The sequence below is a fragment of the Cetorhinus maximus genome, chromosome 10, assembly GCF_964194155.1.
Source record: "Cetorhinus maximus chromosome 10, sCetMax3.hap1.1, whole genome shotgun sequence".
In the NCBI taxonomy this organism is placed as follows: Eukaryota; Metazoa; Chordata; class Chondrichthyes; order Lamniformes; family Cetorhinidae; genus Cetorhinus; species Cetorhinus maximus.
In genome coordinates, this window is record NC_135888.1 from 94,958,648 (window position 1) to 95,935,671 (window position 977,024).

The following is a 977,024-nucleotide window of genomic DNA, read 5'->3' on the forward strand; positions in this document are numbered from 1 at the left end:
CCAACTATGGTATCAGCGATAGAGTTGAGCCCACACAAGCAATGCAGGAGCGACACCCTGGACCAAGGTCTCCATGGCAGCCACCATCCTACCAGTATTGACCTCGGTGCATTGGCATGCCAGCGCTGTTACCTCACCCTGAAGGCGGACCGCCTCCTCGATCGTGCCTTGCAATCTCAGGAGTGCAGTGGACATCCCTTCCTGGTGTTCCCGAGCTTGCCTTTGCAGCTCCAGAAACTGTGACATGACCAAGTCCAGAGTCTCGTCATCTGACTCGGACTCAGCAAATTTCTGGCCTCCAGCAGTTCTCCACAAGCCGGGGACCTGGGAAGCCCCTGCCGCTGCCTGCTGTGGATCAGACAGTGCGATGTGCTCACCAGATTGTGATCCAGTGTCTATTCTAAAACTAGGTCCCACTGAGTTATGTGTCTCTGTGCTGGTGGAGGGTGTGGGTGAGCACTGTGATGGAACTTCGAGGAGGGTGCCTACAGATTCCCCCTCAGAGGTTTCTTTGTGGCTTAATTGAATCCCTGGGTCATGGACTCTGTCGGCTGTTTAGCAGATGTGCCTGTGGAAGCAACGAGAGATAATTAGGTCATGGCAGTGGCCTGTGAAGAGGACACATCACTCACAGCATGGTTGTCCGATAGATATTGCACTGCTGGATCCTCACTTGGTAGAGCAGTGCCGACCTCACCGTCAGCACAGGACTGGTCTAGATCCTCGCCGGCCAACTGGATGGCTCTGTTTTCAAAGTCTGTGAGGACCTTGATTTCGTGCATTCTGCCACCGGTCTGCAACCTCTCTCTCTTGTTGTGTGCCAGCTTGTCCTGCATGGATGGAGATGGAGAAGGCATTAGCAGGACATCTACCGGGCCATAATATAAATGTCCCTGGCCTGCATGGGTGGTGAGTGGTCCCATGGATGGGATGAGGACAATGACGGTGAGTGTGAGAGAGTGGGTGCTGATGTCCCTTGAACTGGCAGTGAATGAGGGCCCTGTGGATGCGTGATGGGTTTCTGAGTGTCTGAGTTAAGAGTGACAAAAAAAGTGACTTATCCTGGCCGAAGAGAGGAGATCATTCATCCTCCTGTGGCACTGGGTGGCTGTCCTCATCTGAAGGGCATTGGCGCTGACCACCGCTGCCACCACCTCCCAAGCTGGATTGGTCATATTGCTGCCCATCAGCAAGGGTACAAGACATCTCGGCGGGCCTTCACGACATCCAGTTGCCATTCAATGGACCCTTAATTAAACCGGGGGGTGGTCTGCAGTCTTTTTTCCTTTGCTGTCCACGTGCCCCGGGCAGCGATGATGAACTGGTAGCGATGAGCGGTGTGCTGGCGGCTGTCTTTTAAACATGGCCAGCGTGATGCAACAGCAGGGTGATGGCGGGAGGGTGAATAAGAGCCCACTAGCCTTGGAAATGGAGTGTTTCAGTGAGTGCATAACTAATGAGGCAAGTTTGGGACGATACGGCGTGAAAACCCGCCATCGCAGCCACGAGTAAAATGTCGTTTTGCCTGCCCAATACTGCATTTAGTGCAAAGCTTGGAAAATTCTGACCTGGCTTTCATTTCCAAACTTTTTATTAATTGAATTTAAATGCCACCAGCCGCTATGAAAAGTGTCCTCAGAACCTGGGTCTCTGGATTACTAGTCCAGTGATATTACCACTCCGCCACCATCTCCCCAATTTGAAGGCACTCAAACCTTTAGATCATCCTAGAAGGCGTAATATCATGGATGCATTTAAGAGTTAGTTTAGGTAAGTACATGAGGGAGAAAGGAATAGAAAAATATACTAATAAGGTTAGATGGAATAGGGTGGGAGGAGGCTCGTGTGGAGCATAAACTCTAGCACAGACCAATTAAGCTGACTGTGCTGTCAATTCTATGTAATTAAATTTTACTGACCCTGCTTCCCTTTTGGCCTGTCCCAGGACCCATGGATCCTCTCACCAGCTGATATCTCAGAGGAGTCATTGTGCCAAGGCACTAATAGTGCCCCTCTGGGAATACCTCTTCCAACCTCATTAAAATACCATGCTTGGCACAGATGTTGATTAAAGATATAGGCCTATTTGCATACCTAGGAGAAGCTCAGGGTCAGCAAAAACACTGACCCATTTCCTTTTTCCTTGTACCAGTGAACACCAATTTCCTAAGGTACAGGCAAGAGGAATATATACCCAAATATCTCTCTTTTGGGCTATCTTGAATGGAATTCTAAACTGATGGAAGGAAACAATTTCCTTAAAACATTTATTAAAGAATTGCACTTTGCTAACACCACCTTCTGACCCCCTTTCCACCAGCAACGCCCCTGCCCCACCCCAACCCATGCACATCACACTCTGGACATATGTGATGTGGTTCAGCAGTAGTGATTCTGCCTGACACAGTGATGCTACCCTGTCCTTAGCCAATATTTAAGCCTGAGGACCATTTTCATACTGGAAGCTGCAAACTAGCTTTCTTTTGAATAAAAATTGGATCTCCTCTTGGCTCAAGTGCTTGCACAGGTTTTGACTCTAAGTTAACCGTTTTTGTTCCCTGTCTGCTAATTATTGAATACCAGACTTCTGAGCCAGTTTCAAATAATGCAATCGCTAATGGGGGTATGTTCTGTACCAAAAGGACTAACCTTTGAAAATGATATTTATGTGGCAGAATGTGTTCCTGAGCATTTTCTGCCCATAATCTCCTGGAAAATTAGCAGGGGCAGAGAGAAAGGCCTATTTCTCCATACTGAGTATAATAAAATGTATGTATAAAAAGGAATGTTGGTTAAAGATTATTTAACTCAGTTATTTGAAACAGTGCTTATAGTGACCTAAGAAACACTTGCCGTTTTAATGTATTCTTTCTTTTAGGATTGTAATACCTTGGGTATGTTTAGCCTGAGTCGATTTTTTTGTATAATCTTCAAGCGTTGATTATTATGTCTGTTTCTCCAAGTTAACACATTTTGTGAATATTTGAATGACACTATTGTTTTTCCTCATTTTTTTCTTAACAGATTATGAAAAGGTGTTCTGTTATATATTACTGCTATTTTTCATTTGATGTCAACTGTTTGTACAAATTGTAAATTTGAACTGTATAAATTGTTATTTTTTTTCAAAAAAAGTAGTATAATTTGCATTCAGGAAATGCACATTTGGGGCGGCATAAAATGTAGTTTCCATCTGTTTCATTACTCTTCTAATTTATTTACATTGGAGTGGGGCTGAGAACTGTATACTGGCCAAGGTTAAATTATTCACCAAAAAGTTAGTCAAAATGTTAGAGAAATAAGACAGACATAATTCTTTGAGAAATCTAATTGATGGTGCTACTATTAAATAATGCTTACTGCACGTGGAATTGCATTGTTTTTTTCAGCTGACTTATTATCACTCTCACTGTTTGGGGAAAAAAATTGTATGCATAGTGAACTATGTAAATTTATCATTTTGGACTTTACCAAATAGTAAAGGAATCATTTTAAAATATTGATCAATACAATAACAGAAGCATCATGAAATCAGCACAATCCAATTTTATTTTCACTGAATATTCGAATGATGATATTGGCTCAAAAACCTTGATGGAATGAATAAAATGTTTAATTTATTAATAAGTTTGCCTTTTTACATTTTCAAGTATGTAAGCCTGTTGAGGCAACTTTAAATGCTGTTATTCTTCCATGCTCGTAAACATTTCCAAAAAATGTGAAAGTTTATGTAATTACGATAGAACACTTCCTTTAGAAAATGAAATAACAGTAGTACAAATTAAAGAAATGCATAATTTTGTTTAATTCTTCCACATAATGAATGTGGCGCAGAATGAAATGTGTGTGTGCATGTGTGTGTATTTAATTTTCACTGAGAGAATCGGTTATCCACAACACCTATTCTGCATTTTTAGTATCTACAAATACATTTGTTTATGTGAATAGTTTAATCAGTTAGCAGTTATCAAACAGTTAATATGTAATATCAAAAGTCCTTTATTTTGTATTGTAAATGCTGATTATTTAAAACCAAAACTTTGTTTTTATCGTTTATCATTTGAAGACACCCCCTGTGTTACATTTTTAGAATGAGAAGCATTATTCAACTGCGTCTTATTTAGTGCATGGCTAACTGGTGATATTTCAAGACAACTTTACAATAAGCTGTTACTCATCTTTGTGCTACCTCACACCAATGCCTCATAGACACCCTCCACAAATGTCATCCTTCCTTCCTCTCCACATAATTCATTTTTCATACTCTCAACTCTACTTTCTCTCATTGCAGGAGAAGAGAATTGTTTTTTTCAACTGACTTATTATCACTCTCGCTGTTTGGGGAAAAAAATCGTATGCATAGCGAACTATGTAAATTTATCATTTTGGACTTTACCAAATAGTAAAGGAATCATTTTAAAATATTGATCAATACAAATGATCAATAAGTAACAGGGAGTAACAGAGAACGGGAAGGTGAACCTACAGCCATAGTCACCCTGATCATATTGGAGGAGGATGCTCTGGTGATTGACAGGGTGGCATATACACTAGACACAGGGATGGAATGATGGGGGTGGCCCAGAGACCTCGGCTGGATTTTTCCAATTGGCTTGAGATCCCAGTGTCAGGGTAATTTCTGAGCTCACACACATGAATGATGGAACATCTGCAAGTATTTTGTGCAAAGCAGCCGATTAATGGCAAGCCTGTAGTGGAGCCCACCAATTACAGGTGGCGGACGGGAGTTAATGCCAGCAATGTGCCTCAGGGCGCCATCTTGCCAACTGTTCCCATTGATGGGAAGTTCGAGACCCAGAGGAAACAGATTTAAAGCAATTGGCAAAAGAAGCAATGTCAACATGAAGAAAAACTTTTCATGCAGTGAGTGGTTAGGATCCAGAGTGTGCTGCCTGACAGTGTGGTTGAGGCAGTTTCAACCAAGGCATTCAAGAGGGAATTGGATTATTATCTGAAAATATGAGGAGAAGGCAGGGCAATGGCACTCAGTGAGTTGCTCCTTCAGAAGCCAGCACAGGTCAAATGGCCTCTTGTGTTGTAACAATTCTGTCATCTTCAAAGGCCAATCTGCAATCTTCATAATGGCTGCACACAGAGAAGGCTACAGAAGAAGTGCAACAGAAGGCAATCCGTGGAGGAATGACTGGAGTGCGAGGAAGGGTCACTCCATGGTTCAGTGATACTGGAGGTCCTCCTGCAAGCAGTAATGAAAGGAGAGAGATATGATTACCAGAGATGGGAGGAGGAGGGCAATCAGCTTCATGAAGAAGGCCTGGCTGGAGGTGGTCGAAGAAGAAGTTACAGTCAAGCAGTTGTGGCATGAACATGGGCGCAAAGCATGAAGTGCTTCAATGACCTAATGAGGGCTATCAAGGTTGAAGACCTGCATGTATAGTATGGTGGCCATGGCATATCCAGTTACGTGACTGACTCATGTACAGGAACTCAACAAGGACCACTGTGTGCATCAAGGCAGAGGGCAATGATGCAGTGCTAAGCATGGTTGAAGGCATGCAGCAGGCATCACAATGCCCCTATGATGACCATTGAAAGTTTTACAGCCTTATAAACATTGCAAGGCGAGAGAAATTGTGTCACTCTTTCTTTGTCATTGGCAGGAGAAGAGAGCTCATAACACAAGGTGGTGAGTCCTTCCTCACGGTGATAACACAGATGGAAGAGAAGGCACTAGAGATTGGCACGATGGCAGCAGGCCAGGTTATTGCAGAGAGCGAGGAGGGAGTGGAGCCCAGAGAAAGAGAGAGAGATACAATGGGAGGAATCATCTGCCCCCATTGGCGGCAGGCGTCATGGTGGGCGGTGCAGAGCAATATGATGGGAAGTCCAGAAATCAGTTTCGTATTGTCATGAAATCAGTTAGCCATCGTCCGTTCCACCCGTCAATGGCAGGCCGCCTTTCCTTCCATCCAACATCGGGAACATAATTTCAATGCATTTGCATCTCATCATCTCGCCTGCTCACTGGAATCATCCCCCCACATCAAATTTACCTCCCACGTCAACGTGATTTCAGAACAACATAATTCACAGCAGCATTTAAAAGGCATGCATCTGGCGAGCTGAACTTCCAAGGGAACTCGGAGGTGAGTGCACACTAACACTGCAGGGGGCTGCAGTCGTCTTGCCTTTCGGGGCCATGTCTTCTGTGCAACAGTCCTGACCTGAAAGCACTGAGAGGTGTGTGTGTGGCTGCAGTTTAAATATATTGCCCAGCATGAGGAAGTGGTGAGGTGACAGCATGGTGGCCGAACTGGAAGCTGCCCACTAGCAAAATGGTGTGCTCCCAGTGAGTGAATAATTAATGAGGCGGAAGGGGACGATGCGGTGTGAAAACCTGCCATTGCGGCCGAAGGGCAAATCAGCTTTTTTCCCCGCCGCGGCCGAAGGGCAAATCAGCTTTTTTCCCCGCCCACTACCACACTTTGTGCAAACCTGGGAGGGTTTCACTCAATGTCTCCAGCCATGAATCCTTTTCTGCTGTCTTTTCAGTGGTGCCTGTATAGTCCATGATGACCATGTGAAGTTCAGCAGCACGTACGGCCATGAGGAAGCAAGAGCATAGTGATGTTGTTAATTGTGCTGTGTCTCTCCTGCAGGGCCAGTGATGGAGGCAATGCAGCAGAAGGCATCAGAGCCAGCAGAGACATCAGGGAAGGAGGTGCTGTCTCAGGCTGCAGCATCACAGTACTCCAGCACAGTCTGCACCAGCATAGATACTCTTAAGTCCTTGAGGTATGATATGCAGTTGGAATGGGTAGCACCAGCTGGTGAGCACGGCACACACATGCAGGAGCAAGTGACAGAGGCAGCAACAGCTGCGGCCAATCCCCATTGGGGGAGTAAGGACAGGCCCAGCAGTGCTTCAGCTTCAGGCATGAGCCTTAGGGGTCATCAGCTACATGGGTGCTTATAGAGCAGCAGTGGGAAATGTGTGGAGAAATGTGTTAGAGTTTCCAGAGGCTGTTCACTCCAATGCACACACATTGAAGGAATCCATCCATGTCATGAGTGGTGCCATGAGGCATATGAGCACATGGCCTCCTCCATTGAGAGAGTAGCAACCCTCATGGAGAGCCACATGCATATGCCACCAAGCGTATGCAGGAGGCATGCACCAGCTTCCACAGTATGGCATCAACCTTGAACAATGTTGAGAGCTGAGTTGGCATGATAGCTTAGAGACTCATGTACCCATTGCCAGGTGGCATCTCATGTCTGATAAGCAGGGAGGGCTTGAAAAGGTCAAAGAATGGGTGGCTGGAGGCAATGTGATCTGTGCTCAAGGCACCCCCAGCATTCACTGTGGCTCCTTGGCTCCTCACAAATACTGTTTCCCGCACCAATGACAGAGGTTCAGATGTAGGTGGTGCAGCTGTGCCAGGCCCATAAAAGGCCCTGCAACCCAGAGGTTATCTGCCACAGACACTGAGCAGCAATGCTGGAAGCCTGCCCCGCATCAGCTCCAGCCCCGTGGGGTGGAGCACAATACAGAAGCACCAAGAGGCAAACGGGTAGAGGCATCTAATTGCACAAGGGGTCTCACGAGGTTGCCTTTATTTCATGTATGGCACGCTGTGTTTGATTTTTGCACTTTGACATATGTTTCATGCCTTACTTCAATGGCTCGTGTGATTCTTAACCTTCCAGAGGCCCTTGACCAGATGTAGCGGCATGGAGCTGGAGCCCATAAAGGGGTGCCATTATTTGTAGGGAATGGATGGATGGATGACACAGGCTGCCAGTGCATCCACAGGGAGGGTACTGGGTTTGGTCCAGTGGTAACATGGGGAGTCCCAGCTGAATCTAGTGTGGTTGAGAGTGTCACGGTTTCCCTTGCACACATATTAATGGCTGCACCCATCAGCACCTCCTGTGCATGGCTTTTGTCCACTGGGTCTGGCTCCACTTCTCTTCCTCCTCATCAGTGTTAATGTGCTCAAGAGAATCATCGGTCACCAGTTCAACTCCTCTCTGCTATGTCAGGCTGTGCAAAGCATAGCACACTACCACAATGTGGGAGACCTGGAGACCTTTGAGGAGCCAAATTGGACGGTTCCCCCAGAGTGGTCTAAACATCTGAAATGCATTTTGAGAAGCCCATTGTTTGCTTAATGGTCGCCCTTTTAGTTAGATGTCTGCGGTTGATGTTTCTTTTACTTCGATGGTGGGATTCCTTGCTGCTGTGAACAGCCATGTCCTCAGTGGATAATCCTTGTCACCCAGCATCCATCCAGGAAAGCCTTCTGGAGTAAAAAAAATGAGAAACCTCGCATATAGTACATACTGCTGCCACTGTGTGTCAGTGGTGGAAAGTGAATGTTTAAGTTGGTGTGTCCTGGGTGGTGCAAGCTTGTTGAATGTTGTTGAGGGAGCGCTTATTGAGGCAAGTGGAGAGTATTCTATCACATTCCTGATTTGTGCCTTGGACAGGCACAAATATGGACAGGCTTTGGGGAATCAGGAGGTGAGTTACCCGCCTCAAAATTCCCAGCCTCTGACATTATCTTGTAGCCATAGTATTTATATGGCTAGTCCAGTTCAGTTACTGGCCAATGGTAACACCAGGATGCTGATAGTGGGGGTTTCAGCAAGACACAGGTAGTCTGACAGGTCCACGAAGCTGAGCCATTGCCCATAGACCCTGTGCACTGGGCAGCACCTTCTTTGAGCCTCCAACTGCCTTACTACCCCGATGCTAAGTACCATCTACATACCAACACAGCATCATGCCAATGGTGCTCCTCTGCTCACTGCAGCCCGTTCCCATGTGGCTGCTGAGGTCCCTCTCTCTCAATCTCCTCCTGACTGGAGGAGGTGATCTCTGAGTGTGAGGCACCCATATCTCTTTGCAGCCTTCAACCCTCAAGAGCGTCACCCTCATCGCCTGGGCTCGCTGCAGGGGCCCTGGGAGAAAACCTTTGTTACTGACTTCTGCAGCTGTCTTTCAACACAGCAAACCCTTTATCATATGCTTCCTTCCAATGGCACCCCTGAGCCTTCTTGCCTGGAAACTCTGAACAACCTTAAATGCCTTTTAGTTTCAGATAACAGTCACATCCTGCTGTGCTGTTGCCCCACATAAGCTGGCAAGCCTCTGAAGTTCTGGGGCACCCGTGCGCCTTCCATGAAATTCAAATCACTTTTGCAAAATCACTGTTAATGGCCCCTTTAACAGCCTCAATTGGATTCCCACCAATGGCCAATGGGCTTCTGTTACCACTCCCAGGCTGCCCCTGGGAAATATGTTTGGCAGTGGGGAGATGTCAAGAAGCCATCCCAATAACATCACCCACTATTTTCCCTTCCCCCTGCCTGACTCCAACCCATCCCATGGAACCGGAACAGTTCAGCCCCTGTTAACAGCATTAGATGGTGCATTGGCACTGGTACTTACCAACCATTCATACTGAATTCATGTCACCACTAACTGAAATGTCATGACAAACACTATGCTGAATTTGTACCATTTCTCAACATCAATAATTAGGTTTTTCGTCTCCCACAGGTCCTTCACAATTGACCAAGGAGTTGATGAGCGAATAGGCTGGTGAGTCCTTTGAGGAGGGCAAGCACTCTGAGGATGCACCATCACATAACGCATATACACACTTCACCACACAGATATATGCAACTCAGTGGTCACTAAATTAGAAGCTGAGCTTCAGAGATCATCCACAAAAAGGGAACTTGTGGAGTAGCAGTTGGAAATGTGTGTGCTTCTTTTAGCACTTCCAGAGGCAATGCGTACCCTTACAGAGAGATTGAAGGGACCTATCTCTAACATGAATGCCATGATATCTCAGGCATTTGCACTGATATTCACCTCTATGGAAAGAGAGGCCACCTGCATGGAGAATCAGATGCAACAGGCTACTGAGTGCATGCTGGCCCAGACTAATGCCCTGCACACTCTATCTGCCACTTTACACAGGATGGAGCAAAGCTTTGGCTTGGTGGCTCAACATCTTACTGACATGCAGCCAAGTGCACTTCAGCTCTTAACTAGCAAGAAAGTACAGTGTACCATGAGACACATCCCGTGAAAGAATTTTTAAAAAGGAAGATAGAGAAAGGGCACAAGGCTGTGGGGACTCTATTCAAGTCGCTTCTCCTATCTTGCATACCCGCCACCTCATACAGAGCCGCACATGCTGCCTTCTGCCTGATGACCATGTCTGCCCTGCGCAGGTACAGGTGGGGCAGGATTTGGCATGGCCTCTGCAAAATCTAGAGGACAAAGGAACACAGTTGTCTGATCTGTCAGAGCAGGGGGATGAGGAGCCTGCTTCCACCTCAGCTGAAGTCACAGGGGTTGCATGACGTAGGAGTAAGAGGATGCAGATGAGAAATACTTAATAGTTGCGCAAGGGGATTCAATTGAGTCTGTGCACCAATGTTAATGGCGTTACATTGATGTTTATTGCAACATTGTTCCTGATCTCCTCATTTTCATGGCGATTACTTTGTTTGTTTCTATTCTTTCCTGGGATGTGGGTGTCACTGGCATGGCCAGAATTTTTATTGCCCATCACTAATTGCCTTTGTAAAGATGGTGGTGAGTCACCCTCTTGAACCGTTGCAGTCCATGTAGTGTAGGTACACCCACAGTGCTGTTAGGAAGGGAGTTCCAGGATTTTGACCCAGCGACAGTGAAGGATCGATGATATATTTCCAAGTCAGGATGGTGAGTGACTTGGCGGGGAACTTGCAGATGGTTGCGTTCTCATGCAACTGCTGCCCTTGTCCTTGGTGGTAGAGGTTGCGGGTTTGGAAGGTGTTCTTGAAGGAGCCTTGATGAGTTGCTGTAGTGCAGCTTGTAGATGGTGCACACTGCTGCCATTGAACATTGGTGTTGGAGGGAGTGGATGTTGAAGATGGTGAATAGGATGCCAATCAAGCAGGCTGCTTTGTCCTGGGCGGCTTTGAGCTTCTTGAGTGTTGTTAGAGCTGCACTCATCCAGACAAGTGGAGAATGTTCCATTACAATTCTGACTTATGCCTTGTGGATGATGGACAGGCTTTGGGAAGTCAGGAGGTGAGTTAATCACCACAGAATTCCCAGGCTCTGACCCAGCCATATTTATATGGCTGATCCAGTTCAGTTTCTGGTCAATGGTAACCGCCAGGATGTTGATAGTGGGGGATTCAGCAATGGTAACGCTATTGAGTGTCAAGGGGAGATGGCTGGATTCTCTCTTATTGGAGATGGTCATTGCCTGGCACAAATGTTACTTGCCATTTATTAGCCCAGGCCTGAATATTGTCCAGGTCCTGCTGCATATATACACGGATTGCTTCAGTATCTGAAGAATCGCATACGCTGAACATTATGCAATCACCAGCGAATAACCTCACTTATGACCTTATGATAGAAGGAAGATCATTAATGAAGCAGCTGAAGATGATTGGGCCTAGGACACTACCCCGAGGAACTCCTGCAGTGATGTCCTGGGACTGAGATGATAGAACTCCAACAACCACAAATATCTTCCTTTATGCTAGGTATGACTCCAACCAGTGGAGATTTTTCCCCCAATTCCCTTTGACTTTTTGTTGCTAGAGCTCTTTCAACCCACACTTGGTCAAATGCTGTCTTGATGTCAAGGGCAGTCACTCTCACCTCCCCTCTGGAGTTTAGTTCTTTTGTTTATGTTTGGTCTAAGGCCAGGAGCTGAGTTGCCCTGGCGGAACCCAAACTGAGCATCAATGAGCCGGTTATTGCTGAGTAAGCGCTGGTTTACACCACTTTTGACGACCCCTTCCATCACTTTACTGATGATCGAAGGTAAACTGAAGGGGCGGTATTTGGCCTAGTTGGATTTGTCCTGCTTTTTGTGAACAGGACATATCTGGGAAGTTTTCCACATTGCCATGTAGATGCCAGTCTCCAGCTGTACTGGAACAGTTTGGCTAGGGGCCCAGCTAGTTCTAGAGTACAAGTCTTCAATACTATTGCTGGAATATTGTCAGGGCCCATAGCCTTTGCAGTATCCAAAGCCTTCAGCCGTTTCTTGCTATCACGTGGAATGAATCAAATTGACTGAGGACTGACATCTGTGATTCTGGGTGCCCCACGAGAAGGCCAAGATGGATCATTCACTCAGAACTTCTGGCTGAAGATTGTTGCAAATGCTGCAGCTTTTTTTTTTGCACTGGATGTGCTGGGCTCCCCCATCATTGAGGAAGGGGATATTTATGGAGCCTTCTTCTGTGCATCCTCCTTTCACCCTGGACAGTAACCTTCAGGTCAATGGTATGATCCGTCTTTGTAAACAGGATAAAGTATGAATATGATGGTTGGCCCATTGACTGTTGGAATGAAGTGTGCCTTCGAGGGCAGCTACAGGGTTACATAAGATTGCAAAGGATTATATAGGATATATATATAGCACAGAAAGAGGCCGTTCAGCCCAACCAGTCCATGCTGGCATTTATGCTCCACTTGGTTTCCGGTGACATGGTCAGATGGCATTATACACACATATTAAGTGAGTTATGCCTGGATGAGTCTATCACGGCCTCTCTGGCAGCCAGATGTGTGGCCGCAGGCACCATGGACACATCTGCCTCCTCCTCCTCATCCTTCCCTTCCTCAGATACCAGATATTATGCATTTCATCTTACTACAGCTTCACTCCTTTCTTCAGTGCAACATTGTGAAGGGCAAAGCAGCACACAAGCATCATGGAGACCCTTGATGTGGCATATTAAAGGGCCCCTCCAGACACCTGAAGCATATCTTGAGAAAACCAATGGCCCATTCTGGTATTACCTTGGCAATGATTTAGCTTTTGTACTATCTCTCATCTGCCTCACTGGTAGGTTCATTATGAGTCAGCAGCCTGGCTTCAGAGGTTAACTTCAGGAACAAGTGCTGAGACTATGTGTTGGAGCGAAAACCTGCAGGAAATGTGTTTGTGGCAGAATGAATGAATCCCTGGATCTAGCGCAGGAATGCATTATCATCTCTGGTGGTTACAAACTAGCTGGACACTGAAAGAGTGGAGTCCCTTCTGATTAACAAAGACTCCTCGCTAATCTGAAGACACCTTGATTGCCACATGCATTCAATTAATGACACCCTGCACATGTGAGAGTCCAGCTACTGCAGTGAAGCTCTGTGTTTGATTAGCCTATCAACTGTCCCCACTATCAACATTCAGGGGGTTACCATTGACAAGAAACTGAACTGGACCGGCCATATAAATACTGTGGCTACAAATGCAGGTCAGAGTCTAGACATCCTGTGGCAAGTAACTCACATCCTGACTCCCCAAAGCCTGTCCACCATCTACAAGGCACAAATCAGGAGTTTGATGAAATATTCTCCCCTTGCCTGGATGAGTGCAGCTCCAACAACACTCAAGAAGCTTAACACCTTCTAGGACAAAGCAGCCCACTTGATTGGCACCCCATACACAAACATTCACTCCCTCCACCACCAACGCAAAGTGGTAGCATTGTGTACCATCTACAAGGTGCACTGCAGGAACTCACCAAGGCTCCTTTAGATAACACCTTCCAAACCCACAACTGCTACCATCTAGAAGGACAAGGGCAGCAGACACATGGGAACACCATCACCTGGAATTTCCCCCCCAAGCCACTCAGCATAATAACTTGGAAATATATTGCCATACCTTCACTGTCACTGGGTCAATATCCTGGAATTCCCTCCCTAACAGCACTGTGGATGTACCTACACCACATTGATTGCAGCAGTTCAAGAAGTCAGCTCACCATCACCTTCTCAAGGGCAATTAGGGATGGGCAACAAATGCTGACCTAGCCAGTGACACCCACACCCCATGAATGAATGAAAAAAATGCCTTGTCTGTGGCAGAGTGTACATAAATGGTAATCCTGGAAAACAAGGCATCAGTGGCCTGGGACATAAACCTATGGGCATCAGATTCAGAGATCCTGGAGATGTTGCTGGCAGATACCTGAAAAGATCCAAAGACAAAGAAATTCAAGGCTGTGATGACCTTAATGCCCACTGGCAATGTATATTCACCTGGACTTCTTGGAATGAGGTCTTGTTCCAGCAGACTGAAAATGTCAGGAAAAGCCAATGCCTGAGGCACTGTTACCTACCCATCTTGAAGAAGCTTACCTTCTGTCTGGAAAGCATAAGCTGAGGCCATTACCTCCTTTGCAGCTCTTTTTCCATCCCCTCTGTCATGTGGAACAATATGTGCTTTTTTTTTTGTAAAAATATACTTTATTCATAAAATATCTTCAATCACATTCCAAACCATTTCAAAAACACCATTACAAGGGTACAATCCAGGTTAAACTTTTACAAAATGTATCAGCAGGTGCATCAGTACAAACAATATTACAATCATTTACAGCCTTTCATTTTGAGCTGTACAGCCCGAGGGGCTCTAAACAGTTCCCAGTCTCTCGGTGCGCAGTGGCAGAAAGGTCTTAGACAGCGACCCTTCCCCATTGCGCCTTTGCGGCAGCTGCCCCAAGCTTTAGTGCGTCCCTCAGCACGTAGTCCTGGACTTTGGATTGTGCCAGTCCGCAACAATCGGTCGGGGACAACTCTTTGTGCTGGAAGACCAACAAGTTTCAGGCAGACCAAAGCGCGTCTTTCACCGAGTTGATGATCCTCCAGCTGCAGTCGATGTTTGTCTCGGTGTGTGTCCCTGGGAACAGCCCGTAGAGCACAGAGTCCTGTGTCACAGAACTGCTCGGGATGAACCTCGACAGCAACCACTGCATCTCTCTCCAGACTTTCTTTGCAAAGGCACAATCCACAAGGAGGTGAACAACGGTCTCTTCCCCACCACAGCCACCTCGAGGGCAACGTGCAGAGGGGGTGAGACTCCTGGCGTGTAGGAAGGATCTGACGGGGAGGGCCTTTCTCACCACCAGCCAAGCTACGTCTTGGTGCTTGTTGGAAAGTTCTGGCGATGAGGCATTCTGCCAAATGACCTTGACAGTCTGCTCGGGGAACCATCCCACAGGGTCCACCCTCTCCTTTTCCCTCAGGGCCTCTAGGACGTTATGTGCTGACCACTGCCTGATGGACTTGTGGTCAAAGGTGTTTTTCTGCATAAATTTTTCCACGAGGGACAGGTGGTACGGCACGGTCCAACTACTTGGAGCGTTCCGCGGCAGCGTGGCCAGACCCATCCTTCGCAACACCGGGGACAGGTAGAACCTCAGCACGTAGTGACACTTGGTGTTTGCGTACTGAGGGTCTACGCACCGCTTGATGCAGCCACACACAAAGGTGGCCATCAGTATGAGGGCGATGTTGGGCACGTTTTTTCCCCCTTTATCTAGAGGCTTGTACATCGCGTCCCTGCGGACACGATCCATTTTCGACCTCCAGATAAAGCAGAAGATGGCTCGAGTGATCGCCATCGCGCAGGAGTCTGGAATGGGCCAGACCTGCGCCACGTACAGCAACAGCGAGAGTGCCTCACACTGTGGAACAATATGTGCTTTTTTTTTTGTAAAAATATACTTTATTCATAAAATATCTTCAATCACATTCCAAACCATTTCAAAAACAACATTACAAGGGTACAATCCAGGTTAAACTTTTACAAAATGTATCACCAGGTGCATCAGTACAAACAATATTACAGTCATTTACAGCCTTTCATTTTGATCTGTACAGCCCGAGGGGCTCTAAACAGTTCCCAGTCTCTCGGTGCGCTGTGGTAGAAAGGTCTTAGACAGCGACCCTTCCCCATTGCGCCTTTGCGGCAGCTGCCCCAAGCTTTAGTGCGTCCCTCAGCACGTAGTCCTGGACTTTGGATTGTGCCAGTCCGCAACAATCGGTCGGGGACAACTCTTTGTGCTGGAAGACCAACAAGTTTCGGGCAGACCAAAGCGCCTCTTTCACCGAGTTGATGATCCTCCAGCTGCAGTCGATGTTTGTCTCGGTGTGTGTCCCTGGGAACAGCCCGTAGAGCACAGAGTCCTGTGTCACAGAACTGCTCGGGATGAACCTCGACAGCAACCACTGCATCTCTCTCCAGACTTTCTTTGCAAAGGCACAATCCACAAGGAGGTGAACAACGGTCTCTTCCCCACCACAGCCACCTCGAGGGCAACGTGCAGAGGGGGTGAGCCTCCTGGCGTGTAGGAAGGATCTGACGGGGAGGGCCTTTCTCACCACCAGCCAAGCTACGTCTTGGTGCTTGTTGGAAAGTTCTGGCGATGAGGCATTCTGCCAAATGACTTTGACAGTCTGCTCGGGGAACCATCCCACAGGGTCCACCCTCTCCTTTTCCCTCAGGGCCTCTAGGACGTTACGTGCTGACCACTGCCTGATGGACTTGTGGTCAAAGGTGTTTTTCTGCATAAATTTTTCCACGAGGGACAGGTGGTACGGCACGGTCCAACTACTTGGAGCGTTCCGCGGCAGCGTGGCCAGACCCATCCTTCGCAACACCGGGGACAGGTAGAACCTCAGCACGTAGTGACACTTGGTGTTTGCGTACTGAGGGTCTACGCACCGCTTGATGCAGCCACACACAAAGGTGGCCATCAGTATGAGGGCGATGTTGGGCACGTTTTTTCCCCCTTTATCTAGAGGCTTGTACATCGCGTCCCTGCGGACACGATCCATTTTCGACCTCCAGATAAAGCAGAAGATGGCTCGAGTGATCGCCATCGCGCAGGAGTCTGGAATGGGCCAGACCTGCGCCACGTACAACAACAGCGAGAGTACCTCACACCTGATGACCAGGTTCTTACCCGCAATGGAGAGGGAGCGTCGCTCCCACATGCCCAGTTTCCTTTTCACCATAGCCACTCGCTCCTTCCAGTTTCTAACGCATGCCCCGGTCCCTCCGAACCATATCCCCAGCACCTTCAGGCCGTCAGCCCTGACAGTGAAGGGGACAAAGGATCGGTCAGCCTAGTTCCCAAAGAACATGGCCTCGCTCTTCCCACGATTTACCTTGGCTCCCGAGGCCAGTTCGAACTGGTCGCAGATGTGCATCAGTCTGCGCACCGACAGCGGATCCGAGCAGAAGACGGCGACGTCATCCATGTACAGGGAGGCTTTTACCTGAGTGCCTCCACTGCCTGGGATCGTCACTCCTCTTATGCCCGGATCCTTCCTGATGGACTCGGCAAAGGGTTCTATGCAACACACGAAAAGGACAGGCGAGAGAGGACAGCCCTGCCTGACTCCAGATTTAATCGGAAAGCTATCTGTTTCCCACCCATTGATTGAGACTGCGCTACTGATGTTAGTGTAGAGCAGTTGGATCCAATTTCGAATTCCCTCCCCAAACCCTATTTTGGAGAGCACATCCCCCATGTAGGTGTGCGATATTCTGTCAAAGGCCTTCTCCTGATCCAAGCTGATGAGGCAGGTATCCACACCCCTGTCCTGTACATAGGCAATCGTATCCCTGAGCAGCGCCAGGCTGTCAGAGATCTTCCTGCCTGGCACAGAGCAGGTCTGGTCAGGGTGAATCACCAATTCCAGAGCAGATTTGACCCGATTGGCGATGACCTTGGACAGAATCTTATAGTCCACATTCAACAGTGAAATGGGTCGCCAATTTCTAATTTCCTCCCTTTCCCCCTTGTGCTTGTAGATGAGGGTGATGATGCCTTTCCTCATGGATTCTGACATACTACCGGCCAGGAGCATACTCTCGTACACTCCTAGCAGGTCTGGGCCGATCAAGTCCCACAGAGCCGAATACAACTCCGCCAGCAAGCCGTCGCTTCCGGGGGTTTTACTCTTCTCGAAGGACTCGAGGGCCTTAGTCAGTTCATCAGGAGTTAGCGGTTTGTCCAGGCTCTCCCGCGTACTGTCGTCTAAGACCTCCGTGATAGAGGACAGGAAGGACTGGGAGGCCGTGCTGTCCGTGGGCTTCACGTCATACAATCCGGCGTAAAAGGATTTGCTGATCCTCAGAATGTCGGACCGTGATGACTTTACTGAGCCGTCTTCTTCCTTCAGGCTGCTGATCACAGAGCGCTCTCTGTGTACCTTTTGGAAGAAGAAACGTGAGCACGTCTCATCCTGCTCCACGGAGCGGACTCTGGAACGGAAGATGATCTTGGAGGCCTCCGAGGCAAAGTGCGAGGCTTGCTGGCCCTTCACCTCTTGGAGCTCCTCCTTGACATCGACCCCCATCGACTGCAGCCGGAGCAGATTCTGCATCTTTTTCTGGAGTCGGGACATTTTCCTCTGTTCCTTTCTAGCTTTCTGGGTGCCTTTGAGGATGAAAAACCTCTTGATGCTTCCCTTGATCGCTTCCCACCAGTGTGTCAGGGACTCAAAGAGGGGTTTCACGGTTCTCCAACCTTTGTAATCCCTCTTGAGCTCCTCAATGTTCTCTGGGGTCAGCAGTTGCACATTTAGCTTCCATGCCCCCCTGCCCACCCTCAGGTCCTTCTCCAAGTGGCAGTCCGCCAGTAGGAGGCAGTGGTCAGAGAAGAACACCGGCTTGACCTCGGTGGATCTGACTGTGAATGCACGGGACACAAACAGGAAGTCTATCCTGGAACGAATGGACCCGTCTGGCCGCGACCAGGTGTATCTACGCTGCGCTCCGTCTGCAGGGTTGCTGAAGACGTCGTGCAGCTTGGCATCCTTAACTGTTTCCATCAGGGATCTGGACGTAGCGTCCAATCTGCTGCCGGCCCTGCCGGATCGTCCAGCCGCATCGATGATGCAGTTGAAGTCACCGCCCAGAATGACCGGCCTGGAGGTCGCCAGCAGCAGTGGGAGCTGCTGAAAAACCTCCAGCCGCTCAGCCCCTTGTGCCGGGCCATACACGTTGATTAACCGGAGTGGAGCGTTCTTGTACATTACGTCTGCTACGAGGAGTCGCCCGCCCACCACCTCCTTGACCTCGGAGACGGTGAAGTTGCCTCCCCGCAGCAGAATACCCAGGCCGGAGGAACGAGAGTCGTTTCCGCCCGACCAGATCGATGGCCCATGGGACCACCATCGTGACCATTGCCTGTAGGAGCTGAGGTGCGGTATCGCACACTCCTGCAGAAACAACAGGTCAGCTTTGACCTTGGCTAGGTAGTCCAAGGTCGCAACACATCGCGTAGTAGATTTAATGCTACGCACATTTATGGATACAATCTTTAAACCCATTTTAAAGCATTTATTCTCCTACCAAACCCACTGTCTCTGAGAGTCCCAGACCTTTAGTCTGCTCCTTCATACCCGTAGTGAGCTCAAATTCCTTCACTTTGGATGGGCTGAGGTAGATCTCCTTGGCCGTGTTCTGCTCCGGTGGCATCTGGAGGTTCACGTAGAGAGCGGGTTTTGAGATGACCTTTGCTGGAGAAGCTTCTCCAAAACTCACCCCCTCTGGGGTGTTGCTGTTCCCGGCTTCCTGGAGCTGGGGTGCGATGATTGCCTCACTGCTCCCAGATTCCAGGGGCTGTGGTGCACTGGCCTCCTCAGGTTGCAGGCAAAGTTGGGGTGCGCTGGTCTCCTTGTTGTCTCCAATTTTCTGGAGCTCGGGTGTCTCGTCCTCCAACGCCCTGGAGCTTTGCCGCCTCTTCTGTCGGTGCCTCCCTGGCACTTCATCATCCGAAGAGCTGCTGCCCTTGTCATCCGTGTCGGATGGGAGACGCCTCTTGCCGCTTCTCTGGGAAACGCCTTCGCTCCCTCTTACTTTTCTTGTTCTTCACCGTCCGCCACTCCCCCTGCTGGTTTTCCACTGCTGCCTCCTCCTCCATTGATTCGCTGTCCTGAGGACTGGGAGGTTCAGGGGTTAGTGCTGTTGATTGGCTCTCTGTTGCCTCAATCTCTTTCTCCACCTTGTCTCTCTCTGTGTCCTCCTTTGTCCCGTTGAGCTCCCTGGGGGCCTTGGTGGTTGGAGTGACACGAAACATTTCTTCTGCTTCCCCCTGGTCGGCTTTGGCTGCCTGTGCGTAAGTACGGCAGCGTTTGGGGCAGGTCCTGTAGAGGTGACCTGCCTCGCCACACAGGTTGCAGCACTTGGCCTGTTTGCAGTCTTTTGTCTGGTGCCCTTCCTGTTTGCAGATCTTGCAGAGGGAGGCGCTGCAGTTGGCCGCCACATGACCAGCCTTGCCGCATGAGCGACAATGCTTGGGTTGCCCAGCGTAGACCAGGTAGCCACGGTTTCCCCCGATAGCGAAACTGGAAGGAGGGTGGAAAATGGCTCCCTTACCATCGGTCTTTAGCGTGACCTTAAACAGGCGTTTGCCTGTCCAGATCCCCAAGTCGTCTCGAATCTCGGTGCCGCTCCCCACCTTATCGAAGTACCTGGTGAGGAAGGTGACCACGTCGGCGACAGGGACGAAGGGGTTGTACACATGCACCATCACCACACGTTCCCGTTGCAACGGCAGAGAAAAGTGCGGCTCCGCCGTCAGGATCTTCATCTCCGGCAGGTCTCTCTTCTCCTCGAACACCCTCAGGAGCCGGACGCAGTCTGCCACCCGCTTGAACGTCACGTCAAAATAACCGCCTTTGCGGGAGTCATGCAGGGTGAAGATCTCCGTAGCTTGGAAGCCGCACGCCTTCAACAGGATCCTCCTGGTGAAGAAGCCCCGATCCATAGGTGATCCTCCTTCGCTGTGGTTCACCGTGACTCGGACGGTGATAGGTAACCCACGGTATGGATTTGGATTGCGATTGGTTATCGCCCTTCCATCCCGACCTTGCCTTGGCAGGACCATGGTGTCGCCCCTGCAACACTTGATCCTAGCCAAAAGGCCGAGAAGCGATCTGTGCTTTTTTTTTTGTAAAAATATACTTTATTCATAAAATATCTTCAATCACATTCCAAACCATTTCAAAAACAACATTACAAGGGTACAATCCAGGTTAAACTTTTACAAAATGTATCACCAGGTGCATCAGTACAAACAATATTACAATCATTTACAGCCTTTCATTTTGATCTGTACAGCCCGAGGGGCTCTAAACAGTTCCCAGTCTCTCGGTGCGCTGTGGTAGAAAGGTCCTAGACAGCGACCCTAGCAGGTCTGGTCAGGGTGAATCACCAATTCCAGAGCAGATTTGACCCGATTGGCGATGACCTTGGACAGAATCTTATAGTCCACATTCAACAGTGAAATGGGTCGCCAATTTCTAATTTCCTCCCTTTCCCCCTTGTGCTTGTAGATGAGGGTGATGATGCCTTTCCTCATGGATTCTGACATACTACCGGCCAGGAGCATACTCTCGTACACTCCTAGCAGGTCTGGGCCGATCAAGTCCCACAGGGGCTCTAAACAGTTCCCAGTCTCTCGGTGCGCTGTGGTAGAAAGGTCTTAGACAGCGACCCTTCCCCATTGCGCCTTTGCGGCAGCTGCCCCAAGCTTTAGTGCGTCCCTCAGCACGTAGTCCTGGACTTTGGATTGTGCCAGTCCGCAACAATCGGTCGGGGACAACCCTTTGTGCTGGAAGACCAACAAGTTTCGGGCAGACCAAAGCGCCTCTTTCACCGAGTTGATGATCCTCCAGCTGCAGTTGATGTTTGTCTCGGTGTGTGTCCCTGGGAACAGCCCGTAGAGCACAGAGTCCTGTGTCACAGAACTGCTCGGGATGAACCTCGACAGCAACCACTGCATCTCTCTCCAGACTTTCTTTGCAAAGGCACAATCCACAAGGAGGTGAACAACGGTCTCTTCCCCACCACAGCCACCTCGAGGGCAACGTGCAGAGGGGGTGAGCCTCCTGGCGTGTAGGAAGGATCTGACGGGGAGGGCCTTTCTCACCACCAGCCAAGCTACGTCTTGGTGCTTGTTGGAAAGTTCTGGCGATGAGGCATTCTGCCAAATGACTTTGACAGTCTGCTCGGGGAACCATCCCACAGGGTCCACCCTCTCCTTTTCCCTCAGGGCCTCTAGGACGTTACGTGCTGACCACTGCCTGATGGACTTGTGGTCAAAGGTGTTTTTCTGCATAAATTTTCCCACCAGGGACAGGTGGTATGGCACGGTCCAACTACTTGGAGCGTTCCGCGGCAGCGTGGCCAGACCCATCCTTCGCAACACCGGGGTCAGGTAGAACCTCAGCACGTAGTGACACTTGGTGTTTGCGTACTGAGGGTCTACGCACCGCTTGATGCAGCCGCACACAAAGGTGGCCATCAGTATGAGGGCGATGTTGGGCACGTTTTTTCCCCCTTTATCTAGAGGCTTGTACATCGCGTCCCTGCGGACACGATCCATTTTCGACCTCCAGATAAAGCGGAAGATGGCTCGAGTGATCGCCGTCGCGCAGGAGTCTGGAATGGGCCAGACCTGCGCCACGTACAGCAACAGCGAGAGTACCTCACACCTGATGACCAGGTTCTTACCCGCAATGGAGAGGGAGCGTCGCTCCCACATGCCCAGTTTCCTTTTCACCATAGCCACTCGCTCCTTCCAGTTTCTAACGCATGCCCCGGTCCCTCCGAACTATATCCCCAGCACCTTCAGGCCGTCAGCCCTGACAGTGAAGGGGACAAAGGATCGGTCAGCCCAGTTCCCAAAGAACATGGCCTCGCTCTTCCCACGATTTACCTTGGCTCCCGAGGCCAGTTCGAACTGGTCGCAGATGTGCATCAGTCTGCGCACCGACAGCGGATCCGAGCAGAAGACGGCGACGTCGTCCATGTACAGGGAGGCTTTTACCTGAGTGCCTCCACTGCCTGGGATCGTCACTCCTCTTATGCCCGGATCCTTCCTGATGGACTCGGCAAAGGGTTCTATGCAACACACGAAAAGGACAGGCGAGAGAGGACAGCCCTGCCTGACTCCAGATTTAATCGGAAAGCTATCTGTTTCCCACCCATTGATTGAGACTGCGCTACTGATGTTAGTGTAGAGCAGTTGGATCCAATTTCGAATTCCCTCCCCAAACCCCATTTTGGAGAGCACATCCCCCATGTAGGTGTGCGATATTCTGTCAAAGGCCTTCTCCTGATCCAAGCTGATGAGGCAGGTATCCACACCCCTGTCCTGTACATAGGCAATCGTATCCCTGAGCAGCGCCAGGCTGTCAGAGATCTTCCTGCCTGGCACAGAGCAGGTCTGGCGATCTGTGCTGCAGAGTAGTCAGCTGCCCCTGCTGCTACTGGTGCCTTTTTGTTGCTGCTGATGCTCCTGGTGTAGTTCTTGGTGTTGCTCCTTTTGGTGTGGCTGCTCTTCCAATTGTCATCAGAGGTCCAGACTACTGCTGCCTAATTTGCTTCCATGCTGTAGTGAAGGCTGATAGTAAAGAAATTAAGCTGAAAAAATGAGCTATCCAAGGCAGTTGACAAAACTTACATATAGCTGAAACTGACACTCAAAGTGATGATTTTACAAACCTTGCACTGTGGTTAGACACAAGCTTAGCAATTTCACTTTTTAAAGGCTCCCAGAAATTTAATTTCATTAAACAAACATTCCCCTCTGTGCACTTGCCTCAGCGACTGTGGTGAGATGCAGAGAGCTTGGGGAACCTGTGCATGGACTGCTAAAGCCAGAACGCAGGGTTAAATTCTAATTTAATTACCTATTTGCATATTATAATGATTGTTCCCTACTTGTTTGCAAACCATCCCGTGTCAAAGCTGAAGTGGGCAGGGTCATGTCGGATTCAGAATCCAACAACACTTTTTGGGGACTTAACACAGCGCATGCATCCACTTGGCAGTTAAAATTCTGTCCTAGATCGTTCCAAATCAACTCAAATTTTTAACCTATGTAAATCTGGATCAGCACAATGAGGATTAATTTAGATTTATTTAAATTCATTTAGAGGATTAATTTTTTAATTCATTTTTGGAATGTGGGCATTGCTAGCAAGGCCAGCATTTGTTGCCTATCCCTAATTGTCCTTGCAAATGACCTGCCTTTTTGAACTAATGGAGTCAATGTGGTGTAGGTACACCTACGATGCTTTTAGAAAGGGAGTTCCAGGATTTTGCCAGCTTCTGTTGGAAAATACCTCAAGCCACTATGTATTAAATGAGCTTCCAGCTAAATAAAATATGGGAATATAAATAAAATATACATATCTTCTTCTTCAGGTCTCTGCCCGAAGGGGGATCCACCCACAGTGCCACAACCTCTACTATGGTTGGGCAAGGAAGCAGGTCCCAAATCCAGCCCAGCTGAAATGGGGATCGAACCCCGTGCTGTTGGCATCAATCTGAACCAAATCAGCCATCCAAATTGAGCCACCTGGCTCCCCAATGAGTCCAAGTTGCTATGGCAACATGCACTTTTACAGGCATGTTGTAGTCCAGAGCTATGAATGGTAGAGTGTCCAATTCTTTCCATCACATGGCTGACCAGGAATCTTTCCTGCTCTTACCATCTGCCATTAGCATATATTGGAAGGATTTACAAGTTGATACTCAACCTGTCTGGCTGCATTATGAACACACCTTCCTTGGCCATCAAGTCCTGGAGAGGACTTGAACCTCGAGCTTCTGGCTCAAAGGCAGGGATGCTATGCACTGCGCCACAAGACCTCCAAAATGCATATAACATGTATATATTATGTAATGTTTCCAAAATAAAAGCTGGTAGACAAAATCTATTCAACCATTAAAGCTGTTGGAATATGGTAAGAAAGAAAAAAATTGCCTTCGTATGGCATCCTTCACATTCTCACTGCGTCCCAAAGTGCTTCATGGTCAATTAATTAGTTTTGAACTGTAGTCACTCTTGTAATGTAGGAAAACACTGTGTCACTTTGCAAAGATCCAGATCTTACAATCAGCAAAAAGTTAAGTGACCAATTAAACTGTTTTAGTGAAGCTGCTTGAAGGATAAATTGTGGCCATGACAGTAGGCAAACTCAATTGCTCTTCTTCAATAATGCTATAAGATCTTATATAACCAACCAAGAATTAGGTAGATGGGACCTCAATTTAATGTCTTGATGAGCTTTCCTTCTCCCATAATTGTTTATATTCTCTTGTTTTAGAGTGACACAAATGCACAACAAAAAGGTATAAAAGATGGACACAGCATTTTCTCACTGAATTTGAGGAGCAGATAGTTATCAGAATCTCAGCAGAGGGATATTTGCTGGATATATATCTAGATTTTTTTTTGGAAATGTGATCAAATTAGTGCATGTAGATTTCATATAATGTATTTCAGAAAGTATTTGACAAATGAAGCTTTTAAATATGATTAAACTCAGACTGCCAGCAATCTAGGGAAATTTTATGCTCTTGAGCCAACGATTTTCAAAGCTTTCTGATTCATATCATGACGTTAAAACTGATTTTAAAAAAAAACGGGAAATAAAAAGCATGAAAGTGACTATAAAGTTTCGGATTGTTGTGAAAACCCAACCCAACCCTAAAGCTCTTGAGGAAAGAAATTTGCCACCTTGATCCAGTGTGGCCTTTACAAAAACAGAATTACCTGGAAAAACTCAGCAGGTCTGGCAGCATCGGCAGAGAAGAAATCAGTTAACGTTTCGAGCCTTCATGGCCCTTCGACAGAACTGAAGCATAGTTAGAAGAAGGGAGAAATATAAACTGGTTTAAGGTGGGGGGGTGTGTGGAGAGAGACGTTGAGGGTGTGGTGATTGTGGAGATGAGCAGATAATCAAAAGATGTCACAGACAAAAGGGTCAAAGAGGTGTTGAAGGTGGTGATATTTGTCTAAGAAAGGTGCTAATTAAGAATGGAAGACAGGATATTCAAAGTACAGCTCTAGTGGGGGTGGGGTGGAAAGAATAACAAGGTTTTAGTTTTAGATTTAAAAATAATGGAAATAGGTGGGGAAAGAAGAATCTATATAAATTATTGAAAAAAAAGGCGGGGGGGGTGGTGAGAAACGGGGTGGGAATGGGGGGAGGGGGAGTTTAAGATCTAAAGTTGTTGAATTCAATATTCAGCCCAGAAGTCTGTAAAGTACCTAGTCGGAAGATGAGGTTCTGTTCCTCCAGTTTGCGTTGGGCTTCACTGGAACAATGCAGCAAGCCAAGGACAGACATGTGGGCAAGAGAACAGGGTGGAGTGTTAAAATGGCAAGCGACAGGGAGGTTTGGGTCTTTCTTGCGGACAGACCGCAGGTGTTCCGCAAAACGGTCGCCCAGTTTGCGTTTGGTCTCTCCAATGTAGAGGAGACCGCATTGGGAGCAACGAATGCAGTAGACTAAGTTAGGGGAAATGCAAGTGAAATGCTGCTTCACTTGAAAGGAGTGTTTGGGCCCTTGGACGGTGAGGAGAGAGGAAGTGAAGGGGCAGGTGTTGCATCTTCTGCGTGGGCATGGGGAGGTGCCATAAGTGGGGGTTGAGGAGTAGGGGGTGATGGAGGAGTGGACCAGGGTGTCCCGGAGGGAACGATCCCTATGGAATGCCGTCAGGGGGGGTGAAGGGAAGATGTGTTTGGTGGTGGCATCATGCTGGAGTTGGCGGAAATGGCGGAGGATGATCCTTTGAATGCGGAGGCTGGTGGGGTGATAAGTGAGGACAAGTATAGCCTTTATATGGCTCCAGTTGTACATCAATGTGATTGAATTTTAGATGCCCTCTGATGTGGTTTAAAAGCCACATCGTTAGATAAATCCACCACCTTCTGAAGAGAACTAAAGATGGGCTATTAATGCCAGCCTTTCCAATGATGCCATATCCCGAATAATAAGTAATAGAATAATACAAATGTGGCAAAAATCAGACGGAGCCTGTCCTTACAGCAGTGAGAAACACTGATACTTGTACGCTTAAGATATTGCAAAGCAATTTATATCATCATCATTACCCATCCATATTTGAGTGTGTGCTCCTACTGCTACCATTAATTTCCAGCGTGAAACGGCTAAATTCAAATTAATTGATGCAGTGCCTGCTCCTACTACCTGCAAATAAGCAATATTGATGAGGAAAATCTAGACCATTATCTTAAAGTAACATTTTGTTGCCATAACATTAAGCAGCAATTTTTACATTTGCCATTCATTTCTATTAAGAAATGGGATTCCCTTTGGGTTCTTAGTAGAATGACCATTAGCTGCTTGGCATTAATTCTATATGAAAACTTAGTTAAGCTCTAGTTTTCCTAGTACATAAAGACATCCATTACTTGGCTTCCATTTGGAACTAATCCAATTTATAAACCACCCTTACTTAAACAAAGATTAACATTTCGCCAAAGCTGTTTTTAGTGTTTTTTTCTAACAATATAACAAATTCTCCTTTAGAATTAAATGCAATAAAGTTCACCAGTGACCAATAAGTCAACAAGACGTACAGATATAAAGGTTGAATTCCCAGCAGTTTACCAATCAAATGCAGCATGTACAGCACTGAGGGGAGAGCTGCCTACAATTTTTCTAATCCAGGCACACTCCTGCCCCTGTGAGAACATTACATAAAGAGAGAAAGAACTTACAGTTACATAATGACCTTTATCACCTCATGCTAGCCCATCATAGCCAATAAGGTACTTTTGAAGGTTAGCGTTGTGTTCTCGGTAGAAACCAATATTATTTTTATTTTTTATGGAAATTCAAAAACCCAAGTACTTATTAAAAGAATAAATCCACAAGGTTCACTGTTTAAAACTGAAGAATTTTACTACCCAGAGATCAAAGAAAATGAATACTAATAACAATACTCTATCTTAAATAGTTATGCTAAAGATATTAAAAGTACAATGAACACTGTTACTTTTACCATATCAAACTTCTTGACTCAAATTTCCTTCTGCACCCATGAAAAGCTCAAGTCAGATACTTAACAGAAATTGGAAGATTAATCACTTGGTCTGTGTACTGTTTCAAAGATTCATATAAGGGTTAAAGAGTTCTTGGCCTACTGCTTACAATCAACAAGGTTGTCCCTTCAATTCTCCAACTGTCCGAAGCTATTTACTCCTGGTGCAGCACAGGTGTCACTAGCATTTTAAGCATAGCAGATCTGGTCCTGGTTCTAATGTGCTTTAATTCCGGAGTCTTGCATTTAGGAGCTTTCTCTCTCTCTTCTCAGCTTGGCTACCCCAAAAGTCCAACTCACTATTAGTAGAGCTCTTCAGTTATCATGAGTTTTAAACCATGTTAACCGGCAATTTCAAATGAATTCTGCTTGAGAGAGATGTTCCCAACAGCCAGATTGTTCTAAACTAAAATGCTTGAAAACAGAGCTCCACATAGGAATCTACCCCACCCCCCGTAGTTAACTCCTTGTCTACCCTTTACTATTTACTACCCTTTACTAATATAACACAGAGGAAAGTTGGCAATAAACAAACAAAAGCACTGTCAGACTAATTCAAGGGGTTGCAGTCCATTGGTGGAAAGGGAGAAATCAGATAAACTAGATGAATAAAATAATGCATGTATTTTATTTTTCTCAATTTATTAATTGGAAATGACATGCTCAAAGTAAGCAATGAAGACTCTCTTGTTTATTGTAATTATATAAATTAATTGATTTACAAAATGGGTTCAAGCTTAATAGCTCCCAATTAAAATGAGTCAAAGGGTTAATGGTCTGAGATATCCAACAATGAGTAATTGTCACTTTACTGCATTTCAATAAACACTACACATTAATTGAAGTCAAATATAACTCTTTCATTAGATATTTAATTACCATTTGATGCCTTATTTACTGTGAATTCATAAAAAAAAGACTTGCACGTAAATAGTATTTTTCACAACCACTGGACATCTCAAAGTGCTTTACAGCCAATGAAGTACTTTTTCAAGTGTAGTCACTGTTATGATGTAAAAAACGCAGCAGCCAATTTGCACTCTGCAAATTTTCACAAACAGCAATGAGAATCTGTTCTTGTGATGTTGATTGAGCGGTAAGTATTGGCCAGGACACCAGGAATAATTTCCCAGCACATCTTTCAAATAGTACCATGGGATATTTTACATTCTCCCAAGCAGGCAGTTGGGACCTCAGTTTACATCTCATCTGAAAGACAGCACCTTCAACCATGCAGTGCTTCCTTACTATTGCACTGGAGTGCCAGCCTTTATTTTTGTGCTCAAGTCCTGGAACCCAGAACCTCGTGACTTAGAGGCAAGAGTGCTACCAACTGAGCCACGGATGATACTTCAAGGTGGAAATTAAGTCTGATACAAAGCAGATTGGTTTGGAGGTGCAGTGTTCTGATAAAGCTGCAATATAGTTAAGCACTCTTCAATGGAGTGACAGCAGCTTTAATGGAATATTTAGAAACCTAGAGCACACAATTGAATTGATGGCACCTGTTTGCTAACTACAGCTTTGTAAAGAAACACAAGTCGCATTATATCTGAAGCAAGTGTTAGTCCATTTGTATATAAAAATAAGGATCCTGACACTTGCAACTTTTTTTTGCCCTGAGGCAGCCAATGCCAGTGTTGATTGCCTCTGGGAAAGCTCAACACTATAAAACAGCACATACGTAAAAATAAAAGTAGTTAGCACATCACTAACACTCCTGGTACCAAAATCACCAATCTCCAGGCCCTCCTCAATCTCCCCCACCCCCACCCCACAGCCTCAGCCTCCTAGAACCCCAACTCCTCTACCAGTACTCCTGACCACCCCAACAGGACACCCGAGACCTGCAGTCTTCTTGCCCGACCCCCTATTGAACCCCAACAATTAGACTCTGAGGCCCATCTGTTTCTCTTCCTGTGGCTCAGTTCATAGCACCCTCGCCTTTGAATCAGAGGGTTGTGGGTTCATGTCCCACTCCCGGAAAACCAAGAACTGTGATTGTACTCGAAAGAAGTTGCAATTTGTGACTGTTGGTAACTCGAAAGAGTTTCCAGACCTCAATCACTTGACTGGAAATTGGAGCACTAATCTGTGCAGGCTCTACTGCAGCACCGTCTACATTATGATCAGGTCCAATGCTCCTCTGGGCTCCTCGACCCTCCCCCCTCCCCTTTAGAGGTCGGGCTGTAAGGCACCCAAAAATAAGTGCCTGAAGTTCTACATCATAATGTCCTTGCTGTGAATTCCAAGCAATTGCAGGCCTTCTCAAAAGGATTGGATTTATTATGCTGAACACTACGACCTCAAAATTTGGTTGCATAGCATCCATATTTTCAGTGCTACCTTTGACGTTTCGATACAAAACTGGCACCTGCATCGCACATGCACACTTCTGGTTGATCCATGTCGGATGTCATTTTAAGTAGGTCGCTCGTGCGGGAGGTGGGAATATGTAGTGCAGGATGATTGTGACGTTGGTCAGTGTAACACTGATTGGATGCTGTCTGTGCCATTTTTGACCTGAATGCTCCAACTAATGTCCTCTCTTCACCTTGCACACCTTGCTTCTGGGACCATGCAAAAGCAGCTGAGAGAATGGGGGCAGCAGCGTGCACCCTTCCTCCACTATAATCAAATTCCTTAGCATAGGTTTAGCTGTGTGACCTTTGAAATCACCTAAAGCTTGGACATAGTCAAACAATGAGGAGCCTACCACAACTACTTACCTTGCACGGCAGAACGTGTGTTCAGCAGCAGGAAGGCCCACCCCAACCATTGCTATTTGAAGTCAACATGAACATCTTGCAGGTGAGTTACTGATTGATTTCTACGACTGTTGCTGCATTAGTGGAGATGTTTGATGGTTTGCACTCCTATTTAAAGTTGCTGAAGTCTCCAGGAAATGGTGTGGTATGTGGAGAAGGGCATCATTGTCATTTCAGAGATTCTGCTCAGATCAATTGCTCCTCGTCATGGGTACTGTAGTTTCTATTCCCCTCAGCCTATAGCATGATAGGGAGAATGAGTGGGCACAACACAAAGGAGGACAAAAGTAAAATACCTTGGAAGCTGGAAATCTGAAATAAAAACAAAAAATGCTTGAAATACTCAGCAGGTTAGGCAATACCTGTGGAGAGAGAAACAGAATCAACATTTCAGGTTAGAAGGCCATTGACTGGGGAGCTGGAGTGGCTCAGCAGTAGCTCCCCTGCCTCTGAACTGGAAGGCCCTGGGTTCAAGAGCCACTCCAGGACTTGCTGGCTATTAAAGAACCCAGTGACTGTTGCAGCCAAGCTGGTATGTATTGGTGTCAGTCCCCTCCTGGATAAATGGGGAGGGTTAGTGGAAGGGCATTTGGTTGTTAAACCGTATGCCAAATCCAAAAAATGATGATTGGTAGTAAGAAGTGTTCAACCAGCATTTTGTTGTCGCCGTGTGACATGGGACAAGCTGAGGGAGAGTTAGAAGGTCATTGACCGGAAATGTTAACTCTCCTCTCTCTGCAGCTGCTCCCTGACCTGCTAAGTATCTCTAGCATTTTCATTTTTATTAAGAAGGAGGATAAGCTGCTCAGGGAGGGAGCTGGACTCTCACAGGAGGTATCCACCCATGGTTTTCAGGGAGCAATTCACCTACTACAATTTTAGCGATGGACAGCATGTGACATCTCTGCTTCAATATGGAGGTCCTCAATGAAATCTGCAACCTGCTGCAGCCCCAGAGCAGAGCAAGGACAGCATTACTAGTGTCTTGGAAGATGACCGCGACCATACATTTTTATGCATGGACACCTTCCAGGCCAGAACAGGCAACATTTGTAACATCTTCAATTTGTTATCCACTGTTGCATAAGAAAGGTTATAGAGGCTCTCTATGCAAAGAGAACTGGTTGCATTTCATTCTCTCCTGCCTGAGAGAAGCAGGTGGAATGAGCACATAGCTTCCTGAGGATTGCAGGCTTCCCCATGGTTAAAGGTGCAGTTGTCTGTACACATGTCACTTCGCAGGCTTTGCATGCCTATTCAGAGATTAACTGCAACCGGAAGGGATTCCACTCCCTCAGCATCCAGCTGAGGCTATACTCAGTGTATCATTCAGATTAATGCCCAGTATCCTAAAAGCAGTCATGCTGCCTTCATTCTGTGACAGACCACTGTATCATCTACTTTTGAGCCAGTATAACAAACCAGAGGATGGATCCTGCACAATGAGGACAATCTACTGACCACCTGCCTCCTGTAAGAGAGAGGGAAATGTGACAGTAAGTGTGGTGCAATCAGTTTGGGTGCCCGCCATGGTTGCATGTGTGTAAGTTGACAGATGCGAGTGTGAGGCTTGCAGCAGCGCTAACTGAATGAGAATGAGGTGAAGCTATAAATACGATGTGGTTGATAAAGATTGTTGATAGGTGACTGAGGGGGATGCGTGGTGACTTAAGTATATGTAGCTAGTAGTTCAGTGATAAGAACACAACATTTGAAGATGCATTCGCTCACCTTGACTGCTTGTGTGAGGCCATTGAATATTTTGTGGCACTGCATCCAGATCCTCTATCTACACTGCTGGCATTGACAGCACTGGCTAGCAATTAACCAGTTCTTGGGAGCTATCCCAATTTGGGAGATATTCCCCATCTGCTGTCATGGAAGGACTTAAATTAATTTTTGTTATTTTTGTATGTCAGTTACTAGCATCTTTTAGATAAAATTTAAAAAGGACCGATTTTACATCAAATGCATGCACTTATGTTTTACCTGGTGATGGCACATATGGCAAATGTGACTGGTCAATATCATATTAGGATTAGACTGTACAGCCTCAATTCAAAAATTTGAATCCCATAATCATTCCAAAATTAATAATATCAGCAAAGACGTTCATTTGTAGAACACTTTTAACATAGCAAAACATTCCACGGCTTCTCAGGTACGACAAAATTTGACACAAAGCCATATAGTGTTATATCAGGACAAGTGAATAAATGCTTTTTTAAATTCATTCACAGGATGTGGCTGCCACTGGCTGGGCCAGCATTTATTGCCCATCCCTAATTGCCCTCGAGAAGGTGGTGGTGAGCTGCCTTCTTGAACCGCTGCAGTCCATGGGGTGTAGGTACACCCACAGTGCTGTTAGGGAGGGAGTTCCAGGATTTTGACCCTGTGACAGTGAAGGAACAGCAATATTGCTCCAGGTCAGGATGGTGTGTGGTTTCGAATGGAACTCACAGGTGGTGGTGTTCCCAGGCATCTGCGGCTCTTGTCCTTCTTGGTGGTAAAGGTCGTAGGTTTGGAAGGTGTTGTTGAAGGAGCCTTGGTGAGTTGCTGCAGTGCATCATGCAGATGGTACACACTGCTGCCACTGTGCATTGGTGGTGGAGGGAGCGAATGTTGAAGGTTGTGGATGGAGTGCCAATCAAGTGGGCTGCTTTGTCCTGGATGATGTCAAGCTTCTTGAGTGTTATTGGAGCTGCACTCATCCAGGTAAGTGGAGAATATTCCATCACTCTCCTGACTTGTGCTTTGTAGATGGTGGACAGGCTTTGGGGAGTCAGGGGGTGAGTTACTTGTCATAGAGTTCTCAACCTCTGACCTGCTCTTGTAGTCACAGTGTTTATATGGCTGGCCAGTTCAATTTCTGGTCAATGGCTTATTTATTTATTCATTTACAGGATGTGGGCTTCACTGGCTAGGCCCAGTATTTATTGCCCATCCCTAATTGCCCTTGAGAAGGTGGTGGTGAGCTGCCTTCTTGAACCACTGCAGTCCATGTGGTGCAGGTACACCCACAGTGCTGTTAGAAAGGGTGTTCCAGGACTTCGACCTAGCATCAGTGAAGGAACAGCAATATATTTCCAAATCAGGATGGCAAGTGACTTGGAGGGGAACTTTCAGGCGGTGGTGTTGCCATGTGCCTGCTGCCCTTATCCATCTTGATGATAGAGGTTGTAGGTTTTGAAGGTACTGCCTAAGGAGCCTTGGTGAGTTCATCAGCGCATCTTGTAGCTGGCACACACTGCTGCCACTGTTTGTCGGTGGTAGAGGGAATGAATGTTTATGGAAGGGGTGCTAATCAAGCGGGCTGCTTTGTCCTGAATAGCATCAAGCTTCTTGAGTGTTGTTGGAGCTGCACTCATCCAGGCAAGTGGGGAGTATTCCATCACACTACTGACATGTGCCTTGTAGATGGTGGACAGGCTTTGGGGAGTCAGGAGGTGAGTTACTCGTCGCTCGATTCCTAGCCTCTGACCAGCTTTTGTGACCACAGCATTTATATGGCTAGTCCAGTTCAATTTCTGGTCAATGGTAACCCCCAGGATGTTATTAGTGGGGGATTCAGCAATATTAATGCTATTGAATGTCAAGGGGCAATGGTTAGATTCTCTCTTGTTGGAGATGGTCATTGCCTGGCACTTGTGTGGCGTGAATGTTACTTGCCACTTGTCAGCCCAAGCCTGGATATTGTCCAGGTCTTGCTGCATTTGGATAGGAACTGCTTCAGTATCTGAGGAGTCATGAATGGTGCTGAGCATTGTGCAATTGTTAGGAAATGGAGACAATTTAAATAAGTTACATTTGTATTTGTGGGTGTTAGGAATGAATTTCAGCTTTAATATTTAAGTTTGATTTGTGTTTCTGTATTTGTGTTAGGAAAAGGTCAAGTTGAGTTTTAGTTTCACTTTAAAATGGTTAAACCTGAGATCTAGTTTCATTTTGAGGGAGACAGCAGATCTAAATCTTTTTGTATACCTGCATTTCAAATGAGTTTACTTCTGTTGGAGAGAAGTTAAAGCAAACACAAGCGTAGAAAAACCTGTGCTCTCGCCAAGCAACATGGGTCCAGAGAGGCAGGCCCCACCAACCCACGCACACACAGAAAAACTAAAGAGAAAGCAGTTTGAGTTCAGTTGAAAGTAGCTGCCAGAGAGAGACTGGAGCAAAGGGACAGATAACAAGTCCCAAGCTAAAGAAGGAAATCCCCAAATCTAGGGGAGTGGAACAGGACAAACTCCCGAGAAGACCTTTTAGTCCAAGGAAGGACAGGGACTTGGAAAAGGTCCTGTTAAGTGAAGTTAAGAGTGAGGAGCAAAGGAAGGCTCCAAGTTTCAAACTTAAAGGAAGAAATGCTGCTGGAAGCAGATTTAAAGCGAAAGGCCAGGTCCAAAGAGAAGGCTGAAGGTCTGTAACTCTTTGCTATGGCTTGTGAAGCAGTGATGGACTGTTGATGGCTGAGTCAGTGAGGGAGAGTGCGTTGAAGAAAGCTTGAATGCATGTGGTGACCCATGGGAGAGGAACATCGGAAGGAGAGTTCGAAACCCTGGAGGTGGACCTTTGTGGAAGGCGTCTGAGCGAAAGCCTTGGTTTGGGAGAAGATACTAAAGTGAGCTCCTGGAGAATGGAGATTGGAAACCCTCGTGAAAGATGGAGTTCAGTGAGACTGGTTGGCTCAAGGTATGGCAAGCATCTGGGAGGAGTTGAGGAGATATCGATAGCATCTGTCTGGAGTGGCATCTGTCACTTGGTTTCAGAGTGTGGTGCATCTGATCACAGGTTGCCTCTTGGTTTAAATGGACTATGCGCTTACTGTGAACATTAGAGTATAAGATAGCTTTTGTAACATGTGTTATCCTTACAAAACTGTATGTATCTGTAAATGTATAGTTGTGGGTGAAGGAGTATTATAAGATCGTTCCTCTTTTCTTATTAAATAAATGTTCTTTTATTAAAAGTTCATTAGCTGACTCTGATGACTCTGTTCAGTAGCCACTCTACACATATCTAAACAAAAATTAAAAGTTAGTATCTATCAAGCTAGGTTCCACCCTAGGATCAGACTTGGCCAGTGATAACCTCAGCTGGGATCATAACACAATCATCAGTGAATATCCCCACTTCTGACCTTATGATGGAAGGAAGGTCATTGATGAAGCAGCTGAAGGTGGTTAGGCCTAGGAACTTCCTGAGGATGGCTGAATGTCCTGGAACTGAGATGATTGACCTCCAACAACCACAACCATCTTCCTTTGTGCTAGGTATGGCTCCAACCAGCGGAAGTTTTCCCCTGGTTCCCATTGACTCCAGTTTTGCTAGGGCTCCTTGATGCCATACTCAGTCAAATTCTGGCTTGATGTCAAGGGCAGTCACTGTCACCTCACCTCTGGAGTTCAGCTCCTTAGTCCATGTTTGAACCAAGGCTGTAATGAGGTCAGAATCTGAGTGACCCTGGCAGAACCCAAACTGAGCACCAATGATCAGGTTATTGTTAAACAGGTGCCGCTTGATAGCACTGTTGATGACCCCTTCCATCTCTTTACTGATGATGGCGAGTAGACTGATGTCTACGAGTTGAATTTGTCCTGCTTTTTGTGTATAGGAAATACCTGGGCAATTTTCCATATTGCCGGGTTGATGCCAGTGTTGTAGCTGTACTGGAACAGCCTGGCTAGGGGTGTGACAATTCTGGAGCACAAGTCTTCATTACTACTGCCAGAATATTGCCAGGGCCCATAGCCTTTGCAGTATCCAGTGCCTTCAGCCGTTTCTTGATATCACATGGAGTGAATTGCATTGGCTGAAGACTGGCATCTGTGTTGCTGGAGACCTCTGGAGGAGGCCAAGATGCATCATCCACTCGGCACTTCTGACTGAAGATTGTTGCAAATGCACTGAAGTTATCTTTTGCACTGAAGTTCTGGGCTCCCCCATCATTGAGGATGGGGATACTTGTGGAGCCTCCTCCTCCAGTGAGTAGTTTAATTGTCTACCACCATTCACGACTAAATGTGTGGCTTTTCTGCAGAGCTTAGATCTGATCCGTTGGTTGTGGGATTGCTTAGCTCTGTCACTTATTGCTTATGCTATTTGGTATGCAAGTAGTCCTGTGTTGCAACTTCACCAGGTTGACATCTCATTTTTAGGTATGCCTGGTGCTGCTCCTGAAATGCCCTCCTGCACTCCTCATTGAACAAGGGTTGATCCCCTGCCTTGGTGGTGATTGATAGACTGGGGATATGCTGGGCCATGAGGTTACAGATCGTGGGTGAGTACAATTCTGTTGATGGCCCACAGCACCTTGTGGATGCCCAGTCTTGAGTTGCTAAATCTGTTCGAAATCTTTCCCATTTAGCACTGCGGTAGTGCCACACAGCATGATGGAGAGTCCTAAATGTGAAGACGGGACTTTGTCTCCTCGAGATCTGTGTGGTGGTCCCTCCTACTAATACTGTCATGGACAGATGCATCTGTAGCAGGCAGGTTGGTGAGGATGAGGTTAAGTATGTTCCCTCACCACCTGCTGCAGACCCAGTCTAGCAGTTATGTCATTTAGGACTCGGCCAGCTCGGTCAGTAGGGTGCTACCAAGCTTCTCTTGGTGATGGACATTGAAGTTCTCCACCCAGAGTATATTCTGCACTCCTGCCACCCTCAGTGCTTCCTCCAAATGCTGTTCAACATGGGGTAGCATTGATTCATAGCAGAGGTGGGGGGAGGGAGGGATGCAGTAGGTGGTAATCAGCCATGTTTGACCTGATTCCATAAGACTTCATGAGGGCCGGAGTCAATGTTGAGGACTCCCAGGGCAGCTCCCTCCTCACTGTGCTGCCACCTCTGCTGGGTCTGTCCTGCCAGTGGGTGTCTGGGACATTATCTGTAAGGTATGATTCAGTGAGTATGAATATGTCAGACTGTTGCTTGACTAGTCTGTGAGACAGCTCTCCCAATTTTGGCACAAGCCCCCAGATATTAGTAAGGAGGACTTTGCAGAGTCGACAGGGCTGGGTTTGCCATTGTTCAGCGGTGGTAATGCCAGTGAATGTTAAGAGGAGATGATTAGATTCTCTGTTGTTGGGGACGGTCTTTTACAAGCATTTGTGTGGCGCAAATATAACTTGCCACTTAGCAGCCCAAGACCGAATGTTGTCCATATGAACATACGAGCAAGCGAAATAGGAGCAGAAGTAGGCCATTTGATCCCTCGAGCCTCCTCCACCATTCAATAAGATCATGGCTGATTTGCCTGTTATTCGAATTCTACATTCCCATTTAACCCCGATAACCTTTGATTCCCTTGCTTAACAAGATCCTGCTTCCACCCTCTGGGAGAAAAAAATTCTCCTCAGCTCTTTCCTAAAGGCTGACCCATAATTTTAACAGTGGCCCCCAGTTCCGGACTCATCCACAAGAGGAAACAACTTTTCCACATCCACCTTGTCAATACCATTCAGGATCTTATATAGTTCAATCAAGTCACCCCTCACTCTTCTAAACTCCAATGGAGACAAACCCAGTCTGTCTAACCTTTCCTAAAACAACCCACTCATTCCAGATATCAATCTAATAAACCTCCCCTGAACTGCCTCCAAAGTATTTACATTCTTTAAGTAATGAAACCAAAACTGCACACAGTATCCAAGATGTGGTCTCACCAATGCCCTGCATAAGTGAAACATAACATCCTTTCTATTATGTACATAATGTCGTTATAGAGGATAGCACTCCATTAGCCTTCTTAATTTCTTGCTGTACCTGCATACTAGCTTTTTGTGACTCATGCACCAGAACACCTAGGGCAGAATCATCCGGTCCCGTTGGCAGCCGGCATCATGACAGGCGTTAGTGGATCATATGGTGACAAGGCCAAAAATCGGTTTTATGCCATCGTGAAACCAGTTTGTGATTGTCCACTCCACCCATCAGTGGCAGGCCACATTTCGCGCCGCCGCTCTTGGATAACACAATTTCAATACTTTAGCATCTCATTATAAGCCCTGCTCGCTGGGACCATCCCCCCATGCTGGATCATCTGGGCATGTCGGTGTGATTGCATGCTGACATGTTTCACAACTGTGCATAAACGATGTGTACCTGATGAGCTGTACTTTGCTCCAGATTTTGAGGTTTGTTTGCCTACCTTGCTTCGGGAAGCACACGCGGTCATCAGCGCCAAGCTTCGGAGGCAGCACCACATCACTTTTAGGGGGGCTCATGGGCCGGTCTTTACCTACTAAACCAGCCATAAGGCAGGGGTGACATTTCAATGCTGCAGGACTAGGACTTGCTTGGGGAAGGGGGAGAAGTGTCCTCAGGCAAGAGAAGAGGCTGCAGGGTGGGGTGTCTACTGGGGAAGGGGGTTATCCCTAGGTGTGTGTGGGGGCACATGTTGATCTGTGCAAGTGGTCTCAAGATGGTGAGTGCTGAGGAGGCAGTCTCCAGAGGAGATGAGCTAGATGAAGATGTGAGGGTGTGTGTGACAGAGTGTGTGGTGATATCCCTTGAGCTGGCAGTGGGTGAGATGCCAGTGATTGTGTGATGGCCTTGTGAGTGTGTGAGTTTAGAGTGATGAGATGGTTGGCTTACCCTGGCGACACTGTATGGTCGACCTCTTGTGTGCAGCGTTGGCATTGACCACCTCTACCACCGCCTCCCAAGCAGGAGTAATGAGGCTAATGGGTCTCCTGCAGCCAGAGTAGGGTTAGAGGACATTGCGGAGAGCCTCCACGGTATCCAGAAGGCATCCTAGGGATGCGTTACTGAATTGGGGGGCTGCACTCTTCTTGGCTGTTGGGGCCATGTCTTCACTGGAGTAGTCCTGGGCTGCAAGCATTGAGAACTGTGCCTGTGGCTGCAATTTAAATGTGGTGCCAGGTGTGAGGAAGCAGTGAGTTAACAGTGTGGCGGACAAATTGGAGGCCACTCGCCAGCAAGACAGCGTGTTTCCTGTGACTGCATAATGAATGAAGTGTGAAGGGGACAATGTGGAGTGAAAATCTGTGATTCCGGCCGGCAGGTAAAATGTCTTTTTTCACGCCTGCTACCACACTTAGTGCAAATCTGGGACAATTCCACCCTAGATCCCTCTGCACCTCAGAATTCTGCAGCCATTCTCTATTTACGTAATGCTCTGATTTTTTTATTCTTGCCAAAGTGAACAACTTCACATTTTCCCACATTATACTCCATCTGTCAGGTTTGTGCCCACTCACTCAACCTATCTATATCTGTCGGCAAACTCCTTACGTCCTCTTTTCAGCACACTTTCCTACCTATCTTTGTGTCATCTGAAGATTTAGCTACCATGCCTTCGCTCCCCTCATCTAAGTCATTGATGTAGATTGTAAGAAGTTGTGGCCCCAGCACAGACCCCTGCGGGTCTCCACTTGTCACATCCTGCCAATCAGAAATGCATACTCTCTGTTTTATGCCGGCCAGCTAATCTTCTATCCATGATAATATGTTACCCCCTACACCATGAGCTTTTATTTTCCACAATAACCTTTGATGTGGCACTTTATCAAATGCCTTCTGGAAATCCAAGTACAGTATCTCTACAGACTCCCCTTTATCCACAGCTTATGTTTACACTTCAAAATCTCAAATAAATTGGTTAAATATGATCTCCCTTTCACAAAACCATGCTGACTCTTTCCAATTACTTTGTGTTTTTCTAATTGCCCAGCTTTAACCTCCTTAATGATCAATTCTAACACCTTCCCCATGACAGACAGCTAACTGTCCTATAGTTTCCTGTTTTCTGCCTCCCTCCCTTCTTGAATAGAGGGGTTACATTTGCTACTTTCCAGTCTGATGGAACCTTTCCAGAATCTAGTGAATCTTGAAAAATAAACCCCAATGCATCTGCTACTTCATTCGCCACCTCTTTTAAGACCCCAGGATGAAGCCCATCAGAACCCAGAGATTTGTCAGCCCGCAGCTCCATCAGTTTGTTCAGTACTGCTTCCCTAGTGATTGTAATTTTGCCAAGTTCCCCTTTCTCTCCCACCTCTTGATTTATAGCTATTACTGGAATGTTCTTTGTATCCTCTATGGTAAAGACAGAAGCAAAATATTTGTTCATTTCATCCGCCATTTCCTTATCATCTACTATTACCTTCCCATTCTCACTCTCTAGAGGACCAACACTCTCTTTACTTGCTCTTTTCCTTTCTAAATATCGTTGCTATCCGTTTTTATATTTGTAGCTAGTTTCCTCTCATATTCTAATTTCTTTCCCCTGATTCACCTTTTCATAATTCTCTGCAGTTCTTTATATTCTGACCAATCATCTATCCTCCCATTCATCTTTGCACAGTTATATGCTTTTTCCTTAAGTTTGAAGGTATCCTTAACTTCTTTAGTTAACCACGCATGGTGAGTGCTCCCCTTACAATTTTTCTTTATAGCAGGAATATATTCTGAGTATTCTAAAATATCCTCTTAAATGTCTGCAACTGCTTCTCTATTGATCTATCCCCTAGCCTCATATTCCAGTTCACTTCAGCTAGCTCAGCTTTCATGCCCACATAGTTTAGAATACTCATCTTAGGCCCACTCTTCTCGCTTTCAAACTGGATGTAAAATGCAATCATATTGTGGTCACTCCTACCTGGGGATGCCTTCACTCTGCGGTCATTAATTAATCCTGTCACGTTACACAACACCAAGTCTAATATAACCTGCTCTCTGGTTGGTTCCACAACATGCTGCTCTAAGAAGCTATCTCAAAAGCAATCTATGAATTCCTCATCCAGGTTAATACTGCCAATCTGATTTTTCCAGTTTATATGTACATTAAAATCATTCATGATTATTGCTGTTCCTTTATCACAAGCACCCAATATTTCTTCTTGTATATTTTGTCCTATATTGTGGTTACCACTCCCACTAGTGACTACTTCCCCTACTATTCCGCATCTCCACCCAAACCGATTCATCTCTAACTATTGCACCAATGCCACCATTGATCAACAGTGCTACCCCCACCCCCACCTTTACCTAGCTTCCTATTCTTCTTGAATGCCATATACCCCTCAATCTCCAGGACCCAATCCTTATATCCTGCGGTCACACCTCTGTAATGGCTATTGGATCATATTTATTTACTTTGTTATGAATGCTACGCACATTCAGAAACGGAGCCTTTGGTTTTGTCTTTTTGTTATCTTTGTAACATCTAGTTTTGACTATTGGTGAATTCTTAGGTTTTATCTCTCTGGCCCTTCCTGCTATTCTATAACCTTCATTTCCCATATTACTATTTTGCTTTCCTACTTTGAATCTACCCTTAATTTGCTACATCTACTCAAGCTTGTTCACTCACTCCAATTGTTTAGTTTAAAGCCCTCTCTACTTCCCTAGTTACTTGGTTCACAAGAACACATGTCCCAGCCCTGTTCAGATGTAGACTGTCCCAACGGTACAGCCCCCACTTTCCCCAATACTGGTGTTAATGCCCCATGAACCCACTCCTCCCACTTTGATCCATGCATTCATCACTCTAATCTCATTTGCCTGATGCCAATTTGCACATGACTCACGTAATAATCCAGAGGTTATTACCTTTGAGTTTCTGCTTCTTAATTTGGTACCTAGCTCCTCATATTGACAATGCAGAACCTCTTTCCTTTCCCTGTCTATGTCATTTGTACCCACATGGACCATGACGGCTGGATCCTCCCCTCCCCACTGCAAGTTCCTCTCTAGCTCTGAGCAGATATCCTGAACCCTGGCACGTCAGGTAACACAGCCTTCTGGACTCTTGCTCTTTGTTGCAGACAGCGGTGTCAATCCCCCTCAGTGTACTGTCCACTACTACCACTACCATTCTTGCTTCCCTCCCCCGGCTTGAACGGCTTCCTGTACTATGGTGCCATGGCCAACCTGCTCATCCACCTTGCAGACCTCACTTTTGTCCACATAGGTTGTGAGAACCTCAAATCTGTTTGACAATTGCAAAGTCTAAGGCTCCTCCACTACTGTCTGCTCAGTCCCTTTACCGGCTTCACTCACTGTCACATCCTTCTTTCCCTGACCACAGACCAAAACAGATGGCCCTATTCTAAGAAGCATAACTGTCTTCTCGGACAGTGTCCAGGTATTTCTCCCCCTCCTTTATGTTGTGCAGTGTCTGCAGTTCGGCTTCCAGATCAATAATCCTGATCCAGAATTCCTCTAGCTGCCTACACTTTCTACAGACATGTTTGTCATGGATCGCCTTGATGTCCAAAAGCTCCCACATTCCGCAACTGCAACATAATACCTGTACCCTATTGTTACTTATGCTATTTAGTTAAATTAATTTAATTATTCACTCAATTAACTTAGAATAAGTACTATGTATACCACACCTCTTTTCCCCTTGCACTGAATTCCCACGTGAACCTAATTTGCTACTCACTCAGTCTCCATCTCACTGAGGCGCAGTCCCCTATCTCCTCACGTGCCCCTTACTGATCATGCAGTTTGAAAAGCCTGTGTCTTTTAGAGACCCTCTGATGAGTCACTAGCTAGTTTAGCTTCCTGCTACCATAATTAACACCACTTTAACCAACTGCTTTCAGGTGATTGACAGATAACTGCCACTCCAGGCAGTTCTATATTTAACAAGCCAGCCTAACCTACTTGAAGGTTAGTACTATGTCAGATCTTGATTCTTAACGTATAGTTAAAGCTGAAAAGGCTTACCAAAGCTAACCACACGAACCTAATTCAACACTCACTTGGTCTCTGTCTCACTCCGACGCAGTCGCCTATCTCCTCATGCACCCCTCACAGATCTATGTCTTGCTGCATATGCATATGGACTGCTTGAGTATCTGAGGAGTTGCAAATGGTGCTGAACATTGTGCAATCATTAGCAAACAGCACCACTTCTGACCTTATGATAGAGGGAAGGCAATTGATGAAGCAGCTGAAGATGGTTGGGCCGAGGACACTACCCTGAGAAACTCTAGCAGTGATGTCCTGGGACTCAGATGATTGACCTCCAATAATCACAACCACCTTCCTTTGTGCTAGGCATGACTCCAACCAGTTAGGTCAAAGAGGTAGGTTGTAAGGTACACCTTACAGGAGGAGAAAGTTGTAGAGAGTCAGAGAGGTTTGGGGAGGGAATTCTCAAGCTTATAAGGCCTGGGTGACTAAATGTAAAACTATTAAAGGTGGGACATTGGAAGTTAGGGGTATACAATCGGGGATTTCTCCCTCAATTTAATTCCTGAATGATTTGTGCTGGAAATGTGCTGATGGGCCCATAGATGTTCTGGTCAGTTTATGGTTGGTTAATGTTTTACTGTAGTCCAGTAGAAGTGTGATGTTAATTTTTAAAGCTGACTTAAATCAAAAAGCAATAGTGTCATAGTATGATTTCTGCATTATGGTTGGATTTTTGATTACAGTCAGATCACAAATAATTGCAGTGATGTTGTGCCTCCTATTACTATTGTGCCTCCCTTAGGACCTTAATAAAAGAGATGTGCAATCTTACAATTCTGCTGCACTTAAACAACTCATTTAAAATTATCTGTAGAGATGCACTGGGAAAATCAAGAAACCACATCAAAAGACTTGAGTATTTGTTGTTCTATTTTACCAATCATTCCCAGCAGAATACTTTATCTAAGTGTTGCTAATTCTCAACAATAAAGCTGTAAGTATTGTTGTGTCCCTTAAAGAGCAGAGAATTCTAGAATTACAGAGAATATAGTTTTTTTTTACTGTATTACCACTACAATTATTCCTTTTCATACATTTTGTGCCAACCCTGTACGTAATAGATACATTTTTACTGGGTACAATTTTCAATTAACCTTAACCAAAAGTTTAGTTTACAACTAGAGGAATAGCGTGTTCCTTATTCCTGAAGATGATGGTGCCAAAAGCGAAGGGAGCGTAAAATCATGACAGATGGCTATATTGATGATTATACTGGCAGATATGCGATTGACATTGATTACCACAAGCTCTCCACAACAACATTCCCAGGGGGAGGGTATCTTGCCCTGGCCCCTCTCACATTGTCAATCCTTCCATCAAGCCCTTCATTCCTTCTCTCACTTTTTGCTCTTAATGAAGACTGTGGACTCAATAAATTTGAAGAATCATAGAAAATGTATACTGGTATTTTTACACCAGGAGAAACGCTTCTCATAATATTGCACAGCCTTGTAAAACTAAAGAATTGCTTTTGATGGACAGTCACTGTTATATAGGCAAATGCAGCAACCAACTTGTGCACTTCAAGGCCCCATAAAAAGAAAATGAGCGAATGACCAGATAACTAGTTCTTTGTGATGTTGGTTGAGAGAAGGAATTGGTCAGAGCATTGGGAGAATTCTCTCCTCTTCTTTGAAAAATGACTTGAGATCCTTTACATCTATCTGAGCAAAAGGATGGGATCTTGATTGAGTATTTCATTCAAAAGCTGTGACCGCTGACCATGCAGCACTCTCTCTCTACTGCACTGAGTGTACTCAAATTCTTAGTAGGATTTGAATACACAAACAACTGACTCAAGTAGCAGTAGTACCTACTGGACAATGCTGATATTTAAGCTAGGGATAAGAGTGTGGTTTATAAGCAAGGATAAATTAACTACAAGATATATACATATTTTTAATTTTACAGTTATGTTACAATACATAAAAATACATAAAATATATTTTTTAAAACTATAAAATAATGAAACAAAAACAGAAAATGCTGGAAAAACTCAGCAGGTCTAACAGCATCTGTGGAAAGAAAGAAAAGAGTTAATGTTTCGGGCCCTTATGGCACTTCTTCAGAGCTAAAGAGAAGTAAAATCATAATAAAATTTATACGGTTTAAGGGGGATGGAGCAGGAGAAGCCAAATAGAGGGCCAGCGATAGGTGGAGGCAAAGGAGAGATTGCCAGAGATGTCATAAAAGGACAAAGGGGCATTAAAGATAGTGTTAATGAGTACTGGCTAAAGGAGGTACTGATGGTGCCATTAAAGTCAGAAAGCAGAATATGATAATAGCAGGACAAGGGTGAGCACTCTGGAAAGAGCAACATGAACAAGTGACAGATGGCCCTTGTGTTGGTGGGGTGGCAGGAGGGGACTGTGGTGGGTAAAAAGATTGAAAATAGGATAAAAGAGAGCATGAAGTGGCGTCGAAACCATCATCGATGTACCAAAAAAAGAGTTGTTCCTCCAAATAAAAGGTGTGGCTATGGGCACGTGCATGGACCCAGTTATGCCTGTCTCTTTATGGGGTATGTGGAACATTCCTTGTTCCAGTCCTACTCAGGCCCCCTCCCACAACACTTTTTTTCGATACATCGATGGCTGTTTCAGTGCCGCTTCATGCCCGCGTCTGGACCTGGAAAAATTTTATCAATTTTGCTTCCAATTTCCACCCCTCCATCACCTTCACATGGTCCATCTCTGACACTTTCCTTCCCTTCCTTGACCTTTCTGTCTCAATTTCTGGTGATAGACTGTCCACCAATATTCACTACAAGCTCACCGACTCCCACTCGAGTTGGCTACAGCTCCTCACACCCTGCTTCCTATAAGGACTCCATCCCATTCTCTCAGTTCCTTCACCTCCGTTGCATCTGTTCTGATGATGCCGCTTTCCAAAACAGTGCTTCTGACATGTCTTCCTTCTTCCTTAACTGTGGTTGACAGGGCCTTCAACTGTGTCCGACCCATCTCCAGTGCCTCTACCCTCACACCTACCTCTCCGTCTCAGAACCATGATAGGGTCCCCCTTATCCTCACTTTCCACCCCAGCAGCCTCCGCATTCAAAGGATTCTCCTCAGCCATTTCCACCAAATCCAGCATGATGTCACCACCAAATACATTGTCCCTTCAACTCCCTGTCGGCATTCCGTACGGACCGTTCCCTCCGGGACACCCTGGTCCATTCCTCCATCACCCCCAACACCTCATCTCCCTCCCATGGCACCTTCCCATGCAATCACAGAAGGTGCAACACCTGTCCCTTTAGCTCCTCCCTCCTCACCGACTATGGGTCCAAACACTCCTTTTAGGTGAAGCAGTGCTTCACTTGCACCTCCTTCAATTTGGTCTACTGCATTCGCTGCTCCCAATGCGGTATCATCTACATTGGAGAGATCAAATACAGAATGGGTGACCGCTTTGCGGAACACCTTTGGTCTGTCTGCAAGCATAACCCAGACCTTCCTGTCACTTGCCAACACACCACCCTGCTCTAATGCTCACATGTCTGTCCTTGGCCTGCTGCAATGTTCCAGTGAAGCCCAACACACACTGGAGGAACAGCACCTCATCTTCCGATAAGGCACTTTAAAGTCTTCTGAACGTAACATTGAGTTCAACAACTTCAGGCCATGAACTCTCTCCTCTATCCTCACCCTCAGTATTTTCTGTTTTTGTTTCAGATTTCCAGCTTCCGCAGTATTTTGTTTTTATTTTACTATAAAATAATGACTTTGGGGTTTTTTTCAACTTTGCTGCCCTATGTTACGGATTTGATATTTGATGTATTTGAAAGTCTGCCAAAGTAGAAAGAAATCCTTTTGGCTCTTATACTAAGTAATTTGAACCATTAAAAATAGTGCTGTCTAAAACAGTTCTTCAAATATCCTGTAGAATGTTTAAACCTATGGATCTGAAATAAGATAGGCTGCATTTTGGAGTAAGTAAATAATGATGTCAGTTACACTTTACTGCACTATAAATATTGATTTTTTACAATAATTCAATTTGTTGAAATGTACGACCAGAATGAGACAAGGAAATAAATATATAGTGCGGTGTGACTAATACTGTGAATATCCTCCCATCAATCATTTGGTTCCATAATTCTTTGGTGATTATGTCATCCTTGAGTAACACAATCTTGAAGAACATTACTAAACTGAAGCAGCTCAGCTGCACCAAAAGCAGTGTAAGTATTAAAGAATAAACATTCTCAGGAGCAAATTAAAAGTTGAATCTTGAGTTCACATGATATTTATAAAGAACGTAAGTTTTTCTCACCTGAATTATAATGTTAGAAGAAGCCTTCCATTGACTGCAGTCCTGTAAATCTCCTTTCTACCCCTTCAACACATCCTCCATTCCCAAAATCTACAGTCCCCCAAAGCTGAGCATTAATAGTAGAAGCTTCCTCGCCTGCACCTTTTGCAATGTTAATCTGTTGTTCGCTACTGCAGGGGAAAATCAGGAGTCTCATTCCATTTCCTTGTAGACATAGGTCTACAGCACTGAAGTACTTCCATTTGACATGAATTAGCAGTACACTGGTATTTGCATTCAGAGAGGGTAGTGTGTGAAATGGAAAAATTCTACATGAGAATCATATGAATCCTCTTCTGAGGATGGGATTATGGGAATATTGTTGAGGCAGAAGAGAGGGAGCCCTGAACCTGATCCAAGAGTACTGGGTCTAGCTACTGAAAATATAAAATGATTCATTCTCCAGCATCAGCATTGATGAATACAAACTAATTGTAAATTTTAAAAGTAATGTATGTGCAGCCATCCAAATATAAATGCGTATATCTGAAAGTGGGTGAGGAGACATTAAGCTACCTATACATGAGAAATAATTCTATAAATAACACTGTAACTCATTTAACAAATAAATGAATTTTCTCTTGGTTTCCAGTATTCTTTCATCATATGAATGGCACAACCATGAGATGCAAATTGAAACAATCCATTCCCATGCTCCATCCTGTTTTTCTGGTGGGAGCATTTCTGGTCGAGCTTGAGGGTTTTGATTTGCTCTGCCACCTGTGCCTTCATTTGGAAGCTAATTAAATTTATTCAAATCATAGGAATGACATTACTAAGCCAAACTCCCATGATTGTTGCTACCCTTGCTCTCCGGTGCAAGTAATGCTGAGATATACCTGTTGCCAACATCCACCGGCATTGGCGAATTACGTTTCCCTGGACTGGAGAAGTTGCTTACAGTTATATCTGGGTTTGCAACTCTACCCTGAGCTGAATTTCCAACCCCGTATCCTTCCCATCACTAAGACAACAACAACAACTTATATTTATATAGCACCTTGAACATAATGAAACATCTTAAGCGCTTCGCAGGAGCATTAGAAAACAAAGTATGACACTGAGTCACATAAGGAAATATTAGGTCAAATGACCAAAAGCTTGGTCAAAGAGGTAAGTTTTAAGGAGTCTCTCAAAGGAGAAATGTGAGGTAGAGAGGCATGGAGGCATAAGGATCAAATCCCAGATTTTGGGGCCTTGGCAACTGAAAGTACACCCACAACGGTGGAGAAATTATAATTGGGAATACACAAGAGGCCAGAATTAGAGGAGCGCAGATATCTTGGAGAGTTGTGGGGCTGGACAATATTACAGAGAAATACAAGGGCAAGACCATGGAAGGAGTTAAAAACAAGGATGAGATTTTAAAGTCAAAACATTACTTGACAGGAGCAAATATTAATCAGTGAGCACAGGCGTGGTAGGGGAACAGGACTTACTGCGAGTGAAGACACGGACAGCTAAGTTTTGGATTACTCAAATTTACGGAGGCTAGAATGTGGAAGACCAGCAAGAAGTATGTTGGAATAGTCGAGACTAGAGGTAATGAAAGCGTTGATGAGGGTTTCAGCAGGGCCAACACAAGGGTCACTGCCATCCTAGGTGAAGCTTCAGCCTGGCACCCGCCCATCACCCCTCCGCACCCCTCCACCTCTCCCCCCCCACCCCACCAACAAAAATACTTTGGAAAACATATATTTTAAAAATGGTCCCACTCACAGCCTGTAAAAAAAGTTCAGTGCCTGCCCTGCCCTCAGCCCTTTCTCTAGTCTCAGCAGCTTCCAGTGTTCACATCTTGGTGCTCAGACTGCTTCTCTCAGATATGTGTGCTCTGCAGCCTGCTCCCGCACCCACTCATAAGACCTCCTCACCCATTGCAAGATCACCACCCAGGAGCTGGCCCAGTCTCTGAGGTTAACTTGAACTTCAAAACACACATGGAACCCTCAGGCTAGATAACCAGCAATGCATTTTCACATGATGCCAAATGATTGGAGATGAAATTAACTGTGTGTGTCTGTATTATTATGCACATAATAGTTCTGTATCCAATAAGTCCCACACCCACAATTAACTGTCCAAAAAAAAAATTGTCAAACAGCTAACTCACAGCGGGTGGTTGAGTTATCTGTGGCCTGGTGTTTTTGGAAACAGCCCTCATAGTAAAGCACCATTCACCATGATGATCCCCCACCTTGAAACCACTTAGATTTGGGCGCACTGCTCCCGCATCTCTCACGAGACCTCAATCCACATCGCAAGATAATACCACCCAGCCAAGAGGCTGGAGCTGGATGTCACTCGTTCCCTGGGCACCACTCTTTCCTTTCCTGCACATGCCAGATAGAAATTAACTGTGTTAATTATTTCAATCTGCACTAGTTTATGAACAAGTATGGATTTGGTCTGACTACTAGGGAAAGCTGAAGCTGAAGCCTACTGCTAGTTAACACACTCTCGGTCTTGATGTCTTGCTATTATTTATCCCTGTTTCGCTGGCACTGGCAGTTTCCCTGCCTGCTCCACTTTTCTGTTGTAGAGTGCTGGATACCATTCAGTAGGTCTTAATGAAGTCTTCATAGTCTCAAGTAAGTTAACTGTATGTATTTATTAACTACAAAAACTATGTACATATATATAGTAAAGGGGTCAAGCTAAGAGATGTTTCCTTGCTTGCTGGTACACACAGCTCTGTCCAACACTAGACTGATTCCAAGGTGTGGGTCATGTGTTCTCTTACATCACTGTGTGGGTGGTACTGTACTCAGTCCCACGTTAACCCTATATGTGTCAGACCCTTATACTACACCTTGCCCAAGTCTTTATCCAATGTATTTCAAATTATTCTAGTTTACCCCAGGTATTTACATCGTCATTACTACCACATCTCTCCCACTTCAAGTCTTTGAGTTTGTAGTTCAGGCAGTCTGGAGGACTTCTAACCCTTCCATATCTCATTTGCACTAGTGTCAGAGGGGTGGTAGGCTCTGTCGTTGCAGGTAAACTCTGTTGATTTGGAGGTTGTCCTGGCATCTGGGTATCATTTCATCTTCTTTTTCCATTCCTTAATTTTGAACCTCTCTCTGTCAATTCAGCAGTTGTGGTGATGGGTCGTGGTTGTTCTCTCCAATTTCTTGCGAGGTGGATGAACGTTGTACTCGTCTCCATGTCATTTTTTCCCTCTTCTTCTTTTGTCCTGTGGATTGTCATGATGTCCTCTGTGATGGAAAATGGCCTTTCCTGTTATGAGGATGTAGTTTCTTAGTAAGCTCACCTTTGCATTTGGCTGTGTGGTGTGCTGTCAGCAATGGTTAGCTGCTACTTGGTTCCAGCATTGTCTGTGGCCCCATGCTGCTGGCTGGAAGCTGCAATGTTTGCCCTGTGGTTGCAGTGTTGACCTCATTGACAGTTGTTGGAGCTGGAGGTTGAGGCTCTTCTGGTTGTTGATTGCTCTTTTGTCTATTCTCGCCTGGAAGCGTCATGGTAACCACCTGAGTGGTTGGCTGGCCTGACCAATGAGGGCTTTCCGACACCTGTAACAAAAATAGATAAACCTGCTCTGCAAAGACAGAAGGCAGTTCAGAGCTGAAGTCCCAGTGAGGATATTCTTTCTTGTTTGAGCTCTCAGGAACTTGCAGTTCTGTATAATTTATGACAGTGGTTGCCTTGACATCTTCTGCCATTTTGAGGAGATTCAGGGTGACAAAGGCATCTCTGCTCAAGATTGAAAATATTGGTTACGGATGACTTACATCAGCTGGTAGATTTGTTTGCCGCCATACCTTAGTGGTTCCAGTATCATGCCATTGACTGGAAGCCGGATTCCTCCGGGCCCATAGGGTGGTGTGTCTGTTGTTCGAAGCCAGAGGTCTCTCAGCCACAGTTCTTTGTCTGATAGGACTGTAACATTGGCATCCATGTCCAATTTAAAGTTTGTGAGATGACCGTTAACCAAAATGCCCACATTCCGGAATGAAAATACAGGATCTTTGACCTCACCCAAGAAGCATGGCTGTATGTCCTCTTGGTGTGCAATCTCAACCTCATGAATTATCTTTGGGTCTTCTGTGTTTAGATGTTTTGGCCTTGCACAGTTTGCCAATTTGTCCAGTTCTGCTTCATTGAGACATTGGGGTAAAATTACATGCATTGATCTCGCCTGTGGGGTGCTTTGTTCCACAGTGCTGGCGTGGTCGCTCTACTGGTCGGTTAGGGTATTGCTTCCCTTGGCCTGGAGTGCCCCTGTTTCTGTGCTGTCTAACTAACTGGGCTCTGGGGTTTTCTTTGCACCATGGTTTACTTTCTCCTCTTAAAATGGACCTGTGCTGCACCCAAGAGTTCAGACTGCCTAAGAGTCTGGATCGCTTTCTCAAAGGTTAGATCTTCCTTCACTTGAAGCATGTCGAAGAGTGCATCAGCCGCTATTCCTACAGCTATTCTATCCCTGGTAAGTTCAGATTTTTGGTCTCCGTAATCGTAGCCTTCAGCCATCCTGCATAGATCATTAGTAAATGACTTGATAGGCTCTCCAGGCTGCTGGGCATATTTATTAAATTTAGCCCTTTCGGAGATTGTGTTACTTCTTAGGTTAAAATAAACATCGAATGATTTTAGTACTTCAAATTTAGCAGATGATTTGTTGATTCCTTGTCTGGCAATAATATCATATGCTATCAGGCCTACCAAATAAAGCTGTGTGTTAAATTGTTGAGCTACTATTGCTGCCCCCCCACCCCCAATTCCTGCCACCCTAGGTGACCACTTAGTTCGCCTAGTGGACGCACCAGTCCTGAGTTTCAGCAGCAGGTGAGTAGAGACAGGGTGAAGTTGAGTGATATTATGGAGGTAGAAATTGGGCAGTTTTAGTGATGGCACGAATATGAATTCAGAAGCTCATCTTGGGATTTAATAATCTCAGACTGCTGCTAGAAAGAGTGAGGAGTCAGTAGCTATGGAACGGTGTTTGGAGCAAACACTGAAAGCAATGGCTTCAGTCTTCCAAATATTTATTTGGAAGAAATTTCTGTTCGTCCAGTACTGGATGTCAGGTAAGCAGCCTGATCATTTAATAACAATGGAGGAGTTGAGAGAGGTGGTGGGGAGGCTGAGGTGGGTGTCATCAGCGAAGATGTGGAAACTAAAGCTGTGCCTTCGGATGAAGTCTCCAACGGGCAGCATGTAAATGAGAAATAGGAGGCCAACGATAGACCCTTGGGAGACCCAGAGGTAATGGTGCAGGAGGAGGAAAAGAAACTATTCCAAGTGATTCTCTGACTACAATTAACTAGATAAGAATGAAACTACATGAGAGCAGTCTCACCCAACTGGACAGTAATGGAGAGGCATTGGAGGAGGGTGGTGTGGGCAACCATGTCAAAGGCTGCAGACAGGTTGTGAAGGAAGAGGAGGGGTCTTCTGCTCAGATCCGCTGTCGGTGCACAGACTGATCCACATCTGCGACCAGTTCGAACTGGCCTTGGGAGCCAAGGTAAATTGTGGGAAGAGCGAGGCCATGTTGTTTGGGAACTGGGCTGACCAATCCTTTGTCCCCTTCACTGTCAGGGCTGACGGCCTGAAGGTGCTGGGGATATGGTTCAGAGGGACCAGGGCATGCGTTAGAAACTGGAAGGAGCGAGTGTCTATGGTGAAAAGGAAACTGGGCATGTGGGAGCGACGCTCCCTCTCCATTGCGGGTAAGAACCTGGTCATCAGGTGTGAGGCACTCTCGCTGTTGCTGTACGTGGCGCAGGTCTGGCCCATTCCACACTCCTGCGTGGTGGTGATCACTCGAGCCATCTTCCGCTTTATCTGGAGGTCAAAAAAGGGACGCCATGTACAAGCCTCTAGATAAAGGGGGAAAAAACGTGCCCAACATCGCCCTCATACTGATGGCCACCTTTGTGTGTGGCTGCATCAAGCAGTGCGTAGACCCTCAGTACGCAAACACCAAGTGTCACTACGTGCTGAGGTTCTACCTGTCCCCGGTGTTGCGAAGGATGGGTCTGGCCACGCTGCCGCGGAACGCTCCAAGTAGTTGGACCGTGCCGTACCACCTGTCCCTCGTGGAAAAATTTATGCAGAAAAACACCTTTGACCACAAGTCCATCAGGCAGTGGTCAGCACGTAACGTCTTAGAGGCCCTGAGGGAAAAGGAGAGGGTGGATCCTGTGGGATGGTTCCCCGAGCAGACTGTCAAAGTCATTTGGCAGAATGCCTCATCGCCAGAACTTTCCAACAAGCACCAAGACGTGGCTTGGCTGGTGGTGAGAAAGGCCCTCCCCGTCAGATCCTTCCTACACGCCAGGAGTCTCACCCCCTCTGCACGTTGTCCTCGAGGTGGCTGTGGTGGGGAAGAGACCGTTGTTCACCTCCTTGTGGATTGTGCCTTTGCAAAGAAGGTCTGGAGATAGATGCAGTGGTTGCTGTCGAGGTTCATCCCGAGCAGTTCTGTGACACAGGACTCTGTGCTCTACGGGCTGTTCCCAGGGACACACACCGAGACAAACATCAACTGCAGCTGGAGGATCATCAACTCGGTGAAAGACGTGCTTTGGTCTGCCCGAAACTTGTTGGTCTTCCAGCACAAAGAGTTGTCCCCGACCGAGTGTTGCGGACTGGCACAATCCAAAGTCCAGGACTACGTGCTGAGGGACGCACTAAAGCTTGGGGCAGCTGCTGCAAAGGCGCAATGGGGAAGGGTCGCTGTCTAAGACCTTTCTGCCACAGTGCACCGAGGGGCTGGGAACTGTTTAAATCCCCTCGGGCTGTACAGCTCAAAATGAAAGGCTGTAAATGATTGTAATATTGTTTGTACTGATGCACCTGGTGATACATTTTGTAAAAGTTGAACCAGATTGTACCCTTGTAATGGTGTTTTTGAAATGGTTTGGAATGTGGTTGAAGATATTTTATGAATAAAGTATATTTTTGCAAAAAAAAACCTTTGCCACAATCACATAGGATGTCATTTGTGACATTAATAAGAGACATTCTGGTACTGTGGCAAGGACGGAAACCTGATTGGAGAGATTCAAATATGGGGCTGAATTTTACATGCCTCTGCCCGGCATGTATTCGGTTGGGTGGGGGAGCACATAAAATAAGCTGAGTGCCAACCCTATCACATTCTTCTCCACCTCTGAGCTCATCCCATAACATGGTAGGTGTGCAAGCGCCAAAATTGGCATCCTGCCTGCCATATTTAAATAAATAATCAAGGGTCAATTGAGAGCATTAACAAGCCAATTGACCCTGATAAGGTGCTGCCCACACCAATACATGGTTGACGTGGGCAGTCAGGGTGGGGGTTGTCATGGTCTCTTACGGTCTGCTGCCACCATATATGTTGAGGGTCTCGATGTAGACCTCCAGGGATCTGTCCCTATGCTATCGATGATAAGCAAGATATTGAGACTGATGAGGGCTGTGGTTGACCACAATTACATGAAGTTTATTACTAGCAACAACTTATACAGCTCTGCACAGGCCTTGATCGAACCTGGGTCCTAACAGTTACATAGGTCGATTACTTGACTATATGCCTGACTCATAGGCAGGATTATTATGTTGGCGTGCGGGCGCGATCGGCCGGCCCAGGAGTGGCTGGGGAACGAAACGCCACGTGCGATCAGCTCCCAACCACGATTTCACGCTGGCTGGCCGAAATATCGCTCAAGGCGGGTGTGTGCCTGCCCGCTCAACGAAAGATTCTGGCCATAAGGCATGCACCTTCGTCTTGGACCTGTGCGTGTAGCACCCACTAATGCACTCTTGATGATGCCACAAGTGCTGGAGCTGCTGGCCAATCTGCAGGCTCCTGAAGACTGGACTCCCTCCCCAGTGACTGGCGGATGTCTCACTGGCAGGCATTTCAACCTGCCCACAGCACGTTATGGCTACGGGGTGAGCTGGGTTAGAGCGAGTTGGCTTCAAGCCGACTTCGCTTCTTGGGGGACTGCTGTCTGCCCCCCTTGTAATATTCAGCCCATGGAATTCTAAGAAAGATGGGAATGGATTTGAGGAGTGACAACATGTTCAAGGGCTTTGGGAGGAAAGGGAGTTTAGAAATGGGACAGTAGTTTGCAAAGATGGTGAGGTCAAGTGTTGGTTTTTTGAGGAGTGGAGTGATGTCATCAAATTTCAAAGATGAGGGATAACACCTGAAGAGAGAGAACCATTTACAATATTGGCTACTGTGGGAGCCAGGAAGGAAAGTTGGGTGATCAGCAGTTTAGTGGGAATAGCATCGAAGGAACAGGAGCTGGGCCTTATGGACAAGATAAGCTTAGGGATGGCATGTGGTGAGATAGGAGGGAAATTAGAGAAGGATGGGGGTTTGGGGATGGAGTTTGGTTGGGGAAACAATACGGGAAGTTTGGTAAGGTGGGCTAGTGGAATGGTGGATGAGGCAGCTGGTCAGTTTGGTTCAGTCTTAGTGACAAAGAAATCGATGAGCTCCTCACACTTTTTGAGGGTGGAAGGGCATGTTTGTAGTAGAGAAATGAAGTCAGGGGTTATCTTTGCATTCCAGGATTATCCTGGAATCATGAGCAGACCTGATAGTCTTTCAGGTCTGGCTAGATCTGACAGTGAATGGCAAAACAGGTTGTCCACCATATCTTTTCAATTCTGCATCCCTCGAACTTAAGGAAGCAGAGAAGAGGACCATACCAAGGGGAACAACGGTGAGCAGTTTGAGAGAGGATAATGGTTTTATCGGGAACTAGGACAAGGTGGAGGTGCGTGTGCAGTTGAGTAAATCAGTAGCTGCAGAAATGTTGTGCCGAAAAGAGGGTTAGAGGCTAAATAGTTGGAATTTTGAAAATGCAGCTGTGAGTGAATAGAATACATACTTGTACCCCGAAAACAATCAGCCTCCTCCATCACTGCTTCAGCCCATCTACTGCTGAAACCCTGATCCATACCTAACTATATTATTCCAATGTTTTCCTGGCAAGCCACTATCTTCCACCCTTTATAAACTTCACTTATCCAAAATTTTGCTACCTATATCCTATTGCACAACAAATCCTGCTCACCCCTGTCCTTGCTGAATTACTTTGGCATGAAACACCACCACCTGCAAGTTCCCCTCCAAGTCACTCACCATCCAGACTTGGAAATATATTGCCATTCCTTCACTGTCGCTGAGTCAAAATCCTGGAACTCCCCCTCTAACAGCCCTGTGGGTGTACCTACACCACATGGACTGCAATGGTTCAAGAAGGCAGCTCACCACTACATTCTTGTGAGCAATTAGGGATGGGCAATAAATGCCCATGCCCCATGAATGAACTTTTAAAAATCCTGTCCCCCAACACTTCACATGTTAAATTTCCATTCTCGTGTGTAAATTCCTTCTTGGCTTAAACCCCTTCTATCTCTGCAACCTCTTCCAGCTTTAAAACCTTCTAGCCGCACTCTCTGTTCCTCTGACTCTGGCCTCTTTTACATCATCTGCACCCTCTTAGTCTCATAGGCGCAGTGCTCTGGAATTCTCTCAATAAACTTTTATGTCTCTCCACTTTACGGACCTCCTCCAAGACCATCCTTAAAACCTGCCTATTTTAACCAGGCTTTTGGTCCTCCCCTAATGTCTTCATCTTTGGCTCAACATTCACTTTTTCTTTTGCTTCTGTGCAACACCTTTTCTACAATATTTTGTAAATGGAAAAGCTTGTTGTTGAATCCTTTGATTGCCAGTGTTTCCTCTTTATGCTGAGTTTTTCTCTTATTCGTATGGCTGGGGAAGCAGTTATAGTTTGATGCTGAGGTTAACAATCCATTCAAAAGTTTCAGCTGATGCAGTGTGGATGGTTGTGATGTCACCAGCAATGGATTCTCAGGGCAAAAGTCCAGTATCTGGGCAATGGTGTGACTTGCATGGCCACATTCACAATTTGACCTGTTCCCCATGTTCCACTTATGGACCAACAGGCCACATCTTCCTGGCCTGTCGTCAAGGAGTTGAGGGCTGTCCAGATTTTACATGGCAGATTGAAACCTGGGATGTCACCACTCGACTCAGTTACCAGGTTGCGGTTGGTGATGTTTGCAGTCAACCTGGAGGTGTGTCATCGAGAGATGGGGTTGTTGTCAGTTTGTAGGGTGTGAAATTCGTTCCATTAGAGACTACAGGGTTTCGGACGAGTGCGTTGGATTTTTTTTTGAGGTCCTGTGTCAATGGAACGCTTCGTTAGCTGTCAGCCGGTGGTGTTCTTCAAGGAGGATGTTTTCCCTGTGGACGTCAGGAGGTTCAATATGTGCTGGAACAGGAAGCCACTCAAGCTGTGTTGGTCTTAACATACCAGAAATAACCCTCATGACTTCCCAGATATTGATGCCTAAGCTGAGTTAAAGTGTATTTTCTCTCCCAGTGATTGGCTGATCTCTGGAATTGCGTTCTTTATTATCCTGCAAGAGGAACTCAATCTCCAGATACTGCAGTTACAATTAGTTATCAGGATCCAAGGAATGGATGGTAATAATGTAAGGAAGCAAGGATCTAGGATGTGACACTTCAAAATGGCAGCTTGAATCACAGCATGTGAGATAGTGGGCATGCATGTTGCCAAGCTATATTGCTTCTGGAATAAGGAACATGGTGCCCTGTGATATCTCAAAGAGCACTATTTGAATACTGGACCAAGGAATACCCTGGTGATTTTCTGGTTTTCAGGAAGCTGCCCTATTATTGAACTGGCACCTCACTTACCCTTCACTGACTTTGTGAGGTTAATAAACTCCTTACCACACTGTGAGGAAGTCATTGGGTTCATGGAGTTGCCTTTTACAGCTAAACCCTATCTTTTAACAAGTTGTGATGCTGCATGTGATGGCTTCTTACTAACTATTCCAACAATTGTTTCCCTACTTTCCCTAGTTGGTGAGTAATATTTTGACATCATTCTCTGAAAAGTTATACACTGATCTATTTCCTTCTCTTGCAAGTGCCATTGCATTCTCTTACCACAGTGTGCAGCCTTTATGTGTGGGGAAATTGTATCTTTGCTCCACCCCTTCCTCGAATGTTCTGCAACCCTTACAATTATCTGACTCACAGGAAGCATGTCCATGCCTTCTGAACTGAGCCTGAAACTTTAATAGGTCAATGACCTAGGATTTTGCAGCTATGGTTCGGCATCAATGAATTGAGGACTCAAGAATTTCTGGGGCTGCCAAATAATGAACTAAAGCAATAGAGCAACTAATCTATAATAAGATCAAAAGACTTCTGTTTTCAAAACTATGCATGAACTGTGATGTGACATTTAGGCATCAGCATCTTTCTTATTTCATTTACCTGCAGAGCAAGTAGTTCTGTGGTGCATTTGTTTAATGCTGTGTTATTAAAGACTCAAGCATGAATAAAATAAATAGAAGTGTGTCTTTTTTCAAAATCTTTAATCAGCTGAAGGAAAATTTCAAAATCTTCAGATGACTTATGGTGTTTTGCTATGTGTGCCCCACTCATATTGGTTGAGGGCCTCAAAAAACTGTAATTACTTAAACGGTTCTGACACCTTTTTCCAAAGAATTTCTCAGATCTTCCCAGAAAACTAAGCATCATATAAACCATTCGAAGAATTCAATTATGCTCTGACATATTTTAATCGAAAGGTTATGATCATCTCGATTAAATCCAAAACAGCATCTACTTTACAACTTAAAATTTATTTATTAATACTGTTTAAGTTGATTGTACTTTTGAAAGCAGCACATTTCTAATAATAACCAAGAAGATTAAAGATTTATGTGAACTAGAGAGATTGCATGAATTACTTCCCAACTCAGTTTGGCTACAATTCACTGAGTGTTTAATTTGCAGTTGCAAAGAGATGGCATAGCCTTAACAATATTTCAAATTTCACTTGCACCTCCTTCAATTTAGTCTACAGTATTCACTGCTCCCAATGTGGTCTCCTCTACATTGGGGAGGCCAAACACAGACTGGGTGATCACTTTGCAGAACAACTTTGGTCAGTCCGCAAGCATGACCCAAACCTTCCTGTCGCTTGCCATTTCAACACACCATCCTGCTCTCATGCCCACATGTCCGTCCTTGGCCTGCTGCAATATTTGAATGAAGCCCAACGCAAACTAGAGGAACGGCACCTCATCTTCTGATTAGGCACTTTACAGCCTTCTTGACTTAACATTGAGTTCAACAACTTCAGACTATGAACTTCAGACTATGAACTCTCCCCTCCACCTTAACCACTTTTTTAATCCAATTGTTTATTTTTAATTTTTATTGTTTATTTTTATTTAGTTATTTATTTATTATCCTTTCCCCCCAACCCCCTCCCACCCCCCACCCCACCCCCCATAGGGCCATCTGTCACTTGCTTTTATGTTGTGTTTTCACAGAGCGCTGACCCTTGTTCTGCTATTAACACATTCTGCTCTTACCTTTATGCCACTATCATCACCTACTTTGGTCTTTCCACTACCATTAACACTCCCTTTGTCTTGTGTCCATAACATTTTTGTCAATCTCTCCTTGCTCCACCTACCCTATCCCCTCATAAACAGCATAAGATCCATTACATTTCTAATTCTCTTTAGCTCTGATGAAAAGCCATATGGACTCAAAATATTAACTCTGTTTTTCTCTCTCCACAGATGCTACCAGACCTGTAAGTTTTTCCAGCATTTTTTGTTTTTATTTAAAATCATTATGACCAGTTTTACTTGAATCATTGAATATATCTGTAATAGGACAGTGTGTAGCACAATAGATATATTAAAAATAGTAAATGATTAGAATGTTTCATCAAACTTGCGTCTGTAGAAGGCACTTTCCAGGTCACTCGTTTTTCTCATCAATTATGGTGGGGTTGAACTAGCACTACATGACAGTCCCACTGTACTATCTAATTTCCCTGGGTCTTCCAACTCAGCAAGTGATAGGAAAATTCATAGTGAACTCTAAGCAGGGATAAATCAATACAAATGCCTTTGGAACTCTTGCCCAGGGACATCAATCAAATTTATCCCCATGCAGTTATGGGACTCCTTGTAAAACTCAACCTGATACAGAAAAACTGTATACAACTGCTGGATCAATATTCCAGCATTTAAAAATATAGTCAGAAGGGTACGAGGCACAATTGCCAGATTCATTGCAGTATAAATGCTGACACATACGATTTCAGCTAACGTCTGTGTTTAAAGCTTCCTACATTCCTATATTACTTAATTGATGTAAAGTGCTTTGAGACGCCTAGTGGCCATGAAAGGTACTGTATAAATGCAGACCCCTGCATCCAGAAAACTGGATAGATCCAATTTCTAGTGCTTATTCCCAAAAAGGGATGTTGCAACAAATAGAGATATCAGAAGTATAAAAACCCTGCCCTAGAAATTTCTGGGTCATGGCTCCACCCACATAACTATGTCAGACAGAACCCCTGATGACCCTCTTACAAGGTGTTTGATCCTGTGCTAAATTCCAGAGGTAGGGACATTCGCACAGCTAGGATGGGCTACTCATGACTGCAAGAGGGTTAGTGGCAGCCATCCTGACCTGAACAAATTTATCCTTCACAGAGTTAGTGGAGTCCTTGAGGACCAAATGAGCTGAAGAGGTATCTTTTGTAATTCATCACTCCCTCTGGAGCCATTGTAATGAGAAAGTGTACTCAATCCACTCTGGGATTTATTTCATCACTTTAGGACCTTTAGAAGGCCTCAAAGGGACCTAGGCCAGATCTCCAGTCCCATGAATTTCACTGAGGCCTTTCAGGGTGTAAAGGGAGGAATCTCCCAAGGAAGACCAGTAACTCCCCCAGAACTTCCCCTCAATCGGGTTGGGCGGAAGATTTGCCCCAGGTTTCCCCAGCCAGAATTTGATGGTCTCGTCAAAATGTGGCAAAATCCCAGTGCAGCCATGTTTAGGTCCATTAGCTGCCATCCCCAGTTGTGACTGTTACTTTCACCTTCTCCAGCTGTGGGAACTTCAGGGCTTCCATGTTATATTATTGCTCAGTTGTATTTATGACTGCTTTTTAGCATTAACGCATTTGAGTTGATATTTTTTGTAAATTTGCCACAGATATTTAAATTGATTAGCCTGAGAACCTAATAACACTGTCGATAGAACATTAGATAATTGGGTTTGTCAATTTACATTCATTTCAAAATGTGCTGACTTTACAATTGACATTTTTTCTTTTAGTTAGGGCGCTAGATGGCACTCTGCAGCAAAACAACACTCCAGCCCACAGTGAGAAGAAAAAGCAGAACAACTCTGCAGAAATCTGCATCACAGACTTACACAAAGAAATTTCCTACATATACATGGAGAATATATATCTACTATCATAGATATATTGTTGATATTGTAGCACTCTGTGTGTCTGGTAATTGGTTATCTCCATTTGATTTGCTTTTTGCGCTCCTTCGAGTTGCATTTTTCTTCAGCAACAACCCGTCCGCTGTGGTCGGACACTGCGTTGGCTGAGCGCCCGCTGAACTGTCAAAGGCTTATTAAGGCCAGTTAACTATCAATTAAAACAATAAACTGAGCTGCCCGTCCAACCTTAAGGTTGGCAGGCAGGCGAATAGCCCAGGCGGCCTTCGCATTTTTCATGAAACCTCATCCATAGGCGGGATGAGGTTTCATGAAGGTTTTTAAAGGTTTGAAATTTTTTTTCATAAAATTCATAGACGTGTCCCAGCTCATGTGAAGCACATGAGGGGACATGTCCAAAAAAATGTTTTTCCTTTATTAAAATTTTTTAAATTTAAACTAATCTCCCTGAGGCAGCTCTGTGCCTCAGGGAGATTTCTGTTCTATTATGCGCAAAAGAGCACAGGCCCCAACTCAGGCAACACCGCCCACCCCCCACCCACACAGGGAGCGCTCAGCGCTTCCAGACGTGCATCACGCTGGGAGGGCCTTAATTGGCCCACCCACGTAAAATGGCGGCGCCCAGCCCGCTTCCGCACAATCCCCCAACGAGGAGAAAATTCTCCCCCATGGGTTTGTCCCATTCCTTCTGAAGAGAATGTTTACTCCATTCATTCCAAAAGCAGGCTTGGGCCAAGATTTCCCAGTCGGCGAGCAGGGGGCGGGGCCCACTCACAGACGTGTAAAATGATGCAGGATGACATTGGGTGGAACTTCCGACATCACCCCGCCTCATTTTTATTTTCAGGTCGGCAGGGGTGCAGCCAAATCAGCTGTGTGCCCACCGACCTGTCAATGGCCAATTGAGGCCATTGACAAAGTAATTAAAGTGATTAATCGACCAGCCTGTCCAACCTTAAGGTTGGCGGGCAGGCCAGGAGCCCTGGCGGGCTTAAGGAAAAGCATGAAACCTCATCCACGGGCGGGATGATGTTTCATGTAGGTTTAAAAATTTTTAATAAAACTGTCAATGAAAGTGATGGGCATGTCCCAACTCATGTGCAGTGTCACATGAGGGGACATGTCAGGGGAATTTATCTGTTCTGTTTTTAAAATTTTTCCACACAGGAGCCGATCTCCCTGAAGCCTCAGGGAGATGAGTGCGCTCTTTCATGCGCATGTGCGAAAGAGCGCACTCCCAGTCAGGGAATCCCCTCCGTCTGCACAGAGAGTGCATAGCGCTTCCTTGCGGATGTCATGCTGAGCGGGCCTTAATTGGCCCACCCACATAAAATGGCAGCGCGCACCCAACTTGGGGGCACCAATTGGAGGCGCGCCTCCTCGCACCCACTCCTAAACCTCCCCCACAATTGGGGGAAAATTCTGCCCATGGTGGACGTTGATGTTTCAAAATTGGAACCTTCAACCTTCATTTCCACTTGTTTCACAATTTCAGACATTTCATTTTTCCACTACTCTATGGCTCTCAGTACCTTTGAGGCATCCAGTCCTTTTTCTTCTAGTTCTTTGAGTTTTAGCATTTAATTTACATTTTCCAATCTTATTTCTGTCTTTTTATTTCTCTGTCTGCAGCAGAGCTTTGTCCTTGTCCTTCATTTTGGTTTCACTGTTAGCCAGGCCTGTTTCTGGTGAAGTCTTAACTTGCTCAGCTCTATAACTGAGCTGCTCATGGCTTCAATATCCACTCACAGCTTGGAAAGTTCTGCAGCTTTTCCTTTCAATGCCTCCTCCTTTCCATTCAGCTGGTTCTCCAGCAGTTCAGTTTTTTTCTTGTACCTCTTGGCTTCCTCCTGGAATATTGAACATTGTTGAGTCTTGTCTACCAACTGATTCTTCAGTTCATTCAGAGTGACATTAAATTCATTTTGCTTCTCTTTGTAATTTTCCAGAGGAACGAATTTTGACCTAAGCAATCCTTGTAGCATGTGGAGATTCTTCATCAGGTTTTCATTTGTTTTGCGAGGCTCAATTGCTTTGCCTTAAATTTTCTTGTAGTCAACAGAGACTCATTGAGTTTCTTTTACTGTTCTTCCATCCTGCTGTTCATGACTGTCTTCATTTCCTCATGGGTTATGTACTCGTTTTGCATTTGATCTTGAAGGACAATCGGCTGTCCTTTCACTGTTTATTTCCTGTTAAGCTCTTGTCAACTCACACTGCGCTTCAGTGCATTGATTTGTTGCTACTGATAGCTCCACTGCTGCTTTTGCTGAAGTAGATTTCAACATCTTTTGTAGCTCCTCATGTTTTCCCAGGTCTACATCTTGATTCTTCAGAGAGTCTTTCAGGGCAGTGGCTTCTTTAAGTACCTGTTCTGCCTGCTGTTGTGCTCTGGTTGAGTTCTTTCAAAACAGCTTTGATACGAACATTTTCCTATGTAATAGCTTCATTTTCCTTTTGCAGGTTTTACGTCTTTTGGGTTATCTCAGATAGCTTTCCTTCATTACAGCCAGCTGCTTGCTCTGCACTGCAACATGCTGTTGCAGTTTAGGTAATGTGTCGGCATTTTCGAAAAGGTCTATTTTTAAGCTTTTCAGCTGCTTCTCAGCCTCTTCTTTCTTCTACCCTAAACCCTTCAGCTCATGCATTTCATTGCTATGACATGGTTTGCTACCATCTTGTGGTTTGCTTGAGTATTGTCTCCCTTGGACTGGGGCCTCCTGTCTCCCTCAGTCTGGTGTTTCTGTCGCCCTTGCTCTGGGGTCTTCTGCTGCCCTCTCTCTGGGTACTTTCATTGCCCTCACTATGGGATCTTTTATCTCCCTCGCTCTGGGGTGTTTTATTGCCCTCACTCTGGGGTCTTTTGTCACACCCACTCTGGGGTCTTTTGCCTCCCTGGCTCTGGAATCTTCTATCTTCCTGGTTCTGGGGTCTTTTGCCTCCCACGGTGCTTTATTGGGGTTATACTAGATCTTCTTTTAAGGTCTGCAATCCGCACAACTTGGAGATTAAAATATTTGTCAAAGGCTTTTAATACCTCACCAAATGTGGTTGAATATTCATCTATACCTTAGTTTGTGATTACTTCATCCGCAAATACACCAAACAAGTATAAAAACGTATTCTTGTACTTGTACTTCTCCTGATTTCTTACTTAATCCAGTTGTACTCCTGTAACCTGAGAATTTTCATCTCCAATTCTCCCAATCTTGGGTTTGGTTTGGTCCTTGTCTTAGCCTATACCAGCCTAGAAGCTTTAATTTTCTATCCATGGCTGTTACTTTTTTCTTGTAGTAATTGCTTTAAATGTCGGTGCGATAAGTGTTATTTCTGTCTCCCTTCAAGATGGTGCTGCAGTTGCCAGTTTTTTTTCAGCATTATTCCAGCATTTTGTCAGGCTCCCACAGCAATCACTGGCCACTTTTTAAAAAAACGTTTTTGATTCTGCAGGAAACTCAAAAAAATGTTTTGGGCCGGTACTGGATTTTTAAGCCTGGGAATGGGGTACAAGGCATTTTTTTTTTGTTAACTCTGCCTGCAGCCTTTATAAAAATATCTTTTTTTTTTCAATTCAGCTCGGGCACCTCGTAATGTGATGCCAGCTGAGAGCCCTGCAGCAGCTCACTGTCAGCTGCGCTGCGGACATGCCAATCCCAATGGCGACCTATTTAAAAGCTTTTTTACTGTATTTTTTGCTCACCCTTCTTGTGATTTGCCTAGGTCTGTTGACTCTGCTTTCACTCAGGTCTGGCTTTTCATTTGTGCAGTGGATGAATCTTTTTTTTCAACATTTTAAACAGATTTCGCTCAGATCTTTTTCATGATCAGGCTAGGTTTCTTTTCTTTGCCTTTTTTGATCAGGTCTGGCTTTTCACCTGCTCAATGGATTATTCTTTTGCTGCCTTTCAGCCCTTTTTTTCTTCTTTTGAATTTTTCTCAGCCTTTTTTTTTCTTGACCTAGCTAAGTTCCTTGACTCTGCATTCAACCAAGTCTGGCAATGGACCTCCACATGCCCTAGTGAAGTCCCTCAGCTACCAGGCCTGTACTGGAGCTTTTTATTCAGATGCTTTCCAACTGTGTCTTCAATTCCTTGTTAGGCAATCTCCTACTGTGTCTTTAATTTAGTTCTCTCAGATCAGGTTTCTGTTTCTTTACTTCTTTATGCTTTGAGATTCTGGGTTCCTTCTCCAGCTTCTCTGGGATTTCAGGGCCCATCCTTCACTGCCACCATGTTGTAAAGGTTGTTTATTGTTTTGAAAAAGAGGTCTGGAGGCTTGTATGGTTAAATATAATCTATTTATTGGAAATCCTTAGCTATATACTTATCAAAGGTACTGCCATGCATGGGTGCTGTCTCCATGCCAACTCCTTCTAGACTCTAATCCACAGGCAACCTACAATCATGTGACTCTCTACATCACTACTGTGGGTGGTAATGTTCCCCAGTCCCACATTTACCCTTACTCTGTCAAACACCCTTATCCTACAAACCTTCCTGGCGTCCCCTCCCCGGTCCGGCGTAGTCAGGCAGGAGGGTCTCCTGCCCCTATCCCGATGGCTGGGAGGAGAATCCCCAGGGAGGCTTCACTGAAACCTGTTGCTGACGGTATGGTTCTCCTTGGAGCCGTGGATCCCCTGTGCAACAGAACACCTAGTCTGCAGTGAGTGAATGTCCGTCCGCCCAGAAGCAGAAAGCAGTTCAGACCAGTACTCTTATTTCCCAGTTTTCACTGGTGTTCCATTTTAAAGTGTACAAGACTAGTTTGGACCAGTATTCTTTCTCCCCAGTTTTTATTGCTTTTTTTCATTCCGGGCGAGTGTCATTTAAATAAGGCTGCAGGACATTCGACCCCATAAGATAACAGCAGGGTGGGCAAATCCATGCCTGCCCTGTCATGGGATTTGCCGAGCTCCTTGCTAATGCATAATTAATGAGCTGTAAAGTGGAAGATTGCATGTGTTGAGCTGTCCTGCTGCCCAGCGGGAGTTATGTCGATGTTCCTGCCTCCACTCCATTCAGCCTACAGGATGAAAAATTCCGCCCAGAGTGCAATGTGGGAAAATATGAGCTTTTCCACTTTTGCGTGAAGACTAGAAAAGGAGGATGTTTTGCTTTTATCTTAGGATATTATTTAATTGGGAGAGACTTTAGAATGCTGTGGTACCCCGAGGGATCTGTGTGTCCTCATAAATGAATCACAAAATGTTAGCACACAGGTGCAGCAAGTAGTTAGGAAGGTAAATGGAAGGGGAATGGAGTATAAAAGTAGAGATAATTGTACAGGACATTGGTGAGACCACACTGCACACGGTTTGGTCTCCTTAATTAAAAGGGGATACACTTGCAGTGGAAGTAGTTCAGAGAAGGTGCACTAAGGCTGGGATTTTCCGTGCCTGCCAGTTTTAGGCATGTTTGGTGGTATGAGCAGACAATATGGTGTGATTGCTTTCACGACGGCGTGAAACCAGTTTGTGTTTGTCCACTCAGCCCGCCGATGGCGGGCCGCATTTCCCGCCATCGGAATTCAGGAGCCTTATTGTAATATGTCTGCATATCATTATTAGGGCAGCCCGCCGGAATCGTCTCCCCCTGACTGGATCATCTGCCCACATTGGCGGCAAAGCATGCTGATGTGTTTCACAACAGCACATAAAAGGCGTGAACTTGGCGGGCTGCGCTTTGAGGGGAACTTGGAGGTGAGTACACAGCAACAATGTGCAGCGCTCGCCAGGGTCACCTGTTGGACTTCAAGCTTGAGGGGTGTTGGGTGGGGGGTGGGGGGAGGGTAAGGGTGGTCCTGCCATTGAGGCAACGTGTGGGAGTGGGGGAAGGGCAGCCCTGTTGTTGAGGCAACTTGTGGCAGGGGTGGGGGCAAGGGCAGCCCTGCCGCTGAATATAGCATACAAGCATTTGGGGTGGGCAAGGGAAGCGGCCACGCATTAGGGAAACCTGTATAAAGTGACCATTCCTCTGCAACTGAGACAGTTCAGGCGCAGCCACATTGATATGATTGAAGTCAGGCTTCTAGCGTAAATGCCCACTCAAGCAACGCAGAGGCATCAAAGTGTCACCAAGTGCCCCAAAGCTTTTCACCAACCCTTATCCACCACCCCCGCTTCAGCACCGACTGAAAAGTCATGAGTGTTTTAGTGGACTGCAGAACAGTTGGACACTGGGCACGTTGTATAATCTCCTTACTAAATCTGGCCATGGAGCAGTCACTGGCGGAGCTGCTCACAGCCCCTTGAAATGTCAGCATCCCGGTTTAGACCAGCCTCCCCAATGCTGCCTTGCAGTGCAGGTTAGGAGAATGTCTGCACCTGAGCTGAGAGCACAGCCTGCAGTCCAATGGGCAAAGCTGCTGCCAATCGGTCGGGTGGACTGGGGCGGAGGTGGGTGGGGTTTCGGGCAGCCATGCAGCGCACTAAACTCTGGCCAAACAAGTGGTGGTCAGCATTTTCTGGGAAGCGTTAAGGGACCTTCACACTTAACCAGGACAGGTTCTTAGTACACCTATGCTAACCACGTGTCTCTCTCTTTCATACCCAGAAGGAAAACTGGGAAATAAGAATACTGGTCCGAACTGGCCTTGCACACCTTAAAATGGAGCACCAGTAAAAAGTGGGAAATAAGAGTACTGGTCTAAACTGTTTTTTCCTTCTGAGTCCTGCAGGAGGAGTACATCAGGATCATGGAGCCTGGTGAACTAGCTATATTCCTGATGGCCTACAGAGAGCGAAGGCAATGGAGGAGAGAGCAACTGAGGCTCCTGGTTACGCAGAAGCAACTCAGAAAGAAGGGGCATCTGGGGTTCCGGCACATGCCACTGAAAAGCCACGGTGAGCTGTCGGTGGTCAGTGTCTAGTGACACCCAGGGTCTACAGATGCCGGCTTCCATTCCTGCAGGTGAACAAGAACCAGTGTCGCCGAAGACTGCGCATGTCTAGGGAACTGATCGGTCACATCTGCCAGCTACTGCAGGATTTGGCGCCACAGGGACATGGGCGGCATCCACTGCCTGTGGCCGTAAAAGTGACCGAGGTGCTCAGGTTCTACGTCAGTGGCTCCTTTCAGGGCTCCACAGGTGACCTCTGTGGAACCTCACAAGCCTCCACCCGCAAATGCATCCATGAGGTCACGGATGCCACCTTTGCGAGGGCACACAACTTTGTGCATTTCACCTAGGACACTGGGGAGGCGGTGGCATAGTGGTATTGTCACTGGACTAGTATTCCAGCGACTCAGGATAATGCTCTGGGACCTGAAATTTGAATTCAAAAAATCTGATGACTAATAATCCATTGATTGTCATAAAAACCCATCTGGTTCACTAATGTCCTTCAGGGAAGGAAATCTGCTGTCCTTGCCTGGTTTGGCCTACATATAACTCCAGACCCACAGCAATGGGGTTGACTCTTAAATGCCCTCTGAACAAGGGCAATTAGGGATGGGCAATAAATGCTGACCTAGCCAGTGATGCCCACATCTCATGAATGAATAAAAAAAACCCAGAAGAGCCAGGATGCAAGAGCGATTGTGTTCGCCCAGATCTCGGGTTTCCCACAGCACAGGGTGCAATCGACTGCACTCATGTGACACTCAGATCTCCGTCGCAACACATGGTTAACTATGGCAAACGCAACGTTTCTACATTTGCTGGATGCGCAGCTGTTGTGCGACCACCAGAAATGCATCCTGCAGGTGTGAATGTAGTTACCAAGTCACATCTGTGCACCACTCCTACATCCTCAGCCGGTCACAGATCCCTGAAGTCTTCCAGGGTCCAAGAAGCTGCAGGGATGGCTCCTCGGGGACAAGGGCTACCCGCAGAGGGTGGGGGCCAACCCCAGCTTAAAGGTGCTGAGAGCACACAGAGAGAATAATGGAACTCTGTGGTGCCTGCCCATTACATTCTGGGAGCAATGACAAGCAATGTAATGTGTCCATGGAGTGTGAGGCTGAAGGCTGCACAGAGCACAGGGAAGAGGCCCTGGACTGAGACACCAGCCTTTACCTTGTGCAGAAAGAATTCACACCTGAATACTGCTCATCAGAACAAGGAGCCACAGGCAGGGGAACATTGGGAGTTCATTGACAACAGTGAGAAGTTTGTACAAGTGATTAACACCCATCCCGGGCAGCCACAGAGGAGGTGGAGGCAGCCTGCTGTCTGCAATGCCCTGTCTGTGATGACCTTGACAGATGTCCTCTGGATGGCTGAGATGTGAAGAGCCCCGGGCTGCTTTTGGGTCCTGCTGTGTGTCAATGGTACCCTCCTCGGCTTGTGGAGCTGGAGCTGCGGAGGTCACAGGAGGAGGGGAGTCAGATAGGCCGGACACTCTCGGAGTCATCTGGGTGGATGGCCCTGGAGTGTGCACCTGCTGATCCTCCTCCCTATGGGTGCCCAAGGGCCCCTGGCTGACTCCTTAAGGAGAAGGGGCAGCTGGACGGAGATCGAACTGCCTCGCACCCCTCTCGCGTAGACACTGTTGGAGGCCAGCTATGGCGTCAGCGATGGAGTCGAGCCCGCGCAGCAGTGCAGGAGCGAACTCCTGGACCAAGGTGTCCCTGCAGCCACCATCCTGCCAGTGTTGACCTCAGTGCGTTACAATGCCAGTGCTATCACCTCAGAGTGAAGGCGGACGGATTCCCCCATTGTGCCTTGTAATCTGAGGAGTGCAGCAGACATCACTTGCTGATGTTCCCGAGCTTATCTTTGCTGCCCAGCAACTGTGACATGACCAAGTCCAGGGGATCGTCATCTGACTCAGACTCAGCAAATTTCAGGCCTCCAGCAGTCCTCTGAGTGCCGGACACCTGGGAAGACCTTGCTGCCACCTGCTGTGGATCAGGCAGTGTGATGTGCTCACCAGATTGTGATCCTGAGGCTACTCCAAGGCTAGGTCACACTAAGGTGTGTGCCTTTGCACTGGTGGAGGGTTTGGGTGAGTGCTGTGATGGGACTTCAAGGAGGGTGCCTCCAGATTCCACTTCAGAGGTTTCTTCGGAGCTCAATTGGAGGCCCTGGGTCATGGACTCCTTCGGCTGTTTCCCGGGTGTGCCTGCAGAAGCAAGGGGAGATAAATAAGGCATGGCAGTACCCTGTGAAAGAGGACACATCACTCATCGCATGGTTGTTTGATGGATGTTGCACTGCTGGACCCTCACTTGGTAGAGCACCGCTGACCTCTCCGTCAGCACAGGAACAGCCCAGATCATCACCGGCCAGCTGAATGGCTCTGTTTTCAAAGTCTGTGAGCACCTTGATCTCAGGCATTCCTCCACCGGTCTGCGACCTCTTCCTCTTGTTGTGTGCCAGTTTGTCCTGCATGAATAGTGATGGAAAAAGTGTAAGTAGGATGCCTGCCAGGCCAGATGATAAGTATGCCTGGCATGTGTGGGTGGTGAGTGGTCCCATGGATGAGATGAGGACAATGAAGGTCTTTGTGAGAGGGTGAATGGTGATGTCCCTTGAACTGGCAGTGAGTGAGGGTCCTGTGGATGTGTGATAGGTTTGTGAGTGTGTGAGTTGAGAGAGATGAGAACAGTGACTTACCCTGGCTGAACGGACGAGATCATTCATCCTCTTGCGGCACTGGGTAGCTATCCTCTTTTGAAGGGCATTGGTGCTGACCACCGTTGCCACCAGCTCCCAAGTCTGGTTGGTCACGCTGCTGGCCTTCCTGCGGCGAGAGCTGCAGTAGAGGGTATCCCAGCCGGCCTCCACAGCATCCAAAAGGCAATCCAGTGATGCGTTGCTGATCGTGGGGGCTGCAGACTTTTTGACTTTCATGGACATCTTCCCTGCAGCATTCATGGGCTGGAAGCACTGAGATGGGTGTGTGTGTGGCTGGACTTTAAATATGGTGCCCAGCGTGATTAAGCGGCGAGGTGATGGGGGCCAGGCGAATGAGAGCTTGCCCGCCATGGAAACAGCATGTTTCCCAGGAACACATAAATAATGTGGCAGGTTTGAGACAATATGGCGTGAAAACCCACCATCATGGCCGGCAGGTACCTGCCCGTTATCGAACTTAGTGCAAATTTGGGACTATTCCACCCTCTGCATCTGAATGCGCGTAGCATTCAGAAGAAAGTAAATGAATTGATAACGCACATTGAACTAAATAAATATGATGTGATAGCCATTACGGGAATGTGGTTTCAGGATGACAAGGGTTGGGTCCTGACTATTGAGGGGTATATAATATTCAAGAGCAATAGGAAGCTAGGTAAGGGTGGAGGGGTAGCACTTTTGATCAAGGATGGCATTGGTGCAATAACTAGCGATGACCTTGGTTCAGGAGATCAGGATGTAGAATCGGTTTGGGTAGAGATGAGGAATAGTAGGGGAAAGAAGTCACTAGTGGGAGTGGTCTACCGGCTTCTTAACGGTATCCACAATGTAGGACAAAGTATACAAGAAGAAATATTGGGTGCTTGTGATAAAGGGACAGCAATAATCATGGGTGATTTTAATCTACATATAAACTGGAAAAATCAAACTGGCAGTAGTAGCCTGGATGAGGAATTCATAGAATGATTTAGAGATAATTCTTTTAGAGCAGCACATTCTGGAACCAACCAGATAGCAGGTAATATTAGGCTTGGTATTGTGTAATGTGGCAGCATCAATTAATGATCGCAGAGTGAACGTACCTATAGGTAGCAGTGACCACAATATGATTGAATTTTACATCCAGTTTGAAAGAGAGAAGAGTGAGTCTAAGACCAGTATTTTAAATGTAAATAAGGGCAACTATGTGGGCATGAAAGCTGAGCTAGCTAAAGTGAACTAGGCTAGGGTATACATCAATAGAGAAGCAGTGGCAGACATTTAAAGGGATATTTCAGGAAACTCAGAGAAAGTATATTCCTCCTATAAAGAAAACTTCTAAGGGGAGGACCCACCATGTATGGTTAACTAAAGAAGTTAAGGAAAGCATCAAACTTAAGGAAAAAGTATATAACTGCACAAAGATGAGTGGCAGCTCAGATGATTGGTCAGTATATTAAGAATGGCAGAGAATGACTAAAAGGTTAGCCAGGAGAAAGAAATTAAAGTATGACAGGAAGCTCGCTACAAATGTAAAAACAGACAGCAAGAGTTTCTATATTTAAAAAGGAAAAGAGTAAGTAAAGTGAGTGATGGTCCTCTAGAGAGTGAGAATGGGGAGTTAATTGTAGATAATAAGGAAATGGCGGATGAAATGAACAAATATTTTGCTTCTGCCTTCACTATAGAGGATACAAAAAACATTCCAGTAATAGTTGTAAATCAGGAGGTGGAAGGGAGAGAAGAACTTGGTGGAATTACAATCACTGAGGAAGCGGTACTGAGCAAAATGATGGAGCTGCGGGCTGATAAGTCTTAGGGTCCTGATGGACTTCATCCTCGAGATTTAAAAGAGTTGGCGAATGAGTTGTAGATGCATTGATGTTAATTTACTAAAATTTGCTAGATTCTGGAAAGATTCCGTCAGATTGGAAACTAGCAAATAGAATCCCTCTATTCAAGGAGGAAGGGAGGCAGAAAACAGGAAACTATAGGCCAGTTAGCTTGATACCTGTCATGCGGAATGTGTTAGTTTCGATCATTAAAGAGGTTATAGCTGGGCACTTAGAGAAACTCAAGGTAATTGGGAAGAGTCAGCGTGGTTTTGTGAAAGGAAAATCATGTTTAACCAACTTCTTTGAGTTCTTTGAAGGAGAAACATGCGCAGTGGATAATGGGGAGCCTGTAGACGTACTGTATTGGGATTTCCAGAAGACATTTGTTAAGGTGCCACATCAAAGGTTATTGTGGAAAATAAAAGCTCATTGTGTAGGGGGTAGCTTATTAGCATGGATAGAAGATTGGCTGGCTGGCAGGAAACAGAGGGTATGCATAAATGAGTCTTTTTCTAATTGGTAGGGTGTGATGAGTGGAGTCTCACAGGGGTCTGTGCTGGGGCCACAACTTCTTACAATCTATATCAATGGCTTAGATGAGGGGCGCGAAGGCATGGTAGCCAAATTTGCAGATGACACAAAGATAGGTAGGAAAGTGTGCTGAAAAGAGGATGTAAGGAGGTTGCAGACGGATATAGATAGGTTGAGTCAGTGGCAGCTGGAGTATAATGCAGGAAAATGTGAAGTTGGTCACTTTGACAGGAAGAATAAAAGGCAGATACTACTTAAACAGAAAATCACTTCAGGATTCTGAGCTGCTGAGAGATCTAGGTGTTCGAGTGCATGAGTCACAAAAAGTTAGTATGCAGATACAGTAAGTAATTAAGTAGGCTAATGGAATGCTATCCTTTACTAAGAGAGGAATTGAACATAAAAGTAACAATATTATGCTTCAGTTATACAGGACATTGGTGAGACCACACCTCGAATACTGTGTGCAGTTTTGGTCTCCTTATTTAAGGAAGGATATAAATGCATTGGGGGCAGTTCAGAGGAGGTTTAATAGATTGATACCTGGAATGAGGAAAAGTTCAACAGACTGGGCTATTTTCCACTGGAGTTTAGAAGAGTGAGGGGTGACTTGATGGATGTATATAAGACCATGAATGGTCTTGACAAGGTGGACGTGGAAAGGATGTTTCCTGTTGTGAAAGTCCTGTCCAGAACTACGGGACACTCTTTTAAAATTAGGGGTTGCCCTTTTAGGACAGAGATGAGGAGAATTTTTTTCTCTCAGAGGGTTGTGCAACTTTAGAATTCTCTGCCTCAGAAGGCAGTGGAAGCGGGGTCATTGGATATTTTTAAGGTAGAGTTAGAAAGATCCTTATTAGACAAAAGAGTCAAAGGCGATTGGGGGTAGATGGGAATATGGAATTTGAAACGCAAAAAGCTCAGCCATGATCTGAATGGCGAAGCAGGCTCGAGGGGCCAAATGGCCTACTCCTGCTCCTATTTTGTATGTTTATACGTTAGCAAGGAGGACTTTGCAGGGTCAACAGGGCTGAGTTTGCCGTTTGCCAAGAAGGAATTCATTTTAACATGTGACGCGTCCCCTTATGTTGTAAAATAGATGGCAATCAGAGCAGAAGACAGTGCTGCAGTTTTAAGTTTGAAAAAAAAGAGAAAAGAAGAAAACCCTGCAGAATCGTGATCGCGGAGATCCCACAAAAACTCAAAAAGAGCGCAGAAAAGCTGACAGCTGCAGAGACGGAGTTGTAAAAAAAAACAATGATTGCTCTTAAAGCGGCAATACATTTAAAGAGGTACATGCAAGAAAAATGGCTATGGACAGAAAATTATAAGAGATCCCAGAGAGAGAGAGTAACTCTGCGGAAGGCAAAAGACGAATCGATCGATGGCCGTCAAGAAAGCCGGGGTAAGCCAAACACCTGAATTGTCATTAACTGGGAAGCCCATAAGAAGTGCACTCTCCTTGCAGTCATTCATGATGCCGCAATTCAGGCGTGTCGATCCATTCGACCCCATTTCAGATGATTAGTCTCAGTATGTCGATGGCCTGCTGTTCTTTTTTACTGCTAATGATATCGCGGGGGAGGAGAAGAAGAGGGTGATTCTTTTGTCCACATGAGGGAGCAAAACATACGGGCTGATCCACAGCCTTACATCACCTAGCGCCCCAGACTCGGAGACTTTCAACGAGTTAATAAAAATTGTACTAAACCCCTGAGACCAAAGCCCTCAGTTACTAGGCAGCACTTCAAGTTCAATTCAAGGAACAGGCTTCCAGGGAAGACAATAGCTGACTATGTTGCCACTTTAAAGGTATTAACTGAACATTGCAAATTCAGAATGTCCTTTAGTGATATGTTGAGAGACTGACTGATATGTGGGAATGGAGATGATACTATTCAAAGGTGTTTGCTAGCTGAAACTAATCTAGACTTCAATAAGGCACAGTTGGCCACAGCCAAGGAGAGTGCTGTTAGAAATTCGGAAGCTATAAGAGATGCACAAAATGGCGTTGTCCATCTGGTAGAGCGGGACAGACCGGCAACAAAAGATGTGAAAACATCGGACCCCACAGAAAGGCGGGGAATGCCCCCTATGTACAGATCAGTAAAAAACAGCAGTACTACAGTGAAAACCCAAAAACTGATGGAGAGAAATGCATCCAGGCATGCAGTGGGCGATCGACAATTCAAACAGGTCAAATGCTTTTTCTGCCACCACTATGGTCACATAATGCGCACCACAGAGATAGGCTGAGACAGCATTTTAAAGACAAAGGGAGAAATTGTGAAATACGTCTCATGGAAGAATCAGAAGAAATAGAATCAGACATCCATTCATTATATAACCTGAAAGTGAGTAGAACCGAGCCAATCCAAGTGGTCATTATAGTCAATGGACAACCCATTAAGATGAAAGTTGATGCTGGAGTGTCAATGTCTGTCATTGGAGAACACACATTCAGATACTTGAATAAAGGAACCCATCCTTTAAGATTGGCAGTTTCGGACACTAAACTGAGCACATACACAGGTGAATGAATAAGACTGAATGGGTTATGTCAAGCCTCGTTGGTGTATGGAGATCAATCTGAAAGATTGCCCTTGTTAGTTGTAGCTGGAGAGGGCCCCAGCTTAATAGGCCACAACTAGCTTGAAAAGATTAAATTGAAATAGGCCAAACTTTTTCAAATTACGACGAAAGGCTTACAGGAATTGTTGCAAAAGTATGCTTCTGTTTTCAATGATGAGTTAAGAAGGATTCAAGGGCTACAGGCCAGAATCCATGTAGACCCAAACGCAACCCCCGGGTTTATAAGAGCCAGACCAGTCCCTTATGCTTTACGGGACAAACATACCCCCGCTTGTGCGAAGCGTTTGAGCACCTCTTTTAGATTTGCTAAGTGTTCATCATCGGTCAGTCCCGTGACCAATTTGTCATCCAAGTAAACGATAACATGGAGCAATTCTTGGAGCAAGTTTTCCATTGTCCTTTAGAAAATAGCACACACCGAGGAGACCCCAAAGGGTAGACGTGTGTATTGATACCGAACTGGACAGACTGGAAAACTTGGGCATCCTACAACCAGTGCAATTTTCTGAGCGGGTGGCATCCATCGTACCTGTACTGAAGTTGGACAAAGCAGGCGTTCATGTGGTGGCTATAAGCTAACTGTCCATAAAGTGGCAAACTTGATAGACACCCGATACCCAAGATTGAGGAATTGTATTCGAAGTTGGCAGGGGGCATCACATATTTGAAATTAGGCATGAGCCATGCCTACCAGCAGGTAGAGTTGGAAAAGGACTCTAGGGAATTCGTCACCATTAATACGCACCGATGATTGTATCAATACACACGTCTACCCTTTGGGGTCTCCTCTGTGTATGCTATTTTCTAAAGGACAATGGAAAACTTGCTCCAAGGATTGCTCCATGTTATCGTTTACTTGGATGACATATTGATCACGGGACTGACCGATGATGAACACTTAGCAAATCTAGAAGAGGTGCTCAAACGCTTCACACAAGCGGGGGTACATTTAAAATGAGAGAAGTGCCTGTTCCAAGCTAAGGAGATAGTTTACTTGGGCCACAGGTTGGTGCACAGGGCCTGCATCCTGTGGAAGAAAAAGTCCAGGCCATTCGCGAGGCACCTGCCCAAGAAATGCCACAGAGCTTAAGGCCTTCTTAGGCTAGGTAAACTACTACAGCCGATTCCTCCCAAATCTCTCAACTGTGCTGGCCCCATTGCATGGCCTGCTTAAGAAGAACCAGAAATGGAGTTGGCAAGCCCCGCACCAGGATGCCTTCCTGCAAGTGAAGCAATTGTTAAGATCCTCGGCCTTGTTGGTCCACTTTGACCCCAAGAAGGAATTAACTTTAACATGTGATGCATGCCCGTATGGAATAGGGGCTGTCCTTTCACATCGGATGGCGGATGGCTCGGAATGAACCATTGGTTACATATCTCACACATTCAGTGTCGCAGTGCGACGATATTACCAAATTGAAAAAGAGGACTTATCTACTGTGTTCGGCATCTGGAATATTATCAATATCTCCACAGTCACCATTTCCATATTATAGCCGAAGCGAAACCCCCTATCGCAATAAGCTTGCATCCAGAGATGGGCACAAGTATTAGCCACCTACAAATACACTTTTGTTCACCATTCGGGTAGTCAAATCGCACATGCCAACACATTAAGCCGCCTTCCCCTGCCAACTAATAACGGGGAGGTTCTGATTCCCCAGGAGCTGGTCTTAGGACTAAATTTCTTGGATTCCACCCCTGTTCAGACCAGACAAATCCATAGGTGGACAACCCGGGGCCCACTATTGTCTAATGTCCAGGAGCAGGTCTTGAATGGTTGGTCAGGTGGATCTAAATCTGAGGAGATGAAGCCCTATTCTGATTGCAAATATGAACTCTCCTGTCAGGGCGGCATATTACTCTGGGAAGCAAGGGTTATCATGCCCCCGAGGGGGCAAAGATCGTCATTAGCCAAGCTACATAGCCCTTACCTGGGCATTAGCAGAATGAAGATGCTTGCACACAGCTATTTGTGGTGACCAGGCATAGACTTGGATATCGAAACCCTGCTCAAAAGCTGGTGCAAAATCTGCCCCCCTTAGCTCCATTGCACCCTTGGGAATTGCTGGGACGGTTATGAGTGCACCTCCACATCGATCACGCGGGACCCTCCTTGGGTACAATGTTCCTTTTACTGATTGACTCCCACTCCAAATGGATGGACATCTATGAAGTCTAGCCACCCACGTCGACTGCCACCGTAGACTGTTTGTGGCAGAGTTTTGTGTTGCATGGTTGCCAGAGGTGCTCATGTCCGACATCGGGACCGCTTTTACCGGCGGGGAGTTCCACAGGTTCACGACCCTTAACAGCATTACCCATATCAAAACCTCACTCTACCACCCAGCATCAAACAGCATGGCTGAGCAGGCAGTCCAAACCTTTAAATCCAGGGTGAAAAAGATGGAAGGGGATTCCATCAGCACAGGATTGTCCCGGCCCTTGTTCGCATACCGGTCCGGTACACAACCCATACACAACGACCAGCATTGCCCCTGCAGAACTACTAATGAAGAGACGTCTCCGCACCCGCCTGACCCTTATCCAGCCGAATTCAGAGCAGAGAACATAAAGAACATAAGAACTAGGAGCAGGAGTAGGCAATTCAGCCCCTCGAGCCTGCCCTGCCATTCAATACGATCATGGCTCATCTCATTTCGGCCTCCACTCCAATTTCCCGCCCCCTCCCCATAACCTTTCAACCCGTTACTAATTAAAAATCTGTCTATCATTAAAAATCTGTCTATCTATATATAGAAGATGGAGAAAAGCCAAGAGGTGCAGAAGACCAGGCATGATGGTCTTGGCCATGAAAAAATTTTCACGGTGGGAGCTGCGGTTCTCACGAAGAACTTTGGAGATGGGCCCAATTGGCTGTTAGTCGAGGTGAGTGCGGTAACTGGACCCCTCTCCTATAATGTATCAGTAAACGGGCGAATAATTAGATGACACATGGATCATCTCTGCAAAAGAACATCAGTCCCACCAGAAGAAATGCAGTCTTCATCTATGCTTGAGTCTGTTCCACGTGTAGAGGACAGGTCACACAATTTGGAAGCACCGGTGGGGTCTGTGGGACCCGAGGGGGGCGGGAGACAAACCTGCCAATTTCCACTGAGGAACCTCATGGGCCACCATGCCCTGAAAAGGAGGTCGTGGAAAAACCAGCCGAGGTTGTTGAACTGCGACGCTCAACACGTCCGAGAAAACCTCCTAAGAGGTTTGATGTGTAAATAGTTATTAGTGTAAATAGTTCACGTTATTAAGTTTGTCAACTGTATTTTTTAAATAAAGGGGGAGGGATGTGGTAAAGTGGAGTACCATTTACCTTTAAAACAATGCAAGTGGACTAACCATGTGACAGTACTGACCAATCATTGTACAGCGCGGGCTACTGGTCAACTGTAAGTCTAGAGCTGGAGGTGGTTGTGGGAGCATACAAGGATTTAGTGCTCTGCCTTCTGTTGCTCTAAATAATCACAGCTTGTTCTTATGTCAGTCTCTCTCTATTATTGATAGTGAGCATCAACTAACAAAAGTATATGAAAGCATGCAATTCGAGTTCACTTGACTAGTGAACTCATAAACTTAAGGCATAAAATTTTAAAATTACTCCAAACTTTTTGACCATGACTAGGAATGGTTGAAGAAATTACCTCTCTTGAAGAAACCAATGTAGCACACCACAGAATTATCAATAAATCCTGATTCATTAGACCATGAGAAGTTACTGATACATTTGACCAGTAAGAACTTGCAAGGAATTTAAAAGCTAACAGCAAGTGTTTTTATACATAACAAATAGAAAGTCAGTGGGCGGAATTTGATGGCTCCATCGTGGCGGGGGCAGTCCATAAAGTGTGGCGAGCCATTCAAAAGCCCATTGACTTTAGCGGTTCCGTAAAACATTGCCGGTGTAAAATTCCACCCCATAGTTAATGGGAATGTGTGTCCAATAAACATGGATGCAAGCAAAACGATAATGAACAGTAAGGAAATGGCAGAATTGTTAAATTTTATATCAGTTTTCACATTGGAGAAAGAGGACAAAGTACCAGTAGTACAAGGGACCTAAAGCTAAGTCAAAGGGAGGAACATATTGAATTTAACATACTAAAAATGGTAATGCAGAAAATAATGTGACTTGTGATGGACAAAGATCTAGTAGAATCTGATGATTTCCACCCCAGAGTGTTAATAGAATAAATCACCAATGTGTTAGCCATAAAAAGAGAACGAAAAAGAAAGAAAGAAAGAAGGAATGAAAGGGAGAGAGAGAAAGAGAGAAGGAAAGAGAGAGAGAGAAAGAGAAAGAAAGAACGTACATGCATATGCACAAGCTGAAGGCCCAGTACAGAACCTGCAACACCATTTTACACAACGCACCAATCAGAGTATATTCTCTTTATCCCGACCAAGTACCAGCTAATTACCATCCCACGCCATAAGGTTATCTCCAATTCTGTGTGTTTTGTTTTTGTTAGTAATCCCTTTCGTGAAACCTTTTAAAATACAATTGGGGAGCCTGCATTGAAAACATCCATAGGCACTCCCCTGTCTGCCATATGGCCTCAAGAAAAAAGTTCAATTCAGACATGACCTAGCCTTCAGAAGTCTGACCCTCTTTAATCAGTTCATATTTATCTGAGTGCCCATCCTTGGTGATAGATTCCAGTAACTGCCTGACAATCAATGTCAAATTCTGATATAGTGTCTTTCATGACCAAAGTGCTTTAACAGCCAATGAAGTATTTTTGAAGTCTAGTCACTGTTGGAAACATAACAGTCAATTTTTACGCAGCAAACTCCCACAAACAACAATGTGTTAATGACCAGATCATCTGTTTTTGTGATGTTGATTGAGGGACGAATATTGGCCAGAACACCAGTGATATTCCTCTGCAGTAGGGATCTTTTAAGTCCACTTGAGGTGGCAGCCAGAGCCTTGGTTCAACAACTCATTTGAAGTCAACACTTCCAACTATGCAGTACTGGGGTGTCAACATCAATTTTTGTGCTCATGTCCTGAAGTGGGACTTGAACCCACAACTTACTGCCTCAGAGGCAAGAGTGCTACCAACTGAACCAAGGCTGACACAATTGATCACAGTAATTGTCGGAAAGCTCTCTAGATTTGGAAATTGTGCCTTTGATTGGAAAATTGCAAATGCAAATCCTTTATTTAGGGAGGGAGTGAGAAACCAGGAGTGAAATCTTCTGTTCTCGCTGATGGTGAGCTTGGAGGCAGGAAGAGAATTTCATTAGGTGAGATGGTGACGTACCTGAACCCTGCCACCTTCCCAACTCTGTCAGAATTAAGTTATGGGCAGGAAGGCTCATGGTCAACCTTTTCGCTCCAACGCCAGTGGAGGCCCTTAAGTGGCCAATTAATGACCACTTAAGGACTTCATCCTGCCCCTACTGATATTGACCCAGCTGCAGGTGGGCCCGTCGCCATGAGGCATGCACAGCAATTAAAACCATGCAGCCAGCTTGTCACCTCCTTGTGGGGGCAGTCCCTCGATCAAAGGCACTCAGTGACTTGACATCAGGAAGGGGCGGGGGGGGGCTACTGAGAGCCACACCTCTTGTCCTTGTTGCCAACCCCCCTACAACCCTCTCCCCATGACCCCCATCACATGAAACCTCCCCGTCAAATTATTTACCTGTGGCTGGGGTTGTCCATGATCTCGGGACTCTAGTGCCTGTCCTTCCAGCAGAGGCCATGGCCTCTTCATTGGCGCTGCTGAGCACAAGCCCTACCAGACTCTGATTGGTCGGCAGTTCTCAGTAGACAAGATTTACGTGTCTGGGGTCCTGATTTCAGGGGAAGCCCTGCCACTGACCTCGCTACTGCCAATGAGCAGTGGTGGACCTTCCCAAAAAGAGGCAGCATGGGTCTCTTGCCGACTCTCCAACCAGCAGGCAAGACCTCCAATGCCTCACCAAGGTTCCACCCCCTGTAACTACAGTCCTGCCAGTTTAACATTGATTGTGGGGCAGTTGCTGGAATCTATCAGCAGGGATGGGTGCTCAGATAAATATGAGCTGATCAAAGAGAGTCAGCCTGGAATTCTGAAGGCATGCACATGTTTGAATTGAATTTTTTGAGGAGGTCATTGTTAGCGTGGACAGAAGAGTATCTATGGATACTTTATATGTGGACATCCCAAATACATTTGAAAAGGTTCACAAAAGAATGGCAGGTTACGCAGTTGGGGATAATCTTATGACCTTGGTTGTAATTGGTTGGAATTTGAAGATCAGGAGTAAGGATATAGGAAATGTTCTCTATAAAATGGTGTTTCACAAGGACCTGTACTGTGTCTTCAGTTTGTATACCAAAAGTCACTTGAGGGCTGATCTAATTAAAATGTTTAAAATTAAGAAGAGATTTGATCGAATAAAAAGGAAGAAACTCTGATGGTGGAAGCTGTTGCATTATGGGTTTGTTTGATGTCTCAATGATGAGATCTTGAGACTTCTATGTTTAAACATGAACCATTTATTGTTAATCTTTAACTATGTACAGATCCCAGTTAATGTCATGCATGGTGCTGCAGCCATGCTTCTAGAGTGTGCTTTCTAGACTGTTGGCTCAATTAAAGATTTCAGGACTGATATCGGTAGATCTTTGTTAGCTTTGGAACTGAAGGGGGGCACAGATCGGCCATAACCTAATGGCAAAATAGACTTGAGGGGCCAACTAGCACACTCCTGTTTTCGTTTTGCAACACTTCCCTGTTGCAACATCAGCAATAGCCCCTCAAAGTTTCTTACTTTCTGTGACTACCTTTGTGGCAATTTCCTTCACAGCTAGAGGTAATGGAGAGTTTATGACCTATGGGTGGTTTCAAGTCACATTAAACAGATGGCAAATATCAGTAAGAATTTCCTCACTGGGAAGAAAAAAGCACAGCTGCATTTGCTCTGTCAATGCCAAATGATTGGTTCTTGGTCTGCAAATCATCTGGAAAGAATAATTAACAGTTACAATGAACACACTACTCAAATGAAACATTGCCGAACTCAGTGTGGCAACCGAAGAAGTGATTTGTGCTAACTGCATTTTGATTTACTTCAATTGTGGCTTGTGCTGCGCACAAAGTTACAAGGGAATTCGAAAGAGCAAATGTCAGTTGAGCTTATTTTAGTCAGCTCTGCTCCTAATCATGATTTTAGCTGATATTTTGATACTGTGTGCTAATACAATAAAGCTGCTTCCATTCAATGTGGTAAATATGGTCTTATTATTAATTACAGTAAAGGTAGAATGACCTCGAATTGAAACATTCTATTGGTTGAATCCAGTCAGGATTATTTCAGCATCTTAAAGACAAAACATAATGAAAGATAAAGCATTTAAGGGAAAAATGGTAGAAACAGAAGAGTAATGTAGTTAAAGATAATCAGTATATGTCATCAGTCTGAGACCTACACCATTTTGATAATTGTTTAAATTTCATCGTTGAACTTTCTATGTGTTTTCAGTGATGACGGACAGTCTGCCCTGTTGGAGGATAGGATTTCTGGCAGGCCTGTCACTCACTTAAAGAATAACCACACTTTTTAAAGTGAGTCCAATCTATTGGGTTGAATTCAGTGTTGCAACTGTGAGAATTCTGCAGTTTCAAGCATCCCAGGCAATAGCAGCTCATTTCTTCAATGCTGCGGTGCAGGTATTTGTGGAGCAGGTCAAGACACACAAGTAGGGCAGAATCATCCCAGATTTGCGCTAAGTGTGGTAGCGGGCGGGAAAAAGGACGTTTTACCCACCTCTGCAATGGCGGGTTTTCATGCTGTATCGTCCCATTCCTGCCTCATTCATTATACATTCCTGAGAAACATGCGGGGTCGCTGGTGGGGCAGCCTCTGATTCACCCATCCTGCTGTCACCTCAGGCTTTCAGGGAACCAGGTGACAAATTTAAAGGCTGCCCCTGCACAGAGGGATAGGAATCTGCTGGGAACTGATGGCTGCCAAAGGGAGGAAACATGCTGCCCCCAGATTTAGTGATAGTTCCCTCGAGCTGGAAACAGTGGAGGCCCACCGCAATGTCCTCTACCCCGGCTCTGGGCAAGGCCAGCAAGCAAGGTCACCAATCCTGCATGGGAGGCGGTGGCAGCGTTGGTCGGCACCAATGCCCTGCAAAAGAGGACAGCCACCCAGTGCCAAAAGAGAATGAATGGTGCTCACCATTCTGGCTGGGTAAGTCACTCTTAACTCACACTCACAAACCCGTCACACATCCACAAGGACCTCACTCACTGCCAGTTCAAGTGACATCACGATTCACTCCCTCAAACACACCTTCATTTGCCCTACAGATCATGTCCTCATCCTGTTCATGGCACCACTCACGTGCCAGGCATGCTTATCATCTGCAAAAAATGCTGGAAAAACTCAGCAGGTCTGACAGCATCTGTGGAGAGAAAGACAGAGTTAACATTGGAGTCTGTATTTTTTGTTTTTGTTTCAGATTTCCAGCATCTGCAGTACTTTGCCTTTACACTTATCATCTGGCCTGGCAGGCATCCTGCTTACACTTTCTCCATCTCTATTCATGCAGGACAAACTGGCACACAACAAGAGGGAGAGGTCACAGACCGGTGGAGAAATGCATGAAATCAAGGTCCTCAGAGACTTTGAAAATAGAGTCATCCAGCTGGCTGGCGAGGATCTGAACTGTTCCTGTGCTGACGGTGAGGTCGGTACTGCTCTACCAAGTGAGGATCCAGTAGTGCAACATCCATCAGTCAACAATGCTGTGAGTGATGTGTCCTCTTTCACAGGCCACTGACATGTACTAATTATCTCTCATTGCTTTTGCAGGCACATCTGGGAAACAGCCGAAGTGGTCACAACACAGCTGTTTGACTCAAGCCCCGCAGAAACTTCAGGAGAAGAATCTGATGACACGCTCATTGAAGGCCTACCACAGGACTCACCCACATCCTCCACCAGCTCAGATACACATACCTCAGTGGGACCTTGCTTTAGAGTAGCCTCTGGGTCACAATCTGGTGAGCACATCACACTGTCTGATACATAGCAGGCGGCAGCAGGCGGCAGGAGCTTTCCAGTTTTCCGGCATTTGGAGAACTGCTGGAGGCCAGAAACCTGCTGAGTCCAAGTCTGATGACGAGCCTCTGGACTTGGTCATACCTCAGCTGGGGGAGCTGCAAAGGCAAGCTCGGGAACATCAGGGAGTGATGTCTGCTGCACTCCTCAGTTTGCAAGGCACATTGGAGGAGTCCGTCCACCTTCAGTCTGAGGTGATAGTGCCAACATGCCAGTGCACCTAGGTCAACAGTGGTAGGATGACAGTTGCCCTGGAAACCTTGGTTCTGCAATGTTGCGTGGGCTGAACTCCATCGCTGACACCATGGCTGGACTCGAACGGTGTGTACGCGAGAGGGGTGCAGAGCGGCTCGATCTCACTCCAGCTTCCCCTTCTGCTCAAAGAATCACCCATTGGGAGAGGGATCAGCAGGTTTGCCCTTGGGGCCATCTGCCCAGGTGACCCCAGGAGTGTCAGGACCATCCGAATCCCCTCTTCCTGTCACCCCCAGCAGCTCAAACTCCACAGGCTGAGGAGGGTTGCACTGCCATACAGCAGGACCCTGACAGCAGGCTGGGCCCTCCAGGTCTTGGCCCTCCAGAGGATGCCCACCAAGGTCATCACAGGCAGGGCGTAGCAGTCAGCAGGCTGCCTGCACCTCCGCTCTGCATGTCAGGGAAGCACCAAGATGTAGCGGCAGGATTAGAAAAGTTAAGAAGATGTAGTTTCACTTGTACTTAGTGTTCGCTATTGTAAATAAACTCCCAAGAATGTCTCCTTGCCTATGGCTCCTTGTTCTGATGAGCAGTGTTCGTGTCACTCAGATGTGAAACGTTGATTCCTGCACAAGATAAAGACAGGTGTCTCAGTCCAGGGCCTCTCCCCTGTGCTTTGTACAACATTCCCAGCACACTGATGGTGTGCCTTCACAGTCACTGGACACATCAGTCATGCCTGCGCCTCGATGGGGCTTATCATTGCTGCCAGAATGTGCTGGGCTGGCAGCACAGAGTTCCGTCATTCTCTCTGTGTGCTCTCAGCATCATTGAGTTGTGACTGCGCCCCCATCTCATCAGCATATATGTCCGGTGACAGTGTGGTCCTGAAAGGTTCAGCTCACGAAGGATGCCATAGGATCAGAAGTCATTTTCCGCGCTGCATCTCCATGATATGACCCTGATCACGGGGCGCAAGTTAGCTGCCACCAGCCAGACAGGAGTCAGACATTCACATAAGCTATGTGAGGATTTATGGAGTGTCCCCATTGCATGTCATCATCATCCTCCTGGAATGTAGGGACTATGGGCATCCGCTGCGTCTCCATGACAGGAGTCTTATCACAGAAGTTATGTATGCTGCCATCGGCCAAACAGGAGTGAAACATTCACAGATGCAATGTAAGGATCTATGATGTCTCCTCACTGCATGTCATCATCACCCTCCACAAATTTAGCAGCTGTGAGGGCTTCCCGAGCGCACCTGCCTTGTCTGGCCAGTGAGATGGCCTCATCGCCATCATCCTCACCTTCTAGGATCTTGTCACCCTCATCCCCATTGACATCAGAGGAGATGTGCAGCTCCTCCATCTCCTCTTCAGCCAGATCCTCTCCCTGTTGCAGCGCCAAGTTATGAGGGGTGGAGCAGATGATGATAATGCGTGACACCCTCTGTGGGCTGTATTGCAGGGCCCCACCAGACCGGTACAGCACCAAAACCTCATTTTCAACATTCTGCTGGTTTGCTCCACCAGAGTGCAAGTTGCAGTATGAGCCTCGTTGTATCTTCTCTGTGTTGCACTCTAAGGCCGCCACCAGGGCGTCATCAGTCACGTCCTCTGCTGGTAGCACTTGTCCCTGAGGAGGCAATACTGCAGCCTCCCTGGACCCTGAAAGATGTCAGGGATCTGAGAACTACTGAGAATAGGAGTCGCGGACACTCCCTGGGAACCTTGTGTAGGCCTGTAGGCTGCAGTGGTGGTGATCGCAGACCAGCTGAACATTCAGCGAGTGGAAGCCTTTGTAGTTGGCATAGTTGACTGCTTGTTGCCATAGAGATCTGAGCGCCAGGTGAGTGCAGCCGATGGCATCCTGCACCTGTGGAAACCTGGGATCTGGGCAAATCTCAGAACTCTTGCTTCCTAGCTTTCCTGATCCCTGGTAAAATGCACAAAGTTGTGTGCCTTCACGAATATGGTGCCCGTGACCTTCTGGATGCATTTGTGGGTGGAGGCTTGTGATATCCCATGGAGGTCACCTTTGGAGCCCTGGAAGGAGACACTGGCATAAAAATTGAGTGCTGCCGTCATTTTCATGGTCACTGGCAGTGGATGCCCTCCATGTCCCTTTGGTGCCAAATCCTACAGCAGATGGCAGATGTGAGTGACCAGTTCCCTGGACATGCACAGTCTTCAGCGACAGTCACCTGCAGGAATGACAAGCACTGTCTATAGACTCTGGGTCTAGCTAGGTGCCGACCAGTGACATCTCGCTGTGGCTCTTCAGCACCATGCGCAGGAGCCCCAGCCATCCCTTCTTCCTGCTCTTCCCTCTGTCCAGCCAGGCGCCTTCGTCGCTCTCTTTTCCTTCATCTCTGCTCCCTTTAAGCCATGAGGCATACAGCTAGGTCACCAGGCTCCATGCTCCTGATGTACTCCTCCTGCAGGATAAAAGAGAGAGAGAGACATGTGGGTTAGCTTGGCTGTTCTAAGAACTTCTTTTGGTTAAGCCTGAGGGGCCTTTAATGCACCCGAGAGTACTGGCCACCACTTGGATGGCTGCCCGAAACCCCACTCACCTCCGCTCCACTCCAGCCAAATAATTGGTGGCAGCTTTGCCCACTGGACTGCAGGCTGTGCTCTCAGCTCAGGCACAGCCATTCTCCTAACCCACGCTGCAAGGCTGCGCTGTTAGCTTGAACCATGGGGAGACTGGTCCAAACCTGAATGATGAGCGCCTCCACCAGTGACTGCCCCATGGCCAGCTTTAGCAGGGAAATTGTACAATCTGTGCAGTCATCCAACTTTTCTGCAGTCCACTAAAACTCTCATTAGTTTACAATCTGCCTGAGGGGTGAAAAGCTCTGGAACATATGGTGACACTTTCATGCCTCTGCATTGCTTGAGTGGACAGATAAGCTAGAGGCTCAATTCCAAGCATGTCAATGTGCCTGAATTATCTCAGCTGCAGAGAAATTATCACTTTATACAAGGTTCCCCTAATGCATGGCAGCTTCCATCACCCACTCACGCATGTGCTTGTGCACTACCATCAGACCAGGCTGCCCTGCACCCCAACTTGCGTTAGATGCAGTGCAGTCCTTGCCCCCCCCAACTCACCTCACAGTATGCTGCCTTGTCCCTCCGATTTGCTCCAGCCGCAGTGCAGCCCTTGACCCAGCACCACAGTCAACTGGGAAAAAGTGACTTGCCTGTGCCCTCGCCTGAATGCACAGCACCTCAACCTTGACCCTTGCGAGCGCTGCACAACATTACTGTGCAGTCACCTCCGAGTTCCCCTCGAAGTGCAGTTTGCCAGCTGCACACCTTACAAATGCTGTTGTGAAACATGTCGTCGTGCAATCACACCAGTGTGCTCAGATGATCCTGTGTGGGTAAACGCAGCCCGCCATTGACAGGCGGAGCAGACAATCGCAAACTAGTTTCGTGGCATCATGAAACCGATTTTTGGCCTTCTCACCATAATGTCCGATCACACCTGCCATGATGTCTGAGGAGAAATTCCAACCATAAGTTCTGTTCACCTTAAATCGCCTGGAGGTGGATGGCAGACAATGTCAAACCCCACACCAGCACCTCAGGAAGTGGAACTAGTACAAGAAGCATTTCAACAACCTGAACGTAATGACTCGATAGAGCAGATAGGTTTCAACAAGAATCGGGTAAACTTTATTACAGAGAGCTTTCTAACTGCTACATGCTCGATCAGGGCTCTCGTCAGGAAGCCCCACCCCCCAGGTTGCCTGCACTTAGGGCTCAATGGTTGGAGCCTCCCAGAACATCACATGACCCCTGATAGACAGCAGGAGAGGCTTTACCTTCAGTTACAACATTTTCTCCCCCTTTAGATTTTTTCAATTTCTACTTACAAGGAAACATTTGAATATCCAACAACATATACATGTATACAACTTCAGGTGATTAAAGATCAAGTCTCTGAGGTGCTCTCCTTATATGGTTGGAGCAGTGTAGGTCTACCACTTGAGGTTCCTCAACAGGATCGACAGGATCCAGAACTGCAGCATGAGACACATCATTAGAAAGTGGCAGTGCTGGGTTTGGCAACTCTACAGAGATACCAGACATGTCCATTTTAGGTTAGTCTGTCACTTCAGGAATTGACGGTTCGACATTAATCACAGACGGAATAGTTGGTTGTTGGAATGTCTCTCTAGCACGAATATGATGTACATGATCACAAATGATTCTATCTTCCACTTGTACTTGGAAAGATAATAGAACAGCTTCTGAGACAATGGTTCCATGAACCCAACAAGGTCCACTTCCGAAATTTTGCACGAATACCGTGTCACCTACTCTGAACGTGCGAGCTTTGCTGTGTATATCATGGTTCAATTTTTGATTACTCTGATACAGCTCTACCTTCCCCTCTAAATTTGGAAGCACCAGGCTTAACTGTGTACGTAGGCAGTGTTTCATTAATTATTCAGACGGGGTTGATCCCGTAGTCGAATGTGCCCTTGTACAATAACTGAGAAGAAAGTGGGAAAGTCGAGATTCTAGAGAACCTTCTGATAACATTTTCATACCAGACTTGAAATTTTGTACAGCTCTCTTGGCTAAACCATTTGATGGGGGATGATAGGGGCTGTTTTAATATGTCTGATTCCATTCAGATTCATGAATTTCTGAAACTCTGTGCTAGTAAAGGCTGTAACCATTATCAGAAACAACGATTTCAGCCACGTATGCTAAAACAGTGGCACAGCTTCTCGATAGTTGCACTCAATGTTGGAGATTTGACTTCGTCTACATCCATCCATTTAGAATGTGCATCTATGATCAACAAAAACATGGTACCTAAGAATGATCCTACATAATCACAATGTAGTCTAACCCAGGGTTGACCAGGCCACTCCCATGGATGCAGGGGAGCTGAAACAGGCAACTTCTGTTGTTGCTGACAATAGAGGCAGTGCTCAACAATGCTTTCAATGTCACTGTCAATGCCTGGCTACCAGATATAGCTTCGCGCAGGCATTTTTATCTTCAATATGCCTGGATGCACACTGTGAAGCTCTGTCAAGAGTGGTCCTCTACCTTGTGATGGGACAACAACTCTTAATTCCCATAACAAAATTCCATCTTGACAGCTTAACTCTTGTGTTTCTGGTATGGAACAGTCTCAAATCTTCAGATGCAGGTGAATTTGACCATCCTTGCAAAACAAAGTCTCTGACTTTCGACAATATTAGATCTCTGTTCGTCCAATTTCTAATATTCTTCACACAGCTGAAGAATCTGAGAAATTCAGGAATAGCACAACTTCTTGTGGAACAGGAGCATGTACAATGCTATCTGGTAACGGGAGATGGCTGAGCCCGTCTGCATTTGCAATGTGTAAGTCATTGCACATTGTACATATAAGTATATTCATACGCAGGTAATATCAGAGCCCAATGTTGCATTCATGCTGATACTATTGGCAGAATGGCTTTATTCTCACTGAATAAACCCAATATTGGTTTATAGTCTGACACAATGGTGAAATGTTGTCCATATAGGCACTGGTGGAATTTCTTCACTCCAAATACCAGTGATAAATCTTCCTTTTTTAGCTGGGAATAACCGTTCTAGGTGATGGCGAGGGTTTTGAGACATAGCCAATGGGCCTTTCTGATCCATTTTCCATTCTATGTGATTTTTAAAATTCATTCACTGGATGTGGGCTTCGCTGGCTCGACCAGCATTCATTGCCCATCCTACACAATAAGAAGAGGCACCACATGTTAATACCAACTCTTTCGATGGGTCATAGTGTACCAATAAACACGACAAATGCAATAGTATTCCAGTTGTGAATTCCATGACCAGCAGTGATGCTTTTTTAACACATGTAATGGTACCAACACAACTGATAAGTTATGCAAGAAGTGGCTATAGTAGTTGATTATACCCAGGAAGTACTTGAGTTCTGTTACATTGGATGGTGAGGGTGCATTTTTATTGGCCAAACTTTCTCTTCTATCGGATGCAAACCCATGGTGTCAACATTGTGACCCGGGTAAGTAAATTCTGGTGCTTTTTCCTTCTTTAACCTTACGCCAGCTTCCATTAACCTTCTTAGCGCTTTCTCCTGGCTGACTAAGTGTTCGGTCTCGGTTGACCCCTGTGATCAGAACATCATCGAGGAATACGACCGCTCAGGGAAGTCCATGAAAAAGATTCTCCATTGTTCCTTGGAAGATAGCCCATGCAGACGATACTCCAAAGGCCAGGCGAGTGTACTGATAGAGGCCCTTGGCCTGAATTTTTAGCTCTGCGGGCAGGCGCGATTGGCGGGCCTGGGATCAGCCGGGAAACGGAACACCGAACGCAATTGACCCCTGACCGTGATTTCACACTGGCTAGCCAATTAACAGCTGGCCAGTGTGAAGCGTGCACTGAAAATCTCAATGCTATCGGAGTGGAAGGCGGGAGGAGTGTGGGCAATGTCATCAACACGGGCATGGGCGAGCACTGAGAGTAAGTTCCCTGAAGGCAGAGAGCTGCCTCAGGGAGCTGCAATCCCGAAAATGTTCCAATAAAGTTTTAAAAAGCAGCAAAAAAATGTCCAAGGAACCCAATCAGCACAGGTTGATGCTGCCCACAGATTTTTATTTTCATTTTATTCCATAACGGAGATTTCATCCCACCCTTGGGTGAGGTTTGATGAAAATTGTAAAGGCCACCTGGCCGATTCGCCCGTCTGCCAACGTTGGATGGGTCACGAAAAATAGCAGACAATTGCGCCGTTAATGGGCTTAATTGTCCTCTTAATTGTCGGTGGGCACGCTTCCGACTTTTGCGCATGCCCGCCAAGCGAAATATCACACAAGTGGGTGATGGCATCAGGACGCTGGTATGACGTCATCACACATGATTTCACGCCCGATCGGTCCGGGTGCACGCCTGCCCAATCAATGTAAAATTCAGCCCTTTGTGTCTGTTAATAGTCACATATTCTCTCGACATGCTATCCAGTTCTAATTGTTGGTAGGCATGGCACATATACAATTTTGTATAGGAATTGCCTCCAGACAGCTTTGCATATAAGTCATCCATCCTTGGAATGGGATACTTGTCCAGCATCCGATGAGGCTGCGGCGACTGGGGATATGCCAGCTGTGACACTGGCTGCTCCTTCCCAGGTGGGGCCAGTACGGGCTCCACAGGCCAGAGGACACCCAGCAACGTCATCAAGACCAACAGGACAGCAGAGTGAGCAGGCTGTCTCCAATGCCGATGCCAGCGAGGGGAGAGCTCCTAGACGTAGCACCCACAAATGCAAACTTAAAGCACCTTAAGCACAACATGGGCTTATCACTGGTGATATTTTTTTCCCCAAGTTAGTTATGAGTAGGTGCGATGGAGAACACCTTTCCATTTAATTTGTTTTATGAATGCCAGGCACCACACCATTAAATGTCTTTGTGTTCAACAAGCTTCTGGGTGCTTCATTAGTTCTGCAGGTGAAGGGTAACCCATGATGTTATGAGTGACTTGTTTGTCATTGAACTCTATTGAAATGGCACATAGTGCACGTTGTTGACCAAGCAAATGTTCCTACAGAATTACCTGGAAAAACTCAGCAAGTCTGGCAGCATCGGCGGAGAAGAAATCAGTCAACGTTTCGAGCCCTCATGGCCCTTCGGCAGAACTGCAGCATAGTTTCAACAAAGGAGAAATATAAATTGGTTTAAGGTGGGTGGGTGGGGGGGGGGGCGGGGAAAGAGACACATTGAGGGTGTGGTGTGAGCAGATAATAATCAAAAGATGTCACAGACAAAAGGGTCAAAGAGGTGTTGAAGGTGGTGGTCTTTGTCTGAGAAAAGTGCTAATTAAGAATGGAAAACAGGATATTCAAAGTACAGCTCTAGTGGGGGTGGGGTGGAAAGACTAAAGGTTTTAGTTTTAGATTTAAAAATAATGGAAATAGGTGGGGAAAGAAGAATCTATATAAATTATTGAAAAAAAAGCGGGTGGGGGGGGAAAAGAAACGGGGTGGGGATGGGGGGAGGGGGAGTTTAAGATCTAAAGTTGTTGAATTCAATATTCAGCCCAGAAGGCTGTAAAGTGCCTAGTCGGAAGATGAGGTGCTGTTCCTCCAGTTTGCGTTGGGCTTCACTGGAACAATGCAGCAAGCCAAGGACAGACATGTGGGCAAGAGAACAGGGTGGAGTGTTAAAATGGCAAGCGACAGGGAGGTTTGGGTCTTTCTTGCGGACAGACCGCAGGTGTTCCGCAAAACGGTCGCCCAGTTTGCGTTTGGTCTCTCCAATGTAGAGGAGACCGCATTGGGAGCAACGAATGCAGTAGACTAAGTTAGGGGAAATGCAAGTGAAATGCTGCTTCACTTGAAAGGAGTGTTTGGGCCCTTGGACGGTGAGGAGAGAGGAAGTGAAGGGGCAGGTGTTGCATCTTCTGCGTGGGCATGGGGAAGTGCCATAAGTGGGGGTTGAGGAGTAGGGGGTGATGGAGGAGTGGACTAGGGTGTCCCAGAGGGAACGATCCCTACGGAATGCCGTCAAGGGGGGTGAAGGGAAGATGTGTTTGGTGGTGGCATCATGCTGGAGTTGGCGGAAATGGCGGAGGATGATCCTTTGAATGCGGAGGCTGGTGGGGTGATAAGTGAGGACAAGGGGGACCCTATCATGTTTCTGGGAAGGAGGAGAAGGCGTGAGGGAGGATGCGCGGGATATGGGCCGGACACGGTTGAGGGCCCTGTCAACGACCGTGGATGGAAAACCTCGGTTAAGGAAGAAGGAGGACATGTCAGAGGAGCTGTTTTTGAAGGTAGCGTCATCAGAACAGATGCGACGGAGGCGAAGGAACTGAGAGAATGGGATGGAGTCTTTACAGGAAGCGGGGTGTGAGGAGCTGTAGTCGAGGTAGCTGTGGGAGTCGGTAGGCTTGTAATGGATATTGGTGGACAGTCTATCATCAGAAATTGAGACAGAGAGGTCAAGGAAGGGAAGAGAAGTGTCAGAGATGGACCATGTGAAGATGATGGAGGGGTGGAGATTGGAAGCAAAATTAATAAATTTTTCCAGGTCCCGACGAGAGCATGAAGCAGCACCGAAGTAATCATCGATGTACCGGAGAAAGAGTTGTGGGAGGGGGCCGGAGTAGGACTGGTCTGCTGCCAGAACAGCTGTGTCAACATCTTCTTCCCTCACCTCTTCCCCCCTTTCCAGCGCAAGATTGTGGAGAGTGCAGCATGCAACCACCATCAGAGACACACGATCTGGGGGGTTTTGGAGTGCGCCCCCTGAACTGTCCAGGCATTGGAAGTGGTTCTCTCTACCACAGCCCTTGTGAAGGCATGGCTCCTGTTGTACTGCTTCTCGACCTCTGTTCTTGGATGGCAGAGGGAAGTCATGGACCACCTTTTGAGGGGATAACCCTTGTCGCCCAGCAGCCATCCATTCAGTCGGGCTGGAGCACTGAAGAGCCTCAGCACCTGGGAGTGTCTCAGGATATAAGCGTCATGGGAGCTGCCTGGGTACCTTGCACAGACTTGCAGAATCTGCATCCTATGGTCAATCTGCAGGTTCATGGAGTGGAATCCATTCCTGTTGACGAAGATTCCCAGCTCACCCACTGGCACCTTGATGGCCAGCAGTGCAGTCGATTACACCCTGGGTGCGGGGGAACCCAGAAATTGTGCCAAAGCCTCTGGTTCACTGTCTCTGGCAGACCTTGTCCATGTGGTAGTGAATGAAAGTCTGAACAGAGCGTCTGTCACCAGCTTGACACAACTGTGGACATCTGATTGGGAGACTCCACAAAGATCACGCACCTGGAAAGAGCCAAAGGCATAGAAATTGAGGGTCACTGTGACCTTCAGCGCCACTGGCATGGGGTGTCTACCCACACAGTTGGAGCTGATCTCAGGGCCGATCATCTGACAGTTGGAGGTCACTGTCTCCCTTGAGAGGCAGAGCCTCCTTCGGCAATGCAGCTCAGACATATTGAGGTAGCTGCATCGCCGCCTGTAAACCCTGGCAGCAGGATAGTGATGTCTTCTGCAGCCCCTTCTGCCTTCGACTTCCTGTTGGCCCTGTGTCTGTCCTCCCACAGGTCGCTCCCCTGGAGGCTGAATAGGGACACCTGGCCTCCTCCCCCAACTTCTGGCCCCCTCTTCCTCCTCAGAGGAGGTGCCTCCAGTGGAGACCACAATCCCCAATCCCAGGTTAAGCGAAAGTTGCCTGTTACCTGGAAGGCCCCACGTGTTATGACTCCTCCGGAGTCCTGAACTGAAGCCTATTATTTCTGTCAAAGCAGCTCTGAAGTGAAATTAAGTTGTCCTGTTCACACAAGCAAGGAGCAGCAAGTTATAATCTAAAGCACTCTAATAACTCACATTAGTGAGCCCACTCACCCCTTTTATCCTGCCCATGGATAAGGTTTTTGAAAATGTGGCCTACCCACCTGCCTCTTACGCCCGTGCAATACCCTGAAAATTGTTAATTAATGGCGGACACGCCTCCATCCTCATAGCGTGCCTGCCTACCGAAATATCGCAATGGTGCGCGGTGATGTCGGGAAGCACGCCCAACATCATCGCGCATCATTTTACTTTCTGGCGTTTTGGGCCCACCCCCTCACGCCGAATGTAAAATTCTGCCCTGTGGAACCATGGCTCGCAAAGCGGATGGTGAGGGTGATGGGGAGTGGACAGGTTAGAACAGATTAGAAATGTGATCATGATAGGGGATGGGGTTATAATGAGGCAGGTAGAGATCACCCATTGCAGCCAAGAACTAGAGTTCTGAACGGTGTGTTTTCTAGCCAGTGCCAGGGTGGGGGTACATGTCAATTGCCCCAAACCACAGCACTCAAACATTTGCGATTAGCAACATCACTTAAGCATTCAGACACCAAAAACAATCGGAGTTTATTTTCCATATTTCTGAATTTTCATAGCTTCAAACATTCCAAAATTGAGCTAACTTTAGAAAAAGCAGACTCTGTTTTGGCATGTTTTAATAAGCTAGTTTTATGTTATTCTTCTATAGCTCATCCAGCACAACCTTCCCCCTGCCCCCACAGAGATGACAGCAGTTTTCTCCCCCCCCCCCCCCCCCCCCCCACCACCCCCAGAGCAATTTTGTCCCCCACCAGCCAACCCCATCCCTGGACCCTGGTGCAGTTTCCTCCCCCACCACCCTTCCCAGAGCAATTTCCTTCGACCCCTGAATCCACAATTCCCCCATCAGTTTGCAGCAGTTCTCAACCCCCCCTCTCCCACCCCCCATCTCTCCCCCTCCCACCCTCCCCCTCTTTCTCCCCTACCCCTCTTTTACCCCATCGCCCTCTTTCTCTCCCCCCCACTCCTCTCTCTCTACCTCCCCCTCTACCTTTCTCTTCCTCTTCCCTTCTCTGCCTCCCCTCTCTCTTCCTCTCCCATTTTCTCTCCCCCTCCACCTCCCCCCCTCTCTTCCTTCGTCCTTTCTCTCCCCTTCCTTCTCTCCGCCCTCCTCCTCTCTCATTCCTCTTCGCCCTCTCCCTTTCTTCCCCTCTCCCTTTCTCTCTGCCCACCCTCTTCCCCTTCCTCTCCCCTCCTCCTCTTTCTTCCCCTCCCTCTCTATCTCCCCCTCTCTATCTCCCCCTCTCTCCCTCCCCCTGCCAACTTCTCTGTCTCCCCTCCCTCTCCCTCTGACCCCCTTACTCTCTCTCTTCCTCCATCCCATCTTCCCCCGTCCCATCTTCCTCCCTTCCCCCTGTATCCCTCCCCACCTCTCTCTTTCTCTTTCCTGCCACCCACCTCCCCCCCAACAACCAGAGCTCAGTTTGCAGAGCTAGCCGGAAGCAGAAGTGACAGTGCAGCCGATGCAGGAGTACAGACAGCGCTGGCAACAAGGTGACTTGGTAGTGGTGGTGGAGAGAGTCATGAGGGGAGCATGTGGGTGGGAAGGAGTTTGATGTTTGGCAGGGCCTAGAGTTTGGCGGGGCCTGGTGCCTGGAGCTTGACGGTGACAGTGGGGTCTGAGGCCCTGAGACAGGAAGGAGAGAGGAGGGGTAAGAGTTTTGAGATTTGGTGGAGAGAGAGGGTGGTAAGAGTTTGGAGACTGGAGGGAGAGGAGGAAGAGTTTGGAGACTGGAGGGAGCAGGGAACAGTTTGGAGACTGGAGAGTGAAGGTGGGGGTGGGGGGGCGGAATTTTAGACCCTGAGACTTAGCGGAGGATGAATTTAGACCCTAAGACTGTGTGTGTGGGGAGTGGGTGGTGAGGGTAGAATTTAGACCCTGAGACTAGGGAGAAGGAGAGACTTGGGGTGGTGGGGGGGGGAAGAGTTTAAACCCTGACACTTGGGAGGGGGGGGCAATAAATATTACACCCTGAGACTGGTTGGGGAGGGAGTTTAGATCCTGAGACTGGGTTGCAGGGGTGGGGGGCCGTGCTTGGGGTGGTAAGAGAGTTTAAACCCTGAGACCTCGGTGGTGGGGGAGGGGGGGGGGGTGCGTGGGGAGAGTTTACACCCTCAGATTGTCAGGGAGTGGGGGCAGTGAGTTCAGACCCTGAAATGGAAGGGGATGGTGAGGTGAGTGGAAGGTATAGATCCTGAGACTCAAATGAATTAAGAACTGATGGGGATCTGCTGGCACTCTCAAGCATGTACTGTAGAGTGGAAAGATTTTTTGGACTAAATGAAAAGCTGAATAAATTTAGATTTATTTAAGTAATTAATTTCCTTGTATTTTTCAATACAGGTTGCTGAGGGCATTGGATAGCTTTGAGCGGACTCGAAGTCTTTGAGTGTTTTTTGCCAATTGATGGGAAAATACTGCTGACCTGCGATGAAATTCATTCCAAATTAGAACATTTGATGTCAAATGATCATTGAGCATTTTTGAATGCAAAAATTACGTCTAAATTTTTGGGTAGGGCAAGAATTTGGAAAGAGGGAGAGAGTAAATCCAGTTGTTGTGGTCCATGTTGGAACAAACAGCATAGGTAGGAGCAGGGAGGAGGTCCTGCTGAGGGCGTATGAGGAGTTCGGAACTATATTATGTTATTGTCAGGTGAGAAGCGGTAGAATGGCTCCCCTTTTTTCTCCCTCTCCCCTTCTGACCGCAACAGGTATTTTTTTTAAAGAATGTGCTTGCCAATTCAGTGAGTGTTTAATTGTTTAAGAGCTGTGACTGTAAAAGACACACACACAGATAGGTTTTCTTGTAACTTTTTAAAAGAAAAGGAAAAAGTATTTATTGCACTTAACACCCAATCTACATGAAATAATAAAAACGCTCCGACTTTCACTTACACATTGGGCTGGATAAAATGGTCTTCCGCTGCAGGTAGGTTCCGCATCCGGATATTGGTGACCTTCCGACTTCAGGGTGCGTCATAGCCTCGTGCCTGATAATACGCTAATTACCGCCAATTAGTGGCAAGGGTGGGTTACAGATCATCATCCCACACATTGTGTGGTGGAGGGTGGGATGTCCAGTCTTGGGTGCTGCAGGCCATGACCCAGAACAAGGTCACAGCCAGCACGGCTCAGTATCAGGTGACCCACTATATGCTCATTGAAGAGGAGAAACTGTGTATTGTGAAGATTTCTGAGTTATGTAGTCTATTCAGGTAAGCCTATTTAATTTAAGCTTTGGCCTGACAACTGTCTCAATCTTCATAGGTGGCAAATTTTTCATAAATCAACAAGTCTCCCACCTTCAAACATTGAGGAGTTGTACATTAACGATATATTTCCATGCATAGATATCTGCGTCATCCAATCGTGGGGAGAGGCACACCAATGGCGCAGAGGGAGAGGGGAAAAACTGTCCCCAGGTTCACTGAGGCCACTCTTGGTGCCCTCCTGCATGCAATTGAGGATAGACATGATCAGCCAATTCCGAGCACTGGGAAGAAGTGGAAGCCCAGGTAGACTCGTGCTGCATAGGAGGAGGTGGCCAACAAGGTTAGCAGTGTTGGCGTTGTGAGGAGGACCTGGTCCCAGTGCTACAAAAGGCTTCATGACCTCATGAGGTTAGCAAAGGTGAGTATGGCATCAGTATGAGCAATATTGATCCATTGTGATATAGGACTTGCTGGCGAATGCAGTAGGCGTTCGAGATTAGTTCCTCATCAAAAGTTGCATGTTTCCACAAGGGCACAGCTGTCCTAGACCAAGCCATTGTGCATTCCAAGCAATGATATAGTTAAATGGTGGGTAATTGTCAGGATCACCTTATGACACCAGAGCATAGTCTTCAATCGGGCATGTGCTGACCTGATAATGGGATTGAGACACGACATCTGATAGTTTGAAATTGTTGATGAAATCTCTGTGTCAATTCTTTTCAGGAGAAGCAAGCCCACAATTCCCTAGATCGAGCCCGTATTCCCAACATGGAAGTCCTGGCTCCTTTTGAGGAGCAAGTGCTGGCCCTCTGGAGCCCGACACATCCAGGAGTGCAGACAGTGGCAAGATTGACGGGAGGCCTGGTTCTGGTGAGAGGGCAAAAATATCAGATTGGTTGATAAGAGGTGATGGCTAGTGTTAGTTCAAAGGAGGTTAGGAAATATGCAATGTGTTTAGTGAATAGAGTTCACCCATTGGAAATTTAACAAGCTTCATGATCAGAAGCTTTGTGCAATGTTTCATTGTGTCCGTAGAGTTCATTCATGCATGTCAGGCCGTGAAAAGGCTTATGTAAGTCATATGATAGGGGCGATGCGTCAATTAATCTGATACCTAAATACCCCCTTACTGATCTCTCTCTGTTACAGGAGAAGCCTCTTCAGCACAGGCTGCACCAGAAGCCGTGAAGCAACCTTCATCCTCCTCCGAGGAGATGGAACCCTCAGAGGGTGCAGCATCACATCTTCTCTGCACCCAACACCATTGCAGATACTGCCACTTTGGCAGGGTTTAGCGTGTCGGGCAGGGGACATGCACACACTGGTGAGGGTACTTCATATTCACAGGTGCAGCTGCCAGAGAGTGTGGAGGAGCAGGCCTCAGGCAGTTGGAGGAGTGTCCAAGGTGATCCAGAGACTGAATCCAAGTCAGACTTTAAGCCTCTGGAGTCATCCATAAGGCGGCAGATGCTTGGTGTTCAGCGTGGGGTCCGCGAAGATTTGGCTAGTATACCAGAGGGGTTGCAAGTTCTGGCCTCGACTGTGGAGGTGTTCATCCAGGCCATGAGTGCTGCAATTACCCACCCTTCAGAGCACCAAGCTTCCTCCATAGGCAGACTGGAAACTGGCCGAGGGAAAAACCGAGAGCATTGCAGAGCAATCATGCGTATGCACACCAACCTGTACACCAGGGGCTTAGGGGCTCAGACCCAGAGCGACAGGGGAATTGGGAGCTTGGTCGCCCACCCAGCTCCTAGAACCTCACCGGTTGGCAGGGAGAACCAACCAGTCCTAGTGATGAGGGGTGAGCAGCAGCTGCCTCCAGCTGGAAGTTCCTCTCAAGGCCATCCTGATGGAAGCAGCATCTTCTCTGTTTATCGACCATTGACAAGGGCCTTGACCATTGCCACGGCGACTCAGGACTCACATGCATCTCAGCAAGAGTCTCCTGGAGTGGTCAGCCGTTCAAGGCCACAGCCGCACAGAGGACATCCACTGAAGTCATCCAGGGGAAGAAAGGTGGCAGCTCAAATGCTTCTCCCCAGTTTAGCAGCAAGCGAGGGGGGAATCACTGCACTGGAGCACACTTAAACCAGTTTGTAGATATGTACATTAGTCACAAATAGAAGCACATGGGTGACATTTAGAACCAATGAACCATAGAAACGTTAAGGTGCAGAAGGAGGCCTTTCAGTTCATCATGTCTGTGCCAGCCAGAAAAAGATGAGAAAGAAACTAGCCACTCATTTTAATCCCACTTTCCAGCACCTGGTCTGTAGCCTTGCAGGTTACAGCACTTCAGATGCAGATCCAAGTACCTTTTAAATGAATTGAGTGTTTCAGCCTCGACCATCAACTTAGGCAATGAATCCCAGACACCCACCACCATCTGGGTGAAAAAGTTTTACCTCATGTCCCCTCTAATCCTTCTACAATCAGCTTAAATCTATGCCCCTTGGTAATTGACCCCTCAGCTAGGGGAAACAAGTCTTTCCTGTCTACCCTATCTAGGCCCCTCTTAATTTTGTACACCTCAATTAGGTCACTCCGCAGCCTACTCTGTTCTAAGGTAAACAACCCTAGCCTATCCAATCTTACCTCATAGCTGCAATTTTCAAGCCCTGGCAACATTCTTGTAAATCTTCTCTATACTCTCTCCAGTGCAATTATGTCCTTCCTGTAATTTGGTGACCAGAACTGTACACAAAATTCCAGCTGTGGCCTAACCAGCATTTTATGCAGCTCCATCATTACATTCCTGCATTTGTATTCAATACCTCGTCCAATAAAGGAAGCATTCCATATGCTTTCTTTACTATCTTATCCATCTGTCCTGCCACCATCAGGGATCTGTGAACATGCATTCCAAGGATGTTGAGGAGCAAGTGCTCAACCCCTCTAATAACTTCCTGTGTACTGAGTATTCCCTTGCTTTATTTGCCCTCCCCAAATGCATTACCTCACACTTTTCTGGATTGAATTCCATTTGCCACTTTTCTGACCACCCAACCAAACCATTGATATCATTCTGGAGTCGATAGCTATCCTCTTCACTATCAACTACAGGGCCAATTTTTGAGTAATCTGGAAATTTCCCAATCATACCTCCCACATTTATGTCCAAATCATGAATATATACAAACACCAAGGACCCCAACACTGACCCCTGTGGAACACCACTGGAAACCGTTTTCAATTCACAAAAACATCCATTGACCCTTTGTTTCCTGTCACTGAGCCAATTTTGGATCCAACTCGCCACCTTCCCCTGTATACCCTGGAATCTCAGTTTTCTGACCAGTCTGCCATGTGGGACCTTGTCAAAGGCCTTACTAAAATTCATGTAGACAACATCCACTGCAGTACCCCCATCAACCCTCTTTGTTACTTCCTCAAAAAATTCTATTAAGTTAGTAAGACACAATCTTCCCCTAACAAAACCATGCTGACTTTCCTGATCAACCCATGCATTTCTAAGTGACAGTTTATCCTGTCTCTCAGAATTGGTTCCAATAATTTTCCCACCACTAAAGTCAGACTGACCGGTCTATAATTTTCCGGCCTATCCTCTTAATGATGTTGGTATGCCTTGAAGTCTTGTGAATAAACACAAAAGTCACATTCCCTCATGCTAATGTTCTTATTGATGTGTGGCTTGTGTCTGAAGGTTGAGGTAGGAAATCAAACTTTATAGGAGGGCAGGAGGAATCCTGTAAAATGTGTGGGTTGATGGAGGGCTTCAAGACTCTCTCATTACAACTGGGAGATGGAGGGAAAATAATTCACTAAACCCGTTATTGCCCTTGACAGCCTGAGATGTCTTCTGCACTGAGTCTTACTCAGTTTCAGGTAGCTGAATCGCTGCCTGTATGCCCTTGGGACAGCGTAAGGTCGTCTGCGTCTTGGATGAGGGTTTCTAGGCTCCCACTGCCCAACGGGATTTGGCACTGCTCTGTCCCCTTCCTGAGGACCCACAGCATCCTGAGCCTCCCTGTGATCCCTTATTCCCCTATCCCTTCTACTCCTCCTAATGTTCCTCTTCTCCTCACTGGAGGACCACACTCCCCACCTGTCTCCGAGAGTTTTCACCCCTCACCCCTGTGTTATGGGCAGGAGAATATTTATTGAATAATCAAAAGAGCACTCTGAATGAGACGACAGTCCTCCAAAAGTAACTCCGCCCAGTCAATGGATTTTGAACTGCAAAGCTGAGACTCGGCTCTCAGCTGTGGTTTAAAAACCCACCCAGACAATCTCGCCCTTAATAAAACTGATTTCCCACCTGTCATAAATCTTACCCTGCGGGTGTATTTTTGCCTCCTGGCTGCATTATTCCAGGGAGCTAGGTAGTTAATTGGCTCAATTGGGTTTTAATTTGCCATTTAAATAATGCGGGCGGGTTCCCAACGTTTTGACCCGCTCACGTATGGTATTATCGTAAACCGACATGATGATGTCATGAACGGGGCTTGATGTCATTACACCCCATAATACACTCCACAAAGCGGGAAACAATCCCAATCACGGAGCATATTATTCAGCTCATACATTCAAGAGTTCACACACACACACAAAGAAGTAAGTTACAAGGCAGATGAGTAGGTTAAATTCTTTAAGTGTCCAAAAGAGTCAGTTGTATATGTACCTTGTAGATTGATGACTTGGATGGCTTCAGACTGGGCTTGATGGTCTTTCCAGATTCTGCGTTGAGACAATTTAAAGATGTTGATGGGCAATTTTTTTCTGCAGTCAACAGATCCTGGGTTGATTTTTTAATGACTCTGTCACATGAGCAGGGACATGTTATTAATTAAATCTTAAAACTTTTCTTTTATTATTATTTGCTTTTGGAAACCACATCCCGCTTGTGGATGAGGTTTCCAAAAAAATGCAAAGGCCGTTTAGCCATTTCACCTGCCCGCCAACTGTTAGGTTGGACGAGCAGCGAAAAGTTTAATTTAATTGATTATTTAATGGCCTTAACAGGCCTTTTAATTGTTGGCGGACACGCTGCTGACTCCAGCACACGCCCGCCGACCGAACTATCACGCGACTGAGCGTTGACATCGGCATGCTTGGCCAACGTCAACGCATGTCATTTCACACTCGAGCAGGTTGGGCACGTGCCCCCCCGCTATGCAAATATTTTTGCCCATTGTGAGCTGTGAGGAGGATAGTGTAGAACTTAAAAGAACATAGACAAGTTGGTGGAATTGGTGATGAAATGGCAGATGAAGTTTAAAGCGGAAAAACGTGAAGTGATTTATTTTGATAGGAAGAACATGGACAGGCACTATAAAATAAAGGGTACAACTCTAAAGTGGATGCATGAGCAGGGAGACCTGGCTGGATATGAGCATAAGTTATTGAAGGTGGCAGGGAAGGTTGAGAGTGCGGTTAATTAAGCGTAAAGTATCCCAGGGCTCTCCACTCCTTCCTTCAAAAGAGGCCCAAACAATCACCATCCACCACCACTCTCCTCTGCCTGGCTGAGTTTTCTCACTGAACAATTTCTCCCTAAACTTGTCTCACTTCCTCCAAGTAAAAGGAGGAATGTGGATATGGGTACCCACATGGGCCCCAGTTATGCCTGTCTCTTTATGGGGTATGTGGAACATTCCTTGTTCCAGTCCTACTCAGGCCCCCTCCCGCAACTCTTTTTTCGGTACATCGATGACTGTTTTGGTGTCGCTTCATGCTCTCCCCTGGGCCTGGAAAAATTTTTCAATTTTGCTTCCAATTTCAACCCCTCTATCATCTTCACATGGTCCATCGCCGACATTTCCCTCCCCTTCCTTGACCTCTCTGTCTCCATTTCTGGTGATAGACTGTCTACCAATATTCATTACAAGCCCACCGGCTCCCACAGCTATCTCGACTACAGCTCTTCACACCCTGCTTCCTGTAAGGACTCCATCCATTCTCTCAGTTCCTTCGGCTCCATCGCATCTGTTCTGATAATACCACTTTCCAAAACGGCACTTCTGACATGTCTTCCTCTTCCGTAACCAAGGTTTGCCCCCCACTGTGGTTGATAGGGCCCTCAGCCGTGTCCGGCCCATCTCCCATGCCTCTGCCCTCATACCTTCCCCTCCCTCCCAGAACCATGATAGGGTCCCCCTTGTCCTCACTTTTCACCCCACCAGCCTCCTCATTCAAAGAATCAACCTCCATTATTTCCGCCAACTCCAGCATGATGCCACCACCAAACACATCTTCCCCTCACCCACCCCTGTCAGCGTTCCGTAGGGACCGTTCCCTCTGGGACACTATGGTCTACTCCTCCATCCCCTCCAACACCTCATCCCCTTCCCACAGCGCGTTCCCATGCAATTGCAGAAGTTGCAACACCTGCACCTTTACCTCCTTCCTCCTCACCGTTCAAGGTCCCAAACACTCCTTTCAGGTGAAGCAGTGCTTCACTTGTACCTCCTTCAATTTGGTCTATTGCATTCGCTGCTCCCAATGTGGTCTTCTCTACATTGGAGAGACCAAACGCAGACTGGGTGACCGCTTTGCAGAACACTTCCAGTCTGTCTGCAAACATGACCCAGACCTTCCTGTCGCTTGCCATTTCAACACACCACCCTGCTCTCATGCCCACACGTCCATCATTGGCCTGCTGCAATGTTCCAGTAAAGCTCAACGCAAACTGCAGGAACAGCACCTCATCTTCCGATTAGGCACTTTCCAGCCTTCCGGACTTAACATTGAGTTCAACAACTATAGATCATGAACTCTGTCCTCCATCCCCACCTTTTTTCGTCCCTTTTCTTCTACATTCATTTTTATTTTTCACCCACTTGTTTTAATTTTATTATTTTTATTCATTTATTCGTAGTGTTATCCTCCTTTTTTATCCCATTTTCTATTCTTAATTTGCCCCCACTACTGCCCCCTCCCCCCACCCCATCCCCTACAGGGCCATCTGTCACTTGTTCCATGTTGTTCTTTCACTCAATGCTGTCCTTATTCTGCTATATTCTGCTTTCTTACCTTTACAGCACTATTAGCACCTTTTATAGCACTAACCACTACCATTAGCAATCCTTTTGTCCTTTAGTTCATGACATCTTTGTCAATCCCTCCTTTGTCCCCAACTATCGCTGGCCTTCTATCCAGCTCCAGCAGCCCGACCCTCCTTAAACAGTATAAATTTAATCACATTTCCACTTCTCTTCAGCTCTGAAGAAGGGTCATATGGACTCAAAATGTTAACTTTGTTTTTCTCTCTCCACAGCTGCTGTCAGACCTGCTGAGTTTTTCCAGCATTTTCTGTTTTTGTTTCATTAATAGAGGGCATGGAGTACAGGAGCATAGAGGTTATGTTGAACTTGTATAAGACACTAGTTCAGCCTCAGCTGGAGTATTGCTTCTAGTTCTGTGGGGGCCATACTTCAGGAAAGATGTGAAGACATTGGCGAAAGTGCAAAAAAAATTCACGAGAATTGTACCAGGGATGAGGAACTTTGGTTATGTAGATAGATTGGAGAAGTTGGGACTGTTTTCTTTGAAGAAGAGAAGGCTAAGAAGAAATTGAAAGAGGTATTCAAAATCATGAGGGGTCTGAGCAGAGTAGATAGGGAGAAACTGTTCCCCCTTGTGAAAGGATTGGGAATTATACTTAGAGAAGGACATAAGCATGACAAAGGCCAGGGTAACAGATTAGAGAAAAGTTGATTATGAATGGCCGTTAATAGAATGAGGATAAGTAAAATAGACAACAATGTTGACAAACAACAATGCTGAACAGCAACAGGAGACATTTAAAACCATGTTTGATAGAGCCCAAGGAAAATATATTCCACTGAAAAATAAGAAACAAATGTGTCACTAATAAGACACCATGGATGAATAAAGAAATACAGGCACATCATTTCTTTTTAAAAAAGGGGAACTCGGGATGGAAATAGGGTCATTAAGGGACAGTCATGATAAAAATTGCATGCAGTGATAGCGAATTAGCAGAAATATTCAATAACTACTTTCTTCAGTACTTACTAGAGAGTTGGATCAGGTAGACAAGATATCAGAAGATGAGGTTAGAAATTATATAACCAAATTTAAAATAACGAGAGGAAAATATTAAACAAACTGATCAAAGTCAAAGAGGATAAAAACCCCTCGTCCAGACAAATTGCATCCATAAATCTTAAAAGAATCTAGGGAAGAGATAGCAGACAGATTATTACACACATTTAATAATTTGTTAGAAAAAGGTATAATGCCAGGGGAGTGGAGGATAGCCGACATTATACCTACATTTAAAAGGGGAGCTAGAACAGTTTGAAGAACTATAGACCAGTTAGTTAATATTGATTGTAGTAAAACAATGGAATTCTACTAAAAGAGAAAATAGAAAAATATCTAGAAACCAAATATATAATAACAACTAGTCAGCATGGATTTCAAAAGGGAAAGTCTTAATGGACCAACTTCATTGAATTCTTTGAGGAGGTATTGGAGAGAGTAGACAAGGGCAATGTTATAGATGTGATATATCTAGATTTTCAAAAGGCTAATAAGGTATCATATTATAGACAAATGAATAACTTCAGAGCATGCAGAGTCAGGGGACAATTAGAAGAATGGGTAACTAACTGGCTGAAAGACAAAAAGCAGAGAGTAAGGGTAAAAGGTAGCTGTTCAGAGTGGCAGAAGTTGGAAAATGGTGCTCTGCAAGGATCACTGTAAGGAGACCAACAGGAAAGGGGAGAGCACAGCGTGAATAAAAGATAGGAAGGAGCAAGATAGTCTCTGTAAGACCAGTGGCAGAGGCACCAGCAGAGCGCGGATAAAGGGTACAGCAGAGAGAGCAAGATAGTCACTGCGAGACCAGCGGGAAAGGAGCAGCACAGTTTGAATTAAAGGAGCAGTGAAGGACGTGAGAAAGACACTGTGAAACCAGTGGGAGATACAAGGGCACAGTGGGGATAAAAAGAGTGACAAAGAGAGCAAGAGACACACTGCAAGACCAGTGGGAGAGGCGAGAGCACAGTGGGGATAAAATGAGAGGCGAAGAGAGTGAGAGAGACGCTGTGCAACCAGCGGGAGAGGATAGAGCACAATGGGGATAAAAGAAGTGGCAGAGAGAGGCACTGTGAGATCAGTGGGAGGTCTCCAAAGAAAATCAAAATGTGATGTTACAGGGAAACAGCTAAGTGATTGGTTGGCAAGTATTTTCTTTTATTTTTTGAAACACGGGTACTATATTAGTATTGGAAGGTTTTATTGGTAATAATAAGATATAGTAAAGCTTATCAGTAGTAGGGTTTATTAATTATAAATTAATTAAGATAATTAAGATGAGGATGGCAGGCAGGTGCTATGTTGCAGCTGTAGTACGTGGGAGCTAATGGAGGCCACTGTGATCAAAGGCAGCCACATCTGCAGTAAATGTTTGCGGCTTGAGGAGCTTCGGCTCTGAGACAATGAGTTGGAGGCTGAGTTTACAGCTATTGCGATGCATTAGGGAAGGGAAAGTTACCTGGATCCTTTGTTCCAGGAGGCAGTCACACCTCTTAGAATAGGGTCATCTTATTTGGTCCATGGACAGGGACACGAGGGTGTGACTGCAAGTGAGGCAGGCTTGAGGATCAAGAATGAAGAAGTGGAGGAGCCTCAATCCTTGCAATTGTCCAGTAGGTTTGAGGTTCTGGCAGCTTGTATGGATGAGAGCGTGGGCTGCAGGGTGGGTGAGCAAACTGACAATGACATTGTGGTACAGGAAGCCATTCAAGCGGGGAGACTTCATAGGAATGTGGTTGTAGTAGGAGATGGTATAGCTAGGAGAACAGACACAGTTTCCTTCAGCTGAGAGCGAGAGTCCAGAGCGCTGAGTTACATAGATGTTTACAGCACAGAAGGGGGCCATTCGGCCCATCGTGTTATCTGCCTGGTGCCGGGGTTCGGGCCATCTGCTTGGGGCTGGAGACAAACTTGCAGTGGGAGGGGAAGGATCCAGTTGTCATGGTCCACATGGGTACCAATGACATAGATAGGACTGGGAAAGAGGCTCTGTATAGGGAGTATGAGCAGCTGGGACTAAATTAAAAAGCTAATGCCAGGGATTGCAAAAATGGTAAAATCACAACAACATGGGCTCTGTATCTGAACGTGCATAGCATTCAGAACAAAATGGATGTATTATTAACACAGATAGAAATAAATATGCATAACCTGTTAGCCATTACACAGACGCTGCAAGATAACCTTGCAAGGTGACCAAGGCTAGGACCTGAGTATTGAAGGGTATTTGACATTTAGAAAAACAGGAAGCTAGGAAAAGGTGGTGGGAAGCTCTGTTAATTAAGGATGTCATTAGTATAGTAGTGAGAGATGACCTTATCTCAAAAGAGCAAGATGTAACATCAGTTTGAGTTGAGATAAGAAATACAAAAGGTAAGAATCCACTTGTGGGAGTAGATAATAGGTCTCTTAACAGTAATCATACTGTAGGACAGAGTTTACAAGAAAAAAAAATGGAGGTGGGGTGGTTATAAGAAAAGTACCACAATAATAATGGGTGACATTAATCGTGATGTAGATTGGATGAATCAGATTGGCAAAGGGAGCCTGGGAAGTGTCTGTCTACACTATAAAAGACAGAAAACTTTCCAACGATACGTGAAAAGCAAGAGGTGAAAGGGAGGGAGGAACTTAAAACAATCACCATCACCAGGGAAAAGATACTGGGAGAAATATTAAACCTAATGGCTGACTAGTCCCCAGGACCAGATGGTCTGCATCCTAGGATCTTAGAAGAAGTGGCTGCAGAGATAATAGAGGTATTGGTTATAATCTTCCAAAATTGCTTAGATTTTGGAAGGGTTCCAGCAAATTGGAAAATAGCCAAAGTAGCACCTTTATTCAAAAAAGGAGGGAGACAGAAAGCAAGAAGCTATGGATCAGTTAGCCGAACATCAGTCATAGAGAAATAGCTAGAATCCATTATTAAGGAGGTTATAGCAGGATACTTAGAAAATCAAATAATGGGAATCAAGCAGAGTCAACATGGTTTTGCAAAAGGGAAATTGTGTTTAACTAATTTATTAGAGTGCTTTGAGGAAGTAACAAGCAAGGTAGATAAAGGGGAACCTGTAGATGTGGTATACTTGGATTTCAAAGGCATTTGATAAGGTGCCACATCAAAGGTTACTACACAAAATAAGAGCACATGGCTTAGGGGGTAACATATTAGCTTGTGTTACAGACAGGAGGGGGGTTTAATTTAAACAGCACTAATTTCTCCTCTCACCACTCATCCATAAACAGAAAGATATTTTGATTTGCTTCCCTCTTTATAAGAGGTGTTATAAGTATTTCCCCAACTCCTCAGCTTTTGTGTGATCCAAGTTTCTATTAATAACCCTGCAGCAAACTCAAGATAGGATGGACTCAAACGGTTAATTCATTTGCACACACTCAAAATGTGGAAGGAGGGCTCACAACATCACCTCCACATTCAGACAATAAAGAGAGGGATAGAGAAAAGAACATTTCACTGTACAGAGACCATAGAGAAAATAAATATTGGCTCATGTGAGCTCCAGAATCAAAGTCCAAAGGGGCATTCCTTCATGGAGGTCGGCAGGCTGATAACTGATTTTGTAGAATTCACTTATCCAGTGGTGTTGACTTCACAAGATGAGATAGACATGCAGGGATGAATCAGTCTTGTAGGCAAAGGCACAGAGCTTCCAACAGAAGGAGTGCAGATCGGGTTAGGTGTTCAACATGGGCAGAGTTCCTTTGAGTAGCTGCTAGTCAGATGGTAAAAAGCAGACTGAATGATACAGTTAAGCAAGGCAATATTACTTATTCCATAAGCCAGAGGTCTAGGTCACATGACCCACACCTTCCACCAGACTTTCAACAAAGGATGTATATTCATCATCTGGAATTTGGCTAGGCCTCAAAGACTGCTAAACACCCCAACTTTATGAGTTGAAAGGAATAGCTAAAAAAAAGCGAGGTAGAGAGAAAGCAGGGAATTAAAAACCAGTCAGCCTGACGTCGGTAGTGGGGAAAATTCTAGAGTCCATTGTAAAAGATTTAATAGCTGAGCACTTGGAAAACAGTGGCAGAATCGGACAGAGTCAGCATGGATTTATGAAAGGGAAATCATGCTTGACAAATCTACTGGAATTTTTCAAGAATGTAATTAGTAGAGTTGAAGAGGGGGAGCCAGTGGATATGGTTTATTTGGACTTTCAGAAGGCTTTCGACAAAGTCCCACATATGAGATTAGCGTGTAAAATTAAAGCGCATGGGATTGGGGGTAGTGTATTGAGATGGATAGAAAACTGGTTGGCAGACAGGAAACAAAGAGTAGGTATAGATGGGTCTTTTTCCGAATGGCAGGCAGTGACTAGTGGGGCACTGCAGGGATCGGCACTGGGACCCCAGCTATTCACAATATATATTAATGATTTAGATGAGGAAACTAAATGTAATATCTCCAAATTTGCAGATGACACAAAGCTGGGTGGGAGGGTGAGCTGTGAGGAGGGTGCAGAGATGCTTTAGTGTGATTTGGACAAGCTGAATAAGTGGGCAATGCATGGCAGATGCAGTATAATGTGGATAAATGTGAGGTTATCCACTTTGGTAGCAAAAACAGGAAGGCAGGTTATTATCTGAATGGCTATAAATTGAGAGAGGGGAATGTGCAATGAGACCTGGATGTCTTTGTACACCAGTCGCTGAAGGTAAGCATGCAGGTGCAGCAGGCGGTAAAGAAGGCAAATGGTTTGTTGGCCTTCGTAGCAAGAGGATTCAAGTACAGGAGCAGGCATGTCTTGCTGCAATTAAACAGGGCCTTAGTGAGACCACAACTGGAATATTGTGTGCAGTTTTGGTGTCCTTATCTGAAGAAGGATGTTCTTGCTATAGTGGGTGTGCAGCGAAGGTTTATCAGACTGATTCCTGGGATGGGTGGGACTGACATATGAGAAGAGATTGAATCGGTTAGGATTATATTTGCTGGAGTTCAGAAGAATGAGGGGGTATCTCATAGAAACCTATAAAATTCTAACAGGTCTAGACCGGGTAGATGCAGGAAGGATCCTGAAGGAGTCCAGAACCAGAGGTCACAGTCTGAGGATACGGGGTAGACCATTTAGGGCTGAGGTGAGGAGAAATTTCTTCATCCAGAGAGTGGTGAGCCTGTGGACTTCGCTATCACAGGAAGTGGTTGAGGCCAAAACATTGTACATTTTCAAGAAGGAGTTAGATATAGCTCCTGGAGCAAATGAGAAAGCGGGAGCAGGCTTTTGAGTTGGATGATCAGCCATGATCATAATGAATGGCCGAGCAGGCTACTCCTGCTCCTATTTTCTATGTTTCTATGTTAGAATGCTTGAGGGGCCTTTTGTCTTAGCAGACCATCGATCTCCTGCCAGCAAGCCTGGGTTATCAAATGCAAATAGCCTTCGTATAGCTCTTTTTGAAATTGGGCTGTACAGTCCCCAGGCGATCATTAGTGGCTCCTTAGAGATAACAAGGTGTAAGTCTTCCCAAAACTGTAAAGTGGCTTCTTTTGTTCTGTGGTCACAGACAGACATTGTTCAGCCATTTTAACGATCATGTTCAGCCAAGGTCCAGTGTTAAGGTTTAGAAATAGCAAAGAGTATATATATTTATATTTATCTATATAATATATTTTATTAAAAAGTACAGAGTGAGGCCATGGTCCATCACACACGGATAAAGGATTGGTTAGCTAACAGGAAGCAGAGAGTAGGGATAAATTGTCTTTTTCAGGTTGGCAAGCTGTAACAAGTGGAGTGCCACTGGGATTAGTGCTGGGGCCTCAACTATTTACAATCTCCATCAATGATTTGGATGAAGGGTTCGAATGACTGGAAGCTAAATTTGCCAATGGCACCAAGGTAGGAAGGAAAGTAATTTATCAAGAGGGGGCAGAGTCTGCAAAGGGTTATAGACAGGTTATGTGAGTGGGCAAAAATATTGGCAGATGGAATATAATGTAGGAAAATGTGAACTTGTCCATTTTGGAAAAATAGAAAAGAAATATACTATTTAAATGGAGAGAGTTTGCAGAACTCTGTGGTACAGAGGGATCTGGGTGGCCTGGTACATGAATCACAAAAATCTATCAGGCAGGTAACAGCAATTGATTAGGAAGGCAAATGAAATGTTTGCATTTACTGCAAGGAGAATTGAATATAAAAATAGGGAAGTTTTCCTGCAGCTGTACAGGGCATTGGTGAGACCACATCTGGAATACTGTGTACAGTTTTGATCTCCTTATTTGAAAAGGATATAATTTCTTTAGCAGCAGTTCAGAGAAGGTTCACTTGACTCATTCCTAGGATGAAGGGCTTTCTTATGAAGAAAGGTTGAAACATTTGCACCTATACCTATTGGAGTTCAAAAGAATGAGATGTGATCATATTAACACATGTAAGATTTTGAGAGGACTTGATAGGGTAGATACGAGGAGGATGTTTCCACTTGTGGGGAACACTAGAACTCAGGGGCATAATTCAAGAATAAAAAGTCTCCCTTTTAAGACAAAAATGAGAATTTTTTTTCTCTCAGAGGGTTGTTAGTCTGTCGAATTCTCTTCCCCAGAAAGCAGTGATGGCTGGATCTTTGAATTCATTCAAGGCTGAGTTAGATAGATTTTTGATAGACAACGGAGTTGAAGGTTATGCGTGTGGGGGTCGAGGGACAGACAGGAAAGTGGAGTTGAAACCACAACGAGATCTTATTGAATGGCGGGCGGTTCAGGGCCGAATGGCCTACGCCTGCTCCTAAATCCCATGTTTCTACGTTCCTATCGGTGCTAGTACCATTGCTGCTTCCGACCTTCAGGCAGCTTCACAATTCCGATTTTTTTTAAAAAGCCTGACAGCAAGCCACGAGCCTGCCTGAAGGTGAAGCAGCAGCAGCACCAGCAACTGAGCGTGTTCCTGTTGAAAAATGGTAAGTCAAATCCTTGTAATTTTACAACCAATTGGATGCTGTGTGGGGTAGTTGGAGCAGGGATTGGGGGAAAATTGGGGGGACTGGGGGTGGAAGGTTGGGGTGGGGTTGGTGGGGGGAAGGTTGAAGGGAGGGATGGATGGAAAGTTGGAGGGTGGGTTGGGGGGAAGGTCAGGGGTGGGGTTGGGGCTAGGTGGGATTCGGAGGGAAGGTTGGAGGAGAGAGGAGGTTGGAGGCGGGCAGTGGAAAGGTTGGGGTGTTGGGGGTGAAGGTCAGAGGAGAGGTTGGAGGGGGGTTTGGGGGGTAAGTTTGGAGGTGGGGAAGGTTGGGGTGGGGAAGGTTGGCGGAAGGGTAGTGGGGGTAGGTTGGAGGGGGGAAAGGTTGGATGGGGGCTTGGGGGAGGAAGGTTGGAGGGCTGTTGCAGGGGAAGGTTGGAAATGTTGGAGGGGGAAATGTTAGAGGGGGTCTGGATGGAAGATTGGGGAGAAAGTTAAGAGTGGTGTTTGGGGGAAGGTTGGAAGGGTGAATGTTGGAGGGGTGCCTGGGTGGAAGGCGGGGAGGAAGGTTGGAGGGTGGGTTGGGCGGGAAGGTTGGGGCGGTAGGGGGAGTAAGTTTGGAGGGAGGTAAGGTTGGAGGGAAGGGTGGTAGGGGTAGGTTCGAGGTGGGAGTTTGAAGGCGGAAAGGTTGGATGGGGGAGTTTGGGGGGGAAGGTTGGAGAGGGGAGGGTTGGAGGTGTGATTGCAGGGGAAGGTTAGAGGGGAACATTGGGGAGGAGATTAGCTATAGATTTGAATTGTCTTTGTAAAGTAGTGATTTATTTGTAGCCACTTTCCTATCATCAGTTGATTGCTCTGTTATTAATTATTCTGAGAATCAGCATTGAGCCTCCAATTTCACCATTGCTACATTCACTCTGTTTACTGCATGCTGGTGTAATGAAAGAACCTCCATTTATACAACACCTTTCACATTGTCCCAAGTTCCTTTACAGCCAATTCAGTACTTTTGAGGTGTAGCACTGGTATAATATAGGGAATGTTATCAAATCGCAGAGCAGGTTCGAGGGGCTGAATGGCCTACTCCTATTCCTAGTACATATGTTCATGTGTCAGTCTGAATGGATGAGATGAATTTGGTTAGATGGCCTTTGTCATCCATAATTATCTTGTGAACAGAGGGTGGAGTCATTGCTGGAATTTTGTTTACTTTGTTGTAAATGAAAGTTTATGATGGGTGGAATTGTCCCAGATTTGCGCTAAGTGCGGTAGCGGGTTGGAAAAAAGTTTTACCTGCCAGCTGCAATGGTGACTTTTCATACCGTATCATCCCAATCCCGTCTCATTAATCATGCATTCCCAGGAAACACACCATTGTTGGCGGGCAGGCTCTCATTTTCCTGCCACGCCGTCACTTTGCTGCTTCCTCAGGCTGCGCACCACATTTTAAGTGCAGCCGTGCGCACACCTCTCAGTGCTTCCAGCCCAGGACTGCTGCACAGAAGACATGGCCCCAAAAGCAAGTAGTCTGCAGCCCCCCGATTCAGTGATGTGTCCCTGGAACGCCTTTTGTATGCCGTGGAGGCTCGCCATGATGTCTTCTATCCCCGCTCTGGCAATAGGAGGTCTAGCAATCTCACTACTTCAGTTTGTTAGGTGATGGTGGTGGAAAGAGGATGAATGATGTCATCCATGCAGCCAGGGTAGGGCAACCATCTCATTACTCTAAACTCACACACTCACAAATCCATCACACATCCAAAAGGACAACACCACTAACTCTCACACATACCCTCACACCTCCATTAGATCCATATCTTCCGGAGTTCACGTCGTCATCCCGTCCATGGCTCCACTCACCACACAAACATTCCACGCAGTGCCATGTGTCCTGCTTACACTCTCTCCATCTGTTTCCATGCAGGACAAGCTGACTCACAACAGAAGGGAGAGGTCCCACACCGGCGAGGTGGGGGTGGGGGGGGGGAGGCCCCTCACTCACTTTGAGGAGTGTGCCATCACCCTGACTGGTGAGGATATGGGCCGTGCCTGTGGTGATGGTGAGGTCGGCGGCGAACACCCTTGTGAGGGTTCTACACCACATCATCCCTCACTCAAAGCAACTGTGAGTGTACTCTCTCCCTTGATTTTGACTCTGCTGCCATGTACTAATTTACTCTACTTTGGTTCACAGGGACATCTGCCAAGTGACTGACACCCTCAGCCATCCAGTCCCTCAGCTGCATCAAGGTCCTCACCTCCAGCCAAGAGGACACCTCCTCCATTGAAGAGCTGGAAATAAGCAGCTTGGAGGACCCATCACAGCGCTTACCCACACCCTCCACCAGCACAGAGACACAGAGCTCAATGGGACCTAGATCTAGAGCAGGCTTGGGTTCACAATCTGGTGGTCACCATACAGACAAATGTCCACAGCAGGAGGATGCAGGTTTAGCCGAACTCCCCGGCACTCGGAGGACTGCTGGGGAAGAGGCATTTGTGAGGTCCAGACAACAAGCCTATGGATTCGGCCTTTCAACTCATTGTGGAGAATTAGCAGAAGGTGGGGGAACATCATGCAGAGCTGTTGGAAGCCCTCAACAGAGTGGCACGCGAGCTAGAGTAGTGTGTCTGCCTGCTCTCTGATGAAGTGGTGCCCATATGTGTATGTATGGAAGTCTCCATAGGAAGGATGGCGGACGCCATGGACACCCTGGTCTAGCAGAACACGGAGATGCACGCAGACCTGCACTCCATTGTGGTAGCCACGGGCGAGTTCCTGCAGTGGCAATGCAAGAGAGAAACAGGGCACCTCAAAGGCCCTCCACGTGCTCCCTCAAGGAGTCAGGCGGGGCCCTTGGGCACCCGAAAGGAGGAGGAACACCAGCTGGAGACTGCTAGGTCATCCACTCAGGAATCTCAGAGGCTGTCCTCTCCCTTCGAGTCCCCTTGCCTGTGACGCCCTCAATCTCATCTTCCATCACCACAGAGGGAGCAGCTGGCCCACAGGATGACAGCCAAAGCAACCGGGAACCTCAAAGCCTTGGCTCTCCAGAGGACCCAAGCTGAAGTCATCAGAGGCAACAGGGCCAAACATTGCACAGGCTGTCTCCACCCATCCTGCGGAAGTCAGGGCAGCACCTAGAAGAAGTGTTAGGCCTAGAAAAGTTAGGAATTTCTGATCACAAGTAGTTGCATTTTGTTGCTTTATAACCTGAAAATATATTCACTTTCACTGAATAATGCGTAATGGTGTCTTTCAGATTCATTGACAGGCTTCACGAGTCCTCCCCCTGCATCCACCACCTCCGCCCCCCTGACAACTGGAAGTTCAGCTGCCCGCAGCCAGACCACAAGTGATTCTGGAGAGAGAAGTGTGTGTGTGTGTGTGTGTGTGTGTGTGTGTGGCAGGGCCTTTTGGAACCTCGTGCAGGCATTCTCCCACGCATAGGGAGCCCTCATCCGTGACACTCATCTCAATATCCCGATCTTTTTTAATGCTGCCTGTTGGGGGTCTCTTTCACTTGTCCATCTGAGCTGACCTGCACCTCCACCCACCCACTGATCACACTCCCATGCAGCATCTGTGCCCATCCAGCAAGTGGCACTCCGCTCACTTTCAATTTCGACAGCAATGGTAGTTGTTAAGTTTCTTCTCAGCTACCCCATTCTTTCACCCCACAGCCACCCATGTACTTTCACCCATCACTGTTGACTCCCCTGACATCACTGTTCACCTCCCCACTGTCACCTACCAACCCGAGCCCTTGTCTTTCTAGGACATCCAGGTGAATGTCCACCTTCCCTATCTTCCTGAGAATCCCACCCCATCCACGTTGACCTCCCTGACCTTCACCTTCACACTCCAAGGAATGTGTCTGCCTCCAAGTCCCCACCAACCACCCTCGCCATCCCGTTTACCGCTACCATCCCACCCTCAGCTTCCCACCCTTCCGATCACTCTGCCCCCTCTCATACTCACCATTCCCTCCTACCACACCCACACTCAGTTTGATCCCCAGGAGGCATTCACTGACCCCACAGACTCCTCCCTTGCACATTCACCTGGACATCCCCCCACCTTACTCCCTCCTCCACCCTGACTGCCCCCGGACTCCTTCCCCGTCCCCCTGGATTCCTTCCCACCCCCATGGGACTCTTTCCCATACCTAGTACCCTGGACCCGCTATTCCCCCCACCCCAGATTCCTTCACACCACCCTGGACTGCTTCCCCATTCCCCTCGATTCCTTCCCAGCCCCTCCCGGGCTCTATCGCACTCACGCCCTCCCCCCTCCCGGACTCCTTCTTCCCGCCCTTGATTTCATCCCATCGCCCCGGAGTCCTTACATCCCCCCCCACCCCCCAACCGCCTGCAAACACCTTTCCCCCCACCTCCCCACCAACTCCTGGCACTCCCCTGACTCCTTCTCCCTCCAAGCTCCTTCTCCCTCCGAACTCCTCCCCCTCCAAACTCCTTCCCTTACACCTTCCTCCCCCCTTATACCTGCCTCCCAAGTTGCTGCATTCTCCCCTGTTAACACCTTTGTTCCCCCTGCACAACCTCACCTCCACCCGCCACTCCCAGTACACCTTTCTCTCCCAGTCAAACATAGACCTTCCCTTCCCACCACACCACCCCCTACCAACTGATGCACCTTCCTTTCCCACTCACAGCTGGACCTTCTTCACCCCACCTTGCCGATCATCCATGTCAGCCCATGGCCAAGACTGCGATGTTCTGAAACAGACCCCAGAGACCTCCAGCTTCCGTGAGCTGCTTTGCGACAGAGCCTTGTCTATGAGAATGCACCCAGCATGCAATGCACATGTTCCTCCAGGGTCCAGTAGCTTTGGGCTCCAGCATCTTCGAATCCTTGGATGTCCGCAATGTGAGCAAGGCCCTAACAGTAAGTGCATGTCACACTTGTCAAGACGTGTTCTGGGCCAGCATGTTTTCCCGCCAATGTGGATGGTAAATTTGACGCGGGGGGATGATTCTGGCAAACAGGCAAGATAATGAGATGCAAATGCATTGACATTAGGTTGCTGACATTGGACGGCAGGAAAGGCAGCCTGCCATTGACGGGTGGAGCGGACGATCGCAAACTGGTTTCACGACGGCGTAAAACCGATCTCTGGCCTTCTTGCCATATGGTCCACTGACGCCTGCCATGACGCCCGACCCCAATGGGGGTGGAAAATTCTGGCCTTAGAAGGATGATATGTGAGGTTATACCCACCTGGAAAAGCCAATGGTTGCATTGCTTTTCTCCTGAAAAGAGCCAACTAAGGGGTGACCTAAAGTTAAATTTATTACTCAGGCAGGACAGATAACTAACTTAAGTGACTGATGTCACCTGCTGCAACCTGGAATGAACCCAAGGCAAAAACTAAATTAAGGACAATAGTCATGTTGAATGCCACAGGCAATGCATGGCTAGCTGGAAGAGTGAACTGCAGGTTCTGTCTCAAGAGGCTACACAGGTTTGTGGCATCCTCTCTGGAGAAGAACAGCCACCTGGTGAACAACTGCTGAAAAAATTGGTGGTAACTCACTTTATGCCAGTAGACACTATGGGCTAGGTAAGGATATCTGCAAGCAACTCTCCTAATGTGTTTTCCCCTAAGAGGTCCAACTGCAGCTGCATCAGCTTTTCCGTTGTACTGCTGCTCATGTTTCTCCTCCTCCTTTTCATCCAATCACAATACAGTACACAAGATGACTCCTCTCCTGAGCCCTAGGCTCCCTATGGGGGGAGAAGCAGAATTATAATGGAAAATAGCAAATTCCAGATCAGAGACTCTTAAAGAAGCACAGTCAGCACCACTGCACACAGAGACCAATAATCTGTGCACTTGCAGGTGAACGCCCCTTTAAGTACTGCCTCCAATAAAGAAACATTTGTAGGTAATACATTACAAATAACTGAATAAATCTGTAGATCTCATATGTTTTTTGGTGGTAATTATATAACAAATGAAAATTGAATAGATGAGCAAGCTGGCAAATCTAGAATGTAACACTATGTATGAATAGAACTAGGAATGGGCAATAAATTCTGACCTTAACAATAACACCACATCCTGAATAATAAATACAAAAGACAAAAGTCTCAGCTTAAATGTAGTTTTTTTCGAAATTATGATGCTGTAAACTGAGTTTTGGACTGTGTAGTCTGAGCATGTGTATTGTACCTAATTTCCCAGGCTACAGCTATCTCATTGAGGTATATATTTTCCTTAGTTTCTAGCATCTTCTGTTCAGTGGATTTGTCTCAAAGGGCAAATTTCCAGATATTTACTGAGGCATAATTTGCAATGAATGTTTTTAATTTAAAAGTCCAGCTGTGTGAGAGAGGGAAAATCAGAGTACTCTGGTATCACACCGATTGCAGCCTAAACTAGACTGAGAGAGAAATGCAAATGAGATGAGAGTTAGAGAAGTCGGTCCAAGAGGAATAGATAACATTTTCTTGGTTCGCTGTTACTTCAGTTTTTAAAAAAATAAGTTAAATTAACTTTAGAAAGCAGCTAATGACCTTCACCTGTATTTGGTTGGTAGTTAGTAAATATCAATGCTAATTGGCTTGCATCCATGTGATAGATATTCTCATTCCTAACAGCTATGAGACAGAGTGAGAGAAACTGCGAGAAAGGCACAAATAGAGAGAAAAGTAGACTGTAGGGTGGTGTTTAATGGGGCAGGTAAGAGCGGGAAACATGGCAGGTGGGGTGTTGTAATTAGGCAGGAACCGAAATCTCAGTTTGAGATATAGAGTGAAGTCAGATAAATGCCTTGAGAGTATGTCTTTGGGTGGAGGCGTGGCACGGTGTGTATGGGGCCAATGACTGGGCTACAAGCAGAGAGGGAAGAGGGTTCTTAGGACTGAAGCTTAGGCTGAAACAGTGGGCTGAATCTTCCAGTCGGCGTGTGGGTACGGGCCCGACACGCCAACACGTAAAATGACGCACGATGACATCGGGCGTGCGTCCCGACCCATCGCGTGTCATCTCGATATTTCGTTTGGCGGGTGTGCGCCTATAGGGGTGCAAACCTATTAAGGCCATTAAAAAAGTAATTAAATTTGTTAAGAACACTGCCCATCCAACCTTAAGGCTGGCGGGCAGGCGAAGAGCCCAAGTGGCCTTCGCGTTTTTCAGGAAACCTCATCCACGGGCGGAATGAGGTTTCCTCAAGCTTTTATAAAATAAATAAATAAATTTTCCTAACTTCACAAACATGTCCCAGCTCATGTGACACTGACACATGAAGGGTCATGTTTAAATAAATTTTTACTTTATTTATTAAAAAGTTTTCCAATCCATTCAATCTCCCCAAGGCAGCTCCGCGCCTCAGAGAGATTGCTGCGCTCTTTCGTGCACATGCGTGAAAGAGCGCAGGCCCCGACTCTCCCTCCTCCCCCCCACCCGCACAGGTAGCGCTGAGCGCCACTGGCCGCACGTTATGCTGGGTGGGCCTTAATTGGCCCGGCCATGTAAAATGGCAGCGCACAGCCGATCGCGGGCACTATCAGCTCCGCGCCCACCCCCAGCCGCTCCCACGCAGCCCGCCCGCCATAGAAAAAATTCTCCCCAGTGTTAGAGGAAAATATATCATAGTAGTGACTGAAATTAATCAAGCAAGGGGGTTAGGCTGAAACAAAGTGTGAATTTAAGTTGAAATCTGGTGGGCTCAGGAACATTAGATATCCATGCCTAACTTGAAGGTGTTTTTAATATAATGTCAGGATGGTCAGGAGGCCTGTGAATATTTCGGGAAGTTAGGCAGATAGGTTAAGATGCAAGCAGGGTATGGGCAGTCAGGGAAACAGAAAGCAATTAACTTTTATTATGTGTCTTTTGGAAATTGTTTTCTGGAGCTGAATTCTTCGTACCAATCATACGAATTATAATGTGTGTTAGCACAGACAATCAGCAATGTAGTCTACAACAAACTTCAACAATTATGCTGTATTACTGACAGGAATTTCAACCACATAGATGAATAGTTTATGATTTATGGAATATTGGAAGAACTTTTATTTATTCTGAATAGATAGAAAATCAACAGAAACGTTCTCTGATGCATAATAGTATGCATTTGACTATCATATTAGGCAATGCATGATGCTGAAGTTCTTTTTTTTAATTCATTCATGGGATGTGGGCGTTGCTAGCTGGGCCAGCATTTATTGCCCATCCTTAATTGCACTTGAGATGGTGGCAGCGAGCTGCCTTCTTGAACCGCTGCAATTCATGTGGTGTAGGTACACCCAAAGTGCTGTTGGGAAGGGAGTTCCAGGATTTTGACCAAGCCACACTGCAGGAACAGTGATATAGTTCCAAGTCAAAATTCGTATGTGGTTTGGAGGGGAACTTGTAGGTGGTGGTGTTCCCATGTATCTGCTGTCCTTCTTCTTGGTGGTAGGGGTCATGTATTTGGGAGATGCTGTCGAAGGAGCCTTGGTGGGTTGCTGCATCTTGTAGGTGGTACACATTGTTGCCACTGTGTGTCAGAGGTGGAAAGAGTGAATGTTGAAAGTGGTGGATGGATGCCAATCAATCGGGTTGCTTTGTCCTGGATGGTGTTCATCTTCTGAGTATTGTTGGAGCTGTACTCATTCAGGCAAGTGGAAAGTATTCCATCACACCCCTGACTTGTGCCTTGTAGATGGTGGACAGGCTTTGGGGAGTCAGGAGATGAGCTATTCACAGCAGGATTCCTCGCCTCTGACCTGCTCTTGTAGCCACAGTATTTATATGGCTGGTCCAATTCAGTTTCTGGTCAATATTAAATCCCAGGATGTTGATCGTGGGGAATTCTGTGATCATAATGCCATTGAATGTCAAGACAGATGGTTCAGTTCTCTCTTGTTGGAGATGGTCATTGCCTGGCACTTGTGTGGCACAAATGTAACTTGTCACTTGTCAGCCCAAGCCTGAATGTTGTCCAGGTCTTGCTGCATTTGGACATGGACTGCTTCAGTATCTGTGGAATCATGAATGGTGCTGAACATTGTGCAATCATCAGTGACCATCCCCATTTTTGACCATATGATTGAGGAAAGGTCATTGATGAAGCAGCTGAAGATGGTTGGGCCTAGGACACTACCCTGAGGAACTCCTGCAGTGATGTCCTGGAGCTGAGATGACTGACCTCCAACAACCACAACCATTTCCTTTGTACTAGGTATGACTCCAACCAGCGGAGAATTTTCCCACTGATTCCCATTGACTCCAGATTTGTTAGGGCTCCTTGATGCTCCTGATCCTCGGTCAAATGCTGCCTTGATGTCAAGGGTAGTCACTCACCTCACCTCTGGAGTTCAGCTCTTTTGTTCCTGTTTGGACCAAGGCTGTAATGAGGCCAGGAACTGAGTGTCTCTGGCAGAACTCAAACTGAGCATTAATGAGCAGATTATTGCTGAGGAAGTTTCGCCTGATAACACTGTCTGCGACACCTTCCATCACTTTGCTGATGATCGAGACTAAACTGATGGGACGGAAATTGGGCTGGTTAGACTTGCTCTGCTTCTTATGTACAGGACATACCTGGGTAATTTTCCACATAACTGGGTAGATGTCAGTGTTGTAGCTGTACTGGAACAGCTTGGTTAGGGGCTCAGCTAATTCTGGAGCACAAGTCGTCAGTACCACTACCCAAACATTGTCAAGGAGTGAATCAAATTGGCTGAAGACTGGCATCTGTGATGCTGGGGACCTCTGGAGGAGGCCGAATAGATCATTAACTTGGCATTTCTGGCTGAAGATTGTTGCAAATGCTTCAGCCTTCTCTTTTGCACTGATGTGCTGAGATCCCCCTTCTTTGAGGATGGGGATATCTATGGAACCTCCTCCTCCAGTAAGTTGTTTAATTGTCCACGACCATTCACAACTGTGGGGGTTTGGGGTGGGGGCTGGGTGCTGCAGTAGGTGGTAACCAGCAGGAGGCTTCCTTACCCATGTTTGACCTGATGTCATGAGACCTTATGGGGTCCAGAGTCAGTGTTGTGGACTCCCAAGGTGACTACCTTCCGACTGTATACCACTGTGCATGTTGATGTCTGGGACATTGTCTGTCATGTATGATTCCATGAGCATGACTATGTCAGGCTGTTGCTTGACTAGTCTGTGGGACAGGTCTCCCAATTTTGTCACAAGCCCCCAAATGTTAGTAAGGAAGTCTTTGCAGGGTCAACAGGGCTGGGTCTGCCATTGTTGTTTCCAGTGCCTAGGTCATTGCAGTGTGGTCTGGTCCATCCAGTTTCATTCATTTTTCTTTAGTCTTCGTAGCAGTTTGATACAACTGAATGGTTTGCTTGGCCATTTCAGAGGGCACTTTAGCGTCAACCACATTGCTGTGATTCTGAAGTCACAGGTAAGCCAGGCCGGGTAAGAACAGCAGATTTCCTTCCATCAAGGGCATTAGTGAACCAGATGGGTTTTTATGACAATGTCCCATGGTCACTGGCTTTTAAAAAAATTACAGCCATCATGGTGGGATTTGAACCCATGTCACCAGAGCAGTAGCCTGGCCCCTCTAAATAATTAATCAAGTGACATTATCACTACACTACTGCCTCCCCTGGTAGGCTGTGTCCTGTTGTGCAATCATATACTTAGGAAATATTATTCAGATAAAAGCAGCAAATAACAAAAGTGCAGCTCATGCAAATTTTCTGAATTATGCCATTTCTGAATGGGATCTAATTTACACCTTAAATTTCAGGCACAAAAGTACTTGAAATCACAAGTGTTTTATGACTACTTTAAGCAGTTTTTTTCTTTTCATTGAGACCTATGGTGTTTTTTTTCGGTATCTTTGAATGTGTTTTATGGCATTAGAATGATTTAAAAATTAACTTCTGCAATTGAATTTTCTTAAACAGAGCGCAACTAATGTGCATAAATTATAGCTTGATGGTTTCAAACTTTAATTATATACATAAAAACAGACTTAAAGGTGGAATATGATATAAGCTTGCCATTTTCCTATGCCCCAATTATTAATCTTGATTTCTGCCTATTGTATGTTGCCCAATACTGGTTATTGGTTTCCGTATATGCTATTGAGATTCTTGAGAAAATTCATTCTAACTTGACAGTGACATTATTTATAGGAAATTCTGGGCTGAAATATGTTTTGGTAAAGAATTCATGAACTTAGTTGACTGGAAAGTGAAAACTTTAATCCCTGAACCTTGTTTTAGCACTGCACGGCAAAGGAAGCCAGAATATGAGAAGCATTCACAATCAAGCTGGGGAGATATACTCCAGCCAAAACTGGAGAATTAGAAAGTTGTGCAAGGAGTGCTGAAGCCCCAGTGTTTATTGATAAACAGCCATCCAAGTTCAATAATTTAGTGGATTGCTTGATTATATCTTGGCTTGCAGAGTAGGAACTTAGAAATGAAAATTTATAATGACTATAGTTTGTGCATTGCTAAAAAAAAGACACAAGCTGTTGAAAATCTTTGACTAGCACATATCAGGACAGATGCAAGAATGCCAAATTTCAAAGGGAGCAACAATTTAACCTCCATAAGAAAAGGAGGCTGATTGGCTGGCTCTGATTGGTCAAGGAGTTGCCATTTGGAGTGCACCAGGAAACAATCATCTCCCATGCATTTGTTTAATTCAAAAGAGGCACAATGTGTGGACATGTTACTTCTACTTGCAGAGGACATGTCTCTGCGTATGAATATATGTAGCATTTAGTCAGCATAAGTGAGACACATTGCAAGCATAACTAATAATCTTAAATTGGCTGTTAGTGTAATTCTAAGCACATGTGGGATTGTTCAGCAAGCACTGTCCAATCACAGAATTACATCTAATGTTAGACATTGTGTTCTGAGTTTTGCAAGCATGGGTTGGTTGAGCATGAACATAGAACCATAAAAAAGTTATGGCACAGAAAGCCCACCATGTCTGCACCAGCCAAAGAAGACAGAATAAAAAGAAACTAGCTGTGCATTTTAATCCCACTATCCAGTACCTGGTCCGTAGCCTTGCAGGTTACAGCGCTTCAGGTGCCAATCCAGGTACCTTTTAAAGGATTTGAGCATTTTAGCCTCAACCACCAATTCGGGCAGTGAATTCCAGATACCCACCATCCTCTGGGTGAAAAACTTTTTTTCTCATGTCACTTCTAATACTTCTATCAATCACCTTAAATCTATGCCCCCTGGTAATTGACCCTTCAGCTAGGGGAAACAGGTCTTTCCTGTCTACCCTATCTAGGCCCCTCATAATTTTGTACACCTCAATTAAGTCACCCCATCAGCCTCCTCTGTTCTCAGGAAAACAACCCTAGTCTATCCCATCTTTCTCCATAGCTGCAATTTTCAAGCCCTGGCAACATTCTTGTAAATCTCTGCTGCACTCTCTTCAGAGCAATTATGTCCTTCCTGTAATGCAGTGACCACAACTGTACACAGAATTCAAGCTGTGGCCGAGCCAGCATTTTATACAATTCCATCATTACACCCCTGCTTTTGTATTCAATACCTCATCCAATAAAGGAAAGCATTCCACATGCTTTCTTTACCACCTTATCCATCTGTCCCGCCACCTTCAAGGACCTGTGGACATGCACTCCAGGGTATCTCACTTCCTCTTCGCCTCTGTAAAGAAAGTATCATCATTTTCATAATATTTTCCTGGTTTATTGTGAAGTAGGCTTATAGTTGGGTTTGTCTGGGTGATTTAATTACATTTAGAGTCAAGGAGACTGCAAGCTTTAAATCATCAAAAGAAGCTAGGTACTTGACATGCTAATAAGTAAACATGGATGCTGGCTTAGCATGGAAGGCATGAAGGGAATTTGCATTTTTAGATGAACGGAAAGATTTGGATCTCAAAGGAATCTTAGTCTGTTTACAACTGGCCAGATAAACGAGGCTAAGGAGTGTGTTTATTTTTACCAAAGGTTACTGACCATATTGGCATCACGAAAGCTCTTATATTATGAGGAAGATACAGTTTCAAAGACAAAAGGAACAACAGAATTTACATGTTAAAAAGAGAGAAACATATATAAAGGAGAATGAAAGGCTAGGTGGAAGGAGGCCATGTAAGATCTAACAGGAGTGTGTGGAATAGCCTAAATGAAGCCTCCAGCCATGTGTGCATGAGTCTGCCATGTAAAAAAACTGAAGTTGGGGGAAATACCTTTTAGAATTCCACTGTCAAGTGGATAATGTGTTAACTTGCTGGTTCTGTTTTAAATCTAAAAGCTATTTTTGGACCGTTGACTTTAAAGGGCGTGTAGCTGGGGATCAAGTTAATTAGGAATTTTAGGAGTCATTAGAGTAGTAAGTAATTGTAGTTTTATGTGTGTGCTTGAAATCTTTTATTTTGTTAATAAATATTTTATTTAATTTTTAAAATCTCTAAAGGTCTTGGTGGACTTATTACTTCTTGAATTCAATGCACACATCTCGTAATAAATAAAATTGCAAAAGCATTGTGATAGCGCGACCATGTTTCCCTTGTGGATTTGGTCTGCCTGGCACAGATCATCTGCCATGTCATAACACCCTCTCAATATTCTCATGTTTATTGAATATTACCTTGCTTTGTTTGCCCTCCCCAAACGCATTACCTTACAATTTTCCAGGTTGAATTCCATGATTGGTACTCTGCCTATTGTGAACAGCAAATGAGATGTGTTGTTTGATATTATCCACCAGACAGTCAAACACTGCCTATATATCAGGCATCAAACCAACACTGAAACTCAGAAACCACATTACTCATTTGATTTTTTTCATTCTTTCATGGGATGTGGGCATGGCTGCCCATCCCTAATTGTCCTTGACAAGGAGATGGTGCGCTGTCTTCTTGAGCCGCTGCAGTCCATGTGGTGTAGGTACACCCACAGTGCTGTGAGGGAGGGAGTTCCAGGATTTTGACCCAGCAACAGTGAAAGAATGGCGATATATTTCAAAGTCAGGATGGTGAGTGACTTGGAGGGGAACTTCCAGGTGGTGGTGCTCCCATTTGTCTGCTGCCCTTGTCCTTCTAGATGGTAGCAATTGTGGGTTTGGAAGGTGCTATCTAAGGAGCATTGGGGAGTTTCTTGTAGATGGGTACACACTGCTGCCATTGTTCATCGATGGTGGAGGGAGTGAATGTTTGTGGAAGGGATGCCAATCAAGTGGGCTGCTTTGTCCTGGATGGTGTTAAACTTTTTGAGTGTTGTTGGAGCTGCACTCATCCAGACAAGTGGAAAGTATTCCATCACACTCCTGACTTGTGCCTTGTAGATCATGGACAAGCTTTCGGGAGTCAGGAGGTGAGTTACTCATTGCAGGATTGCTAGCCTCTGACCTGCTCTTGTAGCCACAGTATTTATATGGCTAGCCCAGTTCAGTTTCTGGTCAATGGTAATCCCCAGGATATTGATAGTGGGGGATTCAAGGGTCGTAATGCCATTGAATGTCAAGGGGTGATGATTAGATTTTCTTTTGTTGGAGATGGTCATTGCCTTGAACTTGTGTGGCATGAGCATCACTTGCTACTTGTCAGCCCAAACCCGGATATTGTCCAGGTCTTGCTGCATCTGGACATGGACTGCCTAAGTATTTGAAGGGTCACGAATGCTGATGAACATTGTGTAATCATCAGTGAACATCCCCATTTTTGACCTTATAATGGAAGGTAGGTCATTGATAAAGTGGCTTAAGATGGTTGGGCCTAAGACTCTACCCTGAGGAACTCCTGCATTTATATCCCAGAACTGGGATGATTGACCTCCATCAACTACAACCATCTTCCTTTGTGCTAATTATGACTCCAACCAGTGGAGAGTTTTCCCCCGATTCCCATTGACTCCAATTATGCTCGGGCTCCTTGATGGCACACTCGATCAAATGCTGCTTTGATGTCAAAGGCAGTCACTCTCACCTCACCTCAGGAGTTCAGCTCTTTTGTCCATGTTTGAACCAAGGTTGTAATGACGTCAAGAGCTGAGTGACCCTGGTGGAACCCAAACTGGGCATCAGTGAGCAGGTTATTGCTAAGCAAGAGCCGCTTGATAGCACTGTTGATGACCCCTTCCATTACCTTACTGATGATCGAGAGTAAACTGATGGGGTGGTAATTGGCCGGGTTGGATTTACCCTTTCTGTGTACATGACATACCCAGGCAATTTTCCATACTAGGTGGATGCCTGTGTTGTAGCTGTACTGGAACAACTTGGCTAGGGGTGCGGCAAGTTATAGAGCACAAGTCTTCGGTACTATTGTTGGAATATTGTCAGGGCCCATAGCCTTTGCAGTATCCAGTGCCTTCAGCCATTTCTTGATATCATGTGGAGCGAATGGAATTGACTGAAGACTGGCATCTGTGATGCTGGGAACCTCCAGAGGAGGCTGAGATGGCTCATCGACTCAGCACTTCTGGCTGAAGATTGTTGTAAATTTTTCAGCCTTATCTTTTGCTCTGATGTGCTGGGCTCCTTCATCATTGAGGATGGTGATATCTGTGGAGCCTCCTCCTCCTGTGAGTTGCTTAAATGTCCACCGCCATTCATGACTGGATGTGGCAGATCTGTAGAGCTTAGATCTGATCATTGGCTATGGAATTGCTTACCCCTGTCTATCACTTGCTGCTTATGCTGTCTGACATGCAAATAATCCAGTGTTGTAGTTTCACCAGGTTGACACCTAATTTTTAGTATGTCTGTTGCTGCTCCTGGCATGCCCTCCTGCACTCTTCATTGAACCAGGGTTGATCCCCTGGCTTGAGGGTAATGATAGAGTGGGGGATATGCTGGACCATGAGGTTACAGGTTGTGGTTAAGTACAATTCTGCTGCTGCGGATGGCCCACAGTACTTCATGGATGCCCAGTCTTGAGTTGCTAAATCTGTTTGAAATCTACCCCATTTAACACTGTGATAGTGCCACAAACATTATGGAGGGTATCCTCAATGTGCAGACGGGACTTCATCTCCACAAAGACTGTGCAATGGTTATTCCTACCGACACTATCATGGACAGAAGCATCTGTGGCAGGCAGGTTGGTGAGGATGAGGTCAAGTATGTTTTATCCTTGTGTTGGTTCCCTCACCATCTGCAGCAGACCCAGTCTAGCAGCCATGTCCTTTAGGACTCGGTCAGCTCAGTTACTAGTGGTACTACCAAGCCACTCTTGGTGATGGACCTTGAAGTCCCCCACCCAAAGTACATTCTGCGCCCTTGTCACCCTCAGAGCTTCCTCCAAGTGGTGTTCAACATGGAGGAGTGCTGATTCATCAGCTGAGTGAGGGGAAGGTGCAGTGCGTGGTAACCAGCAGGAGATTTCATGGGGCCAGAGTCGGTGTTGAGGGCTCCCACGGGCAACACCCTCCCGGTTGTATACCACTGTGCCGCCACCTCTGGTGGGTCTGTCCTGCTGGTGGGGCAGGTCACCCAATTTTGGCACAAGCTCCCAAATATTAAGAAGGAGTAATCTGCAGGGTCAACAGGGCTGGTTTGCCGTTGTTGTTTCATCCATCTGGTTTCATTCCTTTTTGTAGGCTTTGATACAACTGAGTGGCTTGCTAGGCTGTTTAAGACTCAACCATATTTCTGTGGGTGTGAAGTCACACGTAGGCCAGACCAGGTAAAGACAGCAGACTTCCTCCCCTGAAGGGAATTAGTGAGGCAGATGTTTTTTTACGACAGTCAACAATGGTCACTATTACCGAGACTAACTTTTTAATTCCAGATTTATTAACTTAATTTAAATTCCATCAGCTGCTTTGGTGAGATTCGAATCTATGTCCCCCAGAGCATTAAACTGGGCCTCTGGATTACTAGTCCAAGTGACAATACCACTACAAAACTACACCACCACCTCCCTGTGTGGTGCAACAGTTTCACTGGGATCATGTTAGTGCCTGCCCAGCATATTTGAATTGTTACACACTGGTCCAACTCATGGTTATAAGAGACACTGAAAGTCTAATTTACGCTTAGAATAAAATCCTCCAGCGTATCACAGTTATTCTACTTGATAGGAAAAATGTAGCATGATGGTTTCACACAACATAGAAGGGTGTTTCTTTAATCTGGAGCATGTTGTGGTAAAATAATTAAATAGGTTATTTCAGCTGTAAGACAGATTTTCATCACAAAGTTATTTTTTATCGCACATGATCACTGACATAACTAGAAAAATATTTTCCATATTACCATGATGGTAATGCAGCAGTCAAAGACTTATCACATCACTTGCACAGGAACAATTGAAAGATGACAGAAATAAATAAAAAAAACCTTTAAGGTATTTGAAAACAAATAAATTGCTGGTAATGTGGGATAAATGGGATGTTGAAATTGCTAGTATCATTTGGATGAATCTGCGTTAGGAACATAGGAACAGGAGTAGACCATTCAGCCTGTCGAGGCTGCTCCACCATTCAATTTTATCATGGCTGATCATCTACCTCAACACCACTTTCCCATGCTATCTCCATATCCCTTGATGTCATTAGTGTCCAGAAATCCATTGATTTCTGTTCTGAGCATGTTCAATGATTGAGCTTCCACAGCCCTTTGGGGTAGAGAATTCCAAAGGTTCACCATCCTGAGTGTAGAAATTCTTTCTCATCTCAGTCATAAATGACTTACCCCTTATCATGAGATTATGTCTCCTGGTTTTAGACTCAGCAGCAAGGAGAAACATCTTATTTACATTCACCCTGCTATGCCCTGTAAGAATTTTGTAAGTTTCAATTAGGTCGCCCCTCATTCTTTGAAACTCTCAGGAATAGAGACTTAGGGCAGAATTTTACCCTCATCGGGGGGGAAGTTCAGGAGTGGGCGTGCCTCCGATCGGCGCCCCCAATTCGGGGCGCGCCGCCATTTTACGTGGGCAGGCCAATTAAGGCCCGCCCAGCGTGATGTCCACAAGGAAGCGCTATACGCTCCCTGTGTGGGTGCTGGAGGGTTCCCTGAGCCAAGAGTGCACTCTTTCACGCATGCGCACGAAAGAGCGCACTCATCTCCCTAAGGCTAAGTGCTGCCTCAGGGAGATTAGCTCCACAATAAAAAATCTTAAAAATAGAAAAAAAAATTTCCCTGAAATGTCCCCTCATGTGACACTGTCACATGAGTTGGGACATGTCCATCACTTTTAAATACACTTTTATTGAATTTTTAAAAACCTACATGAAACCTCATCCCGCTCGTGGATGAGGTGTCATGCTTTTCCCAATGCCCAACAGGGCTCCCGGCCTGCCCGCCAACCTTAAGGTTGGACAGGCAGGTCCACTAATCACATTAATTACTTTGTCAATGGCCTCAATTGGCCATTGGCAGGTCGGCGGGCACACAGCTAATTTGGCTGACCCCCCGCCAACCTGAAAATTGAAATGAGGTGGGGTGATGTCGGGAGTTCCGCCTGACATCATCCCGCGTCATTTTACGGGCTGGTGAGCGGGCCCCAGCCCCCGCTGGCTGATCAGGAAATCCTGGCCCTAGTCTCCCTGATCTGTCCTCATTACACAATCCTGTTATCCCAAGGTTTAATCTGGTGAACCTACGTTGCATTCCTTCTTTGGCAAGTAAATCCCTTCCTAGATAAGGGGACTAAAATTTTACACAGTGCTCCAGGTGAGGTCTCAACAAGGCTCTATACAACTGCAGCAAGACATCTTTACTACTGTACTCAAATCCCCTTGCAATAAAGGCCAACATGCCATTTGCCTTCCTAACTGCTTGCTGCACCTGCATGCTAACTTGAAGCCTCCTTGCATCCTCCTCATAATTTACATTCCCACCCCGGTTGGTGTCATCAGCAAATTTGGAAATATTACAATTGGACCCACATCCAAATCATTTATATGGGTTGTCAACAGCTAGCTTTTGTTGATTTAAGTACATGAACACCGAAATCCCCTAGTTACCATTAAGAAAACATTCCGATTTGTCTTTTCTCAGATCTAAAGTGGATGACCTCACACTTCCCTACATTGAACTTCATCAGCTACAGTTTTGCCCACTCACCTGATCTGTCTATTTTCCTTTGTAACTTTCTGCTCTCACCTACATGATTTGAAATGCTTCCCAACTTAGTGTCATCTGAAAACTTAGATATAGATCATTCTATTCCTTCATCCAAGTCATTAATATGGAAAACTGAGGAACATCACTGTTTACCAACCAGGAATATTCTCTTTGCCCCTACTCTGGTTATGAAGCCATACCGCAATTACAATTCATCTTTATTAATAATCCCTTTTGTGGATGCTTTCTGGAAATTTGTATAAAAAACAATCCAATAGACAGTCCCCCATCCATTACACCTGTGGCATCCTAAAAAAATTCAACATGACCAGCATTCGCCAATCACAAGTTGTTCCCCATTGACTTATTTTTATTTTTCCTTGTATTGCTGTTATTTTGTCCTCTGCCTCCATTACAAAGGGGGATTCAAAGTATTCATTTAACATCTGCCATTTCCTTATAATCCATTTATAGTCTCACCTGCATCCGGTTTTCATGAGCCCACATTCTCCTTTACTACTCTCTTTCTCTCAATAAATTTCTAGAGCCTGGATCACAAATACAATTCATGAACTCACTCAGCAGCAACTGGGGAATGTTTTCAACAAGTTGGAAAATCAATATATCACAAAAGATGGCAGTTATGGTGAAGCCAAGAAAGTTGAATTGTATTGTGTTAAAACTTTTTTATTCTTTCACAGGATGCAGGTGTCATGGCTGGGCCAGCATTTGTTGCCCATCCATAATTGCCCGTGACAAGGTGGTGGTGAAATGCTTGAGCCACTGCAGTCCATGCAGTCCTGTTAGGAAAGGAGTGCCAAGATTTTGACACAACTATAGTGAAGGAACAGTGATATTGTCCCAAGTCAGGACGTTGTGTGGCTTGGAGGGGAAAGTGCAGGTGTTCCCATGCATCTGCTGTCCTTGTCCTTCTAGGTGGTAGAGGTTGTGGGCATGGAAGATGCTGTCAAATGAGTTGCTGCAGTGCATCTTGTATATGGTACACAGTGCTGCCACTGTGCGTCGGTGTTGGAGGGAGTGGATGTTTGTGGATGGGATGCTAATCAAATGGGCTGCTTTGTCCTGGATGATGTCAAGCTTCTTGAGTGTTTTTGGAGCTGCACTCATCCAGGCAAGTGGAGAATATTCCATTACATTCCTGACTTGTGCCTTGTAGATGGTGGACAGGTTTTGGAGAGTTAGGAGGTGAGTTACTCACTCCAGAACTCTTAGCTTCGCTCTTCTCTTGTAGCCACAGTATTTATACGACTTGTCCAGTTCAGTTTCTGGTCAATATTGAAGCCGGGCTGCTGAAACTGGAGGATTCGGTGATTATAATGCCATCTTCAGCCAGAAGTGCCGAGTGAGTGTTACATATCGGCCTCCTCCGGAGGTCCCCAGCATCACAGATGCCAGTTTCCAGCCAATTCAATTCACTCTACATGATATCAAAAAACGGCTGAAGGCACTGGATTCTGAAAAGGCTATGGGCCCTGACAATATTCCAGCATTAGTACTGAAGACCTGTGCTCCAGAACTTGCCGCGCCCCTAGCCAAGCTGTTCCAGTTGGGCTACAACACTACACGTCTGTGTGCATAATTGTCCAGGTATTTCCTGTACACAAAAAGCAGGACAAATCCAACCCAGCCAATTACCGCCCCATCAGTCTACTCTCCATCACCAATAAAGAGATGGAAGAGGTCACCAACAGTGCTATCAAGCAGCACTTTCTTAGCAATAACCTGCTCACTGATGCCTAGCTTGGTAACTAGAGGATTTCGGTGTTCATGTATATAAATCAATAAAAGCTAGCTGTTCACAATCCATATACATGTTTTGGATGTGGGTCCAATTGTAATATTTCCAAATTTTCCAGGGCCGCTCAGCTCCTGACCTCATCACAGCCTTGGTTCAAACATGGACAAAAGAGCTGAACTCCCGAGGTGAGGTGAAAGTGACTGCCCTTGACATCAAGGCTGCATTTGACTGAGTGTGGCATCAAGGGCCCTAGCAAAACTGGAGTCAATGGGAATCAGGGGGAAAACTCTCCGATAGTTGGAATCATACCTAGCACAAAGGAAGGTGGTTGTGGTTGTTGGAGGTCAGTCATCTCAGCTCCAGGACATCAGTGCAAGAGTTCCTCAGGGTAGTGTCCTAGGCCCAACAATCTTCAACTGCTTCATCAATGACCTCCATTCCACCATAAGGTCAGAAGTGGCGATGTTCGCTAATGTTTGCACAATGTTCAGCACCTTTCGCGACTCATCAGATACTGAAGCAGCCCATGTCCAAATGCAGCAAGACCTGGACAATATCCAGTCTTGGGCTGACAAGTGGCAAGTAATACAAGCTATTAACATAACACTCGCGCCACACAAGTGCCAGGCAGTGGCCATCTCCAACAAGAGAGAATCTAACCATCGCCCCTTGACATTCAATGGCATTACCATCACTGAATCCCCCACTATCACCTTCCTGCCGGTTACCATTGACCAGAAACTGAACTGAACTAGCCATATGAATACTGTGGCTACAAGAGCAGGTCAGAGGCTAGGAATCCTGCGGCGAGTAACTCACCTCCTGACTGTCCAACATCTACGAGGCACAAGTCAGGAGTGTGATGGAATACTCTCCAATTGCCTGGATGAGTGCAACTCCCACAACACTCAAAAAGCTTGACACCGTCCAGACAAATCAGCCCGCTTGATTGACACCACATCCACAAACATTCACTCCCTCCACCACCAACACAAGCTAGCAGCAGTGTGTACTATCTACAAGATGCACTGCAGGAATTCACCAAGGCTTCTTAGACTGTAGCTTCCAAACCCATAACCACTACCATCTAGAAGGACAAGGGCAGCAGACTGGTGGGACCACCACCACCTGGAAGTTCCCCTCCAAGTTACTCACCATCCTGGCTTGGAAACATATCACCATTCCTTCACTGTTGCTGGGTCAAAACCCTGGAACTCCCTTCCTAATAGCACTGTTGGTGTACCTACACTACATGGACTGCAGTGATTCAAGAAGGCAGCTCATCACCACCTTCTCAAGGGCAACTACAGATGGGCAATAAATGCTGGCCCAGCCAATGAAACCCACATTCCATGAATGAATAAAAAAAATTAAATGCCCAGTGGAGTTAGTTAGATTCTCTCTTGTTTGACATGGTCATTGCTAAGCATTTGTGTGACACGAATGTTACTTGTCACTTATCAACCCAAGCTTTAATGTTTTCCAGGTCTTTCTGCATATGAACATGGACAGCTTCAGTATCTGAAGAGTGAAAAGTGCTGAACATTGTGCAATCATCAGCAAACACCCCTACTTCTGACCTTATGATGGAGGGATGGTCATTGATGAAGCAGCTGAAGTTGGTCCTTGGACACTATCCTGAGAAACTCCTGCAGCAATGTCTTGGGACTGAGTTCATTGGCCTCCAACAACAACAACTGTCTTCCTTTGTGCTAAGTATGACTCCAAGCAGTGGAGAGGTTTCCCTTTGATTCCCATTGATTTCAATTTTGCTAGGGTTCCTTGATGCCACTGTCAATCAAAAGCCGCCATGATGTCCTAGGACAGTCACTTTCACCTCATCTCAAGTTCTGCTCTTTTATCCATGTTTGGACTAAGGCTGTAATGAAGTTGGGAGCTGAGTGGCTCTGATAGAACCCAAACTGAGCAGCAGTGCAGGTTATTGTTGTTAATCATGATAATTATGCTTTCATTTGCCATTTACAGTTTGCACATTATTTGCACACCGAAGGTTATTCAAGTTTAAAGTTGCATAAGGACTTTATAACTATCCTGATTTACAAAAACCAGTGTAGCCTACAGCCATGGTATGCCATTGGTGGAAGGGATGGACCTTTAGGCTAGCGGATGAGCTGCAATCAAGGGAAATGCTTTGCTCTGAACAGTATTGTTGCAGTTGCACCTAGGTAAGTGGAAAATATTCCATCACTCTTGCTTTTTGCCTTTTAGGGGTTGGAGAGGTTTTGGGAATCAGGGAGTGCCTACTCACCACCAAGTACCCAGCTTCCAAACTGCTTTAGTAAGAGATTGTGATTGTTACAGTTGAGTTTCTGGTCAGTGGCAACCCCTAAAATGTTGATGGTAGGGGACTCTGTGATGAGAATGCAATTGAATATAAAGGAATGTGGTTGGACCATCTGTTGTTGTAGATGGCTATTGCCAGGCATTTCTGTGGTGTGAATGCTACATGTGACTTGTCAGCCCAAGCTAATGCTATCTAGATCTTACTGCAAGCATACATACTGTTTTATCATATAAAGAATTATGAATGCAGCTGAACACTGCAATCGTCAATGAACAGCTTTACTCTGGCCTTATAGTAATGGGAAGGCCATTAACGAAGTAGCTGAACATAGCTGGGCCTCAAACCCTGTCCTGGGGAGCTCCAGCAGCAATGTTGTGGGCCTGAGAAGATTGGTCTCCACCAACCACAATCATCTTCCTTTGTGCCAGGTGTGACTCCAGGTGTGATTCTTCTTAGAGCCCATTGCCTTTAATTTTACTAGGGTTTCTTGGTGGTACATTCTGCCAAATGTAGCCTTGATATTAAGAGTAATCACTCTTGCCTCAACTTTGGAATTCGGTCCTTTTTCATGTTTTGACCATACTGTAATAAAGTCTTGAGCTGAGTGGCCCTGACAGAACCCAAACTGACTATCGATGGACAGCTTCACTGTTGATAACCCTTTCCATCACTGTGCTCATGATTGGGAGTAGGCTGATAGGATGGCAATTGATTGGGTTAGATTTGTCCTGTTTTTGCAGAAAGAATATGCCTGGATAATTTTCCACATTGTTAGATTGTTGCCGCAATTGTGGACAGACTGAACTGGCCACTCTAAGAGTGCAGATAATTCTGGAACACAAGACTTCAGCAGTACAGCTAGGATGTTGGTCTGAGTAAATTGAAGACTAGTCCTTGTAATGATGGAGGAAGAGGCTGAGAAGAATCATCCACTTAGAAGTGAATGCCTGTAACTTCACCAGGTTGTCACTTTATTTTCAGGTTTGTCTCATGCTGCTCTTCCACAGTCTGCATTGAACCCAAGGTTGGTCATCTGGCTTGATGAGTAATGGAGGACTGAAGGATATTCCAGGCCATGAAATTACATATTGTGATGATATACAACTCTACTGCTCTTGGATACCCAGTTTTGAGCTTCCGTATCCATTGTATCTGTCCTTATTATATCCCACTTAGCCCTGCAACACAATGTACGGTATCCTCATTGTAAAGACAAGACTTGATCTCCTCAAGGACTGTGCACTGATAACTCTTACCAATACTCTCATGGACAAACACACCTGTGATAGATTGGTTATCTGTGCAGATTGATTTGTGTCAATGTGGTAAACTCCTGAGGGAAAGATAAGCAGAATGTATCTGGAATGCTCTCATTGGTGTATGTGTAGTGAAAAAATGTCAGGATGTGAATGATTAGAAATAATTTTTAAATAGGGGAAAGGAATGAAGGCTAATAACATCCTGGCTATAGTGCTGAAGACCTGTCTACCACAGCTAACTAACTAGCGAGCCACATCTAGCCTTTACACATTCAAATAAGAAGCCTAATGTTTATTTGAGGCCTCACTGCAAGATGAGTTTGCCCTGAAGCAACTGGTGCCAGCAGTACTCAGAAACCAGGTCTACATGAAATCTTTACAGGGGCTGCTGCAGGCTGCAAATAATGAGGTGAGATTTCAAAATATATTCGACTGAATACAGAGCTGGGAGGAGCAGGAGTGCTCCTTCATATCCATAATCAAAGAACATAGACGTCTGCTGCCCACTGATTCCTCTAATCACCAAGGCTACCTCAAACCATCCCCAGGTCAATGATTCCTTCCTGGCCAGGTCGCTACGCTTTCTTGCATACCTATGGTTGTTACTGAAATGCTTCTGCTTCTGCTTTAGTTGTCTCAGCATCACAGACTAATATCTATATTCCACCCACATTTATATGGATAGTGGTGACTAAACCAGGCATGACCTGCTGAAATGATAGTCCTGATAATGAAAACTTATAAATGGAGATAGTCTAAAGATGCATCTTGAAGATTTCAGTGATCGATCTTTGACTATTTCCTTTGGCAACTTGTTCTATTATGTGATTGTCCTTAAGAAGAAAAATCGTTGATACGCTGTCTTTGGTCTTTGTAGTTTATGCGGACAACTATCTCATGTTTTATCATTGCCGGAAGGCACCAGGTATTTGTTTCTGTCAATTCCCATCAGTCCATTCCATATTTTATAGAGTATGGTCAGTCTATTTTTCTCCCTCCTTGGCTGTAGTGATGCCCATTGCAAATCACTGATCAGATATGTGATTCTAGTGTATTTTCTGTACTTATTCACTTCAATCTTATTTACATCTCTCGCCATATAAGGATCACACACACAAGCAGGATTGGATGAACAGATGTTTAGTAAGCTATAATTCTGATATTTTTGTTGTAATACCAAAGATTCCTCCCCAGAAATCCAAGAACTCTCCTGAACATGGATTGAAGATTGAAGATTATTTTTAAGATAAACCCCCAGATACGATTGTGTATCTACCTGTTGGAGAATTTGATTACAGAACTTAAAGCTATCTGTTGGTGGATCCATTTTGTTGGTGATGCAAATAGCATAGCATTTTTTGGCATTGAATGCCACCCGCCATTGGCCTTGCCATTTTTGCTATTCCAGAAGATCATCTTGGAGTGAACTGATATGATCTTGAGTTTTCCCTGATGTGTAAACCACGCAGTCATCTGCAAAAGTTGTACCCTGTTTTTTAACTTGTTGGGACGATTGTTTATGTATTTCAAGAAGAGTAAAGATCCCAACACAGTTTCCTGGGGTACTCCGGAGAGGACATCTCTAGGAGAGGAGGATTCCCAATCACAGACCTCTTTTGTTGGTAAGGAAGTGCTGGATCTGGATCTGATTTAATAATCAATCAGCAGCTTGATGTTTCATGCCGCTTTGCCAGTGAGCTGGCTCCACAGCTCACCAGCTCATTGGAAATGTAGCCCAAGGGCTAATATTGGATGCACCTCAGATCTCACCTGTGCCCCCACTCCATCCCACCTCATTCCCAAAAGAGCAGGCACTCAAATTTCTAGGCAATCATAAACGATATACAGGTTGTTCAGATGCTCACTAGTTCCCTATTCCAACTAATCATCCTTCTAATTGATGCACATTAATTAACACTAATTCTGTCAGTAAGCAGTGGTAAATGCTTCAATGATAAAATAAGAGTAAACTAATGTTTGCATCTTACTTAAGTGTAATAATAAAATCAAGGAAGTGGAATTGTTAGAAATTGCAGGTGAGGACAGACACAAGAGGCCTGGTGAGTTGATGGACAAAGGTGAGACACTTCTTTACAGGGCCAAAGCATTATTGGCAGGAGCATAGACATAAACCATGGGCAGCACTTTCCCCCCTTTGGGGGAAATGTGCCGGAGCGGGTGCAAGCAGGTGGGGTTCCCGATCAGCGCCCCCAGTTGGGGATGCGCCTCCGTTTTACGTGGGTGGGCCAATTAAGGCCCGCCCAGCATAACTTCCGCCCGGAATTGCTGTGTGCTCCCTGTGCGGGTGGGGGGCTATTCCCTGATCCGGGAGTACGTTCTTTCGTGCATGCGTGCGAAAGAGCGCACAGATCTCCCTGAGGCAAAGCGCTGCCTTAGAGGGATCAGCTGAAGATTCAAAAGTTCATCAAAGGCAGAAAAAAATATTCTTCACCTGTCTCCTCATGCGGCACTGTCACATGAGCTGGGGCATGTCCATTTCTTTTATTTAAAGATTTTATACAAATTTTAAAGCCCTCATGAAACCTCATCCTGCCCGTGGATGAGGCTTCATGTTTTTTCTGAAGGCCGCCTGGGCTCTTCACCTGCCCGCCAACCATAAGGTTGGACGTTGGACAGGCAGTTCAGTTGATTGTTTCAATTGCTCGTTAACTGGCCTTAATAGGCCTTTGACATTTTGGCGGGTGCGTGCCCGCCGAATTGGAAATCTAAATGACACGGGGTGACGTTGGGACACCCGCCTGACGTCATCGTGTGTCATTTTACATGTCAGCGAACCCCCGCTCGCCGAAGGGAGAATTCTGCCCCATGTCCTACAATGTAAGATTACAGAGTTATGGGAACACACTGCATGCATGCTTTGCTGAGGGCCCAAAGAGAAAGCGGAAAGTTGAAAAATTGATTTTAACCAAAAATAAGGATTATTTTGAATTTGATCTACTTGACTTTTCATACCTTCATGATTTTATTGCAATGCTGCAGAGAAAGCTTGAATCTGACTTGTTTTACAAGTATTTCTTTAAAGTTGCCATCTCAGATCATTTAAACAGTTTAAAATTTCAGTAACCCTCTTTAGGATTATCGTGATTTTTCACATCTGTAAATGAAAATTTACTATCCGTGTTGAACAAGCAAATTCCTTTGTTTCTAGTTTAATATTTTCAAATTAATCTGAATTCCAGTCCTTAAATTGATAACATTGCGATCACAGTCTTCTTGCCCCTAAATTGACATTTTGAATAGGTGAAACATTGAGGAAGAAACCATGCTACTAATGTGAATATTTTAGATTTCATCCTCTCTAAATGTGCGGAGTTCACAGCCTGGCAGTTGAATGAGGACCCACATAAAAATAAGCACCTGTGACATTTAACGAAGAAACATCTGGAATTTTTTAAGTATAAGACTTTTTTTTATAAGAAGTATACCAGCAGAAAGTTTGTCACACAGACGTAAAACATGTCTTAAATTCTTCATTTTTTCTGCAGCTTGCTGAGGGGAGCACATGCTGTTCCAAAATAGCAAAAACTCTGGTCTAAAAGTACCATTTGCAGTACAGGAAGCTGGTAAAAGGAAACAAAGAATTTGTTGACTTCTAAATTAGGGGCATTAAGGAGTCAAAACATTGATGTTTCAATAATTGTAAAACTCACAACCTCTCATGTATTATGTAGATTTATTAAAGGCCGATCAGACACTGGCTTCTTTTCGTTTGGAATGCCTGGGGGAACAAACAGCTCCTGCTGTCTAGGCATTAAAAGGGTCATTATCACCTCAATGACACAGTTCCTGGCATTGCAATTCCTTTCATATTGGACATCAGAGAATATTCACATTCCATCTGCTCCAGGACTAACTTTTTAGCTATGCTTTTTAAGTTTTAGTGCTGATTTCAGCATTTTGTTTCTACTGATCTTTAATGTTGGCAGCAGATGCGGTCAGTGATGTGACTAATTCCTTCGTTATGATTAATTTAACAGGACAAACTATCAGATAACAGCATCTCTTAATTTTCCGTCTTCTTCTTAGGCAGTCCCTTGGGATTGAGGATAATTTGGCTCCACTTCGATTGGATCAGTTCTGAGCTGGCTGATAAATCCAATCCGTGATCTACAGACTTTGCCACATGCAGAACAGGTGATACTTGGAGGGTTGGGTAGATGAGTTGTTTGGAGCTTTGTGTGCTCTTTCCCATGCCTTGACTTTGCCTCTGCATGTTCCCAACAAAGCCTCTCGATGTGCTCGGTGTCTTTTTGAATGGACCTCCTCTGTTTTGGTTGGTCACAAGCCAGGGGCACCCATGAGTCATCGGGCATATTTGACCTCTTCAAGGATGTTTTGAGGACATTTATTTTGTAAAACATACAAACATACAAAATAGACGCAGAAGTAGGCCATTCGGCCCTTCAAGCCTGTGCCACCTCTCAATAAGATCATGGCTGACCTGTTTGCATTTTGAATTCCACATTCCCATCCAGCCCCAATAACCTCTGATTCCCTTATCTACCCCTGCCTTAAAAATATTCAATGACCCCACCTCCACCGTCTTTTGAGGCAGAGTGTTCCAAAGTCGCACAACCCTCTGAGAAAAAAAAATTCTCTTCATCTCTGTCCTAAAAGGACAACACCTAGTTGTAAAACAGTGCCCCTTAGTTCTGGACTCACCCACAAGAGGAAACAACCTTTTCACATCCACCTTGTCAATACCATTCAGGATCTTATATACTTCAATCAAGTCACATCTCACTCTTCTAAATTCCTGTGGAAACAAGCCCAGTCTGTTTAGCCTTTCCTCATAAGACAACCCAGTCATTCCAGGTATCAATCTAGTAAACCTCCTCTGAACTGCCTCCAATGCATTTACAGCCTTCTTTAAATAAGGAGACCAAAACTGCACACAATATTTAAGGTGTGGTCTCACCAATGCCCTGTATAACTGAAGCATAACACCCTTACTTTTATGTTCAATCCCTCTTGTAATAAAGGACAGCATTTAGCTGTCTTAATTACTTACTGTACCTGCATAGTAACTGCATACTACATGCACTGGAGCACCTAGATCCCTCTGCAGCTCAGAATTCTGCAGCTGTTCTCTGTTTAAGTAATACTCTGCTTTTTTATCCTTTCTGCCAAAGTGAACAACTTCACATTTTCTTACATAAACTTCATCTGTCAGATTTTTGCCCACTCACTCAACCTATTTATATTCACCTGCAACCTCCTTATGTCCTCTTCACAACATACTTTCCTACCTATCTTTGTGTCATCTGCAAATTTAACTACATGCCTTCAATCCCCTCCTCTAAGTCATTGATATAAATTGTAAAAAGTTGAGGCCCCAGCACAGACCCCTGTGGGACTCCACTCATTATATCCTGCTGATCAAAAAAAAGACACATTTATGAATACTCTGTTTTCGGCCGACCAGCCAATCTCCTATCCATGCTAATATATTACCCCTTATACCATGAACTTTTATTCTCCGCAATAAACTTTAATGTGACACCTTATCAAATGCCTTCTGGAAATCCAAGAACAATACACCTGCAGGCTGCCCTTTATCCACAGCACATGTAGCTCCTTCAAAGAGCTCCAATAAATTGGTTAAACATGATTTCCCTTTCACAAAACCATGGTGACTCTTCCCAATTACCTTCAGTTTCTCCAAGTGACCAGCTATGACCTCCTTAATGATCGATTCTAACACCTTCCCACAACAGACATCAAGCTAACTGGCCTATAGTTTCCTGTTTTCTGCTGCTCTCACTTCTTGAATAGAGGGGTTATATTTGCTACTTTCCAGTCTGACGGAACCTTTCTAGAATCTAGCGAATTTTGGAAATTAACGCCAACTCATTGCCAACCTCTTTAACCACCTTTTTTAATACCATAGGATGAAGTCCATCAGGACCTGGAGACTCGTAAGCCCGCAGCTCCATCAGTTTGCTCAGCACCACTTCCCTCGTGATTGTAATTTCACCAAGTTCCCCTTTCCCTTCCACCTTCTGATTTACAACTATTACTGGGATTTTTTTTGTATCCTCTATAGTAGAGACAGAAGTAAAATATTTCTTCATTTCATCTGCTATTTCCTTATTGTCTACTAGTAACTCGCCATTCTCACTCTCCAGAGGACCCACACTCACTTTACTTACTCTTTTCCTTTTTGAATACCTATAGAAAGTCTTGCTGTCAGTTTTTACATTCCTAGCTAGCTTCTTCTTGTAATCTAATTTCTTTCTCCTTAACATTTTAGTCATTCTCTACAGCGTTTTATATTCTGACACCAATCACCTGATCTGCCACTCATCTTTGTACAGTTATATGCTTTTTCCTTAAGTTTGATGCTTTCCTTAACTTTCTTAACTTCATTAGTTAACCACGGATGGTGGGTCCTCCCCTTAGAATTTTTCTTTATAGTAGGAATATACTTATTCTGAGTATTCTGAAATACCCCTTAAATGTCAGCCACTACTTCTCTATTGATCTGTCCCTTAGCCTAGTATCCCAGTTCACTTCAGCTAGCTCAGTTTTCATGCTGCCCTTATTTAAGTTTAAAATACTATTCTTAGACCCACTCTTCTCCCTCAAACTGGATGTAAATTTCAATAATATTGTGGTTGCTGCTACCTAGCGGTGCCTTCACTCTGCAATCGTTAATTAATCCTGTCACATACACCATACTAAGTCTAAAATAACCTGCTCTCCGGTTGGTTCCAGGACATGCTGCACTAAAAAAAACCTTGAAAGCATTCTATGAAATCTTCATCCAGGCAACCACTGCCTGTCTGATTTTTCCAGTTTATATTTAGATTAAAATCACTCATGACTATTGCTGTCCCTTTATCACAAGCATCCAATATTTCTTCTTGTATACTTTGCTCTACATTGTGGTTACTCTTAGGGAGCCTATAGACCACTCCCACTAGTGACTACTTTCCCCTACTATTCCTCATCTCCACCCAAACCGATTTTATGTCCTGATATCCTGAATCAACGTCATCTCTAACCATTGCATCCTTGATCAACAGTGCTACCCCTCCACCTTTACCTAGCTTCCTGTTCTTCTTGAATATCATATACCCCTCAATATTCAGGACCCAATCCTTGTAATCCTGCAGCTACGTCTCCTTAATGGCTATCAGATCATATTTATTTACTTCAATGTGCATTATCAATTCATTTACATTGTTATGAATGCTATGCACATTCAGGTGTAGAGCCTTTTGTTTTAATTTTTGTTATCTTTGTAACATCCAGTCTTGACTATTGGTGTATTCTTAGGTTTTATCTCTCTGTCCGTTCTTGCTATTCTATGACCCTCATTTCCTACATTATCATTATGGTCTCTTGATTTGAATCTAACCCTTGATTTGCCACATCTACCCAAGCTTCATCCCTCAACTCCTTGTTTAGTTTAAAGCCCCCTCTACTTCCCTAGTTATGCAATTCACAATAACACAGGTCCCAGCAAGATTCAGACGTAGACTGTCCCAACAGTACAGTCCCCACTTTCCCCAATACTGGTGCCAGTGCCCTATGAACCGGAACCCGCTTCTCCCACACCAGGCTTTGAGCCACGCAGTCACCTCTCTAACCTATTTTCCGTATGCCAATTTGCACATGGTTCAGGTAATAATCCATAGATTATTACCTTTGAGGTTCTGCTTCTTAATTTGGTACCTAACTTCTCATACTGACTATGCAGAACCTCCTTCCTTGTCCTGCCTATGTCATTGCTACCTACATGGACCATGATGACTGGATCCTCCCCCTTCCACTGCAAGTTCCTCTCCAGCCCTGATCAGATGTCCAGAACCCTGGCACTGGGCAGGCAACACAGCCTTCTGGACTCTCGCTCTTTGCTGCAGAGAATGGTGTCAATTGCCCACTCTGTACTATCTCCTACTGCCACTACATTCCTGTTTGCTCCCCCCAAATGAACGGCTTCCTGTACCATGGTGCCATGGCCAACCTGCCCACCCACCTTTCAGACCTCGCTTTCGTCCACCTAGGTTGTGAGCATCCCAAACCTGTTTGACAATTGCAAAGTCTGAGGCTCCTTCACTATTGTCTCCTCTGTCCAATTTCCTGCCTCGCTAATGGTCACATCCTCCTGCCCCTCACTGCTGTTAAGTGAGCAGTTAGATTGACATCTCCAAGAGGTTATAGAATAAAAATGTTAGTTTTCATAAGAAATTAAGTCTTTAAGTGAAATGTTTGTTTTCATAAAACATTAGTTGAAGAAATTTTAATGTATTGAAAGTGTTGTTTTATCAATGAGAGTGTTTTTTTTAAATAGTGACATAATCAATAGACATATACATTTTATTTTATGTCAGCATTGTTCTTGAGGTTTTAAAGGGTAGTGGGTGGGGGAGTGTGTTGGCATGAGTTAGCACTAAGTTGGCATAGGAACGATAAAGGTCCATGTGGGATGAGTGAGGGCATGAGTTGGCATGGGAGTTGCCATACAGGGGCCATGGGGTTGGGTAGAGGGGCATATGGGGGCATAGGGGATATGAAGGACCTTGGGAGTGGATAGAGGAGCACAGGGTGGAGGGCATGAGGTGGTATAGATTAGCATGGATGGGGCATGGAGAGCGTGTGGGGTGACGTATATATTAAAACAATACTATGAATATGTTGCACCCACCCGGCGAGAGGGTGGGGGGTGGGGGGGCATTGATGATGTGTCACATTTGCGTATGAAACAAAAGAAAGAACAGGAGACACTGTGTATAGGTTGAAGTAGTATCAGGGAGTGTCAAGATGGTCACTTCAGTGCACAGTATTACCTGCTCCTGAGCAGACAGGTCCATTATCTCTATGGAGATGTTTGGTTGTGGATTGGTGCATTGTCTCGATGCGGGCGTTTGGTTGTGAATTGACTTTTAAGAGAAAAGCTAACAGAAAGTACATTTGCAACCAATTATATCTTAAACTCAGAATGTTGGATAAACAAAGTCACATATAAAGAAAATAAAAAACAATGGGGGGTCTGATTTCTTGAACATCTCATAAATATTTACTTGATTGCAAGAAAGGAGATTTAGTCATTCTTTTTAGCTTGATATGCAAAAGTGTGCAATATATTAATGTAACAGCTTGCAGGCAAAATCTAAATAAAGTTCATTCCTATGTCGTTGACAGTGAACATGAAGTCAAACTTTATTATAAGTTTAAAAATGCTTACAGTCCAAATGCACTTTTCCCACAATAACAATTACTTGGTTCTTTTGCACTATATTAAGACATAAACGCCAATGCATTCATAAAATTAGTCATATAGGGCTGACTCTTATGCCCTCCCCCGTGGCATATTTGGTGGTGGGGGAGCATTTAATCAGGCAGGAGGGTGGCGGGTAGGGACCCTGCCCCCACCCCAGTTAAGTTGGTGGTGGGCAGGCATGTGGTTGGCCTTCCCACCCTGCCACAATTAAAGCCTTCAATTGGACAATTAATGCCCATTTAGGGGCCTCATCCACTCACCATGTGGAGAACATGACAGACAAACCCTGGAATGTTTGCTTGCAGACTCCTTGGTGTGGTAGGGGGGGCTGCAGGTGGGGGGGAGTGGGTGTACATTGTTCAAGGGCACTTGGTGCTTGATTGAGGGACCCGGCATCAGGAAGGGGTTGAGAGCCACCTGCGTACCCTTTCTGTCAACCCTCCGAATATGCCCTTCCCCGTGATATCCACTTTGCATCCCCTTCCTGCCAACATTCACCTGTGCCTGGGTCCCTTCTTGGTCAGAGGCCTCAGGTGGGTGTAGCACTGGCAGTAGCCACTGCCTTACTGGTGGTGCTACTCAGTGCAAAAGAGCTGCTGGCCTCTGATTGGCCGGCAGCTCTCGACAGGTAGGACTTCTGCTCCCAGTGGGCTTGATCCTGGAAGAACCGAGGATCAAGCTGCTGGCCTGATAAGTGCTTGAGTGACACATGATGTGGCAGGCCTTCTCGAAAAGGGGCGACGTGGGTGTGTTGCCAGCTCACCAGCCGACGGCCAAGGTCGCCTTCATCTCCACAAGATTCTGCCCTAAATGTGGAAAGGACACAAGAATAGTGGCGCACTTGACATCACACTTCTGTGTCCCTCAAAGCTCTGGAACTGCTTACTAAGGACTGGAGCAGCTTGAGAGAGAAATGTGTAAGCCTGAGGTGCAGGCTGTACAAGTATACAACTTTCAGACAATCATTCTGGAGTGCTTCTGAGAAGCCTGAAGATGATTTTTAAAGTGACTGCCAAAGAGCAAAGTTTTCTGGTAACAGTAGAGATAACCATTTGCAATCAGTCATTAAAGAGGGTAAAGAGTGCAATGTGGGACCCAGCTTTGATAACGAGGACTTTGAGTGGCTGTCACAGGAAGTAGAAAGAGAGAGGGGTGCTCTTTCTCCCTTCACGGAAGAAGATTGTGATGGCCTCTTAAGGGAAGTAGGGCATAGGAAAGAAGTGGCTGAAGCCATCGGCAGCATCAGCAATGTGCCAAGGTGCTGAAAGATGGCGAATGACCTCGCTGGGGAGGACGAGTAAGTGTGAAAGACATATGGGATAATAGAATTTACATATTAAAGAGAGAGAAACATATGTAAAGGAAAATGAAAGGCTATGTGAAGAGAGGGCCATGTAAGATCTAACAGGAGTGTGTGAAACAGCCTTTCAAGAAGCCTCCAGCCATTTTTGCATAAGTTTGCTATGTAAAGTAACTGAAGTTGGGGAAACCATTTAGAATTCCACTGTCAAGTGGGTACTGTGTTAACTTGCTGGTTTTGTTTTAAATCTAAAATTTATTTTGGACTGTTGCCTTAAAGGGGGTATGTAAGTGGGAGCCAGGTTAATTAGGAATTTTAGAAGTTGTTATAGTAGTAAGTAATTTGAAGTCTTATTTATGCGTTTGAATTTTTTTGGGTAATAAATATTCTAATTTAATTTTTAAAATTTCTAAAGGTCTTGGTAGACTCATTACTTCTGAATTCAGTGCACACATCTTGTAATAAATACAAATTGCAAAACTGTTGTGATAGTGCGACCAAGTTTCCCTTGTGGATTTGGTCCACCTGGCACACATCATCTGCCACATCATAACAATTGCTATTGCATGACTTCCAGAGGACTGCATATTGAGTTGGTGGCTATGGAGGATACATGGGGGTAAGGAAGGTTGCATAGAGGTAGCTTTGTGGATCTGAGGGGATGGCATGGCGGTGATATGGTAGATCTGAGGGGCCATGGGCTGGCATTAACAAAAGTGGGTGGAGGCTGAGGGGGAATGGCATGGCATAGGTGACCTGAGGTTGCATGGGATGGGATGGGTGATTGAGGAGGCCTGAGGTGGCATGGGGGTGGGTGGGAGTGAAGAGGGTGGGTGTTGAAATTTAGGGGACTTTAAACAATGTTGGGAGCATGAGCTGCTGTGTTGGAGAACCAAGGCGGGCCTTCAAGCCAGGTTACCTCTTCACTCACACTCCTCACAAACTCCATCACAGCTTGCTAGATGCACTGCAACCCCTGTGTGCAAAGACAAAAATCCCAGGCAAAGTCAATCCTACTTAAGATTCAGAAGCTGCAGCCTGATGATTCATCAGTACTGCAACATATTTTTAAGTTCACTACAGAAGGAGAACTGCTGTTTGATGCCCAGTGGAAGAAACATGACAGGAGGTTCTGACTGACCAGAGGAAGCCCCACTATGTGTATCACAACTTTGCTTGTTTTTAAGCTCCTTGTGTCCCAGGGGGAGCAGATTGGGAGAACACTCCTGCACTGTAAAGGGTTAATGTTAAATATGTAAACAGCCAGCCTACAACATCAGTGATGTAGGATCACATGACAACAGTCTACTCAGGGATGGTTCTGCGTGAAGCCTCGTACTAAACCTTGTCCTGTGTATACTTAGAAGAATGTTTAAAAGGTAACATTTACCAACAGCCTTGCCTCCAGTAGTTTCTATCGATCCTATAGGACAACCTATTGCTATGATCTCAGCTGATGTTACTACTGGCCAAGTCAGATCCCTGGCTTGATAGACCCTAACTTTTATTTTTTGTTTGGAAGCATGGAGGACCGTTACTGAACACAGAGTCTGCTAGTGTACTTTTAGAATCAGTAAATTAATCAATTTACACTACTTCTTTGCCCCAACTATACCTCTTACAGATATACACAAATTCGTAAAGATAACAAAATTACCTATCTTATATTACAATATTCACGGTAAGTATGCAGTACATATAAACTAATAAGTGAACAGTGGTTGGACACACCACACTCCAAAACCAAGTGACTTATGTCACCACGGCAGATTTTATGGTTCTCTCTTCAACCAACCATACCCCCTCCGCAGACGCTTGTCATACCGGGAGCCAACCAGTCTCACTGAAACTCTATCTTTCTCTTGAAGGTTTCCAATCTCCATGCTCGAAGAACTCACCTTGGAATTCTCTCCCAAGTGAAGATTTCACACGGACATCTTCAACAATCATCCACCTCAAGGGTTTCAGTCTCTCCTTCCGCTGTTCCTTCCCCCTGGATCTCTTTGTTCATTCAAAGCTTCACCTTCCACACACACTTTCAGATGTTCAGCCATGCCAAGCTGAACACCACTGCTCCAAACGCCCGTAATAAGTAGTCACCAAGCTTCGGCTGTCTTCTTGGATCTTCTGGCTTCTCTCAAGCCGACTTTGCTTTAGGTCTGCTCCTTGTAGCTCTGTCTTTTTAACTCAGAGTCTTTTCTTCTGCTCCTTCCTTTTAACTTTACTTAACAGGACCCTTTTCAGATTCATGTTTTTGTCCCTTGACTTGACTGTCTTCCTGGGGCTTGGTCTCTGTCCCTCTCCCATATCCTGCTTCTTCTGGCACTTTCTACAGAAAGGCACTTCTCCTTTTCTAGGTCATCTGACCTTCTTTTCATGCTGTTTCACTTTTTTCCTCTCTTCTTCTTCTGCACAGGCGCAGAGCTGGCTCCCAATCTGAATTTTTAAAAAAACGAACTGCACATGTGCACAGGGCCGTTTACTGCCCTGAAGACATGAACATGCACCAACTGCACATGTGCAGCCCCATCCAGCGCGGGCGCATGAGCAGAGACACCAGGGCCTGCTGGGAACTGTAGTTCCTGAACTCCAAGGCCCCTATCTCCAATTTAAAGGTAATTTCGTTTTTTGCCTTTGGAGTTTGTCACATTAAGCAATCATACCCAGGCCTCCCACTTCTCATCATGGCCACACTCAGACCTCCCCATTTCCAAACACAATCGTGCCCACACCCTTCCTCCCTTCCCTTTTAATATTGAGGCCAATGCCTCTCTGAAAGGTTGGGGTCAGAACTGGGCCAGGAGGATAGTTAAGGAAATGATTATCTGGTTAATATGTTGAAAATTCAAATGTCACTTTTCTATCCATTCTTTGAACTAAATATTTATTAATTGCGAAATATGAATGTCCTTAAAATTAACCAGAATGCATTGAATTGAAGCAAATGTTTAAACTTCTCAGTCCTTCATCTCCTTTTGTTGTCTTTCCTCCAATGAAGGAATGTTGAGTACACTTTCAGCTTCAATTACAAAGATACAGATACTTATTTTCACGTCACATATTTATAAATTAGGCTTTTCTTGTGTGGTCAGAGATTTGGAGCTGTGCCAACTTTTTTAAATTGTTGGTCAACTTTTATGAGATTTCTAGGTTGCCATGTATGCTGTTTCCACCATTGATCTAATTGTGTTGTGTTAAGACTGTAAATTTAGTTCATATACATATTGGGTATCAGAAAGGGTTCCAAGTATGGGCCTGGAACATTTCATTCTTCTTCCATAATTTTGATGTAGCTCCACCTTACTGCATAGCCACTGCTTATTTCCCTGTTTATTTCCCTTTAACTAATTACCAATACACTTTCATTTCTTATCCCCAATACCCACTCAACTAAGCTTTCACGTTATATTCTATTCAGGGGTTTTTGGAACTTTAGGAATATTAGGTCTGATTGCTTTCATTTTTTTAGCCCATTGACAGTGTATCTAGAGCAGGGAGAGGCAAAAATTGAGAAATAACTTTTACATTGGACCTCTGCCCTTTGTTTATCTTCTGAAATTTCTGTTTGATGTGTGGGATGACCCCCTTCTGTAGGTATCAATAAAAGAGGCTGGTGGGATGACATCATCTGCCCAAATTTCTGTCACTCCTACCTCATTCACCCTTAATGCAGTGTATGCTTACATAAAGCAGTTGTACTTACAAAGCCACATCGATAACTTGAAAGGCCAGTTTCCCAATGCCAATCGATTGCTGTGCAGTCATTTGCTGGAGGCAAACCAACCTATTTGGAAATAATCCAGTTCCTTTTCATTGTTTCAACTTTTCAGAAGGAATAGCTGACTTTCTGTCCCAGAAAGCACAGTTTCTAACATTCTAATATCCCATCTCTTCCAGTGGTAAAATGTGTCAGGCACATGCCCCTCAAAACTAGGATAAAAAAAAGAGAGACACTGATATCTGCAACTATTGCTTACAGCCCACTGATGTTGGGCATAGGCTCAGTGTCAATACAGACCAAAGAGTCCTACCTAGGCTTTGGAAGTCCAATGAGTATGTCCTGTTCAATGCATCTGGGGCAGTATTGTTAGCTGCTACCTGGAATCTACCAATGTCCTTGGAAGTTGCCCCCGAGGTCTTGTTGCTGCAGAATGTGCTGTCAGGATCTCCAGAGTGCTCAATAACAGTGGGTCTCAAACAGGGGCCTATAGAGACCTTGCAGGGAGTCTATGAGATCCTGTAAAAGTGCTTATTAATTAGAGTTGGCCTTATGGGTAGGTAACTTGGGCAACTACTGGGGGCACCTAGGTCAGGGCTTGGATGTCAGCTTTTCCACCACATAGCCACTCAAGGCCACCTGCCACAGCTTAAGATAGTGAGCTTCTGATTCAAAGCGCCATGCGGAGTGATATTGCAAATGTTAACGGAGTCTGCTGCATCTTGTATTGTCACACAAGAAGACGGACAAAGCTATCAGACTAGTCTCAGGCCCTCTTCAGCCAGCCTGCTCATGCTCTGAGGGGACACTGCTTCACTACACAGAGTAAATTAAATTCTGCTTTTAATTGCATTGGATTTTTATGGCTGGTTTGGGGATCACATTCTGCAATTCTTCAGTTTTCCCTGAAAACTGAGAAACATTAGGTGGAATTTTCCATTCTGGGACTAAGTCCTGTGGCAGGGGTGGAAACCAGGAGTATTTCCTGCCACGGAGGCCGGTGGGAATTTGCGTCATATCGCATGATGCTGGCCTCATTAATGATGCAGTTGGGAGTTTCCCGACATTTTTCGCGGCGGGGCGAGCTGGATGGCACATGCCCCACCGTCATATCCAGAAGCTATATTGAAAAGGCGCATGAACATCCACTTGACCATCGTTGAAGGGGGAGATGGCCCGCCAATCACAGGGAGCTCCGGCCCCCAGATTCAGTGATGCTTCCTTGGAAATCCTTCTCAATGCAGTGGAGGTCAGGAGGATTGTCCTCTACCCAGAGGATGCAAGGAAGAGGCCAAGCTATCACACCAACCCAGCATGGGAGGAAATCTCCAGGGTGGTCAGTTTCCAGGGCCTGCACCGAAGGATTGCATTGGATTTCTGTAAACGGATGAATGACCTCATCCACTCTACCAGGGTAAGTGAACCTGCAACTGCTCACATTCTTCTCACTGAATGGTAGACAGGACCTGGGCCTCAGTGCCTACAGCGCCATCCATGCAGTCCATGCAGAAAAGAGCTACTCAACATGATAATGTAATGCCTCATTGCCTCACTGCAGACCATCTAGTCTGCAGGTGGAGAGGGTCCCTGACCCTTTCACACAGAGAGCTCAGATGCTGCCTGGGAGGGGGCATTTGGGGGGTGGGTGGGGGGGGGGGGGGGGGGGGCGGGTGATGAAGGGGATTAGGTGTTGAGGGCACCAGCAACCACTGCTAATGACATGCTTCTGTGAGCCTTATCCTTCTATCTGCATGGGCTCACTGCTCTGGAGGGTCTTGCCCCAGAACCCTTGTGGACAACCTGCAGTGCATCGAGCACAGGGTACACAATCCAGTAGGTTATTTGTAAGACTGGAGGCATGAGAAAGATACCTGAAATCCAATTGCTCTCAACCCCATCTTCTCTCCTTGCACAGGAAAAGTTACGGCACAACAAGAGAGAGGGAGAGAAGATGGGAGGGGATCGGACTGGTCTCAAGAACCTCATCGACTTTGAGGAGTGGGCAGCCAGCCGGCTGGTGAGGAATCAGACTGAGTCTGCAGTGATGGCAAGGTTGGCAGGCAGCCTCCATCCAGTAAGGATAAATGCATGTCACATAGAAACCTAAGGGTTATGTGTTCCTCCATGTTGGAGTTAGTGTATACTTACATAAAGCAGTTGTACTTACTTGCCAAAACCAAATCGATAATTTAAAAGGCCAGTTTCCCAATGCCAATCAATTGCTATGCAGTCATTTGCTGGCGGCAATCACTCACTCTCCTCCCTCTCATTTACAGGGGTCAGCAAGAAGAGGGTAAGGGAACAAGAATAAGCCCTGTCCAGCAGTTCTTCCAGCCCACAGATGACCCAGGACACTGGGGAAGAGGCAGAAAGTGCACCTGTAGAGGCATCACAGCAGTCACCTGCAATCTCCACCAGTGTAGAGACACACATCTCAGTGGGCACTAGATGTAGTTCAGGCCGGGTCTGCCTCTGAATCCTCACCAACCACCCTTACCATCCCTTCTACTGCCGCCATTGCACCCTCACCCTCCCACCTTACTGGGTCGCTCTGCCCTCTCTCATTCTCATCGTTCCCTGAGCTGGCTGCGGGCAGCTAACTGTTAGTGGGGAGGTGGGGATGCAGGGGGAAGACTCGCAAAGCCTATCAATGAAGCTGAAAGACACCATTACACATTATTTAGTGAAAGTGAATATATTTTCAGATTATATAGAGACAAAATGAATTCACCCATGCAACCACTTGTGATCATTAGTTCTTAACTTTTATAGGCCTACCACCTCTTCTAGGTGCCGCCCTGACATCTGCAGTAAGGGTGGAAACAGCCTGAGCAATAGTTGGTCCTGTTGCCTCTGATGACTTTGGCATGGGAGCTCTGGAGAGCCGTGGCCTAGGGGGCTCCAACTTGCTTTGGCTGTCCTCCTGTGGGCCAGTTTCTCCTGCATGAAAACAGATTGAGAGAGTGTGAGCAGGACCCATGGCACCTCATGGAATGTTAGTGGGGTGAGCTGAGCCGTGGACTGGACGAGGACGCGAGCTCCAGAGGATAGGAGCCCCATGGAGATGTGATGGTGTCTGTGAGAGTTAGCGGTGTTGTCCCTAGAGGTGTGAGATCCCTGTGGATGTGTGATGGGTTTGTGAGTGTATGAGTTGAGAGTGGTGAGACCATTCATCCTCTTTCTGCACTGGGTGGCTGTCCTCTTTTGCAGGGCGTTGGCACTGACCACCACTGCCACTGCCTCCCTTGCAGGATTGGTGTCCTTGCTTGCTGGCCTTAGCCCAGAGTGGGAGTAGAGGATGTTGCAGCAGGCCTCCGTGGTGTTAAAAAGGCATTCCAGGGGGGCATCACTGAATTGGGGAGCTGCAGTCTTCTTGCCTTTGAGGCCATGTCTTCTGAGTAGCAGGCCTGGACTGGAAGCTCTGAAAGGTGTGCATGCTTCTACACTTTAAATATAACACCCGGCATGAGGAAGCGGTGAGATGATGGTGTGGCAGGTGAATTAGAAGTTGCCCGCCAGCGAAATGGCATGCTTCCTGGGAACGTGTGATTAATGAAGCAGGATTGGGATGATACAGCCATTGCAGCCAATGGGTAAAAACATCCTTTTTCCCACCTGCTAGCACATTTAGTGCAAATCTGGGATGAGTCTGCCCTCAGTCTCTTTTTTGTGGCAGGCCTGAAGTTTCTGAGATGAGTTGATTCTTTTAGTTTAAGTGAAGATCTTATAAGCTGAGGTTTCTCAGTAAGATTCAAGGCTTATTGCAGTTGAATTTCCAGGAGATTGGTTCTCATGAAGTTGGGACAGGTTGGGCAGAGCCCTTCTCTCACTTTCAAGGTTTTGCTTTTTATTACTTTGGCTGCTTAGTTGATTGCAGCTGGTTTGATAGCTTCTTAGAACCATAGAACACTACAGCACAGAAAACAGGCCATTCGGCCCTTCTAGTCTGTGCCGAAATATTATTCCGCTAGTCCCATTGACCTGCACCTAGTCCATAACATCTCCAGACCTCTCCCATCCATGTATCTATCTAATTTATTCTTAAAACTTAAGAGTGAGCCCGCATTTACCACGTCAGATGGTAACTCGTTCCACACTCTCACCACTCTCTGAGTGAAGAAGATCTCCCTAATGTTCCCCCTAAACCTTTCCCCTTTCACCCTAAAGCTATGTCCTCTCGTGTTTATCTCTCTTAATCTAAGTGGAAAGAGCCTACTCGCATTTACTCTGTCTATACCCTTCATAATTTTGTAAACTTCTATCAAATCTCCCCTCATTCTTCTACGCTCCAAGGAATAAAGTCCTAACCTGTTTAATCTTTCCCTGTAACTCAACTCCTTAAGACCCGGCAACATCCTAGTAAATCTTCTCTGCACTCTCTCAATCTTACTGATATCCTTCCTGTAGTTAGGCGACCAGAACTGCACACAATACTCCAAAGTTGGCCTCACCAATGTCTTATACAACCTCACCATAACATCCCAACTCCTATACTCAATACTTTGATTTATGAAGGCCAGTATGCCAAAAGCTTTCTTTACAACCTTGTTTACCTGTGACGCCACTTTCAGGGAATTATGTATCTGAACTCCCAGGTCCCTTTGTTCCTCCGCAGTCCTCAGTGCCCTACCATTTACTGTATATGTCCTACCTTGGTTTGACCTTCCAAAATGTAACACCTCACACTTTTCTGCATTAAATTCCATCTGCCATTTTCTGGCCCATTTTTCCAGTTGGTCCAGATCTCTGCAAGCTTTGAAAGCCTTCCTCGCTGTCCACAACGCCTCCAATCTTAGTGTCATCAGCAAACTTGCTGATCCAATTCACCACATTATCATCCAAATCATTGATATAGACAACAAACAACAATGGTCCCAGTACAGATCCCTGAGGCACACCACTAGTCACAGACCTCCAGTCTTAGAAGCAATCATCCACTACCACTCTCTGTCTCCTCCCACACAGCCAATTTCAAATCCAGTTTACAACCTCTCCATGGATACCAAGTGTCTGAACCTTCTGAACTAACCTCCCATGTGGGACCTTGTCAAAGGCCTTACTAAAGTCCATGTAGACAACATCCACAGCCTTTCCTTCATCTACTTTCTTGGTAACCTCCTCGAAAAACTCTACAAGGTTCGTTAAACACGACCTACCATGCACAAAGCCATGCTGACTATCCTTAATCAGCCCTTGGCTGTCGAAATAATTATATATCCAATCTCTCAGAACACCTTCCAATAATTTACCTACTACTGACGTCAGGCTCACTAGCCTGTAATTACCTGGTTTACTTTTGGAGCCTTTTTTAAACAATGGAACAACATGAGTTACTCTCCAATCCTCCGGCATCTCATCCGTGGCTAAGGACATTTTAAATATTTCTGCCAGGGCCCCTGCAATTTCTACACTAGTCTCCTTCAAGGTCCGAGGGAATATCATGTCAGGCCCGGGGGATTTATCTACCTTTATTTGCTGTAAGGCAGCAAGCACCTCCTCCTCTTTAATCTCTATATGTTCCATGAAACTACTGCTTGTTTCCCTTCCTTCCTTATACACTATGCCAGTTTCCTGAGTAAATATTGATGCAAAAAAACTGTTTAAGATCTCCCCCATCTCGTAAGGCTCCACACATAGACGACCACTCTGATCTTCAAGGGGACCAATTGTGTCCCTTACCATCCTTTTACTCTTAATATATTTGTAGAAATCCTTCGGGTTTACCTTGACATTATCTGCCAAAGCAACCTCATGTCTTCTTTTTGCCTTCCTGATTTCCTTTTTTAGTATTTTCTTACATTTTCTATACTCTACAAGTACCTAATTTGCTTCTTGTTACCTATACCTGCTATACACCTCTCTCTTCTTCTTAACCAGATCGCCAATATCCCTTGAAAACCAAGGTTCCCTATGCCTGTTAACTTTGCCTTTAATCCTGACAGGAACATGCAAACTCTGCACTCTCAAAATTTCGCCTTTGAATGCCTTCCACTTACTGAACACATCTTTGCCAGAAAACAACTTATGCCAATCCACTCTTCCTAGATCCTTTCTCATTTCCACAAAATTGGCCTTTCTCCAATTTAGAATCTCAACTCGAGGACCAGACCTATCCTTACCCATAATTAGCTTAAAACTAATGACATTGTGGTCACTGGGCCCAAAATGTTCGCCTACACATAATTCTGTCATCTGACCTGTCTGGCTCCCTAATAGGAGATCAAGTATTGCATCGTCTCCCCTTGGTACCTCTATATATTGATTTAGAAAACTTTCCTGAACACATTTGACAAACTCCAAGCCATCCAGCCCTTTTACAGTATGGGAGTCCCAGTCAATATGTGGAAAGTTAAAATCTCCTACTATCATAACTTCTGTTTCTTACATCGGTCTGCTATCTCTCTACAGATTTGCTCCTCCAATTCTCTCTGACTATTGGGCGGTCTATAACGCAACCCTATTAGTGTGGTCACACCTTTCCCATTCCTCAGCTCCACCCATATGGCCTCTGTAGACAAGCCCTCCGGGCTGTCCTGCTTATGCACAGCTGTGATATTTTCCCTGACTAGTAATGCCACTCCTCCGCCTTTCATCCCTCCCCCTCTATCACGTCCGAAACAACGGAACACCGGAACATTGAGCTGCCAGTCCTGCCCCACTTGCAACCAAGTCTCACTAATAGCAATAATGCTATTGATCAGCTCTGTCTCTGCTGACTCACCCATGTGACCTGTTGCACGTCCAAAGTCTTTTTCCAAATAAGGTGGATAGTCAGGCTGATAATTGTTATTTGACATTTTGGAGTCAGTCTGGGCTCAGATGAGGGATCATCATCATACAATGGGAGGTCAATGGGGTTCCCTTCACATTTGTCTAGCACACATTGAGTTTCGATATGTCTTTTGTCCATGATGAACCAATAAGATGGGTCGGGTGGAATGCTATAATCCTTTTGTTGATGTTCCATCCTCAAAAAAAAGGGATGTGTGAATTTCCCAGATGGCTGTGAATGTAATTAGGCATTTGTTCGAGTCTCAGGACTACCTGGAACTGATATTGCCAAAGGTCACATGATTGGCAGCAGCCATTTTAACAGTCTGTTTTTGATCAAAACTTTTAAAAGTATTGTCTGAAAGTGCATAATATACTTGAACATGGCAGTGGCCTTCTGGGCCACTGACTATCAGAGAGATATGAAATCATCTTGAACCATAGACTCTGCTGCAGACTGTGTATAGGGAATAAAAATTTACATGTATTTTGCACATTTTTTGGATCCAAGACAGTTGCCGTTAAATTGAATTTTGTAGTGTGATGTCTGTGGCAAAATGGCACCAGAAATGCGCCTGGCACCATAGTGGCAATCATTTTTGTAAACAAAGCATCATAAGAACATAGAAACTAGAGACCATTCACTCCTTCATGACTATCCCACTATTCAGTTAGATCATGGCTGATCTGCATCTTAACTTCATCTACCCATCCCCATAGCTCTTAATACCCTTGCCTAACAAAAGTTTATCAATCTCAGTTTTGAAATTTACAATTGACCTCAACAACTTTTAGGGCAGGGAGTTCCACAATTCCATTACCCTCTTTGTGACATCTACCAAGCTCTATTTTTAAGGTTATGTCACCTGGCTCTCCACCAGACTCCCACACTGGAGGAAGTAGTTTCTCTTTACCTTATCAACTCATTTAATTAGCTTAATACATCTATTAGATCTCCACACACAAGGTGATATTCGTTTAGTTTGTACAGCCAGTCTTCATAAGTTAACCCTGGAAAAACTCAGCAGGTCTGGCAGCATCGGTGGAGAAGAAATCAGTTAACGTTTCGAGTCCTCACGACCCTTCAGCAGAACTGAGTATAGTTAGGAGAAAGGTGAAATATAAGCTGGTCTAAGGTGGGGGGGGGGGGGGGGGGGGGGCGGGGAGAGAGAAGTTGAGGGTGGGGTGATTGTGGGGATAAGCAAGCAGTGATAGGAGCAGATAATCAAAAGATGTCACAGACAAAAGGATCAAAGAGGTGTTGAAGGTGGTGATATTATCTAAGAAAAGTGCTAATTAAGAATGGAAGGCAGGATAATCAAGGTACAGCTCTAGTGGAGTGCTGGAGTTGGCAGAAATGGCGGAGGATGATCCTTTGAATGCGGAGGCTGGTGGGGTGATAAGTGAGGACAAGGGGGAACCAGCTCCTCACACCCCGCTTCCTGTAAGGACTCCATCCCATTCGCTCAGTTCCTTCGCCTCCGTCGCATCTGTTCTGATGACGCTACCATTCAAAAACAGCTCCTCTGACATGTCCTCCTTCTTCCTTAACCGAGGTTTTCCACCACGGTCGTTGACAGGGCCCTCAACCGTGTCCAGTCCATATCCGGCGCATCCGCCCTCATGCCTTCTCCTCCTTCCCAGAAACATGATGGGGTCCCCCTTGTCCTCACTTATCACCCCATCAGCCTCCGCATTCAAAGGATCATCCTCCGCCATTTCCGCCAACTCTAGCATGATGCCACCACCAAACACATCTTCCCTTCACCCCCCCTGGCGGCATTCCGTAGGGATCGTTCCCTCCGGGACACCCTGGTCCACTCCTCCATCACCCCCTACTCCTCAACCCCCACCTATGGCACCTCCCCCTGCCCACGCAGAAGATGCAACACCTCCCCTTCACTTCCTCTCTCCTCACCGTCCAAGGGCCCAAACACGCCTTTCAAGTGAAGCAGCATTTCACTTGCATTTCCCCTAACTTAGTCTACTGCATTCGTTGCTCCCAATGCGGTCTCCTCTACATTGGAGAGACCAAACGCAAACTGGGCGACCGCTTTGCAGAACACCTGCGGTCTGTCCGCAAGAAAGACCCAAACCTCCCTGTCGCTTGCCATTTTAACACTCCACCCTGTTCTCTTGCCCACATGTCTGTCCTTGGCTTGCTGCATTGTTCCAGTGAAGCCCAACGCAAACTGGAGGAACAGCACCTCATCTTCCGACTAGGCACTTTACAGCCTTCCGGGCTGAATATTGAATTCAACAACTTTAGATCTTAAACTCCCCGTCCCCCCATCCCCACCCTGTTTCTCCCCCCTCCCTTTTTTTTCAATAATTTATATAGATTCTTCTTTTCCCACCTATTTCCATTATTTTTAAATCTAAAACAAAACTTTGTTAGTCTTTCCACCCCACCCCCACTAGAGCTGTACCTTGAGTATCCTGCCTTCCATTCTTAATTAGCACTTTTCTTAGATAATATCACCACCTTCAACACCTCTTTGATCCTTTTGTCTGTGACATCTTTTGATTATCTGCTCCTATCACTGCTTGCTTATCCCCACAATCACCCCACCCTCAACTTCTCTCTCCCCCCGCCCCCCCCCCCCCCCCACCTTAGACCAGCTTATATTTCACCTCTCTCCTAACTATACTCAGTTCTACCGAAGGGTCGTGAGGACTCGAAACGTTAACTGATTTCTTCTCCACCGATGCTGCCAGACCTGCTGAGTTTTTCCAGGTAATTCTGTTTTTGTTTTGGATTTCCAACATCTGCAGTAGCTTTTAGCTTTTTGTTTGTATCTCATAAGTTAACCCTTCTAGCTCAGGTATCATTCATGCAGTGCCTCCAAGGTCAAATAATCCTCACTGAGGTGTGGTGCCCAGAACTGAACACAATATTTTAAATATGTTAATAAGGGTTATATGCCTGAATCAGGACCCTATTGTGAATTTGGAATATGTGCACACCTGAAACATTGCTTCCTAAACTTGCCATAGTGTGGACACTCAGCAAACAGCTTCCACAAATGGTATTTAAAGGGATCTTCACCTTTATTTAAGCATTTCAAATTAGTAGTTTTTGGATTTGTGAAAGCTCTTGAGCCAAGCTTTTGGCTCTTTTCGTAGCTGTGTGAAATATTTGGAACAGTTTGTGAAAGCAAAGAACTATTTGACAGGATTTGCTTAATTGTTGAACTTGGGATTGCTCTGGCTGGCGGTATAATTATTGTTGTATTTACTACGCATTTACATATTGTTGCACTTAGTAATTTTGAAATCAACACAGTGCTTGCAAATGTAATTTTAAAAATAGCAATTATAATACTGATGAGACTGACATCCTAATGATTATAATGGAAAGAATCCTTTTGTAGGGATCTTTGCAATGTTTTGGATCATAATCATAGTTGTTCTGCATCTATGGCTGATCTTTCATTGTTACAATAACCATATTTATAGTCTTTACAATTTAATGATAGTCTAATGAGTAACAAAATCATATTGAGTGACAGACTTCAATACAATTTTAAAATTATCCTTAAGCAGAATTGTAATAAAAATACTTTTTAGGTGCTTCTTACAGATGCGTTACTTGGTAGTACTAGAAATCAATGTTATATTGATTCTGTCGCTAACATGGAATATAAATCACCCTGTGTGAAGAAAATCTAAATTAAATGGATACTTTTGTTCAAAAAATAAAAGCCCCATTTTAAGAAGACAGAGTGACTTCTATCAGGTGCACCAGGTTAGGTTATATGTCACAGATAATCCAATGTTCGTGGCATCAGTTGGCACCTCAGCTATCGTAAACATGTTACTGTGGCAACACAATTTATCCTCTGACAAAGTAGATGAATGTATTTCTCAAAGGTATCTTGAGTTGACCTTGAGACCAGCAAGACCCAGAAAATGATTAAGAATACCATGCAGACAGGAAAGTAGTATATATTTTCAAAAACAGTATGCACAGTCTCATGATAAACCTGATGCAAACAATGGTTCACAAATGACTCACCTATGCTTCATATTTGTGGGTTCTGTCAATTACAAATTTTAATGGTTTATTTGGCAATTAATTGCCCTCACCATAATTCATCTTCCACATTTATTAACTTTTAATATCTAAAGTTGATTCAAGAAGTCTCTGAATTCACAGCCTTCTTATTAAATATTTGAGTTTTAATAAGGTAAATGGTACTTGAAAAAAGAATAAAGGAACTTCAAAGCAGGACATTGCTTTTTATTGGAGTAGCGTAATAACATTGGACATGACCAATCAGCCCAGTGTGTCACCAATTAACAGTTCCATTAATTAATCCAAAAGTAAAATACTGCAGATGCTGGAAATTTTAAATAAAAACAGAAAATGGTGGAAATACTCAGCAGGTCAGTCTGCATCTGTGTGGAGAAAAAGAGCTAACATTTGTGGTTATGGCCTTTCATCATGAATTCTGATTCTCTTTCTGCAGGTGCTACCAAACCTGCCAAGTATTTCCAGCATTTTCTGTTTTAGTTCCATCAACTAATCAGTTGTACTGGAATATTTTCTGAACTTTGTAGCTTGACTTTTACTTGAAGGACCTCTGCATACTTGTAATTCTTATGAATGATTATTATGCTAACTGGAAAATTAGGCATAGCATATTAACATTGTGACCTATTAAGCAAAATATATGGTTATCTGAGATATGAAGGTGGTTCCTGAGAAAGCAGTCTTGGTCAAGCCATTTAATTAGTTTGTATGTAGCAGAAAGGGGATTCATTTTTTACATTCACTGTGCCTGTTATTCCATGTGAAGCCCCTAAGCATTTTTCTGTCTGTGGAATGTTTGAATGATGATCTCTGTCACTGTTTATATTCTACAAGTGAATATCAGTCCAATAGTGATGTAACCAAATAGACGTAGTGTATCAAGAACATACATTTGTGTTTGATATTTAGCAATGTTACTTTATTGAGCAGTAATTAACTGTAGGATTTTTGAATTATTTCTATTTTAAGTTTTGTGTTGTTTGGAAAAAATAACTAGGCCTTGTCCAAATGTGCATTTAGAAAATACATTAACATTAATACTTGCACATTTTACAAGAATGTTTTGATAAGAACCTAATGATAATATTTTAGCTACACAAACAAATGTGTTCATTGCAGTATGGTCTACGTATCTACAAAACTTTCAAAATTATAGTGAGTTGAGATGAGGAGCAATATAAGGGCTTGATTTTCATGTTTGAGGCGGGACTTGGGAGTCGGGAAATTTCCCGACATTGTGATCCTGCCTCCTACCTTCGAGTGCCAACTGGCTGGATTTTCATCAGCCAGAGGCAGGGGTGGCCTGTATTGACCCTGAGGTGGAGATGAAAGTGGACCAATGCCGAAGCAGCCATGTTAAAAGGCCCTCCTCCGTTCACAGAAGCACCAGTCCAGTTCTGCAGATCAGTGTGAGGTGCCCCACCCTCACCCCCATTATCCTCCTACCCCCTCACCCCCATACCTCTCAATCTTCGCAACCCACTCAGCATCCAAAATAAACAGAACTCAAAAGCCCTATAATAACATTTGGACATATTTGAAAAGCTCATAAGTCTGTCAAAATAATCAAACATTACTTGAATAACCATTGATAAAACATTATCCTCTTCAGAAGATCATAATTCTGTCAAAATAAATAGGCTCACATTCCCCTGGACAGCTGTGTAAACAACCCCTAACCAGAATCCATTAGTGGTTTGAAAGGCAATCAAGCATTCAAATGGACATTCCCCTGATGGTTGTGTAAGAAACTCTACCTGAGCAAGATTCAGTAGAGATTTTGAAAACAGCCAGAACTTCAGCCATCTATTAAAGCTTTGAAACAGCCAAACAGTTGTCTGAGCTGAACTTCAAGGAACATTGAAAACAAGGGAAACATTTTATGCAATTAAATCTGGATTTAAAACTGAACTAGCCTTTTAAAATTGCACAATGCAGAATAATACTTCATCCAGTGGATAATCTACATTAATGCATCTAAAGACTTTTCCACTTTCACAATGCTGCTCTTTCACTTAGCAGCATGCTAGTTGCCAGAAATAACAACCTGACAACCCACATTATTTAATGGTTATTTACTTTTTCATTTCAAAGTACTTTCATCACTCACTGTAGTAAAAATAGCTGCAACTTCTGCTGCAGCATTTCATAATGAAATATGAAGCAGTCAATGCCTTATGCACTGACCTTACATATGGTTCCCGCCTCCAAACCATGGTTCACCGTTGGTTCATGGTACCTGTCTGCTGGTGTTGTTTACAACACCTACCAAATCCCACCCTCCTCCATCAAAATTGTGGAATTTCCAAAATGCCCACTTCTGCAATGGTGCCAGCAGTGTTGAGACAGCAGTGTGTGGGCTCCCAACACACCCCCTTTCCCACACCAATGAAAATTGCCAGTGCCAGAAATGGGGCTGGGAGTCCCAAGTTCAGTTCGCGCTCGCCCGATGCAATTCAGCCGCACATCAGGACAGGGAAGTCCAACTCTCAATATCCAAATAAGTGTGAAGCAACAGGAGAGCAAAGGGAGCTAAGAATCTCGGCACTTGAAGGTATAGTTCTCCAAAGGTTCATGACCAATATCAAGAAGTGTAACCAAATCAAATGGGACATTAGATTGCATTAACAAGTTGTCTTATATAGGGGTATCATCTCCTTTGCGTTGGATCTCTGTATCCATCCCTTCTGTTCTCTGGAGAAGGATGTGACTGAGGATAAACCAACTGATGCTCCAGCTGGTACAGATTTGGGTGTTGTTGGTTTTGCTGCTCTTCCTGTTACTCATCAGGGATTCTGCATAAGTTGCTCCCATGCCACGTTGAAGGCTGACACGAGGGAAGCACAGATCAAAATCAATGCCTTAGGGGGGTGGAAATGGAGTTTTCCATACTTAATTTCCCTAATTGGCCATAAATTATCCATACAATTTTTGCCCCTTGCAGGAAATTGAATTGCTGCTGGGTAAGGGTCATCATGATACTTCAGATATCACCACTGTGAAGAGCAGTTTGGTCATTTTCATACGTTCACATGTTTACTGGCTCAAGTGATCGATCCTTTGTCTCCTTCACCGTCAGGGCTGACGGCCTGAGGGTGGTGGGGATATGGTTCGGAGGGACCGGGGCATGTGTTAGAAACTGGAAGGAGCGAGTGTCTATGGTGAAAAGAAAACTGGGCATGTGGGAGCGACATTCCCTCTCCATTGCGGGTAAGAACCTGGTCATCAGGTGTGAGGCACTCTCGCTGTTGCTGTACGTGGCGCAGGCCTGGCCCATTCCAGACTCCTGCGCGTTAGCGATCACCCGAGCCATCTTTCGCTTTATCTGGAGGTCGAAAATGGATCGTGTCTACAGGGACACGATGTACAAGCCTCTAGATAAAGGGGGAAAAAACATGCCCAACATCGCCCTCATACTGCTGGCTACCTTTGTGTGCGGCTGCATCAAGCTGTGCGTAGACCCTCGGTACGCAAACACCAAGTGTCACTATGTGCTGAGGTTCTACCTGTCCCCGGTGTTGCAAAGGATGGGTCTGACCATGCTGCCGCGGAACGCTCCAAGTAGTTGGACCGTGCCGTACCACCTGTCTCTGGTGGAAAAATTTATGCAGAGAAACACCTTTGACCACAAGTCGATCAGGCAGTGGTCAGCATGTAATGCTTTAGAGGCCCTGTGGGAAAAGGAGATGGTGGATCCTGTGGGATGGTTCCCCGAGCAGACTGTCAAAGTCATTTGGCAGAACGCCTCATCGCCAGAAGTTTCCAACAAGCACCAAGACGTAGCTTGGCTGGTGGTGAGAAAGTCCCTCCCCGTCAGATCCTTCCAACACGCCAGAAGTCTCATCCCCTCTGCACGTTGCCCTCGAGGTGGCTGTTGTGGGGACAAGACCATTGCTCACCGCCTTGTGGATTGTGCCTTTGCAAAAAAGGTCTGGAGAGAGATGTCAGCGGTTTCTGTCGAGGTTCATCCCGAGCAGTTCTGTGACACAGGACTCTGTGCTCTACGGGCTGTTCCCAGGGACACACACCGAGACAAACATCAACTGCAGCTGGAGGATCACCAACTCGGTGAAAGACGGTCTTTGGTCTGCCCGAAACTCGTTGGTCTTCCAGCGCAAAGAGTTGTCCCCGACCGAATGTTGCAGACTGGCACATTCCAAGGTCCAGGACTACGTGCTGAGGGATGCACTTAAGCTTGGGGCAGCCACCGCAAAGGTGCAATGGGGAAAGGTTGCTGTCTAAGACCTTTCTGCCACAGTGCACCGAGGGGCTGGGAACTGTTGAGAGCCCCTCGAGCTGCACAGCTCAAAATGAATGTATGCATTGAATACTAATTGTATTATAATTGTATTGAAGCACCTCAGAGTGCAACATGATGTATGCTGATAACTCCAACACCATTGTCTGATTGTCTGCATTGACCTCATTGAAATGATTGTAATATTCATTGATTGTATTGATGCACCTTGTGATACATGTGTAAAAGTTGAATCTGATTGTACTTATGTGATTGTGATTTTGAAATGTTTTGGAATGTTCTTCCAGATATTTTATGAATAAAGTATATTTTTCAAAAAGAAAGTACTAAATTAGAGAAAATATGTGAAACAAAAATCATATATAATATTGTAATTATTTATATAATAACAATCACAATATTCATAGTACGCAATGGCTAAAGTAAAGAATGCAAAGCATGGGATCATGGATTATAGTTGTTGCTGGAATAGGACAACCCATTACTAATGGGAAATAACAGTTCAGCTCCTGAGCATGTGTTTTCCTTATCTGGGAAAAGGAGCATGAAAAAACACATCATTAAATGTCAAAAAGAAACCAGAAGCAAGACAAACAGGATTTTAGATAAAAGGAATTAAATCATGCAACTACCCATAAATCTTTGATCCTTTTTCCATTCCTAAAATATATTGTGCAAATTAATCAAAAACATCACTCTTTGCCATGTAAAACAACAGTTTTTGTTGAGTTTCTTAAATTGTGCCCCAACATTTGGTAAATCATGTAGCCATGCTTTTTCTTTTTGCTGCAGAACCTTCATATCGTCATACATAATGTGTGCAGGTTGACGCAAAAAATGTTTAAAAAAGGGTCCCTGGTAAAGATTTAAAGGAGGGTCTGCAATTATTCACAATATAATCTTGTTTAGTTTGCAGAAATATGGGGTGGGAAAGGATTCAATGCCGATCATGTAGCTATGGAGCAGTCTCCACAGGTTCTACGATAGAATAAAGGACAAATGTTTTCACCAGCTCATAATTCTGCTACAGATTGCACTATAGCCATTAGTGGAGATAATTTTCATACTCCAGCTTTCAAATTGAAATTGAATGGAACTGGACCCAAAGTCCATTATTAGGATTAATGTCAATTGGCCAAGCAAGCAGGAAATGTAAAATGCAGAATCAATCTTCTGTTGCAAAAGTAAAACCATCCAAGCAATAAAAAAAAACAGTGACAGATCATATACATTTTGCAGTTGAAACACATGATGAAATCACCAGTTAATCGTGACTAACTATTTCTATCCATTATGGTTACAATAATTGAAAGGAAAAATTGTACATGATATTGTAATATTGAACATAAAAATACATCTTGGTAATCTTTTCAGGTCATTTTATTTGTGCTCTGCTCCAATGTTAAATCCTTTTGCTTCTGAGAGGTTCAAACAATTTCATTCTTTTCAATGAGAATTGACTAAATCATGTGGGATGGGTAGGCCAATGATAATAAAACAGTCAAAGGTTTTCTTTTAAAAACTTAATGAACCTCTTCATGATATTGAAAAAAATATGTGGTATCCTTGATACATTAATACTGATTGAACAGTCATATACTCAATAACCTATTTTGATGTCCACAAAGTCTGCATAAAGCTATTAGGTGTAATTGGATCATTTCCTGTCCTGCCATTTTTTCAGATCACAGGTGCTGATAGTGATTCTGCTGTTGCTATTTGCAGCTCCTCTAGGCCCATTAGGTAATTGTTTCTTTACTTGTCCCATTACCTCCTTTTGCCTTGCTTCATCATCTGGTTTCCAAATGAATCTCATCCAAATCTTTGCCAAATTTGGGCTTATATAAATTGTTAAAATTGCTAGTTGTTTTCTCTGTTAAATTGGAAAGCAAAATATAGCCACAAAATGTTAAATAAGGATTCATTATCTTAATAGAAACCTCATTAAATGTGTTGCTTGTGCAAATTAGTAACTGCCATTGAAATCACTCCTGCCTTCTACCTTAAATAGACCTTAGCTCTGAAGAAGTGTCATATGGACTTGAAACATTAACTCTGTTTCACTCTCCACAGATGTGACTAGACCTGCTGAGTTTTTCCAGCATTTTTCTATCTATGTTTCAGATTTCCAGCATCTGCAGTATTTTGCTTTTACCTTAGTTTAAATTAGTATTTGTGGTAAAATGGAGTGCTATGTACCTTTAGGAGAATGTAGTTAGTTGACCATGTGACATTATTGACCAATTGCTACACAGCACATGCTTCTTGGGTAATTGTAAGTCTAGAGCTAGACGTGATTGAAGAAGCACACACAGTGTTAGTGCTCTGTTCTTAGTTCCAATAAACCACCAGTGTTTGTTCAGTTAATCAATCTCTCTGCCTATATTGTTTCAAGCACCAACTAATGTGTTAATATCAAGGGCGCAGCTAGTGTTCACTGGACAAAGCAAACCTGATAACCAAAAACATAAAACTGGCGACAAGAATAAACCAGATAAATTGATGGCAATGAAGAAAGCCGTGGCAAGCCAACTACGTTACTTCGCCACTACCTTGAAAGCTGTTTGAAAGCACAGTCTCCTTCGTGATCGAGTATGCCATTGCTTGAGCATCTTGAACCATTCCACCCCGTTTCCGATGACTGGTCTTGGGGGAGGAGAAGAAGAGGGCGATCCTTTTGTCCACATGTGGGAGCAAAATGTATGGGCTGACCCGCAGCCTCATGTCACCTAACACCCTCGACTCGAAGACTTTTGACGAGTTAGTAAACATTGTAAAAAACCACCTGTAGCCAAAGTCCTCAGTCGCTATGCGGCATTTTAAATTCAATTCGAGGAATAGGCTTCCAGGAGAGACAATTGCTGGTTATGTAACTGCTTTAAAGGAATTAACGGAATATTGTGAGTAGAACCTTCGGCTTGGCGAGCGGGGGCGGGGCCTGCTCGCCGAGGCGTAAAATGACACGCGGTGAGTGTGCATCCCGAGGTCACCACGCGTCATTTAGATTTTCAGTTCTGTCAAAGGCCTATTAAGGCCATTTAAAAAGCCAATAAAGCAATTAGCTGAGCTTCCTATCCAACCGTAAGATTGGCGGGCAGGCGAGGAGCCCAGGCAGCCTTTGCATTTTTCATTGAATCTCTTCGTCAGGCTGGATGAGGTTTCATGAACGTTTTTAAAGTGTTTGAAAAATTTTTAATAAAATTAATGGACATGTCCCAACTCATGTGTCAGTTTTACATGAGGGGACATGTCCTTAAATTTTTTTTAACCTTTATTCAATGTTTTATAAGTGAAAGTAATCTCCCTGAGGCAGCTCTGTGCCTCAGGGAGATTTCTGTGCTCTTTTGCGCGCACGCATGCGAAACAGCGCACTCCCCAACTCAGGCAATCCCCCCCGTCCCCCACAGGGAACGCTCAGCGCCCACCCCCGCACATCCCCCTGACGGGGAGAAAATTCTCCCCTTTGAGTTCAGAACTTCAATTAATGACGTTGAGAGACCGATTGATAAGCAGAATCGGGGACGATGCTATTCAAAAGCGATTGCGATCTGAAACTAACCTAGACTTCAGTAAGGCATTAGAATTGGCAACAGCCATGGAGAGCGCTGTTAGAGACTCGGAGGCAATAAAAGATACATAAAATGGCAATGCCCATCTTGCAGGACGGGAAGAACTGGTAACAAAAAGCATGAAAATATCAGAGTCCGCAGAAAGGCGGGCAACGCCCACTATGTACAGACCAGTGAAGAACAACAGTACTACAGTGAAAACCCACAACATTAATGAGAGAAACTCATCCAGGCAGCCTGCTGGCAATCGACAGTTCCGAAATATCGAATGTGTTTTCTGCCACTGCATAAAGTGGCACTGTAAAGATAGGCTGAGATAGCACTTTAATAACAAAGGTAGAAATCTCATTGAAGAACCAGAGGAATCAGAATCTGACATCTATTCATTATATAACCTGAAAGTGGGTAGAACTGAGCCAATCAGGTAGTCATGAGAGTCAATGAACAACGCATCAAGATGGAGATCGATACTGGGGCATCAATGTCTGTCATAGGAGAACATACATTTAGACACTTGAATAAAGGAGTCCATCCTTTAAGTTTGGAAGAATCGGATACTAAATTAAAAACATATACAAGCGAAGAAATAAGAGTGAAAGGGATATGTTAAGTCCTGGTGCAGTATGGGGATCAGTCTGCAAATTTACCCCTTATAGTAGTAGCTAGGGCAGGCCCCAGTTTAATTGGTCACAGCTGGCTCAAAAAGATTAAATTGCAATGGGCTGAGATTTTTCAAATCAGAACGAGAAAATTACAGGAATTGTTACAGAAGTACGCTTCCATTTTCAGTGACGAGCTAGGAAGGATTCGTGGGCTACAAGCCAAAATCCACATAGACCCTAACGTAACCCCCAGATTTATCAGAGCCAGACCAATCCCTTATGCTCTACAGGACAAGGTCGAGACCGAGATTAGCAGGTTGGAAAAGTTAGGCATCTGGTGCAATTTTCCAAGTGGGCGGCACCCGTAGTACCTGTACTGAAGCTAGACCAAAGTGTTCATTTCTGCGGTGACTATAAGTTAACTGTAAACAGAGTGGCCAAACTTGATAGACACCCGTTACCGAAGATTGACGAATTATATTTGAAATTGGCAGGGCCATCACATATTCAAAACTCGACATGACAACTCAACTCTACCAGCAGGTAGAGTTGGAAGAAGGCTCTAGGGAATTCATGACCATCAATACACATCGAGGATTGTATCAATATACTGGACTATCCTTTGTGGTCACATCGGTATGTGCCATTTTCCAGCATACCAAGGAAAATCTGCTTTCCCATGTCATTGTTTATCTGGATGATATCTTAGTCACTGGACAAACTGACGAAGAACACTTAGCTGATTTGGAGGAGGTGCTGAAGCGCTTCTCACAAGCGGAGGTGCGCTTGAAGTGAGAAAAATGTATTTTCCAAGCCAAAGAGGTAGTTTACTTGGGCCATAATGTCGACGTGCAGGGCCTGCATCCCGAGGAAGATAAGGCCAAGGCTATTCGCGAGGCACCTGCACCGAGAAACACTACAGATCTGAAGGCCTTCTTAGACATGATAAATTACTATGGGCGATTTCTCCCAAATCTATCAACTGTACTGACTCCATTGTACGCATTGCTTAAGAAAAACCAGAAATGGATTTGGCAAGCTCTGCACCAGGATGGGTTTCTGAAGATAAAAAGCAATTGTTAAGTTCATCGGCCCTACTGATCCAGTTTGACCCAAAGAAACAATTGATTTTAACTTGCGATGCATCCCCTTATGGAGCAGGGGCTGTAATTTCACATCGTATGGAGGATGGCAGATGGCTCTGAGTGACCCATTGGTTATACATCTCGCACGCTCACTGCTTCAGAGTGCAAATATCACTAAATTGAGAAGGAGGGCCTGTCTGTTTTGTTTGGTGTTCGGAAATTCCATCAATACCTCCACAGTCGCCATTTTCACATTATATCCGATCACAGGCCTCTGCTGGGATTATTTGGAGAGGATAAGGCGATACCCCCCCCACCATCGCACCTGCTCACATTCAGAGGTGGGCACTGATATTGGCTGTTACAAATATACTTTTATTCACTGATCAGGAAGCCAGATTGCACATGCTGACACACTGAGCCACTTCCCCCTGCCAGATAACTACATGACGGTCCCAATTCCCCAGGAACTTGTCTTAGTACTAAATTTTTTGGATTCCCCCTCCAGGTCCAGGCCAAACAAATCTGTGAGTGGACAACTCGAGATCCACTTTTATCTCATGTCTGGGGCAGGTCTTGAATGAATGGTCAGGCAAGACATGAAAGCCTATTTCAATCGCAGATATGACTCACCTGCCAGGATGGCATATTGCTCTGGGGACCGGTTATTGTGCCCCTAAGAGGGTGAAGGCCATTACTATCCGAATTACTTAGCACTCACCCTGGCATTAGTAGGATGAAGATGCTTACGCGCAGCTACTTGTGGTGGCCAGGGATGTACGCGGACATCGAAACCCTAGTCAAAAGTTGTCTTCAATGCCAGCAGGTACAAAAGCTCCATTGCTCCCTTAGCTCCATTGCACCCCTGGAAATGGCTGGGGTGGCCATGGGTGTGCCTCCATGTTGACTATGTGGGTCCCTAATAGACGCCCACTCCATGGATGGATGTTTACAAAGTCCGGTCACCCACACCTGCTGCCACCATAGACCGTTTACAACAGAGTTTTGCAGTGCACGGGTTACCAGAGGTGCTCGTGTCAGACAACGGGACTGCATTTATCAGTGGGGAGCTCCACAGGTTTACAACCCTCAATGGAATAACTCATATCAAAAACTCGTCTTACCATCCCGTCTCTAATGGTTTGGCTGAGCGGGCGGTCCAAACTTTTAATTCAGGGATGAAAAAGCTGGACTGGGATTCCATCAGCACAAGATTGTCACAGTTCCTGTTCGCATACCGGACGACACCACACACGACCACTGGTATTACCCCAGCTGAATTACTAATGAAGATATGTCTCCGCACCCGTCTAACTCTTATCAGGCCGAATTTAGGGGGGAGGGTAGAGAGAAGCCAAGAGGCCCAGTAGGCCAGACATGATGGCCATAATCATGAAAGAAATTTCACAGTGCGAGACACAGTTCTCGCAAAGAACTTTAGAGATGGGCCCCATTGGCTATTAGGCGAAGTGAGTGCCGTGACAGGACCACTCTCCTATAATGTGTCAGTAAACCGTGGAATAAGTAGATGACACATGGATCCTCTCTGGAGAAGAGAGACAGTCACACAAGAAGGAATGCCGTCATCATTTGCGTTTGAGTCTGCACAGCACGTGGAAGAAACGTCACACGATTTGGAAGTACCGGTGGGGCCTGTTGGACCCAAGAGGATTGAAGACATGAACTTGCCCACTTCCACTGAAGAGTCTGGTGGACAGTTGACCCCTGAAAAGGGGATCTCGGAGAAACCAGTTGAGGCCGTTGAGCTATAATGCTCGACATGTCTGAGGAAGCCTCCTGAGAGACTTGACTTGTAAATAGTTATTCATGTAAATAATTGGGATGTTGTGATGCTTGTCAATTGTGCTTTCAAGTAAAGCAGGAGGGAGGTGGTAAAGTGGGGCATTGTGCACCTTTAAGAGAATGTAGTTAGTTGACCATGTGACTTTATTGACCAATTGCTACGCAGCATGGGCTTCTTGGGTAACTGGAAGTCTAGAGCTGGAGGTAATTGAAGGAGTACACATGGTGTTAGTGCTCTGTTCTTAGTTCCAATAAACCACCAGTGTTCGCTCAGTTAATTGGTCCCTCTGCCTATATTGTTTCAAGCACAACTAACCTGTTATTATCAAGGGCACAGCTAGCATTCGCTGGACAAAGCGAACCTGATAACCGAAAACAGAAAAGTATTCCACCATAATTTATGAAGTAGAAGTACATTTCTTTCTTAATTTCTATTTCCATGTTTCCTTGGGTAGTTTAATATCATCATAACCAAGTAACAAAGAAGTTAAATGGAGTGCATTATAATTTAAAAAGATGCGTTTAACACTATAGGAATGCTTCTGTGCAACTGTAAGATTAAGGTGCTGACAAGCAGAATGCTCATGTACACTATATGGTCAAGAGTATTGTTTTGATGTGAAAATTGAACCTCAAGCACTGAAATAAGGAGGCAACTGGAGCTGTGTGAGTTGAGGTGTTACAGACATTAGATGAAAAGTAACTGAACAAGTATGATTAAAGGAGAAAAATATTTTCAGGCTGATTATCATGATGCAATTACTTAGGAGCCACAAGGCAATTTGGGGATATTATTGTTTTTTGATTGTTATTATTGTTTGGAAAATGTTGTTGCTGATAGATAAAGAGGTGGAAAAAGATTAATATGGCTACAAGATGTGATTGAATGCACAGTTTAGATGTGACATCAAGGACTGATCCAATGCACCTACAAAGAAACTAGGAAGTGCACTCGGTACCAACATCCAGAGCAGAGGTAGGTAGTGACAGATACACTAATGCCAAGAAGGCCTGCATTCTCGTTACTAATTTGCACAAGCAGCAAATTTAATAGGATTTCTATTAAGATAATGAATCCTTATTTAACATTTTCTGGCTATATTTTGCTTTCCAATTGAACGGATAAAATGACTAGCAATTTTAACAATTCATACATGTGCAAATTTGACAAAGATTTGGCTGAGATTCAATCGAAAACTAGTTTTTGTGTCAAGAGCATGAGCACTAAAATTTGAATAAATGTACTAAATATACACAAAGGCACAGATTATGACATTGGCAGTATTTATGACAAGGCAGGATTTATGGCATGCGTAATGAGGGCTAGTTTATTTTTTCGCAATCCACTTATTTCCAATAATTGTTCTCATTTGCCCTCGTGCACCGCATTTTAAATAGACTTTTATAAGAAAATTGTATTTCCAAATAAACATATGTGGGATCATTATTTCTTGTAAATCTGACAGATCAGATAGAGCACAAGGGTAGAGAGAGAAGCGTGCATTATGTTATAGTCTTTTACAGAGAGATTGCTTATTTAAAAACATGAAGATGCTTTAATATGCAATGACAGTATCATGTGGTGCTAATGCAAATTGTCCCATTCTCTACACCAGACACCCTAAAGAAAACATTTTTGGTGAGTTTGTCAACTTACAACTAATTTGTGTCCAGTTCTAAAGAGTATAGTTTTATTTGCTGATGTCCGGTTTAGAATGTCTAAAAAAATTTCATGTTGGACCCGTACAGCTGTCAGACAGAGGAGTCGTGACCCTTTCAGAATGGTCTGAATTCAAACCAAGTTCTCTTAGGGCTAAAAGACAACAAATGGCCCATTTTCCTAACAAAGATAGGAAGGATAGATAAACTTTCCTATGTCCCAGTTTTGCTGAAGTGGAATCTACAGCTTGCATTTAACAGCATTCGTTATTGTAAATAGCATATTTGTTTATTGTTGTGACAAACAGTACCAACTGTTCCCAACAGCAAGTCTGCAAGCGAGTATAGATGATTAAGTTGAATGTGCTCTAAGAGTTAGGGATAGGACAGCAATGCTGTGCAGTGGAAGTCACTGGAAAAGAAAATTAGGTGTAGTGTATATCGGTGATGAATTCGAGATCATTTCTTTTACACATCTGCTGAGGTTGAAAGTTCTCCCCTTCATCTACAATTTCTTCTTTGTCTCTTTGTGTAACTGACATTTCCATATAAGCATATTTAGATTACACAAAATTTCCTATCTGGTGGTAGGTAAAATTCACCACTGGGCTTTGTTTTATGGGCCACTCGCGGCCAGGAAAGCAGGTGGGTGAACCCGTACATTAGCGTGCCGTGCCATGGGCTTCATGCCTGCCTCCAATCCCATCAGCCGCAACCCCATCACAATTTTATGAGCAGTGGGAGAGGCGTCAGGTGGGTTCCCTGCCCCTGACCCCATTGAGTCTCTCACTTGGACAACTAACAGGCGGCAGGAGAGGCCTGCTCCCAACATGTAGCCCGGCAGGTTTATCCATGTGTGCTACTTGTGAGGTAAAGGAGTCATGTCTCCTGCCAGGCCCCCAGTGACAATCAAAGGCCCCTCCCCACAGTTTTGCCTTTCCATGCCCACCCCCCTTCCCCTCAGCCTGTCCAACAGGCCCCACACCCCTCCTCGCTGGGGCCTATCAGCCTGGCCCCAATGAGATCCCAGATGTACCTGAATGTCCGGGTCCATTTTTGGATGCCATTTCCTTGGCCTACCTACAGCACCAGCAGTGGCCACTGCCCTGATTGGCCGGCAGCTCTATGAGGTGTGATTTCCTCCTGGAGATGGATGGGAAGTCTCGCTTCTTATGAAACCATAGCTGGCTCACCCCAAAAAATTAATGCGGGGTGAGCCAGCTATGGGTTACCATTCCTGCTGGTTTGTCCCCATGGGGTGATGAATGCTCCCACAAACCTTGGTTCTGAATTTTGTACTGAACTCCGATATTTATCTTCAGTTGAGTTCATGAGTCGCAGTTCGGGAGCTACAGTTCTCAGCAGGCCTAGGGAATCCTGCACATGCGCAGGCCGGGAAATGGCCGCACACGTGCAGCTTGTGTTTTTTTTACGACCTTTGCACATGCGCAATTTGTCTTTTCATATTCTTTAGGCCAAGAACCAGCCCTGCGCAAATGCACATAAGAAAAAGAAGTAAAACAGTGCAAGACTGCAGCTCAGGGGACCTGAATAGGAGCGCCATTCAAGAGAAGGTGTTCCACGGAGCAGGACGCGGGGAGGTGGACAGGGAGAAGGTCACAAACCAGGAATACTCAGGGTTACAGGTACCTCTGGGACATACAGCGTTCCTCGGACTGTTATTATCGCCGCATCCTGAGATCCACATTCAGTGCCATGCATCGCCATATGAACATACTCGACCTTTCTCCCCAGCAGCACCGACTCACCCTATCTCAAAGCTGTCCTTGTCTCCAGTTTCATTTTATTCTTCGTCCCACCCGATGCCTTAACAAGAAACTTTTTTCACTTCCTTTCAAGTATTAAGGAACGCAAGCTACAACAACTCATTGATACCAACACCCACCCAGGACTGTCCACCACTTTCTTTCCCTCTGACCCCATCCCATCTTCTAATCACAACCCTTGCCATGTATTCACCATACCCTCTGACCTTCCCCTCTCTAATGCTGAACATTTTGTACTCAGCAAAGGACTCAGTTTCAGCCCCCTACGCCCTCACCTCAATGAATTCCGGGCTCGGCACGATGCTGAACTCTTCTGCCACCTTCGTCTCCGTGCTCACTTCTTTGAGCAGGAGTCCTCCTTTCACCCGCCTCCAGTGTTCTCCCTCCACCTGGACCCCTCCCTCTGGCCTCTTACCTGCTCTTGATCTTTTCACTGAGAACTGTTGGCATGACATTGGACGTCTCAATTTCTCTGTTCCTCTCACCCACTCTAACCTGCCTCCTTCTGAACTTGCCACACTCCGTTCTCTTAGGACCAACCCTGACTTTGTTATTAAACCTGCCAACAGGGTGGTGCTGACCTACTGAACTCTACCTCACAGAGGCTGAATGCCAGCTCTCAGACACTTCTTCCTACCCCCCGGGACCATGACCCCACCACCGAACATCAAGCCATTGTTTCCAGGACTGTTACTGATCTCATATCCTCTGGAGATCTTCCCTCCACAGTTTCCAACCTCATAATCTCCCAAACTCAGACAGCCCACTTCTACCTCCATCCCAAATCCACAAACAGGACTGTTCCGGTAGTCCAATCGTGTCAACCTGTTCCTGCCCACGGAACTCATTTCTTCCTATCTTGACTCCATTCTCTATCCCCTAATCCAGTCTCTTCCCACCTACATCCGCGATTCCTCTGATGCCCTATGTCACATCAACAATTTCCAGTTCCCTGCCCATAACCACCTCCTCTTCACCATGGATGTCCAATCCCTCTACACCTCCATCCCCCACCAGGATGGTCTGAGGGCTTTCCACTTCTACCTTGAACAGAGGCCCGAACAATCCCAATCCACCACCACTCTCCTCCGTCTGGTTGAAATTGTTCCCTCATTGAACAATTTCTCCTTAAACTTGTCTCACTTCCTCTAAATAAAAGGTGTGGCTATGGGTGCCCAATTGGGCCCCAGTTCTGCCTGTCTCTTTATGGGGTATGTGGAACATTCCTTGTTCCAGTTCTACTCAGGCCACCTCCCACAACTCTATTCGGTACATCGATGACTGTTTTGGTGCTGCTTCATGCTCTCATCTGGACCTGGAAAAATTGATCAATTTTGCTTCCAATTTCTACCCCTCTATCACCTTCACATGGTCCATCTCCAACACTTCCCTTCCTTGGCATCTCTATCTCCATTTCTGTGATAGACTGCCCACCAATATCTATTACAAGCCAATTGACTCCCACAGCTACCTCAACTACAGCTCCTCACACCCTGCTTCCTGTGAGGACTCCATCTCATTCTTTCAGTTCCTTCGCCTCCGTCGAATCTGATCCGATGATGCCACTTTCCCAAACAGCTCTTCTGACAAGTCTTCCTCCTTCCCTAACCAAGGTTTCCCACCCACCATGGTTGACAGGGCCCTCAACCATATCCAACCCTCTGCCCTCACACCTTCCTTCTCTCCCACTTGCACTCACTTTTCACCCCACCAGCCTCCGCATTCAAAGGATCATCCTCCACCATTTCCGCCAATTCCAGCATGATGCCACCACCAAACACATCTTCCCCTCACCCACCCTGTCAGCATTCCATAGGGACCATTCCCGCAGGGACACCCTGGTCCACTCCTTCATCACTCCCAACACCTCATCCGCTTCCCACGGCACCTTCCCATGCAATCACAGAAGGTGCAACTCCTGCCCCATTACCTCCTCCCTCTTTACAATCCAAGGGCCCAATAATTCCTTTCAGGTGAAGCAGTGCTTCACTTGCACCTCCTTTAATTTGGTCTACTGCATTTGCTGCTCCCAACGCGGTCTCCTCTACATTTGAGGAGACCAAATGGAGACTGGGTGACTGCTTTGCGGAACACCTTAGGCCAGTCCACAAATATCACCCAGACCTTCCTGTCGCTTGCCATTTCAACACACCATCCTGCTCTCATGCCCACATGTCCGTCCTTGGCCTACTACAATGTTCCAGTGAAGCCCAGTGCAAACTGGAGGAACAGCACCTCATCTTCCGATTAGGCACTTTACAGCGTTCCGGACTTAACATTAATTTCAACAACTTCAGACCATGGACTCTCTTCTCCATCCTCACCCCTTTATTAATCCCTTTTTAAAAATTTATTTTTATTTTTTATTCACTTATTTTTATTTTTATCACTTATTCATTATTTTATCCCCTTTTTTATCCCTTTTTCTATCCTTCTTCCCCAAACACCATCCCTCCACCCACTCCTGCCCCAAAAGGGCCATCTGTTACTTGTCCCATGTTGTTCTTTCACAGTGTGCGGACTCTTGTTCTGGTATTCACACATTCTGCTTTCTTATCTTTATGTCACTATCAGCACCTTCTTTAGCCCTTACCACTACCATTAACACTCCCTTTGTCTTGTGTCCATGACATCTTTGTTTATCTCTCCTTAGCCCTCTCCTATCACTGGCCTTCTATCCAGCTTCACCTGCTCCACTCCCTTAAACAGTATAAACCTCATCGCGTGTTTACTTCTCTTTAGCTCTGAAGAAGTCAGATGAACTCTGTTTCCCTCACCACAGATGCTGTCAGACCTGCTGAGTTTTTCCAACATTTTCTGTTTTTATTTCAGATTTCCTGCATCGGCAGTATTTTGCTTTTTCCCAAACCAGGGAATGGGACAGAAAGAGGGCCCAGAAGAAGGCCCCAGGCAGCGACAAAGACAGGGATCAGAGATAGATCCCTCTGAGTCAAGATAAATGATAGGAGAGGGGTAAAAAGGCTCTAAGTTAAAGAAAGAGCTGTGGGGAGCAGACTGGAAGTGAAGCGGGCTTGAGAGAAGCCCAGTAGATCCGAGAGGGCAGTCAAAGGTTGGTGACTCCATGCTGTCGGCTGTAAGGGCAAAGGTAGCCTTTTGGAGCAGTGGTGTTCTGCATGGCACAGCCAAAGATCTGAAAGTGTGCTTGGAAGGTGAAACCTTAGTATACTCAGAGATCAAGAGGAAAGAAGTCTCAGAGGGTGAGATTGAAACCCTGGAGGTGGATCCTTGTTGAAGCTGTCCAAGGAGGAACAAAGGTTAGAGAGAATTTCAAGGCGAGTTCTTCAAATGTGGAGTTTAGAAACCCTCGTGAGAAAGACAGAGTTTCAGTGAGGCTGGTTGGCTCATGGAATGACAAGCGTCTGGGTGGATGGTTGCGAAATCCATAGAATCTGCTTTGGTCGTACCTGCCATTTATTTTGGAGTGTAGTGTGTCTGACTGCAGTTCACCAGTTGGATCACATGTACCGTATACTTACCCTAAATATTAGAATGTAAGAGAGAGAAATGATAAATTGCTGTATCTTTCCAAATTTATATATCTCTGTAAAGATCTAGCTGGGGTGAAGGAATCGTGAATATTTTAATTATTTTCTTGTATTGAGATCTTTCCAACCATTTTTTTCTGGTGTAATATAGTTCATTTTTCTTGTTTAATAAACATTTTATTCTTTGTGTTAAAAGTTAATCGGCAGACTGCTGTGAATCACAGAATTTTTATGGTGTAGAAGGAGGCCATTCAGCCCATTGTGTGTGCACCAGCTCTCTGGGCATTTTAACTTAGTACCAAACTCCTGTCTTTTCCCTATAACCCTGCACATTGTTTCTATTTAAATAATCATCCAACACCCTCTTGTATGAAATGGAAATGAAAGTGTTCAGTAACTTTCCTCCACTGTTTCTCGAAAAAATAAAACTTAGGATCTATCAAGCCAGGTTTTACTCTGGGATCTGACTTGTTCAGTATTAGCATCAGCCAGGATTGTAACAAAGTGTGGTGGAGGGGAGGGGAGGCTTCTGCAGGATCAAAAATCCTTGAATTTAAGTAGGATTTGTTCATTCTTAAAGAAACAAGTACATAGAGGCGCTGACAGATTTTGTTGTGAAGTATATTACACTGGTTGGAACTCAAAAATGAGTTTGACTATTGCTAAGACTTTTCTGGGAGTGGAAGATGTAACAGTAAATGATTTGAAACCCTTTACTAAGGCTATACTGAGAGAGTTAGCAGATAAAATTGAAGGCAGAAATAAAAGCAGCATTTTGTAAGGATGACATGATTAAAGTAATTACTCAGCATTTAGAATTAAAAGAGGAGAAATCTGAAATTGGTGTATCACAGCTACACTTAGCAAACATTCTGTTGCAAATGAAGCAGCTTGAGATAGAAAAAGAGATAAAAAAAAACCTTGATTCAGAAAAAGAAATGGAAATGAAAAAGCTCACATTGGAAAGAGAGGAAAAGGAAAAAGGAAAAGAAAGAATGAAACAAATGGAAATGAAGAAGCTTGAACTTGACCTCCAGAGAGAGAAGTTAGTGGGGAGGAGCAAGGTAAGAAAAGGGAAAGTGAGTTTCAAAGAGAGAAAGAAATCAAACAATATGAATTGTCTGAAGAAAAGCTTTGATTAAAGAAAGAAAGGAGAGATAGTGGTTTAGAGGATGAGTCTAGTTCTACTGAGGAATTTTATTTAACTAAAAATCTGTTTAGTACCTGAGTTTACAAAGGATGGAGTTGAAAGATATTTCACCTCATTTGAAAAAATAGCTGTGAAGCTGAAGTGGCCAAAGGATGCTTGGAACTTAATGTAAAAAAGTGTCCTAACAGATAAAGCTATGAATGTGTACACTAGTCCGTCAGAAGAGCAATCTGCAGACTATGAAATGGTTGAAAGGGCAATGCTCAATGCTTATGAGCTTGTCCCTGAAGCTTATCGATTAAAGTTTAGAACAATAAGGAAAAAGCCTAATCAGACATGTTATGAAGAGCTATTAATGTATATAATATTTTGGGAAATATTTTTTCTTTTAAAATAGAGGTTTACTCTGTGGGCATGTCTTAATTGGATTAAAGCCAACTACTCTGGGTGCTTTGATATGTACTAATTTTGATATGGAAGAGAGATGCCATGCATTTGCATTTTTTGAATAGAGCATTCAAGAAGTAGGGTGAAAACTTGATGCCTATCTAGCAGCTACCAAGCAATATGTTTATATTACTAATAGAATTGGTATTATGAAAGGGGTGTCATTATTAAAAGGTGAAGTTCAAATAGGTTGTTGATAAAATGAGAATTAACTTTCAATGGGGCTGGTCGGTATAACTTCAGTAGTTTTCGGGTGTGCAGGCAGAGGCAGAGTAAGATCAAAAGGCAGCTACAAGCCTCCAACTGGCTCCACAGTGAAAAGAACCTCATTTTGAATTTCTAAGGTGAAAATGCTTTGCCTGGTGTTTGGTTAAGCCTATGAGTTGCTGTTGCCTTAATGGAGATTAGTTTGGAAATTTGTTAAAAGTTATGATAGTAGTAATTTGTAGCCATGTGTGCATATGTTTTAACCTGTGTAAATTAATAAAATGTTTCAATTAGTTTAATGTAAAACCTTGAGAACTAGTGGTCTGATTCCTGAGTTTAGAGTCACATCTCAAACATAACACTTAAAATTATTGGTTATGACAGTTGTTTAGAGTTTTCCTCTGGAATTTTTAAATAACTCCGCTTTGCCAACTGCATCGGTCATAATAGGCATTTGTAGAATTTGCTAGGGAAAAAGAAATGCTGTGGGATCAGTGGTTTTGATTACTGAAATTAAAGGAAAAAATTGAGAACATGAGGGAAATTATAATTATAGAAGAATTCCGAAATAGCATTCCAGTAACCATTAAGACTTATGTAGATGAGTATCAAATACCAAAGATTTGAGAAGTGGCAGTTTTGGGTGGTACCTATGATATTTCACACAGACAGTTACATGTGGGGAAATGGTCATTTAGGAATCAACAGGGAAACTGGAGGAACAGGAAAGAGTCTAGATTTATGGAGAAGGCAGAAGATGTTCCAGGCTAGAAAAATGGCAGTGTAGAGTATAAGAGGGGTGAAAATAAACCAATATGCTTTTATTTCCATAAGACAGGGCATCTCAAAGTTGGAAGTTGAACAGTAAACTGGTGCCAGTGGTAGGAACACTGAAGGGATCCTCAGAAAGGTCTATACCAGAAATCAAAATGGGCTTTAAAACTGTAGTAGTGGTATAGATGAAATGTGTTCCCTCAGAACCTACTAGAAAGGGGGATATGGTTCAGGACAGTCAAGTGAATTCTTCTTTGACTACTGCTGAAGAGAGTCAGGCTGGTGGAGGTTCTGAATGGTTCATCTCAAAGATGGAAGTGTTCCCTTACTCCTCCAACAAAATAAGTAAACACAATCAAATTTTGAGAGATACTAGGGCAGATCAGTCACTGATGGTGACTGATGGTGCAATTTGTGTTTCAGATAGTTTGATGAAGGAAAAGGTGTTAATAGGAAATATTCATGGAATTTATAAACCTGTTCCTTTGTATGAGGTCAATTTATTAAGTGGCTTAGTAAATAGAATTGTTATGGTGGGAATTATTCTTGGGCCACCTATTGAAGGCATAGGCTTTATTCTGGGTAATGGTTTGGTTAGCAGAGACAGTAACATGATGGCAACTGTATTGCAACATGTGTCAGATCACACTGATCTTAACAAACCCCTAAAAATTACTGTGGCCAAAAATTAGAAGCCTGTTGCCAATAAGGAACACTTGAAGGAAAACCTGATCAGTGTGTAGAACCAATTTTCACGTACGAAAGATGAGTTTACTAATAAAAAACAAGAATTGATGAAAACAATTGAGCATTAATCACAGAAAGTAGCACAGTTGAATGGGGACTTGAAATGTCTAAATGGTTAACTTATAAAAGCAAATTCAACAAAGATAGAACTTCAGTTAAAACTTGATGAAATTCAAGCAGCAGAAGTCTCTATGAAGTATCACGAAAAATGCCTTGAACAGTAAAAGGAATTGCTGGTGAATCAGAACAGTGGTTAAATGCAGAATTAAAAAAAACAAAACTGATGAACTGTTAGAACTTCATCGTGAAAAGAGCAGTGAGCTTTTTGAACTCCAATACGATTTGGAGAACCAAAAGAATGAGATGTATGGTATGGAATTTGAAAGCAGATAAGAAAAAATTTTAAGAAACAGTTTGAGGATCTAATGAGTAAATTGAATGAGTGTAAGGAGCAGTCAGTAACCATGGAAGAACAACTCTGATATAAACTGAATGCCCTTGTAAACCTTGTTTAAGGGTTCCACAAATGACTCTGAAACAAGGACAATTGAAATCACCAGAGTAGTTGCTGAGCTGAATTAAAAGATTACCAAACTTGGAAAATACTTAGAAAATGAGAGAGTAAACAAACACTCGGACAACAAACACTTGTGAAGAAAGCAGAAATAGACGTTCTATTTTGAAATGTCAACGAGGAGAATATGAACATGTTCAGAAGACTGTAGCCTATATCTTGGATAAGCCAGAAAATGATTTGTGTAAAGAATGGAAAAGTCCCTCAGTGTAAGTTCATTCATCTGGTGTTGATCAAAACAATGAAAAGAGAAAATCTGTTAAGGAAGAAATGAGTAAGGAAGATAATTTTGAAGTTGGTTGCCAATCAGACATTCACGGTGTCCGTCTCAAATGTAAGGGACACATTGGGCAGAATCTTGCCCTCGGATGGTGTGCGGGCCCCACCGGCTTGGCAGCGGGCAGCCAGCCAACCCCGCCACTAAAACAGGGCCCGTCGCCATTTTATGTGGGCGGGCCAATTAAGGCCCACTCAGCGGCATCCCCGACTTTAAAATAGAAACATTAAAAAATTATTAACATGTCCCCCTCATGTGACAATGTCACACGAGATGGGACATGTTAATAAAGAACACATAAACTTTATTAATTTTTTACAAAACGGACATGAAACTTCATCCCGCCAGTGGATGAGGTTTCATGAATAATCTGGAGCCCGCTGGTACTCCTGGCCTGCCTGCCAGCCTTAAGCTTGGCCAGGCAGGTCTTTAATGACTTTAATTAGCCTGTCAATGGCCTCAATTGGCCATTGACAAGGTCAGCGGGCAGACAGTTGATTTCGCTGTCCACCCACCTTTCTAAAAATTTAAATGGACTGGAATGACATCGGGGGTTCCTCCTGAGGTCATCCCGTGTCATTTTCCCATCGGCGACCGGGCCCCGCCCCCTAACCACAGAGGGGAAAATCCTGGCCATTGAAGGCATGTTTTCATTAACAAAGGAGAAGAGTAAGAAAAATCCCCTGTTCTTTTGTATTAAAGTTGAGAAACTTAGGCAAAAGTCATTTGCATCACATAAATATGGATGCATATCAATCTTTTTTGAAAAGGGGAAGACCACTGGAGTATTGGTTTGCAGCCATACCAGCAAAGTTGAAAACTTTAATGTATCTTCACTATCTTGGTAGACCTTGAAAAGATTATGGCCAAAAACCGTATAATTGTTGGCGTTCTATTCAGAGCTCAAAGAAATGGTTTAGGGGAAAAAACAGACTCAGTTATTATAATTCTATAATGTTTAAATTCTGCTACTCATATTTATTACATGTATTGATTTATGTTTTGGTTAAACCTTTGTAAGTTGTATAATACAACACCTGTAGTTGTGAAACAAAATGAAAAGCTTATCTGTCTAGTATGTAATAAACTATTTGTTAGAAGTTTATAATGTTAAGTTCTTATAAAGAAAGTGTTACGCCATTGTAAAGAAACCTTTACTGTAGTGAAGCTTTCTTTCTTCTGAGGGAGAAGGTGAAACAAACGCCTATACTTACCTTAAGTTAAGTTTATGAGTCGCAGTTCAGGAACTACAGTTCCCAGCAGGCCTCGGAACTCCTGCACGTGCGCAGGCCAGGAAATGGCCGCACATGTGCAATTGGTGGGTTTTTTAATGATCTTCAAGCCTTCTGTGCAGAAGGAAAAAGAATTGAAACAGCATGAAACTGCATGCCAGGGGACCCGAACAGGAGCGCCATTCGAGAGAAGGTGTTCCAGGGAGCAGGACATGGGGAGGTGGACAGGGAGAAGGTCCCAAACCAAGAAGGAGGTCCCAAACCAGGGAGTGGGAAAGAAAGAGGGCCCAGAAGAAGGCCCCAGGCAATGACAAAGACCGGGATCAGAGATAAATCCCACTGAGTCAAGATAAATGACAGGAGCAGAGGAAAAAAGGCTTCAGGTTAAATAAAGAGCTGCAGGGAGCAGACTGGAAGCAAAGCGGACTTGAGGGAAGCCCAGAAGATCTGAAAGGGCAGCCGAAGGTAGGTAACTCCATGCTGTGGGCTGTAAGGGCAAAGGTACCCTTTTGGAACAGTGATGTTCTGCTTGGCACGGCCAAAGATCTGAAAGTGTGCTTGGAAGGTGAAGCTTGAGTGTACTCGGAGATCAAGAGGAAAGGAATTGCAGGAGGTGAGATTGAAACCCTGGAGGTGGACCCTTGTTGAAGCCATCCAAGTAGGACAACGTTTGGAAAGAACTCCAAGGCAAGTTCTTCAAATGTGGAGATTAGAAACCCTTGTGACAAATTCAGAGTTTCAGTGACACCAGTTGGCTCATGGTATAATAAGCACCTGGGTGTGTTGTTGAGAGATCCATAGAATCTGCTTTGGTCCATCTGTCATTTACTTTGGAGTATGGTGTGTCTGACCACAGTTTTCCAGTTGGTTCACACGTACCACATACTTACCCCAAATATTAAAATGTAAGATAGATATGGTAAATTGTTTTATATTTCTGAATTTGTATAGGCCTGTAAAGATATAGCTGGGGTGAAAGAATAGTGAATATTTGAATTATTTTCTTGTGCTTGTATTGAGGTCAGTCCAACTATTTTGTCTGGTGTAATATAATTCATTCTTCTTGTTTGATAAATGGTATATTCTTTGTGTTAAAATTTCATTAGCAGACTCCAGTGAATTTGTTCAGTAACTTTCCTCCACAGTTTCTAAAAATAATTATAACTTAGGATCTATCAAGCCAAGTTTCACTGTGGGACCTGACTTGTCCAGTATCAACTGGGATCGTAACAATTGTCTGTCACATCTGTGTGTTTCTCGAGTCCAAAATCCATATAGATCATACTCAAGTCTTTGGAACACCCTAAAAATGATGGCAAAATTGAATCATAGTTTAACGGGATACACAAAGAATCCTGCGTGACAATTGGTAGTAAGATAATATGGCTTTCAAAAGAAAAGGCTGTTGATAATATATAGCAGACAAATTGTCTGAAACTGGGAAAATATCTATGATTCAGAACTGAGATGCAATCTTTTTGAAGAGCTTTATCTTTTCTGTGGCACATCGTTGAGAATTACCACTGATGGGAAAAAGATTTACAGAGGAATGAGGAGATTATTTTAAAATGTGTATTATTTACTTTATTCATGTCACATTATAAAATGTTTTAAGTGTTTATTTTTTAAGTGTTATAATCCAGCAGCATTTTATTTTTGTCAGGGAACCTTTATGATTCACAAAAATCTTGTGTGTTGAAATCAATTCAATTTTTTCCTATATCAATGTTAAATTGTTTTATCCATTGCAGGTTTTTTGCTCTGATTTTTTCAGATGGATTCTTTGGGCTCAATGTGCTTCAATTTTGTTTCTGTCATACATAATTAATCTTGCTCTATCCATCAAATATATGCTTTGAACATTTTTGTGACTAGAGAGCTGGATAATCTGATTAAATAGGATATCATATTTTGAATTGGTTTTCTGCACTGACACATGACTCAGTGACCACTAGATAAATTTTGGCCCAGATTTTCCTGGCCACTTGTGTTATTGTAATGGCATATCTATGGCAGAGGGACTCTTGTGCGATGCAAAATAGGAAATTCTGAAGTGAGTTATGCTATTAATTTGCTACTCCACATTTTTTTGTATAAGGATAGGAAAAGTAAAATGTTTTTGCCTATGAGGCAGAAATGAGATGCTTAGACACCAGAGTCAATGTTTATAAATTTATTACAGAACACTGTGGTAATGCAAATCACAGAGCTCAATCATAGAGAGATCAGCCCACACAATCCTAATTTTGCATTACAAATTACATTATCTGCAGATTTTTATCTCATGTTCTGCATCCTGATCTTTAGCCTCCGTATTCAAAAGCTCAGCAGCTCAGAGAATGTTCACTCTCTTCTGAATCAAGTTGGTACCAACCACAAGAGAAAGAGAAAGGAGGCACAAGGTTGAGAGTCCGACCTTATTTGGACAGCTTCCCAAGACTAATTTCTTGGCGAATGTATTGTCCTGTTGAGGAGGAATTGATTATACTAGGCATATAGTCCCTAGCATTTAGAAGAATGAGAGGGACTTTCATTGAAACATACAAATTCTTTAGGGGTTTGACTGGGTAGATGCTGGGAGAATATTTCACTGACTGGAGAGTCTAGAACAGGGGGTCACGCTCTCAGAAATAGGGATCGGCTATTTAGGACTGCGATGAGAGGAAATCTCTTCACTCGGAAGGTTGTTCTCTATCCCAGAAGCCTATGGATACTAAGTTGTTGAGTATATTCAATACAGAGATCAATAGGTCTTTGAATAGTAAAGGAAATCAAGGCATATGGGGATTGGGCAGGAAAGTGGAGTTGAGGTAGATTAGCTGACCTTACTAAATAGTGGAACATGCTTGCTGGACTGAATGGTCTACCCCTGCTCCTATTTCTCATGTCTTGGGCAGAATGGATGACAGCAAATGAGAAGCCCACTTTACACTTCACCTGATTTGTAGCGTTTTCTCTCACTGAACTCAGGAGAAAGGAAAATCAGGAGAGGTGTAAAGTTGACTGGCGATTTACCATCATCTGTTTTCATCCAGAAATAAGCATTAAAATTACCCTCAATATCTGCCTGTCACTTTCATTCAAGTGCTCTTTAACACAGGGAATGATGTACTGCTCCACCATAGCCCCTGACAAAAAGACAAGGTAAATGTGCCCTCAGTCAAATCAATGGTGACCTGTTTTCCTGTAATTAAACCAGTTTTCATAGCATTGTCGCTTAAGATGAAAAATAATAACACTGGTAGCCTGGCAATATCCTGATTTAAAGGATCAACAGAGAAACTGACTAGAATCTTGAAATGTAAAATGGGACACTACGGGTTAAAATAAATAATAACCAGCAAAGATCATTCACACTTACAAGTAAAATGCATTCTGAAAGTAAGTGAACCTATTTGCTGTAAAATTTTTGGAAACAAAATACATCAGTCATTGAGTTGTTTCCACAATTTCCCACAAGAAAATTAACAAAATTGTAGGTTTCAACTTGAAAAGGTGCCTGTTACATTTCACAAATCCATTCACTGACTGTCATCACTGACTGTGTAATTATTTTCAGTTTTGTCTTAGTTATCCTGGAAAGGTGGTTAATGTCCATGAAATAGAATATTTCAATGACAAAGCATACAATGCTCATTGATTCGGTGAATCTTTAATTCTCCATTATTAGTTGGATTTCAAATTGAGAACACATAGCCTAATAATTAAAGTGCATAATATTATTCACTTGTATTTGATTCTGACATGGTATTGGTATGCAAAAAACTAATTAAAGTAAAAGTTGTGATTTTTAAAAATCTATATGGATGTTTACTTTATTTATTCTGGTTTTTCAGATATAGCATGTTGTTCACACAATGGGCAGAATCTTCTTGCTGGTGTGCGAGTGGCAGAGTCCGCACGCCAGTGTTTAAAATGTCGCGCGAGTGTCCCGACGTCAGCGTACGGCATTGAGATATTTCAGTCGGCGGGCGCGCTATGCAGCCATTAATTAATTAATTAATTAAAGGCCTCATTAAGGCCCTTAACTTGCCAATCGGCGACGATTTTGAGGGGCCCGTGCGAACCTCGGCTTGGCGCACGGGCCCAACAGGCAGGCGGGTAGGTGATCTTTATACAAAGCTCATCCAGTGGCAGGATGAGGTTTGATAGTGGTTTTAAAAAAGTTTGATAAAGTTTTTGTTTATTTCATTAACATGTCCCATCTCGTGTGACATTTTCACATGAGGGGAACATGTTAATGCATTTTTTATTGTTCTATTTTTTATATTTGCCAGCCTTTCAGCGATCTCCCTGAGGCAGCACTTTGCCTCAAGGAGATGTGCGCTCTTTTGCGCACATGCGTGAAAGAGTGCACTCTGACAGTTGAGGAATCCCCCCCCCCCCCACTCCCACCCCCCGCACACACTTCCTGTTGGGCAGCCCGCTAAGTGGGCCTTAATTGGCCCGCCCACTTAAAATGGCGGCTGAGCCCGTTTCGGTGGCAGCCCGCCCGCCCATCAAGAGCAAAATTCTGCCCAATGTTTTTGCTACTTTTCATTACTTCAGGGTTACATTTGAAACTGACAGGAAAGTGATCATCTGAAACCATATCACCTATCACCTGGATGTGGAAGTTACGCCCCCATTCTCAGCCTTTCTGATATTCTCAGCAGCCTGAAAGGGGGTGCACTCGCAGCATTTACAAATCAGCCAGGCCCTCTGATAAGATAGGAGCAAACCAGGAAGCCATGATTTTCACTGTCAAAAGGCAAGAATCACTGTGGATGTTCCACAGCTTGCTACTGGAGATGTGAACAGCTCTGTAGGCCTGAGGTTAAGAATTCTAAGCCTTATGTTGAGCTGTGTATCAGATTTAAAGCTGAATTTGCCTCTGAGATTGAGGCTGCTGAATGACTTCAGGGAAGGGGGTGTGGAAAGGCTAGAAAAGAGCACATCCACGTGAGCTCCTCTTCGTCTTTCCTTGCTGTGTAAACCATTTCAGACTGCCAATCTTGCTCTGTGTACATAGTTGTTGTCCACAAAGGACGGAAGATTGCAAAAATGAGCGCAGCACGCTCACACGTGCATCATGTTGAGGAAAAGCAGCGTGCAGCTAAAGTACCCGACCATGAGGGGGCAGAACACCCCCATCAGAACAGCAAGAGGGAGGAGAGTGAGATTTTACCCTGAGTGTAGAGTACACCGGAACAGGTATAGCCTCTTTGAAATGACCGAAATTCAGCACAGCTAGAGGCTTAGGATGCCTCGGGAATGATCAGGTAAGCCTGTGCCATGTCGGAGGTAGACCTGGCACCTCGAACAAAAGGTGTCCACGCCCTGCCCAATTGTGGTGAAAGTTGGCATGGTCCTCCACTTTCATGCAGCCGGATCCTTCCAGGGCTCTGCTACAGACCTCTGTGGCATCTCACAATCAGTCGCCCACAGGTGTATAATATCAGTTCTCTTTGGTAGGGTAAGGAAGGACATTCATTTTCCAAGTGATGCGGAGTCTTAGAACCAAAGAGCAATCAGTTCTTGACAAAAGCTGACTTTCCACATATGCAAGGTGTGATAGATTGTACACACATCGCCATCAAGGCATCATCACAGGAGCCAACAGATGTATGAACAGAAAGCCTTTTCATTCAATCAACGTGCAGCTTGTGTACCATAATAAGGTTTTCCTTCAGGTCTGCACGATTTCCTGGAAGAAACAGGCTGAATATGGAGCACTCTCCCTCCCTCTCTTTTAGACCAAGGGCTGAATCTTACCTATGTCGGGCGGGCTGGGCGGGAGGAGGCAGGGGCGGGCGTGGGTGCTGAGCTGATCACCGCTCCTGATTGGCTGTGTACCGCCATTTTACATCGGCGGGCCAATAAAGGCCTGCCCAGCGTAATACGCAGCCAGTAGCACTCAATGATACCTGTGTGGACAGGGGGAGGAGGGAGCGTCGGAGCCTGCGTCGCATGCGCGCGAAAGAGTGCAGCAATTTCTGCGAAGCACGGAGCTGCCTCAAGGAGATTAAGTTGATAATGAAACTTTTCAATAACTGACCTAAAATATTATTTAAATATGTCCCATGACGGTGTCACATGAGCTGGGACATGTTTGTGCATTTTGCAAAATTCATTTAATTACTTTATTAAACTTTCAGAAAACCTCATTCCACCCTTGGATGAGGTTTCTTCAAAAACGCAAAGGCTGCTTTGGCCCTTTGCCTGCCCGCCAACCTTAAGGTTGGATGGGCAGCGCTGTTAAAAACGCCTCCGGCGCGCGCCCCACCGAACGCAATATCAAAATGCTGTGCGATGACGTCGGGACGCGTGCCCAATGTCATCTTGCGTCAATTTACACGTCAGCATGTCAGTTCCCACCCCTGCACACTGATGGCACTGCTCTGCCCCAAGTGTACTACCCAGTTCAGAAGTCAACTTCACTACAATTTTACCAACGAACTGAGATCTCATAATAATTGCAACATCTTCTACATCTGACCACATCTACAAAGCCAGCTAATCAAAATTGGCCACAATGTTTAAAAATCTACACCTCACGAACAACCAAAGGACACTTAACTCTATATTCTTTTAACCTTTTTTTATTTAGACTCTAACTTCCCTTATTTCTGATACCTGTGCGTGTGTGAGATGTTGCGTTCTTATTAATTTCTTCCTTGGGTTTAGTTGTTAATAAATTTGTCTTTTCTTTGACTCAAGAAAACCTTGTCTGATTAGTTCTTTATTGTTTACAGCTTAAGTAGTTCTGATTTGAAAAAAGTATATCCTTATGAAAAAGAAAGGTAAACCTTTGTTGTGGCCAACTGAGGAGGTTGAGTAGAAGGGAGCTAGTTCACCCCTTCTCATCTGGTCATAACAAAATGCACTGTCATAATTGCCCCTATTGGAGCAAAACTTTTCCATCAACTCCAGAGTTTATCTATCTAGGTGGCTATCTAATAATAAACTTCTTAACCACTTCATGCAACTGTAACACCTTCTGTAATTACTTTCTGTCAAAATCACACCATATTCACATTCAGTCACAATTCTATCTCAATCATCTTAGTGGCTGTGTTGCACTTGATGGCTCAGGTTTTGCGGTCAGGGGAAATGGGATGGCACTTGCCATTCACTACACCTACAGTTGCCCACAGACTTTTCATGACTTTTTTTTGCTAGAAATTGTTTTCAGCATGATGCCCTCAAAGGAAGATCTGTGGTGTCTGTGAACATGACAAGCAACAGTGTGAACTAATCAGGTTGATGAATCATTCACTGAGACATGCGATGGATAATTTGAACCCCCAAAATGTGGGTGAGTTTGGTTTGGGTAAGATGTTAAAACTTGAAAAATCTCAAATCTGGACTTGACCCACATTCAGCTTGGGGTGGATAGGGGTAAGGTTGGAGGTGGACAATCAGCTTGCTCCTGGGGGTTGGGAGTCAACCATTTAAATATTTTAATGGGGCTGCGTGCCTCAGATTTTCCTTCTACTTTAAATGTTACACCAGCTGACCGGGAAGTGAGGACTGCTGGATCTGACAGTCCTTCCAGCACTGCTTGTGGGTCAGGGTAAGTATGAGTGCTACCGCCCACCGTAAGGATCTAAGCTCTCAAATAAGGAACTGAATAATTAAATTGGATTTTAAATCTTAAGTTTGTTTTTAAGTCTTAAGTTTTATTTCTGATAAACTTAGTTAGCTGTACAATAGATAGAGGCCTGGCAGGACACACCCTGCTCAATCTAGGAACCCCAGGACACCTCTTATGTCCTGGACAACCACATATACAGCGTTGTTAGCTGGAGGAGCTTGAATAGCAGTTGGTGGTCACTGCGATGCATCCACAAGACTGAATTCCATGGACACCATGTTTCTGGATGTGGTCACCACACAGTCTACAGGTGCGCAGGCAGAAATGGAATGGGTGACGACCAGGAAGTGAAGCAGAACCACACACATAGTGCAGGAGTCCCCTGAGTAAATCTCGCTCTCCAACTGGTAATCTATTCTGAATACTGGTGGGAGCGATAGTTACTCTGGGAAGTACAGCCAGAATCAAGTCCACAGCACCAAGAATAGCTCAGCTGTACAAAGGAGTGGGAGGAAGACTGGGAAAGCAATAGGGGTAGAGGATCCAATAGTTTTGGGAACAGACAAGTGATTTTGTGGCTGCAGACATGATTCTGGGTTGGTATGTTGCCTATAATAAAAACAGAAAATGTTGGAAATACTTGGCAGGTCTGGTGGAGATAGAAACAGTTAGCAGTTTAGATCGGTAATCTTTCATTAGATGGGATTCTGACAAAAGGTCATTGACCTTCACTGTTAACTCTGTTTCTCTTACTGCAGATGCTGCCAGACCTGTTAAATATTTCCAGGATTTTCTGTTTTTATTTCAGATTTCCAGCATCTGCAGTATTTTGCTTTTGTATTAGTTACATATTGCCTCCCTCAAGCCATGGTCAAGGATGTTACTGAATAATTGTTGAGTGCCCTTAAGGAGGGAGGGTGAACAGCCAGAGGTTTTGGTCCAAATCAGTATTGAGAACACAGACAGAAAGAAGTCTTACAGGCAGATTTTAGGGAGCTGAGAAGGAGACTAGCAAGCAGTACCTCTAAATTAGTAACCTCTGGATTACTCTGGATGCCACTCATCAGTGGGTACAGAAATAGGAGGAAAGAGCAGATGAATGCCTGGTTGGAGAGAGGTTGCAGGAAGCAGACCTTTAGATTCCTTGGTCATTGCGACCAGTTTTGGGGGAGGTGGGACCAGTACATGCTGGACAAGTTTCATTTCAACAGAACCAGGACCAAAGTCCCCAGAACTGTGTTCCTCTCTGCAGATGCTGCCAGACCTGCTGAGTTTTTCCAGGTATTTTTATTTTTGTTTTGGATTTCCAGCATCCGCAGCTTTTTGCTTTTACCAAAGTCCCCATGGCCAGATTGCTAGCTAACTTGGAAAGAAATTGAGAATAAGGGTGTATCCTTTGACAATAGAAATAAGGTGCATAAAGGATTTGGAGAGACAGATAAAGCAAGCATAAAAAATGGGAAGATATCTGTTAGGGCTCAGGCTAAGAGTAAATGCAATAAGGTCTAAATCAGGTTTACATTTCATGGATAAAAATGCAGGAAGCACAGTAAACAAGATTGATGAGCTACAGAGGCAGATAACCACATAGTAATATGATGTTCTGGCTCAGAAAGGGTAGAACTATGGACTAAATATTCCTCAATACAAGGTGATCAGGAAAGAAAGGAAGAGGGGTAGCAGAATTGATTAAGGAGAATGTTACAGTGCTGGAGAGAGAGGGAATGTCCTGGAGGGGTCAAGGACAAAATCTATTTGGATATTGTTAAGAAACAATAGAGGTGCCTTTACATTACTGGATGTATTCAATAGGCCACCAACTAGTGACAAGGATATAGAAGAACAAGTTTGCAGGGAGATTACAGAGAAGTACAAAAATACATAGGGATAATGATGGACTTTAATTATCTTAATAAAGACTGGGATTATAACATAAAGGGCAGAAAGGGGGAATAGTTTCTGAAGTGTGTTCAGGAGTGTTTTCCTGATCAGTATATTTTCAGCCCATTGAGGAAGGATGCATTGCTAGATCTTGTCTGAGGAAAGAACATGTGACAGTCGGGAATATTTTGCAAACAGTGATTATAGAATTATAATGTATTAAATTATATAGTATTATAAGGTTTAGGTAAGCCATTTAGAGTATAAACACTTGTATGAGGGCTGATTTCAGGTTGTGAACATGGCTCAGGCCCAGGTACATTGCATTCCAAGATTGGCAGGCCTAACTGTAACACAACAATGAGGGGAAGAGTTAAGGAAACCAAAGCCACAGTCCCCTGGATGATGAAAGAGGTTGAGCGTAATATTAAACAGAAAATGGGGGCATATATGACAGATGTCAGGTTGATAGTATAAGTGAGAACCAGGCTGAATATAGAAAGTTCAGAGGGGAAGTGAAAAAGGAAATAAGAGAAGCAAAGCGAGAGTATGAGAAGAGATTGGCAGATAACAAAAAGGGAATCCAAAAGCCTTCTACAGGCGTGCAAATAGTAAATGGTTATTAAAAAGAGAGGTGGGGTTGATTAGGGGCAAAAAAGGGGATTCATGCATGGAGGCAGAGGACATAGTTGAGATATTAAATTATTACAATTTCATTTCTCTTTAGCAAGGAAGTAGATGCTGCCAAAGTCACAGTGAAAGAGAAGGCAGTTGAGATATTGGGTGGGCTAAACATTGATAAGGAGGCATATTGCTGGTTGTACTTAAGGTTGATAAGCTACCAAGAGTGGATGGGATGCACCTGAGGAAACTGAGGGAAGTAAGGGTTGAAATTGCGGAGGTGCTGACATTAATTTTCCAATCTTCCTTAGATTTGGAATGTAGTGCTATGGAACTGGAGCATTGTAAATGCTATAGCTTTGTGCAAAAAGGATGTAAGGATAAAGCCAGCAACTACAGCTTCCGTGGTGGGGTAGCTTTTAGAAACGATAATCTGGTACAAAATTAACAGCTATTTAGACAAGTGTGGATCAATTAAGGAAAACCAGTATGGATTTGTTAAAGGCAAACTGAATTTAACAAACTTAAATGAGTTTTTAGGTGAGATAGCAGAGAGGGTTGTTGATGTTGTTGTTCCAAGCCATGCTTTATAAAAAATGATATTATGTATTGTTAGGACACAGCTGATGGTAGATGCTGAGTTGTTCAAATCCCAGAGGGAAACTTGAAACAACTGTCACAACCAATTTTTGCTATTTGTATGTTTCGAGATGCAGGCTTTGAATTCAGTTATAATAAGACCACCAAGTCTCGAGGTTTTTCTAAAACTAAACATTTATTGATACAAGAAAAGATTTTAAGCACATACATGTGTCTACAAATTGCTTTGATAATAACTTCTAAAGTATCCCCTAATTAATCTGACTCTCAGTTACACCTCCATTAAGGCAACAATAAAAATAGATTTAAACAGACCCCTGGCAAAGCAACTCTGGACAGTTGCATTCAAAATGAGTTTCTTTCAGCTCTGGGTCCTTGCAGACAACAGCTTGAGGTTTACAGCCTGGAGGCTTTAGATTTTAGAATCCTCTCCTTTTTACCAACAGCTTTCACTTCCTTTATACATATTTTCCTCTTTGGATGCAAATTTTCATTGTATCACTATGTCTTTTGAACTTTACCTCTTCTAATAATAAGGCCTTTTCATGATACCAATTTTATTAGTAAGGTTTGGGAAAAGTAAACATATTGTTTGGCTTCTTCTGGCTAGGTGTAATATTTCACGCATTCTTTTGAATGGTTTATTTAAAAATGCAAATTTCCCCCTTTACACTTCACCTTGTAACTCCCCTATGTTCACCTGATTAACATTTCAAACCTACTTCTCTTCTATACATCAAAGCCTCTAGACCAGCTAGCTTTAATCCAATTAAGACACACACAAATAGACACAGACACCGCTAGAACTCTATTATAAAATAATTTTCAATAATATTATAGACATTATTATACCTTCTTGACATGTATTTACTGGCTAAAAATCGCTGACTATGTTTTGAAAGGACTAAACCAGAAAGCTGTTAAGATGGCCACTGAGAGTCAGGTGACTTTTGTCATTTCTGCACTGACTCAGATCTCAAATCTTGGGTAAGTTCTTAATTGAATGATCCTGAGTGGGGTGCCCTCCTTTGAATTGACATGCTGAGACAAAACCATTTGTGAAATTCACACCTCCTATTGTTTGTGTACTTCCCAAAATTCAAAGTCCATATCTCATGTCTCTAAACTCAACACTTAACAAAGAGCTGCAGAGAAACCAATTCATCAAAAGTAGGTGTGAAGAGCCACCATGCATTCCCCATTGTGTAGCAATGGCTTCTAATTTCAAATAATTTATGTGGACAATGGAAGTATTGATCATGTGGCCACATTTTTGAACTGACTTCAGATAACAAATCTTATTTACTCTGAGAACTAGAGAGAAACAAGCCAGTCTAGAAACTGACACACAGGAAAGCCAGGGGACAGAAGATCCCAAGTGGACACCGTCTCTCTCCTTCTCTCTCCACTTGTCTTATAAGCTCAAACTCTGTCTGCTGTTTGACTATCCACATGCCGCAGGCAGATATTTTAAAAGAAAATCAACTCAGCAACTGCTCTCTCTAGAAGAAAATATACATCGATCACTAACATCTACAAGATCTGTGTATCTAACTTTTATTGGACTCTAAAAAGCCTGTTTAATCTATTCTCTCACTCTGTAGCTCATTGTGTGTTTGTGTGTGTGTGTGTGCATGTGTGCACACAACCTTTGAGTATGTGTGAAAGTTGGAGGATTTTTATTATTTTTCTTAGACTGGGTTAAGTACAATAAATAAAAGCCTCTTTTCTTTTTAAAAACTCAAGGAAACCTGTCTGTTTGTCTGTTTTACAATCACAGCATTTCAACAGTTAAACACTCACTGAATTGGCAGCATACCTTTCAAAAATAACTGTTGAGGTTAAATGAGGAGTGGGAAAAGAGAGGAGCCATTCCAACTCTCCTCACCTGATTGTAATGGCACGTATCTGGATTTCCAAAAGACACTTGAATAAGTGCCAGATGAAAGGTTAAAACACAAGATGAGGACTCATGGATTTGGGGTGGGGGGATATATTACCATGGATAGAGGGTTGGTTAATGGACAGGAAGCAGAGAGAATGGATAAAAGGCACATTTTCATGTTGGCAGGCTGTGACTAGTAGAGTGCTGCAAAGATCAGTGCTGCGGCCTCAGATATTTACAATCTAAATTAATGTCTTAGATGAATAGACAGAGTGATGTATCAAAGTTTGCCAATAGCATAAAGCTAGGTGTGAATGCAAGCTGTGAGGAGGATACAAAGAGGCTGTAAAGAGATATAAACAGTTTAAGTGAATGGGAAACAAGGTGGCAGATGAAGTGTAATGTGGGGAAGCATGAGGTTATTCACTGGTCCTAAGAATAGAAAAGCAGAATTTTTATTTTGAAAAGCATGAAACTTGTAAATGTTGATGTTCAGAGATACTTGGGTGCACTTGTACAAGGAACAGAAAAAGTTAGCAGGCAGGTACACCCAACAATTTGGAAAGCAAATGGCAATTTGGCCTTTAATGCAAGGTGTACAAGAATAAAGAAGTCTTGCCACAATTGTATAGGGCTTTGGTGAGATCACATGTGGAATCCTGAGTGTAATTCTGGTCTCCAGATTTAAGGAAGGATATATTTGCACTGGAGGCAGTAAGCCAAAGTTCACTAGATTGATCTTTGGGATGAGAAAGTTGTTCTATGATCAGAGGCTATGAATATTCTCTGGAGTTTAGAAGAATGAGAGGTGTTTTCATTGAAACATTCAAGATTATGAAGGGGCTTGACAGGGTAGACACTGAAGCATTTTTTTCCCTATCTGGAGAGCCTAAGACAAGGGGGCACAGTTTCAGGATAAGGGGCCGATCATTTAGGACTGAGATGAGGAGAAATTTCTTCACTCAAAGGGTTCTGAATCTTTGGAATTCTCTACCCAAGAGGATTGTAGATGCTCCATCATTCAGTATATTTAAAGCTGAGATAGACTGATGTTTGGTCTCTCAGGGAATAAAAGGATATCAGGAGCAGGCAGGAAAGTGGAGTTGAAGCCCAAGATAAGCCATGATCATTTTGAATGGTGGAGCAAGCTCGAAAGGCTTCTCCTGCTCCTATTTCTTATGTTCTTATGTAATAGGCTTGCCGGAAAAGTTGACATCCATGGAAAACAATGGGAAGTGACAACATGAATATAAAGTTAGCTGAGTGACAGAAAACAGACAGTTGTGATGCACGATTGTTTTTCGCGCTGGAGAATGATATATAGTGGGGTTCCCCAGGAGTTGGTACTAGGATCAATGATTTTCTTGGTATATGTTAATGACCAAGAGTTGGCTGTGCAGGGAACAATTTGCAAATGACGCAAAACTTGGAAGTATTGTGAACTGTAAGATGGATAGTGATGAGCATTAGGAGGACAAAGAGAGTCTGGTGAAATGGGCAGGCATGTGGCAGACGGGATTTACTGCAGACAGGTATGAAGTTATACATTTGGCAGGAAGAACAAGGACAGGCAATATGAAATAAAAGGTACAATTCTAAAAGATCCAGCTTTACTATTTAACTAGAGAGCAATTTGTCATCTCTTCACTCCTACCACCCCTGAGAGGCTTTGTATCCCTGGTAGGTTATCAGAACAAGTTGCAGGAGCTGTACCAATAACCATAATGCAAAACAAAAATAGCTTTCTGTGGTGAGCACAACTGAGACATAAATTCATCATTACCAAAAGTTCTGTTCTATATCACTTTCTCTTTTCACTTACTTGGGAAGCTTATTGTTGACTGTGGGCTCTTTCACAGAGGTCAATCATTTTGTCTTAAATTTCTTTACTGTACTGCTTCACACCATCCAACCTGTGCTTGGTTCCATGATACCTTTGGTCAGAATCATTGGGTGGAATTTTCTGTGCCTGCTGGCAGCGGCCGTGATAGGTGGTGGCCGTGGACAATATGGTGCGATCAATTTCACGATGGCGGGAAGGCAGGTCACGACTGTCCACTCAACCCGCCAACAGCGGGCTTCATTTCCCGCCAACGGTCGTCGGGGAGCTCATTATAATACATCAACCTATCATTAAAAGGCCATCCCGCCAGGCTGTTGGACCCCCGACACATCGTCTGTCCATGTCGGCGGGAAAGTACGTCGACGTAGTTCACAACAGCACACAGGTGACACGCACTTGATGGCCTTCACTTTGGGGGAACTGGAGGTGATTGAATAGCATCATTCTGCAGAGCTCACCAGAGACTGCATGAAACTCTCTCCCCATTGTTGACCAGAGGACAATTCCCCTCCACACCCCCTCCCAGTTACGTGTCAGAGTGCAACCTTCCCCAGTCTTCCATCAACGCCCCCCCCCTGCCCCCCGCCTCCACTCGAGCCCTTGCCCTGAAGGCTGTTCCCTTGCCTTTGTCTTGCCTTCCTTTCTCTCCCCAGTCAAGTCCTTGCCCTGCAGCACATTACAATCCACCCCCGCCTTACCGCTGTTCTGCTACATAGAGCCTTGCCTCTGAAAGCTCCTTGAAAGCGACGTGGTGCAGCCTGCAAAGCCTGACGTGGAGTCTGAGGTGGCACGAGCACTGTGCGATGCAAGGTAGGCGAAGAAACCTCGAAGTCACGAGTGAAGTGCAGGTCGCCAGGTGCATGTCGCTTATATGCAGTCGTGAAACATGTCGGGTCTAATTAGACGCCGGTGTGGCCTATTGATCCAATATGGGGGAGTGATTCCGGTGAGCATCCTTTATAATGAGTATTCATAAAATTCAAATTATTAAAATGGCGTTCCTGACATGGCGCAGCAGAAAACACGTGCCGCCATTGAGGTCTGAAGCGGACAATTGCAACCTGATTTTAGGCTAGTGGCAAACTTTTCTTCGCTCCCGCGATATTTTCCGCTCCTGCCCGCTATGATGCCCGCCACAGGATGGAGTGGAAGATCCCGCTCATAATGTTTTATTAAAGCTAGTTCACTGCGTAACTTGATATCTCTGCACAATTATAACTTTTTGCTTACCCTTTAATGTTTAATTCCAGTATGATTGGAGACCTGCAGATTTTCAGGAAAACATTAGGTAATAATGGCACTTGGTAAAGTTCCAACAACATAAACCATATTTGCAGGAAGACTGGAAAACATCAGTGAGTGCAGACTTTGGATTGTATCTAAATGCAATGTGGATGATATCCTCACATGCCTTTTGACTCAATAGTTGCGTTCCCACCTGCAAACCAGAAGGCTGTAGTTTCAACAGACTTGATCATGTAATCTAGGTTGATACTTCAGTGCAGTATCAAGGGGGCAGCACTGTCAAAATTGCAGTCTGTCAGATGAGACACTGGGCAGAATTTTGCCCTAGGTTGGCGGGCAGGCTCCACTGGCTCGGAAGCGGGCAAGCAGCCAATCTCCACTGCCAAAGCAGACCCCGCTGCTATTTTAAGTTGGCGGGCCAATTAAGGCCCACCCAGCGATCTGCCTGATGGGAAACGCTATACGCTTCCTGTGTGGGGAGTGGGAGGAGGGATTCCCCAACTCAAAGTGCGCTCTTTCGCGCATGCACGTGAAAGAGCGCACTGCTCCCTGAGACTAAGTGCTGTCTCAGGGAGATCACTGACAGTGCTTCAAAGTGTCAAAGTAGAAAAATAAAAAAAAATTAACATGTTCCCCCCCCTATCTGACAATGTCACACAAGATGGGACATGTTAATAAATCTCACATAAAGTTTATTTAAGATTTTTAAAATGCACATGAAACCTCATCCTACCAGCGGATGAGGTTTCATGTTTTATCAAATTTTCCAGTAGGCGGGGGCGCAGCAGAATCAGCTGCGTGCCCGTGGGCCTGTCAATGGCCAATTGAGGCCATTGACAGAGTCAATTAAAGTAATTAGTGGACCTGCCCGTCCAACCTTAAGGTTGGCGAGCAGGCCAGGAGCCCCGGCGGGAACTAGAAAAAACATGAAACCTCATCCACAGGATGAGGTTTCATATAGGGTTTTAAAAATTTTAATAAAGTTTTTTTGGAAATTATGAACATGTCCCAACTCATGTGACATTGTTACATGAGGGGACATGTAGGGAATTCTTTTTTTCTATTTTTTAATATTTTTGAAAGTAGAGGCGATCTCCCTGAGGCAGCACTTAGCTTCAGGGAGATGAGTGCGCTCTTTCGTGCGCATGCGTGAAAAAGCGCACTTTTAATTTTAGGCATTCCCCCCACCCACACAGGGAGCGCATAGTGCTTCCTTGTGGACATCACGCAAAATGGTGCTGCTCCTCTGATCGGGAGTGCCGATCAGAAGCACGCCCGCATGCGCCTGCCCATCAACTTACTCCCCAACGGGGGGAAAATTCTGCCCCCTGTTTGCCCCCTTGAGTGGACTTAAAAGACCCATAAGCCTATCCATAGAACAGAGGAGTTCTCCCTAGTGACCTAGCCAATATTTGTCCCTCAACCAACATCATTATAAACAGAGTACCTGTTCAATATTGCTGTTTGCGGGACCTTGCTATGTACAAATTTAAGCCATTGCACAAGCACACTAAAATGAATTACATTCCAATCAATTATACGGATTTTAAAAATAAATCACATGGAACTTACTGTGTTAGTTGGGATTTTTAAAAGGTTTAATGGTAAAAAATGCAAGTCTTGATGGTTTTGAATTCCAAACCAAACAAACCAGTTGAAAAGTAACGTGTTTGATTCTTTTTTATCAAGGTGCTGTTTCTGGCATTTTAATATAAAACAGAAATGGTAAAATGTAGGGCCAGGGAAGAGAGAGTGTAGCCTGCAGGGCAGAGTGAAGTTACAGACAGAAAGAGCAGGGAGATTTAGAGAGGCGTCGGTTGATGAGAGAAACAGCAGCAGAAGGGAAATTAATAATGGGATAAAAGCGACATAAGAACAAATGATGCAGGCAGGAAAAACAAAGGGAGAATCAAGCACAATTTAATCAGGGCACTGGACTTTTGAAAGCATCAGGCTGGGCAGATGGAAAGGTGCCCATGAGCAAGCGAAGAATATGGGATTCAGGGCAGTAGGCAGCGAGACAAAGTACTGGCGAAGGAAATGATTACATTTAAAAGAATTACTCACTTGCCTAGACAGCAGTGAAATGAGACACTTGAAAGCTGGATAGAAAAAGTTGATAGACCTGACCAACATACCATAGCATCACTGGTGGTTAGAAGTTGCATCTACATGCTGCTGACTCCACATTTTCAACAATATCCTTGATGTTAAATGGAGTGTTTACAAAATAGCGATTACACCAACATTGGAAATATTTTTACAGCACTGCCTAATAGCATCACAAGGAAACATAACAGGTAAAAAAAGTTACAACTACCTTTGGATATTTTAATATGAAAACCTGCAGAGAAATGCTTACAGTCAAATTTTCAATGGAATATATGATACAGTAACCAATCCTAATATATTAATAATGGGTCTCCTGTGCTGTTTCAGTAGCAAGTTGCAGATCATAGTTATTTTCACTTATTGGTCAATTTATATTACATGTCTGTTCCTCTCTTTTTTTACTTCCTTTTTGTTTCTTTTTCCACCACTTTTCCATTTGCTTCACTCTTTGTGTGTTTTAGTGGTGAAGCTGCAGGCTGGGTTCTATGCTGCCAAACCTGCAGAGTGTTTCCAGCATTTTCTGTTTTTATTTCTGATTTTCAGCATCTGCAGAATTTTGACTGGTGCCATGACCCTGGTGTGTATGCACATAATTTTCTCTATCGAGAGATTGGCGACTCTCATGAAGAGCCATATCCAACAATCCACTTAATGGATGCCGGAGCGCACACAGTCCTTCAGCCATTTCCACCTCCATGATCCCTGTGGAGCAATATCTTGGCAAAAAGGGGACGAGATGCCTGGAGCCACTGCCAGGTCCTCAGACTCCTCAGGTGAGTAGGTAGAGTCAGATGTTCTCTGAAAGGGTGGAGGAGCGGCAGTCTACACTATCTGGAAGCCCCTATCAGTGCGCTCCTGGTCTGGACAGCAGCTCCTCTGCCACTCTAACAATGACACCAATGCCTCACGATGCTGTGGAGATAAAGGGCACTCCTACTGTGGAGGAGACCCTCAATAAGCCAGGGTCCTCCAGGCTGCAGGCAACTACAGCAGTGTTTTCCAATAGGACTTCAATGCTCGCCAAACTTGTGGCGATCAGGTCACCATATTTTCTACATGATACAAACTATATGCAATATTAATAAAATGCACAATCTTTTGAAAATAAGTTTGAGGTTTTAAATTGTCAGTAATCAAGACTGATATGCTTACTGCTAGAACAAGAATGGCTTCAAAAGGATTTTTCAATTTATCTGTTCCCCAAAGCAAGCCTGCTGTGTACACCCTTAAAGTATAGTGACAATTTGTTAACTGAAGTGTTCTGTTTCTGGCAGTGTGCTCCAGGTTATTTCAAAAATACAAATTTCTTCAAGCATAAACTGTTTCTATTTTGTCAGAATTGATATTTAGGACAGTTGGGGAAGGAAAAGAATCAACAAATCTCTACATAGTGGCTTCCGCACTCTGACTCTTGCCTTACTTACGGTCTGTCACCTGTCATTTACAAACACAACATCTGACATTTAATAGATCTCTGGCTCACAGCCAGCCTCCTGTAATCTCTCCTTTTATGCCAATAACACCCTATTCTTTTCAATTGCTAATTTCAACAGATCTATTAAGATGAAAATCGTGTACATTTCATGTTATTGCACTACCCCAGCTTGCCAAAATTGCACCTTTCAACCCTCAAAGGCAGCCATGCAGTGCTGCCCATCACTCATGCACCTCAACTGTTTTGCTACCAGCTAAACATAAACAACCTTTTCAGTTCGCATCCTGTGTCACAAGAGTCCACGAGGAAACTTCAAGAGCAATCAGACCACTGTTCCTCTGAAGGTCAGCCCTGCTTTCATAGAGCAGTCCCACAGGTCTAAATGTATCTAAAGGCACCCAGAGAGAACAGGAACAGAGAACGTAACAAATGGTGGACTAATTTTCTTGCTTCATTGACCAAGTGGCCCTTCAGCTCCCGAGATCAGATAGCCAGCAGCCTCATCGACATTGCCACTGCTAGTGGTGTCCAGCGCTGAGGCTGCATCATAAAAGAAAGGGTGCCTCAATGCTGAGCAACCCTCAAAGACAGGTGAGTTCCTTTGGCGAAGCAGGGATGGGTAGGAAAGCCCTGGTGATGGGGGGCGGTGCAGAGGGCTGTTCTGACAGCAGCGCCTTGGGTGCGGGTATGGTCATTCCCACCGGGCACCCCTCCATGGGCCATGCAGTGGCCATCAAGGAGACACTCCCACCTCCGCACACTTGCAGGAGGCCACCAGGGTTTACCTGATAGTTTGCCCACATGGTGGCAGGCCCTCCCGTCATGGGCCTTTGTGGGGGAGAAGTGGCCTGTTACTGGGTTCTTGACTGGCTGCACGGTGGGCAGCTGTGCCACTGATGTTCCCACCAATATGCCATGGTGACAGATGTCTGGCATCCCTCCTGATGGCTATCCCTGCCATAATGTCGGCCCTCCCACCTCACAGCCTTTCTCTAAAGGGCTGAAACATTCAGCCCTATGTTTCTCTAACTTTGGTTGGGGCTGCCTCTTGTGCATACAACTCCATCCCACAATTGACAGTAATGCCATCACTCATTTAAGCCTTATGATCTGGAATTACCCCACTAAACCTCTCTGCCTTGCTCCCTCCTTCTTTAAAATTACCCTTAAAAACCTACTGCCTTGACCAAGTTTTTAGCTTTCTGTTAATGTCTCCTTCTTTGGCTCATTGTCAATTTTTGTCTGATTCCTGGGAAGCACTTTGGAATGTTTTTAACCACATTAAAGGTGTTATATAATTCATGTTGTTATTGTTGTGGCATAGAAGTGAAAATGGACTCCAGAGAATAGTGCAGACCTGGAATTTGTAACTGAGATATATTATTAGAGACATATAGGATGTAAAAGCTGCAGCAGCATCGAGGGTTGCAAATTTATTTATTTATGTAACAGTAAATCTTGAAGACAAAGATTTATTTCTTTATTTATTGAACTGCATCAATAGTCCTTAAGCTGGGGTCCATGGAGACATTCCAGCAGGTCCATAGGGGCTTACTGGGTAGGGACGGCCTTACAGGTGGAAGGCGGGGTGGGGGATGGGTAGTGGAGAGGGCGGGGCAGGGCGGTTGTGGGTGGGGGCGGGCAGTGAGGTGGGTAGCCAGAGGGGGTCTTGGTGGAAGCTGAGGGATGAGAGCACAGTACCATTGCCATATGTGCAGTGCAGAGTGGGTTGGCTGTCTCAGAGTGAGAGGCATGAAGATCATTGTAATCTGGAAGTAAATACCTGTTTTCTGAAATATGTTATTAAAGCACTCAATGTAGCGCTTCCGTTTTATGAGTATTATATCGTATTATAATTTAAATGGGGTGTCCTTGACCAGCGATCCATTTGTAAAGGGGTCCTTCAACCAAAAACGTTCGAAAACAACTGAATTACTCTAGGTAAAGGACACCTATACACTTCATAGCCCCATAAACATGTTTACGTACTATATTAATTTGTTGAAAAAAATATCTATGCAGTGCACCCCAGGAAAATTGGTACAACCAAATAAAGCAGTTTCAGTGGTCTCTTTTTGTTGTGCATAGGGAGAAATTATTGGAGAAGGAACCTTAAAAATTCTACAGCCACATGTACCAGATCTCCGAGAGAGCACTGATAGATTGGTTAACTACTTAATTTCAAAATATACAAGCTCAACCAGCCACTTCTTCATGCAAAAATATACAGTTTTGTTCAAAATATACCAGTTACCAACATGAAGACCTCGGACTTCTTGCATAATTTGAGAGTACAAGCACTGGCTAGATTATTTGCACATCATATGACTCTTGCTGCAGATACCTTTACAAAAACTTGAACATCCCACTTGGAACTGATGAGTATCCCTGTATCTCTGTGATGGAAGGCAGGTTTTCAAGATGCACCCCTGGAGGTATGGACATCTGTTATTTACATGCAGGTTTTTGAGAGAACAGAGGTGGAGGTCCTGGTTCCATGCATCCCAGCACTTACACAAAGTTCTGATCGCCCCATAGATTTTTTGCTTCACCATCTTTAAGACTGCTGCATGAATTACTATACAATGTTTTTTAACAATCAAAGTTTTGAGGTTATATGTCATTGCAAATTAGTGCTAGGAGACTGAAAATATTCCAATATGATATGAAAACAATTCATGAAAGGCAAATGAAATTAACTCATCTCTTCAGTCTTTATGATTTAGGTTGGTGGGTATATCATCTGGTATGATAATCCCATCATATTTTAGACGGATCATCTATCATGAAGAGAATGGAGTCAGGCTGCAATAGAAATGTCGGCTGAGATCTTATGCCCCCCCCCTCCCCACCGCCCAGGCATGTGTTGATAGTTGGGGTGGGTCACAAAATTGGGCATCATGGCAGCAGCACCTGTCCTTGCTGCGATCTAACCAGTGGTAGAGAGGCATCGGGAACCCCGCCCGCCCACCCACCCATGGGCCGTTTGAGGCTCTTTAGTGGCCAATTAATTGCCTCTCAAAGGCCTCTTCCTGCTACTGCTGGGACTTAAGCCCCAGTGCGAAAGGCCCTTATCAAGCACCCAGCCTGGCAGCTTTCAATCTTTGGTTTGGTGATTGGTCAAGAGGGTGGTAGCTACTTCATTGGCCCCTTGAAATGATCGGAGACCCCCCCACCCCTGCTAAGCTCCTCGGACTTCCCACCCTGCATTTCCCCTCCCTCGCTGCTCTGTCCACCCCGGCCCCCACTCCCCACCCCTCCCCCTCACCCAGGCAGCTGGCTCTGGCTAGATTCCCTCCACTTACTTTGCATCTGGCTCCATCGATGCTTGCCTTTTTGGAAGGTGTTGTGGGTGGAGGGCGTTGGGGGGCTGGAGTTAACATGGCCGGGGGAGGGGAAATGCAGGTGTGGGAATGCCTAGGGGATGGCCTCCAATGGGCAAGGGGCCCATAATGAAACTACACACCCCATGCCCATTCATCAGCCCTGCTGGACTGAAAGTTTGGCGTGACCTCTCCCGCCATAGGTTAAATCCCAGTAGCAGTGGGAGGAGGTCCTTAAGTAAGGACCCTAATTGGCCTATGGGTGTATGGCCTCCCAATGCTTCCCCGGCTGGTAGTAAAATCACAGTGTGTACGGAAGGCAGCAGCCCTGGCACCACTGCCATGGTGGCCAATTTTATGGTCCGCCACCTGCCAACCCATCTCTAATAGTCATTAAGTGGTTGCAGGGACTGTGTGGTGAAGGCTTATTACCTCTGTGGTGTCTTTATACATCAATCTAAAATCATGCATCACATTGAAGATCAAAACCTATTCTCTCTTACCTGATTCTTTTTTTCAGAAATAAATCTGTTACTTTGTTTTATTATTGAAATAACCTAACAAATATCATTTGTCTCAGTCCATACCCACCTGGGAGAGAATCACAAGGTTAATGGTATGTGCTGTTAGGATAAATAGCACTTTTAGAATTTCACATTAAAAACAATTTTTGTGAATAACCATTTTATTTTGAGTCATGTGTAATTATTTTCATACTACAGCAGTGTATATAAACGCTTGTTTGATTATAAAACATTGGAGAAATTAGTTTAGCAAAATCATCTCCATAAACACAGAGTACTTTGCAGTGGTTGCTTGCTTGAGACCTCATCACTGTTGCTTGATGTTGTGGCATTGATCCTGTTCTCAGATAAATCCTTGTAATTGTACTCGATATGTATATGGGCGAAAGTCAGACATGTCAAGTATTTGGCTGTGGCACTTGTAGAAAAGCCTAATAAATCTTCTCATGCCTGAGATAGATAGATGCTAAACTGCCACTTCAAATGTGAGATTCTTAAGAGTCTGAAAAGCATTTGCAAAACTTTTTCTGAATTGAATTAATAATTTCTTTGCACAGTGTCTTGACCTGTCCAATCATGAAACATTTTGTATTCTTGCCAATGAATAGCAATGAGATTCTCCAAAATATCCTTATCAATGATTAACTCACTGAAGTAAAGAGGAAATTGTCTTCGTCGAACTAAAATATTAAAGAATATTTTTCTGACTAATGTATTAGCACAAAGAAAGTTGTTAATGAAGGGGATAAATGAATTATGACCAAAAATTATTAGATGCACTGCAGAATCTCACTGTAGAGCATCAAGTGATAAGTACCTAATGCAGGTTTGAAGATTAAAACACCACTAAATGCAATGCAATTTATAATGATTTGAATAGAATCTTGTAATTAGGGAATAGAAGGACCATTTACTTTGTCATCACCCACTCAAAGCTGGCATAAATACTTGTGAATTGCCACTGGAAATAATCAAATCTTTGAAACTCAGGGTAAAAGTGTTTGAAATGAAGTACTTCCATATAGGAAAGAAATGGGGATCAAAAGGCTGCTTTCACACACATCCCTGTGACTGGATAACGAACAGCACTTTTAGTGCCAGCTGGGGATAGTGTATGGTACAGGGAGTATAACAAGAAAAAAAACACAAAAAAAACAGCAATGTATGAATCTAATACAAAATACGATCCTACTATGTATCATCTGTTAATGTGCAAGAACCATATTGAATTATTTCAAAACAAGCATCAAGATGGCTGCCATGTGAAACAGCCAGTAATAAACAAAACTAAAACTAAAGGGGAAACAAAATACCGGTAACCTTATTTTACAAAAGAGGTAAATGTTGCAAGTTAGCCTCCTTAAAGTAAAGTAGAGGAAACTTTTAACAACATAAAGATTTAGTAGCTTGGCATCTAGATACAAAATTAACAGCAGTATAAATATACACAGTTGTACCTAGAACCACTATAAAATATGATGCAGACTGCATGACTGTAACTGATGAATTCTAAACACTGAATTACAAAGTAAATCCATTTCAAAATGAAGAACAGCCTCACTGTTATGATCCACATCTATACCATGCTCCTTCGATCATCTACATAAAAAGAGGTTTGCCATGTTATCATTATAAATTGTGTTTTGTTTAAATTGTTTTAAAGTTTTTCAGTGAGCAAGCAAGGGTGTAATTTGAGTATCTGAGTGATTAATGTAAAATAAAATTGTTCTAAATTATACCTTTGATTTATTCCATATAATCTTAGCAGCATTTAAATGATGTATGTGATTAAAAAGTAAACAAATGTTTTTACATTAGTTGCATCATATAATCACACATTAGTACTATAATTATGGCCCAGGTTTTTGTCTTTGAAACATATTGGGCGATATGTGCTGAATGATTGCAGTATCCACCCAATGTTGTTGGCAAGACTTGAACTGTTTTGATGGTTGGGACCAGAGGATGCAATAAAGGTCTACACTGAAGCCAAATAAATTTTTGTTCTTGCCAAACTTGCTTCCAAAGATGGCTTTAAGTGACTTGCTCGGATGGTTTCCCACCCTGTGGGCAGATTTCCCACTAGGTGGGTGCCATGCTAGCAGAATAGCATTCGCATTTTAACTACATCATAAGACCCTGATTTGCATAGCTTAATGAGGATCTTGCCTGTTTACAGCAGGAGCACTGGTGCTTAAACTGAGGCCTCCATGAAAATCAAAGCAGGCAAGCCTCAGATAGGAAGTCATTGGTAAGTAACTGTTTGCAATTTATCTCATTGCTGCCCTGCTCATGCAGTAAAATGGAGATTAAAATCGGGGCCTATTTTTCCTAATTATCTCCATACTATAAAGATTAGATTGAACATTTTAATAAATAAATGGATTTTTTTTCCTTTTAGGATTGAATCCTGAACAATAAAATGCTTTAATCTTGATCTACTTCACATTAGGAAGGCTGGCTCAATGGATCAAACAATAGCATGAATCTCCAGGGAATCAAAGGTAAAAGATTGGAATGTATATCAAATAAAATTAATACTTGGCACACAGCATGTTGGGTTGTAAAACACCACTTCAAATGGTTTCTAAAGGTTAAGGGAAAAATAGAAGCTAAAAAAAAATCATGAGGATGCAATCATGTTAATAGTTGAAGTTAAATAGGCTTCCCTTTAAACGATAAAGGAATTCCAGTTTTTTAATGAAAAACAAAATACGGCATTTACCTTCGGCAAAATCTGCTCCTCTCCATCCCTCCCTCCCTTTCAAGCCCAAATCTGTTATGGTTTCATGCTTTTTGTCTGCTAAATGTATCTAGTATGTTTATAAAAACAACGAGCGGATTCACGGATCTTGAAAATAGAAATCAAGCAGGGTAAGATTTCTTGCCAGAAATGATTCAGTGCCAATAAACATAGAATCACTGGAGTGCACAAAATTCCTGCTTATTTTTTAATGCACATGATAACAGTCTTTTGAAGAGCTAATGGCAACAATTAACTTTAAAGCATTTAAAAGTCACACACTGTACCCTATTCTTCAATTAAAAGAAAATGCTGCCACTAGCTTTATGCCTTCTGCTTCATCACTTGTGAAGCTATTGTAGAAGGAGTAATATAATGGAATCTTCACAGCTGGCTGCTGGGCCCTGTCACAATTTTGTTGAAGTTGAATATATTGTGGGAATTTGGGAAAACAGTTAATCATTGTATTGTGGGCATTGCATTTCCTCAGTCGCATGTTATAGATTTATGCAATGTGCTGTTTGGCATGCAGTGTTTTACACCAAGCATTGGGGTTCATTGGAAGTAAAGAATATAGGTTTATTTCAAAATGGATAATGCTAATTCCATATTTCAGCCCTGCATGGCAAACGGTTGAAATGTACCAATAAAAGACTGCAGAACCCATAATAAACCTGCACTAAAAGGGACAACAGATGAAAAGTTATGCAGTTCATTAAAAACATGTTAAATCTCTCATTCCTAGCTTCCCATGCATCAGTCCATTTGGAATGGTAAAGACATGCAAAATCATGTTGCAAAAATCCCATCAAAAAACAAATACCACAAAGTTGTTGCTTATTAATTTCCAGTTTCCAATCTGACCATTTTCAAAGTATATTTGAAAATAACATTAAAATGAAAGTGGTCTGAACGTTTTTGTCAAATGGTGCTTTTGTACTTTCTGGTGAAAATATTTGAGAATACTGATAAAGAAAACCCAAATAACTGCAAATGTTGCAGACTCTTTAGTGACGTCTGAATGTCATGCCTGGTTTGCACTGACCTTCGAATTTTTATGTTGTGAGACTGTCAGTAAAGTGGATCAGATAACATGCTGCCAGTCTGGTGCCAAGGGATCTTATCCTGGCAAATTCCTTGGTTGAAAAGGGCTGAAAATATTAATCTAATCTTCACTGTTATTTTCTTCTTGTAAAAAGTAAGAAATATTTATTAAACTGTTAGGGGGCAGAAAAATAAATATAATTATATTCTGTCCTCCCAATCAAATGTAATAAAGAATAGAGTTCAGCCAGGATGTCACTTGATGTTTCAGGAACCAGTACATAGATAAATAATATCAGATACAGATGTCTGTGTCCAGAATTCAAAGAAATATAACTGTCCAAATGTAAGAGAGTCCATGGTAAAAATATAAAAAATAAAACAAAAGGTGTATAACAGGAGTCCAAGGTAGAAACACTAAAAAACTGAAACATCAGCAGGAAATCTGGTATCAGCATACAGCAAAAGGCACCACAATATTATTCTATTTATGATGTGAAAAACTGGCACACCATCATCATCTTTAACTGTAAATCATATTTTACATATAAATACATGTTTTCCTATAAAAGACTTTCCTGTTAGCTGTAAGACAACTTTGCTAAAATGAAAATAAAATGTTTAATTTAATTTTAGAATATTTGATAATTATATAAAATAAAATATTTTTACAGTTGCAGATCTATGGCATTTACACAGGGGTTGAGTCTTGATTTGATTTTACACGTGTTACTCGGGTGTGTACGTCCTCTCGCACATTGTGCCTATTGGATGAGTAAGTCCTACTATCAGAAGACCGGAATACTGAAGCTGTTTCTGTGTTTGCTGCTGGAGGGTTCTGAGTGCTTAAGAAAGGTGTATGCTCTCCTGCTTTCTCACCATCAGAATCAGTGTCAGAGCAGCAACTTTCTGAGTTTGAGTCACAGTCGCATTCAGCTCTGTGTGAAATGTGACCATTTGGTTTTGTTTTTCTCCACCTTCTACTGCTGTTTGTCATTTTCTTTGGTCGATCTAGTGCTGGGATGTACTCTTGTGTTGTCTCGTACTCATCATCCTCTACCATTCTCATTGGACTAGGGGGGAGACTTCCAAAGCTGTCATGAAGATAGCTGTGGCGCTGCTTGTAGGGGTTGTGTCTCTGGTTGTCTTGTTGGTACTTGTGGTATCTTCTCAACAAAGGCTGTTCATCTTCCACCGTATAACCAACCGCCGCTGGAGGCATTGATGTTGCGTGGGTAGATCCACGTGGAGACATCTCAAAACCAGTTGCGTATGAAGGGAGAGAGTAATGCAGATCAACAGGTGATAACCGGGCTGGTGTTGTGAGCGCAGACACATACCTAAAGAAAATCAATAGCATCAACACTTGAAATACTGAAAGAGAGTTAAAATAGGTGCAACTAGATCATTGTACTATTTCAATTCATCTGTATGCATGGTATATTGTATTTTTTTCTTTTCAGATTTTCCCTCCAATTGTATTTTATTTACTGTTTCTATCCTCATGCAGGATTATGTGCCAGTTTTTTTCATTTGTAGGTATCAATCCCGGTGTTGGGAACCCACATAAGCCGGCATCGGGTCCCAGAATGTGATTTTTGAGGAGGTGGCCAATTAAGTGACTGCCTCCAGTAGCCCCATCCAATTAAGAATGGAGGGCAGGCTCCCGAGTCTAGAGGGTCAATGGGAAGGGTAGGGTCTCCAGCACTGGCACCTTGGCAGCCCCATCATCTGAGGTGGGAGCTGCCAATGTGGGGAGGTGAAAGAGACTTCTGAAGACATCATATATACTTAAAAATGAAAGGAAGCCACAGCTGCCAAGCCATCATTGTGGAGAGGCACCTCCAAACAGGGCAATAGCTGTGGCCATCATGCAATCGTGGCTATGGTGAGGGGTGTTCAAAAATGATATATGGAGCACTGCCACCACCTCCATCCACCCCCCCACCCACACCACACCCCAGGGTCTGTTGTCAGGAGACCCCTTCCATTCATCTGCTTTAGTGGGGCCCCAAATGCTGACTTAAAATCCCAGCTGGTGTCTGCACATTGGTCTTAATAAGCATGTTAAGGGGCTTATTTGGCTACCTGTCACCACCAACCCCACCCCCATAACCAGGCTATTTAAAAATGGCCCCAATGTGGGACAATACTAACAAATCACATAAGTAGCTGATAGCAGGAAACTGCAGGTAGCTGCAATAATCCAAAGAATATCTGTGGAAGACACTGCACAACTGTATTTTGGTATCGAGTATTTAGAAGTATTTTTATTTATGTCAGAAAGTTTAAAAAGATGCACAAGCCTAGAAAGTGTATAGGACAGTGAACCCAGTAGTTCAGCCAGGTTATGCTTGCCACAAAACATCCCTGCTCACCCTATAAAAGTGCACAGGGCTCGGGGAGGAACTTGTTTGAGCAGATCTTCAGAATATTGGGGGTGGGGTGGGGGGACCTCGGAAGTCTACCCACCTCATTGGGCATAAGAATCTACCTGTCACTGAGTCAAAAGGCATATATACAATATATATTTAAAAGTCACCCTCTAATTTTGGGGGCCCAGGTCACAGGCCAAGTCTGGTCCCTCAGATTAGAAGGACACCTGTGGCTATCATTGAGGTAAGCCTGGTTAGACCAAATGTACTTGTACTGATGGTATACTGAGGCCCCAGGATTTTCTGCCCCAGCTCACAGTGAGAGTTTGGTGCAGAGATCCAGGCCCAATAAAATCATGCATATAAACTTGCACTTGAGGCAGAGAATTAGAGTACCTGGGTCCCGTGGAGTTTGTGGCCAATGCAGTGGATTCCCACCAGACTTACAGCTGGAGGCTGCCATGCAATTGTTGGGAAATAATTTGCAATGATTCAGTCCGCAAATAAATATGTGTAGAACATAACCTGGTGTTATAATATGATTCATTTCATACCTGTCACTATGAGGTGAGTCTCTGAGAGAATCCACTGAGTCCCTGCAATGGAAGATCGGATGCCTTGTGTCATGGTGGCCACAAACTGCGCTTAGTCTGCCTCGTGGTTCCATGGGACTGTTACATTTACTGGTTTCTAATGACGATGTCATCATACCAGAATGCATTTCTGAAGTTGCACTCTCAGTCCGCTCTATGCTCCATGTGTGATCTCCATTTCTATAGGAAAGAGCCATATATTCATCAGAATTTGTTGGATAGACACTAGTAATTGAGTTTAATTGTACCCAAAGACATGAGGTTATCCAGCTTAGTAGAAGTTTGTCTCAATAAAGCATTACTTTTTGGCTGATAGGATGACAGGAATTATAATTTGTAAGTTATGGGTACTTGTTGTTACATAGGTACACAATATATCAAATCAATTATTCAAAATTATAGATACACCATCAATATCCAGATTTTTTAAGCAAAAACTTTTATTTCAATTCTTATTGTCAGGTTGCCGATGTATGAGGGTTAATGGGGGAGGCGGTGATGTAGTGGTCTTGTCACTGGACTAGTAATCTAGCGACCCAGGTAATGTTCTGGGGTTTGAATCCCACCACGGCAGATGGTGAAATTTGAATTCAATAAAAAATCTAATGATGACCCCAAAACCATTGTTGACTTTGTAACTACCTGGTTCACTAATGTCCTCTAGAGAAGGAAATCTGCTATTGTTACCTGGTCTGGCTTACATGTGACTGCAGACCCACAGCAATGTGATTGACTCTTAAGTGGCCTAACCAATCACTCAGCTCTCCAGGGCAATTAGGGATGGGCAATAAATGCTGGCCTAGCCAGTGACACCCCATGCCATCAACAAATAAAAAAATGGCCCTCTGTGATCAGTTACCAGAAAGCACAAGAGAACAGCCTATGGGGGATGCTTTGCCTCTAATCAGTGATTCTTTCAGACAGCTCATTCCAGATTGGGAACTTGCATGTGTGCAACACTGGCTACAAGGGCAATGTCTCATAAGTTAGTCATGTAACTTGTTGCTGCAGTAGCACATACTATGTTGCTGCTCCATCTATATTAAAAATTGTAGAGCAAACTCAATTAATCATGTTAAATTTTGTTAACATTTATTATTTAGACTATATATTCATGAAAAGGTTGCCAAGAAAGAATAAGGTTGATGAGAAATCATGAAGTAAAGAAAAAACTATTTATTCCATCATGCCACTTCCTTCACACATTAGAATGAGTGAGCTTTCCGTTTAGTGATAGAATTCCTGCTTCGAATCAGAAGATGCAGGATTTAAACCATATGCTAGACAGTGCTCATGAATAGAGATCAGAGCTCTGACTCTGAATTCTGAGTTGACATCCAGCAGGGTACACATGTCCAATGGATAAGGGAAACCTCCTGTCCTTGTATAGGTACTTGGAGCACATAAAGCTTTACTTCTATATAGGACTAACCAGTTTATTGTCTGGTATAAAGATGGTTATGCCCATGGAAGGTGCACTAGGGTTATGGCTTGTGAGATTATTAATCAGCTTATGAATTCTTCCATTACTTCACACTGTTCTCCAATGAAAGAGCGAGATGGTGTGAAAACAAACAAAACCATGTACAATCTATGCTATCAAGAATGACCTGTTACTGTATTTAAACTGGAAAAAAATTGACAAATGTTTTCCCAGTTCCCCATAAGCAAATTAAATAAAACTCCAGAATATTTATTTAATTACATTCCACACAACATAACTGGCTCACTTATGGCATTTTTGCTTTTGAATCAAAGGGTTGTGCCAAAGCTCCACTGCAGAGACTTGAGCAACCATCAAGGATGATGGGTCAGATAGAGAGAATGTTGTACTGCAGGTGTGCTGCCTTTTGGGTGAGATGGTAAATCAAAGTTCCATGAGCCCCCTTAGGTAGACATGAAAGATCCCATTTCACTATTTGAAGAAAAACAGCAGTGGAATTCTACTTCTCCCCTGGCCAACATATATACCTCCACTAAAATGACTAAAACAAAACAGATTATTTGGTCATTTATTTCATTGCTCTTTGTGGAACATTGATATGTGCAAATTGGTTGCCACATTACCTTACATTAAAACAGTGACTGTATTTCAAAAGTACTTCATTATGATTTTATAGCATTGCAACTGTGAAATCTTTGTGACATCCTTAGTCATGAAAGGTGCTGTATAAATGCAAGCCATTTCTTTCTATATCCCAAATAAGTATTCATTATTTTCATAGCTCCCAACAGCTCAGGTGTGTTTCATACAGTATTCAATCACCTATATCCATACTTAGGCTTATAAACTGTAACTCTTACTTATGCAGTATTTGAGTTATTATAAGGGCTGTTTTCACAGTCCTGGCAGTGGTGGAAATTGATTGGTAGCAGGTCGGAGTGTCTATACACCCTGTCCTGGAAAGTCCCCAGTAAAACTGAATACAACCATACTAAAAGTATGCCTTCAGTATTGCCAGTACAACAGTCACAAATGTGCTCCATCTGAATTGTCTCATCTTTTAGAGAATAATGAAATCTGAAAAAATGCACTAATAATGTAGCTTTGAACTGCAAGTCATAACATTGTTTTGCTTTACATATGAAAATTTGCCCAGAACAGTAATAGTCAATTGCAAAGAAAATTAGCCAAATCTTCCAAGCAGTGGCGATCATTGTCAGATTGCCACTCTAATCCTTTTTTTTTGCACAAAGCTGGAGCTCCGCACTTCTGGCCTGGACTTCGGAACCAGGTCTCTTCAGAAATGCAGAGCACACCTGTTCTCCGAATCCTCCTTCATAGTGCAGGGTCATCAGGGGAAGCCAAGCCACGCCCATTTTTTATGGCACTAGTTGCTGTATTCTGGTAAGTCTTCATTTATGAACGCACTGAAAAGCTTTAGAACATTTGAATATCTCTTCAGTGTTCTACTGAATCAGTGCGAGTGAGTGGCAAGGTGGTAGACTGGCAAGGTGGTGGGTAGTAGGATGACAGGGTGGGTAGGGTGGTGAGGTTGGGTCAGCTCAGATCTCGGGGAGGGTTGGGGCAGAGTTGAAGGCCGGAATTTTATGACCCTGTCATGGTGGGGGCGGGGCTGTAAAATGCAGCGAGCCATTTTAAACTCCATTGACTTCGGCAGGAATGTAAAATCCTACTGCCATAAAATTCCACCTGGAGTGTCAGATGGAGTTGGAGGGTCGGGGGGCTGTTGAAGGGTGGGGAAGGTGCCAGAGGGAGAGGGGAGTACTGGAGGGTCAGGGTGGGTGGAGTTCTTTCTTTCCTGCATAACATTTCCTGGGTAATTATGCAGGAAAGTAAGTCCGAACCCTCCGAAGTCTCCAACTCTAACTCAGAGTTGGAGACTTTTTTGGAGGGTCCCAGAGGGCTGGGGAATTGCCCATCGGAAGTTGAAACTTTCCGGGCAATTCCTGTGGAGCCCTTGCATTGGGACAACTGAAGGGTTCCGTAGCGCATCCTCTGGGGTACATCGGGTCTCCAACCATCCAAAGAATGGAAGATCTAGGCCTATGGGCAGAATTTAGCTCTCGATGGGCGGGCGGGCCCCACTGGCTCGGCGGCGGGCGGGCAGCCGAACTCCACCGCCAAAACGGGCCCCGCCACCATTTTGAGTTTGGCCCGCCCAGCGGGCTGCCCGACAGGAAGCGCTTTGCGCTTTCTGTGCCGGGGGGGGGAGGGAGGGAATCCCCAACTGTCAAAGTGCGCACTGCTCTCTGAGACTAAGTGCTGTCTCAGGAAGATTGGTGACAGTTTAAAAAACATCAAAAATAGCAAAATAAATAAATTATTAACATGTCCCCCTCATGTGACAATGTCACACGAGATGGGACATGTTAATAAATAAACTTTATTAAAGATTTTTTAAACAGACATGAAACCTCATCCCAGGCAGTGGATGAGGTTTCATGTTTTTTCTCCTTCCCACCGGGGCTCCTGGCCTGCCCACCAGCCTTAAGGTTGGACGGGCAGGGCACTTAATTATCTTAATTAACCTGTCAATGGCCTCAATTGGCCATTGACAGGTCAGCGGGCGGACAGCTGATTTCGCTGTCTGCCCGCCTTCCTGAATATTTAAATGGGGCGGGATGACGTCGGGGGTTCTGCCTGACGTCATCCCACGTCATTTTCCCGTCGGCGAGCGGGCCCCGCCCCCAAATCGCCGACGGAAAAATTCTGGCCTATGAGTTTTGGTGAAAGGTCACTACCTGAAACATTAACTCTGTTTCTTCTTATCATAGACGTTGCCAGATCTGCTGAATATTTCCAGTGTTATCTGTTTTTATTTCAAATTTCCAATATCCACTGTATGTTGTCTATTAAGAGTTTAATTTATTGTAGATATTCTAAATTCTGAGTTACAGCTAACTGGAACCACACACCAAACTCTGCTAATGCATATCTAATGTCATAATTTTAAAATGAAAAGATCTATCAGTGTCAAAAGTGATTTGCTGCACAGGCATTGTTGCATACGTGCCATTCTTAAACTCTCCTATTATCTGTCTTGTTTTACAATTTTGGGTCTCACAAACCTTCTTTGGTGAATGAGAGCATGCCCATTTTTCAGCATAATTAATGAACTAACAAAATCACAGTAACGACCAACTTTAAAATATTGAAAAACTAATGGTAATTATAATTCACCTGCATGTAATAGTTGAAAACGGCTAAGTGATCCATTTAACCAGAATCAATGTTGAGCAGTTTATTAACCTGGCTGTGGAGTACAATTTTTGTTGACAATGGCTGAACAGCAAGTAAAAAATTTAACAATTATACCTTGCAAGTGCTTGTAATGGTAAAATCACCCAATTTTAATCCTCTCTGTTCTTATATTTAAAGGCACAACTCACACATATAGAGGGACACTGCATTCAAAGGATAATTGCACTCATGACATTAGACAGCCCTGCATATGAGAAGCCTAGAGCTGGGTCACTCAAGGAGATGAGTTTAGAAGGCATTGATTGTGGAGATTGAATTTACACTCAGAATTAATGAACTAATCAAATTAATCATATATTCAATGATTTGTATTCTGTGTTCATGTGCTCATCAGTGGCATTGTGGGCAGATGTTTCCATCAGTGACACATTTGGAGTAACAGACCCTGCCAGTTTGCACTAATGTCAGCAATAATTCTGTACCATCTGGTAGTTTTGAAAGTTAAAGTAGTAAATATTATTTCTATTATTGTCTTCATATGAAAGTGGCAGTGCTTGCTCATTAATTGTTTAATTACCTATGGCTGGATGTGTGTGTAACTGTGGAGGAGTGATGAGATGTGGACGATGGCTGGCTTGCAGAAAATGAAGTTTCCGTTTCATGTCGTCTCACGTGTTCAGGGGCCGGAACATTTTTTGAAATGTACTGTACACAGAGAAAAGAAATAAAAACTTCAGAGTTAAACAATAAGGCTCACGGCCAACAAGATTTAAATATCTTTCACTTTTATAATTAATTAGTTAAGAAAACTATGGTAAATTATTCACAGAGTAAATGATTAGAAACAAATGATCGCAATTACTCAAAAACACATTTTTATAATAGGTTTTGAATGAGTTTATATGTTTCTAATTCCTTTTGGGGATTTCCTAGCAGTATTCCCTTGCAGCTCAGATTATTCCCAAAACGGATAATAATCTGTAAAGGTGATTCCTCAAACCATTATGGTAGGTTAAGGGTTAAGGAATCAACTGGACATAAAAGGCTTTTGGGTTATCATCCAATCATAGAAATTACACCACAGAAGGAAGACATTTAACCTTCTGCACCTGTGGCAGCTTGCGTGTAGTTCAAAACAACATGAACTTTTCACCACAAACTTGAATCCTTACACATTCTTCACAATTACCAGATATGCCTAAAGGGCAATTCACAAAAATATATTAGCTGTATTGGATGAGGGAGGTGATTTTCTTTTTGCGCTGGTTGTAACAAAATTGTAAAATTCTAATGGGTTAACAATTCTGACACATGCAAGTCAAGAAGTCTTGCCATGTCCTTCAGTGTCCGTAACAATCAGAGTTCTCTAAATTATGTTTGATAAAATGCATTTTTATTTAACTTTTAAGGTAGCCTATGATTGCAGCTATTGATCTGAGTTGCCTGGTATTCTGCCAAATTGCAGACTCTTATTTAACTATAGACTGAACTCAGTCTTTTAATCAAAAGAATTTTAACCAAAATAATTGCTAAGCAATAAACAGGATTATCACTAAATAATCTCTTCTTATAAACTCATTTAGTTGTCCTAAAATATGTTTATTAAATAGAAGCACGTACATCAACCATTTGAATATCTTCTGGGAGAGGGCCAGGATGGTTGGGCCCATTGGCAAGGTTTCGGTTTTGATGGTCTACACAAAGATTTTGCCTCAAATGGCTGTGCATTTTCTTTCTTTGTTTTCTAAAGAAGTAGAACAACTAGAGTAAGTTCATGACAGGATATTGAAATAACTTCAACAAATTGCAACATACATACGAACATATTAGATATCAAAAATGTAAATACATCTATTAAATTACATGCAAATTTTTAAAAATCAAATTACCTTAAACTGCAACAATCTATAAGCTACTTTAAATTCTGATAAGAAACTTTAAATTATGGTGACTGGCAGGTTTAAACACTTACTTTGTTTTACAATATGCCACTACACACACAATTCCAACAACAAGAAGTGCAACACAAATGCCAGTAATGGTCAAGACTCTCTTTTGATATAGTTCCTCAGCTTCTGAAAACAGAAACACAAGGAACAAAAGGGTTAAATGCCTCATTCAGACTTAAACACAGGCATCACTTAAAAGTTGCTTCATCACAAGTTACTCGTAAAAAGCCTGCAGCATTTCTCACATTACTTCTGTACACAAATATATGTGCAAATACAATAATAGGTAGTGTTCAAAATAGTAATAAACTGACGTTAACCGTACTTAATACACAGCAAATAAAATTACAACTACTACCACTCCCACCAACACACTAAGGGCAAACTTCATAACAAAACATAAAAAAAAAACACATTTCATCTAAAAAGCTAAACTATTTTAAACTAAGCGGTAAAATAAAAATAACCGGGTATTAAGGTAAAGCTTCGGTTTATTAAATAGAAGGTAAAACTTCAGAGAGAATTCAAGTTAAGGAGAAATAGTTATTCTGAATGACGTTTTCATTTTTGATTAAACGTTCTAATTTTGATATTCATTTTCAGTTATTAGAAAAACAGTTAAAACATTATTTGCTGCTACCTAGTAATTATAGAGATTGAGAATTGACAGTAGTCAGACTAGTTGAACACTAGTTCATATGTGTGTCAATCACAGTAGTGAGAATATAAAGAAATAGAAAGACAATGGAAAAATGAGAGACACAAAAAGTTTTTTAGTACAAATATCGGGTAACAGTTGGGGGTGGGGTGGGGTGCGGTGAAGGGGGGAAGTCAACAGCTTGGCATTGCATGCTTGTTACTGAAGAGGAGAATGGGAACATTGAGGGAAGAAGTAAAGCAGACTGTGAAGGGATGCCCCAGACTAAATAAATAGTGTCCTGACAAGACATGGGAGTTGGAATTTTTTTTGTGATCAATAATTAGAATGTCAGCAGCACTCATTTTGCTGAAGGTGAGAGAAATGAACAGACTCATGTGTTATTAATGCTTGGTTATTACCCTTTTGCACTTAATATTAGGGAACTGCTGTGCTAGTAATCATATTTATCATGTGCATGACTATGGACAACCTAAAATACACAAGTGTGTCTCAAAATCTGAAATGAATTGCACAATCTTACCCAGGATGAAAACAAACTTGCTGAAAGTTTACACTCAAATAAAGTAAGTTTTGGTACAAGTTTATGAAACTGTTTAATTTGCTCTCAATAAATAAGTTTCATTTGCCTCAGCTTGCATGTTTTGCTGTTTTCCTTAGTTTGGTCCATTTCTAATTTTTAAGCTGTGTGCCATAAAAATTGTTTATATTAGCTGCAACTTCAGCAAAAACATTATGACCTGCAACCTCGCTTGATTTACTGTTAAATCAACTTTATTATAAACCAAGTTTGAAGTTCAAAGAATAAGGTCTCCTAATCTAAATACCAGCTTCACTTATTGAAAAGCTAACAGATGACACAAACTTACATACATCTGGAGCTAACATGAAATTTATAGGTCAAACATTTAAGCAGTGGTTTTATGCTGTCTATTTACAACAGTTATAAATCTGGAAGAGTTCTCCTGGGCCAGCTGCAGCTCATCTCTAGTCAAAAAGAGTGCTGCTATAGAAAAGCTGTGCTTATCTGTAGCTCAATGTCATCATTAGATACTGGACTCCTTTATTTTGGTAATGGATGGATTCGTACAACTAGACAGCTGCAGTCAGATCATCCCTTCAAAGCAAAATAAGTTGCTAGAAATCCAAGGCAGCTTTTTACATTTGCAGATTAAAATGAATGGTTTTCCATACCCATAAATTCAAATCCAAGATGCCCTGCCAATGCAGAAAGTTGACAAAAAAGAAAGAAAAAAGGAGAACAGTTTCAGAGAAGAATATTTTAAACATACCAAAAATTATACACGTTATGTGGTTAGCTCAAACTTTGGTATAGAAACATGGCAGGTGTAACACAGTGCTCAGGGATCTTGGACAATGGGCACTACCATTACAGGCAAAAGTTTTACACATGCAAAACATGACAGGAATGTGTGGCATACAGTTAGTTACAAATAATTACTTCATTTTTTTTACAATTCTAAGGAACAATGTTATGAAAATCATAGGTGATTATTTTGGAGTAAAATCAGTTATTATTTATGGTTTTATCAGGTTTAGAACAGAAGTGGCATCATCTCTGTTGTGAACGTGATGCTTCAATAGACTAAAGTTATGTATACTAGTGTTAAAAGGGGTTTGAAAATCTTGCTACCAATTCAGCCTAGGTATATAGTGAATGTACTTATAGTTCCTACTTCATGAAAATAAGCTTGATTTGTCGTTATTAGCAATGAGAGTGTTAAGGTATGTATGAGTAACCACAGTGGCATAGTGAAATATTTTCTCATCTGTAGGACATATGATTATAATTGGGATTTTTACTGTTTCTTTTCTTGTCAATTTTCTCCCCTCCCTTCCGCTCCTGAAGGCATCGCCATCTTAAGATAGAATCCAGGCGATCTCATTTTCCCTCTAGTACCTCAACAAATGCCTTGAAACTTGAAAGTGATTATAGGCAGGCTTTTTTGGGAACATCATTGAACCTGATTCTGTACCTAATGTCCATATGTTACAAGAGAGCAGCAAAGAACAGGAACCTGACCCAATTTTACCATCCTTAGCCCAATGATACTGAGGTCAATTGTAGCATCACATCCAGTCAAATAAGTACAGTTTGAGGAAAGGTTCCCGGAAAACTTTCTGACTATCATGATTCAACTTCTTGTTGCTTAAATTCTCTGAGCTATACAATTAGGGAATGCAGTGATGATTGTTTAAAGTTACACCATGGGCTGAATTTTGACCCCCGTTGTGGGGGGGCAGGGGGAGGGATGTGCGGGGGTGGGTGGGAGCGAGCACGAACCTGATTGGTGCCCCGATCGGGTGCGCGCTGCCATTTTACGTGGGCGGGCCAATTAAGGCCCGCCCAGCGTGATGCTCGCCCGGAAGCGGAGCACAGAGGTGCCTCAGGGAGATTTGTTTAAGTTTAAAATGTCTAAATAAAGTAACTGAAAACTTTTAAAACATGTCCCCTCACGTGATAGTGTCACATGAGCTGGGACATAGCAATGATTTAAAAAAAATGTTTGTTGAATTTTTAAACACTTCATGAAATCTCATCCCGCCCGTGGATGAGGTTCCATGAAAAATGCAAAGGCCGCCTGGGCTCTTCGCTTGCCCGCCAACCTTAAGGTTGGACCGGCAGCTCATTTAATTGTTAAATTAATTTTTAACAGGCCTTAATAGGCCTTTGACAGTTCGGCGGGCGCGCAGCTGAGTCGGCTGGGCACCCGTCAAACTGAAAATCTAAATGACGCGCGGTGACATCAGGACGCCCATCCGATGTCACCGCGTGTCATTTTACACGGTAAGCGGGCCCCACCCCCCCTTACACGGTAAGCGGGCCCCACCCCCCCTGCTCGCCGACTGGAGAATTCAGTCCCATGAGTTACAGTGAAAGATTTTTTCTGCACTTGCCACGAAAGTATAATACTTCGCATTATATTATTGTGATTTATTGTAAAAGTAGGTTAATAGAGGGGTTTGGATAGTTTGTGTGTGTGTGTGTGAGTGAGAGATTTAATTGAATTGGAGACAGCTGGTCTGGAGGCTTTGACTCATCAAAAGAAGCTAGGTTTGAAATGCTAAATACGTAAACATGGCTGAAGTCTTAGAATGTGAGGTGAGGAGAATTAGCATTTTTAGATAATTCAGGGTAGTTTGAGTTTCAAAGCGATGGAAGGATGTCACACCTAGCCAGAGAAGCTAAGCCAAGCGGTGTGTTTATTTTTCCCAAAGGTTATTGATAATATTAGCACCATGAAAAGATTTATATTATGAGAAAGTTAAAGTTCCAAAGATATATGGGAACAATGGGATTTACATTAAAATGTATAATATGTATAAAGGAGACGAGGCTCCGTGTCAGGGAGGACATTGCAAGATCTACCAGAAGTATGAAAAGCCTCCAGCATTTCTGCACAAAGCCTGCTGTCTACAGAAACTGAAGCTGGGAAAAGCCACTTTGAATTCAACATCTAGGGTATTGCAGTAACTTGCTGGCATCTGTTTAAAAATGATCTTTTTACTATTGCCTTAACAGGGGTGTAACTGGAAGCCAGATTAATTAGGGTTTCTAGGAGTTATTATAGTAGTAATTTGTATGTTCTTGAAATCTTTTGTTAATACATGTTTAATTTAAAGTCTTGGTGGACTTATTGCTTCTGAATTCAGGGCATGCATCTCGAAATAAAATACAAATTGCAAAACTGTTGTGACCATGTGATCAAGTTCCCTTCGTGGATTTGATCCACCTGGCACACATCATCTGCCATGTCATAACAACTTCACTATAAATTGTTAGCTGGTATATTATGATGCTGAAACCACAGAAGTGGTTAAAAACGTTGCAGGACTTTGGGTCAGTAGCTCTACTGATAACTAGGAAATAACATTTATGAGTGTGGATTTCCACAAAGTTTTTCTCATTCATCAACTGTAACTTTGGCAGAAGAGGCATGGACATTTTAGATGTTACATTGTAAGATCGGGAGAAAATTGACAGAAATTCACCTCCATAATTTCTAATTCTATATAATCACTATTTAAAATAATGAATATCAGAGAATGAATTCAAGGCTGAGTGTTTCGGCTAAGTTTGCCAAACTATTAAGATTTTATTCCCATGTTCTTGTAACACACACTGAAGTGTCTATAATTTTAAACATTGAATAACCTTAAAGCATCTGAATATCAGGATTATCCCACACCTTCTGATGTGATATTGCAGGAGTAATAGTGACTCAAGGACAAGCATTCACAGTCAAAAGAAGATTATACCATAAAGCAATGGCTGTAAATTAAATGGGAGAAGGAAGGTTACAAAATTGAAACATGTGAGAGGAATGCATAATGTCTAGTAGAGTTCTTTCTCCATGTGCATGAAATGAAAGAGAATAATTTGAAAAATATCATTCCTGTACTCAAGCTACTGAATTATCCCTAACTCTTAATTGTTAAAGTCTTTTAAATCGTACTGTTCAATACATGAGCTACTAGCCATATGTAGCCAGTTGGGAATCTAATTCTGGTTAATTGCATTTTTGATTAGTAAATAAAAAATGAATAATAAACATTGCCATTGGGCATGTGTGCTTGTGTATTTCAACCTGTATGTGCATTAGCTGGTAAAATGGTAAGACAAAAAGCAAAGTGTATAAACATGCTTTGATTGTTGTGTGTGCTTTACTTCCTTGGTTACTGATTATTTGTTAAAATGGTGCATTACGTAGGTGGAAAGGCTGCAGTTCAGCACTACGGAAACACCAGAAACACCAGCAATATTATATGGAGCGAGGGCTTAACATTATGGTCAGCAGAGAACACTCCAATCAGTGCAACAGGTCAGCCTGAAATCCATTCAATATCTGGCCTTATTTAAATTAGACTACTGAGCAGCCCTCACAGCAGCTCTCAGATCTGAGAAGGGGAAAGGGAGGCAATTGGCAAGGAGCCAAGTAGAAGGCTAGCAATGGTTGTTGGGACTGATGTTAAGTCGGGAGGAACATGAGTGCTTCTTCAGGCTCCAGGTTCAGATAAAAAATCTTTTTTAAGAAACTCTTTAAAGATTGCTGGTTAGTCCACCTGGAACGTCTAAAAAAACGGTGACCACAAATTTAACAGTGACAACAATGCAATGTAGATTGGGTGCATGCTATCCCACTTTGAACCTACTGACTCAGAGATGAGAATATTGCCGTCTGAGCACCATCTCACAACCTTTTATGAGAATAAGATTATAAATGGAACCAGCAGAATGGGAAATAACATTTCCTGAATATTAAGAGTGAGACAGAACAGAAATGTAGTTTAATTGCCTCATTGGATTTTCCAAAAAGAAAAAGGTCAAGCAGAGACAAGTTCAATATTAAATGGGAAGAATGTGTAAAACTGGATAGATATGCATATTGGTACTTTTCAACTGCAACATTATATATAACTGTTGAATGGTTGATAAAATCATACAATCAATCAGTGCATCACCAGGAATGTCCAACCATTAGGAACTGCAGGTGAAATACATGTGTTAAAAACAGTTAGCTGCTGACATGTGATTCGGCAGAAATCCATGCCCCTTATACAAAAAAAAGGCCCAACAAGATTTTTAAAAAGGTAGATTCCATACGTACAAAAGTGGGATGACCATACATAACAAAACAAGACTCTCCTTTATAAAAGCCCCTCCCATACATAAACTAATATCCATATTCAAAATATGAAGTTAGAAATACCCATGCCTCCCCCTCCAGTTGAGCCACTGTAGCAGTAGGGTGTAATTACAGTGTGACAAGTTTATATTGGCAGTTTTTATTATAAATCTGGAATTAGAAATTTATAGTGCAATATAAAAAGAAAGCCTTTAAAAGGCAACTGAACGACATCTGTGCAGCCTGCTCTAATTATCATGTGCCCCCTATTCACACTTCACCTGATGGCTATACTTGATATTCACTCCCTGTGTGCAGTATCACAGGAGATTATTAAAAATCTAACATTTGCGCAAACTTGCTGTAATAATTTTTCAGTAATCAATGTCAAAGTCTATATTTGTAATGGGAACTGCCAACATAAACTGGTAATTGTACCCTTCCCCACCTGTGGAGGTGCTGCAGTGCCACCATTAGCATGACAAGTTTACATAGGTAGCTTCCATTAATTAACCAATGAACTACATCCTGAACACCACTGATCTACATTACCAAAGTACTGGGAGCAATCAAAGTGAGGACCTGAGCGTACAGACCAAATATACCATAATAGTACCAGCTAATTATTATCTCTCTAATAAACAAGCAACAACAGCATGTAGTAATAGTCTCCAGAAATTTCCTCAGGGTTTTCCTCATCAGTTGTTTTAACATTGAAGAGCGCAGCCTTCCTACATATATTTAATACAAAAGTAACTTAAAACTTCTTCTTTAGGGATTTAAGCCTGATGTGACCATCGATCGATTATAAAAAGTATATCACTGACACATAGGCCAGAATTTTCACGTTGGCATGTGGGGGCGGGCCCAGCACGCCGACACGTAAAATGACGTGCGGTGACGTCAGATGTGCGTCCCGACGTTACTGCATGTCATTCAGATCTTTCGTTCAGTGGCCGCGCACCCGCCGAACTGTCAAAGACCTGTTAAGGCCATTAAAAAACCAATTAAAGGAATTAGCAACGCTGCCCGTCCAACCTTAAGGTTGTCGGGCAGGCGAAGAGCGTTTTTCAGGAAATCTCATCCACGGGCAGGATGAGGTTTCCTGAAGGTTTTATAAAATAAATATTTTTTCACAATTCATAAACATGTCCCACCTCATGTGACACTGCCACATGAGGGGACATGTTGAAATAATTTTAATCTTTATTTAAAAATTTCAATATGAACTTTATCTCCCTGAGGCAGCTCCGTGCTCTGAAAGAGTGCAGGCCCCGACTCTTCCTCCTCCCCCTGCCCGCACAGGTAGTGTTACCAGCCGTGTGTCACGCTGGGCGGGCCTTAATTGGCTCGCCCGCATAAAATGGTGGCGGGCAGCGATCAGCTCTGCGCCCAACCCCGACCGGTCCGCCCGACAGGCAGAAAGTTCTGCCCATAAAACTGATAGTTGCTTGTGCTTGTGATACTTGAACATAACAAAACACTGCTTTCAATATAAGTACAGGCTGAGACTTAAGACAAAGGGCAGGATATTCTGGCCCCCGGATGGACTTCGAAGTGAAGGAACTTGGAAAAGAGTGGATACGGATCCCCGATGTAGTAGTCCTATTGCTGGGCAGCAAATTTAAATAATTAAAGGCCCTATTATGGGCGATTTTCTCAGGTCAGCAACCAACAGCAGGACTGCTCCCTGTTGGGTGGAGAGGCCTCCAGCATCATGGTGGCACCCCCCTGTTGCACCCTGGGGAGGCCATTAGAGCCAAAAACTCCATGCCCCACTGAGGCAGCCATGGGCAGAAAAGGCAGCGTCGCAACTTCAATGATCTCCCAGGATGGGTTGCCCTCCGATCAGTCGAGTCTTCCTCCCTCGCCCATTCGGTGTTAAAAAATTACTTGCTTCGATTTGAAAGGTCTCCTGCATACCTCAGCAGGCCACATCTCTCTTCGTGGTACTGCTGAAGCTTAAAGCTTCTGGCCCTCTGATTTAGCTGGCAGCATCAGGAGCCTGCCCGCTGTGCTTAAATGGACGGCAGATCCAGAGGTGGCCAATTAGGAAGCTGCCTCTAGTAAAATCACAGAGCTGGTTCCGCGGCGGGCAAGTGAAGGCTCAAGATTCCCATTTGGTCCCAACGTTAGGATCCTGAAGCCTGAGGTAAAACTTAGACCAAAGTATCAAATAATTACATCTCAGTCAATACTTTACTAAGGCTGAAAGTCGAAATAATGATCTACCTTAATCTCCTTTGGTTTACATCTCTCTTACCAATGTTTTTTGAAATATTTTTGTTTAAGTAACAATGGCAGTTGAAATATTCAGGAGTCACTAACTTCCACAGTATGTGGGAGTTGAATTAATATGTTTAGTTGCAGAGAGTGCACCCTAGTACTCTCGTTAACAATTGTGTCTCAACATTTAATAATTCAGCTCTGTCGCCCAATCTGACTCAGCAGCTGCAGAATACAGCTCCTTAGCACCCATACTTTCGGCACTACAAATGCAATTTTAGCATCTGTGTCACACATGCACATTTCTGGTGTGAGCCGATTCGGAGCCATTTTAGTGAGGGTGTTGGTGTATCCACTGATTTGATGCCAACGCTACTATTTTGGAGCTCATGGTGCAGGGTTTCACTGACTGCAGACACATTGCTTTGTACTGCCCTATACCACAGTGGAAAGAGATTCTACTCCCGCAATGTCTACCTGACCATCGGCAGTGTATCATGTAGGTCAATACCCAGTATCCCAACAGCAGTCATGATGTCTTCATTCAGCAGTAGTCTGATGTGTCATCAGCATTTCAGCCCTGACAACAAATCAGAGGGTGACTACTCCGTTGATGACATGGCTCGTTACCATGGTGCGCAACCTGTGCACATGTGGGCAGCCTGCATACAATGAAAGGCACGCTGTCAATCAAAATGAGATGCTGAAACAACACTCTGCTGCCTTGACCACTCTGAAGGAGCCAGCAGAGAAGTTTTCAAGATTCATGGTGGTCTGCTGCATGCTGCACAGCCTTGGCCTTGACAACAGTTATAAAACAAACAGCTGCACAGCACAAAGCGAAGTAGGAGGAGGAAGAGAAGGAGGAAACCAGGAAGCAAGGTAGACAGCTCCTTGCTGACCAGGTTGTCCTTGAATAACTCAGCTGACAGCGATACCAGTAACTGCAAACCAAATTCCACATTCATCAGCAGTTCCACATCTTATCTTCCCTCTGCCACTGAGAAGGAGGATTAGCTATGAGGATACCATCATCTTCGTTGGTTTCAACCCCACTGGTGGCTATGACCTAGCAATGGCTGCTCCAATAATGGCCAGCACCATCTCCTTCATGGGGTAGGGACACATAGCCATGCCTGTCCACTGCCAGTTAGGTGCTGCTATCTCTGGTAATGCTCTATTTTGCCCTGCAAGAGATGGGGAAGTGTGTCAATGAGTGTCCTGCAATCTGTTTGGGTGATATGATTGAATAGCTGACAGTATATCTAAGCTGTGAGATGTGTGGGTGTGAGGCTTGCAGCAGTGCTAAGTGTCTGAGGGGGAGGTGAATTTATGAATATTAGGTAGAAGTCGTGATTGATAGAAGTTGTTGACAAGTGAGTACTGAAGGTGTAGTATTTGGAGCAGTGTCACTGCAACAGTTGGTGGGAAAAAGATGTTAGGCCAATTAGGTGGAGGGAGGGTAGGAGATCCAGCAGCAATCGGCAGGGTTTTTGTCGGGACAGAGATCCACAATGTACTTGAATTCTCACCATTTCTGAGCTGTCTCCGGAGATCACTCTAACGGATACCCAATTAACTACTCATCCCATAAAATGTGGGCAGGACCAAAACAGCATAGGCATCATGTGCTTTAACTTTAAAATGACATCGGTGTCCTATGTACATCAATGAAGCAGAAGTCAGACAGATTCCACTACAGCTCGGCAATCTGCTCTACTAAGTTACTGCCCAAGCAGCAAGGCTGAAAATTACCTCTTAACTCTGATTACATGATGAATGATTATTACTTCAAGAAATTAGAGGAATTGAGGGGGAATTGTTGTCAGCCAAAGTGTTAATATGTCTCAACTCGTTCAATGAAGAGTGGAGGAGGGCATGTCTGGAGCAACACCAGGCATACCTAAAAATGAGGCGTCAACCTGGTGAAGCTACAACACAGGCTACTTGTATGCCAAACAGCAAAAGCAGCATACGAGAGACAAAGTTAAGTGATTCCACAACCAACAGGTCAATCCAAGTTCTGCAGTCCTGCCACATCCAGTCATAAATGGTGGTGGACAGTTAAACAACCAACAGTAGGAGGAGGCAGTTCCACAAATATGCCCATCCTCAATGATGGGGGAGCTCAGCACATCAGTGCAAAAGATAAAGCTGAAGCATTTGCAACAATCTTCAGCAAGAAGTGCCGAGTGATGATTCAGATTGGTCTCCTCCTGAGGTTCGCAGCATCACAGATGCCAGTCTTCAACCAATTTGATTCAATCCAAGATTCACTATCAAGAAACGGCTGAAGGCACCGAATGTTGCAAAGGCTATGGGCCCTGACAATATTCCATCAATAGTACCGAAGACTTGTGCTCCAGAACTAGCCGTGCCCCTAGCCAAGCTGTTCCAGTACGGCTACAACACTGGCATATACCTGGAGATGTGGAAAATTGTCCGGGTATGTTCTGTCCACAAAAAGCAGGACAAATCCAACCAGGCAAATTACAGCCCCATCAGTATACTCTCGATCAACAGCAAAGTAATGGAAGGTGTCATTAACAGTGCTATCAGGTGGCACTTACTCATCAATAATCTGCTCACTGACTCTCAATTTGGGTTCTGCCAGGGCCACTCAGCTCCTGACATCATTAAAGCCTTGGTCCAAATATGGACAAAAGGACTGAACTCCAGAGGTGAGGTGATGGTGACTGCCCTTGACATCAAGATGGCATTTGACTGAATGTGGCATGAAGGAGCACTAGCAAAACTGAAGTCAATGAGAATCAGAGGGAAAATGCTCCACTGGTTGGAGTCATACCTAGCATTAAGGAAGATGGTTGTGGTTGTTGGAGGTCAATCATCTCAATTCCAAGACATCACTGCAGGAGTTCCTCAGGGTTGTGTCCTAGGCTCAACCATCTTCAGCTGCTTTATCAATGACCTTCCTTCCATCATAAGGTCAAGAAGTGGGGATGTTCGCTGACAATTGCACAATTTTCAGCATTATTCATGACTCCTTAGATACTGAAGCGATCTCTGTCCATATCCTGCAAGACCTGGACAATATTTGGCTTGGGCTGACAAGTGGCAATCAACATTCATGCCACACAAGTGCCAGGCAGTGACCATCTCCAACAAGAGAGAATCTAACCATCTCCCCTTGACATTTGATGCCACCACCATCGCTGAATCTCCCATTATCAATGTCCTGGGGGTTACCATTGACCAGAAACTGAACTGGATTAGCCATATAAATACTGTGGCTATAAGAGCAGGTCAGAGGCTGTGAATTCTGTGGAGAGTAACTCACTTCCTATCTCCCCAAAGCCTGTCTATCATCTACAAGACACAAGTCAGGAATATGATGGAATACTCTCCACTTGCCTGGATGAGTGCAGCCCCAACAACACTCAATAAGCCTGACACCATCCAGGACAAAGCACCACCTTAAACATTCAGTCCAGTGACACACAGTGGCAGTAGTGTGTACCATCTACAAGATACACTGTGGCAACTCACTAAGGCTCCTTTGACAGCACCTTCCAAACCCACTATCTCTACCATCTAGAAGAACAAGTACAGCAGATGTATGGGAACACCACCGCTGGCAAGTTCCCCTCCAAGGCACACAACACCCTGACTAGGAACAATATAGCCGTTCCTTCACTGTCACTGGGTCGAAATTGTGGAACTCCCTTCCTATCAGCACTGTGGGTGTTCCTACAACACATGGACTGCAGCGGTTCAAAAAAGGGGGCTCACCTCTCAAGGGCAATTAGGGATGGGAAATAAATGCTGGCCAGCCAGCAATGCACACATCCCATGAACAAATAAATTTTTAAAAGTCGTGAGCTGGTCATGAATGAAAATTTAGGCCTGAATTTTCGATCTCATGTCAGGTGCATAGAGTTGGGAGAATTCCCAGCTCTGCAAACTTGACATCCATAAAACTGGCCCCAAACTTCCAATTTTTGGTCTAGGGTGTGGATATATTAGGAGTCGGGGTGGGGGAACCCCAAAGTAGTGTAGGGTTGGAGGTAGGCCCAGAGTTGGTTGGGCGAATCAGGCGGACATAAAAAGAGGGCCTTCAGAACGGCTCATTTGTGAGTTAGAAAGTCCATGGTGAACTTCCTTTGCCTTAGTGGGGATGAGACTAAGCTTCCAGGTGAGTGGGAACTCTGTAAATGTTGCCTAACTGTGAGCTGACTCTGGAACAGAAGGCCCATCATGGGCTTTCCCCAGAAAAAAAACTATCATGGTTGCTGCCTATTCGCAGTGTTCTGCACTGAAGCACTGAAAGCATGGAGTGGCTTCTCAAGCCTCACATATGAGGTTATCATAAATTCATGTTGTCTTTACAGTATGCCAAGGAGATGGCCCAGATGGAGTATATCAGCCTGGCTGCCAGCAGTTGGAGTGGTGGAACAGTTAGCCATTGAAATAACCAGGGTACCTAACTACACTCAGTTCTGTTGAAGGGTCATTGGACTCGAAACGTCAACTCTTTTCTTCTCCACCGATGCTGTCAGACCTGCTAAGTTTTTCCAGGTAATTCTGTTTTTACCTTTGCAGTTGGCTGTTGGTGATGGTGAATCACTTGTAGCAGGTGATAAAGGTGGTGGTAAATGCATCTTGGAATGGTGGTAATAATGGAGGTCATGATGTCAGTTCACTGAGTACAAGGCAACATTGCCATGAGAGGGAGTGCAAGGATGGCATTGCATCATAAGGGCAGCACATGCATAGTTGAAGGCAATGGCGTGCATCAGAGCATGCTTTCGCAATATGGAGTTTCTCACATCTCCCAGCTCTGCTCCCTCAACCCTCTAAGGGCAGCTCATCCCTTGGGCATCAGGAGAAGGAAGCGATGTCCAAGGAGGCAGGGTGACATCAGACTAGCCCACACTCCGCCAGCTCAGATACCAGCACATCAGAGGGATGTAACGCACGTGTGGAGTCGGTGATACAGGGTGAAGGAGGAGTGCAGGAGGAGGTATCGGAATTAGAAATATCAGTGCACAGCACAGTCCCTCTCATAGGAGGGAGAAAAGTTATGATGATGCTCCAGTGGGTAGGAATGTGGAGCCTCAGGAGTCATCTTTTGGGGCACATTATTTGGACAATCAGATGCAGATGTGTGAACATCTGGCGGAGTTCCCTGAAGCAGTGGGAGTTCTTGGACTGCAAATGGAGGAGTCCATTGCTGTCATGCGCTCCAAACTGCCCTGGGGGTTCAACTGTATGAACTCTAACCATGAGATATTGACCACTCTCATGGAGTGACACATGTAACAACACTCAGAGTGGAAGCAAGAGCAGCCTCTCAGCAAGAAAGGAGTGCAAACCTCCCTCAGTAGCCTGGATCAGTCTGCTCAGAGTATGAGCGCTGAGGTCCATGGAATACATGAGGAGCTGTGTACCTTCAACAGGACGGTTGCACTGTTGGCACAGCAGTTACTGGAATGGAAACTGCTATGTACCATCAGTGAGCCCCAACAACCCCACATGAAGGCCAAACTAGGGTTATACAGGTTAAGGAGGAGGGTGAAGATATCGAAGGCTTCTCAGCACCCTTATCTTCCTCAACCTCCCCAATCCCTCTGCTAGAGCGCTCGTCTACCCAATAGTTGCCAGTGACCATGGCTGCCCATGCAGAGTTGCAGAGGCTGCAGTCTGAAGGAGGCCCCCAACAGGTGCCTGCACAACGAGACCAGCTACCATGCTCCTTGTTGCCATATAGACCGAGAACTGAGCAGCCTGCCTCCATCTCCTTCGAGGCAACATGGAGGGGTACTTAATAGGAGTGTGCACAAGTGCATGGTGCTGTCTCATCTAAAGCACTAATAGGTTCATTGTGGTTACACTTATCAATTTTTATATATCACAACTGAGCACTTTTTGAATACACGTATCAACATCCTGGGGGGCTTACCATTGACCAGAAACTGAACTGGACTAGCCATATAAATACTGTGGCTACAAGAGCAGGTCAGAGGCTAGGAATTCTGTGCCAAGTAACTCACCTCCTGACTCCCCAAAGCCTGTCCACAAGGCATGAGTCAGGAGGCCGATAGAGTACTCCTAACTTGCCTGGATGAGTGCAGCTCCCACAACACTCAAGAAGTTGACACCATCCAGGACAAAGCAGCCCACTTGATTGGCACCACATCCACAAACATTCACTCCCTCCACCACCGACGCACAGTAGCAGCAGTGTGTACCATCTACAAGATGCACTGCAGGAGTTCAACCAAGGCTCTTTGGACAGCATCTTCCAAACACACAACCACTACCAACTAGAAGGACAAGGGCAGCAGATAAATGGGAACACCACCACCTGGAAGCTCCCCTCCAAGTCACTCACCATCCTGACTTGGAAATATATCGCCGTTCCTTCACTGCCGCTGGGTCAAAATCCCGGAATCCTTTCCTCACAGCGCTGTGGGTGTACCCACATCACATGGACTGCAGTGGTTCACATCCCGTAAATGAATGTAAAAAAATACTCTTAGGCTTGAATTTTACCCTTGGCGGGCGTACACGATCAGCAGGCCCGGGACCAGTCAGGGAACAGGCCCCTGCCCGCTATCGGCCCACGACTGCGAATTCACGCTTCCCAATGGTCGGGAAGGGCCGGCTAGGGGCGAGGGCCACTGGGGCGCCGGGTCCAATGGCAACCCGGCAGGAGGCTTAAGAACAGCACGGGCAGCCCCTTGAAGGCTGCCAGGGAAGAACATATCTCCTACGTTCTGGAGACCAAAGCTATGGCCTCAACTGAGGCCGGAGACGCCAGGCGGGAAATCAGGTTGGGTGAGCACATAGCCCCCCGGTTTTTGAACGAGTGCCTCATGGTCCTCCTGGAGGAGGTGGCTGCCAGGAGGGACACCCTCGTCTCCAGGGATGGAAGGAGGAGGCCACCGCACCTGACAAAAAAAGCTTGGGAGGAGGTGGCAGCCGAGGTCAGCAGCCACGATGCTGTGTGGCGCACATGGGTGCAATGCCGCAACAGGTTCAATGACCTGCTGCGCTTGGGAAGGGTGAGTACCGTGTTGGCATGGATCAGTGTGGTGAAGTGTTAAGGGCTGGCCATCACCCTGTGGAGCTCAGGGGGTATTAGAGCCTGAGTGCCAACTGCCAATGAACCTGGAGCTGGCCAAGGGGGTGAGCCCTGGCTGCTTGGACTGAGTGCCTTGCGGCTTGAGGGCCATGACTTGGATGTGCCCTGTAAGGTGTTCCTCAGGTGGAGTTGGCCAGTCTGCAATGGTGCTGCAGGTAGAGAGTGGACTAATCCATGCTCCTCTGTGCCTTTTTAAATTTCATCAGGATTAAGAGAATAAAAACTAAACAATCAGAAAGTGACATATGTTGATTAAGAGGATTAGTATTTAACATTCATGAACCAAATAACAAATAGATATTTGGTAGTATGGAACTTGAGAAGAGGAGCCATACCCAAATTGAGAGGTCACGGACAGGCGGAGGCCCTTCAAACCTCCTGATCCTGACAAGATATGAGCAGGACACCTTGGAGCTGGAGAGGCACCACGCACCTCGGTCAGCCGTCCATGGAGAGGCTAGCGTGTCAGAGGAAGGTAAGAGTGCAGTGCACAGAGGTGAGAGTTTCGGATGGTGCAAACATTCTTGTGTAGTTTCTTCATTGATGGGAGCCTCAAAACTGGAGTCCCCATTGATCATTGAAAGACGAAGGCACCATGATGCAGGTCTCCATTGTGTCACCAGGACACCTGGCATGCACAGTGATAGCGTGATGGCTTAAACTAATGGCATGTCCTTATTCTCCCTTAGATTCACCAGCAGGCACTCATTTGCAGGACCCCACAAGACCGCCAGGCTTCCGCTGTACCGGAGTCACACCTGCTCTCTGAACCAGTCACCAGTGCAGATACCAGCACCTCGGTGAGTGTTAGATCTTTGGCTAGAATGTCGGAGTACAGCGGTGAGGGCACTTCACATTCACTTGAGGAGGCAGAAAGTGCCCAGGGTGCCGGCAGTTGGAGGACTGCTGGAGACCAGGATAATGTTCAGCCGAAGGCAGATGATGAGCCTCTGGAGTCGTCCATTAGGCGGCAGATGCTGAATGTCCAGCAAGATGTGCGAGAGGACCAGGCGGAGATTCACGAGGGAAGGAGTGTAATGCATTCTGTTGTGGAGGAGTCCATGCGGAGCATAAGCACTGCGTTGACCCTCATTGAGGGAGTGGCGACTCTAATGAAGAGGCAGCTCCAGGGACAGAATTAGGGGTTCCTGAGGTTGCGCTTAGACCTGCAAGCCCTCACACAGGAAATGGCCTCAGGTGGTCAGTATCAGTGTGGGAGATGGATGAGACACCCAGTATCCTATAGGTGCCCATCCATCAATGGTGAGCAGAGAGGTCCAGAGCGACCTCACGTTGGCGCATGAGCTGCTTGTCATCTCTGCGGGCTCCTCTCAGGGCGCCCTGGATGACGGCAACAGTTCCTCCACCCCTTTACCAGTGACCGTGGCATCTGATGAGGCTGCAATGACTGGGGAGATGCCAGCCGTGGCACTGGCCGCTCCCTTCATGGCAGGGCCAGTACAGGCTCCACTGACCAGAGGACGACCGCCAAGGTCATCAAGGCCAACAAGACAGCAGAGTCACCAGGCTGTCTCCAATTCCAGTGCCAGTGAATTGGGGCAGGGGGGGGGGTGGAGAGGGAGGGCACAAGACGTAGCACTCATAAACATGTTTAAGGCACCATAAGCACAAGAGGGACCGGTCACAGGTGATCTTTTGTTCTGTAATGTTTTGTTAATGTTTACTGGTGTGGAAATGAACACCAGAGATGGTAATGTTGCTTTGTTTTGATTGTGAAAATTACATAAACTTTGTTTTTGTCGTAATGGCCTGAGTATGCTTCACCTTTTTCTTGATGCAGGGTGCACCAGTATGTAATGCTGGATGTGAGTGGTTCTAAATGTTATTGCACAGGCACTGAGTGCTCTTTGGGTTCAAATGAAAGTGTCATTTCAATCACCCCGGCAGCCCTGGCATGAGGTGGAAGCAGATCTTTGGCAGCCTAGCTGAAGGAGCGTTGAATCAAGGCATCCCTGGTGTCCCAGCCTCGATTCCCTCAGCGTTCTCCTCACCGTGCTCCGTGTGGAGAGTGCAGCATGTAACCACTATCAGTAACACCCACTCTGGGGGGATATTGCAGCGCTGCCCCTGAATGGTCCAGGCATCAAACGCGCATAGCAATAGAGTCATAGAATTATAGGGGTCTACAGCACAGAAAAAGGCCCTTTGGCCTATCGAGTCTGTGCCAGTTAAACAAATACCTAACTATTCTAATCCCATTTTCCAGCACTAGGCCCACAGCCTTGTATGCCATGACATCGCAAGTGCACACCCAAATACTTCTTAAATATTATGAGGGTTTCTGCCTCTACCACCCTTTCAGGCATTAAGTTCCAGATTCCCACCACCCTCTGGGTGAAAAAATCCTTCCTCACATCCCCTCTAAACCTCCTGCCACTTACCTTAAATCTATGCCCCCTGGTTATTGATCCCTCCACCAAGGGGAAAATTCCTTCCTGTCTACCCTATCTATGCCCCTCATAATTTTATACACCTTCTATACACGCATCTTGAGAAGACCTATGGTCCTCTCTATCACTGCCCTTGTGGAGGCATGATTCCTATTGTAATGCTGCTCTGCCTCTGTTCTTGGGTGGCGGAGAGGTGTCATGAGCCACCTTTTCAACAGATAGCTCTTATCACCGAGCAGCCATCTATCCAGTCGGGCTGGAGCACTGAAGGGCCTTGGCACCTGGGAGTGTCTCAGGATATAAGTGTCATGGAAGCTGCCAGGGTACCTTGCACAGACTTGCAGAATCTGCATCCTGCGGTCACACACTACCTGCACATCATGGAGTAGAAGCCCTTCCTGTTGATGAAGGCATCCGGCTGACCCAATGGTGCCTTGATGGCCACATGTGTGCAGTCATTTGCACTTTGGACACAGGGGGAACCCAGCAATCGCTGCAAACCCTCTGGTTCACTCAGCCTAGTTGGCCTCGTCTGTACAGAAGTGAATAAATGTCATTACCTGCTTGAACAGAGCTTCTGTCACCAGCTTGACGCAACTATGGACAGCTGATTGAGACGCTCCACAAAGATCCCCCACTGATCCCTGGAAAGCACCGGAGGCATTGAAGTTGAGGGCCACTGTGACCTTCAGAGCCAATGGCATGGGGTGTCCACCCACGCAGTCGGAGCTGATCTCAGGCCCAATCATATGACAAATGGAGGTCGCAGTCTCCCTGGAGAGGCAGAGCCTCCTTCAGCATTGCACCTTGGACATATTGAGGTAGCTGCATCGCTATAAATCTTGGCAGCAGGATAGCGATGTCTTCTGTGGCCCCTTCTGCCTTGGACTACCTGCTGGCCCTGCGTCCCCTATCCCTGCACCTCTCCTCCCACAGGTCGCTCCCTTGGAAGCTGCATTGGGACACCTGGCCTCCTCTCCCTCTGTCCCTCTCTTCCTCCTTCGAGGAGGTGCCTCTAGCGGAGAGCACAATCCCCATTACCATGGTAAGGGAAGGCTGTCTGATACCTGGAAGGGTCCACATGGTCAAAATCCTCCAGGGACGTTGGAGACACCAAAGAGTCCTGAAATGAAGCTTGGAAATGCTAAGGATGAAGCTCAGAACTAAGATGAAGCTGTCAAGTTCCAATAAGAAACCAGCAGCAAACTATCTCCTAAACTCCTCAGTACTCACACTGGCAATGCTGCTGATTCTTTTTAACCCGCCCTTGGATGAGGTCTTGCAAAACGTGGGCTGTCTGCTGCCCATTTTGCCCATGCGACAAGCGCGAAATTGCACGGGCAACGTAAAATCGGGATCAGTTGGGTTTTTAATGACCTTAGGTGGCCTTTTAATTGATGGCAGGCACAGCTCCAACACCTGCGCACACCCACCAAGCTGAAGATTGCACACGTGCGGGATGGCTTCGGGACACCCATCCAATGTCTTCTTGTGCTATTTTATGCCTGATTGGGTCGGGCCCGTGCCCGCCCGCGAGGCATTGAATTCTGGCCTTAGATTTCTCAGTATGTCTTTGTATACTACAAAACTCAATGAGAATGTTAACATTAAGAAGGGTATTCTTACCAGTGACACCAAGGCTGGAAAGCCGAGGTCAATCTCACATTGACATCAACAGGAGCAAATGTGTGACCATATTTGTGAAGCAGCGGAAGGCTTTTTCCATCTCCGGTGTTTCACATAAAATTGCAGTGAACAAAGGGTCAGGGACTAAGATGCTCTTTGCTTCATTCATTATCCATCCATTGTAGCCTTTAAGGGAGGATCAGTGATGAGACTCCATGAACAGATGGAGGTCAGCCGGTGCATCTCAAGCTTGAATGTTGGGTGGAAGGTAGTCATCTGCCTGTCAGTGTTAGGCATTGGCCTAGGTGTAGGCCACGTAGCTCGAGATTCCATGTATGCTCCAGAGATTATTGATCACCTGCTGTCCACCACTACTTCGGATGCCTTTACATTCCAAGTGGCAGCGAATGTGCTTTGTGAGGGTAGATGCGGTTTATGGAAGCTATGAATGTTGCATATGGCACACACACTTGAAATTGGACCATGGGGCTGAATGGATGCTGCGCAACTTCATTCATAGAGCTGTTGTTGCACAGTTGTAGCCTCAACCTGCCTAATATGCCTTATCTGCATGTACTTTGACACATACAATCACATCCAAATATTTTGGGGTATGAAGTCTTAAGTCCTACTGGTAATCTTAGCATTGTAGGCACAGTTGGAGCATGCACAGGGTGGCAGAACAGAGGTTTGCACCTCATTGACAGCCACTGGCAGTTATGTGAGGGAGGCCAGATTGTGAAGGACTTCTTACGCTGTGTGTTTGCAGTATGCTCAGGCCAATGGTTATGATGTTGAGGGTTGTAGCCATTTTTATGTGACTGAGTAAAGCTCATTGATGTAGTTTTTCTCTCTTGTCGAGGATGGGCATTCCCTTGACTAAGTGTGGCTTCCGTGTGAAAGGTTCTTTATTTGGAAGTTGTTCACCAAGGACTGGCTGATGGCAAGTCTAAGATCTGAGGACACTGTGTGAATCTGGTTTTTAAGGACCCGTCTGGCGATGAGCACCTCCTGCACAGAGTCAGTCCTGGTGATGTGGCCAGCTTCCCAGCTGCTTTGCCATTGGCAGCCTTTCCATCCTCCTCCATTTCAGATTTGTCAGAATGGACAGGAACTTCATCCTGCCCGTCATCCTCCTTAGAGGTTGAAGCTCTGGCCTTGGCATCGTCATCTTCTGGTTGTAGGCCCCTCCCTTGCACGATGTTGTGCAGCATGCAATATGCCACCACTATTCTAGATACCCTTGCTGGGGCATATTGCAGAGCTTCGCCTAAGCCAATGGCCTGCTCGATTGTACTCCTTTGTGAAAACATGGCTGCTGTTGCACTCGGCCTCAGTTTGAGGGCTCCTAATGGGGCTCCTAAGCAAAGATCTTAAAGGGTACCCCTTGCCCCCTAGAAGCCAACCACGGATCTGTAAAGGTGTTTGAAATAGCTGAGGGATTTGGGAATTCCTCAGTATGAAGGAGCTGTGGCAGCTTCACAGGGAACTGTTCACACACTCGTGCACAAACGAACTGGACATTGAAGGAATGGAAGGACTTTCGGTTTATGAAGGTGTCCGATTGCTGATCTGGAGACTTTATAGTGATGGGGGAGCAACTAATAACACCCTGCACCTGAGGAAAGCCTGCTAATTGGGCAAAGCCCATGGCTGTCTACATCAGAGATGCCAAATCAACAGGGAAATTAATGTGTCCCCCCACACAAGCAAACAGGGCATCAGTCAATACCTTTATGCAGCTATGTGCTGCTGACTGGGATATACCAGACAGGTCTCCTGCAGAACCCTGAAAAGAACCTGAGGCATAAAAATTGAGTGCCTTGGTTGCCTTTACAGACACTAACTAGCAAGGCATGGGGGTCAATAGAGTCTGGTTCGAGATGTTGCTGGACCATTCAATATGTGTCCGTACTTCAGGCACCTTCAGCGCTAGTTCTCTGTCATGTTCAGATATGATCACTGAGGTCGGTACACCCTTCCCAAATGATAATACCTGGTTGTCCTCCCTCTCCTCCTTCTCCGTCCTGGTGCACTAGGCGCTACCTCTAGCTCTTGACTTGGTGCCCTCACTCTGGTCACGTTGACTTGCTTCTATAGCACCTATGTGCGAGGATACTATGCCATCTTGTCTCTTCCTTGTAACTAAGCACAATGCACATTTCTCAAGCACAATGTACATTTCTCAAGCACAATGTTCTTCCTGCTACCTCAGGGCCTGAGTATGTACGGGCAAAAATAATTGCCCTGCTAAGTCCAGCAGCCCTACATTCCTACTCCCTTGCGTTAAAACTAGAGGCTTGCAAATGAATATTTTCCACTTCTGTGGCAGTTAATACAACTTTTAAGCAATTTCCAAATGGGTCCCTGCGCCTCTCCAAATGGGTACCCTAGATATCCAAACAAATCTGCAAAGTTCAGACTGGATCCTATCAGATCTACACTGCTTATGTTGTGTTTCACACTCCGAGGTCACCAAAATCAGACATAACAGGAGGCTACTGCCGATTTTATATGGGCAGCTGTCTCTGCAAAATCTGTATGTGCAAAACCTGACTCGCTCCCATTCCTCCCCCACCCCCCTCTGTAAAAATGTTAGGGACCATATTCAGGGGTGGGACTTCCGAATTTTGGCCTCCCCCACTATTTTCTCTCCATCATTGTAAAAATTCAGGCCTTAGTATTAGTATGTGTCATGGGAATCACCGGATCCAAGTCCATAGAACTGATGCTGACTAACATTTTGCATAATGCATTATCAGAATTATACTCAGAACAGTGATTCCTGGCTGCAATCGAAAGTTTAAATGTATTGAGAGCATGAGTAAAATATGACCTACTTTTGTTAAATTCATATTCGGAATGCAAGTCATTAAATTCTTTGAATCTGGAATCAAATACAAGAGTTAATACTTTTAAAGTAGAAACCCGCAAATGTGTTCAAGGATATATTTTTAATGAGCTTGTTAAATTATAGGATAATGGCAGTGAAAGTTACCACTGATGGACTTTGTTTTAAAGGAATTTGAGTAAATCTTTTCTTAAGGATGTATAGAGGAATATAATCACTTGTCACAGATCAATGTTAGATGAAGCTTGAGACTTTGATAGATAGAAAATCAAAGGAAAACATGGTCTGTATGTGGCATACTTGACAAAACAGATATGATGAGCTGAATGACCTTTCTTTCTCTCTATTTATTTGTTTTAGTTCTGAACTCGTTTGTGCATGCAGTTAGTAATAATGTAGCAGAACATGAATAATTAGATTCTTAGCACCTAATTTTATTCTGCGGACATTCTCGGTATTTTCATCTTCCAACAAGATTAATCATCTCGGGAGTAGATCAAAAGGAACTCTTATATATGTGATTTAGATCCACAATGCAACTGGAATTTTAAACCCCAGTTTAACAATGCTCACAGAATAAAAATTCTAATCTAATTTATGCCAGTGCATTCAACTGACCTTTCACATGAGATGAAACTTTGCAAAGCAACATGAAAGGATTCAAACTGTACTTAATCACGTCTGCACAACTCTTCCTCTGTTTTGCTATAAATAGTTCCTTAATTCGTTCAGGATAATAAGTGATAAATCAAATTTCTACCTTATTGCTGTCTTTGAAAACGTGTGGAAATTATTTAAGGATCTTTTGACTCACTGGGCAGAATTTTTCTTCTCACGGGCGGGTGTACGCCTGACCTGGACGGGAGTGAAATAGTGGTAAGCGTCCTGACGTCATCGCGCGCACTTGATCTTTTGGTCGGTGCGAGCATGCAAGAGGTGGCGGCATGCCCGCCAACAATTACGAGGCCTATTAAGGCCCTTAATTCATTAATTAAGCTGCATTTTTCACTGCCTGCTCAACCATTCGGTTGGTGGGCGGGAGAATAGGCCAGGCGGCCTTTGCATTTTTAATGAAACCTCATCCATGGGCAGGGTGAGGTTTCCAGCGCTTACTAAAAAAAAAATTTAACATCCTTTTTCACATGTCCCTCTTCATGTGACTGAGTCACATGTGGGGACATGTTTATCTCATAATGTAAAAAGTTTATTTTTGTATTTAAAATCTGTCAGCTCCCTGAGGCAGCTCTGTGCCTTCAGGGAGCTGTCAGTGCACGTTTCCCAGTGAATGCACACACCTCAGCGCTCATGTTCCTCCCGCCCCCACCCCGGCAGTGCTGAGGCTCTTAGCGCACCTTTCACGCTGGCTGGCCGTTAATTGGCCAGCCAGCGTGAAATCGCGGTCAGAGCCCGATCGCGGGTGGTGGTCAGTCTCGCGGCCGTTCCCGGGCCCACCCACTGCGCCTGCCTGACGAAGGGAAAATCCTCCCCACTAGTTTGATTCTTCTTCAGTCCCTTATTGGGTCTCAGTAATACTGGCTGACTTCCTTCACAGTTTTGTTAAATAGGTAACTGAAATAGTCAATATGATTTACAACAAGTAAGATGCTGAAGATGAGTTGAGGCCAAGAGTTGAAATATCCCAGAAAAATTTCCATAAGCATCCAAGACATGAAATTCAATTTCTCATCAATGCTCATACATATTTTTTACTATATACCTAACACCAAAGTACGAATAAAAAGTTCACTTACCCTTGGTTGTTTTTCTATTTTCTTTCATAAAACAATATTTAACTCAAATTTAAATTCAAATTTAAGCATGTGGTTTCCAACAATTTCATGGTAATCCAAGGTCATGTTCGGCATCAAATACATTAGTATTCACCTGAGTCATTTGCTGAGGTATCATATGAAAGCCTACACCTCTAGTTTGTTGGCCAGTTTTGTATCTACCATTACATCTGTTAACCTAACAAAATCTAAAACAGTCAAGGATTAAAATTTGGGATCCTCCAGAAATGTCTGTGTGGGGCAGGAGGTAAAATTTACTGCTGAACATATGCTAGCTCCAGTCTGACAAGTGGCAGTGGAACCAAGCATAGGCAATCTTCTGGATGTGCACCACAGTGGAGAGATGGCAGGAGCATGGGATGACCAACCGTATTGAACTTTGGAAAAACTGAAGACTCGGGGTGATTATGTAATATGGTCACCGTCACAAAAAATATCATTAATGGGCGGAATTGTCCCAGATTTGCACCAAGTGTGGTAGCGGGCGGGAAAAACGACACTTTACCCAACGGCTGCAATGGTGGCTTTTCACGCCATATCATCCCAAGCCCACCACATTAATTATGCATTCCTGGGATACAAGCCGTTTAGATGGTGGTCGGGCTCCGATTCACCTGCTACCCCATCGCCTCACCTCTTCATCACGCCAGGCACCACATTTAAAGTAGAAATGTGCTCAGTCCTTCCAGCCCATGACTGCTGCAAAGATGACATGGCCCCTAAAGGCAAGAATACTGCAGGCCTTGGACGACTTTTGGACACCATGGAGACCCGCTGTGATCTCCTCTACCCCCGCTCTGGGCGCAGGAGGGGCAGCAACATTTCCACTCAGGCTTGGTAGGTGATGGCAGTGGTGGTCAGTGCCAATGTTGCCCAAAATGGGTTGACCATCCAATGCAGATAAAGGATGAATGATCTCATCTGTGCAGCCAGGATATGGCAGTCATCTCATCACTCTAAACTCACACAATCAAGCCCATCACACATTCACTGGCATCTCACTCACTGCCAGTTCAAGGGACATCACCACCCATTCTCACACAAATACCTCAAGTCCATCTGGACTCATATCCTCTGGAGACTGCGTCTTTAGGCATCACCATCTTGAGGCCACTTGCACAAATCAACATGTGCCCCCACACACACCTTGGGATACCCTCCTTCCACAGTACAGCCCTGATCCTACACCCTCTTCCCTTGCCTGAGGCCACTTCTCCAAGCAAGCCCTAGCCCTGCAGCCATTGAAAAGCCACCCAAATATGGCTGATCTAGAAGTAGAGACCTGCCCACGCGCCCCCCTAAAAGTGATGTGGTGCTGTCTGTGAAGCCTGGCATTGATGACTGCGAGTGCTGACCGAAGCAAGGTAGGCAAACAAACCTCAAAGTCCCGAGTGGAGTGCAGCCCGCCAAGTGCACACCTTATATATGCTGTTGTGTTTTCCTGCCAATGTGGGTAGATGATCCAGTGGGGGAGGGGGTGGAAGACGATTCTGGCGGGCTGGCCTAATAATGATATGTAGATGCACTCCAATGAAGTTCACAATGTCCGATGGCGGGAAACGCGGCCCCCCTATCGGCAGGCTGAGCGGACGATCGCTAGCTGGTTTCATGCCATCATGAAACTGATCGCACTACCCAAAATCAGCCCCCTCACCCCACCACACCAACGCCAGCGGGCATGGAAAATCCCAGCCAATGACTTTGATTCAAATTTTATATTGGTAGTGTAGGGTGAAAATCAGATTGTAGGGTTCTGAAAAGGGAATTTTGGGGGTTATAACTTTTGAATTTATGTAATAATGCATAGTAACTTAAAATCCAGAGGAGGCAGGGTAGGAATTAGATGGTGTAGTGGTGTTCGAGTTGAGAGGGAAAAATTTTCCCAAAGCGAAGGTGTGATGCGAGAGGAGCTGGGCCAGTATTACATAGGTAGAATAGAAGATAAGGTAGTGATCAGAGATTACCGTGTCGCCAATTAAAATCTCCAAGGTGGTAAAGCCTTGTATGATGGCAAGGTCAAATGGGTAGCCATGTGTGTGAATGGGGAAAATTGAGAGATTAGTCAGGGGAGGATTAGGGGCAATTAGATTAAGGTTGAAGTTATCAAGGATGAGAAGTCATTCCATGTAGAGGTTGAGGGAGGGGATTTTGGCAAGGGGAGTAGAGAGAACAAGAATTATAAAAGCAATGCTAGAGGAATGACAGCAATGCACTTGAATGAAAAAAAGATATCAGAAGTATAAAGGGTAGATAGTATGGACAGGGGCATTGTAGGAGGAAAGTAAATCTTGATATAATACTGTAACTAGAATTAAACCCAGGAAGGAACTAAAATAAAAGAACAATTAATAAACTAGAATTATAAACACTCAATCAACTTGTCAGGTCTTTTTTAAGTTAATATAATCCTGCATCGTTTCTCTATTACTGTATCAAAATTTCAACAGCTTTACATTTTCATACTTTATCGTTTCTTATAGAAATTAGTCTTCACTGAGGCCCACCTAATCAATATCTGAAACTTAACTGAAATTATAATCAGCGTAACAATATTTTGCAGAATTTAATTATTCAGTAAGTGCAAAAAATCTTTAACGGGAAGGAAAATGAATTTGTTTGCATAATAAATTATGCCTGCCATAAAGTGAATGTTTGAATGTTGTCTAACCATTAATGGCTCATCTATCCCTCTACCTTGGATGGAAGCATCTCTCATGTTGGGTGTATTTCTATTTTATTTGCAGAATGAGGATAGGAAGAGAATTGCACTAACAAATAAAACCAGATGAGATATAAACACATGTGTGAGCCATTTTCAAACATGCTTTTGCATAAAAAGGTGACTGAAGAGAAACTGCATACAAATCTCATAGGCATGGAAATATTCAATTTGTTCATTTTGTATTACTAATGTGTTAGTATTATGAGGTTTATAGCTATTACATAATTATTAATTTTTAACAAATATACTACAATTTCCATTACTTATCACTTGAATAGAATAGTCATTTGTCTATTCTTGCAGCACAAGTTTGGTCTGAATGACATTCAGATATTTATGAAAATACCACCATGAAAAACATCTGGCAAACATTTTATTCTTTAAAGGGCATGATTTTCTGGTCCTGCCCGAAGTCAATGAACCCTTTGCTGCTCCACCAAATTTTCCATCCTGCCCGCGATGATTCCCATGGTGGGTGGGACCGGAAAATCCTGCTCCAACTTTGTTTCCAAATGCCATGGCACAATCATACAATTGAACTGAAATGCATGACATGAGGATATGACACTTCACCACCACAGACATTGGCTCTGAGTCACCTCTAAACCCAACTCGCAAAAAAATGTTTCCCGAACATTTTTCCAGGTAGTGCCCAATTCAAATAGTTGTGTTCCTCAAATGGTATTAACATTTCATAGAATTCAGAGTGCTATCATACTGTATTGCTTTCTCAAATGTTAGCTGACATTTGTGGGCTTGACTGAACATTACTGCTGATAACTGATATATCCATGAAGTATGTATAAAAACTATGTGGTTTGCCTGACCATATAGTCAGCAAAAGGCAAATCCAAGTGCAATCTTTGTCCAGATTTATTGGAATTCAAGAAATTCATATTTCTATGCATCTTACAGTAAAACGTGTTGAAATGGAATTCAATAGATATCCATGGCTGTATTATTTCTCAAATGAACAATAACTGTTTATAAAAAAATGCAACTTTATTCTGTCAACTGTGTTGCCTCATTTTGATATTTGATTGAAACTAGAAGTACCCTTATGTGTGTCTAGTAAGTGATACTAACCTTCGAATTTCATTTCCTTTTTCTTCCCTGAAGATACATGGGTTTAATAGTTTTAGGGAGGTTATTGGGGATTGTGATATAGGAAAGACAGGTAATAGCATCATCAACAGAAAGCAGTAGCAGAAAAGCATGCTATGATTCAGCAATAGCATGCTTCAGTTTAAGAAGAGAAGAAATGGACGTACTGTAGAAACTGGCCATTACGTAGTGTTGGCAGCGATCACCTGTAAATTCATTTGGACACCTGACAAGAGAAACAAAAACCATAGAGAAAGAAACAAGATAGAAAGGATTTAACATTAGAACAGAGCATTCGAGGACACACATCCCAAAAACATTGGTGAGACCACTGGATTATTCAACAGCAGAAGAAAAGTTATCAAAAGAAACTTCTTTTTAACCTAGTTGTCTTTATATGCTGCTTCTGTAAAACGCCCCAACTCCAGTGGTGTCACCAAGGGTACCTAGAAGTAGTGCAACACTTCCTTACATAACATACTTAGATCAGGTTTATATGTTCTCAAGGGCTCAGTCTCCAAACATCTTTGTCCGAAGAATCCAGGTTGGCATCTGGGGGAGGAAAAGGGGACAAATCACAAAACAAATGTAGGCAAATGCTAGGCCGAAGTTACAAAATAACTTCAATCCCCAGTGGAATCATTTGTGTTATAATGAGAATGCAAAGAAGCTGCTGAAATAGCATGTTCCTGTTACCACCACTAGTGGTTCCACTGAAGGTCGGAACAGTTTATTTCAGTACAAAAAAAAGAATGATAACAAGTATATAAAATCATTTTTATTTAAATTCAATAAAATTAACTGATGAGTAATTTTGGGTGAAAACAAATAAAATTTTTGGGTCATGGTTCTGATACAGCATTAAAACAACACTGACAAAATTGCACTATATACTTCTGAGAACTGCAGTAAAAAGGTAAGAACAGGCAAAATTATGGAACGTGAAGTAATTCAAGCTGCAACGACAAGTCAGCATGAAAGCGATACTAATATATGAAGTTATTAGAATTTATGAATGAAATTACTATATATCATATACTAAAAATATAAATAGCACCTGGTAATGTTGAAGGTTTATCTAAATATTTAAAAGACAACTCATGGTTTTGTATATGAAATTGTATTAATACATTTCATAATATAATTTTGCAAATCAGTTAGGCATTAGGTGCAGAATTTTTGTAATGGCTACAAAATCATAGTTGTATTGACAACCATTTTGTAATAACCAGCTACCTGTAATTTTTTTTTCAAATGGAATTTGCCCCATTTAAATCATCTTACATATGTTTCTCACAAGCACAGGACTCTGAATTATGTTTCACCATATTGTGGAGAAATCAGCTCGGAACATGGAGTCTGGCGGTTAACAGCACTTCTCTACTTTTCTCATGTATTCTGGGTAAAAGTCTACAAGGGTGCGATGTTTGTATATAGTCTGTAATCTTGCATTACAAATTTTCACATTATTTTGTCTTATTATATGTTTTTAAACATTTAGTTTCCTGAAAATCCATTTGGAAATATAGTCAAGTTCCATATGATCCAGACACTATATCTTTCAAAATAAGTGAAGAGAACATTGATTAAAATTACTAATGATTACTGACTTTTCCATCTTACAAAACATGATTTTTTTCATTGTATTATCCCCACTAAACTCTAGAAATGCTCATTTTACTTTATCTTCTTTTTGCCTAATTCCAGATTATTTGCCGATTCCTTTCTTTTTGTTTGTTGCTTTCCCCAGATTCCAATTTATTTATCCTATGTTCTTCCAATCTTTTTGAAAAGCTGAAACAAGTATTCCTTTAGTTAAAAGAAGACATTATAAACATAGGGTCAGTTCAATCTCAGATTGATTAAATAAAATCAGCAATTACATTTGAAGAGGGGGAGGGAGTAACCGATGCAGCTTGGTTTAGTAACAAGAGCCTGTGAAGGTTTCCAAGGAACCCATTGACACTTACACCAAGGCCAGAATTTTCTGTTCGGCGTGCAGGGAAATGACGCGCAGTGATGTCGGGCGTGCGTCCAGACGTCGCCACGCGCCATTCCGATCTTTCATTCGGTGGGCATGCACCGGAGTCGGCTGCACGCCCGCCGAACTGTCAAAGGCCTGTTAAGGCCATTAATAAACTAATTAACCAAATTGACAGGGCTGCCTGTCCAACCTTAAGGTTGGCGGGCAGGCAAAGAGCCCAAGCAGCCTTCGCATTTTTCATGAAACCTCATCCACAGGCAGGATTTATTAAATTAATAAATATTTTTTAAACATTTGATGAACATGTCCCAGTTCTTGTGACACTGTCACATGAGGGGACATTTGTAAATGATTCTTAACTTTTTTTATTTTGATGTTTCAAATTGAACTTAATCTCCCTGAGACAGCTCCGTGCACAGGTAACGCTAGCATCACCGAGTGCGCGTCACACTAGGGCCTTAATTCGCCCGCCTACGTAAAATGGCAGCACGCAGCTGATTGCGGGCGGCGATTGGCTCCGTGCCCACCCGCGCCTGCTCCCGACTGGCCCGCCCAATGGGGAGAAAATTCTCCCCTAGTTCTCTGAGGTCACCTGACTGCACCAAATCTAACAAACTGAATCATGTTACAAGAAATTTTACTCTTTAGCTGTACCTTTACATCATTATAAGGATATTACATGGGGCTTATTAGTTAACAGGGGAGAAGGATAAACATGGTAATTACAGTCAATTTAACATCAGTGTTGGAGAAGCTTGTAGAAACAATAATTGGGGAGAAAATTAACTTGGACATGGACTAATAAAGGAAAGCCATTTGTTAAGGCAAACCATGTTGAACTACTTGATGAGGCAACAGAATGGGTGGATGATGCAGCTGTTATTGTCTTTATGGACTTTCAAAAGGTATTTGATAAAGTGCCACATATTAGACGTGTTAGAAAAATTGACGCCCATGGGGTAAAAGATACAAAGCACAGATACAAAATTGGCTAAGAGATAGATAACAGAGATGTTGTGAATGGCTATTTTTAGACGGTATGGGGTGTTTCCCCAGTGTTCAGTACCAGGGCCATTGGTGATTTTGATTTGATTAATGACTTGGACTTGGAGATACCAGGCAGTTTTGAAATTTGCAGATGACACAAAACGTGGAAATTTGATAAACAGTGAAGAAGTTAGTAATAAACTTCAAAACAAAAACAAAAATACCTGGAAAAACTCAGAAGGTCTGGCAGCATCTGTGGAGAGGAACACAGTTAACGTTTCGAGTCCGAATGACCCTTCAACAAAAAATAATGCAACCGCAGAAGGTGCAACACCTGCCCCTTTACTTCCCCTCTCCTCACCGTCCAAGGGCCCAAACACTCCTTTCAAGTGAAGCAGCATTTCACTTGCACTTCCCTCAATTTAGTCTACTGCATTTATTGCTCCCAATGCGGTTTCCTCTACATTGGAGAGACCAAACGTAGACTGGGTGACCGCTTTGCAGAACACCTTCGGTCTGTCTGCAAGCATTACCCAGACCTCCCTGTCGCTTGCCATTTCAACACTCCATCCTGCTCTCATGCCCACATGTCCGTCCTTGGCCTGCTGCATTGTTCCAGTGAAGCTCAACGCAAACTGGAGGAACATCTTCCGACTAGGCACTTTACAGCCTTCCGGACTGAATATTGAGTTCAACAATTTTAGATCATGTACTTTCTCCTCCATCCCCACCCCCTTTCCAATTTTCCCCCTCCTTTTTGTTTTTTCCAATAATTTATATAGATTTTTCTTTTCTCACCTACTTCCATTATTTTTAAGTGTATTTCCATCCATTGTTTTATCTCTACCTTTTAGCCTATTTCGATCCCTTCCCCCCACCCCACCCCCACTAGAGCTATCTGTACCTTGCTCGTCCTGCTTTCTACCCTTAATTATCACATTCCTTAGATAATATCACCACCTTCAACACCTCTTTGTCCTTTTGTCTGTGACATCTTTTGGCTATCTCCACCTATCACTGGCCCTCTATCCAGCTCTTCTTGTCCCACCGCTCCCCCCTTAAACCAACTTATATTTCACATCTTTTCTATTTTTACTTAGTTCTGTTGAAGGGCCATTCGGACTCGAAACGTTAACTGTGTTCCTCTCCGCAGATGCTGCCAGATCTGCTGAGTTTTTCCAGGTATTTTTGTTTTTGTTTTGGATTTCCAGCATCCGCAGTTTTTTGCTTTTATCTTAGTAATAAATTTCAATTGGACAAAGATGGGTTGAAGGAATGGGCAGACATATGGCAGATGAAATTCAACCAGAAAAGTGTGAGACATTACATTTTGGTAGGAAGAATGAGGAGAGGCAATACATGCTAAATGCTGCAATTTTAAAAGGGATGCAAAAAGAGAAAGACCTGGGATTGTCTGTGCACAAATCTTTGAAGTTGGCAGGGCAGGTTAACAAAGCAGGGATCCTATGCTTTGTAAATAGAGACACAAAATATAAAAGCCAGGGATGTTGTACTAAATCTATATAAAATATGAGTTTGGCCCCAGCTGGAGTATGGTGTCTAATTCAGGGTTTAGGAAGAATGTAAAGGTTTTAGAGGGGCCTAGAAGTGATTTACTAGAATGGTAACATAAATGAGGGATAATTGTTTCGTGGATAGACTTTAAGAGCTGGGACTGATCTCCTTAGAGCAGAAAAGAATATTTGATAGAAAAATTTTAAACCATGAAGGGTTTAGATAGAGTAAGTAAAGAGAAACTGGCTAAATTTTCTGGAGATGGCAGAAGTCTCGACACCGGAGCCGAAAGCAGGAGACAATCCTGCTTTGGCGGACGACAGGAGCTATTACTCCAAGAGCTGCTGGAGAGGGCCGGCAGCTCAGCAGTGCCACCACTAGCAGTGACCATCGGTGAGGCTGCAGCTGCAGGAATATTGTGCCTCAGTGGCTGGGCTGTCTCAAAGACAGGTAAGTAATGGAGTTGAGAGACACCTAGGGAGAGGGGAAAGGGGGATGAGTTGGGCTCAGAACTGGCAGTGCCACTGCCACAAGGTGGAGGGATCCTTCCATGGGCCATTGAGTGTCCATGAGGGAGAGCCCCTCATACAGCCCGCTTGGAGGCTACCAGGTTTCACAGGGCAGTCTCCCCATTTGGTGGTGGGCCCTCTAAATGCGGGCAAAATGCCTGTGATGGTGGGATGTGGCCTGAATTGCCCATTTAAGCGACTCATTTGGCCTCGGTGGGTGTCTGTGCTACCAACTTTCATGCCATTAACAAAATGGCATGGCACAGGAAGATGTCAGGGATTTCACCCTCGACACCTCTTGGTGCTGCTTTACCAGCTCATCCCCAAAGTGCCTGCAAAATTGCTGCCACTGTTTCCAATAGCTGAAGTGCTGATAACTAGAGGGAAGAGATTTAAGGTAATTGGCAAAAGAACCAGGTGTCATGAAGAAAAACTCTTTTACGCACATATGGTTAGAATTTTAAATGCACCACCTGATAGATTCAATAGCAGCTTTCAAAAGGGTATTGGATAAGTATTTGAAGAAAAGAAATGCAGGGATATGGGGAAAATGCCAGGGAGTGAGAATAATTGGATTGCTCTACAAAACAGCTGTGCAGACTTGATGGGCCAAATTGCCTCCTTCTGTGCTATACTATGATTGCTAGTTATATTCTTCTATAAATAATTAAATATAATTGTACTACTGTTGAGATGAGTTGGCAAATTTCTTCCACCTTATGCCTATTCTTGTCAACAATGTAGCAGTGTAACAATTCATGAGAAAAATAATCCTTCAATGTAAACCAACCTGTTAGGCTGCTGTTCAACTATCACTAACATATGCATACAAACTGATTTTAAATGTAATCTGATGTGAAAGTGTAACTCAGGAATCTGACTGGCGATCGAAAACAAGGCTTATGAGATACCTCTAACAGATACACTTACACAATTTGGACTTTGCACAGGGTATAATGTAATTCTTGAAGAAGCTTCATTCCAGGTTATGTTCCTTTCAGTTTTATGATATTTTGCTCCAGTGCCCATTTTGATGATGCAAATCACCTTTGAGCATGGAATGTTAAAGGATAGATTTCTCCACAATACCAGAATACTTGGCAGAGGACCATGTTTGTAAACTATTGGAATTTACTGTTTTCAAAATGTAATTGTTTTTACATTTTAAGGAGCATAGCAAAGTCAATATTCTCAAAATCTTCCTTTTAATTTTAAAAGCTGTTAACTCAATGAGTTATGATAAGCATTATACTATTTATTTATCATAATCAGCAGAAATCTTGCAGTTCATTTGCTTGCCTTTCTTTTTCACCCATACGTGCAGAAGATCAGAAAAATAGTGGAACTCTGAAGCATTTCGTCACAGTTAAAATTGTTAAAATAAAATTGCTGTGGGCCAAATCATCATATATGCGATTGAATCATGCACAGAGTGATGGGATCAGAGGTTAAAGCAGCCAATTGAGGTTGATTTTGCCTGTTCCTGACACCAACATTGTGTAGCACATTAGAAAAATGTTAAATGTAAGAAAACTGCAGATGAACAAATGCAATAACCAGGGGAAGGGGTGTTTAATCTTCAGAAAAGATATGATGCTTCGCCTGGATTGATAATGTGAATTGAAGCATATGAGGCTTTTGAACCAAGAAGTATTGAAGAATGTGAAAGCCACCAATGTAGAAATATAATTTATAATTAATGCTCATCACAAAAGTTGCTGAAGTGACTGGACACAGTTTAATGGACTGAATCTTCCAAAGAGCGATAATCAGCGTTGCATTGCCACTCTGCTCCTACCTGTCTGCGCCACGACTGCTCCACATTTCTGGTTGGGTCTTCCACTCCTGGCTTCGTCAGAAATGTGGAGCAGTCTTCCATTGAACTGCTTCCTTGTAGCGCTGGATTGTTGGTGGGAGATGGGGATAGGTAGTAGGAGACAAGCCATGCCCTCTTTTAATGGCACTAGTTGCTGTGAAATGTTCATTAACACACTGAAAATTTTTGGGACATTTACACAGCTTAGCAGTTTGTTACTGAATGAGTGCATGAGTGAATAGATGAATGTGTAGGTGTAAGTGGGTAGGGTGGGTGAAGTAAGTGGGTAGGGTAGCAGGTGGGTACAGTGGGGTGTTTGGGAGGTGGGTGCGGTGGTAGTCGGGCCGGAAGGGGTTGTCAGGTTGGGGCTAGACATGTCTGGTCGGGGGTGGATGTCAGGAATTGGGGGGGAGAGTCAGTTGGTGGGGGCTAGTCAGGTTGGGACAGGGGGGTTATCGGGGAGTGTCGGGTGATGGGGGCTAATCAGATCGGGTCAGCTGTGTCGAGGTGGGGGGTGGTGGCTCGCCAGCTCAGTGAGAATGTTTAGTGGTTCAGTTCTGCAGTTACCCAAGAGTCAGTCTAGGATTTTTCTGTCTAACATTTCCTGAGTAACTATTCAGGTAAGTAAGTCATAACTGTCCGAAGTGTTTGATTTTAACTCAGACTTTTCAGAGAGTCTCAGGGAGCAGGGGAAATTGCCCAACAGAGGTTCAAACCTCCCGGGTAACACCCATGGAATCAGTGCGTTTGGACTTTTGCGTAGTCCTGAAGCGCATCTTGGGGTGTATGTCTGGTCTCTGACAATCTGGAGATTGGAAGATCTGGGCCAGCACATTAACCATTGTTCTCTCCAAACTTTGCAACAAAATGCTTATTTTCATAATTGAAATGACCATAGATTAAATCATCAAGAAGATTCTTTGAGTTACTAATAAGGCAGCTCCAATTTCTTTTTTAAAAAGTCTTTGTTCAGACGGTTGGAACTGCAGCACATGTATTAATCTACGCTGTCACAAAATTTGATATGTGCTTTTGTCTCCCTGATTTACCATAAGGCAAGTTCCAAATCGCAGCCATCTCATAATGGAAGGTGTCAAGCAGAAGTGTGGCAATTCACCAGAGGAAGTTAGAGAAAATTAATGGGCTGGTCATGTCACCTTACCCTCACAAATCTGGTATTGGCTGGCTAAAAAGTAATAGTATTAGATGATCCTGGGAACAGTTCTCTAGTCCATCCATCCAGATAATAAATGGGCATTCAAAAGGAATCTAGGGGAAAATATTTACAACATGCCTGAAAAATAACTTTCTCAGATAGAATTTCTGTGGGGGTTCTCCCAATCTCCTGCCATAACTTCAAGAGAAATCCTGGAGAATTAGCTTTTGTTCAGGAGTTTCTGTTGATCTTATGGCAGTATATCAACAGAATCCATGGTTATATGGATATTTGAAGAATGAGCCCCGAAGGAAAGACCTACAGAACAAACATCAAAATAATTCAATAATGAACCTGAAGAAACTGTAATTATTAGGGTTTGCCTTGTTTTAGTAAAAATAGCGAGGAATGGTGCGGCTACAGTTGAGTGACTAAATGCACTGCGAGGTAAGGTAATAAGCTACATCAGATTTGACTCTTGGTTTATGTGTATATTGAAAAAGGCCCAGGGCTCTGATTCCTTATGTAATTCAAAGATATTTGCTGGAAGTTTGTAGATGTTAGACACACACTGGATTTGTTTTGGATTGTGTCACATGGTGAAATAGCTCAATGATCTCACTTTCCAAGCCTGCACATGGCAACTTTGGCAATATTGTTGGTAGAACTATACCCCAGCATAAATCAACATCCTCAAACTAGGAAGATTAAAAGGAGACATGTTGGTGGACAAGAAGTAAAAATGCCCAGGAATGATTAGGATTTTAAACAACATTAAGTTTCAGAATGTATCTTTTAAGAAAACTTTCAGTTCCTGACATAAGAATATTTTTTGAGGAAATGGCTGTTCTCAGCTGAAATCCCAGGCTCCAACAATCTGATTAGCCAATTTGTAATAGCAAATGGTGACTGAGTATAATGTTACAACATGCTTGTTTATTAGATTAAACTGTCTGACCAATGACCAGAGACGTTGTAGAAATTTCTTGTAATTCAGTCTGGTCCTAGTTTTAACTATGGGGTATTATTTGAGGACAGGACAAGACCTAAAACAAAAATCTGCATATCAATCATATTATTGCAAATTTATCTCTGTGGAGCTCACCTTTGCAAGACTTGGCTTAAATCTTATTTGAAAGCTTAATTAACTCTTTTTGACAGTACATATCTTCCCAGTTCAGCTCTTCAGGCTGATTAATTAAACAGGCTGATTAATCGATCAAGGTGGTTGTGAGACTGGTGAGTGGAGTAAATCTATGGTGCCTCTTTACATAGGCGAACAAGCCTATGAGGCATTAAATAGCTCTGCTCCGTTCATGATCAACACAGACTGTTTCATTTATTATTTTGCCTGAACTTAAATTCATTTCCCTTTGAAATTAATTATTTAACAATAACCAAATGATTTTTAAGACACAAAGCTTTATGGTGTAAAGTGTTGCACAACACGTGTCCAGTCCCTCAGCAGATCAAGGATGAGAAAGTAACATACAGAAAGATGGCATGATTTGCTGTGGTAGTTATGGTTTGTTCTGTCATTATCCCCAGATCAGACCCAGACACCTATTCTTTGTAGACCAGTATTCAGAGCAACAACCTTTGAAAAACAGTGTCTGTTAGTTGCACAGCACAGAGAACACTTGAGGCCCATTAACTCTCAGGTTACTTTTAAATAAGGTACACAAACTCTGATTACACAATGACATTTTTTCTATGAAAAATTGACAATTTACTTTTTCAATGCCTCCATCACACAGCACCTTTCGGATTCATGATTTCAATACTGAGGTGCTAAAAATATGAGTTTCCAGCAAGTAGGTAAAGTTTTCCATTTTCATACCCTAATGTCAGGCAACTAGTTTTTCTGTCTGCCTTATTTTCGATGTGATGACTTATATTAATGAAATTCATAAGCAAGGTTCTATCCATAATAAGTACCTTAATTTTGTTTTCTTGTAGACTATTATGTATAACAGGGATGACTTTACATTACAATGCAACATTTTCAGTATTTAGTTAATGTTTTTGTTATGCTTGACAAAACTTGCTTTTATATTGCAAGATCAAACTTAGCAGAGTGACCTAAGTATTCTCACATTTACATACCAATTGTACAGCCAGCTTTCTTGTAAACTGGAAGCAAAGTAAGTTCTGTTTGTTTGTGAAATACTGGCATCAGGATGTCAGCAATAATATTATATCTTCATGTCACATGGAAACACTGTGTATTTAACTATGCTGTTCATGATGTCTAGCAGAACTGTACTGCTGACATCAGGAGAGCTAGTTCCAGGAAGACCAGCAGGTGTAGGGGATATCCAGCTAAAAAATGGGGCTTTTTGTTACCAACCTGAAAATGTCTGACATATTTATCTTTTGATTGTTGTTGGTCATGTGAGACCCAAGTGTGAACAGCTGGTGGCACAGAAATAAGGTGAAATCCGCAAGCATTTCCAACAAATAATTTTCAGAAAAGGTTGTATACTATACTAAATGTAATTTAACAGGTTGTTTGACTATATGGCCAATATAAGCAGAATTTTGTAGCTGAAATGTACAGAACTCTAGGGCAGAGTACCAGATTTCCAACCAGATAGGCCTGAGTTTAAATCCTGCTCTTGGTAATCATTCAAAGGGCAAGTTTTATCAGCTCTCTACCATATTATTAGACAGAGAGCCTTTGAGGGGTTAGCACTTCACCTCTGGGATGAAAAGATTAACAGTCCTCATCCCACAGGAGCCATGCCACCTTCTTCCACATATTTGCAGAATAAACCTCTAGGTCAGGTGATCCTGCTTCACTGGATGAAGGACAAATGATGCTGCAGACAATAATAGCAAAGGTACTGAGAAGGGGTGGAGAGGGAAGAGAGAGAGATTTGACAAAACACATGTAATCTAAAAATACAGACGAGTTAAAAGGTGCTTAATGGTCTATTATCTCTAGTCATTTAATCAGCCTATAAAACTTTGTGGAACCATGAGAACATCATTTAACAAGGTTATCATGAATTTATTGTGAAGCATAATAAATTACTTTAACTCTCCAACTGTCAGATAAAACCAAATCCAATAATGTCCCTGTGTGCTGGCACTCATTTTGTTAGCAACTCAGGTGTCTCTAAAGCCAGAGGTTTTTTGCAGCTGTGGAGGCAAGCAATGCAACATAGATCAATTTCTGTGATGTCATTGGAGCCTAGGTTAAATAATCTGTTGACCTGGCAATACCAACTGTAAAATACTAGTGCAAAAGGAATGAAGTAATAAAACAATATTGCACTGCCAGTTTACTTGTGTTTTTCTAAAAGTATTGCAATTAACTACAAAACCAAAACCTTTCTTTATAAACTATGTAAACTGAGACCAACCCAATTGCAGCAATCGCTAGTGGTTAAATTTGTCATTCTTAACTGACCTATATGAACAAGGTTATTGAAAGATGAATGCTATCATTTAACATTAAATCAGAATAGTTATATGAAAATATGAAAATGGAGCATTTGTCCCAAAGACATGAATCATTCCATTTAGCCATTACTGCAAAAACACAATAAAAGTGCTTGGTGTCAAATACAATGAGCCACTTCATTAGTTTCTTGGTCTTGCTGGGTGTTTTTACTAATGGATGCATCTTTATACACTTATTACACAGTTTCAACTATATTTGATCATATTTGAGGAAAATGTTGTTTCACTACTGTGGATCTAAAAATTAGTACCTATTAGTTTTCATGATTATCTTGTAAAGAAAGGTCACTAACAGCTCTAGGAGATGGATAGCTCGTTCTTGTCAACATGACAGTTCTAATGCTGAAGGCTGAAGGAGTTTAGGATTATGAGGTTAATTATTCATCAGATTGCAGGTGATGCAAATAACACGTATGGTGTTTTTCAAAGTTCTAAATACAGGAAAATGATTACTGTTGGAATGAGTAACTATAAGTATGCACAAGTATCTTGAAAACATAATTTCTAATGAGAAATTAGCAGTTCTGGAAGTCACATGCTTGTATTTTCTTTGATATAAAAATTCAGGGTGAAAATTAAAATACAGTATTGGAGCAATTGTTAAAACGCTTGTAGTTGTAAATTATTTTGAGCATAATTCCATCGTGTCACTGCAGTGAGCAGTTCATGCTATTGGTTGAAAGTGGAAGCAAGTATGTTTTTAATTGTAATATGAGGTGTTCCCTTCCTATGAAACCTTCCATTTGAAGAATGGAATGTATGCAAGAGAGACAGAGAGGGAAATATGGTAAGGCACTTCATTAGAGAGAGCCTTCCAAGCTACACTGTCTCTTGGAAAGTATTGAGAGTCCAATCCTGTTATAAATAGAACTGCCTTCCGTCTGAGCAGCCGAGGTTCCATGAGATCATCATTTAGGACAGTCACTAATTGACCATGTTAAAAAATGACATTTATTTTCCAGGTTATTTCACTGGGATAAAATCAGAGATCTCATTGAAATAGAGATTGAATTTAAAAGGCTTCTTGTCACTTTTTCTCTTATTGTCTTTTCTGCTTTTAAATTTAATTTTCAAATATGGCATCATAAACTGGCATCTATTAATTAGCATCAAGGCTGACATCATCAGAAACTGATCTATAGATATAAATTATACAAAACATGTATGGGTTATATAAAGCCATTGTTCACTGACTGTGGACCAGGCAAAAAGTTTCCATATTATGCAGAGGGAATAGAGATTCATAACACTGTTTTATAAAAAGACTGAAAGCAAGAAAATTGTACAAGTATAAATTCAATATAAGTAGAAAAAGACTAAAAGAAGTGAAATATCCATCCAACACTTCATCCATTAAAAATGAGAGTATCATTAATCGTGGAGTCAGTATAAGGCTAAGCATCCGTCCCTCATGTCTTCCACCTGCCATTATGCTGTAACCATCTACAGATCGTCTGGGGTGTGGATACATCTTCTACTTCTCCATTTTACACTTCTGTCATTTAATCATCTCCTGTCCTCCACTTAATCACACATGCATTTTCCCAGGCTTTCATTTTTCCTTTTCAGTTGTTAAGTTGTGGCGGGCAGGTGGGAGGTGCCTCCTTCCCTCCCAGGTCAATTCTGCTCCCCCCACAACCCCCAACCTCCTCCAAGACTTACCTTTCACTCGAGTTCTTCAGCACTGGGGACTTTTGTAGCCTCAGCAATGGCTACCACTCCTGGTGGCACTGTTAGGACCAGAGTGCTGACAGCCAATTGACTGGCCGGCAGATCTCTGAAGTGGGACTGTCTGCCCGGGTGGGGATGGAAGGTTCGCTTTAAGCCAAATAATGCCCCTCTAAGAGTTAGATTCCTTCAGGGCAAGCCGCTGGAGCAGGGGCAGGCTTGCTCCTGAATTTTTCGGCGGAGGGCAGTGATCATGCTGCCCTTTGAATCCAACCCATTAGGCATAAATTTCCTCTCTGCTGCCTAATTTGCTGAGTGTTCCAGCATTTTCTGCTTTTGGTTCAGATTTCAACATCTGAAGAATTTTTTGTTGCACTTTTAAAAAATCTTATTTAATCTGTGCATTACTTCTAAAATATTTTGACTTTAAAAAATTATTATACTGATATATAATTGATTTCCTCCCCTACCACCTACCTTATTTTTTTCCTCCTCACTCCTGATTCATATTAGGATACAGAGCCTTCGAAAGCCCCTGAACATAAATGATTTGATGGTGAGGTCCATCCTTGCCAACACAAGGCTGTCCTTCTCCCAACATCCAAACACTCTCACTCACATACACATGCACAAATTTGTAAACAAAAGTGTGTCTATTTCAATCAGGAAAGTGAATCAAGACAAATTCTTGTCCAATTAACCAAGATCACAAGGTCAATTGTAGCTACCATTATTGCCTTCATTACTTATTAAAATTAATAATGCTGCAGTTGTTTGAAACTTCTCTTTTCCAAAAGCCTGAGATAATGATAAGATTTTTGCAAAATAAAACATTGATTCAAACATTCCAAAATTATCCCAATAAATAAAACCAGTTCGGAAATTCAGATTGGCTGATCCCAAAAAGATGTTGAAAGCCAGTCACTGGTACAAAAAGCAATTATTAAAAGCCCCAAATGTAGTTAATTCATTTATACTCCGAAACTTTACATCCATAGGATTAGAGAGGCATGATCTTTCATCCTTGTGTAAAGGCCAGAACCACATAGTAGCAATGATTTGGATTGGTAAAATGTACTGTGGGGAATTTAGCTTAGAACAGAAAATATTAAATTAATGTAAGGTAGATTGTGTTGGTGAGAGAACTGTTAGGGCATACAAATGAATTAACCTATTTGAGAAATATTTCACAAACAATAGAGATGTTACTCAAAATCACTTCACCGTGTCAGGTAAGAAATGCTTTCAGTTGGTTTGTACAGAATGATTTGTTGACAAAAGCCTTGGAACACCTTTATATTTCAAAGTGAAAGATTTAACAATAAATAAGGAACAGCTTGTCTTTTTTTCTTGTAAAGGGATAAATAATTACATAGCAGGAATGTACCTATTGAACATGGCAGCTTAGGGTTTCAAATCCCTACAGGCATCAACTGTATTATCTGATTTGTTGGACTCATGCCATCTTCCTAGAGGATAAACTGTAAGGAGTGAGTTATTGCTAGTTTCAATTTATATCCTGTTTGTTGAACATTTCTTCCAACATTTAGCCAAAATCAGAAATCACAAATGCCACACTGCACACTGTTAAGATCCAGATACCCTCTGCATAATACATAATAAGTACATTTTGTAGAGGTTAAGCAATGAGTACTGAAGGTGCCTGTCAGTAATGTTTTTAAAGGAGGTTTAGTTTTTATTACAATAAGCACTGCAAAGGCCTGGGTGGTTTGCAGATATTTATTTCATTTAGTTGACACGTAATATGAAAGAATCCTTTTTCAAGTTATGTTTTTAGCCTGTCAGCTACATAATAGAACACAATTCTGAATCTTGTTCACACGACCCATTTCCCGCTTCCTCAACACTATTTCCATTAAACCACTTTCCATTCTGCCTTTCATGTTAGCGGACATTATTAATCATTCTCTCCCCTCAGGTTATCTCCCTTTCTCCCTCGAATGTTTCGTCATCTGCCTCTCCTCAAAAAAACCAACTTTTGACCCCTCCGCCCTTGCAAACTACCGATCCATCTCCAACCTTCCTTACCACTCCAAAGTCCTTGAACATGTTGTCACCTCCCAAATTATTGCCCACCTTTCCCAGAATTCCATGGCCTGCATTTTTCGGTCATCAGGCGTGCACGATTGGTGGGCATGGGAGCGGCCAGGGGTCGGACCCCTGACCGTGATTTCACACGCTGCCGGGGTGGGGGCGGGAAGAGGGTGGGCAATGACGTCACCGTGGGCGTGGGTGAGCGCTGCGAGAGAGCTGCCTGAAGGCAGACAGCTGCCTCAGGGAGCTGCAGGCCTGCAAATACTGAAATAAAGCTCTAAAAAGCTGCAAACAAAATGTCCATGCATCACAATCAAGCGCCTGAAAGCATACCTCAAAAATGCTGTCCCTAGATATCTCTTTTTATTTTATTTCCTAACGAAGATTTCATCCCGCCCTTGGATGAGGTTTCATGTAAGATGTAAAGGCCGCCTGGCTGATTTGCCCATCCACCAACTAAGGTTGGACGAGCCACGAAAAATCGCAGACAATTGCACCGTTAATGGGCTTAATTGGCTGCTTAATTGTCAGTGGGCGAGCTTCCGACTTTTACGCACACCCGCCGAGCGAAATATTACGCAAGTGCGCGATGGCGTCGGGACACTTGCCCGACATCATCTTGCGCAATTTTACGCCCGATTGGGTCAGGTGCGCACCCGCCCACGGGATGTAAAATTCTGCCCCATGTTTGAATTCTTGAAATCAGCTTGCACCCCTGCCATAAGGCCAAAATGGCTCCTATCAAAGACACCATGTATGACTATGGCAAAGGTAAACAACCACTCCTTGTCCTTCTTGGCCTGTCTGTAGCCTTTGACTCAGTTGACCACACCATCCTCCTCCAAAGCCTCTCCACAGTCATCAAGCTGGGGACTGCACTTGCCTTATCTAACCAGTTGTAGCCAGAGAATCACTAGCAATGGCTTCGCTTCCTGCTCTTGTACCCTTATATCTGGTGTCCCCTAATTAACTATGCTTGGCCCTCTCCTATTTCTCATCTACACACTGCCCCTTAAGCACTATCATCCAGTATTAGCTTCCACATGTTCATTGATGACACCCAGTTCTGCCTCACCACTGCCTCTCTCCACCCCTGCACTGTTACTAAATTGTCAGACGGCTTGTCAGTGCCTGATAAGCATAAATATCTTCTAACTGTATATTGGGAAGACCAAAGCTATTGCCTTCGGTTCCCACTACAAAGTCTGTTCCCTAGCCAGCAATTCCATCTCTCTCCCTGGAAACAATCTGAGGCCAAGTTGTCAAATTTGACCCCAAGGTGAGCTTCTAACCATACGTTTGCACCATCACTAAGGCCTGGATATTTCCTATGGCGGGCGGGCTGGGTGGGAGCGGGCGCGGAGCCGATCGCCACCCGCTATTGGCTGCGCACCACCATTTTACATGGGTAGGCCAATTAAGACCCGTCCAGCGTAACACGTGGCTGATAGTGCTCAACGCTACCTGTGCGGGCGGGGGGGAGGAGGGAGAGTCAGGGCCTGCGCTCTCCTTGAGGCATTGAGCTGCCTCAGCGAGATTGAATGGTTATGAAAATTGACAGTGTCACATGAGTTGGGACATGTTTGTAAAGGTTGGAATGTTTATTTATTTATTTTATAAAAGCTTTAGGAAACCTCATCCCGCCCGCGGATGAGGTTTCCTGAAAAACACGAAGGCCGCTTGGGTTTTTTGGTTGCCCGCCAACCTTAAGGTTGGATGGGCAGCGTTCTTAATTACTTTAATTACTTTCTTAATGGCCTTAATAGGCCATTGACATTTCGATGGGTGCGCAGCTGACTCCGCCGCGCGCCCGCCTAATGAAATATCGCAATGGCACACGATGATGTCAGAACGCACACCCGACATCATCGCGCATCATTTTACTCATCAGTGTGTTGGGCCCGCCGCCACATGCTGACTGGAAGATTCTGCCCTAAGACTTTTCTTTCCACCTCGTAACATGGCCTGATTCAGCCCTGCTTCAGGTCATCTGCTGCTCAAACCCTCATCCATGCCCTTATTACTTCTAGACACAAAAATTCTGATGTACTCCTTTGACAGCACCTTCCAAACCCACAACTTCTACTACCTAGAAGGACAAGGGCAGCAGATACATGGGAACACTACCACCTGCAAGTTCTCATCCAAGCCACACCATCCTGACTTGGAAATATATTGCCGTTCCTTCACTGCCACTGGGTAAAAATCCTGGAACTTCCTTCCTCACAGCACTGTGGGTGTTCCTGGAGCACATGGTCTGCAGCGGTTCAAGAAGGCAGCTCACCACCACCTTCTCAAGGGAAATTAGGGATGGGCAATAAAGGCTGGCCTAGCCAGCGACACCCGCATCCCATAAAAAATAAAACTAAAAATACTCCTAGCTCCTCTCCCATAAACTTGAGGTCATCCAACTGTGCCACCCATGTCCTTACTTGCACCAAATCCCGTTCACCCATCACCTCTGTGCTCGCTATTTTGGATTGGCCCTTGTCTAAGCAACACCTCGACTTTAAAATTCTCATCCTGGTTTTAAAATCCCTCTATGGCCTTGTACCTTTCTACCTCTATAATCTCTTCCAGCCCACAGCCCTCCAAGACATTTGCTGTCCTCTAATTCTTGCCTCTTGAACGTTCCTGATATTAGTTGTCAAGGTCCTAAACTCTGTAATTTCCTCCTTAAACCACTTTGACCATCTAACTTTCTTACTCTCTCCTCCATCCTACCTCTTTTTGATCTCCTTTTTTCTAATATTAATTTTTAAATTTTCATCTATCTATATTTTTTCCTGCCTATTTCTATTATTATTTAAAAAATTTATTTCCATTCATTGTTTTATCCCCACCTTTTAGCCTATTTTGATCTTTTCTCCTGCACCGTCCCCTCCCCCCACCCCACCCCCGCTAGGGCCATCTGTCACTTGTTCGTCCTGCTTTCTACTTTTAATGTCACCATTAACACCTCCTATAGCCAGTATCATCACCATCAACACCCCTTCGACCTTTTGTTTATGATATATTTTGCAATCTCTCCTTTGCCTCCACCTATCGCTGGCCTTCAATCCAGCTTCACCTCTCCCATCCCCCTTAAATAGTATATATTCCACCACATTTCTACTTCTCTTTAGTTCTGAAGAAGACCCATACAGACTCAAAACGTTAACTCTATCTTTCTCTCCACAGATGCTGTCAGACCTGTTGAGTTTTTCCAGCAATTTTTGTTTCTGTTTCAGATTTCCAGCATCCGCAGTATTTTGCTTTTAACTTTCTTTCCTGCTTTAAGATGCTCCTTAGATCCTATCTCTTTGCCCAAGCTATTAGTCATATGCCCCTTATGTGGCTTGGTGTCAAATTTTGTTTTATAACACTCCTGGGAATTGAATCAGGATATTTTACTATGTTAAAGGTGTTATACTAATTGTAGTTATCGTCGAATCGTTGCTAGATTTAGCAGTACAATGAAGTGCCAACGTCATCACTTACATTTCTGGACCCCCTACGCAGCAGTGTTGTGGCTGTACAGTCCAATTAGTATAATCAGTCCCTAGATCATCATCAAACTAACCCTTCAGTACTCGAAAGGCAGAACAATTTCAATATCATCAAAGGAAACATGCTTCATCAAAAGAAATACTGAATAAACCCCTTCTAAAATATTATAGAATGGTGCACTCACTTACTTGCAAGAAAGTTTATTAATACCATCAATATAATAACATACACCGCCATTGACACAGTAGGATTTCTCAGACTCATTGCATCTTCTAGCATGGCCAGATTCAGGTGAGAGTGTCGTAGTAGCAGCTGTAAAAGGAAACATGGGACAAATTTAGAATTTCCTGCATATCAAAAAAAAAAGCCGAAATCACAGAATTACAGAAGTCCATTCATTCCATTCTGTCTCATATGGATCCCTGGAACAGCTATCCACTTACTTCCATTTCACTGCTCTTTCCCATGTCTTAATTTTTAAAAAAATATTTATCAATTTTTCCTTTTAACACAATTATGGGTTCTGCTTGCACCACTGTATCAAGTAGCTCATTTAATTTCCTAGTAATCCTTATTTAAAAAAATAAATTCTCCTAGCCTTTCTTTTTGACGCTTTCCAGTTACTGAATCGACCACCATTGCCAAAAGTTTGAAACTTCTCAATTTTGAAAGCCTCTATCATATATCCTTTTAATCTATTTATCCTTCTATTGAAAAGAGCCCCAATTTCTTCAGTCTCTCGTCACAACTAAAACCTCACATCAATGTCTTAGACAATTTGTCTGCACTCTCATTATGACCCTGATAAAGTAATGCACCTGAAATTGGACACTATATTTTTACCACAGCCTAACCAATCATTTGTATGAGTTTAGCATCATCTTTTTTACAATTACTTTCTATATCTTTATTTATAAAAATTAAGGTGTCAGTTTTTTTTGCATTTGGCTTGTCCTTCCACGTTGACTCTTTCTGCCCCTCGAGTCTTTCAAGATTTTATTGGGTATGTCTCTTCTTACTCTTTTTCCCAAAATTTATTACCTCACATTTCTTTACTTTACATTTCATCTGATAGCTAGCTGCTCAATCAGCTAACCAGCCTATACCCTCCTGAAGTCACCTTTATTAGTTAGTTACACTCCCTATTTTTGCATTATTTTCAGCTTTTGCTATTGAGTCCTCACACCTAAGTCCAGGCCATTTTATATGTTGAAAAAGTAATGGGCCCCATGTCAATGCATGGGGCCCAAGGGAATGACACTGCTTACATCCCTCTGGCCTGAAAAGTATCCATGAATCACTACTTCATCTCCTATGTCCATAACAAACTTCCTACAACAGTATCTTACAACATTTAATATCAAATGTACTCATTTTATCAACAAGCCACCTAGGAGAAACCTTACCAAATGCACAGCATTTACTGCATTTCCTTTATCATTATAATCCAATATTTCCTCAAAGATTCTATTACATTTGTCAGACATAACTTGCATTTTATGAATCTATGTTGGCCATCTTTAATCATGAATGCAAAAACAAAATATTGCAGGTGCTGGAAATCTGAATTAAAACAGAAAACATTGGAAATACTCAGCAGGTGCGGCAGTATCTGTGAAGAGAGAAGATAACAATAAACATTAACTCTGTTTCTCTCTTCACCGATGCTGCCAGATTTGCTGAGTATATGTGATATTTTCTATTTCTATTCTTAATTAAGGATGCCTTTCCCTGATGATTTATACTTTAAATTATAATCATTTGTGTTAGCAGTGGGATAATATGTCACTTCAGTCACAGATCTCAGTGACATTGGGCAGAATTTTCGGTGGAGCCCGCTCTCTGATGCGTAAAATGACGCGCAGTGGCGGTGGGCGGTGGGCACGTCATTTAGATTTCCAGTTTGGTGGGCGCGCAGCAGACTCGGCTGCGCACCCGCCAAACTGTTAAAGGCCTATTAAGGCCTGTTAAAAACTAATTAAAATAGTTAAATGAACTGCCTTAAGGTTGGCAAGCAGGCGAAAAGCCCAGACGGCCTTCGCATTTTTCATGGAACCTCATCCACTGGTGGGACGAGGTTTCATGAAGTTTATATAAATTAAATAAATTTTATCATTAATGTTCCTTGATATGTCGCAGCTCATGTGTCACATGAGGGGACATGTCGGAAAATATTTTCTTTCCTTTATTTATCTTTTAAAAACTTTAACTAATCTCCCTGAGGCGTGCCTCAGGGAGATTTCTGCACTCTTCTGCGTGCATGCACAAAAGAGCACAGGCCCTGGCTCAGGGAATTCCCCCCCCTCACCCGCCCGCACAGGGAGCGCTCAGAGCTTCCGGGTGTGCGTCATGCTGGGCGGGCCTTAATTGGCCCACCCACGTAAAATGGCGGTGTGGACCCGATCGGGTTCGCACCCGCTCCCACCCACCCCGCCCCCAACGGGGGGAAAACTCTGCCCATTGAGAAGATCCCATTTTATTTCCAAGTCGTTAATTATTTCATTGAGTTGTAATATTGGAAATAAAAGACTACGGGTGGGATATTCAGGCCCCGCCCACCGCTGGGATTGTCCCATGATGATCCCACCATGACGGGGTTGGAAAATCCCAGCCTCAGGATAATTTGTTCCCTTTATGGTTGTCAGTATATTAATCATACTCTATTTGTAAAGCCTATAAGATATTGCTGACCTGTTCCCTGGTAAGGATGCAAGTGTAGCCACATTAATCCCGAAAACTGTCATTGTGACAATTGGTTACACAAGGTTACACAACTAGAGAAGCAACAAATATATATCATTTGGCAAAGTAACAGTTAATTAATCTCTTGCTTCTAAACTGTCTTCAAGAACATGCAGGAGCTGCTTAAGCCAGCAGGTCTGCTTCAAGAATACAAATTAAATTTTTCTGGGGCAGATTTTCACCTTGCTGCCCTATGTACGTCTGGTATTGTGAATTGGCCGCCTATTATAGCAATGGCCCTATTTTCTTTGCCATCGGTAAAAATGAAAATAGGGCAGTTTTTATAGCTGATCTGTAATACTAGTTTTATGCTCTATTGGCAAGTTGAAAATATCGAAAGATGTTAAAATTAAACATCTCAGTGTAAAGTTTCATATTGAATGAACATTAAATGAATGAGGAGGCAATATAATGCCTCTTTTGTAACAATCATGAATATGCAATTTCATATCATTTAAATCATGTATTAATAATTACTCATAAAAATAAAGTTAAAGTGTGTGAAAGTAATCGGATGAAAACTCGCCAACAAACCAAAGGTGCACAGTAAGTAACAGCTGGAAATCCTTTAATGGAGTGGCTTTCAACATTTTATGATTGAAGGACCCTTTTAAAATGGAATAGTAATAATAGGGGAGAATTTTCTCCCTGTCAGGGGGGCTGAGTGGGAGCGGGCGTGCGCACAGCCAATCGCTGCCTGCGATCGGCTGCGCGCCGCCATTTTACGTAGGCGGACCAATTAAGGCCCGCCTAGCGTAACGAGCACCCGGAAGCGCTGAGCGCTCCCTGTGCGGGTGGGGGGAGGAGGGGCAAAAGAGCGCAGCAATCTCCGAGGCACGGAGCTGCCTCAGGGATATTACTTTGATTATGAAGAATTGAAATTAAAAAAACTTATTCAGACATGTCCCCTCATGTGACAGTGTCACATGAGCTAGGAGATGTTGATGAATTTTAACAGAATTGTTAATATTTAATTTATAAAGCCTTCATGAAACCTCATCCCGCCCATGGATGAGGTTTCATGACAAATACGAAGGCCACCTGGGCTCTTTGCCTGCCCGCCAACCTTAAGGTTGGACGGGCAGCCCTGTTAATTGTTTCAATTGGCTGTTAAATGGCCTTAATAGGCCTTTGACAGTTCAACTCAGGTGCATGCCCGCCGAACTGAAGATCGGAATGACACACGGTGACGTTGGGACGCACGCCCGACATCACCGCACGTCATTTTACATGTCGGTGAGCAGGGCCCACTCCCGCACACTGACCAGAAGATTCAGGCCTTAGAACCCCCACCTATGTTATGGTATTTGATATAAGACATCAAATTAAACTCACAACTCTAGACTAGCCCAAAAATGCTAGCCAGCTTCTTTAACTGCTGTGGTCAAATATTTTTATTTACTTCTTTTTACCACCTTCATTCTCACAGGAGAGGTTTTTTAGAATAAAAACCCAACTTTCCCTAACTGTTTTTCTGGTTCATTGATGAAATGCCATGCGGTTACTGGATGAGGATGATGTCAGTCATTAGCAGCACCTTTGTAAGCATTTGTGTGGTCACAGTTGGAAGTCAGGAGGCACTCATGGGAGAAATGGACAGTCATAGTTTGCTCACGAATATTGGTAATAACTCAGAGACTCGTAAGTGTGTACCAATGATTGACGTCATCTTCATCTAATTGCCTCATTGACGCCTCCAGCCACCGTTCATTCACTTATTTCACAAAGCCCTGGAAAGCCTCTACTGACCTCCAGTTTGAGAACCATTGATTTAATAAATGCTGGGAACCAGGTGAGTTCTTTACCATTATAGAAGAGGTGACTAATAGCAGAATTTATTCTGCTACTAATGGTGGCGTTTCTATCTAGTATCTCAGATTGGTTCTACAAGCATTTCAAATACCTCATGTACAAATGTTGTTTAAGTGCTATACAATGAAGGATATTTTAAACCTTTCTACCTGGTGGAAATAGAACAGTAGTGGAGTTAAAGTGAGGTAACAGGTTTAAGATCCTTCCACTGGGAAACCCCTGGCACCTGCTAAATCATTAATCTATGCAGGGATCCTCTGATATACAAAGCACCTCAATGCTGTTTTAAATGCCTATTAAACAGAATATCCATTGTGTACATTGCTACAAATGTGAGACTTTATAAGACAATTATGTTTTAAGCTGTTTCTTTTAAGTTAAGGTAGGCAGAATGCCCCAATGAGGGGGATGGTAATCATCTGCCTGGAGACAGGCCTGTGAGATTTGGTGCGATGGGGACAGAGGCCCAGGTTGAAACCCATAGGAAGTCAAGTGCCAGTTTTCACACTTGGACACAAAAGAGGGGCAGCTTGTTTAATGAACACAGACTGTCAGACTCAGACAGACAGAGACACCTGGAGAGGAAGACTGAAAACAACAGCTGTGGTGCTAAGCAGAGGGAAAGATTGTTTTGCTGTTAACCAAACGCAGAAGGCTGGTGAAAACAGATTCCCTGTTTTAAGAAACAGGACCTGTAGAGATTTAAAGACCAATGTGGGCCTGGAGGGTGCATTGCTGCTAGAAGTTAGTTCAATAATGCTAAGGAAATTGGCTGAGGGGACTTTCAAGAGGCAATGGAAGACTAGAAGACTCACCCTGATGTGACAGGGAAAAGAGAGCATGTTGAACAGCCAGGAAGACTTTGAGACTTTATCCACAAGGCCACATATCTACTGGGAGTGTAGCGTAATGTATAATGCTGGCATGAGGTTTTCAGTTGTGTTAATTAGTTAATGGGGAAAGTATCATTTCTGTAGCTTTGTGTATTAGTTGCCCACTAAGTAATGTTTAATCAATGTTGATTTTAGTTTGTTTGTTGCAGTAAATGTCTAAAATGTGAAATCTTGTGTAGTTCTTTCTGTCGGCCGCTGGGAGATTCATATCTCTTCTGAAAAGTTTCATATCTCTTCTGAAAAATTATCAGTCTCTACAAGGAACATAACAATGTTACAGTCAGTAAATCATGATAGTACAGCAGAAGAGGCCCAAAAAGATAAAGGCTAAATTTATTTTCAAGATATTCTCCTCTGGGCTCCTCAAGAATAACATGGGCTGTTGCCACATGAGGCTTCCCTTCAACCTCTGCAATCATAACTCCTCTCTCAGGTCAACCCAGAGCCAACAAGCTGTAAGAAGTGACTGGTTCCCAAAGCCTGCCAAATAATGTTAATGAGGTTCAGACCTCAATATAGATCAGTTCTCGCGCCAACACTAATGGGCTACCAGCTGGTTCACTCCACTGGTTGGATGCCTGATAGTTAAGTTCTACTTCAATATGTGGGACATAAATGAAACACAATCAAGTATTATTTGGCATTCACTCTACATGTTTTTTGTTGAAAATTCAGTTAATGGACCAGGCAAGTGCCGTTTGATCAAGCCAGCCAGACTCAAGAGACACTTCCATTAATCACAAAGTTTCAGTAAGTCTATAGGTCCTATTATATTTAGTCATGCAGTGTTACCATGCTGTGAACTTCTTAATTAACCTTCTAAGATGACTTCTCTTGCATTACATCAGACCAATAATAGAGACCAAGAAAAATAAGAATGTCACATCTAACACATCGCTGAAAAAGCAAATTATTTTGTTGCTTTTATCCAATAACATGATTAAATAATTATCCATGTAAATCCTTGCAATACATATACAACATGCTATTTTAAGATTAATTAACAAAGTTAGCTTGATTACATGCATTAGTAATCTGCTAATGCCTGCACATTATGCAAGATACCAAGACAGAACTATCAATCATAGTGAAAAGTTACTGTATGACATTAATTCCCATCTGCTGGTTGGTGAGTGTAAAGGCCCTTGTAACTCACACTTGAATACAGATCATGGCACTAAGTAATGCGTTTATGTAATTCTACCTGTGTATGGTTTAATCTACACATAACGGGAGAACTATGAATAACAATCAATATACAGACAAAGCAAATTGAACTAAACAGGTAAATACAAAGATTTGCTTCCTTCTAACAAAGACAGCAGAGTGCTCCAACAGGCTGTTACACTTTTAACTGAACAATCAGTAAACTCGTAGGCCAGAATTTTACATTTAGCGTGTGGGCACACGCCCGACACACTGGAATGTAAAATGGCTTACGATGACATCCCAACGTCACAGCGCACCTTCGCGCTATTTCGTTTGGCGGGCGCGCACCAGAGTCGGCTGCGCGTCCACCAATAATTGAAAGGCCTATTAAGCTGAATTTAACCTGAATTAACCTGAATTTTATGCTGCCTGTCCAACCTTATGGTTGGTGGGCAGGGGAGAAGGCCAAGCGGCCTTTACATTTTTTAGGAAACCTCATCCATGAGCGGGATGAGGTTTCCTAAAGCTATTAAAAATGAAATGAAAACTTTCTTTTGAAATTTAAAACATATCCCATCTCGTGTGACACAGTCACATGAGGGGCATGTTTCATTAAATTTTTATTGTATTTATCAATTTTTTCAAAAAGCACTCAAGCCCCGTGCCTCAGGAAGATTGAAGTGCTCTTTTGCGCGCACGCGTGAACGGTGCCACCTCCCCCTGCCCACACAGGTAGCACTCAGCGCTACCGCTCGCGATCCACACAGGGCAGGGCTTAATTGGCCCGCCCACGTAAAATCGCAGCGCGGAGCCAATCGCGGGCGGCAACTGACCTCACCCGCCCCCGCCAAGCCCACCCGACGTGGGAAAAATTCAGGCCCCAATAATATTAAATGCGATGCCTTAATCTCAATTCAATTAAAGTGCAATCTTGTATCTAGGAAGACAATTCAGCAATCTGAAGAGCAATTTATTTTACAGAAATGTCTAATACTGCTGAAAAAAATACTTTTTTTGTCAAAGCATTTTACTTTCCACTCATCAGGACAATTCACAAGAAAATACCAATGTCAGGGGAAACAACATATTTATACTGTATGAGGAGAGAGTGTTGATTGGTTGGCAAGCGGACTCTGATTGTTAGAGGTATTGCCAAGGAGAATGCACCAGTTGATGGTGACTGACAGTTAACTGCCAAGCAATGTTTGAAATTTAAACCAGACAGCTTGGCTCTGATTGGCCAAAACATTGCCCTGAGGAATGAACCAATGAATAGCTGTCATTTATTTAGCTGAAACAGGCACAATGTGTGTATCTGTTCTTTCCGTTCTATATGTGTATTCATATATGTAGCTTCCAGTACAAGCAAATGCACCACATAACGAGCCCGACTGACCATCTTAAATTGGTTGTCAGCATAATTCTTAGCACACTGAAATTATTTAGCAAATGTTGTCCAATCACGGAATCACATCTAATGTTGGACGCTGAGTTTTGACTTTTGCAAGCAGGGGCTGGTTGGGCATGGTCCATACCTTGCCCATTACGAAAAGCAGAATTGACATGCTGTTTGATATGATCTGCCAGTCTTTGGGACGTACAGCCTACATACCTAGCATCACACTGGCACTGAAATTCATATACCGTATTACTCATTTGTGGAATAGGCAGAACGTCCTTTTGGCTTGATGGCAGCATCCTGTTAGTGGTGCATACCACTTGTGTTGCTACTATATAGTAGAAGCATGAAGCAGCTAGCTTCACCTGTTGCTCAAATGTTTGAGATAGATTACCCTGGAAGGGCAAGGTAAGGTAGGCTGGGCACTTTTCAGGGCCGAAAGTGATGGCCTTAGGCCCGTCCATGGGTTTGCACAATATACAGCGTGAAATGATCTTATCAGGGTAGCCATTATGCCGCAGGATGTCTTTGATACGCCATATTTCAGCATCAAGATTGCATGGTGAGCAAATGGCTCACCACGGCATATGGCTATTTCCGAGGTTGTCATAAGGCCAGCCTTATAGCGTGTCATGCATTCTCCATGGCAACGCCTCTACCAATCAGAGTCCACTTGCCAACCAATCAGCACTCTATTCTCATTCAGTATAAACATGCTGTTTCCCCTGACATCGATATCTTCTTGCGAGTTGTCCTGATGAGTGCAAGACAGAAGCTTCAACAAAAAGAGTCTCTTTTTCAGCAATACTCAAGTCCTGTACTACCAAACGACTAAATATCAAGTAGTTGTGTAAGCATGCAAGAAAAATACCTGCTTTACAATCCAGAACTTATTTTAAAAGCTTGGACAAATATTGAATAAGCAGCAGCATTCTTCCAATTGAATCCTTGTTAACTTTGTAGCGTACTAATCAACATCAATGGTATTTAAGGGGAGATTGGTGTCTAGACTCACTAGAATGCCTCAATGCAGTAAATGACAAAAGTTAGGGTGAATTGGAATGCAACACCTTTGAAACATCCTGCCCAATTTGCCTCCATTGATGCTGATGTAGGGTTACAGCAGAGACATGAATTTGGTTGCAACCTTTCTTAATTAAAAGTTTTCAACATTTTCTTGTATGATATGCGTAATTTCATATTCTTCTTCTTCTCTTCCATACCTAACAGCGCACAAGGCAGGCCATTTCTTTCACTGCTTTATATGCAGAAGGTCTTGCTTGTGTTGTTTTTGTAACTACGGACAACATTTTCCCCCTATCAGGAGGAATGTGCGGGAGCAGGCATGGGCGGGCGGGTTCCCGACGTGGGTGGGTCAATTAAGGCCCGCCCAGCATGATGCCCACTCAGAAGCTCTGTGCGCTCCCTCTGCAGGCAGGGGGGGGGGATTCCCTGAGCCAGGAGTGCGCTATTTCGCGCATGCGCGCAAAAGAGTGCACAGATCTCCCTAAGGCAAAGTGCTGCCTCAGGGAGATTGGTGGAAGTTTTAAAAATTTTGTGGAAGGGTGGAAAAAATATTCCTGAGATGTCCCCTCATGCAACACTGTCACATGAGCTGGGACATGTCAATTTCTTATATTTAAACGTTTCGTGCACAGTTTAAATCCCTCATGAAACCTCATCCCGCCTGTGGTTGGATGGGCAGGTCCATTAATTGGTTTAATTACTTTTTTAAAGGGCTTGAGTGGCCGTTGACAGTTCGGCGGGCGCGCAGCCGAGTCGGCTGCGCACCCGCCGAACTGAAAATCTAAATGACGCGGGCTGACGTCGGGACGCACGCCTGACATCACCCTGCGTCATTTAATGCGTCGGTGAGCAGGCCCCACCCCTCGCTCGCCAACTGGAAGATGCAGCCCTTAGTGCCTTTATATGTGATAGGGTGTGAGCCTGGTTCACAGCTCTGTACCGGGAGAACTGGTTCAATGTGACAGGTGGTTGTTAGTTCATTGCTATCAAATTCGAATACCGTGCCAGATGTCAACACAATATTCTGAAACTGTAGCTCTGGTCACCCGCTTGGCGTGGATATTTTCATATTACTTCATCTTAATTAAATACCACATCAAACAAAGAGCTAGCTGCTGTGCCAGATCACTTGAAGCCTGTCTGCCATTTTAAAATGAAACTGGAAATCAGTGTCAGTATTAAACGTAATCTCTGCGTTATTATACAATAATGCTTATCTTAAATTTAATTTGTGCCTATATGCAGAGCATTGAAAATTGCTGGAGTGAAAATTTACAATTAAGATACAATCCTCAACCAGACTCCAAATCAACTGCATCTTATATGCAATGCATTACCAACTATCATATGATTTATTGCAGTGGCTGAAATCTGTGGCCTGGAGGCTTTATTTATGGGTGAGCTAGTGCACACATTAGTTGAAACTTCATGGCTTAGAAATCTGATTGCACCTGAAAATATACGGAAACAAATTTCTTCAGGACTCATTAGGTGAACAGTGTGAGAGGCTAAGAAGTGAAAGGGAGTTCAGGGAGTTTGACCATGGGTGCAAAACCAGCATAAATTGCTTTCTATCCCAGTTTTCTGCCAAAAAAGTTACTTTTTCAACAATAATAAAATATGGCATTGATATAACGCCTTTAAATGTAGTAAAATATCCCAAGGTGCTTCACGAGTGTAATTTTCCAACTTTATACTGAAATTAATCAATGGCCTCACCCTACAGGTCACAGCAAATGTGTGAAAATGACGAAGAATTAGCTGTGGATTTAGCAATGTAACAAGGAAGACTAGAGCGCTTGGCACTAATTCAATATGCCTTTCAGTGAGCTACAGATGAACCATTACCTAAAGCTGCAAATTACATCAATAAAGCAATTTTACTAATACCACCTCCTCCTAGATTTTTATGTTCAGCTCTTCAAATATTATTTACAGCTATATTATGCTGGATTCTTACTTTATTAAAACCAACGTAATTGTTCAAATCAAGTGCAGGGCATTTATTTTGTTCATTATGTGGCATATGAAGGATGTCAGCCTGATATGGTGTGGTGTTGTCCCTTTGTGCTTATACTTCGTTTCACATATGCAATATCTAAGCTACTATTCATTCTAATTGATTCCCTTGTAGAAGGAGTTATATTTGCTGGCCAGCTACATAGTTTCACTGATAGATTCTGATGGACATTGGGTAGAATCTTCTGTTCGCTGAGTGGGGGCAGGGCCCGCTTGCCGACACATAAAATGACACGGGGTGACGTCAGGTGTGCGTCCCGACATCACCCCGCGTCATTTACATTCTCAGGTCGGCGGGCTACCAAGGCCATTAAGAAACTAATTGAAACCATTAATGGACCTGCCTGTCCAACCGTATGGTTGGTGGGCAGGCTGGGAGCCCTGGTGGGCTTCTGAAAAAGCATGAAACCTCATCCACGGGAGGGATGAGGTTTCATGAGGGATTTTAAAATTTCAGAGTGTGTTAAACTAAAAGTTATGGACATGACCCAACTCATGTGGCAGTGTCACATGAGGGGACATGGCAGCGAAATTTTTTCCTCATCTTTATTTAAGGTTTCAAGTCTGAGCCGATCTCCCTGAGGCAGCACTTTGCCTCAGGGGGATCTGTGCGCTTTTTTGTGCGCATGTGCGAAAAAGCACATTTCGGCTCAGGGAATCCTCCCCCCCCGCACAGGAAGCGCATAGCGGTTCCTGGCGCTTGTCACGCTGGGCGGGCCTTAATTGGCCCGCCCACGTAAAATGGAGGCGTGCCCCCAATCGGGGGCACCGATCGGGAACCTTCCCGCACCCGCTCCAGCACATCCCCCGCGACGGGGGGGAAAATGTTGCCCATAAACCTCCTTGAATTGTGCATTGCAGAAGCCTGGAACTGGATTTTACTGGGTACCGTGGCCCCACCTCCCCCGCTGAATTGTCAGTGGGGAGCCCACTCACAATCTCGAGGGCTGCCCTACAGTAATTTAACCCTAGGGGCTGTGTTAATTGCTTTAAGGAGAGACTTCTGCCCCCAACTCAAGAGGAAGTCCTGGGAGCAGAGCAGAACTTCTCCTAACTCTGCAATAGTCCAATTCTTAGTCCACATTGCTCATTTAATACCTGTTCTTGTCTTCCCAGTACCAGTTAATCTCTTTTATTATCTCATAATTGCAGTTCACAATTGATTATGTTTCATAGACTGGCCCTCTATCAATTTCCATTGATAAGTTACAGGAAGACAGGCACAGAGGTGGCATGAGTGGAGCCTGTGAAGCACTTTTTGTGTGTCCCTCCTTTCCTCTTGTCCTTTCTTCAGCTTCTTTACAAATAATTTCTCAAGTTAAACAGTTTACGTATTTAGCTTTCCTACCCCTCCTCACTTCAACTTAATTTGTATTTTTTGTCAACCTTGCCTACCCTTATTGGTATTCTAGCTGTTAGCTGCAATTCCACCATCATTGGGACAATCCACTGTCAACGGAACACAAAAATCTAGGCTGACACTTCTGTTTACTACTGAGGGGATGCTGCACTGTCTGTGGTGCTAAGTTTCTGATGAAATATTAAACTGAGGCCCTCTCAGGTAGATATAAAGGATACCATGGCACTATTTTGAAGAAGAGATCGGAAGTCATCCCTGGTGTCCTGGCAATATTTATTCTTCAATCAACATCACACACAAAAAAAACAGATTATCTGGCCATTATCACGTTGCTGCTTGTGGGAGCTTGCTGTACACATATTGGCTGCCACATTTCCTACATTATAACAGTGACTACACTTCAGGTTATATGCTTTTGGATGCCTGTGGTTGTGAAAGGTGCTATATAACCCTAAATCCTCCTTCTCCTTCAAGTTGAATGCAGTTTTACTTCAGATTAAAACAGCCTTGACTTCATCCAAGTCTTGGCTCCATGAATGAGACAGGCAATTGAATGCTAAACAATGGATTATTTTACTTTATGATTCGAGGCCACGAAAAGCCATAAATGCAATTATCTGTTTTCAATGTAGATGTTTACAATTAAGCTTTCAGTCAATATGCTGGGTTCAATATGAATCCAAAGAAGTGTCTTTGAAGCCTCTAGCCTGGCAGAAACCAATTTGCAGCACCTGAAAATATTGGGGAATGACACCACATTTCCACTGATGGTCTGGCTTTGAATTACATGCAGTTCATCTGCCATCAGCTGGTGGTTCTGCCACAGAGGAGCCCTGCAAGTCAATTTTAATTTAATTTTGTCGCCTGGGACCCGTCTCCCAAACACTGCTCAGAGGAAAAAAAAATCTACCCCAGTGTCCCTGAAATTAAAGGAACAGTGATCATTGATTAGACTTAACCACTCTCTGTAATCTCTCACTGGAAACTCCGTGAGCTCCCCCTAATAGATTTTTCTTGTGAAGCTTGTTTTCACTCATATGATATTGCTAAAGGTAATATCTTAAAGAACTTTCACTACCATTGGGTGGCTCTACCTTCAGTTGCCTGGGCCCCAAGTGTTGGAATACCCTCCCTACACCTTTCCACCTCTCTGCCTTGCTTTCCTACTTTAAGACACTCCTTAAAATCATCCCCTTTGACCAAGCTTTTGGTCATCTGACTTAATATCTCCTTAGATAAAAACAAAAAGCTAAAAGCTACTGCGGATGCTGGAAATCCAAAACAAAATAAAAACAGAATTACCTGGAAAAACTCAGCAAGTCTGGCAGCATCGGCGGAGAAGAAATCAGTGAACGTTTCGAGCCCTCATGGCCCTTCGGCAGAACTGAAGCATAGTTTCAACAAGGGAGAAATATAAATTGGTTTAAGGTGAGTGGGAGGGAAAGAGACACATTGAGGGTGTGGTGTGAGCAGATAATCAAAAGATGTCACAGACAAAAGGGTCAAAGAGGTGTTGAAGGTGGTGGTCTTTGTCTGAGAAAAGTGCTAATTAAGAATGGAAGACAGGATATTCAAAGTACAGCTCTAGTGGGGGTGGGGTGGAAAGACTAAAGGTTTTAGTTTTAGATTTAAAAATAATGGAAATAGGTGGGGAAAGAAGAATCTATATAAATTATTGAAAAAAAAGGCGGGTGGGGGGGGAAAAGAAACGGGGTGGGGATGGGGGGAGGGGGAGTTTAAGATCTAAAGTTGTTGAATTCAATATTTAGCCCAGAAGGCTGTAAAGTGCCTAGTCGGAAGATGAGGTGCTGTTCCTCCAGTTTGCGTTGGGCTTCACTGGAACAATGCAGCAAGCCAAGGACAGACATGTGGGCAAGAGAACAGGGTGGAGTGTTAAAATGGCAAGCGACAGGGAGGTTTGGGTCTTTCTTGCGGACAGACCGCAGGTGTTCCGCAAAACGGTCGCCCAGTTTGCGTTTGGTCTCTCCAATGTAGAGGAGACCGCATTGGGAGCAACGAATGCAGTAGACTAAGTTAGGGGAAATGCAAGTGAAATGCTGCTTCACTTGAAAGGAGTGTTTGGGCCCTTGGACGGTGAGGAGAGAGGAAGTGAAGGGGCAGGTGTTGCATCTTCTGCGTGGGCATGGGGAGGTGCCATAAGTGGGGGTTGAGGAGTAGGGGGTGATGGAGGAGTGGACCAGGGTGTCCCGGAGGGAACGATCCCTACGGAATGCCGTCAAGGGGGGTGAAGGGAAGATGTGTTTGGTGGTGGCATCATGCTGGAGTTGGCGGAAATGGCGGAGGATGATCCTTTGAATGCGGAGGCTGGTGGGGTGATAAGTGAGGACAAGGGGGACCCTATCATGTTTCTGGGAAGGAGGAGAAGGCGTGAGGGAGGATGCGCGGGATATGGGCCGGACACGGTTGAGGGCCCTGTCAACGACCGTGGATGGAAAACCTCGGTTAAGGAAGAAGGAGGACATGTCAGAGGAGCTGTTTTTGAAGGTAGCGTCATCAGAACAGATGCGACGGAGGCGAAGGAACTGAGAGAATGGGATGGAGTCTTTACAGGAAGCGGGGTGTGAGGAGCTGTAGTCGAGGTAGCTGTGGGAGTCGGTAGGCTTGTAATGGATATTGGTGGACAGTCTATCATCAGAAATTGAGACAGAGAGGTCAAGGAAGGGAAGAGAAGTGTCAGAGATGGACCATGTGAAGATGATGGAGGGGTGGAGATTGGAAGCAAAATTAATAAATTTTTCCAGGTCCCGACGAGAGCATGAAGCAGCACCGAAGTAATCATCGATGTACCGGAGAAAGAGTTGTGGGAGGGGGCCGGAGTAGGACTGGAACAAGGAATGTTCCACATACCCCATAAAGAGACAGGCATAGCTGGGGCCCATGCGGGTACCCATAGCCACACCTTTTATTTGGAGGAAGTGAGAGGAGTTAAAGGAGAAATTGTTCAGTGTGAGAACAAGTTCAGCCAGACGGAGGAGAGTAGTGGTGGATGGGGATTGTTCGGGCCTCTGTTCAAGGAAGAAGCTAAGGGCCCTCAGACCATCCTGGTGGGGGATGGAGGTGTAGAGGGATTGGACATCCATGGTGAAGAGGAAGCGGTTGGGGCCAGGGAACTGGAAATTGTTGATGTGACGTAAGGTGTCAGAGGAATCACGGATGTAGGTGGGAAGGGACTGGACAAGGGGAGAGAGAAGGGAGTCAAGATAACGAGAAATGAGTTCCGTGGGGCAGGAACCGTGGGGCAGGATATTATGCCGTGGGGCATAATATCTCCTTATGTGGCTCAGTGTTATACTCTGTTTTATAATGCTCCTCTGAAGTGCCTTGGGATGTTTTGTTATAGTAAAGACACTATGTAAATATAAGTTGTTGTAACTATAAATTATTGCACAGAAATCAGTGCCATACAAGAGTATAAGTTTTTTAAATATGCAGTACAGGAATCATTCCTCATGTATAATCCCAAACCATTCACTCAGAGTGTCATCTTACTTTGGTGGCAAAAAGTCAAAACATATCATTCAACCTCAGGTATAGAAGGCAGTCAATCTGACTTTAAAGTGATTAAGCACATATGGTATAAATTATTTGCTATGATAGTTTGGAAGGGCAAGATCCTGAACTCTTTGGGAAGAAACAATGGTTTTAAAAAAGGTGCTGTAAAATAACCCTAAAAAGGCATCCAACATGATGCAGGATACATATGATTGGATCAAATGGAATTAGTACGATGGCAGACAGCAGCATAAGATTAACCACATGAATTAATCAGCAAGTGGATTTACATTATTAGTTAACAGATAAATCTTAAAATTACATTTTGAGATACCAACAAACAAGCACTTATTTGTCCATTTGAAATTTCTCTTATCTGCTATTTGAATAAAAGTGTATAACCACTGCTAAAATAGCACAGAATGAAGTTTCAGATGAAAGCATTAAGTATTTTGATGCTTGTATTCCACGGGGAAAATGCAGGAGTTTTCAAGTGAAACGAGAACAACTATTGGAAAAATTCGTTGGTCTCAGGGGCAAAAGAAACTCTGTGGGCAGGGTTTTTGGGTCGTTGGGGGGGCCCAGGAACGGCTGGGGAACAGTCCACCGCCCGCGATCAGCCCCCGACCGCGATTTCACGCTGGCTGGCCAATTAACGACCAGCCAGTGTGAAACGGGCGCTGAAAGACTCAGCGATGCCGGGGTGGGGACGGGAGAAGAGGAAACGCTGAAGTCTGCGCAGGCGCGGGGGGAGTGCGCACTGAAAGCTCCCTGAAGGCAGAAAGCTGCCTCAAGGAACTGAAGAATTTTAAAAACAAAAATAAAAATTTTAAAATCCCAGAAAAAATTTCCACATATAGGGCAGGATTTTACGCTTTGGCGAGCTGGGGCGGGGCCCACTTGCCAATGCGTAAAATGGCACGCGGTGACGTCGGGGGTAACTCCATTTAAATTTTCAGGAAGGCGGGGGCGCAGCAAGATCAGCTGCGCACCCGCCAACCTGTCAATGGCCAATTGAGGCCATTGACAGAGTCAATTAAGTAATTAAAGGACCTGCCCGTCCAAGCTTAAGGTTGGCGGGCAGGCCAGGAGCCCTGGCGGGAACTAGAAAAAACATGAAACCTCATCCACGGGCGGGATAAGGTTTCATGTAAGGTTTAAAAAATTTTAATAAAGTTTTTGTGACAATTATGGACATGTCCCAACTCATGTGACAGTGTCACATGAGGGGACATGTTAGGGGAATTTTACTTTTCTATTTTTAGGTTTTGTACATTTTGAGCCAATCTCCCTGAGGCAGCGCTTAGCCTCAGGGAGATGAGTGCACTTTTTTGTGCGCATGCGCGAAAGAGCGCACTCTCAATTTTGGGATTCCCCCCCACGCCTGCACAGGGAGCGCATCACGCTTCTGTGTAGACGTCACGCTGGCGGGCCTTAGTTGACCCGCCCATGCAAAATGGCGCCGCGCCTCCGGTCGGGGGTGCCAATCGGACATGTGCCAGTACACGCCCGCCCTTCAATGTCCCCCCCCACCCCGATGGGGGGCAAAGTTCAGTCCATAGAACTCACTCCCATGTACATATGCATAATAAAAATTCTGTCAAAACATTTTCATTTTTTTATATTAATGTCGGAAACCTCATCCCGCCTGTGGATGAGGTTTTCTCAAAAATGCAAAGGCCGCCTGGCCGATTTGCTCGCCCGCCAAACATAAGTTTGGACGGGCAGTGAAAAATCTCTCTTAATTAATACTTTAATGGTCTTAATAGGCCTCCTAATTGTCAGGGGGTGCACTGCCAACTCTTTCGTGAGTACACGATGATGTCGGGACACTCGCCCGACATCATCGGGCGCTATTTTACACTTGATCGGGTCGGGTGCGCGCCCACCCGCACGCAGGGTGTAAAATTCTGCCCTGTGTCTCTTTCCCTCTGCTTGTATTTCTATATTTCGTTCTGTCTTTCTACATGTTTTCTGAATTTTCTGCCTGAGACTACAATGAAAGCCCTAAGAAGGGAGGACCAAACCAGGAGCCAGGACTGAGGTCAGCTGCAAGTGTATGCTGCGAATGTGAGAATTACCTGCTTCACTGACAGTGGTTGTGTGACCACGGACAACAAACAACCATAACGTATACTTACACAGTGCCTTTAACATGAAATATCCAACGCACTTTTCAGCAACATTGGCCAGGATTTTCCCCTCAGCGATTTGGGGGTGGGGCCCGCTCGCCGAGGGGAAAATGACGCGGGATGACGTCGGGAGGAATCCCTGACGTCATCCTGGGCCATTTAAATCTTAAGGAAGGCGGGTGGACAGTGAAATCAGTTGTCGCCCGCCGACTGACCTGTCAATAGCCATTTAAGGCCACTGACAGGCTGATTAAGATAATTAAAGACCCTGCCCGTCCAACCTTAAGGCTGGCGGGCAGGCCAGGAGCCCCAGCAGACTCCAGATTATTAATGAAACTTCATCCACTGACGGGATGAGGTTTCATTACCATTTTGTAAAAATTTAATAAATTTCATGAGTTTGTTATCAACATGTCCCACGTCGTGTGACATTGTCACATGAGGGGGACATGTTAATAATTTTTAAATGTCTCTATTTTTGACTTTATTTACCTTTCACTAAACTCCCTGAGTCAGGACTTTGCCTCAGGGAGCAGTGCCCTTTTTCGCGTGCATGCACGAAAGAGCGCACTTTCACAGTTAGGGATTCCCTCCCCCCGGAACAGGAAGTGCATAGCGCTTCCTGTCGGGCAGGCCGCTGGGCTAGCCTTAATTGGCCCGCCCACTCAAAAAAGGGTTCGGCTGCCCGCCCACCGCCGAGCCGGTGGGGCCCACCCGCCAGCCAAGGGGTAAATTCTGCCCATTATAAAACAAAAATTTTACACAAGCCTCATAAAGAGATATTATGACAAATGACCAAAAGCTTGGTCAAAGAAATGGTCTTAAAGGAGGAAAGTGAGGTAGAGTTTAGGTGGAAAGGCTCAGGGAGGGTGTTTCAGAGTTTTGGGCCTTGACAACTGAAGGCACAGCCACCAATGATGGAGTGATAAGGATGCTCAAGGGGCCAGAATTAGAAAAACACAGATATCTGAGGATGATGGGGCTCAAGGAGATTCAAGAGAGGTGAGGCCATCTGAAACACATGGTTGAGAATTTAAAAATTGAGATGTTGCTTTACTAGGAGTGAATGTAGGCCAGTGAGCACAGGGATGATGGGTGAACGGGATCTGATGTGAGTTAAGGCAGAAGATTTTTGGATGAACTCAAGTTTATGGAGGGTAGAACATGAGAAACCAGCCAGGAGTGTATTGGAATAGTCAAGTCTAGAGGTAACAAAGTCATGGATGAGGGTTTTAGCAGGCTGAGCTGAGACAGGAGCAAAATCAGGTGATGTTAAAGGGTAGAAACAGATGGTCTTAGTGATGGCATGGATATATAGTTAGAAGCTCATCTCAGGATCAAATACAATACCAAAGTTGTGAAAAGTCTGGTTCAGCTATAGATAGTTGCCAGGGAGAGAGATGGTGTCACTGGCAGAGTTTGCTACTGCGGACCAAAGACAATGATTTTAGTATTCCTAATATTTAATTGGTAGAAATTTCTGCTTATTCAGTACTGGATGTCGAACAAAAAGTCTGATAATTTATAGATAGTAGAGGGAGCTGAATGCCATCAGTGTACATATGGAAACTACAATGGTTTTTAGAAACATCACTCAGGGGCAGCATGTAGATGCTGCTTACAATGTTATCTCCCCTACACTTGGGAGATCAAACACAGATTGGGTTCGCTGCTTTGTGGAACACCTCTTGATCAGTCCACAAGCATGACCACGAGCTTTCAATGGTCTGTCATTTTCATTTTCCACCTTGTTTTAACACTGACATCTCGGTCCTTGGCCTGCCACACCATTCCAGCGAAGCTCAACGTAAGGTTGAGGAATAGCACCTCATCTTTCAGTTAGACACTTTACAGTGTTCTGGACTCAGCATTGAGTGCAACAATTTCAGACCATAAACTCTGCCCCAACATTTTGTTTTCTTTTCTTTGCACGTTTCAGTTTTTCTCTTATTTTCATTTTCAGACAGTAGTGCACATGCTCTACGCACATATTTTGTTTTTTTGTTTCTTTTCTTGCTCCATCACCATTCCTTTTGGCCCTGAAAGACTAACTCTTACGTCATTCAATCTCTCCTGTCTGCCACCCTATCAGACCTTCTTGTTCTTGTCCCACCCACCCCTTGCTCAAAACCTATGACTTTTCCCAGTTCCTGGTGAAAGGTCATAGACCGGAAACATCGGCCCAGATTTTTGCCACAATAGAGAGCCTCTCCATCATGCCAAAAATCCAGGAAATGGCCAAAGTGTCTAAGTCCCATCCTTGAACCCGGCATTTCTCATCTTCGTGGGGGCAGGACTGGTGTCAGGCCAAGGTTCGCGCGTGCACAATTCATAGAGGCAGCTGGCCATTGAAAACACCAGCTGCCTTCAGAGAAGAGGGATTTTTGGAAAGAAAGTAGTGTTGAATCCAAAGTGTGCAGATTAGAACAGGTAAGAGGAGGTCTGAACTGGGTGGCTGCATTTGGATAGCCAGGGTACCCACTTGGAGAGGTAAGGTACCTCTTTGGGTAGGGTCCTGGGACATCTTTGGGGGGGGTAAAGCACCCTTTTGGAGAGGTAAGGCACCCTTTGGGATTGTTAAAAGTGAACAAGATTATGCACTGTTTACGCACAAAATCATTGGAACTGTCAAGCTGTCAAAGAGCAGCCCAGCTGTCAAACCTGTCAAAACTATCCAGGAAGTGTCAAAGCTGATAAACCTATCAAAGCTGACCAGAAAATGTCAAAGCTATCAAGGAGCTGTCCAAGTATACTAGGTGAGTTAGCATGGAGGGGATAAGGGCAAAGGCTGGTGGGTGTGTGGCATGGGTTGGAATGAGTTGGTACTCAGTCAGCATAGGCAGGTAGAGGAGCACTAAGTTGGAATGGGGCTATGGGGGCCATGGGGAGTAGGTGTGGGGGGGGGGGCGGCGATGGGCTGGCAGAGAGTGGTATGGTTGGGCCTAGGAAGTGTATGTTGGGGTGGGGGCTGGAGGGATGATTTTTCATAACTATTTTTCATTTATTTGAACACAGTTGCTGTCAAGGCTGGCATCAGGAAAGTGCAGCTGAAAAGTGTGGAGTGCTGGAAAGGTGCAGTGCCTTCCAAGCAGTTGGCAATCACCTGTCAAGCATTGAAGGCACTCTCTGACAAAAGGAATGCTTTGAACAGCAGCCTTTCACCTGGCCGTGGCTCGAGATCTTCAGTGTAACTGATCAAAGTCATCACAGCTTGTTCAGTTTCACTGAGGAAGTTCTTCCTGCTGCGCACTCACCTTTTCCAGCTGTCCAGGTTGCAGACACATGGAACTCCGGTGCTAAGAGCGAATCAACATGCAAATTTGCTTCTTATTGCCTTCCTAAGAATTTCATTTGGCTTCCTGCCTCAGCGGGGATTCTCAATGTCATTTTCCGCAATTCTCCCAATTCCAATCCAAAGTCATTTTCTGCAGTCACCCCCCCGCCCTTTCCCCGCATCACATTCTGCCCTAAAATTCAAAACCTGCCCAATCAGAACAAGTTACCATGACAGAAAGAGTGGTCGCCCAGCCCAGTCAGACCTTGGATTGGGAATAAATAAGCTCAACACAATTTTTTCAAATTTATATGAGTGGATTTCTGCTGGCACTTCTCAGAGCAAGTCAAAGGATATGTTATTTTATAAGGGAAAGAGCATTGTATCATGCACCATGCAGTGTATAAGCTTTACATCTGCAGTCTATCAGACGAGACTAATTGTCAGAAAAGAAATATTCCAAGGGCAATCATAGGCTAATTCTTCTGAAGGATAGTGAGAGGTCAATTAGATGGTAATTGTTTCTCTGTAAATTAGCAGTTGATTTTAAACTCCTATAGATTCTCCCCAAGGTCAGAAGAACCTATTGGAAATGAGTGTCTCTTTTGTTACTTCTTGAAAGATTGTTTTTCATTTAGAATGATGCATGTTAGAATTGCCTTAATTGCAAGACAAAACTTTTAAGTATAATTGCACTTTAAAATGGATGTTTACAAGCTGGAATTTATAACAGATTGAATAAGGTTTCAACAAGAGTTGTAAACGTCTTAATTTAAAACTAAATTTTACAAATTATATATCAACAATGTTTAAAGAATCATGAATAAACTGCCATTTTAAAGAACATTTAAGGGCTGTACAAAGCCTACATAAAAATGTAGCTTAAAGCTGTCGACAATTATGAATTATGTCTTTTTAAAAAAATTTCTCTAAAACATTTAATTCAGAAGTACCTCTATAGTGTTGATTTTTGACTCAAAATATTCATAAGCTGTTACATATCTTGCTTTGTGTTTTGAATGTTTCGTCACTCCAAATAAAATTTTAGATCCTTGTTAGCTGTATCTGCAACTTTTTTCAATCGGAAAAAAATTTTCTTGGACAAATATTTCACTTCCTTTTCTCAAAACTTAAGTGTTGTCACTAGGCTGCGTGAAAAATGACTGCTTCCTTATTATTTGGTGAAATACAGCGGCAATATGGTAACCCTGGCAAGAAGACTAAGTCAGATATTTACAAGGTCTTTGCTGGAGGCTGTAATAGTCAGTGTGATGTGAAAGTTCCACATTCAATAGGTTTAGTTGAGATTAGTTGAAAACCAAACAATTACATTATAAACCAAAGCAGATTGTGTATGATGCTTAATAATTATGTAAAGTTGACTTGTTTTCTTTTGCCTGCACAATCGATGGGGTCATTTTAACCTAAGCCACATCATGGGAAAGTAATGGTATTTTGAGACTTACCAGTTTTATTCTCTATTATTGTTTACAATAGAGAGTAAAATCACATGGGGTGTAAAATAAGTGGCCGGCTCAATCTTGTCAGTTTCATATGAAGTGGGTTACATTAAAAGAAGTTATGTTAAAATAAACTCCTAGCTACATATTAAAGTTTATAAACTGCCATGCATGTACCTCTTATCACAAAGCAATATTTGCATATTTTCAGTGGGCATATAGGTACTGACACAAGTACCAAACAAATTGCTATTATTATCATTTCACCAAGATGTCAATGAACCTTCAAAAATGTATTTTAATGAGTGGTTTACGTATTTTATGTTTTATTTACTATTTATAGAAGTTAAACACATCTAAGCATCTGACGTCTGAGAGACTGGCCCAGATTTTTCCCAAGTTGGAATGGCCCCAGTGCCATTCAAAAATGGTGGGTGGGACCAGAATCTGAGATTCCTGCCCCCATTCTCAGTGCCCCCAATTATCGCTGGCATGGGATAAGGTTGCAGCTAACAAGCCTACACGCTGCAGTCCCAATCTGACTAGCTCCATTGCGGGAGTAGGCATCTCCTTAGCACCTCGCAATTTTCATTCAACCAAGCCAACTTTGCCATGACTCGTGGTTTGCGGTTCTCGGAAAAGTCATGAATCATAGCCTGGAGTCAGGAACCTTTTGAAAGGAATGTTCAAAAACTCTTATCCATGCCCGCTTTACGTCCCCCATCCCATGCCAACACATGCCCCCCCACCCACCCCCCATTGGGCCCTCATAGCCTCCATGCCAAACATCCAGCTCTTCCATGCTCATTCACCCAGTATACACTATGGACAGAGCCAATAAACCCTATTATAACAATGGTATTTGTGAAACTGTTAAAACAAAAAAAGCCATACACAAAACTTTTTTTTCTCAAAAAAACCTGCTACAACCTACAACCCTATAGAAGTGTCAATCAGACAGCTAATTAAAGTATAAATAACAGAGGCTTCAAACACTTCACACATCTTAATTTTGTTCAAATAAATATCAAGACATTGACAAAAGAGATCACAGAAAAAATAACATTATAGCCACTGAAAGATGCCAATCAAGCAAAGTCCACAGTTTTCTCCAGCTGTCAAAACAAACTCCCACTCAGATAATCCTCTTATGAGTCTGGGCTCTCAGCCAAGCATGCATAATGAGGATGCATTCTATTTATTCAGATAATGTTTTACAAACCAATCTCATTTGTCTTTAAAGTGTAGATTCTCCATAAGTTTAAAAAGGTATTAATTAATGAAAAGGCAATGTTGATGGAAATTACTTTTTAAATAGATTTATGAACCATGATTTCTGTGATTAGACTTAACAAAATATGCAAGGGAACTGCTGGTCTAAATTGAGCCTTGTGTTGCGATCTAACAGAGGGGTGGGGAAAATTAAAAGGATACAGAAAATAACAGGTGTGCCCACATGTGGGGATAGAAATTTTATAAACCCTCATTTATAATGCTGTAAATAATTTAAATGCATTTTGGCTCTGCAAATTCCGTATCAGGTAAAGAGATGACTGGCAATGTAGGGTGGAATTTAAAGCCCTTTCCCCACCCCCACACCCCCCCCCCCCACCCCCAACCTGGAGGCAAATTTGGTGGAAAGGGGGGTAATTCAATTGGGCAGGAGGGCATGGGATGGGGACCTCGCTGCCTCCGCCTGATGAAGTCCAGCTCGAGGACAGCCTCCCCACCCAGCCATCAATCGAGGCCCTTAGGTGAGCAATTAATGGTGTTCAGCTAGTGGCAGGCAGTGTGTCACCATGTGGTGGTTTGCTTTTTTAAAAAAACACTCCAAAGATCCCATTCCACAGTACAGTCCAGCTGCATGTCTAACAGAAGATGGCAGTGAAAAAGGTGGAGGGAACAGATAACATTCATGGTCATTGGTAGTGCCATCATTCGGGTATTAGTTGATTCAAGTTGTCTATACAGAAGATGGCATATATCTGCAACAGATACAATGCTGACCCAGTGCCTATAGAACTGATTCCTCGGTATCATTGGGATATGTGTGTGCCAGGAACTGAAGGCATGAATGATAGTAAGCAGTCTAGATCTGATGCCTGCTGATCTCCCAGGCATGCCTTCTCTCATCTTGTATAATTCTGAGCCTTCATGGAAATTCATCTTCTAGGAGTTCCTTCTTCAAGTCTCTTTTTCTGCTTTTTTGCTTTGCCAAGCACATACTTTATTTACTCATGTTTCTAGTGTGATTTGGCAAATACTATACACTTTGTTTAGATTTTTTATACACATTCAGAGAAAGAATAATAAATCACAAAACTGTCAGCAAACATTTATAAACTGAATACTGTACTAAAAACTCTCTGTCAAAGAAAAACAAAGCCAAAAGTCCTGAACTTTTTAAAGAGCTCCCAAGCTCATGAAGCTTTTGATCCATTCCAAATGGAAGAATGTGCAGCCAAGCTCAGTCTTGGCTTTAACAGATGAAAAACGATGCTAAACTTCAAATGTGAACACTTTGCACTAATGTTTAAAAAAGCCTAATAGCCAATCACAATGAATTTAATGAGTGCATAGATGTTGAAAAGTTCATTAATCTCCTGTGGAGTGAATCCATTTTGAGGAAAATAATCAATTAGTCAGATGAGCTGGTCAGTAGGAGTAGTAGGATTTGAAAGCGAGCACAAAAGAAATCACGAATATTATTACTATGAAGTAAGGGAACAGAACATTTAAGGGTCAGACTTGGCTCAGTGGTCAGACCTTCACCTCTGAATCAGGAGATTATGTATCAAGCCCCACTCTAGAAATTTAGCACATAAACTAGCCTGACGCTTAGTTCAATACAATATTAAGGGAGTGCTGTATTGTTGGAGATGTCATTTTTTTTTTGGATGAGACATTAAACCAGGATCCTACTTGCTCTCTTAAAGTGGATATAATAGGTCCCTAGTCATTATTCCAAGAGAAGAGGAGTTCTGCCAGCAGAACTTATCTCTCAAGCAGTATCATATATAAAAAAACAGGTGTAACTGGTCATTTATTTCATTGCGGAGGGACCTTTGCCTGGCACAGATAGGCTGCCATGTTTTCCGACATTCCTAAACTTCAAAAGTATTTCATTGGTTGCCCAATATACGATATCTTGAGCTGTGAAAGATGCAATAATTTTTCTATATATCGACATGAAAGGAACTAGTGTTTGAAAAACATGTACAGTGTGGAAAATCACTTGCAGTGATGTTGAAAATCATTCCAGAGGAAGCAGCATGTAAATTGGTGGAAATGAAAAAAAGGTTATACATGTGCCATGATCATGCATAGAATGAAGAAAGCCATTCTGTGCACCTTCGTTCATTGTTACAATCTTAGCTGCTGTTAATATTGGGGAAGTCAGATCCCAGAGTGAAACCTGGCTTGATAGGTCCTAACTTTTTTAGAATCCATGGAGGAAAGTTACTGAACAAATTCACAGGAGTCTTCTGATGAACTTTTAATGCAAAAAATAAATTATTTATTAAAACAAGAAAAACGAACTGAATTACACCAGGCAAAAAGGTTGGAAAGATCTCAATACAAGCACAAGACAACAATTTAAATTCCCACTATTCATTTACCCCAGCAATGTCTTAACAGACACATAAACCAGTGAGGAGTTACCACTAGCTTGACACAAAGGCTTCTCACTTGGGACTGGCACAGCTGCACATGGTTTTTTTCTGGTGAATTCCAGACCGTTCACTTGATGCTTCTCACCCAACTCGTACCTCTCCCTGAGACACCCAAAAACTGCACTAAAACTAATTGTTTCTTCAACTGCATTGCAAACAAATGAGTTCCCTAAATTCAGTCTTCCAGTAGCACCTCTGCTAAACTGATCACTTTACTGAGTCCTATAACTGATTATACAGTTAACTACAGTCCCACTGTCCCAATAGCCTTGTAGGTTTTCCTTCTCAGAGAGCTTAAAATTCCTGTCCTCTCTCTGACCGCTCCTGACCACTCCCTCTCTCAACTCCTGCCCTTTTCTGTGTCTGTGTCACTGGATCACTGTCACTATACAACAATAAAGTTTTCTACTTTATGTTTTTCCCTCAGAATCACTGAGTGATTCAACCCTTGTAACCCATCTCTTCAACTTCAGGGGTTGTAAAACCTCATTAAAAATGTATATACACAAAGAAACCTAAAAGAAACCTTTTAGCCACAAGTTTATCCAGGCTTCCAGGCACCAAGGTTCATAAACAAAACCTAACTGAAACTGAAACCATTTTACCCTTCTCAACACACAAATATATATATATATAAATTCAACTTAAATTATACATTGTTCATAACATCATCCAATGAGAATGATCTTAATGTTTCTTTAACATCTGATCTTTTTTCAAGATTCTAGCTTTTTTCACCTATTGATTCTTCCTGGAAGTCTATTCAATGTGTTGATTGCTGCTTTGTGTAAAACATCAGTCTTACATTTAGTTATGGGTAATTTGAATCTATTTTCTTTTGTCCTACTCTTACTAGTTATCATAATACTCCATGTTTATCTTTTCCATTCTCTTAACTGTCTCTATGAAATCACCTGTTATCCAACGTTTTTTTTTATAGCTTGGGTCCATAACACCAGAGATTAAGTCTATGGATCTTCTTTGCCTCAAGTGATTGAATATCTCCCTTGGGTGTGGGTAATCAAAATGGGACACACTACTCAAGGCATAATTTGACTAGAACATCATCAAGTTTGGTCTTCATCTGATTTATATTGTTTTGCCTAAGTAGATTAACATGTTATTGTCCTTGTTGATTGCTGCTTTACTTATGTTGGGTGTGTTGAGTCTTGAGTCAACTAAGATGTCATGGTTTATTTCATCTTCTTCCTTAGCTATTTCAACACTATTCAGGGGGTGCATGTATTTCTTACTTCCTCATGTGTCATACTTCACATTTTTATGCATTACTTCACCTGCCATTTTTCTGTACATTTATTGATTCAATCCAACTCATTACTGACATTATATCGCTGAATTGCCCACTACTAACATCCTGGGAGTTACCATTGACCAGAAACCGAATTGCACTAACCATATAAATACTGTGGCTACAAAAGCAGGCCAGAGACTAGGAATCGTGCTGTGAGTAACTCACCTCCTGACTCCCCAAAGCCTGTCCACCATCTACAAGGCACAAGTCAGGAATGTGATGGAATACTCTCCACTTGCCTGGATGAGTGCAGCTCCAACAACACTCAAGAAGCTTGACACCATCCAGGACAAAGCAACCCGCTTGATTGGCACTCCATCCATAAACATTCACTCCTTCCCTCCACCACCAACACACAGTGGCAGCAATGTGTACCATCTACAAGATGCACTGCAGGAATTTACCAAGACTCATTAGACAGGACCTTCTAAACCCACGGCCGCTACCAGCTAGAAGGACAAGGGCAGCAGACACATGGGAACACCATCACCTGTAAGTTCCCCTCCAAGCCACTCACCATCCTACCTTGGAACTATATTGCTGTTCCTTCACTGTTGCAGGGTCAAAATGCTGGAACTTCCCCCCTAACAGCACTGTGGGTGTAACTACACAGTATGGACTGCTGCGGCTCAAGAAGGCAGCTCACCACCACCTCCTCAAGGGCAATTAGGGATGGGCAACAAATGCTGGCCTAGCCACATCCTATGAATGAAGAAAAAATATATAATTCTGATATGTTCATTGTCTCTTCTGAATCCACTTCTCTGACTGGATTAGTATCACCTGCAAAACTGATTAATTTGCATTGTGCTTCTGAAGCCAGGCTATTAGATATATTAATAGTCCCATCCTGAGCCCTGGGGATCAACTCTATTCCCCCAGTCCCACAAATAACAGAATCAATTTTGACTTTTGGAGGACTGATCAGTGGAATTTTCCTGTTCATACTATCACTCAGAGCAAATTTTCCTCCTTCTTAAGCTGACCAGGAGTAACATAATGCTACCTTGGATTTTTTCATATTTGAGATGTGTAACCAGCTTGACCCTCCCACAAAATCACCTCGATTTACCAGTGTTCAATAGAAGCTTGCATCTCTGTTTTTCCATCTGACTCTTTAGAGACCTTGTTCCATTCTGCTTTGATAGACAGAGCCCTGATATTTGTTTGTTCATGTAATCTCTTGGGTAACACACAAACTTTACCTTTCCTACTATATTAATAAATCTTAATCTACCCATTATCACAGGTGTGTTCACTTACCAAGTCTAATGTTATCTATGACTCCTCAAAGATTTTCTCACTTTTGTAAGCCCTTGTAATTTTCCATAAATTCTCTGAAGTGATAACCCTTTCTTTTGGCTTGTACATCATAGGTCCTCAATTAAAATTTTAAACGGGCTTACCTCCCCATTCCAGTGAAAGCTCCAGCTGCCGAGCAGTAAGGCTAGGGAAACACTTCCCCAGCCACCGGGTTGGCAGCAAAGCTAGCTCATTGCTTAGCATTTTTGACATTACTCTTCTTCACCATTACAAATGGAATGAGTGAAAATTATTAGTCTGCCTTTGACATCTACTGCCTCACTCCACCTCCCACCCTCACTCCCAACTCAAAATCCTTGCTCTCCTAGTTCAGGTATCTGAGTAAAAATAATCACAGGCTGAAATGTGAAACATGCAGTTCTAAGAGAATTTACAATATATAAATTGTGTGTGTGTCATTGCATCACAGGAGAGAGCATTTCACCCATTTAATTCTTCACATCCTGGGATTTAATGTTTTGAAATCTGAACAGTAACCCTGGAGCAAAGGCAGTTCCTTTCTGAATATAAGAAATCCTTACTCATGAGCATTGCATGCAGACACAAGTAAACCTTGATGGTCTTTTGCGCAAATGACACACTGCCTGGAGCTCAACACCAGTTGGATGCTTTAATTTTACGGGAACATGTCTCCTGACACGTTCTCACAGCCATACTGAAATCAATTCTTAAATACCACACCCTACTCTCAAGCACCCAATGATAATTAACACGTATCTTTAAAAAAAAACCATCCTATAGACTGTGATGTTGTAAGTTGCCTATACAACATTAATTCAGTTTGGTTATTTGAAAATGCTTCTTTCTTATTACATGCCCAAATATTGTTGAAGACAGCCTGACCCAGTGGAGGAAACCAGAGACATGTGCAGCATTTCTGTGGCTACAAAAATTGTTCTATCACTGGCTGAGCCTCCAAAAATGTTATCACAAACAACAATTTCACAATTGTAATGGGCTTCACCCCAGTTGGATAAGGGATAGCGGAGAATAAGCTGATCAAATGAGAACATGTGTGATACAATACTTTAATTCCCCAAAGTGGTGTCCATGATAAAGATTTGGGCCGGGATTTTCCATTCTGGGCCCAAGTCCTGCACCGTGGGCGGGGACCGGGACCAAGAGTGTTTCCCACTGTGAAGCCAGATTGTAATTCTCGCCGAATCGCAAGATGCTGGGCGGGGTGGATGACATGCGCCCCATCATCGTATCCGGGCGCCATATTTAAAAAGCGCCCGGACATCAACCTCTTTGTCACCTGTGAAAGAGGAGGTGGCCCAGCAATCTTTGGGGTGGGGGGCATGGGGGATGGAGTAGAGAGAAAGAGAGAGAGGGAGATGCTGAGCCTTTGCCCTTCACATGTTCATTTGTTGAAACATCCTAGCATTGTAAGTACTACATGATGGGGTTCCACTTCAGTTGTCCAGTTGAACTGACCTGCTGCTCCACCCAATCCCGATGACCCAACTCCCATTCAGCATCTCAAGATCTCCAACTTGACGCTCTAGATAATTGCATGTGGTGCGTGTGACTTTTCAGGTCAAGTCCCACACCTTCAAACCTCACCCTGTGACCCACACCCTCCCCCTCCACAACCACTGACCCTCCTGATGTGACCTTTAGCCTCCCCACAGTCACTCTACCACCCTCCCACATCACCCTCTGGCCAGTGCAGATCAATGCCAGTGTCCCCTATCTTCCCAAGGAGCCTACCCTCGTGACAATTGACATGCCACCCTTATGCTGCTGACCCCCAGAATCTGGTTTTACTTCCATGTGCCCTCCAATTACCCAACGCGTCCCTTCACCCATCATCACAGGTCCCTCACCCTCCCACCTTACTGGTTCCCACTGGCCCCTTTAACCCTGACCATCCCTTCCTACCAACAATTCCCCCAGGACTCATCAATTGACACCACGGATCCCTCCCTCTGAGTCCCTTTCCCCTCTTCTCCCCCACCCCCACCCCACCCACCCCACCACCCATGCCAGTTCACACCTGCAGCCCCCCATGCCCATTCACACCTGCAGCCCCCCATGCCCATTCACACCTGCAGCCCCCCATGCCCATTCACACCTGCACACCCACCCCACCACCGGTTGCAATCCACCACGGCCCATCCACGCTTCCACTCCATAAACCACTTCATACATTCCATGACACCCGCAGCTTCTCTCTCTTTCCCCTACCACCCCCAATCTTCCCCACCCCCCTCTCGGCCTCCACACACACCCACCCACCTCTTCATTCCTCTCTCCCCACCACCCAGCACAGACCATCGCTACCTAACACTATCTCATGTAGCTAACAACCTGCAGCATAAAGATCCACATCCTGGAAGCTCCTGCAGTGAGATGATCCACGCCCTGGAAGCTCCAGCTGCGCAATGATCCATGTGGTAGATGCTCCACCCACCCACTGCTGCACATGGTGTTCCAGACACCATGGTTGCTGGAGGCCTCTATCTTCCACTCTCCACAAACTGCCCCAGGCCTTCTTCCAGATGAGACCCGACATGTCCAGAGCAACACGGCATGTACATGTTCCGGAGCAGCGTGGTATCCTGCTGGCGTGCGTGGATAATTGGACAGGGGGAGGGACTATTCCTTTCGAGCCTTCATCTGCATCGCTTTAACAGGATGCAAAAAGGCTTTACGCTGGCCTCTGGTGCATTGTTCCTCCCCACCCACCATTACATATGCCACTGTTGATAATTAACAGTGCTGCTGTTTAGTACTGTTTCCAAAAAATCCATTGCTTTGGTTAAAACACGCAACCATACTTTTCATTGCCACTGGCCTCTTGCATGTTCCAATTTTAATCACTCCATCATTGGTGCCCATATCTTTAGCTGTCTAGGTTCCAAGCACTGGAATTACCTCCCTAAATATCACTGCCGTTCTATCCTGTCTCTACTCCTTTAAGACTCTCCTTAAAACCTACTTCTTTGGCCAAGCTTTCAATCGCCTGACCTAACTTCTCCTTATCTGGCTCAGTGTCACTTTTTGTTTGATGAGCTCCAGTGGAGTGCCTTGAGAGTTTTTATTAATGTTGAAAGCACTATATAAATGCATATTGTTGTTGTTGAAATATTAGAGGTACATAGTTCGTACTCCATTATACATATCATGAGGAATTTATTATTCTTTGATGATCCCATGTAAAACCCATTTTGCAAATGCATTTCAATACCAGAATATCACATAACGTTTGAGTTTTATGTACACTTACAGTGACGCAGCTGCTATGCTAAGCAGCTGTTTGATTTATTAGTTTGCATTTTAAACATTAAGGGCACCAAAGCGTTAATCCAGCAAGGTAATGAATTGGATTTACAATCTAATTTAGTATGCACAATATTATATATTATGAAAACCACAACATCATGGCGTTCCTGATATTCCACATTAAACTTTCGCAGGCACTAATAGCCTTCAGGTTCTGAATATTAACCAAAGAAGCAATTCAAATACTCTTCCCTTTTCCCTGTGACTGTCAAACTTGGTATACTATCGACTAACAATTAATACTAATATGACTAACCTGTGAGTAATGGCCATGCATATCACAGTGCTGGAAATGGCTGAAGTATTTTAAATACAGTAAGCACAGATAGTGACCATGACTGGATCATGGTGAGCAGTTCTGTGTTATCTAACACCACAATCTAAAAATGCATGGTGATGAGGTCAGGCACATGATGTCACTATGATGTGACACTAAGCTCCATGTAATTCTGAACATAAATATCACAATATTGGGGTAGAAATAATACTGCATGGTGTCATAATAAATGGGATTAACTTGATCTTGTTTACATAGGCAAAAATGGGACAAATCTCTTGAAAGTGTATATCAAAAAGCAAAAGCTATTTACCAATCTACATGCAAGTTATTCTAAACAATAAATCTTCAAATGATGAATTTCTGCAATTGCTTCATTTTAGAAGAGAATTGTCAGAATCTCCAGAAAGTTAAGCAAATTAATAATTGTACAGTGCTTTTTTGTGTAATAATGAAAATAGCACACACTCGATGGCATTTTTGGAAATAAAATACTCATTGCAGCATGGCTGACAATATATAAAATAGAATAACAATGGGTTTTTACTAGTGATAAAGCCCTTCTGGTGCATTAAAAGGGACAACAACACAAAAAGCATGTGTCTGCAGTTCCAAGAAAAAAATTGCAAAAGCTGCTAAATACATCAAAATAATAAAGCCCTATCTCTATACTGCACCAACAGTTGTTTTGATATGTTTTACTGTGGTAGATCCTACGCAGCAGCCCTTGAGATCCTGACTATAAACACTCATCGGCCACAATCCCAGTGTTTACATGATGACTGCGCCTGCCAGTGCCATGGAGGGTGCCAAATTAGCATTGAGTTTGGAAGAGGTTATCTGTAACTCAGACTCCTTCCATGTTCCATTCTTCCGGGAAATCCAGTGTCTGGTCACTTTGTGTGAGGCAGTTCCTCCATCCCATAGAGATCTTATGGAGTTCTCTCTCTCTGCTCTGTGGAAGAGGGCCAATCCAGGAGCTTTAAAAAGTTTTAACTTTACCTTCAGAGGTTGCTTCTGCTTCCTGAATTCCCTTTCCTTCTTAGTCTGCTCATGGGCTTCCTTTTGGAGGCCAGTACCTTATACCTTATTTGCTTTGGGATAATGGCCTCCAGTATTGAGCTGGACCTCTCCTGTAAAGTGGGACTAATCAGCAAACAAAGTCTTCATCCTGAGTTCTTCCCCCTGGCTATGGATAGGTATGGATTTCATCCCTTATAATATCTTACAATACTGACCAGGGCCTCTCAGCGTTAACTGGGGTCCAATGTATTTGGGTACCGGTTTCTGGAACATTCCATTGGATTGTCATTTGAATTATGGCAGGAGTCCAGCAGAGCACACAAGAAAATTCAAGGTCAGTGATGTCTGCTTTGGAACTGAATCATATTGACATGTTTTGCATTACCAGAAACATGAAGATTTGAAGCTCTTTGGGGCTCTTTCAGTAATAACATACGGAACATTTTGCATTTACACACAATTTAATGTGATTCCAGATTTGTTTACTGAGCAGAATAAACAATAGACAGTCAGAACCAAAAGAATCCTGAAAGAATGCTGATAAAGGTGGTTGAGAAATATACTTAAAATATGGCCCGACCGTGGGTGCCTACCTTGTCCGCAGTGTTTGCTGTTACTCTCAGAGCAGATTGCTTAAATTGAGCTATATGTCCGTGAAAGTTCTAGACCCAATAGATAGAGCCCTGGAAATTCCGAAAACAGTTTCGAAACTACAGGCAAATTAAAAACTAGGAAATGTCAAAATAGATGGATTTAAATAAAAGATACAAAAACCCACAGTGGCAAATACATGCCTTCTATAATCACATCCCCCAAGTTCCTAGTCTCAAAAATGGGTGGAATTTAAAGGCGGAAATTAGGTGCAGTAGAGGCAGTAGGGGAGAAATTGGGGAAGAAATTCTTTCTGGCTCTTGAGAAATTCTACAAAAGGGCTATTTCCTTCTGCATCCCCATATGTCCTAAATCACTTTTGGGGGTGGATTGGGGCGGGATACTGGGCTCCCTGGAAATCTCACCAGAAGTGCCTTTTTTATGATCATTGGTCAGGGCGCCTGTATCTGGGCCACACATTGCTGTATTGAAATGGAATTAATCCAAGTCAAGTCAATTTTTGTTTGGAAATTGGGCCACACGTGAGGAAGAAGTAACTAATCAAACTGTTGCCTTTGAAATATTTGGCCAGCCAAGCCTGTGCTCCTCCTCAACAAATGGACAAGTCAATGTGAAATCCCATTGGTTAGGCAGGGCCTAACCAAATTTTTCCTGGGATTTAGATTAGGGGTGGCCAGATGGGCATCACCTGAATTTCTTAGCTTCTGCCTTTAACAACACTGGGAAAGAGTGCAGCTTGCATCATGTGATGTCATAAATATGCTGCAGTTAGCTAGATATTGCCTTTACATTTGAGGCTTAGGTGTAAATCAAGACAAGACAATGGGCTTGAACTCTCCTCTGGCTTCTGGCTGTAAAGATCTTATGTCAAATGATTTTGAGCAGTCTCAATGCAGTTCCTGTTGGGCAAAATCATTTGACATAAGAGCTTTACCTATTTTTTTTTAAATAGTATTATCAAGAGAGGAAATTTGCATATGTATTTTAGAAAGTTATTGTATATATTGCATATATTCACACAGATAATTTATGAAAGTATTCATTTGCATTTACATTTCATTAAGTCATTATTGCCTTGTGTTTGCAGGAAGAATGTATTGATCCAAGTTTCTTGTAATGGCTGTTGGCACAGGAAGCAGTTCAGGCCCTAAGTTGACATTAATACGCAAACCCAGTCAGATAGGCCATAGAATTCTAACATGAAAACGTCAAAGTTGTGCAGCAGGATGTGGTTTTCTAATATTGGGGCATGGTGGAGAAAGCATTATTTGACATTTGGTTCTGTTACACCTCACCCAAGAGTGTTTGAAGCTGAAATCAGGGGTTGAATTTTCAGGGCCCCCCTAAAGACAAGAATGGAGGCGGGGTAGGGGTGCAGGGCGCCCTGAAAATACTACCGTGTCAATTTCAATGCACAAATCCCCTAGCACCAGCAATAATCACCAGAATGGGGGAAGGTGGGACAGGATTCTTACTCTCATCCCCATAAGGTCAATTCTACCTGTTAAAAAAACTTATTTAGAGCTCGTGGAAGGGGAAGGATAGGATATTTAAAAAGGGGGACAGGTTGTAGAAGCTGTAAACATCAGAACAGCTAAGGAGGGGCAGGTACACAGTGGACAGCTAGTCATGGCTGCCTAAGGTAATCACTCAAACCCATAAGACGGTCAGCGGGGTAAAGGGGTACTGGGAAGCATTGCATATGTGGCAGCAAGTGTGGGCACTCAGCACCTTGGCTTTGAATGCAGTTAGTAAACCCCTGGCATTCCAGGGGCAGAGGAGCAGTGGCAAGGCTGCCAATTAGGGCTATTGGGTGGTCACCCATCCAGAAGGAGGTGTGACTGTCAGATTTGGGCCCAGTGGTGATAAAGGGGAATATCCTATGCAGGAAGGGCAGATTCCTGGGCATCAGGACAGCACAGGAGAGGAAAGAAGGGCAGGAAGACAATGGAAGCCAAACCCTCAACACTGGATCGACCGCCAAAGACGAAGCTACCTGGAAATGACTGAGGACCAGTGCCTCATGGAAGTGCGACTCTCCATGTAGATCATCACAGACCTCTGTGCCCTTGTGTGGAAAACCTCACACCTCACATCACTGGACACCATGTCCTGCCAGTGGCCATCAAAGTTACTGTGGCCTTGAACTTCTTCACTTGTGTCTCCTTTCAAGGATCAACTTTGGACCTTAGTGGTATCTCAAAGTCAGCTGAATCCCACTGTATCTCTCTGGTCACTGATGCCATTTTTTGCCAGAGCTGGCCAACATGATCCTTTAACAACAGACATGGCCTCACAGGCACAGAGGGAATTGGCTTTCACTTCCATCACTGGATTCCCCCATGTGCACAGCACCATCAATTGGATCCATGTGGCCATCAAGGTATTCACTAACCGGCCAGTGAGATCCATCGACAGGAAAGGCTTCCACTCCCTCAACATCCAACTGATCTGGGACCACCACAAGAGGTCCTTCATTTGTACGCTCATTTCCTGGAAGCTGCCATGACTCCCCTGTCAGCCCAGGCTGCTTCAGATCCTCATTCCAAACCCTGAAAGTGCCTGGATCAATCCTTCGAGGCAAGGGAGATCCCTCAATGGGAACCCCAGACAGAGTCACAGAACCAATGCCACTTCCTCAGAAGGACGACTATTGAGCTGGCCACTGGGCTTCTGAAGATAACATTCTGGTGCCTGGACTGGCCGGGTGGTGCCCTCCATTGCCCTCCTGCAATGGTCTCTGTCATTGTGGTTGCCTGCTGCACTCTCCATAACATTGCCCTCCAGAGATACATGGACCTTAAGGACAGTGAGGCCCTGAAATGATATAGTTCATCGGGTGAGCAGCAGGAGGTGAGAGAACAATATGAAATGGAGGCTGAGGGAGATCACACTGAACACAGAACAGAGGTGCCGCTGCTACACGATGGCGTGGCCTCCTCCTTCCACTCCTGCCTCTCCCCACTGGCCTCCAGTGTTAGATTCCTCTGGTGCAGTGGAAGGCTGTTACATACTGCAGATCTCCCCTCTGGACAACCAGCAGCCTCAATGATGGCCACCATGGGGAGTCTAAATAGGTCTCACACTTCATCTGACCCACACTGGTTCCCACTCCAACAGGCTCTAAGTGGACATATCAATTAAGGGCTCACCCTGTAAAAATCTGAACTTTAGTCGGTTTCCCAAAAGAGGCAGATTTCTGACCCAAATACAATCCTACTTCCATGGTGAAAATTCAGCCAGAAGACTCTGCAGTCTACCTGAAAGTTTAGCCACCTCTAGCGATGTTGTTACTGGGGTCAGCAGTCAATGTTAACACCCTTTAACAGCTTTGGTGGAAGCTCAAAAAGCTGCCATGGAGCCTCTGGATTCAAACATGTGCTTTTAATTAGTAATGGGTTGAAAGGTTATGGGGAGAGGGTGGGAAATTGGAGTTGAGGCCGAAATGAGATCAGCCATGATCGTAATGAATGGCAGGCTCGAGGGGCTGAATTGCCTACTCCTGCACCTAGTTCTTATGTTCACCTTATAGAACCAATGCCCAACTTTGAAAGGTTGATGGAGCAAATGGATAAAGGCGTTATTATCTCCTGTAGTTTGCTTTCCTGCAAATCAGTGGACACACGAACATACAATAAAGGAGCAGAAGGAGGCCATTTGGCCTCTCGAGCCTGCTCCACCATTCAATAATATTATGGCTGATCCTTTGGTGTTTCAAGTTCTACATTCCCATCTTTGCCCAATACCCTTCGAATCTATCTACTTCTGCCTTAAAAATACTCAATGACCCCGCTTCTACTTCCTTCTGAGGCAGAGAGTTCCAAAATTGTACAACCCTTAGAAGAAATTTCTCCTCATCTCTGTCCTATAAGAGCGACCCCTCATTTTAAAACAGTACCCCCTTGTTCTGGACTCACCAACAAGGGGAAAACATCCTTCCCATGTCCACCTTATCAAAACCATTCAGGATCTTATATACTTCAATCAAGTCAGCGCTCACTCTTCTAACCTCCAGAGGAAACAAGCCCAGTCTGCCCAACCTATCCTCAAGACAACCCGCTCATTCCAGATATCTGAACCACCTCCAATGCATTTACATCCTTCCTTAAATAAGGAGACCAAAACTGCACACAGTATTCGAGATGTGGTCTCACCAATGTCCTGTATAACTGAAACAGAACTTCTTTACTTTTATGTTCAATTCCTCTTGTAATAAAGGGTCTTTAGAGGGTCATTAAACATTGGAATTCTCTACCTCAGAGAGCAGTGGAGGTTGAGTCATTGAACATATTCAAGAATGAGTTAGTGAGATTTTTGATCTACAAGGGAGTCAAAGGTTATAGGGAGCAGGCAAGAAAGTGGAGCAAAGGCCACACTCAGATCACCCATGATCTTATTGAATGGCAGAGCAGGCTCATGGGACCAAATAGATCTACTCCTGTTCCTATTTCTTATATTCTTATGTTCACATAAGCTCCTGAATCTTCTGATAGCTACTCCATTGGAGTTCAGAGGAGTGAGGGGTGATTTGATTTAAGCACACAAGAATGGTCTTGACAAGGTGGACTTGGAAAAGATGGTTCTTCTTGTGGGTGAGTCCAGAACTAGGGGGTACTAGGTGCCTGAAGTGGGAAGAGTTCCTATTGGCAATATTAACATATTTCATTTTAATGATTCCCAAAAATAATTGTAAGTGTAACTAACCAGTCAGAATGATAAATATGCTTGAAAACCATTTTTTTATTTATTCTTTTATGGGATGTGGACTTCACTGGCAAGGCCAGCATTTATTGCCCATCCCTAGCTGCCCTTGAGCTGAGTGGCTTGCCAGGCCATTTCAGGGGGCATTCAAGAGTCAACCACCTTGCTGTGAATCTGGTCAGGCCTACATGTGACTCCAGATAAGGACGACAGATTTCCTTCCTTAAAGGACATTAGTGAACCAGATGGGTTTTTACAACAATCAATGATAGTTTTATAGTGCCTATTATTGAGACTAGTTTTTTTATTTCAGATTTACTAATGGAATTCAAATTTCACCAGTTGTTCCTAGATAATTAGCCTGGGCCTTTGGATTACTAGTCCAGTGACATTGTACTTCACCACCATCTCCCCATAAAGTGATGAATTAAATAAAAGTTGAAGTACATTTTCCTTGAAGAAATCTTATTATACATTGTATATGTCATATAAATAAATTCACACCTGGGGCTGCCAATTTATCGAAAAGAAATTACTTGCGCTGTTGTTGATTATAAATCCATCACAAATCACACAGATAGTACCATGCAATGGTTTATTTTCCGTAAACTACTATTCCCTGAGGTGTTTCCTGTAAGTATTACATGAAAGGTAGTTACTAATGGAATTTTACTGAATATAATGAAACACATTTTTGAGGTTGAAGTTGTGGTTGACAGACAAACCTGCAGATCAAGTGATGGGCATTGCTACAGCATAACATTCCCTTCAGCAGGGAGAGAAATTTAACCTTAGAGTTTGAGTCATCATATTCACACTGGTTTTTAATTTTTATAATTTACAGCAATACAAGTAGTTATTTCCACACTGATGGTACCTTCACCAGGCTCTCTGCAGAAATGCAAAGCATTAGTTGGGTTGTTCTGTCACTCAAGATTGAGCACAGACCAAATCACTCTGCAAGCAGTGTCTTTGAAAACCATAAAATCTAAGTGAGTTATTTTGACCAGAGGAAGTTCAAACCTAAATCATTTAATAAGTGTTTGCAATTAATGAGTAGTTGAAAACTCAACTTAGTGCAGCTCTCCATCAGGAAAGTTGCACCTAAGATGTCATTTCAGTCTCCTTCCTCAGCTGCTCGCTCATGCAGAATCCACAAGGGTGCAACCACAATATCCTGTTCATCCGGAATTGAAATTTTGGTCAATTGCCAAAAGCTTTTATTTCCATCTCTGGAAAATCGCCCAATTCAACACTTGTGCTGCTAAAACTTTCATTCATATCTTTTCATGTCAAACTTTGATGTCACAAACACCCTACCCCCTAGTTTTCTCAACTCCACCCAACACAACTTCTAACTCATCTAGAACTCAATAAGCTGTAACCTATTCTGCACAAATTTCCACTCACTCATTAACATTGTCTTTAGCAAGTTCTATTATATCCCTGTCCCCTAGCTTATGCATTTGAAATTCTCATCCTGATCGTACAATCCTATTTCCTCATTCCATCCTACATCTATAACCCCCTCTAGATCAACATCCTAGCTCACTCCCTCTATTCTTCAGACAGGTCTGAAGCAAGTTTTCCTACCTTGCTCCATCATTTGTATTAGAACCTTCAATTACCAGATACCTACAACTCTAGTATGCTCTTCAGAAAGCATTTTGCTTTGCTATTTATCTCTGTCACATTCAGAGTTTTCCTTAGAAACTTAAGGGTTCTAAAGCATCCTCAAAAGTTACTTCTTTGACCATACTTGCAATCAGTCTCCCACTTTCAATGATAAGAAGAAAGTTATTTTAAATGCTGAGTTTTAAAGTAGAAGGTATTTATGCGAGTTAAGATGCTAATAAGCTAGCTTCTTCTCATTGGCTGTAAATAATAAGCAATTTATTAGCTTGACCTGGTAATTGATAAAGATCTCAGGACCATTGTATTGTATTTGATCATGCCCCTTGGCTCTGAATGGTGAGGGATATAAGACAAAATGTATAAACACAGACAATCAGGCAAAGATCTTTGAAGAGACCCAGAAAAGGCAGCATAATGTTTAGAATGCAGGGTGGGTATTTTCTATAAGTCAAACCAAACAACCACAGATGTGGACAACTGTGGCATGATTGTATTTTGTGTTGTCATGCAAAGATAAATGGTAGTGATTAAAATGAGTCTGACTGGAATGGTTATTCCATGTATTCACCTTACTATGAAACGAACCAATTTAATTATTTGTATCGGACTCGCCTAACCAAGTATTTCCTCGATCTGCCTTCAGAGGATTTTAATAGACACATGCAAAAGATGTAAAAATCCAGTCTGGATGCTACTGTTTCATCCCTAGGTTAAGCTGTCAAACAAATAGATGCAGAGCAATGTGAGTCAATGCTTATAAAATGAAGATACTCAGCATGCTATTGAAAGTGATTGATGCTACTGAATCCAACAAGGTATCTATCTATAGCATTCCTGAATTGTTAATAGTTTCCTTATTTCTAAAACATCCTTAAAAGTTACTTCTTTGACCAAATTACAATCAGTCTCCCACTTTCAGCTTGGTATCCACCACTACCCCCTTGAGCTACATTTGTATATTTGTATTCTATCCCAGAACTTCACCCCATGCTCACTGATTTGTAGAATGGCCCAATGTCTCATATCAAAAATTGTCAAACTCATTTTCAAATCCCTTCATGTTCTCATTGCTCCCCATCTCTGTAGCGTCCTTAAAGCTAGCCATGCAACATCCGCCCCTCCCAAACTCTCTGTTCCTCTGTCTCCACATTTTTTGCACTTATTTCCCCTTTTTTACACCATTGGCATCTGTGTCTAGAGCTTCCTAGGACCATGCTCTGGAATTTCTTCCCTAAGCCCCTCCACCTCTCTCTTCTCTTAACAACTTTCTTGAAACCTACTTCCACATCTCAAAATATTTCCTTTTTGCCTTGGTCCCTATTTGTTGATTAGATCTCAATAAAGCACGTTGCTACATTTTTCTCAGCTTCAGGTGCTATAACATCCATGTAGGTGTTGTTACATTAGATATGTCATAGATCACGTCAAAATAATTCTTTGAAAAATAATTTCAATGCATTTTTGTCTCCTTTTTCAAAATTATTGCCTCAGATTTTTCTGGGGGTTTATGACATTGTATATTTTATGGCATAGGGACCCTTGAATAGCACAAAGGAAAAATTAATTTATATAGCTAGTGATTTACACCAGTAATTATCCCACTCCGTATTTTCCTGGGACATTTGTGCTGTGCCATATTTACCCTAGCTGGGAACAGTGGGGTATTATTTAACATCACCTAGTAAAACCAATGGTACTCCAGATTTTCCTGGATTATGCTAGTTTTCATGTTGCTGCCCTTTAGACTTAAAAATAATGCCGCTGGGTCCTTGGTGACTAAGCAGCAGCATGAGTTATTGCCCCAAGGTCAGTTACTTTTAAACAGTTGAAATCATAAGAAGTTGTTAATACAGAGCACCAGTATACAAGTACAGCAAGTAATTAGGAAAGCTAATAGAATGTTATAATTTATTGTGAGGGGAATTGAATACAAAAGTAGGGAAGTTATGCTTCAGTTGTACAGGGCATTAGTGAGACCACATTTAGAATACTGTGTACAGTATTGGTCACCTTATTTAAGGAAGGATGTAAATGTGTTGGAAGCAGTTCAGAGAAGGTTTACCAGATTAATACCTAGAATGGGTCTAATGAGGAAAGGTTAGGCAGACTAGGCTTGTATCCATTGGAGTTTAGCAGAGTAAGAGGAGACTTGATTGAAACATTTAAGATCCTGAGGGGTCTTGACGGGGTGGGTGTGGAGAGGATGTTTCCTCTTGTGGAAAAATCTAGAACTAGGGGTCACAGTTTAAAAATAAGGGGGTTGCCATTTAAAACAGAGATGAGACAAAATGTTTTCCCTCAGAGGGTTGTGTCTTTGGAACTCTCTTCCTGAAAAGGTGGTGGAAGCAGAGTCTTTAAATATTTTAAGGTAGAGGTGGATAGATTCTTGGTAAGCAAGGGGGTGATAGGTTATCGGGGGTAGGTGGGATGCAGATTTCAGGTTACTATCAGATCAGCCACGATCTTATTAAATGGCGGAGCAGGCTCACGGGACGAATGGCCTACTGCTTCTTGTTTGTATGTTCGTAACACTCCGGTCAATGACTGTAGTTCAGTAGTTTTCAAACTGGGGTCTACAGAAACTGTCCATGGGGTTTATGGTGCAAGGTCAAACTGATTGGTAGACAAAGGTGGTATGATCAAGAGTAAGTGAGTGAGAGGCAGCCAGAGGTGTGCTCTGTTACCCCTGTGCTTCTGCCCTCCTGCTCCTCTAGCTGCTCCACACCAACCCCATCCCACCCCTGCACCCTCCAGCCCCTGTACTCCTGCTCTCCCCATGACCCTGCTCCCTTTGCTCCTTGGCACACCCATCTCACTGATATCTGTAAAACCGGTTTTCCTGAAAGCATTATTAACACACTTTTTACATGCAGCATTTTCATATTATGATTATTATATAATATTATAGTTTAGACTGGGGTTGGGGTCCATGATTACGAATCCTTAGAAAAGAGGCCCTTCAATCAAAATGTTTGAAAATCATTGATCTAATTCAATCCTGATGAATGTACTTTCAGAAATAATATCTAAGCTTCCCAGGAGAAGATTATTTTATTGACCGGGACAGATTCCTCTTCTAATATGTGTTTAAATTACTTCGGTGACAAACAGCTGGTCCTACGCGAACATATTGCAAAGCAGTAGAGAGAAACTGAGAGGAAGTGCCTTTTGACGGTCGCTTGACATTATGACTCAGTGAAACAGGGAGAAGTGAATATGTTGGAAGCTGGAAGTGATGTTGGACTGATTCCTGTAAACACTGCAATTCTGCAGATAGCGGGCAGGAAAAATAACTGGCATGGGATTTTTGGTCGTGTTAAAGGGGGATATCTTTTCTGTTGTTTTAGCTGCCTACTAAATAGTGCTTAATCCACGTTGATTTTAGCTTGTTTGTTACAGTAACAATCTTAACCTGAAATCTCGTGTGATCCTTTCAGTTGGTCGCAGGAATACAAATATATTTCTAAATGTTATCGGTCTCTAAAGGGATTATAACAACAGAACAATCAGTCACGTATTACAATTGTTAATGCATAATGGTCCAATGTTAATTTGCTCTTTTAGTTTGTGTTTTCTTTGCTTCCACCATGAGATTTGAACTGTATGGCGGAGGTGGTGGCAGTGGTATTGTCACTGGACTACTAATCCAGAGACCCAGGATAGTGCTCTGGGGACCCGGGTTCGAATGCCATCATGGCAGATGGTGGAATTTGAATTCAATAAAAAAAACCAATCTGGAATGAAACCATTGTCGATTGTCATAAAAACCCATCTGGTTCACTAATGTCCTTTAGTGGAGAAAATCTGCTGGTCTGGCTTACATGTGACTCCGGACCCACAGCAATGTGGTTGACTCTTAAATGCCCCCTGATCAAGGGCAATTAAGGGTGGGCAATAAATGCTGGCCTAACCCACGTCCCATGAATGAATAAAAAAATGTCTTGGTGTCAAAACCATTTTTATATCCCCATCAAGCTTGTAGCAGTAACAGGACTTTAGAAACAATTGTATGGGAGCTAACCAACTAAGAACCAACTTCCTGGTATGCATTAGGGCTGGCAGCTGGGTTCTGGAAGCAGGAGGTGGATACAGCACATCCCATTGCTAGGATGGACAGCAGCCTTACTGTGTCATCAGTGATGGGGCTGCTGAGGGCCAAGTATCAGGAATGGCAGGGAAGCATGCCATCTTTATCAGGGGAGCAGCTACCACTGCATCATTCCCAGCACTATTGGAAACATCAGACTCCAGAATATTATCACTCAGTAGTGAGCCTCTGACCTGGGAAGATATCAGCCTGGCCATTTTGTGCTGGTACACATTAAAAAACTTTCAAGTCTTACCACGTCATAGCCCGACCTCCCCCTGTGTAACTGCCTCCTCTGAGTTGCAGGGATGCTGACACAGTGGCTGCATCTATGTGTCACCTGCAAAAATTGCCTTGAGGTGGGAAGCTAGCTGCAAATTGATTCTGAAAGTGCCTTAATAGGATTTGTGCTGTGGTCATGCGGGTTGCTAGCGCTGGACCAAAACTCCATCAGGGAGATGGACCAACTCATTTTTTCCCAAACAGCTCCCCACCTCTAAATCTACCTCCAACGGGCACGGAAAACTCCCTCCTTTGGCACAGTATTTAATAACCATCAAGTTCAAAGCCTGTGTAAGTTCATCATTCAAATCTGGTTACTTTGTTTAAAGACACAGAAATTCAGTTGCAACTACAAATGAGTTTCTTGCAGTTAACAGTCTAGTTTAACGCTAGCATAAATTTTGAACGTCTTTTTTGTTTAGTAGTTATCATTTATTTCAATGTGGTCTGTGATGTTCTAAGTAATTCTGTGAACAATCACTGAATTATTCCATATCCAGAAGCACACATGACTAACAGATTTTATGCTAATAGGAAAATCTGCTGGTTATGGCAGTAAATGTGTCAGACTTTTCTGCTATAAATTGGTAATAAATAGTCAATAAAGGCCATTAATAAATACATATATCACTATGAACATTGAGAATGAAAATTAATTAAAATGAAGTTATTCTGATACAAGATCTGATGCTCTCTCATAGTTTAGATTGTCAGCAGAGATCTAACCTACTCTTCAACAACCCATATTGCCATTGCAATCGTGTCAGAAACCTGATCCTATATACTGACACTGCATGAGCAGGTATCTGAGAAAGCTGGCTAAAAATGTCTCACAGCAGTAAACCAGAGGAGATAGCACCATGAAAGTTGTCTCGAGGTATGCTACTGCAGCAGGAGGACAGACCTGATGGTACCAGTTAGATTCTGCAGACGCTAAGGGATGTTGTTATTCAGCTTTCAGAAGCCAGTTGGCTGCTTGGCAAAGACAATCAGGAGTTGGATTCACCTCCTGTAGGCAGGATTAGCAGCAGAACAGCATTATTGACAATCCAATTGAATCCACTGCTAATGTATTTGTTATTTTTGTCACCACAGCCAGTTAAAGGGCCTCATCTATTTTCCATCCGTTGACAGTCAGATGTTTCAAGGAGCAACAGTCTCAAGAAGGGAAGGGCAGGGGGGGGGATGGATTTGCGGGTGGTGGCCAGCAGAAGCAAGAGCTCCCAGGTTTTCTAATGCATTTATGCGAGTGTTTCTGACTAAAATCACGGCCAGAAGAGAGCGCCTGAGGTACTGCATTCAGTTTTTGGCACTGAAACTCAGGAGATGTATATTGACCTTGAAAAGGGTTGTTATGACCAGACGAGAAGGGGTGAACTGGCTTCCCTCTAGTCAACCTCCTCAGTTGGTCACAACAAATGTTTAAGTTTCTTTTTCACAAGGCTATATCTTTTCCAAACCCAAATGTATTTAACTATTTAAGCTGTGAGCAAAAAGGAGTCAATCAAACACGGTTTTCTTGAGTTAAAGAAAAAGTAAATTTATTAACCACTAAACCTGAAAAAATAATAAAATTGCAACGTCAAACATTCGGCTCTCATTCGGTCATTCGTACCCACCCGCCCACCTATACATACACGCATGGACACACGCACGGACACACGCACAGGCACACGCACGGACACAAGCACGGATACACGCACGGACACACGCACGGACATATGCAGGTATCAGAGCTTAAAAGAAGTTAAAATAATATACGGTTCAGTGTCCTTTTGTTGTCCTTGAGGTGTAGATTTTTAAATGTTGTGGCCTAATTGGATTAGCTGGTTTCGTGGATGTGGTCAGATGTAGATGATGTTGCAATTATTACGAGATCTCAGTTCGCTGATAGGTTTCTAGTAAAAGCTTCCAAATCGGGTCATATCCAAAAGAGAGAGGAGCCAGCAGCAGCCCTCAGCTTGTCTCCTCTGCTGAAAGCTTTCTTGCCAATTTCTCTGCAGTGGCTGCAGCCTGGCCTTGGAATATTCTACCCATTCGGTATTTCCAAGAGGCTTTGGGTGGGCCTGTCTGTGGCAGCCATTGTTGCAATATCCAGCACTTTTCATTTTAATGTCTCTTCCTTAGACAGTGATGAGTTTCGATGGGTCTCTGAATTATAGGAAATGTCTCTCTCCTCAAAATGTGTTTCTCATCTACACCTTGGAAGGTGGCCTTGCATGTATAAGTAGTTTATTCTCTCTCTTTTCAAATGGCAATATTTCCAGACAACTGAAAGTTGAAAAATCATGTTTTCAAAAATAAAGGGGCATAGCCACATGACAGGGTACAGGGATTAAAGAGTTAAATTATGAGGGCATTCCCATAACTTTAGAAGATTGAAAGTTGAACTAATTGACTTATTTAAAATGATAAAAAGGTATTGGTAGGGTAGAAACAGAGAAACTATTTTCTGGTGGCGAAATGCAGAAAAAACTAGGCACAATCTTAAAATTGGAGCTCGGTCAATTAGGAGTGAAATCAGGAAGTATTTTTTCACACAATGAATAATAGATTAGTACAGCACAGAAGGAGGCCATTCAGTCCATCGAGTCTGCGCCTGTTCTTTTGAAGAACATAGGAACATAGGAGCAGGAGTAGGCTGAGAGCAATCCAGTTGGTCCCACTACACTGCATTTCCTCAGCTCCCTGCAACTTTTTTCACCTTCAAACATTTATCCAATTCCCTTTTGAAGGTTACTTTTGAATCTATATCCATTGTCTATCAGGTAGTGCATTCCAAGTCATTTACCGCCTATCCTTCCGAAATGACAACTATCTCTGAATATTCAATTCCCAGTCTTGGTCACCCGGTAACCACATCTCTGTAATGGCAATTAAATCATACCCATTTACCTCTATTTGCGCCTTCAAATCATCTACCTTGTTGGTGGAGGCAAGTTCAATTGAGGCATTCAAGAGGGAATTGGATTGCTACCTGAAAAGGAAGAATGTGCAGGACAACAGGGACAAGGCAGGAAAGGGGCACTCGGTGAATTGCTCCTACAGAGAGCATGCAGACAAGATGGACTGAATGGCCTCCTTCAGTGCTGTAGCAATTCTGTGATTCTATTAGGATTTCACACATTAGGCTCATCAGCTAAATTGAAGCTCATGGGATTAGAGGGACATTAGCAGCAGGATACAAAATTGGCTAAGGAAACACAGTTGTACTGAATGGCTGTTTTTTTGGACTGGAGGGAGTCAAACTTTACCCCAAGGTTTATCTTGGAGTTACCCAAAGTTTAGTACAAGGACTACTGTTGTTTTTAATATACTTTAATGAATTGAGATTGGAAGTGCAGGCACCATTTCAAACTTTGCAGATGACCCAAAACTTTAAGATGCAGTAAACAGTGAGGCAATCTATTTCAGATCCTAACTAATCGTTGCATGAAGAAGTTTTTTTCTCAAATTGCCAATGCTTCTTTTGGCAATTACCTAAAATCTGTGCCCACTCTTCTTTGGTCCTTCCACCAATGAAAACATGTTTTCCCTATCTACCCTGTCCAGGCCCTTCATGATTTTGAATACCTCTATCAAATCTCCTCTCAAGCTTCTCTTCTACAAGGAAAACAGTCCCAACTTCTCCAATCTATCCATGTAACTGAAGTTCCTCATCCCTGGGATCATTTTTGTGAATCTTTTCTGCACTCTCTCCACTGCCTCCATGTCTTTACTAAAGTGTGATGCCCAGAACTGGACACAATACTCCAGTTGAGGCCAAACAGAGTTAACATAACTTCCTTGCTTTTATATTCTATGAACATATTAACAGAGCCTAGGATGCTGCATACTTTATTAACCATGCTCCTAACCTGTCCTGCCACTTCCAATGATTTATGCACATATACACCCAGGTCCCTTTACTCCAGTACCCCCTTTAGAATCATATTCTTTATCTTACATTGTCTCTCTGCATTCAAAATGAATCACTTGACACTTCTCTGCATTGAATTTCATCTGCAACTTGTTTGCCCATTCCACCAACCTATATGCTTTTGAAAGTCTACACTATCCTTACAGTTCACAATGCTTAGTATTATTCGCAAATTTTGAAATTGTGCGCTGTACACCAAGGTCTAGCTCATTAATATATATCAGGAAGAGCAAGGGTCATCACACTGACCCTTGGGGAACTGCACTACAAACCTTCCTCCCGTCTGAAAAACATCCATTAACCTTTACTCTCTGTTTCCTGTCATTCTGCCAATGTCGTAAGGGTAGTGGAAATCTGGAACTCCCCCAAAAGATTGTAGATGTTGGGTCAATTGAAATTTTTAAGACTGAGATCGAGGATTTTGTTCGGCAGAGGTATCAAGGGATATGAAGCAAAGGCATGAAAATAAAATTGATGTACAGATCAGCAATGGCTAACTGAATGGCAGACAGATTTGAGGGGCTGAATGACCGATTCCTCCTGTTCCTATGTTTTTGGATGCTCATCGGAGGTATGCAAATGTTTTGGATAGGAGAGGGGTCACCCAGAAGTTATGGTGCATGCTGGGACCAGTGGCATACGGAAAATACAAAAATGAGGTCCTACAAAGGCAATTTCAACAAATAGAAGATAGGGAAGAAGACCTTATGAGAACCATGCAGTCAGTATAAGACAGCATATCAGGAAATTAAATGTTTGCTTGCAACAACGTTGTAGGTGAGAAGGACGCAGGCTCCTGGGACCAGTTCTGGAACATGAGTGGCCCGGTAAACAGAGGAAAAAGTATGATGTGGAAACAGAAAGGAACGCAAAAGGGAGAAACAGCATATACAGGCAGTGAGAAAAAAGGAAGATAATAAATAAGGAATAAGGATTAAAATGGAAATGATTGCCAAATAAACAAAGGTCGCTTTAAATTGTATGTATGTAAATACACAACATATTGGGCAGAATCATCCCACATTTGCACTAAGTGCGGTGCCAGGCGGGTAAAATGACGTTTTACCCATTGGCTGCAGTGCCAGGTTTTCACGTCTTATTGTCTCAAACCCGCCACATTATTTATGCACTCCCGGGAATCATGCCGTTTCGATGGTGGGCGGGTTCTCATTTCCCCTCCCGCCATCACCTGCCGTTGCATCACGCCGGGCGCCATGTTTAAAGTCCAGCCGCAAGCACACATCTCAGTGCTTCCAGACCACAACTGCTGCACGGAAGACATGGCCCTGAAACTGGAGAAGACTGAAGCCCCCAGGTTCAGCGACGTGTCCCTCGAGCACGTTTTGGATGCCGTGGAGGCCCGCTGGGATGTCCTCTACCCCCGCTCTGGCCAGAGGATGGGCAGCAACAGCACTAACCCAGCTTGGGAGGTGGTAGCAGCGGTGGTCAGTGCCAATGCCCTGCAAAAGAGGACAGCCACCCAGTGCCACAAGAAGATGAATGATCTTGTCCATTCCACCAAGGTAAGTCACTCTTCTCATCACTCTCAACTCTCACACACAAACCCATCACACAACGACAGGGCCCTCACTCACTGCCAGTTCAAGGGACATCACCATTCACTCTCTCACACTCACCGTTATTGTCCTCATCCCGTCCATGGGGCCACTCATCACCCACACATGCCAGGCATACTTATCATCTGGCCTGGCAGGGGTCCTGCTTACACTTTCTCCATCTCTATTCATGCAGGATAAGCTGGCACACAACAAGAGGGAGAGATCGTAGACCCGTGGCGGAATGCCCGAAATCAAGCTCCTCATGGACTTTGAAAACAGAGCTATCCAGCTGGCCAGTGAGGATCTGTATCATTCCTCTGCTGACGGTGAGGTTGGCGGTGTTCTACCAAGTGAGGATCCAGCAATGCAACATCCATCAGTCAACCATACTATGAGTGATGTGTTCTTTTTCACTGGCCAATGCCATTATACCGTGCTCTGCTGCAGTCTGAGGCCACTGCACGGATGTCAACAGCCACAGCCTCTATGGATAGCACTTGTCCCTGAGGTGCCATACCTGCACCTTCTGTGGACCCTGGAAGAGCCCAGGGATCTGTTACCGACTGAGGATGTAGGAGTTGTGTGCACATCTGCAGGATGCGTTTCTAGTGGTTGCACACCAGCTGCACATTCAGCGAATGGAACCCCTTGCGGTTGATATAGTTCACCATGTGTTGCAACAGAGATCTGAGCATCACGCGAGTGCAGTCAATTGCATCCCGCGCCTATGGAAAACCCGAGATCTGGGCAAATCCAATCGCTCTTGCACCCTGGCTGTCCTGGTCTTGGGCAAAATGCACAAAGGTGTGTGCCCTCGCAAAGATGGCATCAGTGACCTCATGGATCCATTTGTGGTGGAGGCTTGAGAGATCCCACAGAAGTCACTGTGGAGCCTTGAAAGGAGCCACTGGTGTAGAAATTGAACGCCACGGTCACTTTCATGGCCACGGACAGTGGATGCCCTCTATGTCCCCATGGCGACAAATCCTGCAGCAGCTGGCAGATGTGACAGACCAGTTCCCTAGACGTGTGCAGTCTTCAGCAACACTGGTTCTCAGCCATCTGCAGGAATGAAAGGCGGCGTCTATAGACACTGGGAGCCGGCCTGCGGCAGCTCACTGTGACTCTTGGGTGGCATGTGGGGAGCCCCAGCCGCCCTTTGTTCCTGAGGTTGCTGCTCCTGCTTCTGCGCAGCCAGGAGCCTCAGTTGTTCTCTCCTCCATCATCTTTGCGCTCTGTAGGCCATCAGGCATACAGCTAGTTCACCAGGCTGCATGATCCTGATGTTGTACTCCTGCAGGATGAAAGACAGAGACACGTGGTTAGCATGGGCGTACTAAGAAGCTGTCCTGGTTATGTGGGACTGCCCCTTAACACTTCCCAGAGAGTGCAAGCCATCACTTGGATGGTCAGGAATTAATGCGCTGAATGGCTGCCCTGTTAGCTTGTACCATGGGGGAGACAGGTCCAAACCAGAATGCTGACATTGCAAGGAGCTGTGAGCACCTCCAGCGATGACTGCTACATGGCCAGCTTTAGCACGGGGATTGTACAATGTTTGCAGTCGGCCACCTGTTCTGCAATCCACTAAAATGCTCATGAATTTGCAATCTGTGCCGGGGGTGGGGAGAAGCTCTGGAGAGCTTGGTGACACTTTGATGCCTCTGCGTTGCTTGAGTGGACAGATAAGCTAGGAGCCCGACCCCAATCATATCAATGTGGCTGCGCTTGAACTGTCTCAGTTGCAGAGGAATGGTCACTTTCTACAGATTTCCCTAATGCGTAGTCACTTCCCTCACCCACCCTACCCCACAACCCTGAATGCTTGTGCGCTATATTCAACGGCAGGGCTGCCATTGCACCCCCCAACACCCACCACTAGTCACCTCAACAGCAGGGCTGCCTTTACCCCTCCATGCCCTGCTACCACTCGCCTCAACAGCAGAGCTGCCCTTGACCCCACCCCCACGCCCCCCCACCAGTCGTCTCAACAGCAGGGCTGCCTTTACTCCTCCCCGCCCCGCCACCAGTCGCCTCAACAGCAGAGCTGCCCTTGACCCCACCCCCACGCCCCCCCACCAGTCGTCTCAACAGCAGGGCTGCCTTTACTCCTCCCCGCCCCGCCACCAGTCGTCTCAACGGCAGGGCTGCCCTTAACCCCAATGCCCCTGAAGCTTGAAGTCAACAGGCCACCCTGGCTTGTGCTGCACAACATTACTGTGTACTCACCTCCGAGTTCCCCTCAAAGTGCAGGCTGCCAAGCGCACGCCTTTTATGTGCTTTTGGGAAACACGTCGACATACTTTCCCTCGGACATGGACGGACAATCCAGCAGGGGGTGGGGGGTTGTCACTTCCGGCGGGCTGGCCCGATAATGATAGGCTGATGTATTTACAAAGAGATTCCTGACGTCTGGTGGCAGGAAACAAGTGGACGATCCAGAACTGGTTTCCCGCCATTGTAAAACCGATCGCACCATATTGTCTGCTCACGCCATCGATGACGCCGGAGGCCAACGAGCAGGGAAAATTATGCCATTATGAATACAATTGGTGAGTTAAAGGCATAAATTTCTACAGTGATTATTAATCTATGATTTTGCTACGACAATGTTTCTGCATGCTGAGTGCATGCATTGCAACACAGTAGCTTGAAGGTACCACAAAAGGCCTTGTTCCATGTTAAATGACGTGCATGTGTGGCCACGCAATAAAATTTAAAAGCACTGTGTGTTGAAAAAAAACTGGCTGCGCTCAACAGCAAAATTTTACAGGGGAAACTGAATAGAACACTAGGATGTATGGATGATAATAATAAGGGATGTTGCAAAAGCAGATTCCTCTTTCATGTATAATCAGCCTAGACATTTTAAAACGTTCTTTCCCTTATAAGTGGCATCAGATCCCTCTGAAGCGGATTTCCAGAGGTTTTGTCTGGCTCCTTTGGATTAAACATTGGTTCCTCAAAATTTGCTATGTCCATATGGGTGCCCCCAACGCCTAAACCCCAACCCCCATTCAAGAAAAATGCAGCTTAAGGGACTCTTGAAAAGTCCAGCAGTGTTCTGGCAGGTGCAACTTTACAGCTTGGATCATAGGCCACAGACGTTCAGATTTCTAATTAGTCATGGCATTGTGCAATATTTTTTGTTATATCTCTCAATTTTATACACCTGCAGAGGATTACTTGCTTTCATTTAGCCTGGACCTGGACAGAAAGATAGCCAAGAACATGAATGTTTCCTCAGAAAGAATCAAGGTTATTTAATAATTAAATGAGGGGACCTATGCCTATAACTGTGGGAATTGATAAAGTCAATTAATCCCTCCTTGAGATAACTCCAATGTAAGCCATTGACAGCTTATTCAAGTTACAAGTGTTACAACAGAGATACAGTGCATCTCTGTCCAAACAGGATTCTAGAATGTAGCATAATTCTAACATAATGCATGAATGAAAAGGAAAAATGTTAGTTCCAAGTAGATATCTGATCAAGCTTAATTCAGAAATGTGAAAACTTAATCACGAGTTGATTAATTAGAGGAGAAAAGAGATAAAACATTTACATTTGAAAATCAGTAGACATTGGAGCAGCTGAAAGGGAACAGTTGCTTTCATCCTCACAAGGTTTCTTGTCCTATATATTAATTAGCTAAATTGGGATTACTGATATCTGCAGCACATTTCGAAATCCTGCCTAAAAACAAATAGGCCATTTTGAAACAGCTATTACAAGCTATTAGAATCATCAAAGGAGATAGAAAAGAAATTAACAAATGTTCATTATTGGAGCATATCTATGTAGGACAAATACCTTTGCTATGCTAATACATTTTTATTTCCTTGCATGTTCTGTAAATTGACATGTTCAGCAGTCATATATGTTCATCAGTGGCATCACTGCATGAGTCCACTTGGAGGATCAGTATAGGAGCTGGCCATAATTTGGCAGGCTCCCAATAATAAGCTGCATTCATATCCCGATTGGCGTCTAGAGATTGACTGGTCAATTCTAATGAAGCCCGATAACCGAGAATCGGTCAGTCGTCAGGTTGTCATAGCCCAACCAAAACAATTCCTTCACTAAATCACCAGTGCAAATCCTCGGCTGTGTGTTGTGCAGCATAAAACCTACCCAAAATCACACACTAACAATAAAACAGATGCTAAAAAGTGGAGATAAAGCATTTGTCAGGAATAACTTACCTAAAGATTTTAAAGAGGCATAATCTGGAAACAGGAACTATGCCTGGAGTAGGTCTAACTCAAGGGAGACTCATCCACTATTGTGCTGAATCATTATGTTAACATTTAAAATATAAAATATTTGAATACTGAAATTTACACACTGAATGTTGCTAAAAAATGATGAAAAGTTTTGAGACTTTGCAGCAGAACTTTAAGTTTACTTCACTATTTTCTACTTTACTCAGAGAATGTGAACAATTTCATAGTTTGGCAGATCTAGTTACATAGCAGGAAAGAATGGGTAATTTGACCGTTTCTCCTGAGAAGTGTAATGTCATATTTATGGTAATACTTGAATATCACTTTGGCTTTGAGCCTTCTCAAACTTCACAAAAAATAAACCAAGCTTTAGAAATAATTAAAATTCTGTCTTGCCATTCTTTCTCCTTGGATCATTAAAATTTCCTTTCGACAATATGTTTCATCTTGAATAAAGTAAGAATCTTTTCAAGGGGATGATGAAAAAGGCTGTACATATGTCTAATATTTCATAGATTAAGCATAATTGTAATGGAACTTTGTCAACCCGAAGAAACTTTAGGGGTAGGGTAAAGGGGTTGTGATTTAGGTGGGGTGCAGGGTCCAACTTACTTACCATTAGAAATACTGACTGTGCCCTTAAAGGAATAAGCAAGATCATACAAATCACCACTGTCCCACACACCTCTTTAGAAGTCAAAATCAAATACTACATCAGATTTAAACCAGATTTTGAGTGTAACCAGATCAGAGCCATCAGCACTTTGTCCAAGTAATTTGTCAGCATTTAAACAGACAGACCGTGGCATCTCTGTGTCAGCTTCAAATAAAACAACTGAGGAAGTGAGAGCACATGTGCTGATAATTACTGGAGAATTTCAGGCCAAAAGTGAGATATGTATAGTTAGACTGCTCTTGAATGTATTAACAATTTGAAAAAAACAAACTAGTCTTTCTCATTTCATGGTATTTTCTAAACAAATTAACGCCCTATGAAACTTTTCCACTGGTACAATTTCCTGAAAACTACAATGAAAGCCAGGAATTTGGGAAGCTAACTGAGGTGAGGTGGAAAGAGAAATTGACACACAAGTTATGGAACAACAGTGAGAGGTTGTCAAGGTGCAGCTATAAAATATTTAATTAAAAAAGGAAACTACTAGAGGTTTTAGGATGCCGTGGATATGTAATGTGGTTCAAAACCAATTACAATGGAATAAATGGCTCTCTCAGGAAAATAAGAACTTTACATTCCCTTCAGAGTCAGAGAACTGACCCAATATTTTCACTGCCTCCACTGAGTCCTGATGGAAGAGGTAAGGGCACAAATTAACCAGTTTGCTGGAGATATTGTAGTATCAGCTGATTTTCCAGGGATATCACACTGCTGACCAGTTTGTTGGGGATAGCAGACTGTTAGTCTGTTTGTAAGGGATACTATACTATTTGCCAGTTTGGGAGGGTTCTGTTAAGCGGTTTGCTGGGGATGTCATACTGTTATCTGGCTTAGAGTCAAATTTTGTCTTATAATGCTCCTGTAAAGTGCCTTGAGGCATTTTATTTGTTAAAGGTGCTACGTAAATACAAGTTGCTGTTGTTGATAGCCAGTTTGCTGGGGATATCACACTGTTAACTAATTTGCCAGGGACATTGCAGGATGACACTGGGCTCTCAGTGCCATCCTATCTCACCCTTTTTCCCTCCTCTCTTGTCCTTCTCAACACCTGGGTCTTGAAGAAGGCAGGACCTTGGATGAGATAATGGAATTCTAAGTTTGATCAGGAGGTATGTAGAATATAGAAGCCAACAGGTATTAACAAGCCTGATCTCAGATTACTATGTGTAATACTGGGCTCCACACTTTAGGGAGGATAATGAGGATTTCTAGATCAAGCAGATACACTAGCTTACTGCCTGGTTGGAGGAAATACAAATATGAAGAAACAAATATTCACTTAGTAGTACAGAACTTGAGTATTGCTGAAAAAGACATTTTGTCAAAGCTTTGTATCTTGCGCTCATCAAGAAAATCGCAAAAATACCAATGTCAGGGGAAGCAACAACTTTTTTCTGTATGAGAAAAGTGTGCTGATTGGTTGACAAGTAGACTCTGATTAGTAGAGGCGTTGCCATGGGGAATGCACCAGCTAATGATGACTGACAGTTGCCAACCAGTCAGCACTCTCTTCTCATACAGAATAAAGTTGTGGCTTCCACTGACATTGGCATTCTTGCAGCTGTCCTGATGAATGCAAGGTGAAAAGCTTCAACAAAATGTATTTTTCAGTAATATGAAGAAACACTTGAAAAATTGAGTCCTTTTCCATCATAATGATACTTATGTTGTCCTGTAAATCATGTTTAATATTATGAAAAGATGAATCAGTGGAAAGAATGAGTAGTAATAGATACAAGACTAAATCTGAGAGATTTAGAACAAAGGGTATGAGATGCTTCTTTATGCAGAGAGCTGTGTGAATGTGGAATACCCCTCCAGTGATCCTGATTATGTCAACATTTCAGATAAGATTGGCTAACTAGGTAAAGGAAAAGGGGTTGAAAGGATATAGGAACAGAGTGGTTAGCTGTGATTAGGGCCATTTTGCTTGCATGGAGGGTAAATGTTGACATAATCTGACTGGGCCAAAAGGCCTGCTTCCACATTCCATGTATAATTAATTCAAAATAAAATAGTTGCTGAAATCCTCCAATGCACAGAGTGCAAGTATCAACATAATCAGTGCGATCCATTCTATGATTTTAGAATGTGCTCAGATTGGTTTGGGTCAATGCAATTCAACAACAAATTTATATAGGACCTTAAATGAATAAAACATCCCAAAGTGCTTCACAGGAGCATTATCAAACAAAATTTGACACTGATCTACATAAGGAGATACTAGGGCAGGTGACCAAGAACATAGTCCGTATGTTAAAGGAGGGGAGAGCATCTTAAATGAGGACTCTTCCAGTGCTGTATCAACACCCAGTCCTGGATGAGCAGAAATTTCCTCCAGTTAAATATTCGGAAGACTGGAGCCATTGTTTACATCATCATTCAAAACTTCATTCTCTAGCTACTGACTTCATTCCTTGTCCTGGCAACAGTCTAAGATTAAGCCAGACTGTTCACAACCTTGATGTCACGTTTGATCCTGAGACGAGCTTCTGCTCTCATTTATGCCATCAAAAAGACTGCCTAATACAACCTCCATAACATCGCTGACTTGGCCAATGTCTCAGCTCACCTGGTGCTGAAACCCTCACCCATGCCTTTGTTACTTCTAGACTTAACAATTCCAATGCACCCCTGACTGGTCTCCCACCTTCCATAAACCGGATGGCATCCAAATTTCTGGTGCTTGCGTCTTAACTTGCAGCAAGTCCCGTTCCCTCATCAACCCTGTGCTTGCTGACCTACATTAGCTCCTGCAGGGTCAAATAACGTCTTGTTTTTAAAATTCTCATCTTTGTTTTCAAACCCCTCCATGGTCTTGCTCTCCCAATCTGTGTAATCTCCCCCAGCTCTACACAATTCAATGAGATATCTGCACTCCCCTAACTCTAGCTTCCTGTGCATCCCCCATTTTAATCACTCCACCATTGCTGGCCCCACCTTCAGTTGCCTATGCCCCAAGTTCTGGAATAACCTCCCTACACCTCTCTACCTTACTTTCTACCTTTAAGGCATTCCTTAAAATCTACCTCTTTGACCAAGCTTTTGATAATCTGACCTAATTCTCCTTATGAGCCTCGGTGTCAAACTTTGTTTTATAATGCTCCTGTGCCTTGGGATATTTCATTTCATTACATTAAAGGCACTATATAAATATAAGTTGTTGTCATTGTTGTTGAGATGAGTAGACCAGAAAAGTTTAGGGAGAGAATTTCAGAACATGGGGCCCAGGTAGCTGAAAGCACAACCTAGGCCCTTCACTTAGGTTTCAGTTTTCAATAAAAAGACCGAAAGCTCTATTTCTGCTTTGTTCGCCTCTCTCTCCTATTGTTGTATCCAGATTACAATTCAAAGAAAATATAATTTACTACATTAAGTTGTACATTTTGCCAAGTGTTTATTTTCTAATATCATTACAGGCAGATTAAACTGGATCAGAAAAAGTAGCATTTCAATTACTGTTTTTTGAAAATATCAGAATTTTTGGGTAGTACTTCCTTTCAATGCAAATACATTTTAGGATAAGATTTCTGAAAATATTGACAATAAGGATTCTTTCTATACTCAGCATGTTAGTACGAACTGCACAATCTCTACTCCTCTATGTGACCTTCATTGCCCTTTTGTCTACATACTGATGAAGCACAGATTCTTCTTAGTTTTTTTTCAATGCTGCTTTTGTGATTGATTCTTGCAATCTATTAATTCTGACATTTTCTCTAATCTAAATGTTTACATGTCTTCAAATTCATTGTACTTTTAAAAGTTAAACATTAACAAAGTAAAACACATCTGGCACTTTGACATTTTGAAGAATTCATGACAATATTAGAAGTGTTCTAAATCAAGGACTGGGCAACAAGCCAGTGTGTGAGAATATTATGGACTGTATGCCACAGAAAAGCAACACTATCTGTTTCATTGGGACAGTAATAAGAATACCTTCATGCACTACTAAACACCAACTTGAATCCAGAAGTGACCTTACAAATATGAAGCATTAGAAATATTTGATTTTACAGAATGTGACAGAACTTAAACAACAATTTATTTGTATAATTTATTTCTTAAGAATAAGACAATGATGCTCAATGTTAGTACAATAAACTGTAGAGGAGATTACTTACAGAATTCCTGTGTTGTAATCATGTTGGGCTCTGTTGTGGATAAGGACTGTGTTGAAATCTCTGTCACAGGAGACGACTGTAACAATAACTTCATAGATGAGGATATGGCAGAAGGGTAACTAGAAAATCTAAAACTGTCGGAACTTTTGAAGGAAGAGTTTGAAGTGGGTACAGCTTGTAGCACATCTAAGGAAGTTGTAGCCTGTTCCTCAGTCTCAAGATCTGATCTTTCCGAAGTCACTTCACTTAAAGGCGGAGGCAACGTTTTAGTGAAGTAGGTGCCAGTCGAACTCTGCGCAACCCCTTTCAGATCAAGTAAATTTGGAAGATCACTCCCATCATATTTTCCACTCACAAGTATCAACTTTGCACCAGCAATGCACAATATCAAGAAAATCAAACACGCCAAGACCAAAATGATACAGATCTTGTCAGAATTTATATACTTTTGCACATGGCTCCTCTCTGTGCAGACACAACAAAAATAATCAACAGTCGGTTCTGCTGGGCTTGGATCGTTTCCATTGAGTTGGCTTTGGGTTTCCTCATCCTCACCTGAGGCATCAATAGGGATGGTGGCAGAGAAACAATGCATAGGTGGTGTCAAGGAATAAGCAGGCTCATCCTGAGCCATCGCCAATGTCTCAATATATAAAATTAAATCCAGAAGATCAGAAAATATTAGTATCATAGAAACACTGAGGGAAGATGCTTGAATTATGTCCTACTTTATGTTTTCTACTTCACCCAGGGAAATAAGCAGAAGTTGTCAAAAATACATAACGTAATGCAAATTCTTTGTTTCTTTCCTCTAACATAATGGAGTTAGGATGAGTGGAAAGAAGAATAAATAATATTTTTAAATTGCACTATTTCTTACCATGAAATAAAATATTGTAGTCCCTTTTGCTGAGAACACTGTTCTCTTTTACTAGAAATGCACAACTGACAAGCAATTCTCGACATCTTGCAGATGAACAAGGTCTCTGAACACCTTAGCTGTCAGTTGTATTAAAATCTAACGAGCAGCACAGCAGTGTGTCCTCCAGTCAAAAACTACTTGCAATCGAAACACTCCAGTCAGAGCTGCACACCGGCTGAACAACCTTCAAACAGCACATCGTCATACACGGCATAAGGAAAACCATCTAATATATCTCTAGGTGAGAAGGATGAGCAATCGATTATGCTAATATAAAGAGTCACATATGGAGAGCTGCTGGTAAACTGACATGAAGGGCACATGATGCTGCTCTGGGGAATAACAATCACAGTTCGTCTTTCCATGAGGAATACCAAATGCAGTTTGCACACATACCGATCAGATTTCAGTCAACTATTAAGAACAAAGAAAGGCAAGGATCTAAGAATAAAATGTGATGCTGCTCCTGGGTTATGGAAAAATCTACATGAATTTAATCATTAATGCAGTGATTTTTTTTTGCTTTTAATCCAGAGATATGGTACAGGTGAGAGTTTCCATGTGCAGTTTTGTATTTGAATTATTGCCCACAGGCAGCTGTCAATCCTTCAGGCTCCAATACCACCCACCAGTTTGTAATGTAGAAAACTGTGTAACTCACCTGCTGCGGTGGGATTTGTTCTCTTATTTGCCTCAATTGCAACAGTTAGCCAACGTCTGCTATGGTGAATATGTTCTAGAAACCGCCATTGCAAAGTAATTGGGTGTGAAGAAATGCACTTACAATACACAAAGCCTCAGTGAAGCCTAGAGTCTGCTATTTATTAGGTTGAACCCAGTTAGAATCAGGTAGTGCAACAGCTAGTTCATCAGGTCCCTCAAATAATCACACAATATATACCTGAGGACAAGCAATCCAAATATTAAAGTAGCTGCTTCAGACTACTAGATTTCCTTTATTTTATAAAATTCTTTTGGTAGATATATAGAGAATAAATATCAAAACATCACTGAATACAAAATTTTTCAACAACTACCGAGTACAATAGCACATCAGTCATGGAAACAATGCATTAAATTGAAGTCTCATTAAATAGCCTGTTTGAAGTCAACAGGAAGGAAATCAGGTGGGGCGGATAATGGATGCATTAAAGTTCGTCATTTAATGTTGGGTACAATTGTTCTAAAAAATATTGTATCCAATGGGACCTTTGGCATATTTTTGGCTTATTGCATAATTGGCAGAATTTAATACTAAAACCCATTTTTTATATTTTGAAAGAGAAAACTAGAATTTACATTTGTATTGAGTGGATTATAGGAGTGAACTTTAACTTTGACAATCACAAAACATGTGGTAGAGAATTGGCCACTCTTATATATCCTAGCTAACTTTTCTTTCTGTTGAACTCAATTGGGTGGGGTATATAGCAGGCAGCCAACTCATCACTGTACATCTTATGCTCCTGCCGAAGTTGAATTTCACTGTGTGTGAATGGCAGACGGTGGACAGATAGATGGAATTATGTACTGTTGTTGTGGTAGGATGTGGAGAAATGTTACTTGTGGGACCTATTATCAACTGTCCTTTAAATCAAACTTCTGTTCATGTACTAAATCGAACTTCTGTTCATGTACTGAATCAACATGCAGAATTTAAAATATTGTAGTCCCAGGCAAAAGAAAAATCATATTCAACACTTCTGCAGTTCCAAATGATGTGATAAAGTAAACAGCATTTACAGAGTTTGAAAGGTTTGAGCAAAGAATGCCAGTCAATCTACCAAGGTCTTCTCTCTCCACAAACTGCATGCAATCTGTCCCACTGAGAACTCCACCTAATCCATTCATTCTATCAAAGAAGACACTAAAAACAGATACCCAAGAGCAAAGATCAGTAAAATTGATGCCTGATTCTCATTATATCCTCCATTCACTAATGTCATAATACAAAATGTCACAGATTCATAGTAATGACAACCTTTTGCTAATATTAGTGAACAGAAGAAGCAATAATGCCAGAATATTAATTCCATCATACAATGCAAACATACAACTCTGACCGGCTGCTTTGCATAGACAACTTATCCTTGGTCTCAGGAGAGCATGAACCCTTGTATTCCATAATGTATTACATCATGTGAGACTATTGTAATAAACTGCAATCTAGTTTTAAACAGACACTTATCCAATCCCTTTCAAAGGAATTAATTAACCTAACATTAACTGTTTTTCTGGGAGTCTGTTCTGCATATTCAGGTTGGAAAAGCAAGTTCTCCTCATCGCTAATATTGCTGATTTTATATTCATATCTTCTGGTTATACGTGGGCATAAATATGCCACTAAAATATTTCAACAAGGCATTAATTCTACCTCAATTGATAATTCTTGTTGAGTGTAACCATGACGGTTAAAGTGAAATGCATGTTCTTGTCATTATCAACCATCGTTACCTGAAAATTAATTTCTAACATCTCAATACACTGGCACCAGATTTATAAAAAATGCCTGAACAAATTGTTATTTTTCATATGAATATTAATATACAAAAATAATAATTCTAGTAGCCTGCAATAAGAAAGCATTTTTGAAAGATGATGCTCTGATGCAATGCCACAATGAAAATGAGCATATCTTAATTAAATGTGCTTCTTTAAAGAGTCTAAAGCATTGGAGCTGTCTCACTTAATTATGGATCCATTTTTCACATTCTGCTGCCATTTCCTTAATCTCTGTGTAAAGCAGACTCTCTTTGTTGAATCAGTAATCAGGCATCTTGCTCATATTAATTAAATTTCTTCAGAAGTTGTTAGAGAAGTAACATTGCAAACAATAGGTAAGTTATGTATTTCAGTAATTTGTGGGGATGAAGTGGCCTTAATGGTAGCACAAAACAGACCATTGCAAATTGGAAGGCCATTTTACGCACTGCCCAATTTGGTTTTCCATTAACTTTACTGGAAAACATAATCAGACAGGTTGTTAAAAAGACTGCCTATTCACTATAACCTGTTTTGTGCTACCACTGAATGACAATTTCACCTCATGTCTTTGAAAACAAATGATTTGTTTTTACACATTGCAGGGTAACCATCAAGAGAGAGATCTGCGCATTTCACAATTGTTGTCTTGCAGACTCCACTTATTTGGTCTCAGATTTTCTGTCTAAAGGTTACTAATGCAATTTCTCACTTCGACTATCCTATTACTCATTGTAAACATGCTGGAGCAGTACAAAAGAGTTCATTCTACAGTAAGCTGTTAAGTTATCTCATTTTACAAATTACATGCTCCCACATTTCTGACACTTATGGATTTAAGTAAAATCAAACACTCAACCATATGCTTTCAATAAAAGCACTCTTGACATTCAGTCACTGCTCCCTCAGACTGTGAGTAATTTACTTTCTTTACATTTGTTAAGGTTTTTTGGCTTGCAACTGGCACGAATACAAAGCAACTGCTAGCTTTATGTATCAATGGTGTACAAGGTAACTTCAGCCAAAAACGCTCTGTTCAAAACGTTCAAATCTCATTCCTAATCAGTCCCATAGCAAATCTAGTCAATCCATGCAAAGTTATTACTTCACAACTGTTTTCTGTAATGCTTGAAGGCTCAACTGTACAATAATTTTTACTCCTAGTTTTCAAGTTCGACAACTAAAGTAGAAATAGATCAAGTAAAAATTTTTAATGTCCAATTTTATGTTTTACAGTATCTACTTACAAATAGTACACATTCTTGTTAACTACAGGTGTCATCATTTTTGAAGTTTATGCAGTTATATTCAGTCAATGTAAACCATAGTCACAGATTTTTTTTTTAAGTATGTGTGGTTTACTATTACAATGTTTATCACTTGCGAGCTTCTTAAGTAGTACTGGATCCATTATAATAGTTGGAGCTGGAATTGTGTCTCAGAAACCAACACTTTCAGCATATAACATATTGCATACAAGGAAACTGGCCTATCTACTTAATTGTGTTAATCAAACTTCCTATGCCACAGAGGTGAGGAAACATTTTTTTATTCATTCCTGGGGTGTGGGCAACACTAGCAAGGACAGCTTTTATTGCTGATCCCTCATTAGCCTTGAGAAATTGGTGGTGAGCCACCTGTTATGACTGCAGCTGATGTTATTTGCTGAGCAAGCCAAATCCCAGAGAGAAACATGTCTTACCGATCATAACTTTTTTTTTTGTAATTCTGAAAACGAGGGGAAAACTACTGATCCCAGAAGCATAGAATCCCAGTAACACTTCTAGGATTTTAAAAGCAAAAGATTTATTAAGAAGAAGAAAAAAAACCTTAATTGTACAAAATTAAAATCTCACAGTTAAATCAGTCCCACAAAAGATTCCCCAAAAAACCCACTTGATCGGAGCACACAAATAAACTATTTGGCAACAGCTCCCTTATAGATTTTAACCATAAAAATCCAGTAATATTACCCAAGGCAAAAACTGCTGCTATTTAATAAAGTATACCACATGACTTCTCACTCTCTCCCACTCTGCTGTGGAAAACCAAAGGAAGTCCAGAAACAGACTGCTTTCTGTAAACAAAGACTTTTCTGGCTTGAAACTAGATAGCTGCTTCAAATTCACAACTTTTCTCAGCACAGAGCTGGTCTCAGGAAATCTCCCCACACAGCCAACCCAACTCAACTAAACATCTTTCCTTAAATATCCTTTTCCCTTTTTATCTTAAGCTCCATTGTTCTAAGCACCTCTTTGAACTCAATTTTCCCAAAATGTAAAAATCTTTCATGCTTTCGTATTACCTTCACTTTCAGGTCAAATAAAGTTTAATAACCTTCCTTTGTTTACTTATGAAACCTTTGTAAGTTGTGAAAGTGCCTTGTCACTTCTAAATTCCCTTTGAAATTTAACAGCTGAAAAGTAAAGTCCTTACCTCTCACCTTTGTAAATTTTAAAACTCAACTTATTTACTCATACATTCAACTTCACCCACCATAGCCTTTCATTACAAATGCATGCATCTAGCATTTTACCTTTCATCTCTCTGCTCTCACAGACAAGCTATCTTTACCAACCTTCCCCCAGTTTAATTAATAATGCACACATACACATAGCCTTCTTTACAGAATACCACCATATTCCCAAAAATATTTTTTAAAATCCATCTTCACATACCCTTTTGGATACAACTGAATGGTTTGCTGGGCCATTTGAGAGGGTGGTTGTGAGTCAACCACATTTTTCCAGGTCTGGGGTCAAGTATAGGCCAGACCAGGTAAGGACAGCATATTTCCTTTCCTATCAGACATTAGTGAACCAGATGAGTTTTTATTGTACTGATACTAGCTTTTAATTCCATATTTATTTAATTGAATTTAAATTCTCAAATATCATGATAAGATTTGAATAAATGGGCTGGATATTAGGGGGCACCATGGTCCTTGCCCTCCCGGGTAAAAGATCGGGGCAGGAAGGGGGATCCCACCAACAATCCTGATGGCTGCCCTGCAGCAATTTAACGGCTCTTTCTTGGGAGGGAGTTCTGCCTTAGAGAGCTGCCGGCCAACCAGATATCCAGCAGCTCTGTAATTACAGCAGCGCCACCGAAAGCCACGGCTGGGACTACAAACAGTCCCAAATGCTAAAGAACCTGGACTGACATCTAAGTCTGTGGTTGGGGGGCATCAAGGCAATGGGGTGGTGAGTGGGGATGATTGGGGCGATTGGAGGGTTGGGTGGAGAGACCAGATTGAAGAGAGCAGAGGGAGGGTTAAAGGTGGGGGGAGGGGTGGGGGGGAGTGACTCTGATGGGCCAAGGGCCCCCCAAAAGGAGGAACCCCCCACCTTGCATGACACCAACCCGCAAAGCTAAACTTTTGGGTTTCCTGCATGGTGTGGGCCTCACCCTGCCTCGGACAAAATACCAGCAGGGCAATTAGGTGGCCATTAATTGGATAGCCACTGATTGGATTTTACATGCCTCCCCACCTTCAAACCCACTGGCAGGCAGAGTGTAAAATCCAGCCCTATGTCACCAGATCTTTAGCAAAGGCCTTAAGCTTCTTAGTCCAGTAATAATTATGCTGCTGTTCCACATCTTTAGATCTTGAAGGATTTGATTTGGTAAAATGAACCACATGCTCTAAGTGCTCCAGTTTACTCCTAAGCTCGAGCAGCGCCAGACTTACTTACAGAGTAATCTGAAGGGCAGCGTTAAGTGTCATACCTCAATTGTAGCACTTTTGCTGCTGAGTAATAATACTATTATTGACTTAAAGTTTTGTTTGTCACAGTAGGAATCTCTTTTTTAAATTGTCAACAGTTCTAAAATTATAATTTAACCTTGAATCATAGGGATTTTCATGAATTACCTCAGATTGCAGTTTTGAAATGTAAACTCGACAGTGTAACACTGATTGCAGATAATAAAGAGACAAGGACAAACAAAAGAAAATAATAAGTAACTAATAGTTGTTTTTTGACCACAGATTATCATCTGTAAATATATTGACTGAGATTTTCTGCATAATGTTTGGCGCAAGAACAACAATGCAAGAACCAAGCACTTTCACATTTTTAAATTCAGATTTCACTGGCAGCATAAATTAACATAACTATAGTTACCCATTTTATGGATTTGAGAGATTAAAATCTTGCAATTTAATATTTATTTTCTTTCTGCCCACTGAGCGAGTGTATTTATTTGAGCACAAACGCCACCTCAGTGAATCAGTTGGGCATCTCATGTTCACAAATGTACAAAATGTTGGTCATTAATGTCATCAGTTTCAAGTTTTAGAACTCAGGACAATTGCACCTGCTGCCAAGGACAACTTCTTGGATAATTATAATAATTAAGTCCTGGGCATTACAATGGAAAGATCATCCATCTCATACTCCGTACAAAAGAGAACTTATGACTGACAACAGATTTCCTACTTAGAACAACAGCTGTCTTTTGCATCACCGCTTCTCTTGGCCTACAGACAGCAATAAGCCCAACAATATGACAATTTAGCACTATTAGGACATGCATTGATAATAGCCTATGTACAATTGTCACACTGCCCTCTAAAGGATGATACAGTGAGTTCAGCTTACACATATCTGCTTTGTATCTGCTATTGGAACACAATTCATTTTATATATATTATATGTATATATACATATATATACACACACAATAGTTCAATGCCATTTAAAATTATAAGAATAACGTTTCATTGATTGAAATTGTACTTGGTGAAATTATTTTAAACTTGAGAATGATAAATTGCAATTTATAGATTCCTCAATAAGAAAAAAAAATGGCTATTTGCAATAATACTTTGTTTTCTCACTAACAAAATGTTTCCTGCCATGGTCACTTGGACATGACAGGGGAGAGCATAGGAAAAACATTTAATATGCATGATCTACCATGTTTTAAAGCAATGGATATTGGGCACTGATCCCTGATAACGGGCCTAAAAATGTCATGAATGACAGATTAGACCCACAATCAGTACAGAAATACAAAGTGACTCTGTTAATTTCAGTTCTGTAAACTTTTTATCTTAACATTTCAAAGATAAACAGATTTAACTGAGCTTTTGGCAGCAGCTACTTGCTGTGGAAAGAGTTATTGTCTTTCCTAAATTAATGGCAGCAAATGCAGATTTAAGAATGCATTTCTTTATGGTTTGGTCAGTACTCTATGAACCAATTGACTTTATGTGAAGTAAAAGAAAAGAAACTGCTGCTGTTAAAAGGATCTTGTGGAGTTATCACTTTCCTCTCCTGTGCAATGAAACACGGTTTCCTCTCCACCAAGATTACAATGTTGGAGAAGATAGTTCAATAATCTGCTTGAACAAATATATTACTAATAAAATGAACTCTGCCTTGGATTATACCCTGATTCTGATTACTCAAAAATAAGCATATTAATTTCTAATTATTGCATCATTATGCAATTTAACTACTACTGCTGTAGGTTATGGGCCATATGTACAATTATTTAAACCATTTTATTATGCATCTAAAAATCCCTAATTCACAAGGGTATATCAATATTACACATTACTGGGAGAACAGAAACAGTATCCTCTTTCTTTCAGATTTGTACTCCCATACAGATGGTCATTGCAATTGGCCAAGCCCTCTCTTCCCTGACATTTTATATATTTCATTTGGATCCCAGGCTGCCACTGAAAAATCTGATGATTGAAATCATCTGTAACTCAACTTGAATAGATGACTCAAAAATGTAAAGAAACCAACAATTTTAAAGTGAGCAACTAAAAATATTGTTTCGGTAACAGCAAAGGCCAGAATAATCCAGAAGACCCGTGATATAGGCCTTCAGGAAGCCCCCAAAATGTCTTGTAAGGGAAGTATTTTTTATATAATAATCCAATGAATCCAACTCTGAGTCTGACACAAACTCCATTCAGTAACACTGCTGCCTTGCTATGTCACTACTGCCATAGTGGTTGTTGAGCTACAAACATATAACATGGTAGGTCTATGGCAGCCTTCCGTCTTGTAAGATTATGGTTTGTGCCGTGATGGTCAACTCTGTATTAAGCATCAGCTGGTGTGCCTCAGGAGCCCCATTCTGGCATGGCAGTCTCTGCTGCATTTGCTGCAGAGGAAGACAGTGCACTGAGAAGGTACATAATCCGCTCGCCTCTGTTTCCTCTGGGCCCTCTTCTCGGTCAGCTGAACTTTTCGTTTCTGCTAATCTTGTCCAATGTCCTTCCAAACAGTCAGGTTCCAGATGTCATGGTCTTCAGCAACCATCTCCCAGTTGTATCAATATCCACCATTTTCATATCTCGCTTGCAGGTAGCCTTGTAGCAGAGGTATGGACACCCAGAGGTTGTGACTCAATGGCCAATACACCGTACAGAAGGACTTTGGGTATACGGCCATCATCCATTCGCTGAGCCAATGCAGACATTGTTGATTTAGCAATAAGTGTATGCTAATGGATTTAGCACACTCCAGGACCTCTGAGTTTGTGACCTTGTCCTTGCCAAGAGAGGCCGAGGATATATCTGAGGTAGCGAATTTCGAAACTGTTCAGCCTTTTCTCCTGCCTAGCCTATGATGTCCAGGTCTCACCGGTAGAGGATTGCACCGATTTCTTAGGCTTGGTAGAGTCGCAGTTTGGTGTATTCAGTCAGGTCGCTGTTGTTCAACATGCTCTTACTCTGCTTGGGCATAACAGCTGCAGCTTTTGCAATGCGTTTGTTGATTTCAGCATCAAGTGACAGATTGCAGGTGATTGTGGAGCCTAGATATGTGAAGCTATCAACAACCTCAAGCATCACATTGTTAATGCTGATAGATGGCAGTATGACAACATCCTGGACCATGACATTTGTCTTCCTGTTGCTGATGTTCAAACCAAACCAAATAACCTGGCAACACTCGTATTAAAATACAAAATGATTTGATGAAAGAATGAATGAACAAAAGAAAAGATAGAAAGAAAGAAAAAAGCAACAGAGCTACTACTTTGTTTATTGTCCTATTACATGAGCTGCCTTCAGAAGCTTCTAAAGATGAGATAGCAGGACAAAATGCTAGACACTGAGGTGCTCACCCGAACTGGCAATCTAAGCATCCGTGCAATATGGGGACAGTCACAGCTAAATTGGGCTGGTCATGTAGCCAGAATGCCTGACCCGCTCATATTAAAGCGAATCTTCTATGGAGAGCTCAAGTCCGGGTTGTGCTCTCCTGGCGGTCAAAGTAAGCTCTACAGGGATACTCTGAAGGCTTCACTTAGGAGTTTTGATATTGACTATTTGTCCAGGGAGAAGCTCGCCCAGGATTGCTGTACATGGAGCAACCAAATAAAAAAGGGTGTGGCCTCCTTTGAATGTAAGCGCACATCAGAAGCAGAGAGAAAATGCAAGGACAGCAAATTCCGAGCTGGTAACTCACCCAAAACTCAATCGTACGTGGTATCCTGCACTATTTGCAGCAGAACCTTCTGGGTCAGATCGGCCTTAGCAGTCACCTATGTACCCACTGGAACCCCACCAAACACCCCCAGTTGAAGAACTTAGTCATCTTAACCTCCAAGAACAAACAACTAATTATATGTCATTACCTTCCTGTCAGATGCAATGGTCATGAGAAGAAGGCTAGGTGGTGCATTTTAGCTTCTTATGATAGGTAGGAATAAAAATCATGTTTTAAGTGCTCTACTCACTGGCCCATTCCCACCCCATTCCTGTTTGCCACCATTTTCCTGGAGTTAGGCTATTTCAGGTGGGAGCCACATTGCAATACAATGTATGTAGTCACCCCACGCAATTTTTATGTTCCAATGAGCAGAGCTTGGCAACAGATGTCGAGTGATCTGGCCAACTGCAGCTACTCAAAACAAGGTCGTTCTTGGATTATTTTTAAGAACCCTTCCCCCGAGGGAAACATATCTGGCTTGGCTCCACCCAGAGTTAAAATTAATCTTCAAACCTGAAGAGGAATGATCTCTACTGTGCAAGTTAGTTTTTCATCATGTCTTATTATATTCTAAGCAGCAGCACAACAGTAGAAACCAAGAGGGAAAAAGGGACATATCTTTTGCAATGGAGGGGTCAAGAGAGGTGGTGATGATGTAGAGCTGATTGTCATCAGCATAAATGTGGAACTTAATGTCACATCTTCAGATGCTTTTGTCAAGGGAGAGCATGTAAATGAGGAAGTGGAAAGGGCCAAGGATAGAATCTTCACACCCCGGAGATAATGGTGTGGGAGCAGCAGGAGAAACCATTGCAGATGACTTTCTGGCTACAACTGGACAGGTAAGCATGCTACCTGACAAGGGCAGTCCCATAGCTAGACAATGGCGAAGAGATCATCGAAAGAGCATGGGGAGTTCAACCATGTCAAAGTGCAGAGGTTGAGAAGGAAATGAATTGATAATGAAGCACAATCCCAGCCACAGACAATGTCATTTGTGACATTGATTAGGACCATATCAGTGGTGTGACAGGGGTGGAAACCTGATTGGAAAAGTTCAAACATAAGGTTGTGCGAAAGCTGGGCACGAATTTGAGAGGCAACAATATGCTCAAAGGCTTGGAGAGGAGGGGGAGGATGGCAGCAGATATAAGAAGATGGGGACAGTACTTGAGGAAAGAGAAACAAGCACACTATTAACTACCCTGGGGGCCAGGAAAGTATATTGTGTGCTCCGCAATATAGCAGGAATAAGTTTGAAAAAGTAAGCAGGTCCCATCGCCATGATGAGCTCAGTGTGGGCATAAGGAGCATAGGAGAGATACAACAAAATGGAGATCTTTGGGGCGGGATGGGGGGTTTAGCTTTATAGGTAAGGGAAAGAGTAGGATGTGTCAGAGGCAGCTGGGTGGATGGTCTCAATCATTAGTGAGAGAAGTCCGTGAGCTGCTTGCATTTCTTGTTGGAGGCAAAGATGGATTGGGCAAGGAGATAAGTTTAAGGATACTTAACAACTAAGAAAAGGAGTGAGGGGTTTCAGCTGCTTTTCAGGATGATCTGGGAGTAACGCACAGTTTGACAAAGGAGAGAAGAGTTTGATTGTTCTTAAAGTGGTCCAGCCTGATTTGGAGATCGAGGGCTGAACCAGTTATGCGCCATTCAAATCTGGATTCTTTGGACTTAAAGGGAAGAATGTGGGGCCTATACCGGGGCCAAAAACTGAAATGGGCGATAGTAAGAGCTTTACTGGGAATAAGGACATCAAAGGCAGAGGTGACGTGAGGTGTCTATGACTGTGCAGAAACAGTAGCAGTTGAGCAAAAGAGAGAGATTAATGGTTTCAGAAGCAACACTTTGTTTCAGGACTTGGATAGCCCTTTTTAAAATTCAAATAGGAGCCCAGATAATATTTATTCACCATCAACAAAAGTTGTCAAATACCGTATTTGTTGAAAGATGCATAGGAATTGATAGCCTCTTCTCAAATCATAGGCATGACTACAACAACCATGACATTACAAAATATCTGATTCCCCATTCACCAACATCAGTTTCCCTTTCTCAAGACTAAATCGTTTACTAATTCTTTCATTCCTAGGTATAGTTCAATCAACACTGTCCTGTTTAAAATGATGTTGACTATTTAAGAACATTCTGATTCTATATAAATACTTTCTTATAAAGAATATTATAACAATCAGTACAAATTCTATTAACCCCCTTAGGATACTGATTTGATAGTACTCTCCACTCTACATAATAGAAACATTAACAAAGCTACAGAACATTTACACACTCACCAGCTTGCACATTAATGGTAGTTTTAGAAGTGTCCTTGCCTAATGGATTCTCAGCCTCACATGTATATTCCCCAGCATCTTCCACCTTCAGTTTATTTATCTGAAGTCTTGAGTTTTTTCTGTAGAAAGAAAATGAAATGGAATCAATCTAATGTATATATATTTGTAAATTGTCAGAATAATGAAATGGAAAAGTTGAACAGGACACAGTTTTACAGCAGAAGACTTGCATCCATTTGTAATCTGTATTTCGATTCATTTTCTTTGCTCTAAACTGTGTCACAAGGACAGAAAACTGTGACTCAGTGAGGTCTATCTACAACATGGCCTGCTAAGCACAGACATATTGAACAGTTTAAAGAAGCCCTGTTTTAAAAAAAATACGTGAAAAGACATTGATCAAAAAATGGTTGCCATGAATCACCTGATGTCTGATACTGTAAGTTGACCACTTTGCTGGAAAGTTTCCATATGAATTTCACTGCAGACTTGTTGCATGGAATTTCACACCTGAGAAGGTGTCAAGGCCCACATCAAACAGGGACTCTCTTGAAAGGAAGGCATTAAAAATACAAAGTGTTTGGACATTAATCAACTATCATTCTGTCAAGACAATGGGAACTGCTAAGCTCATCAGATAGTGAAACCCCTGGAGGATCAAATGACCCCATCTCTTGTTGATTTCTATCTTGAAATGTGTCAAACGTTTTGAGATGAATAGATCAAAAAAAGTAGGATTACTCTGTCTGCAAGACATGCTAATCGAATTCCTTTCTGGAAATATACAGACTGGAGTTTAAACAAAAAACTGGCTCTGCCAAACAGAATCAGGAGGAGAGGAAAAAGAAACATCACAGTCATCTAAAAACATTGCTGGAATAGAGCAGTAAAGATCTCTCTCTCTCTCTCTCACCCAATGGTGTAGTGCTGCCGGAGCGCACCAGAGCATCGGTCCAGCATTTTCTATTTAAAGCATGTTTGTCCAACTTGATGCAGCCCGCCAAACTTGCTAGACATTCAGCTACTTATATTTGAAAAATACTGTAAAGCTGCTTATCCAACTATAGGCTGGTTCCTACCCGGATTCGCTGCTGTTAGGCTCAGGCTCACTAGTAAGCCTATCAGCACCAAATGCAGAGAGAAACCAGCCTCTGAATGGGCGAGCAGCAAAGAGTGGGAAGGTAAGTTTTGGAGGTAAGCTCCAAGGCCCAGGGCGTGAGGCAGCCGGAGCAGTGGGGCCCATTCAAGCACGGGTGGGGCCCAGGCAGGCCAGAGCACAGTGCGAGGCATCCAAAGCGCGGCTCAGGAAGGCTGAAGCGGAGCACGAGGCAACCGGAGTGGGGCCCAGACGGGCCATAGCAGGTCCCAGTCAGTAAGAGGAGCACGGTCAGAGAGGGGAGACTTCGGCCTGAGTGAGACAGAGGTCGAGTGGGTATATTGGGGAATTTGGTTCAAAGTGGGAATTCAGTGCATAGGGGGAAAGAGATGCTTTAGCTAAAGTTTACTCCAAGAAGTGAAGTGTGCTGAGAGGGGTGTTCAGTGAAGGGAGGGGAGGAGGTGCTTTGTTTGTCTTCTACACTATTCAGCCTCCAGTATTTGATTTCCACTTTGGTGCAGCTGGAGCAGGTAAACCAGCATTATTATTATATATTATTAGTATTATCAGTATTGTAAGTGCTGTATTGTTTTATTAGTATTGTAAAGTTTATTGGCACTGCCGAAACCTATTGGAAGGTGTCGGCTTTATTAATTAATTAATTAGCAATTATTAATGGATCAATTAACATATATTGGAGATGGCAGGACAGATTATGTGCTGCAATTGCAGGATGTGGAAGCTTCTGGATACCGGTGTGATCCAAGGCAAACACATCTGCAGTAAGTCTTTGCGGCTGCAGGAACTTCAGCCCCAAGTTATTGAGCTGGAGGCTGAGCTGCAGACACTGCGGCATATCAGGGAGGGGGACAGTTACCTGGACATTTTATTCCAGGAGGCGGTCACATCCCTTAGGATAGAGTCTTCTGATTTGGTCAGTGGTCAGGGACAGGAGGGTGTGACTACAAGTGAGGCAGGTGAGGTGACCCAGATGGCAGGGGTGTAGCAGCCTCAGCCCTTGCATTTGTCCAACAGGTTTGAGGTTTTTTCAGCTTGTTTGGATGAGAGTGGGGGCTGCAGGGTGCATGAGCTAACTGGCCATGGCACCGTGGTACAGGAAGCCATTCAAGTGGGGGATGTAATAAGGAATGTAGTGGTAGTTGGGGACAGTATATCCAGATGTATTGACACTGTTCCTGCAGCAAAGAGTGAGAGTCCAGACGGCTGTGTTGCCTGCCCAGTGCCAGGGTTCGGGACATCTGCTCGGGGTTGGAGAGGAACTTGCAGTGGAAGGGGGAGGACCCAGTCATTGTGGTCCATGTTGGTACCAACGACATAGGCAAGGCAAAGAAGCAGGTTCTGCATAATCAGTATGAGGGCCTTGGCACCAAATTAAGAAGCAGAACCTCAAAGGTCATAATCTCTGGATTATTACCTGAGCCATGTACAAACATAGGTCAAATCAGATTAGAGAGATGAATGCGTGGCTCAAAGCCTGGTGTGGGAGAAGAGGGTTCCGGTTCATGGGGCTCTGGCACCGTTACTGGGGAAAGTGGGATCTGTACCATTTGGATGGTCTGCACATGAACCGTGCTGGGACCAGTGTTCTTGCGAGCTGCATAACTAATGAGGGTTTTAAACTAAGTAGTAGGGGCAAGGGGACAAATTTGGAAAGATGTGGTAAATCAAAGAGTAGAGACAAGGCAAAAAAGAAAGGTATTATTACGGGAAATGAAAAACAGACCGTTATAGGAAGGGGTAGAGAATACAAACCTAACAGTAAATCAACAGATGAGACTAGAGGTTATAGAATGAATAAGGGGATAAAACTAAAGGTTCTGTATCTGAATGCATGAAGCATTTGAAACAAACAGATGAACTGAGAGTGCACATAGAAATAAATAAGTACGATTTAATAGCCAATACAGGGACATGGCTGCAGGAAAACATGGATTGGGAGCTGAATATTAATGGGTATAGGACATTTAGGAAGGACAGGAAACGAGGAAAAGGTGGAGGGATGGCTCTGTTAGTTAATGATGGTATTAGCGCAATAGAGAGGGATGACCAAAGTTCAGGAAACCAGGATGTGGAAACAGTTTGGGTAGAGTTGAGAAATGGGAAAGACAAGGAGTCACTTGTGGGAGTCAGGTACAGGCCTCCTAATAATAACTCACTTTCTATAGGACCAATGCTCACTTTGTTAACATGCTCCTTTTAAAAATATTTATAGAAACTCTTACTATCTGTTTTTATATTTCTGGCTAGCTTTCTCTCACACTTTAATTTTTCCCTCTTTATTAATCTTTTAGTCACCCTTTGCTGTTCCTTATATTCTGTCCAATCTTCTGGCCTTCCACCTATCTTTGCATAATTATGTACTTTTCCTTTAAGTTTTATATTATCTTTAACCTTTTTGGTTAACCACGGATGGTCTGCTCGTCCCTTGGGTTTTTTCTTACTCATTGGAACGTATCAATTCTGTGTATTCTGAAATATTCCCTTAAATGTTTGCCACTGCATCTCTATTGACCTATGCCTTAACCAAATTTTCCAATTCACTTTAGCCAGCTCTGCTTTCATGCCCTCATAATTGCCCTTATTTAAGTTTAAAAACATAGCTTTGGACCCACTCCTCTCTCCCTCAATCTGAATGTAAAATTCATCATTGGTAGGATGGAGCATAAAGGAAGGAATAAACGGAGATTGTCAGAAAGGCACGGCGATAATCATGGGAGACTGTAACCTACATATAGACTGGAAGAGTCAGATGGGCAAAGGTAGCCTACTCGAGGAGTTCATCGAATGTTTCCAGGATAGTTTCTTAGAATGTGTTCTAGAGCCAACCAGAGAGCAGGCTATACTAGACCTGGTATTATGCAACTATGGGATTAATTAATGACCTCATAGTGAAGGTACGCCTTGATAGCAGCGACTATATGATGATGAATTTTACATTCAGTTTGAGAGAGAGAGGAGTGGGTCCAAGGCTATGTTTTTAAACTTAAATAAAGGCAATTATGAGGGCATGAAAGCAGAGCTGGCTAAAGTGATTGGCAAATTTTGTTAAGGGATAGGTCAACAGAGATGCAGTGGCAAACATTTAAGAATACACAGAATAGATACGTTCCAATGAGTAAGAAAAATTCCAAGGGATGGACACACCATTTGTGGTTAACTAGAAAGGTTAAAGATAGTATCAAACTTAAAGAAAAAGTATATAATTGTGCAAAGATAGGTGGAAGGCCGGAAGATTGGACAGAATTAAGGAACAGCAAAGGGTGACTAAGAGATTAATAAGGAGGGAAAAAATAGAGTGTGAGAGAAAGCTAGCCAGAAATATAAAATCAGAAAGTAAGAATTTCTATAAATATTTAAAAAAGAAACGAGTTAACAAACTGAGCATTAGTCCTATAGAAAAGCAAGTCTGGAGAGTTGATAATGGAAAACAAGGAGATGGCAGATGAATTGAACAGGCATTTTGCATCAATTTTCACTACAGAGGATACAAGTAACATCCCAAAAGCAGCTATAAATCAGGAAATGGAAGGGAGGGAGGAACTCAGAAAAATTACAATCACCAGAGAAGTGGTGGAGCTGCGGCTGACAAGTGCCAGGATCCTGATGGACTTCATCCTAGGGTCTTAAAAGAAGTGGCTAGTGAGACAATTGATGCATTGGTTTTAATTTTCCAAAACTCCCTAGATTTGTGGAAGGTCCCATTAGATTGGAAGATAGCAAATGGAACACCATTATTCAAAAAGGGAGGGAGACAGAAAGGGGGAACTATAGGCCAATTAGCTTAACATCTGTCATAGGGAAAATATTAGAAGCTATTGTTAGAGAAGCTATAGCAAAGCACATGGATAAGTTCAAGGTAATCAGGCAGAGTCAACATGGGCCTGAATTTTTCAGGCGGCGGGAAGGTTCGGCGGGAGCGGGCAGTCGCTGCCCATGATCGGCTCCGCGCCGCTCTTTTATGCAGGTGGGCCAATTAAGGCTTGCCCAGCGTAAGACGTGACTGGTAAAGCTCAGCGCTACCTGTGCGGGTGGGGGAAGGAGGGAGAGTCGAGGCCAGCGCTCTTTCGCGCATGTGTGCGAAAGAACGCTTTGATCTCCCTGAGGCATGGAGCTGCCTCAGGGAGATTGAAGGGTTTTTGAAATTGTTAAATAAAAGGTTTATAAATTTATTTAAACATGTCCCCTCATGTGACTGTGTCAAATGAGGTGGGACATGTTTTTATTTATGTGAAATTTTATTTATTTATTTAAGAAAAGCTTTAGGAAACCTCATCTCACTCATGGCTGAGGTTTCTTAAAAATTGTGAAGGCCGCTTGGCCTTTTTGCCTGCCCGCCAACCTTAAGGTTAGACGGGCAGTGATTACAACCACCTTAATTAGATCCTTAATGGCCTTAATAGGCCGTTTACATATTGGCGGGCGCACAGCCAACTCCAGCGTGCACCCGCCGAACAAAACATCGCAACTCGGCGCGATGACGTTGGGACGCATGCCTGATGTCATCGCGCATCATTTTACGCGTTGGCATGCTGGGCCCGCCCCCGCACGCTGACTGAAAAATTCTGACCACGGTTTTCTGAAAGGGAAATCATGTTTAACCAATTTATTGGAGTTTTTTGATGAAGAAACATGTGCTGTGGATAAAGGGGAACTGATAGATGTACTGTACTTAGGTTTCCAGAAGGCAGTTGATAAAGTGCCACATTAAAGGTTATTGCGGAAAATAAAAGCTCATGGTATAGGGGGTAACATATTGGCATGGATAGAAGACTGGTTGGCTAACAGAGAGTAGGCATAAATGGGTCTTTTCCAGGTTGGCAAGATGTAATGAGTGGTGTGCCACAGAGATCAGTGTTGGGACTTCAACTGTTTATAATTTTTATAAATGACTCGGATGAGCGGATGGATGGGATGGTTGCCAAATTTGCTGATGACCCAAAGATAGGTAGGAAATTAAGTTGTGAAGAGGACATAAGAAGGCTACAAAAATATATCGATAGGTTAAATGAGTGGGCAAAGATCTGGCAAATGGCATTTAATGTGGGAAAATGTGAAATTGTCCATTTTGGCAGGAAGAATGAAAGAGAAGCATATTATCTAAATGGCGAGAGACTTCAGAGCTCTGAGATGCAGAGGGTTCTGGGTGTCTTAGTGCAGGAATCGCAAAAGGCTAGAATGCAGGTACAGCAAGTAATTAGGAAAGCTAATAGAATGTTATCATTTATTGCGAGGGGAATTGAATACAAAAGTAAGGAGGTTATGCTTCAGATATATGGAGCATATCTGGAATACTATGTACAGTATTGATCACCATATTTAAGGAAGGGTGTAAATGCTTTGAAAGTAGTTCAGGGAAGATTTACCAGACAAATCTCTGTTTGGCGAGTTGTCTTATGAGGAAAGGTTGGACAGGCTAGGCTTGTATCCACTAGATTTTAGGACAGTAAGAGGTGACTTGATTGAAACATATAAGAAGCTGAGGGGTCTTGACAGGGTGGATGTGAAGAGGATGTTTCCTCTTGTGGGAGAATCTAAAACCACAGGTCACTGTTTAAAAACAAGAGGTCGCCCATTTAAAAGGGAGATGAGGAGAATTTTTTTCTCTCAGGGTGTTGTGAGTCTTTGGAACTCTCTTCCTGAAAAGGCAATGGAAGCAGACCCTGAATACTTTTAAGGCAGACGTGGATAGATTCTTGGTAAGCAAGAGGTTGATAGGTTATCGGGGGTAGGCGGGATGCAGATTTGAGGTTACTATCAGATCAGCCATGATCTTATTAAATGGCAGAGCAGGCTCGAGGGTCCGAATGGCCTACTGCTTCTTGTTCGTATGAGCCCAAGTGGGGCATGAGGCAGCCAGAGCAGGGCCCACCAGCATCTGAGTAAGTGAGTAACTGAAGACTATGTAAGAGAGACAGAGAATGTGAGGGGGTGGGAGGAGAGGCTGTGAATGGTTGGGGGGTGTGAGAGGGGTGGAGGTGTGGAGGGGAGTGTGTGGGGAGGTGGGGGTAGAGTGTGGGAGAGTTGGGGAATGTGTGGGGGGTGAGGCAGAGTGTGGGGGGGTGGAGGAGAATGTGGGGGGTGGGGATAGTATGTGTGGGGGGTGGGGGGTAGAGAGAGAGAGAGTATGGGGGTGGTGGTCGGTGAGAGAGTGTGATGGGTTGGGGGGAGAGAGACTGTGGGAGGTGGGGGGCAGAGGGAGTGTGGGAGTAGGGGAAGAGTGAGTGTGAGTGGGGTAGGGGAGAAAATGCGTGTTGGGGGAGAGAGCGTGTGGGGTGGAAGAGAAAGTGATTTACATTAATTCCTTTCCTGTAACAGCCTGAGGATGTGAAATGCAGTATAGTGTTTGTATTCCCTGCTGGCAGCTTAGCATATAATTTACAGCACAGAAGCCATTTGGCCCAACTCATCTCTGTTGGTGTTTATGTTCTACACAAGCCTCCTCTCACCTTTCTTGGTTACACTATCAGGGTAACCTTCAGCTTTTTTCTTCCTCACGTTTTTATCAAGTTTCTTGAATGTCTCTATACTAGAATCACACAATGGTTACAACACAGGAGGCCATTTAGCACATTGTCTCTATGTCTATTATCTCCTCCACCTCCTCCATGTAGCCCTGTAAAATCGTCTCTTCAGATAATTATTCAGTTCCCTTTTGAGAACCGCAATTGAATCTGTCTCCATCAAATGCTCAGGCAGTGCATTCCAGGGCCAAACCACCTGATGCACAAAGAAGTTTTTCCTCATGTCGCCTCTGGTTCTTTTGTTAATCACCTTAGGGTTCTCGACCTTCTGCCAATGGAAACAGTTTCTCCCCATTTATTCTATCCAGACCCTTCATAATTTTGAACCTTCTTGTCTCCAAGGAAAACAGCCCCAGCTTCGCCAATCTATCCACATAACTGAAGTCACTCGGAGGCATTGATGTAAATATTTTCTGCACCTTTTCAAAACCTTCATATCTTTCCCATTGAGGCAGAACCAGTGTTTTATGAAGGTTCATATCTTACTTGTTTTTGTACTCTATACCCCTATTTATAAAATCTGGGATTCAGTATAATTTATTAACTGCTTTCCCAGCCTGCCCTGCCACCTTCAATGATTTATTCACATATACACCCAGGCTCCTCTGCTCCTGCATTCCCTTTAGAATTGTACCCCTTATTTTATGTTATCTCTCCTCATTCTGACCAAAATATATCACTTCACACTTCTTGACATTAAATTTCATCTGCCACGTGACTGACCATTCCACCAGCCTGTCTATGTCCTTTTGAAGTCTATCACTATCCTCTTCACAGTTCACAATGTGCCCAAGTTTTGCATCATCTGCAAATTTTGAAATTGTGCCCTATACACCCAGGTCTAGGTTATTAATATAAATTAATAAAAGCAGTGTCCCCACTATTTACCATCACCTAGTCAGAGGTAAGTAAAGCTTTCCATAAATCATGTTTTTAATAGGCTTGAATTAAATAATTAAACTGTATTGGAGTTGGGATGTTATGGTGAGGTTGTATAAGACATTGCTGAGGCCAACTTTGGAGTATTGTGTGCAGTTCTGGTCGCCTAACTACAGGAAGGATATCAGTAAGATTGAGAGAGTGCAGAGAAGATTTACTAGGATGTTGCCGGGTCTTAAGGAGTTGAGTTATAGGGAAAGATTAAACAGGTTAGGACTTTATTCCTTGGAGCGTAGAAGAATGAGGGGAGATTTGATAGAAGTTTACAAAATTATGAAGGGTATAGACAGAATAAATGCGAGTAGGCTCTTTCCACTTAGATTAGGAGAGATAAACACGAGAGGACATGGCTTTAGGGTGAAAGGGGAAAGGTTTAGGGGGAAATTCTTCACTCAGAGAGTGGTGAGAGTGTGGAACAAGCTACCATCTGACGTGGTAAATGCGGGCTCACTCTTAAGTTTTAAGAATAAATTGGATAGATACGTGGATGGGAGAGGTTTGGAGGGCTATGGACTAGGTGCAGGTCAATGGGACTAGCGGAATAATATTTCGGCACAGACTAGAAGGGCCGAATGGCCTGTTTTCTGTGCTGTAGTGTTCTATGGTTCTATGTTGCATAATGAAATTCTAGCTATGCTAAAGGCTAGTGATTCAAAATACCACATGGTTCAAAATAAAATACCTACCGCCCACCGGCACTAGTACTTTTCAGTGAAAAAAGCATTATTTACTGATTTTTAGGCACTCAAATGATTAATGCATAGGAAAACAACATAATAGTAGCTTTAGAAATGATATGGCCAACACATTTCCCTAGAGTTCCTGCACCTCAAAATTTGACACTACACCACTGCTCACTCGCTCTCTCTCTCTCTCTTTCACTCACTCTCTCTCTCAAGTTAAAAGAGTGTCGTCAACAAAGTGCAGACCTGAACCAAGACAACTCCAGAATTCTACAGGAAACCAACCAGCTTCAAATGACCACATCATTCAACAATCTACACCTCAAAGACAAGCAAAGGACTGAATCGTATATTCTTTATTGGACTCGGTAACTTTCTTCTGATAGCTATGTGTTGTGTGTGCTGTCGTGCCTTTATTATTTTTTCTCGGGTTTAGTAACTAAACCAAAAAACCTGATTTGATTGGCTCCCTATTAACAAAAAGTACATTTGGATTGGAAAAGGCATTTACAGGGAAAATAAATTTGAAAACCTTTGTTACAACCAACTGAGGGGGCTGAGTAGAAGGGGAGCCAACTCACTCCTCCTCACCCGTAACAATTGTTTAAGTGATAATCTTCAGCATAAATTACTGGTGCTTTCATCCTGATAAATGAAATTGACAACATTGAGATGGCTACTGGTGGCATTGGTATCCGACCAGCCGAATGTTTTTTTTAAAAGTTGCTGCTACATGAAGCTACTGGGGCTTATTTGAAATAGCAGGACCAGTATTCTGCTTTACATTCATTTTTGTATCTAGCCAGCAGCACTTCCTACAAAGATTTATGGAGAATTAAATTGCATTGCTTTGATGTTACACAATTACTAATGCAATTAGTGACATTTTAGGCTGCACTATTGCTGCAAAAATCATAAATATTGGACTGGATTTTGCAGGAAGCAAGGATGCTCGCCGCTGACCTTGAGGAAAGCTGCCCGTGAAGATCCAGTGATCCCTGTGATGTGGTTTACCCCATTCTTCATGGCAGTTTAAATCAAGTGCCAAGTCAAAGAGATCTCTTGGTGTACAGCAGCAGTCATGGCAGCAAGCAGATTGCAGCCAATCACACTGAAATCTTCACCCACAGAAAACCAGGAATTATCCTTCACTTTTAATTTAAAATTTTCAGATAACAAAATAAATGATTCTGATTGGATTTAGATAGAATCTGAAATTTCAACATAAACTTTAAAAAAAAAAGAGAATTTTTAAATCATAATGGAGAAATTTGGCATTCTACAAACATGAAACTAGCTTCTCAGGGCCAGTGAGAGTGTTTAGCAGTAATCGTGAAGTTGGGATACCATTAAAAATCCAGTTATACCTCATTCAACAAAGTGTAACTTTTTCAAGGGTTTTCACAGTGAGACTAAGTGCATAAGGGTGGAAATTCTCAACAGTTCATAAGTTTTCCCATTGATTGAGGTCCAGGGCTACCTCAATAGTGCACCTTCTGTAAAATCATAGAATCACTGACAGCAGCTCCTGGATTTCCACATTATTCTGCACATGTGCAGACTCCGAAAGTTTCTCTCAGTTTCACTGTCATTACCATCACAAAAATCTGGGTGATTGTTTTATATTATTGCTGTAAGCAGGAAAATTGTATTCTCCAGTCTTTTACATGGGAGGAATCATCCTAAAGAGCTAAGTGATGCTTCAGCAGGTGCAATGTAGGAATAGTGCAAATGATTAAGAAAATTCACACGTAGCAATGTTTCAGCAAAAACTGCCATAAATCATTTACGTGCAAATTTTCTCAGTAAAAAAGCAGTGCACCTGTGATCTTAGGCCTTAGTTATGTCAAAACCTTCCAGGAAATTCCAGGGCAATCGCGGAGTCACTGACCAAAAGGGACCGAGGGGAAAACTGAAGGTCAAGTCGAGCTGTGATGTTTTCACAAACGTTCTAGCAATGAATTACTTACCAAGATCAAATCACCTACTCAGCTTTTCTGTTTGGAAATGATCTGTGGCACAGTGGTCTAGATTAGGTGAAAAATGTACCAGAGCATTTTGTATGCAAAGGCTTTACTGCCTTCTATTTTAGACATCTGCAGCATAGTTGAATTATTCATAAAAATGGTTGTTAAAGATAGGATTCTGCAAAATTTCTGGAATGTTTGATTATTGATTTGTTTAATAATAGAAGCTACTTAAAGCATCATCACCATCCACTCAAGATAGGTGAGCAAATTCCTTCACTCATCGCTCATCCTAATGATTCAAGAATTATGGAGAGGAATTCACTAGCGCTCATTGTAATAGATCAAACTGCTTTGTTTATCATTTAAAAGTCTAGACATTCAGTTGAAAGTGCATTTGCAAAACTGAAGTTTAGTGTGAATTTTAAAGCACAGGTCTCTAACTTTCATTTAAGAGCTTTCTCCTTCAGTTGTTTATGTTGCATGAAGAGCTATATGGTTAGTTTCATTTTTTACATTTAAGGCCAGTAGAAAAGGCGTCTCAACTCCTCCAACATCGTCTATTTACACTAAATGAAAATTTACAACTGAATGTGACCTTGTTATCAGAGGTAACATAATGATCATAAACCAGAAACATAAAAGCTGTGGTGAACTGCAAATACAAATGGAAAAAGCACTCCCCATGATAGTCATACTTTCTCCCCTGATGTATCAAACTGTGAGTTTTTGACTTCAACTCTGTCATCAGAGAAAGATACCAAATGAAAAGAAGGCACTTACACAAAGTGGGAGGTAAAACCAAAGGCAAGTCACCAACCTCATAACCACCTAGTCTCCAGTTATGTAGCAGAGATATTCGTATCAGTTTATATCTCCTCACAATGACTCATTGATCATAAGACAAATCGCACTCTACTCATCAAATGCAACACGTGTCCATTCCTCCCATTAGCAACAGTAAAGATATCTTTTAAGAACTGACTGCACAAAACACATTGCATTTTGATAGGTACCAGTGGTCTGGATATTGGAGCTATGTAAGTATGGCCCATAAGAATATTCCAGGCCATTGGGTCCTGATGATGTCACTGTACTTTCAAGAAAGCGACGTAGATTTTTAAAATTCCTTCATGGTATGTGGACATCGCGAGCAAGGCCAGTATTTGTTGCCCATTCCTAATTGCCCTTGTTCGACCAGCTGAATTTGAAGGTTGGCAACAAACTGTCTTCTCATTTTCTGCGTACTTCCAAGATGTGTGAATTACTGGCATGATGCCCACCTATTAATATCTGAATGACCTGACCTCAGGAAAGTTAGTGGGGTCAGTTTTTGAGTCACTGACAAGGTGTGATTACTATTTTGCCATAGTTAAAGTGGTAGAGCTGGATCCTGCATTTTTGGCATTTTGAATTCAAATCTATTGTATCAGTGTCAATGGTCCATGTATGCCCCACCCTTCAACCCCAGCCATTCCTTGTGGCCTTTCTGATTGAGTACGTATTATGAACATTACTAAACTCCCTTCACAGGATTCTTACATCAATCAGAAAGCTTTCATTCAATCAACCTGGGCTGAATTCAGACCCAGGCCCAGTTAGAAAAAGGACAGTGTGTTAAACCACTGCAGTTCCTCATGTGTATATTTATTGTATAAAGTTTTCCTTGTACTTTAGTCTCCAACTGTAAAATTCATGCTAAGTGGAAAGTGATTTAAGCAGCACTCTACACAATGAAGAGTCAATTTCCTAGTGAATTAATGAAAGAAATACCCCAATGTCAAATGTGTATTTTGATAACTTACTTGCCAGTTTTTATCCTGATTTCTTTGTTTTTCTTTATCTCTCTTCCATCTTTGAACCATTTATAGGTGGGTCGGGGATTTCCTACTGCCTCACATCTCAGGGAAAGCTTTTGTCCTTCCAGAAGAGTTTGATTCTTCAGTTTTTTCAGCTTTGGAGGAACAGCTGTGAAGACACAAATTAGCCTTGGAATCAGTCCACTGAAAGAGCCTGTCCAACAAATATCTTCAAATACTAACACATATTGAGCTTAAGTAATCATTACTACAAAAAGTGGCAGCCAGAAATTTCCTCAGGGGCTCTTCCAATTGGCTACCAAAATTTCAAGAGAAAGCCAGGATAAAGTGTGTAATGAGAGCTTTTGTAGATATGGCTCCTGCCATAGTTATGGTGATAATTATTACTGATAGGGGGAACCCCTGAGAACATTCCTGGTCATAAATGGGCTGCTAAGAAGTGAGGCACATTGTAACATTTAGGATTCCTTTGTTAATGCGTCTCTAAGCTTGTAGCACAAACCTTAATACAATGCCAAATGACATAAGAACATATACCTGACACAAAAAAATACATAATAGAAGCTACAATAAGATTGTATATAACATATATTTGTAATGTTACTGTTAAGAGTTGTTTTGGGTATGAATACACAAAGTAGGGATTCTTTTCTACTCAGTATGGTTACTTGAAAACACTTGGGGCAGAATTTTCACCTCAGCGTGCGGGTGCGCGCACAACACATAGCCCGCAATGACGTTGGGCGAGTGGCCTTTGGATTTTCGAGGAAACCTCATCCACAGGCTAGATGAAGTTTCCGACGTTAATTAAAAAAATAAAAATAAAAATGTTCAAATCTCATTTCTGTCTCATGAGCGGGGACATGTGTTCCTTAATTTTACCATCTTTATTTGTAAAGTTTTCAGCTCCTTGAAGCAGCTCTGTGCCTCCAGGGAGCTTTCTGTGAGCACACCCGCGAGCATGCGCTGACTCCTGCGCTCGCCCTCTCCACCCCACCCCCCAACCCAGGCGGCACTGAGCATTTCAGCATGCAATTCATGCTGGCTGTTCGTTAATTGGCCAGTCAGCATGAAATCGTGGTTGGGGCCCAATCGCAGGCGGCTGTCCGTTGCGCAGCCTCTCCTGGTCCCGCCTGCCTGACAAGGGGGAAATCCTCCCCTTGACTTCAGTGATAATTTGTCAAAATTCCTCAATTAGTTTCATGCTCTAGCGTTATCATAGGACTATTTTCAATAACCCGTTGACACAGGTATACCTTCTGCTGGAATGCTGCAACTTAATTCCTAAAATTTCTATCAGTGATTTAACAGGTTTTACTCTGCAATTATCAGTATTATTTTTCACATCATACATTTTGATTATTCTTTGCAGTTTGAAGTGTGTGGAGGTATAGAAAGCTAATCAGATACAATGGTGTTCTACCATTCAATTCTCTGTTGACACCTGTACCTACAATCCAATCTGAAACACAAAACATTTTCAAGCTTACTGACAATAGAATTATGAAAAAAAAATGCTCCTGGTGAGAAAATGTAAAGCTAGAGGGGGTGAAATTCAACTTTGGCAAGAATGCAAAACGTAAAGTAGTGGATTAGTCGCTTGCCATAAATCCCCACCCACTTTCACTTTCCATTATATAATAGATAGCATTACATAATATGGTGCAGTGTGTGTAACAGGAATTTGTTCCACTTCCACCCATACTGCACACTGCCAAAGTTGAGTTTCAACCACATATACTTATTCCTATTCATGTAATAGGCTTACAACACGTTAAACAGAAATGATGTGGATCTTAGGCATCAGAGTTAATATTCTGTTAGTAAATAAAGCAGATTTTAAAAGTTATATAATTGCTTTCTTTGATGCAATAACATGATAAATATGAGTTACTCTTTGGCAAGTGGTGAGCCATGTAAAATAAATCATTGCATAATACAAAGCTACAGAACTCGAGCATTGGGTTACAGGAGCAACACAGGAACATTAGGAACAGGAGCACACCATTGAGCTCCCCAAGGCTGTTCCACCCTTCAATTAGAACATGGCTGACCTCAACCTCACTTATCCACCTTTGCTCCATGCCCTTGGATATCCTGATCTAACAAAAAGCTATGGAACATTCCCTACATGTACTTTTTATTTTCCATAATCTCTGTATTCCTGATGTTTGCTTTTTTGTCCTTATCTATTCCATATTATCATTTGAAGATCTTTCTGGTGTTATATTGTGGTTGGAGGACTGATAGTGTACAGTGGTTTACAGGTCAGTCATTGGGAGGCCTATCTGTCATTGTGAGGTTATTCATTTGCAATGGAAGCTCAATGAAATGAGCTGTGGGGCAGGAGTGACAAAGAGGTGAAAGTGATAGGGAAACACATCTGAAGACAGACAAAATTATGTAGAAGAGGAATAAGTTGGCAAAAGTCAGAGAGCAATTGGGAACAATAGGAGGAACTGTTGGCCGTTAGGCTCAGTGGCTTTGTCAAATAGCTTTAACAATGCAACATAAGATCTGTAAACCAGTGGGTAGTTCACTGATTTAAATCATACAGGTTTTGGATAATTTGAGAATAGCAGTCAGAAGTGGAATACTAAATTTGACTTCAGAAATAGAAAATAGTTCAACTCCTGAATGATACAGACTCCAGAAAGTCATTCAAGTCTTTCAAAAAGGAAGATTGGGATGTTACTCTTGATCATTGCTGGAAATTTTCTTTGTGGCTCTGCCAATTTGCAGTACATTTGGTGCAAGATGGGTGGAAACCTCAGGAGTGATTTTCAGCTTAGGCAGGCAGTGGGAGAAGTGCTCATGACACATTCCTTCAGTCAGTGCCTTAAGAAGCCCAAGTCATTTTATAGGTCCGGGTCTCACTTGGTTACTGTTGACCAAGCAATTACAGTAATTGAACATTCAGAAATCTCCAGCATTAAATCTTGCTGGCAGCATTTCTCCTCTGATGGCTGACTGCTCTATGTCTCGACTGTCTCCCCTCCCCCAGCAGAAATGGATAACCTTGAAATATTTCCTAAGAATTTCACATTCCTTTTGAATCTCCGCAATACGCCCAGTGAGAGGCTGATCAGTGATGGATTATGTACCGCCACTGTAGGCAGTTTGATTTGACTTTCAGAACATGTTTGGCAGCAAATCAGATATTGATCCTGTGCCCTTGTGCCCTTCCCATGTTGGCTTGATTTCGCAAGCAGTACACTGAACAGTACCCAGATCTGTGTTCCCCCTTTCCCTCACATTTATAGTTCTCATATCTCTGGGTGTCCTAAGGTGCTTCATAGCCTTCATAGCCAATATAACATCTTTGAAGTGTAATCACCGCTGTGATGTATGCTTACACAGTTCGTGCAAAGCACCGACTCAGAAACATCAATGAGATGTGACCAGTTAATGAGGCTAAATTCAACATCTACAGGGTGCTAAAAGGGCTGACGCCCATGGAAAGGAAACTTAGACCGAATGTATAATGGGAAGAATCCACTACTGCCATTTTGCATAACTGCTGAAATTGAATTTTACCCCCAAATCATGTTTGTTGAAAGATAATTTTGGCTGGGACACTGCTGGAATACTTTGCTGCACTTCCTGATATTATGCCATGGAACCAAAGTCCACTTCTGATCAACTCAAAAAGCCTACCCTTGACCCTTTTGTCTTGCAAATTGCAGCACAATTTCCAATTTTCCTTTCCTCTCCAAATTCTTAAATGTGTCACTCCCTCCCAAATCAGAGCTACAACTTCACATTTTAATCTCTCTGATTCCACCCTTGCCACAACACCAAATAAAAATCACAAATGGCATCCTCGGTGACTGTAGCTGTGGGAAAGCACAGCAGATTGAGCTGATAATGGAATGAGCTGGGAAATTGAAGTTTGGTAAAAATGGGTATTTGGTATAGAGGTAGGAATGATGTACTGATTAGATTAAAGAGCCAAAAGCAAAAACAAAAAATGATGAAGAAGAGAACATTCAAGAACTTAAATTGAAGGGGCTTTGACTTTTTCTTCTATGTTTAAGATTTTTAAAAACTCAAAGAAGTTTAAAATGTTACTTTGTGCATTGCAGAAGCTATGAGATGTTTGCCTTCCAGGCTGAGATGCAGGTGGATTTCAGTGCAACAATTGCAAGCTGGTTGATGCACTCATGGCTGAAGTGGTCAGCTTTAGGGAGCACTTGATCATGCATCAAAAGATTAGGAAGGGATACGTTTATATAAAAGACCATGCTGGGAGTCAGTAGGAAATAAAATCCCAGTGCTTCAAGGAAGACAGTATGTCTCTGCCAGAAAGAAGTCATGACTGGGCAGTAGGACATCCCTAGTACTCCCCAGCAGTTTCTCTCTTCTCAAAGGAGATGATGTAGAAACTCAAGAGATGTGTCATTCACTGAAGCAATTCAGTAGCCTGTCAGTGAAGGAAGGAAAAAGAGAAATAGTAGCAGATAAGTTCTGGTATCGGGGGATTTGATTATCTGATTCACAATAGGACTCTGTGCAAACTGAACCCAGAAAAATGAATGGTGCCATACCTCCAAGGTGCACAGGTTGTGAACCTGATGTCCCAGCTTGTTAGAAGGCTAGCAGGTGTAGGTGAGCAAAACTGTTGTCACCCACGTGGGAAAAAAAAACATAGGTAAAAGAAGACAAGTGGTTGTTTGCGCTAATGTAGACAATAGTAAGGAGGTTTAAGGGAAGGACCTCAAGGGCAATATTGTATTGAAGTACTACAGTTGGCACAAGCTAGTGATGAAAGGTAGAGGGTAATTAGGCTGACGTGTGTATTCATTGCAATCTGTAAATCAATCAGCATATCCCCACTCTACCATTAACATCAAGCAGAGGCATCAATCATGGTTCAATGAGAGCATGCCAGGAGCAACATGAGGCATATCTAAAAATGAGGGACCAAACTGGTGAAGCTACAACACATGACTACATGCATGTTAATCAGTGGAAGACATAGCTAGAGCTAAGCAATCCCACAACCAATGGATCAGATCAAGGCTCTGGAGTCCTGTCACATCCAGTCTTGAATGGTGGTGGACAATTAATCAGCTAACTGGAAGAGGATGCTTCACAAATATCCCCATCCTCAATGACAGCGGAGCTCAGCACTTCAGTGCAAAAGACAAGGCTGAAGCATTTGCAACCATCTTCAGCCAGAGGAATTGAGTGGATGATCCATCTTGGCCTCTTACCTGTAGTCCCCAGCATCACAGACGCCAACCTTCAGCCAATTTGTTTCACCCCACATGATATCAAGAAATGGCTGAAGGCACTGGATACAGCAAAGGCAATGGGCCCTGACAACATGCTAGCAGTAGTACTGAACACTTGTGCTCCAGAACTAGTGGTGCCCTTAGCCAAGCTGTTTCAGTGCAGCTACAGCACTGACATCTACCTGACAATGTGGAAAACTGTCCAGAAATGTCCAGTCCACAAAAAGCAGGACAAATCCAATCCTGCTAATTACCTCCTCCTGGTCATCAGCGAAGTGATAGAAAGTGTCTTTGACAGTGCCATCAAGCACTTACACAACTATAATCTGCTCACCAATGCTCAGTTTGAAGCACTCAGCTCCTGATCTCATTACAGCCATAGTCCAAACATGGACAAAAGAGCTTTCTTCAAGAGATGAGGTGAGAGTGACTGTCCTTGACATCAACGCAGCATTTGACTACATGTGGCATCAAGGAGCCCTAGCAACATTAAAGCCAATAGGAATCAGGGGGGAAAACTCTCCAATGGTTGGAGTCATATTTACCACAAAGGACAATGGTTGTGGCTGTTGGAGGCCAATCATTTCAGTCCCAGGACATAATGGCAGGAATTCCTCAGAGTAGTGAACTCGGCCCAAACATCTTCCACTGCTTCATCAATGACCTTTCCCCAATTTTAAGGTCAGATGTGGGGATGTGTGCTGATGATTACATAGTGTTCACTACTGTTTGCGACACCTCAGATACTGAAGTAGTCTGTGTCCATGTGTAGCAAGTCCTGGACAACATTCAGGCTTGGGCTGATGAGTGGCAAGTAATATATGTGCCACACAAGTGCCAAGCAATGACCACCTCCAACATGAGAGAGTCTAACCATCTCCCCATGACAATCAATTAATGGCATCCCCATCGTTGGATTCCCCACTATCAACATCTTGGCATTTACCATTGACCCAAAACTTAACTGGATGAGTCATATAAATACTGCAGTTAAAGAACAGGCCAGTGGCTGGGAATTCTGCAGAGAGTAACTCAGCTCCTGACTTGCCAAAGCCTGTCCACCATCTACAAGGCACAAAACAGGAGTGTGATGGAATAATCCCCACTTGCCTGGATGAGTGCAGCTCCAACAATGCTCAAGAAGCTTGACACCATCCAGGACAAAGCAACCCACTTGATTGGCAGCCCATCCATAAATATTCACTCCCTCCACCACATTGGCAGCAGTGTGTACCATCTACAAGATGCACTGCAGCAACGCACAGCAACTTACAAACCCACGACCTCTACCAACTAGGAGGACAAGGGCAGCAGATGCATGGAAAAACCACCACTGGCCAGTGCCCCTCTATGTCACACACCATTCTAACTTGGAATGATATCATCATTTCTTCACTGTTGTTAGGTCCAAAACCTGGAATTCCCTTCCTCACAGCACTGTGGGTTGACCTGCACCAGATGGACTGCAGCGGTTCAGAAATCGGCTCACCACTACTTTGATCTTTGAGCATCTCATCCTGCAATGCATATCTCTGGAAGTGAAGACTATCATTAATGTTGACCAAGTTGGTTTCTGTAAGGGACATAACACATGTGATCAAGTCTTGACACCACCTACATTGAAAATGGCTTCCAGAAGAACCTGAAGATAGGCATTGTGCAACTGGACCTCACAGATGCCTAAGATAGTGTGGCACACTAGCCTGCTCCTAAAGCTGTCCAGAGTGCTCCCAACTTGAGTCAGGACAATTGTCAAAACATTCCTTCACAACAGATAATTCAGAATCCACCTTGTGCAAGGAGAATAGCATGGAGAAGACTGGCCAATGGATTACCACAGGGCTCAGTTTAGCCCCAACTCTGTTCAACATATTTACAAATGACCTGCCAACAACCAGTCCGGTAAGTTCATCTATGCTGATGACATCTGTTGTGCCACACAAGCAGCATCCTTCTGCACTCTGGACCAGGTCCTTAAAGAAGATGTTACAAAGTTGACAGACTACTACAGCACATGGCATCTCATATTAAATTCCTCTAAAGCCATATCAAGGGTATTCTGCCTCCACAGTGCCAGTGCTCAAAAAGAATTGCATATCTACATGATAGCCAGAGACTAAGGGCAGAATTTTCTGCCTGCCGGGCGGGCGGGCCCAACCCAATCTCCGGCGGGCGGGGAGCCAATCCCCGCCAGAGAAGTGGCCCCCCCCGCCATTTTATGTGGGTCAATTGAGGCCAACTAAGGCCCGCCCAGCATGACGTTCGACGGGAAGTGCTATGCGCTTCTTGTGCGGGCGGGGGGGATTTCCCAAAAGCAAGAGTGCGCCAAAGGCTAAGTGCTGCCTCAGGGAGATTGCTGACAGTTTTAAAAACGTTAAGATTAGAAAAAAAAAATCCTTAACATGTCCCCCTCATGTGACAATGTCACTTGAGATGGGACATGTTCATAGATTACAATAAAACTTTATTAAACATTTTAAATCCCTACATGAAACCTCATCCCACCGGTGGATGAGGTTTCATGTTTTTTCTATTGCCCGCCGGGGCTCCTGGCCTGCCCGCCAACCTTAAGGCTGGACGGGCAGGTCCTTTAATTGTTTCAATGATCCTGTCAATGGCCTCAATTGGCCATTGACAGGTCGGCGGGCCCACAGCTGATTTTGCTGTGCCCCCTCTTCCTGAAAATTTAAATGGGGCGGGATGACATCAGGGGTTCCGCCCGACGTCATCCAGCGTCATTTTACATGTCGGCGAGTGGGCCCCACCCCCTGCTCACCGACGGCAAAATTCAGCCGTAAAGCACGATCCCAGTCCAGCATACTTGGATAAGACCTACATACTCTATATAGGTCTTATCCATATGGGAATATCTGAAGAAAAGAGCAGCAAAGCTCAAAATAACCTACTAACCAAACTTGTTGCAGCTCATGGGGTGCTGCTGCCACAACACACCAGCCCTCAGCACCTGCCCTATTATACTCCACAGCAGAGTACTGTGCACCAGTCTGGAAAAGGTCATCACACGCAGACATCTTGTTGACGCTTAATTGAATGCAACAATGTGAATCATAACTGGAACTCTCCACTCAACACCCCTCCCTGGCTTCCTGACCTCGCAAACATCACTCCCTCATACATCTGCCCATTGATGGAAACCCACAAGCTGGTTGAAACCATCCATGCTGCACCTCACTTACCACTCAATGATGGCTTGTTCAACCCACCTGCTGCCTGCCTTGCATCTCAGTGCCCCATTTGGAGCAACCATCCTGAGCAAGATCTACCAGCAGACATCCTTTGGATAAAAGAACAGGAAACATGGGAAGTCACTAACCAGTTCCTTGTGACAAACCCCATCTGTCACATGGCAGGCTTTGAACCACCATCATGACAGTGGTCCTTGCTAAATAAGTTCAGGACAGGCCAGGGCCCCTTTGTAGCCAGCTTCCACCACTGGGGCCGCAGTACAAACCCCTCATGCATTTGTGGAGAGACACAAACAATGCTTCACATTACCGAGGAGCGGATACCCGGCCCAGGGAAAGCCTTGATTTGGAGCTGTAGGATGAGATAAGTAGGCAACCAGTAATGGACTAATAATAGTACTTGGTGTTTTTAACTTACTAGAAATTGATTGTAATAATAATGTCTTTAGTGGCAAGACAGGAAAGGGATGCCTAGAGTTCATGAAAGACTGGTTACAAGTAAGTTTGTTAAAATGTCAAGATGGAAAAAAATCTTTGATTTGATTATGAATCATGGGGGCAATTAAAACCCTAATACAGAGGTGGGTGGGGCTGTATGTTCCAACGATCAAAGTGTGATCACATTTGACATTATATGGATTGGAGTAGTTATTAATACCCAAACAAACCTGTCAAATTTTAAGAGGACAACTTTTTACGCTTGAGCAGTTTTGTGAAAGCAGACTTGGCAGGTTTGAATATGTAGAAGAGAATGTAGAAATTATGGAACTCTTTCAAGAATTTGATTCTGAATGCAACGGACCAAAGTGCACCCATGCAAACTTAAAATCATTTCTGCTTGATTGAAGTAGTCTAAAGAAGAAATTTTTAAAAAAAATTTGGCCACAAATACAATGGCACAGAATTAAGTTGGATTCGATGCCAAGAGACATTCCAGGAGTGTAATAAAAAGTTGTTAAAATGGCAAATAAGCATTTTGGTTTTGATATGGCAACAGAAGTAAAGGATGATAATAAAAGTTTTTTGATGGAGTAGGGCTACTGAAAGTGGGATTAGATGAGAGTATGACATCTGATGCTATGCAGGCTACAAATGTTTTAAAGGGGCTATGTAACTTATTTGATCTGGAGAAGGAATTAAAGGGAATTGCAGCGGTGTGTTGTGACATTATTCACTTTACTACCAGCACGGTTGCCAAATAACTTTACCTAAGATAAATAAATCAAAGGAAGAGATTGTCAAATTTCTGGCATGAACCTTCCAGAAATAACTGAATACTGGAGAGGTGCCTGGGTGTTGGAAAAAGGACAGATGTTGGGCTCTAAATGTGACCTAGAAACTACAGGCAGTGAAGACTAATATCCATTCTAAAGAGCATTCTAAAGAGAAATAAGAAAGTGAACAGTCGGATAGAGGTAGAATCACATGGACTGCAGTTCCCCACCACCTTTTCAAGAATAATCAGGGATGGGCAATAAACGCTGGCTCCATCAATGACACCCAAATCCCTAGAAAGAATTTTTTAAAATAGCCAAAATTGGTTCATGAATTAAGGGAGGTCCTGCCAGTCTAACTTGTTGGTTTACTTTGTGAGTGTGACAAAGATGTTTTGATCGGGGAAAGGCACTGTATGTGGTGTACTTAGATTTCTGTAAGTCCTTTGAAGTAATTCCTCTGGAAGTTTGTATTGAAAATAAAAATAGCCGGAATTAGTGGAAATATTTTATAATGGATATATTGATTAATAGAACCCAATGTATAGGGATTTTCATGAGTCCGGGAAAATATTACCCATAGGATCTCACTCAGGGCTTGTTTCGTCCTGCTTTGTTTAATATTCCAAAGCCGTGACCGCTACCACCTAGAATATATAGCCAGGTATAATTCTGATGAAACAAAAGCTAAATACAGCGGATCCTGGAAATTGGAAATAAAAATAGAAAATACTGAAATATGCAACAGGTCTGCTAGTAGCTGTGGAGAGAGAAATAGAGTTAACATTTCAGGTCAATGACCATTCATCAGATGCTGGCAACTCCTGCTGAGTACTTCCAGCATTTTCTGTTTATAATTCTGGTGAATCTGTGCTGTATCCTTTCCAAGGCCAATATAGCTTTCTTGAGGTTTGTTGTCTAAAACTGACACGCTACTCCAGGTCTGTACTACTGAAGTACCATTTAATTCACATTCGAATTTTTCAATTCCTTTTTGTACCTGAGCACAAGCTTTTAGTGATTTACGTACATAAATCCCTTGCTCCTCCACAGCTTTTAGTCTTTTGCCATTCAGAAAATATTCCACTTTCTCTTTCTCAGATTCAGAGTAGTGCACGCACTTTGTGGAGATGCCACTTTGTAACATCCTGCTCCCATCCAAACACCTTACTGTGCCCCCTAACAAGTGTCAACTGCCAACTTGGATAGATAACTCTCTATTCTTTCACCCAAGTCATTAATGTATACACTGAAAAGCTGAGGCCCCGGGATAGATCCCTGGGAAACACCACTGTTCACATCCCACAATAAATTACATAAATGACCTAAAGCTAGGAGTCTCAAGTTCAGTGGCTACATTAGCAGACAATACAAACATATGGGAGAGAATTTTCTCCCCGTCAGGGGGGACTGAGCAGGAGCGGGCGCGGGTGGGCAGACAGCTGATCGCCGCCCACAATCGGCTGTGCACTGCCATTTTACTTGGGTGGGCCAATTAAGGCCCGCCCAGCGTGACACGCACCCAGAAGCGCTGAGCGCTTCCAGTGCGGGCGAGGGGAGGAGGGAGAGTCAGGGCCTGTGCTCTTTCGCACATGCGCGTGAAAGAGCGCAGGAATCTCCCTGAGGCATGGAGCTGCCTCACGGAGATTAGTTTGATTATTATTATTTGAAATAAAGAAGAAAAAAATTATTCAATCATGTCCCCTCACGTGATAGTGTCACGTGAACCGGGACATGTCACTGATTTTTAATAAAAATTTTCATTTGATTTATAAAGCCTTCATGAAACCTTATCCCGCCTGTGGATGAGGTTTCATGGTAAATGCAAAAGCCGTCTGGGCTCTGAGCCTGCCCGCCAACTTTAAGGTTGGACAGGCAGCTTTGTTAATTCTTTTAATTGTAAGTAAATGGTCTTAATAGACCTTTGACAGTTTGGTGGGAGCGCAGCCGACTCCAGTGCGCGCCTGCTGAACTGAATATTGGAATGATGCGCGGTGACATTGGGACGCATGCCCGACATCACTGCGCGTCATTTTACGCGTCGGCAAGCAGGGCCCGCCCCCGCATGCCGACCAGAAGATTCGGCCATGGAGGTGGTAGACTGCAAAGCTGAACAGGATAAACTACAGGGTGATTAGAATATATTTGTGAATTTGGCAAGTAGCAGATGAAATTCAGCGTGCAGAAATGTCAGAGGAAAAGAAAATCAGCAAAGGACTATTACTTAAATGGAAAGAAAATAATATGTATGGCACATGAGAGAGATCTGGAAGACCAGATTGACAATGAATTGAGACTATTGCAATAATGCTCGATGGCAGTGAGGAAAGCAAGTCAAATTCTGGCATGTATTAAAAGGTCAATGTTGAGCTGAAATAGTCACACTTCAAAGTGTCAGAAGCATAATGAAAAGAAGAAAGAAAAGCAAGAAATTATTGCTTGTTTTCTTCCTGCTCTGGAGCCAGAAATTCACAAACTGCTTCCAACCTACAAGCTTCTCTCACTAATTGGATGAGCAGCACTGGCTTGCATCCCAATAGTGGGTCATTCAAACATGCATTGTATAAATGGAGCTTAATGAGTCATTTAATTTCAAGAAAATCTCCAACTTCAGTCCCAAAAGCCAAAGTTTATTTAAAGGGGCCAGTTTATTACAAATACTCATATATTATTCCATTCCTTCCTTTCTCCATTTACAAGATACACAAAACTGATTGCTGCAGAGAAGAGAAATACCAAAGATTCATGAGATTAAACAAAATAAAATGATAGAAATCTTAAAGAAAAACATAAAATTCTGGAAGTACTCAGTGGGTCAATCAGCATCTGTGCAGAGAACAGATACGTTAATACTTCAGGCATAGATTCTGTCAAAATTGGAATAAATTACAGATGAACAGCATTTCAAATGGATCAGAACACAAGGAGGGGAAAACAAAGCAAATATACACAGATAAGAAGTAAAATGACCGTGCTTAAAAGGCTGTTATAAATTTCTGATCTGCACCAGATATTCTCTTGGGTTTAGCATCAATTGGTCTCTTGTCGTTCCTGTAAGCAGAACCTGTTCTCCTTATAATCAGCAGTTTGCTGTTACTGCTCAATATCCAATTACATGATATTTATACTATAATCCCACTTGGCTCATTATATACATTAAGCCAATCTTCCAAAAGGCAGTCTGATAAACATGTGGCTGATAATGGATCAACAGACAGGTCCATTTTAAAACAGGCCTACATTTTATAGTAAATCTCACTTTACTGGCAGACTAGGGCCCAGATTTTCGCTCTGGGGTCAGGTGCACAGAGATGGGAGAATTCCCAGCTCCGCGAACTCAACCTTTAACAATGGCTGCCCGGATGTTGGATTTTCAGCCCGGATTGGGGGTGGGTAGGGGGCGGGGTGGGGGGAGGGCAGTGGAGAATGGGGCTGGATTAGAAGTCAGGGTGGGTGACCTGGGAAGAACTGAGTAGAATGCTGGATGAGGAGGCAGGCTAGGCAGAAAGCCAGCCTCAAGGCTCTGGCACTGTGTCCAAAGCTTAAAAATAAAGATTAAAACATAAATATCACTCCAACCCTCACCTCTCACACCTCCTCAACCTCCACACACTCCCCATGCCCCATCCATGCCTACTCATGCTACCACATTCCCCCCACCTACCCCATAACACCTCATAACTTCCATGCCAACCTATTCCCCCACCTGCCCCATCACCCCTTATAGCCCTTACATCAACTTAGTGCCAACTCATGCCAGCCATGCCCTCACCCACCACCCTTTGCCCTCATATCTACCATGCCAACTCACCTAGTATTCACCATGGGCAGATCTCAGGACCCATACAGAAATGAGATAAAATAAAGTTCTAAATGTCTATTGCAGACTTCACTATATTGAAAAAAAACACTAATTCACAAAAACCCATTTGTTACATTTACATTCCTTCAACTAAATAAAGCTTTATAACAACAAACAAGTGCACAATCCACTATAACAACAAGCATCGGAATTCATAGTCCCACATTAAGGAGTCTATAGCCACTTGTAGCTGTCAATCAAACAGTGAAATGGCAGTCACCCTACTGGGATAATGGATGGTCCTGAAATCAGCCATGCAGCAGTGATCCAGTAATGGAAGCTCTCAGCTTATGTCAACAGACAGAGCAAAATAGCAAGCAACCTTTTTTTAACACTCAAGACAATTTTTTAGAGATTTAAAGGACAGGACTTCTAAATGACTTGACAGCATCCTTTGACAGGTCCCTTTGACAAGTGCTCCTTACAGTTTTGACAGGTCCCTTTGACAGTTGATTTTGACAGATCTGTTGACAGTTTCAATGAGCTTGACAGAAATAGGTTTATGCATTTTTGTGCATATTTATGCCTACTTTTAACAATTCCAAAGGTTATCTGACCTACCCCAAAGGTCACTTGACCTCCCCCAAAGGTGTCGCGGATCCAGATTCAAAGGAGTCTTACCTCTCCTGGTACCCTAGCTACCCAAACAAATACACAAAGTTCAGACCTGCTCTCACCTGACCTAATCTGCATTCGGTTTCACATGCCTGGCCTACCAAAATCCCACTTCAGTGGAGGCAGCTGGTGATTTAAATGCCCAGCTGCCTCTGTAAACTGTGCTTGCTGAAACGTGCCCCAATCCCAAACCATGAAAATAGGAAGTACCATGTTTGGGGACGGGATGTAGGATTTTCGGGAGTTTCTGCTAATATCTCCATGATGAGGCGAGCTTCTCCATTGTTGTGGAAATCTGGACCTAACTATACACTTTTGACCAGAAGACTCCCTAACTCTGGTGAAGGCTGAACATAAGAAGAGAGCTTTCACTCTTTAGGTCAGACTTCCTATCCATAGAATTACATTTAACATTCAGCATAGAAACAGGCCTTTCAGTCTAAGAGGTCATGTTTATGTTCCATGGAACATTTATGTTCCAGTTGGCCTTAGGCCATCCTTCCTCATCTAACCCGACCAGCATAACAGGCAATTCTCTTCTCTATGCTTTTCTAGCTCCCCCTTAAATGCAAATTAAATTTGACCACTCCCTATGTAGAGAGTCCCACATTCTCACTACTCTTTGGGTAAAGAAGTTTCCTCTCAATTCCATATTAGATTTCTTGATGACAATCTTATATTGATAACCTCTAGATATTCTCTTCCCTAAAGAGTGGAAACACTGTCAAAACCTTTCATAATGGCTTCAATTAGATCACTCCTCGGTCGTTTTATTTCAAGAAGACAGACCCCCAGCCTGTTCCTCTTTTCCTGATAGGAATGACGTTGCATTTCTGGTATGATCCTTGTAAATCTATTTTTGGACCCTCTCCAGTGTTTTTACACCCCTTTGTAAAATATGGTGACTGGAACTGTACACAGTACTCCAAGGGAAGGATTTTGAGGTCGTCGGGTGGGAGTGCTGGGCGGGCCCGGGAGCGGCCAGGAAAAAGGACCACTGCCCGCAATTGGCCCTCGACCGTGATTTCACGCTGGTGGGCCAATTAACCCCCCCCACCCCCTCCTCCAAGCATGAAATGCGGCTCGTCACTGGTCAGGAAGCGGAGGTGGGTGCCTGTCGGCTGCCGGGTCCAACGGCAACTGGTTTAAAAACGGCCCAGCTGGAAGGCTGCCACGCAAGGACATTTCCTCTGCGTCTTCAACATTCAAGTGATGGAGTTGAGTGTGGCTGGACATGGCAGGCGGGGGGTGCAGTTTGGGTGGGCACTCGGCCCCCCACTTTTCGGATGAGTGCTTCGCTGCCCTGCTGGAAGAGGTGGCTGCCAGGAGGGACAGCCTTGTCCCCAGAGGTGGGAGGATGAGGAGGCCACCGCACCTCACAAAGAGGGCATGGAAGGAGTTAACAGCGCTGGCGAGCAGCCATGACGTGGTGCGGCGCACATGAGTGCAGTACCGGAAGCGGCTCAATGACCTGCTGCACTCAGGAAGGGTGAGTACTGTGTTGGCATGGGTCAGTGCGCAAAAATATTAAGGTGTGGCCACCCCCCTGTGGACCTCAAGAGTGCTAGAGTCCAGGTGCCAACTGTCAATGATGCCAAAGCTGGCCAGGGGGGGTGAGCCCTGGCTGCTTGGACTGAGTGCCTTGTGGCTTGAAAGCCATGACTCAGATGTGCCCTGCAAGGTGTTCCTCAGCTGGGGTTGGCCAGGCTGCAACGGCACTGCAGGTAGACAGCGGACTAATCCATGTTCCTCTGTCCTTTCAGGAGAACACGTGCCATAACCAAGCAGGGCGGACCTCCTCCCAACCTCCTGCTGCTCAGCATGTTTGAGCAGGATGCCCTTGAGCTCAAGAGCCAGCACGCTCCCCATGCAACCAGGTGTGGAGAGGCGGGGACGCCAGATGAAAGTAAGAGTGCAGTGCACAGAGGTGAGAGTTTCGGATTATGCAACCTTTCTAGTGTAGTCCCTTCACTGATGGGAGCCTCGAACCTGGTGACCCGTTGATCATTGAAAGACCATGGCACCGTGATGCAGATCTCCAGGGTGCCTGGCATGCACAGTGACAGTCTGGTGACTTAAACTAATGACACGTCCTTGATCTCCCTTTTAGGTTCACCAGCACATACTCACTCTCTGGACACCGAAGGGCCACCCCTGATGCTGCAGGGCCTCCAGGCTTCACTTGCACCTGCATCACACCCGCTATCTGAAGCAGGCACCAGTGCGGATACCAGCACCTCAGTGAGTATTAGATCAGCGGCTAGAATGTCGGTGCACTTTGATGAGGGGACTTCATACTCACTTGATGTGCAGGTCAAGGCAAGGAGTGCCCAGGGCACCAGCAGTCGGAGGACTGCTGGGGACCAGGACAATGCTCAATTGAAGGCAGATGTTGAGTCTCTGGAGTTGTCCATTAGGCAGCAGATACTGGATGTTCACTGAGACGTACGGGAGGACCTGGCGGAGATCCATGAGTGTCTGCATACCATGGTCTCTGTTGTGGAGGAGTCCATGTGGAGCGTGAGCACTGCGTTAACCCTGATGGCTAAGCACATTGCCTTCTCCATTGAGAGAGTGGCGGCTTTCTTGGAGAGGCAGCTCCAGGAACACAATCAGGGGTTCTTGGGGTTGCGCTCGGACCTGCAAACCCTCATGCAGGCATTGACCTCAGGTGGTCGGTTCCAGTGTGGGAGATGGATGAGGCTAGTATCCCAGCTAGGTGCCCTCAATGGTGAGCAGCAAGGTCCAGAGCACCCTCACATTGATGCACGAGCTGCCTGTCAGCTCTGCGGGCTCCTCACAGGGCGCTCTGGATGACAGCAGCAGCTTCTCTGCCCTTCCGCCAGTGACCGTGGCATCATATGAGGGAGCAATGACTGGGGAGATGCCAGCCGTGGCACTGACTGCTCTCTCCCAGGCGAGGCCAGCACAGGCTCTACTGGCCAGAGAGCGACCGCCAAAGTCATCAAGGCCAAAAAGACACCAGAGTCAGCAGGCTGTCCCCACTGCTGGTGGCAGCGAGGAAGGAGCACCTAGACACAGCACTCGCAAAGTAAGTTAAAGGCACCATGAGCACAAGAGGGACAGTTCATGGGTGACTTTCTATTCATTTATGTTTGGTTTATCTTTACTGGTGTGGAAATGAAGACCAGAGAAGGTTATGCAATTTTTTTTGGATTGTCAAAATAAGATCAATTTTCTTTTCATCGTAATGGTCTGAGAATGCTTCACCTTTTTATTTTTTTGGTGCAAGGTACACCAATGTGTAATGCTGGATGTCAGTGGCTCCAAATTTTATTGCACAGGCACTATTTGGACTTTGGGTTCAAATGAAAGGGTCATTTCAGACATCCGGGATGGAGGCGGCAGCCCTGGCATGCAGTTGAAGCTGATCTTTGGCAGCCTAGCTGAAGGAGTGTTGGATCAAGGCGTCCCTGCCTCCCTGGAGGTTACCGAGGTCTGCGTCCATGCCCTCAGCATTCTCCTCACCATGCTCCTCTTCTGACTCACTACTGGACTCATCATCTGTGGCCTGTGGAGCTGCGTCAAGATCCTCTCCCTCCAGTGGGTCCCCCCTTGCCAGTGCCAGATTGTGGAGAGCGCAGCATGCAACCACTATCAGTGACACCTGCTCTGGGGGAGGGAGGGTGGCCGGGGGGGGGGGGGGAATATTGTAGTACACCCCCTGAACGGTCCAGGCATTGGAAGCATATTTTGAGAAGATCTCTGGTCTCGTAATGCCTCTCTGCCTCTGTTCTTGGGTGGTGGAGTGGCATCATAAGCTACCTTTTCAAAGGATTGCCCTTGTCACCCAGCTGCCATCCATCCAGTCAGGCTGGAGCCCTGAAGAGCCTCGGCACCTGGGAGTGTCTGAGGATGTAGGTGTCATGGGAGCTGCCTGGGTACCTTGCACAGACTTGCAGAATCAGCATCCTGTGGTTACAAACTAACTGCATGTTCATGGAGTTTGAATCTCTTCCTGTTGATGAAGGCACCGGGCTCACCTGCTGGTGCCTTGATGGCCACATGTGTACAGTTGATCGCACCCTGGATATGGGTGAACCGAGCAATCGCTGCAAAGTCTCTGGTTTGCTCAGCCTGGCTGGTCTCCTCTATACGGTAAAGAATAAAGGGCAGTACCTGCCTGAACAGAGGTTCTGTCACCAGCTTGATGCAACTGTGGACAGCTGATTGGGAGACTCCACAAAGATCACCCACTGAGCCCTGGAAAGAGCCAGAGGCATAGAAGTTGAGGGCCACTGTGACCTTCAGAGCCACTGGCATGGGGTGTCCACCCACATAGTTGGAGCTGATCTCAGGGCCTATCATCTGATAAATGGAGATCACTGTATCCCTTGAGAGGCGGATCTTCCTTCGGCATTGCACCTCCGACATATTGAGGTAGCTGCATCACCGCCTGTAAACCCTGGCAGCAGGATAGTGGTGTCTTCTGCGGCCCCTTCTGCCTTGGGTTTCCTGCTGGCCCTAATTCCCTTTGTGCCTGAGCCTCTCCTCCCACCAGTCACTCCCCTGGAAGCTGCATTGGGACACCTGACCTCTTCTCCCTTCTGCTCCTCTCTTCCTCCTCAGAGGAGGTGCCACCAGCGGAGACCACAATCCCTATTACCAGGGAAATAGAAAGCTGTCTGATACCTGGAAGGGTCCACATGATCTGAATCCGCCAGGGCCTTGGAAACACCAAGGAGTCCTGAAATGAAGCCTGGAAATGCTAAGAATGAAGCCCTAAACAGAGATGAAGCTGCCAATTACCAATAAGTCACCAGCAGAAAACTATGTACCAAAATCCCCACTACAGACACTGGCAATGCAGCTCACCCCTTTTATCTCGCCCATGGATGAGGTTTTTGAAAATGTCGACTGGCCGCCTGCCCGTTCTGCCCATGTGACGAGCATGAAATCACACGGGCAACAAAAAATCGGCATAATTGGCTTTTTAATGGCCTTAAGTGGCCTCTTAATTCATGGCGAGCGCAGCTCCGGCACCCGCTCATGCCCGTAGGACTTAAAATTCTGCCCCAAATGTGTGGTCTAACTAAGGTTTGATGCAAGTTTAACATAACTTCTCTATTTTTCAATTCTTTTCTAGAAATAAACTCTAGTGTTGGTTTTTTTTTAATAGTATTATTAACTCGCATCATTATTTTTAGTGGAGAGAGAAACAGAATTAATTTTTCAGGTCAAGGAACTTTTTCAGAACTGAAGAAAGGTCCTTAACCTGAAATGTTGGGCCAGATATTCATAGAGTCGTGGAGACTCCAAGGATCTTTAAAATTATTTATTTTAAATTATAATTATTTTTCCATCACAAGCTAACTAGTTTGCCGACTTTTGTAACCGACACCAATGCCTGAGTCAGCATCATGCTGTAAATATGGGTCTGACTGCCTTAAATAACAACATGGGTGGCAATTGTGAGCTGCTGTAAGTGAGCATTGACATAAGTCGAGGACCAACTGTACTAGCACAACTCTGCTAGCTAGTGTGCGGCAGGAAAAAGAATTTGTTGATAAATACCCTTGTTGACAACATGAATGTGGAAGCAGGTCTATCCAAAAAAAGGCAAAAGACATACTATTTCCATCAAGAGTGGGCAAACAATTTTTTGTTTTCAAGCATTAAAGACAAGTGTGCAGTGCCAGAGTTGCCGTGGGAAAAAAGAGCAATGTCGAGAGACATTTTTCAACAGTGCACAAGCATTTTAAGACCAAGCCTGGTCCCGGAGAGCCCCAATCCAGTTAGTCTCATAGGTCACCTGTTTCTAAAGACTGGGAACAACTGTCAGTTATTGATCAATGAAGCAAGTAATCTGTTCAATTAAGAGAACACTGGCTGAATTTACAGGTGTTCCCAGTCTGATTTTAGACTTAATTTAACAAATCATCTGTTTAACTGACACAATGAAATTGATCCAAGTCTTAAATTGGTGATGCAATGACCTATAAGACCTGCTGGGTTGAGGATCCCCAGGAACAGGGTTGGAGATTCCTAGCTTAATACCTAGCTCTTAGCAATCAATATATTTTCAATATATGTTTTAGTAGCTCAGGATATTTTTCATTAATCAAAAGTAGCTCTCATTAAAGAAAAGGTTGGCGACCCCTACTCTAGGCTTTGTTCTATGATGTTTCTGAGTATATAGATCTGCTTGCAGCATGATCTGACATAACTGACATAACCCTAAGTGCTATCATTATAACATTATTAATTGTTGACTGCTCTCCACAATCTATCATTTTCACTGTGAGGGATTGTAAATTCATGGTTTTATTGATAGCTCAAACAGGTTATTAAAGGATTAACTGTCTTTGATGTGGAGTTATGAATACCTATGTTTGTTTTTATATGGGAATAAGTATTTGAGGGGTTTTAAATGTATTGAGTGGGCTTTCATGAATGGGACTTTTTGCTTATTATAGTGAAAGCTGTCATAGATAACTAGATCTTTATTTTATTTCATCTCAACATGGATCCTGAGGTCTGCCAATGGTAGATACTGGGTGAGTTGGCATGGAGTGTGTAAGAGCCATGGGGGATGTGTGGGGGGCATGAATGGAATGGATGAGGCATGGGAAGTGGGGGAGGAAATAGAGCTTGAGGGGTGATGGCTAGAGGGCCTAATCTGTAAGCAGCAGCTGTGACAAAGTTAAAGAGAACCGAGGGTGGTCTTTTAAACAACCTGCCTTGGCAGTCAGCAGCCCCTGTGGCTGTCTCTAATCTGTATCCAGGGGCAGCAGGTCGAATTCTACACGCTCCACCGCCCTCCCCATCGACCAATCCCTGAGTAAAAATTTCACCATTCAGGGCACTTTGCCCCAAGGCTGGTGCACCAAGTCAGGAGATTTCCAATGCTACCTGCCTTAGAAGCGAAAATCCGGCTGGTAAGCTCTGTTTCTGTTCCCACAGATGCTGCCAGACCTGCTGAGCACTTCCAGCATTTTCTGCTGCTTTGCAGGTTTCCAACATCCGCAATATTTTGCTTTGGTGTCACTACTTCTAGAAATTTGCATATTTAGGTTTGCTTCTTTGCTCCTAGTGAAGGGCTTAGCCTCTGACTATCTCCTAACTTGCTGTAACAAAACAAAAATAATTTTACGAACATTGGAAATCCAAAGCCAAATCTGAAAAGTACTGAATCTGTGGAAAAAGGATGTGAAGTTAATGCCTCAGGTAGAAACCGCTTGGTCTGACAAAGGGTCACATTCCTAAAATGTTAACTTGATTCTTTTTCCCTTAGATGTAGCCCAACACACTGAGCTTTTCCAGCATTTGTCTGTTTTCATCTCAGCTGCTTGTGTTTGGGGATCAGCCAGCTGTGTTCCCAATCAGAGCTGACTAACCACCCTCCTAGGTGTGAGCTCCTGGCAACGAACCCCAGCTGACTTCAAATGAATAGAGTCATTCCAACATCTCACACGTAAAAGTTTACTGAGCTGTTTTAAACCAACGTCTATTGTTCCAAAGAATCTGGATTAATGCTACATCTGAAATCTAATCTGTACTCCGGTGCAAATCTGTTCTGAGGATTGAATCCCTTGTGAATGAAATTTAACTTAAAAGTAACATATTAGCATCAATTTCATCTGAATTCTTCCTCAGCCAAATAGTCAGACATTCCAAAATGCAACAGAGGCACATCTATAAGGTATTCTGCAATGGCTCATATAACCGACAGATACTATCAGAAATCCCTTAGTTGACCAAGCAAATGAATAGTTTCTTATTCCACCAGTCTCTGTAACCATTTACTTCTCGAGTGTTAACTTTGCTCACCAATTGCAGCCTCACCTGAGTCAGAAAACTGTGAGTTTTAGAATTACTCCAGTACATGCACATAAGCAGATTCCTCACTGAGATACTGAGGAAATTCTGCATTGTTGGGCTGTAGCTTTTTGACAAAACCTTCAGGCCAATTTTGAAGAAGTGCTCAAAATGGGTACAGAAATGATGGAGCAGCCAAATCACTTGCCCAATTGTGCCAGTCGGAGAGCTGAACCACTGGTGAGTTGTAGGTGCCAAGCAGCACCTCTCCGCAGCTTGCAGGTTCTGGAAGGGTATGAAATCAGCCCATTCCCACACAAAGCTGGCAGTCAGGTCAGGCCTGCGGGGTGGCGGAGGGCTTTGAATTCCTGTTTCCTTCCGGGGCCCATCACATGGGAGTAATGGAGTGTAGGAGTGAATCTGCTGGAAGTTGGCATGAAGATAGTGCCCAATCAGGACTGTATCCTGTATATATGAATATAGTTATATGTTATTAACAGACAGTTATTGTTCAAATATACAAGCTCTAGACATCTTCAAGAGACAACATACAACCATACAAACACCTCAACCCCAACATTAAGCTGAGGCCCAGTCTGATTGTTCAGATGGAAGTAAAAGATCCTATGGCACTTTTCAAAGTAAGTTATCTTGGCATCCTGGGCAACATTCATCTCACATAATTGTACCACCAAACAGGATAACTGGTCATTACTCTGATTGCAGTCTGTAAGACCTTGCTGTACACAAATGTTAGCTGTGTTCAAAACAACATTTCAAACATCATTTGTTGGTGATGAAGCAGTTTGGTGCCTAATTAGAATGTGAAAAGTACAATGAAAATATAGGTTCAATTTTCCTTCTTTAATAACTTGTAGAAAACTACAAATAATGCTGATGTAGATAATTTATTAGACAACGCATTAAGCAGTTGTAGAACTTAATGTTAAATTTAATGCTATTTGGTACAAGTATCATTTTTAAAAAAAACTGATTCGCTAATAGTTCTTTAGATGTCATCTTTTTGGTCTGAAAGGGCACTTTATGCTGCACAACGTTCTAATTAGCAATTAGTCTCAGTTACAGGTTAACAGATATATTTTTAAGAAAGTGACAAGTTTATAAAAGTGAAAAAAATAATTCAGTGCACATCATATAAATATTTAAATGTTTAGTGAATGTATTACTTAATTTTCAAAATCCCCTAGATTCACATGAAAAGAACAGCTTCAATTTTATTTTCTGCACATAATCCACATTTAATCAGTGGAGTGATGGACCAGCCCTTCACCTTACTTGTGCTAATCCTGTAGCCGTTCAACAAAATGGCCTATATATTCAGTCACGCAGCACCCAGTTTCTGGGCACTGACTGGCATACTAAGGCCCCAAAATGGTGGGTAGGAAATGTGTACACACTTCTGGCCTGAAGTGCAGTATCTGCCATATTGGGACAGGATCAGAAATCGGCATCCAGGGTCTACACCTGAAACAGGCATTTTCCCCTTGCATATGCAAATAAGGGGCCTAACCCTATTTGGTGACTCCACTCTAAGACTGGTTTGCCCTGGTGCAGACTATAACAGACTGGCTACACTTAGTAAAGACAACACCATGCTGTTGTAAGGTTGTTTGGTGTCTCACTAAGAGGTCTGGAGGCCTGTGTGGTTGAACATAAAGGCCGGAAATTTACGGTGCTGTCATGGAGGGGACAGGGCCATAAAATGCGGTGAGACATGCCAAGCTCCATTTACTTCAGCTGGACCATAAGATCCCGCTGGTGTAAAAGTGTTTATTAACAACTCATAACTATGTATATATCTCAAAGGTATAGCCCTGTCTAGGTGCTATCATCATGCTGATTTCTCTCAGAGTCTTTCTCTACACCACACTGTCTCCTGTCTGCTGTCATGTGAATCTCTGCATCATACTGTGGGTGGTATAGTTCTCCAGTCCCATCTTAACCCTTACCAATCTGAACACCCTTATACTACATCTCCCCCAAGTCTTTGTCCAACATATTAACAATATGATCTTTCTTCACATGCTACTCTCTTTTTTCTCAATCATCCACACTTGGCTGTCACATGGTATGGCACTGGCTTCAGACTCAGCTGCAGCACTCCTCCAGTTATGCTGGTTAAACAATCAGTATGCTCTGCCTGGTTAGTGCTCTGATTATTTTAAAAGTAAGTACAGCCCTTTTTTGGATTTTGCTCACCATTTTTGTGATCTGGCTAGGTCCTCTGACTCTGCGTTTGATCAGGTTTGGCAATGGTATTTTCCCCGAATTTTGCTCACCCTTTTGTGATCTGGCTAGGTTCTTTAACTTTACGTTCGATCAGGTTTGGTTTTGGCTCACCCTTTAGTGATCTGGCTGGGTCCTTTGATTCTGCATTCTATTAGGTTTGGCAATGGTATTTTTCCTGAATTTTGCTCACCCATTTTGTGATTTGGCTAGTTCTGGCTCCAGCAAAGTCTTAACTCGTTTCAGTTCTGTAATTGTGCTACTCATGAATTCATTATCTGCTCGTAGCTTGGCTTTTCGTCTCAATGCCTCCTCTTTTCCATTCAGCTGGTTCTTCAGCTCTTCAGACTCTCTGGGGGCATGGGTTCAATCCCACTGCTGCCACCATTATGTAAGGTTGTTTGGTATCTCACTAAGAGGTCTGGAAGCTTATGTGGTTGAACATAAAGTGTTTAGTAACAATTCATAACTATACACATATCTCCAAGGTACAGCCCTATCCAGGTACTATCGTTGTACCGACTTCTCTCAGACTCTTTCTACACCACTCTGTCTCCCTGTCTACTGTCATGTAACTTCCTGCAGCATACTGTGGGTGACACTGTTCTCAAGTCCCACCTTAACTCTTACTAACCTGAACACCCTTATACTACACATGCTAGTGCAGGCATGAAGATATTACTGTAAGATGACTGCCAAGGGGGCACCTCGGTTTTGCAACTTCAACAGCCTAGCAAGCTTTCTGGAAAGTTCCAAATTGGATTAGAATGGGCAGAGGGCTCCCTTGAATGGACATGCCTAAACAGTACTCTTCTGTGGAATTTCATACCCGCTATTGTCAAGACTTACTTCAAAACTCAGGGACAATAAACTCTCAGGCTCACTGATTCCAGGTCTGCCATGTAACAAAGGAGGGCCAGTGAAACTGAGTAGCCACAATAAAGTGCTAAACATCACTATCTACATTCCGTTGGATATCAATGGCTTTTGACCATGCGACAAACTCCTTATTAACTATGAAAGACCATCATTTGTCTTCCATCATGTAGCAATGGCCATTCATCATGTAACTAAAACTGCCCTGTGATTTTGAAATCCTTTTATCAAAAACTGAGACTGGGCAGTGTGCAGAACACCAGCAACATATCGCAGCTGTGAAAAATAAGGCTGTGTCACCTTGCCATTTCATGACCTGTGAGACTTAAAATTATTTTAAAAGCCTCCTCCAGCCTGTTTGGAATAGCTCTGTGTTTGCCTATAAGAAATTGGGCCTCCAGTTGCAACAGCCATCAGAGTCTGTCTACACAACCTGCTGAACAGCCTTTAGTTTGAAGGAGCCCTGCATTTTATTGGGGTTTGACCCCAACCATCTAAACTTATCTGAACTTACCTGAACTTCAATTCCAGAATGGGAAAATCTCCCTCCTTCCCTGGATTCTCCAAGACATGTAAACTGCTAACTATTCTGTTTGGTTTTAATGCACTACTGTCTTTAACTGTATCTTTCTTGTGGGCATGTTGTGATTAACATGGTGATAGACCTTTCTAGGGTGTGTGTGAGAATAAATAATACTCTTTATTTAAATCCATGAAAGTCTGCTGCTGGTGACTTTTAAATTGACCGCACATTAACACTAACTATGGGTACACACATCAGCCTTACCAAAAATAAACTACACTGATTTTGGACAGAAGGGAAAGGGAAATTGGGGCTTTCAGTCCATCTGTCTCCCTTGCCCATAACAACTGACTGTGGAACAACCTGCAAAAAAAATGTAAGATTTTCACATTTACAGATTTCGATGTGGAGCCCAAAAGAGCAGGAGAAAGAAGAGGGAGGCTTGCATTTATATAGTACCTTTCACAACTTCAGGACACCTCAAAGCACTTTACAGCCAATGAAATATATTTGCAATGTAGTCACTGTTGAAATGTAAGAAATGTGGCAGCCAATTTGCACACAGCAAAGTCACCCAAAAAGCAATGTGATATCAACTAATAATCTGTTTTTGTGATGTTGCTTAAGGGATAAATATTGGCAGGACACTGCAGATAACTTATCTGAGGGCTGCAATGATGCTAAAAGCAGCGGCCTGATTTTGGTGCCCTCTTCGCTGGCTGGATGCTTGCACCCTGCTGGCTTCACTGTACTGCGACCTGAGGCCCAATGTCAAGGATGCCTCAGGCTTCATAATTCAGTGATGGGGCTTGCACCCTATGCCCACCTATGCGCAAAAATGGGTGTGCCTGAATTTCCATGTTGCTACGTTCATTTAGCACCTGTTCACAATGTTACATTTTACCCACTTACAGCATATTTCAGAAATCAATCTAAGGAATCACATGCCCTGTTTTCTAATACAAATGAACACTGTGCCAGCCAGTTGCTGTCTAATGTGCTTCTGTTTGAATATAGCCTTCAACGTCACTGACTTGCCTTAATGCATTGAATTTTGAACCTGCCTGTGGATATAGATAACTGGCATTTTGAAACCAGGTTCTTGATGACAATTTTGGCAGCAGAAATATTATGAGCCAACCTTTCCACACCTAAAATTTTTCACACTTTCGTTAGAGGACCTATACATGAGTTGAATAATATCAGTTGCCAAAGCTCACTGTGTTGTGTCTTGCAGTGGAACATAAACCAGGCAAACCCAGTTTCAGATTTGATTACTTTTCCCAATCCAGTGATACATCAGCAGCCTCGCATGGAAATGAAGGATGGAACTTGTCCACAAGCTTGGCAGTGAGTGAATCAAAAGCGGAAATGTTGTGATGAGCAGAGGGATCAGATTCTGCTGCACTAGCATGAAACTGCTGCAGAAATCAGGTAGTGTTGCTTTCAAGATATCAGTTCTGAATTTTTCCATTTTACTGATCTCATTGCTAGATGCTGCTGTTAGATAAGTAAGCTGAATGCGACTGACTTTTCAACAACCTAATGCTTTTTTAAGTTATGGCTTATCAAAGGCTGTACAGCTCCACATCACACTGAAGTCCAATGTGTGGGACCACAGAGTGTCAGAGGCTGTCATTCACCCTGAGTTGTCAATCTCAGCAAGGCAGAAATGAGGAGTACCTAAACAAAGTCACATAGTTCCCCATGGAGGATGGTTTCATTCACTGCCTTGCTTCCAGCTTGACAGCAGCATTAATATTGGGCACCTACCCTTTTGGTTCATGGCCTGTGGACACAACTTTAGCTACTCAATGATTTACTAACCGGCAAAACAACTTTGAAAGTGCTCGATCATCAACTTAAAGAGATGCAGAAAGGGATTACTTATTTAGACATTAATACTGGGGCGAATAGATGCATTGCTCTGAGTAGTGATCCACTAAAGTAAAAATACTGCATCTTCAGCTTCAAGCAGTACTAAAAACTTTAGTTAGTCAAATTAAAGCATATATCATAATTCATTTGAGAAACTGTACTTAAACATCAGTAAACAAATTAAACGATTACCAGTACAGAAGCTGTCAAAACACATACAACAAGATGTTTAACTTGATGCGTTGCAGCCATAGCACACTGGAAAATGCAACACAAAATCTGTACTCTTTAAAATTCACTGAAAACTCTTCTAAGGAAAACTGCTATTCAGACTTACTGCAAGTCAAAATCTCAACAAGATTACAAGTTACAATGTTCATGCCTTAGTGGTTATAGCAGTAAAGGAGTTTAAATTGAGAATAAAAGTTAGAAGATGTGACATTTCCACATTGAAGTAGCTTTTGCATGAAGGAATGCAGCTAAGTATTGGAGTTGGCACCATGATTTAACAGACTGCACAAAAAGTCCACATACTTGAGCCAGACTGTCTTTCCAGGTACTACAATAGGGCATGAGCATTACAGAGAGGTCGGTTACTCCAAAAATAGGAATTCTGACCATATTTTTTTTAAAATCTGAGAATTGAATATATGCCTGCATTGATTTTCATTTCTTCCAGTTTTAGCAAGTAGATTTTAGAATATATATTTTGACAATTGCTACTACTTAAATATTCCATTAAGACCTTTCGTAAAGCAGAATTTATTGCAGGGTTTATCTTTAACAGTCAAAATAACCCAGTTTCTTACATGTTAAAACTCATCCAAATCATACAGTCAAGAAGATTACATTGATTTGCAGTAACTTGTCCCTTTTTGCATAAGGGCACAACCTAAAAAAAGTCAAAAGAATAGCAATTAATTTGAATTCGTAGCTTCACTAAGGAGACATTGTTTAAAATAAGATACCTTTTCTTTTCCCCTTGCCTTTACCACGTTTGTCACCTTTCTTTTTTCCTCTGCCCTTTTTCTTGTCTTCAGACATTCTGTGCAGTTAAAAACTAATCCTAACACAGACGCAACAGGCTATGCTGTACGAAGAGTGGCTTAACTTCCTCGTCCCTTATGTTTATTCAACACCCACTACGGTGCCTCCTACTACTGATGACGTTTGTTGGAGGCTGACTGGATGGGGGTTTCCCATTCTGCAACCATTAAACGAGCTGCTTTTTCCCCAGTGATTTATTGACTGCATATTTTAATTGTTTTGGTTAAAGTAGCATGGAGGCAATTTTGTTTAGGTCCAGAAAGTCTATTCCTGAACATTACTTAGAGGAGAATGGACACATTTTCTTGCCTTAGTTTTACAAGAATTGGCTTATTTACTCAGCACACTGAAAACCAAGCAGAAAATCACACTAATCCTAAAGATGCACATTTTCAAAAGTAGTTTTAACCAGTTGAGTTAAATTGGGTTATCACGAGAAACCATCAGTAACAAAAACACACAGCAAAAGTACATTACATAATTTTCAATCATTGTGCAGTGACAGGATACTCCAAAATGAATCAGCGTGGAGTATTTAAATATTGTCCATGTTGACAATTGCTGCTGACAACTCTGCGCTCTTCATGACGAATCAATATTTGTACACACAGAATAATACTATGGGGTCATTTTAATCCTGAATGGATTTCAAGCGGATGGGAGTGCGTGGTGACTGCGAAACACACTTGCTGGCATAAACTTCGGGCCAGGAGAGATTTTAAAACCTGGACCTCATTTATATTTGACAAGCAGCTTTCCCACTCACTCACAATAGGAACATTTTGAATATTTTCTGGTGGGCCTCCAATTTACAGAGGGAATACATCTCTTAAGGGGAGGTTGAATTCATTGCTACGAGATTAATCCTGCTGCACGAAGATTTTCTGCAGCTATGTTTTGCCAGCAAGTCCCTAGTTTTTCTGGGGCCTTTCTGGAGCTCCTAACCAAAGAAATGAGGGCAGGGAGGCAAATTCTCTTTTCCACCCATAGTAGGAAGACACCAAGAATGTACAATAACCGCAGAGCTGAATTAAAAATTCTTGGAGCCTTGGGCACCATGAACATTTACAAGCACTCTGCTCATCCCACACAACCACTGCCAGTCAATTAAACACAAATGTGTAGTAAAACTCACAACAAAATAGACCACAAATGTTTACCCCACGGCTTTAAGATTAAGGGCATTGGTGAGTTGACAGCTACTGGCAATGTATGACCATTTGGGAAAGCAGATGTTACACTCCTAATAGCCAGTTGATGAAAGAAGAAACCAGAATCAGTCTTTACTTGGAATAAATTTCTTGAGAGAGTGAAACATTACAGGTATTTTTCTCCTGACACCACTCTACTGCTGTGTCAGTAAATATCTCTTTGTATGCGCTCAAGTAACCAACCAATCAATGCCCTGTATCAGTATGTACTTAAGCTTATGATGGAGTCTGATGGATTCTCCCGTCACTTCAATGATCAGTGTTCAGCAAGTAAAAAAAAGACTGGTTTACAGTCTAGGTTAATGATATCTCACATAGGCCATTAAACCAAGTCTCAATTTGCATAATCAATTGTAGATACTGCATATGAAGTCAGTGTTGGAGGGATGGATGAAGTCATTGGCTTTGCTACATGCTCGCTTGTCCTGAAGGACAAGTGTTCTCCTTAAACGTCAAAATCACTTGATGACAGAGACTTCTGTAATTTGAGTCTGATCAAGGTTCTTTTTACAATGTATTGTGATTCAGCTTGCAAGCTCTGAGGTTGGCTTTCAAATTGTCTTTAAGTTTGGGATGTCCTATGGTGCGGATTCCCATGCTGCCTTTGATATGTGCGAACCACATGACCGACCCAGTAAGACTGAGCTCTGATGAGCATGCTCTCGATCACGGTATGTACCACTCTGCAAGAAGCTCGGTGTTGGGGAGCTTGTCCTGTCACTTGATCTCAGACAGTGAGGATGGAATGCTTCTAGTTGCTTTATGTGATGACGGTAGGTTGCACCCATCAAGAAGTGATATAAGAACCATGGCCTGCTGACTTAGATCTTTGTTCTGAGACAAACTTCATGCTCTTTCCAAACTCTGTGAGTGGGCCTGCCATACACTGAGCTTGCTTTTGCCAGGCGATGGTGTTATTGGAGAGGATACTCCCAAGAGGCAAAACATCTGCACTGAACAGGGGGGTGCATTAATGACTGTGGAGCCTTGGAGTACATGGCCAGGGGTGGGTTGATATAAGATCTCTGTCTTCTTCAGACTTATTGTCAGGCTAAAGTGTTCTGAGGTTAACCTCAATTGGTAAAATAAAGAGCAAACAGCAGATTCTGTTGCAGGAAGTGACTTTTGGCCATAAGAAACCCCTGGCCTTTACCTGCTGTTTTCTGGTAGGCTCACCGATGGCTAATCAAGGCTATTGTGGATAATACTGCAGCTCCCTTCCTGCAACTTTCCTCTAACACAATCAATGAAGCAAAAGCAACACTACGATGCTCTGTGAGAGCCTAATCAGGATGAGTATGACAAAATCAGCAATCTCTGATCTCAAAGAGCACTTTAAAATTCACTAAGTCAAATAGCACAATAATTCCTATACTGCGAGTAACTTCAGTTTAATGCTCTTTTAAATAAGTGCTTCCACTTGGGTCAGTCAGTTAGTGCTTGAAGTCAATCTCAGCAGGTTGACCAATGGGTAATGCTGTTGAGCACTCAGTTAAAATCGTGTTGGGGTCCTAATGACATCATAAGACTCTATTTTGCATGCATTCATGAGCCACCTGCATGTTTACTCAATTCTGGCTGACTCTTAAGTCACTCAAATGAATTGAGCAATTAAAATGGGGCCAGCATGATTACAGCTGGAACAGAGGGGGAATCAGTCAAATCGATCAACTTTAATGGTCCCTTCACCCCGTTCGTCCAGCTGGGATAGGTTATAGTTGACCTCTGACTGCTACAAGGATGAACGCAGCCAGGGCTTGAGATTATGTCATAAATGTCAGTGTCGTATGCATATGGTACACATGCAATATGCATGTAGTAATCTATTTTTACTGCTTTCCTTTTTTTTAAACCAACAGAGCCAACTTGGTAGGCAGTGGCAAATAAGAGATTCTTACAATCTCATGATATTGAAGTTTATTTTACTGGCTGATACAGGGGCGTGTTGGAGATTCCATATAGTGCATCACTGGACTGGATTTAACGGGGTGCCAAAACCCTGGCTCCCCCACTGAAAGAGTCAGGGGCAACCCTGTCTCCACTCCAGCGGCTCAACCCGCAGGCATTTAATGCTTGGAGGGGAGTTAATTGCTTTCAGGTAGGACTTCCGCTCCCATCTGAGCAGGAGAGCAGCCAGTCAATCAAATAGTTGGCAGCTCTCTAGTCCCAGTAGCACCACCAAGAACAATGGCTACTTTTTAAATTCAATTTTAAAGCAATAATGTTTCTACCTTCTCAATTCAAATAATGGTGAGACAAGGGGTAGGATTTTGCAACACTCCACCTCCCCTCAATGCCCGATGGGTCGAGAACAAAGGTGGGCAGGCACAAGTGGTGGATAGCCTATTGAAGTATTTAAAGGCCACTTAAGCCTATTGCTAAAGTCTTTGGGGAGTAGGCCAGTTGCCTGCAGGAACCATCTTGGCATAAGACCAGGGACCCATCACTTTATGCAGGCTTTGAGGCCTTCTCAGCCTGCTCGGCCACAGCTTTGAGAACGCACTCACTGTACAGTAGGTGGCGAGCCAACCCTCTGGCCACTAATTGGTCAATTTTGGGGAAATCACTGCTGGGTAACTCTTCCCCACACAATGCAGGATTGTGACTGTCATTTGACCCTGACATGGGTGTCCCGATAAAACTCTGCCTGATGGTTTGAAAGTGAAGACTTACGGACATTTAGTGAAGGCCAAATAAAAGACAACTGATCATATTCTTAAAAGAAACAAGGTCAAAAAATAATATATGGTATTCTTTGGCTCTTTTAAACTAGCTGAATAGCAACCAGAATATATAGGTTCAGTTATTGAGTTTTAATCATGATTAAGTCCTATTTGTTGCATGATAAATTCTTACAGGATTTCCTCAGGTAGCCTTTAAAGTATCGAAAGATTGCAATGTTACATCTGTAATAAGGAAATTGAAGAAGCTACCTAATTTGAAATGTAATTTGAAACACTGTTCACTTAAAGTGGCCAATTTATAAAGCTATTGAGACCATCACATTTTAATTCTTTATGATCAACCCAAACAAACATAGTGTATAATTTATTACAGGACTTCTTGCAAAGCTATAGCAGTAAGCTTTTCAAATCTGAAGAAGCCATTGTTTGGAAGAATTCTTTTATTCAAAGCAAATAATGTTGCTCAACCCGTCCATTCAATTCAAGCTAATTGTTATCTGGAATAGGTTTTGGGGCAAACTAACAAAACCAACAGGCCAAAGACAAGAATTTGCAAAGAACACTTTGCTGATAGGATCAGATGAAGAGGTGGAGTGGGAGGAGGCTTGTGTGGACCATAAATGATGGCTCAGATCAAATAGGCCAAACAGCCCATTTTTGTGCTGTACATTCTGTCTTTTTATGTAAAATGAATTATGAAATCTCCATTTAATTACTCTGTTAAATACAAAAGTGTAAATTTTTGATATGCATTATTGAGTAAACATGCAGCATGACACAACAAAGATCTTCTAATCACAGAGATCTTCTAATCACAGACAAGAATTACATGGATAATGGAGGTGGATTAGGAGGATTTGTTGATTAAATAGCAATGACCTTCATGTGATCCACTTTTGAACAGATTTGATAACTTGAGATAAAAAGACATAATGCAAGTGATTTGTTGAAAAGATGGGCGTAAACAACATTTGCACCAAACTTTCTCCACATCACTGGCAATACTGTAACCTCTCTAATCATATACAAATAAAAAACACTAATTAAAATAGAGTTTTGTGAGAAAACAACTCTTACTGAATGCAGGTACATGTGTGGTTGTGTAGGTTTGTGTGGAATGTTAATCATGGGCATTGAAAAGCCACCGAAGCGAATGACTATCCCCTTTCTTTGAGCACGTCAACAAAAAATTAACATGAGATTCTTAACCCTTTCATGATTAATTTATTCATGCCAAAGTTTTCATTATAATCCTATGGTCAACTGCTTGTGAAGCAATCATTTGAATGTTACTTTTTATTTACCTACATCGCTCACAGAATCACGTGATGTCCGTTTCACATTGACAAAGTAAGATAAATCACTCAAAAGTTGTTTGTCATCAAGTAAACATCCCGTTAAAGCTTTGAATATAGGTCTGCACCAGCAAAAGGTTTTGATAATTGCACTGGACTAGGATTTCACACATATAATGCTTTGTTTCTCAATAGGATAAGCATTAGAGAATTTTTAAATAATCTAATTAACCTTAAACCTATTTTTAAAAATCATGAATAGACTGGTACTTGCTTTCGTGACTGAGTAAACCCCCAAATCACACACCTTTTTTCCTATTATGGGATTACAAATGGCTCAGACTCATGCCTAAACTAGTTATCATAACAGAGGGTTTGGTGGGAGAATACAACTAGATGCAGAAAGGATATGTAAAAAAATCCACACGTTTTTGTGCATCAAAGTCAACAGTCACGCTTCTAGGGTTATAATTAGCGGTTAATCGGAAATAATCTGATTTATGTTGCTCAAGGTTAATATCAGTAAACACTCTTTTATCAGTACAGAAACTGTCAAGTTCATGACAAGGCATCCACTGGCAAGTTAAAATCAAAGACTTGGCCTTCCATGAAAAAAATGCTTCCACCCTTAAAAAGCAAGCAAGGACATGCATGTGGCTGTATATGTGCTTTCAAGCTGCTTATTAACTTCTCCCACTGCTGCAAGTTGCCCAATCACAGAGTTTCAATTAAACTGTGTATAGATACTAATGCTCCATGTAGGTGGCAACAGAAACTTGATAATAGGTTTCAGCAAGTTCTCACACTCTGAAAAGTGCAGTTCTTGCAATGACAAATATGTGACTTTTACTTGAAACACCATCTTAAAACTCTTGAAATGATCCATAGCCACTAAAGGGAACTGGATCATGTCTGAGGTGCCACTGAAACTGTTTACTTATCACTACAAGAAGGCACTATGGTGATTTCAAGAAAGCAAAAACTTTGCCAAGTAGCTTGAAGCATGTTCCACACAGGTGAATTTTTAAAAAAATGTATATATCAGATCCTATCAATGTGAAATATTTTAGCCCTTTACTTTCAAGAAGCTTGTTGTTACCTACTCTGTTGAAAGATCTGATTTAAAAATATCACTTGTCTGTACAGTGCACCCATCCTCCGATCCATTTTTAGAACCTTTTATGTCAGGATTTGAAAATAAAAGGCAGATTGAGTGGCTTGTTCATGAACTCCAAATGCCAAGCCAGTGCAGTTACAAATGTGGTTCATTTGCGGTCCAAAGAACAACTCAACTTTGATATGCTTACTCCTATCATGGGAGAAACAAAACTGGAATTGCACAGCAACATGTTATTTTTCAAATGTAAAAACTTGCCCTTAGTTTAAATTATTTATCACATTTTTGGTAAATAGTCTGCATGTCAGCAGCCTTGTTACTGAAGGCAACCTAGTTATTAAGTAATCCCAAGATTCTCAAGTTGTTACAAAAATCTTTATTATGAAGCATTGGATATTTCCAAAAATTGTATTTTTTGTGGTTTCATATAGTTTTAAGTTCCAGTGTTAACATGATTAGCACCCATAAATGAAACATTAAAACAAATACTTTGGCATTATTCTACTTTTTATGCCTTTGAACAACAAAGTTTGAGACAAGTCGCAAACTTTGCTGATTTTCTAATTAGAAAATGCCACAGTGATCCTCGAGTGCAGGAACAAGCGCATGAATAAGCGCTCCTGTGATTTTAAGCTGCAGTGCACCTTTTCAAGTTCCAAGATTTTTGTCACTTTCAGTGCTGCATATAAGTGATGGGCTGCATCGCCCCGGATTTCCACAAAGTGCAGTAGTGGGCAGGAAAATCGTCTTTTGACCTGCTGGCTGCAATGGTGGGTTTTTGCAGCATATCGTCCCATTCCCACCTTACTAATTATGCAGCCACAGTAAACACGCTGTCTTGCTGGTGGGGAGCCCCTATCTGCTTGCCACGCCCTCACGCACGGTGCCATATTTAAACTGCAGCCACGCGCACACTTCTCAATGCTTGCAGCTAAGGACTGCTCCAGTGAAGACATGCCCCAAAAAAACTAAGAAGAGTGCAGCCCCCCGATTCAGTAACACATCCGTGCAACTCTTTCCGCATGCTGTGTAGGCCCGCCACAACGTCCTCTACCCTGGCTCTGGCCGCAGGAGGCCCATCTGTCTCACCACTCCGGCTTGGGAGGTGGTGGCAGAGGTAGTCAGTGCCAACGCTGCACATAAGAGGTTGGTCATCCAGTGCAGAAAACAGATGAATGATCTCATCTGTGCCGCCAGGGTAAGGCAACCACTTTATCACTCTAACTCACACACTCACAAGGCCATGACACATTCACTCACTGCCAACTCAAGGGACATCACCACTCATTCTCTCACACACACACATCCTCACATGTCCATCTGGCCTCATCCCTTCTGGAGACTGCCTCCTCAGTCCTCACCACCTTGAGACCACTTGCACAGATCAATTTGTGCCCCCACACACGCCTTGGGATACCCCCCTTCTCTAGTATAGCCCTCGCCCTGCAGCCTTTTCCCTTGCCTGAGGCCATTTCTCCCCATTCCCCTGCAGCCATTGAAAAGACACTCCCATGTTACGGCTGGTCTGGTAGGTAGAGACCTGCCTGTGAGCCGCCCCTAAAAGGGATGTGGTGCTGCCTGCAAAGCCTGGCACTGATGACCGCGGGTGCTGCCCGAAGCAAGGTAGGCAAACAAACCTCAAAGTCCCGAGCGAAGTGCAGCCCGCCAGGTTCACATTGCTTATGTACAGTTGTGAAACACGCTGACGTGCCTGGGTGATCCAGCCTTGGGGGGATGATTCCAGAAAGCAGGGCTTACAATGAGATTCTAAAGTATTGAAATTAGGTTCCTGAAATGTGGCCCGCCATTGAAGGGTGAAGCAGACAATTGCAAACTGGTTTCACGACAGCGTGAAACTGATTTTTGGCCTTCTCACGATAATGTGCCCCTATGATGCCTGCTGCCAATGGGACTGGAAAATTCCAGCCAATGAGTTATGGTCATTCCAAGCCACTTCATTAGAAATTGGTAGCACTTTAGGAAGAAAATAATTATTAACTTATGAATGCATAAAATTAATTAAGCCTGATTTTTCAACTTACTGAAAGGTTCTGGGAGTGAAGATTGTGAATCCTTGTGGTCAGCAAAAAATGACAAAATGGTGTACTGACTCTTCGAGTAGAAGGGAATTTTTGTCATAGATTTCGCCCACAACTTCTTTTTACAAATGCCACACACCAAAATAATAGCTGTTCTGAATCTTGTGCAGTACAAAAACTGACATACAAATAATTATTTTAAATAATGGTGTTTCAGATAAATGTGCAAATACTTCTTAATCTTACAATCTAAATCAAATGTATTTAGTAACCAATTCCTTTTGTTATGTACTATCTTCATAGATCATTTTTGTAAACATTGAGGCTGAAATGGCCACTTTACAGAGTTTTGCTGCTACCTAAGATTCAGCTTTCCAATAAACTATGCTCACATAATTGGTTACACAATCATGTACGAAGACCCACCACAACTATATCTACATAGTCACAATGACATAATCAAAGCCTCCATTTTTTTCTTGGGACTTACAAGGATCTATAAATTAGCATATTAGAAGTAATCACACCACAGTCCCTCAGCAATACACCTGACTTGTCTCAAACCTTGTTGTTCTAAGAAATAAGAAGTGGAATAATGCACGGCTCTATTTGTTTGAATATTTCATTTATGGGTTCTAATCGTGTTAACATTGAGCCTTCAAACTTAATGAGATCACAAATAATATAGTTTATGACATTGCTACATTACATTGTGCCATATGGTGGGGGTGGTGGGTTTGAGTTGGGGTATGGCTGGCTCCCTTTCACCTGCTGTTTCTCTCCCACTTTCTTTCAGCTTCATTTATCCACTTTTCAAAGTTTTCACGGGTAGAACAATTAATATCTTGAATACAAAACCATAAATAATAGAGAAAAACCTGGCTTCAGCAGCAGATCAGCATCAGTGGGACTATACCACAAGCAATTCATTCAAATAATTTACAAGCAGCTTCAATATACAGAGATAACTTTATGAGGCGTCACAGCTGGGAGGGAGATTCACCTGCCAGCAGTCCAATTCAGAGATTTGGGTGTGCACTGCCCACACATTTCTGTCCATTAAAATGAATAGATAGAAAGTCATGTTAAGTCAGCACCTACATTTCCAATTTGTACTTCCAGTGTGAAAGGTTTCGCATTGGCAACACTGACATTATAAAATTCTCCACAGCGAAAAATACTGTAATGTAGGACCAGAGGATGTTTTGAGAATATGTTTTGTTTTTTTCCTCCTACAAATAATATTTCACAAAACAGCCTGAGCAAAAATGACATTAGTTTTAATCAGTCATTCCAGCTGCATGCTAGACAACATTTTGTCTCATCTGACTTGGTATGTACAACAGATAAAAATAACTGAAGCATTCAAAAATTAAAACTTCTTGTTTAAAATAACTAACATTACTAAGTCTATAAATTAATGAGAACTAATTCTGAGTCATGGTTCAATCATTTAAGTAATGTCACTTGCTGATGCATATTGTATATTCAACATCTTCTTCAGTGTTATAGTAGAGAACTCTAATTGATAATTAACATGATTACTAAGATGCACACAACAACATTGATGAAATAATCTCTCATCTTTCCCTAAGGCTGCAGCTGCACTAGAAAAAGTGGAGTGCAACTTCATGCTAACTCTGAATTTACAACTTCTCTGCATTGATAAAAACCATCATTGCTACGTTTCTGGTGCTGCGAGATTCAAACAGCTACTGACAATGTCAGGTCATGTCAAAAATAAAGATAGGAAACCAGTTACTAGAACATTCATAGATACCCAAGTGTGAATTTAGTAAAGATCAGGACTGACAGCAATATGTTGAGCAGGAGAAGGATGGCACCGTTGCTGTTGATGAACCTGTGAGACAAATGAAACATTTATTTTAAGACGCATCACCGCATTGATGTCTTACTTTCTTTATATCACGGGCACACAAAGGGTTAAAGTCAGCTTCATTTACAGAAAAATGTGCCAAGTTGTTTGGATCCAATCATTGCAGAGTTAGTTGCTCAACTGATCTAGGTGGGTAATTGTAATCAAATCCACTCTGCAGGAAATTGATGGGAAGGGACCAATTTCCCATTTTACCCCTGCATGAATCCCAAGGGCAGAATTTTGAGGTCAGTGGGTGGGCGCGGTCGAGAATGGCCGGGAAACGGCCCGCCGCCCACGATCGGCCCCGACCGCAATTTCACGCTGGTGGGCCAATGAAACGTGGCTGGCAAGGGCTGAGTAGGTGCCGGGGCCTGTTGGCTGCCAGGTCCAATGGTGACCCAGCGGCCAGTTTAAAAACAGCCCAGGCAGCCCCAGAAAGACTGCCATGGAAGGGCATCTGTTCTGCGTTGTCTTAATGGAGTTGAATACGGCTGAAGATGCCAGGTGGGAGGGCAGGTCAGGTGGGCACTCGGCCCCTCGCTTTTCAGATGAGTGCCTCACAGTCCTGCTGGAGGAGATGACTGCCAGGAGGGAAACCCTTGTCCCCAGAGATGGGAGGAGGAGCTCAAAAAGAAGGCATGGGAGGAGGTGGAAGCGCTGGTGAGCAACCATGATGTGGTGTGGCACACATGGATGTAGTGCCTGAAGCAGTTGAATGACCTGCTGAGCTCAGGAAGGGTGAGTACTGTGTTGGAATGGGTCAGTGTGCAGGAGTGTTAAGGTGTGACCGCCCCCCATGGACCTCAGGGGTGCTAGAGTCTGAGTGCCAACTGTCAATGACACCAGAGCTGGCCAAGAGGGTGAGCCCTGGCTGCTTGGACTGTGTGCCTTGTGGCTCGTGGGCCACGACTCAGATGTGCCCTGAAAATGTTCCTCAGCTGGGGTTGGCCAGGCTGCAATGGCGCTGCAGGGAGAGAGTAGACTAATCAATGCTCCTCTATCCTTTCAGGAGAAGACGAGCCATAACCAAGCTGAGAGAACACATATGGGCAGAAGCCTGCCCAACCTGCTGCTGCTCAGCAGGTTCGAGCAGGACATCTTAGAGCTAGAAAGCAACCAGGCGTGAAGAGGTGGAGGTGCCAGACGAAGGTAAGAGGGCAGTGCACAGAGGTGAGAGTTTCAGACTGTGCAACCCTTCTAGTGTAGTCTCTTCATTGATGGGAGTCTTGAACCTGGAGTCCCCATTGATCATTGAAAGATGATGGCACCATGATGCAGTTCCCCATGGTCTCACCCGTGTGCCTGGCATGCACAGTGACAGTGTGTTGACTTTAACTAATGACATGTCCTTGTTCTCCTTTTTAGTTTCACCCATACACACTCGCTCTCTAGACACTAAAGGGCCAGCCCTGATGCTGCAGGGCCTCCAGGCTTCACTTGCACCTGGGTCACACCTGCCTCCATGGAAGTTATCGAGGGCTCCTCCATGTGCTCAGCCTTCTCCTCACTGTGCTCCTCTTCTGATTCACTATTGGACTCATCATCTGTGGCCTGTGCAGCTGTGTCAAGATCCTCTTCCTCCAGTGGGTCCCCCCTTGCCAGTGCCAGATTGTGGAGAGCGCAGCATGCAACCACTATCAGTGACACCCACTCTGGGGGTATTGCAGTGCTCCCCCTGAACGGTCCAGGCATCGAAAACACATCTTGAGAAGACCTATGGTTCTCTCTATCACCGTCCTTGTGGAGGCATGACTCATATTGTAAAGCTGCTCTGCCTCTGTTCTTTGGTGGCGGAGGGGCATCATAAACCACCTTTTCAATGGATAGCCCTTGTCACCCAGCAACCATCCATCCAGTCAGGCTGGAACACTGAAGAGCCTCGGCACCTGGGAGTGTCTCAGGATATATGCATTGTGGGAGCTGCCTGGGTACCTTGCACAGACTTGCAGAATCTGCATCCTGTGGTCTCAAACTAACTGCATGTTCATGGAGTGGAATTCCTTCCTGTTGATGAAGGCACCGGGCTCACCCACTGGCGCCTTGATGGCCACATGTGTGCAGTCTATTGCACCCTGGACGTGGGGGAAGCCAGCAATCGCTGCAAAACCTCTGGCTCGCTCAGCTTGGCTGGCCTCATCCGTACGGTAAAGAATAAAGGTCAGTCCCCACCTGAACAGAGCTTCTGTCAGCAGCTTGACGCAACTGTGGACAGCTGATTGGGAGACTCCCCACAGATTCTCGACTGATCCCTAGAAAGAGCTAGAGGCATAGAAGTTGAGGGTAACCGTGACCTTCGGAGCCACTGGCATGGGATGTCCACCCATACAGTCGGAGCTGATCTCAGGGCCTATCATCTGACAAATGGAGGTCACTCTCTCCCTCAAGAGGTGGAGCCTCCTTCGGTATTGCACCTAGGACATATTGAAGTAGCTGCCTCGCCGCCTGTATACCCTGGCAGCAGGATAGTGGCATCTTCTGCAGCCCCTTCCACCTTGGACTTCCTGCTGGCCCTGCACCCCTTGTGCCTGTGCCTCTCCTCCCACAGGTCCCTCCCCTGGAAGCTGCATTGGGACACCTGGCCTCCTCTCCCTTCTGCCCCTGTCTTCCTCCTCAGAGGAAGAGCCACCAGTGGGCCAGCATTCATTGCCCAACCCTAATTGCCCTTGAGAAGGTGGGTAAGGGAAGGCTGTCTGATACCTGGAAGGGTCCACATGGTCTGAATCCTCCGGGGGCCTTGGAGTCCTTAAATGAAGCATGGAAATGCTAAGAATGAAGCCACGAACAGAGATGAAGATGCCAAACACCATTAAGTACAAACTATGTACCAAACTCCCCACTACAGGCCCCGGCAATGCAGCTCATCCTTTTATCCCACCTGTAGAAGAGGTTTTTGAAATTGTCGGCTGGATGGCAGTGACGAGCGCGAAATCGTACAGGCAACGAAAAATCGCCATCAATTGGCTTTTAATGACCTTAAATGGCCTCTTAATTAATGGCGGGCAAGGCTCTGGCACCCACTTGCGCCCCCGACCGAAATATCACGCCAGTGCACGATGACGTCATCGGCGCTATTTTACGCCTGACAGGGTCAGGCACACACCTGCCTGCGGAACTTCAAATTCTGCCCCAAGTGTTGGAGGCAAACAATTCAATTCAAGTACAAACATCATATGCGATTGGCTCAAATGTGTATTTGACTGGCATCTCTTTCTGAGTTTAACTGAGTAATTTAATAATTTGTTTGGTCATTTTTAAAATAGAAATTCCTCCTGTTTGATTCAAAATGCAGAATTATCCAGAAACCTTCAGAGCTATTCAGGCCAGATAAGTCCTGTAGATGGTGAAAAAGGTAGAATTGCCATGTAAGATTGTTGTGTACTTAGTTTACCGAAGTGGTTGCGGCAATTTGGTATTTCCAACTTATTTGAGGAGTTAGTTAATCTTAATAAATACTGTAAAATTCAATGTGTTATTGCTATTGTTTACTTCTTATTTTAAATGTTTACTCATTTTATTTGGCAGGTAAGGCCTAATTCACCAATTAGTGAATTTTTTAAAAATTCATTTACAGGATGTGGGCATCGCTGTCTAGGCCAGCATTCATTGCCCATCCCTAGTTGCCCTTGAGAAGGTGGTGGTGAGCTGCCTTCTTGAACCGCTACAGTCCCTATGGTGTAGGTACACTCACAGTGCTTTTAGGGAGGGAATTCCAGCATTTTGACCCAGCGACAGTGAAGGAACAACAACATATTTCCAAGTCAGGATGGTGTGTGACTTGGAGGGGAACACCCAGGTGGTGGTGTCCCCATGTATCTGCAACCCTTGTCCTTCTAGATGGTGGCAGTCATGGCTAAGAAGCCTTGGTGAGTTCCTGCAGTGCATCTTGTAGATGGTAGACACTGCTGCTACTGTTCACCAGTGGTGGAGGGAATGAATGTTTGTGGATGTGGAGCCAATCAAGTGGGCTGCTCTGTCCTGGATGGTGTCAAGCTTCTTGAGTGTTGTGGGAGCTGCACTCATGCAGGCAAGCGGAGAGTATTCTATCATACTCTTGACTTGTGCCCTGTGGATGGTGAACAGGCTTTGCCTTCAAAGCTGAGGAAGATCATGTGAAGGCACATTGATTAAATCCATGGTCTTCAATTCCACAGGGTTCTAAAGGTCTCTAACTGAACCTACAGAATTGGGGAGACATGTTATTAGATCTGGGACATTTTTGACTGTTTCTGATTTGACCTGTAAGAGCAGAAATTCTGTTGACACTTTACCAGGCAAATGATTGACTAAAAATGGGCCGCAGACAAGGACTTCCTAAACTAAGAGTTCATGCTACTGAACCTAAATAGGAACCAGCCCATCGAGGCTGCACTGGCTCTCTGAAAGAACATTCTACCTAGCCCCACTCCCCTGTCTTATCCCTGTAACCTTGCACATTCTTTCTTTTCAGATAGCAATCCAATTCCCCTTTGAATACCTTGATCAGACCTCTATCCACCACCCTCTCAGGAAGTTCGTTCCAGACTCCAACCACCCTCTGGGTGAAAAAATGTTTTCCTCACATCCTCTACTCCTTTTGCTAATTACTTTGAACCTGTGCCCTTTAGTTCTTGATGCCCTCTTATGTCTGAATGTTGCCGGAGATACTGGATGCTGAGGGCTCTGCCATAGTTGGACACATGGTCCGGAGAACCATCTCATCCATGGGCTTCAGGAGATGCAGGTGTCCTTGTCCTCCTCTGGCTCTGATCCCTTCTATTGTGTGCTATCTTGTCTTGCAAGAGTGAGAGAAAAATATCAGTGACTGTGTCGCTTGAGTGATGTGCTTGCCATAGCTAAACAGCTTGAGGTGTGTGGGAGCAGTGACAGATGGGTGTGGAGGTGAGGCGGAGTAGCTGGATGTTAGGTGCAAGTCCTGAGTGCAAGGGGCTGAGGCTGAGTGAATGATGAGGTGTTAAGCACTGAGCAATGTGAGAGGCTCATGGAGTAATGAGTAGGACATTCCATGTGAAGGTGCATACACTGAGCTTGGAAACCTGCGTAAGGTCAATAGACTTCTTGTGGCACTACTGCCAGGCTCTCGGTTTCAGATGCCAGGACTTGACCTCCCTAGTAACTTGATCTCAGAACCTTCTGAGGGTTATCCGTATGGGCCCCCACCCACCCCGGACCCCTCCCCCAGGCCACCACCACCTACTCCCCACCGCCCACCACAAATCCTCATGTCCAAATTATGGCAAAGACCAATTTTTAGGTGTAAGCCTCTTTGAAGCTTTCTTGCAGTCATACAATTTGGCCGCAAGTCTGCAAAACTATGAGACCTCAATAAACCTTCCCTGAACAGCCTACATCACTACAATGACTTCCATCCCTAGATTGTTACATTTTAGTAAAACAAATTGAAATTCATAATTAAAATGTATTCTATGAATACAGTGGACAGGTTTACTTATTAATATTTAAAGAAATTTAAACATGTGCTTAAGTAATATAGTAAAAATAAAAACGGTTGTAATTTTAAATTAACCATTACCATTACAAGTAAAGAATAGATGATTGGGGTAACTAATGGGTTGATCATGTGAAAGAATGGACAGCATCAGCAACAACAGCTGTGTTTATACAGCACCTTTAACATAACAAAACATTCCAAAGTGCTTCACAGGAGCAATGTAAAGCAGAATTTGACACTAAGCCACATAAGGAGATAGTAGGGCAGCTGACGAGCAATTTGGTCAAAGGGGTAGGATTTAAGGAGCGTCTTAAAGGAAGAAAGAGAGGAAGAGAGTCAGAGAGGTGTAGAGAGGGAACTTAAGAGCGTAGGGTCTTGCTAACTGAAGGCACAACCACCAATAGCGGAGCGCTTATATTTGGCAATGCTAAACAGAGAGAAACAGAGAGAAGCACAGACTCGGAGGTTTGTAGGGCTGGAGAAGGTTACAGAGATAGGAAGTGATGAGACCATGGAGAGGTTTGAAAACAAGGATAAAAACTTTGAAATTGAGTTGTTGCTTAACTAGTGTCCGATGTAGGTCAGTGAGTACAAGGACGATGAATGAGTTAGGATATGGAGAGCAAAATTTTTGATGAGTTCAAGTTTATGAAGGCAGAATGTGGGAGGCTAGCCAGGACTGTGATGGAATAGTCAAGGCTAGAGGTAACAAAGGCATGGATAAGTATTTCAGCAGACGGGCTGAGGCAGGGATGGAGTCAAGCATTGCTATGGATGTGGGAATAATTGATGCAAATATGTGGTGGGAAGCTCGTCATGGGGTTAAATATGACACCAATGTTGCGAACAGACTGGTTCAAACTCAGGCAGATGCCAGAGAGAGAGGTGGAGTCAGTTGCTAGGGAACTGATATTGTTGCTGGGGCTGAAGACAGTGATTTTGATTTTCCCAATATTTAATTGCAGGAAACTTCAAGTCACCCAGTACTTGTCCATTTGGTCTGACAATTTACTGTTGAGAGAGAGGTCATGATGAGGCTACTGGCGGGGGTGCCAGAGGATTAGAGGGCAGCTAACCTTATACCATTGTTTAAAAAAGGAGAAAGGGACAGGTTGAGTAATTACAGGTCAGTCAGCCTAACCTCAGTGGTGGGAAAATCATTGGAAAAAATTTTGAAACAATAAATACATAAATTCATATGCAAGGACCTGTCCTCTGCAGGCAAAAGGAACATGTCCAGGCATTGCATATTTTTTGAATTTAAGAAAAGCATGGGGAACAATAGTTCCCTGGTGCATTCTCCATGGCAAAACCTCCATCAATGAGAGTCAACTTGCCAGGCAATCAGCAGTCTCCTCTCATGCAATAAAAATTCTTGCATCTGTCCTGATGAGTGCAAGATGAAAAGCTTTAACAGCATGTGTCTTTTTTCCAGCAATGACAGAATAAAGCTTCATTTATAAAGAACAGATTAACCAAAGTCAGCAAGTATTTATTCAGGGAAGGTCATGTCTGACTAACATGTTGAAGAGGTAACAAGGAGGGTCGATGAGGATGGTGCATTTGATGTAGTCTATATGGATATTATGCTAAACTGCATAAAACATTAGTTAGGCCACAGCTGGAGTAATATGTGCTGTAATGGTCACCGCACTGTAGGAAAAACATGATCACACTAGAGAGGCTATGGAGGGGATTTATGAGGACGTTGGCTGGACTGCAGAATTTTAGTTATGAGGAAAGACGAGATAGGCTGGGGTTGTTTTCTTTGGAGCAGAGGAGGCTGAGAGCTGAACAAATTGAAGTGTATAAAATTATGAGGGATCTAGTTAGAATGGATCAGAAAGCCCTGTTCCCCTTGGTTACAGCGTCCATAACCAGGAGACGTAGATTTAGAGTAAGAAGTAGGAGGTTTAGAGGGGATTCAATGGACATTTGTACAACCAGAGGGTGCTGGGGATCTAGGACTAACTACCTAAAAGGTTGGTAGAGGCAGAAACCCTCATAACATATTATACGTATGGACCAAGATTTGCAAAGTGGGAATAGGCTGGATGGGTCCTTGCTGGCCAGCGTGGACACAATGGATCAAATGGTCTTATTACATGCAATAAATTTTTATGGGAAGAATTTTCTGCCTGTCGGGCAGGCGGGCCTGACCTAATCTCCGGCGGGCGGGGAACCGATCCCCGCCGGAGAAGCGGGCCCTGCCGCCATTTTACGTGGGCGGGCCAATTAAGGCCTGCCCAGTGTGACGTCCGGCAGAAAGCGCTATGTGCTCCCTGTGCGGGCGGGGGGGAATCCCCAAAAACGAGAGTGCGCTTTTTCGCGCATGCGCACGAAAGAATGCACATCTCCCTGAGGCTAAGTGCTGCCTCAGGGAGATTGCTTCCACTTTGAAAAATATTAAAAATAGAAAAAAAATTCCCTAACATGTCCCCCTCATGTGACAATGTCACATGAGATGGGACATGTTCATAATTTACATAATAAGTTTATTAAAAATTTAAAAACCCTGCATGAAACCTCATCCCGCCGGTGGATGAAATTTCATGTTTTTTCTATTGCCCGCCAGGGCTCCTGGCCTGCCCGCCAACTTTAGGGTTAGATAAGCAGGTCCTTTAATTGTATAATTGATCCTGTCAATAGCCTCAATTGGCCACTGACAGATCGGCGGGCCCGCAGCTGATTTTGCTGTGCCCCCATCGTCCTGAAAATTTAAATGGGGCAGGATGACGATGGGGGTTCCGCCCAACGTCATCCCACGTCATTTTACAGGTCAGTGATCGGGCCCCGCCCCCCGATGGCAAAATTCTGCCCTATGATTCTATGGGGGGAATTTAATGTAGATGACAGGGGTCTCACCTGTCAGCTGGAGGCTTGCGAGAAACCCGTGTCACCTACTTTTGGGAAACTCTTTCGAGTTACCAACAGTCACAGATTGCAACTTCTTTCGAGTACAATCACAGTTCTTGGTTTTCCAGGAGTGGGACATGAACCCACAACCCTCTGATTCAAAGGCGAGGGTGCTATGGACTGAGCCACAGCTGACACTTCCAAAAGATGTAACTCTTTCGAGTTATCAACAGTCATAGATTGTAACTCTTTCGAGTACATTCACAGTTCTTGGTTTCCAGGAGCGGGACATGAACCCACAAACCTCTGATTCAAAGGCGAGGGTGCTATGAACTGAGCCACAGCTGACACCTCAACCTACTTTTGGGAAGGCCCACTGAATTAAGCGCCAATTAGCACACCCCGAGAACTGCCAGCCAATCAGAGACCAGCAGCTGTTCATTGCTCAGCAGCACCACTGGGTGGTGGGGGTTGGTGAGGCAGTGGCTGCTGCCGGTAATGCACTCACAAGGCTCAGGATCACCGACAGACTCAGGCCTCAAGTGAGTGATGGCAGGAGGGCGTGGGAGCCAGTTAGCAGCAAGGGCAAGGTTTGGCAGTCAGCGCCACCCCCACCTTCCTGATTCCGGGTCCCTTGATCAAACACTAGGTGCCTTTGAATGAGGGTCTCCCACTGCCTCCCCCTCCCCTAAACTCCCCACTGGAAGCCCATAAGCAATCTAAATAGAGTCTGCTTTTCAAACTTTCCACATGGCAAGTCCCTCGCCTGTAACTGGGTGAATAGCAGAAGCGATGGGCTGAGCCCCTTAAGTATACATTAATTGTCCACTTAAGTGCCTCAATTGATGATATTTTCCAAGAACACCTTGAGAACCCCACGAGTTTCCTTGTAAATGAGGTCGGAGATGCGTCTAACGCCTCCACGATGAGCATGGCGACGAATTACGGGTTTAGTGATTCCCTGGATATTATCTCGGAGGACTTTCTGGTGCCGTTTAGCAATCCCTTTACCGAGACCTTTACCTCCTTTGCCTCTACCGGGCATCACACCCAGAAACAATGCCAATTGTGAACTGGGAAGGCCATTCACAAACCTTCACACCTCGGACTTAATCGTGGCAGAGGTGGGAAAGGTGGCAGGGTCCCCACCCATCACCCTCCCACCCAGCTAAACAGCCACCACCGCTAAACTCACTGCAGGAGGGGGGAATTACTGGGTAAAGCTGGGTGTATTCAGCATACATGTGGAATCTGATGCTGTGTTTTTGGATGATGTTGCTGAGGGGCTGCATGTAGATGAAATATTGGAGGGCGTCGAGGATAGATGCTTGGGAGTCACCAGAGGTAATGTTGTGTGTGTAGGAAGAGGAGCCATTGGAGACTGATGAAGTATACCTCAAGTGCTAAGCAACATGTTCGGCAAAACTCAAAGCACAGTGTCCAACATTAGACGTGATTCTGCGATTGGATAATATTTTCTAAACAATCCTGAGTGTGCTAAGAATTACTTTCATGTGCTAAAAGTTACATATATTAATACACAGGGCCCTGTTCTTTGCAGACAGAAGGAACATGTACACACATTGCAGCTGTTTCAACTGAACAAAATAGGCGACAGCCATTCTCTGGTTCATTACTCAGGGCAATTCCTTGACCAGAGTCAACCTTCCTAGTTTGAATTTAAACAAAGCTTGGCAGTTAACTGATGCATTGTCCATGGCAATGCCTCTACCAATCAGAGTTCACTTGTCAACCAATCAGTACTCTCTTTTCACGAAGTATAAATTGTTATTCTCTTTACATTTGGTATTTTTGCGAATCATCCTGATGAGTGCAAGATGAAAAGCTTTGACAACATGCATCTTTTTTCCGCAATACTCAAGTTCTTTATTACCATAGGAAGTTGCAGTGGTGGCAGATGATTATGAATTGTCTTATAAGCATATTGGTAACAGGCTCCTGTCTAAAAACTCCAGAGAAATTGGAGAGATAAAAGATTTGATAGTGAAAAGAAATCTTGTTCCAATAAGGAAGGTGGCCAAGGTGGCGACACAGGCAATCCTCAGAGTAGCGAAAGGAAAAGTCTGGAGGATAAGTTGGGTTGAGGGGACTTACATGCTATTGTCATCATAGAAAAGGACATGTATAGGCTGAATGTTGGAAGTGAAAAAATAACTAACATTTGTATGGTTGCACGGTTTCCCTCCAGAAAATACTGTCATAGCAGTTAAAGCTTGTCATGCAGGTAGAGTTTCTCCCTTGTTGATTGATAGAGTGAATCAGGGTACATGAAATTATAGAAGCTTTCTGTTTGAGGGTAAAGTGTCCCCACTTTTATCCAGTGAGGCAGGTAGGTCAATTGTCATCCTTAGAGATGCAGAGACAGCTCAGTTGGCATGGTTTGTAGGGTGATGTGAATTTCTCTTTGGATAGTTCATTGATTGCAAAGGTATTAGTTATTGATGGAAATTATCCATTCCCTTTTAAATAATTAATTTCGAGTGTGGCTTAGTCACTGGTCCTGTTATCATCATTTCTCATTTGCCTATAAAAGTTGTGGATTTTCTGTTGGGCAACGACTTAGCTGAAAATAAGGTATTGGCGTTTCCAATGGTTTCGGGAAAGCCCCCTGAGGCTGCTGAAACTGAGGTTTTACAGGAAAAGCTGGGTGGCTTGAAGAAACTGATTACTCTTTGTGATCCGGCTAAGATGGATACTTCTACTAAAGATGTGACAGAAGAATTAGTAAAACTCATCTTGCTAGTTTAAAAGTGACATCAAGCTAAGGAGGAAAAATTAATCGCAGCTGGAGAAGCCTTAAAACAGCTTGATCTAAAAATGCAGAAAAGGCATGACCAAGATGTGGCAAAGCAGTTGGAAGAGTCCTCAAACCCACTGATGAAAAAATGGAAGGAAGAAATATGCTTTGAAATAAATTGAAAAATCTGGGCCCAGTTTTAACACTACAGAGCCGCAGGAAAAATTTTTGTCCTTGAACACAAATTAGAACTTCAGAAGAAGCAGCAGTAGTTTCCAGAGCTGAATTAGAAAAAAAGAATCAAACTGAAGCGGTGGGGGATGGCTTACCACTGGACTGGTAATCCAGAGACCCAGGGTAATGCTCTGGGGACCCGGGTTCGAATGCCAACATGGCAGATTATGAAATTTGAATTTAATAAAAATCTGGAATTAAAAGTCTAACGATGACCATGAAACCATTGTCGATTGTTGTAAAGGGAAGGAAATCTGCTGTCCCTACCTGGTCTAGCCTGGATGTGACGCCAGACCCACGGCAGTGTAGTTGACTCTTAAAATGCCGTCTGAACAAGGGTAATTAGGGATGGGCAATAAGTGCTGGCCTAGCCAGTGATGCCCACATCCCATGAACGAATAAATAAAAAAAAACCAGAGGAGATCAATAGAACTCATGAAGTAAATAAAAAGGATTATCAAGCTTTCTTAGCTGAACATCAAAATAAATTCAATGACGATTTTAAAGCAGACTTCAGTAGGACTTTAATGGCAGAAAGATCTGCTGCTTGCACAAAAGAATGCATAATTAAATCTGTCTCTCCTGGAAAAGCAAACCAAATGGTCAGATCATGAAAATGAATTTACAGTTAAAACCGTTCCTGAATTTAAACAAGATGAGGTTGTTTCAGTTGTTTTGGAGGACAATTAAGATGTTTAGCTGAAACTTTTTTCAAAGGCTTGGACATTAAAATGAATGCAGGCATGGAAGAAAATGGGGATTAGGAGTTGGGACCTGAGCAGAATGGTTCACAATTTGTTTTTAAAAATGAAAGCTGTGAGACTAGCACCAAAGAAAACCCTGATGACAGCTCGGTGTCTTGCTTCAAAGAAGAGCAGTGGAAATGTCAACAACATTCATTTTCCAGGAATGAATATAATAAATGGGCTAAAGACAGGTACCCAGGCAGTGGACACACACTGCACACACCTGAGGTGTTCCCAGGGACCATTCAATATTGGTGGAGGAAGCTCATTGTAATTATTGTGATTTCCAGCCCACACCACTCACTTTATTGGCTGCATGCTGGCATGGGCTGTGGGATATTGAGCATCTCTGTTGCCATTAATAGGTATTTAGGGGTTCTTGAATGGGAAGTGCACTCTGACTGGTGCACTCTGACTGCAGACAACAGGGGAACTTCTGTGATTGATGAAAAAAAGGCTTGGAGAAGTGAAAAGTGGGTACCCAGGTTCAGATAGTGGATGGAGGTGGGGGAGGTGGCATTGTGGGGCAGTGGTGTGGAGAACCTGAACCTCTGGGGGCAGAAAATCCTTAGCTCCTAGGACATGGATGCAATGCCAAAACAAATTCAATGCCTTCACCAAAATTAACAATACTGCTCTCTTACTCCCTGTTCACACCTCTGCCAACTGCAGCTTCACTACTCACAAAACACACTTCCTCCGCTTCCCTTCACCATCTTACAATCACTGCTGCATACTTCACTCTATTTCCGAATTCTCATATTCACACATTCACCGTTACTGCAACCCTCAATTCCACACATCTCACATCTTACGCACTGCATTCTAACTGTTTGACATAACAGATACATCTTCTGAATACCCATTCAAATTGAACATACGAATAATGATAGAAATGGTGATGCTAGAAAGTTGATTCCATTAGCATATTGCCATTCTGGTTAAATTTATACCCACTTAGAACTAACAACCATGCACCAAAATTGACCCCATATTATTTGTCTTGTTGGAATTATTCATAATATCAGTTTACTTTCATAAATTATTAACCCCATTTTGTATTCCTTTCTTTCAAATTTAACATTCTGAAAATCAAAGGTAGTACTTCTAATATATTATGTATTCATAGCAAACAAAAACAAAAACAAAAAGTGCTGGAAAAGCTCAGCAGGTCTGTCAGCATCTGTGGAGAGAAAGACAGAGTTAACGTTTCAAGTCCGTATGACTCTTCTGCAGAACTAAAGAGAAGTAAAGATAGTGAAATATATACTGTTTAAGGGGGATGGGACAGGTGAAGCTGAATAGAAGGCCAGTGATAAGTGGAGGCAAAGGAGAGATTGCAAAATATGTCATAAACAAAAGGTCGAAGGGGTGTTGATGGTGGTGATACTGGCTATGTATTCATAGCACGTTGACTGAATTATTAATTGGGGTAATCAGCTCTTCCCCCAACTCTAAAAAATGTATCATAGCGATATAGTTCCCCAAATTGTACAGTTTAGACAGCTGCTACCATGCCTCTATTTAGATTAATTCTGCATTTGTAGTTAAAGCATTAATGTAGTAATAAAGTTCTGTTTCTTTAGAGATGCACAATAAGGCAGTTCTGAACAAGTGACATATGCAGCTGCTTTTATTTACAAGGTCTGCTGAGTACAGGAAGCAATTAGTGGTGGTAGCATTAATAGAAATTTTGCATGAATTGGTCTTCATCAATTTCAATGGTGTCAATTAATTGTCCATCAGAGAATATTTCTCCTGTGCACATATTGGAACAACACTGTAAACGTGTTCTTCGAAAACAATCTTGTTGCACAAAGAACAAAAGTAATCTTCCTCTTATATCTCAACGGCGAGATTGTTATAAATACACAGGTTTTAATTTTCCCCCCCGAAGGCTAGAGAGAGCTCCATTATACTAGGAAATATATCCTGGCACATAAAGTCAATAGGAAATGCCCAATAACTAAAACCATGCATGATCTTCTTATAATCTATATCTTTGTCAATTATTTAAAAACAAAAACTTTGCAATTCATCCAGGTAAGTGTCAATTCATACAAACCTTGGCCCGGGATTTTCCAGTCCCAACAGTGTTGTGTTTAATGGCGGCTGGGGAAAGGGGAAACAATGTGATGGGAGCTGAAAAATCAGTTTCTCGCCAGCGTGGGCTGATGGTGGGAACGTGCGCTCCCGCCTGTCAGGGTGGGTCACCATTCCTGTCAGAGGCTGATGTGAAGCTGTTTTGCATCCTGTTAAAGCGATGCAGGTGAAGGTCAGGCCGGAATAGCACCCCCCCCCATCCAATTATCTGATTATCCATGCCATCAGCGGGATATCACGCTGGTCCGGAACACATCCGGACCAACGTGGCACGGGAGTGGACGGGTGTTGGGACTCACCTGGAAGCAGGCCTGGGGCAGCTTGTGGAGAGTGGAAGATAGAGGCCTCCAGTGATCGTGGACCCTGGAACACCATGTGCAGCAGTGGGTGGGTGGAACATCTACCACGTGGATCATTGCGCAGCTGGAGCTTCCAGGATGTGGATCATCTCACTGCAGGAGCTTCCAAGATAAGGATCTTCAATCTGCAGCAGCTTCTAGGACGTGGATATTCTCACTGAAGGAGCTTCCAGGATAGGGATCTTAGCTCTGCAGGAGCTTCCAGGATAGGGATCTTAGCTCTGCAGGAGCTTCCAGGACGTGGATCATCTCACTGCAGGAGCTTCCAGGATGTGGATCTTCTTGCTGCAGGTGTTCGGCTGCATGAGGTATTGTTGGGCACTGATGGTCTGTGCTGGGTGGGGGAGGGGGATTAGATGGTGAGGAGAGGAATGAAGAGGTGCGACAGATGTGGATGCCTAGAGGGGGGCTGGGGAGGTTAGGGGTGGTAGGGGAAAGAGAGAAATGCTGTGGGCATCATGGATTATGTGCGATGGTATGGAGCAGAACAGTGGGAAAGGCTGTATTGGAGTGAGAACAATCGCAAGAATACCAATGTCAGGGGAAGCATCAACTTTATACTGTACGAGATGAGAGTGCTGACTGGTTGACAAGTGGACTCATTAGATGAGTGACGGCACTTTCGGCCCTGAAAAGTGCCCAGTCTACCTCAGATTACTCTGGAAGGGCAAGGTATCTCAAAAATGCTCCTGCTACTATGCAGTAGCAACACGAGTAGTATTCGCCACTAACAGGTTGCTGCCGTCAAGCCAAAAAGACGTTCTGCCTATCAATGTGTAATGTGGCATGTGAATTTCAGTGACAGTGTGGTGCTAGGCATGTAGGCCGTACATCCCAAATACTGGCAGATCGTATGAAACAGCATGTCCCTTCCGCTGTTTGCAACGGGCAAGGTACAGACTATACTTAACCAGACCCTGCTTGCAAAACTCAAAAGTGTCCAACATTAGATGTGATTCCGCGATTGGACAACATTTGCTAAATAATCCCCAGTGTGCTCAAAATTACGCTGACAATCAATTTAAGATTGTCAGTCGGGCTTGTAGTGTGGTGCATTTTCGTGTACTGGAAGCTACATGTATGAATACACAGGGCTCTGTTCTTTGCAGATAGAAAGAACATGTACACACATTGCACCTGTTTCAGCTAAACAAAGTAAGTGATAGTCATTTGCTGGTTCATTCCTCAGTGCAATGACCAGAGCCTTGACCAGAGTCAAGCTGTTTGGTTTAAAATTTCAAACGATGCATGGCAGTTAACTGTCAGGCACCATGAACTGGTGCATTCTCCATGGCAATGCCTCTACCAATCAGAGTTCACTTGCCAACCAATCAGCACTCTCTTCTCATATAGTATCAAGTAAAGTTTCCCCTGACATTGGCATTCTTGAGATTGTTCTGATGAGTTCAGGATGGGCCAAATAGCCTCCTTCTACACCATAACAATTCTGTGATTCTGTGAAGATGAAAAGCTTTGAAAAAAAGTCTTTTTTCAGCAATACTCAAGTTCTGTACTACCAAACAACGATTTGTACACTTTAATTAGATGAGTGTTAGGTTGAGAAAAGATTTGTGATTTGGCATTGACAGATATAAACACTAACTTTTATATCATGACAGTATTTTCATGAAAAATACTTATAAAACTACAACAAGAAATGGGATGGCCAGGAAAAAAATAACATGCAAGGATAGGAGTTAATACATAGAACCTGATAAAACATTGATGAGATGCTGGGTAAGGTTCCATCCAATTTTCTAGAGCACTCTACTTTCCTACAAAATTGCACTAGGTATTTCTTTCAGCTATTCTTCATAATTTTTTAAAGTTTTTATTGCTTGTTTTACTTTAGGTAAGTGGCACTATCTGTTAAAAACTGATGTGAATGACCTGCAGTGTCATCACAGCAAATCAGTCTTGAATGTGCAAGTGACAGGCAGATTGTGTTCATGGTGGCTGAGCTCATAGCATGGAAGAAGTTCTAAAGACTATTTGGGAATGTTAAAATGAACTTAAACTTTGTAGTTTTTAATGTTGATGTTTGTTATACCAACTGCATGATTTATTTTGCTTCTTGCAAAACATTGGAGTAGAGAGATCACATAAAATGTTTAAAAAGTCCATAATGAATGACAACACACAGGCCACTCAAACAGTGCCCCCATCTCTCTCTGCCAAAATCTAAACAGATTGACCTAACTGATGTGTGCTTTAATGCTCACCTAAGCAGTCTTCCTCTACTGACGTTTTTAGAAGGGTGTAGCTGCCTAAGATTAATTACAGCATTTAGTCACCAGCTTTCAGTCAAACTAATGCAATTATCGTTTTATTTCACTAGCAATTTTATAACATTTGCCAAAATGTGAATGTTATAGAGAAGCTTCTCACTAAGTAAAAACAAAATTGACAAAAAATGGAAATGAAATAATTAACTTTTACATAGTTATGTCACCACTTATATTAACTTTGAGTTCTGATGAAGAGTCATATTAGACTCGAAATGTTAACTGAGTTTCTCTCTCTACCATGACCATGAAACCACTGCCGATTGTTGGAAAAAACCTATCTGGCCTACTAATGTCCTTATCTGGTCTGACCTACATGTGACTCCAGACTCACATCAATGTGGTTGACTCTTAAATGCCCTCTGAACAAGGGCAGTAAGGGTTGGGCAATGAATGCTGGCCTAGCCAGTGACGCCCATATCCCATGAATGAATAAAAAAAAGATACTGCCAGACCTGCTGAGCTTTTCCAGCATTTTCTGTTTTTATTTCAGATTTCCAGCATCTGCAGTATTTTGCTTTTATAGTAACTTTATCTTTAGTCTTCTTTTTCATAGGGTCAACCAGAAAGGATAGTTGTCCTAAGACGAGTAATACATATCAGCCTATTTTTTGAAAGCTAGTGTTCAGGAACTGAAAGATGCAATAAATTACTATAATGACCCAGATTTTGCAGTCAGCAGTAAACAAATGGCACTTATTACACTTACACTTGCCCACATGCAGCAAGAGAGAGAGGGGTAAATGAGACAGAAAAAAGTTAAAACAATTAAACTTTTACATTGTTTTAAATCTCTAATCAATAATTAAAATCTGAAGAAATCAGGCTTAGAAATGCTAATTTTCAGTGCCAGAGAGGTTGTTTGGCAGTACTTAAGATCTATCAGACAGTTAAAAATTTACTGATACTTGAATGGATAAGCCCTAACGTTTTCTGGATATCTAGTGGGTAAATATCACAAATTCATGCTCTTCCACGTGTTTTAATGCCGAGTCTATTGGCAAGATAGTGGTGTAGGGAAGTTTTGGAGGAGCAGGGTAACTTGGACAGCAGCTTCCTGATTTCCACATTTAACTGCATATGTGTGGTCACTGAAAATTGCTGAACAATTTACTCTTTAATTATGGTGAGTGTTGATAGCCTCAATGTTATTTCTACTGCAAAGTCCAGATCATTGTTCACAACAATTTGTACTGCTGTGCCAGCTTTTCAAAACAGCCTTCTTTCTTCCTCTACTGAAGGGGCTCATACTGGAGAGGTTGGGGGTGGGGAGAGGAGAAGCCAAAACCGGTGTGTTAGCAGGCTATTTGACAGTTCAGAACCTCACGGCTGAGCATATTCTGGTTTTCCAGCCTCAAGAAATTTGCTCACTGGCTTCCTTGGCCTGCTCTCCCCATTATATCACAGCAAGCATATAGGTGAGCAGAAGTTGGCAGCCTTCAGCTCTGTTCATTGCCTGGGCCCCATGCTAATCATAATCTTAATCAGTGCCCATGTCTCTTTCAGTTCCAGTCCAACAGTATTAACCCTCTTTCCTCCTCATTACCACCCAGACCCAAATCCTAGTTCTGTCACCTGTATGTGTTGTGCCAGTTCCCAGGTTCCTCTTTATTTATCTGATCATGGATCCAATTACAACATGAATGAAACGTGGAAGATATCAAGTCCAGAATATAAGTGCATGCCAGCACAGCCCTCCCCAAATAGGTTCCCTTCCAATTGAAGAAAAAGAGAGTATGGGGCAGATATAGAGGAGGAGAGTAAGGGAGGGCTGAAAGAGCTGTAAATGATGAGAAAAAGAAACATAGATACAAAGAGAAAGGGTCCAAATGAATACAGAGAGAAAGATTGGAGAAAGGCAAAAATAGTAAAAGCTAGAGAAATTTGAATACAGTAAAAGAGCAAAGTGTGTGGGAAGCACACAGAGAAAGTGAGAGATATACAGCAGGGATAAGGGACTAATTTATCCACTTTTGGAATATTGAGTAGCAATAGCAGAATTAAGTTAACTGCTGGTTCAAGCTGATGTGGGTTACCCAGCCACAATCTGCTATTTTAGGCCATATCACTGATGTTTGTGGAAAAAGGAAACCAATTAGCATGCATGCCGTTTGGCAGTTACTGTCCTAATAATTGCAATAAAAATGACTAGATTCTGAAACAGTTGTGCAAGGCTGAAGGTCTAGAACTACTATGTTTGCTCTTGGCACAAAGCATCAATGATACATCCAAATCAAAAAAGGATAATAAGAACCTAAGAAATAGGAGCAGGAGTAGGCCATTCAGCCCTTTGAGCCCACTCAGCCATTTAGGCTGATCTTCTACTTCAACACCATTTTCCTGCACTATCCCCGGACACGTATGTAGAAATCTATCGATCTCAGTCTTGAACTTACTCAACGGCTGAGCCTCCACAGCCCCCTGTGGTAGAGAATTCCAAAGATTCACCATCCTCTGAGTGAAGAAATTCCTCCTCATCAGTCCTAAATGGCTTGCCCCTTATTCTGAGACTGTGCCCCCTGGTTCTAGAACCCCTAGCCAGGGGAAACTTCCTTCGTGCATCTACCCTGTTGAGCCCCGTAAGAATTTTGTATGTTTGAATGAGATCACCTCTCATTCTTCTGAACTCCAGGGAATAAAGGCCCAGTCTATTTAATCATTCCTCAAAGGGCATCCCCTCCATCCAGGAATACAGAAGATATAAAATAAATGTCATAACTTCTTGAAGGTCAGCGTATTTGTTCCAATGGAAGTTGTACTCTGTAATGCCAGATATCATATAGAGAAGATTTTTATTTAGCCAACAGCGTTAAAATAATCTGATTGCTTAAAGGTAAACAAAAGCGAATTAAGCTGTCATTTCAAAGGCATTTCATATAAAGAGATGAATTCTGTAATTATGAATGAATGGGCACATGAGCTATGCAAACCTGCAGCAGGAAACAGCTGAGCATCTTGTGCACAGCGTAATTATCAAATTGAGCAAGAGCGGTGAATGTTTTCATTTCTGTATATCTTCACGTAATTATAACTACCAAAGTGGAACCATAACAGCAACAACTTGTATTAATACAAAGAAAAATATTCTACAGCACCTTTAATGCTGTAGAACACCCAAGACGCTTCACAGGGATGTTATCAAAAAATATTTGACACCAAACCACATATGGGGATATTAGGACAGCTGACCAAAAGCTTGGTCAAATTAAGAAATAGCAAGCTTTAAAGGGCATTTAAAATTAGGAAAGCAATGTTCACAGGAGGAGAGGTTTCGGAAGGGAATTCCAGAGCCCAAGAACTCGATAACTGAAAGCATGACCAACAATGAAGGAGTGATTAAAACCAGAACGTGTAAGATGCCAGAATTGGAGAGGAACAGAAATCTCAGAGGTTGCAGAGATAGAGTAGATTAGAGATAGGGAGGGATAAGGATATGGAAAAAGTTGAAAAGTTGGAAAATTCTAGCACCAAACTACATGAGAAATTGCTGGGTAATCAGCCATAGTGGAGCAAAGAACACTGAGCAAAACTAAATTGGGGGAAATGGAGCAGTCGGCACTGGTGAAATAGAGTGGTCAGCACCAGGGAATGGACTGGCGGTAGACACTTGGGAACACCACCACCTGGAAGTTCCCCTCCAAGCCACTCACTATCTTGACTTGGAAACATATCACCGTTCCTTCACTGTCAGGATCAAAGTCCTGGAACTCCCTCCCTAATAGCACTGTGGGTGTACCTACACAACAAGGACTCCAGCGGTTCAAAAAGGCAGCTCACCACCACCTTCTCAAGGGTAATTAGGGATAGGCAATAAATGCTGGTCTAGCCAGCAATGCCCATATCCCATGAATGAATAATAAAAAAACCATGCAAAATAAATCAAAGTTCATTTGCAATCAAACAAACAAATAAATTATGATGTATTTGTTAAATAGGGCAATGTAAAATCTAGCACAAATCTCATATTGCTAAATTTAGGAAAATGACTTGGGCTATTGCAAATTCAAGGTTTTCCTAATGTCTGAAAATGTGGGTGCATTTTACAATTCTTGACTTGCAATTGAGAAGATGATTACCAAAAGGCCTGGAATGCATCATTATGTTCACCATCTGCTTTTACATAAAATGGGTATCCTTTAACTATTCGGATTTTTATTCAAAATGTACAGTCAAGCAAAAATACAATACAGGAGACCCAAATGTTATATCCCCAGTGCTCCACCTGTAACAAAGTGAGGTAATATATAAATAACTGGTACAGGAGTGGGACTAGGTACCAAAGAGGAAACCAGTCCTAATCAGAAGATCTGATTCTTTTTGGGCGTGCAATGACACGCAGTGCAAGCAATATGACTGTATCCCTATGTACAATCTAAATTAAATAAGTGACTCACTAAAGGAGTAAGTGATACTGGGTGTAATTTAACATTGCCGCAACCACATGTGGTGCAGTTCAACCAATGCTTAGAAGAGAAGATGGTCGATTTTCATGATCTCACTAGGTGAATGCCATTGACTAAGTTCCAGCTAGAAACCCGCCTGTGATTAAAAGTAGTTGGCACATGTATTCTCATATCTTTTTAGTTTCTGTTGGGTACTGATTTAAATAAGGCGAGCATTGAGACTAATTTGGATAAGGAGGAGAAAGTGACGATAATGACTCAGAAACAAGCCAAGGCGCTGAAGGCAAACCAATCTGAAATGACAGTAGCACTGGTTATAGTGGTGAGATCAGTTCACACGATTCCCCTTGTCACTGTAATGCCAAGTAATGTGTGATCATCCAGGAGCTTCCACCTCTGTAATTACAGGGGTAGGGTTAATGTTTTTGCTCCTGTTAGTCTGAGAGTCTGTTAGTTTGTAAACAATATGGGCAGGATTTTATGGTCGTCGGGCGGACATAAACCCGACCCGATTGGGTGTAAAATCAAGAAGGATGACGCCAGGTGAACGTCCCAATGTCATTGCGCACTCTCGCAATTTTTCAGTCAGCAGGCATGCGCGAGTCGGCAATTAAGAGGCCTATTAGGGCCCTTGAGCAATTAATTAATTTGTATTTTTCGCTGCCCATCCAACTGTACAGTTGGTAGGCAGGCGAATAGGCCAGGCGGCCTTTGCATTTTTTTACGAAACTTCATCCATCAGCAGGGCGAGGTTTCCAACAGTAAATTTAAAAAAACGCAAAAAAAAATTTCCACTTCATTTTGAACAAGTCCCTCTTCATGTGACTGAGTTACATGTGGGGACATGTTTATATCATTTATTAAATCTTTATTTTCCTTTGTCCAAATCTTCAGCTCCCTGAGGCGGCTCTGTGCGCTCAGGGAGCTGTCAGCGTGCGCTCCCCCACACATGCGCAGACTTCCGCACTTGCCCTCCTTCCGCCCCCAACTCGGCAGCGCTAAGCCTTTCAGCGCAACTTTCACGCTGGCTGGCCATTAATAGGCCAGCATGAAATCGTGATCGGGCAGCGGTCCGTTTTGCAGCCACTCCCAAGCCTGCCCGCGAAGGGAAAATCCTGCCCTATATCTCAAAAACTAATAGAAGGATTTAACAAAACTTGCTATACAAATAGGGTATGGCCCAAGGAAGAACTAATAGGTTTAGGTCAAAGATGTGATTTGGATCCAGATCTTGCACACTTTTCAAATGACCTGTTAACATTGGGAGATAGGACGAGTGACTTTTTTTGGAATGCTGTGTGTTGTTTCACTTAGAATGTTGTTGATTGGTTTAGAATGTTGTGGATTGTCTAAGCTGTTGTGGTGGAATTTGTCACAGCCGTCAAAATGTGAGCAGAGTGTTCAGAGCATGTTGCTGAATGTGGATTAACCTGGAGCCTGGAAAATGGAAACTCTTAACAAAAAAAGATTTTTTTTCAGGTTTTTAGTTAAAGAGCAACAACAAACCTGGGAATAGCCTCAAGGAAGAGCTGCATAATTGTAATATTATTGAGTTAACACAGCGTGGCAGAGGTTTGCACTCTACTGAACACCCTCTTCACTTACATACATCATATGGAGGGTTGTTGGATTCTACATTAGGGGCTATATATGACCTCAAGCCACCTGGATATCAGAGACACATAGGGGTCATTTTAATCCACAAAAATTAATATATTTGGCTGAGTGTGATTGACTGGTATGGGGAGTTAAAATGTAAAAAAGTTCAAACTAGAACCCAACCCACCTCAAACTCATCCAACTCCCCTCAAACTCATCCACTTTCTAATGGAAGCAGGACAGTGGTGGGGGTGGTGGATAACCAGCCATTCCCAGGAGGCATGTCAGTCACTGAAACCTTTTAAGGAGGTTGAGTGCCTCCATTTTTACAAGCTTTCTATTTTTAACTCATGTCAGCTGCAGTTGTCTGGCCTCGGGAAAACCTGACAGACAAAAGCAAATGGGAAAGGTTAGGTCCATAAGGTAAATCCCATTGTAGCACTGCCTGAGGGACAGGATAAGTGGATGTACTTTCTTCAATCCCAATAAGCTCACTTCTAAACCCCACAATGATATTTCTGACTTCTCATTTCCACAATCTCTGACCCCCAGTCTCCCACAGCACCTTTACAATCACCAACCCTCCCCCTGCAATCTCACGTTCCCGTGACCACCAATTTATCTCCTGCAATTTCTTGAACCCCCCCCACCCCCCCATCATGAGAAAAACCTGCTTCACCACTGCATCCTTCTGCTGCAGCTTTCCCCACCTCTCAGCCAGATCACCAATCAGGCTAGCCACTGGGCAGAAAACCCGGGGCTGGGTTTTACCGTCAGCGAGCGGGGGCGGGGCCCACTCGCGGACGCATAAAATGATGTGCGGTGACGTTGGGCAGAACTCCCGACATCACTGCGCCCCATTTAAATTTTCAGGAAGGCGGGGGTGTAGCAAAATCAGCTGTGCACTCGCCGACCTGTCAATGGCCAATTGAGGCCATTAACAGAGCAATTAAAGCGAACTAGAAAAAACCACGAAACCTCATCCACAGATGGGATGAGGTTTCATGTAGGGTTTTTAAAATTTTAATTAAGTTTCTTGGAAATTATGAACATGTCCCAACCCACGTGACATTGTCACATGAGGGGACATGTTAGGGAAATTTTATTTTTCTATTTTGAGCTTTTTCACATTTACAGACGATCTCCCTGAGGCAGCACTTAGCCTCAGGGAGATTAGTGTGCTCTTTCGAGTGAATGCGCAAAAGAGCGCACTCTCGATTTTGGGATTTCCCTCCCCCCCCCGACCACACAGGGAGCACATAGCACTTCCGTGCGGACGCCACGCTGGTCAGGCCTTAATTGGCCCGCCCATGTAAAATGGCATCGCGCCTCCGATCGGGGGCACCGATCGGAAGCACGCCCGGACGCACCTGCCCATCAACTACCCCCCCACCCTGACCGGGGGAAAATTCAGCACCTGGAGTAACAATATTAAAACATGACAATCAGTTAAAACTGAAAGGAGTTTGGGGAAATCTGTCACTCTGGCTAGAATTTTCCAGCTCCTCAAGCCAGCAGGATGGGAAGATTCCCATCGATGTGAACAGAGATTTCAATGGCTCACTGGCGCCGCCACAGAGGAACCTGCCACAAAGGGCTTAAAAATTCCAGTCTGTTTTTCCTCCCCCTACCCCAGCCCCCATCCCCCTGTGCTCCAAAAGTGTGCCTTGACTAATAGGCACAGACAAATCCTAAAGATTGGTAGAGGGAGAAGAATGGGCTTCTAGTTCAAAATTATAAATTCAAGTTAACCGTGGGATACAAACAAGTGTATGGAAAAGATTCATCAAGGATATTTCATGATGTAAGTGAAACTATAATGGATAATAAGAAAATGGCAGAATTGCGACACGAGTACTTTAAATCTGCTTGCATAGTAGAGGAAGAGGACAAAATACTAATGATTCAAGGGAACCTAAAAAATAAGTTAAGGTGCGAACATTAATAGATTTAATATAAGTTAAAAATTTTTCTTGTAGCTGAGCACAAACATTAATTACTCAATATTTGTTAAAAGCACGTGGATTTGCAGCTCACAATTGCATACGCATTTCCTTCTGCCCTAACTAACCTGCTGCGATAAAGGTTCACAATAGAATTTGGAACAACTTATCAATCCTTTCAGGTAAACCACTGAACAGTCATAGATCAAAATGAGGTTTTCACTACTGCAAGTCCTGAAAAGTTGGCACTATTTAGAATACATAACATTGGAAATCATACATTTATATCACTCTGACTAATTTACATTTAAATCAAACATCCGTTTATACAAATCACTGCAAAGTCAAATCAATTTCAAAGAAAGAAGTTGGGAAGATATGGATCATAGCCAACTGAGTGGATGCTGACTACTTTCAAATTTATATGTCAAATTTTCAATATATCAACACTGAACTTGAAAAATAATATATTAATGAGCTCACTGTTTCTTTTCAATAGATTGCACCAGATTGCTACATTGCTGATGTAACATCTAAGCAAATTCAACAAGAACCTTTGCAATATGTTAACTTAGTAATAGATGTAGCATATTCAATATGTATGAGATTTCGGATGATTCATAATTGTTCCTTACAGCAGTAACTTTGGAAATAGGCAAAGCCAATTCTGAAACAAACAGGAAATATTGGAAATGTTTAGTAGTCAGGCAGCATTTGTGGAGAGAGATACTGAGTTAGCATTTCAGATAGATGACCTTTCATCAGAACTGAAGTGTTAACTCTGTTACAGCCCACCAACTTGAAAATGACCTTTTTATTCTGACCCTCCATTTTCTGTTCATTAATCAATCCTCAATCTATGCTAATATAGTACCTCCAGTCCCGTAACACTTAGGGTGGAATTTCATGGCCCTGTTGCGGCAGGGGCGGGGCTGGAAAATATGGTGAGCCGTTCAAAAGTCCATTGACTTCAGCAGGACTGGAAAAACCTGCTGGTGGAAAGGGCTGTAAAACTCCACTCTTAATTTTGTGTAATAACTTCTTGTGTGCACCTTATTGAATGTTTTTTTTTTGAAAATCCAAATATATTACATCCATTGTTTCCCTATATCTATCCAACTAGTTCTAATCTCAAAAAGCTTAACAGATTTGTGAAACATGATTTCCCTTTCATAAAGCCATGTTGACTCTGCCAAATCACATTATGATCTTACAAATGCCCTGGTACAATGTCTCTTATCATACATTCCAAAATCCGAGGCTGTCGACAACAACATGGCAGATGAAGTATAATGTGGGTAAGTGTGAAGTTTGCACTTTGGCATGGAAATTAGACGAGTGTTTTTTAAGTGGTGAGAAACTGGGAAATGTTGGTATTCAGAGGGACCCAAGTGTCCTCTTACCATAGGAAGTTGACATGCAGGTACAGCAAGCACTTAGGAAGGCAAATGGTATGTTACCCTTTATTACAAAGGGACTGGATTATAATAGTAAAGAAATCTTATGACAATAATGTAGGGCCTTGGTGAGATCTGATGGAGGAAGTGATGTTCTGCATCATGGGACTGACTGCAACAGGCCCTGTAGTATCACAGAGAGTATTCAGGCTGACAGTACGTTACTGCCTTAAGCCCCTTCTCAAATCACACTTCACTCTCATCCTGTCATATGACTGCAGTTTGTATGGTCCATGCATGGACCTCTTAAGGCCCACCTCCCCACACTCCCCTTTCAAATTTCTTCTTTCAGTTATTCAAGAATTGCTCCCCGCCCAGACACAGCAGCCCAAGGAGGAAGAGAGGGAGCTGCATCAGACCTCTGATAAAGTAGCACTGTCACTTGATCTAACACCAGCTCAGATACGGGCACTCCATGTGGCTTAGAGGATGGTATAGAGTCGGGATTTGTATATGGTGAATCACCAGGCATGAATTGGTCGCAGCAGGCTAGGAGGAGAGGACAGTTTGGGTGACAGTTCACCAGAGGGTGTAGTAACGGATGAGTTCCGGTTCAGGGAAATCAGATGAGGACTTTGATGTAGCGGCATACAGGAGAACACTGATGAACAGGCACACCAAGTTGCTTGGTGCAGAGTTATACGGACTCAAAACGTTAACTGTATTCCTCTCTGCAGATGCTGTCAGACCTGCTGAATTGTTCCAGGTATTTTTGTTTTTGTTTCGGATTTCCAGCATCCACAGTTTTTTGCTTGGTGCATTGGCAGGCTTGCCAGACAGCTTCCTGTCACTGTCAAGGAGCATGGAGGAGTCTGGCTCCAAAGTGGAAGAGGGTATCATGCAGAGCTTGGAACCCATGCTTTCTAGCATGGAAGTAGTGGTCAACTCTCTGGCAATACTTGTGGACCCAGCCATGATGCCATGTCTTGTGGGTGCTGTCTGAGCACAGGCAGAATTCACCCAATTCACCCATCACAGAATTCACTGCTGGAGTGGAAGCGCAGACAAAGGCCATGAGATCCAAGCCTCCTGCAATGTAAGTTAGGCTGTCGCCATTATGCTTGCAGACCTCAGTGCTCAAAGGGGAATGCAGAAGAAGCAGCAGACCATCACAAACTTGAAGACTCACTCCAGCTTGTACTGGAGGGCTCCAGGCATACAATCCAGGCATTGGAAGCATTGCTTCTGCATGCCAATGGTCTATTCAATGATATTCCTGTTGGCTTCATGGCTCTCATTATATGTCTGCTGTTCTTGCATGGTCATGTTTTGGAGGAGGCTCATCAGCCTTGTGTATCCCTCCACTGAAGGGAGTCAGTGGCATAGTGGTATTGTTGCTGGACGAGTAATTCAGAGACCCAGAGTAATGCTCTGGGAGACCTGGGTTCAAATCCCACCACAGCAGATGGTGAAGTTTGAATTCAATAAAAATCTGGAATTAAAAGTCTAATGATGACCATAAAAATCATTGTTGAATGTCATAAATACCCATCTGGTTCACTAATGCCCTCCTTTTGGGAAGGAAATCTGCTGCCATTACCAGGTCTAGCCTACATGCGACTCAGCAATGTGGTGGCACTTAAATGCCCTCGGAAATAGCCTAGCAAGCCACTCAGGTATTTCAAACCGCTACAAAGGAATGAACCTGGACCACCTGGCATCGACCTAGGCACTGGAAATGACAACAGCAAATTCAGCCCTGTAGGCCCTGAAAAGTCCTCCTTACTAACATCTGGGGGCTAGTGCCAAAATTAGGAGAGCTGTCTCACAGATTAATCAAGCAATAGCCTGACATAGTCATCCTCACGGAATCATACCTTACAGATCACGTCCCAGATACCAGCATCACCATCCCTGGGTATGTCCTGTCTCACTGGAAAGACAGACCCAGCAGAGGTGGCAGCACAGTGGTATACAGTCGGAAGGGAGTTGCCCTAGGAGTCCTCAACATCGACTCTGGACCCTGTGAAGTCTTATGGCATCAGGTCAAACGTGGGCAAGGAAACCTCCTACTGATAGCCACGTACTGACCCCCCTCAGCTGATGAGTCAGTACTCCACCATGTTGAACACCACTTGGAGGAAGCACTGAGAGTGGCAAGAGTGCAGAATGTACTCTGGGTGAGGGACTTCAATGTCTGTCACCAAGAGTGGCTCGGTAGCACCACTACTGACCGAGCTGGCCGAGTCCTAAATGACATAGCTGCTAGACTGGGTCTGTGGCAGGTGGAGAGGGAACCAACAAGAGGGAAAAACTTACTTGACCTCGTCCTCACTAACCTGTCTGCCGCAGATGCATCTGATAATGGCATAATAGGTAGTAGTGACCACCGCACAGTCCTTGTGGAGACGAAGTCTCATCTTCACATTGAGGATACCCTCCATCGTGTTGTGTGACACTACCACTGTTCAAAGTGGGATAGATTTCAAATAGATCCAGCAATTCAAGACTGGACAACCATGAGGTGCTGTGGGCCACCAGCAGCAGTAGAATTGTACTCAACCACAATCTGTAACCTCATGGCCTGGCATATCCCCCACTCTACCATTACCACCAAGTCAGGGGATCAATCCTGGCTCAATGAAGAGTGTAGGAGAGCATGCCAGGAGCAGCACCAGGCTTACCTAAAAATGAGGTGTCAACCTGGTGAAGCTACAACACAGGGCTACTTGCATTCCAAACAGCATATGCAGCAAGTGATAGACAGAGCTAAGCGACTCCACAACCAACGGATCAGATCTAAGCTCTGTAGTCTTGCCACATCCAGTCGTGAATGGTGGTGGACAATTAAACAAATCGCTGGAGGAAGAGACTCCACAAATATCCCCATTCTCAATGACAGGGGAGCCCAACACATCAGTGCAGAAGATATGGCTGAAGCATTTGCAACAATCTTCAGCCAGAAGTGCTGAATGGATGATCCATCTCAGCCTCCTCCAGAGCTCCCCAGTATCATAGATGCCAGTTTTCAGCCAATTCGATTCACTCCACTAAAAGCGCTAAAGGCACCGGATACTGCAAAGGCTACGGGCCCTGACAATATTCCGGCAATAATACTGAAGACTTGTACTCCAGGACCTGCTGTGACCTTAGCCAAGCTGTTCCAGTACAGCTACAACACTGGCATTTACCCGGCAATGTGGAAAATTGCCCAGGCGTGTCCTGTACACATAAAGCAGGACAAATCCAACCCGGCCAATTTCTGTCTCATCAGTCTACTCTCCATCATCAATAAAGTGATGGAAGAGGTCATCAACAGGGCTATCAAGTGGCACTTGCTTAGCAGTAACCAGCTCGCTGACGCTCAGTTTGGGTTCCGCCAGGACCACTCAGCCCCTGACCTCAATACAGCCTTGGTTCAAACGTGGACAAAAGAGATGAACTCCAGAGGTGAGGTGAGAGTGACTGCCCTTGACATCAAGGCGGCATTTGACCAAGTGTGGCATCAAGGGGCCCTAGCAAAACTGGAGTCAATGGGAATCAGGGGGAAAACTTTCCAAAGTTTGGAGACATACCTAGCACAAAGGAAGATGGTTGTGGTTGTTGGAAGCCAATTATCCCAGTTCCAGAACAGCACTGCAGGAGTTCCTTAGGGTAGTGTCCTAGGCCCAACCATCTTCAGTTGCTTCATCAATGACCTGTTTTCCATCATAAGGTCAGGAGAGGGTATGTTCACTGATGACTGCACAATGTTTAGCACCATTTGTGATTCCTCAGATACTGAAGCAGTCTATGTCCAAATGCAGCAAGACCTGGGCAATATCCAGGCTGGGCTGACAAGTGACAAGTAACATTCGCACCACACGAGTGCCAGGCAATGGCCATCTCCAATAAGGGAGAATCCAGCCATCACTCCTTGACATTCAATGGCATTACCAACATTGAATACCCCATTATCAACATCCTGGGGGTTACCATTGACCAGAAACATAACTGAACTGGCCATATAAATACTGTGCCTACAAGAGCAGGCCAGAGGCTGGGAATCTTGCAGCGCATAACTCACCTCCTGACTTCCCAAAGCCTGCCCACCATCTACAAGGCACAGGTCAAGACTGTGATAGATACTCTCCACTTGCCTGGATGAGTGCAACTCCAACAACACTCAAGAAGTTTGACACCATCCAGGACAAAGCAGCCCAATGGATTGGCACCACATCCACAAACATTCATTCCCTCCATCACCAACGCACAGTAGTAGCAGTGTGTACCATCTGCAAGATGCACTGCAGGAGCTCACCATTCCTCCTTAGACAGCACTTTCCAAACCCACAACCACTACCATCTAGAGGACAAGGGCAGCAGATAGATGGGAACACCACCACCTGGAAGTTCCCCTCCAAGTCAGTCCCCATCCTGACTTGGAAATATATCGCCATTCCTTCAATGTTGCTGTGTAAAAACCCTGGAACTTCCTCCTTATCTGCACTGTGGGTGTACCTACACTATGTGGACTTCAGCGGTCCAAAAGGGATGCTCACTATCACCATCTCAAGAACAACTAGGGATGGGCAATAAATGCTGACCCAGCCAGCAACACCCAGATCCCATGAATGTATAAAAAAACCCTCTGGATATTCTTCAAATGCAAAGATGGCGAGAATGGCAGACTCTCTCAGAATGAAGGCATAATGACTGCGGGCTTTGACTGACATGATATGCTATGCATGGTTGCACACCAATTACTTATAGATGGAATGGTAACCCTTGCAGTTCCTGTACTCTCACCATCGGCAGTTGGGGGAAGAGGAGGAGGAGGAGGAGGGGGTGGGGGGAGAGTTGGGATGGGGTGGCTCACAAAGTCACATGTGTGCAGTTGATGGGTCCCTGCAGTATCCGGAATCCTGTTATGCTGGGAAATCTACGTGCTGACTCATTGTGTTCTCTATAAGGAAGGAGAAGTAGAATGTTTTTCTGACCTAGGTCGAGACCAGCAACATTTTCTTTAAGAATCCAAAAACCCAGGTATTTATGGAAAATAATGAAGCCACAAGGTTCAATTACTACACTAGCCAGTTATATTAAAGGTATTAAATGCAGAATTAACACAATTACTTATAATAAAATCAAACTTCCTAACTCAATTTTCCTTCTACACCTATTTGGCTTACATCCCCTAAAACCCAATTCAGATACTTGCTGAAATTGGAAGATTAACCACTTGGTCTGTGTACTGCTTCAAAAATTATAATGGTTGAGATTTCTTGGGCCTTCAACTTACTTCGGGCAAGATTTTGCCTTCAAATCTCCTACAACCGTCCCACCAGGCCAAAACTCTCCTGGTTCTTGTATTCTTTAATTTTGGAGTCTTGCACCTAAAACTTTCTCTCTTTCTCTGTCTTCTCAGTTTGGTTATCCCTAGAAGTTCAACCCACTGTTGGGAGTCCTTCACTTTGAAACTCTTAGCCCGTACGTGGAATTTCAAATGAACTCTGCTGGAAAAAAATGCTTCCTGTTTTGCAACAAAATTATTCTAAACTCAAAAACACTTTCTTGTAACAGAACCGCAGAATCTACTTACCTCTACAATTAATTTCTTATTGACCCTTTGCTATTCTATTATGTACCTCCCAGACTATTTGGTCACATGATCAGTTACTGAAAACCAGGTGCTTCAGCAGAAATATTTTTTGAGCGAAACCTAATTTTTAAAGGGACCATCATCTCAACATAAAGTATATATTTTTCTCTAACAGCATGTGGGCCATCATAATATACTCGCCTCTTTTGGTACATAGGACCCACATTGCCTGTCAGATGCAAGAGTGGACAGTGTATTGGGAGGCGCTGGATGTGTCACCTACTCTCACCTGGAAATATCTGGTCGCTTAGAAGTTTAATTCCACTGTAACAGTTACAGCCACTGATGTTTTGACCCTAATGTGAAGCGCAAGGTGACATTGAAGAAGGTGGCACAACCCTGTGACCACCACCTTGGTGAACCTGAGTCACTTAAGACAATGCTCCAGGCTCAGCTGGATGTAAGATAAGAGTACTCAAAAAACCCATGATGGGTAGGATTTTCCATGGAAAGCCCTCCTGCCTTTTTGCAGAGCTCCCTCTCTCTGCAGCCTGTGCTCCATTTTTTTTGTCATGTACCAGGTGAAGATGCACTGCAACTACAGGCCTTGTGCAGATTACAGGTGATAAAATGGTACGCCTTCCCTAAGTACATGCACAAGCTCCAAAACGAGCCACAGTACCTCCGCAAACCTTTTCACAGCAGAAGTCAAAAGCAACTCATCTGCAAATTGGATGCCTGACCAGTTAAATAGCAATAGTAGGATGGGGGGGGGAACAGGGTTATTCCTGCAGCTGACACACATTCAGCTGAGAGTGATTAGCATTGGCATTCCGGGGGCCATGTGCAGGCCAAGTCCCAGCAGCGGACAGCAAATCAGCCAGAACAGCTGATTGACATCACTCTGTGACCTCCTCACGCTATTGGGTATTGGCACAGCATGGCCAGGGCAGCATCCTGCCCAGCATGGCCCACTGCACGGGATGTGCCAGAGTTGGCCAATCACATAGCTCCCATAATTTTATTCCTTAGGGACTTCCTTAGTGCCAGCTCCAGGCGCTGATGATGGAAGATGACTGCACTAGAGGGTGGTATTGGCAATGAGGCAAATGCAGCAACTTCATGAAACCCACGAGAAGGTTGAGGACAAATGCCATTTTCATGAGGTTAAGGACTAAATCAATCATAAACTTTTGGCAAATTCAAAATTCATGGGTATCCCTTGCTTGCTATAGGCTGCTGGATGATTTAAGCATCAATAATAGTGCCATTGTAGGTATTGTGGTGCAGTGGAAGTACCCCTACCTCTGTGCCAGAAGCTCCAGGTTGAAGTTCCACTTCAGGGCTTGATGGCCACAGAAACATTTAAAACATGACCAAACAGGTTGATTATCAGCCTGTAAATCCTTCCAATACGCCTGATGGCAAGTGGTAAAGAGTGGGAGACTTTGCTGGTCAGCCATACTGCAGAGGGCAACGGCAAACCACTGTCAGGCATAATCATGGACTAATCCAATGGAAACTCATGGTTGCCAATGCCGATTAGAGGAATAGTGCAGTGCATTAAACTCGCCGAAAAGCTGGGCCATTTGTTCCCTTGTGATTGTAATTTTGGCGCTTATTACTGCAGTTGCACCTTTGCTGGCAAACAACTCACTCATCCCTCCTCCGTATTGCTCATTCAAAAATATGTTGGGAAAACACCTATTTCCCAGCTTTTCAATGGTGAGATTTCACCATTACTTCATGGGTGTGTTTGAGATTTGTGTGCTGCGTGACAGGAATACACTCTGTACAAAAGCCGTAGGCGCTTGGATCTGAATTGTTATATGAGGGTTTAATGAAAATATACTTTCTACACTCAGTTCCAATTTGAAAGTTAAAATGGTGTAAACAAGGACACTGCTGAAATAAGGATAAATCTACTATACAGACAGTCAGAAAGTGAAATGAAACCTGGGTTGTTGTTTACAGGACTGCCAGATTCCATAGAGCTACATCAAAAGCCTTACCCATTCCAAGACCCTCAGAACTCTTGCTGCCTCACTGAGATGTGTCATAGCATGTATGGACCTTATACATCATTAGCAATTCAGTTAACAATTGTATTCTGTTATAGATATAAATCTGTGCTCCAGTGCTAGAAGAAAAAGGCATGCAATCATGATTTTTAAAGAACAAAATCTTACATAAAATCTTAAATAAATAACTTGAAACCCTTGTCTACTTAACAATTAGCATAATTTCCAATGTGCAATATCAAGGTGATACTGTTCAATGTATATATTGCAAATATACCCCAGAAAACCCTTAGCAAGTTTCCTAGAGTATCCCTCAATAGGCCTGCAAGCTACTTCACACTTAATTATTAAGGATGTTTATACTTACCTGCAGACCGCTGTCCCCGAGGAAAAGACTGTCAAATAATCAAGGCAAGGTAAGCTGATTCATTTATACGCTTTAAGTTGTTATGGCAGAAAAGGCTTCTTTCATTCAATCTTTATATTTACCAATGGGACTAGTTGTTGAGCATGCATTAAATGCACAAAATATTACATCACATTGCATTTTATTTTTATGTTACATATATTTTTATACAATTATTGCATATTTAATTTTATATTGCGTATATTTATTGAATCAAAAAATCAAGATGATTGATACAAATAATGCTGTTTAGCCATGTTGCATGTGCCCAGAAAGATATCTGCCTGAAGCTACAGTTTCAGACTTATCATAAGATGTTTTCAGTGTGGTACATTTCAATTTTCACGTAAATAATGGAAGGAGTGAGCTGGATCATGAATTAAATTGCCCATGTGGTGTACAAAATCTTGTGAAAAACTTTGCAAAGGAATTAAATAGCTACAACAGTTCTAGGGGCTATCTTTCAAGTGCCAGAGGTTTGAAAAGACAGATTAAAAGTGGTTGGAGATGTTATCTTATACTATAAGGTGACAGTAATATGTTAGATCATATTATAAAGGTAAATTCTTCAAATGCTTTTCTTTTGAAGGGATATTAGAAGTACAGGTGTACACACTGGTACCTACAAACAGAGGAAGATTTGGCACTTTAATATGTTTTCCTGCGTATTATTTTAAGACATGGATAGGTGATGTGGGAAAGTAACCTCTGAATAATACTTTTCTCCAGCTGCCTAGCTCATAATGCAGTAGAGGGGTGATGACATGCTATTTTTCAATACACTCATAGAAGCTGAGGTGTTGGCTGCCTTCCTCTTCACATCTGTCTCAATGTGAAATCACTTGAGTCTTCTCTAAGGGGTGACTGCATTCAGTCTCTCTAGTTTGATTTAGTTCTTTAGTTTTGGATTTAGTAACCTAGTTACTCAAGGGAGTTCTGTCTTTGTGTATGTTTTTTGATTCCTTATCATCATCTACAGAATGGACCACAGAGACAAGGTGGTGATTGTATGAAGAGATTTTTCACAGGTTTCAAACCGCTTAAAAATAAAACTTAATTTTGCCTTTTGTTATAAGCTTGAAATAGTATCGTGCAACCAATTTGAAATTGGAATTTGCATCTCAACCTTCTTGGGTTTGATTTCATGATTAAAAATGATCTAAGTGAAGTATTCTGGCTGCAGTATATAGCATGATTTCCAAAGCAGCATTTGGATTGCCCACACAGATGCCAAAGCAATTTACAGCATGTTGTGCTCAACCCCATTAGGATTCCTGAATGCAATACAAAACGGATTATAGCTGATACTTAGTGAAATACAGTACAATTTTTAACCGTCTCTCAAAATAATAAAGAAAAACATTTTTTTCTATTTATTTAGATAATACATTACAGAACATGCAATGGACTAAAAAATATGAATAAACATTTCATCAAAGTGATAATCTAGGCTCTACAGGTAAAGCATGGATTTTGCCTTGAGTTGGAACATGCACCCATCTGGGCCTCCTTCCTAAAAGCTCTGATATTTAAATTTATGTATTTTCCACTTTTTCCCTTCACTGTGGGTTATTCCCTAACTATCTCCAGAAGGGCCTCTTCCCAGATAGAGCACAAAAATCCAACCTTTCCGGCAGAGAGAGAAGAAAAATCAACCATGAGCTCCCCTCTAAACCTACAGATCTGACAGTTATCTCATTGTGAGACAACTGATACCCTAACCTGACCACAGTCACCTATTTTTATTTCAGCTGAAATTCATTCTCTAATTATACACAAATATTTTAATTGGACATTAGAGTCAATAATGCAACTTAATACAAAATTGAATGTACTTTCATATGACTGAAAGAATAGGGTTATATAATTACTGAATCACCATGTACAATTGCAGAATTCTAATTAAGAAACAAAAATTCTTGTATTAAAGAGTTAGTAAAATTAGTTACCTTTTCACAGGGTACAATTGGAATTTAGCAGAAAGCATAATTAGAAGTTTTATGTAACTCCTACTGTCATCCCTGATCTCAGTTAAAGAATAACTAGACTTAAGTATTTACAGATAAAATCATCAACAAGAAAATGAAAAAGACATTCATTTTTGTTTCTGAAATATTTCTTATGAATACATTTAATGTTTGTTTTGCCTTTCCTCAATTAGGCTGCTATCTCATCAAAAACATTCTTAATATGTAATTCATGCCTATGAGCTAAGACTGAAATTAATCAGGCATTATTGTGCTATCAGTATGTGGTATCAATGCAGTTACAATAATTCCCGATTGTCAGTGAATCGCAGAAATACATTTTTCTATCCTCAAAAATCCTTTGATGCTCCAGCAGACTCATGCCATAGTTTTGATGGGACTCTACTAGAAAGGCTATGAAATGGCCAGCACTGCGTCTGCGTCTTGCAGCCAAATTTCTTGCATAAAGCTTGTTACAGTGACCCTCCGACATCACGCCCCACCCCCAGCCATAAGATCAACTGGGAATCAGACATGGGCATCTGAGAGTCCGAACATCAAATTGATTTTTTAATAATTTCAAGCCTTCGCTCTTGCGAAGAGATCTTATTGGGGGCTCCTACATGTTTTTTTCCAAGAGATTCAGCAACCGTGCCCATACCCCAACCCAGGATGACGTTTGCCATCTCTTTAGTAGTCTCACCATTGCCATTCAAATTGTAGGCCTCCTCCAGAATCTTTTAGGCCAATAGAAAATGATTTGCACACACCTATGGTTTGAAAAATAATTTACAACAACATTTGCATAACCACTGGGAAAGTGGTTCATGTAAAATCTGTGTAAAATAGGACTAATCTATTGGGATGCATGGAAATTAAATGCAGCTATTAGAAGATCAGTTCTGACTGGATATTTTACTAGCAGGTTGAGGATTAGCAAGTGAGTACAAAACAACACTCACTCACTTGGTTGACTGTCAGTTATCTCAACAACATATCTCGTGAATAATTTTCTACCACTTAAGAATGTTTACCATTGGAAATATACACAGACAGCCATACAAGAGACCAAGGCATAGTTTAAATACAGAGAAGAATATGATACAATTTAGAGTATGCCCTGTGATCTCTCCTGGATGAAATTGAACTCAGGAGACATAGACTGCTTGGTTTCCAATGTAGAAAATTCACTAAAAACATCACTCTTGACATTGAGAGGAAAATAGTGTTCACGCTGAGGATCAGCTCTCCTATGCCAGGGCTGAAGACTAATCCTGAAAAGTTAAATAACCTGACTAGGACAGGCAAGGTAGCATACCACCTTCCCTTTCCTTCTTTGGACATCATTCTGCACACACTTCACCTAGGCGTGGGTTCAAGGAGCTCATGGAGGAGTAATTTAGTCTACTGTATTCGCTGCTCTCAAAGCAGTCTCCTACATTGAGGAGACTAAACGCAGACTGGGTGACCGCTTTGAAGAACACCTTCGCTCAGTCTGCAAGCATGACCCAGACCTTCCTGTCGCTTGCCATTTCAGCACACCATCTTGGTCTCATGCCCACATGTCCAACCTTGGCCCACTGCAATGTTCCAGTGAAGCCCAACACAAACTGGAGGAACAGCACCTCATCTTCTGATTAGGCACTTTGCAGCCTTCTGGACTTAACACTGAGTTCAACAACTTCAGACCATGAACTCTCTCTTCTAACTTTGGCCCTTTTTTATTCCAATTTCTTTTCTATTTGTTTATTCATTTTTTAAAAATTCATTTTTTTTATCCATTTTCCCCAAATCCCCCCTCCCCCCACCGACAGGGCTATCTGTTACTTGTTTTTGCTTTCATTGGGCGCTGACCCTTGTCCTGCTATTAACATATTCTGCTATCTTATCTTTATGCCACTATCAGCACCTTCTTTAGCCTTTAACGCTGCCAATAGCACTCCCTTTGTCCTGTGCCCATGACATCTTTGTCAAATTTCTCCTTAGCTCCCACCTATCCCTGACCTTCTATTTTGCTCCACTTGCTCTGCCCCCTCTTAGGCAGTATAAAATTCATCACATTTCTACTTCTCTTTAGCTCTGAAGAAGAATCATACAGACTTGAAACGTTAACTCTGTTTCTCTCTCCACAGGTGCTGCCAGACCTGCTGAGTTTTTCCAGAATTTTCTGTTTTTATTTCAGATTTCTAGCATCTGTGGTATTTTGCTTTTATTGTGGAGGATCAGTCTGTTCAATCTGGTGATGCCAGGTTAATGATAGGACACCTACAGTACATGTCACAATGGCAATCCTATGAAGAACCACATACCTACACGCTTTCACCCCTTCTTTTCCCTTTAATTCTCAGGTAGCAATCCTCACCCATTCTTAGCTCCTACCTTTCTTTCCTGCAGATTCACTACAGCAACAATATACAAGAGAATAAAGAGGAAGTTGATGTTGAGGAGTAATTTCTCCCTTTATTGCTATAACTATGAGGAAAACAACGATGAGGAACAGAATGATGAGGCCGGACTCTATAAAAGTTCCTGAGAAATGATCCTGTCCAATGTTCCTTTGACTCAATTCCTTTATCTCACCTCTTGTGTCACAGTGCGACCTCATTTTCACATACCGGATTAGATGCTTTCACCCAGACAGAATTAGATAAGAATTAGTGAAAGTGGCACTGCATGATTCAAAGAATGTTTAAAATCCTTGTGCAGTGTACTGTTTCACTTTTAAAGCTTTGGGGTTGGATTTCATGGTGGGGGCTGGGGTGTGCCTACTGCTCACCCTCCAAGAAAGAAAATGGGTCCCTAATGGATCAACTTTTAAAAAGCCTGCCTTGCAGCGATAAGCCACTGGGGCGGGCTAAACAGGCTGTGGGTCGGGCTTTTGCCCCCCCCAGTGGACATGAAGTCCCACCCTTGAGAGATACCAGCCAATCTGATTGGGCAACAGCTCTAGCAGTCTCATCAGCGTCAGAACTCTGTAGTGGACACTGCTGGGACTGCAAGGAGGCCCCCGGGAAGAAGATCATGGTGACCGGAGACAGGCTAAGTCCTGGGCTTTTAGGGCGGGGAGGGAATCAGAGAACCTAGGGAGGGGAAGAGAGGGTTTGAGGGGGTGAGCTTTGGAGAGCATGCAGAGAGGAACGAAGTGGGATGGTGACATCTTGGGAGGTGCCCCCGATATGCACAGGGTACCCCTGATTGAGGAAACCCCCCCTTCCTTCCCACCTTTTGAAGGAAGCCATTTCAAAAACAGCCTTTGCACTCTGGCATGTCTGTCACTGCCCAGCGTTTTATGCTAGTGGAGGCTGACTTAAGGCCCTTAACTGACACTAAATTGGGCAGTTGAAGGCCTCAGTAGGTCTAAAGGCAGGTGGCCTTCTGGGTGCCTTACCCACCCACCCCCGTATTATGGGGAATAGGCCAGGGGTGGGCAGGTAGGAAGTGAATTGAGCACCCAACATATTTTACATTGCCCCGCACCCCCCACCCCACAACTGCTGAAAACATGCCTGGTTGAGGAAGCAGTGGGGGAAGAGGTGGGGTAGGGCGGTGGGCATAAAATCCAGCCCATGATATTCTATGTGACATGAAGACATTGAGTTATGAGCAAGGCTAGGCTTCTAGTGAACAATCCTGGGAGACACAATTAAGTTCCAAGTGTGTTACATGGCAAAAAATATCAGTCAAAAATATAACAATAGAGAGAATTGAAAAATCTGAGACAGACAGGTCTGACACACAGGCGTGTAGAGATAGCAGCAATTGAATGCTACTTTCTGGAAATTTCAGAAAGTATGTGCATTTCACAGGAGATGTGTACAACCTTCACAGCAAGAGAGTTCAGCCAAATGAGCCGACTGAGTAGAAAAGGGAACTAACAAAGTAATTAAAAAGCTGAACCTGATTCTGAAGTACTCATGCACAGAGGGCTCATTAATATTTTAGTTTTCTTGCTTTTCTTTAGACTTGAATAGGCCTCTCAGCATTCCCACACATTTTCTAATGCTGGGACCAAATAATGATACCACCATTTTTCTAATAGGAGGGACCCAGTGTGATATTGTCACTTTCTAATGATAGGATCCAGTATTATAGTCTAATCATCTAATGGTGGAGCAGTGTGATGTTCATATATTCTAGTCGATAAAACACAGCATAATTTCGACATTTTTGGATCTTTAGGCCCCAGTATGACATTCATATTAAGTGGTGGACCCAGTGTGTTATTGAATATTGGATGATATAGTGGATGTCATTCTGAAATGGGTAGAATCATTGTGACATTGCCATTTTATAATGGGTGGGATTTTGTATGATATTCATAATTTATAATGGTGCAACCCAGTATGATGTTCACATGTTATAATGGGTGGGATCCAGCATGATATTGCCATTTTATAATCAGAGTCCCAAGTGTGATATTGCTATTTTATAATGAGTGAGACCCCAGTGTGATATTCGTATTTTCTAATGGGTGGAACTCAGTATGATAGTCACATATTTTAATTGTGGAATCTAGTATGATATTCACATTGAGGTTTTCTAATGGGCATGCCCAATATGATTCTAGCATTATCTGTTAGGCAAGACCCAGAATGATAATGCACATTTTCTAGTAGTGGACCTAGTGTGATTTTGACAGTTTATAATGGGAGCCAGTATGATACTCCAGTTTTTTAAATGGTGGGGCCCAGGATGACATTGCCATTTTAAAATGGGTGAAACCCATTATGATATTCACACTTTCTAATGGGTAACACTCAACATGATGATTCGCGTTTGCTAAAAGCGGAACTAATGTTATATTGACATTTTCTGGTGGGATCCATTAGGGTACTGCCATTTTCTAATGGTAGGACACAGTAGGATAGTAATACTTTCTGATGTGGGGGTTCCTGTAAGATATTCAATTTTCTAATGAGTAGGACAGAAGAGGATATTCACATATTCTAATGATGAGTTGCAGTGGGCTATGGAAGTTGTGTCAGTGACACTAAAACCAACAGTTATGGCAAAACATGTGCTTAATTGTTTATGGCATCTCTGGTAGCATAATCAGAATTTGAACGTTTGAAGTTATGTTTTTATCAGAATGTTGCGTAATTTCATGAAAACCCTCAGATAAGTAGTGAATCTGTCAGCCATGTGTTAATGTATTTCATACTTTGGACTGTCTTCTCATCCATAACTTCAAACTGACCAGTTTGGCCCAGAGCTTACTGTAAAAGATTAATGTAAAAGACACAATTTCAGGAGTCATATATTGAATGAGAATGTCTTCAAATTAATTAACTTCAGAGGTTATTGTAAGCTAATGGTTGCAGACTTACATCAGTATGTTTGCGTTATAATGACATTGATCTATAATACTGTTGCCTTTTTTTCAAAAGTGAAAAATAGTGAAATTCTGACAGGATTAATAATTGCTGAAACTGACTAGCTCAGTACTAATATGAGTTGAGGGGGGTGCTATTAACAGGCACCCGATATTGGTAAGGTGACACAGCATGTAATTGTCAGCAAACTCCAGGATTGAACTGCAAATTCATCTATTAATAGGCAGCTAATTGTGTGCTAAGGGTCCCATGCATCTATAGTAACCTAACTGTTTTTGTAGCTCTGTAGGAAAAAAGAAACAAATTACAGTGTAACCATGCCCACAATAAGTATTCATTCAAAAGTCCATCTCAAATATTATTGCAGCGAGCATGGCAGAGGAGGGGGATGCATTTTTTTGTAGATGGCAGTTGGCTGCCAGGATAAAAGGCCAAGGAGGTAGTGAATGACATTAATGCAAATAGCGCTGCCCAGCAGTACTGCAATATTTATAATGACCTCATCTGGTGTTATAAGGTAGGAATTCCCAACCTAAACTTATTTTAATTGGTTGTACAGTTACCTCCCATTCACAGTCATGTTGAACTTCGACTTTTGCCCATTAATGGTTATTATGGAGCAAAGTACATTTTGCAGCAGTTCCCTTTCTAACTGGTATTATTTTCCTTGGCTTCTCAAATGCTGTTCTCCTCGACAAATCCTTCCATCTACTGTACTTAAGCCCACATGTCCATATGCGTGTTTCTATGATGGGCTACATGCTGTTATATGGATGTCCTTGTGTGTTCTGTGAATTCTGTGAGTCATCAACCACTTCTACTCATTTTATAGAAGTGTGTACATGAACAAGAAGGAGAGGACATGTAGCTGGAAGCCAGGGCAGAGAAAATATTGAAGAGTAAGTAGGAAGCCTGGTCACAACTCAAGATTGAAATCAAACTTTTCCTGGCCCTGTTTTAGTTTATAAAGAATGGAAAATGAGGATTCGGTCAGGAAACCATTGGAATAGTTAAGTTCCTTTCAGACTTTTCCCACGTTCTCTAATTTTGTTTTTCATTCTTTTAGTGATTTTCCTGTATTTTTCTTAAAGACTCACAAGAAAAAGAAGAAAAATAAATTTCAAAAAATTGTACAGGAATTTAGCTGTTTTAGATCAGCACACTTCATTCACCTTCTTATAATAGCCTTGTCTTATGCAATGAAACCTGCTGCTGTGCTGAAGACTGCTAACATTTCCGAAAAGCACATATCCTGCCCGTTCTGTAATTTTCCTGTTTTAGCAAAACAACAACATATTCATGGGATATTATAACATTCCCATCACTGTTTATTACAAGGTTTCATTCGTTTCCCCTTCCAAATCTCTGTACATAGAAACTTTCATATAATACAGGAATTTACATAGGTTTCAAGCCAACGCACATCTGCAAGGAAGCAAACCAAAAAATAATTTTAAAATGGTGAAATCTGTGCTATATACTGACTATCTCTTTGTCATTATTGCATCTTGAACATCTGTTTTCTTTACAGTCTTTCTATCTACCTCATTTGCATTATTTTTCTTAACATGTTTTCTCCCCCTTTATTGGATTTCTTCTGAGAAACCGTTGATGTAACTTCAACATGCTCTGCAAAATGTTAAAGAATCTTGAAAATATTGTATCACTTTTTAAAAATCCTATAGGATAGCCGGATTTACACTTTCCTACACACATTTGGGCTGGCACTGGATCTCCCTTAAACACGGCTCTGCATTAGCCAAACAATCTGTGGAAACGTGTTGTAAATGATTAATTTTTCTTTAAATATACCACATTAAATGTAATAACACCTTACAGCAAGTTGATTATTGTGAAAACTTCCCAATGGCTTATCATGCCAGCTGGCATGCGTGACAATATAACATTTTTATAGTTTCATAAGATGTTTTAGCATTGAATGAAGGGTAGGGCAGGAGTCCTGGGTGTGGGTGTTAGCATACAAACCCAAAACATGAACCATGGCAATGAGCCTGATGATTCTAAACACCATCATTAACACCATCAAAGGTAAAGAAAATGTTTCTTGGTAATAATGAACTTAACGGAAAAACTGTGAACCCTACAGCTTTAAATTAAACTGAATACCTCCTAAAGACTCACAGGAAGTAATTTTGTCTTTGGCAATACTGTAAAACAAGTGATGTCAAATCAGCCACCCATTTTCAATTGTTTTAATGATGTGTAATGGCTGGCTGAGGTGATATTGCCTGTTTTACACTGTTGGCAAAAGTCAAAACTAACCCCACCAAATAGTTAAAAGCAAAAAACTGCGGATGCTGGAAATCCAAAACAAAAACAAAAATACCTGGAAAAACTCAGCAGGTCTGGCAGCATCTACAGAGAGGAGCACAGTTAACGTTTCGAGTCCGAATGACCCTTCAACAGAACTAAGTAAAAATAGAAGAGAGGTGAAATATAAGCTGGTTTAAGGGGGCGGGGGGGGGGGGTGGTGGGACAAGTAGAGCTGGATAAAGGGCCAGTGAAAGGTGGGGATAACCAAAAGATGTCACAGACAAAAGGAAAAAGAGGTGTTGAAGGTGGTGATATTATCTAAGGAATGTGATAATTAAGGGTAGAAAGCAGGACAAGCAAGGTACAGATAGCCCTAGTGGGGGTGGGGTGGGGTGAAGGAATCGAAAAAGGCTAAAAGGTAGAGATAAAACAATGGATGGAAATACATTTAAAAATAATGGAAATAGGTGGGAAAAGAAAAATCTATACAAATTATTGGGAAAAAAAAGGGGGGAATCGGAAAGGGGGTGGGGATGGAGGAGAGAGTTCATGAGCTAAAATTGTTGAACTCAATATTCAGACCAGAAGGCTGTAAAGTGCCTAGTCGGAAGATGAGGTGCTGTTCCTCCAGTTTGCGTTGAGCTTCACTGGAACAATGCAACAGGCCAAGGACGGACATGTGGGCATGAGAGCAGGGTGGAGTGTTGAAATGGCAAGCGACAGGGAGGTCTGGGTAATGCTTGCGGACAGACTGAAGGTGTTCTGCAAAGTGGTCACCCAGTCTGCGTTTGGTCTCTCCAATGTAGAGGAAACCGCATTGGGAGCAACGAATACAGTAGACTAAATTGAGGGAAGTGCAAGTGAAATGCTGCTTCACTTGAAAGGAGTGTATGGGCCCTTGGACGGTGAGGAGAGGGGAAGGGAAGGGGCAGATGTTACACCTTCTGCGGTTGCATGGGAAGGTGCTGTGGGAGGGGGTTGAGGTGTAGGGGGTGATGGAGGAGTGGACCAAGGTGTCCCGGAGGGAACGATCCCTGCAGAATGCCGCCAAGGGGGGTGAAGGGAAGATGTGTTTGGTGGTGGCATCATGCTGGAGTTGGCAGAAATGGCGGAGGATGATCCTTTGAATGCGGAGGCTGGTGGGTTGATAGGTGAGGACAAGGGGGACCCTATCATGTTTCTGGGAGGGAGAGGAAGGTGTGAGGGCGGATGCGCGAGAGATGGGCTGGACACAGTTGAGGGCCCTGTCAACCAATGTGGGTGGAAAACCTCGGTTAAGGAAGAAGGAAGACATGTCAGAGGAACTGTTTTTGAAAGTGTCATCATCAGAACAGATGCGACGGAGGTGAAGGAACTGAGAGAATGGGATGGAGTCCTTACAGGAAGCGGGGTGTGAGGAGCTGTAGTCGAAGTAGCTGTGGGAGTCGGTAGGCTTATAATGGATATTGGTGGACAGTCTATCACCAGAAATTGAGACAGAGAGGTCAAGGGAAGGGAAGTGTCAGAGATGGACCATGTGAAAATGATGGAGGGGTGGAAATTGGAAGCAAAATTAATAAATTTTTCCAGGTCCAGATGAGAGCATGAAGCAGCACCGAAGTAATCATTGATGTACCGGAGAAAGAGTTGTGGGAGGGGGCGGAGTAGGACTGGAACAAGGAATGTTCCACATACCCCATAAAGAGACAGGCATAGCTGGGGCCCATGCGGGTACCCATAGCCACACCTTCTATTTGGAGGAAGTGAGAGGAGTTAAAGGAGAAATTGTTAGGTGTGAGAACAAGTTCAGCCAGACAGAGGAGAGTAGTGGTGGATGGGGATTGTTCGGGCCTCTGTTCGAGGAAGAAGCGGAGAGCCATCAGACCATCCCGGTGGGGGATGGAGGTGTAGAGGAATTGGACCTCCATGATGAAGAGGAGGCGGTTGGGGCCAGGGAACTGGAAATTGTTGATATGATGTAGGGTGTCAGAGGAATCACAGATGTAGGTGGGAAGGGACTGGACAAGGGGAGAGAGAATGGAGTCAAGATAGCAAGAAATGAGTTCCATGGGGCAGGAACAGGCTGACACGATCGGTCTGCCGGGACAGTCCTGTTTGTGGATTTTGGGTAGGAGGTAGAAGCAGGCCGTCCGAGGTTGGAAGACTATCAGGTTGGAAGCTGTGGAAGGAAGATCTCCAGAGGAGATGAGGTCAGTAACAGTCCTGGAAACAATGGCTTGATGTTCAGTGGTGGGGTCATGTTCCAGGGGGAGGTAGGAGGAAGTGTCTGCAAGTTGATGCTCAGCCTCTGCGAGGTAGAGGTCAGTGCGTCAGACAACAACAGCACCACTCTTGTCAGCGGGTTTGATGACAATGTCAGGGTTGGACCTGAGAGAACAGAGTGCAGCAAGTTCAGAGAGAGACAGGTTAGAGTGGGTGAGAGGAGCAGAGCAGAGAAATTGAGACGACTAATGTCTCGCCGACAGTTCTCAATGAAAAGATCAAAAGAAGGTAAGAATCCAGAGGGAGGGGTCCACGTGGAGGGAGAGTATTGGAGGTGGGTAAAAGGATCCGTTGAATGGGGGGAGGACTCCTGCCCAAAGAAGTGAGCATGGAGATGAAGGCGGTGAAAGAGTTCAGCATCGTTCCGAGCCCAAAATTCATTGAGATGAGGGCGTAAGGGTATGAAACTAAATCCTTTGCTGAGCACTGAACGTTCAACGTCAGAGAGGGGAAGGTCAGGGGCTATGGTGAATACACGGCCAGGGCTGGGATTGGAAGACGGGATGGGGGCAGAGGGACAGGCAGGGGTGGAGGGTCCTGGATGGTGTTGGTGTCGATGATTGCTCCCAAAAATAAGGAAAGCATCCATTTGAACTGTATAAAGAAAATTGATTTATTTTGGGTTCCAAATCCAATTATAAATTAATCCATGGAGCCTTGAAATGTTTTGTGCATTATTGTTCCTTTCATTAGCATGATAGATGACTTCATCGTAAACTATTTGATTTGGTTAACCTCCCATGTAGGATAAAGCTATGTATATATTTACTTGGGATCCTGCTCTTTTGTGCTTCACTGACATTTTCTCAAGATTGGCATCATTGGATAGATTTTTCATTGCATTTTATCGTCATTTGAGTGTAAAACAACCTGTAATTTTTGGTGGCCATTTAGAGAGGTCCATTACTTGCATCTGTGCATTCATATACAGTAGCTCACCAGAAATGCAGCCCACCATGGAGTGCATAGAAGCTCCAGTGACCTCTGCAGTAATGCTCAAATTGGCAAAGAACATTCATTCCATGGGAATATCTCTTACAAATGTTCACACTGCTGTAAGAGAAGCTTTGCCTTCAATTTATTGTATGCTGTCTTGTCTGGCTTTAACATGTTAGGGAATCAGATCTCAATCTGACAATTAGCAGACCATTAGATAAGATGGGAGAGTATCCAGCAGCAGGAGTATGGATGCAGTAGTACAGGAGGACAGCGCTCGAATAACATACAAGTAACGGTGTCAGGCAGTGGGCAGAACCAGCCAGTAAACAGAACATTAAATGTGACAAAACTATTTTCAGGGTTATGTCAGGGCTTATGCCCACAGACATTTAATGGTCAACCACTTGACACCAATCTTCCCTTGAGCGTTACCCTAAAGGAGTATTTTATGTTCCAGAAGACACATACCAAATGTAGTCAACTAAGTAGAAGTAGTAGGTCACAGCACAATTTTTTTATTCATTCATGGGATGTGAGCATTGCTGGCAATGACAGCATTTATTGCCAATCCTAATTGGCTTGTAGAATGTGGTGGCGAGCAGCCTTCTTAAACTGCTGCACTCCATGTGGTGTAGGTGCACCCAAAGTGCTGTTACAGAGGGAGTTCTAGGATTTTGACTCAGCAACAATGAAGGAACAGCAATATCATGCCAAGTCAAAATGGTGCATGCCTTGGAGGGGAACTTGCATGCTGGTGTTCCCATCCATCAATTGCCCTTAATTCTTCTAGGTGATTGGCCTCCAAAAACCATAACAATCTTGCTTTGTGCTAAATTACTTCAACCAGTGGGGAGTTTCCCCCAGATTTCCATTGATGTCAGTTTTGCCAGAGCTTCTTGATGCCACAATCGGTCAAATGCTGCTTTGATGTCAAAGGCAGTCGCTTTCACCTCATCTTTGGAATTTGAACCAATGTTGTAATGAAAGCCAAGTGGCCCTAGTGGAATCTTGCTGAACAAGTGCTGATTGGTAGCACTGTCAACGAGACCTTCCATCACTTTGCTGATGGTTGAGAGTTTGAGAAGAGACTGATGGAGTTGATTGGCTGAATTGGATTTGTCCTGTTTTTTCTGGACAAAAAATATCTGGGCAATTTTCTACAGTGTTGGGTAGATGCCAGTGTTGTAGCTGTACTGGAGCAGCTTGACTAAGAGTGTGGCTCATTCTGGAGCACAAGTCTTCATACTACAGCCGGGATGCTTCAGGACCATTGCTGTATCAAGTTCCTACGGACGTACCTTGATATCCATATACTTCAACTGAGCAGAGAATAAAATAGAGGCAAATTAGCTACATTTGTGAGAAACTGATGAAGCTGTTTACCCTGGTATACAACACGCCAATGAATTGCTTGATTCATCTGTGCACTTGAAAATTACTTAGTGTTAGATATGTCCTGAAATAGCATGGAAGGAAACAGTGGAATAAAATTTGAATGCTGTGGTGAGGATCCATGTGGTCAATGTTGTCTGCAGATCAGATTCCAGCGGACATCACAATTCAGCCATAACCTTCCAAGAAGGTATATGTTTGTACACAGTGTCCGCATTGTAATAAGAATGCGGACAGTCAAACTTTGCTGGGAGCAAATCTGTCCTGAATCATCCTTGGCCTTCTTCAAAAATTCAACCACAGACAATTCCAATTTAGAATGTAGATTATAGCATTCCTGAAAAGCCATAATTGCCTATTTGAATGAGCCAAGCAGACACACATTTCAACCAAAAAGGTTAGGAAATCCCATTGCTCAACATTTCCAAGAAATTTACCATTTAAATGAATCTGTTGCTAATGTGAAAAAGCCAGGTGAAAACTCCCACGTAGTGCAATTCAGGTGGGAAATTTGCATAATTAATCTCCATCTGATCCATCAACCTCTAGCACACCCAATCTTGTGAGCTGCACCACTCATACTGATCAAAAGTGTACTTTCTTAAATCAAGCTTATATATTTTGTCTCTATCATAAATTACTTGGTAAAGTTGTTAATAGTACATAACTCCGAAGTAATTAGTCTGCATTGTTGCCATATACTACGGGATAATTCTAATTCTCCCTTCCACAAGCATGCACACAACCTCGAGCTTAACTTCATAGTGGCTGTATTCCTGAACAGATTAGGTTCTGGTGTTAAGTCAGTGATAAATCACTGATTGTTGGGGGCTGAGCATTTATCTAGCTTCTCAGCAGGTGGCATGATGCAATGTACATATCGCTGAGGAAATAATTTTAACCCTTGGTACTGGATCTTGTAAGCAATGTTCCCTCTAAGTTGTGTGCATGCTCGGGCCACAAAGCAGCCCAAAGGATACTGCGCAGATCACTCACTGTCCCGTTTAAGGTACTGTGCCTGTGCGGCGGCTTTGGTACTGTGCATTGAAATGAACAGGCCACACACAGCAAAAAATATGAATTGAAGTAACATTGCTTGGAAAACCTTTTTTCAAAGCAGTTCTGAATCGATGTACAACACCTCAGTTTCCCCATTTGACTGTGAATATCTGCATGGAGAAGTAATATGTGGTACATCATTCTTTTATCAAAAATTGAGAAAAAAAATCTCATCAAGGAGATTGATGATGAGTATTGTCAAAGACAAGCTCTGCAGGATGTCCAAACCAGAAAAACAAACAAGTGACATAAAAACTGAGTGCAGAGGTGAGGGTCTCTGTGGTCCAAAAACAGAGTTAACGTTTCAGGTCAATGACCCTTCAGTGTTCAGATGAAGGGTCTTCAACCTGAAATGTTAAATCTGTTTCTCTCCACAGATATCACAGGCAGCCACATATCACTGCATTATGGAAGTCATAAGAGCACTATTCAAAAGGGCAACAGAGTTTGTGCCATTCCACTGACCCAGGCAGTCAGACTGAAAGCTCTGTAAGTCTTCAGGGCCATTGAAGGCTTCCCACATGTGCAGTGTGTGATAGAGGCACAACCAAAGCTGCGTTGGTCTAGCCTGTAGCCTTCATCAATAGGAAGGGGTTCTATTCAGTTAACATGCAGCTGGTATGTGACCATAGGAATCACATCCTCCAGGGTGTGTGTCGTTTCCCGGCAGTAGTCACAACTCGTTTATTATCGGGAAATCACAATTGCCACAGCTGTTCAAACTTCTCAAGGCTCTGTCATGAAGCTATTAATGTATATGATATTTTGGAAAGTATTTTTCTTTTAAAACAGAGGTTTACTCTGTGGGTATGTCTTAATTGGATTAAAGCCAACTGGGTGCTTTGATATGTACTAGTTTTAATATGTAAGAGAGATGCCGTGTATTTACATTTTTTGAATAGAGCATTCAAGAAATGGGGTAAAAATTGACGCCTTTCTAGCAGCTACCAAGCAATATGTTTATATTACTAACAAAATTGGTATTATGAAAGGGGTTTCATTGTTAAAAGGTGAAGTTCAAAGAGGTTGTTGATATAATGAGAATTAACATTATATGGGGCTGATAGGTATAACTTCAGTAGTTTTCGGGTGTGCAGGCAGAGGCAATGTAAGATCAAAAGGCAGCAGCAAGCCTCCAACTGGCTACGCAGTGAAAAGAACCTCATTTTGAATTTCTAAGGTGAAAATGTTTTGCCTGGTGTTTGGTTAAGTCTATGGTTTGCTGTTGCCTTAATGGAGATTAGTTTGGGAATTTGTTAAAAATTATTATAGCAATTTGTAGCCATGTGTACATATATTTTAACCTGTGTAAATTAATAAAATGTTTCATTTAGTTTAATGTAAAACCTCCAGAACTAGTGGTCTGATTTCTGAGTTTAGAGTTGCATCTCAAACATAACACTTAAAATTATTGGTTATGACAGTTGTTTAGAGTTTCCCTCTGGGGTTTATTAAAATAATTCCACTTTACCAACTGCATTGGTCATAACAGGCTCAATGGATGGATCCTCAGCAATAGCGAGTACCCTCTCAAAACATGGACACTGGTGAGAAACCCTAGCACTGAGGCCAAGGTACAATACTCGCAGCCTGCCACAGCTCTAACCAGACCACCACAGAGCAGACAATAGGCCTTCTCAAAATTAGATTCTGGTGCCTAGACTATGCCATGGTGCTCTGCAGTATGATCCAGGATTCGACATCTCCTTCATCTCTCCAATGATTCCACCAGCCATCACACAGCCTCTCCATGCCCACTGCCCCAACAATGGAAATGGATATACAACAACGTTACCACCATGTACATAAACTTCATGGCACAAGATCTGTCATTTCCAATTAAAGGTCACAAGAAAAAGAATAAATAAAGCAGAATGAAAATTGCCATCACAATTTAATCCCACACAGCAGCTACATACTAACATTAAAGGCATATACAGTGCAACTAAGCTATCTTCCAAAATCACTTCAAATTCCAACGACTAGGTGTGGCCCCTGAATCTGCAGCTGAGCTGAAGGCAGGCTGTTGGGCGTGCTGCCCCATTACCTGAGATAACCTTGGTAGCCATCCTTTGGGTGTTGAGGCCTTGAAGGGCCTGGCATACTGAGGGCTCTCTCATCAGAGCAGAGGCCTCCTCTGTGGCCTCGTCTACAGGATGTGGTCGGGTCACTGACAGAGGAGGAGAGCTGCGCTTGTTCAACCCTGGAGCGCCATAAGAGAAGCCCTCAGATGTGACATTCTGCACTTTCTCCTTCCTCTTGCTGTGTGATGGCATTTCCCTGTATATCGGAGTTAAATGGTAACCTGAATGGGACCCCAGGCTCACCATCTCCCTCTTATCTAGTCCCTGCTGCACGGAGTTCATGACCAAGGTGATGGTAAGCACGTCAGAGTGCATACCACCGTTGGATCCAGCTCTCCGGGAGAGTCACCAACCTCTCCATGGAGGAAGCTATGTGCTCAGAAACCTGAGACATAGCAGAGCTTTTGGCCTGGATGGAATCTCAGAATCACAAAATTTGTATAGCACAGAAGGAGGCCATTCAGCCCATCATATTTGCACTGGTCCACCGAATGGCAATTCACTTTATTAGGAAGGTGGGAGAATGCCACCTTGTTCATTTTCAAGTAACAGTCTAATTCCCTTTTGAATGCCTCAATTAAACCTGCCTCCACCACACTCCAGGAAGTGCATTCCAGACCTTAACCACTCGCTGCGTGAAAATGTTTCTCTCATATCGCTTTTGCTTCTTTTGCAAATTATGCATCGTCTGCAGACGTCTGCTCAGTGCCTCTGCCACCTCCATCAGATGTTCTCCTGTTCCAAGCTGCAACTCCAGCAGTACAGTATGGCTGACACCAGGGGCCCAACATTAGCTTGGGGCTCAACATGGGCCTGGCCTCCGTTCTTTGACTGTCAGGGCACTCGGCTGTCACAGCTCCTGGGCGTCAGTGATGTGTCACCAGACTGTGAATCTGAGCCTTATCACAAACACATTTCCTCCAAGATGAATGCATCTGTGCTGGTTGATGGTGTGGAGGAATGATGTAATGTTGCATCTTCTGAGGCTTGGGCTCCCTCCTACCCAGAGATGCACTGTAAGGTTTCAGCTGAGACAGCTGCATGTCTCTCCAAGGTCCTGACACATGAATGGAAGGCAGCAAATAATTAATCTAAAAGCCTTGGCAATCAATCCTCACATTCATGTGTCACATGCCTCCTTTGTGCCTATAGCATGATATCTCTTTCAAGTGCTTCTCACTCTCATCGCCCATTACGCCAATCTCTCCATCCATGATGGCATGACCGCACTGCTCCCCAGCCAGTTCCAGAGCATCCATCCCTACAAATAAAGGTCTTAATGTCAGGCAGATCTCCAACTGGTTTTGCCCTTTCCCCAGCATTGTGGGCCCTTTTGTCCTGCAAGCAGAAGGGTTAAGTGGGTCTGCAGACAATAGTTTTTTTTTCCCCCTCCTGGACTGGCATTCCTCAGTACCATGATGAGTTCTCCCGCATGTCTCCTGCATGGGGGTGGGGGGGGGGGTGCCTTTCTTATGGGCCCCCTATTGCAATCAAGAGACCCCCATAAGGTCTGCCCCTTGTGGCGTCTCCTACCCCTTGGCCTTTGCACTGCAACCCCCACATCCCCTCACGCCATTCCCCCCCATGTCAGGTCCTCCTGTCCAGGTCCCATTGAGAGCCCCTCAGACTTACCTTGCATGTGGCTCCTGGCTCTTTGTCCCTGCTCCCCGTGGCACTGCCAGAACCTGAGACCTGCCGACCAATCAGATGGCCAGCAGCTCTCGGAGACAGGATTTCCTTCCCCAGGTGGAAAACAGGTCTCCAGCCAATTAACACAGCCGGCTTTTTCGATGACGGGGTGGGAAACCTTGGCCACTCGTTAAATTCTGCCGATGGAAACACCAGCAACTTTGTATGGGAGGACAGCCATTATCGTGGTCAACCTGACCAATTCGAATGACCCCTTCAGGTCAGCAAAAGAAAGCCCAAACAATAACAAGGAGTCCCAACACACTACATCACAGCAAAGGGCAAACATTCTGGATGGAGTACAGGGGGGTGGGACTGAACTGTCTCATGAAAGAAAAATAAAGGGCTGAATTAGTTTGCAATTAAATAGATTTGTCACAGGACAACAGGAATGATAGCAGTTTCTGTGAATACTTCTTTCAGAGAGGACACTGATACACCTATGGAGCCTGCAGTCAAAAAGTGTTGACATTGGGAAAAAGATGGATGCAAATTTTACTTTGGCTAGGGTTTTCTGTGCTTGCCGGCATCAGGCGTGTTCGGTGGTGTTAGCTGACAATATGGCACGATCGGTTTCACGACCGAGTGAAACCAGTTTGCGATCCTCCGCTCAGCCTGCCAATGGTGGGGTGCGTTTCCCGCCATCGGACGTCGAGAACCTTATTGTAATACATTTGCATATCATTATTAGGCCAGTCCACCGGAATCATCCCCCCACCCCCGCCACCCAACAAAGCTGGATCACCCGCCCACGTCGGCGGGAATACACGCCGATGTGTTTCACAACAGTACATAAGTGACATGCACCTGGTGGGCTGCACTTCGCTCGGGACTTCAAGGTTTGTTTGCCTACCTTGCTTCCGTCAGCACTCACAGCCATCAGCACATCTCTTTTAGGGGAGCTCACGGCATCTCTACCTACCAGATAAGCCACATGTGGGTGGCTTTTCAATGGCTGCAGGGTTAGGGCTTGCTTTGCGAAGGGGAGGAAGTGGCCTTAGGCAACGGAAGAGGCTGCGGGATGAGAGCTGTACTGGGGAAGGAGGGTAACCCAAGTTGTGTGTGGGGGCACATGTTGATCTGTGACCTCAAGATGCTGAGCACTGAAGGGGCAGTCTCCAGAGGAGATGAGGCCAGATGGACATGAGAGGGTATGTGTGTGAGAATGGGTGGTGATGTCCCTTGAGCTGGCAGTGAGTGAGATGCCAGTGAATGTATGATGGGCTTGAGTGTGAGAGTTTAGAGTGATGAGATAGTTGCCATACCCTGGCTGCACGGATGAGATCATTAACCCTTTATCTGCATTGGATGGCCAACCTCTTCTGTCACTGATCATCACTGCCACCGCCTCCCAAGCCTGGTTGGTCACGCCGCTGCCCATCCTCCAGCCAGAGCAGGGGTAGAGCACATCACGGCAGGCCTCCACGATGGCCAAAAGACTAAACCTGGGAGCTGCAGTCTTTTTGCCTTTTGTGGCGTAGTCATGGACTGAAAGCACTGAGATGTATGCACATGTCTGGACTTTAAATACAATGCTCGGCATGATGAAGTGGCAAAGTGATGGCATGGTGGGTGAATGGGAACCTGCCTGCCATCGAAATGGCACGGTTCCCGGAAATGCGTAATTAATGCGGCAGGTTTGGGATGCTACAGTGTGAAAAGCTACCTTTGCAGCCAGTGGGTAAAACATCGTTTTATCCAGCCGCTACTGCATTTAGTGCAAATCTGGGACGATTCCGCCCTATGAATGAGAAATTCAGTTTGCCATTGTGGTAAGTGACAAAAAGAAAACACTTTGCCTTAAATGCTCGAGGACATTTGCTGAGAATAAGATGGATTACTTGAAGCAACATTTTTCAACATGTGTATTATGCATTTGGCAGAAAATTCCGAGTTTGCAGAAAAAAGCATGTATGAAACCTCAGCTGAAGTCAACTCCCAGCCAGCAGAAAATTGTTCTGAAACAGGTTTTTTTCAGTTCAGAGCTTATTACTTGGGCCATTTACAAAACTGCTTGGATTCTTGTTCCAAAAATAAAAAAATTCCAATAGAGAGGTGGTGAAAGGGATTGCAATGACAGTTATGAGCATGTGATTGAAGAACTATGAACTAAAAATCAGAAGCAATATTCTACAGAAGATATGAGAACTGTAAATGAATAATCAGACAGTTTATCATTGTTTGCTGGATCCATCTGGCAGTATTGAATCTCAGCTGAAAGCTAAACTAAGAACATATGAAAAATGATAAGACAGGAAAAGACCTACTGGTTCATGTAGTCTTTCCCATAACATTGTGCCGCCAAGTGTATCACAATATTAATACACCCCATCCCACCTAAATCCATGTGAACTCCTGGAGAGGTGAAAAACTAGATAAAAGTACACACCAATTCGGAGATTTAAAAAAAATTCAGGAAAATTCCTCTCTGACCCGCTTAGACAATCAAAACTATTCCAGAAGACCACTCTGGCCATAATCAACATTACACACCTCCTGTATGAGGTGATATCCACTCCAGGCAGATATAGCTCTCAGTTGAAGGAAATAAAAAAGAACTAAAAAGATTATTTTGCATTTCACTTGCACTGAGCGAATCCTGTGGCATACACAGCACTGCCCAGTTAGCATTCTGGGTAGGATTGGTAAGCAGCCCCTTGAAGTGAGAAGGGCTATCAGTGTCTGCAGAACTGAAAGACTGCACACCCAATTCTGATATTTTAGAATATCATAATATAACACAGAAGACGGCCATTCAGCCCATTGTGCCTGTACTGGTTCTTTGGTAGAGCCATTCAATTAATCTCACTCCTCTGCTCTTTCTCCATAGTTCTGTAATTCTTTTTCCTTCAAGTATTTATTCAATTACCTTTTGCTAGTTACTTTTGAATAGTCTTCCACAACTCTTTTGAATACTGAAATCCAGAACACAACAACTCACTCCGTTAATTTTTTTTTAAACCTCATGTCTTCTGGTTCTTTTGTCAATCACCTTAAATCTGTGTCCTCTGATCACTAATCCATTTAGCACTGGAAACAGTTTCGCCTTATTTAACCTATCAACACCATTCATGATTTTAAACAGCTCTATTAAATCTCCTCTCAAACTTTCCTGCTCTAAGGAGAGCAACCCCAGCTTCTCTAATCTTGCCACACAATTGAAGTCCCTCAAATCCAGTACCATTCTGATGAATCTCTTCTGCATCCACTTTAAGGTCTTGTCATCCTTCCTAAAATGTGGTGCTGAGACACAAAATTCCAGCTGAGGAATCCCCAGTGTTTTATAAAGGTTTTGTTGTAAGGTTCTTGGTGTCTCACTAAGAGGTCTGGAGGCTTGTGTGGTTGAACATAAACTGTTTATTGTTAACACACAACTATATAGATACCTCCAAGATATAGCCCTATCTATTCCGACTTCTCTCGGAATCCTCTACACACAGTCTACTCTCATGTGACTCTCTACATCACAATATGGGCAGTACTGTTCTCCAGTCCCACATTAACCCTTGCTATGCCAAACATCCTTATACTACAGGTTTAGCATAATTTCCTAGCTCTATAAAGTCAAGGATCTCATATGTTATTTTTGGCTGCTACTAAACTTGTCATCAGAAGATTTGCTCTGGACCTCAACAATCTGGTCTCAGCCACTGCAGTTGTCATGATTGGTCGAATCTCTACCTTTGTTTTTTTACAGTACAGAAGAAATATCTGAAGCACACAGCAATCACCAGTCTCCTTTTTGTGTATAATTCACGAAGGAAGTCTTTGTATTGAGATGCAAGAGGAGTACTGAGATTGCAAAAATGTAATGAAAACTTGCAGACAGTGTCTATTTTAGCTGATCCAATTTGCCAAATCATCAGTAATCTGTAAGAAACTGGTGTCTCCTATCTGGAAAACAAAAGTTTATTTAGTGAAGATACACCAGCTGAGTTGTGGCAAAGTGTTGGTTTGTCAGACTGCTACAACCAATCAGAAATTTACTTGATGAGAAAGGTAAACTAGACCATCTCTTTTGAATTGAAAATAAAGTTTAGAACTGCAATTTGCTCTTTTTCCCTGATATTAATGATGACTTAACCCATTGAACAGATGTGCATAAGAAAGCACAAATAGGGCAGTAGCACTCTGCTCCTTTTCCCATTCGCTATCTGCTCAAAATGGGAACGATGGCAGAAGAAAATGGGACCCAATATTTGATACGCTGAGTATCAGGAAATATCCAAAAGGTACCACCACGTAACAAGACATGCAAATCTATCTCTCTCCTCCATCCGCTGTCAACTCTCATAAAACAGAGAATTCGACAGCTGTTCAGGCTGGGTAGTTTAACAAAGAAAAGTGGGAATATTAACCAACCATGTTTGGTCTCACAGGAGAGGAGAAAATGACTCTGTTAGTGAGCAATGTATAGAACTATGATCATTGAGGGCCTGTCAGTGTTCTAAGTGCATTGTATGATTTTCTGTCCGAATGAAAATCACTTCAATCCATGGAATATGTATCCTGATTCCACCCCATCCAAGGTCTTGATAGAATTCACTGAAATGTGTAGTTTCTAGATAGCAGAGAATAATTGCTGTAGGTTGTTAAGAGTGGAATATATTTTCAAGATACACTTAATATGAGGACCAACTATTGCTTCCAGCTCTATCTGGGTAACTGCTTATACTTTTGCCAAGATTTTATATATTTTCATTGAGTAGTTTATGCCAGACTTTAGGGCACATTATGCTGTTTGAATTCTGTTCTGTTCAGTGCAGTAAGGTGTTTAAAAAAAAGTTTTTATTACACAGCTTTATGAGAGTAAAATGGTCATGTACTGACAGAATTTTTCAAAAAATGTTAGACCAATACATTTTGTAGTCTTCTGCGGAATGGATATATTAAAGCACCACTTTCATTCAAATAAATGCATTGAAGGATTATAAATGTTGGGTGGAGTTTTACCACCCGCTGTGTGGGGGCCTAGGAGGCAGTGGGGTGATAAAAATTTGAGGGAGCTGCATTGGGACAACTCTCCGACATAGTCCTGCCACTAGCGAAGTTTCCCAGTGGCAGGAGCTGCAACAGCCCAGCTGCCCCCTGTCATGACAGCAGACCATAGCCCAAGTTACTAACGGGTATATTGAACTTCTTAAAGGAGGCCATGTGTTTTAAAAAAGGACCTACAAGCAAAAGCTGGCTGAGACTGCTAAGTATCCACCTGCTGGAAAATCCCAGTGTGGATTGCACATGAGAAAATGCGATGTCGCATCTAAAAAGGTGTCAAGGCCTCCTTCAGACAGAGACACTTCAAAGGAAGAGATACAATGCAAAAACACTGATTACCATCCCAGCAGAAACCATCACCTGTTGAGCTATAACCCAGACTGTGGGATTGATTGAGGTGAAAGAAAGCAGTTTCTGGGCGAATGACATGTTTGTTTTTCCATTCCAGGAATACACAGGAAAAGGGGTTAAAAGCCAATTGCAACCCTGGCCCCTGTATGCTAGTTTTGGTGCTCTGTTCTATTGCTAGTGTGTGTTATGAAGGTCACAGCTGAAGAACATCAACTAGGCATTCCTGCACTTGCATGTAAAGAAGTACCTCTCTTTAATTGCTGGAAGCAAGTCACAAGTCAGCAAAGCTACAGTCGAAAAGGCAACAGGTCAATTCCTTTCAGCTAACCAGTAGAACCAAGAATCTCCAAACCAACTGCTCAGCTGCCAAAGTCAGCTCTACCGGAATCACCCAACTTAACGGCTGCAAAGTTTCGCTATTTACTGCTCATAGACAAGCCAAAGACTGATTCGTATATCTTTTTTAACTTTAATTTTTGTACTCACACACACATTAGAAATGAGTAGCATGTGTGTTGTGTTTTTATTACTTTTTCTTGTATTTTTGTAACTAATGAACTCACTCTTTCTTTGACTCAAGAAAGCCTGGTTAAATTGGTTCCTTTTAAAACATAAATACATTTGGAATTGGAAAAAACATCGACAAGGAAAGAGATCCCTTTTAGATTAACCTTGTTGTGACCAAGGAGGTTGAAAAAAGAATGGGAGCCAGTTCATATCTCCTCACCCAGGAGCATAACAATTTGGGGTACATCATGCGGGATCATTACAAATTGGGGGAACCTCGCCCAGGGACCAGTTGTAATATCACCGACTGGAGGCATGTGGGCAAGTTAAGCAATTAAAGGCTTAATTTAGGGCCATTTTCCTGTGCTGCGTGGGGAGACCAAGGAGGCACCATGCCTGTCTCCATGCGTTTCCCCTGGGGGACTGGGGTGTTACATCTGCAATGCTATTAGGAAGGGAGTTCCAGGTTTTTGATCTACCACCAGTGAAGAAACGATGATAGAGTTCCAAATCAGGATGGTGTGTGGTTTGGAGGGGAACATGCAGATGGTAATATTCCCATAAGTCTGATGCTTTTGTCCTTTTAGGTAATTGAGGTGGTGGTTTGGATATATATATAAAATATAATAATACAAAAGTAGTTGAATTAAAAATGTTGGCGATTAGGGGAAAGCTAATTTTCTGTGTAGATTATGAGCTGCAAAATAGTAAGCACTGTCCAGAGTGAAGAAGCCACCACACATCAATGATTTATGACCAATCAGCGAGTATAGATACATATACAGAGAGCTTTGATTAATCTGCTGCTTTTAGCAACAGTCTTCACAAAATGCTGCCTTTACAAATAAAAAGGAACTTGTCTCTCAGCAGTACCCAACAGATTGTAAAGTAATAAAGACCACCTTTGACTGGGCAAACTAATCTATAACAATCCCAACATCATTGTGGAGTTGAAAACATTGATGTACCTGACATGGAAAGAAGCTAGCCTTAACATGATTGAAGACTTTTTGACTCATTGTAATAACATTAATAAACAGAAAGCTAAGTACAGGCTTGTATTATAGGACATATCCTGTTCATTAATGGGTGTAAGTTAATTCATGACAACTGAAGCAAATGTAATAGTTTACTACAAACTAGTAAGGGCCCAAAGGTATGGTACAAGAAAATAGCATTGTCAGTTGAAATAAAAATCAGGTGAGTGAAGAAAGTTATTTTAGTGTGGTCAGGTTATGTAAATACTCTGTCATCTTTTATTATTTATTTAAAAAGATGTGAGCATCCAAAGTCGATCAACATTGCAAAGATAATGGGGATCCAAAGTCATCAAGCACATGATTTCTAAATGCAAGAATTGGAATGGAAAGCATATCAAGAAGCTTTAGGTAAATAGTCCAACATAAAACATCAGAATGAGAGCAATACAACTTTACTAAAGCAAGGAGTTCAGAAAAGAAGCTGGCTACTAATTCATGACTTTATTTGGAAAGAGGCATGGAGAATTGTTTATGTTGCATGAACATATTCTAGGCTCAAACCTACTCAGTTTATAAATCTACAAAAGGGTTGTTCAAGTTGAAGTGTAGGTTAAACAATAAATACTGAAAGAATTCTGCTACTGATCAGTGGAAATACATTATGCATTCCAAGAACTCTACATACTTATAGGTTTGCCAGATCATCCAAGAATCTCCAAGTCATAAGCTTTCAAATAAATAAAACCTGGATCAAAACCAGATGCGCCAACTCAGATTACAACTCTCGTTATATTATTTTACCAAAGTTAAAAATGGTCACTCAACTGCATATAAATTGCCATGGATACCATGGATTTCTCTATTCAGAGAAGTAGTCATCTTCATTAACATCACAAGAATGAATTATCTGGCCATTAACACATTGCTGTTTGTGGGAATTTGCTGCCTGCAAATAGACTGTTGTGTTTCCTATGTTACAGCAGTGACTACACTTCAAAAGTACGTAATTGGCTGTAACGTGCTTTGGGGCATCTTGAGGTTGTGAAAGGCACTATATAAATGCAAATCTTCTTTCTTTGTTGATGTTATTAAAATATTATGATACTCATAATGCACTGAATCAGTTAATGTATAAGTTTATAATGTTAATTTGATTAATATATTTATTTAATGCTTTCATGTTGGCAAATTAACTATCTTGACAGAACATTGACTAGCAACAGAAAATAGCTGGAGATATTTCACCCAAATTTCACTATTGAGGCTGGAGTTGGGAGTTTTTATGACTTCGCAATTCCACCTCCTACCTGCCAAAACTATTTTCATATTGGGTGGTTCAGCCTGGAGTTAGAGATGAAGATGATAAGATGGCCAAGTCGAAAGGCCCATGTCCATTTGCTGAGGCATCAACCCAGTTCTGGAGATTAGTGTGAGGCCCCTAACCCTCACCCCCTCTACCCTATAGCCCCCTCATATCACATACCCTCCCAACTCACTCATCCAGTGTCCACTATAAACAGAACACATGCCCTATACTAACATTTAGAAGTCCTTGAAGAGCTTATTAATCCATCAAAATAAACAAACATTAGTTGACAAGCCACTCAATAAACCATTATCTTCTTTGAAAAGTTCAAATCTGTCAAATAAACAAACATAATTTGAAAGGCCATTTAAAAAACATTTTTTCTTTGAAAAGCTCATAAATCTGACAAGGTAAACATGCTCACATTCCCCTTGACAGCTGTGTTAATAATCCCTGCTGAACAGAATCCATTAATGGGTTTGGAAGTCAGCCAAGCATTCATAATGAGATACCACTGAACAACTGTGTCAACAACTACCAATGCCATCTCCCCCCATCCTGAGCTAAAACCTTTAAAGCCTTTGAATGCAGTCAGATGCTTAGCCATCTGTTAAAGCTTTGAAACAGCCAAAGAATTGGTTGAGCCAAAATTTAAAGATAGTGAAAGCTCAGCCATCTGTCCAATCTTTTAAACAGCCAAACAGATAGCTGAGCAGAACTTCAAGGGAAATTATCAAAGCAATTGTCGCATTTCACACCATTAGATCTGGATTTTACTACTATACAATGCAGAATATCATATAATCCAGTGGATAATGTACTCAAAATCATCTGAAGACTTTCACAATGGTGTTCATTCTCTTGACAGTTAGCCAGGTGTCACAGGTGACAACATGGCAACCACATTATTTAATGGTTACCTATGTTTTCAAAACAAAGCAGTATCATCACTCACTGTATTAAAAAAAGACTTAACTCATGATACAGCATTTCATTATGACATGTGAAATAGGCAACAATATTTGTATATAACTCATCTATCATACAGTTCCTGCCTCGAAACCATGGCTACTCCATGCTTCACAAGACTTCTGCGCTGGTGTGAATCATGATGCCTTCCAAAACTGACCTGACACTTTCAAAATTAAGGTCGGAAATGTCCACTTCTGCAATGATGCTGGCAACATTGTGACATCAGCGTGCAGGCTACTGCCCCATCCCTTTACCTGTACACCGGTGAAAACTCCCAGCACCAGGAATGGGGTTGAGAATCCCAGATTCAGGTCCTGACCACCATTTTTATAGCCTACCCAATGCACTTCAGCCCCACAATGGAACATGAAAATCCAGCCCATTGAGCAGAGGAAACTGTTAAGGAGACAATAACCAGTAGATTTATGCTGGGATAAAAGCAAAAAACTGCGGATGCTGGAAATCCAAAACAAAAACAAAAATACCTGGAAAAACTCAGCAGATCTGACAGCATCTGCGGAGAGGAGCACAGTTAACGTTTCGAGTCCGAATGACCCTTCAACAGAACTAAGTAAAAATAGAAAAGAGGTGAAATATAAGCTGGTTTAAGGTGGCGGGGGGGGGGGGGGGGGGGGGGGGGGGGGGCGTAAGAGCTGGATAAAGGGCCAGTGATAGATGTCCAATGTCTCCAATGTAGAGGAAACCAAACGCAAACTGGGTGACCGCTTTGCAGAACACCTTCAGTCTGTCTGCAAGCATTACCCAGACCTCCCTGTCGCTTGCCATTTCAACACTCCACCCTGCTCTCATGCCCACATGTCCATCCTTGGCCTGCTGCATTGTTCCAGTGAAGCTCAACGCAAACTGGAGGAACAGCACCTCATCTTCCAACTAGGAACTTTACAGCCTTCCAGACTGAATATTGAGTTCAACAATTTTAGATCATGAACTCTCTCCTCCATCCCCACCCTCTTTCTGATTTCCCCCTCCCCCTTTTTTCCCCAATAATTTATATAGATTTTTCTTTTCCCACCTACTTCCATTATTTTTAAATGTATTTCCATCCATTGTTTTATCTCTACCTTTTAGCCTTTTTTAATTCCTTCACCCCACCCCACCCCCACTAAGGCTATCTGTACCTTGCTTGTCCTGCTTTCTACCCTTAATTAGCACATTCCTCAGATAATATCACCACCTTCAACACCTCTTTGGCCTTTTGTCTGTGACATCTTTTTGTTATCTCCACCTATCACTGGCCCTCTATCCAGCTCTACCCCCCACCCCTTAAACCAGCTTATATTTCACCTCTTTTCTATTTTTACTTAGTTCTGTTGAAGGGTCATTCGGACTCGAAACGTTAACTGTGCTCCCCTCTGCAGATGCTGCCAGACCTGAGTTTTTCCAGGTAGATTTATGCTGGGGCCTGTTCTGAGTTCCCTGTCATTTATACTATTTATAAATAACTAGTGATATGAAAATTAAAGATACAGGTCAGAGAGAGCACCAACTTATCATTATCATGGGCAATGCCACAGGAGTTCAAATAGTTATTTATAAATAGTTATATAGCACATTCTGGAGCATTGTCCCCAGTGACTGAACAGGAGTTTGATGCTCTACAGACATCTTTTTTTTAAAATGCTAAATATCTAGGATATGGGTCTTGAAACACTGCAATAAAGAATTGTCACTATCTAATCCTCTGGAATGGCAGCCTCCTCATATTCCACATCAAATTCCTCATGCTGCTTAAGTTCAGGTATAATCCTGTGCAATTTTCTCAGTTAAACTAACTGATTCCCCAGAGTTTGTCCCCATGGACTGGTACATGGTAGTGAGTGAGTGGCAATGCATACAAAGAGAGCTAGACAGGTCAGAAGCAATTGTTCTTCTAGGTGTATTTTCTCAAGCATATTGCTGTGGCATACTTAGGAGGTCAGGAAAAAAAAGTTACTATAAATAGATGAACTATACAATGTCCATAGTTCCTTCAGAGTAATGTATGAGCTTAAGCATATGCAATGTGTTGTGATGACAATATGTTGTGTAGGACTTGGTAAAATTTATGAAACAAGACACTGGATAAAGAGAGTCAACTTGTTTAATCTGCATGGTTAAGACATAAAGCTGAACATCTATTATATAAAAAAATCCAAATCCCCGGCAACATTATAGATGTTCTGATATAAAGTCAATAACCTTTGTTTCTCTCTCCACAGATGCTATAGATCTGTTGAATGTTTGCAGCATTTCTGTTTTGCAAGACAGATGTTCTAGTCATTTAACTCATTGCTGATTGTGGGATCTTACTGTGCATATTGGCTCCTCTATTTTCTTGCATTACAACAGTAACTACACTTCAAAAGTGATTAACTGGTTGTGCAGCACATTGGAACATCCCGAGGTCATGGAAGGCATGATTTACAAGTTATTAGTTAATCTTTTCTTTCTCATGCTACCTGATTCTGTTGGTCCCTGTATTGTAGCTTTACTGCTATGTACTGATGTTGAATCATGCAATACCTGTAAAACATTTGCAACAAAACCATGAAGTATATATAATTAGTAAAATAAATTAGAATTGGAATAAGGCTGCACACTTTTAGAAATTACTGAATATACTTTCAATATATTCTTAGTGTGATACTATTTCCTTTTGGTGTAATGTACATAAATCAAATGTTCTTGAAGCTTTCCAGAAGACCCAACTTCCTTCATTGCATTTCCTGTGTTAACATTATGGGTATTTCCCAAAGAAAACAACTATTTTGACACTTTAAACAATAGTGGCAAAAACTGTCTCTAGTTTTTAAGTCATTTACAAATGCATTACCACCAGATGAAGAAATGTTACTTCTTGGCTGCCACTGTAGATACTGTACAACTCAGGAAATCAATCATTCTCAACATCATTTTTTTTTAAACATCATGCTTATCAATAAAACTAGAATGAAGTACAAGCCAGAATGTTTTTAATGTTCAAATCAGAGACCAAGGAGCTTGGAAGCCAGATAGGGCCTGTTAAAGGGACCTTCTTCATCTGCCCAAAGATGATCTCCTAATTCTTGGAACAGCTTCTGGCAGAAAACCATGAGCACAGATGCTCGACTACAGGGGACCCAACCTTCTATCAGATAAACACAACAATAGCAGATGTCAGCTGATCAGATTTCACATGAGCAGAAGTCACTTGGGCAGAATATTATGTGATCAGAATGTCATGTAAACAAACCTCTGTAACTGTCTCCAATCAGAATTGAAAATGCTATTCTCTGAAAGTGGCAGACGAAAGACAGTTTTGTGTTCTAGGCCCATGCCTACTAAGAACTGGTTTGAGACTGCCCAAGGTTATTTGGCATAGGTCCATTACAACCAGCAGACAAGAGGAGATTTTCATTACACGAGTCAAAACTGGATTTTTAACCCAATTGCTAAGATAAAAGTCCAAAACCTAACAGATTGCACAATTCGGTCTCCCAGCAGAATCTTTTTGACAGAAGAAATTGCCAGATGATTATATGCTGTGCCACAGAGAAACTCGGATATCATTATGGAACGCACCTTTTAAAGGCCACGTGAATAAAAAAAAGCTTGACCTTTTTATATGTCCTTCAAAGCAAATCACCTCTTCACTTCTTTGCAAATGAATGCATTTGTGTGGCATTTCAATGTACAAGGAACTCCTATTGAAGTTTTATAAACAGCACTTCATTAAAAAGGAGATCAAAACACATAATAGAAAATGAATCTATTTAAGATCGGCAAGATCCATACAAGTAAGTACACAGTAAGTTGATGAGTCTTGAAGCTTGGGCAATCACTTGAACCAACAGGTATACATTGCCTTTCAAGCTTTCTTTTGTACCATATTGTAGAGTGCAGTTGATTACAGTACTATAGAGCTTTTACTTCAATGCTACAAAAACACAAAACCAATAAATCACTGCAAGGCAAACACTGACTCAGATATCATCAAAGTCAGACAATGTGAGAAAGTAATGCATAGCTGATGGGTTCAACCTGCAGTGCAGATGGAGGATAAACATTGTTTTAAAGGGCAACAAACCTAAATCAAAACTATAGGGCTAAGAGTTCACACAATATTGCACATTTATTTTTTTGTCTCTGGTTTAACATTCTTGTGGACTTGCATTCACTTGTAAAAATGTTTTAAATTAATTGAAAATAAAAATTTAGTATTTCCAGTACAAGAAATGGTTGGATCAGGAATTTTCTATTCCATGCACATTTATCATCCTTGGAAACATAAGAATGATTTAATTCTGAAAAGTTATATTTTTTGATCCCAGCTGGATTCCTCAATGGAAAAGAAACATAAGTTGTATTGGTAAGTGAATGTTCTTTTTATCTTCTGATGGACTTCTGTTTGGTCTCCTTTTAAAGGGGAACCAAGCTGCATATTTAAAACAACTAGATAATTGATCCACAGCTAAACAAAATCATTGAACCTGTATATTTGGTCAGCAGGTATCTAACATCCATGGAAAATATCATTATGTTCTAAACCCAGCTACTGAGAAATCCACACAAGCAGAGTTTCTGCTGATTTGATATTGAGTGCACATTCTCTGCCAGAAAGGACAGATCACAGTTGGAGACGAAGAACTTAGTTGGCAAGAGTCAAGGCTTAGGCATTCCCAAGTGTGCACAGGGATACCTATACAGCTTAGCCATCTGAAATGGTATAGCTCACCAGCACAGGACATTGCTAAGTGTCCTGCTGGTGACCCATGATTTGGCTTCTGGGGTAAAAAAGAGTGAATCCCAAACCCCAGTGACAGGCGTATCCCTCTAACTCCCATTAATGAGTCAGACTGGCTGATTAACCATCAGTGATACCGTGAAGTACTAAGGTGGAGGTTAATTCAGTTCCCACATTCGACTGCCAGAGATAACATTTTTGAACCAGCTTAGGACCAGATAGACGCTGATTACTTTTCTTTTCCCATAGAGGATAGTCACTAGTAGGTCATTAGACAACATGCAAGCATGGAGTTGAATCCTCATTAGGAAGAGAGCAGGTACCAAAAATTCCTCATGAGCAGCCTGGTGAGGAGCATTAACTACCATAAGTAGAGTGCCACTTCCTCACCAAGAATGAATGCAAACATTATCCCGTCAAATGATAGTTTCACCTATTCTCCAAATCTAGTACTTTGAATAATATATCCCATTTCTGACCACTTGTCTTCATCCACCAAGGTCCTCATTGGGTTGAACATAAATACTTCATTACACTGAAAGTATCAAACTATTCTTATCCTATTAATAGTGATATACTTTATTGATTTACTGCATATTTATATAAACACTAAATTGACTTGTCAACGACTATTCGACCTGAGACAACCACTTCCTTAAAACATAAGAACCAGCATTGCCTGAACAATGCGCTGCCTCACAACTAAATCATTTTTCTTCCCGTCTATACTCTTATTCACGATTTATATTTGAGAATTGGATCATTATTTGATGAGGAAAAGTTTGCAGGGCTATAAGGAAAAGGTAAGGGTGTGGCACTAGGCGAATTGCTCTTGCAGAGAGCTGTCACAGACATGATGGGCCAAATGGCCTCCTTTTTCTAATATTTGAATTTCAATATTCGAGTAGACTACATGGTCATATATTTTATGTACCCAGGGTGTTCATTGATTGAAAATAGAAATTTTAACTGGGTAATTATGGAAGATCAATGTACTATTTCTTCTGTCAATTTAAATGAAAAAAAAGGATGATTACAGCACAAACTTATTTTCATTTAAATTGACAGAAGAAATAGTACATTGATCTTCCATAATTACCCAGTTAAAATTTCTATTTTCCATCAATGAACACCCCGGTACATAAAATATATGACCATCTAGTCTACTCTAATATTGAAATTCAAATATTAGAAAAAAACTACAGAATCTCAGATCGGGATTCAATACATTTCTTTCACTGAAAATTTTGTGTCGAACTAAGGAAGGTGAGGACAAGGTGGTCCCTCTCATGGTTATGGGATGGGGAAAGGGTGAGAACAGAAGTACAGGAAATGGAATAATACATGACCCCATCTACCACAGAGGAATCCTTGGCTGTGACGAAAGATGGACATTGCATAAGAACATAAGAAACAGGAGCAAGAGAAGACCATGCGGCCTGTCAAGCCTGCAGGAGCTTTCTGGGCAAGGTGATGTTAACAGAACAAACATAATGAAAAAGAACTATAGCCCACACAGGGAGCAGGGTGGGTAAAGGTCACAACGCAATAAAGTGTATGAGTCAGTGGGCTTGCAATAGATGTTTCTGGAAAACCCATCCCTGCAGATAGGGAGAAGTTCGGGAAGAATGAGCAATGGGCCACACAGAAGCAAGGGTTGAGTGGAAATTTTAAGCAGTGTTAATGAAATTCTGTAGATCAGTGCAAATGCAGGAAGCAATATGTAATGGAGAAAAAATAAGGTCAGGATAGGACCTGAGCAGGACTGGGATAAAGAGAACATATCCTACAAAATGACAGGCATAGTTGGCACCCATGAGGATTACCATAGCAACAGCTTTTATCTGAAGAAGCTTGAAGGAGAAATTGTTCAAGGTGAGAACAAGTTCAGCCAGGCAGAGGGTGGTGGTGGAAGGGTTGGGTCAATGTTCAAGGAATAAATGGATGCCCCGCAGGCTGTCTTAGTGAAGGATAGAGGTTTTAAAGGGATTATATGCCATAATGAAAAAGAGGCAATTGTGACTGCAAAACTAGGATTTGTTAGGTGGCAGATGGTGTGAGAAAAGTCATGGGTGTAAGATAAAGGCTGAAAAGGGGGGGCATCACAGAAGCACCAAAACAAGGAGTATCAATTATATCACAACAATAGCATAGTAAAATGTCCCAAGGTGCTTCACAGGAGCTAAATTTGACAAAAACTGACACTGAGCCTAAGCAAGAGATATTGGGACAGATGACTAAAAGCTTGGTTAAAAAAGTAGGTTTTACGTAACTCCTTCAAGGAGGTGGTGGAAAGGTAGAACGGTTTAGGGTTGATGGCATTTCAGAATTAAGGGTCTAGTCAGCTGAAGATACAGTCCCAATCATGAGCTGATGAAGTGGGGGATGCACAAGAGATCAGAGTTAAAGCAACACAGCGCTCTCAGATAATTGCAGGGGTTGAAAATCTTGTATAGAAAGAGTGAGGTTATTTTGGGGGATTTGAACATAAGGTTAAGAACTTTAAAATCGCGGTGTCAGTGGACCAGGAACCAATGTATATCAGCGAACACAGGATGCCATGTGAACAGGACTTAGGTGGCAGAGTTGTGGATGACCTCAGGTTTATAGATGGCGAAAGTGAGGCTTGGCAAGGAGAGTTTTGGACTACTCAAGTCTGCAGGTAACAAAAGCATGCATCAGCATTTCAATAACAGAAGAGCTAAAGCAGTGATGGAAATGGGTGACTTTGTGGAGTAGAATTTGACATTTCTGGGAACAGGAAATTAGTTTAGTGAGACAGAAGCAGGCTGAAATGATTGAATGGTGCATATTGTTTGCAGCCCCCACCACCCCACCCTCACAACTCCCCCCCGAGAAAACAAAATAAAGCTGCCCTACAGCAATAACATGCTGTGGTTGGCCTTAACAAACAAACTTCCGTCCCTCAGTGGAAGGAAAGCCTGCCTCAGTTTGATTGGCCGGCAGCTCTTACACTCCCGGCAGCACCCAGAAGAGAGACTGGCACTGCTGGGACTGCAAGGAGGCTCAGAAAGAAGTGTCATGGATGCCAGAGAAGATGTGACTGCAGTTTCTTGGGCAGGGAGGCATTGGGCATCCTAGGGAGGGGTGTGGGGGTGGGTTTTGGAAGCCAGGTGGGGAGTCACAGTTGATCTTGGGGGAGGGGGGTGTCCCCAATATGCAAAGCGCACCCCCTCCCGAAGGAGGTACCCACCCTTCCTTCCCACCCTTTCACCAACTTTGGTGAAAAACAGCCTTCCCACTTTAGCCTACCTTCCACTGCCTAGCTTATTATGGCAGTGGAGGCAGATTGAGGTCCCTAATTGTCACTTACTTGGCCTAGTGGCACCTCACCCACCCAGCATATTATGGGAAACATATCAGGGGTGGGCAGTAAGGCAGTGGGCTAGCCACCTGTCATATGTTATGTGCCCCCCTGCCAAAAATAACAAGCCATAAAAGGAGATATTAGGGCAGGCAGCCAAAAGCTTATGGAGCATCTTAAAGGGGGAAGAGAGGTAGCATGGCAGAATGGCTTAGGGAGGGAATTCCAGAGATATGGACCTAGGCAGCTGAAGGCATGGCCACCAATGATGGAATGATTAAAATTTTGGAGGCTCAAGAGGCCAGAAATAAAAGAGTGCAGCTATCTTGGAGGTTTGTGGGCCCCAAGAGATAGGAAGGGGGAGACCATGGAGGGATTTGAAAACAAGGATGATAATTTTAGAATCAAGGTTTAACCGAAAGCCAGTGAAGATCAGTGAGCACAAGAGTGATGGGTGAATGGAACATGAGCAAGTAAGGGTGGCAGAGTTTTGGATGCCTGCCTATTTATAGAGGTGAGAATATAGGAGGCTGACCAGGAAAGTGTTGATACAGTCACGTCGAGAGGTAATAAAGGCATGGATGAGGGTTTCAGCAGCGGATGAGATACAGTCGGATGACATTACAGAGGCGGAAACAGGCAGTCTTAGTGATGGCATGGATACATGGTCACAAGCCCATTGCAGGGTCAAATATGACACCAAGGTTTTAAACAGTCTGGTTCAGTCTCAGACTGTTGCCAGGGCAAGGGATGCAGTCTGGAGCTTGGGAAATGAGCTTGTGGAAGGGACTGAAAACAGTGGATTCATTCCACCCAATAGTTAGTTGCAGGAAATTTCTGCTCATCCAGTACTAAATGTCAGATAATTGGTCTAATAATTTAGCAACAGTGGTGGAGTCAAGAGACTGGTGGTGGTGAGGTAGATCTGGGTGTCATCAGCGTACATGTGAAAAATAATGCTGTACTTTTCGATGATATTGCTGAGGGGCAGCTTGTAGATATGTTGCTGAGAAATAGGGAGGAGCCAAGGATAAATATTTGGGGGACAACAGAGGTAACAGTGTAGAAGCAGGAAGATAATCCATTGCAGGTGATATGCTAGATCGGTGAGAATGGAACCAGGTGAGTCCAGTCCCATCAGGCTGGACAACAGTGGAGTGGCACTGGAGAAGGATGGTGTGATCAATTGTGTCAAAAGTTGCAGACAGGTCGAGAAGGGCGAGGAGGGAGAGTTTTTTTTTTCACGGGATGTGGGCATCGCTGGCTAGGCCAGCATTTATTGCCCATCTCTAATTGCCCTTGACAAGGTGATGGTGAGCTGCCTTCTTGAACCACTGAAGTCCTGTGGTGTAGGTACACCCACCATGCTGTTAGGGAGGGAGTTCCAGGATTTTGACCCAACGACAGTGAAGGAACGGCGATAGATTTCCAACTCAGGATGGTGTATGGCTTGGAGGGGAACTTCCAGGTGGTGGTGTTCCCATCTATCTGTTGCCTTTGTCTTTCCAGATGGTAGAAGTTGGGATTTGGAAGATGCTGTCGAAGGAGCCTTGGTGAGTTGCCGCAGTACCTCTTGTAGATGGTACACACCTTTGCCCCCGTGCATCAGTGGTGGAGGGAATAGATGTTGAAGGTGGTGGATGGGGTGCCAATCAAATGGGCTGCTTTGTCCTGGACAGTGTCAAGCTTCTTCAGTGTTGTGGGAGCTGCACTCATCCAGGCAAGTGTGGAGTATTCTATCACACTCCTGACTTGTGCCTTGTAGTAGGTGGACAGGCTTAGGGGAGTCAGGAGGTGAGTTAATCACCAGAGGATTCACAACCTCTGACCTGCTCTTATAGGCACAGTATTTATATGGCTAGTCCAATTCAGATTCTAGTCAATGGTGACCCCCAGAATGCTGATAGTGGGGCTTCAGTGATAGTAATGCCTTTGTCACAGTCACATAGGATGCCATTTTTAACTTTGGTAAGAGTCGTTTTGGTACTGTGGCAAGGGAGGAAACCTGATTGAAGAGATTCAAACATGGAATTTCAGGAAAGGTGGACACAGATTTGGGAGATGACAACACCATCAAGGACTTTGGAGAAGAAAGGGAGGTTGGAGAAGAGATGGTAGTCTGCAAGGACAGTGGTGTCAAGGGTAGGGTTTTTGAGGAGCGGACTTGATGACATCAGATTTAAAAGAGAGGAGAACAGCATCTGAAGAGAGAGAACTGTTAATAACACCAGCTAACACAGCATCAGGAAGGAAGTTGAGTGGTCAGCAGTTTCCTGAGAATATGGTCAAGGGAGCAGGAGGTGGGTCTCGTGCACAAGATGAGCTAGGAGAGAGCACCAAGGAAGATAGGAGGGAAACTAGAAAATAATGCAGGTTCAGGGCTTGGATAGGGGAAAACCTTAGAGAAAGTTTGGCCTGGTGGGCTATGGGGAGGGAAGTGGCAGAGGCAGCTGATCATGTAGTCTCAAATATTAATGATAAAAAAGGTCATGAGCTCCTTGCATTTACTGTGGGTGGTGAGAGTGGTGGCGACAGGGGAGAGGGAATTAAAGAGATGGTTTGCAGTAAGAAGCCAGGATGTTCCTGGAGTTTTGGATGTTCCTGCAGTTTTAGCAGACGAGAGCAGGCCCTAGTAGAGCTTTACGTGATCCAGCCAGATCTAACAATGAATAGCTAAACCATTTTCTTAGTAGAAAATGACAAAGATGAAGAGCAATTTCAGCAGCCTCTTCCAAGTTTGTTTGTTTTGAGCAATGAGCAGATTTTGTTCAGATTTAATGATGCATGAATGTGCACGTCAAAATATACCAAAGCCTCTAAAGCATCATAAGCAGCTTCTGTTCATGTATTTGCTATTGGTTCACACATAAAATCAGAGTAAGTCTATCTGGAAATCCACACTTTTTGTAGCAGAGTCATTGCAGCACAGACTGCGGTAGCTACCTGAGTATTAGATTATATTGGGTTCCTGTTGTAATCTTATTTATGTCATTTGCTTTACATAAATGTCTGCAATCCTCAGATGATCCCACAGGTAGCACACATAAAATAAAATGGATAAGTATCAATAATGGAAAACATCAGAACAGCGCAGCTAAATATAAGATATTCAAAATTCTAACATTAATTGATACAAATAATTCAAGGGTTTTGACAAGATCATAAACTAGTTTTCAGATCAAGAAGTTTGTGAACATCAGCAGTAGCTTAAGGTTGATTTACTGCTAAAATCAATATTAGAATGAATAACAAACTTCTGTAGTTTCTGTTTTATAAAATATAGCCTTTTTAAAAACCATTACAGAGTGTGCACACCAGTCATAGTACAGGTGATATTTTAGCCAAAGATGTATAAAATAGTCTCCTGCTCCATTCTGTTACAAGTGCTGAAGATATACCAGTGCTTTCAATTGGAAGAACGCAGTCTACAGCTATATTTGTTAATTCTTAGAGGTAATTTTGACATTAGACAATAGTGCTAAAAATGCGATGTTGGTTGAGTCACCCGGTAAACATCTCTCCTAATTTTCATTTACATAGGCACGGAATTTGCAGCACACTGTAACCTCTCCAGTCTGGAACTTCAATATTCGGAAGTGCCGGCTGTCCAGAATTTTTTTTTCAGCAGGCCCTGCAACTCACTCACCACTCATGGTGCTGCAACAGCCCTGGACTCACTGGCTCTTTACCCCAGACTAGCAACTCTGCTTCACAGGCACTGGCAACAATATCAAAAATGGGAGAAAGGGGCTGATTTCAGTGTGTATGGTGGGGAGAGGGACTGATTACTGTGTGCTTGTGTATGTGTTAAAATGGGGTCACATTGGGAAATAGTTTGGGAAGCACTGGTGTAGTGTGTACAGATTAGGTAAGAACTAGTGATAACTGCAAATGTCTTCAAATATATACAATGAATGTATTGGAATTTACAAGTCTTAAAGAACATTTATAAAGGAGTGCATTGCTTGACTGTTGATGATGTTCAATTTTATTCTGGACCACTGTGCATTAGTGCATCAGCCCATTTTTAAAAATGGATAGATTTGAAAGCATGTACTTTTGTGACTTAACACTGGTTTTGGCACGTTTTATGTTTCCAGTACATATTTATATCTGGTTCACCCACTTGTGGTTAGGCATTCTAATGTTATTCTATAATTCAGAAAATTCCAAAATCTAGAAATGCCCTAGCCCCAAGCATTCTACAGTGTACTAAACACAACAGAAAATTGTTAGGGCTTGTCCAATTCAGTGAAACTAGATTTTTAATGATGTGATTAGTGTGGATTACTGCCAACCTCTATGGCATTGAAAAATAACTTTTACAAGTGTAGAGGCTCATTACTTCAGGTTTTAATTATTGTTGGAGATGTTAAAAAATAATTAAAATTGTATTTTTTAAACTTTTTCTTTCTGTCTCTTATCTCCGTTTAATTCCCATCTTTATTCCCTCATTCTATTCCACTTTCTATACACAATTTGGTATTGATTTAAACATTCTAATTTGCACTTCCTGATTTAGACTCTGCATGCCTCAGTAAGAATTACTTAGTCTGATTGGTTATGGAGGCACACAATTATCTGTCCTGTTAATACAGATCCCAGATCCCCCATAAAAGGTGCTGCGCTGAAATGGGTTTCTAGTCACAGCAAGTTCCAATGCAAAAGCCCATAGAAAGTTTATGGAGAAGTATGACAAAAGGTGGCATACCTATAGTCTAGGTAATTTGTTAGATTTGTTAAATGCATTTCTACACCACTCCTAAGCGTGCTTGTTCAGCACATTTCCCACACATTTGTTATTATATCACCTGTCTTTGCTGCCATTCTTATAAACCAACGATAGCAATTGCATCTGCAGGTATTATGATTAGAGCAGTCATTTATAATTATATTAGTCACAAGTTAATTTTTCAATCTTAACATGATCAATTGTCTTTTTGTAACAGAAATCTGAGCACTATATGGTATGTTGTTTCTGGTGTATTTCAGGAGGTTTATCGAGTTTGACTGCTGGCTATTGTTATGATTCAGATTTTCTCCTGCCCAGCTTAAAAAGCAAGCCCTCAATTCCTGTGACACAAGAGCACAAGTAAAAGGAGCAGGAGTAGGTCATTCAGCCCCTCAAGCCTGCTACATCATTCAGTAAGATCATGGCTGATCTGATCGTGGCCTCAACTCCATTTACCCCCTGCCTGCCCCCCATAATCATCGACACCCTTGTAGACCAAAAATCTAACTCAGCCTTGAATATATTCAATGATCCAACCTCTACTGCTCTCTGGGGAGGAGAATTCCAAGGATTAACAACTTTCAGGGGAGAAATTCCTCCTCATCTCGATCTTAACTGGGACAACCCCTATTCTAAAACTGCGCGCCCTCGTTCTGGATTTCCCGAGGAGTGGAACCATCCTCTCAATATTTATCCTGTCAAGCCCTCCCAGAAGCTTATATTTTTTAATAAGATTACCTCTCATTCTTCTGAACTTCAATGAATATAGGCCCAACGTGCACAACGTTTCCTCATAAGGCAACCTCACATTTTCCCACGTTATCCTCCATCTGACAATTTTTTTTGGCCACTCACTCAGCCTATCTATATCCCTTTGCTCTTTGTTATTGTATCTCTGTGTTCCCACCTCATAAATTACTTTTCCACTTATCTTTGTATTGTCAGCAGATTTGGCTACAATACACACAGTCCCTTCAGCCATGTGTTTAATATAGTTTTTAAATAATTGAGGCTCCAGCACTGATCTCTGCAGTGCCCCACTAGTTACTGTTTGCCAACATGAAAATGACCCATTTATCCTGAATCTCTGCTTCCTGTTAGTTAGCCAATCCTCTGTCCATGCAAATATATTATAAGCTACTTATTCAGAAGTTAGCTTTTTTTCATTTTTGCTATCCTTTAACAATTTAAAACTAAGGGCAGGATTTTTAGGTCAGTGGGTGGGCACAATCGGCGGGCCCGGGATCGGCCATGGACTGGACCTCCGCCTGCGATCGGCCCCCAACTGCGATTTCACACTGACCGGCCAATTAACAGCCCACCAACATGAAGCGCATATTGAAATGCTCAGTGCTGCCAGGGGGGGTGGGGGGTGGGCGCTGAATGAAAGCTCCCTGAAGGCAGAGCGCTGTCCCAGGAGGCTGAAGACTTTAAAACCAATAAATAAAGTTTGTAAAATCAGGAAAAAAATGTTCACGCATCACAAATCAGACACCTGAACATATACATGATAAAAATGCTGTCCATAGGTTTTTATTTTTCTTTCTTTAATAATGGAAACCTCAGCCCACTCTTGGATGAGGTTTCTTGAAAAATGCAAAGTCTGCCTGGCTGATTCGCCCGTCTGCCAACCATAAAGTTGGACGGACCACAAAAAATCAGAGACAATTACAACTTCAATGACTTTAATAGGCCTCTTAATTGTCGGCGGGCACGCTTCCGACTTTTGCGGCGCCCACCGACCAAAATGTCACGCGAGCGCAGGATGACGTTGGGATGCTCCTGTGTGATGTCGCGTCCGATCAGGTCAGGCGCACGCCCGCATGCTGACCTAAAAATTCTGCCCTCAATGTTTTTTTGGTATTATTCACAGGTATGGCATAATAAATGGATGCAAACAGGAAAAACACTATGAAAAAGTAACGTGCTGTCAAACAGGAGTTAGACAGTCAGAGTTACAATCTATAGAGGACAGCACAATTAAAGGTATACAGGGCAGCAATTCAAAATTAATAAGGAAATATTTCTAGTATCTAGCACAATTCCTAGGCTTTAAAATAGGTTTCATTATCACTTTATTCTTTTTAAACTGATCTTATTCCACAAGCCTCCCTCTGCAGAAAGGCAGCTGAACTCAATTAGAACAATGTTAGTGGAATTGAAAGTGCAGGGTTGCAGTGCAGGGGTATGAATAAAAGGATTGGTTTTCAGTACTTTCATAATATTAATTGCCTTCTCCTAGCAATTGTAACATTTGTCATTGCTGTTTTATGACACAAGTCCATTTTCTATGCCTCTATGAGTATTTTTTGTATCATCCATGTTCTCCCTTTTAATTTTCTTTGCTTGGACAATGGAAGCACTACCCAATATTCCAGATTAATTTTGCTTGCTGTCATCAAATCCCAAAATATTACACCACTGTTTCATTTCTGTATCAACGGCCATTAGTGAGGAGGAACTGCTGAGTAAACGTCTTATTTCAATGGATTAATTCTAATGCAGAAACATCCAGAAATGGTGAGGTCAGTAAATTGGGAATGCACAAATTCCCTTCTTTGCTTAATATTCTAGTTCCAGCTCCCTGAAAGTGCAAAAATAAATCTTTAGTCCATACTTGACTAGCTAATTGGATACCAGTTTTTGTCTGTTTAAGCTCCTGTGAAGGGCCTCTGGACTTTTAATACATTAAACGCATTACATGCAGCAAGACCTGGATAACTTTCAGACTTGGGCTGATAGCCGGCAAACATTCATGCCACACAAGGGCCAGGCATTGACCATATCCAACTAGACAGAATGAAACCATCTCCCCTTGATGCTCAACAAATTACCATCGCTGAATCACTCACCACAAAATCCTGGACGTTACTATTGACTAGAAACATAACTGGTCCAGTCATATAAAAACACTGTGGCTACATGAGCAGGTCAGAGGCTGGGAATTCTGTGGTGAGTAACTCACCTCCTGGCCCTCCAAAGCCTGTTCTCCATCTACAAGGCACCAGTCAGCAGTGTGATGGAATATTCTCCACCTGCCTGGATGAATGCAGATCCAGCAACACTCAAGAAGCTCGACACCATCCAGGATAAAGCAGCCTTTTTGATCAGCATCCATTCACCAACTTAAATCTTCACTCCGTCCACCACCAACGCACAGTGGCAGTAGTATGCTACAAGATGCACTACAGCAACTCGCCAAGTCTCCTTCGACAGCACCTTCCAAAATCACTACCTCTAGCACCTAGAAAGACCAGGGCCACGGACCCAGTGAATCACCACCACCTGCAAGCTCTGCTCCAAGATATACACCAGCCTTACTTGGAACTATATCACCATTCCTTCACTGTCTCTGGAAGTCTGCAACTCTTTTCCCCACAGCACTATAGGTTGAGTGCAGCGGTTCAAGAAGGCACCTCACCATCACCACCTCAAGAACAATTAGGTATGGGTAACAAATGCTGGCATTGGCAACAATGCTGACATCCCATGAGAGAATTTTTTAAAAATGTTGTTCAAGTACTTGAAATGCAAAATTTATTTTATTAGAGGCAAGTAATGATTGACCAGATTTCTGCCAGTTTACAAATTAAGTCTATAGAACAAATCAAAGCAGTGAAGTGAACTAATTAACATCTCTATTCTCTGCTATTAAAAATGGACAAATCAATGGCTGAACTTCTAAGAGTAGAAAACACTCCTTTATAGTTTTTGTAAATTGTTTTCACCATTTTGAGAGGAAGTATTGTTATGTAACAGTCATTTATTTTGGGCATCATTGTGTGGTAGGTACCAATTTTCACCTCTTGACCTTTGAGTTTGAACTAAGGCAGTCGAGGGATGATAGTATCAACTCTTCTGCATTTCTTGTATCACTGTTCCTCCCCAATCTGTTGAGTCAGACAAAACACCTCTTTATGCTCCAAGTAAATTAACCATTGTACATTTTGTGTTTATAACCAGACAACTTCAGATTATTGATTGAATTGACTATAATTTTCAATAAAGCAGTAGAAGATATAAAATTTGATGTCAGGATAGGGAGACAATGACAGTAAGACTTGCACAACTCATCAGGAATGGGGTGGTATGGATAGAGTGCATAATAACCTAAAACGTCTGCTGCTGATGACTGGTCTATACTGCACAAGGTTAACTTTAGTGAAATAACTATGGAAATTCCTGCTCCTTTGTCTGTTACTGAAGAGTTGATGATGTAATATCACACCTTCACACAAATGTGAGAGACGTTTCACTGAAAGTTTATCAACAGGCCATCATCACACAGAATTGCTGAAGCACAGCACTGGAACAGAAAAACTTTGCCTTGTGTGGTATTCTGTAAAGCGCTTTAGGATACCCTGAGGTCATGAAAGGTGCTATATAATTGCAAGTCTTTCTGTTTATTCCCCATTTGATAAGTGGAGGACACCAGCTGACTGATCGATAATGCCACTTTGAGGTACAGGCCTCGTTCATTCAGGGCTGGCAAGCTGGGATTGGAAAACAAGCACAACTGAGCATCCTGCCAACTCCAGGATGCTGCAGTATCAAACATCCCAAGCTGAATTAGAGACTGGACAAAGGTAGTTGAGGGGAGGATCCATTCTTTTGAGGAGCGGGGTATGCGACCTTCCTGCTTCTCCTTGCTCCAGTTACCTGCCAGCTGGACTACCAGCTGATACTGGGTGGAGTGTACATGATAGATGCTCTGTCCCATTAAACCCTAAAATGACATTTTGATGTTATAGGTATCATACAACCCTGATTAAATAAGTAAGTCCTCACTTAAGGTCGTGATTTTCAGGAATGTAAAGTGAAACGACTTTAAGTGAAACATTGGCTCTCCTAGGAGTCAGTGTTAAAACTGTAGTTAGGTTCTGTGGAATCTTCCTTATCAGAAAAAGAAACAAATATTAAAGCACCATACCTTCTAAGTTGAAATATTTTACATTCTTAGATTCCTTCATTGGTAAATGAAATAACTTTTAAAATAAGTTTAAAAATATAAAAGAAAAATGTAACATTTTACTTACAGTACATTCTACTCGCCGCAGATCCTGTTTCCCGAGCCTCCCGCTCCCTGATCTTCCTGGTCGCTGCAGATCCTCCCCCACTCTGACTGCCATGTTGTGGCCTCTTCCCCTCCCTGACCTACCCTCTAGACGCTTCCCTCTCCTGGACCTGCGTTCCCATTGAAGGTCAAAATGTGATCCAAAGCCGGACCTCCGATATCGGGGAATTGAGAGTTCCAATAGTGCAGAAATGCCTAGCTGGGGATGCTACAATCCATGTTTTTTTTTTAAAACTGCTTCTATTCGTGAGGGCTCAGAGAAGAGCAACAAGGCTGGCGCATTAGCAAAAAATGGATTGTCACATTCCCAGCTCAGCACTTCTGCACCATCAGGATTTGCACTTCCACAACATTAGAGGTCTGGCTTTGGATCGGACCTGGGTCTTCAATGGGAATGCAGGTCCAGGGGAGGGAAGCGGTGAGAGGGTGGGTCAGGAGCAGGTAGAAGATGCAACTTGACGGTCGGAGAGTGAGGGGAGGCCGCAGCCTGGAGGTCAAGTCATGCCGCTCCAAAATAGCGCCAATCAGGTCACACGAAAGTGATGTTAAATGGGGCAATGTTAAATGACGTACTGTACCTGAATTAGCTGCAGAATTTTCACAGTATCAGGTGATCGCTCTGACTGTGGATGTCAGGGGACAAGCAAAAGATTCAACCTTCCACTGTCAGAACAAGATTTATAATGTAAGGATACAAGAAATAGGAGAAGAGTAAACCAAATGACCCATTGAGCCTACGCCATCATTCAATACAATCATGGGTGATCTTGGGCTTCAATTCCACTTTCCTATCCATTCCTCCCTGTATCCCTTGATTCCCTGAGACACAAAAACATATGTCCATCCCAGCTTTAAATGTATTCAACCATGGAGCATCCACAACCGCCTGGGGTAGAGAACTCCAAAGATTCAGAACCCTTTGAGTGAAAGAATTTCTCCTCATCTCAGTCTGATATGATCAGCCCCTTATCCTGAGACTGTGCCCCCGTGTTTTAGATTCCCCAGCCAGTGGAAACAATCTCTCAGTGTGTACCCAATCAAGCCTCTTCAGAATAGTGTATGTTTCAATGAGATCGCCTCTCATTGTTCTAAACTCCAGAGAACGTAGGCCCAATTTACACTGCTCTCAGCATAGGACAAACGCCTCATCCCACGGACCAATTGTGAACCTTTGCTGTACTGTCTTCAATGCAAGTACATCCTTCCTCAAAAATTGAGTCCAAAACTGCTTATAGCATTCCAGATGTGGTCTCACCAAAGCACTGTACAACTGTAGCAAGACTTCCTTGTTGCAGTATTCCAATCACCTTGCGCTAAGGGTCAACATACCATTCGCCTTCTTAATTGCTTGCTGTACCTACATGCTAACTGTCTGGGGTCTTTGTACGAGCATAACCAAGTCTCTCCGAACATCAACAGTTACAAGTTTAACATCTTTTGAATAATATTCTGCTTTTCTATTATTATCAAAGTGAATACATTTACGCTGTCCCACATTATTTTCCATCTGCCATCTTGTTGCCCACTCATTTAACCTGTATATCTCACTTTGTAGCCTCTGTCTCCTCTCCACAGCTTACCTTTCCACCTAGCTTTGTATCATCAGCGAACCTAAACACAGTACTCCCGTCTCTCTTTCTATGTCATTAATATAGATTGTAAATAGCTGAAGCCCCAACACCGATCCTTGCGGAACTCCACTAGTCACAGCCTGCACCTTGAAAATGCCCCGTTTATGCCCACTCTTCACCTCCTCTCTGTTAACCAATCCTCTATCCATGCTAATATATTACCCCCAGCTCCATGAACCCTTATCTTGCCTCTTTAACCATTTGTGCGACATGTTATTGAATGCCTTTTGGAAATCCAGGTATACGACATCTGCTAGTTACCCTTTATCTACCCTACTACAGTAGTTACATCCTCAAAATACACTGATAAATTGGTCAAACAGGGTTTCCCTTTCGTAAAACTGTTGATTTGTTCTTATCATACTACTCTTTTCTAACTGCATTGTTAAAATGTCCTTAATAATAAATTCCAGCATTTTCCCAACGACTGACATTAGGCTAATTGGCCTGTAGTTCTGTTTTCTCTCGTCCTCCTTTCATGAAAAACAGTGTCACATTTGCCAATTTCCAATCTCAAGGAACCATTCCTAAATCATAGCTAGCACATCCACTATATCTGCACTTATCTCTTTTAGAACCCTTGGGTGTGGGTCATCAGGTCCTGGGGTTTTGCTGGGAACTGTTTGATTATTGTACCTTAAGTTTCTGCAATGCTTTTTTCTCTGCTATTAATTACCTTAATTTCCTCACTCTTTTTAGCTCCTGAGTCACCCTCTATTGCCAGTATGCAACATGTGTTCACTACTGCCAGTTTACTACTATTGCCATTTCCTCATTCCTCATGACAATTTCTCCTATCTTTGCTTCTGAAGGACCAATGTTTACTTTAGCTACCCTCTTTTTACATACTTAAAAAAGCTGTCAATTTTTTTTTATTTCTGGCTAGTTTACTGCCATTCTATTTTTCCCTTTTTATCTACTTTTTGATGGCCCTTTGCTGGTTTCTAAAACACTCCCAATCCTCAGACTTGCTACTGTTCTTTGCAACATTATAGTCTGTTATTTTAACCTGTTATGAAAACTATACTCACTTCATTGAGGGCGGAGGTGAGGAACTTCAACTCTTGATGGACCTCAGAGCTTTTGCGCATGCGCAAGCCGGAGAGCAGGGTACACATGCGCAGTCTACACGTGCGCAGTCCTGCAATTTTTACATTCTGTGGGCCCAGTGCGCCTGTGCAGGAAGAAAGAGGTCAAAAACCCAAGTCGTGGGACAGAGAGCAGAGCGCCATAGAAAACAAAGAGTTCCAGCAGGGGATGGGGAAAGGGGCAGGGAGAGGTCCCAAAAGGAGAAGGGACAGGGAGAAGGAAAGGGCTAAAAAGCAGAAAGCAGAGAAACAGGCTCCAAACAGAAAAGTGGCTGCAGGTAGCAGACTTTAAATGAAGAGGGCTTAGGAGACGCCCTGAAGATCCAAGAGGGCAGCAGAAGATTGGTGACTCCATGCTGTGGGCCGGTAGCCTGAGGTACCCCTTTCGAGCAGTAGTGTTCTTCTTGGCACGGCCGAAGAGCTGAAATTGTGCTTGCAACTTGGTGCAGTCTCGGGAAACCAGGGAGACAGAATCTCAGGAGACGAGACTGAAACCCGGTAAGTTGGGCCGCTGTCAATGCCGTCCGGGTTGGTATGACTTTTGGAGAGAATTCCCAGGTTAGATCTTCGAAGCTGAAAACTGGAGTTCTTCATGAAAGAATCAGAGTTTCAGTGAGATTGATTGTCTCAGTGTTTTTGGACGTCTGGGTGGGTTGTTGAGAAATCCATTGACTCTATCTTGGTCGCATCTGCCATTTATTGTGCAGTGTGATGTGCTCAACCACAGATAGCTTGTTAATTCACATGTACCTCATATTTACCCTGACTGTTAGAGTATAAGATAGATATTGTAAATTGCTTTATCGTTCTGAGCTTGCAGAGTAAAGTTTATTTTTGTTTGTTCAAAACCCATGGAATCTTGTGACTTTATTCACTAAGAGACTTGAATCTCAAACTTTGTCTACTTTAAACAAAATGTTGTTGGTCCCTAGCAGGATCTTACCAAAAACCTGGAGGTCTGGTCTAGGGTCACAGCAAATCTAATACTACCTTTAACTTCCTGAGTGAGCCATGGATGGCTCTTTCTTGCTGAGTCTTTGTTTTTCGATGGAATGTATTTTTGTTGAACATTTTAAAGTGTTTCTTTAAAATGTTTCCCACTGCTTATTTACCAGCATACCTTTACTGTCTATTTACCCAATCAACCTTAGCCAGTTCTTCCTGCATATCCATGCTAACAGCTTTGTTTAAGTTGAAGATTCTTGAAGTATGTCACTTTCAAACTTAATATGGAATTCATTATGGGCAACAAATGCTGACCTAGCCAGTGATACCCACATCCCATGAAAGAATAAATTTTAAAAATAAAGTCACTCACAATTATCACATTGCCATTTTTACAAGCTTCAATAATTTCTTGTTCAATGCTCTGTCCAATGGTGTAACTACTGTTAGGGGGCCTGTAAACTACTCCCATCAGTGTTTTCAGACTCTTGCTATTCTTAATTTCTACCCATGCTGATTCTGCATCATGATCTACAGAGGACAGATCCTTTGTCACTATGTCCTTATGTCATCCTTTACTATCAGGGCTACTCTTGCTCCGTTGTCATTCTAAGTATCTTTTCTAAATATTGCGTACCCTGGAAAATTTATTTCCCAACCTTGATCACCTTGCAACCATGGCCAGAATTTTCCAGCCCCACTGTGGTGGGACCTGCTGCAGGGATGTGGCAGGCCAGCCAAAAGTCCATTGATTTTTTGCAGGACCCAAAGATCCCAGTGGTGGGCAGGGCTGGAAGATCCCAGCCAATGTCTCTTTAATAGTGATTAGATCTATATCATTTACCTCTATTTGTGCCACTAGTTCATCTATCTTTTGCAGATGCTTGATAAAACATGTTTAACTTCCTTTTTTCGCTGCTATTCCCGTCATTAACCTTATTCACTGATGCACAATTAATGTTAAACTCTTTGTTCCTTCATTGTAAGAAATGTAGGTTTTTATATATTTTTCCTTGTACTGTGAATTTTAGGTACTATACTTAATAAATATTTGTGTGGGCTTTTGGTAAGTAAAGAGTTAACTGTTTGTTATGTGAATAACCTTTTGCATTGATTAGGTTAGGCATTAGGGATAGCATATTGCAGGAATATGCACATTCATAAAAGCAAAGGCTGGGATGTCAGAACAGTTTAAAATGATTAAACCTGTCTGCAGAATATAGTCTAACTGTAAGAGGCAAGAAGACAGATTTTGTCTGCATACTTCTGATCGTTACCTAAGGCGTTATCCAAGAACAACTTATACACCAAATCAGCTGCATACCTTAGACTTTGTTAAATGTAGTCCAAGGTGTAGCTATTGTATATCAATAGTCCATTGATATGTCAGTGGAGTATTGATCATATTGATTGTGTTATGAATGGTGCGAGTCACTTTCTTTTACCAAATATATAGGAGAAATCCTGAATATCAGAGGTAGAGAAGGATATAAAAGGCTCTCCAAATGATTCCAGCAGATGGGTGGACCAGTTCAAAACCAAAAGAAGATAGAAGAGAAAGTAGAAACAGAAAAGAGTCAGACCAGATCAGAACTTGGGTTGATCTGTGTCCAAGCTCCAGAGAGTAAAGTCCATGTGTGACTCGTAAACTATCACCTGGTTGTTAAATATTGCTTTATTAGTTAATAAATCCTCTTAATTTGTTACACTGAAACTAATATGTGCTAGCTTTTTGGCTTATCAAGAACCCAACTAACAGAACCTAAACCTTCCTGTCCCACTCTGCTCGACTTTACCCGCATCACAACACTGTTCTGTTGCCTCGACCTTTCTTTGGATTTCTAAATCTTCCTTTACTTGAACCCTCCACTCTCCCCTCCATTAGTTTAAAACCCTGACCACAGCCCTAGTTACACAATTGGAAAGGACACTGGTCCTAGTCTGCTTTAAGTGGAGCCCATTGCAACAAAATATCTCCTAATTCCCTGAGTACTGATGCCAGTGCCCTATGAATTGAAACCCTGTCTTCCTACATCACTCTTTGAGCTGTCTTTATTTCTCTAATCTTTTTGACCCTATGCCAGATGGTACGTGGCCCAGATAAAAATCCAGAGATGAATACCTTTGATGTTCTGCATTTTAATTTGAACCCTACTCCTCAAACTCTCTTAGCAGAACATCATTCTTGGTTCTACCTATGTCAGTGGTTCCTGCATGGACCACACAACTGGATTCCACCCCCCCGCCCCCCCACCCCCACCCCCACCCCCTTCATTCCAAGTTCCTCTCCAGCAGCAAGGATCCTTATCCCTGACACTGGTTAGGCAACACAACCTTCAGAACTCCCGCTTGTGGTTACAGGAACAGTATCTACCTCTCTAACTATACTGTCTCCTATCATTACCACATTCCTTTTCACACACCCAACTTGAATGACATCTTGCACCATGTGCCGTGGTTACTCATCCACCCTGCAGTCCTGCTCCTCATCCACAAGGGTAGCAAGCACTTCATACCTGTTGGGTAAAGTCAGGGGCTGAAGCTCCTCCATCATCACATGCTGGTTCCCCTTACCTGTCTGACTCACAGTCACATCCTCCTGTCCCTAATCATTCATCAGCTCTAAAGTTCTGCCTAACCTAAGGGGCGTGACTGCTTCCTGAAAAAAAGGTGTCCATGTAACTCTCCCCCTCCCTGATGTCCCACAATGTCTGTAACTCAGACTCCAGCTCAGCTACACTAAACTAAGTTTCCACAAGCCACAGATATGGTTGTCTGGGATTGCAGTGCATTCCACAGATTCCCACATGCTGTAGTCATGGCACATCACCAACCCTGTCATGTCTGCCTAACCATATCTATTTAATTAGTTATTAATTTACACAGCTAAAGTAATATAAACTTACACTCTCCTAACTTGGAGACAAAGGAAGACAACTTGCCAGCCACTGGAGGCTGAAAAATGGTAGAAAAAAGGAGCACCTCTTTCCCACTCTTTACAGAATTCCCACGTGAATCAAATTCCTGACTTCACACCTGTCCTCTGTCACTCTCAGGCATAATCTCCTCTCCATGCCACCCTTTTCTCAATGTGGTTTGCAAACCTGTCTGCCTTTATAGAATACGCATTATTCACTCCCAAGTTGCAATGCTACAATAATCAACACCTATTCTATTCAATCACTTTCAGTTGATTGACTACTAACTGCCACTGCCATACAGCTCTTGTTTAACTAGACTACTTAATTGCATGCAGTTTGAAAGTTTTGTGTCAGTCTGACTTTAATCTAAACTTAAACCTGAGAAACATTTAGTAGAAATTCCTGCGTGATAAATACCTGACTTTGCACTCACTCTACATCACACTCAAGCATTGCCTCCTCTCCATGTGTCCCCTTAAATGTGCAGATTCTTGCTAATTTACAATACTTTCTACCCTCCCCAGCACTCAGCACAGCAGGCTGCCTATCCAACAGACCAAGAAAGCAATAAATACATGAACTGGTATTTATAAACCAACTTTTCATGTCCTTGAGATGCTCAAAGCATTTATCAAACATGAATAACTTTCCAGTGCAATCACTGTTGTCAAGTAGGCAAACATGATAGCCAAGCAAATTAAGATGGAAAATGCTGGAAAAACTCAGCCAGTCTGGCAGCGTCTGTCAGAGCTCTGAAGAAGAGTCATTCAGACTCAAAACGTTAACTTTATTTCCCTCTCCACAAATGGTAGGCCTGCTGAGCTTTTCCAGCATTTTCTGTTTTTATTTCAGATTTCCAGCACCCGCAGTATTTTGCTTTTATCTTTATGATAGCCAAGCAAGTCCCACAATTAACAAATGAATTAATCAATTTTTTGGTGGTGTTGGTTGTGAGAGGTGGGGTTCAATGTTAACTTGGACACCCTACTTTATTCTGAATAGTGCAATGGGGCAGAATGGCAGTGGAAAATCCAGGTGAGGTACTAAAACGCAACCACTCCTTATACTCAAATCCCAGCAAGGAAGTCAGTGCCTTCTAGAGAGGATCATAAATAGACGACTGGAAGAAGAAAGGAAGGCACAAATCTTTCAGACAAATTGAATTCTCCACTTGCAGCTTTATTACATTGGAAAAGAAAAAAAATCAATGGCCAGAATAAAATTATACTCAAAATGTCATGAAATATTAAAATATAACAACAAATGGACATTATATTTCAGGATTAAAAATACACTTGTTAAAAATATACTTGTTTATAATTTATTGGTATAAATTATACCTACTTCTGTTCCCTCTGAACCCTGTTCAGAGATGCTTTATGTTACTTTACAATCTATTACTATGCTTCAACCTGCCGACATTATATTTTCACTTACTTCCTCAATTCCTGATTCTGTTGTAAGCTCTGATTTGAATAATTACTGTTCCATTAAGGCATCCATTATAGACATGCAAATAGCTTCCTCTCAGATGTGACCAACCCTTAACAATTAGGAGAAACCTTGCAGGCCGTACTACCTCAGTAATGGAGCACTTATATCCTTGAATCATAGAATAGAATCATAGAACGGTTACAGCACAGAAGGTCTGTCATGCCTGTTCTGGCTTTCTGAGGAGCAATTCATCTAGTGCCACTCCCCTGCCTTTTCTCCCTACCCCTGCACATACTTCCTTTACAGATAAAAAAACAATTCTCTCTGGAATGCCTCGATTGAACCACATTCTCAGGCAGTCCATTCCAGATCCTAAACACTTGCTGCGTGAAAAAGTTTTTCCTCAAGTCACCATTGTTTTTTTTTTGCCAATTAACTTAAATCTGTGCCTTCGGGTCCTTGATCCTTCCAATGGGAACAGTTTCTCTCTATCTACTCTGTTCCAGGTCCCTCATGATTTTGATTACCTCTAATAAATCTCCTCAACCTTTCCTTTTGCAAGAAGAGTCACAAGTTCTCCGATCTATCTACGTAACTGAAGTCCCTCATCCCTGGCACCATTCTTGTGAATCTTTTCTGTGCCCTCTCTAATGCCTTCACATCCTTCATAAAGTGTGCTGCCCAGAATTGGATACAATACTTCAGTTGAGGCTAAATGTCATTCTTGTACTCTATTCCCCTATTGATAAAGCCCAGGATGCCGCATGTTTTAATAACCGCTTTTTCAACCTATCCTGCCACCTTCAACGATTTATACACATATACACCCAGGTCGCTTGGCTACTGCGCTCCCTTTAGAGTTGTACCCTTTATTTTTTTATTGTCTCTCCATATTCTTCCTATCAAAATGAATCACTTCACACTTCTCTGCATTAAATTTCAACCTGTCTTTGTTGTTTTGAAGTTCTACACTATCCTCCTCACAGTTCACAATACATCCTCTATATATATATTTTGTGTGTGTGTGTATGTATGTATCAGGAAGACCAAGGGTCATATGTGTGTGTATCAGGAAGAGCAGGGGTCCTAACACTGACCCCTGGGGATCTCCACTATAAACCTTCTTCCAGTCCAAAAATCAACCATTAATCACAGCTCTGTTTCCTGTCACTCAGCCAATTTTGAATAGATGTTGCTATTGTCCCTTTTATTCCATGAGCTCTAACTTTGTTCACAAGCCTGTTGTGTGACGCATCATCAAATGCCTTTTAGAAGTCCATGTGCACTACATCAACTGCATTGCCCTCATCAATTCTCTCTCTCATCTCATCAAAAAACTCAAGCAAGTTAGTTAGTCACAATCTCCCCTTCACAGATCAGTTCTGGCTTCCCTTAATTAACCTGCAATTGCCCAAGTAACAATTAATTTTGTCCCAAGTTTTCATTTCTAGAAGCTTTTCCACCACTGAGGTTAAACTGACTGGCCTGTAATTGCTGAGCACATCTTTACACCCTTCTTTGAAGAAGAGTGTAACATTTGCAATTCTCCAGTCCTCTGGCACCACCTGAGTCTAAGAAGATTGGAAAAATATGGCCAGTGCCTCAGCAATTTCCACCTCCCTCAGCATCCTTAGATGCTTCTCATCTGGTGCTGGTGCTTCATCAACTTTAAGGCCAGGATATTTAGGTCAGTGGGGGGTCCACTCACCAATGCGTAAAATGACGCTGGATGACGTCGGACGGAACTCCCATAATCACCCCGCATCAGTTGAATTTTCAGGTCAGCGGGGGCGCGGCTGAATCAGCTGTGCACCCGCCAACCTGTCAACGGCCTATTGATGCCATTGAAAAATTAGTTCAAGTAATTAATGGACCTGCCTGCCCAACCTTAAGGCTGGCGGGCAGGCCGGGAGCCCTGGCAGGCTTCAGTAAAAGCATGAAACCTCATCCACGGGCGGAATGAGATTTCATGAAGGGTTCAAAAAATTTAATAAAAGTTTGATTAAAAGTGATGGACATGTCTCAAATCATGTGACAGTGTCACATGTGGGGACATGTCAGGGAAATTTTATTTTTGTACATTGGCCATTTTTAAATTTGGCGCCGATCTCCCTGAGGCAGCACTTAGCGAAAGAGCGCACTCTCGGCTGAGGGAATCCACCCCCCCTGCCCGCACAGGGAGTGCATAGTGCTTCCTGGTGGACATCACGCTGGGTGGGCCTTAATTGGCCCGCCCACGTAAAATGGTGGCACGCCCCCATTTGTGTGTGCTGATTGGAGGCACGCCTGCATGCGCCTGCTCCTGCACTCCCCTCCCGACGGAGGGGGAAAATTCTTCCCTAAGTAAAGATAGCGTATCCAATATATCCTCCTTATCAATTTTAAGCCCTTCAAGTGTCTGGCCTACCTCCTTTTTCATCATGATTTGTGCAGCATTTTCTTCCTTGGCAAAAACAGATGCAAAGTATCAATTCAATACTTTCGCCTTGCCCTGTCTCCACGTATAAATCCCCTTTATGGCTCCTAAATGGTGCCACTCCTCTTTTTACCACCCTTTTCCTATTTATATGCCTATATGAGGCTTCTGGATTTCTTTTTATGTTCATTGCCAGCCTCTTCTCACATTCTGTCTTTGCTTCTCTTATTTGCTTTTTCATTTCCCCTCTGAATCATCTATAATCAGCCTAGTTCTCGTTCTATTATTCATCTGACATCTCTTAAACACATTTTTCTGCGTAATCTCATAAACACATTTTTCTGTTCACCTTAATCTTCGTCTCAATATTCCTATGCTCCCTGGATTTTAGAAGAATCAGATATGATCTCATTGTTCAGGTCGATGTACAAAATCTCAAGGTACTACCTGAAGAAGGTCAACATTTATTCCTAAACTAAGATCACAGTTTATTTGGTCATTTAATTAATTGCTAATTGTGGGATTTTGCTGTGTGAAAATTGGTTGCTACATTGGCTTCCATAATAACTTTAGCTACACTTCCAAACTACTTCAATATCTGTGAAGCGCCTTGGAACATGTTGAGAATGTGAATGGTGCTTTATAAATTCAAATAATTTCTTTCCTATGCTGCATCGTATTAAACACAGATGGAGAAAAATGATTGGGTTGTAGATCTTCTATCAGAAGTGTCACACAACAAGTAGGATTGGTAATTCCTCAAGTCACAGTCAGTCAGCTCATCTTATCTGTTTGATTACCTAGCATGCAGTTTAATGCACCAAAATGGGAGTTTTCAGCTGTATAAATTAATGTTTGACCATATTGTTGGAAGTAGAAATGCTATGTTATTACAATAATTATGCCCTATGCTTATCTGCAGCGTTGATTAATACAGTTGAACCTCCATCATTCAACATCATGGTGGGACCCTCCTGTTCGACAATGGGAATTACTGTAATCTTCAAGAGTCGCCAAATATTACCCTAGTATGGGTTCACCAATACTGTAGCCATGAGAATGAAAATGAATAACACAAATTCAATTCAATCGTTAATGGGTTTTGATTTTGTTTTATTGATGACAGTAGATTAGTGTTAACGTGCTACACAATGAGCTGATACTTTGTACAAGCTTATGTCTTGTGAAAGTCTTGGCAAATAATTGGAGCATAGATAATGGATGTTTCACTATAGTAAATCATGAATTATAAAGAAAGTCCAGAAAGTAAAAATAAAATCCATATTCTGAATGATAAAGAGTATCCCTTCTGTGAATGTTTGGCTTCAGAATGCTGACCTCAGGAGCAAAGAGGGATCCCAAACCCCCACTTGCCTGCACCAAGAGCAGCACAGCAATATTCCCTGAGGTGGCCCCCTAATTGCCCATCTTCGCACTTGCCGCCCAGGGCTTCTGTTGCTGCCAGCCCAATCAGTGGACCATCAACGCTAGAGCCTTGGTACCCAACCAGGATTGGTGGATCCTACTGAAGGTTGGGGATCTCGATGGTGCCTCAAAATGGAGGTGTCCTTGGAGCGGGAAGATTAAATTAATAAATCAGAGAGGGGAAGGTGGTCAACTATTCTGATTGGAGGGGAAACCCCTTAGGTAGAATTATGCGGGCCATAGCCGCCTTTTTGGGAGAGGTGGAAATGCGGACAAGCCTGAAAATATGTCCCTTATCTTACTGATGTAAATTGGTTGCCTGCCTCCATGATGTGCGCAGCCAATCGAGTCGCCATCCATCCCTAAGAACATTCCATGGTGGCTGAAATGCATTGGGGGAGCCATCCAGATGTGGCTCCCCGCAATTTTCCAGGCTCCCCTGCCCACCACAGGGCTGGGAGAATCAGCCCTTTATTTCATCTTGTATACCTAATTTGACTCAAATTCACCCCACTTCCTACTCTATCGCTTGCTCTGTTTGTCTCTTTCTCTATTCTTAAATTTAATCGGTTCAGAGCTAGACCATTGAACCTGACTCTTGAGATCTCAGATGCCCTGTTGATGATTATCAATTTACTTATTCAGCAAAATAACATGAGTTGAGGGGTGAGAGGAAAAAATCCAACTCAGGAATTCACTGCAAAATGCCCTGCTCCATCAATTTCTGGCCCAATATCTTGTAACAATGTTACAAGCCTCTTATTCATCCCAAAATCAATAAACACTCTTCAAGGAGCCTTATTCAATCTGCCAAAAGAATACGCTGTCACAGGCATATCAGGAATATTCACACAAATAATTCATACCTTAACAACGGTTAAGAGATTTATTGTCAAAACATTATTCCAAGGATTGTAAGATGGTCATTGATAGCATTTCAATTACATAAACAAACACTTAATTTGATAGTGGTAAAATGATTAACATTGACATTATATTGATTTTGGAAACCTATATCAAATCCCAGCAGAAAAGTTCTATTATCTGACATTTGAACCAGTTGTTAGCACATAAATGCTCATGCAAGTGCTCATATTTTGAAAACAGAATGCACATTTTCAATAGTTTTTACATACTTTACGAATTAGGACTATGTATTGTGATATAAATTTCAATTATTTACCACTGAAAGGACTATATTTGCTATGGTACTGGACCTATCAAGCCACAACATTATTGGTTTAGAGCTTCCACTCAATTGTGTTGGTTTTGTTTTCAGCACAATTACTCAAATATTTCAATTACTCAAATATTTCAATTACTCAAATTTCAACATAACTAGAGCAAAGGATCGTGGAATTTTAAATACAAATTATGTTCAGTGCAAATCAACTTTCCACAATATTTTGCGCTAGTTTTAAAAACACTGTGCTGGAAGCAGACTCTGTCCACAAAACTGGCAATGCCCCCGGAGTGAAATAGTGACCATTGGGAGCTCTGTCTGCAGGCCTTCGAGGAAGTTTTAATAATTACGCTGGATCTTTTGTGTACAAGGACATTAGCAGGTGATTTGAAAGTTTTGAAGATTTCTTAAAATTCACTAATTTACTCAATAGCACATGCTAATCTAACTAGAAAATAGCTCTGCACAGTATTCAAAAGTTATTTTCGTTAATTTAAAATCAGATAGTCACAAGTGGTGGATTGACACTGTAATTTAAATGGTTACTTCCATTGTACTGGCTTTACCATGGTCCAGTATATAACGGGAGAAAACTTAAAAATTAAATTAAACATGTAATAAACACATAGACAAGGTAGAATATATAAAACAACAAATGCTTTGCAGCGCTTTAATGCAGGAGTATTTGTTTAATGCACAATTTTGTCAAAAATTCTAAGTTCAATTACCACCGTTTCGCCACTGTCAATCCTTTCTTTCCAATTTACTCCTAAGTCAGTAACTGTGAAGAGCTTAATGTCTCCCCACACCCGAAGGTGAGTTCAGAGGTGGCAGGGGGAGCCATTTAAGGCCTCATGCTACCCCACTGGTATTTTACCAGTGGTGACTGGGGAAACTGACCATCCAGGACGATCTCCCAGCAAACTCTATCGGGTTTGTATGCGGCCTCCTAGTGGGGAGTCCCTCATTCTCACATACTCTGGCAGGGATTTTCCGTGCCTGCTGATGTTGGGCGTGTTCGGTGGCATGAGCAGACAATATGGAAAGAAGGCCAAAAATTGGTGTCACGACGGCATGAAGCCAGTTAGTGATCTTCCGCTCCCCCAACCGATGCTGGACGTTGGAAACCTCATTGTAATACATCAGCATATCATTCTAAGGCCGGTCCGCAGGACTCGTCCACCTCCCCCTCCCTCCACTGGATCGTTCGCCCACGTTGGCTGGAAAACATGCCAACATGTTTCACAGCAGCACATAAGCAACATGCACTTCGCTCAGGACTTCAAGGTTTGTTTGCCTATCTTGCTTCGGTCAGCACTTGCAGTCATCAGTGCCAGACTTCACAGACAGCACCACATCACTTTTAGGGGGGCTCACGGGCAGGCCTTTACCTACCAGATCAGCCACATGTGGGTGGTTTTTCAATGGCTGCAGGGCAAGGTCTTGCTTGGGGAAGGGGGAGAAGTGGCCTCAGGCAAAGAAAGAAGCTGCAGGGCGAGGGCTGTACTGGGGAAGGGTGGTATCCCAGAGTGTGTGTGGGGGCACATGTTGACCTGTGCAAGTGGCCTCAAGATGCTGAGCGCTGAGGAGGCAGTCTCCAGAGGAGATGAGGCCAGATGGAAATGTGAGGGTATGCGTGTGAGAATGGGTGGTGATGTCCCTTGAACTGGCAGTGAGTGAGATGCCAGTGAATGTGTGATGGGCTTGAGTGTGTGAGTTTAGAGCGATGAGATGGCTGCCATACCCTGGCTGCATGGATGAGATCATTTATCCTCTACATCCTCTATCTGCATTGGACAACCAAACTCTTCTGTGCAGCATTGGCACTGATCACCACTACCATCACCTGCCATGCTGGATTGGTGAATCCGCTGCTTGTCCTATGGACAGAATGGGCGTAGAGAATGCCATGGCGGGCCTCCACAGGTCCAAATGGCATTCCAGTGAAGTGTCATTAAACCTGGGGTCTGCAGTCTTTTTGCCTTTCATGGACTTGCAGTAGTCGTGGGCTGGAAGCACTGTGTGCGTGGCTGGACTTTAAATATGGCGCCCAGTGTGATGAAGTGGCGAGGTGATGGCATGGCAGATGAATGAGAGCCTGCTCGCCATGGAAACGGCGTATTTCCCAGGAATGTATAAGTAATGCGGCGGATTTGAGACGATACGGCGTGAAAGCCCGCCATCGTGGCTGGCAGGTAAAATGTCATTTTACCCGCCCACTACCGCACTCAGTGCAAATCTGGGGCGATTCTGCCCTCTGTGCAAAATAGAGGGGTTCAACCTCAGGAAGTGAGGGCCCTGCGGGAAGGCACACACCTGGCCTTGCTTTCAACACCCTCCGCCCCCCCCTACCTTGCCACCACTCTTTCCATGGTACCCCCATTCCACCCCCCCCTATTTAGCTCTCTCCAGGAATCTGTCATTGATTCCTGGTCTAGGCTGCACTGCAGTACTGGCAGTAGCAATACAGAGATAGACAACACTGGAGAGCTGCCAGCCTCAAATTGGGGACAAGATTTTTCCCTGCTTAAGGCTTAATTCAATGGGAGGCCCAACACTGCCTAGTTTGCCATGAAATAGCTTTGGGCCTCCCCAAAAATGTTCGACCCCATGTTCGGGGTCCCACTGGTTTTGCAGCTGCTGGATGTGAACCCTGCCTTGAAGATTAAATCACACCCATGGTTATTTTCACAGCACAAGTAGTTTTCTTTATTATTTGTCCATGGAATGTGGATTGTCGTTGGAACGACCAACACTTATTGCCCACCCCTAATTGCCCTTGAGAAGGTGGTAGCGATCTGCCTTCCTGAACCACAGCATTTTGTATGGAGGTACACCCATGGTGCTGCTTAGGGAGAGAGTTCCAAAATTTTGGCCTAGTCAGGACATCGAAAGACTTGGCATCGGTTTTCAAATGGGTCTGTTGCCCTTGTCCTTCTAGGTGGTAGAGGCTGTGGGTTTGAGCGGTGCTGTCAAAGGTGCCTTGACAAGTTGCTGCAGTGTGTCTTGTAGATAGTATAGAATGTTGCCACTGTGCACCAATGATGGAGTACATGTTTAAGGTGGTGGATGGATGCTAATCAAGCGGGATGCTTTGCCTTGGATGATGCAGAGCTTTTTGAATGTTGTTAGAGCTGCACTCATCCAGGCTAGTGGAGAGTATTCCATCACAGTCCTGACTTGTGCCTTGTAGATGATGGCCAGGCTTTGGGGAGTCAAGAGGTGAGTTACTGACCGCAGAATGCACAGCCTCTGACCTGCTCTTGTAGCCACACTAAAGTGGCTAGTCTACTTAAGCTTCTCATCAATGGTGACCCTAGATCTTGAGGGTGGGGGATTTGGCAATGGTAATGCTGTTGGATGTCAAAGGGAGGTGTGGTACTCTCTCCTATTGGAGATGTCAATTGCTTGGCACTTGTGTGACACATATGTTAACTGCCGCTCATCAAGCGAAGTCTGGACATTGTCCAGGTGTGACTGTATGTGAACACGTAATGCTTAATTATCTGAGGAATTGTGAATAGAGCTGAATACAATCATGACCTTATGATGGAAGAATGGTTGCTGCTACATCAATTGAAGATGGTTTGGCCCAGGACACAGCCCTGAGGAACACCTGAAGCCTGGGCTGAGATGATTGATCTTCAACAACCACAACCATTTTCCTTTGTACTAGGTATGACTCTTATCAGTGGAAAGTTTTCCCCTACGATTCCCATTGACTTCAATTTTGAATGGGCTCCTTGATATTGCACTCAAATGCTACATTGATGTCAAGTCAGTCACGTTTACCTCCCCTCTAGAATTCAGCTCTTTTGTCTATGTTTGAACCAAGGCTATAATGAGGTCTGGTGCAAAGTGGCCCTGGCAGATCCTGAACTGAGCATCGGCGGGTAGGTCATCGGTGAGTAAGTGCCAACTGATAGTACTGTCGACAACACCTTCCATAATTTTGCTGATGTTTAAGAGTAGACAGATGGGGTGGTAATGGACCCGATCAGTCGTGGTGTTACTGAGCCACTCTTGGTGATGGGACACTGAAATCCTGACCCAGAGTAAACTCTGTGCCCTTGTTACCCTGAGTCCTTCTTCATAGTGGTGTTCAACATAGAGAAGAACTCATTCATAACCTGAGTGAGGGTGGTAGGTGGTAATCAGCAGGATGCTTTCAAGCCCATTTTTGATCTGATGTCATTAGACTTCATGGGGCTTGGATCAATGCTGCATACTCCCAAAGCATCTCCCTCCTGACTGTATACTATTGTGCTGTCACTTCTGGTGGGAATATCCTGCCAGTAGGATGGGATAGACCCAGGGATGGTCATGGAGGACTCTGGGATGTTGGCGGAATGTTATGGTTCTGTGAGTATAACTTTGTCAGGCTGTTATTTGACTTGTTCAAAGGTTTGGAGAGCTGTCCTACAGACAAGTTCCCAGATGTTATTGAGAATATTGCTGGGTTGACTGGACAGGATACGCCTTTGTCATATTCAGTGCCTAGGTCAATGCTGGGTGGTCAGTCTGGTTTTACTCTTCATGCTTTTTGTAGCATTTTGAACTTTGATAGAACCATTTGTCTAATTTAAGAGTTATTAAAAAATGTAAAACCTGGTTAACATTATAACCTAGCCTCATTACAATGTCTAGTTTAAGATGAACTCAGAGTTTGATTGTCTTCTTCAAAATGCTTAACATACTAAAATATTACTGTAAGAGTCTCCAAATCTTGCTGTAATTTAGTGCTGCTATTTCCATTGTGATCAAATATTAATGCAATTCCAGATAAAGAGATTACACAAGATGGTGATATAATCAAGATAGACCTATGTTGGCACTGAATTTTCAGCCTTTCTGCCACTGTGCTGCTGTAACTTCATCAGAGATGTGGTGAAAATTCCATTTCCACACATCAACAGTGTATTTTGCTGCATTTCCAACAAAGTTACAGCAATGGACTGGCAGAAAGTCCGAGAAAGTTATATGGAATAAGATTTTTTCAAAGTAACCACTGCAATGGTACTTTTCCAACAACTAATAAAAAAGAACTATTAGCAATCTGAAGTTCAGATCTGTATTTTGTTCAGTTTACTCAGCAAAAATTATGAAACATCTCGGGGGTAAAAGCAAAGGCACTGTTAGAAAGCAGTATCAGCAACTTTAAGCAAAAACAGATTGATTTTCAGGAAATTACAAGAATGTTATTTATGAGCTCTGGATATTACAGTTTTTGTAAACTGCAGCTCTGCACAGAAAAGCCTGGTTTTCTTTATGATTTTTAAAACGCACCATTTGTATCCAATTTTAATTCTGGCCCTCAAAAGTCTATTCCTGTGCACAGACATTCAGCATCATACATAAAGTCCGCATGGCGGAAGCAAGATATCACATTTACAACCATTTAATGACAATTCAAAAATCCCAAGGTTTAAATTACATGCTTCAAAAGTATTTGCTTCACTATTGAGAACAATCAAAGCTAGGAACACTGAAGGAGGTCACTTGATCCAGTGCATGTCCTTCTTCTTTGCTAGAACAATCCAAAACTAATCCTAATGCCCTGCTCTCATCTTATAGCCCTTGTTGTTTTAGTTCTGCACTGGATATTCTCTCTGTATCAGCGTCAGCAGGCTCTCGATATGCAGATCCTCAAACCCCTAAGTTTACCTCTACTGTTCAAACAATATAGAGATACGGATAGAATGACTCAAGATTGAAACAATTAAACCCCTAATTCTGCATACCGGATACTGTAATCTTGTGCAAAAACAAATAATGTGGAAGCTGGAAACCTGAAATAAAAACAGAAAATGCTCAAAATGCTCAGTAGGTCAAGCAGCATCTGTGGAGAGAGAAACAGTTAACAGGAAAAATTTCCTAATCAAGGGGAGGCGGGTTTGGGTATCTGCTAACTGTTTTCTTTATTATCAATGCAAAGTTTTCATTTTCATAAATCTTGTGGTGATACAATGCTTAATGGTGCACTACAGGGGAGAAACTTGAATTTTTATAAATCATTATTATACTTTGTATTTTATTTACCATTCTTTTCACTATATTCTGGCATTCCAGTTAGATTTCATTTTGAAGAGATAGTACCCTCAAAATATAATTTGTCCAATGCTGTAGGCAAATATATTATGGAGCACTCTTGCATAAATTGAAGATAAAATTACCGGTGGCGCCAGATGGAACAGTAACACACACTGACAATAACCCTCTTGGTAAAGATAAACAACAGGAAAGAACAATCCTGTCCCCGGGATAACCCTGTACTGTGGCACATAAGCACTAATCCCTACATGGCATTGAAGTTGACACTTGGCACTAAGTGGCATGCCTTGCCATGTGGTCGGTTTTCATTATTTAAATTTTGAGAATTCCTATGTGAAGGTGCTTAGTGCTTATTTTTTTCAAACAGCAGAATTCTTTCAAAGTATTGTGTGACGAATTGCTGAGCCTATAGTGACACGGGTCAGCGCCTTCAAGAAAGGAGGGGAGAAAACTAGGAAAAACAAATCCCAGGTAGTACAACAGTGTAGGTTTTGAATATGCTCTTGTTATTGCTATTTAAAAGATCGAGATCAAAATGATCGTGGCCCAACTTAACAACTTACCATTTAATGCAAGTGTACTGTGGAAGTGTGTTAGTAACTTTAATGCTTGGAAACTTAACAGGATATATGAATTAGCTTTACATAGATTCAAAACGGTTACCGCAAAGCAGAGGGCCATTCAGCCTGTTGAGTCCCATTGTTGAGTCCCTCTACTCATTGGTGGAGGAGGCTCCACAAATATCCCCATCCTCAATGATGCAGGAGCCCAGCACATCAGTGCGAAAGATAAGGCTGAAGCATTTGCTACAATCTTCAGCCAGGAGTGTCGAGTGGATGATCCATCTCGGCCTCCTTCAGCACAACAGATGCCAGTCTTCAGCCAGTTCGATTCACTCCACGTGATAAAGAAATGGCTGAAGGGACTGGATACTGCAAAGGCTATGGGCCCTGACAACATTCCGGTAATAGTGCTGAAGACGTGCTCCAGGACATGCCACGCCTCTCACCAAGCTATTCCACTACAGCTAAAACACCATCTACCTGGCAATGTGGAAAGTTTCCCAGGTATGTCCTGTACACAAAAAACAGGATAAATCCAACCCAGCCAGTTATTGCCCCGTCAATCTACTCTCCATCATCAGTAAATGATGAAGGGGCCATCAACTGTGCTATCAAATGGCACTTGCTTAGCAACAGCCTGCTTACTGATGTTCAGTTTGGGTTTCGCCAGGGCCACTCAGCTCCTGGTTCAAACATCGGCAAAAGAGCTGAACTCCAGAGGCGTGGTGAGAGTAACTGCCCTTGACATTAAGGCAGCATTTGATCGAGTGTGGCATCAGGGAGCCCTAGCAAAACTGGAGTCAATGGGAATCAGAGGGAAAACTCTCCACTGGCTGGAGTCATACCTAGCACAAAGGAAGATGGTTGTGGTTGTTGGAGGTCAGTCGTTTCACCTCTAGGACATTACTGCAGGAGTTCCTCAGGGTAGTGTCCTAGGCTCAACCATCTTCAGCTGCTTCATCAATGACCTTCCTTCCATCATAAGGTCAGAAGTGGAGATGTTCGCTGATGATTGCAAAATGCTCAGCACCAATCGCGACTCTTCAGATACTCGAGCAACCCATGTCCAAATGCAGCAAGACATGGACAACATCCAGACCTGGGCTGATAAGTGGCAAGCAACACAAGTGCCAGGCAGTGACCATCTCCAACAAGAGAGAATCTAATCATCACCCCTTGACATTCATAGGTATTACCATCACTGAATCCCTCACTATCAACATCCTGAGGGTTACTATTGACCAGAAACTGAACTGAATTAACCCAATAAATACTGAAGCTACAAGAGCAGGTCAGAGGCTAGGAATCATGCGGCGATTAACTCACTTCCTGACTCCCCAAACCCTGTCCATCATCTACAAGGCATAAGTTAGGAGTGTAATGGAATACTCTCCACTTGCCTGCATGAGTGCAGCTCCCACAACACTCAAGAAGTGTGACACCATCCAGGACAAAGCAACTGCTTGATTGGCACCCCACCCACAAACATTCACTCCCTCCACCAACGATGGACAGTGGCTGCAGCGTGTACCATCTACAAGATGCACTGCAGGAATTCAACAAGGCTCCTTAGACAGCACCTTCCAAATCTACGGCTACTACCATCTAGAAAGACAAGGATAGCAGACACTTGGGAACACCACCACCTGGAAGTTCCCCTCCAAGTCACTCACCATCCTGACTTGGAAATATATCGTCGTTCCTTCACTTTCCCTGGGTCAAAATCCTGGAACTCCCTTCCTAACAGCACTGCGGCTGTACCTACACCACATGGGCTGCAGTGGTTCAAAGAGGCAGCTCACCACCACCTTCTCAGGGCAATTAGGGATGGGCAATAAATGTTGGCCTAGCCAGCGACGCCCACATCCCAAAAATAAAAAAAATATCCCTGTGCCCTTTCCTCAACTCAGGACAAACTGCTTTTCAGTGGGTGAAATACTTTTGAAATGTAGGTTGTATTATAATGTAGGAAGCGTGGCAGCTAATTTACACACAAATAGCAATAAGATAATATGTTTCAGTGATGTTGGTTGAGGGATAGATATTGTCCAGAACCCTAGCAGAATTCCCCTGCTTTTAGTTGAATAGTCCTTTATGTCTATCTGGGCTTAGCATCTCATCCAAAAGATGTACCTCCAGTCAACAGACCTTTTTTCCTACCTGCCCTCACTTTGCTGACTCCCACCTCACAATACATATTGAGGCCAGAGGGACAGCTATAGAAGAGTGAAAGAGTTAGAGGTACAAATCTTGCTGTAAACTTTAGGATGACGTTCTGAATGGTCTCACTTCAGGCACTGTCCCTCTCTTCTTTAAGTCTGCCATCATCACCCCTCTCCCCAAAAATTCAACTCTTGACCTCACCATCCTTGCAAACTACCATCCAATTTCCAATCTCCCTTTCCTCTCCAAAGTCCTTGAATGTGTTGCCACCCTCTAAAGTCAAGCCTATGGCTGGGATTTTCGGCCCCGCCCGCTGCTGGGATCTTCCGGTCCCGCCGCAAATCAATGGAATTTTGGCTGGCCCGCCAGATCCCCCTTGGAGGATTCCACCAGCTTAACTTCCCAGGTGCTTTGGGCGGAGTTTTCCCATCCTGCCCAAGGCGGGTTTCGTGGCAGGCGGGAGTGGAGAATCCTCTGGCAGGCAAAAAGTCGGAAACCCGCCGGCGTAAATATAGTTTGCGATTCTCCCAATGGCGGGTTAATGATGGGTCGGGTATCTCGCTGACTAGTAGCGTGAATGCAATTTGCATTCATTAACATCTCATGAATGCTCAATAAAACAGCTGCTCGCTGGAATCTTGTCATACCTTCCAATCAGGAAATTACGTTGGTCTGAAACCTGTTTGTAAAAGAGTGGCATGCACAGGTTGGGCTTCACTTCACTTGTGACTTCAAGGTGACTGCAACATAGTCTACCTGCCACAGAGCTACGCGAGTCTTGTTGCGATACCAATGGGACACCACACTGCTGGGGCTGTAGGGTTAGTCCCCTCCTGGTGGTTGCCTCCTTATGCAGTGGTACTCAGGCAGGGCTCAACTTTCAGACACTGACCAGTATTGCGACCAGGGTGGGAATGGGGGGTTCTAGGGGTTGTCTGCTCCCAGTGGGTGACGCCATTGTCCAGAAGGACACCACTGTGTAGCGATACTCATACAGTGCTGAGTATTCAGAAACCAGCATTCCCAGCAGGTGGAGTTGATGCGGGCGGGGGGGTGCAAAAAATACACAGTGGGCAATGGGGAAGGAAGGTTTTGCAAGAGGTTTGTGGGGGCCCAATGGAAGGGAGAGGGGCAGGGAGGCTTTGCAAGGAGGTGGTGGAGGAGAGGGAATGATGGAAGGCAGAGGGTAGACTGAGGGGTGGGGAGCTGGAGCCCAACAAGGGTAAATAAAATGCTGACAAAGATGGGGGTGAAAGGGATACCACAAGTATGGGAGGGCATGCATGCAGCCCCCGGAATTGGAAAGGGGAGCATTGTTAGCGTTTCACAAGAGGGATGGGTCACACGGAGACTCATGGTGGGGGTTGGGGAGGGAGATAATGTAGTGCAATAGGGAACTTTGAAAGTAAAGTCCTTGGTCTGGGGCTTGCAGTCAGGAGTCTGGGAGTAGAGATACTCCTGGGGCTTTGTGGAAAGGCGCAAGAGAATAGAGGCAGTCTTGGGGCAGTCATGGTCAGAAGTCAGGGATTGAAGACAGTCATGGGGTGCAGTGGGCATGTTGCAGAAATATGCATTGGGAGCACGTTGTACTCCAGCTCCAGGGAGGGGCAAGGCCTGTGTGCTCAAGAGGGATAATGCACAGCTTGGTGTTCAGGGCTGTCTCACAGTCACTGCCCATGGGCTTGTCTGTCTCTGTACTTAGCTTCAGATGGAATAGTGATGGTTATGGGAGGCATTTACAGCCTGTATCCGGGAAACACATAGCAAAGTGGCCGGGTGGGGTTGAGGGGGGATGGGAGGGGGGCTGGAATGTGAAGCTCTCTGGGAGACTTCAACTCCATAGGTGACCATGCACACAGCCTCTAGATGGGGAGGGTAGAGGTCAACATTGGGCATATCAGTAGGGACGGGCTCAAGGGGGAGGGTAGGAACGTTGACTACAACAAGAAGGCTGGAGAATAACAGGTCTATTTTCACATCGTGAGGTTCCAGGTAGATTTCTAGGACACAGACAGTCAGGGAGGGTGCATCAAAGTTTATTTCAAAATAGTAATGCAGAATCACCATCTTGCTCTATCAGAGTTATGGTGGAGACATGAATCGAAAGCAGAAATGATTCTGAACGGGAGGGGTTTGAGGCTGTGTGGGAGGAATGCACTGCTGCACTAAGGGGCCCTTCCTGGGAGCGCCCTTTAACTTGTTAGTGCTGCAAGAGTAAACTGGAGTCTGATTAGAGAGAAAAGAGGAAGACCTCCTTGGGAATATCAGCGCTGTAACAGGGATACTCAGAAGTCAAAGGCTTAGCACCACAGTTGATGCAACTCAACAATAACACATAGGAATGTAAGGAGGCACAGGTACGGCATATATGGCACTCCATCAATGGAGGCCAGTCACGTGCTCTCAAGAATTGGCATTCATAACAGGCCAAAAGGCATCCAGTCATTAATCATGAGAAACTTATTGTTATTTAGCATGCCAGATCAGAGATTGAAGTACTGAGCTAGATTAGGTAGCACATTTCATTGAGACCTTCTCATAACTCTGAGGAATTCAGCTATAACGTTCCTAGAATGGCATCTTGGTCACCTGAGTGTGTGCGCTAGTGACTCAGATACAAGGCTGCATCAGCGACAATGCAAGTAGGGCATAAATGACTATAGACCATTACAGTTGCCTTAGGTAACAGATTTGGAGCTTCACAATCTTGACCTTTTAATCATTAATCGAGCAGACCATTGGCATTCTGAAGATGCGCTTCAGATATTTGGGCCGCGCAGGTGGCACCTTACAATATGCTCCCAATAGGGTTTTAAGCATCATCGCTCTGTGTTGTGCCCTCCACAACCTGGCACTGCAAAGAGGTGATCCCTTGCCAGAGGTTGAAATGGAGGAGGACGACAGCTCTTCGGAGGATGAAGATCAGGATGGTCAGGAACTTCAAGAGGATGGTAAGGGTGAGTTTGAAGGCGGCAAAGCCATAGAGAAAGCAAGACATGGGAGATGTGCCTGTGACAGTTTAATCACTACCAGATTCCTGGAGGAGTAAAGTGAAGGCAAGGGAGATGGCCACAGTTCTCCTGACCCTCAATGCCATTCCGTTTCATCGCAAGGTATGTTCAAGTGGTCACATCGAGAGCTAGTCCAGCATTCACACTTTTCACCTCATGATTCACCAGGCCATGATCTCAAAGAAGGTCAGCAGTGCCCTCTGTATATGCTCGCTCTGAGAAGCGAGGGTCCACTCAACAACGAGGATGATGCAGAAACTTCCTTGAAGCAGTTGTCGCCACGAAAATGCGAAGCCACAGCAGGCAGTGAGATGAGGTCACGGTTGGGTATCTCCTCGTCCTGTCCATGTCTTGTCCTTTGGCAATACCACTGGGGAGACACCATTGCCAAATCCCGCAAGGCTTCTGAGCTGCCCTCACACAATGGTGTTTCGTGAGGAAGAAGGGTTATAAGCGCATAAATCACACACATCCAATAAAGATTCTAACACATCTCCCTGACATCACACAAGGATGCGGAAACTAGCTTCAGTGAGGTTGACATCACATGAATGTGAATCTCACAGACAGTTGGGACTATCACTGAGTGGGAGGATGGCTAAACCTCGAGATAAGAGGATTCAAATATACATAATCACTAGGCTTTCAGCTAACCAAGCTATTCACATAAACATCTAATATATTTACAAAAGTGCAATATGTTTACAGTGGTAGTACGCTCATGACCCAAATGGGTTTCTTAATCTTCCTAAGCCTAGTACTAAGCCTGGGTGCAGTCCCAACATCCCCAGTAGAGGTACAGGCAGCCTGCTGCCTGCTATTCCCTGATGTCTTAGCGGACATCTTCTGGTGGCTTGAGGCTTGGAGGGCCCTGGCCTGATAAGGGTCTCCCGCTCAGAGGCAGGTGCAACCTCCTTGGTTTGTGCAGCTGGAGTGGATGAGGTCACAGGCAGAGGGGACTCTGAGCGGATACATACACTTGGAGTGCCCTGAGAGGAGGCCCCCTCGAAATGTCCGGCTGACGCTCATCCTCCCTGTGGGATCCCAAAGGCCCCGCCCTGACTCCTCGAGGAGACGGTTAACCTGGAGGGATGTCAAGATGCCTCATCCCCCTATCACCTACATCTTGATCGTGCCCACCAGGGTGTGTGGCCATGGAGTGGAGGGTTGAGCCCAAATGCGGTAAAACCTGCTGGACCAAGATATTCATGGTGGTCGCCAACTTTCCCATGGTGACCTTGAGGCGCTGGCATGTCAGCGCCACAGCATCAGACAGAAAGTGGATGGACTCCCCCATCTTTCGCTGTAGTCTGCTGAGTGAATACCACATCTCTGCCTGATGTTCCTCTCCCTGTTTTTGCATCTCCAGCATTGAGTTGGCGGCCGCTCACAGAGGCTCATCATTTTCGGACTGAGTGGGTGGCTAGTCTTCAGCAGCCCTCGAGTGCCAGGGACCTGGGCTGTCCCTGCCTCTAACCGCTGTGGGGATGTGTCAGTGAGATGTTCTCCAGTAGGTGAGCCCGAGCCTAATGTGTAGAACTATGCTCCATCAAGATATGTGTCTCTGTACTAGTGCAGGGTGTGGGTGAGCACTGGTTCTTGGCTTCCTCTTCTGACATGGTCTGGGGGCTCGGGCTTATGGTGGGTTGCTTTGTGGGCCTCGACCTGCTGGCGCCTACAAGATAGAAAATAGGTTTTCAGGATGATGAGCAAGAGGACTATAAGACTGCATGTCACTCACTGTGATTGTCATGTTGCGATGAACTGATGGAGGTGTGATCTGTGCTGGGTTACTGAGGCAATCTGATCTCCCCTCCCCCACAGAAGCAATCTGTGTCCTCCCCAGCGATCTCAGCTGTAGCCTCCTTGAATACATTGAGGGCAGTTATGTCGGCCGTGCCTCCCCTAGTCTGTGCTTTGTCCTGCCTGTTGTCTTCATTCAGGGCAAGCTTACTCACATAAGAAAGGTATGTGATGAGAAGGGATGGACCAAACATTGGGAAAGATGCAAGCCCCACTGTGTGCGGTGAGCCCTCCCTAGCAAGTCTGAGGATGCAGAGTGCGCAGCATGATAGATGGAATGGTGGTGACTTGAAAGTTGCAGCAGGCGGGCCTAGGAGCGGTCGCGAAGCCGACTGCCACCCGCAATCGGGCCCGACATTGATTTCACGCTGGCTGCCCAATTAACGGCCAGCCAGTGTGATACGCGCACTGCAACGCTGAGTGCTGCCGGGGTGGAGGAGGGTGAGTGCGGATGGTCAGCCATGCTCGCGTGTGCGCACTAGTGAAGTCTCCCTGAGGCACAGAGCTGCCTCAGGCAGCCAAAGATTTTAAAAACTGGAAATAAAAAAATGATCACTGTTAGAAACATGTCCCCTCATGTGACTCTGTCACATGACCAGGGACATGTTATGAATGAAATTTTGGCCTTTTCGCCTGCCCGCCAACCATAAGGCTGGATGGGCAGCGAAAAATTTCAGTCAATTATTACTTTAATGGCCTTCATAATCCTGTTAATTGTTGGTGGGCATGCTGCCGACTCCCGCGCGTGCCCACCAACTGAAATATCGTGTGAGTGCGCGATGATATCGGGATGCTCGCCCAGCGTCATCGCGCATCATTTTACGCTCGAGCGGGTCGGGTGCATGCCCACCTGCTCAGCGCAAATTTCTACTTATTGTGTCCCCCACTAATGGCTGTGTGAGATCCCTGAAGAGAACAGCCCTTTGGTTACAAGATGCGATGATGAGAGCTTGATATTGGAAGGGGTAGAAGGTTAACTTACTCTGGAAGAGTGGATGAGGTCATTCATTCTCTTCCTGTAGAGGATGGCATTTCAGGTGCTGTTAGCCAGCCACACTGAAGCCCCCTGCGTTGGTCACCCAGGCTGGAGAGGTAAGGCTGGTATGCTTTCTGGAACTATCCCTGGGATAAAGGAGATTCCTATGCACCCGCACTCCTCTGATCAAGGCCTGGAGGGTGTTGAGGCTGAACTAGGGTGCTGCCTTCTTCTTGAGACTTGCAGCCTTCTTCTTTTGTTCGAAGACATCTGTGTGTGTGTGTGTGTGTGTGTCCTGGAGGCAGGTGGGCCAGAGACAACCAGATATATGTTTTTGGGTGGCATTTAAATACGGCGCCTGGACCTTCAAAGCCACCAGGTAATGGCGGGTGGACGAATCAGCTCACAAACTGCCAGGTGATTCGGAGAGATACTCGCCTGTGCATAAATAATGAGTTTCCAAACGCGGAATTGGGCGTGATTTTCCACCATGCCGAGCAGCGGGATACGCGCTGTGAAACCTGCCTGCCACCACACTTGGTTGCAAAAACAGATAATTCCGCCCTTCATGTTTGAATCCCTCCAATCAGGTTTCCACCCCTGCCACAGTAACAATAACAGCTCTTGTCAAAGTCACAAATGGCAGCCTACGTAACAGTTATAAATACAAATGCTATGACCTTTGGTTATTTCAAACAATTGAACAAAAAGAAGCCTTTGCTTACCACAAGGGTATTGTCATCCAGCAGAAACTGCTGTATTGCCATAAAAGGAAAACCAGAGGGTAGCAACAGTAAAAATTTTAATGCCAATCTGAAAACAAACTAGACGTTTGCTTTCTAACTCTTAATACTTAAACTTCATCTGCATTTCAAGTTATTTGCCAAAGTTTCATCACCAGGTTTTTTTTAAAAATGGCATTTCCCATTATTAGGGCAGTTGTATCACACAAAATAACAAATTTTTACCATTGAAAATTTTACATGATCAGAAAAGAATTTTCTGTTGATATGAAAACTGTACACTAAAATTTTGAAATGTGAACAAAACCTGCAAAGTTTGCTATTATTGGATCAATTTTGATATGCGAGTTTAAGATTTTCTTTGGCATATTATACAGGTCTACAATTAAAGCTATTATTAACTTAAACAGTAGGAATCCATATTGATGGGCATGAAAAAAAAAATCAGCTTACAGATCATGAAGGAAGTTAACTACTGTAGAGCCTTAGCTAGGTGTATTAAAAATGTATCAAATTTTCAAATGATAAACTATAAACAATTGTCTGTCTACCCAGTTGAATAATCCTCAAGAAGCATCATAGATTTCAGATGAAATAATTTGAGGGGTTAGCCTCTTGTGTCGTGTCACTGTCTGTAACAAACAGAATTTGTGAGCATCGATCCCTTCCATTTCAGTCACACGGACTTTCATGTAGTCCTTTGACAGTAAAAGCATTCTTCTGGTGGGGGGTGGAGGGGGGTGGGGTGGGGGGGGGTGCGGAAAATCATTGAGAGTGTGGCGATAAGTTCAAGGCATGCACATATCTTCCTGGTCAGGCCGATTAGAACACAAAAATCATTTATGGAAATACCACATAATTATACAGTAATGAAATGTTTGAAATAGTAAAGTGTGATAGAATTCTAGTTTATTTGTGGTACTATCTTACAAATTTAAATAGATGAATTGTTTCATATGATTAAATCATGAAAAAATAAACACTGATTTTTTTCGTGTGCAGTCTAATCCAAAATTGGAACTATATAATCAAGAGATAAGTGAAATCTTTTCCTTACAGCCTCACTCCCCCCTACCACCCCCCCGCCCCGCCCCAACATTATTTAATCCTGGAGGTGGCTAATGGAGAACAGCAAACAGAAGGCCCAACAATGGCAGCCATTGCTACCCCTTCAGGTGACTCAGAACTATAGGAAGAGTTGACTTTTTGCCCAACTTTCAAGCCCAAGGGCCTTCCAGAAAGCAACATGTGCTGTAGGTGGAACTGGACTATTATAATGACACAAACATGAAATCCAGACATCTTGGAGACCTGTGCATTTAAGCTGTTCTGTCCCTGTCCAGCACATGGACAGACTATTCATGAAGGTTAGCCCTATACCCCTTTTTCTCACTTTTACTGACATGTAATGTGAAATTTAAGCACACTGATTCCACAAAGGTTAAAAAAAATAGGGCTCTTTTATCCCACTGGTATAAAAGCTGCATAAACTCTCAAGGAAAATGTACAAACTATTTACAGTGAATATGCCAGATCTGATGTGCCAGATATCTGCCCTATTCATGGTCTTAGCCCTTCAATGCCGTGACTCACCAGTCTTGAACTGCTGCTTCAGTTCCTCGCTGCTCTCTTCGTCCTGGTTCCCTTGCCAACATCAGAGGCTTCAAATTGCCCTATTCAAGGCGTTGTCTCGTACCACACTGTACTCAAGTTCTGGACTTGTCCTTGCTGCTTTCTCCCTCACTAATGGCACCTGGCTCCAACCCCTCAGCTTGCCAAATACGCTGCTCACTACAGGGAGGGGCCGACCAGTTCTCCTGCTCGGTGTTCTCCTCCACCATTGCCACCTGCTGCCAGAGACCCCACTAGTCATTTTCTGCATATATTTTCCTTTCAGTTTTCTTTCTCTTCTGCATGTCTTCTGTATAGGTTTTATTTTATATCTTTTTTTATATAGGCAATGGGCTGTAATAGTCTTAAATTCCGCATTTGTGCACTTTGGACAAGGACAATTTCTTTGGGCATATGCCAGGTGCAGATTTTTAGGTTATATACTGTAGTGGACAGTTACTAGTAATGATCAGTCCATCTTGTAAAAATTAAAAAGATCCATCTTTCTTTGGCATTCTTTTGATACTTATTTCTATTCCTATTTTGTTTATTTGTGGAGGACCTGTTTTAAACAATTTACTGAACCTGACGGTGTCACAGAGGTGAACAAACACACCAAGTAGCACTGATTACATTGAAACCTCTAGGTTAAATTGTTTTTGCGATTCATGTTAATTCAGTTCTTTCATGCCCTCAGGGTCAGTAAATCCTCCAGTTCACCTCTCCCATGATGTCAGCTGTACACCTTACTTGTTTTAAAAGAAACAGGCAAGAAAATATATTGTCATAATTTAAAATTCATTTTTAAAGGTTTTAAGACTACCAACTCTTAATTAACTCAGAATTATATTGTGTGAATAGGATGAGGATTGGAAAGGCCCCAGGCTCTTTAGAAAAGACGGAATGGGAAGTCAAACATAAATTGCTGCATCTTTATGGTCCAATAAATCAGCAACGAAGTAGTCTGAAACACACAGAGGATAACCAACAGTCAGGAACACTGGAGGCCTCTTCCAGGAAAGCAATTTTAAAATGGAAATGATAACAAATGCATGATGCCTCGTTTTCACTATAAAACCACTGGAAATTTTGCACTAATTTTAATGCAAAAATGAATAGTCCCACCGCCAGAACTGAAGGCAGGAGCTGAGCCCGTACAGCTGGACTGCGGGATCCTGGGCGGCGGCCTCTTAATTGGCTGCAACCTGGACTGCTGTCCATGGCTCAATAAGAAGGCTGGCCGCCCTGCAGCCTCGGCAGCACCACCTTAGAGGTGACACTGCTGAGGCTGCGGGAAGAAGGAAAGGGTGCCTCCATGTTGAGATACCTTTGAGGACAAGGGCCGGAACTTTCCGGCGGGATCTTCCGGTCCCGCCAAAGTCAACGGATATTTGAATGGCTCACCGCATCTGCCATGGGGGAATCCGCTATGGTGGGGCCATAAAATCCTGGCCATGGTGTTTTTTATTACCCTGCCAGGGCCAGGCCCTGAAGAAGGGTCATACGGACTCGAAACATTAACTCTGCTTCTCTCTCCGCAGATGCTGCTAAACCTGCTGAGTGTTTCCAGCATTTTCTGTTTTTGTTCCAGACAGGCAGGTCCTAGTGATTGGATGGGAGTGTTGCCCCTTCCAGTGGCAGCACCGTAGCCAATGTGGCAGTCATGGAGGCTTGGGAGGCCCTTGCATGGACCATGGAGTGGGCATAGAGGAGGGGCCCTCCCCAGGAGCCTGCTGGGAAGCTGCCAGGATTTACATGGTGGTCTCCTCACATGGCAGCAGTCCCTCCTAACACTAGTAAAATATCAGCAAGGCTGGGAGATGGTCCCTAATTGAGCACTTAATTGGCACAATTGACGTTTGGTAGGCAGCCATACCACTGAGGCTCTCACCACGAATAACATGCCACGGCTCCCCTCCCGACGCTTTCCGCTGCCATTTTACCAGCCCTACTGTCTCCCAGCATGTCCACCTAGATCTAGCAAAATTGAGCCCTTTATTTCTAAATAGACAATAAGAACGGTCACGGTTTTTGCTGTATCAGGGATAAACATTAATGTAATTAAGGCCGAAACAAATCAGAATTTCAACAATGCAAAATGTTAGTGTGAAAACATTCTGTACTGGAAGTGTTTAAATATTCCTATAACACTGTGGGCTGGATTTTGTGTGTGTTTCCAGTGGGTGGGGAGGGGGCATGTAAAATAGTGGCTAGCCCACAACGTTCCCGCCCACCCCCGAGCTGACCCCCATAACACACTATATGTAAATAAATAATTAAAGACCTTGTTAGCAAGCCTATTGACCATAATATGGCTGGCATGGGGAAGTGGGCGGGGGTGGGAAGGCCGTTTTTTATGGCCTACGTGAAAAAAGGCAGGAAGGAAAAAGAGGTTACCTCATTCGGGTTTGCCCCGTGTACATCAAGGGCCACACCCAATATTTTACCCCCAGCCCTTCCTTCTGCCCTGCCTGCCCTTCAAAGCCCAGAGCTCCACCCCCACCCCACCTTCCCACTCCCTGAGATCCAGGATCCCTCTCCGCCCTAAAACCCTGGGACTTACCTTTCTGGGGCAGTTTTATGTTTTTGGTTATCAGGTTCGCTTTGTCCGGTGAACACTAGCTGTGCCCTTGATATTAACACATTAGTTGGTTCTTGAAACAAGATAGGCAGAGAGATTGATTAACTGAACAAACACTGGTGGTTTATCAGAACTAAGAACAGAGCACTAACACCATGTGTGCTCCTTCAATCACCTCCAGCTCTAGCCTTCCAGTTACCCAAGAAGCCCATGCTGTGTAGCGATTGGTCGATACATTCCCATGGTCAACTAACTACATTCTCTTAAAGGTACATAGCACTCCACTTTACCACAGGCAGCCATCCATTTTTTCTATGCTTCTTCTTGCAGACCTGGCAGCGCCCTTGACTGAGCTCTGGAGAGCAGTCAACCCTCTGTCCTCCCCGCCACCACCACCACCACCCCCTCCACGTCCCCGGTAAAATGCAGCCCTGTATTTATCTAGACAAAAACTCTGTGTTGAAGGGCTGGATTTTAAGCCTCCCTGTTATCAGTTTTGAAGAAAAGTGAGGCAAGTAAGATGAAAAGGATGGCCTTCTTGCTGACCTATCTGAAATTTTATGGATGAGGGCAGAGGAGGCATTGGTTGGCCTGCTCGCCCTTGGGTCTATTGAGGCCTTTAAGTGACCAATTCATGGCCACTTACGAGCCTCATCCCACTGCGGTGGGGGCAGGACCATGCCATGCGAGAAGACCGGCAGCTTTAGCTACTTGGACTGGTGTTGGGCAAGGGAGGGACCTCTTTTAGGATCTCCCTTGGCCCTTTAGGAGGCACCTTCCTCAATATCATTCCCCTCTTTAACAACCGCCCATGACCCCAGGCCTCTTGAATCTAGTCCCTTCTATTCACCCCCTACCAACCCCCGTTGTTCCCACTCAGCCCCCCTTGCAGCAGCCCTGAGCCCCAGTCAGCCCAGGCTCTTCAACCTTGGGGACTGCTTGTAGTCCCAGCAATGGCTCCCAGTTGCCAGCCAATCGAATTAGCTGGCAGTCATGGTGGGATTTCCTTCTGGGAAAGGGGCGGAATCAATCAGCGCTGCTCCTGGTGTCAAATTACTCTGGGGCAGCCGTCGGGATCCTGCGCGAGTTCTCCCCATACTTTTAGCCGGGATGGGGGGCAGTGCAGGAACCACAGCGGCCATTAAAATCCTGCCTGTAGTTATGCCTACCACAGAATGTAATATTTCTCTCTATCAAATTTTAATAGTGCCAATATCCATTTAAAATAGTTTAATGCTTGCATTAAAAAATTAGACAGAAGAAAGTCATGCTAATGCCATTGATCGTTTCAACAGTAATGTCTATGCTATTATTTATTCAACCTTGGAAATAAATTCAAATTAAATTCAATGAATGTATCTCTATTATTTCCCTCTTCCTATCATCTGAACAGAGCAAGTAGGACTGAATACCTCACCCTTAAGAAATCAACAAGGGTGACCAACGGTCAAAATAATTCAGCAGCGGTAGAGACATGTAACAAAGCTGTCAGTTTTTTCAAACTGGATTAAGGATGAGCCTGATACTGACAGCTTGCTTCTAAAGAAATGTTTTGATATTTAACAGAATTCTTTGCTTATTATGTATTAGCATATGAACATGCGAACAATGAAGGACAGGAGAAGACCATCTGGTCCATCCAGCTTGTCCCACAGAATTATGATATCTTATATACACTTGCCACCCCATCCAAAACCATGCAGTATCCTAGGAGAGGCACAAAAAGGAGATAAAAACCCAGACTAATTTTGGGGGGAACAGCCTGGGAAATTCCTCTCCATGTACCACCCCCTTGCCTTCATACTGGCAATCTAAACTAGTCCAGATCATCACTCTGGCCCTGTATTTCTTGCAGTACTTACCTTTTGCATGAGCTGATCTCAGTCCCATCCAGAAACAGGCCTAAATCTTGCCTGAAGACGTCAACATCCACCACACGAACTGGCAGCCAGCTCTATTCTCAAGAAAAAGGACTACTTTAACCTAGATCTGACTTTGCTCAAGTTAAAATTGCAACCCCTGGTCCTCCATCATCTACTTAATTGGAACAGTCAAACTCTTTCGAGTTATCAACAGTCACAGATTGCAACTCTTCCGAGTACAATCACAGTTCTTGGTTTCCGGGAGTGGGACATGAACCCACAACCCTCTGGTTCAAAGGCGAGGGTGCTATGAACTGAGCCACAGCTGAGTCAAACTCTTTCGAGTTATCAACAGTCACAGATTGCAACTCTTTCGAGTACAATCACAGTTCTTGGTTTTCCGGGATTGGGACATGAACCCACAACCCTCTGATTCAAAGGCGAGGGTGCTATCAATTCCTTTCATCATCAGATCAATTTCAATCAGACCACCCCTAAGTTTCCATCTCCCTATAGTGCAAAGTCCCAGCTCTTTCAGTCTCTCTTGCTAACTAAAATGCTTTAAACTGGGAATTAATCGAGTAGCCCTCCCATAACTAAAGCCCCAATATCACACATGATGCCAAACTGGAAGTAACATAGCTTCAGTGAGGTTTAGAGGTTGTGAAGTTAACAGCTGGTAAGAGGTCACTAACTGGTGATTTCTAAGCACTTTTAAGAATCTGCTGTATCCAACTTAATGGTGATTTTGGTGACTCTAAATTAGAGTTTTCTTAAGCAAGCTGAAGACATCTGAAATTAAACTGACAAACTAATACCTGGAAAAGAACAATGCAATGAAAGACACTTCAGTTCTAACATTTAGACCTGTTTAATGGAGGTATCAACAAGTTTGCCTGATTGTAACAGTGGCAAAGTAAATTCATCTTTCAGAGCTCAATACAGATTTCTATCCAATTAGCAGTACAGGTAGATATAATTGAAAATTGCTTGGTGGTCAATGCATTCAGACAAACAATTCAATAATGCATTAACCAGTTTTATAATATTATTCTAGATTGCAGAGTATATCAGCAATTCAAAACCAAGAAATCTGCTGCAATTCAGTCATTTTGCTTGGCAAATGATCTGGTGGCAGTAATTTAAAGCCCATCTCTGACGCTCTGCATGGTAACAACAAGCAGCCAGAATCCACAGAAGTCTTTTCTGGTATTAATACAGTCTCAGAGACCACGAGGAGCAATGTTATTTATGAGAAGGATCATCTTCACTACTGAGAATATAAACAGAATGGAAAAGTGAGGAATGAGTTATTTACCATGTAAATACTTCATGTCGAAAGCAAAGGATACTGCATTCTCTAAGCAATGTTTTAGGGTTCAGAAGGCAATTCCTCCAAGGGAATGTTACACGACAATTTTGATTTGTGTTCTCACAGCTTTCTGTTGTCCTATATTCTTGACATTGAGAAATACTGCAAGTATTAGTTGATTCTGGCTCAAGCCATTCCTCATAGGAAAAGCACACCAGCTTTCCAGAAAAGTTTTGTCCAAAGCTATAGCCCAGAGAGTCTAAACAATCAATGTATTTTTACTGCTTGCTACATGCTCTACTAAATTGTAGTCATGTCCTGAGCCTCAGTGTACAAGAGAAAGTGGGAGAAATTTATTGAGTTTCTGTGGAACACTGTCATGAGTCTTAATTATACTGGATATTTTATTCCACAATATTTTCCAGTATAAATTTTCAAGCCTGCAATTGAATCACTCTGAGAAAATTGTTTTAAATTGAATGGGACACCATGAAACCATTGTTGATTTGACACCAGTTTAACTCACAGCAGCACCCTGGAATATTTTGCTACTACTACAGTTGAAAGACAACAAAGCATAATACATATTGCATTATTTAATTTGATTTACAATTACTATAAAAGGGGTTTTATTGTTAGAAGAGGTGGAGTTCAAAGGGGCTGGTGATACAATGAGAATGTACACTGAATGAGATATACTAGGTATATTTGAGTGCGAATTGAACAACTTTTCATCAGCCACATGAAAATCAGCAAATTCAACCTCAATTTCTTGAATATGCAATTAAACCAATTTGCTGAAGAATTCAGGGGCATTTATATGTGGATTACTGATGCTTTCTAGACACTATTCACAACATAACAGAACTAGGAAAGAAACTTATAACACATGTATCACTTTTTTTTACAGAAAACACCATGGTCTAACTGTCCATAGCACTCCTCATCCTTCAGCCTATCTGTAAGGATGCATCAGGGCCAAGCAAGCAGTTAAGAACACTAAGGCCTTAATTCTTGCCATGACAGAGAGCCACTTCCTATTGTCATGGGGGCAGGAATGGAGTCGGGCCAGGCTTCATTTAAGTCATCAGCTACCTCTCACAATTCTGAGTTTGGCAACCCTGCAGTGTGAAACCCCATGGCCAGAATTTTTCGCTGAGCGGGCACGCACACACCCAACCCACTTGAACATAATATAGCACGTAATGACATCAGGCAAGCGTCCCGACGTTATTGCACACTCACGCGATATTTTGGTTGGCAGGCGCACGTTAAACTCAGAAGTGTGCCCGCCAACAATGAAGAGGGCTATTAAGCCCATTAACAGTGCAATTAGCTGGGAATTTTTGCTGCCTGTCCAACGTCACGGTTGGTGGGCCGGCGAATCAGCCAGGCAGCCTTTGCATTTTTCAGGAAACCTCATCCAAGGGCAGGTGTCTGTTATTAAATTAAACAAATAAAAATCTACACACAGAATTTTTATGTCTATGCTCAGGTGACTGCTTGAGTTGTCTGGACATTTTTTTCCGGCTTAAAAATCTTTACTTGATACTTTTGAAGTCTTCAGCTCACTGAGGCAGCTCTCTGCCTTCAAGGAGATTTCTGTGAGTGCTCCCCCGCACTCGCACTGATTTCAGCACTCGCCCTCCTCCCACCCCCAACCCAGGCAGTGCTGATCATATCAGTATGCGCTTTACACTGGCTGGCCGTTAATTGGCCAGCCAGCGTGAAATCGTGGTTGGGGGCCGATCACGGGCAACTGTCCGTACCCCGGCCACTCCCGGGCCCGCTGATCACACCAGCACGCCCATCTAACAATCCTGCTCAAAGTGTGCCAATCATTGCAGGTAAGAGCAGGTCTGAACTTTGTGGATTCATTTGTATACCGAGGGTACCTCTTCCGATGGGTAAGATACTCCTTTGGATCTAGCCCCGGGGCACTTTTTGGGTGCCCTATGGAGTAGGGCAGGTGCCCTTTGGGGTATGTTGGGTTCCCCTTTGAAATTGCTAAATATAGGCATAAACTATGTAAAAAGTGCATAAACTCATTATGGTCAAGCTTATTGGAACTGTGCAGACCTGTCAAAATCAACAGTCAAAACTGTCCAAAGCACCTGTAAAAGGACTCTCTTCTAAGGGACCTGTCAAAGTGAGCTTTCAGAATTGTGAAGAGGACCTGTCAAGACCAACTGTCAAAGGGAGTTGTCAAGTCATCAAGGCATTTAAAAGTCCTGCCCTTTAAATTTAAAAAAATGTTTGGAGTGTTAAAAAACATGCTTGCTATGGGTGTGGGGCATAGGTTGGTGTGGTGGGTATGGGAGTTATGGAGATGGGTACAGGGGCAGAGGCTGGTATGGAGGCTATGGGAGATTATGGGGGGTGGGTACAGGGGGCATAAGCTGGCCTGGAGGGTATGTTGTTTTGGTACAGGGTGTCATGAAGCTATTAATGTATATAATATTTTGGAATTTTTTTTTAGAGGGTTAGTCTTTGAGTGTGTCTTAACTGAATTAAAGCCAGCTAGCCTGGGTGCTTTGATGTGTACTAGTTTTGAGATGTAAGAGAAGTAGAGTGCATTTGCATTTTGTTGAATAGAGCAGGGGGGAGTGAATTCTGGCACCTAGCTAGCAGAGACCAAGCAATGTTTATATTACTAATAAAATTGGTACTATAAAAGGGGTTTTATTGTTAGAAGAGGTGGAGTTCAAAGGGGCTGGTGATACAATGAGAATGTACACTGAATGAGATATACTAGGTATAACAGTTAGCAGTTTCATGTGTGCAGAGCAGAGGCATGTAAGATCAAAGCCTGTAAGCCTACCACTGTGTCTGTAAAGGAACCAAAGTGAAAGGAACATCATTTTGAATTTGTAAGTTGAAAATGCTTTGCCTGGTGTCTGCTTAAAGTTTATGGGTTGCTGTTGCCTTAATGGAGATTAGTTTGGGAATTTGTTAGAAGTTATGATAGTAATAATTTGTAGCAATGTGCATATATTTAACTTGTGTAAATTAATAAATGTCTCATGTTGTTTGATATAAAAACCTCTCGAACTGATGGTCTGATTCCTGAGTTTAGAGCTGCATCTCAAACATACCACTTAAAATATAGGTTATGACAGCTGTTTAAAGTTTCCCTCTGGGATTTTTAAATAACTCAACTTTATCAAGCTGCTGGGTCATTACACAGGGGAATAGATTGGCAATAGAGGGTATGAAGGGTTATGGGGGTGGGTACAGAACATGAGGTCTGTAGTAAACTTGGAGAGTGCAGGAAGGGTGAACTTTATTGACGGATTTCAGAGGAGAAGCTTGCTCCAAGACCAAGGCTAAAAAGCTCCGTCCCCAAGATCGTTGCGCTTATGGCTGACTGGCCCACACAGTCACATGATCCCCATAACAGTAAGAAATGGTTCAACTTACAATTATTACATTCCTCCCCCTTTACTTTTGTTTTACCCTCTTAATTACAAAACATCTTCACCTATATTATATACAATTATATACAGTTCATGCCATTATAGTCCTTGAGGAGGTTTTCAGGTTCAGGTAGAACGACACAACTCTACAGCTGGAGGTTCTTCCATTGGATCGACTAGCACAGGAACTGCAGCTTTGGGGACATCCTTGGGCACTGGTAGTTCAGAATTATTTACTTCAGCAGAGACATCTGGTATGTCTATTCTTTGTCGATCTGGTACCTCAGGCGTCGAAGTTTCGACTTCGATTTCAGGTGGATTAATTGGTTGTTAGAGGGCTTCTTGACTTCTGAGATGATCCACATGTTTCCCACTTCTACCTGATAAGATAAAGGTCCTGTTTCAGAGACAATTGTTTGGAGAAACAGGGACCCATCTCAGTTCAGTTGCAAAATTTCATACAAAAACTGTCTCTCCCACGGTAACCTCTTGACCTTTACTGTGAACGTCATGATTTACTTTCTGACTACCTTGGTTTCTCTCTACCTTCCCCTCTAAATTAGAGAATAGTAGACTCAATCTTGTATGAAGTCGGCGCTTCACCAACATTTCTGAAGGTGTTCAATCAGTGGTCTCATGAAGAGGTGTGCGATAGCTGAACAGGAATCTTGAAATTTCTTTTTCTAAAGTTCCCTCTCATAGTTTCTTCTTGTCTGTTTTAAAGGTTTGTACAGCTCTTTCTGCCAAGCCATTAGATGAGGGATGGTACAGTGCTGTTCTGAGGTGTTTAATTCCATTTAAGTTCACGAATCTTTGGAATTCAGTGACTCGTAAAGTAGTACCATTGTCTGACACAATAACTTCAGGTAAACCATGAACACTGAAACTCTGGCGCAGTTTTTCAAAGGTTGCAAATGAAATAGGTGATCTCACTTCAAACAAGTCCATCCATCTGGATTGTGCGTTGATAATCACAATAAACATGGTACCTAGAAATGGGACCTACATAGCCTATATGTAGTCTAACCCAGGGTCGACCAGGCCACTCCCACAGATGCAGTGGAGCTGAAATGGGCAATTTCTGCTGTTGCTGGCACTGGAGACAGTGTTTCACCATTTTTCCTATATCACAGTCTATACCTGGCCACCAGATATAACTTTGTGTGAGCATCTTTATTTTCCAAATACCAGGATGGTCACTATGAAGTTCTTCTAATAATGGTTCTCTTCCTGGGACAGGGATAATGACTCTTGCTCCCCATAACAATATACTATCTTGGCAACTCAGTTCTGATCTATGTACAAAGAATGGTTTCAATTCTTCAGGAGCTTGTGCATTTGACCATCCTTGCAATACTTGTTTGTGAACTCTTGCTAAAATTGGATCCCGATTCATTCAATTCTTTACCCGTCTCACACAGACTGGTGAGGAGTCCAGGAAATTCAACACAAGTACTACTTCTTGAGGTACTGGAGCCTGTATAATACTGTCGGGCATAGGAAGACGACTAAGGGCATCTGCATTTGCTATATGCACACCTGGATGGTGCATAAAAGTGCACTCGTATGCCAACAAAATTAAAGCCCATCTTTGAGTTCTAGCAGAAGCTATCACTGGGATTGCCTTATCTTCACTAAACAATCCTAACAGTGGTTTGTGATCTGACACTATGGTGAAGTGTCGACCGTATAAATATTGATGGATAAAAGCAAAAAACTGCGGATGCTGGAAATCCAAAACAAAAATAAAAATACCTGGAAAAACTCAGCACGTCTGACTGCATCTGTGGAGGGGAACACAGTTAACGTTTCGAGTCCGTATGGCTCTTCAACAGAACTTTTTTCCTTAGTTCTGTTGAAGAATCAGACGGACTCAAAACGTTAACTGTGTTCCTCTCCGTAGATGCTGTCAGACCTGCTGAGTTTTTCCAGGTATTTTTATTTTTGTTTTAAATATTGATGGAACTTCTTTACTCCAAATACGATAGATAAACCCTCTTTTTCAATTTGCAAGTTACCTTTCTCGGCTGCAGAAAGGGTTCTGGACATTTATCCTATTGGCTTTTCAGATTTAGTTTCTGTTTTTTCCTTTGTGTGTTTGCCATATGGTTTTATCTCAGTGGTAGGGAAACTATTGGAGAAAATCCTGAAGGAGAGAATCTATCTCCACTTGGAGAGGCAAGGTTTGATCAGGGATAGTCAGCATAGCTTTGTCAGAGGGAGGTCAGGCCTAACAAATTTGATTGAATTTTTTGAGGAGGTGACCAGGTGTGTAGATGAGGGTCGTGCAGTTGATGTAGTTTATATGGATTTCAGCAAAGCCTTTGACAAGGTCCCACATGGGAAACTTATAAAGAAGGCAAATGCACATGGGATACAGGGTAATTTGATAAGGTGAATTCAAAATTGGCTTAGTTGTAGGAGACAGAGGGTGATGACAGAAGGATGCTTTAGTGACTGGAAGCCAGTGTCCTGTGGCGTACCACAGGGATCTGTGCTGGGTCCCCTATTATTTGTCATTTATATAAATGACATAGATGACTATATGGGGGGAAGGATTAGTAAGTTTGCGGGATGACTCAAAGATTGGCCGAGTGGTTAACAGTGAGGTTGAGTGACTTGGGCTACAGGAAGATATAGACGGGATGGTCAATGGGCAGATAAGTGGCAGATGGAATTTAACGCTGAAAAGTGTGAGGTGATACACTTTGGAAGGAGTAATTTGACAAGTAAGTATTCAATGACATGGCATGACGCTAGGAAGTTCTGAGGAACAAAGGGACCTTGGCGTGTGTGTCCATAGGTCTCTGAAGGCGAAGGGACATGTTAGTGGGATGGTGAAAAAGGCATATGGGACACTTGCCTTTATCAATTGAGGCATAGATTACAAAAGTAGGGAGGTCATGTTGGAGATGTATAGAACCTTGGTGAGGCCACAGCTGGAGTACTGTGTGCAGTTCTGGTCGCCACATTATGGGAAGGATGAGATTGCACATGAAGGGGTGCAGAGGAGATTCACCAGGATGTTGCCTGGGATGAAACATTTAAGTTATGAAGAGAGGTTGGATAGACTTGGATTGTTTTCATTGGAGCAGAGAAGATTGAGGGGCGACCTGATCGAGGTGTACAAAATTATGAAGGGAATGGACAGGGTGGATAGGGAGCAGCTGTTCCCATTAGTTGAAGGGTCAGTCACAAGGGGACATAAGTTCAAGGTGAGGGGCAGGACGTTTAGGGGGGATGTGAGGAAAAGCTTTTTTACCCAGAGGGTGGTGACAGTCTGGAATGGGCTGCCTGGGAGGGTGGTGGAAGCGGGTTGCCTCTCATCCTTTAAAAAGTACCTGGATGAGCACTTGGCATGTCATAACATTCAAGGCTATGGACCAAGTGCTGGTCAATGGGATTAGGTAGGTAGGTCAGGTGTTTCTCATGTGTTGGCGCAGAATCGATGGGCCGAAGGGCCTTTTCTGCACTCTGTGATTCTATCTGATTTCACGGTCGGCCAAATTTCTCTCTGGTGAAATCTTAACTTGGTTCAATTTGGGGTTGAGCTACCCAATTCGCAACTTGGAAAGTTCCAATGAATTTTCCTTCTAATGCCTCTCTTGTCTCCATCAACTGATTCTTCAGCTCTTCTGTCTCTTGTTTGTATCTTTTGGCTTCTTCTTGGAACATTGAACACTTGGTTTTTTTCTTCCAACTGTTTCTACAGTTGATTCAGAATGGCACTGCATTCATTTAGCCTCTTTTCATGATTTTCCCATGAAACCAACTCTGACCTGAAGGATCCTTGCTTCCTGTGAAGGTCCTTTGGTTCTTCTATCTCATTCCAAAAGACACCATCATATTCCCTTGTCAGCTCAGGATTCCTTCTTGTCCTAACCTGAAAAATTTCTGACCAACTCAGTTTGATTTCTTTCAATCAATCACAGCCTTCAGGTCCTTCTCTTGTTACAAGAATTACTGGCAGCTGGGCTGTCCGTTGTCTGTATGCTATAGGTAGAGAGATGATGCCTTTCACCTGTATTGCTTCTTCTGTATGTGTATTTAATTGAGCAGCGGTTTTCTCCAAACTCAATGGCTGGGTACCCTCTCTGAGATATATAAAGGTGTGTTATCCCACCACTGTGGTTAACACTCCTGTGTCCACCTCCATGAGCAGAGGCTTTCCATTTATTTGATGTGTAACAGTGATTGGTTCAGTTTTCCTGGCCTTCAGATTGTGTAGGGAATAAATGTCAGCCTCAGTAACTTCTGGCTCTTCTATATTATGCACTTCATTTAACTTGACTTGCTGTCTGAATGGCTGCCTTGATCTGCACTGCTTAACAACATGCCCTTTTTTTGTGGCAGTAGTGGCATTCTGCTTCTTTAAATCTACAAACTTTGGTTGCATGATTTCCCCCACAACAGTAACACTGACTTCTGAATTACTGGTGAGCTGCTTCCAGCATTTCTTTTTGTTTTTCAAGTGGTAGGGACCATTTCCTGCTTTATTGTAGCCTCCCTGATCTTTACGGCAGGTTCCTGCCCTAGCTGCAGAACGGTGCCATGTTACACACTCTGCAAAGCCTCCAAGCCCCTCTCAGCACTCTCCATTGCTAGTGCTATCTCCATGGCGCGTTTCAGGTCTGTCTCAACTTCTGCAAGCAAATGGCACTGAATGGCTTCGTTGTTTATGCCAAAAACTAAATGATCTTGCAACATATTGTTTAATGCATCACTGAAGTCACAGTGCTCCATTAACTGTTTTAACTTTGTGATGATCGACTCACCGGGGACCCTTACTCAAGAGTTAAACTTGAGTCTTTGCATGATCACTGAGGGTTAGGCTGAAAATATCCTTTCACGAGGTCGAATTTGGCACATTTGGAGCCATCAACCTATGGATTAAGTTACAGGTTTTGCTCCCGCAGAAACTTAGGAGAATTGCCTTCTGTTTCACCTCTGCCGTTATTTTGTTAGCTACAAAGTAGAAACCTAATCGCTCAATGTATCCAGTCCTCGACGGATGAGTCATGCGGGTCAATTCTACCAAAGTGAGGCATTGCTGGTGAGTATACTTCTTTTCTTCCCTCAAAATATCAGAATACTCACAGTCGCGAGGCGAGGTGCTGTGCCGGCGCTATTTATCCTTGTCGCCAGTTGTAATAAACTTGGTGAGTGCAGGATGTGTTTCTTGTAATAAACAGTCAACTTTTTTAACAGGCTTCAGAGGAGACTACATGCTTGCTCCAAGATCAAGGGTAAAAAGCTCCGCCCCTAAGATTCCCCACATTTAGGGCTGATTGCTCCACACAGTCACATGATGCCCATAATAGTAAGAAACGGTTTAACTTACATTCGTTACATGGTGGCATGGAGGGTATGGGGGTGTGTACAGTGCATGAGGTGGCATGGGTTGGTATGGCTGAAACGGGGGGAGTGTTAGGGGTATGAGGGGGTTAAGTGGCGAGGGCTGTTTTTTAGTATTATTGTTTTTTTTCAAAGTTTGACAAAGTGCCAGAGCACAGAGGTAGGTCTTCCAGCCAACTCATCTCCACACCCAGCAGCCTCTGCACTCGTTCCAGGAGGGGCGGAGGGTCTGACTCCTGTTTCACCCTGACCCCCACCCCACCCCACCGTCCCCCCACCCCGGAATGAAAATTCCAACTTCTGGGTTTGGGGAGCCAGGAAATGCCCCAACTCTGCACTCCCGACCCAGGAGCAAAAATCCAGCCGTGAGACTTGATATTCATTTAGGTTTCTCTAGGAGACAATTAGATAATGTCAGCCCCCTAACTGTATAGATAATTCAAGTTGGTTGCAGCAGAATACAAAGTATTTTTCAATCTGTTCCATTTTTTTTACGATGTGCTGTTTCAATAATATGACACTGAATTCTAATTAACTAGGAAGTATTAGTTATTCATGTAGAACTGTCTTCAAACATTGTTCTACTGATTTCTTTACTTCAAAGGCTCCAAATACCTGAATTAGTAGCAGGTTATTGACCACAGAGAACAAGTAGATAAATAGTGAAAAAACAAAAACAGAATTACCTGGAAAAACTCAGCAGGTCTGGCAGCATCAGTGGAGAAGAAATCAGTTGACGTTTCGAGTCCTCACGACCCTTCGGCAGAACCCTTCTGCCGAAGGGTCGTGAGGACTCGAAACGTCAACTGATTTCTTCTCCACCGATGCTGCCAGACCTGCTGAGTTTTTCCAGGTAATTCTGTTTTTGTTTTGGATTTCCAGCGTCCGCAGTAGCTTTTAGCTTTTTGTTTTTAGATAAATAGTGAATATACTTCACAAGTAATTCATTGGTTGTAAATTGTTTTTGCATGTCCTGGTGCTAAATAAATGGAAGTCTTCCCTTCTTTTCAATGGCAAAGTAAAAATCCTTTTGGCAGGATTTGACATTGAACAGAAAAAATATATTCTGTACTGTTGACAAAGAAGTACTGAATATCAAACCCAATATGTAGTCTTAGTCCCTAAACACTGTATGGTGCAGTAATAATCACTGATAAGCAAATGAAATGAGAACTCATAATCCACCAATTCTCTTTCACTTCTACAGTCCAAGGTTGTCTTATTTAAATGAGCAGAATTTTATTGCCTTTTCAACAGGGTACATCTCTCAAAGATAAGGTGGGGGTTCACCTGAATTTATGTTACAATTAATTTTCAATGTGGATTCAAGGCTACATTGCCATTTACATAAGTACATTTTTGACAGCTTCTTCATGAATTCAGTGTCACATTGTTGAAAAATCACAGAAAATATGACTCCAAATTCAAGAGACTAAGGGCAGCATATTACGGGAGGGTGGGGGCAACGCTGAAGCAAGGTATGTTGAGGGTCTTGAGCAGGGAGGGTTTGGACAGTTTAGGGAGGGGGGTGGAGGGTGTGTTTTATGGAGCAGGGGATAGGAGGAAATGGGGGAATTACTATCTTAGGGGAGGCTGCACCCAGATGCACAAAGGGCACCCCCTGAAGATAGTACCCCCACTTCCTTTCCGCCCTATGGAAAAGATTTTTTTAAAAAGCGGCCTGCCCACTCCCGCCTAACTGCCCATTGCAACTGTATTTTGGCATGGGCAGCATGTTATCAGGATCAATTGGCTTGTTAACAAGTTCAATTGACCCTTCATTATTCATTTTAATATAGTGGGCGAGCTGCCAATTTTGGTGCCTGCCCACCCCCTCTTGAACTTTGAGTCATATTTTCTGACAATAGGCCAAATGTCATCTTTCTGTGCTGGAAATTGTCTATATTTCTATGGATGATCCACTTAATAGGGATAAATCATACATAAGTAGGCAAGCAGTTTGAAAACTGGGTCAGAATAAGTAATTTGGAAATGTTTCGATCAAAATTGGAGACGGAAGTTGATTCTGTAAAGGGAAAACAATGGAAATATAAAATACCTCTTCCCATTAACGAACATCTCCTTTCACAAAGAACATTTCATTTATCCCATTTATACACTGTATCAAACTAATTCTGAATCCAAGATTCAAACTCTTGACACTTAGTGTAGTAAAGTTTATAAATTTACATGAGTTTCTAAATCTAAGTTGCAAATTAGAAACACAGGTATACGAATAGCCCTCTCCGAGGTATCCAGCTGATTACTACCATTTTCCAAACACTGTTTCCTTTCCTTAGCCAATTTCTTACATACTCTCATGTTGTACCTTGAGCCTCAATTTTAAGTAGCAGGCTTTTGAGCAGAACATTATCAAAGATTTTTGAAAAGCTGGAGACATCAAATCACCACTTGATGTCATCACTTTCTCAAAAGTAAAAGTGATTAATTATTCAGGGTCTTCCCCTTCTGAATTACATAGAAGATTGAGCACAGAAACAGGCTATTGACATAACTGGCCTGTGCTGCTGTTTATACGCCCAGATGTCTTCTCCCAGTCTTTCTACCTCATTTCAGCCTTTCAGTATATCTTTCTATTTCCTTTTCTTGTGCACTCATTTAGTTTCTTTTTCAAAGGCATGTATTTACCTCTACCACTTCCTGTAGTAGTGAGTTTCATGCTCTAACCACTATCTCACTAAAGAAATGTTTCCTTATTTCCCTATTGGACTTATTAGTAACTATCTTGTCCTCAGGGTCTCGCATTTTGGATTTTCCTACAATTGGAAAACTCCACTTTTACCTGACCATAATTCAAAGATCTATCATGCCATCTCCAAGGCTTCTGTTTTCTAAAGAAAAATGTCCCAACTGGTTCAATCTTTCCCTATAAAAGTGATCTCTTATTTCTGGCATCATCCTTGTTAATCTTTTTTGCACTTCCTACAGAAGCTTCTATGTCATTTTGATAGTCCAGAGATCAGAACTGTGCACACTATTCTAAGTACTGTCTGACCAGGGTCCTAAACAAGTTTAACATAATTTCATCATTTGTGAATTTTATACCACTTGGAATAAATCCTAATGATTTGTTAGCATTTTTAACTGCTTTGCTGACCTGAGATGCTGCGTTTAATGATTAGTTTACCTGTATCACAAGTTCTCTTCGCTCTTCTATCTTATTCCATTTCTCATTTCCTAAGGTTTCTATTTTTCCTACCAAAGTGCATGAGTTCTCAGTGCTGAGTTCAAACAGACCCCATTTCACTGGAGCAAGGAGGGCCATATCCCACAGTGTTTGTGATTTATGATTTTTTTTAGATTAGACGTAAAAGCTCGTAGAACAGTCAAGCTATCAAGTCATTTACTCTCCTATCCTTTAAATTTTCAAGAGACAAAAACAGCCTGTCTGGTCTCTGAATTGAAAAAAATCCATGCTTGCTGTTTCAATAGGTGTTTGTTGACATAACCCTAAGTGCTATCATAATACTATTATTGCTGCTTGACTTCTTCCAAAGCCTGCCATTATCGCAGTGAGGGGGCTGTAAAATCACAGTTTAATTGGCAGCTCCAAGAGGTTGTGAAACAATTCACTGTATTTGATGTGGGGTTATGAATACAAATGTTTGTTTTATAGGGGATTATGTACTTGAGGGAATTTACATGTATGGAATGGGCTTTTTTCAATGACAGTATTTCTTTATATATAATGAAGTCTGCAACACTTAGAAGTTTATATTATTTCATCTCAGCATGGCTCCTGAGATCTGCCCATAATGGATATTGGATGAATTGGCATGGAGGGTTTAAGGGCGCATGCCAGTTTGGAGTATGGGTTGGCATGAGTTGACACTAAGTTGGCATAGGAGCTATAAGGAGCCATGGGGATGAGCAAAGGGGCATGGGTTGGCATGATTTGGGCCTGAGAAATGGGCGGGGGAGCTGAAGGGGTGTGAGGGCTTAGAGGGCCTAATAAATAACACAACTGGGACCAAGTCCCAGAGAACAGAAGCTGGCCTTTTAACCAGCGCACCTCAGCACTCGGTAGCTTCTGTGATAACATCTGATCTGTGTCTCGGGGCAGTGGGCTCAACTTTAGCATGTACTCATCAGCTCCAGCATGCACCCACTGCCCCCAACCCCAGAATGAAGATCCCACTATTGAGGCATTTATTCCCGTGGTAGATACTGTCTCAGAGACAGAGAGGGAGACAGTTGTGTAAAGCATAGGAAAAAACTTTCTTTGTTTTAGCCTCCAAGCAGGATGCTCGTAAAGACTGATTTTCTGTTTGAAGTGATGGGACTTGTCGAGATTTAAGGAACAAGCAGTTGCCAGTAGGGCCTTGCTGCTCGAGACCTCAGCTCTCAGGTCTCTCACTCCCTCTCTTAGGCTATTCCTTGTTTTTCAAAAGACGAGAGCCTCACCTTTCCCCTCATTCTGCCGAATTCTATCACTCATGAAATTTCTGAGTTCAGCACTCTTTCGAGTTGTATTCTATGCTACTTACTCTGCGCCTTAGCAAAAATTCATTAGCCTATTTTGGGGCACCTTAATGAAGACCTTTTGAAAATCCAGATAAATTACATTGGCTATTCTCTCTCTTACCTCCTCAAAAATTTCAGTAAGATTGGTCCAGCAATATTTTCCCATTTGTAATCCATGCAGACTATTTATTATTACATTTTTTGTTTCTAGAGTTTCTTCTATTCTCTCCTTTACATAAACATAAGAAATATAAGACATAGGAACAGGAGTAGACCATCCGGCCCCTCGAGCCAGCTCGGCCATTCAAAAAGATCTTGGCTGATCTGCTTGAGTTTCGAATTCCACATTCCCATCTACCCCGATAAGCTTTGATTCCCTTGCCTGGCAAGAATCTATCTACCTCTGCCTTAAAAATATTTAATGACCCTGCTTCCACCGTCCTCTGAGGCTAAGAGTTCCAAAGTCGCACAACCTTCTGAGAGAAAAAAATTTCTCCTCATTTCTGTCCTAAAAAGGCGACCCCTAATTTTAACACAGTGATCCTAGTTCTGGACTCACCCACAGGAGGAAACATCCTTTCCATGCCCACCTTGTCAAGGCTGTTCAAGATCTTGTGTACTTCAACCAAATCACCCCTCATTCTTTTAAACTTCAGTGGAAACAAGCACAGTCTGTCCAACCTTTCCTCCTAAGACAACCCGCTTATTCCAGGTATCAATCTAATAAACTTCCTCTGAACCACCTCCAACCAATTTACATCCTTCATTAAATAAGGAGGCCAAAACTGCACATAGTATTCGAGATGCAGCCTCACCAATGTCCTGTATAACTGAAGCATAACAACCTTACTTTTATGTTCAATTCCTCTTGTAATAAAAGATAGCATTCCATTAACCTTCCTAATTACTTGCTTTACCTGCATACTAACTTTTTGTGACTCATGTACTAGAACACCTAGATCCCTCTGCACCTCGGAATTTTGTATCCGTTCTCCATTTAAGTAATACTCAGCTTTTTTATTCTTCCTGCCAAAGTGAACAAATTCACATTTTCCCACACTCACTCAACTTATCTATATCCATCTGCAACCTCTTGTCCTCTTCACAACATACTTTCCTACCTATCTTTGTGTCATCTGCAAATTTAGCTACCATGCCTTTGTGCCCCTCATCTAAGTCATTGATGTAAATTGTAAAAAGTTGAGGCCCCAACACAGGCCCCCCTGGGACTCCACTTGTCACATCCTGCCAAATCCGAAAAAGAATCCATTTATGCAGTTTTCTGCCAGCTAGCCAATCTTCTATCCATGTTAATAAGTTACCCCCTACGCCATGAGGTTTTATTTTCTGCAATAACCTTTGATGTGGCACCTTATCAAATGCCTTCTGGAAATCCAAGTACAGTATGTCTACAAGCTTCCTTTTATCCACAGCGCATGTTACTCTTTCAAAAAAAACTCCCAATAAGTTGGTTAAACATAATTTTTCTTCCACAAAACCAAGCTGACTCTTCAAATTGCCTTGCATTTTTCTAATTGCCCAGCTATAACCTCCTTAACAATCTACTCTAACACCTTCTCCACGACAGACGGCAAACTAATTGGCCTATAGTTTCCTGTTTTCTGCCTCCCTCCCTTCTTGAATAGAGGGATTATATTTGCTACTTTTCAGCCTGATGGAACCTTTCCAGAATCTAGCGAATTTTGGAAAATTAACACCAGCGCATCTACTACCTCATCAGCCACCTCTTTTAAGACACTAGGATGTAGTCCGTCAGGATCTGGAGACTTGTAAGCCCGCAGCTTCATCAGTTTGCTCAGCACCGCTTCCCTGGTGATTTCAATTTCACCAAGTTTCTCTTTCCTTCCACCTCCTGATTTACAACTATTACTGGAATGTTTTTTGTATCCTCCATAGTGAAGACAGAAGCAAAATAATAGTTCATTTCTTCCGCCATTTCCTTGTTATCTACTATTAACTCCCACTGTCATTCTCTAGAGGACCAACACTCACTTTAGTTACTCTTTTCCTTCTTAAATACCTGTAGAATCTCTTGCTATATGTATTTTACATTTCTAGCTAGCTTCCTCTCATACTCTAATTTATTTCTCCTGATTAACCTTTTTGCCATTCTCTGCCGTTCTTTATATTCTGACCAATCATCTGTCCTGCCACTCATCTTTGCGCAGTTATTTGCTTTTTCCTTAGGTTTGATGCTTTCCTTAACCTCTTTAATTAATGACAGATGGTGGGTTCTCCCTTTAGAATTTTTCTTTATAGTAGGAATGTACTTATTCTGAACATTCTGAAATATCCCCTTAAATCTGCCACTGCTTCTCTATTGATCTATCCTCTAGCCTAGCTCAGCTTTCATGCCCACATAGTTACCCTTATTTAAGTTTAAGATACTAGTCTTAGAGTCACTCTTCTTCCTTTCAAACTGGATGTAAAATTCAATCACATTGTGGTCGCTGCTACCTAGGGGTGCCTTTAGTCTGAGGTCATTAATTAATCCTGTCACATTACACAATACCAAGTCTAATATAACCTGTTGTCTGATTGCAGGGATTCCATATTTTCCTACCAAGTTATTCAATACTTCGGCCATTTCTATGCCACTGGTGAGTTTTTCTTCTGGTGGCCTTATCCCTACTTTAATTTTCCTTTTGTTATTTATGTATCTACAGAACACTACTATTTCTTTTTATGATTGCTAATAATTTCATTGTTTTCTCTTAGCTTTCCGGTTTGTGTTTTTTTTTAACTTCTCTCCTAAGTTCTTAAAAGTTTACTTTTGTCCCCCCTCTCCTTTAGTGACTAAGTACTTCTTCTATGTTTCAATACTCCACTAAGTTCTTTATTCGTCCACAATGCCCCATAATTAGCTTGTATGTTTTGGCTTTTAGTGGAATACATTTCTCTTGAATGTTATTGATTACCTTTTTTTCAGATTTTCCATTTGTTTTTGTCTCTTTGTTTGTCAAGGCTTTCACTCAATTTATCTTCGTTAGATTCACCAATATTTCTTCATTGTTTGGTCTTTTATTATTAATCTATCCAATCTATCATTTTAGTCTTTGTTCTACTTTTGACACTCGCAATCCTAACCTTGAATCCGTTAACTTAAATAGGACAACTAAAATTCACATGTGCCGTAAACAATTTAAGGAAGGTAGTTTTTTTTAAAAATGCACGAATCTAAACAGGAACTGTTAAGAATACAGTACAGGATGTCAAAAGGAATTGGAAAAAGAAAGTTAGTGCAATAATATCTGCCTGACTTGGCAGTGCCTAGCTCAGCTTTAGACAAAGTACAATCAGTTTAAACAATAATAGAATCATATCAGTTCTTGACTCAAGAGAGAATGGACAGATATAGACTTTGGAGAAGACAAAAAAAGAAATAATCACATTAAGTCTCCAAGCAAATCTATGATATTTAATAATTGGGTTGGTTCAATGATCCCTTGTTATGCCTGTATTCATTTAATTAGTACATAGGTGTCTGGAATTTCTGTCAAGGCTCTCCCGATCGAGTCCAATAACTTTGGTGGAAAATTGGTGGAATTTCCAAATAGTGTAAACATCAATGGACAGTCACTTACACCATTCTGCCAGTGTTTCTGCTGGTTTTGACTGAAGTCATAGAAGCAGATCAGGAGAGTCCTTGGAAATTATCCCCAGAATATAGCTTTGAAAGAGAAACTTCAAATTCTAGTCATATAAACGCACCTTCCGAAATATGCCTGTTCAAATTATGGGCAGAATTTTCCCTTTTGGAGATTAAGTGCGGTTGTAGGCAGGTTTCGCAGCGCTGGGTGTCATGGCAGGAACTCGCGCCTGATTTCACGCTCGGAAGCTAATTAATTATGCATCAGCGAGTGTCTCTCCGAATCACATGACGGTGTGGGCGCTGATTTGTCCGCCCCACTGTTACCTAATGGGGTCGAAGATCCAGGTGCCATATTTAAATGGCACCCAAACACCTACATTCACTCAAGAAAAAAGCTGCACCAAGGTTCAGCAAAGACTCCTTTGTGGCCCTCGTCCATGGAGTCTGCCAGCACCAGGATGTTTTCTGCCTGAGGGATGGCTCCAGGAGGCCCACCCATCTCACCTCGCCAGCCTGGAGGCGGTTGCAAGGGAGGTCAACGCATTGGGCACCTGCCCAAGAAACGCCACCCAGTGCAGGAAGAGGATGAATGATCTCATCTGCTCTGCCAGGGTAAGTCAACCTTCAGCTCATTCCAATCTCACTCTCAGAATGGCATCTTGCACTCAAAGGGTTACATTACTCAGGGATCTAGCACAATGTTAGCAGGGAAGACATCAGCGATGATTGTCTCACGAACACTTTAACTATCATGCTACACAAGCTCCATCCTCAGCCCTTAATGGGGAGGGCTCAGCACACGCAGCAGACATGCATACTTCCCAACCTCTGCTCCATCCCTTTTCATCACATTTCATTCATTTGTCTTCATGCAGACCAAGCTTGCCCAGAACAAGAGGAAGAGATCCCAGACTGGAGGAGGGACAGCCGACATCCAGGAGCTGTCCAAATCTGAGGAGAATGCTGCTGAGTTGGCAGGGGAAGACAGAGATGGCTCCTGTGGTGAAGGCAAGATTGGTCTCTCCCAGCAAACCAGTATGGATGAGCCCTCCATGAGGTGATCACATCCAGACATTCTTAGTAAGTGACATGCAATGTTGTATTCCACCTGTTCATGAACTAAATCTATCTTCTCTCTCTTACAGGCAGCAGCAGGTCCAGACAGACCAGCACAGACAACATAAGCCCCAGCCCCATGGCCACCTCAGAGGAGGGTGATGAGGATCTATTTGAAGAAGACCCATTACAGCCTTCACCTGCACCCTCCACCAGCACAGAGACACACAGCGTGGTGGGTCATAGGTGTAGATTAAGCTCGGGGTCACATTCTGGGGAACACCTCACAGGAACATCTGGGGAACATCTCCACAGTCAGAGGCAGTGACAGCCCAGGTCTCTGGCACTCGGAGGACTGCTGGAGATCAGGCACTCGCTGAGTCTGAGTCAGATGATGAGCCTCTGCAAGCAGCCATCTCTAACATGCTGGAGGTTCAATGGAAGGCGGCATAAAATCAGGCAGAGGTGCGAGAGGCAGTCAACAGGCTAATGGAAAGGATGGAGGAGTCGTCCGTATTCTTTCTGATGTCATGGCTCCAACATGCGACCGCCTTGGAGACCTCGGTCCAGCAGATTCTGCAAGATTTGCACTCAGACCTGCACTCCAGCGCTACAGGCACTGGTGGGATCCATCAGTGGCTAAGCAAGTAGGGCGCTTGGTACCTTGACCTTCCTCCAGGAGCCCCTTCTCCTCAGGGAGTCAAGCAGGGCAATTCAGAAACTTTTACATCACTTCTAGGTTACGGGTGTTCAATCACGGTATCTATCATGCACCTCTGTAAATACATTTGCTGTTCATGGAATGGTCTCGTCATTTGAAAGTAGCGTGCATATGCATCTACATGTCCTCTTATTGCAAGGGTGAGCCATGCTCCCACTCAGTGATTGCCTCCTTTTGTAAGCCTCACCTTCATTTGCTGTGTAGCTGAGTCATGGTAGTTACTCGACCCTTGTGTTATGTCAGGGAGATGTGTCCAACTCTTTACTGGAAGTGTCTGAAAAATACGTTAGTGACCTCTACTCCTTACAAGACAACATGGAGTTGGGCGTGCTCACCAGCCTTGGAGGATTAGCTGTAATTGTTTCTCATGGTGGTCTCTCCAAACATGCGTGCATCTCAGTGCCCGCTAAAGGTTTCTCATTAAGGTGACGACAACTACATCAAGTCCTTTGACGCAGCATTTGCACTGTTGTGCCAACTTTCACTTCCCAAAGCACACGGGTACAGGGTTCGCCGCTGACCTTTCCAATTTGAGACAAGCCTCAACCCTTCCATCAGTGTTCAGGTCCCTCCAATTTTCCTGGAACCTCACTATGTGCAGGTTATTCTCCAGCCTCCCCCAGTAACCCTGGATCCTATTGACTTTGTGGTGGACATTCTAACCCTCCCACCTGGACTCATCATTGTTGATGTCCCCACTTCTCATGTGGACTTCACCCCTCCACATCTCAAGGCTGTGTGCACGGTAACATACAGAGAAGAATCACTGCCTCCCCCCACAAGCCCCCACCCCGGCCAGGAGAACTTTAAGTACCCCCCACTTTATTATGTTTCCCCCATTTATAAGCTGCAGATGCCTCCCATAACCATGACCATCTCATCTGCAGCCCAGTACCAAGCCAGGCAAGCTCGTCAGCATCAACGGTAAGACAATGACATGCCCTGCACACCAAGCTGTGCCTTATCCCAATTGAGCACACAGGCTTTGCCCCTCCCTGAAGCAGGACTACAACGTGCGTGCTGTGCACAGCCTGTAGCATGTCATGCAAAACCCAGAATTGACTGTAATCTCTGACCCTGACTAAGATGTCCACAAATCCCCAGGAGGCCTTTAATCTCTCACCCTGACTGTGAGATGCAGAAAGCCCCAAGACTGCCTTTAATATCTCACTCCGACCTCTCAGCCCAGATCAGGGGCTACGACTGCCTTTCAACGAGCTTTCCCACTCCCTCACGACTGATCGCAACACAGTCTTGCTTCCCCCTGGCCCCCCTCCATGAGTCTCTGTGTAGCCTATCCCTCTTGTGCCACACTAAAACAACCCCACCCCCACACCCCTTCTAATCGAGAGTCTGTGTGCAGCTCTCCAATTCATACAGTTCGATTCCCATTCACCCCCTTCTGTGTCTGCATTCTAGTCTTCCATGTCGGGCTCCAGCTTCCCCACCCTTGGGTTTCTCTCTGCTTGTCATCGCCCCCCTCCCCTCACCTCCAACCCTACCATACCCCATTGTCCCTCACGCTTCTGTCATCCTTCCCTTCCAAACCCCACCATACCAAAATGACCCCCATGACTCTGTCATCCTTCACCTCCTCCCCACCGTCAGCCTCACTATACCCCAGTGTCCCTCATGTTTCTGTCATCCTTCCCCGAACCCCCACTCCTCAGTCACAATGCCGATCTCTGTTTCAGAGTGCAGCCCTGCCTGAGAGCCACTGCACACACTGAGTGCTGTGCTCCCGCAGTATGGAGGCACTCACCGTGAGCAGACCAACCCTATACCCCCACCAGTGTGGTGTTACACTGTCTTTGCTGAGAAACCAGAGCAGCGTTGTTGCGTGTAGGCTTTGAATGCTACACTCACCTTGAAGTCACGAGCGAAGTGAGGGCAAGCAGCTGCACACCATTCATTCCCGAACGTGATTTAGACTGGTCTAATTTCCTGCTGGCGTGGCACAAAATTGGGAAGGGGAATGTGATTCGGTGAGTAGCGTTTTTAATGAGCATTCATGACATGGTAAAGCATGCAAATGGCATTCCCGACATGGATCAGTAGGAAACGGGACCCGCCATTAGCCGTCCATGAAAATGGTGAGGGGAAAATTCTGAACAGATGTCCCGCCGGCGGGAATCTAATTTTTGGCCTCTCTCTGAAATTTCGGCTTCCATCTGCTACGAATCTCGCTGACGGCAGGACCTTAAAATTCAAGCTCATGTTAAAGTTTCCTAAGGAGTAAATATAATTTCTAGACACGAAATAAAAATTCAGGGCAAAACTATAGCTTCAAAGAGTAAACTGATTTCAATGTCATATTACATATATGTCAGTAAAGTCTTCTTGCCCTGTTTGCAAATGCAAAACTTTACGCTTAGTATCTAATTGCAAATCTGATGGAAACAGGTTTCAGATCATGTATTAGGTTCTTACTGATTTTATCACACCACTTCTACATTTATTGCTAAGTGGAACAACTATTTTGTTTTTACAGTGACCTATCCTCATGACTTTGCATTTACATTCTATTATTCAGATTGAAAAATAGACAAGAGATACACTCCTTGTCCCAACTTGTGCTAGCTGTGTACTGCCATCCTTGTGGGAAGCAAAAACAAAGGTTGGAAGTGTACTGAGTAAAAAAATACTTTGTTTCATTCAAATACCTGTCAGCACTCTGTAGCGGTACAGGTAGGAGCCTCAAAGCTCAAGAGAAGATATTATAAAATGTATGAAAAGTAATGTACAACCATTGTAAAATAAATTTACGGCTTCAAAACGTTTGAGATGTTCACCTGAGGGACAACAATTTAAGACAATAGGTAACTCAGGACAAGAAATTCATATTAAAAAGAAATTACTCCTTCTCACTCAATGTCATTAATACATAAACATAAAGTTCTTTATATCTGACACAATATGCTCCTTAAAGAAAGTGTCTTGAACTACTATATGTTTCCACAGTAAAGTATGTAAACCTATTTATCTTTTATTTGTTAAGAGAGACTTCTATCCTTGCCATACATTCTTCCTCAAAATAATACAAGTTCATTCAAGCCAATGCATGTTTATGGAAAGCAGACTTTCATTGTCCAAGAACAGGCGTTTTCATAGAAACCAATGAAGTTGAAGTACAAATATATTTACTTAGTTACTTGGTTACTAAAATCATAATTAATATGAAACCAATACTTTTGTTCAAATTGCTCCTTCTTTATTAAAACCAGTAAGTTTCTGCTGAAGGCAGCCCATTGAAACCAATCTGTTTCTGTTGTGTTGAAATCAGTAAGTTTGCACTGAATCAGACAAATGGATATTATTACAAGTTTCACGCCTGTCATAATATTTTCTCAGGTATAGTAGTGATGGTCACTCCTAGAAATAACCTCATTATTTTACGTTCAGAATGGGCCATGCTGACTAATATCTAATGATATGTTTGCCTAATCCAGGTGTGTGATAGGAGGATCTCCCCCAACTCCTCCTCCCACTCCACAGAATGGACAATGTCTTTCCCTTATAGCCTCAAGGTCACATATTAAATCTTTTTGTGGATGGATTAAAAAATATTTGAGGAAATGAGACCTGCTACAAATTATTAAATTGCTTTACTTCGCGAACAAGTGAACATATAGATTAATGATTCCACTTAATTAATTTAACTTCACTTCTCTCCTCAAAAATTCAGAAAAATATATTTGGAAGAACATGCAATGTCCATTGTAGACTGCCTTACTTGTTTAAGGCATGCTTCATTCTCCAGCCAACTTCCAATCACAGGACTTGTGTTCCTATGACTTAGTCTCCTGCATTTTAGTTTCAAAATCTAGGCTCAGACCTTCAGGGGGCAGTTTCAACCCACTACATTTCACATGTAAGTCAGGGTCCTATGATACAATCAGGGTTCGGATTCAATTTTTATAGTAAATTGCGAAAGTCCTGCCCAGTGCCCTGTCCAAAATGCCCAAAATCTAGTGGGATTGAGCCACGAAAGCAGTATTAAAGTGGAACTCAGTTAGGGTTGCCAACTCTGGCTGGACATATTCCGGAAGATGTCAGTGGAAGTGACGTCACGGAAAGCTGGTGCCACGGTGCGAGCGGGTTCTAAGGGGGCATAAGAGAGGAAAACAAAGCCCTGGGGAAAGAGTCCTATTGTGAATGTCTCTGGTTGTACAGATGAGAATTATATGTTTTTTTATACAGAGCAGACTTGAGAAGTCAACATTGTCCAATAAGTGCAGCTTTGTGTAAACTAACAATAATGCAGGATTTCAATGAACTGCCTGAGGTTCATATTATCCTAAAGTGGAAACTTAGGGCAGAATTTTTAGCTCACTGTGCAGGGGCGTGCCCAACCACTTCGAACGTAAAATAGCACATGACGATGTCGGGCGAGCATCCCAATATCATCCGGTGCTCGCGCAAGATTTCAGTCGGTGGGTGCGCGCGCAAGTCGCAAGCATGCCCTCTGACAATTAAGAGGACAATTAAGCCCATTAAAGTTCCAATTGACTTCAATTTTTCGTGGTCTGCCCAACCTTACAGTTGGCAGATGGACTTTGCATTTTTAATGAAACCTCATCCAAGGGTGGGATCAGGTTTCCATTATTAAGTTTAAAAAATAAAAATGTTGAGACAGAATTTTCATCATCTATATGCTCAGGTGATTGATTCTGATGTGGGGACATTTTTTTTCTGGATTTTAAAATCTGTATTCATTGCTTTTGAAATCTGCAGCTCCCTGAGGCAGCTCTCTGCCTTCAGGGAGCTTTCATTCCGCGCTCCCCCGTGCCCGCGTTTACGTCAGCTCCTGCCCTCCTCCTACCCCACCCCGGCAGCGCTGAGCATTTCAGCGCGTGTTTCATGCTGGCTGGCTGATAACTGACCAGCCAGCATGAGATTGTGGTCAGGGGTTGATCGTGGTCGGCGGTCTGTTCCCCGGCTGCTCCCAGGCCCACCAATCGCGCGCGCCCGCTGAACTAAAAGTCCTGCCCTTGAAAAACAAATAAATGCTTCCAATTCCTGCCCGGATTTAAATCCCAAGAAGGTCGATATTTTCCTCCCCGGGATCATCTACTACTCAAAAGAGAAAGAGGGAGAAACTCGTTCTACTGGTGCTGCAGGTTTACATTAATTTCCTGGAGACAGACACTCATTGAAACCATTGAAGATGCCCCACAGCACTGTCTGTTCCCAGGGAATCAACGTATAATTGCAGTGTCGGTAGAATGGGTTTCTGCCCAAAATCCCATTAAAATCTGACTCTCTTTCCCCCAACCCAAAAAACAATCCCACTAGGTTCAACTTCTATCCCGCCTCCATCCTGGGACCACCTGCATCGACCGAGAGTCCTAGCCCCAAAAGGCTGATTTAATTGCTGAGAGCTGTGGGGAGTGAGCAGGAGGGGGGAGAAATGTCCCAGAATCAGCACCGATTCTCCAGCACTGTCCGCAGCTCAGCATCCAGCTCCACTCTTTGGGAACATTTTTTTTATTCATTCATGGAATGTAAGCGTTGCTGGCTAGGCCAGCATTTATTGCCCATCTCTAATTGCCTTTGAGAAGTTGGTGGTGAGCTGCCTTCTTGAAACGTTGCAGCACATATGATATAGGTAGTTCCACCGTGCTATTAGGGAGGAAGTCCTAGGATTTTGACCCAGCGACAGTGAAGAAACAACAATATATTTCCAAGTCAGGATGGTGAGTGACTTAGAGGGGAACTTGCAGGTGGTGGTGTTCCCATGTATCTGCTGCCCTTGTTGTTCTAGATAGTAATGGTCGTGAGTTTGGAAGGTGCTGTCTAAGGAGGTTTGGTGAGTTCCTGTAGTGCATCTTGTAGATGGTACACACTGCTGCTACTGTGCATCAATGGTGGAGGGAGTGAATGTTTGTGGATGGGGTGCCAATCAAGTGGGCTGCTTTGTCCTGGATGGTGTCAAGCTTCTTGAGTGTTGTTGGAGCAGCACTCATCCAGGAAATTGGAGAGTATTCCAGCACACTCCTGACTTGTGCCTTGTAGATGGTGGACAGGCTTTGGGAAGTCAGGAGGTGAGTTACTAGCTGCAGGATTCCCAATGTCTGACCTGTTCTTGTAGCTTCAGTATTTATATGGCTGGCCCAGTTCATTTTCTGGTCAATGGTAACTCCAAGGATGTTGACAGTGGGGAATTCAGCAATGGTCATGCCATTGAATGTCAAAGGACAATAGTTAGATTTTCTCCTGTTGGAGATGGTCATTGCCTGGCACTTGTGGCAAGCAACGTTCATGCCACACTTGTTCAGCCCAATACTGTATATTGTCCAGGCCTTGCTGCATTTGGGCTTGCACTGCTTCAGTATCTGAGGAGTCGTGAATGGTGCTGAACACATTGCAATCATCAGTGAACATCCCCACTTCTGACCTTATGATGGATGGACGATCATTGATGAAGCATCTGAAGATGGTTGGGCCTAGGACACTCCCTTGAGGAAGTCCTGCAGTAATGTGCTGGAGCTGAGATGACTGACCTCCAACAACCACAACCATCTTCCTTTGTGCTAGGTATGACTCCAACCAGCGGAGAGTTTTCCCTCTGATTCCCCTTGACCCCAGTTTTGCTAGGGCTCCTTGATGCCACACTTAGTCTAATGTGGCCTTGATATCAAGGGCAGTCATTCTCACATCGGGAGTTCAGCTCATTTGTCCATGTTTGAACCAAGGCTGTAATGAGGTCAGGAGCCGAGTGGCCTTGGTGGACTGCAGGGAATCAAAGACTGAGGAGCCCCCACATCCCACACACAGAGTTAGAAACAAACAGAAGCTGGTGACAAATGCTGTAAACTTTCCTCTTCAGTGAATCCAGTTTAACCTTTTGGGTGTTTTTTTCACATTGTTAAAACCAGGACACCCATTGGAGAAATCAGTCAGAGACTTACCAATACTATTAGTTTAGGAGCACTGCTCACTCCTAGTTTTACGTCCTTCTCTCCTCAAGGTTGAGGCTCAGTGCCAACAGGAGGACAGGCAGTGCAGAGACGTTTGAGAGTGCGTGTGCGTCAGTTTACGCTTTGTGTCATTGTACTGCGAGCGCAATCAGATCATTGTTTTCAATGAATGATGGCTGGCCAGAGACTTGGTAAGAATTCTGAGCATCAGTCGCTTAAAATATTGTTTTAAAATCTCCTGGATTGCTTTTAATAACCATTGGGTTATTGATGCCAAATCTGATAGACTCCTGGCCATTCCAGCAGGGTTAACCCTAATCTCAGGTGCAGCTAAACAGATTAGAGCATCTTTGTGGAATTGTGGTACTTGGATTGCCTGAAGAGTTTCCAGCTGCCAAATATGCCTGTTACCGCCAGTTTCATTTGGATGGAGGAAGAGTTGCAGGAAGGGAAGTAGCAGCAGCTGCAGCCTCAATAATGAGCAGCTGTGCCTATTAGGAGGCCATACCAAACATAGGCCAAACATGACTTTCTTGGATCTACCCAAACTGCACCTGGAGGCTGTGAATCACCAGGCGGGTTATTGCAGACTTCTGTAAAATTCTGCAGCTGGACCTGCCATCTGCTAGACTGGGGGTTTCACTTTACTAATACCAGCCAAAGTCACCACAGCTCTCAACTGCTCTGCCAATGGCTCCTTCCAGTCTGTAACTGGGGACATGTCTTACATCTCAAAGTTTACAGTAAATATTTGAAATAAGCTTAGGAACATAGGAGCAGGAGTAGGCCATTCCTCCCCTCCAGCCTGCTCCTCCATACAACTAGATCATGGCTGTTCATCTACCTCAACACCATTTTCTCATGCTATCTCCATATCCATTGATGCCATTAGAAATCTACCAATCTCTGTCTTGAACTTACTCAATGACTGAGCTTCCACAGCCATCTGGGGTAGAGAATTCCAAAGATTCACCACCCTCTGAGTGATGAAATTCCTCCTCATCTCAGACCAAAATGGCCTATCCTTTATTCTGTGACCATGTCCCCTGATTCTAGACTGCCCCAGCCAGGGAAAACATCCTTTCTGCATTTACTCTATCTCTAGCCCTTTAAGAATTTTGTAACTTTCAATGAGATCACTTCGCATCCTTTTAAACTTCAGAGAATACAGGCCCAATCTCCTCAATCTCTCTTTGTAGGACAGCCCTGCCATCCCAGGAATCGGTCCGGTGAGCCTCCGCTGCACTCCTTCCACTTCTGGCAAGTTTACCCTTCCTTAGGTAAGGAGACCAAAACAGTACGCAATTCTCCAGGCGTGTTCTAATCAAGGTTCTATACATTGAAGCAAGATGTACCATTTGCGTTCCTAATTTCTTGCTGCCTGCAAGTTAGCTTTCAGTGACTTGTGAACAAGGACACCCAGGTCCCTTTGGGCATCAACACTTCTCAATGTCCCACCACTTAAGAAATATTCTGGGCCTCTGTTCTTTCTTCCACAGTGGATAACCTCATAATTATCCACATTATATCCATCTGCCATCATGCCCACTCACTAAGCATGTCCAAATCCCCCTGAAGCCTCTTTGCATCTTCCTCATAAACACATTCCCACCTAGTTTTGTGTCATGTGCAAACTTGGAAATGTTATATTTAGTCCCTATATCCAAATCATTGATGTGGATTGTGAACAGCTGGGGCCCAAATACTGATCCCTGTGGTACCTCATTAGTTACAGCCTGCCAACCTGAGAATGACCCATTTGTTCATATGCTCTGTTTTCTGTCCATCAACCAATCCTCAATCCATGCCAAAACATTACCCACTATCATGTGGGATTTTAATCTATATATAGACTGGAAAAATCAGATAAGCAAAGGTAGCTTAGATCAGGAACTCAAAGAATGTTTTCAGGATAGTTTCTTAGAACAGCACATCCTGGAGCCAACCCAAGGGCAGGTTATAATAGACCTGGTATTGTGCAATGAGATAAGTTTAATTAATGACCTCATAGTGAATGTGTCCCTAGGCCGCAGCAATCATAATATGATTGACTTTTACATTCAGTTTGAAAGAGAGATGAAGGGGTATAAGACTAGTATTTTAAACTTAAATAAGGGCAATTATGAGGGCATGAAACCAGAATTAATTAAAGTGAACTGGCAAATTCAGTTAAGGGGTAGGTTCATAGAGATGCAGTGGCGAACAGTGAAGAGGATATTTCAGAATACATAGAATTGATACATTCTAATGAGAAAGAAAAATTAAAAGGGAAGGACCCACCATCCGTGGTTAACTAAAAAAGTTAAAGATAGTGTCAAATTTAAAGAGAAAACATATAATTGCGCAAAGATGGGTGGCAGGTCAGAAGATTGAACAGAATATAAAAATCAGCAAAGAATGACTAAAAGATTGATAAGGAAGGAAAAATTAGAGTATGAGAGAAAGCTAGCTAGAAATATAAAGACAGATAGTTTCTATAGTTATTTAAAAAAGAAAAGAGTTAACAAAGTGAGTGCTGGTCCTATAGAAAGTGAGTCTGAGGAATTAATAACGGAAAATAAAGAGATGGCAGATGAATTGAACAGGTATTTTGCATCGGTCTTCAATATAGAGGATACATGTAACATCCTAGAAATAGCTGTAAATCAGGAAATGGAAGGGACGGAGGAACTCAAGAAAATTACAATCACCAGGGAAGTGGCACTGAACAAATTGTTGGAGATGCTGTCAAGCAGAACTTGCTTGGCAATAACCTGCTAACTGATGCTGTTTGGGTTCCACACTCAGCTCCTGGCCTCATTACAGCTTTGGTTCAAACATGGATAAACGAGCTGAACTCCAGAGGTGAGGTGAGAGTGACTGCCCTTGACATCAAGGAAGCATTTGACAGAGTGTGGCATCAAGGAACCCTAGCAAAACTGGAGTCAATGGGAATCAGGGGGAAAACTCTCCTTTGGTTGGATTCATACCTAGCACAAAGGAAGATGGTTGTGGTGGTTGGAGGTCAATCATCTCAGTCCTAGGACAGCACTGCAGGAGTTCCTCAGGGTAGTGTCCCAGGCCCAACCATCTTCAGCTGCTTCATCAATGACCTTCCTTCCGTCATAAGCTCAGAAGTGGGGATGTTTGCTGATAATTGCACAATGTTCAGCACCATTTGTGACGCTTCAGATACTGAGGAATGCAACAAGACCTGGACAATATCCAGGCTTGGGCAGGACAAGGGCAAGTAACATTCACGCCACACAAGTGCCAGGGCAATGACCATCTCCAACAAGAGAAAATCTAAAAATCGCCCCATGATATTCAATGGCATTACCATTGCTGAATCCCCCACTATCGACAGCCTGGGGGTTACCGTTGACCAGGAACTGAACTGGACTAGCCATATAAATACTGTGGCTAAGAGAGCAGGTCAGAGGCTAGGAATCCTGCGGTTAGTAACTCACCTCCTGACTCCCCAAAGCCTGTCCACCATCTACAAGGCACAAGTCAGGAGTGTGATGGAATACTCTCCACTTGCCTAGATGAGTGCAACTCCAACAACACTCAAATAGCTTGACACCATTCAGTACAAAGCAGCCCCCCTGATTGGCACCACATCCACAAACATTCACTCCCTCCACCACCAATGCACAGTAGTAGTAGTGTGTAAACATCTACAAGGTGCACTGCAGGAACTCGCCAGACCTCCTTAGACAGCACCTTCAAAACCCACGACCTCTACCATCTAAAAGAACAAGGGCAGCAGATAGATGGGAACACCACCACCTGCAAGTTCCCCTCCAAGTCACTCACCATCCTGAATTGGAAATATATCGCTGTTCCTTTCCTGTCGCTGGGTTAAAATCTTGGCACACCTGTGGGTATACCTACACTACACGGACTGCAGCAGTTCAAGAAGGCAGCTCACCACCACCTTCTGAAGTGCAATTAGGGACGGAAATAAATGCTGGCCCAGCCAGCGACACCCATATCCCATAAATGAATTTTTAAAAAGGCGGTGGAAGCAGAAGTGGAATTGTCCCAGATTTGTATTAAGTGCAGTAGCAGGTAGGAAAAAGCTCTGGCTGCAGGAGGCCCATCAGTGACACAGCTCCACCTTGGCAGGCGGCGGTAGGGGTGATCAATGCTGCACAGAAGTGGTCAGCCATCCAGTGCAGAAAGTGGGTGAATGATCTCATCTGTGCTGCCACGGTAAGGCAGCCATCTCATCACTCTAAATGCACACACGCACACACAAACACACATACACACACACACACACACACACACAGAGGCTACTTGCACAGATCAACATGTGCCCCCACATACATCCTGGGATAACCCCCCTTTCTCAGTACATCCCTTGCCCTGCAGCGTCTTCCATTGCCTGGGGCCACTTCTGCCCCTCCCCCAAGCAAGCCCTAGCCCTGCAGCCATTGAAAAGTCACCCTCGCCTTATGGCTGGTCTGGTAGGTAGAGACCTACCTGTGAGCACCCACTAAAAGTGATGTGGTGCTGTCTGTGAAGCCTGGCGCTGATGACTACGAGTGCTGCCCGAAGCAAGGTAGGCAAGCAAACCTCAAAAGTCCCAAACAACGTGCAGCCTGCCAGGTACAATTCGCTTATGTACAGGTGTGAAACATGTCGGCGTAGTGCCTGGATGATCCAGTGTGGGGGGATGATTCTGGCGAGCAGGGCTTATAATTAGATGCAGATGTATTAAAACGACACTCCTGACATGCAGAAGTGAGAAATGGGGCCCGTCATTGACAGGCAGACCAGACGATCACAAACTGGTTGCATGACGATGTGAAACCGATTTTTGGCCTTCCCACCATATTGTCTGCTCACGCCCGCCATGATGCCCAGCACCAATGGGGGCGAAAAATTCTGGCCAGGGTCTTAGAATATTTTTAAGGCAGGGTTAGATTATTGATAAGCAAGGGAGTGGAAGGTTTTGGGAGTAGGTGGGAATGTGGAGTTGAGGTTTCAATCAGATCAGCCATGATCTTATTAAATGTTGGAGCAAGCTTAAGGGGCTGAGAGGCCTGCTCCTGCTCCTAATTCAAATGTTTGAATCCCATGCACTCTAATTTTGTTTACTAACCTCCTGTGTGGAACCTTATCGAAAGTCCTCTGAAAATGCAAATACATCACATACACTGGTCCCTCCGCTAGTAACGTCCTCATAAACCTCCAACAAGTTTGACAAAGATGGTTTCATTTTCATGAATCCATGTTGTCTCTGCCCAGTCAGATCATGAATTTTCTAAGCAATCAACAGGACAAATTTTGGGAATCTGCAGCAGTGGTTGACTACTCTTGACTACTCTTGTGTCGAGGAGGCCACTGACTGCATCAGAACATGAACCAGCAGCATTAGGGAATAGTAACGGCCACCACTTCACTAATGCTCAATTTATCTGTGATCATAGGGACAAATTATACAAGTTTGTGCAAGGTGTTCAGCCAGATTTCACCTTTATCATGTGGTAGTCAGCCATCACTCACAATATTTGTCCCTTCATATGAATATATCAGGATGTCTCCCCAAGGACATGCATGGCACACCTCCACAACCCCACCAGGCCTGAGTAATACAGGTATAATCAAAGCTGGTGACCACCAGGATGATTCTTGAACACACCATAGGGATGAAGCACAGATTGAGGTGTCCTGACAGGTCTGGTGACTCTCTACAATATGTCATGGCTCCCAGCTGCATGATTCACACTGTCACCATAAATAGAGGCCTGCACTTTGAAAAGACACAGCAGCAGCCGCAGCACTCCTCACCAGAGGATAAAGACCAAGTAGAGGGTAATGAAACAGCAGAAGGGAGGTCACTTAACACTTTGCAACAAGAAGATTTAATGGCTCAGCAATTCCAATAAACTGCTCATTCCCTGTTCTGAAAACTTGCACAAAGCCTCTCTGAATTAACAGCTATTGTCACATCCTTGAAAACTCCCTTAATCCATCATTAAAGAGCATTAAAACCATTCAGCCAGCTTCTATAGCAAAGGCAGGCTAACAATATGGAATCCAAAGCTGCTGTGAAACATGCCTTTCTTATAACAAGGTTTCTTAACTCTACTATTCCAACGAGGTGCTCCCCCAATAGCCTCAACAAAGTGGTGGAGGGCTGCTGTTGCCCATGTAAGGACTCGTATGATCAATGCTTCCTCTAACTTCTGTTTATTCTGCCTGTTGTACCTCATGGTGCCTTTAATATTGATGCATGGCCAAGCAGCACACATCTGAAAGATAATGTTGCTTGTGTGAGGCCTGTTCGTTCCCTGCATGGTGCATTCAAGTTTGCTGTACCTGCACAGTTTAGAGGGAATGCTGCTGGAGATGCTGGTGGGCAGTGGTGTTTGGGTGCATGAGCCTGTGTATGCCTGACTGCAGAATGCTGCATCTGAGCTGCTGCTGGGGCAATCAGACCAGGTGATTTGCTGGCATCATGGTGATATTAATGGGGGGGATGGCAAAGGAGCTTATGTTCTGATATCCTGAGTGAGGCCATCATGTTCTGCTCCCATCACGCCGCTGCCATTCCTGTGGGGCTCGGTCTCATCACTTCCAGTAGTCTGCAGTCAGCAGAGTGAACTGCAGAGAACAGAAATCCCTTAACTATTTGCTCTCTCAATCTCTCCAAAGTGAAGCACATTTGAACTCTGAGTCTTCATGACAGTTGGTGGAGCTTCCACCAAAGCTACAAAGCCAGTGACACAGTCTCCCTTTGTTCAGGCGATGTTGCAGTGCCCCTCGATGCAGTCATATTACCCAAGACAGAGTGCAAGGTGCTGATAAGTAGAAGATTACACTACATAGGCTAAATAGTGACTCCACCACACTTCAATCATAATGCTGAAATTTCTTCTCAGGCCTTCCATATCTGGTCTAATTGCTTGCGTGAAGCCAGCAATTTTCTTTTCATGGTGACACCCTCAATTTCAGACAGAAGTAGGCAGAAGTACGGCCGGTGGAGTTCAATACAGAGAAATGTGAAATGACGCACTTTGGGAGGGCTAATATGTCAAGACAGTACACTATAAATGGCACAACTGGCACAATTTTGAAAAGTGTATATGAACAGAGAGACCTTGGTGTCCATCTACACCAGCTAAGGGATTTCTGTTCTCTGCAGTTCACTCTCCTGGCTGCAGACTACTGGAAGTGATGAGACCGAGCCCCACAGGAATGACAGTGGTGTGATGGGAGCAGAACATGATGGCCTCTCTCAGGATATCATTAAAAGTGGCAGGAAGGTTGATAAGGCGGTTAAAAACCACAAGGTTACTTGGGTGTATAAATAGAGGAATAGAATACAAAATCAAAAAGACCATACTCAAACTTTATAAATCACGGGTTAGGCCCCAGCTGGAGTACTGTGGATGATTCTGACCAGCATTCTTCAGGAACGATGTAAAGTGATTAGAAAGAACACAGGAGAGGATGTTACCTCAGATAAGGGACTTCAGTTATGAGGAGAGGTTGGGGTTCTTCTTAGAACAGAAAAGGTTAAGAGGTGACCTAAAGGAGGTTTTCAAGATGATGTGAGTTTTTCATTGATGAAATAGGAAAAAAATATTTCCCCTGGCGAGACATCATAGGTAGAAGTTAATGCCCCCAGAAGCGGGCTGGGAGGTGTGGGGCAAGGTGGTGGGGGCTGGGGGTGGGTGGCATATTTAATCAGGTGGGAAGGCACAGGTAAAGAGGACATCGTCTTCCTGGCTACCCCTGCTTAAGCTATTAAAGGGTAGGTCGAAGTCGGTCTTCCTGCACCCTATGCCAATTGAGGTCCTTAAGTGACTATTGATTGGCCAGTACTGGCCAATCAATAGTCACTTAAGGACATCATCCCACCACTGCTAGTATTCTCCCAGCAGTGGAGGGGGCAGAAAAATTCCCATGTGGGCCGGTCCCCAGGTATACCCTGGCAATTTGGCTATGGGCTGGACGGGGGGAAGGAGCCCTCCTGCTTGGGCACCCTGTGCACACAGAGTGTTCCACTGGTGGCAAGGGCTGCCCCCAACGTGCCCTCCACATTGGCCCATCCCCCATGCCAGGGTCTGCCTGACTAGCTTCCATGAGACTGCCCCAATTACCTCTCCTTCGGGGCCTCCCTGGCTGATCCTGGTTCCAGGTCTCCTGCAGTCTAGCAGGGACCATGGCTTCTGTTGGCAGTATTGGGTCTGAAGAGGTGCCAGCCCTCTGATTGTCTACCAACTCTTGAAAGCAAGATCCTCATCTTGAAGGCTCCAGGAAAACCGATGGCTAGCAGGTAAGTGCCTGACTAGAACTTATTCCATTCGTGGTTCCTGGAAATGGTCACTGTGGGGTTACTATGGCTCTCCAGCTGTTAGATAGAGCCACAACCGTGGCCAATTAGATCCAGCACCATGGATTCAAAATCACTGGAAAACTATCTAGAGGGGAAATAAGGGGGAATCTTTTCGCTTAGAGAATTGTCAAGATCTGAACGTTCTACTTGAAAAGGTGGTGAAAGATGATGCCATAAATAGCTTTAAAAGGGAATTGGATAGATACTTGAGGATGAGGAACTTACAGGGTTATGGACAATAACGGGGATTTGGACTTATGCAGAAAAGATCCTTCAATGAACATGCAGGCATGACAGGCCTAATGAACTCCTTCTGTACTGTAAGTTTCAATAACACTGTGATCTCTGTCTATTCACCTGTCTCGAGCTAGTGAATTGTGGCCTTAGAGATATTCTTGCAAGCACTAGGGAACAAGAAGAACATAAGAAAATAATCCCTCATTGCTGTGACTTTTCTGTAAGGACTTTCAAGAAACAGCAGAAAACCTGGGTGTAGCCTGATGGCCTTTTTTATTTCAGATTTACAGCAGTATGAGAACTGAATCAGGCTTCAGTGAATGCAGCAACGCTTAGGGGGCACATTCCTGATTTAAATAGGCTTCAGGTGAGTCAACAAAAATTACGCTTAAAGATGGGCAGGTTTGTCGTTGTGATCAAGTGGACAGCCTATCAATCATATTGAAATGAGGCCCAGGAGTTAAAATCATCTGAGGCTCACATTGTCACCATCAGGAGAAGCCAACGGGTGATGTCACTGACACCTCCCCATGTAGGAATTCGCTAGTAAGTTCCGTACATTTGTCACTCAAACCGGAAGCCCCCTCTCCCTGCAGCATATTTTCTGCAGATGTCACATGCTGCATCCACGTTTATAAAATTGTGCTCACCATAATGTGCATAAATATGACTGGCCATTTGTAATAAGGTGGTGAATTGATTAACATCAAAAACAGAAAATGCTGGAAAAACTCAGCAGGTCTAAAAGCATCTGTGGAGAGAAAGGCAGAGTGAAAGTTTCGAGTCCCTGTGACTCTTCTTCAGAGCTAAAGAGAAGTAAAAATGTGATGAAATTTATACTGTTTAAGGGTGTGGAACAGGTGAAGCTGGGTAGAAGACCTGTGATAGGTGGGGGCAAAGGAGAGTTTGACAAAGATGTCATGAACAAAAGGACAAAGGGGTGTTAATGGTAGTGGTGCTGGCTAAAGGAGGTGCTGATGGTGGCATTAAAGTAAGAAAGCTGAATGTGATAATAGCAGGACAAGAGTAAGCACTCTGGAAAGAACAACAGGAACAAGTGACAGATGGTCCTTGTGGGGGGAGGGGACAGTGGTGGGAAAAAAGATCAAAAATAGGATAAAAGGTGGGGATAAAACAATGAATAAAAATGAAAATAAATAAAACTAAAAATAAATGGATAAAAAATAAAAATTAAAAATTGAAAATTAATATTGAAAAAAGAGGATAAAAACAGGGTGAAGATGGAGGAGAGAGTTCATGGTCCGACGTTGTTGAACTCAATGTGAAGTCCGGAAGGCTGCAAAGTGCCTAATCGGAAGATGAGGTGCTGTTCCTCCAGTTTGTGTTGGGCTTCACTGGAACATTGCAGCAGGCCAAGGACGGATATGTGGGCATGAATGTGGATGGTGTGTTGAAATGGCATTTCAAAATGGAAATGGAATTACTAGTAAGTTAGTAAGTTCCGTAAGTTTGTCACTCAAACCGTGCTTCATGTAAAGATCCTATTCCCTTTCCCGTTTCTCCGTTTCCACCTCCATTACATCTGTACTGATAATACAATTCCATACCAGTACTTCTGATAAGTCTTCCTTTTTCCTCAACTCGGTATACTCTCCCACCATGGCTGACAGGGCCCACAACCATGTCCGACCCATTTCCTGCACTTTGGCTCTAACCTCTTCCCCACCCTCCCAAAACCAATAGAGTTCCCCTTGTCCTCACTTTTCACTCCACGGGCCTCCATATTCAATGGGTCATCCTCGGGCAATGCCAGAAACTCCAGCACGATGCCACCACCAAACACATCTTCCCCTCCCCTGTCAGCATTCCAAAGCTAACCATTCCCTCCGTGACACCCTGGTCCACTCCTCAATCATCCTCAACACCAACTCCCCGTCACCTTTCTATGCAAGTGCTGCAGATGTAACATCTGCCATTTTACCTCCTCTGCCCTCACCTTCCAAGGCCCCATACACTCCTTCCAAGTGAAGCAGTGATTTACATGTACTTCTTTCAATTTGGTATACCGTATTCACTGCTCACAGTGCAAACAGGAAGGGAACAAAGTTTAACTCAGAGAAAGTAGCACTAAATTTTTGATTTCAAAAAAGTAATCTATCCTTCACATATGAAAAAATTGTCACATAATTCGTTAAAATTACTATAAATGCAAGTTTTTCTTTATTTTAAATGTGAAAATGTAATGATTAATGATGCACAAAGAATATTTCATCATTTAATTTGATTTATGACTGAGACACTCAGCAATTTGGTTAAAAAAAGGATAAGCACTAAAAGCTAATTATTCTCATTAACACTAATTATATTAACTTATGTATGAATGAGCTTAATTCTGTAATGAGTAAAACTTCTACATCTATCTGTCTAGGATGACAGGTTAATATTTTTACAATTATTTCAAGTAATTATAATGCTTACTGTTTTCAGTCAATTTATGTACATATTTTTGACTTTAATGTGGGTATTGCAAAATGAGAGTCACATTATCATCAGCAAGAGCTGACTGAGTGCAAAGGTACAACCCCTTCTGTATTTTGTGTATTCATCTTATTCATTGGTATGGATGAGCTTCAGGTCTTATAAATGCTCTGACTGAAATTTTCACGTTTAGTGTGAAAAATAGTATGTTGATGAAGTAACTTAATGGCTGCAATAGTCTATGGGGGCAATAAGCACAGCCTTGCATGCTAAGACATTTTTCCACATAAAAATGTCAGAAAAAAATTAGTGCAGGACACAGAATCTCTTGATTATGGAGGTTAATGATGAAGTAACCAAATGAAGCCCCTTCTATTCATTTACCTGCAGTATTTACCTGCAGTAAATAAATAGAAGGGGCTGGCCAGGGCAGTTAACGCCTAATTCCACCGTTTGGTGCATTGCTAATTAATTTCACCAATTTAATAAGCTTAAAAGGTCATGCGAAATAAAGGAAAGCAGTCACATCTTCTAAGAATGCATTGTACTAAACACACGTGCCACTTGCAGAATGTCTCTCCTGCTGTTAAAGTGCTTGAACAGTTTACCATCAATAGCCATGAGGTAGCATGTGCATCTTACACCCCAGCTTTCACTAGAAGCTTTCAGGTAGGAGCATTCCATCACTCATATCCTTACATAAATTCATCCCACAAATGCCCCTCTTGAAATGTAGTTATTTATTGCATACACCTGTTATCTCACCCATTTTAGTATTTATTCTGATACCTGCCTTTTACTGCATGTCATAGAATAAAAAATTATACCCACTCTCTGCATTCATTCTTAAAGGAGAAGACATCCTTTAACAGCAAGGAAAGATTGGCAATGACAGAACAGCTTTCTGTTAATATAGAAAATAGTATAAGGTGCTTCAGATACAGACGTGAGGGAAATGACAGGATCCAAAGGTTATGGGGAAGAATTTTCCCCACGTCGGGGGGGGGAAGTGCAGGAGCGGGTGCAAGCAGGCGCGCTTCCAATCGGTGCCCTCGATCGGGGGGGGCGCGCCACCATTTTACATGGGCGGGCCAATTAATTGACGTCCGCCAGGAAGCGTTACGCACTCCTGTGCGAGTAGGGGGATTCCTTCAGTCGGGAGTGTGCTCTTTCATGCATGCACGCGAAAGAGCGCACTCATCTCTCTGAGGCTAAGTGCTGCCTCAGGGAGATTGGCGCCAAATTTAAAAATGGTCAAGGGGCAGAAACAAAATTTCCCTGACATGTCCCCTCATGTGACACTGTCACATGAGTTGGGACATGTCCATCACTTTGATCCTAACCTTTATTAAATTTTTAAAAACCTTCATGAAACCTCATCCCGCCCATGGATGAAGTTTCACGATTTTTCTGAAGCCCGCCAGGGCTCCCGACCTGCCCGCCAACCTTAAGGTTGGATGGGCAGATCCATTAATTAAGTCAATTACTTTTTAAATGGCCTCAATAGGCCGTTGACAGGTTGGCAGGCGCACATCTGGTTCGGCTGTGCCCCCGCTGACCTGAAAATTGAAATGACGCGGGGTGACATCGGGAGTTCCGCCCAACGTCATCCAGCGCCATTTTATGCATCGGCGAGCGGGTCTAGCCCCCTGCTCACCGACCTAAAGATCCTGGCCATGATCTCTCAACCCAAAGAAGAGAATGCCATAGAAGGTGATAGGGATAGCGAAGTAGGAGGATATGTGCAAACTGAAGGTAAGTTGTGGAATTCTGCTTCTCTGTCTATTGCACAATGCTTTAACCATCAATGAACCTCATCATGAAACCCTCATTAAGTGTCTGGGTAGGTATTGGCTGTGCAGCATATGATAGATCAAGAGGAAGAGTTCATGAGTGGCATCTGATTTTAGATTACTTCACAATTCTGCAGTCAACTCTGGAACGTATGGCAGCTCCAATGATATTGAGAGCGGCCCATGGCAGAGGCCGGGAAGATAGCCTGTTCTTTGATCTTATTGGTAACGTTAGGTCTGCTTATCGTACAGCGGCCTAGCAGAGACAGTGCCCAGCATCAGTGGTGTGATAGAAATTCTCTCAGGTCATGTGGTGCAAGGAGAAGCATACAGGCACCTAGGCCAGCCACCCAATGCACCTGGTAGGATCTGGAGATTATGGCTAAGAGTTCACAGTTCGCATACTAGCACTAAGCAGAAGCTTGTTGTAAAGAAGGACTACACACACACACACATATCGTGCTTTTGGTTGAAATAATCATTGCACAGAAGTTGTGTATGCATTGTTCTGTTCAAGATTTGGAAGAAGTATTTAGTTGCTACAAATGTGAACTTTGTGAATCAATGTGTGCAACGAATGTTCTGTAGATGTTGATATATTAATGATTGGTGTGTTGGTGAATTAACAAGTCTTGTGTGGTAGCCAGGTATACTAGATAAGATTTCCTGTATAATTGTGACATGACCATGTTCTCAGGTGTAATGGTTATGTCAGGTAGGTGCCATGTGCCTTTACTGTGGCCTCATGAGCCTGACATTCTCCTGTTACTACTTTTTCCAAGAAGCAGCGGTAGAAGTGTCAATTTTTGGCCTGTCTAAAAGTGGTTGGTCATGGGAGAATTAATCCACCTTCACAAGAAGCAAATAGCAGCAAGGCATAAAAACTAAAACGCACAAACTCCAAATTTGCCATTCAGCAAAGCTTTAAATCTGCATTTGAATGATTCAATTTACTTTGCTATTTCCTCTGCACTTGGCAATGCTGCATGTCCATTGTCATGTATGTTACTGCTGAACGTCATGAAGTGGGAATGATGAAAATGTAACATACAGGGGGAGAAAATCAACTCATAATGCATTTTGAGCCTGAAGAAATGTGTGGCTTGCAGTTGTAAATCGCAGGAGTTGTGTTTGGGGCTGGACGGTGGGTTGGGGCTGGCTGCCCAAGGCCCTCCTGATGCAATATTATAGTGCACCTGGAAGTGGATATAACACTACTTAGATCTGAAAATAGGCTCTTACGCAGCTCCTTGTTGACTTTGTAATAAGATCTAAGCCTGACTGGGTAGGCAGAGTGGCCTGTTTACAATGGAGTCAAATTTCACTCCCACAGTGTCACCACACCACTCAAATAGCTATTTAACTGCAGAATGTTTCACCGTCCTGATTTGTGACAGCAGAGTATTGGGCAGATACCTAAAGTGGGATTGGATCAGTTATAAATAGCCATTTTATCGTATTTCCAGGCTCTGCCAGCTTGAATGATGCCCGAAATTGGGTTGTATTCATAGGAACGTCTGGACTAATTTGTTTTCTTTTAATGAAAGGAACCAATGATAACATTTCTATTTCAAATGGTGACTGATCTGAAGTGCATACAATTAATTACAGCAAACCTAGATTAATTACAGAGTGTATATTACTGAATTTACAGCATAACTTGCCACAATAGTGATGGATGATAGACCCTCCTGAATATGAGTGGTCATTGTAAATAACAGGCAGCAGAAATTTTCACACACACAGATTTATATTGGTTCTGAGGCAATGACTCAGCTTTCCAGCGCATATCGAATTTCATCATTCTGGTATATAAATGCCTCTAAATGTTGTAAAGATTGGCTCCAGTTCTAGCCTTCACCAACTGGCTTTCTGGAGTATAACACATTCATACTAAAATGTATCTTGTTAATGATTCTGAATTTATTATACCACATAGTGATGTTCAATTTAAGGAGAGACGTTTCACACATCCACATTGATGTAAAATTAGAAGTGGCACTCTGATTCTACTAATGGTTATTCCTTTTAATTTGAATAAAATTGACAGAGCTACTGATGAAATACTGGCAGGTCAGTCATTCAGTACTGACAGATGGGCACAAGTTAATACATTTTCAGATTGGCCATCTAACAAGCAAAAACCAGTTTGGATCTTAATTTGTAAAGCTCAGTAACACTAATGAGGGATGAGAATTTACATTAGATAACAATGATTTCCCATCAGTAGGATCCATTTTAAAACAATGTCAAATGCCACTAAAATCTGTATGTAACTGGTTGAATTAAATAAGCCCTTTAGCTTTTCAATTGGATTATATGTTCTTTTATTTAAATGTCTGACATTAGAAAGTATGAAGCATTGATACATGTTTCTGCAGCCAGGGTGCAATACTCAATAAAATTCTAACATGTTCATTTAAACTTATTTTAGTTTATTTAAAGTTACCAATTGCAACTTTCAGAGGCTGAAATTTGCTGGCCCTTCTTCACTACTCCTTGGACCTTCCAATCGCTTGAATTGCAGGACACCGACCATGTCAGAAATCCCGAGGTCAACACGTTTATACAATGTTGGACAGGACAAGGGTATGAATCACCCACCAATAAGGCAGTTACATACTGGCAAGACAGAAAATTTAGGAGATGGGAGGGGGAGGAAGGTTTAGGAGAGATCAGAACAAGACTTACAGATACCCTATGCACCTGGTCTCATCAGATCACTGGAAAGAGAAGGAAATGATACCTGTCATAATACAGCAATTTATGCTATGTGTAAGGAGGTTCAGAGACAGTCACCTCTCTAGCATCAAAGACCCTTCTAAGGCTTAAGGAGGAATTGAATAACCTCAAAAGATATTAAAGGTAAGAGAACTGCCAACTAAGTGCACTAGCAGCCCACTGACACTCTCAAGGTTTAGGTTAAGCATCCTTCGGGGTTTCAAAGAACATATATTGTTCCATGCACTGTGCAACATGGACACCTCCACTTAATATTCCTTCATATCTTGCAATGCACATCCTATAAAGATCACCCCCCATGTTTAAATTTTTGAATATTTTAAAATTTCGTCCATTTCACAATACAGTCTATTGAGTTAAAGTTGAGAGTGCTGCTGTTATTACATATTTATGAATTCTTCTTGCAGAAGAAACTGTCACAAAACAGCACACATGAGACAACTGACCTAGCAGAAGGAAGAGGCTACAATTATCCCGTAGGTTAACTCCTCTCCATCTGCAGAAAACAGAGAATCTGGAAATCCTGAAGCCATGGTACCTTTGTAATGACCAAGTCATTATATTGAAAGCACTGATTACGGAAACAAAGGAGAATACTGAACAGAACTTACACTGCGTCTGCAACATAAGATGAGGGAGATAGCAAAAAGTGGCAGGAGAAAGCAGTCTCTTCAGAATGACCAAGCAAAGAGGCAGCAAGTGAAGCAGCAGAGCAAGAAACTCCAGATCTGACAGATGCCACAGAAACACACTCCCCTCCTCACTTTCACTCAGCAGCCCAGATAGATGTAGTGGAGATCAGCAAGAGAATGTAGATGAGGGAATGTCAGTAGATAAGTCACAAAGCACAAGGAAGCCAAGGGCTATACATGTTGAATTGGAGCCTGATATTGCTGAGAAAATGCCAAGGAAATGTCAGTATCTGGCTACCAGTCAAGTAGATGAGGATGTCAGGGGCCCTGCCAAGAAATGAAAGATGCTCACACACATGTGGAGATACACATCAGCTTCTCAGAAGTTGTGTGGCAGTTGGTTGACATGACAGAAGAGCCTAAGGACATTCTCACTTGCACCTGCTTCAATAACCTGCATTTTTGACTTTAAACATGGAAGCATCCAGGTCAGTGAATGTCTTCCAACTGACTTGGGGGTTGGGGGGGTGTGATTGGAAGGATTCGGGTAAGGAAGAACAGCAGGAGTAGCACACAGAGAGAATGAAGCCTGTTCTATTCCAAAGGATCCAGAGAAGTATCTCTGATGGCTTAGAGAATATCTGGTACAATTGTCGCAGAGACTGAGGGATTTTAGTACTTCCATTAGTCCATTAGGTCTGTTGTCCAACTGCTTGTGGGCTATCAGCATCCTGTTCCCAGCTCAGATGAGAGAGCTCTAGATCACATTGATAAGGCTGCTTTTGCTTAGAACAACAGAATCATAGAGATCAGTCAGCAGAACGAGGCTATGGCTGAGCTATCATATAGCACAAAATCTGTTCTGTGGGTTCATCTCAGGATTCAACAACCCTGACTGAAGCACCACCTCCATCCCAAGAAGTTCATGATGTTTTTGAGATACAATCCACCTCTCAGATCCTGATCAGATCCTGAGCTCAGGCCATATTAGAACAGTGCTTAGGAAAATAGGAAATTCAGTAGTGGGTTTGCATGATGAAGAGATCTTCTAAATATTCTATGCAACCTTTTACCTCATTGGAAGAGTGGTTTACGTTGTTCTTTTGTAATTTCTCTAACAGTTACGCTTTGTACTATTGCTAATGTGGCGGTTTGAGTTCTCCATTTACTGCTACATGGGGATATAGCTATGCAGGAAAGAGTGCATTGACAAACAGGTCTTTGTGCTTTAGTAAAGAAGCCCTAAATAAGCTGCACCTCTCTAGTCGTTGTGGCTGTTTACGTGCCTGCTTCCTCCTCCAGTCTCCAGGTGTTACCATGTGCATCTTCTTCCTCCTCTGGATGTCAAACTAAGCACTTTATTGGATTGTGAGGTTGTGCAAAAGCTATAGACTACCACAGTGCCACCAGCACATCTGACAACAACAACTTATATTTAAACGGCACCTTTAACATAATAAAACGTCCCAGGGCACGTCACTGGAGCATTATAAAACAAAATATGACACTGAACCATAAATGGAGGTAATAGGTCAGATGATTAAAAGATTCATCAAGTAGATAAGTTTTATGGAGTGCCTTAAAGGAGCTATACAGGGCAGCGGCGGGGGGGGTACCCTAGAACTTAGGGCCTTGGCAACTGAAGGGCACGGCCACCAATGATGGGGATATTCAAATCAGTGATTCTCTAGAGGCCAGAATTAGAGGAGCATAGATATCTTAGAGGGTTCTGGGCCAGGAGGAAGTTACAGAGATAAAGATGGGCAAGGCCATAGTGAGATTTGAAAACAAGGATGAAAATTTTATGCTCGACTGGGCGCCAATGGAAGTCAGCGAGCACAGAGGTGATAGGTGAATTGGACTTGGTGCGACTTAAGGCATAAGCAGCAGAGTTTCAGACACTCTCAAGTTTGCAGGGAGTAGAATGTGGAAGATGAGCCAGGAGTGCATTGGAATAGTTGGAATAATCAAGTCTAGAGATAACAAAGGCATGAATTAGGATTCAGGAGCAGATGTGATGAAGTCAGATGATATTACTGAGGTGGAAGTAAGCACCTTAGTGATGGTGTGAAATGCGGTCGGAAGCTCATCTTAGGGCAACTGGAGCCAGAATTTTCCAGTCCCTCATGCCGGTGGGATCTTCCAGTCCCGCCAATGTAAACGAAGATTTCAATGGCTCGCCACTCTTTAAGGCAAGACTTCCTCCTGAGAAAGAGGCAGAAGCCTTGCCTTAAAGCAATTAACCCTGCTCCCAGTGTTAAATCGCTGCAGGCAGCCGTTGGGAACAAGGGTGGGTTCCGCCCCAACTTTTTAGCCAGTGGGACGGGGACCACATCAACCCATAAAATTCAGTACCAGGAAAACTGTAGGCCAGTTAGACTAACATGTGTCATTGGGAAAATACTGGAATCCATTATTAAGCAAGACATTTAGAAAATCATAATACAATTGGGCAGAGTCAAAGTTTTACAAAAGGGAAATCATGTTTCACAAATGTATTAGATCTCTTTGAGGATTTAACAAGCAGGGTGGATACAGGGGAACCAGTAGATGCACTGTATTTGGATTTTTAAAAGGCATTTGATAAGCTGCCACGTCAAAGATTACTATACAAGATAAGAACTCATGCGGTTAGGAGCATTACATTAGCCTGGACAGAGAATGGGCTAACTAACAGGAAACAGAGTCATAGTAAATGGGTGATTTCAAGATTGCTAACTGGGGTGCCACAGGGATCAGTGCTGGGGCCTCAGCTAATTACAATCTATATCAATGACTTGGATGAAGGGACAGAGTGTATTGTAGCCAAAATTGCTTTTGATACAAAGAGATAAGAAAGTAAGTTGTGAGGAGGACCAAAGAGTCTGCAACGGGATAGAGAGGCTAAGTGATTGGGCAAAAATTTGGCAGATGGAGTACAATGTGGGAAGTCGTGAGGTTATCCACTTTGGCATTCAACCAGGCAGGTGGGGGATTTGCTTGTCAGGTATGCCAGCAACCTATCCACTCTGTGTCCGATCGAGGGACCTGACATCGGGAAGGGGAAGGCCTGTTGAAAGCCACCCTTGTGCCATTGCTTCTGCCCCCCCTCCAGCGATCCCCATCCATTGCTGATCCCTCCTGAAGCCCCAAGAGTATTACTGGCAATGGTCACTGCTCCTTGAGGGGGTTGCCATTACTGGAGAGCTGCCGGCCTCTCATTGGCTGACAGCTCTCAGGAGTGGACTTAATCAAGTGAAAGGGCGGATGCTAACCAGGTATGTGCCTGATTCCCTTGTAATTGTGTCGGGTCTCCTGGAGCGAAGTGAAATGGGTTTCCACCAGTTCTTCAACTGGTGGGCAAGCCCCCTGTCTCACTCATTAAATTCAGGGATTGGGCCATGAACTACAACAGTGCTACCGACTAAATCACAGCTGACATATCACCTAATTAAGCAGGAAAAATAGGCGCTTGTACACTTAACTGGTAATATGGCAAACGTTGTTGCAAAAAGAATGTAGAACACACAAAAATTAAGTGTGTATTGTTTCCCTGGTTGGAAATTAGTCCTTGAAAAAATAATTTTACTACACTGAAACCATCTAAATGATTTTCAAACTAAAGAAACCACAACAGACTTTATTGGACTGCTTCTCTTTTGCATATTATCAAGCTTGCTAGCTAATCAGCAGTAATAACCTCGCATATTGAGTTCTGCAAGCCAGATATTCTTGACAAAGAAACAGCGTTGGCTTGTCCATCTTGATCAAACCCACTGGGATTCTGCAGCAAACACTGACATGCTGCAGCAAAGTCAGTGGTGCAATCTAAGAAATTCTGTGGCAGAAATGTATTCAATTTACATAGTAAATTTAATCAAATCATATTTTATTTCCTTTGAATACCCATTTTACTCCAATTGCTTTCTCCCTTCTGCCTACTACTCTTTCTTTATCTTTGTTTGTCTATTATTCATATATTGTACATTCTTTCCATAGTGATCAAAACAAAGCAGACTTAAAGGGAGACAGAAGGAAAAACTAGGGCCAAAATTCCTGAATTGGGGCAGGGCAGAAAAAGTGCATTCCACAGACTGGGTAGACTAGGAAATGGAGAAGTCAAGGAGGTGGAAGGGGAGAGGGACAGAGAATAAACATAGAGATTGGGTACGGAAACAAATGGGAGGTAGGGGAACAGAACTGGGTATTCACTTCAAAAGCACTTCATGGATTATACAGTGCTTTGGGATTTCCTGAAAGGCACTATATAAACGCATGTTCTTTCTGAATCAAAACAGAATTGAAGAAAATGAATCAAGTGAGACTGGGCAACTCATGAATTTAAAGGTTCCTACACTTGACAGGGAGAACAAGTACCAAATAAAGAAAGTTGGCAATGGTGATTATAAATGAATTAAGCAAAATGGGGAGAAAGTTGACATAAATAAAGAAATGGGATGAATAAACTGAAAGGGCCCTTACACATCAGTAAAACAAATTAAACAAACACCAGGGCTTCAGTCAACAAAACTAATTAAAAATTAGGGCTTCACTGGGAAAACTAATTAAACAAAGCTCGAGCTTCACTGAGGAAAATTAATTAACTAAAGGTTGGGGCTTTGCTGGGGAAAATTATTTAAATGCAGCACTGTCCAGAGGTTGATCACTAGGGATGAGAAGAAGCACCAACAACAGTTTTTTTTTTTCTGGCTTGTTACCACAGGGCTGTCAGAGGTGGTGACATTGAGTGACAGTGCTACAGTACTGCAGGACCAGTGAGGTGGGCAGGTAAGAGGTGACCAGCTGCCAAGTGATCAAGCAAGGACAATGGAACAGTTTGCAGCAGCAAACAGAATAGCCCATTGGCCAGGCCAGGCATTTAAAAAATGCTGGGAAAACGCAGCACAGCAGAAGCTGAACTCGTGCCAATAATCAGATTGAGTTGACAAGTGGAGTGGATCCCAGAAGAACCATAACTACTTGGAAAAAAACAGGAGCTTGGGGAACACAAAGACAAAGATTTCTACAGTGCTGAGGAGAATCAAAGGACTTGCTTTTATTATTTTTTTAAAAAATGTCCATTGATCTCTAGGAAATGCACTACCACATTGCCAAACTGTGAGATCGACACATAAATTTTGCAAAATAGATAGTTGTGCGATATGATTTGAGTCTGAATTGTCTATTTTTTTATTAAATGAAGCAAAACTTTCAATAAAATATTTAGCAGGAAAGGAAAACTTATCTAAAATAGTCTGCTTAACGAGTCCATTAAACAAGTGAATGTACCAACCAACATTTTATTATTTGTTACACATCTTCCATAAAATTGCATGCACAAACACATTTCTGTACTATATTAGTTCATTTCGAGTGACATCAACTTGGCTATGCTTTCTACTGATTAAACTTGTATTATCTATTACCTCTCAAAACTGAATGCTAGAATTTTCTCCACTATACTTCCTAAAATTGGGTGATGTAGTAACAAAAGATCAAGGAAAATCAGGTGGAAAGGTCTATGCTCCAGCCCAACCACTGCCATGGATGCTCCTCTTTTAATCACCCTCACTGCAATAATCGCAGCCAGTCAACCCAATTAAATAACTTGGGTGATTGAGATTGGGAGCCCAGTCTATTTCTCTTGCCTCAATTGTCAGTGACTCCGGGGACCACCAGGAGAGAGATCTCTGGGGCAGCGGTTACAAGCTTGTTCTGGACAATGTTGAAGAGGAGGCCGAGTGGGTTCCTTTAGCTCTCTAGGTCCTCTGACCTTTTTTCTGACTTGGCTTGGTTCTTGGAAATCTTTCCTGGGAATTGGGGGAGAAAAATTCTGCAACATTCTAGCCCCTTTAAGATACTCCCTCCTTCTGGTGATGCAGCAGATGGTGCGTTGTTGCCTTGCATGAATAAATAGACCTGACATTGGAAAACTGATTGGGGTCATAGTGGGATGAGGCAGGTGGCCAGAATTACCACCCGAATCCATCTCCAGTAGAGCAGATGACCATGAACAGAATTGAGAAATGACTTTCCTAGTTTTACCCTTTTCATGAAATTTTAAACATCCACAGATGTATTTCACAAAGTGATTATACAAATTGGTGTATATTCCCATAATATTCGAATCTGGGTTTCTTGGCATTGGAAAGATGCAGATTAAGGGAGTGACCAGCTTGTTTGGTAACAGATTCTGAGCTTGGGGGGTGGGATGTAGGGGGTTACACTTCATATTTGTGCTTACTTTGTTTGGAATTGTTACCCGCACCATGGCCAGTGGATGCATTGCTGCTTTTAGGTGGAAAGGGACATTCAAGATGGTCATTACCTGCCACCTATGTGAAGTGAGTGTTAACTGCAACTTGTGCTTTCAAGCCTGGATGTTGCCCAGGTCCTGCTATAGGCAGGCATGAGCTGCTGCATTTTCAGAGGAATTGAAAATGATGCTGAGAACTGTAGAACCATCAGTGAGCAGTCCTGCTCCTTACCTTTTGGTGAAACAGCTGAAAATGTTTTGGGCTGAAAACACTTCCCTGAGGAACTCCTGCAGCAATGTCCTTGGAGCTGCAGTGACTGACCTCCAACAATCACAACCATCTTTTGTTATGTTAGGTATGCCACCAGCCACGTGGCCAAATGCTGTCTTCATTATTGAAGACACCTACTCTGATCTCTCTTCTAGCATTCAGTTCTTGAATGTATGGGGGGAATTCTTCTATCCAGGACTAGGTCCCGTGGCGGGGGCAGAGAGCGTTTCCCGCTGCAGAGCTTGACAGGAAATCCCGTGGAATCTTGCGTCCCTGGCGTCATTAATTATGCAGTTGGGGGTTTCCCGACATCTATTGCGGTGGGGCGGGCTGGGTGGTGCTTGCCCCACCATCATCTCCGGGCGGCATATTGAAAAGGCACCCGGATATCCAATGTACTGTCAATTCCTATTGACATATCAAGAAGGGGAGAGGGAGGTCCAGCATCCAAGTTCAGTGACGCCTCCCTGTGCATCCTCCTCAACTATGTGAAGGTCAGGAGGAGTGTTCACTACCCAGTTGATGGGAGGAGGAAGCCGAGCAGAGAAACTGACCCTTCATGGGCACAGGTCGCTGATGCTGTAAGTGCCCAGTCTGTCCAGCACAGGTCAGCCATACAATGTCAGGAAAGGATAAACGACATCATCCTCCCTGCCAGGGTAGGTGAAGCTTTAGCTGCTCACACAAACCACAACAAACCAATGAATGTTAGGGTACATGGGCCTCAGTGGCAATGGCAAAAGCCTGCTGCAATGTTCCAGTGAAGCTCAACACAAACTGGAGAAACAGCACCTCATCTTCCGCCTAGGCACTTTACAGCCTTCCGGACTGAATATTGAGTTCAACAGCTTTAGATCATGAACTCTCTCCTCCATCCCCACCCCCTTTCTGATCCCCCTTTTTCTAATAATTTATATTTTTTTAAAATATATTTTTCTTTTCCCACCTATTTCCATTATTTTTAAATGTATTTCCATCCATTGTTTTATCTCTACCTTTTAGCCTATTTTGATCCCTTCCCCCCACCCCACCCCCACTGGGGCTATCTGTCACTTGCTCGTCCTGCTTTCTACCCTTAATGTCATCATTAGCACATTCCTCAGCTAATATCACTACCGTTCTCCCCCCTCCCCCTCCCCCATCCTTTTGCCTACGACATCTTTGGCAATCTCTTCTTTGCTTCCACCTATCACTGGCCCTCTGTCCAGCTCTACCTGTCCCACCCACCTTCAACCAGCTTATATTCCACCTCATTTCTATATTTCTTAGTTCTGATGAAGAGTCATACGGACTCGAAACATTAACTGTGTTCCTCTCTGCAGATGCTGTCAGACCTGCTGAGTTTTTCCAGCTATTTTTATTTTTGTTTCAGATTTCCAGCATCCGCAGTATTTTGCTTTTATCTTAGAGTCTGTCCGCCTGCTGGCTGATGAAGTGGTGCCGACCTGTGCACGCATCGAGGTCTCCGTGGAGATGTTGGTGGACTACATGGAGATCCTCGTCCAGCAGCTCCTGCCGGAGATGCGCGCAGACCTGCAATCCACTGCAGTAGCCATGGGAGAGTTTTTGAAGTTGGCATGCGAGAGGGGCGAGGCATCTTGACCTCCCTCCAGGTGCCCCTTTCCCTCAAAGAGTCAGGCCAGGCCTTCGGGCACTCAAAGGGAGAAGGAGTGGCAGCTGGACGTCACTGGGACATCAACTCAAGGCTCTGAGAGGTTGTCCGGCCCTTCCAAATCCCCGCTGCCTGTGAACCCTTCAACCTTGTTCTCTGTCGCCACAGGGGCAGCAGCTGGCCAACAGCAGGACAGCCAAAGGTAGCCGGGGCCCTCCAAGCCTCGGTTCTCCAGAGGATGGCTGCGAAGGTCATCCAGGGCAACAGGGCCAAGTGGTCAGCAGGCTGCCTCCAGCCCTGCTGCGGACGTCGGGGGTGCACCCAGAAGTAGCAGGCCAAGAAAAATCAAGAAATATTGATCACAACTGATTGCACAGGTGAAAATTGATTGCCACAATTAGGGAACTTATGTAAATATAATCACTTTCACTTCAATAATGTCTACTGTCTTATTTCAGCATGGTCCTTAAGGCTTACCGAATGCACCCCCCCATCCTCTCGTGCGGACAACCGACCCCCCGAATGAATCTGCAGGGAGCCAATGGTATGTGGTAGGGCCTTTGCAAGCCATGTGCAAGCACTATCCTGCGCACACTGAACCTCTTTCCATCAAAGTCCCATGTGTCCCAGGTCCCTAGCATTGTCAAAACTACCTGCTGGGGTTCCCTTTCAGTTGTCCAATACAGATGACCTGCAAATCCACCCACCCACTGACCCTACTCCATGCAGCATCGGGTCTCCACAATGGGGCTCTGCTTAGTTTTGACCAGGCCAGCAATGATGGTAGTCACATTCTTTATGGGTTCCAGAACCATGTCCCTTCCCCCCCTCACCTACACCCTTTCTGCCATGACCATTAATCCCCTGGCTTTACTTTTGACCTCCCCACTGTTACCCTTCAACTCTCTCCCTTCTCCTTTGACAGTGTATAAGTCAACATCCATGTATCCTTCCTCCCCAAGAATCCAACCCCCGTAACCATTGATGTGTACACCCTCCTCCTATCCATCCTGAGTCTGTGTGCACCACCGAGTCCCCACCAATGGTCCTCGGCGCCCCTTCACCCTCCTACCTTACCGGCTCCCTCTGCCCCTGTCACCCTCACCATCCCCTCATGCCATGCCTACCCTTAGTTTGCTCCCCAGGAGTCCACAATTAACTCCACCAACCCCTCCCTGTGAGCCCCTTCACACCTGGACACCCCCCTATGCCCCTTCACACCTGCACATAACCCCCCTACCACCACCTGGCCAGCACCCACCCCTTCCACCTGCCCCCTCTGTTCCATCTGCCACCTTGCAACACCACTGTAATACCCTGTCTAGAACCCCCAAACTCCCATGCATCCCTCTAGGCCTCCACCCCTGCCCACCACCTCTTCAGTCCTCTCTTAACCTTCTTTAAACACCCTGCCCAACAGACCCTCGCCGCCCAACAATAACTCCTGCTGCTTAACACCTGCAGCACAAGGGTCTGATCCCATGGCGAAGTCCCTGGAAGAAAGTCCAAAGGTTGAGCAATGTTGCTGTGTGGAGAACTCCTACCTTCTGGAAGCTGCTTCATGGAAGATCCATGTGGATGAAGCTCCGCCCACCCTGTGCTGCACGTGGTGCTCCAGGCTCCAGTTGCTTTAGGCCTCCATCTTCTTCTCATCAGATGTCCGTAAGCTAACTTCTTAAGATAAGTCCTGACTTATGCACACCACATTGGTCCAGGCGTGTTCTGGACTGGCGTGTTTTCCCACTGGTGTCGCAGAGAATTGGGTGTGTGGGGAAGATTCTAGTCAGGCCCTCATCTGCATCCCACTGGCGGGATGTTTGGACCTCCCGCCAATTCTCCCCCCGCACGCCACCCCCACCCCACCGTCTGCCATTGAACCCGCTGATGGAGGCATGGGAGAATTTCGCCCTATGTCTCTGTCAAGGCAGTAATGAAGTCCAGAGCCAAATGGTTCAGGCAGAACCTCAACAGTGCATTGTTGAGAATGTTATATGTAAGTGTTGCTTGATAGCATTATAGATGACATTTTCCATCACTTTACTGAAGAACGGAGGAGGTTGATAGGACATTAATTGTCTGGGTTACATTTATCCTATTTATTTGTGGGTAGGACATACAAGGCAAAGTTCCAGATTTTTATGCAAGCCTTTTCACATTGCAGAAGCAGTGGCCAGGGGAGCAGCTAGCTGTCTTCAGCATTACAGCTGGGATTTTGCCAGGATCCAATGCACTCAGCTGCTTCTTAATGACATGTAGAGTATACCAAATTGGCTGTCTCCTAGCATCTATAATGATGGGGACCTTGGGAGCAGCCGATGTAGGAAGGTGCTTGTGACACTTCGGCTAAAGATGCTTTCGAAGCACAAAGAGGAAATTTCCTTTTGTACAGGGTGGTAAATTTTAGTGTGACATGTACACAAAGTTACACCATGTGAAGCCTGTTTCTGGTCCTGTACAGGGGGTAGGATTCTCATGTCAGTGCAGGGGGCTTCCTATAGGACGGCCATGACCTTTGTTTTAGAATTTACCTTTTCTCATTTTATTAAAGAGCCAACAATATGTCTTTCGTTAGCTGGCTGAAATAGAAAAAAAAACTGACACATCATTTAATTGTTGTCCCATTTTGTCTGGCATACCATGTCTAAACATCTAGTTTGAAGCAATCTTACTCTTATGTCTCTGGTCTCATTAAAATGCAGCAGATTGCAGAGTTTATATTATCTGACATGTAAAATTTTAAAGCTTTTCTTAATAGAACATGAATCTACAATGGAGATTTGAATTCCATTGTTAATCATTTGTGTTACCACAAGCCTGATAATTGTTTCATACGTACAAACTAATGAAAAAAAAAGATAAAAGTTCAGAATATGTTAAAGATTTGTAGTCTTTGTTCACAGAAGTACCAAGTATCTGGAATAAGAAAATCAAAATAATGGTGACAAATACCTGATCTCTACTGGATAAATTGCTGGATAAATGTCAGTAATACTGCAGAACAACCTTAACAGGGTTTCAAAACAGAATAACACCAATTCAGTTCAGCAGGAAATAATTTATCTATATATAGATTATCTGAAAATGCTTACCCTAAACCAATTATCCCAAAGCTTCCTCTCAGAGATCATTTATTACAATTGTATGTGTACTCCACTGAGGGGAGTATGGCTTAACATTTAATTTGAAGCGATCTCTCATATAGTTTAGAAACACTTTTTTTTTACACTTTTCTAGTTCTTCAGAGGGTGCCTCAAGGTGGAGGTGTCCTCACATTTTCTACTTACATCAGCAATGCCTGTCTCTCCTCATAGGGCTGCCAGCCGGACATCACCGGCTCTCTGGTCCAGCACTATCCTTAATTGGCTGCCTCTGGGAAGATTGTGACTGACATCTTGTCACAGCTACTTCTGGATTCCTGAACCAAACTGAGCTTCAAAGTAAGTGTTTAGCCATAATATTCCAGTCAAATAGAACAACAATTAAATGAAATATGTGAGTTATATTTGTTTGTTTACTGCGATAAGTTAATATTATAACATAGAAGCAAGTAGTAATTTAACCAGTTAATTGTAATACAGAATATATAGATAATACAAATTATTTCCAGCTCTCCTAATGTCAAATAAGATTACAACAATGTTAACTCAGTTCCTATTGGACCTCAGTTCACAGCATAGGACTGTCATTAGAGCAGCCATTAGAGTACTGGCTATGCGAGAAACACATGTCAGACTGATGCTGGATGACACTATTAAATACTACTGGGTGTGAAATCAACAAGCAACTGACCTGTTTTAACCGACAATACGTGCATAAGCAAAAAAGAAACTCCATTCCTGACAGCTGATATTTATTATCTCCAAGGTCAGAATGCTGCTATTTTTAGAAGTTATAATTTTAGACAACAGATTGACAGACAGAGGGAATTGAAAAAGCTAATACAGGAGGGAAAAAGAGCTTATGAGAAAATATTAGCAGGCAACATTAAATTGAACCTTAAAACTTTTTTAAGTGTCAGAGATTAGTTAAGGAGAGTTGGGCCTACTAAGGACTAAAAGGAAAATCTTCACGAAGAGGCAGTGGACATGGTGAAAGAACATATGAAGTCAAAGCAGAAGTAGGCCTCAAGCCTGTCCCACCATTCATTATTATAAATACACATTTACATCAACTCTATTTTCTTGCCATAACCCTATATCCCTTGGTGCCTAACAATCTATTAATCTCTGTCTTACATGTACTCATCAACTGAGCATGCACAACCCACTGGGTTAGAGAATTCCAAAGGTTCACAACCCTCTGAATGAAGAAATTTCTCCTCAGCTCAGTTCCAAATGGCCAACTCCTTAGGCAGGATTCTGCTCAGATCATCGGCACCTTGGCATCAAACTCAATTCCAGTTCGGGAATCCAGACGTAGCTGTGTCAAGGCGTCAGTCACAATCTTCCCAAAGGCAATCAATTAGGAATAGGGCTGGGCCAGAGAGCCGGTGATGTCCGGCTGGCAGCCCTACGAGGAGAGATAGGCACTGCTGATGTAAGTAGAAAAACACGAGGACACCTCCATCTTGACGCACCCTCTGAAGAACTGGAAAAGTGTAAAAAAAAAGTGTTTCAACAGCTGCCAGGCCATCGGGGTGGGGGAAGTGGGGTGGTGGAGGAGTAGGGGAGTTAGTCCACAGGAATGTCTGCAGCTTCAGCCCACTGTTATCCATGGATCTAGGGGGTGGGAGGCTGGAGATGATTCAAAGAAGACCTTACCGCCCTCCTGGCCTTCCACAAAGCAGTCACCTCCAGGTAGCCGGGCTTCAGCCTTGGCAGGGGTTCTGTCCACTATTGGGAAGATCCCAGTGGTGTCACCTATTTAATTGTGCCTCATTAGCTACTTGCCACTGCCAGCAGGCAGCCAGTTAGACACTGTCTCTGGAAAGAACATTTGGAGGCAGGACCGCATCAGGGCAGTTCCCTGAAGTGAGAGTCTCTAATTTTCTTCCTTGTCCCAACCTCACACCCGTCTACGCGGGACTGGGAAAATTTAGCCCTCAATTCTGACACTAGTTCTAGACTGTCAGCGTGGGGAAACAGCCTCTTAGCACCCATCCTGTCAAGCCCTCTAAGAATTTTATATATTTCAGTGAGATCATCTTTCATTCTTCTAAACTCCAGGGAATAAAAGGCCTATTCTATTCGATCCTTAAGGTCATTTTACTCAAAGGACTTGAAGTATTAAAAGTAGTTTGCATCTGTCTCCACAAAGGGAACAGATGATGTGAAGGATACACTAAGATGGGAGACAAATTACAGAAAAGACAGTAATAGATAAAGCAGACATACTAAAAATATTAACATTTTTGAAAATTGATAAATCATCTGGTCCTGATGGAATAGACCCTAGGTTGTTGAAGGTAGCAAAGGTAGCAGAGACCTTGGTCACAACCGTTCAATCCTCACTGGATGCATGAGTAGGACAGAGGAGCAGACGGTTGCTAAGTTTACAGCAATATTCAAGAAAGGGAGAGGGATAAACCAGGAAACTACAGGGAAATCAATCTAATATTGGTGGTGGAAAGTTACTGGAAAACATTATCAGGGACAAAATAAACTTTCATTTGGAAAAACATGGATTGCTCAAGAATAGCCAGCGAGGATTTTTCAAAGGTAAATCACGCCTGACTTGATTCCTCTGGTCAGGTAACAGAGCAAAGTAGTGAAGTAGGTGTTGTATATTTAAAAAATTCTTTCATGGAATGTGGCCATCGCTGACAAGACCAGCATTTGTTGCCCATCCCTAATTGCCCTTGAACTGAGTGGCCTGCTAGGCCATTTCAGAGGGCAGTTTGGAGTCAACCATTTTGCTGTGGGGTCTGGAATCACATGTAGGCCAAACCAGGTGAGGGCAGCAAATTTCCTTCCCTCAAGGACATTAGCGAGCTAGAATTTTTTTTACGACAATCGTGATAGCTTCATGGTCACCATTACTGAGATTAACTTTAAATTACACATTTTTATTAATTAATTCAATTTAAATTCAATTTGAACCTGTGCCCCAAAGCATTAGCCTGGGCTTCTAGGTTACTAGTCCAGTGAAATTACTATTATGCCACCATCTCCCCTATAGATTTTTAGAAAGCAAGTTCAACAAAGTGCCACACAGGGAGCTTGTTAAAAAGATAGACATTCATGGAATTAAGGGCAAAGTGGTGATATAGATACAGAGTTGGCTCAGTCACAGGAAGCAAAGGGTGGTGGTGGATGGATATTTTTCAAACTGGGAGTTGGTTGCAATGATGTTCCCCAAGGGTCAGTTTTGAGACATTACATCTTGCAATTTTTATAAATAGCTTAGCTTGGGTGTAGGAAGCAGCATTATAAAGTTTGTAGTTAATTCAATGTTTGGCAACATTGTTGATAATGATGAGGATTGTTATAGGTTTCAGGATGACATAGACGGGATGGTGAAATGGCAGAATCATAGCAGATGGGGTTCAATATGGAAAATTGTGAAATTATGCCCTTTGGGAGGGCTAATATGAAAAGAATGCTATAAAGGGCACCATTTTGAAAAGTGTAGACGTGCTGAGAGACCTTGGTGTCCATATCATTAAAGCTGACAGGACAAGTTGATAAGGTGGATAAAAAAGCCTATCGGCTATTGTGATTTATGGGTAGAGGCACTGGGACATAAAAGCAGAGATCATGCTAGAACCTTATAAATCACTAGTTAGGACTCAACCAGCATACTGTAAACAATTCTGGGCACCACACTTCAGGAAAGATGTAAAGGCCTTGGAGGGTCCACCAGGATACTACCAGCAATGAGAGACTTCAGCAATGAAATGAGGCTGGAAAAGTTAGAACTGTTCTTATTGGAACAGAGAACTTTAAGTGGTGATGTAATAGAGGTTTTCAAGATGTTGAAGGTTTTGATAGAGTAAATAGAGAGAGCCAAAGGAGTCAAAAATTAGAAGTCATAGATTTAAAATCATTGGCAAAAGATCTACAGGGGAGGTGAGGAGAGTTTTTTTTTCACTCAGAGAGTTATTGGGATTTGGAATGTTGCATGAGCTGATTCCATAGAAAAAAATAACAGGGATTGGGATAGGTAATTGAGGATCAAGAATCACAAGACAAAAGTAGAGGTGTGAGACTAAAACTGATTGCTCTTCTAAAGAGCCAATAAAGGCACAATGGGCTCAATGGCCTCCTTCAGGGCTATAATTCTACGATTACATAGTAATATAATGTGCAAATATGAGAATAAAGAGTCCATGTGCGAATGAAAATGAATGCTATAATTAAAAACTGGAAGATTCAATTCCAAACACCCGAATTATTTGAAGTCAAACTGTACCAGATATTCAAAATTAACCTCAGTCTCAGGTTTTCAGCGTAACAGCACCAGGCATGTATCTGTATTTACCTATGTAATGTATTAAAAGTCTTATGTATGGCACATAATCCCTGTATATATTAACCCTACTTCCTGTGTCCTGATTTTTAAACCATACTTTGTTGACACAAAATTTTGATACATAAACAAAGCAGGCAGGGAGACACAATATAACAAGCAAATGTTGGTCTATATGGATGTAATAGAAATGAAGGCACTTAGACAGAATGTGAGAAAAAGATATTGGTGAAACACTTTTATGAACATCAGGCCCTATCCAGCCTGCCACATAAGAACATAGGAAATAAGAGTAAGAGTAGGCCATACAGCCCTTTGTATCTGCTCCGCCATTTAATGTCATGGCTGATCCTCGACCTCTACTTCACCCTCCCACTCTATCCTCATATCCCTTGATTCCCTCAGCGTTCAAAAATCTATCAATCTCAGCCTTGAATATACTCAACGACTGAGCATCCAAAGTTCTCTGGAATGGAGCATTCCAAAAATTAAAAACTTTCTTAGTGAAGAAATTTCTCCTCATCTCAGTCCCAAATAGCCATCGCTTATCCTGAGACTATGCTCCCTTGTTCTAGAGTTTCCAGCTAGGGAAAACCCTCTCAGTATCTAGCCTGTCAATCCCTCTCAGAATCTTACATAGCTCAATGAGCTCACCTCTCATCTTTCTAAACCCCAGAGAGTATAGGCCCATTCTACTCTAATTTTCCTTATAGATGGCCGATAAGTCCAAGTGCAATCTGCAGACTCTGTCCCATGTGGTAAATGAGATTTTTGAGGATTTGTGCGCTCTCTCCGATGCCTTGACTTTGCTGCTGCGTGCTCCCAACTGAGTCTCTCAGTGTTTGGTGCTTTCCTGAATGAACCTTCTCCACTTTGGTCGGTCACAAGCTAGGAATCCCCATTGGTCAGCAGCGATGTTTGACCTCTTCAGGGATGCTTTGAGGACATTTCTAAAGCATTTCTACTGTCCTCTTGCAAGTCACCCGCTGTGACTGTGTTCCAAGTAGACAGCTTTCTGTGTTCCAAGCAGAGAGCTTTCTGTGTTTCAAGCAGAGAGCTTTCTGTGTTTCTTATATAAGGACGCCCAAATCCCTTTAAATGCCAACTTTTAATAGCTTTTCACCACTTAAAAAAATCTGTTTTTCTTTTGCAGAGAGCCCTTAAGGTGCCCTGGGCAACCTTCTCCCCATAACTGATACCACACTTTAAAAGCATTTTAGGCTGTCCTGGAGATGTTACGTTAAGAATTGTTTTTCTTTGATTTTATTTAAATACGACATTTGCCTGTGATATACCTTCCAATATGTATAGTACAGCTGTAACAAGACTCAACCATTCACCACTGGCCTGTTGAGGAAGCAAACTGCACTGGTTAATTCATTGGAATCAAAGACAATTGTAACCTTTCTGGTTCCACATCCCAGTTTTTGCCTGCACATCTATCCCTCGAGGTAAATTTCATCATCCTGCGAAATGATAGAATGGATTACGGAATAATTACAATAATTACTTCAGTATCTTGCCACTACAAGCTATTCAAGCTGTCAGCTTCACAAGGAAGCCTCTGTGACGTATTATAAGCCTCTACAGAAATACGGGAAGATAGAGTGAAGAAAAATACCCTGCGTTTTCCCCAGCATTAGAAATGCCTGTCATCACAGTAAAGAGAGGGAGGGGGGTCATATCTCACTGTTGAGGCTAGGCAGAAATTTACAGCCAGGAATTCAGAGCAGAAGGCCACTCTTGCTGCTAAAAATACTGATGGGGATGTAGCATTAAGATTTTGACTCTGATTTTCCTCCAACAGGGATAATAATGAAAAGCACAATGAGTTAGACCAAATGTGCCCCAATCCTGTAGTGATGAATTATAACAAAGCTTTCTGGTAAAATAATTAGAATGCACGCAATGAGCATAGCAGAGAATCAGAAGCAGGAAGCTAATGGCCCATTCTCTTTGAAGGAAAGTACAATATAGAAGTGCAGGGGTATTCAAATTGCAATAGAATGCATAAGGGTGCATTCCTTAGCATTGAGTACAGTGCTATGCGGTCCTGACCCCTGCTGCTCGTTACCTGCCACATTAATCCATCTCAATTGTCCTTCTGCTCTCTAATCTGCGCTATAAAGAAAGTGGATGCTCCGTGTGAGCTGTGGGTCGGTTTATCTCTCAGTTAAAATTAAGAGCTTTGCTCGAGATCTCGCAGTAATGAAGATCCTCACAGTGATCCTACCCAAATGGTCAGCTCACATGCAAGACTTGGGTTTAGAGACAGAGCTATGTTGGTGCTGCATTATAACAAATAATCACAGAAGTGAGCAGATCAGCATGATTCTAAAGCTCACCCTGAAGAAATAAACTGCTACAACTGTTATCCCTAATGTAAATGCATCATTGCTTTCACTAATTCTTTTTGCTGCCCTGTAAACCATTGTTTCCTTGGAATTCAACTGGTCAGGTAGGATGTATATTTAATCATTTTTAACAGCCCTGTTGGCATCGGGCATCTTGGCGGGCAGGGGGACAATATGGCAAGAAGGCCAAAAAGCGGTTTCACGCTGTTATGAAATCAGTTTACAATCGTCCACTCCACCAGTCAATGGCAGGCCACATTTCCCGCAGCATGTTGGGAACCTAATTTCAATGCTTTAACATCTCATTATAGGCCCTGCTTGCCAGAATCATCTCCCAACGCTGGATCATCGGGGGCATGTGTTTCACAACTGTACATAAGCCTGGCGAGTTGCACTTCAGTTGGGACTTTGAGGTTTGTTTGCCTACCTTGCTTTGCACAGCACTCGCAGTCATCAGCGCCAGGCTTCGCAGGCAGCACCACATCACTTTTAGGGGGGCACACGGACAGGTCTCTACTACCAGACAAGCCATAAGGCGGGGTGGCTTTTAAATGCCTCCAGGGTGAGGGCTTGCTTGGGAAAGGGGGAGAAGTGGCCTCAGGCAAGGGAAGAGGCTGAAGGGTGAGGGCTGTACTGGGGAAGGGGGGTATCCTAGGGTGTGTGTGGGAGCACATGTTGATCTGTGCAAGTGGCCTCAGGGTGGTGAGGGCTCAGGAGGCAGTCTCCAGAGGAGATGAGGCCAGATGGAGATGTGAGGGTCTGTGTGAGAATGGGTGGTGATGTCCCTTGAGATGGCGGTGAGTGAGATGCCAGTGAATGTGTAATGGCCTTGTGAGTGTGAGAGTTTAGAGTGATGAGATGGTTGCCTTACCCTGGTGGCACAGATGAGATCATTCATCCATTTTATGCACTGGATGCCGACATCTTGTGTGCAGCATTGGCACTGACCACATCTGCCACTGCCTCCCCAGCCAGAGTGGTGAGAGCCAGAGCATGGGTAGAGGACATCGCGGAGAGCCTCCATGGCATCCAGAAAATGTCCTAGGGATGCGTCACTGAATCGGGGGGGCTGCACTGTTCTTAGCTTTTGGGGCCATGTCTTCATTGGGGCAGTCCTGGGCTATAATCATTGAGAAGTAAGCATGCGGCTGCAGTTTAAATATGGCGTCCTGCATGAGGAAGCAGTGAGCTAACAGCATGGCGGGAAAATTGGAGGCCACCCACTAGCGAGCCGGCGTGTTTCCTGTGGTTGCATATTTAATGGGGTGGGAATGGGACGATACGGCGCGAAAAGCCGCCAATGCGGCCAGCGGGTAAAATGTCCTTCTTCCTGCCCACTACCGCACTTAGTGCAAATCTGGCACAATTCTGCCCTTAGTCTTTGTCTAGTTATATTTAGAAGGTACTTTCACGGCAAGTTACAGACCATTTAGAAACGCTACTTTTGTAAAACTGAACTGCTGATGACCCTTAAATCCAAAAAAATTCCTAAACTGTCAGGTCATCAGTGCCATTATTTTTTAATTAAAATGGCAGTCCAAGTATAATGTCTCAAATCCGCTGTCCAAAAACTGGACATTTTTAGAATGTGCTATGCACCAATTTCAATTGAGTAAAATAAAAAAAACTTACTTGGACAATTCGGTTAGGCGCTACATTGGTGTGGTGTAGTATTGGATTAGTTATCCCCTTCGCCACTTCGTGCGCTCGTATATTCCCGCAACCCTCGCCCCCACCCGACCCAGCCTGACCCGAACCGCCCAACCTGAAATTCGGCAAGTTCTGAAATCCAGCACAGCCTCGGTCCCAAGGTTGCTGGTTTTGAGACACTGTACCTGTAGTGTGAAAACTGGTGTTAATCCAGGAAAATCGCAATACCCATTGATTTAATGGGAGGGGAGCTATAATAATTAACCTCTCTCTTTTCAACGAGGGTAACAGCAGAGTGACACAAAACTCCCAAGAAAATACTGAGTGGCATAAAGAACATGAGCACACAAGAACATAAGAAACAGGAGGAGTAGGTTCCCTGAGCATGCTCCACCATTCAATAAGATCATGGCTCATCTTGGACCTTAAAGGTCCAACATTTTCCACTTTTCAGTTTTTGCACTGATCTTGGTTTCTCTACCCTGCTGTGGGTATGCCTTTATAATGACACAATTCCCCCAGGATAATCTGGGCCTATAGTTCAAATTAATTACAATTCATGTCAAGCTTTAGGATTCCAATTAATAGTTAAGTTAATTAATGTTGCAATGTTAATAGTTATTTGGAGATAGCAAGCATGATCTACTTCCTTTCTCTTAATACACAGTTTGGCTGTGTATAAAGTCACTTACCATTTCTTGACTTCACATAATATGAGGGCACATTAGTTCAGTCAGTTTTATCAACATGCATTTATCACATCAGTTTTCTTTGGCATTGTACAACTATCTGGCTTGCGAAGCACATCAAATAAATAAAACTTTCAGCTCAAAGTGAAACATTTATTACATAAATAAGTTTATATTCTGTGAAAGTTATTTGCAACACTGAAAGTCTAGTGTCCTGGTTAGGCATTCTGAAAAAGGAAATGCTATGGTTTATCTCATCTATGGGATTGGCATAAAGCGGATCCAAATTACCAGTTTTTCAGGAGTTAAGTTTGGTGTAGCATAATACATTGCCCACTGACTGTCTTTTCTGGAGTGGGGGGGGCTCATTTTTCCAATCTGTTTTCCAAATTCCGCTTTACAAAATTTTAGCCATGCAAAAATATCAGGACTACAGAAGTAACAATATTAATGACGTTAGGGGGCCAAGGACAAGCTGCAGTTCAAAGTCATGAAAAGGAATTGTAAAATCTGCCTGAACATCAATGAAGCCGTAACATTTCAGTCCAAAAAAAAATTTCAGTCCACTCTCAAAGTTCACTGCAATTCCCAGTAAGCACTTCCACTCTAACTCAGTGAAACTCTTACCCTTCTAGGAAAATAAAGCAACTAAGTGGTCAAAAAGAAATGCTATCTAATCCTCTTTGCTTTATAGCAAAAAAAAATAAGAACATTGATCAGTTTTATATTGCCTCCTAATGTAAGGACAAAATAAGTAGCATGAGTAGCAATATAGCTCCTCAAGTTTGCTTTCCTGCATTTAGTAAGATCATGGCTGATCTTCAGGCTCAACTCTACTCCCACCCAATCCTCATATCCCTTGATTTCCTTAGATTGATAATAATCCATCAATCTCATTCTTGAATATGCTTCATCGACTGAGTATCCACATCCTTCTGGGGTACTGAACTCCAAGGATTCACAAATCTCTGAGCGAGTAAATTTATCCTCATCCCAGTGCTGAAAGGCTGACCTTTGCCTGTATGGGTCCTAGTTCTAGACTCTCCAGCCAGGGTAAATAACCTAACATCCACTCTGCAAAATCCTCTCAGAATCTTACATATTTCAATGGGATCACCTTTCATTCATCTAAACTCCAAAAGGTTTGGGAACATAGGAACATAGAAAATAGAAGCAAGATTGGGTCATTTGGCCCTTCGAGCCTGCTCCACCATTCAATACTTCATGGCTGATCTCAACGCTAAACGCCCGCTCTCTCCCCATACCCCTTGACGCCTTTAGAGTCTATTTATTTATTTATATCTATTTCCTTCTTAAATATATTCAGTGACTTGGCCTCCACAGCCTTCTGTGGTAGAAAATTCCACACGTTCACCACCCTCTGAGTAAAGAAATTTCTTCTCAACTCAGTCCTAAATGGCCTACCCTGTATCCTGAGATTGTAACCCCTTGTTCTAGACACCCCACCCCTCACTCCCCAGCTAGAGGAAACATCGTCCCTGCATCCAGTCTGTCCAGCCCTGTCATCATTTTATATGTTTCAATGAGATACCCTTTCATTCTTCTAAGCTCCAATGAATACATGCAAAGTTGGCCCAATCTCTCCTCATACGACAATCTTGCCATCCCAGGAATCAGTCTGGTGAACCTTCGCTGCTCTCCCTCTATGGCAAGTATATTCTTTCTTAGGTAAGGAGACCAAAGCTGCACACAATACTCCAGGCATGGTCTCACCAAGGCCCTGTACAGCTGCAGTAAGACACCTTTGCTCCTGTACTCAAGTCCTCTCGCAATGAAGACCAACATACCAATTGCTATCTTAACTGCTTGCTGCACCTGCATGCTTGCTTTCAGTGATTGGCATACAAAGACACCTAGGTCCCTTTGCACATCAACATTTCCCAATCTATCACCATTTAAATAATACTCTGCCATTCTGTTTTTCCTACCGAAGTTGATAACTTTAAGCTTATCCCACTTGATCCCACTGTATTTGCCCACTCACTCAACTTGTCTAAATCACCTTGAAGCTTCTTAACATCCTCCTCACCACTCACATTCCCACCTAGTTTTGTGTCATCAGCAAAGTTGGAAACATTACATTTGGTTCCCTCATCCAAATCATTGATATATATCATGAATAGCTGTGGCCCAAGCACTGATCTATGCAGTATCCCATGAGTCACTGCCTGCCATTCCAAAAAGACCCATTTATTCCTACTCTCTTTTTCCTGTCTGCTAACCATTTCTCAATCCATGCCAATATATTACCCTTAATCCCATGTGCTTAATTTTGCACACTAACCTCTTATGTGGGACTTTATCAAAAGCTTTCTGAAAATCCAAATATACCACATCCACTAGTTCTCCTTTCTATATTCTGCTAGTTATGCCCTCAAAACACTCCAGTAGTTTTGTCAAACATGATTTCCCTTTCACAATTTCATGTTGACTTTGTCTAATCCCGTTGATATTTTCTAAATACCCTGTTATCACATCTTTTGTAATAGACTCTAGCATTTCCCCACCACTAATTTTAGACTAATCGGTCTGTAATTCCCTGTTTTCTCCCTCACTCCTTTGTTAAATATTGGGGTTACATTTGCACCCTCCAATCTGCCAGGACTGTTCCAAATTCTACAGAATTTTGGAAGATGACAATCAACACATCCACTATTTCCATGGTCATTTCCTTTAGTACCCTGGGATGTAGATTATCACACCCTGGGGATTTACCGGCTTTCAATCCCATTAATTTCTCTAGCATTGTTCTTTCAGTAATAATAAATTCTTTCAATTCCTCCTTCTCACTAGACCCTCGATTCCCTAGTATTTCTGGAAAGTTATTTGTGTCTTCCTCTGTGAAGTGGCAGAACTAAAGTAGTTTAATTGCTGTGCCATTTCCTTGTTCTCCATTACAAATTCTCCCGTTTCGGACTGTAAGGGGCCCACATTTGTCTTCATTAATCTTTTTCTTCTTACAAACATGAAGCTTCTACAGTCCTCTTTTATGTTCCTTGCAAGTTTACACTCATACTCTATTTTCCTCCTCTTAATCATATAGGCCCATTCTACTCAATTTCTGCTCATAGGCTAACTCTGTCATCCCCAAAATCAATCTAGTGAACCTTTGCTGCACCTCCTCGAGAGCAACTATATCATTCCTTATGGTATGGACACCAAAACTGTACATAGTACTCCAGATATGGTCTCGCCAAGTGTTGTAATTGCAGCAAGATTTCCTTACACTTGCACTCCAACTCCCTTATCATAAAGTCCAACATGCCATTTGCCTTCCTTGCTGTACCTGCATGTTAACATTCTGTACTTCTTATACAAGGACACCCAAATCCCTTTCAACGTCAAGATTTAATAGTTTCTAAACATTTAAAAATATTCTGTTTTTCTATTCTTCCTACCAAATTGAATAACCACACATTTCCCCATGGGCAGGATTTCCCCCTCGTCGGGCGGGCCCGGGAGCAGCCGTGAAACAGTCCACGCCCCCGATTGGGCCCTGACTGCGATTTCACACTGGCTGGCCAATTAACAGCCAGCCAGCGTGAAACGCGCGTTGAGAGCCTCAGCACAGCAATTGTGGGGGTGGGAGGAGTGCGAGCGCTGAATTCTGCGCATGGGTGGGGGTGCGCTCACTGAAAGCTCCCCGAAGCACAGAGCTGCCTCAGGGTGCTGAAGATGTTTAAAATTAAAAAGGAAGAATCTACAATTAATATAAACATGTCCCCACATGTGACTGAGTCACATGAAGAGGGACATGTTAAAAATGTGTTTAAAATTTTTTATTGTTTTTTCAATTCAATGTTGGAAACCTCATCTCACCCGTGGATGAGGTTTCACAAAAAATGCAAAGGCCGCCTAGCCTGTTCGCCCACCTGCCAACTGTAAGGTTGGATGGACAGCGAGAAATTCTACTTAATCACCTGCTTAAGGGCCTTAATACGCCTCTTAATTATCGGCAGGCGCGCTGCCAACTCTCGCGCGCACCGCAGACCGAAATATTGCACAAGTGCGTGATGACCTCAGGATACTCACCTGGTGTCATTGTGCGCTATTTCACACAGGGGCGTGTACCCACACGCCGAGCTGAAAATCCTGGCCCATATTGCATTATACTCCACCTGTCACCTTCTTGACCATCACTTAACCTGCATATATCCCTTTGCAGACTCCTTGGGGAAGGATTTATTTGAGGAACACTGCTTCAAAGTGGTGCAACACAGACTACGTATATTCCTTGGGGGCACACAGTGCTGTAGGCTGTAACTCATGCTGCATTCACCACTGATACTCTCTTCTTCTATTTTCTCTCATCTATTTTTAATGTTTGCTGATTTTTAAAATTCTCCCAATCCTTAGGTTTATTATTCTTCTTGGTAACATTATAAACCTTGACTTTTAATCTAATGTTATTCTTGAACTGGTTGGTTGGCCATGGATGGATAACTTTTTTTATGTTTTTGTTTCTCAATGGAATGTATATTAGTTGAAAATTTTGAAAATTTTCTGTCAATGTTCACTCTGCCTGCTAATCTAATTTCCTAATCCATTTTAACCAACTCGCCTCTCACACCTTAATAATTTGTTTCATTTAAGTTTGATACATTCCATGAACTTGCCATCCAAACTATTTTGCCAATTTGAATTGTTCAGTCTTAATGAATATTGAAGTCCTCCGTGATTATTGAACTGGATTTGTTACAAGTTCCTCTGATTTTGATTAATATTCTGTCCAAACTGTAATGTTATAGCTACAAGTTATGGGACCGATAATCTATTACCACCTGTGTTTTCTGACCTTTGTTATTTCTTACCTCCAACCATTTTGATTCTACTTCCTATTTTCAAGATCATTCCTCAAGACTCGTTCTTTATATTCAAGGCTACTCCACCTTCTTTTACATTTTGTCTATCTTTCCGAAATGTCAAGTGCCCGGGAATATTCAGTTCCTAACCTTGGTCATGATGCAACCACATCTCTGTAATGACTATAGGTCAAACCCATTTATCTATATTTGTGTCATTAATTCATCTATCTTGTTACAAATGCTTCAAGCATAGGAACAAAGCACCTTTAAATTTAACTTCTTACTGTTTTCTCCTGATTTGACGTTATTCACTGATACACTATTACTATTGCCTCTAAGATAGAGGTCAGAATAGATACATGTAAATAACTACCTGTCACTTCTACCACCTTTAGTAATAGTGTAATTAAATCCTGCACAGTCCAAAGAGAACAAGCTGCACATGAACAGCTTCCTATTATGCGACAATAATATGAAACCATCTTTTTATGTGCTGAAGCAGACAATGTCACACCATATTTTGTCCTTACTATATGAGACTTGAGGCTGAGACTTAGGAGTTGGTGAAGGTAGGGGTTATTCAAGAAATCCACTGTGCAATTGACCTTCTTTTAGCCAAGTGATTTCCTTAAGCTGCTTATTTTGGTTGTGATGGCATAAAGAAAAAGCCAATGCACCATTACTGTGGCTAATTATTGTTATTTTGACTACGTTTCTAATTGGACTGTCTTCATTGGTCTCCGTATTTACTTTTGGATAGATTTTTATGGAGTTGGGCTGACTCTGAGGTCATTAAAAATGGTGAATGAGACCTGGATGCAGAATTCACGCCTCTATTTCCAGCAGATCTGATTTTTGTCAGCGGGGGAAAGGGGAGGTATTTGAAATGCACAGGCAGGACATCCAAACTCAGCAGGGCCATTTTAAATTAGTGCTGAGTTCAACCAAACCGCATTTTCACTCTTTCAAAGGCTTTAGCTCACAGTTTGGGAACCACTATTTTTGGAGGACACATAAATGCTCATGAAGGGCAGATTTAAGGTTGGTTTAAATGTCAATAACTGAAGTGGTTTAAATTCTCAGCCCTTTAAAAATGAAAAAAAAAACCAGGCTGTAGCTTTCAACTACAGTAAAAAAAAAGCTGACACTAGCTGCTGCATTGATTGACAGGCCATCTGTTTTAGCTTAGATAAAACCATTTTAAAACCAATCTGTTCTTACAGTTTCAATATACCTCATTGCTGACATTTCTCAAGCATTGTTATTACAGCTGAGCCCATTATCAATGTTTGGATGAGTTCTAAAAACTCAAAGTCCACGGGCAACATTTTCCCCCTGTTGGTTGGGGTGGGGGGGGAGTGCGGGAGCAGGCGCGCTTCTGATCGGCACCCCCGATCAGGGGCATGCCGCCATTTTACGTGGGCGCCCAGTGTGACATGTGCCAGGAAGCACTATGCGCTCCCTGTGCAGGCTGGGGGGGGATTCCCTCAGCCAGGAGTGCACTCTTTCGTGCAAGCACGCGAAAGAGCGCACAGATCTCCCTGAGGCAAAGTGCTGCCTCAGGGAGATCGGCACTGATTTAAAACTTTCATTAAAGATTAGAAAAAAGTTTCCCTGCCATGTCCCCTGGGACATTTCTATAACTTTTATTGTAAAATATTCTGCATTTTTAAAATCACTCATGAAACCTCATCCCACCCGTGGATGCGGTTTCATGTTTCTTCGCAAGCACGCCTGGGCTCCCGGCCTGTCCGCCAACCTTAAGGTTGGATGGGCAGGTCCATTAGTGAGTTCAATTGGTTTTTTGATGGCCTTAATAGGTCGTTGACAGGTCGGTGGGCACGCATCCGAGTCGGATGCGTGCCCACCAAACTGACAATCTAAATGACATGGGGTGACGTCGGGACTCACGCCCGACGTCACCCCGTGTCATTTTACACATCGGTAAGTGGGCTCCGCCCCTGCTCGCCGACTGGAAGATGCTGGTCCACATCTCAGGATAAGTCTTCAATTCACCTTTTGATTGACAGTCTTAAGTAGTTATTAAAGGATTAGCTGCCCTTGATGTGATTATTGAACAGAAGTTTGTTTTTACAACAGCTTGACCACTTGAGGGGACTTAAATATTTTGAATAGTTTTCATGAATGAGAGCTTTTTTCAGTATCAAGTGTGTATTAGTGAGAGCTCTGTTAGATCATTAGAAGTTTTTTTTTTCATCTCCACATGGCTCCTGAGGTCTGTCAAATGGGCTAGGGAGGTGGCACAAGCAATTTGGAGGGCACTGAAATAACATGGGCTATAAGGGGGTATGGGGGCAGATGGGGTGGTTGGGAAGACTAGAGGGCCTAACAGCTTTTAATACAACTAGGACAATGTCTCAGAGAACTGAGGTGGGCCTTCTAACCAGCCTGCTTCAACACTCACCCACCTCCTTGGCTACCTCTGAACTGCCTCTGGAGGCAGAGGGCTCAGCTGCATCACATCCCCACCTCCCAACAATGAAAAAATAGTGCGCAGGGGCCTTTTAAAGGAGCTAGGTCTGCCTAGTCAGGACATTTCCAGACTCAGCTTCATGCCTCAATGGAGAAAATCTGGTCCAAAGTTGCAGGAATCATGGGCATGCATTTGGGAAGAAAAAAACATTGAAGGCTTTGGAGGAGGAAAGGATATTGAAGATGGGGCAGTAGTATGCAAGGACAGAGGGGTAAAGGATGTTTTCTTAAAGGAGGAGGGTGATAATGGAAATTTTCAAAGGGACCAGAACAGTAATTGAGGAAAGAGAATGGTTTATAATGTCACCTAGCTTTGGGAACAGGGAGGAAAGGTTAGTGGTCAACATTTTAGTGGGAATGGAGTTGAGAGAGCAGGAGACAGGTTCCATGGGCCAGATGAGCTCCGAGAGAGGCCATGAGAAGCATGATGCTGCTGATGAGGCTATTTTGCATTACCAAGGTTTTGTGCAACTTAAATCCTTCCAAGACGAAAGCAAGTTTTAGTATATTTCAAGGCTCCAAAGTGCAAGGCACAAAAGACACCCAAATGTGAGTATCCTGGAAAATGGTATAGCTTCCTTGTTAATGGGGATAATAGCATTTCTTGCTACCAGTTGCTGCACATAGGCAAGCGATAAGCATAATGGTTTTTGGTACTTTGGTGTCCAATCTGAATGTGTCCCAAATTAATTTATGTCAAAAGATGATTTGATTCTTTACAGCCTTGGATTAGGAGATTTGGAGGATAGAAACACTGCTGCAGAAAACCAAGATAGGGCTTTGGCCTCAAGGCACACTAAGGAATTTGTCAATTTACCTGAATTTCTTAGTTGCAGGGAGTGTTTGAATTTTTGGATGAGTGAAGTTCCACAATTCAGAGGAGCCAGTTCACACTATATTATTGATATTGAGGACAATGTAGGGTCTTTGCAATATTATTAATTGTTTAGTTAAAATGAGCAGGTGTGATTCTGCAAAATGTAATCATTTTTTGTATTTGTCATCACTTCTATTGCTATCTGTTTATGATCTCATATTTATTAGTATTTAGTAGATGTTATGATAGGTAAAATGGGTATCCTTTACTTCTTGAGCAGGTAGATTCAAATAATTTGAAGTCATGCCTGACTAGACATGGCTCCAGTTAATTAAGGAGCCATTAATAGAATTTCCAGCACCCCCATCTGGGTAGTGAACGTTAGCAATTATTGCTGCACAATTGCCTAAAATGCCTTAGCACTCAGAAGCTAGATTATCACTCGCACATTTCTTCACCCATACAGTGACCTGGGTGACAATTTATCAATGTGTTAGTTAGCAATGATTTATGTTCGATCTAACCATAGCCTTTAAAATATGGCAAAGCAAAGCATTTGCTATTCAAAAAAACCCAGCTAAGAATCAAGGGAATGATTTTAATGGTGTAAAATTTGTCAGGAAATCATAAAACACATTTATAAGGTGTGCACATCAGTCCCTTCTCCAAAATCGTTAAACCATATTTACTGTCATATTCCGTTACTCTTTTTTCCTAACTCCTATAATGGAAGAAAATATGCAATTATATCCTGTATTTTGCTCTCATTGAATATTTGGACAGCTAAACATTGCATGACAAGGATATCTTACTCTAATAATTGAGGTGGTTGTTAAAATGTCTTATATTTACCCATTTTTAAGTAGCTTTATGCATTTCATAACTTGATTTTTCACAATATGCTAAAACATAGTGAATGGGTTCCCAACCAATCACATTTGCCTTTGGCCTTGTACCTAAATGATCCAACAATCTTTGCATTTCTTTTCATTTAATTATAGGAACAAATGTGGATAAATGTCTTTATTGTTACAACAAACCTGAAGGAAAGTAATAAGCTTTTGAAGCATGGATCATTAATCATCGAATGTACTGAAAGAAGTAATGATCACAACATTCTGCCACAAAATGAACACCGCCTGGTGGTTTTTCTTGCCGGAGAGCTGTCTTTCTAGGGAATTGCCCTGGTAGGAAAGTGATGCTTTTGCTTTGTAGGAAAACCCTGACTGATCCTTTACAGAAGGCATATTGCTGATGCATGAAGGATATAAAAGATGAATACACTGGAACTGGAATCAGAACTTTTGGGCTGGATTTAATGCAGAGCTTTGAAGAAGAGTCAAATGGACTCGAAATGTTAACTCTGTTTCTCTCTCCACAGATGCTGCTCGACCTGCTGAGTTTTTCCAGCATTTCCTGTTTTTGTATTCCATCACACTCCTGATTTGTGCCTTACAGATGGTGGACAGGCTTTGGGGAGTCAGGAGGTGAGTTACTCATCACACGATTCCTAGCCTCTGACCTGCTCTTGTAGCCACAGTACTTATATGGCTAGTCCAGTTCAGTTTCTGGTCGATGGTAACCCCAGGATGTTGATAATGGGGGATTCCATGATGGTAATGCCATTGAGCATCATGGGGTTATGGTTAGATTCTCTCTTGTTGGAGATGGTCATTGCCTGACACTTGTGTGGTGCGAACGTTACTTGCCACTTCTCAGCCCAAACCTGGATATTGCTACATTTGGATGTGGACTGCTTCAGTATCTGAGGAGTCATGAATGGTGCTGAACATGGTGCAAACATCAGCGAACATCCCCACTTCTGATCTTATGATGAAAGGAAGGTCATTGATGAAGCAGCTGAAGATGGGTTGGGCCGAGGACCCTACCCTAAGGAGCTCCTGCGGTGATGACCTGGAGCTGAGATGACTGACCTCCAACAACCACAATCATCTTCCTTTGTGCTAGGTATGACTCCAACCAGCGGAGTGTTTTCCCCTTGATTCCCATTGACTCCAATTTGCTAGGGCTCCTTGATGCCACACTCGGTCAAATGCGGCCTTGATGTCAAGGGCAGTGACTCTTACCTCACCTCGGGAGTTCAGCTCTTTTGTCCACCAAGGCTGTAATGAGGTCAGGAGCTGAGTGGCCCTAGTGGAACCCAAACTGGGCGTCAGTAAGCATGTTATTGCTAAGCAAGTGCCGCTTGATGGCACTGTTGGTGACCCCTTCCATTACTTTACTGATGATTGAGAGTAGACTAATGGGGTGGTAATTGGTCGGGTTGGATTTGTCCTGCTTTTTGTGTACAGGACATCGCTGGGCAATTTTCCACATAGCCGGGTAGATGCCAGTATTGTAGCTGTACTGGAACAGCTTGGCTAGGGGCGTGGCAAGTTCTGGATCACAAGTCTTCAGTACTATTGCCTTCTACACAAGCAGATATATCCTGAAGATGCAGAAACATTACCCGTTCAAACTTTTCTACCCATATTTTGGACCGCAAATAAGTGTTCTGATAAAAGGTTTTGCCTTGAAATGTTAACTCTGTTTTTGCCAGAAAGCTGTGGATGCTCAGTTGGTGAGTATATTCAAGACAGGGATCAACAATTTTTTTAAATACTAAGGGAAATCAAAGGATATAGGGATAATGTGAGAAGGCAGTGTTAAGGTACATCAGCCATGATCTTATTGAATAGTGGAGCAGGCTTGAAGGGTCGAATGGCCAATTCCTGCTCCTATTTCTTATGTTCTTTAGGTTCTTTAAGCTCTGCCACATCTGCTGTTCCTGTAGTAAAGCCACTTGGAATACTTTCAACATCCTGACATAGAAATTCCATGTGTTAGTGTAATTTCAGTGTGTAATCAAAGTGAGTCACTTTAATTGGCAGAAGTCATTTATTCTGGTTTGTTGCCCAAATAGATCTCCTTCCCTTGCAATTTCAGGCCTTTTTCTACAACCTCACTGCTGAGTCCTGAGTGATCTAATTTATTTATATATATATATATATGTATATACACATCATAACAATGGTCAGTGGTACTGCAGCTCTGGGTTTTCTGCTTTCGACTACGAATTCACTTGAGGCAAGATAGAATGAGAATTAGAAGGGCAACTGTTTTAGAATCAGCAGTGAGGAGTTTTTGACCCTGAGGATTGTGGAATGTCTCAATTACAAATTCCAAAGATCTAAAAGCCTCTGCAGCAATTTGATCTTTTTGAACCTGGGTTTGCTGCAAGTCAGAGGTTTTTAACCCAGCAACCCAAGCTTATAGAGTCATACAGAATGATGAAATGGTTCGAGCATAGAAGGAGTCTGTTCAGCCCATTGTGTCCATGTCCATGCTCTGCAGGAGCAACTCACCTAGTCCCAATCTCCACCATTTCCCCATGACATGCAAATTTTTTCTCTTCAGATAAATACAATTCTCTTTCGAATTTCTCTTTATCAGCTGAATCTGCCTCCATCACACTTTCAGGCAGTGCATTCCCAATCCTAATCACTCAATGCATAAAAATGTTTTCCCTATGTCATTGTTGCCTCTTTTGTCAATTACCTTAAATCTGTGCCCACTGGTTCTCAATCCTTCCACAAATGGGAACAATTTCTCCCTCTAGCTACTCTGTCCAGACCCTTGTCAACATGTCTATCAATTCTCCTCTTAATCTTCACTTCTCCAAGGAGAACAGTTCCATCTTCTTCAATCTATCTGTGTAACTGGTTGTTGAAGGTCAGTCATCTTGGCTCCAGGACATCACTGCAGGAATTCCTCAGGGTAGTGTGCTGGGCCCAACCATCTTCAGCTGCTTCATCAATGACCTTCCTTTCATCATAAGGTAAGAAGTGGGGATGTTCGCTGATGATTGCACAATGTACAGCACCATTCGTGACTCCTCAGACAGTGAAGCAGTCCATGTCCAAATGCAGCAAGACCTGGACAAATACCCAGGCTTGGACTAACAAGTGGCAAGTAACATTCACACCACACAAATGTCAGACAATGACCATCTCCAACAAGGGAGAATCCAACCATTGCCCCTTGATGTTCAATGGCATTACTGTCACTGAATCCCCTACTATCAACGTCCTGGGGCTTATCATTGACCAGAGCTGAACTGGACTAACCATATAAATACTGTGGCTACAAGAGCAGGTCACAGGCTAGGAATCATGCAATGAGTAACTCACCTCCTGATTCCCCAAAGCCTCTCCGCCATCTACAAGGCACAAGTCAGGTGTGTAATGGAATACTCCCCACTTGCCTGGATGAGTGTAGCTCCCACAACACTAAAGAAACACATTCCAGGACAAAGCAGTACATTTGATTGGCACCACATCCACAAACATTCACTCCCTCCACCACTGATGCACAGTAGCAGCAGTGTGTATCATCCACAAGATGCACTGCAGAAATTCACCAAGGCTCCTTCAACAGCACCTTCCAAACCCACAACCACTACCATCTAGAAGGACGAGGGCAGCAGATAGATGGGAACACCACCACTTGCAAGTTCCCCTCCAAGTCACTCACCATCCTGACTTGGAAATATATCGCCCTTCCTTCACTGTCGCTGGGTCAAAATCCTGGAACTCCCTTCCTAACAGCACGGTGGGTGTACCTACACCACATGGACTGCAGCGGCTCAAGAAGGCAGCTCACCACCACCTTCTCAGGGACAAGTAGGGATGGGCAATAAAAGGTGCAGCCAGCGAAGCCCACATCCCATGAATGAATTATATTTAAAAAAACTGAAGTTCCTCATCTGGAGAACTGATCTCATGAATATTTTCTGCACTCTCCCTAATGCCTTTATATCCTTCTGAAATTGTAGCACCCAGAAATTCTGAAGATCTGAAAGCTTCCGCAGCACTTTGATTTTTTTTGGCCCTGGGTTTGCTTTAAGTGGGAGGTTTTTAACTCAGCAGCCCAAGCTGATAGAATCTTATATAATGATGAAATTGCTACAGCACCAGTTGGGGCCGAACTAGTTTTTTTATACAGATTTATCATAACTTCCTTGTTTTTGTACTTTATGCCCCTATTTATTAAGCTCAGGATCCCGTATGTTTTATTAACTGCATGATATGTCATGAGTCATCATATCCTGCTGCGCCCTGCACAACAATGTCGCAGAAATATACCAGGACTTGTATATTAATGTGGAAGTGGTGCCAGTTGCACTGCTTTATTTAGTTACCTGGTGTTTCCCAGCCTGCTGCCCAAATATTTAGCACAAAATGGCTTTTAAAATGCAGCATCTTAATTTCAACGCTGCGCAGCACATCATTCCCATCTTACCTGTGTTTCACACCAATCACCATTCTAAGAGATATGCATCTGAGTTACCCTACGAAAGCCTGGTGTAAATTCTTCTGCAGACCATTAGTGGATATTACTCATTTTCCATTGGCATAACCACACATCACTGAGGTTTGCTTGGGTGCTGAACATGAAATAGAGCACCATTTTCTTTTGGCTTAATGCACTGAAATTTAAACCTTTCATGGCGAGGCGGTGGCATAGTGGTGTTGTCACTATACTAGTAATCCAGAGACCCAGGGCAATGCTCTGGGGACCCGGGTCAGAATCCCACCACAACAGATGGTGAAATTTGAATTCAATGTGGAATTAAAAATTTAATGAAACGATTGTCATAAAAACCCATCTGGTTCCCTAATGTCCTTTAGAGAAGGAAATCTGCTGTTCTTACCTGGTCTGGCCTACCTGTGACTCCAGACCCCTCAGCAATGTGACTGACTCTTAAATGGCCTAGCAAGCCAATCAGTTCTCAGGGATAATTAGGGATGGACAGTAAATGCTGGTCTAGCCAGTGACAACCCCATCCGATGAACATAACTGCACTGTTTAGAATATTTCATGTATTATGTGCTTTCATTATTGAAGAGAAATACAGTCATCACCTGGTCTGGTCTCCATAAGGGGGAGGCGGTGTTGTAGTGGTTTTGTCACTGGACTTGTAAGCCAGAGACACAGGGTAATGTCTGGGGACCCGGGTTCGAATTCCACCATGGAGGGTGGTGGAATTTGAATTCAATGATGAACACGAAACCATTGTCGATCATCATTAAAAACCAATCTGGTTCACCCTAATGCCCTTTAGGTAAGGAAATCTGCCATCTTCAGCTGGTCTGGCCTACATGTGATTCCATACCTGCCATCCTCACCATCCAGATCCACAATAATGTGGATGCTTCTTAAATGCCCTCTCAAATGGCCTAGAAAGCCACTCAGTTGTATCAAACTGCTACAAAGTCAATAAAGAGGAATGAAACCGGTCGGATCACCCGGCATCGACCCAGGCACCAGAAACGGCAACGGCAAACCCCGTCCTGTCGACCCTGCAAAGTCTTCCTTACTGGCATCTGGGGGCTTGTGCCAAAATTGGGAGAGCTGTCTCACAGACTGGTCAAGCAGCCACCTGATGTACTCAAACTCATGAAATCATACCCTACCGATCATGTCCCAGACACCACGATCACCATCCACTGGCAGAACAGACCCAGCAGAGGTGGCGGCACAATGGTATACAGTAGGGAGGGATATGCCCTGGGAGTCCTCAACATCGATTCTGGCTTCCATGAAGTCTCATGGCATCAGGTCAAACATGGGCAAGAAAGCCTCCTGCTGATTACCATGTACCTCCCTGCCCCCATCCAACAGCTGATGAATCAGTGCTCCTCCAGGTTGAACACCACTTGGAGGAAGCACTGAGGGTGGCAAGAGTGCAGAATGTACTCTGGGTGGGGGACTTCAACATCCATCACCAACAGTGTCTCGGTAGCACCACCAAAGACCGATTTGGTCAAGGACTGGGTCTGTGGCATGTGGTGAGGGAACCATACTTGATCTCATCCTCACCAAACTGCCTGCCACAGATGTGTCTGTCCATGACAGTATCAGTAAGAGTGACCATCAACAAAGTCCCGTCTTTACATTGAGGATCCATCACTACCACTGTGCTAACTGGGATAGATTTCAAACAGATTTAGCAACTCAAGACTGGGCAGCAATGAGGTGCTGTGGGCCATCAGCAGCAGCAGAACTGTACTCAACCACAATCTGTAACCTCATGGCCTGGCATATCCCCCACTCTACCATTGCCACCATCTCAGGGGATCAATCCTGGTTCAATAAAGAGTGCAGGAGGGCATGCCAAGAGCAGCACCAAACAGACCTAAAAATGGTGTCAACCTGGTGAAGCTACAACACAGGACTACATGCGTGCCAAACAGCTTAAGCACCAACTGATAGAGCTAAGCGATTCCACAACCAGCAGATCAGATCTAAGCTCTGCAGTCCTGCCACATCCAGTCATGAATGGTGGTGGACAATTAAACAACTCACTGGAGGAGGAGGTTCCACAAATATCCCCATCCTCAATGATGAAGGAGCCCAGCACATCAGTGTAAACGATAAGGCTGAAGCATTCGCTACAATCTTTAGTCAGAAGTGCCGAGTAGATGATCCATCTCAGCCTCCTTCAGCACCACAGATGCCAGTCTTCTGCCAGTTCGATTCACTCCACGTGATATCAACAAATGGCTGAAGGCACTGGATACTGCAACGGCTATGGGCCCTGACAATATTCCGGCAATATTTGTGCTCCAGAATTTGCCGCGCCCCTAGCCAAGCTGTTCCATTACAGCTACAACACTGGCATCTACCCGGCTATATGGAGAATTGCCCAGGTATGCCATGTACACAAAAAGCAGGACAAATCCAACCTGGCCAATTATCACCCCATCAGTCTATTCTCCATCATCAGTAAAGCGAGGGAAGGGGTCATCAACAGTGCTATCAAGCTGCACTTGCTTAGCAATAACCTGCTCATTGACGCTCAGTTTGGGTTCCGCCAGGGCCACTCAGCTCCTGCCCTCATTACAACCTTGGTTCAAACATGGATAAAAGCGCTGAACTCCAGAGGCGAGGTCAGAGTAACTGCCCTTGATATCAATTGCCCTTGGCATTTTACCGAGTGTGGAATCAAGGAGCCCTGGCAAAACTGGAGTCAAATGGAATCATTGATCGGAGCCAGGCCTAGCACGAAGAAATATGATTGCGGTTGTTGGAGGTCAATCATCTCAGTTCCAGGAAATCACCACAGGAGTTCCTTAAGGTAGTGTCCTAGGCCCAACCATCTTCACCTGTTTCATCAATGATCTTCCTTCCATCATGAGGTCAGAAATGGGGATGTTTGCTAATAATTGCACAATGTTCAGCACTATTCGTGACTCCTCAGATACTGAAGCAGTCCATGTCCAAATGCAGCAAAACCTGGACAATATCCAGGCTTGGGCTGTGAAGTGGTAAGTAACATTCGTGCCACACAAGTGACAGGCAATGACCATCTCCAACAAGAGAGAATCTAACCAATGCCCCTTGATGATCAATGGCATTACCATCACTGAATCCCTCACTAACAACATCCTGGGGGTTACCATTGACCAGAAACTGAACTGGTCTAGCCTTATAAATACTATGGCTACAAGAGCAGGTCAGAGGCTAGGAATCATGCGATGAGTAATCCACCTCCTGACTCCCCAGATCCTGTCCACCATCTCCTAGGCACTAGTCAAGGGTGTGATGAATCTGCTTGCCTGGATGAGTGCAGTTCCAACAACACTCAAGAAACTTGACACCATCCAGGACAAAGCAGCCTGCATGACTGGCACCCCACCCACAAACATTCACTCCCTCCACCACTGTCGAACAGTGGCAACATCTACAAGATGCACTGCAGGAACTCACCAAGGCTCTTTAGACAGCACCTTCCAAACCCATGACCATTACCATCCAGAAGGTCAAGGGCAGCAGATACATGGAAACATCACCACCTGGAAGTTCCTCTTCAAGCCATTCACCATCCTGACTTGGAAATATATCGCCGTTCCTTCACTGTGGCTGGGCAAAAATCCTGGAACTTCCTAACAGCATTGTGGGTCTCCCTACACCACATGGACTGCAGCGGTTCAAGAAGGCAGCTCACCACCACCTTCTCAAAGGCAATTAAGGATGACCAATAAATGCTGGCCCAGCCAGTGACAGCCACATTCCGTGAATTAATCAAAAAAGTACAGCCACCTCCTGGTCAATTATCATGTGACTATTAAAATCAAGCATAAAATCCAATCACATCTGTCATTCCAAATACAAACTGAACAGAGATAAATCTATGATGGAATTATGCTTGTGCCAGCTCTTTGAAAGAGTTATTCAATTAGTTCCACTCCCCTGCTTTTGCCTAGAGTGCTGAAATTTTCCCTCTTCAAGATTTATTCAATTCCGTTTTCAAAATAATTATTGAATCTACCTCCACCAATCTTTCAAGCAGTACATTCCAGATCATAACACCTTGTTGAGTTAAAAAAAAATCATCTCCTTTGTGGTTGTTTTGTCAACTGGCTTAAATCTGTGCCTTCTCATTACCAAACATATACATACTTCAGTTCTTTCAAATTCTAATTCCCCCTTTCATTTCTGCATTCAACCTACTTTTATTTTTTGGATTCCTGGACGTGAAATGGGGAAACAAAGATTAGTGTGAGTAATTACATATAGTGTTTTAAAAACAAGTTAGATGAGCTGTAATAGCCAGGCTAGGAAGGTCAAATGTACTTCTGAACTGCGGCAGAATTTTTGGGCCTGGCCGAGGTCACAAAAAGAGGCAGATGGGATACGAAAATAACCTAAGGAGGTGGGTTTGGGGTCCAGCAGGACTGCCTGCCCTCACAAGGCAGGCAGCCAGCTAGGGTAAGCAATGGAGGGCAAGTGGGATTTTCGAGTTAGCCTCCAATTTCCCAACACAACAGTTCAATTGTGTGAAGGTGCACACAGCAGCAGGCCAGGGCACCAGCACTTGAGAGGGGGTCTGTAAGCCCTCCCTGCTTGCCTGGCTGTGTGTGCAAAGGCCACCATGGAGAGGGACTTTTCCCCACACCCCTCACCTCTCCTCCATAGTGGTGCCTGGCTGCTTTTTCCATTTTTAATTTCTTTTTCAAAAAGATGCTGAGAATGTACTTTCATGTTGAAGCATCTTCTCAGTTATTCACCATTCATTGCAGCCAGCTGCTTCTCTGAAGCTAGAAATCTTCTGATTGTCTCTCTGGCTTCCAGAGTCCACACACCACTCTTAATTGGGCAGGGAACCTGTCTCCATGCCAATTATGGGGGCACCTCAATCAAAATCCCCAAACAGTCCCGGTGTAGTAAACTTGGTGTACCAGACAGGTTTCTTGTTAGAAACAGTAAGCTTTATTTACTGGGTTCCTGATGAGGCTACATGCTTGAACCAAGATCACAACTAGAAAGCCCCGCCCCTCAGATTACCCGCGCTTAGGGCTGATTTGTCTGTACGGTCACATGATCCCCAAAACAGTATGAAAGGTTTTACTTACAGTCACTACACCCAGCTCCTGTTTCCCCCCAGAGACAAAAATTCTAATATTGCACATACAAATGAAAAACAATTTAATAATTTTAAGACTCCAATAATTTATCAAGAATACATATTCTTCTAACACTAGGTGTAGAAATTTGTTTTAGGCGGTGACACAAATTGGGCAGGATCTGATTGGCTGCCTGTTATAGGCTTATGCGATAATACCTTTTAGCGCCTTTCTCAGTGAATCCGGAGCACAGTGAGCATTTTGTTTTTGAGGCTGTGATCTGATTCTTTGCTGCTAACCCAGAGATGCAAAACTTTCTCATAGTGCTATATGGATATTATATGTGCACATTTCAAATAGGATCATATTATGATGAATGATTATGATAAATGATGAATCATTTCAATGAATGGTTTCAAGTGAATGAGTCTTTTAAATAACTGTGTACTTAAAATATTGAAGAAGGTAAATTGAAATATAGATCAGTTTGGTTCTGCTTCGCAGAGCAACTATCAGATTGCTGAATTCACTGCTTGAGAGGAATAGCAAAAACCAAAGTTTCAGTGGGTTTATTACACTCCAAGATGTTAATGGAATTTCCATTCTAATAAAATATTTTAAAATCCCTTTAAGTGCATTAACAACACATTTGTAACTTGTAAAGTAGGAAATTTACCCTAAAGCCTACTCTCATATTCAACGATGACCTGGCAAGCACACCACCACACATAAACTTTAGTATTTCTCTTTCTGTTCATCTTCTTGAAATTTCAATGTTTCTATCAATTTTTATTTTCCTTTACAGTCAGCTTTCTAATTTAGTTCTGTATTTATCAGAACTACTTTCAAACAAGACTCACTCCTTTTTTTTAGCCATTTCAACATATGCTTGCTTTTTAAAATAAATATAGCTCTGTTTTTACATCAATTTGTGAAGAGATTTACTGTTATTGATCATAAATCTCATATCTGCTATTCTGTAATACTGCCACTTACTATTTGTCGTTGTCCTACACTGTCTAATCAAGTTGAGTGGCATTTTCAAAGGAAGAGAGAAAAGCAGTTGGAGAGAAAGATGGAAAGAATGGCAGCTATACAAGCACTGACAAAATGAGTGGGAAAGTTACACAAACATACTTACACAGTAAAGATAGGCATAGAGAGAAGCCAAGAGAAAAGCACACAGGGGGCTCATTAATTGACTGGCTAGCACAGTTGGTTATTATATTTCTTACTGACTGTATATTCCATCATAGTGTATCCAAGTATCCTTTTCTGCTAAAACAATTCATTTGTCCTTGACTTCATTCCTTCTTGATAGCCTAGTGGTCATCCATTCCCTCTCTCCCTACATATCTTTAAGCTGCAGGATGACCACATCTATAAACATGTTGTCCTCGAAGGCGAGTCACATGGTAATAGAGTGTTTCTAATTGATAGAGTGAACAACAACATTAGCATTAATAAGAAGTTTTGTGGATGGAATTTAATAGTCGCTACCATTCTGCACATATTAGACATTACGAAAGTACCAGCATGGCAATATCAGACAGAGCTAATTCCATTTGCCTGTGGTGCTATACAGAACAGCAGTTTTCAAAAATAAAGGTACATTGCATTCGAAACAACTGTCATACTGCAGTGCAGGAACATTGGGAGGGATGCAGTTTTAATGAATACTAATTACTATTGCAGAAAAACAGATTATGCAGCACGGAGCCAAACAATTCCAGTATTTTCCTTGCTGTTAGTGTCATGACACTAACTGAATATGCTTATAATAAGTAGATTACTTATACTATTTTAGCAATCATGCCATTAAGCATTTATCTTCCTTCCTCTCCTCATACGAATTCAACTTCACCAAATTTTCAACAATTAAGAGCATTTGGGCTGAATAATACAGGGGGAACGGTGGGGAGCGGGTGGACAGTACGCCCCTCTGGAAACCATGTTGGTGTGGAGCTGACAATGCACCATGCTGGCCATCAGATTGTCTGGCAGTTCCAGAGGGTGGGACCTCCTCCCCAACAAGGGGCGGAAGTCCCATCCTTTGGAGCTGCCGGACAACCTGATGACCGGCAGCTCCATCAGTCCCGGCAGCGCCTGGAAGGCATCAGTGGCCACTGCCAGAACTGCCGAAAAACAAGGTGGATCCCGGGAGCAGGTAAGTCTGAGGTCTTGGGCCAGGATGGTTTGTGCAGGTTAGGGAGAGGAGCAGGATGGGGGAGGGGTGGCTTTAAGGGAGGGAGCAGGTAGGAAAGAAGGATGGGTTCAACCTAAAGGCAGCCCCTGAAGAGTGTCCGCCCCCTTCCCCCCCTTCCTTCGTGCCCTTAAGTGCTTAAAGGTAAAAAAAAAAATCTGACTTACCGCTCCCATTCTGCTGCCCACATCAAATGTATCATGGCATGGGCAGCATATTATCAGGGTCAATTGGTTTGATAACAAGTCTAATTGACCCTTAATTGTGCCAGCTGACCCACCCCCCCCCCCCCACCCCAATATTATGGGGGTGAGCTTGGGGGTGGGCGGGAAGGTGGTGGGATGGGCTCCCACTCTAATTTACGTGCCCACCCCCGCGGGAAACACGCCCGCCAGGGACATGTAAAATTCAGCCATGGCTGTAAATGAAGCTAGCACACTAACCATTTTGTATAACACCACTACTTTAACAATTATATGGTAAAACAAATAGAAATAGTAAACTCCGTTTATTTTTCTACATGTTACTCAATGGATCCCCTTGTGTCATATATCAACTTTGGCCAAGGGAGTGGTTCACCTACCTCTAGAGCTGCTATGCCACCAGTAGGAAATACACAGAATTGGATGCGAGATAACTTATTCTCCTAACTTCTCCTGGGAGTGGCATCACTCCATTCAGCAAAGTACCATTGAGAGAGCAAATCACTGATTACTTCTATTGTAACTCCTGAGGTTAAATATTTGCTATTAATGCCAAATGTATTACATTTCCTAGAGCATCTTATGATTCTTTGTAGTAGAAAATCATTCAATTGTGGTTCCAATGGAAAATCTCTAACTGGCAGAGCAAATAGCGACATTGTTATTAATACAAGAAGTATCATGAATAAAATTTAATATTAATTAGAGTTCTGAATGTCTTGGATATCAAAAACGATCAAAGGACCTGAGCTTTATTATTTGCAAGAATATTTACTCAATGTCTGGCTGACACAGAGGATTAATACACTGTCTTTTCACCTCTGGGTTTTAATCGAAGTCTAGAACTGGAGGGTTCAAAGTTTCCTGTCTTTCTATAAAACAAATTTGAGCAGTGACAAACAGTACGTTGTCAGTGGGGACCAAAGCACAAAACCACCCTTAATTGAGCAGAAATTGGTATTGTCAGTCAGCAGATTATTAGGGCATAGATTTTGCCTGTCAAGTAGATGTACGGATTTACTTTGCCAACACACATAACAGACACACAGAAAAACCTAACAGAAAATTTTAAATTGATGCTTTTCTAAGCTTAGCTATCAGGTACACTGGACAGAATAGAGGCAACTTTGTACGTAGTAACAATGATGAGGGAGTGCTTCAAATTGTGAGTCGTCCCCAAAATAAGGAAATGTTCCATTCATCAACATGAACAAATCTTCATGACCAGGGTCAGAAAATAAAATAAATTATGCAGCTGAATAATTCCGGTTATGACACAAATGTAATCAGAGTTTGAATGACACATGTTAATTACTTCCAATCAACCTCTCTAGCACTGAAAATTAACGATTACAAGTGTGGAGTTGCATTCTTTCAGGTTTTTTAAAACTTTTCCTTTCTGCATCTGTTGTGTTCAGTTGTTCAATTGCTTGGTACTTAATTGTGTGTCTGTTGACTGCTCACTGTGTTGTGTACTATGAGTCAAGTCTGTGCGTGTTGGTAGGGAAACTGAAACTAAGCAGTAAACATGAGGCTGCACACATTTTAAACACATTGTAATAAAGCTCTTGTTCACACAAAAAACATGGTGAGCGTCATCTCTGTGTATCTCTGAAGCACAAAACACAATTGTGTCTTTCCTCTCACTTGCATAATCCAATCTTAATTTCACATTGAATTCAGCCACTCTAATTTACATTTCCATCTCACTCCTTGCACTGTTTATTTTGCAACCCTTCAATCTGCTTCATTATGGATATATATAGTCGGTTGCCCTGTTCACTCAGGTCCCACTAAAATAAAAACAAAATACTCCGGACGCCGGAAATCCGAAATAAAAAAAGAAAGTGCTGGAAATACTCATTAGGTCTGGCGGCATCAGTGGAGAGAGAAACAGAGTTAATGTTTTGAGATGAATGTTATTCTTTTTCACTTGCCACACTAAAAACCTAAAATCTATATGTGCAAGGGCAAGTCTAGCAATAATGGCAGACGCTGTTAGATGCCTTTCTACAGCAAATTATGGACCGCCAAGACCTAACTTTCTGTGGCAAGTTTAGTTTGCATCTACTACCCAAATACAGCAACCTCATGTTGTTCAATGCATTTCAACAATGACTCAGACAGCAAGTTACCTTTTCTTCCAAAGCTAACGGTGGAGTGGAGCAACTTGGACAGCAGCTTTTGGACATTCACATTTAACTGTGCATCTGCCCTTTGCATGAAGCTGCTATACCATTTGTGCAGAAATAACACCCTCAGCCTCACCATATTTTGAGAGTAAAGTCTGGCCAAAGTGACATTTTATTGAAGTAATTATGGTAGAGTCCCTTCATATGGGATTGAATGAAATGTTAGCCTTAACTTGACATAAACCAAAAAATCTATTTCAATGTATAGCACACAACAGGCCACCACTCAATCTGCTGCAGAAATGAAAGCTGAAACAAAGCATAATGCGATCTTGCCATATAATAGATGCCTGGCAGTGAGATACAAAGCAATTATTCAGTTAAGAGGCCTTGAGGCCAGGAAGGGCGGTTATGTTTGTCATAAATGTCATGAAAGTATAATAATTCTCATAATATTATTGTGATTTATTGTAAAAGTAGGTTAATAGTGTAGTTTGGGTAGTTTCTCTGTGTGTGTGTGTGTGTGTGTGTGTAGGGGTGGGGGGGGGCGCGGTTTAATTGAATTGGAGACAGTTAGTCTGGAGGCTTTGACTCATCAAAAGAAGCTAGGTTGGAAATGCTAAATGTGTAAACATGGCTTAAGTTTTAGAATGTGAGGTGAGGAGAATTTTTAGATAAATCGGGATAGCTTGAATTTCAAAGATTTGGCAGTTTGACTAAATATATCACATTTCCACATAACAATTTGATGATAATTATATTGGCCTTGAAGAAAGCTGTCCACAAATATCTAGTGATCTATATGGCATGGATTTCCCCTTTCCTGATATTTTAGTTCAAGTGGAACTTGGGCGTGTAACAACAATAATGTCATCAAGTAGGCTAAGTAGCCAATCAAGCTGAAGAATTCCCCCAGACATCAAACCAGGAGGGCAACATGTACTGGTAATCCTTCACTTTTTAATCATTTTGCAGATAGCAAAATAAAGATTGAGGCATGCACATGGGATTAAGGTAGAAGCTGAAATATCTTTAACAAATTATTTTTAAAAATTATTTAAAAGAATCTGTGGAGTTCTTTTGTCGTAATAGAGAAATTTGACATTCCACAAATACAAATATTAGTTTTTCAGAGCCTGACCGGTTCATCGGTGAAAAAATTATGAACTGGTTTCTCCACTAAAAACCTGGCAACTCTCATTCAACAAGGTTTAACTTTAAGTGTTCTGTCAGTGAGACTAATAGAATAAAGTAATTTAAATTTAATAAGTTAATTAATACATCTGGAATAAAATGCTAGTTTCGGGAAAGATTATTGTGAAATGACCAAATTGTCATAAAAACCATCCGGTTCACCAATGTCCTTCAGGGCAGGAAATCTTCTGTTCTTACCCAGTCCGATTAAATACGACTCCAGACCCACAACAATGTGGTTGACTCTTAACTGCCCTTCTGAAATGGCCTAGTAAACCACTTTGTTGTAACAAACTGCTGAAGAAAAGTTGATTAAGAATAAAACTGGATGGAACCCACCCCAGCATCAACCTAGGCACTGGAAATAACAAATGCACACCCTGCCCAGACAACCCTACAAAGCCCTCCTCACTAACATCTATGGACTTGTGCCAAAATTGGGAGAGCTGTCAAGCAACAGCCTGACATAATCATACTCACCAAGTCATACCTTACAGCAAAAGTCCCAGACTCCTCCATCACCATGTTCTATCCCACTAGTAATCCTTCTGATTACTGCCTACCACCCTCCGTCAGCTGATGAATCGGTATTCCTCCATGTTGAATACCACTTGCAAGAAGCACTGAGGGTAGCAGGGGAACAGAATGTTCTCGGTGTGGTGCACTTCAAGGTCAATCACCAAGAGTGGTTTGGCAGCACTACTGTTGGCTGAGTGGGCCGAGTCCTGAAGGACATAATTACTCGAGTGCGCCTGCAGCAAGTTATGAGGGAACAAGAGGGAAAAACCTATTTGGCCTTGTCCTCAACAATCTACCTGTTGCAGATGCAACAGTCCATGACAGTACTGTTGAAAGAGACCACAGCATAGTCCCTTGTGGAGACAAAATCACATCTTCACACTGAGGATACCATCCATTGTGATGTATTGCACCACCATCATGCTAAATGGGATAGACTCAGAATGGATTCAGTAGCTCAAAACAAGGCATCTATGTGGTGCTGTAAACAATTAGCCGCAGCAGAATTATATTCAACCACAAGCTGGAACCTCATGGCGTGGCATATCCCTCACTCTACCACTACCATTAAGCCAGGGGAAAGACCATAGTTCAAATAGGAGATAGGAAGCAGCACCAGGCATATTTAAAAATGAGGTGCCAACTTGGTGAAACTACAAGATAGGACAACATGCATGCTAAACAGCAAAAATAGCGTGCAATAAAGCTAAGCAATCCTTTAACCAAGAGATCAACTCAAAGCTCTGCAGCCCCGCCACATCCAGTTGTGAATGGTAATGGACAATTAAACAATTAACTGGAGGAGCCCATTCCAAAAACATCCCCATCTTCAATGAGGGCGGAGTCCAGCATGTCAGTGCAAAAGATAAGGCTGAAACATTTGCAACCACCTTCAGCCAGAAGTGCCAAGTGGATGATCTATCTTGGCGTCCTCTTGAAGTCTCCACCAGGTGCCAGTCTTCAGACAATTTGATTCACTCCACGAGATGTAAAGGAATAACTAAAGGCACTGGGATACTTTTGACCATATTAGAGGCTGGTTATGATTTCTTTTTAAACAGGATTATCAGATTTGTTTGCACAGTAAGTTATTATAAACTGAGTTTCTCCATACTTTTTCATCAATATTCATCATCAGATGATTGGACAATTTCTTCATCGTTTGTTAAATTAGAAGCAAGTAGAAGTTCTAACCCCCGTGGGATACATTAAGCAAAATCCTGCTAGATACCATTTATGATCTAATTTTGTTATGCATCAAAACTATCAGAATAAAGGAAGCTAGATATAGATTTTAATTCAGACTTTGGGTGGTACAGCCCATTGTTCTGTGCCTTGAAGTGGTGGCCAGTGGTTTTCTGATCTGTTGTACCAACAGATTTTTTAAAAATATTTATTTCTATTGAATACAGCCCGTCTAAATGAATACAGCCCATCAAGGCAGGAGAGCCAGAATTCCTCTATCATTGTGTTCTTTTATCTTTGTGAAATGTACACAAATCAATGACTGAAATCAATAAATTGTTAACAACACAGCAAGCCTTGGCAAACACTGTGCAGGGTTCTTGATTTAAGTTACGCCACTGTGGGGATGCGTAGAGTGGCAGCTAGGCACTTCTCCACAAGGAGGAAGAAATCTGAAAGACAATCCTACCAGGATTGTGCTTGTATGTCACCTCCACCTTGTTTCACAACACTGTAGACCCTAAGCCTACTGCAGAGAGGGCCTAGTAATTGCATATGGTGTGGTACACAGAAAGCCCCAAAGAGGGAAGAAAGATTCTTATGGCCAGGATTTCCCGGTTGGCAAGCGGGGGACGGGGCCCGCTCACCGACATATAAAATGACGCGGGATGAGGTCGGGCGGAACTCCCGACGTCACACCGCCCCATTTCAATTTTCAGGTCGGCGGGGGCTCAGCTGAATCAGCTGTGCGCCTGCCAACCTGTCAGTGGCCTATTGAGGCCATTGACAAAGTACTTATTGTAATTAGTGGACCAGCCCGTCCAACCTCAAGGCTGGCGGGCAGGCCGGGAGCCCTGGCAGGCATTGGAAAAAGCATGACACCTCATCCACGGGCAGGATGAGGTTTCATGTATGTTTATAAATTTTTAATAAAAGTGAAACTGAAAGTGATGGACATGTCCCAACTCATGTGACAGTGTCACATGAGGGGACATATCAGGGACTCGTTTTTTCTCTGTTTTTACCATTTTTTAATGTGTAGCCGATCTCCCTGAGGCAGCACTTAGCCTCAGGGTGATGAGTGTGCTCTTTCGTGCACATGCGCGAAAGAGTGCACTCTCGGCTCAGGGAATCCCCCCCCCCTTCGGCTCAGGGAGTCCCCCGCGCCCCCCCCCCCACCCTGCCGCCGCCCGCACAGGGAGTGCATAGCGCTTCCTTGCGGACGTCATGCTGGGCAGGCCTTAACTGGCCCGCCCACGTAAAATGGCAGCACACCCCCAATGGGGGCGCCGATCGGAGGCGTGCCTCCACGCGCCCGCTCTTGAACTTCCCCCCCGACGGGGGGGAGAATTCTGCCCTATAGGTCAATCAGACTGACAAATCAGCTCCCGTTCAACTTCCATTTTGTTTACAAATTATATTAACTGCAGTTCATCACTTTTGACGTAAACATATGGGGTTCCTCTGTTTATGGTTGGAAACAAGTGGCCTTGTTTTATGGTAAATTACCAAAAATAAAGCTCTACTATCATAAACGTTAACAAAAGGCAGGGTTTTATCTTAAATTCTCTAAATGTGGAACTGTTGCTGGTACAGAGATTTCATATAGTATAAGCTGTACAGTACAGTGTAGCATAAAGTGCTGATAGCCTTTATTGTTGAGCTTACAGGAACAGGTTAATAGGAGCTCTAAAAGTAAGCTAATAAAAATTTGCAAGGGAATATAAACCCTAAAACTACAAGTAGTACAAAGCATAACATAAACCTTGAAGTATTTATTTTTAATCTTGCAGTATTCAGAGGAGAATATTAGACTAGAGGGTCAATTTTTCAAGATGTGCACTCTTGACATAGAGCTTCACTTGCCGAAAGCACATATGGAAAATCCACTCCCCACAATGTCTTATCCATTTACGTGAGAAATGCAATTGCACTTTCCTGAATTACATTCACAGCAAGCAAGGCAACCATGTTCAATGAGTGAATTCAGAAAATAGGCCTCATGAGGGAAAATTAAACTGCATTGTACAGCTAACTAGATATTACAGAAAGGTACTGAACATTTTAGTGAAAGAGCTTCATTTCACGCATGGTGTACTTCCAATAGTACAGAAATCTCAGTATTCCTACCTACTGGTTTTTCTGGTGTTTATTCTTTTGTTCCACCAAACCTTACGATAAAGTGTGCCACAACAAAGTTTAATTCTACCACCATTTGACGGACAAGAACTAGTTTAAAACCAAAATGAAACACCTAATAGAATGCTGTTAGGTTTTGTCAATAATCTTTTCTGGAGCTGTTTTAAAACTCTCGATAAGATTTACATGCTTTCTCTTGTCCTGAATTCAGGTAAAACATTTGGGTGACACCAACTCCAAACAAACATGCTTTTTCAGGTCAGGAATTAAAGAAAGTAAAAAGACAAATTCAGGTTTAATTAGCAAAATATCTGTGGAAGGAACTAAGAAGACACCTTAATTAATTAATAAGTGCTTGCAATTCTCAGAACAAAGTATAACACTAAAAGAGGTTGACATGAATCATTGCTGCATCTCAGCACATCCTCCTTCATTCAGTCATCTGTACATGATGCAGACAAGTGATGGCACAATCTACACTGATGCGTCTTCTCAGTATTGGCAGAAAGATGAACAGCTTCCTGCATTAAATAGAGAAGCAGCTGCTTGCAACATACCTGAACGTCAGGCGTCTAATATTTTGGCAAGAATTATTCTGATTGCTATGTGTGGCAATGTGGTAAACATGTTTTCTTTTCTAAAACAATGACAATATTTCTATATATAGTGACTAGAACTATTCTCTAATAAAGCTTCTCTGTTTTATTGAGTGTCCTCAAATTTTGGAGTCCAGCTTTTGAGTTAATTATCAGCATTAAACCAAACATAAGATTACTTAGTTGCTGAACACACGCTCCCAGAAATATTTTCCTTTTTACAATATACAGAAAATAACAAATGCAAAAATTCCAACAATGATTTAAAGTGCCCTAGAAAATTAGATTTTAAATAGTGTTAAAATTTATTAGAATTCCTTTAAATCAAGTCTTAAATATAATGCAGTAATGCTGGCACATTACTTGTCTTCCATAAACAACATTATTAATCGTTTGGCAATAAATTACAATAATTTCCTCATATTACAGAATTATATGGGGCGCCGTGATCCCCAACACCCTGGCTAAAAGATTGGGCAGGGAGTTTTCCCAGAGGAATAACAGCTGCCCTGCAGACATTTAAGGGCCAATTAGACCGAAGATGGAATTTCCACCCCTCGAGGACAGGAAGTCCCACCTCAGAGATTTGCTGGCCAATCAGAGGGCAGTGTTGGTAACACATTCAGGCGATACTTTGTAAGTGTTTGGAGGTTGGCCAAGGGGGTGGGGCCAGGGTTTGAGAAGCCATGGGTAAGGGGAGCCTTGGAGGTGCGGTTAGCAAGGGTTCAGGGAGCCAGTTAAGAAGGGACGGCACCCCCCCCACCCCACCATCAGCCTCAGCAGGGAAATCTGCCTTGCTGGCTGCTTGGTATGGGCTTCTCCTGCAGTTAGCTTAATTCCAGCAGCGGTGGGATCAGGCCCTTAAATGGGCATTAAATGCCCACTTAAGGGCCTCAAATGGTCCACTGCTGGGCAGACAGGCCGACTCTACCCCTGCCACTGGTAAAATTGCACTGGAAACAGGGGCTGGCAGGTGGGCTGGTGGTGGGTAAGGCGCTTGCTGGATTTAATGACCCCCCCCCCACCTATAAACCCGCATGGGGGAGCATTAAATCCAGCCATGGAGCTTGTCTGGTAAAGTATAGGGGCAACATGTTTCAGGGTTAAATCCTACTTTAAATATTATGTCTCATACAGAAAAAGGGTTGGACTAACAAACTCCTGGAAGGCAAAGGGCTAACAAAGAGCATAAAGAAAAACAGAGAACTCATGACAGATACCCAAGGTAAACCTATAGGAGTGTGAAAGTGTATTGGAGAAATTAAAAAGGAAATCAGGAAAGCAGAGAGGGCATGAACAAATATAGGCAAGGCGAATCAAGGAAAACCCAAAGAATTTTTTAAGATTAAATAAAGAGCGAGAGGATAACTGAAGAAAGAATAGGGTCTGTCAGGAACCATTAGGAGTGTGGATCATTTGTTTTCACATCCACCTGAGAGGGCAGATGGGGCCTCAGTTTAATGCCTCATTGGCAAGATCTTCCAGTCAGCAAGCGGGGGCAGGGCCCGCTCGCCGACGTGTAAAATGACGCGGGATGACGTCGGGTGGAACTCCCGACTATTGAGGCCATTGAAAAACTAATCAAGGTCGTTAATGGACCTGCCTGTCCAACTTTAAGGTTGGATGGCCGGCCGGGAGCCCTGGCGGGCTTCGGAAAAAGCATGAAACCTCATCCATGGGCAGGTTTCAATAAAACTTATGGACATGTCCTAACTCATGTCACAGTGTCACATGAGGGGACATGTCAGGGAAATTTTTAAACATGTTTAATAAAAGTTTTAAATCGAAGCTGATCTCCCTGAGGCAGCACTTAGCCTCAGGGAGCGCACTCCCGGCTGAGGGAATCCCCCCCGCCCGCATAGGGAGCGCACAGTGCTTCCTGGCACACACCTCCAACAGGGGAAACATTTTTCCCCGTCTGATAGACAGCATTTGGCACAAGGAGTGTCAGCCTGGATTTTCACAGAATCACAGTGCAGATAAGGCCCTTCGGCTCATCGAGTCTGCACCGACACGTGAGAAACACATTTTGGGCTAAAGTCTCTGGAGTGGGACATGAACCCACAACCTTCTGATTCAGAAGTGAGAGTACTACCCACTGAGTCACAGCTGACACCGTTAGGAGTGTGGAGTTGGAGGAGGTGGATATGGTTCTTAATGAATACTTTGTGTCTATTTTCACAAAAGAGAGAAATGATACAGATACTGCAATCAAGGAGGAGTGTCAAATATTAAATTAAATCAGCATGGTCAGGGAAGAAGTATTAATGGGTTTAATGTCATTAAAATTGGATAAATTCCCAGGCCTGGTTGTATCCCTATGCTGTTAAGGGAAGCAAGGAAAGAAATAGCACCAGCTCTGACCATCATTTTCCAATCCTCTATGGCTTCAGATATGGTACCAGAGGATTAGAGGACAGTTAATATTTACAAAGGAAGAAAGGGGTAAACCGAGGAATTCAGGTCAGGCAGCCTAGCCTGGCACATTGGAACTTTACTGAAAAAAGTTTATGAGATAGGATAAAGCTTCATTTAGAAAGACAGATTAATCAAAGACAGTCAGTATGGATTTGTTAAGGGAAGGTCATGCCTGACCAGCGTGATTGATTTTTGTGAGGAGATGAAAAGGAGGATCGATGAAGGAAGTGCATTTGATGTAGTCTATCTGAATTTGAGCTGGATTGATAATAAGGTCCCACATGGCAGACAAGTCATGAAAGTAAAAGCCCATGGGAGCCAAGGCAAAGCGGCAAGTTGTATCCAAAATTCACAGAAAGCAAAGGTAATGGTTGATGGATATATCCACTGAGCTGTTTCCACTAGGGTTCCACAGGGCTCAGCACTAGATCTCTTGCTTTTTGTGGTATATTTCAATGATTTGGACTTGAATGTACGGGGTATGATCTTGAAAGTTGCAGATGATACAAAAATTGGCCATGTGAGCACCTTTGGACCCCTGCAGTCCATGTTGTGTAGGTACATCGACAGTGCTGTTAGGAAGGGAGTCCGAGGATTTTGATGCAGCAACAGTGAAGGAATGGCGATATAATTCAAAGTCAGGATGGTATGTGGTTTGGAGGGGAACTTGCAGGTGATGATACTCCCATGCATCTGCTGCCCTTGTCCTTCTATGTAGCAAAGTTCAGAAGTTTGGAAATGCTGTTGAAGGAGCCTTGATGAGTTGCTGCAGTACATCTTGTAGATGGTACTGCAATGCTGGTTATGCTGGAACTATATAAAACTGGCCAGGCCACAGTTGGAGTATTGTATGCAGTTCTGGTCACCACACTAAAGAAGAGATGTGATTTCACTAGAGCGGGTACAGAGGAGATTTATGAGGACATTGCATGGACTGGATAATTTTAGTTATGGGGAAATATTGCATACGCTAGGGCTGTTTTCTTTGGAACAGAGGAAGCTGAGGGGAGACCTAATTGAGTGTATAAATTTGTGAGGGGCCTAGATAAATTGGGTAGGAAGGCCCTATTCCCCTTGGTTGAGGGATCCATAACTAGGGGGGATAAACTTAGAGGGGATTGGTGGGGAAATCATTTCACCCAGAGGTGATCTGGAACTTAATATCCAAAAGGGTGGTAGAGGCTGAAACACTCCAACATTTAAAAAGTGTTTGGATATGGACTTAAGTGCCTCAACCTACAAGGATATGGACCAAAAGCCAGAAAGTGGAATTAAGCTGGACGGCTCCTTGTTGGCCAGCACAGACACGATGGGCCAAATGGCCTTCTTCCGTGTTATAAATTTTTATGATTTCTACATTACAACAGTGGCTGTACTTCAAAAGTACTTCATTGGCTGTAAAGCGCTTCAGGATGTCCAATGGTCATGAAATGTTCAAAAGTTATATTGCAGCCTATGAGCAAAATTTTCCCCCTATCGGTGGGGGGGGGAGGAGTGCGGGGGCGGCCGATTGGAGGATGGGATGCCACCATTTTTAGTGGGCAGGCCAATTATGCACTTCCTATGCAGGGGTGGGGGGGATTCCTAAAATCAGAAGTGTGCTCCGATCTCCCTGAGACTAAGTACTAAGTGCTGCCTCAGGGAGATCGGTTCCCAAACTAAAAAAGTTATTGCAGTGAAAATTTCATTAGACATCCATGTCCCCTCACGTGACAATGTCACATGAGTTGGGACATGGACATAACATTAATTAAAAGTGTCTGCTAATTTTTGATTCAGCAATGAAACCTCATCCCACCCGTGGATGAGGTCTCATGCTTTTTCATGTAGCCACCAGCACTCACGACCTGCACACCAACCTTAAGATTGGACAGGCAGGTCCACTAATGAGCTTAATTGATTTTTGAATGGCCTTAATAGGCTGTTGACAGGTCGGCGGGAGCACAGCTGACTCGGCTGCACCCCCACCTACATGAAAATGCAAATGACGCGGCTTGACGTCGGGAGTTATGGGTGAGGATTGACACGTGGAATTGTGATATAGTAGCCATCACTGAGATGTGGTTGAGGGAGGGGCAGGATTGGCAGTTCAACATTCCGGGATGTAGAATCTTCAGGCGAGACAGGGGAGGGGGTAAAAGAGGAGGAGGCGTTGCATTATTAGTTAAGGAGACAGTTACTGCAGTAAGGAGAGATGATATCTTGGAGGGGGCATCGAATAAAGCTTTGTGGGTCGAGCTTAGGAATAAAAAAGGGGCAGCCACATTGTTAGGTGTTTATTATAGACCCCCAGGTAGTCAGTGGGAAATTGAGGAGCAAAAATGTGCACAATTTGCGGAGGTGTGTAAAAACAATAACAATAGGGTAATTATATTAGGTGATTTCAACTTTCCCAACATTAATTGGGATAGACATCGTGTTAAGGGCTTGGATGGAGTGGATTTCTTGAAATGTGTACAGGGGAACTTTTTAGGTCAATATGTAGAGGATCCAACAAGGGACGGCGCAGTGCTGGACCTAATTCTGGGGAATGAAGCCGGACAAGTGGCTGAGGTGGTGGTGGGGGAGCATTTTAGTGATAGCGGCCACAACATGGTACAATTTAGGCATGTTATGGACAAAGAAATAGACAAGTTGCAAAAAAATGTTTTGGATTTGGGGAGAGCGGATTTTATTAAAATAAGGCAGGATCTGGCCAAGGTAGAATGGGAACAGTTACTTGTGGGGAAATCTCACATCCTTTAAAAAATACCTGGATGAACACTTAGTACGTGATAACATTCAAGGCTATGGGCCAAGTGCTGGTAAATGGGATCAGGTAGGTAGGTCAGGTGTTTCTCACGTGTCGGTGCAGACTCGATGGGCCAAAGGGCCTCTTCTGCACTGTGAGATCCTGTGAGCTCCGCCCGACGTCATTACGCGTCATTTACACATCGGCGAGCGGGCCATGCCCCCGCTTGCCGACAGGAAATTTCTTACCTATATCAACTTGTGATTAAATAGTCTTGTTCACTTTATTCATGGATTGCCTTGTTGGGACCTGGTTAGCAATGCGAATGCTTGCATAATAAGTTGCAAGCCTAAACCAGTGAATGGTGAGTACTAATATCTCCATGATTATGGTGGCAATGGTGGAGTGGATTGTCTGAGTAAACTGGGGAGATAAAGTCGGGTGGAAATGCAGAGGTCCTGGAGATGTAAGGTCTAGAGCTGATGGCTTCTCAAAGGCGTCATACCTACTGGCACTTGTTGAGAATGACAGACTCAAGGGCCTCCCTTGTACATCTCTCCCTCACCCTGGTTATGGTGCTGGAACCCCAACATGTAGGCCTCTCTGATACATTCTCCCCTCCTCCTCGTCAGATGAGTGTGGTGTTGCATGTCATATATTAGCATGGAAAGAGTACAGGCCAACTAACAAAAAACAAATGGGTCATTTTCAGGCAAACTGCAATGAGTGAAGTGCCACAGGGATCTGTGCTGGGGCCTCAGCCATTTACAATTTAAATTAATGATTTGGATGAGGGGACCAAGTGTATTGTAGCCAAATTTGCTGACAACATGAACATATGTAAGAAAGCAAGTTGTGAGGAGGATACAAAGAGTCTACAAAGGGACATAAATAGGTTAAGTGAGTGGCCAAAAATTTGGCAGATGGAGTAGAATGTGGGAGAATGTGAGCTTGTCCACTTTGGCAGGAAGAATAAAAAAGTAGTATATTATTTAAATAGAGGGAGCCTTCAGAACTGTCAGGTACAGAGGAATCTGGGTGTCCTAGTACGTGAAAAGCACACAAAAAGTCAATATGCAGGTACAATAAGTGTTTAGGAAGACAAATGGAATAGTGGTGTTTATTAAAAGGGGCATGGACTACAAAAGTAGGGAGGTCTGGCTCAAACTGTACAGAGCATTGGGAGGGATCTGTACTGTTGGGACGGTCTCCACCTGAACCGATCTGGGACTAATGTTCTAGCGAAAAGAGTAAATAGGGTGGTCAACAGGACTTTAAACTAGAAAGTGGGTTGGAAGGAAAGGGTAAAACTCCAAGAAGTATGACTAATGGGAAACAAAGCAGCAGGTTAGCGTGTCGGGGGGTGGATTCAACTTCATGGAAAATTATGAAAAAACTGAAAAGAAAGGAGAGCCCAGGAGAGGCTATTAAAGTCCCCAGAACACAAAATAGGACAGAGTGTTTGGAAAGGGCTAGGAATCTAACTTCAAGATAACATCAGATAAAGGGACGACAATAAGAAAGGGGACGGGAAATACAGGATTGAAGGTGTTGTATCTGAATGCACGCAGTATACGAAATAAGGTAAATGAGCTTGTGGCGCAGATTGAAATTGGCAGGTATGATGTGGTGGGCATCACGGAGACGTGGCTGCAAGGGGATCAGGACTGGGAGCTAAATATCCAAGGATATACATCCAATCGAAAAGAAAGGCAGGTTGGCAGAGGGGGTGGGGTTGCTTTGTTAGTAAGAAATGAAATTAAATCAATAGCAAGAAATGACGTAGGGTCAGATGATGTAGAATCTGTGTGGGTAGAGTTGAGGAACCGCAAAGGTAAAAAAACCATAATGGGAATTATGTACAGGCCTCCGAACAGTAGTCAGGATGTGGGGCACAAGATACACCAGGAGGTAGAAAAGGCATGTAAGAAAGGCAAGGTTACGGTGATCATGGGGGATTTCAATATACAGGTAGACTGGGAAAATCAGGTTGGTAGTGGATCCCAAGAAAAGGAATTTGTGGAATGTCCATGAGATGGCTTTTTGGATCAGCTTGTGGTGGAGCCCACTAAGGAACAGGCAATTCTAGATTTAGTGATGTGTAATGAGGCAGATTTGATAAGGGAGCTTAAGGTGAAGGAACCCTTAGGAGGAAGTGACCATAATATGATAGAATTTACCCTGCAATTTGTGAGGAAAAAGCTGGAATCAGATGTAACGGTATTACAGTTGAATAAAGGCAACTACAGAGGCATGAGGGAGGAGCTGGCCAGAATTGACTGGGAGATGAGCCTAGCAGGAAAGACAGTGGAACAGCAATGGCAGGGGTTTCTAGGAGTAATTTGGGAGACACAGCAAAAATTCATCCCTAGGAAGAAGAAGCATACTAAAGGGAGGACGAGGCAACCATGGCAGACAGGGGAAGTCAGGGACAGCATAAAATCTAAAGAGAAAGCATACAATGCGGCGAAGAGCAGTGGGAAACCAGGGGATTGGGAAGCCTACAAAGACCAACAGAGGACAACTAAAAAAGAAATAAGGAGGGAGAAGGTTAAATAGGAGGGTAAACTAGCCAGTAATATAAAAGAAGATTGCAAGAGATTTTTTAGGTATATAAAGGGTAAGAGAGAGGCAAAAGTGGACATTGGGCTCCGGAAAATGATGCTGGAGAAGTAGTAGTGGGGAACAAAGAAATGGCGGCAGAACTGAATAGGTACTTTGCGTCAGTCTTCAAGGTGGAAGACACGAGTAACATCCCCAAAGTTCAAGAGAGTCGGGGGGCAGAGGTGAGTAAGGTGGCCATTACCAAGGAGAAGGTGCTAGGAAAACTGAAAGGTCTGAAGGTGGGTAAATCACCTGGACCAGATGGATTACACCCCAGAGTTCTGAAGGAGATAGATGAAGTGATAGTGGAGGCGTTAGTGGTGATCTTTCAGGAATGACTCGAGTCAGGGAGGGTCCCAGAGGACTGGAAAATTGCTAATGTAACCCCCCTGTTTAAGAAGGGAGTGAGGCAAAAGACAGGAAATTACAGGCCGATGAGCCTGACCTCGGTCGTTGGTAAGATTTTAGAGTCCATTATTAAGGATGAGATTTCAGAATACTTGGAAGTGCATGGTAAAATAGGGCAAAGTCAGCATGGTTTCATCAAGGGGAGGTCATGCCTGACAAATCTGTTAGAATTCTTTGAGGAGGTAACGAGTAGGTTAGACAAAGGAGAGCCAATGAATGTTATCTACTTGGACTTCCAGAAGGCCTTTGACAAGGTGCCGCAGAGGAGGCTGCTCAGTAAGATAAGAGCCCATGGTGTTAGAGGCAAGGTACTAGCATGGATAGAAGATTGGCTGTCTGGCAGGAGGCAGAGAATGGGGATAAGGGGGTCCTTCTCAGGATGGCGGCCGGTGACTAGTGGAGTTCCGCAGGGGTCAGTGTTGGGACCACAACTTTTCACTTTATACATTGGTGATCTAGATGAAGGAACTGAGGGCATCCTGGCTAAGTTTGCAGATGATACAAAGATAGGTGGAGGGACTGGTGGTATTGAGGAGGCGGGGAGGCTGCAGAAGGATTTGGACAGGTTAAGAGAATGGGCAAAGAAGTGGCAGATGGAATACAACATGGGAAAGTGTAAGAAGTCATGCACTTTGGTAGGAAGAATAGAGGCATAGGCTATTTTCTAAATGGGGAGAGAATTCAGAAATCTGGAGTGCAAAGGGACTTGGGAGTCCTAGTCCAGGATTCTCTTAAGGTTAACTTGCAGGTTGAGTCGGTAGTTAGGATAGCAAATGCAATGTTGGCATTTATTTTGAGAGGACTAGAATATAAAAGCAGGGATGTGCTGCTGAGGCTTTATAAGGCTCTGGTCAGACCACATTTTTAATATTGTGAGCAATTTTGGGCCCCGTATCTCAGGAAGGATGTTCTGGCCCTGGAGAGGGTCCAGAGGAGGTTCACGAGAACGATCCCAGGAATGAAAGGCTTAACATATGAGGAACGTTTGAGGACTCTGGGTCTACACTCGATGGAGTTTAGAAGGATATGGGGGGATCTGATTGAAACTTACAGAATACTGAAAGGCCTGGATAGAGTAGACGTGGGGAAGATGTTTCCATTAGTAGGAGAGACTAGGACCCGAGGGCACAGCCTCAGAGTAAAGGGAAGACCTTGTAGAACAGAGATGAGGAGAAACTTCTTTCGCCAGAGAGTGGTGAATCTATGGAATTCATTGCCACAGAAGGCTGTGGAGGCCAGGTCATTGAGTGTATTTAAGACTGAGATAGATAGGTTCTTGATTGGTAAGGGGATCAAAGGTTACGGGGAGAAGGCAGGAGAATGGGGTTGAGAAACTTATCAGCCATGATTGAATGGCGGAGCAGACTCGATGGGCCAAGTGGCCTAATTTCTGCTCCTATGTCTTATGGTTATGGTCTTATGAGACCACACTAATTCAGATACATTTTTAAATTAACGTTCATTGACCTGTCCCAGCTCATGTGACACTGTCACATGAGGGGATGTGTCTGAAAGTATTTTTTCTTTATTAAAATTTTTGATAATCAAACTAATCTCCCTGAGGCATGCGTGAAAGAGCACAGGCCTCGACTCAACCTACTCCCCCTGCCCACACAGGAAGTGCTGAGCGCGTCACGCTGGGCAGGCCTTAATTGGCCCGCCCACGTAAAATGGCGATGCCAGCTCAAATTCAGCCCCCCCAACGGGGAAAGAATTCTCCCCCAAGAGTGCAGTTTAGGTCACATTACTTAAGGAGGGTCATAAATGCATTGGAAGAAGTTCAGAGAAGGTTCACTAGGCTGATTCCTGGGATAAAGGGTTTGTTTTAGGATGAAAGGTTAAACAGATTGGGCTTATGCTCATGAGAGGCGACCTTTTGAAACATAATATTCTGAGGGGGCTTGTCAGGGTAGATGCTGAGAGAATGTTTCCTCTCGTGGGGGAATGTAGAATGAGGGGGCACAGTTTAAAAATAAGGAGTGACCCATTTAAGGTGAAGGTGAAGAAGAATTTCTTCATTTGTCATTTGTGTTTGGAATTCTCTAGCCCAGCAAGCAGTGAAGGCTGGGTCATTGAATATATTCAAGGCTGATTAGACAGATTTTTGATTGACAAGGGAGTCAGGGACTATGGGGGGGCAGGCAGGAAAGTGGATTTAAGGCAAAAATCAGGTGAGCCGTGATCTTATTGACTGGTGGAGCAGGCTCAAGGGGCTGAATTGCCTACTACTGCTTCTATTTCTTATGTTCTTACATTTTTATTAGGACTGTGGCTCCTTTATGTCTATTGTTGCCAAGACCTCCTCACCCTGCTGTATGAGGATGCGCAGCACACAGCACATAACTATAATCCTCAAGATCCTTTAAGGCACACCTTGCAGAACTTTGCCAGAGCGGTCCAGGCAGTAAAACCTCATCTTTAGCAGTCCAATGGTCTTTAGTAGCCTTTGTGGACCCTCAACATTCCCTCAGCTGCACGTGACCTCCCCTCAGTCACATGACCACCCTTCAGTGACCCTCAACCTCCCCTCATGCTCTTCATCCTTCGCTGCAATGCTTCTCAACCTCCTCTCCCCACTTCCAACAAAATCTCCGAATGATGACAGGCAGTTCCAACTGGCTCACCTTCCTAACTTGCTTGTTCACCATCAGCTTTAACTAGTTACGAAAGTGAAGGCCTTGATTTCTGAGCACCTCTAAGTTAATCGCAAAGATAACACTGAATCGCTAAAAGTTGTGGTTCAATAGTATTTAATGAGCATTATGAATAATACTTTAATGAATATTAATGAGGCACAAAAATGACTTTCCCATCGCCTGTTGTCAGCCATTGTCGTCCACTTTCTTCCAGCCACCCGGGATAATTTGGCACTTCCATCCCGCTGTCGGGGTCTTGACACTGGGCTTCCTGTATTACTCAATGCCCAACCTGCTTCTCTCCTGCTCCCTCAGCTAACATTAAATTCTGCCCTTCATCTTATTAATTTTGAGTGTAACTGTTCATGGACGGATTAAGAAAAGGGAATTTGGATATCACAATGTTACACTAACTGGATATGCTTCCTGATCCATTTATGCACACTGTCAAGATAATGCAAATGTCAGCAGCCATCCAGTTACACTAGCCATTTTTTTTTTAGTTCTTGTACTCATAAGATAATGCTAATCCACTGGTAAGCATATCATGAATTGATTTTCAAGCAAATTCTGAAGAAAGCAATACTTTTAAGTAAAACTTACCAGCCATTCAATAATAGGTAGATAAATACTTCTAAATTAAATGGAAATGCTTCCATTGTTTAATTGTTTAAAACATCTAAAAACAAACCAGTTGCATCATTGTTTTTAAGTTAAAGCAGTGATCCATTTCAAATCAAGGTGTTTTCATTCAAATAACCTCAGAGTAAAGGAGCCTCTAGGTGACAGCAATCATACCATGATAGAATTTCAAATTCGGTTGAAGGTGAGAAGTGTGGATCTAAGACGAGTGTGTCAAATCTAATTAAAGATAATTATAAGGATATGAAAGCAGTGCTGGCTAAAGTGGATGAGGAAACTAGGCTAAGAGGTAGAGATGCAGTTGTAGACTTTTAAGGAGATATTTAATAACTCTCAGAAAAGATTTATCCCAGTGAGAATGAAAGACTCTTTGAGAAGGATCCATGGCTAAATAAAGAAGTTAAGGATTGTATTAAATTGAAGGAAACATTACAAATTGGTGAAGATAAGCAATAGGTCAGAAGATTGGACAGATTTTAAGAACCAGCAAAGAATGATTAAAAAAGAGGGAGAAAACAGAGTATTAGAGAATGCTGGCTAGTAATATAAAAACAGATAGCAAGAGTTTCTACAATTATTTAAATAGGAAAGGGTTGACTAAAGTGTGTGTTGGTCCTTTAGAGAGTGAGACTGGTGAATTGATAATAGAAAACAAGGAAATAGCAGAAGTGTTAAACAGGTATTTTGAGTCTATCTTCACTGTAGAGGATTTAGAAAACTTCCCAAAGATACTTGCAGATCAAGAGGTAAAAGGCAGAGAGGAACTTAGAGCAAATACCATCACCAGGGAAAAGGTCCCCAGGACCTGGTGGCCTGCATCCTGAGGTCTTAAAAGAAGTGGCTGCAGAGAGAGTAGAGGCATTGGTTAGAATCTTCCAGAATTCCTTACATTCTGGAAGGGTCTCAGCAAATTGGAAAAAAGCAAACATAACACCTTTTTTAAAGAAAGGAATGTTAGCCTAACATTTGTCAAAGAGAAATTGCTAGAATCCATTATTAAGGAGGTTACAGCAGGAAACTTAGAAAGTCACAATGGGATCAGGCAGAGTCAACACGGTTTTGTGAAAGGGAAATTATGTTTATCTAATGTATTAAAGTTCTTTGAGGAAGAAACAAGAAATGTGGATAAAGGAAAACCTGTAGATGTGGTGCACTTGAATTTGCAAAAGGTATTTGATAAAGTGCCACATCAGAGGTTATTACAGAAAATAGGAGCTCATGTATTGGGGGTAACATATTAGCATGGATAAAGGATTGGTTAGCTAAGAGGAAGCAGAGAATAGGGATAAATGGGTCTTATTCAGGTTGCAAGCTGTAACTAGCGGAGTGCCACAGGGATCAGTGCTGGAGTTTCAACTATTTACAGTCTGTATCAATGACTTGGATAAAGGGAGCAAATGTATGGCAGCTAAATTTACCAATGACACCAAAACAGGGAGGAAAGTAAGTTGTCAAGAGGAGGTAGAGAGTCTACAAAGGGATATAGACAAGTGATTGGGCAAACTTTTGGCAGATGGAGTATAATGTGGGAAAATGTGAGCTTGTCCATTTTGGCAGAAAGAATGGAAAAGCACTTAAATGAGGAGAGTTTGCAAAAGAGGATCCTGGGTGTTCAGGTACATGAATCACAAAAAGTTAGTATGCAGGTACAGCAAGTGATTAGGAAGGCAAATGGAATGTTGGTTTATTGCAAGGGGAATGAAATATAAAAGTAGGGAAGTCTTACTACAGCTGTACCGGGCATTGGTGAGACTACAAATGGAATACTGTGTATAGCTTTGATCTCCTTATTTGAAAAAGGATATAATTGCATTAGAAGCAGTTCAGAGAAGGTTAATGCGACTCATTCCTGTGATGAAGGGCTTATCTTATGAAGAAAGGTTGAACAGGTTGGGCCTATGCCCACTGGAGTTAAGAATGAGAGGTGGTCTTATTGAAACATATAAGATCCTGAGGGGATTTGATAGGGTGGATACCAGAAGAATGTTTCCACTTGTTGGAGGAACTAGAGCTAGGGCACATGAGCTAGGGAAATGAGGAGAATATTTTTCTCTCAGAGGGTTATTAGTCTGTGGAATGCTCTTCCCCAGAAAGCAGTAGAGGCTGGGTTATTGACTTTATTCAAGGCTGAGTTACATGGATTTTTGATAGAAAAGGGAGTCAAGGGTTATGGGGGGGTAGACAATAAGTGGAGTTGAGACCACAACCAGATCAGCCATGATCTTATTGAATCAGGGGCAGTCAGAATGGCCTACTCCTGCTCCTATGTCTTACGTTCCTAATACATAGGAAATGAAACAGTGACCGCACAAATGCTCACTTTACATTAGTATCAATATAAACTGAAATGCACTATTATGAAGAGACTCCTTACATTATTTGAAACTAGGGCAGCATTTTCCCCTCTTCGGGGGGGTTGTGCGGGTGAGGTCGGGCAGATTTCCGATTGCTGCCATTTTAGGTTTGCAGGCCAATTAAGGTCCACCCAGTGTGACGTCCGCCTGGAAGTGCTGTGCGCTCCCTGTGAAGGCTGGGGGGTGGGGGGGGATTCCCTGAGCCGGGAGTGTGCTCTTTCACGCATGAGCACGGAAGAGCGCACAGATCTCGCTGAGCCAAAGTGCTGCCTCAGGGAGTTTGGCTCAAGTTTGAAAACTTTATTAAAGGGAGAAAACAATATTCCTCACATGTCCCACCCCCATTGCCCTCACTCATTAGCCACTTTATGAACAAAACTCACAAGCCCCGTCATAATAGTTCGAAGCCATTGAATAGCCCATAAAACGCCAAGTAAACAAAAGACTCTTCAAAGCATCTGTGCAAACAGAGTCAAGCACTTATAAAATGATTTGGCAGTTGGTTTGCAGCCAAGAGCCCGTAAATCTGCCCAAGTAAACAAACTGACTTCGGAACTGTTATCTCAACAGATGTCCAAACTGAATACATAAAAGCAATAGGGAAACCTTAAACATTTACACACTGTTATCATACTAGGCTATCCTTCCAATAGTGTGAAATGTATTCTACATTTTTGGCTGTTAGATGAACTTTAAAAAAAATTATTTTCATTCATGGATGTGAGTGTTGCTGGCTAGGCCAGCATTTATTGCCCCTCCGTAATTGCCCTTGGGAAGGTGATGGTGAGCTGCCTTCTTGAACCACTGCAGTCCATGTGGTGTAGGAACACCTGCAGTGCTGTTAGGAAGGGAGTTTCAGGATTTTGACCCAGCAACAGTGCTGGAAAGCGATATATTTCCAAATCAGGATTGTGAGCGGCTTGGAGGGGAACTTCCAGATGATGGTGTCCCCATGTGTCTGCTGTCCTTGTCCTTCTAGATGGTAGTGGTTGTGGGTTTGGAAGGTGTTGTCTAAGGAGCCTTTTTGAGTTCCTGCAATGCATCTTGTAGATGGTACACACTGCTGCCACTGTGCATCAGTGGTGGAAGGAGTGAATATGAACAGACATACAAACAAGGAGCAGCAGTAGGCCATTTGAGCAGGTGGCCTGCTCCACCATTTTAAGATCATGGCTGATCTGATAGTAACCTCAAACCTGCATCCCGCTTACCTCCGATAACCTATCGTCCCCTTGTTTATCCACTTCTGCCTTGAAAGTATTCAAAGGCTCTGCTTCCATCGCCTTTGTGAATGAATGTTTGTGGATGGGGTGCCAATCACGCGGGCTGCTTTGTCCTGGTATTAAGCTTCTTGAGTGTTGTTGGAGCTGCACCCATCCAGGCAAGTGGGGAGTATTCCATCACACTCCTGACATGCGCCTTGTAGATGGTGGACAGGCTTTGGGGAGTCAGGAGGCAAGTTACTCACTGCAGGATTCCGAGCCTCTGACCTGCTCTTGTAGCCACTGTATTTATATGGCTAGTCCAGTTCAGCTTCTAGTCAATGATAACCCCCAGGATGCTGATAGTGGGGGATTCAGCGATGATAATACCATTGCATGTCAAGGGGCATTGGTTAGATTCTCTCTTGTTGGAGATGGTCATTGCCTGGCACTTGTGTGGCACAAACGTTACTTGCCATTCATCTGAAGACTTCTCAACATTTACACTGTTGATCTTTTACTTGTCAGCTTTCCAGCTAGCACAAGTAACAATTTGGCAAACACATTGTTTAATGTAGTTACATCTCCCAATCGCAGAACTGTAATGACTCACATTATTAAACACAGATATACCTCATGCTTCAGCATTTCATAATAAACTGTAAAGGAGGCAAAACCATTTTATTTATCTTTTAAACCCCTCCCACCTACAATCCATGGTTCACACCATGATTCACACAGCTGTTGTTAAATCTGACAGCTGCTAAAGTCTGACTGCAGCCATGAAAATTAAAAAACCTGCCTGGGGCAGGCTCTCATTGAGTCCACAACGATGTTGATTGCCTTCTTAACAGGAGCGAGCCGGACTGGGGCCCACTCCCTCCCTCCCTCCCTCCCTCCCTCCCTCATGAAAATGGCCAATGGCAGAAAAGGAGGTGGGACCTCTGGGTGCTCCGCTCGGCCCTGCCTTCATTTGGGCTGGAAGAGGATAATGAAAAGGAGGCCCAAAACCTTTACGAGCTTGACTGCCTTCAACAGAAATCATATTCTCCATGGAGACATTGCAAAGTTATATGTTTTGATAATGTAATTATTAAATATAATCAGAATGAAAAAGCAAAACGTACAGTATTACTGGTCATCAATCTTGAAACATTGTCGCACTTTGTTACTACCGCTGAGCAATACATCATGAGTCTTTAGCATTCACATTGTCAAAAATACTAATCTGATATTGCAAATGGCAAGTTAAGACCTCAGCTTTGTTACTGTTGCATAAGACAGGGTGACATTGTGATTAGTGCTGCTGCCTCACAGCTCCAGGGACCCGGGTTTGATCCTGACCTTGGTCTGTATGGAATTTGCACGTCCTCCCTGTGTCTGCATGGGGTTTCCTCTGGGTGCCTCCCATTGTCCAAAAACATGCTGGTTAAGTGGATTGGCTATGGTAAATGGTCTCCCAGTGTGTGCCCTATCTTGGACTAGTGTCCTGTCCTGGGTGCACCCTGCCTAGCGCCTACTGCCTGTTGGGATAGGCTCCGACTCCCTGCGGCCCTGAATTGGATGAAGTGGTTCTGGAAAGTGAGTGAAGTGTTGCCTAAGTTTGGTTGTTAATTTTACACCACACTTAATTCCCCCATCCATTGAAGTCAAGGATAGGATAATCAGGCAATGTATGAAATAGGAGGCTGACCAAAGGAAGCCCAGAGGCCACACTCAGAATCAAGCCTCAGGTATATCCCTCAGCTGAAGCAAATTAGATCGCGTTGGATAATTGGATCAGGATGTGCACATGTAATTTATTCTCCACTCTGGGTTTTTTATTTATTAATTGGATGTGAGAGTGACTGACAAAGCCAACATTTATTGCCAACCCCTAATTCCCTTGAGAAGGCGGTGGTGTACCACCTTCTTGAACTGCTGCAATCCATGTAGTGTAGGTCCACCCACAAAGCTGTTAGGAAGGGAGTTCCAGGATTTTGACTCAGCGACAAATGAGGAACAACAATATATTTCCAATTCAGGGCGGTGTGCGGCTTGGGCGGGAACTTGCAGGTGACATGGCTGCTGTGCCTGTGCTGTAAGGTGCTGTCAAAGGAGCCTTGACAAGTTGCTGCAGTGCATTTTGTGTTATGAAACCCAACTTACCTTAATCTTGAGCGCAGAGGTCTGGAACAACCTTGAACCTCCGGCTCATGCACAGGGTGCACGTGTGCAGATCAGCACTTTTACGTTCTTTGGACTTTTTTTTATTCATTCATGGGATGTGGGCATCACTGGCCAGGCGAAAATTCATTGCCCATCGCTAATTGCCCTTGTTCAGAGGGTATTTAAGACTCAATCACATTGCTGTAGGTCTGGAGTCACATGTAGGCCAGACCAGGTGAGGGCAGCGGATTTCCTTCCCTAAAAGACATTAGTGAACCAGATGGGTTTTTACCACAATCAGCAATGGTTTCATGGTCATCATCAGGCTTTTAATTCCAGATTTTTATTGAATTCAAATTTGATTATCTGTCATGGTGGGATTCAAACCTGGGTCCCCAGAGCATTACTCTGGGTCTCTGGATTACTAGTGCAGTGACTAGACAGTGATGATATCACTATGTCACCAGCCCAGTGAGCTCGTGCAAAGGAGAAGAGCACAATAAACATAGGTCAGGTGACAAGGTGGAGAGTGTCATAGCCAGCATATGTCCCAGGTAAGGGACAAGGGAGAGGGGACAGGGAAAGGTCTCAAGAAGATTCTCCAGAAAGGGGCAAAGTCAAGGGTCAGAAACAGGTCCCAGTTTGGTTCAGCTAAAACAGGAGCAGAGAAACAGGCTCCAAATTAGAGAAAGAGCTGCGGAGAGCAGACTTTAAGTGAAGTGGGCTCGAAAGAACTTCTGAAGACCCAAAAAGGCAGTTGAAGGTTGGTGACTCTGTGCTGCGGGCCACTGGGGCAAAGGTACCCCTTTGGAACACTGGTGTTCTGCTTGGGGCAGCCAAAGAGCTGAAATTGTGCTTGAAAGTTGCTACTTGAGTACACTTGGGAATCCAGGGGAATGGAATCTTGGGAGGCAAGATTGAAACTCTGTGAGGTAGACCAATATTGAAGCCGTCTATGTTGGAGCGACTTTTGAAGGGAATTCTAAGGTGAGATCTTCGAAGGTGAAGATTGGAAACTCATGATAAAGACAGAGTTTCAGTGAGATTAGTTGACTTACAGTGTGACTAATGTCTGGGTGCATTGTTACAAAATCCATGGAATCTGTTTTGGTCACATCTGTCATTTATTGCGTAGTGCATCCAGCCACAGTTGGCTTGTTAATTCACATGTACCTCACACTTACCCTGAATGTCAGAGTATAAGATAGATATTGCAAATTGTTTTTCTTTCTGACCTTCTATCATAAAGCTTATTTCTATTTCTTCAAAACCCGTGGAATCTTGTGGCTTTCTTTGCTGAGCAAGTGTCTTGAATCTCAAACATTGTCTACTTTAAATAAAACATTATAGGTTCCTAACCAGATCCTACCAACAATATGGGGGTCTGGCCAAGGGTCATAAAACTTGCTAATTGTACAATTAGCATGCCACTTTTGGTGGAGGGAATGAGTATTTGAGATGGTGGATGGGGTGGCAAACAGGCTGCTTTGTCCTGGATGGTGCAAGTATCATGAGTGTTGTTGGAGTAGCACTCATCCTAGAAAGAAGAGAGTGTTCCATGATCACACTCCTAACTTAGATGATGGACAGGATTTGGGGAGTCAGGAGGTGAGTCACACATTGCAGAATACACAGCCCCTCATCTGCTCTTGCAGCCATAGTATTTATGGGTCTGGTGCAGTTAAGTTTTTGAATGATACTTAGTTCATTTTTAAATAGAGTATTAATGTTATTACCGATAGGATGTCTAATTATAGGATAACACATTTATATAGGGAGTTTCCATTATAAATATGGGTACAGAAATTTATAATGGGGAAGGACACAAAAACATGTCAAAAATATGTCAAGAAGTAGTAAGGTTTCGTAGAAAGAAAAGTCCTACCTAATCTATGATTGCCACCATTGCTCTGGACATGGTCATTCTACTGCTGATCCTATAACTTCCTAATAATAATGTGTTTATTAATTCGTTACTGCCTTTATTGTCATTGCAGCCCTCCAGATAACAGGCCTTGATGAGTCAGGAAGTGAGTTACTTGCCACAGGATTCCTAGCCTCTGACTTGCTCTTGTAGTCAGTGTTTATATTGCTAGTCCAGTTCAGTTTCTAGTTAATGGTAACCTCAGGATGTTGATAGTGCAGGATTGATCCATGGTTCTTGTGGGGGATGGTCATTGCCTGGCACGTGTGTCATAAATGTTACTTGCCAATTAGCAATGCAAGCTGAATGTTGTTCAGCTTTTGTTGCATATAGGCACGGACTGCGTCAGTATTTGAGGAGTCACAAATGGTACTGAACATTGTGCAATTATCAGCAAACACCACACTTCTGATATCACGATGGAGGGAAAGTCATTGATGAAGCAGCTGAAGGCAGTTGGGCCTAGGTCACTAGCCTGAGGAACTCCTGAAGTGATGTCCTGGAATTAAGGTGACTGACCTCCACCAACCGCAACCATCTTCCTTTGTGCCAGGTATGACTCCAACCAGTGGAGAGTTGTCCCCTGATTTCCATTGACTTCAGTTTTGCCAGGGGTTCTTGATAGCACACAAGGTAAAATGCTGCCTTGATGTTAAAGGCAGTCACTCTCACTTCCTCTCGAGTTCAGCTCTCTTGTCCACATTTGGACCAAGGCTGTAATGAGGCCAGGAGCCGAGTGCCCATGATGGGACCCAATCTGAGCATCAATGAGCTGTTATTGCTGTGAAGCTGCTGCTTGATGGCACTGTCAATGACACATTCCATCACTTAGCTGATGATCGAGAGGAGGCTGATGGGCGGTGATAAGTTTTGTCCTGCTCTTCGTGAGCAGAGCATACCTGGGCAATTTTTCACATTGTCGAATAGATGCCAGGTTGTACAGTGGAACAACTTGGCTAGGGGTGCAGCCGAAACAATCTTATATATGTTAAACCAGCTATGATTTACTAGTTTTCTGACATCCTGGTGATTCGTAGCCAAGAAATGTTGTTAATGATAAATGTCTCAATGAAGAATAATTTTTCAACTTTGTGTAGTGCATGATTTTCCCACCATTCATTTAGTTGGAAAATCACACACACTGCATGCTCGATAAACACTTCGACAGTTAAGGTTTCCCACTGGGAGTCATACAGTCAGTAAACATTCCCAATGGTCCAATTGATTTGATTCTTTTTTATGATTATTCAGGTCCAGTTCTTTTTTTATATCCGAGCCACTGATAAATGAAGCCAGTGTGACATTCAGAAGGCCTACACTAGCCTGCATTTAGCTGATTAAATTAAATTGAGTTTCTATTGTGAAATGTTGTATCATGTTACATCAATGTAAAAGTCATATTAAGGGCAGCTGGTAAAGCAATGACCATACCAATTTATAAATCAAACTGTCGAGTAAGCAGATTTTTGAAAGAAACTGAAGTGAAGGTGCGATCCATATGCTGTGTAAATATATATCTCATACACTCTGCAATTATCCCACCAGGAATTCGAATTCCACCATGATAGATAGTGCAATTAGAATTCAATCATTAAAAATCTATCATTTGAAGTCTAATGAAGACCATGAAACCACTGCTGATTGTTGTAAAAACACATCTGGCTCACTAATATCCTTTAGGGAAGGAAATCTGCCATTGTCACCTGGCCTACATGTGACTCCAGATCCGCAGCAATGCCACTCAGTTGCATCAAACCACTAGAAAGTCAATAAGGAATGAAACCAAATGGACCACCCAGCTTCGACCTAGGCACTAGAAATGACAAAGGCAAACTCAACCCTGTCGACCCTGCAAAGTCCTCCTTACTAACATCTGGTGCCTTGTGCCACAATTAAGAAAGCTGTCTCACAGGCTAGTCAAGCAACAGTCTGACATAGCCATGCCCATACTCACAGAATCATACCTTACAGATAATGTCCCACACACCACCATCACCATCCCTGAGTATATCCCGTCCCACCAGCAGGACAGACCCAGCAGAGGTGGCGGCACCATGGTACAGTGGGGAGAAGTTACCCTGGGAGTCCTCAGCATCAACTCCGGACCCCATGAAGTCCCATGGCATCAGGTCAAAAAATGGACAAGGAAACCTCCTGCTGATTACCACATACCGCCAACACTCAGCTGATGAATCCATACTCCTCCATGTTGAACACCACATGGAGGGAGCACTCAGGGTGGCAACGGCACAGAATGTTCTCTGGATGGGGGATTTCAATGTCCATCACCAAGAGTGGCTCAGTAACACCACTACTGACCGAGCCCTAAATGACATAGCCGCTAGACTGGGTCTACAGCAGACGGTGAGGGAACCAACAAGAGGGAAAAACAGTTCCAGGACATCACTGCAGGAGTTCCTCAGAGTAATGTCCGAGGCCCAACCATCTTCAGCTGCTTCATCAATGACTTTCCTTCCACCATAAGGTCAGAAGTGGGGATGTTCTCTGATGATTGCACAATGTTCAGCACCATTTGCAACTCCTCAGAAACTGAAACAGTCCATGTCCAAATGGAGCAAGACCTGGACAATACCCAGGCTTGGGGTCACAAGCGGCAAGTAACATTTGCACCATGCAAGTGCCAGGCAATGACCATCTCAAACAAGAGGGAATCTAACCATCGCCCCTTGACATTCAATGGTATCACCATCACTGAATCCCCCACTATCAACATCCTGGGGGCTGCCATTGACCAGAAACTGAACTGGACTAGCCATATAAATACTGCGGCTACAAGAGCAGGTCAGAGGCTTGGAATCCTGCGGCGAGTAACTCACCTCCTGACTCCTCAAAGCCTGTCTACCATCTACAAGGCACAAGTCAGGAGTGTGATGGAATACTCTCCACTTACCTGGATGAATACAGCTCCAACAACACTCAAAAAGCTTGACACCATTCAGGACAAAGCAGTCCACTTGATTGGCACCCCATCCACAAATATTCACTCCCTCGACCACACATTGCAGAATGTGTACCATTTACAAGATGCACTGCAGAAACTCACCAAAGCTTCTTAGACAGCACCTTCCAAACCCAGGACCGCTACCATCTAGAAGGACAAGGGCAGCAGATGCATGTTAATACCACCACCTGGAAGACTACTAAGTCACTCACCATCCTCTCTTGGAAATATATCGCTGTTCCTTCACTGTCGCTGGGTCAGAATCCCGGAACTCCCTCCCTAACAGCACTGTGGGTGTACCTACACCACGTAGAGTGCAGTGGTTCAAGAATGCAACTCACCACCACATTCTCAAGAGTATTAAATGCTGGCCTAGCCAGCAACGTCCACATCTCATGAATGAATAAAAAGAAAATAATGATGATAATTCTTTACATTAATTAAGTTTTTATAACTACACAAGTTTAAACTGCAATAAATGTTACAATGCATTCTGTGGCTGTGTGACTTTTCAAACAGTCGGAAGTTGATTAGGGTGTGAAAACAATGATGGCTTTGAGACAAAGTCATTTTACAATTGGATTTTAGTTTTGAACATGTGTGTGTGTATGTGTGTGTGTACGTATAGATATAAATATGTATGTGTGTCCATGTTCAATGCAGAATCCTAAGGCATGGGGAACAATGATGTTACTGATTACTGTTGCCGTGTCACCCTTCATGGAGGCCAAAAGTGTATTTATCAAAGCTAAGGCAGAATGTTGTAGTTAGGTGATATACAGCTTGGCTTTTAGAGGTCATAAATGTTTTAAGCGTTCACAGTTGCTTATATTTTGGCATCATACTAAATCTTGGTTTAAACAAAAATTTCCTACCATCAAGTTTTGTAGTATTAACGTTCAAATTGTATTTATTGTTTTAGTCTATAATAAAAAGATTAGGAAACAATGAGACAGCAGGGGTTTATTGTTAAAAGCAATTAGTTAAAAGCAATCCAGGTTATGTTTATTTTTGTTTTTGTTAGGGGTTTATTGTTGTCTCACTCACACTTCCTTTATCAACATGACCAGGGCGATCACAGTAAAAAAAGGTTTTTTATAAAATTACTGCCTGAGGCCCGAATGATGCAACTGTGAAACAGGCCTCAAGTTGACGGCATTCCGTAGGGATCGTTCCCTCCGGGACATCCTGGTCCACTCCTCCATCACCCCCTACTCCTCAACCCCCACTTATGGCACCTCCCCATGCCCACGCAGAAGATGCAACACCTGCCCCTTCACTTCCTCTCTCCTCACCGTCCAAGGGCCCAAACACTCCTTTCAAGTGAAGCAGCATTTCACTTGCATTTCCCCTAACTTAGTCTACTGCATTCGTTGCTCCCAATGCGGTCTCCTCTACACTGGAGAGACCAAACGCAAACTGGGCGACCGCTTTGCAGAACACCTGCGGTCTGTCCGCAAGAAAGACCCAAACCTCCCTGTCGCTTGCCATTTTAACACTCCACCCTGTTCTCTTGCCCACATGTCTGTCCTTGGCTTGCTGCATTGTTCCAGTGAAGCCCAACGCAAACTGGAGGAACAGCACCTCATCTTCCGACTAGGCACTTTACAGCCTTCCGGGCTGAATATTGAATTCAACAACTTTAGATCTTAAACTCCCCCTCCCCCCATCCCCACCCCGTTTCTCCCCCCTCCCCCCTTTTTTTTCAATAATTTATATAGATTCTTCTTTTCCCACCTATTTCCATTATTTTTAAATCTAAAACTAAAACTTCGTTAGTCTTTCCACCCCACCCCCACTAGAGCTGTACCTTGAGTGTCCTGTCTTCCATTCTTAATTAGCACTTTTCTTAGACAATATCACCACCTTCAACACCTCTTTGATCCTTTTGTCTGTGTCATCTTTTGATTATCTGCTCCTATCACTGCTTGCTTATCTCCACAATCACCACACCCTCAACTTCTCTCTCCCCGCCCCCCCCACCTTAAACCAGCTTATATTTCACCTTTCTCCTAACTATGCTTCAGTTCTGCCGAAGGGTCATGAAGACTCAAAATGTTAACTGATTTCTTCTCCACCGATGCTGCCAGACCTGCTGAGTTTTTCCAGGTAATTCTGTTTTTGTTTTGGATTTCCAGCATCCGCAGTAGCTTTTAGCTTTTTGTTTTTATCTCAAGTTAGGCTGCCCGTACTCCAAAAGAGTCAGGCATTTCATTAATACATTTAAGTAGAAATGCAAAAACATGTCCAGAATCCAAATACTCTACCAAGCCTTGCAATAATTGTCCTGCCTTTTTCCAGTACCTCTATGGTCTAAGATTCTCCATTATCTGCCCTCCCCCAAAACCAACCCCCACCTCCATAGCCTATAACGATGTCCTGCTGGCTCACTGCAATGGATGAATTGTTGGACTCCATGCCCCCCTGCCCTCCCCTCCAAATTGATAAGCTGGTTGTCAGACATCATCTGGCACTGGCAGCTCGCTGATTTTGTTTTAATGAGGCCTGATCACCAAAATCAATTGGACTGCTCGTTAATGATATCAAGCAGGCAATGCAATCGGCTTGCCACCCCTCCAACACTATTGTACACTTGAGACACTTTACTAAATTAATTCTCCCAACTCCCTTACGATTTATCAGTAAAGCACAGCTCATTAACTTACTCGGCCCAGCAGGAATAGGGTGGTCACAGCCCTAAAACTGTAGTGTTGCACTTACTACCCCAATTCTGTTTTGATCCTGCTCACTACTATCATGCTCAGGCATTTACAAAGCAGTTCAGGTACCTGTCTAAAACAGCCGGGAGTCTCAATATAAAGTAGTTACATTGAGGTTTCAAGGTTTCAGTAGAATGAAATGCCATTTACACTTGCAACTGCAGAAGCAGTGCACCAGCCCATTTCAAAGGGCAACTCAAAGCATTATTTAATGTGGCACTCTTCTACAAGTACTCAGATCTTTGGAAACCTTTTGCAATTCACCTGGCTAGATTCCTTCACAAGTCTTTTCACTATAAGTATTTTCACCTTTATTGGTTCCTAACCTTTTACAAAGCCTTGAGCTCAAGATGGGAGAGATCCTGGTCATTTTGGTAGAAGGGAGAGAACAGCAGGAGGTCAGGGGCCTCAGGCAGCTGTAGTTGGGTGTTTCAAAAGACCACACAAGGAGCACTGCTTGCAAGTGTCCTTACCCTGTTTATATGTTCTATAGGATCAATGTCAGTTCTAATCTAAGCAGAAGTGGATTAGGAGGCTAAACTTCTCCAGAGAGATTGTTACAATCTCCTATAGTAGGACCTACATTCAGTCAGCCAGCTGACATGCTTTACCTGTATCAGTTAGAGTGACAATGGTCCTTAATGTTTTCATGTCGTGTTCTTTCCAAGCAGCAGGTGACATGTTGTAAGGTGTTGGTTACAGTTTGGTACGTCTGAGTAAGTCTTCATAGTCATACGTAGGTTAACTCTTTATTAAAACTATTTACAAATATACTGTAATGGATACAAGCTAGGAGCTGACTCCATGCTTGCTGGTGCACAGCTCTGTCTAACAGTGGACTGACTCTGGGTCTGAGTCATGTGCTCTCTTACATCACTGTGTGGGCGGTACTGTATTCAGTCCCACATTAACCCTATATGTGCCAGACCCTGAGACTACACCTGCCCCTAAGTCTTAATCCAATATATTTAAGTCATTATTGTGCACCTTGTATCTTGCATTATTATTAGATCATACATGTACATTATCATTACCCCATCTTCCCCCTTCAAGTCCCTGAATTCAAAGGTTCAGGCAGCTTGAGGCCTTATGTGCCTTCCATGTCTCATTCATTCTACTGTCGGAGGAGTGGTGGGCTCCGTCGCTGCTGCTTCTTCCAGTAGGTTTGGAGGTTGATCTAGCACCTGGCCATGTTCCTTGATATCTTTCCATTGTACAGTGGGGATGGGCAGTTGAGGGATGAGGAGGCACTCCTCCTGTTTCTCTTGACTGTGCCTTATGTGGTGCCAATCAGATAGGAGTGAGGTTGGTCCTCGTCCTTTCTAATGCCAGAACCGTCTCTCTCGAAGTCTTTAATCCAGACCTTGTCACCTTTCTGTAATTGTGGCAAGTGTCTGGTGCAGTTCCTTCTGTTGAAGGTGGAAGCTTGCTTCTGTCTGTAAGGCTGCTCCCTTGCTTGGATATCCTGGTAATCCTTGGTTACCAACCCTGGTATGAGTTTTCAGCAGGGTTGGAAGTTGTGTCCCTTTTTGCCATCCGGTACAGATCCTTGATGAATGAATCGACAGGTTCTCCTAGATGCTGAACTCAATTGTTAAATTTAGCTCTTTTAAGTTTTTTATTGCTTCCTAGATTAAAATGAACCACAAATGATTTTAGTACTTCTTCAAATTTATTAGGTGGTTCAATGATTCCCTGCCTTGCGATAATGTCAACTGCAATCAGGCCTACCGAGCAAAGCAGTGTGTTAACCAACTCTGCTTCTGACTTTTCATCTAAACCTGAGCAGCCCTGTATCTTAGAAAACTTTTCCTCCAAAGTCCCCAATTATGTGATTGATCTGGGCCTTGAATTAGTCCGAATTGATTTTAAAATGTGGAATTCTGATCCATGGTTAAATTTTTAAAATGTAGGTTCTGCATTAAGAGTATTCCGAATTTCGAGATGGCAGCACTGTTCACTTGGAAACAAAGGGCACCTGCTGGTTTTGGCAGGCTCTACTACAATGGCGATTGCACTCAGCTTGAAAAACAAAATTTCAACAATGGCTGCCTGGATCAGCTGCCTGCAGAGTTCTCTTGCTCAGCGTTTTACTCTAAAGTTGCAAGTTTGTCAAATCCTGGTTTTGCTTGCTCTCAGTTGAGTTTAGAAGTCATGATTCTCCTGGATTATTTAATTAACTATATTTTTCCATTTCGGAGCGAGCTCAGATGCCACATGTTCAGGCATTGACTTGGGGATCAGGTTTTAGCAACGGGTTTTTTCAAACAGTTTTTCTGACTCTGAATTATTTAAAGGTTTCCCAGGACTTGCTGTGGCCTGGGATTTTTAAAGATTTAGCTCACCCTTGCTAGGTCTCTGGGATTATACCTGACTTCCAAAGGAGATTCGGTGGAGTCTTCTGCTGCAGTAAGGATTTTAAATTTCTGCCTCCAGCCTCCACACCTTTCATTGGAGCTTCTCCTTGGTGATTTTTCCTCGCACATCTGCCTCTGGAGCTTCTTTTCAGGTCTGATTGCTTTGCTGAATTTTTCCCTCAGTCTTCCAGGATTTTAGTTTTTCTTTGCAGTTTCTGCAAGTTCTTGGGTTTTTCCACAAGCTGCCACCATGTTGTAGGGTCTTGGCTACAGTTTGGAAGGTCTGAAGATGTCTTTGTAGTTATATGTAGGTTAACCGTGAGTCTTTATTGACTCTTGGAGCTACTTACAAATATTCAATAAGGAGTACAAGCTAGGAACAGTCTCCACACTTGCTAATACACATGGCTCTGTCCAACACTCGACTGACCCTGGATACAGGTCAAATGCTCTCTTACAGTACCGCCCACACAGTAATGTATTTCGTCCCACATTAACCCTATATGTGCCAGAACCTTATACTACAAAATTCTTCACCTACGTCTGTCTGCGGTTCAGCCTGTAGTCTCCCAGATTGTGGTTGCATACTCCATTCTGCATAATTTTACTGTTGTCATGACAGCGGATCACAGCCCGAATTACTTACAGCAATATTGAACTTTTTGAGGAAGACGTGTTTTTTTAAAAAGGACATACAAGCAAAAGCTGGCTGAGGCTGTAAAATAATCACTTTCTGGAAAATTCCTATGAGGATTATATTTGACCGATTAGTTCAGAGAAGCCCTGGAATGTTGCACCTAAAAATGTGTTAAGGCCCACTTCAGACAGACTTGAAAGGGAGAGATGCAATGTAACAGACTGAACTTTACTCTCCTGTGGTTGCAGAGACAATGGAGACTGATTACCATCTCAGCAGAAACCATCTCCTACTGAGTTATACCTCAGAATATGGAAATAATCTGAGTTGAAAGAAAGCAGATTGTGGGCAAAGGACATGTTTGTTTTTCTCTTCCAGAAATACACAAGAAAAGGGGTTAAAAAGCCAGTTGCAAGCCTGATGTGTGTATGCTAGCTCTGGTGTGCTAGTGTGTGCTGTGAAGGTCACAGCTGAAGAATATCAACTAGGCATCCTTGCAGCTTGCCGGTAAAAAGGTCTCTTCCTGTTGCTGGAGGCAAGGCAAATGAGCCATAGTCAAAAAGTAAACAGGACAACTCCTTCAGCTAACCTGCAGAGCCAAGTGTCTCCAAACCAACTGCTCAAATGCCAAAGTCAGCTATATCGGAATCACACAACTTCATGGTTGCAACATTTCACCATCTACTCCTCACAGACAAGCCAAAGACTGATTCATATTTTTTTTAACTTTTATCTTTGGACTCAACTTCCCATTTCTAATTTGTGTGTATGTGTGTTGCATTTTTATTTTATTTTTTTACGGGTTTTTAGTAACTAATAAACTCACTCCTTCTTCTTTTACTCAAGAAAGCCTGGTTAAATTGGCTCCTTCTAAAACATCGATATATTTTGATTGGGAAAAGGTATCCACGGGGGAAGGGATCTTTTCTAAGTTAACCTTGTTGCGACCACCTGAGGGGATTGAATAAAGAAGGGGATCCAGTTCATCCCTCCTCAACTGGGGACATAACAATTTAGGGTATCACTTCCGGGATCGTAACAAATTGGGGGACCTCGCCGGGGACCGGTCACAACACCGTGTAGACCTACATAACAAGAGGATCTTCCATAACTGATGAGGACAACACCAATGACAGTGAGGGGCATTGAGATGCTGGAGGGCGGCAGCAACAGCCTGAAGCAAGAGCTCTTTGCCAGCAGTTAATGTCTCGATCAATACCCTCCCATCACCCATGCTAAAGCCACTGCGGGGAGCACCTCATATGAATATTTTCACTCATGTTAACCCTTAGTTCTCTATATGAAACAATAACGTTTTTAAGAATTTAGCATAATCAAAAACATCAGGCCCAATAATTGGCTAATAAGACTACATTCATTTTTTTTTTACTGTGTTAAAATGGAGTGAACTCTTGTTACTTTAAATGCCAGTCATGATGAAGCTTTTTAGCCGAGGACAGTTTTAGCAGTAAGTGGAACACTTGGGAAAACTGATACAATAAAAGAGATCAGTTTTGAATTAGGTTTCTAGGATTTATCTCAAGAGAGCAGTCAAAATTTTAGTAATTTAGAAAATTAAATTTAAAATTCAATCTCATTTATTGCTACATTTCAAAATTGACTGGAGATTTCAAAGCAACATTTTGTCACTGACACTTATACAGTGGATTATCCTTTAAAACGGCGTAAAGTAATAAAAGATTTCAAGTCTTATAATTTATCTCCTTCTGTTTTAGAAAAGTATGCTTCTCTAAAGATTTCTAAATACATTCTGCAAACTGCAAAAGGATTAAAATATAAAAACTGAATAAATGGGGTGGCCGCAAACTAAAATGTATGCAAGCATTTGTAGTAAATGTTTTGTCAAGCATGTTTAAATTAAAACAATTTGAATATCCTTTGAAGTTTTTAGCAGATATTTTTCAGAGAAATCAGGTGAAAATAGATAGATAGACCGACAGACAGACAGATCATGGCTTGCAAGAATGCCACAAGTCTGGGATTCAACCCAAATATAATGGGCATAGACTCCAAACATATGAAAGAAACAGCTAGTGCAGTCAGACTACAACAAAATCTAGTACAAGTTGAAAGAAATCTCTACTTAAGAATTATCTAGAGATGGAGAGAAAAAAGAATTTAAGAGTAATACATCTAACTATTGTCAATAAAGATTGCTTCAATGGAATCCCCAAGTTCTTACTCAATCCCTAGCTCTTCAGCCAAGGGTTCAAAGCTCAGTGATCCATTGAATTAGGCAACCTTTAGAGAGGGATTTATATGGATCAGGAAAGTGATAAATTCTCAAGACAGATCAGTGAGACCTAAATCACTTCATCTGAACAGACTGAAGATTATATTCTGTCATTTTTAATATTGTGGGCACTGGCTACTAGAAGGATTCTTAAACAAGCCTGTTGTTGATTAAGAAGAGATCCAACAGTACAGCAGAAATGAGGCTGAACTGCTAATTTACACGTACGTAAGAACACAGGTCTCCTTGAGGAATTTATGGCCACATTTGGGTTATCTAAATGTTCTGCACCTCTTCCAATCTTAAAATCATTGGTCGGAGCACAAGAGTAAGCAACCACTTGCAGACAAGAGTGACTTCCAAGATTTCATAGTGACATGTCCATAATACAAGTTTGTTTTTGCTGGGGTATCACTAAGTAGTGTCATGTGAAAGGATGGGGAAGTTAGAAACTACCAAGGGCCTTCTATGATGAGTCTGAATACATCTTCTTTAGGCACATGTGAAGACCAGTCATGGATTGGTACAGACAACCTGCTTCAATTGTGAAGGAAGAGTTTGGTGAGAGACAAAAATAGTAAAAAGTCTCAGAGCAAAATAGCTGTAGGGCGGCAGCCAGAGCTCTTTGCCAGGAGTTAAAAACCCTTCCATCACTCATGCTAAAATCACTGGGGGAGCACTTCATGGGTATTTTCATCTGTGTTAACCTTTAGTGCTCTATATGAAAAAATAACATATTTAAGAATTCACCTAAGTCTGTCCGCTGTTCAGTCTCCCAGTTTGTGGTTGCATACTGCGTTCTGCGTAATTTTACTGTGCAGACCTGCACAACAAGAGGGTCTTCCAAAATCTAACGAGGAAGAGACCAGTGATGGTGAGAAACAGAGCAGAAGCAAGCTTTTTTCCGCTGGGATATCATTATAAATAAAAAATATTTAAAAATCGAGTGTTAAAAATAATGAAATGTTTCACTAAACTGGAAGCTGGTACTATTATGATTGTAATATATTGAAGCATTGCAGTTTTAATTTCCGAATAGAATTAATTCTGCTGATTTTCGAGTGAAAGGCACAAAATGCAATTAATTGGAATAGCATTTTTGAATCACTGGGATCTAGAGACAATCACGGTAACCTTGGGGTAATGTAGCTTTTATATATAATTAATGAAGCAACTGAGGCAGATTGCTCAGCTCTAAAGTTAAAAGCAGAGATCAAATTAATCCAAGAATTGGCCCTCAGTGTTTATATACTGTAAATTGATGAACATTACAAGATGTCAATTATCAAAGCAAGGGGGGGCTGAAAGGCTTCACAGGAGTTGAATTCAGAAAAGACCAGCTACTGCACAGCAAAAAAGGACAACTTTTATCCCAGTATATTATTACATTTAGTTCTGCGGCAATTGTAATATCAATTAACACAAGAGGCAAGAATTTCCACTTTGGGCGCAATCAGCAATCGGGGTATAAACTGCAGTCAAAGTTATGCTAGTTTTGCAAAATGAATATTTTATTGAAAGTCCCACTCAAACTTATTTGTATATCACCAAACGTAAAATCCTCCATGTGCAAATGTAAAATCTTCTGGTACAATTCCGCAGTGTTATAGGGCATAATATGTTTGTTTGCATTAAAAAAAACCATGAGGAGAACTTTCTCCCTGTCGGGCGGGCTGGTCGGGAGAGGGCGAGGGCGGGCGCGGAGCCAATTATGGCTCGCCCAGCGTGACACGCACCCAGAAACGCTCAGCGCTACCTGCTCAACATGCACGCAAAAGAGCGCAGAAATCTCCCCGAGACAGCTCCATGCCTCAGGGAGATTAAGTTCAGTTCAGAAAATGTTTAAAATAAAAAAATACAATTATTCAGACATGTCCCCTCATGTGAAAGTGTCACATGAACTGGGATATGTTTATGAATTTTAATAAAACATTTTATTTAATTTATAAACCCTTCATGAAACCTCATCCCGCTTGTGGATGAGGTTTCATGAGAAATATGAAGACCGCCTGTGCTCTTCGCCTGCCCGTCAACCTTAAGGTTGGATGGGCAGCACTGCCAATCATTTTAATTAGGTAATTAATGGCCTTAATAGGCCTTTGACCGTTCGGTGGGCGTGCAGCTGACTCCGGTGCGTGTCCGCCAAACTGAAGATTGGAATGACGCATGGTGACATCGGGACGCATACCCAACGTCACCACGCGTCATTATACGTGTTGGCGTGTGGGGCACACCCCTGCACGCCAAATGGAAGGTTCTGGCCCCTGATATGTATCCATATATATATATATATATATATATATAGTCGTAACTTGTGCAGTTTTATTAATGCAGTGTAAATGGGTTCATAGAGTACTTACAGCCTAAAAAGAGGCCATTTGGCCTATCTTGCATATCATGCAAAAAATAAAAAGTTTTAATCAGATCAGGTCGACCACCTGTGAGTAACCCGATACTAAATAACTGAAAATGACTTTAAAAGCCAATACAGAAGAATTTGTTACATTGGAGTGCAGTAGACAGTTTTTTAATACATTTTTAAAAATGCTTTGTAAAGATGCCTATTATGCATTTGAGCCTAAAAAAGACTTAGAATTAAGAGTCTCTTCGTAGGCATGCAAATTTGGCATGGTTAATGAAACTTGCTAGGGTGACTAATTCGATCTGAGGTTTTATGGGCAGACTAGTTTCCAGTGCACTGTTTTTGGTATTAGCACAAAAGAGATCGGAATCCCAATTTGCACGGACGTAATTTGAAATTCTGCTATCCTTCGCTAGTTTGGCTGAATGGCTCTGCATATAGCACCACAACCTAGCAGAAGCCCCAAGCCAGCGCCTTCAATTTTCAGCCATCTTTACTTTGTAAGGATCAAAATGTTGCCAAAACTCCATAGTACACCTGCCAGACAAAAACATTCTGAAAAATTTAACAAAGTTTCGGAACTTCATTAATAAAGCAGGCCAGCCATTAAACTATTTCACAGCATGATAAGTTTAAATGTCTTCCAGTACAAACTGGATTTGTTCTTCTGTTGCTTTAACAATACCCAATTCCATTACTTGAAATCAATTGCCTTTTTGATAGATGTTGTATGCTATGTTGAAACAACAATGTGGTGGCTTACATCATGGGCAGGATTTTTGGGTCGTTGGGCAGGCCTGGGTGCGGCCAGGGAGGCGTCCGCCGCCTGCGATCGGCCCCCAACAGCAATTTCACGCTGGCTAGGCAATGAAACGTGCGCTGAAAGGCTCAGCGCTGCTGGGATGGGGGTGGGCAAGCTGCGCAGGCGCAGCCAAGCGCACAGTGAAAGCTCTCTGAAGGCAAAGAGCTGCCTCACGGAGCTGAGGAATTTTAAAATCAAAAATAAAGAGTTGGAAGTTCTGAAGAAAATGTCCCCACATAGGACTCATTCACATGAGCATATGCATGATAGAAATTATGTCAAAACATTTTTGTTTTTTTAAATTAATGTCGGAAACCTCATCCCTCCCATATCAAAAATGCAAAGGCCACCTGGTCGGTTCACCTGCCCGCCAACCGTAACATTCGATGGGCAGCGAAAAATCTCTCTTAATTAATAAATTACTGGCCTTAATAGGCCTCTTAATTGTTGGTGGGCGCACAGCCGACTCTCGCACGCACCCGCCAACTGAAATATCACGCGAGTGTGCAATGACGTTGGGACACTTGCCCGACGTCATCGCGCGCAATTTTATGCCCAACCGGGTCGGGTGCATGCCCACCTGCAGGACGTAAATTTCTGCCCCATGTATTGATGACTTAGTTTTGAAAATTTATGGTCACTGCAATTAAGGAAATAGTAGCTGAAGCAGACGAATGGGTCAACTAATATAATAAGTTTTCTCTTCAATCAGCAGTCAAAACGTGATCAGTGAAGAATGCATGAATTCATTCATTGAAGAACTATTGTTGTCCTACTGAAATTCATAGATGTGCACAAATCTGTTCCAGTGGAGTCCTCTGGTGCATTTTTAGCACACAGTCAGAATACCTCCCAACGTATTACTTTTATTTGCTTTGGAAAGTACCAACATTGCGACATATACATAATCTGGGTTGTTAATTTAAACAATTCAACATGCAAGTTACTGCATTTTAAACTCTTGGAGAAGCTGTCAATCCTCATTACAAATTTAGGGTTTAACCAAATCTAAATTCTTAAGTGTAGTTCCAAGATTCAACTGGATCCAATTCAATTGTTCCAGCACTCAGAGAATTTGCAACTTCTGAAATCAATGGATTGCCATTTCAAAATTGGTTAGACGACAATAAACATTGACCCTTTTCTTGCATGGCATTTGCACTACAAGTAAAGATCAGGTACTAAATGGAACAATATTAAACGCTCATGTTCACCACCACACTAAAATCACTTTCATTTGATCAACTCTGAGTATGGTCATTCATTTAGATATTGAAAGTACAACTACACTCCACCCAATGTAAAATGAACCACTGATCCACTATCAACAAACCTGTGCTACCGCTGCAGACATAGCTCATTACCCCTGCACCCCACCTCCCAAACCCCCTTTGTATTATTCTACTGTTGAGATGGAGTTCTGTTTAAGCTTGCTTGTCTGCCAAGGCACACACAAAGTTGGTAGTTAATTGCAGTTGGTGAAAATAATTTGCAGATTGGCAACTTTCTAGTTGCAAATCAGAAAAAAAACAGCAGGGAACAATTGCCTTTCTTTTTCCTTTAATTATTTTGACATTTTGAAGTTCAATGTTTCTACCTTGGCAAATGAGTGCTTGAGGCAAGACCAAAACCTTTGCAATCCTTGAAAATTGCAATTACAGTTTGTGGAAGGCAGTTTTCATGTTGATCAATGATAAACTTAAATATATACATACATAAATAAATAAATAAAAACACATTGAAAAGTGACATTTTGCAATTCTTAATATAGTGTCCAAAATAACTGAACCATCCATTTTTGATAGTGTCTCTGGCAACCTGGCTGGGAATGTCAAATTTATAAACCAGAATTCCTGTTTGCAAACAAATTATCGTATTCTGAGACTTCAAAAAGACAAAGGAATGCTCCTGGAATAGTTACAACAGCCCTGTGTTTGAAAAGTTTCAAGTAAGTAATATTAATACATGAGGCTTAAGTCTTTGAACTTATTCAAAATCTCCTTTTCTTATGAAGATTAAGGAAGGATCACATTGGCCTGCTGCCTATGAGAGTTCAAAGCCTTTGCTATGGCAACAGATTCCTCTGAGTAAGTTATTAGCATATTTGTCTTGCCCCTCACCATTTTGAATGGGTGAAAGGCCCACTTGAGCGAGAAAGATGCAAGAATATTTCAACTGAGCTCACATTTTTCTATTAATTATAGATGCTACATTTTTGGTAAACAACGCTTTTCGAAGTGATTTTCTTTCAACACAAGCGCACTTCCTCAGGTTTTTGAAAAGTTTTTATTCTATTGTTTATTTTACAAATCATCAATTAATAATACATAATCCAACATTCAGGCTGTCTGTCTATCAATAATTCAAAACAAACCTTGGCAAATGGAAAAACAAATTCACTATTAGGTAACCCATATAATAAGCAGAACAGAATGTTTGTTGAATGAATTCAAAATTGCTAAATGCTGCTGCCTGATTTTAATCTTTCTCTTCCATCTTCCAGTATGGAGTCTATTTTAAATACTACTATTGCTTCACCAATGAACATATACTCAGGATTATTAGTAGCTTCTTGGTAAATAACTCTGAAAGCAAAATATCTGTTTTTAAATTCAATTTTGATATCCAAACTTCAGTGTAATAAACAGACCTATCACTTAAAAACAGCTATACCAAATGACACCAAACCATTTAAAGATCAGAGGTCATTAAAAGGAACAGTGTGCTGAGAGCAATTTTAGTTAAGAGGAAATATTGTTGTGAAAATCCTAATTTACAAAGAATTATTTGTAGTAACACCGTATGCTGCCTCCGATAGCCAGGCCTTAATTGTTTTTTTAAGAGGTAAGCTTTTTATTTATCAAGAACGTTGCTGGGTGTGTGTAGTCTCGAACCCCAGGCTGCCGCAGTCTCAGGGATTCTCAATAACTCAACTCTCTCACTTTGCTATTCCTCCCAGCCAGGCCTTAATGTAAGACGCTGTAGATAATTACCTTTAACGAGAAACAGATCTATTCATCACACAGTGGCTTTCATCTCTTAGAAACATAAAAACATAGAAGCTTACAGCACAAAAGGAGACCATTTAGCCTGTTTTGCCTGTACTGGCTCTCTAAAAGAGCTGTCATGCTTAGTCCCACATTCCTGCTTTTTGTCCTTAACCTTGTAATTTCCTCCTTCTCAAGTACCTGTCCAAATCCTATTCATGGAATCTGCTTCCACCCTCTTTTCAGATGGAGCACTGAGCATCCCGACAATTCTGAGTGAAACAATTTCCCATCCTCCCACTTTTTGATCTTTTTAAAATGATTTTGAATCCATGATGTTTAGTTATTTACCAAGGGAGGAATCGCCCCAGATTTGCACTGAGGCCACATTAATTATGCATTCCTGGGAAACACACTGTTTCCATGGCGGGCAGAGTCTCATTTGCCCGCCAAGCCATCACCTTGCCACTTCATCACACTCGGCGTCATATTTAAAGTCCAGCCACGTGTACACCTCTCAGTGCTTCCAGCCCATGACTGCCGCAAAGAAGACATGGCCCTGAAAGATAAAAAGACTGCAGCCCCCAGGTTCAATGACAGGTCCCTCGAGTGCCTTTTGGACGCAGTGGAGGTGAACTGTGATGTCCCTTGCCCCCGCTCTGGCCATATGATGGGCAGCAACTTCACGAATTTAGCTTGGGAGGCGATGGCAGGTAGTGGCCAGCACCAACGCCCTTCAAAAAAGGACAGCCACCCAGTGCCACTACAGGATGAATGGTCTAATCCATTCTGCCAAGGTAAATCACTCTTCTCATCACTCTCAACTCACACACTCAAGCCCATCACACATCCAAGGGGACCTCATAACTCAATAGATAACACCATTGACTCTCTCACACACCCTCACATCTCCATCAGGCTCATATCTTCTGGAGCTTGCGTCCTCATCCTGTCCATGGCTCCGCTCACTGCACAAACATTTCATGCAGTGCCATGTGTCCTACTCACACTCTCTCCATTTGTTTTCATGCAAGAGAAGCCTGCTTACATCAGCAGGGAGAGGTCCTAGACTGGGGTGGAATGGCCTACATTAAGCTCCTTACTCACTTTCAGGAGTCTACCATCGCGCTGACTGGTGAGGACATGGACTGTGCCCGCGGCGACAGTGAGGTCAGCGGCGAACACCTTTATAAGGATCTTGCACCACATTATCCCTCTCTCAACACAAATGTGATGCTCTCTCTCCTGCTTTGGACTCTGCTGCCATGTACTAATTATCTCTACTTTGGTTCACAGGGAGCTCTGCCAAGCGACCGACGCCCGGAGCCAACCATTCCATCAGCTCCATCCAGGTCCTCATCTGAAGGCAGGTCTTTAATTATCTTAATTACTCTGTTAATGGCCTCAATTGGCCATTGACAGGTCAGCAGGCAGACAGCTGATTTCGCTGTCCGCCCGCCTTCCTAAAAATTTAAAGGGACCGGGATGACGTCGGGGGTTCCTCCCAACATCATCCCGTGTCATTTTCCCGTCGGCGAGCGGGCCCCGCCCCCAAATCGCCGACGTGAAAATTCAGGCCAAAGAGTAGAAATGTGATGAAATTTTACTGTTTAAGGGGGGTGGAGCAGGTGAAGCTGGATAGAAGGCCAGCAATAGGTGGAGGCAAAGGAGAGATTGACAACGATGTCACGGACAAAAGGACAAAGGGAGTGTTAATGGTATATGCCATCAGCATTCATGTAGCAACTGACCTTTCTTATGGCCCCAATATTTACTCAGAATTAGGCAGATTGGGGACACAGGTTGGGGGACGGGAGGGAGTGCAGAGTGAGACAGGATTTTCAGGTGCAAAACCTGGAAATAGGAATATAAGAAATAGAATCAGAAGTGGACCATTCCATCCTTCAAGCCTGCTCATCCTTTCGATAAGAGCATGGCTGATCTTCCACCTCCCTGCACTATACCTTATCACTTAACTCCCCTGTGTATCCAAAAAATATATCAATCTCTGTCTTGAGTACACTCAACAATTGAGCATTTACAGCCCTCTGGAATAGAAAATTCCAAAGATTCACTATGCTTTGAGTGAAGAAGTTTCTCCTTACCGCAGTCCTAAATGGCAGTCCATTATTCTGAGATTGTAAGCCCCTAGTTCTGGTTCCCTCGCAAGGGGAAACAACATCACAGCATCCACCCTGTCAAGTTCCCTCAGGATCTTCTATATTTCAATATCATCACCTCTCATTCTTCTAAACTCCAATGGGTAAATGCCCAACCTGCTCAGTCTTTTCTCATAAGATAACCCCTTCATCCTTCGACTGAGTCAAGTGAACCTTCTCTGAACTGCTTCTAAAGCAATTATATCATTTTTTAAGTAAGGAGAACAAATATGTACACAGAATTCCATATGCGGTCTAAGGCCCGGTACAGTTGCAGCAACACTTCCCTACTGCTATACTCAATTCCCCTAACAATAAATGCCAACATTCTATTTGCCTTCCTAATCACTTGCTGCACCTGCACACCAACTTTGTGCTTCATGCACCAGGACACCCAGATCCCTCCGTACCCTGGAGGTCTGCAGTCTTTCTCCATTCAAATAATATGCTACTTTTCTATTCTTCCTGCCAAAGTGGACCAGTTCACATTTTCCTACATTACACTCCATCTGCCAAAGTTTGCCCACTCACTTAACCTAACTAAATCACTTTGTAGATTCATTATGTCCTCTTTTTACTTACTTTTCTACCTATCTTTGTGTCCTCTGCAAGTTTAGCTACCATACATTCGGTCCCTTCATCCAAGTCATTAATATAGATTGCAAATAGTTGAGGCCCTACCACTGATCCTTGTGGCAATCCACTAGTAACAGCTTGCCAACCTGAAAATTACCCATTTATCCCTCCTCACTACTTCCTTTTAGCCAAACCATCCTCTATGCATGCGAATAAGTTACCCCCTACACCATGAGCTCTTACTTTGTGTAGTAACTTTTGATGTGACACCTTATCGAATGCCTTCTGGATATCCAAGTACACCATACCTACAGGTTCCTCTTTATCCACCTTGTTACGCCCTCAAAGAAATCTAATAAATTTGGCAAACATGATTTCCCTTTCACAAAACCATGTTGACTCTGCCTGATTGTATCATGACTTTCTAAATGTCCTGCTATTAACTCCTTAATAATGGATTCTAGCATTTTTCCTATTACAGGTGTTAGGCTAACTGGCCTATAGTTCCCTGCTTTCTCTCTCGTTCCTTTCTTGAACAGATACGTTACATTAGTGACTTTCCAATCCACTGGGGCTTTCCAAAATCAAGCGAATTTTGGAAGATCACAACCAATGCATCCACTATCTCTGCAGTCACTTCTTTTAAGTCCCAAGGATGCAAGCCATCAGGTCGAAGGGATTTGACAAACTTCAGTTCTAACAGTTTTCCCAGTACCTTTTCCCTACTGATTGTTCTAAGTTCCTCCCTCCCTTTTACCTCTTGATTTTCAAGTATTCTTGAGATTTCTTTATGTCTTCTACAGTGAAGACTGAGACAAAATACTTGTTCAACATTTCCACTATTTCATTATTCCCATTATTAATTCTCCAGTCTTACCCTCTGAAGGACCTACACTCATGTTAGTTACTATTTTCTTTTTAAATACTGGTAGAAGCTCTTACTAGCTGTTTTTATATTTCCCGCTAGTTTTCTCTAATACTCTAATTTCTCCATTTTTATTAATTTTTTAGTCATTCTTTACTGGTTCTTAAAATCTGTCCAATCTTCTCACCTACCACTAATCAATGCAATATTGTACACTTTTTCCTTCAATTTAATATTATCCTTAACTTCCTTAGTTAGCCACAGATGGTGCATCCTTTTCATACAGCCTTTCTCAATGGACTATATCTTTGATGAGAGTTATTAAATACCTCCTTAACTGTCTGCCACTGCTTCTCTACTGTCTTACCTTTTAACTTATCCCCCAGTTCACGTTAGCCAACTCTGTCCTTGTAATCACCTTTATTTAATTATAAGACACTAGTCTTAGATCCATATCATTCTCCCTCAAACTGAATGTGAAATTCCATCATTTTTTTCTTTATTCTTTCATAGGGTGTGGTCACTGCTAACAAGGCCAGCATTTGTTGTCCATCCCTAATTGCCCTTGAATTGAGTGGCTTGCTAGACCTTTGCAGAGGGCATTTAAGAGTCAACCATATTTCTGTGCATCTGGAGTCACTTACAGGCCAGACCAGGTAAAGATGACAGATTTCTTTCCCTAAAGGATATTAGTGAACCAGATGAGTTTTTACAAAAACTGATGCTAGTCATGGTCACTATTACTGAGACTAGATTATATTCCAGATTTATTAACTGAATTTAAATTCCACCAGCTGCCATTTGAAACCATGTCCCCAGAGAATTAGCCTGGGCCTGTGGATTACTAGTTCAGTGACATTACTACCATGCCACCACCTTCCCAAAGGCACGTTATTATCACTGTTGCCAAGAGGCTCCCTTACTAAGAGGTCACTAATTAATCCTGTCTCATTGCACATTACCAGGTCTAAATTAGCCTGCTCCCTGGCAGGCAATAGAATGTACTTCTCTAAAACTTGTTCCGAATACACTCTATGAACTCATCATCCAGGCTACCTTTGCCAATCTGATTCATCCAAACTATACAAAGATTAAAATCACCCATGTTTATTGCAGTACCTTCCTCACAAACCCCATTATTTTTCCTGTATGCTCTGTCCTACTGTGTAGCAACTGTCGAGGAGCCTATAAACTACTCCTACAAGTGACTTCTTACCTTTGCTATTATCTCTACCCAAACTTGATCTTCTGAACTCAGGTCAGCTCTCACTATTGCCCTAATGTCATCCTTAATTAATAGAACCACCCACCATCTTTTCCTGGCTTCTTGTCCTTCAGAAATGTTAAATACCCTTGAATATTGAAGTCCCAGCAATGGTCACCTTGCAACCCTAGTTGTACGATTCGCCAGAACACTGGTTCCAGTGTAGCTCAAGTGAAGACCGTCCCAATGGTGCAGCTCCCAAATATTAAAAATTAATTTTTCCCACACCAATCTTTCAGCCACACATTCAACTCTTTAATCTTATTTACCCTACACCAATTCGCTTGCAGCTCAGGCAGTAATCCAGAGATTATTACCTTTGTGGTTCTGCATTTTAGTTTAGCTCCTAGTTGCTAAGCAGAATCTCTTTCCTTGTTCTATCTACATCATTGGTACCCAGGTGGATCATGACAAATGAATCCTCCTCCTCCTCCCACTTTAAGTTCCTCTCCAGCCTGAGCAGGTGTCCTGAACCCTGGCACTGGGCAGATAACACAGCCTTCTGGACTCATGTTTTCAGCTGCAGAGAACTGTGTCTATTCCCCTGACTATACTGTCCCCTACATACCACCACATTTCTATTTACTCCCTGTACTTGAATGGCTCTCTGTCCAACAGTGCCAATCAGACTGGCATCCACCAGCTCCTACAAACTATAGCTGCAACACAGCACCTGCCCTGCCATCCTATTTGTTTTAATGAGCTATTTAATTGTTTTCTTAATTAAATTTTAATTAATACTTCTAGTCCTGCTTGTGCTCATATTCTTATTATTCTTAGTATTTCAATTAATGTTATACTTACCCCAATTAAAATTCCCTAGTTTAGATAAGACAAAAAGAGATGCTCACCAACCAGCCAATCACTTACTTCCTTTCCTCTCGCATCACACGTCAATTTTCTTTACAATGCTCTGAATACAGAGACTCACCCATCCACCAACCATCACCACACCAGCAACCCCCCCAGCTCTTCAAACTGTCGCTGCTGTCTCTAGGTTACCCTCTGATTCTCATATGCAACTTGTGTCTTCTGCAGCTACTGGAGGCTGAAAGAAGGTAGAGAAAGGAGCACCTCTATCCCTTTGCACCAAATTCTCAAATGAACCAACTTCTTGCACTTGGTCTACATCACACTCTGACATAGTCTCCTCTCATGTGCCCCTTACTCCATGCGGTTTGCAAGCCTGTTTGCTTTTACAGAACTCCGATGATTCACTCCCAAGTTGAAATGCTAGCTCACCTTCCTGATACAACAATTAACACCTAATGGAGACAACCACTTTCAGCTAATTGACATATAAATGCCACTGCCATGGAGCTCCCTGTTTATCTAGACTACTTAACTAACTTTGCAGTTTGAAAGTTCTACGTTAGAGCCTGACTCCTAATCTAAACTTAAACTTGAGAAAACCCTACCAGAACTCACCACCTGAACCAAATTCCTGACTTCACAATCAGTCCACGTTGCACTCTGGTGTAGTCACCTCTCCATGCATCCCCTTACTCCATGATTCCCAAATAACTTTGTGTCATCAGCAAAACTGAGGTGAGTGAAAAGATTGCAATGTATCCGAGTCAAAGTCATTAATAAATATTGTGAATAGCTGAGACTCAAACACTAATCCAGCCAGCCAACTTAAAACATCTGTTTACCCCTACTCTGTTTTCTGTCCACTAATCAATCCTCAATCCATGCTAAAATATTGCCTCCAATTCCTGAGCCATAATTTTGTGCGACACATTATTGAATGTTTTTTGAAAATGCACCATACCAAATGATTACCCCCTCAAACACACTGCCAGTTACAGCCTCAAAAAGCTCAATTTGGCTTATCAAACATGATTTCCTGTTTATAAGTCTGTTAACTCTCTATAATAATATGATTCTCCAATTGCTCTGTTAACATGGTGGAAACATGAACCATAGATTGGAGGTGGGAAGATTTATTAAAGATGAGATAAATATGTGTTGCCTCCTTCATAGTTCACTATGAAATGCTGTAGCCTGAGTTATATCTGTGTTTACCAGAGTGAGTGATGACAGTGCTGTGATCAGAAAAAGTGACTATTAAATAATGTGCTTGCCGGGTTGTTACTTCTGACAACTAGCAAGCTGTCAAGTGAGAGAACACATTGTTAAAGTGGATCAGTCATCTGATGCATTAGAATAGACTATCTGCTAAAGTGCTATTCTGCATTGTACGATAATGAAAGGCTCTCCACTGCTGTCATTCATTCATTCTTTGCAGAACAGCTCAGCCATCCATTTGACTGCTTGAAAACTTTGTCAGATGTATGAACTTTTGACTGCCTTCAGAAGTACTAATGGGGTCTATACTGCAGAGTTTGTGTACACATTCTCCTGGGCAATGTGAGTTTCATAATTTGACTGCCTTCCAAAGCATTTATTGATTCTGTACCACACAGTTTGTTTATTCAGCTGTTCTGGAAAGTGAGTTTGATGGATTTGAAAGATTTATGTGCTTCGGAAGAGGATGATGTCAAGTTCCCATTCAATGTTGGTTTGTTTATTTTGACAGATTTATGAGCTTTTCAACAACTTCAAAATCTTACTATAGGACTTGTGAGTTCTGCTTTTAAAGTGAATACTGGGTAGGGAGGCTTTACACTGATCTGAAGAATTGCTTCTGGGAACAGAGGTGGCCCTTTTAACCCAGCCATCTCAGCATCAGCCCACCTCCGTCCCTGTCTCACCTGCCTCCAGCAGTAGGCTCAACTCCAGGCCCTCCCCTAATCCAGGAGATGAAAATCCCGCCTTCTGGCACTGCCGAGATGGAGGTAGGATTGTGACATTTGGAAAATTCTCTACTTCCGATTCCTGTCTCCATGATGAAAAGCCGGCACAAAGTATTTTTTAATGTCTTTGCCATTTCCTTAGTTGCTGTTATAATTTATTCTGTCTGCTCCTCTAAGGGACCCATATTTATTTTTCCTAATCTTTTTATTTTTCCTCACATACAGGGCAATGTACCCTCTAAGCTGCAGACCAGGCAGCAACCCAAAAATTTGCACACAGGCTGCAAACAAATTGGCCTTTTTAATTTACCATGTGTGTGGCCACGCAAAAAGTGTAAAGGGGCCACACAAAATCAACTGCACATTCCAAACAATAATGGGACAGCATGTTGTTACAGAAGCTTTGTTTTTATGTATCTTGCTAGCTTACTCTCATATTCTTTTTTCCCCATTTTTAATTACTTCTTGGTCACGCATTTCTGAATTCTAAAATCCTCTCGAACCAAGGCTCACTACGATTTTTGGCAACATTAGAAGCCTCTTCCTTTTATTTAATATTATTTCTAACTACTCTTGTTAGCTATGGTTGGACCATTTTTTTCTGTGGGCTTTTTTATTTTTTAAAGGAATGTACACTTGCTGCAAATTATGAATTAATTCTTTAAATGTTTGCCTTTGCTCTTCTATCATCATATCTTTTAATGTTGTTTCCCCATCTACAAAAGGCATCTCATCACTTGTACCTATGTAGTTTGCTTTGTTCAGATTTAAGACCCTAATTTTGGAATAAACTAAATCACGCGCAAAAGCAATATAAAATTCTGTCTTATTATGATCACTTTTCCTTTACTACAAGGTTACTAATTAGTCCTTTCTCATTGTGCAACACTATATCCAAAGTAATCTGTTTCCTAGTTGGTTTCTCAATCTACTGATCTAGAAAACTGTCTGGCATTAATCCCATGAACTTGCCCTCCACATTATTACTGCAAATTTAATTTGTCCAGTCCATCTAAAGATTAAAGTCCCCCATGAATACTGTATTAACTTGGGATGTACTCCTGTAATTTCCTGATTTCTATGTCCGGCACTGTAACTACTGTTACCAGGCCTTTAAACTATTCCTTCAGTGTTTTCTGCCCCTTGTTATTTCTTAGCTCCACACAAACTGATTCTACATCTTGAATTTCCTGGGGTTTAAAATTCCTCAAATGTATGGGTAATGTCAGCAAGGACAGTATGTAGATAAGGAACAGAAAGCATCTTAGATATATTATTTAGGAGCTTCAGAAATAACCATTCAGGAGAAGGCAGCAATGTTATATTTAGAGATGTTGCGGCTATGATTAGATAGATAAGAGTGATATTCTGGATATGATTGGATAGGTAATAGTAGAACTAAAAGTGAGGGCAATCCCACTGAGCTGGGCAATATAGGAGAAGCCCTCTTGTCCATCATGGGCAAGATCTTAGCTCGTATCCTCCTGAACCGCCTTTGTCCCGTCTCTGAGGAGATCCTCCCAGAAACCCAGCGTGGCTTCCGAACATCCCGGGGTACTGCGGACATGGACTTTGTGGCTGGACAGCTCCAGGAAAAATGTTGGGAGCAAAACCAAGAAATGCTCCTCGTCTTCATTGACCTGACCAAGGCATTTGATTCTTTAAATCGTGAAGTTCTATGGATCATCCTCCAACACTTTGGTTGCCCGTTGAAGATTGTCACCATCCTGAGACTCCTGCATGACAACATGGCCGCCATCGTCCTGAGTGGAAGATCTGAAACTGACGGCCTTTCACATCCAGACAGCGGTCAAACAAGGTTGTGTGATCGCCCCCACCTTGTTCACCATTTACCTGACCATTATCATCCACCTCATCCGACATGACCTACCACCTGGTTGCTTCCAGGCAAAAAACAAAATTCACCACATGGACATCCATGACCTTCAGTTTGTGGATGACTGCTGCGTGGTGACTCACTTTGTACAGGACATGCAAAGGACGCTTGACCTCTTCAACACCTTGTATAAGAAGCTTGGCCTGTCCTTAAACATTGCCAAGATGAAGGTCCTTCACCAACTTTTCCATGCTTGTTGAGCATTCCCCGCACCATCCACATAGATGAGGTGGCTCTGGAGTATGTGCAGCACTTCCCTTATCTCGACAGCCACCTCTCCCAGGGAACTACCATCAATGAGGAAGTCCAACACCGAGCCAACTGTGCCAGTGTTGCCTTCTTCAAGCTGCGCCAACGTGTCTTTGACAACAGGGACCTTCGCAAGTCAACAAAAGTTCTGGTTTATGAGGCTGTTGTGTTAACCACCCTCCTCCACTGCAGCGAAACATGGACTGACTACAGACGCTACATTAAGATCCTCGAGAGCTTCCAGCAGCGGGGCTTGCATCGAATCCTGAGGATCAAATAGGAGGACTACCGGACTAACACAAGCATCATCCATAAAGTTACACCTACCAGCATTGAAGCCCTGCTCCTGCGGAACCAACTCCGATGGATGGGTTATTGCGTCGGATGCCTGAAAACTGCCTCCCCCAGCAGGTTTTCCTCTCACAGCTCTCCGCAGCCAAAGGAAAAGGTATAAGGATGCGCTCAAGGTCGCCCTAAAGCATGGAGGCAGTAACACTACTGACTAGGAGGAGAGTGCTGCCGATCGCTCAGCATGGCACCGCCTGGTCCATCAAGGTGCAAGCCACTTCTAGGCTCAGCGACTCGACAGCGAGATGAAATGGCAGCGCCATGGGAAGGAGAAGGAAGCCAACCTGGGACAGCGATTTCCACTCCCCTGCGCAACAACTTGCTCCCACTGCGGAAGAACTTGTGGATCCAGAATTGGGTTCATCAGTCATCTGAGGTCTCACCAAACCTGACAGACATCATCCTCGATTCTGAGGGACCGCCATTGACGATAGGAGAAGTATTGACAGAGTGCTAAAAAGTTACAGGGAGGATCATTAGGGATAATGTATCTCTTTCTTCTTTGGGTCTCTTCTGGACCCAGCTCCGCTTCCTGGTAGATTTATTTGGCAGGAAAGCCACATCAGCTTCCCCACTCAGGCCACCAGTTAAAATAACTCTCATGGTCTGATGATGTTATCGAACCCTGATCTGAATACCTAAAGTAGCACGACACAGGTATGGCAAAGCTGACCTTGCAGGTTAAAACTGAAGAGAGAGGATCACAACAGGCATCAGTGGACAAGTCTCCCTGCCCATTTTAACTGCCTGCATGCTTTTTGCTGGGTGGCCAGGATTAAAACTATTACCTCTGCAAGGGTCCTAGGAAATCATTACAGAAGCTGAAATTCCGAATAGAACAAATCTGTAATGTGAGCTTTCTTGCTGGTCTCCATGAGATTACAATAACGCCATATTACTGTATTACAATGTGACAATTCTCAGGTATTAATCATACTAATCGCCCTCCTGAATGTTTTACTTACTTGAACTGAAGCAATCAAAAATTAAAGTTTTTTGGTGCCAATAGCATCCTACTTTTTGAACCTACTAAATTCAAAACCATAATGCTGCTCATTTCAGGAAAATCAATAATGCAGTACAGAATTAATGAAGTCCACTGAAATCCTTGCAAGTATAATGCAAAATGGGAATCAAACTACTGGAAGGACGTGACTGGGCAAGTTACAGTAAGAGTTCAAAAACATAAAATATAGATTCTTTTTCTCCAAACTGCATCTACAACTCATACTGTCAGTAATGACAGAATGATGTATCAGCAACGGTACTGACATATTTGAAAATCTACATGGGTCAAGTAAGAAAAAATATCGTTAATACATCACATTTATTGCTGCAACATCTATATGCTGTTATTAATAATCAAGATTTTTACAGCACAGAAGGCACCTATTTGGCCCATTGCAGTAGTGCCAGATCTCGGAAAGTACTATCCCATAGTGCCATTCCCCATATTCTTCAAACATTTTCTTCTTCAAATATGTAACCATTTACCTTTTAAAAGCTTTTACGTATTCTCCTATCACTGCTGTTTCTGATAAGAATTCCAGATGAGTATAAAGGAACATTTCTCTGAGCCACTCCTTTCATTCTTTTAATTATCTTAAATTTATTCCATTTAGTTACTGACAACAATAATGACAACAACTCATATTTATATAACCCCATTAATGTAATAAAACACTTCAAGGCACTTCACAGGAGCATTACAATGCAAAATTTGACACCGCACCACATAAGGAGATGTTAGGGCAGATAACCAATAGCTTGATCAAAGAAGTAGAGTTTAAGGAGCATCTTAGAGGAGGAAAGGGAAGTAGAAAGATGGAGAGCTTCAGGGAGGGAATTCCATAGCTTAGGATCTTGCTAGCTGAGGGCATGGACACCAATGATGGAGCAATTAAAATCAGGGATGCTCAAGCAGCCAGAATTAGAGGAGCACAGGTATCAAGGTTGACCTTACAATCAAAGGTTATTTTGGGTCTATTACATTTAATATGTGAGTCATTGCTACCATCTTGTATGTATATGTGTATGTGAGTACATAATATAGTTTAATATAATACAGTTTTACATAATATAGTTTTAAATATATAGGCCAGAATTTTCCATTTGTCGGTCGGGCAGCCAATTACCGCTGGAGAAACAGGCCACACCGCCATTTTCCGTGGGCAGGCCAATTAAGACCCACCCAGCGGGTAAGCGACTCCCGTGGAGAATGGGAAAATAGTGGCGGGGGCAGGCGGCCTCAGACTGCCGGTTCCAATGAGGAGCTGGCAGCCTGTATAAAGAGTGGCCAGGCAGCCTGCTCGAGGCAGTGCACCATGGCCACTCGGGGAGAGAGGGAGGGAGGACCGATTGGACAGCAGCATGAGCAGGAGGAGGGGGGCAGGCTGCAGGAGAGGCCAGTGGGAGGCCACTGTGCCCCCCGATTTTCAGATGCATGCCTTGCTGTTCTCCTGCAAGAGGTGTCCATCCGTCAGCACCTTCCATGTCCGGAGGATGGGAGGAGGAGGGCCCCCCATGTCACCAGCCAGGCGTGGGAGGAGGTGGGTGATGCTGTAAGTGCCCATGATGATGTGCGGCGGACTGGCACCCAGTGCAGGAAAAGATTCAATGACTTGCTGTGCTCTGGATGGGTGAGTACCATGGCTGTCTTGGCCATTTGACCCAGATGGCAGCCTTAGCCTTTGAGCCCCCCCACCATGTCTTGCTGTCGTTATTGCATAGGGCATCTGTCGCACGCTAGGTAGGCAAATGGGTATTGACCATACTTACATCAGCCTTAGTGGTTGAGGAGAAGAAGGGTTCTCCCCACAGCATATGTTGGTGTTTGTGGCATTTGAGTAGTCTGGGGGCAACCTGCAGGGGAGGCCGCACAACACATACTCAGAACTCCAACACATGTCATATTGATGGTAATGAGATGGTGGAAGGGCAGCCTCAGGGTATTTTGGGCAAGTGCCATCTGCTGGCATCGGCGCCACACCTAGTTGCGCCTCCTTGCCATGGGCACTAAGACCCGTGTGATATTCAAAGTGATGGACGCCGAATGTGTCCAAGGTGGCCGTTGGGGGAGGGGGTTGGGACCAGCCGTACTATCTCCTGGGGACTGATCACCAGTAGTGTGGACAGGAGCCGCTGGAGGCCTCAGATAGGCCACTGTGGTTGGGGTGTGGTGTGTGTGTGCAGACTACATGTGCGAACAGCCCCAATAAATCCTCTTCTCTGTTTTGCAGGCAAAAAGTCACCACAATGCCCGGGAGCGCCAGAGGACTGGAGGTGGGCGCACCCTCCTGCATCGCCTCACGCCTTTTGAAGAGCAGGCCATGGAGCTGGGCAGCAGTCCGGAGGCCAGGATGGCCGGGGGCGGCGAGGCTGGGGTCCAGCGGCCAGGTATTTGAGGTCCACAGTCCCATCCACTCTGTCTGCACACCATCCAAACCACTGATGGTTGCTGCAATCGTTAATGCTGAAACAATGCTCATTCACAGACTCAGACATTCTGACGTGTGGGTCATACAGAAGGGACCCTCGTCCCCTTGAGGATTCGCATCTCCACCACCTTCCAAAGTCACCTTATCCCATTTGTGGCCACTATCACCATGGTCTAACATGACATTGGATCGCTGCTGCACAGCCAAAGAGTTATTTCATCTGAGGGGGTTTGGGACCTCCAGCACCCTTTCAGCCAGTGCGCCCCACATTACTATGTCTAAAAGGTCCTCAGCACCTCAGCTGTGAACCTCATGGCACTCAACTTAGATGAAGGCCACCACATTACTCATCCCTGCGCCAAGGGGAAATGTTGCCTTCTGCCCACCCCGTCTATGCCACTCCTTACGGAATGAAGGCCAATAATGTGACCTTTCAATCTCCTGTGATCGATGGCAAATGTCTCAACTGTTTGTGATGTTTCCTCAGCCCCACAACTATCCAGGCCACAATGCATCCAGGTCAGGTACCCCTACACTCTCCTCATTCCTATGGTTCATAACATGCCATGTGGCATTCCTGAGACCATCTGACCAGCCTGTCTGCATGTGCGTTTAATGGTTGGGGCTCGTCTTGACTCTTATCCACCTCACCAATGTTCTTCTCCTTAGGGTCTTGAAGGGTGAGCGATTTATGAGGCTGGGGGGGAAAGTGATGAAAGGTTGAACTGACTGTACACTAACTGATGCAGTGTCCTTGTTGTTAATTTCAGAATTACCACCAGATCGCCGCGCCCATAGACACCGCAGCCCCCCCTCCACACTTGAGGGCCAACATATGCAACTTGCGGCACATCATTTCAGCCAGCCAGGCACCAGCACAGACACACACACCTCGGTGGGGACTTTACCGTCAGCTAGTGTCCCGGGTCACAGGGGAGAGGGCACATCACGATTGCCGGAGGAGATGGTAGGGGCAGAGAGTGCCAATGGTGCCAGCAGCCGCAGGGCTGCAGGGGACAAGGCACATGCTGAGTCCGGCACTGATGACGTGCCTCTGGAGTTGTCCCCATTGCAGCAGCTGCAGGACAGGCGGCAGGAAGTGCGTTTGCATCTGGCAGGGTTGCATGAGGGAATGGTTCAGTTGGTCTCTGCGATGGAGGAGTCCAGGCAGAGTGCACGTGAAGGCATTAACCTCAGGGCAGAGCTTCAGGCTTCCTCCAATGAGATTTTGGTGACTCTCATAGAGAGGGGCTTCAATTGAATGGAACATTTTATAATTGTGATACGCTCTGACCTGCAAACCCTCACAGCGGTACTGGCCACGGGTGGTCATTCCCAATGTGGGAGATGATGTGGACACCAAGCGTTGGCACTCGGTGCCCATGCATCTGCGGTGAGCAGGGAGGTCGAAAGGGACCTCACATCGGTGCAGCAGCTGCCTGTCGTCGCTGTGAGTTCCTCTCAGGGCGCTCCGGATGAGGGCAGCAGCTCCTTCGCCCCTCTGCCAGTCAATGTTTCTTCCGTTGAGGCTGCAACAACTGGGGTGGTGCCAGTTCAGGAACTGGCCACTTACTCCCAGGCGGGGCCATCACAGGCTCTACGGGCCAGAGGACGCCCGCCAAGGTAATCGAGGCCAATAGGACAGCAGAGTCAGCAGGCTGTCTCACAAGCCACTCCGAGCGATGGGGCAGCACCTAGACGTAGCACCCGCAAACGTAAGCATAAGGCACTTTAGGCACTCCATGGGTATGTCACTGGTGATTTTGTGTTGGCCTTAGAATAGGGACCCATATTTTTGTGATCGCAAAAAAGTGCTGTGTGCTTTTCTTTTGGACAAAATAAAGTCCACCTTTGTTACCATAGCTGAGGGTCTTTTGTTTGTGGTGCGTTTTTCTTTTTCACATATTTATCATGAGTGTTTGAGTGGACATTGATGTTTCTGTACTAAGCCCTTATTTGCAGCTGAACAGGTGGAAGATGTAGCTCCTAAGTGCCACGTGTGGAAGTACCAGGCAATGTTGTTCCTGCTGATCCATGTGTGTGGAGCTAGCTGAAGGTTCTTTCGATTAAATTGTCACGGGTGTCCCTGCCTCCTTGGTGTAAATGCAGGTCATCGTTCTGCCCCTCATCATTACCCTGTGCTTCCTCATCCTCTGAACAACTGCTGGATTCATCATGTGCAGCCTCATCCACTGCGTCAAGGTCTTCATCGTCAACTGCATCCCCCCTTTCCAGCACAAGATTGTGCAGGGCGCAGCAGCCTACCACTATCAGAGAGACGCGATCTGGGGGTACAGGAGTGCGCCCCTGAGTGGAAAAGGCAATGGAAGCGCAACTTGGGAAGACCGATGGCTCTCTCCACCACAGCCTTTGTGGTGCCATGGCTCCTATTGTACCGCTGCTCAGCTTCTGTTCTTGGACGGCGCAGTGGTGTCATGAGCCACCTTCGCAGGGGATAGTCCTTGTCACCCAGCAGCCAACCATCCAGCTGAGTCCCGGAACCTGGGGGTGTTTGAGGATGTAGGCGTCGTGGGAGCTGCCTGGGTACCTTGCACAGACTTGTAGAATCAGCATCCTGTGATCACACACTATCTGCACGTTCATGGAGTGGAAGCCCTTCCTGTTGACGAAGGCACCGGGCTCACCTGCTGGCGCCTTGATGGCCACATGCGTACAGTCTATAGCACCCTGGACACGGGGGAAGCCAGCAATGGCCGCGAAGCCTCTGGCTCGCTGTGTCTGACTTGCCTAGTCGCAGCAGAAGTGGATGAAGGTGGATACCCGTCTGAACAGAGCATCTGTAACCTGCTTGACACAAGTGTGGACAGCTGACTGGGAGACACCGCAAAGATCACCCACCGAGCCCTGGAAGAAGCCAGAGGCATAGAAGTGGAGGGCAACTGTGAGCTTCAGAGCTGCTGGCATGGGGTGTCCACCCACACAGTTAGGGGAGATCTCAGGGCCAATCATCTGACAGATATAGTTGACTGTCTCCCTTGAGAGTCGGAGCCTCCTTCAGCACTGCACCTCAGTAATACTGAGGTAGCTGCTTTGCCGCCTATATACCCTGGCAGCAGGATAGTGGTATCTTCTGCGGCCCCTTGCACCTTGGACAACCTCTTGCCCCTGCGCCCCTTGTGCCTGCGCCTGGCCTCCCAAAGGTGGCTCCCCTGGAGGCTGATTGTCCAGTCCTGGCCTCCTCCTTATTCTATCCCTCCCTTCCTCCTCAGAGGAGCTGCCTCCAGTGGAGATGTCAGAACCCATACCCCCAGGCTAAATGGAGGCCTCCGGAAAGCTGCAGGCCCGAGAAAGATTACTGTCTGCAGACTGGTTTCAAAGTACACAAAAAGCTCTTGGAAATCGATGAGAACTGCTAACAACCAAACAGGCAATTTTAAAAAACTTTCTGGAATTAAAACTTCATGGAAAACATGAACAACCCCTCTGAGTCCACATATCCCGCCAGTGCATGAGTTTTATTAAAAAGTCTCCTACCCGCCTGCCCATTGGGCTCGTGCTCCGACCTGAAGTTCGCACGAGCCCCTCAAAATCCTGAACAATTGACAAGTTAAGGGCCTTAACGAGGCCTTCAATTAATGGCAGGCGAGCACCCCACTGCTCTGCATGCCCGCCGACCGAAATATCGCGATGCCGCGCGCTGACGTCAGCGCCCGACATTTTAAGCACTGATGTGCGGGCTCTGCCACCCGCACGTCAGCCGGAAAATTCTGCCCATAATGTGGTTTCCCAATAGTCTGGTCAGCGTTGGAGATGGGAGAGGCTATGGAGGGATTTGAAAATGAGTCTGAGAACTCACAAATTGATTTAAAAACTTATTTTGTTCTAATCAAAAGAGCTCTATTTTCTTCAGATACTCCTCATAATTAAAACCTGTTACTCCGGGTATCATCTTAGTGAACCTCTGCATCGTTCTTCCTTAATTAAGGCATCCAAAACTAACTATGGCCAAATCAATGATTAGCATAGGAAGCATTACCTTTTAACCTTTTAAATCAATGATTAGCATAGGAAGCATTACCTTTTAACCTTTTGTAAGGCATCCAAAACTAACTATGGCCAAATCAATGATTAGCATAGGAAGCATTACCTTTTAACCTTTTGTATTTTATGCCCCTATTATAAAACTGGGCACCCAGCATGCTTTCTTGTTATAGCTTATTCAACTTATCCTTCATTTTTAAAGATCTGAACTCTCTTTGGCCCTCCATGGAGTACTGACATGGGGGACAATTTTCTCCATGTCGGACGGGCCGGTCGGGAGCAGGCGCGGAGCCGATCGCCACCCGATCGGCTGCGCGCTGCCATTTTACGTGGGCAGGCCAATTAAGGCCTGCCCAGCGTGACACACACTCGCATGCACGCGGAAGAGCACAGAAATCTCCCTGAGGCTACTCCATGCCTCAGGGAGATTAAGTTCAGTTCAATAGATTTTTAAAATAAAAAAAATAAAATTATTCAAACATATCCCCTCATGTGACAGTGTCACATGAGCTGGGACATGTTTATGAATTTTAATAAAATTTTTAATTTAATTTTTAAACCCTTCATGAAACCTCATCCCGCCCATGGATGAGGTTTCATGAAAATTGCGAAGGCCGCCTGGGCTCTTTGCCTGCCCACCAACCTTAAAGTTGGATGGGCAACTCTTTCGAGTGCAATCACAGTTCTTGGTTTCCGGGAGTGGGACATGAACCCACAACCCTCTGATTCAAAGGCGAGGGTGCTATGAAATGAGCCACAGCTGACACCTACCCTGACAATCACTTCAATTAGATAATTAAGGCCTTAATAGGCTTTTGACAGTACAGTGGGTGCGCAGTCGACTCTGGTGCGCACCCGCCAAACTGAAGATTGGAAAGACGTGCGATGACATCGGGACACATGCCCGACATCACCGCGCGTCACATTACAAGTCAGAGTGCAGGGCCCACCCCCACATGCCGAACGGAAGATTTTGGCCATGGCATACATCATTACTAGGTTCCACACATCCACATATTCATTTTATATAGCAGTAAAGCTGCAAATGTCGATCTCAGTTCTAAGTAAACCAATGAGTTCAAATTTATTGCAAAGGTAATAATTTGTAGTAATGATGTAAATGAATTTGCACTATTAGTAAATTATACAAATAAGTCTGTTTAAAAAGTAAATATGCACAAGTTTTTGCAAAGTGAATGTTATGCTCAGGTTTACACTCAAACCCATTTGCTTATCACCAGCATAATTAGTCATGCACCAGCACAATCAGGCAGCATTTTAAAAAGTAATTAAAAAAACAAATATTTTGCATTAAAAAAATCATTAAGACTGGTAAATTGTTACAGTTTTGTTAATATAGTTAAATCTGGGTTTATCACAAAAAATAAGCATTTTTAATCAATATTGTCCACTATCAGTGGGTAACCCATTTCTACGTGAATAAAAATTATCTTAAACAAATAGAGCCAATTACTGTTTACATTGGTATTCAGTAGTGAATTTCAGGATAAATTAAAAATAAAAAATTAGAAGCTTTTAAAGTGCGCATATTAATGCCCTTGCACTTAAACATAGCTTTATCTTAAGAACCTCTTCAAAGACTAGAAAAGGGACACAATTTACGGAAACCCATCATGGTAATTAATTTGATTGGGGACACGACCAGTGTTGTGGGCAGAGGCCGGCATCAAGTACAATGCTTTTTAAACTACTGTAAAGCAAAACACAGAAATACAATCTGCCCTGGACCTCGTAGGTGATCCTTTTCGCTGATTTGGCTAAATTTGGGTGGCCAGGCCATGTGGCTTTCCACCTGCCCATTAATTGCTTCTACATTATTTTAAAATGTTTTATTTTAAATATCCATTTTTGGATTTATTAAAATTGTATCATCATTGTGAGGTGTTTTCTTCTTTCCTCCAACTGTCTTAAATATCAATGAGTCAGATATAGGATGAGTAAAGTATTCTCCAATTTTCCCCAACAATATCCTTGATACTTCCCTTTGACAGGTTCCGGATTTATCTATTTATCTATAAAATCCTTCCTTAACACCTCAGTAAGCTTAAACCATTATGCAAAATTCCATTTCATGTGACAACTTGATGACTTTTAGAATAGGTAGAGCTTATTTAGAAATGATTCCATTTGCCTGGCCCCTTGTTCCTATAAAACTATTTTGAGATCACAAGGAAACCAGACGCAGCTCCACACAAATTTGACAGCATCAAATTTAAGAAACCCCAAAATCACAAAATTAAAATCAATTTTAACTCCGGTCCTATGATATTAAAAGAAACTTGTTGGAGAAGAAGGAACTTACCAAGGTCAAATCTCCCTTCTCATTGTTTCCATGTCAATCGTTTCACTATGGACAAGTATTAACTCTCTAAATTTTTCAGCAAATTTCACCCAACTAAAGTTTAAACTTAGAGGTCAGCACTTTGTGGAGTCCGGGTGGATCTTCAGTTTGCGTAGGAGGGCAAGCCTAGCTACTTTTCTGGGGTCATGGTCATTCGCACTTTTCAAGTAGTCCTCCTGGTTTCTACCAGGGTGGTGTGTGTGGCTTGGTGAGGGGTTGGAAGCGGGTGGTTACACTCCATTGATGTGTCTCTTAAAATTGAAATTGGGATCCCACTCCATTCTTAGGACCCCAATTTCCATGAGAAAGAAGCCTATCCTCTTATCCTAGGCAGGCTCTTTGGTCGCTCAGCACCTGCCTCCCTGAAAGTTACAGTAGAATGAGTAAAAGGGCCATAAGATTACCAACCTAATTTTTTGGTCCTCACCACCCTGTTAAGGTTGATTTTCTCAAGTAAAAATTAGCCCCCTTATTTCCTATTCAATGACCCTACATATAAAACCGAAAAAAACCTATATCTTTCTTATGTGTTTTCCACAGGCAATACTGCGTCAAAAGATCTGTGCATCTAGAAACTTAACTCTGTCTTTCCCCAATCCATTGAAAATTTTACCATTTATGGTATTTTACATTCTCGATTCTTTTTCCCCAAATATATTGCTTCACATTTAGTTACTTATTATTCCCACCTCCTCTAACCTATTTTCTTCAGTTTTGCATATTTTTTCTCCCAGTGCACCATGCCTTCTGATTCAGTATTTCTCACAAATTCGGAGTATTCACATGGTGATGTATGGATAGGCCAAATGGCTATTTCGTGTTCCATGTTATGCTCTGAACAAATCTATGTTCTGCTACAATAGTATGTAGCCTTTCCATGGGACTTGAAAGAATAGCACATTTGAGAACTGTTCATTGAGTAAATAGGACTGCAAAGTGGTATAAATTGTGGGTACTGTATTGTACATAGATACAAAATGAAACTCTGTAAACTAAGTGTTTTTGTGTTATAGCTGCATCCATTCCAGCACATTGTTCAAAAATTAATTCGAACACAGATCCTCTCCATAGCCCCACCCTTCAGAATCCACATCTTCTGATCCTGCCATGTGCTAAAGAAGCTACTCTGAGATTAAAAAGCTACTGTTTGTTATAGAAGTGAGGTGAAAAAGGCAAGAAAACTGCTTAAACAGAAGCTTCTGTTCCCAGGACATTAGCCTAGTCTATCCATTGAGTTCCCATCTTCCCCTCCTCTTGATCTTTTTGAAGCTCAAGTTCACATGAGACCATTCCAGTTAATTCAGGGACAAAATAATGCAAGATGAGACAAGTACGTTTGTGACATGAATAGAAGTTGCGTGAAAAGGAGAATTTGATTTCATGCCTTGAAGGAAACACATAAGGTCTGGTTGTGAATTTTCCCGTATAACTATGCCCAAATGTTGGATTATTATCTACACGGGGAGCTGACTCACACTTAGATTGAGGATGAATTCTTTCCTTTTAGGATGATTAAATTGCTTTTGGCACGTTCGAACCCCACTCCAGACGACCCCAGCGAGTTGAGACCACAGCTCCAGTTCTGAATCCTGGGTTTTAATTTACAATGATGCTCGCATCTGGCAAGTGTGGGTAGCCCACACCTCTCTTTGTAAGGGGATGGGAGACCATAAAACCCTTCCACCTGGATTAAAGATGGTTAAGGCTATGAAGGGAAGTCTTAGGCAGTGGTAGTGTCCCTATAGCCATGGAAGGTATGTTCATAATGTGGCCAAACAGGTTGATTAGCAGCTTGTAAATCCTTCCAATACACCTGATGGCAGGTAGTAAGAGTGGGAGAGTTTCCTGGTCAGTCATACTACAGAAGGCAAAGGCAAACTACTGCAATACTTTGCCAAGTATAATCATGGACGAATTTGATGGAAGTCCATGGTCACCAATGCCCTCTTAGGACATAGTACCTGAAGGAGGAGGAGGAAAGCTACAGAATGAGTGCTTCCAAGCAGCTTGCCAAGGCTATTAATCAGCCGGAAAATCCTTCAATACTTCACAATATTCTTTAAGAATGTGAAGAGACAAAAATACAAGAATCACAAACTAATGTTCAGGAATAAGCTGTAGAAGATCATGGAACAGATGTAGTAGTGATACATTTTGATCACTACATAGTATATAAAATTATTTAGAATATTTCACCAATTGTTAACTTGTAACATTTTAATTTGTTCTTTTAAAATCAAATTGGTAATGCAAAAACTTATAATACAATAAAACTTATAATGCATCTACCCTTTGTTTTAATCCTTTTTGATGGGATGTGGGCATCACTGCCAGCATTTGCCGGCCATCTCTAATTGCCATTGAATTCAGTGAGTTGCTGGTCCATTTCAGAGGATAGTTAAGAGTCAGTCACATTGTGGTGGACCCGGAGTCACATGTAAGCCAAACCAGGTAAGGCCAGCAGATTTTCTTCTCTAAAGAATACCAGTGAATCAAATGGATTTTAACAACAATCAATAATAGTTGTCATGGTCACCACTACTGAGACGAGCATTCAATTCCAGATTTTATTAATTGAAATTAAATTCCACCAGCTGATGTGATGAGTTTTGAACCAGTGCCTCCAGAGTATTAGCCTAGGCCTTGGATTACTAGTCCAGTTACAATATGACAGCACCATCACTAGTTTATTTTGTTGACTCAAAAGGGTTACACCACCGTTACCCTCCTGTCATCACTAATGCTTTCCAATGAGAGTTGAAAATGGTGCCTAGGTGATTTTGGTAGAGGTGGGCCAAAACCAGGTCAATATAAACATGGTGGGCAGGACCCAATTCCTGCCCCATTTCCAGTGCCAGTTATTCACGCCATCATGGGATAAGGGGTGCAGGAAGCGAGGCTGCATCCTGCACTCTCAACCTGGCCAACTCTATTGCGCGGTAGCATCTCACAGCCCCCCCACAATTTTTGTTAAGTCACGCCAGCTTTTCCATGACTCTTGGTTCACAACTCCTCAGAGGAGTCATGAATCATAGTAGGGATTCGGGAATCTTTTGAAAGTTAAGGTCAAAAGGTCTTATTCATGCTCCCCATGGCCTCCATCCCACCTTCATGCCCATGTACCCAGAATGCACTATGTACAGAACCAATAAACCATACACCAATGTCAAGTGTTGAAATGCTGATAAAAAGACACCCATTCAGAAATCTTATTTGAAAAAAAGAACTGCTGTTCCTACAGACAGGGCAGTTATAGTATGAGTTGTAGGATAGGAATCGCCTCCAACTGGGAAATTTATGGAACATAATTTCAAACCCATGGACATGTTTTGACTTCATGATTGGAACTATAAATTACAAAAAGATAAGCTTTAGTCAGCAGTACAGGGCAGCAAGGGGTTAATTCGGACATTTAGTAAAAACACAGTGACTCATCAAAAGGGATTGGCCATTGAATGCAATGAAGAAGTCGGATTACCCAATACAATGGCACAAAGGACATACCATCAATACAACAAACTCAAGGAACTCAAGGAATTATGCAACTAAGGTCTGCACCACAGACAACAGTACTGGAATAGGGTCATTCAAACCCTCATTAACATTGGAGCCAGGTGCTGTTACTGTGCTGTTACTGTGCCATCTCAACCAGCAAGAGAATTGCTCATACAATGAGAAGTGATAATATTCGTCTGGATACATCTTCCATGGAAAACCCTGTGTTGTTTCAACCAGCAGGAACTGACGACATGTGTCTGGACTTTGCGTGTAATCAACTAAATGGACATTGGAGCAACAGGAAATATGTTCTGACATGTCTGAGTTAAATTATTATAAAAGAAGGGAAGACCTGAGTATCTGGGCTGCAGTTGGAAGGAGGGTTTGGTTTGGTCACCTTGACTCAGGCCTACAGTCAACACCAGTCAGACCAGCTGTGTTGGGGATTGTAAGTATTTTCAGCCATATTGTGGTGATACTGGCCTGAAGGTTTTGGGTTGCAGTCGGAAGAAGGGTTGAGTTTGGTCACCTTGACTCAGGCCTACAGTCAACACAGGACAGACCAGCCGTGTTGGGGATTGTAAGTTTTAGTCAAATCGTAGTGATATTGGTCCAAGGGTTTTGTGAAGGTTTGGGGTGAAAACTTGGTGTTTTTTGCTGGTATCTTGTAACTTGTTTCAACCATATCTTGGTGATATTGGTCTGAGGGTTTTTGTCTTAAGGTTTCAGGACAAGACGTGGTGCTTTGCCTGTGTTTTTGTAAGTTTAAAGCGAGTCGTGGTGACTTCGTGTGCAGTTCATTTGTTGGTGAATTACTGCCTGGCAATATGAACCAAAATATTTTATGTGAACTCAGTGAATATTTTGATGTAAGCAAATACATCGCAAATACATTGGATCATTTCTCTTCTTTCACTCCAATTTACAGAATTTATTTATAAAATACGGCAATTTTTTAACAGGCTCTAGAACTGTAGAGCAGCTAAAAACATCAAGTTAATCAGTTAATTTTGGAAGATGTAGAAAGCCGAGTTCATCATGCCGATCATTACCATGTTTAGTACAAACAAAACATCTCAAAGCACATTTTGTCGCGTCAATAAGGTGATAGGATATTTTCTACTGATAGAGTGTCTTGATCTTGAAAAATGCATCAACCCATCATCCTAAATAACAGTTTAGAAAAATGCACAGTAGTGAAGAGCTTAAATAGCAAAGGGAACATATGTTACTACAAGTTAATTACATGCATGAATACACGAACATTAGATATTTTCTTTTCCTTTGGTGCTATTTCATATTTGTAAGAATATTAAAGAAAGTATTTATTTAATATTCAAAAATGTCACAAAATGATCAGTAATTAAAGAGCAGGATTACCCAATTTTCTTCTTTTTTTGGTATCTACAATATTCAGCCTAGATGGGTGTGAAACAGTTAAAGGATTACAGTATCATGCTGTTTAATGTTTTGACAGGGTACGATTTTAAAGGCAAGGAGCGGTATGTCCCAGATTTGCACTAAATGCAGCGACAGGTGGGAAAAAAGGACATTTTAACCACCGGCCGCAATGGTGGCTTTTCACGCTGTATCATCCCCAATCCCACCTCATTAATTTTGTATTCCCGGGAAACACGCCGTTTCAATGGCAGGCAGGCTCTCAGTCGCGCAACACACCATCACCTCGCTGCTTCATCACGCTGGGCGCCATATTTATATTGCAGCCATACGCACACATCTCAGTGCTTCCAGCCCATGGCTGCTGCAAAGAAGACATGGCCTCGAAAGGCAAGAAGACTGCAGCCCCCCGGGTTTAATGACACGTCCCTCGAGGGCCTTTTGGACGCAGTGGAGGCCTGCTATGATGTCCTTTACTGCCACTCAGGCCGCAGGATGGGCAGCAGCATCACCAGTCCAGCATGAGAGGTGGTGGCAGCGTGGTCAGCACCAACACCCTGCAAAGAGCACAGCCACCCAGTGCCGAAAAAGGATGAATGACCTCCCCCATTCTGCCAGGGTAAGTCACTCTTCTCGTCACTCTCAACTCACACACTCACAAACCCAGCACACATCCACAGGGATCTCACTCTCTGCCAGTTCAAGGGACATCAGCATTTACTCTCTCACACTGACCTTCAGTGTCCTCATACCGTCCGTGGGATCACTCACCACCCACACATATCAGGCATGCTTATCATCTGGCCTGGTAGGTGCCCTGCTTACGTTCTCTCCATCCCGATTCATGCAGGACAAGCTGGCACACAAGAGGGAGAGGTCACAGACTGGTGGGGGGATGACTGAAATCAAGGTCCTCACAGACTTTGAAAACAGAGCCATCCAGCTGGCCGCGAGGGTCTGGACTGTTCCTGTGCTGACGGTGAGATCAGTGCTGCTCTACCAAGTGAGGATCCAGCAGTACAACATCCATCATACAACCATGCTGTGAGTGATGTGTCATGTTCTGCAGTCCCCTGCCATGCACTAATTATCTCTCCCTGCTTTCGTAGGAACATCTTGGAAACAGCAACGGAGTTCACGACCCAGGGCCTCCAATCAAGCCCTGAAGAAACCTCTGAAGAGGAATCTGAAGGCGCCTTAATTGAAGTCCCGTCACAGCGCTCACCCACATCCTCCACCAGTGCAGAGACACATACCTCGGTGGGACCTAGCTTTAGAGTAGCCTCGGGATCACAATCTGGTGAGCACATTGCACTGTCTGGTTCACAGCAGGGGACGGCAGAGACTTCCCAGGTCTCCGGCACTCGGAGGATTGCTGGAGGCCAAAAATCTGCTCGGTCCGAGTCATGTAAGGAGCCTCTGGACTCGGCCATACCTCAGTTGGGGGAGCTGAAAAGGCAAGGCTGGAAAGAACAGGAAGGGATGTCCGCTGCATTCCTCAGATTGTAAGGCACGATGGAGGAGTCCATCCGCCTTCAGGCTGAGGTGATAGTGCCAGCATGTCAATGCACCGAGGTCAACACTGGTAGGATGGCAGCTGCCATGGAGACCTTGGTCCAGGACATCGCTCCTGCACTGCTGCACGAGCTGAACTCCACCACTGTCGCCATAGTTGGCCTCCAACAGTGTGTACGTGAGAGGGGTGCGAGGCAGCTCGATCTCACTCCAGCTACCCCTTCTCCTCAAGGAGTGAGCCAGGGGCCCTTGGGCAGCCACAGGGAGGAGGGTCAGCAGGTGCACACTCCAGGGGCATCCACCCAGGTGACTCTGGGAGTGTCCGGTCCATCCGAAGCCCCACTCCCTGTGACCCCAGCAAATCCAGCTCCACAGGCCGAGGAGGGTGCCACTGCCAAAAAGCAGGACCCTGAAAGCAGGCCAGGCCCTCCAGGTCTCAGCCCTTTAGAGGATGCCCATCAAGGGCATCACAGACAGGACATAGCAGTCAGCAGGCTGCCTCCACCTCCACTGTGGATTTCAGGGGAGCACCAAGACGTACCAGCAGTGTTAGGAAGGTTAAGAAGATGTAACTCTTTTTTGAGTCAAAACAATTAACTAAATTAACAATAACAAGGGAGAAATTAAGCACAGCCCCTAATTCAGGTCAGCTGTAAAACCAAGGACAAAGTTTAAAGGAAACTTACAAACGTTAAACCAAAATGTGATTAAAGGGGTCAACAAAACACCCCAGTCCCCGCGGTGCCCACCGGGCATGGAAGGCCTCGATGATGCCAGCAGACACCGCGTGCTCCCTTTCCAGGGACATCCGGCCGCGAGTTAAGAAGATGTAGTTGTACAGTCTGGGCATGAGAGTTAATCACTTGTACATAATGTTCACTATTGTAAATAAGCTCCCAAGAATGCCTCCCTGCCTATGGCTCCTTGTTCTGATGAGCAGTGTTCGTGTCACTCAGATGTGAAAGCTTGGTTCCTGCAGAAGATCAAGCAGGTGTCCCAGTCTAGGGCCTCTGCCCTGTGCTTTGTGCAGCCTTCAGACCAAAGTGATGATCCGGCCTCACACTCCCCGGAAACTTTACTGATGCCTGCACCTCGACAGTGCTTGTCATTGCTGCCAGAATGTTGAGGGCAGGCATCACAGAGTTCCATCATTCTCTGTGTGCTCTCAGCACCTTTAAGGTGGGGCTGGCCCTCATCTCATTAGCATCTGTGACCAGTGATGCTGTGCTCCTGAAGCTGAAGGCTGACAAAGGATCAGGTGCATTTAAAGTTTCACGGCTGCATATCTATGCTATTACCCCGATCACAGAGCGCAAGTGAGCTGCCCTCGGCCAGAAAGGAGTCAGACATTCTCAGAGGCCATGTGAAGATTTATGGAGTGTCCTCACTGCATGTCGTCAGCATCCACCTGGAATTGAGGGATTATTAGGGCCTCTGCTGCGTCCCCATGACAGAAGCATTATCACAGAGGGTATGTACGTTGCCATCAGCCACACAGGAGTCAAACGTTCATAGGTGTAATGTGAAGGTCTATGGTGTCTCCTCTCCACACGTCATCATCATCCTCCACAAATCTAGCAGCTATGAGGGCCTCCTGAGCGCGCCTGCCTCATCTAGCCAGTGTGATGGCCTCATCGCCGTCATCCTCACCTTCGCCAACCTCCTCATCCTCATCCCCTTCGACGTCCTCATCAGAGGAGACCTGCAGCTCCTCCATCTCTTCTTCAGCCAGCTCCTCTCCCCATTGCAGCGTCAGGTTGTAAAGGGTGCAGGAGGGTACAACAATGCATGACACCCTCTGTGGACTATATTGCAGGGCTCCACCAGACCGGTCCAGGCACTGAAGCCTCATTTTCAGCGTCCCGATGGTCTGCTTCACCAAGTTGTGAATTGCAGCATGAGCCTCGTTATACCGTCGCTCTGCTGCAGTCTGAGACCACCACACAGGTGTCATCAGCCACGTCCTCTGTGGGTAGCCCTAGTCCCCGAGGAGCCATTCCTGCAGCCTCTGTGGATCCTGGAAGACGTCAGGGATCTGTGACCAATTGAGAATGTAGGAGTCATGGACACTCCCTGGAAACCATGTGCAGATCTGCAAGGTGCGTTTCTGGTAGTTGCCCACCAGCTGCACATTCGGTGAATGGAAGCCCTTGAGGTTGACATAGTTGACCACTTGTTGCAACAGGGATCTGAGCGCCACATGAACATGTGGGAAACCTGAGATCTGGGTGAACCCAATCAGTCTTGCATCCTGGCTTTCCTGGTCCCAGGCAAAATGCACAAAGATGTGCACCTCCACGACCTCATGGATGCATTTGTGGGTGGTGGCTTGTGATATCCCACAGAGGTCACCAGTGGAGCCCTGAATGGAGTCACTGGCATAAAAATTGAGCCCCGTGGTCACTTTTATGGTCACTGGCAGTGGATGCCCTCCATGTCCCCATGGCGCCAAATCCTGCAGATGTGACTGACCAGTTCCCTAAACATGCAGAGTCTTCAGTGACACTGGTTTTCAGTCATTTGCAGGAATGAAAGGCAGCGTCTATAGACCCTGGGTCTAGCTAGGCGCCAACCAGCGACAGCTCACTGTGGCTCTTCAGCAGCAAGTGTGGGGGCCCCAGCCGCCCCTTCTTCCTGAGGGTGCTGCTCCTCCCTCTGTGCAGCCAGGTGCCTCCGTTACTCTCTTCTCTGTTTTCTCCGCTCTCTGTATGCCACGAAGCATGCAGCTAGTTCACCAGGCTCCATGCTCCTGATGTACTCTTCCTGCAGGATGAAAGAGAGAGATGTATGGTTTAGCTTGGGTGTTCTAAGGACCTCTCTTGCTTAAGCCTGAAGGTCCCAGAGAGTGCTGGCTACCACTTGGATGGGAAGAGTTTAGTGCGTTTCATGGCTGCCCGAAACCCCACCCACTTCCGCCCCACTCCACCCGACCGATTGGTGGCAGCTTTGCCCATTGGACTGTATGCTGTGCTCTCAGCTCAGGCACAGGCATTCTCCTAACCTGCACTGTAAGCTGCATTCTTAGCTTGAACCATGAGGGAAGTCTGGTCCAAACCGAGGTGGTGACATTACAAGGGGCTGTGAGTGCCTCCACCAGTGACAGCTCCGTGGCCAGCTTTCGCAAGGAGATTGTACAACGTGCTCAGTTGTCCAACTGTTCTGCAGTCCACTAAAACGCTCACTAATTTGCAGTCTGTGCCCGAGGGGTGAAAAGCTCTGGATCACTTGGTGGCACTTTCATGCCTCTGAGTTGCTCAAGATGGTAGATTAGCTCGAGGCCCAACTCCAAACATGTCAATGTAGTGGCATCTGAACTGTCTCAGCTGCAGAGGAATGGTCACTGTATACAAGGTTTCCCTAATGTGTGGCTGCTTCCCACCCCCCGACCACTCTGCATGTGTTTGTGCACCACCATCAACCACAGGGCGCCCTTGCCCCCCCCCCAACCCCGCCCCCCCCCTCTCCACAAAGCACCTCAACCTTGAAGTCCAACAAGCATCCCTGGTGAGCGCTGCTCAACCTTACTGTGCACTCACCTCTGAGTTCCCCTTGAAGTGCAGCCCACCAAGCGCACGCCTTATATATGCTGTTGTGATGGGCGGATAATCCAGCATGGGAGGGTATTTCCGGCGGGTTGGGCTTATAATGATATGCAGATGTACAACAATGAAGATCCCAGTGCCCTACAATGGGAAACATGGAACGGAAGATTACAAACTGGTTTCACGACGTTGTGAAACTAATTTTTGGCCTTCTTGCCATATTGTCTGCTCACGCCCAAACACGTCCAACGCCAGCGGGCACAGAAAATGCCGCCCAAGGATTATGTCCAAATTAGTTGAAAGGGGAAGTGAATAACGATGGAAAATGAAATCTTGTACTACATCAGCTGTCAGGTGCAGTGACCACTGGTGGCATTAAGCATGGGCAGAGGCTTCAATCACCTGCATAGAATCAGGAGGTACAATCTACCTGCAGGCAAGGTCTATATCATTTCCAAGCTCAGCAGAGGCATAGTGAGCCACAAGTCATTTTTAGAGTGTCACTGTTCAGGGGGGCCTGGGAAGTGCAGGCCAATCGGATTCAGAGAGCTTCAACACACCGAGCTGACACAAGAGACTGCGTGAAGGCAGACAGAGAATGCCGACCTTGCAATACTGTCTAAATGTACTATTATTCCATCCCAAAAATGTGCATCAGTTTATCAGTGGTGAATTGTGTGACATCACGGTGGCTGAATTCCATATTCTGTCCATGATAAAGTAGCCTCGCGAGTCTTTTCTGCACAGGTGAAAGATATGCATTTCATATAGTTTGGAAACAGAGTGAGCTTCTCATCTGGCACAGCAGATTTAGCTTGGCAGCTATCACACAAGTGTGAACAGTCAGCGTTAAAGCCCATACACGATGTTCAGCTTTGTATGGCTGACTATGGAACATTGATTGAAAGGCAAATGTGATGCCAGTTATGCCACACCTACAACTTTTGCTGCATAGTACACTAGACCACAGCAAAATGCAAGGAATAATGTGCCTAGAACACTAGGCAGGATTCCATGTATCCCATGGAATACCGACTGAAAGGCTTGGCAAGCCATTTTCTCTAGCACAACATCAAGAGCACACTTCTTGCCAATGTTATAGTGATGCCAAAGTGAAATCTCTCTGCGGGAAAGAGTGTTATGTAAACATTATTTTTTCATCTTGTTTTGTATTCTCCATTTGAACTTAGCTTTTTTATATTGAAGCAGGTTCTTTTAAGAAAGTTACTACACTCAAAATGTCATCTGCAATAGAAAGCTGAAAGGATGGTGATTAATTTACTGAACTTGAAGTATATGAGAACACATTTGATTAATAACGGTATATATATCTGAGTAAATACGCACAGCCCCGACTGTTAGCCATAAATATATGGAACTCAGAAGGCTACCAATGGTTTTGTATCTGTTAAAATACATTCAAAACAAATATCAGTCCTTTGATGTCCACAGTTCAAATAAAATATTTCTGCCTTTATAGGAATCAGACTTTTAATATACCTGTTAATTACTTTATTGATCGTGCTGTAACCTTTAGGAAGGGAAGCTGCAGCTCTGTGCATAGACATGCCTATGAAATTCTTAGAATGTAGTCAGGATCAGCTGGCTTCCAAGAAGCTTTTATCCATATTTTGTTTAAGGAGTCTTCAGGGAAGACTAAAAGAACTGAACTTGGGTTTGTTTGTTTGACCCTTTCATGGACCAGGTCAAATTTGCCAAGCAATTTGGATTAGCTTCAACAATTCACTATTACTGCTTGTTTCTATAAATGACAATCGGTGAATAAACCAGTTTGTTAATTTGTCTGTAACTGAAATCCCCAGCGTGAATGGTCTTGCCTTCAGAAGTGCCCAAGGCCCAGATCTTCTGACCAACGGCAACGACGGTCGGATTGCGGCCGCACTTGGAAATTCCCCCGACTCAACACTGCTGTGCATTTCTTCTGAGACCTTTCAATCCTGGCATTCACAGAAATACACAGCGCAGCATCCCTTTGGGAACTCTGTCGGAGCAGAGTAGAGTCGGGGGAAGGCAGGACATGCTCCTTTTTACGGCATTAGCTGCTGTATGACATGTTTAAAGGTCCAGTTTGAATGTTAGTGAATGGATGAGTGAATGGGTAATTGAATGAATGGGTGAGTGGGTGAATGGGTAAGTGGGTTGGTCAGTTAATGGGTGGGGTGGGTAGAATAGATAAGTGGGTAAGCAGGTAGTTGGGCAGGTGGATGAAGTGGGTAGATGGGTGAGTATATTCTTTTATCCTTTTTTTATTGAACTCTAACCCTGTGTGTGTGTGTGTGTGTGTGTGTGTGTCTGTGCCTGAATGACTGCGTGAGGGCCGAATGCTTGATGTTGCATTTTTATTATTTTTCTCAGATTTAGCAGTTAATAAACTTGCTCTTTCTTTTATTCAAGAAAAAACTTATTCGATTGGCTCTTTATTGCTCACAGCTTAAATAGCTAAATACATCCAGATTTGGAAAAGGCATATCCTTGCGAAAAGGAAACTTAAACCTATGCTGTGACCAGCCGAGGAGGTTGAATAGAGAGGAGCCAGTTCACCCCTTCTCACCTGGTCATAACAATATGTATATAATGCCCAAAGTCAAAAGAGAGTGGTAAGAAAATGCCAAGATAGTTAACTAGTCAGGTACAAAGATGTACCTATGATGTAAACAAAAACATTTCTATAAATTAAAGGCATCTAATACTCAACTATTAAATCAGTGAAAAGGGTAACAGAAACGAGGGCTGTAGAAATTGTGGAATAATACGAAAATATCATACAGTTAGTTATGTGAAGAGTCAGGACCGTTAGAGACTAAAATAGGCCATTGAAGCTTGTTCAAGGACAAGTTACAAAGGATTCACTGGGTATGGCAGAAAAACTAAATAAATAGCTTGCTTTTGAAGACAATGACTGTTAGTTTTATAATCAACATCATTATTAAATTCTAACAATAATAACACAATTGAATGTATTGTTTTAAATTGAATTAAGAACTTAAAAATAGATAGAAAAGCCAGGCTGGGTGATATCTACCCAAGGATCCTCAAGGAGATTGGAGATATGCTGTGTGAGCCCTTAGCTTATCCACCCCAACCCTCACAATAGAGTTTTATGATTTGCTACTTTTACTCAGTTTGTTTTATTGCTTTTAAGGATTTTCCTTTAAAAATATTAGATCACATGAATAACAATAAAATTGCCTGGGAGGTTTAACAATGTTACCCCGCACCCCGCATTAAATTTAGCAATGAGACCTATACCTGTGCAGGTTGGGTGTAGTGTGTCCAATTGCTAAATTGGTATACGTACCACCCGGTTCATGTCTGATAACCAGGCACAATGCTCACCATTTTCTAACCCATGCTATTTGCATCAAAAGGAAGTTACCAGACTGTCTCAGTTATTCAGTACAATCAAAATAATATTGTAGAGTTTTATCTGTATTGCTATTAGAATATATGCACGATGTGCTATTTTCCTAAAACCTATTAATATAGGACCTAATATCATATTAGGTCAGGATCATTTAGTACAATAAGTTCAAATAATTGAATTGCTAAGTGTGGGTGCCTTCTGTTCATTTACCAAAAAAAAAGTCTCTCCTCAATACTACAACCTCTATCCATAAGAATTAACATTAGCATGAATGTGTATCAAAGGTGTGATATGTTTTGAGGTTTGGAAATTGCTAGAATTTCATTCTTGGGAGAATGATGTGCTCTGAATACCTTAATATTCTACAACTTTGAAACACACCCTAGACTAGATAAGAACAATAAAATCTTGAGGAACATGGAATTTTGACAACATCATGGGACTTGTGGAATCCTCTTCTTGACAGTACAGCATTATATTACGACCCCATTTCAAGCGTATTTAATACTGCTCTGGCTGTAGTCTGTATCAGCTTGTAGAACACTGACTTTACCTTCACCTAGAAGGATAAAGAAAGTCAGTAACAGCTTTCTGAATGGTTCAGAAGGCCATTCTATGACAATTACTCTAATTTGTCCAAGGTTATTGGTAATGCTCGTGTATTAAAATTTACTCCATAGCTTCAGCACCAGAGGGCAGACTTCTACTTGTTAAACAATTTGATGAAGGCAGGATTAACTGAGCAAAATTATTACAAAATTGCAGTGCTTTTAGACTCTGTAGCCTAAATTAAAATGTAGTGGGGGATTTACCCCCCTTTCCTGCCCAAATCTGTCCAGTTGCAATTTCAAAGTCAAAAGGTGGCAGGGATACTGTCCCAAGTTGGCATGGTGCTTTTTAAGTACTTAAGTCAAACTCTAGTGATATCATTGTGGCCCAATCTACGATTTCAACCTGAGAAATGAGTAGTGGAAAACCTGGCTGGAGGGCCAGATAAGGCCAGGAACGTCTATATTGTTATTTCAGTTTTTAGTCAATTATGCACATTATATAAATGTTTTAGAAGTCAACCAAACCAAGACAATTTGCTATTAAAATGAGATATATAGAGACAACCAAATAACATTAATTTGAGGATGATATCATTGACTGTCACCAAGTATCATAAGTGCCTATATAGAAATCAATGGAAGCGAAAATTGGGCAGCTTTAATAATGGATAGAAAAGGCACTCTGGCCGTATCACCCAAGCAGGGAAGACAAAATTTACCCATCTTATGTTTGATCTGTCAAAGCTGCCTGACATATTATTTCTGACATACTATCTAATAAAGCAGCTGTATTCGACTCCTATGTTCAAGACCATTGGGTTCAAGCATCGTCTTCACCAAAGCTGGTTAGATGAAAATGATGCTCAAATATGTGATCTCCTGAGGAAAAAATGAGCAGCCTTCATTGCCTGGTAAAATAACCAAAGCTTGCAACTCAAGAAGGCAGCATAGCAACAGCTCGAGAACGACACTAAAAGACAAATCCAGGAGATAAAGGGAATGAGGTAGGAAGAGAAAGCTTGAGAGAACCAACAGTATGTTGATCATCATGACATGCAATGCGTTTTCTGAAGCCACCAAGGCGGGAAAGAACATTTTGAACAACTCCTCAACCATGAATCCAAATGACACCCTCCAGGCTATCCCCCAGTGCCGTGCATTACAATCCATTCGCTGTAGCACCAGCCATGGGAGAGCTGCCACAAGCAAACAAACAGATGAAAAATAACAAAGTCTGGGGCCCTAATGGTATTTCAGCTGAGATCTTTGAGGCTGGCAGGCCTTTGTTCCATGGGTTCATCCAACGGCTTTGGGAGAAAAAAAAGAACTCTCATCCCACCCACCTGCCCGACTTCAGGAATGCGACACTTGTAGCTGTCTTCAAGAAGGGAAATAAATCATGCTGTGGAAACTGTCAATGTCCATAGCAGGGAAAATCCTGACAGACATTCTCCTGACTTGCCTACTCCCTGTGGCTGAGGAAATCCTCCCAGACGCACAGGGCAGAATTTTCCCTGAATTGCACTAAGTGCAGTGGCGGGCATGAAAAACATTTTTCCCGCCGACCACAATGGCAGGTCTTTGAGCTGTATTGTTCCCTTCCCGGCGCATTCCACCTCATTAATAATGCATGCACAGGAAACATGTCGGATTTGCGCACCACACCATTGCCTCAGCGGTTCTGCACTCCAGGCGCCATATTTAAAGTGCACCAGAGCACAGCCTACTTCATGTCTACAGACCAGGACAGCTCCAGACGACAGATGGTCCCGAGAGCCAGGAAGGCTGCAATTAAGTGACGCCTCACTGGGGGCGCCTTTTGGATGCCATTGAGGCCTGCTGCAAGGTCCTCTACCCTTGCTCTGGCCACAGGAGGTCCACCAGAATCACCTATCTGGCCTGCGAGGTGATGGCAGTGGTTGTCAGAGCCAACAGAGCACGCAGAAGGTCAGCCATCCAGTGCATGAAGAGGGTGAAGGATCAGGGCGCAAATCGGTTTCACGAGGGCCTCCAGCAGGATTCATGATCCTCCATGGCAGAAACTATCGGTTGATCCCACTGTGATTTCACGCCAGTGTGAAATCGATTTCTGTCCCTCCCACCAAATTTTCCCCTCATGCCCTCCATGACAACGGCAGCAAATAGGAGCAGAAAATCCTGGCTACAGTGTGACTTTGGGTCTTGAAGAGGGACACCTGACTTGGTCTTTTTTGGCGGGCAAATCCAAGATAAACATCAAGAACAAACACCAAGAACTCTGCATTCATCGACCTGACCAAACCATCTGACACACTAAATCATGAAGCCCTGTGAATTGTGCTCCAATGATTTAGGTGTCCAAGAAACTTCATCAAAATCCTGCAATTGATTCACGATGATATGATTGAACTTGTCTTGCATGGGTGATCTGAAACAGATGCCTTCAAAATCCAAACTGGGGTTGGCAGTACGATAGCCCCGATGCTATTCATAATCTACCTGATGATGGCTATTCACCTCAAAGATTAACCGCCCTTTGGTGTCAGTATTAAATAACACCTAGAAAACTCTTCAACTGGAATAGTCATCCTTAACAAGTGTGACTATATCAACAAAATGCGCACTATTCTTAATAACGGGTCCAAATTCATTTCCATTGGACCTGCCGCTAAGCATGACCAGACAGCCCTGCGCGAAAGCAAGTTACAAAAACACTTCTTGGCCTAGTGTAAGAGTAACGAGCTGCTGGGTGGTATTTATGATAGATTTTGTCCCCATGGCTCACTGCATCCACGTATGTATGGGCTGCCAAAGACACACAAAATCCTTTAAGCCCTATCTTATCTATGACTGGTTCTGCACAATGTGAATTGATCAAATGGCTGAGTGAGTTGCGACAACCAGTTCTGAGCAAGTTTTCCACATGCACTGTAAAGGATTCCTTCACCTTTGCAAAAACCGTACAAAACTTGCATATCGATAGCAATGCCGTGCCCATGTGCTCATTCCATATTGCTAGCCTATTCACCAATGTACCACTCAAGGAAGCCAAACACCTGCACTGCGTCACTATATCATGGCCATCTAGGCGCATTACCATTGTCTGAATCTGTATTCATTGAACTTATGAACTCAGCAACTCGTGTAGTTAAGTTCAGTTTTAATGACACCATGTATACCCAAATAGATCGTTAGCCACGTGCTCCCCTCTAGGCCCAGCTCTCACAAACATCTTTGTCAGTTTATACATGTTTTGATTGAATGACACTTTACCTCTTACTCCTTGCATATTCCCAATATGTGGATGATACAACTGCTACATTTGAATCCGCAGCTGCATGTAAGAATTTCTTCACATCTTAATGGGCTCCATCCTGCGCTCAAAATCACCCTTGGAATGGAGCAGTGAAATGAGCTCCCTTTCCTTGATGTGCTAGTTGAGACATCTGACAATGAGTTCTCTACTTTTGTCTACCGCAAGCCTCCCTTCACTGTCAATATGCATGGGATTCCTGGGATGTTGGGATTCCTACAGTTCCACAGGCTGTAAGATTGGCCTTATCAGAAACCTCATAAATAGGGCCTGAGCCATTTGCTCACCATGCAAGGTTAATGCCGAATACGGCACATCAAAGCCATCTTGTAGGATAATGGCCCGCGGCTCGCTGTATATCGCAGAAACTTATAAATGGGCCTAAGGCTGCTACTTTAGGTCCTGAAAAGTTCCCATTCTACCTCAGATTACCCTAGAAGGGTAAGGTATCTCAAAAATTGTAGCAACAGATGAAGCTAGCTGTTACACGCTGCTACTAGGCAGTAGCAACGAGTGGTATTTTCCACTAACAGGATGCTGCCGTCAAGCCAAAAAGATGTGCTGCCTATCACACAAATGAATAATGTGATATATGAATTTAAATGCTGGTGTGATGCCAGGTATGTAGGCCATACATCCAAGGACAGGCAGATTGTATCAAACAGCAAGTCCCTTTGGCTGTTTGCAATAGGCAAAGTACTGACCGTACCCAACCATCCATGCTTGCAAAACTCAAACCATAGTGCCCAACATTTGATGTGATTCAACAACAAGGACAGCACTTGCTAAACAATTCTGGTTGTACTAAGTGTTAGGAACAATGTATAATTTTTAGTTGAATATATATATATATATATATATAAATTTGTATGTTAAGTAAGTTAAAAAGGGTTCCAGTTTCATTTAGGTTTTGCTTGTGTACCTTGATGCTGGGAAGTCCGGATGGACTCCTAACTGAAAGGTCAGGTCTTTTGGGTTTGTTTCTGTATATACATTTTTAATAAGGTTTTACCGTGAAGGTAAAGAGATGGGTTAAAAATTTAGTGATTGTAGGGAGGAAAACACAAAGCAGAAAAAACATTACCATTGCCTAGTGACAGTAGTCCAGCGATACAGACACAGAGAAAAGCCTGAAGGGAGAGCTCAGTGGGTGTTAGAGAGTAAAGACAGGGATTTTCAGCTCTCTAAGAAGAAAACATTACAAGGCTATTGGGACAGTAGTTGACTGAAGCATCAGTTGAAGAACTCAGTAAAGTGATCAGTTTAGCAGAGGTGCCACTGGAAGACTGAGTTTAGAGTGCGATTATTTTGGACATCTCAGGGAGAGATATAAGTTAGGTGGAAAGCATCAATCGAATGCTCAAGAATTCACCAGAAGAAAACTGTTTGCAACTGTGCCAGTCCCAAGTAAGAGGCCTTTGTGTGTCAAACTAGTGGTAATTCTTCCTGGTTTATGTGTCTTTAAACATATTGCTGGGGTAAAGGAATGGTGTGAATTTGAAGTGTCTTCTTGTGTTTGTATTGAGATCTTTCCACCCTTTTTGCGTAATATAGTTAATCTTTTCTTGTTTAATAAATATTTTATTCTTTGTGTTATAAGTTCATCAGCAGACTCCTGTGAATTTGTTCAGTAACTTTCCTCCATGGTTTCTGAAAAAAGTTAGGAGCTATCGAACCAAGTTTCACTCTGGGATCTGACTTGTCCAGTATTAACATCAGCTCGGATTATAACATAACAATTACACTGACAACCAATTTAAGATTATCAGTTGGGCTTGTAGTGTAGCTCATTAACGTGTGCTAGAAGATACATATATTCACACATAGGGCCCACATCCTTTGCAGACAGATGGAGTATGTCCACACATTGCACCTTTTTCAACTAAACAGAAGCTTAGGAGGCAGCCATTCCCTGTTTCATTCTCCATGGCATCGCCTTGACCAGGGTCGACCTGCCTGATCTGAATTTAAACAAAAGCTTGGCAGTCAACTGTTGCCTGGTGCACTCTTCATGGCAAAGCCTCTACCAGAGTCCACTTGCCAACCAATCAGCACTCTCTTCTCATGCAGTATAAATTGTTGTTCCCTTTACAACTGATATTCTTGCATATCTGTCCTGTTGAGAGCAAGATGAAAAGTTTTGACAGCATGTCTCTTTTTTCAGCAATACTCAAGTTCTGTACTACCAAACGCCTGATCTACAGCTTGCGGATGATGGCAATTTCATTGCCTGCTCTGCACCAGTTTTGTAAGCCACTCTCAATCTCTTAAATTCTGCCTACAGGAAACTCATCCTGTCCTTGAATGTTACCAAAACAAGACTTATTTTTCAACCCACACCTGGACATCCAAATATTCCACCTCTGATATATGTTTAAGGAGACACTCTGGAATATGTTGAGCACTTCCCGCATCTCCACAACCAACTCTATCAAAAGGCCAACATCAAAAAGGAGATCCAACACCGGATTAGCTGTGCCAGTTCCGCCTTCTACAAACTAAGGCAGCGAGTGTTTGACAACAAAGACATCAGCACGTCAACAAAAGTCTTACTTTATACAGCAGTTGTCATTACCGCACACTGTACTGCAGTAACACTTGGACTGTGCATCAGCAAAATATAAGAGCGCTAGAGAAATTCCGTCAACAATGCCTCCACCGCATTCTCTAGATTCAATGAGAGGATCGTCAAACAAACATTAATTCCCTCTTGAAGACAGGCCCACAAGCATTCAGGCAAACCTCTTGCAAAATTAATTTCAATGGACTGGCCACTGTGTTTGCATGGCTGAAAGTCAACTCTCCCACCAGGTCTTGATCTCTCTACTCTCTACTGGCCTACATTCCAGGGGGTGACAAAGGAAATGCTTCAAATACACTCTCCTAGAAATGCAACAGCATTGACCTTAATGACTGCGAGGAGCTTGCTATCAATCACTCAGAATGGCAACAAATTGTCCATCAAGCTGCATCGCACTTTGCATCCCAACATCTTAATTTTGAAGCAGAGTGGTGGCAGAGAAGGGAAGAAAAGGAAACAAATCTTGCACTCCAGGTCCCACTACCTAGTGGGACATCCTGCTCCATGTGCCTAAAGATCTGCAGGTCAAAAATTGGCCAACCCAGTCACATGAAGACCCATGGCAGAAACTCACAACCCTGAGTAGAAGTTATCTTCAAATCGAGAGATAGCTGCTGATGGTCATCTCAAGTTTATACAAGGAAAGATACTTATGTAGATAAAGAGAAAACAAATCAAACTGGATGCAGTACAAAAAAACTCTGCACACAGTTCTACAAAGTGAATAATAATCAAGTGTCCAGACAAATAATCTTCTCCAGGTTCTGCCTTTTTGGGAGAAAAGTATGAACCAGGCTCTCGAATGACTTGGATGTATTATTCCTCTGGTAAAAAATCTGGGGAATGTAATCACAATACTTTGCCATTAGATCTCACAACACTCAACTCTTTTCCAGAAGAGCTCTGCTGTTGCTCATGTCATATTTAGAGGTAAGACACAATGGTGTTGACCTCCTGTAAAGGTATGCCTTCTTGTGTTTGTATTGAGATCTTTCCAACCTTTTTGTCTGGCGTAATATAGTTAATCTTTTCTTGTTTAATAAATATTTTATTCTTCGTGTTAAAAGTTCATCAGCAGACTCCTGTGAATTTGTTTGGTAACTTTCCTCCATGGTTTCTAAAAAAAAAGTTAGGATCTATCAAAACAAGTTTGGTTTAAGCTACTAAAGATATTTTTACTCTAAACACTCCAGCTAATTTGAATGCTGTATAATATTTATATATATATATATATGTTTATATACAGGATTTCCATTCTTATTGTTTACATACGTAATTTCAATGTTAAATGTCAATATAAAAGCATGAGCAAAAATTGTTTGTAAATGGAAGCTAAAAAGGTTTGTGCCTACACAATAAATATTAGTCGATATCCTGTCATCTTGCACACAGAAGTGTAGTCCTCAGGTGCCACTAGGTTAAAGGATGAGGTATAATTAGACCAATTAGGCATAAGTCAGAGCCTATTTTAAAATCATATACTTCATTTTTGTGATATAATTTGATCTTGGATTATTATTTATAGTTAAATGTCAAAATTTATGGCAATTTGGTAAACAGCGAAGTAGAATTGGTTGGGACATAGAACTATTTCTACAGTTTAGATGGAGGAACTCAAAGATACAGAACTCAGGTACTACAATGCTACCACTGCCCAAGATGAATTTTATATTACAACAACTTGGTTAAGAGTTTCTGCTTTGGCTGCAATTGGCAATCCGGGTCTAAATTATACTCAAAATTGATCTAGTTTTGAGAAGTGTTTCTATTCGCAAGTTTTCATTCAAAATCATTTGTACTTCAACAATTATAAAATCTGCCAAGAATCAGTACAACCAGGCGGTGTTTTAGAATGTAATTTATATAAAATGCATTAAATATATACCTTGATATATTTAAGAGTGATAACTTGTTGCAACTTTATTAATACAGCTCAAAATGGCTTTATCACAAAAACCCATTTTGAATCAGAGCATCTAGTCCTCCAGCTGTGAGTTATCCAATTTTAAATAACTGAGCATGATTTTAAAAACTTTAAAGAACAATTTACTAGTTACATTTGGATAGTCAGTTTCTTAGTAAATTATAACAAAATTAACAGTTAAATGCTTTTAAAATATGTCTATTAATGTCCTTGCACCTAAAAGTAGCTTAATTTTTAGAGACTCCTTGAAATCCCAAAATGGTGCAAATTAGTGGAATCAATTTGATCTCAGGGTGCGGCCAATTTTGTGGCAGGGCCAGATTCTTGCACAATATTTTAAAAATTAGCACAAAAGATCACGGAATTTCTATTCGTACTGAGTGTAATTTGTGCTTAGACTTCCGTGACCTTTGGTACTGCTTTGATTTCAGACAAATTGTTGTAGAAGAAAAGCACAACCGAGCCAACTCCTGTCCCCTGTATGTATATTGGCCAGGATTTTGCAGTCAGCAGTGAAGTGACAGCATCCACCACTGACCTTGAACAAAGCTGCTCACCAAGATCTAGCAATCTCATTGGTATGGATTTCCCCTTTCCCAATTTTAATTTGAATCTGATGACAAGTCAAGGCCAGCTCCTGGTGTCCAGCAATAGTGATGTTATCAAGCAGGGTAAATAGCCAGTCACTTTGAAGTATTGTATCAAACAGCAAATGAGGAAGTGAATGCATTAATTACCTTTCACTTTTTAATATAATTTTACAACGAGCAAAATAAATAATTAGGACCGGCACATGGGATTAAGCTTTCATAACCAATCTTTAAAAAAAATTAAATGTGGATTTTTTATCACAATCGTGAAAGCTGATATTCCACAAATAATAAATTAATTTTTCAGAAGTAATTAACTTAGCACATCATTAAAATTCAAGTTACACCTCATCAACAAGGTGTAACTTTTTCATGAGTTTTACAGCAAGATTAGCATTAAAGGGCAAATTCTTGCCATTTCTGATTCCTAGATGATTGCGGTCTGCTGGGACTTTAACAGAGTAAAGATAGAGAAGCAGTGACAGCAACTTTTAGATTCCTGCATTCTACTGCTCATGTGCAAACTCCAGAAGTTGCTGTCAATTTTGATGGTGAACGTTGACAATTTTGCTGTCATTATGGCCCAGGTATGGCAGTAGTAGTTTCTTTAACATGGAAAAAAAATCCCAAGGTGCTTCACAGAGACATTCAAATCAAAAGATAATGGCCAGAATTTTCCCGTCGGCAATTTGGGGGCGGGGCCCGCACGCCGACGGGGAAATGACATGGGATGACGTTGGGAGGAGCCCCCGACGTCATTCCGGTCCCTTTAAATTTTCAGGACGGCGGGCGGACAGCTGATTTCGCTGTCCGTCCGCCGACTTGTCAATGGTCAATTGAGGCCATTGACAGGGTACTCAAAGTAATTAAAGGACCTGCCCGTCCAACCTTAAGGCTGGCGGGCAGGCCAGGAGCCCCAGCGGGCTTCTGATAATACATGAAACCTCATCCACTGGCGGGATGAGGTTTCATGTTCCTTGTTAAAAACATTAATAAATGTAATGTTATATTTATTAACATGTCCCATCTCGTCATAATAATATTTTTATTTTTCTATTTTTTAAGTTTTTTAGACTGTCACTAATCTCCCTGAGACAGCACTTAGTCTTAGGGAGCAGTGCGCTCTTTGACAGATGGGGATTCCCTCCACCACCCGCACAGGAAGCGCATAGCGCTTCCCGTCGGGCAGGCCGCTGGGCAGCCTTAATTGGCCTGCCCACTCAAAATGGCGGTGGGCCCCGTTTCGGCATCGGACCCCGTTTCGGTGGTGGGGGTCGGCTGTCCGCCCGCCGCCGAGCCGGTGGGGCCTGCACGCCCACCAAGGGCAAAATTCTGCCCAATGGCTATTTATTTAAAGAAGCCTTTTATTCTTAAATATAAGCAGTAAAGTTAACCAAGCATTTGATGTACATTTAACTTTTCTTCGTAACTTTCATTTTTACACCTATCCATATTCTAAAGCTAAGCCAAGAATTGGCATGAACTGATACATTGCAATCAATGGCAATTCCAGCTTTGTCACCCAACATTATCCTTGATTAACAAGTCTCAGGCCTACCTAGGAATCAGTACGTCTTGGAAATTTCCTTTCATACTGCAGCATTATTTAGTTTTAAGCTATGCTCTCCATTCTGGAAAGTTGAATGATGGTCATCTTGGGCTACGAATGATTTACACATGGATCAGATTAACAGCCCAATCAATCACTCAAATATGATCCTGAACTCGCAAAACAAAAGTAAAACCAGTTATACTGCAGGTGTTTTTATTTTATATTTTCTTTGAAGCTTAAATGCAATAGTTATTGCAATCAATTCAGCATATGAAAAATCATAGATTATTAATGCTTTAAAATACTTATGAAAGTTTTACAAAATTATAAGCATTTATAACTTTTGGGGAAGTAAATGGCGTGAAGCTAATCTGATCACGCTGTAGCCAAGATGTCCTATTTTTAGAAAGCACAAGAAGCAGGTATGAAACCATGCATGCAGCAAATTAGATGGGTGCAAAGTGGAAAAAAATTGGTGGGTACAGGAATGATGCGCAGATTTCACTCTGCAGAATAAGCAACTTGAGGTCCTAATAAATGTGCAAATGGCGTTTCAAAATTTTGCTTCCCCAGTAATTAATTTCCAGTATTCACAAGGTGAAAAGACAGTGGCTGAAATTTAACTCACATTGATTTCCAGCACAAAACGTAAAGCATGATATAAATGTGCATCCAAAGACGTCAGTTTGGGGCCCAATTTGAAACAGGCCTTGGACATCATATGCGTGAAATATGCTGTGAGGAGAAGTCACCCGTCAATTCGGTGTTTTTTTGCGCCCACTTGACATAGAATTCCTTTTTCTTAATTTCACTGTTTAAAAGTGGGTTTTAATAATTTAGTTTTGGTGCAGGGATTTTTTCTGCACTTGCCTTCTTTTTTGGTCTTAGCTGTTCGTTCAAAAGTAGTTTTCTCTTCTGCCCAACTGGCCCTTCCTAACAATCGCCCTGTCAGTTTTTTGCCTTTTTGTTTACAGTCTTACCAATTTCTGGATCATATTATCTGTCTCAACCACAACCAGCCTGTCAGTCTGTCCATATGTGTGTGCCCAAGTGCAAAACGTCAAAAGGAGAGGGAAATAATGAGAGAGAGAAGAATAACACAGAAAATAAGAGGCAGCAAGCTGTTTAAATTTCCGACCACACAAAGTTCTACAAGAATTCCCTCTTGGATTTATGATTTATTATTGTAATTATACACAAAATGGTTCTGTGTAAATAAAGGGTTCTGTTTGTGCTAATGGGTATTGACTGTCAGCACCAAAAGGTGTACTATAACATTTCCAGTATTTCAGAATAGTAATGATGTAAATTAAAAACTTGCACAATAACACACAGCCAATCTTGTGGAATTCATACCAACGTAAAACATGACAAGATTTCAGCTGTTTTGGCACTAGTCTTTGGAAGTCAATTCCTAAAACACTCTGCCTCTTCACCTTCTCCTCCTTTAAAAATGCCCATCTTTCTGGACCAAGCTTTCATTTACCTTTCCATTTCGCTCTCTCTCTCTCTCTCCATGACGCAGTATCCATTTTCTTACCTATTTCCATTGTGAAGCACCTTGACAGTTTTATTTATTTTAAAATTGCTATAAAAATACAAGTTTTTAATCAAAGAAAGGTAAAAATAAACTTTCCCATTTACATTTTATTATCAATATTTAACAAATATAAATACTTCATTGGAAAAAAAAAGAATTCAAATCAAAGCATGATTGTGGGAGTTATTCTGGCTACTCTTGTGCACCTCCTGGTAATTGGTTGTGAAATGCTTTTGACAGTGATGTGGTAGCAAGTCACCCAGTCAGTCAAATAATAAATGTTATGATCCTCGTTCAGCCCATTAACTTTTACAAAGATATTTGAATTTCCAGTGACTGACTTAAAGAGGTTGCACAAGGGGCAGAATCTTCGGCTTGGCGAGCGGGGGCGGGGCGTACTCGCCAAGGCATAAAATGACACGCGGTGATGTTGGGCGTGCGTCCCGACGTCACCACACGTCATTCAGATTTTCAGTTCGGCAGGCGCGCAGCAGACTTGCGCCCGCCGAACTGTCAAAGGCCTATTAAGGCTAGTTAACTATCAATTAAAACAATAAGCCTTAAGGTCGGCGGGCAGTCGAAGGGCCCTGGCGGCCTTTGCATTTTTCATGGAATCTCATCCACAGGCGGGATGAGGTTTCATGAAGGTTTTTAAAGGCTTGAAAAATGTTTTAATAAAATTCATAGACATGTCCCAGCTCAAGTGGCCGTGCCCACTCTCGCACAACCACCCACGAAGGGGAGAAAATTCTCCCCAAGATTTCAAGTTTTAAGACTTTTACTGTAACAAACAAATGAAAAGCAACAACAGAAAAACATTACCTAATAGGCAATTAATAGTCTAAGCTACAGAAAAGATAACCCTTATTAATGAATTAATGCGACAAATAACCCCGTCATATAGACCTACATTACAACAGACTCTCCACAGGATTACAGACTTTATAGGAAACAGTCCACAGACACTGCCAGCTTCGAATTGGTCCACATCTCCCCATTTCATTGAGTCCTTACATCGGGTGACCTTCAAAAGGCACTTTCCTCAGTTTTTGGAGAATTTCCAGACTGACTGCCAGCAGTCAGGCCCACGCCAGTGATTTTTCTTCCCAGTTTTATCAGGGCAAATCTTCCAGGGTCTTTAGATTGTCACAGGTTCATCCCTTCATCCAGAGACTGCCCTCCCTTATGCATTCCGCCTGGCAGCTCACCGAGGACTCACAGCCTTCTCCACTCTACTGACCAGGCCAGCTGCAGTCTTTTGTCTCTGTGAGACCTCTCTCTCTCTCCTTCTGTCCAAAAAACACTCAAGAGACCAAAAGTCTCTCCACAGTCAGCCAGCTACTCTTGCCTTTGTTTTCACATGTGAAATATGTCACGTAAATTTCAATAGCCTCTGAACTGGGTCCCCACTCATGTCCGCATGGTAACCAAGCCACACAGGCTTGTTGTTGGGTAAAACTCATAGAAGATCACATGACTCTCTTCATTCCTCTATTTCAGCTTGAATTAAAGAGACAGTCCAAAACATAATGGGCAGAATCGTCCCAGATTTGCACTAAGTGCGGTAGCAGGTGGGTAAAACGTCTTACCCACTGGCTGCAATGGCGGGTTTTCATGCTGTATCATCCCAAATGCATTAGTTATGCATTCCCAGGAAACACACCATTTCAATGGTGGGTTTCATCACGCCGGGCACCATATTTAAAGTCCAGCTCCGTGCACACATCTCAGTGCTTCCAGCCCACGACTACTGCAGTAGAGATGTTCACAAAAGGCAAAAAGACTGCAGCCCCCAGGTTTAGTGACGTGTCACTGGAATCGTGGAGGCCTGGCGCGATGCCCTCTACCCCAACTCTGGCTGCAGGATGGGCAGCAGCATGACCAACCAGGCTTGGGAGGCAGTGGCAGTGATGATCAGTGCCAATGCTGCACAGAAGAGGTTGGCCATCCAACACAGACAGAGGATGAACGATGTCATCTCCGTGCTGCCAGGGTATGGCAACCATCATCACTCTAAACTCACACACTCAAGCCATTCACTGGCATCTCACTCACTGCCAGCTCGAGGGATATCACCACCCATTCTCATACACATACCCTCAAATGTCCATCTGGCCTCATGTCCTCTGGAGACTGCCTGTTCAGACCTCACCATCTTGAGGCCACTTTCACAGATCAACATGTCCCCCCACACACACCCTGGGTTACCCTCCTTCCCCAGTACAGTCCTTGTTTTGCAGCCTCTTCCCTTGCCTGAGGCCACTTCTTCCACTTCTCCAAGCGAGCCCTAGCCCTGCAGCCATCGAAAAGCCACCCACATATGGCTGATTGGGTAGGTAGAGACCTGCTGTGAGCCCCCATGAAAGTGATGTGGTGCTGTCTGTGAAGCCTGATGACTGCGAGTGCTGACCCAAGCAAGGTAGACACACAAGCTTGAAGTCCCAAGCGAACTGCAGCCCACCAGGTGCATGTCACTTATGTGCTGTTGTGAAACACATTGGTGTGGTTTCCCACTGAAGTGGGCGGATAATCCAGCGGGTGGGGATGATTCCGGCAGGCCTAATAATGATATGCTGATGTATTACAATGAGGTTCCCAACATCCGATGGCGGAGAATGCGGCCCACCATTGGCGGGCCGAGCGGACGATTGTGAACTGGTTTCACACCATCGTGAAATCGATCGCGCCATATTGTCCACTCACACCGTCAAATACGCCCGATGCCAACAGGCATGGAAAATCCCGGCCAATCATCTTAAAAAGCCTTGTCTTCATAACATGAAGCATTGCTCCTGAAGCTTCAATAGAAAAAGGAGATGTGGAGTAAAACATTTCACAAAGCTTATAAGGTTGTAAGGTTCTTAAGCAAGAACAAAGCAAGATCATTTTGCAGAGTTTCAACCCAATTCATAATGAGCTTCAGTCCATCCAAAAAGAGGCCCATAACATAGGATGAAACAGGCGGCTGCACAAGGAAATCTAGTACGGAAATGTCACGTTGTAGCATTGTATTAAGTGCCCTTCTGAGACTGATTTTAAGGAACACTTGGGGCAGCATTATCCCACCGTTGATGGGAGAGTGTGGGAGCGGGCGGGTGCAAGCGGGCTTCCAATCGGTGCTCCCAGTTGGGGGCACGCTGCCATTTTACGTGGGTGGGCCAATTAAGGCCTGCCCAGCATGAAGTGCGCCAGGAAGCGCTATGCGCTCCCCGTGCAGATAGGGAGGATTCCCTTAGCCAGGAGCGCACAAAAGAGCGCACAGATCTCCTTGAGGCAAAGTGCTGCCTCAGGGAGATCGGCTCCGATTTAAAACTTTGAATAAAGATTAGAAAAGAAATTTCCTGCTATGTCCCCTCATGTAACTCTGTCACGTGAGTTGGGACACGTCCATAACTTTTATTGTAAAATATTCTGCATTATTTAAATCACTCATGAAACCTCATCCCACGTGTTTTTTCACAAGCCCGCCTGGGCTCCCAGCCTGCCCACCAACCTTAAGGTTGGACGGGCAGGTCCAATAATGAGTTCAACTGGTTTTTTTTAATGGCCTTAATAGGCCGAACTGACAATCTAAATGACGTGGGGTGACATCGGAGCGCACGCCTGACGTCACCCCGCGTTGGCGAGCAAGCCCCGCCCCTGCTCGCCAACTGGGAGACGCTGGCCTTGGGGAGAAATGATCCTGCACCAAACCTAAAACAGAATGAGCAAACAATATGCACGCTCTATCCTACTGACACAGGCACATACAAAATTGATGGGTGCACCTCATTTAATCATATTGGAGAGTTACCAATAAACAGCAAAGCGCAGTACTGGCAGCTCACCAATGTTAATCAAATGAGGCACATGCATCAACTGTGCACACACACCTTGCACCTCGGAGTTGTGGGATTGCGGGCGAGAAAACTGGGGCCTAGATTTTCACCATGATGGAGAAGGTCTCCATCATGGTGAAAATCCCTGAAATGGCCAAAGTTTCTAAGTCCCGCCCCTGAATCCGGCATTTACCATCTTCGCGGGGGCAGGACTAGAATCAAGCCCAGGTTCGCACTTTCACAATTCGTGGAAGCAGCTGGCCATTTAAATCACCAGCTGCCTCCATGGAAGTGGGATCTTGAAAGAACAGGAATGTGCAATCTGGAGTGTGCAGTTTAGAACAGGTAAGAGGGGGTCTGAACTTGGTGGTTTCTTATGGATAGCCAGGGTATCCCATTGGATAGGGTCCTGGGACATTTTTGGGAGAGGTAAGAGACCCTTTGGGGTTGTTGGAAGTGAACATGATTATGCAATTTTTACACACTAACTCATTGGAACGGCGAAGCTGCAAAAGAGATGTCCAGCTGTCCCGGAACTGTCCAGCTGTCCAGGAACTATACAGCTGTCTAGAAAATGTTAAGGAGATGTACAGCTGTCAAATCTACCGTCCGGGAAGTGTCAAACCTGTCAAGTCTATCAAAGCTATCCAGAAAGTGTCAAAGCTGTCAAGGAACTGTCCAAGGATACTCGGTGAGTTGGCATGAAGGAGGTATGGGTAAAGGTTGGTGAGGGCATGAAGTTGGCATGAGCTGGCACTAAGTTGGCATAGGGAGTATGTGGGCAATGGGGTGGGTAGAGGGGAATTATGTTGGCACAGGGGTGTGTGGGGTCATGGGGGTGGGTAGAGAGTAACTATGTTGGCAGAGGGGGGGTGGGAACCATAAGGGTGGGTGGGGGCATGAGCTGGCATAGATTGGCATGGTTTAGGCATAGGGAGTGTGTGTGGGGGGGTAATGAGGGGTGAGGTCTGGAGGGATGTTTCTTGTTGCATTATTATTATTTATTTATTTATTTAAACACAATGCCAGGGCACTGAGCCAGGCCTAGTGCCCAGCCCGCCTCTGCATCCAGCAGCCTGGGGATTCATTCTGGGGTTGCCTGCCCAGAATCCAGTTTCAGCCCACCCCCCCAACCCACACCCCCCACCCCCACACCACCCCACCCCAACTGAAAATCCCACTTGTAGGGGGCCATTTTTAAAGGTTGGGTTCGCCAAGCTGGGGAATCACCCGACTGCGCTCCCAACCCGGGGACAAAAATCTGGGCCATGGGCCGGAGTTTTACACTGTTGTGCGGGCACGCGTCCGACTCGACAGCGTGTGAAATCACATGAGAAGACATCGGGTGCACATTGCAACATCATATTTCGCTCAGCGAGCGCGCGCAGCAGGCGGAAGTGCACCCGCCAACAATTAAGCGGACAAGTAAGCTCATTAAAGAAGCAACTGAAATCGATTTTGACGTGGCTCATCCACTCTTACAATTGGCGGACGGGCCAATTTACATTTTCGCTGGAACCTCGGTCCAGGGCGGGAAGAAATGTCTGGGTTGAAACATAATGAAAAGAAAGATATCTGCGGACCGATGTTTTTTGAGTTCTGCTGTCAGGAGCTTGAATGTGCTGCATAGACACAATTTGATACATTTTCTTCTTGCCATTAAATCTGTACAGGTCTGCAGCTCCCTGAGGCACCTTATGCAGCAGCTGTCCGCCTTCAGGGAGCTCGCTAGAAGCGCCCACCCGCGCCCTCACTTTTGTCAGCGCCCGCCTTCTTCCCGTTAATTACATTCGGGGGCCACTCGTGGGTGGAAGCGTATTTCGCGTCCGCTTCAGAGCCCACCAATCGCATACACCTGACAAAGGTAAGATTCAGGCCATAGTCTTTGACTATGCCCTCTAGGGGGTCAATTTTCACTTGCTAAAATAAATGTTAATGGTGCTCTGTTGGCCTCAAAATGGGTTTGTTAGACCGATTGCCCATTAATGTCAACTAAAGATCAAAGCTCTTGTCTCTTTCAGCTGGCAGACCTCTTTTGCTATGCAAATCAGGAGTCTGGTGACATGTATATACATGAGAGCCCAGATGCCATTTCAAGACATAACTGGACATCTCCAAGCAGTTTTGCTGTTAAACTGCTGAACAGTCCCCTGAAAGGTAAGTTTTAAATTATTTTCTGAGAGCAGGAGAAACAGGAATGATGCTCATTTATGGTAGGCAGCTCACTGGTACCATTGAAATGAGGCTCAAGTTTCAAACCTTATCAGGCTGCTTTGCTGCCATAAAGGGCAAAGTGCCAACGAGAACCACTGGTTAGTCATGCAGCAGTTAAAATCAACCTTCTAATATTTAAGTTTTAATGATTTTATAAAACGGAAGTTAGCTCTTCAATGTATTGGTCAATACTGTCACAATTAAAATTTAAATTTAATATTAAAGTGTTTAACAACATTCAAATGCTTAATTCAGACACTAATAACATTCTTTACAACAAGAGCCAAACAACAAGATTTGGACAACTATCCTATAAACAATGCTGCTTTCTGATATAATATCAGGAAGCACAAAGCTACACATTTTCCTGTTTCCACTGATCCCAAGGCAGTTTTCTGCAGGGACTGCAGATGAGTGAACAGGTACAAGCCCATCTCTCATGCCTAATTAGCTATGGCGTGTGCACCATTTACATTAATACCACCAAGATAGTACAGTCAAATTCAGTCTTAAAGAAAAGGCACGCACTGCTGTGGCTGCACCATTGCGGTTGCATGGAATACAAATGAGATCTACTTAAATCTTGTGGTTTACAAAAGATCTGCATTTTCCTCAGGATAACCACATTTTTGGAAAGTTTGGGGTACTAATCGGATGAAAATGGGGTGATAATTAAAGCCTGCTGCCTAAAATATGTTGCCAAAAAGTGCAAGGGAATCCTCCCATTACTTCCCACCCAGAGAAATGAGACTTTAGAGATGAAAACAGGAAATGCTGGAAATACTCAGCAGTTACCACCTTTCTTACAGTTCAATAGATCTCTTTAATCTGCTTTCTTGCTTTAGCGGCAAAAGACTTACTGGAGTTACAAGTTCACCCTCCTCAAAACACAGACTCCTATAGGAATATCCAAATTCCCAGTCCAAAACTGTACTTTCTGCAGAACTAACTAAACCTGACATAAAAAGAGCTAACAGAACCTCCAGAGCACCAAACAGCAGATATCATTATGCAGGTAAAGTGCTACAAAACTTTACCTCCTGCAAACAAAATGGCCAACTCAGCATCTGCCTCAGGAATAACACGGTGTTGCTCAAATTTCCACCCATGAATTGCAAGTTTTAAGTAGGGCTGGGTTTGCGGGTGAAAGTTGGGGAAAATACAGCCAAGCTCATGCGATTGATTCAAAGTCCCAACTGCACATCTAAATCGTCAACTACAGGAAGATCCCAAGCCTTAATTGCGAAGCAAATCAAATTCATTCAAAATCAAATTGTTCATTCATGTATTTTTACTTTCTGTGGTTCAACAATTTGATTTTTATAAGACTGGCATCAAAATGTTGTTTAGGTAAGTACTGACAGTGTTAGTGATCGTATCAGCAGTGACCAAGTCATGTGAGGAATTCTGAAGTCCAGCCAACTTAAAATGAAAATGTTTCAATTTGTCATCTAAATTGCTAATTTTTCTTTGCTCTATGTTGATGTTCTATATTCATGATCACAACAATGCAGAGCATTATTTGGCTGGCAGAATGAAACTACCTGGATTTAGGGAGCTGCAATAAACGTTATAAAGGGATCTTTCCACTCGATTTACATACCTCCCACACAAAAATAAATTTGAGTTTAATGACTGTGTTTTCAAAAAGCTTTTCTCATGTTAGGGAACAGAATTAATAATATACCTCCTGTGCAACAAGTACAAATTAGAGTTGCCGCTTTGTAAAAGTAGTGAACCAGGAGACAACCATACTCAGATGATTGCACAGTTCACCCACACATTATGATGCAAACAATTCTTCAATTCCACTTACAGTTTGTTCGTTACAATTGAAAGGCCAACTAGCATCAAGCAACAATTAATACTAAGCTTACAATTCTATTCCCTTTAAAGTTGCTCAGAGGGCAATGAATAAATGATAATGATAAATGTAACAATTGTTTTAAATAAAAACAAAAATTGCTGGAAAAACTCAGCAGGTCTGACAGCATTTGTGGAGAGAAAGATAGAGTTAACGTTTTGAGTCCAGATGACTCTCGAACTAAAGAGAAGTAGAAATGTGGTGAAATATATACTGTTTAAGGGGGGTGGGGCAGATGAAGCTGGCTAGAAGACCAGTAATAGTTGGGGACAAAGGAGAGATTGCAAAAGATGTCATAAACAAAAGGTCGAAGGGGTGTTGCTAGTGATGATACTGGATATAGGAGGTGTTAATGGTGGCATTAAGAGTAGAAAGCTGGATGAGCAAGTGACAGATGGCCCTAGTGGGGGTGGGGTGGGGGGAGGAGATGGCATGGGAGAAAAGATCAAAATAGGCTAAAAGGTGGGGATAAAACAACGGATGGAAATAAATTTTTTAAATAATAATAGAAATAGGTGGGAAAAAATGTATATATAAAAATTTAAAAATAAATATTTGAAAAAAGGAGGTCAAAAAGGGGTGAGGATGGAGGAGAGTTCATGATCTGAAGTTGTTGAACTCAATGTTAAGTCCGGAAGGCTGTAAAGTGCCTAATCGGAAGATGAGGTGCTGTTCCTCCAGTTTGCGTTGAGCTTCACTGGAACATTGCAGCAAGCCAAGGACGGACATGTGGGCATGAGAGCAGGGTGGTGTGTTGAAATGGCAAGCGGCAGGAAGGTCTGGGTAATGCTTGCAGACAGGCAGAAGGTGTTCCACAAAGCGGTCACCCAGTCTGCGTTTGGCCTCTCCAATGTAGAGGAGACCACATTGGGAGCAGTGAATGCAGTAGACTAAATTGAGGGACGTGCAAGTGAAGCACTGCTTCATTTGAAGGGAGTGTTTGGGCCCCTGGACAGTGATGAGGGGGGAAGTAAAGGGGCAGTTGTTGCACCTTCTGTGATTGAATGGGAAGGTGCCGTGGGAGGGGGTTGAGGTGTAGGGGGTCATGGAGGAGTGGACCAGGAGGGAACTGTTTTAAATCTTCTGTTGAAAGTTCACTGTCAGCATGAATTTTGGCATGTTAGTTGACAATTTTGAACTTTTTCCAATGATAAAAATAAAGGAATGTTTTTGTGCTGTTAGCCCTATATCTACAAAGTAATTACAAGAAATGTGCGTTCTTCGTAAAGTTGGGAAACATCAGCTGACTATTTACAGTGCATTTCTCAGCACCTGTGCAAGCAAACAGCTCATAAGTGATTTCTGGTGTACATTTCCCCACTGCAGCAGAATCTTTCTCACCTTTTTATTCCTCCTTCTCTCTTTTTCTCTTTCTGGATTTTGTTTTTTGTTTAGTGTTTCTCACAGGAACAATATTCCAGCAATCCCCGAAAGGCAGAGGCACTTACAGTATGCACAGTCACTGGAATGAAGTAAGATAGGGGGTTAGTGAAAGTGGATAAAAAGAAGAAAGGGAGTAATTGTAATTCATAAGCTTCAAATTGACCTACCAGGACAGATTGGTGTATGTTAATAACACCTCTGTGAAATTACTATAACAGTATTTTAGCACAGCTTTATGTTTAAATTTTTACCATTTTGTTTATTTTAGAAATGGCAGAAATCTGATAAAGCATTGTTTATTTTGCATTGCTGAGGTCGTTGCTGGGGACCGAAGAAGCTGTCCTTGCTTAGTGACTCTCCCTTCTTCTCAAACAACCTTTTAATTCAATCATCTTACAGTCACTGCTGTTCACAAATGTAGTGATTGTAAATAAAACCTTTCCTACTGTTTTAGGGGTCACGTGATTGTACTAACGAATCAGCCCTAAGCATGGGTAATCTTAGGGGCGGAACTTTCTAGTCATGGACCTGGTACAAGCATGTAGCTTCTTCAAGCGCTCTGTAAATAAAGTTAACTGTTTCAAGTGAGAAACCTATCCAGTGCAACAAGTTTATTATAATTGGCTACGAGGATAAATAGCTCCAGCGCTGCACCTCGCCTCCTGAATGTGAGTATATTAACTCTTAAGGAAAGAAAGAAAAGTATACTCACCAGTCATGCCACTTTTCAGCGGAATCTACCCTTATGACTCAATCAAGGAAGACTAGTCTTCTGGGCCATGATTGGTTAAATGAAATTCAGCTCAACTGGTCAAATATTTTTGAAGTTAGAACAGGAGGAATTCCTGAGCTGTTAAAGAGGTACGACTGTGTATTTTGTGATGAATTGGGAAAGATAAAAGGACTAGAAGCAAAAATATATGTAGAGTCGGAGGCAACACCCCAGTTCTTTAAGGCTAGGCCGCTGCCTAATGCCCTAAAGGAGAATGTGGATGCAGAATTGTGCCACTTAGAGAGCTAGGCATCATCCAGCCAGTCCAATTTTCGGAATGGGCAGCGTCCATAGTCCCTGTGATGAAACCAGATCAAACTATTCGCATTTGCAGACACTACAAATTGACTGTGAACAAGGTTGCTAAACTAGATAAATATCCTATTCCGAGGATTGAAGATTTGTACGCTAAACTAGCTGGAGGAAAATCCTACACCAAACTGGATATGAGCCATGCACACCAACAGCTAAAGCTGGACAGCACGTCTAGAGGGTATGTAAACATCAACACACACAAGGGCCTATACCAGTATACACGCCTACCCTTTGGTGTACCGTCTGCCTGTGCGATTTTCCAAAGAACCACGGAAAATCTACTACAAGGACTTCCCCAAGTTGTAGTGTACCTGGACGACATCCTGAACACAGGATCAACAGAAGCCGAACATTTGGCCAAGATGAGGCTTTAAGGAGATTTTTGGAAGCTGGGGTACAATTAAAGCAAGAGAAATGTACATTCCAAGCAACTGAAGTTACTTATTTGGGTCATCGGATGGATGCCCAAGGGTTGCATCCAGTAGAAGAGAAAGTCAGGGCAATCGAGGAGGTGCCGTTTCCTACCAGTGTCACTGAACTCAAGTATTTCTTGGGCATGATAAATTATTACAGTCGTTTCTTGCCAAATTTGTCAACAGTGTTAGCCCCTTCACATTTGTTATTGAGAAAGGACCATAGATAGTCATGGAAGGCGCAACCTTCAAGAAGAAACCTTCATAAAAATCAAGCTATTACACTCATCATGTCTGCTAGTACACTATGACCCATCAGAAGAATTAATGTTAACCTGTGATGCACCTCCTTACCAGGTGGGAGTGGTGTTGTCACACAGGATGGAAAATGGTTCTGAAAGGCCAATAGGCTATGTCTCCAGAGCCATCTCTGCAGCCCAGAAGGGTTATTCACAACTTGAAAAAAAAGGTTTATCCGTAATATTTGGAGTGAAGAAATTCCATCAATATTTGCACGGTTGAAATTTCACCATAGTGTCAGATCGCAAGCCATTACTGAGCTTACTTAATGACAATAAAGCAATTCTGCCAATAGCCTCTGCCAGAATTCAATGATGGGCCTTGATTTTGTCGGCATATGAGTACACCTTTATGCACCATCTGGGTGTGCATATAGCAAATGCAGATGCCCTCAGTCGTCTTCCTTTGCCAGATAGCATTGTGCATGCTCCAGTGCCCCAAGAAGTCGTACTGGTTTTGAATTTCCTGGACTCATCGTCGGTCTGTGTGAAGCAAATAAAGAATTGGACAAATCGGGATCCAATTTTATCAAAAGTCCAAGACCAGGTATTGCAAGAATGGTTGAATGCCCCAGTCTCTGAAGAGATAAGACCATTCCATGCCCGTAAAACAGAGTTAAGATGTCAAGATGGAATCTTGTTGTGGGGATCAAAAGTCGTTGTCCCTTCGCAAGGTAGAGAAGCATTCTTGACAGAGCTTCACAGTGCGCATCCAGGCATTACAAAAATGAAGATGCTTGCGTGAAGCTATGTCTGGTGGCCAGGTATAGATATAGAAAAAATGGTTAAACACTGTCTCCAGTGTCAGCAACAACAGGAGTTGCCCATTTCAGCTCTACTGCATCCACAGGAGTTGCCTGGTTGACCCTGGGTTAGGCTACATATGGACTATGTAGGTCCATTTTTAGGTACCATGATTTTATTGAACATCGACACACATTCTAAGTGCTTGGATGTGTATGAAGTTAGATCACCGACATCAAGTGCAACTAATGAAAAGCTGTGCCAATGTTTTAATATACATGGCCTACCAGAAGTCATTGTTTCAGATAACAGTACTGTCTTCACTAATACAAAATTCCAGAGATTCATGAGTTTAAATGGAACTAAACATATTAAAACAGCACCATATCATCCCTCATCCAATGGGTTAGCAGGAAGAGCAGTGCAGGCCTTCAAAGCAGGGATGAAGAAGTTATCCAAAGGAACATTAGAAACTCAAATTTCACGATTTCTTCTCAACTATCGCACGACTCCTCGTGCAACTATGGGTTCAACACCGTCTGATTTACTGATGAAACGCAGCTTTCGTACAAGGTTGAGTCTGGTGTTTCCAAATTCATAGGGGAAGGTAGAGAAGAACTAGAGTAGTCAGAAAGTGAATCACAATCTTCACAGTAAAGCTTGAAAATTTACTTTGGGGGAGAGAGTTTTTGTGCAAAATTTTGGAAATGGGCCTAGTTGGGTTCCTGATATAATTGTCTCTGAAACTGGACCTTTGTTATACCAAGTGGAAGTGGAAAACCAGATTGTTCAAAAACATGTGGATCATCTAAGGGGTAGAGAGGAACTCCACAAACAGTAATTCCACCTGTAATTGATGCTGAATCTTAAATCCCTAAGGTTCCATGTCGACCTAAAATAGGCATACCTGATGTCTCTGTTGAATTTTTTTTTCTTTATTCATTCATGGGATGTGGGCTTCGCTGGCTGGGCCAGCATTTATTGCTCATTCCGAGTTGCCCTTGAGAAGGTGGTGGTGAGCTGCCTTCTTGAACCGCTGCAGTCCAAGTAGTGTAGGTACACTCATAGTGCTGTTAGGAAGGGAGTTCCAGTATTTTGAACCAGCGACAGTGAAGGAACAGTGATATATTTCCAAGTCAGGATGATGAGTCACTTGGAAGGGAACTTCCTGGTGGTGGTGTCCCCATCTATTTGCTGCCCTTGTCCTTCTCGGTGACAGTGGTCGTGGGTTTGGAAGGTGCTGTCTAAGGAGCCTTGGTGAATTCCTGCAGTGCATCTTATAAATGGTACACACTGCTGCTACTGTGCATTGGTGGTGGAGGGAGTGAATATTTGTGGATGAGGTGCCAATCAAGAGGGCTGCTTTGTCCTGGACGGTGTCAAGCTTCTTGAGTGTTGTGGGAGGTGTACTCATCCAGGCAAGTAGGGCATAATGCATCACACTCATCACTTGTGCCTTGTAGATGGTGGACAGGCATTGGGGAGTCAGGAGGTGAGTTACTCATCACAGGAGTCTTAGCCTCTGACCTGCTCTTATTTATATGGCTAGTCTAGTTCAGTTTCTGATCAATGGTAACCCCCAGGATTTTGAGATTGGGAGTTTCAGTGATGGTAATGCCATTGAACATCAAGGGATGATGGTTGGATTCTCTCTCATTGGAGATAGTCATTGCCTGGCACGTGTGTGGCGCAAATGTTACTTGTCACTTGTCAGCGCGAGCCTGGGTATTGTCCAGGTCTTGTCGAAGATGGACTGCTTCAGTACCTGAGGAGTTTCCAATGGTGCTGAACATTATGCAATCATCAGCGAAGGTCCCCACTTCTGACCTAATGATGGAGGAAGGTCATTGATGAAGCAGCTGAAGATTATTGGGCCTAGGACACTACCCTGAGGAACTCCTGCAGTGATGTCCTGGAGCTGAGATGACTAACCTCTAACAACCACAATCATCTTCCTTTGTTAGGTATGACTCCAACCAATGGAGAGATTTCCCCCTGACTCCCATTGACTCCAGTTTTGTTAGGGCTCCTTGATGCTGCACTCGGTCAAATGCAGCCTTGATGTCAAGGGCAGTCACTCTCACTTCACCTCGGAAGTTCAGCTCTTTTGTCCATGTTTGACCCAAGGCGGTAATGAGGTCAGCAGCTGAGTGGCCCTGGTGGAAACCAAACTGGGTGTCAGTGAGCAGGTTATTGCTAAGCAAGTGCCACTTGATAACACTGTTGATGACCCCTTCCATTACTTTACTGATGATTGAGAGTAGACTGATGGGGCGGTAATTGGCCGGGTTGGATTTGTCCTGCATTTTGTGTACAGGACATATCTGAGCAATTTTCCATATAGCCGGGTAGATGCCAGTGTTGTAGCTGTACTGGCACAACTTGGCTAGGGGTGCGGCAAGTTCTGGAGCACAAGTCTTCAGTACTATTGCTGGAATATTGTCAGAGCTTTGAACTATCCAATGCCTTCAGCCATTTCTTGATATCACGTGGAGTAAATTGAATGGGCTGAAGATTGGCATCTGTGATGCTGGGGATCTCCGGAGGAGGCCGAGATGGATCATCCGCTCGGCATTTCTGGCTGAAGATTGTTGAAAATGCTTCAGTCTTATCTTATGCACTGATGTGCTGGGCTCCCTCATCATTTAGGATAGGGATATTTGTGGAGCCTCCTCCTTCAGTGAGTTGTTTAATTGTCCATCACCATTCATGGCTAGATGTGGCAGGACTGCAGAGCTTAGATCTGGGATGAAACATTTAAGTTATGAAGAGAGGTTGGATAGACTTGGGTTGTTTTTGTTGGAGCAGAGAAGACTGAGGGGGCGACCTGATCGAGGTGTACAAGATTATGAGGGGCAAGGACAGGGTGGATAGGGAGCAGCTGTTCCCCTTAGTCGAAGGGTCAGTCACAAGGGGGCATAAGTTCAAGGTGAGGGGCAGGGGGTTTAGGGGGGATGTGAGGAAAAACTTTTTTACCCGGAGGGTGGTGACGGTCTGGAATGCACTGCCTGGGAGGGTGGTAGAGGTGGGTTGCCTCACATCCTTTAAAAAGTACCTGGATGAGCACTTGGCACGTCATAACATTCAAGGCTATGGGCCAAGTGCTGGTAAATGGGATTAGGTAGGTAGGTCAGGTGTTTCTCACGTGTTGGTGCAGACTCGATGAGCCGAAGGGCCTCTTCTGCTCTGTGATTCTGAGTTCTGTGATTGATCTGTTGGTTGTGGGATTGCTTAGCTCTGTCTATCACTTGCTGCTTATGATGTTTGGCATACAAGTAGTCCTGTGTTATAGCTTCACCAGGTTGACACCTCATTTTTAGGTAAGCCTGGTGCTGCTCCTGGCATGCCTTCCTTCACTCTTCAATGGACCAGGGTTGATCCCCTGTCTCAATAATAATGGTAGGATGGGGGATATGTCGGGTCATGAGGTTACAGATTGTACAATTCTGCTGCTGTTGATGGCCCACAGCACCTCATGGATGCCCAGTTTTGAGTTGCTAGATCTGTTCGAAATCTATCCCATTTAACACAGTGGTAGCACGATGGAGGGTGTCCTCAATGTGAAGGAGGGACTTCATCTCCACAATGACTGTGCAGTGGTTACTCCTACACATCAGATATATCCGTGGCAGGCAGGTTGGTGACGATGAGATCAAGTATGTTTTTCCCTCTTGTTGGTTCCCTCACCAACTGCCGCAAGACATGCGGCAGCTATGTCCTTTAGGATTTGGCCAGCTCAGTCAGTAGTGGTGCTACGGAGCCGCTCTTCATGATGGACATTGAAGTCCCCCACCCAGAGTGCATTCTGAGCCCTTGCCACCCTCAGTGCTTGAAGGAGGAGCACTGATTCATCAGCTGAGGGAGGTACATCGTAATCAGCAGGAGATTTCCTTGCCCATGTTTGACTTGATGCCATGAGACTTCATGGGGTCTAGAGGCAATGTTGAGTGCTCCCAGGGCAGCTCCCTCCCGACTGTATACCACTGTGACGCCACCTCTCCTGTGTCTGCCCTGCCGGTGGGACAGGACATACCCAAGGACAGTGATGGTGGTGCCTGGGACATTATCAGTAAGATATGATTCCGTGAGGACGACTATGTCAGGCTTGACTAGTCTGTGAGACTGCTCTCCCAATTTTGGTACTAGCCCCCAGATGTTTTTAAGGAGGACTTTGCAGGGTCGACAGGGCTGAGTTTGCCATTGTAGTTTCCGTTGCATAGGTTGATGCGAGGTGATCCGTCCAGTTTCATTCCTTTGTTGAGACTTTGTGGTAGTTTGATACAACTGAGTGGTTTGCTAGGCCATTTCAGAGAGCATTTAAGAGGCAATCACATTGCCATGGGTCTGGAGTCACATATAGGCCAGACCATGTAAGGTCAGCAGATTTCCTTCCCTTAAGGACATTAGGAACCAGATGGGTTTTTACATCAATCAACAATAGTTTCATGGTCATCATTAGACTTTTAATTCCAGATTTTTATTGAATTCAAATTCCACCATCTGCCGTGGTGGGATTCGAACCCAGGTCCCCAGAGCATTATCCTGGGTCCCTGGATCACTAGTCTAGCACGATGGCACAGTGGTAATAATTGTGAGCTGTCATTGTCTAAGGATGTCCCCGATGCTGCAGTACCTGATCATGATGATCCAGTGAGAGAATCTCACGTCGCAGATTCTCCAGGAGCTCTGTAAATAAAGTTAACTGTTTCAAGTAAGAAACTTGTCTGGTACACCAAGTTTATTATAATGTCCCCTTAACATCAGATTGTTAACTAGTTCTGGTTACTCATCACTAAATCCATAATGGCCTATTCCTTTGTTGGTTCTATTGTCCCACCCTGCTTTCTCATCCTTAAAATAGCCCTTCTTCCACCTGCTGTAATAGTGTATTTTATGAATATTGCAATTCTCCTTCTTTCCCAATTTCCCTGCATTTCTATTCAGCTCCCTTCAGCCTGTAGCCAGGTTCTGTAATGGTTACCACGTCATACACTTTAAGCTTTCACTCTCCATCAATCAGTCTCAGTGCCGTTGGCCCAACTCCTGTATTAAGACAAATCTGTATCTCTGCTTCTCAGTCCTTCCTGACCTGTTCCCTCCCTTTAGTAATGGGAATCCTATCCTCTGTCTGTCCTTGGAATGTCTAGTACAGTGATGTTATTCTTCCTTTAAAAATGTCACAGCCTTGTCTTTGTTCAATAGCACCAGCGCCCTTTGCATGATTAATCAATCATACAGACTTCTATTGAGCACAATCTTGCCACATTAAAAAGTTGCCAGATATTAAATCAACCATGTGTGCAACTCAAATGTTGGATAAAATAACTGAGCAGAGCACCCCCAGTGATCGGTACTTAGAGCCTTACTACTGTGGCTCCTACTGTTTCTAATCTGCATAAGTAACTTGGATTCTGAAACCAATGTAACTTATTCACATCAGAGTAGCTGATGAGACTAAATTGGGGTGGTTGGAGGTGGCATTGCAAGAGGAAGTGGGGTTTGACAGATCTCTTCAGACCAGCTGTAGTGGTTTGTCTAACATCTACCATGTGTTCCAAACCACAATTAGGCAGTCTGAACATAACAGTTTAACTGTAAAAAGCTTTTGAGTACAATGCAACTGTTACAACAACTTGCATTTATTTCACACCTTTAATGTAATAAAACACCTCAAGGTACTTCACAGGAGCACAATCAGACAAAAATTGGCACCGAGCCAAAGAAGATATTAGTATGGATGACAAGAAATTCATCAGAGGTAGATTTGGAAAAAGCATCTTAAAGAAGGCGAGAGAGACGTGGTGAAGTTTAGGGAGGAAATTCCAAAACTTAGAGCTTAGATGAGGCACTGCTACTAATATTGAGACAAACAACAGAGTTGGAGGAATGCAAAGTTCTTGAATGGTTGTAAGACTGGGAGAGTTAAGTGGGGGCCAAGGCCATGGTTTGAACACAGAGCATGTTAAGATTTCGGTAGCAGAGATTTGGACGAGCTTAAGTGATGGATAACGGAAAATGGTAGACCAGCCACAAGAGTATTGGAATAGTCACCTCTGGAGTCTGGTGGTAATGGAAGGATGGATGAGGGTTTTAGTAGCAGATGAGCTGAGGCAGACGTGGAGAGGGGTAATGTTACAGAGTTGGAATTAGGTGGTCTTTATGATGGAGAGGATATAGGGATACAGGATATAGCATAGTCCAGGGTCAAATAGGACACAGAGGTAGTGAACAGACAGGTTCAGCATGAGGCAGTGGCCAGAGAAGAGATGACTTCAGTATTGAGGGAAAGGGGTTTTTGGTAGGGGTCAAAGACAATGGCTTTGATCTTCCCAATGTTTAACTGAAAGAATTTGTGGCTCATTGAGGACTTTATGTTGGACAAGAAATCTGACATTCGGGGCAATGGAGGGTTTGAGAAAGGTAGTGGTGAGATACATTACAACACTAACTACACTTTTAAAATATGTCCTTGACTGTAAAGTTCTTTTGGCTGTCTTGTGATGGTGAAAGATGCTATATAAATGCACATCCTTCTTTTATTCTTTTTTGCATATTCTTTGTTCTATTGATGTTAGGCCCTCCTCGTTTTCTATTCACCTTGTCTCTCCTCCCCGTGTCCTGGTATTCTTACCCCTGCCAAATTAGTTTAAATCCACCTCCATAACACAAGTTAATTGCTCACGAGACCATTACACTGGACATATGGCACAGAAACATGCCATTCAGCCCAAACAGTTCATGTGTTAATTAGTCTTAACCCTGTTGTGATGCAACAAATTCGACTTTTGTACCGGTTCTTCCTCCCTGTACTGGAACCCGACATCACGTCATCAGTTAACATCACCAAGTATCAACATGTAAATGAGAAAAAAATCAAAAGTCAAGGATAGATTACTGAGCAACCACAGAGGTAATGATGTGAGGATAAGAAGAGAATGCATTGCAGGAGATTCCCTGACAATGACAGAATAGGTGAGGGCAGTATCACTCAGGTGGACTATGAAGGGGAGCCATTAGAGGAAGATGGTGTGGTAAACCATGTCAAAGACTCAAAATAGAACAAAAAAATTGAGGAGGGAGAGTGTAGCATGGTCAAACTCATATAGGATGTAATTTCTAACTTTTATTTAAGGCCATGTTAGTGGTGGGGCAGGGGCAGAAACCAGACTGAAGAGGTTCAAATATGGAAATACCTGAATGCAGACACCAACATGTTCAAGGACTGGAGAGGAAAGGGAGGTCAGACATGAGCCAGTAGATTGCAAGATCATATGGTTTTATCAGGAGGGTTTGATGACAGCAGATTTGAAAGTAAGGGAGACAGTGGACTGAATTTTCTTGAGACACCACAAGTCTCACCGCAGCGGCTGAAAAAATGAGATGACTTCATTTCCACGGATGATGGCACTTGGGGCATCATATTAGAGGCCTCTACTGACACTTTCGTCCAATTAAGGATAAGGAGCTCCCAGCCCAATCTGAGAGCTGGTGGTTCGGCACTGCCACCGGTAATCGTGGCCATTTCTGAGGCTGCAGCGGCAGGGACAGAACGCGCCAATGGCCAGGCGCTCTCAAAGAGAGCTCGGGTAGGTTGAGGGAATCAGTTGAAGGGGGTGGGTGGTTGGGGTGGGCAGTTGCGGAACACAAATGGCACTGTTGCCAAGGGTCCACATTGGCATCGGGGCCCCTCCATGAGCAATGGTGTGCTCTTAAAGGAGACACAAACCTCCCCCCCACCCCGTCACCATAGCCCGCTGGGAGGCCGCCAGGTTTCACTGTGCGGTCTGCCCATGCGGCAGCAGGCCCTCTCAACTTGGGCAAAATGCCCACGGAGGTGGAAAGTAAGGTGGAAAGGTGGCTTAATTGGCAACCCAGCAGATGGCCGTTCCGCCAACTTTCCCACCACTATGCCATATTGCCAGCAGCAAGAAGAAGTTTGGCACCCCTCCCAACACCTTCCCCCCGACCATTTTGCCAGCCCTCCAGCCTGCCAGCCTATCACCAAAGGGCCTGGAAAGTTCTAGCCAGTAGCTGAGGAAAAGCAATTGTTTGCAATATCAGGAGGCATTGGGTCAGGAACAGAAGTTGGGTAGTCAGCAGCTTTGAGGTAATAAGGAAAGAAAGTGGTTCCCATGGACCAGATGAGCTTGAGAAGGCATTAGAGGAGAAGAGAAAAACTAAAGTTTATTAAAATTAACAGATACGATGGTCTATAGGCCATCGTTTCTTCTATTTAAATACTGAACATATCCAACAGCTAGATTTACAAATAAACAATTGTTCTATTATATTGCAACAGATTTTTTATTTAGATCCTATCTTGAATGAAACAGGTGAACATGAAAGTTACATTTTTGTACATTTGAAGGATTCATATATGGTCACTTTACTCCATACTCAAAATGTATCATTTTGGGCAAAAACATTGCTAGTTAATAGCCGTTAGTTGGTAAGTTTGAGTGACAGTTCATTTTCTTGCAAAGGGAGTTGTAACAGTTCTTGTAGAACAAAGAAAAGTACAGCACAGGAACAGGCCCTTCGGCCCTCCAAGCTTGCGCCGATCATGTTGCCTGTCAAACTAAAACATTTTGCACTTCCGGGGTCTGTATCCCTCTATCCCCATCCTATTCATGTATTTGTCAAGCTGCCTCTTAAACACCACTATCGTACCTGCTTCCACCACCTCCTCTGGCAGCGAATTCCAGACACTCATTACCCTCAGCGTAAAAAATTTGCCCCACACATCACCTCTAATGTTTTCTCCACTCATCTTAAATCTATGTCCCCTAGTAATTGGCTCTTCCACCCTGGGAAAAAGCTTCTGACTATCTACTCTGTCCATGCCACTCATAATTTTGTAAACTTCTATCAAGTCGCCCCTCAATCTCCATCGCTCTAGTGAGAACAATCCGAGTTTCTCCAACCTCTCTTCATAGTTAATAACCTCCAGACCAGGCACCATCCTGGTAAACCTCCTCTGCACCCTCTCCAATGCCTCCATGTCCTTCTGGTAATGTGGCGACCAGAATTGTACACAATATTCCAAGTGTGGCCTAACCAAGGTTCTATACAGCTGCAGCATGACTTCCCAGCTTTTATACTCAATACCCCTGCCGATGAAGGCAAGCATGCCATATGCCTTCCTGACTACCTTATCCACCTGCGTTGCCACTTTCAGTGACCTGTGGACCTGTACACCCAGATCCCTCTGCCCATCGATGCACTTAAGGGTTCTGCCATTTACTGTATAATTCCTGCCTGTATTAGACCTTCCAAAATGCATTACCTCGCATTTGTCCAGATTAAACTCCATCTGCCATTTCTCCGCCCAAGTCTCCAACCGATCTATATCCCGTTGTATCCTTTGACAATCCTCTTCACTATCTGCAACTCCTCCAACCTTAGTGTCGTCTGCAAACTTACTAATTAGCCCAGTTACATTTTCTTCCAAATCATTCATGTATACTACAAACAGCAAAAACCGCAATCATTTTCTTCAAAATCACTGCCCATCCTTCATGCCCCAAAACACAAAACTACAAAAAAATAGCATTTCTACAGCAAAGCTCTAATGTCAAGACACTAAGAATATCTGGCTACAATGTCTGATGCAATAATTCCTTCAGGGAATTATTCCAACAGCTAAAATTGAACATGCTTATAAAATTAGAACAAATGGGTAAATGGAAATTTATAATTTAGATAAAGATTATGGAAAGGTCACCGCAATGATTTAAATCTTTTTAAAAGAACATCTGAATACCTTAACTTTAATTATTGGTTTGTAAAAAATGCTTCAAATTTAAATACCTAAACATACACATATGTAACTGTCATAAAACATTTTGATCCAAATACTTCTTACTGAGCAATTTGGTTATTTTGGGCAACACACTTTATATAAATACATTAATATAATCAGTGTTGTTCATTGAAAGAAAGACTAGCATTTACATAGCATCTTTCATTACCTCAGTGCATCCCAAAATGCTTTAGAGCCAATGAAGTACTTTAGAAGTGTGGTCACTGTTGTAATGTAAGAAATGTGGCAGACAATTTGCACAAAGCAAACTCCCACAAGCAGTAATGGGATGATGACCAGAGAACCAATTTTTGTGAGGTTGACTGAAGGATAAATATTGGCAAGAACATCTGGGAATCATTCCCTACTCCTCTTCAAAATAGTGCCACACAATCTTTTACATCCACCTGAGGAAGCAGATGGGAACTCAGTTTAACATTTCATCCAAAAAAACAGAACCTCCAACAGTGTAACACTTCCTCAGTACTGCACTGGAGGGTCAGCCTTGATATTGGTACTCAAGTAATAGAATATAACCTGAACCCACAACCTTTTGACTCAAAGGCAAGAGTGCTACCCACTGAACTACATGGACAAACTTATCCTTTCCTGGTATTGTTTACTAAGTTCTCTAAAGTGTTACGCTATAGTTTTTGTCAGAAGCATCGGCCCAGATCTTCCGATCCCTGGATAGTCGGAAGTCAGACAAACCCCGGAAGATGCTCTATAGGACCCCTCAGAAGTCGAAACACATTGACTGTGTGGGGATTGCCCAGGAAGTATGATCTTCCGATGGGCAATTCGTCTGCTCCCCGGGACCCTCCACAAAAGTTTCTAACTCTGAGTAGAGTCGGAGACTTTGGACTATTCAGGCTTACTTGCCTGGATAGTTACCCAGGAAATGTTAGACAGAAAAATCCTAGCCTAATTCCTGGGTAGCTATAAAACTGACCTGCGAACACTCACACTGACCCCTCCCCAACCCACACTGCCTGACTCCCCACCCGACCTCCCCCTCAACCTGACCTGACTAGCTCTCGCCACCAAACAATCCCCCTGATCCAACCTGACTAGCCCCCAGCCTGACAACCCCTCCTGACCCGACTATCCCCTGACCCATCTACCCACTCACCCACCTGCCACCTTACCCACTTGTCACCCTAACACATCATCCACCTGCTTCACAACCCACCTGCCATCTACCCACCTCTCACCCAACCCAGCTCCCATCCTACCACCTCATCCACCTGCCTCCCTGCCCGCCTTCTATCCTAACCACCTGCCATCCTACCCACCCAACCCACCTGCTACCCTAATCACCTATCACCCTCCCCAGCTGCCATTTTGTCACCTTAACTACCGGCCAACCAACCCACCAACCACCCTACCCAGCCGCCACCCGGCCTCTCTACTCAACCACCACCCCACCCCCTTATACACTAATCTTCTCTCAATAGCTTTTCAGAGAAGCTTTTGGACATTTAAACTCTTTACTTACCAGAACCTGGCAGCTAGTGCCCTAAAAAAGGGGGCCTGGCTTGTCTTCCCCTGACAATCCAGTGCAATGAAGAAGCAGTTCCATTTCAGGTACATTCTACAGTTCTGGAGAAACCGAGTTCGGAAATTCTGGTCAGAAACGTAGAGCTTCAATGTGGCGCAGAAAAGTAGGAGGGGATTGGCAATCCGATGGTGACTGACACTCCTTGGAGGATTCGGGCCATTAATGATAGATTAAAATTATTGGCTTGTTAAATAAGAAAAGCAATTTTGAAAATTAGACATTGAAGAAGTAATTTTCTGCCGATGGAGTGCCTTGCCTGCTGGCAACTCATATTGGGAAATTATGGATGCTTTGCCCACCATTTTACATCCCGCTATTTTAAAAGAAGACTCAAATATTCTAGCTAAGAAGTTCTCCAATGGAATCACTTTAGATCACATCATAATTTCTACATGAATTATCCAGCCATTTTCAAACAAGTCACTAAAGTGCTGTATTCTTATAAGAAAATAAAGCAAGCAACTCAGTTGCTTAGATAATGTGTTACCCAGTATGGAACTGAAGTCATACAGATTAGGCAGATTCCAAATTAGATGCCTGACTTGTGCTTACTCAGTTGCTCACAATAGTATTTGACCCAGCTTCAATTACAGGCAAAGAAAACAGTATCCCATCTAGTCATCCCATTGGAGAGTGTATAGGCAGGTATATGAATGTTGGCTGAGTGCAGCACTGTGTACAGTTATGGTGCCCACCCCCCCCAGCCATTCTGGATAGCCAGCATTTTAGAAGAGAGAAAAGAAATGAAGAAATAATTAAGAAAGAAAAGGCAATGAATTATGAAACAAGGAAGAAGAAAACATTATGTAGTATCTCCATCCAAATAAAGCCAGTGTAATTATATCCCAAGGAAATTCCATATTTTGAAAGGATTTGTATCTCCAACTATTTGCATGAAGCTTTTAAACATAACAGTTTTCTCGCAAAGGCAGCAGTTACCATTCACAGTTCCAGATGAAATCTTAAGTGACAGATGGAACTTGTATTAGGATTTTTCGATTCTCCAGCAAGGTGTTTTTTTTTTAACAGGAGCCATCCACCCACCTTACCACCAGTAAGTTTTTAAAAATCTCATCCAGGAACATATTTTATAATTAAAATCAATGGGGGAATGTTTATAAGGGTAAGCGGGTGAGGTGTTAAATGGGTAAGAATTCTGAGTGCAGCAAGAAGCTGATTCCAACTCACCGACTTCTGGGTTTTACTAAGGTGGGACAAAGGATGGCAAGCCAATCCGATCACAGGAAGCAGGGTGGCATTTAACACATTAATGAGATTGGAAGCCTCATTTTTAACCAGATTTGCAGATATAGCAATGGACATTCCAATTACTTCAGGAAACCCGTCAGCTGCAGCAGGACGAGGACAGCCTTGGGGAGAAGGTAAGTTCCTCCACAGCATTTCTTGTGGGTGTGAAGAAGCAGACGTGGTTCCTCCCGGCCATCTAAACTCTCCTACCATCAGATTCTAAACCCAACCCTCACGAACTACCCTGCCCCCCAATATTGGATCCTAGCCTGTCCCGGGATCAGACATTACTTGAGATTAGAACTCTCCTCCAAGGTCAGTGATTGAGCCTCACTCTGGGATCAGACTTTCCAATCAGGCCACACTCCCACCCACCCCGGGAACGGACTCCCCACATTGGGATCAATGCCCCTATGGTTGAGGATCAGGCCTACCTGGCCCTATGGTGTGCTCCCCACCTGACTGGAAGCCAAGCATGACAGACACATGGGAAAAGCACCATCTTGACTTGCAAGTATATTAACCATTCCTTCACTGTCACTGGGTCAAAACCCTGGAACTTTCTTCATAACAGCACTGTGGATGTACCTACACCACATGTACAGCAGCGATTCAAGAAGGCAACTCACCACCACCTTCTCAATGGCAATTTTGGATGAGAAACAAATGCTGGCCTTGCCAGTAATGCCCTTATCCCTATAAATGAATAAAAAGAAATAAGGCAGCATCCAGGAGGGGGAACCTTTTAGGGTTAAAGGTCACACATTGAAGAGTGCCATCATTCTTTGGAAACAGCCCAATGTAACTGCAAAACTTGGCAACTGCCTACCAATTGTAAAGGGAAAGGAGGAGGCTGTTTTGCTCTGATCCCGCCCCCCACTCTTTGATTCTGGCTATTCTCCCCATAGCCAATGAATAAGGGGACCGATGTAGAATTTTAAAAAATCATATTGATTTTCCTCTGGTGACCACATTCACCCCTATACAGGCTGGTAGGTCTCAAGTTGCAAGATATTCCTTTCTCCAGAGGTTCAGATTGAGCTAGTACAACAGGAACTCCTGGGGCAGAATTTTCCCCCCGTCGGGGGGAAGTTCAAGACCAAGCGCGTGGAGGCGCACCTCCGATCGGTGCTGCCAATCGGGGGTGCGCCACCATTTTACATTACGTTACATTACGCTATGCGCTCTCTGTGCGGGCGGGGGGGGATTTCCCTGAGCCAAGAGTGCGCTCTTTCATGCATGCGCACGAACGAGAGCACTCATCTCCCTGAGGCTAAGTGCTGCCACAGCGAGATCGGCTCCACAATAAAAAACCTTAAAAATACAAAAACAAAGAATTTCCCTGACATGTCCGCTCATGTGACACTGTCACATGAGTTGGGACATGTCCATCACTTTTAGTTACACTTTTATTAAAAATGCAAAAACCTACATGAAACCTCATCCCGTCTGTGGATGAGGTTTCATGCTTTTTCTAATTCCCGCCAGGGCTCCCGGCCTGTGGTCCATTAATAACGTTAAGTACTTTGTCAATGGCCTCAATAGGCCATTGACAGGTCGGCGGGCACACAGCTGATTTGGCTGAGTCCCCGCCTACTTGAAAACTGAAATGAAGTGGGGTGACGTCGAGAGTTCTGCCCGACATCATTTTACGTGTCGGTGAGCGGGCCCCGCCCCCCGACCGGGAAATCCTGGCCCTGGTGTTGAAAGCTCCCCCACCACCCCAATTCTGAATACAATTTGCCTTGTAAGGGGCCTTCGGACATACTAGCCCTGACAAGGAACACTGAAGTTTTTTTTTGCTATTTTCAGAGGTGTTTCACCAGTCTCCCACTTGAATGAGAGCAGCAGACTGGTGGAACCTACATTGATTTTTAGATCTGATTAATGTATTTAATCTTACTGCTGTCTCCTTTGTATCTCTTTGGCTCTTAACCAAAGCTGGCAAAGCTTACTCATTATGAGGAGTGATCTATTATTTTCAATTAAAAAAGCAATCTTGGTACATCTTACTTACTGCAAATCAGCCATTATAGCCTTGAGATATCTGAGCTGTGCTGGCAGGATTGTGGAGACTTGTGCACTCTCATACATTCTTTGAATTTGTCCACCAGTCCAACATTATTGGACAATAATTTTGGTGTCTCTTTAACCAATCTTACTTTACAATTCAACACATTGGGCTGAATTTTGCCCTTGACGGGCGGGCGGGCAGCCGATTGCTGCTGCCGAAACGGGCCCTGCCGCCATTTTATGTGGGCGGGCCAATTAAGGCCCGCTCAGTGTGACGCCCGACTGGAAGCGCTATGCGCTTCCTGTGCGGGCGGGGGGGGGAATTCCCCAACTGCGAGAGTGCGCTCTTTCCTGCATGCACACGAAAGAGCACACATCTCCCTGAGGCTAAGTGGTGCCTCAGGGAGATCGCTGAAAGGTCGTGAAAGTTTAAAAATAGAAAAATAAAAAAATCATTAACATGTCCCCCCATGTGAAAATGTTACATGAGATGGGACATGTTAATAAAGTCCACAAAAACTTTATTAAACCTTTTTAAAGCCGAAATTAAACCTCATCCTGCCAGTGGATGAGGTTTGTTAAAAAATCACTTACCCGCCTGCCCGTTGGGCCCGTGCGCCAAGCCGAAGTTCGCACGGGCTTCTCAAAATCAGCGTCAATTGCCGACTTAAGGGCCTTTAATTAATGGCGGGTGCATGTCGCGCTGCATAGCGATGCCGCGCGCTGACGTCGGGACACTTGGGCGACATTTTAAGCACCAACGTGCGGGCTCCGCCACACGCGCGTCAGCCAGAAAATTCAGCCCATTGTATTGTGTGTTAAGATCTCCAGTTGAGGTCATCTTAGAGTCCATTTCATTAATTTTCATCACTGCCTTGCCAGGTACTAAGCTACCTCCTCCACCTGATTTAGAAAATAATTCAGTCTGAAAGAATGTGTTCTTTTAAGATGATTTTAGAGCAAGCTCCTTCAGGCAGGTAACCTTTCCCTTGCTGCTGTCATTATGATTCTGGCAGAAATGCTCAATACAAGATTTTCATATGGCTTAGTGATTATCTCTGCATTGGCCCCTACTCACTGATGTATTGCATTTAAAATCCTCATCTTCAGCTTTACCTCTGCAAACTCTTCCAGAGTTAGACTGCCTCCCACAGCCTTCATCTTCCAACTATTGCCTTCTGTGCATGCCACCCTCATTTCATCCTATTGTCCATGGCGGTGCTGTCATATTGCCCTAGACTTTGCTCTTTGAAACTCCCTTATGAAATTCTTCCACCTTTCTACCTTTCCTCACTTAAAAATTATCTCAAAGACTTCAATAACTCCTGAACTTTCTTTTCTGGATCAGTGTCTCCATTCCCCCACTACTTCATAAAGAACTTGGAACATTTTATACAAGCTGCTATTCCATAGTGTTAGGCCCATTTTATGACCTCAGAGTTTCTGTAATACTTTCCAAAATAGATATTCTCTCATCATATTTTGGCTAATTGTCCTCCACCATTTACTCATATTTAGCTTACCATGGAGTGATTGCTAGTTCCTGGATTCTGCTGGCATTGGTCTAATATACTGGGCACCAACTCCCTCATTGCTGACTTGATCCAATGATTCGGTTAAGTTTTCAACAATCCTATTTGTTCTTGCTGCTTGTTCCATTATTTGGAATTTCTTGCAAGTTCTTACTGTACTTTTGGTGATTGTTCTACTTAAATATTTTCATACAAAAAAATCTAAGTAAAAAAAATTAAGTGACATCTGATTCATCTTATTGTCAAAAACGAAGACATGAGTTTCAATCTGTTTCCCTGTTGATTGCTCTAAATCTTACTCCCAATATTTTCTGGAACGTTTTAAGCAAATGTGGGTGCTTTTTCATTTCAGTTTTATCTACTTCTTGTAAATAATACACGGGAAAAGTAAAGTCCACCTCAACCATAGTGTCATTTGACGGAATGGAGATTACACAAAAAGAGGGAATAGATAATGCCAGTTCTGAATTGTCATGAAGGCACACACATTTTCCTCATAATTCAATTCAGAATGTTAAAGATGGTTAGACTTTTAAGTAACAACAGGTGAGTGACAGCACTGACTTTGAAATAAGGTATGGACAAGTCTCTTTTTTCAATTTGGGGCAGGTGGGGTGCTGAAGGTGCACCACGGGGTCTGTGGCAAACATGTTTCATAGGTGTCTAAATCCAACTCTTTGCTGAGTAGATAAATTAAATTGTCTTTTCACTCATTGTAAATTCAATTTATTAAATATTATTCGGTGCAGCAATTCAAGGATGGAGATCACAGCAGGAATGTTAATATAGAACCGTGGGTGAAACAACCAGATTATACATCTGTAATGTATTCTGAAACTGTACTGTGTCATTTCAAATAGATCCTGTCAAAATATCTACCACTGTTATCGCTGAAAACAATCAACCCAAAAGCAGAGAGCTAGGGTAGTTCAGTTGGAACTGTCAAAATGTGAAAAAGTTATGTTGAAAAGATATTTTAAATTCTTTTTTCAAAATGAAATAACACTACATTCATTCCAAGTAGAATATGCCAAAACATGCTATCCGGGGATAATTCCTCCACTCTTAGAGTGATTGTCAATGATGCTATTAATAAGGAAATGAATTAGAGGTCACCAACACAACATAGATGGACTATAAGCCCTCCACTGAATGATAACTTGCCTGCTGTTTCACCTCAGATGCATGAATCATTAGGGGTCAGTAAGGCACCTATTAAATGCCCTAACGTCCCTAGTTATTAGAGGAGCAAAGAAACAGGAGAAATCTTGTTTCAGGATTTTTTTTAACAATGTTTCCACTGGAAAACTTTACTTTTACATGTTGTACTTTCATTAAGACAAAGTGGGTCTACTTCAAAAAAGGTCACAGGCCACAGGTTTTAGTCATTTGACAAACGTTTATTAAAGCCTACAGAAGTCTTTAATCCCTTAGTCTCATTAATTTCTCCAGCACTATTTCTTTACTAACTTCTTTAAGTTCCTCATGCTTGCTATATATGGAACGCTTCGCAAATTTGTACAGGGACCAGGCTAATCTTCTCTGTATACTTCCAATTTTAGTGTATGTGCTGCTGAAGTAAGCTGTGTCCAACAAGTCAATGTGATGCGTCTAATGTGTCAGTGAAGACAATTAGCACGTTTTCTGCTTTTGTGTGCTAGTTTGCTTCTCATTTTCAGCCCCCGCCGCTGATCAGCAGCAATGTGAAAAAGAAAGCCAAATGTGTAATTCTCTCCCTGTCAGTACACAGCCTCTCCATTGGCAAGTCCTCAGCTATGCATCCTCGAGGCGACACATGAAGACTGGGTCCTCATGGCCCCAGGTAAAGCTTCAGAGGAACTTGGGAGGAGGTTTGCACCCCGTCCCCCCTTTCATGTAGTTTGCAGGCCCACCAGTATGTGGACTTGCCCTCGCACTCATGAACTAAACTCCCAGCCACGGGTGAATAGCTCTACTGCCTTGTGGGTACCTCAGGAGAGTTGAAAGCTAAGGGAGTAAACCCTGACAAAAATCTGGAGTGGACCCAAAGGTGGACTGATGTTTTAATATGTCATCTTTCGGATAACTCCTGCAACCAAACCGACATCAGCATAATGTTTTGCATTCCCTTGGACTCGACCAGGGAGGTTGAGAGGGGGGCCCTGATGTTTTGGGCAGCCCGCATCTCCATAAATTTTGCCCAGGTTTGCGCCCTAGAGAGGACACAATGCAGAGCGTTAACACAACATGGGAGATGAGACAGCAATTACAAGTGATAAGCCCAACTCTATTGGCGTAGAAAATGGGTGCTATGAGCTGTCTCCGATGGTGGGAGGGACCAATATGACCCCACTGGTCAACCACCACCCACCCTAAGTCGGGCAACCCCTGGCCAGTAAGGTGCTGACCCATCATGGTCCATCTGCTTGAATGGGTCCTTGGAGCTTAGAGTCTCTGCTTAACAAGTGGGACAGAACCCATCACACAAGGCATACAAACAAAAATAAAGAAGATACCAACTCTTCAATTGGCAAGCTGGAAAATCAGGACCATGCGCATGGAACTGAGAGACAACTTGCAGCTGGTTGACCATGTGCACAAGACAGCCGTGATCGATATGGAACATGATAGTCTGAACGCCGACATAGCATCCCTATAAGAAACCAGGCTCACCAAGAGAGGATCACTTAAAGACAAACACTACACCTTCATCTGGCAGGGGAAAAGTTCAGAGGAAACATGTGAGCAAGGTGAAGGCTTTGCTGTAAGGAAATTGCTACTCTCAATGAAAGAACTCAACACAAATGGCTCACAAAATGTTTTCTCCATCTGCCTCTCAACTCTAACAGGACCAGTTAACCTCATGAGTATCTATGTTCCAACGCTGTGCTCCACTACCGAGAAAGGAGACCAGTTCTATGTGGAGATGGACACTTGTCATCAGCGGAATCCCTCAGTCAGAAATACTAGGGGATTTCAACACAAGAGTGGGAACAGACCATGAGGCATGATCTCCTGCCTCAGACATCTTGGCCTGGGAAAGATAAGTGAGAACAGAGAGACGCTGCTTGAACTTTGCTGCTACCATGAGTTTAGTCAGAATAAACCATGCCACAAGGTGTCCTGGAGGCATCCAAGGTCAGGGCATTGGCACCAGCTGGATCTGACCATCATCAGATATGATTCTCTGAACAGCATTCTCAACAATGCAGCTACCACAGCACTGACTGTAATATAGGTCACTCGCTTGTGTGCGCAAGGGGGAGGATGCAACCCTCGAAGTTTTTTCATTCAAAGCAGAAATGCCATCCTCGTATCAATGTCAGCCATACTGCTGAACCAGATAAAAACCAACCATGACTCAATTGAACAGGCAGTCTCCAGCATCCCCACACAGAGTGCCAAAGCGAAATGGAACATACTCTGAGACACAAACTACAATACTGCACTCTCAAGAGAAGCAACAGCAGAAAAATACAGACTGGTTCGAGGCTAACATCACTGTGATGGAACCCATCATTAAAGCCAAGAGGCTCACTCTCATTAATTACAAGAGAGATCCGAATGAGAAAACTCTGAATGCACACAGAGCCACTAGAAGAAAAGTCCAAAAGACCACTATGTGGTGCTCCAATGACTGCCAGAATATCCAAGTGCCTTTTAACACAGGGAATGTCAGGGGCATGTATGAAGGGATTAAAAATTACATCTGGTCCATCAACAAAGAAAATGGCTCCATTAAAAGCAAAGGCAGGGAGGTCATCATCGACTATAGTAAACAATTGGAGAGATGGGTGGAATACTACCTTGAGTTGTGCACTAGGGAAGACGCTGTCACCGAAGAAGTTCTAGACACCATAGAAAGTCTGTCTGTCATGGAAAAACTGGATACTGAACCCACAGTGGAGGAGCTTAGCAAAGCTATTGTCTCGCTTGCCATGGGCAAAGCTCCAGATGCTGATGCTATACCACCTAAACTCATCAAGCACAGGAAACTGGCACTCCTGCAGCATCTGCACAAACTCCTGTCTCTGCTGGAGGGAGAGGGCAATGATTGTGACCCGATACAAAAACAAGGGCAACTGCAGCAATTACAAAAACTATTGAGGCATCTCCCTGTTAAGCATCGTGGGAAAAGTATTTGCCCATGTTGCTTTGTCCGACTGTGGACCCTGGTTGAATGCATCTATCCAAAATTCCAGTTCAATTTCAGAACTAGAAGATCTACAATTGGCATAATCTTCTCAGTTCAGCAAGAGAAATGCACAGAACAAAGGAGGCAATTATATATTGCCTTCATCAATCTCACCAAGACATTTGACCATTTGAGCAGAGGTGTTGTATTTAAGCTGCTGGAGAAAACTGGCTGCCCAACGAAGCTGCTCAATTGTGATCTTCTCTTTCCATAGCAACATGATGGGTAAAGTCAGCTCTGATGGGGCAACACTAGAACCCTTTGAGATCTGCAATGGGGTCAAACAGGTTTATATTCTGGCACCAACACTCTGGCATGTCTGAACCCAAATCCCAGAGGAAAGGAGTTTTTTATCTTTAATATGAAAATGAGTAAACAACTTGAAGGTTGAAACAGTATTGGATTTACAAACTGTCATGGAGTTTTGTTCATTTTGCCGAACTGAGTGCTTCTTGATAGCTGTTAAGGTTGTTTTTAAAGCACATGGTTATTAAACTAGAGGTCTACTTTGCATTATAGAACAGTGTTGCCATAAATTTGTACATTTCAGGCATTTGTAGTTGACAGCAATGCACATTCTTTATATCTTATGAGAAAATAGACTGCTTTCATTGACATGGTTATAAATTGCTTTTACTTTTACAGGAAATCATTTTTGTGCACAAATGTATTTGTGCTCATTAGAAAGAGGAATGATAGTGCTCTGAAATGGGATGCCTTTCAACTCTGCATCCAATCACTGCACAAGCACTCTCACATTAAGCGCTCCATAGGAAGCATGCAGTGGGACGGAGACCCAGCCTTGCATTGGATTTTATAGCGCATAAACCTGACAGGGGCTGAGTTTTGACATTATAATTGAAAAGACCTTAATCTGATCTATCCAGCCAAATTCAAATGCTCATCCTAGAAGTTAAATCTATGCCACCAAGTCCTTCACAGCTTGTACAAGTTTCACAATTTTGACTGATTCAGCACCAATGAAGTACTTCAGAATAACATTTAAAGGGACATGAAAGATCGAGACAAGCAACTGGTTCCCAATCTTACTCTTGGAACAACTGTTCAGAGCAGGCTGAGCACCTCCCCCACTTTGCTATGCCTCCTAATGTCCATCAACAGAGCAGCAGAGAGAGACAGCCAAAAGTGACGATTTCTTATCCTGACTCACAGCAGGAGATTGCTACTTAGTAGTTTCATAATTATGACGTTTATAAGATTGTTATGTTTTTGAACTGTGTCTTTAAATTTAAGATGAAATAAAGAGGGTCATTGGATCTATTCTAAAGTCTGTTTGGCAGTAAGCCTGGGTGGTTTATTGTTAGAGATCAAAGGAAGACTTAGATGGATTTTAGCTGCAAGATATTTACAATTGGAGACAATGGCAGCAGCTTGTGTGTTAACAGTGGAGAATGAGAGTCTCAAAAGAGCCAGAAAAGTATTGAGAAGGTCAGGTTGCAAACAGTTGTGCTTTAAACTGTCTTTTTAGTTCCAAGATGAAAGAGAGTTGGGCTCTCAAGAATAGCTTATCCACATTTCTACCTAGATACAAGGCTAATGTGTTTCATGTTGCCATGTGGAAGAGTGCAGAGAAAGTCATTTTTGAGATCAGGTTACAGGCTTCCCTACAAAATGAATATCACAGACAACAGTTCTCTGTGGTCAGCGAGAAGAGCGGCTGATTGGCTTGGTGAGCTACCACAACCAGATGTGGGAAGGAGATGGTCTCTAGTCGAAGAAACACATCCTGCAGTCATTTCAGGATTTCGGGAAGTTTGTCCTGACATGGCCAAAGTAGCACAGTCATCAGGACAGGCTTTATTGAAGGTGGTGGATTTAGGAAACTCTCTGAAAACTAAGGAAAGCACCTGGAGTCATTCATTCAATGTTACTACTCAACAAAACATGAACCTAATGGAAGCTGAGAGCAACAGTGGACTGTTTGCTACAAGGAACGTAATTCAGTGGAGAGTGCAATGTGTGATAAGTATAAAAGGGGAACCTTCCTCTCTGTAGTTTAAAGAATAAGTTGCCTACAAAAATAGCATTTAGTTAATAATGTTTTAGTCATTTGTTATCGCAAAAATCTTAAAATGTGAAATCTTGTTTTGTTATTCTTTTCAACTATTAACTAGAAGTTTGAATTTCTTTTTAAAAGTTAGCAGCCTCTACGGGGACAGTAACATTACAGGGGAGAAAGGAAATAATCTATAAGAAACAAAAATACCATGAATTCTAAAAAAAAATTTATAATTGGGATGCATCACTGGTGTCCCAGAAAGAAAAAGATTATAAAATAAAAACACAAACTATAATGCGCTAGATTTTATTCATTTCTACTTCCAATGCAGAGCTTGTAGCCAGGAATTAATGGACACACTATGATGCAGGATGCTTTGATCTGTCTCCAAATTCTAATACATTCCGATTGTGTGTCAAGAGCATTCATTCATAAAATCTAACACAGTAATTAATATAATTAACTTAATACAAAACTAGTAATATGCATTTAAAGACCCCCAAAATAATTTATGCATACCAAAAGTCTAACGACTCCAAAGCTAAAGTCAAAAACAGCAGAAGAGATTTCCCTCGAAGTGTAGACTCAGTCAATGCTTGTAAGCAGCCATTTCATCCAGGGATTTCTCTTGTCCTCCAGGGTGCCTCCATGCATCTTGGGGGTTGGAGTATGAAGATTTGAGGCAGCTTGGATGAGTAGGGGATAGAGGAGAAATGGCAGCTGCCAGGAAAGCGAGCGGACACATTGGGAATTTCTTATGGTGGTCAGGGACCAATTGAACATTAAGGGAGTTGCAGCCTTCCCTGTTGATGGATCTTACTGGCCAGTCGCTGGATGACTTGATGACCATGTGAATGCAATTTGTGATGCCGAGAAGCTGGGGGAATTAAGCAATGAGGTGAAACTGAATGACCTCTGTCCATGTGAGGCTGTTTATGTCATCAAATGAATGTATTGTCCAGCTCTGGCAAAGAGGGCATCAGTGACCAGTGAGATGTAGTGGAGGTGCCACTAAGGTCCGCAGCTGATCCTTGGACAGAGGCAGAAGGGAAGAAGTTCAAGGCCACAGTGACTTTGCTACTGGCAGTACATGGCAACTAGTGCTGTGAGGTGTGAGGTCTTCAGTAACAAGGGCACAGATGTCTGTGACCATCTGCCAGAAGAGTTGCAGCCTCCTGCAATACTGGTTCTTGGTCATCTCTAGGTAGCTCAGTCTTCGGTGGTCAGTCCTGTGTTGACGGTTTAACTGCCATTGCTTTTCCTCATTATTCTCTTCTGCCCTCCTGATATCCAGGGTTCTGCCTTTCTTTTGGAGGGTGTTGTCCATCATCACCACTGTGCCCAAAATCTGACAGTCATGTCCCCATTGCCAGCTGCAGTCTTCCTTCATTTCAATAGTGGTGGGGATAGTGGCAAACACCCTTCCCACTCTGTGGCAAATTAAGGACCACTTTAAGGGCCTGTTCTGGTGTTACAGAGGTGGAAATGCAACCTTAGTGATGGTGCAGAAATGTGGTTGGATAATCTCGGGATTAAATATAACATCAAGATTGCAAACAGTCTGTTTCAGCCTCAGACAGTTGCCAGGGAGGGAGATGGAATCAGTGCCTATGGAACCCTAGAGTTTGTGATCCTTTCATTGTGCAGAAAAGGAAGTGTCAAACCTCCAAAGGAAAACAAATTGGCTGATTCCCCAAAAGTCTCTGATCAATCCCTGTGACATAAAAGGCAGCTGACACTTAAAATCCTGCCAGTGGTAGTGACCAACTGTCTCTGCCCATTTGTGGCCCTGCTGCAATCCTTCAGTTGTAACTTCACAAACTGCTCTCCCACGATACTCAGGTATCAGACTCTTTTGCACAAGATTGGAGGTTGGATTTTTCTCAGCTGTACTGCCAGTTGCATAGCTGGAAAGAAATATGTAAATCCAGGAATAGGTATCAAGGACAAAAACAGAGACTTGTTATATCAGGAAAAGATCAAGTTGAGATGGGAAAATTATTGCAGGAAACTGTTCGAAGAAGAACCAGAAAATATAATGAACAAAGATTGGAAGTTAAAAGGAGAGCTAGAATCTAAGGCACTGAAAGATGAGATAAGGTAAGCTATAAAGAACATTAAGACTGGAAAGGCAGAAGGATAAGATCAGATGCCAGTGAAAGCACTAAAGGCAGGAGGTGATTATTGATGAGATATGGACAAGTGAATGGTCTTGAAGTATATATCTGAGATGGTCGCAATGTTCAAGATAGCAGTCTCACAGTACTGTCCAAAACACTGTACACCAAGTCTCATCAGTCATTCATCTAAAGTATTACTTGACATCATCAGAGAGTAGCCCCTGTATGAAATGTCAGGAGCAGAATGTATCTGCTGTCTTACTGCCCATAATCAGTACGTTTTGTGTGGACAGAGGAGTGTCTTGTCTTGGAGTGCGTGTTCCAATTAAATAACTCAGCAGCAAGCTTTCATGAGTTTAAAACAAAGGCTATTCATTCTCATGCACTCACAGGTTTGTAGTGGAGTTCCCCAGGGAGTCAGCATTGGGACCATTGCTTTTCCTGATATATATTAATGACCTAGGCTGTGGTGTGCAGGGCATGATTTCAAAATTTGCAGATGATACATAGATTGGAAATGTTGTCAACTGTGATGAGAGTAGTCTTGAACTTCAAAGGACATAGACATGCTGTTGAATTGGGCAAACAAGTGGCAGTTGAAGTTCAATGCAGAGAAGTGTGAGGTGATCCATTTTAGCAGGAAGAATGTGGTGAGACAGTATAAGATAAAGAGAGAGACTCTAAAGGAGGTGCAGGAACAGAGGGACCATGGTGTATATGTACATTGGTCCTTGAAGATGGCAGGGCATGTTGAGAGAGCAGTTAATAAAGCATATAGTACCTTCAACTTTATTAATAGGGGCATTGAGTACAAGAGTAAGGAGGTCATGTTGAAATTGTATAAGACACTAGTTAGGCCTCATCTGGAGTACTGCGTTCAGTTCTGGGCACCATATTTGAGGATGGATATGAAAGTATTGGAGAGAGTACAGAGGAGAGTCACAAGAATGATTCCAGGGATAAAGAACTGTAGCTATGAAGATAGATTGGAGAAGTTGGGACTGTTTTCCTTGGAGAAAAGAAGGCTGAGAGGAGACTTAATTGAGGTATTCAAGATCCTGAGGGGTATGGACAGGGTAAATAGTGAGAAACTGGTCCCACTCAAGAGAGAATCAAGAACTTGAGGGCACAGATTCAAAATAATCGGCAAAAGGAGTAAATGTGATGTGAGGAAATTTTTTTTCACACAGATGGTGGCTGGAGTCTGGAACAAATGTCCGGAAAGGGTGATGGAGGCACGGAGGTGCCTCAGAGAGATCAGTTTGACATGTGTCAATTTAAATAAAGGGAAATAAAAACTTTTAAAACGTGTCCTCTCATGTGGCACTGTCACATGAGCTGGGACAGGTGAAAGAACTATTTTTAAAATTTTGATTTACTTTTAAAACACTTCATGAAACCTCATCCCGACCATGGATGAGGTTTCATGAAAAATGCGAAAGCCGCCTGGGCTCTTTGCCTGCCCGACAACCTTAAGATTGGGCAGGCAGCTTAGCTAATTGAATTAATTACTATTTAACTGGCCTTAATAGGCCTTTGACAGTTCGGCGGGTGCGCAACCAAGTCGGCTGTGCACCCTCCAAACTGAAAATCTAAATGACGCGCAGTAACGTCAGGACGCCCGCCTGACATCACCGCGCATCATTTTACGTGTCGGCCAGAGGGCCCCACCCCGCTTGCCGACCCGAGAATTCTGCCCATGGACTGAGGGAGGCTTGAAGAAAGCCAGAGGAGAAGCAAGGTGATGCAAATGGCCCCTCTAAGGCTACAGTGACAACGAACAAACAAACTGCCAATTCTGGAGTGATATCGGGGTACACATTTGAAGAAAATCAACTTTGTCAGAAATATATGGAGAATGGAACTCTCTGAATTTGATGGTGGCGAGGAGCAGTGGTGAAAAAAGGGATTCATTTATCTATGCGTTTTGGACAGTGTCAAGACTGCAGGCCTGGCATGCTGTACTAACAATGTGAAGAAGAGGCTAGGAGCAATTCTAAACAGCAGCTGAAAGATCAAAAGGATATTGTAAAAAAAAAAGTAGTGCATTTTCAATATTTCTTAACCATTTTCTATAGTTTTTTTAGTACGCTTGACAGTTAAGTTTTTGCAGCTTTGTGCTAATTGTATCTCCCATTCCTTCCCATGGTGCATCTCAGCCCTGGTATCACTCCAAAGCTAGCAGTACAGATGAGGAAAATCTCTTGTCTCTTGCAAAAGTACCTGATATCTGAGTATAGTGGAAGAGCAGTTCAAGAAGTTGCAACTGAACGATAGTAGTACAGTCACAGGAATCAGCAGAGACAGTTGTTCACTACCAGTGGCTGAGAAGATTTCAACTGTCCTTGCCTTTTACGTCACAGAGATTGGTCAGAGACTTTACAGGAAAGCTTTTTAGCTTGTTTTCCCCCACAGGTCACGAGAGAAATAGGAAGGCAGCTCCTGTGGAGAAAGTCTCAACAGAGGAAGAGGAAGAGAGAGGATAAGAGTGTGAGTAAGTGGAGCACAACAGCATCTGCAGGTGATAGAAGGAGCAGACTGTGCAGCTCATGCCCATTAAGCCACCAGAGGAGGGGCTAGAGGAAAATCAAATCTCCACACCTACTCTCCTTCCAGGGAATGGAGTTACTCCCCTCCAAGTTCAAACCACCCACAAACAGAGGAAGAGTCACCAGCATTGACACAGATAACCAGGCTGAGCACATGATTCAGCAGCAGGTCAATTCCTAAGCATCTTATTCCAGTACTGGGGAGGCCGAAAACTTGGAGGATATGCAGGATGTAGCATCCTTTCGCCTCTTGTGAGATATAGATACGCTATAGGTTAATCAAACATGAATGAGCTTCCCAAAACATAAATATGCGTTTCCTGCAGAGTTAACTTCATGCCAGAAGGAAGTAGGAATATTATGGTGGATTTCTCCAAGAGGAATAACTTAAATCAGTGCAATGCCAGAAGTTCAAACTAGCAATGTTTTTCATAACATTAATTATTATTATTATTGCCAAAAAAAACAGATTTAATGACTTTCAACCACTTGTCTCTTGGTATTGAAAATATGCTGGAATAATAACAGGATTTGTACTAACAATAATAATGAAGAATTGTCTGAATGCGTAATAAATAACTGCTATTGGGATGCTTTTATATTTGTGACTCAGTATTCAGACAACTAGTATACACATTGTATGAACAGCTTAGAAAAGGGCATTGTAGTAACAGTCAAATTCATTAAAAATAAAATTCTGGTAATAGGATCAATATTTGCAAAACTAAACAAAAATAAAAATCACTTCTCCAATGTCATTGTTACATTTCTCTAGATATTTCTCTTGGATTCACTGCCTCAGACCATTTGCAAGCAAGCCTTTGCACTCCATGACCCAGAATATGCAATTACCTGCACAATATCTAGGGCAATTTGTAGCAAGCCAACAGATCAAAGAAAGAACCCTTGTCACTGTATGTCAGCTTACTGGTTATATCAATATCATTCTTGACTTCAGAAAGCAGTAGAATAAAGATTAGATGCAAAACAGATTTATTAAATAATAAACAGATAAATAAACAGAAGCAATGGCACTAGATTTTCATGGTTGTGGCTTAACTATCCATCCTTTGGAAGATCGAAAAAATAAATAGCTGTGCCTTCTATGCTAAACTTCAATGTTATATAGAATTAGCCCAAGCCTCCTGCTTATTAATCTTTATATGGCAGTTTGATGCTGACCATCTGTAGATACTCTCCCTGACCTACTTCTCTATCTCTTTCCAATAGCTTCAGACAGATTAAGAAATACTTTTTTCAAAAAATGACAATCATATAATAAATTTGAATATGCATCCCTTGAACTCAAAAAACTGCCAATCAAACATCTCCAAATAAAACCCACAAAATACTTGTATTTGAATTGAACTGGGCTATTTGGCTTGACAAGACAATTATACTCTGGAGATCCATGTCCCAAAAAACTTAACCCCAAAAGTAATGTGCTTATTTTTTTGCCATTGTTATTAGCAAGCCATGTAATTGATGTTAAAAAGCTGTTTCTTGCAAAGGAACTGAACCTATACATCGTACCGTTAAACACTCTACTCCCAAAGATTAACTGTGAAATTACTTGATTTTTTTCAATCCTTATTTTAAATTATCATTACCCTGGAGTGAAAAGGTAATGATAAATTTGTGAAAAGTAAAGGCAACGCTTCAATGAGCTTTGTCACAGAGAGGGCTCAGGCTTAATAGACACCATTGTGTCTATTAAGAAAAAATTGAAGAAATATTTGAAGCAACAAAAGATACGCAGAGACACACATAAATACATCTGCATACATAAGTACATTCACATAGACATATATATCCATACATATACACTGAGAGAGAGTGAACATGTAAGGTTAATTTGGATTGCTCTGGGGTTGGCACACAATAGTAAAGTGACCTTTTCTAGTGTGGTAAAACTATGCGCAGAATCAGCCCAGATTTGTACTAAATGCAGTAGCTGGCATGAAAAAACGCGTTTTACCCACCTGCTGCAATGGCGGGTTTTCACACCGTATCAGCCCCTTCCTAGCGCAGCGCGCCACATTAATAATGCATTCACAGGAAACACTCAAGAGCGCTGGCGGGCAGGCTCGGATTTGCCCACCACGCTGTGTCCTCAGCGTTTCCCCGCTCCAGGCACCATATTTAAAGCATACCAGAGCGTAGCCTACTTCATATCTAGAGACCAGGACTGCTCCAGGCAACAGGTGACCCCGAAAGCAAAGACCCCAAATTCAGTGACCCCTCTCTGGGGCACCTGCTGGACAAAGTGGAAGGCCGCCGTGATGTCCTTTACCCCTGCTCTGGCCACAGGAGGTCCGCCAGAGTCACCAACCTAGCCTGTGAGGCAGTGGTAGCAGCGGTCAGTGCCAACAAAGCACTGAGAAGGTCAGCCATTCAGTGCGGGAAGAGGATGAATGCTCTCATCTTTTCCGCCAGGACAAGTCAACCAACCACCTCATCACTCAATTCACACACTCACAAACCCATCATACAACCTCATGGATCTCACATCTCAAAGGACACCACTACTAACTCTCACACACACCCTCACATCTCCATCAGGCTCATATCCTCTGGAGCTCACATCCTCATCCCGTCAATGGCTCCGCTCACCACACAAACATTCCATGCAGTGTCATGGATTCTGCTCACACTCTCTCCATCAGTCTTCATGCAGAAGAAGCTGATTCACAACAGCAGGGAGAGGTTCCAGACTGGGGGGACCATATTAGGCCCCTCACTCACTTTGAGGTGCATGCCATCGAGCTGGCTAGTGAGGACAAGGACCCTGTCTGTGGTGACGGTGAGATCAGTGGCAAACACCCACGTGAGGACCCTGCACCACATCATCTCTCTCTCAATGCAACTGTGAGTGTTCTCTCTCCTATTTTGGACTCTGCTGCCATGCACTAATTATCTCTACTTTGGTTCACAGGGAGCTCTGCCAAGCAGCCAATGCCCTCAGCCAGCCAATCCCTCAACTCCATCCAGGTTCTCACCTCCAGCCAAGAGGACTCCTCCTCCATTGAAGAGCTGGAAATAAGCAGCTTGGAAGACCCATCATATTGCTTACCCACAACCTCCACCAGCGCAGAGACATACACCTTGGTGGGACCTAGATCTAGAGCAGGCTTGGGTTCACAATCTGGCGGTTACCGCATGGACACGTCCACAGCAGGAGGAGGCAGGTTCAGCCGAGCACCCCAGCACTCAGAGAACTGCTGAGGAAGAGGCATCTGTGAGGTCAGAGTCAGATGATAAGCCTCTGGATTCGGCCTTCCAACTCATCGTGAAGGCAGGGGAACACCATGCAGAGCTGTTGGAAGCCCTCAACAGAGTACGTCTGCCTGCTCTCTGATGAAGTGGTGCCCACATGTGTGCACATGAAGGTCTCCATTGGAAGGATGGTGGACGCCATGGAGACCCGGGCCCAGCAGAATGTAGAGATGCATGCAGACCTGCACTCCATCACGGTAGCTGTGGGTGAGTTCCTGCAGTGGTAATGCAAGGGGGAAACAAGGAGCCTCGATATCCCTCCAGGTGCTCCTTCCCCTCAAGGAGTCAGGCTGGGGCCCTCGTTCACCCAAAGAGAGGCAAAGTGGCAGCTGAACATCCCTGGGTCATCCACTCAGGAATCTCAGAGGCTGTCTGCTCCCTCCAAGTCCCTTTTGCCTGTGACCCCTCAACCTCATCCTTTGTCATTGCAGAGGGAGCAGCCGGCCCACAGGAGGACAGCCAAAGTAAGCCGGGACCCTCAAGGTCTCCAAAGGACGCAAGCCGAATGTTATCAAAGGCAACAGGGCCAACCATTGCACAGGCTGTCTCCGCCCCTGCTGCGGATGTCATAGCAGCAACTAGAAGAAGTGGTAGGCCTAGAAAAGTTAAGAAATTCTGATCACAAGTGGTTGCACACGGGTGAACACATTTTGTCACTTAATAATCTGAAAATATATTCACTTTCGTTGAATAATGCGTAATGTTGCCTTTCAGTCTCATTGACAGGCTTCACTCCCGCTCCATCCCCCAGCTCCCCCACTAGCAGTTCAGCCGCACGCAGCCAGACCATGAGTGATTCTGGAGGGAGAGGTGTGTGTGAGGCGGGGCCTATCGGAGCCTCGTACAAGCACTCTCCCACGCATACGGAGCCTTCATCTATCACACTCATCTCACTGTCCTGAGCATTTTCAATGCTGCCTGCTGGGGTTCTCCTTCAGTTGCCCATCTGAGCTGACTTGCATCTCCGCCCACCCACTGGCTGCACTCCCACACAGCACCTGGTGACCATCCAACAGGAGGCTCCGCTCACCTTCAATTTAAACAACCATGGTAGTAGTGAAGTATACTGTTAGCTCCCCCCATCCTTTCCCCTCCCCCAGTAACTCATGTCTTTTCCCCCATCACTGTCAACCCCCAGCAGCCCCTTCCGCCTTCCCACCGTCACCTACCAACCTGAACCCTTGTCTTTCCAGGATGTCCGGGTGAACGTGCACATTCCCTACCTTCCTGAGAATCCCAACTCCATCCACTTAGACCTCCCCAACCTCCTCCTTCCCACCCCCCGGGTCCGTGTCTGCCTCTGAGACCCCTCAAATTACTCTCACTGTCCCTTCTACTACTACTGACACTCACGCTCCCAGCCTACTGGCTCCCTCTGCCCCCTCTCACACTCACCATTCCCTCCTACCACGATCACCCTCAGTTCGCTCTCCAGGAGGCAGTCATTGACTCCACAGAGCCCTCCCTTGCACGTTCACCTGGACATCCCCTACCTTAATCCCTCCTCCACCCTTACTCCTGCTTCACCCCGGACACGTTCTACCACTGGACACCTTCTCCCCTCCAAACTCCCTCCTCCCCCTGGACACCTTCCCCCCACTAATCTCCCTCCTCCCCCAAACACCTGCCCCCCTCTGAACTCCCTCCTACCCCTATCACCCTTCCCCCTCTGAACTCCTTCTACCCCCATCCCAACCTCAACCCCTCGACACCTTCGTTCCACCACCCCCCCACAACAAACTCACTCCCCCAGGAATACCTTCCTCTCCCACTCACAGCTGGACTCTCCTCTCCCTCATTCTTCCCCATCATCTGTCGCAGCCCATGGCCAAGATCGTGATGTCCCGAAGCAGATCTAAAGCACCAATGGAGACCTCCCAGCTTCCGTGAACTGCTTCACGACAGAGCTATGTCCATGAGGATCCACCCAACGTGCAATGCACCAGGGTCTGGTAGCTGTAGGGCTCCAGCATCACCTTCTCCTCGGATGTCCGCGATCTGAGAAAAGCCCTAACGATAAGCCCCAACTTCTGCACATCACACTTGTCCAGACGTGTTCTGGGTCGGCGTGTTTTCCCGCCGGCGTAATGGCAAACCTGGTGTGGGAGGGTCGATTCCGGTTGCGTCTTACTTTGTATCCTATTACCAGGATGCAAATCAGGTTCACACATGATTCATGTTCCACCGTGGTGGACGCCATTGGGTGATTCCGCTGTGCTTTCAAGCCAGTGTGTAACCAATTTTTGGCCTTCTCACCATATTGTCCCCCACCGCACCACCCCCCAACATTCGCCATGACACCTGCCGCCAACGGGGCCGGACGATTCCAGCCTATGATTCTATTGTGATTAGTCGCTGAGTAATGCAGCTCACCAAGAATAAAAAGATTTTGACTTTAGAATCCCCACACTCAACAGGCAATGGTGAATAAGCTGATTTTTGGATGCCGAAGCTTTGTGACTGTGCCAATTAACTCATATTAATGTTAATATATTATGTACATACATCTTATTTTAACACTCAGCCCTTCAATTAAACGAAGAGGAAGAGGAAAAGAAAAATGAGGGAAATACATACTTTGGATTTTTGAAAACATTATCCAAATAGAAACATAAGAAAGAAACTTCGTTTTAATACAAGTCACTCCCCACCACTTCCCCGACCCAAAAATGTAACTTTCCGGGGACCATTATGATCAAAGTAACCTAAAGAGCACAAAACAGTCCCCAAACAAAATTGAATTACCTGTACTTAGGAAAAAAAGGGCTACAAAATAGATAACCTAATGATTCAGCGCTGCTTCTGAAGACTTTGTAGAGAAGACCTTGTGGGCAATTTATTCAAATCTACCTTTTTAATAAAACCCAGGGATATATTTTCCCTTTAAATTAATAATAAATGTAATATTTAGTATAAATTAAAACCTTTGTTATATTTGTAAATTTTAACAGTTATCAAAAGCAATGGCCCATGTCCCTTTGGCAAGGTACCTGCTTTTGAACTACATATGAAAGAGTGAGATATTAAATATTTTCTAGCATCATTTCCTGACATTTATGTTTTATATGAGTAGCAGTAATATATTCCACATAATATATTCCAGATATGCAAAATAAGAAAGCTGTTTTAATCAATATTTCTCAAAATAAAAGAATATATAGGGCAGAATTTTCACAGCCCCGTGGAGGCATTGGGAGGTGGGAGGGGGATATTGCAGTAAAAAAAAATCAGCCCGGTTCCCCAATGTGCCCCCGCCTCCTCATGCTTTTCCAGAACTGGGGTGCGCAGCTTTGACAGCAACCCACCCAGCTGCTGCGGGAATGCAATAAAGCTAATTAAGGAGCCACTTAACTGTGATTATTTCAGCAGCACAGCAATTTTGCTGGCATTGTGCAGGCTGTATCCGCACTCTGACGAGTGACAGGAGGCAGCTTGACAATGGGAAGGCGAAGCTCTTTTACAACTGAGGGAGATCTAAATGTTTCTTATAGAAAATGGCATGACAACTGTCTTCCCATCTCACAACCTTGCCACTGAGCATAGAATTCCTGGAGATGGGCCACTCCAATTAACATGGGCTAACGAGGTCTAAGTTGCTCCCCTGATATTGCTGATGGTGAGAAGTGCTCCCTGCTGCTCCTGTTGCTTGGGCCTCAGCAGCGTTCCTACTAGGCGCACTGGGCTTCCTTTGCGTTGGGCCATGCTATCCGAAGCTCCTGCACCTGGAACACACTGTCACTAAAATTCAGCCGGACAGGGCAATACCACCTTGAGCGGGTTCATGTCAATGCTGCTACGCTTCAAGGAGAGATTCAGAGTGTCTCTGTAGCATTTTCTTTGTCCTCCCCTGGAACGCTGCCCATTGGAGAGTTGAGGAAAGAGGACCAGGCAGGGGAGATGCTTTTTGGCCATCTGGACACAGTGTCCAGTCCATTGCAGTTGGTTTTGCAGGCACTTTGCCTGAATGCTTATGGAGTTGGCTTCAAGAAGGGCACTAGCGTTTATTCGACAGTCTCCTCATTGAATCCAGAGAATGTGACGGAGGCATTGCCGATGGAATTTCTCCAGAGCTCTATGTGTCACTCATACAAAGTCCAGGTCTCACTGCAGTAAAGGAGAGTGGTGACAACAACTGCTCTGTACACTGGGACTTTTGTTGACTTGCAGAGGTATTTGTTGTCAAACACTTGCTGCCTTAGTTTGTAGAAGGCTGAGCTGGCACAGATGATCCAGTGTTGAATCTCCTCTTCAATAGTGGCCTTCTGAGAGAGGTGGCTGTCAAGGTATGGGAAACGCTCAACATATTCCAGAGCCTCTCCTTCAACATATATGGGAGATGGAATATTTGGCTGACAAGGTGTGAGTTGATGAGTGGAATTGTCCCAGATTTGCACTAAGCACGGTAGCAGGCAGGTGAAACAACATTTTACCCGCCGGTCACGATGGCAGATTTTCATGCCGTATCATCCCAAACCCGCCACATTATTTATGTATTCCCAGGAGACATGCCGTTTTGATGGCTGGAGTTCGCTTTCAGTCGTCCATCTGAGCTGACCTGCATCTCCGCCCACCCACTGATCACACTCCCATGCAGCACGTGGTCTCGCCCACCATGACTCTCATTTCACTTTTGATTTGGACAGCTTGGTGCTAATTCAGTTTTACTTTTGCTCCCCCATCCTTTACCCTCTCCCACTTGTGCATTTCCTTTCCCCCATCACAGTTGACCCCCCCGGGCATCACATTCCACCTTCCCTCCGTGACCTACCAGCCACAACACTTTCCCTTAAGGGATGTCGAGGTAAATATGCACATTCCCTTCCTTCCCAAAAATTCCACCCCCATCCACAGTCATCTCCCCGATCTCCTCCTTCCCACCCCCAAGGTCCATGTCTGCCTCCGAGTCCCCACCAACCACCCTCGCTGTCCCTTCTATCGCTACCGTTGAACCCTCACCCATACACCCTACCGCCTCACTCTGCCCTTAGTCATTCTCACCCTTCCTCCATACCATGCCCACCCTCAGTCTGTTCCCCAGGATTCAGACATGGTCCTATCCGACCACTCCCGTGCATATTCGCCTGCACATCCCCCACTCCGCACCCCTTCCCCCTCCGCACCCCTTCCCTCTCCGCACCCTTCGCACCCCTTCCTCCCTTCGCATACCTTCCTCCCCCTGGACACCCTTCCTCCCCTAGAACCCCTTCCCCCCAGAACCCCATCCCCCTCCCTCCCCCCCACCCAAGACTCCCTTGGACTCCCTCCCCAGCTTACTCCCTCCCCCTTCCTGACTCCTTCCTTCAGCCTTACCTCTTCCTCCACTCTTACTTTTCCTCCACCCTTACTCCCTCCACACTCTGCACTCATTCCTCCCCCTGAACACCCTCCCCTTTCGCACCTCTTCCTCCCCCTGGACACCCTCCCTCTCTGCAGTCCTTCCCTTGCACCTTACACCCCCCCCTTACACCTACCTCCCCAGCTGTGTCTTCTGCCCCGTTACCCACTCCTCCCCTTTTCTCCCTCCGCCCTCCCAACCTCCCCCTTGACACCTTCATTGCCCCCTCCCAACCTCACCTCATCCTGACACCTTCATTGCCCCCTCCCAACCTCACCTCATCCTGATGCCTTTATTCACCCCCCACCCAACCTCACCTCATCCTGACACCTTTCTTCACCCCCCACCCAACCTCATCCCGTCCTGCACCTTCATTCCCCCCTCCCAACCGCACCCCATCCTGACATCTCTTCCTCTCCCAGTCGATCCCAGCCCTTCCTCTCCCACCTCCTCAACCATCATCCATTGTGGGCATCAACAGTAATTATGCAACTTCCTTGTGCTGCTTCGCAGCAGAGCCATGTCCATGCGAATCCACCCAGCATGCCATGGACATTCCGGTAGTGTCCCGTGGTGTTGGGCTCCAGCATCTTCTACTCCTCGGATGTCTGCGATGTGAGCAAACCCTGGCGGGTAAGTCCCAACTTCTGCACGTCACAGTTGTCAAGATGCGTTGTATACCAGTGTGTTTTCCCACCGATGTGGGCAGACGATCCAGCGGTGGAGGCACGATTCCGGCTGGCAAGCCTAATAATAATCTGCTGCTGTATTACAAGGACATTCCTGATGTCCAGTGGCGAAGAATGCCATTGGTGGGCTGAGCGGACGATTGCGAAGTAGTCTCACACCGTCGTGAAACCGATCGTGCCATATTTTCCACTAATGCCACTAAGCATGACCGAGGCCGGCAGGCATGGAAAATCCTGACCAATGTGTGAGCTTTGATTTGGCATTATTCAAGGACAGGCTGAGTCTCTTGTATGCAGAATTGAAGAGATTGAGAGTGGCTTACAAATCTGGCACAGAGTGGGCAATCACACTGCCGTCATCCACAAACTGTAGCTCATGTATGTCTATGGTGGTCAGTTTAGTTTTGGCACGGAGGAGATCTAGGCAATATTTAATACTTACACAAGAGGGCACTGATTTTTGATGAGGTGAATGGCCACTTTCAGGTAGATTGTAAATAGTATGGAGGCCATCACACAGCCTTGCTTGACATCGGTCTGGATTTTGATGGCGACTGTTTCAGATCTCCCACTCAAGACAGATGTAGTCTTTTCATCATGAAGCAATTTCAGGATTGTGATGAAGTTTCTTAGACATCCAAATCTCTGGGGCACAATCCACGGAGCCTCACGATTTACTGAGTCAAATGCTTTGATCAGGTCGATGAATGCAATGAAGAGCTCCTGCTGTCGTCCCCGACATTTTGCTTGGGTCTGTCTGGCAACAAAGACCATGTCTGGCGTTCCTCCGGAAGATTTAAAAACCACGTTGTGTCTGGGAGGATTTCCTCAGCCACAAGAAGTAGGCTTTTCAGAAGAATGTGTATCAGGACTTTCCCTGCGAGGACAAAAGGGAAATATCTCAGTAGTTTCCACAATATGATTTATCTCCCTTCCTGAAGATAGCTACAATTGTTGCATTCCTAAAATCATGGTTTGGGAGGGAGGAGGAGGGTGCGTAGGAGCTCTTTTTCCTCCCGAATCCATAGGATTCATCTGTAGTCTTGATGTGAGCAAAAGCCCAGCAGCTCTGAAGACCTCAGCTGGAACGCCATCATGGCCTCAGGCTTTCTGTGTTGTCACCCGTTTGATTGCTTGTTGCAGCTCTCCCAACAATGGTAGTTCACCCATAGATTTTCCCACAGGGTACTGGGGATAGTCTGGAGAGTATCAGCTGCCACTCCGGATTCACAGTTGAGGAGTTTTTGAAAATGTTCTTTCCAGCATTGTCAGGTGGCGTTGTTATGCTTAAGATGTGCACATATTTTGCACACATCCTAGGTAACAGAGTTGATGCGGGATGTTTCTGCATAAAGTGCTCACCTAGCTCTGTGCAATTAAATTAGGTTATCCTGTCCTAAGGTGTTACCTTTCTCCTTTAAATTGATCCAACTTAGTTTTTTTTCACGAAGATAAAAGCAAAATACTTGCGGATGCTGGAAATCTGAAACAACAACAAAAATAGCTGGAAAAACCATTCTGATGAAGAGTCATACGGACTCGAAACGTTAACTGTATTCCTCTCCGCAGATGCTGTCAGACCTGCTGAGTTTTTCCAGCTATTTTTGTTGTTGTTTTAGATTTTTTCACACTGATCAAGTAGAGAGTTGCCATTGGATGGATTTCCATTTAAACATGCCAGTCAGCATCAGCATTGGGACTACCTCAACTTATTGCACATGGAACCCTGAAAGTCACAAGAGACCTCTCATCTCATTACTTTAGGCTGGATTTGAACCCAGGTCTCAGAACTGCACTATTTAGTTCACTACCATTGTTCTTTTGTAACAGAAGAAAGCAAGGTGACCCCTTAATAAAGTCACTGTGACTTACCACTGACTGGAATTCCAATTTATGATTTTTCTCCAAGGTTTCTGCTGAATTTATGGTGGGGAGTTCAGCACCTACACCTTTAGAGATAGTGATCCCCATTCCCTAAATTATGTTATCTTCCTGTTTGGTTTAATTCATTCATGGGATGTGGGCATTGCTGCCAAGGCCAGCATTTATTGCCCATCCCGAAATGCCTTTTAAAAGGTGGTGGTGAGCTGCCTTCTTGAACTGCTGCACTCCATGTGGTGTAGGTACACCCACAGTGCTGTTAGGAAGGGAGTTCCAAGATTTTGACCCAGCGACAGTGAAGGAACAGCGATATATTTCCAAGTCAGGATGGTGAGCGGCTTGGAGGAGAACTTGCAAGTGGTGGTGTTCCCATGTGTCTGCTGCCACTACCACTCTGATGGTAGTGGTTCCGGGTTTGGAAATTGCTGTCTATGGAGGCTTGGTGAGTTCCTGCAGTGTATCTTGTAGATGGTACACGCTGCTGCTACTGTGTATTGGTGGTGGAGGGAGTGAATGTTTGTGGAATGGGTGCCAATCAAGCGGGCTGCTTTGTCCTAGATGGTGTCAAGATTCTTGAGTGTTGATGGCACTGTTGGTGACCCCTTCCACTGCTTTAGCAATGATCGAGAATAGACCTGGGCAATTTTCCACAGAGCCGGGTAGATGCCAGTGTTGCAGCTGTACTAAAACAGCTTGGCTAGGGGCGCAGCAAGTTCTGGAACACAAGCCTTCTGTACTATTGCCGAATATTGTCAGGGCCCATAGCCTTTGCCTATCCAGTGCCTTCAGCTGTTACTTGATATCATGTGGAGTGAATCGAGTTGGCTGAAGACAGGTATCTGTGATGCTGGGGACCTCCAGAGGAAGCCGAGATGGATCATCCACTTGGCTCTTCTGGCTGAAGACTGTTGAAAATGCTTCAGCTTTATATTTTGAACTAATGTGCTGGGCTCCTCCATCATTGAGGATGGGGATATTTGTGGAGCCTCCTCCTCCAGTGAGTTGTTTAATTATCCACCACCATTCACAACTGGATGTGGCAGGATTGCAGAACTTAGATCTGATCCGTTGGTTGTGGGATCACTTAGCTCTGTCTATCACTTTCTGATTATGCTTTTTGGCAAGCAGTCCTGTGTTGTAGCTTCACCAGGTTGACACCTCATGTTTAGATATGCCTGGTGCTGCTCCTGGTATGCCACCCTGCACTCTTTATTGAAGCAGGGTTAATCCACTGGCTTGATGGTAATGGTAGAGTAGCGGGTATGCCGGGCCATGAGGTTACAGATTGTGTTTGAGTACAATTCTGCTGTTGCTGATGACCCATAGCGCCTCATGGATGCCCAGTCTTGAGTTGCTAGATCTGTTTGAAATCTATCCCATTTAGCACGGCGGTAGTGCCACACAACACGATGGATACCCTCAATGTGAAGAAGGGACTCGTCTCTACAAGGACTGTGCAGTGGTCACTCCTACCGGTACTGTCGCGGACAGATGCATCTGCGGTAGGCAGGTTGGTGAGCGTGAGGTCTGGTATGTTTTTCTTGTACAATGAACTGAGGCATTAATTGGTGCCGGGAGTTTACGGTCCCACCATGGTGGGGACGGGGCTGTGAAATGTGCTGAGACATTCTAAACTCCATTGACTTCGGCGGGACCGTAAAATCCTGCTGGCATAAAATTTCACCCTGGATCTCAAAGAGACCTGTGCCCTAGGTTTTTCAATCAGATCCATTAACTCACTCACGTACTTGAAAATTTGAAGATTTATTGAGCAGATGAAAGTAAATAGCATAACATCCAGAGCAGGAACTCCATCCTACATGTATATTGAGTATATTAATATTTAAAATTTAAAACACATTTAGATCTCCACGCACTACCATCCAATTCAGAATCCAGAATATCATACAATCCTCCAAATAGAAAAGGACGCATAGATTAGTGAGAGTTGGAAAAAGCTCACTCCAACCTGATATGATTGCCAGAAGTAAATAGATTTTTTTTTAGCAACTGCTCTGCATGTGGTGGTACTTTCTACACATTTTCCTTAAGTTATCAATTGACACAAATGAGTTCAGAAAATTCCAGTTCACAAAATCAATTAAAGGAAAGGGCTGTGTCTGTTCTTCTCGTATATGCTTTAATAACCTTATATAAATATTTGGTCTGTGCTATCTCATGATAAGCAAACATACAGGAGTATGCCTGCAACATGTTCACTTACCCAACCTTAACTGTCAATAGCTTTATATCAGGAGAGTGGAGTATTACAGCTCTTATTTATTAACTATTAACCAAATTGAAAAATCTGCTGATCACATCAGATATAAACTAAGTTACTGATGCACAGCTGTGAACAGGAGAAGAGCAATAATTTCAGATGCGGAACACCAAATAGCTGTGCTATGAAAGTGCAATAGTTAAAACATTCTGAAAACAATAACATTTGAAAGCCAACACTTCACCCATAACTTATTTTGCACGGAGGTTAAACCAATTGACGAAATGTCAAGTAAATTAATACAAACCTGAATTACTAAACAATAAATGGAAAATGGAAATTCATTATTAGCATTGTTCCATCATTAGTTCGAACGGTGAAGACAAATTCAAGACGATGTATACTCAATTTTACCTGTAATACAATGAATAATGTTTCTCAAAGGTATACATGCATTTCTGCAACAAGTTTTTAGGTCTCAAATAATTTCACTGCTAATGTGGCTATTGTTAGAACATGATGTAGCAATGGTTAACTATTAATTATAAACCTGTATATATGTATTGTGACAGGCGATATACACTACCAACCTCTTAGTTTATTTTTAAATGCCTATAAACTTAAGTAACAAGGGTTTTGTGAAAGATCATTAGTTTATAAACATTTGGGATCCATGGCCCAATAAATAGAGGCAGAAACTACAAAAACAAAAAAATTGTAATAAACCTTTATAAATCACTGGTTAGGCCTCACCAAGATTACTGTGTCAATTCTGGCCACAACACTTTAGGAAGAATGTCAAAGCCTTGGGAATGATGCAAAGGAGATTTACCTCAATGGTACCAGGGGTAAGGGACTTTGTTATGTGGAGAGACCAGAGAATCTGGAGTTGTGCTGCTTAGAGCAGAGAAGGTTAGGGGAGATTTAATAGCAATGTTCAAAATAATGAGGAGTTTTACAGAGTACATAGGGAGAATCCCTTTCTTTTGGCAGGTGGGTCGGTAACCAAAGGGTTTATTTAAGATAGTTGGCAAAAGAGCCAGATGGCGACAAAGAGATTTTTTCATGCAGTGACTTGTAATGACTCTATAAAACGATGGCTATGGGGAAAGAACAGGGGATTGGGACTAATTGGTAACTCTTTCAAACCACTAGCATTGGCACAATGGGTCAAATAGCCTCCTTCTGCCCTATGGGATTCCATTAACAAGAATCTGGAGTTCAGTTGAAGGTTGGCTATATTTTACTGATTTTATACCCAGCTATGCAAGAGAAATCATCTAATCACTGTCACTTGCATGCCTTTTATTTATTAAAATAACTTTTTGCAAATGCTGCAACATGCCAAACTGAATGATGTACAGCTACTTAACTCAGTCTGGTCTCAAAATAGTAAAAATAATTAGTTTCATTTTTTACTGTTGCAATCCCTGAGAGATCATTAAATCTATACTGGCTCAAATGGTCAAAAGTTGTGTGCTCATTCCATGTTCTTATGGAAGACTTGAAAGTGGCAGTGATTGTGTGATTTAAATTGTACTTCTGGAAATAAAATTCATAATATATAGACAACTTTCAACCAAATTCCAGCTTCTTGTTTTAAAATCTATAAATCTTTAACAGAGTCAATGCTTCAATCCTCCAAGGTGATACACTAAGATTAAGCAGGGCGCTTGTGCACCATGCTCTCCAATGGAAGACTGACAGAACCAATATCACTGTTAGTGTTTCACATAATATCAAATTTCTTATTTTTATTGAATGCTTTTCTTTCTCTTTCTACCTTGAGATTAGATATTAGCATTAAAGTTTCTATCACAAAAAACTTCACAACTGCAATACTCCGAAGAGTGTTTTTTCCCCAGACTTTTCTTGGGTCTATTGCCATCTTTAATGCAGCAAAACACTCTGAGATGCTTCACAGGAGGTTCACAAGACACTTGCAGGAGCTGGGAAAAAGTTAAGATGGAGGTCTAAAGGCCTGATTGAAGAGAGAGGTTTTGAACATTTGAGGTTTAGAAAAGATGTAGCAAGGAAGGAGAGCTTAGAAAAATAATTCTAGACTTCACAGATGGCAGATGGCCTTAGCATTGAATGTAGGGCTAATTATAGGGGCAGAGGCAGAGTAGTCCAGACTCAAGAGGGATGGAAGGCATGAACTGAGGCATAGGACTAGTGAAAATTTCAGAGCGGGGGTCAAGTGAGGCTTTGTAAATGAGGGTGATATTTTTTCAAATCAATGTGCTTGGGAAAGGAGAGTCTGTTGAGAACTTTGGAAATCAGGATGATAGATGATTAGATAAAAGCAAAATACTGCAGATGCTGGAAATCTGAAACAAAAACAGAAAATTCTGGAAAAACTCAGAAGGTCTGGCAGCATCTGTGGAGGGAGAAACAGAGTTAATGTTTCGACTCCTTTTGGCCCGACTTCAGAGCTCTGACACTCTGAAGAAGGGTCATGCGGACTTGAAACGTTAACTCGGTTTCTCTCTCCACAGACTCTGCCAGACCTTCTGAGCTTTTCCAGCATTTTCTGCTTTTGTTTGTGACAGGTGATTAGGATGTAGCAGATAGCAGGAGGCAGGAAACAGAGTTTTGGATGAGTACGATTTTGTTTAGCGTGGAGCTCAGGAAGTCAGAGGAAAAGCCTGGACAAAGCCATGAATGAGGGTTTCAGTGGCAGTAGGAATGAAGTTGGATGGAGCTAACGATGTTCCAGGTATGGAGTCATCTTACTGATGAACTGGATATTGGGCTTGAAGTTTATCTCAGAGTTGAGCAGGACACTGATGTTACATGGCATTGGATTCACTCTGAGTGATCAGTGTGGGAGGTGTATGGAATCAGGGAGTGGGCCTCTGGTAAAAAGCAATCAGGATGGCTTGTCTTGCCATTGTTTATTTGACAGAGGATTCAGCTGATTTGATACCGCAGAGGCAGTCCTACAACAAACCAACAGGCATGGAATCAAGGTTGAAAAAAGAGATGTAAAACTGGATGTCATTGGCATGCATACAGAAGTTGATTTTGTGCTGACTGATGTCAAGTGTTGTGAAGTGGAAGCAATAAGACAAAACATCAAAAGATGTTTAGAACCATAGAGGTTTAAGACACAGAGGGCGGCCATTCAGCCAATCATATTTGTGCTGATTGTTTATGTGTCAAATTCTATTATCCAGCAGGAAATTGCTACAGTAATTCAAAACTAATCCCACTTTTCTGCTCTCTCCTCATAGCACTGTATCTATCTCTATCACAAATATTTATCCAATCTTCACTTAGATCCATCTGTATAGTAAAGAGCTCCACGCTAATACAATGCTCAGGAGTAATTTAAACCCTATCCACCAGGCAGGTTTTCTGAATAGTAATAGGAACAGCAGTAGACCATTTAGTCTCTCAAGCCTGTTCTGTCATTCATTTGAATAATGGCTGATCAGCAACAGAATTCTATGTACCTGCCTTTGCCCCATGTTCCTTAATATCTTTGGTTAACAAAACTCCATCAATTTCAGTTTTAAAATTATTAATTGAGCTAGCATCAAATACCATTCGTAGAAGAGAGTTCCAAACTTTTACCACCCTTTTTGTGTAGATGTGTTTCCTATGGCTGAATTATATGAGGCGCCGGATTCTCCGTAACACCAGATAAAAAGTCCGGAGGTGGGGAGCCCACCAAAGGGAAAACTGGCTGCACCACATTTAACAGGATGGAGGCAGGTCTTCCACCCTTAGCTCGGACAGGAAGTTCCACCTCACAAATCTGCCAGCCAATCAGATGCTAGCAGCTCTCCAGCACTTTGGGACATGCATGCAGCATTGGATCAGGATCTGGGTATGTGTTTGGGGATCTCACCAGTTACCAATCTGGCAGATCCCACTGGAGTGGGGGGGGCACGCAAGGAGGGGTGGGAGGCTCTCTGTTGGGCCCGGGGGACCATTAAGGAGGGGCTTCTCCTGCTCATCGCCAGTCTGCGCAACGAAACCTGCCTGGCTGGACACTTAACCAGTGGCAGCAGAATGAGGCCCTCAAGTGGGCATTAGTTGCCCACTAAAAGGCCTTAATTGACCCACTAGTGGGCAGGCTGCCCGATGCCACCCCCAACAGCTGATATAATTGTGGTGGGGGCAGGGGCTGTGGGTAGCCCACTCGCTTGATTAAACAAGCCTCTGCCTTTAAATCTGTTGGTGGGGAAGCGTAACTTCCAGCCCTGATTACACTCTTGAAAGGCTATGCTCCATCATCCTAGACTCCTCAACCAGTAGAAGTACTTTCTCTCCATTGGGCTTATCTGTTTCCCTTATTATCTTGAAAATTTCAATCAAATCATCTAACCATCTAAATTCAATTATCTTACGTTGTGGGCTTCTGCCAAACTTGAATTACACTACAAATTGAAAGATGCTACAGTCCAGGTCTATTCAATTGTCATTTACTTCCATGGGTATGGAGCAATTTTGCTACATTTAAGACAATCATAGCAATATATGTTTTCCTAAGATATTGACACACTCAAAACTTATAAACATACAAAATATGCAAGAGGTCTTAATATAAGGGTAATCTGGAATGCAAATTACCCCGAAACAGGTCTAGTGGAATTATTGCGACTTTTATAGTGGAAAATTGATGATCCACAAAGAAGTATTGTTCCTTTAGTCTTGTTAATAAAGAATGTTATTCTGTGTAGCTTTCATGCATGCACCGTTGTGGACATGTTCTGCAGCTTCGGCAGGATAAACATGAGGGAGTAACATTCTGCTTTGTTAATGGTATTATATATCACCATGTGGTAACATGGCCATTATTAACTTACTCAATGCAGGTTTTTTTAATGAACTGAGGCTAAACAGATTAATGTTTCAGTATCGGGACAAGATGAAACTAGCTTCCTCTGGCTTTATGTCTACAAATTAGCACGCTGTACAATGTCTGGTGCTAAAAGGTCAGGAGAAGCAAGTGGATAGAGAAAAATCAGCAACCTTAAATCTGCGCACTCCTGTTTATATGTCAAATTCTATTATCCAGCAGGAAATTTCCCCACTCTCCAGGGAATATAGAGCCCTCCCCAACTTTGTGGTTATTAGAAGTTGAACAACTTTAATTCTCAAAAACTCTTTGCTTTTCAAATTGCTTTGTATTTAATACTGTAAAAACTGGAAAGGTTCAATGCTATTGAGTTGAAATTCCTCTATCAGTCTAACTCACACATTGAAAAATATAGAACTTGCTTGGAATAAAACAATGTTACATTATTCAGCCAATCCAGGATTTGAATGTTGTGCTTAACACAACAATATGCAAGGTTTGTTGTATTGAAATAATAATGTCCATTACTTATGACAAAGTGATCTGAATTGTCAAACTCTGCTGAAAATGGTTAGGCTTTTCTGAGCAAACAGAGATGCAAGGTAATGACCTACTGCAGTCAAATCAATTACCAGGAGCAGAATTATGATAGGACGTAGTGTGCTGCACTTGCTTTCACTGCAGCTGGAAGATAAACACAACTGTACCATATCTAATATGAATTGTCTCATGGATTTTGTTGTCATCCATGACAGATGCACGTATATACCTGTTCTGGGCAATACTGAAACAAGCCAATGACTGCACAAAGCATCTACAACTTTGAATTCAACTAGGGAAGTATCAAGTAAATCATATAAAATCTCTCTTCATATTTTATAATACTGCAGGTCAAAAATATTGACGTGTATTCACAATGGAATAAAGGCACTAAGAACTAACAGGCAAAATGACATTGTTGAACATATGCGATTTCTGTACCGTTAAAGTTTCAATGGCTTACGATTGCATCTTTTCAATTTAGACACAGGTACTGAAGACGCATCCTCCATAAATGTTTCTCTCTAATATTTCTGGAATCACTTATAATAAGATATTTGGGTTTTCACAGCAGAATTTAATTCCTGATTTATTGACATACAAGACTGACCTCTGCTTTCAATTTCAAGGCACTAGTTTTGTGATCAGCAGAAGGTTCTGCCACACTCTTAAAAATGACTTTGTCTATGAAATGTGAGTATCTGAATTTTGCTGTTAAGTAAGACAAGATATACATGTGAGCAGAGAGTTGAGATAATTTTAACATAAGTGCAGATAAGTGAAATGTACAGCACATATGAAGGAAAATGAGTTGTAGACATATTCCACAAAAATTTAATTGAAAGGGGCCTAGGATATTAGACTTGATACAATATATAAAACCAATGCAGAGCAGTACTCAACAAAGCCAATGGAATCTTGAACTCCATTACAAGAACAATCGGAGGAAGAAGTGAATAACGAAGTGAGGCTCCTGTATCTATTTCTGGATGCGTTCACAAAATTCATTCTAAGTAGCTGAAACTTGTGATGCTTTATCAGGTTCTAGAGCTGTCTTTAGGAGGTGACTAGAGGTGTGCAGAAGTTTTTCTAAATGAACCTTGGTATGGAGCTTGAAGGTGCTCCTCCTATCTCTACATGAAGACAACGGCCACTGCCAGCCCACATTTGATCCCTCCAGATCACGTTTGTCCTCACCCCATCATCCTCATCTGCAAGCCCTGTCAAAGGTAGTGGTGAGTCGTTTTCTTGAACCGCTACAGTGTGTGTGACGAAAGCACTTCCACGCTGCTGTTAGGGAGGAAGTTCCAGGATTTTGACCCGGTGAAGTAACGGCAGAATACATCCAAATCATAATGGTATGTGACTTGGTGGAGAGCCTGCAGGGAGGAATGTTTCAATATGCATGCTGCCCTTGTTCCTCAAGGTAGAAGAGAATGAGTTTTAGATGAGTTCCTGTAGTGCATCTTGTAGATGGTACACATTGCTGTTACTGTGTGTCAGTGGTGGAGGGAATGAATGTTTAAAGTGATGGATCAGGTGCCAACAAGTGGACTGCTTTGGCCAGGATGCTGTCGAACTTCTCGAGTGTTGTTGGAGCTGCACTCATCCAGGCAAGTGGAGAGCATTCTATCATACTCCTGATTTGTGCCTTGTAGATGGTGGACAGGCTTTGGGGGGTCAGGAGGTGAGTTACCCGCTGCAGGATTCCCAGTCTCTGATCTATTCATATAAGGCACAGTATTTATATGGCTAGACCAGTTAAGTTTTTGGTCAATTTAACCTCCAGGATGTTGATGGTGGGGGAATTCAGCAACAGTAATTCCTCTGACTGTCTAAAAGAGAGATGGTTAGATTCTCTCTTATTGGAAATGGTCATTGCCTGGCACTTGTGCGGCACAAATGTTATTTGCTACTTCTCAGTCCAAGCATGGGTGTTGTCCAAGTCTTGCTGCATATGGGCATGGACTGCTTCAGTATCTGAGGAGTTGCTAAAGGAACTGAACACTGTGCAATCATCCCCCGTTCTGACCTTATAATGCAGGAAAGGTCACTCCATAGCAAAGCTCCTCTGCAGAAATAAATTGTCAGAAGCAGAAGACAACAATAATTTCTGGCAACTTCTGAAATCTGTACTGTAGCTTTGAGCTTTGATTAAGGATGCTAATTATCTGTTGCATACCCATATGCACCTCATAATTTCTTTCTTTCAGTTTTGTCTTTGGGTTTCACGATGCAGTGAGCAGCCATGACTGCAGCAGATAGCCTGCTTCCCCCAGCAGCCATCCATCCAGCAATGCTGTGCTTATACTAATGTTAGCACCATAAATGGTGTATTCGATAAATGATCGAATGATGGCAACTGCCAGATTCTGGGCATTAGTTTGTAAATCTGGTTACCAGCTGCTGCAAAATTTAAGCATGATCTCTGTGAAGAATCATAGGGACATATTTATATCAACATCACCTGGTGGAGCAGATTGTCTGCTGGTTCTAGAACCCAGCCAGTTTCTATTCCAAGGATCCCAGACACTGAAGGTAAACATCCATTCCCTAGTCTTTGTCAGACAACAACCCGCTATAGTACATTTCCAAGTATAACTATAGGCCAACACATGGAAGTCCATGGTCACCAGCGCCCTCTTAGGGCATGATACCTGAAAAAAGAGTGTCTTTGCTCCATATCTATGAATGGTTGTCTGCTCATGTTACCAGGCTGACTTTGTAATAATGAGACCTAATTGATCTCATAAGGTGGCATGCCTCATGACATGCTCTTCCTTCTCCTCGGTAGCAATACCTAGACCATGAATTCCAGCCATTATAAAGGTGAAGTATGTACCCAATTAAAATTCTCTACCATCACTCTTCATTCAAATTTCACTAAAATACCAAAACAACAAAAAGTACAAAATAAAAAATATGTGTAGTACATAGTTTTCATTTTTAGTATTAAGTTTCATAATTTCAAAAAAAAGTGGTATTTACTTGTTCGAAAGGACATTATAAACATGCATGGGGTATTACACAAATACATTAACAGTTCTTTAAGAATTTTATATACTTTTTTATTAGCTAATTACATATTTGTAGAACTTATTTGCATCTGACCATCAGTGATCTGATTGTATTAATATCCATTTACAAGGCTTTTATCAACAATTTGCAAGTAGAAATGATGGGGGTAATTTTAACCTTCGGGAAACGTGGCAGCTGAAGGGAAGCGGGCCTGCTGGATGAACTGGTTAAGTGCCTTTCTACACTGTTTGTGGACCAGGAGGAACAGGAATGCTTCCCCCTGTCCCCAAGTTACCTCGTTGGCCCTAACCCATAAACTTCTATATCCTCCACTGTGATCTCCCCAATAGGCACCCACCCCCACCCCCACCATCACCATGATCTCCTTCCTTCCCTGCCTATCTCCCCAGACTGCCTTGTGACCCTCTACCCTCCTATCCCAATCTCTCCAGATACCCCTTCGATGTCGTCATCCTCGTCTCATGATCTTTCTAGCCATCCCTACCTCTTCATTGATGTCATTCCCCCATCAATTACAACCTGGTGCCAGAGGCCCATGGCTGCGACCAGAAAGCAAATCCCAAAAGTGGGAATCAGGTTTAAATTCAAAAGGACCTAAGGGAAACCCATTCTTCTGGATTTTCCAACTGCTTCACATTGGGGCAATGTTCTAAATCCACATACTTTTAATTTTCCCTCATCTATACTTTTTACTCTGTACTGTATTACCCTTTAATCCTTTAGCATACAGGCAGATAATCTTTTCCAAAGACATTGCCTGTACTAATCCTTAGCTAGCAGAATGGCAGCTATGACTATCTAACATACGATGCGAGATTCATTCATGAGGTCGTAATCTTGGTTCACCTCAGGGCAGTGTCATCACTCCTACTTCCTCGCATAGCACAACAAGAGAAACCAAGTGAGTCCTAGGAGGTGAAGCTATTCCAGCACACACAGTAAAGGTCCTCTAAAGCTATGAGAAGAAAAAGGGACAGCACACATAGGAAAATCACACTGCAAAAATAGTATAATAGGGAAGGATATAAGGTGGCGGTGTTCCCACATGCATGCTGCCCTTGTTTGTGTGCACACGCAGCTTGCTGCCTTTAGCTGTATTTATGTTGTTGATTCAAGGCAACATCTTAGAATTTTAATAGGGAGAAAAATCAAGCAGGGTATATAACAAGTTGCCATCGTTATTGCCCATTTCACATCATCACCTAAAGTTGAAATTACCAATCATGTCAAAATTCGCTTGTCTTACTTGCAACTCAGTGGCTCATATTTCATACTCATCAAAAAGCAAATCAGGACTGGACAGGTACAGAAGTCACAAATAAAACACGAGGAAAGTAGATAGATAAACTTTCAGTGCAGAACAATGAACACATTAAAACAACAGATCAAATATACAGAGTCAAGAGAATCTATGTATGAAGGAAAAGCTGAATCAAATGTTTTCATCAGCTATCTTACTTCCTCCACCAAATAGAGCATTTCATATTAGAAAGATTTGCAAAATAAGAAAAACCTAAAGGAAGTTACAAAATTCACATGAAAATGATTAAACTTACATAAATCACAAAGTTTATGCATTTGAAATACCTAAAACAATGTTTTAGGCTGGCTGAAAACTGAGTTCATGAAGGTTCCCAGCTCCATTACTAAAGAGGCTTAAGATGGTGGGTCAAAACTCCCAGCTTCAACCAATGTGCACATCAAGATTTAATCCTAGACTGACATCAAGGCTAGTCATTCCCAGAGTATGGCCTGGCTTGATATTTACAAACCACATCCATTCCTCCAGTATCTCAAAGGAAAATTCCTTAAAACCCCAGGAAATCAATTTAATGGCTTTGAAACTAACAGGAATTTGGGAGAGGGGTGCTTGTAGAAACCATGAAAACAAAGCTAAGGTTTTTTTCCAAAGTAATTTATACAGTGTAAACACCGGAATTTGAGAATGGCATTTAGTGCTATCCCACAAAATAGAGTAACATATTAGGTTCAGTCCTATGGGTTAGATGGCAAAATACCGGACTGGGTTAGAAATTGTTTGGTTGATAGACTGCACTGAAATATGGCGCATGGGGAGCCATATGGGTGGTTGCCAGTTGTTATAGGTACTAGTGTTAGGAACACCTGTTTATAATTTTAATAATTGATTTTGGGGATTGAACCATGTCCAAGGTGTCTACATTTGCAGAAGATAGCACATTTAGTGCTGTGACAGATAGTGATCAATGCACATAAATATAAAAGAAATACAAAAGTTTTGTCTGTAAATAAAGACTATTTTTAAATTTCATTTATGGAATGTGGGCATCACTGGCAAAGTCAGCATTTATTGCCTAACCCTAACTGCCCTTGAAAAGGTGGTGAGCCGCCTCCTTGAACTGCTGCAGTGTGTGTGGAGAAGGCACTGCCACAGTGGTCGACGTGGTTTGATCCAACTGGGTCATTTCAGCGGGCAGGTAAGAGTCAAGCAAATTGCTGTGAGTTTGCGGTCACATATGGGCCAGGCAATTAAGGACAGCAGATATCCTTCTCTAAAGGACATCGGTGAACTAGATGGGTTTTTATGTCAATCTTGCAGTTACATGGTCACCATTCCAGATACTAGTCTTTTATTCTAGTTTCTTTTTATATAATTACTTGAATTTAAATTCCACAACTGCTGTGTTGGGACTTGAACTCATGTCTCAGATAATTAATCCAAGCCTCTCGATTACTAATCCTATATTATAACCACCAAGCTACTGTTCATGACCAAATGGAAGATGAATATGCAATACATATTGAAAAGTATGAAGTTTTGCAATTCAGCAGAGGAAAGGATGACATGGATTATGTATTAAATGGAAATGTGCTTGCAAAGTCATAATAGAAAAAAAGATCTTGGGTTTTGATGGACAGGTTGTTTAAACCTTCATTGCATTTCACAGGCTATTTAGGAATATGAATGATTGTAAATATGTTAGCTATGTAACTTATAAGTTGAGAGAGCTAAGTTTAAAATTATATCTGGCTTTCAATACTGTGAGTAGTTCTGACCTTGTTATTTTAAAATTGTGTCCTTGGATGAAGAGCAAAAGTGAATTACTAGATTAACTTCAGGGCTGTGGTTATTATGGGATTTTTCACTCTTGAAAGGAGAAATCTGAGGTATGATTTGTTAAAAGTATTCAGGATTATGAGAGGTTTGGAGAGTGTGAATTTTGATAACTGAAGCAACATCTTGTGGATTCTAGAAATCTGAAATAAAAATGTAACATGCTGGAAAATACTCAGGTTGGGCAGCATGTGTGGAGAGAGAACCAGAGTTAATGTTTCAGGTCTGTATCCATTTATTGGAAATGGATTTTGATAAGCTGTTTTTCCTGCCATGTACAAAATTCAAGAATAGGAATTCATAGATTCAAATTAAGGTAATCAAAATAAATTTATAAATTCAATTATTTTTTCCAGTTAGAGTGTGGTAAATAAGAGATAATTAGCAAAGGTAATGGAACAATGATGGGTTTCATAAAGTTCCTATCAGCAAGAAGAATTCAAGGTTATTAGATTTAGACGGGTGTCTGTCTAATTTTGTATGTTGGGTAGGTGGAACAATGGTTATATTCCTGCATGAACATTGCATATTGTTGTCAGCAGGAATAGTCAGAGTGCTAAACACAGAAACATTGAGGGGAAAACCTCTGAATTGAATAGGGGTCAGGCAGGAATGATTTGGAGTGGAGTTTTATAGGCCGGGGTTTCCAACGGGACCCGTCGCAGGCGGGACCAAAGATTTGACTTTGACATCAACATCCATTGACTTTCGGTGGGAATTTCCAGCCCCGCCCACACTCAGCCTATAGTTTGTAATGGACTCCAAATGGTCATGCTAACTGCACTTTTGTTTTTTTTTATGTTTTAATGTTTATACTCAACACTAAAAAAAACCCCATAAACTGAAACAAGCCCTAAAAACATGGGAACAATATTCAAATCTCATATTTCACTATCACCACAGGTGTTTCTTACAAAATTCATTTCAAATTATTTCAGAGATGTGAGCCCCTCCCCCACTTCCACATTGCGGCACCTCCCTCTTGCCACAGCGTAAGCTGATCAACAGTAACAGAAAGAAATACATTCTACTACCCATTCAGGTGTACGTTGCTTAGATACTGAATTACCTGAACTTTTAGAATGAAAAAAAAGAACAATTGCTCAGGAAAAACACAAACCCTTGGTCCAAATGAACTAATGCTCAGCTTTTGGGCAGCTGATTGGTGGAGTGCCAGCCAGTCACCTATCAAGTTGACAAGGGGACCTTAGAAATCAAGCCTCATTTAAATCTCATTAGCAAGCCCCATTCCCCAAACAGACACCCACCGCAGCTCACGAGCTCTGAGCTAATGGGATGGCATCACATGGAACCAGGAGGAGTTCTGGCAGCGGCTGGAGCACCAGTCCACCTGAGGCCAGTAACACCTCGTGAATATGATTTGGCTGAGTAATCGAGCCCAATGACTGAAAATATTGTAGATATTAAATCTCTGTTTGCAATGGTATAAAACACAAATACCATAATCTCTGAGACAAATAAAATTTTGGATTCAATTTGGCTCTATTCTGATATAAACAATCTGGGGAGCTATGTAACATGTCCAGCGATCAACAATATGGAATATTAATCTCACATACTCAGTCCTAGAAGGCAAAACAAGTAAAATAGGGTTTTAAAAATGCATTTGAGGCTCCATGGTAATGAAAGTACAACAGTAGTTCCAGTTTGTGGAGAACAAGATTAAGCGTGTGCTTATACTGTGATATTAGCATTGCTGCAAAGCAGTTTCTGCTTCATCGTGACCTTGAAGTCACAGTATTAATCAGTCTCTGATGCTGACCTAACTCCACAGAGAAGTGGTACAAGACTCCAGTGCAGTGTCAAACATAGGTTTAAAGATTGCTTGGGAGAATCCCATGAACTTTCTGTACACTTTTTGAATTAACTAACCATAGTATGAATGTTTTCATTCTCAAAACATAAATTTGAACAATTGGGAGTGAAGCTCTCCAGCCAAGGGTACATGTAGCTTTCTTCAAGGAAATCTGAGGTAAGTAGTCTCGTCTGGCTGGAACTGATACCACCCAATTACCCCTGCAGAAGCTAAGCCCTTGCCAAGGATGGCATCACCAAATGTATGTCCAGCAAGACACCTAACAAGATGACGGTGTTGTGATATCTTTGACAAACAAACCACAGGAGGCTCAGGCACAGGTTATGATTGTTTATTCGAGCAATTGCAAGAAGAGAACCACCTCAAAGCAGCTTGAGGTAGCACTCTACTAAATTACAAGTATACAGCTTATTTATACATCACTGACAAGAACATTGTTCAGCCTTCACCCAGGCAGAGCCTTCTCTCCCTATCTAAGCTCGGACCATCTGACCTTTCCTTATCTGTTGGCCAGCACACTTAATCTATCTTGTTTTCATCCTCCGTCTCCAGTCTGGCTCCCAGGGCCTTTCTGGTGATTGCAGGCCCTAAAGGTGTACAAAGTTCATCCTTAACTGTTAATGTACTTGATGGCACTGGCTGCCTGGAATTTCTAAGTAACTCCCTTTCAATAAATTCTTACTGTATTCCCCCTAACAGCGCCCCCTTTCGGCTTTTGGCTTAGCCCAAGGTAGCCAACTACAGTGGGGTTACAGTCCGTCCCTTTATGTACCACCACCCATTGATACTGGCCAGCTTTGGATTGTAAAGGTCAGACCATCTGTATCATCTGGCCCTACAATTCAGGCCTCTGACTTGCTAAACCTCTTCTCCACCTGTTAAAATTTCCCCAGCGCCACCTCTTTTGCAACCTTAGGGTACAATGAATTAAGTATGTTAAATATATAACTAGTATCAGCTGAATCACAACCAGGACATGGGAGATAATCCGAATCCACAGGTGTATTTGTACATTTGAGCCCCAATTCCACAGATCCTCCCACCATGTGGAACAACGGCCATGACAAAGTCAGTGTAGGAGGGTCACCTCTCAAGAGATGCTTGAAAGTCAGCTGTGGTCACCGTGTACAAACCAGGCTACGACTCTAGTCACTGCACAAAGTGCCAATCCAGCAGCCTGCTGGCTGCTTGCAAAAGCTTTCGGAGAAAATCATCACACTTCCCACATCGGCCCCAGGATACTAGCTCCAGCTCAGGCCATGCAGGGATTTGGAGAGGAAGAAGCACTAGTGACAACCTGCTGAGATTATCACAACACATTCTTCAAGTTTTAACAAGGAAGAGTGCACATTGGCAGTGATCATCTCCCAGCTTAACATCACTGCTAAACTGATTCAATGGATAATGAATTTCCTGCCAGAATACACAATGAATGTGAGAGTGGGTCCAATATTCCCACAAATGGAAGGAGAATCTCAGGGCTCAGTTCTGAGTTCATGTCTCAGAGAACAGCACAGCCCAAAAGGAGGCCATTCAGCCCAGTAAGTCTGCAACATTTCCAGGACAGTAAGCAAGGCAGATCAGCTGACCACTCCTACTGATGGCCATGTTACATGGCTAGCAATATCTTGCCGATATCAGAGCAACTCTCCCCCCACCGCCATGCCCTGACCTCCACAACGGCCAGCATGGGGAGGCCACCAGTTCCATGGAAGCAGCCTCCTTCCGATGGTTCGGGGGGCTTTAAAGTCTGAGGCTCCATGGCCCAGGGAGGGGACTACAGGCATGAAATGCAACCCCTGCTGCCCCAATAGTCTCCCCCAAAGAGTCTTCCCCTGTCCCACGGGGCCCACTGCCCTCAGCCCCTAAATTTTCATTTGTACTTGCCTCTTTGAGGTCGCCTGTCCCAGTTGCACTGCTGAGGCTTCACAGCTGCCGGCTTTTGGCTGAGTTGACAGCATCAGTACCTGTCATCCTTAACTGGACAGTGTGCCTGCAGGAGGACAATTAGGATCCCGCCAGCGGTAAAATCACAAACCCCATCCTATTGCCAACAAACGCAGACTAAGGACCAGCTTTTCGGCCTGACATTGGGGTCCCGAAGCCTATGGTAAAACTCAGTCCACTGTGGGGGAATTGGTGGAATGTGAATTCAGTTAATAAACATGGAATATAAAGCTAGAATCCGTGATGTTGACATGTAACTATCATCGATTACCATGAAAACTCATCTGGCTTTCAGGGAAGGAAATCTGCCATCCTTACCTGGTCTGACCTACATGTGACTCCAGATCCACAGCAATGTGGTTGATTCTTATTGCCCTCTGAAATGGCCCTAGCAAGCCACTCAGTTCAAGGGACAATTAGGGATGGGCAACAATAGCTGGCCTTGCCAACAGCGCCCACATCCCATGGAAGAATAAAGAAACTTGACAATTAAATACAATGTACAGAATGTAATGCTCTCCCTGGGATCAGGCTGGGAGGCAGGGGCCCATATAATGGGGTGGAGATCCTGTTGCTTACTGACTCCTCCCAATTAAGTCCAGGGCAGGAAGGGTCAAGAACGGCCTTCTGACCTGAAAGCCAACTGAGGCCCTTAAGTGGCCACTTAAGGACCTCATCCCACTGCCACTGGTATTTAACCAATGGCAGGTGGGAGCCACACCTTGTGGGTGAACTGCAGGTAAACCCTGGCAGGCATGCCTGCAGCCTGGCTGGAGGGGAGGGAGGGGGAGGGTTCCCCCCTTCTAGAACACCCTGTGCTCATCATAGGGACCCGCTGATGGCATCTGAGGGACCTGGTGAAGATGCCCCCTGTCCTATACAATGGTGCCCCTCCTGCTCCCTCAACAGGGCCTCCCTGACTGGCTCCAGTGTTCCCATCGCACTCACCTTTGTCCGGGGGCTCCAGGGACAATCCTTAGCCTTGGGCCGCCTGCAGTGCCAACAGTGTTTACCATTCCCGGAGGCACTGTCAGTATAGGAGAGCTGCTGGTCAGCAGCTCTTGGACACGGGACATCTCCCCCACACCCACAGAAAGTGCAGCGGGAAATTGTCCCTGGTGGAGCAATGGCAGCCAAGGGGCTACTGAATTGGCAACTAATCCAGATAGGGCTCCCGGAAATGGCCATGGCAGGAGGGACGGGTCCATCGCCGCAACCATTAAATTCTGCCCAATAGGTGTAATTTTAACCTAATTCACCCAACAGTAAACCAATGGAAAGGGATAGGTTGTCTGTTTAACTTCAAAGTTAAATCAGCCAGGTGGAAAACAGGCATCTGATCGAATCCTCAATTTTCCACTGGTTGTGTTAGGTTAAAATTATCCTCAATATGACAACCAAGTCATAATTGCAAATCGCCACAGTTACAGTTCCATTGTCTAAATTTAAACATTTTGTTTAATTCTCTTCCTATTAGGACACCAAAACAAAAAGAAAATTAACGGTGATATGTAAGTAATCGTGTGCACTATCTTGGGAAAATAATATTCTGTTAAGTGGTACAGATAAAAGAAATGCCCACATCTGATAACTGCAAATTTTGCTCCCTTTGGAGCACTTAAATGTCAGTACCACATGTTCCATATGATGTGCTGAGGAAGGAAAATTAATTGTAAAAATAAGGTCACTGTTTTCTGGTAGGAGAGGGGCCCCTTGTGTTGTAATGTAAGTTCTGGTACTTCTGCAAATTAAAAACCTAATTGAAAAATTACCACTTTGCACCAACCTGAAGTTGCAGTATTACAGATGCAGGATTCAATCTGTCCACACAGAGAAGCAACAAGGATTTTAGCTCCCGGTGTGAAGCGGCAGGAAAAGATAGAAATCCACACCAGGGCTCTTCATCAGCATGCCACAGGTCTTGAGAGGGCAAAGTGGCAGCTGGCGTGTGGGGGTGAGGGCAGCCGTACAAAAATCAAACAGCTGCCACCAAAATAAGGCTTCTAGCAGCAAAGTGGTTGTCTGTCCACTGGGCACTCCTGCTTCTTGTAGCCTCATTAATTAAATTTTTTCTCGAACTTACCCCAGAGGGTCTCGCTCATCTCCCCGACAGCTTTACCCGGCTGCACTCAGGGATGGGTTAACCTTTCATTGGGATAGCATGTTTTGCGTTAGCGGTATCAAAATGGGCAACTTATGGGAAGATGAAGGAAATATGCTCATTCCTGCCTTGCTCCTTTCTCACTGATCAGAGTGTTAATATTGCCCCTAATAAATAAAGATCCAGTGCAGGGTCAAATGTGGTTGAAAAAGATCTGAGGGAATCGTGTGAGACTCTCCTCAGCAGGAGACTTTGTAGCTGCAGTGTTGGTTTCAGCTAGGTTTACACTCCTGACTGTGACTGAGATGGCTTTCTCCCTGTGAGGCCAGTAACTGTTGTATAAATGCATTAGCTATCATATTTGATGTTTGTTCTGAAATAGCAGGTTCAGAGAGTACAGTAAGGTAAGTTCCTGCCCTTCAAAACACATTCGAGGACTACATTTGTTTTTGCACGGACATAAAATCAAAGGGTAAGATTTCATTAACAGATACAAACTAGCGGGAACAGATTGTCAATCCATTATGCACAGTGCCCGATTTTCTTTTCGACTGATGTCAATGGAAGAAGTGTGGAACTGGAACTGACGCCTACCACCAGCGGCATCGATGGAAGTGAACGGGTGGGTTTTAATTTGAAAACGTTTGTGGCTGACAATCACATGGGGAAGTGGAGTTCCCACCCACTCTCAGCAGAATGTGGCAGATGCTGACGTAGTGGTAATGTCACTGGGCTGGTAATCCAGAGACTCAAGCTACTCTGCTGGGGACATGGGTTCAAATTCCTCCAAGGTAGCTGGTGGAATTTAAATTCAATTAATAAATCTGGAAAATAAAGCTCGACCCAGTAATAGTGACCATGACAATTATCATCAATTGTTGTAAAAACCCATCTGGCTCACCGATGTCCTTTAGGGAAGGAGATCTGCTGTCCTTACCTGGTCTGGCCTACATGTCACTCCAGATCCAGAACAATGTAGTTGACTCTTAACTGCCCTCTGAAATGGCCCTAGCAAGCCACTCAGTTCAAAGGCCATTAGGGATGGGCAACAGATGCTGGCCTTGCAGTGACGCCCACATCCGAAAGAATTTTAAAAAAAATGTTTTTAACCACCTCATTAGCTGGCCAACTTCACGCCAAAAACACAGCAAGAAGTGGGTGACAGGCAAATATGGACTTAGAAAATCAGTAAGCCCTCGGCTTCTTGGCAGCACATGGTTAGATGTGAAGATGGGGAAGGGTTTCTAACCATTTCTTGTGCAGTCTGGACGAGAACACCTGCTCCACAAAGAAAAGTAAAAAGTTATGCTGAACAATCTCTTCAGCTTCTGATCTTCATCTGACAAGGTTTCACCCAGTGGGAAAGCTCCAGCAAGCTCTCCACTCAGGCTCAGTTAATATTGCGTCGGAGCAATGATGTCATGAGACCTTGATTTACATATTTAAGGAAGCACCCCAGCAGCTTTGGGTTCTTGTCATTAGCTGCCTGTCAAGTGCTGGTGACAGTTAAAAAAAAAGGGTTCAGAGCAAACATCAGCAGATAAGTCATCAGGCAGCTTTTAGCTGCTTGCCCACCTGTTTTCCATCAAACAGGCAAGGTTAAAATCTATCTCAAAATCTACCCACAATATTTTTTGGCCTTAGCTAGCTGGCCTGTGGGAAAAGAATAATCAATAACTCCAGCTACTCCCTTTCCTTCAGCTGAATAGGGTTAAAACCATCCATACAAACATACAAGATACAAGCAGAAGTAGGCCATTCGGCCCCTTGCGCCGGCTCTGCCATTCAATAAGATCATGGCTGATCTGTTTGTGTTTTGGGTTCCACATTCCCACCTACCCGCGATAACCTTTAATTCCCTTGTCTAACAAGAATCTATCCACCTCCATCTTAGAAATATTCAATGACCCTGCCTCCATCGCCTTCTGAGGCAGAGTTTCTAAGTCAAGCAACCCTCTGAGAGAAAAGAAATTCTCCTCATCTCTGTCCTAAAAGGGCAACCCCTAATTTTAAAGCAGTGCTCCCTAGTTCTGGACTCATCCACAAGAGAAAACATGCTTTCCACGTCCACCTTGTTGAGACTGTTCAGGATCTTATATACTTCAATCAAGTCACACCTCACTCTTCTAAACTCCAGTGGAAACAAGCCCAGTCTGTCTAACCTTTCCTCATAAGACAACCCGCTCATTCCAGGTATCAATCTAGTAAACCTCCTCTGAACTGCCTCCAACACATTTACATTCTTCCTTAAATAAGGAGATCAAACTGCCCACAGTATTTGAGATGTGGTCTCACCAATGCCCTGTATAACTGAAGCACAACATTCTTACTTTGATGTTCAATTCCCCTCGTAATAAAGGATAGCATTCCATTAGCCTTCTTAATTACTTTTGTACCTGCATACTAACTTTTTGCTATTCATGCACTAGAACACCTAGATCCTTATGCACCTCGGAATTCTGCAGCCATTCTCTGTTTAAGTAATACTCTGTTTTTTTATTCTTCCTACCAAAGTGAACAACTTCACATTTTCCCACATTACACTCCATCTGCCAGATTTTTTCCCACTCATTCAACCTATCTATATTCATCTGCAACCTCATGTCCTCTTCACAACATACTTTCCCATCTTTGCGTCATCTGCAAATTTAGCTATCATGCCTCTGCTCCCCTCATCTAAGTCATTGATATAAATTGTAAAAAGCTAAGGCCCCAACACAGACCCTGTGGGACTCCACTTGTCACATCCTGCCAATCAGAACCATAGAAAAGTCACGGTGTAGAGAGAGGCCATTTAGCCCAGCGTGTCTGCGCCGGCCAAGGAGAAAAAAGAAACTAGCCGCTCATTTTAATCCCACTTTCCAGCACCTGGTCCATATTCTTGTAGGTTACTGCACTTCAGATGCAGATCCAGGTACCTTTTAAATGAGTTGAGCATTTCAGCCTCAACCACCAACTGAGGCAGTGAATTCCAGACGCCCACCGCCCTTGGGGTGAAAAAGTTTTTCCTCATGTACCCTCTAATCCTTCTACCAATCACCTTAAATCTATGCCCCCTGGTAATTGATCCCTCAGCTAGGGGAAACAAGTCTTTCCTGTCTACCCTATCTAGGCACCTCATAATTTTGTACACCTCAATTAGGTCACCCCTTAGCCTCCTCTGTTCTAAAGAAAACTACCAATCTCTCCTCTTGGCTGCAATTTTCAAGCCCTGGCAACATTCTTGTAAATCTCCTCTGCACTCTCTCCATAGCAATTCTGTCCTTCCTGTAATGTGGTGACCAGAACTCTACACAAATTTCTGGCTGTGGCCTAACCAGTGTTTTATACAGTTTCATCATTACATCCCTGCTTTTGTATTCAATCCCTCACCCAATAAAGGAAAGCATTCCATATGCTTTCTTGACCACCTTTTCCACCTGTCCTGCCACCTTCAAGGTTCTGTGGACTTGCACTCCAAGGTCTGTCACTTATTTAACGCCTCTCAATAACTTCCCGTATATTGAGTATTCCATGCTTTGTTTGCCCTCCCTAAATGCATTATCTCACACTTTTCAAGACTGAATTCCATTTGCCACTTCTCCGCCCACTCAACCAAACCATTGATATCATTCTGGAGTCGATAGTTATCCTCTTCACTATCAACTACATGGCCAACTTTTGTGTCATCTGCAAATTTCCCAACATGCCTTCCACATTTAAGTCTAAATCATTAATATAATACAGCAAACAGCAAGGGCCCCTAAACTGAGCCCTGTGGAACACCACCGGAAGCTGTTTTCCATTCTCAAAAACATCCATTGACCGTTACCCTTTAATATAAAAACAAAAAACTGTGGATGCTGGAAATCCAAAACAAAAACAAAAACAAAAATAGCTGGAAAAACTCAGCAGGTCTGGCAGCATCTGCGGAGAGGAACACAGTTAACGTTTCGAGTCCGAATGACCCTCCAACAGAACTAAGTAAAAATAGAAGAGAGGTGAAATATAAGCTGGTTTAAGGAGTGGTGGGGAGGCAAGTAGAGCTGGATAGAGGGCCAGTGATAGGTGGAGATAACCAAAAGATGTCACAGACAAAAGGACAAAGAGGTGTTGAAGTTGATGATATTATCTAAGGAATGTGCTAATTAAGGGTAGAAAGCAGGACAAGCAAGGTACAGATAGCCCTAGTGGGGGTGGGGTGGGGTGAAGGAGTCGAAAAAGGCTAGAAGGTAGAGATAAAACAATGGATGGAAATACATTTAAAAATAATGACTGTTACCCTTTATTTCCTGTCACTGAGCCAATTTTGGATCCAACCTGCCACCTTCCCCTGTATCCCCTGGGATGTCACTTTCCTGACCAGTCTGCCACGTGGGACCTTGTCAAATGCCTTATTGAAATCCATGTAGACAACATCCACTGCACTAACCTCATCAATCCTCCTTGTTATTTCCACAAAAAATTCTATTAAGTTAGTAAGATATGATTTTCCCCTAACAAAACCATGCTGACTGTCCCTGATCAATCCGTGTCTTTCTAAGTGACAGTTTATCCTGTCTCTCAGAATTGACTCCAATAATTTGCCCACCACCGAAGTCAGGCTGGCCGGTCTATAATTTTCCAGCCTATCCCTCAGACCCTTTTTAAATAATGGTACAACGTATGCAGATCTCAATCCTCAGGGACCTCACCTGTATCTAGTGAGGATTGAAAAATGATCCTCAGAGCATCCACTATTTTCTCGCTGGCTTCCTTCAACAATCCATCTGGCCCTGGTGATTTATCCACCTTCAAGGATGCCAGTCCCCCAGTACTTCCTCTCTCACTGTGTTTATTGTCTCAAATATTTCACTCGCCTTCTCTTTAACTAGAATGTCTGCATCATCCCCCTCCTTAGTGAAGACAGAGAGAAAGCTCTCATTGAGAACCCTGCCCACATCTTCTGCGTCAACCCACAAGTTACCATGTCTAACCCTGATAGGCTCTACCTTTTCATTAGTTATTCTCTTGCTCTTAATGTACCGGTAAAACATCTTAGGATTTTCATTGATTTTACCTGCCAATATTCTTTCATATCCTCTCTTTGCTTTCCTAATTTCCATTTTTACTTCATCCCTTTACTTTCTATACTCCTCTAGGCTTTCTACAGTATTAAGTCTTTTGTGACTGTCATAAGCTTTCTTTTTCTGCTTTATCTTGGTCTGGATGCTTCTGGATATCAAGGGGTCTCCAGATTTGGCAGAACCACCCATTTTCTTTGTGGGGGCATGTCTACACTGTGCCTGAAGAATCTCGCCTTTGAATGCCTCCCACTAATTTGGCATAGTTTTTCCTTCTAATAGCTGTGTCCAGTCCACTCTCGCCAGCTCACCACTCAACTGTGTAAAATCTGTCTTCCCCCAATTTAGAACTTTTACTCCTGTTCTTTCTTTGTCCTTTTCCATAATGATGCTAAATCTAACTGTATTATGGTCACTATCTCCAAAATGGTCCCCCATTGCTACTTCATCCACTTGCTCAGCTTCATTTCCTAAGACTAAATCTAGAATTGTGCCCCCTCTTGTTGTACATGCTGGCTAAAAAAGTTCTCTTGAATGAAATTTAAGAACTTCGCGCCCTCTGTGCCCTTCACGCTGTTCGTAACCCAACTGATATTCAGGTAGTTGAAGTCCCCAATGATTACTGCACTATTGTTTTTGCACTTAGAAATCTGTCTACATATTTGGTCTTCTAAGCCCCTTCTACTATTTTGGGGTCTATAGTACATTCCTAGCAGTGTGGCTGCCCCTTTTTTATTTCTGAGCTCAGGAATATGCCGCTTAATTTGATGCTTCATTTAGTATCAACCTTCCTCACAGCTGTAATTGATTCTCTAACCAATGATGCTACACTCCCACCATTTTTATCACCCTCCCTATCCTGCCTGAAAACTCCATATCCAGGGATGTTGAGCTGCCATTTTTGTCCCTCCTTAAGCCAAGTTCCCATCATAGTGATGATATCATGCTGCCATGTGTCTATCTGTGCCCTCAGCTCATCAGCTTTATTTACTATGCTCCTTTCATTTACATATATACCAATTAACACTGCCAAATTCCTGTGTTGTACAGTTTGTAACCTGTGCTGCTTCTGCCTTTCAGGGTCACTCACTAATTCTCCATCTCCTGTTTCCTGCTCTGAATTTGCCTTCAGGTTCCCATCCCCTTGCCAATCTAGTTTAAAACCCCGCAACAGCTCGAGCAAATCTCCTGCGAGGATATTCATCCCAGTCCTGTTCAAATGTAGACCATCTGGCTTGTACAGGTCCCACCTTCCCCAGAACCAATCCCAATGCCTAAGGAATCTGATGCCCTCTATCCTACACCAGCTTTCCACCCTCGTGTTTAGTTGCTCAATTCTCCTATTTCTATACTCACCTGTATGTGGGAGTGCGAGTAATCCTGAGATTACTGCTTTAGAGGTCCTGCTTTTCAATCTCGTTCCTAGCTCCCTAACGCCTGCTTTCAGGACCTCGTCCCCTTTCCTACCTAAGTCATTAGTACCAATGTGGACCACGAGCTCTGGCTGATCACCATCCCCCAGAACAATGTCCTGCAGCCGCGCCATGACATCCTTGACTCTGGCACCAAGGAGGCAACATACCATCCTGGAGTCACGTCTATCGCCACAGAAACACCTGTCTGTTCCCATAACTAATGAATCCCCTATTACTACTGCTCTTTCCCTCTTCTTTCCACCCTCCTGTACAGCAGAGCTGCCTGTGATGCCATAAAACTTGCACTCCTCTGAGGAACCAATGGCCTCACCGGTATCCAAAACAAAAAGCGATTGGTGAGTGGGACCCCAGGGGACTCCTGCTCTACCTGTCTAATTTTCTTGGACTGCCTGGCAATCATCCATTCCCTTTCTGCCTCCCGGCTCCTAAGCTGCGATGGGACCACCTCTCAGAACGTGCTATCCACGTAGCTCTCAGCTTCACGGATGTGCCACAGTGACTCCAGCAGCCGCTTGAGCTCTGAAACCTGGAGCTCAAGGTTCTGCAGCTGTGACACTTCCTGCACATGTGGTCGTCTAGGACACTGGTAGCGTCCACAACTTCCCACATATTACAAGACACACATTTCACATAACTGAGCTGTCCAGCCATGGCTTCAATTTACTTCCCTTGCATTAACTTTATTTTACTTTGGTTTACTTATGAAACTTTATTTTACCTGGCTTCGGCTTCACTTTATTTCCTTATTGCTTGTGTTTCTTACTTAAATGTAAGTAGCCCCTTCTTTTAAAAGAATGTGTTTTTCTAATTTTCAGCTACTTGATGACAATCCCTAACAGCAGTTTCTCAACAACCAGTGAACTTATGTTTCTCCTGTGATGTTAGGTGCTACATGCGGCTGACTGCCTGTCCCAGGGTTCTCCTCTTGCACTCTCCTCTAGGTGCTGCTGACTGCCTGTCCCAAGGTTCTCCTCTTGCACTCTCCTCTAGGTGCTGCTGACTGCCTGTCCCAGGGTTCTCCTCTTGCACTCTCCTCTAGGTGCTGCTGACTGCCTGTCCCAGGGTTCTCCTCTTGCACTCTCCTCTAGGTGCTGCTGACTGCCTGTCTCAGGGCCCTCCTCTCGCACTCTCCTCTCCATTTTCTGCCAGCTAACAAGTCTTCTATCCATTCTAATAAGTTACCCCCACACCAGGAGCTTTTATTTTCCGCAATAACCTTTGATCTGGCACCTTATCAAATGCCTTCTAGAAATCAAAGTACAGTGTGTCTACAGGATCCCCTTTATCCACAGCACACGTTATTCCTTCAAAGAACTCCAATAAATTGGTTAAACATGATTTCCCTTTAACAAAACCATGCTGACTCTTCCCAATTACATTGAGTTTTCTAAGTGCCCAGCCATAACTTCCTTAATGATCGATTCTAACACCTTTCCCACAGTAGACGTCAAGCTAACTGGCATATAGTTTCCTGTTTTCTGCCTCCCTCCCTTCTTGAAGAGAGGGATTATATTTGCTACTTTCCAGTCTGATGGAACCTTTCCAGAATCTAGCGAATTTTGGAAAGTTAACATCAAAGCAAAATCTACTACCTCATTAGCCACCTCTTTTAAGACCATAGGATGAAGTCCATCAGGACCCGGAGACTTGTCAGCCCGCAGCTCCATCAGTTTGCTCAGTAACACTTCCCTCGTGATTGTAATTTCACCAAGTTCCTCTCTCCCTTACACCTCCTGATTTACAGCTATTACTGGAATGTTTTTTGTGTCCTCTATAGTGAAGACAGAAGCAAAATATTTGTTAATTTCATCTACCACTTCCTTATTAACTCCCCATTGTCACTCCTAAGAGGACAAACACTCACTTTGCTTACTCTTTTCCTTTTTAAATAACTGTAGAAACCCTTGCTATCCATTTTTACATTTCTGGCTAGCTTCCTCTCATACTCTAATTTCTTTCTCCTGATTAACCTTTTAGTCATTCTCTGCCATTCTTTATATTCTGACCAATCATCTGACCTGCCACTTATCTTTGCACAGTTATATATTTTTTCCTTAAGTTTGATGCTTTCCTTAACTTCGTTAGTTAACCACACATGGTGGGTCCTCCCCTTAAATTTTTTCTTTATAGTAGGAATATACTTATTCCGAATATTCTAAAATATCCCTTTAAATGTCTGCCACTGCTTCTCTGTTGATCTGTCCCCTAGCCTAGTATCAGTTCACTTCAGCTAGCTCAACATTGATGCCCACATAGTTGTCTTTATTTAAGATTAAAATACTAGTCTTAGACCCACGCTTCTCCCTTTCAAATTGGATGTTAAATTCAACCATATTGTGGTCACTACAACTGTTTCTAGAATTTTCTGTGTTTGACTGTAATAATAGAGCATCAAGTATAAAGGTCGGAGTCGTATTAGTAGGGGAAGTTAAATTGGCTACAGGAAGGTCAGTATCACACATCTAGATAGTACAGGTGTTCATTATCACCAGTTCTTCACTTGATCTTCCCAATGTAAAGGAAATCATACAGTGAGCAGTGAATTTAATCTCCTCACGTGGAGGAAGTATTCGTAAATTGGTGTCTCAGCTAGAAGGTGTGGGAAGAAGCAAATAGATGGATCTAGATACTATGAGGGAAAGGGCCAGGGAAAAGGCATTGACTTGTTGTTAACCCCTCCTCATGCTGTCCTGCTCCATAATAAAAATGGGTTCGCCTATCTTCCAATTTCTAGTTCTGGCAGAGCTATTACACCCAAAATATTGATGTGTCTTGTCTCATTTTTTCAGATGAAACGAGTAGCAGTATACCTTTAAGAGAATGAGTGTGTGTCTGTATGCATCACAAGAAAGGAAATGTGTGCATTGTGTGTTCCAGTTTTAATTTCACTTTTGCTGTTAGCAGCAGAACAGTTCCGAATGCTCCAAGCTTTGCAACTATGTAAGAATGTTCTCATGTGCCTAATCTTAATAAATGAATCCAAAATGTGTTTACCCAATTGCTTATGAATGATTGGTGCCTTGTGTCTTATACAGCAAATAAGCTCAAGGACTCATATCATTATAAGAACAAGACATGGTGTGCAGCGATGGTTCCTTCTAAATGGCAATGGTGGCAGCTAATAGACATCTTTAATAAAAGGCATAATATAATGGAAAGGATGGAAAAAGATTAAGCACAGGTAAGACATGATGAACAGTGATAGTTCATGCTACACAGCATGAGAAGATGCTCGAGGTTTTGGACAGACCGCAACAAAGATGCAGCATCGAAGTGTGTTGAAAACGTAGTGTGGTGACTGCAATGAAAAGCTTTGGAGACACAGCATCAAGCAAGTACTCAGATAAAAAGCTCGTAGGCAGATGGATCCCTTGTAGTGAGTTTGCAGCTCAAAGCCTGTCAGTTCCATAAGCAGGCAAGAGGACCCGCACTGGGTTAGCTCTGTTGGGAAAGGCGAGTGTCCAGTGGGTGGGCCGGATCAATTGGGATAAAGGGAGATTTAGGAAAAAAAAACCATAATAAAAATCGGGCCAGAGAAAGTTGCGATAATAACGAGCGGCTATAGGACATTCTTCCCAGGTACTCCAGCAGAAGGAAGGTCGAAGGGATATTGTCAGAATGTCTACAAAATTCCCCAGTTTGAATTGGGATGCAGCTGACCTACTATCCAAATACAAAATGTTTAAACAGTGTGCACAGCTGTGGTTTCTTGATTCAGGTGTGTCTGAATCAGACAGGTAAGCCATAAAGATTCACCCAGCAATGGGTGAACATAAGCTGAACACATCAGGATTAACAGAAGAAGAGCTGAAGGATCCCCAAAAGGTATGAGCTTCATTGGAAGACTGGTTCAGAATCAGGTCAAAATTCCATATTCATTTCTTGCAGTTCATGTCATATCATCAAAGGCCTGAAGAATAAATAAACCACTTTGTCAGCAGATGCAGAGAAAAGGCTGCTTATTGTGATTTTTCAGATGCAGAGCTAGCAGATAACTTGTTGAGTTGGTGATCACATCCACTCCCATGGAAGCTTTCCAAAAAGATCTGCTAGACAAGCCCAAAACGTATAGCATTGAAGAGCTGCTCAAGGATAAATATAAGTACGAAGCGATTTGTTGCAGGTCGATAAAGCTTACAAGTCTTGTGTACAACCCGGATTGTTAACAAACTTACTAGAACATCCATACTTGACAACAGATGTGGCAGATGTGGACTCTTACATGAACCAAAGAAATGCCCAGCATTTCATCAGTTCTGCAAGGGATGTGGCAGAAAGAGCCATTGACAGTGGCAGTGCACTAGAGCAAAGGCTGAAGGAGCTACAAAGAGATCCTGATCCAAACAGACCATAGAAAAGTGATACCTTCAAGCAACAAGAATGACCATTCAGTATCCTGCCAGAAACATATACATGAGGCGACTGACAAACCAGAAAATGACGATGATGTGCACGATGAGACAAAGAGTGGCGAGCACATGTTTCACACAGTCAACCTTGCGCAACACCATCAGGAGGGGTTTACCAACATTCCAATCATATGTCCTAAGGAAGCTGGCAACTATTCGTTATTGGCCAAGATAGACAAAGGGGCAATTGCCAACGTAATACCTCTGCAAATTCTAAAAGACATGTACCCACAGACATAGAAGGCCATGGCGAAACCTACTAATTCCATGTACAGGATCTATAGTCCTGGGGTACAAAGAACCACCGATTCCACATGAAGTACTACCCATCCTTGGTCTAAAATTGCTTCCAACCCCTTTCACGTCCATGGGACTGACTCCATTTTCATTCTTGACTACTTTTCCAAGTACCCCATTATTCAACAATTGCATGATATGTCAAGCACAGCTGTCATACACACTCCTTAAATGCTATTGTCAGTTTATTTGGTGCACCTAGAGAGATCATTTTGGATAACGGTCCTCAATTTATTGGTAAGCCATTTCAGGATATATGTGAGAAGTGGAATATTGATCATGCTACTTCTTCTCATTAATGGCCTAGCTGAACAAAGATTCACATGGTGAAATCCCTCATTTTCAAATGTAGACAGACCAAGCAAGATCTACACATTGAAATGTTACATGTAAGATCAACACATTTAAATGCAACTATTTCATCACTGACACAGCTCATGTTTGGCAGTCCAGTGCATACCAGTTTACCTACTCTTACCCATTTTAATCTCTCAGAAACTAGAGAGCAACTTTTAAAACTACAAGGAAAGATGACCAATGTGCACAATAAAAATGCAGGTAAAAAATTGTCAAGTTCACAGTTTGGACAACAAGTTTGCATCAAAGATCCCATAGAAGGTACATGGCAACCAGCTGAAGTGACAAGAATTTGTTCAGGACAAAGGTCTTATGAAGTCATTACACACAAAGGTGCAATGGTGAGGTGTAACTGAGGGCAAACCAGATCCATTTCATCTCCTCATCTCCTCAACCATCGTGCAGTCCTACTGTGTCAAGGACAGCATACAAACACATGAATTAGGAGCAGGAGTAGGCCACTTGGCCCCTCGAGCCTGCTCCGCTATTCACTATGATCATGGCCAATCTGACTGTAACCTCCCATCTACTCCTGATAACCTTTCACCCCCTTGATAATCAAGAATCTATCTACTTCTCTCTTAAAAATATTCAAAGCTCTGCTTCCACTGACTTTTGAGGGAGGGAGTTCCAAAGACTCTCTATCCTCTGAGAGTAAAAGATTTCTCCTCATCTCTGTCTTAAATGGGCAGCCGCTTACTTTTAAACAGTGACCCCTAGTTCTAGATTCTCCCACAAGAGGAAACATCCTCTCCACATTCATCCTAGCAAGACCCCTCAGAATCTTAAAGGTTTCAATTAAGTCGCCTCTTACTCTTCTAAACTCCAGCAGATACAAGCCTAGCCTGTCCACCCTTTCCTCATAAGACAACCTGCCCATTCCTGGTATTTGTCCAGTAAATCTTCTCTGAACTGCTTCTATCACATTTATATCCTTCCTTAAATACGGGGACCAATACAACACAGAGTACTCCAGGTGTGGTCTCACCAGTGTCCTGTACAACTGAAGCACAACCTCCCTACTTTTATATTCAATTCACCTCACTATAAACATTAACAATCTATTGTCTTTCCTGATTACTTGTTGTACCTGCATACCAGCCTTTTTGTGATTCACGCATGAGGACACCCTAAATCTCAGAGCACTGCAATCTCTCACCATTTAGATAATGTGTTTCATTTTTATTCTTCCTGCCAAAATGGACAATTTCACATTTGCCCACATTATACGCCATTTGCCAGATTTTTCCCCACTCACTTAAGCTATTTATGTCCTTTTGTAGCCTCCTTATGTCCTCTTCACAACTTACATTCCTACCTATCTTTGTATCATCAGCAAATTTAGCAACCATACCTTTGGTCCCTTCATCGAAGTCATTCATATAAATAGTAAAAAGTTGAGGCCCCAGCACTGACCCCAGTGGCACATCATTCGTTACATCCTGCCAACCAGACAAAGATCCATTTATGCCTACTCTCTGTTTCCTGTTAACTATCCATCTTCTTTCCATGCCAATGTGTTAGCCCCTACATCAAGAGCTTTTATTTTCCACAATAACCTTTGATGTGGCACCTTACCAAATGCCTTCTGGAAATCTAGGTACAGTACATCCACCAATTCCCCTTTATCCATAGCACATGTGACTCCTTCAAGGAACTCCAATAAGTTGGTTAAACATGATTTCCCTTTCACAAAACCATGTTGACTCTGCTTGATTATCTTGAATTTTTCCAAAGTCGAGAAAGAGAGTGCACAAACTTCCAAACATCTTATTCACCCGACCTTCCAGGCATCATCTGCTCCACATGTGGCAGAGTCTGCAGGTCATGCGTTGGACTTATTTTAGAACTCATCAAACCGGGGTGGAAGCAAGGCATCCTTTATCCCGAGGGACTGCTTAAGAAGAAGATGAGACATGTTTTGTCACCGTGGAAGGGGACTACCCTACCCAGACTTGAATGTCTATCGTACTACTATAATATCATTAAAAACTGAGCAAGTGCGTGGTTTAGATTAGATCCTGCTCTATGGGGTAACACATTATTTATATCTACAACTATTCTCCTAAGGTGACAATTCACCTCCAACAGATTCTAATTACTTTGAATCACTGCTGTTTTATTGAATCAATTCAGGCAAAGAGTTGCTGAGTTTTTTTGGGGCACAAGGATAATTCTTGGTCTGTTCTTTATCTAATCACACGCAATACTTAGGTAATTTATTTTAATACTGTAACACCAGGTTAGTTTGCCAATACTTTGTTTAGTCTGCGTTATTGTGCCAGGCTCATCAACTGCCTTGCGGCTCAATATGTGACATATAAATCAGTATTCAAATCAATATGTTAAAGCTGCTGCTTTCATTTTGAATGCTGTACCTAATTTTAGTGTAGTACTTGTGCATTTGTGTGAAGTATTGTGCCTCAGGATACTGCTGATTTGTAGAAAAAATTTTTTCACCACCTCCTTCTGTTTCGGTCTTACTACGCCAGATTACCCTGACAGTAAGGTTAGTGCCCTGCTTCTAGTTAATGCTAGGCTTCAATCTGAAAGTTGCAGATGTGCTTTTGTACCCCCGAAGCTACTGCCCTCCTAATTTTTTTTTGTTCCTTCTTCAATGGCATCTCTCTCCAGTGAATTGACTAAGACTGGAAACTTACTTTCCGGATACTTGTGAATGCGCATGTATTGCTTTGTACAAATAACTACCCAAGACTATCATTGAGACCACTACTTTTAATCTTGTTTAAAAAGGGGCAGTCAGGTAAATGTGGCATTTTGCATGTCTCAGATATCTTGGTATAATTAAAATCTATGACACCATAAAACCATAATAGTACGCAGCACAGAGGGAGATTGCTCAAATCATCATGTCTTTTGCAGTGCTTTGCTAGAACAATCCAATGTAATTCATACAGCCCTGCTCCCCCAACCTTCACCCCCACCCCACCTTCCATATCATTGTATGTTCTTCTGCCTCAAAGATTCTCTTACATTTCTTTAATGGACCATGAAGGTTGGAACGAGTTTCAAGTAACCAGAGGCCAGTTTTTTTTTTTAAATTATTCGCTCCCCAATGATTGATATTGCTACCCAAGACATAGAGCCAAGCAGATGAAATATGTAAAACAAAAAAAATAGAAAAACATATAGATCAGAATATTAATATATCAGAAAAATTAAAATAAAAATAGCAAAAATAGGAGATGAGGAAAAGGAAGCAAGAAACAGAAGTAACTGAAGTTATACCAGTTACATTGTTTAAGTATTGCAGTTGATACAACAATTATTGCAACAATACAGCTCGTAATATGTGCAATTCTTAATATTAAAATGTTAATTTTGGATTCAGTATCGCACTGTGGGACTGCAAACTTCAAACTGCCAGCACAGGGAGGTTGGAATTTCTGAGAAGCTGTTAGAAGTCTGTGGGTAAAAAGCAAATTAGTGTCGAGGAACAGGAATGAGGTTCATTATATCAGCTGGAAGCCAGGCTCTTACTTGACAATGAAATCTCAAGAAAGTTAATGAAATTTAGGGATAATATAGAAGAGGCTATTATCCTATTGTTATTGTTATATTATTATACATGGTTGAATAACTAAAGAACTTTATACATCCTATCCTCATCAAAAGTTTAAAAGTAGAAAATTCAATACATTACTTAGTCCTCTTAATATAGAAAAATAACCGAGATGCTTTACAGAAGAATAATCTGACAAAAAAGGATGCCAAGTCAAAGGGGATATGAGAAGAGGTCCAGTCAAATGGAGAGGTTTTAAGGATATCCTTAAAGAAGCAGAGGGATGCAAATAGATGGAGCGGTTTTAAAATGGTTTAAATCATAGCTGCCAATTTTAGAGAAAGGAATTTGAGGATAAATAGGAGACCAGAGATGGAATAAGATAGCATTCTTGGAATGTTTCAGAGAGGTTATAGAGAAAGGGGAGAAAATCATCTAGAAGGGTGAGAACTTCAAAGCTGAGGCATTGCAGAATTAGGATCCCATATAGGTACAGCACTGTGGGTGTACCTACACCACATGGGCTGCAGTGGTTCAAGAAGGCAGCTCACCACCATCTTCTCAAGGGAAATTAGGGATGGGCAATAAATGCTGGCCCAGCCAGCGAAGCCCACATCCCATGAATGAATAAAAAAAGAGTGAGTAAGCACTTACTTGGGCTTGGTGCAGGGTTGAATACTGGCGACAAAGTTTTGGATGAGTTTAAGTTTAGGGAGGGTGGAAGATGGGAAGCTGGCCAAGTTAGCATTGAAATGATTGTATCTGGAAGTGACAAGGACTTGGATGAGCATGTCAGCAGCAAGTGGATGATGTTACAGAGACAGAAGTTGATGTTCTTTGTGAGGAGAAGCTATGATGATGAGCTTGAGGATCAAATGGGATGCCAATGCTGCAAACAGCTAGCTTCAATTTGAGACAGTAGCTGAGGAGGGCAACAAAATCAGGGACAAAGAGAGTTTGTGGTGGGGGTTAAGGATGATGGCTTTGATCTTTCCAATTTTTGACTGGAGAAAATTGAGGCATACTGCAGAAGTGGTTTTCAGACAACCAGCCTGATGACACATAGGTAGTGGAAGGAACAAAATGATAAGTGGAACTAGATATAATCAGCTTACATGTGGAACTTTGACCCTGTGTCAAAGGGGGCTCGCCTCCAGCCATCCAAAGGACACATCCCCACCAACTCTGACTGCCCCGCAGCCAATTTACGCTCCAATGAGTGTTGATTGACTGCAGGCAGGACTTCCACCCCTCAACTGGGAGGAAGGCCTGCCTTAGACAGCTGCCGGCCAATCTAATTGGGCGACAGTTCTCCAGTCCCTACAGCAACAGCGCTGCAGTGGACAGAAGAGGAACTACACCAACCTGCCTGAGCCTAAGTGCTGGAGGCGGGGGACAAGGTATGTGTAAGGAGTGTCAGGGTGGGGTGGGTAGGAAAGGCCTGGAAGATCACAAGTGGGGCGATTGGGATCTAGGGGGAGAGGCCAGCAGGAAGAGGTCACTGGGCTTTAAGAGGAGGGTGCCCCCTGTCAGAAGGAGCCTTCTGATGGAGGCGCCCCCACCCCACCAACCTCCTCCTTCCCTCCCAACATCTAACTTTGATTCTTTCCGGCCTTCCTCCACGAAAGTTCAATGTTCCTGCCAGCCTAAAAATTGAGGCTGGGCAGGAAACAGCCCTTAAGTACAGTTTGATGGTTTCACTTCCAACAGTTTCAGAGTGATGAATAGAGTGAAACAAGGCTGTGTCCTAGCCCCCACTCTGTTATCTTCTTCTCCATGCTCCTAACCTTTGCCTTCCATGCAGACAGCGAAGCAGTCTACTTGCTTACTCGGTCAGACGGCAAACTCCACAATCTATCAAGACTGAAAGTAAAGACAAAAACACATTGCATCTTGATCAGATAACTCCTCTATGCTGATGATGCTGCACAGTCGCCCACATGGAAACTCAGCTGCTAAGACACATGGACTGTCTCTCCCATGCCTGTAACTTGTATTCACTGACTATAAGTGTCAGGAAAAATGTGATCATGGGACAAGGTATTGCATCTCTACTCTTGATCACACTAAATAACAGCCTGCTGGAGGTTAGCAAATTCTGCTACCTCCAGTCCACTGTGACAGACAATCTGTCCCTTGATGCAGAAATTGATGCATGCCTGGGGAAAGCAGCTGCCACCTTTGGCTGACTCATGAAACTTGCATGGAATGACATCGAGGACCCTTAGGACCAAGCCGATGGTTTAGAAGGCCTGTGTTCTTAGCACCTTGCTGTATGGCTGTGAATCATGAACGATTTACAGCTACCAGGAAAAGCAGCTCAATATTTTCCATCTTAGCTGCCTGTGGCGTGTTTTGGATATATCTTGGCAGGGCAAAATCCTATGAAAGGCAGACTTCCCAAGGCTGTTAGCACTCATCAAACAGAGATGGCTTCACTGGCTTGGGGATGTCCATTGGATGGAAGATGGTCATATACCTAAGGTCGTTCTGCATGGTGAGGTAGCTGAAGCCAGGCAACCAGTAGGATGCTCAAAGCTCTGCTTCAAGAGTGCTTTCAAGTATGACATGAAAGCCCTAAACATTGATTATTGCACCTAGTAGTCTCTAGCTGACAACCGGGAAAAATGGAGATGCCTCCTGTGGGCTGGCATGCACCACCACGATGACCATACCCAACCAGCCTGTGTTTGCAAAACTCAAAACATAGTGTCCAACATTAGATGTGATTCCGTGATTGGACAACATTTGCAAAATAATCCTCAGTGTGATAAGGATTATGCTGACAACCAATTTAAGATTGTCAGTCGGGCTCGCTGTGTGGCACATTTGCGTGTACTGGAGGCTACATATTTTAATACTCAGGGCCCTGTTCCTTGCAGATAGAAAGAACATGTACACACGTTGCATCTGTTTCAGCTAAACAAAATAAGTGACAACCATTTGCTGACTCATTCCTCAGGATAATGCCTTGACCAATCAGTGTCAAACTGCCTGACATAAATTTCAAAAAATGTTTGGCAGTTAACTGTCAGTCACCATCACTGGTGCATTCTCCATGGCAATGTCACTTGTCAACCAATCAGCACTCTCTTCACATGCATTATAAATTGTTGTCTTCCTCTTATATTGGTATTCTTGCAAAGTGACCTGATAAGTACAAGGCGAAAAGCTTAGACATGTCTCTTTTTCAGCAATATTCAAGTTCTGTACTACCAAATGACTGTGTTTCTTAATTGTCTTCACATTTGTTTGAATTTCAAATTCACACAAAGATCTCCCAACTCCTTAGATGTGATGCATTTGTCTTTTTACCCTTAACTTGCTTCATTTTACTTCCTCCTTGTGATTGAAACTGCATATTTCATTGTTATTTCTTACTTGCCCTATATAAATAAAAGGTAGCAATATTTCAATGACAAATCATTTAGGTAAGGATCTTTAAAATAAATCAAGACGGACATACCTTTAACAGAGCTAAATTATATATTGTACTGGGATGAAAACAAATATGCATCAGCTATATTTTATGGCCATATTTAACATGTGAATCAAACCAGATCACAATACAAATATTACAGATTTTCTGTGTTTGTTCTGTACACATAGGCAACACTGGTAAGGCAGCATTTATTGCTCATCACAAGGTGCCCTGAGAACATTAAGAGCCAATTATATTGGGAGACAAAGCTCAAACACAGAACAAATCAGGTAGGAATGGCACAGAAATGAAGGAATCAATTTAGCAGCTTGCTCAGTCATTTATTCATGTGCTTGCCCACGAGTTACTAAATTACTGAAGTCAAGTTTACTGCTTGCCATGGTGAGATTTGAACTCGAGCCCTCCAGGTTGCTCGTTCAGTATTAGACTACCACTCTTCATAACAGTACATTCTCACCAAAAGAAAACAAAAATTAAATAATTAATGAACAGCACGTCAGCTCAGAAATGTGAGCTGCAATATCATCCGCTCCACTTCTCAACGGCCTCCGCTGATACATCCTTTGTTGTAATGCTTGAAGCAATGTAATTATACTTAATTCTAAGCTAGGAGGTATGACTGTGATGGTCTAATTTTAAAATCAAGTTCCACTGTAAAATAAACTAGGTATTCTAAGAATTCATTCTACCATAAAGTGTTCTGTCAAAAGGATGAAGACAGTATTGTGATCTTTGTAGCAGTAGTTGTGCATCCCTCCTACTTGAAGATGAGGCTGCCAACAAAGTAGAGAGCATTAATTTGTATGAGGTAGTTGCGGCATTGACTATATAGGCCATTATGCCACAGACATTGTCTGCAATAAGCCTTACATAACAACGTTTCCAGCCTGTTAATCACTCTGACATAGCTGTTCCTTCTGTTTCTCGCATTACAAGTCCACATTAGCATGAAGTTGTAGCTCATAGCCCTTCTCCCACTTCAGCACATATTGTTGTCTATCAATGACCAGAGTTTCCTAAGAATCAACAACCATATTACACTGCTTCATGTGAATCTTCAGTGTGTCCTTGCAGGGCCTTTGTTGTCCACCCTCCTTTCTTCTGCCATTTATCAGTTCTCCATAAAGCACCTACTCTGGTAGCTGTACGTCGTCCATCCTAACATTTCCAGTTCAATGGAGCTGAGTATTGATTATCACAACCTCAATACTGGTGTTGTCAGCATGTTCCAGTACTTCATTGTTAGTGATCTTGTCCTGCCACATAATACAATGTAAGGTGGCTTTAGTAAAACTTCTCCAGCTGCCAACGGTGCTCTCTCTATGCTGTCAGTGATTTGCATCCACATAGGAGATTGGTAAGGACAATTGCTTTATAAACCTTCAGTTTAGTGACAACCTGAATACTGTGCTGATTCCAAATGTACCTGGGCAATCTGAAAAAGATCAGTCCTGCTCTCTGTATGGAAACCATCCCTTCCCTAATTTTTAAAAATATCAAAATGCTCTTAAAATACATTGTAAATGGAAATTTTGTGAGAACTGGCAGTAGACAAATAATTACCATAATAGGTGTATGCAACTCATTATTTACTTGTAACCAGTGCTCAGAATGACTGTTTTCCACTTATGTTTCTGAGTAAAATCACTACCTACCACACTGAATGGAAGTTTAAAGATAGCTTACATTATTCTTCCTGGAGTTGTGTTTCTGACCCCTGTATACCCCTTATTTATGAAGGTAACATGTTTAATAAGAATGTAATAAGTAAAATAATAAAGTACTCAGACAGGATTAAAAGTAGGGAACAGAAGCAGGTTTGAACAAGAAATTGGGCTCACTTGTGCTCATTTTTTGGGCACTATAAGTGCTCTTAGAGCTCCAAAATGGCATCCACAATGCACGGGCACACATTTGAGAACTGAATCATGCTGGATGCTATATTGGGGCATAGTGAACATCTGATGGGAGCATGCAGAGTTGCCAGATCATGACGTCAATCAGCATTCAATGCTGATTTGATGACAGCACAACATTTTGTTTTGATGGTCATTGACCTGAAATGTTGGGCGGCATTTAACGATTGTAGCAGTGGGTCCATCCAATGGCTGGAGAGCCAGTGGCAATGACCCTGACATGGCCATTTCCAGAGGCCCTGTCAGGATGAAGTCCCAATTAGGCAGCTCGCTGGCTGCTTTGGGGGTTACTGGCTCCATCAAGGGCAATTTCCAATCAGAGACTAGGGGCAGAATTTTTCCCTCATCGGGCGGGAGCACACCCAACCCGAACAGGGGTAAAATAGTGCGCGATGACGTACTCTCATAATATTTCACTCGGCGGGTGTGCACGAGAGGCGGCAGCGTGCCCACTGACAATTAAGAGGCCTATTAAGGCCCTGAATCAATTAATTAAATCAAAATTTTCGCTGCCAGTCCAACCGTTCGGTTGGCGGACGGGCAACTTTATTTTTTGCGAAACCTCATCCACAGGTGGGATGAGGTTTTGACCAGTGATTTAAAAAAAAGTTTTAAAACTCATTTTTAACATGTCCCTGCTCGAGTCACGGAGCCGCGAGGCGATATGTTTTCCTTATTTTTCAATTCTTCATTTGTAATGTTAAAAATCTTCAGCTCCCTGAGGCAGCTCTGTGCCTTCAGGGAGCATTCACCCCCTCGCACATGTGCAGACTTCAACGCTCGCTCTCTTCCTGCCCCCGCCCCAGCAGCGCTGAGCATTTCAGCGCGCCTTTCACACTGGCTGGCCGTTAATTGGCCAGCCAGCGTGAAATTGCAGTCGGGGCCTGATCGGGGGTGGCGGTCGGTTTCATGGCCAATTCCAGGCACGCCCGACGAGATAAAAATCCTGCCTTAGCAGTCTCTCCCCAGTACCAGTAGTGCCATCGGGAGCAGTGGCCATTGCTGGTACTGCAATGGTACTGCTGGAGCTCTGGGATGATAGGTGAGTTAGGCAGGATTGCCGGAACTTGTCAGGGAGGTCCCAGTTAGGTGGGGGCATTTGTGAAGTGCAGGGATGTGGCTTCTCGAAGGCCCCTCTTTTTCTGTCATCAGGTCCCTCCACTGAGCAAAGGGTGCCCGAGAAGGAAGGACTACCTCCCAACCCTCCATCCCACCTATCTCAGGCATTACCAGGGTTTACCAGTTTGCCGACATGGTCTGGCCCCTGCCTGCTGCTGATTGAATACCAGTAGCGGCAGGATGATATCCTCAAGTAGTCCTTATATGGCTTCAATCGGCCTCCAGGTGGGAATGCAGCCCTTCCCGCCCTAGATTTAACTAGGTGGATTTGGGCAGCACTGCACCTTCCCGCCCCATTGTATATGCCTGCCCCCCCCCCCCACCCCCCCCATCCCCCCTTTCCTCCCCCACCTATGGGGGAAGACATTTAACTACACCCGCTAACTCTGTTTCCACAGATGTTGCTTGACCTGCTGAGTATTTCCAGCATTTTCTGCTTTTATTTTGAAGCTCTAAGCTCCAGCCAATGCCCCTTCTTAACCTCACACAGCGGAACACACATTCAGCAGCAGGGAATACCCCCACCAGCGCTATTTAAAGGGATTACCAACTACATGTAAAGTAAGTCCTCACAAAGTTGTGGTTGCATTCCTGAAAATCACGACTTTAAGTGAAACGACTTAATTAAGCGAACTCCTATGGGTCCCCTTAGGAATCAGTGTTAAAACCGGAGTTAGGTTCTTGCCCAGAAAAACCAATGTACAAGTGGAGATACTATAGCATGCGTGTGAAGCATTGTACATTCCTAGTGGAGTAACTTGCAACTCAGAATAAACCACTGAATATAACAAAAATACTGTATAAATTCAAATCAGCCAAACAAGCCCTGAGTAGCATGGCTTCTGTGTCTCACCCACAGCACCCCTGAAACTCAGCTCAACATTTTGCTTGCTTTCCTTTCCCACTCTCCCTCCTTTCCCACTCTACCCCTCTCTCTCTCCTTTCCCACTCTGTCTTTCTCTCTCACTCCGGAGCTTGGACCCCTTCCTGACAGTCTGCAGGGGCTGAGCCCCTGTCCTGTTGAAGGGTGGGGGGAGTCACCCATGGAGCCTAGGGGGATGGGGCGCTGCTGGTAGGGCCGGGGCAGGGGGCCAATGGAGCCGGGGGTGGCCCCACTCCACCGCCACCCCCCCCCCCAACTCCAACTGCCCCAGGCTATTCACACTTGATCACCCGCTCGGTGGCCGGCTACTTCCCGTCTCTGCCCTGCACACGTGCTTGAGGGTCTCGGGCCTCGCTCTCTCCCTGCAGCCTGGGCTTCTGATAATTGTGGCGGCACCTCCAGCATCAGAACATGGCAGTAGCTGACCCAGAGTTCAGTGCAGGAGGGGCGGGACCACAGTGCAGGTGGCATAAAACTGAAAATGGTGAAGCAAATCAAAAAAAAACAGTTCTGAAGAATAAACGACGTTAAAGCAAAACTACTTTCTGCGGGCGGCTTAAAGTGAGGACTTACTGTAGTTTAGTCACTGATTGATTTATTCCGGCCATTGCTTCGGGTGCAATCTTCCTCACTTATAACATTTTCAGGTGTCGGAACCATTTACGGGTTCTGACCCCACCTGGGTCAGTGGGAAACTTCTGTGAAGTGGCCAATTAGCAGGCCGTTTCTGTGTTTGCCATCCAATTAGGGAGCCCCTCTAAGTCCCTTTGCACTCTGTAATCCTCAGTTACGATAGCAGCAATCTGAGCCGCAAGGCTGCAACTGCAACTTTCAGGTTTTGGGTGGCTGCTGTTTGTGCTGTATTGGAAGCTGAGACATTGGACATGAGATGCTGCATCATGGTTGGGTCCACAAACATGCAAATAAAGTTTGCTAACACTTCCACACTTGAAAGGATGGGCTCCGAGCTCTGCGCAAGGCCCTGTGCCAAGTTGGTGTTAGACTCCCCCATGCTCCTTAACATTGACAGCAGGAACTGGTTATTTGGTTCCACCTGCATCAACCTGATACATTAACTTTGTTTCTCTCCCCACAGATATTGCCTGACCAGCTTAACATTTGCAGCATTTTCTGCTATTATTTCAGATTTCCAGCACCGCAGTGTCCTGGTTTTGTTTTATTTGTAAAGGGGGAAACTTGTTCTCTGGTGAAATGAGTTGTAATGCTTGAATGACTAATCCAGAAACCAAATACCATGCTAAGGAGATACCATTTATGACAGGTTTTAAGGCAGCAAAATCTTAAGGTTGCTTCATTTCATGTATATTTTAAGGAACGAGGAATGGACCTAATTGTACGAGGATTTGAATCGGTACAAAATCAAATAATGAACAGACAAGGCTTAAATATATTAATAAAAGATATTCATATGTCAAATTGTATTTTGGGACCACTGTGCACATTGACTATTACTCACACAAATGTTTAAGGCTTTTAGTTTTCATATTTACTCTGGTTCAATTAGAAACAGCCTCAGAGGGACGCACAAACTTCTATTTAAATATTAATTATAATCCCCAGAAAGTAGTGGAGGCCGGGTCTTCGAATTTAATCAAGGCAGAGCTAGGCAGATGTTTGTCAGGCAAGGGAGTCATGAGTTATGGGGGCAGACAGGAAACAGGAGCTGAGGCCAGAATCAGATCAGCCATGATCTATTGAACGGTGGATCAGGCTCAAAGGGCCAAATGGCGTGCTCCTGCTCCTGAGTCCTCTGTTCCTTCCTATGTTAAAAATGCTGCATTAAAACAAAAGGTAATATTTATTGAATATGCCCTGACATTTTCCTTCATGTATTAGTTTTAAGTAATCTATAAATGTGTTGTTCATGATGTATTTTGCACTCATTAAAACTAAAGGTGAAGAAAACTATTGGCAGCTATCCTTTCACCTAGACTCAGAGAGACAAATTGACAATCATCGGTATAGGGGATCCAAGGCTTTATACATAGTGTCATCAGGCACGAAAACAAAGAGATGATGCTTAAAGTTGTACGAATCGCTAGTGAAGCCACACTTATTACTCTAACCTGGAATTTCAATGAGGTTGCACTGTTTCATTTAACACACTTAGTCCAAAATTGGCCAAACCAGCACAAAAAGATCATGGAATTTAAAGTTCAAATCATTCAGTGCAATTCATTGCAGTTGTTTAAAAAACCATCATGCTAAAAAGTGGTCCTTCCAACAAAACTGGCCATTCCCTATGTTCAAATCAATCACCACTGCAAATGACTGCCAATTACACCTATTTGCAGGCCTTCGGAAAGGCTTTTCAAATTAAACTTGTTCTTTTGGATATAAGGCGCAATAATAGACATATTTTAAGAGCTTTTGGATTTTTTTGTAATTATTAAGAAACTGACTACTGTGCACCAATGTAACTAGCAAATAGTTCTGTAGTGTTTCTCTTATATAGTAATTTTCATTTATTTAAAAATGGGTTACTCACAGGTGGATTAGACAATCTGATTAAAATTACTTATATGTAATAACCCATTTTCAGCTACTATTAATCAAGCTGCACCAGGTTGCCACTCTTAAAAATCTCAAATATTTTTAAATCAAATTTTAAATAAGATGATTATGCTGTAAATGCTCCCTGATCACAATGGGTCAGGTTTTATGTTCAGTGATATGCAAATGAGTTTGAACAAAAACTTGAGCAAAAAAAACACTTCTCAAAACCAAAGCTATTTTGGGCACAAATTGCATCCAGAATAAGAAAGACTTGTGTTTATATAGTGTCTTACACAACCAGAACTACAGCCAATGAAGTATTTTTGAAGTGTATTCACTTAGTAATATAGGAAATGCAGCAACCAATTTGTGCACAGCAAACTCCCACAAATGGCAATGTGAGCTGAAAATCTGTCTTTTTACGATGACTCTCCTGCAGTTCTTCGAAATAGTGCCATAAGATCCTTCACCTCCACCTGAAGGGCAGACAGAACTTTGGTTTAACATCTCATCTGAGAGGCACCAGCTCCAACAGTGCTGTGCTCCATCAGTCTGCACTGGAGCATCATGCTTAATTTTTGCTCTCTGGTGCTGGAATAAGGCTTCAAACTAACAACCTTCTCACTCAGAGGTGAGAGTGCTATCAGCTGAACCAATTCGACAGTTGTGTCCAAAACAGAAACTCTACCTCATTTAATGCACCTTACTTGAGGGAGGATATCAAGACCATGCAAAAGGATCCAGTAGATAATTACTAAGACAATACTAGTAATGACAGTATTTATTTATGAGGACAAACTGGAAGAAACTGGGGCTTCTTTTTATTAGAACAAAGAAAGGAGATTTAATAGCAGTGCTCAAAAATCAAGAAAGATTTAGATAAACAAAAAGGGGAATAAAGGAAAAGGAGAAGGCCATTCAGCCTCTTGAGCCTTTTCCAAATAAGTCTTCAAGCTGCCATGGTGGGATTTGAACTCACGTTCCCTAGATGATTATTCCTGTTCTCTCCATCATTATACCAGTAGTATCACCATTAAACAACTGTAACATAGAACCTTAGATGGGGGCCTTTCGGCCCTTTGAGTTTGTGCCAGTTCTATTGAAGAGCAATCTAGTTAGTCTTAGTCACATTCTCTTTCCACTTATCCCTGCAATTTTCCTCCTTCGAGTATTTATCCATTTCCCTTTTGAAGACTATTATTGAATCCCTATTTGCCGCCCTATCAAGTAGTGCATTCTAAATCCTAATCATTCATTGTGTAAAAGAGTGATTCTTCATTTTGCCGATCACTGTACTTCTGTGGCCTCTGGTTATTGAACCTTCCACCACCAGAAAGTTTCTTTACTTACTCTATCTAAGCCTTCAATGACTTTGAACATCTCTATCAAACCTCTTACTAGCCTTCTCTGCTCTAAGCTTCTCTAACCTATCCACATAACCAATTCCTTATCCCTGGAGCCATTCTAGTAAATTTGTCTTGTACTCTTTCCAAAACCTTCCCGCCTTTCCTAAAGTGTGGTATCCAGAATTAGACACAATACTCCAGCTGGGACCAAATTAACATTTTATATAAATTTAACATAATCTATTGGGTTTATGTACTGTTTATAAGCTATTTCCACGGCCAGTGAGTAACAGTATGCTTGAAGCTTTATATTTAAGATTATTACCAGAAAGCAAGGGGAGGTGGTGGCGTAGTGGTATTGTCACTGGAAACCTAGGGGTAATGCTCTGGGGACTGGGATTTGAATCTCCACCATGGCAGATGGTGGAATTTGAAAGACTAATGCTGACCATGAAATCCATTGCTGATTGTCATAAAAACCCATCTGGTTCACTAATGTCCATTAGGGAAGGAAATCTGCTGTCCTTACCTAGTCAGGCTTACATGTGACTCCAGACCTAGAGCAATGTGGTTGACTCTCTGGACAAGGGCAATTGGGGATGGGTAATAAATGCTGGCTGAGCCAGTGACACCCACATAAAAACAAATAAAGGGAAAGGTTAGATGTTTCTTTTTAATACAGAGGGGCATTATCAGAAACCATGGTGGGAGCAGAATTCAACTGTAGTACATAGGTATTTGAACAATAAAAACATAAAGGGTACAGGAAAAGGTACAACTTCCATAAGAGCTCATATATGCAGAACACTGAATATTCTCCTTCATTTCTATAAAATTATATTATTCCTTTCACCTGTTATGGGAACACTAAGAGAAATTAATTTGAGTATTTGTACAAATTATAAAAGGTCCCATACTCTGGATATGATTGGCAGGTGCTCAGCTAGTATGTAAACTTGATAAATACCACTCCTCTCTGAATGGATTTGAGGCAACTGGTTGAGATAAAAATAGATGTATTACCATGTACTTGACCTATACTATAGAAATGACCTATAAATGCTTGAGAATGATAACTTGGAAGGTAAAGAACAGAAATACATTTCACTTTATCAACACAAATGATATTTAAGAGTTCAAAGGGAAGCACATTTGAACTATTTGTTTACATGATTGCTTGCATTCTTATCTAACATCTGAAGGGGAGTGCTACAGAGAGGATAATTTTTGCTAATGCTTTACCTAATTATTTTTTAAGAGAAGAATTTCAGCCAAAACTTTGTAAATATGTCCAACTGCAATGTTTACATGATTAGGCTCTGGACTTGATTCTCCGGCATTCACTGTCCAAGTCAATTCTTTCCTTACCGTGTCCAAATGCAGCTTTGTAAAGTGTACCAAATGATACACCATTCACTAAAGAGATATGAATAAAATAGTGAAGGTAGTAATGTGCCAAAAGAAGTTTAAATTGCCTCAACTTATTTGGAATGTTCTGAACATGCTGCACTTCCTATAATTATTAAAATCAAAGACTGATATCTCCTAGATTTACCCAACAATCTTTCATTCTTCACTTAGAATCTGCTGTAATCAGAAGCTGTTGAACCAATATTCATTAAATAGACAATTCAGCCACTTTTTTCTGCTTTAATAACAGTGATGCTAACACCTCAGCAACTTTTAGGGGGAGATGGTGGCATGGTGTAATATCACTGGACTGGTAATCCAGAGGCCCAGGCTAATGATCTGGGAATACAGGTTCAAATTCCACCACAGCAGCTGTGGAATTTAAATTCAATTAATAAAATCTAGAATTGAAAGCCAGGGCAGAATTCTGAGGCCCTGTCCCAGTGAGGACATTGCTGTAAAATGCTGCAGACTGTTCAAAAGATTGTTGACTTCAGTGGGACCAGAAAATCCTGCACCTAGTAACAGTAACATTGATTGTCATAAAAACCCATCTGATTCACTAATGCCCTTTAGGGGAGGAATATTGACCAGTCTTGTCTGGTCTACATGTGACTCCAGACCCACAGCCAATGTGGTTGACCCTTAGCTGCCCTCTGAATAGCCTAGCAAGCTACTTAGTTCAAGGGCAACTAGGGATGGGCAACAAATGCTGGCCTAGCTACTGTTGTCCACACCCCATGAAAGAATAAAAAAGCTTCCAGCATTCGCACATGTGCAATTGTTGTAAGAGATTTCCTGTTTCTCCGCAGGCTGCTTGTAACAGTCCTCATTAATAGACGATGTAGTGGCACTAACCCATTAGTGACCCAATAAACAAGCCAGAAAAAGTCAGGACTAGTATATTCAGGAGAAAGTGAACCTTTAAGTGATAATTACTGCCAAACCACTTCTATGGCCCTGAAAATTTAATTTTACAAGTTTGGAGACTCATTTCTTTCAGAATTTAGTGATGGAGATGTACAAGTAATTGAAATGGTTTAAGCTTTGCGAGGAAGAAATTAATTTGTGTAGTGCCGGTTCTAGCAGCGCTACTCAGACTTACTTTAACTTACCAGGACAAGCAGTACCTGTGTGGCCTGCACAGTGCTCTTCAATTATATCAATGAAGAATTCCACGTGGGCCACACAGATTGTGGCACTGCACAAATTCATTTCTCCCTCCATGAGAATTCTTCAATCTGATTCATTGAACAACCTCACTGATTGTTTTTTTGGTCTGCTTACAAATGCTAAAGATCCCTTATAGAGGGCACTGTGCTAGGTCAGATGCCCATTGAGAACAAGGCTCCAGTCAAAGACAAACAAAAACTCAGTGGGCACCTGTCAGCATAATGAATGGCAGCTGCTGTTCCTTTGCCGCTAACTGCAAAATCCAAGCCTCGAGGTTCGCGCTGATTGATAATAACTGGAAAATTAATGCTGCGATATCCTGTAATATTTTTTCCTGACTTCCAACAATATACCACCTCCATGCTTTAACAGCACTGTTCTCCCTTTTAGGCCCTATTTTCCTGTCAAGGCTACTTTTCTCCTGTGTTTCAAAATTAAAGCCTAAAATAGCAAAAAGAATGATCTGATGAGGTAGGACAAACAAAGAAACATTAGAAGAGATAAACAAAATTAAGGAGGAAGACAATAAATGTTAGAGAGAGAAAAACAAGCTAATTACATTTTTACTTTGGCTTTTTGACAGTATCTCTCAAACGTGAATGTTTTGCTGAGTCAACTGAAGATATCTGGTGAGGAGAATTCATTCCGTACGTCAATTATTTGTGTCACTGCAGAAATTATTCTGAAATAGATTGGTAAGCCACACCAGGTTACTGCGCAAGCAGTGAAGCTGAAAATGTTTTCGTACCTTAAAGAGATCAGTAAAATACGAATCAGAAGATTAAATATTTAACCATGCTATGTAACTACTGTCTGTTGCATTTGCCATATCTGACTAAATATATTTTCAACAGATAAGGCAGCAGAGTATGTTTAACTTCCAATAAATGTATTACTTTATCAACAACAATAGAAGAAATACACCAGGGAATACAGAATAGCATTTGTTCACAATGGATGAGAAATGCCACATAATGAACTATGTCAAAACTTAGCTATTATAGACAATATCTCACTACAGTATTATGATTTGCTGAATTCAGTGCAAAATAAATCTTTTGGAAGCTTTGGAATCTGATAGAACACTTGCACTAAATGCTTAGCATCACTGATTGCAAACAAGCTTAAACTTGGTATTTACTTTTATCTGTCCTACATCTTTCTGTCACATCATTTAAATACCCATGCATAATTTACTGCCAGGCACACTAAAACAATCATTTTCTGCTGAAGGACAAAAGATTACCCATAAATTCAGGTATACTCTGGATTAATTTCTGAAGCATTTTGTAGTCAATCTCTGGGAATATTTTTTCAAAACTTGTTCATGGTAGACATCAGGGGCGGAATATGTCACTCATCAGGTGGGCGGTTGATGTCGGGCAAGCGTCCCGACATTATCGCGCGGTTGCGTGATATTTCGGTCGGTGGGCGCACACGGGAGTCGGAAGCGCACCCGTCAACAATTAAGCGGCCTATCAAGGCCATTAAAGTCATAATCAAAAGAAATTTTTCGTTGCCTGGCCAACTTACGGTTGGCGGGCAGGCGAATCGGCCAAGCGGCCTTTGGGTTTTTTGTGAAACCTCATCCATGGGCAGGATAAGGTTTCGATCAATGATTTAAAAATACAGAAAATTTTCAAACTAATTTCTAACACGTCCCTGCTCCCATTGACAGAAGCACATGATGGGTCATGTTTTTAACGTTTTTAAATCCTTTATTCCTTATTTTTAAAATCTTCAGCTCCCTGTGACAGCCCTGTGCCTCAGGGAGCTTTTACTGTGCACACCCTCGTGCATGCATGAACATCAGCACTCACCCTCCTCACCCCTCCACCCTGGCAGTGCTGCAGTGCGCGTTTCACACTGGCTGGAAAATCCTGGCCCAAGTTTCTAATGTTATTTCAAAAATATAGTAGAACAATGGGCAGAATTTAATCCAGGCAAAGAGATTTTTGCACGCCATTGGAGAGCCAATGAGAGATTGTTTTACCTCCTTTGGGGAAGGCCTGTCATATTAACTACCAATTAGGATGTCACTAGCTGGGAGGGCATGGAGATTGGAAGAAAGAGCAGAACGGTGGCTCTCAGCAGGTCACCCCCCACCCTACAACCCCCACCCCTGCAACCTGTGCCAGGCCCCTCAATCAGGCACTGAGTGCCTGACAACTAGGGACCCACCCGAGCCTGCAAATAAACCCAACAGGGTTTTACGTCTTGGGCTCCCCATATGGTGACTGCCCCACCTGCCACGGTGGCAGGATAAGGCCCCTAAATGGGCATTAACTGTCTTTGTCCACTATAGGGCCTCAATAATGGTCGGTGTAGGTAGGCCATCCAGGTGCCTTCCCGCCCCAGACTTAAGCGCTCCCCACACCACACCCTCTAGCCCAATTTAATGCCCCCTGCCTCCAAACTCGCTTCGGGGGAGGGCATTAAATTCTGCCCAATGCAATTACACTGGTCCCAAAAGACCAAAGCACAAACTCCTAGCAGACGTTTAAAATATATTTATAAAATGCAACTCTTCCATTAATGATGCTCAAAAATGTATATTAGTTGCTACTGGTTGAATGAAAAGGGAAAGAACTTGTATTTATTTAACATTTAAATATTTTTATTGCATGCAGCTTTGCAATTAGTTGACATATCCCAGGATGAGGCTTCGGCCAGAATTTCCCGGCCACCCCCGGGGGCGGGATCTTCCAGTCCCGCCAAAGTCAATGGACGCTTGAATGGCCGCTGCCGCTGCCTCTACCACGGATGAACCCACCCTAGCTGGAAAATTCCAACCAAATTGTTTTTCTTGGGTTCTGCCTTTTGGGAGATTAGCACTGCCTCTCATCAAATTGTTCCTTCCAGGATAAATTATGGGCCAATCAAAAAACTTAAGACCACACATAACCAAAAGATAAAAAAAAAGACCATGAACTTCTTAACTTGATGGTAAAGGCAACAGTGAATCTTGCCTTCAAAATAATAATACCTTTTATTGGAACTAAATGCAACAGTTCAGGTCTACTGCTCCTCTCTCAGTTGGAGGACTACACATGGTATGAAAAATCTAAGGTCAAAGGCAGCAATATTTTAGATGGGGAGAAAGATTGCTTCACAGGTCTTTGCACAATGACAAATACGGTAAAGAACAATGGGCGGAATTTTACGCCCCTCCCGCCAGCGGGCTTTTCTGGTCCCGCTGAAGTCAATGGGCTTTTGAACGCTTGCCATATTTTACAGCCCCGCCCCCACCACGATGGGGCTGTAAAATTCCCACCAATGTTTCTTCATAAATAAGACATGCAAATATCGTCAGGTGTTGCAGCTTTAAATTATACGAAATGTCCCCAATTTATACCACCATTTTAAAATAAAATTACTACTCATAGGGCGGAATCATCCCACAACGTGCAGTAGCAGGCAGGGAAAAAGTTGTTTTACCCACTAGCCACAATGGCAGCTTTTCGTGCTGTATCGTCCCATTTCCGCCTCATTAATTATGCAACCACAGGAAACATGCCGTCTCGCTGGTGGGCAGCCCCTGATTGCCTGCCACGCCCTTACCTCGCCATTTCCTCATGCAGGCCGCCATATTTAAACTACAGCCGCACACGTGCTTCTCAATGCTTGCAGTCCAGGACTGCTCTGGTGAGGACATGGCCCCAAAAGCCAAAAAGAGTGCAGCCCCCTGATTCAGTGATACATCCCTGGGATGCTTTCTGCACACAGTGGAGGCCCCCCCCTCTGGCCACAGGAGGCCCATCAGTTTCACCATTCTGGCTTGGGAAGTGGTGGCAGAGGTGGTGTGTGCCAACACTACAAAGAAGAGGCTGGCCACCCAGTGCAGAAAGTAGATGAATGATCTCATCTGTGCCACAAGGATAAGGCAATTACCTCATCGCTCTAAACTCACACACTCACAAGCCCATCACACACTCACTGGCATCTCACTCACTGCCAGCTCAAGGGACATCACCACTCACTCTTTCACGCAGTCCCTCACATTTCATCTGGCCTCATCTCCTCTGGAGACTGCCTCTTCAGCCCTCACCACCTTGAGGATACTTGCACAGATCAACAGCTGCTCCCACACACCCTGGGATACTCTCCTTCCCCAGTATAGCCCTCGCCCTGCAGCACCTTCCCTTGCCTGAGGCCACCCCGCTTTTCCCCAAGCAAGCCCTAGCCATGTAGGCATTGAAAAGCCACCCCCACCTTATGGCTGGTCTGGTAGGTAGACCCCTGCCCATGAACCCCCTTAAAAGTGAGGCGGTGCTGCCTGTGAAGCCTGGCACTGATGACCACGTGTGCTGCCCAAAGCAACCCAGAAGGAAAAAATAATTTGGACCAGTATCCTTGTTTCCCAGTTTTTACTGGTTTTTCCTTCTGGGAAGGTAGGCAAACAAACCTCGAAGTCCCGAGCGAAGCCCAGGTTGCCAGGTGCACTTCGCTTCTGTACAGTCATGAAACATGTTGGCAATCACGCCAATGTGCCCGGATGATCCAGCCCGGGGGGGTTGATTCCAATGAGCAGGGCTTACAATGAGGTGCTAAAGTATTGAAGTTAAGTTCCCAACATGCAGCGGCGAGAAACGGCTGGAGTGGACAATCGCACACTGGTTTCACGATGGCGTGAAAACGGTTTTTGGCTGTCTTGCCATATTGTACCCCCCACCCGCCATGACACCCAACGCCAACGGGGTTGGAAAATTCCGGCCACAGTGTGAAGATAGTACAAACATTATTAGATTTCAAAGTTTGGCTGAAGAAAGTAAGGTTTTTTTATTTTTAATGATGTAGTAATTTTCTACCTTGCATATTTTTAAAGTATAGGTCTGGCATTTTGTGCTATTGTGATGTGCTGTGTTTACCAATTAGAACACTTGAAAATTTGTTTCACAATTCCTTAGGATACATTCCTTGATAGACCACACTGCCCAAGATATGAGTGGCACAAGCTTATTATCTCTTGATACTTAGAATTTAGGCATGCTGGTCTTTTGCCCGTATTTACCAGCAAGATATTAACTCATTGCTGATAGCAAACAACCTCAGTGATATAGTTACAGTGAAACTATGACGTAACAAAAGGTTAGGGGGATTCCTGGATATAGCAATCAGAAAAAATTCTTCATAACTATTCCGAGGTTTTTACTTAGTGGGCAGAATCTTCGGCTCGGTGAGTGGGGACAGGGCCCGCTCACCAAGGTGTAAAATGACGTGGGGTGACATCGGGCATGTGTCCGAACATCACTGCACATCATTTAGATTTTCAGTTTGGCGGGCGTGCAGCTGAGTCGACTGCACGCCTGCTGAACTGTCAAAGGCCTGTTAAGGCCATTTAAAAAGCCACTTAAGCAATTACCTGAGCTGCCCGTCCAACCTTAAGGTTGGCGGGCAGGCAAAGAGCCCAGGCAGCCTTCGCATTTTTCATGGAAACTCATCCACGGGCGGGATGAGGTTTCGTGAATGATTTTAAATTTTCCCAAAAATTTTTATTAAAATGAATGCACATGTCCCAGCTCATGTGACAGTTTCACATGAGGGGACATGTCATAAAAAAATTTTTCACCACTTTGTTAAACTGGTTAACCTCAAAACTTATCCCTCTGAGCCACCTCTGTGCCTCAGGGAGATTTCTGCGCTCTTTCCCGTGCATGCACCAAAGAGTGCACTCCCGACTCAGGCAACCACCAACCTCACCACCGCCCGCACAGGGTGCTCTCAGCGCTTCCGGGCGCACGTCACGCTGGGTGGGCCTTAATTGGCCCACCCACGTAAAATGGAGGTGCAGACCCAATCGGGGGCGCCAATCGGGCCCACGCCTCTCCCGCTCCCACACCACCCGCCCGACAGGCGGAAAATTCTGCCCAGTGAGTGAGGGTGGCTGCATAATTGGTAAAGTCACAAATGAGTGAACAGTGAAATAAAAACGGTGTTCCATTTAACCATCGGATATTTTATTTGCACCAAAAGTTAAACCATTTATAAAGTATTCCATTTCATGTTAATGAGATCCACTATACATATAGGAAATGCATTCTTCTCCCTTCCATTATGTTGATAAAATGTTTGGCTTTAAACCCAAAATTTCCCAAGCAAAGATTTAAGTGAAACAATTTATGTTGTTAAACCCAGTTATTGCCTAATGTAAGCAATTATTATTGACCTAAATACTGCTGAAAAAAATATCTTATCATAAATGTTCTTAAATACAACATACAGTCATTACTGGAATAGTATACAGTGTGTGTGATTCAGTGTACATAAAATAGAGAAAACTTGCATCTTGGGCACTGCTGCCCATCAAACAGTAAATTATAGACATTCCAGGTGGCTTGTTGGCACATGAACAATAACACAACCAAACATAGTACAAAATGTTCAGGAGAGAAGGGCCCAACCCACCTGCTTGTGTAAAGTCCCAAAACTGTAGTAAAGCAACCAAAATTATCCCGCAGACACGGACATCATCATTTCTGGAATAGGCAGTCACAAATGTGAAACCTCACCTCAAACATAGGTTTTACAGCTGTGACTGCCTGTTCCAGAAATGGTTATGTTTGGCTGTGTTATTGTTCATGTGCCAACTAGTCACCCACAGCAGACCAAACCAGGCAAACATTACTGCAAGAATTTGTTCCCCTCAGCTTCTGAGAATACTTTATTTACCAAAGTGACTCAACTGATATTTCCAGATTTGGAATTCACTTGCCACCATTTTAGTTTGATATGGCTAACAGAAAATCCAGGAAGTTGCACATGTCTAGGTCTAGCAGGATCAATAAAACAAAATCCAGAAGGCACTGCCGCAGGGGTTCTGAATCAATTGTGTGCTCTGTCATGCCCAGCACAGGAAAGATAATATTACAAATTTTAAAGCTGTACTTTTTAAAAATGGAGTCAACAATTTTTAAGATGGCTGACAACACATCATGTGGTTTTGGCAATCCTGGCTCCAGACAAAACGTGAAACTCAAGCAAATACCTAATAAAAACATGAACAATCCCAGCCTCTTTTGAAACTCTCAAGTCCTTTTTTTTAAGGATGAACTGTAAAACACCAGGACTATGATACCAGCCGATTCATCTTCTTGCCTCACCATGGACAACAGAAACATCAAAACTCAATGGGTGTAAGATGAATATGAAATGAGTCTCATTGACCTTTCACTGTATTTTGATGGTCCATCAACTCAAAATACTCAAAGTGTGAAAGGCCACAAACACAAGATGTGTATAGACTCAACCCACTACCTTATATGGGAAAGGTATTTGGACGTGTATAAAAGTCACATGATTAAGGCAGCCATGTTTGTACATGCTTTTAAAAGTTACAGCAGAAGCTATTCTGATCAGAGAATTGCCATGACAGATTCTATCTGTAAAGCCATTGAACCAGCTGCAAGGCAATGCAGCCAAGGTAAAATAGCTATACCTTGAAATTGGTAGAAGGAATCGCCCAGAATCTGTTCCACTTTCATGTTGACCTGAGAGCCAAACTCCTGTCAATTCATCTATAAGAAACCTTACAGTTCACCAGTTCAGCTAAGAAACTACAGGCCTGCCACGAAAGAAACTGAACTCATTTCAACTTGTAATTGTATTTTTTTCCCGCATCTATATCAATTCTTTGTGTATGAGATGGCATTTGTGAGTTGTCACATTGAAACCACGGGGGCAAGAGTGTAATAATAAATAAACTTATTTATGTTTAAATTTACAAAAGCTTGCTGCTGGAAATAATTTAAATTGGGACAAACCACTCTAAGATTAAGAATACACACTAATCTTGAACAAATGAAAAAAACCTTGATCATGGACAATAATAGACACATAGCCCTAAGTTTTTGTTAAGCTGGAGAGCCTCTCTACCATTACAAAAATGGTTATAGAGGCCTGGATCCAGATGTCCTGTCCCTGAACACGGAACCTACAATTTTCGCAGGGGAGGGGGGAATGGGGGCGGGTTCCAAGTTGCACATCTGCGGTTCATGGAAGCAGCTGCCATATAAAATAGCAGCGGCCTCCAGTCATGTCAGATTTTCATCAGCTAGGAGTGGGAAACATGACACGTGCGGATCAGACCTGGAAGGAGCAGGTCTAATCTTTGTGGAGTTGCTTGGATAGGTACAGCACCCATTTGGAGAGGTACAGAACCCTTTTGGATATGGTCCTGGGACACCTATGGGGAAGGTCAGGTGTCCTTTGGTTGAGGTAAGCTGGCCTTTGGGAGAGGCAAGGTGCCTTTTGGGAGAGGTAAGGTGCCTTTTGGGATTGATGAAAGTAGACATGAATGAGCGTAAGAAGTGATAAACTAATTGGAACTGTCAAAAGGAGGGCCAGAATTTTTTGCTTGGCATGCGAGTGCATGCCCAACTCATTCTAGCCATTTTTTCTGGACTTTAAAATCTGTTTTTATCGAATTTAAATTCTCCAGCTTCCTGAGGCAGCTTTCTGCCTTCAGGGAGCTTTCATTCCGCGCTCCCCCTTATTTCAACACCCGCCCTCCTTCCACCCCAGCAGCGCTGAACCTTTCAACGCGTCTTTTCACGCTGGCTGGTCATTAATTGGCCAGCCAGTGTGAAATCATGGTCATGGGATGACCACGGGCGGCAGTCCGTTCTCCAGCCATTCCTGGGCACGCGGATCATGGCTGCCCGCCGACGCAGAAATCCTGCCCGAGTGTCAAAAGGAGCTGTCAATTTGCCAAGCCATTTAAAACTTCCCACCCTTTTAACATTTGAAAAAAAACTGCAGTGTTTAAAAAAAAAAGTGCTTGTTATTTCTCTCTGTCTGCTGACATAAGACTGATGGTTATCATTACTGAATTAGTGCTGCAGGACTGATTTCACAAACTTCTATTATCACAGTGGGGTTCCTCTAAGTTCACAGTTTAATTGACAGCTCCAAGTGGTTATAGGTTCTTTGAAGTGGAACTATGAACTCCATTTTTTTTTTAATAAGGGTCTAAAGCAACTTAAATGTAGTGAAGGGTTTTTTTTATCAATGAGAGTGTTCTTTTCGAAAAAATTGGAATCAGTTGGAAGGAGTAATTTGACAAGGAATTAGTCAATGAATGGCATGGTACTAGGAAGTTCTGAGGAACAAAGGGACCTTGGTGTGTGTGTCCATAGATCTCTGAAGGCGGAGGGGCATGTTAGTGGGGTGGTGAAAAAGGAATATGGGACACTTGCCTTTATCAATCGAGGCATAGATTACAAAAGTAGGGAGGTCATGTTGGAGTTGTATAGAACCTTGGTGAGGCCACAGCTGGAGTACTGTGTGCAGTTCTAGTCGCCATATTATAGGAAGGATGTGATTGCATTTGAGGGGGTGCAGAGGTGATTCACCAGGATGTTGCCTGGGATGAAACATTTAAGTTATGAAGAGAGGTTGGATAGACTTGGGTTGTTTTCAGTGGAGCAGAGAAGACTGAGGGGCGACCTGATCGAGGTGTACAAGATTATGAGGGGCATGGACAGGGTAGTTAGGGAGCAGCTGTTCCCCTTAGTTGAAGGGTCAGTCACAAGGGGCCACAAGTTCAAGGTGAGGGGCAGGAGGTTTAGGGGGGATGTGAGGAAAAACTTTTTTACCCAGAGGGAGGTGACGGTCTAGAATGCGCTGCCTGGGAGGGTGGTGGAGGCAGGTTGCCTCACATCCTTTAAAAAGTGCCATTCGGGTTACCATAGACCCAAAACTGAACTGGACTAGCCACATAAATACTGTGGCCACAGGAACAAGTCAGAGGCTAGGAATCCTGCAACGAGTAACTTACCTCCTGACTCCCCAAAGCCTGTGCACCATCTACAAGGCACAAGTCAGCAGTGTGATGAAATACTCCCCACTTGCATGGATAAGTGCAGCTCCCACAATACTCAAGAAGCTTGACACCATCCAGGACAAAGCAGCCCACTTCATTGGCACCACATCCACAAACATTCACTCCCTCCACCACCGACGTATCGTAGCAGCAGTGTATACCATCTACAAGATGCATTGCAGGAATTCACCAAGGCTCCTTAGACAGCACGTTCCAAACCTACGACCATTACCATCTAGAAGGACAAAGGCAGCAGATAGATCGGAACACCACCACCGGGAATTCCTCTCCAAGTCACTAACCATCCTGATTTGGAAATATATTGCCAATCCTTCACTGTCGTTGGGTCAAAATCCTGGAACTCCCTCCCTAACAGCACTGTGAGTATACCTACACCACACGGACTGCAGCGGTTCAAGAAGGCAGCTCACCATTACCTTCTCAAGGGCAACTAGAAATGGGCAATAAATGCTGGCCCAGCCAGCAAATCCCACATCCCATGAATGAATTTTTAAAATTATTTGATAGACACTTAAATTACTTTATTTAACCTCGTCTGCATGGATCCTAAGGTCTACCCATGGTGGATACTGGGTGGCATGGTAGGTGCAAGGGAAAAGAATGGTGGTTGGGGAAGCATGTGTTGGCATGAGTTAGCATATTGGCATAGGGGCTATAAAGGGCCATGGGGATGAATAGAGGGGCATAGATTGGTATGGAGAGTATGAGGTGCCATGGTGAGTGGGTAGCAGGGCATAGATTGGCACGGAGGGTATGAGGGACCATGAGGGGTGGTCAGAGGGGCATAGTTTGGCATAGAGGGTATAAGGGGGCATAAGGATGGATAGGGGCATGAGCTGGCTTGTTTTGGCATGGCTAGGGGATTGGGGGGTGCTGTTTCATGTTATATTGTTTTTAAAAAAAAGCTTCACACAATATGCCAGTGCACCAAGGCAGGCCTTCCAGCCACCCTGCTTCCACACCCAGCAGCCTCCATACACGTTCCGGGGTCACACACCACGACTCTCATTTTCACCCACATCCCCCAGGACAGAAAATCTAGTCTTACGGGGCACTTTCCCCTCGGCCGTGTTTGCGGGGCCAGGAACTGTCCCAACTCTGCACTCCCAAGCTGGGAGTGAAAATTCGGGCCAGAAGCTCTGTTCGTGGCAGCTTAATGATCTTTTGCAGCACATTTGCATTGAGCTAGATCTTTGAGCACATCTGGAAAAGGTAAAAGGTTGTGCTCCCCCACAACAACTTCTCTAACACTCTGCTGAGGTTTCAGGGTACGTTTAGTAGAGGAGAGACCAGTGCAATCTAACAGCAGATTGATTTTAATTTAGACTTTGTTAAATTTTGTTTTAGACGTGAACATTTTTTGGAGGTGAGAACAGTGATGTATTGGCTAATCAGCATTCAGGTTTAGCCAAGATCATTCTTCCAGGCTGTTTTCTGTTGTCTGGTATTTGTATAGTCTAGACTTATGGAAATAAAGATCATTCTAGCCCCAAGAAATTAGCATTGCTTTGCCTTTATGGAATGTAAGGGAAGGGGTAGGAAAGATGTTTGGCAAAACAGTCATCTTCATATCGAGATTTAAAATACAGAGAAAGAGAAGCATTTGCCTCTCTACACGTGAGATGGTTATTTTAAACAATGCACATTTTATGATAAAAGAATAGAGTATTGTTAAAGTAATTATACTGGATTGTTAAATTTTCTGCTGATTGCAACAATCATCCACAATCCAAATTTTTTTGCAATTAGAAATTCGATTGAATACTGTGCAATAAAACAACTAGTGATTGAAAAAGAACTGGGTAAATTCAGGTATTTCATCAAGCAATTATTGTAAAATGAAGCTAAACATTTGAAAACTACAACATTACATATAATTATTCTGCAATGAACATCTGTCATCAAATTAGATTCAAGCTTATATTTATAATAAATTCCAAGATCTACAAATAGAATTGAATCTTATTTCCGCAAATTACATCACAGTTTTTCTTTAGATAATGTATTTTATTCTTAGAATTTTTTTTCGGTAATTTGGTGAATGAAAATGGGATGCAAAGTTGTTTGTACTTAAGCTATACTCAAGCATAAATCTTGTTGTGCTAGCATATTGATAGTTGTGAGATAATGATGCTTTTATGGTCCACAAAATCCACATTCAGGACAATAGGATGGTTCACCTTTGTTTGCAACTACAATGCCTCCTTCTAGGACAGTATGAGTAGAAAACAATCCCAAAATAGATGTGTAAACGAACCCAATATTTGTCACAATCAATATTTGTCTTGTAGAAATGAAGGGTCTTGTCCCTGACTCTACAAAATTCAACATGATCATTGTCCATTCCTTCAAATTTTTTGGCAATTATCCCACAGATGCTCTTAGATAGCACCATTATCCAATGCCACTTGCTGAATTCCTAGGTGTCTCAAATTTTCTTTAAGGTATTGATATGTGCATATATCTCACACATTTTCTTTACAGTTATTGATCTGTAGCCTCATTTGATTTCATTGAATGCCCTCTCAAAATTCACAGAACATGCCATTGCCAGAGTGCCCAGGTTCCACAATATTCCATGATGCTGGGCACCAATAAAGATGGGTGGGATGGTTTCCAACATTTAGCCAGTACCTATAAATGCAAGTTGATCAATAAGATGTTTCTTTAACTCGTACATTAAGTGGACAGTTCTTTCACTTGTGCAACAGTGTGGATGCTGAGAGGGACTATGATTCCACTGAGAAATTGTCAGTGCTGTAAGATTTGTCTGTTGACAAAGGGCAGAATTTTGCCCTTGGTTGGCGGGCGGGCCCCACCGGCTCGGTGGCGGGCAGGCAGCCAAACTCTGCTGCCGAAATGGGGCCCGCCGCCATTTTGAGTGGGCGGGCCAATCAAGGCCTGCCCAGCGGCCTGCCCGACAGGAAGCGCTATGCGTTTCCTGTGCGGGGGGGGTGGAGGGATTCCCCATCTGTCAAAGTGCACTGTTTCGCACATGTTTCAGGCTAAGTCTCAGGGAGATTACTGACAGTGTCAAAACCATTAAAAATAGAAAAATATAAAAATTATTAACATGTCCCCCTCATGTGACAATGTCACACAAGGTGGGAAATGTTAATAAAAAGGACATAAACTTTATGAAACTTTTTAAAAACGGACATGAAACCTCATCCTGCCAGTGGATGAGGTTTCATGTATTATCAGAAGCCCGCTGGGGCTCCTGGCCTGCCTGGAAACCTTAAGGTTGGATGGACAGGTCTTTAATTATCTTAATGACCCTGTCAATGGCCTCCATTGACCATTAACAGGTCGGTGGGCGAACAGCTGATTTTGCTGTCCGCCCGCCTTCCTAAAAATTTAAAGGGACCGGGATGACGTTGGGGGTTCCTCCCAACATCATCCCGCGTCATTTTCCCATCGGCGAGCGGGCCCCACCCCCAAATCGCCAATGGGAAAATTCTGGCCAAAGAGTTCGATATCAGATTATTCCTTGCTAATTGGTACTTCCAGATGTTACATTTTGAAAAGGTGGTAGAATTGGAGAATTCAATGGATCCAAAATATTGTTAGTTAAATCATTTGTGGATTGGGAACTGTGTTGAGAAACTGATTTACACAACGAGTAAAATTCCTCATTTATCTCTGGGGAACAAAGAGGATGTGTGATTTATAGCTGAGACAATATTATCTCATCAGTGCTCTTAGTAGATGAGCTGACAATATCAGTTTTATTCTAAGCTCATCACATCATTGTTTATGGTCTCTGTAAAAGACAGCTGAGCTAATTTAATCAAATTGGCTTGAGATTGATGCCCAGGAGCCTAGGCTGTTTAGACCATGATCTAGCCGACAAATTTCCTTGTGTAGAGAACTTGTCATCCTTTCTTTAAGTTTAATGATATGTCATCCTTTCATTTATTATTGCTTTATTGCTGCTATGGGAGACAACTAAAGTGCAATTTTTCTTTTGTGAGCAGGAACAAAGCTCCTATACCTTAATAATAGATGTACTGAATTTCATCTTCTGATTCTGCCTTTCCATTTGTGATCCGTTATATCATCACTAGATCATCATCAGTAATCAGAGATTTCCAATTCTGGCTCACACCTTGCTATGTATTGCAATGTAATGAGCAATAGCATATAATAAAAAGGAAAATGGGGAAAAATCTCTCTTTGATATTATCCTGACCCATTATAACCACCAAGATCACCTTAATAATACAATCATTCATTGTCTTTGATAAATGTGAACCCATTTCACCATGTTACCTTGGTGCAGATCTAAAATCACTGGCCGCTGATGAACGAGTTCAGCGAAAGAAAGTAATATGGAAGCTAACTTTGGAGGCAAGATTTCTGCATCTAAAGTGGATTTATTTTCTAGTTAATTACCTTTAAATAATCCTCACAGTCCCTAGAATTGTACTTCAGTATCAATAGTGAGGAAAAAATATCTTTAAATTTAACATCAATGCCGCACAGTATCCTGCCCTTCTCCTGAGTTCTCCAGCAGTGTATCCTGAATAAAAGGAGCATTTCATATTAATTCAAATGTTCTCAGAGTTGTGCTCTTTTCACTGTTTCTTTAATATCTGTTGATAGAATGTGGGCATCACTGATAAGGCCAGCATTGATTGCACATCACTAAGCTGCCCTTGAGAAGGTGGTGGTGACCCACTGCAGTTCTTTACGTGTAGCGACACCCACTGTGCTGTTAGGGAGAGAGTTGACCCAGTTACAGTGGAGGAACTGCAATGTGGTTTCAAGCTAAGACAGAGTGAGTCTTGGAGGGGAGCAGGTGATGGTGTTCCCATGCACCTGTAGTCCTTGTTTTTCTCATGTAGAGGTCATGGATTTAGGGTTGCAGTCAAAGGAGCCTTACTAAGTTTCTGCAGTGCATCTTTCAGATGGTACAAGCTGCTGCCACTATGCTTTGTTGGTGGAGGGAGCGAATGTTTAAAGTGGTGAATGGTGCCAATCAAGTGAACTGCTGTGACCTGGATGGTGTCGAGCTTCTTGAGTGTTGTTGGGGCTGTACTCATCCAGGCACTCTGGACTCGTGCCTTGTAGATAGTAGACAGGCTCTGAGGAGTCAGGAGGTGAGTTACTCACTGCAGGATTCCCAGCCTATAACCTGCTCTTAGAGGCAATGCATTTATCTGACTGGTCCAGTTCAGTTTCTGGTCAATGGTAACCCCCAGGTGTCTGAATTCCTATATCATTCTAAGATGAAAGTTTAATATACAGAGAACAGACCTATGTGAGAAGGGTAGTGGCAGCAGGAGATGGAAACCAACGGCAGAGAGGGAAGCCCAGAACACAGAGAGCAGACTTGCATGAGAAGAGCAGCGGCAGTGGGAGATAAAAGCCAGTAGCAGAGAGCCCTTCAACCTGTTTCTACCTGTCAGAGCCGAAGTGTGACGTCAAAGGAAAAAAGGTAGGTGATTGGTGGGTATCTCTTCTGTGTCTCTTTTGATCGGCCAAGTGGTTTAAATCAGGAGACATTATTACAGCTGGAAAGTGCAGTTAAGAAATTCACTTTTAAAATATTTTACATCCAAATTAATTAATTAAATATAATAGAGATGGCTGGGCAGGCGATGTGTTGCAACTGACGTATGTGGGGGTTGGTGGATGCCGGTGCAATTCACAATGATCACATCTGCAGCAAGTGTTGGCTGTTTGAGGAACTTCAGCACAGAATTGATGAGCTGGAGTCGGACCTACAGACACTACGACACATCAGGGAGGGGGAGAGTTGCCTGGACACTGTGTTTCAGGAGATAGTCACACCTCTTAGATTAATTGTATCAAATTTGGACCATGGTCAGGGACAGGAGGGTGACTGCGAGTGAGGCAGGTATGGGGATCCAGAATTTAGCTTTGGAGGAGCCTCAGTCAGTGACTTTGTCCAATAGATACGAGGTTCTTGCCGGTGTGGACGAGGTCACAGACTGCAGGGAGGATGAGTGAGCTGACCGCAGCACCCTGATACAAAACGTCATTCAAGTGGGGGGAGAAAAGAGAAATGTAGTAGTAATAGGGGATAATTTAGGGGAATACATACTGTTCTCTGCAGCAAAGACAGAGAGTCCCGAATGCTGTGTTGCCTACCTGGTGCCAAGGTTAAGGACTTCTCTTCCTGGAGAGGAACTTGGAGTGGGAGAAGGATCCAGTTGTCGTGGTCCACGTCGGTACCAATGACATTGGTAGGACTAGCAAAGAGGTTCTGTTGAGGGACTACAAGCACCTCGGGGCTAAATTAAAATTCAGAACCACAAAGGTAATAATCTCTGGAATACTACCTGAGCCACATCAAATTGACATAGGGTAAGTAAGATTAGAGAGGTAAATGCATGGCCAAAAGATTGGTGTGAGGGAAATGGGTTCTGATTCATGGGGCACTGGCACCAGTACTGGGGAAGGAGAGAGCTCTTCCGTTGGGATCATTTGAAACATGCTGGGACCAGTGTCCTGGCAAATTGTATAACTAGTGTTGTAGGTAGGACTTTAAACTAATTAGTGGGTGGGGGGGTTCAATTGAAGAGAAGTTTAAAAAATCAAAAAGAAATGAGAGAGCAGAGGTGCAGGGTAGTGAAGAGGCGAATAGTAATCAAAGTGTGACAGGAAAGGGCAGAAAATATAATTAGAAGAGTGCAGCAGAAATTAGAACCAGAATGAGTAATGATGGTAAAAAGTCAAAGCTTAAGGCTCTTTATCTGAATGCACACAGCATTTGCAACAAGATAGATGAGTTGACGGCACAAATAGAAATAAATGAATCTGACTTGATAGCTATTGCAGAGACGTGGTTACAGGTGACCAACGCTGGGAACTCAATATTCAAGGCTATTCGACGTTCCGGAAAAACAGGCAAAAAGGAAAAGGAGGTGGGGTAGCTTCGTTAATAAAATAAGATATCAATGCGGTGTTGAGTAGTGATATAGGTGCAATAGATCGTGACGTGGAATCAGTTTGGGTGGAAATAAAGAATAGCAAGGGAAAGAAGTCACGGGTGGGAGTCTTCTATAGGCCCCCGAAGAGTTGCCTCACCTCAGGACAAAGTATAAATTGGAAAATAATGGAGGCATGTAAGAAGGGCACTACAATTGTCATGGGTGATCTTAATCCGCATATTGACTGGACAACTCAGGTTAGAAGGGGTAACATGGAAGACGAATTTGTAGAGCGCATCAGGGATTATTTCTTAGAGCAATACGTTGCAGAATGTACCCAGGAACAGGCTATTTTAGATCTAGTAATGTGTAATGAGGTGGGATTAATAAGAGAAATCATGGCTAAGGATCCTCACGGGGGTAGCGATCACAACATGGTAGAATTTCAAATTCAGTTTGAGGGTGAGCAACCTGGGTGTCAAACCAATGTCTTCAACTTAAATAGGGGCAATCACAGAGGTATGAAGAAAGGGTTGTCTAAAGTGGACTGGGAAAATAGATTAAGAGGAAGTTCAGCGGATAAGCAATGGTAGGCATTTAAGCAGATATTTCACAATGCTCAGCAAAAATTTATCCCAGTCAAAAAGAAGGACTCGATGAGAAGGATGAACTACCCGTGATTAACAAAGGTGGTCAAGGAGAGTATCCAATCAAAAACTAAGGCATACAAGGTGGCAAAAACTAGTGGTAGGCCAGAGGATTGGGAATTTTTTAGGAACCAGCAGCAAATGACTAAAAAGTTAATAAAGAGGGAGAAAATTGATGGTGAAAGTAAATTGGCAAGAAATATAAAAACAAACAGCAAGAGCTTCTATGGGTATATAAAAAGAAAGAGAGTGGCTAAAGTGAGTGTGGGACCCTTGGAGGATGCGACCGGAGAATTGATAAAGGGGAACAGGGAAATGGCAGATAATTCAAACCAATATTTTACATCGGTCTTCATTGTGGAGGACACTATAAACATTCCAAAGATATCAGATAAGCAAGGAGCTAATGGGAGGAAAGATCTTGTAACAGTCTCTATCACAAGGGACAAAATATCTGACAAACTAATGGGATTAAAGGCAGACAAATCGCCAGGATCTGATGACCTGCATCCAAGGGTTTTAAAGGAGGTGGCTGTAGAGATAGTGGAGACATTGGTCGAAATATTCCAGAGCTCACTGGATTCCAGGAGGGTCCCAGCAGATTGGAAAACTGCTAATGCGATGTCCTTGTTCAAGAGGGGAGGGAGACAAAAAGCAGGAAACTATAGGCCAGTCAGCCTAACATCTGTCGTTGGGAAAATGCTAGAGTCCATTATTAAGGAAGAAATAGCAGGACATTTAGAAAAGCTTAACTCAATCAAACAGAGTCATCATGGTTTTGTGAAAGGGAAATCATGTTTGACAAATTTGCTAGAGTTCTTTGAGGATATAACAAGCAGAGTTGATAAAGGGGAACTGGTAGATGTAGTACATTTGGGTTTCCAGAAGGCATTTGATAGGGTGCCACATAAAAGATTATTGCACAAGATAGGAGCTCACGGCACTGGGGGTAATGTATTAACATGGATTGAGGATTGGTTAACACACAGAAGTCAGAGAGTCGAGATTAATGGGTATTTTTCAGGTTGGAAAGACATAACTAGTGGAATGCCACAAGGATCAGTCATAGGGTCTCAATCATTTACCATCTATATTAGTGACTTGGAGGAGGATGCAGGGCGGAATGTATCCAAATTTGCTGATGACACAAAAATAGGTGGGAGGGCATGTTGTGATGAGGACATAAAGAATCTGCAAGGGGACATAGATAGGTTGAGTGAGTGGGCAAAAACTTCTCAGATAGAATTTAATGTAGGAAAGTGTGAGACCGTGCACTTTGGCAGGAAGAATCAAAAAGCAGACTATTATTTAAATGGAGAGAGACTCCAAAGAAGTGCAGCACAGAGGGATCTGGGTGTTCTTGTGCATGAAATACAAAAAGTTAACATGCAGGTGCAGCAAGTAATTAAGAAGGCAAAGGGAATTTTGGCCTGTATTGCTAGGGGGTTGGAGTTTAAAAATAGGGAAGTCTTGTTACGACTGTACAGGGAGTTAGTGAGGCCGCATCTGGAGTACTGTGTAGTTTTGGTCCCCATATTTAAGTAAGGATATACTGGCATTGGAGGCAGTTCAGAAGAGATTCACTTGGCTGATTCCTGGGATGAAGGGGTTGACTTATCAAGAATGGCTAAACAGGTTAGGCCTTTATTCATTAGAGTTTAGAAGAATAAGGGGTGATCTTATTGAAACGTACAAGTTTCAGAGGGGGCTTGACAGGGTAAATGCTGAGAAGATGTTTCCACTAGTGGGGGAATCTCGAACTAGGGGACTAGTTACAGAATAAGAGAACACTCATTTAAAACTGAGATGCGAAGGAATTTATTCTCTCAGAGGGTAGTGAATGTCTGGAATTCTCTAACCTAAAGAGTTGTGGTGGCTAGATCACTGAAAGTATTTAAAGAGGAGGTAGGTAGATTTTTGAAATATTGGGGAGTTGAGGGCAATGAGTAGCTGGCAGGAAAGAAGAGTTGAGGCTTGGGACAGATCAGCCATGACCTTAATGGATGGCGGGGCAGGCTTGAGGGGCCAAACGGCCTACTCCTGCTCCTATTTCTTATGTTTTCATAACCAAAAAATCACTATTCGCTCAAAAACAAAAATCGAAAGACTCGTCCTAATCCTTTCTTTTAGTACTGGGTTGCAAGTGTACCCGTTTTATCTTTCAAAGCATTTATAATTAGCTTCGCAAATTTCTTTTGTTTTTTTTAAGATGTCATAGCACATACAAATCTAACTAATGTTGTGTATATAGGTTGCACTCACTGGAAGGTGGGGGTGAGGGGGGTTGGCATTGTGTGTGATGATTTGTCATATTTGCCCGAAACAAAAGAAAAGATCAAGAGACACATGTACAAGTTGAAGTAGCAGAAGGGAATGGCCTTTGATGTAATACACAAGAGTGCAATCTCTCATGTAAATACAAGCACATTAAAAAATTAATCAGATACAATCATACAAACTCATTAGTGTTATGATTTTACACATCTCTGTAACAAGTCAAATAATCCAAGATCCACTGTTAAGCCTAACTTCAGATAATCTAATGATTATAAACTTCTGTTGATACCAAAATAATTATATTCATGACTTATTCAACTTTAAGACTATGACCAACAGATCACAGGGACTAAACTATAATAAACAAAGCACAAAATAAGTATTCCAGTATTGAACTCTACCTTTACTACAAGTGTTATAGTTATCCTAGTCGTTGGAAATAATAAAATCATAACCTGATTCAATGCATGGAGTAATACCAGCTTTTTTAAGTAAAGTCAACATGAATCATAAATTAACAACTGTCCAGAACATTTTAAACATAGTTAAACTTATACCTTAAGTAAGCATCTTTCATTACTTGGTTTAATTTACAGGTCGAAATATATCATCTTATCTAAAACGAAAGAAGGAACAGGACACACATGTGTAAGGTTGATGTAGCATAAGGGAGTGGCAAGATGGCTACTTCAGAGCATAGTAGACACTAGAAGAGTTTAAAATTGATAAGGAAGAGGTATTGGATAGGCTGTCTGCACTTAAAAGTTGATAAGGCATCAGGGCCGGATGAGATGTATCCAAGTGAGAGTGCAAATCACGGAGACACTGGCCATAATTTTTCAGTCTTCCTTAGATTCAGGGTGGCGCCAGAGGGCTGGAAAATTACAGATGTTACAGCCTTGTTCAAAAAGGGTTCAAAGGTAAGTCCAGCAACTACCGGCCAATCAGCTTAACTTCAGTGGTGGGGAGACTTTCAGAAACAATGGCTGGGATTTTTTGGCTCTGCAGGCATCATTGTGGGTGGGGCAGGAAAATTTGGAGAGCGGCCAAAAATCAATCAACTTTTGGCCACTCTCCAAATTTTCCCCCCTCCACCCACAACAATGCCCCCTGCTGGTGGGGCCAGAAAATCTCACCCAATAACTCAGGACAAAATTAATAGTGACATGGACATTCGTAGGTTAATTAAGGAAAGCTGGCTTGAATTTCTTAAGGGAAAATTGTGTTTAACGAACTGGCTGAAGTTTTTTGAAGAGGTAACAGAGTGGGTTGATGGGGGCAATGCTGTTGATATGGTGTATATGGACTTCCAAAAGGCATTTGGTACAGAGCCGCATAACAGACTTGTGAGCAAAGTTTTAGCCCATGGAATAAAAAGGAAAGTAGCTACATGGATATGAAATTGGCTGAGTGACAGGAAACAGTGACTACTGGTGAAAGGATGTTTTTCCTGCTGGAAGAAGGTTTGCAATGGAGCTCCCCAGGGGTCAGTGTTGGGACTCTTGCTTCTCCTGATACATATTAATGACCTAGACCTCAGTGTCCAGGGCACAATTTCAAAATTTGCGGATGATACAAAACTTGTGACCTGTGAGTAGGGTACGATAGAACTTCAAAAGGACATAGACAAATTGAAGGAATGGGTGGACAAGTGGCAGATGAAGTTCAATGCGGAGAAATGTGAAGTGATTTATTTTGGTAGGAAGAACATGGAGAGACAATATAAAATAAAGGGTACAACTCTAAAGGGGGTGCAGGAGCAGAGAGACCTGGGTGTATATGTGCATAAGTCATTGAAGGTGGCAGGACAGATGGAGAGTGCGACTAATAAAGCATACAGTATCTAGGCTTTATTAATAGGGATATAGTGTATGAGAGCAAGGAGGTTATGGTTAACTTGTAAAAACACTAATTTGGCCTCAAATGGAGTATTGTGTCCAGTTCTGGGTGCCACACTTTGCAAGGATGTGAAGGCATTGGAGAGAGTGCAGAAAAAAATTACAAGAATGGCTCCAGGGATGAATAACTTGAGTTACGAAGATTGATTGAAAAAGTTAGGGCTGTTTTCCTTGGAGAAAAGAAGGCCAAGAGGAGATTTGATAGAGGTATTCAAAATCATGGGGGTCTGGACAGAGTAGATAGGGAAAAAATGTTCCCACTCATAAAAGGATCGATAATGAGAGGGTACAGATTTAAAGTAATTGGCAAAAGAAGCAAAAGCGATTTGAGAAAAAACTTTTTCACACAACAAATGGTTAAGGTCTGGGATACACTGCATGATAGCGTGGTGGAGATAGGTTCAATGGAAGCCTTCAAAAGAGAATTAGTGTTATCAGAAAAGAAAGAATGTGGAAGGTTACTGGGGAGAGGCAGGAGAATGGCACTAAGTGAATTGCTCATTCAGAGAGCTGGTGCATACACAATGGGCCAAATGGTCTCCTTCTACATTGTAACAATTCTGTGATTCGGTATCTGCTAACCCTCAGCAGACTGGTCCATTTATTCTATGGGGGTGTTGGTCATAGTTTGGTCCATTGTCTCTATGGGATGTATAGATGTGAATTTACTTCTAAGGGCAAAAGCTAACAGAAGGTATATTTGCAACCAATTACAAATTAAACACAGAATAAACAAAGTGATATGTAAAGAGAAATTAAAAAAGGGAGGTTGATTTCTTTGGGGTCTCACACATATAAAGGCTAAAAATGTCCGTTATCAAAAGTTGTTAAAAGGAATGAAAAATAAAATGGCAAATCTTCCTACTGTTGGCGGTGAGCAGACAGAGTCCACCTGAACAGAGTTGAGAAATAATAATGGATCTATTACCGTATTAGGTTATAAACCAATAGCAGAAAATAAATGTAATATATTTTCTAGCAACGTAAGAGTGAGAGACTTTACGCTAAGGTTAAATGGGCAAAGCCAAAGGTTTGTGACCAAAATAGGTAGGGTTTATTAGAATGGATCCAGGATTGTTCCTGAATTGAAATGTTGCACATCCAACAACAGACAATGCAGCACTGGATCTAATTCTGGCTGATGAAGCAGCACAAGCAAGCTGTCTAAAAGTGGGTGCACACTTGGGAAATAGTGACTACAACATACTCAAGTTCACATTAAAAATGCATAAAGAAAAAGAGAAGGTAATGATGTTAGACTGAAAAGTAGCCAGTATCAATGGGCTGAAGGGTGGCTAATCCAGGTGAATAGATTGGAATAATGGCGTCTCTCAATCAGTAGAGAAAATAGAAGGTATTTTAATATGAGACTGATAAATTATAGATTAAACAAATTCTAAGAATGTAGAAGGAACAAAGTTTGCTGATTCTTGGATAAATGGGCTTGCAAGAGCAAAAAGGAGGTTTCAAAAGAGGCATGTGATAAATATAGGAACATAATGCACTTGGAAATGATGAGATATATAAATAGAATAGAGATACAAAGACTGACAACAAGTTTGAAAGAACGCTGGTGGTCAATAAAAAAGGGGCAAAATAAAAAAGCTTTTTATAAGTCCTATTGAACTGCCAATGAACACTGAAATGAGCTAACACTACCATTCATGGAGCAATCACCAACAGCATCAAAGGCAGAAGTCCCAGTTCAGAGGTGGACATGGCCATATATAGCTCCATGGAAGTTCAGGGCTGATCAGTCCAGTTGAACTCTCCAGTTGAAGAGCTAGCACTGGCATAGGACTGATGGGCCAAATGCTGTCATTGCTATGATTCTCTCTCTTTTACATTCATGTTGAATACTGGAGTTGCACAGAGTGCTTCAGTCACTGGAATGCTAGTAGAAGGCAGATTTTCACAGTGTGAGTGCATTTCAGAGGCTACATGAAATTAATATAGCTCCATATTCTTGGCTTACTTAAATTTTTGGTCTCGGCGTATTTGTAATTTGGGTTGTGTAATGTATCCATATATTATGAGCATGTGCAGTGCATGATGACACAATAAACACACAAAAACTGGCCATTCATGGTACAACAACAGAAAATGCTGGAAAAACTCAGCAGATCTGACAGCATCTGTGGTGAGAGAAAAACAAAGTTAACATTTCGAATCCGTATGACCCTTCTTCAGAGCTGAAGAGAAGTGGAAATGTGATGGAATTTATACTGTTTAAGGGGGGGTGGGGCTGGTGGAGCTGGATAGAAGGCCAGTGATAGGTGCGGACAAAGGAGGGATTGACAAAGATGTCATGAACTAAAGGACAAAGGGATTGTTAATGGTAGTGGTTAGTGCTATAAAAGGTGCTAATAGTGGCATAAAGGTAAGAAAGCAGAATGTGATTACAGCAGAATAAGGATAGCATTGAGTAAAAGAACAACATGGAACAAGTGACAGATGGCCGTGTAGGGGATGGGCTGGGGGAAGGGAGCAGTAGTGGGGGAAAGAAAGGATAGAAAATGGGATAAAAAAGGGGATAAAACTACAAGTGAATGAATAAAAATAAAAATGAAATAAGTGGATAAAAACGAATAATGAACGTAGAAGAAAGGGGATTTAAAAAGGGGGCGAGGATGGAGGGGAGAGTTCATGATCTAAAATTGTTGAACTCAATATTCAGTCCGGAAGGCTGTAAAGTGCCTAGTCCGAAGATGAGGTGCTGTTCCTACAGTTTGATTTGAGCTTCACTGGAACATTGCAGCAGGCCAAGGACGGACAAGTGGGCATGAGAGCAGGGTGGTGTGTTGAAATGGCAAGCGACAAGGTGGTCTGGGTCATGCTTGCAGACAGACTGAAGGTGTTCCGCAATGCGGTCACCCAGTCTGCATTTGGTTTCTCCAATGTAGAGAAGACCACATTGGGAGCAGCGGACACAGTAAACCAAATTGAAGGAGGTACAAGTGAATCGCTTCTTCACCTAAGAGGAGTGTTTGGGCCCTTGGACGATGAGGAGGGAGGAAGTAAAGGGACAATTGTTGCATCTTCTGCAATTGCATGGGAAGGTGCCATGGGAAGAGGGATGAGGCATTGGGGGTGATGGAGGAGTGGACCAGGGTGTCCTGGAGGGAAAGGTCCCTATGGAATGCTGATAATGGAGGGGGGGGGTGAGGGGAAGATATGTTTGGTGGTGGCATCATGCTGGAGTTGGCAGAAATGGCAGAGGACAATCCTTTGAATGCAGAGGCTGGTGGGGTGATAAGTGAAGACAAGGGGGACCCTATCATGGTTCTGGGAGGGAGGGGAAGGTGTGAGTGCGAGGCGTGGGAGACAGGTCAGACACAGTTGAGGGCCCTGTCAACCACAGTGGGTGGGAAACCTCAGTTAAGGAAGAAGAAAGACATGTCAGAAGCACTGATTTGGAAAGTGGCATCATCGGAACAGATGCGACGGAGGCGAAGGAACTGAGAGAATGGGATGGAGTCCTTACAGGCAGCAGGGTGTAAGGAGCTGTAGTCAAGGTAACTGTGGGAGTCGGTTGGCTTGTAATGAATGCCACTTTATGCCACTATTAGCACCTTTTCTAGCACTAACCATTACCATTAACAATCCCTTTGTCCTATAGTTCATGACATCTTTGTCAATCTCTCCTTTGTCCCCACCTATCGCTGGCCTTCTATCCAGCTCCACCTGCCCGACCCCCTTAAACAGTATAAATTCCATCACATTTCCACTTCTCTTCATCTCTGAAGAAGGGTCATACAGACTCGGTTAACTTTGTTTTCCTCTCTCCACAGATGCTGTCAGACCTGCTGAGTTTCTCCAGCATTTTCTGTTTTTGTTTCAGATTTACGGCATTTGCAGTATTTTGCTTTTATATTATTGTGGCTATTCATGGCGTCTGTCTTCTTTATTAGTGCCATCCGATGTGCACAAATTTTGGCAATGAGGATTGGATGGTCTACAAATATCGTCAGCAAATGACAGTAAAGAGCTCAGTGAACAGGATCAGCTGCTTCCCACTGGCCTGCCTGCTTGGATGTCACAAATGTTGAGCAGGTTGTGTGGAGCCTCACCATTTCTGCCATTGTGCGACCAAACTCCCTCCCTTAAGGCAGTTCAGAGCAGGCCACACCATGTCACTAATCTCTCGGAACTAGAATCAAAGAAAAAGACTACAACCCCAGGGAGGAAAAGGGAAATTTCGGATTTTCTTTTGACTGTTGGTGTTGCGACTGTGTCAGACAGAGTCTTCTCAGTCCAATGAGCTGCCATTGGGTCCTAAGGTACATCTGATTAAAATCTCTCAGCCGAGTAAGAGAACATTTTCAACCACTAACTAGAATGGCTTGGGCAAATTTACGCTACCAAAACTAGCTTTATTGAGATGTTATACTGCAAACACACGTGTTGAATCTCGTGTACCTTGCACCTATAGTATGTGAGCATGAGACTCCGTATCACTTGTAGGGGCACCTGCAATGAGGTGTTTACTGTGCCAATGTTGCATTTTGAAATGGGATCCTGTGCTCATGAGATACACTGGAAGGCTCGGAACATGTGAGAAGGCTCGAGAACCATTCAGTTTGTTTATTGAAAGAAAGGACATGTTTTTCAGAGCTAATAAGATTTTGGAACTTGAAGGTGAAAGTGAAGAGGTCAAGACTCAGAATAAGGCAATTCTTAAGTAAAAAACAATTGCCATTTTGCTAATGGAAATTGACCTGTAAGTAAGTGTATAGTATGGTAACAAACCTCCTGGCTCCCAACAAGGCATAACATGTGCCATTCACAACAATCATCAAGTTGGAGGAGCATTTCAAGCCTAAGCCACCAGAGATATAAATAGCAGTAAGCTACAAATATAGAACCAGAAATCGGAGGAGTAGCAAAACATTTGATGAGTACTTTGTGGCACTGAAGATCTTATCACTATATTGCAGTTTTGGCACGTCCTTAGACCATGCATTGGACAAAAGAATCCAGCTGAAGTTACTGGATACACAAAATCTTTCATTTGAGCAAGCAGTAAAGATTGCGCATTCCATGGAGTTGGCATCACAGAACCCTTGGGAATTTTGTCATCTGCAGGTGGCTGGTATAGCTTCTGTCCATAGTCAGAAGGCTTCCGCCAAATCTGAAGTGAGGAGACCCAGTCAGAAGGGTGCTAGTGATAGCAGTTTAGTGACTTAGTTATCACTGCCATGGCAACCAGATGGCACAGGCATGTCAGTACAGAAATGCCAAATGCTTTAATTGCTGAAAGAAAGGATGTGGAGGCCAAAGCAGGAAAGAGAGCTCATTCCAGTGGTGTTGGAAAACAGTGATGTCACAAAGATGAAGTTCATAATCTTGAAATGAATCCAGAGTACCTAAGAGGAGCCAGAGCTGTACAGCATTTATGCCACTGTCAATCACTCAAATGACAGAGCCTTTTTTTACAAAGGTGTTGGTAAATCAACAGCACATCAACATGTGCATCAATATGGTTGCAGATTGTTCCATTATGAGTGGAGACACATTTCAGAGCAAATTCAGTGATGTACCTCTAACTGAGAGCACAGTTCAGTTGAAAACCTACTCTGGTGAGATGTTACAAACGTGTGAACAAATAGAGTGCAATGTCCAACACAAGGGTAAATCCATCAAGTTGCCCATTGTTGTAGCAAGATATGTCACAAACCAACATTAATGGGCAAAGTCTGGCTTTGCAAGCTGAAGTTGGACTGGGAGTATGTTTTCCAAGTTGAGACAATCAAGAAACTTGAACATCTATAGTTACAGCAACCTCTTCAAGGACAGTTATGAAAGCATAATCATTATGGAAGCGCCTATCCGAATCAGGCCTTCTGCAAAACTTGTATATTGCAAGGCTAGGCCAATTCTTTATGCTCTCAAAATCCAGGTTGAAGAGGAGCTATAGAAGCTAGAGAGAAATGGTGTGCTAGTGAAAAATGACCAAAGTGATTGTGCAAGCCCAACTGTAGTAGTGCACATTCAGGCAAAACTGGAAGAAAATCAACAGTGGATGATGAGCAGGATCCATTACCAACCATTCAAGATTTCTATACAGGGTTAGCAGGATCCAAGATATTCACAAAGTTGGATTTTTCTCACGCTTATGCACAGCTCTACGTGGATCAGCAGAGTCAGTAATACCTCACAATAAACATACACATTGGGTTATACTCCAACGCAAAGCTGCCTGATGGTGTGAAGTCTTCTCCAAAAATCTTCCAAGTTGCAATGGATAACATTTTGCAAGGAACGCCACCTTGTTTGTACAATCAGGATGACGTGTTGATCACAACTGCGACAGAGGAAGAGAATCTTCAAGTTTTGGATGAAGTGTTAAAAAGGTTCAATGATCATGATGTGAAGTTAAAGAGGAGCAAGTGTGCCTTTCTGCAATCTGAGGTAGCATACCTTGGTCTGAAAATCAATGAAAACAGGCTACAGCCAGTGAAAGTGAAAATAGAGGCTATAGTTAATGCCCCAAAGCCAAAAGATGTGTCTGAGCTTAGAGCTTTTCTAGGTATGGTCCAATGCTACTTGCAATTTCTGCTTGAGCTTGCGATGGTGTTAGCTCCACTTTCTGAATTGTTGAAGAAAGGTGTGAAATGGGAATGGCCCAACGCACAACAAGATGCATATGATGCATGTAAAAGAAGCATGACCAGTGATGCATTACTTGTTCATTAAAACACAAATCATGACCTGAAACTACTGTTTGATGCTTCAAAATATGGAGTAGAAACAGTGATCAGTCATGTCATGGGTGATGGTCAAGAGAGGCCCATAGCATTCATATCGTGTACCCTAACCAAGGAAGAACACAACTAAACACAGATAGAAAAAGAAGTGGGTTAGAATCACTTTTGGAATCAAAAAGTTTCACCAGTTTTTGTTATGTAGAAACCTCATGCTAGCAACAGATCATAAACCCCTGGTAGCTACTCTAGGACTAAAGTCTGCAATACCGATGATGACAGAGTCAAGGATGCAGTGATGAGCTGTAATTCTCTCACAGTATGACTGCAACATCAAATATTGCAGTTCAAAAGAGAATGCTATCACTGATGCACTGTTGTGTTTGCCACACGAGGAGTCAGAAGTAGGCTGTAAAGGTGTAATCTTTACAATCTGAATAGGAAATGATGACTTTCCAATTATTGCAATCGAAATTGAAGCAAGAACTCAGAAAGACTCAGTGTTGAAAAGAGTCTACGAATAGACATTGAAATGGATGGACAGAATTTAACCAGGTACAAACCAAGGAAGTGAAACTATTCTAGTCATTGTGATGAGTTGTAATAAGAACAGGGCTGCATCAAGTGGGGTCACACAGTGCTAATAACTAGTTCTTTAAGAGATAGGATACTACAGAACTTGGTACTGAACACACAGGAATAGTCAGTATGAAACCCATAGCAAGAAGTTTTTTTTTATTGGCCTGGATCAGACAGTGACCTAGAATCACTGGTAAGCAAATGTACTATCTGCCAAAACTGTAGAAACAAGCACAAAAAACTTCTTTGTTGTCATGTTCATGGCCAACTTGACTATTTAAAAGATTGCACATTGATCTTTGTGAAAAGGGAAATAACAATTTCTTGATAATCAATAGCCACTCAAAGTGAATCATAGTAAAACACCTGTCTAAACACCAATACGCTATGAAAAATATTAAAGGTCACTGGACTAGTAAACCAGAGGCCCAGGTTAATGCAGTTGGTGGAATTTAAATTCAATTAATAAAATGTGGAATAAAAAGCTAGTCTCAGTAATGGCAACCACAAAATCAGCATGCAATTAACAGAGTTAAGTGATCCCACAACAAACAAAGATCTGCAGTACTGCTACATCCAGTTGTGAATGGTGGTGGACAATTAAACAACTAACTGAAGGAGGAGACTCCACAAATATCCCCATCCTCAGCACTTCAGTGCAAAAGACAAGGCTGAAGCATTTGCAACCATCTTCAGCCAGAAGCATTGAGTTGATGATCCATCTCAGCCTCCTCCTGAGGTCGCCAGTGTCACAGATGCCATTCTTCAGCCAATGTAATATCAAGAAATGGGCTGGATACTGCAAAGGCTATGGGCCCTCACAACATTCCAGCAACTGTACTGAAGACCTGTGCTCCAGAACCAGCTACAACCCCAGCCAGGCTGTTCCAGTACGGCTACAACACAGGCATCGACCTGGCAATATGGAAATTTGCCCAGGTATATTTTGCCCACAAAAAGCAAGGCAAATCCAACTCAGTCAATTACCGCCCCATCAGGTTACTCTTGAACATCAGAGAAGTTATGGAAGTTAAGTGCTATCAAGTGGCACTTACTCAGTAATAACTTGATCATTGGCACTCAGTTTGTGTTTCGCCAGGGCCACTCAGCTCCTGACCTCATTACAGCCTTGGTCCAAACGTGGACAAAGATTCTGAACTCGAGAGATGAAGTGAAAGTGACTCCCCTTAATATCAAGGCAGCATTTAACCGAGTGCGGCATCAAGGAGCCCTCGCAAAACTGGAGTCAGTGGGAATCAGGGGAAAAATTCTCCACTGGTTGGAGTCAGACCTAGCACAAAGGAAGATGGTTGTGGTTGTTGGAGGTCAATCATCTCAGCCCCAGGACATCATTGCAGGAGTTCCTCAGGGTAGTGTCTTAGGCCCAACTATCTTCAGCTGCTTCATCAATGACTTTCCCTCCATCATAAGCTCAGAAATGGGTATGTCCCCCAATGATTGCACAATGTTCAGCACTATTCACAACTCCTCAGTCTCTGTCCATATGCATAAGACCTGGACAACATTCAGGCTTGGGCTGATAAGTGGCAAGCAAGTGACTACATGAGTTCCAGGTAATGGCCATCTCCAACAAGAGAGAATCTACCAATCGCCCTTGACATTTAATGGCTGTCCCATCACTCAATTCCTCCCTTATCAACATCCTGGCAGTTACCATTAACTGGACTGGACCAGCCATATAAATACAGTGGTTACAAGAGCAGGAGAGAGGCTGGGAATTCAGTGGCAAGTGACTCACCTCCTGACTCCCCAGAGCCTCTTCACCATCTACAAGGCACAAGTCAGGAGTGTGATGGAATACTCTCCACTTCCTGGATGAGTGTAGCTCCAACAACAGTAAAAGACTCAACACCATCCGGGACAAAGCAGCCTGCTTGATTGCCATTTCATTCACCAACTTAAACATTCAGTCTCTCCACCACCAATGCACAGTGGCATCAGCGTGTAAGATGAACTGCTGCAACTCACCAAGGCTCCTTTGACAGCACTGTCCAGACCTGTGAACTGTACCACTGAGGAGGACGAGAGCAGCAAATGCTTGGAAACACCACTCCCGACAAATTTCCCTCCAAGTGACACACCATCCTGACTTGGAACTATATCACTGCTCCTTCACTGTCACCGGGTCAAAAGTCTGCAACTTCCTCCCTAACAGCAGTGTGGTTGTACCTATACCACATGGACTGCAGCAACTCAGGAAGGTGGTGCACCACCACTTTCTCAAGGGCAATTAAGAATGGGCAATGAATGCTGGCCTAGCCAGCAATGCCCACATCCTGTGAACGAATAAAAATTAAAATAGACAAGATACAGTCTATTTTTGCTTGTCATGGGATACCAGAGGAGCTTCTCTCAGTTGATGGCCCTCAATTTTTTTCTGCTGTCATCCAAGCGTTCCTGAAGCAAAATGGTATCAAAAATACCCTGTTTCCTCCTTCCCAACCGGCATCAAATGGAGCAGCTGAAAGTTCCATTAGCTAGTTAAAGAGCACTCAAGAAACAAGTGTTGCATGAATGTTCAAAACTCAGTTTCAAACAGCAGCTAGCTAGTTTCCTGTTGAAGTATAAACAACCCCACACTCCATTACTGGGCATATACCTGCTGAGCTTTTGATGAGGCGATGGTTAAGGGCACGTTTGAGTCAGGTTCTCCCAAGCTCAACTGTTAAAGTTTACACAGTTCAGCCAAAAACATCAGTATGATACAAACAAAATAGAATGCAGTTTCAGGCAAAATAAGCACGTTCATGTTCTGAGCCCCTCTCACGAGACCACAAAATGATGTGTGGGAATTGTAGTAGAAGTGTGCGGAGCCAAAAGGTACTTGAAATTGATGGAAAAGTGAGAAATGTTCAAATGGATCACATGATCCCAGCAAGGAGTGAACCAAAACATGAGCATGATCCACTTGAGCACGAGCTCAAGCCAGAGTTTGAATCAGTTCAGGCTTCAATGACTCGAAGTACCAACTTCTAAGAAAGAAACAGGGGCTGGGATTTTCCACTCCCACCTACGGCGGGCATCATAGCAGGCGGGAGTGGAAAATATCGCAAGGTGGCCAGAAATTGGTTTCACGTTGTCGTCAAACCAGTTTGTGATTGTGTGTTGCAGCCTTCAATGGCTGGCTGCATTTCCCGTGTGACATGTCGGGAACATCATTTCAATAAATTTGTCTCTCATCATAATGACTGCTCACTGGAATCAGCCCCCAACACTGGATCATCAGGCCACGTCGGTGTGTAATTAGAACGATGTGTTTCACTATGGTACATAAGCAATGTGCACCTGGTAACCTGCACTTCACTTGTGACTTTGAGATTCGTTCACCTACCTTGCATTGTGCAGCACTCACAGGAATCAGCACCAGGCTTTGCAGGCAGCACCACAACACTGTCAGAGGCAAGTCTCTACCTACCAGAGCAGCGGTAAGGTGGCGGTGGCTTTTAAAGGGCTGCAGGGTGAGGCCTCCTCTGGGTAAGGGGGGAAACTGGCCTGAGGCATGAGAAGGAGCTGCAGGGCAAGTGCTCCACTGGGGGGTAAGAAGGTGGCATTCAGACACTGACTGGGGTGAGGGCGTCCTCAGCCCCATGATGGGGAGAGAGGGTGTTACAGAATGACATAAACTGCTTGCGGCCAGAATGGGAGGAGTGCTGAGTGAAGAAGCGCTTCAGTTTACATTGTTGAGCTTGCAAAGACTGTCCTTGTCCCAATCCAGGGAGAGGGAAGGCATGTCAGTTCAATGTCAGTCGTGCCCAGTTTGTTGTGGACAGGGTGTTGTCATAAATTCACGGGCCTTGGTTCCTAGGGTTTCTGTCTTCATGCTGGGCCGCAGATGGGAAACAGGCATTATGGGGGTATCCGAAGGTGTGGGGGCAGGTATATGTTCAATGGTGCAAATGGCCTCAAGATGGGGAGGGGTGAGGTCCACACAGGGCACATCCACTTCAAAATGTTCAGGAGCGAACAAACAGATATCCACCACAATCACTTTGGGATCAAAGAATGCAGGGGGAGGGTGCAGAGGTCTTGGAGGAAGGAAAACCTGAACATTAAGCTCCTCCAGGATGATGTGAGGGGTTTCCACACTCACACGGGGAGGGTCTGAGCTGGTCTGGCAGTGAGAGCTCAGCACTTCCATCTTCCAAACTGTAGCAATGGCACAATACAAAATTAAAATGAGGAGAAGCTCCACTGGTGAGAACTCTGAGGGCTGATTGGAGGGTAGGTGCATGCACTGGGGGGCTGATTAAAGGGACAGCCAACTGAACTGTGCATTCCCAAATGAGGAGAGAGGCACAGCTGAGACATGTTAGGAGCCTTTCAATGACAATGCAGGGAATCAGGAGAGTGAAGCAATGATACGCATTCATTCGAGACTAATCCCACAAAGTGGCACTAATCAATCTCCTTATTTTAACCTCTTGTTCACAGTGTGAAAATTCCCCAGAGTGATAATGAACTCCAGGGCAATTGGGCGACTGGACAAGCTTCAGATGTGTGTTAGAATCATGGCGCTGGACGGTTCACAGAAACATGGCCTCAGGCCTCTCTCAAATAATCTCATTTCCTGACGCAACATTTTCCCTTATCTTTATTCCTAAGAGTGTAGTATTAGAGTGCAGTGAATGAGGCTCCCAGCGCCTGGACTGAAAGCAGCACATCCAAGCGCCTGGCCAAAGCAATGTCATAGCAGTTGGTCATGTAAAAAGGTGGGGGGGTAAGGGTATGGGGAGGAGCACCTTGAAACACACCCCGTGCTGGCCAGCAAATAGTTGCCAACACTGGAACAAAGACCTTGAACCCACATTCACTAACAAGTCATTGACTGAACGAGGACCTTTGGAGACTAATGCTGACTCTTGTGTTTCTCACTGGTACAGATAGGAGACTATCAGGAAGGTGGAGCCTGGCTTTATTGCTGCCTACATAATCACTTACAGGCAGGAGAGAAGAAGGGAAAATTGCGATAAAGGCTCACCAAGGGGAGTAACAAAACCCTCAAGACCAAGGGGCAGCAGTGCCCCCTCCGAACACAGAGGATGAGGCTCAAAGAAACATAGAGCACAGGCGGCTTGTAAGACCGAGGGTGTATAGAACTTGCATGTCTTGTCTGCAGATGCGCAGGAGACAGTGTCGCCGACACCTCCATATGTCCTGGGATCTGATGACTCACATTTGCCACATTCTCCAGGAATTGGCACCATGGGGTCTGGCAGGACATCCATTGACACTGACTCTTAAAGTAACAGCCACATGAATGCTTCCAGGGCTCCACTAGGGACCACCATGGGATCTCTCAATTGTCCACTCACAAATGCCTACATGAGGTCACAGACCCCCTTTTTGCCAAGGCCCACAATTACATCAACTTTGACAGAGATCAAGCATGCCAGGACGCTAGAGTACTGGGCTTTGCTGAAATTTCCAGATTCCCACAGGTGCAGGGTACCATCGACTGCACTCATGTAGCTATAAAATCTCGCTGGAAAATCTCCCTGCGCCCACAAGAGACTGATCCTGCAGGTTTGCACCAGATACCCAGGAAGCATCCACAACTCACATCTTAAGTAGATTGCAAATCCTGGACATCTTCAAGGGAGCACACAGGATCCAAGGCTGGTTCCTTAGTGACAAAGGGTACCGCAAAGGACATGGCAGATGACGCCCATGTGGTGGCCACAGAATCCTGCAGAGAGAAGGTACAATGATGTTCATGCTGCTACCCGAGCACACCATAGCGATCCTAAAGATGCGATTCTGATGTCTGGACAGATCTGGTGGAGCACCCCAGTACAGTCTCCAGAGGGTCTCATGGATCATCATGGTTTGCTGCATGCTGCAAAACCTGGCACTGAAAAGAGAGGAGGACTTGCCAGATGCCAACATGGAGGAGTTGCACGTCTCTTCTGATGAGGGGGACATCGAAGGGGATGAGGGCATTGAGTTCGAGGAAGCCAAGGCTGCAGGGGAAGAGGCCATGGCACGGGCCAGACAAGGCAGGCAAGCGCATGAGGCCCTCATTGCCACAAGGTTTCAAGGAGGATGATGAGTTGCAGTGAGTATCCTCTTGGACAAGAGCCCTCCATCATGGGTCAACATGAGCACCAGCGTTGCTATTCCTCTCATTTCAACCGTGCACTTCAATATGCAAGTGAATAGTTACACATCAGCCTCAAATTGTCCTGATGCTTTGAAGGATGATGAAGCCTCAGGAACGTGTCCTTGCTGAGATGAGGTGCTAATTGGAGGAGGGTGTCCCGGCATCAGATGTCAGAAGGTGCTACCTCTTTGAGTGTATCTCCAGCATCCCAGTCGCAGTGGCAGCCTACAAGAGCCAGGAGCTGTCCCACTATCCCCGGTGGGCTCGTAGCTGTATGCCTTCAATCTGACAAAGCTCCTCAAGGAAATCTATCATCAGCAATGGGACAACACATTCTATGTTACATCGATGGTGAAGCTGATAGGTCACACTTGGACCAAGGCATCCGAGGATGTTCCTCAGGTGCGCATCTGTTCTGAGATGACTCAATCCTCTGTGTCACCTTCTTCTCTATCACATTAACATCTGGCACTCTCAGTTAGGGATGCTGGCCTGCTTTTACCCTCAGCTTACTATACATGTGGACCACCTGAGGATGATGATGTTCAACCACTTGCATGACAGACATTAAAATGCTTCCTCTTTAAGACACACATTGCACCCTCATGGTCCTTGTAAACTCCAAAATGCTCAGACACCATGAGGCCCTCAAGGTGATGAGTCGTTGCTAATAAAGAGCAGATTTCAGCTTCAGTACATCCTCGCTCCTATCCCATTGCTACCTTCAACGTTGTCTAAAGCTACAATGTGCACTTCCAGAGCATGCTCAAAGGCTCTACTGATCACCAACAATCACCATTGGCAATTAGCATCACACGTATTGGTGAGTGTTTAGGTGATGGGACGCACAGCGCTGCATCTCAACATTGGCCTGGATTTTACACTTCTCTGCAGGTGGGTTTTTAGGTGGGGGGAGAGGGCGTGAAATTGAAGGAACGGGATTCCCTCTGGGTTCCCACCCACCCCAACCATGCCATGATTTTAAGCTGGGGCGGGCAAGGCCTCGGACGAGAAGTATACCCTTGCCCCAATTGAGGACCTTGAGTAACCAATTATTGACCAGTTAAGGGCCGTTTCCCACCCAGCCCCAATTTTTAGGCTGGCGAGAGGATTTACCTGGCATCAGGGAGGCTCGAAAATCAACAGACTTGGGTCTGAGGCATGAAGAGAGGGGCGGGTCCATCAGAAGCCCCCTTCTGAAGTTGTGCACCTCCACACTTAAGGTCTGGTGACATCCAAACCTCCCTCCCCTGAGACCCAAATCACCCCCTTCGCGCTCCACCCCAGGCCTTCCCTACCCTCCACACCCTGGGACCTTTTAAACTTACCTGGGCGTCCGGTGCCTGGACTGAATCTCAAGCGTGCTCATGCAATTCCTCTTCTGTCCACTGCAGTGTTGTTGCTGCAGGGAATGGAGAGCTGCCAACCAACCAGATTGGCCAGCAGCTCTCTAAGGCGGTGCTTCCTGCCCAGTGAGGGGTGGAAGTCACACCTCAGCCACTTAATGCTCACTCGAGCATGAAATGGCTCCGGGGCATTCGGAGTCAGCGGGGAACCTCTTCGGATAACGGGAAGCGAGACCCCGCCATCCGAAAACTTCAGGCCATTGTGATGAGAGCCTTTTGACCGCAATACAGACAATTACAGGTTGAGAAACGCTCAAGGTTGTTCGTTCGAGCGCCGGGACAATAACGTGGCTGAGCGGGGCCGAGCTTCGTCACCTTGAGGTGACAAGGTGCTCCCTTGAGCATCAGCTTAGCAAATGTACACTCGGAAAGTCAGAAATGTGGTTGGCTGACAGCAGCGCACACGAGCTTTGAAAATGGGCTCATAGCATGAAAACCCTGCCGGATAACAGAGAGCACATGGAGCGGCACAATTTATGACCCTTCCCCATCTGTTAACACATCTTTCCTTGTACACTACACCTCACCTTTCAAGAATGCAGACGAGATAGGAGAACACCTCTGCCTCAATCTTACACAGCCAAGAATTAACATGACATGATCCTGCAAAGCATGTGAACAAAGTTCGTTCCACAAGCACACTTAACATTAAGGTCAAGACATCACTGATGTCGAGAATGATCTGGAAAGGGCCACACACTGTGGTCATATGGAAGCACACCACATTGAGGAGAGGCCCATGATAACGACACCTGTGATAAGTGGGGGGAGGGACCATGGTAACACCTGATTGACAGCAACACAGCTCATTGTAAAAATGAAGCATACACAACAGGAGATGTGAAATGGGTGCGATTCTATTTACAGTTGTGAACATTACAAACATGTTGTGAACACCCTTGCCACCATTGTTCTCCTAAATTCTTTTGCTTTCCTAACCTACCGCTACATCTGGATGCATCCCCGACATCCACAGCGGAGGTGGAGGCAGCCTGGAGACTGCCACGCCCTGTTCCCTGTGATGCCTTTGGCGGGCGTCTCTGGAGGTCCGATACCTGATGGGCCCCGGTCTGCTTTGAGTCTCCTGCTATAGGGTAGGTGGACCCTCCTCAGCCTTTGGAGCTGGAGGCGATGGGGTCATAGGAAGAGGGGATTGGGATCAGCCGGAGAGTCCCGGGTGGATCGCCCAGGGGTGTCCAGCTGCTGGTCTTCCTTCCTATGGGTGCCTGAGGACCCCTGGCTGACTCCTACAGGAGTGAGATCAAGGTGCCCCACACTGCCCCTCTCACGTTAGCACGGTTGGAGGCCAACTGTGGCATCAACGATGGAGTTCAGCCCATGCAGCAGTGCAGGACCAATGTCCTGGAGCCATCTTATCAGTGTTGATCTCAGTGCATCGGCATGCTGGTGCTATCATCTCAGACTGAAGGAGGATGAACTCCTCCATTGTCATTGAAATCTGAGGAATGCAGCTGACACCCCGTCCTGATGTTCCCGTGATTGTCGCTGCAGCTCCAGGAACTGATTTAGGACAGAGTCCTGAGGCTCGTCACCAGACTCAGACTCAGCAGAATCGTGCCCTCCAGTAGGCCTCCAGGTGCTGGCAACCTCAGATACTCCTGCCTGCTGTGGAGCAGATTGTGACCACGAGGCTACTCTAGAACTAGATCCCACCAAGGTGTATGTCTCTGTGCTGCTGGAGGGTGTGGGTGAGCGCTGTGATGGGTCTTCAAAGGTGCTGTCCCCAGGTTCCTCATCTGAGGTGTTGTCGGGGCTCGAGCTAAGGGCCTGGCTGGCTGGGCACTATGAAAGAGAGCTGAGATAATTAGTGCATGGCAGGCAACTCTAAAACAGGGCAATACACTCACAGTATGATTGTCTGAGGGATGAGCTCATGCAAGATTTCCACGTGGGTGTGCGCCGCAAACCTCACTGTTGCCGTAGGCACAATCCACGTCCTCTCTGGCCAGCTCGATGGCTCTGTTCTCAAAACTAGTGAGGGCCTTGAGTTCCAGCATGGGACCTCCCCTTGCGATTGTGTGCAAGCTGGTCCTGCATAAGGACAGATGCAGAGTGTCAGCAGGACACATGCCAGGGCAGATAGTGAGGATGCCTGCCGTCTGTGGGTAGCGAGAGCATCCATGGACAGGATGAGAACACGACCTGCAGAGGATATGAGGCCAGATGGATATGCAAAGGTGTGTGTGAGAGGGAGTGAGTGGTGATGTCGTGTTGAGATGCCACTGAATGTGTGATGGTTTGGTAAGCATATCAGTTAAGAGTGATGAGATGGTTGCCTTACCCTGATGGAATGGATGAGATCATTCAGCCTCTTTCTGCACAGGGCAGCTGACCTCTTCTGTGCTGCATTGGCACTGATCACCGTTGCCGCTGCCTGCCAAGCCAGAGTGTTGAGGTTGGCGGAACTCCTTCGACCATCACGGGGGTAGAGGATATCGCGGTGGGCCTCAACTGCATCCAGCAGGCATTCCAGTGAGGCGTCACATGAATTTTGGGGTATCATGTTTCTTTCCTTTGGGAGACATGTCTCTCGTGGAACAGCCCCGGGCTGCAGACATTAAAAAAGCTGTGCGTGGGTGCCATTTAAATATGGTGCCCAGAGTGAGGGAGCAGTGAACTCATGGAGTGGTGGACAAATCAGAGACCGCCATCCCAAAATCCAGCATGTTTCCTGGGCATGCACAATTAATGCAGCAAGAAGCGGGTGATATGCAGTGCAAACCTACCATTGCGGCTGGTGAATAAAAAGCCACTTTTCATGCCCGCCGTTGCCCTTCGTACACTGGGGGAAAATCCCGCCCAGAATCTTCTTTGAGTACTGAACCAAAACCACAGTCCAAAACCTGACTCTACACCACAACCTGAAAGATCAGGAAGGCTTAGTAAACCAGTTGCTAGACTTGATTTGTACATGTAGTTCAAAAGAAAGAAACAAAAATACCTTTCTTTTAAAAGAGGAAACCAGTGTAATGTATTTATACAAATAAGCATATGCATTGTGCAATGACGCAATCAACACTCACAAGAGCTGGCCATTCTTGGTGCCTTGTCTTCTTTGTTAGTGTCACCCAATATGTTTTTTCATTAATCCAGCTTAATGTTTGGAGCCACCTCGAAGGCCTGCAAACAAGAGCAATGAGTGGAAAATCCCAACAATAAGTAATTCACCTGAGGTGGCACAGCTGGGCCTGCTTCCAGTGTAATATTTTTAATTAGCTCAAAAGATCAAGTTGCACTGGATGCAATTTGTCTTAAAATGTCATGTTCTTTTGTTTGGGGTAGGCCGATATTAAGTTAGTTGTGCCAAATAAATCAGAGCAATTGAGCTGACACTCCTAGCCACACTTTGCCTGTTGCAAGGGCCTTAACCCACATTGTTGGAGTCACGAATTGATGGAGTCGATGTAAATGCCCTTGAAGGGCGGATAAGGTCTGTACAACTGTGATGATCTGAAGTTTTTTTAAATCTCCTGCTTTTTAATTGTGAGAAAAAAAAACAGGCTGAAGCTGTCAGTGAGAGTTCAAAAAGCACTGCTGTATTGCTTTGATTGACAGGCCATCTGGTGTGGGTTTAAAAAAATTACCATCTGGTTGTGCAGCTTCAATAGACATCTTTGTTGGTGTTTCCCCTAGGGCTACTATTATGTCATTATGAATGATTAGCTGAGTTTGAAAAATTAAATGATCTCAGCAGGGCTCTGAGTTCATATTTGATTGACAGTTTATCGAGGTTATTAAAGGATTAGCTGTCTTAAATGTGAGGTCTGAATAGAAGTTTGCTTTTGTTTTACAAGAGATAAACCACTTGAGGGGATTTAAAAGCTTTGAATGGTTTTCTTGAATGAAAGTCTTTTTTTAACGATCAAATGTGTAGGAGTGAGAGTTGTATTAGATTGTTATAAGTTTTCTTTCACCTCCACTTGGCTTCTGAGGTCTGCCCATGGTGCACACTGGGTTAATGGCCCTGGAGGCAGCATGACAAGAAATAGGGGTGGTTTGGGAGTGTGAATTGGCATGGAGGTGGCATGTGATTATGGGGGACATGGGTGGGTGGGGTAAGGGGGTGAGGGCTAGGGTACCTAACAATATCTAAAACAACAGGGACAAGGTTGCAGAGAACAGAGGTGAGCCTTCTGAGCTCACCCTTGTCCGTGGCTGCTGAGGACATGCTTCCAGGGTCGGCGGCTCAACTCGATCCCTCTCCCGCCTCCAAGGAGCAAAAACTGGGTCTAACTATGCCCTTTATATTGAGGCATGTCTGCTGGGAGATATCCCCACTCGAGCTCCCCGCCTTGGTAGCGAAAATCCAGCCTCTGCCTTGCAGACAGCTTTTGTAGAGCACTGCACCTCTCATAGTATATGGCTGTTAATTATTTACAAGTACATATCTGAAAACTATGAACAAAGAACCAGAGCTGGCAGTGATTTGTATTCCTTTAATTATAATATAAATTGCTATCTGATTGCTATTCTGTAATAGTAGGAAAAGAGTCACCTCTGCAGATAAATGTGCCCTTTTTAGCCTCTCATTGATGTCGGGCATGGCACATCATATGGTTTACAAAGCGATGTTGTAAAGGGAAAACCATCATGAAAATATATCTGACAAACCTTTTCTCATTTGTATGTACAAAATGTCTAACGGTGAAAACATCTCTAAACACCACTACCAGAATAAGACAAGGCTTTTTTGACATTTGTCCTTGCCCAACTGAAGAAAAATGTTTGCATGAAGATGGCAAGTTAGATTTTCAGCTTCCACACGAAACTGACACACAGTTTACACAGCATCCATGCTGCCGACATGGTGTTGGCCTCAGGGTGGCCCGCTGCAGCTCACCATCATTGGGAGGGCAAGGAATCGGCTAGCTCCCACACAGGTCAGGTCTGCTGGGAACGTGAGTCAGGTGGTGAGGCAGCAGTCTATGGATTATTTGTGGGCCTAAGAGGAACACTCCTGCTCTTCTTGGCCCCAGGAAACCAAGCTATGTTACCTGGGTTGTTTGTGAGCAGCCTCCCATGGTACCTTTAAAGACCGCACATTAAGCTGCTTACTGCCTGGTACAAATGGGTGCAGCATGCATAGCATAGGCTCTGTCAATTTATATCCAGGATTGTAAGCGATGTAGGATCCCAGTTTTCATACTTAAGCAGCAGTTGCCAACTTCAGAAAGATCTGTGATTTGTGCATAAAATATTTTTATGTCTGTGGCATTACAAAAGGCCTACCAACATGTATATTACTTTATAATAAATGCTGTTTTGACAGAATTACTCTTGTACTGTTAGTCACGCAATTGCTCCTCAATTGGGACTCCACCGTATTGGAAGAGACACTCCAAGACGTCCCACACACCCTGTGGAGGATTCCCTCAGCGATCCACCAACCTTCAATGAGCTTAAGCGGGCCATCCAACAGATGAAAACCAACAAGGCTTGTGGGCCAGACGGTGTACCCGCAGAGGTCTACCATGCTGGCAGCTATCAGCTCACCTCACGATTCCACCAGCTCTTCCTCTGCCGCTGGGACCAAAAGGACATCCCCTGTTCTCTCAAGAACGTGACAATCATTACTACCCACAAGAGATTGTGAAAGCTACAGGGGGATTTCCGTCCTGTCCATCACAAGTACGATCCTGATGAAATGGCAAAAAGGCTTCATGGTGCAAGGCCAAAGGGAGTGATGATGGGACAAGTAAAGAAACAAAAGATGTGTCTACAGGAGATGTGAATGGCAGGATCATGAATAGCTGTTGCCTGAAAGCAGAGGGAAATGTCTATTCTAATGAAAGGTCACAGATCTGAAATGTTAACTCTATTTCTCTCTCCATAGGTGCAGCCTGACCTGCTGTGTATTTCCAACATTTTCTGTTTTCATTTCAGATTTCCAGCGTCTGCAGTATTTTGCCTTTGTGTTACTGATTGGAGCCCACCCACAAAACTCAAAGGAGTCTGACCAAAGGAAATTAGTCAAGATCAGCAGTGGGTGGTGACAGTGGGCAAAGTGCCACCCTTCTAAGATATTGCCAGAAATCCCACATTGGAATATCTAATCCAAAATGCCTCTGTGTTAAATCCTGGCCTATTTATGCTGTTCACAAGGATAAAGGAAAAGCTAACTTGTAGTGTCAATAAATATTAGATAGACCTTCCTTTTGACACTGCAATCGCATCAGCATTTTATAATTCCCAAAGTTCTTATATTAATGAGCTTATCAAGTAACAATGGATACGGTCGATGCACCAGTGATTTATTCACCCACTGCTCTGAAAATGTAACGTACTTCACACAGGGCACAGTAATACATTAGCAAGGATATAGGTGCATTAATGTTTATCAGACAGTTAAATCCTCTGTTTGACTTAGAAAAGATTTCAGTCAACCAGTTAATCCTCTGTTACATCCTAGTTTTAGAAATCTTTCACCTAAGGAGTTCAGTATTCAATATCTTTGATGAAAAACTGCATTACAATTCTTATATGAAAAATTTCAATCAAGCAAACTGAGAAGGGAAACAACCTAGCGATTCTAACAGCTGCTAAGATTCATAACATAGCAAAAAAAGACGAGCTTTTATCAGGTCATGAAATAGAAGTGGATTTATGGTAAGTTAAAGGAACTTAACAGCAGGTAAATGTAGTTACTGACTGAAAAAAGAAGTTTCATCTGCAGTTTTGTTCATTGTTGAAGCAAAAGGTACACCTGCAGCAACTGGAATTAGGTGGCATTAATAACCAATGTAGATAAATGGATTTAAATTATTCATGCTTGGAATTGAGAGTCCTACGCATGCTTCAGGACTTATCCATGATGTTTGACTGCCCAGGACAGAGCAGAAGCCATTCCTATTCAGTATTACTACTTCTATAATCAGCTTAATCATATGTGTTCTGGGGAAATCAGAAACCATGCGAAGAATATTGTGCCCTCTTCCCCTGCTCCTCTGCAGGCATTATAAATTTAATGAATTCCCCAACCCTACGAAAGGGCCATCAGTTTCCTGCTCTTACTTCCCCTTAACTATTGGTGCACAAGTGCTCTGTGGAGGCCGGGAAAACCAAGACCTGGAGGGCATAGTCATCTTCAGCTCTATTAACGAGGCTTTGTAACATGGAAATTCAGGTTTTAAAATCCTCATAGACAAAGTTATAGTTAGCCAATGGCCTCTATTGGAAAACCAGGCTGTCAGTCAGACAGCTCCTTCTCCTTGATCGTCAGTCAAGGTTCATGTGTTGCCTAGGCTAAGTAAGGCGGGGGGACATCATGCAGAGCTGTCGGAAGCCCTCAACAGAATAGCGCATGAGTTGGAGGAGTGCATCTGCCTGCTCTCTGATGAAATGGTGCCCACATGTGCGCCTATGGATGTCTCCATGGGAAGGGTGGAGGATGCCATGGAGATCCAGGTCCAGCAGAACCCAGAGATGCACGCAGACCTGCACTCCATCGTGGTAGCCAAGGGTGAGTTCCTGCAGTGGCAATGTGAGGGGGAATAGGGCACCTCGACGTTCCTCCAGGTGCTCTTTCTGCTCAATGAGTCAGGCTGGGCCCCTTGGGCACCCGAAGGGATGAGCAGCTGGATACCCTGGGTCCTCCAGACAGGAATCTCAAAGGCTGTCTGCTCCCTTCAAGTCATCTTTGCCTGTGACCTCCCTTAAAAAGCCTTCTGTCACCACAGAGGGAGCAGCTGCCCCACAGGAGGACAGCCAAGGCAAGCTGGGGCCCACAAGACCTCGGCTCTCCAGAGGACACACACCAAAGTCATCAGAGGCAACAGGGCCAACCACTGCACAAGCTGTCTCCACCCCTGCTGTGGGTGTCAGGGTAGCACCGAGAAGAAGTGGTAGGCCTAGAAAAGTTAAGAAATTCTGATCTCAAGTGGTTGCACAGGTGAAGACATTTTGTCACTTTATTCAGTGAAAGTAAATATATTTTCAGATTATAATGTGTAATGTTGTCTTTCAGCTTCATTTACAGGCTTCGTGAGTGCACCCCCTCCAGCACCTCAGTAGCAGTTCAGCTGCATGCAGCCGGACCACAAGTGATTCTGGAGCGAGGAGTATGTGTGTGGCAGACACCTTCCAGAGCCTCTTGCAAGCACTCTCCCATGCACGCGGAGCCTTCATCCATCACACTCATCTCAATGTCCTGAGCATTTTCAATGTTGCCTGTTGAGGTTCTCTTTCAGTTGTCCATCTGAGCTGACCTATATCTCCGCCCACGCACCGGCTGCACTCCCACACAGCACCTATGCCCATCCAACAGAAGGCTCCGCTCACTTTCGAATTGTAAAACATGGTTGCAGTCAAGTTTCTCTTAAGCTCCCCCTTTCTTCCTGCTGCCCAACTCCTCCATGTCTTTCCCCATTCACAGCCGACCCTCCAGTATCGCCTATACAGGTGAATGTGCACATTCCCTAACTTCCTGTAAATCCCACCTCCATCCACATTGATCTCTCCGACCTCTTCCTTCCCACCCGACGGGGCTGTGATTGCCTCCGTGTCCCCACCAACCACCCTCTCCGCTGCTTCTACCAATACCAATGCACCATCACCCTCCCACCCTACCGGCTCCATATGCTTGCTCTCACACTCACCATTCTCCGCTACCATGCTCACCCTGGGTTCACTCCCAGGAGGCAGTCATTGACTCCACAGATCCTTACCATGCATGTTCACCTCGACATTCCACCCCTCCTTACTCCTTTCTCCACCGTTACTCCCTCCTCCACCCTTAATCCCTCCTCCACCCTTACTGTCAACCCCACTGCATACCTTTCTCCCTCCAAACTCCCTTTCTTACACTTTCCTCCCCCCTTAAACCTAACTCAGCATTTGCAGCATCCTCCCCATTAAACCCTCCTCACCCCCGTACTCCCTCCTCCCCCCTGTGGACACCCTCCTTCTCCCTGCCAACCTCATCCCCCTGATACCTTCATCCCCACACTCCCAACCTCACTCCCTGACACCTTTGTTCACTGCCCCATATCTTAACTCCCAACACCTCCACACCCTTGCCTCAATCTCACCTCCCCCACTGACACTTTTAATCCCTTCCTCCAATCTTAACCCCACCCACCCCCGGTACACCTTCCTCTCCCCTCTCACCTTCGCTGATCATCCTTACCAGACCTTGGCGAAGTCCATGAAGTTTTGAAGTGGGTGTGAAGCATTAATGGAGACCATGGAAGATGGTGCTAGCCCATGGCGAAGTCTGTGAAGGTTCGAAGCCTCAGCAAAGTTGAGGCTGTTGCGCGGAGACCTCCCACCTTCCAACAGCTGCTTCGCGGCGGGGCCATGTGCATGAGGATCCACCCAGCATGCAATGCACGTGTTCCTCCAGGGTCCCGTAGCTGTAGGGCTCCAGCATCATCTTCTCCTCGGATATCTGCGATCTGAGCAAGGCCCTCAAGGTAAGTCCGGACTTCTCTTCATCACGCTTGTCCAGACGTGTTCTGGGCTCTTTAAGAACTAGGATTTGATTTCTAGTTTAAAAAAGCTGGATTCCAGTAATTGATCATGGGGCCAGGTTGCCTGGGAGGTGAACAATAGAGATGAACACTAATAGGGGTGAGTAGGTTCCTAGGGGTGGTTCTCGGTTCAAACAGTTTAGTTTGAGAACAAGTTTGAATGAAGGAAACATCTCTTTCAGTAGAATTCTGTTGAAATGCTGCTTTTTGGCAAGAAGAGTTAAAACTCTTGTTAATTGAATGACTCGATTAACAGTAAATTGTATTTCTGGAATAGCCAAGCTGAGGGGAAAGAGAGAGCTTTTTAAATACAAAACTCCACAGTTAAAGAACATTAGAACCAGCAGAGGTCTTACCCGAGGAGGCTACACTTAAGATGACAGAGACGCCTATGTTGAAGTGGGGATTGGCAACCTTAGGATGGCTGCAGGAGATCTGAAAGGACACTCTTGCCAGAAGTAAATGTCGGGCCCAAAAAAATCTCAGCCCGTCTACGAATTGTTGACATAGTACGCAGTCCAAATGGTTAATCATTGCTAACTATCTGACTTGAGGGTTTTGAGGTATCAGTCTAATGGGTGTAGAAGGAAAGTGGAGTTAAGACATTTGGTTTAAGGAGTGTAAGTAATTGTGTTTATTACTTGTTTATTATCTTTAATACAACTAACTATTTAAGATAGAGTGTAATTATAATTAATGGCCTTTGATTTTTGTGTAATGAAATTATTTTGTTTAATCTTGTAGCTTCATCCCTTTTAGTAAATAATTGGGTTTTTGGATTCCAAAAATAAAAAAAAACATGTTACTGGTTTCTACCAAGATCATAACAAACTGCCTCAAGTGACAAAGGTGCCTAACTGCCTAATAATCTGGGTGTATTTTGAGCAGAGCCTCTGAACAAGTGCAAATGTGTTGATAGGTGGCATGGTCATTTTGTGGGCAAGGATATGTCCAGATGAGGAGTTCTTTGCGTGAATGTTTGGATGTAAATAAGTTATGTGTATAACTCACTTATTATCAAAGTTATTCAATCTTTTAAACTGCATATTTCATTTGTGCCCCAATTTCATTCATTTCTGAGAACAAATACAAAGGAAATTCAAGTCTGCTGTGCCTAAAGTGCATATATGACTTATAACTGGAAGAAGATGGCAACAGCCAGTTAACTTTCCATCTACTTGGAATAACTCCAGTTCTCCATTATCTTCCATTCACCTGAACACACCACCCCCAACAACAAAGCCACTGATCCATCAAAACAAGGCCACCGATGCAGAGGGATAGTACCGGGAGCGGGGGCTCCCTACGGTGAGAGTTCCAACTTCCCGATCCTAAAGGTATGTTTGGAGGCTGGTACACCATGAGGCAAACCAGCCTCCAGTACAGTGCAGGTGGGTCCCACTGGCTTCCAGGCCAGGGAAGCGCTCAGACCCTTAGAGGTGAACGTCAAAGAAAATAAATTTGATCAGGGGACATTTTTGATTTCTCTGTGTGGAGGTGTGCCCTCCAATGGAAAACATGAGTCACAGTTTCCAGCAGTATGGGGCTGGCAGGTGCTTGAGGTGTGCTCACAGTGGTGTGGATGTCAATCAGCCACTGCAAGTGCCAGCAGTATCAGTGTTGGTGGGCATTTTCAGGATCACGGCCTCAGGACTTTTGCACCATAGTTGTTTAATATTAAATATGGAAACAACATCATACAGCGATTTAGTATCCTTTGCATAACTTAAAAGACGTGCCCTCATTTGAACCAATTAAGTTATTGTATATTGCACTCCAAATTTTATTATTTCATTACGTCATTTACTCTACAACACAATTTACAAAGAAACCATTTCAAGCACTCTCCCTACAATGTATTTGCTCATAACAGCATACTTAATCGCGGCTTCCAAAAATAAAATAGTTCGGGTTTTACATGATATTCTACTATTTATATCAGTGTCACAACTCAGTTAACCTTTTCTTTAGTTTGTCGCTATGTCCCTTTCAATTACGCAGAAGCAGGTTACCTAATGAAGGGCTAGATAGAAATGTGGTCCTTAAATTTTTAAAGATTTGATTACTTCATTAAAATGAGCTCCAAACTGTCTTTGGCTTTTTCCTGTCCTTCTATATATTTTGCTGAACATGAAGGTTAATTGATTCATTGAATTGTGCAAACTTTACATCTCTGCAACATTAATGAAAGATTCATACAAATGTCCACAGGAGTCAATACTGGCACTGATTACTGAGTTCCACGTGCCCATCTGCAATAGCTCCCCTGAGTGCACTAAAACCATGTTTAAACTAATTGAGGCCTTCTGCTTCAATTCATATTCCAGAACCTGAGTTGCACAATTCTGTTCCCACCAGCACAAACATTGTTTGATATGAGTGATCCTTTCTGAATGCTGGGCTTACAGTCCTGTAAATCTATTTTTCTCATAGGAACTAGCAATTGAAGCAAAACTGCAATATTTCAATATTGAAAAGTAGTTTACTCATAAATATATGAGAGACAGATGATTATAGTGGTCTATTAGGCATTCTATAACACTGATTTGTCTTTTGAAGACCCAAGTTATGTTAGACGGCAGCAAGAGACAACCTCTAATAATAGATTCTACCATTTTTGATCTGCCATTTGGTATACACATACCCAGCATAAAACTGTCCATAATTTAATAGTATCAGATCAAAAAATTGACTTGTGAATTAAAAACATCAATGGGTGCACAAAAGGATATTTATGTAGGGCTGAGGCTGTTATGGTGCATCATTAGTGGTTTGCCTCAATTCTGGAGTTCCCAGTTATTAATCAGTGCAAATAGAAATTCCATTCTTTGATGATAAGTAATTTCTTATAGAAGCTTTTAGGTATGTCTAGATTCATTTAAGGCAATTGGATATCTCCCTTTATTACAGTCCCATCCGTTTTATATATATATGTATGTTTCTTTTTCATCGGAATACCAACTCACAAAAAACTGCTGCATTCATATTTTCAATCATTATGTAATATTAAGGTAAAATTATACCTTTAGTCAGTTGCCTCTGAGGTGTAGAAATTCAAACAAACTGCAAGCAAAATTTGAGATATTTATGTGACTAGACTCCATTAACAGTGGGTCACATAATGGGAAATTCCTGGTATAGAGCTGTGCCCAAAGGGAGCACAGGTCATAGGATTGGGGACACAGTGCTGTATCCACAGTCTCTTTAAGCATGGATTCCCACTTGGAAGACAGGATCAGTACACTTGTGCAACAGGCTTTACTGTTTTTCAAAATCTGGGTGGAGTAAAGCCACCTTATTGCTGACAAGAAGTGGTTAAAATATCTTGCAATTTGGAGAAGTTATGATCCTGCAAAATGTCCACAAAGCTTAGACTTATGATGCCCCAAACTGTTACAAGCTCATTGCTACATCACTGCAGTATCATCCCCAGCTTTACCTAGATGATTCTTTAAATATGCAGAAAATAATCACTTTGGATACAAATTACCTGCTGTCCCTCAGGCAGAATACCAAACAACATTTATACACAGTGCAGGGAACATTTAGAATTAGAATTATGGAAAGTTTAGATGTAAAATGGATTGCTTATTTTCAATGGCTCCATTAGAATGAATATAAGTTAAAAAGAGGAACAAATCAAAATAATTACATCTATTTTTCTACATGGAAATAAATCTTATGCAATTTGCATAAAAGCACACATGTTCAATACACACAAAAAACATTTCTGCAATTGGAAATGGCAAATATTGCATATGGTATATAAATCAAAGCAATAAAATGCTTAATAATTGATACCCCCCTGCCAACACATGTACACACACACACACACACACACACACACAATTACTGTGCAATTTTCCAAAGCAATTCACAATTAAATGAGACAATGACTGTTGCCCATAAAAGAAAATTCATGAATGGGTAGCTTCAACAGAGACGAAAATCACCTTCTAAACTTCATGCATTAAAGTATCTTCTGAAGGCACCTTTCAAAATGAATGCATACATATCTATCTCCGTATATATGTATGCATACTTATATTCCCACACATTTACAGACAGACACACACACACATTGGGTTAGCCCAAGCTACGATTCTGCATCACTGCTCGCTCATTAGGATTATAGGTTAGATTTATTTTAAACTCATAAGAAAATTGGGGAGTCAAGTGTGGTGATCTTACAATGTAGCAACATATTTTTAGTCATTGAATTGCCAAGCTGACAAGACTGTAGCAACAGCTTTTCATAAACGAAAAGCATTGCTGTTATTACAGGTTTTCCAAAATACCCTTACAATCAGCACAGATAGAAGAATGATTTTAGCTGTGAATTTCAAGAGATAAAGGATTGCATTCTATCCTTCTTCCTGTCGAGTCCAGTTTTAAACAGAACAATTCAAAATTATTCAGTTTGACCCTTCTACAAATTGTATGCAGGCAGCATATTAAACTGAATAATAATAAACCAATACCATTTTTTCAAGCAAACAAAGTCAAGGCCAGATATTTTTCAGATGACACACGTTACTGAATGGGCATTTCACACAGAATAAAATGGTGAATACGATTTACCATATGCTAAGTTGATACCAGTTAAAGCCTCTTTTAAAAGGGACATCAATTAGTATGTCATAGGAAAATAGCACAAGTTTGGATTCATACAGCACTTATAGTATAGTAATGGAGCTTCACCTGCTAGAATATCATCAAACACTGAACCACATACAGGGGAGCTAGGGCAGACAATCTAAAGCTTGGTCAAAGAGGTAGGTTTCAAGAAGCATCTTAAATAAGGAGAGAGAGAGAGAGAGGCCAAGAAGCATAGGGGGGAATTTCAGAGCTTAGGCCCAAACGTCTGAAGGTATGGCCCACAAAGTTTGAGTGATTAAATCAGCGATACGCGCACAAAAGATACACGATTGGAGGAGCGCAGAGTTCTTAGAAGTTTGGAGGGCCAAAGGAGGCTTTAGAGATTGGAAGGGGGGAGGCAAAGGAAAGGTTTTAAAATATGGACAAGAACTTTAAAATTGAGATGTTATTGGACAGGCAGCCAATGCAGATCAGGGTGAACAAGACTTGGGCCAGGATTTTCCGGTCGGCGAGCGGGGGGGCGGGGCCCGCTCCCCGACGCAGGATAACATCGGGCGGAACTCCTGACATCACCGCGCCCCATTTAAATTTTCAGGTAGGTGGGGGCTCAGCAAAATCAGCTGTGTGCCTGCCGACCTGTCAATGGCCAATTGAGGCCACTGGCAGAGTCATTAAAGTAATAAATGGACCTGCCTGTCCAAACTTAAGGCTGGCAGGCAGGCCAGGAGTCCTGGCAGGCATTAGAAAAATCATGAAACCTCATCCAGGGGCGGGATGAGGTTTCATGTAGATTTTTAAAAATGTAATTATAGTGTATTTAAAAGTTATGGACAGTGTCACATGAGGGAACATGTCAGGGAATTTTTTTTCTCTATTCTTCAGATTTTTTATTGTACAGCCGATCTCCCTGAGGCAGCACTTAGCCTCAGGGAGATCAGTGCGCTCTTTTGTGTGCATGCACGAAAGAGCGCACTCTCGGCTCAGGGAATTCCCCCCCCCCAACCCGCAAAGGGAGCACATAGCGCTTCTGTACGGATGTCACGTTGGGCAGGCCTTAATTGGCCCACCATGTAAAATGGCGGCACGCCCCCAATCGGGGGCGCTGATGGGAGGCGCGCCTTTGCGCGCCCAATCTTAAACACCCCCCTCGACGGGGGAAAATTCTGCCCTTAGTGTGAATTAGAATACAGGCAGCACTACAGCAGTGACTGCACTTCAAAAAGCACTTCATTGGCTGTAAAGCGCTGTAAATTCCAATGATCATGAAAAGTACAATACAAATGCAAGTCTTTCTGTTGTAGGGTGACTGAGTTGTGCCAAGGAATGACCCAAAATTATTTCACAGATGAAATTTAGAGCCAGCAGATAGAGGAGCCTTTGGGTACCAGTCTAGGCTGGATTTAAATCCAAGTCTCTGAGATGAAATAGCAACTTAACATAATGGGCAGCGTTTTCCCCCTGTCGGGGGGGGTTGTGAGGGAGCAGGCGCGAGCAGGCAGGTTCCCGATTGGCACCCCCGATTGGAGGTGCGCCGCCATTTTATGTGGGCAGGCCAATTAAGACCCGCCTAGCGTGACATTTGCCAGGAAGCACTATGCGCTCCCTGTGCGGGCGAGGGGGGGGTGGTGGAATTCCCTGAGCAAAGTGCTGCCTCAGGGAAATCAGTGCTACTTTTAAAAAGATAATAAACGATGAGAAAAATGTTATTGGCGTGTCCGCTCATGCGGCACTGTCACATGAGCTGGGACATGTCAATTACTTTTATTAAAAATGTAACACAAATTTTAAATCCCTCATGAAACCTCAGCCCGCCCGTGGATGAGGCTTCATGTTTTTTTCTGAAGGCCGCCTGGGCTCTTCGCCTTCCCGCCAACCTTAAGGTTGGACGGGCAGGTCCATTAATCATTTTAATTACTTTTCAATAGGCCTTTGAAAGTTCAGCGGGCGCGCAGCCAACGTGGCCCGCCCACACAGGGAGCGCATAGCACTTCCTGGCAGACATCACGATGGGTAGGCCTTAAAAATCTTCCCATAGAATCACACTAATAAAAACACTACTTTCAGTGCTAGTGTAGAATCAGTTTTGTAAACTCTTAAAATAATAAATTGTAAACTATCAAAAAATGATCTTTTACGGTTGTGATTTTTCAGTAAAGAACCTAGGGAAGACCCAAGCCTGTATAAGCTTTGTCTGAGCACTAAAACAACCAACAATCATCAATTGGAAATCAATCATCAAGGACCTTTATTAGTTTGAATTAAGAGAGAAAAATTCTACACAAATGCAAGTGAAGGAAAAACTTGATAAGTACAAATGTTTTAAATGCAATACACCTGAGTAAGAGCTGTTACAAATACGAAATTTATAAGATTGTTATGTTTGGGACTGTCCCTTTAATTTAGGGTAAAATAGAGAGATGAAAGGGGTCGCGTGACTGGTTCTGAATTCTGCACAACAACAAGCTTGGGTGGCTTGGTTGTTAAAGGTTAAAGCAGGGCCCAGGTTGTTTTACTGCCCCCTGTATCAAGTGCTGCTGTAACAGTTTAGTCAGAAGGTCCTGCAGAAAATCCAGCTTGATACCCTAAGACTACTTTGAGGAGTAGACAATTTGGAAAGTACTTCATATTCTAAGATGTGATGTTGTTCATTTATGATATATAGGAATTATTGTACTGGGTAGCATAAACCTAGAAATAAATGCCTTGTCACAACCCCTTTCCAACCATCTTTGGAATAGTCAAGGTCATGAATGGTGGCGCCCATAGACCAGGGTAAACCTAATACCACTACAGCCTTTTTTTATTCATTTACAGGATGTGGGCATCGCTGGCTAGGCGGCAGTCATTAGTAACTACAATAATATGACATTATTATTTAGCATATTCATACATAAAGCTTAATGATACAGTTATGTTGAGAACAAAAGAATTTGAGGAAAAGGAAACTGACTCAGGACAGATGGCTCGCCCCGCTCACCCTGCTCATCGCCCAATTATTAATTTAAATATGGAACACAGGCTGCTGATTTCAGCGCCTGTCCAACCCCCATCGAAAACACTGGCAGGGGTACATAAAATCCAGTCCCGCAACAACACAGCAGTTGTTGAGTTTATAATATGACATAACAACAACAAAGTTGCGGTTATATTGTGACGCTGTCCTGATTTCGTTCAAGAACATTAGGAGATTGGCAGAGCTGCCAAAGGAACAGCATAAAAGGCCATTTTAGCCATTCATTCCATTGCCCTAGGGGATCACCTTAAAGGCTGCCTTGAATGTAGAAGAATGTCCTAAAGCAATTCACAGGGTTGTAAAGACAAAAATGGACATCAAACCCAAAGGAGATTTTAAGAAGCATGATCAAAAGCTTGATCAAATAGATAGGATTTGAAGAAGTTACTAAAGCAGGAAAAAGAAACGAAGAGATGGAAACGTTTAGGAAGAATAAATTTATTTTTAAATGGAGAGACTACAGAATGCTATGGTAAAGAGGGATCTTGGCGTCCTTATACATGAATCACAAAAAGTTAGCAAGCAGGTACAGTGAGTGATTAGGAAGACAAATAAAATGTTGGCCTTTATTGCAAGGGGGACGGAGTATAAAAGTAGGGAAGTCTTTTTACAACTGTACAGAGCATTGATGAGACCTCACCTGGAGTGCTGTTACAATTTTAGCCTCCTTACTTAAGGAGGGATACACTTGCTTTGGAAGCAGTTCAGAGAAGGTTCCTGGGATGAAGGAGCTGTCTTATGAGGGAAGGTTGAGCAGGTTGGGCCTATAGTCACTGGAGTTTAGAAGAATGAGAGGTGATCTTATTGAAGCACACAGGGCAGAATTTTCAATGCCCGCTGTCATTGGGCGTGTTCAGTGGCGTGAGTGGACAATATGGCGGGAAGGCCAAAAATTGGATCCTTGACATCACAAAACCAGTTTGCGATCTTCCACTCAGCCCGTCAATGGCAGGCCTCATTCCCCACCATCAGACATCGGGAACCTCATTGTAATACATCAGCATATCATTATAATGCCAACCTGCCGGACTCTCACACCTATCTGGGAACTGTTCTCTCTTCCCCCACCCATTTCTCCCCAGTAGACCCTGCCTGCTAGTTGCCTCTGTGCTGAAGCCAGCAGATTTTTGACAAATGCCAAGCCAACAAGCTGCAGTAGAGCACTGGTTAGGCATGTGCAGCCTACTGGTGCACTTTAAAACAGGTCTCCCAATGGTGGCTTTTGAACTGAGCCCAAACTGAAATCTCGCCCACTAGTTCTGCATGTGCAGCCAGTTATTCTGTATAAACAGAGGCAGGAAGTATAGGTTTTAAATCTGCACGGTAACTGTAAGTAAATCCTGAGTTTATATAAATTACAGAACTAAAAATTTATACTAGCTCCATTACTCACTGCTGAGAATCAATTTGCACTTGGGACCAAGCTATCCCTGTGAATTTATCCTCTCTTGGGACATTTTCAAGATTGGAGATAGATACCTTTGCGGAAAAGTGAAAAATAGTTTATATATTAATGCTAAAGTGCCATTAAAATAAATTCAAAAGTGGAATTTTAAATTAATTCTTAAGAGTGCACATGCCTATAGTAATAATCTGTTACACTGCAGGTGAATGTTTATTTATTGCACAAATCAACCAAAGCTAAATCACTCCCATTTACCAAAAACTTCCCCATTGAAAGCAACACCGAATACCACAGCAGCCTCTGGATCATCTTCTCTACAACAATTTTATTTCATCAGTCCCTATTGATGGTGCCAACTTAGATATTAGATCAAAAGGTACAACTGCGGTTTCTCAAATCCGAGCAGAACCGAAATAAAACCACTCTTCATGCTCACCCGGACCTAAGATCTATATTCATTATTTTCATTTTAAAAGAGTGATAGAGTCAATTTTGCACAGGACAAAGCTATTTGGCTCATCGAGCCCACACTGGCTGCTTTTTTTTTTAAATTGTAGTAAAACTGCTTGATCCATGATTTCAACAGTAACAATATAAAGCTGTTTATATATTATACAATGTATATTATATGTTACCCACAATTTAATTGCTTCAAGCAGGGAAGACATAGGCTGGAATTTTACTCTGAGCTGGGGTCCCCACCCTCTGCCCTAAATGTTGGAGTGAACTCTGCCAGATTACCCCACAGCCATTTAACGGCCGACGAGCCATTAATTGACTTGAGACTGGCGGGAGGGGGTGGTGGGGGAGGGTGTGCAAAATGCAGGGGTGGGGAAGACCTTGGGGAGGGGGGAATTCCAATGAGCCCAAGGGACTCATGAAGGAGGTATCCCATCCCACCCCCAACCTTTTCCCACCACTAGCCCGAGCAGTGAAAGCTGCCTGACTTCCACTTGGTGCCAGCCTCCTCCCACCATGAAAAATATTGTGCCATCACCGGAACAGGCCTTAAGTGGCCGTTAGTTGGAATTAGAGGACACATTTAGAAATTGGTTATCAATTAGCCCATAGAGGAAGCCTTATTGAGTATTTACTTGCAGAATTATTTTACATCATTAAATGCCGACGGAAGCTCTAGAATTAACTTCAGACAACATTATGCATATGCAAATGTAATTATTATTGGAAAATGGCATTTTGGTATCATTGAACAAAATGGAGATTAACTTCATAACAAAAATAAAATACAGCAGATTCTGAAAATCTGAAATAAAAACAGAAAATACTGAGAGAAACAGAGGGCAGAATTTTGAGCCCCAACTAGGGCTGGGAATGGAAGTGGCGGCTGCTAAAAATACCCCAGCCAGCAGTCATGCCAGTTCCCCAGCTACATCCCACATCTGGGCCATTTTGCGAGGGGTGCTGACAAGGCTCATTAAGACTTTCTGCCACAGTGCACCGAGGGGCTGGGAACTGTTGAGAGCCCCTCGGGCTATACAGCTCAAAATGAATGTATGCATTGAATATTAATTGTATTATAAATGTATTGAAGCACCTCAGAGTGCAACATGATGCATGTTGATAACTCCAATACCATTGTCTGATTGTCTGCATTGACCATATTGAAATGATTCATTGATTGTATTGATGCACCTTGTGTTACATGTGTAAAAGTTGAATCTGATTGTACTTTTGTGATGGTGATTTTGAAATGTTTTGGAATGTTCTTCCAGATATTTTATGAATAAAGTATATTTTTCAAAAAAAAAATTAAGACCTAATTGAGGCCAATTAAAGCGAGCTGACTGGGATTTTCCAGTTGCCTTTCAGGTCCCTGCAGGCGGTGGGGACCAGTTTAGGTGCCTTGAGGAGGCTTCCCGGTGGCAGACAGGGGAGGGGAGAGGGGGGTGAGGGTGGAGAGTGCTTCATGCAGGTCTAGAGGCCCTCACTGCCTGGCTGGGTGCAGGTCTGCAGGAACGGCTTCAGTCCACCCTACAATGGTGGCCAGGCTGCAAGACTCATTTTGTAATTTAATTTTATAAAAGTTGGAGTGATAGTGCCTCCATTTTGAAGCACCCTCTCCCGTACTTACCCCCTATTGCAGCCTGCTGTTCCTTTCAAGGTAGAGGGGATTCTAATTGGATCTGTATCTTCGAGGGTCTGCCTGGCATACTTAATTGAATGGAAGGTCTATTTCTAGGCCAATTAAGGGTGTGATCTCATGAAAATCCAGGTGGGTAACTGTTCCTCCCCCACTCCAGGACCCTGAAATGGCGCCGACCTCTGTTTCCTGCCCCTGGAAGGAAAATTCTACCCAGAGTTACTATTTTAGGTCTGTGACCTTTCATCAAAACTGTGCAAAATTATAAGTATAATAGGTTTTAAGCAAGTGAAACGGGGGAGGGGGTGAAGACAGAACAGAAAAGGTAAAGTCTGTGATAGACTGGAGGGCAGGGGAGATTAAATGATAAAAAGTTTCATGATACAAGACCAGAGGGAGTGGTAATGGGACAAGTGCAGAATCAAAAGATGTGTCTGGAGGAGGTGTGAATGGCAGAATCCTGAATAGCTGCCATCCAAAAGTAAGGTAAAGGAAGTGAGTGAGAAACATGAGACAAGGAAACCAAATGAGCAAAGAAAAATAAAATGAAATGGGGTCAGAGGTTACGATTTAAAGTTATTGAACTCAATCTGCGATTATCTTTATAAGCTATGTGAAATGAATTTGTTTCCTGAGTTAATAAACTGATGTTACTATGACTGTGAATAATTTCAAAGACAACCAAGAGTGGACACTCTGGCACACCAATGTCAACCAATGAGTTGAGGCAAAGTGGGATATCACAGCAGGAAACAATGGACAGAATTTTTTGTTTGGTGTGCGGGTGCGCGCATGACATGCTTGAGCGTGAAATAGCGAGTGATGACATTGGGCGAGCGTTCTGAAGTCATCGAGCACTCACGCGATATTTCAGTCGGTGGGATCGCATGAAAGTTGGCAGCACGCCCGCCAACAATTAAGAGGCCTATTAAGGCTAACGTTAATAAACGGTGATTTTTTGTTGCCCGTCCAACGTTACGGTTGGCGGGCGGGAAAATCGGTCAAGTGGCCTTTACCTTTTTGAGGAAACCTCATCCAAGGGCGGGATGCGGTTTCCAATATTAATTTTTAAAAAGTTTAAAATGTTTGCACAGAGTTTACAACTTGTATATGTTCCGGTGTCTGTTTCTGATGTGTGGGCATTTTTTGTGGATTTTAAAATCTGTTATTATTGGATTTGAATTCTTCAGCTCCCTGAGCTCTCTGCCTTCAGGGAGATTTCTGTGAGCAATGGCCCGCGTCCGCGCTGACTTCAGCGCTCGTCCTCCTCCTGCTCCCACCCCAGCAGCGCTGAGTCTTTCAATGCTGTTAACTGGCCAGCCAGTGTGAAATCGCGGTCAGGGGCCAATCACGGGAAGATGAGGTGCTGTTCTTCCAGTTTGCGTTGAGCTTCACTGGAACATTGCAGCAGGCCAAGGACGGACATGTGGGCATGAGAGCAGGGTGGTGTGTTGAAATGGCAAGCGACAGGGAGGTCTGGGTAATGCTTGCGGACAGACCGAAGGTGTTCCTCAAAGCAGTCACCCAGTCTGCGTTTGGTCTCTTCAATGTAGAGGAGGCCGCATTGGGAGCAGCGATTGCAGTAGACTAAAATGAGGGAAGTGCCAGTGAAGTGCTGCTTCACTTGAAAGGAGTGTTTGGGCCCTTGGACGGTGAGGAGGAGGTAAGTAAAGGTGTTGCACCTTCTGCGGTTGCATGGGAAGGTGCCGTGGAGGGGGTTGAGGTGTAGGGGGTGATGGAGGAGTGGACCAGGGTCTCCCGGAGGGAACGATCCCTGCGGAATGCCACCAGGGTGGGTGTGAAGGGAAGATGTGTTTGGTGGTGGCATCCTATCGACTCCCACAGCTACCTCAACTACAGCTCCTCACACCCCGCTTCCTTTAAGGACTCCATCTCATTCTCTCAGTTCCTTCGCCTCCGTCGCATCCGTTCTGATGATGTCACTTTCCAAAACAGTTCCTCTGACATGTCCTCCTTCTTCCTTAACCAAGGTTTTCCACCCACGTTGGTTGACAGGGCCCTCAACCGTATCCGGCCCATCTCCCACACATCCGCCCTCACGCCTTCCTCTCCCTCCCAGACCATGATAGGGTCCCCCTTGTCCTCACTTATCACCCCACCAGCCTCCGCATTCAAAGGATCATCCTCCGACATTTCCGCCAACTCCAGCGTGTTGCCACCACCAAACACATCTTCCCTTCAACCCCCCCGGCGGCATTCCGCAGGGATCGTTCCCTCCGGGACACCCAGGTCCGCTCCTCCATCACCCCCTACATCTCAAACCCCTCCCACGGCACCTTCCCATGCAACCGCAGAAGGAGCAACACCTGCCCCTTTACTTAACCCCTCCTCACCGTCCAAGGGCCCAAACACTCCTTTCAAGTGAAGCAGCATTTCACTTGCACTTCCCTCAATTTAGTCTACTGCATTCGTTGCTCCCAATGCGGTCTCCTCTACATTGGAGAGACCAAACGCAAACTGGGTGACCGCTTTGTGGAACACCTTCAGTCTGTCCATAAGCATGACCCAGACCTCCCTGTTGCTTACCATTTCAACCCACCACCCTGCTCTCATGCCCACATGTCCATCCTTGGCCTGCTGCAATGTTCCAGTGAAGCTCAATGCAAGCTGGAGGACCAGCACCTCATCTTCCGACTAGGCACTTTACAGCCTTCCGGACTTTACATTGAGTTCAACAACTTCAGGTCATGAATTGTCTCCTCCATCCCCACCCCCTTTCCGATTCCCCTTTTTCCAACAATTTATATTTTTTTAAGATATTTTTCTTTTCCCACCTATTTCCATTATTTTTAAATTTATTTCCATCCATTGTTTTATCTCCACCTTTTAGCCTATTTCGATCCCTTCCCCCCACCCCACCCCCACTAGGGCTATCTGTCACTTGCTCGTCCTGTTTTCTACCTTTAATGTCACCATTAGCACATTCCTTAGATAATATCACCACCGTCAACACCCCTTTGTCCTTTTGTCTGTGACACCTTTGGCAATCTCTTCTTTGCCTCCACCTATTACTGGCCCTCTAACCAGCTCCACCCCCCTCAACCAGCTTATATTTCACCTCATTTCTATTTTTCCTTAGTTCTGATGAAGAGTCATATGGACTCGAAATGTTAACTGTATTCCTCTCCGCAGATGCTGTCAGACCTGCTGAGTTTTTCCAGCTATTTTTGTTTTTGTTTCAGATTTCCAGCATCCGCATATTTTGCTTTTATCTAAGCATTTTTAGTAAATCTATTTAACCATTCTTTAAATCAGGTCCATTTTGATGTTCTTTTTAAACATATCTTCCCAGGCATAATTTTGTTCCAAATAATGAGCAAAATAATTTACACATAGCACAGCACACTGCAGTCAATTTTGTCAATTGGACAAACAACTGGCACAGTGTGCCACACATTCACCTATACTCATAGTGAAGAGTTGGCCTCTAACATAGGTGCTCATTTCAATCAGGCCAACAAAAGTGCCGGTATTAAATAGACAACCAGTAGGTCAACTATTGCAAAATGCTACTGACCACATTTCTGATGTTAAAAGCAAAAAACTGCGGATGCTGGAAATCCAAAACAAAAACAGAAACAGAAATACCTGGAAAAACTCAGCAGGTCTGGCAGCATCAGCAGAGGAGAGTACAGTTGACGTTTCGAGTCCTCATAACCCTTCAACAAAACTAAGTAAAAATAGGAAAGGAGTGAAATATAAGCTGGTTTAAGAGTGGGGGGCGGGGGGGGGGGGTTTGTTGGGACAAGCAGCCAGTAATAGGTGGAGATAACCAAAAGCTGTCACAGACAAAAGTACAAAGAGGTGTTGAAGGTGGTGATATTATCTAAAGGAATGTGCTAATTAAGAGTAGAAGACAGGACAGATAAGGTGCAGATAGCTCTAGTGGGGGTGGGGGAATACTAAAAGGTAGAAATAAACAATGGGTGGAAATACATTTAAAAATAATGGAAATAGGTTGGAAAAGAAAAATCTATATAAATTATTAGAAAAAACAAAAAGGAGGGGGAAGAAACGGGAGGGGGGTGGGGATGGAGGAGAGAGTTCAAGATCTAAAATTGTTGAACTCAATATTCAGTCCGGAAGGCTGTAAAGTGCCTAGTCAGAAGATGAGGTGCTGTTCCTCCAGTTTGCGTTGAGCTTCACTGGAACAATGCAGCAAGCCAAGAACAGACATGTGGGTAAGAGAGCAGGGTGCAGTGTTGAAATGGCAAGCGACAGGAAGGTCTGGGTATTGCTTGCGGACAGACCAAAGGTGTTCTGCAAAGCAGTCACCCAGTCTGCGTTTGGTCTCTCCAATGTAGAGGAAACCACATTGGGAGCAACGAATGCAGTAGACTAAGTTGAGGGAAGTGCAAGTGAAAAGCTGCTTCACTTGAAAGGAGTGTTTCTTTAAAAAATCTTATTCTTTTTAGAAAATAAGAGTTGTTTTCCTGCTATGGGACTATATTTTTCTTGTGTTTTGTGACTTTAAAGCATTTCAAATCTGCTATCTAGTGGATTGTTTCATATTAACATTTTGCAAACTGTCAATCTTAAAATATGCTTCTTGTGAAGCTTTGATGATGGATGAAAAGTCCTATTATGTATTTACTAAATGGTCTTGATTGCCTGATCTTGGGCAGTTTGATAGCTCTGGCAGTGATGCATCGGGCTTCGAGCCAGACCATTGTGCATTTGAATCACAAGCTGCACAGCTATTACAATGCCAGTCGCATCCATTAGTATATCCATCACCTTCATTTGCCATGACCGTCAATATACATCCCTGATGTCTGATGTATTTAGGGTACTTGAAGTTCCTGCCCTAGCTTTAATTTAATTACAACCATACCCTCACCTCCACCTTCGGTACCCTAATCCTCATTAAAACCATTACTCTTCCTCACCCTGGCTGTTTCCCCTGGTAATGCCCTCATCTGCCCTCCTTTAAGTCTAAGGGATACAGACGCGAAGAGTTATGGCTGACAACTGGTTCAGCCATTCACCGCCAGATCTGACTGGACCACTTAAAGCACCTGCAGAGAGGATAGCAGATTTGAAATGCTTTAAAGTCACAAAACACAAGAAGAAAAATATAGTCCCATAGCAGGAAAACAACCCTTATTTTCTAAAAAGAATAAGATTTTTTAAAGAAGTATTTAAGCAAAGATATCGGCCTGGATTTGAACTGCCAGCAGGTTTCTAGCAGTTCATTTTCTGTCCACTAGCCAATTCTAATACCATTTAAATCCTGCCATCTGATTTGCCACTCCCAACTGGTGGGGAGTTAGCAGAAAACCATGGTCAGTTACGTGGTTTGAAGGCTTCCTATCAACATAAGGCAGGTATTAGGATCATATTCTGGGACTATTTTGTGGAGGTCTCACATCTGGGTTTAGGGAACAGTCCAAAGCAATGGAGGCCTAAACTTTGCTTATGGATCTGCAGAAGCACTCCTGACACTCCTGGTCCTACAATGGGAAGAAAGATCTTTTACAGCCTTACCTTCTGAAGTTGACCCTCTATGCCACAAGTTGACCTGGCAGGTGGATTAAAATTGTAGTCAGGTGCCATTGATGTAATTAGGACCAGCCATGTATATGTAAATAAGGACCCCACTGGCAATGGGTGGGCGTTGTTGCTGCAGGCACTTGAGATCAACTTAAAGTTGTGGATAGGTGGATGCCTTTAGAGTGGGTGAGTAACTCAAGGAATCTCAGCAGTCTACCTGCTCAGTTTCCACCAGGGAAATTAAGAGTAAAGAAACTATTGTGTTAAGTTTACCACAAATCTCATCTTACAAAAATCTTGCTCATTGCCTTCCTACAAATCACACTACAACAAAAACTCTGCAGCTGTTTTATTTGACTCATGCTGAAAGCTAGGCTGGGCCCCGTGGTGCCTGATCCAGATATGCCATCAATGCAGGGGGCAGCAAGAACAGGGTGAATGATGACAAAGGTTGCAGTTCTCTTGCTTATACAGAGGCCAACATATGGTCAGCATAGTTATCTCTGACCAGGCATATCAGCTGACTGTCTGGAAGAAACAGGTCCTATGTGGAGGTCAAGGGTGGGATCAGTACCTGGCCACCTACGGATTAGCCAAACAAGCAGATTTTATTTTAAGGTTGCTTGCAGCCCACTGAAGTCATGCAAATTGAGTGAACTCCCTAAAGCTCTGCAAACTTTGGTGGCAGCCAGGGACATCAACCAATCAGGAAACTAAAATCAAATCACTTTTAAAAAATTTTACAAAGAGAAAATTGGGACATATACATGGGGTGATGGTAAAAGCTGAAATATCATGAAAAGACTTTTAAAAAGATCTTAAACATTTAGTTTAAAAGTAATTTGCTTACATTGAACAACACAAAATATCAAACTACTTTTTCAAGGCCAGATCAATTGATCAGCAGTAGTTATTACTCAGATTTCCATTAAAAGCCCAATTACATCTCACTGAAATGAGGTGTGGCTTTTTATGGGGTTTCTAAGAGTAATGCGAGAACAGAAGAAGGAGAAGTTTTTGTCAGTTCATTTTGCCGATTGCTGGCTCTGGGTAAGCCTCCACATCACAGCCTCTGGTGGAGCAGTGAATGACAGACTGCAACTGCAGGATTTCCATGTTAATCTGTGCTTGCACTAAATTCCAAAGTTGCCATTGTTTCAGAGGGGCAATGATGGCAAATGCTGTCAATTCGCCATCAGAAACCCCAGAAACACCCAGGCCATTGTAAAAATTAAAATATAATCATCTGAAAATATTAAACAAAGCAATGAATTGGCAGTGTATCATAGGTCAGCATTAAATAAGGTCCATTCCACACTCCACTAAAATCTTGACATGCACAAATGTCCCAACATTAATAGGGAATCAGATATATCTCAGAAATTCATCCCAACCATTACAATAAGCATAACATATAGATGATGCAACCGTGCACTGAGGTTTGTACTTAGTTTTGGATAAAGCTAAAGGCATTCTTGTGTATTTATACATATTTAATATAGAACCACAAGCTACATGGTCACTCTCTCTATAATGCAAGGTGTATGACTAAAAGAGCAGCAAATACCACATAAAGCCTGAGTGGACTCTTTACATGGGCTTAAATAATTTTTTCCTTCATGAATACGATAGAAAATCATTCAATTTTTTTGCAACTTGGATTTGAGCTCCCCAAGGAACAAGTTCTCTCAGAGACTCCAGCCTGGTTGGAGTCTAGTCCACGAGTTATATTGGAAACATGTTGCTTCCCTGTTTTCCAACAATACTATCTCTAATAAGGATCTATTAAATCCTAAACCTGGAGTCCCCACAAAGCGTCACCTTATACTTGGGCACTGCTTGGACGTAGAGGACTGGAAATGGGATAACAATTCACAGATCCCCACCTGCACAGGAAACAAAGGAATAGGGCTAATTGGAGTTGCTTGGACTGGAGAAAGGTTGGAGATCATGTATCCCAAGGGACAGTGCTGAGTCAATGCATGTTCCTCACTATACACATAGATGATTTGAACTTGCTCCAAGGAAAAAAAATATCAACATTTGTTGACAACACAAAAGTAAGGATTAGACAAACAGCAAGGTGGACTAAAGGACTTCAGGGGCAAATGCAGGGACTCAAAATAGTCCTCATTTTTACATGACCCCAAAGTCGGGGCCAAATGCAGATCACGGCCCTGTACCATGTCAGGAGCGGTAATCCAACATTGATTTTACTGGATTAGCCAATTAGTGGCCAGAGAGCAGCTCGTCATCCAATTAGGGATGGCTGGATGGCTCGCAAAGCTGAACAGCCCATAAGAGGGCTGGAGAGGAGGGGGCCTCCAAGTGATCCTTGAGCTCTGGTACCCCCGTTCTGCGACCAGGAGGCTGCATCCAGCCATCTGATGGTCAACCTTTGATCAATAACCTTAATTGGCATTTTAATTGACTTAACAAGCTACCTGTTGCCTGCTTGTCTCCATTCCAGCTCCCATATCAGTGCCAAAATTCTGCCCCAGAAGTACATTGCTAGGATAGCAAAATGGGAAAGAAGGTGCAACTTAATATGAAGAAAGATGAGATTACATATTTCGACAGCAAAAAGACGAATGGGAGTGTATATTCAAAGGAAAGATTCTCAAGTGAGTCTCAGAGTTAAAAATGTTAATGGTATATTAATTGCGGTTCATTGCATGCAGATGGTTGACATTAACTGGGAATTCATTTGCGCCCTCTACAAATTGACACAGAGGTGTCAGCTGTGGCTCAGTTCATAGCACCCTCGCCTTTGAATCAGAAGGTTGTGGGTTCATGTCCCACTCCCGGAAACCAAGAACTGTGAATGTACTCGAAAGAGTTACAATCTGTGACTGTTGATAACTCGAAAGAGTTACAAATTGACACAGACTGAAACTATGGTCATTGGGTTTGGAGATGTATGCTTGTAATGTGTAACTCTGTAAATAAATATAAAAGTATGTAAAGATTGGCTCCACTTTTATGCTTCACTAAGTGGCTTTCTGGAATGAGACAAAAAATGCATAATTTTTTGAAAATACAGGCAGATGAAATCATAAAAGAGGCCAGTAGTGATTTGGGTTTTATGATTGAAACACAAAGGCATGGAATTCATTAGTGAAGAGGTTATGATAAATTTATACATAGTAATGGTTAGGCTACAGTTAGAGTAGTCTTGGGCAATAGAGACAGCTATAGGTCACAGTGTAGATCCACCAGAATGGTGCAAAGAATGAGAAACTCTGGCTGGGAATTGCTGAAAATTGTTGGTCGGGGGGCGGGAGGGGGCATCCCCGCTTCAGCAGGCGGCAGGACCAGAGACCACATTTTACTGGCGGCATCCAGTAAGGGCTGCCGTCCTATTCATGACCCAATCATTGCCAGCCCAATCAAGAGCCAGCAGCTCAGCAACCTCAACAATGCCACTGGTAGCGGCAGAGGAGGGCACATCAATGGGTGTACACTGTTAAAGTAAAGTAAGTGGGATCTAGGTGCCAGGCCCAGACAGGTATAGGGTATTGTTCATTGAGGGCAGATGGCGCTGATGCCACGGGAGCATTCCCTTGTCCAAAGAGTGCACAGAAAGAAGGCTGTCCCACCTCCCGGCACCACTCCCCCCCTCCCAACAAGCCCACTGGGAGGACACCTAAATTTACCTGGTAGCCTTCCCATGCAGCACAGGCCCTCCCCTTCCCTCCCCGGCTGATAAAATGCCAGCGGAGGTGGGAGGAGGACCCTAATTGACCACTTAAGTGGTTCAGTTAGGCTCCAGGTGGACATGTCACCTGAGCTCTTCCTGCACCATTTTGTCAGCCTTCCTGCCTCCAAGCCCATCCCCAAAGGAACTGTAAAATTCAAGCCTGTAATTTTATCATAGTTCCACTGAAACATAGAGAGCTCAGAGCAAGTTTAATAGAAGTTTATAAAATGATGAAAAATAACTGCACATTACTGCACAACTGCACAGTTGAGAATCAGCCAGAAGTGTTCAAAGTTGTGGATCCACTGTGTTTCTCACACTGTGCAGAGGCAATCTTTCACACGTGTGGACTGCACTTACTTTTCACTGAGAGATCTAGGATTAATAAAATACTGCGCTAACACAAATGGCATAGCTTTTAAGTAACATAACTTGGAATGACTATTTAATGGAAAATGGAGGTTTTAATTCATATCTCCGTGGTATTCGAATTGCTGTCATTATTTTTACTTGCTATAGGCAACATTTCAAACTCTGCAAAGCAGTAGGATCTCATTAATCCTAATTTAGTGTAACTTATTTTTAATCACGAAGAGCAATCACAAGAAAGATTAAAATGTAATCGATCTGCATTGTATGTATTTACACATCAGGCATCTATACCATTTACTTCTATTAAAGGTTTGCTTTAAGCATTGGTATCTGAAAATGGCGATGCCTTTAGTACACACCCTTCATTGACTAACATTTTGAATGTCAATCCATTACTTTTATTGCATGCTGACATTTGCTTGCTTTAATTTCAATCTTCCCTCAGCCAATTCTCAGAAAGGATTAACAGAAATAAAAAAATATGATTAACAGTTTTGAATTTAAATTTAACAAGGCAACTGCACTTCTTAACAGCTGTAAGTGTTATTTTTGGGGGTTTTAAATATTTGATCAAACTAAACCAAGAATGTACCAAGAGTACTTCTAGAAAATCAGATTGTCTTGGTAAGTTAACAAGCCCACACAGTAATAATTTATCGCTTTACTTTGAGGAAATTTTATGGACCCCACAAGGGCGGGAAACATGGATTTAATTAGACGGGATGCAAAATTTCGATTTCCCAAAGGCGGGTGGAGATGGAAAGGTAAAGTCAGTGGCGTGTTTGGGGCGTGTCAAGCGTTGTGTCGACCTAATGCGGCTCCTAATTGTAATATATTTGCATGCCATGAATGCTTATTAGCGTAAAACTTCTTTAAATTATGTCCTAACTTCAAGATAAAGTCAGCAGCATGTGAGAATCTCGAGGCAACCAGTTCATCATTATTTAAAGGTGCCATGCACCTGTCGGCTTTGTGCAGTTGTGTGTTAGGTCAGTGGTTTTCCTTGCTTAACTCTACGGCACCAGGGAGGGGAGCAGGAGAATGGACTCTTGCATGGAGGTTTGGGGCTGGCAAAGTGATGAGGGGGTTGTGGAGTGGGGTTGGGGCATAGAAGAGTTGAAGAGGGATCCAAGGAGGGCAGAGGGTGGGGTCAAGGGCATGGAGGAGTCAAGTGGGAAGGGCCTGTCTTTCTGGGCATGCTAGGGGCACATGGTAGGGACAGTCAATCAAGGCAAGAAAATGAGGGGCCTAAAGGGCGGTGTCAGTACTATCCAAATGTATGTCCATCTCAGAGTGTTGACTGGCAGAGACCTTTCAGGGCTTTGAGTTCACCTACAAAATTTCAATTGCTCCCACTGAGAGTGCTCTCAGACAATGTCCTGTATAATGCAAAGAGCCAGCTAAGCCAGCAAGTTCAGCTATATCCCACACAGTGGTGAGTACAACACTGGACACTAACATGAACATTTGATGAAGAGTGAACAAAAAACATTGCTTCTTCCACAAGGAAATTCCCATTCATTCCCCTGTGACCATCAATGTGTGCGAACCAAGAGGTGTGACAGTACATTTAGCTCTCTGAATAAACTAGTCTTAACAAATAACAATGATGCATACATGAATGAAGTTAAATATTTACAGGTGAAATTTAATTCTGACGAACAGCCTTTGTGCTCTCAAGTCTTAGGTTAATGGCAGTGGAGTTGGGCAGGAAGGTTGTGGCCATGATGTAGAGCCTCTCTGAATTTTCATTATAATCACATGGGAAATGACAAAAAGAGATAAAGTGGAAGTGATGCATAATTCAGGTTACGACTTTGGGATAGCTGTTGGGCTTTTTTGCAGGCCTCTGTCCTAATTAAGTCAGTGGTGGGAAGGCTTGTGGATGGCCTTACCATCTCCTGCTAATTGATGCCCTAAAATGGCAATTAATGCCCACTTAAGGGCCTCATTCTGCTATCACTGGTGGGCGGGGAATTCACCAAGCGAGAAGCCTGAAAAGCAAACTCTGTCAGGGTTTCTTGCAGGCTTCCATGGGTGCGGGGTGAGGGGGTCCTTTGTTCAAAGGCACTCAGTGCCAGATTGAGAGATCTGGCTTTGGGAAGAGGGGCCAATGAGAGCCACCCCCTGCCTTTGTTGCCGAGTCCCATCCCACGATCCCCATCCCGCCATCACTCATCTGTGGCCTAGTTCCCTCAGCAATCCTGGGTCTCAGGTGGGTGCATTACCGGCAGCAGCCACCCCTCCCCCTCTGATCTTGCTGAGCAATGAAGAGCTGCTGGCCTCGGATTGGCTCTGATTAGTTCCTGGCAGGAGGACTTATTCCCCTGGGGAAAGATCACTGTTGCCCACTTAATTGCCTGATTGGCATGGCCGGCCTTCCCGAAAAGAGGTGACACGGGGCTTTCACTGGCTCTCCAGCCAGCGGGCGAGTCCCACCATCGTGTACATTAAATTCTGCCTCATATTTTTGTGGTATGGTATAAGAATGAGAAAACAAGACTTCCATTCTCATATACTCCCCTTCTCAAAGGCCACTTAATTTTGCCTCTGTAATGTCTCCCGCCTCTGCCCATGCAGGTGTTTGTCACCTCCAAATTGGGTTGTTCTAATCCTCTCCAGACTAGCGTGTCATCCTCCACTATCAGTAGACTTCAGCTCATCCAAATTTCTGTTGCTCATATCCTATCCCACGCTCTGGGTGGAATTTCCTGCTTTCCTCCAAGACGTGTTTGGAGGCAGGGAGCGCATTTAACCAGGCAGGAGGGTGCCGGGTGGGGACGGCATCACCTTCCTGCCTCTGCCCTGATTAAGTTCAGATGGAAAGGCTCATGGGCAGCTTTCCCACCCTGATGCCAACTGAGTCCAAGAGGGTATTAATTGCCATTTAAAGGCCTCATCCCACCGCCAGAGGTATTCAATCAGCGGCGGGTGGGGCAGTTGCCATGCAAGGAGCCCATCAAGCAAACCTTGTTGAGTTTGTTTGTGGGCACCCAGCGGGAGGAGGGGCAATTTCCTTGTTGTCAGGTACTCAGTGCATAATGGAGTGATCCAGCATCAGGAAGGGAACCTGCTGAGAGCCATCCCTTGTCCTTTCTTCCAACCCCCATACTACTGCCAGCCAGCAGACCCTCCTTGCAAACCCCAATTGACCTCGCTCACCTGTGGTCTGGATCCCTTGCTGATCCTGGGCTTGTTGTAGGAGCACTGCCAGCAGCACACGCCACTCCCCCATTGCTGAGGGCAATGAGGAGCTGCTGACTTCTGATTGGCTGACAGCTCTAGGGGGCAGGATTTCTGCCCCAGGGGTCCTTGATCCCAGGGAAAGCCAGCCCCTGGCCCCTTAAGTGCCTGAGAGGCACTTAATATGGTGGGCCTCCCCCAAAGGAGGTGACACAGGGCTTTTGCTGGACGAGGCCCCTGTTGCCTGGATTAAATTCTACCCCATGTACCACTTGCCCATAATCCATGTTCTCGATAACCCAAGTTTGGTTCCTGGTTTCTCAATGTCTCAACTTACTGTTTGCATCATTGTGTTCAAATCTGTCCATGACCTCACCCTACCCTAAGTCAGTAATCTCCTCAGGGCCTACAACATCCCCAAACTCTCCGTTCCTCTATCTCTCACCCTTTGCGCATCACTCTTCCCCCTTGGTCCTACCATTGCCGGCTGTGCCTTTAGCCACCTAGGCCCTGTGTACTGGAGCCTCCTAACTCTCTCTCTCTATCTCTCCATGTATCACTTCCTCCTTGAAGACCCCCCTTTTACTCACTGCTTTGATCAACGTTTGGGTCACTCCTAATTACCTTAGCTCGGCTGTCCTTCCTTTGATCATGTACATTGGGGTGTTTTTTCTACATTTAAAGGCTATCAGGTTGTTGCTGTAATAGATACAAACTTTCCAAAGCAAAGTGGTGGATCTGGGAACTTCAGTTGCTGGTAGCTATCATTTTTCTTAAGTAACACATCTCTCCTTATATTCAAATGATATGCATTTGCATACTTAAATAATATGGAGCACAAATGTTACCCAACCCCCATCTATAACTTCAAGAATATATGTGTGTCCATTAAGAAAAACAGAACAACAATTTAAGATTATAATTTTAAGAAGACCATTCAATTGATAAATGTGACTGTAGCAAATGTAAAATGAGTTTTTTCTAACCATGGCGAGAGGCTCAACTGATTAGAAACCAGAGTGTGTAAAAGCTATGGCCTCTACCCAAATAAAGCAAAAACTTCAGCTTTAAAGTAAACTAATGACATAGTAGTTGAAAATCAATTGCTTCATTAAAGGAACAGACCTGCATTACTCTAATCACCGACTAATCTATTATCTGTTGTATTGTGCAATATTAACTCCTGCTATTAAAATTCCCCAACGTCTTTTTAAAATAGAGAAACTAATATGCGTGCATCAACATGTGGTAAACAAATAGAAGATATCTGTCTTACTGAGGAATTAGTGTATGTTCTGGACTTTGATTTATTAGTAGACAGTTATTTCTGTTTTTAATGAAACCAATACTTCAGGGCTGTGTTCCTAAGGAACTATTTACTCAGTCTCTTCATTGCATAATGTAGCACTTGGATTGATGACCTGGATTGCATGGATTGAGCTGCCCTTTCCACAGTCACTTTGCAGCGCTTGAAGGCGACATGTGAAATCTGTGCACATTAGAACGTGCTGAACCTTGAGGGGTTTCAGTTTCTTTGTATTTTCTGCAAAGAACTTTTTAATTGCTGAGGACACCATTACCATTGCACTACTCTCAGACCATCAACGGACTTTGCTTGCAGCAGCACAGGACTTTCTTATGTTTTTTTGGTGAATTCCTATAATAGTTTTCTCTGTGTACATGCAGGAGGGACATTATTACAAGTATGGAAACAATTAATATGCCAATTTATTTTCAAATTAAGATGTGACTATTCAAGAAAATGTGTAGAAAATAATTATTGTGCAGTAATAATTATATGTAAATTGTACAAGTGCAATCTTCATTCTCTTTGCTTCATTTATTTGTTTCTTTATTCCACTATCTTGCCCTCCTGTCTTTGTTGCTATTCTATTTTTCAGTCAGTGCCTGCTCCTGTTACTCTGCACCAGCTAAAGGACAGGATTTTGTCAACAGCCCACCGGGCCACAGGTGAGTGATGGCGGGAGGGGGATCACAGGGAAAGTTGGCGACAGTAAAGGCAGCGGGGTGGTTCTCAGTGACAACCCCTTTCCAATGCCGGATCTCTCAATCAGGCACTGAGTGCCTTAGAATGAGGGACCTCCCCTCCATCCCCACCACGGAAGCCTGCAAGAGTTTGTTTCTCAGGCTTCCCACATGGCGAGTCCCCAGCTCACCACTGACGGCAGGATGAGGCCCTTAAGTGGGCATTAACTGCCCATTTAAGGGCCTCAATTGGCAGCAAGGCAGTAAGGCCACCCACAAGCCTTACTATCACTGCCTTATTCGGGGCAGAGGCAGGAAGGTGGCAGGGATCCCACCCACTACACTCCCGCCAATTAAATGCCCCCTCACAACCAAACTTGCCACAGGAGAGGGAATTAAATTTCACCCATGGTGTGAACACACAAAAGCAGAGTAAACAGTGATATTTGAAGGGATTCCCCACGTTCATTTTGTGAAGTCTCTGAATAGTCGTTCTCGGCTGTTTTGGTAAGTTTTGGAGTTATTTTTTGGCTGCTTTGGCTGATTTTTAGTAGTTTTAAACACAACTCTGGGGTTGGAGAGCAGATTTTGGTGGCAGTTGCACTGTTTGACTTAATTGGCTGCAAGAGTAGTGTAAGATAGAAATGTTGCTCAGATTACCACTGAGTCTGCCATAACAGCAGCAACAGAGTAATTTTTTCCCATTAAATACTTATAAATAAAAGCACACACGTGGGGCTGGATGGAAGGTATAATGTCATGCCACTGCTTTCAAGTTAGGGCACTGTCTTTAGATGAATGCTACAATCAAGTGCAAATTATCTAATTAATGAGAAATTAATTTGGAAAACGGGTAAAATTAACAACTTTAGGCCAGTTAAAATAATCCATTTCTTCTAAAGGAATGAATAGATTAAGGAGATAATACTACATGTGAAAAAATGTATAAATCTGTCAAATATATCACATTATACAACTGCACAAAAAAGGCTCCAAGGAAACCAGCTAATATATATCTACATTTTTCAAGCATCGCCATGAGAAGATACATTTGCATTAGAGAGGCTATCTGCATCCACTTGAGTAAATCAGATAATAACCTTTGGCATCTGCACATGCAGGAAAAGTCAGAAATCCATTTTTGGTGTCCTTTTTACCCTGCTCCTCCGCTACCTATGCTACATGAGTGTTTCACCAATAGTCCCAGTGTTGAAATACATATAAGAGTGTGAGGTTGCAGTACATACCAACTAGTTAACCATTAAGTACACCAGAAACTATTAGGGCTGGTGCTTTTAAGTGTAAGCGAATTTTTAATAGCTTTATAAGTCTTAATTATTGCCAAAAAATATCTGTGGCACTGAAAATTTAATTTTCTTATTATGGAATCTCATTACTTTTATAGATTTTTGAAAAATTAAAAAAGATGTTTTACTTTTTTTTCCATCTTTTAAAAATCTATCAGTAAGAACTGTTCAATCTGATTGGTTGAAGAGACATGCTGTTGCTTTCCCTGTTCACACACACCACAGATACCTTGTAAAGCATGTTGTGCTGGACCTGATACCTGATGACCCTCAAAAGCCCACAAAACGTCTGTAGACAGCTGTAAGCTTAGTGAATATTGGCTGCCATTTGTCCGCCACTTACTGAAAATCCAGGCCAATATTAATTGAACGTGTGGTGCTATTTCCAAATGCACTGCACATAGTTAGTTAGCCAGTCCTCTATCCGTGATAATATATCACCCCCAACAGCATGAGCTTTTATCTTGTTTAGTAACCTTTTACATGGCACCTTATCAAATTCCTTTTGGAAACCCAAATACACTACGGGCAGAATTTTCTGTCTGTCGGGCGAGCAGGCCCGACCCAATCTCCGGCGGGCGGGGAGCCGATCCCCGCCAGAGAAGCGGGCCCCATCACCATTTTATGTGGGTGGGCCAATTAAAGCCTGCCCAGCATGACGTCCGGCGGGAAGCGCTATGCGCTTCCTGTGCGGGCGGGAGGATTCCCCAAAAGCGAGAGTGCGCTCTTTCACACATGCGCACAAAACAACCCACATCTCCCTGAGGCAAAGTGCTGCCTCAGGGAGATCACTTCCACGTTGAAAAATATTAAAATTAGAAAAAAACAAATTCCCTAACATGTCCCCCTCATGTGACAATGTCATAATTTACATAATAACTTTACTAAAATTTTTGAAACCCTGCAGGAAACCCCATCCCACCAGTGGATGAGGTTTCATGTTTTTTCTATTTGCCGCCAGGGCTCCTGGCCTGCCCGCCAACCTTAAGGTTGGACGGGCAGGTCCTTTAATTGTTTTAATGATCCTGTCAATAGCCTCAATTGGCCATTGACAGGTCGGCGGGCCCGCAGCTGATTTTGCTGCGCCCCCGCCTTCCTGAAAATTTAAATGGGGCGGGATGACATCGGGGGTTCCGCCCGACATCATCCCGCGTCATTTTACATGTCGGCGAGTGGGCCCCACCCTCTGCTCACTGACGGCAAAATTCTCCCCTACATCTACTGCATCCCCTTTATCCACCCTGTTTGTCACATTCTCAAAGAATTCCTTATCACAGTTTCCCTTTCACAAAGCCATGTTAACTCTGCCTGATAGTATTATGCTTTTCTAAATGTCTTGCTACTACCTACTTAAAAATGGATTCTAGATTTTTCCTGATGACAGAGGATAGGTTAACCGGCCTATAGCTTTCTGCTTTCTGTCTCCCTCTTTTCTTGAACAGAGGTGTTATATTTGCTATTTTCCAATCTGCTGGGACTAATGATCACAATAAGTGCTTGTAGTGGAAGAATGAGTCCAAAGCTAGTCTTTTACCTTAAGCTCATTTATTCTCAAGGCAGCTTTTCAGTGTAACAAACTCCCCTAGTCCCGCCCACACTGGAGTGTTACAGCTTTACCCATTCATACAATTTTGATGAAACCAAATAAATTAAATTAATAAATCAAGGGACAAATTAAATGTACCCATTTATAGGTGAACTAATGCCCATCACCTGTTTTAACAAGCAGTTGTCTTAACAATGTAACTTCTCTACAATATAACTGCCAGTCAACAAGAAGATTGTTATTGGACCTTGACAAATGTAATTACTGATACATTGACAGGAACCTTTCCAGAATCTAGGGATTTTGGAAGATTATAACCAACCTCTGCAGCCATTTCTGTTAAGATCCAGGACTCAGGCCTTCAGGTCCACGGGATTTGTAAACCTTAAGTTCCTTTAGTTTCCACATTACTTTTTCTCTAGTGCCTCTCGCTTCTTTGCTATTCTTGGGGTACTTTTTGTTTCTTCTACTGTGAAGATGGATACAACATTACAACATACTTATTCAAAGCCTCTGCCATTTCCTCCTTTCCTATTACTAATCACCCAGTGTCACCCTCTAAGGGACCAATTCTTACTTTAGCTACTCATTTCCTTTTTATACATTTGTAGAAGCTTTTACTGTCTTTTTTTTTATGTTTCTTGCCAGTTTTCTCTCATGCTCCAATTTTAACCCATTAAATGGATAGGATAGATACTTTCTTTGGTAGAGGAATTAAGTACAAGAGGATGAGTGATTTGGCAAGGAAGCTACAGAGATACAGGTACATTGTCCCTACTATCAACCTCTCTAAGTGCAGCCCAAAGTCCTTGATTGCTTTTATTCCCACTATACCATGGCATGCTACCCACCTTCTCCAATCCAAAAAGAAGCAAAAGGCAGAGAAATGAAGAAGTGAAGGATAGAAACAGAGTGATAAAACCAAGAAGAGTTAAGGGGAGAGAAGCAGCTAAGGCAAAAAAGAAAGACAGATGTAGAAGAGGAGAGAAAGCAAAAATCAGCAACAGAAATACATCAGATTCAGGCAAGAAAGAATAATCATGTTTTCTAAGAACATAAGAAATAGGAGCAGGAGCAGGTCATACAGCCCCTTGACCCTGTTCCAATAGTAATAAGATCATGGCCAATATTCCACTTTCCCACTTGATCCCCAAATACCTTTATTCCCTTAGAGCCCAAAAATCTATCAATCTCTGACTTGAATATACTTATCGACTGAACATCCACAACCATCTGGAGTTCAGAATTCCAAAGATTCACAACCCTCTGAGTGAAGAAATGTCTCCCCCTGAGACCATGTCCCCTAGATCCAAACTCTCCAGCCAGGAAAAAAAAGCCTTGCAGCATCTGTGCCACAAGAGATCAATTGGCATGCTTTTTAAATACACAGAACAACTGGATAAACTGAACTTATCAGGTAGACTGAAAATGCTAAAGTGTGTGACAAGAAAACGTCAGACACAATTAGCCAAAGACTTTAAAAGTCAATATATCAACTGTTAAAATGATGCTGAAAAGTAATGGTAACTATGCAGCATACAAAGAATGTTTGTGTGACTCATTTTGAGGTCTGGACACAGAAGGGCATTCTAGACAAAAGACCCAAGGCAGTAAGCAATCAACTATTCATAGATTTCTGTCTATGATATGTTGCTGCTTTAATTATGATTTCATGCTGCAATTTTTGTATAATATGTATCAGTGCATTAAAATTAAGTTATGATAGCAAGAATAATCGTCTCATACTGACAGAAATCTCTGTAACTTGCAGAGGCAACCAGCCCTCCAATGTGAATACTTTGGACAAGTCCCTTCAGTGTTGAATTATTAATAGTTAGATGAGGGCAGGAGTGTTCATTTTTTACAAAGCCTGCTGATTGTAATGTAGATAAATAGAATTTAGTGCAATCTGTCCTAATTTTTGGAACTACTGAGGTAACACATAAAGTACAGTGAGACAGCTATTTAATTTCAGAGAAGTGACCCAATTTTTAAAAGGAATATATGACGATCAAATAGGCCTGTATGATTTAATTTAATTTAATCCCAACCTTTGAAGTTTTCTGAAGTACTTGAAGGGACACTAGAAACAATATGGGAACAAATATCTTGAATTTTCCATGAGCAAAAAGTTAACAACCTTGTAACAATTTCAGATACAGAATTTCACGGAATTGTAGTGTTACAGTACAAACTCCCTCCCTCCATGCCTTGAATTTCAATGGAGCAATCCTTATTACAAAATGAGTTATCTCAAGGGAAATTAAGAGTAAAGGAAGCCATTTCATCAAGTTTGTCACAAAGCTAGCAACATCTTATTAAAAGAGATAAATAAAGCTCTTAATTGCAATGCTCTTAATTCTAAATGTTTCCAAGGAGAGGAGGAAGTGCTCTGAGTAGCAACATAATGAATTCCATAGGCAAAGTTGGTAGAAGTTTGGAACGCTCTTTAACAAATAACAGTGGATGCTGGATCAATTGTTAATATCGAACCCGAGATTGATAGACTTATGCTAACCAAAGTTATTAAGGTATAGGGGACAGAAACAGGTATTTGGAATTAGGTCATGGATCAGCCACGAACTCACTGAATGGCATAAGAGGCTCGAGGGGCTAAATGACCTATTCCTCTTCTGATGTTCCTATGGCCAGGATTTTTTGGGTGGTGGAGTTTCTGGCCCACCACCCGAAGAGTTGGTGGAGAATGCATCGCTGCTGATACTGGCTATTCTGTAGTCATTTAATGCTCCCAGAAGCATTAATTGGCTGGAGATGGAACTTCTGCCTCTCACTCGGGAGGAAGTCCCACGTCAGAGCGCAAAATCAGTTCTCTAGTCCCAGCAGTGCCAGAAGCTGCACTGGACAGGACTGGAACTACAAGCAGTCTCTGGATTCTTAGGTCACAGGAGTCCAGGACCAGGTAAGTGTGGAGGGTCTTAGGGCGGGGAGGGGAGGGCGGACCAGGGTGGGTGGGGGGGGTGGGGTGGTGGGGGGGGGGGGGGGCAGTGTTATTGGCGGAGAGGCTGGGGAACACCCACAGAGTGCAGACCTAGTGATGAGGTGCCCAGTGTTGAAAGGAGGCCATTGATGGAGGTGCCCCACACATCCTGCCTGAGGTCAGGGCAGGGTCACTTTCTGGGCTTCCCCAACGCCTGAACTCCTCCCGCCTGCCTGAAAATTAAGGCTGATTGGGAAACGGTCCTCAGGAGGCAGGGAGTAAACAGGGAATTGCAGACCATTTAGTAGAGAAAATGCTAGAGTCTCTTATACAGGATGTGATATCAGGGCACTTAGAAAATATCAATGGGATTAGACAAAGTCAACATGGATTTATGAAAAGGAAATCATATTTGACAAATCTACTGGAGTTTTTTGAGGGAGAGCAAGTGGATGTGGTGTATTTGGAATTTCAGAAAGCTTTCAATAAAGTACACATAAGAGGTTAGTGTGCGAAGGTAAGTTACATGGGATAGGGGGTAATATATTGGCATGGTTTGAGAATTGGTTATTAGACAGGAAATAGAGAGTAGGAATAAATGGGCTAATTCTGGAGCCACAGGCAGTGACTAGTGGGGTGCCGCAGGGTTCAGTGCTTGGGACCCAGCTATTCATAATATATATCAATGATCTGGATGAGGGAACCAAATGTAATATTTCCAAGTTTGCTGATGACACAAAGCTAGGTGGGAATGTGAATGGTGAGGAGGATGTTAAGAGATTTTCAAGACAATTTAGACATGTTGAGCGAGTGGGCAAATACATGGCAGATGCAGTAGAACATGGATAAGTGTGAAGTTATCGACTTCGGTAGGAAAAACGGAAAGGCAAAGTATTATTTAAATGGTGATAGATTGGGAAATGTTGATGTATAAAGGGACCTGGGTGTCCTTGTACATCAGTCACTGAAAGTAAGCATGTAGGTGCAGCAAAGAGTTAGGAAGGCAAATGGTATGTTGGCCTTCATTGCAAGGGGATTTCAGTACAGGGGCAAGGATGTCTTACTGCAGCTGTACAGGGTCTTAGTGAGACCACACCTGGAGTATTGTGTGTAGTTTTGGTCCGCTTACCTAAGAAAGGATATACTTGCCATAGAAGGAGTGCAGCAAAGGTTCACCAGACTGATTACTGGGATGGCAGGATTGTCATATAGGGGCAGATTGTGTTGGCTAGGCCTGTGTTCGTTGGAGTTTAGAAGAATGAGAGGGGATCTCATTAAAACACATAAAATTCTGACAGGTCTGGACAGGCTGAATGCAAGGATGATGTTTCCTCTGGCTGGGGGGGCGTCTAGAACAAGGGGTCACAGTCTCAGGATATGGGATAGGCCACTTAGGACTGAGATGAGGAGAAACCTCTTCACACAGAGGGTGGTGAACCGGTGGAGACCAAATCACTGAATATAGTGGGGAGGAGATGGTGTAGTGGTATTGTTGCTGGATCGAGTAATCCAGAGACCCAGGGTAATGCTCCGGGGGATCTGGGTTCGAATCCTGCCACAGAAGATGGTGGACTTTGAATTCAATAAAAATCTGGAATTAAAAGTCTAATGATGACCATGAAACCATTGTTGATTGTAAAAACCCATCTGGTTCACTAAAGCCCTTTAGGGAAGGAACTCTGTCGTCCTTACCTGGTCTGGCCTACACAAGACTCCAGACCCACAGCAATGTGGTTGACTCTGAAATGGCCTAACAAGCTACTCAGTTGTAACAAACCGGACAGACCACCTTCTCAAGGGCAATTAGGGATGGGCAATAAATGCTGGCTCAGCCAGCGAAGCCGACATCCCGTAAGTAAAAATTTAAGAAGGAAATAGATTTCTAGACTCTACCTTTCTTAGGTAAGGGCCGAATGACCTACTCCTGCTTCTATTTTCTACATTTCTATCCCCTCCCTCGACATTCAACAACATTACCATTGCAGAATCCCCCACTATCAACATCCTGGAGGTTCTTCTCGATATGATCGTGAAATGTGTGGCATAAATTGAATTGCAGTTAATACAAAACAGCTCAAGTAAGATTTTCCTCTTTCATATTTAATGAACTCGCAAACTGAAGCGTACGCAGGTAGAGGGCCGGGGCCTCCTGGAAATAGGCGGGTTGGAAATGAGTTCGAGGTTTTTAAGTTTTAACATCACACGCAACCCCAACTCACATATTAATCACTTTTATGTCTACATTTCCTGAAGCTATTCAAGCAAAGAGATACCCTGATCCTAAAACTCATTATCAAATAAGGTGTAATGCATTTAAAGGAGAAATCAATAACCTAAAGATAGAACAGTTACTCTTTTTCAATAAAAACAAGTTAAAGAAAGCAGTCGCAGCAATGGGAAACATTTTCAGTTTTTGTTTCTTCTTGACCAAGTAAGGAATTAGATTTTACTGATCCTATCCCGACCCCACCCTGAGCTAGGCCCAGTTTCCTGGCTCAGGGGTGATTAGATATTCAAGGAGTGGGAACCTGTCAACAGCTCCAAGAGAAATCAAGGCAATGCCGCAGCACCTAAAGAGGCGGAAGCCATTGAAGGATTTACAGGGCCCCTAAGCCTGGAGCAACACCTTGACAAAGGTCTCAGCAAAGAGAAAGGCTTCCACTAGTAAGTAATCAGAGACCACCTTCTTCCCTGCACCCCCAACAAGGCTCATCGCCCTCCAGCACCCACCATTATCTCAGAGCTACTGCCAAAGCTTAACTGGCAGTACCCAGAAGCAGAAGGGACAAAGCTAGATAGGACAGAACTAGGCTGGGCCCCAGGGCTTTCCCCCTGACTGAAGTTTACATAAGGCAAATAGGGAAGGAGCGACCAGCAGCAGCCATTGCAGAGACAAGGGCAGGGCAAGAGACTGTAGGTCAGGGCAGCGAGGCAGTGGTAGGTGACACCACCCAATTTTGTTCCATTTCTTACAACAGTTCCTGCCCAATTTTGGGTAGCACAGTGGAGAAAAATCCTTACAATCAGGTTTTCACATGCACTAGTTGTATATTTGCACAAGGGCAGTGAAGTTGCATCTTAGAGGAGTATTTCTACTCTAATATGAGTAGGATTGTGCTTCACACCATAAAATTGATCTAAAATGATTACCATCCTCCGATGGAGCAACACTTGAAAGAAAAATCTCATTGAAGATCATTCCTTCAATGGTAACAGGAGATCTTTTATTGTGGGTTATGGATCAGTACCTAAATATAAGAACAATAATCATTATTGGTGGTGCTTGCCACGCACTGTGCAAGAGATCTCTTGCACAGGGCACGGCAAGCACCACCAAGACACACTGCTGGACAGAGGCCTGTATAACATTGAAAAAACAAAAAGAATTCTGTTTATGTCTTGTACTTTCTTGCACAAATCAGTTGATCATCTCCACCCAGACAGTGAATGATTCATTCTGATGTCTGACAGGCATTAAGTCCTGTGACCTTAGAGGTTTGACTCAGCATGTTTATACTCTCAGTCTATACAAGAATAAAATGAAGAAAACTTATTCTGTTCCTTCCCCTGAATCTTCATTTACAATGTCTTTGCAAAGCTCTCTTTCACTCCAGAACTGTAAAGTGCTAGCTAGCCAATCTGAGCAACTGGGAAAAAAAAAGTTTCAAAAATGCACTTTCATCACACGATGGGTGTGGGAAGAGAACGCAAGGTAACAAGGGGCTGAGATGATAGAGGGGGAAGGATAAGGAGAATAAGAGAGAAAGGGGATGAGGAGGAGAGAAGAGGAAAGATGGAAGACATGAGAGGCTCAAAAGAGGGGAAAAGGCAAATAGAGAGAAGAGTCTGAACATACGAACAAGGAGCAGGAGTAGGCCATTCAGCCCCTCGAGCCTGCTCTGCCATTTAATAAGATCATGGATGATCTGATAGTAACCTGAAATCTGCATCCCATCTACTCTTGATAACATATCACCCTCTTGCTTACCAAGAATCTATCCACCTCTGCCTTAAAAATATTCAAAGACTCTGCTTCCACCACCTTTTTCAGGAAGAGAGTTCCAAAGACTCACGACCCTCTGAGTGAAAACATTTCACCTCATCTCTGTTTTAAATGGGCAACCCCTTTTTTTAAACAGTGACCCCTAGTTCTAGATTCTCCCACAAGAGAAAGCATCCTCTCCACATCCAGCCTGTCAAGACCCCTCACAATCTTATATGTTTCAATCAAGTCGCCTCTTACTCTTCTAAACTCCAGCTTCAGCATGGAATGGGAGCTCAATACTAGGGATCAGATAGGAAGGTGGGAATGCAGGAAAGCAGGTAGACAAGTATGGTGTGGATGAACTGCCTGAAAGGTCTAAACCAATATGGGAGTCAATGTTCACCCCCTCTGTTCACCTCCCCTCGCAACAATGCTCACCACCGCTGCACCCCGACAATGTTTGCCATCCTATCCAGACAATGCTTACCACTCCCACACATTTGACACTGCCCACCCCACTTCCACTCCCAACAATGTTCACTCTCCCGCAAATTCCCTCCAACAATGCTCACCCCACCCCTGCACCCATGACAATGGTTACCGCCCACATCCCCCTCCAAAGCTCGCGACCCTGCAATTCTGACACTGCTGAACCCCCACACCCCTCCCAACAATGCTCACCCATCCTCAAAACCCAACATTGCTTACTCCCCCTACCGCACCCCCAACAATGCACACCATTCCTCCTGCAACCCCCGACAAGGCTCACTGTCACCCCATACACCCCAACAATAATCATTCCCCCAAAATACTCAGACAACGCTCACTCCCGCCCACACCTCTGACAATGTTCACCCACTCCCTGCACCCCCAACAAAGCTCACCATCCCCCGTACACCCAACAATGTTCACACGCACCCACACCCCCAAAAATGCACAACCCCCTGCACCCCCAACAATGTTCACTCCCCCACGCACCCCCAACAATGTGCACCCACCTCTGCCGCCCTGACAATTCACACACCCCCCGCACCTCTGACAAGGTGCACACCCCCTGCACCCATAACAACATTCACCTCACCCCAACAATGTTCTCCACCCACCACACCCCTAACAATGTTCACCCCCTCGACACTGTCCACCCTCCCGCATCCCAAAGTGTTCACCTTCCCCTACACCCCCAAAAATGCTCACTTCTGCACTCCTGACAATGTTCACCCCCTGCAACCCAGACAATTTTCACCACCCCACCCCCGCTGCTCTAACAATGCTCACTCCCTGCATCTCTGACAATGTTTACCACCCCACCCCCTCCCAAAAATGTGCAGCCCCGCAAACCCAACAATGCTCATCAGCCCAGCAACCATGACAGTGCTGACCACCCCCCCCACACCCACCCCATCACCCCCAACAATGTTCACCCACTACCCAACAATGCTCACCAAACTCTTCCACCCACCCTGCCCCCCGCCCCAATTCTCACCCTTCAGGAAGGCCGTACTTTTAATGCAGTTAATGACAATCATCATGACATCACTTCTGGTCCATAGTATTTATTTATTCCAAATTATTATAAATCAGCAATTCAATTCAAAGTCATCCAAAAACAGTCACTGACTATGAACACTGCTGTCAAATGCCTGCCCATGCTTTTAATGTATCTTCATTTCTGGGCAAGCAAGGATTTCATCAGGTTCTTTGGTGTGCATGTTTGCAAACAGAATTGAAAATACTATCAAAGCTCCACCAACAGACATGAGAAATATAGCAAGTAAATGTAATGAAGAATGCCTTTTATGTCACTTAACACATGGGTTTTCAATCTGTTTTGACATGGAAAGTTGAGATCCACAGAGTGATTTTAATATATATGGATATTAATTTCTTCATATTACGAAAGAACCTGATGTGTTGTAGCGTACATTATTCTATGGACTTAAGTTTGTTTATTTTTAACATCAGACGTTGAATCAGTCCAGTACAGAACCACAAACAGCACATGTTGTTTCATCATATCCCTTCTCTCTTTTTGTCACCAAATTCATCAATTGATCATCCATGACTTATTCACGTTTCTACTTGTGATTCCACTCTACATTCAGTCATATCTACTCAGCATGTCCACAATTTGCACATCCTCAGTGGTCACAATCTCTACTTTTCTTGCAGTGCAACTGCTGAATCAAAGGAAATAGGATTGCGACAGGTTGGTAGAGACCACTGCAGATTATCTGGGCAGTCCCAAAGTCTGAAATGTATTAAACATTACTCTATCTCATGTCATTCAATAAGTTTCTCTGCAAAATATTTATCCTAGCCCTCCTATCCAGTTTCACCTACCCCACAGGCAGTTAATTCTAGGTGTTTGTAGTTAGGTCTAAACACTTCCCTCTTCTGAGTTTGAATCAATGCCCACTTGCTGGACAGTCTGGCGTTATGTCAAAAATATTAAGGCTTAATTTATCTCTGCACCATAGAATCTTTAATACCTTGCTAAGATTTTCCCAGAAGCTTTCTTATCCATTCACTATGTCATGGCTTCTTTCATGGGCCTTAACAATGAACATTCTAACTACAATCGCCACTTCTTACAATTGATAATTCCATTCTTAGCCCTTCTTCATCATTTCACACCCTTGGCCTCAATATTTCTTTGACCTCAACACAATGGGATGGAAATCCAATGGGTTCTAAAACAAACAAGGAATTAGAAATTCACGACCCCGGTTTTTGGTTGCAGTGGTCATGATCTGTGGCCTGTCCACACCGGTTCCAATCAAGGTGAGTAGCACATATTTGGTGCACCTACCTCATCTACATGAATGCAATGTGTGCCGCAGTGAGTTTCTTCTTCTTCTCACTGCTGGCTGCCTCTGTGCTTGTTAAGGGGCTGAACAGTGTTGTGCAGATACAGCATAGTGCAGCCAGTCTGCTCATCTTAAAAGCAGGCTGTCCCTCTTAAAGTGAAGCTGCACTGAATAATACTGTTGGAATTTAAATGAAGGAAGATTGAACACTAGAGCAGAGAGATTGTTCCACGCTGACGGATGTGACACTGGAGGCATTAGTGGTGGAGCTGGACAGCGATAGGAGGAGAGATATCGTGGTTCGTAAGGGTGGGTGGGTGAGGCAAGAGAACCTCTCTCAGGGAGTGGGAGCAGGTCACCAGCAAGGTCAATTCCTGGCTCTTTTTTTTTAACACAGTGCAGAAGAGGCCCTTCGGCCCATCGAGTCTGTACTGACACGTGAGAAACACCTGACCTACCTACCTAATCCCATTTACCAGCACTTGGCCCATAGCCTTGAATGTTATGACGTGCCAAGTGTGCATCCAGGTACTTTTTAAAGGATGTGAGGCAACCCACCTCCACCACCCTCCCTGACAGCGCATTCCAGACCATCACCTCCGTCTGGGTAAAAAAGTTTTTCCTCACATCCCTCCTAAACCTCCTGCCCCTTGAGCTTATGTCCCCTCATGACTTACCCTTCAACTAAGGGGAACAGCTGCTCCCTTTCCACCCTGTCCATGCCCCTCATAACCTTGTACACCTTGATCAGGTCGACCCTCGGTCTTCTCTGCTCCAATGAAAACAACCCAAGTCTATCCAACCTCTCTTCATAACTTAAATGTTTCATCCCAGGTAACATCCTGGTGAATCTCCTTTGCACCCCCTCCAGTGCAATCACATCCTTCCTATAGTGTGGCGACCAGAACTGCACACAGTATTCTAGCTGTGGCCTCACCAAGGTTCTATACAACTCCAACATGACCTCCCTACTTTTGTAATCTATGCCTCGATTGATAAAGGCAAGTGTCCCATATGCCTTGTTCACCACCCCACTAACATGCCCCTCCGCCTTCAGAGATCTATGCACACACACGCCAAGGTCCCTTTGTTCCTCAGAACTTCCTAATGTCAATGCCATTCATTGAATACTTCCTTGTCAAATTACTCCTTCCAAAGTGTATCACCTCACACTTTTCAGGGTTAAGTTCCATCTGCCACTTATCTGCCCATTTGACCATCCCGTCTATATCTTTCTGTAGCCCAAGACACTCAACCTCACTGTTAACCACCCGGCCAATCTTTGTGTCATCCACAAATTTACTAATCCTACCCCCCACATAGTCACCTATGTCGTTTATATAAATGACGAATAATAGGGGACCGAGCACAGATCCCTGTGATATGCCACAGGACACTGGCTTCCAGTCACTAAAGCATCCTTCTGTCATCACCCTCTGTCTCCTACAACTAAGCCAATTTTGAACCCACCTTATCAAATTACCCTGTATCCCATGTGCATTTGCCTTCTTTATAAGTCTCCCATGTGGGACCTTGTCAAAGGCTTTGCTGAAATCTATATGAATTACATCAACTGCACTACCCTCATCTACACACCCGGTCACCTCCTCAAAAAATTCAATCAAATTTGTTAGGCCTGACCTCACTCTGACAAAGCCATGCTGACTATCCCTGATCAAACCTTGCCTCTCCAAGTGGAGATAGATTCTCTCCTTCAGAATTTTCTCCAATGGTTTCCCTATCACTGACATGACACTCACTGGCTTGTAGTTCCCTGGCTTCTCTCTATAACCCTTCTTAAAAAGCGGAACCACATTAGCTGTTCTCCAGTCCTCTGGCACCTCCCCTGTGGCCAGAGAAGAATTTAAAATTTGGGTCAGAGCCCCTGCGATCTCCTCCCTTGCCTCCCTCAGCAGTCTGGGACACAAATCATCCTGACCTGGAGATTTGTCCACTTTTAAGCTGGCCAACACCTCCAATACCTTGTCACTCCCTATATCAATTTGCTCAAGAACCTTGCAGTCTCTCTTCCAGAGTTCGATACCTTCATCCTCAGTCCCTTGGGTGAAGACAAATGTGAGGTATTCGTTCAACACTCTACCGATGTCCTCTGGCTCCACCCATACTCTGGACACAAGGACGTGACAGCAGTGCCACAAAACGTCCAATGACCTCATGTGAGTGATCAAGATAATTAAATGCATCTTTACATCACATCCCCTATTCACCACAGCACCAATCTCTCCGGCTGCCCTATGCACTACACCCCTTATAAATCACTCAGTGTCAATCTATGGTACTCAGGACTCAAGCCTAACATCTAGAAACTCCATCTCACCCTCACTCACCTACCAATACTGCCAGTCTAGCACCCACCTCTCGCCTGAATACACATACCTCCAGCTATTCTGCCAAGGCAGGAACATCACCCAAACACAATGCTAAACAAATACTGACATTCTCCCCTCTCTCTTGCAGGACAATGTTGTACAGAAGAGAATGAAGCAAAACTTGTCAGAGACAAGGACACCAGCATCCACTGAGCCCTACAGAGCAGATGGCGATCAGCTTCTTGGGGCCAGCTGCAACAGAACCCGTGTCATCTAGTGTCACTGAGAACATTGAGGGTGATGGTTTATTCCTGCCTTATGCCCCTTCTCAACTTCAGCTCATCCTCATCCTGCTATACGACATGAAGTGCAAGCTGAAAATGTCATGACCAAAGATCTCTTGTTTCCCACCCATGCCTCACTTCCCTCACACCATAGGAACCTTCCTATTTCCAAGCTAACCAACTTTCAGACACTAACAGACACAACTGCCATAAAAAGATCGTGTCCAGGGCTCTAGCATTACGTTACAAGAATCAATTATATCAAAATGGGTATACACGAGCTCAGGAAACCCAGATTTAGTTCCCATTAACATTTTGAAGACAATTACTGTGTTTTCCTTAAAAATTGACAATGAAATTGCAAACAAAAGATATCTACTGTAAATTTAGAATAACAAACCCATCTGATTGTCTGCTATGGCAACACTATATAGGAGCAAGTATTAGAAATGTGATTATCTGTCCCTGGGACAACTACTTAGGACTATTCTACATTATTACATGTCTACCAGAAGTAAGCTAGTTAAGTCTGTACACCCCTGAAAGAGAAGGTTGTTCAGTTGTCATGTAAGAAGATACTATCACTGTTCCAAAATATTTCAGTGTTACAGCTGCAACAGGCACTGGCAGTTTTCAAATTTGGACAGCTTATTGTTTACTGGTACTAATCCAAGGGGCAGGTGTGCTTTCTGTATTTTTGCCATTTGTTGCATTACAGAGAAACTGTTTATACCAGAATCCAGCTCATAATTAAATTGCTACATTGGAAGAGAAAACAAAATGTGGCTACTTGCCAGTTTTCAAAACATCAAGAGGGCTTTATGTAATTTGCTATTCAAACAGAAGTGCTCAAAAATGCAAGAAAATTATCCTTAATTGTTTTGTAAAAAAGTGGGTTGTTAATTGGGTAAAATAAAGCATGAAAATGTAGTATCATGCATTCACCAGATGTATACAAATACCCAATGGCCAACAGTATGCCACTGTTGGATTTGATCAAATAATCCATCAGCAGTGAAGTTATCACAAAGTTGTCATCAGCTTTAGTTAAAATATGATAGCAATTAAACATTATATTTACAGTCTGCACTGGAGTGATGCTTTGGGCTGCATTAGAGTGGTTAAGTTGGAGTTTGGTGAGTGAGGGAATTTTAAGAGTTAATTTAAGGTTTAATTTCTATCTAAAGCCTAGTCTTTGTTTAATTAAGCAATTAAGTTGCTCTTTCGACTGGGAGGTGAGTTTTAGTCTAGCTTTAAAACAGGGGTTACACAGGCTCTACTTGCAGCTGCAGCTAGTTAATTAGGTAACTGACTTAAACAGGTTTTCAGACAGCATGAAAGCAGGCCATCTACAGTGCTGCCTTGTCTACACTGGAGTGCTATTTTGAGCTGTATTAGAATGCTTAAGTTGGAGTTTGGTGAGTGAGGGTGTTTGGTGAAGAGGGGAAGTGATCTTTCATTTTCTACCTTTCCTCAGAAAGGAAAGTAGCGGCCTTGGTAAGTAGGACCTGGTGAGTGTTTCTACTGTCATTATTCTCTAAACTAGAGGAAGTAAAAGTAAAGGGAATAATTTAAGGGTAAGTCACGGCAGGGCAGCTCGACAATGTGGAATGCTCCTCCTGTGCGATATTGGAAGTCAGGAACATTTCCAGTGTCTGTGCTGACCGCATGTGCAGGAAGTGTCTCCAGCTGTAGCTATTTAAAATCGTTGCTTTGCAGCTGCAGCTTCGGCTGGAGTCACTGTTGAGCATCCGCAAGGATGAGATGTTCATGGCTAGCACATACAGTGAGGTGGTCACACCGCAAGTAAACATTGCACAGGCAGAACAGAAATGGGTGACCGCCAGGCAGAGTAAAAACACTAGGCAGGTAGTGCAGGTGTCCTCTGGATTCATCTCCCTCTCCAACGGATTTTCCATTTTGGATATTGCTGCGGTAGATGGCTTCTCAGGGGAATGCAGCAAGAGCCAAGTTCATGGCACCACAAGAGGCTCAGCTGTACAGCAGGAGAGAAAAAAGAGTGGGAGAGAAATAGTGATAGGGGATACAATCATAATGGGAGCAGATAAACATTTCTGCGGCTGCAGACATGGCACCAGGGTGGTATGTTGCCTCCCTGATGCCAGAGTCAAGGATATCACTGAGCGACTGCAGGACATTCTGAAGGGGGAGGGTGAACAGCCAAAGGTCATGGTCCATATTGATCCCAACAACATAGATAAAAAGAGGGATGAGGTCCTGCAAGCAGAATATAGGGAGCTATAAATTAAGTTAAATAGCAGGACACCCAAATGTAGTAATCTCAGGATTACTCCCAGTGCCATGTGCTAGCAAGATCAGAAATAGGCAAATAGACCAGATGACTGCATGGCTGGAGAGATGGTGTAGGAGGGAGGGATTTAGATACCTGAGGCATTGGGACCAATTCTGGGGAAGATGGGACTTGTACAAGCTGAACAGGTTGCACCCCAGCAGGACCGGGACCAATATCCTCACAGCTGTACTTGCTAGTACTATGGGGGAGAGTTTAAACTAGAGTGTCAGGGGGGTGTGAACCTGAGTGGGGAGACACAGCAGAGGGAAACAAAGATATGAATGAAAGACAGAAAAGTAGAAAGCAGAAGTGGAAAGCAGAGAAAACAAGGGCTAGCAGCAAATAGGGTCATAGTCCAAAAAAGATGTGTAAAAATGTTAAAAAGACAAGTCCAAAGGCACTGAATCTGAATGTATGGAGCAATCACAATAAGGTAAATGAATTAGCAGTGCAAATAGATGTAAACAGGTATGATATAATTACAATTACGGAGATATGGCTGCAGGGTGACCAAGGCTGGGAACTGAATATCCAAGGGCACTTAATATTTGGGAAGGACAAGCAAAAAGGAAAAGGAGATGGTGTGGTGTTTTTAGTTAAGGATGAAATCAGTATGATAGTGAGAGAGGATATTGGCCCAGAAAATCTAGATGTAGAATCAGCCTGGGTGGAGCTAAGAAGCAGCAAGGGGCGGGAAGCGTTAGTGGGAGTTGTCTACAGGCTTCCAAACAGTAGCAGTAAGGTGGGGGATAGCATTAAACACAAAATTAGAGTTGCTTGTGACAAGGGTGCTACAGTAATCATGGGTGACTTTAATCCACATATAGACTGGGCAAACCAAAATAGCAATAATACTGTGGCAGATGAATTCCTAGAGTGTGTACGAGATTTTTTTTAGACCAGTACGTCAAGGAACCAACTAGGGAGCAGGCTATCCTAGACTTGGTATTGTGCAATGACAAGGGGTTAATTAATAATCTTGTTATGCGGGGTCCTTTAGGGAACAGTGACCATAACATGATAGAATTCTTCATTAGGATGGAGAGTGAAGTAGTCCAATCCAAAACTCAGGTCCCAAATCTAAACAAAGGAAGCTATGAAGGTTTGAGGTGTGAGTTGGTTAAGATAGATTGGGGAGCTTCATTAAAAGGCATGACGGTGGATAGGCAATGGCTAATATTTAAGGAACGAATGTATGCATTGCAACAGTAATACATTCCTTTGTAGTGAAAAACACAATAGGAAAAGCGGCCTAACCATGGCTAACAAAAGAAATTAAGGATAGTATTAGCTCTAAAGAGGAGTCATATAAAGTTGCTAGGAAGCCTGAGGATTCGGAACAGTTTAGCATACAGCAAAGGAGGACCAAGAGATTGATTGAGAGAGGAAAAATAGAGTATGAGAGTAAACTTGCAAGGAACATAAAGGCAGCCTGTTAAATCTTCTGTAAATTTATAAAAAGAAAAAGATTAGTGAAGATAAATGAAGGTCCCTTACAGTCTGAAACAGGAGAATTTATAATAGAGAGCAAGGAAATGACAGAGCAATGATACAACTACTTTAGTTCTGTCTTCACAGAGGAACACACAAGTAACTTCCCGGAAATACTAGGGAACTAAGGGTCTAATGAGAAGGAGGAATTGAAGGAAATTAGTATTACTAAAAAAGTATTGCGGGAGAAGTTAATGGGACTGAAAGCCAATCAATCCCCAGAGCCTGATAATCTATATCCCCGGAGGTGGCCATGGAAATAGTGGATGCGTTGGTTGTCTTCTTCCAAAATTCTGCACACTCTGGAACAATCCCAACAGATTGGAGGGTGGTAAATGTAAACCCACTATTTTAAAAAGGAGGGAGGGAAAAAACAGGGAACTACAGTCTGGTTAGCCTAACATCAGTAGTAGAGAAAATGCTAGAGTCTGTTATAAAGTATGCGATAACATGACACCGAGAAAATATCAACAGGATTAGACAAAGTCAGCATGGATTTATGAAAGGGAAATCATGTTTGGCAAATATACTGGAGTTTTTTGAGGACGTAACTAGCAGAATAGATAAGGGAAATCCAGTGGATGTGGTGTATTTGGCTTTTCAGAAAGCTTTCGATAAAGCCCCACATAAGAGATTAGTGTGCAAAATTAAAGCATGTGGGATTGGGGATAATATATTGGCATGGGTTGAGAAATGATTAATAGACAGGATACGAAGCGTAGAAATAAGTGGGTCTTTTTCGGAGTGGCAGGCGGTGATTAGTAGGGTACCGCAGGGATCAGTGCTTGGGCCCCAGCTATTCGCAATATATATCAATCATTTGGTTGAGGGAAGCAAATGTAATACTTCCAAGTTTGCTGGCGACATGAATCTTGGTGGAAATGTGAGTGGTGAGGAGAAGGTTAAGAGGCTTCAACGTGACTTAGGCAAGTTGTGAGTGGGCAAATACATGGCAAATGCAGTATAACATGGGTAAGTGTGAAGTTCTCCACTTCAGTAGGAAAAACAGAATGGCAGAGTATTATTTAAATGGTGAAAGATTGGAAAATGTTGATGTACAAAGGGACCTGGGTGTCCTTGTACATAAATCACTGAAAGCAAGCATGCAGGTGCGGCAAGCAGTTAAGAAGGCAAATGCTATGTTGGCCTCTATTGCTAGAGGATTCGAGTACCGGGGCAAGAATGTCTTACTGCAGCTGTACGGGGTCTTATTGAGGCCACACCTGGAGTATTGTGTGCAGTTTTTGTCCACTTACCTAAGAAAGCATATACTTGCCATACAGGGAGTGCAGCGAAGGTTCTCCAGACTGATTCCAGGGATGGCAGGATTGTCATATGAGAAGAGATTGGGTTGGCTAAGCCTGTATTCACTGGAGTTTAGAAGAATGAGAGGGGGTTTCATTTAAACATATAAAATTCTGACAGGGCTGGACAGACTGAATGCAAGGATGATGCTTCCTCTGGTTGGGGATCTAGAACAAGAGATCACAGTCTCAGGATATGGGGTAAGCCATTTAGGACTGAGATGAGGAGAAACCTCCTCACTCAGAGGGTGGTGAACTTGTGGAATTCTCTACCACCAAAGCCTGTGGAGGCCAAGTCACTGAATATATTATAGAAGACTACAGGACATTCTGAAGGTGGGGGGGGGGGATGAACAGTCAGAGGTCGTGGTTCACATTAGTACCAATAACATAGGTAGAAAGAGGGATGAGGTCCTGCAACAAGAGTTTAGGGAGCTAGGTAGCAGATTAAAAAGCAGGACCTCAAAGGTTGTAATCGCTGGATCACTCCCTGTGCCACATGCTGGTGAGTATAGGAATAGGAGGATAGAGAGGATGAATGCATGGCTGAAGAGATGATGTGTGGGGAAGGGGGGTGGGGGTGGGCTTTAGTTTCCTGGATCGCTGGGTCTGTTTCTGATGAAGGTGGGACTTGTACAAGTTGGACAGGTTGCACCTGAACCAGAACGGGACCAGCATCCTTGCAGGGAGGTTTGCTAGTGCTGTTCGGAGGTGGGGTTTAAACTAATTTGACAGGGGGGTGGGCTACCAAAGTGGAGGTACAGTAGAGGGTGATGCACAGCCAAATATAGAAGGGAAACTAAGTCAGTCTGGAAGGCACAGCAAATATAGACCTGTTAAGGCACAAGAGAATAATGCCAGGCTGGATTGCATCTATTTTAATGCAAGGAGTCTTACAAGTAAGGCAGATGAATTGAGGGTGTTGATTAACACATGGGAATATGATATTGTTGCTATCACAGAGACATGGTTGAGGGAAGGGCAGGACTGGCAGCTCAATATTCCAGGGTATAGGATCTTCAGGCGTGACAGTGTTGGTGTGTAAAAGAGGATATGACATTGCACTATTGATCAAGGAGTCAATTACTGCAGTAAGGAGGGATCTTAGAAGGAATTATCTTAGAAGGTTCCTCAAATGAGGCCATATGGGTAAAACTTAAGAAGAAAAAGGGGGAAATCACTTTGCTGGGAGTGTACTAAAGGGCTCCAAACAGTCAGGGGGTGATAGAGTAGGCAAAGAGTAGACAAATAGAGATAGAGATATGTAGGCAAATCTCAGAGAAGTGTAAAAATAATAGTGCAATAATATTAGGGGATTTCAACTTTCCCAATATTAACTGGGGTAGTCTTAGTGTGAAAGGCTTAGAGGGGGCTGAATTCTCAAAGTGCATCCAGGAGAGCTTTTTGAGCCAGCACATAGAAAGTCCTACAAGAGAAGTGGCAGTACTGGACCTAATCTTAGGGAATGAAGCCGGGCAAGGGGTAGAAGTGTCAGTGGGGGAGAATTTCTGGGATAGTGACCATAACTCTGTAAGATTTAAGGTAGTTATGGAAAAGGACAAAGATGGACCAGAAATAAAGGTCCTGAATTGGGGGTAGGCCTATTTCAATATGATAAGAGAGGATCTGGCCAAAGTCGACTGGGAGCAGCTACTTGTAGGAAAGTCTACATCAGGCCAATGGGAATCATTCAAAAAGGAAATAATGAGAGTTCAGGGCCAACATGTTCCCGTAAAGGTGAAGGGTAGGACCAACAAGTCCAGGGAACCCTGGATGTCAAGGGATATAGAGGATTGGATAAGGGGAAAAAAAGGAGGCTCTTGGCAGATACAGAGGGCTGAAAACAACAGAAGCCCTAGAGGAGTATAGAAAATGGAGGGGGTACTTAAAAAAGTAATTAGGAAAGCGAAGAGGGGGCATGAAAAAACACTGGTGGGCAATATAAAGGAAAATCCCAAGGCATTTTATAAATATATTAAGGGCAAGAGGATAACCAGGGAAAGAGTAGGGCCCATTAGGGACCAAAGTGGCAATCTGTGTGTGGAGCCAGAGCACATGGGTGAGGTTTTGAATGATTACTTTTCATCTGTGTTCACTATGGAGAAGGACGATGTAGGTGTAGAAATCAGGGAGGGGGATTGTGATATACTTGAACAAATTAGCATTGAAAGGGAGGAGGTAGTAGCGGTTTTAACAGGCTTAAAAGTGGATAAATCCTCAGGCCCAGCTGAGATGTATCCCAGGCTGCTATGTGAGGCAAGGGTGGAGATTGCAGGGGCTCTGACACTAATTCTTAAATCCTCTCTGGTCACAGTGGAAGTGCCAGAGGACTGGAAGACAGCGAATGTGGTACCATTATTCAAGAAGGGTTGTAGGGATAAACCAGGTAATTACAGGCCAGTGAGTCTAACATCAGTGGTAGGGAAACTATTGGAAAATTCTGAGGGACAGGATTAATCTCCATTTGGAGAGGCAGGGATTAATCAGGGATAGTCAGCATGGCTTTGTCAGGGGAGATTATGTCTGACAAATTTGATTGAATTTTTTGAGGAGGTAACTAGTAGTTTAGATGAGGGTAGTGCAGTTGATGTAGTCTACATGGACTTCAGTAAGGCTTTTGACAAGGTCCCGTATGGGAGAATGGTCAAGACGGTAAGAGCCCATGGGATCCAGGGCAATTTGGCAAACTGAATCCAAAATTGGCTTAGTGGCAGGAGGCAGAGGGTGATGGTCAAAGGTTGTTTTTGCGATTGGAAGCCTGTGACGAGTGGTGTACCTCTGGGATTGGTGCTGGGACCCTTGCTGTTTGTAGTGCACATTAATGATTTAGACATGAATATAGGAGGTATGATCAGTGAGTTCGCAGGTGATATGAAAATTGGTGGTGTCGTAAATAGTGAGGAGGAAAGCCTTAGATTACAAGATGATATAGATGGGCTGGTAAAATGGGCAGGGCAGTGGCAAATAGCATTTAATCCTGAGAAGTGTGAGGTGATGCATTTTGGGAGGACTAACATAGCAAGGGAATACACAATGAATGGCGGGACCCTAGGAAGTACAGAGGATGAGAGGGACCTTGGTGTACATGTCCATAGATCCCTGAAGGCAGCAGCACAGGTAGAAAAGGTGGTTCAGAAGGCATATGGGATACTTGCATTTATTAGCCGAAGCATAGAATATAAGAGCAGGGAGGTTATATTGGAGCTGTATAAAACACTAGTTAGGCCACAGCTGGAGAACTGTGTGCAATTCGGGTCACCACACTATAGGAAAGATGTGATTGCATTGGAGAGGATGCAGAGGAGATTCACCAGGATATTGCCTGGGCTGGAACATTTCAGCTATGAAGAGAAATTGGTTAGGCTAGGGTTGTTTTCCTTAGAGTAGAAAAGGCTGAGGGGGGACCTGATAGAGGTATACAAAATTATGAAGGGCACAGATAGGGTAGATAGGAAGAAACATTGCCCCTTAGTGGAGCTGTCAATAACCAGGGGGCATAGATTTAAGGTAAGGGGCAGGAGGTTTAGAGGGGATTTGAGGAAAATTCTTTTCACCCAAAGGGTGATTGTAATCTGGAACACACTGCCTGAGGGGGTGGTAGAGGCAGGAACCCTCACAACACTTAAGAAGTATTTAGATGAGCACTTGAAACACCATAGCATACAGGGCTACAGGCCAAGTGCTGGAAAATGGGATTGGAATAGGTAGGTGCTTGATGGACAGCATGAACACAATGGGCCGAAGGGCCTGTTTCTGTGCTGTTTAACTCTATGACTAAGGAGATGGATAGATTTCTAGACTCTAAAGGGGTCCAGGCATATGAGGAGAGAGCGGGTGTATAGCATTGTGATAAAGGATCAGCCATGATCATATTTAATGGCGGAGCAGGCTTGCAGGTCCAAATGACCTACTCCTGCTCCTATTTTCTATGTTTCTATGTTTCAATAATGGTAATATTGCCTATTTATGTTTTTTAAACTATTTTCAAATGTATAACATTCGCAATTTTGGACACCTGTTATAGGAAGGATATTTAATCTATGAAAAGCTACAGGAAAGTTTCATTGGAGTGATACAAAAAATGACAGCCTTTAGTTATGAAGAAATTTGCAAAGGCTAATGCCTTTTTCACTACAACAGAAAAAGAGAACTAGTGATGTAACATGAAATTATCTGAGAGTTTAAATAGTGAATGATTGTTAACACCAGGGGGAGAATTTTCTCCCCGTCGGGCAGGCTGGTTGGGAGCAGGCGCGGAGCCGATCGCCGCCCGCAATCGGCTGCGCGCCACCATTTTATGTGGGCAGGCCAATTAAGGCCCGCCCAGCATGATGTGCACCCGGAAGCACTCAGCACTACCTGTGCGGGCGGGAGGAGGAGGGAGAGTCAGGGCCTGCGCTCTTTCATACATGCGCGCGAAAGAGCGCAGAAATCTCCTTGAGGCAACTCCGTGCCTCAGGGAGATTAATTTCATTATGAAAAATTGAAGAAAAGAATTTTTAAAATTATTCAGACATGTCCCCTCATGTGACAGTGTCACATAAGCTAGGACATGTTTATGAATTTTGATAAAAAATTTTATTTCATTAATAAATCCTTCATGAAACCTCATCCCGCCCATGGATGAGGTTCCATGAAAAATGCAAAGGCCGCCTGGGCCCTTTGCCTGCCCGCCAACCTTAAGGTTGGATGGACAGCCCAGACAAGTACTTTAATTAGTTCATTAATGGCCTGTCAAAGCCTGTTAAGGCCTGTTAAGGCCTTTGACAGTTCGGCGGTTGCGCAGCCGTCTCCGGTGTGCGCCCGCCGAACTGAAGATCGGAAAGACGCGCGGTGAGGTCAGGACGCACGCCCAACATCACTACACGTCATCTTACGCGTTGCCATGCAGGGGCGGGACAGAACATTTTGCCCCAGGTTTTTGGAAATTTGTGAAGTGTTTTGTGGCAGATATGGATTATATGCAGATGGCATCATCATGGCATTTGTCCCAAGAGCTCTGTGCAACTTGGTCTCATCTTGAATTTGAAGGCTATGAGAAGGCCAATTACCAGCAATTGGAAGTGTTGCAGAGAAGTAGTATTGGTAGCTGTCAATTGATGCAATGCACTGCATAATAGTAAAAACTGCATTTGAAAAATATGGTACTGTTTCTTTGGAATAAAGCAGCCATATGAAGCAGTAGTTATTGGAAGTATGGTTGTGGAGAGTAAGGGAGAATTGCAACTAGATATTTTAGCAGTTTTATCGCCACGCCAGGCAATGAAGGGACAAGCTCTGAAGAAGAGTCACACAGACTCGAAACGTTAACATTGTCTTTCTCTCCACAGATGCTGTCAGACCTGCTGAGTGTTTCCAGCATGTTTTGTTTATGTTTCAGATATCCAGCATCTGCAGTATTTTGCCTTAATGAAGGAACAAAATCATTGAGGGGTGTTCAACTGCTTTGGGATTCAGTCACAAAGTGGAATGAGCATGTGAAATTTCCATTCATGGACGTAAAATCTAATGTGGCAACAGAATTCTTATTTTTATTTATACAACTAGTTGCCACAAAATTCTAATGGCCAAAGGAAAGACACCTGAATATACCTGCCTGCATATCAGGCATTCGGAAATCTAAAAAAGGGACAGAAAATGCCGCAAACACTCAGCACGTTTGGCAGCATCTGTGAAAAGTGAAATCGGTTTGATATTTCAGGTCAATGACTTTCCATCAGAACTGAGATACGGAGAGATCTGGGTGTCTTAGTGCATAAATCACAAAAGATTAGTATGCAGGTACAGCAAGTAATTAGGAAAGCTAATGTAATATTATCGTTCATTACAAGGGGAATTGAATACAAAAGTAGGAAGGTTATGCTTCAATTATACAGAGCACTAGTGAAACCACACCTGGATTACAGTGTACAGTATTGGTCACCTTATTTAGGAAGGATGTAAATGCATTGGAAGCAGTTCAGAGAAGGTTTACTTGACTAATACCTGGAATGGGCGGGTTGTCTTATGAGGAAAGGCTGGACAGGGTAGGCTTGAATCCGCTGGAGTTTAGAAGAGTAAGAGGCAATTTGATTGAAACATATAAGATCCTGAGCGGTCTTGACAGGATGGATGTGGAGAGGATGTTTCCTCTATTGGGAGAATCTAGAATTGGGGGTCACTGTTTAAAAATAAGGGGTTGCCCATTTAAAACAGAGATGAGGTGAATTTTTTTCCTTCAGGGGGCCGTGCGTGTTTGGAACTCTCCTCCTGAAAAGGCAGTGGTAGCAGAGCCTTTGAACATTTTTAAGGCAGAGGTGGATAGATTCTTGATAAGCAAGGAGGAGATGGGTTATCGGAGATAGATGGGATGCAGATTTGAGGTTACTATCAGATCAGCCATGATCTTATTGAATGGCGAAGCAGGCTTGAGGGGCCAAATTGCCTACTCCTGTTCCTTGCTCGTGTGCCTGCTGAGTGTTTCCAGCATTTTATGTTTTTAACTCAGGGATATGAATAATATAATCAACATATTCAAATAATGGCTATCTATTATATGTAACTGATGTATGCTTTTGCCATGTTCAAAGTAACTTTTTGTTATGAATCAGAATGAAAACTTTAACATTACTTTTTTCCTACCCTGTTATACAATTAATATAAAATTGGTAATTGTAGTATAAGGGTCTGGCATGTATAGGGTTAATGAGGGACTGAATACAGTACCACCCACACAGTGATGTAAGAGAACACATGATCCGCACCTAGGGGTCAGTGTAGTGTTGGACAGAGCTGTGTGCACAAGTGAGCATGGAGACAGCTCCTAACTTGAGCCCTTTATATATACATAGTTCTTGTAGTTAATAAATACATACAGTTAACCCACTTAAGACTACAAATACTTCACTAAGACCTACCGAATGGTATCCAACGCCCAACAACAGTAATAATCATGAACTGTAGACAGGTAATGTGCTATAGGTCCTTATTTTTTTCATATGTGAAGCAATTTCACAGGAAATATTAAAATCTTTCTAATGTAAACAAAATGCTGAATATAGAATCCTAATTAAGTAAAATGAAAAAGATTTTTATTCTACATTAGGATATATTACATTCCCGCGTTTATCAATTCTCTTAAATCATTGGAACAAATAAATTACAAGATTGGTTCAATGGAAGTTACTTTTTTAGCCCTATTTCTCTACTTTTTTTGGAATCGATTTATATTTTTCCTTTACAAATATGACAAAATTCCTTTTTCAAAGTTGTCAGTCTCTACCTCAATAACCATTTGTTCTAATAAAAAGTGTGAAAATAACACTTCTTACTACTCACTTTATACTTCCAATCAAAATCTTGAATCTATGCCCTCTTATTGATTCATCAGCAATGAAGACAATCTTTCACTATTTAACCTCAGATATTTTCATAATGTTACATCACTAGTTCTCTTTTTCTGTTGCAGTAAAAAGATACCAGCCTTTGCAAATTTCTTCATAACTAAGGGCTGCCATTTTGATATCATTCCAGTGAATCTTTCCCATGCATTTTCATAGTTCAAATATCCTTCCTATACAGGTGTCCAAAATTGCAACTCATATTTTATCCAAATTTAGCATCTCTGTTTTTATAAAGCCAACTGCAGCTAATAAATGATCCCTGAAAGCACTTCCCAGGATTTACACCTTAGAAATATTTATTTTCCCTCCAGTTGCTGAAAGTTTGACTTTTTAAATGAAAGACTTCAAGAAAGTTAAAATGGCATTGCACTGCAGCTACCAATTATTCCCTGGAAGCTCAAGTTATTGCCAAATGGTAAGAACCTCTGTTGTAGCATTTCCAGAGTTTGGTGTGAAACTGAAACAAGGTCAGCAGAAGAAGCAGTTAAAAGAAGCAGTAGTTTGCTCTGCAAAGGAATAAGAAGGGTACGCGGGAACAGCAAAGTTATTTTAAAGAATAATTTCAATCAAATCAATTCAAATCGGGAAAATCCAAGTGGTTTAGAATCAGAACCTGTAATTGTAAAGAGGACCGCTTCATGACATACAATGAGGCAAGCTACAAGAAAAGTGATCATCTTGACCTCCTATATGTAAATGACCCAAACAACATACCTGGTGTCAATTCAATTAAAATTGAAATAAAGAAGGAAAATGACCTTTTTAAATATCTTCAGGAAGAGAGGGGGAGGGGCTAACTGGAATGAGCCAAGAATCACAAAGATACAAGTTGAAAGTGTTTCAGAGAAGCAAAGGGAAGCCTAAAAAATGCATAGCTGCAAAGGCAAAGCATTATGGTAGAAAGTATTCTTTCAATATTACAATAGCAAGAGCACTGTCAGAGAAAAGGTAAGAACATGCAAGATTTGCACATCAGTTTTACACCAAGGCAAGTTGAAAATCTACCCCGCGGAATCATATAGCGCATAAATAAGCCATTGATCCATTTATGCAAGTTCTCTGAAAGAGCAATGCACCCAATGTCAATCCCCTGCTCTTTCTATTTACCCTTTATTTCTTTATTCACTATTCTTTTAAAAATTCTTATGGATCCTGCTGTTGCCACTGTTTTTGATAGGGTTTTCTATGAACTAACAGCACTCTGTATAAAACTATGTTCCTAACCTCTTTGTTCTTTTGGTGGTAGTCTTTAATTGTACACCTTGGTTATCAATTCAGTGCACAGAAGAAATGCTTTTTCCTGATTTCTTCTCTTCTTCTTTGGGCTTCTTCCATTTTACTGAGGTCAATAATGCTGGTTGATCACCCTTCTCCATCATCCCATGTCAGTCACCCATTCCCCTCCCAATCCCACTGTGTTTATGTCTCTCAACAATTATCTTTCCACCTGGTCTTCAGCTTTCCTCCTTCTTCCAGGAAGTCCCACCTCCATCAGTTCCCTCACTACATGTCCTCTGTTTCTCCGCAACAGGTGGCCATATTCATTCAATCTCCTCTCAGCTACTGTGTTCGATGTACTCACAAGTTTCACTGACCCCTTGATGTACTAGTTCCTGACTTTGTCTTTTCTTATCACCCCACACATCCATTTTGGTATCTGCATCTCATTTGTATCTAGTCATTGTTCCTCTCTTCTTGATGCTGCCCATATTTCTGCGCTATATAACAAAACCAGTCTCACAATGTCTCGTAGATTCTTCCTTTCAGTTTCAGCAATACTTTCCTATCATATAACACACTATTACACTTCCTCCATTTACTCCAGCCAGAGCCAATTCATTGCTTAATTTCCATTTCCATACTTCGACCTTCTGCCATCACTGATCCCAGATACTTGAAGCTACCCACTTTTTGCAATTCTTCACCCATAATCTTTACACCTTCACTCCGATCCTCTTCCTTTGGCTCAAACTGACAGTCCATATATTGGATCTTTGGTCTAACAATCTGCATAACCATCTTCCACCGCTTTTCTCCAGTTCTCCAGATACTCAGTCACGTTCTCATCATCCCCAACACATAGCTCAATGTCCATGGTACTTCCTTCCTCACTTGTTTAGCTAGAACATCCATGACAATCAGGAAGAGGGGCTCAGTGCTGATCCTTGGTTGAAATGATGGTTGCTATGAAATGCTTTTTCCTGACTTACTTGTCAAATTCACTAATACTTTGAACACCTCTAGTAGATCATAGCTGCCTCTGAAAAAAGTCCCTATTTCTCGAGCCTCTCATAACTAAAGCCTCTTGGCCTTGATACTATCTTAGAACATCTCTTCTGCTCTTTTTCAATGGCTTTGGCTTCTTTTTCTATTTTCTATCCCCATTTCATTTCCTTTAGTGGTCAGATATGAGATGAAAAGTACACAACGCCTGCAGTCCTCATTTAGTAACTTTATCTTTTGTGTGGGTTTGTATGATTTAATGTTTGCTGTACACTGTATGCAAAATTTTGTACTGTATGCTATTTTGTGTTTCATACATTCTGGCTCAGCCTTTGGTCAGAATCTTCTGGCCCCGCTCACCGACATGTAAAATGATGCGTGATGACGTCGGACATGCGTCCCGACGTCACCGCACGTCTTTCCAATCTTCAGTTCGGCGGGCATGCACCAGAGTCGGCTGCGCACCCGCCGAACTGTCAAAGGCCTATTAAGGCCATTTAAATACTAATTAAAACAATTGACGGAGCTGCCCGTCCAATCTTAAGGTTGGTGGGCAGGCGAAGAGCCCAGGCAGCCTTCGCATTTATCATGAAACCTCATCCATGGGCACGATGAGCTTTCATGAAAGATTTATAAATCTAATAAAACTTTTTATTAAAATTCAGTGACATGATCCAGCTCATGTGACACTGTCACATGAGGGGACATGTCTGAATTTGCTTTTTCTTTATTTCAATTATTGATAATGAAACTAATTTCCCTGAGGCAGCTCCATGCCTCAGGGAGATTTCTGCGCTCTTTCGTGAATGTGCACGAAAGATCACAGTGCCCGACTCAACCTACTTCCCCCGCCCCCCCCCCCCCCCCCCCGCCCCCGCACGGGGAGTGCACAGTGCTTCCGGGTGCACGTCATGCTGGGTGGGCCTTAATTGGACCTCCCATGTAAAATGGCGGCATGCAGTCAAACGCGGGCGGCAATCGGCTGCGCGCCCACTCCCGCTCAGCGTCCCCGATAGGGAGAAAGTTCTCCCCTTTATTATTCTAACCTTGGTAATTATATCACTAGAAAAGTTTGCCACGTAGCATACACTGTAATTCTATTAGAATGGCTGACTTGCACCTTCATTCTATAACTTGGTAACTATCTACTTATGTTCAGTGAAATAAGACTCGGTTAAGTGTACCTTTGGGGCACACACTGTTGGCTACCCTCAACCATTTATGTGTCAACATGATTCATTCTCAACGTCTTTCCTTCCTTCTACTCTTAAATTAGTAATTCAATATTGAACAGTTAACAATTTCTTGGAATGACTCCAGTGACTTCAATCAAAAAAACTTAAATCAGCGCTGATTAAGGTGACACATAACTGCTTCATAATCGAGTGCATAAGAGAAGTGCTTATCTTGACCTGATTCTCAGTTAATGTAGTAACTATGGCATCCCCAAAAGAACAACATGAAAATTATTAAGTTCAACTTACTATGGATTTTGGAAATTCCAGAGAGGCATATAATTTTAAAAGGGAAAACCTCAAAAACATGAATGATCAACTCCTAGCAAATTTATTTGGCGAGCGTGCTCAACAATATTTTGGTAGAAAGAAACTGGGGAACCTTTAAAGGAAAAATGCTAAGCATGCAGGATAATTCAAACCTTGACTCAGCAAGCTCAGAAATAAAAGCCGTGATTGTAAATTATCAGTAAAGAAATCAAAACAGAAAAAAAAATAATCTCCAACAATCTTGTGGGGAGAAAGGCATAATGCTCATGGTGTTGCAACATGTTAAAAGGGTGATTAAAAGAGCAAAGAAAACCCTAGAATAAAAGCAGAGTTACAGAGGCTACAACACTGGCACCTACCCGGCAGTGTGGAAAATTCCCCAGGTACCGTCCGAGTCACGGTGAACCACAGCGAAGGAGGATCACCTATGGATCGGGGCTTCTTCACCAGGAGGATCCTGTTGAAGGCGTGCGGCTTCCAAGCTACGGAGATCTTCACCCTGCACGACTCCCGCAAAGGTGGTTATTTCGACGTGACTTTCAAGCGAGTGGCAGACTGCGTCCGGCTCCTGAGGGTGTTCGAGGAGAAGAGAGACCTGCCGGAGATGAAGATCCTGACGGCGGAGCCGCACTTTTCTCTGCCGTTGCAACGGGAACGTGAGGTGATGGTGCATGTGTACAACCCCTTCGTCCCTGTCGCCGACGTGGTCACCTTCCTCACCAGGTACTTCGATAAGGTGGGGAGCGGCACCGAGATTCGAGACGACTTGGGGATCTGGACAGGCAAACGCCTGTTTAAGGTCACGCTAAAGACCGATGGTAAGGGAGCCATTTTCCACCCTCCTTCCAGTTTCGCAATCGGGGGAAACCGTGGCTACCTGGTCTACGCTGGGCAACCCAAGCATTGTCGCTCATGCGGCAAGGCTGGCCATGTGGCGGCCAACTGCAGCGCCTCCCTCTGCAAGATCTGCAAACAGGAAGGGCACCAGACAAAAGACTGCAAACAGGCCAAGTGCTGCAACCTGTGTGGCGAGGCAAGTCACCTCTACAGGACCTGCCCCAAACGCTGCCGTACTTACGCACAGGCAGCCAAAGCCGACCAGGGGGAAGCAGAAGAAAGGTTCCGTGTCACTCCAACCACCAAGGCCCCCAGGGAGCTCAACGGGACAAAGGAGGACACAGAGAGAGACAAGGTGGAGAAAGAGATTGAGGCAACAGAGGGCCAATCAACAGCACTACCCCCTGAACCTTCCAGCCCTCAGGACAGCGAATCAATGGAGGAGGAGGCAGCAGTGGAAAAGCAGCAGGGGGAGTGGCGGACGGTGAAGAACAAGAAAAGTAAGAGGGAGCGAAGAAGAAGCAAAGGCGTTTCCCAGAGAAGCGGCAAGAGGCGTCTCCCATCCGACACGGATGACAAGGGCAGCAGCTCTTCGGATGATGAAGTGCCAGAGCGGCACCGACAGAAGAGGCGGCAAAGCTCCAGGGCGTTGGAGGACGAGACACCCGAGCTCCAGAAAATTGGAGACAACAAGAAGCCCAGCGCACCCCAACTTTGCCTGCAACCTAAGGAGGCCAGTGCACCACAGCCCCTGGAATCTGGGAGCAGTGAGGCAATCATCGCACCCCAGCTCCAGGAAGCCGGGAACAGCAACCCCCCAGAGGGGGTGGGTTTTGGAGAAGCTTCTCCGGCAAAGGTCATCTCAAAACCCGCTCACTACGTGAACCTCCAGATGCCACTGGAGCAGAACACGGCCAAGGAGATCTACCTCAGCCCATCCAAAGTGAAGGAATTTGAGCTCACTACGGGTATGAAGGAGCAGACTAAAGGTCTGGGACTCTCAGAGACAGTGGGTTTGGTAGGAGAATAAATGCTTTAATATGGGTTTAAAGATTGTATCCATAAATGTGCGTAGCATTAAATCTACTACGCGATGTGTTGCGACCTTGGACTACCTAGCCAAGGTCAAAGCTGACCTGTTGTTTCTGCAGGAGTGTGCGATACCGCACCTCAGCTCCTACAGGCAATGGTCACGATGGTGGTCCCACGGGCCATCGATCTGGTCGGGCGGAAACGACTCTCGTTCCTCCGACCTGGGTATTCTGCTGCGGGGAGGCAACTTCACCGTCTCCGAGGTCAAGGAGGTGGTGGGCGGGCGACTCCTGGTAGCAGACGTAATGTACAAGAACGCTCCACTCCGGTTAATTAACGTGTACGGCCCGGCACAAGGGGCTGAGCGGCTGGAGGTTTTTCAGCAGCTCCCACTGCTGCTGGCGACCTCCAGGCCGGTCATTCTGGGCGGGGACTTCAACTGCATCATCGATGCGGCTGGACGATCCGGCAGGGCCGGAAGCAGATTGGACGCTACGTCCAGATCCCTGATGGAAACAGTTAAGGATGCCAAGCTGCACGACGTCTTCAGCAACCCTGCAGACGGAGCGCAGCGTAGATACACCTGGTCGCGGCCAGACGGGGCCATTCGTTCCAGGATAGACTTCCTGTTTGTGTCCCGTGCATTCACAGTCAGATCCACCGAGGTCAAGCCGGTGTTCTTCTCTGACCACTGCCTCCTACTGGCGGACTGCCACTTGGAGGAAGACCTGAGGGTGGGCAGGGGGGCATGGAAGCTAAATGTGCAACTGCTGACCCCAGAGAACATTGAGGAGCTCAAGAGGGATTACAAAGGTTGGAGAACCGTGAAACCCCTCTTTGAGTCCCTGACACACTGGTGGGAAGTGATCAAGGGAAGCATCAAGAGGTTTTTCATCCGCAAAGGCACCCAGAAAGCTAGAAAGGAACAGAGGGAAATGTCCCGACTCCAGGAAAAGATGCAGAATCTGCTCCGGCTGCAGTCGATGGGGGTCGATGTCAAGGAGGAGCTCCAAGAGGTGAAGGGCCAGCAAGCCTCGCACTTTGCCTCGGAGGCCTCCAAGATCATCTTCCGTTCCAGAGTCCGCTCCGTGGAGCAGGATGAGACGTGCTCACGTTTCTTCTTCCAAAAGGTACACAGAGAGCGCTCTGTGATCAGCAGCCTGAAGGAAGAAGACGGCTCAGTAAAGTCATCACGGTCCGACATTCTGAGGATCAGCAAATCCTTTTATGCCGGACTGTATGACGTGAAGCCCACGGACAGCACGGGCTCCCAGTCCTTCCTGTCCTCTATCACGGAGGTCTTAGACCACAGTACGCGGGAGAGCCTAGACAAACCGCTAACTCCTGACGAACTGACTAAGGCCCTCGAGTCCTTCGAGAAGAGTAAAACCCCCGGAAGCGACGGCCTGCCGGCGGAGTTGTATTCGGCTCTGTGGGACTTGATCGGCCCAGACCTGCTAGAAGTGTACGAGAGTATGCTCCTGGCCGGCAGCATGTCAGAATCCATGAGGAAAGGCATCATCACCCTCATCTACAAGCACAAGGGGGAAAGGGAGGAAATTAGAAATTGGCGACCCATTTCACTGTTGAATGTGGACTATAAGATTCTGTCCAAGGTCATCGCCAACCGGGTCAAATCCGCTCCGGAATTGGTGATTCACCCTGACCAGATCTGCTCTGTGCCAGGCAGGAAGATCTCTGACAGCCTGGCGCTGCTCAGGGATACGATTGCCTATGTACAGGACAGGGGTGTGGATACCTGCCTCATCAGCTTGGATCAGGAGAAGGCCTTTGACAGAATATCGCACACCTACATGGGGGATGTGCTCTCCAAAATGGGCTTTGGGGAGGGAATTCGAAATTGGATCCAACTGCTCTACACTAACATCAGTAGCGCAGTCTCAATCAATGGGTGGGAAACAGATAGCTTTCCGATTAAATCTGGAGTCAGGCAGGGCTGTCCTCTCTCGCCTGTCCTTTTCGTGTGTTGCATAGAACCCTTTGCCGAGTCCATCAGGAAGGATCCGGGCATAAGAGGAGTGACGATCCCAGGCAGTGGAGGCACTCAGGTAAAAGCCTCCCTGTACATGGACGACGTCGCCGTCTTCTGCTCGGATCCGCTGTCGGTGCGCAGACTGATGCACATCTGCGACCAGTTCGAACTGGCCTCGGGAGCCAAGGTAAATCGTGGGAAGAGCGAGGCCATGTTCTTTGGGAACTGGGCTGACCGATCCTTTGTCCCCTTCACTGTCAGGGCTGACGGCCTGAAGGTGCTGGGGATATGGTTCGGAGGGACCGGGGCATGCGTTAGAAACTGGAAGGAGCGAGTGGCTATGGTGAAAAGGAAACTGGGCATGTGGGAGCGACGCTCCCTCTCCATTGCGGGTAAGAACCTGGTCATCAGGTGTGAGGTACTCTCGCTGTTGCTGTACGTGGCGCAGGTCTGGCCCATTCCACACTCCTGCGCGATGGCGATCACTCGAGCCATCTTCCGCTTTATCTGGAGGTCGAAAATGGATCGTGTCTGCAGGGACGCGATGTACAAGCCTCTAGATAAAGGGGGAAAAAACGTGCCCAACATCGCCCTCATACTGATGGCCACCTTTGTGTGTGGCTACATCAAGCGGTGCGTAGACCCTCAGTACGCAAACACCAAGTGTCACTACGTGCTGAGGTTCTACCTGTCCCCGGTGTTGCGAAGGATGGGTCTGGCCACGCTGCCGCGGAACGCTCCAAGTAGTTGGACCGTGCCGTACCACCTGTCCCTGGTGGAAAAATTTATGCAGAAAAACACCTTTGACCACAAGTCCATCAGGCAGTGGTCAGCACGTAACGTCCTAGAGGCCCTGAGGGAAAAGGAGAGGGTGGACCCTGTGGGATGGTTCCCCGAGCAGACTGTCAAAGTCATTTGGCAGAATGCCTCATCGCCAGAACTTTCCAACAAGCACCAAGACGTAGCTTGGCTGGTGGTGAGAAAGGCCCTCCCCGTCAGATCCTTCCTACACGCCAGGAGTCTCACCCCCTCTGCACGTTGCCCTCGAGGTGGCTGTGGTGGGGAAGAGACCGTTGTTCACCTCCTTGTGGATTGTGCCTTTGCAAAGAAAGTCTGGAGAGAGATGCAGTGGTTGCTGTCGAGGTTCATCCCGAGCAGTTCTGTGACACAGGACTCTGTGCTCTACGGGCTGTTCCCAGGGACACACACCGAGACAAACATCGACTGCAGCTGGAGGATCATCAACTCGGTGAAAGAGGCGCTTTGGTCTGCCCGAAACTTGTTGGTCTTCCAGCACAAAGAGTTGTCCCCGACCGATTGTTGCGGACTGGCACAATCCAAAGTCCAGGACTACGTGCTGAGGGACGCACTAAAGCTTGGGGCAGCTGCCGCCAAGGCGCAATGGGGAAGGGTCGCTGTCTAAGACCTTTCTACCACAGCGCACCGAGAGACTGGGAACTGTTTAGAGCCCCTCGGGCTGTACAGATCAAAATGAAAGGCTGTAAATGATTGTAATATTGTTTGTACTGATGCACCTGGTGATACATTTTGTAAAAGTTTAACCCTGGATTGTACCCTTGTAATGTTGTTTTTGAAATGGTTTTGAATGTTATTGAAGATTTTTTATGAATAAAGTATATTTTTACAAAAAAAAAAAAAAAAATTCCCCAGGTATTTACTGTCCACAAAAAGCAGGACAAATCCAACCTGGCCAATTACCATCCCATCAGTTTACACCCGGCCATCAGCAAAGTGATGGAAAGTGTCGTCGACAGTGCCATCAAGCAGCACTTACTCAGCAATAACCTACTCACTGACACTCAAAACAAAAACAGAATTACCTGGAAAAACTCAGCAGGTCTGGCAGCATCGGTGGAGAAGAAAAGAGTTGACGTTTCGAGTCCACATGACCCTTCAACAGAACTGAGTGTAGTTAGGAGAGGGGTGAAATATAAGCTGGTTTAAGGTGGGGGGCGGGGGGAGAGAAGTTGAGGGTGGGGTGGTTGTAGGGACAAGCAAGCAGTGATAGGAGCAGATAATCAAAAGATGTCACAGACAAAAGGATCAAAGAGGTGTTGAAGGTGGTGATATTATCTAAGAAAAGTGCTAATTAAGAATGGATGGCAGGAAACTCGAGGTACAGCTCTAGTGGGGGTGGGGTGGAAAGACTGACAAGGTATTAATTGTAGATTTAAAAATAATGGAAATAGGTGGGAAAAGAAAAATCTATATCTTTTATTGAAAAAAATAAAAGGGAGGGGTAAGAAACGGGGTGGGGGTGGGGGGAGGGAGTTTAAGATCTAAAGTTGTTGAATTCAATATTCAGCCCAGAAGGCTGTAAAGTGCCTAGTCAGAAGATGAGGTGCTGTTCCTCCAGACTCTTCCGACTAGGCACTTTACAGCCTTCCGGGCTGAATATTGAATTCAACAACTTTAGATCTTAAACTCCCTCCCCCCATCCCCAACCCGTTTCTTACCCCTCCCTTTTGTTTTTTTCAATAATTTATATAGATTTTTCTTTTCCCACCTATTTCCATTATTTTTAAATCTACAACTAATACCTTGTCAGTCTTTCCACCCCACCCCCACTAGAGCTGTACCTTGAGTGTCCTGCCATCCATTCTTAATTAGCACTTTTCTTAGATAATATCACCACCTTCAACACCTCTTTGATCCTTTTGTCTGTGACATCTTTTGATTATCTGCTCCTATCACTGCTTGCTTGTCCCTACAACCACCCCACCCTCAACTTCTCTCCCCCCGCCCCCCACCTTAAACCAGCTTATATTTCACCCCTCTCCTAACTACACTCAGTTCTGTTGAAGGGTCATGTGGACTGGAAACGCCAACTCTTTTCTTCTCCACCGATGCTGCCAGACCTGCTGAGTTTTTCCAGGTAATTCTGTTTTTGTTTTGGATTTCCAGCATCCGCAATAGTTTTTTGTTTTTATCACTGACACTCAATTTGGGTTCCGCCAGGGCCACTCAGCTCCTGACCTCATTACAGCTTTGGTCCCAACATGGACAAAAGAGCTGAACTCCAGAGGTGAGGCAAGAATGACTGCCCTTGACATCAAAGCAGCATTTGACTGAGGGTGGAACTTTCCGTGCCTGTTGGCGTCGGGCATGCTCGGCAGTGTGAGCAGGCAATATGGCGAGAAGTCCAGAAATCGGTTTCATGACGTTGTGAAGCCAGTTTGCGATTGTCCATTCAGCCCGTCAACGGCAGGACGAGTTTCCCGCCATCGGACATCAGGAATCTCATTCTAATACATCTGGATATCATTATAAGGCCAGCTCACCAGAATCAACCCCCAGCACTGGATTGTCCGTCCACGTTGGCATGATTGCACATCAACATGTTTCACAACAGAATATATAAGGCATGCACTTGACGGGCTGCATTTTGAGGGAAACTCGTAGGTGAGTGCACAGTAACATTGTGTAGCGCTCATCCAGGTCACCTCTTGGAATTCAAGGTTGAGGCATGTTGGAGGGGGGTGGGGTGGCAAGGGCTGCCCTATGGTTGAGGTACATTGTAGGGGGGGGTCAAGGGCTGCCCTGTGGTTGAGGCGCATTGCGGGTGGGGGGAGCAAAGGCTGCCCTGGGGTTGATGGTGGTGCACAAGCATGTGCGGGTTGTGGGGGTGGGAAGTGGCCATGCATTTGGGAAACCTGTATAAAGTGACCATTCCTCTGCAGCTGAGACAGTTCAGGCACAGCCACGTTGATATGATTGGAGTTGGGCCTCTAGCTTATCTGCCCACTCAAGCAACGTAGAGCCATGAAAGTGCCACCAAGTGCCCCAGAGCACAGACTGCAAACTAATGAGCATTTTAGTGGACTGCAGAACAGTTGGACGACTGAGCATGTTGTACAATCTCCTTGCTAAAGCTGGTCATGAAGCAGTCACTGGTGGAGGCGCTCACAGCCCCTTGCAAAGTCATCATTCAGGTTTGGACCAGTCTCCCCATGGTTCAAGCTAACAGCGCAGCCTTGCAGTGTGGGTTAGGAGAATGACTGTGCCTGAGCTGAGAACACAGCATGCAGTCCAGTGGGCAAAGCTGCCACCAATCGGTCAGGTGGTGTGGGGTGGAGGAGGATGGGGTTTCGGGCAGCCATGCAGTGCACTAAACTCTGGCCATCCAAGTGGTTCCAGCACTCTCCAGGATGCATTAAGGGTCTTCAGACTTAACCAAGACAGGTTCTTAGAATATCCAAGCTAACCCACGCGTCTCTCTCTTTAATCCTGCAGGAGGAGTGCATCAGGATCTTGGAGCCTAGTGAACTAGCTGTGTGCCTCATGGCCTACAGAGAGCGAAGGCAACAGAGAAGAGAGCGACAGAAGCGCCTGGCTGCACAGAGGGAGGAGCAGCACCCTCAGGAAGAAAGGGTGTCTGGGGCTCCCGTACATGCCGCTAAAAAGCCACAGCAAGTCATCGCTGGTCGGTGCCTAGCTAGACCTAGGGTCTATAGACACCGCCTTTCATTCCTGTAGATGACCAAGAATCAGTGTCACCGAAGACTATGCACGACCAGGGAACTGGTCGGTCACATCTGCCAGCTGCTGCAGGGTTTGGAGCCACGGGAGCATGGGGGGCAACCACTGCCAGTGGACGTGAAAGTGACTGTGGTACTCAATTTCTACGCCAGTGGCTCCTTTCAGGGCTCCACAGATGACCTCTGTGGGATATTACAAGCCTCCACCCACAAATGGATCCATGAGGTCACAGATGCCATCTTCACGAAGGCACACAACTTTGTGCATTTTGCCCGGGACCAGGATAGCCAGGATGCAAGGGCAATTGGATTTGCCCATATCTCAGGTTTCCCACAGGTGCAGGGTGCCATCAACTGCACTCACTTGGCACTCAGATCTCCTTGGCAACAAGCAGTCAACTATATCAACTGCAAGGGCTTCCATTCGCTGAATGTTGCCCACCACAAACACATCCTGCAGGTCTGCACATGGTTTCCAGTGAGTGTCCACGACTCCTATATTTTCAGTCGGTTACAGATCCCTGATGTATTCCAGGGTCCACAGAAGCTGCAGGGATGGCTCCTCGGGGACAAGGGCTACTCACAGAGGATGTGGCTGATGACAACCATGCAGCGGCCTCAGACTGCAGCAGAGCGAAGTTACAACGTGGCTCATTCTGCAACTCGCAGCTTGGTGGAGCAAACCATCAGGATGCCGAAGATGAGGTTTCAGTGCCTGGGCTGGTCTGGTGGAGCCCAGCAATATAGTCCGCAGAGGGTGTCACACATCATCATTGCCTGCTGCACCATTAACAACCTGGTGTTTGCAACGGGGAGAGGAGCTGGCTGAGGAGGAGATGGAGGAGCTGCATGTCTCCTCTGATGAGGAGGACATCGATGGTGATGAGGGTGAGGAGGTCCTCGAAGGTGACAATGAAGGTGATGAGGCCCTCGCACTGGCCAGACGAGAAAAGCACGCTCAGAAGGTCCTCATAGCTGCAAGATTTGTGGATGATGACGACACGCAGTGAGGAGACACCATAGATCCTCACATTGCATCTATGAATGTTTGACTCCAGTCTGAGTCCTCTTCTTAGGCAGTCCCTCGGAGTCAAGGATGACTTGCTTCCACGCTAAAAATGAGTTCTCAGGTGACTGAAGAGTCCAATGCGTGACCTACAGTCTCTGTCACAGGTGGGGCAGACAGTGGTAGGGGGAACCGGTGGGTGGGGTTGCTGCACGCTCCTTTTGCTGTCAACGCTTGGCTTCAGCTAACTCTTGGTAACGAGAGTCGAGGTGTTCAGCTCCTTCCCGGAAGCTTTCCCTCCACTTCGGGCGATGTCGATGGGGATGTTGCACTTTTTCAAGGAGGCTTTGAGGGTGACTTGAAGCGTTTCCTCTGCCCTCCTGGAGTTCGCTTGCCATGTCGAAGTTCTGAGTAAAGCGCTTGTTTCAGGAGTCTCGTATCAAGCATGCAGACAATGTGGCCCACCCAGAGGAGCAGATCGAACATGGTCAATGCTTCAATGTTGGGGATGTTGGCCTGAGCAAGAACACTGACATTGGTGCGCCTATCCTGCCAATGGATTTGCAGGTGGTACTTCAGAGTTTTGAGGCACCTGCTGTACGCAGTCCATGTTTCTGAGCCATACAGGAGGGCGGATATCATGTGCTTGGTGCCAGGTTTGAGGTCCTGGACTTCAAACACTCTCTTCCTCAGGTACCGAAGGCTGCGCTGGCACACTGAAGGTGGTGTTGAACCTCATCGTTGATATCTGCCCTTGTTGGCAGTAGGCTCCCAAGGTATGGAAAGTGGTCCACGTTATCCAAGGCCTCCTCAGGGATTTTGATAACTGGAGGGGGGTGGTGGTGCGATGTGGAGGGGGCAGGTTGGTAGAGGACCTTTGTTTTACGGATGTTTAGTGTGAGGCCCAAGTTCTCGCACGCCTCGGTGAAGGTGTTGACGATGGCTTGGAGCTCAGCCTCTGAGTGTGTGCAGACGCAAGCATATTCTGCTTGCTGTAGTTCAATGACAGAGGATGGGACGACCTTGGATCTGGCATGCAGGCAGCGGAGGTTGAACAGGTTCCCCTTTGTTCCGCAGTTTAGCTCCACTCCAGCAAGGAGCTGGCTGAGGGTGAGATGGAGCATTGCGGCAAGGAAGATAGGGAAGAGCTGTGATGCAATTGCACAGCCTTGCTTGACCCCGGTCCAAATGCGGACTGGGTCTGTGGTGGATCCGTTGGTCAGGATCATGGCTTGCATGTCCTCGTGGAGCAGGTGGAGGATGGTGACAAACTTTTGGGGGCAGCCGAAAACGGAGGAGGATGCTCCATAATCCTTCGCGGTTGACAGTGTCAAAGGCTTTTGTGAGGTCAGAGAAGGCCATGTACAAGGGTTGGTGCTGTTCCCTGCATTTCCCTTGCGGTTGCCATGCAGTGAAGATCATGTCCGTTGTGCCCCTTAGTGGGCGCAATCCGCATTGCAACTCTGGGAGGAGCTCTTCGGCCACAGGGAGAAGGTGATTGAGGAAGATTCTTGCGATGACCTTCCCTGTGGCCAACAGCAGGGAGATTCCTCTATAGTTACCACAGTCAGATTTGTCACCTTTCTTGAAGATGGTCACGATTACAGCGTCTCAGAGATCTCCTGGCATGCTCTCCGCCTTGTGGGTAAGGGAGATGAGGCCATGTATTTGAGCCAATAGTGCTTCTCCTCCATGCTTTAGTGCTTTGACGGGATTCCATGTATTGCTGACATCTAGTTGCTCTTTAGCTGTTGAATGGCCTTTTCTGCCTTGTGCCAGGTTGGGGCTATGCTGAGATGGTGGCAGGTAACATGCTGTGGGATGGAGTCTAGGATACTCACATTGAAAACAGAGTCTCTGTTAAGAAGATTTTTGAAGTGCTCCTTCCAGCGGGTGATGACTGCCTCTCCTTCCTTGATGAGCTCCTCTCCATTCTTGGCCAGCAGTGGAGTGGGGCCTTGGGTGCTTGGGCTGTAGATGGTCTTGACTGCACTAAAGAAACCTCGCACGTCATGGTTGCCACTAACTGTTGGATCTCCTGCACTTTCTCCATCCACCAACTGTTCTTTAGGTCGCGGGTTTTTTGCTGGACCCTAGCCTTCAGCCGTCTGTAGAGCTACTTATTTGCTCTTGAGTTGGGTTGCTGTTTCAGGTTCAGAAGTGCCTTGTAGCTTATCAGCTCCTGGATCCCCTAGTTGTTCTCATCGAACCAGTCTTGGTGTTCCCTGGTTGAGTGACCAAGTGTCTCATCGCAGGTGCTGACTATCGAGTCCTTGAGGGCAGACCAGGCACTGTGGACACTCTGCATCTCAGGGTCACCGGGAGTTGCCAGATGGGCAGTAAGGCGCTGGCTGAATAGGGCTCTCTTATCAGGGTCCTTGAGTTCCTCAGTGTTGATTTTCCTGTGGAATTGTTTCTGTTGCCCTCGCTGCTTTGGGGTTACATTGATGTTGATGACAGAGCGAAGTCGGCAGTGGCTTGTCTAGCAGGCATCGGCTCCTGTCATGCAGGTGATACGCACGTCCTGGCGGTCCCTCACTCAGACAATGATGTAGTCAAGCAGGTGCCAGTGCTTGGAGCAAGGGTGTTGCCATGGGGCTTTATACTTGTCTCTCTGCTTATGGCAGTGCACATACTCTGTCATAGTGCTCCTGTCATGGAGATGCAGTAGAGACCCTAATAGTCGCTCGATTCCAAGAGGATGATGACAACATGCAGTGAGGACATCCATAATTTCTCACATGGCCTCTAAGAATGTCTGCCTCCTGTCTGGCTGAGGACAGCTCACTTACGCTCTGTGATCAGGGTCATATCATAGAGACGCAGCCATGAAACTTTAAAAAGCACTTGATCCTTTGTAGCCTTCAGCACCTGAGCCCTTCAGGAGCACAGCAGCAGTGGCCATAGACGCTGAAGAGATGGGGGCTTGCCCCATGTTTAAGGTGCTGAGAGCACAGAGAAAATGATGGAACTCTGTGAGGCCTGCCCACGACATCCTGGCAGCAATGACGAGCACCATCAAGGTGCAGGCATCAGTAATGTGTCCAGGGAGTGTGAAGCTGGACCATCATTTTGGTCTGAAGGCTGCAGAAAGCAAAGGGAAGAGGCCCTGGACTGAGACACCTGCCTTTATCTTGTGCAGAGAGGTTTCACACCTGAGTGACAAGAACACTGCTCATCAGAACAAGGAGTCAGGGGCAGGGAGACATTGTTGAGAGTTTATTTACAACAATGAATATTGTGTACAAGTGATTAACACTTTTTAATAATGCCAAGGCAGTGCAACTACATCTTCTTAACTTTCCTAACCCTGCCGCTACATCTTGGTGCTCCCCTGATATCCACAGCCGAGGTGGAGGCAGCCTGCTGACTGCTACGCCCTCTCTGTGAGAGGTGTGCACACAGCTATACTTTAAATATGGCACCCAGCATGATGAAGTAGCAAGGTGAGGTCATGGGGCAAATGAGAGTCTGCCTGCCCTCGAAACGGCATGTTTCCTGGGGATGCATAATTAATGCGCCGGATTTTGGACGATGCAGTGTGAGAAGCCACCATTGCAGCCAGCAGATAGAGCATTGTTTTCCCGACCCACTATCGCACTTAGTGCAAATCTGGGACGATTCTGCCCTGAGTGTGGCATCAAGGAGTCCCAGCAAAACTGGAATCAATGGGAATCTGGGGAAGACTCTCTGCTGGTTGGAGTCATGCCTAGCACAAAGGAAGATGATTGTGGTTGTTGGAGATCAATCATCTCAGTCCCGGGGCATCGCTGCAGGAGTTCCTCAGGGTAGTGTCCTAGGCCAACCATCTTCAGTTGCTTCATCAATGACCTTCCTTCCATCTTAAGGTCAGATGTAGGGATGTTCGCTGATTTTTGCACAATGTTCAGCACTATTCATGACTCCTCAGATACTGAAGCAGTCCATGTCCAAATGCAGCATGTCCTGGACAATATACCAGGCTTGGGCTGACAAGTGACAAGTAACATTCACACCACATAAGCGCCAGGTAATGACTCTCAAACAAGAGAGAACCTAAAAACCATCGGCCCTTGACATTCAATGGCATTATCATCACTGAGTCCACCATTATCAATATCCTGGTGGTTACCATTGACCAGAAACTGAACTGGACTAGCCATATAAACAATGTGGCCACAAGAGCAGGTCAGAGGCTAGGAATCCTGAGATGAGTAACTCAACTCCTGACTGCACAAAGCCTGCCCACCATTTACAAGGCATAAGTCAGGAGTGCGATGTAATGCTCTCCATTTGCCTGGATGAGTGCAGCTCCCACAACACTCAATAAGCTTGACACCATCCAGAACAAAGCAGCCTGCTGGATTGGCACCCCATCCACAAACATTCACTCCCTCCACCACCAACACACAGTGACAGCAGTGTGTATCATCTACAAGATGCATTGCAGGAATTCACCAAGACTCCTTCGACAGCACCTTCCAAACCCGCAACCACTACCATCTAGAAGGACAAGGGCAGCAGATAGATGGGAACACCACCGCTTGGAAGTTCCCCTCCAAGTCACTTGCCATCCTGACTTGGAAATATATCGCTGTTCCTTCATTGTCACTGGGTCAAAACCCTGGAACTCCCTCCCTAACTGCACTCTTGGTGTACCTATACCACATGGACTGCAGCAGTTCAAGAAGGCAGCTCACCACCACCTTCTTAGGGGCAGTTAGGGATGGGCAATCAATGCTGACCGAGCCAGCGACGCCTACATCCCATAAACGAATAAAAAAATGTGTGGGACTATTGATTTAAACACCACAGAGCAGCCACCATTGAGGCTGCTGGTTAGCCTGAGGGAGTGACCTGCTGAATATGTTAAAACCACTCACTTTACCAGAGGGAAGCAAGAAATCACTGGGGAGCTGGAGGTCTGTTACCTGGGGCAGGGCAGCTCCTCGCATCATTGATGCCAACTTGGATCTAATGCTGGAGGCTGAGAGAGAGAAAGTCCCTGAAAATGACAAAGGGAAGTCACTTTATTGTGCAGCAGGGCAACACTTTGTTCGATGTCAACTCCCTGCACATCAAATTCCTCCTCCTCTCTTACCTCCTGTTCCTCCCCCGATGAACTCTTCTACCAGGGTCTTACCATCCGTGAGGCTCACATCTCTCTGGAGGTCAATGTTATGAATAGTGCAGCAGACCACCTTGCAGGAGGGTATTGGAGGGCACCACACAACCATTCCAGATATCAGAATCGCGTCTTCAGAAGACTGATGGCCTGCTCATTGGTTTTCCTAATGAGCAAGTGGCATTGGTTATATCATCTCTGTTCCTCTGTTTGGGGCTCCGGGAGTAAGTAGCCTCTTCTTCAAGGGATATCCTTTGATTCCCCCGGATCTATCTACACATTTTGGATTTGGAGTGACGATCTGAGGAAGCCTGGACTGGTGAAGGATGAATGAGTCATGGCAACTCTGAGGAGTGTGAGCGCATACATGGAAGAAACTCTTGTTGTGGGCACAGACTAGTTGGACATTGAGGGGATGGAAACCTTTCCTGTTGATGGATCTTACTGGCTGGTTGCTGGATTCTTTGATAGTCACAAGGGTGCAACTGATGGGCCCTGCAGTTGGGAGAATCCCATGATGGAGGCAAAATCCACTGACTTCTTTCCCTGCGAGTCAGTGTCTGTCAATAAATTAATGTGATATCCTGCTCTGGCAGAGAGGTCATCAGTGATTGACGCGATGCAGTGATGCACAGTCATTTTTGAGATGCCACTAGGGTCTGCAGCTGATCCATGGATAGAGGCAGAAGCGAAGAAGTTCAAGGCCACAGTGACTTTGATGGCCACTGGCAGAGGATGGCGACAGTGCTGCAAGGTGTGAGGTCTTTGGCAACAAGGGCACAGATATCTGAGACCATCTGCCTCGCAGTCTCCTGCAATGTCAGCTCCAGGTAGCTCTGACTTCAGTGGTCAATCTTGTGTTGAAGTTATGGCCTCTGTTGCCTTCCTGCCCTTCTTTCCTTTCTCGTGTCCTCCTGATGCCCATCCTTACCATGGGGCCAAGAATCTGACAGTCGTGCACCCATTGCCAGGTGGAGTCTTCCTTCTGTGGGGGTGGCCCCCGATTGTCCTTGGCAGTTTTTCTCTCTTCTACCCCCACAATACCAGAAGGTGCCAACCACATTCAAAGCCCAGGCACTGAGTGCACACTCTGTATGACACCTGTGCACTTTACCAAGTGCCTAGTCCTTCTTTGCCCCGGTCCCCCACTTATGGGGCCAGGATGATGCCCTGGGGAAGCCATGACTGGTTCCACACTCTTTACCCACCTCCCCTTAGCTGTTCTGAAACTGTCAGCTTCTACAACCAGTCCACGCTTTAAATATCCCAGCCTTCCCCTTCCACAAGCTCTAAGCAAGTTTTTAGTAGGTATAATTGGGGGGAGAGCGGGGTTCTTGTCGCACCCTCCCCCTGCACTGCTGATTATTGGTGGTATCAGATTGGTGCCTTGAAGGTGACATGACGCTCAGTGCTGGTAATTTGGGGTCCTTCTGCCTCCATTTCCATTGTTGTGCAGCCCTGAAAATTCAGCCCAGAAGCCAACCTAAAATGCATGCATTTTTGAAAGTCTCAACTTTACATTTTAGATTTGCACATTCACAAAACGTACAAATCCATCTTGGGAAGTCAGAGAGGAAAAAATCTTTAATAATCATTTAAATAACTGAAGAAAATTTTGGAAAGGGGGTGGGCAAGAAAAACAAATAAATATTTACAATTTAATCAGGTATTTGAAGTCCACCACCTACGGCTGAGTAAGAAACTCACTTTAAATTGTAAATAACTTAGAACCTACACATGACTGCAGCAGTTCAAGAAGACAGCTCACCGCCACCTTCTCAAGGGCAATTAGGGATGGGCAATAAATGCTGGCCTAGCCAGCAATGCACACATCACATGAACGAATAAAAAAAGAGATGTCTGGAAGTATAAATAAATTAAGTTACTTACATCTTAAGCTTTATATTGTATATTTGCAAATACACTAACAAATGTATACTATATACATACATAATATAAATATACATACAATATGAAGTGCTCCTTATGTGTAGAAGATGTCAGGGAGCACTTTACATTTGTGATGCTCTATATCTTTCAGTGTTGGTGTGATGTATAATATTTTCATCTTGATATACTGCTTCAGTAAATCTGCTGTATTACAGCATTGGGGAATCACTCTACCGTTCAGGCTGCAGTAAGACTGCAGTGAACATTGAAAACTGTAGCCTTGGTTTCAAAAGTAACTCCACAGCGATCTCCCAGTGTATAGATTAAAAATTGTCGAGATATAGGCTGGGATTTTCCAGCCCCTCCCTGGGGCCTGCTATGGGGGATGTGGCAGGCCAACCAAAAGTCCATCTAAAAACAACAGCTTCAGTGGAAAAATTAGGGCTTCAGAGAAAATTGTACAATCTGATTATCTCCACAGATTTTAACAGCCCTGCTGCAGCAACTACCCACTAAATTCATCACAATAATCACTTGAAATAAACTGTAAACATGCATGGATAGTTTAATGCAGTTCTCAAAAACAAATAACCTTAATAGCTTTACTAAGGTGCAATATTTTTCATTTATAACATATGTATTAAGCAGATATCACAATGAAGACACATAGTAGACATATGCTTATTGTAATTCTATGTTGTTGAACATAGATGGTTAAATGTACAATGAACAAAACATAAAGGGGGAGAAATTCATTCACACAGCACCACAGGCCACTACCTGTACGGCCCATGCAGCGTTCTTCATCGATATCACTGCAGAACATTGTACGGGCAGCACAGTTAGTGGCCCGCAGCACTGCCTAACCCCAGGGAACTGACACAGGTCTGTGTAGCATTGCTTGCAGTAGATTGATAATGTGGTGTCTGGTAAACAATACAGAAATGATTCAATACCACTGCAAATAGAAAATTATTCTGCAATTAGTGGTGTTCACAGATAACTTCACATTTCTGGCACCTTCCAGAAAGGAACTGAAGTTCATGATTGATACACACACATAAGTATAACAGACTAACAGGAAATGAAAAATACCATGACCATACTTCATATACTTCATATAGCTTCACATACTGTAGTTTAAGAAAGAAACTTTGGCTGATCTCAAACAGTTTGCAATGATTAACAACTGGTGCAGATCTAACTAGAATAGTAATGTGCAAGGATTTAAATTTCAGGGGTTATCTCATTTGCATTAATTATAAGCATCTCCAGGTGCAGATTTGGACAGGTGCAAGTAGTACACTAATGGTGCGAATAAAAAATTCCACGATGATGAAATTTAAAGAGACAAGGACAATTAAAGGGAAGCTGGCAGGATAGAAGGGTGAAATATATTACAGCTTTGAAAGGCCCAGAAAACATTTCAACTGAGCCTTTGGCGATGCTGAAGGGAAAAGCAAGCGGAAGGATAGAATGAAAGGAAAGGAAACCCAATGTGTAGACCAAGTAGCAGAGCAGCGCAAAACCAGGCCTACAGCCGATGGCTGCTGAAGTGTACGGAGGAGAAATTTTCAACTTTGGCCTAAAATTGAAACAAAGCTTGTGGTGCACCCACAGCATCCACCAAAGACCACAGACCAACAGCACCCAAACTGTGGGCACCCAAATGACCCGGCTGAACTGCCAAGCAGGTAGGGTCCATTAATAAGGAGGAAGTGGATTGTTTTGGGGTAGGGGATGGGGTAGTTAAAACAATCTGCCAACTGGCCCAATAAAATCTTTGAAAAGGAAATCTTGATTTTGTTTCCAGAGCAGCCTCCCTAAGCTCTTTCGAGCCAGTGTTTAGACTGTCCACGCCTGCTACAACAGGCACAGCATCATCTATGCTCTGGTTCATTAAAATTAGAATCCATGCCCTATGGCCATCTTTGGACTCAATTTATACATATTTAATTAGCCTCCCACTTGTTTTGAGCAGGAGTGTTGGGTCCCCATCTAAATGTCTGCCTGAAAATTGAATCAGGAGAGTAAATGAGTATCCCACGTGCCCACCATCTTCTCTTCTGCTAGTTACCTGTTTTTCGGATGTCTGTCAGTTGAAAATCCCCTCACCGATGTGGTGCTTCATGAGGTATTTACAAAGAAGGTGATAACCTCTGTCCCAAACACGCTACCACGGAAGAAGGTGCAGTGTTATTGGCTCCACCCTTTTCATGGAGTTACACCCTGTGAATTGGGTGCACATGAGGCGATAATGACAAGAATGACTTCCTTATCTATATTCTGCCTACTCACGCTCTGGTTTTTGTTTCTTCAAAAGTTCTGGCCTGATCAAGAAAGGATGACCATACTGAGAAACAAGATTTTCAACTTAAATTTCCTAAGAATGGCCAGTACTCGGTTACCAAATATTTGATAGCCAACTACAAAACAGGCCATATTTTTATTCACCAACATTAAATGAATACCTTAATTGCATTAAAATCAAATTTATAAGAACTGCCATTTCAAGAAAAGACAAATCTATGAATTATTATTAGTTCCTTCTCCAATGCATTAAATTTTAGGAACCATGTAGAATGAGCTGTTGTAAAACCATGTGCTGTGCAAAAGATGCAATCCAAAAGGGGAAGAGATATTGGGTCAGTGCCACTTAACTCCTGTTCTGGTAAACATAACTGACCTAGAATCTTAGGCCAGGATTTTCTGGCTTCATCTGCCACCAGAGCCTGTCGGTCCCGCCGAAAGTCAATGGACTTTTGGCCGGCCCGCCGCATCCCCCGCGGCAGGTCCCACCACAGCAGAGCCAGAAAATCCCAGCCTTAGTCTCAACACAAATGAGTAAAATTTGCAGTGGATGCGAATGGACTGTAGACTCCGAAGAAACAGCTGAAACCTTACAAAGAGAGCTTAACTGAGCTTGTACATCATCTGAGCAGTGGCAACTGGGGGAGATGGTGGCATAGTGGTAATATCACTGGACTAGTAATCCAGAGACCGAGGTTAATGCTCTGGGGGACACCGTTCAAATCTCACCATGGCAGCTGGTGGAATTTAAATCCAAATTAATAAAAATATAATGGTGACTATCATCAATTGTTGTAAAAAAACATCTGGAGGGCAATCTGCCACCCTTACCTGTCTGGCTTACATATGACTCTTAACTGCCCTCTGAAATGGATGAACAAACCACTCACTTCAAGGGACAATTAGGGATGGGTAATAAATGCTGGCCTGAAAGAATAAAGAAAATTAACTTACTATGGGCAAATGCAACTGTGAGAATTATTTTTTTTAAATATTTTGGGGAATATTGTGTTATTCTGTAAAGAAGGCTGGGTGTCTCTGTGAGTGTGTGTGTGAGAGAGAGAGATTTATTTAAGCTATTTAATAGGTTGTATGGGGGGTTGAAAACATGAAAAGAATAGAGGTATTAGATTTAAGGTACAAGTAAATAGGTTAGATCTAACATTTGCATTTTTAGATAAATTGAGAGTTTGTTTGTTTGTTTGTAGTGGGGATATTATATTTCATTGATCCAAAAGCAAAGACAAGATGGAGACATAAAACCTATTATATTTGGAAAGGTTTGAGTTTCAAAGAGGCATGAGAAAAATGGAACTAAGATGAAAGGGAAAAAAAGGTATTTTAGAGTTGCTGTTGAGTTGGAGCTATGGAGATAGCTGGAGTTGTTTGAGCTGTTGAGCTATAGCTGGAGCTCCGGGCTGTGTAATTGAGTTTGAATCACCCATCCAGTCAAGCCAGAAAATTCTTGGGCTGCAGCAAACAGTTTTACTCTGAAGTGGATTCCACTGCAGAGTGGAAGAGAGTAAAGTTCATGTGATGAGCCTTTATTGAAGTTACAGCCATTTGCCTTGTATAATATTACTGGATTTCATAGCAGACATCTATAACAGAGTGTTGCTTGGAAGGTGTTTACTTGTGGGTTTGACCAAGTAGAGAGTTTTTGGGGGAATGTTTTGTAAGACTAACCTTAATTGTATAACTGTAATCTTCTGTGCTTAAGTTTTCTTTTATTTTTGCTACTAAAACTTTTACTTTTGATTTTTAAAATCCCAAAAGTGTTACTGGACCTCTTACTGCTGAGATTGGTATGTCTTCTTCTCATTTTCAGAATACAAAAAAAAGGATATGGCCTGTAAGCCAAGTTTCCCTCTGGGATTTGGTTTGAGCAACAATTAACACCCGCTGTGGTCATAACACAACATACAGAAATTTGAAGGGTAAAGCACTAGCCATGAGCACTCTATAGATGGACAGAAGTCGACAACATGAGATCTTGAGATATTGGTTGACCCATTAGCACATTCTTAAACAGGGTGAAATGACAGTAGGTAGATAGATTGGTGAATTATATTGCCAAATCAGTTGCGTTCCAATTCCCAAGTCATTCTGAAGCTATACAATGCCCTTGTCAGATCTCACCTTAAATACTGCATGACGTTCAGGTCACAGTGATTCATGTGAACCACCAGTGACCTAAAGACATTACTGAGATTTAATCTTAATTATTCCAGTCATGGAATCATTGAGTGAGCTAAATGTGAAATTCCACTGCAGAGTCAAACGCGACAAAATATTACAGCATGCAAGTGGTGCCACCATCATTTATATCATACTTTGATATTCAGAAGACTACAGAATTTTCAATAATTGGCATTTAAAGTTCATGGGCTGAATTTTATGTGTCCCCGGCAGGCATGTGGGGGCACATAAAATGGGGTAGGCGCCCAACCTAGAGCTCACTCCCATAATACAGGGGGCCAGGCGGGCACTGAAATCGGCAGCCCACCCGCCATACTTAAAGGAACGATTAAGGGTCAAATAGACTTGCTATCAAATCTATTATTATTGCGCCCCATGATCCACATTCTAAAGCTCACTGCTATATAGCCTTACAAGAAATTTCTGATCCCACCTGGTGGAGAATAGGCTTAGAAGAAGGATATTCCAGCAGGATATCTGACAAATAGAAGATATTCTGGATGTCTTGAAGATGTCAGCTGATGTCTTGGAGCATATGCCTAGCTAAGTGAAACATAAGGCTTGATATTAACAGAAAGATGAGGGTGATAGCAGGCAACAAACATGCAGGATTGTTGAATGCTTCGGGATGTTCAATTTTAACTGGAATGACTCAGGATCTAGCTAAATTCAGAGTTTAGCTTCTTCACTGCTCATGAGCAAGCGTGATGCAGACCTGCATGATGTGATTTCACCTTGGCCATTTAAAAGCCCCCTTCATAATTGCAATGGTGGAAGAGGTTTGGAGTTCTTTGCATTTTACTCCCCTAAGTGGAATCGGAGAAGCGGAATCAGAGAGGGAAGGTTACATCCTGATTTAATGGGGTGACCCTGGATGTACTGCTGGATGCAGTCAGGGCAAAGAAGGAGGTGCTTTTCCTTAACAGTGGAAAAGAAAACCGGCACTGCAACAAAGCGGCATGCCTGGAGATTGGGCCAAGAATAAGCAGCAGGAGTGTTGTCGTGAAAATATGGATCCAGTTTTGGAAGCATTTCAATGACCTCACCAGGTCAGAAAACTCAAGTAAAATTAGATTCACCCACATCCTGCAGTATGTGCTTCACTCACTACATCTTGTCAAGTATACTCTATTCACGTTATTCCTCACATCCACTTAAATTTCAGCAGCATCAAGGCATTTTAATGAACTGGATATTATGGTAGGGGGGTATGGGGGTCCCACCCCCTGGTGTAAAAGTCAGGGGTAATCCCCCTCCTCTTGGCTGGCTCAGCCCGCCTTTGGGTCATTAATTGGCTTGAGGTGGGCATTCTACTCCCCCACCCCTATCCCTTCCTAACAGCACTGTGGGTGTACCTATACCACTTGGACTGCAGTGATTCAAAAAAGACAGCTCAGCACCGCCTTCTCAAGGGCAACTAGGGATGGTCAGCAAATGCTGGCCTTGCCAGTGATGCCCACATCCCATTAAAGAGCAATGGCCGGCAGCTCTCTAGTTCCAGCAGCGCTACCAGAAACGGTAACCGCTGCAGGGATTGCAGCCAGTCCCGAAGGAGGCATGGTGCAAGGGAGCCAGAGTTTTAGTTAAGTCTGAGGTCTTGCTGGGGCCAGGCTGACCGGCTCCAGCACGTGGGGTGAGGGGCTGGGGTGATCAGGGCAGGGGGGTGGGAGAGGAGAAATGCAGGGATGGGAAGACCTTTAGGCAAGCCTCCGATGGGCACAGGGGACCCATAAAGGAGGTATCTCCCTGCCCCTTAACCAGCCACCAGTCCAAACAATGAAAGCTGCCAAGCTGCACACTTGGCTTGGGCCTCTCCTGCCATGGGTTAAATCCTAGCAGGCTCTGGTTGTGGCCCTTAAGTGGCCATTAATTGGCCATTAAAGGACTTCAATTGGCCCATGGGCAGCCGGGCCTCCCAACACCTCCCATGTCGCTGATAAAAATGCAGTACAGCAGGAGGTAGGCATGTAGGCATAGGGAACATCACCCATGGTAAGGTACCCAATTTTATGATCTTTCCACCTGCCAGCTTGTCCTTGGAGGCCATAAAATCCATCCTACTGTAGTCCCTCACATCCTTATTCCTCGAAGTATCACTGCCACACATCCCATTTGTGTTGTAATGCGATCCCATCTCAGTCTGCTCACCCAATTCTCAACATAGATTTCAAAAGCATTCCAGTGACACTCATGACGAACCTAACTGATGATCACCTTCACTGAATGCACTTCACCCACCGGATGCACATATGCTTTACAGACACTTTAAGGTTTTTTGTTCCCCTTGTAGGAGAACAGGATGTAAAATACAAAAGGAGAGGGAGAGGACTGGAGGCAAAACTCACCAAAGATTCTGGAGCTCACAAATGCAGAGCAAGAGATAAGGACATGTCAGTCTCTCTAAGCATCAGAGATAGCGAGACTCTTACTTCATTGGTGGAAGGTGAAAGAATTAATCTCTCTGGCCCACATCTCTTAGGTGCCCAAGTCTTGGATGTGAGGAACTACAGTAGGATGGATTATATTGATTATGCGAAACATATCGATAGAGCATTATTTCCAATATATTGTCACCATTATATAGTCATTTTGTTCGAGACTGAAAAGACCTTTCCAATGTTCTTTTCTATGAGTGACAATAGGTAAGTCGTTCTCTGCAGATCCAGAGGTGGCTTTTCAACTTGCAATGGTTTTAGAGCATCACGTAGCAAAGAAAATTGAACTGATTATCCGCCACAAAATCTAAACTTAGGCTTATTGGAAACTTCTCATCAATAGGCCTTTAAAAGCTTCATTGCACATTTGCAACTCAAAGAACATTGAAATTAAGGACATCAAACAAGAAATAAAAAATGGATATTGTGTGATAAAGTGTCATCACACAAGTAATTCTTTTTATTATTAATTCATGGGAAATGGGTGTCACTACCAAGGCCAGTAATTGTTGCCAATCCCTAACTGCCCTTGAGAAGGTGGTGGTGAGCCACTTTTTTAACCGCTGCAGTGTGTTTGGTGTGGTACTCCCACAGTGCTGTTAAGTAAGGAGTTCTAACATTTTGACCCAGGAGCAATGAAGGAGCATCAATGTATTTCAAGTTGGGCTGGTTTGTCAGTTGGAGGGAACTTGTAGGCAGTGGTCTTTCTATTTGCTTGCTTCCCTTGTTCTTCCAGGTGGTAGAGGTTGTGGGTTTGTAAGGTGCTGCCGAAGAAGCTTTACTGAATAGCTGCAGTACATCTTTTTTTTCTTCTTTCACAGGATGTGGGCGTCACTGGCTAGGCCAGCATTTTTTATTGCCCACCCCTAATTGCCCTTGAGAAGGTGGTGGTGAGCCGCCTTCTTGAACCCATGTTGCTGTAGATACACCCACATTGCTGTTAGAGAGGAAGTTCCAGGATTTTGATCCAGAGACAATAAAGGAACGGCGATATAATTCCAAGTCAGGATGGTGTGTGACTTGGAGGTGGTGGTGTTCCCATGCATCTGCTGCCCTTGTCCTTCTAGGTGATAGAGGTCACAGATTTGGAAGGTGCTATCGAAGGAGTCTTGATAAGTTGCTGCAGTGCATCTTGTAGGTGGCACACACTGTTATAACTGTGTGTTGGTAGTGGAGGGAGTGAATGTTGAAGGTGGTGGATGGGGTGCCAATCAAATGGGTTGCTTTATCCTGGATGGTGTGAAGCTTTTTGAGTGTTGTTGGAGCTGCACTCATCTAGGCAAGTGGAGAGTATTCCATCACACTCCTGACTTGTGCCTTGTAGATGGTGGACAGGCTTTGGAGACTCAGGAGGTGAGTTAATCACCTCAGAATTCCCAGTCTCTGACCTGCTCTTGTAGCCACAGTATTTATATGGCTGGTCTAGTTTAGTTTCTGGTCAATGGAAACTCCCAGGGTGTTGATAATGGGGATTTCAGCGATGGTAATGCAATTGAATGTCATGGGGCAATGGTTAGATTCTCTCTTGTTGAAGATGGTCATTGTCTGGCACGTGTGTGGTACGAAGGTTAATTGCCACTTATCAACCCAAGCCTGAATGTTGTCCAGGTCTTGCTACATATGGACACGGACTGCTTCAGTATCTGAGGAATCGTGAATGATGCTGAACATTGTGCAATCATCAGGAAACATCCCCACTTCTGACCTAATGATGGAGGGAAAGTTGATAAAGCAGCTAAAGATCGTTGGGCCTAGGACACTACCCTGAGGAGCTCCTTCAATGATGACCTGGTACTGACATGATTGATCTCATGACTGATTGTACAAGTGGTCCATTAAATGTCGCTATAATCATGGAAATGTTATACCTGAAACATTGCAAGGTATCCTCATAATGGTCAAGGATTCGTGGGGCAGAATTTTACGTCCCACGGTTGGGCACGCGCTGACCCCGATCAGATGAAAAATCGCGCAAGAAGGCATCAAGGCAAGTCCCAACATCATCCTGTGCTTGCGCGATATTTCGCTCGGCGGGCACGTGTAGCAGTCGGAAGTGTGCCCGCCAACATTTAAGGGGACAATTAAGCTCATTAACGGCGCAATTGTCTCCGATTTTTATGACGGGTGAATCAGCCAGGCAGACTTTGCATTTTGCATCAAAACTCATCCAAGGGCGAGATGAGGTTTCTGTTATTAAATAGAATAAAAATAAAAATCTGTGGACAGCATTTTTATCATCTATACGTTCAGGTGCCCAATTGTGATGTTTGAACATTTTTTTCCTGATTTTCAAAACTTTATTTCATGGGTTTCGGGTCTGCAGCTCCCTGAAGCAGCTCTCTGCCTTCAGGCAGCTTTCTTTCTGCGCTCACCCGCACTCACGGAAACATCATCGCCTGCCCTCCTCCTGCACCCACCCCAGCAGCGCTGAGCTTTTCAGCATGCATTTCATCCTGCCTGGCTGTTAATTGGCCAGCCAGTGTGAAATTGCTGTTGGGTGGCGATCGCGGTCGGCAGTCTGTTCCCAGACCACTCCCGGGCCCGCCGATCACGCCTGCCCGCTGAGCTGAAAACTCAGGCCATGAAGACAATGTCATGTGTGGTTCCCGGACTTGGGCAAGAAGCTAAGAAAATTTTGAAGTCCTCTATAGTTCACAAGACACCATGGAGGAGAAATGCGTTCACGTATGTGTTCGCCACTATGCAGGGGCACTGTTTCAAGTATTAAGGACAGCAGTCTTCCTGTGTGTGTCTGTGAGGGGTCCTTATAGAACTGATCTTAAGATGTCTGTCCCCAGAGGCAGATTGCCTCGTGGCAGAGTCACATGACTATGGCAAGCCAGTTAGTCAGTACAGCATTACATTTCTAAAACCCAAACACCCCTTTTCTCATATAAAGAAAAGATACAAACATCCCCTTTCTTCCCAGTGAACAAAAGACACATTTGCATGCATGATCCTGTATGACTGTGAGCTGCCCAAGTTACCCATTATATACTCATTGTTCTCATCATTGACAACTGTTTGGTCTATTGTTCAGTCTCTGTACATATGTTGCACACATAGTCTTTAAACTATGCACGTCTCTTTTTTTTCTTTATTCATTCATGGGATGTGAGCATCACTGGCTAGGCCAGCATTCATTGCCCATCCCTAATTGCCCTACTTCAGAGGGTACTTAAGAGTCAACCACATTATTGCAGATCTGGAGTCACATGTAGGCCACATCAGGTAAGGACAGCAGATTTCCTTCCCTAAAGGACACTAGTGAATCAGATAGGTTTTTACAACAATTGACAATGGTTTCATGGTCATCATTAGACTTTAATTCCAGATTTCTATTGAATTCAAATTCCACCATCTTCCATGGTGGGATTCAAATTCCACCATCTTCCATGGTGGGATTCAAATTTAGGTGCCCAGAGCATTACCCTGGGTCTCTGGATTACTAGTCCAGCAACAATACCACTACACCATCACCTCCCATGTGCATTGACATTGGCTGTTCGTCTGGGTGATGTTCCTTGTCCGGAGGGTGTTTTTCCCATGGTACTTGTTGCCTTGGTGACTTGTTGTTGTTCCATTGCGGTTGCTGAGGATTCATGGACCTCTGAGATTGATGGTAGTTCTGTACTCAGTACAGCTGGCGAGATCCCTTCTTCCTGACCAGCTGATTGCGGTGAAGGAACAGTTTCGTTAGTTGTTCGGATATGCCTGCAGTTGCACTGGTATATTTGGTCATTCACTTCCACTGCGTGCGATCGAGATGACAATTTCTCGACTCATGTGCCAAGTTTCCACATGGGGTGACTCCTGTTGAGTGCATTGAAGGTTTGCACCCTGACTGGCTCTCCAATGCTCAGCTCTGGTAATGGTTTGGCAGTCTTGTCAAACTGAAATTTGACTGTCATTTCACCTTGATCTTTTCACTCACGCCTGTTACTCCTTCTGGTATCAGTAGCTTTTTGGTATTGGGAGAGTATTCTGTGTGAGGCGTGATGTCAGTCTCTGGACAGGACTACTTTCCATGCCTTCAGTCAATGTGTTTCTCCACTCAAGGATCGCCGTGTATACGTCAGTGCTAGATTTGCTCAATTTCTTGATGAGTCCTTTGGCAATTTTCACTGCTGCCTCAGCCTTTCCATTCAACTGGGGATAGTGCGGACACGATGTGTAGGGTTGAATTTCCCAATCCCTTGTAAATTGGCTGAATTCTTCACTTGTGAACTGAGGGCTATTGCCACTCATCACAATGTCTGGAAAGCCATACCGACTGAAGTAGGCTTTCAGACATTCTACTATTTCTCTCATCATTGTTGAAGTCAACTAGTCTAACTCCCAGTAGTCAGAATATTAGTCTACAGTGACAAGATAATCAGTTCCTCCCAAAGTGAAAGGTCTACTCCCAGCTTTATCCATGGTCTGTCTTGCATGTCATGTGTCATCAACAGCTCTCTAGCTTTAGTTTGGTACTTGTTACATGCATGGCACTGGCCAACGTGATGTTTAATTTCATTTCTCATGTTTGGTCAGTAAAGCAAATTTCTTGCCTTTCTCAGAGTCAATTCAATTTCTTGATGGCTTGCATGGATACACTTCAGCATTTCTCCTTACATCTCCTTAGGGATGACGACTCTTGTACAACATGCCATCTTGGGCTGTCAACTCATCTCAGTATGCCCAATACGATCTTGTGACCACAGGTGTATCCTTGATATTCTCAGGCCATCCTTTCATCACGACTTCCTGTAGCGCTTGTAAAGTTGGATCTTGTTGGGTAGTTCACTTGATTTAAGTAAGGTGCTTGCCTGTCAGATTCAATGTCTCTGCTGGGTTGATGGCTTTCAGATCAAGTCTAGCTGCTGATTCACCTTGAATCTGGAAGATGTCGCATTCTGTTGTAGCACCCTCAACTTTCTGCATGGGGAGCACTGCCCTCGACAGCATGTCTGCAATGTACATCTGTTTTCCTTGCTTGTATGTCATGTCCAAATGATTTCTTTGTAAGTAAAGTAACATTCTTTGCAGTCGCTTTTGAGCGACTATATAGTAGCGGATTGCGACAAATGCTCTTAAGGGGCCTGTGATCACTCTCCACTGTTACTTTGTCTTTCCCAAGCAGGTACTGATGAAAATGCTCACAGGCAAAAACAATAACCAGGCATTCTTCCTCAATCTGAGTGTAGCGTTGTTCTATTTGTGTTAGTGCCCTGGATACAAATCCGACCGGTTATCCTTGCTGCATCAGAGTTGTTCCCAGACCTGTCTCGCTGGCATCACACTACAAGGTGACTTCACCACTGACATCATAGTGCTTCAGCACTGGCATTGTTGTCAATAGCTGTTCGATTTTAGTGAACACTGCTTCTTGTTCTGTGCCCCAATACTACAGCACCTCCTTGGCCACGAGCTTGAGTAATGGTTCACACTCTGCTGGCAATTTGGCAAAAGTTTTGCTAGATAGTTCACAAATCCAACAACACGGTGCACTGTTTTCACATCTGCCTGTCACTGCATCGCTGCTACAGCTCTCACCTTGTCAGTATCCGGGTAAAGACCTTTTGCTGTCAATACATGACCTATGTACTTAACTTCAAGCATCGTCAGTTGCAATTTTTTCTTGTTCAGCTTCAGATTCATTTAGCGAGCTCTCTCCATTCTAAATTCTGATCATGGTCCGCTATGGCTTCTTTCACTGTGTCTCCACATCCAGAGACTAGTAGTTCAAACTAAGATGGAAGTGCATTGGAGGTGGTTCAGAGGAGGTTTACTACATTGATATCAGGAATGAGCAGGTTGTCCTATGAGGAAAGGTTAGACAGACTGGGCTTGTTTCTACTGGAATTTAGAAGAGTGAGGGGTGACTTGATTGAAGTATATAAGATCCTGAACAGTATTAACAAGGTGAACATGGAAAGGATGTTTCCTCTTGTGGGTGAGTCCAGAACTGGGGGGCACTATTATAAAATTAGGGGTCACCCTTTTATGATAGAGATAAGGAGAAAGATTTTCTCTGAGGGTTGTGCAACTTTGGAACTCCCTGCCTCAGAAGGTGGTGGGGGCGGGGTCATTGAATATTGTTAAGGCCGAGGTAGATAGATTCTTGTTAGGCAAGGAAATCAAATGTTATCGGAGGTAGATGGGAATGTGGAATTCGAAACACAAACAGATTAGCCATGATCTCATTGAATGGCGGAGCAGGTTCAAGGGGCTGACTGGCCCACTTCTGCTCCTATTTTGTGTGTTCGTATGTTCGTATCACCCACTATGGCTTTTGCTCTGGGTAGATCACTGACTACCTCATATTGTATGTATTGATACTCTTCCAGAACTGTGGAAATGCCAAATGGCATGCACAGCCACCTGTATCTCCCGAATGGCATCCAGAACGTTGTTAAAAAAACCGCTGCTTTCATCCAGCTTCACTTGCCAGTAACCATCCTTCGTATCTAGGGTAATGAATATCTTTGCCTTCACAAGTTATGTCAAAATTCCTTCGATAGTTGGCATGGCATAGTGAGAGCTCTTCAGCGCTTTATTTAGATCCTTTGGGCCTAAGCACACTCGCAGCTTTCCAGGTTGTTTCACTGTTACCATGCTGCTAATCCAGTCTGTAGGAGTTGTCACTTTCTTGATTACTCCCCTCTTTTCCAGCTCTTCAATCTTGTCTTTTAGGCTTGACTTTCAGGCAGCTGGAACTCTTCTCGGTAGACGCTGAATTGGCCTTACATTCTCATCTGCTTCTAGATGATATTCACCCTGTAAACATCCCAAACCTGTAAACACATCTTTGTACTCCTCCAGGATCTGTTCTGCCGACAATATTTTTGTGTGTTGTGACATGTTGTGAATCTCTGTTGGCACATTCAGAGTTATCAGTCCAAGCTTTAAACTTGCTTCAGCAGAAATGAGTGGCCGTTGCATCCCATCTATGGTCTGGAACACCAGATCTTCCTTCTTGCCATTGCATTGTGTTGTCAGATTCAATGTCCTCTCAATATGAGTATTGTGCCAACATATAGCCTCAATCTTACTTTCGAGGGCTTAATTTTCAGATCACCATGTTGAGCTACTTCACACAGGCCTGTGAAGTTCATGATATTGCATGACACACCTGTGTTTATCTGGCATATCTTATTCGCTTGATACTCTCCTTCTGGAGTCGTCATTGTAACAGTTGCAAACCATTTGTCTCCTATAGACAACCTGTTGTATCGTGTATAGTTCTGATATCTCTGCAGTGGCCTCTGTATCGGCTTGTTTTGCTTTTTTCTGGCCAAGCACTTGTGGGCAAAATGATTTTGCCTCTTGCAGTTAAAACGCTACTTTCCCAATGCTAGGCAATTCTTCTTCTCCTGTGCATTCTGTCTTCCATAGCATTTGCATCCTGCCCTTTATCTGGACTGTCTCTCAGCATAATGTATCTCCTGTACTCTCTGCCATACATATGCTCTAGCTGTTGTTTCACAACTTCTTCATTTCAACACATATCTATCACTTTCTTTAGCATCAGTTTCTCATCTATTAGCAGACCTGCTCTCACCGAGGGGTCTCTCACACCTAAGACCAATCTATCTTTAATCAGATCATCTTTTAGCGGTCCAAATTCACATGATTCTGCTAGCTGTGTTACTGCCATCACGTATCATTCAATGGTCTCTTTTTCACTCTGAACTCTGGTGTTGAATACATATCGTTCATATGTAACTTTCATTTAGGATTCAAAATGTGCTTTCAAGGCTTTCAAAATCTCTGTTGTCTTTTTTCTTTGCTCGTCTGTTAGATTTAGGGTGGTATACACTTTGTAGCATCCTTCCCTAGCAGTGTTAACAGTGTGGCTACTCTCATTGGTTCAGGCTTGTTCATTAAGTCTGTTGCAATCTCATAGTTTTGCCTTTGTGAGTGGAAAATCTGCCAGTTATGCCCTGCATCGCTTTTCAATGCTACTAGAAATGGGATAGGAAAATTTACTGCACCCTTTTACTTTATTTACTTGCAGCCTCTGTGTTTCCTTTGTCCTTTTACTCTGCAGCCAGTAATTTCACTTGCAGCCTGTGTGTGCATTTCTTTTGTCCTTGTTTCAGCAGCTTTTTTTTTGTTGCAGATTTGTACTTTTCTGTGTGCCTTTCTGAGCTGTCTCACTTGTAGCCTTTGACTGATTTTCTTTGGTCTTTTCAGTAGCTTTATTTTTTGCAGCTTTAAACCTTTCTGTGTTCCTGGGTTCTCAATGTCTTCTCTGCTCCTATTGCAGGGCTTAAAAATCTATTTTTTCTTCACTGCTGTTTCAAGTATAAGGACAGCAGTCTTCTTTAGTGTGCGTCTGTGAGAGGTCTTTATTGAACTGATCTTAAGACGTCTGCTCCCAGAGGCAGGCTGCCTCATGGCAGAGTCACATGGCTATGGCAAACCAGTTAGTCAGTACAGCATTACATTTCCAAAACCAAAACAAGCACAGGCTATTAATTGCACAGCCTGTGCAGCTCTCATCAATGATACCAATGAAGAAATTCATGAGGGCTCAGCAAGTAACAGCCGGTGGTGTTGCCCACTCACAGGGTATCGACACATCTCTGCATGACAAATTTCTCCTCCAAAAAGTCAGTGCAATGCCTGCATTTCCCTCATATCCATGGCAGAAACTACCTACTCTCATCATATACAATTATTCATGACTTCCAGAAATTGATATTCTGAACTTGATGCCTGCTCAAACCACAGTTAAATACCCCGGCAAGATCTTCTGCTGTTAATGGAATATCAGAAGTTGTCAAGATTGATAATGGAATTTAATTAATGGTACAGAACTACAACAATTCACAGAATATCTTGGATTTTGTCAGAGCAATATAATACTTCCTCCATTTTCTTTAGACATTATAACAGACATTTAAAATATAGATAGTACTGTCCAAGTTGAAGAATAATCATGCTAGCAAAAATTATCTGTGCATAACTATTGATACCACAAACACAGACAGACACACACACACACACACACACAATGTGGCAATGACAATTTTATTCAGTCTGATAATGAGAATCTAAAGCTAGTGACCTAATGCAGAAAGACAAATAAGACAAGGTGAGTCTGGAGCCCAAGAACTAAAAAGATTCCAGTTACTTTCAACCATCCAAAGGCTCCAAGCCTCCTCCGCCTACTGTCAGACAACTCAAGGCTTAGGCCTTGTGACAAAATAACAGGCAAGCAGTGATAGCACTCTGCCCAGCACCCACTCATTTTTCCTTTAGTAGATAAAATTGGTCTACCCATGTACACAATCACAGGAGATAAAACAGCAATAGCCTTTATTTAATATATTCAAAGCTAATTACTATCTACCATCTATTAGACAAGTCAGTACACTTAGCAGTTAAGTTCTTTCATCAAAAGGAATGGGATGCAGGGTTTAAAGCTATATTATCTAACTATATATCTATATATCTTTGGATCATGTGATGTTATTATTTTCATTTGATAAGCAACTGAGTGAGGGGAAAATAGAGCCATAAACATTCTCCTCTCCTCCAAAAATTGAATATTAGTTTGATGAATAATATGGAGCTTAAATAGATAAATAGAGTTAGAATCATAGGAGGTTTACGGCACAGAAAGAGGCCACTTGGCCCATGTGTCTGCACTGGCTGAAAAACAAGCCACACATCCTAATCCCACTTTCCAGTATATGGTCCATAGCCCTGCAGATTACAGCACTTAAGTGCATATCCAGACATCTTTTAAATGAGTTGAGGGTTTCTGCCTCTACCACCCTTTCAAGCAGTGAGTCCCAGGCGTCCACAACCCTCTGGGTAAAAAATCTTTCCTCATTTCCCACTAATCGTTCTATCAATCATTTTAAATCTATGTCCCCTAGTCACTGACCTCTCTGCTAAAGTAAACAAGCCTTTCCCATCCACTCGATCTAGGCCCCTCACGACTTTGTACATCTCAATCAAATCTCCTCTCAGCCTCCTCTGTTTCAAATAGAACAACCCCAGCCTTTCCAATCTTTGCTCATTGCTGTAACTTTCCAGTCCTGGCAATCCCCTCGTAAATCTCCTCTGTATCCTCTCTAGTGCAATCATATCCTTTCTGTAATGAGGTAGCCAGAGCTGCACACAGTACGCAAGTTGAGGCCTAACTAATGTTTTATACCATTCCAACGTAACCTCCCTGCTCTTCTATTCTATGCCTCAGCTAATAAATGAAAGGATTCCATATGCCATCTTAACCACCTTATCAACCTGTCCTACTACCTTCAGGGATCTGTGGACATTCACTCCAAGGTCTCACACTTCCTCTACACCTCTCAGTATCCCCCCATTTATTGTGTATTCCTTTGCCTTATTTGATCTCCCCAAATGCATCATCCCACACTTCTCTGGGTTGAATTCCATTTGCCACTTTTCCGCCCACCTAACCAATCGACTGATATCTTCCTGCAGTCTACGGCTATCCTCCTCGCTATCTACCACGTGGCCAATTTTTGTGCCGTCTACAAACTTCTTGATCATGCCCCCTACATTTAATCCAAATCATTAATATATGCTACAAAAAGCAGCAGACCTGGTACTGAGCTAGCTGTGCAACAGATCAGCAGTTCATAGGAAAATGTTCAACAAAGAAAATGTGCTGTTCAAGTAATAAACATAAACTTGAAACAGGAGTTTTTTTATTTACAGCTATTGTGCAACAGGTCTCAACAGGAATATAATGCATTCATGACCTGGAGATCCAAAATGCACTAAAATATTACTGAGCCAGATCTTCTGCTCAGCCAGAAACCACATTTAAAAACTACCCCCTGACCTTCTTAAGCTGGAGCTGTTGGACGAGCAGTCCAGGGAGGCCGAGGGGCAAAGCATAAATGAAGCAAAGTCAGGCCCCTGTTCTTTTCATGCACTGAAGCTATGTCCCTTAAGACGTGTCTTCAGTTCGTTGACTTGCAGATTCTTAAATGTCCCTCTCACCCCGACACATCTCACCCCACCGCTCTGCTGACAATGCCAGACACACTCCGTGCCGCTATTCACCCCTCCACACCCCAATAATGCTCACACCCCCACCACCCCAACACAGCTCACCTCCCCACACCCCGACACAACTCGCCACTCTCTTCCCCTCCACTGCTCAATTCCCCAAAACCCTGACACAACACACCACTCCCCCAACCACTCCCCCACTCCCTGACACTGCTCACCCCCCAACACCCTGACCCAACACACCACCCTCTCCCCCCACTCTCCTGACACTGCTCACACTCCCCCCAGCTCACTGTCCTTTCCTTACTACTCCCCCACAATAATGCTCACCCTCACACCCCACCCCCATCTCCCCCAGAACTACTCACCCTCACGCCTGGCTCACCCTCCCTCATCTACCCCCATGGACCCTGAACCCGACAATGCTCATTACCCACCGCACCCCAAACCCGACAATGCTGAGTCTTCCAACATCAGCAGGACAGGAGCCAGGGATTCTGGACAGTCAGCCAGTAAGGCGCATGATTGAGGTGGGTGTACATTGTCAGTGGGCAGGGGGGGTGGTGGGAGTTGGAGAGGATGGGCATTGCCAGGGGTTGTGGGAAGAAGGGTGAGCACTGCCAGGGGGCAAAAGGAGGGAGTTATGAGAAGGAAATTGCGGGGGAGCAGTGGTAAGCATTGTCAGGGTGTGGGGAGGTATGTGAGCATTGTTTGGGTTGTGAGGGAAGTGAAGGAGGTGGGCAAGCATTGTTGGGACAGCAGGAGGGGGTAAGCATTGTCGGGGGTGTGGGAGAGGTAGGTGGGAATTATTGGGGGAGTAGGAGTGGTGTGCATTATCGGGGATGCAGGGGAGGGGGAGAGCATTACCAGGGCCTACAGGGAGGGGGTGAGCATTGTCGGAGCTGCAGGGAGGGGGTGAACATTTTCAAGGGTGCAGAGGGGGTGAGCTTTAGTTCGGAGGTCAGCAACTGCGATTCTCTGTGATCTTTGGATCTCTCACGCATGCGCTGGCCGGGAGCTAACCACAAACGCGCAGTTCGGTTATTTTTCATTCTTCAGGCCAAGGACCTGCCCTGCACACCTGCGCCAAAGAAAAGAAGAACAGTGTGAAAATGCAGGTCATATGACATGAAACGGAGCACCATGATCTAGTTGGTGTCAGGGATCAGGACACAGAAGGGGGAAAGGAAGAGGTCCCAAACCAGGTGGGGGGATACAGGGAGAGGCCCCAAAAAGAAGTCCCAGGTAAGGGATAAAAGACAGGAGACAGAAATAAGTCCCATGAAGTTGAGTTAAAAGAAAGGAGCAGTGGAATTGGCTCTGATTTCAAGAAAGAGCTGCAGGGAGCAGGCTTTAAGTGAAGTGGGCACAAGAGAAGCCCTGAAGATCCGAGAAGGAAGTCGAAGGCTGGTGACTCCGTGCTACAGGCCCTTGGGGCAAAGGTACCCCTTTGCAACAGTGGTGTTCTGCTTGGCACAGCCAAAGGTCTGAAAATGTGCATGGAAGGTGAAGCTTGATTTTACTTGGAAATTCACGGGAACGTATCCTTGGAAGGCAAGATTGAAACCCTGCGAGGTAGGTTGTTGTTGAAGCCATCCAAGTGGGAATGACTTTTGGTGAGAGAATTCCAAGGCGAGATATTCAAATGTGGAGATTGGAAACCCTTATGAGAAAGACGAAGGGCAGGATTTTCTGGCCCCTCCCACCAGTCCTGCCGAAGCCAACAGAGGTTTAAATGGCTCACTGCATCTGCCACAGGGGAGCATGCTGTGGCGGGGCCGGAAAATCCCGGCCGAAGTTTCAGTGAGATTGGTTGGCTCACAATGTGACAAACGCCTGGGTGGGTTGTTGAGAAATCCATGGAATCTGTTCTGGTTGCATCTGTCATCTATCATGTAGTGTGGTGTGTCCGGCCACCATTCACCTATTAATTCATATGTACCTCATATTTACCCTGAATGTTAGAGTATAAGATAGATAGTGTAAATTGTTTTACCTTTCTGAATTTGTATAATAAAGTTTGATTTTTTGTTTGTTTAATACCCGTGGAATCTTGTGGCTTTATTCACTTAGTAAGCATCTTGAATCTGAAACTTCTTCTAATTTATGTTAAACAAAACATAATTGGTCCCTAACCAGATCTTCCCCCATGACCCGAGGTCTGGCCAAGGATCATATCAAGGGAGTGTAAACATTGTTGGTGTGCAGGGGGAGTAAACATTGTGGGGGGGATGGGGGGTGCACTGTTTGGGCAAGCAGAGTCAGGAGTATTCTTTAAGTCTCTTCCATAACTCCTGCTGTTAATCATTGTCGTACACCTGAGATTTACAGTGAGAGGATTCTAGAGTAAACATCCACGTAAGTTTACGGCATCAAGCCCAAGTCTCCAGTAGGAAGGTCAGTGTCGGAGACATTGACAGAAGGCCACAGGCAGCTAAATTCTACCCATCAGAAGTTTAAACCCCCTGTGTAAATACCGTGTGGATTTCCACAGGGTCCCAAAGTTCTATTGCCATCAGAAGATTCTGCCCACTATTATTATAAATTACTGTTTTGACTGATGTTACAATCTTGGACACATGGTGAGACTTCACTCCTGATGATCCAGAGGGTGCCTGGATACCTCAGCTAATGTAACAATAGGTCAGTGATAGAACAGACTACTTGATTTTAAGCTCATTAATTTTAAGATGAGTCCTAAAGTCATCTTCCTTGACTGAGAAGGCAGCATAATAATACCTGACTAGGCTTAGATTTTAAAACAAAAACAGAAACAGAATTACCTGGAAAAACTCAGGAGGTCTGGCAGCATCGGCGGAGAAGAAAAGAGTTGACGTTTCGAGCCCTCATGACCCTTCAACAGAACTGAGTAATATTAGGACGGAAATCCTGTCGGAGAGCAGAGCAGTACTTCTTCAAGGTAGGCATTTCTTGAAGAGGAGTGGCAGTCAATTAAACACAGAGATAAAAACAAAAAACTACTGCAGATGCTGGAAATCCAAAACAAAAACAGAATTACCTGGAAAAACTCAGCAGGTCTGGCAGCATCGGCGGAGAAGAAAAGAGTTGACGTTTCGAGTCCTCATGATTCAGATTTTAAATGCCAATCCGATACATTAAACTGTACAATAATAATGAACAGTGGCTATAAACATTTTAGACTCTATTCTATTATTAAACTTAGCTAACTGCTTAAGTCGGTAGTAGGAAAGTAGTTAAATAATCACAACTGTTGTGATGAACTATAACGTGCATAATATTTTTGCGGCGTGATTCTTTATCCACACTATTCCTCGAAGTGTTCTGGTTTGACTATCTCTTTCCAGCATCTTCAGACAGACTCCCCATTTTGAACTCCAAAAGACAACTAGGGCCAAGTAATTTTAAATATTTGTGTTAAACTCAAAAAGAGTCACCAATCAAGAATGTATAAAAACCAGTCACTTAATTGTTTGCATTGGAATTGAATGACTTGGCTTCTTGCTCATAAAACTGACTCAGGCAAATGACTAATCCTGCAACACATTTAGCCTAATAAGCAAGAAAATACTGTGTGCGCTTCAAACTAGTTCTAACCCCTTCAATGTCATGACAGAAAGAAAGAACTTGATACCATGGTGTATTTTAGACAAACATTACATTTTTATATTCTTTCATGGAATGTGGGCATCACTGGCAAGGCCAGCACTTGTTGCCCCATCCCTAATTGCCCTTGAGAAAGTGATGGTGAGCCAACTTCTTTAACCATTGAAAGCCATGTAGTCAAGTACACCCATGCTGCTGTTAGGAAAGGAGTTCTGGGTTTTTGACCCAGTGACAGAGAAAGAATGGCAATTTAATTCCACACCAGGATGGTGTTTGCCTTGGAGGGGAACTTACATGTGGTGTTATTCCCATGTGCCTGCTGCCCTTGTCCTTCTAGGTGGTAGAGGTTGTAGGTTTGGAAGGTGTCATTGAAGGAGCCATGGTGAGTTGCATTTTTTTAAATGATATATTGCTCACAGGAAGTGGAGAACATGGTTTTACATAACAAGGTAAATCTTCAACAAACAACAACTTGTATCTAAATGGAGCTTTTAACGTAGTAAAACGAGCACAAAATTTAACACCAAGCCACTTAAGCATTTATTAGGCCAAATGGCCAAAAACCTAGTCAAAGAGTTAGGTTTTATGGAGCATCTTAAAGGAGAAAAGAAGTAGAGGGGCAAAGAGATTTAGGGAGGAAATTCCAGAGCTTAGAGCCTGAAGAAAGTGGCCTGGATTTTTGCCGAGTAATGGAGACTGTGCCTTATCCAAAATGGCGTCAGGACCTCGGATGCAGAAGTCCCGCCCCCATTTCTGACAGATCCTATTTTCGTCAGTAGGGGAAAGGGGCAGGATCTGATTCATATATAAGGGAAATCAGAAACCAGCAGGGCCATTTGAACTTGGTGCTGAGTTCAAACAGACCCAATTTTCCCTGGAACAAGGCTCATTTCCCACAGTGTATGACTTACGATTTTTAAGAGTAGATGCGAAGGCTGGTAAAAGTTGGATAAGGTCTGTGGAACTGACAAGCTGTCAAGTTATTTAAATGGCTTCCCTTTAGATTTTGAAATAAAAGAGCCTGCCATGACTCTGAGCTGAAAGTAATTGTTGCTTGCAGTTTCAATGGATGTTTGTTGACATAACCCTGAGTGCTATCATTATGGCGTTATTACCGCTTGACTGCTTCCACAACCTGTCATTATCAAAGTAGTAGGCTATAAATTCACAGTTTGACTGTCAAGTCCAAAAGGTTATTAAGGGATTAGCTGAATTTGAAGTCAGGTATGAATGCCAATGTTTGTTTTTATGAGGGATTAAGTACTTGGGTGAGTTTAAATGTATTGAATGGGTTTTTATCACAGTGTTTTTTATATGGTGAAGTCTGTAATAGATACTTAGAACTTTATTTCATTTCATCTCAGCATGCCTCCTGAAGTATGCCCATGGTAGATACTGGACGAGTTAGCATGGAGGGTGTAAGGGCAAAGCGTGGTGGGTCATGGGTTGGCATTAATTGTCACTCAGTTGGCATAGGGGCTATAAGGGGCCATGGGAATGGTTGTGTTGGCATGAGTTGGCATTAAGCTGGCATGGGGGCCATGAAGGGTGGGTAAAGGGGCATGGAGGTTGGGGAGAATGGGCTGGCATGAGTTGGAATGGACCGGGCATGGGGAGTGGGTAGGGGGGTGAGGTGTGAGGACCTAACTGTTTTTATTACAACTGGGAAGAAATCTCAAAGCACTAAGTTGGGCCTTTTAACCAGCCCACCTCAGCACTTGGCAGTCTGAGTGCTGCCTCAGAATTGTTTCCACAGGCAATGAGCCCAGCGCAGCACGCAGCACACAGCACGCCTCCCACCCTCCAACCCCCAGAACGAAAACCCAGCCATTTGGGGCTGTTTCTCCCAAGGTGGGTTCAGCAAGTCGGAAAATTTTCCGATTCTGTGCACCCTCCTCGGGAGTTATAATCTGGACAATGGTTGCCAACAGTGGAATGATTAAAATCGGGGATGCTCAAGAGGCCAGAATAGGACTAGCTCAGATACTTCAAAGGGCTGTGAAGCTGGAGCAGATTACTGAGATAGGGTGGAACAAAGCCTTGGAAAGATTTGAAAACAAGGATTAGAATTTTAAAATCGAGGCACTGCTTAAACAAGACCTAAGGTAAGTTAGCAAACACAGGCAGTGATAGGTGAATCAGTCTTGGTGCATGTTAGAACATAGGCAGCAGAATTTTGGATGACCTCAAGTCTTTGGATAGTCAAGTCTGAAGCTAACAAATATGAGTGAAAGTTCAGCAGCAAATGAGCTGAGGCAGAAAGGGAGAATTGGGCGGATATTATGAAGGTGGAACTGGACGTCTTGGTGATGTTGTAAATTTGTGTTCAAATATGACATCCAGGTTGCAAAACAGTTTGGTTCAACCTCAGACAGTTTCCAGTGGAAAGGAGTCAGCGACAAGTGAATGGACTTTGTGGCAGGGACTGAAAGACAATGGCATTCCCAATATTTAATTGGAGGACATTTATGATCATCTGGTACTGGATGTCAGACAAGCAAACTGACAATTTAGGAGACAGTGGAGGGATCGGGAGAGGTGGTGTGAGTTAGAGCTGGGTGTCATCAGCATACATATCGAAGATGAAGATGATGTTGCTGAGGGGCTACATGTTGTTGAGGAATAGAAGTGGGCGAAAGATCAATCCTTGGGGGACATCAGAGGCAAAGATGTGGGAGTGAGAAGAGAAGCAGGTGATTCTCTGGCTATGATTAGATAGACACGAAGGCAAGTGCTGTCAAACCCATCAGGAAAGATATTGGAGGATGATGGTGAGATAAACCATGTAAAGGTTTGTGGATAGGTCAAGGAAGACGAGAAGGGATATCTTGCTATTGACACAGAGGTGCACAGGATGTCTTTGGTGGCCTTTATGTGAGTCTGTTCAGTACTGTGGTAGGAATAGAAACCTAACTTGAGGGATTCAAACATGGGGACCTGGGAGTGATGGGCAAGGAGGCAAGAGCATATTCAAGGATTTGGAGAGGAAAGGGAGGTTGGAGATGAGAAGTAGTTTTCAAAGGTGGAGGTAAAAACATTTGTTTTTTGAGTAGAGGGGCAATAATGGCAGATTTGAAGGAGAGGGAGATAGTACCTGAAGAAAGAAAACTGTTAACAATGTCTGCTAAATTGGGAACCATGTAGGGAAGTTGGGTAGTTAGCAGAGTCAGATCGAGTGGACAGGAGGTGAGTCTCATCAATAAGATGAGTTTGGCGAGGACATGAGGGAGATAAGAGAGAAACTAGACAAAGACCAGGGCAGGGAGGGAATCTTTAAGGAAGTTTGGGAACCAACCCTGGTTCAATGAAGGGTGTAAGAGAGAATTCCAGGAGCAGCGCCAGGCTTGCCTAAAAATGAGATGCCAGCCTGTTGAAGCTACAGCACAGAGCCACATGCATGCTAATCAGCAGAAGCAATATGCAATAGACAGAAGATACCCCACAACCAAAGGATCATATCAAAGCTCTGTGAAATCCAGCCATGAATGACGTTGGCCAATTAAACAACTAACCAGAGGATTTGTCTCTACAAACATTCCCATCTTCAATGAGCCCAGCATGTGAGTGTAAAGGACAAGACTGCCATCTTCAGCCAGCAGTGCCGAATGAATGATCCATCTTGGCTTCATCCATAGGCTCCCCCAACATCATAGATGTCAGTCTTTAAACAATTCTATTCACTCCACAAGATATCAAGAAATGGCTGAAGGCACTGGATACAGCAAAGTCTGTGGGCCCAGACAATAGGTCCCAGCTATACTACTGAAGACTAGTGCTCCACAACTAGCCATGCCCCTAACCAGGCTGTTCCAGTGCACCTACAACACTGGGACCTGCCCAATAATGAGGAATATTGCCGAGGTATGTCCTATCCACATCCAACCTGGCCTATTACCCATCCCTTCAGTCTACTTTCAATCATCAGCAAAGTGATGGAAGGTGTCACCAACTGTGCCATCAAGCGACACTTACTCAGCAATAATCTACTCACTGATGCTCAGTTTGGGTTCCACCAGGGCCACTTGGCTCCTGGCTTCATTACAGATAAGCTTTGATTCAAGTAGGAATAAAAGAACTGAATTCCAGAGGGAAGGTGAGAGTGACTGTCCTTGACATCAAAGCAGTACTAGACTGAATGTGGCATCAAGGAGCTCTAGTAAAAATGAAGTCAATGAGAGTTGGGGGAAAACTTTCCACTGGTTGGAGCCATACCTAGCACAAGGATAGATAGTTGTGATCATTGGAGGCCAAGAATCTCAGCCCAGGGCACTGCTGCAGGAGTTCTTCCGGGTAGCGTCCTAGGCCCAATTATCTTCAAAGGCTTCATCAATGGCATTCCCTCCAACATAGAATCAGAGACGGGGATGTTCGCTGAAGATTGCACAGTGTTCAGTGCCATTCATGACTCCTCAGAAACTGAAAAAGTCCATGCCCACATGTAGCAAGACCTAGACAACATTCAGGCTTGGGTAATAAGTGGCGAGCAACATTAATAGAAACATAGAAACTAGGAGCAGTAGGCCATTCGGCCCTTCGAGCTGCTCCATCATTCATTCAATATGATCATGACTGATCCTCTATCTTAACACCATACTCCAGCTCTCTCCCCATACCCCTTGACTCCATTAATGTCTAGAAATCTATTTCCTTCTCAAATATAATGCCACAGAAGTGCCAGGCAATTATATCAACAAGAGAAAATCTAACCATCTCCCTTAGCATTTAATGGCATTACCATTACTGAGCTAGTCCACTTGATCAGCACCCTATCCACCACCTTAATGATTCACTCCTTCCACCATCAGCACACGGTGGTAGCAGTGTGTACCATCTACAACATGCACAGTAGTGAATTGCCAAGGCTCCTTTGACAGCACCTTCCAAACCTGCAACCTCTACCATCTAGAAGGACAAGGGCAGCAGAAGAATGGGAACACCACCATCCAGACTTGGAACTGTATCACCATTCATTCAGTGTTATCGGGCCAAAATCCTGGAACTCTCTTCCTCAGAGCACATGGGCTGCAGCAGTTCAGGAATTAAGGCAGCCCACAATCACCTTCTCAAATTAAAATAGGGGTGAGCAATGTCATCTCCCAAGAATGAATATATCTTTAAAAAGTGCCAAGAAAGTCCATTAGCTCCTCGCACTTGCTGTTGGAGATAAGTATGGAAGAGGCAGGGGAGAGCTGTTAAAGAAGATGGTTTGCAGTAAAGATGAGATGTTTAGAGTTATCTTTGCATTTAAGATGATCCTGGAATAGTGAACAATTTTGGTAGATGGGCACAATTGTACATTATATGGTCCAGGCAGCTCTGATTGTGAATGGCTGACCCAGTTGTCTTCCAGTATGCTTTCAAGTCTGTATCCCTTGGACTCAAGGGAACAGAAAGAGGGCCATACTAAGAGGGAATGGCCAGAGTGAGAGAAAGAGTATTGCTTTTGATGTGCCATTTCTCACAACGAGTTGCACAGTTTGGTGTTTTATAAACGTTCACTATGTAATGAAGAATATTTGATTCTACCAAGGAGATAAATGACAATGGATGGGAAAGTATCTTTGTTTGATTTTAAGTTTTTTGATTGGCCATCAGCTAGCCTCTCATTCCTCTGACCACAGGCTCAATAAGAACATTCGAATACTTAAATCCATCCTCACCTAAGTTACATAAACCCATGAGGGATTTGTAGGAAACAACAAGAATTTTGAAGTTTAATGTGTTAATAAATGTAGCGCCAATGGAGGTCAATGAAAAGAGGTTGTAAATGAACAGAGCCCCATTTGGTGAGCCAAGAGGTTCAGGATGAATTGGAGTGCAAATATCAATAACCTAAACACATTATAGACAGTCTAACCCGCAACAACTCTGAGAGTTGTTTAATAAAATACATAAAAAGGAACTTGAAAAGATGTTTTGTCAATGTCAACATAGCTACCTACAGAAAAGAACTCAAAGACATCAGGAGAACCTGAGGAAATTGAAGTATATCAACTGCCATAGGGTATGAGTGACACCCGTCCTCTTTTCCGATATTTTGTTCTTTCAAGTAATCCATTTGTTTTCTCCAATGAATTGTGCTCATTACTCATTTTCTCTTAAAATATTTTCAAGTGCTTTTCCCAGATGAGTTAAAATGTTAGGAATATCATATTCAAATATAACAGATCAAATAAAACAGCTTTGATGACAGCTCTGTTCCAAGTATGATTTTATCTGATGAGCAATTTCATTATAATTCTCATTATTCTTGTGTAATCAAAGCAGTCAATCCATAGCAGGCTGATTCATTGACTAAGCTCTGAAGCACAAAACAGTGAACAGCAGCATAATACTATACACTTTACAGAATACTTAGAATATTAATCTTGATGTGAGAAAAAACTTTTTCACACAGCCAGTGGTTTGAGTGTGGAATGCACTGCCTGGAAGTGTGGTTGAGGCAGGTTCAATCGAGGCATTCAAGAGGGCATTAGATGATTATTTGTATAGAACCATTAGGTAGAATTTTGCCCTCATGGAGCGGGCTTGGCGGGGGCGGACGGGAGTAGTCGGGAAGCTGCCCACCGCACCGCGATCGGGGCCAGAGTGCGATTTCATGCTGGCGGGCCAATTAAGGCCCGCCCAGCATGAAACATGTGCTTCAGTGCTCTGCGCTACCTGTGGCGGCGGGGTGGGGTGGGGGCGAGAGTGCAAGTTCACACATGCACACAGTTGCGCGCTGGAAAAGCTCCCTGAGGCACAGAGCTGCCTCGGGGAGATGAAGATATGAAAAACTAAAAATAAAGATTTTTAAAATGTTATAGAACATGTCCCCGCTCATGTGACACTGTCACATGAGCAGGGGACATGTCATTAATGAAATGTTGACATTTTTATTTGTTGTTGGAAACCTCATCCTGCTCGTGGATGAGGTTTCCTAAAAAATGCAAAGACCACTTTGCCTTTTTGCCTTCCCGCCAACCGTAAGGTTGGACAGGCAGTGAAAAGTTTCTTTCAATTATAACTTTAATGGCCTTAATTAATCGCCTGTTAATTGTCGGCGGGCACGCTGCCGGCTCCCACGTGTGCCCGCCGACCGAAACATCGCGCGATGACATCGGGACGCTCGACCAACGTCATCGCGTGTCATTTTATGCTTGTTCGGGTTGGGTGTGTGCCTGCCTGACGAGCGTTAAATTCTGGCCAATGTGCAAGGGTACAGGGAAAAGCAGGAGAATGGCACCAAGTCATAATGCTTATCTGGGGAGCTGGTGCAGACACAATGAGCCAAATGGCCTCCTTCTGCGCCGTAACAATTCTGTGATTCTGTAATTCTGCTTAGGTTCATATTATGTCACATAGCCTTTACACTTTCTAAATATAGGGTACCTTGAACATTTTACTGAGGCAGTGATAGATAATAAAATTATGGGCTGGATTATACACTCCCCACCAGCGAGTTTGAAGGTGGTGGAGCACATTAAATCCAGCAGGCATCATGCCCGCCACCTACCTGCCTGCCCCCATCGCAATTAGACAGAGGGCTGTCAGGCGTTCTGCTCACCCCTGGGACAGTTGAGGCCCTTAAGTTAATCAATGGCCACTTAAGGGCCTCATCCCGCCGCCATGGGTATTATATGGGGAAGTGCGTCAGCTTTAGCTGCGCGGGCTGGTGTTGAGCAAGGGAATGGACAACCTTTGTGAGCCCCCCACTCTCTACCGAGCCTATTAGAGGCTTGCCGCCACACAACCCCCACCCTCCCTCCCACCTGGCCTTTCAAACTCAGCCCCTCTCCCCTTTGGCTGGAGCCTGCGAACCTGGCCCCAGCGACCCCGGACTTACATGGGCTCTTCAGCATATTTGGCCTGCCTGTAAATTCCAGCAATTGCCATTGATCCTAGTGGCACTGCTAGGACGAAACAGCTGGCAGTCATCCAACTAGCCAGCCACTCTCCAAAACAGGACTTCCCCCAAGAAAAGGGCAGAAGTCCTCCCTCCAGCCACTTGACACAGCTCCCAGCATTAAATAGTTGGGGGGCAGCCAGTGGAGTTATGGGCAGGTTCTGCTCCAGCTTTTTAGCCAGAGGGTGGGGACTATGGTGCCCCATTAAATCTAGCCCTGTATTTCTAAGGTGTAACTAATTTGTTTCATGCAGCTGAAATGGGCTTCTTTTCAGGCAACATTGTTCATGTAAAATTTAGAGCAGAATGTAATTGCTATAATAGACATTTGCCATATGTGGACTTTGTCAAATGCTTGCAACAAAATCTTTTACCTTCAAGACAGAGCTGGAATGGTTCTTGGTTGGGACAGAGATTGTATCATAAAGAAGGCAAGTGGATTAACAGTTAATATATCTATGATCAATGTGCTCTCTTTGAATGGCTTCGATCATCTGAACGGTGATCGTAAACCATCCCTGTTTATTGGCTCTAGGTTTTGTTTTCTATTTTTTGCCTTTCCCAGGAGATTGTGTCTTTGGGAGTTGGGTTTGTGACGGGTAGGCAGTGCTTACTCATAATCATGAGTGTAGGGCATGTTAATAGGATTCAAGCCAGTTGGTGGAGTCAAAACCAAGACCCAGAGCTTTCTTTGTAGAGAGAGTTTATTGACTTTGTTCAATCTCACAGCTCTCCTCCCACACACCCGGGGTCCCAGCTTTCCCCTGTTTATATGTGCTCCAAGTATTTAATTAAACAACGCCTTTCACCTACATATTCTAACAATATACTTAACATACCATTAACAGATTCCCCTTTCTTTCTTCAAACAATAACTTTAACATTTCACTAACCTATCATAATACAAGATGTCCCTCTTCTAGGACCTCAAACAAGTTCTTCAAGTCAGCATTCCTTTTTATAGAACAGTCCAATAATTGGTGAATTGCATGACCTGTTTTGTCTTAAAGATCTCTTTTCTCCCCAACATTTCTTTAATGCTAGCAAGGTCAAGCCTTAACCTTTTCTCAGTCACACTCTGTTGAGTGTACATGATCCCAAAGAGAATGGTTTTCCACAAAATATTCAATGAGCAAACTTTTCTCAGAATGCCCTTTGCATCAGAGTTCCCTTATAATATTTGATAAGTAAAATCCATATCTATCGCTTCTATTAGAAAGTGTTTCTGCAGCTAAAGTGCTTTTAACAATCCCTTTTATGTTCTTCGCTTCCTAGACCAACAGACAACATTTGTCATTCTTTCCCACCAAAAATATGATAAACCCTGCTGTACTGGAATATCCACCTGGAAGATTGGCATGTGCAGCATCACTAAAAATGACTAACTTTGTATCTTCTGGGTCACCCAAGGCTGGGAACTTGAGTGTACATTTCTCTGGATTTAATGTCTTTAATGGTTTATTTGTTTTCAGAACTTCCTCAACTGTAGCATACATCACCATAGTACCAATACGTTATAACTAGCATTAGGTCTAGTCTGAGTGCATTACCAGTTCAATTGTCCAAACAAACTTCTTAATTGGTTTATTTCTTCTTCAGATGCAGGATCCTTTTTTTAGTGAGGACCTGGTCCAATTTATTGGCATGCAACTGACATTTTCTAAACAAGAATGTTGATTCAAGGTCAGTTCCGACTTAATCTGCTTAATGTCTAAACTGAATTATTTAAAGGCCCCCCCCAAAGCCTGACTTCCAATCTTAAACTCCTTCTTTATTTTATCTATCACTTATCGCTGAAATTCTGCAGAACCTCCCCACAGAAAATCATCAACATGCATCATAAAGATGCCTGCTAGTTTCTCCTTGTGATACCAATAGAACATTGCTTGGTGTGCTTTTAGCTGAATACAGCCTGTTTTCAGCAGGATGGATCCAACAGAGAAATACTATACCCTTGATGCATTATTCACATCCATAATCACATTTGTTTAATTTCCATGGTTTCCCTTCTATATTGTCAGCGTCTTTAGATAGTTTTCAGAAACACTTCCCTTTGACATTTCTCATCCCGCAAAAAGGTAGCTTTTATATCAGTCGATTTACATTCCCAGGGATATGTTGTTAAAAGAACGAAGAAAATCTTCCAGCTCACACATCTTTCAGTGGGGTAGTCCACTCTGACATCTTGATCACCAAGTCTCTCTTCGAAACCCCGAGCCACTAGTCTGGCTTCAGCCTTATAGGTGTCAACAGGAAGTACCTTTTCTGTGCATATCCACCTGTGTGATAAGGCTGGCTGTCCCCTGTCTGGTATTTCAATGTATATACCAAATTCTTTCCAACTCTTTTTGTTTGGCACCTTTATCAACTTATCTTCTAATTTGTTAGTAGTCACTAAAATTTCTTAATCATAAGGGTTTCTTCTTCTCCTGGCATTCCTAACCTGTGCTATGGTCCTTGTTCTTGTCAAACTATGACCTCTACTCGCTCTCCTATCTCTCGCTGGACTACTGCCACACAATCTCTGCCTCCTACGATCGGAGCTCCTTTCACAAGTCCGTGATCTTTTCCTAGGGCCGTGGTCGCTTTCAGGTCCACTTTCAGACCTGAAAGCGTTTTCTGGCCTTCCACGTCTTTACCTCATCTTGCAAATCCATGGGTCTTACCTCCTATCCCTTACCTTCGACATTCAGCCAATGTTTGCATTTGCCGGTGGTTTTTCCTGCTCTCCCTGTAATAGTGGCATCCCTCCATTCACTGGTCCCAAAAGGCATTTATGTTACTCTAGTGCCAACTTAGGGTAGTTGTCCTTTGGGGTAAATAGCCTTATCCTACACTTCAGTATCATTTTGTCCATATTCAGTCGGCCCTTTATCTGCCATCATCTGCTCCATGTAATTGTCCAACATATGTGTATGTGAAGTGCATGGTGCCTCTTCACTTTCTTTTACCTGTTCAGATTCTGTAAATGTATAATCAGTGCCAATTAACCTCAAGGAATGTACCCTATTTGCCATGTTGTAAAATTATCATTTATCCATCACTGCCTATAACCTTACCCATGCCTTTCCACTTTTTCTTCCCTTCTCTTTTGTAATATGCCATGTCCCCAGGATTATCATTTGTTTCTGATGGCCTTATGCCTCTAGTGTACCGGTGAACACTGCATGCTCTCTCTCCAGGGCCACCGGCCACGAACATAGCCTTGTCCCCTATTTATACACTTTTTGAGAAACAAAATCAACAAATTAAACTAAAAATAAGGGGTGAAAGCCTCTGGTGGGGCACTGTAACGACAACAAAAATGGGAAAGGAAACTTACAAAATCAAATCAAAATGTCATTTCCAGGTGCGATGATGCACTCCATGTCACCTATTTATATTCTCTTTTGAATAAAACAAATGATCAATAAATCAAACTAATGAAAGGGGGGGGCGGGAGAGAGCGGGGTTGTTGTGGTAAACAGTCCCTGATGGGGCACTGTAACATAAATCAAAACAATCTCCTATTTATAGACTCTTCTTAGAAACAAAATCAATAACTTAAACTAAAAATCAATAAGGGGTGACAGCCCCTGGTGCAGCACTGTAACTATAACTAAAACTAAAATGTGAAAGGAAACATACAAAGTCAAATCAAAATGTCATTTCTGGGGGTGATAATGCACCCCAGGTCCCCTATTTATATATGCTCCAAGTGCTTAACTAAATAATGCCCTTCGCCTGTGTATCCTAACAATATAATTAGCTATCATTAACAGGCCAGGTTTGTCTTTTCTCACTCATCATTATTCAAGGATCCTTATCTATTTATCTATTTAATTTTATGCATGTACCTCGGCCAGCTAACAAGCTGTCCTGATTTTTCATACGCCAGGTTACCACACAGTTTTTAGCATTACTATGCATAATACCCCTGCCCAACATAAGCATAGGATTTTGGCACTGGTTTGACTGCACTAAATTTAAGTCTTTACTGTCATCCAGCATTACGATAATCATACCTAAAAATAACAAAGTTAGATTCAAATATGAAGTGATATTTGGAATGCAGTGTAAGAAAATTGAAAGCCTTAAGTACAGCTCCAATGAGCAATTTTGACATTGTTGGTAGAAATGTTTAATTGCACAAAGTGGTTCAGCAAAGATACTCTTAAGACTAGAAGGATTAATAATACCCTACTCAGAATATTGTACTTCATACTCGATAATGCATAGGCTGCATAAAATTAAGTTAGAATCATGTTAAAATGTGGCATTGCCAGGTGAAACCAATAATTAAGTAAAAATTTTATTTTTCATTGGAGGTTTTAATTTTGGAAATTGCAAGACACAAGATACAATTGCAAGACTAAAATAGTGCAGTGTCAAATTTTATTTGATAATACTCCCAGAAAGTTTTTTTAATGTTAGAAGGGACTTCTATGTTGGAAGGAGCTACATAAATTCCAGTCATTATCGTTTTTACTGTACATGTTCTTTCTTCTTTACAACATGCGTCACTTCTTGTCTCATTCACTTTTTTCTGTAATTGTTCTGATCAATTACATATTTTGCCCAACTTGCTCTGTTATTTCTGAGTTGTTTCCTCAGATACCACTGCGCCCTAGTTTACCAGCATCAGGAAAATTTGATAAATATTACTGAGCCTCTGGATCTAAAATATTGACGCAATCCAAATAACTGATGCAAATTAAAAACGATCTCTGAGGCATTCATGGATTAAGCTCAAGCCATAATCAACTTAAATGGAGTTGAAGCTCCTCATATCCTGACATAACTTCTGCAAAGGGTACGCTTACTTTCCATCCTTCAGCTGGCCCTGCGGATGTATGTATGCTTGATGTTCTACTCTAATGTTTAGTTATGTGGCTGTATTTTTCCCAGCTCCAATTAAATGCAATTGTACTATTGGTCCTGTAGCCTAATGGATCAGCTATTTCTACTCACAAATGCAGGCTGACTCACTCACAAAAATGTCTAGAAGAGAGATGCTTCTTGTATATTCCCTGATGCACTGATTGAGGAGCTCACCCTGGACAAGTTCACAGTGCTTCTTTTATTGGGCGGGATTTTCGCCCCAAAAGTGCAGGAACGGGCGTGAAAAACTGTTTTTCCCACCAGCTGCAATGGCAGGTTTTTGTGCCGTATCGTCCGGTTCCCACCTCATTAATTATGCATGCACGGAAACACGCTGAATCACTGGCGGGCGACTTCTGATTCGTCTGCCCTGCCGTCAACTCACCGGTTCCTCGCTCCGGGCACCATATTTAAATGGGACCCATGCACAGCTTTCTCAATCTCTCCAGCCCAGGATTGCTACAGATACCACAGGTGGCCCCAAAAGGGAAGAAGGCAGCAGCCCCCAAGTTCAGAGACGCCTTCCTCGAATGCCTGCTGGATGCTGTGGAGGCCCGCCGCCATGTCCTCAACTCCCGTGATGGCCACAGGAAGTCCACAGCCTCACCACTCCGGCCTGGGAGGCGGAGGCAGCGGTGGTCAGTGATAAGGCTACACACAAAAGGTCAGCCACCCAGTGCAGGGAGAAGATGAATGATCTCATCCGTGCCGCCAGGGTAAGTCAACCATCTCATCACTCTAAACTCACACGCTCACAAGCCCATCACACAATCACAGGGCTCTCACTCACTACCAGCTCAAGGGACATCACCACTCACTATCACACACTCCTTCACATCTCTATCTGGCTCATCTCCTCTGGAGATCGTGTCCTCATCCTGTCCATGGCTCCATTCACCATCCACACATGCCAGGTATCCTTGTCATCAACCCTGGCATGTGTCTTGCTCACACTTTCTCCATCTGCTTTCATGCAGGACAAGCTCACACACAACAAAACGGAAAGGTCCCAGACCCAAGGTGGAGTGCCGGAACTCAAGGCTCTCACTCCCTTTGAAAATTGCACCATTGAGCTGACCAGAGAGGACATGGACCGTGCCTACAGTGACGGTGAGGTCGGCGGCAAACATCCACGTGAGGATCCTGCACCAGCTCATCCCTCACTCAGTCTACTGTGAGTGCACTGTTCTGTTTTTGTTTGGCTGCCATGCACTAATAATCTCCACTTTCTTTCATAGGCACCTCTGCTAAGCGCCCGAGGCCCTCAACCAGCCAGGCCCCTAATTCAAGCCCTAAGGACACCTCCGATAAGGAACCTGAGGACAGCACCTTTGAGGACCAGACACAGCGCTCACGTACACGCTCCAGCAGCGCAGAGACACACACCTCGGTGGGACCTAGATCTAGAGCAGGATTGGGGTCACAATCTGTTGAGCGCCGCACGCAAACTGGATATCAGCAGGTGGGGGAAGGGACTTCCGAGGTTGCCAGCACTTGGAGGGCTACTGGAGGGCACGATTTTGCTCAGTTGAAGTCTGATGACAAGCCTCAGGACTCGGCCCTAAATCAGTTGTTGGAGCTGCAGCGACGATCACAGGAACATCAGGAAGGGATGTCAGCTGCATTCCACAAATTGCAATGTACGATGGAGCAGTCCATCCACATTCAGTCTGAGGTTATAGCGGCGGCATGCCAGTGCACCGAGGTCAACACTGGAAGGATGATGGCCGCCATGGAGACATGGTCCAGGATGTTGGTCCTGCTCTGCTGCAGGAGCTGCACTCCATCGCTGTGGCCATTGGTGGCATCCATCAGTGTCAATGCGAGAGGGGGGAGGGTCACCTTGATCCCACTCCAGCTGCCCCTTATCCTCAAGGAGTCAGCCAGGGGTCCTCAGGCACTCATAGTGAGGAGGACCAGCAGCTGGACACCCCGGGGCAATCCACCCAGGTGACTCAGGGCTCTCCGGCCCATCCAAATCCCCTCTTCCTGTGACCCCATCACCACCAGCTCCACAGGCCGAGGGGGGGTTCCACCTGCCTCACAGTCGGACAATGTCTGTGTTAAAGAGGAGGCAAGTTAATGTCTGGCAGGCAAGTATTTGACATTGTCAGGTGGTCTGCATCCATATCAGGCTGAGGATAAATGCAGCCCAGGATTCCTAACCCAGAGTGCCAGATGTCAGTGTGATTTGGAAGAATGCATCATAGATGACTGAGTCAACTCTAAATGGATTCACAGTGGCAGAACGTCATTGGCTGCCTTGTCCCAAGTGTGAATTATCTGATCCACCATTGATGTTACACAGAGTGCATATTCCGTTGCTTCAGATGGATCTCCTTGAGGAATCTCGTCATATTGAAGGCATACAGCTGCTATGTGACCACTGAGGATCAACCGAGAATGTGGCAAATGTGGGTCAACATGCGGACATGCGGAGCCATCATCGCCACTAGTTCTCGTTCATCTGCAGATAAGACATGCGAGTTCTGTAAACCCTGGTCTTGCGAGCCGCCTACACACACTTGTCTGTGAGCCTCATCCCCTGCATCCAGAGGAGGCCCTGGCTGGCCCTTGGTCTTGAGGGTATTGCTCCTCCCTTTGGTGATCTAGGAGCCTCTGTTGCAATCTTCTCCTTCTCTCCTGCCTGTAAGCAAGAATGCAGGCAGCGATAAATCCAGCCTCCATCTTCCTGATGGTCTCCTCTCTGCAGTATCAAAGAGAAAGAGACAAGAATCAGCATCAGTCTCCAAAGGTCCTCTTTCTGTCAGTGACTCAGCAGTGAATGTGGGTTCAAGGGCTTTTCTCTTATGTCGAGAGTATTCGCCCCTGAAATAATGGCCAGTGCAGGGTGTGTATCATTGTCCTCCCCCACAACATGACCGACTGCTATGACTTTGCTTTGGCCAGGCACTTGGATGTGCTGGTTGGATGAGCTCCCAGGTGCTGGGTGCCTCATTCACACTCTAATACTACACTCTTGGGAATAAGCATGAGGGTGAATGTTTATTCAAGAAATGTGATTATTTGAGGAGGGCCTGAGGCTTCTCTTCAATGAACTGTCCAGCGCCAACTTTCTAACAGGCTTCTGGAGCTTGTCCATTTGCCCATTTGCTATGGAGTTCATTATTAGCCTGGGGAATTTCCATGCTGCAAACAAGGGGTTAAAATAAGGAGATCGATTAGTGCCACTTTGTGGGATTAGTCTCACACGAATGGGCATCATTGCTTCATTTTCCTGATTCCCTGCACTGTCATTGAAAGGTTCCTAACATGTCTCAGTTGTGCCTCTCTCCCCGTTTGGGAATGCACAGTTCAGTTGCAAGCCAATGTAATCAGCCCCCCAGTGCATGCACCTGCCCTCCAGCCCACCAGCAGAGCCCTCACCAGCAGAGCCCTCACCAGCAGAGCTTCTCCTCATTTTAATTTTGCCCTGCGCCATCGCTGCAGGTTGGAAGATGGTGATGCAGAATTCTCACTGCCAGACCAGCTTAGACCCGCTCTGTGTGAGTATGAAAAGCCCTCCCATCATCCAGGAGGAGCTTCATGTTCAGGTTTCTCTCCCTCACAGACCTCCCCATCCACCCCCTGTATTCCTCCACTTCAACATGCTTCTGCTACATGTCTATTTGTTAGCTCTTGAACACTTTGGAGTGGATGTGCATATGGCTCGTGAGGACCTCACCCATCCTCATCTTGAGGCCACTTACACTGATCAAAATATGCCCACCACACCGCAGCTCCCCCCCACCGGCACCCTCCCCCCAGTCACATGTCTGAGTGCAACCTTCTCCACTCATAAACCCCAGTACAGGCCTAGCCCCACAGTCCCTTCCCATGCCTGAGGCCTGTTCCCCACCTTCCCCAGTGTATCCCTAACCTTGCAGCCCCTTCCCATGCCTGAGGCCACTTGTCCCCCTTCCTCAGCACAGCCCTAGCCCTGCAGCCCCTCCCCATGCCTCAGCTCAGTTTCCCCATTCCCCAGTGCAGCCCTAACTCTGAAGCCCATTAAAAGCCACCCCCACCTTACCACTGGTTTGGTAGATAGAGACTTGCCTGTGACACCCCCCTGAAAGCGAGGAGTGTTGCCTGTGAAGCTTGGCGCTGATTCCTGCGAGCGCTGCACGATGCGAGGTCGGCGAACTGACCTCGAAGTGACGAGTGAAGTGCAGGTCACTAGGTGCATGTCGCTTATATCCTGTTGTGAAACACGTCATTCCAATTGCACGCCGATGTGGTTTGATGATCCAGTGTGAGGGGATGATTCCAGCGAACAGGGCTTAGAATGAGGTGCAAATGTATTAAAATGACGCTCCCAACGTGTCTTGTGATGGGTGGAGCAGACAATTGTAAACTGGTTTCACAATGACATAAAACCAATTTTTGGCGCGGTATTTTCCGCTCCTGCCCGTGAATGGGCGCGGAAAATCCCGGCCAATGTTTCTAATTAATATTGGCTGCTTGAAGGGGTCCCTACATCCTACCATAATTTGCTTACTCGCCATTCCACTTGTGTTATAAATTTTCAAACATTTCTTATTTTGGTCACTGGTCAGCGACACACACCAAATGTCACCCTATCCTGTTCACATTGGACACACCTAGCCTAGAACATCATTTTGTGAACATAAGAACATAAGAAATAAGAGCTGGAGTAGGCCAGTTGGCCCACTGAGTCTGCTCTGCTATTCAACATGATCGCAACTGATCTGATTGTGGCCTTAATTTTCTGCCTGCCCCACCTCACCCTCGACTCTCTTGTAGATCAAAAATCTGTCTAACTCAGTCCTGAATATATTCACTAACCCAGTCTCAATTGCTTTCTGGAGTAGAGAATTCCAAAGACCTTTTAAACACGAAATTCCTTCTCATTTCCATCTGAAATGGGAGACCTCTTATTTTGGAACGGTGTCCCTTAGTTCTAGATTACCCCACAAGGAGAAACATTCTCTCAGCATCTAGCCTGTCAAGCCCCCTGAGAACCTTACATGTTTTAATAAGCTCACCTCTCATTCTTTTAAACTCCACTAAGTGTAGACCTAACCTGCTCAACCTTTCCTCACAAAACAACCCTTTCATCCCAGGAACTAGCCTTCTCTGAACTGCCTCCAATGCATGTAAATCCCTCCTTAAATAAGGAGACCAAAACTGTACACAGTACTCTAGGTGCAGGCTCATCAATGCTCTGTACAGTTGTAGCAAAACTTCCCTACTTTTATATTCCATCCCTTTGCAATAAAGGCCAACATTCCATTTGCCTTAATTCCTTGTTGTATCTGCATGCTAACTCTTTGTGATTCATGTACAAGGACACCAGATTCCTCTAGCTTTTCCTGTCATGTTAATTCCAGTATTACCAGGTTCCCCTTGTATTTAAGTAGCCTTTCTACTTTCCCTGACCTTCCTATTTTCCTGAGTGTATGTGCACTACTAAATGATAATCACTTTCACTATCCTGGTTTACACATGTCTTTCTGATTCCTAAGGCATTAAAGGGGTCAGTTCGCTAGGTAGCTAGAGTGTGGTGCAGAATAATGGCAACAGAGTGAGTTTAACCCCCATACCAGCTGAAATAGTTCTTAGGGCCTGCCTCCTTGCCTTGCCCCATAGTGATATCATGGCTTGAGCCATGATTAGCAACCCTCAGATAACAAGGACAATATATAGAGAGGGAGAAAGAGATGACGTTGTGATTTCCGATTGCCATCAATGCTGCTGATTCAACACTTTTACTTTGAATATTTCTGGCATTAATGGCTCAGTGGTGACATCCTCACTTCTAAATGTAATGATCCCTTAGGGACGTTAATGTTTAAAGAAGAAATTTAAACACCCAGCCATTAACTGGCAGAACCACACCACAAGATTTCACGTTTTCTAACAAAAACAATCTTTACTGTACATACAAAGAGAAATTAAACAAAGCAAGCATTATTAACACTAAAACTTATAAAGGCTTATGCTATAAACTCAGTTCTTCTTGTTACTTCCCCACCCACCCATGAGTTCCCTTACCTTACAAAATCTTGAAGTTTCATTCACTTTTTCTCTGGGACTAAACCAAAGATATATCAGAGCTCTCCCTCTGATTTCTCTTCAGTGTTCCAGCTATTCTCCAAGGTACAAGACTTCATGGGGGTCCTCCTATTAGCTTTTGGCTAACTGACCCTCCAACATTCCTTTAAAACCTCACAACTCTGGATTCCACAGCTCAAGCACAGGTTTCCCTGTGATTCCTGCACAGTGGCTTAAAACATCAGAAGCCACCCTTGGCTTCCAATAGCCTGTTGCTATGATTGAAATTGCAACCGAGCTGATTACTTCCAGAACTCCAACAAGGCTAACTGCCTCTCACTGAGAGCATTACTGTGGAATTCTTCCTTTAGCTTCCAGCTAAACAAATCTTCCAGTCACCTTTTCCCCAACTAACTTTGTTCTATACCGAATCCCAGCTCCCACTCACAGGCTATTCTATTTCAGGTGTAGGTCTGGCTTTATCTCTCGACTTCCAAGGAGTTACAAGCTTCTTAAGGCCCAAAGTTGACACAAGCTCCTGGCTGCTTTCCAAACATCAACCAGTCTTGCCTGCTGGCTATGCCATAACTGTTTTCAAAACAAAGAATCTCACTAAGTTCTACCCATCTCCATGGCAATGTGGCACACACGACCTGTTCCCAGGTAGAAATGCAAATTAACTACTTTTAATTCCAAAACTTTATTTCATTCTGGAAAACCACATGAAAAACTTATACCTTTTACTGGAATAACTGCGGACATCATGGGCGGAATCGTCCGTGCCCGCTGGCATCAGGCGTGCTCGGCAGCATGAGCGGACAATATGGCGAGAAGGCCAAAAATCAGTTTCAGAAGTCATGGAACCAGGTTGCGATCGTACGCTCAACCCGTCAATGGCGGGCCGAGTTTCCCACCATCAAACATCGGGGACCTCACTGTAATACATATCATTATAAGGCCAGCCCGCCAGTCTCATCTCCCCACGCTGGATTGTCCACCCACGTCGGCGTGATTGCACGGGATTGTATTTCACAAAAGCACATAAGTGACGTGCACCTGGTGAGCTGCACTTTGCTCGGGACTTCGAGGTTTGTTTTCCTATTTTGCTTCAGGCAGCACTCGGAGTCATCAGCACCAGGCTTCACAGGCAACAACACATCACTTTTAGGGGGGCTCACGGGCAGGTCTCTACCTACCAGACCAGCCATAAGGCGGGGATGGCTTTGTACAGCTGCAGGGCTAGGGACTGCTTGAGGAAGGGGGAGAAGTAGCCTCAGGCAGGGGAAGAGGCTGTAGGGTGGGGGCTGTACTGAGGAAGGGAGGGCATCCCAGGAATTGTGTGGGGGCACAAGTTGATCTGTGCAAGTGTCTTCAAGGTGGTGAGGACTGAGGAGGCGGTCTCCAGAGCAGTTGAGGCCAGATGGAGATGTGAGGATGTGTGTGAGAGAGTGAGTGGCTTGTGCCTTGAGCTGGTAGTGAGTGAGATGCCATTGAATGTGTGATGAGCTTGAGTGTGTGAGTTCAAAGTGACGAGATGGTTGCCTTACCCTGGCGGCACGGATGAGATCATTTACCCACTATCTGCATTGGATGGTTGACCTCTTCTATGCAGCATTGGCACTGATCACCACTGCCATCACCTACCAAGCTGAAGTGGTAATGTTGCTGCCTCTCCTGGGGCCAGAACAGGGGTAGAGGACATCATGGCGGGCCTCCACAGCATCCAAAAGGCGCTTGAGGAACGCGTCACTAAACCTGGGGCTGCAGTCTTCTTGCATTTCGGGGCCATGTCTTATTTGCAGCAGTCCTGGGCTGGAAGTACTGAGAGCAGTGCGCGCAGCTGTACTTTAAATGTGGCGTCCAACATGATGATGCAGCGAGGTGACGACGTGGTGGGCAAATCGGAGCCCACCTGCCATGGAAACGGTGTGTTTCCCGGGAATGCATTATTAATGTGGCAGGTTTGGGACGATACAGCACGAGAAGCCACCGTTGCGGCTGCACTTAGTGTAAATCTGGGACGCTTCTGCCCCATGCCTCCAGTTCTTCAGCTAAATGAGACCACCTGCCATTTTATGACTCACCCTTTTATTCTGAATTTATCCAGTAAACACAAGTTACCTTTATTGTGATTATCTTAAGTCTGTCCGGTTTGCCAGCCTTTAGATGTTTACCAAGATTTTTGCCCACTGAACTTAGTTTTAGAAATTGAATTTTAAATTTAAGAACATATACCTTAAAACATATGAACTATGACATTAGGCATATGTAACCCGAGCCAGATGGTTGTGGATTCAGGGCCCACCCTAAAACCTCGAGCACAAAATTTAGGCTGACCCTACAGTGCAGTAATGAAGGATTCTTTTGGATGAGATATTAAAACCAAGTCTCATTCCACCCTCTCAGGCGGATGTAAAGATGTGAGGGCACTATTTCAAAGAAGAGCAGGAGAGTTGTTTCCTGCTTAATATTTATCCCTCAACCAACATCACTTAAAAAGGTCATTATTGTGAAAGATGCCTAGTCCTAGAGGCTGCTCTCTCATTAGAGAGAAACAATCGGTGGTGAGTTTAACCTGAGTGTCACCACGCCTCAGGCAAGGGGCCAGGTTGAGAAGAGATGACCAGCTAGTACAGGAATTGAACCTGTTGATGTCACTCTACATCAAAAACTAGCTATCCAGCTAACTGAGCTAACCAACCCCAGGTCACCACACTGCTGTTTGTGAGACCTTGCTGTGTGTGAATTAGCTGCCACGTTCTCTACACTACCACAGTGACTACACTTCAGAAGTATTTTATTGGCTGTAAACCACTTTGAGGTCAGAAAAGGTACTATGTAAATGTGAGTATTTATTTTCTTGTACATCTAACTTGAATCTTTGCATCCTGATATTATAGGGTGATTTTTTTACATATATAATTATGAAAAGGCTGAAACTTGGTTGAATCATGGCCATAAAAAACAACATTCTCTAAAGTTAGAAAGGTGAAAAAATTACTCTGACACTGGCTCTTAAAAGTAATAAATAACTGTCATAAATGTAAGTATCTGCAATGTGTTGGTTGAAGTTAGAAGAAAGGACACACAAATCACTGCAGTTCCAAAGCCTGGAATCCACATACTGCAGTGCAAGATAGAATTGTTTTTCCATAGTAGTTTGACTGTTGTTAGGTCAAAAAGGTTCTACGATTTTATATTAACACTAAGATGTAGACTTAATGCAATGTCTTACTTTGCTATACAAGATGAAAATGGCTAATTTTGCCAAGCAGATACATTAATTATAATCTTCAAAGCTGGACACTGTTGGTCTACTTCCTGAATCAAATTGTGTTCATCATTCATGTATCAATTGTTTTGGCCTTGAATACTTCAAAACTTAATTATATATCAAACTCTGTTGTATCAACATATCTTTCAGAATGCCATGACTTAAAAGTTCTTGTAATTATGGTAGGTTATATAGAATGACTCAAGAGGTAAGCCAAATTCTGTGTCACAATAAATCTTAGACACAAGCATAAATCTTAATCCATTATTCCCATAATGGCTATGATCCAATCCAGATTATTAGGACACTAATCTTGTCCGAATGAAATGAGCTTATCCAATTTCAAGCCAGTTCGTAGTGGATGCAGAACCATTGTCAATAATTTGCACAGAAACCTTATAGTAAACAGTTTTAACCTAATCCATTACATAGATGAAAAACCGTGAGAAATATGGGTACGTGTATCTCATTAGATTTTTCAAAGGACTCAATGGATGACCGAATTACCACAGGGATTTAATAAAATGTTATCTCATGCATGTCCTTATTGGATGCATTATTAATTACTTTATTATTAGAACTTTTAGAAAGCTAAGTAATTAGATGTTCAGCAGACTTGGCGTTATGATTGGAGCTTCTTTAATATTCACGTTGTATCAAACCTCAAAATGCTTCATCACTATCCAAAGTAATTTTCTTTCTGCAGGTAGTTTGCTGGTTTTGCACATATAGGTTGTGCACCTAAAACAATTTATTTCTGTTTTGAACGGAGTGATCTGTGTATGTGGGTTACTCACTGTAATAATGGGCTGATTCTGCTGGTGCTGAAGCACTACTGTTTGCTGGGGAAAAGCTGTTTTCCACCATGACTCGTAATCTAAGCACTGAAAAAAAGAACAGTTGATTGGTGAATAAATTTACAATGAATGTTTAAACAGAATTTTCTAGAATGCAATTGATTACTTTATTCTCCTTTACTAATATCGGGTTAGTCTGATGTGTATTGACATTCTGCGATGCCACCCACACAAATCTCAAAATAATTTTCAAACATTTTAATTATTATAAAAAGTATAAGTATAGCTGGCTCAGTGATACCTTTGACACTGATGCATTTCCTACCATAAATTGTATCGGGAATAAAGAGAAGCTTTCAGTGGCCAATTTTACACCAACATGCCCAAGAACTAAGAAACAGTCATCTAATTTTCATGAAGCAAAACCCAAAGATGCAATGTGATGACACAGGAGAGTTATCCCTCAGCTAGATATTAAATATAGTTGCAACAATGTTAAAACTAGGTGACAGTATTGCTCAACGTTGATTAGATATTCCTGGAAAAGTTCAACTGTTGGGGATGTAGCACATATTTTTGGAGTATTTTAAATCGGTGCTCTTTTATTGATTTTTGGATGACAATTTGTGGCTTTATGGCATGTTGTTTAAAGTTCTAATGTCCATTAGTGATGTCCATTGTGGCCTCAGAAACTGACTATATTATTTCTGCTTATGGGTTATATATTCTCATTTAGAAATGAATGCCATAAAATGATGGGGTTGGTCAGTTATTCCCTTTTAAGAAAAAACATAGTGATGCCTAAATTTAATTGGTATATTAGAAGTTAAGTATATACAAAATACTTGTGAATATTTAACATTAACTTACCAGGTCAACTTTAATTGTCAATTTATGTGATGTGGCTGCCTTCACATATATGATGCCATACAATGCAGCTTTTGAAACATGATTTGAAGACCAAGGCTTAGAATCTGGATTTCTCTGAAATTTACGATATGGTATGAGATATGTGTGCGCTCACTCCCTACTTTGCATAAACCACATACCACCAGAGTTAGGATAACCTCAGGACGCCCTCCCAAAAGCTGCATTAGGGCTATTGCATATGCAAATTGGGGCCTAAGATCTATTTACAAAATTGGTTCCCCACTGACCACAGCCAAACCAACAGGTTTCAAAAAGTTTCACGCCTTCTCCTCCCTCCTAGAACCATGATAGGGTCCCCCTTGTCCTCACTTATCACCCCACCAGCCTCCACATTCAAAGGATCATCCTCCGCCATTTCCGCCAACTCCAGCATGATGCCACCACCAAACACATCTTCCCTTCACCCCCCCGGCGGCATTCCGTAGGGATCGTTCCCTCCGGGACACCCTGGTCCACTCCTCCATCACCCCCTACTCCTCAACTCCCACCTATGGCACCTCCCCATGCCCACGCAGAAGATGCAACACCTGCCCCTTCACTTCCTCTCTCCTCACCGTCCAAGGGCCCAAACACTCCTTTCAAGTGAAGCAGCATTTCACTTGCATTTCCCCTAACTTAGTCTACAGCATTCGTTGCTCCCAATGCGGTCTCCTCTACATTGGAGAGACCAAACGCAAACTGGGCGACCGCTTTGCAGAACACCTGCGGTCTGTCCGCAAGAAAGACCCAAACCTCCCTGTCGCTTGCCATTTTAACACTCCACCCTGTTCTCTTGCCCACATGTCTGTCCTTGGCTTGCTGCATTGTTCCAGTGAAGCCCAACGCAAACTGGAGGAACAGCACCTCATCTTCCGACTAGGCACTTTACAGCCTTCCGGGCTGAATATTGAATTCAAAAACTTTAGATCTTAAACTCCCTCCCCCCATCCCCACCCCGTTTCTTACCCCTCCCTTTTGTTTTTTTCAATAATTGATATAGATTTTTCTTTTCCCACCTATTTCCATTATTTTTAAATCTACAACTAATACCTTGTCAATCTTTCCACCCCATCCCTACTAGAGCTGTACCTTGAGTGTCCTGCCATCCATTCTTAATTAGCACTTTTCTTAGATAATATCACCACCTTCAACACCTCTTTGATCCTTTTGTCTGTGACATCTTTTGATTATCTGCTCCTATCACTGCTTGCTTGTCCCTACAACCACCCTACCCTCAACTTCTCTCCCCCCGCCCCCCACCTTAAACCAGCTTATATTTCACTCCTCTCCTAACTACACTCAGTTCTGTTGAAGGGTCATGTGGACTCGAAACGTCAACTCTTTTCTTCTCCACCGATGCTGCCAGACCTGCTGAGTTTTTCCAGGTAATTCTGTTTTTGTTTTAGGTTTCAAAAAGAGACTACTGGAGACTGCCATCAACATGATAAATAAAAATTAATTCACCGAGTTCCAAATTAAAACTGGAGGCCATTACTGGGCACTGTTCACGCCCTCTACACCCCCAGAATAACTCTAGACCTGGTGTCACATCCCCGCCAATCGACTTCCATCCACTTCAGGATCACTGTGAGAATCAGTGTGTGTACAATTTTGTGTCATCTTCTTCCACATCAGTTTCAGCACAGTGGCTCATGGCTACTGTTGGATTTGGGTATGAGCTAAGTTGTAGGCCCTACCTTACAAATTTAGATTTTCTCAAGTTTAAACACAATCTAAATAGGGCAACACTATTCAGAGCTAATTCTCACACCCCAATCCTAATTTAAAATAATTGATTGGTGCAGGTAATCTGAGCGTACTGAATGAAATTTCTATTGATGCTCTGTCTGATGGCACTTGTCAGCATATGAATCATACTGAATGTCCATCAGAATGTGATCAAATAGGACAAATGAAAAGCACTCCATGTTCAGTTATGCTCACAGTATGTCAAGGTATCACTGAATGGGATATCATAACTTGAAGACTGCAGATCGTAAGGAACCACAAAATCATGAGAGTGGGCCACCTTGCACTAAACAAACTAAACAGCAGTGTGTCTGAAGAATTCTATATTCTTTAATTTTACTATTTTTTTTTTTACTGACGAGAAAAAACATTTTCAACAATGAGAGTACTGTTTTTCTTTGGAAGGCGGACACATTAGAGTAGATTTAACTTTCGGAGCACGACGGCTACCCACCTGCTCCTGTGGCAGAAAGTCCGAGCCTTCTAAATCCCTTTGGGAAATATATTAAATCTGGGGCCTCTTCAACATTGTGGTGGCATTGTCATTCAGGTCAGTCCTGAGGGCAAGTGAAGTGGAACAAGGTGAACCTGCACTGGCAGAGGCCCAGAGCATTTTTGTATGACTGGGGGAGCAAAAATATAACTTGAAAAAGATTTGGGTGCTGTTTCTGGAGCTAGCAGCAACTATCTGCCTCAGTTTCCCTTAAAAGTTGCAATCGGGGTCCTAGCTCTAATAAGGGACATCAAATATGCATAATTACCACCAGAAACACACAGTCACTCGAGCTGCCCATTGGAAGAAGGCATATTTAAAATTGAAGATGGCGAAAATGTCAGCATTAATGGGGTGGGACTTTGATGTAGCCTCTTTAACACTGGTTTTGGTTGATTAAAATGGACCCCAGTTAAGAACTGGAACAGGGAGCCTTGAGCCAGCTTACCACTTTAAAAGATTCAAATCATTTATGAGCTCAATACATCGATATAATATAGCCCTTCCTGCTTTTTTGTTTGGAGCAGAAAAGATGGGAATGTTTGTGCTCTGGATTGGGGAAGTGGCAGCAATTCTGGAAAATAAGAATGAATGCAAATAGTGGCATTGTAATGGACTGCATTCACCCAGGAGGTGAATGAGGCCGCTGAAAATGTATCACTTGCTGCCAGGAGCCACTCAGTAAAATTAAGATTTCCTCTAGTGCAAAACTATAGTATCAAAAGATATAATTCACAATCACCAAGCTTTTTCCATCACATTAGGCAACAATTTGTTTTTCTTGATTACCTTAAAGGACGACTGGGAACTCTGTTCCTGAACATTCTTTGAATCGCAACTTTTGACAAACCAAAGCCCGAGACAAAGTCCAAATTACTATTGGTTAAGGTATTTCACCAAAGCTTTGCTCAAGAGCATCTAATTTCTTCTCAAATGATTCTTTATGTGCTGCAGCTGATGGTTTATCCCATCTTTTCTCCAGCAACTCCTTAACTTCCCAGAACTCTTCTCGTATCTGTTCTCTGTATCAGTGGTCTCCTCATTCATCATTCAAACATACAAACTGCTTTGCTGATGATTCCCACTGCGTTCATCAACTTCCTTAAGAGTACATATCCAAAGAACACACAATTTTCTTCTTCTAGTGGGGCAGTTGTACAATCGCAGTCTTTTAACTGTTCCATGTCCTTTGATAAGTCAATCAAAGTTAATTTCCTCTGGGATACATGCTTTAAGTTCAATTGCAAATTCAAGTGTCTATTTTCAGGTGGCATTTGGGCGCTGAAGGTCCAATATGTGCTTAGCTCATGCTGTAAGTATGCGGCAGCACATTTTGGTTAAGACACCCTGTAATTATGCAGGTTATCTACCTGAAATAGGCACTGGGGCTAATGCCTATGCAAAACATCCCTTCTTCTCTATCGAACCCCTCCATAATTTGAAAAATCTCTCTCAGATTACCTCTCAGCCTTCTCTTTTCTAGAGAAAAGAGATTCATCCTGTTCAGTCTTTCATGATAATTATACCCTCTTAGCCCAAGTATCCTAGTAATCCCACATATCCTATTCATAAATCATTGCTTCCCACTACATGAGAATTATAGAATTTATTGTTCCTTTAGTCTTTCCTTCCTCCTTCAATCTATAGGTTTATAAAATCCAAGTTTGGAAACACATTCACAACCTTTTTATTTGTTGCATATATTTTCATATAATGATTAGCTTTGGTGATTTCCTCTACCACAAATTTTCACCTTTCATCAAAAGTTTTCCAATGAAAACATTAAGATGAAATGCACATCTCAAAAAATAAATTCTAATGTTTAAAGGATGCAGATACACAAACTTACTTGTCATGTTTAATTTAAAGTGTAGCCCACCCTGAAGTCATTCCAGCACAAACTTGGTATTTTGAATATATATTTTAAGATTTAAACTACAATTAAAGCAGTGTTTCATATATAAATAATTACTGAGGCAATGTACCACTGCAGCATGTAGGTGAAATGAATGAGGCTTTGATTACTTTTTAATGTAGTAAAACTCAGCATTTTACAGCCAGCCCATAATATGATAATTTATTGCACATGCTGAATTAAGTTAACATCAATGCTGCCAATTTTTTTAAATCCACATTACTTCTGATTTTCTGAGGCATTTCAAAGCCCTCAATGAAACCTGACAGATTTGATTGAGTTCAATTGATCTTTAACCTGAGTTGGCAGCTGGTAGACCTTGCCAAAAACTCTCACTCTTGTTATTGCAGTAGATAATCAGAACTGATTTATCCTCCATTAAGCAGAACACTGACATGTGTTTACCACACTGATGGACCCAATCATCCACATTTTGGAGAGGTGCAGATTTGATCCCTTGCACCACTGAACTGTTCAGTGTGATACAGAACATAAGCAAGTTGTATGTCCATAGTGGGGGTGAAAAATTATTTCTGGTCTGCTGCTGCATGGGTTCTAACATCCTTCTTACACAAGATGATAAGAACATGAAAAACAGGAGCAAGAATAGGCCATTTGGCCCTTAGGTCTGCTCCACCATTCAATGGTTGGTCTGATCGTTGCCTCAGCTCCACTGCCTGCCCCACATGACCCTTGACTTCATGGTAGATCAAAACTCTATCCAACTCAGCCTTGAACAGATGGAATGATCCAGCCTCCACTGCTCTCTTGGGTGGACAATTCCAAAGATTAATCACTCTTTGAGAGTAGAAATTCTTCCTCATCTCCATCTTAAATTGGAGACCCTTTATTGTGAAACTGTGACCCCTATATCTGGACCCCCCCCACCCCCCACGAGGGGAAACATCCTCTCAGTATCTACCCTGTCAAACATCCTGAGAATCTTATATGTTTCAACAATATCATCTCTCATTCTTCTAAACTCCAATGGGTATATACCCAACCTTCTTAACCTTTCCTCATAAGACAACCCCTTCATCCCAGGAATCAACCTAATCAACCTTCGCTGAACTACCTCCAGTGGAAGCATGTCCCTCCTTGAATAAGGAGAGCAAAATTTTACACAGCACTCTAGGTGTGGACTCATCACTGACTTGTACAAAAGTTCCCAACTTTTATATTCCATCCCCCTTGCAATAAAGGCCAACATTCCATTTGCCTTCCTATTATTCACTGTACCTGCATGTTAACTTTTTGTGATTTATGTATGAGAACAACCAGGTCCCTCTGTCTGGCAGCATTTTGCAGTCTCTTTCCATTTACATAACATTCTGCTTTTCTATTCTTCCCACCAAAGTGGATAACTTCACGTTTTCGCACATTGTACTCCATTTGCCAACTTTTTACCCACACACTTAACATATCCCAGCTGCAGACTAAGATTCACGAAAATAGTTCTAGGGATGAGGAACTTCAGTTATGAAGATAGATTGGAGAAGTTGGGCCTGTTTTCCATGAAGAAGAAAAGGCTGAGAGGTGATTTGACAGAGGTAACCAAAATCATGAGGGGTCTGGACACAGTAAATAGAGAGAAACTGTTCCCACTTGTGAAAGGATCAAGAACAAGAGGGTACAGACTTAAAGTAATTGTCAAAAGAAGCAAAAGCGACATGAGGAAAAACTTTTTCATTCAGAGAATGCTTAAGGTCTGGAATGCACTGCCTGAGATTGTGGTGGAGGCAGGGTTATTCAAGCATTCAAAAGGGAATTAGACAGTTATCTGAAAGGAAGAATGTACAGGGTTATGGGGAGAAGGGGGGAATGGTACTAGGTAAATTGTTAATTCAGAGAGGTGGTGCAGAACACGATGGGCCGAATGGTCTCCTTCTGCATTGTAATAATTCTTTGATTCTGTGATTCATTATGTCCTCCTCAAAACATGCTTGTCAGCCTATTTTTGTACTGTCTGCAAAGTTGGCTGCAACACACTGTATCCCTTCAGCCAAGTCATTAATATAGATTGTAAATAGTTGAGACCCCAGCACTAATCCCTGTGGAACACCACTAGTTACAATTTGCCAATCTGAAAATGACTAATTCATCCTGACTCCTTGATTCCTGTTAGTTATTCAATCCTCTAGCCATACTTATATATTACCCCCAACACCATGATTTCTTGTGTAGTAACTTTGTATGTGGCACCTTATCAGATTTCTTTTGGAAATCCAAATACACTACATCTACAGGTTCCACTGTATTCACCCTGCTAGTTACATCCTCAAAGAACTCTTAATAAATTTGTCAAACACGATATTCCTTTCATAAAACCATTTGACTCTGCCTGATTGTATAATGATTTTCCTGCTACTGCTTCCTTAATAAAAGATTCCAGCATTTTCCCAATGACAAATATTAGGCTAATTGGCCTATAGTTTCTTGCTTCCTGTCTCCCTGAATAGGGGAGTTATATTTGCAGTTTTCCAATCCCTTGGGACCTTTCCAGAATCTAGGGAATTTGGAAGAGTACAACTATTGCATCCACTATTTCTGGAACCACTTCTTTTAAGACCCCAAGATGCAGGCCATCAGATCCAAGGTACATGTCAACCTTTAGTCCCATTCATTATCCTAGAACACTTTTGCTAGTGATAGTGATTATTTTAAGTTTCTCACTCTCTTTTACCCCTTGATTTTCTAATATTGTTGCGATGCTTTTAGTGTCTTTGACCATGCAGAAAGAAACAAAATAATTGTTCAAATTCTCTGCCATGTTGTTGTTTCCCACTATTAATTCCACAGTCTCATCCTCTATGGGACCAATGCTTACTTTAGCTACTCTCTTCCTTTTTGTACTTGCAGAAGCTCTCACTGTCCTTCTTTATATTCCTTGCTAGTTTACTCTCATATTCTAATGTCTCCCTCTTTTCTTTAGCCATCCTTTGCTGGTTTTTTAACATTTTCCCAATCTTCTGGCCTACCACTAATCTTTGCAATTTGATTCCATTCTTAACTTCCTTAGTTAGCCATGGATGGTCCACATCCTTCCTGCAGAGTCTTTCTTTTTCAATGGTTTATATCTTTGTTGACCCTTCCAAAATATCTCCTTAAATGTCTGCTAGTGATTATCTACTGCCTTACCTTTTAACCTAGTTTCCCAGTTTACTTTATCCAAACTGTCTTCATAGCATTATAACTATCTTTTTTAAGTTTAAGCCACTAATTTTGGAGCCAAATTTCTCAACCTTAAACTGGATGTGAAATTCTATCATGTTATGATCACTCTTGCCAAGACAATCTTTCACTATGAAATTATTAATTAATCCTATCTCATTACATATTACTAGGTCTAGAATAGCCTCTTCCTCATTGGTTCCACAACATACTGTTCTAAGAAACTGTCTCACTATGAACTCATCCTCAAGATACCTTTGCCAATTTGATTTGTTCAAACTATATGGGCAGAATTTTGCCCTTGGTTGGCGGGCGGGCCCCACCATCTCGGCGGCGGGCAGGCAGCTGAACTCCGCCGCCGAAACGGGGCCCACTGCCATTTTGAGTGAGCGGGCCAATTAAGGCCCGCCCAGCGGCCTTCCTGTGTGGGGGGGGAGGGATGCCCCATCTGTCAAAGTGTGCTTTCTCACACGCATGCGGGCGAAAGAGTACACTGCTCCCTGATACCAAGTGCTGTCTCAGGGAGATTACTGACAGATAAAAAAACTCCAAAAATAGAAAAATATTAAAATTATTCACATCCCCCTCAGGTGACAATGTCACACGAGATGGGACATGTTAATAAGAAACACATAAGCTTTATGAAACTTTTCAAAAACGGACATGAAACCTCATCCCGCCAGTGGATGAAGTTTCATCTATAACCAGGAGTCCGTTGGGGCTCCTGGCCTGCCCACCAGCCTTAAGGTTGGACGAGCAGGGGTTTTAACAATCTTAATTAGTCTATCAATGGCCTTAATTGGCCATTGACAGGTCGGCGGGCGGACAGCTGATTTCTCTGTCCGCCCGCCTTCCTGAAAATTTAAAGGGACTGGGATGACGTCGGGGGTTCCTCCCAACGTCATCCACGTCATTTTCCTGTCGGCAAATGGGCCCCGCCCCCAAATCGCCAACGGGAAAATCCTGACCTATGGGGCTGAATTTTACGCCTTGCAGGCGGGCGGGAGTGTGCCCGACCCAATCAGGTGTAAAATAGTGCAAGATATTTCAGTTGGCGGGCGCACTCAAAAGTCAGAAGCGTGCCTGCCGACAATTAAGAGGGCAATTAAGCCCATTAACAATGCAATTGACCTCGATTTCTCGTTGCCAGTCTAGCCTTACAGTTGGCAGATGGGCAAATTGGCCAGGCGGCCTTTGCATTTTTTATCAAACCTCATCCGTGGGCGGGATGATATTTCCATGATGAAATAAAATATAAATAAATTTCTGTGGACAGCTAAATTTTCAGGTGATTGATTATGATGCATTGATACTTTTCTTCAGCTTTTGAAACCTTTATTTTTGTTTTTTCAGGTCTTCAGCTACCTAAGGCAGCTCTCTGTCTTCAGGGAGCTTTCTGTCAGTGCTGACCTGTGTCCAGGTTGATGTCACCGCCTGCCCTCTTCCTGTCCCCACCCTGCAGCGCTGAGCATTTCAGCCGTTAATTGGCCAGCCAGCATGAAATCGCGGTCGGGGGCTGATCGTGGTCGGCGGTCCATTTCCCGGCTGATCCCTGGCCTGCCGATTGCACCCGGCCGCCAAGATGAAAAATTCAGGCCACGAGGCCTGAATAAGTCCCCATTATTTCTCGATTTATAGTTTGACAGTGTAGCTACACTGGAGGTCTATAAACTACTCCCACCAGTGACTTCTTTCCCTTGCTATTTCTTATCTCCACACAGAACTGATTCTCCATCTTAATGTTATAAGCCAATATCATTTCTCACTACTTTTTTGATTTCATCCTTCATTAACAGAGCTACCCCATGTTTTTTTCCTTTCTTTCTATCCTTTCAGACTGAATATGCAAATACCCTTGAATATTCAGCTCCCAGCCTTGGTTATCTCGGTAATCACATATCTGTAATGTCTATTATATCAATTTATTTCTATTTGTGCCGTCAATTCACATACATTGTTACAAATACTGTGTGCATTCAGATAAAGAGCCATTCGTTCTGCCTTTTTACCACTTTTCCCTACTCTGACACTTATTGCTAGTGCCCTCTTATGTTTGTACACCCTGTACCTTTCAGTCACACTTTATCTTTATCTAAGTCGCTACCCTGCATTATTGCCTTGTTCATTCTCTTTAACTTCCTCGATTTCCCCTCATTTGAACCCTCCCTGTGCCAATTATTTAAAGCACTCTCTACAATTCTAGATATTCAATTTACAAGGACACTGGTCCCAGCAAGTGAAACCAATCCAAAAAGCTCCCTCTTTCCTCAGTGCCAGTACCCTATGAATTGAAATACATTTCTCCCACACTAATCTTTGAGCCACACATTCAACTCTGATCTTTTTTGACTCTATGCCAATTTGCTTGTGGCTCAGGTAGTAATCCAGAGATTATTACCTTTGTGGCTCTTCTTTTTAATTTGGCCCCTAGCTGCTCATACTCCCTTAGCAAAGCCTCTTTCTTAGTACTACCTAATGCCATTGGTACCTATGTGGACCACGATAACTGGATGTTTCTCCTCCCGATCCAAGTTCCTCTCTAGCACCGAAAGCATGTTCTTAACCCTGGCACCGTGCAGACAATACCGCCTTCAGGACTCATGCACTTGGCTGAGAACAGTATTTATCCTCCTAACTATAATGTTCCCTACTGTCTCCATATTCCTTCTTATTTCCCCTCCAATGCTACCTTCTGGATCCCCATACCTGCCTCACTAATAGTCACACCTTCCTGGCCCTGACCACAGACCAAATCTGAAGTACTTAACCTAAGTTCCAGGACTGCCTCCGGAACAAAGTGTCCAAGTATTGTTCCTCCCTGTTGCATCGCACTGTCCAAAGCTCGGACTCCAGCTCATCAACCCTGAGCCAAAGTTCCTCGAGCTGAAGACATTACTGTAGATATGGTTGCTGTGGACCACACTGGTGTCCACCACTCCTACATGCTGCAGTTGCAACACATCAACTGCCCTGCTAACTCTGTTGTATTTCGTTTAACCTAATTAAGGTTTCAAGTTTTGGAATATCGCTCATTGATTATTTGCCATTAAATTGTTCAACTAGTTAAGCGAGAAATTTAATACAGTACTTATATCTCCCCAGTCCTAGTTTAAACTATTGCCCTAGTTTAGAGAAAATAAGCATAAAACTCACCAATCAATCACCTACCTGATCAACTAATTAATGCCTCCAGACCTCAGCTCTCAGAGTCTCTCGCTCCCTCTCTCGGACTGCTCCCTGTCTTGTAAAAGATCAGAATAGCACCTCTTCCCTTATTGCACCGAATTCCTGCGTTAAGTACTTTGTGGATGCTGTACTTCGTCGAGCTGTCCTTTACACTACTTACTCGAGCAATCTTGCAACAGCACTGACAATGGAGTGGAATGAGTAGCTTCTGGGTGATATACAGTCCATGGATGATATTGGAGGAGTTCAGTATATTTACAAAGTTAACAATAACATGTGGCAAATAATGAACAGAGTCCATAAAAGGTTTAAAAATTATGTTTCATTTTTTAAAAATACGTAATCAGCCAAAGTTGATTTGGATTTTGTACTTTTTTGTCTGCAGTTAATTTTAGAGAATATGTTTACTGAATCTCAGCTCTGCATTTTTATCACTGTCGTGTTGTTCTTTTAAACACAGCACTTTAGATTTATTTTCTGTGATCTCTATTGGCAAGATTAAGATGTCCAAAACGAATTCACTTTCCATGCAAAAGAATTCTTAAACAGTTAAACGAAAGTGCCAATTTTTGGTTGATAGATCATCTTAACTCTGCTTAATGAAATTATAAAGTCAAGCAAGTGTAAAACATGTGCCTAAGTTTATGCACATGACAAAATATTTCTCCAAGGATCAAAAGCAATTTTTGTCTTATTGTCCCTTTTCAATTATAGCAGCATGCCATTCAATGTTATTTTATCTAATGATACTTAAAAAAGCAAATGTACAGATATATAAAGGTTTATAGAGATACTATAAATATGTTGATTGATTCAAGAATAATGTGATAGTATTGTCCAAAGAATTATATACTTTAATGAAACCGTGAGAGTTATTGTTTGCTTCCATCTTCTTCCATAACCTTTGGGAAACATATTAGCATCCAAAACCAGATAATTGTAGTCAGTAGGCTGCATTATACTCTGTTATCAATATTTTACTAATACTTTAACCCTACATAATTATTTTAGTGAATACAGCAAATAACTACAGACTATGATATTAGGCTACAGATTACTCCATTATAACATTACTCTGTATAAAATTATATTTCCATTTGCTAGCTCTTGGACGGAAGATGTATCTATGTAGCTCTTCAAGTTTCATCTTTGTTTATGGGTTACTTAAAACATCATAGGCAGGAATATCCTCCTATTGGCATGTTAGCAGTGGGGTAGGACTCACACCATGAACAACATGCACTGCTAAGCAACTCAGGTTTCACAGAATGGCTGTCATTAGTTATATAGAGTGTGTTTATAGTGGGAAAACTGCTGCATTTTGGCTTACCATCGCTAGGAGGGAGAGAAATTCAATGCCACTGCAGCATTTAAAACACTGCAGCTAATTAAATGGGTATATTTTTTTGGTAAGGGGCAGTATAACAGGAACTGAGGACAAGAGGTGTCAACGACAGGAAAGCTTCCCAGATTTGCTGAGTCCTTTTGGCTGAAGGAAGCTCCAGAAAGAAGTCCTTCTGGGTGTTGAAAGCCAGAAAACCCACAAGTAGGTGGTCCAGACTTACGAAGGGAGGCGGTAGAGCCAGTCAGTACAACCTCCACCATAAGCTGTAACCCAGTGTCGGATGAGGTTTAATAACTTGACATGATTGGCCAAGGCAAGTTAGGGTGCTGCTTTCTATGCGCATCATGGCCTATCATTACCTAGTTAAAAGGAAAATTGACTGCCTCATAGAAAACCGCTAGAAATAATGCAGCATTTTTAATTCTAAATCACTGTGAGAACTCACCCTGCCACAATGGACTTCACTAGTCTTGAAGAGATATTTAAATAGGACATGTATCTGAAAGTTTTATAACAATGGTATGCATGCAGACATATGGGCGATACTGGTAAGTGTTTGTGCCAGTCACATTCCTTTAACTGTACATTTTTTCATTGTAAAGGAAAAGGTAAACTCTGCCAAAGAACTTCTACAGGAGCAACTTCAATCTGAGAAATATTAAATCATGGGGAGGAAGCTTTGCAGCTCCTAGGAAGGCTAAAAGAGGCTGTAAGATAAAGAGAAATAGAAAGCAAAGTGCCAAGATTAGGTGAATAAAGGAAGGGCAAGGGCGATTGCAGGTTGTTTCAGCCTTCTAAGCCTAAAGCTCTAGAAGTCATTTCCTAAACCTCCCCCACCACCGCACCCCCTCCCCCCACTTTAAGACATTTCTTAAAACCCAGTTCTTTAACCAAGCTTTAAATCATCCATGCTAGTGTCTCATTATTTGGCTCAGTGGCAATTTTCTGTCCAATTACACTTCTGTAAAGTGCCTTGGGACAGTTTCCAATGTTAAGGACTCTGTATAATTGCAAGTTATTGTTGTTGTGGTGAGTCAGGAGGGTTTGCATAGGATGGAACACTCAGCAGTGAGAGTGTGGACGTGGGAATGCAAGAGTGAGTATTCCTCTTCCTCAAAAATGTACAGCAATCCTCACTGAATAACCCAGCAAGCCAGATCCCAATCAAAAGAATAATTACTCCAGAGTTTAGATCTAATGTGCAGATTCTATGCACGTGGTTGAGATTATGGAGAAAAACGAGTTCACTACACAATAAATAAGAATTGTGTCCCAACTGGAAAATCAACAATTCCAGATTACTGCCGAAAACATAACCTGAGAACACAGCCTCTATCCATGTTCTGGTTTGAGCAATATTTCTGAGGTGGATATACTGCATTAGCAGCAACACCAGAGGAATCTTCCAGCCACCGATCTCTCAACCTTGCACCACCCAGTACATATTTCAAAGAAGCACCAGAATAAGGGCTAGGGCAAGTAAGGTAGCTCGAAATGGTAAAGAGGGGATCATTCTACCATGGAGTGTGAATAAATGACCAGTGGGTGACGTATAAAAATTAGCTGCAGTTAAGGGTTTAGGAAATCAATAACACCTTTTGTTGCATTTTATTGTGGAAAGTAAAAACTTTAGGACAACAAAGACATCAATCAGAGTTCATTTCTGTGCATACCTGCAATTTACTGGATGCAAGAGCATAACTTCTGCATAACAGAAGCAAGATGCAGAAAACCTCCGGGAAAAGGCGTCTGGCTCTGCACGTAAAGTTCTATAACCTGCAATGCTACCGACCAGGTGCTGGAAGGTGGGAGTAAAATGGGCAGCTAGTAGTATTATTTTTGGTTTTCTACCAGCGCAGACAAAATGGGCTGAATAGCCTTTTTCTGTGCTGTAACTTTTCTATGGTTCTATTCACATCTTTGTAAGGTGGTTGAGGATAGGGAAAGGGAAAAACAGAGACTCTGGAAATTATATTCCACCACTCTACCTTTAGTGAGAACACTGAGCTATAAATTGCTTTCTCCTTTCTGATTAAAGCTTGTTACCTATCTTACTACACTGTTTTCCATCCTGTACAACCTCCTCATGATATGAGGATGGAAGATTATACACTTATCTTCCGTATCAGGAAGTAGTATTGGTAAACTTGTTCAAGGAAAGATGTAAATGCACTGGAAGCCATTCAGAGAAGGTTTACGAGACTAATACCTGGACTGGGCAGATTGTCTTATGAGGAAAGACTAGGCTTGTACCTGTTGGAGTTTAGAAGAGTAAGAGGTGACTTGGTTAAAACATATAAGATCCTGAGGGGTCTTGACAGGGTGGATGTGGAGAGGATGTTTCCTCTTGTGGAAAAATCTAGAACTAGGGGTCACTGTCTAAAAATAAGGGGGTCGCCATTTAATACAGAGATGAGGTGAATTTTTTTCACTCAAAGGGTCGTGAGTCTTTGGAACTCTCCTCCTGAAAAAGTGGTGAAAGCAGAGTCTTTGAATATTTTTAAAGCAGAGGTGGATAGATTCTTGGTAAGCAACGGGTTGATAGGTTATCGGGGCAGTTGAGATGCAGATTTCAGGTTAATGTTAGATCAGCCCCGATCTTATTAAATGGCAGAGCAGGCTTGAGGGGCTGAATGGCCTACTCCTGCTCCTTGTTCATATGTTCTACACAGTAACATGATGCAGCACACAGCAAGTTACAATAATTCTGGACACTCTTACTGGGCTGTTATTGTAGGATCTCACCAGGCATCTAATGTGACACTTCTTAATATCAAAGGTCTGGTCCATAGTTCCCACTATACTTGTAGTTTTTCCCTTGAGATTGCTCTCCACAACTGCTTTATCACCAATGATCCTGATAATCAGTTCTGTTAAATCGGGGCTGGAATGTTGAATTATTGCAGGTATAATTGCAGCTTAAATGGTAACTAGTTGGATGTTTAGTGAATAAAAACATTATTGATTAATAAAATTGAAGAGTTTGTTAGATTGGGCAATCAAAGCCACATTTGTCCTGTCAATTGTTCCTTGCACCCGAGGACCTCTGTCATTACATAGAATTGGCTTATTCCATCCCCATCTCTGTTTGGAATGTTCCTTTGGAAATAATAAACTAATAAACTGCAAGTTTCACCTGAATATAAAATCATTAATTTTCTTTATACAATGGTGCACTACTACCTGACTGAAAAAGATAAAGATCTGCCTGGAGGTGGCAAAACATTTCAAGCCAGTGGTCACTTACACTGCTACAATATTGTTCTCTGGATGCAAATGGGCTGCAAGTCTTCACTCAACAGCTGGCAGAAAATCCTCGAGGGAGGGGGCCTTATGAGGTATTTATGGACAAAGGAATGTATGCAAGACCTGCTGGGTCTGTAAACCTTCTGGAGCAGTTATCAAATGTTTGCTGAAATCAAACATCTTCTCTGATCTTACTCTTGTAGCCTTCAATCCATCCTCTTGCACATTCTCAAATTACACAAGTACACAGGTATCCCAATTGGAAAAAATCAATATTCCCAGAAACTGCCTTAAACCCAACCTAAGAACAATGCCTGAACAATGTAAGAGCTGTTTTGAGCGGCAATTCTATGGTTGGGGAGGGGGTGGCATAGTGGTATGTCACTGGACTGGTAATCCAGATAACCCTGGTAATGCTCCAGGGACCTGGACTCAAATCCCAACATGGCAGATGGTGGAATTTGAATTCAATAAAATTCTGGAATTAAGAGTCTAATGATGACCGTGAAACCATTGTTGATAGGTAAAAACCCATCTGGTGCACTAATGCCCTGCAAAGTCCTCCTTGTGCCAAAATTAGGAGAGCTCTTGCACAGGCTAGTCAAGCAACAGCCTGACATAGTCATACTTATGGAATCATACCTCACAGATAATGAATCAGGCACCAACATCCATCCCTGAGTATGTCCTGTCCCACTGGCAGGACAGACCCAGCAGAGGTGGCAGCACAGTGGTATACAGTCGGGAGTGAGTTACCCTGGGAGTCCTCAACAGCGACTTAGGCCACCATAAAACCTCCTGCTGATTGCCATGCAATGCTCCCCCCCAGCCCTGTCAGCTGATCCTCCATGTTGAACATCACTTGGAAGAAGCACTGAGAGTGGCAAGGGCTCAGAATGTACTCTGGGTGGGGGGACTTCAAATTCCATCAACAAGAGTAACTCAGTAGCACCACCACAGACCGAGCTGGCTGAATCATGAAGGATATAGCTGCTAGATTGGGTCTGCAGCAGGTGGTGAGGGAACCAACAAGGTGGAAAATTGAACCAACCAGCCTGCCATGACAGAATCGGAGGAGTGACCACTGCACAGTCCTTGTGGAGATGAAGTCCTGTCTTCAGCTTGAGGATACCTTCCATCATGTTGTGTGGCACTCCACTGTGCTAAATGGGATAGATTTCAAACAGGTCTAGCAACTCAAGGCTGGGCCTCCATGAGGCGCTGTGGGGCAGCAGAATCGTACTCAATCACAATCCACATTGTAACCTCATGGCCTGGCATACCCCCTACTATACCATTACCACCATGACAGGGGATCAACCCTGCTTTGATGAAGAGTGCAGAAGGGCATGCTAGGAGCAGCACCAGGCATACCTAAACATGAGGTGTCAATCTGGTGAAGCTAAAACACAAGACTACTTGCATGCCAAACAGCATAAGCAGCAAGTGATAGACAAAGCTAAGCAACTCCAAAGCCATTGGATCAGATCGAAGCTCTGCAGTCCTGCCACATCCAGTCGTGAATGGCGGTGGTCAATTAAACAACTCACTGGAGGAGGAGGCTCCACAAATATCCCCATCCTCAATGCTGGAGAGCCCAGCACATCAGCGCAAAAGATAAGGCTGAAGCACTCGCAACAATCTTTAGCCAGAAGTGTCGAGTGGATGATCCATCTCGCCCTCCTCCGGAGGTTCTCAGCATAACAGATGCCTGTCTTCAGCCAATTCAATTTACTCCACGTGATATCAAGAAATGGCTGAAGGCACTAGATACTGCAAAGAATATGGGCCTTGACAATGTTCTGTCAATAGTACTGAAGACTTGTGCTCCAGAACCTGCCAAACCCCTCACCAAGCTGTCCCAGTACAGCTACAACACTGGCATCTACCCAGCAATGTGGAAAATTGCCCAGGTATGCCCTGTACACAAAAAGCAGGACAAATCGAACACAGCAGATTACCGCCCCATCAGTCTACTCTCCATCATCAGTAAAGTGATGGAAGAGGTCATCAACAATGCTATCAAGCGGCACTTACTTAGCAATAACCTGCTCACTGATGCTCAGATTGTGTTCTGCCAGGATCACTCAGCTCCTGGCCTCGTTATAGTCTTGGTTAAAACATGAGCAAAAGAGCTGAACTCCAGAGGTGAGGTGAGAGTGACTGCCCTTGACATCAAGGCAGCATTTGACCAAGTGTGTCATCAAGGAGCCCTAGCAAAACTGGAATCAGGGGGGAAACTCTCCACTGGTTGGAGTCAAACCTAACACAAAGGAAGATTGTTGTGGTTGTTGAAGGTCAGTCATCTCAGTTCCAGGACATCACTGCAGGAGTCCCTTGGGGTAGTGCCCCAGGCCCAACCATCTTCAGCTGCTTCATCAATGACATTCCTTCCACCATAAGGTCATAAGTGAGGGTGTTTGCTAATGATTGCACAATGTTCAGTGCCATTTGCAACTCCTCAGATACTGAAGCAGTCCATGTCTAAGTGCAACAAGACCTGGACAATATCCAGGCTTGGGCTGACAAGTGACAAGTAACATTCGTGCCACACAAGTGCCAGGGAATGATTATCTCCAACAAGAAAGAATCTAACCATCATCCCTTGACATTCAATGACATTACCATTGTTGAATTCCCCCACTATCAACATCCTGGAGGGTTACCATTGACCAGAAACTGAACTGGACTAGCCATAAAAATACTGTGACTACAAGAGTAGGTCAGAGGCTAGGAATCCTGCAGTGAGTAACTCATCTTCTGACTCCCCAAAGACTGTCCACCATCAACATGGCACAAGTCAGGAGTGTGATGGAATACTCTCCGCTTGCCTGGATGAGTGCAGCTCCAACAACATTCAAGAAGCTTGACACCATCCAAGAGAAAGCAGCCTGCTTGATTGGCACCTCATGCTCAGACACATGAAGTAAAGGTCCAAAAAGATAGGAGATAAAAACTTTAGTATGGGAGCATGAAGCAAAGGTTTGCAGTGCTGAATGTTAAGTACTTCAGTTTTCTGGCATATTTGTACATTGTCACTGTTAGATAACAGCAAACTGCATGCAGGATTTGTTGCGTGCAAAATTTTAAGATGTTGCTATCTCCGTGGTCATCAAACAATTCAAGTGCATTAACATGAAAATCATTAGACAACCTCTACCACATCAGGGCTAGTGATCCATGGTATATTCTTTACTTTTCTTATTTTAATACAATGAATGTGTTCATATTGACATTACTGTGCCATGAAAATTACCATGTCAACTATGCCTCATTGATAGGAAGTTTGTTCCTCTCACTATAGTTCCTCAGTAAATAGTTGTTTTACAAAATCAATCAAGTCACTGACCACTGACGGAATTGCAATATTCAACACTTAGAGGTGCCTAATGGCTGTACTCATTACTTTCTAGGGATTATGGTTACCTTTTGCCACATAACAGCAACATTAGAGAAATATCTTCTGTTTAGTCGGGACTCACGGAATTTATTCATTAAAATTCTATTAACTACTGCAAATTTGGTTTGTCTTGTACAGGTAACTATTACCTCCAGTTAAAATAGGCAATGCAATAAAATATTGTCTATAGTTCTCCATAACTCAGAATGATTGCAATGCTCGGAGAAGAATGCAATATTGTCATGTCAGAGATAGCATCAGAAAGCTGAGCAAGGGATTGATCCATTATAGTAAAAGCACAAAAAAGTATTTTTGTTGCTGGTCATTTAAGACCACATTAGTTGTTGCTTCATAGATTTGTATGTATATTACTACAATTGAATCTCTGACTGAAGCATCTTCTTGTACTAGGATTTGTAACTTTGTCCTCTGGCCCAGATTTCAGTTTTTTCAGCCTGATATTCAGTCATTGTAATCTGTTCATATCCACAGTTTTCAATTAATATTACAATTATCCAGTCCGAGGCTTTTCCACACATACTCAAAGAAACAAATAGAGTTGTCATTCAAACTGTTGGATCATCCATATGACTTCTACAGGGTACAAATGTGGGCAAGTAATGGCTAGGTTTTCTCTATTACTTTAAGCTTGATATAGTACATGACTCTGGGGATGTAGTCAGCTCTAGCTTTCATTTGTCTTTCAAAAGAAAGCTGAACATTTCATTTTAGGTTACCTACTTTCACGACTTCATGTGTTGCACAGTGGGTACAGAAAAATCAACTAGAAGCCATTCATCACAGATTCAATAAAAGGTATCCAAACATCAAAAAATGCTATTTTCTAATATTACATTCACAAATTTACCTCCTGTTTCTAAACGGTACTGTTATTTTGCTATTTGAATAGCTAAATATTTATTCTTCTTTGAGGTATTTCATAGCCTTAAAAATATGTAGACAATATCAAGTCAGTATCCTTAAAACATTATCAATCACATACATAGGGCTGGATTTTCGCTACGGAGGCAGGTAACTCGAGTAGGCAAAGTTCCCAAATCGTCAGATCCACCTCGGTAAATAGTGCCCTGATATGCACAATTTTTGCTCTGAGGTGGGGGATGGCGGGTGCAGGATAGAGTTACTCTATCCTGACCCCGGAAGGAGTTCGTAGGTGGCCTTGTTGGTGGATGAATGCCAAGGCAGGCTGGTTAGAACACCCGTCTTAGTTCTCTATGGCTTCGTCTAAATTGTTTTCAAAGCTGTTAGGCCCTCTAGCCATCACCCCTCATACCCCATACCAATTCATGTCCCCCACCCATCCCCATATTCCCTCATAGCCTCTTGCCAAATCAATGCCAACTTATGATACCCACCTACCCCCATGCCCTCTCATAGTCCCCATGCCAATTCAATGCTAACTCATGCCACCCACCCCCCGCCCCTTCAAGCCCCCATGCTACCAGTAACCACCATGGGCAGACCTCAGGAGCTACGTGGAGATGAAAAGTAAACTTCTAACAATCTAATGCAGTTCTCATTCATACATACCTGATAGTGAAAAAACTCCAATTCATGAAATGCATTCAAAGCTTTTAAATCTCAAGTGGTTAATCTCTTATAAAAACAAACTTCTATTAAGACCCCAAATCAAAGACAGCTAATCCTTTAATAGCCCATTTAAACTGCCAATCAAATTGTGAACTCAAAACCCCCTGCAGAGATAATTGTAGCTTTTGAAACTCAACCAAGCATTCAAAATGACGTCATAATAATAGGGCTTGGGGAAATGTCAACAAAGAACTCTATTGAAACTGCATGATCAGATGCAATTGTTTTTTCTAAACTGCAGCAGATGGCCTGTCAATGAAAGCAGTCCACCAGATGTTTTAAAAAAAACCCTCAGTGACAGCTTCAACCTTTTTTTTTAAGTTTAAAGAGCATGGTATTGAAAAATTTCAGATCATGACAGTTATACAGACTTATCCACGCTACAAGAGCGATTACTTCTACTCCATCAAATCGTGACTCCCAGATGTCGGGTGAAGCATTGCAACAGCCAAAGTGGGGTCTGTCTGACCTCAACACTAAGTTCAAATGGCCCTGGTGAAGTCAGTTTTCCCTCCCTTGCAAATCATAAACCACCCCTTTCAACTTACCAGTAAAAATTGGATCAGTCGGAAATGGGGGAATGATCTCCGCATCCGGGTCCTGCCTACCATTTCTAAAAGTCCGTGAAGTCTTCATGAGCCCACAGAAATCCATCCCACAGTCTCCTCCTTGGCTCGTATAGCACATGGTTTTTAAATCAGCATTCATGCGGTTAATGTTTTGCCCCCTTCTTTAGCAAATATATTTACCATGTCTTTATTAGGAAGGTCTTAAGAAAGTGTGTATGAAATAGCCATTACAATACTGTTTTATTTTATTACCTGAATGAAAAGCTTAACTTTTCTTCCTTTGACAATGTACTGTTAACCGTATTGGCATGAAATTAGTTTTCACTGCCCAAAGGCAGTGTCAAGTGTAGCAATTTCAAATAGAATTGCATTGATGTTTATTTGTTCAGTCAAACTCAAACTAGTAAAAGCATTCCAAGGAAAGCAATGAAAAATGAAATTGTATTATGTTGTTTTGCAGTTCATGCAAGTATTTACATATATTAATAAGTAAGCATCTAAATATGCACATAGAAAACACAAAAGATGAAGAATTCAAGAACAAATCATTTTCACTTATCTTGAAAGCAGATTTTCTAACCTCTATAGGTTACCTACAGTAATTTTGCAAGCTTTTTTCTAACAAATGAACATGTTCACTTGTGTCACCACATTCTAGTGCAGCTCACCTTTGTTTTCTACAGAAGGGTGCCTTGCGCAGCACATGTATGCGGGCATGCACTGTGCATGACTTTCCAGTCATTAACTTAACTGGTCAGAAAACCAAGCAGAGCACACACTTGAATTTCCCAAGTATGCTTTGGCAAGCAATGTTCCCAGTCAAGGCATAAAGTCAGAAAATTATCCATATATATTTAATGCTGTTTGATACATTTTAATTAAGCCTGAAAACTGGAGACTAGCTGATAGATATGAAAGAACAACCTTTCTCTGGTTTGCTCTGTATAAAATCAGCAAAAAATTGACAATACATGGAGTTCTATCAACTTGTGATTCCTCTTTGCACACTTACGGATACTCATGACAAACCTAAACTCTCAGAGATTTTCTTTCCAATCACAATAACCAAGATACTGAACTAACATTGGAAATCAAACACCTATTTATAAATGAAGCCACTTCAGCACCACACTTTTCAGAACATATTCCCTGAAAAGATAAAAAAATCAGTAAAGCTTCTAACATTTTCTTGGAACTAGAAACAATTTTTCTGTAACAAAATTTAGCATAAAGTGAACAAAACTGGCAATATTAGGTCAATGTTACCAATATTAATAATTTCTTCACTTAATCAAATTTGGATCAAAATCCAAACTTTCCAGACTGGAGCTAGTAACTGGTGATCCAAGCTATTTTATTAACCATCCACAACTGCTGAATATTAATAGACCAAATCAAAAAATTCTCACAAAAAAACTTGACCTTTAAATCCGTATATGGCCAATATCAGCAGCCAATCAAAAAATCACTTTTTTGACATTTAAGCTTCATTTTTGATCTGTTTTGCGAAAGGTTGCAGTTTAACATAAAGATCAATCAAAATGGTGTATATAAGGTCTGGTGTTTCTCACCTATCGGTCCACAATTTTGTCCCATTCACGTAAACATAATGCACATATTGAAAGAAGTTGGGGCAGATAGAGCAGAGGCAGAATTATACACATACAAGAGTAAATAATTCATTATGGAAGGGGATAAAGCCAGGAGATCGGCAGACAGCTAATGTGATTCCCACATTTAGGCCGGAATTTTACAGCCCCATTGTGGCGGGGACGAGGCCATAAAATGAGACTAGCCATTCTAAAGTCCATTGACTTCGGCGGGAATGTAAAATCCCGTCGCTAAATAATTCTGTACTTAAAAAGAGAGATCGAACAAATCCATAGAACTTTGGAACAGTGAGCTTAACGTCAGTAATGGGAAAGATAATGGCATCTTTATTCAAAGATGTAATAGGAAAACATCTAGAAAATTAAAATATAATGAAGTGTAGTCAGCATGGATTTCTAAAGTAAAAGTCATACTTGATCAGCATTATTCAATTTTTTGAAGAAGTAATAGAGTAGACAAGGGTAAAGTAGTAGATCTAATGTATATGAATTTTCAAAATGTTTTTGATAATTGATTCATGACTAAGATCAGAGTATGTAATGTGAAGGGACAAGTTGTAGATTGAATAGAAAACTATCAAGAAAACATAAAAGAGAGAATTAAGAGCAGTTACTCAGATTGGCAAAAGGTGGAAAGTGGTATTCCACAAGGATCGGTGCTGGTACAATTGTTGTTTGTCAATGACATAAACTATTTAGACTTGGGAATCAGAATTACAATTTCCGAATTTGTGAATGACACCAAACTGAGAGGGTATTGTTAACACTGAGGAAGTCAGCAACAAAATGAAATAAGACAATAATAAACTTGCAAAATAGATGTGTAATTTGCAAATGAATGTCAATATAGATAAGCAGGAAATGGTGCATTTTAGTATGAAGAATAAGGAGGTGACATCCTCCATGGAAAATGAGAATCCAAGTAGGTTAGAGCAGCAGAGGGATCTGGGGGTACAGATAAAAAAAAATCACTAAAATAATGGTACAGGTTAACAGGGCCATAAATAGTAAAGCATTGGGGTTCCTTTCTGGAGAGACAGAGTTGAAAAGCAGAGAGGTTTATGTTAAACTTGTGTAGAACCTACCTTGGTATGGACAGTTCTGGTCTCCATATTATAAAATGGAAATAGAAACGGAGATGATATCATTCCGAGAGATTACATCTCTCATGGAAGATTGAGTAAGTTGAGACTTTTTAAAATTCTTTTATGGGATCTGGGTATCACTGTCAAGGGCAGCATTTGTTGCCCAACCCTAATTTCCCTTCAACTGGATGGCTTGCTAGGCTATTTCAGAGAGCAGTTGAGTCAACCGCATTGTGTGGGTCTGGAGTTACATGTGGTCCAGACCAGTAAGGACAGCAGACTTCCTTCCCTAAAGAACATTAGTGAACCAGATGGGGTTTCTAACAATCGATGATAGTTTCATGGTCACCATTACCAAGACGAGATTTCAATTCCAGATTTATTAATTGAATTTATATTTCATCACCTGCTATGGTGAGATTTGAACCCACATTCCCAGAGCATTAGCCTGGACCTCTGGATTACTCATCCAGTGACTATGAGAAAAGAGAAGGCTGATGGGTGATCTGATAAGGTTTAATATTATGAAAGGGTTTGATAAGGTAGGCATAGAGAAGATGTGTCTACTTGTGAGAAACACCATAAACCACAAACATATAATAAACACTAATAAATCAAATATGGAATTCAGAAGAAATTTCTTTACCAAGTGCTTAGAATGTGGAACTTGCTGCTACAAAGAAAAATGAGACAAATAACTGATGTATTTAAGGAGTTGTTACATAAACACATGAGGGAAGAAGAAATAGAACGTTATGTTGATAGGGTTAGATGAAATAAGGTGGAAGGAGGCTTGTGTGGAGCATAACCACTGACATGGACTAGTTGGGCTGATTGGCCTGCTTCTGGGCTGTAAAATCTGTGTAACATCAGGAACTGACAAGCACAGTAGAAGAAAACCACAGTAAGGATTTTAAGCCAGCTTCCCACTGTTCTAACCTGGAAATAACATTTTGGCCTGCAAGCAACTTTCAACGAGAGAGAATTCACAAATGAAATAAGATAGCAGAAATTATAATGATCCATCAATAAAAAGATTGGACAACTATAAAACTTGATGGATTGAGTTGTAATTTTGAATGGAATGTAATCTGCTCATTTATTCAATAGACCAAGAGTATCCTAACAGTAAAATTAACATGGCTAAATAATCAGTATAAACACAATTTAAGATCTTATTTGAACTTTACTAAAACTAAAAATGTCAGTCAATAGCTAAAGTAATTGGTAAACATATTCAAAGCTACCTGAAATGGAGATCTCTTGTTATAGTGCTAATGTCAGCATTGATGCCCATTGAAACACAGCCAAAATATTGTTCATTTCAATATTTTTTTCAGTTCACATTTTTGCTGAAAGGAGGAAGACTCCAAAAGTGACCCCAACAAAGCTTGCTGTGGACACGAGGGAGTGTGGAAGGGTGGGAACACATTTTTACACCTATCAATTTCATCACATCTTTATGTGGAAAAAGATTTGCAGACCTAGAAGCTAAACCTTGGCAGTTAGCATCCTTGACAAGATGCTTTTGAGAAAACAGTTGAGCCAAAAGGAAAAAAATCGCAAACATATGTTTAGCATTACCACAAGTCTGTCACCTTGAAGTAAATTTTAAAAGTGTTGTCCACAATTATAACATGGCTAATAAGGAATGTGACAGATGAAGAAAATTGCCCACAACTTTACAAGAATCAACTGAATGAATTATTCATACAGGACCCAACAACAGCATATCTTGATAGCAGTGGCACAACCTTGAGAGCAGAAAGTACAAGAGCACTTCATGGCATTTTATATGATTATGTGTTAGTGCCTTTTTCAGATGCTCCAAATACTTACCAATAAAGTGCTATCCTAACAATTGGCATTTGAAGAACATAATGTTTACACTTAGCCGAGGACACTGACTGACAACAGGACAACTCTGCCCAATGTGTAAAGGTGCATTTGTACTGTGATACTTGTTTTTTCAAAATGTTTGTGCAGAATATATACTTCTGAATAGTTAAAGAATCATCAGCATATTATTTAGAAACAATTCTTGCAGCAGCATAAAAAATAAGCTTGGAGCAGTTACAAACTGACTGTGAGGGGGTTGAATTTACACATTCAGTTGAAGGCACAGCGCCTGATATTAATTTAGCTAGCTCACATCATCAAGATCAAAAACTCCTCCAAGGTGTTACCCTCAATGAGGTGTATAGTATTTACTATCCATACCAAATATTTACAAAATTAAAGGTTTTGAGGAGTGGTTGAATATTGTTCCCCAGTTCCAATCATATTACTCAAGGTTTTTGAGGCGTTTTGTGCTTATGTAACATTTCCAATGCAACACATAAATTTAAGGGGAAAAGCACGGAAATAATCACTAAAGATCTTAAACACTGATATGGTTTGTACAACTGTTTGACATTAGAAGGAGATAATGATTATGAGAGGACCTCTCTGAAGATTCCTCTTCCACTGCCATTTGACAAACCAAAAAGACAATTGTGAAAAGGTTTTGTTAAAACAGATTTTTTTTAATCTAGAGGTATATTGCTAAATAGAAAGTATCAGAACTGTTTGATTTGTACACTGCATTCAGTCAACACATATATTTGTGAATATGACATCCCAAATTATCTATTTAATATTTCAGGATTATTTGTCTGAACTTGGCCAGCTTGGGTTAGTTATCACAATATATGTTTATCTGTTTTACTCTTTAAAAAGCGATTAATGATTATCTGAGTGCTGAGGGAAGATTTCAGTGGATTTCCTTTAAATCATGCTGAACCTGGCATGGCCTTTTAAGCTGTAAAAATGCGCACGAGCATGTGGAAGTTAGTCTTTGAGATGTATTATAACATATTACTACTAACACCCAGAAATTTGACAACTAACACTGGGAAATATGACTACATCAACCAGCTATTGTTAAATCTTGCACACAAACATGTGAACTTTAGTGCAGTAAAGACCACATTTCGATTACACAATATCCATCATGCATAAATGTACTAACACATGGTTAATGACAGTATATTCTTCACATTCACTGGTTGAGCATGACCAGAATTCATATGGCTAACTGTCACCCAACATGAAGTCAGTATCATCCAAGTAAGGAGAACATATCCTTCTAGGTTTTCTTTTGATACAATCAAGAAAATGTCCCACATAAGCTATTACAAATAAAAAAACAGGCTGCATGGTGAACATGCATTCAATAGTTAAATGATAAACTTGTTTGTTGTATTAGAAAGATTACCTAGATACAGATGATCACAGAAACCTGGAGGTCCTATGATTAAAGCTGGGAAACTATATTCTTCCAGTTCTCATAACCCTGATATATTTCCAGCCAATTATAACCCAAAAATGGGTCACCTGGACAAGGAGATAGGTTTTAAAGGAAATTAATGTGGTGTGTGACAAAATACAGCATCAGAGCTCCCTCTAAGGCATTAATTCCATTCATTGAGTGCCATGGGTACACAGTATGATGATAACGTTAAAACGCGAGCAATGAAATGCAGCTGATTGGCTTGCAAAGCCAACCTTAGATTGACCTAAATGGTTGGCTCGAAGTATCTCTGCTCCATTTTGTTACTTTAGATGACAAAATTACTGTACCTAAAAAGTAATACAAAGAACGTTTTGAAAAACGTTAAAATAGCGAGCATAAACACCAGGAACAATGCAAGCTAAAATAAACCTTGCTTCTAAAGAACGATCATAAATGTACACGTGAAAGAGGGGAAGGCTGCTAAAAATACCAAAAAGCCCCTCCAATAAATTCAAAATGATCAATTGTTTTAAAGAGCTGCCCGAATACAACCTGTCTCTTACCATGTAAGAGACTGCAACGAAACATCCCTTTATTATCTCGAATTACACCACACTAAACTAAATCCATAAAGCAGAATTGCACCAATATTTTTCCCGCCCTTGTCCAATAGTTGATGACTGTTTTCCCCCCTCCAATTGCTAATTTGCTCTGGACATTGGTGTGCTACATTACGAAATGCTCACGGTCTATTTAGCGCGCTTGAGCCACCCACCTGCATAATGATAAACAACGGATACAAACACCAGATGCAGTCTTATAAAGCTAACTCATAAACCTCGTAGTCTGCAGCTTGCATAGCGTTCTTACAAAAAGCTATCAAAAACCGTACGTCATTCGTTCCAAAACTTAGCAAATCGAAAAGTAGCCTTTCTTTAAAATACTAAAACAGACATTAGACTCGGCTATTTTTTCCACACTTTTCAAAGCGTTGATTCACATCAAAGTCTTTGTTACGAATATCAGATCTTAAGGGAATGAAAGGAGCCAAAATACACAAAGGAAATTATGGTAAAGTTTTCACATAGTCATTAAATTGACATAATACCAACACGCAGGAATGATGGACCAAAGCGCCCACAAACACGAAGCTCCTTAATATTACAGCCCTGCGAACCATCTCACCCTGTTATCAATGAAGGTAACCATTTCATCAGTGCTGGAGGTTAAGACAACCTGCAATCACTTTACGTGCAATCAAGACTGTCATAATGCCCAAAAAAAAACAATGTTCAATACGTATTAGCAAAATATGAGAGAGAAAAAACTTACCGCAGTCCTCACACAAGATCCTCCCAACATCTTTTTTTAGATTCTTTCCGCCTGTGTCTAGTGGAGCAAATGATGTCTTGAATACTAACGGCTCATCTGTTGGGTCCATGAAAAAGATATATTTCTGGTTCTTCTTTACTTTGATGCATGGTGCTTCTGATCCAAAATCCCCGATCGTGATGAGCTGATCTCTCTCCAGTCCCCCGCTACTCACTGGCCACACGTCCAACACTTTGACATTAACACTGTAGGGCTCGGTGGCATTATTTGGGACTGACTGCACCTTGCCTTCGATCACCACCGCTGAACGATAGGCTTGGTCCTGCAAAGAATTTAAACTGGGGGAATAGCAGGCAAACGACACCCCGACGACGAGCATGGCAAAATGGACAGCACCAAGCCTCATCGTTGAAATACACGCCCGCGCTCGGCTGCAGTGAGGTGTAGCGGTGCTGAGTTGGGAGGCAGAGTTGTGACAAAGTGGACTGCAAATCGCCTCGAGTTGCACGGCTGAGCAAGAGATCTTGCGTAAGTGTCCATGGCATTTGGGTGTTTGCATGGGGAAACACCGCTCGGAACCGGAAACGGCGTAATACTGTTACTGCTGCCTAAACCTGTCACCGCAACCACTGGCAAATATCAACAAACCCCACTTTTATTATTAATTTAACACAATGCACTTACCGTCATTCGTTAAGAGCAGCGGTTCCATCGCAATACTGTGGGTGTCATTTAGCAGGCGCAGTCTTCCGCATGCCAGAGATCAGAAACACCTAGCACATCGCCTTATGATTTCCAGCTCTATTAACGAAGTTCAAACGATGTTGAAAATGCTGTCGCTATAGTAACTAAACTGAAAAACTAGTTTCCGAGGACTGAAGCTTGCAAATCCCACAAATCTATATCTCAGATCAGTGGCAGTCAATCGCTTCGATGTGCATCACATTCGGTTTTGCAGTCGAAAGCTCGCTCTGCAGCTCATAGACACATCTCGTTTCCTATAGAAGGTAACCAGATCAAAGGGTTTGCATAGAAACAGTTAACTGATCATTTTTTTTTGGAAGGCAGAGACATGAAAAGATGTTTAATAAATTATGAGCAAGGGTCCCACCAAGGACCAGTGCCTCTGCACATTAAATGGTTATGTATCTTCACGTATATTTTTCCTGCCTTCTATTCACAACTTGGATGCATTCCGATCACATCCACTTAGTACTACAGACCTCTGGGTATGAGGATCTTCGCTGCTGCCTGCACACCTATTCTGTACAGAAACCGCGATATTAGATATAGAAAACAGCCTGAATAGGAATAGGAGGAGCGATAGAAAATGCAACAGAGCATCTGCAAAACACAGGTAGAGTATTTTGTCATTGAGCACATGAAAATACTGTGCACTATATTTTACGTGTTTGTGACTTTATATGTACAGTATATGTATGTTTGTTCAATTTTAGATTGTGATTGTTTTAATAAAAAGTCGCATTTATACATATACTACTAAATATCACAGTGTAGTATGTAGCTGAGGTGTGATAGGTTACACAGCTGATGACTGCGGACCACCAGTGAGGTGTTTTGGTCATGCACAGCGACTCCCAGCGTCTGAGTTGAAATTGGCGTTTACAAAAACAAGTGTTCCCTGCAAATTATAGGAGTCCTAAAAACCCACATACCACCCCCGCCCCACCCCGCACCCCTCAAAAACTACACTTCACAGCCTGGGGGTGATGGAGAGAATATTTCATTCATTGACCCTCTTCTCAAAGGTCGATCCTTGGCTCATTGCAATCTGATGCTTCATCCTGAGCCATTGCCTGCTTTTCAAAGGTGGTCTACCATTGCCTTCCACTCTCAGGAGCAGAGCCAGGAGGCAGGTCCCACCCCACATCTGCCTCAGCTGGAGCGGGAATTAAACCTGTGTTATTGGCATCATTCTGCACCACGCTCTAGCCATCTAACCACATCTAGCCAACTAGTCACCAACACCCAGAGCAAAAGTTTATGACCACAAAATTCTGTTGTGTACCACCCATACTTTTGGCATTACAGGTGTCATTTCAGGTCTAAGCTGGTGTCCGCAAAGTGCAGATATACTTCTGGAGTGGGCTACATCAGACACCATTTTGGGTAGTTTGTTAGCGCAGGGGCTGGGATAATGCACTGGAAATATGCAAAGAAGGTAAATTGTGATTGTACTCAAGGTGTAATGTGTAGTGCACTTCTCAATCTTGTCACTCCAAATAATGCCCTCTCTTAACCCTGTACAGCTGAACACACATTCAGTAGCAGGAAGGACAACACACACCCATTCACCCCGAAACTCCCTCTCACCAACACTATTTAAAGGAATTATCAACCACTTTCTAGCCACAAGTTAGTTGCTGAGTGATTTCCACAGCTTGCTACTGAATTAGTAGAAGTTAAACAGAAAATGCTGGAATGGAGAGAGAAATCAAATTAACATTTCAGGTCAACAGCCGCTGAGCAGTTCCAGCATTTTCCGTTTATATTTCAGATTTCCAGCATCTGCAGTATTTTGCTTTTGAGTTAGTCAAAGTGTTTGACAGAAACTGCTACTCAAAGTTGCTGACGTCTGCAGGGAGTGGTGGAAGCCTTGGTCTCACTTCAAGAGTTCTCCTCAGATCAATTGCTCCCAGACATTGGTGTTGTAGTTTCCATCACCCTTGGCCTGCAGCATGACAGGGAGATTGAGCAAATGTAACACTGAGGAGGATAAATTGCTTGAAGGGGGAGGAGAAGGACTCCCTGTAGGAGGCCATATCCGCATAGGGTCTTCCGAGAGTGTTCTCCTACCTCAACTCATTGAGGACAACTCATTGTGTACAATGTCTCCGTTTCACTAAGGAGGTGCTCATGAATTCTACCATCTCTGACAGACAGACCTGCAACCTCAGAGCGGGACAAGGGTGGCATTGCCAGTGCGTGTAAAGGTGACTGTGGCCATGAACTTCTTTGCATTGGGTTCCTTCCAAAGAAAACCAGGC

General features: G+C 43.5%; 1 protein-coding gene and 1 pseudogene across 3 annotated transcripts; both read right to left on the bottom strand.

Moving 5' to 3' along the window:
• Positions 1-210,428: 210,428 nt before the first annotated feature.
• On the bottom strand, positions 210,429-974,574 carry LOC144685850 (pro-neuregulin-2, membrane-bound isoform-like). 3 transcript variants are annotated; one of them, XM_078550803.1, is made up of 11 exons: positions 974,017-974,574; positions 945,122-945,208; positions 356,132-356,294; positions 343,100-343,218; positions 270,621-270,744; positions 251,953-252,011; positions 223,668-223,770; positions 223,316-223,439; positions 222,273-222,400; positions 216,991-217,209; positions 210,429-215,401 (listed from the first exon to the last, which is right to left on the bottom strand). In XM_078550803.1, exons 1-11 carry the CDS (start codon positions 974,420-974,422, stop codon positions 214,753-214,755), a joined length of 2,181 nt encoding a protein of 726 aa, XP_078406929.1. In that variant the 5' UTR covers positions 974,423-974,574; the 3' UTR covers positions 210,429-214,752. The 3 variants fall into 3 exon arrangements, with proteins under 3 accessions (XP_078406929.1, XP_078406928.1, XP_078406930.1); XM_078550802.1 differs by lacking the exon at positions 251,953-252,011 and adding an exon at positions 252,267-252,337; XM_078550804.1 differs by lacking the exons at positions 251,953-252,011; positions 945,122-945,208; positions 974,017-974,574 and adding exons at positions 252,267-252,337; positions 384,552-384,692.
• LOC144686170 (U6 spliceosomal RNA) lies at positions 712,261-712,350 on the bottom strand (annotated as a pseudogene).
• Positions 974,575-977,024: the final 2,450 nt, after the last annotated feature.

Excerpts from the sequence above, each read along its gene's own strand:
- LOC144685850 (XM_078550802.1), bottom strand. The coding sequence starts at position 974,422 with ATGAGGCTTGGTGCTGTCCATTTTGCCATGCTCGTCGTCGGGGTGTCG. Across the intron at positions 945,209-974,016 it reads GATCTTGTGTGAGGACTGCG|TGCTTAGATTACGAGTCATG; the intron begins GTAAGTTTTTTC and ends TCTTTTTTTCAG. Across the intron at positions 343,219-356,131 it reads ATCAGGATAAAAACTGGCAA|AAAAAACTCAAGACTTCAGA; the intron begins GTAAGTTATCAA and ends TTCTTTCTACAG.